The sequence below is a fragment of the Spodoptera frugiperda genome, chromosome 6 (assembly GCF_023101765.2).
Source record: "Spodoptera frugiperda isolate SF20-4 chromosome 6, AGI-APGP_CSIRO_Sfru_2.0, whole genome shotgun sequence".
NCBI classification, from domain to species: Eukaryota; Metazoa; Arthropoda; class Insecta; order Lepidoptera; family Noctuidae; genus Spodoptera; species Spodoptera frugiperda.
This window is the reverse complement of record NC_064217.1, coordinates 11,137,547-12,276,446: the sequence shown is the minus strand read 5'-3', so window position 1 is coordinate 12,276,446 and position 1,138,900 is coordinate 11,137,547. Positions and strand designations below refer to the sequence as shown.

Sequence of the window (1,138,900 nt, the reverse complement as noted above, 5' to 3'; positions counted from 1 at the left end):
AGCATCCACTGGCTCCCCGCTACTCTGACGATATCATCGGCCCACCTAGTGGAAGATCTGCCCACATAAGGTCTTTCGGTCCTCGGTTGCCACTCGATCACCTCCCTAGCCCAGTGACCATCAGTCCTTCGAGCGACGAGGCCTGCTTACTTCAGTCTACAAATTTTGTGGGCTATGTCTGTAACTAGCGCTGTAACCCTTGTCTTTTGGCGAATTTCCATATTTCGGAGTTCGTCGCGCAAAGAAACTCCGAGCATAGCTCTCACCATTGCGAGCTGGTCAATGTTTGTTACCATCCTTAACACACGACTCTCATAAAGCACTTACAGGAAGAATTGAATACTTGCTGATAACACTCCTATTCCTCTCAACACCATCAAACGGCTTAAATATATTATATACATTTTGAAATGTTCATTACATTAATTTAAAAAACGTTGACGTATATCGCAGCTTAAATGATAAACCACAGGGTTCTGAGTAGCACGGACGATGCGGGAAATTTGCCGTGGTTTAAACATCCATTAATATTATTCATTCGGACAGTCCTACGTCAGCGAATAATTATATCAGATAAGATTTATTCTCGTTTAATGTGCATGTGGATATTTGGTAAATAATTGGAGTAAAAATATTCCAGGTGAATGGGCTTTAAAGTATAGCACCGAAAGTCGAGGATCGACCATAGAAATTTCTATTCAAGATCTATTAATACTTTGAACTATATGTGGATCGTAAGACCGTTATAATTGATCATTTTTTATGGTAAACCAGTAGACGGATCACCTAATGTTAAGCGATTGCCGCCACCCTTGCGCATCCGAAACACCAGAGATGACAGAGGTACAAGTGCGTTACCGGCCTTTTGAGGGGTTACGAATTTAAGGATTGGGGTATCGGGGATTGGAAAGATTAGGAACCTAACCGAACCTAACCTCGCTCACACACCGTAACCGTTGTTTTACGTCATGCTCAAGCATGGCTTTTCTACGCTTGATTGTAAAAATATGTTATTTATTACATTTTTAGAAGTTGGAAGGTTTCGCTACGTCTTTGAATACGCAGTAAAATTCAAACACTCTTTCCCCGAACTTTCCCTTTAATAAACACATCTAAACAGCAATTCACTTAGGTTTTCCATTTACCAGGTTAAAATACGTTCCTGGAGTAATTTGATTTCAAAGAAGTCAGTTAAAAATATATTTTAATTTTTTTATTATGTTAACACGTTAACTGCCACGTAGGTCACCATTGACGTTAGTGGAGGATTTGCTTTCAACAGTTTTGTAATGGCAGTTAAAGGCTTAATTTTTATCGTATTGTATTTGGTAAAACAATAATAGTAAAATGTTTTGCTTGCACTATTGTGCTGATATTACGAAATAAGTATTGTAATAGCGCCATATTGGCTGTAAAACATAGTAAAAATTATATAAGTTTTGTATTACGTAAGTTTATATGGCACAAACATTATTATCGTCTCTATATTAGTCTTATCTTTATTTAATCATAAGTCTTGTTGTATTTCTTTTTAATTTTTTACTTAATTTTAATTATAAAATACTTACATTTTATGTAAAAAAATATGTATTATTCACCTCAATCATTCAGAAAACATGTGTAAAAAGCCAAACCTTTGCATTTTTACTTTTATATTATACAGTGTTATTTTAAAGTCATATTTATTCATTTTAGTGTTATGAATATCATTTGTATCTTTATGCATTTTTAAAAAATGAGAAACAAAATCCATTTTCTATTTACCATAAAAAATATCAAAATAATAGTGTAATTCAAAAAGGACATAATCATTATTAATACAGTATTAAATTATTATTAATTAAATAACTATTATTATTATGATTGAATAAATAAAAATGAAATGAGATTTAATTATATTATTGAATGAAAAATTGTATTTGTCTTAGTGTTTAGCTGTGAACTGACGGTCTAGAGATCTTAATTGAATGTTTTAATAAATAATAATAATTCTAAATTAGATTGTTTTATTACCTTGTAATTTCATTTACTTATTGTCTTTATTTAAAAATGTTGCCATACGTGGATAATTTTAGGCTTTGCTGTGAAACTGTGCGAAGAAGATACGCAGTTTGAGTATGCGATCTTTCCATATGAAATACCAAATCCAAATCCATCTTTCCATATGAAAACATAGGTTAGCTGAGTCCGTTTCCACCAATGAAAATGATTAATTGAAGACAAACGCATCCACAGCAACGTAGCATAGCATATCTCTGGTGAAAAAACACCCTAATTAATGAATATCGTTTTTACTTAATTTCGGTCACATCCCCCCCCCCCCTACTCTTAATCTTATGGAACAGCAACCCAACACGGTCGACGTGAGATTAGGTGGAGCGCCAACAGATTTATATGTTTTCCTAAAATACTGGGGAGAAATACTACCAATATTCTGGCTTCACTACTGTTACTCTAGATTGTATTGCGTAACGTAACGTCACGCCTTTTATTTCCCGAAGGGGGTTAGTAAAATATAACCTCACTTTTCTACAGTTATGTTATATGTCCCATGTAACAGAGTACGAATCTTGAAACATTTTTCTATCTAGAGTATAATTCCACATTATAGTAGACTAAAAATATCTATAATTTATCCGATTCGGGAATCAAACCCGAACTTGCTTGACAGGTGACCATATGGCCAGTAATGTAGGAAACGAAGGCAACCGGCTGCCGTGCAATTTTTTGCGGGTTTGATTTCCGCACGAAGCAACTCTGTATGACCAACAAAGTGTGGTTTCGGGTCCGGGTGTCATGTGTATGTTTGTAAAAGCTCCTACGATACAGGAGTATATGCCAGACTGGGCGATGTTTTATATATAAAAAATAGACTGACCACATATCAATGTATGTAAATTACTGAGTAACTGAGTAGTATTATATAATCATATTATTGGTCATAATAGTCCATTAACCAAACTTACACCTCAAGGGAATATAAACCGTAATCGCATGTTAATTGATGAAGCATTGTCAATTGTCCCTGAGCAAATATTGTCGCAAGGAACTAATATTTGTGTAGCCTAGACAATAGTGCCTGTATCTAGGCGTCTAGATCTGAAGACTGTATTTGTAAACGTCCCTTTGAGACTATCCTGAGTAAGGTGTATTATCACGATAGACGACGAACATGCATGAAAAGACTGATGACTGTTGATGAAGCGAAAGAGTATGTAAGAAGAATATTGGTGTAACACTGTTCTCACATAAATTGATCCAACGAAACCATGTAATCAGGTATTGTATTGTGAACCTGATTGAAAAAAGTAACCTATGGAGTTTCTTGCTCGTTCTTCTTCATAGGTATCTACACTTCGGAACGATCAAATAGCTTCATTAGAGGTATGACCGATAGACATACATTTTGTTTTCACTAAATTGAAATATTTGCTTTGACATTCAAAAGTGCCTTCCCAGTCTATTTGAAATAAATAATTTTGACTTTGCCTAAACTAAAATTTATTTTTAGAAACTTTTACTTCCTCAGTAGAACCAAAACAACATAAAAAATACATTATTGTTTAATTTTGTACATATTACATACAGAAAACGTATGTTTCAGGGATTTTAGCGTTATCCCTTAGGTAAGGAAATGAGATAGAATGTATGAGTTGGGTATAACTCATATTTGTTCATTTTATACTTCAGTTAGAAAGGGTTTGTTTGCTTATATGAGTAAATATTTGAAGTATATGGTGAGAGGTCTATGTATGCAATGCTGTCTACCATTATTTTGGGAATAATGTTATGCTTGCTAAAAACTACGTACTATTTTAAAACAAAAAGGTATTGTGTTGTCGTGTGATTGTGAGGCCAAAGCCAATATCCGATTTGAATATTAACGTTGGTAACTAGGCGTTAGGTAGTGTAGGCACGATACGACAATATGCTTAACCCCTCTTACACGAGATTTATTCTTGAAATAAAGATAGTATTATGTTAATTAAATAATACGAGCTCTCCTCTGCCAACCCTTTCAGTAAATGAAGAAAATATTAAGCCACTTTAAACCAGGGGAGATAATGAAAAATCTATTTTTATCTAACGACATTTCTATAGACTTCGACCTAATCAGGCATTTGGTATAAATTCTAAAAGCTATTCCGATTTACAAACGGTTCAGATATAACCAAAATTAGTTTTCTAAAAATACTATTTTAAGGTTTCAAACTGGGCGCTTACTCTTGAAACCAATTTCAATGTCAATGCAAATTCAATGCAATAAAATCTCAATATTTATTCAATGTCAAGACTATACAACCTCAATTGTCGCTATTAAAATAGCATTCAGTGTACGGATTATGAAACTAAACTCAGTACCATTTACTTTATTCAATAAACACGCAATACGTATGCAATGGGCATTAGTATTGCAACTCAAGAGTACGAAATTTTACAATATCAATGTTAATCAAAGGCGTCCAGCTGAAGCGATCTAGACGCGAAGAGGATGCGGTTCAGCGCGGCACGAACGCGATCAATTAGCTTCTATATTCGCACGAATTGGATGCGGTGCCATTGCTTCTCCGCTAATAATATTTTCTGTTTTATGAGACAGTTATTCATGTCCCTGGGACACTTCTGGGACTTCAGTGTTCCCGTGTTCCGGTGTTTTCATGGACTTATAGTTTTATCTACTGTAGATCCTGGCTTACACAGAAACTGCAGCGGTTGAGAAGGCTGTGGCAGACTTGTCCCAAAAAAAATCAAACACACGATCCATAGCCTGGCTATTACCTACACTTATCCACCCAGCATTACAAAATGAGGTTTATTTGAAAAGGGTTTGAATAGACTACATGTCGTTAATAATTAATTGGAAGGGTTCCCACCAATTAGTACACTGTATTAAATATTGAAACATTTCGCCTGATGGCTCGCTGTAGTAGAAGTAAGTATATATAAATGATAATTTTGTAAAATAAGTTGATATATTATTCCAAATAGGTACTAGCGTATAAATTTCTTCATCATCTCTTATAAAAGGACGCAACCGCATCAAGAATAGGTGAGACTGGGAACTAATATAAATAAAAGGAACAAATGTATATAAACTTTTATGGGGGTGGGGAGTGAATCGTCAGACTTTTCCCACCCTGGGTGAGGCGAGATAGTTTCAGATTCTTACTGACTAAAACTCACCCCGTTCTTACTCCTGCATTGAGCTGCAACCGCAGCTCCGGATCAGGCATCTGTGTTGGTCTGATGGCTCGTCCAAACTCGCGTACTTACGTACGGTAGGTCTTGCTACCCCTTGCTCGCTGTCACCAAAGAGCACGTACACAATATAATTATACCTATAAGTATCTACATTCAAACGTGACGACAATATTTCCTGAAACAAATCACCTCAAAATCGAATTTAACTAGTTTATATGAACTTACAAACTCGTGATGAGATACCATATCATAATTAAGGGTCCTGTGAGATTTGGAAAACGTGTTTGTTACTCCTTAGGGTGTATCGGTTGATTAAAACACTCGTACTTTATGGCTTAGGAACAAATTGTCTGTAAGCTGAAAGGGGGAAACATATGTGCACAATATATGTGAAACGACAGTTATCTTTCAGCGTTGTGAAATGTTAAAAAATTTAAAAGCTGGTTTGGTTGATGTAGCACTATTAGAGGAAGAAAAATAATTATTCTCCAAACTGGGAATTTGAAACCTTAACTTCGACTTTCCATTCTTGTTATGAACGAGATACAAAGTCATTGTTTTTAAGAAGTTAATGAGTTATATTGAAACGGTTAGTTTTTGCGTGAACACCCATTCATGTAGAAACTAACCGTTTCACTGGCATACAGATTGGCGAACAATTCAATTTGACTTTTCAAAGTGCCTAATTTAGGATTAATTAAAATGAATTCTTTGAGTTTGACATTTCAGGAACACAAAATAACAAACTGGCGTAAAATATGTGTGCCTAATGTAAGGTATGTTTAAACGCCTAGCTTCACTGACAGACAGACTGACGGACAATTCAATTTGACGTTTCAAAAGTGCCTTATTTAGGATTAATTGAAATAAATGCTTTGACTTTGACTTTAAATTGGTCACAGTTTTGGACTATCACCCTCTTTAGTTACTGTTAATCAACATTTATGTTTAATATCTCTCGACGTGGATATTCTACCGAAATTGTGATTCTGGGTAAGGCCAGTGGCCATTTCAGTAGGTACCTAGAATTTTCTCATGAAGGCCTTTGGGGACAGATATGAAATCAAGATTGATAACAAAAGTTTTGATAGCTCATCATTGGGATCTTGAGGTTACTACGAGTGACTGACTGTAATTATATTGACATCAGCTGACCCTGCAGGCTTCTTACCACCTCAAACATTTTGTTCTTATCTTTTAAACTTTCCACAAATAATTCTAGATCAATAGTAGCCAAATCGGTCTAGCTGATCTCGAGTTTTAGCGAGACTGACGAAAAGCAATTGTTTTTTTTATAATGGAAATTATATTAACGCAGTATGAAATGACAGCCATAGAAAGTCCTAGTGTCGGAAGAATATTATTGTCCGGCTGAAATTGTTTATTTGTATTTAGTTTCATAGTTTGATTCTGACAACATTTTTTTAAACGATTTCTGAAATTAGTATCAAGCTAGGTAGCTCTGGCTAGCTAGGTCGGATGGTAACTGTAACGAAGGTAGCATGCACCCGCTACAACATAGACGTCACGCATACGTTGCCAACTATGTAGGAATATATTGACATCTTTTTTGAAGAAAGAATGAGATAGTGGCGAACCTGTAATAGTTTTAAGGAAATTAAATTAGATAGTGTTTACAAAAAGTACCAGTAAGAACATTCTAGAACGCAATGTTTGGATCGTTCAGCTAAATATACCCGCGACACAAGTAACACCGTATTGTCCTTAAGGGGCTCATTACACCGCCACTGAGTGAGATTTACTTAACAAGCAAATAGTGGAACCGAATTCGTGTAAAATATTTGCTTAGCAATCTAGCAGCCTAAGGAACTACAAAAACAATTTAATTACAATGAATGTCTAGAAGTGTCGTGAGAGCGAGGACTGACTGCGCTGTTGGCGTAGTGGTAAATGAGATAAAGACTGAGTAACCTGATGCTGTTCAACGTGTCGCAGATTCGATCCCCGGGTCGGCTAAAAAAGTAATAAAGACTCTTTCTGAGTAAAATTACCATTATTATTTTTTTATATTATTTTGTTCAAATATATGTTTTAGTGGTACAATTTCTTCATAGTTTAATGATTTTTTTATCATTCATGTATTTTTGTCAAGAAATGCACTTGTCCCCACAAGTGCATTCAACGCGCGCCGCACGCGCATATCTACGTTGTTCTTGTACGTTCGTTGATAGCGCGCGCGCCGCGCGGCCACACGCCGCATAGCATGCGCGTCGTGTGACGACACTGCGAATGCAAGAATTGATATGATCGGGATGGAAAAAAAACTTTTTTTTTAATTATTAGATATTATATTGGGCATAAAACATAGACGTTACTCGTAGAGCGAGTCAATATTGCAACAAGCTTGAGAATCTTTTTTTGTAAAACTACATACATATATTTACTGAGAATTTAACACGAATAACAACTAACGGAAATGGGTGTATTACAGTGTAAAGAATGAGCTTTATCCTAAATCCTTTAAGGATTTAGCCGGAGATGAATAAATCCTAGGCTATAAATACACACTTATCCTAAGATAAACGTTTATATGTAAGTTATTGCTTCTGAGTCTTCAGTCTACCGGGATTTCATAGTATTTGGTATACAAATTGGAGATAGTATTTTATTAAGCTCTTAAGCCGGTATTACACATTATTATTTTTAACGCCTATAAAAAAAATCTTGCCCATTGTTAAAATCTTATGGTAAATAGTGTAGTATGGAAAATAAAATGGTGAACTTCAAAGGGGTCAAATTATATTTGTTGACTGCTTTAGGTGTTAAATTTGAACAAGGAATAGGGAAGCAGATGCCGGAGGGTAGAGCGTTAATTTCCGTCAAGTCATACAGATCTAAGTTTGTATTATATTTGTGTAAGACGGCTCCCTGTGGTTTTTGCTGGAGATTTTTATTTTAGACATTATAATAAATGGAGTTCGTGTATTAATTTTTGAATTTAAAAATGTATTTGTCTTCGCTAAATAAATAAATAAATAAATAAATAAATAAATAAATAAATAAATAAATAAATAAATAAATAAATAAATAAATAAATAAATAAATAAATAATCATCGCTCAAATATGTATTAGTGGCTCAATATATTCATTCATAGTTCAATGTCTACTCAGACATTTTTTGATTTGATAACAGTGGTCCCTTTATATTTTACCATTTTTGGCATAATATTAAATTTTGTGAACTTTCAATTTGTTAACATTCTAACAAACATTTTTATCAAGAAATGCTCCTTTTTATCCACAAAGGCATTTAACGCGCGCTCCACACGTATGTCCACGTTTTTGTATGTTCGTTCGTTGCGCGCGGCCACACGCCGCTTAGCGTCGTGTGACAACACTGTGAATGCAAGAATTGATGTGATCGGGATGAGAATAGGAAAAAAAAAGATTTTTTTAAATTACTAGATATTATGCCAGGAATAAAACGTAGATGTTACTCACAGAGAAATAAGTTATATTATTGAAAAAAAAAGTTAAATAATATTTTGGCCGACCCGGCAATAGAACCAAAGCTTAGAACTTGTTATATTTGTATATCAATATGATAATGCTTTACAACAATATTGGTATTATTAAAGCTATTCACAGAATTCAAGTTAAACTTGATGCTACATTAAATTGTACCGAAACGGTACGCTGATTCCAACAACTGTAAAAGGAAAATTTAGACGTTAATTATTAAACGATTTTCATAATAATGAACCGATTTTCTGTGAAGGTTTTAAATAATTAGCAATAACAATTAAGTAACATCATATATAGGGTGACTGGTAATTAGTGAACGATATTTAAACACGTGATTGTACTCATGATTACAAACAACTTTCCCAAAGAAACCATTTTTGTATACTCATTAGTTTTATTTTTATCACAATACTTAACAAAAAAACGGGCACGCACAAAGTTCAAATGTAGCGCGTGTGTTTTCGCATGATCAGTCACCCTGGAAAGTGCGTCGCATGCACAATGTTTTGTTTATTTTTTCGACTCCTGCACGCACGATCCCATCCAACTACACTGCGAGTGAGGGAAAGTGGTTTGTAATAATACTTTACCTTTAACTGCAATTCCTATAGAGAATTAACAATCGTACATTATAACGTAACAGCTATCCATACCAGTAGTATCTTTAACCAAACTTCTTCCACGTAAACAAAATCTTTCTACACCTTATTCTTGGAACTACGCAGACTTCTTCACAACTTTTGATCAATCCTTAGTACGAAATTTAATTAAAATCCTTACCATTTGCGGATGAGATCAGCTCTTGTTTATTGTAATGAAGTTTATTTAAGAATAGCTTTTGACCGCGGTTTTGCTCGCGTGAAATTTGGATGATTTGTCTCGAATTGGATTCGGTCTTGTACCCACCCTTAGTACGAGTTAGCTTTACGTTGAACGAAAACGAAACGAGAGCGCGTTCGACGCTCTGATTACCGGGTCGAATAAACCAACCAATTAGAGCCCCGAACGCGCTCTCGTTTCGATTACTTTAAACGTAAAGCAAACTCGTACTAAGGGTATCGTAAGACAATTTGTGTATCAATTTAATAAAGCACTAAAAATAAAAAATATACTTTTGAATTGGTAAGGAAATTCATAAAATAAGTCCAGTCATTTCAGAATTAATTCGATGCAAACAAACAAATGATAAATGAAATCCTTAATTTTTATAATTTGCAATCGATACGGTTTTAGTTTTTGGCTATTTATAACCAGTTTTGTTGGCAGTCGATTACTTCAAAATAACTTTGATTGACCTATTTTCTAAAATTAAATTATTTCAATTGGTTTCGTCATTTAGAGATGATTTATTTATTTGTTTTTGTCGAATTTAGCTCTGTCTTAAATCTACGTCTGTTATTTTACTGAATTTAGCACCATTACCATCATCCAATTTTTTCTGCAAAATTTGAACAATTAATACATACGTCCAGAGTATTAGGTGATACTAAACTCCCAAGTACTTATACAAACTTCGACATTTAGCTAAGAATTGTGAGAACGGCAAAATAAGGTGTAAACTTCCAAGAACTTACAAATGGATAAAACAAAACAGAAAAGGCTGAGCGCGACGCCATGAAAATGAGAGACGGCAACTTACAGTGCCATGAGGGTCCACCACCGCAGTCGCTGTAAAAATCGCTACTACGAGTTCATGGCGTCTCTATCACATGGTCTTTCGCAGGTCGCGTCGGTCTTCGCCTAGACTGAAATCGTGAGCAGACGTAACGCGACGTCTTGCGTTAACGATGTAGAAACAAACGCGAAGCGGTGCGGTGACACGCGAATTCAATGCGATGCGGTGCGATCAAGCTAATTGATCGCTCATGGCATCCCATGTGCGGTTGCTCACGTAGGCCATGGCCAATAGTGATGAATACGTGACCAACCGCACGTACGGTGCGGTGAGGCACGGCGCTGCGCGGCGCAGACACGATCAATTGACTTCATATGCTTAATTCAACTGAACGCGGTGACGAAACATTTTTGTTTACAATATCGGAGACAAACACAAAACGAAACGAGTCACACCGCATCGCATTGAACCGCTTCACGTTAACTTCTAAATCGCTCACGCAGGACGTCACGTAAGGTCTCGTTTACGGAGACGCGGCGCGCGAGAGTCTATCATACATTGCTCAATTGTTTATGTTTACGTGAGCGCTGACGTGGCCAGCTGCGGCAATATATTACGAAATGCCTCGCAACGCACCGCGTCTAAGCGCGGCAGCCCATCGTACATTGCCGCAGCGGGCTGCGTCATCACTTACGTAGAATGGAAAGTCCTAAGAGGTGCAGTTTGTTTGCCAGAATAATCTGGATAATAATTAAGCATTGTTTATTTCCTCTCTTCATTAAGAAGCGAAATAAACATGTTGATATTTAATATTCTATACTTATTGTTGTACAGCAATTATAATTTTGGTTGTTGGACCAAAACATATCCTTGAGTCCGTTGCACAAAACAACAGCATAAATAAACAAGCGATGCGAGATACTCGTAAGGTTGTCTACAAACATTATGCTTTATTAATTTCATACTTATTGTGTACACCGTGACGATATTAAAAAAAATACGTAAGTAGAGGTTACAATTTTACCCAATACTATGAAACCTGGTGAACTCCGTTTCGCCACCAGCTTCGTTTATTTTTGATGGCGCTGTGTGTGAAAAATGACTTGCCGTTTTTTCCTGCGTTTCTCCTGAATCTAGACACACGGCAGTGTGTCCGCCAAGTTCGAGCAAAAAAGCCGACACACCGGCCGTGGGTTATATTACACGAACCATTTCGGGCCAAGTTCGACCCACCTATAACTCAAAATCTATTTTATCTACACATATGAAATTTCTAGTATCTGTCGAGATCTACTTACTTATCTAAAATACAAACTTTCATTAATGTACCTATTGTAGGTCTTGACATATTAACGTCAGAAAATCGCTGTTTTTACTACACACTCACTGACTGACTGACTCACTCACTCATCAAAAACCTAGACCACTTCCAATGGTCGTATTGACTTGAAATTTGGCATGGAGGTAGGTCTTTAGGTCAAGGTAAAGGAAAAAATCTAAAAATGGCCAAGTGTGAGTCGGTTTTAAAAATAATGAAGGTGTAAATTCATACCCCTAAGGAACTAAAACAAAAAAATTATCTATAGGTATCTTCCAATGGTCGTACCGACCTAAAATTCGTTACGAAGGTTTGTATTTAGTCAAAGTAAAGTAAAATAATAAAAAAGAAAATAAACCTTACAAAAATAAATGAAATCCCACCCAAAACATAAATGTGAAAGGCTGCCAAGTTCGATAATATTGGTATGCTTCGCCTATAAAAGAAGTGAGATCTAAATAAGTACCAAGTTCCATACACAGACCTCAGTTAAAAATGATATAACTTGGCAAGTTTTAATAGAAAATTATATACTTGACTCATTGCGTTTAGTAGGTTTATAACAAAGTGTGTGAAAACTTGCCAACTTGTTATATCATTTTTAACTGAGGTCTGTGTATGGAACTTGGTACTTATTTAGATCTCACTTCTTTTATAGGCGAAGCATACCAATATTATCGAACTTGGCAGCCTTTCACATTTATGTTTTGGGTGGGATTTTCTTTACTATAAACCTCAGACCTTTCCAACGAATGCAAAACCTTGGAAATCGGTTCGTGCGTTCTGGAATTAAAGCGTCAGGAAAACCCGACTTATTTTTATATTATAAAAGATTATGACAATAATACTCGTGAGTCAATTTCCAATGCCCCATACATACCATAACATAACGAATGAAAAGGAAGTATTACATTACGTATACATAGGCTTTGGGGACCAAAACATAACTGTTCCGGAGCTGCGGACAACGTAACAGGTTACCGGGGCTCCGGCTGAAAGTACGGACGGGTTTTTAGTCAATCAGAGTCTGACACTCCTTCTCACCTCACTCAAGGCGAGAAAAGTCATAGCATAATTTTCCCCTTTAAAAAAACTGTTATGTTTTATTTAAAAATAAAATCTCCCTTTTGAATGAAAAAGGAATTGTTATATGCAATGGTCATCATGTATCGCTAGCCTAATTCTTTTAAAACGGCAGCTTCATTAGTATAAATCCTTCGTGTAATGAGCGGAATAATGACCAACGCAACGTACGTATACAGTTACTATTTTAATGGTAGCGTTGGGATGCAGGCGAAGGAATACAACACTGAAGTATTTTATGATAGGGAGAAACCTTGAAAAAATTAACGCCAGCGTTGTTTTAAGCTATGACTACCTAGCGGGTTACCGGGACTCCGGCTCGAAAAGCAGGAGTAGGAACGAGGTGGTTTTTAGTCAGTAAGAGTCTGACACTCCGCCTCGCCTTGGGCGAAGCGATAGAAGTCATTTGATGATTTTCCCCCTAAAAAAAAAGCGTTGTTTTAAGCTGGTTTTTATTGAAGCGTAATATCCCTCCGGTCGAACTGGCGCAGTCGTACCCAAGCATAGATCTCCTACACTATTGCAAACACAATTAAATTTTAGTAGAAAATACGTCATTCAAAAGTGAAAAGTGACGTCACGCGATATTTCATATCGATAAATATCTTCGGAAGTTGCTTTGTTTCCGTAAGAAAATAAAAAAAATACGTCTCATATTTTAAAATAATTTACAAGACGTACATTAACATAAAAAAATACTCATCTACCATATTGCGATTGTGTATAGTCTACATTCGTCCTTTAAGTTGCGAAGCCTACCTCTCAGTTGTCCATAAAACTATATCTTGTCTTGTCACATAACATAGATTAATGATTATTTCCTAACTTGACAATGTTACGGCGACGAGACAAAAATGTTTCTCACTGATACTAATACTGAGTATACCAGGATAATGATGATTGATGACAAAAGATATATAGCCCTTAGTGCTAGACTACATAGTGATGGGAAAGTTTTTGTAGGACCAAAATAAGTTTCCTATGAAACCTAATCTGTCTAGAAGTAATATTCTGTACATTTACTGTATACCGCGGGTGTCTTAACTAAGGAATTACGAGTATAACAACGACTTTCAAATCACCTGCCTACATTACATGCATTTCGGCATGGTTCGTGTATTAATATTAGAAGGCACCTAACGCCTCGCGGTCTGAAATCACAATTTTGACTTACTCAATAACTTTGAAGTAAGCGAGTCAGCTAGGTAACGTATGATATAGTACATATACACGGTAAAATGCAGTTGAATACATATCGATACGGACCTTTTGTTTTATTTGATATACAAAAAACTCTCCCCCGTCATCAGCCACGTGTCTACTCCCTGAAACTCACAATTTGAACTAAATAGTAACTTTGAAAATAGTGGGTTAGATGAATCTATAAACTGCATACACATACAGATTAAAAATAAGGGAATACAACATTGATACGGACCTTTTGTTTTATTTGACGATAACCTAACTACAAAAAACTTACCGCCCGTCGGCCACGTGTCTCCCTGAAACTCACAATTTGAATTAAATAGTAACTTTAAAGTAAGCGGGCTAGCGAAACTATGCGCTTCAACACATACACAGTAAAATATAGTTGAATACAGATCGATACGGACCTTTTGTTTTGTTTGACGATTACCTTGCTACAAAAAACTTACCGCCCGTGGCCGGTCGTCGGCCACGTGTCTCCTCCCTGAAACTCACAATTTGAATTAAATAGTAACTTTGAAAATAGTTGGTTAGATAAACTAGCGGTAACAAATAGGTAAAATATAGGCAAATACAGATTGATACGGACCTTTTGTTTTAGTTGTCGAATACTTTGCTACAAAAAACTTACCTACCGTCGGCCACATGTCTCCTCCCTGAAACTCACAATTTGAATTAAATAGTAAAATTAAAGTAAGCGGATTAAACCGTAAAAATAAGTGAATACACAGTAAAATGCATAGGCGTATACAGATCGATACGGACCTATTGTTTTAATTGACGAATACCTTGCTACAAAAACCTAACCGACCGTCGGCCACGTGTATCCTCCCTGAAACTCACATTTTGAATAAAATAGTAACTTTAAAGTAAGCGAGTTAGATACACAGTAAAAATAGGCGAATGCAGATCGATACCGACCTTTTGTTTTGACGATTAACTTACCGCCCGTGGTCGACGTCGGCCACGTGTCTCCTCCCTGAAACTCACAATTAGAATTAAATAGTAAAATTAAGCGAAACTATACGCTGCATACAAATACACAGTACAATATAGATGAATACAGATCGATACGGACCTTTTGTTTTATTTGTAGAGTGCCTTGTTACAAAAACCTTACCGCCGTCATCGGCCACATGTCTCCTCCCTGAAACTCACAATTTGAATTAAATAGTAAAATTAAAGTAAGTTGGCTACCGAAACTATGCGCTGCATACACATTACAATATAGATGAATACAGGTCGATACAGACCTTTTATTTTGTTTGGCCTATTCACAAAAAACATTTTTATCTTGCTACAAAAAACTCCCGCCTCGGGCCGGTCATCGGCTACATGTCTCCTCCCTGAAACTCACAGTTACAATTAATTGAGTAATTAATAATGATTTAATTGATAAAGTTGTTAGTTATCTGGTTAGAAATGTTGAAAGAAAACAACTAATCTCATTATGATAAAATTTATTGCATTTCAGATTGATCACAAAACATTATAATTATGCACATCTGCTTCTTAAACTCCGTCGTATCCTCTTCATTCGGGTATCCGCTATTGTTTCGTGTCTGTTGATAACTTGAAGCTCGCCATTATTTTCACACACACAACACACTGCGCACGGATACACACTCACTTACACTCACAAGTTCCGTATTTCAGATGTACGCGCGCGCTGCCACACTGCGCTGTCACACGAGCGGTGTGTGACAATACTGCGAGCGCAATAATTGATGCGATCGGGACGTCAGACTGATATGGATAATTAATGTTTAATTTTTTGTTTTGTCTTTCTTTCTATAAATGCAGAATATGTTATAATTGTATAGCAAAGAGCACAACACGGAAATAATAAAAAAAAAATTTTTTTCGTCCCAACTGACCGAGTCCTTAGCAAAATAGTTATTCAATATTTTCGTTATTTTTAAAACGTTCCTGTCTGATAAGTTGGTTAAACAAATCGTAAACTCATATCTAACAATTATTTCAAGGAAAATAATAGAAAATACATACCGTAAAACATGGCAACTTTACCATATTTTGGAACAAAAATCGAAATATATTTTTAACCATAAGACGCATAGAAATCAAAACTATATATTTAGAATTGTAGTCTATCTGGCTCACTTTACCGTAATCGTCATTATATACAAACGCTTACTTTAGCCGTAGTAAAGAAAAAACAACATGGGTAAAGATACCAAATTTTTGGCAACTTTACCTACGCGCCGTATTCATCGTGTATTGCATATTAAAGAGTTGTTGAGGTACAGAGGGCTTCATCTAGGACCTCTTCGTATTATAATGCAAACAATATGAGGAAATCTATAAAGATAACGGCTACACAGACGTTCGGGAAAGTTGCATTTTGGCACTAAAACAAAAGGTATTGTTAAATACATTATAACTTATCATCCAGGATATTCACTATTATGCTGGGAAATTTAGGTATTCGAAAATGGTTACATACACACAAACAAGAAAAAAACATTTATTGCCAACCCTAACTGTAGGTAAAGTTGCCACAAAGCAGGCCGTGGCAACTTTACCTAACCTGTGTCAACATTACCGAAGCGATTATTTATCAATAAATTAAAGAAAAAACAATTGCTGACATTACAACAGTAATCCCAACTATATTATACATTCAAGATCAAAATTTCACTCACCTGTGACATATAATTAAGGCTCTGTGAGCACAATTTAGGAACTACTAACTTTTAGCACATTTTCACGCACTACACTGTGACGGCCATTACTGGTATAATAACAGTCTTGCGTCTACGCAAAATATAGTAAATATTTCCTTTTAATGTCTAAAAAATACTACTATTACAAAACAGAATTCTAGTGGGTAGATTTTTAGATAAATGAGTTTATACTGAATACCTATAGTATGGTAAAGTTGCCAAGGGTCCGGTAAAGTTGCCATAGTTTACCGGTACCGTACTTAATTATAGACCCATTAATAAGAACCCTTAATAAGTCTTCATTAAGATATATGTATTTGTTGTTGACAACCCTTCCCTGGGGAAACGGAGTCATTGACCTTTATAATCTCTATGAATTCTCTATTATGAATGAAAACAATAGTTTAATTATCCTACAACGTTATATAACAATTTATGTTACATAACCTAATGTAATGCCGTTTAGGCTAAGCGTCCACAGGCCCGCATCGTACACATTTACGCATTGCATGCAACGGATTTTAGTTTGTCTTTTATAGAAACTCTTACAACTGCGTCCACTGATCGGCATCGTATGCACCGCATCGTCGGCAAAGCCTACATGCGATGCGTACCGATGACGTCATAACTCTCATAAATGATAAAAATTATGCCTTACTTTGTATTATAAAAGTAATGTTTGTCATGGAAATGAAAAATTAGAATTGCATTTTAATAAATAAAACGTTACAATAAATGTAACAAAAAGAGCAGTTAGCAGAGCGTGGTTTCGATCCACGGACCTCTGGGTTATGGGCCCAGCACGCTTCCACTGCGCCACTCTGCTTGTGTAGTTACAGCGTGAAATATCAGTGCTATATCAACGGCTGATGCAATATTGTAAAATATTGATCTATATAACTAGTGTAACGTATGATGTATCACATAATATGTATTCGAAACTAAAATGGTACAAAAAGAATAGTTAGCAGAAGGGCACTCACGCCTACAAAATGTGATTCAAATTATATAAATGGTCACATATATAATAAAAATCCAATCAGCTTTGTCTTCCTCTGCGGAGATCAAAAGATTAGGGGCAATTTATAATTTAATTTCAGTGTGGCAACCGTCGTTGATAAAATAGGCTGATATTTTACACCAATTTACCACAAGCAGAGTGGCGCAGTGGAAGCGTGCTGGGCCCATAACCCAGAGGTCCGTGGATCGAAACCACGCTCTGCTAGAAATTATTTTTGTATGATTTTAGTTTTGAATGGATATGTGATACATCATACGTTACACTAGTTATAAAAATCACCATTTTACAATATTGCATCAGCCGTTGATATAGCACTGATATTTCACACTGTAACTACACAAGCAGAGTGGCGCAGTGGAAGCGTGCTGGGCCCATAACCCAGAGGTCCGTAGATCGAAACCACGCTCTGCTAACCCCTCTTTTTGTTACATTTTTTATTCAAATACATTTGTTTTAAACAAGCTCCCCACAGCCTCCCAATACCGCTTAAACTCCTTTAAGCTAGAATCTGCAGTAGATACAACCATGAAAAGACCGCAACACTGAAGTCCCAGGGATATGAAGGACTCTCTTGATTTCCGCAACGAAATAAATCAGAAGAAATTATTAGAGGAGAAGAAAAAGAAAACGGATATGTGATACAACATACATTAAAGCACTTACATATATCAATATTTCGCAATATTGCATCAGCCGTGTATACACGTCTGATATTTTACCGTGATCCACCACAAGCAGAGTGGCGCAGTGGAAGCGTGCTGGGCCCATAACCCAGAGGTCCGTGGATCGAAACCACGCTCTGCTAACTACTCTTTTTGTATGATTTTTGCTTCAAATGACTATATGACAGAGTATAATAATCACACATAGCATGTTATATTATGCATAGATCACTATTTTACAATATTGCATTAGCCGTGTAGATACATGTCTGATATTTTACAGTGATCTGCCACAAGCAGAGTGGCGCAGTGGAAGCGTGCTGGGCCCATAACCCAGAGGTCCGTGGATCGAAACCACGCTCTGCTAACCCCTCTTTTTGTATCACTCTAGAATTAATAACAAACATTTTTTTAAATATTTCTCTCATTTATTTACAAATTACTGCGACAATGTCCAATAGTAATTTTGAAACAGTAAAAATATAATAAAATTTGTATTGTATGTCATTTCCTTCAGGAAAGGTTTTTAATAAATAAATAAATAGGACTTATATTGTGTATCTCGGTGTTCCTTGTTCATTGTGGAATAAGTATAATAAAATTTTGCTTCGGTCCGTTAATATTTCCCTTAGGAATTCGGTGGGAGTGATAAAATTTTATTGTCACTCACTTGGGATTCCAAAGATTTTGTTGAGACTTCATAACTTTTTTTTACGAAGATAAGCTAAGCTTGCTTAGAAGTAAGCTTAGGATATATATATTCGTACGCCTGACGAAAATAGTAACTTACAATTTTAAAACCCTTTTTTGAGCGGGGAGATTCATCCCATGTCTTCTCCCGCCTTAGGTGAGGCGAGAGGGAGTGTTAGACTCTCACTGACTATAAACTACCTCGTTCCTACTCTTGCTTTTCGAGCCGGAGCTCTGGTAAAACCGCTAGGTAGTCCACAGCTCCGGATCCCCTTGTAACCCTAGATGTTGGCTGTTGGGTCACAGAATATGGTAGACATTAATAAATTTTTTATGGAATAAACGAGCAGACGGGTCACCTGATGGTAAGCGATCAGCGCCTGCCATGGACACATGCAACACCAGAGGAGTCACAGGTGCATTGCCTGCCTTTTAAAGAGGAGTACGCAGTTTTCTTAAAGGTTTGAAGCTTACGCTTATTATCAGGTCCATCTGCTCGTTAATTCCATAAAAAAATACTAATAAATTGAGTTTTGGTTCAAAGGACCAAAAACGGCTTATGCTACGAAACTAAATTAGAAATTACATTTTTCCGTGTTCTAAGCAGGTACTTATATACCTGCATAACGAACTACACATCTACTACTTAATTTAGACTGCACAGTTGGCGCGGTGGCTGGGCTGATGCCGGGTACGATTCCCGAATGGAACAACACTTTGTGTGATCCACAGATTGTTGTTCCGGGTCCGGGTGTCATGTGTATATGAAATTGTATGTTTTTTAAATATAAATAAAATATTAAAAAATGTAATCCTTAAAAACAATAATAAAAATACTGAAATGTTTTGCCAAAATACTGTCATGCTATTTTCTCTTTTATTTCAAATGGCAAATTCATAAAAAGTAAATTTTGTATTCCTACCTCTTTGATGTTTTGTGTTACAGAAAAAATATTTTATCATGGAAGATTTGAACGTAAAACAAAATGGCCCACATGAAAACAATTGTTTTATGTAATCGACACTTTTCAGAGATTTCATGGCCCTAATGAAGATTAATTGTTTTCACAAAAAAGGTTTATTCAGACACGTTTGTAAAACGTATCCCTGAGGCCTTTTCATTTTTGTTTAATTTTTAAAACGTTATAATTTGTTTACCTTTACAAATAGAGCTGTGGGCCTTATAGCATATATGTATAAGCTCACCCCTGTATCTCAGTTACCGGCTAAGCAGAATCAAATAAATATTTTTTAATCGATTTAGTTTATTTAGCTTTTTTGGGTCAAATTTAGTAATTAGCATTTAACCCCTTTCCTGACGTATCGGTCTGATATTTGGTACGGTCTGGTATTCTGGTTCTTCTAAAATGTTTTCTCAATAATAACATAGTATACATTTACTGAGCCTTCACTAACATAGCAAGAGGCTCAGACCCTATTATATCAGGTAGGTGTAAAAATGAGTCCTAAGTAATAAGTAACAGAAAACTAGTGGTTTCAACTCAATACTTTAAAGCAACTAGCTACTTCTACATACCTAGTAACAAAACAGATACGATATACCATATTCATGACTACATAATATACTACATACACAAGATTATGATACATCCATTAATCTCACACTAGCTCATCAATTATTCCTCTTCAAAGCTACCCATACAATAGTTTCCGATAGCACAACAGAGTCTTTTGAAATCCTATCGAGCCCCGAATCAAAAGTCTTCATGCATAAATAAATCAAACCATTCCATATATCCATCCGTATATTGAAATTTTAATGTTATCTGTCTGTCCGATCAAATATAGTATCACGCTCTTTATTCCCGGAGGGGTTAGATAGAGGTACCGACAATGCACTCACGTTTCCCTGTTTAACTCCTTTAGGGAATTGTATGATGTGATTATTTTATTATGTTATGGCTATGTTCAAGTATTTGTTTATTTAGTTTTGCACTTGAAGCTTCGCCTGGCATACTTACTGCCGCACTAACAGACATATTTATTTTAATGATTTTTTAAACTATTTCTTAATAACAATTTTGTATCAAAAATAATTGCTAAGGACTGGGTTAAGTAGCCATTAAGTTACTCTGAGTACGGCAATTAAACCTTTAACCACTTTTTTAATGAAGAAAATCTTCCAATTACTTCACCCGCCTTGGGCGAGCCGAGAGGGAGTGTCTAGCTGACTAAAAACCAATGCGTTCGGGCTTCTGCTCTTTGAGCCAAAACCCCGCTAGGTAGTCCACAGCTCCGGATCAGACCTTTAACCACCTTGTACCACTAGTGGGAAAATCACATAACAGAGTAGTTTCTTAAACTTGAGCTCTTTAATGGATTATCATGACAAGACTTCTGTTTGTATCAATACTCAGCGTACCGTGAAAAGCCAAAAAAACCCAAACCCTAAACCCAAAATCCTCGGTAATCGCGCATAGGACACCTCGTTTAATAAGACAACCAGTATAATAAAACTATCCGAAAATAATCAGGCAAATAAAAAAAGAAAGGTCCTAAAGGTGTAAATGCCTAAACCGGCGCTAGGATCTACCCCAATCTGTAATCCTTTGTGGCAGGTTCAAACGATATAAGCCCATTTGTACCTTTAACCCGTTTAATTTAATCCAATAAAATACCTTGTTAGCTAACTTTTGTATTGGAAATTGTGATATAAACTTTGTATCGTTTTCTTTTTATGTATTTGGTAGACATTCATTACATGTATGTCTATGTTATTACATATTGTAGTTATTTACGTGAACTCGTAACTTCTAGAATAAAAAAATATTACTTATGTATTAATTTATATACTGCACGTCGCGGGCTCGCTTCCGGCACCGCGCCAAAAAGTGATAATGGCATTTTCTGCATAAATTTCTGGCTGTTGGTTCTCCTAATATAAAATAAATAAAAATTGTCATATATAGATCGCACTCAGGAAGTTTAGTAGTGTATCACCCCCACCACAGAAAAGAGAAGAAGAGATAGACATAGTATACCGCTTGTGTGTATCAGAACCAGCGGGTTAGAGGCAAGCTTCTTCTCTGTTCTGTGGTCACCCCCGTGCCTCGAATAGCACGTAAAGCCGTTGTTCCTGTGCCTGACTTCTCCTGTGTGACCTGTGTTTGAGCACACACTTGTTCACTATAATATCTTCTGCATAGTGGGCTCGTCTTGTTAGACAGATTGGCCACTGTGATCAAAATACAAACAGATTTAACTTGTCGTGTGCCGAAACGCAGATCCACGTGTGACACAATATATTTTCTATTATTGTCTTATATTTTATTAATTCGACCTATATAAAGTATTGATAGGCCAAGTATTATCTAGAAAATTATAAAGGAGACTACAAACTTTATTGAAGCAAGTCTACGTTTTGCGGTTATTCCTAATTTAAACTTATAACGAGATTTTCCAGAAATAACCCGTTATTTTTAGATTTAATCGAGTTTCAAATAGTTAATTTATTGTTTCATCAAATGAACATAATAAATGTGGGTAGTGGCATATTTCACGTGAGCTCGTCCAATTTCGATAATTGTTCTATTTTTAAAAACATTTCGATTCGAGCGGTCGATGTGTTATGACGTGTTTGGGAAGGCTATTAATTACCTGACACAGTAAATTAATCAGGAATCAATTCGGATAATAAATAAGTTTTAAGTGAGGGAGAGCCATGTTTCGGCACGAATGGGCCGGCTTGAACAGTGTGATATCACGGCCTCACAGAAAACCGACGTAAAAAACGCTGGCGATGTGTTTCGCTATGCGTGAGTGAGGTTACCCAAGGCCCAATTACCTTACCAATCTTCCCAATTCATAATTCCTCAACAACCCCTAAATTCCTAACCCCCAAAAGCCCAGCATTGCACTTTTAACGCCCCTGGTGTTTCGGGTGTCCATTGACAGCGCTGATTGCTTACTATCAGGTGAAAAATGTAAACCTCTCTTTAAAAACCTACACAGGTACATCGCTAAATTACACGAATATTCATTTATGCAACTTTTTTTAAAAATGCATGTAAAACTCAACGTTTGAGGATGATAATCCTGTAACTTTTTTGGAAATACAATAAAAATCCTTAACTCAAAAAACATTTAAATATAATAAGCGGAAAGGTAACACAAGAATAATTTTAAATTGTCCAAATGAAAGCCACTGCGATGGTAATGTTACACAATTAAATCAAAGGGCAAAATCGAGTGTCAGATTACACGGAACGGTCGAGACTAATTGTTTGTGGACTCAGTGTCTCAGTGTAATTTCATTGTTTTTGTTATTAACTGTGTTCAAATGAGCTAAATGGCAAATGTTCCTAGTGCGCCTCAAAAAGCCATTTGACCACCATAGATTGGGCCCAGTACATACTTAGTATAGACCTAATCCGGAGCTGCGCACTACCTAGCGGGCTCTCACCTCGCCCAAGGCGGGAAAATTCATTAGGTAATATTCCCCACCCAAAAAAAAGGGCAACTATGCCATACTCCGATAGAGACAATTGGAAAGTCACATCACATACTTTTTTTTTAACTTTAGATTTTTTTCTATCGTCGTATGTCGTAAGTGTGTTAACAAATATCCTAGTTTACACATACAAAACACGTAGATCCGTAAATCTGTGATATCAAAAACAAGTCCCTGTACAAAGATATGTACTATAACTATATAGGTATACAACCTTTGTCTAAAGTCAAACTACTTGTGTGTGTATGTATAGGGCTAATTAACTCGTTCCCCTTATTACACATAACATAATAACCCAAGAACGGTGAAATGTGGGTTTACATACATTTCTGTCTATCCCTTTTGTCTATACACATTATGATTATACATAGTAGGTACATGAAAGCAAGAATTTTCGCTAACATAGCTACACAGCCCATTTTAAGGGTGCTGTACCACAAGATATGTGTTATGTAGCTATGTTACGAAGATAAGCTGTGAAACTATGTGACCGTTTTCACTTAATGTACCTGTGCGAGTACGATGTGCTATGAAGCTGTGCTGCCGCAAAGTAGCCGTGTTAGGAAGATGTGCAACTCGAGCACGCGATGTATCAATAGTAGTAAACACCCTAAATCACGTAGGTACAGTCAAACACAAACAGGATAATAACAAAACGCTGATTTTTAAGTATAGATTTTCAATCAGGTATATAAGTAAGTTGCTAACTGTTTCCTTTGCCTATCCGGATTATGAGATTTATCCGACCCGAAACGGGAAGGCTGTGCCCAGACTGCTATCAAGCGGTTTGTTTATTTAATTTGACGGTTATTGGATTATTGATCGATATTTTCTATTATTTACATATTATTTTTAAAATTGTTAGTTTGTGGTTTGAGGACCGTGCGAGAATTTGCTTAGTCATTTCACTTTCAGTTAATTATAATTATACTGACAGTATGAGCATTTACGAAACCTACCCAAATATTCTTATGGTTGGCAAAGCATTTATTTCAATTAATCCTAAATAAGGCACTTTTGAAACGTCAAATTGAATTGTCCGTCAGTCTGTCTTTCAGTGAAGAAGAACGAGCAAGAAACTCCATCGTTACTCTTTTTAAAAAAAGTTTTTGTTACAATTTCTCTGACATATTATTTGATCATTTACCTATTTATTTATTTATTACATTTTGCACTGGCTTTGACTGAAAGATTAAGTACCTAGTTAGGATAAGAAAACGTTGGGGTGGTACTAAAAGATAGATAAGATACAGAGCAGAAGATAGGTAAAAGAAGAGCAGCTGAGGTGTGATAGCTCTTAAGTGAGTTTAAATGAAATCACAATAATAATGTTCAAGGGTTTAATTTAAATAGTGTCTAATATATAATCATTATATTAATATACTATGAGCTTAAGCAATACTGAACAAAACAATAAAATTTACAAGTGAAAACCTTCATTACATACAATAAGAAATTTTCAATAAATTATTGATTCCGTTTTATTAGTGACGGTAACAAATTTTGGCAAAAAATTAAAAATAATATTTACAATGAAAATAAAACTTTAATCAATAAATCATTTGGGAATAAATTAAAAATGACGATGATCATTACGTAAGTAATCATATAAAATTTTCATAATGTAAAATTTATCAAAAACTTTTCTACCACGCTTTAGTTGATACAAAATTCCAAAATGTCGTTTACAGCTAGGTATGTATCAATTCCTACACCTAGTAAACTTTAGTAACAGTTTGATAACATAGTGTATTCGTCAATTCCCATCGTATTGACACTAAAACATTCTATTGTGTCCAATTTGTCTATAGGTACATTGAGATATGTAAACAATTACCGACATTCATACTGTAAACTGTCGTCATATTTATCGGAATATTTTCGTGAGCTTTTCAATGACTTTTTCGTAAAAAGACGCGGTTACTGACTGATAAACACAACGACACTTTAACTTACAACCAAGAGAACTCGAATAAAAACTCAATACATACTAACTCTATGGTTACTCAAATCACACAACGCTTATAGTTACGTAAAGACTAAAATAAAAACGTCTATGGAATAACATGCACAGTCTTTGACTACTTCAGTCGATAACCAGCAAAAAGCTTCTCGAAAATTCTCGGCGAGGTCGCGGCCCTCAGAGGGAACTCGTGTCAACTGCAAAACCTTTCACTGGTATATTATTGAGATAAAAATTACAGAAAGTCAATTTCTCTATCGTCAATGTTGCTGAGATTACAATTGGGGCAAACTCCGTCAGGCCACGACCTCAAAAACGTCCAAAATTAGGCACCGTGTTTGTGAGAAATTTCCAAAAAAATATCCAAAAAAGAAAATGGCAGCTGTCGCTTCGTTGTCGCATAAAACTATTGGGTTCTATGACACGTCACACCGTCATACGTCGTTTGTAATCTCATATTTGTGACTCCGTACTTAAAACGGTCCAATAGGATCCCCTACTCGATAAATATCACGTTTCGATTAAACTAATCGTTTGCTTCCGACAGTCCAGCGCCCGAGGTACAGGTATGTCTAGAATGTCAATTTGACGGAAGCTAGGTAAACGTTTAAAGCCAAAATTATATCGAACCGTGAGTGGAGCGTGGCCGCACACAGTTGAACATTGATTTACCCACGAGAATGCTTTAATTTGTCCTAATAAATAAAGCACACCTATCATATCGACACCGAACTACGAAGGAACGCTGGACGCTACAAACATTCAATAACCTTTACTAGTTTAGTTTCTCGTTCAATTCTTCTGTCGTTCTCTAGAGTCCTCCCTGCAGACGCCCCGAGGGGGGGAGTCCCTGCCCTTGTGGCTGACTTTGGAAGCCTTGCGGGACCGCTTGAACTTGGCGACATCGTCTCCGAACACATCTCCCGTCCTGAGCGCGGAGATGAGGTCATCGAACTCTCCCTTCTGTCCGTTGGTGAGGGTTCCATCTCGGGAACTGTCGGAGTGTCCGTTGCAGTCCGCGTTACCGTTGGACTTGCCGAGAGATTTGCCGACTGAGCTCAGCAGACTGGAAGCCTGCTTCCGTTCCATCGTGCGTTTCTTGAGCTGAGGGAAATATTGAATTTTAACATTTTGTACTTTTTACAAGATCAAAAATCTATTGAAGAAAAAGAGATTAATTTATTAGAAAGGAATTGTAAAAAATATATAATGTTAATGTTCCAGACCTCCTGTTCATGTCTAGTGCGTCGCTCCTCGTCGTCCCGGCGACGTCGCGCGGCGTCACAGTCTGCGCGCGCGTCGCCCAGTTGCGTGAGGAACACGTCGAGCGCGCCGAACAGTTGCTCGGGCGACGCGGACGCTTCCTCGCCGAATGCGTGCGCGCACGCTTCGAGACGACTCTTCATGTCCTGGAAAGGTGTATTAGGTTTTAGTGTTTATTTATTTATAAAGTTAGGTTAGGTTTGGCCACCGGATAATATATGAACCAATTGAACCAACTCGATTGGAATGCAACCAAGGCCTCGCAGAAAACCAAAGTGAAATAAAGACAGCATTGTTTTTTCTGTGTCAGTGAGGTTATCCCAAATCGCTAATCTTCTTGGAATTCCTCTTGTTTCGGGTGTCCAAGAGCAGTTCCGATTGCTTACCATCAAGTGATCTTTTTGTTCGATTGCCGCTTTATTTAATGTAAAATCTACATACCTGGAACAGATCTTCAAGCTGCGTGAATGAGCAGACAGCGTGAGCGTGGAAGTCCCTCATGACAGGGAGGAACATGTCGTTGTGTGAGCGGTTGGGGAGCGCGGCGTGGTACTCCAGCTCCCTCGCGACCTCCCGGAGGCCCGTGCGGAGTGCTCCCACGTCCTTCTCCAGCTGTTCCACGCATACCTTGGCCGCTGCACGCACGTGAGGCAGGTCCTCTTCCAGAAGCAGGATGTCTTTGAACTAAAAGAGAAAGAGAAATATTGAGAGAAGTTAAATATGAGAGGTTACTAACGTTATCTCGAAAACTTTTGAAGATGTATTATGAGCTCCGTTGTGCCTCGAAAATAGACGAGTATCCCCGAAAATTTTACATAATCAATTTTTACAATAAGAGATTGTTATCAACAGAATTCCATATTGTAACGGTAATTATACACACCTGTGTTTCAAGCAGTTCAACGAGGTAATGCAGGAGTGTGGTGTTCCGCGACACGGAGGACTTGGTGTCCGCCAGCTTGTTCAGCGACGACAGACGGAACCCTGACGCATTGCCTCGAGCACCCCTGTAACATGGCACGTAAGTATTTATTATATTGGTATTTTGTTATGTCGTGGTTGCATGTTATGGTAGCACTGTGGGTTGTTGTTGTTGGTGTATTTCTCTATATTTTATAAGGTAATCTCTGAAAGCCGAAATTAATAACCTATCTTAATCCAAAATGCGTGGATTTCGATCGATTTTTGACTTTGCTTGACATAGGTTAATAATAATAATTTCGGTCTTTCTTCTTCTCTCGTCATGAAGACAATGTAACAAAGTGAATTCTAATTTAAAATATGATTAAAGAAAAAATAGACAAAAACATATTGTGAGAAATTCTTTTTTTTAAAAAAAACGTTGCCCCACATTAGGATTTTCTCCTGTGTCGTGGGTGCGTTTACAAACATACAATTTCACATGCACCTGACACCCAGACCCGAAACAACAATTTGTGGATCACACAAAGAGTTGCTCCGTGCGGGAATCGAACCCGCTACACGTTGCACGGCAGCCAGTTGTCCAGCCACCGCGCCAACCGTGCAGTCAATTATTACGACCCCCTTTGAAAAGGGTGAATAGAAAAAGATTGTTAGAATAGATAGTAGTAGGTACCTGTTCATGTAGTTCCCGAGCGCGAGCACGACCTCGAGCAGCGCGCGGAGCCTGCGCGAGCGCGTCATGTCGCGCGCGGCGCGCAGCACGACGGCGGCGCGCGCCGTGGCCTCGCCCGCCGCCGCGCTGAACTTCTTCTTGAACAGCAGCAGCCGCACGCGCTGCGAGTAGTGCGGGATCCTGCAAGCAACAACGTGTGGAAGTTAGCGTGACAAACGGTGAAAGAAAACATCGTGAGGAAAGCTGTAGGGCTACTCCGGTTCTCGAATGCGAAGTTTCGTTTAATCTTCGGTCATAGGTTTTATTGATTTACTAATAAAATTACTTAAGGTGAATGTTCCGAGCTCTTCATGGCTCGTTTCCCGATAGATGGCGCTGAATTGAACATTTTCAGTTTTATGTTGTTTTGAGTGTCATTGGAACAATATTAAGTAACAGAAATAGAAATGCGAAAATCAGGCATCCAACTTTATCGGAATAAGTCAAATTATCGCCTCAAAACCCATCCGATTTGCCATAAAAGCGAAATATTAAAATCCAACTCTGTTTACAGTCATTTATACACACATAGACATAGCGCCTACTTTAAAATCAACCTTTCTTCAAAATTAACCACTAGATGGCGTGCATTTAAAAGTTAATAGGCTGGTACCTGTAGAAATTATGTCTTGGGGATTAGGAACTAAAGAACACCATCTGATGCTATTATGTTCTAAAAATAAAAGGTATAAGTAGTGTTATATTTAGGTACTAAATAGCATAAAACAAAGTCGTTTTCTCTGTCCCTATATCCATATGTATGCTTTCTACACTAAGGATTTTGATGCTGTTTCTTTTAATCGATAGAGTGATTCAAGAGGAAGGTTTATATGTATAATACATGTATATTATAGTAGGGAAACTGATAATTTTGCACCCGTGCGAAAACGGGGCGGGTCACTAGTTTGGGAATAAAATGAATGTCAAACAAGCAATGTAAGACAGTTTTATTTTATTATCTTATACATTATTTAATAGAATGTATATACTAACCTGCAATTATTACAAGTATTTATGTGACATGAATGCTTGATACGTGACTGATTATTAAAAAATAATCTCATTCAAAATAATAATTCAAAACTATAATTCATAAACAAGGCAACCAGAATAATAGATTGCAATCAAAGCGGAAAAATGTTTGAGAATATCTAAGCATCCATAATCACTATACTACATAAGGAAATAAAAAAGCAACAACTTTCCTTTTTGTTTTTCAGAAACCTTAAAATAGGTCAATGTATTCATATCACATTATGAACATTATGTTCATTACGACGAGTACACCATTTCAGTTTTCTGACATCAAAAAAAACATTACTGTAAACATTGATAATGTAGATTCTAAACGCACTACTATAATAGTACAATAAAAAACATTTGTCGTGTTGTTTTCACTCATCCTTCTTCATTATTGCCTGGAAACTACCGCTACACAGCTGCTGCGAAAGAAAATTACTATAATTAGTATATTTTGTGTTTAACTTTTGATGTGGATGAAAACAATATCCCACAAGAAAAAAATATAATATAGATTGAAATCAATGGAAATCATAAAATAAAATAAAAAAAATTGTGTACCTTTCATACCTAGGTATACATTTCGCATTTTTTGAACATGTCTCAAAACTATTTCTGGCAGAATACATTCTTTAGAAAAGTGTATTAACTTTGGCATCATATTGCTGATAAAGTCATTATATTATCTCGACAAACTTCTATAACAGTCAAAGGTTCATTGACTGAAATAAAACATATGAAGTAGCATTTATCCATGTTACTGACACGCATTTGTCCTTGAACCTGAAATAGATTTAATATTATAGTAAGAAGATGCTAAAATAAATTATAAAGTGGACATGCAATAGAATTTACTTGATAGTAATATTCATGCTTTTTATTCATAACTAGAACATTATTATCCAATGATAGAGCAAAATTGAAAGGAAATCGTTTTTCTTGGTATGGTCATGTGAAGAAGAGGGATGAAACGCATATTACTAAAAGAGTTCTAAGTTTACATGTAGATGGCTCAACAACTGATGACTATACGTACTTGAAAACTAAAGTTTGTTTACAATGAAGCTGGCCACAACTTGAGTTATAATTTACAGGTTTACTATCTTGTCGTCCACATGTATCCAACTGAATGCGCTTTTCACTCGTTTTGACGATTTACGGGCGCCTGAATATTCGTGGCGTTGATACGCCAGCTTTCTCGTAGGACCCCGACATAGTAGGTACCTAGATGTAAACGGAATCCGAAATACACAAAAACTAATTATATACAAGACAATATTATGTTACTTTTATAAACTCAGTACCTATTCGCATAAAATTGAAACGAAATTATAACAAAACCAGATCAAATCGCTTGTAATTGCAGCAAAATGTAGTCTCATGTCATGAAAATTATTGCAAAGTAAATATCCATACCATAGATAAAACAGAATTTATTAAATACGTTCCGAAATTCAGAAAAATTATAGCAATAAAATTTTACTTACCCAAATTATGATATAACATCAATTGAAAAATCGCTGCAGAACAACCATAATAAAATCATAAAATCGTATTACATAATTATACTCTATTTACTATAACATTAGAAATTTAAAGATACTTGTTTTACCGTCCGTTCAACTGATTTTGAGTGTATCGGAACCAAGGCTCGGATACCGGTTAAATTTTCAAACCGTTATTATGTACTTGTACGCAAAACCTTTACATTGGGTTTCGTTCGCGAAACCGGTTTTTTTAAACCGGTATTTGGAACAGTATTTTCATAAAGGTTTTTTCGGATTAACCGGTTTAGAGCAATAAAAACCGGTTAATACGACGCACATCAAAGAAACGCCGCGCGCTGTTCAGCTTATTTCAATAATAATATTTCAACGCGTGTACCGACATGCCCCTCGTCGAATAAACCGGTTAATTTAGGTTAAAATAAAGTTCTTTAATGTTCATGTTCTTAAGAAAAGTTCGGAGGAAAACCGATATAAACCGGTATTAACCGGTATATTTTAAACCGGTTCCGAGCCTTGATCGGAACGCGCGGGATTCATGTAGCAGACGCAATATAATGTGACAAATAATACTAATGTTTGTCCGTCCAAAGTTATTTGTATTACTAATCTGAGAAAACAATATAATATCGATCGGTGATTTCTAATATGAGGATTTTAGTTTGTAATAGCCAGCTAAACTCACGGGCTGACTTGCTAATATTTATTAGTTGTTAGGTATTTTTATTTTGAAATAAAATTACTTACTTATAAACAACATATACTACAATACTTTGCAATAATCATATTAAATTGGAAAGAAATACATACAAGAAATATTACTTCGAATCAATGAATTTTCATTGATCAAAAACATACAAGAAATTCCGCGCGTAAAGCCTAGCGTAATGCTACGCAAACTCTTCGAAATGTATTTTATTTCAAGTCAACCATCTGATGGTACTAAATAAGTTTGGCAACGTGTCAAAGGTCATGTTCGACGGAACGGCAACATCGTATTTAGTCTACGAACGAATTTAAAATTTTTTATTGTTGCCAGTGACAAAAATAATAACTAACGCTAACATTTTTTTCACACACGACCACAATGTTTTATATTTTCGTTTACGATAGTTAGTTTTAAATTATTGTAATGTTTTTTAATGAAAACCATTGTTATAAAATTAGTAATGATTCTTCAAATTTACATTATCGGGTGCACGCCATCTAGCGTTTAATATTATAACCTATTGCACTAAAACTAGTAAAAGAAATGCCAAATTTTTCACGGTTTTCATGACTGTTTTTCTCCATATATAATGCGAATTATTTACCAAAAAGTTATATGCAGATTCTTGACCGTACAAAAGTGATAAAGTGATTAGTTTTGTGCAAAAAGTGTCTATGTACGGAGAGTATACCGTGAACGAAAAATGTATGAAAAGGCGATCGGAACATTCACCTTAAAATAACGTTTTATTTTGAACTAGCTACTTCCGCGCGGTTTCACCCACTCTGCTCGGCTCCTATTGGTCATAGCGTGATGTTTTATAGCCTATAGCCTTCCTCGATAAATGGACTATCCAACACAAAAAGAATTATTCAAATCGGACCAGTAGTTCCGGAGATTAGCGCGTTCAAACAAACAAACTCTTCAGCTTTATAATATTAGTATAGAAGTATAGATTTCATATCAAAATCTGTCTATTTATATTCATTTCATTCGTTCAATTTTGTTCACGAAACTTCGCAATAATACAATAAGTTTTTTCTTGAATTAGGCTACTCTAATTGCCCCCTGGACTTATAATTTAAACCTTGAGCAAGCGTGGTGATTAATGCTTAAACCTTCTTCGCATGAAAAGAGACATTTTCTCAATTGATGATGATGACGACTTTCTAATCATTGTTCACATCCACAGCATATACAAAGCTATAGATAAATCATTAACAACCGCGCAAATCCCCAATTTTACGATTTTCATGGTACACTCACTTGGATATCTCATAAAGGAACCGGTCGGCCCGGGCCATGCTCTCGAGCTCGTCCTGATGTTCCTCGAGCAGCGCGGCCTCCTCGGCGCTGGGCGTGAACTTCACCAGCTGCTCCACCATGTCGATCGGCAACTGCTCGCCGCTGTCCATGCGGAGGATCGCACTGGAATGAACATTTATTTATTTATTTATTTGAATAGAACGGTACAAACCAATAACACAATATTCAACACCTTGCAAAAATTTTAAAATATAAAATTTAGAAACTTACTATAAATATTAATTATTAAATATTTATCATCCATCTCTTTCGCAAAACTTCAACATTCCGACAAAAATAATCTTTCACTCGAGAACACGTCACACTCTGGCTTAGAATCCAGGAATCGGTGTAAGAGTTCCATAGCGCGCGGTAACGGAGACTTAGCTCGACTGACTGTTCTGAAAGATGGTATAGCGAACAACAACAAAATAGTAAGACTTCACTACACAGTATAAAACAAAGTCGCTTTCTCTGTCGCTATGTCAATTTGTATACTTAAATCTTTAAAACTACGCAACGGATTTTTATGCGATTGTTTCTAATAGATAAGAGTAATTCAAGAGTGTGGTTTATATGCATCAAATATAGCCATTGCACCCATTCCAAGCTGGGGCGGGGCTCTAGTTTAAATATAAACTTTCCCTGCATAGTGAGGAAACTTTCCCATACATGTCACTTTACGAAAAAGCAATCAGTGGATAACACAAAAATAATTGTGTCCTGAGTGATTTGAAATTGTGACACGGAACCATTCTGTCTAGAACTCTTGTAAAAATGGACATATACAGTTGACAGACTTGGACACACGCGTATTAAATAAAAAAACACTAAAGGAAATGATTGCGCAACCAACAAGATTCGGTTGCCATCAAAAACTTGGTTACGCTACCAAGTTGACACCAAGTGTCATAAACCCTCTATACAAGTTTGCACATTTAATTATTAGTTGCTCTATCTGATTGTTACATGGTATCCTGATGAAATAGGGTTAAAACTCACCGGCAAATCTCCTCGTCGGTCATCTTAAGTTTGGACAGTAGGATGGTACAGTTCTGTGCGCGGCGGCCGTCGATCACAGTCAGTATCTTGGTGCGCGGCTTCGAGCCCAGCTGTCTCAGGTCTTCTACTGAGCCTTCGTTCTGTGGAGGAAGACTTTTTGATGAAAATACGGAAAAAATAACAACACATATTATTAAAGACTGTTGTCTCTCTGCATCACTCCAAGGTTGACTGGTAGAGAATGCCAAATTGGCATTAAGTCCACCTTTGTATAATGTTCATAAAGTGTAAAATAAAATAAATAATAAATAGCATGGGCAGTCCTATAGGGTTTTATTGTGGTATATTTATTTATAAGGCCACTCAAGACATGGTCCCACATGATCTTCACAGAAGTTATAACAAATCACGTAAAAAGTAACGCACTTTAGAAGTGTTGTAACCAGCATACACTGGTCAGGTGCACAACCAAACAAACTTAAACTTGAAGCCAAACTTTATAAATCACTAGCAAACTTGGCGAGCTCTGTTTCGCCACCAATGATTTTCCCTGTTTTCCTGCCTTTCTCTTGAAATTTTTCCTGATTTTTCTTTCGTTCGGTTCGTGCGTTCTGGAGTTATATAGTCAGGAAAGAAAACCCGACTTATTTTTATATAATTTAATTATAAATTAAGACAATTATCAAAACTGACCTGAACACCATTCTTCTGGTACGCGCAGAACATTTTATCAATGGTATGCAAGTCCATAGCGTTGTAGAGCTTAGTATCGTCCAGCTCCTGCCAGATGGTGCCATGGAGCTTGGTATCAGGCAACTTGCTCCAGTTGAAGCTCTTCAGTGGATTGCCAGGAGTTGGCACGTTCTTCTTGGCGCGGGGTGGAGCTATGGCGGGCGCCATCGGTGCCATGGGCGCTGGTGGGGGAGCGGGTGCGGGCGGCGCTGGGGGTAGGGGGGGAGGACACAGCGCGGGCGGAGGGGGAGGGGGTGGTATGGAACACGTCTCGATGACTGCGCTCTTTAGGTTGCTCACCTGGAATGTGAGGTGATGGTTTTTAAATGAATGTTATAATTATAACTATAACTAATGAAGTATGGTTGTGAATGTAACAACGTGAACTGCTGAGTTTATTGGATCTAAAACAGTATTGTACGCTAATTTCAAATTTATGACAAACCGTTGTCGTCAGTTCTCAATGTTGAGCAAAAATTCGATATTATCATTAATATCAAAATAATATTACACAATCCACATACCTTAGCATCATCTGGTATGCTTCCCTCACTGACTAGTTTCTCAAACCTGGCGCGTTCTGCTCTCTCCTGGTTCAACTGTAGACATAAAACGTTACAATATAATAACTATAAGCAATTTGCATATTAGGGAAAGTTGCATAATTATTTCATATCGTAATATGTAATATTTTGAAAACATCCATTACTGAACAAAAGTTTATTTCAAGAGTTTTTACTGATTATTATTACCGGTTTGCGTAGTATTAGATGACTGTATGTTACGTATGAGAAAATTGGTGTTTATTCTACATTTAGAAAAGAGAAAATATGCATTATTGAGTCTGGCTGCTTTGTAACAACTGCTTAATCTTGCTCCAGGATATACCAGCTTCCACAAGCCTCACTCCTATGATGAGATGAGAGCCCCCCCCCCCCTGTTACCTGTTGTTCGAGCGAGTGCGCCCGCGTGGCGGCGGCGCGGGCCCGCTCGGTGCACTCCATGTGCGCGGCCGTCTCCCTCTCGAGCCTCTCCTTCAGCCGACTCACCACTCCCTCCAGTTCCTCTCTCTCCTGACTCTGCTCGTCCAGTTGCTTCTCCTGTTAGTTGGTTAGGAGTTAATACATGCATGTGTATGGTTGGTGGGGATTATTAATTGCGGATGGGGTAAGTGTGCGGTTCTGATGAGCTGGTTTTTGAGGGTTCTTTAAATTTGTCGGTCGCTTTAAAATACTAATTTCGTTTATCCAATTACATACACCATTTGTTGATTGACAAATTTTATAAGTGTACCTATGTTTATTTATTTAGGACAAGTAACAGTCCTAAATAAATAAATAAATAAAATTTTACGTTGTTGTCAGTGATATTTGTTTTGATCGAGTCATGTGAATAGTGTATTACTGATAGATATCAGTCGAACTCAAAGTAAGTGCAGTGCAATACTGCTTAGTTCAATGGCCTGTAATGCTTAGCAGAAATAAGCTAAAGCGTCACGTTGAGCAAGCAAAACTGCAATCTCAGACATGTGTCTTTTTTCATAGTCGGCAACTGTTATTAGTTCGTTCTCATTGATCAAAAGGGCCTTCTGGACATTTAGAAAAATCCCAAAACCTTGAGCTTATCAGAACCATTTAATTGAAGGCGTTACCACCCCGCACATTAAACCACTTGTCTCAATAAGTGTTGTATAATGACATGTATGAAAAAAATATTATTAACCGTCCCATATCACGATCATTGCAATTTAAACCTTATCCTGTTGGGATAAGAATCAAAATGTATCGTGATATGCAACAGCTGTTGGACTGTAATGAAAATGATTTAGCCTGTAATGAAATATTATTATTTTAATAGCGAGTTTGATTACCGCTACCTTTTAAGCTCTTTTAGGCAGATGTTGTTGAAGACTGTTTATCATACGTACCTACCTATTCGTGAAGTAACTAAATCTGATTTCAGGTAAAAGCAATGTAATCATCTAGGTAACTTAAACCTACTTAGCGATTTGACAACGATACTAGACCTTTAGAACGATTTTGCTTTACGTTTAATGAAATCAAAACAAAAGCGCGTCTGACGCTCTGATTGGCTCAAGTGAACCCAGCAATCAGAGCACTCTCCCTCTGATTAGTCTTTTGATAGTAAAATAAACAAAGCATGAAGGAAAACAACAAAATAAGATTAAATGTCTTCCTTAACAAAAGAGCGACCTCTTTTAGACGAAAAAGCGATGGCAAATACCAGCAGTTGAAACCATAAATTAGTGCAAAGGCCACCCTGATCTCTCTGCTTGAATGATTGACCGGTAATCAGCATGCCATGAACTAATCATGATTGAAGCGTAAAAAGCCTCTCTTCCTGCTAAAGCGCATGAAAGAACACCGTCTGTATGTCACTCTATCTCTTCTTCTCACTATCCCTATCTCTCTCTATGATACTGTATGTTTACAATATTATCGACCATCATTACTATTATTTTCTGAATCCCTTATAATATCACCATAAACAAACAATATTTCTTTTTTATTAACGATATCACTAGAATTCCTCAACATTCCTTTTCTCAAAGAAAATCTAACTTTATTCGTATAAACTTACCGCTGCAGTATAATAAACAAAATCTTCAACAACATCACAGTGAATAAGGTTCAAAATGGCCTACCTTCTTAGCGAGTTCGGTGGCGAGGTCAACATTCTCCTTCTCCAAGTTCTCCGCCTTCGTTCTAGCCGCCACCAACTCTTCCTCCTTGGCCAGGAGGTGCACTATCTCACCCACGTTGATCTCCAGAGGAGCTACGTCTGGGTCGTAGATCTGGAAGTTATAGTTAATTTAAATTAGGATTAATAATATAGTTGATTTGACTGCACGGTTAATTATTATTGACTGGGTAACCGATTGCTGTAAAACGTTAGAGCCCTTTATTCCCATAGGGGTAGGTAGAGGTGACAATTATTTTGCATTTTAACAAGTTATGCTGTTAGTTCCGTATAAGGTGGATATAAAGGTATCAAAGTGCTCAATAATTACCTACACTAGGAAAAGGGCAGTACTAGCGACAACTTACACTTTGTCGGGCCAGACCTTGCCAAGGTGTGACATTATTCGTGATTTGGGCGTTCATCACGACAATAAGCTTATCTTTGAAGCGCATATTGATAGCATTGTGAAAAAAGCCTATAAACTGCTCGGATTTATAATGCGTCTTTCAAAGTGCTTTAAAAACGTCAAGACACTTAAAATTTTGTACTGCACCTTTGTGAGAAGCCAACTGGAGTATGCATCTCAGATATGGAACCCGCGTTACAGCAAGTACATCGACCGCATTGAAAACATACAAAAACGATTTATCAAATTTCTCTGTTTTCATCAAAAGGTTCCATACCATTCAAACGATTATTTGGGACTCTGTAAAAAATACCATCTTTTGCCACTCGAATACCGGCGTAAAATTGCTGATTGCCTGTTTCTGTTAAAAATACTGAGTGATAACATCGACAGCCCCGAATTATTATCAAAATTTTATTTTAATGTACCAGATAAATTACTTCGTTTCAACCCGCCCTTACGTGTACCTCATACCTATACGAACTATAGGCAAAATAGTTATATTGTGCGAGCGAGTAAGCAGTTCAATATGATATGTAAGCAGCATGATTTGGATCCTTTCTCAACGAGTGTGACATCAGCCAGAAGGTGTTTGAGCCTCAAATTTTTCAAATAGCCTGCGAACTGTGCTTCAACCCTTTTTTCATAATTATATATATATTTTTTTTCTAGTTTGCTGTAGACTTAGTAAATATTTGTTGTTCTTTTTATAGCTTTGTGTGGAAAACTGTCTTTGTTAAAAGCTCAAAGATATCATATAAAAAAAAAACTGCGTGTGTTCACATAACGTCTAATTTCTACTCTATATCTATAAGTGAGGACTTGTAATTGGCTTTCTGTTGTCTATAAAATATCTCCTTTGTTAAGTTTTTATATAGCTGTAAGTCTTCCATATTGTAATAAATAAATAAATAAATAAAAGGATATTACTGAAAAATTCCGAAAATCCGAAAACAAACTATCAAAAGTGTTTGGATCCACTCGGTAATCGAACCCGAGATCCTCTTGCTCTATCATGCTCGACCAATCGACTCATGATCCGGCTTTTCGTACATTTGATTAAAAATGTAAGTAGTAGATTTCTTTATAATTAAAGTGATGGGGCGGCGCCCGCAGTACTAGAGAAGTTATAACCAGTATGCAGTACAAAGATCACAGTCCCAAACAGCACCCATACCTTAGTGTTATCGGAGGTGCTGCCCCGCTCGCTGCCGTGGTCGGAGTTGGCGCGGCTGCCGGCGGCGGGCTGCTGCAGGATCAGCTGCTGCACCACGCGGTCCAGCAGCAGCCAGTGCTGCGACTGCGGGTTGTACTCCACTGCGGACGAGATGATAATAGAAGATAGTAATGTAAGTTTTACTGTTGCACAATATGTGGCTATACCCTGGACTTTTGTAATTAAAAAGGACAAGGGATCTAAGAAAAAAATTGCTACTAACATTTTTAATTCAAATCTAGATTACGAACAGTCTTTTTAACAATGTAACTTCCAGAGAAAAGTAACAAACACAGATACGACTCAACTTAAGATACAACTCTATTAGTTTAAAGAGTGGTATGCATCTGGTATATTATTTTTCATTACATCTCCAAGTGAAGAAAATGGATTATTAAAAAACCAACTCACAAGGCAGCAACAGCAGATGCTCCAGCATGGACAGCAGGTGAGGGTAGGCAGCGGTGTGGCTGAGCTTCCTCCTCAGCAGCTCGAACATGGAGGTGGCACTCTTCGTGTCCACGTGCTCCTTGTCGAACCGCCGCGCCAGCTCGCGCTCGTCCTCGTTCCGAACCATCTCGAAGAACTCGATGTGACGGTCCAGAGTCTCGTTTTCGTATTTACGGAGTTTTTCGATTACTGGAAATTGGATAGAGCGAATTAAATTAAGTCATCATCATCATACTCATAGTCACATGGTTGGATAGTATACACTAAAATGCTATATATGGTGCAACAAAATGAAATCTGAAACTCAATCTTGTTGAATTTCAAAAAGGCTGTGAAATTTAACCATGGTGGCAACAAATGTAGATGATACGGCAGATTGAGTAATCCTGACCTAAAAACACGTATCTAGTTACGGGAATTGTTCCCAAAATATGTACCAGTAAAAGAGAAATATCAGGCAATATAGCAATGGCATACTAGTCTTAGGGTATTCTAATAGACAAAACATATTCCCGAATGAACACAGAAAGCCAACTGACCTGGTTGTATCCCCAACATGAGCAGTTCGTATCTAAGATGCAGTCTGAACTCCAAGCTCTCCTCTCCAGGTCCGTAGTTCAGGACTGCGTTGACGAAGGACATGATGGCAGTCTTCAGACCGAGGTCATCACGGTAGGCTCCAGTACTTCTGTCCAGCTCGTTCATTATGCTTTGGAACCGAGCTCGTTCGCCGGCATACTTCTGGTAATGGACCATTGCTTCTAGCACCTGGAGACAGTTTGGAAGTGGTTTGAGATTCCAAGAGTAAGAAGATTTGTAAATGTTAATTCTGTTATAGTATGTTTAATTTTAGAAGAGGTATGTATAGATTATCATGAATATTAAACCTGTAACAATAGGTATCGCACTTAACGTATTCTTCATTTTTGGAATAGGATTTAGTTCTGCTGTGACACAGAAGATACGCAAAATCCTTCTTATTTCTATCGTAAACAGTCTCTTTATACCTTGACTTAAAAAGATGGTCAGCCATTTTTGTACAACGTCGACCTTGTGGAGTGACAAATATACTCCCTGCTCCCTAAAACACTTCCTACTTCTTGTACACTTACAAGACTGACTTGCGGCTTCATCCCCAAAAGACTGAATCAGCTCCCAAAACCACTACTAAATACTATATACACTACCTTCTTATGTCCTCCTGGTACAAGACAGACAGCCCCCAATATCTCAAGTGCAGCGACTTTGGTCTTAACATTCTCAGTGTCTAAGGACTGTGCGATCAGATCGATGCTCGTGGGATGGGCCAGGACATGCGCGCGCCCGGTCTGCAAACATTTATAAAGCAGGTAAGAAGATAGCGATAGAACAAAGAGTATTACTCCTTAAGCCTTAATATTTTCTTCTTTTATGTCCGCTGATGATAATTTGTGTAATAAGTTGTATGTAGGTACATGTATAGTATTCCTTAAGTAGTATCCGTTATCTGCACCATTGTATTTGCTGGATGCTGTTGCTTGACTTGAAGATTTAGTTACACATTTTCATCGAAGCCCAATAAAAAAGCGTTTTTCTACAATTGTAACCCACGCATTACAATTTTTACTCTTTTACCGATCAATAAATCATAAACTCGTGAGACATTAACTAAAAATCATGGTTTACTCGCGTACATTAATGGAGAATAGCTCTACTAGTTTCGAGTCACAGAGGGACTCTTTATCGTGAGCAGCGTGCGCAGACGCGGTGACGTCACACAGCCTACTCACAGTATAGTAAACCGTGATTTTTAGTTAAATCAATTCTACAACCACAACTACACCGTAATATCACCATCTTTACACTATTCTACTTGAACTAGCTACATTTACTTACCGAGTTATTCATGAGCGCTTTGATAGCCGCTATGAGGTTATGCCTGGTCAAGGCATCGTCCCTAGGTGCCTTCTGCAGGGCATCTAGCAAAGAACCTAGACCTCCTTGCTTGATGAACCGGAGTACGAAACTGTGGGCTCTTGTCCGTAATGCTGTTTTGAGGCCGTCGACGAGAGCACACGCTTCTGCTGGTGGCACTCCATCTTGGGAAGCGAAGGCCTGGAAATGTAGGAATAGGGGTTTAGAATTTAGATTGCTCTTGCGTTTTGTTCTTAATTTAAATGATAGAAGCTAGAAAATTGATATTAAAGACTGTGAAATTGATCCCTTTGTCTCTAAAAGTCACAAGAATTTTTATAGTAAAAATCATTTGAGTAACGCATACAAAACAAAAAGAAAAGCAGAACTCAAGAAGTTAATTGCCGTCCATACGACAACTTCTATTCTAGATTTAATTTTGTTTCAACATCATTTATTTATTTATTTATCATAACATTAATACATCTAGACTTTAGAAGAAATAAAAACGGATACTTACATCAGCAATCTCATTGAGAGCCTTGATGTACTCCTCAAGCTGTGGCGCGGTGGCGAGCGGCGGTGGCTGTCCTGGTGGTGGTCGCCTGCTGCAGTAGATCTGCCACTTCTTGGCTGCTGGGAGCGCCATCATCGCGGCTTTGTTCACTGCTGTCAGGTCCAGCTCTTCCTGCGGGCAAAGATAGAAGAGAGTTAAGATTAAATTCTTATAATGCAATGCAGAAATTATATGAGACATGTTTGGAGTCACATTTTTAGTGTTCGAAAGGGGATTTAAAACTTAGGGACATAGTAAAAGATCAATTAAGGAGTCTTAAACTATACGCATATTAAATAATCGTAAAGATTAAGAGATTACAAAAGGGGATCAATTCAAACCCGTTTAGTTCCTTGACACAGTTGTAGATAATTTTCATCCAACAATGTAATGCTAACGATCACGGCTACATTATAACCGACTTGTTTACCTACAAACTTTCATCGAAAACTAAGCTCATCAGAATACCAATAAAAACGATAAAGTAACGAAATGCAACATAGTAAGGAGATACCAAAAGTAGTGGAAGGAATCCAAGCCATCTTCCATTTAAATTACTAATCAACCAAACCCTTGAATTCCACCACAAAAAGATACAACCATCTCCCCCAAAAAAGGAAGAACCACATTACAATTTGGGCCCAGAAAAACTTAGAATTGTAAATTTTCGGTAGGCCATTTAGCCCAACTTGACTTAGCCAAATTCTTAGTACTTTAATCGTTATTTAGTTCAGTAATGCAGTTTATGTATTACTTCCTTACATGGGTTGTAAAACATGGGCAGTTCTCGATTACAATTTCAAATGTCACCTTTTATAGATATTGGATCGGACTTGATGTGTGCCACTTGGAAATAGTTAGAAGGAAGAGTATATAAGAGCTTGACATTTAATGTAGATAGGCGATTTTATATTGATACTGAATATTATTATGATTTCGTATTCGTATTTCACTTTGCTATTGGGACGTTTTTATTTAGGGGAGTAAATCATCCAATACTTTCTACCACCTAGGGCGAAGGAGAGGGATTGTCAGACTATTAGTGATTAAAAACCACCCCGTTCCTAGTTCTGTTTTTCGGGCTGGAGCCCCGGTAATGACTAGACAGCTACGTATCTAGTTCTATTTAGAAATCTTAAGTAAATCATTCTAAATTAGACACAAAACAATCAAGACCCTTCACTATTTTTCTCTGACATGTTGAGAGAAGCTATCCCCCAACCCCAGCTTTAATAAATTGGCGTTTATATCTACCTCTTGATAAAAACATTAAAGTTTACTTGACTAACCTTGTATCTACTCTTAAGCACCCAATCATAAACCAAAAAGGATATTGGTCATTAACTGACCATGACATTTTATATGCAAAAATTAGAAAATAAAGTCAAAGTGATAGTAACAGATTTAATATCATATTACCTACTGCACTTTCTGATGTAGATATGATAATCTCCATACATTTGCATTATCAACTTTTCATATTTACCTTATTTGCATTGGCGTTGCATAAATAGAATCTGAGTTTTACTTGTCCTAGTGTATGATTTATTTTACAAGGCGACGTACATTATGGGTCTATGTAATAAGGAATGTGTTCCATTCTTATAAAATATCGAAAAGGCAGAGTTGGGAGCAATTAATGGTTCTTATAAATTACATTATAATAGAAGACGATGCTATTTTTATTCATTAGATTTCCAGATAAAATTACTTGCAAACATAAGCTTAATCCTCAATTCTCCTTTCTATAAGAAAATGGATCACGGTACAATAATTGACACGGTGACAAACGCACAAGTATGGTCTCCGCTAACGAATCGCGATCATGTATCGAGAATCGAATCAAATCGAATCGAATCGTATCAGCTGGTGCCGGACTTCCTAGAAGAAAGGCAATCGATCAAGCGTGGATCGATTTATGATCGATATAAACGTGGAAATTGAAGTGCGGATGTTGGATTGAAATGTAGGTTTAGTGAATCGTAAACAGTTATTTGGTATAAACTTCAGGTGGCTACTGCTTATGCTGGTTTTCATTCATTGGATTTAGCATTACTTCCTTTTGGTTAAGTAGGTTAAGTATTGAATTAGTTTAGACGAGAATTCAGGTGCACCTACAGTGCAAGACACCTACAGTTGTCTTGGCATTCTTCAACATGATAAAAATAACTCTTCTATGATATAACTTAATAATATCACGGCTTTTATTCCCTGAAGGCTTAATACAGGATGTGCATAATATGAGTACCGGATTTATCACCAAGTAGCTTTGGAAACCCATACAACGGGAAAATAACCTTTTACTGCACTTTTTTTGAGGGGGTAAATTATCCAATCACTTCTCCCGCTTTAGGTGAAGTGAGAAGGAGTGTCAGACTCTAACTGACTAAAAACCACCCTGTTCCTACTCCTACTTTTAGAGCTAAAGCCCCGGTAAATGCGCTAGGCAGTCCGCAGTTTACTGCACCCTAGATAACACTTTATAGTACTGCTAATATGAACGTCAAAAACACTACAAGCACATTATCATATCATACTTAAACATGTCTAATAGAAAAGTTGACTGCAATCTACCGCCATCAGCAATAACTCTAGTGCACCACCTACATACGTCCAGTCATTAGTTTAGAAAATAGTACTTTCTATCACTTTATCGTTAAGGAGACGAGATAAACAAACTAAAAGACAGATGTAGGACAATCTTATCATAATCAGATTCAAGAATATTCAATGCAAAGAAAGCAGAAATCTGATGTTGAAGTAAAATATTATGCATTTATTTTATCTTGGGGTGTGTTTACACCAGAGATGTGCTATGCTACGTCGCTGTAGATGCGTTTGGCTTCCACCAATCACATTCATTGGTACACATAACTTAGCACTGGTGGAAACCGGTTCAACTAAGCTATGTTTTTGATACATTGCATACTCGAGCTGTGCATCAGCCTAGGACAACTACTTTGCGGCGGCGCATCTTCATAACATATCTTACTGGCACCACTACATACACTCGGCGTCACAAAAATCGCACCTCTTTAAAAGTTCCCTTCATAGTCATTTTAACCCTATTAATCAATGGCAGACATATGACTGTAAGGTATCATTGGAAAGGCAATCCATTTAAGTTTAAGAATAAATCAATGGAATTGGTTTTTTGTTTACCAGGGAATAAAAAAGCAAGCAAATGCAAATGGTTAAAAGTTACATTTTATTTTATCAGCAATAAACAACTTAAAACCTAGTGTTACCCTCCTAGCCCTGATGACTGCTTCCATGCTTTCTCTCATGGACGAATTAATGTGACAACAGTCTCTTGAGGAATGTTATCCCATTCTGAATATTTTGACAACATTTTTTTAACGTTACGTGCTGATGAGATCTGTTGTGTTTAGGAATTCTAACTGTTGTTAATTTAAAGGTCGTTAAACGTACTTTCAATTGATACCAATATTAATAATGTGTAATGTATTCGTTACTGGCGGGACATGTTTTAAACTTACAATTTTCCAAGAGGTGCGATTTTTGTGACGCCGAGTGTAGCTTAGTATCAGTGGAAACGGTCACATAGTTTCACAGCTTACATATTACATCTTCGTAGCATAGCTACATAGCACATCTCTGATGTAAAAGTACCCTAACTAACATTTCTATAAATATTGCATTTAGTCTAGAATTCTAGACTGAGTATCGACATTAAAATAAAACGTGATAAAATCGTGAAAGAAACTAGGCACACTGCATTTTTATTCATTCATAATTTACATATTATTATTTATTTTTATTGCAAGTATGTGTTATAAAATGGTAATCTAGATATCGGATGACATCATTAGTATCTAAATAAAACATTTAAAAATAAAAGTCAAGTTTATAGATTTGTTTATAGTTCAGAATTACGACTAGAACAAGGTGCGTTGTGCTACGATAGATTTAGATAGAAAAATTAACACGTTTGTAATTGGATGCAGCTTGATATGAAAGATAGAAAGAGAAGATGTATTGTACCAACACAAAACAATTTAGGATATAACCAAGAAAAACAAAGCCTATGCTGTTTAGTTCACAATGCAAAATAGATTTTAATGTTGATCAAGTAAGATTTAAGATAGAATGTACCCTGACCACGACTTTATCTTTAAAGACGCAATCAAAACCAGGGCTAAAGGAATACGAAAACCAAAATCATAATCAAAATTACATAACCCATTCACTAGCAACATAACAATAGATAAGTACATGACAATCCAATCAAATCGAACTTTCCACTGAGACAATTAATCTAAGACCAGCTACCTTCTTTAATAAACACATGTCATTGGAATTAATCCATTATTTGAAGAACAATAGAGTCCACTTTCGTTGTTTCGTAATCAAGATTTGATATTATGTTAGCCTTAGGGGATCAATTTGATAATAGACAGCTGAATAAAGTCGTCATGCTTATCTTCGCATGTCCAAGTCTGGGGTCAATGACTGTCTGATGTAAGGAGGGCTGCGATTGTTATGTAAAACGTAGTAGAATTAATGTAAAGAAAAAATATTTTGTTAAAGATTTAGAAGTAGGTACCCTAACTTAATAGAAATTGTCATAGCTTATTTGTACATTTACGTGCCGTAATGTGCACCTCTGCCTAGCCCATCGCGGATAAAAGGCCCAGCGTTGCAAGTTGCATTGTTATTTACATATACAGTAAAATCTGTCATTCCATGCAAGGAAAAAAAACATATTTCATTTCAATTTCTTCATGTTTTCTCTTGTTTCCAACCATAATTGAATTACCAAAACCAATTACCAAAAGTAGGAACGGTATCCTACCAAAAGAAGCATAAAAAAACCTAATACATAATGAAACCACACGCAACGCACCACTAGTTTGTAAAAAATATAAAAAAAAAACTTACAAGCACTAATGCTCACCTTTTAAACCAAAGAAAACACTCTTTAAATACCAAGCTAAGTTTCTTAATTAAAAACAAATACTCGAGATAACTCACTGATCACCATAATCTAGATTTTAGGGCACCATTTATGATAATTATGTCGGTAGTTTTTCAAACGGCCGTTCTGCGCATGAGTTGACTTCGCATAGTCCACATAAGAACGAGAACCGTTTAAGGCAATTGCCGTAATTAGACGAGTATCATTAGTGATCTTGTGGGTCAATGACCTTTTTATGCGACGCAGTTATACCTTAAGGACGTGTGAATAATTGCAAATGAGTAGTATTTAGGGAGATATTAAATTTCTTGTATTTTACTTTGTAAGTATTATTTTCGGACTGAAAGAAAATGTAATGTTAACGTGTGAATGCACAAGGCACAATACGACCTAATTAAGGCCGCAGGGAGCCTAAATGCAGGTCGCTTCCAACCGGCCTACCTTGAAGTCATTAGGGTAGGCCTATGTTCAGCAGTGAACATCTTATGGCCTTAGCATCTTATGGCTTATGGATATGTGTGCTTTATCTATCAACCCCAAAAAATATATTTCAGTGAACGACAAGTGCACTATTTAGACAGTAATTAATCGTCAGTTAATCAATTGATATTATCTTTTACATTACATCACACTTTTTACTCCCTTAAAAAAAGGTATACCAACACATCAAAGCATGTAATATCCAATTAATTTACAATAACAAATTAATTAATTAATAGAATGTAGATAACCTTATTGTACACCCTTATCACAGTCCATACGACACACAATCAATCCTCTATTCAATTACATGTAAAAGAATTTGAACTATGTCACCTCTAATTACGCGAGGTCGTAATAAGATATTTACCATTGACCTTAACGTAATAATGACCTTATAATAAAACATAGGTATGTACTTACTACTACGCTATACAATAATACTCTTAGTACTATTATAATAAGACATAATTAACTGCTAAAGAGCACGTGGGTTTTAGTGTAAATCTCCAGAGGGCTTAGTAGGTACATTCGAGCCGGGAATCTGTACCTCCCTGGTATGAACTTGCTTTATGTTAAACGAAAACAGAATGAAAGCGCGTTTGGCTGAACGAACGCGCTTTCGATTTCGTTAAACGTAAAGCAAAAAATACTGACCCACCTAACTTTCAGCTTTTATGAAATACTACAGTTAACGTAACAAGAAGAGTCAATTCACACCATACTTTATTAAGCCCCAAAGATCGCCAGTGGCGCTTGCAATGACTCGAAGTGCAGAGCATCCCTTATAAAACCTACCAGTTTTTTACTCAGCCATTTTAATTAGTAGGACCATGACACACTCTCTTGGTCCTATTTATACACACATTATTTGTTTCCCGTCGACTGTCACTTCCAATTCTAATTTGACATGCTTGCAGCAGACAGTCCCATATGTGAACATAATCACCACATTTCCGACAGCACGCATCATCCTGGCAATTTCCACATAGCTACTTAATCGATCAGCTTTCTAACATGGATACATGTGTAATAGATAGAACCTCTGTATTTCCATAACAGAGGCTATTTAATTTGAATCGTGTAAGTATCAGACTACCATAGGTTCCGGAAGAATCTCATGTTTTTTTTTTATAGGACAAGGAGCTAACGAGCATACTAATCGCCTGATGGTAAGCGTTCAGCGTCGCTCATGGATACCCCCGAAGAGTTATAAGTGCATTCTAAGTTGCCAAAGTTCTAAACTTAATAATCAAAGTGTAGTCTTGTCCTGACATATCAAGTCCATTAGATTTTGGGTAAATATGACATCATTACCATTAGCTGGAAGACGTCCAAGGATTTCACAGAACATGTCATTATGCCATATACTCGAAGGGGTGGTAAGCTATGATATACTATAGGTACACGTGTCCACTTATAATACCTATCTACTATACCTACCAGCTAAATATACCTGTTAAGAATTTATTAATATCTTATAATAGCAGTGCGCAAGAGACGATGTACCTATAAGTAATATTCCCTTATATAATATTCTACGTTATGGAGATATTTCATTTCACTCTGAAACTTCAAAGCAAGGTTCCGTGTACGTTTTTAATAGGGTTGGAGAGCATGCCTTCGTTAATAGGACACTCATGGAATCCGAGCCTTGAGGACAGGCATTGTGAAGCCTTACAAACGTGTTGTGTAGGGACTGAGGATGGAATACCCATAGCTATACATTCCCTAGCTGTTTTTTGTAATATAGGGGTGGAAAGTTTTAACTAGGTGATAAGTAAAGCAATATTTTCTTTAGTCTTTTGCAGGTTAGGCGATAAGCAAAGCAAATTAAACTCTATGCGCCTGATAAAAAATAAGAGCAAAATGTTTAGTCTTTGACATTGCTATGAAGACTTTTTTGATATTCCCTTAGTTTCTCAATTGGAGTGGAGTTCCTTGCTCGTTCTTCTGCATTCAAAGTCAAAGTCAAAGTCAAAATTATTTATTTCAATTAGACCAGGAAGGCACTTTTGAACGTCAAAGCAAATATAATAATATTAATAACGTCAGTCTGTCGGTCAGTCCTCTAGTGAAGCTATTTGCTCGTTCCAAAGTGTAGATTCCTATGGAGAAGAACGAGCAAGAAACTCCATAGGTTACTCTTTTCCAATCAGATTCACAATACAATTCATGGTTACATTGTTTCGATTGCTTCAACTATGTGAGAACAATGTAAAACTAATATTTAGTCAAAGTGATAGAAAAAGAAAATAACCCTGAGGACAACAATCTTAATGCAGTCTGGAGCTGACCAGTCCCAGTTGACAGCGCCCGTTCACGAACATGACACGTACACCAGCACCGCCCAACTCAACCATGTTGCAGGGAATCGAGCGATCCAATGCCCGTGCCACCGCCAATGAGACCTTTGAGTGAGCATGACAACTCCAAGCTGACACAAGTGCATTCTACTAGTCTAATACAGTTTTAGCTAATTACAGGGCTCTCACATTTACAATGATTGTATCTAATTTAACAGAACACATTGAAATAACATGGTTATATTATTACATTATGGAATTCGATTTTTTTTCCGTTACCCTGTGGAGCTGGACCAGCCTGTCTCCAAGCATTTTTATCCTCTATATAATCATTCCATTTGTAGTATGCTAATCTACACATCGTTTTTTTAATACATAATTTAAATTGTCTTTCATTTAGGTGTTTTATTTCCTCTGGAATTTTGTTATAACATTTAACACCGAATCCCATGAACGACTTACTTATTTTTGACAATCTAAAGAATGGCTGGCTCAATCTATCCTTATGTCTAGTTTCATAATTGTGTCTGTCAGACACTTTGTCAAACAAGTTTAGATTTTTCCTAACATACATAATGTTTTCATAGATAAATTTCATTTCATTCGAAGCTACAATAATAATTAAGAACGCCAACGCAATTATAACGCCATAGGACTTAAAAAATTAAACTCTTCAATGAATTCAAAAGTTAAAGACCTTCTTGCTACTTATTTAGACGTAAACAGAAATTTTCCAACAGTCAAATAACTACAAAGTAAGGAACATGCAAATCTCATCTAGTTTGCAGTTAACTGAACCAGTATTAAATATGCGAGTGGGCATAGGGCGAGATAGAAAGCCGATAGTACAGTCACCGACTGTACTGACTTTTCATCATACCAAAATTTCGATAAGTTTCGACGTGAAACAATACGTTGCGTTGTGTGATTGAGATTACCGGAGGTCCAATAAAATTACTCCTCTCTCAATCTTTTCAATCCACGAATCCCCAACAACCCTTAAATTCCTCACCCCCAAAAGGCCGGCAACGCACTTATAACACCTCTGGACCCCTCTGGTGTTCCGAGTGTCAATGGGCGGCGGTGATTGCTTACCATTAGTTGATCGGTTTGCTCATTTACCGGCTTATACCATAAAACTCTAGTTTGAGTGTTATTAACAAACAAGTGGGTTGTCATAACAAACTTTATACTTCAACTGTACCACATCGTCTGCTAATGAAACTATCAGCCCTGTTAACTTTCACACATCGAGAGAAAATCCAGTTATCTAGAATTAAAGAAACAAAATGTCTTATTTACAAGGAGTTCACGTTGTATCGCGGATGTTTTCGCACAAACATGAAAGTTGGATTACGAACGCAACGATCGGTATTAAGTTTGCTTTGAATACTAAAACAAGATCAATTTATTCGTGGAATGTTTTATATCCTGCTGTTAGGTAATATTATCTTGGAATGGGTTAAATAAATACTGGGATACTGGCAATCTAGAATACTAACTATATTTACAAATGTCGTTACAGGTGTCACTATCGTTAACAATACAGTAAGATTTTTTTTAGTTTTAAGTCCGCTTATACCTACTAAAACAAATCTTACTGTATTGTTAGTATAGCATGGATTTCCGCAAAGTAACGCCTGATTCTATTCTATATGTCACTATTGTTGCTAAAATTGGAATTCGGACCTTTTTGATTTCAAATCAACAAACATCTATTATTATTGTATGGAGTTCGGCTTTAAGACTACATCTATAGCCTTATAAACGCATACAGGATTTCACTTAACACAACTAAAGTCTAACCGCCGCACTCAGAGTCATTTAATGGTTACTTAACCCAGCAATTGTTTTCAGAACAAAATCGTTACTAAGGAATAGTTTGAGTATTCATTAAATGTCTCTGAGTACGGCAGGAAGCTATCAATACTAGTTCCGTGCGGAAATTGAAGCAATCGACAGCTAATCGTATAGCAAAGCGTCAATTGGTTATCGGTTGTGTGAAAAGCTATCTTACGTCCTATCGCCTATGGCTTAATTTACAATGCTTTCTTCTTTTCTATTAGGAAGACATTATTCTTGATTGATTTTGAAATATATTGCCAAAGTTCTGTATCCAACCAAGGCAATACTGGGAGTTATCACACAAATCTTCGTAGGTAAAAATCTTCCGGCTTTGACTTTGACTTTTCTCCTGCATACCTCTCGAACTTACTTAAAAACAAGTTATTGTTATAGACTGAATTACTTAAAGAATATGTACTTACCTAACTGCTAAGTACAAATTGACAGTAATGTACAAGATATAGCTCCGAAAACCGCGAATATTTTAAACAATTATGACCACAATGTTATACCTATCATACTATGTATAACCGCAAATACCAAACGGAAGGAATTTGTACTCTTATAGTCTTATATGAAGTGATCAAGTAGGCTTTTATAGAACATTTTTATTTCAATAACTTCCTCATTTCAGCATAGTTTAATAATATAATAAGCGACATTCCGGTACAGTCAATTTTATTAAATACACTCACTACTGAGTAAAACGTTTTCATTACACCTTCCCCGAAACAAAAGTGATAAATTTATGGCAAATGCTGTTGATTGTAAAATTCTTGCATGAAGTTTAGATTAACCACTATTCAGTGTATAGAATTCCCGTGAGATAAAAAGTGTCCTATGACCCAATTCAGCTTACACCCTGTCAGTAGGTATATCGAATTTCATCAAACCCCGTTCTGTGGTTTTAGCGTGATTGACGAACAAACATCCAAACACAAATTTTCATATTACACTAATGTTTGTTTGTAATCAGAAGGCATTTTTAGGTAATACTGGGAGTAATCACGCAAAACTTCATAGGTAAAAATCTGCCGACCACCAAAGGAAAAACAATCTGCGATACAATCTAAGACATCTGGAAAGGAAACCATAACAATTTACTACATTCCATAAGTAGTGGCACAAATCTGAGCAATTCCAAGATGTTAATAATAATTAGTCATTTAGTTAAACGTCTGAAACGCGGTCAATAACGACAACAGTTTACAAGTACTAGGATGACCCCACAGTGAGATGGCATTGGGACATTCATCCGCCAATTACTATCAGATCTAAAACTATAATTATAGCCTGGTTACCCTATCAGGTAAGTACTTGAACTGCGATTATCGAGTTTGTAATTAAAATTATTAAGTTAAAGTTTTGTATGAGTTATGAGACAACGGTTGAGTTGTGTTTCGTAGTGTGAGTGAGGTTACGGGCGGCCCAATTATCCCCCTTCCCTATCTTCCCAATCCCAGATTCCCTAACAACCCTTAAGTTCCTAACCCTCAAAAGCCTGCAACGCACTTCTTGTCCTCTGGTGTTTCGGGTGTCCGTGGGCGGCGGGGATTGCTTACCATCAGTGACCAGTCTCCTCGTATACTCTCATACACTTTACACATAATGTACCTAATTTCCCAATCGATCGGAAGTAATTGCAATACAATATTCATCACGCATTCTTCACGGATGGTAGGGGTCCATTAGGGTTAATTAAGGTTGCATTAATCATGTGTGTGTTTGTAGCCTCTGTAGGTACATCAGCTGACGACACTGCGCGGTATCAGGCTAATCTTAAAGACTCAGAGGTCCACTCTCTCCAAGCCACTCCTTTGGCTTCTCAACAAGAAAATTATACTAAAATGTAAACTCGAAAGTAAAGATTTGTATAATGCATGATATTCATACATCTGTTGAATATTTTCAATAGATTTTAAGACTTATTACAAAATAGACCAAAGTCCAAAATTGCCTCTTTAACATTAGGTTCTTTAACTAGCCTTCAGTATAGCATTTCGTATTCAAAACTAAATCGATTAAATATACAAAATACATGGATGTTTTTATTCTTGGACACCGTCTCGAATGCAAAATATTATTATTTAAATTTTTCCCACAATAAGTATAAAATGCGGTTTGTTATATCCCACGTTTTAATGTAAACATCGGAGTGCACATGTTTCTAGAAATATAAACTCAGTATTCTTACACATACGTAACAAATAACAAATTATTTCGCACGTCTACGAGATTTCTAGATCTATACCCGCGTTATACTAATCACCAGTTAGATTTTCAATTGACAAGTGTTTCTGTTGTTACGCATAAAAGTTCCAATGACACAATATGACATATGACAAAAGTCAGATACCGTGCATAGACGATCGACGACACAAATCCTACATAACACATGTGAAGTTTATGGATAAAAATCCCAACGAACAACATACACACATACAAACATAACCTCGCGCCTGTCTCTCATGGGGGTAGGCAGAGACAATGGAACGCCAACAGTAAGGCAGAAAGACTGCCAGTCACGATAACATTGCCCGGTCGGAGGACCTTTCTTTTCTGATCTAAGGGAACTTTACTCTCTATTCCTTAAACTGCAGTAGGGTCATTACCAAAATTGCATACGATGAGCGTCTATCCAGCACAAAACACGACACAATAGCGCAAACCTAATCACATAACAAAACCAAAGGCCGTAAATAAGATACAAATACCTAATCAACATTATTAACCTCTGTACAGAGGTGAATGTCAAACGTTAACAAAATAACTGACAGACATTAACTTGTAACACAAGTAGCATGACTACATACAACCGAAGAATGTGAACACTTAAATGTGAACCTTGAAATGTATATGAACATAGTTAAAGATCGTATAAACTCAACTACCTAATAGATGTTTCTAGAAGAACCATATTACGACAAGATAATTGGATTGAAATTACGGTAAGATTAAGGAACCTTACTCCAGATATCTTTAAAATGATCTCAATACTAAAAGTCAAACTTTACTTAACCCTTCGTGTGCCGGAACGCGGATCCACATGAGACACAATGTGTTTTCTATTGTTGTCTTATATACGAGAGGTTAATCTGGGAATTAAAATCAGTGATTTGATTTTAACAAGTCCTAGACACTGAAATAATTAGAAAATCATTACTGTACATTTAACTTGTTGTCTATCAATTTGTAAACAGTAAAATTTGGATACTATATAGATCTACTATTGAAAGTCGTTTAGAACTTATGGTAAAGTTCAATTCCATTTTCGGAGAATGACAACAATGTTATGTAATTTGTATTCAAAGAAAGACAACGAGTGTATAAACCACTCTGGATACATTAAGATGTGCAAGACCGATATACCCTTCCATATTTGTGAAGTAACATCGAAAGTATTTCCACGAAATTCCACGGATTGTAATCAAATGTCATCTGAAGCAATGCCATATGGGCATTGATATCACTTTTCCTTAAGACTTCCAAAGAATAGTTCAAAGGAACAACAGCTCATGCCTGACTTTTACTATTCCAAGAAATTTTGAACGTAAAACGTATGCAGTAACTTTTTGTACCGCATATCAGATGATCTGATTGTCTTTGACCACAGCAGAGCGACGCAAACAGATTACCATCAATCACGACTCCATGACTAACCTTCAAAATAATCAAAAATTCAAAATACGAACAATAAATTCTGACAAAAGTGGAAAAAAAAAACAAAATGTCAAATGACCACGTTCGAACTCTGGTCTTTCGGTATTCAAATATAAATTGCAGATATTATTTACTCATCAACAACTATTAAAATCAATGGATTATGTAGATGGATGATCTGATCTTAATAGAATTGATCAAGTGATCGGGAGTTATCGTGACTGGCCGAAGGTTAAATAGAAATTAATTCACGACAGCGACAGACTAATGCACTAGAAAATAACATAACTAGTTTTGTGATCGGCATTCAAAGTCAAATGTAAATAAGTGAGACCTTTCGAGTCGCTCAGGAATCTAGTCTGATACCTAGCACACCTCCCACAACACTATTCAGTCTAGAAAACCTAGCTTCATTTGTGTTTACTATGCGAAGACTAAGAAAATAACATCCAATTGGCACATATTCTCAGTTTAATTATCCGTACCCTAACTTACAACTACTTGTGACCACAAGCGCATGGAGAAAACATCTAAATAAGTATTTTCTAACTGGCCATCTTTCATTATGTTAAATGAAAAGCTATAAAACCATAAACACTGAGAATTATAAGAAAGTCGGTCAAGATTACGACTAGGAAATCTTTTAATTTCCTGTAGTATGAATCTAAATCTAGAATATGAAATGAATCCACTATAATAATAATTTGCACATGCATGCATTAACAATCTAAAGCACAATAGTTATGGAAAACCATCTGAGAGAGACTTAAACAATGATTGATGATGAGGTGAAAACACCATTCGCATAGGTACAAGTCGTTAGAGAAATCATTAATAACTAAACTCATTGGCACGTTTGTACTTGTGCCAATCACGGCACCGGCGCCCAGTGATCACGCCGGGGGTCGGGAGAAAGTGACCACAATGGACATTTTTACGTATCGTCACTCCGAAGTGAATTATTTCCTGACTCAGCAACATAAACTAAAGATGTTTTCGTAGAAATTAATGTTTTGGCGAAGGTAAAAGCAAATATTATCGCAATCATAAGTCAACAAGCGGTAGAAACGGACAACAAACAAATTGGAGATACCTAAACACAAATAGGAAGATTAGATCATTGCCAAAATGAGCGTGAGAACCTAGTTTTAAAGACTAAATGAGCTGTTATGGGAATATCATGACATACAAATGACTTCTAAGACACAATGGGAAGGTAGATGATCATTAAATAAATGCAAGTAATATGACAGATCAGATTTCTACCGGAGAATGTGATGAACCGCTTCAATAGGTTAAGTATATGTCTTTGACGCGAGACATTGGCAATGACTCTCTCAATGTTACGTACATTTTACAAAAAAAGTGTTAAGCAAATACTTTGGAAAAGTATTCATACATAACGCACTTAACTTTTGAATCATCATTTCTTACTCTGAATCCTCTTTGATGTTCATTTAGATGTACTAGCAGTCTAATTAGTTTACCATCTAAATTCTCATTTGCCTGTTATTTAACAGCATCTACAAGTGTTATCGTGTCACTTCATACGCCACAAATCTGTCAGAGCCTGTCGTACAGTCCAGAGAAAGTAACATGAGCCACAAACGTGTGTTATGTCACTTTCATTGCATCTGTAATTATAATCGTCTCGTTACATCGATATGTTATTAGTTTAATCTCGTCATCTTCTATTGTTGGAGTTATTCAACCTACAATTATTGTTATAACTACTGCGAAGACTATTAATCTAAGTGAGCGTACGTGTAACGTTTATTCGGCTATTAAAAACACTTACTCGTTAGTTAAGTTTATCTTGTCAGTTAGGTCTTGTTTAAGTCTAAGTACGACGAATCAATAAAAAAATCTTTAAGGTAAAATAACAAAGATACTGTAATTATAGCTAATTTCTAAGACATGCAATTTGCAAGCTAGGCTAGGAGATATATCAAGACAAACCTACAGTAGGTACATCTACTTCTCCTAATGCTATAAGAAGTGAACCTATTGCACAAATACCAGACGCAATTCCATACACCGTGCTATGAATACTAATAAGTTTAATTTAATTAATAACTCACTTAGAAGTTCATAACAGACGTGATGAACGAGCAGATATTTTCCAAGAATCATACAAAGTTTAAATGGCCATCTCCAGACCCCCGTCACTCGAGGCGGAGGTCAAATGAAAAACATCGTAAATATTCAAATGACACGATAAATATTATGTGCTATAAAACCAAGAAATATGGCAAGCATTCACTAAATTAATTGTTATAAGGTATTAAAAAGAGTTACCGACGAACTAAAGACGGCATTCTGTTTGTTCATTATAATCTTTTACAATCTCGGTGTGGATTAAAAACCGGTTCGCAAGTGTAAGTGAAATTTTTGTTAATGTAACCGCTTATCGCTATTAACCGTTCAGGCAGCTAATTAAATATTTTGTTGTGCTATAACTTTTGTTTATATACTGGCATATAATTTGATATCTCAATTTTTTTGGGATTTTATTTTGTGTTTAAATGTCACCTTTTAATGTCGGAAGAAAGCTAAAGGTTAAAGTTTTTACCCACGGATTTTTACCCATACGTACACCTGAAGATTTCATTGTCATTGTCATACATGATATCGTTTATTCAACCTCTTTCAACCTATTCCTTCTGAGAATTGCGAAAATCAAAGATCTAAAGACGGAGAACACTAACTAGAAATCCAATGGGCTAATAATCCGGAGCTGCTTAACCTCACCCAAGGCCGGAGAAGCCACAGGATGATAGCCCCAAAAAAATGGTTCAATAATGCAGTCAATATTTGATGCATCAACAAAAATTTTCTTAACCAAAAACGACAAAGAATTGAGGACAAAAATGCAAAATACTCGAACCAAAATAGACACCAATCAAACCAACTTTAGCAATCATCTTAAACGGTACAAAAATGTGATCATTTGAATATTTTTTTAGGCAGAACACGACTAACGTAATTGCCTAAATACATTAAAATTTCGCAATACGCAAAAATGTGACAGAGAATATGTTCACACCTAATTTCCATAGTTCAAGGAACGCTGCGACGTTGTGACAACAAGAATGCATGGATATCCAAATATTCATGTATAAACATCACTTAGAATATTTGATGAATCTCAAATTACACTCATAATGGATCCTAGGCTGTTTCCAATAAGGTCATAAGGCAAATTAGTCAGTTAATATTGCCTGTTTGGTCTATAGCCTCTAGAGGCCGATTGTGTAAGTGAAGAGATTTAAGTGCTTTAAACTTTTGTTTGGCTAAAACACAGAATACCAACTAAACATAAAACATACATACGTACATACATAACCTCACGGCTGTCTCCCATGGGGGTAGGTAGAGACAATGGAACGCTAATTGCTACGATTCCTACATACATCTTTCGCTTCATCAATAGTCATCAGTCTTTTCATGCATACTAGTCAGTAAAGGGTATCTACTTTTAATTTAGCCATTCTTTAATATATTATTAATCTGGTAGCTATATGTACTAGATAAAAAAAACAATTGAGAATTCTGTACCTAGTTCACTGTGATAGTGTTACCTTTAAATACAGTTATTAACAGGTAATTAATGCATTGTGCGTCATATAGGTTATATAGTATTACGTAGATTGATATCAAATATAACCCTTAGTGTTATGAGAACAAAGTACGATGACGTAATTCCTACATACTGTCCTTATAAGAAAAAAGATCGTCATAGACTTTTAATTGAATATTTATAAACTTAAAAGTACCAAAGTACTTTTATTTTCTTTGCAACGACTTTATGGAATGCGGAACGATTCGAATACTAGGTCTACTTGATAACCGCTTAGGGCAATAATACGCTCCATATAAATTATCACTGGTATAATGAATTGTGTAGAAGTACATTATTTACTTTCAATTAATTATTCTGATTAAATTATGACTGATGTGTGTATAAGTGAAGAATAGTGTTTTTTTTCGTGTCTAATACATTCAAGTGAAAATTGTCATCAATCATTTAAAATGGTGGATAATACATATAATTTTAATAAATATAGATCTGAAATAAATACTTCAAGTAGTACGTAACCAACCATTATGACACCATCAGAGACAACAATTTCTAAATAGCTTAAAGAGATAAAACGTTTCATTAAATAAAATACCACATAGCTCAACGTTACTCGATGCTTAGGCTCATTTTCCGATTTAACCCTTCGGCGGCGATCGCGGATCGGTAAGCGGCGATGCGATGCGATGGTGCGATAGCCGATCGAACAAGCCCACGGGATCGAGGCCGGCAATTTGCGTGGCACAGCGCCGCCAGTAAATCAAATTAAACGCCACCTACCACTCGATACGATACTTGTTATCCGATATAAGCAGCTTTAGGGTTGACTGACTTTGATACTATAAAAAAATTAACACAAAATGTTGAAATTGTTTTTTTTTTATATTTTGATGATAGATAAACGAGAAGCGTAGCTACAATGATTGGCAATAATTATTATTGAAAGCGACATACATTTTTAGATTGCCTATTAGACAGAATTCCGCAGCAGTACCTAATATTATATTTCTGATGCAATTGACATGAAGTATAAAGTACCAAATTACGAATTTCAATTTGAAAATGTCAATAGCAATATTCTGTGTAGCTATAATTATATTATTACGAGGACCAGCTAATCTTGTAGCATCCGTACTATGATCATTATCAACTTTGGCCTTTCCAACAGCTGGCTCAAGGATGTAGCCAATTTAAACTTAGCCAGATCCACAATTCTAGACCTCAAAAGATCTTGTTCAAAGATAAAATTAACAATTCTATTAGTTTTGGCTAAAATACCAACATTATGACATCATGATTAATGTCACAAAGTTTTATTAAATTAACATTTTAAATGTTACCGTAGCCTTTGTTACATAAATATTATAATTACAAAAAAAAAATGAGATTAATGATCTAGATGACAGGATGACCTCTCAGTAACATTTATATAGGAATAATAGAAAGAAACAAAATAAAAGAACCCTATAGAAGCTACACAACAATATAACATAACAAAACGACCACAACAACCAAGTTTTCATTAACCCAAATTTTCCGAAACACAACGAAAATAAGAGACAATAAAGATCAAATTTCTGCGCACAGCTGTCAGCCCTAGTAAAACGGCGATGTATTGTGAAAGTGGACCGAGGGTGCAGGTGGCTGGAGGCGGGGCCGCGCCTCATCTGTCTAAACAACACCTCCCAATCACTGCCTGTCCATCTCCAGCTGATAATGTTAACGTGTCAGCTTAACATGTTATAGCACCATGTGAGAATGCTAGTTTAACTAAAAACGATTAAGAAATCACTCAAGGAAACTAACTAGGAATTAATAATAGAAGGAGTCTTAGTTACAATTAGCTAAAAAATATGGTGTTACATTTACAGAATCACAATTGTTTCATACATAACATATGAATATTTTCATAATTTCAACTGATCAATACAATATTATGATACTAAACAGGCTACCAATGAAATTCATCGAACGATAAAAACGTGATCTAGGTTCAAAGATAAATATTACGATAGCGCCTCCATTCACGAATTTAAAGGTTAATAATAATATTAAAGTAAATGATAGAAGATACTGCGTTGTTTACTAAACATAACAATTAACACCAAGTTAATCTTCTATAACACGATCATATAACAACATAACATCAACAGATTACACAACCATAATCAACACACATACAATGAAGAAATTAAACTGTACAATGATGGGAACATCATCAACATATATTATGAAAACTCCGTGTTATGTTATGGAGTACGTTTTGATGTTATTAAAATTCCTCTCGACAATTTAAAAGAAATACTTTTGCGTCATTGTCCGTTCTGAATACAATACAGAGAAAATGTATACGGAAGCGGGTTTGGACAGTTGATTATTTTCGTTTTTTTAAATGTAAATGTTTTCAACTGTGTATTGAAAATAAAGTTGCTTTGTCTCACAATGTATCTTTGCTTGAGGTTTTTTTGTATACTTTGTAACCATTGAGTATGGAATTAAATAAGGTGGTGGGAAAATGTTGTATATAATTTGTTGACCAGATTATTTCTGGAACATTCATGATTCTATGGAATAATTTGTTGGTCCCACACTTCGTAGATTTTTCCTCAAAAAGCTAGGCAATTTAGGAAGGCACCTACCTCCATAAAAAAATGATTACCTAATTTATTAATGAAATGAATCTCAGCACTATTCGTGCAAGACAAAATTACTATAGACTCAATTAAAAAACTAAATGACGTCACGTTACTATTACTTAGTATCTTAAACAGATGTTTATCAAGTTCAAAGCAATTATTATCACAAGATAAGAATAAACTACATTTTCTCAGTAAAAACCTCGGCGTAGGAAAACTACATAATTATTTACCTACATTGGTCATGGCAGAACAGAACAACTTCTACGAATATTCATAAAAACCCGACATTGTGTTACATGCAAAAGTTTCCTAGTAAAATGGAATTTAAGACATTCCCAACCACTGAAGTAATCTATCTAACTTGGGAACTCGTTTAAAACGAGAACTAGGTTTCCAAAGTTCCGGAGCTGCGGACTACCTAGCGGGCTACCGGGGCTCCGGCTCGAAAAGCAGGAGAAGCAACGGGGTGGTTTTTAGTCAGTAAGAGTCTGACACTCCCTTTCGTCTCGCCCAAGGCGCCCCTTAAAATAAAAGTATTCAAAGTACTTACTTTTCTTACCAAATATAACTTTTTACAAGTGATATCATCACTAAGATTATACGTTATACTAAATTAGCAACTTAAAAAGCAATAAACATTAATGGACCAAATTATGCTAAGCTGAAGAAAGTGAATCTTAATGACTTTGAACTTCACCTAAATGATCGCACTGCGATGTTTATGTAATTTGTAGTTATTTTCTATTTAGAGGTAAATCTACTAATAGTTTCACTAAAGCTAAAAGATACCATTGTAGGTACCTTTCATTAAATTTATATTCATACTAATAAAGCTGAAGACTTTGTTTCAACTCACTAATCTCCAGACCTACTGATCCGATTGGAATAATGCTTTTTGTATTGAATAGTGCATTTATCATGGAAGGCTGTAGGATGTAAAACATCACGCTATTACCAATCGAAGTCAAGTAGAAGTAGCCAGTAAGTAATAAGCTAAGACTATGGATCTTATCCACATAAGAATAATCTCCTCGCTGGTTAAATAAAGCAGTCTAAACGATTCAGGTTTATCAAAGATCGCTGTTAGCACAGCTGTTAGATTGTTGCACGGTCTTTGCAGTCCCTTGATCAGCTTGTACCCATGGAGTAGGGCTAGTGACAAATATTAGAGAAATCATTAATATTAATATTACTTACCACGAGTTCCGCAAACTTGGCGTCAAGTTCATCTTCTGGTGGCATCGGATGTGTGGGGGTGACTGCCTGTAGAGCCAGCCCGCCTTCGCCCCCAACCACACAGTATGTGATCTCTGGAGGCTCGTCATTCTGGAACAAACAAGATAAAACTATTAACATGTTGCTTCCAAAGTATAGAACAACAGAAGCAGATGAACTTGATAAATATTCTCAGTTGCACTATAATAGGAGTAACCACATTACTTTTTAAAAAGTTGTAATGAACATGAGAGAGTTGCAAAAATTAAGAAATACAAAAGTAAATATTTTAGTATTAAAAAAGTATCCTAGAAACGACAACTTGTAATTGAAACATTCCCGAATGAGGAAAAGATATAAAACAAAAAAGCAGTAAGAAAATAAAATAAAACAATAAAATGTAGCAATCAGAACGAAAAGAAAACCTTTCTTTAGTTTTAATTAAACAAAATTGATAGATGTCTAGAACTGATCGCATTACATGGTTCAATGAACTATAGACATCATTAAATGCATTGTAGTCGACGGCAATGGCATTATTTCAAAATAAACCAATTAACTTTGCAGTGCTAAAATAAAACAATTAAGTACATTTAGAACGTAGCAAAGTAGATTTAGATGGATGACAAATCTAATAATACTTAATAATAACCTTTATTAACTATGGAACTGGTCCTCTCATAAATGCTAAATAATCAAAACTGGCCACGAAAATATGAATATTTTGACTATGTAGGCCAGAAGATAGCATCGATCAAAAATTCCGACGTATAAACCTTTTACGAAAATCCTTGGAGCCAAGATTTATTAGCAATCAAAGTGTCTCTTACTTATAATAAATTATAGTTGCAAGAACGTAATAACTGAAGATAAAGGCCTATTAACGTAAACGGTGAACTATGGCTCGCACAGTTTGAAAGGAACGGGTAGAACCACTTCAAAGAAGTAGATACTATGGAAGGGAAAACACATCCATGTTTAGTTGACTTCAAACAAATTCAATACATCAACGACAACAAATATAAAACAAGACATGAATACCACACCAAATTAAAACAACACAACTTATCAATCATCAGCCGACAACCGAGAATAAAAACATAAGAACGCGACACTCAATCCAAAACACATTTCGGGCACGTGTCCACAAAAAACGAAACGTGGAAAGGAACTTTCTACATACAATAACTCATTTCCATTTCAACATCTCCCCAATTTAAGGAAGCCATAAATAAAATTACTGCAATCAATACCTAATTATCCGAAAAAATATTCTGCTCGCAATGAGAAAATTTTCTCAGTAAGACATAAATCAACGTGAGGACATAATCTGTTTGCGAATACTTCTTGAGAAACGAGAAAAAACTTAATTTAAATCGTCGAGGTTAAAAATAAAATGAGGAAGACATTGGTTCCTTCCTTTAAAGGGAGAGTCGACAAATGTGGCGAATGAGGAAGTGCGCACGAATGGACAAGAAAAACTTCGCGTACCGCAGTATAATCGCCTGAACGCAAAGCTATTACAATAATAGGAATGTAATTACTACTAAACACATGATTCGACGATTTGCGCCATTTAGGAGCGTCTTTTTCTTTCTTTATCGCTTGAACCGGTTATTACTGCAATTATTTTAACTTCTTTCTAATAATACTGTCTGATAGTTCCTATATACGTTCCTAAACTGAAATCGGACAAGATTTCTAACGATGTATATTACAAGTATCATCGTCTATTACAAGTCTATCGCGTTTCTGATTCTTATCAAACTGAATTGTTTCCTTCTTGTATGTGTCTTTGTTCCTAGAATTTTTGACCTCCCTAATTTTCTCTATTATTAGCATCATCAATTATTAGACAACACGCATGTGATCGATTAGCATATCAAACATCTTCTCAAATCGTTTAGGCGTCTGATCTATACCGGCTATTATAAATAAAGCTTTCAATTTGCTCACGTCTCCGTGACAACATACAACCAGATAACACCATGTACACACGTCCACACACGACCGTGCTAAAAGCGCTTCTGACTCAGAATGACCTTTTGCCGGCGCTTGCACATTTCTACGAAGTGTCGCCCGATGTCTCGCGAATCCATTGACATAATGAATAGGGCTGTGCGGAGAAAGTATTATAAATTAACTGTTAATTTCTGACAATTATTTAAAATGTTTCTTGTTGTCATTAATTTATTACAATTTGTAGCTTGGGCTGTTCAAAATGGAGACATCTGCAGGGTGTGTTTCGGCAACAACATTGGGCCATTTCGAAGATAAGACATAATTTCCCATTTCATTGATTTTATTGCCAAGATAGCATTGCCGAGTTGTAGGCAAAGTTATAAACGTGCACCAAGAATCCCTTCTAAAAATCAAAATCTTACTACCTACATCTTTAAGGCAACAAAACCATAAAATCTTCCCAACAAGCATAAAACTAACAATAAACCCACACAACATCACTCTCCCCTACAAAATTTTAATAAAAAATAAGTAACTGCTTAAATAAGATAAATCCTTGTCGTATTTTCTGGTTAAAGAAGCCCACAATTTGCTAAGCTTAACGAGGGGGAACGAATTGCGGTGATGTCAGTTTGCACCCTCGGCCTGTATATACAGACTTATACTAGACAGTAGACATCGTCGTCAGCGGCGCCATCTTAAAACTGTTATTGGGGACGTGACTCCGGGCTCCACGAGCCGTGTCAGACGAATTTACGACACTGTCTAAACGTTTTACAGCATGATGTGATGGAACAGGTGTTGAAGCTGAATTTTCTGGATATTTGTGTTCCTTAAAATTTACCTTCTCTTAGATTTTAAAGATAGGTAACATTTTGGCTTTCATGAACCGATAACAGACACCTAACAGTACAAGGAAGGGGTTAGTTTAGGTACAACGCGTGCTATGCCACTTTTTAACCAGTTAGAAAATGGATTAAGGATCGTTGATGAAGACTGTCATAGAAGTATTTTGGTAAAGACCAAGTGGAAAGTTAGAATGAATCTATTAATCCTATTGCTCCCCAATTGATTTTATCATTAAAGAAAGAAAGATACATGAACGTGTGCATATGACTAATGTTTGATGCATTTTTTATCAAAAGCATGAAGGTCTACACACAAAATTGCAAAGATAAGATAAAAACACAATATTTCTAAACCAGACAAAATGCTTTGCTTTGAAGGTTCTGACATCCTGTTCGACAAACATAAAAAAGCAACTGGGAAAAAGGTCGCAACAAAACCTAGATATGTATCAAGATCATTAGGAACACTAATTACTAGTTTTCAATGCAAATTCGATTCTAATTCAACACACAGAAAGTACAATTCTTTAAACTACCATTAATTATGTATTCCCTAAGTACTATTTGCTTAATTAACTTTAATAGTAGAAAGTACTGACTGCACATGAGACTAACCTCCCAGTTTAAGTTGAGCTCCCATTGCCAACAAAATGTTCTTGAGACAAGGTGAGGTTTATATTGGAGGGATATTTTATCGTGCAGTTCTGGTAGACTTAAGACAAACAAATGAAAAGGTAAATAATATTTAGATATCACACAATGAGGTCACGACCATTGTAGCAAAATATTTGTTGAACGAAGAACAATGGAAAAGAACCATTAAGAGCTAATTACTTCATATTTGATTAAGGATTTTGAGCCTTATTGCGCATCCTGTTATGACTTTGTTTTCTAAATAAGATTAAAATATTACTTATTATGAAAATGCATATTCAGTTTGATTCATATCTAATAAATAAATAATGTAGCAATGAGGTTTCATCACATGCACCTGGCAGGCTAGATGTTGACACACACTGGCAGGCTGCGTTGTGACACGGGAGAAGAATTGAACGTTTTGAATTTGACTAGGTTGTCAACGATGAGAAAATTTTACATTATTTGTCATTACATTTTATTGTCAGAAGAATTTTAGCTTTCGTGTAAGACACAACACATGCTAAATTGGCGCCCAGCTAGTAGGGCCGAACATGCTAAATTGGCGCCCAGCTAGTAGGGCCGACCATGCCCCGAACTAGGCTACGGAGGCAGACGACGGCAGACGACGAAGCTACGGAGCAGAGTCCTGTACGGGCCCCCGAACTTGTCACAGCGCCTCGTCTGACCGTGCCGGCATAATGCAGGCGGATACGACTAGGTGCCCAATAGAGACGCTGCGGTCGTTGCGCCGACGAAACGCGGTCGAAACGCCGGCGCCTCATGGCAGTCACCATCGTCACCGTCGCTGAACATCACTAAATATTCCGCGGGGTTCCCGCGAGGTTCACCGGACTTCTCAAGAAGAGTTCGTCCTGGGACTTCGCCAAGTGTACCGCGGGGTTCACCGGACTTCTCAAGAAGAGTTCGTCCTGGAACTTCGCCAAGTGTACCGCGGGGTTCACCGGACTTCTCAAGAAGAGTTCGTCCTGGAACTTCGCCAAGTGTACCGCGGGGTTCACCGGACTTCTCAAGATGAGTTCGTCCTGGAACTTCGCAAAGTGTACCACGAGGTTCACCGGTACTTCTCAAAAACCGGAGGTACTAAGAAGCCTTCATCGACGCGGTCCAGGTATACAAGGAGTGTGCTGTGCGGACGTGAGTGACGATCACGCGCTGCGGGGACTCCCGATGCTGTTAGAGGGCGATGCCACCGTGTGGTGGCGCGGCGCCCGCAGCCACCTGGAAGGACGCCGTGCTCCGACTTCGCTCCATGTTGACTCCGAGACTAAGATTCGGAAGTTGTTGGGCGGGTGCGGAGCCCCGATGGACTTCAACTGTGTCCTCGTACACTACCCGTACACAGACCCGTTTAGTGACAGCCAAGAATTCGACTTCTCATCACTGTCAGACGCCGAAGCCGGCATACAAGATATCACGTGAAATGTTCAGCTAGGAACAAAAAGACAAACGTGCAGAAGTGTTTTTGTGTAGATTTAGGTCTCTAATTGTAAACGAAACCTTTCGTACTCAGAACTGACAATAGCAGTTAGGCTTTAGGAGCGACATTACTCCAGGGGAGGGGACCGACGAGCGACCTATAGAGTACGCCAGTCGCCTCCTCACGTCGGCTGAAAGAAACGTAGGAGGGGTAGACCACGCAAGAACTAACCTGATCGCGGGGACGTTCGCTCAGGTTAGAGGGGGAGACTGTAGCAATGAGGTTTCATCACATGCACCTGGCAGGCTAGATGTTGACACACACTGGCAGGCTGCGTTGTGACACGGGAGAAGAATTGAACGTTTTGAATTTGACTAGGTTGTCAACGATGAGAAAATTTTACATTATTTGTCATTACATTTTATTGTCAGAAGAATTTTAGCTTTCGTGTAAGACACAACACATGCTAAAATAATTAAAACTGCATTACCTTGTTAACATTACAAAAATATGATAATTTGCATTTTATTAACGTGTTAATTGAGTTTTGGATTAATTTTATTATAAAGTCTTTCCGCATAATAATCAAGACGGTATTATCTAGTTCCTAATATTTATAAATTCTACATTTTACGAGGACGCGTAGATGTTGGTTATTTTCACATCGAAAACAGCTGGACGGATTTCGATTTAATTTTCTTTAATGATAGGCCATGAGTGGGATTAACATTTATTAAAGTAAAGAATACCTAATTTGTATTTATAATCAGTAATTTTTACTTCATCTTATTGATATTTATTGACAGTATGTGGGTCACGGAACGGAAAAAGGATGCATTTACTTCTACTATACTATTTTTGCAATACAAATACTGGTCTTACTCTCGACTCATTTAAAAAGTAATTATCACTATCTTATCTGAACTTTCTAGCTAATTTCCGATCTCCTTCAAAACGTTTCTCTTATTAAATATCTCCACGACCTCTAGCATTACCATGCCGTACTTATTTCCTACATTGTAAGGATCCATCCATATCAAAAAGATCTCACATTTCCCATAAACATACTAAGAGTAAGTACTTGAAACAAATGACGTCATCATCCAAATAGTGACTCACAGCGGCCATATTTCTTTTTTAACACCCGCCATCTTTAGCAGATGCGATAACCCTACAACCCCTTACAATGAACAAGAAGTAAAATCTATTTCTGTCGATGATTTCATCCACTCAACTGCAAACTTATTTGCAGGGCCAACATTATTAGCAACATTAATTTTGCAAGAGTTAAGATGTTTACCATGAAGACTTTTTGCTTTTTGTAAAGGGAACTAGTGGGTGTTTTGTGTGATATTTAAGTGATTGGATATCAAAGTTGGATGAAATTGTATTTGTTTTTTTTTTTCAGTGGAAAATCTCATCCAGTTGCTTCTCCCACCTTGGACGAGGCGAGAGGGAGTGTAAGACTCTCACTGACTAAAAACCACCCCATTCTTACTCCTGTTTTTATAAAATTATAATGGTTGCACTACCTCCACAAAACTTAAAAAACACTGATTCACAAAGATTTTAAGAATAAGTGTAGCAATCCAACGATGGAAGTCCTTGGACTTGAGGAATTGTAGACAAAATTCACATAGACCACAAAAAAATGGTATCCGCGCCTATTTCTGACAATTTTTTCGAACACTAAGAGAGAAAATTATTGAAGAAACATGTAACCAGACGTTAAGCAATATTCTTACCACTAATGACAGAAACACGTGAGCGTAGTAACAATTTACCTAAGATAACTGTAAGGACAACTGGACAACATTATCTCCTTAAGTACGTAAGCACTGAGTATTTTAAATAGCTGAGCGCACAAAGAAGTTGTTATCCTTTAAAATTATGTATAAATATTTCTACAATTATAATGCGCACATTTATATGAAAATTACACCCCATTTAAATGGGCCTAAAAGCTACAGGAATGAACATGACAGGGTTAAACCCAGCTCAACGACAAACAGGGTATAATTAGAGAATCAACATCAAGTTCATTAACATTCATAGTCTGGACAAAGGCCGTCCGTCCCAAAAGTTGACAAAACACACTCGTTCCTAAAAATCGTACCCACATTTGGTCTTCCGAAGAAACACGTTTGCAAGAATAAATATTATGTTAAGAACAAGCATTAACTTCAAAAGGGTGTAAACGTAGACCGGCCACGTTAAAAACCGTTCTCAGAAAAATCACATCTTCGAATATTGTTTATTTAAGACTAGACTTACTTGTGTATTTGCTACCGAGCGTTTTCTTCTCAAACTAAAAAACCTAGTCTTATTCATTTCGGCACACAATTCTGGACCATTATTGTAACAGCACTAAATGACAGTTTGATTGGTTAATTTAATTCGAGTCACTTGACAACGATGTCAGTGAAATACTTTCGCGGTTGCGCAAGAGTCAATCGAAGGACCACAAAACAAACGAGACGGCTCGCTGGCGCCCTGCAATGTGTCTCAATCAAAACTAAGGACCTCCATGTACACCCGTAATTGCTTCCCGTATTTATCGAAGTGCATTGTCTCGCTCTAATTCTATTAACAACTAAATGGACGTTTCATTAGGGGCCATGTTGACGACCGATACAATAAGTATTTATAAATGAAATGTTTGTTTCCAACCGAGTAAACAGTCTCAACGCAACTAATAAATACCGGAATATTTATCAACGCATTCACTTGTTACAACGGAATTGCATTAGAGCTGTATTAATTCAAAGGTTTGATAAAGTAAAGTATTTGGAAAGGCATAAATATGATATGAAATCTTAGCCTTCGTTGGAGAGACATTAGGCCATTAATATGACATTCAAAAAGTCACGACCTTCTGTTTTGAAGCGATCCAATTAAATTTGTTTCAAAAAGTCATAATCCTATCGCCTTCAGCCTTTGTTATTGTTTGTAATCAGCTTACAATTGAGAAATATGTTTAGTAATATTCAATCAGAAACGTAAGGTTTGTTAAGTAGCTTTATTGTTATATTTTGACGGAGACGGTTATCGTTCAACACGATTATGTCTGACCCGACGACCGAACTTGCGATTTCTATGGACGCACGTGGTCACACAATCAATGGAGTGTTTCATTCACATTGCAATTGTTGTTTTGCGTTCAATTGTACTCAAGTGATCCATTATTGGCTTATCTGTCTGTCTGTTGATTGGATTACCGTTTTGGGAGCACGTTGAAAGGTATCGCTATGTTAAATCTTTAAGTGTATTTAAGTAGTTTGTACCGAAATGTTTGGATCAAGGACTTTATCCAATTAAAATGTAGCACTTTTGACCCGGTCACAACGCCCCGATGTAAATAAGCACATTCAACTACTAATTGTTTGAAGTTCGAAATAGTAGACTAAAAAGCATTAATTAGTTACTTAGCATATATTTAAGGAGGGATAGTTATACACCTGTCCCAGTTTATAAATTGGATCATCTAATCAAAACATTATAAAAAATAATTGTTACTTGAACAAAAAGATCTCACATTTCCCATTCCTCGTTTCAAAACGGTTACAACAGATATCACGTAGAATAACCACATTTCAATAAATTACAGAAATAAAATGACTGTCACAAGAGAAAAAATCAATCCCCCTAAGTAATATCCACTGCAATCATCAAATCATCACAGATAGTTGCAATCTCGCATTAAAATTTCAATTCCCATCATGTGTTAGTCTCATCTCTGTTCTTGATATAAGTGTGTACGTACTGACCGACATCCCGGCTGCTTTCCAATCCAATGAAAACTGGTTTTCTATAGACCTTGCATTGCCTGGCCCTTGGCTATCAATAGCCCTTTCATTCATATAGGTAACAATCAGTCTTAGGTGAAAGTTTATGAGGTCTCCATTTTCACATTTGTCTTGTGTTAAAGAGATAGTAAAGCACAGGTATTTAGCTGGTTCTGAGCGTGGCATTACGATTGTATTTTCCTCAATTTGAACTCACACTATGGAGAATTTAAAAGCACCCAGGAATATACCAGCCAGTACAGTTGATTCAGCTACATTACATCTGCATTAATCTCATGTAATAGGAGGCGTACTAAGGTGCGAGATGAGGTGGCCACCGCGGTGGTTTCAATGAAGTAACCGTGTCACACTTTCCTAGTCTTCTAGTTCACCTCAAAAAGCTAGGTTTACCAAAAATAAAAACTGCAGTCATTCGCTAAACGCAAATCCTGGGTGTCTATGACCACGAGTACAGTCATAAAACTATTACCATGACTTGAGTTTCGCACTGACCAACTTCACTCCCGATCTTATTGTCATTGGTCGTATTTAAGAAGTAATTTGATTGATCGACCGACTAAACATATAAGAACAAAGCTAATTTTAGCATCGCTAATGAAGCGTGTCTGGCCTTCATGCGTTAGTTTGCTAATTCATTCTTATCATTCACAGAGCTACGGTCAACGATCTGTACTTACGTTCAGAGTTAGACCATTTTAGTTATATTCCCATGACTAGTAACTGTCAAATTCCTTGCAAGCTGGAAGACTTAATTTTGGGCTGCGTCTGATTGAAATGATGAACGTCGTAAATTCGGCTTAACCAGTTAATTTTCGATCACAAATATAATCCAAAATTGTACGTATGGCTTTCGAAAAAATAGTTTATTGTAAAAGTGCCATTTTAAAGGCCAATTTGCACTTTTCTAGTAGGAATTCGGCAGTCTTACTGTGAACATTCACAATTTTAAAATTATAATAGGTACTTATATTCATTTCTTTGGAATACCTTTTTATTCTTTATTACTTTCATTATAATTTTTTACGTCCTTTAACACATTAAACGCCATGAGGGGCTAAAGAGGCCGGCGCTAGCGGAGCATTTGCCTTCAACAGATTTTTTGTTGGCAGTCAAAGTCTTAAGTACCCAATATAATACCTCCAGGAACTACACATTTAAGAAGAATGTTAAAAATGTATGACAAATGATACGTCATATAATTTACCATGCGTCTGCGTTAATGCCAAGGTCGGCACAAAAGTCGTGACTGCGTCTACAAATGGTCAACCAGATCCTTAATGGCCGCTAAGAGGTATTGTGAAAAATAACAATCAAATATTAAAATTAAAGACTATTATAATACAAAACTATTGCTTTGTCAATGGATTTGTCCTTGGAAATTCCAGTCATCGTGAGCATTTTGAGAACATCTTCTCTGTAGGCAGCTTATAAAGTCTTTATTTAATTAAAAACATAGAATCAAACTCCATATTCCGGAACTCTACTAAATCAACTGATTTTAATGCTAACGTAACCTACTGACTACTGGAATTAACATACCACCAGCTTAAGTCTACCTATAAGCTAAGAATCACGCCAGTCAATCAATCAAGTTCTTAATAAAATAACTAAAAAAGAATCTCCTATTCGCTCACCAAAGAGGAATCACCATAACAAATCGCTAGAATAAATTACAATAAAAATGACGAAAAACCACAACAAAATATTTTATTTTAAACCAACAGACATCATTGTTTTGATTAATACGTCTCGGTTTTAAAGGAATGTTAATTTCTTGATTAGAAAATTATGGAACCAAAAATTTCTCTACAAATTCTGCTAGTTAACCTCTGAACCGAGAGAGGACAATAAAATTTGCACAAAATTTCAATACATTAACACTTTTGTAAATCGTATCGATACGGATGTCGAATATAATTTCACTTTTGCGAAATCTATACGACAATGAATAGAAAATGTCGTAAATAAGCTTTCTTTGCTTTCAAAAAACGTTGGATTAGACGTCGAGTCTCTTGATCTGAGACAAGAGGATCATTCAAACTAGTTTGTTAACTTTCAAAGCAAACAAAATAACAATGCGGATTACTCATACAAATGATGAATGTTAAGAGCCTGAGACTTGAACTAGTGCTTAATACCTAGAACAATTTAAAAATACCAACAAACGCAAATGCTATTTAAGATTAGACTTCACGTATTTCCCAAGACACGTAAATAAAAATCTCCAAACTGAATTAACTTTAATAGAAAAAACTTGTAACTAACACAGAAAACCTTTTTGAAAATACCAATCTTAAAACGAAAAAGTAGGTCAAATAACTTTTAACTCTACATCCCAAATAACTGTAGCATAAAACCAAAAGCCGTTTAACAACCAAACTATAAATTCTCAACCCAGTTGTAGCAATTAGCAATTAGTATATGTATCAGGTGAATGGCCAGTAACATCTATATCGAAGATATCATCGCTCGCTAAACCTGTTTGTCTGTTTGTCGACCACATGTCTGACGGGCCACACATTACACCGTTACTTCCACACATCTTTGAGCAAACTGTTGAAGTCGTAAACAGGTGAGATTCGAGATATGGAAAGAAAAAAGTAAAGCTTTAGAAGAAATTGTGACAGATTTGTTATTGTCATACTAAATGAAGATACTGAGAAAAGTGTCACGTTTAGAGACAGACTTATAAATATAAATAAATAAAGAATGCATAATTTAAACAAGAATAAATTAAGAATGCATTTTGTTATACAAATAAAAATAAAAATGCATCTAAATGAAGTAGAAAACGGATTAGCTAATGTTAATGACATTGATTCTGCAATCGAGGTTAAGATTCACAAAAACAATATTTCTATTTTTATCTAAGAAGTTTAATTCGTATTTTCACCAGTCTTAAAATTATTACAAATACAGTCAAAATCCCAAATCGTCAAAGCAATTATTGATAGTAACGATTTACCCATCCCATACATTAAACTGTCCATGGTATCGATTCACCCATCTCATACATTAAACTCGACACAGTCATGTTGGACAGTTGTATCATCATCAACACTCGACCTACTGGTATAAGGCAGTCAATCTAAACTCTCATCGCTTTCCATTAACTCATTACAGCATGTGCAATAAATCTTCTATTTTCTATCTCCCTCTCTCTTTCTCTCCCTCTCTGATGTTAATAATATCAATGGGAGTAGCCTTTATACTCTATTCTAATAGCTGGATTCTTTTCGCCGAGCCACTAACCACCAGATTTTTTATATAAAAGGTTTTTTTAATACTAAACAAAGTATGAGGGTGGTGAAACAAAACTTAAATGTTAATTATGTCTTAATAATCTTCAATCTTCAAGCATATTTAAGTCTTTTGCAATTTGTTTCTCTGATTGGGAAAGAAAGATTCCAGAGAGTGCATTGAATTCAAAGTTCAGGACTTAGATTTCGTTGGTTGGATATATTTCAATGTTATCTGTGATCAACCGCTTATACTTAGTAATTACAGTGTGGTTCGTATAGAGAAATTCAGGTTTGGAGTTGTTGAAGAGAATTTAGCTATCGATAAAACCACGCCCTTCATAATCTAGTGTTGGATCTTAAAATGAAAAAGTTCTAAGGAAACTTGGGCTAATAATTTCCGAGTATAAGTTTGAAATCATCAACCCGCATTGAGCAAGCCTGGCAATTAATGCTCAAACCTTCTATGTATAAGAAGAGACCTTTGGTCAGCAATAACCACTTATAGGTTGTTGATGTGTGAAGATATAATATACATAGACTAATAACTAAAGCTAAAGAAGTCGCTAACACTAAACCTCATGTATAATTCATGACAAAACAAAACAGCTTAGCACTAATAACATTAGGAGTGAACAACCTCAACAAAAATGAAGTCCTTGACTTCTAACTTTCACTAATGGCTGAATAGCCAACTTGTTGACTGTAACCTTCAACCTTTGGAGACGAGACATCAAGTAAACAAGTTCCACGTGGAACCAGTCTGATAGCAAGTGCTGGTGAAGTTGTAAAAAGTTGAGTGCTTTCATTTTCTACAGAAACTGTATTAGTAAAATACCTCAATCTTATTGATTAGGTACTAAGCCTCATAGATTGGTTACTAGAGAAACAAACTCACGGGTGAGAAGGTCAATGCCCAGCAGTCCAAGTAAAGACGAATATCATTAAAAAATTTGAGATTATAGAATACAAACGAGCAGACTGGTCACCTGGTGGTAAGCGATCAGCGCCGCCCATGGACATGGCAACACCAGCGGAGTCATAAGTGCATTGCCACCCTATTAAAAAGAATACGCTCTTTTCTTGAAAGTAATTCGCATAATTCTCGATAATAAGCATATAGTTTTGATTCTTAACGCCAGATGACTGGATCATTTTGATCAGAAACATGGACACGGGCGAAATTATGTTCAAATGGAAGATATTCACCCTCATATTTGGGATATACAACAACCATAGGACTTACTAAGTAAATGTAGGTTAATTGATCAACATTTGAGTAAAATATATGACACAAATTCAAAATCCCTAGACTAGCCGGTGAAAGTAAGGCGAAACGGACCCTAATCGCAATCTGATACGCTGTGGGTGTCACCTTACTAGACCAAGTCAACTGACACGTTCCGGAACAATTAGCTGGTACACCTACAGTCCATTGCTAATCCTAATCCTAATGTACTTAAGTTATATTATATCTACTGCAATATAGCCTGTCTGTAAATAAACTTAATAGAGTGCCTGCTGTCGGTCGAAATCAAACTAACATGAAATAATCAATATTCAAGCGAGACAAACAAGGTACTTACGGACATTAAACTCTGTGTATGAAATTGATAGTTTTTTTAAACGTTGTTAACGTTGAAATCCTATGGTTGGGCCCTAGGATCTTCTCCTGTGTCGCACATGATACCCAGACCCGAAACAACAAATTGTGGATCACATTGCTCCGTGCGGGAATCAAACCTGCTACATTGGGGCACTCAGTTGCCAGCTATCGCGCTAACCGTACAGTCAATTTAATCACAGAAAATAGAAAACACATCGGCAAACAAAGTTTTCATCCAACTTAAACCCTTAAAGGCACGTCCTTAAGTCGCAATTCCAGTATCAGCTTAAGCAACAATCAAGCATAGATCTACTAGATAAGCAGCAATAAGGATATTGATCAACACATCGCTTGATTACTTTGTTTCTATTTACATATCCGATGTTGAAGGGAATATGGAAATTGTAATTGATGGCATTGTAATGAAAGACTAGTCGGAAGCTAGCAATAATATTAATAGGGCTTCGACCTTTTGTAACTTGCATCGTTGCAAGTTCACCTTAGTTGCGGCGAACGAGTATTAATTATAGAACATTGAAAAGCAAAGGAAATTAGGTCAATCGAAGAAAATAACTATTGAACGACGAAACAATGAATGAAAATGATGGCTGGAAACAATTGGAAGCAATCAACGAAAACCTTGATTACCACAGGGTGAATGAAAAACAGAGTACCTAGCCTACACTATGTAGTATGACCAATGACTGCGCGCATTTCATCCTGGCTGTATTTATTCAGCGTACAAACTTTTACCAACAACGCATTGCAAACAAAGTTCTGCATGGCCAGCCATGAGAGTACCACTGTATACTCCCTCTATAGCTGCACATGTCACAGTTTTTTGCAACGTCTCTTAATTGTCCATTGTTATTTTTAGATATACAACTTAAACATACAGTTTGAATTCGTATGATGCTTAAAAAGACAATGAAACGACGTACTTTGTCGAAACAATTGAAACACGAAGACTATCGCATCGTACAAGATATCGTTTGCTATGAAAATAGTTAAACGTAATAAATTAATAACAATACGCTTAAAGGTTACCACAGGCCCGCATCGTACGTATCGCACGCATCGTACGCAACAGATTTTAGTTTGCCTTGTATAGAAACTCATACAATCGCGTCCACTGATCCATCGTACGCACCGCATCATCAGCAATGCCTACATGCGATGCATACGATGCAGGCATGTGGACGCGTGTATTTTGCCGGTTAATGGGTTAAGATGTGTTTACAATACAACTGCAACTTCGTCACAGTAAGGTACTTAAATATAAAAAAATAAACACTAACCTGTAAACAGGGGCACAAAGGCCACCTCCGTCGAAGTGCATGCGGCATCTTCTTGCGCGGCGGCTCGGGCTCGGCCGGGGGCTCGCCGCACGCCCAGCGCACGAGGCGCGTGCGCGCAGCCTCCGCCACCTCCAGCCCGCGCGACCACGACGGTAGACCCTGCAGAAGATGGAGAGGAACAGGTTAATGAAGTGGAAAATGTAAGACACTTCAATAATACTAATGTTTTAAAGTAAATGCTTATATACAGTTATACTTATATACAGTTATACTTAAAACATAATCTGTAAGTTGGAATAGATAGCTCATCTAATTGCGCTGAAGGACAGCTCTAAGTTAGATAAGATTTATTTATTTAAAACCTCTGAATAGAAAATGTGAAAAGTGTAAATAAATTAAAACACTTATCACAGAATCAAAAGAAAGCCAACATTGTAATATTTACACAGCTACTGACAATTGATAAAAATAGAATAAGATAACACAAAGAAAAACATACTTTTATGAAAACTATGAGTCACATCCACGTAAAATCATTAGATAATGGAAATTGTGTTCGAAGTAAATTACAGATATTAATAATAAAAACCAAGATGCTGTAAATCATTATCTAGAAATTAATTATTGCTGTTATTCAATAATCTTTAAACCTTAACTTACAATAACCCTAAAAAATAAACATCATCTAGAATTTTAGTTTTTCTAGATAATCGAAATTTTCTCCAACAAATGTCAGTAAGTACTTACTTGTATTTGTCAGTAAGTACTTAAGTTACACTCATAATTAGAACAAAACTTATCGGTATTTAAATGTATAAATATAATAATGTGGGTGTGGGATAGAAAAAAACATACAGAAAACTAACCACAAAACCAAGACGAACCATAATAATAAAATCACACACACATCATAACTCATCACCCTATTTCTCATAGCATGAAAAACATGCAAATCAAAACTGTGCAAGATCATGTCAGTCAAGGCCATTCGTATCGCGAAGCTGCGCGCACGCAACTTCACTCACACGTAATAACGGTATCAGTTATGCTTAACGCGGTTTTAAGAGCGAGAGTGAACGTTTAGTTATGAGTGGAGTGACGAGCAAGAACATGTCGTATATTTTATAGTTATGATATATTATATATCAGCTGTTATTTTCCAGAAACATAGGTAAACTTATAGATATAACAACATTCTCGTCAGTATTTTAATTATCCTTTTCGACAAGGACGATTTTACTCTTCTAAGGTCAAAAATGAGAATTTGAGAATGGTTCTGGAATTAGACTACTCTTTTTAACTAAACTCGAAACGCCGAATAACAAGTAAGTCATAAAGCTCAACGTATGACCATATTATTACGTATTGTTACATCAAGCTACAGTCTATTTCTCACCACTAAACGAATAACACACATAACACTGACGGAAAAGCGAAAACGTTTGTCTAAAACTTTCTTCCGACAGTTCCGACAGATGCGCTGACGCAACTGATCGGAATAGGAAATCTCGGTTACGGCGAATGAGAATTCTAATGTTAAAAAGCAGAAACTAGTTCATACTATTGCCATTATAAACGATATAAATATTCATATTTGAAATGGTAATGATAAAAACTTTCGTATCCATTTTCCTTATTCAGTGCTGTTGAAGAATCAGAAACGTTTTAATACAATGCTTAAATTTATCCTTATTATATTAATAAATGAAAATAAAAATATTATGGTCAAAAGTAAATTGAAATTTTCACAGCAACCGGTTTGGTTGAATCTTTGATACGTTATACTTCCATTACAAGAAATACAAAACAGTTCCGCAAAAAAAACATAACCAAGGAACTTTACAGTTCCACATACATTAATTAGCAATAAATCAATGATCTAACACACGAATAATCATCTGATTGATCGTGATGACTAAGTCAATTTGGATGCATCAAGTCCATTTAAAAATGCCAAAACAGCACTTAATACTATTGCATAAACCGATGACCCAGAATAAGAACTTTTTAAAATTTTCAATAACGTTTTGCATAACACTGATGTTAATTAACCGTTCACCGTTTGACAGGAGATGAAAACAAACAAAGATTATGTTATCCAAGTTATAAATGTAATTATGAATGAACCAAATGAGACAATGGAACTAAAATGTCAAGGGTAAGATGAGGAAGATGACATTAAGAGCTAAGAAAACAAAGATCATCAATAAGATTAATTTAAAGAAGTACTTGACTTATTCACTGTTGATTTAAAGAGGCATGAATGTTTTTTTTAATCAAAAATTTTAATGCCGATGATAATATTTAGATAAAAGCTATTGACAGATAAATGGAAAGGCTGCAAATGATGAAAGAAACACAGACATAGTATATTTTATAATATTATATAAAAACTGCTAATACAGTTACTAATGTTACTAAAAGCAACAGTGCACAAAAACCACAAATTTGAAGAAAATTAAATAGACTTTGTAAGGTTATTTGAAACAACTTGCGACATTTAATTTTATTGTAATGCCTTCGTATTTCAATTGATTTAATGTGATTATAGAATAATGTGTAGCAACAGTTAAAATACGATCCACTTATACCTGTTCTTAGAAAATCGATTCGATAAACTGTGTCTAAGCTAAAGGGTAATAAAGTATTAATGTGTGAATTATGTTTTCAATCCCACGCTTGGTGGATAAGTTACATATCTGCCAACACTGTTGCTGAGTTATGAGATACATTATAGCTATAATCAGAAGACATAATTTCACTTTGTCTAAAGCCAATATCAGTATTAAAAAACCAAACAGTGTCAACATTATCTTCATCATTACATTCAATTAAAATAATCACCTTAGCTTCTTGAACAAAAAATCGTACAAAAAAGAATCTTGTAAGATCCTCATTTAGATTTCAAACGGTAGTAATTGTTTTCAACTTTCTACCATGACTGATAACTTAATAAAGATAATATCCATTACAAACACAATTTTCAGGTATAAACCGTTAATAGGAATTCAATTTTATCTTTCTTCTTAGCCTATTGACCTCATGAATAAAACAAGCAAAAGTTCTATTGAAAGCAATTATTTCTGAACTTTCATACTTTAACACTAATTATTATTAATTTGTTAGAAAATTGCATTTATTTGTGATTTGTAGGAATTATAGAATCAGAGAAACGAACAAGAAGAATCTTAGTCTAGACTTTGATCATGCTAAACGAGTACACCTATCTGTGATAGTTCTGGTAGATAGAACTACAATCTATGTCATTAGATTAATACGTATAGTAGCAGTGTATAAATAATTCACAAACACATAAATTTAATATTAGCTGGTATTGAAAGACCTTTCAAAGACTAACGAAAAGTTATTTCCAACCCACTTAGCATAGGATAAAATACCACTCAAACTAACTTATCAGCCAGCCCCACGAATTCACTTAACTTTAAACACGAGACCATTTCAATATCATGACTATAATCTAATTAATTACCCTCAGACAGCCATCTTATCTAAACTTAGTAATTTATGCACACCCATCATGATTTAGTTTAGCGTTTGTTTCGACACCGATCTGAGCTATTGTTCCGTTGAACTTTTGTATGGCATTTACTGAACTGTTGCGAATTGATCATAAAGCTATGATAAACGAATGTGATGTTTCGATGTTTCGCTAGTCGGTAGTAAGTATTCGAAAAATGTGTGTGACGATGTATGGATTAACTGTTCGGATGCATGGGTGATTAATTTCGCGGTTGGATGTAGGTGTGGTTATAAATAGCTGTGTAATTGGGAAAACCGTTTGTTTCCGTTTTGCTGTTAAAATTTCTAAGATGCCTAAATTCTTGGTCACGAGTCACGAACAAAATGCAAACAAATGAAAAATTTAGTATCAGATAATTTAATAGAAACAATGATAGATCTAATGTCAAAGATCGCAACAGCAGTCAACACCTATCAAGAACAACCTTGCAATAAAACACACAGAGCGCATCTTTCACCACAGCAAAACAAAGGCGTGTCGAAAGCCTTTGCCAAATCTAAGAAAACGAGCTAAAACAAAAACGTAATTCCTTAGTTTCGACACAAAAACAATGTGAATGCTAAAAAGTGTAACAGATAGGTACTTTCGAAGCGTCAAGTGTAGTGTGTCAAGAGGGTACGCTTGGTATGGGAAGCACGTAGGAGCGATGGGTGAGTGACACACTAGGACGCGGTGAAAGTGAACGTGATGCCTAAAATTTTCATGTGAATAGACGTTGTGGAATTTATTATGATAGTGTTGATTGATAAGGACTATTGTTACAATCTATTACTAAGTACGTGGATACACTATTAAAATAAAATATTGCTTTGATAGAAGAAATAATTTTCTCAGACCATCCAAATCGGTTATTACCTATAATATTATCAACAAATTTGCGTTCAGATTGAGACTCGTGCCTTAAATTTTAATATTCGTTTACATAAACGTAACCTAACACTGTCACAGTTCACGGCAAATCATTATCATCTCCACTTTCATTTCTTTTTAAATCGTCTACAGATTGTATCGTATTGTTTCTTGTTTTAATTATTTACGTTGTATTGTTACTCATCCTAGATTTTTCTTTGAGAAAGTATTACACCAAAAAATCGCATGTTTCTTTCTCCTAGCTTTTGTCTGGGTCGATGTTTACACATTTCTGTCTAAGTTAGTTTATGTCTATATTTACTTGGAATGGTTACAATTTGAATCTTGTATCATTTTCATGAGTGTAGTCTAAAACGTTCCGGGGCTGCTGACTACCTAACGGGTTTACTGGCTCTATAAGCTGGAGTAGAAACGGGGTGCTTTTTAGTCAGTAAGAGTCTGACACTCCCTCTCGTCTCGCCTAAGGTGGGAGAAGTCATAGGATGATTTTCACCCCTCAAATACAAAAGTCCAAAATGTTTAAAATGACTGCTTTTACATGGTTTATTATTTACTTAGATGACTTTGTTTACGACTTGAAGTAGGACATGTTTACGAGTAAGATGTACTACCTGTAGCTTTCGGTTTACTTTGGATTTCTCATGACTTGCTGTATTTGAAAGCGTTTGACACATTCATTCAAAACACAAGTATCTTATTGTGAGTAGAAATCTTAATGTTGGCTTTATTTAACTGAAAATACGAATGACTTTACAACATTCACAAAGAAGACCTTAAAAAGAGAACTGTTGGTTTTTCTGAATTGGGCTTAAACCCAATTCAGAAAAATGGCAAACATCTCAATTACTTCTATTAAAACTAGCAGGTCTTAACCTGCTATTTAAAAAGCATCATAAAAATTAATGGCTCAATTACTTCTATTAAAACTGTAGTAGCCATATTGTTATCAAAGTATCTACACGCAGTTGAACTCTGAAAAATAAATAGACTAAGCTCGTCGAGTATTGACACAACATGTTTGTCCAGTGCTCTCACGACATTCCACTAAGAACTACCCAAATAGACGTGGTACTATACGGAGTGAATCATACTGACGAAGTGTAATAAAGGACTTAAAGATAGTAAATTAATACCACCAGATAAAAATAAAGAAATATTTATTTTACCATGTGTGATTAATGTACGTTATTTTAAGAGACCAGCACTTTATTTTCTATAATATTTTCTTTATGAATTTTAATAACATACCTGACCAACATTAGCATAATACTTTAATACCTCGCATATGGAAATTAAATCATAAAACTAAGTGAAAATCAAATTAAAAACTTGATTACCATAGAAACTAGTTTAGAACCAAACTGCTACATAGTTGAGTAATGAAAATTGCATCAAATCATTAGGCATGTATGGTCGAATGCGTGCGCGCATATTTCGTTACTGATCTTAGTTATACAGATTAAATTAAGGTCTTGTCAAATCCTTGACATCTTCAACATTAGAATATGTAAAGTTAATTACGCACAAAAACCAATTTGATGCGTTATTTGTAAATTGGCACAACATCTATCATTATTTACGTATTTAGGTTACCTTAACGAACGCTCTTTGCTGGGATTAATTTTAGATAAAGTTTATTTCTTAGGAATTCCGACTTATACAATAAACTTTATTTAAGACACGTCTTAATCCCGATACTCCTAGACGGCAAAGAATGACACAATCAGATCTAATTAATCAGTTCTTAGTTATAACTAATTTTCTAGCATAATAACTAATTTTCCAAAAGCCACATACGAACAAATTCAATCTTCGTGCATTTGTTTACTTCTCCCGCTTTGGGTGAGCCCAGAGGGAGTATCAGACTCTTACTGACTAAAAACTACCCCGTTCCTTCTCCTGCTTTGAGCCGGACTCCGGTAACCTGTTGCGTTATACAGCTCCAGATCTTAATCATGCTATTAGAAAAACCAATTCAAACAAGAAATTATAAAATTATTCCAGGCCCAAAAACCAACCTCAAGATTATGTTCAACATTCAAGCCTAAGACCATTTAAATGACGCGTTGGATAAACCAATCTCCGCATACTACACATTGATTGATACAAGTACCATTAATCATTACATCAATATAAAAGACCTAGGCAATACAAATTACCTCGTTTCCTTATTACCTACGTCATTATGTAAGCTAAGTGGTGCTTTCGCTTCGATTATGTGTATAGTAATCCAGTTTTTAAACATGCTAGGTAGGCGTTTTGGCTGCGTACTGCCGGATTACCGGGGCTTCGACTCGAAAAGCAGGAGTAGGAACGGGGCGGTTTTTAGTCAGTAAGAGTCTGACACTCCCTGTCGCCTCACCCAAAACGGGAGAAGTCATTGGATGATTCTGCACACTAAAAACAAGTTACGCCTTTTCAAATAGCAGGAAAGCATTTGATACCTATATCATGCACATATTGAGCCGAATAATGAAAAATACTTAAATAAAAAAAATTAAAAAGTGAACTAAAAACCCTTTCTCAATAGAAACCCATGGAAAAACTAATACATCCGTGATCCAAATAGTGGTACACGTACAACAAACAAGATATTTATTGTAGACACAACATATCATGGTGGCCTGATTGCGAACGATGCCAGAGTCTGAATAATTCATGGCACATCGCACACACGTACTGGAAAGGGAACAAATAAAAGTGCAGCAATCATCAATTTATATGTTAATTGTATTGATAATGAAGTAAAATAAACCTAGAAAGACAACAAAGTAGTAGAGAAAATGGTTGAAATAAGGTTTCAATTTACAGAACGTATAGACGATAACGTTTTGAAAGAAATAAAATAGAACAAAGTTAGTGAAAAGAAATTAAATGAAAATTTCATACCAAAACGTATTTTTAAAGTGAATTGTTTGGCAAAAACTGCAACAAAGTTCTTTCCAAAGAGTAAAATATTTTGAATCGTCTTTTACCTACAAATTTTTGCTTCATCATCTACGATCTTACCTCCATCTACATTGAAGCTTATTACCAAAAAGGTTAATGTTTTAGTATACAGACGTGGTATGTAATCTTTCGGTACAATATTATTATCCTTGTCTAAATAAGTATGTCAATAAACTACATTAACAACTAGATGTGTTTAGTATTAATACATAAACAGAGTTCAATGATTCTTGAATAACTTAATGTGCCAATTTGGCGTTGAATCTTCTGGCCAAGAATATTTACTGCCGACTATAATTCACGTTTTATATGCTAAAGAGCTAACATGGCTGAATTTTAGTAGACTAGTAATTCTAACTGAACAAAGCATCACGTAGTTATAAATGCTTTGAATAAACTTTTAAAACCCATCCTAACAATAACATAAATAAACGGTTTAATTTCAACAATCAAACAAATACCGATTAATCGATTTTTAAATAATCAATATCGATACTACGAATCGATTGTTACAGCACGCCCATATAATGGAAGTGCACTACGTTACGTATGAACAGATCGGAACCAGCAGCCGGATCTAACATCGATAAAACATGTTACATCACTAATAAATAGTGTTGACCTCAATTATTTATTATGTAATTAGTGTTGCCAGTACTACGATACGTGGTGGCCGTAATTTGTTAGCTGTCCATCTCCAAAAGTGATTGGTCTTTTTGTCCGATACTGGTTTTTATCTTGACAAGTAACTATTGTGTTTCTTACGCATGCATAACTTGACCAGTGAATGTTTAAGCTGTTAATACCATACCATAACATGAGATTAAAACCAGAAAAATTGATATCAGTATTTAGGTACATTAAAAATAAAAAAGCCAACATTGTTATAGAAAATAATGACAATAGCCAAATTGTCTTTACGACACAACAAAAAGCATATTCAATTTGTAGTAATTGTCAACAATTTTTTTACGCATTACGTCCCGTAATGTCCCAACTCTGCCCATCCCTTCAGGGATAAAAGGCGTGACGTTGCATAAAATTACTAGAATTCTGTACTTAAAACAAGCCATTAAATAAAGGAACATCATTTACGATGGTATCTAAACGCATCACATAAAAGTTCAGCGAAAGCCTTTTTACTTCTCTGCACAAAGATCATGATAATGATGTCGATTTCACTTGAAATCTTACATACGTTCAAATAGCAAGTAACCTTGTTCCCATGTTTGAAAAAAAGCATTTTGCACCATAAAATTTCAGTAATAAAGTTCAAAATCTATTACAATTATTGGGGTAGCTTCACGTGCTCATATCTTGATCTGCACATACTTCGTTGCAGTGACTCAAATGATCTAAACTATTCGCTATTGAACTATGACATCAATGCATTACTGCTTATACAATTGAGAATGTACGTTGTGATCTCATACAGGAATTTGGAACACAGATTTAGCCACTAGAAGATAGATAAAATCAGATAGGCGTATTTTATCAAAGAATTTTCAGGGAAGGAGAGATTAAAGACATGATGTAATTAGAAGACGTGGTCTAGTATATATTAAGTGATATGAAAGAATTATATACTTTAACGTTCAAACTGAGGCCTAAAATAGGGATGACGACGGGGTATGAAAATTAAAAATCCATTTAGTCCATCAGGTAATGAAAAAATATTAAATACGTATTTTTTATTTTGTCATAATTATAAGATAGCATACTTACATAAATCGTATCAAAGTTTAGGATTGGGAGCGAATAAGTCATTTCTACGTATGAAGCGTACCTAAAACTTCAAGAGATATTACTTAAAGAGATATTAAAAATACATGTCTAATATTTTAAAATAATCAGTCTACAATAGTCATGTACCCTATTACAGTACAGCAACTAAAAAATGTAATTCGAATACCAAAACCAACAAAACTAGGAAGACACAAACCCAGCACAGATAAATCATAAACGCCTAACAATACTAACCGCAACTTTATTTAAACTTTCGAAGCTAGACGCTAAAGCTATAACACAGACGATACAACGACAATAAATCTTCAAGACAAGTTGTCGATCACGAGTCAAAAGCCATACTTGGCCAATTTGCCTACAAACAAACGGAATGACTATCAATACTAATATTTACAAATGCAAAGGTGTGTTTGTTTATTTGTCCGTCTTTCACGGCAAAACAGAGCACAGTATTCGCGTGATTTTTAAATGAAAATTATTGTTGTAGAGATGAACAGTGATGTAGATACCCCTTTCAGGCTACTTTATGTATCTTAATAACCTCCTACTTTCTTAAAATGAGGGGTGAAAATTTAATGGCGTATTCCGCAATTTCCTGGTTTTAAACTAAAAATTGGTATGCAATCTATATGCGAATAAGAAAAACCTAAAAATTGTATTTTTTCTTGCATAAAAAAGCGCGAGCGAAACCGCGTTCAGAAAGCTAGTTGACTATAAACGTTTCGTACGGGCGAAAGCTTACACGAAAGTCGAGGCATTATGAGCGGCCATCTTCACTGTCTGCCACTCAAAAATGTTATTGTTTCGCTTGAAATTCTTATCGATATTTCAATTTATACTAGACAAGGGAAAGTTTGTTGTTTTGTTGATTTTCTGCCAATCACGATCGGTGAATGAATAATAGCGCAAAATAATTCGTGAAAAATGACAATAATTGCAGTTACACCATGTCTTTGTCACATAACTTTTAGAATTTTGGAAGATAGAAAGAAAATCTGTTAGTTTTGTGTAATTTTAGATAATATTGTGGTATCTTCTGTCTTCTCTTGGTTGTCTACTCTTGGTGGTTCAACTTCAATCCATTTATAATGATTTAACATTTTATTAAGGTGATGAATCGTATCTTTTTTCAACTTTCACTGTGGTATTTTTGTTAGGTGTTGTCTTGTGTATTTTTCTTATGTCACGAACCATATTTTGCGTTCTGGGGACCATCGGCTAATGGTTTAGAAATACCCGTATTAAAAAGATATCCTAGCTAAAGAATTTCGCCGGTATCGTAAACTTGATAGATAAGTACAAGACAAAAGAAAATGATTACTTTCTAATTACTTCCTGGCATTAAACTGAAATAAAGTACGAATCAAGTTAATACTATCAAGGAAGAAAATTATTTAACACATTATCCATGTAAGGAAGACCTAGCCATATCGTAAAATATACGGAAACCAATTACGTTTCATAATTACAAGAAATACTTGTTTTGACAGTAATGTAGGTAAATGTGTAATGTAATAATGGGCACAGAGGAATAAGTACTAAAAATAAAACGCGAATCTTGAATGTTACGCAATTGATTGCATTCATTAAATGTTGACAAAACATGCCTTTACGAGTTACCAATCATGCGTTAACAGTCGTTCAATAAACAAAATCACAAGACCCAGGAAATGAGAAATCTTGTTGCAGAGGGCGCTACAAGCGTTGTCTTTGGCACTAACAAGACGTTATTATATTGTTTATGGTACAACTAGGTTTGTCATTTAAATGTGACAATGACAGTACAAAATTACCTACCAAGAACATACTGAAGAATGTCACTGCAAAGTTTACTTGTGAATTTAAGGAATTAATAAAATTGTTCTTTCTAAATACATTATCTGAACACCTTTTCATTATTTTATTTTCGCAGGTAAGTAAAAATCAGAAAATGCTTCAACTTATACAAAATTTAACACAGATGGCAAAACCCTAGAAAACCACTACATTTACAACACAAGTGAATACAAGCGAAACCACGCACAAAAGCAAGTACTACTATTATCTAACAATCGAACCAGCTAGATGCAGACCTATTCACTACAACGCTACATTACCTACTTGTCCAAACTACAATTCAGTTTTACATAACAAGTAATTTGAACGCTAACTAATTGTAGATACAAACATGGCCGACCTCTCCACTTTAACTCATCAATTGACATATTGCAACAGCCTTCATACGTGTGTCAAGTGTGAACACGATTTAAATGTATAAAAGCCAATCATAATAATTTAACCATTCGAGCTATTAAAAACTTCAAGTGAGCTTTGTTAAACTGAATAGCATCTTATTGTGTTGTTAATTAGGTCCATTAATGAGTGAGTGGTGGCAATTTGTACCTACAAATTGGTTAATGAATGTGTATTTTTGTGTTGCCCGCTAGATGTGATTTAGTGAATGAGGATTTGAGATTTTTAATTTTAATTGATGACTGTCAATGGTACATACTTACTTAGCAAGAAAATGTATGTTGCCGAAAATGGATTTTAGATACCTACTTCTTGTAATGTATACTATGTATTTTGACAGAATCATTCCGATGAAAGTCACACGCACAAAAAGCGCTTTTGAATAAACCATGATACAGCAAAAACTACAAAAATTCATAAAATATCACGAACTCACGATATAACGGAGTAATCGCTACCGTCGTAAAAACGAAAGAATTGACATGTTTATGGAGAATAACTCTTGCGCATATCGATTTTGAATTCAGAATTGAGACGTCAAAATGCCGGCAGAAATGCCCACACACGCGCAGTTTACGTGAAATGGATATTTTAAAGCAATATGGTGTAGTTTGTTTGGTCATAAAAATTGAACATCACTTACGCAAACGGGTACACATCGATCTATACAAATCCAGTTTACCATGGTCTCGCTTTATATGATATTTCCGCACATTCGACGGTCAGTTTATACTGGTTTTGTATACCTTGACATGTATGTGTATATTGTAAATATTACATCCTAGGAATATTTGAGTTGAATGAACTTGTTACGTGTGTACGCTAGAGTATATTTGAGTAAACACAATTATTTACGTAATAATGTCTATGAATAAAGTACTTTTGTGAATGAAACGAAGTGAGATTGTGACACGGATGGCTCGTCAAGGTAAAACTTTGACATTTTATTACTTATACTTCTCAGTTACGAGGACCTTAAGGTCCAAGGTCTTTGAAAGGTGGAACCTGAGGGCCTGAAACCAACTTACAAGACGTTAGAGCATAACTGGACATGAAAATCTACTAGATATGAAAATGGAGCTTTGATTAAATCAAGTCATATATGAAATTCAAATATACTTATTATATGTGTGCATATTAAGACACTTGCAACTTTCTCAATTTGATTACTATTTCAAAATTGAATGCAACTCAAAATTACTGAACCACGAATTTAATTTCTTATTGCAAATATGCATTTGCTTTAAATATTTATTTCATATGCATGAATAATCTTGTAACTTAACAATCTAGGCAGGCGTCGCTCAGTGCGGTGTGGAGGCAGTATAAATCGACGCTAAGTTATAATTTGAAAATCTGTAATACTGCCAAGTGCCAAGTATTCCAAGAATATGTCGGCAGACGTTCTGGCATCCATCGGCATTGTTTACATAAAATTTATAACGCCGACAAATTGTATAGGAACATCAGAAAACAATACAATTCTACTTGGAATACTAAACCAATAGGTGTTGTTCAAAGGATATTTTTTATGTCCCTTTTACCTGGAAATTCGTATTAAAACGTCTCATTAAACGCGAATAAAAATAATGTTGTGTGAAGTCAAATTTATTACGGGTATAAATTTGAATTCAAGTGACATTTAGGGGTTTTTGGTAGCTTTTCGATTAGGCTTTCGGTAACCTCACTCACACCAACGAAACACTACGCAGGCGTTGTTTCACGTCGGTTTTCTGTGAAGCCGTGGTAGTTACTCCGGTCGAGCCGGCCAACGCGTGCCGAAGCATGGCTCTTCACACTTAAAAATGTTTAGTTGAGAAGTAGTTGTTGTCATATTCGTATGTTTTTTTTAATCTATTAAGGATATCGTATCAAAGTATCGTTACTGATATTATTATGTATTTGTCCCACAATACTTTGCTGTTTTGTTTTTTAAAGACAACAGTTTGCTAACGGCTATATTTACTAGACAATGTTTTGCAATGTTTACCTAAACAATATAATCATCGTAGAACAATTATGTATTCTTCGATGTCCAACAAAAGAACCGAGTCACAAAACATACACTGTTTAGTGTTTACTTAAACTAATATTGTATACTTCTATTCATAGCTACTGGATGTTAAAACAATGGGTAGTGCAACAAACATCAGCTGTTCATTGAATCTATTTGATTCATTTAAAGAGGAATGAAGAATTTTGTTGAATACTGCACGGTTGGCGCGAAGGCTGGGCAAGATGGAGCGGATTGGATTCCCGAACGGAACTTCTCTTAGTGTAATCCACAGATTATTATTGTTCCACGTACGAGTGTAATGTGTATAGGAAATCCTAGCAATTTTATTTTTTAAACAGAAAATACAAATCTTGATAATAATATGAATCTTCTTAAATGTAATTAGCATTACGCTTAACTTATAGATGGACATTAGCAAGAGGAACACAAATATGATTACGACGAAAATCATAGACAGGCACAAATTAAATAAACCCAATTGAATGGGTACCTAACCTTTAAACCGCGCTAACGATTGACTCGGCCAATAGTCACAAAATTTAATTTACGACGCACGCATCGTTCTATGCAAACAAAAGCCGGTGGCACACATAGAGCGCATTGCTGCAAAACGTTGCAACTGTTCTGTATTGCACACTGCACCGGCTAATCGCAGTGCAAATTAATTACGTAGGTATTGTAGCGAGCAACAGAGCGGCGTGCGGTGCGCGGTACGACGTTGCGATATGTCGCTCTGTCACAACCCCACGAAGGAAAAACTTTACGAAATTCGAACGCATTCAGTGTGACAATTGATTGTGACAGCTGTCAAAATTTTCGACGCCATGTTAAAATTATTATTATTTTACTGACAGGTGATTAAATTACATAATTTATATAATTGTTTTAATTAATATTTGAGTAACACGAACATATCGCTAGTAACGTTTTATGAAAGCTTTATTTTATCAATAGCCTACAATATTTCTATACTTCAGAACATTGTCGATTATGATCGGGAAAGTCGGCAAAAAACATCAAAGAAAATCTTTGAACATTTTAGTAGAAAAGTGATGCATTAAAGGGCTTCCTTAAGCGGTAATACTTTAAGTACTTATGCCTAACTTGGACAGTGAGTAATTTCGCTGACAGGCAAATCTTTTTACCGTTCTTCGGAATAGGCTCATTAGAAGACATCAAAGGAATGAGACAAAGAGAAATGACATTATTTAAGACATACCTATCTACCTACTTTTTAGATGATATAAGTACCATGCTACTACACAGTTGATTACAATTCCGATATCACATCCTGAGGAACACACAGAAAATTCAATAAAACATAATAATATAATTTGCAAAATGGACAACCAACCAAACTAAAAAAATCTCCGCATATCCTTTTGTGAAAACCAGAATGAGTCCTAGAAAACAAAACAGAAAGACCCCTTAACCTTGAAACACATAAATCCAAAATACACGGAAGCACAACATTCACACACTACATAAATCAACTACACATTAAACCAGACAAACGAAATCAATAACGATTCAGCCTTTACATTACTCCTTGAAGAAATTAATAACATTTTTATCACTTACTCAATACAAAGATATTTGACCTTTACGCGTCTTTTATTTCAAGATCCTTCTACGGACAAACAGAAAGGGTGTGCCAGCTAATGACATTATAAAAGCCTTTGCAAAGCGAGCTGTAAATAGTGATTGAATGCCAATTTAATAGATGCTGAATTTAAATATAATAGCCATGCTACAGGTGAATATGTGTACAATGCTAGTAAATACATGTGTAAAAGACTCAATAGAATAAATCAACCAATGAAGCAGACATCGATAAATAGTATTCGAATTCACAATATCCAATTAATGTTTAGGCTGTAATATTAAAAAATTAACAAGATTCTAAGATCCATCTCCAAAACAATGAATTAAAACATCTCACTACTAAAAACAACATCTTTACAATATCTCGGTCGTCTGAAATTTTAAACATAGAACATTCCCACAAGACAATGGGCAAGTGAGTAATATTGATCTGTCGATCACCATCTGCCAGATAAGATCGATTGACCAGATAATACTGGCTGTTGACAACACAATGGAGGTCGGACAAGGATGGAAATATTCGCAAGTTGAGACTTATTCTTTGCATTTTCGGTAGCCAATGGAGTGGAAATATCGTTTTGGGATTCAATGAAGTGATTGAAACTTTACCCTTGTATTTCCCAAAGGATTACATGACGAAGGGCTACGCTTATCCTTCAGTTACTAGTCTATAAAATGCGTGTACTCATGTTTATTTTTTTACCTAATTTGTTTAAAATGATCATGAATTATCTTTGTTGTAGATTTGACAAAGTAACTGACCCGCGAATCCTAAATCTAGATCCCTTAAAAAACAGAGGAAACGTTAATAGTGAAATAATTTTCATTTCCAACCATAAAAGTGCGGAAGCAATGAAACCATTCTGAGAAGCGCGCCTCCATATTAGCGCGGAACGCGGCGTACGCGCCGACATCGTCACTCTCGATTGTCGTGTCGCATCGAGTCCGCTTCACGCACGACTGCGCAAAGGCACCCGCACATTTACACAGCAAGTAAATAAAGAAGTATCACTGTACATAAATTAATTTGCACCTATAGAAATTGTGCCAGTATTGAGGACATTAGGTTATGACATAACCTAGTACTTGATATAACTATCGAAACAGATATTTGTGCATTAATGTTTGTGACTACAAGATATGATTCTGTAGTGGATCAAACTGGATATTCTGATAATGAACTTAGACTGTGAGAAAAATCTGAACAAAACAATTGAGATGATTCAATATTCCTAGATATTTTAATAGACAGTTGACACGAAAAGCCATCATGACAAAAAATACCAATCTAGCTTTACAAAGCAATGTCTATTGATCCTCAGAACTAATTTCTTTAATTCAATGCTTAAAACAGTTAAATGTTTTCGACATGGACACGTAAGAAGTTGAATGAACTATAATAGAAACAGAAGCAGCTACTAATATTAACAGAAGAAATAAACTAACCTAACCTAACTTTAATCTTGGTGTACCTAAGGGCTTACATACTTTTATTTTAATCCAAATAACAATAAGCTCACTATAGACAGACTTCAAAAAAACATAAGCGTGTTCTGTACACACGCATACAATTACTGTAAAATGCAACCACAGAGCGTAAACATATAAAACTGGATGAGCAACAAAAGGGAAACTAATGTTCTACTTATAAGAATCATTAATCATGTATTACATGTGCACTTTCTTTTCGTTGCAGAACTTACTGGTCTGGGAAATGAAGGAAACGTAACCGACTGAACAGAAAAAAGATGAGGCAAAGTATGATAAACAAGAAATTGGAGGGGTGTAATCAGAAGAATGAAGATTCAAAGAAGCAATATTTAAGTGTATTTATAAGACGATGTGAATTAAAAGAGCAGATGTTTGCGCCGAACGAAATTTAGGATAAAAGCAACAAGAAAGAACAACTAAATAAACCACTTCTGCAAAAATTCTTGCATGTCTGTCCCAAAATGCTACAGATGCTTTCAAACTAACAAAAACCTGTTTGAAACCGAAACAGCATATACGTACACAATTAAATTCCACCTACAAAGCAAAACAACAATAATTACAGTCACAAGAAAGTATAATTATGGTTCGGAATGCGCGACAATCGACCGCAAAGGTCGTTCGTGACAGTTGGGAAGCAAACTGCTGTTTTTACACGACACATCAATCATTGTAGGTTAAACAGTAAAAAGCTGAGGTGCTAATTATGAGCAATCACATAAGACGAGGTGTTGATTTGATCCCTGGGTCAGGTCAACATTGTTAATAATAGGATGGAATTTGTTTGCACCTGGTGTTTGAAAATACCTATGTCATAAATTGGTATGGTCCTAATAGATCGCCTCTGTTTAGCTCTTCGGAGGCGAATATCCATATTATTGTACTCATACTTTATTACGGTAATGAGACCCTGACATCTGAACCGAACCGGAAAAGTTTCTTAAAGCCTTTACTTAAATCCGTTATTGTAGTGAAGCAATCTTAAAACAATTTTGTCAATTTATTTCGTTACAGTTACAAATAAAATTTCATGTTAGATTGTATTTGTTTTCCACAAGATTTCATTGATATAGATAAAAGTGAATCATTTATCAGCCATAAAACGTCAACTGCTGAACATAGGCCTCCTCCAATGACTCCCAGATGTGGTTGGAAGCGACCTGCATCCAGCGGCTCCCTGTGACCTTAATCAGGTCATCTGTCCACCTTGTGGGTTGACGTCCTACGCTGCGCTTGTCGGTACGCGGTCTCCAATCGAGAACTTTTCTGCCCCAGCGGCCATCGGTGTGAAAAGTGAATGCATAAAATATATTATCTAATTTAATTATAAAGGCAAAAAGAGACAGAGAGTTTACAAAACTAGTAAACATAGTCGAAAACAACAATTCCAATTGGCATTCAACAAGTAGGTCAAATAGAACAATGTGTTAACTCACGATTAGATAATTCGGACCGACGAAATTCATCCGGAAACCATTCCGGAATTCCTGATCCAGATTTCTGGATAAAAAAACAGCGGTAAAGAGGTCAACGGGAATGTAATAAGACGATTAGACGCAACTGTTTCGGGTCTAACAAAAAAGGAAAGAAGAAAAGAAAAGTTTACCAAAGGAACAATATTACATTGAAACAACAAAAAAAAAATGAAATGTCTATCACAAAAATTTAAGAACAGATACTACTAAAGATATCAAAGACTTGATCTACGCGACTAAGTAGACCGACTCATCAAACTGAATTATTCAACTCAAATTACCCAAAAAAATCAAGTCACATAACAGAACTTCATAGCTACGTAACACAACAATCATACATGATATGCAAAGACCAAACAATTACAGAGAATGTCCCAAATGACTTCATAGACGCAAGTTTGACAATGTATAATTACCATACATTTCGGTATGTAGTATTAGTGTGTACTACAATCAACCGCTAAGGTCGTGTATTCGTGACTGATCGGGAAACTGAGTAGCAGCCTGTTCACGACACATCAATCATTTTGTTGAATAAAAACGTATGTGGGTGTCACGTGCCCTTATTCGCCTTACTAGCGCTGCTCGAGTAGCATTCTTCGCGGTTGTGGTTTCAACCATTTATGGAACTGAGTTAACTGACCTGTAATTTGATAACACATAATTTATAATATTATGAGCATTTTTCATAAATTAATGCGTTGAGTTGTATCGTACACCCACTTTTGAAAGTTTAAATTGAGGTTGGTATTTTTTATTTAAATCTTCACATTAAAAATGGTGAATAAGTGTTAACTACTCTTCAGAACACCGGACATGATATGCATTGTGATTGTATTATCAAAGTTAATCAAAAGGATATTCCGAAATAAGCTAGTGCTAATTTAAATACAGTTTGAGCAACCGACCTTACTTGTGGTGCATTCATAAATAATAACGCCAACATATTAGTTAAAATCACGCGCCCTTATTCACCTTATGTGGAACGAAATCGCCTACAACGAAGATAGATTGTGACAGCAAAGTACGTGCACTTATAAGATTCTAATAACACCAAAATACCAACATAGATGAAAATGTTACAATAAAGGTAAAACCTAATTCGGTGGTTATGGTAATTTTCTGAATTATTGGAAGAGACGAAACGAAAATATGGAACATAGAAATCACGAACTCTGATAGGTCGAAACAAAAAATACACTGCAATAGCGGCTAATGAAATGCATTAACTAAAAAATGTAATCGTAGTACACTTAGAGGAATTACATCAAATTGGTAGGAAGATAATTCTAAATTCAAAAAAGTCCCTATTGAACAAACTGTTGCTAATATAAACTACAAAGGCAGATTAACAATAAACAATCCAGTAGAAGAAAAATAATGGAGAGCAGGACAAAAGGTGAGAGATAAAAAACCAATTGTAAAGCAATAAGAAACAGAATAAGGCACATTGTAAATGAACAGTATGGCACAATATCTCTTATCAATGAATTAATTAAACAATACGTTAGAAATGATATAGATACTACAGAGATATATTACAAAGGTTACCTTGACACTGATAGCAGTTAACAATAAGAATTTCTTAGTTTTTTATTTCTCCTTTCACTAGTAATAGCAATCGATGTAGTAATATCTAAGGAAACTGGTGACTACGAAATTAACTTGAATGAAACTCGTTTTAATCGAATAGTTCTTCTTTCTCTTCGGCTTTTCCAACTAGATTGAGGTCGGCACTAAAGTCTTAATCAGATTCAGCAGGATGAGAGTTTTACGTGAAGTGATCGTTAATTATCTCGTTGTTGAGCCCATTGTCGGTGCCTTTGTCGTCTATAGGAATCAAGTTTTAGTGTTTTCTATCATTCATCTTATCGAATATTCTACGAGCATTAATATGGATGGCTCTGAAGTCAGTGTGAATAGTTTGCTATACTTACTACTAGTTTTAGCATTATCTTCCATATTTTTTATTGTTACCTTTATATGGCTTTCAATATTTATTATTTTGTCCCTATTTTGTAACTCAGTGTGTGTAAATACGGCGTAATCAGTACTATCTTAACAATCTAAACATTTAACGCAATCTTTTACGATCTCATTGCCAAGTTGAACAATATTTTGTCTGTGAACGCCCCTATCGATGTTATCTCCACAATATTTTATAAACAGCCTCTGGCTTTCGTAATTTAATATTTCATGGAGTATATTATATTAATACAATTAGACTGCGTTTAACCTCAAATTTAGGTTGTGGGCGTTGATTTATGGATTGAAAAGGGATCGTTTCTAGTTCTCCCACAATCGATTCAGCAAGTACCTATCACGTAGTTATCAACCATTTCTTGTTTCCTTAGAGACTATTTTAGCCTAAATCCAAATCTAGTTAAATTATACCAACTTGCAAAACCATCTCCGTTACGATGCTTATCAACGCTCCATTAGATGATATCAGTTACTTCACCAACTAGGCATAAAATTGTACCATCTGTTCGTTCACGGTCACGGCCGAGTTTAGATGTAAACAATAACAACAAATTATGCCTAACAGGCAGAACCGATGCACTTCACTATACTTCCATTTACAATTCGACTTGCACTATTAAAGTAAAAAGCGTAAATATGGGCATACGGTTGTTTCGTTTCTACCAGAAATATGTACTTTATTTTAACAACGATTTGACTGTGTTTGTAACTTTATAATTTTTGTATCCTACCTTGAAACAATTTGAAGCACACCACTTACTTTTTCATTAAATTCAGTAATAGGCGATAAGAGGGCACAGCGACACTACTACTTAAACTTCTAGGAAAAGATACGTAATATTATAGAATTTTCAATAACAGCAAACTGTGTAACCAAGTGAACGGTGAAGGCGATAGGCTCGCCCCTATAACATGCAACTAATAAATTATCAAGGGGAAAAGTAGATGATAAAATATACCTCTACTAGGTATTTCAATACAGCCTTAATAAACAAGGGCATTTAGAAACTATATAAAGCATAAAATAAAAATAGATTCTAAGCTATGTGTATCAATGAATATGACTAGTGGAAGTCAAACGCATCCACAGCAAAATGGCATAGCATATCTTTGTGGAAGCACAAGAGCAGCACTACGATCTTTTCTTGATATGCGCGGAGATTATGGAAAACCCGTGTTACGTAAAGATGGCCTAAAGTCCAGTCGGTGTCCGTTACGGAGTCAAGATGATAATAATACAAATCTAAAGACCTAGAAAATTATAGTCATGCCCGAGTGATATTAAGAACTCATTTCGCAACCATCATTATGTACGACGGATAACTTCTTCCAAACGGTATGGAAATGAGGCCGTCCATCTCGTGTCCCCATTCTACCAGCATTATAGCGTTACGTCATAATTCCATAGGTTTCCGTGGTGCGATTGTTTTTCTACTCCAGTTACTTTCTTTACATCATACCGTGCTCATATACAAACGAGATTGCTTATGGCTAGGCAGATGGTACTCTTTCTAACTTTGGCTTGTGTGGATTGATATAATACGATCACTAAATACTTTAATTGATTTCATTTACTATTTTTGGCTTTATTTTTAAGTTCGATAATATTTATACTTTTCGCTTTCATTTTTACCACCATTTAATTTATATTCGGTCGCTGATGCCGACCCGGAGCTGCGGATTGCCTAGTGGGTTACCAGGGCTCTGGCGTAAAAGCAGGAATAGGAATAGGGTGGTGTTTAGTCCATGACAATCTGAAACTCCTTCTCGCCTTGACCAAGGTGGAGAAGTTATTGGATAATTTTCCCCCTTTAAAAAACCACCATTTAATCTCCAAAGGCGTAATCCTTTAGGACCAAACTGGCGTAGACTTACATAGGTACACTTGATGCATATCATAGCCCTTAAGTATTCGATTGACCGACTACCAACCACATATTAAAGGCTCATTACAACAATGTAGATACAGTTAGCTGTAAAAGCAATAAATAATTGTGAACTATATCTGTGCATGGTGGTACCGTTGTACGCATTGTTCGTCCGTTTTTCCGGTTCGATTTCCATTTAATAGATACGAATCAAGTTTAGTGTTCGAACTATGTATCCTAATAGAGAGCTGTTACAATAAATGTTCTGTGGTTGTTAATTTTCCTTTTGTCTTACGTAATTATAATGATAGGTAGATTACATTAAAACCAAAATGAAATGCAATATTATATTGGAACTGCTGTTTCTTTAATTAAAACATTGCCCCTTACTAGGATTTTCTCCTGTGTCATGAGTGCGTTCACAAACATACAAGTTCAAATACAGATGCCACACAGACCAGAAACAACTATTTGCGGATCACACAAAGAGTTACACCGTGTGGAAATCGAACCCGCTACACGTTGGACGGCAGCCGGTTGCCCATCCACCGCACCATAAAATGACCAGGATTAGCGAAATAACTGCGAGAAAGTACACAGAGTCGCGAACAAAAGCTATGTGAGGTCTTTTAAGTATTTGTTTCATTGCCAACGAAATATTTAAATTAATTTATCATACATCATCGGATATTCGGACTGTTAGCTCTAGAAACCTCCACGAATTCCAATGTCAATTTACATTCGCTAAAATGCACATATATTTATTCACTTAAATACATTTTAGCTACAACTACAATGCGAGGATTAAAAAAAATTAAGCCATTTTAAGTTATTCCTCTCATTCGTACATTGGTGAAGATTTCATTGAATCCAATAAAGCAGTTTTTGCGTTGCATCGGAAAACATACATAAAGAGAGACAGCCAAAAAACAAATGAAAGGAATTAATTTATTTCTGCTGAAAACATACCACAATATTTGTTCTTCAATATCTTTAACAAACGTCTGATTATAATTCGGTTGATGCAGTGGCTGGGCAACCGGCTGCCGTGCAACGTGTAGCGGGTTCAATTCCAGCACGGAGCAATTCTTTGTGATGTGTGATCTACAAATTGTTGTTTCGGGTCTGAGTATCATGTGTATGTGAACTTGTATGTTTGTAAATGCACCCATGACACAGAAGAGAGTCATAGTGTTGGGCAGCGTTTAAAAAAAATGTTGGGAAATGTACTAATTACCAAAAAACCATCACCAACAACCTTCATAGTTACTGCAATACAAATCGCAAATTAGTATCGATATTAAAATCGATTACAATTCGATAGTGCGTCTACTAATCGATTCATAATGTAACAAATGTTTTGCTTATAAAAAATAAATCTAAATATTGATCGTGATTGAATATCGAAGGCTAATTAAAATGTTTTAATTAAGTATGGCTGTCAATATGCAATGCACGACTAATCAATGTATCGAAGGACCAATTTTTTTATTGCATTCAATAGGCTCACGCTCTGGCCTTTTCTTTTTAGAGCAACATATATACCATCATAACTATATAATGTGCATTATTTTTTACATCACTTCTCGCCAGCCATTCATGAGAGTACAATTCTAGACGCCATGCGTGACTATAACTGAGAAATTTTTTGAAATACCATTATTTCCAATTTTTTTAAGAATACGCCCAAAAGCTACACTAGCGCCCTCTACACAACTCGAACAGTCAAAATACCAAACATTATTTTTAAAACTACATTATCTTAACACCGCAATTACTGGAAACGTTCGTGAACTAGTTGCATATTACTTTGCTCGACTCGTGTCACTGATAACAAATTGATACTTTATAACCGAAATACGAATAAGTATTAAGTAAGTACAATGCATTATAGGCACGACTTACTGGTTCTATACCTGTTTTCGATAAGAAAATTGGCACATTGTTTTCAACAGCATATAAAATAAAATTTCACTAATACAATGATGTCTAGGTCGTAAGTAAGACTGTTTAGCACGAATTGTGGCTCATTACGAGAGTCAAGAAAATATTTATTAGACTTTTTGATACCAAATTTCTCGCAGTAAATGCATATAATCTAGATTTAGGTCACTTAGTGTAACAGCATTGTCTAATCCAACACAATAGGATACTCATGTTCGTTATTAAGTAATAAGAAAACTGGTAATACCAACTATTTTTCTTACGGGGGAAAATCATCCAATGTCTTCTCCCCTCTTCGGCGAAAGGCGAGGCAAGAGGGAGTCTCAGATTCTTACTGAATAAAACCACCGCGTTCCAACACCTGTTTTTCGAGCTGGAATCCCGGTAACCAGCTAGCCAGTAAGCGACACCAACTATAAGTGCATCTCTTACTTCCCAGTTAGTAGAATAAAGGACATGTTATCAATAACTTCAACAATTTTGCTCTCAAATGTGCAGATACCACACAAAACTACAAAATATAAATCTTCGTAAGATTACATCCAATGCAGCACGCCTGGCCGGTCACACAAGAACCGATGAAGCATTCATACATACAGACAAACACAAATACAACCTGAATATTCACATGGATAATATCTCAAAGCACTGCATATTCATACTAGCAGTCCCTTAAGATTAGAACATCGATCAATATGTATTTAATACCATTAGATGCAGAATAAATACGATAATTGATGTAATTAATGTTTGTCCGCGTTTGAATATCCGATTAAATGTCATTGGGTTCTCAAAATGTTTTTGCAATATTAATAAACAGGTTATGTGGAGAGATAAAATAACACTCTAATTTATGTTACACTAAAAGATTCATAATTTAGTTCTTTTACAAGAGTAAAAGAACTATATTATGAATCTTTTAGTATTTTTCTATATTATAAATTACTATATTATAAATTAACGTAAACTTTAGTACCAAGAGGTACTAAAGTTTACGTTAATTTTGCAATGACCACACTGACAACAGTAACCTTAGTACGAGTTTTGCTTGATGTTAAACGAAAACGAAACGAGATCGCGTTCGACGCTCCGGATTGGCCGGCTCAAATAAACCAACGAATCAGAGCGCCAAACGTCTTGTATCGTTTTCGTTCAATATAAAGTAAACTTAAACTGAGGGTATAGATTTATAACTAAAAAAAAAAAAAAAAACAAACAGGGAATTTTGTTGCATAGATAATTACAACTCTAACCAAAAGTCATAGACACGACCCCTGTCTTCTAATAAATTTAGGGCTGTCTAAACAGGAATCGATGGCCCCTTTCATAAAAAGGATCCCAGGGGCTGAATAAACAACATTAGAAAAATACAAATAATATAACAAAATGCTATTATTACTAGGTGACTTATTTATTGCAATTATAACCCTTGAGGGGTGATCATGATAAAAAAGAGACATAATTTTCTATAAATCGTATTAGCCTCTATTATGTCTGTATTTAAAAAGGTTCCTGAAACATCTATTATTCAAAAACGTACATTAATAGAGTTACGTAAAGTATCTATTGCATTAGCAGCCTTTTAGCCCTATTATCATTAGCTTTAAAATGGTTCCCAAATAAAGTGTTAGTCAAAATTATGAATTAACACAAACTGCGTAAGGTATCAATTGCATTAGCACAATGCAGGTGCAATCCCACGGTTCCCGCCGCACTGCAGACTGCAGTACAATACGTTCAGTAATTATTCACGCTTCATTATGGCGTATTTCAAGCCATTGACATTTATAGGCCAATGTCAGAAACTCTGAACATACGTTCATCAGCCTTTTTAAAACTAAAAATGAAATCAAAGAGTTTTGAGAAAGCCAAATCCTTAGGACTTCAAGAAGACGTGTGACAAAAGTGCGAGAACCGGCAAAATCTCTTCTCTTTCATACACCTGATTTTGAATCAATGACGTCACAATTTATATTATGCATCAATTTTATAATTCACCTTCTTCTTGAATAATTATTTTTGTGTTGGATAGTCCATTTATCAAGGAAGGTTATAGACTAAACAAAATAAACATCACGCTACAATCAAAAGGGACCATAAGGTACCAATGAAACCGCGTGGGAATAGCTAGTACTAAATAAATTCCTATAAAACTCTTTGACCGTCAATCAGGGTCGGTCATATTGTCACAAAGTCAATACCAATTGTCATTCAATGTCAATAGAGTCCATTTTCCTTCCTCAACACACCCATGGCATCTAAATCACTGTTGGGCCCAATATCTACGACCAACCTTGGAGCCAACCTTGGCCAACCCAAGAGAAAAGTAATTAAAAGCCAATTGCAACCAATTAGTACAGATACATTTATCTTTGGGCTTTATAGGATAAAATGATTGATTAATATGTCCAATTTATTTCTCTTTAATAACCAAATTATTGTCACTAATTATAGCAGCATGGTTGATTTATGTAATAATGGTATTTAAATTAATTTGTTAGTTTTATAAATCAAACAATAGTCGTTTATTAAGATTGGAGGTCAGACGGTAGGTACTTAGTTATTGCAACCAGTTTTATAAGATACGTAACTGCAGACTGGCATTAATCAAAGGTGCAGAAAAAGTAGTCTAATTATGCCTAACAAAATATTTAGAATAATCTATAATTAAGTTTTTTGTTGTATGGAATATAGGTACTTACTGACGCACACAGAGACATCTAATGATTACTTAAACTATTCTTTAGTAACGAGTTTGTTCCGAAAACAATTGCCAAGGACTGGACTGGACTAAACATTAAATGTCTCAGAATACGTCAGTTATATTAATATGTCTCTGTTGCTTATAATATTGAATGACTACTGTGTACGATATAAAATTTCGTACTTATAATCATATCGGATGGTAAATGCAAAGAAAACATTACAAAACACAAAATCAATTTCCACACAGAAAACCCATTTGAAAAATTCAATGACTTTTATCAGTCGAATTAATATCCGAGATAAGGCCAATCTATGCAAAATAAAATCTTTCATGTTAAATATCCAAATGCAGTGATACGAAGAGATCATGAAATATTGGTTCCCCACATAAATCATTAACCTTTCACCAGTTCGAACCGAAAAATTCATGACAAAGAAGAAAAAGATAATGGACACGGTACTCACCACATTGATCTTGCTCAGCACGTGGTTTATCTGTTCCTTGCTGCACATTGTTGCTTCTTGTTTTCGCACACTATCACATCTCACAACTCACACTGACGCGCAGGTCTATCGAGAACGTCACTGTAATAGTATTACGTTTTATTTAACTTTGAGGTCGATGGACTTTGGACTACCTACTTTGAATGAAAAAGTTAATTATTTCTATAGTATTTTTGGTCTACCTACAGAATGAATCTATCGCTTAGTAACATGAAGTAACAAGAAACTATATTTATCAACACTGAGATAACATGACATGAACCTTTTTATATTTTCACTGGACTAATAGGATGATATTATTATCCTTCTTGTAAAAAAGTCGTTTTATTTCCTTTCCTTTTATTTAAATACAGTATAGATAGTCATATCAATAGGCATGACACTTACTATAGAATTTTAATGCTCAAACCTACGACAATACCTCAGCAAAAGATTAGTTTAAATGGTCAAGTATAAATGCACAAAGGTTTCAAATTAGAGACAACAACTCCGGACATGTTGCACGAGTTAACAAGGTATAATTTGCATATGATTATCACACAAACAGCACTAGAAGACATACCAGCACTGGTCATTATAAGCTGATAACAATCAACTAAGTCAATCGATACGAATAATTAGAGACTATAATGAAATTTTACGAAACAAACGTTGCAATGTTACGTACAGAATTGATCAATCGGAATGGAGTGTGAATTACTGATCAGTTTCGGTGACATGCAAATGGCATTGCGTCTGTAGATTGCGTGTCAGTAGAGGTAAATAGTGATCAAGTTGAAAATAAAGTGTTAAAAAATAAAGCCATTACTACAAATAGTGGTAAAGACAATCATAGTTGAACAACAATTCGTTTATGTGATCGGGATAGTATTTAAAAGAATAATTAAAATTGAGTAAGATAAGACAATTAGAACACTTCACAATCAAACATTGCTTTCAATCATATACACAATATAGAATAATTTTGCTATATACTCGTTCAAATCTTGCATAAACTAACTATTACGGCCACCACGCTTCCCCGCGCCTATGACAATTAAATGCAAATTTATCAAAACCAACAGTGAAATCGCTATTTTAAAAGAACAATTTCACCAGATTCTTGCATATATTCTGAAATTGCTGACATATTAGTTATATCATCTCGTTGAATATTAATGTAACCAAACGACATTTTCGAACCAAAAAGCCTTTTTGGATATAATTAAAAAAATAGCGTCATTAATCTATTATGGTTTATGGTATTTTGAAAAGTAGGAGAGCAAGGCGAGGAGTTCCGCGCGTGGGGCACGGCGAGAGGTCAATAATCGTTCAACCGGAAAAACAAATGAGCATCGACTGTCCAAACAACGTTTCTAAATATTTTACGAGCGCCGTATAAAACTAGAGACAGACAGAAGCTCCAGCCGATCCGATACTTATTTATACAACAAAGACAAGTAGCGGTATAAATTACAATTTGTCATTGGTAAACAATACGGCTAAAGGGACGGGTCATATAAAACGGAAAAAGGTCAAAAGATTAATCGAATTGACCAGCGAGGTCTCGCCGAGAAAGGGCAAGGCAACGAAGGCTTTGGAAACGAAAGGATGTCCGTGGGCCTTGTCGCGTCAATCCATCTGTAGAACGAAACAATAGACTCTGAAGAAGGCTTCGCTAAAGATCTTTTGCAACAGTAGACCGGAACATTAAAGGAACTGCACTGCGTATCGTTTGATAACTATCTCGTGCATAAAAACTCTTTGAAATCTAGACTTTCTACAAATTCAATGCAAACGACGAGTGTTTTATGAACTTTGGAACTGACCTACAAATAAAACATAATACAGAGAAATATAATAATGTAACAATAAATGTATGTCGCAACGTAAGGATTTACAAACATACAATACAATTTCCTGACATGGAAAGTTGATAAGAAAATTTTGTAATTGGGCGTAGAAATTGGTTTACCTAAGGTTGAAAAGGTTTGACCAATGTGAGAAATTACTTTGTTTGTCGTTCTCACAACTCTGATTTGAACCTCAATAAAACTTCACTATAGGTACACAAACCTCAAGAAAATTCTATTAGCGTATAGTAAAGCATTTTTCGATCGTTGAACACAATAAAGAAGTTCAGCAAACCCCTACAGAATAAAGATACTTATTTTTGGTACGTTTTCGCAAATTGTTTTTCTAGGAATTGAAGCGTAATACGAATGCATCAGTGTCACAAACAGGTACCCACACAATGATAGCCAATCATTTATTAAACGCAAAACTCATAATCGATGTTACACAATCCCAAAATGAAACGTTTCTTTTTTTATTCCTGTCGTTACGTTGGCACACAACCGGTCTACGGAGTCAGACGTTCAGCCTTATTTCGCTTTTTGTAAACATTCCAAAGAAAATGAGAGTATTATTGTGAGGATTGATAACTGAGCACAATTTCATGGCATTTGGGCAGTGTGCTTAGAAAATAGCGTTGATGTGAAACACGCTTTCACGTTTTCCTAAATCATTTTTGCAACAATGACGATAATACCTCAATTTTCACGCCAAAATCTAGTAAGAATAGATCTATCAATAACATTGCCATTCCAAATCGCTTCTCTGAGGCCCTAACTTAAATAGAACTATTAAGATGTTATGAACATTTCTGTGGAAACAACTTTCTTTACAAAAAGCTAAATAAAATGTGAAGATTTTTTGTTGAACGAAACAGTTCAAATATGAATTTCTCACCAAACATTATACAATATTGTCAGTCAGTAGAAAAAAAAAGTTGTCAAAGGATTTTTTCTCACATTTGTATAGGCGGCAAATATTCGTTTCTCTATTTATAGGCAACACGTAGAACTTGACCATTGTGTGGGTGTGAATGCGTGCACACTACTTGCGTTAAACGATTTCGGTTGAAGTTCACTTTCACTATACTAATACATGTTTCTGTACGCCTTGTAGGTGTTTGGTAAACCGAAGGTCTTCGATTTCGGGTCAAACGATTAATTTATTAGATTCCGATATACAACTTTCTTTGCAAGGCGTAAAATTAAAGAATACTGACTAATATTAAGAATGCGAAAGTGCGTTTGTTACCTCTTTATCTACGTTGTTCGTAACTCGAGGTAGGAGGAAAGACAGGTGCACAAAGTCAGAGGTAAAACCTAGTTTATTGGAACAATAATTAATCATTACAGCGTGTCCTTAATAAACCGGCCTAATATAAACATTGCGTCACCTAGATGTAATTACCATTGCAGCAGACAATTCGACCATTACTGATTATATTTACAACCATTTACATGCTAATGTTTAATGCGAATGCACTTGTTTTAATTTCGCACTGAACAACACCTACTTACTCACGAACTAGTTCTGTTTACATAATAACCAAAAAAATATAAATTGACACTAAAACTTATCGAAAGGAACTATCAATTAATATAACGATTTTTTATCGATAAAATTTAACGATGCAACGTAAATTGAGATGTTCCGCATATTGTTTTTCAAAACAAATAAATGATTTTTTTTGCATATTATAATATTTTTGCAAGCAAAGGCTGATGAAGGTCGCTTGGAACCGCTATGGAGGCCGCTTCCGAGCTTTCCACCGAACGATCTGGATGTCTTTAGAGAAGCCAGCCAGAATATGTTCAGTAGTGTATGTTTTGGGACTAATACGATAATAATGATTTTTGCAAACAATATTGCAAATATTTGTCAAATTCATGATTATTTTTAAGTCATCGATAATTTGAATGCCAACACTGCCGCATGACGAAAAAGCAACCACAGGAATGTCCAAATTGGATACAAAACACTGGGTTTTCATAAACCATTTCGCCATTTTTGAGTGAGTTTCCAATTACTCTGATTACCACAAAACCGCCGGTCGGTTAACACAAACTTAATTTAATGGTTTACTTATTGTCGCATTTTTACGTCGTCATTTTGAGATATTTTATCATTGTTAATTCTTTATTGTTTTTTTTTTTATTGTAAACACCATTAATTGTGTCATTAAAAATATGTCACTGTCATTAAGTTACACGTTACACTCAAAAACCACTAAACAGATTCGGATTGCGTTTGAAGAAATGTTTTTTAACCGTCTTTAAATAAAGGAGGAGGATTTCAATTCAACTTTTATTACGTTACTGACTTTAAAAAAAAATATAACAGACCTAAGCTAGTAGGTTAGGTACGAATACTAAAACCGGAATGTCCAAAATCGTTGAAAAAAAAACTAAACTATTAATCAATCACCATTGTCCTATTCACTTTTAAAATAATAGTGCACCTCCAAAAAATATTTTAAACAATCGCATGTATTTAAAAAAATAAATAAACAAACCAAGTAAAAATATAACCGTCACGTCATGCATCACACTGTTGATAACGTCATACTCGTATCTCTGATAAATCTTGGAAAATCAATATCATAACATTACGTACCTAATGTAACTGTGTTTTCTTTTAAAATATCTTTTACTTTGGGTAAACTACTGTGGGTACTTCGTAATTATTCACAATTTCCACAAGTCAAGTATCATTTTGCAATGCGTTCCTTTCGAAATTTTATGCAGTATTTTAAAATGTGCTCAATTGTTTAGCGAAAAATCACACAACTTATGAAAAGTGCATAGTTCTATGTCATAAAGTAAAGCACTTCATCTTTCTTCGGGAAGTAAGGTATGATGGTAATGTTACAAATATTCCAATGTCGACACAAAGGGCCAATATTGACAGACAAATAGAGAATAGGCACAGTGGGCCATTAAGTGAGGAGTCGTGTAAAATTACCCCGCTTGCATGCGTTGCTGCACAGTGTGTCGCAAGTGCATACCACGCCGAAAGGTTAGGGCGAATGGGCCTCAATTGTACTATTACAATAACAGATGGTAAAGCTATTTTTCAAGCCACAAATATTGGTATCAAGGTCCTATTACGAAGTAATTTCTTTGTAAATTACCCATATAAACATAGTGCTTTAGTACCAGTTCTTAAGTTGGGGATTTTTTAATGGCAGTATTGATATGCGGGTTGATTCCATTAGTGAAGAAAAAACAATAATCGGTGTAATTACACAACGCACTCGTCGTTAAACTTCCTATATCATTAGCAAAACAAATAGGAATTTAAAATCTAGAAAAAAAAACTGCTTCGCTAAAGGAAAACAATGTCGAGACTAATTGGAATTAATCGATGGAACACACGACCGATATTTATCATAACAATCATGAGAATAGTCTTCCCCGAATGTCTATTTGCATATGTAAATGAGGGTACTTGCAAATGCTAACTGTAACGTATATCTAAAGTGTTAATACTCATTTAAACATTTGCACTTACAGAGGGCATTTAATGATTTGAACAAACATAATTTTCGTCACAACGTTCTCACGGATCCTCGAAATATTTAATTAAGAGATATTTCAGAAATTAAAGTTCATTGGCCTACAATGAAACAAAGCAATCGTCATGAAACAAAACTAAGTAATTTCTGGGACTAAAGTAATTATTTCTTTACTGTCATTAAAAAGAACATTCAGGTAGGTTCAAATAAAATTAAAAGCTATTGAACTAAAATTAGTTTTGTTTCTACAACTGCATCGCGTAAATAAAATCAAAAACAACTTTACCATGCAACAAGAAAAAGTTAAACCATGTCCAAAGGCCTCAAAGGAAAATAACTCGCGCACAGATAACCACAGAAAGCACTGTCCACCAAAATAAATTAAAACATTTGGCGCCTAAATCGTCAATTCAAAAAATGAGCAGAATAGATCGTTTAGACGCGAATGGCGGCATCTCGCGGTCGCGACGTGTTGCGGTCGGTGCACGCGGCAGGTGACTGCGCGGCTGCGCGCACGCACCCGCGATCGACCGGCGCGGATCGAAATCGCAGCCGCTGATCCGAAGTAGGTAGCGATGTCACGGCACGACAGAGAAAATAGTTGTAGAAAACAACTATCAGTACTTACCGTGCGTTACTCGTCTTCAATTGTGGATCCTCTATTTTTATTTGTACATGCCATCTGAATGCATAAGTTGCTGTACTCACCTGGAACAATAGGATAAAACGTAAGTCACATTTGAAACATAGATCACTGCGATACGTAACTATTTCTTTATTAAATAGGTGATTGAAGTTTGAATGATAAAGATCTTGTGAACATACTTTTCGATTATTTATCTGCGTGAAAAAAAAATTTCTAAGTGGAACCTCCCTTTTTTCCAATATGTGACATATGCGTACCAAAACATTGCTATTACTTTATGCCGACTACCTAGCGGTTGTACCGGGGCTCCGGCCCGAAAAGCAGGAGTAGGAACGGGGTTGTTTTAGTTAGTTAGAGTCTGACACTCCCTCTCGCCTCACCCAAAGCGGGAGAAGAAATTGAATTTTGCTCACTCAAAAAAAAACGGGCCCGTAGAATAAACCAGCACTTACCATACATCACACAAGTTCCTATCTACATACTTAAAAATTTCGAAACCGAAACACGGCACCCAAATATAATCATCCCATTATTTCTCCTTTCACAATCATAAGCATGATATAAAACGCTAAAGAAAACATGAGTTGTTGTTAGATTCGGCGCCGACGTCATTTTTCTATAAAGCTAGTCAAACAATGGAGATAAACAGATGGAAGACTTTCGATCAAGATAATGTTGGATAGGAAAGACTGATATTATGATAACAACATATGATGTGATACGTATCAAGGTCGTGATACATAACCAAATATGATCAGAGACATCATGATGTAAACTATAATTATAATACTGCTATAGAAAATAATAGAGTTTACTGGATGCCCAATCTTCCCAATACCCGATTCCCCAACAATTATTAAATTCCTAACCCCCAAAAGACCGGCAACGTACTTGTAACGCTTCTGGTGTTTAGAGTGTCCATGGGCGGCTGCGATTGCTTACTACCAGATCCATCTGATCATTTACCGGCTTATATCATAAAAAAAAACAACTTGGTACAAGAAGAAGACAAAACAAGGACTCTCGAAGCTTATACTAATTAACCTCATTATAATAAAGTACTCAAAGGAAAAGTTAATAATCCCCAATTATAAGACAAAATCGATAGCATTGCCCGCCCTCAACTTAATGAAGTGGTCTCATTAAAAACCACTCGAAGTGGGCTCGTGGAGTATTCGATGTTCATAAAGCCGGGTCCAGACGAGTGTAACGTGTAATGTAATCCACCGTGTAATGTAACACGAATTATACGTGTGGACGGCAGTACGAGCATTACATGTAACACTCGCGCTGAAGAATTCGTCTTACATTACACGGTGGATTACATTACACGTTACACTCGTCTGGACCCGGCTTAAGAGATTACTGGTCCGAGCAAATTGATGAATGTATCGTGCGACAAGTGCTAAAAGATCTTAATCATGTTGTGTAAGAATGCGTTTTATATGGATGTATATTAGAGTTCATTAATCTTAGGTAAATAACAGGATTTGTATAGTTAATACACAAAGCATTTAACCATACTTTCGTAAATATAATGGTTCAGTAAGACTAGAAACTTTATATTATGATATGATATAAGGTAGACATAGATTTTTATAATGACACAATAACTAGCAAAATTGGTAAAGACAGTGGTAAAAAATATTAATAAACATAACTATGATTTACTTCATTCAATACCCCAGCAAAATTTACCTAATAATATTACATTTCTTACTTTTATTGCGCATTTATGAAAATCCACTGCAATGTTTATCGTCTGGAGGTGAGGTAAGAAAATCGATATCGTCTGGCGTCACAAATTTATATAAACGTCGCCGCATTCAGACTGGCTTAGTACAGTCTGTCTGTTTTGCAGTACTAAGCAACTTGTTGCCTGCGTTGCGCAGACATAACATTTATTCTAAAGATTTAATACACGTGGCGTATTCAACAGTTTTTAGTTCTTAGCACTTGTAATCACGTGAATTTCTGTTCCTTCTTTTTAATAAGTACTTTCTCATTATTAATTATGACTTCCCTCAAATATAGGATATTAATCCAACTAATATAATATCTTTATATTAACGAGTTGAAACACAAATATCGACTTCATCAGCCAGTAATTGTCCCACTGCTAAGCAAAAACATCTTCTCACAAAGAAAAGGAATAAGCATTGATTACCACGCTTACTGACACGAATGCTAACAGATTTACTTTATTATTTAAGTCTGCAAAACGTATTATTAGCTCCTATTATTCCTAACTAACAGATCTATCTAATAACATGTATCTCGCATGGTTTCGTTCCCACAGCTCATCGGACGGACACATCAACAGTACAATTTCCGCGTCACTTTTACTTTCCTCGCCATTCACACGTGTTTTGGCGCCATGATTAGATTAACCTTTGCGATTGTATCGGAGCGTAATGATATCTACACCAAATTCATTATCGCTCAGTGAAACTTCCGTCAGAGCTATGGAGTCGAAAAAAAAATGTGCATTAGTCAAGAGGCAAGAGTGTAATGGACTCGTGTTTTGGATTCAATTAAGTAAGTCCGACCCATGCAGAATTGAGGATATATAAATGGACATTCAATTAAAATAACGTTCTAAGCAACATTTTTACTTTTTTATTGGATAGGTCAGCAATCGAGCAGACAGATCACCTGATTGAAAGCAATCTGTGCAACACGACGATTCAAGCGCGTTACCGGTCTTTGGGGGATTTGAGGATTAGGAATGGGGGGAGAATGCCAAGGATTCCTTAATTTTAAGTTTCCTTTTTATTTTTGTGCTCATTCATATACCTACTTTTGAAATTGTTTAATTTTTTTAAATCCATCAATTTTCAAATAACTACAGATATTTCAACTCACTGATGGTTTCACTCCCAAACACGGTCCCCTAAAAAGGGAATAAGTAGGCAGGTGTTATAATATAAAGCTAAAACAATGCTTGATACAAATTGACGGATGTGGGCTAGTCTCGCCTGACTGACTGATTGCTTTGACCGACCACACTGACAGCGGGTACTTACACTTGATCAATGCGTTATCTATTACGTGGACTTAGCAGTATAAGTTATAAGAAAAGTGAGTAAGTATAGTAAGGTGTGTTATGTATGAGTGAAGAAAATCAGAACTTATTAAAGTTGTTACTTTCTTTGTTAAGCTTTACTAGCTGTTGCTATAAGGAGGAAGAAGTAAAAGGTTTTTTATATAATAAGATAAATTAGGAGTAGTAGACAAATAACCCGATGATTACCCTAGAATCTCGTAAAATTAACCAGACAAAATACAAACCGCCACACTCAGAGTCGTTTAATTGTTACTTAACCCAGTCCTTAGCAATTGTTTTAGAACAAAATGGTGACTAAGGATTAGTTTAGGTAATCATTAAATGTCTCTGAGTACGGCAGCAAGAGCTTTAAACAAATAAGAAGTATTTAAAATACAATATTAGCTGATCCATTCTTTGAAGCTTGTTGCTTGGACCGACAGATGATTGCGTGAACCGACTGTGACCTTCCACGCCCCGCACTCTAAGATTTTGTTTCTCACAAATCAATGGCTTCTGAGATTTACTTCCTGTAACACCCTGTTCAATTTCATAGTCTAAGCAACCTCCAACAACAATTTTTTTTTTCATAGAAATATCTAGTAAAGAGCAAAATAATCAGTGAAAAGACTACAACATCCATTTTTGACCATTTTTGGAAGGTGTGATAGTGCGATTCCTTAAGACTTTTGAATCAATAAAATTAATAAATTCAGTTATGAAAATATCAATAACATTTTTTCCAAACAAATAATTTCAAAAAACTAATTAATTTCAAAACACAATAAAGTTAGTACCTACCTCCACATATTAGTTACTTATTTAACCTTACATTTGTCAAGTTGGTGTATTAGAACACCTAATGCGTTAAGTACCACCCAACGTGTAACATTACGTTAATTTATTATTTGTTCAATTTCATAATTATTGTTAAACGTTATGGAATTTCCAGAGTCATTTAGTTCAAGAACATTTCACGCCTTCGTTTCTGAGGTCACTTTTTAAGGTTCCGTAGCCAAATTACTTGCAAAACTAGCAAACCTGGCGAACTCCGTTTCGCCACCATGTTATTTATGTCGTCATAAAATAGGATAAAGTAAGTTCGCCTACAATTAATATATTACTTGTATTATTATATGTATTCTTTCAAACTAATACAATTTTCTTTGCAATTCCACGTAAGTACGTTGTTATGTTTTTTGTCCCTTTCTCCAACTCACCTCCACAAAGTTTTACTTCTACAAAAATGTAAGTTATAACCGCTTCCAGAATTCCGTTTTTAGTCCCAATAATGTAACGAAACATCTCGCTTTCAAATGAACAATGGACAGCTCATCAGAATAAACTTTGCTTACTATTGCCGTCTGTAGATGAACAGCCACGTTCATCATCTCCAGACATTATTACTTGGTTACACGTAAAGCTTTATTAAAGTCACAAAAAATAAGACAAAGAAGAACTTACACAAACATTTTTTTTTTTTAATAATCCTACAACATTTTAAAAGCAAATAGTAATCTCTGACAATAGGTATTAACTTACCCAGTAACGTAACAAACTTCTAAGTTCGAAACAGAAAAACCATAAAACTGAAATTCCTATTTACAGTAAATCGGCATTTGGATGTAAAAACGAAAGTTCGGACTTTCACAGAAGAAGCTAAACAATAACAATTAAAACTGAAGATCATAATTGTCTTTGGAAATTATCTTAAGTAATAACTTAATATGACTTTTACTCCCCAAGGCAAATATATACATGGTAAAACAAATAACTTTTCACCAGCTGTTTTTTATTGTTATATATTTCATAGATTGACGTTTGACCACTATTCTGTCCTTCTGTGGTATCTGTTTGCCATTATAACTCCCATGTAAATCAGAAGCGAAGCCACATACAGCATCCAATTGGTACAAGACACTAGACGTCAACCGACCAATAAGATTGTCTGTCTACATAATTGTGTAGCTCTATAACCAGACCCAGACACTTTTAATTTTTCTTTTATCTTTCTTGCACTCAGACCAGATAGAACAATGCATATTGTGGCGTCTACCGTAAGAGATCTGCTTCCGTCTGACTCAACACTGTCTTCACAATAGCTTCAAGAACTTACTAAGGTTGGCAAGTAACTTGAGGGTGATTTAAAAGATGCTGATTCTAAATACGTTTTATAAATAAATATCAGTATGGAAAAGGTGAAAAAAGGAACCATGCTCTTTCATCGTTTGAGACGGCCATTCACCATTTATTTCTTGTTAGGTGTTTTTTTATAATGCCTTCTATCTGACAAAACAGATTTTAAGTGACATCCAATCTTTGCAAAAAATTACAACCTTTAAAATCCATAGCAGATAACACAGACTCGCAGAAATACACCCAATGCGGTTGGCCCCTATCAAACAAAACGAACTAACACCAGGCGAAAAGCGGATGCATTATGCAACACCTTCATTAACTACATTGGGCAAAAGTCATGACACTACTTACTCGTAACTTCCAAGAGTCCAATTATTATGCATCGGTTCACTTTCCGATACACTACCAGCACCTGATTATGTCCGGTTACTGAGTGACGTCACTGTGCCAGTATTCTATGCACCTAAATCACATTGACGTGTTTACCCACTAAATGTTACGCCATATTCACTTCCGCGATACCTGTGCATCTGTTTCTAATTTGTTATTTATTGTTAGTGTTGATCTAATTATTTGGAAGCGATTGCAAAATACAGTCATGGAAAGCTTTTTTGAATAGGTTACAAGTTCTTAACGACTATATGTATAAAGACTAGATGAGACTGTGGTGTACGGTAATGAAATGTAAATGTCAACTGTTAGACTTAAAAAATGGGTAAGTAATTAAGATTAAGTAACTTAAGTAGTATCTCTGAAGAATAAAGGATAAATGTATATGATGCGAGTAGACAGTTTAATGATATAATGTATACTGTAGAAAACTTTCATCTTAAAAACACAACATTTTAGTTAGGTAAGAAAGATAAACTTCACACATTAAACACAAGAAAATGTTTTGAAGTTTCTATAAAAAGAACTTGTTGATAATCTAATCCAGCGCATCAGAATGAATATTTAACGGAGATATTTTCAGCCCTATTAACGACTTCAAAGGTAATTCCATCCAATCCTCAGTGTAGAACATTTGGACTTCTGCCAAGTTCCCCAATACCTCAGCCGATCGAAAGTAATGTTATCTACATCCGAGCTACCGAATCGATCACGATTATCGATTTACTTTCTCCCAAGATATCTCTCGATCTACATCGCATGCCTAATCGAATGGTTTAATCAATAGGTTGATAATGCAGTTGTAGGTATGTATATCGATTGGATAATAACAGTTTACTACACAGCTGTATTGAATAGTCGTAACAATATTTTTTCCTGAAGTTATTGGTATAATCACTAAATACACATACGATAAGATTCCGTGTGGTACATTTTCCAAAATCTTTTAATATTAAGTAGCAGAAGTAATTAAATGAACCAGTACTTTCCCAGGTAGCCAAAATAAACAAGGATCAAAATTAAATTGTAATAAATTTTACTAATATTCAAGAAGGCAGGACATTTCCAACGATCAAATAATCAGATATGAACAACAACTATCACAACAAACCCATAAATAAAAGTAGAATCAATAAAATTTTCACACACCATCATCCATAGCCCAGATACTCAATTAGGTGTGGCCGTGATTTCGACACATCGACACACTCGGCATCGGCATAACGATCATATTATTCACATAAATAATATTTCATAGCTAACACTGGATGGGACAAGCAAAACAAAAATATATTTAGAAAGGGCTACACACGATAGGCGTAGAGAAAAGATCAAAAGACAGAACTTGTGAGAAATGATAAACAATAAATAATGTAATATAAGTTGATAATTGTCCTGGTGGGCCCTAGGTTTAGACGTCCACTTCTCATGACATGCGATTTCGAAACCTAACCTACCAACGGCAAAGTATATGCACTCTCTAAGATTTTATTTAGACATCACTGACAAACAGCGAAGGAAAAGATCGTGAAGAAATCTGGGCTTATAATTTCTAATTATTAGTTTGAAATCGCCAACCGCATTGAGCAAGCGTGGTGATTAATGCCCAAACCTTAATGTGATGTGAAATTAATATTTATTTTTAAAGTAATTGAATGTCTATATTTGTTAACTTCAGCTAAAATAAAATCGCAAGAGTAAGAACTAAAACGTATTATGTTTGTACGTATACAGATAATAATCTACTGCTAAGAACTGCACGACGTTACGTACGTTTTTTTTATGTGTCTATGTGACACAAAAAAAATATGACGTCCTCCTACTAAATCAATCTACCAATGCAGAGAACCGCCTTCACTGATGAAACACTGATAAAAGTTTACAAAGTCCGCGCCAGGAAAGAATGCGCTCATCAATTAATTCACAGCACAAACCAGTCACTTCCAGTACACCGACATCGGCGTATCAAACGTTGCTGCACTAATGTGGATGCAACACTGCGTGAAACCCATGGGTGGTGCTGTTAACCTGATTTCAACTTATATGGTACACAATAGGGACGCGTTTAGCATCACACTCCTTCCAAGGATGTGGTGGAAAATTGCTGTGGAAGCACGGAAAGGGAAACTTCATAGAGATTGCTGTTACGTGAGTGTGAGTACGATTTTTAACGGTGAGAGCACTTCTAGGTAAAATAAAGTTTTGCATTGTATTCAATGAAATATCCTTCATTCGATCTATTGTCCTTAAAACTAAAAATGGCTTAATAAATAATTCTGATCATGAATTGCCGAATTCTTTATTCTGTACCAAGAATCCAAAATGCAAAGAATCGGCAAGCGTTCTTTTAAAAAAAACGTTCCTATTCTTTATAGCGTCGGTTAATGGGAATAAACCGTATTTTAATGTGGTTTTCCATTTAAAAAATAACAAGAATCGCATTCCTACAGCAGCCATATTGTAATGGCTCCCGCCGAGTAATTGGCAAATCGAAGTAAACTCACGAACGAAACGAGAACGAATCAAAGGTCCCATTGTCAAGGTATCGGCATCGAATATCAAAAGTTTTGCCATACGAAAATAGCATCTAACAACATGCACCAGTATTGGAACAAAACCTTCAAAAATATCCTCCAAATACGCATTTAAGGACGATAGTTCCCAGAAATTGAAGCAATTCATTGTATGCAATCGAAAAAATTTTTTTTTCAACAAATTCCGGTTGATATCCCATAAATTAAAGTGTATTATTGTAACAACCGCTCCCGACCACATACAGAGACATTATGATGCTAAGCGTAACAGTTTGCGGTTGCGCGCAGGCGCCAAGTTTTACTCTTTTACTACCCACTGATGAATAGGGAAATAAGTATACATAGATACACCTAGATTTGTAAATAGTCTCCTCGTGATGCACTGGCTAACAAAATAATGAAGAATTTGGTTTGTTTTATCCCAAAAAATCGAACTCTTTCCCCATATTTTTAAAAGATTAGAAAAGAGATTCGTTAGTTAAAACTAAAATTAAGCACAATTTCAAAACTGGGGATACATAATACAGCAATGGAATTTAAAAGAAATAAATATTCTTACTGCCACTTTTCAAAGCGGAAATAACAGCTAATACGAACATTTTTGCTAAATTGACCCTAGCCCACTATACCACAGGAAATGTTCGAAATCAAAGAAAGACATTAACTCTTTAACACCCCATAAGTCAATTTTGTAAGCCATACAAACTGATTGGTGTATTAATAATTTTAATATTATGGTCATAAATTATAAGTCAGAACGTTCAGGCGACGCCTACGCACCACGCCTAGAATCGCTGTTATGTTTTCATATAAGAAACTTGAACACGAACGATTATATTTATCTAAGAAATGGTTACATAATAAAACTTACTTATTTATGCTCCGAAACAATAAACTGACTTATTTTCAGACACTTTTATCAAGTTTACTGACTCAAAGCTCAAAAAATTCCAAACTCCATGCAATTAATGAGAACTAAATAAATTCCAATCATTCGAAACTAACGAGACAATCATGAAAACACGAAACTAACAATCCAAACCCAGAAACCAATTAAAAAACATACTTTTTTTAAAAGAAAACAACCCTAAAATACCGCAATATGTAAACAAAACTCCGAAAAAAACCAACAAAAATTCCTCACATCGTTACAATCCACAACTTTATTAGCGGCTCGTGTCCTCAAAGCTTCAAACTACTCCTAACACCCATCTCCGGGTTACTTCCTAGTCCTATTTTAATATGGGAATATAAATAAGTGCCCCATACGAGGACAGCTGCCGCCCATGATGGAAACAAAACACCATGACGGTGTAATGGCCGTGACGACTGATTCCTATGTATGCTACCCAAGTGATTTAACAGACACCATGAAAGCATGGAGCCGGCGATGAGAAGCACCGAATGGTATTGATGGGATTGCCCTAGAAGCATTAATGATATATGGAATGGTTGGATATTTTAGTTAGGTGTTTATTATTGGGATAATGGTAGTGTGAACTTCTGTTTATTACTCGCAGGTACCCTATAAATGTTCCTATAACCCCTTCTAAAAAGCCTTCAGTACAAATAGGGTATCATGATTTACTTTCACACGATAACAATAAACTCATTCGAAGAAGAAAGTGCTTAAAAGGTTTCATTTTGCATAAAAATAAATATTATGTGACTTCCATTGATATTTTGGCGGTCTTTAGCGTAATAAAGGTAAAAATAACCTTAATCGCTTAAATGTATTTTCGTTAAAAGCCACTGGTGGCTCTGAATGGTCTCAAAATGAGGTTACAACTGTAACAAGTTACCACCTACTCTGTAGTATCGAGTTCATCTCAGAATTCTGTTTGTTTTTTGTTAATTAATTAAAATAAAAATTACACTTAAACCACATCTTTTGTTGCACTCAAAAGAATTTGCGCTATATAGGTGGCGCCTCTGGATAGTTCAGTCTTACTTATTAGACGAATTAATTTCGCATTCAAATAGTTAATACACAAGATCAGATTGATCTATCTGTTTGCTACTTATTTAAACAAAATAATATTAATTCTTACCTCTTCTTGGTTTCAAAATTGAAAAACCCAAATCGTTAAGGATTACTTACCCAATAGTTTAATACGAAAAAAATAATATAACTAGTGAAACAAGTTCTGTCTTTACTTTACAGACAACAGTAACGTAGCATTCTGTCAATAACCGACTTATTCTTAGCTTTTATGTAAATAATGGACTCAGAATTAATGAGCTGACAGATAAGTTCGACAAATTAGGACGCTGTCATTAGTATTTTTAGCCACAAAAGTAGAGGACCACACAACGAAATAAACCATTAGATAAAATAAAAACAATTAGTTGACAAATGTAAGAAATTAAGGATAAAAGCTACCGTTTATGTTCCTACTTAATGAGTTTTAACATAATTGGGAAGCTTTGAAGAGAATTGACCGTGGTATCCGATCCTGACTACAGACCTATAAATAAAAGAAACTGGTGGAGACAGGTTGATGTTCTTTTTTCACGGAGCGGATAGCAAAATTATTAGATATTATTTCAACATGGTAATACTAAGGAGCATTTCGCAAACAAATCAGTTTTTTCTGTCTGCCAATCTCTGAAATGTCTGAACCGATTTTGACGTGACTTTTATTAACAGGTATACTAAGGACATCCATCTGAAAAGACTAATAAGTGTTTCCTAAGCAAGATACACAGTAAATAATACTAATCCACGAGATAATGAAAACCAAGCCTTTACGAACACCATTAAAACCAGATCAATCCATTAAACCTTCAATAACCTTTAATACCATTAAAACAAAACTTATAATTGAACAGCAGATAATCAAAGAAGCAGATCTTATCTCAGTATTACAATCTGTTTAAAACTATATTAAAAATATTCCACATACCGGCACGCGTCAATCTATTAAGTAAGTACGTCTTCCGGCAGTGTTGGGTAAGAGGTGAAAAAAAAATTTTAATTAGTGGGCGAAGTAAGTGAAGGGCCGGCTTGGACAATAACAATAAATGACCATAAAGCTACCGTTCCGAATGATGACATGTGTGATTGGGCAACGATTTGTTACGTCATCATAATTGGTGGTTCTTATAGCGCTACTCTTTTCGGCTTTCTTGATCGTTGAGTAATTGATAGTATGTAAGATATGAATGGTACGTGATAGCGTAGCTTTGAATTATTGAAAGATTTATGTCCAGATATGCATTATTAAAGCATCATAGTGAGACATATTAAATTATTATTATGTTATCGGCTTACTCACGAAACTGTTTGACGAAGAACTCGACTAGTTTCAAACCATGCTAGAGGCTCATATTCATGAGCAGCACTCGGCGACACACGACGCGGCGATCGTCACGCTGCTACTGGTCGCATCGTGCAATTAATTAATGTTCTAATGAAAATTATAGCCACAATACTTTACATTCAAACGTCCTTTACATCACGACGGACATAAAGATTACAAATGAAGTAATAAAGTATCGTCTCTTCACTTAGAAACCTTCAGAACATCGGTTCCCTCCTAATACCTCTTCTACTTAACGAACACGTGTCAAGAGGATTAATTTCCGCACGAATTACAACTACACATGTGAAATTAGTGTAAGTACTTAATTAAATATCTGTGTTTGGTACGTGCGATTACTATTATTATGTACAGTATGGTATATGTATGTTTTGTCGTAAAATCGAGCCGAGATAGGATTTTCCTAAAGACCTTGTTCCTTTTTGTGCTATGTAGAACCTAGGCCACTGAATTCTATCCGGAGCTGCGGAAAACCTAAGGAGTTACTGGGGCTCCGGCTTAAAGCAGGAGTAAGAACGGGGTGGTTTTAAGTCAGTAAAAGTCTGACACCTCTCGCCTGACCAAGGGCAGGAGAAGTCATTGGATGTTTTTCCCCTCAAACAAAAACCCACTGATTTCTAGTCAACTAAGATCTATAAAGACAGATACCAAAAGTAGCTTCAGTTCGAGACTCAGTGTTTATTTTAATGCTTACTTTGTCAGACATCATAATAATGATTTCAAAACACTCTTAAACAATGTCTTCAGTAACTCATAACACTGTTGCAATAAATACATTTCATACAATAGAGATCTAGAACTTTCGATGAATGAACCTGATTATAAAATGGGGCTGATGATATTTTTCTCTCGTTATTAAATCGATACGATCGATGAGATTATGGGTCGCAACTCGCACGTAACAGAAAGCCTTAAGAATTTTAATATGAATTCATTATTGATCCCATCAAATCCTAAATTTTACAAATTTTTTGTTGTCCCCGGTGTCCTAAAGTTTATTGAAGATTTTTGCAACAACTTATGATGAACATGACTAGCTTCTGCCAGCGACTCCAACCGCGGTCCCATGAGATAAAAAGTATGTGTAATGGCGTATGTGTTATTTACATAAGACCATAATCTAACCCTGTTTTAAATTTCATGTCGATCCCTTCAGCCGTAGATACAAACTTTCGCATTTATAATATTTATAGGATTTTTACCTTTTAAAACTACATATCTACTTCATTCTGTATTGCATATGGGGGATATTACAAAAATAACGGTACTTAGCTACTTGTACCTTGATTACTATGATAAACTGTTATCCAATCGATGGACTTTGCATGTGTGTACATAGTGGTGAGTTTATGCATATTCCATCAGTGTAGGAGTCACGATATGATATAGTCGTTAACTGCGCTAATATTCATTATATTCACGCCTCTAGGAAATGGCCGGCTATCGACATTGTTATACAATAACTTATTAATAATTTATTTCACTCCTACTCTATGTACCGATGTATTACTATGATACAAACTGTTATCAGAATCGAAATGGGCCTTGCATGTGTGTAGGTTCTGGTGAGTTTATGCATATTCCATCAGTGTAGGAGTCACGATATGATATAGTCGTTAACTGCGCTAATATTCATTATATTCACGCCTCTAGGAAATGGCCGGCTATCGACATTGTTATACAATAACTTATTAATAATTTATTTCACTCCTACTCTATGTGTCGAAGTTTGTATAGAAAATACAAACGAGATCAGAAAGAAATGTGTTATGATTATGAAGTTTTCTTTCCTTTAGACTTGTTTTGTTCGGATCACCATAGGCGTCGGATCACCCGGAACACCATAGGCTTTACCACGTTTACCACTACTTCAGACACTGGTGACCGACGATTACCGCAGGATTTGCCTTCAACAGTTTTCTTTCTGCAGTTAACGCTTTAACCGAGAGCGGTCAACAAACTCTTTAGAAAAATTAAATGCATCAAAAATAAGGAAACTGATAACCCGTCCAGATAAATGATAATTGATTGATACTTTTTTTAGTTCCAAGGTTGACAGAATGCTGTGCAACGTTAATTAATGATCGATAGCCGTCCAGTTTTTGTTGAAAATAATTGGAAATTAATTAGTTGATACAAATTATTCACTTATGCTAACTACTGCTGTCAATAATATGTAGGACCAGTTATGTTCTATGTAAACATGAATACGATTATGTATATAAATATCTAACATGTATAAAAATTATAACAGAAAATATTTACATAAATAGTACTGATGTCGATTTTCATTTAACTATTTTCAGAGTTCAGTTTGTATCTTTTAGGACGTATGTATCACGAATTAAAATGACAGACGTTCTTTTTTTGAGTGGGGTTAATCGTCCAATGATTTCTACGTCCTTGGGTAACGCAAGAGGGAATGTAACTCTTATAAAAACCACCCCGTTCTTACTCCTGTTCTCCGAGCCGGAGTCCGGACAAATCGTCAAGTCTTCTAAGACAAAGCGCTAAAGCTGAAGATCGAATACACTCCCTTGCTTGGAGAGGCGTATGTCCAACAGTGAACTATTATAGATATAATGTTACTATTCAAATTAAATAACATATATTATACGTTTATGCCTATTCAATACAAAACTATTTTCGAAATCGCGCCTCTTTCTCTGCATAAAATGTTTGAATATTTCGCAATGCACAGCATGCAATATCTTTCTACTATTAAAAATTCTAGAATAAGAAACTAGATTGGTTTCTAAACTTGAATATAAATTGAATAATTTTAATATTTCACTCTTTTTAAAGAAATATATCTAACCAGCTATACTTTGCATATCTGGGCGCTTACTCTTGAAACCAATCTCAATGTCAATGCAAATTCAATCCAAACACAATAATTATTAAATGTCAAAATTACACAACACCAATCACAGCTGTTAAAATAACATTCAGAGCACGGAATATAAAGTCAAACTCAATACCATTAAGTTCTTTCAATATCCACGCAATACGGATGCAACAGGCACTAGTGTTGCAACTCAAGAGCACGTAATTTTACAATGTCAATGTCGATCAGTCGGAATTGGATTCAAGAGTAAGAACCCTGGTCTGGAAGTAATGGTAGTAGTATATATATGTGAACATACCTACTATTGCTACCTAGATTAGTCTATTGACTTTCATAAGTACTTAATTCTAGACTAGATAAGTTTTTAACGTTGATAAGTCTGCGTTTGGCCACCAACCTGTGCCAGCCAGATACTCTGCGAACGAATAAAATCTTTCTAAGATGGGCAGATACAATAATAATAATCACTTAGGCATCAATACATTGCCCAGACAGTAACCATTTGTCTACAGTGTACAGTGTTACATAAGGCGGAGTTCACACGAAGCCATTAGTCGATTTATCGTCAAATGCTAGTCACATACAATTGGCACTCAACTTCAGACTAAGTGGATGTGCTCCGCATTTTTGTGCACTAATCCGATTGTGATTAACTATCGTGTGAACTTGCACTAGATACATTGCCCAGACTAGTAACCATGTTGTCTAACAGTGTTATCATAAGGCGGAGTTCACACGAAGCCATTAGTCGATTTATCGTCAAATGCTAGTGGTTGAAATTCAACCATATACGATTTAATTTACACTCTAACTACAACCTAAGTGGATGTGCTCCGCATTTTTGTGCACTAATCCGATTGTGATTAACTATCGTGTGAACTTGCACTAGATAATATGTGTTCAAGACTATCTAGAACATGTCTGTCGTTAAATAGCTAAATAGGTTTAATATACCGAGACTTCTACAAGGCCGAGTTCTACACCTAATTTTATCGAAAAAGTCGGGGGTCGAAGTGGTCGAATCCCCTCCCCCTAAAAGTTATGGCTATTTTAATATTTTTTACTTTTTTTGATATCAAAGGTTGTATGCGTCGTAGAAACAAAAAAAAACGACAAACGGTACCTAATAACCTTTAACTAATTCATTACTTTTTTCATATTTTATGTCGCGTGTACTGGTTATGCCTGGTATTGTTGTACAATATAAATACTTTATTCTTTCTTTCTATTGTACAATTGTGTGATACAATTAACTATTACATAGGTGGTAAATTGCATTATCCGTTAGCCTGTCAGTCTTAGGTGCCTAGGTGCTCGTTCCAAGTGTAACTGTATCCCACAAGTTATGTAGTTGTGGTACAATGTATTACAAAAGTGACTATGTTTCATTCTTATCCTATGTAAGTAATGTTACCTTTATGATGTTTGATGTTTACGCCGAAAAAAAAACTAAATAAAACGGAAAATAAATTAACTAGGCAATTATGGTTATAGCTTATTCAAATCGATGCTAATCACATATCCTCGCGGCTAACAGTATGGTTATAGACACCCCATGTGTATAAACATATGAATGAAATGAAAGTGAATCGATTGATTAACAATCTACAAGATAAACAAAGTGACCAGAGCGTGTCGGACCGGTCCGGCGATAAAAACCGTCTCAGGACCGGTAAGGTGCTAATTATGTCATTTGGTTTCTCTAGTCACTATGGAGAGTAGAATTATTCACGTATAGATACGAATAACGCGATTTGAAAATAAGTATAGGTATATGAGCGCCATCTATTGATTATTTGTGAGGACAACTAAAATGATTTTAATACTGATGTTCAGAGTGACACTATTTGTATTTGGGAGCCTTCGATTGGAGGGTGACAATTGAAGGTTCAACTAAAAATATGCTAAAGTTCAGAACTGTTTAAGTGTGAGTACAAAATAGGGATGATGACGGGGTATGAAAATTAAAAATCTATTTAGTCCGTCAGTTAGGTAATGAAATATTACTTCGAAAGTATTTGTTTCCGTAAGAAAATAAAAAGTACGTGTCTAATGTTTTAAAATCATCTACAAGACGGATATTAAAAAATAAAAATTAGTCATTTACCCTATTGTGGTACTTACATTATGGTGGTAGCCATAGTCACTATATCACCTACACCAGGAGGTGACATATTTTAACAGAATCTACTATTGAACCAGTAAAAGAAATTGAAACAACAAATTAATTTGCATAATGTTTATTTATTAACATTTTCGTGTCACCAGCATTCGTGTGGTAAACTGATTCCGTTTCCAGCAAGGAAATACATAGGTAACATAATTCTATGCAATGTTCCTTTTTCCTTCAAGGAAATTGTGACTATTTATACTCTAGGTAGTGATACCATACACTATTTTCTGTAAATAGTTTAATTATATTGATGAAGTCATTAAAATAATTATATAATACTTAATTAAACGGCATAGGTAAATACGGATGTATTTTAATGCTTTTTGGTCTAGGAGATACCTAGAGAGGTCTATTGCCATACATAGGGTCCTTTTAGGTCTAAACCTATACTGTATATAACAAAAAGTCTAACCTTCTGACAAAATCTAGACTTTTTGTTATAAACATCTTGTAATATGTGTCCTACGAGTAAGACATTTCTTAAAAATAATCTACCAACAAAACAGTAGGTGTCATTTGGTTTTTAACAGCGTCCGACAAAATAACCTCAAAATTTCGGTGACCTTTCCCCAAAGGAGCACTTTCTTGCACTCCGCCCCACTTTCAACTACTATTTTAACATTTCCCTTTCAATGAGACAGTTATACTTTGTTACGGATGCGTTGTACTCCGAGACTGGGTTAAGTGCATTCTCATGTACTATATACCTATATATTAAATTTAAAGCCAGTATAAGTTTAGTGCGTTTAAAGACGGGTCGGTTTATAGAACCAAGGAACCATTGTGGTCTTAAAAGCCATTAATAACTATTTCAAAAATATTTCTAAACATATTTTAAACTTAATTAATCTAGTCTTGAAGTCCGGAAGTCATCAAATACTTTGATAAAAATACTAGGCTAGCCTTAAATGTCATGTTGATCCATTAACGTTTGCAAACAAATCATTTATCACATAACAAGACGTTTGCCGATCATAAATAAATAACAAAAAGAAATGCAAACCGATTGAAATGAACCCATCTATTAATCTAACAAGGTAATTAACCCCGATCAATAAAATATGCGACAATTAAGAACATTGCGTCAACATAATCATATTTCTAACAAGATAAATGACAAACTTAATTTAAACTATGCGGAAATCGATGCAAACGTTAAAAAGTGACGCAACGGCACAGATAAAAAATATAACCTTAAAAGAAATTGGCGCCAAAACTTTCACAGAAGGGCGAAGGAATTCGTTTTGCAATTCTAATATGATACACGATTTATTCGAATTACGTCACACAGGCCTGTTTCCTCTACGCCGGCACGAGTTCCTTGTGCATTTTCACCAAGATTTTAAGTTCAAATTACGAGCACAAACCGCCAATGGCCGCCGAACGTAAACAAACATTCGTCTTCCACGACAGCAGTGACATAACTTATTTGTTTCGCTTTATTAATTACATCTATTACGATACTTTTTTAATTATTATTTATGTAAATTATTTAATTATAGTCATTTATAACAAAAAGAGGTTTTGGGACACCATTTTGTGTTACACAATTGTCCCGTGGTACTTCATTGGTTATTGCAACACGACAATAAGAGGTGTTGCCTAAAGCAAACCTTTAAAAGGTTGCATAAATATTATAGTTTAACTTGGACCTTACCTCAACCTCAGGGCTAAATCCCCGAGCTGTTTAATGTAGCTGTAATCTATTCGCGACAACCTCAAAAACTACTGAACAGATTTTGTTAATTATGGTTTTACTAAGCGTTACTGACTTATTCTTAGGAAAGGTCCTAATCGTTCGTGAAATCTTCCACGATGCTAGCGAAAACCTAGTACCTTCCTTAATAAACATAGACCTTACATTGTTACGATTACCTCAGTTATTCACATTCATAGTTGAGAGGTATTTCATTAGTTGTTTAAACAACTGTCGATGCTAATACTTATACATCATACATAACAGAGTGTGTCCCTATAAATACAAGCAAGAATTTACTCCTAGTTGGTGGCCGCTTTAATTGGTAAACCGGCTAAAGTAACCATAAGATAATAAAACACACAAATTGGTCGCAAATCGGTAAATATTAATGTTTTATTACACTTAATTGTCAGCCAAAACCGTTGAGTTTAAGTTTAATAACAAACCTAATAGTTTGCGTTGAATGCTAAACGGTGATAAATATTTTAGTTGTTTAGGCCTAGTGTATACGACACGGCATTAGACGAATGTATGCAACCTACATAAAGGGCAATAGTCTGTTCGGAAAAATCATCCAATGGCTTTGGTAGAGGCGACAGCCACCCCGTTCCTACTCCTGCTTTTCTAGCCAGAGACCCGCTAAATAATCCGCAGCTCCAGAAAATGACAAATGCTTGCATTTTGCTTAAAAACATTGAAAACTGTGCACGAAGTGGGAAATGTCCGCCTATCATCATTTAAAGGTTGCATGGATTCGTCAAATGACGCGTCGTGTACAGCTGGCCTTAGTGTTTAACCTCTTGTTTGTGTTATATTCTTGCTAGCTCTGTCTTGCAGTTTCACCTGCGTGTTTGATTGTTTAATATCGTAAAGTATTTAATAGTCTATAAATATCATGAACAAACACTACAATTATCGTTTCTTTTTCGAGTGACTAGCACATCTCAGTGCTAAAAACAAAACAATATACTTAGTAATAATCTACACCCTCTGATTCTTAGCTTTTGTGTAGAAAAGCTTCTAATTTATTTCTAGAATTTTCCCTAAATAATTTTGGCAGTGAAATTACCGCAAACCATTTAGGGGTCATTTTATTAATGAAACATTCCCATTCTAACCATTGCTGCCGATACCCACAATAACCGCCCCTACCCTTCTAAAGCACGTGTAACAATTTAATTAATTAAAGATACGTTTCCTTTGCGGTAACATCTCCCCTTTAGTATCATTCCAAATGAATTTATTCACGAAGTAGGCGGTTAAGGTGCGGCCAAAATGTATTTGGAATAATTCAGAGGAGATAGGGTATAATTGGCTTAAAGTCTGGAATAATAACTTGCATAATCGTCAAGGTAACGTCTGTTTTTGGCAGGTTTCGTATGCATTTATTCGGCAGAGTTGTAGGTGGGTAGGTGGGACTAGACTGCACTAATGACTGCATTTAGAACGCACACAATCGATACTAATTAATTGCAAATAACACGCTAAGAAATATGCGAAGGACTCGATTTGGACTGGATATTGGAACGGTTATTAATCGTAGACGCTACCTACAATCAAATATTTGGGGTGTGACTGGAATTTGGGGTTCAAGTACGTGAGGCAAAATGAGACAGTTACAATAAAAACCTTTGTATTTTTCTTCAATACAGTAAAATAATTGGCAACCATTTGTAACTACTCCAGAATGATTTAAAGCACAAAAGTTAGCTGACTTACAAACTTACGTCCGTTTTGTTAAATATCAATTTAAGCTTGGACTCATTGGAGATACTCAATAGCACAATAGATGAAATTGCATTCCAAAAAATGTTAATGATAAATGATAAATGATAAATGTTTGTACAATATTTCCAAACCAAAATTGTATGAAACAACAATCTTATCGAATAAATATCAAATAAAACAGTGCATTACCATGACAAGCTTAGAAAAAGCTGTTTAAATCGCCCGATGGTATGATTAGATAAAAGATAATTATGTTGGTATCCGTTTTTTGTCGGGTCCAAGTAGACAACCTTGTGTTTCGTGTCCTCTGGAATCTCGAACGGCGCACCCAATAGCTGACTGTCAGTTTTTAGAGATCCGTAGCGATATGGTGATGTTATTGATACACTTTTGAATATTTAACTCTTGAAACACGTTTACATTGCATTGTTTCTATCTTAGGAATAAGAAAGATAACATAACCAGAAAATAACGAATGCTTACCTATTTTCTTTTTTATTGTGACCTTAAAATTGGTTATTGTATCTGATTTTAAAACATAAGCCCGTGATGTCTGCAAAGATTATAATAAGTACCTAATCGATTTGAAACATCTGAATTTTGAATCCGAGTATTATTTTTGTTTTTAACTACAGATAAAATCCTGACTAGTTATAACTAATGCCAATAACTACTACCTACAATGTCTACATTGTAGGTCTGATTGACATTAGCATATTGTTACTTGATTAGCTGTGAAATCAAAAGATGTCTGGCAATAGCCCAAATATGGCTTTAACGACAGTTTAAACAATATTTCTCTACAAAAAGAATACCACAATAAACACTCGATTACTCAGCCTCTAATCCTATAAATAGAAAAGATTAATACATCAAATACATTCACTTTATAACGTAACCAAGTCATAGAATTACAAAGGAAAGACACTTGTTAGGTACACAAAAAACAGTACGAAAAATAGCGATGCGACCCCACGACCCCACAGCAGGGGGCCGAGTTAGTGAAAGTGAATCTTTGTTTCGCGAACATGTGCTTTAGAGTAAACAAACACCCATAAAACTAAGCGATGATAATATCGTAAGGCAACCGGTTTAAGCTAAGCCGCGTATAATATAGGCAGATAAAAGAATGGTATTTTTAATATCTCACTAGATGGGCACGTGAATGGTCCTAAATGTCGTGCTTTTTTCACAACTGACAGATGACTATCGCCTTAAAATTTGGCAAAGCCTGAATAAATCTTGTGAATTGGTTAGATTAGGGCTTTGTGTAGGTTATTAGAGATATTCATCAAAAATTACTTCGTCTGGACTGTCTTAAAGGGTCTTAAGTGGAGAAAGGTTGAAAAGAAAAAGAATCAGATCAGATCAGAATCTAGACAAGATTATAAAATACACTTCAACATTTTTCCAACCCACCTTGTTATTATGAACATTGACGTCAATCAATTGATAATCTGGTTACATAACGAAATGCACAAAAAGTTAATAATTTAATTACGGACAACTTCATTCAAAATCTATTTATGGTCGCGGTCACTTGCCCGCAATAACCACTAGGTTTTTTTACTAAGTGGAGCAATAGGGAGACTCAGACTCTTACTGACTCAAATCCGTTAAGTCTTCCGCGGCTTCAGTTTTCATATCAGGTCTAACAAAATATTTCTACAACCTACATTGTTCAACTACATTATTAGACACAATGTGATTACATTTATAGCAGGTACGTAGAAACAATAGCTGTAACAAAGCATGATGTAAAATATTCGATAAGGCGGCACGAGTTATGTATGCGCATTGCTCATGTATATTTAGCCTAACAAACAGGAAAAAGTAATAATGAGGTACTTACATATACATACCTAACACATATGCTTGCCATTAGATAAGTATATAATGTCAATGTCATTATAACAATTTACATGAAGAGTCTTTGAATAAGTATGAAAATCGATCACTTTGATGCGTCGTGATCAAATGTATGCGTCGTAATCAAGAAAAAAAAAATTCCTAGAAGTCAGTAACATAAGCCTCTCATGTTCAGCAGTGTCTGATGATATCAAGAGTAAAGCAAGTCTTTTAATGTATAAGAGGGTCTTTTAACCTTCGCTTATAATAGTAACATTCTAGAAGAGGCTAGATACATACCACCAAACAAATAGGGAAAAGGCCAGAAGAAAATATACCGAAGTAAAATATTCTAAATGTTTTAGCCCCCCAGACACAAGCAGCACTTACTGCTAACAAGACAACACAAGCATACATTAAAATTTAAAAAGTTGAAACCTTTTAACCACAACCTTTCGTCCCACATTTTAAGGAGCCACATTGTCTGCAAAATCCGGGTCTATTAGATGACGTCAAGATTCACGCGCCACCAAACGACGAGGTGCTTTGCATACAAAATGCCTAAACAGTCCCCCTTTTACTGGAGGGGCCTGTGGACACGTTCGAGAGACTTTATATTAAGTTTGTTTAATGGAAAGATATGTAGGAACAGACAGAGTTTTATCGTCCGTTGAAACGCAAAGAGCAAGTATTGAAACTGTCTTTTCATTCTGAATATCTACGTTGACGTATTAGGTGTTTTGGACCAAATGTCAGCTTCTGTAGACCGATCATTGATCTAAATAATATTTTCAATAACAAACAAGGAGAGAATACGTCGGAATATTAATTATTTTTCTACTTTTCCTGATTATGGAAGATACTCACGCTATACGAGATTGAGAAGTTCAACCAATCGATATCTACTTCTTACACTAAAATTAAATTACACGCCGGTAATTAAGCAAGCGTAAAACTTAATTTCATACTTAATCAAATCGCTGATGGCACTTATCAAAACAAAGGGCTAAATATAAAGACAGAACGAAGTAGTTAAGTAAGTACCTATTAACTTTTGCAAGAACATTAGAACAGTCTTGTAAAAGAAGAGTTTAGGTAACTACTATATTCCCTTCAAATCTGACAAAAAAGGTGAGTAACATGTCCATATTCAGGAATGTCTGTGAATTATTTATGTAGATACCCATGGACCACCTACGAAGGTGTTTACAAACAACGTCAGGTTCGCACTGTGCTGTTTACTAAAACTGTACACTTTAGATTTAATGTTTGCTAGATCGACATGCCACGTCATGCTTGAAATTACCAACTTAACTACTAGCAGATTAACTCCAAAATGATGAAAAATGGAAATAACTATTCTGTTGTCTATTACTGAAAGTTTCACTTTTTTAATAGTTCCAAAATCTCTTAAGTTTAGTTGGTTGGTCTGGCTATCTCCTTAACTAGTTTTTAATTGCAACTGCTGAGTTAGTAATTCTATATCAATAGACGAATAAGTAGATACTATTCAATCACTGTTAGCGTTCCTAAAAAATCAATCAACAGACCAATTTATCGATTTTGAAAAAAACAACACAAGACGGATAGAAAGCTCAAAAGAGGGGGAACGCAGACGGTCATTAATCTTAGCGCGTCACTCGTTATCAAGTCTCACCCTCGTGGCAACCCTACACGACCCCAGGTAGACAGACACACGCAAGAAGTAGTTACACCGTCTGTACAAGATAATATGGGGAGGCCCACGACAGGAATGGGGATGTTTCACTTTGAAAAGGCCGTGATGTGAAAATGCTTTCATAAAGTGTTCACTGTGTAAAAAGATTCTTGAGAGAATTCAGAAGATAATTGTATTACATCTGTTAAATGATAAATGATATTTATTTCTGTAAATAGATTATAAAATAACACTTCTCAATATTTCAAATAGCTAGATTGATGATGTCATACGTTCTAAAGTAATTTATTTCTCAAATAACAGGTATGCAATAATCATCAGAATCTAAATTAATAACCAAGCATTAAGTAAACGGAGATTAACTGACTGATTGAAATTAAAAGCGTTATGAGTGTGCATTTTTTCGACCATCTAATCAATCACTAGTCTGATTTCTCTGCAAGTCTTCAATTATCTACATAAGACTATTACTGCACTCTAAAAAATGAAAACGTAACTATGATTATACGAACGAAATGATAGACCTGTCAAATTAAGCGGTAACAGCCTCTTGTTAAGCATTACGAATAGCGCCATGCGGCATTACAATCACAATAATGTCAATTTCGTCATATCCGTACTTGACACCTGTGGTATCAAAGAGGGGCGGGACGTGTCAGACACAACAATGCAAGATGGAGACATTTGAGAGCTGGTGCAAGTTCACAAAGCTTCAAGTTTAAAAGTTATCTTCGTCTTTTGTTGAAGCTACGTTTTATTCGCTAGATAATTCCTTCTCAGAAACATCAATGATTAGCAGATGAGCAGATCTTTTAACTATGGAAGTGATGTAGATCTACGAGCAGGATGCATTGAAAAAAATAAACTCGAATTTGCATTTTAAAAATATAGGAAGTCAAAAGTACCCGCTGTCATCTGTCACTCAGACGATTGTCCAACCCCAGAGGCAGTGGACGTGTGGGTGTCGCAATGACCTTGGCGCGTCGAATCAATGCAGAACAATGCTCTCGATCACCCATTGTTTCAAGTCAGGCTCCAATTTGCACTTATTGGAGTATTGCGTTAAACACTCGACTAGTGACGTAAATATGAAAGCTGGTTTTTAGAAAATTGCAAACATATTTTTGTATGTAATACTGTAATACCTATTATGTGTTGTAAGTGCATTAATTTAATTGCCGCGTGTCTGGTTAGTTTGAAGTTACAATTACGCTATTAGCCAGATGCTTTTAGTCTGGTTTCAGAAGTGCAACTCTAACTATGTTTGATTAACACTTTAGTTACGTGAATAGGTTCCTACTTTATCCTATTAAACTAAATCCTTTTGTAATTTCATCGCACAATTTTATTTATTAGGTGTGAATTAGCGTCAATAAGCAATGCATAACTATTTTAGAAACTTAATATGTAGTTGTATTTTAAGACATGAGATACATTTCGTTTGCCATAACAATTTCAATGGTGTTTGAAATTAGGTGAATAGGAAAGTGCCCATCTACTAGTAAGCGTGAATGGTTCAATGGCTATCGTTTCACCAATACCGCACCAAGGTCGTACTAAATGCAATAAAGGGCCGACCATTTTGTACGACAATAACGTCAATCAAACAAAGGCCACCCATCCGAATCAGTTTACACGTATACCATAAAACCAAGAACACGTAAAGAGGTTGGTGCTTTCTAATATCCTCCGGGCAAGGAGTGTCACGTGTCAAAATAATTTCTCTGCATTGTTATTGACAACTTTTCATTACCTACATAGCTGATTGCTGAGCAATGCAGCTTTAATTATACAGAGTGTTATTGTCAGCCATTTAAATCGCCATATTGATCGCATGGAAGATAGAACGCATTGTGAATACAAAGTACTGACTCGGTGAGAATAAGTAATAACGCATTTATAAGTAATCAACGTTTATCATAAATAACTCGTTAAAGAGATAGAAAAAAACGTTAGTAGGGGTTGAAACATTTATATTGGACACGACAATTTAAATTGAAACTAATCGATGCATCGATTGTCGATTACTCAGCAACTGGAAATAGGAATCTCGTTCGGTCGTGCGTCGATTGTATGGATAGCCAATCGCCTCTATTGCTATTTCGATCCTGTGCAAAGCTTCTGTTTATATCTCAGGCGCATGAACAAAGGCTCACACAGCTGTCAGCTATGAATGATGGCTGACGGAATGGCGACACACGAGGAACATATTAGGTATACGCTTAGGTACGTGGGACTTCGTGTTGCTGGAAAGGGCTATAATCAAGATACGTAATGTAATTTCTGTGGAATTTATGACTGAATACACAGTGAAAGAATAATGTAATCTTTGGAATCTAGATATGAGTTTTAGTATTCAACTATCTTTAAACAGAGTCGTTGCAAATAAAAAGCTGTCACATTCTCAACTAAAACCTCTCCAACAAACCCAGACAAAATTCAATGAAGATAGCAACGTGTACCACATTTTTTCCATTTTCCTTTGAAGTCGTTTGACGGTGTGCAGCGTAGTGATGAATCATTCATTAGGCTACAGCTCATTTCGTCTTTAAAAACTAAAACCTGGAAACGTTTGAGGGTAAAAAGGCACCAGACATTTAACCAACTATAGATACGTACTCTGCACTACAAAATTATTCATCACTATTTTTCCATCTAGTATGTTTTATTACCTATTGACCCAAAGCGACCATGTTCCTATCACTCTTAAACATTTTTAGGGGTCACCAGATTTACATTCACAATAAACCAGACGACTATAAAACGTCTTCAGTGATTTCACCAATATTTCTTTCTAAAAGTAAAGATTTGTCGTCGAATCTTTGGAGAAAGGAGACCACCTCATGTGCCTATGGAATAACAATTAATTTTATATCCTCATACGTAAATAGTGATGTACGTACTGTGATCGATATAACCAATATCGATGTTCCAATCCCATTAGTACCACGATAAGACTCTGATAAACTTTGTGTTATCGTTCACTTGTAATGATTCAGTAAAATGAAAATGCATTTTATAAAAGTTTTCCATCATGTTGTATCGGCAAAGATAACCGGATTAGTATAAAAACATGCGAAGCTTTTAAATATTTCTATTTACCAATGCATAAAATATACTTTTCCTAGTTTGTAAGCCGATACAAAGTACCAAATGCCAAGAAAATCTATCGAAATTTTATCGATATCGAAATTGTGGCCAACGCTGCGTCTGGTCGCGGGTCGAATGCAAACAGATCACGGAGGCCATGGGGTACGTGACCACTGAATGCAGGCCACAGACACACGGATGTCCACCATTGACTGCTGATCTACTATTTGTTGTTACTATAATTATCATACCTCACGTGAACCCTGTACACCAATGAATGCTACATCACGGACGAGAGATAGTGGTAGTCGAATTCTGTGAAAGTAGGTTCATTGATCTTCTTATTTTGCTTAAAGATGATACTTAAATCAACACTTGTATTACAAGTAGGTGTTATCTTACAAATATTTCTTGAGATGATACAAGTCTTGAAATTCCATCGTGAACCTGATTCAAAAGAATGGCTATACCAAAATGTCTTTACCTCATCAACGTTCTAAATCTTTTTATAGTCACTGGATCCCAAAATAAATAAAACGACCTTACCAGACCTAACAACGTTCATCTCCATATAAATTAATAACAGATGACCTGAAACTCGTCTGCATCTAACCGAAATTAGGTCATCGGCGACTGGACGGATGATTCATCGCACACAAGAAACCTGTTACGTTGTGATATGTAGTAAGATGTTATATGGACGGCGTCAATTCCCTGGCAGAATTATTCTCATGTAAACTAAAAGGTAAATAGAAGACCTTTGCCTTATAATATTGGGACAGTTACAGGCTGATGAATTGGTAATGAATAAAATAAGTTAAATAAAAACACTTTCTATGATTTAAAGAACGAAGATATAAAAGAGACTTATGAATCCGCTCAAGGCAAAGTAACTAGTTAATTTGATTTTATCCCACAGAAGTCTAACTGCTAATTTCAATAACCGATCTTAATCCAAAATCTTTGGATCGATCTTCATTTTTGACAGAAACTCTATAGAACTAATGTCAAAAATCAATCTTAATCTAAAGATTTTGGATTGAGATCGGCAGTAAATCAGGCAAAAGTAACATAGTGGAGACAATTATCCGTCGCAGAAAAAAATACTAAACAATACCAAGAATGTCTTACTTATAAAAAATGCTGCTCAACAAGATACCAAAACGTGGGTTTACGAAACACAATGGCTAATAACTAGCTCAATCATTAGAGAACTCACTTCATTAGGTGCACTTGTTCTACCTATGTACAGTTACATAACCTTACATAATGTACATCCTATTGAAAGTGTTTACATGCCAGCTAAAACGATATTTTTGCCCACACATGACGTCACTCTAGGTGCTTTTTTTCACATTTCACTTTCTAACAATAGTTCATAACTATTGGAGTTAGAAATTGACTAAAAGTTTTACTGTAGTTATTTCAATGCTAGATTTCTAAGCTTAATAATTAACTTTGGCATGCAGTTTTGCAATTATTTTTTTAGATTCTTAATTTAACTAAAAGCTACAATCAAGTCGAACAACGAAACCACATTTTATGTATTTTATTCCGATTTCTTCTTGTCTAGTCTTAAATTCCTCCTAGTCCCATCGATTTTGGTATCTCAGATTCTTCTCATGCATCCTTTTCAGTAGTAATAGACAAACAAAACGTTTTTAACATTCCAATCATAATAAAATGTTTACTGCTGTAAACTGAATTGAGATATACAATGAGAGACATAATTACAGGTAAACTGAATTGAGATTTCAAATTGATCCATCACCCATGTATATGATTCTCCACTCCTAAACTAAGGAACAAAGGTATGGGAACTCATTGAACAGAAAACCAAAATGTTTACAAAGCAAATCGCATGCGCTTATGTTTACTGAGTTAGTTTACCAAACACACAGCGCCATCTGTTGGCTGCATGGTGTATTACGTTGGTAGTAAAAAATTTGGTTATTCTAGTATGAACATTTTCTTTTTCAATATTTTATTTATTTTTCTAATGTTACTTAAATAAGTATATCAAAAATTGTAAATCTAATCAGTACCGAATTGATCATTATGAAAATATTAAAATAATTCTTTATTGCATAAAATTCAAGTAAAAATCGGATTCACTTCCTATTCTGTATAAAAAAAAATCTATTGAATTACTAAATCGGCTTAGAATATATTATTTACCGCTACCGTACTTAATATAAATGAATGTAAGTTGTAAGTCTAGTAAGTAAGAGTGAGAGTCGAGTATCGGACGTCCGTCTGTGCGCTCATCGCTTCCTGTCTTACACCGGTAAAAAAAAACACGCATGCGTCGACGGGCACGTGAATCATGCGCAAGCACACGCGTGCCTCAGAAGCACTGCTTCGCTGCAAACTAACTGTTGGGTGATTGGGTGTCGTTTTGGTATATGAACTAAGCTACATATTTTTTGCTAAGAGATCTTAAGCTTTAGCCTAAAGTATTATTATCTTGTAAATAAAATAAATTGTTCGTTGTCTCTTTAGTTTAGTTAGGAAGCCTCCCATTTAAACAATTAATTAATCACTTTATTTTTTCTATTTCAAGCACATTACCTACTCTCTATACCTACATAGATCTGTCCTGTCCTTCTAGTCACCGATAAACGCTAAACAAAGAATTGTGTGCATTATACCGTTACAATAAGTGTGTAATTGATATGCACCACCCGTTGCACGTGAGTAGGTTCCCAGCTTCCTTCCATTTCCCTATAGATACAGCACGTATGAGTAACATAATTAGTTCAACCTCACGTATTCTTAGAAACCTTTACTTCCAACACATATTTAAATGGAGACCAAAGTATAAACAAAACTTAGCCGCGATTATCCAGTGGAATCGTGAACAGCATTCTTTGGCCATTGCGCATCTAAGCAAAATAGGACATTCAAATAGGAAAGATAAAACGATACTTGAGCCACCTTGAGCTCAGTATGACTGTACGAGTTAGACTTACTCATATTTTATACTTTAATTGCAAGAAGGTACATATTTATACTAGATAGCTGATTCTTTGCGTTTCGTGGCACGGATCTCTCTTTTCGCGTCGATTACTTATTTGGAAGTGTAAGAAAAGAATTCCGATGGTCATTCTGAGTTTCGACCTTACACAACCTTATGTTACATCATTTTGTAATGTTTTTATTAACTACAATCGAAAAATAAAACTCGTTTCGGAGGATCAGAAACATGATCACCTACAAATAATTAATGTTTTTGTGATTTTGTGCATACGTAATACATAGCATCGGTCAGCCCCGGATCTACATTTTTTTCTTGCCGGGGCAAAATTTGAAAAATGCCGCCCCACCTACTTATGTTTATTTTCACCTTTATCACCCATATAATTGCAACAATCAGATGTCCACAAATTGTTTGAAATTTGGACAAAGCCTACATACTAACCTACCTTCCGGAAATAATACATCCACACAGGCCTACATTTTCTTTTTCACGGAAAGGATTTAAGTTTAATAGGTCTCCTATAGTAAATGGGGTGTGCTGATCACGAATCTGTGCTTAGTATTTTTCTAGCAAGTCAGGACACTTTTCCTAAAAAAGGAAAAGTGTGAATAATTTTTTCATAGAATCTGCCAAAAAAATCTTAGGAAATATTTATTAAAGATATATTTAAAAGAAAATCACACTGCAAAATTGAGCTGTTCATAAAAAAATAACCTACGTTAGACAGACGTTGGTTTTTTTAATGAAATCATTCTCTTTTTGCCTGAAAACTGCACCCTGTTCAAGGCCCAGCAGTAATCAGGCATCATTCTAATATCCCAACTTCCTTGGTTACGTCTCTCCATCTCCTTTATGTTTTGGTGGAACCTCTCTCCCTGTTCCTCGCTGACAACTCCAAGATTTTCGGGAAAATAGTCAACATGGGAATTCAGAAAATGAAGTTTAACGCTCATATTGCATCCCAGTTTTTTATAAGCATCGCATACGTATTAGCAGTCACCTCGTTTATTTTAAGCTTTGACAAACTGCTACATCAATCCTAGCTTTATGTGAAGGGGAGGTGAAAGAACTGATTTTAGGTTGGTGCACATTTTTTTGTCCCAGTACAAGTCTCTGAAAGGCCATTCTTTCTTAATGTAATGTAAATTTCGTGCTCGACTGTCCCACTCGCACAAAATCATGGATACTTTGTAAATCCAGACTGCTGACCCAAAAGCATAGATATTATTTTGAGGTCTCCACAGAGTTGCCAACAATATTCGCTATACTTTATTTTATTTAGCAACAGCTCAAGATTCTCGTACGTTTCTTTGAGATGCACGGAGTGAGCAACAGGCACCGAACCATAGGTATTACCATTGTACAACAAGACACTCTTCAGACTTCTCTTAGAAGAATCAATAAATAACCTCCATGATGTGGAATCGTAATTATCAGCTCCCAGTTTCATGACTACTTCAGGAATATTATTACAGAACTCTTTTTCACGATGCCTGTACCACGAAAATGTGGTTCTTGGAGCCAATAGATTTTTGTCTTTCAGTCGTGATCCTAGGATTTGTGCAGCATCCTTTGATAGACCCAAATCTCTCACTAAGTCATTTAATTCAGCCTGGATAAACTGTTGAGGTTAACCTATATCAGGATTGAATTCATCTTCAACGGTTCTTCCGTTTGAACTTTCATCTGATGATTGCTGTTGGATGGTGGGAAGAAAAGGTGGAGGAATCGAAATTCCTGGTCCATGAGGTACAGGTCGTTTAGCAGACGGTAAATTAGGATACTGAATTGTATGTTTGTTTTTCGAATGGACACCCTTTACATCACAAGAGCAAAAGTAACAATCGACAAGTGCTAAATAGTAAACATACAAACTACTCTCATTTTTAAAACAGGAAGTTTTTGGACATAGCTTCATCTCACAGTAATCAAACGCGTGCTGCCCCGATCTGCAATTCCTGCAGGCGAGCAAGAGCCGGGCGCGTATTTTTAACCGACTTTATGTACTATTTTTTTTTTTTTTGATGACGGGGGAAACCTTCAAAAGGCGCGTCAGCTTTTTGGGGAGAAAGACTAGGGAGTGTGAGATTTTTACCTCACTAAAACCACCCCGGTGGCCACCTTCAGCACCGATAAGGGGCACCGAGACCTCTAACTAGACCTGCTCCGGAGCCCCTGTGGTGCAACGCCTGTTACGGCACATCCCTAGGGAGACATGTACCTCCCATTAGCCTCGTTGTGCAAGTTGCACGGCAGCACGTGACCACTGTGCCACCGTCTTCCCTGAGGTCGCTAGATGGGCACCTAGAGTCCCCACTTTAGGTACCCGCGACCCCAAAGGTCCGCCTGCAGTTGACGCAGGCGGGATTAGGCGTCAAGGCTGTTGCCACCTCGACGCCTCCTTCTGGGACATTACAGCCTCACAAAAGGAGGCCACCTCCCTCCAGTTTTCTGCATCTGCTAGCATAGCCTCTACTACTGCTGGCAGAGACAGGTCACGTCCGATCTTGGTAATCAGGACCCGCCGCTCCGAGACCCACGCTGGGCACTCTTCGAGCGTGTGCTGTGCGGAATCCAGGTTACCTCTGCAGTGGTGGCAATTTGCCGTGGTCTCTCGTCCAATCTTGTTCAGGTACTCACCGAAGCAGCCATGTCCGGTCAGTACCTGAGTGAGCCTGAAGGAGATGCGCTCCTCTCTTTTCAGCCAGGCTTCGAAGTGCGGCAAAATGGCTTCGACAACGCGCTTGCGTGAGATCTCTAGCTGTTGTAGCCGCTCACGCCACCGCTCGAGCGCGTGTCGCCTTTCTTGCCGCCTCAGCCTAACGAACGCCGCTCCTGGCACTCTACCACCGCCGTTTTGACGGACGGAACGGATTTGGTCTAGGAACTTCGCGTCCATATCCGCCAGGATATCCAACGGCGGAAAGCGAGCCAGGAGAGTTGCCGCCTCAAAGGACACCGTTCGGTATCCTCGTGCGATACGGATGGCCATTAGATTAGACGATAGATTTTCGTTCTGCAATGTCGGACGCCTGACAGTCGAGCTGACCAAACAGGCGCCCCGTAAAGGACCATCGATCGCACGACACCCGCGTAGAGGCGGCGAACTTCTTCTCTTATGTACTATGCCTGCGCGCCTAGCTAATAATAGAATGTTCGCGAAGTACGTCTCACTCCGCGCTCAGGGTATCGGTCAAGTTAATATGGCCATGAAATTCCTGTACTTGTAGGTACTATATTTATTCCGTGGTCAAAATTAAATAAATGATGAGCTGTCCACTGGTCCGTGTAGTGTGAATTTTGCCGCCCCCTGAATTTGCCGCCCGGGGCATGGGCCCCGGCTTGCCCCCCCCTAGATCCGGGGCTGGCATCGGTTACAAAATAGAAATATTAACTTTAATCAGCAAAATTATGGAAGAGGTATAACAAATATCGAAAAGCAAGCTTGCATCAAGAATTAAACTAAATATAACTTACCTATTCCTTTACTTTAGAAATCCACATTTTGGCACAGCACTACCCTAAATTATAGTAACACACTAGGGGCACTGTAACACTGTCTTCATAAAGGAACCGGGAAGATAAACACACAAGTCTAGAGCCACAAAATCTGTAGCACGATAGTAATTTCTAATCTGGAGCGAGCGCAAAACTACTGCAATTCATATCGATCGGACAGCTGCAGTTATTACAATAGAACTCGCCGGCTTGAATTAACAACATTACCTTTTGTCCGACTAGCACTCACACCTATTAAGGTAATAATTATGGCCAATGGAAGCAATTACTGTAATTAGATCATTGTAGTTAGTTGTACCTAATATGTTGTGCATGTGTACCTATTACAACCGACACCTATGTTTAGACTATAAAGGGTAACAATGAATTAACTATTTTTAACCTATTTCCAAGTAACTACAAGAATAACTTACATTAGCATCGATGAGTAAGAATGATTACAGAATTCTTATCACACGCGTAAACCTTTAAATATTCAACCATTTGTATATAATACACATTAATTTATTAAAAGCGATGATGCCATTGATTCTTTTAAACACTTCCTCAACGGAAATAAAAATGGTGACCATACGTGTCCCGATTTAAAACATTAATCATACTTCCTTCATTTTTAAATATTCTGCATGTAGTTGCTATCCCTCTCAAAAAACATACGTATGACAAAGATGGAGGTGTGTGTGGTAGGTAAATTGATCCGTCCGCCGATGTTGAAATGAGACACTACGCGTCTATGCGCACTCGCTTCCCTAGATTCTTATTACCTGCCATGTAGGGAGAAACAATACGTCATCCAGATTCATGTAGGGTTTCATGCTAGCACTCAAATTGAAGTGCATAGTTATGTGAAATGGGATGGAGACTTGTAAGCAGACTGGCAAAGTAGCCATCTAACGATTTAATTTTTTGCCGTTGCTAATTGAAATTAGTTAGTCAAAGTTAAAACATTTTTCTAGCCGCCAATTTCAACAACCGATCTTAATCTAAAATCTTTGGATCGATCTGAATCTAAAGATTTTAGATTGAGATCGGTTATTGAAATTGGCAGTAAATCCAGCATATCATAAATTGGCGTTTTCCAATTTATTTAATCGAACGCTTGAACTCGAAATTCAGTCGTATATTAAAGAAGACTGCTGCAAATAATATTTACGACATTTTATCGTCTTTAAACAGCCATAATTAACGAATACGTCGAATTACATCAGCCGATTAAATTCTCCTCACGATCTTACAACACGCAAAAGAAAATCGCAAATCCAGTTGGATAGTAAAAAGAACTGAATTGAATCACGAACGGACAGGTCATTGGATACAATACAATAGAGCAAATAAAAATTTAAGAAAAAGCAGTTGACTTGGAGAATAAAGTTCAAACTAAAAATATCATTATAAGTAAGCTAAAAGATCGTGTTTGCCCTTATTGATGTAAAAAAGGCGACACACAAAGTTAGACAGATAATTATTTATCTACTGAATGAATGTTCGTGACTGGTACAGAACATAGTTAAAGTAGAAAGTTAAGATTCGGTCACCTACAGTATTGATTTACTTGTAGATTGTGGCGACAAGATACGTACTTATATCAGTGCTAAAGTATAATTTAAGAACCTAAATATGTAAGTCTCGAGGATAAAAGAAAAATAAACACAAGACAAAGCCATAGAATCACGTTTAGCCGTCTGTTTCGAAATCATAGTAAAAAATAATCCAATCATAAATATTAAATTCCTCAAAATGTTTATAATTCCTAGATTGAAAATAACACGCATCCCAAATTGGTATGAATGTGCAGTTCTAAATATAACCGTGGCTTAAACATCTGAGGGGAATTCGGGGGTTCAAAGACCTCGCGAACCGGCCCGTGCCGCGATAAAATATACCATTTTTATGGGAGAACTCGAGCGAAACAAAGTTCATGGGCAGACGTCAATTCAACACAACTTCTTTGAAAAACTATTATGATTAGGTAAATGTTACGACAAACAATTTATTTCATACATGAATAGAACAGAAAAACATTTGCGTTGTAGCAATAACGTGCAAATCTAACTACTAAGAGTAAGTCCCGTTTCTGGAAGTCCTTATGTAAGTACCTATTTCTTGTGTTCGTTGGCATTCTTCCAGGCCTATAAATGTCCTGTGCGGCGAAAACCATAGATGCAGCTTCCTTATAAAGTTAAATAGCAAACGGATAGAGAAATAAAGTTTTAAATTAAGTTACTAGTCACCGGTTGTAAACATTTATCGTACATCATAAATGTAGATCATAAAGTTCATTGCCAAAGTCAATTAACAGTGACCGTGTTAATTTAATAGACCATGTCCTCATATCTACACCTCTTTATCTAATTTAATGATGGGAAAAAATTACGGGTACCCACGGGCACGAGTCCGTCGGGGATACAGATGGATATGAAAAACAAATTGACAACTCAGCCAAAAAGCAAAATTACTTAGTTAAATTCAGTTTATAACTCTTAAAAATCTGCCTAAACAGGTTTTGTAAGTGCAATATTTACCTTTAGCACAGTAAGAGCTTGTTGAACAATAGTGGTAAGACCACACAGGGAGCTTTATAATAACGAATCTGAGACTTGAATGGGCTTTAATCGGCTTTTATTTGTAGTCGGGTAAATGTTATGACAAGATCCTAAGTGGGCACAACTGTGTGTACATTTGATTTAGAATGAAACGGAAATGATATCACTGTGATGATAAATGCGGATACGTCGGAATATGCAATTTCAATCACGTAATTTCGTTTCCATACTCCTAAAGAGTTTATTGTCGCCAATGGTTCGAAACATCTGCCCGCTCTTTTTTGGGAAATGTATGCAAACCTGAATAATTTAATTTGGTACCGGTTAATGTAATGATATCGGATATTGACACACCTGGCTGCATTGCTGATATACATCGGGTAAATCGGTGGCAATCCACTTCGTTTCGTTAAGGTATTTTGACAGAAGAGTCTTCGAAAAGCAGAAAATATTAGCAGCTTATAAGAAGAGAACTAGAATGAGGTCTTATAAGAACAGTCCTAAATCGTTTGGATTTTCGTTACAACTTTAAAGCAATCAGTCCTTTTGGAGTTATTCTTAATACCTAATTCGTTACAATATACCTAGGCAATTAAGTACTGAGAATTATTGAAATCTAATCATAGAAAACGAACTGTTCTCAAAATTTCGTGTTTAGATACAATGCCATTTTAAAATTGCAGTGTTACTGTATTGATAATGACATTAATTCTAAGCTGGAGTCAATTATGCGAATGTGTCCAAGACTCCAAGTGTTTATGTAAAGCTCGGTAAGGATCCCGCTAGAAGCCATTTAGCTAGCTCGACTCCATCATACGACTTGAGTTTAGAATTACGATACGTTTGTAGCCTGCCAGTAGACTATGAAGTCACTGTGGAACAATCGTTTAGTAATAAATATGGTAATCTGATCTGAGAGCAATTCTTACGTAGCTACGGAGTACGGATGCTATTGGTTGACGATGGTATTAACTCCTCAATATAGGGTCTTATAACCTATTTTACTTCAAATTCTCTGGATAGTAGATCGATTTCGATTGTACAGAAATTAAATAAAACTAATGTCATTTGTTTTCAGTGCAACAGCGTTTTAGTTAATCCTGTACATAAGTTTAAAGATTTCTTTTCATCAACGTATTTTTCGATATTGTACAAAATGTTGAATATGCTGAATAATGTGTTATAACGAGGTTAATATTTTGATGAGGAAGCCCGTTGTAGGTACTTACGTAGGTAACTATTGCGAAACTACGAAATAAACGATGATCAGGATATTTTAATAATAACTAATGTATGATTTCCTGTACATAGACGACATTATTTATTCTGTTTCCAGCATTTCTATTGTATTATATTGTACAAAATAAATAACTATCAATATAGCCCATATGTATTTGAATCAATTTTTATTAACTACGAAACAAGACGAACGCATCCGAAATTACTTACCTACAAAAAAATATTGCTATCCCAAACAGACCATTCCAAAATTGTTTGCCAGCCACAAGACTCCGAGCAGAGGGGTGAAGAGATTAATAAACCACCGAGATAAAACAGAGAGTCTGTGAAACTTATGGGGGTAGGTCATGTATTTCTAATCATAGTATCACTATACCAGATTCTAATAACAAAGTAATATACGAGTAGCACAGTAAAGTAAACAACAACTCAATAGACCATTATCAAAGTAATTAATCACCCACTATAATATTATTGTTTTTACATACCTACCTTGCGGAAACAATTGGGGCGTACAGGAGCCGGTATTCCGAATTAGTAAACACACACTGATTTTGCACTGCACTAATATAACACACAATTTTCACTTTATAATTTTTACGGCTCGGTTTGTGTCAGCAAATGACAGCTGGCTCGTATTTTTTTGCCGCGGGGTTGTCAGATGTGTCCTTGAAGGACGCTGTGGGAGCGCGCCATGTTGATTTGAGGACGGGCGCGTGGCGACTGCGCGCAGCCGCCCCTTGCGTGGCGCATGCGCTGTGCGTCACCCTATGTCCCGCCATCCCGCCCGCACCCGGCCATTCTTCCTTGTTCCCAAATCCTGCGTTGTCCTTGCCTTGCGTGTTTTATAACTATACAACAACGTATGGATTGTTAGTTATACGAAGGCGCTTATGTTACTTATTCTGCTTTTTGTAAGCAGTAAGGTATCGCAGGATTAGTTTTCGCTGTTATTGTATAGGTACACAGTATGTTATAAATACTTAGGTACGGTACTTATTTTCCTCATTATGAAATGATTTTATTTTTGGTCTGAAGTAGTATTTTTACCTCACCACAATGTGGCAAAATAGTCATAGGACCACAGAAAGATTGTAAGTGGTTAGGTAGGTACCTATACCCACTACTTACTTACCTTTTCACAAAATGTAGTGAGTGACTACCTGCGTACAATTTTGTTTCGAAGGCAGTAGAATAAACGGCTGTAGTTGCATTGTTGTCTGTCGGCTCGCCCGGGGGCGTACAAACGTGTCACGGGAAGCGAATGATGCATTCGGGAGATCACCCACCAATCGCCCACAAACTCGCCTACGCGAAACCAACTAGTAAATAAAGAAGAAGCCTTGCAAACAGCTTCAGGAGCGAAAACATCGATTATTTAAAACCTCAGTAAGTTCTTTGTCGATTCATGTAGGAAGGAGAATCGAGAGATTCTTTTTGAAACGAAAGTCCACTTGGAGATGTAATCAGATATTGTATATTGAACTTATAAAACACAAACGGGCTTAACGCCTAAAACTTACTTAAAAAAACGACTAAAAATTCTATTAAACTATTACAAATGACAACTTCCAAAACCAAGTTCCTATTCTGCACTCTCACTCTGCAGTTTTTCTTTAATCCTTAGAGTAAACCTTCTGCATATTTTTACTTAGTGGCTAAGCACTGACAATCGGCGGAGCCTAAGTTATTAACAAAAATTATACAAAATTATGCTTTAACACCGAAGCACACGGGTCATATTAACTGCATTAATAACGTTGCATATTTACCAGCCACACGTTTACTGATTTTAATGCGGCTGTTTCTTGGATGTTACCGAGATGTAACTACATGATTGTGTGAAAATGTAAGTTGCTTCGTCAGTCGGCATCGCTGTAATCAGACTCCTTGACTATTCCAAGATGACATGCATAGCATCTCTTTAATTCTATTTCCCCATGCGGATATGCAGACTTGAAGAGTTTTAAAGAGTCGAGAGAGGGTCGATTATCGGAAACCAACCAAAACTGATTAGGATTAGTGTAATCTTAGTCAGATGTCTGACGCACTTCGGCGACCCAGCGGCACCGCTGACCGGAAAGACAGACTTTTCTCCAGGAATCCGTCTCATAAAACACGCGTTACTAATGTAAGGATATGACTAAGCGTCACAAATATTATGAATGAGGTCAGTACGAGTACCTATTACCCAAAATTCTAAAACAGTCATGCATGCAAGTATTGTAGGTAGGTACATATTCATCCACCACAATTGACGACGTACCTACCTATATTTATCAATAATTAACTTTACCTATTTCTTGTATTTTTATTAGGTAATTAACCGTTATTCAGCAGCAGCGACGACAGCGCTTGTTGAAAATGCCGCCTATACAGACAGAGATACGTCACAATTCGTCAGGGCAGGCAGCTCCATCAGCCGTGCAGTCCTACGTCCTATCCTAGCCTACCTATGCTACTTGCATACAGTCATTATTTTTACTTTACCTGGGTGTCACAAGACGTGGTTACTGCAATGCAGTCCGTCTGATGGTAAATATGGAATTATTTATTTACGCTGCATTCGAAAACCGCTTCCATTCATGAATTAATTTCCGATCAAACCTTTTCAATAATCTGAAATTAATGTTGCCAGTAAAAAAAAAATATTTTTTTATTTTGACAACTCTGAAACTTCAAACGTCAGTTGGACAATCCACCAACTCAAACAGCTGTTTCGTGATTTGTTACCCGGCGAGTTACTTTATTTCTATTTATTCTTATTTAAAATAAAAATAATATAATGCCAGAAGATTCGAAGAAAAACAAGTAAGTATAGCCTTAGCCTTAGTCCTTTAGTGTGTTTGTAAAGGAACTGGAAGGAAAGCCTAATAATCGTATTTGTTTTAGTGAGAAAATAAAAGAGCGTAGAGAACGAAAACCTAGACAAAGGAATCAGAAAAAAGAATCTGAGAATGTCGCAGAGAAGAAGACTGAAGAGCCCAAAAATGTGCCCAAAGGTAAATTAATTATATCTGTTGTTAAACATAACCCTTCTTTTGCACAATGACGAGATACTGATCCAAACATTTGCAATGCTGGCACTTCCAGATTATCTTTTTGTGAAACCAAAATAAATCATAATACCTAGGTAATTCACCAGTATTCTAGCATAATTGACTTTGATTTAACATGCAATTAAGTACTTGAAGATTATATTATCTCTTTCAACTCTTATTTTATTATTGTAGTTGGTAAACTGGTTATAGGTATTTATTTATTTTATATACACCTGCAATATACTTCAATTTCCATATACTTCAATCTTAATTTTAAAGTCAAAGTCAAAACAATTTATTACAATTACAGCAAGTCATAAAATTTTAAACATAAAACAAAATATTTGAAACTGTCTGTTCGTCAGTACTTTACTGAAGCTATATGCTCATACCAAGCTGAGGATTTCTATGGATGAGAATTTCCATAAGTTACTCTTTTTCAATCAGGTTCTCAGTACAATTCTTAACAGTTACAGTACCACAAAAGCCAGTCTATGAAGCTCCACCTCCGGAGTTCTACAAGAACTTGAAACGGGAGACGGATGAAATACTCAAGATAACTGAAGAAGAGAATTCAAAATATAAGAAGAAAGAGATACAAAGCAACTGGGCCAAGTATGAGGTGCCAATTGATAGCTATGAGGAGATTGAGGAGCAGGAAAACTTGGGCGCTGATTATGAGGTAATTTCTTATTAATTTTTGCATGGGGTAATAAGAACAACATAACATGCAGTTTATAGTGCTATGTCCACTATAATTATAGTAGTAACTATAAGTCTCATTGGAAATTTTTAGTTAGTCTAGTAGTGATTATTATTTATTATCTAGCTGATAAGAGCAGGAGTTTACTCGAATATCAATTATCATTAACGAATGTTGAATAACGGGTGATTAAAACATCAATATAACATTGTTTTTAGTCAGTAAGAGTTTGACACTCCCTCTCGCCTAACCCTAAAACCTAAACTCATTGGAGGATTTTGCCACTCAATGGTAATTATGGCATTAGTACATTATTTAATATTCGATAAGTGCCTAACTAAAATGATTGAGCAATATGTTGCACATGGCGGTAAATCAGTGATTAAATCATCATATAGCATAAGGGAACCTTATCAAGTAACATGATTATTTACTTTTTCATTTCAGAAACTCATACAAGCGCCTCTTTCAATCGGCGGGCATTTCCAATTCAAACATGAGAAGTCTTGGGACATCAACACAGGTCCATCATTATATGATAAATACTTTGATATTAACATGGAAGACCTCAATATCGCTCTCTGTTCCATACCTTTTTACGAGAGAAACTCTATAGACACGTCAAACTTTACCGAAACAGATATCCTGACTATGAATAACAGAGCGACGCGTTTCAAACAGAAATATTACAACGACAAATCATACTCAACGCCAGAAACTGAAGCCCAAGATAAAATACTCAGTAACCTTATGGACAGTCTTAAAGAGGATAATACTAAGAGGGACACGAGCAACGATATAGACCTAAAATATGATAACGCACGCAAAACTAGAGCGGAGTCAGAAAAATCGGATAGTTATGTAGAATTGCAAACTGAAAACAAGACTGAAGTAACAAATACTGTTGAAGAAAATTTGACGACAGAGGAATGTGTGAGTGATGAAACTAAAGTCAATAAAATAGAAGTAAAAGAAGACAAACTTGATGATTTTGTTTTTGGCGACACTAACAAAATTATTAAAGAACCCATAGTCGATAATGTTCCAACGCCAAGTTCTGTAGAAAAACCTGTGTGCAATATTGAAACTGTTGAAAGTACTCCTGTAGTTGAAAAAGTTGTGCCAACTGTTGCCAAGACGACACCTAATGTAGCTAAAGAAAACCCTGTGCCTATTGCTACTCCAAATGGTAAGTTCAGTTTTAATTATTATGATGTTGCAGGTATAAAAGGACTAGGTGGCGTTAGTTAGTAAATTATCGGCAACGCACTTGTAACTCCTGGTGTTGCGGGTGTCCATAGGCGGCCCTGATCGCTCACACACGTGTTCCGTTTGCTCGTTTGGTCTGATTCCCCAAAAAGATACCCCTTTTAGTTATGCGAATTTTAACCTTTAGCGTACAAAATCACTGGTGACATTGTTACAAAATTTGCAATCTCTCGATAATTTACGTCACTTCTTTTATCCCCTAAGGTGTAGGCAGAGGTGCACATTACGGCACGTAATTTTTTCTATTTTGTAGGGGGATAAAATATAAACTAGTGTAATTAAAACGAAATATATATATTAAAAGCTTTTATTTATCATTTCAGTTACAAACAAACCTGAGGAAACAAAGAAAAATCCAGTTATCGAATCTCCAGAAGATCTTGAGAAGTGGCTTGATGACTTTTTAGATGGTTGAACATTAATTATCACAGTAACTCCCTTGATTAACCTTATACAAATACTTACACTATTTTGTATTGTATTATTTATTACGTTTCTTGTTATACTAAATTATTCCGTTTTTTTGTGTAGTTATGGATTAGTAATCAATAACAAAAATAAACCTCTAAACAATATTTAAATGAATTGCAATATGCTCGTTACCCAAACTAAGATATTTTATGAAATGAAACTAATACATTATAATGGTTTAACTTTTATTTACGGTGTCCAAAAAGTGCTTGCCCAAGTGAGACATTAAATAAAATGCTTTGCCATAAGGTAGGTATTTATTGGTGCGTCCACATCTGGTGAATGCGCTAGTGAGGACTTCACAAACTGCACGCGCGCATTTTTATATAAACAATGCCGCGCGCAAGCATTCGCCGGTTGTGAACGGACCATAAGATTGCATGAGTTCTTCCAATGTTATATGCATTTTTGGGCATACATAATTTGTTTTTTGTTAACGTTTTAAAAAGATGTATGGTTATTAAAGAAATAAAATATACAGGATTTACTCTTCGAAGTGTGTATTTCTTGTGTCTTCTGTTACAGTTGAGGTAAAACATTTTGTAATAAACAAATAAAAAAAATTGCAACTTTTATTCTTTGAGACATTTTAGAATTTCATAAACACCTATAAAATTGCACACATACATACTTTTTCATTTTTTACTTAAATTTCTTATATATTTACTTATTTATCTAATGACAGTAGAATATAATCACCCATAATATAAGACTGACAAAGTACTTATGTGCTACCAATCGAGTTATATCAACTTTGTAAAACATTATTGGTGTTACACAGCTTGGAAAAAAGTAATTCAGAATTGTGACAACTCAAATTACCTAACATTAGGTAATTTGTAATATTAAACGTAACAAAAACCAAATTTACCTAATAAAACACGGAGTATAGAGATAAGTCGGTAGGTATATAGTGTACACCATTATAGAGGGCACACATATTTACATTTATTTGTTAATATAACTTCAGTTTGATAAGTACCTACATAAGACGATGCTATAGCTCTATACTCAATGAACTAAAGGTATTCTATTTTGAAGAACATTTGGTAACAATGGAATATGTACAAACAAATAGTCAAAAGGAATGAAATGGCAGTTCCTAAGAAAAAAAATCCGATCCAATATGATCACGTCTTCATTACAATCATTTCCCCAAGTAAACTTAGGTATAAGATTGAAATACTCGAATTAAATGTAGGTATGACAGATTTCTGAAGATGTTTGCGATCATATTGGATACCGGCATACAATTTTTGCTTTCACAGGTAAAAATCACAAAAATCTTCACATTTCAATCTTGATATTTTTCTCTTGAGTTGAGACGTCGGCTCGTTGGGACCACTAGGTGTGCAGGGCTCATTGAAGACACCGAACAAGATGTTCCGTTTCCATACAACTTCTTTTCACATTTGCAACGACTCCGTAAAGTATCCGTGAAACAGCAGTCGGCCATCAACTTCGATTAAAAATATTAAAACTAGTCTTCCTCTGGCACAAAAATGCAGAGAAGCTTCTTTTAAATCAGAACCTTTTACAAAACAACACAATCTTATTCTATACAACAAAACTTTACAATTTTGTCGACATAATATGTACAGTACTTAAAATCTATTTCAGCGAAACCCAGTCACCACAATTAAAAAACTCAATTTTAACAATATTTATGGTGAAACTGTATCACGATCAAAAATTAAAAACAAAAAAACGGAAACATAAGTACAACAAATTACTCGTAAGGGCATTATATTTATTTGAAACTTAAACATATATTCGCAATATAAGGTATATTCATAAGCTTTTGCTTGAAATACCTATGCTAAGTAATTTCAAAACAGACATGCAGCTCATTTACCATAGACAGTATATTTTAATAACGGTAGTTATTGTAATTATGGTGATACTGCTGTTGGCCAGCACCGCCTCTAGCGTCATAGTCATAGTTGGGATTTCTTCTACCGTACTGGTTCGGATGCATCGGCTGCGGTACAGGCGAGGTTTGCTGCAAGGTCTTCGCGCGCGCGGCCAGCTGGGATACCAACTGCGCGGGAGTCAAATGAGCTATTGAGATGGGTGCTCCATCGGAGATGCTGCCGGTTGGGTTAAAAACAGATTTGGAATTAACCAAATCTTGTTCTACAACTTGAGTATGAACTGATGAACTAAAATATTCGGGTTCGGTGGAAGTACTGGCTTCTTGGAAACTTGTAGATTCGCGAATTTCACACACATCACAAAACGGTTTCGTCGTCTGGACGGCCGCATCCTTCATGTCTTTGGGGAGTTTCTTTTTATATCTGGACACCACCTTATCCAATCCAATTGTAGTGATGATGCTCTCCACAAGCTGCTTGTTTTGCTGCGCCAGAATAGGTCCGTTGGTTTTCGTAAAGTTGAACTCGATGGTGGCTTGTCTCTTCAGCGGCGAACAAAACTTCGACTCCAAGGCCTTGAGTTTCGATCCGACAATATGGTTGTTCATCATCAAGTGGTTGGGCAGGAGCAACTTTTCTAACTTGACTAAAGCTTGATTGCACCGAGACATAACTGTAAACACAAAAGCAGCACCATTTTCATCCAATTACACTGATAACCAATGAATATTTAAATATATTTTCGTAAATTATTTTTAACACCATTTTATTGCAGACACCACTTTTAGTAACAGTCAATTCTTCAGTTTTATTGTTCCTGATAATAACTGCAAATCTAGACAAACTTAGGATAATCAATACAATTATGTGTTAGTATAATTGTTTCTTTCACTTATTTAGTTATTGTGTAGCCTCATGCAAAGGCATGAAATATTAGATTAGTGCTGTTCAATACCCACCTCCATTTAAAGTCTTTGAATCCATTACACTGCTTGCACCTGTAATAATAAATTTTACATGGGTTTCAGTATATCAAGAACTAGATATTTACAAGAAAAAATCGTTTGTCTTTTTTCACTCCTATTACTTACCTTTATTAGGAGCAAGCTTAAGATAATCTTCTTGAGAAATCTTCCCTTCTGCAACTAACTGAAACATTAAAACTTATAACAAATTGTCATTTAAACAAAAATTAAACAACCAATTTAAATAGAAAGATTATTACTTGTGCCAACGCATCATATGGTGTTTTCTGCTCTATAACTGGGAGGGCAGGAGCTGGTACCATGGCCGGTGCTGAGGCTACATTCAAAGGAGCTGGAATTGGGTTTATAGTCGGCATTGGTACTGGCTCCGGCATTCCACTAGGTGCACCAGGTGCCAAGTTATAGTTATATGGCGCAGGAAAACCACCACCATATGCTACTCCTTGCGGGTATGTATATCCTGGTACACTTCCAGGAAATTCACTTTGCTGCACAGGAGCAGTATACAGCTGTGCTGGTTCAGTACTATAAGGTTCTACAGGATATGCTGACATTCCTGGTTCATTTGGATATAGGAATGTATCTTTTTGATGTGGGGAACGTGATCTTGAATGTCCTCTTTTAGATTCATAAGGACGCCTTGTAGGAGATCTGGATGGCCGTCGACGTCGAGGGCTGCGCTCACGGGACCGACGCGGGCTGTATCGGCGATGTGGGCTGCGTCGTGGTGGGCTGCGTCGCGGAGGACTGTATCGTTTTCTGTAGACTTTGTGAGGGCTGAACCGAGGTCGATACTGGTGTACGTGAGGTGGATGTGGATGATAATGGGGACGTGGACTCCATCTAGGACTGTATCTTCGACGAGGGCTGTAGCGGCGGGGACTTGCACGGCGTGGACTTTGGCGACGCGGGCTGCGATAGTGAGGTGATTCCCGAACTTGCCGTTCTTGTACAGGCTTGTGTGGCTCATCTGGGACTTCCTCCACTACACGTTTTGGAGTTTTCTTAGCTTCTTTAGATTTTTCTTCATCAAAATAATCATCAAGTTCAGTTCCTGGAGGTCGAAGATCATCAGTAGACTCCAAGTGCTTCGCAAGGTATTCTTTTACTTTAACTTCCTTATCTTTCTTAATGGCTTCATTAGTCTTGCTAGGATCACGTCTGCTACCAGGTTTGATGAAATCATTCATACGAGAGCTGCTCGAAGACCTCTGCTGTGGAGATTCTCGTTTGCGCCACTTGTACCTATCATCAAACTTAACATATGGCTTAGACGTGTTTTCTTCTTCTTTAATAGGTTCTCCTCCAATTAGTTCTCGAAGGTCCTTCACGCTGTCGATGGCCTCCATGTTGATACGACGCGCCTCACGTCGCTTACCGGCACCATCTTCTTCATCCCAGCTGTCTATAACACTTAACCCTTCCATAAAATCATCTCTGTTAAAATCGTCAAAGAAATCGCTTGGTATATCGTCACCGTCGCCCGGATCCGACATTCTATCTTTTTCACTCCCCATGATGAACTCAAAAAACAATAGATACCTAACTTATTTTAAAAAATATGATACATTCCAACAAAAAAACATGAAACACTAATCTACCACAATAAACACGATCCTATTATTTACACTGCCGTTTACACAACAAAATCAAGACCTTCAGACAGAATTTTATGATGACAACAAATTAACAAATTCAGAAATTACAAAACTCATGATTCCATCCATGACATCCGTGACTCCATGTTTATTTTCATATTTTCCCGTCTGTCATGTTATGTCATATGTCATAATATGTATTGGGTATTGTCTATGACAGACCCAACCTTTTGTCTTTTTGGTTCGTAATTAATGTAAAGCTACTCAGTGGCAACAAAGATTAATACGAGCAGTCCGATTTTAAATAAATCAATTTCGATTCTTCATAAGTATATTAGAAAGAAACAAACATGTTGTTATTGAACAAATTAAAGTGTTTCCTATTAGGTTTTTCTTATATACCTTAACTTAAAATTTAAAAAAATAATTGTCATATGAGTGTGTGACCGTCTGTCATAGTACGGGAAAATAAACAAGCGGCGTTTTCGTTTTGGCATAAACAGTAAAGTGCTTTTGATTCTTGTGTTGTTTCATTATTTAATGTTTTTAAATGTTATAATTTGATATGAAGTAATACAAAAATGGAGTGTACTCAAAGATTAGAGTGTACTCAAGAATTAAACCATACACAAAGGGAGAGAACATGTCCAGAACAGGTAAGTTTGTTGCCTTAAAAATGGTTCTGATTATCTAGTCTCATAGAATTTATACACAAATTCCGACTTTTCCCATGGAGGACCTAATGGTCCATTCCTAAAGACATATTTCTTCTATTCTAATTGTTCTTTAATCATAAGATTTTACTGTTGTTCGTGTTCAAAAGATATTTATGAAATTGCCGCGCAATTCATTAAGTTTTGTTTACTTACAGATTGGATATCTGGGTATATGTGGAGCGAAACATCCAGTTTTAAAGGGCCCAAACAAAATAGGAAGAGACCCCCAAACATGCAATATAATTTTGAATTTGAATGTAAGTATCATGAATGAAGAAAAAGTTGTTTGAAGTAATAGGTTACTTTCATGTTATTTTAAAAAAATATCAAGTTTACTTTTATTAACATACTCTGGTGAAGCAGTGGAATATCCATAGTAAAGTTATGGCAAATATTTATGAGGTGTTTTAGTTCTATTAAAACATCAATATTTTACAACACAACACCTCTCTTTTACTTCTGAAGTCCTATCTTCTATAAAGAACTCTTTACAAACTAAATTAAATACATATTTTATTAACTCTAGAACTCAAATTCAAATAATGTCTGAAAAGTGACTAAAATAAATACCTATCTAATATCCATAAAAATAATTACTAATAACTTACCTAATTGGTAATTAAAATTTCAAATATTTTATTGCAAAACTTATCATATACTTTGACAATAAAATATTTTAGACCCTTATCCATCTTTGTTCCAAATGAGCCATGCACTTATCAACTTATATCAATGTATTATACAATCTCAACCCAATTCTTTTAGTGACCTAGTCCGGCCATAACAAATGTGCAAACTGTCGTAAATAAATTTTATCAGATATCTTGCATACACTTATGCAATTTGTGTGGCATTATCACATTTCTTTGTCAGGTGACTGTTTGCATGTTCATATTGGCCCAAATATAACAATTTGATTTGGGATGAGGTGGTTAATATGGGATAGACAGATAGATAAATCCTTTATTGTACACCATAAAAATAGACCACTATACATAATTACATGTTTTAAGAGAATGCAACATTGGGTGGCCTTATCGCTTAGAATGATCTGTTCCAGGCAACCTTAGGATGGATAATACCTGAAAGAAGTAAAATACAATTGTAATTATTTTCTTTTCCTTTTCAGTCAATTTCAAGACAACATGCTGTGATAAATGTACTAAATAGTAAAGAGTTTATGCTTATGGACTTAGATTCAGCTAACAAAACGAAATTGTTAAATGTGAGTATTTTTTTTCTGACTTGTCTCTTAACAAGGTTTCTTTTAATTTATTTTTTCGCGATGAAATGTGTGTACAGAAGAATTCACAATACCTTGTGTGTGCAAATAACTATAGTTAACAACTAAATATGTTTTACTACAAATCCACCCAATCTTTTAATGTATCACAACCAGTTTGAAGCTACACAAAGGCTTATAAGTTCGGGTAAGCTTCACTTAAGTATGCCATAAAATAGTCTATGGCAAATTATAATAATTATATTGTACTTTTCAGAAAACATTACAACCATACATACCTAACCGGATAAAAGATGGGGATACGGTTCAGTTCGGAGATATATTCGGTGTGTTCAGGCTGTTGGAAGAAGACAATGAGCTGCCGATGACTCAGGCTATAGATATTCCGGAGACTCCAGTCACCTTCAAACATGTTACGAAGCTCAATAACGCTCCAACCACCTTGATACCAGAGTCACCTGATGTCAGCGACAGGGTGAGTACTGAGTAATAGGATGCAGGATATTCACGAAATTTGCATTTTGTGGCCCTTTCCTTCTAACCTTCATAGTTTTTTTTTTACTGCCGTACTGTATGTAGCCAGTGTTAAAGTTTTTTATACCTAATGCGCTCTAACAAGGTGCGGCTGACAGATGCCAGTATGACGTTGACGTCTCTCTTTAGGGATGGACATTAGAAAAATCTTTTTTTATCGCTATCGATACTCGCAGCATACATTTAATTCTCTTGAATTTTTTTATTAAATGTGTGTGTTATTTAGTTGTGCAGTCTAACTACGTGTATATACTTGTCAAAATAAATATTTTATGACCGAGCCCTGAGGTGTTTCAGAGTTACAGTTTTACAGAACCGTGAAGAAAACAAGGATATATTAGTTTGTATATGTTGGAATAGTACCACCACGCATTATCAATGGCGCCGGAAATGTCTAGAAAAATGCCTACTACATATTTCTGCTCAGATAATGTCACTGTGGTTTGGGCAGAGAGAGCCGCGTCTACAGTGGATTTACCCACATAATTAAAGGTTTTTTAAGAATGATAATTGAACGACGCACGATTTTCGTTTTTTATTCTAAAAAAAACATCGACTACCTATCCATCGTAGCCGTACATCCCATCACTAAACACGACTATGGCTTTACGTTATACGCATAACACTTTACTTTATTTTTCATTTCATTAGATTTTAATTGAATACTAGAACATTCCGGTTGGTTTTAATTTAATTAACTACGCATCCGAATGATTTAACATAATACGAATGTGATACAGCTAAAATATTAAGGCATAATTTTTAAATCGCAGCAACTTTCAAGAGTGATACGAAACGTTACTGAATCTGTCAGCCGCACCTTGTTAGAGCGCATTAGGTATAGGTTCATAAATCTTATTTATGAACACTGATAGTTTTAACTTTTCTTGTTTTTCAAGTTCTTTGCATAGTAAAACAGAAAACATATCTTATTGCCATCTATGAGAATCAAATATGTATGAAGCCTTTAATATAATAGAAAATTATAATATTTTTTCCAGGATGACTCCTTTGTAACACCATCACAGCCAATAAGTATGAAATCGAGGCTATCAAACTCTTTTATGAAAACAAATAGGACTCTAACACTAGCAGGGACGTCTCGAACATCACCAAATAAGTCAACTTCAATAGGTTCTGTTCACAATCCTAACACTAGTCTCAATGAATCTTTCATATCTCTTAAAACTGGAAATGTATCTGATAATATTTATGGAGCAGACACACAAGTGCCTAATCTTGTTACTAATGAAAGTACAGATTCAATATTTACTGCTGGCACGCAAATTCCCCCTGGGATAGCCATGTCACCTAGTGTGCATACAATGGACACACAAGAACCTACAATGAATTATTTGCATACGATGGACACCCAAATGCCCACAACAGAGAACTTGCCACAAGTACGCAAAATTGATGACCAGCATGAAATGCAGATAAATATTTTTGCAGCCAACAAAGAGAATAACAAAGATATATTTAATGGTGAAACCCAACCGTTTGGTATTGTGGATGATCCAATAGAGAATGAGAACAAAAATAAAAGTAATGTACCAAGTACATCCAAGTGCTCAACTGAAGGAGACAAAAAGGATACACTAAATACTTCGGAAGAAGTGCTCTTTGATGACATTGACGGCGAATGCTTCGAAGAAGACTTTCATTCTCAGAACATACTGCAGGGTGATATTCCATTAATAGGAGACGAAGACACGTCGAGAGCCAAAGACAGTCCGATTCTATGTAATGGAGAAAAGAAACGACCTTCTGACGATTTGACAGATTGTGAAGATATAGACATGTTACCAACACAGAAAGTGCCAGAACTACCCAAACAAGGCAATAATAAGGAACCAAAGGTACAAGACATAAATGTACCAACATGTTCAAAAAGGGCAGTCCGTATTAAATCTGATAGTTCGACAGACTGCGAAGATGTAGAAATAGCACCAACACAAATAGTACCTGAACTACCTGCTGTTAAAGATGCTAAAAGTAAATCTGACATAACAGAAAAGCCATCGAAAAGAGTGAATAGAATCAAATCTGACAGTTCGACAGACTGTGAAGATATTGATATAGCTCCTACGCAAATAATACCTGAATTACCTGCTGTTAAAGATTCTAAAATGAAAGCTGACAAAATAACGAACGTACCATCAAAAAGAGTGAACAGAATCAAATCTGACAGTTCGACAGACTGTGAAGACATAGATTTAATGGCTACCCAAAAGATTCCCGAAATAAAACCTGCTGAAGACGATGACGCCACCGATTGTGAAGATGACGTCATAGTCGTGAATCCAAAGGAACCTCCTCCAATACCACTCATTGATGATGACACACAAATCGCTACACAAATAATTCCGGTAGATAATAATAAAAAAGAGAAAATACCCTTTGAAGACATGGCCACACAGGTTATAAGTGTTGATGAAGGAGCATCTGGTTCTAAAAACGTATCTTTTGAAGATCAACCAACACAAGTAATAGATGAGGCAGTACCTAGTAACAAAGAGTCTCTTAAAAAACCTGTAAATGTAATTGAAAGTCCTTTTAAAATACCCTTCCAGTCTCCTATAAGGATAAAAAGTAAAGATATACCTAAAGTAGATATTAAAGATAAAATTGAGAAAAATAATCCAATCGAAGTGGACCCTAATTATTATAACGATACACAAGATATTTTTGATGATTTGTGCACACAAAGAGATGTACCAGACGTCCAGCCTGTTGCAGATGATGACGTCGTCCCATGCTCCGTAGAAGACTATAAAGTAAAAGACAAATTCGCAGGTATTGAAAGAGACTTAAGTCCTTTCAAAAACAAAAGTGATGAGACTACTGAAATTGCTACATTGGAAAAAGTACCTAGCGGTGACTTATCTGATGTAGATTCTACTCCGAAAAAGGCAAAACCTTTCGTTTTTACAGACAGTGATTTACCCAGTAGCCAAGAAATAAAAAAGTGTTTGGTTTCTCACACGAGGTCATTCGGTACAGAAGAATCGTCCAGCGATTCCGAAACTGAAAACAATATAGATGAACCATTTAATCCATTTCAAAATTTAAAAAAGAAAAGTAAAGCAGCTGTTGTTGTTGATCTGACTAAACGATTGGACGTTGATAAATTACCAGAAAGAGTAATAACTCGCCAAAGGAAACCCGCCTTAAATACTGAAAGCATAAGTGCAAAAATTCTAAAACCAACTTACTTAACTGAGCAGGAAGACCACATCGATCAAGAAATTATCACTGAAAATATAAAACGTCTTAAAACATACGAACAGACGAAAAATAACAAACATTCTAAGAAAGATGAAAGTGTTAAAGAAGGAAAGAAAGAAAACGTATCTCAGAAGACAACAGATAAAGTGAGCGAACCGAAAGATAAGCTTAAAGTAAAAATTGAAAAGCCAAAGAAAAAGGAAACAAAGCAAAAAAGCAAGGAACAATCCGAAACGTCTCGAGCGAATCATGAATCTCACAATAATCAGGTTCAAGAAAAAAGTTTAGATACCGCAACTGCCACCAGACCTACCACCAGGAGTACTAGATCTAAGAAAAAAGATACTGAACGCGAAACCACTGAAACTAAATCATCTACCGACAAAACAACAGTGAAAGACAATAAGAGGAAGCGAACGAACAAAAAGCAAGAGAAAGAAAGATCAGCGTCTCCTGAAATGATCACAACAAGTACTAAAAGATCAAGGACGCCAAAATCCAGGTCGAAGTCACCTGAAGTGGAAGTTAGGAGGAGTACAAGGCAGAGAAAACCAAAGACGAAGTTCGAGGAAAGTGAAGTGAAAGCACCGAAGTCTATATTGAAGAACACTTCGCATGAGCAGAGCACGGTGTACAATATCTCGTCGTCTAGTACTGAGTCGCCGCGCAGTCTGAAGCGGTCCATGTTGGACTGCAGTGACGCGCCCAGCTCCAAGCGCACCAGGGCGCAGGCCAACTCCTCGAGTACCAGCAGCATCAGCAACGCCTCGTTGCGCGCGACACCGGCGAGAATCATGAAGACTCACCATGTACTTTTCACGGCATTCCCCAGCGCTGATGTTAAGCAAAAGTTGGAGAAGTTAGGTAAGATTGTTTTGATTTTTTGAGATATCTGTTACAGTGATTGCAAAAAGCTGTGTTTACTACTACTAGTAGAGACATCACACAGCTGTGTTTACTACTAGTAGAGTAGTACTTAAAAAATACATCTACATCCTTTTAGGCTAGTTTCCTACTAGTCAAATTTAGTACATTTTTCGAAACGACACGCACGATATTTTCTATGAATTTTGTATAAAATAGTGCTATACTGTGCTATAGATTTTTACGCCAAATAGCAGACTTATTTCTAGAAAATTCGAAAACTAAGTAGGTCATCAAATGTATGAATTAAACTGTGATTATTATTGAATATTTTATTGTATTGTTAAATTGACATAATTTATTTTTGACTGAGGAAAATACCCAATTGTTTGCACATTCTGTTTCCCTCCCAAACTAATCTTAAGAGAAGTAAGCAACTCTGTCATTCATGCCCCTTTTTAATGCCAAAAGCTACATAATATAATACAAATCCTTCTCTATCCTCCACTCCAGGAGCAGCAATAGTAACAGACGTGATGGCGTGCACCGTGGTGTTGACGATGCAAATAAAGCGCACGTTCAAACTGCTGTGTGCCGTGGGGCTGGGTCGGCCCATCGTGGGGCCCGGTTGGGTGCAAGCCTGTTCCGACACACGTATGATTGTTGGTGAGGAACCTTTACACTTGTATTGTTATCTCTAAATACGGTTCTGTTTTGTGCAGTATATTCTTTTTAATTGCAGGTTTATAATGATATATAGAATTTATAATGATTACTAAACATTGGAAGAAGATTCTTTCAATGTTGAACCAATTTTATTGTTACTAAAATGTCAACTGCACGGGTGATGCGGTGGTTGGGCGACCGGTTACCGCGCAACGTGTAGCGGGTTCGATTCCCGCACGGAGCAACTCTTTGTGTAATCCACAAATTGTTGTTTCGGTTCTAGGTGTGATGTGTATGTGCACTTGTATGTTTGTAAACGCACCCACGATACAGGAGATAATCCTAATAATGGGCAACGTTTTTTGAAATAAAACTGAAATAAATTAGTTTTGCTTAAAGTAATTAACAAAATCGCCCTACACTTTATGTAAAGAGTTTGTTTTTAATAAGGATGATGATGCATGTGTTAACATATCTTCCACTTGCAGACCCTTGGCTGTACTTGGTGAAGGACGATGCTGCTGAGAAGAGGTTCCAGTTCAGCTTGCAGAAGACTCTGAGCAGCAGTAGGAACTTCTTGAAAGGGTACAATGTATCCTCCACACCCAATGTGCAGCCCAACGCATCTGAGATGAAATGTAAGTTAAATTAACTTTACTTTGATGTAAATAACTCCTAGCATTATCTGTTTTACACTGTATCTGATAAAATACGTTTTTGACACTAGCCTTTCTTAGACACGAATCCATTGATGGAGTTCCAACCATGTATGGAGTATGGTTGTCAATGCCAACCCCTCCATCTCCCGTTTAGAATAAATTAGCTTTTTGTCTGTTAACTTCTAATCATTGCCAGTTGGCATTGGTAGATTTCATGATATAGGCTTCATAAAATCAACTGAAATTGGTTACCCCTAACTTCGAACTGAGAGGAAGGAGCTTAAGATCAACAAAATGTTATATATGGTATGTAAATAAGCGTTTTTCGTTTTTAAACCAAGTATAAATTCTATTCCAGTGATAGTGGAGTGTTCAGGCGGTACCTGGAAGGAGGGTGGACCAAACTGGGTGTGTGTCTCCTGTACCAAGGACAAGGAGCTCTGGCCAGCCCTGAGGCGACGGGGCGCCGTGGTGGTCTCCACGGAGTTCATCCTCGGGGGAGTGTTGAGGCAGAAACTCGATATCGCCAGTAATACCTTCAACTAGGTACATAATACACCTGGGCGCCTAACTAACAATGCATTTCATAGGATATTTTGATGCCTTTTTTTTAAATAAAGGGCCGTTCAAATATTACGTAAGCAGATTTATTACAATTATTTAATCCAAGCTTCCCCCTTGTCAGCAAGAGTAAGCAAAGCTCTTACTCTTACCTCTCCCCCCATGCAGTGAGTAAACAGTTTTCAATTAAAAATATTTTTTATATCTCCTATACGGTTCTAAAGCGAGTACTTAAACATTTAGGTTTCTCCGAAAATGATTGTCAATCACAAATAAAAGTTGCCAATCGTGTAAAAAGTTAATATCTACCGATGACGTAATATCTCTAGTGATTACGTAATACTTGAACGGTCCCTAAGAAGCAATAATAACTACTCTAAGTGATCTGGGGGTGTCAAAAGTCTCATACAATGTGTGATGTGCTCGATAAATTGTTGTTATGGGTGGGTGACATATAAATATAGAGAGACTCCACTCTCATCGCATACTTCCCAGTAAAAGGCATCAAGCCTTTTTTTTTAGTGGAACCTATGCAGCTATAATCCTCTCCTTTTTGTTCTTTCTAATATGATATTGGAAATGATGCAAGCTAATTAGAAATGTTTATAATAATTATACAGACAGGCTCTGAAATCTGATGTTTCTTTTTTTAATGTAAATAAAACTATTTTGACATTTCATATTTGTGTTTTTTAAGAAATAATATGCAAAAAGTACAAATCTCGTGTTTGTCTAAACCTAATCGGTAGAGATTTACCTAGTAATAACAGAACTGTGGGCCTTATGTCGTAGCAGTAAAGTCGATATTTGTTGTTTAAAATGGACATGTAAAAATTGCATGTTTTCAGTTGTTATTTGAAATTATTCGAGCCTTTGTTTTGTTTATTTTTGTGTAGCGTTCAAGGACTATGAAGCTTGTTGCTAGGCAACCATTAGAGGTAAGTTGTTTTGTTTAAAATGTACAGTTAGATTGTAGCATATAATATAGTCTTTGCCATGCGATTATTTTCTTAAATGTGCAAGAGATTGCTACACAAGGTATAATTTAGAATAGTGGCCAAACGTCGACCTATCACATACTATTATATTAGGTGTTCTAAAAGTATGTGCCACGGCTTTAATGGGAGGTAGTTATAAAAAGTTGACTTAATTTGATTAAGGTGAACGACTAATTCATTGTCATACAATTATTTCATATGTATTTAATATAATATTATTACTTTTGTTTATATGTAAAAATTAACCGGCGGAAAATTAGATCCGCCTCACCGTATTATTGGCCATACAAAGAAAACTGTGTCATGAAATAATGAGCTTAGCTCATAGAGGGCGCTAGTGTAGTTTTGTGTCGACCAAAGGTACTTTGAATACAAAAATTGTTGAACTAATCCAGACAGAATCAGTAGCATTATCTGATTAGTCTTAAAATATAACCAAAACCTTCATTTATTTTTAATTTGATTTTAACAATGTTTACCGCCGTACTTAGAGTCATTTAATGGTTACTTAACCCAGTCCTTAGCAATTGTTTTCGTAACAATATCGGTACTAAGTATTAGTTTAAGTAACCATTAAATGTGTGGCAGTTAATTCATTTAATTGTTTATTATGCTTTTATAATTCCATTGTAAAATTGTCGTGATTTAATAGTTTTAAATTCTTTTTTCATTTTAAGGGTGATACTTGAATATGAATGAGGAATGCGTGATAATTATTGTATGATATTGATAATTTTGATAGTTGTAATCATAGTTTACGCATTTGTAATGTTATTATATGATTGTTGTCTATTATTGTATAATATAGTCTTCATTTTTATATTTCTGTCTTTTTGTTATTGGAACACCTTTGATACGCGTACCCCTGATGTTGTTTGGTTAATCTTGGATTGTTAAAACTGAACCTGTCAGCTAGTGTGAAATTTTTTCACTGTGTAGTCAGGTACACATATTCAATGTAGATAATTCTCGCTTTTCGCCTAACGTTAAGAGTCCCATTGGAATAGAGGATGAGTTTATGGAAGTTCCATGTTATTGTTGAAAGTTGTAGTTAAACCGAAATGCCCAATAATGGTTCTCCCGATATATTCAAGGAAATTAACGTTCCTCTTTTTAAATGACTGGCAACTTTGGACGGACTCCCTTTTCCCATAAAACTAATAATTACATTTAAGAGATATCAGTAGGCGTAATTCTCATAAATCCTACATTATTTATGTTCAAAATAAAGACTTGTTTTAGAAAATGTACGGAAAAGTGGCGCACGCGCCGATAAAAAGTCAAAACTGAAACGTCAAAAGAAAATGACATCGAAGTCACTGGATGACAGTGACACCGATTGACAGCAGTATGATTATTAACTTTGACAGTTACCTATGTATAATCGGTTTGAATTTTGAATACAATAAAATAGAATAGAATAAAATATTCAATTAATCAAATAATAAAATAAATATATAGGTATTATAATAAATATTATTTTGAATGTAAATAGTTTAAAAACAATAATGGAATTAAATGAAAGAAGGGAGTGTGTTCAAGAATTACCAAATACTAATCGGGAACAGGTGAGTACTATTCATATTATAATGTTGTATTCCTTTTTTATTCAATTTGTGCAGAAAATTCTATATGTACTGTAAATGGAGTCATTTCGCCTAATTTATTTCAAATTCTTGAAATGTGCAGATGATCTTAAAATTATATTAATAAGAATTAAGCCATTTGACATTTCGTATGTGGGTAGGTAAATAAAAAATATATTCTCTTATTTAGCAAATATTTTAAGAGGCCTATTATTGAAGACCGTAGTAAATAAATCTAAAGTAAATATACCTTTAAAATCTTTACCTACATCTAAGATGAACATGAAACTATTTAAAAGAAATATTTTTTTAAATACCCTCTCTCTGTTTACTTACAGATTGGATACCTCGGTATATATGGGCAGAAACATCCATTGTTTATAGGTCATAACAAAATAGGAAGGGACCCACAAACATGCCATATAGTTTTAAAATCTCATGTAAGTACATCAGGATTAAATTCAAGAGATTTGTTATATTACAATAATAATATTTTTCTTCATTATCGTACATAACAATTTTAATCTGTGAAATAACAGTCTTCTCTAGTTCTATATTTAAATCATTGTTGACTACAAAAATATTTGGCTATAAAAATATTGTTCCTTAAAAGCAGGCTAACAGATAGTGGTCAGATATCTACCAAACTATTAAAAATGACCATAAACCCATCAACTTCTGCCAAATAAAAACTTGATGTAATATTAATTTATTGTGCATTCTTTCTTTTGCCTGAAAAAATAATTGTTAGTACAAATATTAATAAAAAAAATCATTTATTCTTTCTCTATGAACTTGACATACTCTAGATATACTTGATAAAATAATACATGGTTTTAAATTCAGTTTGTGGGGAAACTGAAACCTAAATTAGGCTGGGCCCTGTATCTCAAGGTCTCCAGGTCCCCCTCATAGTTAAATAACATTAAATAAACTTCATGTAATATTAATCTGGTCAAAAATGTAGCTTATTAATAATTTGATAATGTTCCTTTTCAGTGGATTGCGAAACAACATGCTTTGATAAATATAATAAACAAAAAAGAGTTAATGGTTATGGATTTAGATTCTATAGGAAGAACAAAATTGTTTGGTGTAAGTACATATTTATTTTTGACTATACATATACCTGGCTTTTACTAATTTAGTAGTCACAAATCATTGTCTGGACAGATGTCCATTAGTGAAGAAGGGCTCACAGCCTCTGTATCTTATCAATATTCCAAGCTTGGTTTAGTTTTGTCACTGAAAAACTAAGGGAAAATATTCCCCTCTTCCCCCATGGGCTCACCCAGTGAGGGGTGTCAGACTTACTGATTACTTAGTCGTGGTCCTTATGTTTATTGGCATGTGAGTTGTGTTTGTGGTGTTTAGATGCAGTTATAGGATGTATCTGGGTAGGCATATCCTCAATTTTTTTATGAAGTTACATTATGTCTGAATAAGTTGAACCTACATCTGCTACATATGGCAGAAATATCCTCACTTGCTTTCACTAGTGATTTTACTAAAACTATCAGCCTTAGAAACAAGGCAGCTCGCCGTGACAGTATGTTTTGTATATTTTAGAGGGACTTATCACCATACATACCTTACCGGATAAACAACGGAGATGTAGTGGAGTTTGGAAATTTGTTTGGGGTAGTAACCGTGTTGGAAGACGACAAAGTGGAACCAACCGTCTCTGGTATATCGGTCACTTCTAATGATGTCTCGAACCTTAATGAAGCCCCAACCGCTTTAACACATGACCTTCATTCAAAGCCATTGGATGTGACCAACAAGGTAAGTTCCTTGAGTTTCAGACTCAATCGTCTTTTAAAATATTAATAATACACTTAGTTAATATGGGAAATGGGTGTACATTGTATAGCGGTATCACGTGCCGTAATGTCCTCTGCTAACCCTTTCGGGGAAAAAGGCGTAACGTTAATATGGGATATAAGTTATAGTTCAAACAAGTAATGAGACTTTAAAATATTTTCCAGGCTTCCTCTGTAACACCAGCACAAGGAAAAAATAAAAAAACGCCTGCAAAAAGAAGAAAAACTTTACCAATTGCAGGGAGACGTAGTACATCGACAACTTCACTCACTGCTGCTGACACCCCTAGTACTAGCGCCTACGAATCATCCGTACCGAGTAAAATTGGGAATGATAGCAATGTTAATTGTGAAGACGACGTACTACGACAGATATTAGAGCATTTGCCTCAAGTACGCAAAATTGATGAGCAGCATGAAATGGAGATAAGTATTTATGCAGCCAACAAAGAGAATAACAAAGATATATTTAATGCTGAAAGCCAACCATTCGGTATTCTTAATGATCCTATAGAGAGTGAGAACAAAAATAAAAATAATGTTACCAATACCGGTTGCTCAGCTGATGAAGACAACAGGCAAAAGCTAAACACTCCAGGAGAAGAAGTGCTCGTCGATGACATTGACGGCGAAAGCAAAAAACAAGGTGATATTCCATTATTAGTACAAGCAATAAATTTAACAAAACCAAAAGAGAAAAGGCAGCTTAACATGAAAATGAAAAGAATGCGTTATTCCCGCAGAAACAAAACCTGTACCGGTGGAGCCGAAGACCTTGGTCACCCCGGAGAAGGCGTCTTCGTTCAGCATCCACCTGTGCAAGGACCAGTGCTCCCATTGCAAGACCAGGTTTCATATCTTCGACAAACCGCGTCATATAGCTCAGATCAAGAAACTCGAAACACAGAAGAAAGTTTTGGATAGTAAGTTCTTGTACATATTTCGCTTTCACTGATTTAGTATGTAATGGAAGTCTGATAGTTCAGCTTCTGGGCCTATAACATTTATTTATTGAGATCGGATCACCTGATGGTAAGCAATTGCCGCCGCCTATGGACACTCGAAACAAGTGCATTGCCGGCCTTTTGGGAGTTAGGAATTTAAGGGCTTTTCGGGGATTGGGAAGATGGGTAATTGGGCCTCCAATTAGGTACCCATGGCTTGATTCGATTAGAGGACGAACCTTATCGTTATCGTCACTGAGTAGTAAATTGACCTTTTAAGATTTTTATTATAATTGTATAAAACCCCATACTTCAGATGAGAAGACGCTGACTATAGACAGTTGCTTATGTGATGCGTGCTATCGGTGCGTGATGCAGCGCAACAACCGCCTGTCTCGCCGCAAGCGGGTGGTTAGCAAACACCCCAATATTTTAACGCGCAAGTAAGTAATTCCATAGCTCTAATGCATGCTTGCTAAGTAACAATATTTCCCCGAATAATATAAATTCCTTACCCAGCAAATCAAACCACTTTTGTAATATAATTTTGGTCATTTTGGCAGGTTTCCCAAAAAATACAACATAAAAGTACGACGGCAACTAAAAAATGACACAAAACTGGTACAAAATGACGAACTGAAAATGGAACCTGGACAAAAATCTACTGCACCAGACAAGATAGACGATGAGTCTTCTGCAAAGCCCAACGAGAACACCCTTGAAGAAATCATAGTTATAGAAAGCAGTGACGATGAAAAACAGCCACAGTTGAACCAGAACGAAACACTAGTTAACAATGCTTTATCAAGTGATCCTAACCATCAAACTAATAGTTCTGAGACTGGTATACAAGTAGAACCACAAAATGAACTAAAACAACAGAATGGCCCCATACAATTTCCCCCTGACCTAAGTGTGAAAAAGATATTGAAAGAAGTAAGGAAAGGAAAACGTAGTATTCAAGATCCAGACAAAACACTAGAGGAGTGTACTAGGAAGGTGGATCCTGAACCAAATCCCCCACAAAACGACAGCCTCAATAAAGATTTTGAGGAAGATATAGCAAAGATAAATATTGTTAAGAAAATCCCACTGAATGAAGAATGTACCATAGAATCCACATCTAACAAGAAACTAGCTGATATAATTCTATTAAAAAGCATGTTGTCGGTTAAAAACGACGAGAAAGAAGAGAATAACGAAAATATAGCAAAAGAACGTATCACTATACTAAAGAATATTTCCCTGAATAAAGAATGTACTATAGAAATCATACCCAAAAAGAAACTACACACTACTGATATGGATATATCAAAAACCAAAAATGAAATATCTGAGAACACCACCCAAGTTTCGTCAGAGAATATTGGAAACGCGAAAGAGTCTAATCCTGTGCAAAGTGATAATCAAGAGAGTAGCAATAGAGTGACGGAAGATGTTCCAGTAGTAGACAATGTATCACGTGAAGAATCTTCTATAGATACTACACCTAGAATGAAACCAGCTGACATAATTCTATCGAAAGGCAAATGGCTGATTAAAAAGGACCTGAATGAGATGTTAAAGAAGAAAAAGAGGTCTAAAGTGAGATTGTATAGGGGCATACGTTCTGTTATTAGAATAGGTGATAATAACGAGGGTACAGTGAACCTCCAATGACACCTAATGTAATATTCCAATGTAATATTCCACAGAATGACGGATCAGTTGTAGAAGCCATACCCGACAAGACACCACCTAATATAAACTTATCAGAAAACAAGGTACAAGTTGATAAGAACGAAGCTGAAACGTCAAATAATGAAAATAAGTTAAATTCTGAGGACTCTTTAAAGACTTTGGAGATGAATCCCTCGATTACCGTTCGCCAAATAATTCCAGGTGAAAGCGAGATGAACTTGCAGTGTAACATAGAGTTTGACAATGTGAAGGAAGTGACTTCTCAAGGTTGGGAGAAGTGCGATTCCACGATCCAGTTCGACGAAGAAACCAAGAAGGCTTGGTGCGAACTCCAGCGGCCGTACGGGAACCTTTCCTCGTTCTTACGTCACCTCGTCCGGTTAGAGAAGTACTTTCGACAAGGGGACTTGATAATATCACCTCGCAATGCCCCAAATGGGCCTATACAGTGATTCTATTAAAAGCAGAGAGCTATTAACTTTACCTAACTAAAGTATATTTTATCTCAAAGCTTTAATAATAAATTTTAAGTAATAATAATATGAATGTAGTGACAGATATTAATAATTATAATGAGAACATAGTGGACCTATTATACTGTGAATTATAAATTTTAAGCTAAAATAATATTATTATGAATGTAGTGACCGATACTATTATATACTGAGAAAATAGTGTATTATACTGAGAATTATATTAGGTGTATATTAGTGATGTAACGAAATTCCCATTCGAATTCACGATTTTTTCCACATTTTTGACAGGTAAAGGTAAATTCAAAGAGGAATGGTGTTAATTTCTTTCATATTATTTATTATAAAACCTTATTTTCTGATCGAACTGTCTTACAATCATAATACTGTAATTTTTGGTGATTATTTGGTAATGTGAATAATCTTAACCTGTTATTACAACTTACCACATTAAGAAACATGTGAATATTTTAATCTTACTAAAACATTTTTTATTTTCTTATACTTTTATCAGTCTTTGAACTTAAAATAAACTTTCGTTTTCAAACTAAAGTATAAACTTGATACACTTAATACCTACCTACTTTACTATTCTCGGAAGACGGAACACATTTTGGCGGTTTCCTCGGGTACAGATCCCATCGTCAAATAGTTCTCATATTGGTTTAAAGAAAAATATTTTAAGTTTTTAGGAGACTATTTTTACTTTTTTGAGAAAAACACACAACTTTCAAGGTTTTAGACATTCGTTACATCACTAGTGTATATAGTATACTTACTGAGAAAATGGTGCTTTTTATAAAAATATATATTATGTTGACTGAACATTTCTAAATTTTGTCGTTTTATTTAATACGACCATGCCACTATTTGGTGATGAAAACAACCCAATTAGAATCCTCGTTTTTATAAACTTAAAGCAGAAAGAAAACTTGCATTGAATTATCGCGCGAATAATAAGGCAGGTATCTATACCTATAGTACACAATAATCCGCATTATTTGGTCTATAATAGCTTGGAGAAAAACTTAACATCATCAACTGTATTTTTTTAATCGTCCACTGACTTCTCCCGCCTTGGATGAGGCGAGAGGGAGTGTCAGGCTTACTGACTACAAACCACCCTTTTCCTACTCCTGCTCTTCGAGACTACCAACTGTATGCAAGCAAGTTTTGGATTGCTAAGAATTAGTCCCATCGTATATTAAATACCAATATTGCATTCTAATCACGTAGTACAAGACATGACGCATCAGGTGTTATCGTCTCTTATCGGTTCTTCAATACCTATTTGATAAATTAATATTTTGTACTACGCCTTCAGTTTCGCGTGAATGCTGTGTTAAATTTTAGCAAAATAATTATCCGATTCGGTGCAACTGTTCTAAAGATATACGCGTAAAAATATGTTATGGGGGAAACCCGCGAAGCGTGTGTGACGACCAATGACTTTGCTTCCCGCCAATATCTTGCCGTCTCACTCTACTATAGGGTATAAAATGATTTATTTATCTGTATTCAGTTCCTATGCAATATTTTAATATTATAACAGAAGATATAAATATTAAGTATGTACCTACGAACAATTAATCAAACGCAGTGAAGGTCATATTTGTATGATAAAGTATTCAAATTGATGTCTACATTTGAGCAGTTTTGACGTTTCGGTCTAGCATCGCAATTATTTTGTGGTGCATAACATAGTCATATTATACATACTTAGGTTTAGGTATTTCAGTTTGTGTCAAAACAACATTCAGTATACACGTGTCCGGCTCCCAGAATAATACAAAGTGATGTTTTATCCTCATGGCTTTAATCCAGCTATCTATACGTACGTAAGTACCTACTAACTTATCGTATTTATCATTTTTCCTGTTGTTGAATCGAGTCTGTGTTTCGTTCTTTTTAGCGTACCTATCACTGCCTATGTATAACTGATTGCTCATTCTAAAATTAGAACTTTTCAAGTTTCGATATATTTATTAATGGACTTTTAAAATTCATAACAAAATCAAGAATCTCTCTTCATAGAATGAACGATCACAATACCTATTAATATTAAAAAAGCATCATTCAACTGTTGTCGGGCTTTTCCACGAAATATGGGATAATTTGTCATACCAGTCACACTCATAACGCTAAAATCTCGTAAGGTTATTAGACATTAGACCGAAATCGAAAATTACACGATTAAAAACTACATGAATAATATGTCCATCTGTCATTCTATTCATTTTCAATCAAAACATCAAAAACATGGCCCCTCATTCTGCGCGAAATAGATGCGCGCGCAGGTGTTGTTATTCCAACTTTTTAAAAGTTTCTTAATTTAAAGCTTTAACATATTAACACCATGGCTTTTACTACACCATACCTTTTACTTTACCGTAAACTTATGTTTACCAAGGTACCTAATTAATTTAGGTAGATTATAGTAGTATATTGGTAGGATTTCTTTATTTAGTTTCTATGTCCTCTGTACATAGGGTTGATACTTGAACTACTTGCTAAATACATGCGATCTATTTTATACATTCATATACTATTTAACCAGTGTATAAGTACACACGTTCTATTAAATGGGACTCTTATAAATGGCTAAAAGTGTCCCTACACGTACCTAATACACATTCATGTACTTTGTCTCGACTCTAGTCCTTCGGAAAATAAAAAGCGTAATGTGTTTATTATTCCACTTCACAAATAAAACCTAAGTGATAATAATAACATCGTATCTTTCAGCCAATGAAGTCGACGTTTTCAAGATAGCCGAGCGGAAATCATAAAATTATGAAACAATTGAACGAAACAAACTATAATTTAGTGTGTAATATTAATTTAATAGTAAAGAACACGCAGAGAGTTAAAAGAAAAAATGTTTAGAACCAAAGAAGTAATTCCCAATTTATGTAATGAATCTGAAAATAGAGATGACGAAAACGATAAAGCAATTAATTTAAATCTAACAGACAATCACAAAGCTAAAAATGTCGTCCGTCCACAAATAATTGACGTTAATCAGAACGGAGATGGCCAAAACATTAACCATAAACCAGATAAAAGTACCAACGTCGATATGGATTATGATTCGTCTGATGAAGGACAAAGTAAGGCATTAAATTTTTCTGACAGTGATTTACCAGACAGCCCTGAGATCGAAGCGTATGTTGCATCGTTTCAAAAAGAAGCAAACACAGAATGCCAATTCAGTGAAAGTGAACAAGGAAATAGTTCTGATACTGAAGAGTTTAACCCGTTTGTATTTCGTAAGAAGAAATCAAAGCCAGTATCAACAGTAACAGCTAATCTCAATACATTGCCATCAAGGGTTTCAACGCGATATAGAAAACCTTTTATTGAGAATGCTACCGCACACATTTTAAAACCGACATACTTAACAGAGCAGGAACCTGAGATTGATGCAGATATTGTCGCCGAAAACATAAAGCGTCTCAGAATATATAATGAATTTAAAGACGTTTCAAACAGGATTAACCAAAATGTATCACAAAATAAAACACATGTTAGGAACAATAAACCTAAAGAAGTTTTAACAACAATATCAGGAACTGAAATAGAAGCTAGTTCTATATTAGCAAGCACGACAATTAACAGGCTAACGAGATCCGATAGTAAAATCACTGCACATAAACCTTTTGAACTTGCTTGCACTAGGTTTCAGCAAGAAATAAATTCATCAATTGATAAAAGAAAAGAAAGCTCAAGGTCACCAGAACTTGTTAGTTTAAGAATACCTCAAGAGGGTCTGGAACAAGTATTAAACTCATCTAAACCTGCACAGATTAGCCTACAAGAACCTCCAACGCGAGTGTCAACCTCATCTGATCCTGTAACTTCAACAAAAGGACCACAAAAGACTAAAACCAGACAAAGTATACCAAATGACTCTCAGCAAGATGTTACAACATTATGTCGTATCACACGGAGTAGGTCAAAAGGGACCCCGAAACAAGTATCAAATCCAGCTGAAACTTTAGTCACAGAAAATAAACCACCGAATTTGGCGAAACAAGTATTCACTTCATCCTATTCTGCAGCCGCATTGGATACATCTAAACTTACACAGGATATCCTACAAGACCCTCAGACGCAAGTGTCAACCTCATTTGATCCTGAAACCTTAAGAGAAGGACCAGAAGAGAATAAAACCAGACAAAGTATACCAAACGACTCTCAGCAAAAGGTTACAACATTTCGTATCACACGGAGTAGATTAAAAGGGACCCCAAAACAAGTATCAAAACCAGCTGAAACCACAGTCACAGAAGTTAGTCCACTGAATTCGGCGAAACAAGTTTTCACTTCATCCGATTCTGCAGCCACATCGGATACATCTAAACCTACACAGAACAACCAACAAGAACCTTCAAAGCCAGTGTCAACCTCATCTGATTCTGAAACCTTAAGAAAAGTACCACAAGAGATCACAAATATACAAAGTATACCAAACGACTCTCAGCAAGAGGTTACAACATTTCGTATCACACGGAGTAGGTCAAAGGAGACCCCGAAACAAATATCAAAACTAACTGAAACCATAGTCACACAAATTAGTCCACTGAATTTGGCGAAACAAGTATTAATTTCATCCGATTCTGCAGCCACATTGAATGCATCTAAACCTACACAAGATAGCCAACAAGAACCTCAGACGCGAGTGTCAACCTCATCTGATCCTGAAACTTCAAGAAAAAGATCAGAAAAGACTAAAAACAGACAAAGTATACCAAACGACTCTCAACAAGAGGTTACAACATTTCGTATCACACGGAGTAGATCAAAAGAGTCCCTGAAACAAGTATCAAAACCAACTGAAACCATAGTCCCACTAGTTAGACCACCGAATTCGGCAAAACTAGTATTAACTTCATTCGATTCTGCGGCCACATCAAATACATCTAAACCTACTCAAGATAGCCTACAAGAACCTTCAACGCGGGTATCAACCTCATCTGACCCTAAAACCTCAAGAAAAGGACCACAAAAGACTTATACTAAGGAGAACAGACAAAGTATACAAAACGACTCTCAACAAGAGGATACAACATTATTTCGTATCACACGGAGTAGATTAAAAGACACCCCGAAAGTAGTATTAAAACCAGCTGAAACCATAGTTACACCACGGAATTCAGCGAAACAAGCATTAACTTCATCCGACTCTGCAGCCGCATTGAATATATTTAAACCTACACAAGAACTTTCGACGCGAGTGTCAACCTCATCTGATGCTTCGACGCGAGTGTCAACCTCATCTGATTCTTGGACGCAAGAGTCAGCCTCATCTGATTCTGAAACCTCAAGAAAAAGATCAGAAAAGACTAAAAGCAGACAAAGTATACCAAACGAGTCTCAGCAAGAGGCAACATTACTTCGTATCACACGGAGTAAATCAAAACAGACCCCGAAACAAGTATCAAAACCAGCTGAAACCTTATCCACAGAAGTTAGTCCACAGAATTCAGCAGAACAATTATTAACTTCATCCGATTCTGTAACCACATGGGGTACGTCACAAGAGCCTCCAAAACGGACTGAAATCCCAATCACTCGAAGTAAACCACGAATCATGTCACTGACACAAGTATCAAGGTCATCTGGTGATGAACTTGAAGTAAGTGGATCACGAGAGTATCCGAAACAAATATCAAAACCAACTGAAGCCATAGTCACAGAAGTTAAACCACCGAATTCAGCGAAACAAGCATTAACTACATCCGATTCTGCGGCCACATTGAATATATTTAAACCTACACAAGAACTTGCGACGCGAGTGTCAACCTCATCTAATCCTTCGACGGGAGTGTCAACCTCATCTGATCCTGTAACCTCAAGTAAAGGACCAGAAGAAATAAAAACCAGACAAAGTGTACCATACGACTTTCAGCAAAAGGTTACGACAAGTAGGTCAAAACAGTCCCTAAAACAATTGTCAGCTGAAACCACAGTCACACAAGTTAGTCCACTGAATTCGGCGAAACAAGTATTAACTTCATCCGATTCTGTAACCACATCGAATACGTCACAAGAGCCTCGAAATCAGCCACGAATTCCGCCACTGACACAAGTATCAAAGTCACCCGGTGATGAACTTGAAGTAAGTGGATCACAAGAGTATCCAAAACAAATATCAAAACCAACTGAAACCATAGTCACACAAGTTAGACCACCGAATTCGGCGGAACAAGTATTAACTTCATTCTATTCTGCGGCCACATCAAATACATCTAAACCTACTCAAGATAGCCTACAAGAACCTTCAACGCGGGTATCAACCTCATCTGACCCTAAAACCGCAACAAAAGGACCACAAAAGACTTCTACTAAGGAGAATAGACAAAGTATACCAAACGACATTCAACAAGAGGATACAACATTATTTCGTATCACACGGAGTAGATTAAAAGACACCCCGAAAGTAGTATTAAAACCAGCTGAAACCATAGTTACACCACGGAATTCAGCGAAACAAGCATTAACTTCATCCGACTCTGCAGCCGCATTGAATATATTTAAACCTACACAAGAACCTTCGACGCGAGTGTCAACCTCATCTGATGCTTCGACGCGAGTGTCAACCTCATCTGATTCTTGGACGCAAGAGTCAACCTCATCTGATTCTTAAACCTCAATAAAAAGATCAGAAAAGACTAAAAGCAGACAAAATATACCAAACGACTCTCAGCAAGAGGCAACATTACTTCGTATCACACGGAGTAAATCAAAACAGACCCCGAAACAAGTATCACAACCACCTGAAACCATATCCACACAAGTTAGTCCACAGAATTCAGCAGAACAAATATTAACTTCATCCGATTCTGTAACCACATGGGGTACGTCACAAGAGCTTCCAAAACGGACTGAAACCCTAATCCCGCGAAGTAAGCCACGAATTACGTCACTGACACAAGTGTCAAAGTCACCCGGTGATGAACTTGAAGTAAGTGGATCACAAGAGTATCCGAAACAAATATCAATACCAACTGAAGCCATAGTCACAGAAGTTAAACCACCGAATTCAGCGAAACAAGCATTAACTACATCGGACTCTGCGGCCACATTGAATATATTTAAACCTACACAAGAACTTTCGACGCGAGTGTCAACCTCATCTGATCCTTCGACGGGAGTGTCAACCTCATCTGATTCTGTAACCTCAAGTAAAGGACCAGAAGAGACAAAACCCAGACAAAGTGTAACATACGACTTTCAGCAAAAGGCTACGACAAGTAGTTCAAAACAGTCCCTAAAACAATTGTCAGCTGAAACCATAGTCACACAAGTTAGACCACCGAATTCGGCGGAGCAAATTTTCAAATCATCCGATTCTGCAGCCGCATTGAATACATTTAAACCCACACAAAATAGCCAACAAGAACCTTCGACGCGAATGTTAACCCCATCTGATCCTAAAACCTCAAGAAAAGAACCAGAAAAGACTACAAGCAGACAAACTATACCAAACGACTCTCAGCAAGAGGTTACAACATTTCGTATCACACGGAGTAGGTCAAAAGACACCCCGAAACAAGTATCAAAACCAACTGAAGCCATAGTCACAGAAGTGAAATCACCGAATTCAGCGGAACAAGTATTAATTTCATCCGATTCTGCGGCCACATCGCATACATCTCAACCTACACAAGATAGTCTACAAGAACCTTCGAAGCGAGTGTCAATCTTATCTGATCCTGAAACCTCAACAAAAGGACCAGAAAAGACTAAAAACAGACAAAGTATACCAAACGACGCTCAGCAAGAGGATACAACATTATTTAATATCACACTGAGTAGGTCAAGAGAGACCCCGAAAGTAGTAATAAAACCAGCTGAAACCATAGTTACACCACGGAATTCAGCGAAACAAGCATTAACTACATCCGACTCTGCAGCCGCATTGAATATATCTAAACCTACACAAGAACCTTCGACGCGAGTGTCAACCTCATCTGATTCTTGGACGCAAGAGTCAACCTCATCTGATTCTGAAACCTCAAGAAAAAGATCAGAAAAGACTAAAAGCAGACAAAATATACCAAACGACTCTCAGCAAGAGGCAACATTACTTCGTATCACACGGAGTAAATCAAAACAGACCCCGAAACAAGTATCACAACCACCTGAAACCATATCCACAGAAGTTAGTCCACAGAATTCAGCAGAACAAATATTAACTTCATCCGATTCTGTAACCACATGGGGTACGTCACAAGAGCCTCCAAAACGGACTGAAACCCTAATCGCTCAAAATAAACCACGAATTACGTCACTGACACAAGAATCAAAGTCACCTGGTGATGAACTTGAAGTAAGTGGATCACGAGAGTATCCGAAACAAATATCAAAACCAACTGAAGCCATAGTCACACAAGTTAAACCACTGAATTCAGCGAAACAAGTTTTAATTTCATCCGATTCTGCTGCCACATTGAATACATCTAAAACTACAGAGGATAGCCTGTCTTCTAAACGAGTATCAACCTCATCTGATCCCGAAACCTTAAGAAAAGGACCAAAAAAGACTAAAAAGAGACAAAGTATACCAAACGACTCTCAGCAAGAGGTTACATCTAAACCTACACAAGATAACTTACAAGATCCTTCGAAGCGAGTGTCAACCTCATCTGATCCTGAAACCTCAAGAAGAGGACCACAAAAGACTACAAGCACACAAAGTATACCAAACGACTCCCAGCAAGAGGCTACAACATTTCGTATCACACGGAGTAGGTCAAAAGAGACTCCGAAACAAGTATCACAACCAGCTGAAACCACAGTCACACAAGTTAGACCACCGAATTCGGCGGAACAAGTATTAACTTCATCCGATTCTGCAGCCACATGGGGTATGTCACAAGAGCCTCCAAAACGGGCTGAAACCCTAATCCCGCGAAGTAAGCCACGAATTCCGTCACTGACACAAGTATCAAAGTCATCTAGTGATGAACTTGAAGTAAGTGGACCACGAGAGTATCCGAAACAAGTATCAAAACCAACTGAAGCCATAGTTACAGAAGTTAAACCACTAAATTCAGCGGAACAAGCATTAACTACACCCGATTCTGCTGCCACATTGAATATATTTAAAGCTACACAAGAACTTTCGACGCGAGTGTCAACCTCATCTGATCCTGTAACCTCAAGTAAAGGACCAGAAGAGACAAAACCCAGACAAAGTGTACCATACGACTTTCAGCAAAAGGTTAGTAGGTCAAAACAGTCCCTAAAACAATTGTCAGCTGAAACCACAGTCACACAAGTTAGTCCACTGAATTCGGCGGAACAAGTATTAACCTCATCCGATTCTGCAGCCATATCGAATACATCACTAGAGCCTCCAAAACCGACTGAAACCCTAATCCCGCGAAGTAAACCACGACTCACGTCACTGATACAAGTATCAAAGTCACCTGGTGAGGAACTTGAAGTAAGTGGATCACGAGAGTATCCGAAACAAATATCAAAACCAACTGAAACCATAGTCACAGAAGTTAGACCACCGAACTCGGCGGAACAAGTATTAACTTCATTCGATTCTGCAGCCACATCAAATACATGTAAACCTACTCAAGATAGCCTACAAGAACCTTCAACGCGGGTATCAACCTCATCTGACCCTAAAACCTCAAGAAAAGGACCACAAAAGACTACTACTAAGGAGAATAGACAAAGTATACCAAACTTCATTCAACAAGAGGTTACAACATTATTTCGTATCACACGGAGTATAGTAAAAGAGACCCCGAAAGTAGTATTAAAACCAGCTGAAGCCATAGTTACACCACGGAATTCAGCGAAACAAGCATTAACTTTATCCGACTCTGCAGCCGCATTGAATATATCTAAACCTAAACAAGAACCTTCGACGCGAGTGTCAACCTCATCTGATGCTTCGACGCGAGTGTCAACCTCATCTGATTCTTGGACGCAAGAGTCAACCTCATCTGATTCTGAAACCTCAAGAAAAAGATCAGAAAAGACTAAAAGCAGACAAAGTATACCAAACGACTCTCAGCAAGAGGCAACATTACTTCGTATCACACGGAGTAAATCAAAACATACCCCGAAACAAGTATCACAACCACCTGAAACCTTATCCACAGAAGTAAGTCCACAGAATTCAGCAGAACAAATATTAACTTCATCCGATTCTGCAGCCACATTGAATATATTTAAACCTACACAAGAACTTTCGACGCGAGTGTTAACCTCATCTGATCCTTCGACGCGAGTGTCAACCTCATCTGATCCTGTAACCTCAAGTAAAGGACCAGAAGAGACAAAAACCAGACAAAGTGTACCATACGACTTTCAGCAAAAGGTTACGACAAGTAGGTCAAAACAGTCCCTAAAACAATTGTCAGCTGAAACCATAGTCACAGAAGTTAGTCCACCGAATTCGGCGGAACAAGTTTTCACTTCATCCGATTCTGCAGCCGCATTGAATACATCTAAACCTACACAGAATAGCCAACAAAAACCTCAGATGCGAGTGTCAACCTCATCTGATCCTGAAATCTCAAGAAAACATCCAGAAAAGACTACAAGCACACAAAGTATACCAAACGACTCTCAGCAAGAGGTTACAACATTTCGTATCACACGGAGTAGGTCAAAAGAGACCCCGAAACAAGTATCAAAACCAACTGAAACCACTCAAGTTAAACCCCAGATTTCAGCAGAACAAATATTAATTTCATCTGATTTGGCAGCCATATCAAATACAGCTAAACCTACACAAGATAGCCTACAAGAACCTTCAACGTTAGTGTCAACCTCATCTGATCCTGAAACCTCAAGAAGAGGACCACAGAGTATACCAAATGACTCTCAGCAAGACACCCCGAAAAAAGTATCAAATCGAACTGAAACAATAGTCTCAGAAGTAGAAGTTATACCACCGAATTCGGCGGAGCAAATTTTCAAATCATCCGATTCTGCAGCCGCATTGAATACATTTAAACCCACACAAAATAGCCAACAAGAACCTTCGACGCGAAAGTTAACCCCATCTGATCCTAAAACCTCAAGAAAAGAACCAGAAAAAACTACAAGCAGACAAACTATACCAAACGACTCTCAGCAAGAGGTTACAACATTTCGTATCACACGGAGTAGGTCAAAAGACACCCCGAAACAAGTATCAAAACCAACTGAAGCCATAGTCACAGAAGTGAAATCACCGAATTCAGCGGAACAAGCATTAACTTCATCCGATTCTGCGGCCACATCGCATACATCTCAACCTACACAAGATAGTCTACAAGAACCTTCGAAGCGAGTGTCAATCTTATCTGATCCTGAAACCTCAACAAAAGGACCAGAAAAGACTAAAAACAGACAAAGTATACCAAACGACCCTCAGCAAGAGGATACAACATTATTTCGTATCACACTGAGTAGGTCAAGAGAGACCCCGAAAGTAGTATTAAAACCAGCTGAAACCATAGTTACACCACGGAATTCAGCGAAACAAGCATTAACTACATCCGACTCTGCAGCCGCATTGAATATATCTAAACCTAAACAAGAACCTTCGACGCGATTGTCAACCTCATCTGATGCTTCGACGCGATTGTCAACCTCATCTGATTCTTGGACGCAAGAGTCAACCTCATCTGATTCTGAAACCTCAAGAAAAAGATCAGAAAAGACTAAAAGCAGACAAAGTATACCAAACGACTCTCAGCAAGAGGCAACATTACTTCGTATCACACGGAGTAAATCAAAACATACCCCGAAACAAGTATCACAACCACCTGAAACCATATCCACAGAAGTTAGTCCACAGAATTCAGCAGAACAAATATTAACTTCATCCGATTCTGTAACCACATGGGGTATGTCACAAGAGCCTCCAAAACGGGCTGAAACCCTAATCCCGCGAAGTAAGCCACGAATTCCGTCACTGACACAAGTATCAAAGTCACCTGGTGATGAACTTGAAGTAAGTGGATCACGAGAGTATCCGAAACAATTATCAAAACCAACTGAAACCATAGTCACAGAAGTTAAACGACTAAATTCAGCGAAACAAATATTAACTACACCCGATTCTGCTGCCACATTGAATATATTTAAAGCTACACAAGAACTTTCGACGCGAGTGTTAACCTCATCTGATTCTGTAACCTCAAGTAAAGGACCAGAAGAGACAAAACCCAGACAAAGTGTACCATACGACTTTCAGCAAAAGGTTAGTAGGTCAAAACAGTCCCTAAAACAATTGTCAGCTGAAACCACAGTCACACAAGTTAGACCACCGAATTCGGCGGAACAAGTTTTCACTTCATCCGATTCTGCAGGCACATGGGGTACGTCACAAGAGCCTCCAATAGCGAATGAAACCCTAATCACGCGAAGTAAACCACGAATCACGTCACTGACACAAGTATCAAAGTCACCTGGTGATGAACTTGAAGTAAGTGGATCACGAGAGTATCCGAAACAAATATTACAACCAGCTGAAACCATAGAAGTTAGACCAAATAATTCGGCGGAACAAGTATTAACTTCATCCGATTCTGCAGCCATATCGAATACATCTAAACCTACTCAAGATAGCCTACAAGAACCTTCAACGCGGGTATCAACCTCATCTGACCCTAAAACCTCAAGAAAAGGACCACAAAAGACTACTACTAAGGAGAATAGACAAAGTATACCAAACTTCATTCAACAAGAGGTTACAACATTATTTCGTATCACACGGAGTATAGTAAAAGAGACCCCGAAAGTAGTATTAAAACCAGCTGAAGCCATAGTTACACCACGGAATTCAGCGAAACAAGCATTAACTTTATCCGACTCTGCAGCCGCATTGAATATATTTAAACCTACACAAGAACCTTCGACGCGAGTGTCAACCTCATCTGATGCTTCGACGCGAGTGTCAACCTCATCTGATTCTTGGACGCAAGAGTCAACCTCATCTGATTCTGAAACCTCAAGAAAAAGATCAGAAAAGACTAAAAGCAGACAAAGTATACCAAACGACTCTCAGCAAGAGGCAACATTACTTCGTATCACACGGAGTAAATCAAAACAGACCCCGAAACAAGTATCACAACCACCTGAAACCTTATCCACAGAAGTAAGTCCACAGAATTCAGCAGAACAAATATTAACTTCATCCGATTCTGCAGCCACATTGAATATATTTAAACCTACACAAGAACTTTCGACGCGAGTGTTAACCTCATCTGATCCTTCGACGCGAGTGTTAACCTCATCTGATTCTGTAACCTCAAGTAAAGGACCAGAAGAGACAAAAACCAGACAAAGTGTACCATACGACTTTCAGCAAAAGGTTACGACAAGTAGGTCAAAACAGTCCCTAAAACAATTGTCAGCTGAAACCATAGTCACACAAGTTAGTCCACCGAATTCGGCGAAACAAGTTTTCACTTCATCCGATTCTGCAGCCGCATTGAATACATCTAAACCTACACAGAATAGCCAACAAAAACCTCAGATGCGAGTGTCAACCTCATCTGATCCTGAAACCTCAAGAAAACATCCAGAAAAGACTACAAGCACACAAAGTATACCAAACGACTCTCAGCAAGAGGTTACAACATTTCGTATCACACGGAGTAGGTCAAAAGAGACCCCGAAACAAGTATCAAAACCAACTGAAACCACTCAAGTTAAACCCCAGATTTCAGCAGAACAAATATTAATTTCATCTGATTTGGCAGCCATATCAAATACAGCTAAACCTACACAAGATAGCCTACAAGAACCTTCAACGTTAGTGTCAACCTCATCTGATCCTGAAACCTCAAGAAGAGGACCACAGAGTATACCAAATGACTCTCAGCAAGACACCCCGAAAAAAGTATCAAATCGAACTGAAACAATAGTCTCAGAAGTAGAAGTTATACCACCGAATTCGGCGGAGCAAATTTTCAAATCATCCGATTCTGCAGCCGCATTGAATACATTTAAACCCACACAAAATAGCCAACAAGAACCTTCGACGCGAATGTTAACCCCATCTGATCCTAAAACCTCAAGAAAAGAACCAGAAAAGACTACAAGCAGGCAAACTATACCAAACGACTCTCAACAAGAGGTTACAACATTTCGTATCACACGGAGTAGGTCAAAAGACACCCCGAAACAAGTATCAAAACCAACTGAAGCCATAGTCACAGAAGTGAAATCACCGAATTCAGCGGAACAAGTATTAACTTCATCCGATTCTGCGGCCACATCAAATACATCTCAACCTACACAAGATAGTCTACAAGAATCTTCGAAGCGAGTGTCAATCTTATCTGATCCTGAAACCTCAACAAAAGGACCAGAAAAGACTAAAAACAGACAAAGTATACCAAACGACCCTCAGCAAGAGGATACAACATTATTTCGTATCACACGGAGTAGGTCAAAAGAGACCCCGAAAGTAGTATTAAAACCAGCTGAAACCATAGTTACACCACGGAATTCAGCGAAAGCATTAACTTCATCCGACTCTGCAGCCGCATTGAATATATTTAAACCTACACAAGAACCTTCGACGCGAGTGTCAACCTCATCTGATGCTTCGACGCGAGTGTCAACCTCATCTGATTCTTGGACGCAAGAGTCAACCTCATCTGATTCTGAAACCTCAAGAAAAAGATCAGAAAAGACTAAAAGCAGACAAAGTATACCAAACGACTCTCAGCAAGAGGCAACATTACTTCGTATCACACGGAGTAAATCAAAACAGACCCCGAAACAAGTATCACAACCAGCTGAAACCTTATCCACACAAGTTAGTCCACAGAATTCAGCAGAACAAATATTAACTTCATCCGATTCTGTAACCACATGGGGTACGTCACAAGAGCTTCCAAAACGGACTGAAACCCTAATCCCGCGAAGTAAGCCACGAATTCCGTCACTGACACAAGTATCAAAGTCACCTGGTGATGAACTTGAAGTAAGTGGATCACGAGAGTATCCGAAACAAATATCAAAACCAACTGAAGCCATAGTCACAGAAGTTAAACCACCGAATTCAGCGAAACAAGCATTAACTACATCCGATTCTGCAGCCACATTGAATATATTTAAACCTACACAAGAACTTTCGACGCGAGTGTCAACCTCATCTGATGCTTCGACGCGAGTGTCAACCTCATCTGATGCTTCGACGCGAGTGTCAACCTCATCTGATCCTGTAACCTCAAGTAAAGGACCAGAAGAAATAAAAACCAGACAAAGTGTACCATACGACTTTCAGCAAAAGGTTACGACAAGTAGGTCAAAACAGTCCCTAAAACAATTGTCAGCTGAAACCACAGTCTCACAAGTTAGTCCACCGAATTGGGCGAAACAAGTATTAACTTCATCCGATTCTGTAACCACATCGAATACGTCACAAGAGCCTCCAAAACTGACTGAAGCCCGAATCTCTCGAAGTAAGCCACGAATTACGTCACTGACACAAGTATCAAAGTCACCTGGTGATGAACTTGAAGTAAGTGGACCACAAGAGTATCCGAAACAAATATCAAAACCAACTGAAACCATAGTCACACAAGTTAGACCACCGAATTCGGCGGAACAAGTATTAACTTCATTCTATTCTGCGGCCACATCAAATACATCTAAACCTACTCAAGATAGCCTACAAGAACCTTCAACGCGGGTATCAACCTCATCTGACCCTAAAACCTCAAGAAAAGGACCACAAAGGACTACTACTAAGGAGAATAGACAAAGTATACCAAACGACATTCAACAAGAGGATACAACATTATTTAGTATCACACGGAGTAGATTAAAAGAGACCCCGAAAGTAGTATTAAAACCAGCTGAAACCATAGTTACACCACGGAATTCAGCGAAACAAGCATTAACTTCATCCGACTCTGCAGCCGCATTGAATATATTTAAACCTACACAAGAACCTTCGACGCGAGTGTCAACCTCATCTGATGCTTCGACGCGAGTGTCAACCTCATCTGATTCTTGGACGCAAGAGTCAACCTCATCTGATTCTGAAACCTCAAGAAAAAGATCAGAAAAGACTAAAAGCAGACAAAATATACCAAACGACTCTCAGCAAGAGGCAACATTACTTCGTATCACACGGAGTAAATCAAAACAGACCCCGAAACAAGTATCACAACCACCTGAAACCATATCCACAGAAGTTAGTCCACAGAATTCAGCAGAACAAGTATTCACTTCATCCGATTCTGTAACCATATTGAATACATCACGAGAGCCTTCAATATCGACTGACACCCTGATCACTCGAAGTAAACCACGAATCATGTCACTGACACAAGTATCAAAGTCACCTGGTGATGAACTTGAAGTAAGTGGATCACGAGAGTATCCGAAACAAATATCAAAACCAACTGAAGCCATAGTCACAGAAGTTAAACGACTAAATTCAGCGGAACAAGCATTAACTTCATACGTTTCTGCAGCCACAATGAATACATCTAAACCTACAGAGGATAGCCTGTCTTCGAAACGAGTATCAACCTCATCTGATCCAGAAACCTCAAGAAGAGGACCACAAAAGACTAAAACCAGGCAAAGTATACCAAACGACTCTCAGCAAGAGGTTACATCTAAACCTGCACAAGATAACATACAAGATCCTTCGAAGCGAGTCTCAACCTCATCTGATCCTGAAACCTCAAGAAGAGGACCACAAAAGACTACAAACCAACAAAGTATACCAAACGACTCCCAGCAAGAGGTTACAACATTTCGTATCACACGGAGTAGGTCAAAAGAGACTCCGAAACAAGTATCACAACCAGCTGAAACCACAGTCACACAAGTTAGACCACCGAATTCGGCGGAACAAGTTTTCACTTCATCCGATTCTGCAGGCACATGGGGTACGTCACAAGAGCCTCCAAAACCGACTGAAACCCTAATCGCTCAAAATAAACCACGAATTACGTCACTGACACAAGAATCAAAGTCACCTGGTGATGAACTTGAAGTAAGTGGATCACGAGAGTATCCGAAACAAATATCAAAACCAACTGAAGCCATAGTCACAGAAGTTAGTCCACCGAATTCGGCGGAACAAGTTTTCACTTCATCCGATTCTGCTGCCACATTGAATACATCTAAACCTACAGAGGATAGCCTGTCATCTAAACGATTATCAACCTCATCTGATCCCGAAACCTTAAGAAAAGGCCCAAAAAAGACTAAAAAGAGACAAAGTATACCAAACGACTCTCAGCAAGAGGTTATATCTAAACCTACACAAGATAACCTACAAGATCCTTCGAAGCGAGTGTCAACCTCATCTGATCCTGAAACTTCAAGAAGACGACCACAAAAAACTACAAACACACAAAGTATACCAAACGACTCTCAACAAGAGGTTACAACATTATTTCGTATCACACGGAGTAGGTCAAAAGAGACCCCGAAAGTAGTTTTAAAACCAGCTGAAACCATAGTTACACCACTGAATTCAGCGAAACAAGCATTAACTTCATCCGACTCTGCAGCCGCATTGAATATATTTAAACCTAAACAAGAACCTTCGACGCGAGTGTCAACCTCATCTGATGCTTCGACGCGAGTGTCAACCTCATCTGATTCTTGGACGCAAGAGTCAACCTCATCTGATTCTGAAACCTCAAGAAAAAGATCAGAAAAGACTAAAAGCAGACAAAATATACCAAACGACTCTCAGCAAGAGGCAACATTACTTCGTATCACACGGAGTAAATCAAAACAGACCCCGAAACAAGTATCACAACCACCTGAAACCATATCCACACAAGTTAGTCCACTGAATTTAACGAAACAAGTATTCACTTCATCCGATTCTGTAACCACATTGAATACATCACGAGAGCCTTCAATATCGACTGACACCCTGATCACTCGAAGTAAACCACGAATCATGTCACTGACACAAGAATCAAAGTCACCTGGTGATGAACTTGAAGTAAGTGGACCACAAGAGTATCCGAAACAAGTATCAAAACCAACTGAAGCCATAGTCACAGAAGTTAGTCCACCGAATTCGGCGGAACAAGTTTTCACTTCATCCGATTCTGCAGCCGCATTGAATACATCTAAACCTACAGAGGATAGCCTGTCTTCGAAACGAGTATCAACCTCATCTAATTCTGAAACCTCAAGAAAAAGATCAGAAAAGACTACAAACAAACAAAGTATACCAAACGACTCTCAACAAGAGGTTACATCTAAACCTGCACAAGATAACATACAAGATCCTTCGAAGCGAGTATCAACCTCATCTGATCCAGAAACCTCAAGAAGAGGACCACAAAAGACTACAAACCAACAAAGTATACCAAACGACTCCCAGCAAGAGGTTACAACATTTCGTATCACACGGAGTAGGTCAAAAGAAACCCCGAAACAAGTATCAAAACCAGCTGAAACCACAGTCACACAAGTTAGACCACCGAATTCGGCGGAACAAGTTTTTACTTCATCCGATTCTGCAGGCACATGGGGTACGTCACAAGAGCCTCCAAAACCGACTGAAACCCTAATCACTAGAAATAAGCCACGAATTACGTCACTGACACAAGTATCAAAGTCACCTGGTGATGAACTTGAAGTAAGTGGATCACGAGAGTATCCGAAACAAATATCAAAACCAACTGAAACCATAGTCACAGAAGTTAGACCACCGAATTCGGCGGAACAAGTTTTCACTTCATCCGATTCTGCAGCCGCATTGAATACATCTAAACCTACAGAGGACAGCCTGTCATCTAAACGATTATCAACCTCATCTGACCCTAAAACCTCAAGAAAAGGCCCAAAAAAGACTAAAAAGAGACAAAGTATACCAAACGACTCTCAGCAAGAGGTTATATCTAAACCTACACAAGATAACCTACAAGATCCTTCGAAGCGAGTGTCAACCTCATCTGATCCTGAAACTTCAAGAAGACGACCACAAAAAACTACAAACAAACAAAGTATACCAAACGACTCTCAACAAGAGGTTACAACATTATTTCGTATCACACGGAGTAGGTCAAAAGAGACCCCGAAAGTAGTTTTAAAACCAGCTGAAACCATAGTTACACCACTGAATTCAGCGAAACAAGCATTAACTTCATCCGACTCTGCAGCCGCATTGAATATATTTAAACCTAAACAAGAACCTTCGACGCGAGTGTCAACCTCATCTGATGCTTCGACGCGAGTGTCAACCTCATCTGATTCTTGGACGCAAGAGTCAACCTCATCTGATTCTGAAACCTCAAGAAAAAGATCAGAAAAGACTAAAAGCAGACAAAATATACCAAACGACTCTCAGCAAGAGGCAACATTACTTCGTATCACACGGAATAAATCAAAACAGACCCCGAAACAAGTATCACAACCACCTGAAACCATATCCACACAAGTTAGAACACAGAATTCAGCAGAACAAATATTAACAAGTAGACTACAAAAGCCCGTAGTCACACAAATTGGGCCAAAAAAGACCGTAGCCACACAAATTGAGCCAGAAAAGACGGTAGCCACAAAAAGTAGGTCACAAAAGACCGAAGTCACACAAATTGGGCCAGAAAAGACCGTAGCCACACAAATTGAGCCAGAAAAGACAGTAGTCACAGAAATTGGGCCAGAAAAGACCGTAGTCACAGAAAGTAGGCCACAAAAGCCCGTAGTCACACAAATTGGGCCAGAAAAGACCGTAGCCACACAAATTGAGCCAGAAAAGACCGTAGCCACAAAAAGTAGGTCTCAAAAGACCGAAGTCACACAAATTGGTCTAGAAAAGACCGTAGCCACACAAATTGAACCAGAAAAGACGGTAGTCACAACAAGTAGGTCTCAAAAGACCGAAGTCACACAAATAGGGCCAGAAAAGACCGTAGTCACACAAATTGGGCCAGAAAAGACCGTAGTCACACAAATTGGGCCAGAAAAGACCGTAGCCACACAAATTGAGCCAGAAAAGACCGTAGTCACAAAAATTGGGCCAGAAAAGACCGTAGCCACACAAATTGAGCCAGAAAAGACGGTAGTCACAAAAAGTAGGTCTCAAAAGACCGAAGTCACACAAATTGAGCCAGAAAAGAGCATAGCCACACAAATTGGGCCAGAAAAGAGCGTAGTCACAGAAAGTAGGCCACAAAAGCCCGTAGTCACACAAATTGGGCCAGAAAAGACCGTAGTCACACAAATTGGGCCAGAAAAGACCGTAGCCACACAAATTGGGCCAGAAAAGACCGTAGCCCCAAAAAGTAGGTCACAAAAGACCAAAGTCACACAAATTGGGCCAGAAAAGACCGTAGTCACACAAATTGGGCCAGAAAAGACCGTAGCCTCAAAAAGTAGGTCACAAAAGACCGTAGGCACAAAAATGAGACCACAAAAGACCGTAGTGACGCAAATTGGGCCAGAAAAGACCGAAGTCACAGAAAGTAGGCCGCTGAAGCCCGTAGTCACACAAATTGGGCCAGAAAAGACCGTAGTCACACAAATTAGGCCAGAAAAGACCGTAGTTACACGAATTGGGCCAGAAAAGACAGTAGCTACACAAATTGGGCCAGAAAAGACCGTAGCCACAAAAAGTAGGTCACAAAAGACCGAAGTCACACAATCTGGGCTAGAAAAGACCGTAGCCACACAAATTGAGCCAGAAAAGACCGTAGTTACACGAATTGGGCCAGAAAAGACAGTAGTCACACAAATTAGGCCACAAAAGCCTAGAATCACACAAATTGGGCCAGAAAAGACCGTAGTCACACAAATTGGGCCAGAAAAGACCGTAGTCACACAAATTGGGACAGAAAAGACCGTAGCCACACAAATTAGGCCACAAAAGACCGAAGTCACAGAAAGTAAGCCACACAAGCCCGTAGTCACAGAAATTGAGCCAGAAGAGACCGTAGCCACAAAAAGTAGGTCGCAAAAGACAGAAGTCACACAAATTGGGCCAGAAAAGACCGTAGCCACACAAATTGAGCCAGAAAAGACCGTAGTCACAGAAAGTAGGCCACAAAAGCCCGTATTCACACAAATTGGGCCAGAAAAGACCGTAGCCACACAAATTGGGCCAGAAAAGACGGTAGTCACAAAAAGTAGGTCTCAAAAGACCGAAGTCACACAAATTGGGCCAGAAAAGACCGTAGCCTCAAAAAGTAGGTCACAAAAGTCCGTAGGCAAAAAAAGGAGATCACAAAAGACCGTAGTCACGCAAATTGGGCCAGAAAAGACCGTAGTCACAGAAATTGGGCCAGAAAAGACCGAAGTCACAGAAAGTAGGCCGCTGAAGCCCGTAGCCACACAAATTGAACCAGAAAAGACCGTAGTCACAGAAAGTAGGCCACAAAAGCCCGTAGTCACACAAATTGGGCCGGAAAAGACCGTAGCCTCAAAAAGTAGGTCACAAAAGACCGAAGTCACACAAATTGGGCCAGAAAAGACCGTAGTCACACAAATTGAGCCAGAAAAGACAGTAGTTACAGAAATTGGGCCAGAAAAGACCGTAGTCAAAAAAAGGAGATCACAAAAGACCGTAGTCACGCAAATTGGGCCAGAAAAGACCGTAGTCACAGAAAATAGGCCCCAAAAAGCGCTAGTTACACAAAATAAACTACAAAAAGCTGTTGTCATACGGAGTAAACCACAGAAGACTATAGCGACACGAAGAAGACTACAAAAGACTGTGATCACACAAAATAAACCACAACAGACGCGGTCAAGAAAAATCCCAAGTTCACCTAAAGCCTACCTTATTAAAAGACAAAGGAAACATCCTGAAAAAATTGAGGAAAGTACAGTGAAAACCTCGGAGTCTGTACTGAAGTACAGCTCTCAAAAGCAGAGCTTGGTGTCCGATACCTCATCCAATGCGACGTCACCGCGCAGTTTGAAAAGGTCTCTGCGAAGCAGCGATGCGCCCAGTGCCAAGCGCACGAGGGTGCTTACCACTTGCAGTACACAAGAAAAGACTTCGGCCACACAAATTGAGCCAGAAAAGACCGTAGCCACAAAAAGTAGGTCACAAAAGACCGAAGTCACAAAAAGTGAACCACAAAAGACCGTAGTCACAAAAAATAGGCCACAAAAACCGCTAGTTAGGCAAAATAAAATACAAAAAGCTGTAGTCACACGGAGTAAACCACAAAAGACTATAGCGACTCGAAGAAGACTAAATAAACCACAACAGACGCGGTCGAGAAAAATACCAAGTTCACCTAAAACCCACCTTGTAAAAAGACTAAGGAAACATCCTGAAAAAATTGAGGAAAGTACAGTGAAAGCCTCGAAGTCTGTACTGAAGTACAGCTCTCAAAAGCAGAGCTCGGTGTCCGATACCTCATCCAATACGACTTCACCGCGTAGTTTGAAAAGGTCTCTGCGAAGCTACGATGTGCCCAGTGCCAAGCGCACGAGGGTGCTTGCCACTTGCAGTACACAAGAAAAGACTTCGGCCACACAAATTGGGCCAGAAAAGACCGTAGGCACAAAAAGTGAACCACAAAAGACCGTAGTCACAAAAATAAGTCCACAAAAGACCGTAGTCACAAAAAATAGGCCACAAAAACCGCTAGTTAGGCAAAATAAAATACAAAAAGCTGTAGTCACACGGAGTAAACCACAAAAGACTATAGCGACACGAAGAAGACTACAAAAGACTGTGATTACACAAAATAAACCACAACAGACGCGGTCGAGAAAAATACCAAGTTCACCTAAAACCCACCTTGTTAAAAGACAAAGGAAACATAATGAAAAAATTGAGGAAAGTACAGTGAAAGCCTCGAAGTCTGTACTGAAGTACAGCTCTCAAAAGCAGAGCTCGGTGTCCGATACCTCATCCAATACGACTTCACCGCGTAGTTTGAAAAGGTCTCTGCGAAGCAGCGATGTGCCCAGTGCCAAGCGCACGAGGGTGCTCAAACCGTCCATTGCCAGCAACAAAATCACAACCAGAAGAAGGTGAAGAAACTGGGTAGGTAAGCAGGGCCTTAGTCAGCAGTGTACTCTTGCACTGATCAATGATCGACCATTCTGACACAATTGTAATAGCAGACTAAGGCCCCAGTTATTATTTATTTTTCACATAATCTATGGATAACGATTTGACTGTATTGTTGGTGCGGTGGCGGGTTCGATTGCCGCACGGAGCAACTCTTTGTGTGATCCACAAATTGTTGTTTCGGGTCTGGGTGTCATGTGTATCTGAAATTGTATGTTTGTCTTTTACTCAGGAAAAAATCCTAGTGTGGGTCAACGTTTTTAAAAAAGAATAAACAAAGAAAAGAACCATTTGTGATTGACTTTAACTGTTTAATTGATGATCCGATGTCGATAAAGGTTTTTAATAAGGTATTTAATATTTTTATAGATGCGGAATGAAGAAGTCTGGAAAGGATGGAACTTAGAAAAGAAATCGTCTGCCACATCTCAGATGTTTTAAGTAAATAGAAACTGTTTGATGGGTGCCATGAGTACCATGGAATCTTTTAAAGTGCGTTATCAACTGTACATAATATGTACATATGTAATGTGTGTCTGTATGTCTTTCGGTCGTCCAAGAGAGAAAGAGAGTGAAAAAAATTGTTGATTCCAAAGAATGAATGTAATAAATATGATTCATAAGTGTACTTAACGATTTTATACAAGTTTACTGTAGTGTTTATTTTTATAATATAATTGATCGTTCTAAATTGATAGAAATTATATTTGGTTCCTTTTAGGGCGTTTTAATAAAAACTTATTTTTGAAATGCTGTTTTATTTTAAAATATACCTTTCGTACAACTTAGTACAATCTATATAAAACTTACTGTCGAATTTCGACATTAAAATTAAGGTTTTCTTAATGCTGAGAACTGAGAATATACAATAAAGGTAAGCGTCCACAGGCCCGCATCGTACGCATTCCGTATGATGTCATCAGTACGCATCGCATGTAGGCATTGCTGATGATGCGGTCCGTACGATGCGGATCAGTGGACGCAGTTGTATGAGTTTCTATACAAGGCAAACTAAAATCCGTTGTGTGCGATGCGTACGATGCGGGCCTTTACCTTTAAAATGTAAATAAAACACGAAAATATCAATGAAATTATATTTAATTTAAAACAAAATACTGGCAAAAATATTTTCATAATATGACGTAATGCAACAATACTTTGAACTTTTTGTACATGAATGTACACTTGGAATGTCACTGTCACAATCGGCCGCTACATAATTTTATAAATAAAAGTAAATGCTTAGTAAATGTATAATAATATCTCAAAGCATGTATAAAGTATAGTACAGTATGATTATATCCATTCATAAAACTAAAAATTGCACTTTAAGACATATGATTTAAGCTTCGTATTCACTCAGCAACAACAAGTACAATGTTGCTAGTTGATGTGCAACATGACGCGCGGCATGTTGTTTGTTTCGATGCAACATACTATTGTCGCATGTACACGTGATGCGCAATGAAATGCTAGTGGATACAAGCTTTAGCTATCATACTTTCTTTTATCATTACATCATTTCTATCGCTCTTATTAATTCTATATAGGGTGACTGGTAATTAGTGAACGATATTTAAACACGTGATTGCACTCATGATTACAAACAACTTTCCCAAATAAACTTTTTTGTATACTCATTAGTTTTATTTTTATCACAATAACAAAACAACAAAACGCGCGCTTGCTTTCGCATGATCAGCTGTTAGCAGCGACGCGCCCGCGTTATCGGAAGACTAGTAGATATTTTGGAACTCTACGCGGGCGTGCTAATGAAATTTCGTTGTTTGAGTACAATCACGTGTTTAAATATCCTTCAATAATTACCAGTTACCTTATATAAATATATCTAATTAAAACAGGAACAAAATATATAATAAAACGATCTCACTGGAAACTAACAGACTAAAAGCATGCCAGTAGACTTGATTACACAATAATTCTATGCTATAACTATAATATAAACACTTCGGAACAAATAATAATAATTTTCTTAACAAATAATAATTTCTTAAAAACAAAGTATACAAGTTTATAAATAATGAAATGCTATGATTCTTCTTAATTTTTTCGGTAAATTTCCGCCTGTTAATGTCCGTCTGTTAGATTATTTTAAAACATTAGAAGTATAACAGCCGCACTCAAAAACATTTAATGGTTACTTAAACTATTTCTTAGTAATGATTTTGTTTCGGAAAAAAATGCTAAAGACTAGGTTAAGTAACTTAAATGACTATCAGTACGGCGGTATGTGGCATTTCAGTATTCATGAAAAAAAAAAATTAACATACTTACAATTGGTTACATCTACTTTAGAATTACACGTACATTTATTGTGATGGAAAATGTTATGGCGTTTGCAATAAAAACCTTACGATAGTATGAACAATACGTATTTGTATTGACGCATTTGTATAAGGCATTTAACTTTACTTATACATCTTATAGTAGTTATGATGTTCCCACACTACTGCTGTTAACAACCGCTAAGAATGGGGTAGATTTTAAATTCCGTCCTGTAGAATGTATTAACATTAGTTTGTACATACACACTCAGGAGTGTGGCAACACCCTTAAAACTGCATAAAAATTGGAAATTATATCGTTACTTACAATAAGTAACATTATAATTTACACCTCGCTTATCCTATGAATATACAAGTATTATATAACCAGTGCCGGCGTAGGGGCAAATCTCATATCTAACTCAGTGGACAGTAAGAGGCAGTTGGTTTGATACAAAATCGAATATGTGTACATATTAATACACAGGAGTGTGGCAACACCCTTAAAACTGCATAGAAATTGGAAATTATATCGTTACTTACAATAAGTAACATTATAATTTACACCTCGCTTTTCCTATGAATATACAAGTATCATATAACTATGTATTATAATATAAAATTGCACTACTTATATATACACATTTAATACAAGAAATGCAAATAGCACTGTTGTAATATCATTAGAACGGGACTTAAAATGGGATATTTATCATGTTTATTAGTCTAATGATATTACTAGTGACCATATCAGTTTAAAAACTTATAGCACTGTTATAACTTCACAAAAATAATGTGAAAAACGCTAGAAATGTATCAGTAATTAAGTCTGAGGGCTTAGTACGAGTTTGTTTTATATATTAAACGAGATCAAAACGTTACCGAGTTCAACGCTCTGATTGGCCAGCTCCAATAAACCAACCAATCAGAGAGTTATACGCGGTAACGTTTCGATTCTTTGTAACGTCAAACAAACTCATACCAGGCCCTCTGATTACTAAGAGTGGGTGTTTAACCGAGTTCAAAAAAAGGAGGAGGTTCTCAAATCTACTATATTTTTTTAAGTTGGAGGTAATGTTTGTGCGTTGGGACTTGTTTATTCTCTCAAGCGATACAACCGGGGTTATATTAAGTATGTTACTAAACTTAGGACCGAAAACATATTCAATCTTTAATTGAAAATGCGTTCAAACAAGCAAACAAACTGTTCAGCTTTATATATAAGTATAGATTTGGCTTTATAGTTTTGGTACTATTACTGCGGAGTACTTTTTTCATATATTTAGCTAAGTTCGCGGAAATCTATTACATATTATGATTGCGTAAATATTCTATTATGTACACATATTTCCTGCGTGATAACGTTGGGAATTTTATATAGATAAACATACTATGCCGAATTTAATCGAGTAATACATATTATGATACTAGCTGCTCGACTCCTATTAGTCTTAGTATGATATTTTTGGTTTATAACCTTCCGCGATGAATGCACAATCCAACACAAAAATAATTATTCAAATCAGACCAGTAGTTCCGGAGATTAGCGCGTTCAAACAAACTTTATATATTAAAAATATAATTAATAAAAAAATTTCAAGCAACAGACGTATGTAAGTACATAATATATATTAGTTTAGAATGATAATTTAGCAGTCTTCGGTGTGAAAGAGACCTTTAAAACACTTGACTAAGTATATCAATATCATGTACAACTTTTTACCTTATTCTTATACTAGTAAAATTCATTTTTGTATAGCGTTATACAGGGCAGTTACGACCTACGCCTCTGGGTTTCTCTTCATGAGCTCGAGGTCGGCTTCCACCATGTCTTTCACTAGCTGGTCGAAGCTCACTCGAGGCGTCCAACCTAACTTCGCTTTGGCTTTCGATGGATCACCCAAAAGCAGGTCCTGGAAGGAAAATATTTAAGTTTCAATAACTATAGTAAAATATCTTCTCCTTTAACTGACGTACTCAGAGACTTTTCTTTAAACGTTGCCCCCACACTAGGATTTTCTTCTGTGTCGTGGGTGCGTTTACAAACATACAAGTTCACATACACATGACACCCAGACCCGAAACAACAATTTGTGGATCACACAAAGAGTTGCTCCGTGCGGGAATCGAACCCACTACCCGTTGCGCGGCAGCCAGTTGCCCAGCCACCGTACCAACCGTGCAGTCGTACTCAGAGACATTTTTTAAACATTGCCCACCCTAGGATTTTCTCCTGTGTCGTGGGTGCGTTTACAAACATACAACTTCACATACACATAACATCCAGACCCGAAACAACAATTTGTGGATCACACAAAGAGTTGCTCCGTGCGGGAATCGAACCCGCCAGTTGCCAGTCACCGCGCCAACCGTGCAGTCATTACTTAAGTTACATTTGATGATTACTTAAAGTATTCCTTAGTAACGAATTTGTTCCAAAAACAATTAATTGTTTCTGAGTACGGCAGTAAAACCTATCTTGTGTATGTTTGTTACTCAATCACGTCAAAATGGCTTAAGGGATCAGGATGAAATTTGTAACAGGAGTAGGTATATAGTCTAGAATAATACATAGCCTCCTTTTAATATATATGCTGAATGTAGCATGTTGGTAATAAATAATCCTGCTATCGAAAGTGGGTGCATTGTCCTATACAATTTTAAAGTGTTTTAGTGTTTTATCAGCCACTAGAACCGGCAACTAGTTTTATTATAAAATTATCAGTTAATTGAAGTGGCCGTTTTATCACAAACTTTATTAAACTTACCGTAGTTTGCAGTAAAACAAGAAATAAAACACATTCTTAAAATACATTCTTAGTGGAATGGTAATTTGGTAAAAAAATTGTGAGGCTGAAGTTTTCTTACATTTTTGTATTTATTTTTAAGTATTATTTTTACATTCAAACTAGACTACACCAGTCACCTTTAAAAACTAAATCACCTTCACTTTCATAGGAATAAAAACAACATTCATATTGTTGATGTATGTCATAATATCCACAAAGACTCACCACTTCAGTAGGCCTGAAGTACTTGGGGTTGATCTTGACCAGCAGTTGGTCGGTGTGCGCGTCGTGGCCGGTCTCTGCCTCGCCGGCGCCGCGCCACGCGACGTCCCGGCCCACGCACTTGAAGGCGCGCTCCACGAACTCCCGCACGCTGTGCGCCTCGCCCGTCGCCACCACGAAGTCCTCCGGCTCCTTCTGCTGCAGCATCAGCCACATAGCCTAGAATTTTTTTAATATTTTTTTTATAACGTCACGCCTTTAATCCCCGAAGGCGTAGGCAGAGGTGCACATTATGGCACATAATGCCAATGTACACCCACATTTCACAATGTATGTTGTAAGTCCCATGTAATAGGTGGTGAGCCTATTGCCGTATACCGGGCACATTTCCAGACTCCGTGCTACCACAGAGAAATTGTTTAAAACCGAAAAAAAACCAGTAATACTTCGCCCGACCCGGGAATCGAACCCGAGACCCCTTGCCCGGCAGTCACACTTGCGACCACTCAGCCAACGAGGCAGTCATAGCCTAGAAATACCATAGTTTTCTTTATAACCCCACACTAATTTGATCTCCTGTGTCGTAGATGCTGATTTGTAAACACAAACACATTATCTATAAAGAGACTAACTGTCTAACCAAACTGTCGGCCCTACCTAATCCGGGTTTGGCAATCTGATTTGCTGTACTTACTACTTATCTAAATGAATTCCGAATTCTATTATAGCTTATTTTACACACCATACCAAAACAATCTAAAATCTAATCACATATCTATTCAAAAGAATCCTCGATAAAACATTTTATTTCATAAATGAGTATCTTAATCTTAAAGATTCATAACATTCTTAATATTATATAAATTGAGCAACGCTTGACACTCATGTATTAAATAGTGACATTCCTAATTGATTCTATTAAATTTTTTGAGACTCAATAATTTCGTATGCTAATATTAGCGAACTGTCTGTGAAGCTGATAAAATAATTAACCACCTGTAATTACAATTCATGCAAATAAATAAACGTCATTTCATATTAACCTGTGTTTAAATAGATATATGAAAAGACTTACTTCAATATAATCTTTGGCGTGTCCCCAATCTCTCTTGCTGTCCAGGTTACCAAGTTCCAGATACTCCATCAGCCCCAGGGTGATCTTGGCGACTCCTCGCGTGATCTTCCTGGTCACGAAGTTCTCACCTCTCCTTGGACTTTCGTGGTTGAAGAGCAGACCATTACATGCGAACATGCCGTACGCTTCTCTGTAGTTTACCACTATCCAATAACCGTATAGCTTCGCGCATGCTAGAAGAAATAAGATTTTTTATTTATAAAGTGGAAAAACCATGCGTGTTTCGGCTCCAAAACTGCTGAACCGATTTGAAAAATTGTTTCATCATTAATTGTAAAGTTTACTTTTCAGGGAGTAACCGTCTGTTCTGTATTTCAATTTCACAGAATCGGGACTGAAAACAGGTGAAGCCACAAACGGAAAATTAATTATTCATATACATTGATGGAATGTGCCTACAGGTAACGGAGGTACACCAGCAGAAAACTAGGGGATAGTTAAATTAACATTGATATTGCATTATTACATTATTAACCGACTCCACAAACTTTGTTTAGCCTTAGAAATATTGTTAAAAGGATTAGCGACATCGGTTTAGCTATTCTCGAGATTTGGGCTGAGCAACATATTAAGCGATTCATTTCAAAAATGTATAAAGGTTATTGTTATGTTATGCCTTTTCCTAGTAAATTGGAAGTAACATGAAGCTCGGTGGTTCCAATGTCACAATTACGTTAATAGTTCCATTGTCATTGGACGCGCGGTTGTTTACACCGAGCACCGGGTACAATTCTACACTCCGTACTTACACAACATCATATTTTTCGAGGGAATGGAGGGCAGAATAGAACAACAGTTATACAACGCCATCTACTTATATGATTATGACGGCCGTCTAATAGAGAATGACCCTTTTGTGAAATTATGTGATTTAAGTTTAATGGATAGTCTGATAAATAAGGATATGAAAATACATAAGAGACGAAAAGAAAAGGAAGAAGGCCGAAAAATTAGAAAATGAAAGAAAGAAAGAAAGAAAGAGTTTAAGTGAAAAAGCTTAACTAGAATCGCACCATAACACGGACATACATAATCATAATTCGATAGCATCAAATATAAAATTATTTAAAGTAAAATTGATAACATCAATTTAATCTTCTTTATTAATATCCGTAACAGTCAAATGATGTAGACTGAATATTATAATCGTTCAGATTCACCGATAGTGCAAAACGTACGCTACTATTATCTGCCCACTTAATAATATTACTATAAACCTAATTAGGTGGTGTAAGGCGGAACATTGATAAAATAATTATTGGTACTTTACTTATTAATTCATGTATTCAAGTCAGTTACAAAAATAATTAATTACCTACTTTCGATTATATCATAGAGTAGATAAGTAATTTTTATTTTAAGTCCGTTATGTGGATTATTTTTAAATATGGGACACGTATTTTTTATTGACTTACAGAAACAAATACTTTCGAAGATATATCGATTTGAAATATCGCGTGACGTCACTTCTAGGTACTTTTTATACGTAGCAATGACGTATTTGCCCTCACTGGGAAACTTTGATTCGTTTTATCTAAGTATTGTTATCTTATATGACAAAATCCGTGTCTAATATTTTTTCATTGCCTAATTGATGGACTAAATATAATAGATTTATAATTTTCATACCGCGTCATCATCCCTATTGGGTAACACTATTTCTCGACGTTTGTACGTTACAAATAAGATTAAGATGAAGAACAATACAATCATATTTTTTTTTTTTTATAGAACACGTTTTATATTTAAACGGCGTTACAATTGCTTTGCCGGCATTTTGGGTTTTAGGAATTTAAGGGTTGTTGGGAAATCGGGGATTGGGAATATTGGGAAGGGGGTAATTGGGCCTCTGGTAATATATAAACAAACAATTACAAAACACTTACCATAAGGCGATCTGGGATAGAACGGAGTCTTTTCAGTTTGGGGTACTTCGACGACCTTTCCATATAATTCTGAGGTAGACGCCTGGTATATCCTGGTTTCCTTGGCCAGGCCAGCCGCCCTCACCGCCTCCAACAACCTCAGAGTGCCGAGGGCATCCACCTGTGCCGTGTACTCACTGAGCTCGAAGGAAACTTTGACATGGGACTGCGCTCCCAGGTTATAAATCTCTCTGGGACGTATCTGTAGGAGATTAGGAAATTTTCAATGGTACATAATAATACATATAACAACAATAGATTATCACAGCTAGATTATTTTTAAATGTTTGGCTGACACGTAGTTTTTATAGATTACATGCCACAAATACTTTCGATTTTTCTGTACAGTTTCTATAGGAAGGGCAATTAAACACACCTGAGTTACAAATGCGTTGCCGAACTTTTAAGCATATGCATAGTATGATTTTAGGTCTCAGCACACATATGGGATCGGAAAGGGATCGTAACCGTAACGCCTTTTGCCTCGCTGTCAACCAGGCGTCAACCTACCGTATGCACGAAACGAAAGCGTATCAGCAGCGCCTGTACGTCAACTATGCTATTGGCTAGGCGACACCGCGCTGGTATGCCTCGCCGCCGGCTGACCTGGTTGGCACCAGATCAGTTTGAATCCAAACGTTAAGTGTAGCGCACGGTTATGTCTTGGTTTACAATACGTGAGTTGGCTATCATAGCCATAGCACTTGATGAAGAGGAAAAAGAAAATAGCAAGAAAAAAATTACAAAAGACTTACCATAAGGAAATCTGGGATAGAAAGGAGTCTTTTCAGTTTGGGGTACTTCGACGACCTTTCCATATAATTCTGAGGTAGACCTGTATATCCTGGTCGGCCAGGCCACCGCCCTCACCGCCTCCAACAACCTCAGAGTGCCGAGGGCATCCACCTGCGCCGTGTACTCACTGAGCTCGAAGGAGCCTTTGACATGGGACTGCGCTCCCAGTTATAAATCTCTCTGGGACGTATCTGTAAGAGTTAGGAAATGTTCAATGGTACATAATAATATAACAATAATAGTCATATTATCACGGCTCGAAATGGCTGATACGGTGACGTATTCCTTATAGGAAGGGCAACGATCCCATATTGTGCTGAGACCTTTTTTTTGAAAGGTCGGAGGTTCGTTTTCATTCGGAAATACTGCATGTGATAGTTCATTTTACAATTGAATTCTGTGAAGCAGGGGCAAAAGAATGTGACAGTGAAGATGTTCATCACGGTAAAATTGTCGAGAATTTCAGAAAAGAAAATCCCAATAATATTTTACCTAACTCAGGGATGCGATTTGAGATCTGTATCTTTTGTATAAGTTTTGTATTTCGATGAGATTCTTTCGGTTTACTGTAATTAGGTTCATGACGTTACAAGGTTCCACCACAATCGTCAACATGTAGTGCACTTAACGATTACTAACTAATCTTTACTGCACATTATAAACTGGCTATCTAGAACATCTTAATGACAATACCTTGTTTCTTGCTTGTGGAAATGTTTGACTGAAGATAAAATTCGTTTGCCCAAAGATTTGTGCACTAGTATTTTACAAAAATGTATTGTAGCATTGAATATGAAACAATTTGTGTCATCACAGTAACGTACCTACAGCTAATTTCATTATTTTATCGAATGTTTGTAAAACCTAACTTCATCCGGTTAGTTCTCCATAGGCTAGACAGAGCTTAATGTACGTATTCTAATCTAAAGTAATCCGTAATATTACGGAAAAATCTGAAATTGAAAAACTTCAAAATTTTATCATTATGTGAGAAATGCTAAGGGCCATGCTAAGTGGCGTCACTATGGTTATATGTTGTGTGTACTATGGTTGTATGTTTGACATATCTTTTTAATAAATCGTTTTGAATCCAATTTTTTTCATTTAAGATCAGTTTGTGAAATGATCAAAAACAGAGATCGATCCAAAGATTGGTTTAAAATCGGTTAGATAATAATTTCGGTCGTTAGGCTACCTGGCAGTAGGCAGTTCGACCTGGCGGTACAATGAATATGCATGCCTTCAGTTCGTGTATGGAGGCGTTATGCAACGGTATTTATCAACCAATCGCCATGCAATTAGGCCTATTGTGTTTTGACCTTGTTTCAAATTGTTCTGAAACATTTTCTGATGTAAAATGTATCTCTATTAGTTGAAATAGGGTTGACGCTACTCAATATTACATGCAAATTTACTTATAAAATAAGTTTTAAATTACTATCAATAAAATATAGTAAACTGCCGCGTCGGTTTTAACTATTTTACTAGAAAAATTGCATATTTTTTTCTAATTAAACGGAATCTTTCAAATCTGTTTGTATTTCCCAGTGGGAGTCTGAAAATTATTCTCAAAATCGTGCTAACTAAGTACGTATTATTATACTCCTCTGAGATCCCATTCAAATGGGAGAACCACGGCAACTTCAGCACGAATGGGACGGCTCGACCAGAGTGATACCACGGCCTTACAGAAAATCGACATAAAACAACCCTTGTATTGAGATTTACCTGTGTGAGTGTTGACGATTGAAACCTATCTAAAGGATTATTTTTGTCTTTGTTTTTTGTTCTATGTCATTCGTCAACAAATTGTCACTCAGTTTTACTAATTGAATATATGTACTTATGAAAAGTAAGATATTTCCGTGTATCGTTCCCCAATAATCAACTCCTCTCCAACTCAAACAGTGAGTAATATTACTAGAGACCGAACCCTACTAAAATAGTTCATTATAAGAATCAATTTAATGTACAACTTACTTTAGTAATAATACTGATGAGACAGGTGGTGTCAGTGAGGTCTCCGTAGTGCAGGTGCATGCGGCCGCCGGTGTGGCACGCCGGCTTGCCGTACAGGTGCTGGATCCGGCCCGTGTTGAACGACGACGACCGCCGGAGGATGCCGTGCACCTCATAACCCTTCTCTATTAAAAACTCCGCTAGGTACGAACCATCCTGCAAACAAAAATGGTATATTATTATTAGTAGGATTACGTGAACTGCTGAACATAAGTGTTTTTATTAAAGATTCTATCTAGGTGACCCGGCAAACTACGTACCACCACAAGCATTTTTTTTACCCTTCCCTGGACTTCCATAAACAATTTATTGGTCCAGACGTTCTCGAGTTTTAGCGAGACTAACGTACACCAATAGATTTTTGTATATAGAGTCCTTAATAAAACGCTCCTTAAGAAGTGTTTCATAAAACCTCACAAATTCTACTTTAACCACATAGGATAGAAAGTGTCTGAATGTTCTGGGGATAACTATTGCTGCCCTTCTCTTGGTATTTGGTCGCTGGTCGCCGTTATAGGGTATTATATATTAGTATAGTGTGAATAGTATGAATTAGAACATCTAGGTAGTTATCGAGCATTGACATCTCGCGAGGCGACACAGGCGTGAAGTTACCTTCTGTTACGATTGTTATGAAACACAACACGATATGACTGACTGTGAATACGTTGGCTCAGCCCTAACGCACAATTTGTAAACTATTCGTGTCACATGAATAAGGAACGCATGCATGTTTATAGCAAAATACACTCTGTGAGTACAAAATATCGTGCTTGTATCAAACAAGCACAAATAAATATTATTATTTTTTTAAATAGGAAGTTGATTAAACTTTACCTATACCTATTTGGTCTGTCTTGTTTTAGAAATCTAGAAGGCTAACATATGGGAAAAATACATAAAGTAAATTCGGGAAAACCCATTCCCGGAACCATAAACTTCAAACGATAATTATAATCGATTAGATATTAATTTTATGACATCATGTCATATGTACGAAATGTATGGGGAATTATCGCATATAATTTCATTTCATTTAGCTACATTTATTTATTCATTTGACCACGTCATTGGTAGAGATCGCAAGCTCGACCGCCAAGTTAAGGATCTCGATTTTGATATGCGTCATTTCTTTAAAACTATATTAACTATAGCAGTACAAGTGTGGGAGTGCCATGTTTCGGCACGAACGGGCCGGCTCGACCGGAGTGATACCATGGCTTACTGAAAACCGACGTGAAACAACGCTGGCGTTGTGTGAGTGAGGTTACCGGAGGCACAATTCCCCCCTTCCCCGGCGTTTCATAAAAAAAAGTATGGAGTATAGAATAGTATCCAGATAAAGGCAATAGACTCCCTATAATATGGGACATTTAACTGACGTAAATCATCTGCCCCTTTAGTGAATAAGAGGCGTGATGTTATCTCCACTTATCACTTCGCGGAAAAGGCGCGATGTTTTGGTGGTAACTATTTATATCGCGCTCTGCTTAAAATATGACGGATATACTTTGAAATAGGATATAGGAAAGTCAGATAACACAATCAAATATTTGTTATCTAAAAAAAGGTCCACATAAAAGGTAAACCATGCCATGGGCCATGTAGGAGTGTATTTAGTTATCTACTAATTAGAATATAATCATTCCATTAAGGCAATCCATTTCAATAAAAAATTACCCATCCAATTAAACACTGTGATTAAATGTTTTACAAAAATTTATAGGTAACTAGCGGACCCGACAGACGTTGTCCTGTCAAATATAAAAATTAATTAAAAAAACACTGTCCAGCGAACAAAATTGTGAATCTAAACGATTCTCAGATCCCCTTGAACACACACAAAAAATTTCATCAAAATCGGTCCAGTCATTTAAGAGAAGTTCAGTGACATACACACTTACAGAAGAATTATATATATAAAGATATGTTTTCTTAATATTAGTTAACGTTTTTATATAGATGTGTATGATTTCAACACATTTCTCTTTGTTTTTAGTAATCTTAGTATCACCATAATCACCATTAATTGGTTATTTCTTCCTTAACACTGTTGTTGTTCTGTTCAATTGCCTCATGAGTTTTAACTCGAAAACAGCTGAACTGATTTGGCTTGTTTTGGTCTTGAATTATTTGTAGAAGTCCAGGGGAGGTTTAAAAGATGAAGTTTTTTTACAGGCAGTATGAAGTTTGCCACATTCACTAGTGATAAACTTATAAGGATTATTAAATCATACAATATTTTTAATATAAATTGATAGTAACAATAAATTGTATAATTCTCTGAATCATTCATCAGATAACATATTTAACATGTAAGTGTTATCAGTTTTCAGAACAGGATCTGGGCACACAACAGGATCACCAACAGGTGTTGAATAGTTAACTTGGCTCATGTTCGACCTTGGTAAATGTACTGCCTTATGCACCGACTGTGGTGCATAAGGCACTAAATTGGTTAAATATTTGCTATTAATTATTTATGGTTCGGTCTTAATAAATATGCTGCACATTTATTTTTAATTAATATGTCCTCCAATGAAAGTTCTTTCAAATAATGTTTTTTTTTTTATATTACAGTAATTTCAATATAAGTATTATTTTTTAGTTATATATTTAATCATTGACTAAGTACCTCAATAATATAAAATAAATAAGTAGATTAATGTAATTTATTAATTATTTTGTTGGCAATAACTGTCAATAATTAATTACCTAGTATTAAAGTTTAAACAGCTGGTATAACGTATGCCAAAATAAATTTCGGTTTTTAAAAACAACAAAATCTCTTTGGATGTAATAAAACTGTACCATGAAAAAATTAACCATAAAATTACTATTTATAAGGAGTAACGTGGCGAGTAATGGTCTCACGCATGAAAACATAAATTTCAGATAAAGTAAACAGTCACATACCTGGCCAGTAATACCGGTAATCAACGCCACCTTCTTGTTGTTATTCGCCACACTTGAACCTTCGCCCGACATTCTCTTTGATTATATTTCAGTAATTTGCCGAATGTATATACACAGGACGGACACGTCCGTTCTCGACGAGCCGGCAAGCAACGCTGTCTGGAAAATGATAAGCTTATCACAACAAGAACTTATTACAGTAAAAATTTACGTGTCGGCGTTAGCATTTATTATGTTACTGCCTGACATACGAAATAATCGACGTATATAGTATAAAATAGTTGCAGTTGTACCTTTATATAAATAGGAATGTGTAATAAAACGTTGCAAAATTGCAAAACAAAAATAATAATCGGTAAATCAATTACAATTTTCTAATACAAATAAATGACGTTTGACTTGACATTGACAGCTGACAACTTGAAATTTATCCATGTACATTGACATTACAACGCGGCTGCCATTATAAAAATATGTTTTTTGTTGTATTTTCTATAATTTATGATTGGATTGACGGAAAATTAGAAACTATATTTTTACTCTCTAATTTGATGTCTAATAATTAAGTATTACCTTATGATAAATCAATTCTCGCGAGACAAACATATTCACACAAAGCATTTGTCAAGCATTTGTGATTTTACATATTTTTTCGAAAAATCGCCCATCTCCATTACCAGATCATGCCACCTATTCCATAAAAAAATCAATACCAGATGAATAGAGGGATAGAACCATGGATTATAGAATGCCATTCTCCTATGCATCCTCCAATCCTTCATGCAGCCTCGATCTTCCCCAACCCCAGCGATCTTCCCCGTGATATTGACACTGCTGACATAAATGACAGTTCATACAATGAATGTCATCATGAAATGATTGAATGATGCCTTTTGCATTCAGTAATTCGTTCAAAAATTACAAAAACTTATGAGAAACTTGTTTACCGAGTGCCGACTGTATCAAAGTTATTACATGTAATAGTAATATCATATTTGTAAAGTATTTATATTATCTGTCATACGCTGTATGGATATAGCATAGAGCACATACATTTTATTATAAGAGTGAACTGGTGATATATCATACAACTTTACACAAGGTTATTAGTTTTGTTACAATATATTACTTAGATTAATGATTGTCTTGATGTTGTAATTCGAAAACAAGCGCAAAGTATTACTCATAAACATTTATTGTGAATAGTACCTAACAATCATAAGTAAATAGCTACTGCGTCTTACTGATGTACATAACACTACGGTAAGATAACATTTCGTCATGCCTGATATTAAGATTACTCCCCTTGGCGCCGGCCAGGATGTCGGCCGCAGCTGCATCTTGCTGTCCATGGGAGGCAAAAACATAATGCTGGACTGTGGAATGCACATGGGTTATAATGACGAGAGGCGCTTCCCAGACTTCTCGTACATAGTACCTGAAGGTCCTATCACTAGCCAAATAGACTGTGTCATCATCTCACACTTCCACCTCGACCACTGCGGGGCTCTACCATACATGTCTGAGATGGTCGGCTACACAGGACCTATTTACATGACACATCCCACCAAGGCTATTGCTCCCATACTACTTGAGGACATGAGAAAAGTGGCTGTTGAGAGAAAAGGAGAATCTAACTTCTTCACATCACAAATGATCAAGGATTGTATAAAGAAAGTAACTGCTGTAACTTTACACCAGTCTGTGATGGTGGACAATGAACTAGAGATTAAAGCTTACTATGCTGGCCATGTGCTCGGAGCTGCCATGTTTTGGATTCGTGTTGGATCCCAGTCAGTGGTGTACACTGGTGACTACAATATGACTCCTGACAGGCATCTAGGAGCTGCCTGGATAGATAAATGTAGGCCAGACCTGCTCATTACAGAATCAACTTATGCTACTACCATCAGAGATTCCAAGCGCTGCAGAGAAAGAGATTTCCTGAAGAAAGTCCATGAGTGTGTTGAGAAAGGTGGCAAAGTTCTTATTCCTGTATTTGCTTTAGGGAGAGCACAAGAGCTCTGTATTCTGTTAGAAACATACTGGGAAAGAATGAATTTAAAATATCCAGTGTATTTTGCACTTGGATTGACAGAGAAAGCAAACAACTACTACAAGATGTTCATAACTTGGACTAATCAGAAGATCAGGAAGACCTTTGTACAAAGAAACATGTTTGATTTTAAGCATATCAAACCTTTTGACAAGTCCTACATTGACAACCCTGGAGCCATGGTTGTATTCGCAACCCCTGGAATGTTGCATGCTGGTTTGTCCTTAAATATATTCAAAAAGTGGGCACCTTATGAACAAAATATGGTGATAATGCCAGGTTTCTGTGTACAAGGCACAGTTGGTCACAAGATTCTAAATGGTGCTAAAAAGGTTGAATTTGAGAACCGCCAAGTGGTGGAAGTGAAAATGGCTGTGGAATACATGTCATTCTCAGCTCATGCAGATGCTAAAGGAATCATGCAACTGATACAGTACTGTGAGCCAAAGAATGTTTTGTTGGTACATGGTGAAGCACAGAAAATGGAGTTTTTGAAAGATAAAATTGAGAAAGAGTTTAAGATTAATTGTTACATGCCTGCGAATGGGGAAACATGTACTATTAACACACCAACTAAGATTCCAATAGATGTATCTTTGAGGTTGTTGAAGGCAGAGGCTGTACGCTACAATGCACAACCTCCAGACCCTAAGAGGCGGCGTGTAGTTAATGGAATATTGTGTGTGCGGGATAACAGATTATCCCTACTTGATATAGATGAGATGTGTGATGAGATTGGTATCAATAGACATATAATTAGATTCACTAGTACAGTCCGCTTTGAAGATGCGGGTCCATCTGTTAAAACTGCTGAGAAATTGAAAACTTTGCTGTCAGAGAAGTTGGAAGGATGGACTATTACAATATCAGAGGCCAACATATCTGTTGAATCAGTGCTGATCAAAGTTGAAGGTGATGAGGACAATACCAAAAATATATATGTTTCCTGGACCAACCAGGATGAGGATCTAGGTAGTTACATACTAGGCTTACTCCAATCAATGGTCCAATAAAATTGTAGATTTTTAATTGTGTAATTTTTTAATTGTAATAAAATAATGATTATTATTTTACTTGTATTGTTTTATTGTCCATAAAAAATATATCTTGTAACTATGTAACTATACAGTCACAGGGACACATACTCAGGTAATTTTTCCTATTATGTGTGCCTATATCTTGTTATAGTTACTTTATACTTGCCTAGTCAGTACTAGGACTACAAAGTAGGAGTATGCTGCAGTGCTAGCCCTAGAAGTCTTGAAAATAGTTTTTCTATTTCTAGTAAGTAACCAAATCTACGACAAGTGCCTAAACATGAATAGGCTTTCAATTTTATCACAAAATGTGATAATGTTTGAAATGTATTTTAGAGCAATTATCACCATCACGACTTGGTGATCGACGTATGTAGAGTGTGTTACAATTTATTACTTAGCTTATCTAATAGGAGACCTGCCCTAAATGATACGTATTATCTCTTGATGTTTCCCGGTGAGGCCCTGAGATATTTTGGGGTCTAAATTTTGTATTTTAACTCATTAAAAATATGTATATCTAAATACCTACCTACTTCTTCTTTTAACCACGTAGCTGTTAAAGTGCTAATCTTCGAACTGTCTCTAAAAAATATTTTAGGTACCTAAGTAGGTAGGTTTTTCGGTTTTAATACGGGTTTATCCGACCCGAAATAAAAATAGCTTCTGGAGATCGGACCTAAATACCCTACTTAGCTTTTCTAAAGGGACGGACCGATAGTCCGATAGATAAACAATATTTAATACTTATCTTACCTATTAAATTGATTTCCAAAATTGGCCCTATTGGTATTAAAAATAAAATAATAGCTGAAGCACTGGCAGCAGTAGGCACCTAATCCTAGCGGGTTTACCGGAGCTCCGGGTCGAAAAGCAGGAGAAGGAACGTGGTGGTTTTTAGTCAGTAAGAGTCTGACACTCCCTCTCGCCCTGCCCAAGGCGGGAGAAGTCATTGGATGATTTTCCCCCCTCAAAAAAAAAGTAGGTACCTAATGCTCTTGTTAGAGAGCCTCAGAGCTCGAGTGACCATGGAACGGAAGACGTAGCCTTCCACTGAGTAGGTAGACTGTCTTCATCGTCAAAGACGTGGCTATTATCTACATATATGGCTAGAAACCTAGAAAATCTTTGTAGATAAATCTTTGCTTAAGTATTTTATGCTTTAGGTAGGTAAAAATAATACAGAAATTCAAATAAATTACATTTAATATACCTAGATATTTATTACGAGCACCATGTAATATCCTGGTTACACTTTCCTTGATACCACAAGTGTAGGAGTTTGTTGTTTAGTGACAGATCCTTTACTCCCTCTAATATAGCTTTTGTGTCCTGCAACAAAACATTGTTTTATTTGTAAGTACATAGAGTTGGTGACCAAACACAGACTTATAAAAGATTAAAAATATTTTTATGGTATGTCAATTAAATCCTGGAGTTGTGGATTGCATAGCGGGTTACCTGGGCTCCGTCTTGAAAAGTAGGTGTAGGAACAAGGTGGTTTTTCGACAGTAAGAGTCTGACATTCCTTCTTGCCTCGGCCAAGGCGGGAGAAGCCATTGGATGATATGCCACCTCAAAAAAAAGTTCAGTTAAAAGTTCAGTGCAAAATATACCTTATTGGGGACCATAGTCGGTGGAATGAGCCTTCTGAAGTCTCCTCTATGTAAGAATTCATTGTATGCAGCCAATAAGGTCTTCTTTAGCTTGGGTGTGAGGCACGGCTTGCACAGGCGACACAGGTCCGACACTTCACAGCTGTCCTTACAGAGAGTCCTGCACTCGTCTCCATACACCGCTATATTCTTGTCAGCTGCTAACATATCTTCTGCAGCCTTTGTTTCACTGGAAATATTTTTGTTGCGTTAATGATAGGTAGTTGAAAAACAGCATTTAAAGTGTCAGCTCTTATGACTGTTGTCGCCAACCATTATCAGCTGTTAATTAAGAATTACTAAGCCTGAGGGAACACTTAAACTAACCACCTTAACGTTAGTACGAGTTTGCTTTTTGTTTAAAATAATCAAAACGAGAGGGCGTTCGGCGCTCTGATTGGCCGGCTCGAATAAACTAACCAATAAGTTACAATAACATATACCATAATAAGGGTACTGTTGCTTTAGGTGTCACTTAAAAGTTGGTGAAAATCAAAATAGCGTTAACCGCCGCACTCAGAGACATTTAACGGTTACTTAAACTATTCCTTATCAATGATTTTGTTCAGAAATCAATTGCTAAAGACTGGGTTAAGTAACCATAACTGATTCTGAGTGTGACGGTAAGTATCCTATCTTAGCTAAGGGTTGATTCCTAAAAATTTAAGTAGGTTGGTGAAAACGGGCTTTAGAGTGTGATCCACTAAAGAAGGTCAGCCTTACCCTTTGTCAGCAGCATTAACAGTGATCTTCGCCTGTGCGACACCAGTCAAGGAGAACAAATTGTACAACACTTGTTCGTACAGCAGCTGGTTCGGTGGAAAATGTTGAGAACTTAAGTTCGGACCCATGTTGGCCTCCAGTAGATACACTTTTAAATCTTCATCCACGATCAAGTCGAACCTCATCATTTCGAAGTAGTTTTCTGGCGATGAGTATGCCTTGAACTGAAACAGCACTTGTGTAATATCTGTCTATCCTATTTTCTGAATGATCTAATTTAAAATAATGTCTTTTTCACGTTGACTGCGAGAGTTCGCAAGTGCGACTCCCGGACAAGGGTTCTCGGGTTCGATTCCCAAGTCGGGCAAAATTTCTCAGGATTAGCACAGATTGTGGAATTGTGTCCAGTATAAGGCACTGTATACCGGCATTACGTGCACTATACAATGTGCATTTAATGTGCACCTCTGCCTACCCCTTCCGGGATAAAAGGCGTGACGTTGTCTTTTTCGCGTAAATTGAGAAAATCTTTGCTACTTAGTTTGCTACACGAATAAAAGTCCCGTTGTGACTTTAAGCTAGTTTAGTTTTTTTCAGTTACTTCATGTAAGCCGAAACAGTAGTTGTTTATTATGGAACCACTCAGTGTAGTTAGGGAAAGTTTAGGTGCTTGGTTATTTATAACTTATAAGGTACTGCACAGACTACACTCACCTTGTCAGCGATAATCGACTCTTTCATGATAAATATCTCAGCAATAGCTGCCTGGACATCCTGCCACATTTTGGTAGTGTCTTTACCCTGCAACATAATAAATATATTACTTCAACTGTAAAGCACTAGAGGTACTTGGAACTTACAAATCAAAGGTTTTGTCGTCGGAGATCACTTATTTAAAAATGTTGTACATTTTATACGCTGTAAAAATCTATAGTTTCTTCCTACCACCATGGGAGACAGGCGTAAGGTTATCTACTATGAATTTATTTTATACATTCTTATGTCTATAGCTGGTATAAGAACAATCATTTTTTTATGGAACACGTTAAACGAGCAGACATATCACCTGATGGTAAGCAATCTCCGCCGCCCATGTACACTTGAAATATTAGAGGCGTTACAAGTGCGTTGCCGGCCTTTTGAGGGTTAGGAATTTAAGAGTTGTTGAGGAATCGGGGATTGGGAAGAGGGGAATTGGGCATCCTTACTTTTTACACTTACCTTAGATCTGGCGTAGATGTCAAAGGTTTCCTTCATAGTGTTGCCTAGTGCGGTGTAGGGGTGCGCCAGAGACGGCACCTCCCAAGTAGGCAAGTAGTCGTCCCCTATCACATACTTATCTAAATTATTTGGATCAAACGGGTAGTACTTCGTCGGACAGTATCTGTAAATTGAAAATTGCAAGATTTACATATATAGGTCCTTATTTATTATATCTAGGTACTTGTTGAAGTAAACCTTTACCTGAATAGCACATCGCCTTTGTACCAATACACCCTGAGAGGATTCACAGACTCCAACACCACATACACGCCAATATCGAACTTATGTCCATCCACCAAGAATGGCTTTTGAACAAATTCTTGTACAAAAGTCGTCTCATTAGACAGGTCAATTTCACTCACGTTCTTTAAATACACATGTCTGTGTCTGATGTTCTTTTGGACAAATAATGCGTCTTTGTTCTTCTCAGCATACGTCAGGAACTCATTTTTGTCTTTTGGCAGTCTAAAGGCTTTTGGTATGAATTCTGATTTGGATGTTGCTAACTCGACCTTACAGGTAATATACCCTGTGCCTGGGAAATGGTTTACTTTCTGATTGTCCCTTAAATTTTTTAAATTGATGTCATTAAATGGAGTCGGATATGACCACAAGAGGTTCCAGGGCGTTTCATTTGTAGTTTTCTCGTATCCCAGTCTTTCAAGGACTAAATGCACGTGTTTCAGATTACCATCTCTGCTATTTACTGTCTTAGTGTTTGGGTACATCCAATATTTTGGACTGAGAACAATTTTTGTTACAGTTGATACTTCTGGTGTATGATTTCGTCTGACAACGTTGACAATCTCTAGCAGTATGCCTAACGAGATCCCAGCTATACAAACTAGAAAGAATATGTTTGTAAATGAATTTTCTAATCTTCGTTTGAATTTATTTTGGATTATTTGTACTTCTTTGTCTTTTTGGACGTCTGTGTGTTTCTGTTTGTCTACTACGTTATTGTTTAAAGCTTCATCTTCACCCTCGTTGAGGTTTTGTGTTTCCTGGAATAACAAGTACAGATAGTTAGACATTACCGTGAAATATATACTAATATTAATCTAAAGTTAATTTGTCTATATTATACTAGCACGGCAAACTTTGTACCGTGTCTAAAATTTATTTCTCATCTTTTAAACCTTCCCTGAACTTTAACAAATCCAGTCGTTCCCGAGTTTTGGCGAGACTAACGAACAGCAATTTATTTATATTTAGAAGACAATGTCTATATCATTTTCACAATATCTTAGTTTGAAATTAAAAGTTTATTTTGCATTCAAAAATGTACAGACTGATAAAAATATAAGAAAAGAATATGTTTTAAATAGATGATACATACAGTACCGTTAACTTTCATATTTTTCTTTTTGGTACGTTGTAATAAAAAGTTGATTATTCACTATAAAACTATAATGCTCACTAAAAATACACTATTATAATTGCAAGACAGTTTAATCGTAAGATAAGGTTTTGTAGAACATAAAAAAGAAATTATTACCTACTTATTTCTCTACTGAATTAACCATTTTATGATTGAAAATATCACAAATTTTTATGACGTATGAAAAACTGCGAATGCGAATGTTAAAACATGTGCAAATATTCCCGATTGCGAATATTCGTTACATTCACTAATATAAAGCTGAAAAGACTTTTTTTGATAGGGCTTAAAAAATAATCTCTTCATCTTAGGAATTACTGGTTAAGGAAAAATATGTTTGTTTTGGATAATTCCATTCCATCTAGGAAAGCTAGAGCTATAAAACATCACGCTTTGACTAACAGGAGCTGAGCAGCAGCGGGTGAAGCCGCTGCTGCCGAATAGGCAGCTAATTACCTACTTACTTAAATATAAATTGGTTTATAAGTACAAGTACTTGTACCTACTAGTACTTGTACCTATAGTACTATATCTGAATTAATTAAACTCTTTGAAAGCGAGCTCAAAATTACTATTCTGCTAATTCGTTTTTTTTTTGAGGGTAAAAATCATCCCATTATTTCTCTCGTCTTAGACAAGGCGAGAAAGAGTTTCAGACTCTTACTGACTAAAAGCCACCCCGTTGCTACTCCTGCTCTTCGAGTCGGAGCCCCGGTAAAATTATACCTACATACATTTATCTATGTTGCGAACTTCTAAGTACTTATTTATATTTACTTTATCGATGTTTACATACTAATTTAAGTTATATTAAGCTCTATTACTTCGTATAAAGGTTGATTATTATTTACAAGACATTCTAGCGCTACGAAAACCTAATACATGTTTACTTACATTTGTGACCATTATATTTCCTTTATTTTATCACAGTTTCACTGTTTATGGTATTTCAACACTACACACTCACACGCACCTTGCGTAGAACTAAAGTGAATCTGAATGGATCTGAGATCGTACGTGTAGAGTGGGATGGAAGATGCTGGTGACGCAAGGTGTGAGAGAGATGGGTATAACTTTCTAAAAAGACGATGTGCTTGTGTTGAGGCGGCCTTTTAAGGTCACATCAACATACTGGTAGTATGTAAGTACCGGTACTATGTGACCCATAGTTGTGATTAAAGAAACCATTAAGTATTTGTTTGTAAAGATTGTTATCAGTAGCCAGTGAGAGTTTTGCAGCTGGTTTAAGGGTCTCCTCTACAATAAAAGGGTTTGCCATAATCTCCAAGCTTGGCTTGCAGGAGATCGTACTTTAAAATTCTACTAACATTATAAATGCAAAAGATTTTATGTTTGTTTGTTTATTACTCCTTCACGTCAAAACGGCTGAAGGGATCGGTGTGAAATTTGGAACAGGGGTAGATTATAGTTTGGAATAACACACAGGATAGGACTTTCAACACACGGGAACGCCGGTAAAGCTGTTGGCAGAAGTTAGTAGGTCATAAATTGCTTACACTTTGCTTGATCTGGGATCGAATCCGAAGTAGGACACCATTGGTTAACAACCATCGGAATTCTCATAGTAGCAATAGAGTCTGGAAAATCTGGACATGCATATGTCAACTGTGACCAGTATATGATAAAAGGCTTAATTAGATAGCTTAAATATGTAGAACGTCAAGAATCTATAAACAAGGTATTTATAAACGTACAGACACATTATATCAAATGACGTAATTAAGACATTACAAAGAACTCAATACTTACTTAAGCATTGGAAATGAGGGGCTCCGGCTCGAAAAGCAGGAGAACGAACGGGGTGGTTTTTAGTCAGTAAGAGTCTGACACTTCCTCTCGCCTCGCCCAAGGCGGGAGAAGTCATTGGATGATTTTCCCCACTCAAAAAAAAGCATTGGAAATGAAATTAACCCATTTCGGTATAAAGGACTCAAAACTAACTTAACTATATTGAAAAGTGGTTTTTACAATAAATGCTTGCAGTGTTTCGTATACTGCCTAATTCCTTGGGAATAAGAACCATTATGATATGTTATGTTATGTTTATAGTTTGTAGGGTAGAAAGCAGAGGTATTCGAGTATGTGAACAGCGGGTTATGGGAATGCCATGCATAACATGACGCATGGAAACCTGACCACAGACCGCTATAACTATGTGAAACATGTAACTATACGAATTATGTTAATTAATGTTTCTATTTATTTTTTTAAATCGTTGCCCTACACTTAAATTTTCTCCTTTGTCGTGGGTGCGTTTACAAACATACAATTTCATTTACACTCATGACAGCCAGACCCGAAACAACAATTTTTGGATCACACAAAGAGTTGCTCCGTGCGGGAATCGAACACAATCACCGAACCTTATCCCCAATTACTTTTTAGTATTTTTTTTATACAGAATGTTTTTGGTAGTACATATTGAATTTGACTTATTTATGGAAAGCACAGAACATATAAAGAGAGTAGAAATGAAATAGTTCCTGATTTGTATCAGAACGCGTGTCGCCGTTTCTCCCACCCTTTAATTTCACTACAAGCAAGAGACCAATGTCTGAGCGGATTACCCCCACAAATAAATAACACACATTTAAATCTGGAATTTGCTATTGGTTGTCACACAAACGCAATGACTGCATTTGACGTACACTCTAACACGCATAAAAACTCATGTATGCTAGGGCGAGAGAAAGGTCGATTGTTGATATCGATAAAATTTAAGTAATCTTGTTTTTGTTTTACAAGTATTGTTGAATATTGTGAAATTGTATTCATGCGGAATAGAAACCAAGTAATAAAAGTAAAATAAATAAAAAATACATAACTGAATTTTAAAACCAATTTTATTACTCAATAAGTTAAAAATCTGTAAAAAAAAAAATCATAGGCACTTTTGAACGTCAAAGCAAATATAATATTAATAACGTCTGTCTGCCGGTCAGCCCTCTAGTGAAGCTAGAGGGCTGACCGGCACGACCTTGCTCGTTCCAAAGTGTAGATTCCTATGGAGAAGATCGAAGATCTGTTCGTTCGATCTTTTTCAATCACAGATTCACAATACAATTCTTGATTACATTGCTTTTCTTTGCATCGGTTGCTTGAACTATGTGAGAACAATGTAAAACTAATATTCAGTCAAAGCGATAGAAAAAAACCTTAAGAACAACAAAATTAATACAGTCTGGAGCTGACCAGTCCCAGTTGACAGCTCTCATTCACCAACATGGCACGTACACCAGCACCGTCCAACTCAACCATGTTGCAGGGAATCGAACGATCCAATGCCCGTGCCACTGCCAATGAGACCTTTGAGTGAGCATGACAACTCTAAGCTGACACAAATGCATTCTACTAGTCTAATTTAGCTAATTACAGGGCTCTCACATTTACAATAATTTGTATAAAGTACAGAACACATTGAAATAACATGGATATATTATTTCATTTTTTCGTTTTTTAAATTTACGAAAGATGATATTTTAAATATCGCCATTTTTAGACAAAAAAACTGATTTAAAGAGACTAATTTAAAATTTTCTAAAATAAAATCAGTTTACTTACTGAATTACACATTGCGATATTGTGCGGATAAACGCCTAATTTTAAGTTTCTTTTCCCTGACTTTGTTATTACGTAATTATCAACATCGAAATGTTGCGAACGAAATATGCTACATTTAGTAGGAATCCAATTAATTCTACCAGTTGTGTCAATCCACAATTTTCTTACACCTGGATCTGTTGGAAACCTAAAACATAATATTAAAATAAAACATATGTCACATTCTATAAAAAAAAAAACATAAAACTCACTGAAAATCTATATTACTAATTAGTCGTAATAAATAATACTTATTATTTTAATTATAAAGTGTGCTATTGATTATAATAGACTGTATCATAGTAACAATCGACATTGATTACAAATTTGCCCAACACTATCGATGTCATAGATTTTGTGGAAATGAACTTTTGTTTCGGTACTCGGGACTCTCGCAATGGACGTCATACATTGCGCGATTGCTCACGTAGTGCAAGATTGTACTCATCTATCGCAAGCAATGTATTACTATTAGTCTGCTTGCGATTATATCGTTTTTGTCATATAAATTTCATAATACTAATGTTATAATTACAAATATCACAAGTATTTTTATGATTTTGGACTTACCGGTGAAAAGAAATTCCTTCTCGTGCTATGCTACACACCTGGCTTCTTTTCCGACACGTTATAATAGCGCAAGACGGCATAATATAATATTTTTGCGGAGATACGTACGTTGTCAAAACATGACAGCGATTGCTAGCCGGTAAGTATGAACATTTAAGCGTTATGACAGGGTTATGTACGTTCGTTCGCACCCTCGGCGCGCGTGGCCCGCCCACAAGGCCAATCCAGTCTCTTTCTTTTATCCATGATGGAAAGAACGTAAATAAGTACTTGTTAGTCAAGATAAAAGAAGAACGAACGAAAACAAACATGGATCCTAAATTATACACAAGTACCTATGACGAAAGCAAGAAAATATATTTCTAATTATATTCCTAGGTCGACCTAGAAAACCTAGACTGTGGAAATAACATTAGTGCCTAAGTAAATGCCTTTAGGACATAACGATGAGACTGTTCTGTTTTTGATCAAACATAAATGTTTAAAGAAATCATACTTTGTATGTACTTATTAATTATCTTGTATCCAATTTTGAGTATTTATTTATTACAAAAAACATGCATAATTTTACAGCTTAAGCCAATACATTATACAGTTAAAGATAAAATAAAATAGTATAATAATTTTAATTACTTAAAACTAATTCATCAGCCATCCATCTTCTCACAAAACCTTAAACATTCATGACATACATCCTTCCATCTCGCTGCGAACAAATCACACTCTGGTGCGGACGTCAAGAGAGCATTGATCATCGTATTAGTATTGTTAATCTATTTTACCCGCAGGCCGGCAACGCACTTGTAATGCCTCTGGTGTTTCAGATATTCATGGGCGGCGGTGATTGCTTGCCATCAGATGATCCGTCTGCTCGTTTACCGGCTTATACCATAAAAAAGACAAAAAGCAAGCTTAACCTATTAGAGCAATGTAAGTACCTAACACACACGGCCGTAAATTAGCACGGTCGTGCATACATAAAAAAAAAACATTTAAAAAAAGAATGAAAAGAGTACTCACATCGTTACTTACACTTGTCATAATTCTTTTTTTAATTTCTTAAATAGATAGATACTTTTAAAACTAAAAATGGTGTCAAACTTATTGTTTATGCCTGAGCACAAGTGTCAGTTTTTGGAACTAATCGATACCTACGATATCTTTTTCGAATCGATCACTAAAAGCTCGATTAGATTACATCTATATGTTTGGATATAATCGAAACCAGTATCGAATAGTCAGACAGTTACTTATGTTCAGTAGGATTAATTAATCTATCGGTGGATTTCACTATTTCTTTGTTTTTCTTTTTTTTTTTAAAAAAAACCTTGCCCCACATTAGGATTTCCTCCTGTGTCGTGGGTTTACAAACATACAAATTCACATGCACAAGACACCCAGACCCGAAACAATAATTTGTGGATCATACAAAGAATTGCTCCGTGCGGGAATCGAACCCGTTACCCGTTGCGCGGCAGCCAGTTGCCCAGCCACCGCACCAACCGTGCAGTCAATATTTGACTACCTACTTGATATTTGAGTCATGATTTTAAGTCTTAAAAGCTCTATACAAAAGTTTACGGCAATCTCCACGCTTGGTGCTCACCACGCGGGTTGGAGATCTTAACTTAAAAGGATTACGTTTACTAGAGAACACTGCTATCTCTATTAAATAAAACACACAATCTCACAAACATTCGCATTTATAATATTAGTAAGATTAGAATCTCTCATTACTTCTTTATTTGACAAATGAACTATTCAACACATACAAAGCAAATCTCACGGTATATAGTTGATTCTTACGACGTCCACAGGAAGAGTAACGAAATAGGGACTAATTTTTATTTTAATGTTCGTCTTGTAGATTATTTTAAAGTATTAGACACGTGTTTTTTATGGAAACAAATACCGTCGGTACTTTTCAAGATTATGTTAATTTGAACTATCACGTGACGTCACTTCTAGGTACGTTTTATACGAACAAATGACGTAGCTAGCTCCCACTCTTAAACTTTGATTCGTTTTATTCGTATTGTTACCTTGTTACCTTATATGACAAAATAAAATAATGTGTCCAATATTTTTTCATTACCTAACTGTCGGACTTAATAGATTTTTTTATATTCATACCCCGTCATCATCCCTATTGTCGCATAACGAGTGAATCGAATCAAAAATAAATGAATCGATTCTAGTGAAATCGATATGACAACTCATGATGTCCGAATTAAAACCGCAAGCGGATTTCTAAGATAATTATCAATTTATCATTCCGGTACTAAGAAACGATCGTTATCATCGATAATGCGATTACAATGATTGCAATCATAGCGACCTTATGTGATTCCTGCAATTATGAATATAAGGTGATGTTTGTATGATAACCGTGATAGTACCTATATTTTATGAATTTACTCCATTTCTTATCCTATTCGTATTGTATCATCATGGACTTTCTGAAATGTATGTGTTATTCTAGATATAAGAGTGAGACAAAGAGTGAAAAAATTGGATGAGAGGTAATTTATCTCTCCTCTTAAAACTAATTAAAAGTGTATTTCAGCTCAATCTATAGGTTGCCTGTAAGAGATCGCCTTATGTGATAAGACCGCTTATTGTACGTGTATTGTACAATCTATACATATAAAAATAAGTCGGGTTTTCCTTCCTGACGCTATAACTCCACAACGCTACTTTTCACAGTTTTGCATTTGTTGGCAAGGTCTCGGGCTCCGTGAAGTTTATAGCTAAGAATGTTCAGGAAAAATTTAAGAGGCAAGCAAGAATGCATAGAAAACTCATTGGTGGCGAAACGGAGTTTGCCTACTAGTGTGCTTATAAATTTATTTATTTATGTTGTCTGAAGATTATGTGGTGACTGTACAGTAAAGTATAAATAAATAAATAAAACTGTGATAGTATATGTAGATGTTAATAAACACGCTACTGAACGGATCTGACTGAAAAGCACAGAAATAGATTACATTATAGTTTGGAATTCTGGTAACACATAGGTTACTTTACGTTCGATGGTAGCCGCGAGACGTCAGTTCGCGGCAGAAGCTAGTATGTCTCATGGAGTTTCGGGCGACGGTTTTTCTTCATACGAATCTACATTTTGGTACTAGCACCTACATTCTCTATGATGAACAGGCGACGACTATGAGACATTTCAAAAGTTTCGCTGTAGCTTATGTGTCTATAGTATAAAATGATGCGTATATATTTCTGGGTGGGTATGGTGGTTGGGTATGCGGTAACAAGTTTACGACGCGATGGAGCCGCGAGACGTCAGTTTGCGGGATGCGGGATGCATTATGTCGGGCGAGCGGTGCCGACTTGCCTGTTTACTGTCCACGTAGGCAGACTGGCGGGCGCCGACTTGAGATAAACGGGGCGCTGTAGCTTACTGCCTGTTAAGATAAAACAATTATATTTGTAAAATTCATTTATTTTTTGGAGTATGTGGCAATTGAGCAGACGAGTCACCTGATGGTAAGCGATCAGCGCCGCCTATTTGATCGTATAAACATTTGAAATGTGTGTCCTTTTTCCAATAATCCCTTTTCAAGAGTTGTCTATTGTCCTAAAGAATCATTTTTATAAATTATAATGTTTAAAATAGTACATACTAAGTACATAGAGACAGTCTCATCTGTCAATTCATGAGACGGACACAATTTTTAGTTGATTAAAACACTATCATTATAGGATAATGTAGATAGTTAACTTTTTTTCTTTCCTAAACAATATATTATAATGTGATGTGATGTGTAATATAAGCATAAAAATTGTCAATACGCTATTGCATTAGGTGTTCCTGTTATGATAGTTGTATTTTATGGTAATAAATAAAAATAAATGATCTATTATAATATTTTCAGGCAGTAAGCTACGGTGGGGGCGCGCGGAGTCGAGCCGGCGCCGCGTCGTCTGCGGCGGCCATCGATCGCACGCACTCGGATCGGCCGAATCACTCGCTGTCCCATACCGCACCGCTATCCTGATTCCGTCCAGGGCTGCCATTTCTTTATTTTTATAAAAAAATAAGTCCTTTCCTTAATGCGTTTCGTGAAAACTTATATTTATACTAATAACTTATATTACTATATAATATGACAAAAAGTCTAGTATTATACTACTACTTAGTTATCTACCCTGGCCTACACATTATTTATTCAAATTTTACACCTGTTGGTTTTTCACGTGTTTAATAAATAAATAAATAAATATATTAACTTGAAATGATATCTCCAGATTTATGTCGTTGCACCATCCATGATTGTTCATGTCGCTAAAACAATCAGTTCATTGTTTCGGTGCTTTTTAAGTTGATCTTTACTCTAGTCACTCTTGAAATTAAAGGAGTTGCAGTGGATATGTAGACCAAGGCATTGATAATTATTTAATTTGTATCATCATCAACATCATCTCGAACATATTATATTTAGATTTGTTAATGGCAGAACAACTTCTCGTTAAATAAATTCGCAAGTTAATGTAAAGTTTGTCCTTCATAAAAAAATATACAAACAACAGTATAGACGACACCTAATGACGCCCAACATGGGACCAACAACATTTTACAATATTATTTTTGCAATAATCGTATAAACGGACTTTCTACTGAATATTGTAATGCTATTTAGTGAATGGTAGTAGCCCTAAGCAGAGCTGAGGTGCGACAAGTCGGCGCCTGGCATTGTGCGGCCGCTCCGTCTGCCGGGCCCACAACTATTTCTTACAAGTATGCTGGCACGCTGATGTGCTAATACATAGCAGGTGCAAGTAAAATTAATACCTATTTAGTTATTAGCATAGTAACTAGTATTAGGTAAAATACTTATAGTAAATATTTTATGGGCAGACGTGTTCCATTGTAGGCTGCATTATCACTTACCATCAGATGATATAGCGGCCTAACGTCAACCCATGAAATGTATAAAAAAATACGAAAATACCAAACCATCATGAGAACATAATATAAACTTCGTGTGAGTAGGTAATTGAAAAATCAACATCTTGTCCTGTTAACTTTCACCAGATGTATAACAGTCAAGCTCTAACTAAATACTCCTCGAAAATCACATCTCTGACCATTGGACCAATAACCCAAAGATATAGGCCAATTAAGTCACGTTCTCATTAAAAATCCAGGCACAAAATGAGCGGAATCCCCTCACTCTGTATTCTGAGAACTAAGTCAGTTTTTCTAAGAAATCTCCAAGTTCACACACGCACGACGCACAGCGTTTGCATATGAAATAAACTTTCCATTGCGGGGAAATTTCTAGTCTGGAGTGACGTCAGGAATTCCTTTGACATATTCCTTAGTGGCCTTCCCTACGCCTACAAGGAGGCCTGTGAAGGCCACGACACGTCACGAACCTGACCAGACTAAACCATTTACATGCAAATTTTGAAGACACTAATAAATAATACATGGCATGTAATGATGTGCTACTTCAGTAAGTAGCCCACCCACGAGTGGATCGGTAAAATAATCCAAATCTTCGAATGTATCTTAAACTCTGTGTGGGCAGATGTGACACGTTTTTTTCCATTCTCCTCCATTTTCATAGATATCCATCCCCTCTGATAATTTTGTGGGAATTTTCCGCAAGCTCCCCTTTGAAGTAAGTGGACGTTTTGATAAGTGCACGGTGCGGTGCTATTTTTGAAATTATTGTATAATTTCAAAAGGAACATTTCTGAAATTATCATGGTAGTTGAGGTTAAAATTGTATTAATAGAAAATCTATGTGGGGTCCTGTTAACCACGAATGCATCTACTGATAAAAAAAACTTATTTTCAACTTTAGAATTGTCAATAACTACAAGAGATTTGGTCAGAGAACTTCTACTTACCCTTAACAGTAATAAACATGAAAGTAAATTGAATTGAATTTTGGCTTACACCAATTAATTCCAAAATAGAAATGTGGGAGGAAGCCAATATAAAAAGTTGCCATCTTTTTAAAAACTGTGTCACAGTATTTGACATAATATTAATTTGTGTAACCTAATTTGATACCCCACACGATAACCTTTTTAGATTTTACAAAAAAAAATGTGAGAATACTTAGTTTAGTACCTAGGTGTGTTTAATTTTAGTTCATATTAAAATGCCTACTCGTTTTTTTTATATAAATACATACGTTTACTTTCAAGCGTCTATACCCCACCACAAAATTATATTGTTCTCACTGAAAATTCTATACAAGACGACTCGTTACCACAATGAAGAAAATAACGAATCATTCTATACGATTAAGTTAAAATTAATAAAAAAAGAATATTTTAAAAATAGAAAGTGTCAATCAGCCAGTCCTCTAGTGAAGCTTGTTCGTTTCAAAATGTAGATTCCCATGACGAAGAACGAACAAGAAACTCCATATAGCAACCGAACTTGGTTACAAAACAAAAATATACAAAATGTACTTCAAATGAAATCTTAATCTGAAAGGATTCAATTCACTTTTGATGTTAAACTAGATGTCCTTGAGTAAAAGGTTCTCGAAATAAACACAACGTTAGTAAGTACTCCCATTTGAGCGGACATCTTTACAATCTTCAGTTGCTTGCTACGTACCTCATCATTTAAATTTTCTAAACAACCTGAGTACTAAAAGCTTGTAAAATTGACTTGGGATAAAATAGATCAATAGATGGAAGATGGATTTCAAGGCTCTTTAGTATTTTTTATATATTTAATTACTTGTTAGTCAGTAGAGGGCGTGCTAGACGAACATTTTGGCGATATATTAAAGAAGGGCAAAATTAAAAGTACCTTTAATGATGATGAAGTTGATGAAACGAAAGAGGTATGTAAGATACGTAGCAATTGGCGTTTCACTGTCTCTGTCTAACCCCATGGGCGATAGGCGTGAGGTTATGTATTTATGTACCTATGTAATTAGTCGTTATACAAGCTGTAACATTTTCCTCTTAAGTCCCACAGAATTGTTTTTAGTAAATGAATACGCTTTTGTTAGGTTACAACCTGTACGTAATATGATGATGGAATTAAAAGGTGGAATGGAATTAACAGATTAAAGGAACCTTGGACTACCTACTAGTAAGAGATGACTAATAAAATCTTGGGCTACCTAGTAGTACACGTATCGAGTTTGGACTCACTATTTATGTCTATTTCACTTGATAAGACAAGGACATACTTATATTATGATTAAAACCGTGTTTTTAATTAGTTACTGGAGTGATTAACGTCACTGGGTACTTTTGCAAGTCGTTATTTATTATGTAAAATATACACATAGGCCTTGTATTTTATTCCTACAGATAAATACTAAAACACCAGGTGCTTGGTAACTACAGTAACGGTATTGTACTACGATAATATATCACTTATTTATGAGGTACAGTGAACCAACAAAAACGAAAACATTTACTTAGATATACAAGATATACAGGTTTGCTATTTATTTTCTCAAAATCAAGTAAAGCATGCCTAATTAGCTATGTTTTTTAATAAGAATTTAATGTGCAACGTCACGCCTTTTATTCCCGAAGGGGTAGGCGGGTTGCAAATTACGGCACATAATGCTGTTTATAATGTACACCCATTTTTCACCATTTGTGTTATACGTCCCATGTAATAGGGGGTGAATTTGAGTTTATTTATTTTTTGTTTTAATATAAACATACATATAGAATGTCAAGAAATTGACAGAGGTACAGACTAGTGTTCACATTAATGACTGCTCGGTTGGTGCGGTGACTGGCCACAGGGCAACCGGCTGCCGCGTAACATGTAGCGGGTTTGATTCCTGCATGGAGCAACTCTTTGTGTGATCCACAAATTGTTGTTTCGGGTCTGGGTGTCATGTGTATGTGAACTTGTATGTATTTTAATGCACCCACGACACTGGAGAATATCCTAGTCTGGGACAGAGTTTTTTTAATTAAAGATAAGTACAACGTGTGTCCACATAAGTTTAAGTCGCGATTAGCGCGTTTTGCCGGGTCGACTTTACTAGTGGCTTTTATCAGGGAAAATACTTGAGAATATGTAGTAGCTACTTATTTTACAACTATAAGGATAAATTATCCATGTGGTCATTCCATCAGATAGAATTCTAAGAACCCTAACACTTACTAACCAATTTTCCGCAACTTAGGCGGCTTTTCCACTAGATATGTGCTATGTTGCTATGCTACGAAAATGTAGGCAATAGCTAAGCTGTGAAACTATGTGACCATTTCCACTGATACTAAGCTATGTAGCTGTGCGAGGAAGGTGTGATGTATCGATAGTAGGGAAGCCATTCATAGCACACATCCATAGCACGCATCTTTCCATATAAAACAACATAGCTTACCTTCGTCCGTTTCCATCAGTGCTAAGCTAAGTATACCAATGAATATGATTGATGGAAGCCAAACGCATCCACAGCAACGTAGCATAACACATTTCTAGTGACAAAGCACCCTTACGATACACCTAAACCTCCATTTCCTTAAGTCTGGATGTGTTAGGAACTCCAATATTTTCCTATGGAGCGCTTGAGCACCTGACTGTACGTGTCTATAGTTCTGCGTGTTCCTACATCACGTACTTGGTACATATTTCCCGATGGAATGTATTTTTAGAACCTTTTTCTTCCGTAATTACAATTCTTTCAGTATTCGGCCGAGAGATGAATGGATGTGTTTATACAATGTACTAAGTTACGCCTTTCTATTGTTGAGATAATCATTGTAATCGCTGTATCTATAGGATAGTGTAGGCGTTGTAGCTAAGTGATTATTTGCGTATCCTGAATGGAGGATATTGTGAGAAAATTTACATTCATTTTTTTTGTGAAAGGTTGTGGGAAAATAATGTACATGTAGGTAATGGATTTATGACGTAGTAAAGGTTTAGGTCAACCGATCTGTACCTTATTAGGAGAGGGCATTAGCATTCTGCTAATAGGTTATCCTTTTGAGGGTGCTTTTCCACCAGAGATGTGCTATGCTACGTTGCTGTGGATGCGTTTGGCTTTTGCCAATCATATTCATTGGTACACATAGCTTGGCTCTGGTGGAAACGGCCTCAGTAAAGCTATGTTTTTTACATGGAAAAAATCGTGCTATGGATGCGTGGCGATGATGATGGCGATGGCTTCCCTACTATCGATACATCGCATACTCGAGCTGCGTATCTTCCTCTCACAGCTATATAGCTTAGTGGAAACAGTCACATAATTTCACAGCTTAGCTATTACATCTTAGTAGCATAATTACATATCACATTTCTGGTAGAAAAGCATAAAAATTACTTTTAAGGGTTAAAAGTAATTTTCATAAATGATGAGCATCCCACACTTGTATGTCACTTCGCAACGTACCAACTTATTAAAAGTCCCTACTTTTTTATACAAACAATCTGTTCAATTTTTCCATTAAGTATACTAACTTTTTTTGCAACTTCACGCCTTTTATCACCAAGAGAGAGGCAGAAGTGCAGAAGCGCACATCTCTTCATCAATTGTGTTATAAGTCCCATGTAATCGGGGGTGAGCCTATTGTCATTTACTGGGCACAATTCCAGACTCTATACTACCACTGAGAAATTTTTGAAAAACCGATAAAAGCCCAGTAATACCACATGAGTAATTTTTCTACTCATGTGGGAATACTTAGCCCGACCCGGGAATCGAACCCGAGACCCATTGTCCGGCAGTCGCACTTGCGACCACCCGACCTTCGAGCCACTCTATTTACTAACGAATATATTCTAACTGGTCATTTTACAAACTAATGCCAACAAAGCTGACGAGTCAACTTATGACTTTAATGGTCATCGAACAGTTTTAGAAATCAATGTCACCGAGGCTCTCATGACATACGCCAGTATCTTTACAAAGTTAAGCTTCATCAATATTGTTTTTGTTTTGTTGACTCAATTGGCTCAAAGCCTAATAAATGTGGGATAAATTTGGACTTCAAAAGGTGTATGAACATAAGTCTATGACTTATTTAACTGCATGTTACAATCAGATTCCATGTTAATTTTGTAACTATTTATTACAGGAACATTCTATTGCAATAAGTTCATATGATTGTCGTTTGAGGACAATTTGTGTCCTTTATTAGGTGACACATTTCTTTTATTATCTCCCAAGGACTGTGCAGCAGCACCGTCATACATTGTGTTTGTAATAATATGTTAGTATATTATTATATGTTCTGTTCTCGTAAACATTTCGTTCTCAATGTTGATTTTCTAAACCATTCAACCGATTTATCTCACCATCTCACATCTGCGATATTGACTGTAAGGGTAGATATTAAGCACATACAGCTGTATCTTTTTCATTTTAACAGAATATACGTTCTAGTCTTTAATGGCTCACTGATGTTACAAATAGGTTCTGAGTTAAATAAATAATACACATAGTACTACGGTTCCTACTATGTATCTATATAGCTATAGGTTTGGGTTTGATGAAATAAAAAATGTGGTAATAATTATGAAAAAGTTGATTTATTATAATTATAATTATAATAATTATTATAATACAGTTTACAATAATTACAAGCGATCACCAAACGGGGTGAAAGAAAACGGCGTAGTATTAAATTATTAGGGCGTCTACACACGGCGTCGCGAGCGCGCAGCGAGGGGCGCGCGTCCTCCGTCCTCGTCCCGCCTTACATATACTAGCTACACTACACCCCGGCGACGCGCGCCGCCGGTGCGCGCACGCGACTCGGCCCTACGTAGACGGAGATTTATTTATTTATTCGATTTAGGATATAGTCTTTCGAACGCGAGGAACAAAATATTACACAAGTCGAGAATATTATTTATAATCGATTCGGATTAAATCGGATTCGAGAGCGGCGGAAGCGAGCCGCGGCGGTGGCGGCGGGCGGCGGACAGCTTTGGGCGGCGTCGAGCGGCGTCGGGCGGCAGGCTATGTACAGGTGCGCCGCTACGGGCAGTCGCACTCCTCCACCACCATCTCGGGCAGGTCGCGCTTGATGATGTTGGAGTCGGCGCCGAAGTAGATGAGCGACAGCGCAGAGAAGCGCACGGGCGCGCAGCACTCGGCGCGTTCCAGCCGCGCCGCCTCTACCACCTGCGAGTGGTAGTTGAGGAAGGGCGCGCACGCGCCGCGGCAGTAGTTGGCGTAGTAGCCCTCCGGCGCCACGATCCAGTCGTCCCAGCCCAGCGCGCGGAAGCTCACGTAGTAGGTCTGCCGGCAGCAGCGGCCGTGCTCGGCGGCGTCGCAGTCCAGCGCGCGGCGCCGGCGCACCGCCGGCGGCTTCAGGCGCAGGCGCAGCAGCGGGCGCGCCGCCTGCCCGCCGCCCAGCCGCAGGCGCACGCGGCCGCCGCAGCCGCTGCAGTCCAGCAGCAGGCGCAGCGGCTCGCGCGCGCCCGCCGCCGCCCAGCGCCGCGCCGCCGCCGTCACGTCCAGCCGCTGCCAGCCGCGCGCCGGGTCGCGCCGCGCCGCGCCCGCCAGCGCGCTGATGGCGGCCGTCTCGTTGCCGCTCACCGTGAAGGCCCACAGCGTGTAGCGCAGGCGGCGCGCGCGCGGCGACGTCTCCGCGCGCACCAGCAGCTCGGCTGACGCCACCGCCAGCCCCTCACCCTGCTCCGACTCGGCCTCGGCCCCCAGCCGGAATTCGATCAGTCTCTGACCGTTCAGGGTCTCACCTGCACATTCCCAACACGCTTTCCTATAGAAACTGTCAACTAACATCGGCGACAAAGATTTACAGGACATTATCCAAGCCCACAGGTAGGATAACAGTCCGTAATCTCCGTCACTCGTTTGTCGCAGAACCCTAATAATTCCTACGGTCCCTGCCTATATCGAAATGGCCCATCTTTAGCGCAGTGGTTGCGACGAGGGAGTGGGAGGGGGTAGGGGGGCGAAGTGCGCGCGGTGGTCGCCCTGGCTGGAGCTGCACTTGCCCGGTCGCCATGAACATCAGACTCTGATATTTGTTCGGAGGTCCATGCCGAGTCGAACTCACGCTAGCCTCGCGCACATTCGCATTGTCTTAAATCTTCAGGAGTTGGTCAAGGTACAAGATACACAAAATATACTGAAAACCGTCGCAACTACGAGCACCACTAAACTCGAATAAAATGTGTTTAAACTACTCCATCGTCCATCGGTGCAACAGTCACGATGCGCCTGGCGAGTAGTTCACCTCATGCTGGAGACTCGATCCTGCAACAAACGGGATTCCGTTACAAAGATCGTACTTGGTGAACAGACATGACATGTATGTGTGTAGAGGTTTACGCGGGCACGATGATGCGACACGCTGTGACAGTGATCCGACTGATTGGCTACGATCAAAGCGAGCTGCTGTACTCCGCAGCCTCGCCGCGGCGGCTCACGTCCCTCAGTACTAAGTAGTCGCCAGTTTTATGAATGAAACAGAATTATCGTACACAAAGCCGAAATTAAACGAAATAATTTTATGCGCGATGGCGTCGTGCCAAATCTTTAAGTGCTACATAATAGGGTCGTTGGAATAAATAAATGTACTAATGAGATAACAGGCCAACCGTCACTTAGATTGTAATCTCCGTTTTAATCTATTTTTAGTATAAACTCTTTTGAAGGTGGCTACTGTTGAAACAGGGCTGCGTGGGTGTCGCGGTGCGTCTAAGGAGTCAGTACTCCGCAGGTAATTTGTGGGAAAGGTTAAATTCCTTGGGGCATACAGGCAAGTGCTAGTTACCGTTCTTAGGAGTGTTCCCCGGAGGTCTAGATGTCATTGCTTAGCGCTGACACGTGCTGCCACAAAGGTAAACAAGTACCTCACGCTCGTTTTCTTATCTTTGGCAACATAATCAGGCTGTGTAGTGTGTACACAGAACAGTAAAACTGTTGTGTGACGTGGACCGTGATTAGTTCCATCATAAATATAACACAGCCTCGATAATTTTGTCGTAAATTTGATTAAGTACTCTATTCGTTTTGTACAAGGTCTCGTTTCAATTAGAATCGCCTTATTTATGCGTATAACCTAACTAGAAAGATACATGGGGTTATGATTTCAATAAAACCTTATAACCAAAAGAAAACCTTATTTCCAAACAGCTATATTACGTCCTACCTCACGGTCAGTTCAATACCTAATGCATCTTTAATGCACCATAGCTGCAAGGTCAAATATTCGATTCTAAGCTCCCATAAAGTAGTATAAGAAGCTATAAAGGGGGGTAATTACGGCCATTAAATTAGCCATAATATTATGGTGGTGGCCTGCATGAGACCGTCTTGCAACGCGTTGTGCAACACGTTATGCAACACGTCCCACCTTCGTATCGATTCGTATTTTCTTGATATAATGTGTGAATAATTTAATGTGTGGATTAAGGCTACTTAGGTACTGGGAAGTTACTTGTTTCTAGATTTGTTTTCATTCTATGCAAATGTTTTATATGTTATTTTGTTTTTTAATGTAACTTTCGTTGATGTTCTTGTCAGTTGAGTGAGTAAATGTAGCTATAATTAAGTTTTAGATTTCCAATTAAAAAGTACAAGTTTCAGTGTTTAAGTAAAACTTAAATGTTTACTTAAGTCTCACTTAAATCAGTGTGTTGTTACGTTTATTAATTTAAAAGCGAAGATTGGAATGTAACTTGTTTTAATTTCATGAGTAGAAACAATAACAATAAATTCCACAAATCAAGTTTTACACAACCAATTATCAAAATAAAATCATCGTAAAAACTTTATCAATCACGACCACACTAAATAAGTACCTACTATAAATCCAGAACTTGCCACGAAACAAGAAATTGCCGAATCAACTTTTACAGCTTACTGACGACTGACAAAACGGTAATAATTCAATAACAACACGACCCCATACGGTACTAAAATAAAGCCACAACGAAAATAACCGAAGTAACACGAAACACGACCAAATTACAATATTAGGTAAGGTAAGGAATAAAAAACTTCAATACAAGAAAGTGCCGCGGAAACAGAAAACTAGAAACATAAAAATATATACAGCGTGTAACAAAATACCCATATACATCAAGAAGCACTGAAGAATACAGGTTGAATAGAATCTCTACTATAGGTTTTAAATCATACAAACGTATCACACACAACACTACAGGGGTCACTCGCTAATTACGAAACATTTCTTCTGTAAATCTAATCGCCTAGTACCTGTACCTGTATCTACCTAATTTTGATGTTCGATTTCTGGGATTTTATGTTCCATGAAAACATAAGTTAAAAAAACCCTTTCCGTATCGTTTGTTATGTTATCTAGAAACCGTGCACTTGATATGTATACCCCCTTTTTGTTACACCGTGTATTTATAACAATAAAACATAACGGGTGTACGCAACACTAACGTCCAAGTTACACAATAATGGTGTTTTCAACCAAAGTTTAGGTACTAGGGTACTAAAACCATGGTGAACTGTTGACCTGACCTCGTTACGTCTAAGAAAGGTCTTACGTTAGCTGTTCTATAGAATTCCGTGGCAACTGATGAATTACTCTACTAGAGCTATTTGCCGCGCCTTTTTAGGGTTCGGTTCTTATGTATTGTGTTAAAATAGCTGTGAATACTAGATTTGTTATAAGCGTCATGACATGGAGCGCACCTATTTTCATGTATCAGTCGCTATTCCAAAGTTTATAAGCATTACCGCCTTTAGGAATTAGTCTCGACTTCGATGCGTGGATTAGGTAAAGTATTATTACGTTTTAATTGATATAGTTCTCTTGTATTTCTAGTTGTATAATTAAAGACATAATTAGTCGTGTTTAAAGGAGGAAAAGAGAGTGTCAGATTCTTACTGACTAAATACCACCCTGTTCCTACTCCTACTTTTCGAGCCGGAGCCCCGGTAAACCCGCTAGGTAGTCCGCCGCTCTGGGTATCATTAGTTATAGAACTACATTTAAAAGAAAGGAAATCCCGATAAAATGCTTAAATTAGATGTACACTCCTACACTTCTCGCAATTGAGCATATACCTGTAAGATTACAAAGCACATGGTGTTATGGTTTATGTGGGAAGATGAAACTCTACCTAAAAATAAAGTGCGGAAGAAAACCAAATTTCTAAAAAGACATGCTACTGTTAAAGGATAAAAGTTACATATATGTAATATGTATGTACTGATGGTATCTGATGCCATTGACAACATCAATGCGTAGGATGGACAATGAACAAAAAATAATACATAAAAAACATCATTGAAATCTATTAGGTTTCTATTTTCATTCTATTTACAAAAGCCAGTATAATATAACCTATGTCATTCATATCGTATTGGCCCAATCAATTGGTCATAATGGTCAAATGTTTGGACAATAGACATATACGTACCTTATTTATGGGCATTTGTCATAAATCTAGAGTTGTCTTAATTGGTCTATATTTAAGACTGAAATGTAGGAAGATATAAACTACTATAATATATTTTTTCGTATATATTTTCTTGTAATAATTTCTGTAAGACTCGCATGGTTTAGCAATATTAACGAGTAACCTATATAGGCATTTGCCAATCAAATATTTGATTGAACTGTACTATTTTTATAACCATCTAAAAATGTAGATATCTTTATAAAAATCTTGGTATAAATATAACTACATTTCTCCGAATAAATGTTGTATTTACTGGAAATATGTGTTGTTAAGGGCCGATGAAGTAAACCTTTGAGAGAGACAGGGCGTATAGTAGCGCTCTCTGAAGAACCCGAACTGAAGATTATAGGAAACTTTAATATGTTGAGTAGGTCTAGCAGCTGCCTGTCACGGACTGTTGATGTATGTATATGATTAAGGTCACTGGGGGCCGTTAGGTATTGTAGGTCTCTTCCAACCTTACAAGTCATCGAGGACGGCCTATGTTCAGTGGACGTTTTGTGACTGATTTGATAAAGATGATGATGTATGCTTACATAACTATGTAACAGAAAATTACACTTTATTTAATGTTCTTCACGCAAAGTATACACTAGCTCTAAGGCCATAAGATTAGATCCAGAGCTACGGACTGCCTAGCGGGTTTACCGGGGCTCCGGCTCGAAAAGCAGAAGTAGGAACGGGGTGGTTTTTAGTCAGTAAGAGTCTGACACTCCCCCTCGCCTCGCCCTAGGTGGTAGAAATGATTGGACGATTTTTGCCCCTTCAAAAAGGTCTTAGGATTAAAGAATTTAAACCTGAATTCGAATGTGCCATATACTCCAGCTAATTAGTATTAGACTTACATAAGATTAAGCGACATTTTGTTTATACACGGTCTATTCGCGTTGCATTGTACCTACAAACGACAAACGACTTGACCGAAATACCAAGAAATTTCCCTTCGTACTAGAATTCGTGAATTGTTAATTTATGTCCACGAATGACTTTGGCTGTGTTTACAAATGTATCTAGAATTTTCTGTGTCAAAACTTAAAATGTGTGTATGCACTTACATATCCTAATATAGAAACTCTTATAAGGGTTTTAACTTCTTAATCTTTAAAGACAAACGAGCCAACAATATTTAAAACATATATACTATAAACTAGTTTCTACCAGCGGCTTTGCCCGCATTCCCGTACGATAAAAAGTATCTCATCATCCAAATCAGCTCATACCTTGTCTGTATACTAAACATATATTATATTAGTTACTTTTTCACGAAAAAAAACGGACGGATTTGGCTGTTTGATACAGATATAGTCTAGAATGGAGTTATTTTTATCCTAGGGCCCTACAGCAGATTTATACCAAGCCTAAAACGCCTAGAATATTATATTTAACACAACTTTCTTCGCTAAACGGTTGGCTGTTCGCGTGACTAAGCCAGTCTTTGGTCAAGGAATTAGCATTGCCATTCCGAGTCGCCGTGTCGCGAGATAACAAGCGATTCCAATCTAGAACGTTTTCATGTTACAGGAAATTGATTCTTGCACGCTTTTTTATACGGTAGCTTTTTTAACATGGTTTATTAGTTCATTTAACTGACGAGCAAGTATGGAAATACTGACTTGACATGGCATCTATTCTATAATAGATCAATAGATGGAAGATGGATTTCAAGGCTTTTTATATTACTTGTTAGTTGGTAGAGAGCCCTAGACGGACATATAGCGTCCAGAGCGGCGCTCTATTAAAGAAGAGCCTAATTAAAAGTACCCTTAACCAACGAGCATGAAAAGACTGATGACTGTTGATGAAGCGACAGAGGTACGTATGTAAGATTCGTAGCAATTGGCGTTCCATTGTCTCTGCCTACCTCCATGAGAGACAGGCGTGAGGTTATATATGTATGTATTGGTTCAGTTGTATCCTATAAATAATCGTAGTATCGTAAAGGGTGAATGAAAAACCTTCTGAGAAAATCGCAGACCTACCTTTAGCAAACCAGGTGATTAATTTTAATAATATTTGACCATATTCAGTAATGAATTTAGGGCCTTATGCTCAATCATACTTCGAACTACAATAGGAACAAGGGCAAGAACTTTTCGAAAAGTTTAATAAAAAAAAAAACAAACTAGAGCGCCATTATCGTTGACCGTAGTGTTGTAGTGATTATCGATAATCACAATTATAAAAACATATCGATATCAATACAATTTCCTAATAGTGCAGTTAAAATACAATTAGGATGAAATATCGATTGTCAGACCGCTAGGGACTAATGTTCTATATGTATGTACCTACCTACTGTCATATTATGTCCTATAAGTCATTATTTCTATTCTTAGGTTCATATTGTAAGTTTATGTGTTCGGAAAAGAGTAATTAGATTGATGAAAATATTGACTACTCATTTTACTCCCACATTAAAATTTCCCTTTTTTAAGAGGGGAAAATCATCCAATGACTTCTCGCACCTTGGGTGAGGCGAGAGGGAGTATCAGACTCTAACTGACTCAAAACCACTTCGTTTCTACTCCTGCCTTTCGGGCTGGAACCCCGGACCAGGCATCATTTTACACTAGAATTTTGCTCTAATGTCTGCTTTATCTTGTCTGGGTTTATTAAGCAAAGGAGAAAATTATTATAAATGCACGTATTAAAATTGCAAACCAATCGATTAGACCATTCTGGGGAATGCTTCAATTGGTTCGTTTGTGGAATTTCCCGAGAATACGATATCTAAACAACTTAATACGGTACAAATACAAGGAGAATAACCCGTTGAATCTTTTCAAATAATTACTTAAGAAATTCATTCGAGAGTTTCGTTTCGTTCTGAGAAAATTTTCAACATTTCCACGAATAAATTTGAAAAGGCCCACAAAGTTAAAAGAAATGTTTGAACTCGAGAACGGACCTTGACCCAAAGGTCGAATTCTTTAACCTCTGAGAAGAAATACTGAAATTAACTTAAAACTTTACTTTTTGTAGTCACAGAGGTCACAAGAGAATCTTTTTTGAGAGGATAAAAATAGAACTAATTTACGAAATTATGTTCGCAGCAGTATACGTGCTGATTCTGAATGAAGTTGCGAGTTTGACGCCCGGAGGGTACATTTGTATTTATTAGATTAGTTATAAAGATAGCAAGAAATAAAAAAGTTTGAACATTTTATATTCAGCAGACTGACAGACTAGTATTCTGACGTTTTAAGTCAGTGATATAACTGAAATGTGTTGTATAACTTTAACTTTATGTTATAAAATAATCCTACTAATATTACAAATGCGAAAGTTTATGAAAAGTGAATGTTTGTTACTCAAAACCGTTGTAGGGATTATGATAAAATATGAATACATAGGCTACTTTTTATCCCACAGGAACGCGGACGAAGCCACTGGCACAAGCTAGTAGCGACATGCAAGGTATATTATTAGACCTTACGCCCATATTGGGATGAAGCAAAGGTGAAATGGTAGGTAATAATAACGGTAGGTAGTAATATTAATTATATTCTCATTAAAATTAAACCTCAAAATGCTTTTCCATTTTTGCGATGTTATTTCCTCAAAAAATATTTAACCTCAGTAATATTTAACCTTGATTACCTATTCTATATTTAGAACATATTTTTTTGTAAGTTAGGGATCATTAAGAGTTCTACTATTGAAATAAAAAAAAAACTGTTCTGAAGAAAGATCAGAATGACTTTAATTTCGAAATAAAAGTCATATTGACCATTTTAGTGTTCTTTTTAATCGATTTTCTTCAGTGAAGTCGGTAATATTTTTTTAATAAATGTTTTTTTATTAAAAAAAAATATTATTTGACAAAAAATATAATTTACATGAATTATACCTAACTCTCAGAAAAAAATGGCAGGTGATAAATAATATGTATCCACGCTAAAATGTCACATTAAATTTTAAATTCAGGGACCACAAGTTTCCTTTTCGGTTTTTCGAAAATTTCTTAATGGTATCACGGAGTCTGAAATTGTGATCAATTTATGTAAATAAATGTATTATACACTCCTTATTATAGGAAAATCTTAGCAAAAAAACTGTCAAAAATTAGGTGTTACATTTTATATATAAATTATTCATTCACGGATTTTAGACGTGATTTGATAGTATTTTAGCATAGTTATATATTTTTTATGATATTAATAGGCTCACCCAGTATTACATGGAACTTAAATCACAATTAGTGAAAAGTGGGTGTACATTATACAATGGCATTACGTGCGGTAATGTGCACCTCTGTCTACCCCTTCGAGAATAAAAGGCGTGACGTTGCATAATAAATAATAATATATTATTTTGTTATTATATTATCCTTATTAAACTAACATACATATTATGTATTGGATTTTAAAAGTGTCCTCAAAAATGTGCCTTATAGAGGTAGGTTAGTAAAAAAAGCTGTAAGTCAGCATATTTTGTGAAAGTGCTTTTACTTAGGTTTACAAGCTGTTCGTACCGCGATGGTTGGTCAAGGCCGTACAATAGCTTCAGTTGCTTATTTATTTTGCCGCATACGGAAATCGAATGTGTCACCCTTGCAACCGTATAATTAGTTTAAACTGTTCTCTTAAAGTACTAGTTTATCCATTTAGTGTTCTTTCTCCTTAATGATAATAAGTAGTTACTATACAAAAATAATATTTTCACACGTCTATATTTCTCAAAGTAATTCACACATAATTATGATGCGTATCAAAACTCACTTTAAGATAGTTACATTATATTTTTTTAATAAAATCAAGTCTACGACCTCCTCTAAAAATAAAAATAAAATTGTCGTAAGTCTTTAACACTTAAGTTCATGTTAAATCTATTTCATTAAAATCGAGCAAAAATATTTTAATTACTCAATAACTTTATGAAATATTATGTATCCCTACTAAATTTAATAAGAAAATTTATAAAGGGAAACATTATGTTAATATCACATTGATATTTCTTCGAAAAAACTAATGTAAAGTACATTAGTTATTAGTAGCAATTAAAACATCTAAAAGTTTCACCACATCTTTACTATAAGAATTTAAAATTACTGCCGAAGTTTTTCTAGAATTTTCCTCATACAAAATAATCCTAAACCACTGCCCTTATACTATAAAGTTTTAAAGAAAATTCTACATCACATCAAAAGAGTTACAACTTAATTCAATAAAGATGTAGTATTTAACTAATCAACGGAATATCCCTCAAAGCACTGAGTAAGTAATTGCAAACCGTAATAAATCCGCGCGCCATAAACATTTCAAGAAACTAATGTGAAAGACCTAGAACACTAGAGTACAGCTTTAACTATTTTTAACTCGTAAAATGGAAATCGATTCAAAAGTTCCGCACTCATTCGAATCGAGTATAATTTCCCTCCACCAACAATCGATTAGAATGAACAAAAAACAGTAAAAAGAAATAAAATTCCATACCTTTTCGATTGGAAAGTTTCCATATTTCGTGGTACGTAAAAAGTTTGCGGGAGCAGCGAGAGAGCGACCTTCCCCTGCTATCGACGCCATGGTACTAACGAGTGTCGGGAAACCCCTGTCTTATATACCAAGCAGGGTGATTCATTGGGAACGTCGGGAGCCTTTTTTATCCAGCCATGTTGAATGAATGTTTAATTTTAGAATTATTCCTTCAGAGATTCCATCTTCGAACCAAAGTACGTTACTTTGTTAAAGGTTGGCTTCTCTTGCATTGATACAAAGCTTAATATTTATGTTAAAAAAGAAAAGTATGCTAAATTTGGTTTAACATTTCCTTGAATGGAAATACGATATGATAATTAAGCGCTCGACGTTTATATAACTTGAGTAGGAGCTAAAACAGTGAGAGTGATGCATTATTCAACATCATAAGTAATAAGCAGTACATTAGACACTATTTCGCAGTTCATCAACTGAAAAAATGAATATAAATAGGTTTCAAAATGAAATAAATGATATCAGAGTCCATTCACAATCCAAACACGAAAATCCTCTCAGCGTCACGTCGAGTAATGACGCACAAAATAAGTTCATAAAATACAAATTAAGCGATGTCCTTTATCAATGGTAAGCCATTGATAAATAAAGGACATTTGAATGTCCTGTCCTATCCAACGTCCTTTTAAATGTCACCCGTTCGTAGCTCGTAGCGCGTAGCCACAGACGCGTAGGCGCGTAGCTGCTCGTAGCTAGCTACGCTGTAATGTTGACGATCGCATAAAAGAGGGCAAGACTGTTTGTTTTGCTCATTTCTCAAGAGGCGATGGTTCCGTAGATAGATTTTCTGTGTACTTAGAAGATTTTTTCATGAGCTAATTCATAGGAATAAAAGAAATGGCTGTGGCTGAAAAACGTATAATGGTAATAGGCTTGTTCATTATTACATGGATATTACATAACATAACTTGCTAAATATCTATGTCTATTTAGCTATTTATACCAGCATTAACTTCCGTTGTTCAGAACTAATATATTATTTACCTCGATAAAATAATACTTAGAGTAAGTTTCATATTTTTCCTCAGTGATTATATCTGTGGATCCCTGAAACCTTCATCTCCGCTAAGTAAACTATGATAAGTAATACATTTAAGTTATTAATATGGAAACAGTACGATATGATCTCATAGGCAATACATGGACTTTATAAATACTTACCAAGTAATCGGAATTTGCCACTGATTTAGTACTGAACAGAGACTAAACTGAAAGAAGTAAAAATTACGTCTCTTGGCAACGTACTTGTAACTCGTCTGTTGTAGTGGGTGTACATGACCATCAGGTAATATGTGTAAGACTTAATATACATGTAAGAACTGTATTTACCTACCATATTTAATGTAGTAATTAATTTAATATGTCTCACGAAAGTTAGAATAAAAAACTTATTGTTTAATAAAATTAAATGATATAATGAAATACTATTAATGTCTTGAGCTTCTCGACAGCTTGTTTTCATAGAATTGGAAATTCTTAGAAATCTTATAAGTTTTCTGACTAAACGTGAAAAAAAGTGTACCGAATTTTAAAACAATTTTGACCCTACATTAAGATTTTCTCTTGAGTCGTAGGTGCGTTAACAAACATACAAGTTCACATACACATCACACCCAGCCTCGAAACAACAACTTATGGATTATACACAGAGTTGTTCTTTGCGAGAATCGAAACCGCAACAGTTTGCGCGCAAGGTGGTTGCCCACCTACCGCACCAATCGTGCATTCAATTCAAAATTGCACTTACGTGTATATCTTTTCCTAATTTTTTGTTTGCTTCTTTAAAAAACATCTTACACTTATCAATAGGTATTAGTTTCTGTAAGATACCTTACCCATGACCCAAACAAATGTTTGTTAAGTCCAAATAACTTTGCAGTTAATAAGATCAGCGCTATCTCTATCTACATAGAACCCACGCACTTATTTACAAGGTAAATAGTTTTGAACTGTCAAAAATATATTATAGTGCTTTCTATAAATAGTACCGTATCTATATCTACGGTTCTCTTCGGAATTGCCTTATATTTGAAATCAAAGAGAAATATCGGCGTGATGCCTTCTGGGCGTTTATAAGGAAAATATAAATTGGGTAAGAAGGTAAATTAATAAAATACCTACACTACTTAATGTTTTTATTTATAACTCACCTACTTATGTAAGTAAATGGCATTTTTTTCCTGTAGTGGGAGTCCCACAGTTCCTTGGTAGATATGGTCATGGACCGTTGATAATGACCTTGAAACTTGAGGGTCAGTTTATCTACCTATATAATATAAAAATAAGTCGAGTTTTCCTTCCTGACGCTATAACGCTCTCTCGCGCGCTCCAGAAAGCTCGAACCGATTTCCACGGTTTTGCATTCGTTTGAAAGGTCTCGGGCTCCGTGAGTGTTAATAGCAAAATTCGGGAAAAAATCAAGAGAAAAGCAGGAAAACAGGGAAAATCATTGGTGGCGAACCGGAGTTCGCCAGGTTTGCTAGTTCGTAATAAAAAATCTATGTGCGTAAGAATGTTATAGTATCTCTCCTGTTATTTTCGTAGCTGTTAAAGAGAGTTGTACTTTCAAAACACCCGTTTGCTACCACTGTCTAGATTGCTTTACATATTGCAGAAAACTAAACGTTTTAAAGGACCTTGTATGAAACAAGAGCCAAGAGGGGACGACTTTATTGCAGACACATTATCAAGACTACATACTTTGTCTAAGAATTTTAAGGAAAGTATTTCTTGAATATTTGGCAAATCCAACGACCTATAAAAATAATTTTAACAACATTACATTGATTATTATGTTATCGACTTACTTACGTAACTGTATGACGAGGAACTCGACTAGTTTCAAGCCATGTTTTTTTTTTGGCGGGGGAAAATCATCCAATGACTTTTCTCGCCCTGGGCGAGGCGAGAGGGAGTGTCAGACTCTTACTGACTAAAAACCTAGAGGCTAGAGGCTCATATTTGCGAGGAGCATTCTGCGACACAACACGACACACGACGCTTGCATTTCTTGAAAACTAGTCAGGTTCCTCGTCAAACAGTTACGTGAATAAGCCGATAACATAATAATTAATTTACTATGTCTCACGAAAGTTATAATAAAACATACATAAAACTTTTTCTAAGAAGACACTAGCAACGAATTCTGGTACATTAGATTAGCCTTAATCCAACCTCATACAGTCGCTCCCCGCCTCTCATTCGGCAGTTGGTACAATCAATGGTTGGCAGCGACCCAGCGTGCCGTCCCAGGGAATGCCGCGACAGACCGGCGCCATTGTATTTATTTACCCAGTCTTAGATGAGTGCTGCAGATAAATATTGTATTACATTACATGGGAATGCTCATTGATTAATTGGAGTAATGATAGATTGTTTTTTTTTTATTGTTTGTTGTGAATTCGAGGTGTGCGGTTAGGGTGTTCTTTTTTGTTTGAGTCGGAGTTTGTAATGGTATGGTTGTTTATGTTTAGCAAGGATTATGCAATGATGAAGTATTATAAAGCGGATGGATGTGTTTTTTCATTAGTTAACTTGATTGCACTATTTTTAATCGAAGGACTTTCTCTGTCTCAATCCCGAAAGGCAGAATGTCAAAAAAATATACTAAGTAGTAAAAGGTAAATTGAATTTTGTGTTTTAATGAAAGCATTAATTGATCCCAAAGAAATTACGAAGTTCGTCGTTGGCTAGCATTTTAAATGAAAAGGGCCTTCGAAGGCTAAATTTGTCACTTAAACATTGAATTCATAGATTATAAATACTTAAACAGGCACCATCTACGGTAAATTCTAGGCTAAATTTAGTTTTAGTGTTAAAACTTGGCCATTTTCAGCGACTCATACAATTCAAACCACTTAAAGTAAATTGTACGTAAGATAAGAGTTAATATAAACATTATTAATTTACGAGCTGTACGCACTAGGCAATTTAATAGCAGAAGGTTTTACTTCTGTAGTGGCTGTATAAAGTTCGCCGTATGAGTGATGTTGATGTTTACCAAAAGGTCGGCAACGCATTTGTAACTCTTCTAGTGTCGCCAAGTGTTGCGGTTGCGGATGTCTATAAACTGGCTTTTTTATGGTATAAGCTGGTAAACGAGCAGACGGATCACCTGATGGTAAGCATTCGCCGCCGCCCATGGACACCCAAAACACAAGAGGCTTTACAAGTGCGTTAGGAATTTAAAGGTTGTTGGGGTATCGGGGATTGGGAAGGGGCCTATCATAACTATGACTGAGTCACTCTTATGAGTAGACTTATCTTTGATGTAATTTGTTACCCATGTTGCAGTCTTGCAGTTTGAAAATGACTGAGACCTCTGAGTTTGCTTCAGCATTTCTTCTCAGAGTAGTCAATAGTCATTCATAGCTTAATTGAAGAAACAGTGCAATTTACGATAATAAATAAGCATTTTATTATGTTTATTGTTTTATTGCTACCTACACATACTTATGTATGTTGAAAAGGGCTCGCGCCCAACGTATCGCCCACACCTTCCTCAGACAAGTATTTCTTTCCAAAGATTGAAACTGCTGGCATTTTTTTCTACTACAACTTAGAAAGAAGATTGACCAAAATATTGAGCATCTGTTAGTCACGATGTTTCACTTTAATTTTTTCTGTTGAACAATATATTAATTAGACATACATTTTCATTGATAACGATGAGAAAAACCTTCAAGAAACATAAAGAAAAAAATATATTCTAAAGGTGCTTAAATTTGGGCAAAAAAGCATGCATCAATTGAGCACCTTACCACATAGTAGCATGAGTGTCCTTAGTCCTCTAGTTAGACCACCTCCGGAACTGCCAAGAAAAGAAAATTTAAATAAAACGAAATGCAGAATTGTTGTCTTCTAGTTTCCTACCCATTCAGGTAACAAAGCGTAATATTACGTGACCTAAAAACGTGTTATTACAAATTGCCATCCCACATACTCAATGATGAGGCAATAATAACAAATTAAAATGCGACTGTCTTCTTTGTGGGCCGCAAATAGACACGACACATTGTGTTCCGTGGGCGTCTCGCCATTCGCACAATCAATTGCCCACTATTACAATAATACGTACAATTCTATATTGTTATACAAGGTGTAACAAAAACGGGGTATACATATCAAGTGCACAGTTTCTAGATAACATAACAAACGATACGGGAAGGGTTTTTAAACTCATGTTTTCATGGAACGAAGTTATGATTTTTTCCAATACCTAAAATTCCAGAAACCGAACATCAAAATTAGGTAGACACAGGTACTGGGCGATCAGATTTACAGAAGAAATGTTTCGAAATTAGCGAGTGACCCCTGTAGTGTTGTGACACGTTTGTATGATTTAAAATCAAGAACCATGCGACACCAAGTATTTAGTACCAAATTTTTTTAAACGTATTTTAAGCTGAAACTTTGTGTAGAGATTCTATTCAACCTGTATTCTTCAGTGCTTCTTGATGTATATGGATATTTTGTTACACGCTGTATATTACTCCATATATTGTCTTTCTTTTTCCCTTCAATGGGCGATGTCGTAAAAATACTTTTGTTCAGTCTTTTGTCTGATTTGTGTGTCAATTTTTTTGGTAGCTTTTATTTGTATCGTTTCAATTATTATTAGAATTTTTCAATCAATTCTATTTTTGATTATGTGAGACCCATTTCATTACATTCATTGGTGAAAATGATTGTATGAGCAAAGGAGCACATAAATAATGTAGCAATTGGCTTGAGGAATAAAAAGTGTAAGCGATCAGCGCTGCCCATGGAGACCAGGGAAGTTACAGGTTTTGTGGAATTTAAAATTTTAACTAGTAGACGGGTCAATAATGATTAAAGCGATCAGCGCCGTCTATGGACAATCACAATTCACCAAATTAGAGTTACAGGTTTTTCGTTGCCGGCCTTTAAAATTTTATATTTTCCAATATACCACCTTTAATACTTTAAAATAATATGATTTTGAATAAATTTTAGGTGGCCAGTGGCTCGTGCCATGGTAACTTCGGGGATAACGATCTTCCATGTAACTAATTTAAATTGTTCTAATAGTTTACAATGACTACAAATAACAAAAATGAAAAAAGTTAATTTCCTTTTTTTAAACAGCAGATTACTTATTTACTAAACGCTGCCGTTTAAACTAGGAGTGCGTCCATATACTTTTCATGAGCCAATAAAATGTCAACAGCAAGTTCTGAATCTTTTAAATGGTTAATTAATTACAACTATCATCAAGTTCTTCTAAATATATCGCAAGTTTCATTGGAAAAATATCAAAATTATCATTAACATAAGTTGTGAACTAATTTAAATACTAATTAGTTTTGTTTTTCTTGGCATACTAAGGCACGCCTACTGTGTAGTGTGGTTTGTGTGTTGGTGGTCTTAAATGTTATAAGCTCCATTACTATACAGCATAAACTAATTTAATTTGTTACATTATGTGTAACCAAAACATTATTTAAACTGCCTAGAGCCTCGTTCGTTGAGTGGGCACAACCACGATCGCTAAGCAAGGAGTTTCGGACTCGATTCCCAATTTTATCAATATTGTCTTGTAAAGACTTAACTTAACTTCGAACTTTACTGACTTAACTTTTTTTTACCGACTTTGACGCCTGTGAGGACGGCAGAATAGAATGCCTTTTTCGGTGTCCCTGCTCTTCAGCTAGGTGCCAACTAAGAGACTACGCTGTACGATGGTATTTCATAAAGACTGGGCAGCATCGTTGTTTTATCTCTAAACTATATGATTATGACAAATCCTCTGGAGGAGCTCTTGATGTTGCAGGACAAGTCTTTTTATTTTTAGACATAACTTAAATATCACTTGCAATAACAAAAATATGAAAATCTATAGCTCATTTGATTAATGGTTTTCGTTGGTATCGTGTAATTATTTGATTTAAAACAAAGCTAGCCGTATACAATTACTGTTGTCGACAAGTGCCTGTAGCTGTTGAACACATATCATTAGCTTGTTGACTGACTGAATGATGAGGACTATTGATCATCCATTACACTTTCCAAGGACATTTTTGAAGCTTTTTAATTACTAGTTTCCGCCAGTGGCTTCGCCCGCATTCCTGTGTGATAAAAATTTGCCTATTACCCAAGTCAGCTCATATCCTGTCTGTATACCAAATTTTAACAAAATTCGTTCAGTATTTTCAATGCGATTGACGGACAAACATCCAAACAAATAAACTTTCACATTTATAAATATTCGTGTTATGGTGTAATTTTCATTTTGATTTTATTTTTAGTAAAATAGCTTTGACTTCTCGCTGCCTCGTTTTAATTGGTAATGTTTCCATGTTTGACGAAACATTGTTTGGTTTTGGTTTTTAAAAGATTCTCAGTATAAGTAGTACAGAGTCTGATTCTTGTTAAGTAGATGAAACACTCTTCTAGTGCCTTTGTTATTATGTGTATGTTATTCGCACGTCGCTAACTAAACATTTCCATTGTAACAATGTAAAATTAGTTACATATTTTACACGAATTCTGAAGGCCGATCCCGGCAGCACTGCAATGCCAGGCCGACCTGTGACGGAAGTGAAGCAAGCTTCACTTCTCGCCAAATTTACAAAAAATCTTCATAACTTATCCCTCTGTGAGGAACTTTCAGTTATTACCTTGAAAACAGACAGAACAGATACTACAGATGCTACACTTTGATCTTAGCCACAGGCCGAGAAGCGATACAGATACACAACCGCTGGGTACTCATTCGCTCGCGGAGAATCTTAACACCGCGATTCAGGAAACCACTCACACAGTACAGCGCTATCTGTCGGTATAAAATAGAACTGTTAAGAGGCAAGGGAGGGTTGTTGAATGAGTGGATTCTGTGGCCCTCTAAAGTCGTTGTAGCAATTCGTTTGAAGAAAATCCGCAAGAGGTTTCTTGTAGCGTATAAGTTAAAATATTACTAAACTTTTCTTTTTTTATGGTTTAAGCCGGTAAACGAGCAGACGGATCACCTGATGGTAAGCAATTGCCACCGCCTTTAGACACCCGAAACACTAGAGCCGTTACAACGCGTTACCGGCCTTTCCGGAGGTTGGGAATTTAAGGGTTGTTGGGGAAACAGGGATTTAATTGGACCTCCGGTGACGAAACACAACGCAAGCGTTATTTCACGTCGGTTTTCTGTGAGCTCATAGTATCACTCCGGTTGACTCCGACCCATTCGTGACGAGGCATGGCCCTTCCACGCTTAAAACTCATATTTTGGTTTTTTATAGAAGCAGCAACATAGGTTTATAAGGTTTCCACTGGAACTTGAGAACAACAAAGCCTTTTGACTGCGTAATAAATACCCGCCCTTAATGGATTTTGTAGGGCGGGTATTAAACACAACAATTTTATTTAGCCAATATGGATTGTAAGGATACTTATCTTGGATCCGGGATTAATCTACTAAGGGACCCGGTACCTTCTTTAGGTGTAGATGGTAACCACCGGGGAGGTTTAGTTAAGTAAAAATACCTTTTGAAGGTTTCCCCCATTAATAAAAAAGGAAGGATACTTATCTTGTACAAAAATGGATTTACTAAAATAAAAAGCGTTTTCTAATTTATTTTTATTTCTTTATTGTAATCGTTATATTGAATACAACTTCAACAACAGTGTCTACATAACTAACACAGATAGTAAATACGTCAGCGACAATGTTTAATTATTATTTTTATATCGTTTTATGGCTGAAATTACTTACTTATTTAATAATCGATTTTAACCCAAAATCTCTATATTGAGATAGATTTTTGACGTTGGATCGATTGAGTCAAAACTAGAACAATTTACAGATCAATTTTTGACATTAGTTCTATAGAGTTTCTGTCAAAAATGAAGATCTATCAAAAGATTTTGGATTAAGATCAGTTGTTGAAATTATCAGTTAGAGATTTTGAATTAAGATCATTTATTAATTTTAATCGTTATTATTTATTATTACATCATAATAATAACATTTATTAGTAACTACGGTTTACAGAAATGTATGTATATTTACTACAAATATGTAGCATAAATATAAAAAACTTTTTTTTTAGTAAAAGTAAATACAAAGTTGAAAAGATTTAGTGTAAATTTAAGTAGAACGTTTATAAGTAGACAGATATAATACATACATATTCTTAATTTTATATAAACTTACACATATTTACTTCATAAACAAAGAACTTTCGAGACAAGTACAAATGCAATATTATATATGTATAGAAAATATAGTATTAGGGTATAAGTATAGATAGATACATACTAAGTAGTTAGGTACATACAATTACGGAGTTTTCACAATAAAATATTTATTTAAAATCCTACAAAAATTTGGAACTATATACCGGGGTTCCATTTTAATATTTTATAGCTCGGGTCAATCTGGCCACGTCTAACATACGTAAAATTCTATGTTCAGGAAATAACATGACATTTAATAGCAGTATTGTCATTATTTTAAACAATTTGCTCAGCAAAATTTAGTTTTATAAATTTAATTTCAACTGACAGCTGTCACATTTGACAGCTGTCATATTTGCCAGCTGTCACGTTTGACAGCTGTCAAACATTGTGATTTGTTTGATCATTCGTCATTTGTTACTTAAAATTAGAAGGATTTGCTTTCAATCTATTCATTATCAATTCTATAGACAATAAATCTCATGTGATAAGGATGAACCACTATCACATGGGATATATAACACAAATGGTAAAAAGTGTGTGTACATTATATAACGGCATTACGTCCCGTAATGTGTACCTCTGCCTACCCCTTCGGGGGTAAAAAGGCGTGATGTTGTGTATAGATAAATATTTATGTCATACATAAAAAACAATATCTATAGTCATGTTATTTTCTAAACATTATATAAACACCAACTATAAATAAAATGTATAGAGAATATAGATAGAGCTACATTCTACAATAACAAACCTTGTGTCCCTATATATTAGGTTCAGTTTACAATATTTTTGAGTAAATCATTTTATATCTACGTATACATTTACTTTTCTTACTGTTACCTATATGTGATATTCGATATTTTAACAAATATTTATTAAAAGTGACAACCAAACAGACTAAATTCCTTTGAACACGACTTCGTATAATACGCGAATAATATGCGCACAGATCTAAATCAAAACGAGCATTTAATATTCTTACAATGGCTTTATTGGGCTTTTATTTTACCCATGTGACACAAAGCCTATGGTATGAGATGTTTATTGTCATTGTGACAGTCTAAAGCCACAAGAATATGTGCGCCTCAAAGAGCCATCAGACCACCTCAGATGGGGCCCAGTAGGGCTGTTGCCTGTTCCGGAGCTACGGACTACCTAGCAGGTTTACCAGAACTCCAGCTCGAAAAGCAGGAGTAAGAACAAGGTAGTTTTTATTCAGTAAGAGTCTGATACACCCTCTCGTCTCTCAAAAATCATAGGATGATTTTCCCCCTTTGAAAAAAAAGCCATAAGAATCATTTCTAATCGTTATGACATTTTGACTACAAATAGTGAGTGACGACACGACATTAACACAACAACATTGCAAAACAACCTTTCCTCAAGTCACGACAATTAATCAAACAAATTATTGTAATACTGGTAAACTCATACTCTCTCTTCCTTCAGGGTAGTTTCCTCACCATGATAGCGAGGGCCTCATGAGGAGGAGGGACATTAAAGACGGGAGTGCCGGAGGAGTCGAGGTACTCGTCGTAGCGGACCGTGCGGATCACTTCCATGCCCAAGGAGCTGCAGATACGCTGCGAGAACGCGCCTGTTGCGTCCGCTTTGAACAGCTGTAAAAAAGGGAAAATGGAAATTAGTATGTAGCGTATCGTATATTATTATATTTTAAAAACTAACGTTCAAACATGACGTCTTTTATCCCCGAAGGGGTACGCAGAGGTACATATTAGGACGTAATGCCGCTATACAATGTACACCCAGTTTTCACCATTTGTGTTGTAAGTCCCATGTAATAGGCGGCTTTCAAAATCTTTCTGTAGAAATGTAATAATATACTAAATAGAAATTTTGTCACCTTTTGGATGAATAATACCTAAATTACCTTATACCTAAATTATTTTACCGAAGTGTACCTTAAAAATTGTTCATTAAAATTTGTAGATAAATAACAAACATTACTAGCGTGACTATCGTAAGTATGTACTGCATACACATTACTGTGACAGATATAGGTCAGTGGAGCAAGAGAGGGGTTCCGACAGCGCGGGGCCAGATATACCATGGCGTTAAAGGAGGGGAACTCACATCAAAACAATAAGAAAATAAATTACGATCGGGGGAAATTCCACTACTGGTACACATATACAATACAGTGATACCCAAAAACTATGGCGAGGTTAACTTTGAGGATAAAGTAATGATAGAAAATTAAGAATGTTTTAAGTATTGGTTAAGTAAAACAAATTAAAACACTTTTAATTAATTGTGTAGACAGCTTTATGAAAATGAAAAGACTGACGTTTGTTGATGAATCGAAAGAGGTATGTACGATTCGTAGCAATTGGCGTCCCATTGTCTCTACTTGCCCCCAAGAAAGACAGGCGTGAGGTTATGTATGTATGTATGTAAAAGTAGAAGTTACAAAAGTTATACTTCTGCAAAACTGTACAACAGTTGTAAGCAGATATAGCTTCTATTTACAATCTGCTCTTGCATCCTAATTTTTCTCGACAAGATTTTGCTTATTATCAATCGATCATTTGGATTCAGTCTTAGAGGGATTCTATTCATCACTATCATACCTTAAATCCATTTTGTTTAGCAATATCTATGCTGCGAGACATCAGCTCCTTGGCCAGGCCGCGTCCCCTTGCTTGCTGATCCACGGAGATGATCCTGCATTCCAGAATTTTGTCCACCTGGAATTTATACGAAATGGTCGATCAGACTTGATTTAAGGGAGACCTTATCTGGATGAATATAATAATTATGTAGATTGAAGGAGAGGTTTATTTGTTAGAATTTTAATAAAGCAAGTTTTTTCAACTGACTTAATTATTACCTATACTATTGGCTTATTCACGTAACTGTTTGACGAGGAACTCCACTAGTTACAAGCCATGTCTAGCATGGCTTGAACTTAGTGGAGTTCCTCGCTGTCTGGCTGTCGCTGGCTTATATGGGTTATAGGTTGACTAAAATCTGCCTATTTTCAATAGTAACCAACTTCTTTCGAACACTTTTGAGTTTATAAAATGTGAAGTTACTTGAAACTTGAACTTACTTGAAACGTGTTGAACAGATCCAGCTCCTGGCTGACAGAGTACAAGATGGTGAATATCTTGTTGTACTTCTCGTCGGAGGACTGCTGGATCTTCTCGATAGACTGCTCGATGTCTCCGGGTCATAAGATGCCGTTCAGACCCACTCCCAACACCTGCAAACAGTTTTAGGTACGTATTTATATGGACAGTTTGACAAAATTAGTATTTGCCGCACTCAGACTCATTTAATTATTACTTAAACCAGTCCTTAGTAATTGTTTTCAATACAAAATCGTTACTAAGGAATAGCTTAAGTAATCATTAAATGACTCTAAGTGCGGCAGTATCAGTGTTTTTTTTATACAGCATTAGTTGCAATTTTAGACCGCAAAAAAATGGCTTGACATTGTAACTAAACTTTTCTTACATACCTAAATAATAACAATAACACCGAGTTCAAATGATCATGGTATGGTGTCATACCAGATGTAGACATGGCATACTGATTATAGACTAATTCTATAACAAAGGAACTCTTTTTAACAAAGCAACTGATTAGTCACCGTATCTCCTTCAACAGCAGCGACGGACAATCCATCAGCGATGGTGACGGCGCAGAGCCTCTCCAGCGCCGCGTGAGGCTCCCCCCTCTGGCACAGGGAGACCGCCTTGTTCAGGGGCTCGTCAGCGAAGAAGTTGTTCCGCAGGTGCAGTATCACAGCCTCGCTCATGTCAGGGGTTATCGTTACGAAGCGCGCCATCTGTACAGAGCAATTGCAGGATTTGGAAAAAAGAGTTTGTCATATATTGGTTGATACATCATTGTTTTCAATTAGAGCAGACAGAGGCCCATAGTTGGGACATATTACTATATTAAAATTGTAGACCACTCTATACACCATGAATGCATTAAAGTGAATTAATTTGATATTGAGTTAGACATCTTTTTCCAGTGAAAGGAGATGGCTAAATGACTGACCCAGGCATAATAACAAGAATACCGTACGAATTTCACGCTAACCCGTATCATTTAAATATTCACTTATGAATTATTTTGTGTTTAGCTAATTCTTATAACTTGGTGAACAAAAATTAACAAAAATAAGTTTCATAAATGATTTTTTTCTGTTGTGGTTTGACATGTCAACACGGAAGTAGGTACTGCAAGCTATTATTAGGACATTAGTTTCCCCGAAAATCAAATCGAAATAATTAAACGAACATCAATTTTTAATAACGGTAATATAATGACTTTTTTCTGAAACCAAATAATTGTAAATGTTTTGATCGACACAAAATATATATTTTGTACTAGCTTTTGCCCGCGACTTCGTTCGCGTGGAATAGTGACTTCCGGCAAATTTTTGGTTTTAACCACATAGTTCCCGATCTCGCGGGATCTCTTCAAAAATGGTGTGGAAGATATTCCAGGGAACTCTTCAAAAATCAACATAATGAGCTCTGCGTTTGAATTTAATAGATGTATACTCACTTAGGGCATTGAAAAAATAGTTTAAAAACGGACTTAAACTAACTTAAAACTAAAGAAAGCTACGAATTACGAATTTATAAAAATTAAAAAAGAAACTATATTACAACCTATTATATCCTCTATTATTTCTATTATCTATCATATCCTCTATGCTATAATAACCAAGCTTAAACTAAATAATTTAAAAGAAACGACTTAAATCTAATCTAATTAATTTATAAATTAGACTTACAATTTTATTAAAAAAACTAACTACAGTAACTACTAATAATCGATATCAAACTAAACCTACGTTAAATAGTTTAACCAAAAAACCAGGAAAACCCAACAAATAAACTTATTAATTGACAAATACAACGAAACCAATTTAGAATATACGAAACAGCAGGACCACTACAGACAAATAATCATACGACTGATAATACACTTTTTCTACGATAGTACCGAAGCGCTCGGCCGATACCCAACCAAATGAATGTAACGAAACCATAGCGCGATCTATTTCGATCCCAACGCCATCTATCGAGGATAAAGACAACTTGGATTATTTATTTATACTCCGTTCGGGCATTTTCTTTGTACTAAAAGTTTAATTATATTGATATTATTTTTTTCATACCTTTTTACTATTTATTTACTTTTTTCGATGAATTAAAACAATAACATGAACCGAAGTCGTGTAACGATCGACATAGAATTATCTATACTCCGTTAGAGCATTTTCTTTGTACTAAAGTTTTATTATATTGATATTATTTTTTTCATACCTTTTTACTATTTATTTACTTTTTTTCGATAAATTAAAACAATAACATGAACCGAAGTCGTGTAACGATCGACATAGAATTATTTATAAATAATTTATTTCTTATTTTTATTTTTTGATTTTTGAAATAAAAATATATCTATGTCCTTTCTAAGGTTCTAAACTATATCTGTACCAAATTTCAACCAAATCCGTCAAATAGTTGCGGAGATTAATGGTATAAGCATAGAATGTTCGACGTGATTCTTTAATTTGACATAACTTTTTTATTTATGAACCGATTGACATGAAACAAACACTAAATGTAAATTTAAGCATCCCACAATATATTCGTGAAAACCGCATCCAACTCGGATCAGCCGTTTCTGAGATTAGCGCGCACAGACGAACAGACAAACAGACAAACAGACAAACAGACAAACAGACAAAAAAAAGTTAATTACATTTTTGGGTTCGACATCGACATAACAATAACCCCTGCTATTTTTTTTATTTTTATTTTCAATGTACAGACAGCACTTTTCTACGATTTTATTATATGTATAGATAAGATTGCACAATCTTACTATATAATTTTGTGTCTGTCCTTGGTTACTTTGTGTTCATTATCTAGTATAAGCAGAATTGTTTACCTATCTACCTCATATATAAATAACTTTCGGCTCAGGTACATCAAAACGCCTTGATAAAAGTTCACAGCAATGTTGTGGTTTGAAGTTTTTGTAACGTTGTTTGACGTAGGAACGCTACTTTATTTTCAGGATTGCGCAGATATGCCAAGTTTCTGGACCTTCTTAATTACAAAATATCAATTTTTAATTATGCAGCTTTATTTATTGCTAGGCACCATATTTATACAATATTTATTTGTACGGGTTACGACGTCCATACTTTGGTTTAGCCATGTCCTTTCTCTGTCAAATTTTTGGCTTGACCCGGCAATAAATTCCGAATTCAGAGTTCCTAATTACGTAATACAAAATCTAGAAGATGAAAAATACTCTGCGGTGTTATTAAGGTTTCTATTCAAATAATTAAACCAAAGAATGTGAATGTGACTTATAGGTATTTAAAACAAAAATTATACCTTTACGGAGCTTTATGGGTACAAATATAGAAAGAAAATAAGTGGAATAACTAATCGAATGTTGAAGTTATTGTATAATAGTATAAATAGTTAATAGTGAAGGAATATTTGATGAAAGACCTAGATTCCAAGCCACCGTAATTACTGATTGGCATTTTCTGAGAACTTTTGCCTTTACCGGTAATTTCGGTAAATAATGTATGAAGGTGCAAAAGGGGTACGAATTCCATACAAGTCTTTAATGACTTTAGGAAACTTACAAATTTAATTGTTTAATACTTATTGACGAATATTTAGTTTATTGGCAATAAGTTTTGTGTCAAACTATTCTGCGAATACAAAGTGTAATGCGTTTATTGAGTTAGGAATTCGATAAATGTATTTTAGGAATGAAAGTAACAAGCTGTACTTTTCATCATCAAAACAGCCTATTAGTAGCCACTGCTAACCAAAGCCTCTTCTTGCATGGAGAAGGCAAGAATCAGCCATTTTTACGTTATTGAGTAAGAAACAAACAAATACAAACTTTCGCATTCATAATATAACTAAGATTAGTAGTTACCACAAGGTAAAAACATACACGTATGTACATATACACAATAGACATATACATTGTAGGTATAAACACAAGCTGACAAGCGCTTAATCAAACTGTAAACATTGACGGCGTAGCTTTTACGAGTGGCCGCGAAGTTGGTAGCAGTATATTTTCCAATACATTTGGCGGGAGATGGGTGTGTCGATACGATGGCGGTGCGATTCGGACCGACCTCTCCCGAGGGCTATCGAACGACTTCTTTGTAATTGTAGTACGGTAACATAACAAGACGCTATATAGTTGTTCTAGGTAGGGTATATAGAGGGATGTGAAAGCAGGTATGTTTCGATAATGTTGAGATCACTAAAGCCTATTCATTCTCCTTTCCTTTCTCATTTATAAAACGCAAGATTTATTTCCTTAATTATTTGTTTGTAAACGCACCCACGGGTGCGTTTACAAACAAATAAGTTCACATACACGTGACACCATGGATAAAATAAAAGCGTGACACTCAGACCCGAAAAAACTATTTGTGGATCACCCAAAGAGTTACACAGTGCAGGAATCGACAACGCTACACGTTACACGACAGCCTGTTGCCCAGCCACCGCGCCAACAGTGCAGTCTAACTAGTCTTTGTGGTAGGTGCATTAAAACTTGTACAAAAAGATTTTTCTAGATTTGTTATAACCATAAAACAATGAAATGGTTCGGTAAAAGAATGTACCATTAAATGTATACTATATACTGTTAACTCCGACTCGGTGCCCGCAAAGCGAAGGGAATATAATGAATAATGTAATACTTCGAAGCGTTCTCTAGAGGTACACTCTTATACGCCGACATTTTTTGTTACAATACGTTTTACTTTAACAAATCTTGATTTCATTTACCAAAATTATGGTTAAATCATTGTTTTACTAAGTACACTCTATATAAAAAACTTAAAAACCATTCTAATTTTACTCGATAGTGGCCAACCTCCGACGTTATTACCAATAAAAAAGTCACAGAGCACAATCTTGTTCTCTTGTTGTACGGTACTTGCTTCATTGACACCAGAATGTAATTTTTTTACGTTTGGCCGCTATCTCGCCTGATGGTAAGTGATGATGCGACCTACGATGGAGCACGTATGCCTATAAGCAACCTATTCACTCGGGCTTTGAAGACATCCAGGTTATACCCATCAGAAAACACATGAACCTCATCATTATAAGATAATAAACAAAGCCACGATTTCAATCGTTTGATGTCATCGAATAACGTAGAATTACATGTATATGAACGCGTCATTAACTCTGTGACCTCCCCAGTCGTGCCGGTCACTGAAACATCGTATCTCGGTACGAATTGATGACTGCCACAAACTTCGCGGTTCATTAACTTACGCGGTCGTACAGGACTCATGTTATCAGCGAATTGTATTTGAAATAGTTGTGTTTTTGTGTGCAGAACAATAGTTAAATAGAGGTAGTCATAGATACCTGTTTATATTAAGTTTAAAAGTAAATTCCAATATCGTTTCGTTTTCCAATTTAGTTTTTTCTGTCTATGGCGTGCTGTGATAGATAGGCGTGATGATAAGTTGTATTGTAGTTTTATGTATCTAGTGTAAACCATTAAACCAACAAAAAAGTGTTATACATCGTCTCACCGACTCTTTTTTTTTTGAGGAGAGAAAATCATCCAATGATTTCTCTCACCTTAGGCGAGGCGAGAGCGAGTGTCAGACTCTTACTGACTAAAAACCACCTCGTTCCTACTCCTGTTTTTCGAACCAGAGCCCCAGTAATCTGCTAGGCAGTCCGCAACTCCGGGATCATCTCACCCTAGTGTTAAGTTTCCGAAATCCTCATATCGAAATTAACATTTGACTCATAATCATCCTTTAAAAGCACTTATGTTAAATCCAATCGAAAAGAAATACATTCAATAAAACATTATCGTCAATAGCTTTTAACCAACCTAAACATCGCTTACAGTTACGTACACAGCCTCACACAATACACACCCACATACATACAATATTGTCACAGAATTCTATTCAATAGCCTTTAACAAAGCGTGAAGACACAGTACATCAAGCTATTGTAGTAAACAAACGTCTAGTCTATGGCAGGGAGGCTCCTACTATGATAATTAATCATTTCACATGCCCTGTCGCCTGCAAGGACGCTACGCCGCTACGAAGCTACGGGCTACGCGCTACGGGCTACGAGCTACGACATGGCATATATTTGTAGTTTGTACAGTGATGTTCTAATTTAACTTTGGTCTTGGTTAGTTATGGTGTGTGGATGTCTAATTGAATGTTCCAATAGAGGGATGGTTCAGGGTAAAGATAAATAAAGACGTTTGACGGTGTTGAGATGATTTTTTGATATAGTTCATGTACTTTTATGAGAAATGTTGTATCTTTGAATGATTTTGCGAGCACTAAAAAAAGTTATATTCTGTGTAGTCTGCATAACTCTGAACCCGACCTCTTTAACGAACAAGAAAGTCTCACGAATTTAATTAAAAACAGTTTGAAACTCCATTAAAGTTAAAATAAAAAACTTTGCGGTCCAGAAACCCGTCGGCTCTATAGTTTCGCAATTCGCAGTCCTTATTGAATAGGCTTTGTCGCTGGGAGGGAGGGAGGTCTGAGAGGAATTCCGCCCGTTCCCTCAGGCCCTCACGAGGCTATATTGCGAACCATTAGTCGAGAAATTTTTGACAAGAACAGAATTAAAGAGGGCTTTTGAGCTTGTTTGATGAATGTTTGGCCGCTTTGGGATGGTCTAATTACTAAAATAAGTTATATTGATAACTTTTAAACTTCTACAAAATCCCTGAAATATTATGTAATTGTTGTATATTTTAAATATAATAAAGCCGAAGTAATTTTATATGTGGATTGAACCATAAGTCTAATCAGTGTCGTTTCAAAAACTATAAGTGTAAACAGTGAAATATTAAAGGTCATTTACGTAGGATGTGTTCTATGGAGGACAAAGTAAAGTACGTGGATGATGGTAACGTGAACGATAGTGACGAAGATTCGTTGCGTAAAAAAAAGCCAATGACGGAACGCTGATAATATAATATATGTAATAGTAACCTAGGCACCTATTTCTGTACTTTAGAATAAATGTGTCTAACTACAAAAATACGTTTATCATGTACTTAAACAAAACAACTACGATTTTTAGGACAATTGTCTCCACCCACTCAAATCGTAGACATATATCAGTCAATATGTATGTTCATCATAATTATAGTATAGAAAAATATATGTTGTGTATCAAATGCCTCGATAGCCTTCGAAACATATAGTAATAAAGGTATAACCATAACATTATGTAATCACATTAGTACTAATAGTTCAATTTCTTGAAAGCCAATCATTCTTAATGCCATCCTTCATATTAAGCTCGAAATGAAAATGGACTTTATGTGTAAAGTCATAAAGTTGGAAACTCATTGGAGGGGAACGAGATCGGGACCTGATTACTGAAGTGGATCCTATCGATTCTAGGCAGCGGCGATGTCGAAGACAAATTGATTTGGATAATACTATAAACGCCTTTCTAGGTCATTTTACCTTCTAGATTGAGAAGATTTTAGTTCAAAGCTTCGATATAATTATGAAAGAGAAACAAGCTTCAATAGCAACAAGTGCAAGTCCACTGCTTGACCTTAGGTCTCCTCTACTAAAGGAGGTTTGCTATCATCTCCATGCTTGGCACATTACACACATAAAGTCAAAGCATTTATTTCAATAATCCTAAATTAGGCACTTTTGAAACGTCGAATTGAATTGTCCGTCAGTCCTGTCTGTCAGTGAAGCTAGGGGTTCGTTCCAAAGCACATCACATCGACAGCCTTTAAGTGGCCAGTGCTGACCAAAGGCCTCTTCTCACACGGAAAACGTATGGGCATTAATCACCCCGCTTATTCAAAGCGGGTTGGCGATTTCAAACTTATAATTAGAAATTATAAGCACAGGTGTCCTCACGATGTGTTCCATCACCGTATGTTAGTGGTGTCTAAATAATCGTAGAAAGTAAACATAACTCAGAAAAAGTAACATTGATACTTTTCCGTTGGTAGGTATCGAGCACGCACCCTCATGCATGAGAACTAGGCGTTTTAAATCTCCGGGCCACCACGACAACAGTTTCAACAAGTGTTGTAATCATCTTAGTTTAAAAGTTTCAGATTTATCAATAAAAACTGGGTCTAGGTCTCTAATATCATGTCATTTGACATTACTGAAAAACTATTCTTTAATCGTCTCTTAGTCAGTTCCTGACACACCCGCAGAAAGAATAGAAATGGAGGCATTTGCCTCCATTTATCATACTATCATATGTATCATACTCTGCTATAGCCACGCGGCTTACCTTTGTTATTTTCACTTGAGTTTCACACTCGCCTACGAAGTAAATTATTTCATCTATGTTCGCAAAATACTGAGACAAGGTCTTTGAGGCTTGAAACATAGGGTGATGCCACCTCGTTAATTAAACATTGTCTAAAGGACCAGTAATTAATGGGACGACCGCATGATTATACTGCTTCATTTATTTATTACTAGTTTCTGCCAGCGGTTTCGTTCCCGTGGGATAAAAAGTATTCTATCACCAAAGTCAGCTCATACCCTGTATGTATACCAAATTTCATCAAAATCCGTTCAGTAGTTTTAGCGTGATTGGCGGACAAACATTCGAACAAACTTTCACATTTATAATATTGTAATAGTGTAATATCTTCTGTATTTAACGATAATAACAAAAGCGTTCATGTCTGTGTTAGTATACAATAATAAACAGATGACTAACGTTACTATGAGGCGCCTTTTACCATCAAATTTTTTATAAATATTAACCCAACGAAATTAAAGTCGTTTACCAATAACCACAAGTTCCACCTCTCAGAGTCTTTACGGTACTGTACCAGTACTTAAAACTTTCTGAAATTACAAAGACGTTTTCCAATTGAACATTCCAACTACTGATGGACCATCTAATTGAAACTTAGATATTTTAGTCTTAGCTTTTATTATTATTCAGTCTAAGTATTTTAGTTCTTATTAGAATAATAAACACATCAATAAATATTTATAAATGAAACGCAAAAAATGGAATCTAGAGAATTATTATTTATTTCCTCTATAAAATTAATTGTCAAACGCTTCAAAGCTCGGACATTATTATTGTCCAGCGAATATGGTGCACAACAAAGGATAGGGGAACGTATAATAAATAGCTAAATGGGTCGCCATTCCGGTCCGCCTTCATACAAAGCACGCGAGCGTCCTTTGAGTACATTTAAGACTTGTAGAAGTAGAAGTAGATAGACAGATATAGAGTAAATTTATATGATAAATCTTCACAAATTTTATTAACACATTAAACGCTAGCAGAGGATTTGCCGTCAACAGATTTTTGTTGGCAGTCAAAGTCTTAATAAAAGACAAATGATTTTATATTACAATTGTTTGTCTTTTATTACTTCAAGAGGTACAGGAATGCAAGAAGGTTTCTGTCGATAATAATAGTTTTCATTTTTAAATATCGTGACTAAAAACAAGGATAGGCTAAACTAGGAAGACTGGTTTGATACAAATAATGATGAATTTAAATCAGTTAATTATTATGTCATCGGCTCACTCACGTAACTGTTTGACGAGGAATTCGACTAGTTTCACACGATGTCGTATGTCGCGGAATGCTGCTCATGAATATGAGCTTCTAGCATGGATTGAAACTAGTTGAGTTCTTCGTCAAACAATTTCCCCAGTGCTCAACTATGTGTTCTAATGAATATGACTGATGGAAGAGAAACACATTCACAGCAGTATAACATAGCACATCTCTTGTGGAAAAGCACTCTTATACTATGAAATAAAAAATCTGATGCATAAGAAAGATGTGGTGCTCATCCATACTAAACTGTATTGTCCTGTATCCATAATTAATCAGCTAGAACATTAAGCGGCAACCTTTTGCTGCTTCCAAAGCATTTCATTAAAATATAAAAAGGGTCTTTAGAATAGTAATCACTAAATGAAAAGAATATAATGATAAGTTTTCATCAAAATGTTATTATTTTAGACATTCTTTAATATTGCTGTTATTCACGAATTGTACCTCACGACTTAGGAAGAATTTCAATAACCAACATAATACTTTACAAAGAATTTACAATCTACACTTTGAATCGAGCTTTACTAGAGGACTGACCGTCAGACAGACATTGTTAATATTGTTATATTTGCTTTCACGATTTTTTCTACTTAGCCACTTTCGAACCACGGACCACATGCCTAATTTTGTAGGAAATTAGTTGTACTATAACCTCCAGGGAAGAATACGTCGAATTCAAAGTCACCCTGTATAGACTACATCACACAACCTGTGCAAAGTGTTTGTTACATTGCATACGTTCATCTCTACCCACCCCTTGGGCAATAAAAAAACAGCTACGTTATGATTTTGTCAAATCTTAGGACTTTATAATCGATAATCAAATACAAAAGCCACTTAGCTGCACACCGTATGCTGAAAATACATTTACAAGCGGAATGAAAACTATAAATTCATTATATTGTTAGTGTAGCAAGTTAGTAACCAAACGCTGACCTATATAAAGTATAAAAAAGTAATCAATAAGCAAATAAATACTCCTTACTAGACTACCTTTACAAAGCTACCTCATAAAATAGTTCCCTTTATAAAAATGAAGGCAGGTAGGAATATTCCCGGAGACGGCTTTACACGGAGCTCTTATACCTCGCAGGATAATATCGAGCGATTTTACGACCTGACGACTTCCAACCGAGATAGTATCTACAGAGCGAGCGTGGCAACTGATTTATTTACAGTTTTTATAGTTATATAGTATAGTCACTTATAGTCGGACAGTTTGTATACTTAGTCACTTTTAGTTGGTAACTACGAGTACTATATTTTAGAATAGATCTAAGAATTTAAGATAAAGATTATTAATCACTGTTGTTAGCAGTGTCTAAGTAGTCCTTGTCGTGGATGTATCCTTCACGGTAGATACGTGACTTTAAAACTTGTAGTTCACAAGTTTCGATAAACAACAAGAAAGAAAGAAAAGAGACTTTATTTGAAAGAAATTGCAATCTCATTTCAATTTATAATATGATTTATAAGTTACACACGATACCTTACGATAAAACTGTGCAATTTTAACTGTACAGTTAAATCGAAGGTCCATATACCTACACATCTTACAATAATGTGATCTATGTATCTATGTGGATACAACACCTATATACCTAGAAAGATACTCCTACTCACATCAAGTCAAATAGGTATATACTGTACACAACCATAAGTACAAGGCTGTATCTATATACCAGTTTTAGGCTCTGCCCGGGAGCCCTAATTGAAAAGGTATTGCCGGCGCGCAAAACCGTTGAGTAAGGCCCGTTATTGACGGATAAAAAACGGGCAATATACCGAAGTTCCCAATATCAATCATTCCTCGACGTAGCTCGTTTTAATACTTTATATTGGAGCTGTAAAATGTATGTATGTATAATACTTTCACAGTTATATGTATTTATTGAAAAGTATGCACATATTCATATATTCCATAATAGGGATGTTGACGGGGTATTAAAATTAAAAATGTATTTAGTCCATCAGTTAGGTAATGAAAAAATATTAGCCACGTATTTTTTTATTTTGTCATATAAGATAACAATACTTAGAAAAAACGTCCGTTACCTAGAAGTAACGTCCCGCGAGATTTCAAATCAGATTATCTTTGAAAGTATTAGTTTCCGTTAAAAACATACTTGTCTAATGTTTTAAAATAATCCACAAGATGGACATTAAAATAAAAATTAGTTATCTACCATATTCCATATGTGTATGTATGTACCTACTTATCTACCAACAAAAATACAAAATACTCGAACCTAACCTAGGTACTTATGTATTCTTATTTTCTTTCTTTTATTTTCCCTTTATAGTTGGTAGTTAGTAATTACACAGTTTGATTGCAACGCCGTATGCATAATATATGCATCAATGCTGCTTACTATTTAATAATTAAGAACTTAAATTGAATGAGTGTGGAGGCCATGTTTAAGAAGGCTTTAATTATGTTTTTCATAACGTTCATTTACGTTTATTGCTTATTATATTATTACATGCTGTTTACAAAATATATGCTGATCTAAAACTTTTTCTAGAGATGTTATAATAAAACAATGTATAGATAATCCGCGCGCGTTGCTTATGATGAAGAGTCCCTCTATAAATCGAAACTAGTAGAGCTTTTCTCAATGTATTTACGTGAACAAATCGTTATTTTTAGTTAATTTAGTATATTCCACGATAGTTGTTATGAAAATAATGTGAAAATATTTATATTTTTCATACCTATGTAGGTATATGAGTAAACATTAAGATGCTTAAGCTATTAATTAAGAATTATTTGCAAACGTTTAAATATACATTCCTCATCGCGTTTTTGTTCAAATTAATTATCTAAAATAAAAATAAAGTCTTTCAGATAAAAGTAAATTTCCAACACATACAAGAAAAAAGCTCTTTAAAATAATAATAAAATCGAAATATCCCCAAAAATAATATAATAAACAGCAAATCAAAATCAAACTATCCTCAAAAAATTTAGTTCTCACTTTTACCTAAACATTACAAGTTCATAGTAAACAATCTTCAAGATAAACTCAAACCGTCCAATATTCGAATACAGACGAAAGTCAAAGCCTCTACATCTCCGGCCCGGACCATAAAAGCAAACGAAAAAAAAAACAAAACGTCAAATAAACACAAAGACAAAAGCCATTATATTTCAAATTCAAATAGAGAACATTTTCCGAGTGTCAAAGGCACGTACTACATACAGTGTAGTAGCAAGGAGGTTGTTAAAAAAAAAAGAAGGGAAAATGCTTGTTGTGGAGTCGTACTCACCGTGCGAAGGCTTCAAGCTCCCGCTGCGCACTGATAAGGGTCGCGCGCCCTACCCCAGCGAGCGTTGCATAGATTATGCGTGGACCAACGGGGCCGGATTGTAGATATCGACAATTGATTTTAGAAGCATTACCGACGTATTGTATAGCTCTTAATGTTTATTGAAATGGTAATGTGGTTAAGGATGTCTCGTCTAAGATTTATATCGATTGTAACTTATACATTTGTGAGTGAATAAATCTGAACTGAAATAAAAAATGTTATACAATTACTAAGAGAAACTATTTTGTCTAGTAAACTACATGAGTAAATGTAGCGTAGTCCCAAAAGTACGAGAAAACAGAGTAAATGTACCGTGACAAAAGTTTGGCGGGTCTTTCAATATCAAAGTCTTTGGGGAAACGGTTTCTTCAGACGGCTTTCCGTCTGATTTGTTACGGAGATGTGGAAATTGGTGGGTCAAGGTCGTTTCTATGACACGGGGGCTCTTCGTTCGTTCCAGCTTAGCGATGGACGTAAATTGTTTCTTATTGCGCAGGGAATAAAATATCTTCAGGGCCGTTTGAAGAAATAACAAGTGTATCTATAGCTAACTAGGTACTTTTGTATATAGAATTTATGTATTCTGTTATCTCACACAGTGACACTTAGAATATAGTTGTAAAATGTTGTCTAATAAGAATTCGTTTAAAAATTTTAAAACCCGGATTTTGTGTACCAAAACGCAATTATATTATGTTTATAAAGTCAATATTGAAATCGAAATTCTTAACGAAATACATAAATGAATATTGCTGAAACAAAAATTACATTTTACGTAGCAACGTAAAACACGTAGCTGTTAATACTACGGCTACGGTCTCGTAGCAAACTCGTAGCGCGTAGTAACACTACGTACTACGTAACCGGTAAAAAAACAAGCGTACGGTACCTACATTTTGTCGACACACTTATCAAGCGGGTGAACATGAACATTGTTCACATATATTTTCTTTTTAATTAAGGAATTCAAACCTAGTTCTGAAAATAGCCAATAGAACAGGAACATAATAAAAGTATACGATTGTAATGCCATTATGTACCTAGTTATGCACGTTATGTACGTAGTAGTATACCTTCACACGTAGAAGACGCATACATAACGTCACGCCTCTTATACCCTCAAGAGGTAAGCAGAGAAGCAAATATACTATGTAACAAACACTTTTCACTTTCTGAATTTTATATAGGTAATTTTGATTCCAGACTAAGCATCATCATTTATAATTTTTTGCGTATAATTTAGTTTATCTAAATGTAGGTTATAAAGAATTTCAAAAACTAATCTAATAAATTGACAACCAATAGATAAAATAGAAGCAAAATGAGACATTATTACAAACAAACCACGATTACACAAGGCCATTATTACACCTATAGATCAAACGACTCCTTTCCACCAAATTATTACATTATTAGAGACTTTATTATAATCATATAAAGGCGAAAATCCCATGAAAAAATGTACTGTACCACTGTACCTTCTTCCATAGTGTGTCGCGGTCCTAAGCCCCCCCACCCCCTTATTGGGTCACGTAGGATGACGTAGCCCGTAGCCCCGGGAGGAGCGTCTCAAGCATCCTTCTACTTGAGTACTCTACTTAGTCGCCACTAACAATGATACTTAACCACCATGCTCATTTTATATTCAATCGGGATTCTTTGCAACCTTTAGCACCTATTTGTGGGACTTTATTAATGTACTATTTATTAAAGTGTAGGTTTTTTCTTATGTTTTTATACAATCGTTTAAATTAAGAATTTTTACTGTTAAAGTAGGTATAAAAAATCATTACGCCTTTTTTATGGTAGGCAGAGGTGCACATTATGACACGTAATGCCGTAATGTACACACGCTTTTCACAATTTATGTTGTAAGCCCCATGTAATAGGCGGTGAGCCTATTGCCATATACCGCATTTCCAGACACCGTGCTTTCAAAAAACCGAAAAATGCCCAGCAATACTTCGCCAAACCCGGGAATCGAGCCCCGAGACCCCTTGAGGGAGGCAATTTGGTTGGTATATTGGCATTATATTCGGCATATTTCCAGATTCGGCGATGTAAGGAGAATTATCAAAAAGTATTACATGTAGTACTTCGCTCGAACTAATAGTCAGATTATCCTCAGTAACATAAAAAAGGATAGGATAAAATAAAATATCTCACTTCTTTAATAACTTTTATTCTTTCATTAAAATATCGACGTGTTTAAGGCATTTTCCTACGATACGCAGATTAAGTATATATTAATACAAATAATAATATTTGTGACTAATTACAATTACTATTAATATTTAAGTATTTGAATAAAATGAATTAATTTTGGTGTGGCGCCATTTTTAAAACAAGACAATCGCTAGTTCGAAACTTCTTTCAGTGATAATAATACATTCCTAACACAGCTTTATACCAATTTATGCTACTGTTATGTTGTTATGTTGTCTTATGTGTTTTATAATATTGACCGAACTTTTATTATTATTATTAACTAGCTGACCCGGCTAGCTTCGTACCGCCCAAACATTATTTACCCACCTTTTAAACCTTCCCTGGACTTCTAAAAATAATTCTAGTATAAAATTTGCTAAATCGGTCCAGCCGTTCTCGAGTTTTAGCGAGACTAACGAACAGCAGTTAAAATAATTTGTAACTTATAATGCGCCAAATAGTGTGTGAGGAACATAACACTATTTAAAGGTTTTATTGACATTTACAGTAAGAAATATCGATGACAAACGTACCACATCAATACAAGTATTTGATCACATTCTTAAACATAAACTAAATTACAATAACAATAATTTGAACTACTGAAACAGAATGCAGATACACTACTATAACTATAGCTATAACAAAGTAAATACTAAATAAATATTTGTACAAGATAAACTGGAAGATAGATAATAAAACATAATAATTTTTACTTGAGTAATATTAATAACACAATTTGTTCAGTTGGTTGCACAACACACGTTGTGCGTGCGGCTATGGGCTCCGGACACAGCTCGAAACTAATCGAGTCACATGAAAAAGTAATGAATGTAAGTCGTAAAACATAATTAAATTAACCATTACTTACATTTAATGAGTAGCACCCGGACAGGGCTTTTGTATTTAAATAAAATGTAGAAAAAGGGTAAAATTAGATCTAATAAAATAAGATATTACCATCTAAAACGATACCAATAGTCCCATACAATACATAAAATTTGTCCATTATTTGTTCAATAAAGGTTTGAATTTTAAATGACAGGTCCCAAATCAGTGCATTTTTGGTAAAACAAACCTTTTTAAATAAGGGACACCATTTTTATTTCTTTATTTTATTCCTACCTTTGGTCTAGCACTGAGATACTTAGAAATATTGCTTATATTAACATTATTTTGTGTTTTTAAGTTCGTATTATATAATTCGAAAGAGTTTCTGGTTTCTCCAAATAAATTAATTACCGTACGTGTTTTAGAGCCGATTTTTCAACAACAGATAATTATTATTTGTAACATAAAATTGACGTCAAAAATTCAATATCATTTCTTCGATAAAGTAATCGGGCGTTGGAATAATCAGCTCCTAACAAAAAAATATAAACTATGTATTTATTTATTACATCATACCAATATTTAAGAAGCTTTACATAATACAGAAATAAACTATCTTTAATCGAATCATCAGGAGATACGTTTTTCTAAAAAAACTATTTTAATTACTTGTCTTAATCTTAGCCCCATAAAAGCGGTGAAGGCACTATTCGGCAGATCCTATCATAAAAATCTAGTGATACAATTACATAGTGTCTAGAGAGCATTCATTACAATATTACTATTTAATTTTCTAATTAATTTAATACAATTAACTTATTGGGGACGATCCTACTTGTATTATACAAAAACTTACATTATTATCACTATATTAAATACATTACATTTGTACATATTTACTTGAGAACTTCTATAAGGGTCTCTTTGTCTCATGGTACGGGTTACCGGGGTTCCAGCTCCAAGCAGGAGTAGGAACGTGGTCCTTTTTAGACAAGAGTCTGACACTCTCTTGCCTCGCCCAAGGCGGGAAAAGTCTGGATGATTTTTCCCCCTCGATAAAAAATAATAGGTACTATGAAAACAAATAAATATAATAGATAATGATGAAACCCAAAACACAAACTCTTACACATTTGGACCAAAGTGTCTGAAACTGCGCCTGCTCACTGTGGGAAATATCGCAAATCTCCCGATAAAAGAGAGGCTTATACTCAGCCAAACATAAGTTAACAATTAAAATGATCAATGAATAACACTGTTTATATAGTACAGACAATTTTCTACAAGATTTCATTGATATATTCACAATATAAATAAAATAAAAATCATTTAATTTTTAAAAATAATATGATGTTAGCCTCTTGTTAGTTTACAGCCTTTAATTTGAGATTACAAATTGGTCGTTAGATTAGATTAAACAAAAATATATTTAACGTAACGTAGCATCTCGCCTTTTTATCCCCGAAGGGGTAGGCAGAGATGCACATTACAGCATGTAATGCCACTATACAATGTACACCCACTTTTCATCATTTATGTTATAAGTCCCATGTAATAGGGGGTAAGCCTATAAAATATATTTAACGAAATAAATTAACATACACTATGGTACAAAAGGTTCAATATTAAAACATTTTCCGCAGTTGTTATGCACCTATCACGTCCTGCGTGTGTCACTACCCAAAGATCAACTGGCAGCAACTTAGTAAAGACTTTTTGAGTTTTTTATCTGTGGATACGTATATAATTTCAAAGTACCATTCTGAAAGTTTGTAGAACATACAGAGTAAAAACTAAATTATACAACAGTACTACGGTTAAAACGAGAATTTCTATTTTGTTACTGGCAGGAAATGTAACAGCCATACATAATTATTATGTACAAAACAAGACTAAATTATAGCAAAGTAGCTTAAGAAATGAACCTTGTAGCGTTGCAATAAGGTTCTAAATTACAAACCTCTGCAGTCTAGTTCTAGCTTTCTTTGGGCATCTTTATTGTAAATCCATTGACGACACCGTTCGTATCACAACTGTTTATAGTAATAACAATCCTGTTGGAGTCCATCACGTCATTGTCGTCTTTATTCTCAGGTGGTTTAAGGGTCAAAATCGGAAGATCAGGTGGCGGTTTTAATTGTGGGAGCTCTTTTTCACTCTTGAACGTCATAAGTTCGTTGAAATCGTTTTGTGGTTTCATTTCTAGTAGGGGGAGCTCTTTGGGGGTCTTGTTGTCGGCTGGGGTCACTGTGGGGTCCTTGGGGTCACCTTTAGAGTCATTCTGATCCCCTTCACTCTTACCGTTTGCGAAGTGCACTGGGTAGTGGTGTTTCAGTTCAGAAACCAGACGAAACCGTGCGCTGCATATTGTGCATCTGAAATTTTGAATGTTTTGTGGTTAGGAAAAAATTGTGAGATAGATTTTAAGATCGGATCGAAGCACAATTTAGTTATGTCTTCCTGTATATTTAGATGAAGATAATTATTTCGATATAGTAAAAACCATGTGATAATTTGAACGCTCAATCAGGCAAACATTTGAACATGCAATCTATTCATGATATGAAGAACACTCGATATGTAGAACGATTAAATACACGTTAATGAATGATTCATTATTGGTATTAAATATTTTTAAAAGACTTTCATCTTTCTGTTTCTGTTATAAAGTCGAATATTCAATGGTATAAAAACTAGTAAACTACTCACTGGTAAATATTTATTGGTCTTCAATATTTTTACAAGATTTTCAACTTTCTGTGTCTGTTATAAAGTTGAAAATTCAATGGTATAACAACCGGTATAGTACTCACTGGTAAATATTTATTGATTTTCTGTTGTGGCGCTTTTTTATAAGATTTTCAACGTTCTGTAAATTGTTATAAAGTCGAAAATTCAATGGTATAAAAACTAGTATACTACTCACTGGTAAATATTTATTGATCTTCAATATTTTTAAAAGAATTTTAACTTTCTATTATAGATATAAAGTCGAAAATTCAATGGTATAACAAGTATTATAGTACTCACTGGTAAATATTTATCGATCTTCCATATTTTTATAAGACTTTCAACTTTCTGTTTCTGTTATAAAGTCGAAAATTCAACGGTATAACAACTAGTATACTACTCTGGTAAATATTTATTGATCTTCAATATTTTTAAAAGATTTTCACCTTTCTGTCATTGATATAAAGTCGAAAATTCAATGGTATAAAAACTACTCACTGGTAAATATTCTGTCCAACATGTTGCCTGGTATGTTTGACCAGGTCGTTGCTCTGGGAGAAGGCGCGCTCGCAGTAGCTGCACTTGTATGGCTTCTCGCCCGTGTGGATCCTGTTGTGACGCTTCAAATGGTCTTTGCATGTAAACCTGGAGAGAAGAAATAGTGGATATTAGATAAATATTATGATGCATGGTTTACGAAAGACGTGGGGATCACAAATAGTTACTAAGACCAGAGGGTCTAGTGCCAGTTTGTTTTTTAACGCGATCGAAACGTAGCGTCACCTCGTTTATAAGCTCTCTGATTGGTAAATTAACTTTGAGCAGAATGAGTAGCCAACCAGAGGCCTCGAGAGGAGTCCCCCTACAGTCCGTTACTTACTACGTGAAAATTTAACCGATATAAATTCCCAACATTATTGCTGAAGAATTTTAATTTGAGAAATAGCCCGTCAGGCATGAGCACTTAGGTTGGTCGGAGGATCATTCTCCTCTTTTCCATCTTAGGCAACATAATAACACAAACGACGTAGTGAAAAAGGTCCAATTCAGAAGTACTTAGATATCCTTATTCATCAAACACGCATGAAGAGAATTATGATTCATTTCATTGACGCTGAGGTTAGGTAACAATGAAATCATGTTCTACAATTTGATATCGTACATTATTACAAGTGTCGCCATTTGTGAATGGATAGATAATTATTGAAGTGGATAACTAACTATTGTATAAAGGGAATAGTTATTAAATAATTTGTTACAAGAAAAAATATTATACGGCCGCGCCGATTTTTTTGCTTGAACCCTTTTGCTTGGCCCCCGCCAAGTGCCCCTTGTCCAGCAGTCACACTTGCGACCACTCGACTAACGAGGCAATCAAAAGCAAACTTTACACCCTTAAAATAAAGTTAACTATCCAAAACCCGATATTACCTCATATTACAAGTATCGCAGGCGAACGGCCGTACAGGCAGATGTATGAGGGAGTGTTTCTTCAGCGAGTTCTGCTTGGTGAAGGCGGCGCCGCACTCCGCGCACTTGAACGGGTGCGCGTCCGTGTGCGTCGTCAGGTGGGACGTCATCTGCCCTGCAACGGTAGGACGGAGGACCACTCATTGAGATTGGATACTGTAACCTTAGTATGAGTTTGCTTTCCGGCAGCACGCGCTTACGAGAGCGCGTTCGGCGCGCTGATTGCCCGATGATCGAATAAACCGAACGCGGTTTCGGCTCGTTTTGTTTTCGTTCTATGCAAAGCAAACTCGTAAATAAACAACCAATAACAAATAAAAATCTTATAACTACAATTAGCATCGTTTTTGTCTCATCATACCGCTAATGTATTCTGGTTCCTCAGTCGTTGTAATCTCAAAAACTCTAAGAAATTCTTTCAAACTCAAAAATTATTTAATTTAAATAGACCAGGAAGGCACTTTTGAACGTCAAAAACGTCTACGAACGCAATGCTATAAAACACATTTTTTATAATTTACTCACGTTATTATTTAACGATATTACGCGACTAGTTTCAAGCCACAACGGGGGCCTATAATCATGAGTAGCATGAACGAGTTAGAGCTGCAATGGACTTGAACACATCTCTACAAGTTCTCTTGCGACTAACTTCGTGAAACATGAATAAACATAGTAAGTAGTTTAAACAGCATAGACAAGTTTTGTTACCTTTAGTACAGAATGTCTTGGGACACTGGTTGCAGGCAAAAGGTTTAATGCCGGTGTGTCTCATCATATGTTGCCGGAGATTGGAGTTATTAGCAAAGCCTTTCCCACACTCCGAACATAAGTACGGAGTCTCCTTTGTATGGGTGCGGACATGGTCCTTTAGACTGCACATTTGGGAGAAACCTGGAAGGAAACATATCAATTGATTTTAGACTTTATTTCAAAATGTCTTTAAAAAGTCTATTAAAGAATAATATGTAGTTTGGAAAAAAAACTTTGTACATTGTACAACTATATGATTATTATTTCTTGCTAAAATAAGAATTAGATCTTAAAGATCGAAAGAATCTTCAAGAATCAAGAATCTTAAAGAAATAATATCTTTATTTCTGAATTTCTGTCAAGAAATATAATATAAATCTTATCAAGATAGTTATTTATTATAGTAACTAGAATAAGCTCACCTTTCTTGCAGTAGGAACAGACATAGGGCTTCTTATCTTTATGGCTATATGCATGAGCCACCAGTTGATCTCGCCTTGCAAATGATTTGGAACACTCGTCACATTTGTACTTCTTCTCATGCATAGACAAATGTCTTTTTAATATACACTTCTTTAGAAACCTCTTACCACAAGTATCACATACAAATTCTGCCTGGTTTTGTTTGTTTTTATGTTTTTTCATATGACTTGCTAGTGATCTCGCTTTCGTAAAGGTTATATTGCATTCCACACAACGAAGCATGTTCACGGACACCTCATTCTCAACTTTTATATTTAATCCTTCGGTATGCATCACCATGTGCTCCAGTAACTCAGTTTCCTTCTCAAAATGTTTATTACAAATCAAACACGTCGTTTTCTCATGCTTCGCTTTGTGTTTGTCTAACAGCTCCTGATTCCCAAACAACTTCTTACAAATACTACACTCTAGGGACAAATTCTCATGAGCTCCTAAATGCCTTAAATATTTATTGTGTTTAGTAAATTGTTTACTGCATTTGTTACAGGTATATATCACATTTTCAAGTTCTGTTTTGGGGAAATCATTATCAAAATTAAAATCTTCAAATGTATCAAAATAGTCCGGGACATTGTCTTCTGTCTTTAGACTGACATCTAGTGGTTCTGTTTTTATATTTGTTTGTAGGATCTTTTTTAACTCTTCCTGTGACTTTATCACCTGTATTCGGAAGGTGTACGCGACTTGTAACACCTTGATACATGCATCACAAAGGTTTTGTGGTAGCCCATCCTCCTTGGTTACCTATCAACAAAATTACGATTGTTACACTATAATTTATTTGATATTTAAATCAATGATATTACATTTAAAGTTACGTACCTCCGCTGGCGTACATTGCACCAATAATTCAGCTAATTGAAGGCTGTCCTCCTCAATTTGAACTGTTTCATATAAGTTCACTAAACTTACATTGTCCTTCATACAGCCGCGACATAAATCAGTTATGTCGAACATTGTGGCTAATATTTAATTATTACTACGAATTATCATTAACATTCTACTTTAATTAAGTAAATCACAAAAAAAACAACAAACAGTCAGCTTTCTGCTGATGATGACAGTTTCTTTGATTTGACACTATCAGGTTGACGCTGGTTGACACTGACAATAATGACATTGGACAAACTTTTTACGCTATGTAAAACGTAACGTGATTAGAACTAAAAAATAGAACACATTTCAACTATAAATTAGAAATAGAAGTACCTTCAGAACTAGTTCAGCTCAGTCTAGTTTCTAAATAGCTGGACTTTTGATTTAAATTAAGGAAATAGGTAATTTTACCAAGTTAGCAATTAATTATTGCTAAATGTTGCATGAAAAGGAACGAATCCTTATTTTCGTGGAATAAGTTTTCACAGGGTCATTTTCCTTCCTTTTCTAATTAAAGATAAATAGTGCAATATTCATAAAAAAAAACTGCAGAACGTCTGCATTATTTCATCGCTTTGCTGAAATATAAATTTCTTGTTCCAAATAAGAACTGCTCTCAATAACAATAAGTAGGTAAGTTACAAAAAAATTTAGAAGAAAAATCTGAAATATTCGCTTGCAAATGGACTCTATAAAGAAACTAGTTATCAAACAAAGTTTCGTGCGTGACTGCCCGCAATACTTTTGTGTAAAATGAACAAGAACGTAAAGTTATTTTTGGTATCATATCTATCGTAATTTCTGTAAGTTGTGTTCTACATACGCTATTTTTTATACGTAAGAAATGGACGACATAGTATTTATTGGTGATTGGATAAAGGAAAGGGAACTTGGAAAAGGAAGTTTTGGTACTGTCGTATTATGGAAACACAAAAAAACAGACGAGAAACTAGCTATAAAGACATGCCAGTGGGGCGATGAACTTTCTGAGAAACACAGAGCGCGATGGACGAAGGAAGTGGAAATGTTACAGGGCTGCCGCAATCCAAATATTGTGGGTACCAAAGATTTGCCTCCAGAATTCGTCAAAGGACTCGAGCGCGCCAATCCATCGGGCCTACCAATTCTTTGTATGGAGTACTGCAGCGGTGGTGACCTTCGGCAGGTGCTCAACAAACCAGAATCATGTGCAGGCCTCAAAGAACAACAAATTAGACAAATACTCAGTGATCTCAGATGCGCTATGCATTTCCTACATCAGAACAAAATTACACACAGAGATCTCAAGCCTGAAAATATTGTGATGCACATATTAGATTCAGTACAGAGTAATGTAGCTGTGCAAGGCCAAAGAAAGGTAATTTATAAACTAATAGACCTTGGGTATGCTAAAGAAATAGATTCTAACTCTGTTTGTGCCAGTCTAGTAGGCACTTTACAGTACCTAGCCCCAGAAATCATGTACAGCAAGACATACAGTAATTCTGTTGATTTTTGGTCATTTGGTTTGGTTGCTTTTGAACTAATCTGTGGTAAAAGACCATTCTTGCCCTTCATGGCCCCTGTGCAGTGGATGCCCCATGTTAAGAAGAAGGCCCATGAAAATGTATGTGTGTATGAAACTTTCCATGGGGACATTGAATATTCAAATGAAGTATTCCCAGAGAATTATATTTCCAAACCATTCAAGGCCTTAATAGAGCAATGGCTGAGAATTGCTCTTGAATGGGATCCAAAACTAAGAGGCAGAGACTCCCCATCACGAGTAACCTTCAACATACCAAGTGAACAGAAAGAGGAAGCCAGTAAAATTGTTATATTTGATGTCCTTGAAAAGATTTTAGAAAAGAAAATAGTTAATATTTTCTCTGTAGCAACTTTATCTAAGCTTGCCTACGAAGTTGATGATGCAACAACTGTCCAAATGCTAAAATCTAAGATATGCAATGATACCAAAATTCCTACAAGTGAACAAATTTTGATAACTCAGATGAACTACATGGAGCCTGGGGATGATGAATGTATTGTTAAGTACTGGAATGAAAATATTATGTTGTTCCTTTACAACAAGACTTATATTATGAAAGACAATGTAGAAGCAATTGTCCCAAAAGCAGTACAGAGGTGTTTGGAACATCCAAAAGCATTTTATAATTATAAAAACAGCCAAAACTTATACAAGAATGCCTTATATCTTGTTATGTCACAAATGGAGTTGTATGATTCTCTTATCAATGGATTGTTTGTTAGAGCTGAGTCACTGAAATGTGAAGGAAAACAGTTGTTATTGAAACACAATTCAGTTGATAAAAATATTGGTAATCTTCTTGCCAGACAAGAAATACTCAAGAAGATGACTGATTCTGGAAAAGCACACATAACTGAGTTAAAGGAATCAAATGGATCTCACTTACTTGGCGGTTTTGATAAGATTTTCAAAAATGCAGATGACATTACAGGAAGAATACAAAAATTACAAACTGCTTGGAGCCAACTCACTGTGAGACTGCAGTCAGCGACTAGACGCAGCAACGAAGTCATCACAGCTGACATCAACAACTTTGTCACCAAGCACAACTACCAGGCTGTGTACGCTAATGCTTATAAAGCATTTTTGAATTATAAGAAAGGTGAATCAGCTAACCGAGGTAGAGAAGTACAGTGCCATGACATAGTAGAGATATGTTACTACTGCCTCAAACTCAGAAACAAGATATTACAAGAAGTTCGTCAACAGGCCTTTGTGTTGAAACTTATGGATGTGAGTACAGAATTTTCAAAGATTGATGACATTGTCCTCAATGCAGCAGATTCTACCAATAAATTGATGACTGATGTGACAAACTTGTTAGATGAGCTGACCAAGTGTACATGGGCAACTATTAGCTGTGTAGTAAAAGATGCTGATGGGTTCTCGAATGTACCATACAGTGTGGTGTCCTTTGAGAAGAAGGACTTCAAGATTGGAGAACCTGTATCTAACCATTGCATCAAAATGACCAACAAATTAGAAGATGACGAAGTACTGAAATCTCTTATTGAGGACAGTATGAAGATAAGACAAAGCCAAATGAATTTATCATTGAAATTGAACTCGCAAAAGGAGTTGCTGAAGAAGTTAGATTTTAGCTTTTTGAAAGATGACTAGACTAAATTATTGAGATTTATCATCAGTATGCCTTTATTCTAAGTAACTTGGGGTGGATGCAATCGCTTCTTCCATTCTCTCCTATCAATTCGAACCGCCTTCTGTCGTATTGTTCCTCCTACAATCTTTACAGCTTTTCCTTGGGTGTGCTCTTTGCCAATGTAAACAAAATTGTTGAAGATTGTGATTTTGTAATATAAACAGTGCCTTATTGTCTGTGTAATAATTAATAATATAGTTATACTTTGTTTGGTGCTAAAAATAGTAATTTTAATGCATTTATTTTTGTATGTATTCTTACTTTAAATAAGTACCTACTTATTGTTGTCTTTAAATACTTTTAGAGTTGCTAAAAACGTAAGTTATTTGTAAGAGAAACTACTTACTTCTTATGAATTTATACACTAACAATTTATCTTCTAGTCAAAAGCATAATAAATAATATATTGAACAAATAACAAATAAATGTATAATTGTTTGAATGAGTTGTTTTATTACGCAGTTGTTTGTCCAGCTCGTACTTTATCTGTAGAAACTTAATAGCTACTTATAATTTTTGCTTGTGAAATAGACCTAAATTAATTTGTGCCTAGCCCGATCGAGTGTTTTGTCAAGGTAATATTATCTATATTACCGTGGATTTTTGTTGTAGAGTAATTCTGCGTCAGTATTTTAATAATACTTACTTAACATACATTGTTGTATGCATTATTACAAAGTTGAGTGTAAGAGCGCAATTGGTGAAATATGAGTAGGTATAACAACGGCACAGCCTCCGGGGAATAACATTTAATGATAATCATAATTAATTTCAATTAAATATTTATTCACAAATGAAAACAAGCGCTACAATTAACAATAACAAGCAAACTATTTTTTTAAATAAGAAAACCAGTATTTATACATATATAACACAAGTACTTAATTTACAGTAAACAACAACCGGTAAATTCTTCTAACCAATGTTTGAAGCTTGTTATGACTTTTTGTAATTTTCTCACGTCTGCAGGTGTTTGTAAGTACTCCTCGGGGGCGAACCGAGGCTCGGGACTTCCGCATACATGCAGCCAAATAGCGAACACCGCGTCATCGATATTAGTAACTCTTCTACGGCACAATCTCGCCGAAGTAAGGCAAATAGCTACCAAAGCATTCATGCTTCCAACACAAACGATCTTTGTATTCTCTTTCCGAGCTGCAAGGAAATAATTTTGCAATAAGTTCTTCGTCATGTCGTCTATAACGACTTCAATACCTGCCACCACATCTATATACGCCGCTACATCTTTTAGGGCTTTTATTTCTTCCTTGCAGACACCGACTGGTTCCACAGCTCGTTGTAACACAAACTCGTTAATCTCATCGTAGTACTCCCCGCAATCGCCGCGGCATACATTCCCAAATACACTAGCGACATTGAACAGTATCATCTTCTTAAAGTCCATCCCTTGCGCCCACACTGCTGCATTCAACTTGGCTAATGCTGTGCCAGTATTCATTTCACCTGTTTCTATCGCTGCTAATACAGCTGAAACCTGCTTATGACTGTAAATGTGAAGTGGTAACGGCATGACACAAACTCCTCCAGAACTTGCTATCAAAGCAGTCTGTGCCACTGAGTTGGACGCTCCTAAAATCACAGATCTATCGGCAAGTTTCGCTGCATCTGCCATTATTTCTCCAACGTATCTTGTGTCGAAACCTCCAACCAGGACGTGTAAGATACTCGCGCCCGAGACAGCATTTGCCTTAACACTAGTGAGACTTAACAGGAGGTTAATCTTGAGATGCATAAAACAATGTAAAGGACAAACATTGACTCCTATACTTGAAGCTAGGCAGTAAATGAACTTCCAAGGCGTTTCTTTGCATGCTTTGAATAAGTCCGCTACGTCTTTAGGGATTGAGCTAGTTATTGGAGCTGCTAGAGGCATTATTTTTTCCAAAGACCAGACTTTTGTTATTTTCTTCGATACAACAACATGTATAATGTATCGTGTGCCAAGGTACAACTTAGAAATTAAATCGTCAGTAATTTTCAATGTTTTTGCTTGTAACTGGTCACGTATTTTGAATGTTGCAGTCACTTGTTCTCCGCACTGCCTCAACCCACTGTTTTCAAATAGAATACTCTTGCATAGATTGCATCTGGGTGGATGTTTTGGTATATAGTGTAGAATAACTTCGTTGCCGTCACATTCTTCGGGACAAGACCAAACTGAGTGGAGAACATAGTTTTCTGGTTTCGAAACGGACAACAGCAGTCCATCAATGTTTACCAAACCTTTATAACAATGTGAATTAGAAGTAGAATCAGTTGGAACACTTTTCAGTCTTAATATCACAGCTACCTGGGCATATTCTATATTATTTCTTGCCTCAATGTCGCTGGCTTGAACACATGCAAATAAAATATCGTTACACATTCCTTGAAATTTATTCGGTTCCGCCATTAAAAATTCCCCGAGTTCAGGTGATACATCCAACAAGTCCATGACGTCAATCTCTAATAAAAAACGTAATGGCGGAAACTTACACAATGTTTTCTCGGTTAATTGCTCTAAGAAATCCTCGCAGTTATCTCTCATGTCAGCGAGGTAGCGCCTGATGTCTAAGTATAGCAGCAATTCACATTGCAGTTCATTTGCTAACGACATGGGTGAAGTCATTGTTAAAGTTATTTAATTTAAGTCAATACAAACGTAGACGCTGATTTAAACTTTTCTTTGTGTAAGTAATTCGTAGTTCGATTTTTATTAATAACTTTTTTTTTATAATGATGTGTTTGAATATGGAATTTGACCATTCAGCCTTATCAGTACCAGGTGGACTACAAACAAGAAGGTTAAATTACATATCTACCTAAGTTATAAACTGGTAATTAATTTTATTCGTTGATGTTATGTTTTTAAAATTAAGTTTAAAAATTAACTTCACAGTAATATCAAGTAATTTCGTTCCTACAATTTCATAGAAAAACTTTAACAAGTTTAAGTCAAGTGTAGGCGTGATGATTACACTACTGACCTACCACCTACCTGCTTCCTAAAAGTGCAAAGGGCGAAATTGCAACCTATGCAAGTAAGTAGTTGCGTTATATAATGACATTTTGCGTCACCAATGATCAGCCTACACGCGACTTGATCATAACCCACGTAGGAACAGTCGAGTACTTCGTTCGGCAAGGTCGGTAAACAATTAGTCCACGCAGAGCCTTCAGAACGGAAATGCCGAATCGAATATGCAAATGGTATCAATCCGATTACTACCTATTACCCAATGAGTTATGTAGCTGGATGTTGTTCATTCATTGTGACTGAGGTACAGGGGCGCGCTCAAGTCTTACCTCGCTTCGCTACGCACGGTGCATTTTTAATTAGGTAGGTACTCACTGGCACGTGGCGTGTGTCGTAAAACATTGTATGTTTATCAATTACCTTTAAAAACCCTATACAGCTTATTCATAAGATGCTATACCCAATTTTTAACATTATTAATTATTAATATAAAAATATAGGTACCAACGTGTTTTTGTCAATATAATGATTTACATTTTCTAGTTTGTTAGGGTCTATTTTCCCACTATCCAGCCTGACAGAAGTATTGTTCATTGGCAAGTACATATTTTCAATTTTACGGGCTACCTAAATTATTCTTCTTCTCAAAGCTTCATACACAATCGTTTATTTATTATTTCACAACCTTAAATTGAGAAAGAAATCTCGTATCGTAAATTATGTCGCTTGACACCTTGTACATAACATGATTTAAGTTTGTCGTAATTGTGTAGGTTTTTATTTAAATACAATGCAATGTTAAAAGCTGTGTGCGCGACTGTACATGAACGGAGCGGGGCAAGTGGGCGGAGTGAGCGTATTTTTCTTGAGGCGACGTTGCGCGGGCGGCGTGGTCGCGTGGGGCGGCCGCCGGCGTCACTCCATGCCGGATCACGACAAGTACCAGCTGCGGCCGCGCGCCGCGCGCAGCCGCGAGCCGCGTGCGCGCCGCACTCCGCAGCCGCTCAGCAAGTACAGGAGGAAAACTGCCAACGCTCGGGAGCGGAGCCGCATGCGCGAGATCAACCGCGCCTTCGAGACCCTGCGGCGCGCGGTCCCGGCGTCGGCCATCACCGGGACGCCGGTGCCCTGCGAGAAGCTGACGAAGATCACGACGCTGCGGCTGGCCATGCGCTACATCTCGGCGCTGTCGGCGGCGCTGCGGGAGTCCAGCCCCGAGGCGGACGGGCCGCGGCCCGAGCGCTGGCCGTCGCCGCTGTGCTCCGACCTCTCCGAGTTCTCCACGGAGCTGGAGCAGGAGACGCCCTCCGAGTTCGCCGAGGACTCGTTGTCTCCGTTCGACTCGTTCTTCGCGGAGTTCGACTGCGACTACATCGACCGGACATTCGCGTGATAGTGTTGTGTGGTGTCACTGCTGGACTGTTTCCAATTAGGTACCTACTATTTAATTCTCTTTGCCATACTATTAATTATTAACTATATTTTATATGAGATATATTTTGAGAATTATTTATTACTATTAATAAATTTTAATTGTTATCGTTATTACCTCATGTGTTTGTTTTTAACTCCATAAAGCTGGTTCGCTGTGATAACACCTTGTTTGTCACTTTAGTTAGGCAGGTTCCTATTTGTTTACACGCTTAAAATAGCTATTAAAATTATTGAATTTATAGGGCAAAATAAATATCTTTGTGTTATGCTAATACGTATAGTATATTTTCCTAAACTGACTTAGGTACATAATACTTATAGGAAATCTTAATTTAATTGAATAAGCATTTAAATAATATGCCAATTAACTGGTTAATTTAAGTCCAAAACAAACAGTTTCATTTTAATCGGGTGGCCATTTACATCGTAAAAAATTTAACATGTCCACCCACATGCATCGAGCACCAAAGAGGCAGAGAGTGAATTTAAAAACAATTGTTTTTTTTTTCATTGCCGTTTCGTTCATTCCCGAGTCCAAGTTGCCAAGCGAAGCGGAATGATTATTTGATTACGTACCTAAATAATAGGCTACGGAAGCGTGGGCTTGGCCGATTTATTGTCGTTAAAAGAAACGTCTTAACGTGAGTCTAAAGTCTGTGTCACACGAACATTTACTACGATTTAATATACATAAATACCTACAGCATTTTTTTGTGTTTGAGATCCTATCATAAAAGTATATATTTAAATATAACGTAATTACCTTCTTCTTACAGCATAAATTACCTCTTTATTACTTGCTATAAAGGAAATTAAGTTATATAAACTTGAAATTCTCTAAAGTCGAGAAAGATTTTTGCGCCTTAAACCTGTCACAATCGTACCTTATGCACTTTATAGCGTAAAACCCCAGAGTTACTGACTACCTAGCGGGTTTACCAGGTATCCGGCTCGAAAGGCAGGAGTAGGAACTGGGTAGTTTTTAGTCAGTAAGAGTCTGACATTCGCTCTCGCCTCGCCAAAGGCGGGAGAAGGAATTGGATGATCCTATAATAATATCATAAACCATATAACACCCATTATAATATCGCACAGCTGAGCATCACCATCAAAATCATCAGCCAGAAGACAAACAACTGCTGAACACAGTCCTCTCTCTTTATACTACTAGTCTTCGAGCTAAGCATACAAGTTTTAAATTTTAATGCAGATAAATAAATAAATATGTTTTTGTTTATTTTGCTGTGCGAAAAATGTTGCCGTCGAACGCAAATCCAGTTCAAATCACGTTCTTAAAAAGGCCAAGTTCGAAAATCGAAACAAGATATGATAAGCGGCCAAGTTCAATTACTTTCATATCAATTTTACTCTAGAATATTTGTTTACATTGGATTGTACTTATTTAATTGATTTTAATGTTGGATCAGATATAATTTATAAAATCTAAATGCCCAAATCAAGTACCTATGCATATCTTTCAAAAAGAAATTATTTCAAAACTCTTTGCACGTCGCACTTGCGATTGTCACATTTTACTACATATCGAAACTTTTCAAAATTTGCAATAGTATTAGGTAGGGTCTAGACTTGTGTAAACGATATTACATAAATGGTTTGGTTACACTAATGGGAAATATGTATCTTCAAAACTTAATACTCAGGTAATTATGTTAGTTGAATAGTAGGTGCCTATTCTTCTGCTTACCCGTTCTTTCGTTAAACTAGAATTGATGTCACGTTATTTATCTAAGTTGGTAATAATTAGGTATTGCATAGGTCCCTACAATATATTTATATGACGAATAATAATATATATACTTTCAATTTGACAAACTCAAATACACACTACGAAAGCTCGCAAAGCCCACAGCCATTGTAAAAAAAAAAACATAATAATATGTCTTAAACGAATATCAACATGATTATAAGACATTATGCGTTTTCTTTTTCTTGATTGATAGTTACCTAAGTATCATAACTTTAAAAGTATTTGAGTAGATATTAAGTGATCGGTCGATACATTAAAACACTCACTAGAGCCGTGCCTTACAAGTGATGTAGCCGCCCGGTGCCCACGCGCCGATCTCTCTCATTGTTTCGGGGCTAGATGTCAGTATCGAGATGAATATTGCTTCCTACTTAACTAGCCGTCGTTAATTTTGCGTGTAACCTCTCCCATATAAATTGTTTACGATTCGAAAGTACATTGAGTGGATTGACTCTCAATATTTACCATCACAGAATACTACGTAAGTACTTTTAGTGTTAGTCAGGTAACTACTAGTGTTTTTTTTGTCGTAAGGGCAGAAAACATCCTATGACTTCTCTCGCCTTGGGCGCGAGAGAGAGTTTCAGACTCTTGCTGACTAATAACCACCCCGTTCCTACTCCTGCTTTTCGAGCCGAAGCCCTGGTAAACCCGCTAGGTAGTCCGCAGCTCCAGAGATACTACTGCTAAGCAGGTAAGTACCTCCTCATGACAATCAATGATAAAAGATGAGACAAAATAATTTAAAATTCAAGTATATACCTACCTAATTATGCTCTTACACGCACCAATGACATGTTACTTACTTGTCCCTTAGACCTCCTACGTATTAAATCAAAGATTGGTTCTGCAACTCTTTAACGACCGCTCAAACGAACCATTAAAAGTACGATAAACTTTTTCTTAAAGTAAGGGAATCTTAAAAACAACTAAAAGCATTAATTACGTAACTCGTACTTAGTAATGTATACGTACCTACGTTGTTGCGTTAGGTAAAAATGCAGCACTTATGCAACACTGTGTCATGCAATAAAGAACAGAGTGGTATCCCAACGCATGCCCATTTGGGTTTAAGCGGATTGCTTTCCCGCCAAATACGGCAGCCATGACAGTTCCCTGAATTATTCGATTATCTGTGACGTGACAGCGGGCTGCGAATCATGATCACATATTATTATGATTTTGTATTCACGTTGACAGTTATACATGATACACGACGTACAAGGAGTACTGATTTAAGAATCGGCATTGCCAAATTGAGAACGTACGCCTTTTCAGGACAACGTTCTGTTCAAAAGTTTGACTTAAATCTAGTTTGAATTGACACTAATTTTGTTTATTGTTGCAGTTTTTATTATGGCAGTGATCTCTTTTGATGGTCGTTAGTTTCTAACGCCCGAATACTGAAATGCGACTCAACTTTAAGTTGCACTTAAAAATCGTACTATCTCTGTCATTTACAAAGAATTTGTAGGGACAGAACTATTCTTGAGCGCGTCTTAAAATTGAGTGACGTTTGAGTATTTGACCATAAGAGAGTTACAGAGCGCGCCTTCTTCATAAATTCACAATTGCACATTATTAGAACCTACTTTCCACCAGTTATCATAGCAGTCCCATATAATAGTCGCGACTGTCACACACTCGGCTATTATGCAAATATTACGTAGGTAAAGTAATATGAATGTGTATCACAGCTCATTTAAACCTGAGATTAATATTAAGAGTACATTTATTATAACTGTTCTAAAACCTGTATTTTTACCTCGAGTAAAAGGAAAAAGGGTAACAAAATGAAGGCACATAAACAAAGCTTATCTCTCACTAAAAATATAATGACTCGACTGTCAACAAACACAAAAGGCAAAAAATATACAGTTGTAGGTACCTACTGGGGTATAACCAACCACTTCAATGATAACAGTTCAGAATTAACAGAGCCTTAATATCAAAGTGATAAGGGTGAATGTCGTATGAAATATCAGATACCTTACAATCTATATTACTTCATCAAGTACCTACGTAATAAAGTTTACACGGCTCTATTTGAAAGCTCACCTCACACGTAAACACATTTATTACAATTCTCACACATAAATGTAGACTAATAATTAACAATTAGTTACTTTAAAGTAGGTCAAAGTTGAGTGCAATCATTATTCTAATAAGCCAATGCGACTTAGTAAACACCTTGGTTGCAAATCAAGAATTACAGGAATTCACGGACAAAATAAAAATAATTCTATTTAAGTTTATTCTCGTTATTAAAATTCTGACTCATATTTTAAGGAAAATTCTATTCATGGTGATTTATTTAGTACATACATGGGTCATATATTCTAGTAGGCAATTGACTTATGACATATAGAGGCAGTACATGAATAATATCACTATGACCATAATAAAAATATTTTTGCACTTCAAGCTATTAAAAACTGTGTTTATAGGTCTTGTCTTCTCAATCATAGACGTTGACCATAAATGTGGGCCATTGATGATTTAATTGATGACCATAGTGATATTACAGCAGTGAATACTTCTCAAGCCTAGATCTAGTACAAATATAGGTGTAAAGGTGGCTGGTAATAAGGCTACGCATGAATAGGTAGTAGGTTTCAAAATGAGAGCTGAATAAAAAACTAATAAACACACAGACACAGTACAAATCATCAAAGGCATAGACAGATAAGTAGGTAGAGAAGTAGGTAAGCTTATACCAAGAAATTATATTGCAAAAGCGCAAGATGGTGATGATAAAAATAACAACGTATTCAGAGAAAGTTTTTTATTCAAGTTGAGACATCAGCTCGATTAATAAAAAGCCTAAAACCGTGTAGGTCGTCGCAAGCACACGTGCTGCCTGCAAGGTCACGTGACATCACATATGCAGCTAAACGACATTTTTGTCAAGCTCCGTTGGCGGTAAGCGTGGGATGACTGACTTTTAACAAAATATGGCACGCAAAAATACTCATGAGACGATACAATACACCCGTTTTGGTATATTTCGGGCATATAAATAATTCTGAATCTTTTCCTGGTGGTCCTTTGAATAAAACGTTACGTTGATCTCTTAAGGTGAATGCCTTTTTGAGTAGGTGTATTAATCTCAAATGCAAAATGATACAGCAAAGGGCTAGCTTTCAGACCGCATTTTTGCTTGCGATCCGACTAATATTTATTCAGTTGATGATTGTGATTATCTTCTTGTTCGTCTTTTGATATAATGTCTAGAATAAAGTTAATTTCATTTATTATAAATGTTATGAAAATAGCACTTGTTTAGAGTTCTGATTAGTGACCATTGTTTGTATTCCAGTAGTCAGTCCTTGTCAAAACACGTGACTTGTAATCGCTACCGGAAAAAATATGCTTGAAATCGAAGCTGCTCATTATCCTCAAACAAAACAAAAGCTCTACCGATACTTATTCAGTCTATTAAAAGTAGGACAAGAGGCGATAATGTGCGGCTGATTAAGAGAAAAAAAAACGATGGCAGAATGTAATTATCGTATGTACAACGGGCACCATATCTCACGGTTTGATTCGCCAATAAATAGTGTGGTAAAGGACAGGCGAAGCGCTGACGCTGACGGCGCCTGTCCAATCTAGGTGAGGGTTAGAACATTTTTCTCACACTGCAGCGAGAAGTGACCGCTAGTGCGCCCCGCTACGAGACACACCGCCCGCTGACAGGTAAGGCCTAAGGCTTTAACCATAACGTTGGCTAGGTAACGGAGTTTATTTATTTATTTTTTGTGAGGAAGAAAAGGAGTCTGTGTGGTGAAATTGAGGAGAGTGGTGTAAAGAGGTGTTTTTGAGTGGTGTAAAGGGCTGTGTACGTACACGACCATCAACATCTTTCTCATTGGATGAAGAAGATAAAGATATGCTAAATTCTGTCAAACCTAGTTTTACATCTTCGAAAATATTTTTCCCATCTCACCCTGAAGTAAACATTCTTAGAACAAATTGTTATCCAGCAATTATGATAGAAGCTTACAATGACAAAAATCAGTGCAGCCTCAAAACACCACAACCACTTACCAATATAGACACCCCTTAACAAATAAGCAAATATTTTAAAGGCGTAAGTGCAAACAGCGAGACATTATAGCTAAGTAATCGCTGCACAAGATTCCAGTTGACAAAAACTATGGCTAGGTACCTCCCAGCGCACCGGGTGCCGAATACTTTATGAGCTACCTCGAGGATATTTATCGTCCCCTTAATGGCAGAAAACATTGCTTATGGTCATTTTATGCGAGAAATTCTCACGTAAGAACCAATTAGTTTGGTTAAAAGTATGGCTTCTTATATCAACTTATTAATATGAATGAGATTAATTGGCGTTATAGCTACACTTGGCTAGACTGAAGGAAGTGAATAAATCATTCGGTTTTTATTTGAATCATTCTGTCACGTTAGCTGCTATTATCTTGTCGCTCCAAACAGTATCCCACGTAAGCTTAAATTGGTAAAAGACGGTTTACGTCCCACTGGAGATAAATAGGTTAGTTTATTTAACTTTGGTATTCGTAGGAAGACCATTCCAGATGTTTACAACGACTTCTTAAGAACTGTTTGGTTTTGGTATTTACGATGGGATTTAGCACTAAAATCTTCTGCGTCTACACGGATAGTGTTAAAATTCATTAACATTAATAAGTTTTTAGACAATATATCTAGACTTAACGATATTAGTATTGCGTTTTTGTCATATCTTGAAGATACCAAACAAAAGATTCTTGCCAATTCTAAATTATTCGGTGAAAGTTCATATTATTCATGGGTACTAAAAACAATAGGTGAAAATAATGATGAATCTATCCTCTCCATCTTCAAGTTAGACTGTGCAAACAAGATCGTTAATCGCTTGTCAATCAAAGCCGTCTGATGATGAAACGGATTGCAAGTCTGAGGTCTGAATACAGCTAGTTAGGTTACGAAATTTTAGTTTAATTATCCTTTACTATATCGTAACCTATTCACGAAAAGGGTAATGAATCTTAATATCTCTATCATAGGTCTTTCCAAAAACAGAAATTAATGAAAGTAAGAAGATTTCTTTGAAATAAATAAATAAATATATCTTACTAATGAAAGTCATTGCAATGCTAAACCACAGGCTAAACTCTACTTACGGTCGAAGAGATTGTATACCTATGTATAAGCCCTACATTTAGTTTTCGCCTGTCATATTATTAGTCCCATATCTACTAAAAACTTGACCAAAACATAAAACAAATCTTTTCAAATACTTAATTATAGCTTGGGTTCCTCAGGGTCGCGTCATAGGTCCGATTAAGATTTCTCAGAAACAAAATATTCACTTGTCCCAGTTGAAAAGGTTACTCATATTTTTCAATTTATAAATATAAACTTCTAAGAAACGAGTCTGTTTTAATGTCTAATAAACAATGGTACTAATACTTACAGAAGTTTTTTTTCTCTATTGACAATGTTTTGACTTGAGTAACCGAATAAGGATGGAAAAATGATCACGGTAGCAATTATCGAGTCAATAAAGTGTTGATATTAGTTGACAGCTTTGACATCGATTAAAACATTTATCGAGTCACTTGTTTCGTACTTTTATGGTCGCTGAATAAGATTTTAGTACCTTGGCTTATATTTTTTTTTTGTTCATAGTTTGATTGGGATTTTTTTGTTTAATTGTTTATGGCATCGTCTTTAGTTCGTGCCTTATTGGTTTTAGCTAGGAACCCTATATATATATATTATTATGTTATTATATTTAGAGTAGTGACTAAAAGATGTGCAAAATATCCCAACTAGAATTCGTGGGTTAAGAACTAGAGTAGCGTAAGGGCAAAAACTCAAAAATTTTTTTTTTCACCATTCGCTTTTTCAATCCCCATATTTGTATGTGCCGAAAAACTGGAACGATGTAGTGTGTAGATTGCTTAGTACAATAACAACGCATAAGAAAAAACCTTGTTTATTGCCAAAAGGAAGTGTTTCTACTAACAATAATCTTGACATTGACATTTGTCAATAAAATTATGAGCACAACGATCGTAACTCGACTTACGAGCGGATAGGACACCGAATTATGATTTTGTAGCCTAAATTTGTTTCGTGCCAAATAAACGTAAGGAGCCGTTACTGCTTATGGGTCCTTGTTTTGTACGCGTCTGTAATTTTTCTCCGTGCCAAAAAAACGTAAGGGTGGGTTACGCTACTATGGCACTAAATAATTAAAGTAATGCAGTCCGTTATTATGACGTATGTCAACCAGTTTTAGAAAAAAAATATATATTTTTTTAAATTTAAACTTTTTTTTACCATAAATTTACAGTATTCTGTAGCCAATAAATAAAGCTTTATTTTAAGTAAAAACCAGATATACAGATACTATAGATTTTGCCATAAAAGACCTACAAGTTGACGGTAGGTAAATTTGAGTTGTTTTTCGGCTCTCCTGAGAAGTTGTCATTTTGCCCTTACGCTACTCTAGTTCTTAACCCACGAATTGCTGCAACAAATATCGTAATACCTTAAGGGGGAAAATCATTCAAAGACTTCTCCCACTTTGCGTGAGGCGAGAGAGAGTGTCAGACTGTTAATACTGACTAAAAAGCACCCTGTTCTTTGAGCTGGAGCCCTGGTAAACCCGCTATGTAGCCTGCAACTCTGGGTAATTTTATTTATGTTTATTTAAAAAGCAAAGAAGCTCAAATCTGATTAATAACAATAGTACCTATGCATGTATAAGAGAATTTAACTTAACACTTCTAAACCAGTACACAATTATTGAATCCGAAAACCCAAAAAATTCTAACCTAAGGATTTATACTAAGCTGTCATTCTTACGATCACTGATCAACGTTCTTGCATAGCTATTTATAAAAAAATATTCAATCACAACATTGTCAACCCGTGTAGGTAACTAGCAAGTGTAAATAGGACCAGTTCGCTAGTATGCTAATTGCACAAATTAAACGAATCAAGTAATTTTACAAATAACTGCCATTTTAAAAAGAAATAGGTACCTAATTGGTGATAATCGTAATCGTCATAGGATGACGCCACAAATGATTTTAAATTGCTCTGATTAACAACAAATATATTATTGAGTACATAATGAATATAGATAATACCTTTCTTATGATATAAGCCGGTAAACGTGCAGACGGATCACCCGGTGGTAAGCAACCGCCGCCGCCTATGAACACCCAAAACACTAGGGGCGTATTAAGTGTGTTGCCGGCCTTTGGAGGGTTTTGAATTTAGGGATCGTTGGGGAATCGAATACCGCTGTAACCTCACTTACACAGCGCAAGCGTTGTTCTCCGGTCCAACTCCGATCGAGCCGGAAGAATGACGATGTACCTATAAAACACTTCAGACATAGTAACCACTGTTCACAATATTTTGTGAATACTATTGAAATAAATACAAGTATTTTAATGTTTGTGAGTAATATAGAGTTTTGAAACTATTACAGAATGTACTAGGACGTACAATGATTCATCACGTTTTAATCGTTTACTGTGAAAATGTGTGACTCAAAAATCTGTGCAATTAAATAATATTGTGATGAAATGTATAATTTTGACTGTGTTTCTTCAATCATCACCATGTATTTGTAGCGAATTTAGATACCCTAGACTCCTAGACTGACATCCCTAAACCTTCGTATGTAGAAGAGGTTGATGAACATAGAGCGATTATTAGAATGTTCAAATATTCAGGTTAAATAATCTGATTGAGTTACTAAGATTGCAAAAAGTTAACCATTTCTTTTACAATCATTAACCCTCAGGTAGCAAGCTCCATAACCAATGCTTACTAAGACACTTTTTCCTAGAAGCTACACACGGGAAAAAATAATTATTATCTATATATTTATGTGTTTTGATTTTGTTTTTTAATTTCATTATCCTCTCAGTTGTTTAGTTCTTCGTTTAATAGGTTTTATTATTTCTAAAACTCACTGCAATCTCTGTAATAGGTAAGACTATGTCTACAGTCGCTGAAATTTCACTGGTTTGAAAAGCAAAGTACCAATCAAAACTTTCCCTTCTCTCTTCGTAAACATGTCATGGCGTTTCATCATAAGTCCAACCCAAAGATAGATACATCCATAGAAAACCATAAGATTCCCACGAAACGAAACCCCAAGGTTTCCCAAACGAGTATCACATACGTGTGCCAAGTCACACCATTAAGTTCTAGTAAAATTCTATATATATGGTCATGCGCTCATTTTTGTTGACGTTTATAAAGAAATACAATATGAACTATTGAACGTGATCTTTTGCACACGACGTGTTCTGAAACATATACTCATTTACCATCCAAAACTGGTTTCCCAGCCTCTATGTTGATGTAGTTAAGGTTTATAATCGCTTGGCGGCTGTTTTGTGGGTTGTAAAGTATAAGTTGGTGGTCGTATAGGGTCGGTCCACCTGACATGGTCGTATTTGGAATGGTGAGCGTGTATTAAGAGGCCTAGGACCGCAGTCCATGGTACAATGCTAACGAACTCAATTTTTTACACAACTCTATGATTGAGCTGGTAATCTGGCACAGGATTTGAATTTGGGACATCGTTTGGGAAGCTTTGAATTCTATTAAAGTTGATACGGCTCGGGACTTACTTACCTATGTAGGTAAGTTACTGTGTTCATGTTCGCAAAGTTTTCAAAAGGGTAACATACATACATACGTAACTTCACGCTTGTCTCCCATGTGTGTAGGCAGAGACAATATAACGTCAATTGCTACGATTCTGCCACTCCTTTTTCACTAACAGAGGTTTTCTTCGAGGGTAAAACAAGTTCAGAAATGTTGTTTCTAATTGTGAATGTTTTACAATGACGACATTTTCAGCTAGGTATGTACTCTTCCTGTTGCACATATTCTTATAAAACTATTGTGAGACATACTAAATTAAAAACCACGGTTTACCTCACGTAAATGAATGGAGAAAAGCTCTACTATGTAGTTTTGAGTTACAGATGGACTCTCCATCATGAGCAGAGTGCGCAGACGCGGCGAGGTCGCGCAGCCTAAACTAGTAGAGCTTTTCTCCATTAATTAACGTGAGTATTAATGGAGAAAAGCTCTCCATTAATTAACAGTGATTTTTAGTTCATTTTGAATGTCTCACGAAAGTTATTAAAAGGAATATAGGCTTTGTTTCAGTCATCGTACCTAATAAAAAAACACAATAAAAATATTATAATTAAATGTCGCACGTATTATTTTACTATTCTATCCTACATTTAATCTATTACAACAGACTAAAATATAGATCTATCCACTTCAATAAATTGCATTATGACATGATTATAATAATACGGTACAGTGACCATGTTTATCATTTTAATGAATCCTATTTAACCTCTTTTTGGTTTACAATAATGTCAAATTAAGTGCTGTTTGTAAATCTTGACCTATAGAGGTCACTAGTTACTTGTATGAAATAATGTTGCCTTTTTTAATCTGTGACTCATTTTTAAAGTTCGAAGAAGCTGACTGATACTGATTTTGGTTCTGCATGTTTTACTGTTAAGCGAAAATATACTTCAAATTGTTATTGTTTAAAGTCGAAATTAGCTTATGAACTGAGTTTGTCAGCAAAATTATGACTATTTTCAGTTGCATATAATTCCTTCACAGTACATTTGTTATTTACATGATTTTTCCTTAATACTTACTCAAGTTCAAATGATTCAGAAATGTGTTACTCGTAGACGTAAACTTGGACTTCATAGACCATACGAAGAAGTTTGTTTGTCAAAATGTAATGTAGTTACAATGGAAGTTTTATATTAATTAATGTTTAATAATTTCTAAACAAATATTATCCTCCTACTTTTTACTTATAAATAATATGCACAATGTTGTTAAATAATAGTTCTTATTATTAAGAAAATCTTTGGAGCAATAGTATCTAACATTTATTTAACAATAACTTGGTGATATGAAGATTCCTCGTAAATTATACATATTTACAATACTGATAAGGTAAATTGGGCACACGTCTAGACCATTAATTTCCATAATATCGAATATCTACCGAATTTCCAAACTTCAAGATTAATAAAGGTATTTAAATTGGAACAATAAGTTTCCACTTTGCCGTACATGGAAATCCCTCTATTCGTACATAAAAATCAAGGTGACAATTAAAACATAACTTCGTTAAATCAACCTATTAAAAAAGCTAATCGAATTTCCATCACTTCAACAAACTTAAATACAAAAGCCACATTTAAATAGGATTAAACGCTCAACAATATAATTCTATTTAAATTATTTCTATGACTCAACGCAATATAGTCACGATGGCCGGTGGCTTCACTCCTTATATGGGCATTCCACCATATTCATGTTTATATTTCGTAGATCCCATCGATGTTGGATGCTGATTGATTCATTAGTTTGTCTAATGAATCAATCTCATTTGATAGTTGATAAAGCTCATATGGCATGGTATCCTCCAGGCTTAAGACGCATGCTTCTCATACTTACATGAGAGTGGGGAGTCCGAACCCTACCCTGGCCCAACGGCAAGTAAAAATGTGACTTTTTCCGAGTTATATGTACATTCTAAGATTATTTAGACACCACTGAAAAGCAGCGATAGAAAACATCGTGAGTAAACCTGTTCTTATAATTTTAAGTATTATAAGTTTGAAATCGCCAACCAGCTTTTGAAATTAATAAATAACATAATAAAAAATACTGTCTTAATTACATACCTAACTTTTTTAGACTTCCTAGTCTAATCTTCGATCTAGATTTCGTCTTAGGTCCATTAATTACATTTTGCTCCAAAACGAACGGAAATGCCCATAAAATAGTTGTATTATAATTTTGGCCATAAATCCATTATGACATCACCGCAGTTATAATATCGCATTCGGACGGATTTCTTATGCAAAAAGGTAATAAAACATTATGTAACTTCCTCCATTTTTAGATAAATCCTTTTTTTCATTGTAAAGGTCAAGATATAAGATAAAGTAGATTGGTTAAGGAAATAGTAAAATTCAGTAATTACTTAGAAGCAATAAAATCTGCTCTGCTAGGGTATTCTGTAGAGCTGCGGACTACCTAGCGGGTTTACCGGGGCTCCGGCCCGAAAAGCAGGAGTAGGAACGGGGTGGTTTTTAGTCAGTAAAAGTCTGACACTCCCTCTCGCCTCGCCCAAGGCGGGAGAAGCCGTCTGTAACTATCAATTTTAATCAAGCTCGATCGTAGTCTCGCCTGTGTCGGCCGTTCGGAGTTCACTTCGATCTTTCGAATAGAAATTTGGAACGGGGGTATTTTGATCTGAAATAATACACAGGCTTTTTATCTCACGGGAAAGCGGGCGAAGCCGTTAGCAGAAGCTAGTCTAAAATACTTCGTGAAACCACTGTTTATAAGACCGTGCTTCTACTAATATCTTAGCTACATAGCACATAGCCCACTTCATTGACTCCTACGATCCAAAGTGAATAAACATTTCAATTAGGCCATTACATCGATCATTACTCACTCACTGCCCAACACTTGCATCCCAACTTCATACTCACAGCGCATGCGCATAAGAATGATGCAGATTTCCCATATAAAGGATGGAACCAACCTATTATCTACAATCTTAACACAAACCCCAGCAACTGTACTCCAAGCAACTTACAACCTTATCACGTCACAATAAAGTTCAAGCTGAATGATACTGATGGCATCTATAAAGTTGCCAATACCGGTGGACCCAACCTTAGGTAAGATACTGTTTACATTAAAATTAACGACCGATGTAAGCTGTCGACACATTTTAACACTTATGTAATAGGTCATAAAACCGTTTATTGTGTATCTCGAACAGGTGTGTATAGTACAATTTCATTCAAATGAAAAGGATCCAATTACATATAAATGTTTCGTGAGGGCGATACCTTCGGTAATTGATTGCAAATATCTTATTTTAAGCTAATGCACAGATAACGGACTGCACACATTTGCATATGGACCCATACGAACTTGTAGAAGTCACTACAAAATACATATATTTAATCTTAAGATCCTAAAATTCATGTGAGTTTCTTGCTCGTTCTTATCCATAGGAATCTACACTTTGGACCGAGAAAACAGCTTCACTAGAGGACTGACCGACATAGACATTTGCTTTGACTTTCAATAGTGCATTCCCGGTCTATTTGAAATAAATAATTTTGATTTTGACTTTGATGAATACCAGTAGTTTAAATATAAGTCCTTGAGAAAGAAATTAAATTATCTACTGATGAGATTGTTTCATACAACGCCAGTATAACACTACGGATGCAGATTAATGAGCTAATATACATTCATGTTTTTAAGTAACAAGGTATTTCATCGAAGCATATCGCGTTATAGTTTTAGACGAAGAAATAAAGCAACTAGAACTAGTGTATGAAACGTTCCACGTCGCTTCATTCATGAGTTTGTTCACCGAACAAAAAGCGCTGTAACAGAATCTCTCTTCATTGAAGATAAGCCCAGTGTTGCACTAATTGGTCATTACTTGAAGGACAACAACTAATAACTACAACTACACAAACCATTAACAACATCTATCACCCAAGAAATAAAGTCCAAAATCCAATACGGATGCACAAAACGGCGCGCATTCGACACAAGTTTTCTCTGCAGAATTAGATACAATTCAAAAAATGTCCACAAAAACAGCAACTGGACACCGAGAGCATAATTATTGGTGATTTATTATGTTTTCTCAAGTTCCACTTAATGATATATTTGATTCATATAGTTTTTTCAACAGATTCTTAAACTGCATTCGCGCTAACGTTTTAGTTTTTCATTTCCTGAGTTGACATTAGTCGTGGTACCACTAATTGATGGAGGCAGTAATGAGTTGGAGCCGCGCAGCCCGCGGCTACATTTGTCTAATATGATTCGTACTGTAGGTGTTTTGGAATTCTATTTAATATGGAGGCTTAAGTTACTGAGATATTTGTCACACGGGCACAGCTACTGCGAGGTGTCCTTGTTGAGCCGAAGCTCCAATTTATTTGTAAAGGAAGCACGTACATTATGTAGGTAGATTAATACGTAGTGTGGATAACTTAAAGCCACGAGATACATAATTAAAAACTAAAGGATTCCACTGCGTTTGTAAACACCTTTAACCCAATTAAGTGTGAGAGAGTCACGCTTCGGCTCGACCGGAGTGACACCACGGCCTCAAAGAAAACCGACGTGAAACAACGCTTGCGTTGTATAAGTGAGGTAACCAGAGGCCCAATTACCCTTTCCCAATCCCCGATTCCACAACAACCCTTAAATTCCTAACCCCCAAAAGGCCGGCAACGCAATTGTAATGCCTCTGGTGTTTCGGGTGTCCATGAACATTTGCGTTTGATTACCATCAGGTTGATCCGTCTGCTCGTTTACCGACTTATACCATAAAATAATAACACCTGGTTATTACAACCTTCTGCATTACTACCGCATATCACATCACTCACTTTATAATTGGACTGAAGAGTAATATTCTCAAGGAAAGCCCCTAACTTCTTAGCTACAAGAGTTATTTATCTACGCTCCATGGTGTCACGGTCTATTAACTCCATATCCCGTAATTCATAATACTTCCGTCCCGGTTCCCATATAGAGTGGTTCCAGTCGAGCAGTTGATCCCAATTAAATAATTATAGCTTTATTGATGAAAGTCCTGGGCGAATGACGATTGATTGTTCCCAATTACTTCGTGTATAGCTGCTAATCTGAAGAAGATAGTTTACAATTAGATATTGAGACTTTAGTTGTTGTGAGATTAAATAAAACAAATTTGAATTGACAACGACGAGTTGAATAAGATTTTAAATTACTACCTAACCTTAATAGTTCTGCGGACTGCCTAGCAGGGTTAGCTGTTAGTCAATGAGAGTCTGGCACTCCCTCCTGCCTTACTCGAGACGGTAGAAGTTATTGGATTATTTTCCGCCCTAAAAAAACACTTAAGAATTGAGAGCTTTAATTAAAAAGAAAATTAAGGATCTTCTGATACCCAACTCTTGGTCCGTCTGTACAAAATTATATAGGTACCTGTGCAAAAATATCTACTCGATTGACATGATGTTCTCCGGAAACTTTATAAATTAACAACATAACTTAATTTTACAACTTACAAACACACATTACAGGGCTTTTATTGCCACATAACTAAGCATATCCACCCACATTATAAACCGAAAATCGTCCTTTTGGCAGAATGCAATAAACAGGGCAATGGTAGGTACACATATATTAAGACGTGGGTAGATTGGTAAGTTGAGGCACAGTATAAGTTGGGGAATCTCCGATGCACCTCCGGCAAGATGATATTATCATCTTGATAAGCACATAAATCAACCATTACTTTAATTAAATATAAAACACACGCGAGGTATGAATAGTTCATAAAACAACTTATTCATAAACTTAAGATAACACATCATAGATAATAAAATTATGCTAATAATAAAAAAACATTAAAAAAGCGATCTTGTTTCGTCCGCCTTGTTACTGAGCGAATTCTTCACGGTCTGTGCTCAAATTAAATTAGTTCATTATTTCTCGTAGATCTAAAACATTGAATTACTCTAATTACCTAAATATCTTTACTGATGTGAAAAAAAAAACAATATTATGAATCTCCCAGATTTGTCACAAAGAAGACCATAAAACCTAACTGGTGGTGAATACTTTTGTCACCACCGACCACCATCCACTCTTCTAGAGACTGTTATAAAAGCCATATAAAACCCACACATTTAACAAGACCGAGCATTCAGATAAACCTGAACCTTTTAACCTCTAATTCTTTTTTTAGGGGAATATCATCCTATTACTTCTCTCGCCTTGGGCGAAGCGAGAAGGAGTGTCAAACTCTTACTAACTAAAAACCATTCCTACTTTTCGAGCTGGAGCCCCAGTAACGCTCTAGGCTGTCCAAAGTTCAGAACCTCTGACTCTAGCGTGAAGTTTAGTGCAGACTTTTTTTTGTATAATGTGGGAGGCTCAAAGTTAAGCACTGTCAATATTTACCACCACCTACTATTACTTAGCTATATTATTTAGAAACTATTTTTAAATTAATAATCGATCTTCAACCACATTTTTCTCAAGTTTCCACAGAAATGTGACAGGCTGACAGGCGCCAGTGTGTCGTTGGGAGCCAATTAGCTGACTGTCGAGTGTGCGATCAATTTGATCTAATTCACGTCGATATTGTGACCGACAGCTCACAATCTACGGATCATCAGAATCTGTAAATTATAGGTAGGTAGCTATTGCAGTTGCAGTAATTAACGGATCATTGATTGTGATGTCTGTTGACAGTACAGAGATCAAGTTTCTGGATATTTTTTAGTGAATTACGTATCTCAGTATCAGTACCACGTGTGTGTAAGTATAAATTGATTAAGCCCGCATTAGATGTCATCGTGTCTGATTAGGTAAGTTTTCGCTAGTTTGTCTAGCAGATAATTTGGCATAACTTGCCTAAGTATCAAGATACTTATGTGTCTGTTAAGTTAAGCTATCATAAAGTTAGCTGCAGTGTAACGAACCCTTCAGATTTTGAGATACCTACATCACATCAACAGCCTACTAGTGGCTACTGCTGACCAAAGCTTCTTTTCGCATGGAAAATATACTGAGTTCATAAGTAAATTATAAGCCCAAGGTAAGGTTTCCTCACGATATTTTCCTTCACCGTTTGTCAGTTATGTATAAATAATCTAAGAACCGGGCGTCTTAAGCCTCCGGGTCACCACAGCTCTAGACTACCACGAAATAAGATACCTACACCTACATATCTACTGAAAACCATTTATAATAGTAGGTACACTTATCTGAATTTAGATCAACAAGCAGTGACTTTTTTTTAAATACACGGATCCCCCGCGTTATTTTTAAACGCTCGTTTTAGATCGACCTACCCCTTACTGAGAGCGGTGCACCGTGCAAGCTGATGAATGCAATTGTCAACAATAAAAATATGGAATCAGGAATAATATAAAGTTTAAGTGTGGGAGAGCCATATTTCGGCACGAATGGAGTGATACCACGGCCTCACCAAAAACCGTCGTGAAACAACGCTTGCGTTGTGCTTCTGGATTCGGGAAATCTGTGACCCATTGCTCGATAGTCGCACTTACAACCACTTGGCGGACGAGACATTTAATTATCTGACTACATAGCTACCATTACTCCTTCGTGAACCAGAACGGATCCATACGAGACACAATGTGTTTTTAGTTATCTTATATACGAGAATTGAATAAACCAAGATATTAAAAAGTTTAAAGTAGCCAGTTAGTTTTCTATAGACACACTCACTACTCTATCTATCAGATTATATGCTAATCATAATAAGCATTATGTTTTTATAACAAAGATAATACGAAAAAATTAAATCATAAAAGTTCACGCTTCGTCTGCTAACTGCAAAGCTGAACCAATTATGAAAATCTAAGTGTAGATAGGTAAATTAAAATCATTAAACGGCAAAAGAGAACTTCCTCGGTATCTATGTGTATCTAACACATAAGATAAATGATCTAAGATTAGTGGTGAATGGGATAATAGGCAATCAATGGTCATGGTGTAAGTCATGGTAAACCGATACCCTCCACATCTAAGGAGTCGCAAATACAATGCGGAATTTTTAAAAATGAGTACTTTGAATACGCTCCTGATTTTACGAATTTAATAAATACTTATTTATTACTTTCAATCATATTATGGGATAGAGACACTGGTCGTAATAGCTTTGAAAAATAATTTGAACGCCATTTTCTGGATTTAAAAATAATATTTTATTTTATTTTCTGTAAACAAATGGCATTCTATTTTTATGCCAGCGACATACAATAAAGCAAACTGTGCAGGTTTTATTCAAGGAATTTCTAGATCGATACAACCTCTTTACATATTTGTCTAAAAAATACTGGCCATTATTCGCTGAAAAAATGTTGGCCGCCATATTCTAGTTTTAAGAATAATTTATTTTATTTTTCAGTAAATATGACATCTCCAATATTTTATGCCTGTTAGTTATGCTGTCATTATTATGTACGATAACAACCTCTTTAAAGTGCTAACGAGATTGCTTTAATAAAGTTTAGTATTGGCCACAATATCATTAAAATGAAGTCCAGCAGCCGCAGCTAAAATTAAGAAAAAGTAATATTAATGATGTTGGCTTATTTGCTACTTTTATAATTTAATTCTGTATGGAAAACCTCCGTATTTTTTTATTTTACAAATTTTACTGATAAGTATTCCTCTTCTACATGAAACTAGACCTAGCTTTCTCCAACAATTAAACCTTTGACACCTCTACAACAACCTACAAAGTATAGGACAATCTACCAACGCCATAGTGTGAAATGTCACTAATAGCGCCTTACCTATGAATTATCCACTTAATAAATACAGCCAGCAATGTCCAACTTGATTAATATTCAGCTTTAAATGACTGGCTTGTCAACACTTGCCACCATATAGAGTATCGAAATTACTCCGCTTTGGTATCACACCTAGAAATCTCTACTATTTGCATTAAACTCGCTGTAAACTCGCAAACAAATAATTTAGATCTTTGTCGTGAACTTTAGCAGTCCATTGCCCATTGGTGTAGTTGTAATCAGTAAGATCTCATGACATAATTGTGTGGTGATATCTATTTATTTAATCTGTGCAAATGGATTAAATGGCAACCTTGGACCAAAAGTTTATCGGTAAACAAGTAATGACATTGCATCGTTGTTCTGTTAGGCTATTCTGTAACTGTCAATTCGAATTTCAATTAAAATTCGCATTTTCGCCCGTCTTAGGTCCAGATTATTCTCATAACCAATGACTTCGGCCACAGCTTCGGCGGGCTACAATCGAGCTCACCACGAATGTTTCGAATTAACAATAACGGAATAGCTTAGCTGCTTCTGCAAAATATTTTTTTTTTATTTGATTCGAAATATTTGGGTTCGGAAATAAATATGAGAGTCAGTGGATCAATATTTTATAGACAAATAGGCACTTACTTAATAAGATCGTGTGACACCACCGATGATTTCTTTTTTTGTTGAACAATATTTTTATAAAGGTGGGCTTCCATATTTATTTAAGTATTTGAAGTGTGGACACACCTACTTACGTAGGTAGGTAATCCAGCACTTCTAACAGCAGGTAAGTAGTATCTAATTGATCGTGTATGTAGGTAGTATTTTTTTTTCTGAAGTAGGTTCCGAGTTTCGCAACAATAAGCTTATTGCAAAGGTATATATGAGGCAGATTACCTCGTTGGGCGCCATAGAATAGGTAATATAGATTGGTAGAGAGTACCTAGGTAGGTACGTAAACAAAAAAAGTAGGTACACCTACTTAATTGTTTTAATCGATCCTATAACTATATACCTAGTTGTACCTATAGTAGGTAAACTCTGCATTATGCTTATACATTCAAAACATAAAATAATAATAATAAAGGAAAACCATTAAAAATACTTACCTAAGTCCTATTCATCAGTTATTCATAAAATACTACGAACGAACCAATGACGACACCTACACAATACATTTAAAATTTTATTAAAAAGAAATCGAAAACACCTCATCGAATTACTAACTCCTACAACATTAGCATTCAATTAATAACTAAATCACAATTCAATATAAAATGTAAATGAAAATATTATATTTATTGCTAATATTTAATAATAAACAGTAGGTAAGTCGTAATCGCTTGAAATACGACGGCAAGTCATTCATTTCTCTTCAACTGGTAGGCACTCGGTACTCCTGACCTCAGAGGTATGAATCATACGACCTGATACTGCCGAGCCTCCTACGCACACGTAAACTATCAACATTACACATTTTCATTGCAGTATTTTGCTGTATATATTTATTTGGGAAATTCTTGGAGCAATTTTCTTTTTAAAAGAAGAAAATATATCAGTAATCCTTTAAGTAGGGGAAGTCAGCTCAAAGCGGCCACCTTAACTTTGAGTTTAAAAAATAGCCATTGAACGAAAGATTTTTAAAGAGAATTTTATACTAGCTAATTTATCGATATTTGTAATAGCCAATTGAAATTTGCGTAAGTTGCGAAAACTTGTCATAAAACCGCTTTGCCCGAGTGGTCGCCCAAAGCGGCCACGGAGGTAAGGGCAACGTGGCCACCCCAAAAGTGTTCAAGCAATGAATTGTTTTTTGTTGGAAAATACCGTGACTGACAAAATAAAAATGCAAAATAAAAAATCAACACATATAATTCACATAAAAAATATCAACAACATTAATTACCTATTTTAATCACAGTCAGTCATAAAAGTAATTTATAAAAATCGATATACTTGGGATTTGTTGAAGCCTCGAGCTCTGGCTATGGATGTGGGTTCTGGTTGTCGCAAGGTCAAATTAGGATGACGCATTATGAAGCCTTTATAAAAATCGTGTCCAGCCGTTTCATTTTTAAAAGGATGTGGAATATGGTTTGATTCAGCATATTGAAACACAAGCTGCAAAAAATCTTCCTTTGTGAGGCCAAAAAAGAGGTTGTCCATATGAAACAAGTACTCTAAGAGGTCTTCTTCCTGTTGTGGTGTAAACACTGTGGTAAATCTGCCAAGTTTTTTTATGGCAGATCCAGTTTTTAGGTGCCTTCTCAGCGTTGTGCGAGGGATACCGTATTTTATTGACACAGATTTAACTGACTTTTCTGTGACCTCTTTAATGGCTCGGGCCATCGCAGCTTCGTCCCAAGAAGCCTGCGCTGTTTTTCTCTTGTAGTTATTGACCATCTAAACAAAATAAATAAGAATTATATCTATGCAGCGATAATATGAAAGTAAGGGCAAAGCGGTCAGTTGACTGCTTTGCCCGAGCCGCTTTGCCATTTTAACCATTTTACTTAAAAAAAATATTTTCACTCACATTATTTACTGTATTTCGAAGCAAATACCACACAAAAAAGGCAAAATAGATAAGTAACGTTAAACGTGCAATAAAAGCATTTTAATATAAATAGTTTTGACCAAAACAGGTTGAACTTACCTCGTATTATTTTAACAAAACGCACAAAAATATATTTGTCGTTACTAAAACCACGCATTTGTTCTCACCGCTTGAAAATGAGTGACTGGCGCGTGGAGGGAGGTTTGGTTATACGTACAGAAAGGCAACGTTGCGCTATCATATCAAATAACCGAAAAATTAAGAGTGGCCGCTTTGCCTCCTATGGCCGCTTTGAGCTGACTTCCCCTACTTATCCTGTTTAAAAAAAAGGTTATTGATCATCGCGGGAAGCCGTATTATTTTGTTCAATAACATCTAGTTAGGCAAATATCTCTCTGAACCTGGCCATCATTACATAAGTTAAGTCTTTGACTGCCAATAGTAAACTGTCGAAGACAAATCCTCCGCTAACGTCCGTCACCGGTGACCACCACGGCGTTCAATGTGTTAAAGTTATTATAAAGTAGATCCAATTCAGTGCTCAATAGGGGGAGGGGGTGTAAACAACTGTAAAAACCGTAAACGATGAAAATGATCAGAATCCTTTGCTATACATTTTTCACTCCCTATATCTATGTATCAACCTATTATAAGAGTAATCACACCAAAAACATAAATCTGGCTGTACCAACGCAAACATTACGAACCTAACGCCCGAATACTGAAATGCTACTCAATTTTAAGTTGCACTTAAATATCGTGCTATCTCTCTCATTTACAAAGAATTTGTAGAGACAGAACTATTCTTGAGCGCGTCTTTAAATTGAGTGACGTTTGAGTATTTGACCATGAGCAAACGATAAAATAAAAATGATGTCTCTAAATTGTCCCAAGTCCCTACTCCACACGTTGGCAGTGTACCTCCACCGGCGCCAGACAGTTACACCATACAGAGATTTCATCTCCACGTTATTTTGGCGACAATACGTGACTCCGCCATATTCGGCCGCTTTTATACTTTTTCAGCGCGACTTGTGCCTTATAAAAATATTTATCTCTCTTTATGGTAGCTGTAAAGTGTCTATTGTTGTGAAAAGCATTATAAAAATAAACGGTATGAAGGAAAAATCTGGTGCGTATCAAAATGTCTACGGTAATTATACTTGAGGTACTTGTAAATTAACAAACTAAACTAAACATTTTGTACTAGTGAATATAACCTGTCTGTAGTAGGCGCCTATCTATTTATCTAGTAGTTTAGCTATGTCTCTGCCTGTGGTTGTAAAAAAATCTAAAACCTAAACGCAGCGCCACCTACATAATGGTCCCGAATTAAACGTAAATTGTAGAGAATCCTACAATTTATTTGAAATACTGAATCATAACATTTTATTGTTTGCATTGCACTCATAAGCGAGAGTGGCTATTAAATTAATATTTTAGTAGGCGCTTGGTAACAGTACCTAATAATATTACGAAGTCAAAGATTTTTATTGTGATCACACAGGTACACCCTATCTATACATTATGTATAGTGTAGTATAAAATTAATTTCTATCTATTTAACGCTATGCAAACGGGCTATAAAGTGTAAGTCCCTGATATTTAGTAAAGAAAGAGCCATTGCGATATTTCTGCTGCCGTAGCAATGCGCGAAACCTTAATTTTTCCATAACATTTTTAACTTTATCCAGTTTCAACTGCAAAATCGGAAAAGTAGGTAGGCCAAAAGGTCAAGTAGCAACACAACAGATAAAAATAAATTGCAAAACTTGAACTTTGTTAAAATTAATTACGATACACCGTGACACAGACAATTTACGCCTAAAGCTCTTAACATCATACATGCTTCCATTTTAGGAGCGAGGAGACCGGTTGTGCCTTATACGGCGTGTTTTTTGGCTTTCGAAAACATTTTCGAGATATCGAACTCCTTGGATCGCGTACTCTTTAATGAAGTAGGTAGGTACTTGCATACCAACACTGCATTTGGCTATCAAGTCAAATGTTTAAAGTGTTAAAACAATATTGATGTCACAAGCCCTGGAACTTCTTCAGGAGGTACGTGTTAAGATTAAAGTCTTATCGTGGTTACCATCGGAGATTTGTTTGCAGATATTTTTTCCGTCTTCAGCAATGCTCGTACGTCGTACGGGAATGCAAACAACGTTTTTGAATTAACGCTATCTTTGTGAATTTTGGTAAATTAAATTAGTATTTGCTGAAAGGCCCTGAGTATAAAACATATTTTTGTTAATTTAGGGTAGGCCTAGCTTTTTAGGGAGAATGACTAGGAAATGTGGGATTTTTACCTCACTAAAACCACCCCGGTGGCCACCTTCAGCACCGATAAGGGGCACTGAGTCCTCTAACTAGACCTGTTAGGCACATCCCTAGGGAGACGTGCGTCTCCCGTAAGCCTCGCTGTGCAAAGTACGTGTCCACTGTGCTAGCGCAGTCCCCGCACCACACAGATTGTATCCCTCCAGTTAGCCGGCTCATCTATGCCGCAGCATGGCTCTTCAATGATAAGGTGAGGCGAGGACAATGATTTTTGTTAATTATATTATACCTACATAATTACTTATTTTGTTTCTTAATGTTAAGATCTTAAAAGAAACACTTTTTTATAGAATAGGGTGGAGGGATATAAGAATAAAGGTGTTACAAAATAATCTTTCTATTTTTAGTATTTTTTAAATTTTATCAATTAGTCTATACCAGATAAATGTGATTAATTGAAAAAAAAAACTGCTATGCAAGGAATACATTTTCTATTCGATGATTATATTGATAATAAAAATTTCGACTAAGAATACCAATAATCAACAATACGCACAAAAGCCGTGGTGTACCGTGTAACAGCGTGTAACCCAACGTCATTTATTTACTTGCTGACACAGCTGACAGTACTACACTCAGCTGTCAAATTGTCAAACCAGCTGTCAAAGAGTCAAGTCATAACTTTGTCATTCAACGTCACCTGTGGTGTATTTCATTATCAATATTTAAATAGGTCATAAATAATTAAATACTTAAATGCCTGTAATAAAACGATGAGGTGACGTGGTTCTCCCAAAATTCTAATCACTTATGCATTCCAATCACTAAGTTATACATACAATATAGATAATATTTGGAGTTGGAACGATGGCTGGTGTTCCGGTGAAATGCGGTACGATTGTATCGTTCTGCTTCGTGCTGTACGCTGTTTATTACCGTAAAAATGATCTTGGAGATGTGCGGCTGTCTCCTGTGAAGGATCATTTGCTATATTTGGAGAGTGAGAACAAAGTCGGCGAGGGAAAACTGCAACCGAAAGTAGCGCTTGGCTATGGCGCGTGTCACGATCTGTTTGTTAACGCTACTTTGTTATTGGACCACAAGGAGCTGAAAGGAAACCCCGAACATTTCAATGAGATCTCAAACAAGGAAGAGTTCCTCAAAAGTTTCGCCTATTTCTTCAAACATGGCGCAGCCGCCGAGTAAGTTATCTGAAATTTTAATTACCATTACATGTATGTTTAAAAATTAATGTAATAGTTTACACTGATAACAAAGTACATTTTGAGATAATTTAGTCATTAATGCAATTAGCATTAGGTTAAATTTGTTGTAAAAGAACTTCTACTCTTAGGTTGGCCTTTATGATAAGAAAATACATTTTCCTGTCAACATAATGTAATAAAATTATTATTAATGTTTTCAGACGGTTTGTGTCCAATAGCAAGTTGTATGATGAATTAATAGAACAAGCTTTGAAACTGCCTGACTCAAGATGGTCTATTGGGGGCAACGCTCCATTGATGGCCAAAAGGTTCTACATCGAGGGGTGGAAGGTGCTATTTGCAGCAAAAATGAGCAATAAGTTGAAGCAATACATTCCGAAAGATATCCAGATAGTTGGTGGGGAGGAGAATGAGGAAGTTAGGGATGATGTCCACATGATTCTAGAGTACAAGACCGATGAGACATTCGGTACTCTGAAGGCGCCCAGAGCAAACAGATACATTGTACATAATGATGAGAACAATCCACTGCTGAGCTCCCTGGAGAAGTTCGATGAACATTTGCCAGGGTTTGGCCCAAACTTACTAGTCATTAGTGGACTGCAGATGATGGATAACTATCCATTTAAAAGTGGAGATGGGAAAGGTAAGCTGTCTTTAGTGATGCGCGATTAGTTCTACATTCATTTGGCTTAGGTTGTAGTAATTGCTTAGTAAAGGAATTAATATAATATTTGATTGTTCACAGACTTGAGAGCTGAAAGACTGGATCTAGTCAAGAAACAAATTTTATCACAACCACTGTCTACACTGACCCACTTTGAGATGGCTAGTTATGTGGACTTGGAGCTTCTGAAACATCTCACTACCAAAATACTACCATTTGTAGACTCAGTGGGTATGAATGAGCAAGAATTAACAAATCTATACAGTGTCTTAGAATATGGAGAAGTCAGTGTTGTTGCTGACTCCAACCCAAGAGTAGCAACAGCATTAGATCAAATGCGCAAAACATTTTTGTTGATAAGACGGCAGAATGAACTGTATCAGAGTAAAAGAAAGCTAACCCGCATCCATGTACATACTTTAGCTTACCAAGCTATAATGACAGTTAAAAACTCAAATTGGAAGCGAACAGAGGCTGCAGCTGCTAAAGCATCGCTGACTGCACACAGATATGTCTGCAACAGTCAAGATATTGCCTTGGATAAATGTAAACTGTTACTGGATGACAGTTTCTCCACAACCACAGACAATGACAACACAAGTAGGGTGTTCTTTGAACCTACTAAACCAGTCTCATGTTGGGACGAGGAAATAAACGGGGAGAATGTTGACATTTGTGTGGCTCCTGTACTTATTTGCACTGAGGCACAGCTCACCGCTGGTGCTGGTGACAATATCTCCGCTGCGGGCTTGGTACTTCAAGTAGAAAAATAAACATGCCACTACAATTGCCTTATAGTTGTTGATCAACATCACTTATTCATTCCATTTGTAAATGTGTTATGTATTTGGTGCCATTATTTCAGGATGATCTTATTTAATAATATACTATTTTTATTGCTTAATCAATATGACTAGAATTTAATGATTTATTTATTATAATTTATTAAATTTTACCATTTTATTCAATGGACAGAAGTACATGTAAGACTGGTGGATAAATTATTTATTTTACATAAAATGTATGTAATTTATTTTGTTTGTGCTTTTATAAAATAATCAGAAGTTGTCATGAGCATAAGAACAAGAATATTTTTGTTTCACACATAATTTTTATCATTCCGAACTAAACATAAGTTATATTTTTCTACTTTTTTTAATTTAAATAAAATGTTTAAATGTGATTTCTTGCAATACTTAATAAATTCCTTTTAGATAAGATTGAGAATACAATTACTGTAGAACATATTTGACATTCCTAAATTATATTTGGCTAAGTAGAGGATCTGGTGTTAGTTGTTGTTTGAATAAAAGCCTTTTTTGATAAATGGTAGTTTATTTTATTTAATCAAAACTTATGTACACATTATATACATATTGTAATAGGTTACGAATAATTTATTGTAGATAATAAGGTAAAACATGGAAAATAAATTACAAACAAACTAACCTACCATCATGGTACCTTATGGTGGCAAATATATGGCAGGAGAGAATGGAATTAGTAGAAAAAAATGTGTTACTGAAGGAATTAATGTGATGAAGGTAAGAAATAAAGGTACCTAGATGACTAACAAGTGAATAGTTGGGTATGTATAAATGTATACTACTACTAATGACAGCAATATCAATCAGATCTAAGACTAATTTTAAAGTGAAGTAGTTATACAATAGTAATACATGGATATCAAGTAATATAACATTACAAAATGCTTAATTGTAGGACACACACATATTTCGATTTTTTCTGTTAACCGATTAATGTTAGCTTTATAAACCTGGATACTAAACACTAAGATAACATTTATATTTCTACTTTTATAATGATTTTGGCTTAAAATTTAAAATAACATAGGCATTATTGGTTACACAAGAAAACTTTTGTGTTGGCACACTTTGGAAGGCACCTCTAACAAATAAATAAAATAACAAAGATTTGGTCAGTGTTTGCACACATGTTAGGGAAACTTATACAAATAGTAACACTAGTTTCTAGACACAGTACAAAGACAAAATGTTAATTTTATAGAGCTACCTAACAATAGAAATAATTATAATAATGGAGTGGGTACAATATAATACCTAGTCATACAAAGATTTGGATAACACATGATTATTTCTTGAGATATAGGATTACTTTATGGATATGTAAGGACAGCTTATGTCTACTTTGAAAAGTTTGCATAATCTGGTGAAATTTCTTCATGTCTTGAGATGGTATGGTTGCATATCATACAAATCTTATTCAGTCTTGATAATTTTGAATTTAGAGAGAGCATGGTTTACTCATCATTATCCTCGAACTTAGTTTTCTTATTTGGGGGTCCCTTGGCTGTGCCTTTGTATGGGTCATAGAGCCCGCTCTTGATGAACCGCTTGGCTGCTTCTATGTCGACTGATGGCCTTTTCTCACGGTCTTTGACTTCCTGCCATTTTAACATGGCAGCTTTTATTCGCTGCAGTTCATCTTTAATTGGATGACTCGTTGGGTCCACGCCTTGTATCCTCAAATGGATCCAGTGCAAAGAATTTAAAGTGAATGCTAGGAACAAATCGAGTTCAATTTGTGCTGGCAATATTAATTTGTCGTATTGCTGCTTAAGCGGTAACAATTGATCCAATACCTGTTGTACTTCCATTAAATTCTCCTTGAGAGCTTCGCAATTGTTAACGAAGTTTTGATTCGATGATAATTCGCCGTATTTCAAATCCCAATCCATGTTTGTCGATTGCAGTTGTATATTGCAATTAAATCAGATGTAGCGTTATAGCTGGTACACAATCGTACGGCCAGAAATACACCACGTTTTTAGTCTAATCTAATTTATAACCTGACCCTGAATTCTCAAAATATAAATTGAAAAATGACCGACACAAATTGACAGTAATGAAAGATGTCTGTCAATGTCACAATTAAATGAACCAGATAAAATAATTCACAATATATAGCATGGTTTACCACGACTTACAACTAACAAGGTGATTATGCTTTAAAACGATAAAAGAATACAAATAGTGATGGAACGCTACGTTAACAATGAGACAACCTCACACACTATAAATATAAAAAAATCCCACACGGCTCACAATTTAGTCCATGGTTATCGACCATAAAATAGCTTGTCTATACAGGGTGGCCACTCTATATAATCATAAAAATAAATGCATAGGGCACCAAAGTCGCTCACATTGCAATCCCTACAGCGCGACTATAGTTCACTATAGTAATATTGATACTAGCAGTATATAATGTATAGTCTATGATACTAGCGCATTATTTTATACTAAAAGTAATCGTGAATCATCTATAACATTTTTAGTAGTGAAAAATTTACCGGCCACTTTCAAGTTATTATTGTCTAGCTCGTACTAATAAACATCATTTATATATTTAGTGTAGGTCATTTTCAATGTTATAAGCTTCTTAAACATTAGTTTCATGAATATAGACCATAGGTACCTATTATTTCTGCTGGGAAAAACAGTCCATCTGCCTATTTATACATGCTATTATTATTCCCTGACAAAGAAGTCTGCGCCGTAGACAGAGAATAGGATGCTCAGTATACGCAATGCGCAGACCCCCTCTGTTTCATATTTTGCAAGAAGGGGGAGAACAAATGCTTTTTGCCCTCTCTTTATGGTTTAAGTACTAAACCTGTTTGCAAAGCTGCAAAAGAAATGAACTTGTTTTTGTTATTACATACCATTCCTTATTACATGTCATTCCTTGCAACACCTTTTCTTATTTTTTACTTTTTAATATTTATTAATCATGCACAGATCATTGTACAATCCCAAACTAAAGAGCTAATTATTAAATAAAATCAAAAATGCTTGATGACCCTAAAGCTACTTGCTCCTCAAGACTGGGAACCACGACATTGGCCTTTTTCAACGTCCAACGTCATTCAATGACTCGTAATCATGCAACATTAATGAGAACAAAGAGATGGGGCATTGTCCTATCTCCGAAGTGTAGATGTTTACTAATCTTATAAAAATAAAAAACAAATTATTTAATTAGGTACATTTATTTATTCGTGAAACACAATAATAATTTCCTGTTAGTAGTAATCATGTACTTCAACATTTTAATCTAGATCATAACTTGTTCAATATATTGAAATGTTTAATTATCGTCCTATTACTATAGAGCATCATCGTGAGATGAATTAGCTGAAGAGACAATATCAATCATCCAAGTACTCAAATGGTTCTGGGGGCTCTGGCTCCTTTTCTTCTTCCGTCTTTGGGCCAAACGCGGCCACAGGCTCGACCAGAACCTGTTCTCCATCACCAGAGTGGTTTAACATGACAATACCTCCAATAGTAACATCTTTCAATGGGGTAAACCCAGTACCCTCTACTGGAGTCAGGTTCTTTAGTTGCTGCCTCATTACCCTCGCAGGGTTGTTCAAGATTTCAAAGGTTGGCTCTGGCTCTTTCTTTTCCTTTGTCTCCTTTTCTTCACCTTCCTTCTCTTCTTTCTTGACTTCCTTGGAGGAGCCAGCAGCAGCAGCATCCTTGTCCGATTTTCCATGGACAGTTATGTTAGGATTTGGTGATTTTGATGGCTTCTTCTCTTCTTCATCAACATCCATTTTAGACGTCGAGGAAGAAGTCATGCTGCTTGCAGAGCCTTCAGTTCCGTGAGCTCGCCTGCGAGCTTTTGCTGCGGCAATACTCAAGACAGCAGTGGTAACTCTTTCTCTTTCCTCTCGTTTCTTTTCTTCCAAAGGAGCCGGGTAAGCATATAGAGAAGGTTTTGAGTTTGACTTAAAGTCCATCTGGGGCATCTTCAAATCCGAGTTGAGAGCAATCAGACAAGTGGGGGTGAAAGCTAAGGATAGGCAGTGAGCCAGAGGGAACCAGTACCAATACTGGGTGAAGACTAACATGCCAACCACAGCAAGCATGTTCATGTGACCAGTCCTGTTTTGCAGAGATACCGTTACATTGCGGCCACCAGCATCGATTATGCCTTGAGCCAAGATAGCTCCGAATTTAGCCATCACATCTTCATGTTTGTTGGAGATAACTTGTGCGTAAAGTTGACGGAAGTATGTGACTTTTGGACATAGGGCTTCAGTTTGTTGAATAAGAATCATAGCAGAAGCGATTAAGGCGCCTTGCCTCACAAAGTTGACGGGGTCAAACTTTACCATAGGCTCCAATAGGCCAATAGCCTCACGGTTGCCAGTTCCGGCGCAAGCTATACCCAAAGCCATGGCCGCGCCATAACGGACGTGAGGATTGTATGATTCAGCTAACAGAGATACAACTGATGGGCATTGCTCAGGTGTTCTAAACAGGAGGAAGCCGAGAGCCGTGACGGCAGCGCGACGTACGTCATCATTTACGTCAGAAACGGCTACGTGAAGGAGCGTACGGATGGAGTCATTGTTTCCAGTGCCGCAGTAAGCAGTAGCGATAGTGTAACAACCAGCGCGACGCAGTAGAGGATCTTTGTCTCTCAGCAACTGTTGTACAAGGGCATCAGCCTCCTCAAGACGCCCGTACATCGTGAAAGCTATACCGACAGCCAATCCTCTCAATATTTTCTCATGCTGAGTTTCTTGAGCATAGGCAACCATATCTTCAATGGCTGCAGCATGCCTGGAACCCAACATGACCATTCCCATGGCTATACCAGCTGCTTCACCTGTGACTGCATCATCTTGATACAAATTGAACTTGAGTTGTTCATAGACATCTTGTCTGTGTGTACCCATAGCAGCCAGACCAAGGCCAAGACAACCACCATGTCGCACCATCTCATTCTGAGCATCTTTTAATTGAGTTAAAAGATAGTCAATGATATTAGCACCATGGTTGGCATGAATTAAACCCAAAGCATACAGGCCACCACCTTCGGAGTAACCTGATGATGGTCCGGCTTCCTTTGGCAAATATGATTGCATGAGAGCTAGAGACTCATTTTCATGACCTCTATGAATTACTCCAAGGGAGGCTGTTACTGTCAGTTTAGCCCAATTTGTGGCTCTTGCAAGCCATTCTAAGTTATCCCTCAAGAACTGGTCACTGGTAGTTCCTGAGTGCATGAAGGCATTGGCTATAACAGTAGCAGTGTGACAAATAGACACCCTAATTGCATCTTTTGTGTTTTTCAAGATAAGCAAGTCGGCATGATTAGACCTAATTAAGAATTGTAGTTGTAACCCTATAGATACTTCACCTCCTAGAATTGAAATTAATTTTTCTACCCGTTTCTGGTGTTCTTTTTCTTCATCATTCAGACTTTCTATATCCCTCTCTGGTTTCTTAGCTTCTTCAGCTGGTTGGTCAACCTCCATGCTTGCTTCAGGGAATGGGCCTCCTTGTGGTTGAGGCTTGCCACCAAGAGCACTGGGGATGGGTGCTGTAGTTCTTAGAGCCTGTAGTACTCTACCAAGGAACTGTTGTGTGGCTGAGTCGTATAAGTCAAAGGCAATTTGGTATGCCATGAGGACAGACTCTTGAGGTCCATGACTTAGTTTGTCAAGGATTTCTGCAACAGAGAGGGGATCTTCCAGGAAGATGAGGCACTGGCACATGTTGACATAGTCTGGGATGTTGAGACCTCTGTAGAGACCTACCAAGGACCTGAGGACAGTGCTACGGAAGCCTCTGTTTTGCAGAAGGCTCATAGCAACTGTGAAAGCATACTGAAGCATACCTGGAAATAAAAATTGAAATAGTTAGTACAAAGAACAATTTATATATTAGTACAAACTATACACTTGCAATTTGAGCATGACATTACAATGAGTTGCACAAATATTTTTTCTGAATAAAACTTAAATTGATCATCTTAATTTTGGTTAAAATTTTGTAACTATACAATTGAAAAGGGTTTGTAAAACATGATTTACTCTCACAGAGTATTAATATCACAGTGGTAGCCACTATTGACCCCCAATGACTCATGAATTTTTACCGAACAGATTAGTAAACAATACAAGCAACAACATAGAAAAAATAAATAGGCATTGTGAACTGAATTTTACAGAAAACAAAGGCATTATGAACATTGTTTACAAAAGTAACTCACCAGCAACATCATCAGATTTCATGATGGATTCCTCAAAAATGTCCATGCGACGGGTTTCCAGCGCCAACCCCAGTGCCTGCCTATACTGTCCATCATCAAGGCATCGTTGGAACATTCGGTTCACGATGGCTTCTAACCTGGGATCTATCGCTCCTGCATCGCTGTCCACGAACAGAGCCTTCCTTTTGTAGGTATAGAAATCGATCGCCTTAGCAATAGTTGTGTCGACATATTCATTTCTTGCATTCACATCGAACAAATCACCAGCGCCCAGCGCATACGTCAATGAATCTTCAAACGCTCCCAAGTGGTAATACACCTTACTTGCCACCAAAGCTGCTAGCTGATGCTGGGAGAACACTTTATCTTCATGCAAGATTTCAATCTTTTCAATAGATTCAGATATTTCAGGCCAAAATTCATCGACGATATTGTCCAACCTTTTCAATGCAAACTCTTTAACTTCAGACATCGGCTCATCCAGCAGGGATATAATCCCCGCCGCTGATGTTATATTCATCTTGTTGTTTGTTAACTTATAATTCACCAGCACAAAACTTTAGCAACGATTTCTTGATTATTAATCGGCAATTTTTGATACGAGCTACGAGCACAAATAATACGATGATTTGACAAATTTCTTTTATCCATAGACTATAGACATTAATAGACAATGAGTTGTTTAGATTTCTTTCATTGTTTGGTTTGGTCATAGAGAGGATTTCATTATTTTCAGGATATTTAAATAAAATAAATTAAAATATTAAGGTTGATAAAATATCGTTTAAAACAGCTAGTAATTAAAAAACAGATAGAATTACGTTTTTTTATTTTTTTACATTAAAAATCTTATTTTTATCAAATAAAGTAAGGTGCGTTTTGAAACTTAGTATATAGCAGTGAAGGAAAAATAACAAAAATTTCATTAAATATTTTTTGTAATACAATAATTTTATGGCTTTTCAGTTTCTCTTTTTTTAAGTTAAACTTTTTCTCAATATTTTGTACATGTTTTTCTCCAAAATTCCTGAATTTCTCAAGTTTAATTCTGACAACCTTTAAAAATAATTTTCGTTCAGAATTCAGAATCAACCAGATTGTGAGTTGTCAATTTTCTGTCATACACATTCCTACGTCGTGCGAACGAAACATCTGTAAAGTGACTTTCTGTGTGAATAATTCAAATAATTCTTCAAAATGTTAGATTTATTCAGCATCTTTAGTAAAGGAGGAATAGTGCTGTGGTGTTTCCAGAGCACAAGCGAAATTTTTTCGCCATCTGTGAACGCTTTAATTCGTAGTGTGATATTACAAGTAAGTAGTTTCGCAAGTTGGGAAACCCGTAGTGAATTGTGGCTTAATCTAATTAGTATTCACTGTCTGGATGATTTACATATGCTAAGCTTTAAGTTATGAATTAACGTGGTCCTCTATTTTACGCATTTACTTGGTCTGTTTCCAATAATGTCCTTGGCTTATTTATATTGCGTTCTTTCAATGTTATCATAGTCTTTATAGCCTTATCTAGAACATACCTTGTGAATGTACCATATGTTATAAATATAGACTTGTTTACTGTACAATAGGCTTCAATAAAGCTTGTCATATGTTGTATAATATATACTATCCTTACTCACAGGCCAGGATCTTAAACCTATAGAAGTTTGAAATTATAGTAATTGGATTATTAAATTTAAATGTGTGATGGAATGTTATATATGTAGTCACAACATGAGGGAATTCTAGTATAGAGTCAAGGTTATTTAAAGAGACAATATTTTCTTTTTCAGGAGCGTTCAGGCAACAATACATTCAGCCATAATGCCTTATCACTGCAATACAAACTCGACAATGAGTTTGAGCTGGTGTTTGTGGTGGCGTACCAGCGCATCCTGCAGTTATCATATGTGGATAAGTTCCTCAATGATGTCCACCTGGAGTTTAGGGACAAGTATAAGAATGAGCTGCAAGGAGGCCACCATATAATGGACTTTGACTTTAAAACTTCTTTTGAGAAGGTGTTACGGGATTGTGAGAAATGGGGTAAGGGAATTTAAACATTTATAGTAATACAATAAAAGTACTAACTTTACGTTCAAGGATAGCTTATTTAAACTGTCAAAAATTGACAATCTTTTATAAAGCAGAAAACTAAAGCATTATTTTTGTTGGTTCAGAATTTATCGTTTCATGTTACTAATGCACTATTTAGGTCATTGTTATGCATTGAACTTCATTTAATATGAATTAAATCTTCCACCAATTATATTACAAGGACACACACTCAAAGTTCTAGATTTATTCATTTGGTCTTCAGCATGATTCTTAACATTTTCAGCTTAGAACAAGGCCTTGTATAATTATTATGAATAGATTTATCTTATTCTTACAGAATATCTGTTCATATTAACAAGAATTAATTTTAATTTACAGCTAAATCGCAAGCTAAGATTCCAAAACAAATGAGAACATTTGAAGACTCGCAGAAGTCCAAAAAGACTGTTGCTTCAATGATTGAACGCAGGGGAGAAGATAAGGGGAAGAAATCTGGTAAGTTTTATTCATTTCCCTTTTATTTTACACACTAGAGTACTACTATATTACGGCTATCTGCACCAGTCTTTAAATAATTGACTAGCTGACTCCTTGGTGCCACGCAACATGTAACGGGCTTGATTCCCACACATAATAACTTGTTCTGTGATACACATGTTTTTTCGAGTCTGTGTGTCATATGTAAGAGAACTTGTATGTTTGTAATCGCACCCATGACACAGGAGAGAACCCTAATGTCGGCAATGTTTAAAAAACTTATTGATTTGCTTAATGCAACTAGATTGTGAAAAAAAAAACAACTTGTAAGATATTATTTTGCAATCAGAATGACTAGTTGTTTGTCACTTGTTATCATTGTGTATCTAAGTAATCTTATTAGAGTAAATTGGCTTATCTCCTAGCTGGCCTGCTTGTGGCTTTCTAAGTGGCACAAAATATGGATTTATTTTTTATTCAAGGCAAATATGTGCTAGAAATATGAAATTATGATTTATGGAATGAATACTTTGAAATAGATTTTAGATAGTTTTCTTTATACTGACATGTTATCTACTTTTTATAATATGATAACTGATCACCTTATATATAAACTAGTAAAAATACATTTTCTTAACAAACTACCACACACAATACTCTCAATATATTTAAAAATTACGACAATAATGATGTTTGGTTTCAGTAAAAATAGTAGAATCTAAGAACCTAACCAATGGCAAGGTGGAGGAGTCTCCGGACCAGGAAGATGATGTGATTGCCATGAACAGAGCCAAGATGGCGCAGAAACTGGCCTCCAAGGGCAAGAAGGAGCTGCCCAAGTAAGTAACTTTATTACATAAACTGTAGAGTTGAAGGGTTTATGAAATTAGTAAAACATAATGAATTATTACTCATTCAATATTTTTAGTAAACAAAATTGTTAGCTATTTAAGTGATTATTTGTTACTTATCTATTCTGAAATGAAGATAAAACAAAAACTTGTAACAAAAGTAACAAGTGAAAAAACAAAGATACAGATGTGGAGTGAATAATGTTCTAACATGTATTCTATTCACCCACCCTTGAATATTTTACTGTACATATTTAACGTTTGACGTAACTGGCGAAAGTAGGTACCATTAACTGTACATTTGTCTAATTCTATTACTACTCAATACACAGTGTAGGAAAGGCACAATGATGTTTATCAAACCCATAATACTGGTTATTATTGTACACTGTAGAGACATATAACTTGAACAGTTACTTATATTTGATTATGTGTCTTGTGACAAACAGGATAATGTTCATTTTTCCTGTTTGTATGAAACTTGTTTTATTTATTAAACCTACTTCTTATGTGACGTCAGTGTAGTGTCTTATTCGTCCTTTGGCATTAAAGATGTTTGAATTAAATTGTACCTATACAATATTTTGTTTGGGTATCTGAGTATCGCTTTTGTAATTTTCAAATTAAATAAACACAGAATTATTTTTATTGAACTTAGTAGTTCCTAGTCCAATAGCAACTCGATGATGGGAATGATCACGCAAACGCCGCATTAAAAAAAAATCAGTAATTTTTTTTAATATCTCAAAACGCTCAATTGACGTTATTACAACCTGATAGTTAACTGGTGTAAATATACTATCTTGATTTAACACACAAAAATGACTGCCCTCGTGGTCTAAACACATCAACTAGGGCTAATATTTACGAAGAACGAGGTATTTACTATATTAAACTAAGTTTATTTAAGTGTGGGAGAGCCATGCTTCGGCACGAATGGGTCGGCTCGACCAGAGTGATACCACGGCCTCACAGAAAACCGATGTAAAACAACGCTTGCGTTGTGTGAGTGGGGTTACTGGAGGCCCAATTACCCCTCCCAATCTTCCCAATCCACGATTCCCCGATAACCCCCGAAAAGGCAACGCACTTGTAACGCCTCTGGTGTTTACCATCAGGTGATACGTGAGCTTGTTTACTAAAATATGGCGTGTTTAATAATAAAAAAAAACTTTGAATAAGATCTAATAATAAATGTTTGATGTGTTATCACCAGGAAATCTCCAAAGAGTCCTAAGGTGGAGCGCGTGAAGCAGCCCCGCGTGTGGGAGCTGGGCGGCGGCACACGGGACCTGCCCTCGCTCGACTTCAGCACCGATAAACCAGAGGACGCCGACAACCAGATCACGCCTGATACTCAGGTACATTCATTGATAAATAGAACAGTCTAACATACATACATACCCCTCACGGGGATTAATCCCGTGACGATAGGGATAGGTATGTATGTAGCACATTATAACACGTAAGATGCCATTTAATTGATAAACAGTCTAAGGAATTATTTAATACTGTTCTTACCTTACGGAGAGAAATAAGAGTAATTAGAATTATGATGACTGGCAATCTATTTTGTATTGCTGTCTTCTAATCTATGATAACATTTCTACAAAAAATAATACATTAATATTTTTTATTTGAATCCACTTCAGTAAGGACTAAGAATAAGTTTCTATTAATTGTTTCATTCTCTCTTTGAATCATTGTACAAAAATTCGGCATTTCTTTTCAGAGTAGTCTGTTAGGAAATGGCGACCTCACCTAGTTTTTATTTTGCGTAATTTAAACGTGTAACAGTGCTCTTTTGTAGCCTATTTGCAAAAATAAATTAATTCATCCAATTTCAATCAAGATGGTACCAATATCAGCAAAATATTTATTACATTATTTATATGTGGCAATACAGCTAGTGGGTCAGATGGCGGGCGCTATCCGCGACCTGGAGGTGGAGTCGGACGAGAGCAGCAGTGAGGAGGAAGAGGAGAGACCCGCGCAGGCCGCGCAGAAGAAATCAGGCGGCATGTTCAGCATTTTCAAGGGTGAGATTTTGTTAAAATAGTTGATATATAGGTAGGTCACCTAAAATTGTTGGAAATATTCATAGAAAAAGTCGGAAAAAGGAAGAGATTTATTTAATTCAATGATCTTTAAGCCTCGCCTGCTCACTACTTAAAATTACGGCTAAAAATCTTTATTCCTTGATTTTGTACGGGATGGCCCTCTACGATTTTTAAGCGTACTTATTTAAGTCTATACCACAGTTATTATGAATTAATTTCATAATTATAATCTAGTTAGATTATAATAATCCTTTTGTATGACGTTTAAACGCGCGGGAAATTGTCGAGCTGTCATTGTCATATTTCCATCTTCCATTATACGGCCAGGTACTTTTTACTCTATGGTAATGTACGGACGCACGAAAGTTTCACCCAACGATTTTCCTGAACGTTATGTGTGTGAGTGACTATAAATAAAAATGTCCAAACAGCTAGACCAAAAATAACTCAAAACTCAAACTCTAGTGTTTCTGTTTATTACGCTCACGCGTACGCAGCGCAATAGACAAAGCGTTGCTCTACGTTTGTTATTTTTTTCTACAATAATAATACGAAGATGCTCTGGCTTCCAGGGCTGGTGGGGTCTAAGGCTCTGACGAAGGAGTCGATGCGTCCAGTGCTGGACAAACTTCAGGACCATCTGATTGGAAAGAACGTCGCGGCTGACATAGCTACCAAGCTTTGTGACTCTGTTGCTACTAAACTTGAAGGAAGGGTGAGTCTAGAGTACCTATTAATGTGTTTGTGTGTTTCATCAAATGAACTGTCCATGTCACTTTCTGTATTCAATATTTACTTATGAGATACAGCATATAAGTGTCCAATGTCATGTTTAGTCTATCTACAAAATGCCTTTGGGACATTTTGTAGTCTAGTCTAGTTTTTAGGTCGTATGTTTTTAGATCTACGCGGCCTACTAATCAAATCGTTCTTTTATTTCGTACAGAAATAAATTTTATTGCTATAGTATAGACCAATCAATGGAGGTCAGTTTTATTTTGTGTTAATGTAATTTCGTTTTGTCGATCTTCGATTTTTCTCTGCCTACCTTTATATTTCGGATATCTAAACAACATTTTAAATGCCAATGGGAAAATAATGCGTATAGCTTTTAGTAGTAGTTTTAGTTTTAACTAGACTTCACTCGCATAATTACGGACGTTGTGACTTTATTTTCTAAAATAAAAGTAGCCTAAGTTACTCTTTAGTACATCAACTGCCAATAAAAGTCCCGTCAAAATCGGTCAAGCCATTTCAGAGATTAGCCAGAACAAACAGACAGACAGACAAAAATGGTTTTATTTTGGTATATGTATCGTATTCATATTTTATGCTGTACTTAAAAGCTGTTATATCAATATTACAAACACTACACTTTTATTTATCACAGTATAATATGTACTGTTATTGTCTTACAATTTCATTGCAAGGAGAAAATTGTCTGTCAGTAAAGGATCACCTCAGGTTTTTGAACATTGATCTAATTTCTAGTAAGTGCATTGGTGATTTGCCAAAACTCTCCAGTCATGTCGAATCGCTGTTTCGTTTCACTCGCGAATACCATTGCTAGTTGATCTGACGTTGTGTGATGTATACTTCCTGAAAACACATTTATTGCCGATTTTAATGACATTCCGCATACATACAATAACAACGGTTTGGTCCGCGTGGTCAAAACCATCTTAAACCTCGTCAGAAATCACACTATTTATTCAAACATTCGATGTGTGGCACGGAGTCTGGAATTGTGCCCAATATAGGTTCAACCCCATGTAATAACTTTTTTTTTTTTTTTTTTTCAGGGGGGAAAATCATCCAATGACTTCTCTCGCCAGGGCAAAGCGAGAGGGAGTGTCAGACTCTTACTGACTAAAAACCACCCCGTTCCTTCTCCTGCTTGTCAAGCCGGAGCCCCGGTAAACCCGCTAGGTAGTCCGCAGCTCCGGATTAAGCATCAGCCCTATTGGGCCCCATCTGTGGTGGTCTGATGGCTCTTTGAGGCGCGCGCGGAACGCGACGCGCCGCACGCACGGGTCTGGTTCTGGTCGGGCGGCGAGCTACCCTTGCTCACCGTCCGCAGACCCGCACTTACGGTGGCCGGAGATCGTCTCGCGATCCCCGACGCCCGGAGTGTCTCTCGCGACGGCTGGGGCGTGAGAAGATTCGTTCTCTCATGTTCCTCACCTCCTCCTTAGCTAGCATTATGCCTCGCAGAAGGAGGAGACGGCATCCCAGTCCCCCTCGCTCCGCACCATGGTCTGAACCAATGCCGGACGCGAGAGGTCGCCGTCGCCGACCACATCCCTGAGGACACGGCGGTGCTCAGCCCATGCAGGGCACACCGCCACCGTATGCTCCACCGTATCCTCCGGGCGGTCCGCACAGTGATGACACCCGGGCGTTTCCTCCCGCCCAATCAGAAACAGGAACCTACCGAAACTTCCATGTCCGGTAAGCACCTGCGTCAGGCGGTAGGTGAGGACGCCGTGGCGCCTCTCTAGCCACTCCTCAAAGAGGGGACTTACCGCTGCAATGACAGCGAGCCCAGCCCTCGGTTGCGACAGTCGTTGCTGCCATTCCACCATGAGATCACGCCGGAACTCGTCCCGCCACGCACTAATCTGGCGCGGCAGCGGAGTTTCGCCCCGGCGACGCGCGTCGGCGTGCAAACTAAAGACGCGCGCAAGCACCTTTGCCTCCAGATCCCATGGTGGCAATCCGGCAAGGAGGTTCGCCGCTTCCCCGGAGATCGTACGATATCCACGGATTATTCGGATGGCCATGACCCTCTGGGACGTAAGTAGCGCCCGAGCTGGCCGCCGCATCAGACTCGGGGCCCATACAGGGGCGCCGTAGAGGGCCATGGACCGCACGATCCCATGTAATAACTTGGGATACTTATTACACAAATGGTGAAAAAGATGGTGCAGATTGTATAGCGGCATTACGTGCCGTAACGTACACTTTTGTCTACCCCTTCGGGGATAAAAAGGGGATAAAACTTAGATACATAGAGACTGACAACAGGCTTTGTTGTATACTATGTAGTGATGAAGTAGTTACAATATTCATTCAGTAAGCCCCGGCCGCACTAAGACCGGAACTGCGGTAATTTTAAAACTGTGACTCACAGAGTGGAATCTTGTTATTTGTTCGTATGTTTTTCTCCTGTGTCGTGGTCGTGGGTGTGTTTACAAACATACCAGTTCACATACACATGATTCCCAGATCCGAAACAACAATTTGTGAATCACACAAAGAGTTGCTCCGTGCGGGAATAGAACCCGCTACACGTTGCACGGCAGCCGTTTGCCCAGCCACCGCGCTAACCGTGCAGTCAATTGGTGAATATATGAAAGCTAGTATTAAATATATTATTTACCTTGTACCAGGTGCTGGGTACATTCGACAGCGTGGCCAAGACAGTGAAGGCGACGCTGACGGAGTCGCTGGTGCAGATCCTGTCTCCGAAGCGCCGCGTGGACATCCTGCGCGACTGCATGCACGCCAAGCAGCAAGGGAGACCATACGTTGCTGCTTTTTGTGGGGTATGTATTCAATTATTATTTTTTTGAGGGTGGAAAATCATCTAATGACTTTTTCATTGTTGGGCGAGGCAACAGGGTGTCAGACTCTTACTGACTAAAAACCACCCGTTCCAACTCCTACTTTTCAAACCGGTGTCCGTAGCTCCGTATATGATAAATAGTTTAATGTTATGATTTCTTTATCGGTTTATATGATAATGTGTTCTTTAGTTAATATGTTAATTGTGAACTTCAAGATTCGATAAATATTTAGTCTTATCGGAACTTCGTGGCTGTTGTATTCACAACTGCTAGATCAAAACAGTTCATGATAAAGGCCTCTATAGAATTGTACATTACATTAAATCTATTTATATGCAGTATATTTCGGAATGCTTTCAACATCATCACAGTTGATGTCTAAAGTCGTAAATAATACATAAAACACTACTAGATCAAGTACAAAATATTATATATTGTACAAGTAGTATAATATATACAATATATGTATCTCACAAGGTCGTTGGCCGAATAATTCGATAAGACTGCGACGTTGCCGGACAAGGGGTCTCGGGGTCGATTTCAGGGTCGGGCAAATTATTACTGGGCTCTTTTCGGTTTTTCGAAAATTTCTCAGTGGTAGCACGGAGTCTGAAATTGTGTTCAGTATATGACAAAAGGATCACCCTCTATTACATGGGCCGTATAACACAAATAGTAAAAAGTGAGTGTACATTGTATAGCGGCATTACGTGCCGTAATGTGCACCTCTTCGGGGATAAAAAGGCGTGACGTTGTGTGTTATTGTAATTGTATTAAAAACTTCGAACTATTTAATAAGTCCTTTAATTATGTTCACAGGTAAACGGCGTGGGCAAGTCGACAAACTTGGCGAAGATATGTTTCTGGTTGATAGAGAACGACATGTCGGTGCTGATCGCGGCGTGCGACACGTTCCGCGCCGGCGCCGTCGAACAACTGCGCACGCACACAAGACATCTCAACGCGCTGCATCCCGAGACCAAGCACAATGGGCGGAAGATGGTGCATCTCTATGAGAAGGGATATGGTATGGACTAGTTTTATATTATGTTTTAATGTTGCAGTATTTTCCTGTTAGGCGGATATTTGTATGGGTTATTTATGAAAGTTAAAATGTATGGTGGTTAATGAAGCCTTGCTTTGTTATGGAAAATTCAGAATTACTTGATATAAAGTTACTTTCATTGATGAAAAAATAATATGGTTTTTCGCTTTTATGTAACTTTTATTTGCGCTTAGTTTTATCAACTTAACTTTAGCGAAGGTAGTGTCATCACATTACTATCAAGTCATAAAATCAAACAGATTAAAAAGTTGTTGACTGTACTTACTGGTCATATTTTATTTTACGAGGAAACTACAATTACCTAATATTATCCCATCCATCCCCAGGCAAGGACGCGGCCGGCATAGCAATGGAAGCCATCCGTTACGCGACAGACTCGAAGATCGACGTGGTCCTCATAGACACGGCCGGCAGAATGCAAGACAACGAGCCTCTCATGCGGGCTCTGGCCAAGCTCATCAAAGTGAACGAGCCAGACATGGTACTCTTTGTAGGAGAAGCTCTCGTAGGCAACGAAGCCGTCGACCAACTTGTCAAGTTCAACCAGGCCTTGGCTGACCATAGTTCCTCGTCGAACCCTCACGTGATCGACGGTATTGTGCTGACCAAGTTCGATACTATTGATGATAAGGTCGGCGCTGCGATATCTATGACGTACATCACTGGCCAACCGATCGTGTTTGTCGGTACTGGGCAGACGTATACTGATCTTAAAGCTCTGAATGCTAACGCCGTGGTACACGCGCTTATGAAGTGAATGTGTGGGAGTAGCGGGAGTGTAGCTGCGTGTGTTGTCTGTCTTTAAAGACTATCACTGTCATAGTTTGAGTGTTTCTTTCTGTTGATTACATACAATATTGATCAAAATAAATGAAATAGAAGACTTTTTACGGAATGATTAAGTAATATGTAATAATTATGTAATATCTGCAAACAATGATGTTTATAATACACTAAAATGGATTAAAAGATATGTTGATTTTAAATCGTATTTGTGTCGTTATGATTACTGATATATTTAAAGTGCTACAAGTACTTGGAATAGTCTCGAACCGACATACATTATAAGATGAGTGGAGTCAGCACACGTAGCTACGTAGACAGATATATTTGCAATGTAACGTAACGATTGGTGATCATTTACAACCTGCGTTCAACCATTGTTGTGGTGTGTTCACAAATAAATGTTTATTTTCTTATTGTTTTGTTTTTATTCGGGTTTTGTTACAGGGTTGAGGTGGACATTGCTGGTTCATGGTTTATTGTGATCATAGAACATTTAAATGTAACATAATTGCGTGTTTCCTACTATATGCTAGTATATTTCAGTTTAATCGTTTTTCTAAAGACATTCAATCATTTATGAGATTACTAGACATGACTTACATATAATTTTTTTTATACTTATGATACCTAGCGAAAAGGACAGTTAATATCTACATTCCTTTTATATTATTTTCTTTGAATATCTATAGGTTTATTTTCAATAGTCAACAATAATTCGTGACCAGCAGTGTCCATCTATATTAATTTTTATTTTGATATTATTTCTTTATAAGCGATGTCTTTAGTAATTATGTGAAAATATTTAATTATTATAATAATTATGTTGAATAAACTAGAATTAAACTGTTTTCTATTGATAATCTATTTGTTATTTGAAAGAAACTAAATTTTATATGCAATGAAAGTTGATAAGTAAATTCTAAAATAAAGTAATATAATAATGAGTAAACTGGGATTAAAATTAAAATGTTTGGTTCTTTATTGAATTGAGAAAATGTAGGAAAGAAAATTTACAATTGTATTTCACCATTTTGTAAGCTTTTTTACGCTTTAAACAAATAGTTTGACTACAATTCACTCTTATCTTACTATAAACCTATTTGGTGGAATTTGGCGCCAATAGTTATCATTAAAGATCTTCGAAACACAATAAAATGATACTGTGCCTACCTTTTCTATTACAATAGCGACCAACAGCGTTATTAAGTTACCTAAGTTTTAAAAACTTGTATACTTAAAATGCAAAATGTATTGTTAATTGCACATTTTTATTGGCTAGCCATAAGGCCTATTTTTGTGTGAGTACTAAGCAGATTTCAGTGTCTACCTTCTACATTTTTAACTGTTTAAGCAAATATAAATAGATTTCAAAAATAATCTCTAACAGATATACAATAATTCATCTCTCTAAATATCTGGTTTTGCCATAATATTTCTATTTCATAATACTTATTTTACTTTACTATTACATATAACTATAACAGTATTTACGTATGACAAATGCACGCCATAATATACTTTAAACTTTTTATAAACATAGTTTTTTATTATCTCCGACCTTGACCCTATTTATGGGAGCCTAGAACGGACCTAGAGAGACTAGACTCAGTCATAGATCGAATTATGTTCTATGTCTAAAAATAGACGCTTTGTCTCGAAGATAAAATCTCAAGTAAATACCAACGTGTACCTATTTTGAGGGGGCGAAAATCATCCAATGATTGGGTGAGGCGAGAGGGAGTGTCAGACTCTTACTGACTAAAAACTTGCTTTTCGAGCTAGAATCTCGGTAACCCGCTAGGCAGTCCGCAGCTCCGGGACCTATATTAAGTCTCATGTGTTATACTAACAAGTATTTTGCCATTTATGTTACGTTAGTTCTAATTTAATTGTAATAACAGTATTTTGGATAAAGAAGGCTTGTTTAGAAACGACTACTATCCGAACTGCTTCTGGAGGTCTTCAAAATCGACGTCTCATCTATGCTATGTTAAAAATCTAACTTCGACAAACAATAGTTAAGTATCTACTATGTATCCCCACGTATTATAATATGGAACAAGCCCGCCACAACCTCCCACATCGTTGCAACTCCTGTAAGCCAAGATTTACAAAAAATACAACCATGAAAACACCGGAAAAAAATTAAAAAAAAATCTTTATTTCAGACCCAATAGTAGTAACAGAAAATGCTTATATATTATTTTAGTGTTATTAGTACTCAATTACATAATCCCAATAACTGTCTTGGATATCGTACCGAAATAAATCAGAAGAAATAATTAGAGGAGAAGAAAATAATTATCACATATTATAATAATATGTTAGGAATTTAGGAATGCAAAACTAATTCACCTAGTTTAGCTCCCACCGCATAGTGACCACAAGTCCGTCATAAAATATTACCGCATAGAATTATATCAATTTGTTACCTCTCATAATTTTGTGTGACCTTTCAATTAAGTCGCATCCTAATTAAGACAAAACTAATTACACTGAGTTAGTATTTTTGGTACAATTCTGTTGTATGTCCGTCTGTTCGAACGTGCTGCACGATGGGGAAGGGTTTCGACTATGTCAAAGATTTGGTGGTGAACTTTAAGCTGGATTGGTGTTGCTGGGTCATTCCCGTCAGGATAGGACTGTTCATTACTGGATACTTTAATATTATTTTAGCGGTAAGTCATTTTTTATTTTTCTTATTCGTTATTGTATTTGTCGTGTGGTCACTAGTTACCGCCGCTCCTCTTCCCGTGGGTATCGTAAGTAAGAGCCGACTGCGGGATTATACATTTATCGTAGACAGGGTAGCTTTTAACTCTACACCTACCAAGTGTAGAAATTATGGCAAACCCCACTATGTATAGGAAACCCATAGTCAAGGGGACCGACAGCTGTGAAATGTGACACAGGTTCGATTCTCTGGTCGGAAAAAATGGAAATTAGATGATATTGGTTGGGTTGTGGATTGTCTGGATATAAAACTCAGTGATTGATAGTCGCGATTGCAGCCATGATAGCATTTTTCTCTAGATCGATTCATAGGCTGGACAAAGTGTGAGTTTTAAAATCCCTAATTTCTAAAGCTATAAGCGCCGAAGAGTTAAGAGTTCAAAGGTAAACCTACCCTGAGTATGAGTTTACGGCACTCTGATAAGCTGGGACAAATAACCAAACCAATCAGAGCGCCGATCGTGGTCTCTTTTCGATCTCGTTAAACGTAAGACAAACTCGTACTAAGCCCTCTGATTACTATGTTTCCAGGTAATATCTCTAGTGGGCATAGCGGACGACAGTTTCGTGCCGATCCTGGTACAAGTGCAGGCTACAATACTCGACGACAATGCCACCAAACCAGCCCCCATGATAGCCTACTCCGTGGAGTTCGCGTTCAATGTTATTCTACTATGTGCTTTGTATCGGGTAAGTGAAGTACCTGTTAATTATTATAACATCATTTTTCGTATAGTTTGAGAAAAACTGCTCTACAGGATTCTACTTAGACATCGTTTTCACTCTAGAACACGTTTAACCCAATGAACATCTCGGCATTCTCAGGTACGTATTCCTAAACGGGTTTCTCCAACAAAATTAAACGTGACAGCCCAATGTCACTCCAGCTTGCTAATCTTTTAGAACCAAACAAAAGACCGCCTCGTTCAGGTTTTAGGGGTTCTTATAATTATGTTTGATGGGTCAACGTTTGGCCGCTAACTCGCTAATGCGGCCTATGATGGAGCACGCCCATGAGTAACCCATTTTGTCGGGCCTTGAAGACACCTAAGTTACAGGAAACACAGACTCCGGTAAAGGTTATTTAGGCTTTAGGCTAGGCTCACAAGATAATAAGTAATGTTTGTTGTGTGTTCAGAAAGACATGTCGTTGATGCGCGTGTACATGAAGTACTGCATCGCCGCCATCATCACCTCCATCATGTTCTACTCCATGGTGGTGGCCGCCATCGGCGTCGTCGTCACCATCGCTATGGTGCTCAGCATATGTAAGTTACTAACGTTATGTAGACTATTATAATGTATTTGTTTAAATATAAATAGATATCCATTGATCGTCAGTTATTGGTTCTACAATGTGATAGGGTTCGGACTTCTAACCCGTTAAGGCTGAGTACTACATCTAATTTTATGGACAAAAGTCGGGGGTCGAAGGGGTCGAATCCCCTCCCCTTAAAATTATGGCTATTTTAATATTTTTCTTACTTTATGTGATATCAAAGGCTGTATGCGTCGTAGAAACCTAAAAAAAACGAAAAACGGTAGCTGATAACCTTGGCTAACTAATTCATTACTTTTTTCATATGTTTGATAATGTTTTGGTGAGAAAAAAAATAATTTCTGAATAATCTTTACCGAAAAAATCACTATTTTTCAATATTTTCAATTGGGGTTTCAAACTATCATATTACTTTTTTGTCGATAAAATTAGATGTAGTACTCAGCCTTAACGGGTTAGAAGTCTCACACCTATCACATTGTATATTATTGAGGGAGCAAATCTAATACTGCCCCTTGGTGATAAAGATTATAGAATTCACATTTTACATACTTTCTTCTATTACGATTTATTAAATGAAACTTTCTCCTAAGTCTGTAAAATAGTATTTTACAGACTTAGGAGAAAGTTTCATTTCTTAGCTGAAAACTGCAATAAAATCGGTTCAGCAAAACGCGAGATAATTGCGCACAAACAAACATACATACAGGTCAAACTGAGAACCTCTTTTTTTAAATCGGTTAAAAATACACGACAACTAAACACATTGATACCTTCTAACACCAGACTTAACATTCCAGTGTTCCAGATATACGTCCTAGTACTGGTAAGGAGTATCCTGGTGGAAATGAGGCTTGAGTTGAAGGCTGCAGCAGAACCGACGCTGGTGATGAGCACGCTACTCCAAGAGGAACAAGAGAGGGCGGAGAAGGACAAGGTAGAAGGCGACGTGGAAGCACCACCACCGACGGAAACCGAAGCTGAAGTGGAAAGGAGACCAGATACCGCACTCGAAACCGTTGACGAACACCCCAGGGAAGGGACGACTCACCAAAGAGAATAAATTATATTATTCTTTATTTATTTAATAAATTATTGGTTTTTGTAGTTTTTTGTTTTTTATTTTTCGCAACATTTTTTTTAAATCGCGAATTTCACCACACTTCACACATGATGAATCTCCCCAACACACCCTTTTTTCAACCCCCAAAATGCCGGCAACGCACTTGTAACACCTCTGGTGTTTCTGGTGTCCATGGGCGGCGGGCACTGCTTATATTACCATCAGGTGATCCGTCCGTTCGTTTACCGGCTTGTACCATAAAAAGTCAAGAGATTATTTTACAAATAACATTGTCCCAGTACAATATGTGTCAAGATATTTCCAAAATATTTAATAATACATAACATGTCTTACGTTTCTGTAAACAATGGAGGTTAACATTTAAGGTAAGGTAGAAGCATATTTGAGAAAAAGACACAATTCATACCCATTAATTTAATCATTAAACACACATTGAAAGTACTACATAGGTACCTATGGCTATCACACATAGAATTCGTAATAGATATTTGTAATCTACAGTCAGACATGTTTTATATCCATAAACACTACTACGTATACATATCACACATATTAAGCTTTCATATATAGGTGGCGCTAGTTGACTTAGAGGTTGCCATTATCAAATATTATTGTGTCAGAAAACATTTAGACAGTTTATTGAAAGATTTTATTATATTTGAATATAGTTAATTATGATATCTATGACTGTAGTTATGTAGTTATTACCCTTAAATAAACCAACGCCACATGCGAAAAACTACATAAAATTGTATATAGGTATCATGTACCTTATATAACTACAAATACTATTCAAAATAATTTCGACGGGAAACATACATTGTCAATTTTATCTCTTGTCCAAATTGGGTTTATAAACCCCCTTTTTTATACAATCCGCTTTCAAAACGAGTAAAGGAGATTAATAAATACGATATCAAAATACATATTTATTGATACCTACACTATGACAGTACTTATAGTATCTAAAGGGTATATCCCTATGAATGTAACAATGGACTCGCGGCAATCCAACACAGAAAGAATTTTAATTTTACTGAACATGTTGTTATATGTTCGAAGCCTTGGAACTCAGACAAGTTCTGGACCAAAGGATCCTTTGGTTAAGAAAAATATTATTTTTTTCAAATCACCGCGATCTACATAGACTTTCTTACGTATACTAAACACTACCAACATTGAGATTGCGTCCAAACTATGTACTACTGAATATAATAAGAAAACTGCCTCATATCGACTAGATAGACGAAGATATATTATTCAAATACCACTCTTTAAAAGACGATCACAAACTAATGCTCGTACTGCAGAAATACGCGACATAACCAACTGACTAGGTTAAGTTTTTGAGCACAGGTGGCACTATAAGTTTGGCGTGATGAACTATATTGATCGGTCAGCTAAATCGTACAACATCTAAGATATTTTGTGTTTATTCTGCATCTACGTACTACAGGTCGGTGGGGGAATTCGGGAACCACTACAATAGACATACATGAACATTGAACATTATTTAATAATATTTTTTAATAAGATGCTGATTATTTCTCAAGATATCTTTAATAAATGTGTAATGTCATTTAACCATTCGAGACTGAATCTATACCAGACAAACGAGAGGACAATTGGTCACGGAATTCGTTATATTTTTAAGTAATTGCAATTACATTCTTAGCCGAGAAGAAAACTTATATAAAAACGTAAATAAAATATTTTTTTGTGAAAAGCAACAAAATTATACTTATAACTAACTCTTTGTCAACCCTGCACGAAGTTTTACTAAAACGATAGACGATAGTGTAAAATATAACACGTGTAAAAGGTTTCTTTCAGAATTTTTAAGTTCCGATTGTCAGAACTATTCTAAACATGTGGGATCTACAATAATTCCGGGTTTACAAATTGGCTTTCCAACAGTCAATATTAATACGGAATGTACGGAGATTAGCATAAACCCCACATTATAAAAATATCAAAAAGTTTTTAATCAATAAGTAAATCCAACGATACTCAATGTTTTACGGAAAAGGAACAACGAAATACCCGTAATGCAAACGACTCGAAGAGTTAACTTTAATAGGTAATTAATGAACAAACCATTTAATTTTGAATATTATTTAAATTTTATTTTAAATTTTAATCCTACCTTGATACTCCCGTATCAAATTGTAGGTAAGTTTAAAGGATTAAATCCAAATAAAATGAATTTATTGACATCGAATGTCAATACGTTAATAAACAAGCCTTCCCTCAAAATTTTGACTTTTCAAAACGTACTAAGTACACTCCTAGACCATCCTAATATCACACTTCACTAGTCTTAAGTTTCTTTTCCTTATTAAGTACCTACATACCAATACAATCTACATATCCTAAATATATTTAGGCAATCCTATGTAGCCTAGTCAGTCAATTACATGGCTAGAGAGGCGCCACGGCGTCCTCACCTACCGCCTGACGCAGGTGCTTACCGGACATGGAAGCTTCGGTAGGTATAAATGACTTATTGTTTGCCACATTATTAAATATACATTGAGCAGTTAGACTGAAAAGATTGAGTACCGTTGAATTCTAATACAAAATAATCATGTTTTCGTGTAGCCAGATGGGCTTAGCTATCGTTAAGCTATCTTGTGCTATAGATACGTATGGTTAATAATTGGAGCTATGGAAAAAGTTGGTCAATGTATGTGATATTGTCCTAGACTTACATGGCTTAATTTATAAGATTAGGGGATAGATGTCTAAAAATATAGTTTCATTTAAACTACACTCTTTTGAAAATATGATAGAAGAAAATATTTTTTTATACATTACTAGTTATTTGTCAATAGATTTAGGATATTAAAGCAATTTGGTCAAATAGTTGTGAGGTAGGATAGTTGTCAATATTTTTTTATGGAATATAAGTTAAAAAAGAGATAAATTTGCAGACTTTTTGTCCATAGCTCCATAGTCATAGAATGTAAATAGAATTTTAAGTAGTGGCGTAACTGTATGATTCGAGACCCGTGGCAAATTCATCGGATGAGCCCACTCTCCTTATATAGAAAGAAGAATTGAGTTCAGACACCTTTGCCGAGTTGACAACCTATGCCGCCACTGGTTCCAAGTATTTTTTCCCGATATTTTTGTATGATATTTGTGTTGTCCACCTAAGTCGGTGTAAACACAGCCCATCTGACAACACTATACTTACAAAGTAAATCAGATTCATTACATAATAATAATAGGGTAGAAGTTTCAATGGCATTCAATGCTTTACTTTTTCTTATTGATGTTCATCTTGCTCAAGCTGCCAGCTAGATTGCGACCTGCGAAGGAAATTGTGAATTTTAAAGATTTTTTAAAAAGAAGAGAGTATTTCTAATTACTTGAGACAACTACAGATAGATGAAAAGCATGCCATGCTGTCTCATGCTACAATAATTAGAATTAAAAGTTTGCAAAAGAAATCATGGATCGATGGATGATGTAAAATCGTTAAGGCTTTGATTGTCTGCAGGAAACCGTTGAAGGCAATCAGGTCACAGGCTCCAGAAGTGATACCTACAAACGTAATTTCTACTTTTGTGACTTAATCACTCACATTTTGTGTTAATATTTAATATCGATTCACCTCTTTATTAATAAAAAGAGGTATAAAGCCACAACGGTTTCCATTCCACAAACATGAATAGAATAGATTGACAGCATGAATAGAATGTACTGAAGGCATGAATAGAATGGACTGAAGACATGAATAGAATGGACTGAAGGCATGAATAGAATGTACTGAAGGCATGAATAGAATGGACTGAAGGCATGAATAGAATGTACTGAAGACATGAATAGAATATACTGAAGACATGAATAGAATGGACTGAAGGCATGAATAGAATGTACTGAAGGCATGAATAGAATGGACTGAAGGCATGAATAGAATGGACTGAAGACATGATCATCAAATACGCGTGTCACGAATTTGACATGACAGCATAAACCCCATGATAGTCCATTACCAGATGACTGGTTGGAGCGTCGAAAAGTATTCTTACCACGTCCAAGGCCTGGTAGGAGCGGACTGTGTTTCTCCATTAATTCGCTCGTCGCCTGGAGGTTCTGGGAATCTATTGCAATATATTATGTATTGTGTGTGTAGCTGAATGTGAGTCATATAGTTTACTACTAATGTAAGTGGAAAATACTTTTACTGTGATGTAAGCAAAAAAATAACAATAATAACTTGAGTAAAAATTATTATTATAATTTTTTAAACACACATAGGATGCGTATTATTTCTATACTCACAGTCGGCTTGCGGCATGCGCATGGGCTCGTGTGTGCGGCGCCCTCGCCTCCCAGCTGTACAGATAAAAACAACATTATTACCTTGTAGGCCTAATAAAAGGGCCAGGGTATTTGGTACCCTGATGCCCCATTCGGAGCCGGGAAAGACTTAACGGGTTGCCGAGGCTCCGGCTCAGAGAGCAGGAGCAGGAATGGGGTAGTTTTTGGTCAGTAAGAGACTGACACTCCCTCTTGACTCACCTAAGGCGGGAGAAGACATTGGATGATTTACCCCCTCAAAAAAAAGAAAAGGTATTAGGTACCCAAGAGCTAAAGGTAAAGAGCACTGGACTGCACTAATAACCATTCTTAACCGGAATATGACTGTTGGATCAAAGATCTTCATCATAGTGGTAGTGGGGATTACTATAGATATTAATTGTACTTACACTCAGATTCCCGGCCACCACGACCGCTGCCGGAGTGTTGACCGCGGGCTCTCGACGACTGACTCCTAGGGAGCCCAGGCCATTCATTCGACGACTGACTTCCCGAAGGTAGAGGCCAGGCACTCGACGGCCCACTGCCAGGGAGTTGTGGCCAGGTTTCCGACGACGGAATGCCAGTGGGTTGAGGCCAGGCACTCGCCGCCTGACTTCCAGAAGGTTCACCCCAAGCTCCAGAAGGTTCACCCCAAGCTCCCGACGGCTCACTGACGAGAGAGGCTTCAAAGCTCCCTTCCCACATAGAATCGTTGGCCGTGGTGTTGGAGGACGATGGTGCCGCCTGTGGCAAATGATAGTTAGTCGTTGTGTTGAGTACCAATACCACGGCCTCACAGAATACCGGCTTGAAACATATCTGCGTATACAGCTATTGCTGACTACCTACTTGCTTATACAGTTGTGTGAGTGACGTCACCGGACCAGGGGCCTTAGTCTGCTATTACAATTGTGTCAGAATGGTCGATCACTGAGCAGTGCGAGAGGGACGGAGCTATGTCGGTTGTATAGCTCCGTCCCTCTCGCACTGTACAATGTACTGACAATTGTAATAGCAGACTAAGGCCCCAGGTCCCACAATGGCCAGTAACGCACGTGTAGGACCTCTGGTGTAGCGGGTGATTATGGGCGGCGCCGATTGCTTGCCGTCAGGTATAAATGGGCCCACGTGGGGTACACTTACCTCATATCCAGCGACTGTAGCTCTAGGAGTAGGGTTCCTTAGAAGCTTGTATTTCTGTAGATGGAAAAAACAATTAAGTATTTATACTTTATATACTAATATATAAAGCTGATCACTTTAATAAAAGTTAAGTTTCAAGACTTTATTAGAGCTTTTCAGAAACATGTACGTGACTAAACCGTTATATTCAATTAATTTTGTAAGTCCACGATATAGTTATTATGCTGGAGAGTTTTTTTGTTTGAACGCATAAATCTCCGGAACTACTGATTGGAATTAAATAATTATTTTTGTGTTGGATAGTCTGTAAAATAGCGAACTTAAAATTCTTTGAATTTTTAAAGTTTTTTAGGGTTTGTCAAATCAATTATAATAATAAAGAAGTTCACTTGGTTTAGGCGCGTGAACTTCATATAATTACCGAAATTATTAAAACTAATTTCAAGAAAAAGCGAATTTCACGTCACATAATCACACTCATCACTCGACTACTATTGAAATACATATTTTAATGTTAAAATAAACAGCGCTTTGTAAATTCTTGACAACAGGAATGATGACGGGGTATGGACATTAAAAAAATATTTAGTCCGTCAGTTAGGTAGGTACTGACAAAATAAAAGACACGTATTTTTTATTTATACCTATACTACTAAATACGAAGGACACGACTTTATCCTAGAAAGTTTTAAATCCTTAGACAATCCAATATGAGTAGTAGATATCTATTTGGTACATACTTCATAATACCTCATCATCATCAGCCGAGAGACGTCCACTGCTGAACAAAGGCCTCCCCTTAATACTTCAAAATACCTACTCATAAATAATTAGTTTATGTTTTGTTGAAATTCTTCGTACACTTAAAACAGTCAATGAGATGTCCAAAAGGTAAGCTGTCGATGAATTTTAGGATTTAGATACTAAAGGTAAAGTGAAGACAATGAATATATCGAATAAATAAAAATAAATAAATTTAAAAAATTAAAAAACCCGACTGCATAAAAAACACTTTAAATAAAAACTGAAAAGTAAAAAATAAGCTTAGTCTAAAAGTGTAGATAGCAATGCTATTACCACAAAATTAAATAATTTCATAATCAATACACAAAAAATAATAATCTTATGCGAAACATAATTGAGTGTAACAGTCGGGACCCATATTGAATGATTTTAGTCTAGTTTATTTAATGGGTCCCGACTTTTTAGTTAGTTATAATACGGCTATGTGTTTCTCAAGATTTCACCCGCGACACGAGAGAACTACTTCCAATACCAAGATAATAAAAAAATAACACACGTCGATCCAGTTATTTTAGATTGATTGCGTAACACAAAGAGAGTAAAGGAATTAGAAAAAGAAGAAGGATTAAGGGCAGTAAAAATTACTATTTACAAATTTCGTAAACGGTCTAATTCTTTAAAAGAATTTTCGTCGTGTGGGGTTATTTAATATTTTTTTTTTGATCTTTTATTGTGAGGGGTTTTTGTCCGTAATAGTATTAATCCTTATCCTTTTAAATAGTCTATTAATTTACTACATTAAATGAAGATAAAATTTGCTCTTTACACTGTTTCAAAATTTCTACTAGTTTTATGTAAACGACTATCGTACTTTTATTATCAGTTTTCACTTTTAAGTTCAGACACCGCTAGTCAATCGCGTCGCGTAGTACCTATACGAGTATTTAGTTTGGATAATAAAGAACATAATTGCACATAGTATTTTTTTTCTATATGTCAGTGATATACCATTTTGGAATCCTCATGATGAGCTCTTTAATTTGATACCCATATTGTAGCAAATAAAATATTTTTTTTTTTTTTACTCTTATCTAGGGCGCCTCACGGCCGCCATGTTGGTTTTTGTTTTACGTCACATATCTAAGAACACTTGGGTAATTAAGACGAATCCAACGATACCCTGATTGTCGAAATCCATCAAGCCGTTTCGAAGAAATGAGGTAATAAAGAATATTAGGCTCATACATACAAGATACGCGCGAAAAACATAACCCTTCCTTGGCAGTCGGGTAACAAGCCAATTTAAAATATGTTTCATTTTCCTAATAACTTACTTCGATGTTCATGTCCTTGGGCACGTGGGTCCCGGAGCGGGGAGTGATGCCTGCGGGGGCGCAGCACTCGTCCATGATGCTGTACGCCCAGCGGAACACGCGCGAGTCCGTGCACTCCGTGGCCTTGTCTCTGGCTGCGTGGTGCTGATAACAACATTGTTATATTTTAGAAAGAAAGAAAGAAAGATTCTATTTCTTTCTTTTCTTATTCTAATTCTTTCTTTTCTTTCTTTCTGTTATATTTTACACACGTTACTGTTCGACGCGGCAAGTGGACCACTTTCAAGCGACGCTAGAACCCACAATTCAATTCAATTTGACGGTTTAAAAGTGCCTAATTTATAATTAATTGAAATAAATGCTTTGACTTTGATACAATTAAGAGCAGCATTGTGAGTACATAGTAAGACAATTGTTTTACTTTTCTCATGAGAATTGTAATCGGTACAAAATATTCCATAATGACATTATGTACATTAAATTATATAATCGGTATTAGGTTTAGTTAGAGATATATTGGAATAATGCTTACAATAATTCAAATGTGCATATTTGATGAGGTTGGCAGACTTTGCCTGCGGTTTTCAACAGTAATATTAATATTTTTTATTATTTATTATTATGTAGCGGCATCATATCGGAATTTAACTCTTATTCACCAGTACCTTAATATATGTATTGTGGGTATTAAACTTAGGTTCACAAACTCAGCAATGTGTATTGATTGTTTCCTAGTGAGATAAATGTTTCGATAAACAATAATATCTTACTCTGCAAGCCAGTCCTTCGCTGTATCTGAAACAGTCTTTCTTCAGTATCTCGAGCGCGAGAGACTCATGAGGTAACCCGTCGTACTTGTCGGACTTCAGACTGTTTACCAGATGGAACAACAACTTCTCCAGGCGATACACACGGAAGATCATTTCATCCTCATCTGTACAAATATCATTGCCAATGAAAAACGACTTTAAACAGAATGTCTTAAGGGTTAATCCGAACAATGGAACATGAATAATATGCCATCGTGTTATTCGAAAACGAAATATTGTATCTTAAAGAACATTCATTGCAGAAATGAAGTGCACTACTTACGAGCTGTGTAGCACATCTGTTCCAGGAAGCTCTTAGTAGGCAGTACTTTCTCCGACATAGTGAACAGAGGCGGTAGAGATCCGGCCTTCAGGTCCTTCTGTCTAAGGAAGTCGATGATATTGGCGAGGATGTCCATCGTGTTACTCGGTGATTCTGCATCCGGCATGTCCAGCCCTAACTCTATACACGCCACTCTTACATCCGACGCGTACCCCATCGGTATTTTTCCTGTAGGTACATTTACGCAATTTATAAATTAGATACTAAATTACTAATGCCAATTGTTTAAAAACTCCTCAAACCAAACCTAATTTACACTGTCATTTCTGAAATAGTAAACATATTTCGATATATTTTTGTAAATAGCGGTCCTAAAAAAATCTTAATTGTTTAGCAACAATAGCAAACATAAGGGAAACCTTTTTTTTTTCTGGTAGGAGATAGAGAATTTCTATGTCAAAATTAATGTTTCACTTACCAGGGTTGATCAATACTGGGTAATAATCTCGAATACCATTTCGCAGATTGAACCTCAAAACGGTACACTCGCCAATCAAATATTTGTCATCCCACTTACAATAAGAATTTACGTCGATGATGTAGAAGTATTCATCTAAAATTTCTGTGAATTGAAGAATATTACGTTAAGAATCATCATAACTAGCAATGGTATAATGTGCTGCTTCAAGTGCAAACTAACATTTTCTCTAATATATCGCCTTAACAAATGAAAAATGTATCAGAGGAATTGTAAACACATATTTTTTTAAAAGAGTAACAAATGGAGTTTCTTGCTTTGAACGGAGAAGAACAACTTCTCCATTCAAAGCTACACTTAGAAACAACCACCTAGCTTCACTGACAGACAGACTGACAGACTATTGTTTATTTCCTTATTTGTTGATGTTTCAAAGTACCCAAGTATATGGTATAATTAGAATAACTGATTTGACTTGGACTTTAACACAGTTACAATACAAACTGGCAAAAAGTTAAATATACTAATAATACACTGAACATTCATCCTAACCTTGGTTGAAGGACTTCGTTTTAATTATATTTGTAATATCTTGAACCTCATTGATTTGCGCCATCTCGTGTTCTTTCATCCTATTTTCAATCACAGTCAACGGGACGCCATTAGATGCAAACTTTATAACAGGTGCATTGTTTTTTTCCTTCTCATTCTTCGCCGTTTGTTCGTACTTAGCACGAACTGAAGGAGGTAGACTCTGAAAAAAAAAAAATATTATACAATGTTACTAAAACTAAAAATAAAAGGCTGATACAAGATTGACAAATATTCAACACTAGAATTATAATGTAACTAGCGGACCCGACAGACGTTGTCCTGTCTACACGTTAATTTGAAAATTTTAAACTTTTTTAATAAGCTAAAACATTCTGGACCTTTTTGATGAAAATTATTATTCAAATGTTATGACAATATCTAACGTCATTAATATTTGACACTGCGATGGTAGCGCCGTCCGTCGGATCCGATGTAAAACATTCCAAAATCAACAACTACTAATAAATTAAAAATTAATTAAAAAAACATTGTCCAGCGGACAAAATTGTGAATCTAAACCATTCTCAGATCCCCTTGAACACACACAAAAAATTTCATCAAAATCAGTCCAGTCGTTTAAGAGAAGTTCAGTGACATACACACTTACAGAAGAATTATATATATAAAGATAAAATTTCAATTATTTACTACAAAAAGGACATAAATAAAAACATTTATTTAGCTTTTATTTCGCAATACAGCATATAAAAGGTGTGATGCACACTTAAACCTTGCAAGGAAGCAGTTCTGTGTGATTATAATATTGTATGGAAACTTAAATGGGCAGGATAAGTTTCTTGTCTCAACTCTTCTTTGAAAATATTGTAAACTTTTTAGACCTTCATAATTATATTGCATAATAAGTTGCATTAAAATTGTTTCCATGACTTTGGACTTGAAAGTTTGTAGGAAAACCAGTCACATGAACAGTCTAATGGTATGGTGTCTAGAGTGGAAAACACAATCAAAGTCAAAGTATTTATTTCAATAAATCCCAAATAAGACCCTTTTGAAATGTCAAAATCCGATGGAAACAGATGGTGACCAAATGTTGTGAAAAAATGTTAAAAGTAAGATAATTTCCCGTTTGTGTGCATTACAAAAGAAAGGACACTATGTAGGTATATAGGATATCTTTGAGAGAAAAGTGGGTAGGTAGCCAAAGTATAAATGTAGTGCCTGTGTAGAAGACAGTGTGATGATGTGTGTGACATCATTCATTAGCAAGCCCATTGTCAAACTAAAGTGACCCCCTTACATGGAATGTGGGTACTTGTACAATTTCTTACTAAACTATGTAGTCCGAATAACAAAGGTCTATGTACTACTATCTGTTACAAAGACTAAGTTACCAATACTTGAAATAAATTCATAGTTAAAAAAAATATGATTTTTGACTTTGATTTGACTTTGACTTTATCTAGGATTCTATCAGCCACCTTCAGCTCAATGGAACCATAATGTTGTACCATGCAATCTACATGTAATTGCCAAGTACCATGATGTTACAACAATAAGAACTGTGTGTAATTCCTGTTCTTAGATTGTATTACATAGTTTGTTACAGGTTGACAATCAAAATACTTATATTAAACAGTATACACCATACTTCAAATCAAATCACTTTATTGCATCCATAGTGTACAGTTCATACATACAGACATAGAAAAACATACCATAAAATCATTTTGTTGTAATGTGAAAGAAAGCTTTGTTTTCATATTGCAACGGAATGATTTAGTAACAAACACTCGCATTTAAGATTGTTTAAATAAATATGAACAATTCGCACAAATAGATCATGTAGGTTGCAAATTATGTAGTATTGCTATTGATTATTACATACTATGTAAAAATAGAAGGCACTCTACAGCATGCCTACCAATATAGAACAAAGGGTGTAAGGATGTGATATAAACCTTTTTGCAGTGACTGCTAAGAAAGTATTGATAAATGTTAGGTATAAGTGTATTTGTAAACTAAAAAAACGATCATATTTCAGATTTCAGGAAGACATGTTTTGTATAAAAGGAATTACTAATTATTAGGTATGTCTAATAAGAATCTACTTAGAAATAGGTACATTACGGTAGCTCGGTACATTGTAATTTTGAAATAAAAATAATACGAATATCTTCTTACCCTCCATGCTTTATCGGCATCTTTATCCAATTCCTGTTTTTCCGTATACGTAATGCCTTTTAGCCTTTGTTCTTCTTTGAAATCTTGTAAGAAGAACCAGTAGGCGGTCTTTTTCTTAGGCATATTAGTCGAATTGAATTAAAAAAATAATATAGCAGGTGATTAATTACAAAGTACAATGGGTAGGTTTCGTTCGCAGATGCAGACACTTAGTGCAGTCTATGCAGTCAAGGCACAACGCAAAATAATTTCTATTTCGCAAAACGTCTTTTTTTGTAGCCGGTTCAATTCGTGCGATTCCCGTATGACATTAGTTACATATACATGATTACATTGACATTAAAAAAACTGAATTCTTGGTTTGCTCTTACAACTACTAGGCTCTTTGTCTATGGGTTGTAATCGGGTGAAACTTAAATTCAGATGGCATCAGCATAGATGGACCGAAACGTCTGTCTGGCTTGTATTCTATTTATCTATAACGGATAAATACTCCGTATTTATTCAGTATTTATCCTTATTGAGTATTAATTAATTATTATGTATTAATAGTCACTTTAGTATTACTTATTCAGTCAGAGTGGCGGGGAGCCAGTGGATGCAGGTGGCGGCTTGTCGTTCTACGTGGAGGACTAAGGGGGAGGCCTTTGTTCAGCAGTGGACGTCTCTCGACTCTCGGCTGATGATGATGAGTATTAATTCAAAAATCGTCCATCTATAGTGGCAGCCGTTCTTCTCAATATTGTTTTATTTACAACATAAAAACCGTTCTAGCCCCGATTTATAATATACAATTGGTTTGTTAATTTATTATTTACGAATATAATGTAGTTACGGGACAATCGATGCTGGCGCCGTTTTGACAGTGGCCAACCGCATTGATTGACGTCTCTTCCACTGACGTGACAGATTCTCATTCTCTTTTTTTCAGTCTGTGTCGTGTCATTCATTGGGATGGTGCTTGGGTGTTACGGAAAGTGGTGTGAATTTAAAAATAATTTTATCGTATTAAATCAAATTATACGTTTTTTTTTTTTTAATAAAAGTTATTAAGTTTTAAAAGAAGTCTTGTGTGGATATTACCTGTCGTTGATAAAAAGCCAGTTGCTGCTACTAAACAGGTATGTTTATAAATTCATAATTTGGAAATGAAAATGCTTCTTACTACTCTTCTTGTTTTAATCTGTTAGAGACGTTCGCTGTTTGTTTTTAATGTTTATTTAGTGTAGATCTAACAGAAGATTTGTTCTTGACTGTAAGTGCGATGGATAGATTTGATTTAAATCATCAATATCCGCCGTGCTGGGAAGTTGGTGCGCCGTTAGTTGTCACTTGATTTGATAGAGTAATAAATATTGAGGTGGCGTGTCGTTGACGAAAATGTTAACGCTATATAAATATTGGGCTAAAAGCAGCAAGTGGATATGTTTGAAAAGTTAGGTTTTTATTTGGTACCTATTAAAACATTGAAATTATTAATTGGGCTGGAGGGAAGTACTTTTATACAGAATTTAATTCTAAATATTTTCCTCTTCGTTTTTTGTTGCATTTTATTAATACAATGTGTATAATCATCAAACTTAATTGATAGATATTATCTTTATGAGATTATATGAAATTCTTATACATAATCATGAAGCTGAGTGGTGTAAACTGTGTAGATGATGCTGCATCTAAGTAGGTGCAGTACAACATACAAAATAATATAGTAAAAAAAAATGTAATGTTGCTAGGTACTGTCTGTAATGAACCTAAAAAAAATATGCTTTGTGGTCAGGTTGGGTCAGATCGATATGAAAAGGCTTTGTTACTCAATAAAACATGTTATATTAAAGCACATTAACTTATAATCACTTAAGAAAACTCACCATTACACTTAAAAACCAATATGGTTTCCAACCGGTGGCCCAAGGACTGCTTGTGGCTGGCAGAAAAAGAAAATTGTCTATGAAATAAAAAAAAGTATATAGGTACAAGACAACACTTCTGTTCAAACAATATCACGGTCAAAGCTCAAATTAAACTTATATCAAAGGAGAGTACTGAGAGGAGCAACTCATTGCTAGAGGCTCATATTCATGTAGTATTCAGTATAGCAACAACAACTGAAAAACATAATAATTTTGTGTCACACGAAAGTTTAATATAACTATTAATATGCTCTAAGGCAGGATCTAAAAAATGACATATCTTTATTCTAAAATAACTAAACTAGCTGGCCCAGCAAATCTTGTACTGCTTCAAACATTTTGTTCTCACCTTTTAAACCTTCTCTGGACATCAACAAATAATGCAAGATCAAAATTAGCCATATTGGTTCAAGAGTTCTCAAGTTTTAGCGAGACTAATGATTGCAATTGATTTTTTATATAGAGATAGGTAGAATAATTATATGAAGGCAATAGGCAAAGGCATGAATTCAGTTGTTAGTTGCACAAAAGTATTTTTTACTTTAGACAGTAAAGTAAACTATACCCTTCCTGCAGTTGGGTAAAAAGTAGGACTAGTATATTTGTTTTTTATAGTTATTGGCCTTTTTATTTATTTGCATCATGTATGGTGCTGAATAAATGTTGTTTTTTGCTTTCCAATATCCTACTAATATTATAATTGTGAAAGTTTGTGAGGATGTATGGACATGTTTGTTACTCTTTCATGAAAAACTACTGAACGGATATGCATGAAATTTGATAGAGATTTATATAGACAATGGGATTTATATAGACTCCATATATGGGGTATATTGGATATGTGGGTGAAGCCACTGGTAGAAACTAGTCTATTATAATAATACACTTGTGCTATGAATATTCCCAAATGTGGAAGGGTGAAGGGTTACAAAGAATCTTTAATGTTTATTTAAGTTTAGCCATCATTCCATTGTGTAAATGCCAAGATGTCAAACTTGTTTCTTTTTCTCATTCTGTGTGCTGTGTGTTTACTAACATTTACTTCCTCTTAATTATCAACACCTGAGCATCTCTACACTTTGGAAATCAGTAATCCTTACATTATTTTTGTATAGTTAATCAGTATTATTCATTATTAGCTTCTGCCCGCGGTTTTAATAAGATAAAAAGCCTATGTGTTATTCCAGATGACAATCTACCCCTGTTCCAAATTTCATCCCGATTCTTTCAGCCGTTTTGACGTAATTGTGTATTTAACATATATAATTGCTTACCAGCAGGTGATCCGCCGCCTAGTTTGCCAGCCTACCTCATAAAAAAATGAACCCTTGAGTAATTTACGTTCATAAAGTAAAGCATCTCACATGGTGTTGCTAAGTATAATTAAAAATTTACTATTGTTACTAATAATACATTTATATCATAACATTTATTAACTAGTTATTACGTTTTATTTTCCCATTGAATTTCCCATTTATTTGATTGTTATTGTTCAATGGTATAGTTTTGTCATTATTTTTATATTGTTTGATATTTTGGTAATTTTTATAATGTCAAATTTAATTAATTGTATTATAGTAAACATAAAAAAATTATATATAGTTGGTACTTAAACTTATTTTATCATTCAAGGATTGTTGTCTGATGAGCGCGGATTTCCACATACGGCAATAACTATTATTAGGTACTTATCAGTACATAAATCAAACAATATAGTGCTTTATGACTGTGACATTGGGTTATGAATAAAATTAACAATATTGACAATTTGTTAGGTAATGGAACATGTATAAGGTCACAGTATAAAAATAAAACTTTTGTCTGCAGCTTTTTTTTACTAAACATAGATGACAACTTTACGAATGTCGGTCGTAGGCGGATAAAAGTCACGGTTTTCTTACCAAGAGAGTGAAGATAATAATATAACTTATTGTGTGTTGTGCATAAAATAATTGATGCGTTTTTTGTAATGATTACATTGACATATAAAACTAGTCAAGTTTTTTATATGTCAAAGTAATCATCATTATTTTATTATCTATACATATAATAAAATCGTAGAAAAGTGCTGTCTGTACATTGAAAATAAAAATAAAAAAAATAGCAGGGGTTATTGTTATGTCGATGTCGAACCCAAAAATGTAATTAACTTTTTTTTTGTCTGTTTGTCTGTTTGTCTGTTTGTCTGTTTGTCTGTTTGTCTGTTTGTCTGTTCGTCTGTGCGCGCTAATCTCAGAAACGGCTGATCCGAGTTGGATGCGGTTTTCACGAATATATTGTGGGATGCTTAAATTTACATTTAGTGTTTGTTTCATGTCAATCGGTTCATAAATAAAAAAGTTATGTCAAATTAAAGAATCACGTCGAACATTCTATGCTTATACCATTAATCTCCGCAACTATTTGACGGATTTGGTTGAAATTTGGTACAGATATAGTTTAGAACCTTAGAAAGGACATAGATATATTTTTATTTCAAAAATCAAAAAATAAAAATAAGAAATTTATTTATAAATAATTCTATGCATCGTTACACGACTTCGGTTCATGTTATTGTTTTAATTTATCGAAAAAAGTAAATAAATAGTAAAAAGGTATGAAAAAAATAATATCAATATAATAAAACATTTAGTACAAAGAAAATGCTCTAACGGAGTATAGATAATTCTATGTCGATCGTTACACGACTTCGGTTCATGTTATTGTTTTAATTCATCGAAAAAAAGTAAATAAATAGTAAAAAGGTATGAAAAAAATAATATCAATATAATTAAACTTTTAGTACAAAGAAAATGCCCGAACGGAGTATAAATAAATAATCCAAGTTGTCTTTATCCTCGATAGATGGCGTTGGGATCGAAATAGATCGCGCTATGGTTTCGTTACATTCATTTGGTTGGGTATCGGCCGAGCGCTTCAGTACTATCGTAGAAAAAGTGTATTATCAATCGTATGATTATTTGTCTGTAGTGGTCCTGCTGTTTCGTATATTCTAAATTGGTTTCGTTGTATTTGTCAATTAATAAGTTTATTTGTTGGGTTTTCCTGGTTTTTTGGTTAAACTATTTAACGTAGGTTTAGTTTGATATCGATTATTAGTAGTTACTGTAGTTAGTTTTTTTAATAAAATTGTAAGTCTAAATTATAAATTAGATTAGATGTAAGTCGTTTCTTTTAAATTATTTAGTTTAAGCTTGGTTATTATAGCATAGAGGATAGGTTGTAATATAGTTTCTTTTTTAATTGTTATAAATTCGTAATTCGTAGCTTTCTTTAGTTTTAAGTTAGTTTAAGTCCGTTTTTAAACTATTTTTTCAATGCCCTAAGTGAGTATACATCTATTAAATTCAAACGCAGAGCTCATTATGTTGATTTTTGAAGAGTTCCCTGGAATATCTTCCACATCTCATTTTTGAAGAGATCCCGCGAGATCGGGAACTATGTGGTTAAAACCAAAAATTTGCCGGAAGTCACTATTCCACGCGAACGAAGTCGCGGGCAAAAGCTAGTTCACAATAAAATAAGTTATATTATTATCTTCACTCTCTTAGTCAAAGTCAAAGTTAAAATCATTTATTTCAAATAGACCAGGAAGGCACTTTTGAACGTCAAAGCAAATATAATAATATTAATAACGTCTGTCTGTCGGTCAGTCCTCTAGTCGGTCAGTCTCTTGGTAAGAAAACCGCGACTTTAATCCGACTACAACCGAAAGAGGGTTATACCATTAAATATCAGTTTAATATAATTTCCATAGGTATACCTAATTATCTTCTCATTGCCGTCGGTCTCACAGACTCACAGCCCAATGTTAGCAAAAACTGTGTGTTTGTATCTCGTGTTCCTTGAATGTCTGCTCACTGTAATGACACATAATTACAATCAGACAGTTCCACCGGCTGTCTTATGATTATGGCCGCCGGTTGCGATTATTTACATATTTCGTTGAGTTTTTTTATAAAAACCGGCCAAGTGCGAGTCGGACTCGCCCATGAAGGGTTCCGTAACAGCAAGTAGATGACATAATATAAAAGTTGTAAAATAACTTGGTTTTACATAGTGTTTGTATGAACGACAAAGTTATATTTGCGGGTTTTGAAAATGTTTTATTTCTTAAAAACTAATAATGATATCTCGTTCAAACCAATTTTCGTTGTTAGTTTCCATTGAAATCTACAGCATATATTTTTTTTCAGTTTTCTCACTCTCTTATTTTAAAAGTTAGAGGGGGGGGGACACATTTTTCCACTTTGGAAGCGTCTAACTTTCAAACGATTGATTTTGACGAAAAGTGGTTTTAGGAACCTTAATGTCTTTTTTAAAGACCTATCCATAGACACCCATTACGGATATGTTAGCTGAAAAAAATTTTTTTTTAATCAGTTCCATGTATGGAGTGCCCCCTTTAATTTCTAAATTTATTAATTTTTATTCAAAATTCTAATAGCCGTTACCGAAATACACCATCTTACAAAGTTTCAACTATGTAGGCCCAACAGTTTCGGAAATAAATGGCTGTGACATACGGACGGACGGACGGACAGACGGACAGACGGACAGACGGACAGACATGACGAATCTATAAGGGTTCCGTTTTTTGCCATTTGGCTACGGAACCCTAAAAACCACTAATCAAACGGTCTACCTGTTTTTTAATGATGATCTAAAGTAAATGTAGAAGATTGTAAAAGAATAACTGGTTAATGAAGTATTGAATAGAGCTTTAAAAAGAAGAAGTGAAATGAATTGACCTGATTAAGTTTGTTTTGGGCGCGATTACCAATATTTGTTTAAAATTAACAAAAAGTAAAGTTCTTTGTAGATAACTAAAATCTAGATTTTACTTAGACAACACTAGGTAGTTATAATATCCAGTAATATTGAGGCACACTAGTTTGGATGTGGTTATATTATTCCTATCATCAATCGGTTACAAACCCAGACTCCTAGTTACAGTGAATTTTCTAATTAAACTTGTCCAAATGATTAAAGAGATTCGTTTAGCATCGTAAACTGCAATAGAACAGCGGTAGGTCCATTATTGTCTCAATATGACGCCTACCGCACTGCTCCTACTCTTTGTTTACCCATTATTGTAGGCGTCAAATCAGTTGACTGGCCTCAATGCCACTACGATATGAGATTAACTCGTAATTCATTTTCATAATGTTGGAATACTGAGTGCCTTATGAATCATAGATGTTGTAGTTATATTAATTTATGATCTGGTATTTTGCGTGCTGTTGTCGTAGTAGATTTTTTATTATACGTTGCCCCATATTAGCATTTCCTCCTGGTCGTGGGTGCCACAGGAGGAACCCAGGAACCCAGACCCATAACAATTTGTGAATCACAAAGAAAAGTACTACTTGTATCTACCCGAACTTTCACGTACTAGGTACTCTTAAACCTTTCTCAGGATCATTCTATCGGGTATGCACACGAAAATCCTATATACGTTCAACAGCATGTTTCTATTGAAGGATTAGTCTATACTCCAGACTCTAGACTCTAGACTCGCAAGGCGAGAGGGGGGTGGTTTTTGAACACACTCCCTCTCGCCTTGCCCAAGGCGGAAGAAGTCATAGGATGATTTTCCCCTCTTAAAAAAAAAAGATTCCAGACTCCATACATTCTTTCTCACTGTCCTTTGTAAACAAAACAAACGAACTTACTGTTCTATTAACTATTTTATTATCATGTTTACATACGAGGGCATTTCTACTTTGTCGTCAACATAAAAGATCAGTTCTCAGTACTTATGTATTACCTGCGCTTCTCAGAATGTAATGTGTAGTTTCATTACTCAGCTCAGGGCTTCGGAAAATTTTGTTTGCACCTAAGTTTTATGCAAGCTTGTGTCATTCCACGCTACATGTACGTAATTAATTCTTGATAAGTTATTTAATTTTATTAGTGATCAAGTAGTAAACAAGACCAATATTAAGATCGGCACGATTAAGATTAGCATTAACCCGTCGTATGCTAAAGCACTGATCAGTGCGAGACACAATGTGTATTCTATTGTTGTCTCATATACCCGCAGATGAAAAGTTAAGTAATGAATGTCTAAATAAATTCCGAATATCTGCTCGGAAAGGTCTAGGTCTAAAATAGGCTCAGTAGACATTAATCGAGTGTCAGCCGCAGCCATAATGAAGTGTCGCGCGTCGGATCCGATCTGCACCTGCACGCCGACTAAACTACATGTAGTTTATGCCCTGTGTAATAATTAGGCCACGTTCCCATTCGCCTAGACCGGCTGTTTAGACGGGAAATGGCGCGCGTATTTCATTATAAACCTGCTGTTTTACCGGAACGCTTTAACGGTCGCCGGAAGCCGCTTGCACACTAATAAAATTAGTCATTTACTTGTTTTGGACGCTGTGTGTCTACAGTTAGTTGTCCATTTCAATTTAAAGAAAATAAGACCTACTGAAACTACACTGAAAATCTTTATTTAGAACACCTAGGTAGAGTGATTTGTGATGAGATTGGTAAACCCCAGATTAGTGTTGCTGCATCTCTGCTTTTCGGTTTATTGCTAATTTCAGACGATCGCCAGTAAAAGTAAGTCACGGTAAAATGAAATAGAGTTTCAGCACTAATTGTTCTAATTAAACTGTAATTCAAGGTGACATGTATTACAAGATAATGTCACAACTCTATGGTCTGTAATTGCGATGCGCAGGATTTGAAACTCGTTTCGCTTTTATCACTTTATACGGGTGATTTAAGATTAGTGGAATTCGGTGACGGATATTCTATACACGTATGAATTAGTGAAATAAACGTATTCTCCCTTTGTAGCAATAAAGAAGACAAACTTAACATTTTTCTCGGAAAGTCCATTTGTTAGTCGTAAGGGTTTGTAAAACAATTTATTAGATGTGTGGTCTTGGTTATCAATTAGTTTATGTTGCCGTTCCTCGTGCGTGTGCGAAGTGACTCAGAGAATATAGTGCCGTCTGGCTGGTAGCTACTGCTAATACTTACCTATGTCTATATGTGTGGGGTTCTAGTGAAAGGAGTCCTAATAACGCTCCCCTAGCTCCGACTGCCAGACGAAAAATGGCGCCAGACGAGCGCTTATTGGTTTGTTTTTAATGAACGTTAAGTTGCGTATGTATTATTTAGGTACTAATTTAGGTTTCATCCTACGATGCTTCTAACCGTACCCAACATACACATTGGGAGCGTTTAACATCAATATGACAAACATGTTCTAATCGATCTTAAATTAAAGTTACCTCGGAATTGGTCTTGTGGATCTGGTAAAATAAAAGAGCTATAAAATATTAACCTATATTATACTTGTACCTAATCGTCTCCATAATAGCGGATTTACGTTTATTTTTTGATTGTATGCCAGATAAGAACACCAAATCATTTTTAACTTTCAACGTGTTGTCGGTTCCTGTGTCACCAAGCATGACATGTTCCACTCTCATGACTGATGGATGACCGTAATCACGGTTTTACTAGCACACCATCATTGTACACCCCTAAAAGTCTTTATGGTGTGGTGATAAAGTTGGAATTTGATAAATTCGGTTGTAAATGAGATATTTGTGTAGTCAGTAATGCGCATGATTATGTTGATGTAGTTGGTACAGCTCGGGTTTATCATAGGAGTAATTATTTCCTCCTCATAATGGAGAATTCTCTGAAGTGGATGCAAATAGACAATGTTTACATAGGCCTCTCTGTTGTGTAGTTTTCGCGCGGTAAAAGAGAATCAATATTTTATTATTTACTTTCTCAGATTAGAAATGTTTCAATGGTTTCTACTGTTTTCCTAATTGAAATTGTAATGCGTACTTCGACAACATTGTGTTTCCAATAACTACCTGAAATACAAAAAAAAAAAACTTGACTATATCAGAATGGCTGGTGTTCTCATACAACCAACTGTATTTGATATATGTATTTGCTGTTTGCAATACTTGCATTTGAACGGATTTTTGCATCTAATATGAGTAGGTTACTAGTTACTTTTACAAAATATCAAATAGGTAAAAGTGTTGTGTTGATCCAAAACTTTTGACGTAATATTTACAGAAAAGTACCTTGTTTTGATCCCACGATATGCACTCGTATATTCAGACGGGGAGATAGTGAAGTGTACTCCGTAGTTTGCACTTTTTATGCCAGTTGCAGTTGAAAGGGAGACACCGCAGACCGGTGTATTCAATGCATGTCATTCCGCCGGAGTTTTATGAAAATGAGATGCTTGAAAGCAACGTTTTAGCTGCGTGGTACTTGCGGATGTTCGCGCCGTGTGCTTTTGTTCTGTCCATTTATACCTTAGTTCCTTACTCATTTTGACCTTAGAATTGTGATTAATGTTTTATATTTAACTCTTGTAACTCTAGTTGTGCTATTTGTCACACTTCGTATTATTCTTAAACAGTTTTTATACTTGGTACTAATATTTGTCGTAACTAGTTACAGTTTTGTATTTTAATGTTTATCAAACATCAGTCGCGGTTGGTAATTACGTGTGTTATGTATTATTTAAAGGAAAAATAATATTATTAGTTTACATTGCCGTACTGTTATCGTAAATAATAATTAGATATAATATGTACAAACTATTATAGTTATCATTATCTAGTAATGATTGAATAAAACAGGACAAGTGCTGTGTTGTTCCATTGTTGGAAAATGGGTTATCGTGTTGTTACGAAACTTTTATGATCAGATAAACAAGCTTTGGTGGCCGGACGATAAGAGTACTTAAATAAGAGTGGTGTTAAGGGGTATATTTGTTGATTGGTGTTAGAATACAATCATATAATTGACTACTGTGAACCTAGGATAGCTTTTTGAGTAATACCAGTATAGTTTCTTCCACTACTTAGGTGATTATAATTCAGCTTGTCCAAGGCAGTGTCAAGGTTCAGTGACCTTTGGACTTCTACCAGTAATGCGCATCAGAAATGTGTGTAAAACATTCGAAACTGACGGGGTACTCTCCCCAACTGATGAGAGTCGTGTAAGAATGTTCTTAGTTTTGTATTGCTTAACTTATTGGGTCAAAAACAACCCTTCCAAGTTCCAAACGTGTTTGAAAATATATTCTGGAATTAGTATATCTCTATCTAACAACCCAAGAGGATTGACAAACACAATGCGTTAAATATTCTTCATACACAGATTTACTTTAATTCTAATTATTTTACTGATTAAATGTAAAGATTTCTAATATGTGCTGAGCTAAACAATTTTATTGTTTAATTTGGCACGGATCTGCACAATAGTGAATGCCATTCAGTCACTCGGACGTGCGGATAGTCTGAAATGCAATGAGGGAGAAATCTTTCTGCAAATTGCATTTTTTGTGACAAAGGATTACGAACTATAGGTTCATGAGGCTTTTCCACCAGAGATGTGCTATGCTACGTTGCTGGATGCGTTTGGCTTCCGCCAATCATGTTCATTGGTACATGTAGCTTAGCAGGAAATGGACTCAGCTAGGCTGTTTTTTTAGTATCGATACATCGCATATTCGAGCTGCGCACCTTCCTCGCACAGTTACTCAGCTTAGTATCGACACATAATGTGCCTTTGCAAACCTTTTACAGTAAATATAACACAAACATGTGGTGATAGGTGATGATTTAATTTATCTTATTTTTGATTTCTGGTAGTCTTGTTTAGTTTTTTTTATCAAATCTAATGTGTGTTACAAGTGGAGCTGAAGTGTTGGTTCAAGGTTACGAACATAAAGGTATTTGGAAGAAGTCAATAATGGCAAATAGCAATGTAAATACATTCTCTAGTGTTGAATTCTTAGCAGGAAAATTTAACTATTAGGTACCTACATCGACTATTTTTGCAATAGAATACATTGCAGACTTGGAATAATCAAGATAGCGTTCAGAATGTCGAGTATGTAGCAATTCTTAAGTGCGTACGTAAAACCGTGGGTAGTGTGTGCGTATTGTTCGATATTTAGAATTACTGTCCGAATGGATACAGAATGAATGTAAAAAGTGTCCACAAACGACACAATGACCGTTGTTAAACTCTCTTTCCAGTCACCAACTCTAAACGCACAATAGTATGGTGATGATAGTATTCGGTAATCCATTAACGGTACTATGGTTTGGTATGAAAGTCCTTTTTTGAATGTTTTAATGGTTTCCTTCCGGGGTCCGATAAAATCAGATATACATTTATGCCAAAAATTGGCGGTTTTGATAACTATTCATAGTTGATTAGGTAGTTATTTTTAGCCACATGGATGGAAAGTGTTTTCAAGAGAACGACGATTTTTAAAATTTTGCTGTAAGGTATGACAATGAGATGCTTCATTTCATACACAGGATGACAGTTTTGTTGAATTTTATATATTGCAATTTCAGTAGGCACTAGCCTTTTTATTTTTAGCATATGGCACTGCCTTTGGAGTACTAAAAGTGTGTTTTCTTTGCCGCAGATAAATGACGATGCGGCAACAGTGAGGGGTCGCTGCAAGGATGCCGCCGCGACAATGAAACACTACTCGAGTGGGCCCGCGACAGTCAATGACTACTTTATGATGTACCTGGCCAAATGGAAGCGCGCCGCCGTCGTCTTGCTTTTCGTTTGGATTGTCGTCACCTACCTGGTTATATCTCCACTCAGGTACGTCCACAAACCTATAGTAATATGATGGCAAAGTACAAGTTTAGCGATCGAAGTCTTACTTGGGAAGAGACGAAATTCCCGATAAAAGCTTTACTAGGAACTCCATAGATCACGCGAAGTATGTACCCGTGAATATTGCGGGCAATTATCCTAATTCTGTGTCATCATTATCCTTCTGTCCTTATCCTAAGTTACTACACGTCCTAAGCGTTAGTTTTTATCTCCTTCACTTCTTTTCCTACACTCTCCGATCAACCGTCTTCCTATCATCCTGTCTCCTATCTCTCTGCCTGTTCCTAAGTACCCTAATTGAAATACTCACAATATGTCTTCTTCAAACGATTATACTACAATTTTAATTATTTCTTTATTAAGTCTTTCTTCGATTTAACTTTCTGTTTTCTGTATTACAGCTTAGATGATCGGTAAGCTTACTTCCTTAGTCTAGTGTGCCGTTATATTTATTTGTATTGTTTCGTTTTACTTTTCGTTTGCCTTTTTCCGTATTAATAGCTGTTACTTCACTTTCCTGTTAGATAATTAACTGCATTACTGCATTAGTACAAATATCCTTCAAGGAGAAAAATAATGTCATGTTTTGAATTTAGTTTTTATAATCATAGTTTATAGTGTCTTTGAAGTGCGTAGGCCTGTTTTACAAATACAATCTTTGTAAATAGAACAATGCACCAAATCAAACACTAAAATGCTTTAACACTTTTTCAAAGCGTCATTCCACAGTCATACAGGTCTCCTTAGGAGGACATTTTAAGCTACAAGGCACAGTATCGGACACTATGCCAATATTAAATACGGCTACTGCACACATTGTTTTAGCACATTCGCTTAAAACAAGCGAATTCACAAAAGCGATTCTTTCAGATGCAATGGAAACCAAGATGAGGTATCAGAATTCCAGGAGAGGTTAAAAAAGGTGTCGTCACAACTGGAGACGTTGAGGCAGCAACATAGTAATCTCATATCGCAAATAAAGAAGTCTTCTAGGTAAGATATTTAATGTATTGTGCTTGTAATTTGTAAATATTAACTAATTACCCTTGGTCACTGAATCACGTCGTGAAATTGGATTTTGGAATGGTATAGTCACCTGTTGAAGATAAGTAAAGGACGGGACTGACGAAGCCAAAACGTATATACCGATAGAAATGAAATTGATTGAAAAAAGTATGACCATGGAATTTCTTCATCGATTGGATTGTCTTCACCATAGGAATAGGAATTGAAACAATCCAATAGTTTTACTAAAGAATGAACCCCGTGGCCGTGATAGTTATTTAATTGATGTTTTTCCAATAGTTTTGCTATTGCTAATTTTTATATTATTTTCTAGCCTCAATGGTAACCTGAAGGACATAGACACAGGGTCCCTGTTCCTAGACGGGGTTCAGGGACCCACGGAAGACTATGAGAATCTCAGAAGGAGAATATACTCCAATACCAAGGAGCTATGGTACTATGTACACCATGAGCTCACTAAGGTGATACAAGAAGATAACAAAGCGGAGAAGATACAGACTATATTGGACCAAATTGGTGAAAGGAAAAGGTTGGTTTTTGTTTAATTATTTCTGTATTGGTTAATTCTATTCGTTTCGAGTGTGGTAAGATATGTAACGACGGTTTAGTATCAGCTCGCCCCCTGGATCTCGCCCCTGATTGCCTAAGTGCATCAACTCGCCCCTTAAATTATTAGATACTCCAACTCGCCCCCGATTGTTGGTTAGTTAAAAGTACTGTCAGCACTCTAAGTTTATAAAATATTTAAATGAATATTTTTTCTTAAAAATTCTATAATGCCTTGGGATTTAATAGTGATTTATCACAAGTGGTTAAATTACTTACCAGTTTTGTTAACTGTACATTTTTCTGAATATACCTTTTTTAGTTAAATTTCAAAGAGAATGCCGCAAGGGGCGAGTCGATGCATCAAAATAATTATTTAATTGTTAAATTTTTCACTCGCCCCGTAAGGGTTTTCGTAAGGGGCGAACCACAACTCCAAATTAATAAAAACGGGGCGAGTGGAACATTTTAATCGGAAGGGGCAAGATCCAGGGGGCGAGCTGATACTAAACCGTTTTTAATGAGTTTTGGGATAGATGAGACCCTAGAGAGGCAGCTTGTCACGAAATACGAAGGAGGTTAGAGATGCTTATAAAACCTCTACTGGTGTAAACAAAGCTACAAATAATACTTACTATTAAATCTAAAGCTATCTTCACCGACACAGGATATTACGTAATCACGTTATCCTTGCACAATTTAGACTATTTTTGTCTTTTCCACATAACATGTTTTGTAACAAAAACGTTAATTAAAGATAACTTGTTATTTTAAATTTAGGACGGGTTAGCCTTCGCGACATGTTAATGTTATTACAATGCATATCATAATAATAGAAGTCCACGCGTCCATGCCTTGAATAAACAAGAGTTTTCGGATTTCCGGATTGGATAAAAGAATTATTGAGTTTTTTATATTAGACAATTGTTAATAGTGACGGGGTCTGGGTTTTGTGGCCAGTGTAAGGCTTGCCCTCTATTCATCATCATCATCAACAGTCGGATGACGTCCACTGCTGGACAAAGGCCTCTCCCTTAGTCCTCCACAAACAACCGAACGACAGCTAGTCATCTGCCAGTGGATACTGGTTCCCCGCGACTCTGGCGATGTCATCTGTCCCCCTATTTCATAAAGCTTATTTCATTCATGGTATAACTTGGTTCCTTCACCTCAGCCCGTCTTTTGCGGAATAAAAGGTGTGCTGTTACATGATGTAATCTTAAACAGGTTTTAAAAAATCCACGTTATATTATTATAGAAATGGAGTAAGGTTAGCTTATGTAACGACATACAATAAATACGCATATAATATATTTGATACGGTTATAATATAAAAACTGTAGGTATGTTACAACCGGCTCCAGTTCAACAGATTGTGAATTTTAATCGTTCTCAGTTTTATTACATTGCTTGTGTTCAAGAATGTGGCGATGATTTGAACCTAGATTCCGTGTGGGTTTATTTTTTTATTGGAATTTTTAACTCTACTATTTACTTCTTACGATTTTTAGCTCCCATGAAATTGAAACATCTGGTCTGACAAGCAAGCTAGTAAAAAATGAGTCGGTATAACAGTGACGATGGATTTAATATGTATAAGTAAATAATCTGTCAGTTTATTAACATTTGCGGTCGTTTAGAGGTCGAAATGTGATCGAAACGTGTTTCTTTTTAAGGTTATACGCCAATTACGTGCAATGTAGGTACGAACATGCTTTTGCCCTTAAATCTCTCTCTTATGCGTACGCGCAGACTTCTTAGCAAAGTAGTATTCTGCTCATAAAATTAATTTAAGATTTTTTGTCATCAATTTCGTTATGACTTAGTGATTTTGTTAAAACAGTTTAATAATTATCAATCAGTTAATCTTTTACAATTAATAATACATATACTATAAACGACGAAATACGATATTTTTTCTATATTAAGCAATTATTAATATGTTTTAACCCGCCATTGGTGACCTATATGAGACCGGGTAATTTAAAAACTAAGAAGAAGTTTTTACACTGTTTATCGAATTACGTTGCGATTTTGAGTAGCTGCCTTAATGCACACTCTCTACCATTAGTCCACCCCGCAACAGCAATGCGAGCGTTTTATTTTTATGTCCTTTCTATGCCATTTTATCTCAGTAAGACAAATACACGTCACCAATGGCGGGTTAAATAATGAATAAAATATAATTTTTCCTTGCTTTTGTGTTGCGATTATAAATTTACAACTTTACCTACTTCTTTCATAATTAGTCATAAAGTTTAAGGTAAAATATTAAAAATATACTAATTAAAATATACCGATAACATATTTTTTATTAGTTTAGTTCCTAATTTATTTGTATAGTCGGAAATTATTACGAAACTGATGTAGGTAGTCACGTGTGGAAAAACCATGCTTCGGCACAAATGGGCCGTTTCGACCGGAGTGATATCACGGCTTCACAGAAAACCGACGTGAAACAACGCTTGCGTTGTGTTTCATTTTGTGAGGTTACCGGAGGCCCAATTACCCCCCTTCTCAATCTTTCCAATCCCCGATTCCCCAACAACCCTTAAATTCCTAACAACCAAAAGGCCGGCAACGCACTTGTAACGCCTCTGGTGTTTCGGGTGTCCATGGGCGGCGGTCTGCTTGTTTACCGGCTTATAACATAAAATAAGTTACGCGTTGTTGATTTACGCTCTTATCATGATTATCCACTGTTAAAATGGAAGTAAAGATGTAACATAATAAGCTAGAAGCGAGGTGTACCACAAATAGTCCATCTCTCCTCCACGAAGTCTGGCATAGTGATGAGAGTCATTTAAAATCAATTACTATATTGATCACACGGCCGCGCCGTACTGAGTTCCTGTTGGTACCAATAAATTTTGGGAGGTAATTTGTAGTCCATGGCTTACCTGGTGATGTTATTTCGGAATATACTAAATACCAGCATTCAATAAACAAATATTCTCAATATTCTGTCGATATTTGCAAGTTATGATGGAAAAAGAACATGGGTATTTGATTTTGAACCAGAGTATGTTTTAAAACGATCACTAGCTACTTTTTTATAGGGGTATCCTTCGAAAGGCGTCTAGCTTATAGGAAAAGATTAGAAAGTGTGGGATTAGTGGCACCATCAGCACCTTAAGACCATTACAAGCCTAGTCAGTAGCCTCATTTAAACTTTAAAACTAGGTATCTAATTGTGAATCCTCTCCTTCCTCATAAAGAGAGAGGTTTTTAGCTTCACACCTTCTAGCTTTGTATAATAATGAATAAGTATGTATAAACATCTCTATAACTGTACTAAATATAAATTGAAAATCTTACACAGGAATGCCCTCAGATATTTTATTTCCACTTAATAGTTGTGGCGGGCATAAAGCTGGCTGGCAACTTTTAATGGCCCGGTTGTAAAGTTCCACTGCTGTAGATACATATGTATTATGGATATGAGTAGGTATACTAAACCCGCTTCTAATTCCATATACTTGTAATTATGACCATATTTTAATTGCCCGTTAATAGTTTGGATATTAAACTTTCCAGTTTATCTGATATGTGCTAGAACTTGTTTTTTGAGATTTAATAAATAAGATAATATGCATTTATAACCAAGACTTAATCAGACCTTATTATAGTATTTAGATTTTACTCCCTATTTGGGACAATAATCAACATATAGGTACTTGTATCACCTAAAACTTTCGATTTGTGATACGTATCTTCTTTCGGAAAACTGCAATATTCTTGCTGATATGGACACCAGTGTTTAGGCTTTTAAGTGACGTACCGAACTGAATTCATTGATAGGCGTACATACCACGTGGAGACTGTGTAGTCATCCTGTTAAATCAACAACTGTCATGTATTGTCATCTGTCGACATGGTACTGCGAACAATATGTAGGGCAGATTACACATTTACACCTAATCTAAACCTCATACTAACTGGAAAATGGGCAAGTTATTGACAGTTTCCTTAACTACGGCACCTATGAAATGGTACATTGAACGTAGTGACGGCTTAAATGTCATTTTGATCCAAACGTAGATGGGAATAATCGTTTAATTTGTATAAACAAATCGGTGAGTCACATGTTGTCAAGGTTGTTCCTAACGAGCGGCCGGTTTGTGCATGTTGTACAGTGGATCGGATGAAATGTCCATTGTTGTCAGCTCTTCCTTTGGATAACCTTATCTATTAGGTGCGTAGACTGAATGGAACTTTATTGCTGATATGAAGTGACATTGATCTTGCTACATTTCTTATAGCTATCTTTAATTATAACTGTTATATAGTTATGCTGGAACTTTTTAAAGGTGTGTTTGATTGTAAATTCGAGTGCCAAGTACAAGCCCTGGAGGTCAATCTTAGGTCGAATTATTTAACCTTTTCGCCGCCAACAACTTCTATAGAAGTTCAGGATTTTCGTGCCGTCCACGCCACTACTTCTATAGAAGTTCATTGTATCTACCTACTATAAAAATACATTTACGATACATAAAACATTTGTTTCTTTGTAATTTTGTAATATGGACACGACGAACTATTTTTTCTCATGCAAAACAGACTATTTTCTGTTTTAAAAAGGTAAAACATAAAAGGTTTCAAATAATTTTATATCCCGCACGCCAACGACTTCATATCAAGTAGGCCAGTGATGTGACGCGAAAGTTGCATTCATTAGAATCTTTATTTACTATAATATTTGTTTTCTTTTCCATCCAATCGTTTTTTGAATTCTATGAATAAAAAGAAATTCCGGTCAGTAAATAACGTATTACAATGCGTTTCAAAATTAATGTACATCTACCTATCAAATCATTTCATTAAAATGATCATTTATTTATTTCTTATACGTGTTTATTACATTTTTAAATATTAAACTAAAAAGAAAAAAAAACATTTAAAAATATAAAAATTCATTAAAATTAATTATTATGTACTGAGGGTTTTCATTTCATTTCCAAAACTACACATATGTTGCCACTTTTAATCACTACAAACAATGTTCCTGATCGTGACCTGACGTTAGATTTTAAATGTAAACTAAAACCAAAAGCAAACCAAACTCTATAGAAAGAAAGAAAAGCATAGACAACTCTATTCCTTACGAAATTTATCGTGCTATGAACGCCAATGACTTGATATGAAGTAAACAGACTACGTTATGAAATGAATAGTGAAGTGGCTAATGTTACGAATTATTATTATTATCTCTAGCAACTCTATGCATGTATCTTCATCTCCGATAACGGACACCCATTTTTCTTAGTATAAATGTTAATAAAATAAAACAAATTACCATTATAATTTAACAGTTTGTATTTTTAATTGTAAATTTGAGTACCAATTTAAATTTACACATATTTTTTTTCATTATCGACATGATGTTACCGCCATCCCTACTTTCGTACTATACATTTATTATACATTTATACGTTGGCGTACGGCGACACATCGTGTTTAGTATAGCTGGGCGGCGAAAAGGTTAAGACTAGCTACTTTCGCGCGGTTTCACCCGCTCTGCTTGGTTCCTGTTGCACGTAGCGTAATATTTTATAGCCTATAGCCTTCCTCGATAATTTTACTATCGAACACAAAATTAATTATTCAAATCGAACCAGTAGTTTCGGAGATAAGCGCGTTCAAACAAACAAACTCTTCAGCTTTATAATATTATTCAGCTTTATAATATTAGTATAGTATAGATTCAAAACAAATGACAACAAATGAGTTTCTATAAGTTTGTTTCTTTGTAATGTAACCTTTTTGGCGATTCCTGTTTCCGTTATTTACAATGTGCTGCACGCTGCATTCGATTTGATCTATCTCAAATCTAGATTGTGATACGTTCGCTCAGGACGACAGCTGTAGTGCCGCGTCTAGTAGTTCGTCCTTGATGACACATAGTACACGCTCGAGTACAATAAATACAGATAACGTATCATCAAAGGAACTTCCTCAAGTGTGGCTGGGATTCTAGTTCTTTAAAGGGTAAATTGCCTCAGTTGTTCGAGTCGTCAAGCGCGACTGCAGAAAATGGAGTTTCTTTTTCCGAGGCAGGCAAAATCTGTTGTTGGGTTTTTTCTGTTTTCGGATATCCTCGGAGTCTAAAATAGTGGCCAGTGTATGATAATGGGGTTGCCCTCTTGTGAAATGGGACTTGCATGCACACAACGTCAGCGCTATCAACGTCAGCACTATTAATTTATTTTTTAAACTTTGCTCCACGCTTGGATTTTCCCCTGTGTCGTGGGTGCGTCTTCAAACATACAAGTTAAAGTTTTAAGACACAAAGAGTTGCTCCGTGCGGGAATGGAACTAGCGACACGCTGCGCGGCAGCCGGTTGCCTATCTACCGCGTCCACCGTGCAATCAAATTGTAAAGCTCTCTGTGTTCTTAGTGTCAAGAATGTATCCTTTCTCTTCCAGGTCGCTGCTCTCGGACCAGCAATCGCTACCGGAGCTGGATGGGTACAATGAGTGGAGGCAGGCGGAGGCAGCCAACGTCAGTGACCTCGTGCAACGACGACTGCACTATCTGCAGAACCCGCCCGACTGCAAGGATGCTAGGAAACTCATATGTAACTTGAATAAGGTATGTTTTAGTTACAGTATATATTTATTAACAAGTTACACTGTACTTACTGAAATCCTATTTTCAAAGATAGGTTTAACATTTTAACCGCCACGTCGGATAGTGGTGTCCGATGCTTAGCGGAGGATTGGCCTTCAACAATTTTCTTTCGGCAGTTAATGCTTTATTAATAACCACATTTCAGTAGTATTTTTTGTATACGTTATTTCTAACTTTCCACTTGCATTTTTTCCACTCCATTTATTGTAGGTTCTATTGTTTGTATGTATTTGGGTCACTGACTGCTAAATAGCTGTATCGATAACACGAAAATATTTCACGATGTTTGACTGTCTATTAGATAATACTACTACTTGGCTCGCTACTCGTTTGAAATATCCGTCCATCTATGAATTTGCTAGTTCTAAAATAAATATTTTCCCCAGATTGGGCTTCTGTTAAAATATTATGAATACGAAAATAACTGTCTGTATTGATTTTTCGCGGCTAAGCTTTCGATATGTGAGTGACAGACTCGTCTCTGAGGCCATCAGATAATCTTTTTATCCCCGACATCAAAGTGAATTAAGTCCTAAAGTTGGATCGTATCGCGCGATAACAATTTACCGCTTTGGTTAATACTGTGGGTGACAATTAACGTTATTCTCAGATTAATGAGATTAGCGTATGCACTGTAGGATGGAATTTGTGGCGCAGTTAGAAAGTTGTCGAGTGATGTTATCAAATGACGGATGAATGTAGAACATGTTGCATTGTGTTGAACAATACACAATTGCTATAGAATAGGTAGAGGTAAAAATTATAATTATTCAGAAAAACCACGGTGCTTTACTTAGGTATTTTCACATTGCATAATTTTGACTTTATAAGCCTGTCGTTTTTCAATCCGAGGGCTTAATACGAGTTTGTTTTTCCGAAGGCGTAATACATTGAAACATTGATTGATTGATTGGTTCGTGCCGGCCAATCAGAGCGCCGAACGCGCGCTCGTTTCGTTTTCGTTTAACGTAAAGTAAAACTCGTACTAAGGGTTTCGAGATAGGATAAAAATCATGTAAAACATGTCCAATCTACACAGCATAGGTCCATTATATTATGTTAGTCGGTTCCCTTTTGTTAGTTTTGTGCCGCATATGTTTATATGTTAAACAGTTTGCCATCTGTTACCATCAATCACTATAAGTCCTGCAGTCTCGTCTATATTTAGCCGCGGGAACTTGGGCTTAGGCGGTGATTTCGCGACTGTTTTACTGAATCGTAAATGTACGTTTTTATTGCCCCTTCGGTAGTTATTATGGAAACCTTAATAGTTTTATGTTTTGTATTTTGCATGTGAACTTTTTGGTCAATGCTCCTTGTACGTTGTTGAGATAAGCATGTCAATGTCAAAGTCAAAGTAAAATGTCAATGTCAAAGTCAAAGTCATGTCAATGTCAAAGTCATGTCAATGTCAAAGTCATGTCAATGTCAAAGTCATGTCAATGTCAAAGTCATGTCAAAGTCATGTCAAAGACATGTCAATGTCAAAGTCATGTCAAAGTCATGTCAAAGTCATGTCAAAGTCATGTCAAAGTCATGTCAATGTCAAAGTCAAAATAAAATGTCAATGTCAAAGTCATGTCAATGTCAAAGTCAAAACAAAATGTCAATGTCAAAGTCATGTCAATGTCAAAGTCAAAGTAAAATGTCAATGTCAAAGTCATGTCAATGTCAAAGTAAAATGTCAAAGTCAAAGCAAAATGTCAATGTCAAAGCAAAATGTCAATGTCAAAGTAAAATGTCAATGTCAAAGCAAAATGTCAATGTCAAAGTCATGTCAATGTCAAAGTAAAATGTCAATATCAAAGTCATGTCAAATGTCAAAGTCATGTCAATGTCAAAGTCATGTCAATGTCAAAGTCATGTCAATGTCAAAGTCATGTCAATGTCAAAGTAAAATGTCAATGTCAAAGTCATGTCAATGTCAAAGTCATGTCAATGTCAAAGTCATGTCAATGTCAAAGTCATGTCAATGTCAAAGTCATGTCAATGTCAAAGTCATGTCAATGTCAAAGTCATGTCAATGTCAAAGTCATGTCAATGTCAAAGTCATGTCAATGTCAAAGCAAAATGTCAATGTCAAAGTAAAATGTCAATATCTAAATATCTCCGTGAATTGATAAAACTCGTGATTTATTCTTAACACAAAATCCGGTTGTTAGATTTTGTGTGATGGATTAATAAATAAACATTTAAAAATCATTTAACAATGTAAAATCATTTAAAAATCAATTAGACACGGCGACGTCGCGCGTCTGCTCACGCTGTTCATGATGAAGAGTCTTTCTGTGACTTGAAACTAGGAGATCTTTTGTCCATTAATTTACGTGATTTTGAATTAATTTAATATGTCGCACGATATTTATTATAAAACGTCACATACTAATTAAAGTTATTGTATTGGAATTCTGTTTGAACAACACCAGTGCAATAACTATAAAATAAAATAAAATATAGAAATATTATCACCAGGTTTATTAATTATACAGCTGCATGCGTTATCGCCGTCAATATCGGTCAAGTTAACACGACACGTGCCATTTCATCTAATCCACACAAAACATGAGTGTACACATCACATACACGAATCATCACACATAAACGTCAGAGTGAGAGATAGGCGGGACATATATCTCTTTGATGTGCGGAATGCCCGTTCATTCATCTCTGTGTGACAGGCCTTTGCCCTGTTATGAGTCAATCGTTTCGCGAATATAAAAAGAACTTGTCAGTTGTTGTCTATTCTAATACCACTGTCCACCTGGTGGCATCAATCGTCGGAGCCCTACAAACCCTGCGTTATAATTAGTTCGCGGACAAACGCACCGGTCCCATCCGTCAGCGCGTAGTGGGCCCGTGACACGCGCGTACGCATCCGTCATTAGGTCATTGGCACCGTGACGTTTTGTTTGCTTTACGTACAAGCTTTAAGTAGGTGCTGACTTCTGGAAGTTGATTAGTATATCTTGTTATGTTATTATTATATGATGTTTATTTAACGGACTCTCAATCAACACCCAATTTGTTATACTCTACATTGGTCTTTATTTCATAAACAGTAAGAACGATTTTTCGTTGAACAAGCTTTATACATAGAGTTATTTTTCAATACAGAAAAGTTTTAGCAATTTATTCTCATTTGGATCTCAAAAATATTTTATTAAGTTTCAAAAGGAACTTAAAGGCGGATCAAGCTATTTCAATAACTGTAGAAATATAGAAACAAGGTGTATTTTTAGAATTGGAACTTGAAACGGGATATTTACCATGTTTTTCAATTCTAGTGTTGGTGACCATGTCAGTTTAAAAACTTATAAGGTGTATTTTTGTTCATGAGAATGCAATTGCTTTAAAGCGACAAGTCGTAACAAGTAACCACTACGAAAATCAACTGATAAAAATGCAAAGAAAGTTGATAAAAGTAACTACAAGCGCTTTAAACTGGCATTAGTTTGCACTAGCAACGGATAACAGAATTGCATAGTTATTCGTTATTTAGAAACCGGTTTTATATGTTTAATAGCGTGATGTAATATAGCTTATAGCTTTCCTCGATAAATGAACTATGCAGCACAAAAATAAATATTCAATTCGATCCAGTAGTTCTGGAGATTATCGTGTTTAAACAAACTCTTCAGATTTTTAAAATAAGGTAGAAGACTAATTTTAATTTTAATGTCCCTTTTGTAGATTATTTTAAAATATTAGACACGCATTTTTTATTACGGAAACAAATACTTTCGAAGATAATAATTATTGATTTAAAATATCGCGTGACGTCTTTTCTAGGTAACTCGTCAGATACGTCGAAACTTTGACGTATATCGATTGCTCGCGTGATTTCCACCTGGTTCGTTTTATCTAGCATGATGTTTTGTTATATGAAAAAATAAAAAAATACGTGTTCAATGACAGAATTATTTAATTACCTAACTGACGGACTAAATAGATGTTTTAATTTTCATACCCTGTCATTATCCCTATTATAATATTAGTATAGGTAAAAGCACAGTACTAGGTACCTAAACAATTTATTATAGAAATAGAATTGGCGTGGCCTCTGTGGCATTACCTGGTACTATTTGTTTATCGCAAAAGGAAAATATGTACACTATTGTACATACAGTAATACAATGGTACAATTTATTACCTGCAGTCGTTGCAAGGCTTTTATGAATGACTAATTGAGCAGGTGCTAATAAATCTAATAATGTACCTAATTTACATACAAATTATTTTTAAACGCACCCGACAACACAGGAGAAATTCCTTATGTAAGGGAAAGGAAAAAAATACAATCGGGTGGTATTCCTTTAATTAATAAAGGAGATTGTCCAAATCTGGCTATTTTTGAACAGGCTGCTCAACAAAAATGTAATTTACCAATAATTTTATTTATATTTTAGTAAATGTCTGACGCTAATAACTTTGTATCAATTTGTACTTTAAAAAAATCGATTTTTATTGGTATTTGTTATGATAAGACCAAGTATTTGTAGTAGTTGGCTTTGAATTTGACTTTAGTGCTGCCAATCTGCTGTCAATCTGTTGTGTTTTTCGTCAAAATGACAGATATTATTCGCTTTGTTCTTTTGCATTGTGAGTGTTGAAACTCCAATTTATTGCGTGGGAAAATACGAAGTAGACACATTAGTAGGAAAACATATTTTGTATATATATTATATGAAAATAACACTAAAGGCAGGACAGCCATAAAACATTATTGCTGCAACTGCATGGTGGGTCATAGAACAGTAGGTTGATGTGCACATATAATAACTATTATTTGGTTTTTAAGCTGGGCAAGGTACCAGAAAATTATTAATCCACCTGCTGAGTTCCTTGACCATATTTTAATTACATATGAATCGGATTAATAATGCAATTTAATAGAAAAAAAAAATGTTTTATTTCATGCATAATCAGTTTCAATAAAATGTAAAAAAATATCTAAATATAAATCTTGATACAAAACTAAGTTTGTATCTTCATTCTTACTGATATGAACTAATAAATCAAACATATATTATTAGCTGAAGTGCTTGTTCAAAAATAGCCAAAGTCCCATACAAGTTGGTCAATCCCCTTTAAATATACGACTTATTCACATGACTTATTGGAGAAATGTCTCATTTTAAAATTATTTATGTATATTCCTTACAATATTGTTAACATACCTCGATATTATTATGACACATGATGGCAATAAAGGTGTTTCAAGTCATATTGGGACTCATATTCATGACCAAATTGCTGGTACATTGGCTAGAAAAGGTGCAGTTTTTAGGAATTTAGTTCGTCAAAATTTTATGAATTTCGAAGCCATAGAACAGAAGTGTTTGTTTATAAAGTGTTTTTTTGTTCATTCAGTATTATTCGGGACTTGTTGCTTTTTATATGCTAAAGAAATTTTTGTATTTTAGAATATCACATAGCTTCAAATTGACAGGGTGCTGCAATAGATTTTGTACTTTATTGCAAAATTTATAAAGTTTAAATTCTATTAAAGAAATGTAATGGTTAGGATAGATTATTATGAGCTGCGGTCTACCTAGCGGGTTTACCGGGGCTCTGGTTCTAAAAGCAGGAGTAGGAACGGGGTGGTTTTTAGTCAGTAAGTCTGACACTACCTCTCGCCTAGCCTAAGGCGTGAGTAGGCTTTGGATGATATCCCCCCCCAAAAAGGATAGATTATTTGGATTCGAAACTTATTATTAGTTCTGTAAAGCTAGATGCTCGTTCCTAAGTGGAGCTTCAAATGGAGAAGAATGAGAAAGAAACTTCATTCGTTACTCTTTTAAAAAAGTTTCTAGTTTTAGTATCCACAAAAGCTAAATTACAATCTGTCAAGACAAGTAATGTTACAATGAAAAGTTGTAAGCTAAAGTATTGCGTGTAAGTTATACATTAAATATTAATATGAACGTTCGATATACTTTCTATTGTATGGCCGCGTTTTCGAAATGAGTAATCCTCTTGGCAGTCTTTACTTTTATTACAAGTTTGTTGCAAGTCGAACATTGTGAAATCAGGAATTCGATAGCTTTTAATTTTTTTATAACTTTTGTGAGACATACTAAATTAATATTTATTGTTATCAAATTACTCACGTAACTGTTTGACGAGGAACTCGACTAGATTCAAGCCATGCTGGAGGCTCATATTCATGAGCAGCATTCTGTTACATGAGCAACATTCATGAGCAGCAACTATTGCTCGTCAAACAGTTACGTGAGTAAGCCGATAACATAATAATTAATTCGAAAGCTTTTGTTAGGTATACAAAACATCGATTCGTCAGGATACAGGAGTATATATGTACGTATAACTTATACAAACGTTTATTAAGTCATCCTTTTCGTTTGTTATGCGTATGAGCAAATTTTGCTAGTCACTACTACTTCGATAGAATTTGAGAAAGAAAACAATGTTAATAAACAGTGTCTGAAACAGTACTCCTACAGCTACATTAGAATAATAAATAACATCAACATCTATGCGGTGAGGCAATAAAGTACAATTGGCAAAGATTACGGTACTACATTTTATAAACAAAATCCTGTGGCAAACTCGCTATCCACCGCGCGTTTTCCCAGTCGCTCGCGCCGAGTCCATGCGAATATCGCCTAGTGATGGTCGACCGCCAAGTTTGTCGATTGTACATAGGCATAGAGCAACGTGGACCTCGTACGGAGACCCGCGTTGCTCTATGTACATAGGTATTAAAAGACACTTAGTGAAATAATTCTTGGAATGAGTAAGCTAGAATTCATTGGAGCCTCACGTCTAATCATACTGCCGGTGACATGTTTGTTTACACACTCTATGTATGTACTTAGGCGTATAATTTCATCATAGAGCGCGTGTCGATACACAAGCGTGTAATGAGAAACACACGCTTTGAAAATTACGTTTGATAGGTGAGTAAGTAGCCGGAGTATGGTCTTGCGACTGATCACTAAGTCGAGCCTCTTCGGCTCCGGTGCGTGTTGTTCGTGGGAATGTGGGAGAGCCATGCTTCGGCACGAATGGGCCGACTAGACCGGAGTGAGGCCCAATTACCTCCCCAATCTTTCCGATTCCCCGCATTTGTAGCGCTTCTGGTGTTTCGGGTGTCCATGGGCGGCGGCGATTGCTTAACATCATCATCATCAGGTGATGGGTCTGCTGCGTTTGCCGGCTTATGGCTTAAAAATGATACTGTGGTAGTTGCCGAAACTGGTCTACTAATTTAGATCAGAGAGGAGGATATTGTATCGTAGATGAATGTTTTTAAATCATCCTAATCTCTTCTCGGATGAGTTACGAGGAATAGAAAAAGTAGGAAATACTTAAGGCTTTGTTTTAAACATTCATTTAGTGCTGGTATTTGGAAAGTTTCGAAAGCTGTATTGACATCATGAACGTTCGTGACAGTCAAAAGGTCATCGTGGGAAGCTTGCGTGATATGCAAACACGGACATACATATATGCATAGGTGATTAGGAAACTTGTAAGTCCTAGGTATTAGGTAACCACCCACAATTATATTTTTTATAATCAAACTTCTTCAGAAGTATAAAATAATTCAATAGTTTTCTAACAGATAATACTCAATCGTTGCTTGATAGCTATAATTGTTTAATAGTAGGAGACCAGGGGACCAGAGAACCTGATCCGATTCCCCGATCACAGACAGATGGTTTTGACACGAAAAATAAAATATTTTTCCCATTTTACAATGAAATAACAAAATACCTGCATAAACTAGTACATGAGTTACATTAACATGAAATTATTGTTATGTGGGAAACCACACCCACGTGTTGTTTGTTTTGTCGGACAACAACCTTTAGGAAAGTCCACTGGTTTGATGACAGACAGGTTTATTTCCGAATGCTATTAGATCTTCGGATATTGACACACACCTGTTAGCACGTACTCGCCATAGCTGGGGAGATGGTTACGCCACGCTGCCCTAGTTCACAATACGACGCTAAACAGTAGCGTTAAGATGTTTAGATAGAGGTGAAAGATCTCTGGAAGGTCGTGGTGATCTAATCGGGTGGATGAACCGATTGGGAATATCCTAGTATATGATAGATGTTTGTGTGGATTTTCTACGATTTTCCAAAATACAATGTTTTATAAAGTGGAAACTATCGTTTTCTTTTTCATAATATCTTCGGGTTTAGTCGTTCGTGTCGGACTTCAGTGTTCCACTGTTTTCATGTTGTATCTACTGTAGAACCTGGCTTACAGGAGTTGCAGCGGTTTGGGAGATTGTGGCGGGCTTCATTTATCTGTCAGTTTATTATATTCGGCTCTTATATTTTAAAAGTCGCACTAAAAAGCTCTTTCATACCTTTACGCAGCCAGTCAATATATAATGTAGTTTAACATTACATAGTAAAATTTCTTTGTCCACAGGGTTGCGGCTTCGGTTGCCAGCTACATCACATAGTATACTGCCTCATATTCGCGTATGCAACGGAGCGCACCCTGATCCTCAACTCCAAAGGCTGGAGGTACAACAACAAGGGCTGGGAGTACGTCTTCATGCCCATATCAGACACCTGCACCAGTGCATACGATGACAAAGTCGTTATGTGGCCAGGTAAGCATCACATCTTGTTTTACACTAATAAATGCACACGTTTTTGGAACAATTATCAATTGACTTCCCCCGCTTTGGGAGTGGAGTGTAGTATTATTCTTACTGACTAAATACCACCCTGTTCTTACCAACGGTAATTTATTACGGTTCAGTATCAGCCCTAGTGAGCCCTGTCTGTGGACCTACACTTAGCGTGCATTTAGTCAGCTGGTGTTTGTACATAATGTTTATATTACATAATTTCAATGTTTGCGTTACTATTTGCAAGCTAGTCATTTATAAATATTGTAGTGTAGTGTATTAGGTTAAGTGGCCTATATATTCCTCCAAGGATTTTAGGATTAAGTCCTCCAAGGATTAAGTCGACTTGCAGGAATCTTTAGGATCAGCTAGGATAGCTTTTTAATTTTTAAGCATTCTGTAGTTATAGGAAAAATTAATATATTCTAACATAGTCTGTTTTAAACTCACGTTTTAGTTTTTTTATTACATTTCAGACCTGGATAATAAATACTCGGTTGAAGGTACTAAGTTTTTTTTTTATTTTTACTTTAGTTCATTCATATTCACATATTTTCAATATGATAATACCATCTGGAGAAACTTGGCAATCAAATTGAGAAAGTACTTACTTTTTTGAGTCTGCTAAAAATGTCAAAATAAGTTATGTCTCACAGAATCCATATAATTATTGCTGCCATAATTAAACTCAAAGTAGTTAAAAGTTTTATCAAGTTTTAACATTTCAATAATTAATCTATTGCATCTTTATTTCAGCTCAGAAACGTAATAATTTTTATTTATTTACTTTAAGTTAGTGTAATTAGAATAAATGATAAACCTTCCGAATAGACTCTGATCACAATATATAAGTATTTTTTTATGAATAAGAACGTTCCAAAATGTATATTTCAGCTAATATTTTTCATTTGACCTTGTATATTGAATGGAGCTAAGATATTAAAGCTTAGGTCCAATACACCAATCATAATCATTGGTACACATAGCTTAACACTGGTGGAAACGGATTCAACTAAAATATGTTTTTTATATGGAAGGATGTGTGCTATGGATGTGTGCTACGGATATGTGGTATGGATGTGTGCTATGGATGGTCGCGAGTGATGTAGCAATGTGCAGATACATCGTATACTCAAGCTGAACATTTTGCTCTATCTCTGGTGGAAAAACCAACCTAATGCTAGTTTTACAGTATTCTAATGACGGAAGATTTATAAACTGAAAATATTTTATTTTTATTTTCGAGCTAAAACAAGATTGTCAAAGAAAAGCTTCAAAAACTATTTGCTTGACATCGGGGACAGCTACGGCGATTTTCTAGAAAGAACGTTTCTGAACGATCCACAAACGCAGCGTACCACGTGTAATTGTATACATTGTTTTTGTTTAGTATTCGATTGTGTAGTCTCGTTCGCGTTATGCTTGTCTTTTGACGTTACTCGAGTAGGATCTGTCGAAAATCTGCCTTATTGGCAACGACCGTCGAAGTAATAAGTTTTTATTGATCTAAATATTCGCATTGATAGAAAACATTATGTGTAGACAGTACGATATATGTACGCCTCCAAGCAATAACTTGGTAATGTATAGCACATTATGGGATTCATGCAGAATTTATTTATAAGTACAGTTCCTTAACCAGTGGTGGCGCCCTCTAGTCATCGCGAAAATGTTAGCTGTCATGAACAGTACTTTTATGAAATGTTCAGTAACGTTTGAGTTTTTTATTTTAAACTCCAGCTGAGCGCGGCGTAGTGTGTCTCAAGAAAAATTTAACGATATTCGAAGAATGTCCCGAAGATATGCAGTGGATCCCTGCACCAGTAAACTTGACATGTAAACTTTGTACTAAGTGTTATTCTGGGATGTGTGTAAAGGGTACTGATGTGAAAACGAGGCCTCGTTGTTATGTGAGGTGATACATGTATTGGTAAACCACACTGAGATGTTATTTTCTGATGAAGGCAGGAATTATTTTATGCTTATCTCACCTAAACCACAGTGACCACCATTAGCACCCAAAAAAGAAGAATGGTCGTCTAAATAGATCAGGGAATTTCCATTTTGCAAGAACTGTTACGGCATATACACTAACAACAACATTTCGTGAAAATAAATAATTTGATAGTTTCCTCATTCAAAAATAAATTATTTCTTTTCAATACAATAAAATATTCAAAAATAATCACCCTTTCTTTCACAGGTTTAATGATCTACTTATTTTTCTAATTAATAAGTCGGCTATTTGACGCAAAAATCTGTTGACGTCATAAAGCACTATTTCATACAAAATTCATAGAGAATATAGTTTTTGACGTTTCAAAAAAAAAAAGTATTGAATTTGACTAGTAGCAAATTAGTCTATTGTCTTTTACAACAATACAAAGAATAATAAGTTTAGCTTATACACGTCACAAGCATAATGCGGACGGGGCTTCATTTAAACATCAAGCTTATAAAGTAGTTGTGACTTACATGTCAATTCAAAATAATTTGTTATTCTGTTTGTCAGTAGTTCTTGTAGATGAGTCAATCTTTCCTCACGTAATGTCATCATCCTGTGGCCTTGAACAATGTATTGTACATATGTCTGTTAAACAATTAAACAGCTGTGCCGTTAATGTTACGATTACATTGTATCGTCGAATTTCAGTTTCTGGAAACTCTAGTCTAGCCTTTAAAATTCTAATCTAACAACAAAATGTACATACTAATTAAATAATTAAAAAAAATAATAAATTATTATTTCATTATAATTTTCATAAGATATACTAAATTAATTATTATGTTATCGGCTTACTCACGTAACTGTTTGACGAGGAACTCGTTTCAAGTCATGCTAAATTGTCGCTCATGTATATGAGCCACTAGTATGGCTTGAAACTAGTCGAATTCCTCGTCAAATACTTATGTGAGTAATCAAAACAAATTATTGACATATTAAAAAAATCTATTTTAAAGTATTATACAAATTGTGCGTCCACAGTGCGCTCTAAATATAAAAAAAAAAATATGAAAAAGAATAAAATGTCATGGCAAATTGGCTATAACTAGGCAACCTCGTATCTCCCATTCTTTAGATAGTTAAAGTATTAGATAAACAGCTAACCGTTATGAAACTAAGTCATATATGTGATGTAGTTATTCTATGTAAAAACTATTGTTTGTATATTATGTAAAGTGAAGTAACATTGTGATATCTTCGTAAATATATGGCTATTAGGTACACAAATATTTCAGTATTCGTACGCACGTATAGATAATATTATGTGTATTATATATAGGAATGTACAGTGGCCAGCAGGTTTACCTACTACCTAAACCTGTTCATTGGATTTTCGCCTTAATACACAAAGCAATATAGTTGAAAATTGAAAATCTAGCAGAGAGATAGACAGGAGTAGGTAACTGCTGTTCACTGTAAACAGAACCCTGTATTAATGGTATTATTGTTTCTATTTCAGTAACGTATGACGCCAAGGTGTTAGCCCTGACGTTCATAGACTCGATATCTCAGAAGCCCAAGTTCTTACCGCTCGCCATTCCTAAGGATTTGGCACATCGGTGAGTTGATGTTGCAGTTTATTTGTTTTATAAGGTTTTATTTAGCGTGCCCTGTTTGTTTGTATATTTGGGTCTTTAGTAATTGGAATTTTACTCACTTTCTGATGACAGATCGATCTGATATTTGGTACACACCCTTAATCTTGATGATCATAAAATATAATCTATTTTTTTCCACAACTATCTCAGGTATGGATATTAAACAAAAGTGCTTTATTGGTAGAATAAAGCTCATTAAAGCCGTTCACTTAAAAAAAATATTGTGTAAGATTTCAGTTTATTGGATTTACTAAAATAAAACTAAACTAGTTTAATTTTTGAACTGAATATTGAGCTTATCGGTATGTATCATGTAGGTATGTCTAATGTCATAATATTTTTACTAATTAACGCGTTGATAAGGAACATGACAAGAGAACTTTTAATTAAAATTGACGTTAAACGAAACATGGGACATCAGATTATATTATCATATATTTTTACATATTTGGTGATTTTTAAATGTTATAATATCGACGGTTGAATAGCTAATTTCTGTAAGCGAATTTTTTTGCGATATTGAGCTATATGCGGTATTCGGAATAAGCGTTTTTTTCCATCAAATTATGTATGATGAAAATATCGCTTAGATCAATTAGGTAGCCTTTCAACCGTCGATATGACTGTATACAAATGGTGGTATAAATGTAAATCTCTACAAATAAAATTTGATGTCTCTTTTTCAGGATAACGAGATTTAACGGTGATCCATCGTCATGGTGGATAGGCCAGATGCTGAAGTACATTCTGAAGCCGCGGCAGGCGATGCAGAAAGCTATCAATGACACTATAGCTAAGATGAACTTCAAGAAACCTATCGTTGGGTAAGATAACTACTTTAGTTTTGTTTCATGGTATGGAGTGACCATCAAGCAGATGAATTTCCTGATGGTAAGCAATCGATGCAGTTCATGGACACCCGCACTATTCGTTCTTCGGAGTCATGGATGAGTTTACAAACACATAATTTCATATACGCATCAACACGCAGAGCCGGAACAATCATTTACGAGAATCGAATCCGCGACACTGCAGCAACTCGTTGTCCAGCCATTGCACTAACTGTTTAATCATACAATTACAAAAGCGCGGACCCAAGTCCTTAAGAAGATCTAAAAAAATACATACATTAAAAAAATACTAATAACTGTTATCGATATTTCGATGTAAGTAGGAAAATAATTGCTAAAAATTCGTACACACAAAACTGTGCTCAATTAAACACATTTTATGGTTGCGATAAGTCGAATTTTCCGCGAAATTAATTGCATTTACTGCCGCTACGGCTAGTTTGTACGAGTATTGTTTCAGTTTTATTTACTCAGTAACGAGGTAATGTGGCTTATGTAATGTTGGTTTATTGATGTGTGTTTCTTATACAATTTGTAATAATAATTCATCAATTTTGATTGAAAAGTGATAAAATTGTAAGAGATACATTTCATAAGACACTCGTACTAGATGAGCCGAGACACACAGATAGGGAGAGAGAGAGGGAGCGCTCAGGGGCCTTAGTCTGCTATTACAATTGTATCAGAATGGTCGATCACTGATCAGTGCAAGAGGGATGGAGCTATACAACCTACATAGCTCCGTCCCTCTTGCACTGATCAGTGATCGACCATTCTGACACAATTGTAATAGCAGACTAAGGCCCCAGGGATAAAACCCTTGGGTGATTACTAGCTTCTGTCAGCCGCATGCCACATATAAGTGTGATATAAGTAGGTTGAGTTATAGTGTAGAAGTTATTTCACATATCACTCCTGATCCAAATTTCATCCTAATCCCTTCAACTATTTTGACGTAATTCAGTAACAAACATACACATAAACTTTCACATTTGTAATATTAGTAAGATACAAATATATCAGGTTCACGTCATGTATTCCAGGGTCCACATAAGGAGAACGGACAAGGTGGGCACGGAGGCGGCGTTCCACCACATCCACGAGTACATGGTGCACGTGAAGGACTACTACGACCAGCTCGAGCTCACCCGCCCCGTCGCCGTGCGCCGCGTCTACCTGGCCACTGACGACGCCAACGTAAGTACACTATTGTAGTTCCACCACATCCAGTACATGGTGCACGTGAAGGACTACTATGACCAGCTCGAGCTCACCCGCCCCGTCGCCGTGCGCCGCGTCTACCTGGCCACTGACGACGCCAACGTAAGTACACTATTGTAGTTCCACCACATCCAGTACATGGTGCACGTGAAGGACTACTACGACCAGCTCGAGCTCACCCGCCCCGTCGCCGTGCGCCGCGTCTACCTGGCCACTGACGACGCCAACGTAAGTACACTATTGTAGTTCCACCACATCCACGAGTACATGGTGCACGTGAAGGACTACTACGACCAGCTCGAGCTCACCCGCCCCGTCGCCGTGCGCCGCGTCTACCTGGCCACTGACGACGCCAACGTAAGTACACTATTGTAGTTCCACCACATCCAGTACATGGTGCACGTGAAGGACTACTACGACCAGCTCGAGCTCACCCGCCCCGTCGCCGTGCGCCGCGTCTACCTGGCCACTGACGACGCCAACGTAAGTACACTATTGTAGTTCCACCACATCCAGTACATGGTGCACGTGAAGGACTACTACGACCAGCTCGAGCTCACCCGCCCCGTCGCCGTGCGCCGCGTCTACCTGGCCACTGACGACGCCAACGTAAGTACACTATTGTAGTTCCACCACATCCAGTACATGGTGCACGTGAAGGACTACTACGACCAGCTCGAGCTCACCCGCCCCGTCGCCGTGCGCCGCGTCTACCTGGCCACTGACGACGCCAACGTAAGTACACTATTGTAGTTCCACCACATCCACGAGTACATGGTGCACGTGAAGGACTACTACGACCAGCTCGAGCTCACCCGCCCCGTCGCCGTGCGCCGCGTCTACCTGGCCACTGACGACGCCAACGTAAGTACACTATTGTAGTTCCACCACATCCAGTACATGGTGCACGTGAAGGACTACTACGACCAGCTCGAGCTCACCCGCCCCGTCGCCGTGCGCCGCGTCTACCTGGCCACTGACGACGCCAACGTAAGTACACTATTGTAATGTGGCTAATATCGATCTCTACCTCTACAATGAGTTTGAAGCAATTGTATTTGTCGATAGTCACTAGCGACGATGTAAATTATTTGTATGGCAAATTTTAGTACCACAGGTAGAGGCGTTGTTAAATTTGCCATACAAAATATTTTCGTCTATCGACTATCGACAAATACTATTGCTAGAGGTACTCTACAGACCACAGAAGCTATACAACTAATGTCAAAAATTGGATTATATTCGATTTGCGTTATAATAGATTGGATTACGAACGATTAAAGATCTCAATCTTTATCGAGATTGTTATTTATAGGCATATGATGTGCAGTGCACAGTAGGCCTTATCGAAGACAGTAGACTAATTTTAGTTATATCGATAATTTTATGGTTATAGTGTTTTATGTATCTGTGTTCTTCCCCGCAGGTGTTGGAGGACGCCCGCAGCAAGTACCCGTCGTACGAGTTCCTGGGCGACGCGTCCATCGCCAAGACGGCGGCCACGCACCGCCGCTACACGCCGCTGTCGCTGACCGGCCTGCTCGTCGACCTGCATCTGCTCGCCATGTGCGACTACCTCGTCTGCACCTTCAGTAGCCAGGTACTGCACTACACTCACACACTACTCTACTAGTATTCTGTCGCTGACGGGCCTGCTCGTCGACCTGCATCTGCTCGCCATGTGCGACTACCTCGTCTGCACCTTCAGTAGCCAGGTACTGCACTACACTCACACACTACTCTACTAGTATTCTGTCGCTGACGGGCCTGCTCGTCGACCTGCATCTGCTCGCCATGTGCGACTACCTCGTCTGCACCTTCAGTAGCCAGGTACTACACTCACACACTACTCTACTAGTATTCTGTCGCTGACGGGCCTGCTCGTCGACCTGCATCTGCTCGCCATGTGCGACTACCTCGTCTGCACCTTCAGTAGCCAGGTACTGCACTACACTCACACACTACTCTACTAGTATTGTGTCGCTGACGGGCCTGCTCGTCGACCTGCATCTACTCGCCATGTGCGACTACCTCGTCTGCACCTTCAGTAGCCAGGTACTAACTACACTCACACACTACTCTACTAGTATTGTGTCGCTGACGGGCCTGCTCGTCGACCTGCATCTACTCGCCATGTGCGACTACCTCGTCTGCACCTTCAGTAGCCAGGTACTAACTACACTCACACACTACTCTACTAGTATTGTGTCGCTGACGGGCCTGCTCGTCGACCTGCATCTACTCGCCATGTGCGACTACCTCGTCTGCACCTTCAGTAGCCAGGTACTGCACTACACTCACACACTACTCTACTAGTATTGTGTCGCTGACGGGCCTGCTCGTCGACCTGCATCTACTCGCCATGTGCGACTACCTCGTCTGCACCTTCAGTAGCCAGGTACTGCACTACACTCACACACTACTCTACTAGTATTGTGTCGCTGACGGGCCTGCTCGTCGACCTGCATCTACTCGCCATGTGCGACTACCTCGTCTGCACCTTCAGTAGCCAGGTACTAACTACACTCACACACTACTCTACTAGTATTGTGTCGCTGACGGGCCTGCTCGTCGACCTGCATCTACTCGCCATGTGCGACTACCTCGTCTGCACCTTCAGTAGCCAGGTACTAACTACACTCACACACTACTCTACTAGTATTGTGTCGCTGACGGGCCTGCTCGTCGACCTGCATCTACTCGCCATGTGCGACTACCTCGTCTGCACCTTCAGTAGCCAGGTACTAACTACACTCACACACTACTCTACTAGTATTGTGTCGCTGACGGGCCTGCTCGTCGACCTGCCTCTACTCGCCATGTGCGACTACCTCGTCTGCACCTTCAGTAGCCAGGTACTGCACTACACTCACACACTACTCTACTAGTATTGTGTCGCTGACGGGCCTGCTCGTCGACCTGCATCTGCTCGCCATGTGCGACTACCTCGTCTGCACCTTCAGTAGCCAGGTACTACACTCACACACTACTCTACTAGTATTCTGTCGCTGACGGGCCTGCTCGTCGACCTGCATCTGCTCGCCATGTGCGACTACCTCGTCTGCACCTTCAGTAGCCAGGTACTGCACTACACTCACACACTACTCTACTAGTATTCTGTCGCTGACGGGCCTGCTCGTCGACCTGCATCTGCTCGCCATGTGCGACTACCTCGTCTGCACCTTCAGTAGCCAGGTACTACACTCACACACTACTCTACTAGTATTCTGTCGCTGACGGGCCTGCTCGTCGACCTGCATCTGCTCGCCATGTGCGACTACCTCGTCTGCACCTTCAGTAGCCAGGTACTGCACTACACTCACACACTACTCTACTAGTATTGTGTCGCTGACGGGCCTGCTCGTCGACCTGCATCTACTCGCCATGTGCGACTACCTCGTCTGCACCTTCAGTAGCCAGGTACTAACTACACTCACACACTACTCTACTAGTATTGTGTCGCTGACGGGCCTGCTCGTCGACCTGCCTCTACTCGCCATGTGCGACTACCTCGTCTGCACCTTCAGTAGCCAGGTACTGCACTACACTCACACACTACTCTACTAGTATTGTGTCGCTGACGGGCCTGCTCGTCGACCTGCATCTACTCGCCATGTGCGACTACCTCGTCTGCACCTTCAGTAGCCAGGTACTAACTACACTCACACACTACTCTACTAGTATTGTGTCGCTGACGGGCCTGCTCGTCGACCTGCATCTGCTCGCCATGTGCGACTACCTCGTCTGCACCTTCAGTAGCCAGGTACTGCACTACACTCACACACTACTCTACTAGTATTGTGTCGCTGACGGGCCTGCTCGTCGACCTGCATCTGCTCGCCATGTGCGACTACCTCGTCTGCACCTTCAGTAGCCAGGTACTACACTCACACACTACTCTACTAGTATTCTGTCGCTGACGGGCCTGCTCGTCGACCTGCATCTGCTCGCCATGTGCGACTACCTCGTCTGCACCTTCAGTAGCCAGGTACTACACTCACACACTACTCTACTAGTATTCTATATTAAAGCAATTTACAACAACAACAACAAATGGTTACATGACAAGATACAAATTTACATATTTGGGTAGGAACTACCGGGGTCCTTAGTCCGCCACCCTATACTCAGACGGATGGTGAGCTACCAGTCGTTGTTAAAATCGACTAAGGTCGTAGTCCTACTGGCTGTTTATTGATAATAATGCACGCTATACACCCTACGATTTAACTGTATAGTCGAACTGCCCTAGGTGTGTAGAACAAACAGTTGAACTGTTTAACTGAATCGAATCAAGGATATACATCCTGTAAAACTATACTGTTAAAACTATAATATCAATCCTTTAGTAAAACAATCTTGTTAATCTTAAGAGACCTCAATGGCATTCCCTACTTACAAACAATGATGTATGTGTCCCCAGGTCGGCAGAGTGGCGTACGAGATGATGCAGACGAACCGCGTGGACGCGTCCGACAGCTTCTTCTCGCTGGACGACATCTACTACTTCGGCGGACAGAACGCGCACGACCGGGTCGCCGTCATGCCCAACGACGGCGCCTACCAGGATATATCCTTCCAGGTAACTATATTACACAATATCAACAGCTTAGTCCCATCATCATCAGCCGAGAGACGTCAACAGCTGAACAAAGGCCTCCTCTTTAGGCTTAGTCCCATAGGGCGATTTCTCGACTCCTGACTATCGTTTTCTTTTGCTTCTTCTCTAATAATATTTTCTGACTTATTTCGTTGCGGGATCCAAGACAGTAATTCATGCGACAATGTATTTATTAGTGATACAACATGGACCTAACATGGTTTAAATGTTAAATTATGAAATGAAATAGAACATGATTTACCGTGTCATGGCAAAGTACTACCGAATTTGGATTCATTGTTGGCTTTAAAATTAGTTGGAAAAGGACTGTAGTAGAAATATACCTCAATTCAATTCAATGCACCGAATTTAGAAATCAATTTCTCAATTAAACAGTTATCCGAACTGTAAATATTATTGTAATAATTAATTTTATTTACGTTTTCAGGTTGGCGATTTAATAGGCATCGCGGGCAACCACTGGAACGGTTACGGTCGAGGCACCAACAAACGAACAAACATGGTGAGACTAATTACTCTACCTTTATTATTGTTATTATATTATTTCAAATAATCAACTCGTTTCCAAGCATTTTAAGCAAAATTATAATTATTATAATAACAATTATTTTAGTTGATTCAGGTGAATGGATGATAAAATATTCTTCCTTCCCATTGTTGAATTTTATTATGTAAGCAATGTAGGTAAAATACGTGGATTGTTGTTCTTGTCCGTACTACTATATCCCAACCTACAGTAATGTTTCAGTACCGCTACCGTGAGTTTAAAGCAATAGTATTTGTCATTTCATTTCAAATTTTTTGATGTTAAATTTTACGTCTCTATCGAACCTGTGGAATTAAAATACAAATAATTTACATCGTCGCTAGCGACCATTGACTAATACTATGGCTTCAAACTCATGGTAGAGGTACTGGTGAACATTTATTTAAACATTAATCCTCATGCTATGCTTTTCAAAGATATACAGAAAAACGACCAGCATCATAATTTTCATTAGTACGATATGCAGTTGAGAAAGAATCTCCATACATAGTTAAGTTAATAATTTCACTATAGCAACTGACATCTTCCTTTCTAATTCCAGAACGGACTGATACCCTGGTACAAGACTGCGGACCACCTGGTCCTCTACCCATTCCCGGAGTACAAACAGGTGCCTCTCTACACAGACACGCGACAGAAAGACTTATAAGGAAGGCCCTAGTGCGGAGCTGCGGACTACTCGGAGCTGCGGACTACCTAGCGGGTTTACCGGGGCTCCGGCTCGAAAAGCAGGAGAAGGAACGGGGTGGTTTTTAGTCAGTAAGAGTCTGACACTCCCTCTCGCCTCGCCCAAGGCGGGAGAAGTCATTGGATGATTTTCCCCCCTCAAAAAAAAAGGAAGGCCCTAGTGATCCCCTACAGACGCTAGGAAGCTCGTAGTGGTCCCCTACAGTAACAAGGAAGGTCCCATTGCCCCCCACAGACTCTGGTAACGTGACCTAAGTGACTATTAACAGTTTCGTTGTTTAATTACATCGTGTGTTGTGCAAGCATGTGGGAGTTGCAATCGATAAGAGATTGTATACAGGCTGGATGTAAAAACTAGGCCAAAAATAATATTTTTTACAAAATTAACTCTAATTACAGTGTGATTAAAGTTTAATTCTCATTGACGCATCACGGGCGGTGGTTTTATTAAAAATGGATTAAGAGATCTCGCACAATTAATGAATCATTCTATCTCAGTCTCGCCTGTATACACGTCTCTTGCGCGTAGAAATAATATTTATGTCGTTAAAGTTTTCGTGAAAACGTCTTTTACGGGCTTGTTAATTGTTAATGGACTGTCTTTAATTAATTAATTACTGTATGTACTGTGAGCGTGAACCCTCTGCATTTCTTTACTTATGGTTTACAGCGATGCGTAACTGATTGACCAAGTGACTCGACTCTGAGCCCCTAGCGTGGCTTGAAATGAGTTGAGTGACGTTGTCAAACAGTTACGTACGTAAGTAAGCTGTAAATCATAATTAATTTAATAAGTCTGCATTTCTGTTGAATTTTTGAAATATGATTGTTGAATTATAGATTAAGGTTAATATAAATCTATAGAATGGGTTTACTGTACACTTAGTATGAGTTCGCTTTACCTTTAAAGTTATCGGCGCTTTGATTGGTCGGCTCGAATAAACCAACCAATGAGAGCGCCGAACGCGTTCTCGTTTCGATTACTTGTAAAGTTAAAGGAAACTCGTACTAAGGGTACTGATTGAAAACTTTGATCTTTTATGAAATGAATTAGGAGATGTTGAAAGTGTATCATTATGATTTGTATTGTCCGCATTTAACATGTTATTCAAGTTAGTACAAATGTACTATTAAACGATTAAAGAATGTAATGTACAATTGAAAGAGATGATGTTTTTAAGGAAAATTTAACCTATTAAGTTTCCACTGTAAAGTCAAGCAGCTAATTTAATATCTAATTGTAAACAATTACGTTTTCCTAATTTTAAACCGTATTATCAACTTCATAGATCTAAAAATTCAAACAAATTTTCTGCAACGGTTTTACGACTTGACAACTAAGAAAATAAAACTGTCTGAATCAACAATACTGTACCCTCAGTACGACATTAAATATAAAGCAAACTCATACTATGGGTACCGTTATCTTAAACAAGAGCGCGATTGGCTGGGTCGAACCAATCAGAGCGCCGAATGCGCTCTCGTTTCGATTTAGTAAAACGTAAAATAAACTCGTACTAAACCTTATAATTCTGTTCTGACTAACTAACAAACAAGGCATTCCTTATTTGCAGTTTTGGCTAACACTTATACAATATTAAGAATTAAAAAGTAAACAGTTTTCATTGTCAATATAAAACTTAAAAACTGATTAACACATTGAACGCTGTTGTGGTGATCGGTGACCGACGTTAGCGGAGGATTTGCCTTCAACAGTTTTCTGTTGGCAGCCAAAGACTTAATTTTGAGTCGTAATGCGCTAACGGCCAGACCACTGCGCAAAACATTTGCGCATAATCACAACTCATTTTAAACGACGATGCATTTATCCGTTGTATAAACTATACACTGTTTAATGAGTAAATGGACTTATGAAACTCACAATTATTAATTTAGCATTATTTTTATACAAAACCAGTTTTTCTTGAACTACTATTATTATGTTAAATCATAGACTTAATATTTAAACAAAGTTTTTAAAATTATGTATCCGTGTATGTATTTATACATTCCAGTTTAATTTGTTTCATGTATAATTTAAAATATTATTTATTCCTAATTACTGTATATTGAATTTAGACGAAAGTGGTTTGTAGCTCGTAAAAGAGTGTGTCAGTAAATCGCCATGTTTTTCTGTCTGATTGAAGTGTATGTGATACCCATAGTATAATTGGGAAATGTAACGAAATGTCACAAAATTTTATTATTAGTCAATTCGAATTTTCAAGTGAAACTCAATTATTTTTAGTGAATTACAGTGTAGAGTAGAAATTATCAAAATTATTATTTTAGTAAAGCAGATCTGATAATGATAAGAAGAAAATGTCCGACTTTCTAGTTTGGTTTGTATATTTAATTCAAAAGTGTAATTCCACTATTCGCCATTTGAAAAGAGTATGTTTGAGAGAGAGGGAGATCTGTAATTAGAAAGCATGTGAGGATTCCGTAAACTCACATTTGGATTCGTAATAGTCCCAACAACAAAATATAGATGTCAAAAATAAAATCTAATTAAAAGTGAATTTATTAGGATACACTAGTGCTCAATTTGTTTCGGCACGAATGTTTGCTTTTGATTATGAGGCCCGACTGTGATTGAAACTAGACGAGCACCCTCGAATAGTTGTTGCTTGAGTAAGTTTACTGTGTTTAATATATCTCTCAATAGTTATTACACAACAATAAACCATTAGATTAATACAAAAAATAACAGTACCAACAGGTCCGGTGGTCTCAAAAATGATAATTGTAGTCAATAATAAAAATAGTTGGGACTATTACATCACATAGTTTGATTAAGAATATAGTACTGATATAAACGTTACAAATACGGCCTATACATATGTGTTATACTGTCCATCTGTGCATGTCCTCTATATATTTGAATGTAATGTGTATCTTTGAACCAGCCATGATAATGTTGGTCCAATGTCAGGTTTGTTACAAACTGTTGGATCAAATATTGGTCGTAATGACTTTGTTTATTCACGTTGCTATTTATTTATCTTTCCACGTTTTGCCGCCTTATTGTACAGGTTATAAGAATCCAGTAAATACTGAAATGATAAAGTGATATAATCTCTTATGACCCATCTGCTGTGTTGTTCTCTATTTGGGTATTTTCTTCAGCCAAATACATAATTATTGTATCGACTTTTATAGTATACACGGTGTAAATGGAACGCTCCCAAACGCCACAAATAGGTGATGGCAAAAACGAGCTTTATGTTCAAACAAAACTATTAATTTAATATTTATTTTATGTAATAATAGTTGGAATCAATTGGTTAAGGCTGATGTTGCATGAATAGAAAATGGAACGTTTTTCGGGAGCGTTCTGTTTACACTTTTTATATTCACACAATATCACATTTTCATTAATCGATTTAAAGGTTATTATGTCATAATATGAAATTGCGAAAGAGTATTCAATGTGATTAGTTGGAAAATACCCTGTTTTGATTTTTTGAGGTAGATTATTACATATTATTATGTTTGAAAGATACGGATCTGATTAAATATAAAAAATGGGCCATGAATACGCCATAACTTAAAAATCGATAAAAAATAATGTATGCAATCATTTTACTTGCAAATGATTCTTTTTGGTAGTTGTTTGTTATGAAAAACATTTGATTATGAATTTTCTACTGTTATTTTATAAATGTACCTAGACCTACATTATAATTATTTATAATCTGTAAACAAGTATTTATTGTCTATCCGCCGCACTCAGAGACATTTAATGATTACTTAAACTATTCCTTAGTAACGATTTTGTATCGAAAACCATTGCTAAGGATTGGGTTAAGTAACCATTAAATGACTCTGAGTACGTATTTATGTGTGTCACATAAGTATTCAAGATGTATAATCCAAGTGCTAATACGTACATGCCTTATCTGTTAATTATATGTCATTAAAGGAATTTAATATGTTAAAACAAAATGTTTAAAAAAATATATGAAAAAGTAATACTCTCGAATAGTGCAATGTTTTATGTATTTCTTCTTCTTTTTGTTATTTTTTCTATAAGTATCGTCGACATTGTATTGTAATTCTCGTGAGACGTGTTAAATTAATCATGTTTAACGGCGTTATGTGTTGCGTCAATGCTGATCTTGAGTATGAGCCCCCATCATGGCTTGAAATTAGTCGAGCTACCTCGTAAATTGCCGTAAAACATAATTAATTTAGTATCGTCGACAGGTTGTACCACAGATAACATAATCTTCCAAGTTTAAAGATTGTAGTCAAGCATTTGTATTTCCGTGTAATTCCATGATTTTTGTTTCCATAGTAAGTAATGATAGTTTCTACTAGAGCGGTGATATATCTGTATTTTTTAACTTTGTATCTGTCTGAGCTTCAGTAAGATTTATGATAAAGTAACATGGACCTAAAATGTGTGTATATAGCTTAAAATTATAGTGTATATAGAAAGGAAAATAATATAAATTAATGGCAATATGTGGAGGTCATTTCTTTTTGTTTCATTTTGCATACCTTTAGAATCTACCTACCTACTAGGTATATCCTATCAACTAACTGAGTGAAAGTCCGCGTAACAAAAACAGTACGAACACTAACAAGAGTCGATACAAATAGAATATTATTCAAGATCACGATGAAGTTGAAGATGATATAACACTACCGTTAGCACTGTAACCGAGAATTTAAGAAATTTAAAATCCCATTCCACTTTGTCCTCACCAGCGAAATAAGCCCTATTCTTCCCAACTAGGATAGCTCCATGTGGCAACAAAGTAATCTTACACTAATATATAAAGCTGAAGAGTTTGTTTGTTTGTTTTATTGGGCTAATCTCCGGAACTACTAGTCCGAATTGAATAAGTATTTTTGTGTTAAATAGACTATTAATCGAGGATGGCTCTAGGCTATAAAACATCACGCTACGATCAATAAGAGCTGAGCAGAGCGGGTTAACCCGTGCAGGAGTACCGTAACACGAGGTGAATAAATACAGAAGAGGGGTGAATAAATGTTCTAAAAATGTTCTAACATCTATTCAACCTATTCTTGTGTCTATTCATCTTTTGAATTCTATTCACCCCGTTTAAACACGCGACTCCTACTACCTACCACACATTATACAGTATGCATCGTGAAGATACAACGATGTTTTTCCTCGTATCGTTTCTGAGAACGTGCGTGATTGCCACTTACCCTCTTTATGAGCCCCGTTACTTTATACTGCGAGGTTTATCAATTTCCTTGTGACTTCGCGGAACACAGTGGCGTATTCGTATTAATGTGCGGGGCCCATTGTGAATTCTATTAAGGGATCCTGCGACCTCATACAGATGTTCTTGGAAATACGAAAAATTAATAATAGACTATCTAAAGGAAAGTGATTCGAAACTTTTTAGCTCTATAGCTTGTACCTAAGATTCACTGATTACATGTGAGGTTCCTACTCTAATATATGTTTGGTTGCGCAGGGTTCCCTTTTGCACGAGGCTCGTAGTAAATGCTAGAACTCTGTTTTTAATTCTGTACTGGCTAAGCTAAAGGGTTGTAACTGTTAGCATTTCTTGGACTGGCGCCTGCACTGAATCTCGTAAGTCGTAACTCAATAAATTATGTAGAAATTTTATTGATCACACACAGGCCATGAGAGTAGCGGGTTTGTTTTATACAGTTTGTATGTGTTGCTGATAAATTCAGTATAGTTTTGAAATTATTCGTTCGACGATACGTAGTATGTTGCTAAAGTTGAGGTTTAGATAATATCTAATTTGGGCTAATACAGACTGATAACGTATAGGTACGAGTCCGAAGTTCTTCATAAAACCAAGCTTTGAAAGTAAGCTTGAATTACGACTTATTTCGAAATGATCTACCTAATTGCTAAGTAACAATCTCATTGATAAAATCGAAGTGAGAACTCCAAAACACCAAATATGAGAGAGAAACCCACACCAGTTACCAACGACTACTTAGAACCAGCCCTACAGAAACAGAAATCAAAACAAACACGAATCTAAAGTCAAGTCACATAAATAAACAGCTCCCACTTGAGTCAGCGCAGCGGTAGCGTTGGAACCACTTTCTTAAGCCTCACTTTTAATGGCCTCGTAAAAAGCGACCGCGGCGAAAGTAGCTGTCGCGAAGTTCAATAGCACGGTGTAACAGTACCGCGGACTCACTGCACCGCTCACCTGCAGTCTCGGCTCGTACATGGAGCGAAGATGTGGACTCTCCTAGTCGTTGTTACATGTTGTGTCACCACTGTGTTGCCGGCCAAACATCTGCCCAAATGGAAGAAGCAGGTATTTACTTGGATTATTGTTTGTATGTGATGTGATTATTTTTGCCGTTTGATTCTAGGATTGTTTTTATATTGATATTTTAGGATTGTCTGATAAGAAAAACATGAGGAGATGAGTGTAATCTAGAGCAATTTTTAGCCAGAGATTTAGCGGAGATATATTCCTAAAAATTTAGAACGACGTTGGACTTATGTCTTCGATTTATTAGATGTTTTGAAAGTGTAATATACTGTGGTACATTATTGTTTTCTCAAATATCTGAAAGTAATTTAATTAAAATTCTGATTGATCAGAGAGAAATAACACTTGATTAGTTAATTTAATAGATAACATAATGATATTTTTTTGAAATATAGATGGTTGTTTATTATTGAAGTAGTTCACAGAAGTAACACATGATTAAAATAAATAGTAAACAAGAGATGAGTAAATGTTTTCACCGGCGTTTTCCCGCGGCCTACTTTCGCATTGCTTTCTCGCGACTCATATTAGAAAGTTCCTGCGGTGAGTCAGCGAGATGCGTGCATCCTGGTGTTAGGATTGAAGGAGAGCCCATCGCTTTCTACCTACGGTACATCTACACGATCTACTAAATGAATCACGTTATCTAGACCATACCTACTGCATTCATCACTTAATTCCAAACTCTAATATTGTCTTGTCTGTTTACTATTCCTCTACTACTCTCTGATGATTTGTGACCGATGTATTAACACGTCTTCAATGGAATCATCTTGTAAATCATCACCCACCAATGTGTTTGTAAACTAAACTAAACTAACTTAAAGGTTTTCATCATACTCATTATTCATTTGTAAAGTGTTTATTTTCGTTGGAATACAAAATACTTCAATCACTCTGCATGCGAAAACTTTGCACCACTACTCTTTGTAACTCATTTTGTCAATAACAAACTTATGCACGTTTTGATCTATACTCTATACACTATCTTCTAACTAACATCTGTTTTGTCTACCTTCTGTAAGACGGTACGTATTCGGCAGGCGTGTGAGCTGCCGGCGGTGCAGAGCGAGCACAGCCACTACATCTGTGATGACAAAGGGGAGCCCAAGTGCCTGCCCGGGTGGCAAGGAGACCTCTGTGATGTGCCTATTTGCAAGAAAGGATGTGATCCTTTGCAAGGTTCGTATGGTTTTTATTAGAAATGATAAGATGTTTTATAAGTGAGACATGCTAAATTAATTATTATATTTTTCGGCTTACTCTCACGTAAGCAGTAGCAGCGCGATTCTCCGCGTCGTGTCTCGCGGAATGCTGCTCGTGAATATGAACCTCTAGCATGGTTTGAAACTAGTCGAGTTCCTTGTCAAATAATTACGTGAATAAGATGAAAAACATAATAATGATTTATAATGTCTCACAAGCACGTGTTGGGGCTTAACGCGGTAATGTCAGTAGAAGTACAAAAACAATAGCCGTTAAAAGTGTAAGTTCAAAAAGGTAGCCTTATTTTTAAATACCTTACCCATTTACATGTATTTTCATTCTATCTTCTAGATACAAACTAGACCTATTGAATAGACCAACAACAAAACTCACCATCCATTTGTACAAACACGCAAGTACCGCAACTCTCACACTTTCAATTGACATGATATTAACGAGACATCATTGAAACTGGCACGGTGACTAAACGTACCTTCCCTGAGAGTAACGGCTCGTCCCGTTTTATTCAGCTCATTAGCGATCCACGATTGTACCGCAAAACTTTTTGTGCACCGGCCCGCCATCTTGGCAACAGTTATTTGATAACCGCAGCGCCAGCGCTCCGAATGAATTTATTATCATCATTGAGCTTTAACACCATCGCGGATGAATTCAACGTTCCCGTTTCCGTTAATCTCGTTTTGAGTTCTAATGATATTTGTTTATATTAATAACAATTTGCAGAGCTGTTCTATCTAAGGTTTATTAATGTAACTTTAATTATAAATGTAGTATGTTATTCCTCCGTTCAACAAATTCGTTCGTAGTGAATTGGTATTTAAGCCTTTAACTGCCATCAGAAAACTGTTGAAGGCAAATCCTCCACTAACGTAGGTCACCGGTGACCTGCGTGGCAGTTAATGTGTTAATGAAATACTGTTTTCCACGACCAGGATACTGCAAGCGGCCGGGCGAGTGTCGCTGCAAGCTAGGCTTCTACGGCGACCGCTGCAACAAGTGCATCCCGCTGCCCGGCTGTCAGCACGGCTACTGCAACGAGTCCTTCGAGTGCATCTGCAAGGAGGGATGGGACGGATTGTTCTGCTCTGAACGTGAGTGAAGCGTAGTTTACATTACTTAGGAGGTAGGATACTATCGGTACAATAAGGTTTAAGTGAGAATGGCAATAATGGGAGTAACTACTAGACAAAGTCTAGTAGGACCATCACTAAAGCTGCTAAAGTTAAATGGATCTAATTTTTCTAAAAACTCATTAGCAGGTAATGGATTTATGAAGAAACATTCAATTTCTTTCACTTTTACTGTAGTTACCTATTAATTTTCCACATGAATGCTTAAACAACTAATTTATCAAGACTCAACACAACAGTCGCCAAAACATCAACGGATCTTTCTAGCTACTTTCCCTTATTATTTACATTATAAATATATGTTCGTGCAGCGATTTGTCGGTCGGACTGTCACGCGACCCGCGGGTTCTGCGAGGCGCCCGGGGAGTGCCGGTGCAAGCTGGGCTGGTCGGGCCCGACCTGCCGCTCCTGCCAGCAGCTGCCGGGCTGCCAACACGGCTACTGCGACAAGCCACTAGAGTGCAAGTGTTTGCCTGGATACACCGGGCTGCTGTGTCAGACTCGTGAGTATTGTCATCTTTCTAGAGTTTATGATAGCTATCACTTGAATAAGTACTTAAGGGGTCTTGAGTCAACTGTCGGTTACAGAAAAAATAGACATTTAAGTTAAATTTCGTTTCGAAATAACTATGTAGGAATGGAGTTCTTAATTAGTACTTACCATCACCGTCTTAGGGTAAGTCGTAATAAAGAAGCTTCGGAATACAAAAATTCTGTTACGTAAGCTCCATACGTATACGGATGGTATACATATTACTTACTATTTCTAATCACGACGAGATCTACACTTTCCAACACAAAACGTTACAAAAGCCTCATTATTTCTTTAATTAAATAAACTTATTATTTGCAGCTATCTGCGCCTCCGGGTGTCACGCCGAGCGCGGCTACTGCCGGCGCCCCGGCGAGTGCCGCTGCAAGGTGGGCTGGACCGGCCCGTTCTGCGGCGAGTGCCACCGCTACCCGGGCTGCGTGCACGGCACCTGCAACAAGCCCTGGGAGTGCCTGTGCGAGCCCGGCTGGGGAGGCATGCTTTGTGATGAAGGTAAGGCCTTACTCCTTTATTATATTAACCCAATTAATTTCTACAAGATAGTTTAACTGCCACACTCAGAGTCATTTAATGCTTACTTAAACTATTCTTCAGTAGCGATTTTGTATGGAAAACAATCGCTAAGGATTGGGTTAAGTAATTAAATGACTCTGAGTGCGCGAGTAAGACTTGATACAATCAGACTATAATAATGTACTTAAGAATTACTGTATCGAATCTTAAAAAGCGCATAAAGTCCGCATAAAATCTTGAATATATAATCGGAAAGGCAATCGAAATCGAGGAGTAGACGATAGACTCTTCAGACTTATCTGCGATATTGATTCCATAAAATACCAGAATTTTCTACTCACATTCCTAACCAAACATCAAATATCTTAATTCCCAGAACTGAACTACTGCGAGAAGAACCCAGACACATGCCAGAATGGTGGGAAATGCATATCTCTGGAGTCTGGCGATGGATTCTTCAAGTGTTACTGCCAGCCAGGCATCACGGGCAAGCGCTGTGAGATCGTGCCCGAAATCGAAACACCGGCCAATGCTACAGTGACTGAAGAAACCAGCTCGGAGAACCTGACCGTGGTGGGAGTTGAGACTTCTTCAGAAGTGGGGAGCACAGAGCCCAACAGTGGGGATAATGAGACTGAGTGATTAGTAGGGGATTAGCAGTCATATTGTAGGTTAGGTAGTACATTATTTATTTGGAGACAATTTAGTGGGTTCTCACACTCGCTAATTGTATTTGACGTTGACTGAGATTGTTCTTCCAATACAGTATTTATTATTCCTTAACATGTTTGAAAAAAAAATGGTGTCCGTATTGAAGTAAAACTACAGTAACGTAATAATGAATTATGTTTTAAACAAGTTGCTTGGTTTAAATGATGCTTGGACTATGTTCGTGTTTGGAAAACTATAGATAAATCATAGGCCTAGCGTGATTCACAAATCAGAGAGTATCTTCTCAGTAGTTCTCTTCATTACTGAAGGTCGTGTTTAGGCTGGTGCATGCGTCACTAGACGTATGACCATCCTCCAAGCGTCTCTGTCAGATAGTGTATTAGGCATAATATTATGTATTAGGTTAGTAGGTACCTACATCAACAGCTGGTGACAGGTGAAAAGTGTGAGTGAGTAATGAAAAATGTATTTTCCTGTCACCACGGGACACTATTATTATTAGCGTATATTCTGACTATAGTAATACTCAGCACGGTTGACGTGTTTTAGAATTTTCCAGACACGAACGTACAATTTACTGTTCTATTTATTTCTAGAAATAATTAATCTAGACTGACAACTGCTACGATTCAAATGGTATTTATGTCCTAGTCGACCGAGAGAATAGGACACTTCAAGTATGTGGTTGAATACCAGTAATGTAGGCATTATCATTAGAACTTGAGACGGGATATTTACCATGTTTATTTATGTCTATGAGTTTCCGATATTTCGGCACTGTTGCACGCGCCATGATCACGGATGAACTTCTAATGATAGTGTTAGTGACCATGTCTGTTTACAGACTTATAATGTAGGCATTATGACAAAAAGTCCATAAGTCGAGTTTTCTATTCTCTCGGTTGACTGTCGGTTAAATGTCATTTGGGTCATAGAACTAGATACTTATTATAGAGGCATGGAAATGTGTATTCATGTAATTGGAAATGTGTGTATTTATTAATTGTGTATTTGATGTATGACTGTTTAATAGATTTAAGTTATTTATTTTGAAAATAAAACCATTAAACATTTACTACGTATGACTTTATTGTGAATTCGATACCCTTTTACTGGCAATCGTAGTGTGCACCACGAGAAATGCACCAAATTTTTAAAGACAACGATTTTGCAACTCTTCTAGTGATGCGGGTGACCACTGACCATAGACGGCGCTTGCTACAACTCGTTGCTTGCTCTTGAAACCAATTTCAATGTCAATCCCATTCGTAGCTGTTAAAATAACACTTAGATTACGGAATATAAAGTAAAAAATCAAATAACTCAATACTGTTTACATCATTCAATATCCACGCAATACGGATGCAATGGGCGCTAGTATTGCAACTCAAGAGTACGAAATTTCACAATATCAATATCGATCGATCGATCGGAATCGGGTTCAAGACTAAGCATCCTAATGATTGTATGTCCATATCCCATGAAAAATTAAGCTGTATTTTTTGTTTTATGGTATAAGCCGGTAAACGAGCAGATGCATCACCTGATGGTAAGCAATCGTCGCCGCCCATGGACACTTGAAACACCAGAAGCGTTACAAGTGCGTTGCCGGGTTTTTGAGGGTTAGGAATTAAAGGGTTGTTGGGGAATCGGGGATTGGGAATTGGGCCTCCGGTAATGGTTGTTTCACGTCGGTTTTTTTGTGAGGCCGTGGTACAATTCTAGTCAAGCCGGCCCGTTCATGCCGCCGAAGTATGGCTCTCCCACACTTAAATGTACTCCCACACTTATGGTATATATTACATTACACTTTTTGTAATGTAATGGACACTACCCGTGTTACACACATCCTATAACATTCCAAAACGTAATAAATAACATTAATTCCTAATGAATTATTCAAATAATTAGTACCTACACTTTGACTGAACTGAGGTTTTACTGATTTCATTAACTCATGTAGGTTTAGATAACCTGATTACAAATTTAAATTGATCTCAATCACCAAATTGGAGAGTCCACGCCCTTCTTGAGAAGTGGATAGCATCCGTTTGGGGCATTCCTTTAACGACTAGACTACTTCATATTTATGAAGGAATATGTCTAGTTTTAGATACCTAAGAATTTAAGTCAATACCTATACCAGATGTTTTATTAATTTAATTAGATAGATAATTTTTTTAGGGGGAAAATCATCTAATAGCTTCTCACGCCTTGGGTGAAGCGTGAGGGAGGGTCAGACTCGACTCTTACTGACTAAAACCACTCCGTTCCTACACCTGCTTTTCGGACCAGAGCCCAGTTAACCCGCTAGCTCGGGATAATTAAATTTATCTAATTATCCACTACCTACTTGCAACTGAGATGGAAACAAGCTTGCAGCACACCTGTCTAGAGTTACGTTTTTTTATAGATGACGATTTCTTCAAAATGCTCCTAGCTTTTTGGGAATAAAAGACTAGGGACTGTGGGATTTTTACCTCACTAAAACCACCCCGGTGGCCACCTTCAATCTGGAAGGGGCATCGTATCCACTTAGTAGACCTGCTCCGAAGCCGTCAATTTGTAACACCAGAGATAGCATAGGGAAGCCCATTGCTACACCTATTATTATACTGGGAACAATTCTATCCTGCGCATTATTAGTGACTAATTTTCGAAATCCCGAAAAAAATCCAATTAATCTTCCGACAAGAAAATACAGAGTAGGTATCTACTTAGGTACGTGTATCAATGATAACGATAGATCCAGAGCAATTATTGTTCCGTGGGTATGTGGAGCAATATTGTAGTTATTTCTTAAGTTATTTTAGTACATAGTTAGACGACAATTAGCGGTGCAACGGATCGAAACAAGACTACATCTATTTTCAGTACAGTACTCACATATTAATTTGTTAACTAGCTGACTTGACTACCTTGGTACTGACTCAAATATTTTTCTTACCTTCTAAACCTTCCTTAAACCTCCACAAATAATTCAAGACCAAAATTTGCCAAATTGGTCCAGTAGTTTTCGTATGAACAGCAATTCATTTTTATACTTACTACATATCATACAGATTTTATACATATAGATTTTGACAATTTCCAAGTTCGCTATGTGGTCGCGTCTTTCTTGATTTTAATAAAATCAAATTAGCTGGTTAGCTCATGGTAGGTTTTTCATTGCTAGGAAAATAGAAATACGCAACAACGCAGCAACAGTAGTTGGTCTATAGGTATATTTATCTCCCAAAAACAATAAAATGGTAGTTTGTTCATATGTCAGGGTGTTCCTGATTTTCTAATTTTAAATATCAAAGTTATTTTGATTAAAGCAGGGATTTTTAATCAATATCTTTACCACTGAGAATATTAGTTCCGTCACAGAACTAACTTAATATAATTTCGTTTCAAAACTTAAAACCATTTTGCAAAATGCGTCTAGCGGTCGGCTGTGAGTAGGAATTCGCGTGCGATTTAATTTTTGTGTAAAAACGCGCGCAATGCTACGGATGCCTAGGTAGGACCACCGGCCGGCACGCCTTTAGGTCACGTAAGACATGATCTAGTACATATTTGTCGTACGAGAAACTAGACTTAGAACATAGGTGCTTTTTTCAACGCACTTATGGCTCATCTGAGTTACCATGGGCGACGCCGATTGCTTACCATCAGGTTATCCCTCTGCTCGTTTGCCCGTATCCCATAAACAACCGGAGCTGCGGACTGCCTAACGGGTTACCAGGGCTTCGGCTCGAAAAGCAGGAGTAGGAACGGGGTGGTTTTTAGTTAGTAAGAGTCTGACACTCCCTCTCACCTCGTCCAAGGCGGGAGAAGACATTGGATAAAAAACCCATAAATAAACAAACAGTAAAGATTACATTAAATCATAATTCAAGTTCCGCTACATTGACCCCTGTAATAGAACAGCAATACATGTTAGACGCATTAGGTGTTCCATTAATCAATTCGCTTCCGATTGCCACAAAAATTACATAAGTATTTGCGTACAATATACATTTTTATCAATGCTATATGTAGAGAGGATAGAAAATCTAGTAATATTTCTATACTAACTACTTTTTTATGGAACAAGCCGGTAAATGACCAGACGGATCACCCGATGGTAAGCAATCGCCGCCGCCCATGGACACTTGCAGGCGGTTTTACCCGTTGCTCGGGTCCTATTGATTGCACCGTGATGTTTTCTAGCTCATGTCACTCTCCATCTCTTCAACTATCTCCACTTAAAAAAATCATAATTCATTGCTTCTTTATGTCATGAAAGACGGACAAATAAGCAATTTGTTCCTTCCTCGATACATGGACTATCTAACACAAAAATAATTATTCAAATCGGTTCAGTGATTTAGGCGTAAAGAAGAGACAGAGACGTGAATGATCAGCCCCTTTTGGTCATAACGTGATGTTTCACAGCCTATAACCTTCCTCGATAAATGTACTATCCAACATAATAAGAATTATTCAAATCGGAGCAGTAGTTTCGGAGATTAGCGTGTTAAAAAAAAAACAAACGACCTTTTCAGCTTTTATATTAAAGTAACATATAGATTTCAACTTATACAGAATATACCTTCTTATTTATCCTTTGTGATGAGGATGTTATAAGTTAATAGAGTGATGTTATTCTATGTTCTTTAACTAAATCTTATAGGTAGGTACCATATGCACTAGTAAACCTGATAAATGTATCAAGTAGTTGCAATAGAGCAGTTTTGGTCTTACAGGAGTTGCGCACGCGTCTATATAAGTTGCGATGCCGGCTGTGTACGCGCAGACCGTTGGCGCACTCTATCTAATAGTCGCTGAAAGTAATGTGATACAGTGATCTCGGATTTATTTTTTATAATATCAAGTAAATATATCAAATTGGACATGTCACCGATATTTGTTTTGATGGTAAGTTCCTTGGTACGTTACTTAGTTTACCTTTATTATTAGTACATCGGCGTGGTACAAGATGACTCAAAATAGTCATAAGACAAATAAAGTTTTTTTTATTTATTTATCGTATGGTACGCCACAGATAACCAAAAATCAATAAATTAATAATGGACACTAAAATTAATAAATCACAGATCGCAACGTTCTTAATTGATATCATAGTAAGTATTTGGTTAAAATACATATCTATATATTAATACGTGATGCAAAAACTTTGGACCGCTTTTTACGAAAATTGCGCGGACGTAGGAGCATAAAATTTGGTACACTTATTGTTTATGTGTAGGAGAAGTGCATAGCGCTAATATTTTTCAAAAATAATGTTTATAAAGTACATTAAATCAATAAATAAAACATTACACACACATGCATAGTATCTGATCGTATTTGACAAAACGTCAAATCGATAGACATTGCGATGATATTCTCACGTCTCATATGAATAGAGTTTTATAAAAGAGTTTGTTTAAGTTTGAGTTAAATAAAAATTATCCTTGAACGTATTTTAAGTGGTATTGTAAATTAAATCGTATATGGTCGAATTTCGATCACTAGGCGACCACTAGTATTGATAAATGGTCAATAATGGTGAGCGTAGATATGATACAGGGTGTAAACGGAACGCTCCTAAACACTGCAAAACAGGTGACAAGAGCTTTATAAAAAAAAGGAATTCAATATTTATTTAATGTAATAATATTTGTAATCAATTGCTTAAGGCTGATGTTGTATGAATAACATGAAAACAAAAAGGATTAAAATTATAAAAACAAAAAAGAGAGGTAGCGTTATTCGGGAGCGTTCCGTTAACCTCCTGTATCATTCAAAAAAGCCACCACACACGCTCCAAACTTGAAAAAAGAAATCATCCAAGTCCGTAAAAAGAATTATTTTATGCACCACATAAACTACATTATACCTTTTGAGACGATACATCAATATACCTATAAGTAGATTTACCTCTACGCTCAATATATAAGTAGATTTACCTCGATGTACCTCTTTTAAAAAGCATCTCAATAATACCTAAAACATTAACTTATACCTAGTTTTTGTTTCATAAAACTACGTTTAAAAACAGTCGTCAATTCTGCTTATTTTCTTTTTAATCTAAAACCTACTTAAGAGTAATTTTCTGGAAATCGGTCTAGCCAATCGCGAGTCATGAAACATACACACGCACACATTAAACTAAGAAACGCTTTACTTTTTTTGGAGTATGTTAAAAATGTCGTTCTAACACCACAAAAAAAAAGAAGAAATTAATTCAACACGACAAGATCCAGTAAGGATCATAGTTACTTAATTATGCATGTATGGCCCGGTGTGGTTTACTTCTATGCGTATGCGCATGTTACTTAACATCCTTTAGTCAGATCGTCTTACATGGGACATGTTCATTCGGGTTGGCGTTTCCGTCAGCTTCTGAGGTGGTCCTTCGAAAGGTGGTCACTGAACCACTAATGGTGCCTAGCGCCATATTCTGAGGACATTGCATCAGATTTTGTCAGGCTGATGTAAATTGAGTTGAGATTTTCAAATAATTTCGTGTCTGTTTGTAAATGTTAAACTTCAATTTTTGGTTTTGATTCGCATGGTTCATTGTTTTTGATTTAACTATTTTATTGTGATGTCTTTTTGTGCTTTTTTTCTTCTTTAAATTTTATCATTCTTTATTTCGTATGTGTTAATGTAATTGGTATTAAACCGAGTTAACATAATAATAATAAATAAATAAATTAATTAATGGTAAGATGCGTTGTTCTGTTACTTTATTACTTTCTTAAATTTGAAATAATTTAGATTTTGGTCTTAAATAAAATATTTTTAAGCTGAAATTTTGTAGTCTAGTTGCATTCAAATAGTTTTTAATTTTGTATTTTCTGATGTTACGAACGATTCTGGTAGCTTGCCCTCAGGATGATAAATCTCGTTTGCCGTTTCTCATAAAAAATCTCAACTTATCTATTAGTGTGTTCAGTTCACCATTATATCACGATGCAGGAAAAGATAAAGATCGATATAGACATCACAGGTTACATGCCAATGATTAATTAGAAGCAACGATTGATGAATACATAGTGTACGCACTATCGGTTACGTCCAAATGAACTGCACGGTACATCAGGCGGGCTCATACGCTTTTTGTACGCTACTGAACGTAACTGCGGTTACTGAAGTGAAGTAAGAATTGTTTAATTCCTATCCATTATTGTTTGTACGTAATATGAAGGTGTAATGTAGGTAAATGTTCTTGCATATTAACTAATTACAACGCAACGTCACGCCTTTTATCCCCGAGGGGACGTAATGCCACTGTACAATGTACGCCCACTTTTCATCATTTGTGTTATAAGTCCCATGTAATAGGGGTGAGTCTATTGCCATATACTGGACACAATTCCAGACTCCGTGCTACCACTGAGAAATTTTCGAAAAACCGAAAAAAGCCCAGTAATACTTTGCCCGACCCGGGAATCGAACCCGAGACCCCTTGTTCGGCAGTAGCACTTGTGACCACTCGACCAACAGGGCAGTCAACGTATATTAGTATTAACTAATTAAATAGGTATTATGTGTTAGTTAGGTACTTTGTTGTTCTCTCACGTTGCGACGCAGTATTTTTATGGTATGAGTTTTGTGTTAGGAGGCTGGACAGTTGTATTATTAGTAGACTGCATTCTTTTGCCTCGTTGGTCGACTGGTCGTAAGTGCAACTGCCACGGTAAGGGGTCTCGGGTTCGATTCCCGAGTCGGGTAAAGTATTGCTGGGCTTTTTGGCTTTTCGTTTTTTTTTGTGGTAGCACGGAGTTTGGAACTGTGCCCAGTATGTGGCAATAGGCTCACCTTCTATTACGTGGGAATTATACGGTAACACAAATGGTATGTTGTAATTGTACAGTGGCATTAAGTGCCGTAATGTGCACTTCTGTCTATCCCGTCGGGATAAAAGGCGTGACGATACATCAGTTATTTTTTAACTACACGCTTGAAATTCTTCTGATTGCTTCTGCTGCCCCAGTTGAGGTGAGAGGGAGTTTCAGACTCTTACTGACTAAAATCCACCCCGTTCCTACTCCTTCTCTTCGAGCTGAAGCACCGGTAACCCGCAGCTCCGTATCGGGGATCAGCCCTACTGGGCCCCATCGTTACTGCTAGATTAACATATTAATTTAAGACTTCAATCAAAACTAAATGGGAGTAGAGTGTTGCGAAATGTTCGGCCCACTTCATTTCGTGGTAAATGTAGCATATTATTTAGTCCTTAGATCCGGTGTTGGGCAAGTCTGATGCAAATCTATTTGGTACACTTAAGGACTTAAGTATTTTAAGTTGTCACTTATAAGTCGTTTACTTAAATTGCCAAATTTAATTCTGCTCCTAAGGAATATAGCGAGAAGATATTTATGAATCAAATAAAGAATAAGTATTCTTATAAAAACATCAGAACAATGTGATTTCAAAACGTGTATTGATTATTATTACAACATTTATTTATTTAATACATTATGGTAAAAGGCTCCCCTCTATTACATGGGACTATAACACAAATAGTTACGTTTCAGTGGCATTACGTGCCGTAGTGTGCCACCTCTGCTTACCCCTTCGGGGATAAAAAGGCGAGACGTTATGCCAATTTATGTACTAGCTTCTGCCAGCGGCTTCACTGGCGATTCCGTCAGATAGGAACTAATCTTTATGTTATTCCATAATCTACCCCTGTTCCAAATTTCATCTTGATCCCTTCAGTCGTTTTGACGTGATGGCGTAACAAACAAACATACAAACTTTCCCATTCATAATACTTATTAAGTAGGATTTATCATTATACTTACATCTATCATTAGGTACAGGTTCATAAGAGTTGCTATTAGATTAAAATAAAAATTACAATTATGTGCCTACTCTGTGAATCAGCTGAGCCAATGCAACAGTGATTATAAATCTAGACCAAGCCTGGAAGTAGCTCATATATTATGCCATGTTTGACCTTACACTCACCTTGACCTCAGCGCTAGGTTGGCACCTGGCGAATTGTAGTGCAGATAGATATGTGTAGGCACCTACTACATTAGGTTAGTCTTTATGTAAGTTAAATTAGATTATAGTTTTTATAATATTATTTTGAGCGTCGTGAGACGTGAAACAACGCTTGCGTTGTGTTTCGTTGTGTGAGTGAGGTTACCGGAGGCCCAATTACCCCTATCCCCAATCTTCCCAATCCCCGATTTCCCAACAACCTTGAAACACCAGAGGTGTTACAAGTGCCTATAGGCGGCGGCGATTGCTTACCATCGGGTGATCCATCTGCTGCTGCTGAAAAAAAAAATAGTTGCGATAGTATGTCGCCATTGATTTACCTATAATAAAACCCTAAGTGTGATCTCCAATCAGCCTGCCAAGATATGAGATTATGGCAATCCTTCTTTTGTAGAGGAGACTTATGACTATGAGTCTCCTCACTGATGGACTCAATAGATTGCTACGGGCTAGTTTTAGAAGTTCTGAATACACGAAATTAAACTTTAGCACATTGTATTAGAAGCTAACATTTTTAAATCTAATCGTAATAAATGTCTCTTAAACAAACCGCTTTCGGTTTAGTTACTCGTACGTACGCAGTTATAACATTAGCCTAAATGTTATATGTATCTATGATCAGAATTAAGTTGTCAAAGCATAGGCTGTTGCAGGCGCCAGTGAAACTAGTTTAGACTGCGACGTTCCCTGCAGAATTAAGTTTGGAAATAAAAATGTTCGGTATTGTAATATCGTTTTCTGGTAACGTCACTATTCTTAATGCATCATCAGGAAATTACATTGGTATTCTTATTCTAAGAAATATTTTTTTTTATATTGATATCACACTAATATTATAAATGTTTGTTTGGATGTTTGTCCGCCAATTACGCTGAAGCTACTGAACAGATGAAATTTGGTATATCCGAAAAGGAAAATCCCCCGACCAGGCGTGGTGATGAGCATACAATATAAGCCTTCGACCAGGAGCCTTAGGCAGTGTAAGAGCGACGGAGCTATGTAGGTTGTATAGCTCCATTCCTCTTGCACTGTTCAATGATCGACCATTCTGACACAATTGTAATAACAGACTAAGGCCCCAGGCGTGGTGATAATGCCTGGCGGGCTACTATATCACCAAAAATTATAAACAAACAGACTAGCTTTAGTTTAAGTACTAATACAAAGTACTATAGGGTCAGAGCAATCACCTGCTAGGTTCCGTGAGCTGCGGCCCGCTCGCCTCGCTCCCGTTCATATTGCGCATGTGCAGAACTGGCACAAAACTGACACATGTCCTATACTTGTTATATTATTTACTTGTATGATACATGAAGTTACTTTAGATACTTAGTATTACTTGTTGATATAGGGATTTTGAAATCTCATTTCTTTTGAGTTTATCACAAATTCTAATAGAGCGAGATCCCAGAGCTGTCAGACATATATTTTTACAAGCATTTAACCTTCGGCTTACAGTAGTCTTGTATATACTTTTTAATGCCTTAAAAGCTTGCCGACGCAGGTACCAGGTTAACTAAAAATTAGACTCACTTAACTTACATTTTTATGTCTGATTTTTATATATGTTTTGTAGAATATTACTCTGAAATCATATTAAAAAAATCAGACATTTTCCATGGACCAAAACTTTTATCAGACGCTTTAAAGCTCTAAAAAATAGTGCGCCTTACAAAATTGTAATAGCAATATATGTGAGGTTGGAGAGAAATATCTTTTCGGCAAAGCCAGCCGTAATCACGTGCGTGCAAATTATCTGGTAAAACTATGATGATTTGTACTACTGTTTTGCATTACAGGGGCACCATATATTGCTATTACAATTTTGTAAGGCGCACTATTTTTTAGAGCTTTAAGCCGTCTGATAAAAGTTTTGGTCCATGGAAAGTGTCTGATTTTTTTAATATGATTTCAAAGTAATTATATTCTACAAAACATATATAAAAATCAGACATAAAAATTTACGTTAAGTGAGTTAATTTTTAGTTACCCTCACCTGGTACCTCTTCACTAAGCTACAAACATTCAGGCATTAAAAAGTACATAAAAGACTACTGTAAGCCGAAGGTTAAATGCTTGTAAAAATAAGATATGTCTGACAGCTCTGGGATCTCGGACCATAATCTTAATTAGATAATAATATTTTGTCCCTATCTTTAATATAAGCTATTATAGGTGTTGTCTATTCTCCCCTAATGGTCCTATGTCGTTTATTCCAGGTGCTGCTCTCAGCAAGCAGTTTGTCAACATCAAAAGAAGTATCTGAAAAGTCCAAAGTATCCAAACTTCTTGCCACTGAAGGAATCAAGAATGAGGCCATTTCTGACAAGGGCGTGAAGAGACACATCCCATCGTATGGAGGCGGCCACTCCATCGGATTCTCGTCACCAGGAATTAGTCTGGGACACTCGATCGGATACTCCGGAGGCGGTATTGGAATATCTTCTGGAGGTTTTGGCGGTGGGATCGGTGGAATTAGTCTAGGGGGTGGTCTAGGAGGTGGCCTGGGAGGTGGTCTGGGAGGTGGTCTGGGAGGAGGATTCGCTGCAGGACCGGCTGTCGCAACTGTCGCGGCTCCCGCAGTGTCTACCATCGCAGCAGCACCGGTAGCGGTCGCCGCAGCTGCGCCCGTGGCCGTAGCTCCAGCAGTACAAACATCAGTGAACATAGAGCCCAACCCTGTGATCCTTCGCCAGGAGGTACCGCGCTACATCACCAGGACCATCACCCGCGACGTGCAGGTGCCCGTGCAGGTCCCCGTGCCGGTCCCTGTGGACCGTCAAGTGCCTGTCCCCGTGAGAGTTCCCGTACCCGTGACTGTGGACAGACCTGTACCTTATCCAGTCGTGCAGAAAGTCCCCGTGGAGGTTACAAGGCAGGTGCCTGTGTACTACGAGAGGAAAGTGCCATACCCTGTGAAGGTTCCCGTGAATGTGCCTGTTCCATACCCTGTGACTGTCGAAAAGCAAGTGCCAGTAGACAGGCCGGTGTACGTGGACCGTCAGGTGCCAGTGCCACACCCTGTGTACGTAGACCGACCCGTGCCAGTTCAGGTACCCGTGCAGGTAGACAGACCGGTGCCTGTCCCCCAGCCTGTGGTAGTAGACAGACCGGTACCAGTGCCACAACCCGTCGTAGTTGAGAGGAGAGTCCCCGTACCAGCAGTGGCTGCTGTCCAAGCTGTATCTGCAGTTCCAGTAGCATCGTCTCTATCTTCTGTGGCTCTGGGTGCTGGTTCTGTCGGTCTTGGTGGGATTTCGGGTGGTATCAGCATTGCCGGTGGTATTCCAATTTCTGGAGGTTATGGTGGCGGATATGGCGGCGGATATGGCGGTGGCTACGGTATCTCGTCAGGCTATGGAAGCTATGGAGGAGGTTTCTCCAAGACAATTTCGTACAACAGCATTGGTCACCACTAATATGTTATAATCAGGTGTATTCAGTGCATTATATCTTTGTAATTAAAGTTATTTTACCAGTCTCTTGTGTTGTTCTTTAAGCCAATACCTAATTATGTAAAAAAATTAAAGAAATTAGTACTGGGGCTTCTTTGGGGAATCTTTTTGATTACATACATGTAAAGTTGTGAATACAGGTGGCTGCTTGTCGTTCTACGTGGAGGCCTTAAGGGGAGGTTTATGTTCTACAGTGGAAGTCTTCCGACTGATGATGATTATGATGATTATGATATAGAGAATTATGACAAAGATATATATGACAGAGATACAGATATTGTTTTACATACATTTAATAGAAAACATCACAAAATCTTTATTTGGATAGAGATCATTTATCACAAATTACGAGTACGTAGGAATTATGTAAAAATATGAACACACGAAGACGCAAGTTACCGTAAAACGAAAAGTGCTGAAACGTAGACAAGTCAAAATGTTGTGCGTTCATATTATAATGTTTGTTAGTAAAATTAATATTTAGGTACATTAATTACCACACGATGAGATCAGTACCTCTACCATGAGTTTAAAGCAATAGTATTTGTCGATAGTCGCTAGCAACGACGTTTAATTTACAACGTCTCGCCCCGTTTCTATATGTCAAATTTTACAACGCCTCTACCGGTCACCTGTGTAACTAAAATTTGCCATGCAAAAAATTACGTCGTCGCTAGCGACTATCGTTAAATACTAATGCTTTATACTCATGGTAGAGATCAGGCGTATAAAAGTACTATTTCATTTGTCATAATATTCTATGGCACACACATTGACATAAAAATATTGGTTCCTAGACTTAATTCTTAACTAAAAGCCGTACTCAGAGATATTTAATGATTACTTAAAGTATTCTTTAGTATCGATTTTGTATGGAAAACAATTGCTAAGGAATGGGTTGAGTAACCTGTAAACGACTCAGAGTACGGCAGTAAGGGTACGATTACAAAACACTTTCTTGTCTATGTTCTATTCACATTTGAGTACATTCTTGTTTCTGTTGACTTAGTAGTTGACTAGTTGTTCCCTCTTGTAATCTGCAAAATAAAAAAGACATATATAAAACAAAGATATATACAGAAATAATTTACTGACCGATAACTATAACATTAGAGGGGTAAAGTCCTACGTTCAATAATGTCTACCAAATACAACTAGATATACTTTCTAGATTCTTGAATTTAGAATTTAACAGCACCACCCAACCTAGCCCACCGAAACCGAGACAAGACTATGTACCTGATGCTTTAGTCACGAAGAATAACATAATTATATTCTGTACCCTTAGTATGAATTTGCTTTACGTTGAACGAAAACGAAACAAGAGCGAGTTTGGCGCTCTGATTGGTTGGTTTATTCAAGCCGGCTAAATATAGCGCCGAACGCTCCTGTTTCGTTTACTTTAAACGTAAAGCAAACTTATACTAAGGATACTGAAGCCTCTTGAGTGAATAACTTAGTATATGTAATTATAAATATGAACATTAATCACACACATAAGTGGCATGGTAATCATAGAAAACATGTAGTACCTTCAAAATATGATGCATCGTTTTCCCGGGTTCATTTTGGACCCCGGTCGGCAATGGAAGGCTCTGGCAAACTCCTCGTTGTTCTGCAGAACACCCTGAGCTCTGAACAGGTGAGGAGTGTGCGCATCCTCCAGGTCTGACTTCAAGGCATCCTTCGTGGAAACTCCACACCATAGCTAGAATTTAGAAAGTGATATAAGTTTTAAAACTGACATGGTCACTAACACTAGAATTGGAACTTACAACGGGATATTTACCATGTTTTTCAATTTTAATGAGTTTCCAAATTTTCGGCACTGTTGCAAGCGCCATGATAACAGATAAACTGAAATTGCATGGTAAATATCCCGTTGTAACTTCCAATTTATATAGAAAGTGAGTCTTAAAGTCTTAGTATAAGGCATCTTCTTGCATGGGGTGATGATGAACAACGATAAAAACTGCGTCTGAAGAGATTTTTTTTATGAATTGAATAAATCTGTATCACCTAAATAAATCGGGCTTGTAAAAATATTAGATCTAGATACAGTGTCTTCAAGCTTTTCCATTCAAATATTTTTCATACCAAAAAATAATATGAGCCTCTAGCATGGCTTGAAACTAGTCGAGTTCCTCGTCAAAACGTCACGTGAGTAAGCCGATAACATAATAATTAATTTAGTATGTCTCACGAAAGTTACAATAAAATTATACCAAAAAAGATTTGCCCAAGGATTTGAAGATCAAGGGAAAATCAAAAGACTTACATTCCCGTAAGACAAGAAGAACAGTTGTTCAGGAGTCATACGTTCGAAGCCTGGCAGCTTCGGCTCTGGACCTCGTTTCCTGAGATGATGCTTTAGAGCTGCTAATGCTTCCCTCAATCCTCCGTTGTCAGCAATATTTTCGGCCAACGTGTTTTTACCGTCTACCTGTGAGGGAAGATATTTATAAATCGTCAAATGCTGCATAGTTAATAATTCCTACAACAGTAATGTTTTGCATTAACATCGACAGCTGGTGATAGTGGTGATAATATACTGCTACATTATTGAATCTCCTCTGCAATATCTATTACATCTATAAAATGTTTGGCATAATGTCTAATGCTTAATACACGCGACTTCACGCCTTTATTCCCGAAGGGGAGACAACTAGGCATAGGTGCACCTGCACATTACGGCACTTATGGACACTTTTTACTATTTGTGTTATAAGTCCCATGTAATAGAGAGTGAGCCTATTGCCATATACTGGGCACAATCCAGACTGAGGAAATATGAAAAAATAAAAAATTAAAAAAGCCCAGCAATGCTTGCGACCAATCGAATATCGAGGCAGTGATACACGTGACGTTATAATATACTTTTCGTGGAAACATTAAGGATCTTAAAATATGGAAACAAAACAAAAACAATATTTTAAGGTCCAAGAATTAACCCTTGAAGAACTCTCTCGTGTTACTATATGATACCAATATTATTGTTCATAGTTGTTATATTTAAAATATATAATAAGAATATATAAATATAATATACTCACATGTTTGTCTAGCTCTGGTAGATAGTACTCGGAGTACTGGTCGATGAAGCAGCGCGTCATGTTGACGAACGAGTCGATGGTGCTGTTGGACCACCACGGCAACATGTTGCCGTTCTTGTCGAAATGACGGCCTGCAATATTACCACAACTATTGTTTGATATGACAATAGAAAACACACTGTGTCTCGCGTAGATCTACGTTCCGATATACCACGGGTTAATGATTAAATATGTCAAATAATTTAAAGATTCATAATTAGGTGTGTAAAAGTTTTTCATGCGTTTGAAGTAGCTAGTAACAATGTCTAAGATTTCTTGTTGCTTACAAATTAACATTTCTTATTTGTGGCACATCCAAGTGTTTTATAATTTTAGAGTGTGTAAACTAAAATAAAAATATACAAATGCAAATATTACCAACGCTATCGAAGCCATGCGTTATTTCATGCCCAAGAACCGTTCCCAGGGAGCCGTAGTTTAGTGAGCTGAACAAAGAAAACATAAATAAATGAAACACCACCTACTAGATAAAGGTTTAAAGTTTAAAGTGCTATAACCGGAGAGGTAATACTTGAAGCTTAGAGAGAACCTATAAAACTGACTCAAGATATTAAAACAATACTTAGCTTTAAAGTACTTACTCAAGTCCTAAGTCAAAGAAAGGATGCTGCAACATCACCATAGGGACAGCTGTAAGTAACGTTGGAATATTAGGAAATAGGTTCTTTAAAATATGCATATGAACGACATTAACAATGAAAAGTGGCAAAAAGACCGAAACATCCGAAACTCTTAGTACTTTATATGCTTAAACATACAAGAAAGTGTGTAAAAAAAGAATCGCCAACCCGCATTGAACAAGCGTGGTAATAAACGCTCATACCTTCTTTGTGCAAAAGAAGCTTTTTAGGTAGCAGTGGCCACTTATAGGCTGTTGATGATAATGTGTCAAAAATGCGTTCATCAGCTTATAAATTCTATTGCAAATCAAATCAAAAATGTATTGACTCACTTATAGTATTCTCTCGAAACGTATGATACGCATTAACTTCCGTAGGATCAGTGGCCCAAGTGATATTGTTTGGTTCCCTAAACATATTGAGAACTTTCCTCGTTTTGACTTGATTTATATTGATTATGTTCTCTAGATGTTTCTCAGCGTCAATGTCTATTCCTTCATAATATTCTTCTAGCCTTCCTTCTTCCAGAAGCCAGTCTGGGAATCCAACGAGAGACTTCATTTCAATGATCTTCTGATACGTTGCTATCTTTGTATTGTCGTCCATCCATCTTGCTTGGCCGACGAGGTGAGCTAATGAATCTTTTAGTTCATCAATCATTGTTATTATCTGTACAAAAAGGAGTGTAATGTAAATACCCGACATAAAAACAGACTGTACCTACCACCATCTAGAATTAAAATGCTCAACCAAAGTCCCTACTACATGGCAGTCAAGATATTTAATAAATTACCTAAAGATCTACAAAATGAAACCAAAGAAACAATATTTACCAGAAAATTAAAAAAAATCCTGATACAAAAATGCTTCTACTCAATAAAAGAATTCTTCGAAGAAAAACAGAACAACAAAATTAAATGCCAACATAATAACATAATACACCCATACATAACCGCTTACACTTATAATTATAAATAAATACTACCCACCTATTTTTCACTAACCCACATAACATATTATAAGATTTACATACTACTATATAATATATATATATATATACTCACTACATATCAGATATACATACTACAATATATACACATAAGAAATTAACACTACTTTTAAGTTTGTATTAAGTCCTAGGTTAAGTAAATGTAATCTAGGATAAGTTAGCCCTCAAATTTGCAACGCCTGAAAAAGGCAGTTAAGTTGTACTTAACATTTAAACTAAGACCTGTAATACCTACCTTAACGTGCAAATAAATATTTTGAGTTTGAGTTTGAGTTTGTATGGTAGTTTAAAATCATAAAATAAGTCAAGGTATCCATAAAATTGTACCGGCTGTGCTGCCTCGTTGGTCGAGTGGCCGCAAGTGCGACTGCCGGACAAGGGGTCTTGGGTTTGATTCCCGGGTCGAGCAAAGTATTACTGGGCTTTTCGGTTTTTCGCTCAGTAGTAGCACGGAGTCTGGAATTGTGTCCAGTATATGGCAATAGGCTCACCCCCTATTACATGGGACTTCTAACATAAATGGTGAAAAGTGTGTGTACATTGTATAGCGGCATTACGTGTCGTAATGAGCACCTCTTTTACGTTTACCCCTTGTGGGATAAAAGGGGTGACGTTGCTTTTGTACCGTTTGTCAGATTTACTGATTTTTATTTATAATATGTATCATAATCGTGTACCTTCGGTTTTGTGACATTGAAGAAGTGTGGATCTGCAATACCGTAGGACACAGCCATGCCTAGCATGTCGTTGACAGCATTGGCACATTGTACGCTGCGAGGAGTTACCGACTTGTGACCGTGCGTCTGGTCGTACGCTCTTTGGAACAACGTGCGCAGCTCCGTGGTGGTGTGAACCGACATTACTTCTACCACCTGGTGAAGAAGTAAAAGCAAAAATATACTTCATGGTGAAAGAAAATGGAAAGCATCTTACGCAGATAGGATTTTTTTGCTTTTTTTATACACGCACACCCATTTAGCCACGGCTTGATTTACACATGAAAAATGAAACTATCTGATACAAAACGAATGATTAGAATAAGACCGATACTTAGAGAAATTATTTAAAAAGAAGCTCTTCATCATATTCAGGATCACAGAAAACCTTTATAAACTAGTTTAAAGGTTCAAATTCAAGCTCTTCTCACCTTTATCCAGATATAAAGTTCTAACACGACAGGTGGAGTCCTGGCCACGTACGCAGCCATCAGCGACATGTACTTCAAATCCTCATCAGACACGAGAATCTTGTCCTTTTCGAAGTCCAGCACAGTATTGCTGACGTTGAATATTCCTTCCAAGTACTTCTTCCATATAGGTGTGGCAGTGCCATTATTGTTTTCAACGACTGCGTCTGTGTGTGCCTGTATTTCATCCACTGTATATTCTGGTATGTTTAGATCATCGTCGTCATCCATTTCTGTAGAGTTACTTGATTCTAACTGGAAAAAAAATAGTTTTTTATGTATTTCGAAAGTATTTCATACACATGGTACATGCATTTAAATCAATGTATTTTTTTATATTTTTTGTCTGTCTGTCTGTTTGTTATGGCTAATCAGTGAAATGGCTCGACTGATTTTGATGGGACATTTATTGGCAGGTAGCTGATCTCAGCTGCAGCCTAAGTTACTCCTTAGTATCTACTAAGGATTACTCCTTAAGGATTACTTTTATTAGCCAAAAAGTTCGGAATCCACTTGAGCGAAGTTGCGGGCATCAACTTCTTGAAAAATATTATTACAATTAAAAAAAATAAGTATCATAGATTAAAATATTATATCAAAGCTTTTAAGTATTAAAGTTTAATTTTGTTAATGTTCCATTAGTAGGTAAATTAGACATTTATGAAACCTGTACTAGTATTAGTATATATTTCCTTATCATCAATGGTCCTACAGCACGTTTCACATGTCACACGCTATTGATCGTTAGAAAATGCTGTTTATTGTACCGTAATTATAGAGTAGTAGTAGGTCAACCAATACCTATTCAATTTACTACCATTAGGCCTTATAGATAAGCTTTATAATCGCCAATCCATTATCTATAAATTAGAAATGTGTTATATCTAGGTATTATGCATCGTTATGCCTTTTATTGCCAAAGGGGTATGCGGAGTTACACCTGCAAATTACGTCACGTAATGTCACTGTACATCCAATTTTCACCATTTGTGTTACAAGTCCCATATAATGGAAGGTGAGCCTATTGTCATATACTGGACACTATTCCAAAGTGCGTGCTACTCCGGAGCTGCGGACTACCTAGCGGATTTAACGGGGCTCCAGCTCGACCAAGCAGGAGTAGAAACGCCTCGCCCAGGGTGGGAGAAGTCGTTGGATGATTTTCACCCCTCAAAAAAAGACTCCGTGCTACTACTAAGATTTTTTGAAAAACCGAAAAAAGCCCAGGGCTAGTTACATAACCCAATCCTTAGCCATTGTTGTCGATATAAAGGAATAGTTTAAGTAATCATTATATTAGATGTCTCTGAGTGCGGCAGATAGTCACGTGCAGACTGAGATTAAATAAATAAATGCGAAAGTTTGGGAGCATGGATATTTGTTACTCTTTCACGTAAAAACTACTGAAGGGATCGGGATGAAATTTAGAATGGGGATAGATTATGGTCTGGAATAACACATAGGCTACTTATTATCCCACGGGAACGCGGGCGAAACTACTGGCAAAAGCTAGTAAATAAATTCAACACCTAGACCTAATGAATACGTCTCCATTCAAATAACATTGTTCTAATTCAGTCCACTTACCTCATAAATATCACTGTATGTCTCGAAATATACATTGGCAGCCTCAATTATATTCTCGTCTAGTTCTACTTCTGTCAATTTAGAGTTTTTAGTTCCACCTCCTTCCACAACGAACAGTTTCATCAGCTCTGCGTAGAATAACTTATGTATTTGAGCTATTTTCTCGTCTAAGTCTTCTGATTTATCACTGCGGCGTTCAATCTTGTGTATAAGGTCTCGTGTAGAAGGTTTTTCTATGAAGTTAATAAGATCTTTTAGTGTTCTTCTGCCGTGACGTTTTCTTTCTCTGTAAGTGCTGCAATAAGCATAATAAAAGGTCATGAGTAAATTAATGATTACTAATTGTGGAGTAAGTCAAATTCAAGTTAAGATTTAAGTCCTAACTTGCAGATACGTGTCACTGAGGGTTTTGAGGTACCATGGGTTGCAATTTTAACGTCATCAAGAGCTTATTAGTGGCCACTGTTGACCTAAGCATCTTCTCGCACGTTTGCTCAGTGCGGGTTGGCGATTTCAAATTTATAATTAGAAATTATAAGCCCAGGTTTCCTCCCGATGTTTTCCTTCACCGTTTAACAGTGGTGTTTAAATAATATTAGAAGACATAACTCGGAAAAAGTCACATTGGTATTTTCCGTTGGTAGGTTTCGAACCCGCACTTAAACCTGCGGGCCACACGACATTGTTTTGTTGTAAACCTAACTTGAATTCGATTTCAATGTTAATCTTGTGATTTGTCTTGATATAGCTCTTAAACCAAGACACAAAGTAGAACAAATAATTGAAATAACCTTGGAAAAGGATTAGTGGCTTCTGGCGATCCCATCATGAGTTTGAAGACTGTGGAGTTCTTGAGGTCGGTGAAGATGTCGAACCCGATGAGCACGTCCATGCCGATCTCAGTCTTGACTTTAATGACGGTGTCCAGCCAATCGAAGGTGTAGGCAGAGTAGTCGACGTCGTCTGTCGCGTTGATATATGTTGGGTAAGGAGGTAAGCCAAGCGTTTCCAGTATCGCTATCACTGGTTTCAATCCACGTTCGTCCAATGTCTCTGCAAAGTAAATTGTCATGGTTACTTAATTTATTCAAAAATATTTAATTAGATGTAAAGACATGAATTTTATATGTATTGTAATTTTATTGTTAGTGTAAAGTCAGGCGTTGTAGGAACGAGAAAGAGTAGTCTAATGATTTTAAGTAAACTGGAATTAAATATTGTGAAGTTGAACAATTCAAATCGTAAAGGAAACAAATTGGTGATTTGAAAAAAAAGGTGTTTTATTACACTTGAGATTTAAGTGACATCCTCGTTGAAATAGGTCCGTTGGAAACCTCACAAGCGCAACTGCCAAGAAAAAGGTTTTGTCTGATCCGGGAACCCTTTGCTATATAGGCAGTAGTGCTAACGAATCGATCAATATAGCAGTTTGACTAGTTAATTAATTGAACATACTGTTTTAGTTACCTGCATTGCGTGTAATTATTCAAGTACCAAACTCTTACATGGAATTGTTTGTGTCACAATGAAATATTGATTGATTGACAAGAAGTATTACCATTTAAAATTGATGACTCCCAAGCTATAGACTTGAAACAATGTCGTGTTTGTCATAGAACAGGTCAATATTTGTTAGTACTTTGTAGTAATCACTTAAAACTAGGCCGAAGGACACTTGAACTTACTTTTTGTCTTTCTTTGTTTCGTCAAGTATGTCAAGAATTTGTAGGGGAATCAGGTTCTTATGAGTATATACATAACAGTAAATATTACTGTATAGGTAACTATTATACCAAAGGACTGATTAAATATGCAATTTAAAGATTTCAAAGCAATAGTTACTATATATACGTTAGGTGATGTTGTCTTTATAGTTGACATAAGATTCATTTTTCAGGCAATACTATTAGGTATTCTAAGTATTGGCCCGTCGGCCCATGAAAGAGAAGGAAGAGCGAGCGCACCTTTTGTTTGTGCATCCACGTATTTACTGCAATGCCTCTTGTGTAGTTAGTTTTATTATCTTTGGATTTTCGATGTCCTAATTGAAATCAGCTTGGAGAGCAATCTTAATACAAGATTTATTAATATAACTGGGTACAATGGTAACCTGTTTTTGTGTGCAAACACTCAAATGTCAACAGTTCTGTCGCTAAAAGTTCTTTATAAAAGACAGAGATAGAACGATATTTAAGTACAACTTAAAATTGAGTAGTGTTTCAGTATTCGAGCGTAAGTGCTATTTTCCCATCTTACCCGTGTCCATACATCCATTGTACATATCCTTGGCCTGCTGTACTGCTTTGGGCTGGTGGCTCGTGTTCCTGTTGAGGAAGTCCCTCACCAGGAAGTATACCTTGATCTGCTTGTCTTGGAACCAGTCGTACGACTGGTACGCATCAGGTCTGGGGTGGTCGGAGGCCCAATTGCCGCAAGCGTACTAGTGGATAAGAGATTTTATTAGCAAGTTTATTCACAGAACTGTTCATCGCGTTTACTATCTACATAAATAATTTATCATTGTATCTAGACTCAAGGCTGATGTAGGGCAATTTATACTAAACCTCATCACTCCCTATTACATGGGACTTATAACACAAATGATGAAAAGTGGGTTTATATTGTATAGCGGAATTACGTGCCGTAATGTGCACCTCTGCCTACCCCTTCGGGGATAAAAGGCATGATGTTGCGTTGCGTTACACATATTTTAGTTCTTACGCAGTTTGCTTACTATACCAGCCAAAGTTAACTTTAAACTACATACATAGACTAGTTATTACCTGATAAAAATCTTGACATGGATCAGCACTGGTGTCCATGGACAGGGCGAGGTTTACAGCTGAACGCAGACATTCAGTGCTCTCGCATAACTTCACTGGTTTCCTGTGTACTGCTAGTGCATCTAGGGACATCAGTTATTTATCAGTTAAGTTCTTTTTGAGGGGGAATATCATCCTATAATATCTCTCGCTTTCTGTGAAACGAGAGGGAGACATGTGGGAAAGTGTCAGTCTCTTATTGATATAAAACCACCCTGTGCCTCTCGAGTGATTCGCGGTAAGGGCGTTAAAGCTGATGCAGGTATATTCTGTTTTCTCTTTTGTTAGGGTTTTTAATTCATCCATACATCCTCCAGTTATGTAGGGAAAGTGAATATCTCCCTTTTGAGTTAAATGAAGCGATTTGATTTTACAAGTGGAGTGGTAGGCAAATGTAATGTTCCAAACATTGTTTCGATTTCCGTAGGTCTCAAAGTATTATAGTAACGCAAAAAGCTGCCCATTAGACATACATTTGTTATTTAAATTCTTTAATTCACGTTATGCAATAGAATTTTGTGTACAAATTCTAGTTCTTACTGAGTCATTTCTGTGCATTATCGGCGGCATGCTTAGTTTTTGTGCACACAATTTGCATACAAAGGTACTTTGAATGATTTATAAAATGCACCATTCCGTTCTTGTGTAAGACTAACATTGGACGAGTTTGCTTGTTTCTACTTTATAATATTAAGACATAAAAATATTATGTAGGTACCTAGGTAAGAAATACTTTAAAATATTTGCAAATGATTTTCTCAGATTAAAAGAATGGGTCTAATCACTGGAACAACATTAATTGATTAACCTTGAATAAATAGATATGTAGTGTTGTGTGTATTATGTAGTGTATTAAAATAATATATCAAAGTCCTCTGACAGTCCACTGCTAGACTATCCGGAGCTGCGGACTACCCCGGAGCTGCGGTCTACCTAACGGGTTTACCGGGGCTCCGGCTCGAAAACCAGGAGTAGGAACAGAGTGGTTTTTAGTCAGTAAGAGTCTGACACTCCCTCTCGCCTCGCCCAATGCGGGAGAAGTCATAGAATGATTGCCCCCACCCCTTAAATAAAAAAAGAAAATACTAGACTATGAGCTTCCATTACACATTCGATTTGAGGCAGGCAGGTTGGAGTATTTAACTATGTATATATTTTTTATTTTGGCAATGGTTCGACGTTTAGCGACCATCTCCCCTGAATACGCAAGTTATCCTTGAGTGCTATCTTAGGAACCCAATCTCCTTAATATTCTGTGTCTAGGTAGATTATAGGTACAGTTCACGGTCTAGACTATATCTAGGGAATTAATTGTCGTGTCTAGTTTCATCTATCAAATGGATGCATCCGTTTTACGTATTGAGAGCATTTATTCGTGGACTAGCTTTTGCACATGACTTCGTTCGGGAATAAAAATCCTGAATAAAAGCCCAAAATGATTAATCTCTATATATAAAAATCAATTGCTGTTCATTACATAGTTTCGCTAATACTCTGACCGTAGACCGATCTGCCAAATTTTTGTCTCGAATTATTTGTAGAAGTCCAGGGCAGGTTTAAAGAAAATGATGTTTTAGGCTGTACGAAGTTTGCCGGGTCAGCTAGTTATCTATATTTTATTAAAGGTCCCGGTAGCATTAACGCAAAACCACAGCGGTTTTTAATCGCGTACCGTGCAACCTTGCACCTGTTTTTAATACCATAAAATATAATGCTGTTAAAAACCGCCACGGTTCCGCCGTAGTGTGGCCGGGGCCTAACAGTGAACAAGTAAATATTTTGTATACTCACATAAAATAGATATCACAATGAAAGCTATAAGTATTAGAATAAATATGACAATAATGACTATGACTGGCATTCTCTTTCTGTATTTTCTTCTGAACCTGAAAAGATATTCATTATGTTAGTAACTTATCTTTATATAGCGTGAATATGTTTCATATCGCTGTAGGCTGGATTTAACGTCAAAGTCATAGTCATACTATTTATATCAAATAGACCACAAACTTTCCTTGAGAAGTCAAAATATAGAATAGTGCGTCAGTCTGTCCGTCGGTAAAGCCAGGTCGTGTCGTTGTCGAAATGAATTGATGTTTGTTAGTCTCGCTAAAACCCGAGAAGGGCTGGATTGATTTGAATTATTTGTTGAAGTCTAGGGAACGTTTAAAAGATGAGATGGGTCAGCTAGCTATCAATGTTTTATTTCGGTCAGTATTTTACTCAACACATCAAAACTATGGAATGAGATGTCATCTGATTTCTTAATCGAAAACCTTCAAAAACTAACGATATGAGGATATAAAATAATGATGACGAGGAAAATATCGTTCTTACCTGGATGTTCTGGAGCCGACGGCGATCAGGTAGCCAGACTCCCTTAAGTCATTGCCGTTCTTCAGCGGAGGAGTGTTGGGCTTAGCACTGCCTGCCCCTGCGGAAGAAATGTATTATGTATCGATGTTAGATGTTCTGTAAATATTTACTGTATTAATTAGGTAGTAGGTACATTATTTTGTTGTTCTATTTTGTAATTTGTTAGTTGGTATGTTTGTAGGTTCATTTTTAAAGCAATGATTTGTGTAACTGCTTCATATTTACTGAATAAAATCACCACACTTCGATTAACTATAATATAATAACTAATTGATTGACGCCATCATATGCATCATTATGTTGCCATGTTATGTTTTCGATGGATCGTGGTTTGGAGTTATTTGTGAGATTTTGTTCGCTAGCTTGGTTTGCTATATACTAGCTTGAAAGCTCTCAAGCTTAGGATCGGTTTTTGAAGTGGATTAACAGCACCCATGATAGGGCAAGTTACGAATATAATGCTGCCAATCTGTAGCGCTGTCGCTATCTTTGAAATTATCCTGTTTAAGCCACCTGCCAAGCGTTGGGGTTACAGGCAATCCCTTTTCAAAGTCAAAGTCAAAGCATTTATTTCAATTAATCCTAAATAAGGCACTTTTGAAACGTCAAATTGAATTGTCCGTCAGTCTGTCTCTCAGTGAAGCTAGGCGCTCGTTCCAAAGTGTAGTGTCTCTTACGAGGGAAGTCTTTGATCAGCAATGCACATTGTACATGTTCCGATTGATGATGATGATGATTTAGTCTGTACCCACACAAGTCCGGTGAAGACCACACCACCATTTATTTTGGTTCTTGAGTAAGGTATATCGTCACTAGTAACATTTGCACAAAAATGAAAGTGTAATAAATAAAGTGTTCCATTTAACAATGCGTGTGTTGTTAACACAGTATCATATGTTACTGACTAGGATACAGCGGTCCATGATCTTAATTGAGCTGCAGTTCATCTGTATGATACGTCATGGTATATTTTTAAACAGACTTGCATACACATCACATTGAATCCTTCAATGGTCAATTTATGGAGCACAGAAGGGTCAATCTCCAAAACGAGAGTATTCTTGTGATCGCTCTGATGCTTTTCAGATATATATAAGTCAAAGTCAAAGTCAAAATTATTTATTTCAAATAGACCAGGAAGGCACTTTGAACGTCAAAGCAAATATAATAATATTAATAACGTCTGTCTGTCGGTCAGTCCTCAGTGAAGTTATTTGTTCGTTAAAAAGTGTAGATTCCCATGGAGAAGAACGAGCAAGAAACTCCATAGGTTACTCTTTTTCAATCAGATTCACAATACAATTCATGGTTACATTGTTTCGATTGCTTCAACTATGTGAGAACAATGTAAAACTAATATTCAGTCAAAGCGACAGAAAAAGAAAATAACGTTGATGACTATTTAATGGTAATTATGTATCTCATTGAAAACAATGATATTCAAATAGTTTATTTTTATTACGTGACGTGGGATATTCTATTGGGATATTACGTAGGTAGGGTCATATTACACCTACGTAATACACGTATGTATCACAAATTAATAATAAATTATTATTTGATTTAAAAATAAAATACAAGCCATGTCACACATATATCAATGGTAGGCATATGTTTGTTTGTTTGTCCTTGAATAGTTACGATGTTCAGTTGGAAAATATTATTCAAATTATGCCAACATGGTCAAGTACTTAAGTAAGTACCTAGCTGCCCTGATACCATCTTGCTAGCCCGGTATGCATGTGATTTACGATACGTAAAGTAAAAAGGTTTGTGAGCCAAGAATGCGCCAGAATTGTATGAGGCATTAACATATTTTACTTGGGTAGCATTTTAAATATTTCAAGTATGACCTTGCTGGCTAATTGTGCAAGTAAAGTCGTAAGTGATTATTTCATCGTGTGGTGGCGGTTGAGTAGAATACAATTCACCACGTCTGCTCTTCCCGTGGGTCCCTAAGTGTCATTTAAATATTATATGGTCATATTTAATTTGATCGAGCGGCAGCGTTTTTGAGCTTCGGAGCTGCGGACTTAGTGGGTTACCGGGAATCCGGCTAGAAAAGCAGGCCCAGTAGGAATGGGACGGGGTGGTTTTTAGTCAGTAAGAGTCTGACAGGTGGGTCTGACACTTCCACTTGCCTCGCCCAAGGTGGGAGAAGTTATTGGATAATTTGCCCCTCCTAATAAAAAGGGCTTTTTGATAACCCTGTTAAACTGCGATTTTCGAGGCTTTGACAATCTGGTGAACCTAGCTATAAAAGCTGCGCAGTAAAAGTAGCGAAAAAGGACTTCTTTTATACACAAGGATGGCGAGATCAGTGGGGCACAAGCCTTGATGATAACATCATAAGATATTATTATTTGCTTTCCAGATTTAATTTAAGCATAATTTAAAAATGTATGTATGTGTGTGAAGTAAAATATTGCAATTAAATTTTAAATCTTTAACCGATTGAGCTGAAATTTTGTAATGCTAGGCTGTATAAAAGTTTGTTTTTAAAAACATTTGAATCTAAATATAATTATTATAGTTGCATAAAGGCTTGTTTTTAAAAACAGTCTTAATATAAATATAGTTACGTAAATAAACTTACTTGTGACTGTGGGGCCCATAACGTCACCATCTTCCCCCGACCACGCGTGCATGTTTACTATTTCACAAATTCAAAACCAAACAACATGAAAAGTTTCATTGTCAAACTTTTAAACCTTGACACTGCTTGTTTAATAATACTTCACTTTGACTTAAAATAATCACATTATATATTAAAATCTAGAATTAATGTAGGAACTTAGATATCTACTTCAAAACATTTAACAAAAAATTCACGAAGATTTAATTTATTATTTGCTATAATTCCTAGTACATTGCTCCTCTAAAACCACTACTACACAATCATGTGAGTTGAAACGCGTCAATGGATAGCGGCTTATGAGATTCGATCGTCATTTGATATAAGTTAGGCTACATCGCGCTGTGGTCGCGTTTAGCTTACTGAAAGTTTGCTGTGCTACTGAAACATGGCTATAGTTCCAATAGGTGAGAATGATTTGTGTTATTTTGGGATTTTCATGAATGCTATATATATTTGATTGAGGAAAAGTAAAGGAAGAGTTATTCATACTAGTTTCGCCGGGTTTTTACGGACTGCCAAAAATAGGCTTTTGGAAAATCCTCATCAATACTCGCTTGCGCATCGCCTACTCCTTCGGAGTATAAACTTACAGGATTAATGTGTTTCACAGACCATAACTTGGAAGATGTAGCATGGGTAGACCTCTTGTTAGGTAGACCGATTTAACTGCTGTCTAAAAGTAGAATATTACCGTTTCCTCGGTGCGGTGGTATGTAGGTTGATACAGGACTCGATGCCCCTTGCAGGTGTAGATGGTGGCCACCGGGGTGGTTTTAGTGAGGTAAAAATCCCACATTCCCTAGTCTTTTATCCCCCAAAAATCTATTAAAAAAAGGTTGATACGGTTTATTCCTTAACCTCCATTTAAACTTTATCCTTATAAAGCAACATTTAACCTCCATTTATTTTGTAAAAATGAATATTAGGACAGGACAATCTTTGTCTAATAACTTTCTTGGTTATAAGAATTTACCAGTAAAATAGGATTATAGGATTTTTAAATGACCGTCTCTGTCCTAATATTAACAGAGAGCATAGTCACCCTACTTACCTGGTTCTCAGGACAGTGGTGATGTGCCGTACGACACGCGATCGCTAGTGATGTGCCACTCGTTCCGATATCGATTCAACGATGTCGTAAACTATGTCGTATTCACGACACGAGATACCGAGTTACCGATTGCGGCTGTGCAATGTTTATATACAATGTTCGATTTTATTGTTTTTGTATATTTTGTTTTTATGCTCGCTTTATATCAAGGTCAAATGTACCTAGCTGAATACTACTTATGGTAGTCAAGGAAACGGTCTTAGGGTAGGCTTTTGTAGTTTTATATCGGGTTTTGGAGTCGATAAAAATCGTCCAAAAAATCGACTTCAAAACTCGATATAAAACTTGGCTAATTTTGGTCTTGAATTATTTGTGGAAATCCAGGGAAGATTTAAAAGGTGAGAAAAAAGATATTGAGGCGGTACGAAGTTTGTCGGGTCGGTTATGTATTAATAGTGGCAAAACGTATGCCACCTAATATTCTTAGCACATCACTATCCCAGGTCAGTATTATAAATGTATTTAGAGATTAGGCTGCTTAGCTTAACTTTCTGTTAAAGTATATGAAAAAGTCTAGACAAATAAATGGACAGAAAACGATATACATACACAATGCTGTCGGTTTTTAAGGAAATATATTATTACAGCTTTATAGGTTTCTTAAGTAAGATTTACATAGACTGAGGTGGCACCTTAACTAATCCCTTACTTGTCACCCTTCAGGTTGGCAACAACTAAAATGTTTTTAAAAGTCACATAGCTTAGGGGGGTGGGGGACTTACTGCCGCACTCAGAGTCATTTAATGGCTACTTAACCCAGTCCTTAGGAATTGTTTTCGCAAAAAATCGTTATTAAGGAATAGTTTAAGTACCGTAATCATAAACCGGTCTCTGAGTACGGCAATAAAACTAATTTCTTGGGTTGCATAAATTAACTTATAGATTTTAATTTTGAAAACTCGTACAAATGGCTGGTATTAGCGAAAGGGATGTGTTGGCCATGTTCCGGCAAGCGTAGTGTGGTACGTCCACCCACACGGTAGACAGATGTAATAAAGGTCGCTTGCTACCAGACGATCTGAAAGCTTTTGGGGGAGGAGGAGTTCAGCGGTGGACATCTTGTAGCTGTTATAATTATAATGCTGTTTTTATTATCTATACTAAATATTTATCGGAAAGCCGAAATCCGTTTTCGAAATCACTACTTGATTCGATTAACAAAGCTGGTTGAACTAAATGTATAACGTTTTAATACTATTCTTACGTCTCATTAATTCTACGAAATTATCAAAATTCAGGTAACAGCAAGTCACAGAAAGTCGATTATGTACATACATACAAACGTACATATGAATAGGTATTTATTTAGGTCCCACACTAATGATTGCCATCGACCTAGGTTAGGAGGTGAGCACGCTACCCAGCAGTTTGACTAATGCCCAATTATGGCCCATCAGAGCTTGCCTGTCAATTACTATCGATGGCAAAGTGACAGTGTATAAATAAAGAAGGGTTATTTTGTCACGTTTTAATGTAATGGGGATTTTGGGTTTAATATTTTCTGACACTTATCATTGGTATTTTTAAATATTATAACATGCCTCTTTACCAGGTTGCAATGGGATACCAGTACACCTGTCCAGCTTAAAGAAGGAGTAACCTATATCACATTCACTTTCATGAAAATAGTTTACAGCAAGACACTGATTTAAATCTAAAGTCATCATTTTACTGTGACTGCCTCGTTGGTCAAGTGGTCGCAATTGCGACTGCCGAGCAAGGGGTCTCGGGTTCGATTCTAGGGTCGCGCAAAATATTACTAGCCTTTATTTGGTTTTCTGCTTCGAGGATAAAAGGTGTGACGTTGCATAAGCTTACGAACATTACAAAATAAAACAAAACTAAATTCAGTACTGATGAGAAACGTTTTAATTTGCACCACATCAACAATACGGACAGGATCTTAACGCTTATAGAAAAATATTTACACTCTTTAAGGGGTCTTTTAGACCTTACCACCCGTGTCCATAGCCGCCTCCGTAAGATCCGCCGTAGGATCCGCCGTAAGATCCAACAGACACGTATTTCTGGACCACGGGCTGGGCAATGGTTTGGACCACGGGTTGGGCCACCACGTGCTGGGCCACTGTCTGCACCACTGGGGCCGCGTGGACTACGGGCTGCGAGATCACTGGGGCTGCATGCACCACTGGCTGGGCGACGTGCACTGGGTGCACGATCTGTTTGGATAGAAAGTAGATTAGTTGCTAGATGTTTCTATGAATATAGAACTTAAACTAAAGCTATAAACAATCGGCGGATTTCAATTCAAAATCTTTCTTTGACGTTCAAAAGTGCCTTCCTGGTATATTTGAAATAAATAATTTTGACTTTGACTTCTAGATTAAGATTGATTTTTGACATTAGTTCTATAGAGTTTCTGTCCAAAATGAAGATCGATCCAAAGATTTTGGATTAAAATCGGTTATTAAAATTGTCAGTAAGTCGAGCAGTTTGTGTTTTGTTTCATGAGTCATAAAGTCGATTTCTGCAATGCAAATTATTCAAATTTCCCTTCATCGCGTTGTCAGTCAGTATCAGTGGTACTGAGTTTGCGGTTTACACGGAAGCTTGTAATTAAGTTGATTAGGAACAACCGATCCGACCACAATAACCATTAAACCGTAGCATTGTGTACAAAGTACTACGAGAATATTTACATTTTCAGTTTCGTAGCGCGTGCTACGAAATGTTGCGTTGCTACGAAACGTGTAGCGGTTTGGAATCAGTACGACTTTTGTCGGCTTGATAAACGACTGCTGATATTTGCATTGTAATTTAATTTAATAACTTTATGGAAACTTTCATTAGTTATGTACTGTTTATAGATGACGATATTGAGATCAGATACCTAATACTATTGGTTTCCAAAAAATCTAGGGAACATTCTTAAAATTAAAAGAATGAGTTAGTATTTCCTTAAAAGAAATCATTCAACTTATCGTAATTGCGACTCACTTGTTGGAACGACGCGTAGCTGGTAGCAGCTGGCTTGGCGATGGCTACTGGGGCTGCATGGACTACTGGTTGCGCGACTGCTACTGGTTGCGCGACCGCTACCGTGGGTTGTTGCACGTAGCTATATGACGGAATCTGAGCAGAAATCACATTTATTACACAAGTCTATTTAATCGTTCATATTTTACATCGATTTTTTTTTTACTAATTATTTAAATAGTTTTGAAGTATCACACAGTATTACCTGTATGAGAACATGTATATACTTGAAATAAATAAAGCTTTATATTATGTGTGAGTGCTACATACTGCAGGTGCGTGCCAGTCGTCAATGATACCGCCTGGCTTCGGTTTAGCAGCCGCCACCGACAGGATCGCGAATACGATCTGAAAACAAGTAAATACATAAGAAAATTAAGGTATAATGAGCTCTATTCCACCAATCAAGCCCTTTCATGTGATATCCATAATTCCAGGTAGGTACTTGTGAAAAAATATTATAAAATTGTATGGTCATTAAGGCTAAGCGTGAGTACCAAATATCTGATCGATCTGTGGTCAGACAGGGGGTAAAATTCCAATAACTATATTTAAACCAAACTAACGAAGATATGAAGATAGAATAAAAAATGGTTTTATAATAAAAGCAGTACTTAGACTGTCGCTACGTCGATGGTGCATTGGTTCGACTCCCAAACGGAATAAATAGTGCAATTTACAAATTCTTACTATGGGTCTAGGTGTAATGTGAAAATGGGAAATTTATGTTTGTAAACGCACCCATTTTTTAAGATTTTTTTTGTACAAATTGTTGTCAAAACGAGCTTACAAGTTGTCCCCAATCTTCTGTTATTAATAAAAATAATCTTTTAAGGTTTTATTTTGTTCTCAGATATGTAAAAGCAAAAACTGTCTTAACAGTTTGGTGGGTTTATGTATGTGTATTTTTTTTTGTAAAACAAATAAAGGATTTTATTATTAAAAAAGAAAACAACAAAACAGTATTTGGGTCAATTTGTTTCCAAAGTAACACAATCGATATTTTACTCTATTATCTGGAGCTAAAGATCTATTTTCATGAATTACTAATACTTTCTTGGAAGCACTTTTTATATTACTTTCTTTATACTTATTGTCTATGTATTTGTGACACATTTTAGTTTATACGGGCTCATTAATAATTCCTTAATGAACCGAGAACCATCAAGTTTATTTTTATTCCCTAGAAATACCTACTTATGTAGTTTAGTTATTGACTCTGCCGCTATAAAATGTACACCCACTTTTCACCATTTATGTTATAAGTCCCATGTAATAGTTTGAGCCTATTAATTAAAATACTTATATATTTAACGTGTATATACTTACAAGAGCCCGCATGGTAGTCTGTAGCTACTGAGCTAAGAATGTGGAGTGTGCAATTATGTGCCCAAGCGCACCTTTTATACTGCCACGGAATTTTCAGATCATACCGAACCGGGCAGACATCTTTAGTGCTTAGCTATGTGGCTACGTGCCTAGCCTAGACTTAGCTGATATTTGTAATTAACATAAATTGAACTAATTTTATTAATAAGCTTTAAATGAAGTGCAGCGTTCTTGGAGTTGTTTATTTAAAATGTATGACGTGTATTTTATAAATTAATAAATAATGTCGTGGCGTGAACTAAGTTTTGATTATGACTAAGAATTAATGTACGATTTTGTACCGTTGCGTCGCCCGTCGTACCCCGCCCATGACAGTTGACACATCATCTCAGCAATCGTATCAACACAACGGGCTCAACTGTGCCCGCATCACGACCTAACTGAACTATTGACTCAAGCATATTATATCATTATCATATCTATGATATAAAAATAAGTCGGGTTTTCCTTCCTGATGCTATAGCTCCAGAACTCACGAACCTATTTCCACGGTTTTGCTTTCGTTGGATAGGTCTCGAGCTCCGTGAGGTTTATAGCAACGAAAATTCAAGAGAAAAGCAGGAAAACAGGGAATATCATTGGTGGCGAAACGGAGTTCGCCGGGTTTGCTAGTTACTTATAATTACAGCTGTTATCCGATAGATGGCAGTGTATTTTACTCAGGAACAATAGCCATTCCCCACATATATCTGTGTTTATTATTTAGTCGACACTTAGTTGGGCTTCATGAGATTAGGTAGGTAACTATTATTCATATCTTTAACTTGAAGTACCAAATCAATAAATCATTATAGTCAATTGAAGTTGTTCACGATTAAAGAGAACTTTGTTATATAATTTGATTCGCATGCTAATATCATACTTACTATTGATAATGATAAAGTACAAAATTGACAAACAAAGTTCGTAACACAAATTCTTTTACTATTCATTAGTTTATTCATTTGAACAACTTTTTTTAAGTAATATATGTATTAGCGTAGCATCCATGAAATATTTATTAAGTCATAACATATTTGTACTGCTATAAAGTTTATCAATAATAAATCAATCCATTTAAGAGAAACAAGTTCGATTATAACTTATTAATAATTTATTGCAATTACGTATTATGGTATAGTTTAACCTAATTTGGAAACTATACTGGGTAGAAAAACGTTAATAATAATACGATTTTTTGAGAATCGTGTCGTCCAACGTCACGCTTTTTATCCCCGAAAGAGTAGGCAGAGGTGCACATTACGGCACGTAACGCCGCTACACAATGTACACCCACTTTTTACCATTTGTGTTATAAGTTCCATGTAATAGGGGGTGAGGCTAATGCCAAATACTGGGCACAATTCCAGACTCTGTGCTACTACTATAAAAAATTCGAAAAGCCGAAAAAAGCCGAGCAATATTTTGTCCGACACGGGAATCGAACTCGAGACAGCTTGTCCGGTAATCGCACTTGCGACCACTCGACTAACGAGTCAGTTCTGAGAATCATGACTTACGTAAGTCAATTTGTGGATTCTATAACAAATTGTCGGCAACTGGTCTAATATAGAACCTTCACAGTACAGGTCAATGACCTAGACGTACATTATAGTACATCGATCAATATTGACAATGAGGCCGACCTATTATCTTTACTTACTAAGTAATAACTTGTTTGTTCTACTTCACCTCTTTCTTTAATGACGATTGAAAAGTGACTTAGGTAGGTACTATTATTAAATCGACTGTTTTTAAGATATATCTTAAAATATACGACCGACTGCTGCAGAACGTGTCACGGGTGTAATTTCCACAAAGAATAATTCTTTGTATTATCCACAAAATGTTGTTCCGGGGTTAGGTGAGATGTGAATGCCAAATTATATATAACCAGCCACTCCTGCGTAGTTTTACCCACACTGATCAGCTTCTATTGACCGTAGAGTACTACTTTATAGCCTTCCTCGTTAAAAGCACTATCCAACACAAAAAGAATTATTCAAATCGGTCCTGTGGTTTCGGAGATTAGCACATTCAAACAAACAAATAATATTATATCCTCCATAATCACAAGATAACATTATTTGAAACAAACGACCATCTCTGAATTCATTGCCAAGGCAAATTCACTAATGACTGACTTAATGACTAACAACTAGACGCATCACATGAATGAAATCTACTGAATGAAGACGACTGACTCATCCTTGTTTGTAACTGACTGAGTGACCAAACTAGTTAATTGCATTCATTAATGGTAACTTCTATATAAAGGTTTAGTTTCGAGGTATTTCCTTCGGCCGATTTAAGGTTAGAGTATTCGTCTTATGCGGATGTGCCAAATACTAGGGTTTGGGATATCAGATATGTTGAGTTTAGTTTTTAGTATATTTTTTGGTTTTTTAACTTGATAACGAGTATAACAGAAAGGTTTGTGATTCAAATGAAATAGTCATCATCATTTAGAACTACTTTTTAAATATGCTACTCAGATTTAATAAATTAATGTTGGTAAGGTATCGTAAAATCGGAGCTGCGGACTACCGGAGCTCCGGCTCGAAAAGCGGAGTAGGAACGGAGTGGTTTCTAATCAGTAAGGGACACGCTCTTTGGTCTGTAAGAGTCTGACACTCCCTCTCGCTTCGCCCAAGGCGGAAGAAGTCATTGAATGATTTTCCCCATTAAAAAAGGGAAGGTAAAAATCTTCCTTTAATCTAGTTCTAAATCGTTTTAATGCCATTTTTAAGCCAGAGAGCCTATCCATTTGGGAAAGTAAAGCAAAATGTCGAAATTATAAATAGATCTAATGCTATCGCAATGGATGCTGTCATCTGTATCCCTTGATAGATAGTTATCTTGTAAGTGGAGCATGTTTCCGTCATTATCAAGTCCATGCGACAGCTGCAGTGCGATTCTGGGGCCTAGGGCTTTAGTACGAGTTTGCTTTACGTTTAACAAGATCGAAACGAGAGCGCCTTCGGTGCTCTGATTGGTTGGTTCATTGGAGCCGGCCAATCAGAGCGCTGAACGCGCTCTGGTTTCGATTTCGTCGTATGTGTATTGACTTCCATAATTCGTTTTTTTTTATTTATGCGAGGGGCGATATCGAATTGGTATGTTTCAGAATCGCCCTACATCTAGACTATACTGTCAATTCGATCTTACTTAGTATAGTTGAGACTTGAGACTTGCCGGTCTATCGATCTTATGTGGATGTGCGTGAACTGCGAAATAGTCTCAGACTAAGAACAGAGGATACATGGAGTCTGTATCTAAATTATATAAATAACAGTAGTAGGTAAATGTTATGGAGATGTAGTGGCAAGAATTTGAAGCTGATACTGTCATTAAAGGACTAAGGAATGTATTTGAATTGCATTGAATTTATAATGTTTTTAATCGATTGCAGTCGTTGTTCTTCTTGTTTTTGTAATTCTTCATATTTATTACGATAACGGTGACAAATATGAGTATTATTTGAACTCAAAATCTAACCGTGTATCACATACATTGTTATTAAAGTTTTTGATTCAAGACGTAAAATATTTATTTAATGTATTACTAGTTTAATAATATTTTTGATAACAGCTCTACAGATTTCGTTGCCGTCAAAGTAGATCCAACGCTATGTATCAAAAATAATTGGTCCATGTTTTGAAGTAGCATGCGCAACACTGGGCGGAAGGTATCTCAGGCCTAAGATCACAGCCTCATTCAAACTATGTATACTTGGTGATTTTGAATTCGACTCATCCCTCTCGGGAAGTGATAATATAACTAATTTCCTATAAAATAAAAATAGCCCTGAGGTCCCTGGTCTGAAAGTGGCTAGTTTCTGAGATATTCAACATTTTTGGTTTTGGTCAAAAAGTACCAAAATAGCCATAAATACATCAATAAATAAAACAATATTATCACCTCCCGAGAGGAATACGTCCAAATACAAGTCATCCTTGTATAGTATCTCTGTTTCTAAGAAAATATATACTATATGTGAGCTATGCTTGAAAAACTTCGCTTTGATTCGAAGAAGTATTAAAGAATGTTAAGCCTTCATATTTTATTTATGCTTTTTACTCGAGTTTTTACCGTGTAACAGATATCTTCGTGGTCGCAACGTAACGTGTGTTTTGTAAAACTGTATTTTTTATATAATTCTACATTTTTGTAGAAGCCAAGTAATCCTTATTAATATTTTATTACTTGTAAGTTTATTTGTCACCATTTGACGACTAAGCCGGATGAGGTCGAGGCTCAACAATCAGACATATCCCAACTGTACAGCTTTTAAGTATGGGAGAGCTCACTCGTGATGGGCCGGCTCAATCGGAGTGATACTATACGGCATCACAGAAAACCGACGTGAAACAACGCTATTGGGTTGCCCAATTACCTCTTCCCAATCTTCCCAAACCCCGATTTCCCTACAACCTATAAAAATAAAACCTATCTAAGTAAAGAAGAGTTATTATTATTAATTAAATATAGTATTAACTGGTATACCTATCCATATTGAAGAGAGTGAAGCCGTGGGAAAAAGCTAGTCGTTTCATAATTGTTATCCATTTAGTCGGTTATAGAAATGATAAATATTGCCGGAGTTATGTGTGTCAATCGATATGCTCGTAATAATGTCGTTGATGATGTGAAAATACTTCGATTATTTTATCTGTAACACGATCTAGTGGTTCGTTTGTTAAAATAATTTTGATCAACATCAACTGGTCTTTGGTCTTCATCAATTGTTTAAAAAGTACTAATTTGTTAATTTTGTTCAGTACTGGATGTCTTCCGGCTAAACATGATGATGGCAATAATCATTTTTTTTGTGTTGGGTAGTGCATTTATGGAAAAAAGCTATAGGGCTAAGCCCGCCACAACCTCCCATACTATGGCAACTTCTTTAAGCCAGGATCTTCAGTAGATACAACCATGAAAACACCGGAACATTGAAATCCGGCGCGTCCCAGGGACATGACTGACTGTCTTGGATCCCGCAACGAAATTAATCAGCAGATATTATTAGAGAAGAAGAAAAAGGCTATAGACTATAAAACATCACACTATGGACAATAAGAGCTGAGCAGAGCTGGTAAAACCACGTGGAAGTAGCTAGTATTAAATATATTTTTAATCCAAGATCGGTAGTTACTTTTCTTTAATTTTAAAAACAAGTCACAGAAAATATTTTCTCGCACCAAACAACATATCAAGAAGTGAGTTCAGACAAGTATATAGGTATAATGTTATTTATTTCTCTCATTATGTAGTTATGTCTGATTGCTACATTAGCAGTTTACACACGATTAATTTTACACGAATTGCGACACATTCCAGAATTGCGAGTAAATCTTGGCTCCGTTTTTACCGGCAGATAGATATTGTCGGTCACCGGTATTCCCAATATGGCTGTTGGTCACATATCCGACCGTCTCGCTAACACACGTTTAATTTGGTGCTTATTGCATGAATATTTGAATTTTAAATGCTTTGCACTTGTCTTGGTTGTTTTTTATTTAAGGCATCTACTTTGGTAGTGTTTTTTCAGTATATTGAGGGAGAGAAATATCTGATGTTTTTTTGACACTGTAGCTTATTTTAAGTTAAATATGAAGCTCCGTATATGTTTGGTACTTACTAAAGGACATTTTCGTCGTCTTTATCAGCCAGAAGATTTCTGCTGCTGAATAATAACTGCTCCACTGTAAATTGTAGGTAAACTATAACGTATAGCTCTTTGAAATCAACAATTTTAAATTCAGTGTTTTCGTTTTTAAAAGGCCGGCAACGTACCTGTGATTCCTCTAGTGTTGTGTCCATGGGCGGCGCCGATCGTTTATCATCAGGTGACCCGTCTGCTCGTTTAACCCTTGTTCCATAAAAAAAACAACAAATACCACAAATTTATTAGTTAACTAAACCCTAATAAAATCTGTATAAAATTAAACATGTATGGAATACCGTCACACCCCGCCCAATAAGTTTCTCATGGAACGCATAATGTATTGCCCTCATTAATGCGCGTTCGTTTATGGGCAAACTGTGAGGTGGGGTGTACATATTAGGTAAATTTTGAATAAATGAGACCGAAGTGTTTCGATTCCTTAAGTTAGAAATGTATTTGGTGCAATGAGTGGCGTGTGCTAAGCGTAAGATTGACTAGCACTTCGCCCGCGATCTTACTCGCCTTATTTAATATACTTTCGGAGTTTTTGCAGATTTAATAAAAGTGTATTTATATGGCCTCGATCTTTTCTTCTGTTCAAAGATACAACTTTTCGTTTCCTCATTTCAACGGGAACTGAGTTCTGTTGAATAATTCCTTTAGATAAAATTGCGCTTATATACTGTAAGGTCTTATTCTTTCTTTAAGGCTTTAATAAGTTTTTCAAATATTTTGGTAGTGTTTTCTGATTTGTAAATATTTCAATAGTATGGAAGTGATGCTTACTTATGATAATGGGCTCACCTCCACTGCATGCGACGTATACTAAACTATATCAAAATTGGCGTGAAATTGTATTATAATTATATGCACCTCGCCCTTCGGGGCTTTAATGGCGTGATATTATGTAAAGTTATAAAAAAAATCTACACCAAGTTATGATTGGAGTGCAGTGTAACAAGTATATGGGTCAGGACTGGTCGATAGTCGATAAATGATGCATGGCATCGATCTGGCATCGGCGGCCGATGGTCGATTGTCACGCGACGTGACGCCTCCTCGCCAGTTGTCGTGTTGGCCAGAAACGTGACGGTTTAAATGTGTGTCACTAGAACTATTGCAGGGTCTCGGGTACCACATTGTCATTGTGAAGAGAATCACCAGGGATATTACTATAGTATTTATTACAGCGTTTCAGTATATGTACCGTAGGGTCTTTAGATGATATTCATGTAGGTACTTTTTGTAGGGGAGAAAATCCAATCTTTAGTCTGTCACTCCCTCTCGCCTCACCCAAGACGGGAGAAGTTATAGGATGATTTTCTCTCGTAAGAAAAAAGGGTTTATCAAAGAGATACCAAGTTTTGATCCCTATAAAATATGTAGCTTAGTCAACTCGTATAACACGAAAAGAGTAACGGAGGTAAGAAATGATTTTTTTTGCCGCCACCTCACCGTCGCCAGTTTCTTAACTAGATACCTAGTATAATATAGCTTAGAATAGTACTAAAATTGCAATATATAGAATAGTACTAAAAGTACCGTACTAAGATTGCCATAATATTGCGACTTGCGGCAAGGGGGTTCGATTCCCGGGTCGGGCGAAAATTTCTCAGTGGTAGCACGGAGTCTGGATATGTACCCAGTATATGGCAATAGGCTCATCATCTATTACATGGGACTTACAACAAAAAAATGTGAAATGTGCACATGCCTATACCTTCGGGGATTAAAGGCGTGACGTTATAAAAAAAATAGTACTAAAATAAACAGAGGTATGTGTACCAATCGTGTGTAGTCGTGATTCCTGCTCGACGTGGAATTAACTCCGATTCTCAATTAACTGACAATATTACCTTTTTCGGAGTTCGAACGTTTAAAACTAACCTAGATGTTGAGATTTAACATCAAAATGCTGGGAACTTCAATCATTTTGCGTTTTTTACAGTTTTTGTTAAGATGTTTTTTAGGAGAGCTAAGTGGTATACGAGTAGTTCGTTTGTCTGTCTGTATGTATGTTGGTGATTGTACTTGTTATATATTATTGAGGTGTCTTGTATTTCTGCTACCGAGAGTCAGACAGCAGCGTTAAATTTTTGTAGTAAATTATGGAATATATGGTAATATTCTCTCAATGGGAAGACTTTTTTTAGAAGTGGACATCTTCCAACTGCTGATATCTAGTTAGTCGTATGATCGCAATATGACGGTACCATTTAAAAGTTTAAGAACTCAAAGTTTTAGGAAAATATGTTGAAAATACAAAGTCTCTGAGTCATTATTAATACTCGTAGTATTCATTTTTGATGATTTTTTTTTAAATTTGGTTCGCCTAAAAAATTTGATTGTTTTTCTAAGTACATTTTTTTAGCTTTATTTAAACACTAGCTTCTGCCAGCGGCTTCGCTTGCGTTCTCGTGGGATAAAAAGTATCCTATCCTCCAAGTTAGCTCACACTCTGTAAATATACCAAATTTCATCAAAATCCGTTCAATAGTTTCATCGTGATTGATGGACAAACATCCAAACTTCTTTTCACATTTATAATATTAGTGTGATCATTTAGACATAATAGTGATATAATTTCGTCAATTATTGACTGTTTGTGGACTAGACACTAGACGTAGTTCTTAAGTACAGTCAATTAAATATGTATTAGTGCGGGCCTCATGTGTATTTGTTGTTTTAAAAGTAATGTTATAAGAATCACTACATTTGTGGGTCGTCTAGAGGCCATTTGTAAAGAGGGTGTGTATAATATCCTACTTATATTATAAATGCGAAAGTTTGTATGTTTGTTTGTTACTCTTTCACGTCAAAACTGTTGAATGGATGAAATTAAATTTGGAGCAGGGGTAGATTATGGTTTGGAATAACAAAGGTCACTTTTTGTCTCACGAGAATGCGAACGAAGCCGCTGGCCGCAGCTAGTTTATTATAAAATCTATTTTTGTTACTTCTGTTAGGTACTACTACTAATAGAAAATTATTATATATCATGTGCTTGTTGTTTGAATCATTGGATATTAGTATTTTAATATTGACACTAGTAGTATTGCAATAAGAGTTATAATTGAAAAATTTATATGGGTACATCTATATTAAGATAACTCCAACACTTTGTTATTTAATACTAGCTTCCGCCCGCGACTCCGTCCGCGTGGATGTCGGTCTTCACGTGAATGTTGTATTTCTCCATTTAGAGTAACTCTGATAATGACATCTTATAAATATCTATTGGACCCAAATACGGCTAGGCTCATAATAATTAAGGAGATCCCTCTATTGAGCTACTGCTGTTGAGTTCGCGTTCTGTAATATAAAACTGAAAATCAAGATTCTTTTTTTTTCTACGCATTTTTCCATGATAAAAAGTATCCTATTTTATGCCCAGGATAGTAAGGTATACCAAGTTTCATCGAAATCGAACCGTTAGTTTTCACATGATGCCTTCATACAGACAGACAGACAGACAATAAAAATTAATCACATATTTGGGTTTGGTATCGACCCAGTAACCCTGCTGTTTATTTTTTCAATATGTTCGATGTACAGAATTGACCCTTCTACAGATTTATTATAGTATAGCTTTTGCCCGCGACTTCGTTCGCGTGGAATAGTGACTTCCGGCAAATTTTTGGTTTTAACCACATAGTTCCCGATCTCGCGGGATCTCTTCAAAAATGAGATGTGGAAGATATTCCAGGGAACTCTTCAAAAATCAACATAATGAGCTCTGCGTTTGAATTTAATAGATGTATACTCACTTAGGGCATTGAAAAAATAGTTTAAAAACGGACTAACTTAAAACTAAAGAAAGCTACGAATTACGAATTTATAACAATTAAAAAAGAAACTATATTACAACCTATCCTCTATGCTATAATAACCAAGCTTAAACTAAATAATTTAAAAGAAACGACTTAAATCTAATCTAATCTAATTAAAAAAATTAGACTTACAATTTTATTAAAAAAACTAACTACAGTAACTACTAATAATCGATATCAAACTAAACCTACGTTAAATAGTTTAACCAAAAAACCAGGAAAACCCAACAAATAAACTTATTAATTGACAAATACAACGAAACCAATTTAGAATATACGAAACAGCAGGACCACTACAGACAAATAATCATACGACTGATAATACACTTTTTCTACGATAGTACCGAAGCGCTCGGCCGATACCCAACCAAATGAATGTAACGAAACCATAGCGCGATCTATTTCGATCCCAACGCCATCTATCGAGGATAAAGACAACTTGGATTATTTATTTATACTCCGTTCGGGCATTTTCTTTGTACTAAAAGTTTAATTATATTGATATTATTTTTTTCATACCTTTTTACTATTTATTTACTTTTTTCGATGAATTAAAACAATAACATGAACCGAAGTCGTGTAACGATCGACATAGAATTATCTATACTCCGTTAGAGCATTTTCTTTGTACTAAATGTTTTATTATATTGATATTATTTTTTTCATACCTTTTTACTATTTATTTACTTTTTTTCGATAAATTAAAACAATAACATGAACCGAAGTCGTGTAACGATCGACATAGAATTATTTATAAATAATTTATTTCTTATTTTTATTTTTTGATTTTTGAAATAAAAATATATCTATGTCCTTTCTAAGGTTCTAAACTATATCTGTACCAAATTTCAACCAAATCCGTCAAATAGTTGCGGAGATTAATTGTATAAGCATAGAATGTTCGACGTGATTCTTTAATTTGACATAACTTTTTTATTTATGAACCGATTGACATGAAACAAACACTAAATGTAAATTTAAGCATCCCACAATATATTCGTGAAAACCGCATCCAACTCGGATCAGCCGTTTCTAGATTAGCGCGCACAGACGAACAGACAAACAGACAAACAGACAAACAGACAAACAGACAAACAGACAAACAGACAAACAGACAAACAGACAAACAGACAAAAAAAAGTTAATTACATTTTTGGGTTCGACATCGACATAACAATAACCCCTGCTATTTTTTTTATTTTTATTTTCAATGTACAGACAGCACTTTTCTACGATTTTATTATATGTATAGATTAATTAATTTAACTCAAATGATGAACAATCTAATCTAATGCGATCTTCTTCTATCATTACTAAACTAGCGACCTCTATACTTCGTTAACTGTCATGGCAGTTACTGTGCCCTAGTTACGTAGTAGTATGAACTTAAAGCTAGTTACTAAACGAAGTTATGTAATGATCACTATCAGGCGACTAGCGCGGGAATCTAAATAGTACCAAGTATCGAGTATAGATGGAACTATTTTTACCGACTTCAAAAAAGGAGGAGGTACTCAGTTCGGATGTTTGTTTTTTTATTATTATTTGTTCACCGAGACCGTTCAGCTACGATTTGGGTTGTCTTATTTTGACTTTGAATATACAGATTTTATTAAATTGCAATTGACATTAAGTTTGGTTTCAAGAGTAAGCGCCCTAAGCAATATACGTACCTAATCACTACATAGTATAAAACAAAGTCGCTTTTTTCTGTCCCTATTTCCCTTTGTATACTTAAATCTTGAAAATTACGCAACGGATTTTTATGCGGTTTTTTAATAAATAGAGTGATTCAAGAGGAAGGTTTATATGTGTAATACATGCATAATATATGTATCACCATTGCACCCATGCGAAGCTGGGGCGGGTCGCTAGTATAATATAATAACCTTACGTTTTAGTACATCTATACTAATCTATACTTTAATTATTAATCTATACTAATATTATAAAGCTGAAGAGTTTGTTTGATTGTTTGTTTGTTTGTTTGTTTGAACGCGCAAATCTCCGGAACTACTGGTCCGATTTGAATAATTCTTTTTGTGTTGGATAGTCCATTTATCGAGGAAGGTTATAGGCTATAAAACATCACGCTATAACTATAAGGAGCGAAGAAATAAAGGAAAATGTGGACAAAACGGGGGAAATTATTAATTCTTGAGGGCTTCCGTTGCGTGCGCTGCGAAAATGGTTCAAGATACGAAAATTATATGTATGAAATAATTATTCCTCTTAAAATGATCTAAAAAAAGTCCGCGACAGTATATGTCTATCTTTTAGGATTAACTTACTAGAATCGTTTTTATGGTAATCAAACTGGGTCGAAATTAATGCATTATTTGTTAAGAGTTGTATTAACGAAAAAATATTAATCTTTATCGAAATAAATGTGTTGTTCATTAAGAGTATTTAATTGTGAACAAAATTGTCTTTGACATCACTAAACTTCAATAAACATCTTAGAAGATATTACAATTTTAAAATAACTCCGATATAAAATTCACCCGCGCCGCATGATGTGCGAAACACGACGCTGCCAGGAGGAGAGGCATTGTTTGCGAACGACGCGGAGCCTGGTGTAACTATACTCAAAAAAATTATAGTCTTACTAACGAAGTAAATCATTTTTTAATCATTGACCACAGAACGCGACGCATGGTACGCACGGGTCTGGTTTTGATCGGGCGACGAGCTTGCTGACCCGCGCTTACGGTGGCCGGGGATCGTCACGCGATCCTCGATGCCCGGAGTGTCTTCTGCGGCGGCTGGGGCGTGATGAGGATCGTTCCCTCACGCGCTCCGCCTCCTCCTTAGCTAGGATGACTGCTTCGCAGAAGGGGAGACGGCTTCCCTTTCCCCCTCGCTCCTTGGCCTGAACTAGAGCCGGACGTGAGAGGTCGCCATTCACATCCCTAAGGACATGGCGATGCTCAGCACATGCAATGCACACCGCCACTGTATGCTCCACCATATCTTCCGGACGGTCCTCGCAATGACGACACCCAGACGAAACGCCCGGGTGTTTCCTCCCGCCGAATTCGAAACAGGTACCAACCGAAAAACTTCCGTGTTCGGTAAGTACCTGCGTCAGGCGGTAGGTGAGGACGTCTTAGCGCCTCTCAAGCCACTCTTCAAAGAGGGGACTTACCACTGCTATAACGCGTATGTAGCGAGCCCATCTAAAAAGTACCCTAGGAATTTTATTTCTGAAACACAAACCGGGGTGGCGGTTACCCAACCTATAGGCGCAGGTTTCCGGAAAACAGTGGAAACACATATAGTATAGAAATGAGTGTGGATTGTTCCTTATAATCATAATCCAGTGCTATCACGAATTTTCAATGCACAAATTAACCGTGGGTAACAGATATAATTTATGAAGCTGAGAAAGTTGTTTGCAAAAATAAATATAATGCCTAAAATAACTATTCCACGCGGACGAAGTCGCGGGCACAGCTAGTTAATATTATAAAGCTGAAGAGTTTGTTTGTTTGAACGTGCTAATCTCCGAAACTACTGGTCCGAATTGAATAATTCTTTTTGTGTTGGATAGTACATTTATCGAGGAAGGCTATAAAACAGCTATGACCAATAAAAGCTGAGCAGAGCGGGTGAAACCGCGCGGAAGTAGCTAGCATAACATATAAGTCTATACCTAACTTATATATGCCTAGTACACACCTATTACAAAATAGATCACAGTATTACCTAATTTCTAAGTATACTTGTCAAAATTAATAGCTATACTTAAGTTAAACAGTGCTGGTTCCTGGCAGCCGACCTCTTTCCCCCATTGCGCAACGGTTAGTAGCGGCCAGTACCGGGGTTCCGCATTCGATGCCGGTCACGTCATATTGTGTAAGGTTGTCCTTTGTCACACTGTTGTGGTTTAATTTCTTATTGAGGTTAGTTTATGTTGGTTTTGTTTTTAAATAGGTACTTACCTACCTATTTTTCTTGTGGTTATAGGACCTTTTGTTCAGATGATCTGACAAAAAATACTAATTTAGATTTAGGTGAAACTTATTTTTTTTATTCCGGGAGTAATAGTTGTCCTCCCGTCGGGAACGAGTGGGATATCTATGTGAGACTCTTCAAAAGAAGCCTCCATACCCACTAAAATCCATCGGCCTTAAGTTAAAACTAGCCTAATTGATTTAAAAATTGATATTTTTTTGTAATATCGGAATCAATTAAAATACAAAATAAGCTTTGTTTTGTTTTAATTCAGAAAACGCAAGAAACAAAATCAAACAACTTCATCCTATTTTATAAGTACCTACATCATAATATCTCGTATCTCTATATATAGCACGGTACTAAAGGTCACTGCGATGCACTCTTGCGCATCATTACACACAGACGCCACGCCGTCTGCTAGATACAGCCATAAATCATGAATACCATAAAGTTGGAAGCATAGAAGATCTATAGAGTAGAGTTTGATACATAATAATTATTATTTTATTTGCATAGCTTATTAATTTAGAAACGTTTTTCTTTCTTTTATATTGTGTATTGAAAACAAATGACTAATGAAACAATCAGAACTGTCGACAAAGTGGCAAAATAAAATCGCCAATCAAATATTTTTTTCTTTTTTTTAACACGTTGCTCTACACTAGGATTTCCTCCTGTGTCGTGGGTCGGTGGGTGGTTACAAACATACAAGTTCACATACACATGACAACCCGGACCCGAAACAACATTTTGTGGATCACACAAAGAGTTGCTGCACGCGGGTATCGAACCCGCTACACGTTGTACGGCAGCAGAATGCAGAATGCATGCATTCGTCAACAACCACGCAACGTAGTTAGTCTAACTAAGGATTGACATAACACATGCAATCAGCTTCTTCGCGTACTATTACAAACACTACCATGCTTTCGCTAGCCTATGGTGTATTACATAAGGCAGCCATAGCCCGCTCTATTTCCATCGATGACGTCACGTCCTGCTAGCTAAGTAGCCATAGCTCAAGTATCCGAGCCACGTCCTGAGAAAGTGGTCGTAGAGTTGAGCTGTAACAGGTCAAACACGGTACCTGTTCTTTCTGCTACTGTTCCGTAAAAAAACATGGTTATTAATACCTGTTACCTGTTACTAAATAACTTACTATTTTTTATTATTATGTTAATATACTTACATTCTATGACTTATTTATATTAATATACATTAGAATGGAAATGTGATTTAGTTACAATTCCAACCCCTCTTTGATATACCTACTTATTTGTTAATTCCAATAACAGGTATACATAACAGGCCGTCATTAATTAGATTGCATGTGATTGTGATTTGAGTTGTTATTTACCCTCGAGAACAACTGTTATCTAGTATCTGTGTGATAGTTGTGACGATAAGTACACACCTAAGGCTGATTGGTCACTTTATTTTAACTTAATCGAACCTACAACATGCTACCTACAATATGTACATGTGTAACTTACCACCTTGGTACCTACATCTTACAAAAATCCCTCTGTTTGTAATTGTATTACTATTGAATAAAATAATGAGTTAAGTTGGATCTGGGATATTAAGTTCTATTTATGCGAAGCGGTTGTGTTCAGTTGTGACATTTTTTTTTGTAGAGGTAAGTCAGGCGTATTTATAATAGTTACATATGTATTATTTTCAATTTTGTCGCTGTGTGTAAAGCGTAAGATTTTATGAAATTAATTGTATGATATGAATATGTTTCACTAAGTATGTATGCATTTTCATGTAAACTAAGAGAATAAATTGGTCTTGAAACAAAGATATTCGAGAAAGGTATAAAGAAATACAACAAAAATATTTGATATACATTTTATTACAAAAAGGTCGTACGCTAAATAGTTTTTAGTCGACTGCGGTCGAAATAAACTTTTATTCTTCATCATTAAAGCTAGAAAATAGAAAAAATAGATTTCTATATACAACAGTGCTTTACCAGGTACTTACGAAGCCTCGACCAATCACGTGCTAGAGATCATGTGAAAACATGAACCTGTATACCAGACAATAAAATATTACATACAACTTACATATATAACTTCTAAACTTCATATTTACATACATAAATATTTACATAAAAACTGTCATGGCGTCTCGTTATTAAAATATACATAGTCTTTATGGCAATTAAGTATATAATTTAAATATAATACCCACACGTACTCAGAGTAGGTTATACTTTTGTTATCTGTCGCCAAAAAGTTGTTAAAAGTAAAACAATTTAAATAGTTGTTCGTTTTTCAATATGGCGGTATCACGGATAACCTACTCTGAATACGTTAACAATAAAATGGCGTCAGGCTTCGTTGTGATTGCACTTTATCCCTAACTCCTTACAAAACCTGAACTTATATCCATTTGTGTACCTCGTTTCCTAGTCTGTCAATTTCCATCACTTTCTTTTAATCAAATATTTCCCAAGTTCCACACAACAGATATAAGCTCTTTGCATCAAACACTCACACATAAAACTACACTTATCTACATCACATAATAACGTTCTGACTCAAACAATAATCCCATATGAAAATGCCTTAACATAAACATATCGCTTTAACAACCACTCGTTCGATGACAAATTAAAAAAAAAAAACTAAAATCCATACTACTTAAAAAAGCACCTTATCACAGGGCTATACGGCTCACAATCGTTTTAGAATATGGCGTAAACTCCCTTCATATTTTCTATAAAGTTTCCTACACACAGAGAAAAATTGTTTATAATTTTAATTTGTCAACAAGCAAGTGACGTCATTGGACAGTTTACCATCCAAGTTTTGAGTGGAAGGCGTGGCCGTGGCCATAGCCGTGGCCGTGGAAATCGTGGATGAGGGGGGCGCTGGCGTAGGACTTGACTACTGGGACGGCGACTGGGGCTGGTACTGGGACGGCTACTGGTTTCGGTACGGCTACTGGGTAGGGCTGGGGGACTGGAACTCCGACCTGCAATTGGAATAGTGCGTTATTGATTTGTTCCTGAGATTAGGTAGACTTACGGCGCATTCCAATCCATTACAACACATTTTGTATGGAGCTTATGTCAAAATTCTACCGCTGGTAGGCAAATCTACCGATAGGTAGGTTATTGGAATGCGCCGTTAGAAAACTTTGTTAGCTTTTTCGCATCATTGGTCAGTCAGTAAGTTGTGTAATTGTTTATTTTCTAGTTAGCCTTTGGAAAATCCTTTACTGTTCATTATACATATGTATACATGAATGTATAAAATTTCCATGTTACAATATTAGTTACCGTACTCCAAACGGCTTTACCGATTTTTACCAAATTTTATATGCGTATTCAGTAGTTCTGAGAATCGGCTACAATATATTTTCCATACTCCTAGTTGATAAGGGTTGTCCCTTAATTTTTTTTCCTTTATTGACGAAATAATGTATAAGGCAAAACAACGTTTGCCGGGTCAGCTAGTAATTTATAAACAAACATATTAAAAAAATCTAGTAGTTGTATAACATTGCTAGTTAAAAAATAAACTTTAAAGTTAAACGAAGTACTTATAAGTTAGGTAACTGGCGTGTGTCTAGACCGGTATAGCATTAACTATTAAGTTCAATTGAGCGACGCGGCGCGGGCGACGGAGCGACGTTGCCATGACGGAAGCTCTGCTAATGTGCATCATTACCTGCTTCATGCTCTAACGATCCTATATTGATTACTTGTAGGTTGATATTGTTTGTTTTAGAGAAATAAACCTTTTTACCTGATAGATATACACTCACGTGATTTTATTATAGCTTTATGTATTGTTTTGTGTTTTATTTTAACGAGGTTAATATAGTTCGAGGGGTGAGTAGATACAGAAGTGGGGTGAATAAATGTTGGGAAAATGTTATAACATACAGCCCGTTCCTGCATCTAATTACCCGTTGAATTCAATTCTATATACAATATTTATATTGTTTTTCCAAATTTTGCTTTCAACTAACTTTTATGCATTTTGTTCTTAATATTATTAAGTAATTTTACTTTTAAGCAATTATCTACGGAGAGCTCCATACTTCCATACCCAAATTGGTGCCTGCGTGCAATTTGCATTGATATAAAAAGGTAACTTCTATCTATACTCTAGAGATCTTCTAGCAAGATTTAATTTTTAAATGAAATGTGAACATTTCATTTAGAAATTTGACGTTTCCTAATGTTAAAATTTTCATAATTTTTCAATGAAGTTCCTATTTACAGCTAATTACATCATCCTATTGACACAAACACATATTATGGCACACTCTAAGGTAAGGCGATGTTATACAATCCTAGATAATGTGCAGTGTAATGGGAATCGCTTCATTAACCTACTAGCACACAGCACGTAACCTCTTCTCCATAGAAATTACATTACTGGCAGACGACACCAGAATTCCAAATGGTCATCATCTCTAGTTTACATGGAAATGGTCTGATTTAGGTTCAGAGTTTACATCATGTATTTTTCTCTGACAAGTATTTTTTTAAAACGTTGCCCCATACTAGGATTTTCTCCTGTGTCGTAGGTGCGTTTACAAATATACAAGTTCACATACACGATATCCAGACTCGAAACAACAATTTGTGGATCACGCAAAGAGTTGCTCTGTGTGGAAATTGAACCCGTTACACTTTACGCGGCTGCTGGTTGCCCAGATCGCCAGATCCGTCGCCGATCGTGCAGTCCAGTGCAGGTTGCAGTTGGTAATATTTTGCTAGTTATTTTATCGAGAGGTGAACTTATGAAAATTCGTTTACATTAAACCAAACACGTAATTTGGAGCTATGATCATTTTTCCACTTTGACAAATATTCCTAGATTCGATTTTTGTATATGTATTACACGTGATATAATCAATGAATTAGATGCTGATTCTTTTACGGTCATATAAGTTCTCATTACTTATTGTATTTTTGGGTTTCTCCGTCACTCTCTCTCTCTCACTCTATCTTTTTCTTAAATCGTTTCTTTCACTACCAGAAGATCGTGACTTTTGCCTGAATTTGTACATTATGCAACCGTTTGTGCTCTCTTTACCCCAATTAAAAGTATGACTGATCTCTCATGTCCCCGATACTTACTTGCTTAATGACGGGGTAAGGTACAGCATGAGGCACGGGCACGGGCACGGGACGGTCGACGGGGACGGCGACGTGCTTCTCAACGGTGACTGGGTACGGCTTCGGGACTGGCACAGCGTAGGGACGGTCTACGGGCACCGGGACTGCCACCTGGAATAGACGATGATGACTTGTCTTTAGTGTGTGATTACTTTTGGTTGGGGTGTTTGACACAGTAACACTTTTTGCATATGATTTGCAATGATACACACTTGATTTATTTGTACATATAATCATTTTGAATTAGAAAGAAATCAGTGTCAATACCTTTGATAATAGTGTAACAAAAATATATTTCTATTCTGTGTATTCTGTGTCAATGAGGAGTTTCTGACAATAATTCTCACTGTGTAAAATTATTTACCTTAACGGCAACAGGGTAAGGTCTATCCACGGGAACAGGGTAGGGCGCAGGCACAGGTACGCCAACATGCTTCGTGACAGTCGTGTGGACATCAGCTCCAACTATGGCTGCCCCAACGGGTCCTCCTAGGTATGGTCCTGCAGCATAGCCAGCGGCGATGGGCCCGCCTAAATGTCCCGCGGCGATGGGTCCTGCTAGATGTCCCGCGTATCCATGACCCAAAGCCACTCCATGACCAATCAGGGGAGCTCCAAAATGACCGACCAGGCCACTTCGCTTCTGGACAACTTTGCTCGGTTCGGGATCCGCCAGAACTGAGGCTGCCAGGAAGAAAACTGCGATCTGGAAATGATGAGAGGATTATTGAAGGAACTGCTTTAAAAAGAAAATGTTTTGTGTAACTTGGCCTACAGATTTTCTGTACATAATGATATTCTATCGAATCAGAATTATGGGAAACGATCTAGACAAGTTATAAAAGTTTACGATCCAATTTTGATTAAAGCTGAATAGGACCAAACTATAATCAACCTTAGTACGACTATTTAAAAGACTTACAACCAGTAGTAAATGGAAACAGAATAAAGGCTGATGATGTTGGTATTGGAACAGGACTAGTTACGAAATGCTATTCTCTTATCACTTCCTTCCACCAAGGATGCAAATCAAGAAGAAAGTGACATGTAACTTCCACAGCCAAAATCGAAGGCTGAACTGCATTTTCGCATACATTGAACCGAACAATGCAAGCTATTACTTTTACTTGTTGCGTGATATGACTTCATCAGGTACATTGATATGCGCAGGAGTGTGTTCAGAAACGAAATTCGAACCACGATTTGAATTTAAATGAAAGGATTCCATGATATGGATAATAGGACATGGTTTACGCGTGTTAGCGTTACGTATTAACTGTCGATGACGAAACTGTTTGATGGGTTCATTATTATGTATTGGAACAATGTAAACAAACAGACGGATAGATACGTTATGTTAGGATATCTAGGACAGTTTTCATTTTATTAGATTCTGGTTTTATAAATATGACGAATTTTTTTGCGTCGATAACAGACTTCCTAGATAAGTCGTAATCTGGATTTTTGAAGAAGGGGTTTGGTTTTGATTTCTGGATTAGGTAAGGTATTATCGGAGTACATATTTGTAGGTTTTACATAGCCTTACGGGAATTACGCGTGAAGTTGTTATGTTATATATAAGTTACTATGTTATCTATTTTTGCAGATTTCAGAAGAATTATTGAGTGCAAATAGAAAATTCATAGAAAAAAGGGTTTACATTATGATTATTTTCGAGTAAAAGATTTAACCGCCATACTAAGAGTCATTTAATGATTACTTAACCCTATCCTTACCAATCTTATTCGGAAAAAAATGTTATTAAGGAATAGGTTAAGTACCCATTTAATGTCTCTGAGTGCGGTAGTTAATGGGGTTATCTTTAACCTCTACGTATAAAGCAGTTTGCAAGAACCCAATAGACTTATAACGTAAATTAATTAAGGAAATAAAGAAAACAAGAGAAATAAAGTTATGAAGCGAAAATTAAGTAAGGTAGTTGGATCAACGACTGCTGTCAAGTGGATCAATAAAGTGGACCTAAGCAACACGGACATACATAGATAGGTAAGTATGGGTAAGTGGAATAAGTAAGGGAAAGTGTTGTATGGAGAAAAACGCTTGGTTAGGTTAGGCCTCTATCAAGTTTTTAATGAAGTTTGTAGTTTTTATACGATGCTGATATATGATTAGTTGATTGTAAGTAATCACTGTCTTATTTACAGCATTGGGAGAATAAATGAGGCAAATACAAAGAGGAGATGTTATAACTGGATTTTCCTTAAAATAATGCTTTATGGGGAGACGCGAGACAAACAAACCACGCTCCTCTATATTTTCTATCTAGCGGCCCTATACTACAAAAGAGTTACCAATTGTCCACACTTTAATGTGCCACTTTTTGACCGCTTATAACCTATCTACACCTTATTACTTGTAATGTCATTGGGATGGTTCGTCTTTTTTGTGTCCCAATGCATAAGCACATTATAGCATTTCCTCTTTGTACTTGCTTCATAGGCTTTCATTTAGATTCTGTTCTAAGAGAGGAATTTTAATAATTAAGATAGAACAGTTTTAAAGAGATTTCTTATTTTAAATCAGCAACTTTAGTCAGTAAGAGTTTAACACTCCTTCTCACTTCGCCCAGAGCGGGAGAAGTCATTGTATGATTTTTCCAAAAAAGCTTGCGGATGGAAACATACTGATGTTGATTATAAACTGACGTTTCATTTATCATTCCGACAATATTCGTGTTATTATGACTTGAAATTTCTATAATAAAAATAAAAAGGAATACGTTAAGAATTAACGTAAAGCTCTGTTGCACTAGTTGGTGTTAAAACTGCTTTATATTGTTTGAAAAAAAAAAACAATCCTTTAGTGATTTTTATAATAAAATGTCTGACAATTGATATTCACGTTTAAAGTAAAGAAATTTATTCCCGGCAGATACAAAGACTATAAGCAGTTCGATTGCAACAATTAAGAATGTGCATTGTGTGTTTTATCTGTGGGAAAAGCGCGCGAAATGAGTTAAGTGTTAGGTATTTTCTATCTGTGTAGTATATTTTTTTAATTTTGGTGTGTAGAACAATGAAATATTACATGACATTATACTAGTTATTTACTTTAGAACTACTTTTAATAAAAACCTACTTCTGATTTTTGATTTTGATTTTTTTTTATCACAAAAATAAATTGTTTTCTCGAATTCTTCTTAAAAAAATATATATTTATTTACTATCATAATATTACAAAAAAAAAAACAATCTCCGCTAAAACACAACACCGCAAAAACAATACCAAATATTAACTAGTAACAATTTAATTGTACTAATTTCATTTATCAACACTTACATAGGCCTTCATTTTGAAAAGGATCACTGCACTAAAACTGAACACTGTAAGGATCAAACTACACTGTGCATATGTGCTCTAGAGTTAGCAAACCTTTTATATAAGGCTTGGAGTACACGGCCCCACTATCGAAGCCCAAACGGTCTCAACTTCAAACTCAGTTTTGCGACACTTAGCAAAGTTACTGGTATGCCAATAATTTGGACATTATTCAAATAGACTGGGATTTGTAATGAGATTTTAGTTTAGTATGTATAATGAATTTGTTATTAGGATTTCGTGTGAAACAATGGGTTGGTAGTTTTTGAATAGACGTTTTATTACGATTGTTTATTATTTTAAATTTTTGATATAAGCTTCAGTCAAAACGTGTGCAATATAGAAATATGATGTTAATTGTGTTTAAAGTTGCAACTGTATATGGAATATACAACATAACTAGTTAAATAGAAGTTCAAGCTTTTGTTCTTTTTACATTCCCATACAGATATGTAATATTTTTTTTTGTTATTTTTTTAACCCAAAAAGTGTCTTGGCATTTTTGACGTTCAATATATAATGAAATAAATAATTCTGACTTTGACTTAACGAAGAACTGTTTTCTTCACGAAAATTTTTGCGTTATGCGATTGAAATATTTTTTATTAAAATAAAATGACAACCAATTTAGTAAGTAGGTAATTCGATGGAACTGTCTTAACATAACACTACGTTTTATTGAAAATCTGTGTTGATATTAACATCAAGTTGGACATTTAATAAATTCCCTTATTCACTAAAATATTCCAATTCTAACTAATACCGCGACACATTTTAACGGCTTCCCTGTCCAATTTAGCTAGACCTTTGTCCGAAGCTCGTCCACACAATCTGTACTTCAATCTAGTCCTTTTTCCTATACCCTATTTAGTACCAGAGGTCATCATAACCTGGTCGTCCGCTTAGACTAGCCAGAATCTGTCCATTACGCTACAATAAAGTAGATCATGACAAAAGCAATTAAAGGCAAGAGATAGCTTTACATAGTAAACTAGCTTTTCAACGAGACTTTACTTAAAAAATATAATATATTAGTTTTTATATTTTTCCTTTTAATTTGGGCTTTTTGCGTGTCTGTTTCTCGGCTTGTTACTTTACATATCTAGGCTTTTTTATGGAATAGAGACAAACGAGGGTCACCTGATGGTAAGCAATCAGCGCCGCCAGTGGACACCCGCAACACCAGAGGAGACACAAGTGCGTTGCCAGCCTTTTGTAAAGGAATACGCTCTTTTCTTGAAAGTAAGGTTTTCTCGTGTTCCAACTGTATGTACGTATATTATCTGTGCGATTATGGGGTTTTAGGTTATATCGCTATAGTTAATAAACTGCCGCTTTCAATAACCGATCAAAATCCAAGATTAAGATTTTTGACATTAGTTCTATAGAGTTTCTGTCAAAAATGTATATCGATCCAAAGATTTTAAATTAAGATCAGTTATTGAAATCGGTAGAAGAACCTTTAGCGACTGTTTTCTTATTTGTTATAGTTAAATAGATAACGAATTTGTCTGTTAATTCGGTTGAAGAAAGCAATTAATGTGGGTCATTAAAACTTTAATTATGTCCCTCAAAATCTCCTCAACTAAATTCACAGAAAAGTGTCATACATCCATCCAATAAGTCAATAAACAAACACACTGTAAGTAGTATTAGTATGGATAGAGTAGTTATTCTAATTAATTTGATTTGACTAGGACATTTTGTCATATCCCGTGTCTGGATCATTTGATACTGTCGCATGTATCAACGTTTTATTTAAGTTAGAACTTACCGTTCAATTACATCCACAAGAGACGTAGCGTAATTTATATGTCAGATACCTAGAGTAAAGAAACTTTGTGGTAGCCATTTTTAGTCTATTTATACCTAACTAGCTACTTACGCGCGGTTTCACCCGTTCTGCTTGGCTCCTATTGGTCATAGCGTGATGTTTTATAGCCTTTAACCTTTGTCGATAAATGCACTATTCCACACAAAAAGAATTATTCAAATTGGACCAGTAGTTCTGGAGATTAGCGCGTTCAAACAAACAAACTCTTCAGCTTTATAATATTATAGTATAGATGAGGTTTACCATATTTTTATTCATACTAGTGTCACATCATTGCACGTTGAATATTTGGCAGCTGTTGTAATTGGACAAAACCCTCTTTCTACATTAGCGTGAGTTTCTGATTTATCTGTTAAACACTGCAAATATCAGTACCCTCTATTCGGTGACCTCACTGCGATCTCCAAGCCTGCCCAGCGTAGGGTTTTTGGCAAACCCAATCTTAAGAGCGAGGTCTTTATTTGAGGGGAAAGGCATCTCTCTTACTGACTGAAAACCACCCCGTTCCTGCTCCTGTTTCGAGGCAGAGCACTGGGGCTCTGCTACCCGCTGGGTCGTCCGCAGCTCCCACAGATCTTCGTTAAGAAGTCCCACAGATCTTCGTTAAGAAGTTGATGTATTTTGAATGATGAGATGTTGACAGTATCTAAATGTTGGTATTCAAATCTCAACTATATTTTATTAGCCACTAGGATCAAATTCAATCAATGTCAAAGGTAATATTAATGACTAAAAATCAATTAAATTGCAGTCCCGATTGTTTTAGTTCACACGCTATTTCCTTTAAAAGGCCAAATTAGTCATAACTGTTTAACTAGGCAGAAAGTAATTGTTGTTGGAGTATGTAGGTGGCGACATCTGGTGGGAACTAACAGTAACTGGACGCGTTCAAAATGACTAGTAATGTAAGGTCATGTAATCAATATTGGGTAGGTCAGTATTGAAGTTAAAAATAACACCTACTTGTAAGTGTGTAAAGGGTGGATCAGGTTTTCTTAATTATCTTGTATTCTATTGTATCCTGATAATATTATTGTCTGAATAACGGATTAATCATTTAATTTTCTACATTTTCTTAGAACACTGCTTTCAGAAAGCAATAATGATCAATTTAGATCACATTCTATCATCACCATTTTACTTAATTTCGTCTTGTGATGATTTCCTTCATTGATTAACGTTTTCAGTGAATACATGACCTGTAAAGATAGTTTTAACTTAATGTGCTTAAACTAATTAACTTAAATTATTATTATAAACGTGAAAGTTTGTTTGGATGTTTGTTGCTTCATTAAGACATGAATAGAGACGTTTGTTGCTTCATGTGTGGAGACGGCGGCGCCCGCCAATATTGGCAGTGCCAACGGCGAGGACCAATCTTCTCGCTAAAGCACCACTGACTCGCGCAATCCGTACCATCAATAAGCTCCACAATCAGATTGACATATTTACAGCTCCTTCGAGTGAATTCACAAAAGTATTATTGTTTATTTTAAGTTACGATGGTGAATAGTTCCTTATGTACTTATTTTATATTTATTTTTTGTTATTTTAGGTTAGTTGTTTTGTTACTGTTATTGTATAATTATGTTATTATGTAAGGTTATTTAGTAGTTTTGTAATACATAGGTTAGGTAAGGGTTTCTTCATTATGATTGCTTTTTGTTTCTTTTTTTCTCCTTATTTTTTGTATAATTTATTTTTAGTTTCTTAAGTTTATTATGTACACTAGGTTAAGCCTCACTGTCGCATTGGGAAAATCCTGTAATGAGAGTGTAGGAAGATTTTTATAATAAATAAATAAATAAATAAATAAATAAATTACCACTAAAACTACTGAACGGATTTTGATGGAATTTGGGAGAACGCGGGAGAAGCCGCTGGCCGTCACTGCACAGATGACATTGTTCAGGAGTGCTGTTGGATCAAATAATTTTCTTTAAGATTTGTAATTTGATTCAATGTTTCATTTTACAGCAGGCAAAAAGGAATCAACGAGTTCGTCTCGTGCTAAATTGAATTATGTATCTATTTTGTACATCATATCACTTACATTTATCAACCATCATTTATTGCTTGAAACGCGGGCGAAGACGTGGGTTGAACACTAAGCGATCTATAAAGGGCTTTACTACATACAAAGGTATTACTTAGTACTTACAGGTCTCAATATGACTCACCCACTGTCTCTGATCGAGCACCTCGATTCGATTACTCGGTCAACTTACTTTGTTTTACTTTCGTTTTCTTTTGAATGCGAATTGTGAATAGTCGTGATATTGATACGATTTACTGATACTACTGTTGTTAAAATAATTGTGAGAAATGTAGACACGTCTTTTTATATCTTAATGGGTACCTGTTCCGGAGCTGCGCACTGCCTAGCGGGTTACCGGGACTCCGGCTCGAACAGCAGGAGTAGGAACGGGGTGGTTTTTAGTCAGTAAGAGATCTCATTGGATGATTTACTTCCCTCAAAAAAGGGCAAAGGTGCACATATACAGTATAACACCCAACTATCATTAGGCTTACTGAACACATTTCTTCAATAAAAAAATATATTTAATTAATTCATCTAAAGCGATAGCCGGTTCTAACCAGAGGTGTGCACGTTGCTCTGGATGCGTTTGGCTAAACTATGTTTGCCAATGAATATGATTGGTGGAAACCACTGGTGGAAATGAACTCAGCTAAGCTATGTTTTTTCACGCATCCATAGCACGCATATTTTCATATGAAAACACCAACATCAACCTGTGACTTCTTCTGTACCCTTAGTAAGAGTTTAATTTACGTTTAAAGTAATCGAAACGAGAGCGCGTTCGGCGCTGATTGGTGACCAATGTGTTTCTTTATCTAATTAAGCATTTACTATTAAATTGTGTCCGTGCCTGGTTAGTTTACATAAATGCCCTTCGCCTCTGGCGTTTAATGAAATGTCATGCGATGACATTGTTAGGTTAGCATTGCTGTACCTTACCTAATGACCTTTTGGTATAGGCTTTGGGTTTTGAACCACAATATTGTAGAACAGGGATGGTAAACCTTGGAAAGAAATGTTTATTGAGGCAATGAATGGGCCATACAATGTTTGTGGCTATCATGTATCAACAATCTATTAGTGGTCTGATCAAAGGCCTCTTCTCACTCGGCCTCTTTGAGCATTCATCACCACGCTTGCTCAATGCAGTTTGGCGATTTCATTGGTAAGATTCGAATCCGCGCCCTCATGCATGAGAAGCTTGCACGCATGACATTTTTTTAGACAATGTTTTTGGCTATATAAACTATCTGATATAACTGGTGTCACCGTAGCCTGAGTCAGTACTCAGGTTCATCTACTCTTGCAACATCAGATACATCACCAGTGCATTGCCGGTTCTAAAGCGATAGGTGACGTGCTCAAAATAATGTGTTGCATACGTCATAAATGAGACAATCGCCAGTGGTTTGCAATTACTGCTAGCACTATAAAAGAACCAATCACTAAGAAGTTAATTACGTTCACCGAGGTTGTAGGTACTATAGATGGTACCTTTTTTAACATCGGACCCTTCTATAAAAAAATACAAATAACAGACATGCCTCTAAACCTAATCGGTCGTCTAGCTTCCTAAAATCTGATATGAGTCTACTTTATTTTCCATTGGCAATTTCTTGACCAATAGAATGTAATAACTTAAGATTATTTTATTGGGCAAATAAAATACCTAACTACCTTAGCCAAAGTAAACTAATATTCAATTATGGTGTAGCTACAATTAATAAAGGACAACCTGAAGGTATTAATCTTGAACGTAGTTCGACAGTTTCTACGTATGGACACCAGCAGCTCAACTTACACCAATCTGACGAATTCCCTTAATCCATTTTTAACTTTATTCCTTTGTAATAGAGTCTCTAATCTACTTAACTTTGACACATAAGTATACGTTGATGTGCGTTTGTACTGTAGCAATCGACAACGTTAATTACAATTTTGTAACACGAGTAAATAGATAGTAATATATTCAGGATGTATATCAAAAAGGCATTAGTTCTGTTGCACAATGGTGCATAAATTATTTATTAGGACTTGGGAACTTGTAACGGTTCATAGATTAGGTAAAATGTTAAGATGTGACTTGTAAATAAGATTCATGGTAAACAATTTTATTATTCACCATTGTTAGCAGCAATGATTATTATGTTAGTAGGAGCTATGGTGTTGGTCTAATTCGCCGCCGTTAGCAGCAGCATTTTCATACTGATGATGAATAGTGGTGGTAGTATCTGTGAGTCTTTTTCCTCAGATCCCAACCACATTTTGAGGTTTCCTTTTCATCAAAAAGGTGGTTAATGTGAAAATTATATTGATTGAATTGCAATAAAAGTTGAGTCCATGGTCCAAGAAGTTTTATAACAGAATAAATTATATAATGTGTACAAAAACCCATTACTTAAAGTGTTAAGGATTGATATTTTTATATTTAAAATGGTAGTATCTTCATCTCACTGCAAAATCCAGCACAGCTATTAATTGTCTACTCTATGCCGCTGTAGTAAGCGCGGGAAGGCATGATGCAACTCCGGACGGGACTCGAACAGGCTCCAATTTATCTGCCCATTATTCAAGACATATTAAAATCTACACGACCAGAATTATAGTCTAAAATATTTGTAGTTTTTAATTACCTAGATATAATTGTATTTGTAATGCCACTTGTATTGTAATCATTGTAATCTTCTTTTTCCATTCGTCCTTAGCTAACGTCAGTAAACTACTCATTGATTTTTTTATGGAATAGGGGGGCAAACGAGCAGAGAGCCATGGACACCCGCAACACCAGAGGAGGCACAAGCGCGTTCCCGGCCTTTTGAAGAGGAATACGCTCTTTTCTTGAAGGTTTGAAGGTCGTATCGTTTCGGATATACCGACGACGACAGCTCATTCCACAGTTTTTTTTTCTTTTATACCCTGACGCACAGTCAACAAACTGATCACTTGAAAGTAAGTGATTAACACTCCCTATATAGTTACGTAAAATTAACAATTTTGATAGTGTTGTCGTGTTGCTCACAACCTGTTCTATTTCTATCTGAGTATTAATGTCACAATAATTCAATCGGTGACCATATTGTTCTAGTTTCCCAATTGTAACTGCACTAAAGTGCGGAGACAGTGTTGTGCAATCTGCACTTTACTGCAGTGGTCCTTACTTAGGGACATGCGATGCAATTACGTGGGCGCTTTTCTTGTTTTAATTGTTAAATCATTTATAGATGAAGTGTGATATAGATTAGATCAATTTCTAGATCCAGCTTTTGATAATTATGAAAGGTAAAGAAGCCTTTTTATATGATAGGGAACCCAACAAAATGCTATAACGAATCACCTGATGGTAAGTGCCTAGAGACGCCTTTTTTTTAAACGTTGCCCTAATTTTGGATTTTCTCCTGTGTCGTGGGTGTGTTTATAAACATACAAGTTCACGGGCACATGACGCCCAGACCCGAAACAACAATTTGTGGATCACACAAAGAGTTATTCCGTGCGGGAATTGAAACCGCTACACGTTGCTTTTCAGCAGATTACCCGGCCGACGCATCAACCATACAGTCATGTTATGCATGACAACACTAGAGAATTGACAATTGTCAAAAACCTAACATTTTTATTTTACGCTCTTTAGTTTTTAATAAGGGAATAAGTCGAGGATAGTTTTCAAAATACTGAAACCAAGTGTCGACATTGGCAAACTAGCATTAATACGGTCTAACACGAGCTATATAGATCGTTGTATTGGTACGCTGCGCGCGCGCAGATCTCGTATAGATAGCATCGCTTAGCTACGCGACTGTCACGTTAATGTACCGGTACCTTACATTGCATTGTTATACAATAGGGCTTAGGAAACTGTATTAAGTAAAGAGATAAAACCTATACCTAGATAACTAAAACTTATATCTACCTAACCCATACCTAGATAAAATCTGTACATATACGAGACTGAACTTAGTTATACAGGCGATATACTTGACTCTTGGGTGAGGTAAGAGAAAGAATCAGAATCGGACTTAAAATCCACCTTGTGAATCATCAGCAGCCCTGGTCAGACGTCAGACCCACTTGGACCCAAAGTATTTGTGATGGCCTGATGGATTTTTGAACTGCGGCGTACATACTCTGGGGTCTGGTTATGTTGGCTTCTAAGATCTCACATCATCATCACATCAACAGCCTGTAAGTGGCCACTGCTGACCAAAGTCCTCTTCACACAGTTTTGAGCGTTAAACACCGCGGTTGCTCAGTGCCAGTTGGCGATTTTAAAAACTTATAATTAGACATTATAAGTCCAGGAGTCCTCATGACGTTTGTCTATGTTTTGTCTTCTAAGATACTCTGTACCATCAACTATTGTCTTCTAAGATCCCAGTCACCAGCCACTATCAACCAATCAATGACGACCTTCAGTCTACTAATACTTATTACTTAAAACCTAAATAAACCTTTATTTAATTAATGAATTGCTTAACATAGCACAATTAGCATTTGTTCAAGGAGTATGAAACAATGTGTCACTGGTAGCATGCCAGGTGTCCCGGATTACATCGCTTTTGTAATACGCTGAGGACCACGGTAATGAGGACTGGCTTATGTAATTGTGTCTGTAGTCTGAGTTCAGTGGGCCGCGATAGTACCACCAGTATATAAATATAATTTCATAGGCTTGTAGTATCTTGTAAGTTATTGATTAAAATAGGTTTTTTGGTATGTATTGTTAACGGAGTTAATTCGGTATCTTCTCTCTTCTAATTTTATTTTGCTCAACAATAGCATTTGTCATTAACGTCATATTTTCCAGTTCACAAATATTTTTTTATGCTATAAGCCTGTAAATGAACTGACGGATCACCTGATGGTAAGCAATCGCCGCCGCCCATGGACACTCGAAACACCAGAAGCGTTATAAGTGCGTTGCCGGCCTTTTGGGGTTAGGAATTTAAGGGTTGTTGGGGAATAGGGGATTGGGAAGATTGGGCCTCCAGTAACCTCACTCACACAACGAAACAACACTTAAGCGTTGTTTCACGTCAGTTTTCTGTGAGGCCGTGGTATCACTCCAGTCGAGCCGGCCCATTCGTACCAAAGCATGGCTCTCCCACACTTAAAAACATACAGATTTACAAGCAAACGCCATTAATGCATGCCATATTCAAAATAACGATTAATCACGTCACTATCGAGTGTCGGATCTCCTACACGGTGCAGCATTCCAGTAATTTCTACATCCTATGGTTTAGCATAGACACTAGTTACTCTATAAACAACACTACGTACATTTGAAAGGGACTCTGTTCCCACAACTCCTTACAAATAGATCTGTACTTCATTTCCAAACGACAAACGACTTATGTAGCTGATCCAAGACAATGCGTTTGGAACTTTAGTTGTGAAGTATTATGGTTGTGTTTAGATTGGGTAGGTGATATCAAATGACACGCGAAGAATGCATCGATGCTCTACTTTCCAGTGTCTCAAGGATATCGTTGCTTTTAGTTTTGTGTTTGTTTATGTTTCCTTGAGCTGCTGTGGGTCTAGTGGGACCTGTTTGACTATCGAAGGCCTCATTTAGTAATTTGGATGAAAAATGGACATGTAAAAGTGTTACTTTGTAACTCATTTGCAGAAATAAATATCATTTATAAGTATGAACAGTGAAGTATTTTGATATTGCAAGAAAACTTCTGTAGGTACTGGCGCCATAATGTTTTCTTTTCAGGATGGTTAAAGCAACGTGTGACGTGTAGCATTTCCATTATCGCACGGAGCAACTCTTTGTGTGATCCATAAATTGTTGTTTCGGGTCTTGCTGTCATGTATCCCTATGTGAACTTGTATGTTTGTAAACGCACCCAAGACACAGGAGAAAAACCTAGTGTGGGGCAACGTTTAAAAAAAGGAAAAATATATTACAATAATAATCACATACTTAATGAAAGTAGGTCCTACACTATAAGGAAACAATCTAATTTAAACAGTATCTCCACAACTATTTTACTTAGCAAACAGAATGCATAACTAATTACCAGTAACACCCAAAACCCAATTACTAGCTTGCACATAAAATAAACAAGTACATAATATAAAATAACAAGTAATTAGTATTTCTATTTACGTGAACACATAAATGTGAACGACTTAATTTCATCTGTATTAGAGTTGCGTAATATTTCGTTAATCTGTTGATTGCGTTCCACATAATTAGCGAAGGTTTTAGTTACAGTACTAAAATTATTTTAATAGGTACTACTCGTATTATTTACTTTTATATGGTATAAGCCGGTAAACGAGCAGACGGATTACCCGATAGTAAGCAATCGCCGCCGCCCATAGACACCACCACACCAGAGGCGTTACTAGTGCGTTGCCGGGGCTTGGTGACATGGTTTATTCGTGCCGAGGCATGGCTCTCCCACACTTAAAGTAGTATGACATACATTTACTTATTTACATATAACTAAACCTATGTATAATTTATTTGTTGTTTGTATGTAGTTGTTTATATTATAACTTTCACGAGACATACTACATTAATTATTATGTTTTTCGGCTTATCCACGTATGAATTACGGCTTACTCAAGAGGAAATTGACTAGTTTCAAGCCATGCTAGAGAACGATCGTCGAGAGTGTGTCACGGAATCCTGCTCATGAATATAAGCCTCTAGTATGGCTTGTTACCCGACTGCGCCAGAAGGAGGGTTATGTTTTTCGAGAGTATGTATGTATGTATGTATGTATGTATGTAAGTATGTATAATTGTTTGGCACGCTCTGCAGCCTAAACGGCTTGATGGATTTTGACTTGAGAGGTGTCGTTAGATTCGTATTTACTGTGAGAGTGACACTGGATATATCAAAATGTTTAAAAAAACAAAATGGCGGATTTTTGGCGCCAAATTCGAATATTGCTCACTCTCTAGCCTGAACGACTCGATGGATTTCAGCTTGATAGGGGTCGTTTGATTCGTATTTACTGTGAGAGTGACACTAGATATATCAAAATATAATAAATAATAAAACTAAAAGAAAATAAAATAAAAAAAGGTAATTTAAAAAACTAAAAAACCCGACTGCGTTTCTTTATAACATGAAAATGAAAAAATCCTAAAACAAGAATACAAGAAAAATTTAAGCAGTCGGGACCCTTCTAGAAAGCCATAATTCATAATATTTAGAATGGGTCCCGACTGCTTAAATTTTTCTTGTATTCTTGTTTTAGGATTTTTTCATTTTCATGTTATAAAGAAACGCAGTCGTTTTTTAGTTTTTTAAATTACCTTTTTTATAACTAGTCGAGTTCGTCGTCAAACAGTTACGTGAGTAAGCCGAAAAATATAATAATTAAGGTGTTTCCTATTTCATGTTACTTTTATTTCTTTATTCTACATTTATAAAATAGCAGGACCTAAGCATCCGATAATGTTACCTATTCAAGTACAGCAATAAAGACAACTAACAAAAACAAGCCATCACTAATCACCATCGACGGAATGAAGGTGATACCAATAACAATGATTACAAACCCATCCATTTTCCGACCTTGATACACATCACTTAACATAGCCCAAATTCCTCTAAGATTGAGCTCCACATACCTTTGTAAACTAACCCGAGCTAGCACTAGATCGGTATCAATTTTATTGCATTTTCACTCGTCAATGACATAATCACGACGCTTCGTATAAGGTGGCTGCCAGTCAGGCAGGCTCTATAAAAAATGCAATAATTTCTAGCTGCATGATGTCAGCCCTGGTTACGACATGGTGCCATGATTTGTGAGTCCACAGACCACTGTCGGGTTTGTTTACAGGGTTCCTAATGGGCTGAACTAGGTTTGTTTATTTTGTGAGCTTTCAGTTACTATTTTGGAAAAGATTTCAGTTCTGACTTGTTCTAATAAAGATTGTAAAATAAAGGGGTTGAGTGTTTTTCCTTATACTGGTCACAGTTAATTTTGATAGTAATAGATTACATGGTTAACGCGGTGTGTGCGCAACTTGCTGCCGTGGAACGTGTAGTGAGCTCGATTCCCGCATGGAGCAACGCTGTGTGAACCCAAATTGTTATTCCGGGTGAAATTGTATGTTTGTAAACGAACTCACGATACAGGAGAAAATCCTAGTGTGGGGAAAGGTGTAAAAACGTTTCTTCATCTTTCTCAGTATACAATAATAATAATTAATACCGCAATTCCAGACAACGGATTATTATTTTAACGGCTTTTAATTAATGGAACATGGAACTCATAACATAACTGATGACAAATGGATGTTGCATTGTACATACCATCGGATATTCAAAACGTGATTAAACCTGTATGGGCATAACAGATACTACGTATTAACAAATTCTACAAAAACATTTCGTCGTACCTACTTTAGACTCCTAATGCAATATAATAGGTAAGTTTAAGACAATTGTTATAGGAACAAAGTCGCCGTACTTGTAAATAAGCACATATGTATGTATGTATGTATGTATGTATGTATGTATGTATGTGTGTGAGTTTTTCATCCATCCATTGTCGATTGTACGCTATTGTGGTGTAGTTGTTGAAATGATTCTATTTAACAATGCTATAAACATTCGCTAACTAATGTGTATGTACGGCGAGTTTTTGCCCAAATTTTGCGCAATTGAAGTTTCGCATGATTTCTGTTCGGTTGGTCAAGTCTGTCTCGATATTGTTCTCGAGTAAGGGAGGGGGGAGAACGTTTAACAAATACCTAGATTATTGAGGAGAAAGATTTGGGACTCAGCACCTATAAGGGGCACCGAGGCCTCTAATTAGCCTTGCTCCACAGCTCCCATGATGCAACGCCTGTTATGATAAATCCTCAGGCTTTGCTGTATAATTTGCACGGCAACACGTGATCACTGTGCTTCCGTCGTCCTATCATTCGTCTCTTCTCGATCTCTATTCTCGATCGACACCTAGAGTCCCCATTCTATGCACGGTCCTTTCGAATAAGACCTACATTTTACATGAAGATATAGTAAGTATCCATTAATTTAATTTTACAATCTTTTAAAAATGGGGCACCGTAATATTATTTTTATTAATTAAGTACTAGAGGCCCACTAAGCTTCGTTGCCTTTTCTATACAATTCACTTAACTAATTAAGTTTAAGTGTTCAGTATGTCATTAAAATACATTATAAACACCAATTGTTTCTATAACTTATTTATATATAACTTATTCAGATCTAAATCTAAGTATTCACACATAAGTAGGACATACCTATAATTCGTAAAGCGGTAATCAAACCTATGACCCTGAATAGCGGATGTATGATTATTATATGTTGCACCATTACCGACGTTATATAAATTCGTTACCATAATATTTCAGTCAGTGTTATGTCATGAGTCATAATCTAAGGTACTTCTAAATCTTCTTCTTCTCTAAACAATATATAAATCAATTGCTGTTCGTTAGTCTCGTAAAACTTTAGAACGGCTTAACCGATTTAGCTAATTTTGGTCTTTAATTATTAGTAGAAGCCCAGGTCTAAAGGTGAGAATATGTTTGAGGCGGTATGAAGATTGCCGTGTTAGCTAGTTATTTTATAAAATCAACCATTTCAGCATTTCGCCTAATTCCTTTTTAATGACCCTCAAAAAATGAGGCGCTTTTTGTGGCCTGATACTGGGTTTTAAATTGATCTTCAGGTCGAATAAGAGTGGAGGAGGCACACGTGGTTCAGCGAAATAAAGCCTATCACGAGCTGTTGTTGATGAGAATAATGGTGAAATTGTGATACATTTTAATAAGGCATTAATTTATTTTTAATATTGAGATTTTGCTTTGAATACATATCTCTTCTTTATTTTTAAATTGATGGTAATTTGTTCTCAATTTCATAACTATTGTTTAAGAAATATTGTTACTCATCGACACATGATTCAAAATTCGCAATATACTGACTGCATCAGCCGCGACGTGTCTGTCAGTATGTGACGTTTGACGTACGCGTCGCGTGTCACTCGGTATGCGGCGCATGCGCAAGGATTAACGGTGCAAGTGTCAACACCGCCCGTGTGATCGCGTTAGGTAAAGGCTTCATTGACGGTTTGGTTTAGTCTTATTGTAATTATTATAACTACTACTACTATTTTTGAGGAGAAAAAATCGTCCAATGACTTTTCCCGATATCAAACGACTTAAAAACTACCACACCTACTTCGAGCCGGAGCCCCGGTTACTTGTTAAGTTATCCGCAGCTCTGGGTCATTACGGATTATTTAAGATTTATTTTTTAAGGTAATTTTGTAAATATAAATTTGCATCGCTATGATGCGTAGGTCAGATATATCACAGGTTAAAAAGTTCAGGTGTATCAGAAAGATCCACTGACCCTTGCCTTAATCCCTTAGCTGCCTCTTTCGACACCCTCAGGTAGAGTCGGATTTCTATTCTTAAGTAAACTACCTTATTTTACCCACGTAGGTCCATCCACCAAACCTTTTGTCATTTTTCAGATTCTGGCTTGCTTAATGAGAATTACCAAAATTATTCAAGTTCACGAGATTTTAAACACTAATAAAAACAATAGAAGGTGTAAAAATGTATGAATGACAGATAAAAACAGTCACACGTATTGTGGTTTAAAATATTTGGGTCAAATTGACCTTGGAGGAGTTATTGGAGGTTACTTAAAATATTGTTAATTAAAATGAAATATTTTGACTTTACTATTAATATTAATATGAACCTCGTTTTTTTGGGAATCAATTGTGTTTAGAGCGATGGCAAGTACATTACCTACTTATTAGTCCAGTTGCCTAAATGTGAAACTTAAACATGGTCGTGGGTTCGATGACCTGATCACAAAAAATCTTTATTTTGCAACCCTTTTTAAAAACCAAGTAAAATATGAGAACCTAGATTCCGAGTTACTTATTTGTGGTCTATGTAATAAATATAATTCTCCTTTTTGCTCTATAGCTAACTATTATTTTGTGTGGGTACTCTGCCAACGGCTTCATCCACGTTCCCGTGGGATAAAAAAGTGGCCTGTGTGTGATTTCAGACCATTATCTACCCTGTTCCAAATTTCATCTTAATCCTTCCAGCTGTTTTGACGTGAAGGAGTAAAAAACATCCAAACTTTCGCATTTATAATATTAGTAGGATTCGTAGTTGATTAGAAAAAAAATACTGTCAAATAAAACGCAATTTCCTTTGTGCCCTAAGCCTAGTTATGTTTGATATGCAATGGTAATGAGAGACGCGGCGGCTCATCGAGTGACGATGCAAATACTCGGCCAATTACTCAATAATAATGACCTTATTCTAATTTAAAATATAGTTAGGTACATACATATTTACTTATTTACAAACTAAATTATGTGTCAAAAATAATTAATAAGTAAACAAATCGTTGGATCGATTTAGGGTGCTTTTCACACACATTCATTGTACGCATATTTCCATATAAAAACATAACTTAACGGAGTCTATTAGCACCAGTGCTATGCTATGTGTACCAATAAATATTATTGGTGGAAGCCAAACGCATCCACAGCAACGTAGCATAGCACATTTTTGGTGGAAAAGCAACCTAAGATGGGTTATAAAATTGGCAGTAAACGGTAACCCTCATTCAAAGATGCCTTGTTGACACCCGTAACCATGGTTACATAACAACGGTACGTGCGATCCATTGCCGGCAAAACACACGATGTTGAGATCACCAACAATGTTAGTAGTGCAATGGTTACGTCACTGATGTCATGCACGGAATTTTGTGTATCAATGTCCCACTTAAATGGGGTTTTACGGTTGATTTTTGTATTCTTTAGGGTGAATCGTTGCAGTCGATCGAAGGATTGATTGATTCTTGTAAGATTTGTTATTGCGGAAAAGTGAGTACTTAAATTGTAATAAAAAGCACGATTTTTTATGTAAATAGAGTACCTTTTTTAAAGAGGTGCAATCATCCAATGACTTCTCCCGCCTTGACAGAGGTGAAAGGGAGTGTCAGACTCTTACTGACTAAACACCACCCCGTTTCCTCTCCTGCTCTTTGAGCCAGAGCCCCAGTAACCAGCTAGGTAGTCCGTTTTTACTTTGTGAGCAAGTCTAACTACGGAAATCATTTATATGTAACTAAGTATCCATTTGGTAGAAAACTACACATTTTCTTACTTAACCTAGCTTGGCTCAGCTTACTTAATTAGAAATCAAAGAGATCGAAGTTCTATCCGAATGAGGAAGTAGGACAAAAGATTTATTAAACATTGCATTACATGAGCAAGCACACTAATTACTTATGTAACTACATACATTACTGTATCTATTTCGGAGAAAAGCTACAGACTTCTTAGACATGAAATCTTACTAAATTATTAATGCGAATGTTTATTTACATGTTTGTCACGTCACAACTACTTATCTATAAATATAGGTATATGAAGTAATTACGATTTGGAACACAGGTAGATTATGATCTGGAATAGCCACGCAGGAACGCAGGCGAAGGCTATCGTAAATCATAATATAGTTTTATTAACTTTTAGTCACCGATCATAATACGCTACAGTGTAGGATAATATATCCTTACTAACTTTTTTTAAAGCGACCTGATACGCTAAGTTATATATATGTACTTCCTACAAGACAACTATATTTTATACCTTGTAGTGATAGGCACTGTATCTACTAAACGGCACTAAACTAAGCGTCGACTATATCACAATCCCAACAACTCCTGAAGAAATACCTCAGACTATAGACACCATTGCGATCCGCATCTGCGGAATACCTAGCGGGTTTACCGGGCATCCGAGCTCGAAGGGCAGAAGTAGGAACCGGGTGATTTTTAGTCAGTAAGAGTCTGACACTCTCGCCTCGCTCTAACGAGACAAGTAATTGGATGATTTTACCCCCTTAACAAAAATGGCACCCAAAGTATAGATAGAAACACAAGACATGTAAGAAAGAAATAAACTGGCCCACCAGTGTGATTGGAATAGCGAACAATGGTCAAACAGACGACCTTAGCGTCTGATACAATATGGAAAATAGTTGATTGAGATGCGCGCGCAGTGCTGGGCTTACTCCGGCTGGCAGAACTGGGCCAACACCGGCGCGACACGGAAGATAAAAGCGCGCCGGCGCCGGTCCCAACACATGATTATTTTAGTCGCATTTATTCTATGCTAGTAGAATACTGTTAGGATTCTTAGATGTAGTGAACAAATGTTGTTATTTGAGAAAATAAATTGACACATTTGCGATTGACATCGTCGACTCATTCTGCCTCGATGGCCAACTTCCGAAAATAACTTATTAAGGATGACTTTGGTAATAAGGTCATGTCTCTTAATCCCCAGATAACTAGGTAGACATATTTACAGTGTAGTAAGTATTTAGGTCAACTCTTTTCCGTGCGAGAAGAGGCCTTTGGTCAGTAGTACCACTTATATGCTGTTGATATTGCTAGGGACTAACTTTTCATCAACACTTGTTATGTTTCGTGGACAAGACTGGGCTGTGTAATTATTGATTGCTAATTGTGCAAACTCCGCGCTGTTTACCTACCAAGAATATCCTCTTCTAACTTTGTACAAACCGAGACCTTCTCTGAAATCATGATGTGTACCACTAACGAGGGTAGTTTCCCAACATGAAAATTAATCGTTAAACAATGTAAATGCAATAATTACTATGTATTTGTTACAACAAGAGCACGCGGAAGATGGCGAGGTGCCAATTAATTTTGGTCACAGACCGTCGAAGCCAATTGTTACATTTTCGCAAGAATGTCAATTGAATTAGATGCGTACGCGTTGGGGACGCGTTCTTCTTGCATACGACGCCATTGTGGCAGGAGCTCACGTGAGTGCGGCCATAAAATAGTTATAAAGATGTTGAATTAAATAAAATGTTTGCATTGAGTGTAAATAGGTATTTAGTATTGCGTTTTCAAATGTTATGAATCGTAGTTTAAATTAAACTATGATATAAGTTACATTTTACCCATTTAGTATCTGTCACTACGAGTGTCTATCTGTCAACCAGAGTGCCGGCACACGCATTTTTGAGCAACAAATACGTGACTACACTACACTACGTAAGTTATGATAAATCCTTCATAAATGTGAAGTTTACATGCGAATAAACATGGATAGAAAATTCCAACAAACAATTGTTGGCCAGAAAGCCGGCCAGCCACGATCACGTCGCCTGGTCAGAGGATCCTCCTTTTATTAGAGAACTTTACTCACTGGTCCCTAAAAAAATATTTTTATCTAACGCATAATTATATTTAATCCTACTTTCATACATATGTGTATCATAAAACCTCGTTAATGAATACAGTATAGTTTTCGATCCCGTATCAAACGCAAGCAACAAAATGATGACGGTTGATGTATACTTGGATAAAATAAAACGATTACTAATGACTACTCTTAATATCGTGATGCAACAGGTAATCTTGATATCGATTTTAAACTCTAAGATATTACCAGACACCAAATCCTACAATACAACAAGAGTTGCAATAGTGACACTACACTAAAAACAATCAATGATTATAAACAAGTCACTATACACATTTGCAATACCAAAATCTAGAGTTAAAACTCGAACTCTTATACTCACAAGAAACCCACAAACAGATAATAAATACAAATAATTATAAAATAGTGGCCAGCTTTCACAGGAGCGTAAGCAGTAATCGGTCGGTAAATGAAAAAACAGAAGAGGGAAATGTTCGCCGTATGTATAGTGACAGAACCGCATTCTACGACTTTATACGGCGAACACACATTCAGTCGCCGGCTACGTAACTCTTCCTAAGGGAGCGAGTATAGCGATAAGAGAAGCGGACTCAGCGGGCAAAATTAGTAACCAAGTTTGGTTCAATAGAAAAATTATTGGCAAAAATCGATGTTAATTTTATAACAGTTATGTTAAATTGAGAGATCGTAAATGTCTTATTGATAGTAAATTGTCAAGGCTAGTAGACAATCCTGATAGGCTTATAAGATACGTTTTATGTCGAGTTAAATTACCGTACAGTAATAATTAAGATTAACTGATGAGGGGTTAATAAGTCTAACCACCACGGCGTTCAATGTGATAAATACTGAGTTCTATTTTCAGACAAAGCTTCAAATATAACTTAAATCAAGTTGTATAGTTACAATTTGAGTTATTTATTTTAGTACTAATACATACCGTACTAGGCAATTATAGTTGGGCCCAGAACGTTACCTTGGGATACTCCTGCGATGCGATTGTAAAATATTTCCTACTTTTTAACAGAAACCTATCATTCTTTTTTTTATTAGCAATAATATGTAGCGATGCTGTCTATGTAAAGTAATTCATGTCTAGTTTTCAAAATCGCTTTTCCAAACATAATATAGCCTCTCCCTTTAGCTTCGTCTGATAATAAGGAATCCTATGTTTTTATGAGCTATTCGGTTTGAATGGACGCTCAGTGACCAAATATCCTGTGCGGTCTATGTACTGTGACACTCGTACATGGGTTACAAACATAAGATTTATGTACATGCTTATGTTAATAGGTTACTTTAGTAATCTGCAACTGATACTCTTAGATATTTTCTTTACATTTACTCTATAAGCAGTATGTGAGTGTTTCGCTAGTCCGATGGTTAAATATAAAGTCTCAAATAGGTATTTGCACATGAAAATAAAATTTAAGGTGTATAGTTTTATTGTTTACGCACTTTGAGATTTGATTAAAAATAAAACCGCGGTATAGGAGGAGTACTTTTTAAAAACAAAACGTACATGAGTGAAAAAGAAATACGAGCTTAAAATGATCAGAATCATGTGTCGAATCAGTGTAGTCAGTAGTCACTCAATCAAACCGAATCAGACGTAATCCCTAAATATTGAATATGTATCTATTTTATCGATCGTCGTCTATATGAAATAAATAAAACATTCATAACTTTACAAAGTCATACCATAACTATTAAACTATCACTGCACTAGACATAAAATAAATTCGCAATACAATTTACAATCAAGATATATAATCATGAACTATTAATGATACGTGTGGAGTAAACAATTCCCATATTACATAATACACGTCTAGGCTGTTACGTGTGTACCTAACTAGGCATTTCTATAGGCTAGCTAGACTACTATGCCTAGGAGTACTAGGGCCACTTGATAACTCGATCTAGAGTGATGGGTGACGCCCGTATGTGTCACTTATGTGGAACTTTAAAGAGCTGTTTAGTCGAAGTCATTATTTAGTTTCTGATTTTATCTTTAGGTACTTATTTTTAGACAAATCTCTTTTTCTGTAGAAGTATGTTATCAGTTTTATGTGTTGCAGCTAAAATTAATTAAATGAAGATATACTGATGTGATCGTTTTTACTTATTTGATATGTTAAAACAAAATATTTTGACATGAAAAGTGGTACAAAACTAGAGTTTGACCCAGAACACTCCCTTGAAGAACACCTGCGATAATTACATTAAAATTATATGATAGATAAATAAAAATAAGAATTATTATGCCATTATGTCATCAGTGTAGATGAAAATCTACATAACAATAATAAATCTTAATTGACATCTAAATAGTTAATCATAACTAGTCTTGACATCACTCGAAAGCTTTACACAAATCAAGAAAAACGTATCAATACAGAATCAATTACTTATTTGCATAATACTGGCCTTTTTTCCTTAGTATCATACACTGATTAACAGATAATTTACTTAAGTAATGTGTCTTCAACTGATCTGATTACATTCCATCATCTCGCTCATCCAAAAATTCCTAGAACTGACTACTCCATATAAACTCTGAACAAGTTTCCTATACAGGGTGTATTAATCGTGTTTCCGCGGAACACATGGTGTGTTATAAATACAAGATTACTTTCCTTCAGTGTATCACTTTCATTCCACACTTGATATAGATTAGTTGGAGAAAATGTATCCAGTTTATTATGTAAGTTTTGTTTTTATTAATTACATTTTGCATTTTGAAAGTTTTTAGTTAATTATGTTGTCGTGAACTACTCTAACGTTCAATTATTTAAATGCCACTCAATTTTAAGACGTTCTCAAGAATAATTCTTCATACATACATACATATCGTCACACCTTTAACCCCCGAAGGGGTAGACAGAGGTGCACATTATGGCACGTAATGCCACTGTGTACACCATATCAAGAATAATTCTGTTTCTACAAAATCTTTATAAAAGACAGAGATAGCACGATATTTAAGTAAAACTTAAAATTGAGTAGCGATTCATTATTCGGACGTAAATCGTGCATTTATGATAACATCTGCTTCAGTCACTACCTTGTTTTGTTTAGACAACGTTAGCGCATTTTCTCGGCTTGAAAACACTTATATAAACCATCCCAAAACAGTATGATGACTAAGTGTTACACTCACGTGCAAAGCATCCTTATCCTTATCACAGTCATGTTTAACAATTGTATTTTTGGATACATCTGACATATCACACGTGTTCTGATATGTTTTGTTCTCAGAAATCAAACTGTCATCATATTTATTATGATGCAAAAGGGTATGATAGAGATGATAGGATAGTTAACAATATATTTCGAGTGAACATTTCTTTTGTATATTTTTGATTGATGGGTTATAAATATGAGCTAATCATTTTTGTTCGCCTTCATAGTCTTTGACTATACTTTTTAAGGGACTTAAAAAAGGAGGTTCTTAGTTTGACCTGAATGTATACAGTGTGTGCGCCATTATCTCGTTTGGCTGAACTGATTTTGATGCGGTTTCAGAAAATTGTTAATTTAGTTTATTAACCGACTTCAAAGGTAGATAACGGCGTTTTTTAACCGACATATTTGTTTGAACTGTATATATGTATGTTTGGGCGCGATTATTTCACGTTTAGCTTAACCGATGTTGATGTGGTTTTCAGCATTGTAGTTTTTAGGTAGGTGATTATATGAATAAAATGACTTGGTAAAAAAATTATGGGATAAGTTTCATTTATTCTTTATTTTTGTTCATTTTTTATAAGTTTCATTTATTCTATGTTATTACAGTTTTTTTTATTCTAACCCTTGACACGACGATCTTTATACAAGCAAGCTAATGGATACTTATGTATGAATGACGGACCACCTCTGCTTATCTCTTAGCTAACGATGTTTACAATAATGAGTTCGTGTGTACTCTTAGATAAGTCATTGAAATAGATTTCTTGTTGCCGGAAATTTTCATTTAGTAATCTATTTTGTTATGAGAACCTAGATAAAGTTCAATGTAATAACTGATTTATATGGTTTATCTATTTTCTGAGCTATGTTTACATATTTGTCTATCTTAGTCTAGTTTAATTTAGGAAGGATGTGATAGGTAGCGACACTATACGTACTTCTAAGTATTATTAGGTAGTGCTTAATAATATATATACCTACAGCTTCTGTTAGCGACTCCACATTCTCGTGTGATAACAAGTAGCTTATTTGTTTTACAGATCATAACCTACCCCTGTTCCAAATTTCATCTCAAAGGCTTTTGCCGTTTTAACGTGAAGGAGTAACAAACATACAGACAAACTTTCGCATTTAATAGTAGGATTAGTAAACTTTTGTTTACGGTATTTCTAAAACAATACGATTTACTCATTTTTAAAAGACTGGCAACGAATTTTTATCTCTATGGTGTCCATGGGCGGCGTAGAGCACTCATCGCTTACCATTAGGTGATTCTATAAATAATATATGTACTTTAGTAGTATTTTTGTTACTTGATTGACTATTATATTCCTGAAAATGAATATTTAAATGGTTTTATTCTATTGGAATATGATATACAATATACATGGTCTTAAACAATATTGAGGACATTTTTATAATAATTATCGTGTCCTGTGAAGACCCTCTGTGACTCGAAACTAGTGGAGCGTTTCTCCATGAATTTACGTGAATAAACCGTGACCTTTAGTTAATTTAGATATTGAGGACAAATTGTTATTGTATAATTACAGTCCAGATGACGTTAGTTAAAAATTGTAGGTCAGTAGTTTTTGGGTTAAAGTTTATCAACAGTTTGTTAGATAACCTCAATAATATTGAACTCATAATTGTTATAAATTGTCTATATTATCATCACTTCTACTATTTTAATTCACTTAAAATTATTTATCTACTGGCGTGCATAGCAATATGTAGCTCTATACAAATATACGAGTATATGCAGGATTTATAATATCATATTCGATAAAAAATCGCAGTACATAGCGATTGCTTTCCTTTGATAAATACGTTAATAGTTAGGTACACATAATTGTTATTATTGTAACGTTACATCTCTCGCGTCGCTTAATTCTTTATATTATACTAGCTTCTGCCAGCCTCTTCGCCCACGTTTCTGTGGGATAAAATGTATCCTATTACCTAAGTCAGCTCATACTCCGTTTGTATACCAAATTTCATCAAAATCCGTTCAGTAGTTTCAGCGTCATTGACAGTCAAACATCCAAACATACAAACTGTGATTGGAACAAGGGACACATGACAATAATCGTGTCATTTGGTATTCTATGTTCTCTACCTACCCCAATGGGAGACAAGTGTGACGATATGTATTGATTCACACAATTTAGCTCATTCATTCTAGAACAAAGCTAAGTGCATAGGTATCTATCTAATCAGCATAATGTGCGTAATTACACCAAAGTAACATTCGATTACCTGATAACATATCGCTGGCGATTTTAGCAGAATTGATAATACCTATTGTCTTATATACATATAAGTAGGTATATTCTAAAGTGGTTTTCTAAGATTTCCATAAATGATATCACGGTATACTCTCGCTGAAACTGAAACTAGTGAGATTTGAAAGTCATTTCTACATGATTTTTATGTGTGAGTGTCTTTAATGGCTTTGGTAAGATGGTATATAAGAATAGGGGATAGATACTGACAGAGGAACATTAAAATATTCCTAAAACACTTATTTTTTTCAGATACTGCTGTTTCTCTGCGTGCATCACGCTCACAGCGCTGACCAAGCGAAGCGGTCGGTAGGCTCGATACCAATCCGCCACACTTACTCAGAGTATCACAACAAAGTCGCCGTCCCAGTTCCCCAACCTATCCCTATTGGCGTACCACGAGCCGTGCCCTACCCTGTCCATGTGGGGGTGCCAGTGGACCAGCCCCGCCCTGTCCCAGTACCAGTACCACAGCCTGTAGCCCACGTTATATCCCGTCCTGTGGCCGTGCCCATAGACCGTCCTTTCCCATACCCGTATGCACAACCAGTGCCGGTAACCGTCACTCAAGGAGTAGGGATCCCTGTTCCTCAACCGTACGCTGTTGGAGTACCCGCTCCTGTGCCGGTGGGTGTTCCCCAACCTGTTGCCGTACCTGTATCCGTGGGCGGTGGGTTAGGAGGAATTGGGGGCCTTGGGGGTGTTGGAATCGGAGCTATTGGGGGAATCGGAGCTATTGGGGGAATCGGAGCTATTGGGGGAATTGGTACTGTTGGGGGAATCGGTGCTGTTGGAGGAATAAGCAGTATAGGAATCGGCGGTGTCAGCAGTATTGGTTCTGTTGCCGGCCATTCGTCAGTAATTTCTCCGTCTGTGATTGGTCACGGTCACGGGTACGGTGGTTCTATCGCAGCGTCTCACGCGCATGGTCATCATTACTGATTTTTGAACTGCAAGTCATCTTCGTATTTTATTTATTGTAGTTTACCAAATATGTAAATAAGTATACTTTACCTATACTTTACATATCGTGCAATAATTATATTTTAAGTTTACGTTTTGTTTATGTACTTTAGTCCTTGTCTGTATTGTATGATTTCATGTATTTTGGGATGGCACTAAGATTTTACGAATAATATTTTTGCCACTTACAATTTTGCCTTTGTATAGTGCCTATTATAATTTTATTTATTGGAGTTTCAAACAATGCTAATGGCCATTTCTCATGGAATAGATAGTTTGTATTGTAAACATTTGTCTTTTATATCTCTGTTTGTCTTATTCCTATCTTGTATGTCTATTATCTAATGAGAGTGTATCCTCCAAACCTACGTGACAATTTCGTCATATCTTTTATCAGTTTTCTCACATTCAAATTTTCAACATGAAAGGGACCTTAGCACGAGTTTGCTTTACGTTTTCAGCCATGATAGGTGATAGACCAAGTCGCAGACCAATACAGAAACATGGGTTATTGTCCCTAGAAAGATTGCTTTGTGCCAGGAAAAAAAAAGATTTCTCACGCACTAGGATTATTAAGAGTACCTAGGTAATCCGATGACTTCTTGTTTTACAAATATGTTTTTTTTATTTTCTTTGTTCCAATATAGTCTCAAATGTTTGCCATAAATACGTAAATAGCAGTCAGATAGGAACTTAAAGCTTTGGTGCTAAATTAAATTTCCATGTTTTTATTTTATTACTATTTAGGTAGGTACATTTATATACACTTATGTGTGATAGATAAATACATATTGCTTATATATTAGTAATGTACATCAACTTTAATAATGTATTTTATTACTTTTATATTATATAGTCAACTTTTTATATTGTAATTAGTGTAAGGTGATTATTGACTGGTATACTTAGTAGTCATTATTATAATTAAAATATTGTTACAAAATAAAGCTTTAATAATTATTGTCATGTAAGATTGTTCTTGATGAATAAATTATATTATTCCATCAGTGTATTCGTGGTTTTATTTTCTCGAAATTGAAATATCGTCACACAACCTCGTTCTTATAAAATTTCATCTCAAATCATTACAATAAAAAGTAATTAAGTACAATAAAGATTAACGAACAATAACAAATTACTGACTATAACTAATTAATTAATTTTCATAGAAATCCTAAATAAATAAATAAATAATTTCACATTTACTCACGTGCAGGGCTAAGGAATGGTTAATGGGATTATCTAGCATTATCATTAGTCGGTCCTGTAGCGATACTGGCTGATAAAGAGTCTCTTATCGGCTACTGATACCATAATATCAGTTCTCTGTGTTTAGGCGGACGAACCGGTCAACTTATGATCATTATTCCCATCTTTGTATTAAATATTGTTGTGGAAGTGAAGTGTTTCTGAGTGATTAAAAAATGAGGTTAAATAGTAAGTATTATTTATGTTTAGTTTCGTGTTTTTAAGTCTCAGTTGGAGTTTGGTTCGTGTGTTTGTTTATGCTAAGCTACTAAACGGATGCAAGGATTTTGATTGTGTTTTGTTTAAATTTAGTGTTTGGTATTGTTTTGTTTTGTAATAACTTGAGGTGAGTTAGTCAGTCTTTTTTGGATTTATATGCTCATAGGGTTTTAGAGAAAATTTATGAGGTACTGTGGGTTTACCTAGTAATAAATTTTGTTTATATACGTCGTCATCGATTTTATTAAGTTACTTTAATTTATTGTTTGGTATACGTAGAATAAAACATGTAACTATACTATTGAATTACGCGAGAGAAGCGCCTAGTAGAAAAGTAAGATTCATTTGCTGTTTTACAACAATGCGATCTCTCCTCTTCAAAAGTTTTTGTTTTCTTAACAAAGTTTTTATGGGTCAAATACCACACAAATAATATTTTTCAATTAGACCAGGACGGCACCTTTAAATCTCAAAACAGAAGAGTTAAGTTTTTATCTCTCATAGAACAGTAGAACAAATGTGCAGCTTTTAAATGTCAAAACAAAAAAAAGTTAAGTGAAACTATTTGCTCATTCCGAGGTGTAGATTTATATTTAGAAGAACGAGCCTCTTCGCATTTTTTATCTCTCATAGTACAGTAGAACAAATGTCCAGCTTTGTTAAACTATTCGTGCCTAACATATACATATACATAGCATACATACATGATGTATTCCATACTATTTATGTTCATATGAGTTGCTAGTGATGACGGCATTTAACCATGTGTACAAACAAACTACCAAACAGGATACTGTGTGAATTTAAGGAATATAAGTACAGGAGTATGGTTTCTACATACTATGTGTTATTGTGTATGTAGTCTTTATTATTATATCGATTCAGAGCTACGAACAACGTAGCAGGTTATCGGGACTCTGGCTTAAAGTAGTAGAAGAGAAGGGGTGGTAGGAAGAAATACCTAGGCGTTACAAATGCGTTGCCGGCCTTTTAGGGGTTAGGAATTTAAGGGTTGTTGGTGTATCTATTGGAAAGATTGAGAAGGGGAGTAATTGGGGCGCCAGTAACCTCAGTCATACATCGAAACCCAATGCAAGCGATGTTTCACGCCGGTTTTCTGTGGGGCCGTGGTTCACTCCGGTCGAGCCGGCCCAATGTGCCGAAGTATGGCTCTATTGATTTATTTATTACTGCAAAAAATATTACATTTTTGAAATTACAAGGACCAAAAAGGTCGTAAACATCGATACCTATCATTATGATAATGTAGTTAGAGATTTCCCGTATCAGTTATCAGCGGATAAGGTCGACTGATAAGCATTACTTGTACATTATGTACCGACCAGTAATCGATACAACAACAGGGCGAATTGCAAAAATTATGTACTTGCCGTATGTTGAGGTTACTTTGTCCATGGACCTAATAATAAACTCAAAAGCCCGGAGGTAGATCAAACCCAGAGAGCGCCCTAGACAAGCACCTCATATGGTACTTATGGTGGCCATACATGTTAGGTTTTGTACAAAGGTTTTGTGTCTATATGCAAAGCTGTACAGGCATAACTAACTTAATTGTTCTGATAACTATACAGTTTTCACACACGCCAAGGTATAAATCCTAACGTGTATGTCCACCATTACTCTATAGGCAGGCGTATCTCATGGCGTTGTGACCCTCTTCTATAACCTGGCACCCTAGGCACTAGCCTAGTTTGCCTTAGCCAATCAAAATCTGAGAATACGCTTTCATACTTACACTTTTAATAGATTAACAATATTCTATACCAACCCAGCACATACATATCTTGTTACTACACCACACCGTACTGACTTTAGAAGCCAGAAATTTATCTTCAGACATGAATAATATATTTTTAATAATTATAAATGAAATATACAAAAGTCATCATAATTACCAACAACCTATTAGTGCCTTCTTCTGAGTAATGGCCTCTTCTCACACGAAGAAGGTTTGAGCATTAATCACCACGCTTAATCGATGCGGGTTGGCGACACACAAAACTGCCGTTAACAGAATTTTTCATATGTTTCAGCCGTATCACTTTCCTTCGAAAGCATGCCGAGACAGAAGGGTTTCGGATGCTTATCACTACGATTTGGATGCATATTCTCAGCTCTAGTCACTATTGTAAGTACTTATTGCTTTATTAAAGTGATGATATTTAGTATTTTTAGGGCAGTGGTGTGTTGTACGGTTCGTCGGACGAAGTCGGATCGTCTAGTATACTGGGTTGTGATTCTGATGTTTTGTCACAAAATGGTTTTGTGACTACTGTATACTTCACTGAAATATATTTTTTTCAGAAAGTGTCTGATGTTAAATGGTCAAATATCTAAAGAAATTCAAATAAAACTATAATACTTATTAAGGTTTACTGGTAAAGAATGTCATAGTCTTTCTATCAATAAACATTGACATGAAATGAAATGATAATTATTTCTACAATTATGGGTTACAAAGTAACACTTTTACATAATAATTATAAGATCATACTTAGATCTCCAAATTATTAGATCGATGTTGATTAATTAGTAAATTGTTTTGTATACATCAAAGTTAATAATTTAACTATATTTTTCCAGCTATACACAATTCTGGCACTAGCACAATGCCTGGCGTCGCTCGACAAGGAGATCCCGACGTCGGTAGACTCCAGTCATCTAGGCAATATCTTCGTGTACTGCTTCGAGGTGGCGGTCATCGTCTGCCATATTGTCACTCTGATCCTGACTACCATCATGCTGGTCGGAGTCTTGAAGGTATGAGTTTTGATTTCGTTTAGGTTCGTTTGAATCACCTGATGGTAAGTAATCGGCGCCGTACTTCGAAACACCAGAAGAAGGTGTAAATGCGTAGCCGGCCTTGTAGGGATTGGGGGGATTTGTAGGGATTCATTCTCTATTTATTCTGGTCTGCAAAATCTGATCATTGTTTTGGCTTTTGACATTATAGAATACATTTTTTATTATTAATTTCAAATTTGATTAATGATATGAGACATTATTAACTACATAAATTAATATATTATGTATTAATTATGTTATTTTCTTAATTTTCCAGGAAAAGTCTTACCTCATGAAACCCTGGTTGGTGTGGACATCTTGCCTGGTGCTGGGCAACCTGTTCCTGATCGTCTTCTGCACAGTCCTCATGATGGTCTTCAACAGACTGGACGTGGAGCCCGGGCTATTGGTGTCATACCTGGTGGCATTCCTCGCACTCCGTGAGTATCACAAAACTTGTATATTATTTAGTAATTATCATATAAATAATATGAGCAGTACTCGTATTATTTTTTCAGTTAATCAAATAATAGGTTCATATTATAGACATTGTTGCCTCAATAGAATTTTCTCCGGTATCGTTAGCGTTTACAAACATACAAAATCACTCACATTTCACACTTAGACCTGGAACAAAAATTTATACAGCAACTGGTTACCCAACCAGGAGTGGATAAAACCTAGTGAGTGCCCTAACTAAGGAAGCGAAAACAAATAAAGGACACCTATGAAATGCTTATGAGAAGCATTTCATAGGTGTCCTTTATTTGTTTTGGCGCCGCCGCCATTCTATTGGTAGTTTGGCACGCGTTTGGTGGCGCCCCTCTGTAACCTGGCGCCCTAGCTATTTTCCTAGTTTGCCTTATGGATAATACGGCTCTGTGGCGCAGTCAGTGGGTTAACTGTGCAGTCAAATGATCATCAACGTCAAAAATACGTATCTAATAGCTTACTACTAAATTATGTGTCACATAATAAATTACCGGTGACAAATGTCAAACAATGACCGCTTTTAATGTAACGTTGACCACAATTACCTCAAAATTAATTATTATCTGTTGCTGCCAATATCACGTGATGATGTGATTTTTTGATTACGTACCTACTTATTTACGAGGTACATTTTGTCATAATTATTATTGATTACCAAATTATTTTCTTTTACAGTTTTCCGAGTCTACATGTTGACTCTGGTTGGAAGTTTCTACTTGCAACTAGAAGAGGAGAAAATTGAGCGCCTGCGGACGTTACTCAACACGGACACTTGGCACAGCGCTGCGTAACGTTGCTATTTAAAATCTTCAGGCGCTTCGAGGAATAGTCGAATTATCATTAATTATTGGATTTAAAGAGATAGTGAAAGCAATGTTTACTAATATTGCGTGAGAGTATGTGGTTACAGGGTGACAATGAAATGGGGGCTACTGTATTCTTGCTCACAAGGTAGCGTTCGTGTGAACCTTTGGTATTTCGTCCAATAGGGAATTAACTATCTGATGTTCAATATTTGACAGCTGCTGTGATTGGACAAAAAATCCTCTTGCGACATTTACGCCATCTAGTGGCCAAAAACGGTAGTAGACCCCACTAAATAAATAAATTCAGTCATATACTGATTTCTTGTGATCAATTAAGTAGTAATTATGATGTAATTAATTATGATTTATTCATTTGACAGTATTTTTAAGAATTTTAAACTTTGTATGATAGGTACCCAAATGTGATTTTTTGTTATTTTAATGTTTTTTTTTTATATTGCAGTAATTGCAATGAGCAATTTTTTATTCGTATCACTATTTGTGGTCATTGTAAATATATTTAACGCCAAAAGGTAAATAAATATTATGTTAAGTATTGTAGAAATAAAAGATTTATTAATTTTATACTTTTTATTATTTGGTAAAACACCTTCAATACTAATTTTATACAAAAATATATTTTTTTCTTTATGTGTAAAATACAATAATCATCATCATCATCATCAGCCGAGAGACGTCCACTGCTGAACAAAGGCCTCCCCCTTGGTCCTCCACGTAGAACGACAAGCCGCCACCTGCATCCACTGGCTCCCCGCCACTCTGACGATGTCGTCGGTCCACCTAGTGGGAGGTCTGCCCACGCTGCGTCTTCCGGTCCGCGGTCGCCACTCAGTCACCTTCCTGGCCCAGCGGCCATCAGTCCTCCGAGCGACGTGGCCTGCCCATTGCCACTTCAGCCTGCATATTTTGAGAGCTATGTCTGTAACTCTTGTTCTTTGGCGAATTTCCATATTTCGGATTTTGTCGCGCAAAGATACTCCGAGCATAGCTCTCTCCATCGCGCGCTGGGCGACTCTGAGCCTTTCTAAAAGGCCAGCAGTTAGGGACCATGTCTCGGTACCGTACGTCATCACTGGCAACACACACTGGTTGTACATCCTGGTCTTCAGACACTGCGGGATTTTTGACGAGAAGACTTCATGCAACTTCCCAAATGCTGCCCATCCGAGTTGGATTCTTCGAGCGACCTCTTTCTCGAAGTTGGACCTACCTAGCTGGATGATCTGACCCAGGTATGTGTAGTGGTCTACAACTTCGAGTATATCGTTCCCAACGACAACCGGTATAGGTGCAACATGGACATTTGACATGATTTTCGTCTTGTCCATGTTCATTTTAAGGCCCACCTGTTGGGAAACGGTATTGAGGTCGCTGAGCATGGTGTTCAGCTCTTCCAGCGACTCTGCCATTATGACTATGTCATCGGCGAAACGGAGATGAGTGATGTATTCGCCATTAATGTTGATGCCGCGTCCGCTCCAGTCCAAGAGCTTAAAAACGTCCTCCAGTGCGTTCGTGAACAGTTTCGGAGATATAACGTCTCCCTGTCTCACGCCCTTCCGCAACTGGATTGGCCTCGTAGTCTCTTCCTGGAGTCGGATGCGCATGGTGGCGTTGTTATACAAACACTTCAAAACCTCGATGTATCTATAGTCGATGTGGCACCGCTGGAGAGACTGCAGCACCGCCCAGGTTTCGATTGAATCGAAGGCTTTCTCATAGTCCACAAACGCCAAGCATAGTGGCAAGTTATACTCCTCGGTCTTCTGTATAATCTGCCGCAGCGTATGAATGTGGTCTATGGTACTGAAACCTTTTCGGAATCCGGCTTGTTCGGGAGGCTGGAAGTCATCAAGCCTGCGTTCGAGACGGTTCGTGATGACCCTCGAAAACAGCTTATACACATGGCTCAGAAGTGAGATAGGTCTGTAGTTCTTTAGCAGACAGTTGTCGCCTTTTTTAAAGAACAGAACCACCACACTCCGTTGCCATGCTACCGGCGTGGTTCCCTCGAGTATGACGGAATTGAATAGCTTCTGGAGGACTAAAAGTATCGGTTTTCCACCCGCTCGCAGAAGTTCCGACGTGATTCCGTCATCGCCCGGCGCCTTGTTGTTTTTAAGCTGTTTGAGAGCCATCCTAATCTCGTACAGGCTGATGTCTGGGATATCCTCAGTGTAGTGCCGCGTCAGTTTAGCTCTTGGGTCCCGAGCTGTACCGACGATGGGTTGCCGTGTTGAGGTGTATAACTGTCCGTAAAACCTCTCGAGCTCTCCGAGGATCTCGGACTTCGACGAGATGACGCTGCCATCCTCGGTCTTCAGCCTCGTCATTTGGCTTTGCCCAACAGACGAATTCTTTGCGAAGACTTTTGAGCCCTTGTTTCGCTCAATTAAGTCTCTGACTCTTGCGGCGTTATAGGCCCGCAGGTCACGTCGCATGTATTTCGAGATTCGTCTATTGAGCTTGCCGTATTCAGACATATCGTCTGAAGACTGCAGCCTCATCTCGCTACGATCCTTAAGAAGTTTTAAGGTTCCGTCGGAGAGCTTTTGGGGCCTGTTTCGGCGGGGGTCTTGAAGAAGTCTGACCCCACTGCTCGGACAGTTTCCACCAACCCATTATTTATCTCGTCCACGTTTCCACAATCAGCTAGACACTGGAAGCGATTTTGCAGTTGGAGTTGGAACTGCTCGGGGTTTTGGATCTGGGCACGTCCAGGGCGGAGCGTGGACTTCACCAGGCGTGACCGCTCTAGTTTTACATTGATGTTCAGTGTGCCCCTGACAATACGGTGATCGCTACCGGTTTTCACCTTCGCTATCACAGAGACATCACTGAATATACGTCTTTCGGTCGCCATGATGAAGTCGATCTCATTTTTGGTAGAACCATCAGGGCTTATCCATGTCCACTTCTTGGCCGGTCGCTTCTGGAAGAAGGAGTTCATCAAATAGAGTCTCTCCCTCTCCATAAAGTCGACCAGCCGCTGGCCCCGATGGTTTCGCTGCCCATATCCAAATGGCCCTATTCTCAACTCATCGCTATTCCGTGTGCCCACCTTTGCATTGAAATCCCCCATCACAACGGTGAAGTGTGTTTCGGAGGAGTGTATGGCTTTTGAAATTTCCTCATACAGAGCCTCTACTTCGTCGTCACAATGTGTCGAGGTCGGCGCATATACCTGTATGACCTTCAGCGAATACCGGTTAGATATTCTGAGTATAAGGTACGCTACCCTGTTCGACACACTGTCGACCTCACACACGTTGTTGACGAGAGACTTGCGGACGAGAAATCCGACACCACCCTGGGATTTACGGTCTCCTTCCCGGAAGAAGAGCAAGTTGCCGGAATCTAGGATTATCGTATCCTGACCCTCTCTTCGGATTTCAGATAGTCCCAAGATGTCCCACCGCATTTTGCTCAATTCTTCCTCCAGCTCGACAATCTTCTCATCAGTCCGCAGTGTGCGGATGTTGTGCGTTGCCAGGGCCAAAGTTCGTCGGGGGTGGTAGCGCTTTCTCTGCCGGGGATTCTTAGCACCCCCTGCTCCGCCGTTACCTGATCCGCTACCTAGATCAGGAATAGCGGAGCTGCCGGGGACTGGGGGCCGTGTAATTTTGTTGTCGCTCATAGTGAAAGGGGGGGGGGGTTGCCATAATCCCCACGCTTGGCAGGCGGCTAAATACAATAATACTTTACAGAAAAATAACAGAACAATAAATTCTACAAATATTAGTTTTAATAGGTACACATTGAAAAAGTCTTGCTATGAAAACATTTTTTTAGGTAAAAATATACACATAAAAATACGCCACACCTTTTGGTAAAAATACCTTTGGGTAAAAATACAATACCATAAAATACAAACAATAATTTCTATAGTAAGTAAATACTTACCTAATATAAGTTATTACTATGTTACATTATTAGATTATGGTATAATTAATGCCATAATAGACAGTACCTACATAATACATCACATCAACAGCCTATAAGTCGCCACAGCTGACCAAAGTCCTCTTCTCGCACGGATGCTGGTTGGCGATTTCAAACTTATAATTAGACATTATAAAGCCCAGGTTTCCTCACGATATGTTCACTTCACCGTTTGTCAGTGCTAGCTATCAGCGTGCTTACAGGTCGCTGCCGGCTCGCTGTCGGCGCGCTGACTGCGAGCTTGCACCTCGCTGACCTCGCTCGCCGTGAGCACGCTGGTAGAAACACTTCAAAAGTGTTTACTTGACAAACTGTATTCTACGTACACAGTGCACGAGTGGAGCAGATTATTCCATCTTAATTTTTCTATGACACAAAATGTGCTCGCAACAGAGTGTTTCTAACTACGTATTGTGTCGTAGAAGGTACCAAGTGAATAATATTTTTAGTTATAAATTGTTGAAATCTCATTGGGAGATTCCATTTTATTTTTATATTATTTTAACGTTTACCAGTCATTAGGGTACATGAACTGGGATGCGTTTGTAAGACGAATAAAAAATCATGTGCCATTACTTATAGGTACTGATTACTTTGTATTACTGTTGGTTTTCCGATGTAAATAAAATATACATTTTAACTGACTTAAGAAATATTTTACAAACGTGTCAAGCATGACAATATTAGTTATCTAAATAGTACCTACACTAGTTATATTATAAATAGATTAGAATATAAACAAAAGAAACACAAATCTGTTAAACATTTCTGTACATAGGTAGACAGTTAATGGACAGGAAAATGGTTATTAACGTTTTTTGGCTTTTACCACATAAACAAATCCGTGGGTAATAGCTAGGTATAAAGGTAACTTTTGTAATTAATAATATTATTAGGTACGTATGTTACAAATATAATAAATAGACATGCTCGTACCTAATTTAATATTTCCTAAACTTCTTTTACGTTTAAGTGCCTACAAGAATATTTACATTATTTTCGCAAACACTAATTATTTTATTTATTTGTAAAAAAATATATTTACAATCACAAAATTAAAGGTAAACACGAAGTAGGCAACTTGTGTGTTTGAACTGCTGGATACAGGTAGCCCTAGCCCAAGTTTATGTCTCACTGAGGACCCTAGGCACGCATCTCATAGGCGCCCTTAATGTATGGGCGCCGCCGCCTCTCTATAGGCACGCGTGTCGCTCGACGCTCCTCTGTAACCTGACGCTTTAGGCATTTGCTTAGTTTTTGCCTTAAGGATAATACGGCTCTGCTCTCGATAGTAGAGAAGCCATCCATAGCACGCATCTTTCCATATAAAAACATAGCTTAGTTGAGTCCGTTTCCACCAGGGCTAAGCTATGTGTTCTAATGAATATGATTGATGGAACGTAGCATAGCACCTCTCAGGTGGAATAGCACCCTTACTGTATGCTAACATTCCTGTATAGCCGCATTTATCATTATGTAATCCTGTCTATTTAAAAATTTTCTCGTATAAAAATAAACATACCTATTTACATTTAATTTCCTAATTAACTTTAAAGCTAATAATAACAGATATGTAATAGGCTGGCCTGTTTCACAATATCTGGATAGATATAGTAATCTACATATCTGATGATATATATGTATAATGTAATTTGTATAAATTATCTGTCACAATAGTTTATCGGGCACTTATATGAAGGTGGTGAAACAGGCCAATATTCCTGTGGACCGGCCCTAATATTTATCTAAAATGGTCTAACAACTAGGCATGGTCTCCTTCCCGTGAGTATTTCACTGAGCCGTCCCTCTCCATCTTAACTATTGAACTCCTGATGAGGATCACCAGGTACACTTGGAGCACTGGAATAGAAAAAAAAAAACTAGTTAAATCTAAGCCAAATGAGAAGATGGGGGTATTTTAAAATCCCTAACCCCCAAAAGGCCGGGAACGCACTTGTAACTTCTCTGGTGTTGCGGGTGTTTATAGGCGGTGCTGATTGCTTACCATCATATGCCACACGCCTGCTTATTGGTCAGATTATTCCATAAAAAATATAGTCTATGAATCTAAGTGATGTCCCATTTCACTGGGATTTGAATAGTTCAAAGAGTGGCTTGTCGTTCCACGTGGAGGACTAAGGGGTAGGCTTTTGTTCCACAGTGGCTTCCGGCTGATGATGATGAAAGAACTTCTATGAGTTGGTTTTTGTCTCTCGTGTTCTATGGTAAAAGCCAGTAAACTAGTAACTGATGGTAAGTAATCGCAAACAACGAAACACAAGCATTGTTGCCTCACAACACGTGAGGCCGTGGTATCACTCCGGTTGAGCCAGCCCATTCGTGTTAAAGCATGGCTCTCCCATACTTAAATGGATGAAATGAATAGAATAGAACAGAATAGAATAGATAATGCTAAACTTACTTAGTTGGAACAGCTCCAGGAAGAGTTCGCTGGCAGTCTCCTTGGTCAAGAAGGCTATACTGTACACGAAGCCGAATATTGAATACACGATCTCAAAGTACAGGTACACCTTCATCAGTAGCACGTGTTTCTGGAACATTGCATTTGGACAGTTAGATATTGGTCATTATATGGTTTAAGGAAATGGCAAGCAAAACTTTTGACTAAACGACTGGCTGTGGGTTGCGATTGAAATTCGTCACACTGAATACATTAAAAAAATTAAAACAGCTATTCTGAGAAGTCTTGTATGTATTTGATTGATTGATTATGAGGAAGGAAAAGTATTCTCGCAAGCCCGGCAAACCCGCTAGGTAGTCCGCAGCTCCGGAGCAATTGTCCCTAATATATAAGCGAGACTTGCTTACGACATGGGACTTTTAATAAAACTGGCAAAGTATATTAATGATACATTTTACATATAAAGGCTAGTTTTAGTCGACGGCAACGCCGCAAGGTTGTGTACACAATACACGGCAGTGGCATCATGTACACGAGCCATAAGTGTGTTGTGTGTGTGTGTGTGTGTTGTGCATGTGAAATTGTATGTTTGTAAACGCACCCACGACACAGGAGAATATCCTAATGTGGGGCAACGTTTTAAAAAAAAAAGAAAAAAAAATAAGTCTACGGGAAATTCTTAGAATGTCTTGCAAACTTACCCTGTGCAAAGCGATGATGAAGGTGACGGCCATGATGAGCTCTATCAGCAACGCCACGACATCTGTGATGAGCCTCGCGTACTCCGAGGCGAGCGACATCTGCTCCACCTCCGTAGCATTGCGGATGTACGATATGTACAGTGATAGGAAACATGTCACTATCACCGTCAACGTCTGGAATTTAAAGTATATTTTGTAAATACATAGTTTAATCGTTTAGAAAGTACCTAATCTCGAGTTTTAGCATATCTATTATGAACACCATTATATTGACCAAGGTTCAGGGTACATAATTTATAATTGAATATATAAGAAGAACGAGAAATAGTTTTTTCTGATTACATGCAATTAATACTACTCATGTTGAAGTCCCCAATTAAGTATAAGAAAAGTATGGGAGAGATTAAAATAGTATCTAGTAATAAGAGAGAAGTACCTATGTGGAAGTACTTCTGTGATATAATGTGACCTGTAATCTCTACAAACCTGGGGGCCTACTCTAATTCAACGAACGAACGAAATACTTTGCAGATTGCATACTACAATTCTATTTATTGCGAACTTTCGTGAACAAAAATGAACGAATGAAATGAAGATAAATAAATAAATAGGTTTTGATATGAAATTAAAAATAAAACGTTATTTTAAATAATTCTATTAGTAAATCAATAAAACCTACGGCCGAAGATTAAACGAAACTTCGCATTCGAGAACCGGAGTAGACCTCCCGGTCCTTACGATTTTGTCTAGTTTAAAAAGTATAACATTTTCGTACAAAATCATAAAGTGAGCGCTTCTTTCGAAAGTTCGAAGCCAGATTATAGTAGTGCCCTCGTTCGCTGTCGCTAATGGGTCTAACTGACCTCACAACAAGGGCGACGGCATCATTAATTTTACGATGCGAACTAAACTATTATGCACATATTTTAAACGCATATTAAATATTTACCAAATTGATATACGCGAAGGCTATCAGACCCTTTCGTAAAGGGAAACAGAAACAACATCTCGTCAGCAGGGGAATCTCCACAGCATCTTTGAGCTTGTTTCTGGAACAAAATAATACATATTAAAATTATTATTGTGTATAACGATTTTGTATGTATGACGTCAATATCCTGTACGGTACTCTTTTCTTTTCATCATCTCATCTTTTTATCTTTTCCTCTATCCTAAACTTTCCACGAATTTGGTGACAACAACCGTCAGGTAGGTAGGTATGTGAGTAAGCTGTAATTTGTTTTATGGTATAAGCCGGTAAACGAGTAAACGGATCACCTGATGGTAAGCAATCATCGCCGCCCATGGACACCCGAAACACCAGAGGCGTTACAATTACGCTGTCGGCCTTTTGGGGGTTAGGAGTTTAAGATTTGTTGGGGAATCGGGGATTGGAAAGAGAGGAGCCTCCGGTAACCTCACTCACACCACAAAATACAACGCAAGCGTTGTTTCACGTCAGCTTTCTGTGAGGCCGTGGTATCACTCGAGTCGAGCCGGCCCATTCGTGGCGAACCATGACTCTACCAAAAGATTAAAGATACCTAGGATTAAAACTACTTACCACACCCCAATAATACTGCAGTAATACGTACTGCTATTAAATATAATTATGAATAAACAATTATCAATAACACAGATGCAACGTAAGTACAAGTTGGACTAGACTGGGTGCACCAGATAATGCAAGGATGCAAGAACAAAGGTTAGTCGCGTGGGAGGTCTGATAACCACTATCAAACCCTCATTATCACAGGACGTTTACGTTACTCATTCTCTGTTAATGTACCCATCTACATGTATGTAATATACAGTTTATATCTGTTTACGTTTAAGATAAAAGATTCATTGTAAATGCTTAGTAAATTACCCTTTAAAACAATGTTTGGTTCTGATAACAGGAAAAATAAAGTAGGTAGTACCTGTATGTACTTTTCAAATGTTTTTCCTCTTGCAGTTATTTTTCTTGTTGCACATGCGTCAGCAGTCTTATAAGCATGCGCAGATTAACATAATGATACATAGGTACAGGGAAATAAATATTTCTTTACCGCAACCACTCAGGTAAGACACAGAGAAGGAAAGATTAAAATGTAATTATATATTTTTTTAAACAATGTTGTCCTACATTTAGGATTTTCTCCTGTTGTGGGCGCGTTTACAAACATACAAGTTTTTTACAGACATACACATTACACCCAGACCCGAAACCACAATTTGTGAATCACACAAAGAGACCATGCGGGAATCAAATCGCGCAACGTGCAGCGACATTGCGCAGCAGTCGTCAATCATTGAGAAGAAAGAACATTTCTTAATATAAGTGGATTTTTTAATAAATTACAGTACTAGTAGTAGTAGTAGTAGTAGTAGTAGTAGTAGTAGGGTAGACTGGTTCCTACTGTCTTTGTTTGGCTACTCCATCCATCCCACATTGCCACACTAAAATCATGTTTATCTTAAACAAAATCGTAAATACGTCCGCTTACAACTGATGTATAACTTGCACCTCAGTGTTGCAAGATACAACGTTAGTTTACTAAAGGTACGTACAAGTTACGTAACAACTACATCGTGTGTTTGAACTACACGTGGTTACGTTTTATGTTCATGTACTACTACAGAGTTTAGTGGGAGGCTTTAGGCTTTTTCTAGGGCAAACGAGCAGACTGAAGGTTCATCTAAAACCTAATGGTGAAGGATCAACGCTGACCATATAACAGAAGTGTTAATAACGAGTGGGTTGCCGGTCTTCTGGGAAAGGAATTAGGCTTCCACGCTCAGGTAACCTCAGTTGTGAGTAAGGGCGATACACAATGCATGTATCGTTTCATGGTGGTTTTCTGTGAGGTGGTATAACTACGGTGTAGCCAGCCCTACCTTGCCGAAGCATGCCTCTCTCACGAAAAGGTTGATTTTCACATTAAATACGAAGTAAAAGGGTAAGGTCTAAGTCTAACTGTTTCGTTTCATTATTGTTTACTCGGAGCGTCCATATTGGTCGTATTTAGATTAAAACAAAATTAATTAATAAAAAGGACTCGTAACTTACAGGCGAAAATTATCACCTTTATCTTCCGCGAATATAACATTTTAATAGATATCTAAAAAATTGGTATATTCAATATGTATGTGCACAAAAAATTCAAGTTCATTTTTGTACATATTGTTTAGGACCCATCACCGTGACGAGACGACATGCGTAAACATATGTATCATCGCTTCATACATGGCTGCAGGAAACGTGATGAGGTACTGATGATGACCGTTCATTAATGGCCGAAGGTCGGGCGATTAAATGTAATTCAGCGAACGATAATTCCCGACAGTTTACCAGCAGGCAGTGACGGTCGCATTGTTGTCAAATTGTCATATTTACCTAAGAATGCACGTGGATAATTCGAGTTGAATGCATGTTTGTTCTGCATGTTCTAGTATAAGGCAAAATTATGAGCTAGTGGTTTCATCTTCTATGATCGGCTCCTATTGATCATAGCGTGATGTTTTATAGCCTAAAACTTTCCTCGATAAATTAAGCATGGTGATATTCCAAGGCTGACCTGAAAATCATCCAATGACTTCTCATGCCTTGGGCGAGGCAAGAGGGAGTGTCAGACTCTTACTTCACTAAAAACCACCCCGTTCCTACTCCTGCCTTTCAAGCCAAACAAAGACTAGAGATTTTGTATGGAGATCAGTTATTATTTTCGACCATCAGAGAACAATAGATTGTTTCACTAATTTAATCTGTTTGTTGTTCATTGATTCAGATTGAGTTGCAATGATGTGAAAGTGTGCTAAAACAACTCTCTTCTTGTGCGCTAACAATGGATTACATTGGTAAACAATGAAACTGATGCCCATAAAACATCAAACACTACAGTTTCCGACCTTTTTCAATTAAACAGATATCGTCTGTCTTTTCCTGATTCTTTATTGTCACACATTAATTATTAACTTAATAGGAAACGTAGGAAAAAATAATAAAAAAAGGTAAAATTAAAATTTAGTTCATTAGTCTCGCTAAAACTGGAAAACGGCAGAACCGATTTTGATAATTTTGGCCTTAAAAAAATGTTAGGCGTTGTACGAAGTTTGTTGGGTCAGCTAGTCAGGTACTTAATTCATTAAATAGAAGTATGAATATGAGTCCAACCCGCATTGAGCAAGCGTAGGTAATTATTAATACTCAAACCTTCTCTGTGCGAAAAGAGACCTCTGGCCAATTATAGGCTGTCGATACATGAATATGAATATAAGTAAATACTTTTTTCCCACAAATAACAAAAATTTGTGTGACTAGACCAGCCAATAATAAAACTGTTGATCTCTAAAATAATACCCACGCAAAGAACCCGCAAAATTTGTAAATCTGACCTTACAAATTTATTATACATACGTTTCATTCTTTATATATCCATTGTGATTGTTACACAGTAACTATTTAACTAGCCATTCTTATTTCCACGGCGGTTTAAAGTACTTTTTCATTACATCTTGTGTAACTAATGATGATGAGTTGTTTGCCATAGTTTACGCATGTCACAAAAGAGGGCAGTTCTCACAATTATGCAACCAGTGCATGTCTGACAACTCATGTACAGTTCTCAGAGACTTGTAAAATAGTATAGTGTAAACTGGTATTTACTATTCTCTATACAATTTTAGCTATTGTTGTAGTTTGTAGTACATTGTGTCTTGATGTCACGTTGCGCTGTCTTTCATAGAAGTTGTGGTAAGGTGACATTACTTCTAATTATGTGTGTATTATGAATATGTTGTAATTTATAGATTGTGAAAAAAAATGCCTTGCTAAACTACTTAAAAAAAACTTGCCTTATACTAGGATTTTCTCCTGTGTCGTGGGCCCACACACGACACAGTTTACAAGCATACAATTTCATGCACTTGCACATGACACCCAGACCCGAAACAATAATTTTATTTGCGGATCACACAAATAGTTGCTACACAGTTGTCAGTTTTGTCTAGCCACCGCGCCAACCGAGGAGAAGCAGAAGGAATTTACTATTTTTATTATCTTAGTATTTGATTGAGTAAACTATTAAAATTAATGGCAAATCGTAAAAGCCAGTTTATCAGTGTTTATTTTATTTTCCCTCAAGGTCTTTTATTTTTTTAATATTAGTAGATCAAAATGTCTATAAAAGAGCCAATGAACTTCGTCAACAATATTTTAACGGTAACTAGGCGATTAAAATATTCACAAGCGTCTATGGTCTGCTTTCTAATGACCCTTATTTCACCTGAGCCATTAAGTGGGACGCCAGATGCCCATTGTTGGGCTTGGAGAAAATTGAAGTAAGTTAGGTAAGGAAAGTAAGTGAAGAGAGGTCATGGACGCTTTAATGGAAGAAAATGTGGTCTACTTAACCTAAATCTGTTTGTTTTTAAATATTTCGACTACAAGCATTTGATTGACTTACTATGGAAATAACTACACAGATAAAACAAGCACTTTAATGTCGTAATTTCAGCATTGTTCGTTTATGAAACCAGATGTGCTCTGAACATAATTCTGTTTTAAAATGTTGATGTAAGTTTCTATGTTGGGAGAAGGTATTAGGGTATATTACCCGACATGGAAAACCGGAGGTTCGCACTTTAACACGTGTTTAAAGTTTAAACACGTGTGTTGAAGTCGTTTCTTTTTTTAAACAAAGTTTTATCTAAGATTACTTGGACCTCAATAGATATAACGGTTCAGATTCTATTAAATCGGTTCTGTTTGAGGAGTTTTGAGAAATTAAAGTTTTAAAAGAATGTCACATCAGAAATGGAAAGTAATTGACAAGACAATTCGTTTCTCTCATCAAATAACTTCGATTTCTTCACAAAACCTTGTAAGGAAAAGTGCGAAGACCCGGCATAATTTGATTTGCAACACGCTCGTGCATGCAAATAGATGATTTCGCATTCAAATGTTAATTCATTGTTCAAACACTAGCCCATCAAGCTATCTTTCTTTAGAACATTTTCAACCTTGTCACTTTGATTTTTTTAAATGTCAAACCGTTATGATTACTATTTTATTTGCTTTGAGTGTAGGAGGTTATTGATACGTTTAGTAGTATGGAGTGTATTATATTTTAATTGATTGTAACTGTTTGATTCATTAATTATTATTAATCACATTTAATATTATCTTTTAATTGGTATTTTTTATGAATTATTTATTATTATTGTAATAAATCGTAATGTATCAACTATCAAATAAGTATGACAGAGCTTAGTTGGTTGGTGGGTACTTAGGCCAAGGCTAATGTGAGATCTTTATACATTTATAGGAACAATTATAGGTAGGTACCACATCATAATTATACGGGGTGTTAACGAAACGCTCCCAAACGCCGTAGACAGGTGATGCAATCAACTGCTTAAAACTGATGTTACTTGAATAACACGAGAACAAAAACGATTAAAATTATAAAAACAAACAAAAAAATAAAAATGTCGCAAACATTCCGTTTACATCCTGTATGTAGTACTTTTCTGTGCATCTATCTCTTTCCTATTACTGTGAACTAAGAAAGTATTAGTATTCCATTCATAGTTGCTTATAGGCTCTATACACCTTACGACTTAACTGTGCAATGTAAACTATACAGTCGGGCTGTATAGTTATATTGTGAAGTGTATAGGCCAGTAGTGTGACTGTACACGCTGTTATAGTTTGTTTACAAACATTTCACATCGATGTTAGCCAAGTATACCTTGTATTACATAATGCGTTGTTTTTCATGAGTAATTGCAACGAACAGGTGGATATTATTTTATACTAAGTTGAAATTTTTGTTTTCACGCTTTTTAGCCCCGAAGGGGTAGACAGAGGTACACATTACGGCACATAATGCACGTACAATGTACAACCACTTCTTCACGATTCATGTTAAAAGACCCATGGAATAGGAGGTGAGCATATTGTCATATACCGGACACATTTTCAGTCTCCGTGCTACAACCGAGAAATTTTCGATATATCGCGCACATTTCTACTACTGGGATATTTACGAAAAACCGATAATAACTTAGCAATACTTTGTTCGATGCGGAATTCGACAGAGACCTCTTGCCCGGCAGTCGCACTTCGCGTTGCGATTTGCGAGGCACTCGGCCAACGAGGCAGCCTAACTATAACCTAGCAGAACTAAGTTTTGATTAGAACATAATTTCTTTCTTAAAATATGAATCCATTTAGGATTTAAAGTTATACATATTTTACCAAAACATACCATCGTTATGTACTTAAATCTTTATCTTTACGAGCACATAGCAGAGTCTATCTTAATTGTTTTATTATGTTTAGCTAATTTGAGCTTACCTTGAATTATAATAAGTAACAGTTTTGCACGCAAATATGTTACACCGTTATTTCTATTGTTTAGTGAGGATTCGTGATGAATACAAAATTGTCCCCCTACATATTAAAATTAGGAATTCCAAACTTATTACTATCGTCATAGAGGTGATATTAAATTGCAAATTCCACACAGTTGACTGTGTCTTAGAATATTTTCATTCAAAGGTGAGTGTCACATTGCTTAACAGAATAAATGTTTTTATTAGAAATATTTACTTTTAATGTATGAATCAACGTTATGACTAGTAAAAGTAAAACAGGCGTCCCTATGTTTTGTTGATCAGGGATCATTGTATTCAACATTTTGTTATAAGAGGAGATCTTTCTTATTTCGCGGACCATATTTTTCTCTTAGCGCACCATAGGTCAACAAAGAAAGTAACTAAAAAGTAGCCTATGTAATGTCGGACTATAAATCTATCTTATGCCATAAATTATTCAGATCAGTGCAGAAGTAATACACAAACACTTTTATTTAATTTTTTGTTTATTTTAGTTTTTGTTCCTTTTTTTAGTTATTTTTAATTTATATTGTAAATTAATAATAGATTATAATCAATACACTGTTCTTAACACAAACACTCACATAATTTTAATATTAATAGGATCACTCACATTTTCATCTTGGAGTATAACATCTTTTATTCTGTTCCAACCGTCTTTGCAATATATCTTTCCGTACTTTCACAAAATCTCTTTATTTATATCTTCATTCATTCACTTTACTAGATACTACTCATCTCGTAACTAGCACATACACAGATAAATTATATTAACACATTTCGTTTGGCTAATATGTCCATTATATCCATCAATTCACTATTTTTCTTAATAATAATTAATTCCGAAACAACCGTTATGTTACGTTAATCTCATTAATTAGAAGCATCACATAATTTAAACGCAATACATAAATGTCAGATGTACAAAAGAAAAAGAAATCAAACGCCACGTTCTTTTTTTGAAGTCTTGATTTTTAAATAGCGTGTAAATTCTAACCAGCCAGTCTATGGGTAATTTATGGGAATCACGGCGATCAAAGGAGTTTTGTAGCATTACGTGGAAAGATTAAAGCAGGAGTAGGAACGGGGTGGTTTTTAGTCAGTAAGAGTCTGACACTCCCTCTCGCCTCGCCCAAGACGAGAGAAGTCAGTGGATGATTTTCCCCCTTAAAAAAAAAAAAAACAGAATCCAGCCTGCATCGTACGAATCGCCCGCAACGGATTTTAGTTTGTCTTATATAGAAACTCATACAACTGCGTCCACTGATCCGCATCGTACGCACCGCATCATCAGCAATGCCTAATTGCCTACATGTGATGCGCGCTGATGACGTCATACGGAATGCGTACGATGCGTGCGATTCGTACGATGCGGGCCTGCTGTGGACGCTTACCTTTATAAGAGTATTTAGTAAAGTTTTAATCGCGACTCTGCTTTCGTGTATTACCTTTGTGTCTCCGTTCTCCTGGTTAAATGTTTGGGAAATTGCAAAATAAAGAGGTAACACACAATCAAAATAAACCTTTATACTTTAGTTGCGATAACATACGTAGATAACCATGTTAAATAAATGGAAATATTCACAACATTGAACGCTTTGATGACGGTGTCCAAGGCCATTATAATTCGCTAATCTCGTTGCCAAAATACAGAGAACTTTTTGCTAAATTTTTAGTGTTCATTCATCGTGTCGTTTTTTTATTGTGGACGTATGTAATTTCGGTAAAAACACTCATATTAACATCTGTATTTCCCCGGAATGGACAACTGTTTAACATAATTTTCATCTGTTATGTCATTTAATGATTGAATCCATGTAATAGTGGTGTTACATGGATTCAATCGTGTAATAGCTTCACAGCTATTACAATTTTATATCCGCCGATTTTCAAGTTCATACTATACCACGTACACGGAACTTGCACGAAATTACTTATACGCGGTTTTGAATGTGTTGATATTACCTATCTAAAATTGTATAAAGACGACAAATGCAACACATTTGTCACTACGTCTAGTCTCCTGCGATTCTCCTAATGTCTTACTGCCGTACTCATTGTCACATAATGGTTACTTAACCCAGTCCTTAGCAATTGTTTTCAATACAAAATTGTTACTAAAGAATAGTTTAAGTAATTATTAAATGTCTCTGAGTGCGGCAGTTAGTCTTTTACGAGGCTGTCTGCTGTACACATGAAGTAAATACAAAGAGGAGACGTCATAATCGGATCTCCTTTTAACATAATATGCGTGACACTTTACGGGGAGTGCAAGATGTTACAAACCACGCCCCTCTCTATTTTCCAACCTGCAGTCCCATACTAGACACACGTTGCCAATTGTCCACATTTGAATGTGCCACAACACCACCCACATGTTTGACTAATACTATTTTTAGTGTAGCTATTAATAATCTAGCCCGAATACTGACCTTCATGCTTTCGCCGCAAAAACATTTACAATCGGTCATTGACCTAATATTTTTTGGCACCTTACCAAGTTGTACACTCGCAGTACGGTACGCATTTTCCTATCAGTATCAATACTCAATACTAACATACATATAAAGCTGTAGAATTTGGTTAATTGTTAGTTTGTTTGAACGCGTTAATCTCTGAAACTACTAGTCCGAATTGAATAATTATTTTTGTGTTGGATAGTCCATTTATCGAAGAAGGTTATAGGCTATAAAACATCACGCTATAATCAATAGGAGCCGAAAAAAAGTAGGTGAAACCGAGCCGGAGTCGCTAGTCATTACACATAGTATAGCACTTGTAAATATACAAGTATACACTATCGAATAATGTACGGTACGTTAGCAAATTCATTGTCAAATTCAAACAATATAAAATCCTTTATAGCTGAGAACTTTTCAAGGAAGGAACTAAGGTTACTATACTCTTTTGTTTTAATGATAAGAGTATTATTACGTAATGTCGCTTTTTGTAATGTGTGTGAAATGTCCTTTGCAAGCAACTATGACCTTTAGATGACTGTCGGATGATTTGAAAATGCACAAAGGAGATTGTCCAAGTCTGGCTATTTTTGAACAGGCTGCTCAACAAAAATGTAATTTACCAATAATTTTATTTATATTTTAGTAAATGTCTGATGCTAATAACTTTGTAGGAATTAGCACTATAAAAAATTCGATAATTATTGGTATTTGTTATGATAAGACCAAGTCTTTGTAGTAGTTGGCTTTGAATTTGACTTTAGTGCTGCCAATCTGCTGTCAATCTGTTGTGTTTTTCGTCAAAATGACAGATATTATTCGCTTTGTTCTTTTGCATTTTGAGTGTTGCAACTGCAGTTTATTGCGTGGGAAAATACAAAGTAGACACATTAGTAGGAAAATATATTTTGTATATATATTATATGAAAATAACACTAAAGGCAGGACAGCCATAAAACAATATTGCTGCAACTGCATGGTGGGTCGTAGAACAGTAAGTTGCTGTGCACATATAATGACTATTATTTGATTTCTGAGCTGGGCAAGGTACCAGAAAATTATTAATCCACCTGCCGAGTTCCTTGACCATATATTAATTACATATCAATCGGAATAATAATACATTTTAATAGAAAAAAAAATTATTTCATGCATAACCAGTTTCAATAAAATGTAAAAAAGTATCTAAATATAAATCTTGATACAAAACTAAGTTTGTATCTTCATTCTTACTGATATGAACTAATAAATCAAACATATATTATTAGCTGAAGTGATTGTTCAAAAATAGCCAAAGTCCCATACAAGTTGGTCAATCCCCTTTCTGTTTTTTGGTGATTGACAGTTGATAAATATCTACCTAAAGTAAATGTTTGTGAGTTTGTATGTTTGTTACTCAATCACGTCAAAATAGCTGTAGGGATCGGGATGATTAAAACAGGGGTAGATTATAATCTGAAATAAAACATAGGGCACTTTTTATCCCACGGAATCGCGTGCGAAACTTATGGCAGAGGCGGAACCCATGTCAGATCATTCCACGACTGTATACCAAGTTTCAGCGGGATTGGCGGACAATAATCCAAACAAACAAACTTTCACATTTTTAATATTAGCGTGATGGTCCTATACCTACAGTACCGTATTAAGAAATACTAATGCACCCAATGTTTGCAACACACCACTTAGGTAGGTACTTAATGAATTTGGTTCGAATTCCTTCTTGCTACACTAACACGCTCATATAGGCTCAGGTACTTACGTTGATGTTTGGAATAGTCGTATAACATATTATCGCTGTTACTACATAATACTAAATGTTACGCTTTCCATTCTTCCAGAATTTCTAAACAGAGGTGCACGTGCATTGGCAGTATGCAACGCGATTTATAAATAACCGCTTTACTTTACATGGAAGTTTTTTTTTTATGGAACATGCCGGTAAATCTGCATACGTATCACCTGATGGTGAGCAATCGCCGCCGCTCACGGACACTTAAAACACTAGAGGCGTTACAAGTGCGTTGTCGGCCTTTTGGGGGATAGGAATTTAAGGGTAATCAAAGATTGTGAAGATTGGGATGGGGGTAATTGGGCCTTCGGTAACCTAACTCACACAATGAAACACGACGCAAGTGTTGTTTCACGTCAGTTTTGGTGAAGCCCTGGTATCACTCCGGTCGAGCCGGCCCATTCGTGCCGAAGCATGGCTCTCCCACATTTAAGAAGTCTATCGAAATGTAACTAATTATGAAGAGGAAATTGGAATCCATTTTTATTTGGTATAGTTTATTAATTCAGGATTATGTCCCGCATTAAAACTATCAGCTGATTGATAATCGCGGGGGCAACGATTTTACGACTAGACCAGCCGGGCGTATTCGTATTTTCGGGTTACTATTGGTTCGACATCAACTTCGTTCACAAAGTTTTTTTTACCCTAAATAATATTCCTTATCTCTTGTAATTCTCAGAGTATCATTTCTTAATCTATTCCATTCTTCGTTGAGACAATCATCTAAGTCATCGTAGCGTAAACTTTTCTTATATACACAAGAAACCGCAGTTGTGCTTCTACATCAAAAAAATCTCCTAAATTACACTCTATTCCGAAATTTTCCATACGATTCATAAAATATTAGGCATTTCAAATTGAAATAATTTTCAGACTGCATTGTACACAAATGTACCGTGCTAATTCCCTATTCATTTATACTCTGAACAATAAGTAGAAATGTACAAGAATGTGCCCGATGTAGTCATTATATTAATTTGTGGCAACTTGCCAAGCAAATTGTCTAGTAGATGCTGCTCAAGAATATGAGCCTCTAACATGGGTCGAAACTAGTCGAGTTCCTCATCAAACACGTGAGTAAGCCGATAACATAATAATTAATTTATAAATATATCACGAAAGTTATGATAAAATAATAGTAGTTATACCTATGTTGCTACGGACGAATTTTTAATGAAATAACTGTTGAATCAAGTTTCCAAACACACAAACTGTTATAGTAACTGTATTGTCTCTTTATCTACTTTTTCGTAGAAACAAGACGCAGTGTTATGAAAGCGATCGTAAAACCATAACAGTCTTATTTTTTTTTTCAAATACTAAAGTCATCTGACATTGACAAATGTAGACACAATTGAGATTTGTTTGTAAAACTTTATTCGCTAATATTATGAGGAGTTAGTTATAACATCTCACTTTACCGAGTCATTTTTACCCGACTGCCCCAGAAGGAGGTTATGTTTTTGGAGAGTAGGTATGTATGTTTGTATAATTGTTTGGCACGCTCTGCAGCCTAAACAGCTTGATGGATTTTGGCTTGAGAAGTGTCGTTAGATTCATTCATCGTAAAATTGAAGCAGTCGGGACCCATTCTATAAAGGCAGCCGTATGTGCCCTCACTAAGTCGTCACATTTAGAATGGGTCCCGACTGCTTCAATTTTACGATGACTTTCTTGTTTTAGGGTTTTTTCATTTTCATAAATATTATAAAGAAATACAGTCGGGTTTTTTAGTTATTTAAATTATCTTTTTTATTAATGTCACTTGTTGACGTGATTCGTTCCAGCCATTAATTTAAACATCAGTAGTATAATGTTAGTAGTAGACTAATATTATAGTTATATTGTGGTTATATTAGTAGTAGACTGCACGGTGCGGTGGCTGGGCAACTGGCTGCCGCGCAACGGGTAGCGGGTTCGATTCCCGCACGGAGCAACTCTTTATGTGATGCACAACTTGTTGTTTTTAGTCTGGGTGTGATGTATAAGTTTTTGTACTTGGTTATCTCAATCAAGAAGCGATTGAGATAACCAAATACAAAAACTTCAACCGGGAGGATGGGTTTCAACTGTCGAGGGCTTGGAATCCAGTGGTCCAACTATGCAAAACCCGCAAAAGTGCCAAGAAGGAGGAAAGTTCGCGAGCTGACACAGTGAGTTTTGTGTGTCGAGAGTTGAACCGAGTTGCAAGTGACAATGGTAGTGGTGTTACCGGTGTCAGCAAAAAACGAACGAGAAAGCGGGTAGACCGATTTGTCTGCTCGTAAACACCCACCCGCATTTACTCCTGTTAATCCGTGATCATGGCGCTTGCAACAGTGCCGAAATATCGGAAACTCACCAAAATTAATAAACATGGTAAATATCCTGTCATAAGTCCTAATAATAGTGTTAGTGACCATGTCAGTTTAAAAACTTATACTTCTGACTGTCAAGAGTAGTGGGAAATACTAATTTCAATCCCGAAGTTTTTCTACAATTTTTTGTTGGATTTTTCGTTGGCGAAACCAAACTACAAAGAAATACAGTTTCCCTGGCAATCAATTATGTCGATCGATAACATTTTCCTCCTGTATAATCAGAGCGCTCTCTTTTCCTCTTTTTTTTTTAAAAAAAAACGTTGCCCCACATTAGGATTTTCTCCTGTGTCGTGGGTGCGTTTACAAACATACAAGTTCACATACAATGACACCCAGACCCGAAAACCCGAAACAACAATGTGTGGATCACACAAAGAGTTGCTCCATGCGGGAATCGAATCCGCTACCCGTTCCGCGGCAGCCAGTTGCCCACCCACCGCACCAACCGTGCAGTCAATTTTCCTGTTCGTTAAACGTAAAACAAACTGGTACTAGGCTCTCTGGTAGACTGCATGACGTTAGGCTTCCATTACATACTTACTCCTTGTCATTTAACTTATCATAACTATGATCAAAGTATCCATTACACCACATACTTTACTAACTAGTCGTATGACATTGAAATTATTTATAAATAGATCCACTGTTCAGGAGGAATACTTTATGAGCAATATACTTGTTATTTTCTTTAGATTTTATTTGTTAGAGATCAAATAAGTAAACCTATCATTTTGGAAAACAGTAGAGAGAGGTGATATAATAATATGTATTAACAAAAAAGAGTATGAAACTGATCACGCGTATTACTAAATTTATAAATGCGAAAGTTGGTGAGTTTGTGTGTATGTTTGTTACTCGATTACGTCAAAACAGCTGAAGGGATCGCGATGATATTTGAAAGAGGGGTTGATTATGGTCTGCATAACTAGACCACTAGTCTACTAGCGGATTTACTGGGGCTTGAAAAGCAGGAGTAGAAGAAGAATTGGGTGGTTTTTAGTCAGTAAGAGTCCGACACTTTCGATTGCCTTGCCCTAGGCGGGAGAAGACATTGTATAATTTAGCCCCTCAAAAAAAGGTTATTTTTAACCCATGGGAATGTGGGTGAAGGTGCCCCCAGAAGGTAGTACAATATATTGTCATCACGATGTATTTTTGTCAATCTTTTTACTACACAATGTTCGAAATTCAAATAGCTGTCACTAGCGATAAGAACTTTCACCAATGTGTGACCGAGATAGTCGATGCCCCCGACCTCAAAGAAGTGCGCCATTGTAAACAAAACAACGATGTTTATAATCTTCTTTTTTTTAGTGTAAAACAAATAATATAAAATGTATGTATATGTTTATATCAAAATTATAAAAGTGGGTCAGTTTTGTTTATTATTTAATTTTGTAAGTAACCCAGGTAAGATTATTTAGAAAATTAAAACGCATGTAAAGATGGATAAATGTAATGACACAATTTGTTATTTTTAGGATCACCTAGAATCACGTATGATCTTCAAGACTTCTTCAAAATTATTTAATTGACAAAAAACTCAATTTTTTCTTCATAATGTAGACGATGGATGAGGTTAGTTATTTATGTTACAATCCATGTTTGTTGTTCCATGTTCATAAATCGGTTGCTAACATGTGGATGTATTTTAACCGTGAATCACTGCGCAATAAATGCAGCAGATTTTTTAAGTAGATGGATATTTGGAGTGATTCAAGAGGAAGTACGTAATGGGAAATACGTGGAAGGTATTATGAGCCAAAAATTAATTTAAGCGTGTGACTTCTCTTGTGCTGTTGCTCACCATTAGGTGATACATATACTTATCTTTTTTATGGAACACGGCGGTAAACAAGCATACGTATGACCTGATGGTAAGCAATCGCCGCCACCCATGGACACTTGAAACACCAGAGGCATTACGAGTGCGTTGCATTTTGGGAGTGAGGAATTTAAGGGTTGTTGGGGAATCGGGGATTGGAAAAGATCGGGCCTCCGGTAACCTCACTCACACAACGCAAGCGTTGTTTCACGTCAGTTTTTGGTGAGGCCGTGGTATCACTCCGGTCGAGCCGGCCCATTCGTGCCGAAGCATGGCTCTCCCACACTTAAACCTATGTAACTATGCTGTTTTTCGCTATTACATAAAGAAATATTAATCACCAGTGATTACATAATGATTAGTGATTAATTAAGTACCTGCACACATAACTAGGTAATGAAATCCAAGGTTAGCAACGAGTCTAAGATTCAGTGTTTGATAAGGTTTTTCCACAATTTGACTACTCGTATTTGTTCAGTTGTTAGTGGTTTAAAGTTAAGATAAAAACTCGATCATAAAAACGTTAAGTGTCATTTTTATTTTTATGGGCGCTCTTTAATAACATGAAATTTTGTCTTGTCTATTCCGTACTGGGATAGGCAGCCAGTGCATTGTCGTGTAGCCAAATGCCATTACTCGCCAGTTTAAAGATTAATTGGAAAGAAAAAAATATATATTTATATAAAATAAAAGCAATCTAACGTAAAATAATATTTTATAATTGGAATTAATAGTTTCATAAAGAATTCAACCATGTTCCTATACCACTAAGTTTAATTTTTGCCATGAGTTTATAGTGTAATCTATCTCCGTGCCAAATTTCAACAAATTCGGTTAAGCAGTTTAGGTGATAAAGTTCTTAAAATAAATTAACTGTTAGTTTTAGATAAATGTAGGCACGTCTTTATTTGTAAACAAAATAGTACCTTTACCTTCCTAAAGGGACTTTCACTGTTGCGATATAAACTAGTAAATGTCAGTTTTGCCCAATCCCGGCATCGAATGCGCGACCCGTAGGTCAGATTGCAGCAGAATGTAAGCTTCCTACATTAAAGTTGATGACAAAATATCTTAATATATTTACCTTGATTTTGTGTTATTGAAACCGACCCTGGGGTAAAAATATGTATATATATTATTATGGAAAAGTAGATAAGAATAAAGTACTTTTCTTTTTTTTTAAGGTGGAAAATCATTCAATGACTTCTCCCGCCTTGGGCGAGGCGAGAGTGAGTGTCAGACTCTTACTGACTAAAAACCACCACGTTCCTACTCCTGCTTTAAGCCGGAGCCCCGGTAAACCCGTAAGGTAGTCCGTAGCTCCGAATAATGTACCTATCTAATTAATATTTTAAAACATTAATAAAGTATTGCACAAAAATGTAAATATTTAAAATTCTTCATTTGTTTGAAAAGGTGTAGTCTACATTATGATGTCAATGACCTGGATACCTTGCTTTGTATGTAGTGAAATATGTACCTAGGCATTATCAGGCTTTTTTAAACTAAATCGCCATTGACAAAGAATTAAAAATTACCTTTCATCACCATGTTTACGTTCTTTATTGTGTCAAAAGGTACACAGAATTGAAATACGCACTTCTCTACATATGGCTCAATAGGGTAGAGAGCTAATTCTAATTCTAAGATTATTTTGAAATAATCTACAAAACGTAAGGGCAATTTGTACTAGCGCAGAGTCAATGCGTTGTTTACGCGCAGACGCGCGAATTGCGAAGAATGCGCGCGCCTTTTTAAAATTTCAGAAGTAATGTGTGCTTTATGCTGTTGTTGAATTTGTTATGTTCAGTTTTGGAAAGACGCTTCGATGCGCTTAGACTCTGCGCTAGTATAAATTGACCCCAGGCGTTATCTTATATGACAAAATAAAAAAAAATGTTTTTCATTACCTACCTAACTAACGGACTAAATAGATCTTTAATAAACGAATAAATGAAAAAAACCTACATCTTTAGATAAAAGTTGATTCTCATATAACATACAAATAAATACGTTTCGTAAAAAGTTTATAAAGTTGTTTTTATGGTAAACAAAAATAGATGAGGAAAAACCTGTTTTTGTAGAACCTTTTTTATACACTACACAATTAAATATTTTATTAAACTGAGTTTAATTTTAAGGTAGCGTAGCATAGAAGACTTTTGTGTATTTGTGTGTTATCTTACTCGAAAAAATACACCACCTTGTTCAGTTATTCGTGCTTCGAGCCGGCAGAGCAACAGTAACCCAATAAGTCTTTGGGGCTCCGGTTTAACTTATACTAAATCATCTTTAACCGCCACATCGGACAATGGTCACCGACGCTTAGCGGAGGATTTGCCTTCAACAGTTTTCTTTCGGCAGTTAATGCTTTAATTGACTAGTTTTTCACCCGGATCTTCGTAAGCCGGATAAGCATGTTATTCTATCTAGTTATGACAAAAACTCAATCCCGAGCGTAATTTTAAAGGTCTATTTACATATGGAAAGGCAGGCAGCATAGGAAAGTCAAGTTTTTTATACAACCTATGGGATTAATGATTTTGATCACTATTACTGGATCATAAAGTTGATGATCCTTTGAAGATTATGTTTTTCTTTTTGTGGTAGGATCAGTGATGGCGTCAATATTAAAAAAAACATCGTTCGTCAATTTCTGAGAAGCAAATTGATCCATCAACTACTTTTTTATGTGTTTTTATCGTTATTTTTACCTATAGTTATTTTTATATAACTGGCTATTTATTTTTTGAAGAGGTATTGATTCAATCACCATATTTCTCTAAAGAGGCTCATAGTTCGCTAAAGGTAGGTACTTAAATTGTATTTGTATGTGGTTAGTAATAACCACATAATTAGCAAATATCGAACTAACCAACATTGATTTGACATTTTTATTGTACTATTAAATTAAATTTTATTAAAACCACTTGAAAAATACATATTTAACCACCGTACTCAGAGTCATTAAATGGTTACTTAACCGCGACCGACAATCGCCGCGTCGTGTTTCGCGGAATGCTGCTCATGAATATGAGCCTCTAGCATGGCTTGAAACTAGTCGAGTTCCTCGTCAAATTGTTAGGTACTTGAGTAAGCCGATAACACAATAATTAATTTAGTATGTCTCACGAAAGCTAGAATAAAATTTAATTCGAAAACCTTTTGAAGTTGTAAGGTATAGCTTGACGTGCGGTGTCTTCCTATTGAGAAAACCTCGACTTTTATAATGATACTTGGATCTAGGTAATCTAGACGAGTTGCGGTGCTGTGATGATTGTATCTAATCATCGTAATGACGTCGGTGCATGCAACAGATTGTGCCTCGTGTTATGTAAACTGTGCAACATTAGTAGCTAACACTTGAAAGAATCATTATATTTGTATAGAATAGAATCAGGCGTTACTTTGCGGAAATCTATGCTACACTAACAATACAAGATTTTTTTTATGTATTTTTAGCATGCGGTGTGCATCACCCTCCCGCCCGCAATTAAATGCTTACGCAGCAGAGGTGCAACAAACACACGACACACAACAATCCACTCTACATATATTTCGCTCCTCCACGGAGCATCTACAGGAGGTATCGATTTTGCGGCTCCCGCAGCTTCAAGCTCGAATTCGAAAAAACTATTTAACACGTTCTCTGCAACACTGTTTTTGTCATTTCGCGCGATATTGACGTGTAAAAGTGTTATTTTATAACCTATTTACAGAAATAAATATCGTTTATCATTTATCATAGACGAGGTGTTATAGGCCCTGTTCCGCACTTAACGTGTTAAACAAAAAAGTCACTTAAATCTCACTTAAGAAGTTAAGTTGTTGTTATGTTAAGGAAGATTTTAAACGGATGTGACATCACGAACAAAATTCAAAGCATTGAAAGATATTTTCATATAAATAAAACATGGAGTGAGTGCTCTCATTATTATTATTTACTCGAGATCACAGCCACAGTAGGCATTATCTATTATAATCAAACGGTTTTATTTAGCTTCACCTGTTTGTTTATTTGTTTGGGTCAAACTTAGGTATCGTAGACCATAGTTGCCGGTACCTCATTGCGTAATTATACGAGAAATTATCACGTTATCAGTATAATGCGACTGCACGGTTGGCGCGGTGGCTGAGCAACTGGCTACCGTCCAACGTGTAGCGGGTTCGATTGCCGCACAGAGCAAATCTTTGTGTGATCCACAAATTGTTGTTTCGTGTCTGGGTGTCGTGTGCATGTGAACTTGTATGTTTGTAAACGCATTCACGACACGAGGAAATCCTAGTGTGGGGCAACGTTTAAAAAAAGGTTTAATTTTTTTAAACTTTTTTTTTTTTTACGTGTCACCCTGGTCCAGGTGCGGATTGCACGGAGGCATTACAGGCACTCGCGGTGTCTTACAGGCTACAATCGGGATCTATCGGGATCAAGCTTCAGTCGCGCCTCGACTGCTTGCTTGGACACACCTAAATATTGTTCACATAAATTTTGAATTTATTTTTTTTACGTTTCATAAAATCACAACTGCGTGTAAAAGATTTTTCTTGAATAAAAATTATACGAAAATCATTTCGAAAATTAAATACGATTATACCTACCTACAAAAAATATTATATTCAGAAGGTAAACTCCGATCGTTACGTAATTTTTTTTAATCCAAACCAATATTGTACTTACGGAATCAGCAATACCCACACAGAATCCAAATAGTTGCCACAAACATAGTTTAAAACGAGAATAATTCCGGTAAAATAATTATACAATAATTTTATACAGTGTTGCTAGTAAATAAATAAAAAGTCAACAAATAATAATTAAGAAAATACATAAATAAAACTCACAGCAAATCATCACTTACTTTAAACTAACAGTATCGATTGACGTAGTCATAGTGAGCGCACAGATTTAACGACGGGCGGCGCACGCGCGTACGTTTCTACTGCACAGCGAGAAATACGGTCCGTGGATAGTTAGTATTTTTACCCGACTGCGCCAGAAGTAGGGTTATGTTTTTCGAGAGTATGTATGTATGTATAATTGATTGGCACGCTCTACAGCCTAAACGGCTTGATGGATTTTGGCTTGAGAGGTATCCTTAGATTCGTATTTACTGTGAGAGTGACACTGGATATATCAAAATAATAAAAAAAACAACATGGCGGATTTTTGGCGCCAAATTCGAATATTGTTCACTTTATAGCCTGAACGACCAGATAGATGGTGTGAGAGTGACACTGGTTATAAATTATTATATAAACTCATTCAATTCATAAAACTAAATGAATATAAAATAAAAAAGGTAATTTAAAAAACAAAAAATCCGACAGCGTTTCTTTATAATATGAAAATGAAAAAAAAAACCTAAAACAAGAAAGTCATCAGAAAAGCAGTCGGGACCCATTCTACATATGAAGACTTTGTGAGGGTACATACCTACTGCTGGCTTTCTAGAAAGGCCCAAAGCGGAAGAGCTTTGGGCGAAGCGAGAGGGAGTGTCAGATGTTTGCTACCTAAACCACCCTGCCATTGGATGATTTTCTTCCCTCAAAAAAGAAGGGTGTATTATTTGTGTCATTAGTAGCTTAGTGAAAGAAATGTATATATAAATGTGGTAATTGTAAATATTTGTGATTTTTTTTTATGGAATAGTGGCAAACGAGCAGGCTATTTACCTGATGGTAAGTGATCTGCCCATGGCAACACCAAAAGAGTTTGAATTTCAAAATTTTCTATTACCATTGTAAAAAGTGTGTGTCGCTACGTACGAAGCGAGTACCTTTTTTGTAGTGTTTATGGTTGTATTTTATTGGTATAATTATGAATGATAATTATATTGTTATCAATGGTGAGATAAAAAATACACTAATTTATGGTTGATTACGTATTATATTAAATTCTACAAATTATTGGTTTAAATGGTTAAAACTAGAAGATGATTTGATTTGATTTGATTGGTATGAGTTGACCGCCGAATGCGAACTAACTAACTACACGTAAAATTGACGCATTTATAAAAATGCATACAAGTAAAAATGCTGAGCTGTTCGGTTGCGTTGCTCCGAACAACCATAGAATATAATTAAATCATCTTTTTGATAAAGCGCGGTAAGTACTACCAATACTTAAGGTGGCTCTAGTGGTTTTTTTTCCACACTTTCGGGGTGGGTACCACTGTCTGGCATCGTGGTGCTGTCAAAATATTAATCCAATGGGATTTCATCATCAGATCCTAACTAAGTGTAAACCTAATCGTACCAATTTACACTGATGGTGCGGTGGTTGGGCAACTGGCTGCCAAGCAACGAGTAGCGGATTCGATTCCCGCACGGAGCAGCTCTTTGTGTGATCCACAAATTGTTGTTTCGGGTCTGGGTGTCATGTGCATGTGAACAATGTGGGGCAACGTTAAAAAAAAATAATAATTGAAAGTATACCCATACTAAATAACGATTCCGCGCCATAAGCATCACGGAAATTGGTCTACAAACTTCGGCATAATCGGTGTAAATAAATATGTAGAAAAAAAAACATACCACCTGAATTGAAAACCTCACCCGTTTTAGGAAGTCGGTTAAAAATATGATGACCGCATTCGGTGTATGGTAACTTAGAAAAGCATAATACAGATTCTAATTGTGACTGTTGCCAAGAGTCAAAATGATCTACTTTGCATAGGTACTCCAAATTACAACTTACAAAATAGATTAATATTATTACAGATACAAATCAAGTGGTTGCTTCCACACCTTAGAGGAGTTTCTAACTATGAACGTATAGAGTGCAATTCCTAAATCAGTAAATCAGTAGGTAAGTATCAGACTATAAGTAAGGTGTGTTTTTGATGTACTCGTAAAGTCGTAAATAAGTGAAGTCTGATTCTTATTCTTAGGATAATGACAATGGAATCACATTAGAATTTATTTTTGCCCCCTATATTACATAAAACAACGTGAGTCTATACAAGACATCGATGCCACCGGCTGGAGGCGCTTTTTATAATACTCAATTATCTTATTTACTTTATCTCTCAAGTTTTACTCATCAGCTCCCGCTACGCTATCGAACATACAACAAGAACAACGTGCATTACGATGCAAAAATTCACCAAGATTGGTCCCATCTTAACATTTTATTTTTAACATCTCCCTATCTTATATAAAAAACAACATTAACAATGTAAAAATTCAGTAAACTTGGACATTTTATTATTAACATTTACAATTTATTTACAGAGTCAAAATTCCTCGTGTCTTTATCCCGCCCAGTTGTTGGTGTCAAACGGTGACCTGATGCTGGTCATAAGCTATGTACTGGATCTCCCTCTTGTCCTCCCTCACGTAGACCACGTTGTGCACCAGAAACAGCAGGTAGATGTTCAACCCTGAGAAAAAGTACCATAGGTTACATCATCAGGTATTTCTTCGCGCAGGTGCCGAAAGAGGCGGCGAATGGACTACATTTATAACAGAGACTAGGCAGCAGTCTTACTTCTCTAATAAACTGGAACCTTTCCCAATCTACTAGCTAAGTGTGAGTATGTATGTATCGTCACGCCTTTTGTCTCTGAATGGATGGGCAGAGGTGTACATTACGGCAGAAATGCCACTATACAATGTACATTGTACACCCACTTTTCACAATTTGTGTTATACGAGTATATAAGACCCATGAAATAGGGGGTGGCCCTATTACTATAGGTATACTGGGCACAATTCCAGACTCTGTGTTACCACTGTGAAGATTCAAAAACCCGAAAAAGGCCCAATGATAAGTGTTGGTATTACAGCAAAAGCAAACCCTTTTAAACCTTCAATCAATGAATTGAATTATCATCGCCATAGGAGTATCTAGTGTTGATTCCATACTAGCAAAACAGAGAAAACAGATGTTTTGGAAATTTCGAAATTGAAAGAGACATGTCAGCGGAGGCTTATTATTAATTACAAGTCAATTAATAAAGATTATTTTAACTATAGGTAATATAGACTACAATGAACACGTACCTACATAGAACAGATAGACAGCATTCTTCCTGTGTGCTGTATAGTCGTAAAATGGTAGGTCTGCCAGTAATGTCATCAACTGCGAAATCGTCGCGAAGTAGAAGTATATCTTCAGTAGCAATTTGTTTTTCTGAAATAAAAAACAAATTAATCACACTAATATTATAAATGTGAACGTTTGTTTGTTTGGATGTTTGTCGGTCAATCGCGCTGAAACTACTGAACGGATTTTGATGAAATTTGGTATACAGACAGTGTATGAGCCGTCTTGGGTGATAGAATATTTTTTATCCCACGGGAACTCGAACGAAGCCGCTGGCAGAAGCTAGTATTTATTAAAAATAAATGGATACTGCTTTCATAGCGCCTGACATACAAGTCATAGCTACGTTCTTTCAAAACTATGATTTGTTATTAACACCCAATACCATATTTTTAAATAAATTTTGCAATCCAATATTAGCCTATAAAGATTTATTTTAAATTAGCCTTTCACCATTTAAATTAATTGAATTAATGTTATTTCAGGAGTTCCTCAGGGCACTAGGCAACTCGTCAAAAGCGTTCGACTCACTCTATGTGCTCCGATTAGCAAGACCACTGTTAGAACAATGTCTGCTAATGCTGCAGCTACTATCACAGGAAGGTGCACTGCTGGGTCACTGTAGCGCATCTCTCCTCGAGGCTTGTCACTCGTCAGCTCATCTACCATCTCATACATCAGCATTGGAAAAGCCACTAGGGCTAGAGTCTGAAAAAATAATCCAATGCGAATATTTAAAAAAATACACATTAACTTGGATGTGTGTGTGAGATCAATAGTATTTTTTTTACTAGTTAGAAGAAACCTTTACTCAACAGCAGATTTCCGTCTGTCTGTCTTTTTGTTCTGGCTAATCTCTGAAATGGTTCTACTGATTTTGAGGGGACTTTTATTGGCAATTAGTTGATGTACTAAGGAGTAACTTAGGCTAGTTTCATTAAAAAAAAAAAAAAAGAAAAACCAGAAGTCATTGCTCTACGCGGACGAAGTTGCGGGCAACAGCTAGTATTCCTGATGAAGCAATCTACCAAGAAATTGTTGCTTTCTAAAGAGCTGTATGAAAACGAATGCTAAATAACAATTAGCATTGAAACAGTAACTAAGTGACTACACACTCTCAAATCTGATAATTACAGTGACCTGTTTAAACATTCTGTCAAAATTAGTTTCCCAATGGTTACCTAATAGCAAGTAGCTTAAGAAAACCAGCCTTTAATAGTAATTACGATCTGATATGATTTAAATGAAACTACAAGTAGTACTCTTCCACAGAAGTATAATACTTTTTTGGCCTGGGCCTATTTCGCTCACTTTTCGTATAGGTATCGTCAACCAAAATGATAACAAATATGTGGTTTAAATTAAGTCATAAGAGGTTTCTCCATATGGTACAATTAGGTCAAAAGGAAATCTTATCTTATTGAAAAGCTAATAAGTTCTACTATCTACTATCAATACTACAATCTATTATATATTTTTTATCGACTTACGAGATCAGCATATCCAAAAACAGCTATAGGGGAAAGTGGGGTAATTGGGAACACTTAACTTTAAAGGCAAAAAACACAGTATTTTCTTTTAAAAAAGGAATCAACTTTTATTAAAACTTAAACATTATTTATCTGTCTGCTTATAACAGAAAAAATATTTTTTAATAATCAACTTTTTATTAGAAATATTAGCAAAAATAAAAAACATTGCCGTTCCTATTTACCCGACACCCTATGGGGTAATTGAGATCAGCCCGTGGAGCAAATGAAAACAGTATTTAGAAGTGGTAATTAGAAATGGGCTAGTTAAAAATGGCACAGAGAACAGTTATAAATAACTAAAAAAATATTTTTGCGACACATATCACACACGTAACCTTCGCTGGTCTCTCTGGAAGTGCATTGCACATGTGCCCAAAGCTTTATCGTGGTCATGTGAATTTGATATTTGAACTGGTGGTGTCTGGTTCAGTCTGGCAGCATCAACGTCTCGCCTCATCTAAAAAAATTGTATTGTAATAAAAATATAAAAACAAATTGTAAATTTGTTCGTTCCCAATTACCCGCCACCCACCGTTCCTAATTACCCGCAGTCGACAATTTGAATAAAAATGGTCGCGACCTTCGATAGCGTTTTAAGTGAATCCTATAACACGTAAAATTTTAAAACTGATTATCCATGAAATAAACTTACGAAATATGGTGTCATTGTACTCACAAATATGACATTTGCATCTAATGTATGAAAACACAAAATTTATAACAAAAATGCAATAAAAACATTTTGACTCACCGTGTCAAGATGGGTGCATCCTCCAGCTCCCACTGTTGCTTGCGCACTTAGGGGCGGGGAAAGAATACCTCGAATAGCCGCGAGACGGGATACGGGGAGGGGAAGTGGGACTTATCAACGTGTTCCCAATTACCCGCCGTTCTCAATTACCCTACCTTCCCCTACCTACATAGGTAGGTATACAGAAGCAGCATTTCCTCACTACTGGTATCTTAGGACACTTGAAATCGCACAATTTCTTCATTTTTAGTACACATTTACACACATTTCATATCAAACCTTGCGTCTGACTGGACTTGAGCGAGTTTAACCAAAATTGCATCCTCTTAACACTCCTTTATAAGATATTTCCGCTACTTAAAGATATATTCATTGTCACTTGCCATAGTATTAACTAGCTGTCCATTGCTGTTTTATAAAGAACGTGTTTCTGTATATCAATGTGTAAGTCTTCAATGTATGCTTTAAAATGAATCTTTTTGCAATTGTCGTTGTTTTTATGTTGCTTGGTACAGAGTTTTGTATCGTTTTCTTGGTTTTCATTAATTTATAAATTAATCTTTGCGTTGCATTGCATGCGTCAAGTTTGTGATTATATTTTTTCTGAACTTTTTTCAATAAACTTCAATTCAAACTTGTAAATAAATATTACTTTTACTCGAGTTAAATAATAAGTAATATTACATAATGTTATGATAAGACATTTAACATGTTTAAGATGCATCCAGTGGCGCCATCTAGTTTGCTGCTCAGGAACAAACACTAGAAATGTTACTTTTTTAACTATTAAGAATCCAAAATAGATTGTGAGTCCCAGTTGTGGCTCAACTATTGTCGAGTACCATCGAACAATTTCGTGAGGAGACGTATACTCTTATTAACTGATATCATAATTTTTTTTGGAAAATGTAAGTATTAGCTGATTGTTTAATGAGTGTGATTAACCTCTAAGTTTTAATAGTGAATGAGTGCACTAAACCAAAATTTCCTGTGCTAATAGATATCCTGTGGAGGAAGAGTCGATCAAGCTTGCAGTGCCGTGTCACGGCTCGCTTCTACAACGAGACGGCTAAACAAGATAATAATGCCCTAGGGCTGGTAGCCATAACTTTTTTCTTTTAAAATATTGTGGTCCCAAACTAGGAATGTCTTCTGTGCTGTGGGTGCAAACAAACATACAAATCTACATAACACCCAGATCCAGAACAACAATTTGTTGATCACATAAAGACTCTCACTCATCAACTCGTCAGTCATCACTCTTAATGCTTAAATCTCTTTTCTAGGGCATATAGATACATAAATCTGCTTAGTCCTAACTTCTTTCCACCAGCCTGGAGTCAGCGCTTACTGTTAACCAGTATCAGCTAAATAAATTAAAATTATTTATACTTACTTTAAACTGTTTAATATTGTCCATGGACTTATTAACAAAACAAAATATTTATGACTGAATAGGACACTAAAGAACACATTAAAAAATAAAGGATAAAAATCCATGCGTCCCATAAATATTTCAAAATCATATGCAAAAATAATAAAACAGAATCACTAAATCGCAACAATAGACAAATATTGCCAACCCTGCAATCAGTCCAGCTAACTCAGTCGCCATTCTGCGCTCTTCGTGGTCCATAACGTTGCATTTAGGAGTAGCACCATTTATCGTATAAAAGGGACCATGTTTATTTATATGTGTTTGTGAATACACCGTGACAATGTTGATAGAAATACCGGAGCTAAGGCGATGCTGCTGTTGCCTGCCTTTACGACGAGGCATCCTTATATTTGGATACATTAGCCTGGTTAGTACTTCTATACCCCACTTGTATCTCTCCTGTCTCTTCTTTAACACGTTTATGGACAGTAACGATCACAGGCTCGATAGCTAATAGTGATACAACAGTATGCCTGTCGAACGTATCAGTTTTTACTTGCATAAAATCAGCACGCCACACGACGACTGATTTTTCATACTATCGTAAAGATCGTGTTGTACTGTCACTACAGGTATAGTTACAACTTTTGTACTGTCACTACATTATTTTACACACTTTTCATTATGTGACACTACGCCTGTGGACAATGTATGAAAAAAAGTTGTGTCTCAGTAGTTGCAACCTGTGAGATAGTATTGTCCATGAATGTATTAAGTAAATTTTGTCCAGGATTTACATTCCCATAATAAATCTTTATTTGCTTAGAATGTAGGTACATAGGAATAGGATGGTAAATTACATTTTGAATGATCCATATTATACAATCGACCTTGTTGGCTTGCAAATTATTATTGAATTGGTTTAACGGTTTTAGTATTAGTTTATTATTATAAATGTGATCATGATTCCTAGAATGAGAAGACTAACAAAGAATGATACATATGTTATTTTATTTAACCTTTATGCATCCTGTTGAGTCACTTAATCTTATGCTCTGTGTTATAATATTAGATTGCCACCAAATCTCATTCTTCTCAGGAAATCTTTCGCATTTCATGACAATTTATTATTATTATTCATCTCTTACTTTCAGTTCCTGACGATATTGTTCGGGACCCTGCAGATAATACTATGTGTGTTCTACCACAACATGAAGAGCTCGTTCGCGACCACCGCGGCCCTGTACCGGGGCGTGATCATGGAAGTGCAGCTTTGCATTGTCTTCCTACTGTATACCCTGGACATAGTGTTCCATATCGTCCTCATTGTTGGTGCTCATATGGTTTGTTTTATTTTGATTTTTAGCATTACGTATTAAAACATTTTTTTCATTGCCAACTTTTAGATTAGGTAACCTAATTTATTTATTTTTATACAGTACTGGTCTTTTTTCGGTCTTTCGAAAATTTCTCAGTCACGGAGCCCAGAATTGTGCCTAGTATATGGCAATAGGCCCACTATTACATGGGACTTATAATACAAATGGTGAAAAGTGGGTGTACATTGTATAACGGCATAATGTGCCGTAATGTGCACCTCTGCCTACCCCTTCGAGGGTTAAAAGGTGTGACGTTTTGTTTAGGTTAATATTGAACCATTTTATGGAACCATTGAAGGGTTTTAAGGACGAGCAATATCTAACATTTTGCTTAATTTACGCCATCTAGCGAGTACGCGAAACCTCATGATTCTCACAAATGGCATGTAATAGAGGACACGAAACACATTGCCATAATCGAACACAATGAGAATTACCAAAGCGCTCACCAGATGGCACTAGCGTACCGGGAGTTGTTCAACCACTGCAGTTACGTCAAAAATTTAATAACCAATGGTTTGACCTTAGTTAACACTATAGATAAAATCTTTGGTAGTTTTCATAGTTTTTCAAAGATGGGTAAAGAAAACGTGTGCGACAGATTCGAAGATGGGAAGACGAGATAAAGGCGACAGCAGGAAAGCTATGGACAAGGAGAGCTCTGAACCGAGTAGAGTGGAAGGAAATGGAGGAGGCCTTTGCCAGAGTTGGGCAAACAGATGAAGATACAATGTCATCGACTCAGTTGAGGCGAAAAACTAAATTTAATTGACAAAAAAAACTGTTTTTGTTTTTCTTTATCTGAATAAAGGCTATTATTATTATAGTTTCTAGATGGGTGCTGAGTAGTAGTCTAGTTTCTTTTCCTTTTTAGATGGGTTGAATTAGGTATTATTACTGAATAGCATAATAATAAGATTCATATCTGCCAATGGCCTCATAGCCAAAAGCCTCGACCAACGTACATCTGTGTAGATTAACGTTAAATGGTTTGGTCAAGGGCCTGATGCAGAAAGCAGTACTTCTGGACACGGCGTATTGCCCAGAAATTCCTCTCTCTTGAGTCCTGACCATTGTAGCTTGGACCATACTCCTGCTACCGGTCGGCACCTACTTTTATAGTTTTAAATATTATTTGATGTAGTATTTAAAATGTAATTTTAAATTTATTTATTTTATTTGAATAGAACGGTACAAACCAATGACACTATTCAACACCTTACAAAAATTAAAAAATATAAAATTCAGAAAATTAATATAAATATTAATTATTAAATATTCATTCATCCATCTCTTTCGCAAAACTTCAAACATTCCGCCAAAAATAATCTTCTTTCACTCGATAACACGTCACACTATGGATTTGAATCCAGGAATTGGAACTAAATATATGGATAGTATACAGATCAAGGCGACTAAAATATTAAACAACTGGTATGTAAACTTTCCAGAAGAGACGCAGTCTACTCCGAGTGTACTACTACTATGAGCTGACGACGATGGTGGCCACGTTCGTCGTGGTGCTGATCACATACATCGACCTCGACAGGTACCCGCGCTGGAACTTCATCCTCACAGAATTCTCTCTGGCTTTTACTGGATTCGGTGAGTTCTTAACTTAGCATAGAAAAATATTATTATGAAATACTTATTGACGACATGGTCTGACATAATAAGAGATATTAGGTAATAATTGAATGTATGCAAAATATATCCCATTACAAACATCTTAACGAAATAATGTTAAAACATGATTGCTAAGATTTGGCCATTGGCCAACTTCGTTTCGTCACCAATGATTTTCCCTGTTTTCCTGCTTTTCTCTTGAACAACACAACAATTTTCTTTGCTATAAACCTCACGGAGCCCGAGACGTTTCTAACGAATGGAAGCGTTCGTTAGAAACGGGTGTGTTCTAGAGTTTTAGCGCCAGGAAGGAACCCTCGACTTATTTTTATATTATAGATAATGCGTGAAATATCATTAAAGTATTTGCCAAATGGCTTATATTTTGGGAACAGGAAAACCAGCCGCTCCAATCGGAGCGCCAGCTGAGGAAACATCAGAAAACCGTCACTTTGATGACGCGAAGCGACAAAAACGAAAATACCAAAACAAAAAGGAAAATCTAAAACGCTTAAAATTACTATTAGGTACTAGTTCTGATAGCTTACCCACCCGCTGCATCATGCTGCAGCAACGGCGAGAATATATTAAAAGAAAACAATAGAAAATACATTGTATCTTACGCCGATCTGCGTTCCAGCACACGACCGATTAAAGCTGCCTGTCCACTAAAGAGGAGCAGTGATTTTGTGCAATGCTATTGGTGAATCTGTTTCTCCGCTGAGATATCTCTCTCCGCTTCGGTGGACAATCAGCCTAACGAGATGCTATTGCTGTCACTCAACTAACAAAATACCGAAGTAACGAGTCAACTAACCTGAAAGCCATTGGATGATCTTCGCCCCTCAAAAAAAATCCTGAACTAACCTAAGAAACCGTTGAACAGTGTTACAGGTGTACCTGGTACTCCTCGTGCGAAGCGAGCTGAACAAGGACCGGTACCAGGAAGGGACCTCCAGCTACATCAACCACGTCGCTGAGGTCTTCATAGACCCTCCACTCAGACGGCAATGGAGAACTGATCTCTAGATATAATAAACTTATAGATAGTTTCTAATCTATTTTTCATTAACTTTAAATATTTGTAACTACCATACTCAGAGACATTTAATGATTACTTAAACGATTCCTTAGTAATGATTTTGTATCGAAAACAATTGCTAAGGACTGGGTTATGTAATCATTAAACTACTCTGAGTATGACGATAAAACTTTCTCTGGGGCCGTATTATGAACTTTTAAACATCCATGCAAGTTCCAGGCAATTCACTTCACGCCCGTAAACTGCCTGGCTAAATTTCATATTATGACATACATTTATTAGGCCGCCTTCTGAATTGTTCACTTGGTCTATGGCTGGTTTGTAATGTTTGCCGGCGACGTTCGGAAGTATACATTTTTATTTTCGGTAAGTTACGGTTTTCTTTTAGTATTGAAACATAAGATAATATATTTCCAAAACAGAATATATCATAAAACAATACGTACAAAACATAGTGAAATATAAATCAAATAATATTGACCTTGGATAATAATTTAAATTGGACTTGTACGTTATGTGATATAGATATAGTTTTCGAACGCAGCTTGTACACTGCAGTTGATTCAACTCAACGAGAGGCGGGAATTACAAGTGGTTGGTGGCATTGTATGTGCTTTGTTCAAAGTACGAAATAATGGCGTAAGTACTCTTTAAAATGAATTCGTGCAATTTCATAGGTAAAATTGACGAATACAATCCTTTTAAACGGCTTTTAATTCTTACCTACTTATTTAGTTCAACTTCGGAAAGTGGACCTTCAAATCGTCGTCAACGGGTAACAAATACCCAACTGGAAGTGTAGTGGGAGTTCCTCAACACAAATAAGGAGGTGCGTTGGGGTACAACAAGAGCGCTCATGCTCGAAAGCATACCTACAAGGAGAATGTGGGAAAATATTTCCGAGCATTTGAATGCGTAAGGCGAAGGCGCTGTGAAGAGTTGGAAGGAATTGTGTACTGTGAGGAATGATCATCATTATCATTTAATTCTACTTGTACATTGAAAATGAAACAAAAAAAAATTACGTTTGTATCGATACAAATGCGCGGCACCGGCGCGTTTAAAAAACGTGGTGTGCATAGGCCATTAGAAGCAGTAGGCACTAACCTTTTAAAAACTAAAAAAGGGACAGGAGGATATATAAATAAAACACCAATATTAGTATAAAATATGTATTATTCATCTTCAATAATTAGGAGAATGTCATCTTAGAATTGTGTAGGGGTCGGGGTACGTATATTTTTTTGGTATCTTTCCCAACTGAGATACCATATTATACAGGCTGAGATGCACGCCACTGTCGAATAACTGATAAAATCGCCTCATCTTCCAAGACTCTTCTGCCAATAGAGTTACTGCGACCAGTCGCAATCGTACAATTTACACAGCGATCCATGTCGTCAATATCCGATTGATAGGCATTAATAGGAAGGTAATTTAGAGATGCAAGTTCCGCCAAAAGTCCTTTATAAAGCCGAGGTCGTGGGGTTAAACAATAAAACATGGAAAATACGTGCGCACTCAGAACGAAACACAACGAACGAGTGTCATCTGTCAATCGGTGACTGACTGATGTCAGACAGAAGTGTTTTAAGAAGTTTAAATCACAGAGTACGTTATACATAAATGATTATTTAGTTTTATAACTTAATTTAAGTTTTGTCGCTTCCTAGATAGAAACAAGGTACCATATTTTGTGATTTCCCTTAGAAAAATATGACGGTTTTTTTAATATACATTTCAACTAGTTAACTGCTGGGCCCAAAAGTCCCCTTCTCCTTTATTTGCAATTTTATTCGGTTGCAACAAGTACTTGCAACAAGTACTTCAATTTTTGTTTTCTTATTTCTATGAGTAGCCGGTGCACCTCTTCCTTGGTAATGCCACGTCACCCACGTGAACATTCATGCCTGAGGTGGTATATTCTCCATTGTAGTTTCGGATTTCGTCAGACAATAAAAGCCTCTTCTGTTGATGTCGATGGGAAGTTTTGGCTGACATCTTCTGGATATTTTTGCAATTGATGTTTTTGATGTTTTTTGCACAGGCATGAGGTTTGCACATCGCAAAGATTCGCACTAAATCTTCTGTACGATATATATCGTATATACGATAATATCGATACCTTTTAACCAATTCACGGTCATCGATCGAGAATGGGTCACATTGTTAGCGTATTTTACGCTGTATGGCCATTTGGCGCCTCGGCTCCTCGTCACTACTTGCCAAAAAATCAAATATTACCAATTTCTCACACATTATGTTAAAAACACTAAATAAAAACCCTAAAACAAACTTTTCAAAACTAAGCAATTCAGTTTAAGCTGCAAGTAAGGCGCTTTTATTGAATTGTTTTGAAAGTCGTAATTTGACAACTAACATGAGAATTGAAACGTCAAAATAGGGTTCATAATACGCGTAAACGCCAGCCAGCCAGCCAAAAGTCGTGCAGAAATCGGTTTGTATTGTCACGTGACCACTGACTGGCTGGCAGTAGTGTTCATAATACGAATTAGCCGGGCAATTCATTTCACGGCGTAAACTGACTGGAAATAAGAGTTCATAATACGGCCCCTGGTGTTATTTAAATTACACTTGTTTGAAACACTTGATATAATTGAAAAAATACTGCACGGTTGGCGCGATGGCTAGGCAACTGGCTGCCGCGTAACGTGTAGCAGGTTCGATTCCCTTACGGAGCTACTCTTTGTGTGATCCACAAATTGTTGTTTCGGGTCTGGGTGTCATGTGTATGTGAACTTGTATGTTTGTAAACGCACCCACGGAACAGGAGAAAATCCTTTTGTGAGGTAACGTTTCAAAAAATGTATTGGCGCCAAGAAGTCTTACCTATGTCTGGTGTATACTAGGCACTAAATTCTTGTACGTATTGGGATTTATCACGAAACTTTTGTTTGGCAAGATTGACGTTGAATACACGTGGTACTTGTTCATTGTGTATCATTAGTATACTCATAAATGTCATACTGGCAGTCACATGTGGCGCAACTTTATTGTTGTCAGCAGTGGCGCAACTTGTAGTGCGACATGTTGCTTAAGTGCTTAGTTGCGACTGCTGCTGAATGTTGTCGAGGGGATATGTGATACGCGACAAACAAGTGTAATGACAAGTCACTCGTCACAATTATATATTGCGAAGTAGAATTCAGTACTATTTTTACCGACTTCACAAAAAGGAGGAGGTACTATGTTCGGCTGTTTGTATGTTTTTTTTTTTTTTTTTGTATGTTTGTTCATCGAATACTCCGTCAATTGTCGACGGATTTTCAAAATTATTTTTTTGTTCGAAAGTAGATAGTTCTGAGGTGGTCCCATTGTCACCAAGTTAGGATCTGATGATGGGATCTTAGAGAAATCGAGGGAACTCCTCAAATATTATAGGGAACTATATAGTGATTTTGGTATATTCATCTAGAATTGAAGCATTTACAGTCAAAAAGTAACCTTTGAAGAGGTGGAACTGATGAAGAAGACCAGAAATGGCCAATGGAACTTCATATTCACATAGAAATCACAATAAAGTTATACTCCGTCAATTGTCGACGGATTTTCAAAATTCTTTTTTTGTTCGAAAGTAGATAGTTCTGAGGTGGTCCCATTGTCACCAAGTTAGGATCTGATGATGGGATCTTAGAGAAATCGAGGGAACTCCTCAAATAGTATAAGGAACTATATAGTGATTTTGGTATATTTATCTAGAATTGAAGCATTTGGTCAAAAAGTAACCTTTGAAGAGGTGGAACTGATGAAGAAGACCAGAAATGGCCAATGGAACTTCATACTCACATAGAAATCACAATAAAGTTAATTAAGTGACTGTGACAATACAAATAAATAAAGTAGTTATTGAGATAGAGAATTTTAACCGACTTTTTTAACCACTAAAAAGTGTGAAATAAAATACTTTTTACAAAAAAATAAACCGACTTCACTAAAAAAGTTAAAAATAACTTTAATTTCGGAAGTCGGTGTAACAAACAAATAATACCGAGAAACACCGACTTCCGAAATTAAAGTTATTTTTAACTTTTTTAGTGAAGTCGGTTTTTGAAAGGCAAGAACATACTGACGCTGAAGACATATTTTTAGGACGAGGTAAAATGTACTTGGAATTTCCCCGTATAAAACGGGGAGATTCCGAGTACTGGCATACTTGACAGAAATCCAAAAAATGTATTTGACACATTTATTGTTGACATACAACAGTTGTAGAATATAAAGTACTAGCGGACCCGACAGACGTCCTGTCTACACGTCTTTAATTTGAAAATTTGTCGGATCCAATGTAAAACATTCCAAAATCAACAACTACTAATAAATTCAAAATTATTAAAAAAAAACATTGTCCAGCGGACAAAATTGTGAATCTAAACCATTCTCAGATCCCCTTGAACACACACAAAAAATTTCATCAAAATCGGTCCAGTCGTTTAAGAGAAGTTCAGTGACATACACACTTACAGAAGAATTATATATATAAAGATTTATTTATATTGTATATGTACAAAGCTAAAAATAGTTACCTACAAAAATATAAATTATTCTTATGGTAGTAATTACATAAGTATTATATTAATTAATTCAAGGAAAGTCACGTCACAATAATAGTTTACATCACACAGTCGTTGTTTTTGGGTCCTCATTGTAACTGTACTTCAGTATTAGTTTCTTGATCAAGCGCAGCAGCAGAATTTCAAGACCTGTGAAGGAAATAAAGAATATTAAGTTATGGTTAAAATCCTACAAATTTTTATGGGCGGAAAGCGCCTAATGTGTTAACGATTACCTGATGGTAAGCAATGGACGCCACCTATGGATAACCGTAACACCAGAGGAGTTGTATGTATTTTACCGGCCTTTTGAAGGTGAGGGTTGAAGAAGATTAGGGATGTAAACGATGGTGAAAGGAAGCACGGTTTTCCCACACTATATAATATTATAAAGAGCTATGGCGTTAGTTTTTTTTATGTTAAATGGGCCGACGTTTGGCGGCTATCTCGCCTGATGGTAAGTGACGATGCGGCCTACGATGGGAAAGGCAGAGGTGCACATTACGGCAATTAATGCCATTGTACAAAGTACCCCCACTTTTCACCTATTGTGTTATATTTATAAGTCATATGTAATGGCAATATGTTCATATTGCCATATACTGAGAAATTTTCGAAACTCCGAAAAAAACTGAGTAATACTTTGCCCGATCCGGGAATCGAACCCGAGACCCAATGTCCGGCAGTCACCCTAGCAACCACTCGACCAAGGAGGCCGAGCCGAGTCCTTAGGCCCATAGTACCTATATACTACATAATTATAAAACTTTACTATCTATAGTAATAATTATATGGCTACAGATACTTACAAATATCAATAACAGCTAAAGATCCGAATACTAATGCATCAGGTATTCCGAAAAGGTAGACGAAATCAACGAAATGATAGGTTATGTAATTTTCTAGCAGGAAATGTGAATGTTTGTATTCCACGAAGAAGCTGATGGCCACTGCTCCGATGTACAGCATCAGGGTCAGGATACAGTAGCGATAGTAGACGTCGTATAGCTTCGCACTTTTCTGAAAATATAAGGAGATGATGAAATTAGTCCATTATATGTGCCATATAAACTTTTTTTATGGGCATAGGGGGTATACGAGCAGAAGAGACAGAGGGCTTAGTACAAGATTGTTTTTCGTTTAACAATATCGAAACGAAAGCGCGTTCGGCGCTTTGATTGGTTGATTCATTCGAGCCGGCCAATCAGAGTGCCGAACGTGCTCTCGTTTCGTTTTCGCTCTACGTAAAACAAACTCGTACTAAGGAAACTGTTGTCTTAGGAGTATTTCAAGGAATGAGCAGACGAGACAATCATCTGCAAGCTGTCACCTGTCACCGCCTACAAGTCGGAATTTTTTAAAAGTAGTCACACACTATTTAGTTTTCCTGTTTACTATCTCAGAGTAAACCATATGCTCAGAGATTTTCTCAATACATGGGAAACACAACCGTTAAATGAATGACTAACATTAAAAACGAAGAGTAAAAAACCTCATTTTCACTATTTTTAAAAAGAAACATGTTGATATTCGTCAGACTCTTCAGGAAGTTATTTATTCAAACAGATTTTTTTTCGAGGCGAGAGGGAATGACAGACTTCCTGACTAAAATCCACTCCGTTCCTAATCCTGCTTTTCGAGCCGGAAACCCGGTAAACCCGTTAGGTAGTCCGCAGCTCCGTATAATTCAAACTCATGATAGTGATGCCACCAGTTACATGAGCCTATAAGTACTCAACATTTTCGTTTAAGAAATGAACTAATCATTTCTCTTTTCATGCGTGTGACAATTTTAGCCTATGCTGCTAATAAACAGTCCACATGTAGCAATTATGTATGTACATATATTATATGTATAATAGACAGGAAGCTTACACTAATTGTGTAATTAATTAATATTGTTTTTGTCGCGTACATAATTCATTCTGTGGACAGTTTGTTTTAATGTATTATTTCTATAAAACTCTAGAGCTCAGGCAAATTTTAGTTCCACATGTGACCGGTAGAGGCGTTGTAAAATTTGACATACAAAAATGTACATCGTCGCTAGCGACTATCAACAAATACTATTGCTTCAAACGCATGGTAGAGATTTTTTTATGTTACGTGGGCCGACGTTTGGCCGCTATCTCCCCTGATGGTAAGTGATGATGCGGCCTACGATGGAGCACGTCTGCCCATAAGCACCCTATTCACTCGGGCTTTGAAGATACCCAGGTTATGCCCATCAGGAAACACAGACTCCGGCAAGGAGTTCCATTCCCTAGCAGTTCGCACAAGGAAGCTTGAAGCGAAGCGCTTCGTGCGAGTGAGTGGGATATCCACCATGAAACGGTGACGCCTCGCCGATTGTCTTGTGGTTCGATGATGGAAAGGACTAGGAGGAATCAAGTTGTGCAATGTGTGCAAAAAAGAGGTACAGAAGTCATACTGTCTGAGATAATAATTGATTTATTTACTACCACTGACAAAGTTTCCGAAAACCGAAAAAAGTCCAATAACCCGGACCCGGGAATCGAACCCACGACCGCTTGTCCGGTAGTCGCACTTGCAACCTCTCGGCCAACGAGGCAGTGAATAATTAAGTACCATGTTAAATATTTACCTTAAATCCAGCTACGATGAAAGTGACAAGCATCCCTATTTCGACCATTTGTACTACTATGGCAGGAACTTCGAATAGCAGACGATCTCTCTCATTCTCCGCATCTTTGTCGTAGTAGTGGATTATTGTTACCACAGTCACTAGTATTAGAAGACCAGTCCATAACAGGGAAACGATCTGAAAAATTAATAGTTAAAACAATATTAGGACATATCGAGAAGAAACTTCAATGAAAAATCTTTGAGTATAGATGAAGACGCGTGATATTACAGTGCTTTTTTGTCGACCTCGAGTTCGGAAAAGAACAGAACTTAGAACCAAAGGTGCACTTAACACAGCACGAATTAGCTGGTAAACGAGCAGACAGATCACCTAATGGTAAGCAATCGCAGCCGCCCAGGGATACTTGAAACACCAGAGGCGTTACAATTACGTTGCTGGCCTTTTGGGGGTTAGGAATTTAAGGGTTGTTGGAAAATCGGGGATTGGGAAGATTCGGAAGGGAGGTAATTGGGTATTATATTTATAATATTATTATTATATTATATTATTATAAAGCTGAAGAGTTTGTTTGTTTGTTTGTTTGAACGCGTAATCTCCGGAACTACTGGTCCGATTTGAATAATTCTTTTTGTGTTGGATAGTCCATTTATCGAGGAAGGCTATAGGCTATAAAACATCACGCTATGACCAATAGGAGCCGAGCAGAGCGGGTGAAACCGCGCGGAAGTAGCTATATTCTATAATATAATTTAGTTTAGTTAACTTACCAGTCTGATGAATGCCCATGCCAATAAGCAGCGTCTCGTGCTGAACAATGTGCTGTCCTCACCAGCTTTGTTGGAAATGGACATCGGAGGCCTCAGCTTTGGGGAATACATGGCGGAGATTCAAATCAACACTATGCTGATCACGATTAAACTGAAAAGATTTATAATAATTTAAATTAATTATTAATAATAGGAAAATAATTTCATTATGAAAATAATTAATACGGGTTCCAATAAAAAAAGTTGAAGAATTACACGATAAAACTTTTTCTATATTTTTATAATAACTATCGTGAGACATACTAAATTAAATAAAAATCACGGTTTACCCCCGTAAAATTAATGATTGATTTTTAGTTAATTCAATAACTTTTTCTTTCATGTATCAAAAGTAACACTGACTTCATTATATTGCAAACAAAATATATTGAAATTAATATATTTTGTCGTCTTTTTTACTTCCTAAAATTGTACTTAATTATATGAAAGTGAAGACTTCAACACAATAATTAATTTATATTCACAAATCACAAATTAACACAAGACATAAATTCAAAATTCCTTCCGAACCGCTACAGCAGTTTTGGAGATACGCTCTAAAATGCACAACAATTGAAAATGGAAGCTTTTTTACCTCAACAGTTTTGATCGTTAGTACTATATTATTCACTTGATTAGGTACGTCCGTATCTCATATAGTATTTAGCACTACTGTATGAATTAATCGGCCTGAGGTCTATATATTTATATAATTTCTGTTATTTACGTACATATAACGTACTGATAGATGTTGTTATCTCTTAACTTCTTTACATGTTTATTTGTATCTATTTTTGTAGTGTTTTCCAATGAAGATAGGTTGAAAAAATCCATGTTTATGTACAAACATATTTAGTCTAATTAAAAATATAGCTTCTTCTACCTTCTTCCAAGACCTTGCTATGAGTAATGAGTACCCTTACATTACAAAGTTCAATAAGATCGTTAAGAAAGTTGTTTTCGTTGCACCAGATTTCAAGTGTATGCAAACTCGTGCTAGGTAAACGCTCTTATGAATAATTTACCATGGAAGCCGCGATACTATGAAATAAAATGTAAGTATCCTATCACCCAAGTCAGCTCATACCACGTCTGTTTATAGCTAGGTGCTGACATACCTGGCATAACGCGTGCCCTATCTGCCCCTCGGCCAATAGACGGCATGAAGTTATTATGTGGAGAGTAAAGTCGGGCTATAATCACTAGCGGTAGAAACATTATCAATTTGTTTATAATTCTCGCCAGTAGCTGGAACTGGGAGCGTTATTACCTAATTAAAAAGGTCATGTTTGTTTATCACTATTCCGCAATTCATATTCTGCGGTTAAACCCACGTGTTTTCTATGGGCTACGATAATATATTTTTTACTGATCAGCAAACATATTATCAGTACCACATTACTACATTCTTCGAAAAGTTTGATAATATTGGTTAAAACCACTTTTGCTGCATTTTTAATGAAACTCTAGTGAAACATATTATCAAGTACAATTAAATCACGCAGCCTATTTATTAGTAGCGTTGTTAGTCGTGTAATTACTATAAGCCCCGTGTTGGTTTGAAACTAGTCGAGTTACTTGTTTAATAGTTACATAACTAAGCCATAATTTGAAAAATATTTTTTTTTTCTTTGCTTTAATTATGGTCTTCTGGGTTATTTCACTGCGGGGTTTCAAGACTATTCATGTCCCTGAGACGCGTCGGATTACATGAGTTGCAACGATTTTAAAAGAAAGATAGTGTAGGGTAAAGCAAAAAGGAAAAGGTAAAAAGCAAACAGGTACTGTAGGGCTTGTCACAAATAAAAAAATTGCCGTAAAACGTGTTCAAATATGGATGTACGAGATGCCCACTACAAACTACCCACACAACGGCAAAATATTACCTCAGCTGAGACCGTATCTAGCCATTAAATTGGTATTTCCTTCGTCCATTCCTAAACGTAGAGCTATTCTTAGATATGTTGTCGTAACAATCAATGGAACAGCTCGTCATCAGAACATGGAATAACAGTCTTTATTTAGGTAGATCATCATCGAATAAATGAGGACTTAATCAATATTTCCGATATAATGGTAAAAGCGGGAAAATCGCCGCATTGTGTGTCGCGGAAGGCTCCTCATGAATATGAGCCTCTAGCATGGCTTGAAACTAGTCGAGTTCCTCGTGAAACAGTTACGTGAGTAAGCCGATAACATAATAATTAATATTTTCACTATGCATTTGATTTCAGTATTGACTCGCGTATATGACTAGCAAGCAGAAGGTATGTATCTCGAGTTAAAACTGTTGGAAACCAAGTCTTGGTGCCTTCTTTTTTAATCATTGCGTCTACTTCTACATTATTTTGGGATTAAGTTCTATATGTATAAATTATAATAGTGTTCTGGTGGCCCAGTGGTTTAAGAAGCCCGCTTCTTATGCATCAGAATGCTGGTTCGAAACCTTTCAACGGCAAGATGTGTGGGTGAACTGAGGGACTGACTTTATCCGAGTTATACATGTACTCTCTAAGATTATTTAGACACCACTGCCAAATGGTGAAGGAAAATATCGTGAGGAATTCCGGGATTATAAATTCTAATTTTAAATTTAAAATCGCCAACCCGCATTAAGCAAGCGTGGCGATTAATGCTCAAAACCTTCTCCGTGTGAGAAGAGGCCAATGGTCAGCAGTTGCCACTTATAGGTTGATGATGTGTGAAATCATAGTATGGATAACGTCTTGAACACAGTCAAGAATTTGGTGATAGCAGTCAGTAGGAAGGTGATAATTGATAACTAAGGTATAAATTAAGAAATTGGCTCGTACATGGATAAAATGTCTGCCTTATTACATTAGTTCCAGTACAGTAATCCTGCCATGACACAGCAGACGCCTGCGCAAGTGATTGTGGCTTCTTAAGAACACGGATATGACCGGCCATTACTGCGGTAATGGACAAATGGTCTCGTGATCTAATATATTTAGCGTGTCTGTCTGTATACTCGACATGTAGTTGGAATAGGAACAGATTTACTATATGTAGTTTTGGAGGTGTTTTTGTATAGTAAATAGACGTACAATTGAAGTAAAAGATCATTTGTTTCGTAGTTAAATACTGTTATTGTTGATTGTTTTATCTACTGCCATCTTAATGCAACTTAGAAAAACATTACTGGGTATTCTTACAAATGAATTTATGTTAAAAGATTTCAACAATATATCAAACTTTTACACCTACTGTTGTCTCTGTGCATCACCCTAAGAATAACTGTTAGAGAATGCCAAATTGGCATTAAGTCCACCCTTGCTTAAATGTACAAAAACTGTAAAATAAAAATAAAATAAAAAATCTGTTTTCCAGTTCTAAATGATCAATTAAACTTTGATTCTTTCTACTAATTAAAACTATAAGGTACTTTAAACAAAGTTTTTATTTCAATAATAAATTTAGGGCTAATTTATAACCATTTCTTAAAATTATTTATGTATCATCGACTATCAGTTTCTTAATTTAATTTCAATCAAAATTCGAACACATCCTTAATAAAACTCCATGTACACAAATTCTTCTAACACGTTTACCATTCTACTAAGATCTCCAGAACACTGAGATTTTTATTGTTTTGTCTGTCCAGTATCCGTAGGACCTGATTGTAGTCATCTTTATATGGCCGTATTAAAATGCGCGGGATTCAACTCCTGTGTCTACCACTCACCCACCGTCTGACGTCCATCATACAAGTATTTTGTGCTAGTATTCTTTACAAAAACCTTTTATCTTAGGATCTTTGTGCTTCTATAAAACGGGGGATATTTTCTGTGTTCGCTGAAGTTGTCTTAAGAGTTGTTTGACAAAATGCGTTTGGAAGTGCCTGTGTTGAAACGATTCTGTTTTTGTTTACCTTTGCGATACGGTTTGATTGTGTGGGGATATCTTAGATTGGTGAGTCTGTTGTGTTTGTTTCGTTTAAGTGTTCTTTTTTTTGTTTTGTTTTAAATAACATTGCTCTATGATTTATTCCTGTGACGCCCCCAGCGTTTGCAAATATAATTTGACATGCAAAATGCATCCAAAAACAACAATTTGTGGATAACACAAAGAGTCGCTCCGTACGGGAATAGAATCCGCAACACGTTGCGCGGCAGCCGATTGCTCAGGCACAGTACCAACTGTGTGGTCTGTAGTGTGAAAAGCATCTATGTGACGGTGGATCCGTTTGGGTAGTAAAATTATTGTGAATATGGAGTAAAATTCATCATCATCAATCATTTAAATACTTAAACGCCACTCAATAATATTTATAGACACTCTCAAAAATATATCTGTCACTACAAATACAAAATGACAAAGACAACATGATATTTAAGTAGAACTTAAAATTGAGTAGCGTTTTGCCATTATTATTTAAACTTAATCATGTCAAAGTGAGAGTACCTACTCTTATATTAGATACACATGTAGATGTTAAGTTTATAGTCGATACTTACTAAATTGCGAATATCCCAATCGGAAAACTCAATCATATTGCTTACATCTAAGGTCTAATTTACTATTATTTTGTTTTTACAGGTTCTATCCGCACTAGCATTAGTAGCTGGTGAGCAATGTTTCTCTTCGATGCTGTCACAAGCGCAGACAGAGGATGATATAAAATACACCATCTATACAGTACTGCTAGGAGTGCTCTTAGTGTTCATATTGGCTGACATCTTAATGAATATTGTCTTTGTTATTGGAGGCCATAGGGTAAGTTTAATCATAATCATAGTCTTTTCATATCGTGAGACATACTAAATTAACTAAAAATCGCTCGTGATGAATAATCATAATCATCATAAAATCTGCTGAACAGAGTCGTTGCCCAAATTGACAATGGAGTAATTAATATATTTTTTTTAGTTCCATATTATGCATTGCCATATTACTATCACAAGAATATTATCGTTATTAAGATTGAAACCTTGTTGGTAACATTTTCAACCTCAAAAATGGGATCGTCATGTCCAGTTGACTTCTGGTCACTACTGGACATAGGCTAATAGCACTAGGTGGAGCTCAACTATCAACTCTGTCAGAGATTTACTGACTAAAAACCTATTTTACTCCTGCTCTTCGAGCCGGAGCTCCGGTAGGTAAACCCGCTAGGCAGTCAGCAGAATGTGGCGAAATTAGGGAGAGGCCTTTGTTCAGGAGTATATATGTTCCAACTGATGATGATGGTGATGATAATAATATAATAAGTGTTACAATTAAGTATTTCAATTCCAGAAAATCCTGAAGCTCCTAAAGGCTTACTACGTGTACAGTTTTATTCTTTGGATCACCACAGCGCTGGTGGGTCTAGGGCTGGTGGTCTACATGATATACTGGTTTACTGAATTGGAGGATACAGAGGAATATATCTGGGTACTACCAGTCGCCATAAGTGTTTATATTGCACAGATTTGTAAGTTTACGTGCATTAATCTAGACACACGGCAGTGTGTCCGCCAAGTTCGAGCAAAAAAACCGACACACCGGCCGTGGGTTATATTACACGAACCATTTCGGGCCAAGTTCGACCCACCTATAACTCAAAATCTATTTTATCTACGCATATGAAATTTCTTGTATCTGTCGAGATCTACTTACTTATCTAAAATACAAAATTTCATTAATGTACCTATTGTAGGTCTAGAGATATTGACATCAGAAAATCGCTATTTTTACTATACACTCACTGACTGACTGACTCACTCACTCATCAAAAACCTAGACCACTTCCAATGGTCGTATTGACTTGAAATTTGGCATGGAGGTAGGTCTTTAGGTCAAAGTAAAGGAAAAAATCTGAAAATGGCCAAGTGTGAGTCGGTTTTAAAAATAATGAAGGTGTAAATTCATACCCCTAAGGAAGTAAAACAAAAAAATTATCTATATCTTCCAATGGTCGTACCGACCTAAAATTCGTTACGAAGGTTTGTATTTAGTCAAAGTAAAGTAAAATAAGAAAAAAAGAAAATAAACCTTACAAAAATAAATGAAATCCCACCCAAAACATAAATGTGAAAGGCTGCCAAGTTCGATAATATTGGAATGCTTCGCCTATAAAAGAAGTGAGATCTAAATAAGTACCAAGTTCCATACACAGACCTCAGTTAAAAATGATATAACTTGGCAAGTTTTAATAGAAAATTATATACTTGACTCATTGCGTTTAGTAGGTTTATAACAAAGTGTGTGAAAACTTGCCAACTTGTTATATCATTTTTAATGAGGTCTGTGTATGGAACTTGGTACTTATTTAGATCTCACTTCTTTTATAGGCGAAGCATTCCAATATTATCGAACTTGGCAGCCTTTCACATTTATGTTTTGGGTGGGATTTCATTTATTTTTGTAAGGTTTATTTTCTTTTTTCTTATTTTACTTTACTATTATACGTGCATTAATACTTCTATTCCCGATGTCTGTTTGTTACTCTTCCACGCAGGATAGGACTAGGATTAAAATGATGTCGGTCGCAAAGGTAGATTACAGTTTAGCATAAGCATAATACACCAGTAACTTGAAATTAAGCTTTAGTGTACAGACTATAAAGCTAATTCTTTATTACTTTTAATGTTTCAGTGATACAAGCCTACATACTCGTGTTAGTGAGGAGCGTAATGATAAAAATTAAGAAAGGATTTGAAATCCGATTCATAAATAATGCGGCTGAATGCGAATGCACGATGTTTGCCGATGAGGACATACCAGATATTGATGAAACGAGTGAAGATGAGAAGTGAATTAAAGAAGACACCAGCACATCAAACTACCACATATTGGCAAAGAATTTTGGACTTTATTTGCAAAATTATAAGGTTGATTATAATATCTAAATGTGAATTATTATAATATCGAATACAAAGACACCAGCGCATCAAGCTACCCTATACTGGCAAAGAATTTTGGACTTTATTTGCAAAATTATAAGGTTGATTGTAATATCTAATTGTGCTTAGCTTGTCCCTTAATGTACCAAAGAATGGTTTTGTATATCAATTTGTTATGTAACTGCTGTACTGTGTTTATAAAGTAATTTAATGTGTTGGAAAATAAATATATTTTTTTATTTCTAAATAGTTGTCATTTCTTCTTTTTGTTTGGCTCACATCACACCAACAGCCTATAAGTGGCCGCTGCTGACCAAAGGCCTCTTACTCACACGGATAAGGAGCATTAATCACCACGCTTGCTCAATGTGGGTTGGCGATTTCAAACTTGTAATTAGAAATTATAAGCCCAGGTTTTCTCACGATGTTTTCCTTCACCGTTTGTCAGTGGTGTTTAAATACCTAATCGTAAGAAGTACCTACCTAAATGCAACTCGGAAAAAGTCACAATCATAGGTTTCGAACGCGCACTCTCGTGCATGACAAGCTCTGGGCCACCATGACATTGTTTGGTTTATTTTTCTTAAAATCTAGTAAAGTTAATAGGTATAAATATTTATTTTGTTTCTTAAAAACGTTTGACCCCATGATTTTCTCCTGTAAAGGTAAAAAGTGTGGGTTTATCAATTAATATCTATCTTAGATATTAAACAAATATTACCTAAAAATCACTGCATCAGTAGACTGTGCGACTGCGCACGCTGCTCATGATGAAGAGTCCCTCTGATACTCGAAATTAGTAGAGCTTTCCTTCATTAATTAAAGTGAGAAAATCAATCGTGATTTTTAGTTAATTTAGTATGTTTCACGTTAACTATTATGAAAATATATCAAACCAATATAAAATAGAGCTCATTAAAACCGTTTCACATAAAAAAGTATTCTTTACGTCTGGGTCTACTCGTTTATCCTGGAAAAGAACAACATGAGTCTAGATTTCATAATTCGTTTCTTCCTGAAATTCTTCAAAGTAAACGATTATTTTCAACGATGACTAACAACGAGTAACAGGATGGCGCTTGCTTGAGATTAGGGGCCATTCAGCTCAATGTTCATGTACCATTTACACATATAAAATTGTCATACACGGACATACCTACAGAGGCGTTTATATTATATCTCACACAGATATAGTTCTCATAGGCAACAGTGATGTTATAATATATATTTCAATAGATTTTACTGATAATTCGACAGATGCAGTGATCGTAGTGTCATATTATTTTGTTTAGTTATGCAATCATTGAAAAGTGGGCGTACTGCCAATCTGTGTTCATAATATTTTTGTTGTTACTAATTAAAAGCGGGTTTTAAAGAAGTGTTTTAAGTGATAATGATAAGAATGTTTGTGTTCAACTGTTGTTCTATTACTGTTTCTGCTAAATGAGTATTGTTTGTTATTGTTTTCGTATGTTTTAACTTAAGATTATTGTGTTTACATTTATATAAAACGGAATACGTTATAGGAAATCGGTCTGTATCTTGATGTGAATGCTTTATTAATGTATATTCCTATTTTGCTTAGTGTTTATACATAATTTTACAAAGAAAGGTACTAAGAATTAAAAATTAAAATGTGTTGTGAACTGCCAGTTTTGAAAAGATGTTTTCTATGCATACCTCTGCGGTATGGGCTGATTGGTTGGTCCTATATCAGAATGGTAAGTTTCTTATTCAATTGAGTTTTATATACTATAACGTACCTATCTAGATTAGTGTCAGTACAAACTAGTTACAAACAACGCAACGCCCCTTAAGACTAAAGTAGGTAATGTAGTTCATGTGAGATTCAATTATCAGATTGCCAGATATGTATTAGGTTTTTAAGGGCTGATATAGATTTTTGGGAGTAGTAATAGTCACTGGTGCTTTACAGTTCCAAATATTTTTTTTTTTTGAGCGCGTTAATAATCCAATGACTTCTCCCGCCTTGGGCGAGGCGAGAGGGAGTGTCAGACTCTTACTGACTAAAAACCATCCAGTTCCTACTCCTGCTTTTCAAGCCGGAGCCGCGGTAAACCCGCTAGCCAATCCGCACCTTCGGAGGGAGAACGCAGCTTCGGAATATTTCCTAAATTACGGACACGTTTTTTTCTAAAACCAATAAATGTTATATAAAAGTACAGATTACATAGCTACACAACACATACTGTAGTTGACCAATGCACTGAACACAATTATTTAATTAGGACCATTTGACCAAAAGACCAGTTCTGGAATAAACTGTCAAAGGCAAAGTCTAATAAAACGCTATAAATGGTTTGCAATCAACTGACGTTTTATAATAAACAATATACAAGGAGTTTACTTATCACATAAGGAGTTTAACAATTGATAGGTCTACATACATAATTAGTTTAGAACTAATACACCAGATGACGCTATTGGTAGTACATATTATTTTGTTACATATATTTAACAAAGTCAAAGCATTTATTTCGATTAATCCATAATTTTATTAGGTACTTTTGAAACGTCAAATTGAATTGTCCATCAGTCTGTCTACCAGTGAAGCTAGGCTTGAAGACTCTCGATATTGATATCAGCAAAATAACCTATACTTGTCTTCTATTTCAGGTGATAGATATAGTCCTGATAGTGGCTCTGACAACAGCTTTCATAGAAGTGCTGGAGATGGTGCAGACCAAGTCCTACCATGTGGGCAACTTGGTCATAATCGGTCTAGTCGTACTGCTGGGCGTGGCAGACGTTATCCTCAGTATCGTGTTCATTATTGGAGGACAAAAGGTAAGATGTTCACCAGTTAACTATTCCATAGCCAGTCAATTATCAGATTACAAGATATGTATTAGGTTTTTAAGCACTGATATAGATTTTTGGGAATACCAAAAACCACTGGAACTTTACAGTCCCATTTTTTTTTTGAGGGGGATAATTATCCAATGACTTCTCCCGCCTTGGGTGATGCGGGAAGGAGTGGCAGACTCTTACTGACTCGAAACCACCTTGTTCCTTCTCCTGCTTTGAGCCGGAGACCCGGTAACCTTTTACGTTGTCCACAGCTCCGGATCGGGATTCCATAGCCACTCACACCCATAACCCTATCACTTCTTTTAACCATATCTTACAATAGTCCTGCATCAGCCGGGGATTGTCCTTTGGTACCTATACTTCCATTTAACTTAGAATAAAATTGTTCAACGGGCCTCTGCGACATGGCTTCGGCTCCTCGTACGTCTTCCAAAGGTCCGATACTCTGTGGTCTCGTATGCTTCTGTAGTAGATAATCATGAGCTGATGATGATATTTTATAAAACTTATATACTTTGACCTGAATCCTCTAAATAGGACAGTGGGCGTCCATAGAAGTACCCTATAGCGACCGGCCTTAAAAGAACTCTTCGACAGTTGAAAGGCTAATTTGATCCAGGCGACATTTTTTTGTGATAGTGAATTAAATACATATTCGGAATCAGTGATTTTTCTCTAATGAATGATATATATTAACTCAATATCGCAACAAATGATGTCTCATGTCGCTTGGATCAAATAGCCTTTCAACCGTCGTCTTGACTTAAGTAAACCTTGATTTCTCTATTTCCAGAAAAACGTGAAGCTGTTGAAAATATGCTACGTGTACAATATAGTGCTGTGGGTGCTGCTCATCATCATGGGAGTCTCCATATCCATATACACCATATACCTGATGTACCAGCACAACTTGTCGTTCCTTCAACATATCTTCTTCATTCTTACTGACATCTTCACATACCTTTCGCAGATATGTAAGTAGTAAATAATCTATTTTCTTTAATATATAAAGCTGAAGAGTTTATCTCCAGAACTACTAGGTTGGAACTACTTATTTCATAATTCTTTTTGTATTGGATTCCATTATTAAGTAAGATTATGGGCTATAAAACATCGCGTAAGGGGCCGAGCAGTGCATGAAACTGCGCGGGAGTAGCTAGTGTTTCTAAAATGTATAATTATTTATATAATCTGACTGCACGCTTGGTGCGGTAGCTGTGCAACCTGCTGCAACGTGTAGGTTCGATTCCCGCACGAAGCAATCTTGTTTGATTCAAATTGTTGTTTCGGGTCTCGGTGTGACGTGTATTCGATCTTGTATGTTTGTAAACACACGTTTTTTTAAAGGAGATGAAATGAACGTAGCTAATTACGTAACATATCGTTCAATGCCCGTAGGCGTGATCAGATGCCAAGAGAATTTGATTGTAGATACTATGTATGTTAACAGCCATTTTTTAAACAATTTAAACATGGGCCAAATGTTTTTACGAGATTTCGAGAATTTTTATAAACAAGGAAAACCTCATGTTATTAGGATTTTCGCTTTGCGTCTTTGAGTTGTTTTCCTGTCTTTTTTCATTGACACTCGTAACGTGATTCGGACTTACCATTTTTTGACAGTTCTGTACGAGATTTCGAGTATTTTTATGAACAAGAAAAACCTCATGTAATTTGGTTTTTCGCTTTGCGTCTACAGTTGTTTGTGCTGTCTTTTTCATGGACACGCGTAACGTTCAACGTCAACTTCATGAAAATTTTAATAATGTGTATTTTCCTCTTTTCAGTGGTACAAGGATACTTCCTACTACTGGTGAGAAGTGAAATAGTGAAGTTGGAGAATAACAGTGAATTCCAGTTTGTGAATAATGCAGCCGAGTCTGAATGTAGAATGAAATGGGCGCAAGATGGCGTTACTAGCGACCAAGAAGAACACACTCAAGAAATACGCAATTTCTAGAAGATTTATCGTCTAGAAGGATATATTATTCAACTTCTGTGATTTTTACTTATGTATTACATATCAACCGTTAAAATAAATGTATTATTACAATATTTTATATTTATGTGGCTATTAAATACCTTTACATACATGTCGGTATACATATAGAGCAGCTCAGTGTCTGTCAGTTTAATACAGTTAGCTTCAAAACGTTTTTAACAAATTTTGTGCCGAAATATACCATGTTAACATAGCTGGGGCCTTAGTCTGCTATTACAATTCTAATAGCAGACTAAGGCCCCTGGTGTTGAAACTGATTCTTATGAATTAACAACATTGCCGTAAGAAAAATTTTATTATGTGTAACTTTAGTAATTATATTATTACCTATTTCGCTTATTTTTCGTAAGTTGTTAGCCAAGATGAAAACAAATATGTGATTTAAATTAAGTCATATGTGTTTACTCCATACGGTATATAATACCTAAATAGCAACACAGTTAAAAACTGTACATCAATGATAGTTATTCAGGAGTAGGTCTGTAAACAGTTGAACTACACATTGTATATGCTTAAAAGTCATATTTTTGTAAATACAATTCATTAAATTGATTTAAGACAGTTGTTTGTTTATCTCCAAAACGCTATTTAACAAAAAAGTACCTTTTTTTGAGGAGGGATTCATTCAATGACTTCTCCCGCGTTTGGCGAGGTGAGAGGGAGTATCAGACTCTTACTGACTAAAAACCACCCCGCTTCTTCCCCCGGTTTTTTAGTCCGCAGCTTCGGATCAGCGCCACTGGCCCCATCTGTGATGGTTGATGGTTCTTGAACGCGCGAGTGACGCGACTCTCCGTTGGCTCGGGCGGCAAACTCCTTGCTTGCCGCAAACCTGCACTAACGGTAGCTGGAGATCTGACACGCTTACATACATCGATGGCTCCTATGTATATGGGCCAAAATGCAAAATTGCAACTTTACAGGAGACGCTTTCAAAGTTTAAATTTGCTATAACTTCGGATTAATAAAACCGATCTTTACGATTATTTGCTTGTTTGCTAAGACAACTATCCTCCTCATTTATACTATAGTATTATATATATACATATATAGGTTTTTTTTTAACGTCACATTGGCCTTTGTACGTTAATTTTTGTTTAAATTATTTTTCTTTGAAAACACCCTAAAAGGGCCAATGTGTCATATTGGCCATTATACGCGTATTACACTAATTAGCATAAAGTCTATATTTTTAACATTTTTTACCCATAAAATCAAGTAACAATTGAAGTAGTTGATAATTAAATAACAAGAATATAAGCTATTTAGATATTTAGTTATTTATGTCACATTGACACTTATACGTTTTACAATCTGGTAGCCTACGAACCGAGTTCTCAGTTAGATTATTTAATTAATAAAAAAACACGCAATAGTTTTATACATTTATTGAAATTAATATTGAATTTGCCTTAAAACTTCACTCATGGACCCGTTTTCAGTCTTTTTGGTATTTTCATAATAAAAAACCAACAAAAAATCAGTAAGAAAGAAATTGTTACTGGAGATCTTAGTTTGATTAACAAAATAATGTACTTCACATTATTATTTTCTTAATAAGGTTACAAAAAATAACAAACTTATAAACCTATTATAATCTGTATACAAAGTATAAAAATCACCGTATTATAGTCAAGTAACAAAATTACTAAAATCAACATTAGGTACTAGAAATTCTTAATAAGTCTTCACTAATTTTCTTCATTATCGCTTTCATTAATTGCCACAATGTCATTCGTTGTTACAAAATTTTCATAATAACTGTGGTATAAAAAGTCAAAAACGTCAAAATTATTTATTTCAATTAGACCAGGAAGGCACTTTTGAACGTCAAAGCAAATATAATAATATTAATGACGTCTGTCTGTCGGTCAGTCCTCTAGTTGCTCTATTTGCTCGTTCCAAAGTGTAGATTCCTATGGAGAAGAACGAGCAAGAAACTCCATAGGTTACTCTTTTTCAATCAGGTTCATAATACAATTCTTGGTTACATTGTTTCGATTGCTTCAACTATGTGAGAACAATGTAAAACTAATATTTAGTCAAAGTGATAGAAAAAGAAAATAAACTAGAGGACAACAAACTTAATGCAGTCTGGAGCTGACCAGTCTCAGTTGACAGCGCCCGTTAACGAACATGACACGTACACCAGCACAGCCCAACTCAACCATGTTGCAGGGAATCGAGCGATCCAATGCCCGTGGCACCGCCAATGAGACCTTTGAATGAGCATGACAATTCCAAGCTGACACAAATACAAGTGGGATAATATTTTTTCGACATAAATCAAGCAAGTCTTTCTTCTTGGAAGGTTGTATTGGTAACAGCTGATTGTAACATAGTTGCAGAGGAATATCTGTAGGTCTATCGGCAATTTGCCTTCTTGTTCGTACTGGCTGATCTAAGATTTTAATATGATTTTCAATAGCATCTTCGTGCATATGTGTATGACCTTCGTGAGACAACCTGGGTAACCGATCTTTTTTTATTTATTCTTACTCCAAAATTGATGGAATATAGCACTCCTTGCGTCCCCATCAAGTTTTTCGAAACACTTTAGTTTACATGTACTCTGACATGGTCCACCTATTTGTTTCTCATCTCTTAATTTTCCATTTCCACTGTTATACGCTTTTCCAGTATTTTTAAGTCTTTTTCTCTTCGAATCTATCCATTCATTACATTTTTTTTTTCTTTTAATCTTCCATTATCTCTTCTTTTAGTAAATTTTCCTTTTTTGAGCGTTGGGCAATCATGCAAGCATTACTTGATGAGTAATACTGTGAAACGGGGGACGATGCAGTTGCATCTGATAACAATGATAACACTGAAGGAATAGGTTCTTCTTCACCGAAAGAACTAAGATTTGACGATGGCATTGGGGTCGCATCATCAACATCGCGCGTATCGTAATTCGACAACAGATCTTTTTTTTACTGAATTCTTCACTATGATGTTCGATTTAAAATTCAAAAACTTTTTCGCTTGACAGATTATTATGTGTTATTATGATTGATGAACTAACAGCTATGTGCCATGTGTGACAGATTATTATGTGGGTGAAGCTATGGGCTCATAATTGTTATGATTTCTTTCTGTTACTAAAACACAGTTTAAATATAAATCAGAATTGTTTTGTCACTGTGGGTAGGTGCTACACTTTTCATTGCGTTGAGGTAGTTGACTATTACAAATTAACATATTATCAGAGTCGAGCAAAGTAGAATTTTCTAATGTATCATTTTGTTTTTCTTGTTGAAGTGAATCATTTTCAAATATATCATTGAGCAGACTTAAACTGCAGTTTGTGAATATCTCACTTGGCACCAAATGGCAAAGGAGCTGCAGACAAAATAAATCAATGTAAGATAATACCGTAATATTGTAAACAAAGTAAGTTAAATAAAGTTAATAATAACGTAACTAATAATAATAGTAGTTCCAATAATATTTCAACCCTTGCTATACACATTAACAGGCCAAAAATAAAAAAATACTGTAGGGCGTAAGTGTATGTTTTTTAGAATAAAACACGTAAAACGGCCAATATGCCACATTGGCCGTTCATCCTAAGAACTCGTGATATTTCAGATAATTTATTTATAAAACAAATAATTAATCAAACAACAAAATTTCAATTTTTGTATTCATCACATTGCGGCCGTTGGTAGTGTCAAATTGGCCGATTGGTCCAAACTACGACACAAACGCGCGGGAACTCCCCACGTATAAGTCTCGAACTACTCTTAGGACCTTGTACGTTAAAATTCATGTTACATATGCCGTTATACTGTAATAAAAAATCATGTTTCTATGCAGAAATCTCTTTTTTTTAATAGCTCACATAATTAATTACATCTTTAAGATGCGTTTACCATTGTTCCTGACGTCACATCGGGCCACCACCATACAACGCATCAGACGTCCCCTCCACCTATCACTCGCTCATCAACACCTTGCGCGCACGCACATAATGTCGGTCGTCTAATTATTGTACCTTCACCTAATACAGTCCTTAAGATTATCGAATCCAAGCAGTTTTATTCCTAGTCAAGACCACCAGCAGCACACCTGGAGCTTGATACTCAACATATGGTCCTTCGAGCTAAAGAAGATCGCCGATTTTTTGTGCTACGCACGCACCTCCTGTGGACTTTGGACTGTCCGTACAACGTGGTTGCCTTCGCCGTAGAGGATACTCGAAGGATAGTCTACCCAGAAGGACAGTGTACTGAGTGAGTCCGTTCCATTATTCCTTTCTACTTTCCTTTCTATTTGCCTATTTTATCCAGGAATTTTAAGATAGTGCTATACGGATCAGGCTTACATTGATCTCTTCATACATAGCTTACCTACACAGTGGAAAGTTCCATAACTATTTAATCTTCATTCTTCATATTTAATATCTACGAGTACGTAGTTTTTATAACATTCCTTTGCTCGCTAACCACACGTGTTTGCTAAACGCGTAAACAAGCTCATTAGTGATTTTATATTTTTTATTCGATATTGATCGCATTGCACCGGTGACTCATCGGCTCATCAACGTTATCAGTTTATTTTACCGTAAGCCTTGCCAGCTGTTTACGCAAAATACTTATTATAATTGAACCAACATTATATTTTGTTCTTTGTCTTTGCTTGCAAGCTTTGATTTTACTTCGCCGCTTTTGCTTTGCGCTTACGACCTATCTACCTAGTCATTATGTCTGATGCAAAAGCACGTGAGCTTATAAAGAGGCGTGGTAGCTACAAAGCAAAGCTAACGCATTTTAGCAACTTTTTAAGGCTATTACCTAGCACGGGAAATGATTTAGATCATTTTCAAAAAGCGGAATTAAAAAACCGTCTTAACACAATGGAATCTTTATTCAAGGAATTCGACGTGTTACAGACAGAGTTGGAGCTGTTGTCGGAGGATGTGGATGAAGCGTATCAAGAAAGGGAGCAGTTCGAGTCGCAGTACTACGCGCTGGTGGCTCGCGCGGGGGCGATCTTCGCCTCTGCGCGCGCCTCCTCGCCCGCGCTCGCGCCTGCCACCTCCATCGATGACTCCCTGCGCCACGGCTCTGGCTGCAAGCACGACTTCGTTCGGCTGCCGAAGATAGACTTGCCTCACTTCAACGGGGACTATCAGCACTGGCTTGAATTTCGAGATACGTATCTTTCTCTCATTCATAATAATGATAGCATACAAAACATAAATAAGTTTCATTATTTGCGTGCTGCTTTAACCAACAGCGCTTCTTTAGTAATAAAAAATATTGATTTCACAGCGGATAACTATAGTACAGCTTGGCAATTATTATCCGAAAGGTACGACAATGAAAGATTACTTATTAACAATCATGTGCAGGCCTTATTTAAGTTTGAACCAATTCAACACGAATCCTATCAATCATTACGGAACATGATCGACGTCATTAATAAAAATCTTCGGGCTTTATCCACCTTAAGACAACCTTCAGAACAAGGCGGTCTAGGGGAGACCCTTGTAATTTACATGATGTCAGAAAAACTTGACAAGGTTACACGAAGGGAGTGGGAAGAATTTAAAAATAAATTAGATAACATTTCAAGCTTAAAAGATTACATAAAATTTTTAACAAACAGAGCTGATTTACTCGAGTCATTAAATTATCATAAAAATACATCAACAACAACATTCACAAAAAACACTAACGAACACAACAAAAATAAAAACTTCCTCACAACAACAAAAACAAGAAACAATCACAATATAAACAATATTACATGTCCTATGTGTTCACAAAATCACTTTTTATTCAGTTGTCAGCCTTTTAGAAAACTTGACATAGAAGCACGCATCAAAAAGGCATCAGAAAGCAATGTCTGTATGAACTGCCTTCGACCAGGTCATACAGAGAAACGTTGCAGTCTCTCGCATTGCAAATACTGCAAAATCAAACATAACACCCTTTTGCATAGGGACACATCAGAACAACATACAGGGGAAAACATTGTTTTGTCCACTAACGTCGTATTACCTTCAGAACCTAATCAGGTTCATATTTTGCTTTCCACAGCCTTGGCAAAGGTAGCAGATGTCAACGGAGAGCTTCATACTGTCAGATTGCTGCTGGACAACGGCAGTACCTCCAACTTCATCACCCAAGAGCTCTGCGAGAAGCTCGGCTTGGTAAAACACAGCACTAGGTCCACAGTCTCAGGTATTAACGGTCAACTTTCCAGTACCTCAGAAAGCTGCAGTCTTAATTTGCGGTCTTATGATGGTGGCTATCAGGCGAAAGTAAACTGTTTTGTTTTACCAAATATCACACAGTCGCTGCCTGGCTCTTATGTAGATAAAAGGCATATTACCATCCCGCCAGGCATTCGATTAGCAGATCCATCTTTCAATGTGCCTACCACCATCGACATACTAGTAGGCGCTGAGATATTCTGGGACGTCTTAGGTTCCAAGACTATTAATTTAGGCAATAATCAACCTAGATTACAGTCATCAAAACTAGGTTGGCTTATTTCGGGCCGCGTCAGTCGGTCTCGTCTTCATACACAACCTTCTATTTGTCACTTTTTATCACACGAGGAGTCTGATCAGCTGACTCGCTTCTGGGAACTTGATACGGTGTCGTCTGCTAACTGTTTCTCCTCAGAGGAACAGGCTTGTGAAAAACTTTTTCAAGAGACCACACGTCGAGATGCGCATGGTCAATTCGTTGTCACCATTCCATTGAAGGACTCGCTCGAGTGCTTAGGTGACTCTTACGCGATGGCCAAGCGTCGTTTTCTCTCCCTAGAGCGTAGGTTTGAGCGAGACTCCATATTTAAAAACAGATACATGCAATTCATGCAAGAATATATTGATCTTCATCACATGTCAGAATATTCAAAATCAAATAATTCAGAAATTAATTATTTCATGCCTCATCATGGTGTCGTACGCGAGTCGAGTTCTACTACAAAGCTTCGCGTAGTTTACGATGCTTCCGCCTCCAGCACCTCGGGCAAGTCCTTTAATGATATTCAGATGGTAGGTCCAACCGTACAGGAGGATCTGCTTTCCATTCTCTTAAGATACAGGCAACACAAATTTGTTGTAACAGGCGACATTGAAAAAATGTATAGAGCTATTTTAGTTGAACCATCTCAGCGCCCGTTACAACAAATTGTTTTCAGATTTAACTCTTCAGACCCTTTGAAGACCTATGCACTGAATACAGTGACATACGGCACAGCTTCAGCTCCGTACTTGGCCACAAAATGCCTAGTTTCACTTGCAGATCAATGTACAGATCCAGAGGTTAGTCAGTCCATCAGACGTGATTTTTACGTTGACGACTATTTAAGTGGTGGCGACTCGATTGAGTCAGTCATAAATTTATGTCACGGGGTAGTAAGTACTCTCCAGTCCGCCAAATTTCAGCTTAGAAAGTGGCAATCGAATAGTCCAACAATATTAGAGGCTGTCACTAACATAAAACAAGAAAATCAAAATAAAACATTAAATTTAAATGATACACCCAGCAAAACTCTCGGGCTACATTGGGATTGCAAATCAGATACATTATTCTTTTCTATTAATTTAAAACCCATTTCCAAAATTACTAAACGTAACATTTTGTCATTGATAAGTCAGGTGTTTGATCCAATTGGCCTCGTCGGGCCATGCATAGTTCAGGCTAAACTTATGCTGCAGCAGCTGTGGATACTCAAATGTAACTGGGACGACGAAGTACCAATAGAAATAAAATCTCAATTCCTTGAATTCACCCAGTCACTCACAGCTCTCAACTCAATTCATATACCTCGTTGGGTATCTTGTAGCAATGCTCGTTTGGTGGAGCTACATACCTTTACAGACGCTTCAGAACGCGCCTATGGTGCGTGTATTTATGTCAGAACGGTAACACATGATGGAAAAGTTTGCGTTCGCCTTTTAGCTTCCAAGAATAAGGTCGCCCCTATAAAGCCCACAACCATACCAAGGTTGGAGTTGTGTGGTGCTTTACTTGGCACAAGACTTTTTCTGAAGGTACGTAAATCACTTACTCTAGAGTTTAACCACTGTTTCTTTTGGTGTGACTCGACGATCGTGCTTGGATGGCTGTCTACATTGCCAAGTCAGCTCGATCAATTCGTACGCAATAGAGTGAGTGAAATCCAAGAAGCTACGACCGGACAGACGTGGAGCTATGTGCCTTCCAAGAGCAACCCTGCTGATCTCGCATCTCGAGGGGTGAAGGCTGATTCCATCAGCGCTTCCACTCTTTGGTGGTCGGGTCCCAATTTATTAAATCACAAAGAAATCAAATTTCCTAAATCACCCAATACACAAATTCACATTTCACCACAAACATCTTTACATACAAGTACTGGCACACATAAACAAAATTACGACATATTTTCAAATTTAATTCATAAAAAATCATCATTTACATCACTCATAAGAATAGTTGCATACATACAGAGATTTATTTACAATTGTCAAAACAAAAATAATAAAAAATCATCTTATTTAACATTATCAGAATTACAATCATCACATAACTTTATATTACAGATTTCTCAACAGGAAATGTTTCCTGAGGAATATTCATGTCTTAAAAATAATCAGGCCTTACATAAAAAAAATCGTTTGATAAGTCTTTCTCCGTTCATTGATTCAGACAACTTAATACGCGTAGGTGGACGTCTAAACAACTCTAACTATAGTTACAATGTTAAACATCCCTTCCTTTTATGTAGCAAACATCATTTAACAAAAATAATCTTCGAACGAGAGCATAAAACACTGTTCCACGCAGGGCCACAATTACTTTTAGCTCACATTAGACTTACCTACTGGCCGCTCGCAGGCAGAAACTTAGCTAAGCATGTAGTACGTAACTGCGTTCGCTGCACTCGCTTCAAAGCTCAGCCTATTCAGGTCATCATGGGCAACCTACCAAGCGATAGGACTAGTCTAGAGTACCCTTTTTTGAACACAGGGCTTGACTATGCTGGGCCAGTGCTGATAGCCGACCGTAGGGGCAGGGGATGCAAGCTGATTAAGTCTTATATTTGTGTTTTTGTGTGCTTTGCAGTCAGAGCCGTGCATCTGGAGCTAGTCTCCGACCTCACCAAAGAAGCCTTTCTTGCGGCCTTCAGCCGATTCATTAGTCGTCGGGGCAAGCCTCAACGTGTGTACTCCGACAACGGCACTACGTTTGTGGGAGCTTTCAATGAGCTTTCACGCTTCTTAAAGGCTTCAACTAGCGATATAGAGTCGGATCTTGCGGGCAAGGACATCGAATTTAAATTTATACCTGCCTACAGCCCACACTTTGGTGGGATATGGGAAAGTGCAGTAAAGTCCACCAAACATTTATTGCGTAGGGTTATGAGCTTAACTCATTTAACTTATGAAGAGCTCTCAACATGTCTGATCCAGATAGAGGCTATTTTAAATTCCAGACCTTTAACGCCTTTATCCACTGATCCTTCAGATCTTTGTTATCTTTCTCCTTCACATTTTCTTATCGGACGACCACTCACGTCAGTTCCTCGTCCTCAAATCACGGACGTCAACATCCAGCGGCTACAACGCTTCGATCGAATCGAGAAATTACGGCAACATTTTTGGCAGCGTTTCTCTAATGAGTACGTGTCTCTCCTTCAGCAGAAGACCAAATGGCAGACAGCTGGGCAAGAGCTTAAGACAGGCACCATGGTCTTGGTGAGAAACGCCAATCTTCCTCCTCTTCTATGGCTGCTGGGCAGAGTGGTCGCAGTGAAGACTGGCTCTGACGGGCATTGTCGAGTCGCCGATATCCTGACGAAGAAGGGCATCATTACACGGGCATACAACAACATATGCCCGCTTCCAGTCTCCTCAGCATCATCTTGAAGATCTGTCAGCTCTTCAACGCGGGGAATATGTTCCTGACGTCACATCGGGCCACCACCATACAACGCATCAGACGTCCCCTCCACCTATCACTCGCTCATCAACACCTTGCGCGCACGCACATAATGTCGGTCGTCTAATTATTGTACCTTCACCTAATACAGTCCTTAAGATTATCGAATCCAAGCAGTTTTATTCTTAGTCAAGACCACCAGCAGCACACCTGGAGCTTGATACTCAACAACCATTAAAATCTCAAAATGGCTAAATTGTTAGTTTGGCCCATATACGTAGGACCCATCGACTTAGATAAACTTCTGCACCAATTCTTTTTGTAATAATTATGTGGTAGTCATTGGAGATTTAAAATCCAATACAATACAATCCAATACATAAATCAAATATCATTAAAATTATTCCAGCAATTCCCGAATCATAAATAAATATTATAATAAACACGTACTAATTCTGCACTCTTTATACTTTAATCTATGTGTTGTTGTTATGAATTTTACTAAAAATAACACGCTACTTCCTAATTAAACATAATTTACAATTATCTCATTTACTGGGAATTTAATTAGCTAAAAACCGACTCTAATGTAGTTGTTTTAATGATTATTGATACGATTTGTGTATTTACAAATCATTATCAGCAATTTTAATACAAAACCGTTTATATATCTGACTTTACTGGTCAGTATCTAGTCTGCTGTGAACCTTACAGGTTGATACCGCGTGTATTTAAAAATAAATCATAATAACATAGTAATAAAAGTGATAGTGCAAGTTTAATTTATTTATAAAAGAAATTTCTTCAGATTTGTTGCAGCAGTTTTCGAGATTTGTGCTCAGACACAGACTTTAGAAATTAGTTTCTGTTTATTTAATAGATTTTAATTTATACAAAATGCGTACAGAACTTCCTACGTGTAGAAGATGTTGTTTCTGTCTGCCTCTACGCTATGGCTTGTTATCATGGGGATATTTCCGATTCGTAAGTACTTTTTCATATTTTTGTGGAAATCTTTATACACTATCATTAGAACTTTACCACTGTTGCAAGCGCCATAACCACGGATGACCAGAATTCATTCATCGTGAAAATTGTACAATTAAATTAATCGGAAAATTGTGAATTGTACTTCCTCAAGTAACTACTTTACGGGGTAACTCGACTAGTTTCAAGCTACTCTGGGGGCTCATAATCTTGAGTAATATTACAGGATAAACGACATGAAGAGTGTCGCACAGTAAACACGGCAACGTGTGTCATTTAAGAAATATGTATAAATTATTTCTAAGATTTTTCTTTTCTTTTCAGGTGATATCAGGAATGTTTCTAGTGGGCCTCACAATTGGATTTGTAGGGTTAGTGACAGCAGAAGATAGTTACAGAGAACTGGGATCAATAATAGTTGTAGGGATTCTACTACTGAGCACGCTGACTGACTTTGTACTTAACTTTTTATTTATATTAGGAGGACATAAGGTGAGTAAAACATACTATTATTATATTTTACATAACATAACATAACGTCATTCCTTTTTAAAGAACGTATAAAGATGTTAATGTATAGCCAGACAAGACAGACGTATCACCTGATGGTAAGCAATCGCTGCCATGGACACTCGAAACACCAGAGACGTTACAAGTGCGTTGCCTTCGAGGGGTTAGGAATTTAAGGGTTCTTGAGGAATCAGGGATTTGGATTGATAATTGGGCCTCCGGTAACCTCACTCACACAACAAAACAAGCAAGCGTTGTTTCACGTCGGATACCACGGCCTCATAGAAATAAGGCCGTGGTATCACTCTAGTCGAGCCGGCCCATTCGTGTCAGAGCATGGCTCTCCCACACTTAAAGTCTGCAGTTAAGGTTACAGTAGTTATTGTTATACTACATTGTATGCTTTTAACAAAGCCATATTTTTATAATATTTGGACTAGGCTTGATTGGTAACCGCGAAATAAACGTAAAATAAAAATCCAATACATAAACAAAGTGGGTAAATTCAATGATAATGTAGATTCAAGTAAACCGAGTTATCGAGAGGTCAGAGTAGTATCTTCTTGTGTCAACATCTAATGTTCTTGTTGGTGATAATACAGCGTTCTCATCATTCATGTCATTAGAAAAGGAATTATCTAAGTAGACACTACTAAAATAAATTAATTATCCCCTATAACAACCCTTAATTTCCTAACCCCCATAAGGTCGGTAACGCACTTGTAACACCAATGGTGATTCGGGTGTCATTGGGCGGCGCCGATTGCTTACCATGAGACGATCCGTCTGCTCATTTACCCGGTAATTTCCTTAAATAAGAATTATCTTCTGATTGTAAATAACATATTTTCTCATGAGTCATACTTTGGCACAGATGAGCTGGCTCGACTGGAGTGATACCACGGCCTCGAGAAAGAACTGACATAAAATGACGCTTGTGTTTTGTTTCACTGTGTGAGAGAGATTACATTAAAATTAATTTTGGTGTCGTTTGGAAAGCACTCACAAACAGGGCGCGTGTTAGTGCGCGTAGGATTGACGTATTTATAATGAGAAATTTTGTGGTACACCCTGATGAAAATAGGCCATTTTTCCAAATAAACTTCTTATCCGATGCTAGCAAATTATTATCAAAGTATGTTTTCTTAAATTTCCAGAAAGACGTAAGACTGTTGAAGTCGTACTACGTGTACAGCATAGTGCTGTGTGTGCTGACGATACTGCTGGGCACCACCTCCAGCGTGCACACCGTGATGATATTCAAGATGACCTCATTTGACCTCTCATTCTTCTTTTGGGTCATATTGGCTGATATGGCCAGTTTTATCGCTCAAGTTTGTAAGTATAGTTATTTCTGCTGCACCTATAATATTTTTTATGGTATAAGCCGGTAAAGGAACAGACGGATCACCTGATGGTAAGTTATCGCCGCCGCCCATGGACACTTGTAACACCAGAGGCGTTAAAAATGCGTTGCCGGCCTTTTGGGGGTTAGGAATTTAAGGGTTGTTGGGGAATCGGGGATTAGGAAGATTGGGAAGAATTAATATGGTGGCATGAAGCGACATGTAAGGTGACGAGTTTGGACTTCGATGATATTTTTTTCACGATAAATTAATTTAACATCAGGATTGTTGTGTTACTCAGAAGTAGAAATAAGAAAGACACAATCTAATTATAACGATATAACTATACACATTAATATCTAAAGGTAACGATGCACATAGAGAATGTAGCACCACCCTTAATTGTATTTTTATAATAACAATCGTGAGACATACTTACTAAACTAACATAAAACCACGTTTTAGTCACTAAATTAATGGAAAAAAAGCTCTACTAGTTTTGAGTTATAAAGGAACTCTTCATCATGAGCAGCGTGCGTAAACGCGGCGACGTCGCGCAGCCTACCGATGAAATCTACTTATGATGAAGAGATTGTGATTCGAAACTAGTAGAACTTTAGTCCATTAATATACGTGAGAAAACCGTGATAACTAACACCATAGAGACATAATAAAAAGAAAACTGAAAATGATCTTAATTTCAATATTTTCTTTGTTTCCAGTGATACAGATATACTTCCTGCTGCTAGTCCGAAGCGAGATTATTAAGCTCAGAAGTAATTGCGAATTCAGATTCGTAAACCTCGCGTCTGAAGGCGAATGCACACTGAAATGCACTGAAATCGGTCTCAATAATGAAGAAGGAAGAATCCAATAGAAATACAGTTACGACTCAAGTAACGCGAACCACCACTTTGTGATATTAATATAGTTGGGTGTTTATACCAAAATAATTCTTGTGTTGTCCGAAATAAAGTTAAGTTTTAAGTAAAAGGTATTTGTTTTGTTTAATTTGTTTTCGTGACAAATGTAAAAAAGGTAATCAGGCTCGATAGAGTTCAGGCTTTGGTCTTGGTCCTTGGACCTGGAAGACGATTTTTAAAGTCTTGATTTCAAAATACATATTTACATTAAGTGTGGGAGAACCATGCTTCGGCACAAAAGGGAGTGTTACCACAGCCTCTCAGAAAACCGACGTAAAACAACGCTTGCGTTGTGTTTTGTTGTGTGAGTGAGTTTACTGGAGGCCCAATTCAGCAGTCACAAAATTGGTCATATTACCAGTACAGTTAGTTAACGAATATTTATCAAACGCACAAAATTATTAAATATATATTGTTCACTTATAGCACAATGTAATTTAAATTTATAATTCCCTGACTCTATAAAATGTACGATGGATTTAATAGATTAATAACATCAACAAATTATTTGACTGAAACGACTTTATTAAATTACTTATAAGTAATTATAACCAAATGAAAGTCGTGAAATATAATAAAATCGTGATAAATCTACTGCGACTTATTTTTTTAACTTTTAGTTTCATTGGCGTACACATTAATTGTAATTATGATGATTGATAATAACTATAAGTACAGAATAGGTACCTACTTAATGTTGAGCTATACAGTGTAGCTTCGATTTTCACATGCTTGTTATTCCTAAATCTACCTTGTGAATGTGCCTTTCTCACCTCATATACTTATAAAGGGTATTCTGAGAATAAATCGCCATCGCCGACCACATCTCTGAAGGCACGGTGGTGGTCAGCCCACGCAGGGCACACCGCCAACATCATCTCACAATATATTTACAAATATACTGCACAAAGCAATCTACTACTAGATATAGATACGATAAAAAACACACAAGTAGGTAACATATGCTATTTAATCACAAAATAAATAATAATCAGACAGTCGTGAGCATTCTTTACACACACACGCACACATAAACACACAAGCACACAACTATACAATGCAGTACTGAAATGGAGACGACAACACCCACCCCGACAGTCGACCTGATGAAGGTCACCGAAAGCCTCTGGAGGCAAGAGACTTCCACCAGTCCTATCTGGAAGGAAAGAACTTCATTGGGAGAGGCCTATGTTCAGGAGATGTCTTGCAGCCGATGTGATGATGACGATGAACTATAAGTACATGTTTCAGTCTTCACTGGGCTTCTTCAGCTGCTTCCACAACAGCTGGTACTCCTTGAGGCTCACACTCCATGGAGCAAAGAGCCTCAGCAGTATTGTTCACGAACCTGAACTTGCAGCTATTCTTCAGCTTGATAATCTCGCTCCTTAATAAAAATATGAAGTAGATCTGGACCACTGAAATGAAAGAAAGAGGATATTTAGTGGTAGTAGACTCACCCCCCATCATATTGGACTGAGAACATAATCAGTGAAAGGTGAATGTTACTCTGTCTCTGTCTCTGTCTCTGTCTCTGTCTCTGTCTCTGTCTCTGTCTCTGTCTCTGTCTCTGTCTCTGTCTCTGTCTTGAATTATTTGTGGTCCACAGTAAGTCCATGGTAAGTCCACGGAAAGATTAAAAGGACTGAAAACAAACCAGTCGAAGCGTACGAATTTTCCGAGCATCTAGGATTGTATTAAAATATCTCAACTAATGCTGTTCAATAACGATTCGCTAAAACTAGCAAATGGCTGAACTCCTGTTTCGTCCAGGGAAGGTATTTTTTTCTGAATTTTCTTCGCTATAAACCTCATGAGCCTGAGAGCTTTCCAACGAATCGTATGAACCGTGGAAATCGGTTTGTGCACCTCTGGAGATAGCGTCAGGAAGAAAAACCTGACTTATTTTTATATTACAGAAGATATAACAATTATAACCAAAAAACCTTACCTATTACAAAGAAGTAACTAGAGTAGACCTTGATGCCGTACTCCAAAGCATCAGTACGGGATCTGAACCAAGGGTAGTTTGACAGTAGGCAGATGTGTATGATCACCAACAGCAGCGTCAGTGCCAACATCGCTATACTCAAGAAGTAGAATAATCTCATATACTTCACGATTTTCTGGAATACACAAAATTTCAGTGTTAGTTAATGCAAGTAAAAATAAAACATGTCTATGTAAATATTATTTTATATAACTCAAAGGTGACTGACTGACTGACATAGTAATTTATCCACTAACAGCCCAAACCACTAAACGGATCGGGCTCAAGTTTGGCATGCGGGTAGATGTTATAACGTAGGCATCCGCTAAGGAAGGATTTTAAATATTTTACCCAGAGGGATAAAATAGGGGAGTTTGTATATCAAATACAAATTACGCTTAATATAAACAATCATAAGTTCTATTATAAATCAACTTATTTTACTTAAGAGTTGAAATTAATGTTACGAGTGGCCGTCCACTACTGGTTCTGGATTAAGTGACTAAAACTAAGTGGGTTGGCCATAATCTGTGTTTGGCCGAAAGGGTTAGAAGGTCATTCAAATAATAAATAAATCAGTATGTCACTAATCAACATGTCATTAAAACTCAACATGTCATAACCAAAAATCAGCGTGTCTATTAAAAACTCAGCATGTCTTAAAAAATCAGCATGTCATTATATCGGTATGTCAAAATTTAAAAAACGGGGGCTCTAAAAATGTATAGTCAGTTCTTAGGAATGTGTATGATCCCGCAGAGGTGGCGACATCTGTACTTTCATTGTGCTGTACTCTTTTCAATAGACCCATTTCTGTTATTCGAGTGTACTAGTATCTAATGTCTTATTTTATATTGGAAAAATCGGTGAACCAATTGCAATGCAGTCAGCAAGTCATGCCAATATAAAGTTTAATTATTACTCATTTTAAGATAAAGTTTTAAATTATTTCAGATTTTTAATTAAAGATAAATTTTCAATTAACACCTTCCACAGCTGTCGCAGTGGCTGAGTTACTGGCTTCCGTGCAACGTGTCGCGTGTTTGTTTCCCGAGCGGAACGATTTTTGGTGTGATCTACAAATTGTTGCCCCGGGACTGAATGTGATTGGTATGTGACATAATTTTATCTTTGTAAACGCACCCACGTCACAGCAGAAATTCCTAGTAATTATTTATTTATTTAAAAAACCGGCTAAGTGCGAGTCGGACTCGCCCATGAAGGGTTCCGTAGCAGCAAGTAGATGACATAATATAAAATTTGTAAAATAACTTGGTTTTACATAGTGTTTGTATGAACGACAAAGTTATATTTGCGGTTTTTGAAAATGTTTTATTTATTAAAAACTAATAATGATATCTCGTTCAAACCAATTTTCGTTGTTAGTTTCTATTGAAGTCTACAGCATATATTTTTTTTTAGTTTTCTCACTCTCTTATTTTAAAAGTTAAAGGGGGGGACACTCATTTTTCCACTTAGGAAGCGTCTAACTTTGAAACGGTTGATTTTGACGAAAACTGGTTTTAGGAACCGTAATGTCTCTTTTAAAGACCTATCTAAAAAAAAATCAGTTCTATGTATGGAATGCCCCCTTTAATTTTTAAATTTATTCATTTTTATTCAAAATTCGAATAGCGGTTATTGAAATACACCATCCTACAAAGTTTCAACTATGTAGGCCCAACAGTTTCGGAAATAAATGGCTGTGACATACGGACGGACAGACAGACAGACAGACATGACGAATCTATAAGGGTTCCGTTTTTTGCCATTTGGCTACGGAACCCTAAAAACCTAATGCACATAAATACCTGGGTGAACATATTGGAATTTTCTGCCTGTCTAACCCTTCGATTGTGCAGAAAAAATGCTTCTTTTCTTTAAAGACCACTACAGAATCAACTTGCACGGTTCTCTCACATTATTCTTTATTTCATTTGTTTAGACTTTAAAAGAGACTATAACCTCTGAGTTTGTTTTGGCATTTCTTTTCAGATTAGTTGGATAGGAAATGCCGGACTCATCTAGTTATTTTAAAGATTAACGCGTAAAAGTGTTATCTTATAGCTAACTTGCAAAAATAAATATCATTTATAATATATACTACATATATAATATACTACATACGGAAAATAGTCAGTGTGATGCATCAGCCAACCTCTTCCGAAAAAGAAGAAACGATCCTTCTGCTTAAAGATACGTGTTTGTTTGAAATAGGATAAACTAGAAATTACCTTATGAGCCCCAATGATGAATACTATAGTCATTGCGAAATCAATCAAAAATACAGCAATGACAACGACCATACCAGCGAATTCCTGTCCATACGCACTGAATGCAATTAGGATTAACAATATGTAGGACATTATTGTGAGAAAGTATAAATCAGCTAGCTGTAACAAAAAGAAAAATATATTAGTAACCTATACATACATCTACTAGTTTCTTAACACATTGAACGCCGTGGTGGTCACCGGTGACCGACGTTAGCGGAGGATTTCCCTTCAACAGTTTTCTATTGGCAGTCAAAGACTTAATAATCTTTCAATAATGATACCTTTTTTTTTAAATTATAAATACCTCAAGGAAAGAATGATTGAAAAAAAATAGTATGTCGAAATTATTAAACTTTGGATTTACTAACTTCTTCTGCCTTTGAACCTAGGATTTATTATTACTTAGACTTGATTATTTTATTTAAGTATTTTACTTATTTATACGAAAAATAGTCTACTTATGTGTTATTATAGACCATAATCTATCTCTGTTCCAAATATCATCCTGATATTCCGAGTCGTATCTTTTTTAATGGTGTATGGCAAACGGGCAGGCGGTACACCGGATGGTAAGCATTGGCGCCGCCCATATGCCCGCAGCAACAGAGGAGTTACAAGTGCGTCACCGGCCTTTTAGGGATGGGATTGGTGGAGGAGGTTTCCGGTAACCTCACTCACACTGGGAAATACAACTCAAGCGTTGTTTTAATATAAGGTCGTGAGAAGCCCATTAATGCCGAAGCACGGATCTCCTATGTGTAAAACCACCAAAAGTTCTTGGTTAGATCTGGTTAAACTAGATGTTTTGTTAAACATCTGTCATAGATACTTGTATGACAACTTTGACCTTGTATATATACTTATATCTATTATGTAACAATATCTCTTATGTATTATGCCAACATAAAATATAGAAATGACTCACCAATTTAATATATCCCCACACTAACAACCCTCGTCGCAAGGGTATACAGAAACAGCATCTTTTACACACAGGCAGTTCAATTTTCATGATAATTTATTTTCTACACTATTTAAAAAAAAAAAATGTTCTAAGGCACCACAATCCCCCACTATTTTGATGATATCCAAAGCGCTTAATAAAATAAATGCTATATAGTAAAATATATATTTATTTTTGCAATTAGGTTTGCGAATTAATTACAAGTTATTAGTCAACCGCCCCAGAGCCGGTATCATCAACAAATGTGTATGTATGTGCCACTCTGCGAAACGATAAAACACATTATGATAAGCAACAAAAATACATTTATGAATAAACTGTACTGATGATATTGTATGTCGCAGTTAATGAGTTTAATTACACTTTTAATTACCACTCTAGCATTTTATGGTGCCTTTCAATCAAGTGTATGAGTGACATGTACAAGGTTTACAATTTTGCGATCCCTAGATGGCGTTGTTGTGGCAATAAGTCTTCCTGGCCTATGACAAGACTACAACTATGCTTCGTTACAACATATTATAGTATCAGGTATTTTGAATAGAATATCAGATATAGCTGCCTCGTTGGCCGGGTGCTCGCAAATGCGACTGCCGGGCAAGGGATCTCGGGTTCAAATCCCGGGTCGGGTAAACTATTACTGGTAATTTTTCGGTTTTTCGGAAATTTCACCGTGGTAGCACGAAGTCTAGAATTATGCCCAGTATATGACAATAGGCTCGCCCCCTATTACATGGGAGTTATAACACAAACGGTAAAAAGTGGGTGTACCTACATTGCATTACGTGCCATAATGTGCAATTCTGCTTACCCCTTAAGAGATAAAAGACCTGTCGTATCGTAAATTTTCCGTAGTAGAATTTTATGTTTCCTTTGATTTTCCAATTTTTACAGACAACCAAATTGTGTTACTCCCTGCAACGCTGTATCAACATCCTGAGTGTCCTGACCCTGTATAGATAATCTCGCTTTGACTTAAATATGCTTATATCATAATTCTATAGAATTTTATGTTTGTGGGATTTCCAACATGACAACATCACTAAAGTTTTATTTTTCCTAAAATGGTAATTTCTAGAAAAAAAATCGTAAAAATCTACAACTTTGATCTGAAATACTCTTTGACTTCAGACTTATCTAAAACTTATTATTTTTTATATTGATTGACCTTTAACCTTTTGCCATTTTATTCTTTATGGTGAACCAGTACCAAATAAAGCCAACGCGGGGCCGCAGTAAATGTTACATTGCCTATTAAATGTTTTTTTAAGTGTGTTGGGAAAATCATCCTATAACTTTTCCCGCCTTGGGCGAGGCGAGAGGGAATGTCAGACTGTTACTGACTAAAAACCACCCCGTTCCTACTCCTGCTTTTCGAGCCGGAGCCCCGGTAACACGTTAAGCAATCCGCAGCTGCCTATCAAAAAGGTTGTAAATAAACCAGAACGTTTACATATTATAACGTATTTCAAAAAAAATCATCACTTACTTTATATCTGTTGATATATGAAAAATGGAAATGAAAGTATCGTTTATTGTTGCACAGACAAATAGCAACAAAAGGGGTCCCCTTTTAAGCAAAGTATGCCTGTATTAGGAGATTCTGCAAATATAGTATTATAATATTTTTAGTTGTAGTTATTTAAAAATGGGTATGGTAATGTGTTACTGATAAAACTGAATGAGTCATATCTTATTTTCGAATTTATGTTCGCAAATGAATCACTAATTTAATATGAACGAATGCTGTGATAATTATTGTTAGCTAATAAAGAGACACCCTAATAAGAATAAGACACCCTTTATAGAATTTTCTACGTATTTCACGCTTGATAGTATAATTCACAATTATTTAGATCAATAATTCCCAAGATTTATATATTCACGACGTCATTTACTTATGCAGATAATACAGCAACATTATTATGTATGTCAGTGGTTCACAACCGGTGGTTGATGGATCACCAGCAGACCGCAGAAGGTAAAATATGGAACGCGAAGTGAAAAAAAGAACTCACAGAGGTTAAAACAACGAAAGAAAACAACTGAGAGGATTCTCTCTCTCTCTCTCTCTCTCTCTCACTCTCTCTCTCTCTCTCTCTCTCTTCCAAAATTTCATTTTTTATGACAACCAAAAAGAATATATGACTTTGTGAGATATCATGAAAAAAATATATGATGCTATGATAGTAATATGATAGTAGTGGTTCCTAACTTGGGCACCCCTGATGTACTTGTATGTAGATGTCAAGTAGATATGTTTTACTTAGCATGCGCGCGTAAAATTTCAAAATACCAACTAGTCTTCCGATAATGCGGGCGCGTGCGCCTCGCTGTTAACAGCTGATCATGTGAAAGTAAGCGCGCGCGAAATTTTGTTGTTTTGTTACACTGTACAATCAAGTTACACTGTACAATACTTCATATATTACCAGTCACACTATATCATCATCAACAGCCTGTTCTGACAAATTCTGTTGGCTCTCCAAACACGATCTAAAACACCTCTGACTCACGGGTCACTAGGCGCGACGCACCCGGAAAGGTAAGTTGACGCACGGACCGAACGGAAAACTTTTTTTGACAGTGAAACAAAACGCGTCTTTGACGTAAGTTGTCATTTAATTTTGTCAATGACAGTGGCTGTGAACGTCAAACTATGTTTGTTAGTTTGTTTTGATATTATTTTCCATACCACGCTTGTGAGTTTGTAAGAAATAAACAAAAACATTCTCACAACTTTAAAGAAGTTACTTATTGTACATAGACATATTTTTTCACACACAACACTGTTCTGTGGTAAAATTGTATTAAACTTTTCATACAATTATATGGAAGATACGACCGATGCGCCCAAGATCGCAATATGGAAACCGGTGCTATGACCTCGTGAATAATGCAGCGACCATTTTATATATTTGTATGTATACAACGTGATCAAGTATGACGTATGCTGACTAGTAACAGGTTTACCAAAAATAACAAGTGTGTGCCAAATATTAAGCAAAATGCATGTTCTTCGCGCTGTTAATAATAGTTCTAGTTTATTATAAAGTCATCGTTTACTCTAAATAGCTGTGTATTATAGATACAAAAGTGATATTTGACTAAGAAAAAGTTGGGAACCCCTGGTTTATGTAGACGGTAAGTACGTACGTATCCGTTGGGAGCGTAAATACCGATCTTTTTATCTTCGGTTCAATAGTGGCATTGCTATCGCAAGTTATATTATATACTAACTTTGTTTTCCAGTGTCTCAAGTTGCCTGGAATCAAATCGAGTGCTTTAAACATAAAATTGTTTGTTCTAAGTTTTGAAATGTGCTTTTGATCATTTAATGTGGATTTTGATCTTGGATTTTATTATTATCAAAGTAAGTTTTGTACAATGTTTTTTGTTTGTTTGTAAATAGCACCATGTTAGTAATTTTAGTTTGAGTTTACTTACCTCGGCGGTATTTCCGAACCGAAACAACCTACAAAAAAGAGTGCAATGCACCAGTGACTCCTCTGGTGTTGCGGGTGACCATGGGTGGCGCTGATCGCTTACAATCAGGGGACAAATCTGCTAGTTTGTCTTTTGAGTGGGGAAAATCATCCAATGACTTCTCTCGCCTTAGGCGAGAGGGAGTGTTAGACTCTTACTGACTAAAACCACCCCGTTCCTACTCCTGCTTTTCGAACCGGAGCTCCGGTAAACCCGCTAGGTAGTCCGCAACTCCGGATCAGGCATCACCCCAACTGGGCCCCATCTGTGGTGGTCTGATGGCTCTTTGAGGTCTGATGGTCTGATGGCTCTCCGCACGCACGGGTCTGGTTCTGGTCGGGCGGTGAGCTACCCTTTGCGTGCCAACCGCAGGCCCGCACTTACGGTGGCTGGAGATCGTCGCGCGATCCCCGACGCCCGGAGTGTCTCTCGCGACGGCTGGGGCGTGAAGAGGTTCGTTCTCTCACGCGCCCCGCCTCCTCCTTAGCTAGCATGAGTGCTTCGTAGAAGGAGGAGACGGCATCCCAGTCCTCCTCACTACGCACCATGGTCTGAACCAATGCCGGACGCGAGAGGTCACCGTCGCCGACCACATCCCTGAGGACACAGCGGTGCTCAGCCCACGCAGGGCATCCCGCCATCCTATGCTCCACCATGTCCTACCTACCGAAACTATCATCATTGCATATACAATAGGAAAATACTATCTAGGTATAATTTCATTAAATGATTACTAAGAAAACAGGACTTTAGGTACAAATTAAATGTCTTGCTATTTTCCACGAATCCGGCTGACTCACGTAACTGTTTGACGAGGAATTCGACTAGTTTTAAGTTACGCTAAGGGCTCGTAATCCGGAGCTGCGGACTACCTAGCGGGCTTACCAGGGCTCCAGCTCGAAAACACACACACACACACACACACATACACACACACACACACACACACACACATATAAACACACACACACACACACACACACACACACACACACACACACACACACACACACACACACACACACACACACACACACACGCACACACGCACACACACACACACACACAAATACATGTGAATGGCGGATTTAATCCATTAAGGCATTATCTGACAGTCAACCATAGGGTAAAGAAGAAATATGTACCGATTGGTGCGAAGCCAGAACAAAAGAATCTCGGATTTGATAAAAAATTTGTGTACTACATACCATACATCTATACATAGTATAAAACAAAGTCGCCCATTTTGTCTGTAGTCCCTTCGTATGCATAAAACTTTAAAACTACGCAACGGATTTTGATGCGGTTTTCACTAATAGAAAGAGTATTTTCTCCGACAGGTTTTTATATATAATTGAAATACATTGAAACTATATTAGCTGAGTTATAGCGATTTATGTCCAAGAAGTCAGAAAAAAATCTAATTGAAGATTGCATTTGTGCGTGCGCCGCTTATACCGTTGGATACAAGTAAGAACAATGTATAGCAAAAACATTGGTCTTTATTAGTTCTACAAAAAAGTCCGCGATGACATATATCCAGCTTTTTTATTTAAGTCACAAAAACTACTTTTCTGTATTAAAAAAACATTTAATTCGTTGGGTGATGTTTAACTGGTGATATAACCAATAATACATATATCCTTATCATAATAAGTAAGTTCATCATCACGAGCATTTAATTTAGATTATTTTTGCAGTTTACAGTGTGTTATTTAGACATATAGTTTAGGAGATATCACGATATTAGTATTGCGGCACGGTACGGGCCGGCCGCGGCGGCGGGGGCAGCGTCCCTATAAATAATATTAAAAAGTAGGTACTACGACTTTGATCTATACATATAAGACAAAAAAAAAATCTGTACATTACTTAAATATTTTTTCCAAAAACTGATAGGGGGGGCGATCAAAGAAGAGTCACAGAAACCAAAAAACATTTTAATATTTTAAACGCGGTTAAGGGAAAGAGAAGTTATTGTGAATTGAAAATTAGTATCCAATATGTGTTGGTGCGTTGACTGTATTTGTCGAAGTAGCGGGATACACGCAAACGAAGTTGCGCGGGTCAGCTAGTACAATATATAAATAATAACATTCAATAGATATATTATATACAAACATACATATTATATGCATATAGGTATATGTATAATATTATAATATAAATTAGTGTTGTAACGAATGTCATATTTTAGACATTCGCGAATGTGATTGCGAATGAACGAAAATGCGACAAATTTATGTTATTATCAAAATGTCATTTTTGAGAAAAATCCAAAATTTTGACTTTTGGTCCTTTGATCCATATGCTCACATAAAGTGACTATACCAAATAGATAGTTTAATCGGAAGATAATGTTTTATAATAAATGTAAAAGACATATTTCTCTATTGAATTTTTCTGTTTGTAATGAAACACTTTTATTATTTTCATGATGATCGTATTCGCAATATTCGCATTAAAAATTGCGAATGCGAATGTGAATGTCCAAAAATGTGAGAATATACGCAAATGCGAATTTTAGGTACATCACTAATATATAAATATATCTATACTACATAAATACTACAGTTCATTATGCACAACTTTGTCAAACTAGTTTCCTCAAGCATTTTGAGTCTGCTAATTCCTAATTATGCGTCCGCGGTCTTTAAATTTAAAGGCTCTGCGATTTCTTGGCATTCTGACCTCCATAATCACAACAGATTTCTCAAGAAATACCGTTTCGCAATAAAATTTGTAATTTTTTCTTGTAACTTTGTTTGTTGTTTTTGTTTTTAAATATCGCTTTATATTTCCAGTTCGATATTTTAGTAAAATAAGGTGAATATTCAAGATGAACAAGGAAGAGCCTAGGTTTAATAGATGTTGTTTCTGCTTCCCGCTGCGATACGGCTTGTTGGTGTGGGGCAATGTGAAAATTGTAAGTAGTTTTGTCATTTTTTTATATGGGGCAAGCCCGTACCTACTACTGCACTTTCTACTAAAAAAATTAAACATATTTAATCCCGAATCTACAGTAAAATGCCATGAAACCACGATAGCACAGCAGCCACTGCACCGTGCTCGTAGGTACCTACTCTATCAGACTCATGAATTGAACACGATTTCCCACATGTATTGATGACCTCATCAGTACATCACTGATGACGTCATCAATACATCATTTAAAACGTAATTGATGAGTAAACTCCTTTGTCCTGTAACCTTAGAACGAGTTTGCTTTACGTTTTTAGTCAATGAAACGACACGCGTTCGGCGCTCTGATTAGCCGGCTCGAATAAACCAATCAGAGGATTCAATCAATTAACCGAACGCGCTGTCGTTTCGGTTACTTTAAACATAAAACAAACTTGTACTAAGGGAACAGTAATTTTCGAACCATTTGGCGTGCACTCTCGATTTACTTTTTTATTTTATTTTTTCAGTCTGTGGCAGCGTTTTTCATAACAACGACGTCGTATGCGTTGCTTAGCCTTTGTTTGATGTTCTCTACGTACGGGACTGAGGACATGAGGCCGCGTTTCATCAGAGATGTCGCTCTAACTAGTGTGGGCCTCTGTTTGTTTATACTGGACTTTTGCGTGAATATTGTCTTTATAGTTAGAGGATATAAGGTGAGATAGTCTTTATTTCTTAATTAAAGTATAATGCACACCAAAGTTTGTATGAAAGAAAGTTTTTTCTAAGTACAAGTAAGACTCGCTCACGAAAGATTCCGTAGCGTGACCGATGAACAATGACTATTATTGCGTCACCTATTAAAGCGTAGTGCAACTTTATATTATAATTTCTTAGTACAAACTCTAAGGGCTTAATACAAGCTTGTTTTACGAGAGGAAAACGAGAGCGCGTTCGGCACTCGAACTCGTACTAAGGCCCCTGATTGGTTGGTTTATTCGCACCAGCCAATCTGAGCGCCGAACGCGCGCTCATTTTGTTTTCGTTCAACGTAAAGCAAAATCGTACTAAGGATACTGTTTATGTTACAGAAAAGTAAAGAGCTGATACGATTCTTCTACTACTACAGTATAGCTGTGTGGGTCCTCAGTATATTGTTGACTGCTTTGGCCATCAGCTTCTCAATCGAAGGCTGGTTGGCCAGGTACCTGATGATGAGGATCCATATGGTCCATATACTCAACTACTTTAGTTACTTTGCGATTATCGGTGAGTAATATGTACTCTTCTATGTCTAAGTTATGGTTTTCATGGTCACCAGAGTGATATTTTTACATATAATAACTATCGTGAGACATACTAAATCAACTTAAAATCATGGTTTACTCACGTACATTAATGGAGAAAAGCTTTACTAGTTTCGAGTCACAGAGGGACTCTTGATCATGAGCAGCGTGCACAGACGCAGCGACGTTGCGCAGCCTACTGGGTCAGTACCTCCATTAATTTACGTGAGAAAACCGTGATTTTTAGTTAATTTCGTTAACACCAGAGTGATCCTGTTTATTCACTAGAGAATTTCCCAATTTCAAAACCATTAAACAGTAAGTTATAGGTATTGACAACTACAATATTTGATTGGATAAACCTAGAACCTCGCGCTATATCATCTGGTGATCATACTAACCATAAAACAGTTAGTGCGGATTAAAAAAAACAATAGACGTTTTTAATTCTACAATCATAATTATCTACTGGTCTCTAATTGGTTGTTTTGTTTTTTTTTTCAGTTGTTCAAACTTACTTCTTACTTCTACTAAATAGTGAGATTACCAAATTGAATAATAATACTTACGATCCCGCGGCCAAGGTTGCAATGGACACAATTGCATCAAAACGTCAAACCGAGACGGCAAACGACTCGGATTCAGTAGAGTCAGAAATCCTTTAAGGGAAAAAGCATCTCTATCATAATTATCTACTAACTAGCTGACTGGGCAGACTTCGTGCCGCCTCCAACATATTTTTCCCACCTTTAAAACCTTCCCTGGACTTCTACAAATAATTCAAGACCACAAATAAGCCAAATCGGTCCAGCCGTTTTCAAGTTTTGGCGAGACTAACGAACATCAATTAATTTTTATATAATAAGATGTTGGCAATGTACAAATAATTAAATATTTAATATTAGTTACTTAATAAGACTGACTTTTCTTTGCAAGAGGACCCAGAAGAGTGTATTTCACCTTTATTACAATAGTTCTAAATATTAGGTACTCGTTACTCATATAATATTATCTTTATGTTTTATTTTTGTGTGTATGTATTATTTTGTGTACAATGGGTATTAATTACCCATTGTGGTGAAAAATAATACAATCCATTTGATGAATATGTTTAAACGAAACGTAAACCATAATTATTAGGTATGTTGTTAACACGTTTACTGCCATGCTGGTCAATGGTGACCTGTAGTCTTAATCGTAAGTAACTATAAAAAAAAAAAGTTTTTACTAAAGGACAATGAGTTATGTTGGGCCCACCTCTTAAAAGGAATAAGATACCCCTCTATGGAGAAGTATTCTTCTGCAGAATAAAACTTTGTGTTACGACTAAGGTCAAAAGTTAGTGGTTTTAGAGTTTATAGTGACTAGAATATTTCCAAACAGTAAGAGTTTTTATAAAATACTAATAATATATCTAAGTAGCCATGTTGTTTATGAATGTTGATTTTAATGTACTTTCCATCATTGAAATATTATTTTACTACGTCATGTAGGTAATTGATCCACAACAAACAAATATACATGACTTTAACGTCTGTTGCCTCTCTAAACACGATCCAAAATACCACTGAAGCACGGGTCACTGTGCGCTGTGCGGCCCGATGGGCAAGGTTGAGTTAACGGTCACCAGTACTTGACTCGACGCACGGTCCGAACGGAAAAACTATTTTCTTTTTTCTTGACAGTGAAACAAAACGCGTCTTTGACGTAAGTTGACGCTTGTCAATGACAGTGACAGTGAACGTCAAACTATGTTTGTTTTGTTTTTATTTTTCTTACCATGTTTGTCAGTTTGTGAGAAATAAACAAAAACATTACATGTATTGACATTTAAACACCGTTCTGTGCCAAAATTATATTGGACATTTCATATAATCGTATCGAAGATACGACCGATGCGCCCAAGATCGCAATATAAAAACCGGTGCCATGACCTCTTTAATAATGCAGCGTACGTTTTATATAGTTGTATGTATACAAAGTCAAGAAGTATGACGCATACAGATGAGCATCAGGTTTACAAAAAAACAAGCTTGAGCTAAATATTAAGGAAAATGCGTACTAAGCTGAACATGGCATAAAGTGCTGTGTGTAACTTCGCGCTGTTGGCCTGATTCTAATTATAGCTTTCATGTCATTATAAAGTCATCGTTTGCTCTAAATAGCTGCGTATTATAAAATACAGATGGTGGTCTAACCTATTTTTTTGAGTACTAAGTACTTTTTGGCCTGACAAGTGTGTGCCTTCTACATTAAACTGGTGTTAAGTCTCTCTACAAAGTGTAAAAGAGGTTGTATTTGTAAACTGACATTAGATAAAATGGCTGAGCTGCCAGTGTTTAAAAAATGTTGTTTTTGTATACCTTTACGGTACGGGCTGCTAACATGGGGGTATCTGAAATTGGTGAGTATTTTACTATTGTTATTTTAAGGCTTTATTAGTCTCAAATTTATTGCTGATAGTTCATTTTGTATGCAAGTAGTATTTGATTTATTTACTCAATGTTTCCAGTACCAAGTACACTTTACTAAATAGAGATTTAATGCCCTATGGATCAAACTTAGCATAGTAATTTATTGAATTTCTATAATCTACAGTAATTCATAACAATGAAGCTAAATTCACACTAGTTTATTTAGCCCCAGCAATAATGGAGCATAAATACAAATAAAAAAATGGCATAAACAAACAGCAAAACAAAAAAAAAACACTGGAACGTCTCGACAACTTTCCTGAAGAGTAAAGGTGCTAGCGCCGTGGAGCCTGCACAGCGAGTAATGCGAAAATGCGCAAGCGGGAAATATGTTGTCTGTTGATGATTGTGATAAAAATAAAACTAATTATCAAAAAGAGTTAATTTGGGAAATATGTTTGTAATCTCATGATTACAATCATCTCTTTAAATACCGTACACTAAATCCCAGCGACTAAATGGTTTTCCTTTTTACAGGGTATATCAACGGCCATTTTGATTATATTTCTAATTATCCTGTCACAAATACCATTGAGCCACTCAAAGGATTTGAACATAGTTATTATGATAATTGTAGTTATATTGACTGAAGTGGTTGTCCATTGTGGATTCATCGTCGGGGTACATAAGGTAATTATAATATTACTAGCGGACCCGACAGACGTCCTGTCTACACGTCTTTAATTTGAATTTTCGTTCGGATCCAATGTAAAACATTACAAAATCAACAACTACTAATAAATTTAAAATAATTAAAAAACATTGTCCAGCGGACAAAATTGTAAATCTAAACCATTCTGAGATCCCCTTGAACACACTCAAAAAAATTCATCAAATCGGTCCAGTCGTTTAAGAGAAGTTCTGTGACATGCACACTTACAGAAGAATTTTATATATAAAGAAGATAGGTACTTTCTCTTAATCCTTTTACAATTGAGCGGGCGGTTGGTTGGTTGAGTCTGACACCTAGCAAGAATTATATGTACCCACAACTACTACTTTTTACCCGATTGGTTGCAAGTGTGACTGCCGAGAAAGGGATCTCGGGTTCGATTCCCGGGTCGGGCGAAGTATTGCTGAACTTTTTTCGGTTTTTCGAAAATTTCTCAGTAGAAGCACGGTATCTGGAAATGTTCCCAGTATATGGCAATAAGCTCACCACATATGACATGGGACTTAATCATAAATTGTGAAAGGTGGGTGTACATTGTACAGTGGCGTTACTTGCCATAATGTGCCTCTGTCTACCCCTTCGGGGGATAAAGGGCGTGACGATATATAAAAAATAATGTTTTGTTTTCAGAAAGCTGTGAAGATTATGAGGCTGTACTTCTACTACGCCCTATTCATGTGGTCGGTGACAATGATGGCGGCGGTCGTCGTGACAGGCTTGCTTTCCGTTAGTTTGTACTTTACCGATTCTAGTCTTGAAATAATCATCTTTACCACGACTATCGTAGCGTTCGCCCTGTCTATTGGTAAGTTATTAATAATATTAATTACAATTTTAGTACGTATACAACTCTTAGCTAACAATTACTTAGCATGAGGGAGTATTTAAACTAACCCCTTTCCTTTACCTCTTAATATCACTTATAGGTTGGCGAAAAAAAAAATATTGTTATGCTGCAAGCTATCTTTTTTATAAATCGGGCAGAAATTTTGTAAACGGACAGAATCACCTGATGGCAAGCAATCGCCGTCGCACATGGACACCCGAAACACCAGAAGTGTTTCAAGTTCGTTGCCGTCTTTTTGCGGATTAGGAATTTAAGGATTGTTGAGGGATCCACTCACACAATGAAACACAACAGAAGCGTAGTTTAACGTTAGTTTTCTGCGAGGACGTGGTATCACTTCGAGCGAGGTTACAATATTATGAGGTTTACGAGAGGCCGCCCCTGATTCGCATTAAGATTAATTTTAGGTAGATATTAACACATAGTAAATTAAGTAATTCTAAGTTCTTATTTCAGCTGTCCAGACCTTCCTGCTGCTGGCTTTACGGAGCGAAATCATTAAGCTTCGAAGTAACTGTCCGTACAGATTCGTCAAGGATGACAACGAGCCTGAAGGTACTATCACTCCCGTCAGCCAAAATATAGATCTCACATCAACAAATAGCACGGAACCTATACAAGAGAAAATGGCATTTTAGAGGAAAAATCATGTTTTTGTATAAAAGGTGTTGATACAAATTAAAACGTGTCCAGATTCTCTTGGTCGTCGTTTGAAGTTACAGACTTTCAAAGTTACATGAATGCTATTATACTGCTTTGTACATTACTGTTCGACTAATTACAAGCCACGATCGGGACTCGTAAACAAGAGCAGCAAGCGCACATCCAACCATGCGATAGCATAGGAAAATGAGGATTATGTACATAATGGTCTTTTCAAGTTACATGATTCCTTCTTACGTTATATAAATGTACATTATTTTGCAAATATTATATAACAACTATTCTATTGTAGCTCAGTGCTTAATATATTTTTATACCTAAATGTACGTCACAGAATACGTGCAAAATATAAATAAAAAATGTCTTTACGAGGTTAATAATTGTAAGATTTATAATTTTATATTATATTTTTTTAAGAATTAATATATATTTCTGTATATTGACGTATTTATCAGATTTAATATTAAGGTGCGTACAGATTTCACTATCGCTTGCATGTGAAAAATACTTAGTTTTTAATGTATATTGCGTTGTATAAAACTGTTTGAAATTAATAATACATAAGTAATAATCAAATTAAATTGCATTTTCAAAATGGCGGGCTTTGTGTGAGAATCTGACGTTTAAAGTGATCTTTACTATATATAGGGTGACATGATGAAATGCGCGCGGGAAATTTTGTTGTTTTGTTATTGTGATAAAAATAAAACTAATGGGTATACAAAAAGAGTTAATTTGGGCAAGTTGTTTGTAAACATGAGTATAATCACGTGTTTAAATATCGTTCACTAATTACTTGTCACCTTATATAGGTACATAATACCTATTGTTTTATATTTTATATGGAGTTGTGATCTTCAGTAACCTATTTTTTAAGAATTTTGACTGTTTTAATTTATTTTTCAAGTGCCATAATGTTTGTATGCCAGCTCATATAATTTTGTTGTTGGATTATAAACTTTAGCTCTTTGTATTAGAGTTGAAAATCGTAATTGTAAGTAATAAAATGTGAAACTTTACCTCTATACTTAATGCTTATAGTGCCTTTGGAATTATGCTGTGTCCAATTTATTGTAATATTTTAGCAATGTTAATATTTTTGAGTATTTTGTCAATAAATGAGTGTATTAAAGAAATGTTCCACCAGTTACCTAGGTAGATATATAAGCGACTGCGAAGTATAAGACGAGTAGGAAAGTAGTCTACTTTCCTACTCGTCTTATCGTCTTATCGTCGTATCGAAACGCCAACAACGACATATTCAATGAATTTTGTACGAAATATACACTTAGGATCTTAAACTCCAGACTTATTTTTAGATTTGCTAGAAAAATTAGTAGATCATCAAATCTATGAACGAAATAACATGAAAAACATTTTGCTCTACTTTCTTTTCATAAAATATACTAGTATACCTACCCTACCTACTAAACTGTGACCTATGTACCTTTTAGCATTTGCTCGAATATACTCAGCACTGCTCCTGTTCTAGTTGGCAAAAATTATAATAAAAATTGTGTATATTTTTTAAACATATATTTTTGTATTCAATAAAGTGCCTGGAAGTGTTTTTTGTATTTAATAAAATGTATTTACTGAATGTTAATGTTATTTTAATACCTATTTACAAATTACCTGCCTATTGTAAGCACTAAGGCGCTTTGCACATGGAGCAACTATTGGAGCAACTGGCAACTGGCAACTAGCTGTTTACATATATTTCAATTGAACCGCGCACACATAGCAACTCGAGTTTTGAGTTCCGGTAATCGTCAACAGTTTTCAGTTGCTGTAATCGATGACTAAGATAGTTCCTAATTGCCGCAACTAGCAACTGTTAAATATTATACCGGTTTTTAAAGTTGCCGTCGACGGCGACGACGTAATAAAATGAGAGCAAGTGCTGCTTCTTCGATATCCATTGTCATACTGAACGCTGATCGCTGCGTAGATTTAGCAACTCGGTTATGAAAGTTGCTCACAGATTGCCATAAAATTGCGGCAAACGTAAACGTTATAGCAACTATCAACTTTTTACAAGAAACTTTTAAAATGTTGATAGTTTCCTCAACTTAAGTTGCTCCATGTGCAAAGCGCCTAATAGGCCGTCTCAACCGGAATGAAACAATGGTTTTAGAAAACCGACACGCACGTGAAACAACGCTTGCGTCATGTGCGTATGATTAGGTACCGCAGGCCTAATCCCTTTGCCACTAAAGACTCAGAAATATCCTTCAAGGACATAAAAATTACCACGACACTTGTCGTGCACTTTTTACAAAACAGATCTACATTTTCTAATCTTTCATAAAAGGTACACAACTTCAATATACCTTTTTTAAGGGGGAAAATCATCCAATGATTTCTCACGCCTTGGGCGAGGCGAGAGGGAGTGTCAGACGCTTACTGACTAAAAAACCGGCCAAGTGCGAGTCGGACTCGCCCATGAAGGGTTCCGTAGCAGCAAGTAGATGACATAATATCAAAGTTATAAAATAACTTGGTTTTGCATAGTGTTTGTATGAACGACAAAGTTATATTTGCGGTATTATTAGAACTTATGACGGGATATTTACCATGTTTATTCACTTTGGTGAGTTTCCAATATTTCGGCACTGTTACAAGCGCCATGATCACGGATTAACTGGAGTAAATGCGGGTGGGTGTTTACGAGCAGACAAATCGGTCTACCCGCTTTCTCGTTCGTTTCTTGCTGACACCGCTAACACCACTGCCATTGTCACTTGCAACTCGGTTCAACTCTCGACACACAAAACTCACTGTGTCCGCTCGCGAACTTTCCTCCTTCTTGGCACTTTTGCGGGTTTTGCATAGTTGGACCACTGGATTCCAAACCCTCGACAGTTGAAACCCATCCTCCTGGTTGAAGTTTTTGTACTTGGTTATCTCAATCGCTTCTCTTACCAGTCTAGGTATATAGTGGCGTTCTGTCGAGATAACTTGTGGGTTATGTAACTCAATCCAGTGGTTTGATCCAGCCTCCAAGATGTGTTGAGCTATAGCGGATTTTTGTGCGTCGTTGTTTTTCACCGCTCTAATATGCTCAGAAATTCTACAAGCCACAGTACGCTTAGTCTGACCGATATATGATTTGCCACAGCTACAGTCCACTTTATAGACACCAGGTTTTTCTAGATGGAAGTGGTAAATATCCCGTCATCTATATCTATATACTTATAATAAATCAGTAGAGAGGTCAATTCTGTACATGAAATATATTTCCAAAATAACTATCAGCGGGTGATTAGTGATCGATACTGACGCCAAAAATGCAATCAGAAAAATTTTTGTCTGTCTGTCTGTATGTTCTTTATAGAAATAAAAACCACTCGACAGATTTCAATGAAACTTGGTACAATTGTTCTTCATACTCCTGGGCAGTGTATCTCTTATGGTTAACTCACAATAACACGTATAACTCCCGATAGCTTAGCAGTTCGGAGCTTTCTGATTATACAGGGTGTCCAGTGGCAGATTTCAAACTTTGAACAAACATAGTTTTTAAACGCAATACGTTAGAGGACTGCAAAAGACGTGTTTAGAAACGCAAATACTGCGGATTTTTTTGTAACGATGGAAAAGTAGAGTGGAGGGCACCGCGTTTTTGCCGTCGAGGCGTACATTTCGAGTCGTTTTCGGTGACTGAAGCTCGCCATCTAATTAAATAATCATTATGGTACACATTCTTTAGTGATGAAGCCCATTTTCACATCGGAGGATATGTTAATAAGCAGAATTTCCGTTACTGGGAAGCCTAAAGTAACAGTCTGGTGTGCCATGTCTGCATCTCCAATGATAGCGCCTTATTTTTTTGAAAATGAACGTGGCCAGACTGTAACTGTAAATTCAGAGAGATATGCCCAGATGTTAAATGACTTTTTCAGACTAGAACTTCAGAATAGTCCTTCTGTCAACCGAAACACATGGTTCCTGCAGGACGGGGCCACAGTTCATACTGCTAACGTGTCCACGAATGCAGTGCGGCAGTTATTCTCTGAAAAAATCATATCCCGAAACGGTACCATACCGTGGTCATCTAGGTCACCCAATTTAAGCCCATATGATTTTTTCTTATGGGGATACTTAAGATCCATGGTTTACAAGACAAATCCGAGCACTGTGACACAACTTAAAGAAAATATTCGAGCCGAAGTAAGCAGAATTCCCTAGTCGCTCTGTTAACGCGTTTTTGAAAACATGCGTGCTAGACTCGAAGGGTGTTTAAGATTCGAAGGCCGCTATTTAGAGAGTGTAGTTTTAAAAAAAATAAATCCGCATTCGTTATTATTAAATTAAAATAAACGTACGTTGAATTAGAGCTGTAGTTTTTAATTTACAATTTTTCAAAGTTTGAAATCTGCCACTGGACACCCGTTATTTGTCTACTCTTACGTTTATAACACTTCCATTCATTCATTCATTCATTCATATTTATAATAAATCTGTAGAAGGGTCAATTCTGTACATTGAAAATATACAAAAAAAAAAAATAGTAGGGGGTGTTACTGGATCGATACCAAACCCAAATATGTAATTTTTTTTTGTCTGTCTGTCTATATGTTCAGGCATCACGCAGTTAGTTTTCAGTTTTATTCTGCAGAACGCGAGCTCAACAGCAGTAGCTCAAAAGAGGGATCTCCTTAATTATTATGGGCCTCGCCGTATTTGGGTCCAATAGATATTTATAAGATGTCATTGTCAGAGTTACCCAAAATGGAGAAACAAAACTTCCACGCGAAGACCGACATCCGCGCGGACGGAGTCGCGGGCGGAAGCTAATAAGTTCTAATAATAGTGTTAGTGGCCATGTCAGTTTAAAAACTTATATATATTTGCGGTTTTCGAAAATGTTTTATTTCTTAAAAACTAATAATGATATCTCGTTCAAACCAATTTTCGTTGGTAGTTTCCATTGAAGTCTACAGCATATATTTTTTTTTTAGATTCCTCACTCTCTTATTTTAAAAGTTAGAGGAGGGGGACACACGCATTTTTCCACTTTGGAAGCGTCTAACTTTCAAACGATTGATTTTGACGAAAAATGGTTTTAGACACCTTAATGTCTTTTTTAAAGACCTATCCATAGAAACCCATCACGGATATGTTAGGTGAAAAAAAAAAATCAGTTCCATGTATAGAGTGCCCCCCTTTAATTTTTAAATTTAATAATTTTTATTAAAAATTCGAATAGCGGTTATCCAAATACATCAACCTACAAAATTTCAACACTTTCAACTATGCAGGCCCAACAGTTTCGGAAATAAATGGCTGTGACATACGGACGGACGAACAGACAGACAGACATGACGAATCTATAAGGGTTCCGTTTTTTGCCATTTGGCTACGAAACCCTAAAAACCACCCCGTTCCTATTTCTGCTTTGAGCCGGAGCCCCGGTAAACCCGCTAGGTAGTCCGTAGCTCCGAATCAGGCAGAGCCAACTTCAACACACCTGGGCCATACTGGCCAAAGATATTAGACAAACAATGGAATAAGGTAATAACATAATGAAGTTCAACTTACAAGTTTACTAATAAAGGTACCCACAATTTGTAATGGTAAACACGAATAGGGGGCGGACAAACGCGTTTAATTTTATCGTGGCTGGGAAAACCACGATAAAATTAAACGCAAGAAACCAGTATATAAGGAAAACATGCATTGGATTCATGAGAGTACACATATCTCCTCATATCGTGAAACAGTGTGATTTTGGGTTTTGTTCAATTTGAGACCTAATTTATTTACCTATATTAAAATGGATAACAAGGATTTTCTAATATACTCAAAATGTTGTTTTTGTATTCCGCTGCGGTTTGGTTTGCTTACATGGGCATACGTGAAGTTGGTAAGTGTAAATGTTATATTATTTTTAAATGTATTTTATTTTCGTGGTCTAAAAATAAATGTCTCACAGGGATTTTACCCGTCAAAGTCAAAGTCAAAGCATTTATCTATATATTAATACGTGATGCAAAAACTTTGGACCGGTTTTTACGAAAATTGCGCGGACGTAGGAGCATAAAATTTGGTACACTTATAGTTTATGTGTAGGAGAAGTGCAAGACGCTAATATTTTTCAAAAATAATGCTTATAAAGTACATTGAATCAATAAATAAAACATTACACACACATGCATAGTATCTGATCGTACTTGACAAAACGTCAAAATCGATAGACATTGCGATGATATTGACGTCTCATATGAATAGAGTTTTATAAAAGAGTTTGTTTGAGTTTGAGTTAAATAAAAATTATCCTTGAACGTATGTTAAGTGGTATTGTAAATTAAATCGTATATGGTTGAATTTCAACCACTAGGCGACCACTAGTTTCAATTAATCCTTAATTAGGCACTTTTGAAACGTCAAATTGAATTGTCCGTCAGTCTGTCTGTCAGTGAAGCTAGGCGCTCGTTCCAAAGTGTTGCTTCGAATGGAGAAGAACGAGCAAGAAACTCCATCGTTACTCTTTTCAAAAAATGTTTTTTACAATATCTCTGATACATTATTTGATCATTTACCTATTGTATATATATGTAGGAACAATGTAACGACAATACGACGTCAAAACTATGGGACAATAAAACCAATTTGTAAAGAATATAAATTAAAAAAGCGGGTTGTTTCAAACATAGTGCCCACATATGTACACTTACAATTTTGAAATAATGCTTCTATACAAATAAAAAATAATCTTTAATTTAATTTTTCAAATAAAAAAATAATAAATAACTGCTTGATGCCACAGGATCCCTAGACTACATTGGAATAAATTAGTACTTTAATTTAACGTGTAACTAGTGATCGTATTAGAGCATTGTCTAGTGAGAGCGAGTGTCCAGTGGAGCCGGACCAACATGCTGCCACACATTTTTATCTTCAATATAATCTGACAGTTTATAATATGCCTGTTTACACAGTTCACGCTTCATACAAGATTTAAATTTTTTTCTCGTTCAGATTCAGTATGGTAGTTGGTAGTTTATTGTAACATTTAACACAAAATCCCATGAAGGATTTCTGCACTTTGGACAATCGGAATTGCGGTATAGCTAACTTATTTTTACCTCTCGTATTAAAATTGTGTCTGTCGCTTCTTTTTTCAAACAATTGTTGATTTTTTCTCACGTACATAATATTTTCGTAAATGAATTGAGAAGGCACTGTAAGAATGTTTATAGTTTTAAATAGTTCTCTCAAAGATTCGCGACGGGGCAAGTTATATATTGCTCGAATAGCTCGCTTTTGCAAAATAAAAATTGATTCTACATCCGCAGCTCGCCCCCACAGCAAAATGCCGTAAGACATTATGCTGTGAAAATAACTAAAATAAACAAGCCTTGCCGTACCTACGTCCGTTAGCTGCCTAATCTGTCTAACTGCATAAGCAGCTGAGCTTAGTCTCCCCGAAAGTGCTTTTATATGGGGCCCCCATTGTAATCTGTCATCTAATGTGATACCCAAAAATACAGTCTCCTTAACAAATTCTAACTTTTGTCCGTTCAAAGCAACATAACATTCGTTATTTTGTACGTTTGGCAAGCAAAATTTAATACATTTGGTTTTTTTCTCATTAAGCGCCAAGTTATTAATAGTAAACCACTCATAGACTCGAAGAATGGAGCTGTTCACGTCGTCAAAATTATTCGTACGTCGACCTATTTTAAAAATCAGTGATGTATCATCTGCAAACAGAACCATTTTTGGTTCATTTTCGAATATGAGTGACAAATCGTTTATGTACACTAAAAAGAGGAAAGAACCCAATATTGAACCTTGAGGAACGCCCATTTTTATATCAGACCCTTGTGAATTAACACCGTTAATATGAACTTTTAGCTGCCTATCTCCTAGATATGATTTCAATAGACGGAGCGCAGTGTTTCTAATCCCGTAATGATTTAATTTCAGCAAAAGTGTCTCGTGGTCAACGCAATCAAATGCTTTTGAGAGGTCACAAAAAACACCTATGGCATCCTGTGCTTCCTCCCAGGCACCAAATATTTCTTTCATTAAAGTAACACCGGCGTCAGTTGTACAACGACCTTTAGTGAAACCATACTGCTGATGGTGGAAGATGGAGTTTTTATTAAAATGATGAAGCATCTGAGACAGTATCAACTTTTCAAACACTTTGCTAAGGACCGGCAAAATAGATACAGGCCTATAATTATTAGGTTCTGTGGTTTCGCCGCTTTTAAAGTACAGTACAGACCCGTAACGCAACGTCACGCCTTTTATCCCCAAAGGGGTAGGCAGAGGTGCACATTACAATATACACCCACTTTTCACCATTTGTATTATAAGTCCCATGTAATAGGGGGTGAGCCTATTGCCATATACCTACTGGGCACAATTCCAGACTCCGAGCTACCACTGAGAAATTTTTCGAACAACAGAAAAAATACTCTGCGGGACCCGGGAATCGAACCCGAGACCCTTTGTCTCGACTAACGAGGCAATAATTACAATTAATCTAATTAAAACTACTTTTGTTCATTTCCAGGCTTTGATTGTCGTTGTGACATATCTGATGGTGAATATAATCAAGCAAGTGACCAGCAACAGTGAGGTTTGGCACATAAGTGCACTACTGGTCCTCTTATTCGTGGAACTGTGTTTGACTGTAATGTTCATCATCGCAGGGCACAAGGTAAGAGTTCTGTTCGTCTACCTACTAATGATTGCATCTTCATACCTGATGTCTATCAGGTATATATTGCACTGCAATCAGATTTGTGCTTATTTATTGAGTATGTTACAAGACAAGGTACATACCTAATATTATAATGCATTTGTTTCAGAAGCGTGTAAGGTTCATGCGTATTTACTATATATATAGTATAGTTATGTTGGTGGTCAACGTCGTGTACGTAATAGTCATTTTCATCCTGATGGCTCCTATGTTCTATTCTCAGACTCGAACAGCTCTGCTATTGGTACTTAAGGTCTTCTGTAACCTTCGTAAGTATATCTTAGGATGGTTCCAGATTACACAAACTTAATAATAATATAGTTTGAATATATATTACCAGAATGTAAGGGGACTGAATACAATTTCGACTGAAGTACGTCAGCAAATTAGCAATAACAATTATGATATATGTATATGTACAGAGACATGGCTTAATGGAGGATGCTTTGACTGTGAGTTTTTGAGAGTGGCTATAACACTGTGCGTGTACAGACGTGACCGAGAGACTGCAGTTTCTACTAAATCAAGGGGAGGTGGTGTCTTGATTGCGGTGTCGGATAGACTTGCATCAACACGTGTTGATGAGAACGAAAGCGATTGTGAGGATGTTTGGGTTAAGGTCACTGCAGGGTCGGAAAAAAGACCATCATCACTCAACATCTGCGCCATCTACTTACCGCCACTGGTAAGAAACGATGACGTAAAACATTTACGGATAAAGTTAACACTATATTACGGAATAGTTCCGACCGAGAGTATACGTTGATTGTGGAGGATTTCAACATGGGTGGCATAGCTTGGCAGTGATACTTTACGACGATGAGATCTACATGTACAAAATTGGTACTCTTTGCCTCTGATTTAATAGAAACCGTGGACAGAGGGTCACGAGTGGATGCAGTCTACACAGACTTTTCGAAGGCGTTCGACAAGGTAAATCACAAATTACTATTGGACAAACTATATCTGTTCGGTATAACCGATAATATTTTAGATTGGTGCCGATCCTACCTTACAAAACGTCCAATGGAAGTGGTTGTAGAAAATGAAAAATCGAAACCTATTTTGGCGCATTCTGGTGTCCCCCAAGGTTCTGTACTAGGACCACTGTTCTTTAATATAGATAAATATATAAACGACTTGTCGGAGAGTATCAAACATTCAGAGCTGTACCTGTTCGCTGACAATTTAAAACTGACCAAGGAGATAACACGTATAGAGGACTCAATACTTCTACAGTAAGACGTTGACAACCTACAACATTGGTGTGCTAGTAACAAAATGTTGTTAAATGCCTCAAAATGTCACCACATAAAGTCATAAATGACAAAGTTGATAGTCCAACACTGGTTGGTCAATTTGTATATTATTATCATGTACCTACGAGAATACCGAGATACCCATGCAGATTGTTTAAACCCAAATTTGAGATTTTGAAGATTGGGTCGTAATTCACCGGTTGTACGTTTGGCCCGTCTGTACAATGACCTGACAAATACATTGCCAGAACTCGACATTCACTTCCAGCGCCTCCCTAAGTTCCTTAGAATTATCAGAGAGAGTGACGTACTTAGCTTGAGATTGGCAATTCATTATGTTTTTCTTAATTTTTGCTAAGATTAAATTTAGTTTTTTTTTTATTCACACTTTATTTTGATTATTTAGTTTTTTATAAATGTTGTAAAAAAAAATTTTAATTATATTATGCATGTTGTGGTTACCCATAATTGTAAAAATATAGATAACCCTAAGGTAGTTTGTGTATAACTGTTATTTTCATTGTGCAACATGCTGCATTTATGTTGGTGACAATAAATAAATAAATAAATAATGTTAGAAATCATTAAATTAGTTACTGAATGTAATATTATTTAGAGATAATTTTTAAATATCCTTACGATATAACTATTACTGTATGCCTCATTCAAAAACACTGGCATGATATTAATTTAATACACTTACTTATTTACTGTTTCAGTATTACAACTCTACTTCATACTTCTATTGAAAAGCGAAATCACAAAACTGGAACACTCGAACGAGTCGCAAAACTTGGACAAGCATTTGACGGAGGCTGGGGATTGTAGTGAGAGAAAATTAACTACTCCATGTATGATACGCACGACATTAAGATCTGAATCTGATACGACATTGAAACGAGGTGAAACAACGCTTGCTTGTATGGAGTGATTGAGATTACCGGAGGCCCAAGTAACCCCTTTCCCAATCTTCCCAATCCCCGATTCCTCAACAACCTTTAAATTCCTTGCCCCCAAAAGGCATTTGTAACGCCTCTTGTGTTTCAAGTGACCATGGGTGGCGGCGATTGCTTACCATCAGGTGATCCGTCTGCTCGTTTGCCTGTATATCTCATAAAAAAGCCCTTAATTATCTAGTCAAGCATAATAATAGTTATCGTTACTTCTGCCTTCGGCTTGTATACATATATGTATATACTCGTATTCATATTTCAATTTAGACTGATACTTTTCGTATTTCAATTTAGACTGATACTTTTATCTTTAGATATCTGTACTGTAGAGTGTAGATAATATTAGGATATAGTATAGCTTAGTATCTTTAGGTAGGTAAAATTATTTTGTTTGATCTTCGAAGGTGCCTTATATTGTAGTGAATGAAATAAATGATTTACATTCAAGTTTGATTTTGAATTTGATCCCAATAAATCGAATCTGTCTCGTATAGCACTCTATATACATATCTACCGCACTTCCTCAATCCTCAATCTCCAAGAGACCGACAACACAGTTGTTAATCTTCTGGTGTTGCGGGAGTCAGTGGCCTAGCGTGGCTTGGCACTGCCCTGTGTAAAAATTTGTTTGGGGCTTTTTTTTCTTCTTTTTTTTGAGGGGATTAATCATCCAATGACTTTTCCCGCCCTGTCTCTCAAATCTCAAAGAGAGGACTTATCGATACTATAACAGTGAACCCATGTTCGAGGACCTAAATTAATGAGGATTAATTATTTTCTTAAAGTTACTGCCAACTTTTGAACGCACGCTTTACGTGAAAAAAGAAGGCATTTCAAATCATTTTTGCTTACGCACTTTGGCCGTAGCCCTGGGGCCCCGTATAATTAATAAGGCAGATACGGCGCTAGCTACGTCTCTGGCGTCATCCATGGGAAGCGCCGTATGCTGACTATCAGGTGAACCGTCTGTTCATTTGCCAGCCTATCTCATACAAAAACTTATTACATCGTTAATAAAACCGTAATAGATATTATAGATCCAATATCCACCTGTTCCCCTCTATTCACCCCTCGTTCATTCCTATTCACACCGTTCTACCACTTATTAATCTTACTTTGAAAACCAAGACAGTTTATAAAACAAATAAAGGCGAACAATACTGATGCATTTTTTCCTTAAATTATCTGTCGGTCCATGTCTTTATCTAAATGTAAGTAGTAAAGGTTAAGTCAATGCATAATTACAAAATAATATTGTTTATTTGTTACTTCTGGGTGTTCCCAATGCGCTCAGTCTAAAGACTGCACTTGACGGGAACCAATGTGCGCATAGTCCAAAAATCAAATCAAATCCATTGTGTACAGTGTGGTCTACAATTTCAATACAGTAATATGTTCCAATAGTATAGTTTCCATAGTATTCTTTTTTTTCTCTGCACGTTGTGACTTTATTTTCGTAAAGAGGTTTTATTAAGTTCTCACTTAAAATGCGAACGGAGCTGCCGACTTTTAAAAGATGCTGTTTTTGTGTACCTCTACGGTACGGTTTGCTGACATGGGCGTATTTGAAATTGGTGAGTGTTATTATTAAAATTATGCAACGACGAACGTTTAATTATTAAAATTATATATTGAGACAATAGGCCAGTGCAGATACCTCTAATAAAGGTAAAAAGTAAAAGAAATTTATAGTAGAATGAAACCTATTGGAAATGGAAGAGAATATGCTAAAAATGAAAAAAAATAAAAATTCCACTCCATCCGAGTTCGGGAAGTGGGGGGGAGGGAGGTTTTAAGAGGAAAAATCGGTTTATCGCAATTTTCGGCGAAACTACAAGTTCTATAAAAAAAGTTCAACGGCAATGTTGTGGGTAATAAAAAGATCTACAACTTTTGTATTTACACTTTTTTTGTATTACCTCAAATTTTTGTGAAAAATTCAAAAAACTACGATTTCGGTTTTTTATTGTTATCTTCGACAAAAATATTTATTTTTTTACGAAATTTTGTGAAAACGTGCCTTTATATGTACCAAATACATTGTATTTTTTGGAATTGAAAAATTATTTTTTTTACCAATTATTGATTAAATACCGAAAAATTATCCTAATTTTCAATCGAAAATTCACGCGTCAAAATATCAGATTTTTTATAAAGTTCGGGGGCCTTTTGTTCGTTAAAATCTCTACTTTTCGATGGTGTAAAAAAAAAATAAACGTTACTATGGAAAATGTTCTTTTTCGGTATTTAATCAATAATTGGTAAAAAAAATAATTTTTCAATTCCAAAAAAATACAATGTATTTGGTACATATAAAGGCATGTTTTCACAAAATTTCGTAAAAAAATAAATATTTTTGTCGAAGATAACAATAAAAAACCGAAATCGTAGTTTTTTTAATTTTTCACAAAATTTTGTGGTAATACAAAAAAAGTGTAAATACAAAAGTTGTAGATCTTTTTATTCCTTACAACTTTGCCGTTGAACTTTTTTTATAGAACTTGTAGTTTCGCCGAAAATTGCGATAAACCGATTTTTCCTCTTAAAACCTCCTCCCCCCCACTTCCCGAACTCGGATGGAGTGGAATTTTTATTTTTTTCCGTTTTTAGCATATTCTCTTCCATTTCCAATAGGTTTCATTCTACTATAAATTTCTTTTGTTTCAAAACCTATCTGCACTGGCCTACAATAGAACGCCAATAATTCAAATTCTAAGTCTAAAACCTGTCGTAATGGCTCGGAGGTTCAAGATGCTTCTCATGCATGAGAGTGCTGTCCGATATCTATCAACGGCAAGTACCAATATATGACTTTTTCCGAGTCATATGCACTTTTTAAGATTATTTAGACACCACTGACAAACGGTGAAGAAAAACATCGTGAGGAAACCTGTACTTCAAATTTCTAATTATAAGTTTGAAATCTACAACCCGCTTTGAACAAGCGTGGTGGTTAATGCTCAAACTTTCTCCATATGAGAAAGGCTTTGATCAGCATTTGGCACTTATAGGCTGAAGATGAAGTCTAACACTATTATTATTCCTTTTTCAGGTTGCAGTGGTCCTTTTAGCGACCTTTCTTGCGATGTACCTGTACCGAATAATTAGAAGGTACAATAGGATCCCTTATCCAGGAGATCTACACGGCATGGCGATCATAGGCGTGTTGTTGGTGATCTTACTCATTGAATTCTGTTTCACTGTTACTTTCGTCATCGGAGGACACATGGTAAGCACACTGTTACCGATATATTATTAGGTTTTTAAACTGATATGGTCACTAACATTATCATTAGAACTTAAGACGGGATATTTACCATGTTTATTTATGTCTATGAGTATCCGATATTTCGGCACTGTTGCGAACGCCATAATCACTGATTGTTGGTGACAAAACATATGTCACACCACCGTGAGACGACAGAGGCTTGCGGGGAGCGGGGGATGAGGCGCAGCGCCTCATCCCCCGCTCCCCGCAAGCCTCACACTTCACACTGATAAAAGCTAGCTGCTAGAGGCTTATACTCATGAGCAGCATTCCGCGACACACGACGCGGCGATTGTCGCGCTGATTGTCGAGCAGCTCGACTGGCTTGAAACTAGTCGAGTTCCTCGTCAAACAATTACGTGATTAAGCCGATAACATAATAATTAATTTAGTATGTCTCACGAAAGTTACAATAAAATTATTTTATTCACGTTTATTTTTATTTTATTTTCTTTGTTTCAGAAAAACTTAAAACCCATGCGTGTGTTCTACGTATATAATATGGTGATGGTTGTGATCACCCTCGGTCTGATGATGATCCTGGTCGGCCTGATGCTAAGGGACATGGATCCATCTCATGTCGTGTCCTACTACTCTTGGAACTTCCTCCTTACTATGGCTAACTTCTTTTTTACTTTGTGTACGTATTTTATTTATCTACATAATTATTAATTAAGCTTTCTACAACAGTTTCAAGTACCTGTGTCTGTATTTATTAGTATACAATAGTGGCAATTACGAATTTATTTATTTTTTATGGTATAAGCCAGTAAACGAGCAGACGGGTCACCTGATGGTAAGCAATCGCCGCCGCTAATGGACACCCGAAACACTAGAGGCGGTACAAGCGCTTTGCCTTTTGAGGATTAGAAATTTAAGAGTAATCGGGCATTGGGATAATTGAGAAGGGGGGTAATTGGGCCACCAGTAACCTCACACACACAACGCAAGCTTTGTTTCATGTCGGTTTTCTGTGAGGCCGTGGTATCACACTCCAGTCGAGCCAGCCCATGCGGAATCATGACTCTCCCACATATAATTGGTATCTTGTACAATAAGATAATTTTGGAATATCTGAAATGGTATCAGACAAACATAAAGGTTACCTAACAAAAATATTATTTTTTTCAGTGGTACAAATCTACTTCATTCTTCTAATAAGGAGTGAGATCTTTAAGCTAGAAGGCAAGTACGGGTTCAGCTTCGTGAACAACGCGGCTGAGGAAGAGTGCATCATGAGAGGAGACACTCAAATAGAAGAAGACTGGAAGACCATAGAAGATCTAGAAGAAAATAAGACTGCACCGAGCGCGATGCAAGATGGAAATGAAAAATCTTGTGAACAGGGCCTGCGGTATCCCTCGTAGTCCGGCCCTGTTGTCTGACGCTATTACAAACCCATCTATATAATACTAAATACCATCAAAACATCCTCTGTAAAAAGCAACGGCGCATCCTCTGTAAAAAGAATTTTGCCTATGGAGCTTATGTCAAAATTCTACGTCTAAGCATCTCAATTTTCCTACCTACAGTAAAAAGTTGTGAGATCCATATAATACCAAGTCGGTTATTTTATTTAGTATTTAAGGGACCTTCTGTCTTAAATTCAGGCATCTTATTTATAAACGGTCGAAATTGGCCTGAACGGCTTTGAGAAAGGGATGGTACGGCCGTGCAGCTTTTTTTGCTCGACTTGGCGGGGGCACTGCAGTACCCCCAGATACAGTATTTATCTATGTGCTTGTAGACAGGTGATGTCGTACACTGACATACTAGTCCAGTCATTTGTTAGTTTTACCTGGAAAGTTTTCCGGGAGTTTTGAAAATGGTGATTTTATAGATTTGAGTACGCTCTTCTTCGAATTTCAATTTCTTTGCCACCTCCTACCCCCGCCGCTCGCGCCGCCACATTGACAAAATGGCCCCTTAAAACGGTTTTTGGGAATATCTCCTTTCCAACGCATTTTACGAAAAAAATATTTTGTACAAAATTAAACTAGAAAATTTTTCCTACCATTTAGTATGTATTAATATTTTTTTCATAAAATCAATAGTTTTTGGCGTATGAGCGCCGCAAATCTATAAAATAACTAATTTTGAAAACTACCGGAAAACTTTCCAGGTATCCTCCGTACTTTACCAAATGACTGGACTATACAATGGAAAGAGAAGATAAAGGGAGAATAGGAAAAGCATTTATTTATGGCCAATTTTTTTTCTTGATATGTGTGCATGATACTGTGTTAATTCGTCTGTACCTAATTTGCATTTAAATTTGCATGGCGTGAGCCTGATTATGGCGATTTATTATTTTATTAAGAACATCTTGTTAGCTCACCCATAGTCTGCAAATAAAGAAATTGAATTTGAAAATATTTTTTGTGTATATAAAGTCGCTGAGTTTTTATAATAAAGTCTGATACGTTTCAGTATCCTCTGAATATGTTAAGTTAGTTGTTTTCTTTAATTTCTATTATTATGGTGGTGGCAGGGAGGCTCAAGGCTTCTGATGTGTGATACGAGTTTAAAATCTACCAATGGCAAGTACCAATGTGACTTTTTCTGACTTAGATTAATTAGACACCATTGGCAAACTGTAAAGGAAAACACCTTGAAGAAACCTGGGCTTATCCTTACTGATATTATAAATGTGAAAATAACTCTGTCTGTCTGTATGTTACGCTTTCACGCCTAAACCAGTGAACCGATTTTGATGAAATTTGGTATAGAGATAGAATAGACCCTGAGGAACAACATACCTTTTATTGCAAAAAATAGGAGAGAATGGGTAAAAGGGGGATGAATATTCATATTTGAAATTCGTCATTTTTAATGCTGTAACAGTGAAACTTTGATTTAGATACGTTAAATAAACGTGCGAACATAAGCTACTTTTTGTTGCAAAAGTAGGGGAGAATAGGTAAAACGGGGGAGATTGAATGTTCATATGGAAACCGTAATTGTTACAGCTGTGTGAAACTTTGTATTTAGACACTTTATGATAAACGAAAGAACATAGGCCTAGAATCAAAAAATACATTGTTAATTGAAGGCGTAGAATGGTTGATAGAGGAGATGATGTTTGCTTAAAAATTCGATTTTTGTTAATACTGTTGCCTGCGCCTTCACTCGCGTTGGATACTACCATACTAATTTTATTAATGCGGAAGTAACCCTGTAACGGCAGCATTTTGACCACCAACCACAAACACAACCACGCGGACGAAGTCGCGGGCAAAAACTAGTAATTTCTAATTTCAACTTTGAAATAGCAAACCCGCATTGAGCAAACGTGGTGATTAATACTCAAACTCCGTGCGAGAAGAGGCCTTTAGTCAGCAGTGGCCACTTATAGGTTGATGTGGTGTGATGATAATTATTAGGAAGCCTATACATCAGGCTATTTATGAGAAATATGGAGATGATTTGAAAATGATTTAATTACGTATCTAGATCTAATCTGGGCATGATCTGAATCGTCTTTGTCTTCTAAAACCTTAGTGCAAGTTTGCTTTACGTTTAAAGTAATCAAAACAATAGCGCGTTCGACGCTCTGATTGGCCGGTTCGAATAAACTTAAAACGAGTACCTTCGTTTTAAGAGTACTGCTACCTAGGAAGAATAAAGTCAAATGGTCTCATACCATCGACGAGTGTATGGACGTCAACGGTCCTGATTAGAGCCCCAGATAGCAATTAATCAGAAAACCCGCCTTCATACTATTACTGAGAAAAAAAATTAATTATTAAAAAAACCCAAATAACAACTTGACAAACTAATTTATAAATAGGTCCATCAACACAAACAACGTTTGCTCTTATCAATACTTTTTTTTCCTGCATTGAAACTTATTGTTGCCTTATTTATCTCCCGCCATGCCTTTATCTCTGAGTAAGTAGTAAAGGTTAAGTCAATGTTTAATTACAAAGTTCTCTGGCTACTGGGAATATTGTATAAACAACACTGGCCAGTATAAAGCTATCAGTTGGCTGGAACTAATGTGCGCAGCCTTAAAAATCGTTTTTTAAGAACATTTTCAAATTGTGACTTTGTTTTTTTTAGAAGTTATATAAGTTTTTTTTTCAAAATGCGTACGGATTTGCCAGTGTGTAAAAGATGCTGTTTCTGTGTACCGTTGCGGTATGGCTTGCTCACATGGGCATACATTAAATTGGTGAGTGTTATCAATTTGGTGGATACGCGCTAGGAAAAGTATATGTAGGATATTTCCTAGCATGCTAGGATAGTAAGTATGCTAGGATATTTCCATTTATAGCACGTATTCAATAGAATAGGGATGGTACTCGTATTAACATCATCAACCAACTGATATCCGCCCACTAATATTCCAATATTAGTAGTTTTGTTCGAAGAAATTACAGTACAAAGTTCAAGTTACAATGAATGCTTGTGGCGGATTATCTTTCTCCTTCTTCCAAACTTGCTATATTGAAGACGTACTATAATATAGTCTATGACCAAGAGAGATCTTGGTGTATTCTGAGGTGGAGATCATGCCTAAGTAAATGTAGTGTAGGTGTAGGGCACCCTACAGCTTGGCAAATCGGCTGGCTATGGTAAAGATCTGAAGATTGAGCTTAATGAGGTGCTATTAGAGAGATAGAAGTCCAGCAGTGCTGGAAAACAAGCTGATGATGATGATTTTCCTAATAAGGAAGTTGTCCCACCAACGGCGAGTGAACGACTAACTATCGGCTATTTTCTCGCTCAAGAAACGTACAATAGATATACTTTCCGTGTAAACAAAAGAGATGCATATACAAATAGTTGATCGCTGACTGTTCACACTGCCGGCGAGTGCTCGCTTCACTTGTTTGTTTTTGTTTTCACTCGTTTTCACTCGTTTCTAGTTCTAGCTCTACTCGTTACTCGTTCATCGTTGCCGGTGGGACAACTGCCTCAGGCACATTTGTACGTCAATTGAAATATTTGAAAATGAAGTTTAAGTGTCAGTCTATCGGTCAGAGGCCTTAGTACGAGTTTGTTTTACGTTTAACGAGACAAGAGCGCGTTCGGCGTTCTGATTGGTTGATTCATTTCAGCTAACCAATCAGAGCGCCAAACGCGCTCTTGTTTCGTTTTCTGTTAACGTAAACTCGTAGGCACTAAGGGTACTTTTCTCTAGCAAAACAAGTTACTCGTTCCAAAGTGTAGATTCCTAAGGAGAGCTCGAATCTCTATGTTATGTATTAATAAAAGAGTTAATTAATTATTTCTGACTGCCTCGTTGGTCGAGTGGTCGCAAGTGCGACTGCCGGACAAGGGGTCTCGGGTTCGATTCCCGGGTCGGGCAAAGTATTACTGGTTTTTTTTCGGATTTTCGAAAATTTCTCAGTGGTAGCACGGAGTCTGGAAATGTGCCCGGTATATGGCAATAGGCTCCACCACCTATATGTATTATATATATATACCATGTATATATGGGACTTGTAATGAAACGTACGCAAGTTGGTTAAACACTGACTTTTATTCAAACACCCTCACATACAGTTATCACGGATTATCAACATACCGTCTAATATACTACATCTCTTCCCTTTCGGAAAGCAATGCCCAAAGATTACTTACAACTACTTATAGCTATACTTATTACTAACTTACACAATGATACAATTATACAGTTCTTATCTAATCTTATAAACTAGTTATTCTATTGAACTAATTATTAACTATAGTTACACATTTCTTACATCTATAACTTATATCTATTCATTGTCGTCAAACAGATGAGTCAGCATTCGTGCAGTTCTTTCTTTAGACCGTTCAATAGGTATCTCGTAAGGTGACGACGTACCAGACTGGTCCTGAGTGCTAACTGGACTCTCATAGTCACCGCTAACATCGAGCAAAGCGGACTCGCTGCTGGCTGGGCTTGCCTGCGCCCGCGCCGTGCTCACGGCGTTTTGCGACCCTATTGATTCTAACTTTCGTCTACGCCTACGAAACCCTGTCATTGCTATCATACTTGGCGACTTGCTACCAGTGTCAGATGGTAGTCTCGTAGTCTTTCTAATTATTTCTGCTGACCCGGTCGTACGCGCTATCAACTGACTTCGAGTTCGCCGATACCGTCCACCACGTTCGTCTTCTACAATGTACGAGCGTGGTTGCGGTGCTGGTGCCACTACAGTCACCGGTTTCCTCTCGCCATTACAAACTAAAGTTGCCCTGTCCCCTTGATATAGTCGCTTAAGGGTGTTTGCCGTTTTATTGTAATTTGTTTTGATTACCTCTCTCTTTGACATTATATTTTTATAATTTTTCTCGTTATCTACTCTTTCCGTTAACAATTTAGCACTGACCGGTAATCTAGTTTTTAACCTTCTACCCATTAAAATTTGAGCAGGTGAGTCTAAGTCATGCCGCGGCGTAGTTCTAAAATTTAACAATGCTAAATTGAAATCTTGTCCCGAGTCTACACACTTCTTTAACATATTTTTAACCGTTTGCACTGTCCTCTCGCTTTTTCCGTTTGATTGTGGGTAATGTGGCGATGACGTTGTGTGATGTACCTCCCACTCACGCATAAACTTTTTAAATTCTTGTGAGCTATAGGCCGGACCGTTATCACTGACTACTTCTGCTGGTATACCATGCCTTGCGAACTGCTCTTTCATGAAAGAAATTACTTGTCTCGAGCTTATACTCGTTAACTGCCCTACCTCAACATAGTTAGAAAAGTAATCAACTAAAACAATGTAATTCTTTTTTTTATACTCGAACGTGTCCGATGCTAGTTTGTGCCATGGCAACGCAGGCACACTATGTTGCAGAAGCGGTTGACGTCGCGGGCGGGGCGCGTGCAGTGCGCAAGCCGCACACGCGCGCACGATGCGTTCCACGTCGTCGCACATTCCCGGCGCGTGCGCGCCTTTTACATCTTTCTATGCCTAAATGTCCTTCGTGGACTCGTGACAACATATCTTCCCGTAAAGTACGAGGAATAAACACTAAATCGCCTTTAAAAATGATCCCGTTTATGTAATGCATTTCTTCGCGATACGGCCAGAAAACGTTCACTCGCACATTTACATCGCGCCTATGTTTAGGCCAGCCCTTGGTTATGTATTTAATCAACCATCGACAGTCACTATCTAAATTCGTTTCTTTTTGAATGGCCTCCAATCGTGGTTGACTAAAAGGTACATTTTCTAACATGAAACAAGTTTGTATCTCCACTTCTGTGGATACTTGATCATTCATTTTTTCCTTCAAAGGTGCCCTCGATAATGTGTCTGCGATATACATATATTTGCCCGGAGTATATACTACTTTAAAGTCGTATCCTTGCAATCTCAACATCATTCTTTGTAGCCTAGCTGGCACCGAAACCAGGGATTTGTTAAATAACGCTTCCAGTGGCTTATGGTCGGTGTTTATGGTGACGTCAGATCTGCCATAAATATACTGCCTGAATCGTTCAACACCAAACACAATAGCCAGCATTTCTTTTTCTATCTGAGCATACCTCGTCTGAGTGTCGGTGAGCGTAAGCGAGGCAAACTCCACCGGACGATCATTCTGCAGCAGCACAGCGCCCAGCGCGACGCTTGACGCGTCCACTGACACCACCAGCGGCGCGCTGTCGCTGTACAGTGCTAGCACCGGTGTACTACCTAGCTTTGCCTTTAGCCTATCCACTGCTTCTGAATGTTGAGATTCCCAGGACCACTCTGATTCCTTCTTTAACAACGATCTTAACACATTTACACTCTCAGAGTAATCTATACATATAATAAAATCGTAGAAAAGTGCTGTCTGTACATTGAAAATAAAAATAAAAAAAATAGCAGGGGTTATTGTTATGTCGATGTCGAACCCAAAAATGTAATTAACTTTTTTTTGTCTGTTTGTCTGTTTGTCTGTTTGTCTGTTTGTCTGTTTGTCTGTTTGTCTGTTTGTCTGTTCGTCTGTGCGCGCTAATCTCAGAAACGGCTGATCCGAGTTGGATGCGGTTTTCACAAATATATTGTGGGATGCTTAAATTTACATTTAGTGTTTGTTTCATGTCAATCGGTTCATAAATAAAAAAGTTATGTCAAATTAAAGAATCACGTCGAACATTCTATGCTTATACCATTAATCTCCGCAACTATTTGACGGATTTGGTTGAAATTTGGTACAGATATAGTTTAGAACCTTAGAAAGGACATAGATATATTTTTATTTCAAAAATCAAAAAATAAAAATAAGAAATAAATTATTTATAAATAATTCTATGTCGATCGTTACACGACTTCGGTTCATGTTATTGTTTTAATTTATCGAAAAAAAGTAAATAAATAGTAAAAAGGTATGAAAAAAATAATATCAATATAATAAAACATTTAGTACAAAGAAAATGCTCTAACGGAGTATAGATAATTCTATGTCGATCGTTACACGACTTCGGTTCATGTTATTGTTTTAATTTATCGAAAAAAAGTAAATAAATAGTAAAAAGGTATGAAAAAAATAATATCAATATAATAAAACATTTAGTACAAAGAAAATGCTCTAACGGAGTATAGATAATTCTATGTCGATCGTTACACGACTTCGGTTCATGTTATTGTTTTAATTCATCGAAAAAAAGTAAATAAATAGTAAAAAGGTATGAAAAAAATAATATCAATATAATTAAACTTTTAGTACAAAGAAAATGCCCGAATGGAGTATAAATAAATAATCCAAGTTGTCTTTATCCTCGATAGATGGCGTTGGGATCGAAATAGATCGCGCTATGGTTTCGTTACATTCATTTGGTTGGGTATCGGCCGAGCGCTTCGGTACTATCGTAGAAAAAGTGTATTATCAGTCGTATGATTATTTGTCTGTAGTGGTCCTGCTGTTTCGTATATTCTAAATTGGTTTCGTTGTATTTGTCAATTAATAAGTTTATTTGTTGGGTTTTCCTGGTTTTTTGGTTAAACTATTTAACGTAGGTTTAGTTTGATATCGATTATTAGTAGTTACTGTAGTTAGTTTTTTTAATAAAATTGTAAGTCTAATTTTTTTTTAATTAGATTAGATTTAAGTCGTTTCTTTTAAATTATTTAGTTTAAGCTTGGTTATTATAGCATAGAGGATAGGTTGTAATATAGTTTCTTTTTTAATTGTTATAAATTCGTAATTCGTAGCTTTCTTTAGTTTTAAGTTAGTTTAAGTCCGTTTTTAGGGTTCCGTAGCCAAATGGCAAAAAACGGAACCCTTATAGATTCGTCATGTCTGTCTGTCCGTCCGTCCGTATGTCACAGCCGTTTATTTCCGAAACTGTTAGGTCTACATAGTTGAAACTTTGTAGGATGGTGTATTTCGATAACCGCTATTCGAATTTTAAATAAAAATGAATAAATTTAAAAATTAAAGGGGGGCACACCATACATGGAACTGATTCAAAAAAATTTTTTTTTCGTCTAACATATCCGTGATGGGTGTCTATGGATAGGTCTTTAAAAAAGACATTAAGGTTTCTAAAACCATTTTTCGTCAAAATCAACCGTTTGAAAGTTAGACGCTTCCAAAGTGGAAAAACGAGTGTCCCCCCCTCTCTAACTTTTAAAATAAGAGAGTGAGAAAACTTAAAAAAATATATGCTGTAGATTTCAATAGAAACTAACAACGAAAATTAGTTTGAACCAGATATCATTATTAGTTTTTAAGAAATAAAACATTTTCAAAAACCGCAAATATAACTTTGTCGTTCATACAAACACTATGTAAAACCAAGTTATTTTATAACTTTTATAATATGTCATCTACTTGCTGTTACGGAACCCTTCATGGGAACGACTCGCACTTGGCCGGTTTTTTAAACTATTTTTTCAATGCCCTAAGTGAGTATACATCTATTAAATTCAAACGCAGAGCTCATTATGTTGATTTTTGAAGAGTTCCCTGGAATATCTTCCACATCTCATGTTTGAAGAGATCCCGCGAGATCGGGAACTATGTGGTTAAAACCAAAAATTTGCCGGACGTCACTATTCCACGCGAACGAAGTCGCGGGCTATAATAAATCTGTAGAAGGGTCAATTCTGTTCATTGAAAATATAGAAAAAATAAATAGCAGGGTGTTACTGGGTCGATACCAAACCCAAATATGTGATTATTATTTTTTTGTCTGTCTGTCTATATATGTTCAGGCATCACGTGAAAACTAACGGTTTGATTTCGATGAAACTTGGTATAATTAACTTATTATCCTGGACATAAAATAGGTTACTTTTTATCCTGGAAAAATACGTAGAAAAAAATCTTTATTTTTCAGTTTTATTCTGCTCAACAGCAGTAGCTCAATAGAGGGATCTCCTTAATTATTATGGGCCTTGCCGTATTTGGGTCCAATAGATATTTATAAGATGTCATTTTCACAGTTACTCAAAATGGAGAAATAAAACTTCCACGCGAAGACCGACATCCGCGCGGACGGAGTCGCGGGCAGAAGCTAGTTAGGTATAAATTTAGCTAAATAATTTACCATGCCTAAAAACCTCTCGAGAGCCTTCCTATCAGTAGGATAGGGCATATCCATTATGGCTTTTACTTTCGAGTCGTCTGCCCGCATACCATTGGCGTCAAACTTGTGACCTAAGTAAGTAATTTCCGATACACCAAACTTACATTTTTCGCGATTAAATTTTATACCGACATCTTTAGCACGTCGCAGAAGACACTCCAAACTCTGGTCGTGCTCGTCTTTAGTACAGCCCCATACAATTATGTCATCAATAAAAGATTCAACTCCTTCTAAATTTTCTAAATGCTGCCTAAGCTTTGCATGAAATACCTCTGGCGCACAGTTTATACCATACGGTAAACGCAGAAATTGGTATCGACCGAATGGTGTACCAAACGTACAGAGATCCGCGCTCGCGTCGTCTATTTGAACCATCCAGAAACCACAGCGCGCGTCTAGCACGCTAAACACAGTAGCACCACGCAGGCGCGCGGCCAGCTCCGGCACCGTCGGGAGCGAGTACTGCGCGCGTCGCACCGCACGGTTTAATGGTCGCGGATCTAAACATACACGAATGCTGCCATCTTTCTTCGCAACTAAAACTATTGCATTTACCCATGAGGTTGGATGAGTAACCTTTCTAACTACACCCAAACCTTCCATTCTACATAATTCCTCCTTTAATTTATCCTTAAGGCCCAATGGAATTTTCCTAGTTGGACATATAACTGGCTGTACGTTTTTATCTATAACGATACTATATTTGCCAGGTAATTTTCCCAACCCTTGAAACAATTCATTATAGTTATCAATATTGATTGTATTTATTTGACTTATTAATCCTAACGCAATACATCCCTCTAAACCGAGCACACTCTGACAAAACAAATCTACAACAACAAATGATAACAAATAACTCGTTTTTCTAAACATAAAAGACACCTTAGCAATACCTATAATTGGTAATTGATTGCCGGTAAACGAATATACACGTTTTGTGAACGGTTTAAGGTCTGTAATAGATAACCCTAAGTTTATATAGTTCACTTTAGAGATAACATTAATCATTGATCCAGTATCTATTTTTAATAAAATGTTTTTACCTTGACATTTTATAACTTCTGTCCATTCCAATGGCGACTTACATTGTATTTTCTTATCATCTAAGATGTTTACATAAAACCTTTGTTTCTTACTGTCTTCATCACTATCACTACTTAAGGTTTCTACACTAAGATTTAACACCTTGCGAATCGATTTTTTATGTTTACACACTCGCGAAAAATGACCTTTTTTCTCACAAACATAACACTTTGCGTCACGCGCCGGACATCGCTCGCCACCGAGACACCGCACGCTGCCGCATTTCTCACAGGCGGTAGCCGGCGTACCCGCCGCTCGTGCTCCGCCAGCTCCGTACCATCCTCTGGCGCGCCGCCCGCCTCGTGCGCTGCGGCCGCCTTGCACAGCATCCACTTGCACCCCCTCAGATGCACCGTCGATGCACTTGCTTTCCTCCTTGGACATCTCTGCCGCCTGGCAGATTTGTATCGCTTTTGATAACGACAACTCATCCGTGCGAAGAAGTCGATCTCTCACCGTATTGTTCACAATACCACACACAATCCTATCACGCAACAGGCTCTCGTGCAATTCACTGAACTCGCACTGCTGACTCAATACCCTCAATGCGGTTACATATTGATCTATGTTTTCACCCTCTTCTTGATTGCGTGAAAAGAATTTAAACCGTCGCACTGTGATATTGGGTTTCGTGCCGAAATATTTATCGAACTTCTTCAATACGCAATGAATGTCATCTTCACTTTCACCTCCTTCGAACGTAAAAGTTGTAAAAGCCTCATAACCAGCTGATCCGATGAGGTTAACCAACAAACTAGCCTGAACTTCCTTAGGCTCTTTGCTCACTCCAGATGCTTTAAGAAATACCTCGAACTGTTTCCGCCATTTATGCCACGCGTCGGACCGCGCGGCCGGACCACCTTCGAGCGATAATTCCGCTGGAGGACGTGCGTGTTCCATTTTTATTATTCCTGTACACCACGATACTTCGAATAATAGTTTATTATTAGTAAGGATCTTTTTAACCGATTTAATACTGTTAAAAAGCACCACCGCTGCCACCATGTAATGAAACGTACGCAAGTTGGTTAAACACTGACTTTTATTCAAACACCCTCACATACAGTTATCACGGATTATCAACATACCGTCTAATATACTACAGGACTTACAACATAAATTATGAAAAGTGGGTGTACATTGTACAGTGGCATTGCATGCCATAATGTGCACCTCTGCCTACCCCTTCGGGGATTAAAGGCGTGACGATATGTATGTATGTATGTAATTAATTTATTTCCAGATTTGTATGAGCTTATTGTCACTTGGCATCATGGTGTCACTGTACCATATGGTGGGCATGTATATGGAGTACCACATGCCGTCACAGATGCACAATATCATCTTCATGAGCGTGATATTGACGCTCTTCGTGATTGAAATCAGTTTGACTATTACGTTCATCGTCGGAGGGCATATGGTAAGACTTCACTTATTATACTTACGCCCGAATACTCAAACGCTACTCAATTTTAAGTTGTACTTAAATATCGTGCTATCTCTGTCATTTTATAAAGAATTGATAGTGACAGAACTACATTTGAGAGCGTCTTAAAATTGAGTAGCGTTTGAGTATTCAGGCATTATTCTACTAATACTACCTAATAAATGGTTCTTTTCTTTATAAATTGCAACTTGTCTCTCTGAATTCTTCTTTGCCAATTTCGATTGGTAGTTTTTTTTCAAAACCTTCAGTTACCAATTGCCTTTTTCACGACTTATAAGTAGTCGTATTATGTTCCTATGTTGATAATTAGGTACTTACTTACTGATAGTTAAGCTTTGATACTTAAGCTTTCAATTAAAATTGGTAAAAGTTGTTACACTTGGGAACAAAGAAAAGGAGTCACTAGCGGTTTTTCTTTTTCATTTCTTGATAAATATTTTCTGATACAAGTACTTTATTAATTGGTAACGCATGTCGTATGAAAGGCAATTTAATTACCTTTAAAATGAGAGTATTATGTTGTAAAACGAGCATTTATTTTTAAAGTTATAGAGGGTTCTTTAAAATGTAACAAAAAAGCTACTGGCTCCGTTTCTTTAACTTACCCAAGTGTATATGGTTTCATTTACCAATGTACTGCATAGATGGCACTGTAATAATTAGGTATTTACTGGGTTTAGCACATTTTCTAACAAATACGATATTTGTGTTTCAGAAAAATGCAAAACTGATGCGTGTGTTCTATATCTACAATATTGTGGTACTGGTATTGGCTAGTATCCTGATGCTGGCCGTAGTGACGGTGCTGTTCATCCCAGTGCATTTAGTTATCTACCGCAGTTGGCAAACCATCACTATGTGCGCTCAATTCTTTTTCAGTCTCGGTAAGTAGCAATGTCATCTGTATCTTTTCTCTTGAAAGCTCTTTTTTTGAGGGGGGAAAATCATCCAATGACTTCTCCCGCCTTAGGTGAGGCGGGAGGGAGTGTCAGACTCTTACTGACTAAAAACCACCCCGTTCCTTCTCCTGCTTTGAGCCGGAGCCCCGGTAACCTTTTACGTTGTCCGCAGCTCCGGTTTTTATTGAAAGCTAACAGTGTTATCTCTATCTAATCTATATATTAATACGTGATGCAAAAACTTTGGACCGATTTTTACGAAAATTGCGCGGACGTAGGAGCATAAAATTTGGTACACTTATAGTTTATGAAATATGAAATATGAATATATAAAAAAAAAGCCCTGCGGCGATAGGGTGCTGGCGGTGGGACTGAGGTATCGATGTACTTAGGTCTTAGTTAGTATCCTGCACGTAGGCGGCTAGGGGAGAGTGGTCGCTCCTAGAGTCGATTTGGGTCGGGACTCTGGGTTCGGCAGCACCACTAGCGACAAAGCAGCCCTATTTAGGATCGCTCTGCTTTCCTCTGCACAGAGGAGGGGTCTAGAAAAGGTGACCCAAAAATAGTCCGACCCATCTATCACCTGGTTGCCAAACCGCGGGCGACTGGACATCGACAAATGCGGTCGAAAGACACAAATAAAAGATAGTAAAAAACAATACCAACGACTTTGCATCGCTACTTGGAACGTACGAACATTATTGGACAACGATCGTAACCTATGTCCAGAGAGAAAAACTGCTCTCATAGCACGAGAACTAACTCGTTATGGTGTGGATATAGCTGCATTAAGTGAAACGCACCTGAGTGATAGTGGAGAGCTCCGTGAAGATCTCGGGGGCTACACTTACTACTGGAGCGGACGTCCTTCGGGTGAAAGAGCGGGTAATGGTGTAGGCCTTGCCATTCGTAATAGTTTGGTTAGAAATTTTGCTGAACTGCCTAAAGGAATAAACGATCGACTCATGACCCTGCGCCTTCCAATTTCTAATAATAAATATGCCCATCTGATTAGTGCATATGCTCCCACTCTACCTTCACCAGACGAGGACAAAGAAGCGTTTTACCAAGCCCTAAAACGCACTCTGGTGAGTGTGCCTAGGAGTGATAAAATTATTCTGTTGGGGGATTTCAATGCCCGTGTTGGCACCGAACATGATATCTGGAAAGGAGTACTCGGCAAACATGGCATAGGAAAATGTAATGACAACGGACTGAGACTCTTATCGCTATGTGCTGAATTACATCTTAGCATCACTAATACATACTTCCGACTTGCCGACAAATATAAGACCTCGTGGATGCACCCAAGATCAAAGCATTGGCATCTTTTAGATTATGTCATTGTGCGCCAAAAGGATCTGCGTGATGTTCTTGTTACGAGAGCGATGCGCGGGGCTATTGGTTGGACTGATCACCGTCTTATCAGATCAAAGATGCACCTGCAACTTAAAGCGCCACGACGAGCTCCTAGTAAAATTCCACCTAGATTGGCTTTTTCGTCCCTGGTAACATCAGCGGAGCTGGGTAAGAGACTGGATACCAAATTTGCCTCGTGTGATCTGCAATCGAAATCATCAAGTATTGATGATGATTGGGGATGTGTTGCTGAACATCTGCATGCCTGTGCTTTGGAAATAGTAGGAAAACCTCATAAAAGAAACCAAGATTGGTTCGATGCACATGACCAAGAGATTAAGGTACTGGTGGACAGACACAGGCATGAGCTTAACTCATCGACCGCGCGTAGCGGCAAGGACACACAGCAAAAACTAAGGTTGAAAGTTCGTGAACTGAAGGATAAGTGGTGGAGGGAGAAAGCTGCGGAACTTCAACATTGCGCGAATACTCACCAGACTGGTAGGTTTTTCGAGGGTATTCAGGCCGTCTTTGGCCCACGAGTTAGGAAAATAGCACCCATATACACAAAAGACAGACAGCACCTAGTTACGAGTAAAACTGACGTAATAACGAGATGGGCGGAACATTTTAATGACGTCCTAAACCCTACTGCACTCAGCGCTGATATGTCGTACATAGATAGCCTTGATAATCTTCCAGTTAGGCAGGATTTGGACGACCCACCTGATTTTGATGAGTTTGTACGAGCAATAAAACGCCTTAAGAACTGTAAAACACCTGGTATGGACCAATTACCCGCAGAAGTTTATAAATACAGTGGGAAGCATATTGTAAACAGCCTCTATGAACTCGTTAAGAGGGTATGGGAAATCGAAACAGTCCCACAGGGCTGGAAAGATGCAGTGATCTGCAAATTGTACAAAGGTAAGGGGGATGTGTCAGATTGTGGATCCTATCGAGGCATTTCACTCCTGTCCAGTGCCGGTAAAATCCTTGCCCACATAATCAACATGCGCCTTAGTAAACTTGCTGAGGAATACCTGCCTGAGACCCAATGTGGCTTCCGCCCGAGCAGAGATTGATGCCATATTCGTCGTGAGGCAACTCCAGGAGAAGAGCTTGGAACACCAACGGCCTCTCTACATGTGCTTTGTTGATTTAGAGAAAGCATTTGATAGAGTTCCGCGGGAGGCCCTATGGCTAATTCTCCAAAAATATGGTTATCCTGACAAGTTTGTCAACCTCATACGCCAATTTCATGTTGGCATGAAAGCGCAAGTCCGGCATGAAAACGAGCTTTCTGGGGAGATTGACATCTCAAGCGGCGTAAAACAAGGCTGTGTCATGGCACCCACACTCTTCGCCATTTATTTTTCAGTAGTTGTAAGAGATGCCCTGCAATACTGTAGTAACCAATTACAAGTCAACGTTCGGACAGATAAGGGCGTGTTTGATGTCTCAAGATTCAAAGCCAAATCAAAGTCACAGACATTATCAATTCTGGAGATATTGTATGCTGACGATGTATGCCTTATGTCCGACAGCATGGCAAATCTCCAGAGTTATATCGACGCATTACATCAGTCTTGTCAACGATTTGGTTTGGTTATCAGCGCTTCCAAGACCCAAATCCTAAAACGGCCTCAACGAGGTTGTGTGGCTGATGGATCCGTTCTTCGTCTGGGTGGGAAGCCACTTGAAGAAGTTACGCATTTTAAATATCTTGGAAGCAACATTAGACACGACAATACCTTGGCTGCAGAGATACCCTCTCGTATTGCAAATGCTGCTGCAAATTTTGGGCGGCTCAATGCCCGTGTCTGGAGATCTCATGACTTAAGGCTAGAGACAAAGATTAGTGTTTATAAGGCGCTAATCTTACCTGTACTTTTATACGGCGCAGAAACTTGGTGTCTCTATAAATCAGACATAAAGAAACTTGACACGTTTCACTTAAGATGTCTTAGATCCATTCTTAACATCAAATGGATGGATCGAATTCCTAATACCGAGGTTCTGTGTCGTGCCGCAATACATGGCATGGAAGCTTTGCTCATGCGGCGCCAGCTCGGGTGGTGTGGGCACATCCTTCGCATGAAAGAAAACCGTTTGCCCAAAAAGGTCTTTTACTCTGAGATGATGGAGGGCAAACGTAAGCATGGCGGTCAACATCTCCGCTATAAGGATGTGCTCAAGAGGCATCTCAACGCATGCGGCATTAATACGAAAGAATGGGAGAGGCTTGCTTTTCACAGACAGTCTTGGCGCATTGCTGTCAATGAAAATATTAAAGCGTACGAAAACCAGCGCTTAGATACGTTAGATGTAAAGCGTCAATTACGTAAAGACCGACATATGAAAAGAGTTTTATAAAAGAGTTTCTTTGAGTTTGAGTTAAATAAAAATTATCCTTAAAGGTATGTTAAGTGGTATTGTAAATTAAATCGTATATGGTTGAATTTCAACCACTAGGCGACCACTAGTAACATTAAAAACAGCAAAGCCAAACAAGCATTTGTCCGTTTCTAATTGCTGATCAAAACAGGTCAAATGTGACCTCCGAATCTTCGCTCTTTTGATTTATCTGGTATTGTGGGTACTCACAGGGCATTTTTTTAGGATAGGACGGCAAACCACTAGATGGATCACCTGATGGTAAGCAATCGACACTGCCTAAAGACATCCGCAACACAGAGGAATTACAAGCACGTTGCCGGTCTTTGGCACGAATCTTCAGAGGGCTTAGTACGAGTTTGTTTTACATTTAACGTGTTCGAAACAAAAGCGCGTTTGGGGCTCTGATTTATTGATAGACTGGTACTAATGGTATTGGTAACATTCACAATAAAACACAACGTCAGCAACGTCAGTGTTTTACCCCGTTTTTCTATGAGTACGTAGTATAAGTCCGGCCAACTCAGCCCATTCAATCGTAATAAAACATTATGACTCTCACCCATGTTAAAATTCTTCTCTATTACTTTTCCAGTTATAGACGTCTACTTCATACTTCTAATGAGGAGTGAGATCTTAAAACTAGAAGGCAAGTACGGGTTCAGCTTCGTGAACAACGCGGCTGAGGGAGAGTGCACCATGCAAGGAGACACTCAAATAGAAGGAGACTGGAAGACCATAGAAGATGAACCGAAGAAAATTAAATCTGTATCTTAGAAATCAGGCTAAAGCGACATACAAAGGCTAATACAAAGGAAAATTTTAGCTTAATTATTTTGCCATAAAGTCATAAATCCAATGAATAAATTCGATAGTATAGGGCCCATTTCACCACCTTAATTAAAGTATTCCATCCAGATACAATAGTGAAGCAGGCTCCAAGTGTTACTAATGAAAATGTTTAGCACAAGCAGGGTAAGCAGGCAGTATACCCACGGTGTATATTTGTAATTAACTTAATGGTCATATGGTTGTAAATATTATGTAGATCATGTCATACATTGTTTCAAATGCCTCGTAGTTAACACTTTAAACGCTATTGATAACAAACATAATTATGTAGTAACGTAGGTTAAGTTTCTTGAGATTAAACTTAAGTTATCTGTGTCTATTACTCTTTTTTAAGGGGGGAAATAATCCAATTACTTCTTCCGCCTTGGGTGAAGCGAGAGGAAGTGTCAGACTCTTACAGACTAAAAACCACCCCGTTCCTACTCCTGCTTTTCGAGCTGGAGCCCTGGTTAGGTAGTCCGCAGCTCCGGAGCAAGCATTAGCCATACTTGGCCTCATCTGTGGTGGTCTGATGGCGGTTTAATGCGCGTGTCTGGTTCTGGTCGAGCAGCGACCTCTACCCTTGCCCGCCGTCCGCAGACCCATACTTACGGTGGCCGGAGATCGTTCCGCGATCCCAGACGCCGAGGGATTTGAGAATTGGGGATTTGGAGATTGAAGATGTACTAATTAGTGCATAATAATTATGTGGCAATATTATTTGCAATCGCGATTGGTTTTACCAGCCCAGACTATTATCGCGAAGGTCAGTTCAATAATAAATACGTATCTATGAGTAAGTACACAGTTATTGTAAACATAGATTGCCTCTCAAGTAAAGACTGAGAACTACAAGACTGCTTGCAAAGTTGAGGTGATTGTTGTGATCGATCCATGGTGTCGAAATACATCAACGTCACGCCTTTTAGCCTCAAAGGGGTACGCAGAGGTGTACATGACGGCACGTAATGCCGCTATACAATGTACACCCAGTTTTCACCATTTGTGTTATAAGTCCCATGTAATAGGGGGTGAGCCTATTGCCAAATACTAGGCACAATTCCAGACTCCGTGATACTACTGAGAAATTTTCGAAAAAGCGAAAAAACTTAGTAATGCTAGTTACTGGATTTAAACATTCTACGAGTATCATACAGAAACCCGGAGTTTTACCAGGGATAGATACATTATCAAAACAATATTATTTATCTATCTACAACTACAGAATGAGAAAACCCAATTAGTGTCTTTATCTAATTCCTTATGTCCACTGATGTAACTAGGAAAATATAACTAATGATTATTACATATTTATATAACAGCTATCTGATAGTTTATGTCAAACTAATCATAAATACATAGACTGTATTTACACGTGGGAGAGTCATGCTTTGGATACTAATGGGCTGGTTCGACTGCTGAAGATTGCTGACTTAATGTAAGTAGATATATGAGTAAGGTTACTGGAGGCCCAAATCGAAAAAAAATCGTCAACATAGGGTCGCCGGTGGTGGTATGTTGGTACGTAAGTACGTAGCATTGGACATTGTTGGGCAATGGCGTCAATATGCCATACATATTGCAGTTGCACAACATCGTTGGCTTTGTTACATAGTGACTCGCTACGTCGCTGTCGCGTTGTCGCTACAACATATCACTACTACGCGTTTGCTACGCGTTGCTACGTTGCGCTACGCGTTGCTACGTTGCGCTACGCGTTGCTACGTTGCGCTACGCGTTGCTACGACATGTCGGTACTACACTGCGCTACGCCTAAGTTACGAAATCTTCGTACTACGCCGTAGCTATGAAATAAGATCTATATAATTATGTAGCGTAGTTTGTTTTTCCTGCATCCAGCGATTTCCTACACCCTACCTTTATTGGATCGTCTTAGGTCTAGATATTTAGTAAGTACTTACCTGGAGAGGTGCCAAGGTATTATTTGAAGTGTCGTTTCTCCACCCATTGTTACACCGTACACGTTAGAACAAATTATTATTAACTTTTTCTGTTATTAAATATTTTGACAAATTGCAGTTACATATGCAACCGATAAGATAAATAAATCGCAAATGGGTGTTCTGTTCTGAAATGGACACCTCCAGATATCTCTTCTGGGAATGAGAATATTATGATATTTTTCATAATGCATATTTAATTACAGTTTTGCAATTGTATAAATCACTAGTGGCGTGTCCTGGTTTTGTGTACACCTTTTCAAAGAAATTTTGCCGTCATAAAAAACATCAAACCACTTAAAGTATTGTTCGGTGTTTACACCGAATACCTTACTCAGCAATATCTTTTAGCAATTCTAGATTTTGTGCAAAAGTCTTCCCTCAACTATAAGGGTGCTTTTCCGCCAGAGATGTGCTATATAGTTAAGCTGTGTAACTATGTGACCGTTTCCATTGATACTAAACTATGTAGCTGTGCGAGGAAGTACGCAGCTCAAGTATGCGACGTATCGATGGTAGGGAAGCCATCCACAGTACGCATCTTTCCGTATAAAAAACATATCTTAGCTGAATCTGTTTCCACCAGAACTGAGCTACTTGTACCAATGAATATGATTGGTGGAAGCCCAACGCATCCACAGCAACGTAGCATAGCACATCTCTGGTGGAAAAGCACCCTAATCAGTTGTGTATTGTCTGTCTGTTCCATTACTGGTGACGGAAGAGTTTTATATGCGTTTTAATACATAGGACACACTATTTATCAGTATTTAATTTAATACCTAATGGCTATTTAAAGATAATGCAAACAAAACAATAATAATTTATTCCTGATAAAGTTTGTTTTGCTCTCCATTAAAGGTCAGATGTCGTTAGTAAAATTATATCTAAAAGTTGAATAATGCAATATTTTAAAGCAGATGTTTTTTAAACGTTGTTCCACACTCTGTATCTTTGGGTGCGTTTTACAAACACATGACACCCCGACATGAAACAATTATTTGTAGAAAGTATAAATGATAATTTTGCAACCGCTAACCCAGTTTAATTTTATGAACACACCTACTGCCTCGTTGATCGAGTGGTCACAATTGCGACTGCCAACAAGGGGTTTTGGGTTCAATTCCCGGGTCAGGTAAAGGGTTTATTTGGTATTTCGAAAATATCTCAGTGATTGCAGAATCTGGATTTACACCCAATATACATAATATGGCAATAGGCTTACCTTACCTTCTACATGGGACTTATAACACAAATGGGGAAAAGTAGGTGTACATTGTGCAGTAGCATTAAGTGCCATAATGTGCACCTCTGTCTACCCCTTGGGGGATTAAGGGCATGACGACAATACTAGGTAGGTAACTACAATAAAAGGCAGATTTCAATAAAAATATCGTCATTTTATTATCACATTTTTCATTATCTTACGTCTATATACAAAATATTTACAATATTAAATTAGGTATTATGTAATCATTTTACTTACAAACTTAAAGAGAGTGGACAAACAGTAGTAGATAAAGAACATGACGTCACACCATACAGGGTAGGTAGAGAGACATAATTATTACATACTAGCTTCTGCACACGACTTCACCCGCGTTCCCGTGGGATAAAAGTATCCTATCACCCAAGTCAGCTTATACCCTATCTGTATACCAAATTTTAACAAAATCCGTTCGGTAGTTTCAGCGTGATTGACAGACAAACATTCTAACATCCAAACAAACTTTCACATTTATAATATTAGTGTGAAGTGTGTCAATCATTTTACCAAAATAACATTTGTGGGTGACTCATATATGAGGTTAAGGGGCAGTAGGTACGACCCGATGTGATATCAATTTAAAAAATATTTGAAAACTTTATAAATCGTTAACTGTATGGAATATATAGGAATGTTAAAAATGATTTGAAAACTTTATAAATCGTTAACTAAGGAATGTATATGCAAGAAGATCGAGGAACAATTTTAAATAACCAATCACTTTCTAAAAATCTGAGGACTTAGTACAAGTTGGTTTTACGTTTAACGAGATCGAAACGAGAGTGCGTTCGGCGCTTTAATTGGTTGGTTCATTCGAGCCGGCCAATCATAGCGCCGAACGCGCTTTCGTTTCAATTTCGTTAAACGTAAAGCAAACTCATACTAAGAGTACTGTTGTGATTTCAATTGGAGATTACATTACGACTTTGGTCTTCGAGATTCAACCGACTCACTTCCAAAAAATAGCCTCAAAATCAAAATAAAAATCATTAATTTGATTTTGACTGAAAAAATAGCCTCTTAATGACTTTACATGAGTATTTAGCGAACTTAAGAACTACTGGCTGATTTCTTACTATCTACTTAATGTCTATACGTCTACAGGTACTACAGTAGGGTCATAGACTCCATTGGACTCCACCTTCCCTTCGTACACAATCTGCTGGAGCTGGTTCTCATAGCCATGAGGACCTGACTGCTCCATCTTCTTTAGCAGACTCCTTATTAAGATGATGAGGTAGATCTGGATGGCTGTAACAAGAGGTGTCCAGTTTAGTTAATTTCATTAGGTGGTATTACCGTTAGGCAAAGGCTGTAAGCCTTGGGATTTTGGTCTTAATTCCAAGGTTGGGTAAATTGTAAGGTCACCATTAAAGTATAATGCCCATTGTCCACATAACCGTACGTCATAGAAACGCTTTCGTCAATTGACGATTACAAAACTAATGCTTGTATCTTGCGTAAAAACAATCAAAACAGAGCATTTGGTTGGTCGACCGTTGGTCGATCAACGATCGGTCTTTGTAGGCTTTGTTGTCAAACGACGCGTCGCGGACACCAAGGCCTTGTTTAGTTCCGAATCTGAACGTGGGTGCTGAGTTTGGGAACTTGATTTAGATGGGTTATAGGCCATGCAGCTTTGGGAACTACTGGATTAGCTAGCTTAACACATTGAACGCCGTGGTGGTCACCGGTGACCGACGTTAGCGGAGGATTTGCCTTCAACAGTTTTCTTTTGGTAGTCAAAGACTTAAAGTGAAGATACTTACATAGCGAAGCGAACATAAGAGGTAGGACCTCGAAGATCATGTAGACTCCTGATCTGGTGCTGACTGCTACAGCGAAGTCTATGATCTGCACGAGGCAGGACGCCACAGTCGTGGTCACGGCGAAGTAGTAGTATATCTTAATGTACGTTAATAGTTTCTGTAACAAAGAAATATTATAAGTGTAAGAGAGATTTTTGTGTTAGTAGATAAGTATACATATATAATACAGTAGACTCTCGTTAATTCAAAATTGGAGGCATCTCTTAAAATATTTTCTCTTAAAATATTGCCTACCTAATGTTCCGACATTTTAATTTGCCACAAAATGTTGGTACTGACTACTGATGACTGAATTATCAAGTGCATTAAAAAATACTGATTTAGTTCGAAATAATATAGAGATTTTCTAGATATCCCGTCATTACTTCAAATTATAAAAAGTTTGAATTAATGAGAGTTGATTGTATGTATTAGACATTGCCAGGCATTAGTGTCAGATAACTTAAGTAAGCATATCCTAAAACTTATAAATCACCTATGTCAGTTTTTAATACCTATGCCAAATACAATAACGCAATTAAGCAGCTGTCAATAACGCAGCCATGACAGAATAACGCAACTTTATTTACACATAAACAAATAATGATCGAAGGACTTAATCAATCACAAAGACCGCATACCACACAAAGCAAAATACCTATATTTCATATTAATATCCACATTATCGTTCCGCCAAAGGAAAACTTGTGTTTACGACCTCTTTATTGCAAAGTGGCTGTCAGTAATTGCCTATTGCTAGTAACATGTCCGTTCTATAGATAAAACGGATTGACATGACATGACGTATGTTGTAGGTAACTGCTCTTTAGTATCAGTGCTCATGACGTCATCAGACCTACGTCTGGTCTAGTATTAAAGTTCAAGTTCCTAGTAGCTATAAATGTGACTACAAGATTATGGATTTCATGATAACCTAATGACTCTTTTTCCTTTTAGCTTCTTCTTTTTTACTTTTATCTAGCTTTTTATAATTATGAAGCTAATGCACCTTACGAATTAAATGTGCAGTTTAACTGTACAGTCGAACTGTATAATTAAATCGTAAGGTGTAGGCTATATGGACCGAGGCGATTTAAATGGTCAAGTCGGCATGAATGGGCCGGCTCGATCGAAGTCCTCACAGAAAACCAACGTGAAACAACTGCGTTGTTTTTCGTTGCGTGAGTGAGGTTAACGGAGGCCCAATTAATCGTAAGGTGTGTAGTGTATCCGAAGCTGCGGGCTACCTAACGGGTTTACCGGGGCTCCGGCTAGAAAAGCAGGAGTAGGAACGGGGTGGTTTTTAGTCAGTAAGAGTCTGACACTCTCCCTCGCCTAAAAAAAAGGTGTGTAGCGTGCACAATATTTTTAATCAATCAGTAGGATTATAACTCAATATAACATTTCTGAATCATCAGTCATGACATAGGTACAAGAGTCATCTAATGAACGCAGGTAAGGAAAACTGTTGGTTACCGGCATTCGTAGAAACCGACAGAATAACTAGATAATTGGACTCATTCCCTACTTTGAAGAGCTAGATCATAGTCATTGTTGTTTTTCCTCGCTCCTCATTAAAACGACTAAGCCATATCCTACTAATATTATAAATGTGAAAGTTTGTGATGTGTGGCTGTATGTTTTGTTTACACATAAAATACCGAATGGATCTGAATAAAATTCAGAACACCTTCTCTATATATGTCTGTTTACGCATAATATACTGAATGGATCTGAATAAAATTCAGCACAGACATAGATTATTGTCGGAAATAATAAATAGACTACTTTCTATCCTGATGCCGTCTGCGAAGCCGCGGGCAGGAGCTAATAAAGATATCTTTCCTGATGCCGTCTGCGAAGCCGCGGGCAGGAGCTACTAAAGATATCTTTCCTGATGCCGTCTGCGAAGCCGCGGGCAGGAGCTACTAAAGATATCACACACACACAACGTCACGCCTTTTATCCCCGAAGGGGTAGGCAGAGGTACGGCACGTAATGCCGCTATACAATGTACACCCACTTTTCACCATTTGTGTTAAAGTCCCATGTAATAGGGGGTGAGCCTATTGCCATATACTGGACACAATTCCAGACTCCGTGCTACTACTGAGAAAATTTTCGAAAATCCGAAAAAAGCCCAGTAATACTTTGCCCGACCCGGGAATCGAACCCGAGACCCCTTGTTCGGCAGTCGCACTTGCGACCACTCGACCAACGAGGCAGCACTTTCACATGCTTATCATGTTTCCTGACTTTTAAAACTTCAAAGAGGTCGCCTGCACAGTTGACGCGGTCTCTCTACAGCAACTCTTTGTAGGATCTACAAATTGTTGTTTTGGGTCTAAGTGTAATGTGTACCTATGTGAAGTTGTATGTTTCTAAACGCACCCACGACACAGGAGAAAATACTTATGTGGGGCAACGTTTTATTAAAAAAAAAGGTATTATAACTTTCGTGAGACATACAGTGCCAGCGCGACACTGCGACTGTCCGCGTCGTAGGTAAGTCGATGATTGCTGCACATAAATATGAGCCTCTAGCATGGCTTGAAACTAGTCAAGTTCCTTGTCAAACAGTTACGTGAGTTAGTCGATAACCACAATAATTTACTAACAAATACGTTCTTAACATTGTCTTCTACCTACATACATAAGATACATACTACCTACTAGCCTACCACTAGAGATAAAAGAACTGATAACCTTTGGACTTATCACTTCCTATATAAATAATTAGCTAACGATACACTTAATCCTAATCAGTTTATGGGCCACCTACAACTTAAGTATTGACTTATCGTGCTATATTACAAATTACAAGTTAAACATAACATTAAGCCGGACTTTCCTCTTTGTATTGATACAATACTGTACTGATACAGTTTGTGTTAGGGCTTTCCATGAGTTATATAAATCTTATTATCGTCCTCGAGTTCATTGTTAATCATCATTGGTTATCATACAAATCAATAATAGGAATGATGACGGAGTGTGAAAATTAAAAATCTATTCAGTCCGTCAGTTAGGTAATGAAAAAATATTAGACATGTATTTTTTTAATTTTGTCTTAAAAGATACCTACTTAGATAATACGAATCAAAGTTTAGGAGTGAGTGCAAATACGTAATTTTTACGTATAGTGACGAATAAGAGACGTCACGCGACATTTCAAATCAACTTATCTTCGAAAGTATTTGTTTTTGTAAGAAAATAAAAAATACGTGTCTAATATTTTAAAATAATCTACAAGACGGACATTAAAATACAAATTAGTCATCTACCCTATTGTGAGTTCCTTTCATGGCTTGAAACTAGACGAGCAGCCTCTTATAAAAATGCATATTAGTACGGTATTGCTTTCCTGAAGCGCACCCCACGATGATGTGAGGTTTGAGAATAAACAAACCTAAACTAAATAAAATCTTAACTTGAGCTAGTATTCTTTCGAAAAATATATATTCATATTCATATATTTGTAGGTATTTATTTTATATACGTAAGTCTCTTACCTTATGTGTACCATATAATAAGATAGCAGTGAAGATTATTTCTACGCAGTAGATGAAGACACAGACTCCTTCAGGCACGGACGCGCCCACGCTCGTCCCATGGTATATCGCGAACAAACCGAAATCTGTGTGCACCGAGTAACTGTACACTCCCACCATAAACGCACTGAATATCTGGAAAAGAGAAACAAAATTATATTTAGATCAAATAGTAGTAAAGTTTATTATACCGTCTTCAGAAAAGGAGGAGGTATTGTGTTCGGATGTTTGTTTTTTTTGGCACCGGTTCCTAACTTAACATATGAGTACTAATTATAGTTATTTTTTGCTTTTTAGTTAGGCACGACCGGAGTGGTACCACGGCCTCACAGAAAACCGACGTGTTTCGTGTTTCGTTGTGTGAGTGAGGTTACCCCCTTCCCAATATTCCCAATCCCCAATTTCCAAAAAATCCTTAAATTCCTAACCCTCAGAAAGCCGGCAACGCACTTGTGTCGGCTCTAGTGTTTCAAGTGGCCATGGGCGGCGGCAATTGCTTACCATCAGGTGATACGTCTGCTCATTTATGTGTTTCATATAAAGAAAAAAAGACGTTATTTTTGTGATGTTATAGGAGCTTTTTATTTTACACTTCTTATACACAAAACTTGTAATCCTAAGTAGCATTATCTAACATTCAAATTTAGGGTAATGCAGGTTAACATTTTAGACGTTTAAGCCGAAGTGTATTATTTATAATTAAGAGGATTGAGTGTAAAAAATATTGTATGAAATAACAAAAAATTACGGTCGAGGTTGGAAGCGACGTACTGCAAATTAATTTCGCTTCGTTATTTGACATAATGAGGAAACGAGCGTCAATGTGCAGTAGGTACCTACTTTATAGTGAGTATGTTGAACCATTTGTTTGTTAAACTTTAGTTTAGTTTAGCATTTGGTGTTAAAACCATATACAGCTATTTAAATACTTACTTATGTAGGTATTTTTACGAAATAATGGCCAAATATAAACCCATTTAATTTTCATAATAATATATAATTTCATATATTTCATATACAGATACTAGCGGACCCGACAGACGTTGTCCTGTTACACGTCTTTAATTTGAAAATTTTAAACTTTTTTTAATAAGCTAAAACATTCTGGACCTTTTTGGTGAAAATTGTTATTCAAATGTTATGACAATATCTAACGTCATTAATATTTGACACTGCGATGGTAGCGCCGTCTGTCGGATTCAATGTAAAACATTCCAAAATCAACAACTACTGATAAATTAAAAAATAATCAAAAAATCATTGTCCAGCGGACAAAATTGTGAATCTAAACCATTCTCAGATCCCCTTGAACCCACACAAAAAATTTCATCAAAATCGGTCCAGTCGTTTAAGAGAAGTTCAGTGACATACACACTTACAGAAGAATTATATATATATAAAGATATAAACTTAGGTTACTTTCATTTAGGTACTCTATAATCGTAATTAAATGAATTGTTTGGAAAAAAAATAAGAAGCGGACAGAAATATTAAAAATTAAAAGTCTTTCAATGCAGGTGTCATGGGCACCGCCCTGGCACAGACCCTAAGCTTTCTTATAATGAAAAGCGTTGGCAATATTATTTTACATCCTTAAACTAACGTGAAACTAATCGTAAGTATACGGTATATTACAATAATCACAAATTAATGTATTTTTTTAGGGGGGAAAATCATCCAATGACTTCTCTCGCCCTAGGTGAGGCGAGAGGGAGTGTCGGACTCTTACTGACTAAAAACCACCCCTTTTCTACTCCTGCTTTTCGAACCGGCGCCCCGGTAAACCCGCTAGGTAGTCCGCAGCTCCGAATCATTGTCTAAAATGCCGAATCAATGTCTATAACGTCTATCTTGTCCTAATCAATAAATATTACATCAATCAATCTATAAGTGGCCACTGCTGATCAAAGGCTTCTCGCACGAAGAAGGTTTGAGCATAAATCATCACGCTTGTTATATGCGTGTTTTTCAACATAGGTAAGAGTTATTTGTAGATCTGCACATAAGACTTGTTTATATTAATATTAATGGTGTACTTCTTAAATGAGTCAATTGAAATATTATATGTCTAGGTACCTACTTAGTTACCAATGCACGTAACAGAATATAATGTAGGTACCTAGTATCTACCTATTTATATTATACCTATGTAAGCGCCTAGCTTCACTGACGGACGTACTGACGGACAAGTCTATTTGACGTTTCAAAAGTGCCTAATTTAGGATTAATTGAAATAAATGCTTTGACTTTGACTTTAAGTATATTAATTTAGATTTAGATTTAGATTTCAGCCATGGTCGTCACACTGCAGGGCAAAGGCCTCCCTACCTTCCTTCCACTCCTCTCTGTTTAAAGTATATTAATTTTAATTTTAACTATATTAATAAACAACCTAAAGTTATATCCATTATATATTATTATTTAGTTTTAAATAACTTTTCCTTTTACTTCTTTAATTACGATTTTTCGTGTCTGAATAAACTATTCAACCTGTAACCGGTATGTTTATAAACAAATCTTCTTGTAACGGATCAGATATCAAACCTAGGACTCTATGTTCCGTAGAATACTAACGAGACGCTGGCAATTTAGTTAAATGACATGTTTATCATTGTTTGGTCTGCGGGCCGTGACCTTACAGTGAGCAGCGACTTCTTTAAGTATAGCACAACGCCATCTATTGACCAGATACGGAACTAAAACGACACATCTTTCTAAAGAGTTTCTTTCCACAAAAAGAAAGTTAATCTGTTGTTTTGTTTAAGTTTAATTGTTATTTTAACCGTTTTTAATACAATTGGTTATATTATTATCACTAAATGACACGAAATATAAATATTTTTACGCAAAAGTGACGCAACACTGTAATTTTTTACGATTCCTTCAACAACAGACGCGGTTGGCGTAAATTGTACGCGATTAGTGACATCCGCGAATATTACACCGAGTTTTCTTACAAAGGATCGACAGAGACTATCTACAAAAGGAACAATCGTCAATAATGTTGCTAAACAAGAGACTAACCTAGCACACACACAAGAAACTATTCCAAACTCCACAACACCAAAGAATTGTGATATTAAAACACATTTCTCCAGCTTTTCCATATCAAAACAAAATATAAATTATAACAAATTGATTACTTACTAAATTAATGTATCCGAACGTTAGAATTCCGCGCCTTAAAGGCATACAGAAGCAACACCGCCCCAAAGTTGGCCAATCACAATACATTTTTGAAAATGGAACTCTATATTTTTTTTAAACTAAACTTTTTTTCGTGGCGATGGGCACACGCGCGCTGTCCCGACTGCCAGTTAGGACTGATGATTCAAACCTATTTGTCGGCGTACTTATCTAATGGAGAAGTCTGCCTACAGCCGGACATCTGACCCGCTGGTGAACTATACAGCGAAGTGCGCTGCAATTTATTTATTAATTTATTTTTGTTTAATTTGTGGTATTTTTTTTATAGCTAGTCTGTTTTAGGATTTCGTATTTTTTTTCATTGCTAGTCTGAGCTTGGTTGTTCAATTCTTTAAGTTGTCAAAATAGTTTATTTATTTATTTAATCTTTAATGTACACAATACAATAAAATAGTGGTAGGACATAAGGCTAACTTAATACAAAATTGTTTAGTGGTTACTTAAAATGGTGGAAGGATATTTGAAACGATTAAGAACCTATTATCTTTTTCTAAATTTTGATTTTCTCTACAAAAAAAGAACTTAATTTACACTTTTTTAACATTTGATGGGTCGACGTTTAGCCGCTGTCTCGCCTAGTGGTAAGCGATGATGCAGCCTAAGATGGAGCACGTCTGTCTAAGAGCAACCTTTTCACTCGGGCCTTGAAGATACCCACAAACTTAAGGCTAAAAGGACTAAGCACTGCAGCTATTGCATTGAAACTTGACTAGTATATTTCGTAGAAAAGATTTCGGTAGAGGCTCATTTTAAACCAAATAATGCCACATGCCGTATTCAGAATCAGTTCGATAGCTAAACTGCATAATTATGGAAACTCCATACACAATCCCGAAAAATAAATTCAACTCTATTCCCATGGGATAAAGCTGTAAATAACTTGAAATAACATACTATTTACTAACCCGTTGTTGATAATATTGATAACGGCTTGACCTCTTGGAAATCATTATCACACGCCAGTGTCATTATAACGAGATAGAAAAGAAATGGTTCGTGTACATTGCTCGTTTTGTTCAAACACTCATTAAGCCTTGTCATACTAACGAGTCAATGTATGTTGTGCTTGCTTTTTACATCGTTAAAGAGTTAATGAAATTCTGAGAAACTCCATATTTATCCGGACTTCCATATTTATTGTTGTGAATTAATATTTTTATGTAGAAACTAGTTATTTAGTTCGATGACAGCACAATAATATTTATGTCGGGTTTTCATTAGGTATTTTTGTTGTTTCCATGTTTTTGTTCAGTACTTATGTAAGCTAATGGTTTCTCGAAATTAATTTATCTTTATTTATTGGTACAAAAGGGGGCGGTGCGAAATAATACCATTGTATAATAAAAAAATCTTTGGTTATGGCTACGAATCCTACCTTTTTTTTTTTGAGGGGAACGAATCCGACCTTAGATTGTTTTTTGGGATAAGCCCATCACAAACACCCAAAACCGCTGCAACTCCTGTAAGCCAGAATCTACAGTAGATACAACCATGAAAACATCGGAACACTGAAGTCCGGCGCGGAAACAGAAAGACTTGAGCCTGAAGGCATAAAAGAGAGTGATACCAATGGTTACCAGTACCTCTACCATGAGTTTGAAGCAATAGTATTTGTCGATAGTCGCTAGCGACGACGTAAATTTTTTATATGGCTAATTTTACAACGCCTCTACCGATCACCTATGGAACTAAAATTTGCCATACAAAAATTATTCCTTCGCTATCGACTATCGACAAATACTATTGGTTCAAACACATGGTAGAGCCACAGGGCTCCAGTTCAAAATTGGAGTAGAAACGGGGTAGTATTTAGTCAGTAAGAATTTGACACTCACTCACACCTCACCCAATGGATGAAAGGAGGCAGGAAGTAATTGGATGATTCTCTCCTCTCTCAGAAAAAAAGACAAGTGCTGACGCTGATTCATCGAGGCCGGACCACCTCAACATTACGACACGGGACAATCAACTACTAGACTATCTCTTCAAGGAACAAAATTAGTCACATTCTTTATTATCAGTACAAGATTGGCTTGCTAGAAAAATTCTATTCAACTACTCGTTATCTTCCAAACTGGGACACTACTATAGAATTTTGGGACATAGAAATTGATAACAAATAGATAGTACCTATAAGTAAATAGTACAGTAAGTACAGGGGGCCTACTCCGGTTCTCGAATCCGAAGTTTCGTTTAATTTTCGCCCGCAGGTTTTATTGATTTACTAATATAAATTACTTGAAGTAACGTTTTATTTTTAATTTCGTATCAAAAGTTATTTATTTATCTTCATTTCATTCGTTAATTTTTGTTCACGAAATTACGCAATAAATAGAATTGTAGTATACAATCTGCGAAGTTTCGTCCGAAACTTAGTTTTTCGTTGAATTAGAGTAGGCCCCCAGGATACGAAGCAAACAGTCATCACAGACATTATCTTTGGGTTTTATTAACAAAATTCCCGACGGGATACTCCATAAAAATATCTTCTTTCAGGATTCGTAGTTTAAAGTCCATTCTGATAACAGAACTGGCTAAAGTACAGCAGCAGATCAAACTACACTTTTCTGACATTCTTTTATTCGATTTTGGACCTTATCATTTTAGGAAATAAAGTCGAAAATTAAATGAAAAAAAAAACGTATCTGTACTAGCCATTGTACAATCTGTTCTGTACATAATAATTAATGTATCTCGACAAAATGTTATTTTTAGCTCATTACAATAACATGACGCACTTTATTCCCCGATATCTGAAGGGATATGCAGAGGTGGAGAGGATGAGGTACTTTTTTTTATTTATTATTACTACAAAATACAGCTATCATAACAGGAACACCTAATGCAATAGTGTATTGATAGTTTTTATACACAGACAAAGATTTGGGAATCATTTCTCACCGTCATTATCTTTATCTTCTTTTAGTCAGCTCTTACACCTAAAATAGTAGTGTCTACTCTTCTAACGGGTATCTTAGGCCTTGGATGAGGCGAGAGTTATTGTCAGACTCTTACTGTCTAAATACTACCCGTTCCTACTCCTACAATTCGAGCCGGAATAACTCCGGTAACTAAACCTTCAAGAAAACAGCGTATTTTTTTTTAAAAGGCCGCAACGCACCTGAGCTCCTCTGGTGTTGCAGGTATCCATAGGCGGCGCTGATCGCTTACCATCAGGTGACCCGTCTCCTCTTATTCCATAAAAACACCAGCTAGATAGTCCGCAGCTTCGGAAACTGACACTTGTAGGTAGGTACTCTGCACTCTACTGAAAAGGTAAGGTGGTATCTGTTAACAAAGGTATTCTATTCTGCCATCGCGTCGCCATATGGGTAATTAACTGGAAGTAAAGTATTGATACTGATACTGATGACTGTTGATGAAGCGAAAGAGGTGTGTAAGATTCGTAGCAATTGGCATTCCATTGTCTCTGCCTACCCCCACGGGAGACAGGCGTGAGGTTATGTATGTATGTAAAGAGTATTTTGGCTGCAAATAATAAATATCACAGACGCATCATACCTTCCCAAAAAAAAGATACGTAAAGTGTCAAAACCATGCCAAAGCTGACTTTGACAATTTGATAGTGATAGTTTTGAAACCTTTGTTTAGTTTGTATGATAAAATTGTGAATGTATTTCATTTGATTGACTTATATTTGTAAATGTGCATCGATTTCAATGTTAATCTACCGACGCTGGTGTCCTTTCTACTTCTATATTCTTTGAAAACTGGCTGCATTGTTATTCTAATATGGACTTTGGTAAATATTGTTGTTAGAGTCTCTAAAAGTCTAAAACTACAACATAACTTGGTATAGGTATAACTAGGTGTTCTTTAAGAAGTACCATGTTCCATCTAAAGTAGTGGTTGCCAACCGGTGATCCACAGAAGGCAAAATATGGTCCGCTAAATAAAAAAGATACACCTAATAAAAATACCACGGTTAACCGTGCTATTTAATCAAGCTCAAGTAAAATAAATGTCACAATTGAGAGGATCGATTGGTCCAATAATCAAAAATTCATTATTTTTATGAGAATGAACCTCACGACTCAATCTGATCACATGAAAAAATTAGCAGTCTTTAATCAAGAAAATGTTGGGAACCCTTGGCCTAACGGCAGTATATAGTGAACTCAATTTTCTATTTCTTATTATTCTACTTTAAAGTTCAGATTTCTATAGAAACTTCTGATTTTGTATTTAGATAATATTGACGTGCAGGTTCTATCTTCGTGTTCCAAATTTCCAGATACGATCCCTTTCCTTGCTGATGTTCTTCGTGCTTGCGATGATGGATACCTTCCTGCCAGTCTCCCTGTCTGTAACAGCCATGCTCCTGACGAAGACCCCGCCAGATGATGAGCACTACTTCCCCGTGTTCACTGGCTACCTCATAATGATTGTTACTGAGAGCTTCCTCTTCATATTCACCATAGTTTTGGGATCAGGAATATATTCTGTAAGTATCTTTCTATCTAGGTATCTTTGTATGATAACTGTAGGAAGAAAATTAAAATAGCTTACTTACAAATCCATTGAATTATTCACGTGAGCTATTGAAAAAAACCTACTACAGTTGCGTCGTCACCACCGTGCCGCACACACTCATGAGTCCCGGTGCAACTCGAAACTAGTAGAGTATTACTCAAATATTACATACAATTTCAGTCTCCATGTCATTTAGTTATTGAGAATTTCGCAAAATGAAAATCCCGCAAGCATTTTGCAAGATCTGAAAATCACACGCCAAAGATCATGCAGTATACCGAGAACGGTCGCTTGCGACGTCCATATATTACATACAATATTCTAATTTTGAAATGTTCTATCTTCTTAATGTTTGTTCCAGCGCAACCCGTTCCGTGTCGGCCAATTCTTAATATGCAGGTTTTTCTGCTGGATCAGTGAGACGACCTTCCTGTCCATGCTCTGTATCGTGCACCTGCACCTCATCGGCTGGTACCTGGTGTTTCTCATGGTTATCAGTAAGTCTGCTAACTTCTACAGATTTCTAGGTATAATCGATTTTCAACTTTACAATTTTTGTTTTAACGTCGAAAATCTATTAAAGGGATTTGGTTGATTGGATTGGGAAGTGAGGCTACATGAACTTGGAGACTTCTCTTTGATACTTGACAAATAATTTGTCCACGTATTCTTCAAATTGTGACTTTTTTATGGAACACGGTAAACGAGCAGACGTATCACCTGATGGTAAACAATCGTCGCCGCCCATGGACACTTGAAACACCAGAGGCGTTACAAATGCGTTGCCGGCCTTTTGGGGATTAGGAATTTAAGGGTTGTTGCGGAATCGAAGATTGGGAAGGGGTGCTTCCGGTAACCTCACTCACACAACGCAAGCGTTATTTTACGTCGGTTGTCGGAGAGGTCACGGTATCACTCCGGTCGAGCCGGCCCATTCGTGACAAAGCATGGCTCTCCCACACTATCTATTTAAAATCATCATCATAAAGATCATATTCTAACGGAAAATTCTTTCCAGTCTTAGAGTTTTACAACTTCATCGTAGTCTACAGTTACTACATGGACTTGATGGAAGAGTATCAGGAAAGGGAGATTGAGGAGAGAGCAAAAGAAAAAGCAAAGTTTATAGCAGCAGCTACAGCTGGATGTGATCCCAATCAGATCCGTGCTCTCCCAGAGCCAAAGCCATCAAACTGCAATGAAATGTTATGTACTACTTTATAGGATCAAGAGACAACGAGAAAGAAAGTCTACTCAATTTTAAGTTGTACTTAAATATCGTGCTATCTCTGTTATATTATAAAGAATTGATAGGGACAGAACTAGTTTTGGGAGCGACTTAAAATTGAGTAACGTTTGAGTATTCGGACATTAATGTTATAATTCTGTGAAGTGTTAATATTGTATTTGTGTTAGTAAAGAAATTTCGTAGTTTATTTGGTTTTGTTTGTAACCTGTCATGCTGTGTCCAAAACTTCATTAAGTACCTATATTAAACATTGCGGTTTTTCTACGTAGGTAGGTACCTAACTATTCAAAGAGTTTGTTCGTATCGTGTCATGCTGTGTTCTAAATTTTAGTACCTATACATATATTCAAATTGCCTTATTAAACATTGCGGTAGGAGGTAGGTACCTAACTGTTTAAAGAGTTTGCTTGAATCATTAACAAAATTGAAATGCACATCAAACATAGCGACATGTTTTCGTTATGTCTTCTTCTCTACCAGCTACCACTTTTACACCCTCATATACACCCTTTTCTTTAATTTGTTTTTATTTCGTCACGCCTTTTATCCAGTTGTAGGTATTTGCACACTATGGCACGTAATGCGGCTCTACAATGTACACCTACTTTCCACAATTAATGTTGTAAGACCCATGTAAGGTGGTGAGCCTATTGCTATATACCAGTCGCATTTTCTTATTTTCGTGGCACCAATGTATCATGGGGTCAAATATGAATATACCCACCAAATACGAACATACAGACACAAATAAACTACGTAGCTATGATATAATTATACCGGTAAAGTAGGTACCTACGTTCAAATATTACATCGCCTTGAAACTCCGTACCTTTATACAAGACATTTTTAACTAGAGCAAACTCGCATTGGAATCTAAGATATCGAATTGATTTTCATAATAACCTAAAAACACACCTAAATAATTAACGTTGATTGTAACGAAATAGTTTATTTACTTACGGTTCATTGGTCACTTGTTATCGACAACGCCCTTTGCTATCTGATAGCTAGCTGATAAAACTGTGGCTAAAGAATAATCCGACACAACGCGCACGTTACTTAGTGTACAAAGCATTGTTTTCAGTGGCTTGTCTATTATTATTTTTGCTTAAGTTAATATTGTGTTAGCTTACCTACCTACTTACCTACTTTTATAGTTGTGTTGGGTAAATAAATAAACAAACATGGTGTTCGAACTACCAAGATACAATAAATGTTGTTGTTGCATACCGTTGAAAATCGGTGTGTTGCTCATCGGATATTTTTCTATTGTAAGTACTAAATATCTGTTAAGTACATGTTTTTAAATAAATCAATTACTCTTATAAGTTTTGTTGGCGCCTGCTTAATTTTTAATAGCAATAATTAACATGAATGCAACTTTTAAATTTCTGTAATCGCGTAGGAGTTTTAATATAATTCTTATTTACAAAATATTTTATTTCTTTTACAGTTTATGTCGTGTATGACACTAGCTACCATTTCATGGACAATCTTTACAGTTTCAAAATTCGTAGACAATCATCAGAATCAACCAAATCCTGAGCATCCACCAAGTGAAATCAAGAAAGTGGCTTTGGGCCTGTACCTAACGTTTGCCTACTACTTATTGGTGTTCCTGGTCAATCTTGCCATTAATATCGTGTTAATTATTGGAGCACATAGGGTAAGTAATACCTACATAACACATAAAATCTCAAAGACTAGACTAAGACCTAAGGTCCAACCAACCTTGAAGAAGTCGATTATCGATCGAAATGTAAAGCAAATCCTTCTTCATTTAGTTCACTTACTTTTCAACATAATTATAAGTACCTACCGTAATTTATTCCCTAATATTTAATATGTTACCTACAAGTAGGTACTGATCTCTTGTCGCGTCTTATAAATAACCAAAAACATAATTAGGTATGTAGGTAGGGCCTACATTATAGTTGCATAGTAGGTAACTTACAATAAAATATAGTTTCATGCTATTGAAGAAGTCTTTTTTAAGTGAGAAAAATAATCCAATGACTTTTTCCGCCTTGGGCGAGGGACAGAGAGTGTCAGACTGACTAAGAACTACCCCGTTCCTACTCCTGCTTTTCGAACCGTAGCTCCGGTAACTCGCTAAGCAATCCTCAGCTCCATTGAAGAGCAACTATGAATGGGATTTCGTCATCTTCAAAATATCATATCTGATGACGAATTGTCTTTTAATTAATCTCTGTTTGACGAAACATTTCGTCAGTGAATTTCTTTATCATCATTACTCATAGGAATATGACCTAGCCAAAATTGTGACCGGAAAATCTGTATTTGTTGACGAAATGTTTCTTCAGTGAAATTTTCAGTGAACTTAATCATCATAACTCATAGGAACATTACCTAGCCAAAATTGTGACCGGAACTGGAAAATCTTGAATCATAATATTTATGTGAATTATGTATTACTCACAAAATCAGAACGATACGAGATCTCTTCTATCCTTATCAGCACTTTACACTAAAAATATTTACAGTATTTTTACTCTATAGTACGTAGAATGAATCAATGATAAGATTGAATTCTTTTTCTTATCTCAACGCTTAATCTTGTTTTGACTGTATTGTTGTTAGGCTGAGTTATTTAAGTATTACTGCCGTACTCAGAGACTTTTAATGATGGTATAAGCCGGTAAATGAAGGTTATGGTTACTTTAAGGGTTGTTGGAAAAACGGGGATTGGTAAGATTGGGAAGGGGGTAATTGGGCCACCAGTAACCTCACTCACACAACGCAAACGTTGTTACACGTCGGTTTTCTGTGAGGCCGTGGTATCACTCCGGCCGAGCCGGCTCATTCGTGGCGAAGCCTGGCTCCCACACTTAAGTCTAATATTTTGTCTTATGTTTTGCAGGAAAAGCCGAATTACTTGAGGTTCTACTTCAGAGCAACATTATTAATGTTCTGCCTGAGTATCGCATTGGTTATTGTGACATTCGTGTTTATGGGATTTATAGCCACACTGCCCATACTCAAGTGGTCCTGTAAGTATCTTAGAAATCTCCTTCATTCTACAATTCGATAGCTAGAAGCTTTTTTAAGGGAGGAATATCATCAATGCCTTCTCCCGCCTTAGGCGAGGCGGAAGGAAGTGTCAGACTCTTACTGACTATAAACCACTCCGTTCCTACTCCTGCTTTTCGTGCTGGAGCTGCGATAAACCTGCTAGGTAGACCACAGCTCCGATAGCTAGAAGCTACAAGCATAGATTTATATTAGACCTACTACTTAAAAGTTCTAGAGGGTTGCTGCTAGCTTCATTGACACATTTTGTACGGAAAACCTAGATCAATTGAAGCTGACACTTAGGTCTTTCTTTTACTTTAACCAGTCATTCATTCATTTGACTGCACGGTTGGTGCGGTGGCTGGGCAACTGGCTGCCGCGCAACGGGTAGCGGGTTCGATTCCCGCACGGAGCAATTCTTTGTGTGATCCACAAATTGTTGTTTCGGGTCTGGGTGTCATGTGCATGTAAACTTGTATGTTTGTAAACGCACCCACGACACAGGAGAAAATCCTAATGTGGGGCAACGTTAAAAAAAAATTCATTACTCGGTTGCTTACAGTACTAAAAGGTAAAAACTAAGCCGTACTTAGTGTAACAATACTTATCTGGTTGAGGGTAGATTTACATTGTAATAGAGTGAACATTCAGTGGGTCTTGTTATAGTCGGGTTTTGCTTATGTCAGTGTGTCATTTTTCGAATCGTTCGCTGTAACTGTCAAGTGTAAATTCACATTCACTCGGAGGTAGCTGACAAGAGTCAGTCTTGAACGAGGTACCGACGTGATAAGCTAAGGTTAGTAATGGTGTTAATATAAATTGAATTGTGTCTGATATTGTTAATAAATATTGTTATTGCGTTGATTTACCCATTCTTTTAATTCTATGATTCCCTCCTGAGGTCTAATTACATCTCAGAAGTGGGATTCGCGAGACATTTTGTTTTGTGGTGAACCACCCCACGAGCTCGACCGCTGATAAGTAGAATTTTTATTGTATAAAAACTGAAAATCAACGCAATTACAAGAAGAAAAATAAGAATGTGAGTGTTTTGATATTATAATACGATAACGTGAATGCCGATTCGGCCGATTGAAGTAGATACATTAACTTAAAAAAAAAACCGTTGAACATATTTTTGAATAAAATTATTTTAAAAGATAAACATTTTATTGAAATATCAGTTTGGAATAGTTATTGAGTATGAGTATCGTCAAAAAATGATAAAATCCTTACAAAATCACCAAAGGTTTTTGTGATGCAAACAGATTAAAACTAGTGAATAATTTTATAATTATGATGTTGAAATACCTACGTTAAAATTGGAATTCAGTGACTTCGTTTCGCATGATTTTTACATGATACATTAACAAAATGCTCTAAGTTTCAGAAAAATGAGTGACAAGGACCGCAACTCTGACTATCGACGCACCAGCAACCATTCTTGCAACTATGAAAGACGAGATCCAGGGGTAAACGAGAGGTGCAGTCGTAGCCGCAGTCGCAGTGGCCATGCAGATAGCCAACAACGAGGACCAGGAACTCGAGGGCGCAGTCCAGCTCGTGATCGACGGCACGGCAGCGGGACACATCGTCAGCTGAGAAGCCGAAGCGTAAGCAGCACGCGAACGCTGCTCGAGCAGGAACGTCAGCTATCCAAGGAGAGGGAAAAATTGAGAACCCTTGAAAATCAGGTACGTAAAGAACGGGAAAGATTAACGGAACGGAACAGATCACGTAGGCGTTTAGAGACGCCTGAGCCTGGCCCGAGCCATCGTGGGCTGACAAACGCCGGCGATAAAAACTCGCATCATTGCCGTTCCTTAATCACTCCCGCGAAACGCATGACCAGTGATGAACCACATGAAACACATGACAGCAAGAAGCCTAAATATATGACTACGGACCTTTTTGAAGATTTTTTCGTAAAACTTTTTAATTGTAAGGCAGGGGATCGTGAATCGTTTTCGAGTTCAACCATGAGTAACGTTATTCCAGAGTTCGACCCTATGTCGAAAGAGCAAACTATGAATATCTGGCTCGATAAAGTAGATGAATGCTCCGAAATTTATAACTGGAACGATAAGCAAACGGTTCACTATGCCCTGCCTAAACTCACCGGACTGGCTAAGACATGGTTCCAGGGTTTACCCTCTATCAAGCATACTTGGCTTGAGTGGAAGTCGATGCTTAAGGAATCATTTCCTGCTACTGAAAATTATGCAGAACTTTTGACAGAAATGCTTAATAGACGGGTACGCTCTGGGGAATCTTATGAACTGTATTATTTCGCGAAAATTAATCTGCTGAATAGATGTAAAATATTTGGAAAGCAAGCAGTGGATTGTTTACTTTATGGGGTCGAAGACAGGGGAGTTCGTGTGGGTGCTCAAGCAGCAAAATTTGATAAACCGGAAGATGTACTTGAATTCTTTAAAACTATTAAATTTCACAATAGGAATCAGTCGGATTTTAACAGAGACTTTAATAGGGATAAGCGCCTTACCTCTACATCAGTAAGCAATAACGCGGTAAAGAATACGGATAACAATACGGCTCCAAATAAAAATAGTGTTGTAAGAATAATTAAGTGTTTTAACTGTCAGAGTGTTGGGCATCCTAGTTTTAAATGTCCTAAACCAATAGTAAAGTGCGATAATTGTAAGTTTATGGGACACGAGAGCTCCCACTGTCCTAGATTAAAAGATCAAAAAAATACTTCAAAGGATAAAGAGGTCCTCGAGGTTTCTTACACTAAAAATAGTAACGACAAGTACAAGCTAATGACAAATATCAATGGAATCGCTGTGGTGTGCCAGTTGGACTTAGGTAGCGAGGCCACACTAATTCGTAATAGTAATGCTTCACGACTAGGATTGAATTGGGAGAGGGTTGATAGCCCATATTTAAGAGGGTTAGGGAATGTACCATATTTACCTCTAGGGCGTACTTTAGTGAACATAGAGGTGCAGGGTATCTCGGAAAAGGATGTCGAGGTATTTATTGTAGATGACCACTTAATTAATTATGATGTTTTGCTAGGGCATAGTTTCACTGAAAGACCTACACTTAAAATAATTAAAACTCCAACAGATCTAATATTTGAGCGGGTAGGACAAGATACCCATCCTAAATTACATTTGTGTACAACTTGTGATGTTACAGTGGACATCGGTGAGATGGTGTCTGTACCTGTTAGGTCAAATGTTGCTTATACCGGAAATATTTATGTAGGCGGGTCGGTAAGAGGTTGCGCGGGTCATGAGCACTATCTCTTACCGGGAGAATATAAAATGCATAACTCTGAATGTCATTTATTAGTTCAAAATGTCGGTTCGAACCCAGTACACTTCAAAGAGAACACGCTCATTACACGCGCTCAGCTTGTAGATTCGAGTCATTTAGACTTACATGTTTTGAGTGTCGCGACTGATTTGAATAGTTACGTCTCTGTCACTCCGAATTGCGGAAATCAGTTGACGGTAGATCAAAACCGTCAATGCGTTAAATTGCTTGACAGATATAAGGACTGTTTCTCTAGCGGTTTGCACGACTTAGGCTTCACTAATGCTACGGAAATGGAAATTCACCTTAAGGATTCTGCCCCTGTCGTTTATAGGCCGTACCGGTTGCCTCATTCTGAGCGTAAACTAGTTCAGGATATGGTCACTGACATGATAGAACATGGTATCGTGCGAGAGTCCAACTCTCCATATGCCAGTCCAATAGTCTTGGTCAAAAAGAAATCGGGAGAAAAACGTCTTTGCGTTGACTATCGTGCCCTAAACAGTCGCACCAAGAGAGATCATTACCCCTTACCGAGAATTGATGACCTATTAGATCAGCTCTCAGGTCATTCTGTGTTCACGTCTCTTGATTTGGCCTCAGGCTATCACCAGATTGCTATAGCTGAGAAATCCAAAGAGAAAACTGCATTTGTCACACCCGACGGACAGTATGAGTATAATCGTATGCCCTTCGGGTTGGCAAATGCACCTGCAGTTTTCCAGAGAGCGATCCACAAGATTCTCAGTAAAACCAAAGTCGGATACATAGTTATATATATGGATGACATTCTGATACCGTCGAGGGATTTTGAGGAAGGACTGATACGTCTTGAAGAAGTTCTAGCCCTCCTACGTGAGGCAGGGTTAACTCTTAAGATGGAAAAATGTCAATTCTTCCAAGAACGCATCAATTTCCTTGGATTTGAAATTGATAAAGACGGTATCAGACCCGGAATTCAAAAGATTGAAGCAGTATCAAAGTTTCCTGCTCCTCGAAATCAACACGAGGTCAGAAGGTTTCTGGGACTCGCAAGTTTTTTAGAAGGTTTGTGAAAGGATTTGCATTAATTGCCAGGCCTTTGACAAACCTATTGAAAAAGGATACACCTTGGATCTGGGGAAAGGTGCAAATGGAATCTTTCGATACCATTAAAAAGCACCTAACCGAGAGACCTGTTCTGGCCTTGTACAGCCCCGATGCCGAAACCCAGTTGCATACCGACGCGAGCAAATTCGGGGTTGCAGGCATCTTATTACAAAGAAAAGATTCCGATCCCTGGCGACCAATAGCATACTTTAGCCGCCAAACGACAGCCGATGAGATGAAGTTACACTCATTCGAGCTCGAGACACTTGCAGTCGTTTGTGCTTTGAATAAATTCCGTACGTATCTCATTGGCATGAAGTTCACTATAATAACCGACTGCAACGCGTTACGCTCCACCTTCACTAAGAGAGATCTCATACCCCGTATATCCAGATGGTGGATCCAATTTTTAGAATTTGATTGCGATATTGAGTATCGTCCTGGTGAAAGAATGTCGCATGTTGATGCACTCAGTAGGGGTCCAGTGTCAGTGCCATCGGAAGATACTCACATTCTAGACATTATGTCGATTAGTACAGAGGACTGGATTTCCACGGTTCAGTCCTCTGACGAAGAAGTCAGACGTATTAAAGATGTTCTAGAAGACCCGGAAACCTCTAAGATAGCAGGTATCCATAAGGAATACAAAATTAAAAACGGGCGAGTCTTTAAAATTTTAGGCGAGGATGTGTCTAGATGGGTGGTCCCAAAAGGCGTGCGTTGGCATCTCCTGAAGTCCAACCACGATGATGTGGGACACTTCGGGTTTGAGAAAACCTTGGACCGAATTAAATCACTCTTCTGGTTCCCGAAGATGCGGAAATTCGTAAAAAAATACGTAGCAGCATGTCTTGAGTGTGCTCTCCATAAACTACCTTCGGGAAGCAAAGAGGGGTTGCTTCACCCGATTCCCAAAATAGAGATACCGTTCCACACTTTACATGCGGACCACCTGGGTCCGTTTCCTCGAAGCAAGCGAGGATACACGTACATACTCGTGATAGTAGACGCGTTTACTAAGTACATCAGCATTTCACCGGTTCGAAGTACAAAAACCAAAGAGAGTATAAAAGTATTCAAGACTCTCTTTAGCTACTTTGGATCCCCCTCGCGGCTCATAACCGACAGAGGTACGAGTTTCACTAGCAAAAAGTTTAAGACGTTTGTACATTCTATTGGTGCAAAACACATCCTCAATTCTGTTGCCACACCGAGAGCAAATGGACAAGTCGAACGGTATAACCGAACGATTCTTGCATCTCTTGGGTCCATGGCTCACGGTAAAAACAAAAATTCTTGGGACGAACTTCTGCCAGACATTCAGCTAGGACTTAACACTACTGTTCATGATGTAACGAGGAAAACACCTACTGAGTTATTATTGGGTAGGACGGTGTCGAACCCGAGCCAAGGCATATTAAATGACGTAATCGATGACATAGAAGAGGGTAGTAATAAAACTTTACAAGAAATTAGATCCGAAGCTAGTGAACGAATTAAAAGAAATCAGGAGACAAATAAGATTCGGTATGACAAACACAGGAAAAACGCCACAAATTATAAGGAGGGTGATCTAGTTAGAATAGTGAGGGCTGTAGTATCGGCGCCGGGCCAATCAAAAAAGTTAGAAGCGAAATGTCAGGGCCCATACAGAATAAAGAAAGTCCTACCAAATGATCGATTCCTAGTTGTAGACACACCTTTAACTAGAAAAGGAGCGAAGTACGAATCAATTGTTGCCATTGACAAGATCTATCCGTGGTTGAGTTTTAATGCCCCTGCTTGCTCGTCCAGCGACGAAAATGACGATGAGAGTGAAATCTATTAAAATGAATTATTGTATTAATGAGATTGTATTCAATGAGATTGTATTTAATGTGATTGTATTTGATGTGATTGTAATTAATGGGATTGTATCTAATGTGGTTGTACTTGATTGTGATCATTGAATTATTTGATTTGTGACTTAATATTGAGATTAATTAGCTAGATGGCATCTGGTACTATAAACTTGCCATTCCTTTAGAGATGTTAAGTGAGGATGTTTTGAGTCGAGCAGGATTGGCGTTGGGATTCGCCGCTCAAGAGTGGCTCAAAATATCGCTGCCGACGGAGTAATGGTGAAGGAAGTAGCCTTACTTCGTTGGGCAATAGATACAATTATGGATTAAGTGGAAATCGTTAGAAGGTCTGGTATATGAACTTACCTGCCCCTTAGAAATAGGTGAGGGTACTTTGAGTCGGGCAGGATTGGCGTTGGGATTCGCCGCCCAGGATTGACTCAAGTATCGCTGCCGAAGACGGAGTGATGGTGAAGGAAGTAACCTAACTTCGCTCGGCAATAGATACAATAGAATGATTGAGAATGTTTGGACCGGGCAGGATTGGCGTATGAACTCGTCGCCCATGAGTGGTTCAGACATTGCGGTTTGAGCGGTATGACAGTGAAGGAAGTAGCTGTCACATCGCTCAAGCCATAAAATAAGCGAATGTTTGGACCGGGCAGGATTGGCGTATGAACTCGCCGCCCATGAGTGGTTCAGACATTGCGGTTTGAGCGGTATGACAGTGAAGGAAGTAGCTGTCACATCGCTCAAGCCATAAAATAAGCGAATGTTTGGACCGGGCAGGATTGGCGTATGAACTCGCCGCCCATGAGTGGTTCAGACATTGCGGGTTGAGCGGTATGACAGTGAAGGAAGTAGCTGTCACATCGCTCAAGCCATAAAATAAGCGAATGTTTGGACCGGGCAGGATTGGCGTATGAACTCGCCGCCCATGAGTGGGTCAGACATTGCGGGTTGAGCGGTATGACAGTGAAGGAAGTAGCTGTCACATCGCTCAAGCCATAAAATAAGCGAACATATTTAAAATATTGTAAGTATATATATGGAATTGTATTGAAGATTATTGTCAATAAATAGAATGTAAAAACTCAATTTCATGCAATAATAAGAAACGAAGGGACTCGTTCTTGAAGGATGGCCGACTGTAACAATACTTATCTGGTTGAGGGTAGATTTACATTGTAATAGAGTGAACATTCAGTGGGTCTTGTTATAGTCGGGTTTTGCTTATGTCAGTGTGTCATTTTTCGAATCGTTCGCTGTAACTGTCAAGTGTAAATTCACATTCACTCGGAGGTAGCTGACAAGAGTCAGTCTTGAACGAGGTACCGGCGTGATAAGCTAAGGTTAGTAATGGTGTTAATATAAATTGAATTGTGTCTGATATTGTTAATAAATATTGTTATTGCGTTGATTTACCCATTCTTTTAATTCTATGATTCCCTCCTGAGGTCTAATTACATTAGTGACGTTGTTCCTGCTATTTCAGTTGTTAAAAAACCGAATAAACTTAGTAATGCTTTTCCCGACATGATTAACTGAAATGAGACTCTTTGCTCGGCAGTGGCACCACTGAATCAAGTCAATTAATACCACATCATCAGCCTATAAGTGGCCACTCTACTGCTGACCAAAGCCCCTTCTCACATAGAGAAGGTTTGAGCATTAATCACCACGCTTGCTCAATGCGGGTTGGCGATTTCAAACTTTTATTAGAAAATTTAAGCCCAGGTTTCCTCACGATGTTTTCCTTCACCGTTTGTATTATTACTAATACCTATTATTTATTTTTTATTGCAGTAACTCTCCTCGTGGTTATGATCATAGTAAGAAGTTATTACCTGGTCCTGGAGGACAGAGAGAAGCCGCCAGTTTATGAACTGCAGCCTTACGTTCCTGTACAACAAGCGCCGCTGATGGCTTAATGATTGACTTCTCATTTTTGTATTTTAAAATAGTTTAGTAATATTAAATAAAATAATAATGTCTACTGATAGTTTATTATTCAATGTTCCCCTTGCTTTGCGTAGTTAGAAACGACTATAGTGAGGTATTTCAAACATTCCAAAGGTCTTTGTTTTGATAATATATGATTTATAATAAAAGGGTCTTTGTTGTACTAGGCCGTTACTGAGTATCGTCCTATATAGGTACACCCACGGAATAGTGATTTTCTATTCCGTGGGTACACCGTACACTCCGAACATTACTGTACTCTTTGGTTAAAATCGTTATTAAATCCTTTTCCATAATTTAAATATGATTTAAGGAAAAAATGATTTTTATTTTTTTTATCTAATATTAATTTCAAACCAGTACTTAATTGATGATCTAAGTATAAAATAAGATAATAAAGTATTTTAGTTTTCGTCATTTTTTTTTTCAAGATAAATTTTATTTATAAATAAAATCTGTTTAAAATATAATATCGAAAACAGTACATTTTATAAATAGCACGAAATATTATTTTTCTGTGAATAAACTCTGGCAACACTGAACATAGAATGTCAACCTCAAATAATACTACCAAAAAGTGTTCAAAGTTGTAAAGTTCATCGGATATCTCTTTCTTACACACGTAATTTTACTATTTCATTCTAATCTTCTTTCTCTTTCTCACGCACCTTTTCAATTTACGTACATAATAATGTAAAACGTTGTGATGTGAACGTAGTCTCTCAATGAATTTTCTTCTTTTATTCATTATTTATTGATGAAAGAGCAATGCTTTCGTTTTAAGTATTATTTAACAACTACGTATAAAGTAAATATATTAAAAAATGGCTAGTTTATCAAGTAATCAAAGCAATACCCTTGCACAAAACCAGGTTTGTATGAGTATGAACGCGCGAACCTTTATTATCAAAATATCTTGTGTATTTTAGTTAAAACAAGTGGTTCGTTAGTGAAATTTACTAATGAGGTTTTATAGTGTGGTGATTAATGTGTAAAATGTGGTGGTTTTTAGCTAATACAATGGATAAACGATGCTGGAATGGCGGAAGGGGGCAGGAGATCGGATTTACTGAGGAAAATAGTGGAACTGATGCTGCATCAGTGTTCTTCGGCGATTCCTTTGTATATAGACAACATCCTGAGCTATGTGAACGACAAATCAACGGACGTGAAGAAGCAGGTCATCTCATTTATTGAGGAGCTGAGGTTGGTGTTCATTTTGTTGAAATTTTATCACTGTCTTACTTATTGCTTTGTTATTCAGGTGTGGTATTTTAATCGGCGACATTTCATCTCCTAATTTTGACTGATAGAATGTTTTCTTGTGGCTGTTCATGATAATACCTTTGAATTTACAAATCATTTGTATATGAGTGTGGTATTTTAATCAGGAACATACAGTCTTCTAATTTTGACTGATATTCTATAATATACATATACCTTTGATAAGTCATACATCAATTGTATATGATCAACAGGTTATTAATTGGCTACCCAATCATGAGATGTCTTCTCATTATCAACTAATCAACTAATTAGAAGTTTAGCAACATAATGTATCTATGAAGTCATAAATTAACTACTTTTTCAGCTAATTTAAATAATCTGCTGTCTTTAGATAATCTCTATCTACTAGATGAATTTAAAAATGGAATTCAGTTAATTCCAATTAACCCTTGTTCTCGTAGTATCTAGTAAAACTTCTTCCTGTTAGAATGTTTATCTAAACAAAATATAATTTTTTATTGTCTGTTCTCGACTAGTCGAGTCAAAATCATTAATTTGGACCAGGTAAGCCCTTATAAACATCAAAGTAAAAAAAAATAAGTGTCAATCTGTCTGTCAGTCCTCTGCTGAAGCTATTTGCTATCTTGCACATTATTGTCAGTTTGGACTACATTCGTAACTTGTTACAAAAGAAATATTTTACAAATTCACTAAGACAATAGAAAATAGGTATGCAGCCGAACATGGAGCTATACATAACTAGTTCGTCATAGTCTTGCTTTGTATAATCTTTCGGCATATTTAGCAGTCACTTTATATTGGTTGTTCATAACTTGGTGTCTAGTGTATAATCCAACCCACCAGGGGGCCTACTCCATGTCTCGAATGCGAAGTTTCGTTTAATCTTCGGTCATAGGTTTATTGATTTACTAATAAAATTACTTATTTATCTTCATTTCATTCGTTCGTATTTGTTCACGAAAGTTCGCAATAAATAGAATTGTAGTATGCAATCTGCGATGTTTCGGACGAAATTTCGTTTTTCGTTGAATTAGAGTAGGCCCCCAGGGTGTGGTATTATACTATTGTGTGTCCTAAACCGACAGACAAGAAGTTAATTTATAAAACAATTCTCTTCCAGTAAACTCCATCCGCAATACATACCGAAGATCATCGCAGAACTGCGTTTACTAGTCAGTGACTTGGTGATCGCTGTGCAGAAGCGAGCAATCCAGGCGTCTAGTATTGTGTACCGTAATACTCTCATGTGGATCTGTCAGGGCAGAGCGGAAATGTCTGAGATGCAGTTTGTATGGGAAAACATCACACAACTGAAGGTAACTATGGCTTTAGAGTTTGTTTGATATTTCACTGTCTCATTTAGATTCTAGGTTGTCTAACAAAGGGATAGCTTGTTGCATTTTCCATCTGAAATGTGTCGAAGTAAGTGTTAGTTAAACTGTTCTTACTTCATATAACTTGGCTTTATGGAACCTACATCATTTGTCATTTGAAAAATACCAGTCATATTTCACTTGTTGATTAAAGAAATAACCCAAAAATACTACTATTTAGATTAAGCCTTTAACTGCCATCAGAAAACTGTTGAAGGTAAATTCTCCACTAACGTAGGTCACCACGTTATATAATATATCTCCACGATATTAAATTAAGATTAATATTAACGTAGTAAATAATAATAATTATTATTAACACGTTAATTGCCACATAGGTGACCTACGTGGTAGTTAGTGTTCGTGGTTTCATGAACGAGTAAAATGCTATTATTGACGACGTTTATCGGGGTAACCTCGCCTTAACAGGTATTGGTATTTCTCCGTCGATATATTTTAATGTAACTGGTATAAAACCATGTTAACATAATAATAATAAATTGTCCTAATTGCTAATTAACACATTATTTAATGATCAACTCCTTGTCCCCAGTTGCTAGTCCTGAACATGATAGACAGTGACAACGAAGGTATACGGACCCACTCCATAAAGTTCCTGGAAGAAGTGGTCCTCCTGCAGACTCCTAGTGATGGAGCTGGAGACGAGTTCAGCCTGGACACTCTGCCTGCTAATATGACCTTTATCAATCGACGGTCTTTGGAAGAAGAATCTGAGTAAGTATTGTTATTTTTTTGGGACAAATGTGTAGTATAATAATAGTAAATATTATTATAATAAGATTTTTGACCCAACCTGATGATAAACACGGAGAAGTTTTAGTTACTATCAATTTAAAACACAAAATAATCAATACAGGGTGTATTGTTAAGTTCAAACTCGAAAACTCATTCTTGCAGTCACACTATGAGTAGACTTGAGTCCAAATTTATTTGACAAGTCTGTATCAGCATGATAAAATAGATTAGATTTTTTACTTCTGTATACTCAAATCCACTTATTTCTTCCTTGCAGGCACATATTCAAACTACTGGTAAAATTCCACAACTCGCAGCACATATCTAGTGTGAACTTGATGGCTTGTATGACCACACTCTGCCTGCTCGCTAAGTTCAGACCAAAGTTCATGCCGCGAGTCATACAAGCGCTGGGTGACCTCCACACGACGCTGCCACCGACGCTATCACAGTCACAAGTGAACTCAGTGAGGAAACACCTCAAAATGCTCCTCATCAACCTCATAAAACATCCATCGTCCAACGATATGATGCCGCAACTGACACAACTGTTGTTGGACATCGGAATGACGACACAGGAGATAAACAAGGTGCTACCGAAAGAGAAAAGGAATAAGCGCGTCGGAGAATTGAAGAATGGCGATGCTCCGGCTAAGAGGATGAGGATAGACTCCCCTCAGAGCAACAGCCAGGGCAGTGACAGCAACAGCAGGAGCGACTTCAACATGTTCGACGATGATACTCCTCCCGCTCCTAAACCTCCAGTGGTTCCTACCGAGGACTCCTTGTACGAAGGTATAAACAACGTGGACAATGTAGTCAACCTCGTGACGCACACTCTAGTGAACCACCTTCCTAGCGAGATGCCCAGCAACTTCGTGAATGTCTACAAAGCTATCCCCAACTCTGGCACTAGAGCACAGAAGAAGAATCTCGCGAAGATGTTGCTCGCGCTGATCAATAACAAAGAGGAACCTGAACCTATCGCACCTCCTTCAACCTCATCCCTCTCAGATCTCACATCAAAAATACCGCTGCTTAGAGACGATGAAGAGAAGGTCACGCTCAAAAATGCTGTGGCAAAGTTACAGGAGTCGACAAAGGACAGGCAAATAGAGAGTGCGGTGTCTAAGCTTATGGAGGAAACGAGACAGGAACAGCTGAAGGAGGAGGAGAGAAAACAGAAGGAGAAAGAGAAACCAGTAGCCCCGCCTACGCCGACAGTTCCTAAGCTAAAACAGAAAGTGAAGTTGTTGAAACTGCAGGAGATCACGAGGCCTATACCGAAGGAGATCAAAGAGAGGCTGATTACTCAGGCTGTGAGCAGGATATTGAACGCGGAGACGGAGAGCGCCATCGGTGGAGTGGCACACATGCGGGCGAAGTTCATCACAATATTTGCATCAAGTTACACACCAGAGTTGCGGGATTTAGTGTTGAATCACATTCTGGAGGACCCGGCGAACAGGATCGATTTGGCTCTGTCATGGTTATATGAAGAGTATGCGTTTATGCAGGGTTTCAATCGTCACCCGGTGACTTTGCAGCCCAAAGTGCACGAGAAACACGATCAGAACTACAATCAGTTGCTTTGTGCGTTGATTACTCAGATCTCGGAGCGTGGAGACCCTGTCATGGAAGGTTCCAAGGACATGTTGCTGAGGAAGATATACTCTGAGTGTCCGGTGGTGACTGATGAGGCGGTGGACTATTTGAAGCACCTGGTTACTGAAGAAAAGGTCGCGTTGTTAGCTCTGGAGTTATTGGAGGAACTTTGTTTAATGCGACCTCCGAGGGCCCACAAGTATATCACTTCGTTGGTGTGTCATGTTTGTAAGTATATTTTCTATTTATTTGTTATATAGATAGAAACTAGTAATAATGTTTTATTCAGCTATTTAGACTTTAAGACAAAATTATGTGTATAGGACATATTAAATGAGTATTATATCACATCAATAGCGTATAAGTGGCCACTGCTGACCAAAGGCCTCCTCTCGCACGGAGAAAGTTTAAGCATTAATCACCATGCTTGCTCAAACTTATAACTAATTAGAAATTATAAGCCCACGATGTTTTTCTTCACCGTTTGTCAGTGGTGTCCAAATAATCTTAGAAAGTACATATAACTCGGAAAAAGTCACATTGGTACTTTGCCGTTGGTAGGTTTCCAACACACCCTCTCTATATACGAACACAAAGAGAGATATTTAAAAAGATATAATATTCTATGTTCTCCAAGAATCGTAGATAATAATTTTGTTTTCAATTTAAAACAATCACCTATTTCATTCTATACTTCTTTTTTAGACAATATTGTTCCTACTAACTACATGAACCAATTCTTTCCAGTAAATGAAAACGAGGAAATAAGAGACGTGGCCCTAAAGGCGGTGCTGAAGATATACAAACGTACATCGGACGCGGTCCGCAAGGTGATCGAAAAGCACAGCCTGCTGTACCTGGGCTTCATCTCCATGCCACACCCACCTCACGAGCTGTGCGACTCTCGCACTGGCCGGGCCATGTGGACCGACGAACTGTACCATATGTGTCTCAATCTTATTATGGCGTTGCTGCCAACTAATGAAGGTAAGGGATGGTTTGGTTTTCTGTTTTGTTAAGTTATTTTTACAGCATGAAGTGAGTGTTTTGTAACTTATTTATATGGAGTCTGCTAATGGTTTAGGCATACAAAACAATACTCTCTAATTTGTCCTTCAGAACTTCTACCATAAGTTTAAAGCAATAGTATTTGTCAATAGTCGATAGCGACGACGTAAATTGTACAAAGCCTCTACCTGTCACCTATGGAACTAAAGAGTAACGATAAAGCTATTATAGTAAACTCATAGCAGAGGCACTGTGCTTTAAAATTTAGAGCTTTTTCTTGTTACACGTAGCTCTTCCTACGTAGTAACAAGTAAACGTTCTGCACCGCTCTAATTAAATTACATATGAAATAATTGATATAGAAGTTACCGAAAAAATGATGCTTAAATTTAATAAGTTTTTGGCTTTACTCAGCAACATTTTATAATTCTTTATTCCCATTACAGAACTAATAATAGAAGTGGCGCGAGTGTACGGCACGGCGGGGGCGGAGGCGAAGCGCTGCGTGCTGCGCGCGGTGGAGGGCCCGGTCCGCGCCGCCGCGCCCCGCCAGGCCACGCAGCTCAGCCCCGCCTACGTCGCCTTACTCGACGAGTGTCCGCGGGGAGCCGAGACCTTACTTACTAGACTAGTTCATATATTCACTGAGAAAGGTAAGCTTTGCAAGATTGTATAATATTATGAGAGATAGAGAGTGATTGCTTCTGAACTTATTGAAAATAATTATTATGTGTTTTCGGCTTACTCACAAAAGTCGACTAGTTTCAAGCCATGCTAGAGTGAGTAAGCCGAACTCTTATGAATTAATTTAGTATGTCTTACCTGTCCATGGGTCATTCTGACCACTCATTATCGGATGATCCATCTATGCGTGTGCCCCATACAACAAATACACACACACTTTGTTATATTTACATCCTTAGATTCAGCTGTATCCCTTTCCCAACCCAAAAATATTTAAAACATCCCATCTCCTACGTACTTCTAGCTGCTAATCCTGCTGCTTATACTTCTTAAAGGCATAGAAGACCACTTTAACTAAGAATATGCGATCTAAATTGGTTTGTTTTATCCCCAGCGCCCCCGTCCCAGGAGCTGGTATCCAAAGTGCGGGAACTGTATGCGACGCGGGTGTCAGACGTCCGCTTCCTTATACCTGTACTCACTGGACTGTCTAAAAAGGAGGTAAGTCATGTTTCAAAATGTATATCTACATCGACATCTGTATTAATAAATAATGTTCGGAGTGTCTGTTTGTAACATTGAAATAACCGATGTTTACTACATACTTATGAATATATATTATAGGATACACACACCAAAATATAATTTTTTTTACAATCTCTGTTTGTCTGTTTGTTTGTTCTGTATAATCTCTGAAATGGCTAGACCAATTTTGATGGGACTTTTATTGGTAGGTAGCTGACATACTAAGTAACTTTACTTTAACTTTAGGCTACTTTTATTTTAGAAAATATATTTTATTTTAGAGAAAATTCAAAATCCCAAATTCAGACGGAAGTTGTTATTCTACTAGAACATTGCTAAATTAGTATATTTTCCCCACAGATCCTGGCAGCTCTACCGAAGCTTATAAAATTAAACCCTATGGTTGTGAAAGAAGTTTTCAACAAATTACTTGGGCTGCAGAATCCTCACGATGAGAATTCACCGGGTAAGCTAACTATTACAATATAGTAGTAGGTAATATGTAGTTACTATTACAATTACTTATAGTAATTTTGACAGGCCCTAGACAAGTGGCAAGTCTATATTGAATCTGGTGATATTTCTACTCATCTGATTAGCCATCTGCTATTTGGTTTATAGCACTGAAACACCTATGTAGATCTCAAGAAAATCTAGAAATTATCCCTCTACAACTAAACTGAATTGATTGAAGTCTAATTAAGTAGTAAATGCTTATAATAAGTATTTCCTTTTTTTCAGTATATAGTGTTATGATTTGTAAGTAAATTGCTTATATTTTAAAAGCTTATTTATCCATCGATTGAGGTCATTCAATTATATTCTCACGGGTTTTGGAATTAACAGTAATTTTGTTTTAAAAAAGAAACAGTTAAAGAAAACCTATTTATTTATTGTATAGCTAGGACTTGTTTCACAATATCTGGATAGCCGCTATGTATCAGATAACTTTGAATTAAGAACGTAATTTGTATGAACTATCTGTTACATAAGTTTATCGGGCACATACATGGAGGTGGTGAAACAGGCGCTTAGTGTATTTATTTATTATTATTTAGCACACAAAAACACGTGCGTTTGTGGGTTGTTGGGTGTCTCTCACGAAATTTTCTTTCACTGTTTGTGTGATTTATTTCATATCTGCTGTCACTTGAATAGTCTTTGATATGAGTTATTTGTTTCCAGTTACTCCAGCGGAGCTGTTGGTGACGCTGCACCTGATAGACCCGAGCAAGGCGGACCTCAAGTACATCATCAAGGCCACCGCGCTGTGCTTCGCTGAGAAACAGACTTACACGCAGGACGTAAGTGTTTACATACAGTTGCAACGTTATACTAATGCAGGCTAAAAGAAAATAATTTAAAAGTAGACAAATTGTACCGAATAATGGTCATGTTACCTTATCAAACTTAAAGATTTTAACAAATTATTTCGAAAATAATAAAATTCGATTTAAAGCATAGTTTTTATAATCTTATAATAACCATGAAAACTGTATGAATATTATGTCCGCAAGTTGTGTTAGTATGTCATGCGATCCGACTGACCCTCGGCGCCATCGCAAACCCAGGATGCATGGTGGGAAGTATGCGACTGGGCACTGTCCTGTAGACTACCAGGCAGACAGTGAAACTAGGACTACTGGTAGCATTGTACTGCCTAACTCGATGAAACCCAAAGGTAAGCGAAGAATAAGAATTGGAACTTGGAATGTAAAAGGACTAGTAACACAACCAGGCAAACTCGATATAATAGAAAGGGAGATGCAAAGTCGTAATATTGACATCCTAGGTCTCAGTGAAGTTCATTGGAGGGGAAGTGGTCATTTTGTCACTGAGAATGGTAATACTGTTTATTACTCGGGCTCGAATGAGAAAAGTGAAAATGGAGTAGCTTTTATAGTACCCAAGCGCTGGCAGGAAGCAGTAAAGGGATACCAGGGACCCTCTGACAGAATGATGCTTTTGAAATTGGACACCAGACCAGTGACCCTAAATATTATACAGGTGTACTCTCCAACTTGTGCAGCCTCTGAAGACGAAATCGAGCACTTTTACGCAGACTTGACAGAACTATTGCGAGCCATACCATCTCAGGAGATAGCTGTTGTAAAAGGAGACCTAAATGCTAAAGTTGGCGAAACGAGAAATGACCCCTTGAATGGCACCATCGTTGGTAACTATGGTCTAGGTAAACGTAATGACCGTGGCGAGATGCTAATGCACTTTTGTATTGAGAGCCAAATGTCCATTATGAATACCTGGTTTCAGCACCACCCTAGAAGGCTTTACACATGGACAGCGCCGGGTGGAAAATACAAAAATCAGATAGATTACGTATTAATAAAATCTAGATGGAGGTCAAGCATCACCAACTCCAAAACTCTGCCTGGCGCCGACTGCGGTAGCGACCATGAACTTCTCATTGCTGATCTCAAGCTTCGCCTAAAAAGCATTAAAAAACGCGTCAATAAACCTACGTCCTTGAATGGGCCCGCGTTACAACAATTTGAAAAGGAGATAAGACCAAAACTCCGGTCCCTAGAGCTTGACCCATTTGATTCAAGTGACATTGACTGGGTGAGATCTAAAGACGTTATTCTCACAACTGCTAAAGAAGTTAGCGCACAGTTTAAGAGTGTCCGTCATAAAAAGAATTGGATCAGTGATAATACTTGGGACTTGATTGAGAAGAGGAAAACAGCAAAAAGCGAAGGTACTATAACGGCTTACAACAAGCTACATAAAGAGGTGCAAACTGCTTTAAGATGGGACAAGGACAAACAAATTTCTGATATCTGTGAGGCAATAGAACAACACGCTGTGAAATTACAAACCAAAGATCTCTTCGCTAAGGTAAAACTGTTAACGAAGCCACCAAAACCAAAATCGTGGGTAGTTGACGACAAGCAGGGTAACCCTCTCTCCGACCTCAGTCAGGTTTTAAACAGATGGCGAGAGTACTGCTACGAACTTTACAGCGAAAACACGCATGAAGAGGTCGACAGGTCGTGGGATGATTACGAAGCTGAACCCAACATACTACGCAGTGAGGTGGAGGACGCCATCAAGAAGCTCAAACACAAGGCAGTGGGTACGGATGGCATATCAGCTGCCATGATCAAACATCTAGGCCCTGAAGGTGCCGAAACCCTGTACCAGATTTGTAACAAGATTTGGTACACTGGTACTTGGCCTCAGGACTGGGCACAATCAGCTGTCATCCCCCTACACAAAAAGGGCTCCACAAAGAAATGCGAACATTACCGCACTATTTCCCTCATGCCCCACGCTAGTAAGATCATGCTCCAGATTTTGAACAAGAGATTGGCCACCTATATAGATAGACAGATTCCTCCGGAACAGGCAGGATTTGTGCAAGGAAAAGGAACACGAGAGCAGATACTGAACGTACGCCTACTCATTGAAAAATGTCGCGAATTCAATAAACCTCTTGTGTTATGCTTTATAGACTATGCCAAAGCATTTGACTGCGTGAAATGGAATTCCATGTTCAGGATGATGTCGGAAATGGGCGTGCCATCACATCTTATATTCCTTGTCCAGAGGCTGTACCTTGACGGGTCGAGCTTTGTGAAATTGGATGAATCACAATCTGAAACATTCCATACAGAACGAGGGGTCCGTCAGGGATGCATACTTTCTCCGAAGCTATTTAACCTCTACGGCGAGTATATTATGAGGAAGGCGCTTGATGGCTGGGATGGCGGCGTTACGATGGGCGGTACGAAGATCACGAACCTAAGATATGCCGATGATACAACAATCCTTGCAGCCAGCGAGTCCGAGATGGCTGAGGTCTTGGAACGAATAGAAAGAGTGAGCCTTGAATTTGGCCTGCACATAAACCGCTCTAAGACCAAAGTGATGACGGTGGACAGAGCTCAAGTTTTAAGTCCATCAAATGCGCTCAAGGATTACGAGAAAGTGGAGGAATTTATATACTTGGGGTCGCTGATCTCTAACAGTGGTAACTGCGAGAAAGAAATCGGACGTCGTATCGGGATGGCTAAAAGTGCCATGACTAGCCTCGATAAAATCTGGAAAGACCGTAATATTCGCCGAGTAACTAAGATGCGTTTGGTTCGTACGTTGGTCTTCTCTATCTTCCTGTACGGGGTGGAGACTTGGTGTATCAGGAAAAAGGACTGCAAAAAGATCCATGCCTTTGAAATGTGGTGCTGGAGAAGGATGCTACGCATTCCTTGGACAGCTATGAGAACCAATGTCTCCATCCTCGAAGAGCTGAAGGTTGCCAGGCGCCTGCTGACCACGTGCCAGGAAAGGATCCGGAGTTTCTTTGGGCACATAATGCGATCTCCATTGCACAGCCTGGAGAAACTCATCATTCTCGGACAAATGGAGGGGAAGCGCGCTAGAGGAAGAGCGCCAGCTAGATGGGTGGACCAACTCAAGGAGGTGACTGGAGGCCGGATACAGGGAGCGGTACATATGGCGCAGAACCGGACCGAGTGGAGAAGATTGACATACAGTCACGATCCTCAGCATTGAGGGAACGACCAGAAAGAAGATAATAACCATATTTCATGAGTCATGCCACTGCAGCATTGAATACCGATAAATACTAGAGACTAGAGTATAACGCTTCCATTACATACTAACAAGATTAATAAATCAACTAAACGTTTAGTTGATACTCTACTTTCTACTAACTTTTCTCTGAGTGAGTAAACTGATTTCTATAGTTAATTTTATGTCTCACGATAGGTATAAAACTATAATAAATCAATTTAAAATGGTGAACCAGGTCTCTGCATACGACTTTGACTCTTCATACTACTTCCAAATGATCCTATACACTAAAAATATCTAAAACATTGTCATATCTTGCAGGTGTTATCAGCAGTGCTACAAAGGTTGTCGGAAGAGCCTGAGATCCCCGTGCTGATGATGAGGACAGTGCTGCAAGCTCTCACGCTGTACCCAGCACTTGGGCCGCTTGTACTTAATATACTGCAGCTGCTTATTGAGAAGGAGGTAAGTTTTGTTTATTGAGTTGCATACTTCTGTACCTAGCGGGTTTACTGGGGCTCCAGCTCTAAAAGCAGGAGTAAGAACAGGGTGGTTTTTGTAGTCAGCAAGGGTCTGACACTTTCTCGCCTAACCCGGGGCGGTATTGGATAGTTTTGTTATAAAAATATGTTGGACGGAGTTGTAGATCATGAAGTTTGCTACAAAAATAGTTTATCACGTTTTATTCATACGATTTAAAGTGAGCCGATGAGAAATGTGTGCTCGCTCCCTACCCAATTTTTTTATTAAGTCCGACTCAACTAACTATAATTGTAAACCTATATTGCAATATAACAATTTTGTAAAGTATGCTATATTTCATTGAATCCCAACATCGTAGAATAAAAATTACGTTGAGAAATTTTAAACTTAAATTATTTTTTAGCAAAAGTGGGATTGATGGTACTTAATCTATGCCAATTTTAGCTCTATACAAATTATGTCAAAGTCAAATGTCTATCTTGACCGGGTTATGTGGTTACTTGATGGATTGTGTGTAGTAACAATGGCATTGTGTGCAGGTGTGGCTGAACAAGGTGGCGTGGGAGGGGTGGGTGAAGTGCTGCGAGCGACTGGTCCCGGCGTGCGGCGCGCTGCTGGCGGGGCTGGGCCCGCGCCCGCTGGCGCAGGCCGCCGCGGCGCCGCGCCTGCTGGCCGCGCTCAGGGACCATCTGCACCAAATGCCGCCGCACCACAGGAACGCGCTGCCGCATCACGTGCTCGCGCTCGCACAGGTAGTGTGACGTACCCTCATAAATACTCTATAGTAATGTTTCTTCATTTTCACTATAAACGAGGATAGTAGTATTAGCTTCTAGTTTGGTAGAGTAGTTACAGAAGTAGGATTGAGAGAAGACTACACGATCAGCTCAAAGCTTCTATTCGACAAAAAACCGACTTCAAAAGCGATAAACTAAAAACCAAAGAAATATTATTATTCATTGTGTACTCAGTCTGGCCTCTGTCCTGAAACTATTTATGAAAACATAGGGAATCGCATGAGTAAATAATATTTTATTATGGCCTTGTGACACCAACTTGAGAACCTCCCTCTTTATGGGAAGTCAGTTAAAAATCGTGGACAACGACTTCATAACCTGTCATAATTTTTCCCGTACTTACTGTAGGTTTTCTAAATATAAATAAAACTATCTACTTTAACATCAATCCTTTTTTATTTCTTACAGCAAGAGCCAGCGCCGGCATACCCAGCGCCGCCCACCCCGGGTCCGGGCATGGCCCCAATGTCAGTTCCACCACCGTCCATGACCCCAGTCCCATCATCCACCCCCATCCCCACCCTCACTCCAGTCCCCCCACCCAACCCCGTGGAACCACTACCCCCAGGAATGGAATGACGAACGTGCTACTCTTCTTTGGACGAAGAAGCAAACTATTATTAGTTAAAACCTCTGTGTTGACTGTACCATACAAATAATATTAAATATTAAATAATGTTGAAATAATTGAAACTGTGTTTATGTTTTTGGGGTGACCTGTTTGGGATGGACATCAGGTGCTTCTGTTTATTCATTCTAGACTAGCTACATCCACATTGCTCGGCTCCTTTTGATAGTAGCGTGATGTTTTCTTGGCTATAAACTACATAGTAGGCTTACTACCTTCCTCTAATTACCGCTTTCAATCAAAAATCTTTAGATTAAGATCACTTTTTTACAGTAGTTCCATAGTTTGTTAAAAATGAAAATTGGTGTATAAATTGTGGCTTAAAATCGAATATTGAGATTGGCAGTAAATGAACAAAAACTGTGTACTTATTACAATTTATTAAATAATACTCTTTACAAGAATCCTTATTACTATAAACTTATAACCTTATCAATTTATGGTTAAAATATCTCCCTAGAATCAAATAGGTACGTAGCCCTATAAACTGCGCCAACTATTTCCAGATGTCTTTATTCAATTATCAACTTTAATCCGGTTGTAATAAGATTACAAATCTGTTAATTTTGAGCTCGCTGGCCGGTTGTAGAGTCGTCCATTGTTACATTACGTTAGTTTGAAGCTTTCTATTTTATGTGATATCGCTTTGAGTATGTTTTCTATGCAGTACGGTGACTCTGAAACAAAAATACACAGTTATTCTACTACTTATGTTACTATTTTTTATACCCACCACAACCTATTAGTTTCATCAAAATCAGAACAATGGTTTTGGAATACAGTGAGGATAAACAGGTACACATATTGTACCTACAATGTTATTTATCATGATCATTTTCAACAGTCTGATAGTCAGTCAACTGCTAGACTGAGAACTTCTCAACATACATATGAATAAGGCACTCGCTATAATCTGTACACTTGTCTATCGAGTTGGAGATCACGATTAAAAGGTTCACTACTGTTAATAGGAGTGTGCTTTACATTTAAAGTAATCGAAACGAGACTGCGTTCGACGCCCTAATTAGCTGGCACGATTCAACCAACCAATCACAATGACATTTTTTATTCGAGTCGGCCAATCATTTCGTTTCGATTTATCAATGTGCTGCTAAAAAAGGTCCTTTGTTGGTTTTATGACACCCGCGACAAGAATATCTAAGAAATGTGTTCTATACACTATAAATAAATGACCCAAATTAAAAAATAGATGCTATAGGCACTCACCGATAAACAGCCAGTCTGTGTTGTTGTATCCGAACTCTGAGCGCGCTTCGACAATGGCGTCGTGCAGCACGTGTGTCACTACCACCGCTAGTGTGAGAGCTGGTTCACCAGTCGCTGTAATACATTCATTAATCATATTGTTCAAATATCAATAAGTTAATTGATGGTGCATGTCTTGTAGATCCGAACCTATCAAAGATCTCTGACTACACTTCTTTTTTAAGGCTTAAACGTTCATAAGCCGATAAACGAACAGACGCATCACCTGATGGTAAGCAATTGCCGCCGCCCATGGATATCCGAAACATCAGAGGCGTTACAAGTGCGTTGCCGGCCTTTTGGGGGTTAGGAATTTGAGGGTTGTTGAAGAATCGGGGATTGTTGTATACTTTAGTTATTTTCATAGTATCATGTCATATGGTATCCTCCTGTGGGGAAATACTGCTGAGATTCAGTCTGTCTTTGTGCTGCAGAAAAGAGCCATTCGATCAATTTATAATCTTAGTCCGAGGCACTCTCTTAGGGAACTATTTAAAGAAATTAATATATTGGCTGTTCCTTCTAAATACATTTATGAAAATGTAGTGTATGCTCACAAAAACATTAATTTCTACAAAAAGTATTGTGATATACATAATATAAACACTAGAAGTAAAAACAAATATATTGTTCCCACTACTAGACTTAAGAAAATAAGTGGTTCATTCAGATGTCAATGCATACGCTTTTACAATAAAATTCCCAGCGATATTCAAAGTTTGAGCCTGAATAAATTTAAAAATGTTATTAAAGAAAAACTGTATAGTAAAGCTTTTTATAAAATTAAAGACTACTTAGATGATAGTCAGGCTTGGGAGTGAGCCGCTATAATGTCCGCACAGGTCATGTTGACATGTTTGTAACACAAGTTACATTTTTATACAATTTGACATGATATACATTAATATCATTCGATATTTTTTTTTTTTTTTAACATATTATTTTTAAAATTGTTAGTTTGAGGACCGTGCGAGAGTTTGCCTAGTCATTTCACTTTTAGTTAATTATATTCTGACAGTGTGAGTATTTGTGTGGCCTACCCAAATGTTCTTTTGGTTGGTATTGTTCGTCGGATCATTCAGCAACAGCCGTCAGCTGAGCTAATTGTTAACTGACACATGCGTGCTGCCATCTGAACAGGTCCGCTCAAACTGCTGTGGTTCTTTCCTCAAAAGACCACTACAGAATAAACTTGCACGGTTCTCCGACATCTCTAATTGATTTTGTCTGGACTTTAAAAGAGACTATGACCTCTGAGTTTGTTTCGGCATTTCTTCTCAGAGTAGTCGGATAGGAAATGCCGGCCTCATCTAGCTATTTGAAATATTGACGTGTAAAAGTGTTATTTTATAATCTATTTACAGAAATAAATATCATTTATCATTTATCATTATTTTATCATTGGGAAGATTGGGAAGGAGGGTAATTGGGCCTCCGGTAACCTCAAGCATATGCTTACCTTTGGATCTCAGTACCCCAGCAGGGTTACTGGAGTTTCTTCTGAACATAATTCTGAAGTCTACTGGAATATCCTTGGCTCCAGGTGGTTTGTAGGTCCAGGTCCTGTTCGTCAGAAGACGGCCAGAAGATTTTTCGAAGACCAGCTTTTCTGAAGTCCACAGACCTAAGCCCATAACGAAGGCTCCTTCAATCTGTGAATCGTAGGTATTAAGTGTTATTGAACAATTTTCGATATTTACTGTAAATAGGTAAATAAGTACTTAGATTTCGCGCATTTTCTGTGACTGGGGAAAGCCTGCAAAAGGCACCCAGCTTTTTAGGAAGAAAGACAGACAACGACTAGAGAGTGTGGAATTCCTACCTCCCTAAAACCGTCCTCAAGGCTACCGCCAGTCTGGAGCTTCGTACTACCTAGCCGAGTTACCGAGCTCCGGCTCGAAAAGCAGGAGTAGAAACGGAGTGGTTTTCCTGAGTCAGTAAGAGTCTGCCACTCGCTCTCGCCTCGCCCAATGAAGTGATTGGATGATTATCCCCATCAAAAGCCTTGTTAATAGACCAACTTTGGAACCCCTATAGTACACCGCTATGTAAGGCACATCCCGAGGCAAACCTGCGTGTCCCTTGAGCGTCGCTGTGCACGGCGGTACGAGACCACTGTCCTACCAACATCCCTGAGGCTAGTACAATTTTTCAACTCACTTGTCCCACATCGATCTCCGGACTCATGCTGACTCCCGTATCCTCGAGGAGTTCCAGCCGCCTCACTATGTGGTTCCCCGTCAGCACATCAAGCTCCACCTCGGCTGCGCACACGCCGTACACATTGTACCCGACGAGACCGTCGTTTGGTGACGTCATGTATGTCGCTTGAAGGTTTATTCCTTGGGATTTGAGAAAAAAAGAATGAAAATTAAAGAGTGTAGAAATAAATATAAGTACCTACTAGGTACGTAACCGATATTTTCGAATTTTACAATACAAAAAGAGATGACTTTTACAACCTACCACCTACATAGCCTCATTAAAAAAATAAGTGTTTAATTACAATAAATAAGGAAATACATACCTAGTACTTATTGCTCAATACTGTAGGTACCTACAGTTTTATTAGGTACTCGGTCGTAATAATCTGGACTTACCTACCTGTTAATTTTAGCAAAGAACATTACCATAAATATGTAAATAAACACGTTGTTTCCTTTTAATAAAATACCTATTACATATTATAGTAGTAAAACAAATATTTCCCTGTTTACCAACCTTTTTGGTAGGCCTGATTGACAACTTGCTCCCATGTCGGTTCATTCAGTTCTTTTCTAGCTGGTTCTAGCCTCTTATTGAGATCTTCACAGGCTTTTAGAGTAGCGTAAGCAACCGAATCGCTGGTGAGGCTGCCATTAGAGGCCATGGAGTTTGGAGACACGAAGCTGTTACTCCCTCTAACACTCACTTTCTCTAGAGGAACTTTTAACGCATAGGCACACACTTGGGCAATCTTTGTGTTGATACCTTGCCCCATTTCGATACCCCCATGAGAAATAGCAATCGTACCATCAGCATGGTACACCGATATCGTCACAGGGAAGTTCCAGGAGTATCCTATAGGATAAGACATGATGGACAGTTTCAATCCACGTTTCCTCCAAGCGTTTTCTTGGTTGAATTTTGTAATTTCAACTTTTCTGTCGTCGAAATTAGTCTCCATTTTGAACGATGAGATCATTTCTCTGACGGTGTCGTGTTTCGGTGATAGGTTGTTCAGTCTTACTTCGACATGGTCCTTCTTTGTGGCGTGTGAGATTCGTTCCATTATGTGTTCTGCGAAGGCGATGCCTTCCGTCGTTGCTGGAAGTGGAGAAAGTAAAATTAAAGCTTTATTAAGTACCTAGCTCAAAAAATTCCAGTGTGTACCTAAGTGCTATTGTTAGCAATGTAGTTAAATAAACGATTGTAGTAGGTACCAAACTGGTGCAAGTACTACCTAAATCTAAACCTCTATTTAAGAAGAAGCTTTGCTGAGCTGTGGCCACTAATAGGATGTTGGTGTGACTACCTTAATATGCATTGATTGTAAAATATGATACTAACCTACTTGACAAAGTTTGAACTTTTACAAACATTACGTCTTTAAAAACAAAGTTCTACTCCGGTGACCGGAGTGGCAGTGTTTAATCTACACTAGATTTCTAGATTAGATAGTGACCGGTCGGCAGTCAAAGGCGTAAAAGAAACACTCTAAACAAAATAAATTAACAAGAAATCGACTTACAAGGCGCTCTACACCAGGTGGTGCTCGCTTTATCAGTGAGAACACTGTACCCTGTGACCTTCCAGGTGTCCGTGGAGTACAGGTTGGTGATGGACGAGGCTATATCAGCTCCCGCGGAGTCGTTGTACGAGCACCCACTGTCGGAGTAGTAGGTGACGTTCAGGTATTGCACCACACCGTCATTGTTGACTCCACACTATAACAGTTAAAAAGTTGGCTTAGGAAGGTTGACTCGTAGTTCAACAGGTTTGTTTAGGTTGCTAAGATTTTATTGCTGGGACAGGTAAAATATTATTGAGTGCAACTCCACGCCTTTTATCCCTGAAGGGGTAGGCAGAGGTACACGTAACGGCACGTAATGCCATTATGCAAACTAAATCTCTCTCTCATAAAATAAGGGGTGAGCCTATTGCGATAATTATACTGGGCACAATTCCAGACTCCGTGTTATTACTGAGAAATTTTGGAAAACCGAAAAAACACCCAGTAATACTTTGAGGAAAAATATTATTGCGTGTTTTAATTTTCAAAATATTGTGTTATGACACGGCGATCGGAATTATAGCAAGAACAGGCTTGTGTTCGGTCATTAACCTTTTTGTGTCATCAACTGAATTATTGTTATTATGATAAAGAAGATTACCTGTGGTGCACAAACAGTAAGCAGGTTCCTAATTACCTAATTAAACTTGTTTAAAAATGTTGTTGACTGACTATAATAATTATGACAAATTACTGTGAACATAATCAACAATTAAGTAGCTGTAAAATACAGGTTTGAAAACGTTCGTCTTTATGAAGGTAGATAATAATATGGTGTATTACTCCGTATACAAGGTATTACTCAAAGATTACTAATGCCTTAAAATTTCCCCACTTACCTCATACTGGAATTCGCAAGCACTGCGCATGCCGATAGCTTGCATGTTTTGTGTGAGAGGCATCACAAGTGTAGCGCTCCTGTTCAGCTTGTGAGCGACTAGTGCGCACGCGCAAGCTATCAGTGCCGATCGTGACGCCTTGCCACCGTACGCCCCGCCCACTCTTGGCACTTCCACTAGAACGCTGAAATGTAATGGAAGAAGTTTAAAGTAGATTTCAAGCTATTTCCATCTTTGAAATACATTTAGATTTTTTTTTTGTATAGTTGAAATTGTAAGGAAGAACTTACGTTTTGATGGGTGTATTTGTATCAATATTAAATGTTCTTCAAATATATTTGGAAAATAAAAAATAAGCTATTATTTATGATTTGATTATTTCAAAGATAAAATCAATTATGAAATGGTCCATAAGAAGTATCTACCACATTATTCTCAGGACAAGATAGAACAATACTTTGCTTCAAAAAATCAAAGCCGTTATATTATCTCCTGGTCAGCAGAAACAAAAAGACACAAAAGAACGTACCGGTTCTCATCAATATTGAGTGCTTTGGACACAGCTACATGCACGAGGTCCATCCACTGGGTGGATGACCTGACCACCAGCCCGTTCTCCGTGACCTGCGTGGAACAGCTCTGGGTCTCCATGGTGTAGTGGTACTGCGAGGGAACGTTGAAGGTACCAGTTATTGTGTGCTGGATGTCAGTGCCTTTGGAAGTCGGTTCTATTGCTGCGTCTTTACGGAGCTGGAAAATAAGAAGTAGTATTTGTAACCAACTGTAAAGAAGATTTATCAATCTGATTGGGCTTTAGCTGACTTTTCCGGTGTTTTTGATAAACATCCAATCAGATCGCTAGTATAGTGAGAGGGCATTTATCTTTTTTTTACCCGACTGCGCCAGAAGGAGGGTTATGTTTTTTTTCGAGTGTATGTATGTATGTATGTATGTATGTATGTATGTATGTATGTATGTATAATTGTTTGGCACGCTCTGCAGCCTAAACGGCTTGATGGATTTTGACTTGAGAGGTGTCGTTAGATTCGTATTTATTGTGAGAGTGACACTAACACAACACAAAAACTAAAAGAAATAAAATAAAAAAAGGTAATTTAAAAAACTAAAAAACCCGACTGCGTTAAACAAGAAAGTCATCGTAAAATTTAAGATGTCGGGACCCATTTTAAATATAAAGATTTGTGAGGGCACATACGGCTGGCTTTCTAGAATAGGTCCCGACTGCTTCAATTTTACGATGACTTTCATGTTTTTGTTTTTTTTCAGTTTCATATTATAAAGAAACGCAATCGCGCTTTTTAGTTTTTTAAATTACCTTTTTTTTTGCTATATTGTGTATTGGATATTTTTAGGGTTCCGTGGCTAAATGATTTTAACATTCATCATGATTGGACGCAAAAGACCTTAACGGCTAAGACTAGCGCCATCTGGTGAGCAGAAAAATGGTAGCCTCCATTTCTAATAGATACGATAAGAAAATACAGGAAAAAGTTGAATCTATTGTAGATACTACTTTACTGGTCTACTCACTCTTTTCTCCTTATCAGGTGATTCCAAAGCGTCCTTAATAGTCAGGACAGGTTTGCCAGCCAGCTTCTTATACTTCACTTTGACCAGCTCTGCAGCAGCTAATGCTGTTCTTCTAGAAACGGCTGCTACAACGCCTATTGGCTGACCGTAGTAGTAAACATTCTTGGACGCAAAGATCTCTTCGTCGAGTGCCATCCAAGGAACCTCATTGGGAGTAAAGGAGTTCCTTCCTGGTATGTCCTTGGAGCTGAAGACGGCAACGACTCCTGGAATTTTCTGAGCATATTGGACGTGGTTAATTGGGGTACACCTACAAAACGCTTTTAAAGCTTCCATTTGATTATCCACAAATTATTCGTTATGTTATCGGCTTACTTACCTAACTGTTTGACCAGGAACTTGACTAGTTCCAAGCCATGCTAGAGGCTCGTATTCATGAGCAGCTTTCATTTCTATCATTCATTGCCGCGTCGTGTGTCGCGACACGACGCGGCAATGGTCACGCTACTGTGTCTAGCATGGCTTGAAACTCGTCAAGTTCCTAGTTACGTGAGTAAGCCGATAGCATAATAGTGTGGCGACACATTGACAAGTGACAAGTGACAGATGACAGAAGTCGCACATAGACTATCGACGAGCAAATCAACGGATGACGTCACAAATATCCTGCATTGCATGCGAATTAACATGGATAGAAAATCCCAACGTACAACAGTTGGGCAGAAAGCCCGCCAGGCTGATCACCTCGCCTGGTCGGAGGATCCTCCTTTTCTTAGGGAACTTTACTCTCTGTTCCCTAAAGTGGTGACTCCGACGTGATTGAAACCAACCTTCACGGAGCAGATCAGCACCGTCATCCTTATCGCCATCTCCCTCACCCATCACTTCTCCGCTGAGCGGTAATCAAGTCGCAGCCAACCAGCATCCTCGGCCTCATCAGGGACCACCACACGCTACATCGAAGATATGCAGCCTGGTTCTTCCCTACGGCCCCATCAGCGTCTAGGCACAGCACTCTCTGCACACGGTCTGAGGACGTCTTCCTCCCGTCAACGCAGACGCCAGCCACTACGCACCTACCCTCGCAGCATCAATTCCCCGACTCACCGTGGGACACTGCGAGCCTCACTACTCCGACTCACTGGAGTATCACCCTGCACCGCTCACCCGACTCACTGGGCATTCAGCGGCACAGTTCCGACTCACTGGAACTAGGGACATTCTACACTGGCTCTGGCACCGCTCATCTCAAGCATCGACAGCCGTCTCAACAGGATCGACCTCCGGTCTTGGGGGGGATTGATGTGGCGACACATTGACAAGTGACAAGTGACAGATGACAGAAGTCGCACATAGACTATCGACGAGCAAATCAACGGATGACGTCACAAATATCCTGCATTGCATGCGAATTAACATGGATAGAAAATCCCAACGTACAACAGTTGGGCAGAAAGCCCGCCAGGCTGATCACCTCGCCTGGTCGGAGGATCCTCCTTTTCTTAGGGAACTTTACTCTCTGTTCCCTAAAATAGAAAGAACGAAAGAAAATCATGAATATGAGTCTCTTGCATGGCTTGAAACTAGTAGAGTTCCTCGTCAAACAGTTACGTGAATATGCGATGACATAATAATGAAATTAATTTTATTGAAGTGCTCACCAGCGCCTCGGTAGCATCGAAATGCTCCAGCTCGGCTCGGCAGACGGTGGACAGCACGAAGGCTACGTGCACTGCTCGCAGGCCATTGTTTATGTCACACACGTATCTAGCTTCACCGGAACACTGGAAAAAGGAGTGAATAAGCTGTACGTAGGTATACCATTACAAAAACATACAGAAAAACATGATTTCCATAATCCTAACGATCTCCGTTGGGGTCATAATCAACGTTTGGAGACTTGAAAGAAGAACGTTTGCATTAATCATTATCATCATTATCATTAATCAGAAATAATTTAAAAAAATGTATTTACTTGAAACCAAATAAAAACAAAATACACCAAAGTTATAATACCTGTGCAAGTGCTTCAAGTTTAGGAACCGGTTTATTGAGCGGCCATAATGTCTTGTCTGTCTCGTAGCTCTGTGTGCCTCGCGACACGGGCCGCTCCAACATACCGCCTCCAGACTTATACCGGGGGTTCACGTCCAAGAAATGTGATAGTACTGCCTGAAATTGTTGAAATAAGATTGCTTATTTGATTGATCCCTAAATAGAAAAGCCTTTTAAAAAACGCTCACAAATCTAAGCTCCGTTGGTTAGTAAGTGTGGGAGGGCCATGCTTCGGCACGAACGGGCCGGCTCGACTGGAGTGATACCACGACCTCACCGAAAACCGACGTGAAACAACGCGTTGTGTTGCGCTGTGTGAGTTAGGTTAACGGAGGCTCAATTACCCCCATTACCAATCTTCCCAATCCTCGATTTGGGGAATCGGGGGACAACCCTTAAATTCCTAACCCCCAAAAGGCCGGCAACGCTCTTGTAACGCCTCTGGTGTTTCGGGTGTCTATGGGCGGTGGCGCTTGCTTATCATCAGGTGATCCGTCTGCTCGTTTACCGGCTTATACCATAAGCTAGCTTCTTACAATGACTTGGGGCCGTACTACTACCTTTTTCAAATCCAGTTTTAGGGGTAGCCCTGTGCTCCAACCTCACGTTATGTTAATTTGTAAGTAATTTATAAAAGTAGTCTAGAAATCTTTGCAATTTACCTTGTAGAACAATCCCAAAGCCAAGCTCTTCCTGCAGCTTACAGAAGGTTCCGTTGGCATCTCCACTGGAACTATCTCTTCTTCCAACTTCTTGAGAGCTCTCAACAACACCTCATTGGTAAACAAGTTCTGTCCAACGAGCAGGCTTTCTGTCTGTGTCGCTTTAATAAACGTAGGACTGATGTTTCCATAAATAATGTTTGCAGACTTGATATTTTTGGCTGTATCCAGTTTGAAAAGAAAACCGGCGTTGACTATGGCGTGTGCGTTTTGGGCGCGCGGCATTATCTGTGGAATTGAGATTAGATATGTCAGACATAAAAATTAGGTCCTAAATTCTGTATTCGTATAGGTCTACTTATTTTATTAATGCCCGAATACTCAAACGCCACTCAATTTGAAGACGCTCTCAAATGTAGTTCTGTCACTATCAATTCTTTATAAAATGACAGAGATAGCACGATATAGTAGCGTTTGAGTATTCGGGCGTAAGACTATAAAATAGACATCACTTATATGTATTACTTAAATGAAACTACAAGTAATATGCGTCTATTGAAGCATAATACAACTAAATATTTCAACGAAAACCGAAAATTAAAAAAAAAAATTTGAAACAAAATAAATTATTAAATTAACCAATAGTATTAAATTCTGTGTGAACAGCTTCATGTTCCTTGATCACAGAAGAGCTTTAATGTTGTAGGTTGTCTAGGAATGTTAGGGACATACGGCGCGGCTGTTGCATTGCCATATTTGTAAAGAGAGTTCAAATTAGCTCATAATTACTCACTTTTTGACGTAACTACTGGGCTTATTTCGCTCATATTTCGTATATCATCAGCCAAGATGATAACAAAATATGTGGTTTAAATTAAGTCATAAGAGGTTTCCCCATAAAGTATTTATTAATCGAAGAGCAATTATTACGTATATTACCTACGTTATTCGTCACACTAACCACAAGTATAATTCAATATTTCATATTATTTTTACTTATCACTTTATATAGATTGGGGAGCTAAGTGGATCTCTAATGCGTCACTTTGTAAGGCGTACGTGACTGTCTTGCAATATGCACTCATCTACGTATGCATAATACGTAGGTACTTACAAATGACTGACCACGAAACTGATTAATTAAAAAAATATATAGAAATTAATTAAGTGCATAGTGCATTATTCATAGTGAAAAATTAAACTCGAAATCGAGTTCAGACAGATGGTAATTAATGTGACAGCGCGACGATTGCGGTGCTCATGATGACGATGTTACCCTCACTTACCCTTATCTTTAACAATCAGCTGATATTATGCTCTGTTCCTTGCGGCTCCCGAGCTAGTGAAAAGTAAAACGTTACCCGAAAACTATTATTCCAATTTTTTAAACTGTCTCAATGATAACTGTTTGAAATCCGTAAACACATTTTGACCTAACGCAAGAATTAAAGCAGCCTCTCAACTAGTCATTACGCTAGCACTGCATATTGCATAATCAAGTCGCGTGGCGGCGTCTGGTTTGCCTGGCAAACCCTCAGAATACATCAGTTTGACTGCACGGTTGGCGCGGTGGCTGGGCAACCGGCTGCCGCGCTACGTGTAGCGGGTTCGATTCCCACACGGAGCAACTCTTTGTGTGATCCACAAATTGTTGTTTCGGGTCTGGGTGTCATGTGTATGTGAACTTGTATGTTTGTAAACGCACCCACGACACAGGAGAAAATCCCAGTGCTGGGCAACGTTTTTTTTAAAAAAAAAAGAAAAAAAGGTTTCATTACGGCTTGCCCAGCGGCACGTTATGGCGGCATAGAGTCTGTAGAAACCTTAGGAGAAGTTACCTTATAAGTCCTGATGAGATTACTCTTCGATAGAGGAGGTAGCTTCACATCACATATCAGTTTGTCTTTCAAGTTTGCTGTTAGAAACTCTTTAGTTTTCAATTCCACTTTACTAAGGTCATTATTAACTGGAAAAGATAAAAAAATAAGCGTTATATTTTTGAGACGTTTTCTCTTTTAAGGTACGCGTCCACCGGCCCTTATCGCACGCAACGGATTTTAGTTTATCTTGTATAGAAACTTATACAACTGCGTCCATTGATCCGCATCGTACGGACCGTGTCATCGGCAATGTGATGCGTACTGATGACGTCATACGAAATGCGTGCGATGCGGGCCTGTGGACGCTTACCTTTACAATGTTGTGAAGAATTTATATTGACTATTAATGACGAACTAGTGGTCGCCTAGTGGTCGAAATTCGACCATATACGATTTAATTTACAATACCACTTAACATACGTTCAAGGATAATTTTTATTTAACTCAAACTCAAACAAACTCTTTTATAAAACTCTAGTCATATAAGACGTGAGAATATCATGAATGATGAGTTAACGTAAGAAACATTACTTAATTTAATTTACACTTAATTGCACACGTGTTTGGATGTACACCTAATCACTTACTACATAATTATTTTGTCAAAAGCGTCCTGTAAAAGCGTGTTTTCTCCAAAACTTATATTGTTGTGCCTGACAGGGTCTACATTGTTGTCTCAGTTATATTTAAGTAAGTTTTACACGTGGAAAGCAATAAAGCATTGAGAATTGAGTAAGTGCCTGGTTAAATCAAGACCACCAGAAGATAGATATTTTGGTACTAACCTACTGTAATAGTAGCTCCTACTGTTGCTAAAATCAAAAATACATCGGAGGGAAAGTCGCGGAATTGGTTCTTCAAAGATAGATTCCCTCCTATAGTTCCCACCTGAAATTATAAAGATAGTAAGTTCAGCGTAAATAACACCAACATCAACAACATCAACAGCCTATAAATGGCCATTGCTGACTAAAGGCTTCTTGCACGAAGAAGGTTTGATCATTAATCGCCACGCTTGCTTGCAATGCGGGTTGGTGAGAAATTTATAATTAGAAATCATAAACCCAGGTTTCCTCACGATGTTTCCTTCATCGTTTATCAGTGGTATTAAAATAATTTTACAGGCTTTTGTCTGCAGTCACAGGCTATTGTGTAGATGTAATATAATATTAACTCTAGGAAATGATAGAAAGAAAACAATTTAATAATTAAGATCCAACTCACATTTCTCACAGGTACATGTGCAACTAAATCCAGGTGTTTATACAGAGTTTCCAGGTAGCTGAAGTCCTGGTTCTGCTTGCTCCACTTCTGGAAGGTCTTCATGACGTCAGTGAGGGACATGCCAGCGCCCAGGATCAGGTTCTCATCAGACTGCACCAGTTTTAGAGTTTCTATCGACGATATGTCTATTAAGATCTTGGGCTCCAATGATATTGGGTATACGCCTGCAAAATAGTATTATGTTGGGTAAAAAATAGTAGATACATTATTGTCTTGTTGGTTGAGAGGTTGCTACTGACCAAAGAGTCTTTTTTTAAAGGGGGAAAATCATTTAATGACTTCTCATGCCTTGGATGAGGTGAGAGGGAGCGTCAAACTCTTATTGACTAAAAACTACCCAGTTCCTACAAACACCCCGCTAGGAAGTCCACAGCTCCGGATCGACCAAGGAATCTAAGGTCTGCTTCCTGGGCTGGGTTAAGTTTGTATTGTAAGGGGTTTTTGTACTAATCGTATCAACGTACCTTTTCCAGTGTTGCCGGCGACCAATCTGTAACTATTTGTACCTTCACGCGACAGTACCTGTTGAGATAATTAAACATTTTTTAATCTTCTGTGTCATGTTGTATATCATCATTCAGTATAGTAAAGCCTCATATAAATGTTAATTCTTATAGAACCTAAAGAAGAGTGGCAGTTATTTTTTTATTGGGCCAAGCCCGCCACTACCTTTCAAACCTCCCAAACCACAACTCCTGTAAGTCAGGATCTACAGTAGATAGAACCATGAAAACAGCGGAACACTGAAGTCTTAAGAGTGGCAGTCAGTGAAACGTACCTTAAACACATCTTGGATGCTATACGCCTTGTACCAGCGCCCCACATCTGTCCTCAACTCCTTCAAAGATTCTTCTGGGTTCTCTATGAGACACCATTCATCCTCTGATGTGCTGCATTTGCGAGCGCATTTTTTTGCACATTTATTTATGTGGAGATCTTCTAGGTCCTGGACAGAAGATTAGATGAACCTTTAGATAATGAGGTTTTGTTTTTTTTTTCTCCGTGGGGTATGTAAAGGTTTCGCTGGTGCTTCTAAGTGCTTTTTAAGTAGTTTTATAAAAAGAGAAGGTTCTCAATTCTGCTGTAATTTCTTCTGGTATAAATTATGTTTGTACGTTCACAAGTATGTTTGTCAGGTCCCTCCAAAAATATTTTGGAATTAAATGAAATTGTAATCATACTAAAGCTCATTCGCAATACTAAAAAATATCTACATAGCATATTTAAATGGTAGTTACGCAAATCAGTTTCCTAATCCCTTGTTTCCTGAACACCTAAAGCTTACGCTTAATTACCTGGAGTTTATCCTGTAATTCAGGGTCAGTATCAGAGGCGAAGCTCTTGAAGGCGTCCAGGATCGGTCGGTAGCCGGTGCAGCGGCACATGTTGCCACCGAACGAGTTCTCCACCTGCTGAGTCGTCAGGTTCTTGGTAGACTTGTCCAGGCTGGAGAGAAGTGATGATCGTGTATTAGTATTTGAAAATACCATAACAATTTTTTTTATAATGTTAGATAAGCTGGTATGTGAGCAGACGGATTACTTGATGGTAAGCAATCGGCGCCGCCCATGGACACCCGAAACACCAGAGACGTTACCTGTCTTTTGGAGGTTAGGAATTTGACGATTGTGGGGGATTTGGGGATTAGGAGGACTGGAGAAGGGGGTAATTGGACCTCCACCAACTTCATAGTAATTAATAATCAGACCTCAGATCGATAAAATTCGATAAAATTAATATTGAATAGCATATTAATTTGAGGGGCAATAAGTTTAAAAAGTAATAGGGTCTATAACCAACCTGTACATATTCATGATCCACCCTGGAGTGCAGTAACCGCACTGGGTTCCGTTGAACGTCGCCAAGCGGTCTTGGATGGCATGGTAGCCATCTTTGCGGTTCCCTATACCCTCGACCGTGGTTATATCCCAATCGTGGCAGGACAGTATGTGGACTAAACACTGCAAATAATATGAAGAAAAAATAATAATTTGAGAATATAAATTAGGTATCTAATTAGGTTGCCTGATGCCTGATACAGAGCTGCGGACTACCTAGCGGGTTTACCGGGGCTCCGGCTCGAAAAGCAGGAGTAGGAACGGAGTGGTGTTTAGTCAGTAAGAGTCTGACACTCCCTCTCGCCTCGCCCAAGGCGAGAGAAGTTATTGGATGATTTTTCCCCTTTAATAAAAAGTTTAATTAGAACTTACTGGAATATTTTTATGAATGAGAACGAGGTACGATATGATAAGTAAACGAGTAGACTAATCTTTGAATACGATCTAGAGTTTTAAGTTTTTATTTGAATCAAAAGTTGTGCAATGTTTTTGATTCACTAAAATGATCAATGTATCACACAACATCAACCAACGTATGTATTGTCTGAAAAAAAAGAGAGGTAGACGTAGAGGTGACCGTAACAACACAACAACTTTTTGCTGCTTTGAAATGATTGGCAGCAATGGAGCTTTGTATGACAATATCTCCTCAAACAAATAAATTAGCCAGTCGTCATGTGGTGATATGAACAGAGTAGATAACGTTGGTAGTCACCATCCCTACTCATCCTGCGGATGTGTCGTAAGAACCGTTTAACACATTAACTGTCGCATAGGTTACCGGTCTCCGGACAGTCAACAGTTTTCTGATAGCAGGCTTAAGGAACTAAATATTTAGCCATCAGGTCACCAGAAATGGGGTCTAATAGGGCTAATGCCTGATACGAAGCCACGGAAAACCTGAAAGGTTGCCGGGGCTGCAGCTCGAGTAGGAACGAAGTGGTATTTAGTCAGTAAGAGTCTGACACTCCCTCACCCAAGGCGGGAGAAGTAATTGGACGATTTTCCTCGCTCAAATAAAGGTACCTACTAAATATTTAACAGAGACTGCCGTAGCGCTCTCTGATAAACGTTTTAAACTGTGATCTCCAATCCGCGTGGAAAACGTATTACGGGCCATATTATCCAATTTGGTTGGTTTGAGATCCCACTTTTGTAAAGGATACCTATAATGGACTTTTAAATAGCTTTTTTATGTCTATTTACCTATATATTATTTGTACACGGACTCTTGGATGGACCAAGAGCCCTTGTTATGCATACATTTATTTTACTCTTAAAGATTGTTAATGTAAGTAAAGTAGTACTTTTATATACACGGATAACACCACATATACAATTATACAAACCACTTCCTGTACTACATATATATGTATGTATTATTTAATAATAAAATTGCGTATCCTTGTCGCTTAATTAAGTATATATTGCGTACTAATAACACTTATGTTATTAATATAGTGTTTGTCTGCGTCATTCGGTCCCAGTTACCCACAAAACAGCTTATTTATAATTTAAATATATTTCATTCATGTAAATACACTTTTAGGTACTGGGTTTTTGATCTGATTTATTTTAATTTAAGCTAATGGTCGTTCAAAGGTCGCAATTGAGTCATTTTACGTATTATTACCTAACTGGTACATAGCATTATAATTATTAATTTATTGCGGCGTTGGTAGAATGGCTACAAGTTGGACTGCCTCATTTTTTAAGGGGGAAAGTCATCCGATGACTTTTTCCGTCTTGGGTGAGTTGAGAGGGAGTGTCAGACTCTTACTGACTTAAAACCACCCCGTTCCTACACCTGCTCTTTGAGCCGGAGCCCCGGTAAACCTACTAGGTAGTCCGCAGCTCTTGGACTGCCTAGCAATTGCTCTCAGGCCTTAGGCTTGATTCCCTGGACAGGAATAACGGGAGTTAGGTTTTTCCTTAAATTGACCGTAAATTTTATTATGGATACTGGAATTTTACTTAGTGTTTCGCAATAGTTTCACTCTTTATGTAATCAATAAATATTTAAGTTAATGAAAAAAAAACTAAAATGTATGACACGCATAACAGGTAACTCCGGCTGTTTTTCTAAGGAAAAATTTTGTTTTTCTTTTTGGCTATTGCAAGTTTTTATTTTTAGTTGTTTATGCTCATAGGCACTATGTCATATCCGTGTGGAGATTTACGATTTTAGTAAATTATGTACTTATCTTGTGTTGTAGTAGATAATTTATGTGAAGATTATATTTTGAGCATTGTTTTCAAAATTGAAGGTTATTCGTCTACCTTGACACGTCATGCTCACAAATTGTTGGGTTAAAACGTTATACTTATGTAGGTACAGTAAGTTATAGTAAACAAAAACGTAATGGCTTATGGACGTCTTTACGGATTCAACGCACTTGACCTGCCGCTCTATTTCTGTAGATATACACTATGCATAGCATATCATAGCTCACAGTACGGTCGACAATGAGAAATCGTTCATGATGCTGTTCTGCCCATGCCTCATGGCTGGCCCGACCGGAGTGATACGGTTTCACAGAAGGCTTCGAGAAACAATTCTTGCGTTGTGTGAGTTAGGTTACCGGAGGCCCAATTACCTCCTTCCCAATCCCCGATTGCTCAACAACCCTTAAATTCCTAACCCTGGTGTTTTGTGTGTCCTTGTCTGCTTGTCAGCTTATACCATCGAAAAAAATGCAATACAAGCTTTACTGCTATCTGTCCTTGCTCTTCGAGAATAACAACATAAGTAAAATTTTTAAACTGACATGGTCACTAACACTAGTATTAGAACTCGAAACGGGATATTTACCTTATATACATTTTATAAGCAAAGTTTTATGAAGTATATAAAAACGCATTGCAATTACGCAATGCCTTCCTAATTAATTATTAATTATAATCTACTTCATATACAGCGCCTACGTCATTCAGACTGCACACTAGGTAATTAGGTACACACTCCTTTTAATTTATTATTTTATTTACTGCAAAATCGACAGAAAAACAATGCTTTATAAATTAACTTGCTTATAAACCTGATTCTCGAGTTTTCCTTAAAGATGTTTTAAACAAAAACTTGGTTGACATATATGAATTACCTAGGCATCTACTTAAGTGCCTATGTTAAAAAAGTCAGGTACAAAAACGTAATAAGTTAATGACAGTAATATTACAGGACAAATACGTTCCTAATGCGGGTTTACCGGGGCTCCGGCTTGAAAAGCAAGAGTAGGAACGGGGTGGTTTTTAGTCAGTAAGAGTCTGACACTCCCTCTCGCCTCGCCTAAGGCGGGAGAAGTCATTTGGATGATTTTCCCGCCTTAAAAAAAATACGTTCCTAAAGACACAATTTTAAGGTTTATTTTAGGTTGACCTTTTGATTAATATGAGTTATAAATTATTAAATAACATGCATAGGTTTCAGGTCTCTCTTGTCATTACGCTAAAGAAGTACCTATGCAAGGTATAGGTTTCTGCTTTCTCTGCTTATCCTCACGAGACAAATACGTGAGCTATGTATGCCTACCTATGTTTGGAAAACATTCTAATCTCATCCATTGTTGGAATTCAATAGAACCAGAAACAATGATTAGAGTACTTATTGCCTAGCTTACTATGAAGCACTGAATCTAGATTCCAGCCACTAGGTAATTTTAATATAATTACCGGGATATAATTATATATAATTACCGGATTTTTTTAAAACTTGTGAGGGATTTTACACAAAATTTTAATTGCAAAAAGTGATGATTTTGCCTACGTTCGTTCAAAGTGCCTTCCTAGTGTATTTGAAATAAATAATTAACTTTGCTAGGCTATTCTGTAACTTTCAATTCGAAAAATGGATTCGATCACGATCCGTCATTGGTTGTGAGAATAATCTCAGCCAAAGACGGGCGAGAATGTGATCGAGGACTTCGAAAATTTGAATTTGCAATTATAGAATAGCCTAGCTATTGTTGATGTCTTAAAACTCTAAAACTAAAATCACAAGACCCTTTATTCGTGTCAGTTTCCAAACAAATCTCCAACAAACAAAATAATGTTTGAATCATTGAATAACAATTTGTCGTTCATAAAAACATTTACAAATACATTGGATAACCATTGAATTACCTACGTTAAGAAGTAAACATGCTCAAAGAATAAATCAGACATGTTTACCCATACGCAATGTGCCCGTGAACTTGTGAGGTTGAATCACCTCAGCGGCTGATCAGGTCCCAGGCATGACAAAACTAAAATAACTTAACCGCAGCGCGGATTTTCATACAAACTATAAAGTCAAAATAATACAAACTACTGATCCGATTTTAATGGAATTTGATACTTATACTCAATACATTACAGTCTAAATAACTAGTTAGTCAAAAATATTTCCGAAAAAGAGTTTACAGAGGCAGAAACATTTTGATTTTTTTTATGGTGAACTACTTATCGGATTGCAATCGCGGTAACTAATCGTCGTCGCACATACGTCCGAAATACTAAAGGCGTTACAAGTGTGTTGCCGGCCTTTGCGGGTTAGGAATTTAAGGGTTGTTGGGTAATCGGGAATTAGGAAGATTGGGCAAATACAAATTTAAAATCACGGGAATAATTGCTCGTTGAAAGGTTATTTCGAAAAACTACCATCATCATTATAACATCTATTCACCCCATTCCTGTACCTATTCACCCCTTGATTTCTATTCACCTCGTTTTACGGTATTTGAACTTTGATAATTATTATATTACCTACGTATTTTTGAGTACCAAGTTTCCATATTATGTTTATGAAATCCTGTTTGAAAGGTTTGTATGAAAACTCGGTCCGTATAAACTGTCTTGACAAGTTTTTATCCAAGTTACTGAGTGAACTGGCCACTTTACTTGAAGCCGGTTATCTATAAACTAAGTTCTTTAACCGAAGTAAAGTAGTACTACTGTATGAGTATTATAATAGGGTATATGCATGTATTTTTTAAATGTTTTTAAATGGTAATTTACATCATTATATAAATGTTAAAAAAACCAGCACCAAAAAAAAAGGAATTCGGGTAAAAAAAGCAGTTTTAAAATAATAGATTCGTAACAGCATTTTAAACGACCGTCATTTTGGCGCGCTCGCGTGACGTCAAAGTCTATAATAACAGTTGAAACTGCAAAGTGTTTTGGGTCATAATTTGTATATATTTCGTGTTTTACGTGAATTCACTTCAATTACATAATGCAACAGGATAGTAAACCGACTTTTAAATATTGTATCGTGCCCAAGTGTAAAAATACAAATAGAAATGCACCAAATAAAGTATTTTTTCTTGTCCCGAGAGGTGAGGACGTAAGGAGAACAAGACGTACTCAGCCTATGTACTTATGAGAACTTGAGGGAGTGCAAGGCACGCCACTTATACTCAAGCAAAGTGTCAAGTTAATGATACAAAGCAGCCTCAGCTTCAGATAATATGTTTTTCACACAATACAATAAATAACCTTAAAATGTTCTCCCATTCGCATTTTAAGGTTATGTTATTTCCAGGCTATTTCTATTTACTTAAAGGTAAAAATTATCCAAAGAAGGCGTCGAAAACCAAATAAATATAATATTTATTGTGTAATTACCTTGCTGCTTTCACTCCTTTTATTTCAGTAGACGTAAAATCCGAATTTGATGTGAAATACGCGGTCATCATAAACACATCAATTTTTGGAAGATTGTCCGATTGTGCCTTGACGTAACCAATATCAGTCATTTCCTGTGACTTTCCTGCCACTCTTTTACGAAACAATATCACTTCAATATCAACTCAAAATCACAAAAAAACTGAATTTCGTTGCAAGCATTCAACAATAGCACTTGTTGATATTTGTTATTATAGACTTTGACGTCACAAACTACTCTGACCAATAGCAATGCGTTTCAACTAATTTGAATTTCCCGCTTATTTTGTGCATTTTGCAATAATTATTTTCTTATTCAAAACAAAATTATATTGAAAATTATTGATAGATTTATAAATATAAAGGAAAAGAGATTATATGAAAAAAAAATTATCGTTATTTGAATCATGCGCATAGACCCTATTGTAAGTATATGAAGGTTATAATTAGTATAATCAAAACAGTAGGTATAATTATGTATGTACGTTACGTAGTTTGTCATAATTATTATTTTAATAGTTTGTTTCTGTATACCTAGTCGGCATATAAATAAAGGCTATTGTTTTACTATGTTTCCAAAAAGATTTAAGGCGTGCCAACTACTGTTTTATGAGACACATGCGCATAAAAAATGGCCACCACAGCTGTGTGTGTGTGTACTTTATGTTCAGTGTGAGTGAACATAAAGTATTTCAGTAAAAAATATTCCATAGCGTCACGAATTTTTAGCCCCGAGGGGTTTTTTAAGGGGAAAAATCATCCAAGGACTTATCCCACCATGGGTGAGGCAAAAGGGAGTGTCAGACTCTTACTGACTAAAAATCACCTTGTTCCTACTTTTGCTCTTTCAGCCGGAGTTCCGCTAAACCAACTAGGTGGTCCAAAACTCGTAAAGGGTAAGCAGAACTGTACGTAATGAATCTCAATGCCAAATATCCAATATATTATACCTTTCACCAGTGATGTTATGAGTCCTATGTAATAGGGGTGCGCCTATATAATTGCTATTTATCAGACGCAATGCCTGGCTCCGTGCTACTGAGAAATTTTAAAGTATTTAAGTAAAATTGTTCTTTATTATAAATCATTACACATAATGTACATAAAGAAGTACATAGTTTTTGCTGTAGTGAAGTCGTTTAGATTTTTTCCACGTTTACGATGTTTTTATGAGCTTGTGCATTTATTGTGGTGCGTATTGTTTTCGAATATTTTTTATAACTAAACGTGCGTTGTTTGTCAGCTGATAATAATCTACATCCTGAGAAACCCATCTCTTAACTAAAAATTACTTCGTACGTAGCACCTAAACTAACCCCTTATTTGTACTGTAACTCAAGCAACTGCGTCCACTGATCCGCATCGTACGGACTGCATTATCGGCAATGCCTACATGCGATGCGTACGATACGTGCGATGCGTACGATGCGGGCATGTGGATGCGTATCTTTATTGGGTGTCACTTACTCATAGATTAGAAATGGCGTTAAACGTCACCTATCTCAGACAAGGGGTTTTATAAAATTTAGTAAATACTTACAGAATTGACAGAGAACACATGTTTCTCCTTAGTAGCAGGGTGGACCTGCGAGACGGACACCACGCATGCGCCGCAGCCTCCCTCGTGGCACATCGCCTTGGTGCCATACAGCTGCAGGTAATTCCTCAGGTAATCGTTCAGAGTCGTTTCTGGACTCACTTCAGTACCCGCTGAAAGAGAAATAAAAGATTATGTACTGCCATACTAGTTACTTAACCCAGTTCTTAGCAATTGTTTTCGATACAAAATCGTTCATCCGATTCTCCTCCCCAAATCGCTAGCTTCGTACTCGTGAACCCTGGAGTGTTGCTGGTCTTTTACCATCAGGCGCCCCATATGCTTGTTTGTCCCTCTTTCTTTTCGGAATCTCAAAGATACTCTTATCAAAATAATTTATCAATGGATACAAATACATTTTACCGCTCTTAGATTTCGAAGAATTAGGTAGAGTGGGGGCAACTAAAGCAATAGTAACAATAGTAAAAAAGATTCAGACTCTGTACTGTTAACTACTGCGAATAAAAATAAAACTAAAATAATAAATAAGTCTGTATACGTCATTCACATTAAAATGGGCATTTAAAGTAGTTTTAGCGCCGGACTCAGAGTCATTTAATGGGTTAAGTAACCCAGTTCTTAGCAATTGTATTCGGCACAAAATCGTTGCTAAGGAACATTTTAAGTACCGTAATTAAATATCTCTGAGTACGGCAGTAAGTTTTTTTCTTAGGCAAAGTGGCAGCAACAAATGAAAGTTGCTCTCATTAAGCAACTCGGTAGGTTAACTGGCCCTAAATATATCTACAGCATGATCAAATTATTATACGAAATAAAAGAATTTTACATACAAATATCGTATTATAGCGATCTTTTAATAAATATACGTAACAAAAACTATAGTACGTATCAATATAGTATATATTACATACAATATATTCTGCTAGGTACGATTCTATTGTCGTTTATTTAGATGCAAAGGTCGATCTACTCGTTTCCAGCCGGCCGATCTGGGATGTGATTAAGGTAGACTGATGTTGAGCAGTGTCAGTGACCTAGAGGCCTACGTCTCGTCGCTGTTATAACAATATTAGTGTAGGTATTTATTGATTGGGTTTGGGTAGGTATTTGTATTTACATACTAATACAATTTGTCGTTCACACGCGGTAAACGAGCTGACGGATCACCCGATGGTAAGCAATCGCTGCCCATGGACACCCAAAACACTAGAGGCGTTTTGGGGGTTAGGAATTTAAGGGTTGTTGGAGAATCGGGGATTGGGAAGGGGTTAATTGGGCCTCCGGTAACCTCACTTACACAACGAAACACAACGCAAGCGTTGTGTCACGTCAGTTTTCAGTGAGGCCGTGGTATCACTCCGGTCGAGCCGACCCATTCGTGCCGAAGCATAGCCCTCCCACACTTAAATACTATTATAAGCGTGTAAAGGGTTTTACAACACGCTGTATACACAATCTGGCCCATAATAGTACAATGAGATATTTCATAACACAGAGTGTTCCAAATAAATATGACCTGTTGGTAATTGGTATGTACTGGTTGAATGACACCATTCTTTCAATATTGGGACATTATTATTTTGACCCTTATGACTATTACGTTACGGTCAACTGTACCATTGGTATGAGTTTGCTTTACGTTGAACGAAAATGAAACGACAGCGAGTTCGGCGCTCTGATTGGCCGGCACGAATGAATCAACCAATGAGAGAGCCGAACGCGCTCTCATTTCGATTACTTTAAAGGTAATGCAAACTTATACTAAGGGTACTGGTTAGCTTACGACTGGATTAGGGCCGGATAAAGTCAATATTATGGTTTTAGATACATATTTAATACTGTATATCTTCATTGCATGTCGTGGTGACCCGGAAGATTAAGACGCTCACTTCTCAAGCATGAGAATGCGGGTTCGAAATCTACCAACGGCAAGTACTAATGTGACTTTTTCCGAGTTATAATTAGTTTTTAAGATTATTTAGACAACACTGACAAATGGTGAAGGAAAACATCGTGAGGATCCTGGACTTATAATTTCTAATTATAAGTTTGAAATCGCCAACCGGCTTTGAGCAAGCGTGGTGATTAATGCTCAAACCTTCTCCGAGTGAGAAGAGGCCCTTGGTCAGCAGTGGCCACTTATATAGGCTTATCTTATCTTCATTATATTGTATATAAACAAACAAACAGGCCGATAACACTCATTTAAATTTATCAGTATATTGTTATTTTTATACATAAAACTAATTATCACGACGATGAATAATTTGTGTACATTTTTTGTGTTCTATTGTTTTTTTTTTTATATATAATCATAATGTCATTACAGCCTGCACGATGTATATACACCAGTTATGTTTATGTACTTAGGTATATAGGTAGAGGTATATACATATACAATTACGTTCTTGATAGGTAATGGTTTTAGCAACTTCAATGAAATGTGCAAAAAACTTTTATTGGTGTGCAAAAACGAATAAAATTTGAACTAATATCAAATTATATTAGCGGATTACCTAGCGGGTTTACCGGTGCTGCAGCTAGAAAAGCAGGAGTATAAACGGGGTAGTTTTAAGTCAGTAAGAGTCTGACACTCTCTCTCGCGTCGTCCAAGGCTTCAAAAAAAAGGTGGAACAAATCCGATTTTATGGTACACAGATGTCAGTTTGTGATGAGCTAGCACATCAACCTCATTACAGGGGATCATCACAATCCTGCTATTTTTAGAGTGGTTACAAGCAGAACTACCGAGCAAGGGATCTCGGTTACAATCACTTGGTTTACATTATAATTTATTTTATCACAGGATTAAAAGGTGCGTTATTATGTTTACAGTAGAGCAGCAGAGCATTTAGAGCTTGAGTCATTGCCTTGCTTCATTAATGACTGATAAAAACATTGAACTCTCTCTACACATGTGTGTAAACGAACTAAATCAAAATTAATTTGTCATAGAAATAAAAAAAAAATACTAGCAAACCCGGCGAACTCCATTTCGCCAATCAACCAAAATGACTGCATTGCACCAATTGCTGCTTTTCTCATATTTTTTTCCTAGATTTTCTCTGCTATAAACCTCACGGAGCCTGAGACCTTTCGAAAAAATGCAAAACCGTGGAAATCGGTTTGCGCGTTCTGGAGTTATAGCGTCAGGAAGGAAAACCCGACTTATTTTTATATTATAGAAGATATCTTCCATGTTATTTTAAAGTCAAAGTCAAATCATTTATTCCAATTAAACCATCAATAGGCACTTTTGAAATGTCAACAAATAAAGAAATAAATAATAGTCAGTCAGTCTATCCGTTAGTGAAGCTAGATGCTGGTATTAAAAACATATGTCTGTTATTTATCACACAGAGAATAGGTAAGAAAATATTTTTTTTTTCAGATCCAGTTTAATGACCTCTGAAACTGTTTGTCGTAGACTTTACTAAACTAAACCTGTTTGACCGTTTTTTTGACTAAAAATATTTAATTTTGTCTCATGATAAAGTTTCATCATGATTATGAAATAAAATGAGATTAACAAAACCTATTTTAACGGACAACGCAGTTGCATATTTTGAGTTTGGCCTTTAGTTCAAAATTGGACGGTATTTTGTTTTGACAAAGTATAATTTTCATTGATCATAGATGCTGGATAATAGAAGAGAAAATTGGTCGGAGAAAATAGTATCAGACTGTTTTTTTTCTTTACAATTTCACTTCTTCATCAACAGCCAGTGTCAGTCCACTTGTCTACTATGAGCCTCGTTTACATGTAGCTACCAGTATATTTACCCTCATCACTACCCTTGGCAGGCTGGTCGAAAACCGCAGTTTAAAATGTACAGGTTTATCAGAGAATACCACTTCAATTATACAGAAAAAAAAATAACTTACTTAAAGAATATCGATCTCCATTAACTGTGAAATTTATTCGATCCATAATGACACTATATTTTCAATAACAAACACTATAAAATTAAACTGATAAAATCATAGATTAATAAAAAAATTGGTCACGTGGGCACAAGACTTGAGTGAGACGTGCGCGCGAGCATACTGAGCGCGCATGCGCGTTGGAGTACCGGCTCGAAGTCAACAAACAACACGCGAGATGGTATCATAGAGAGAATAAAGATAATGAATTGAATGTGATATAGGTACCTACTTAACTTATATGTATATGTATTTGTATATAGGTACTCTATTGTAGAGGTAGTCATTTGTTTACGTTTATGTATCTACAGTCGATTCTTGTTAATTTAATTCGAAACTGGAGGGACTCTTCAAATATTTCGAATTACCAAATGTAAAAAAAATATCTTAATACATTGAACGCCGTGGTGGTTACCGGTGGCCGAGGATTTGCCTTCAACAGTTTTCTATTCGCAGTCAAAGATTTAATAATAAAATCTTAATATAATAAATACGGTATCTGTGTTAAAATATCAGATAAAGATAAAGATAAAGATAAAGATAATGTTTATTTGCATTAACATGAGTGATATTACATATAAGGAATACATGCAATGGTGGTAGAGTAGGTATATGAGCTACATGTTATGCCGTCTAGGCGTACAAATATTTATAGTTTTAAACCTTAAGCATACAAAGAATTATATAAAATTATTAAACTTAAACAAAAACAATGTAAGATATTCCAATAATAGGTAATCACAAGCAACAAAAGTTAGAAATTAATAAAAATTATTATATTCTTAAATTATATTACAAAATTATTAAAAAAATATCAATTATTAAAAATCTAATTTATCATTTAAAAAATCTTCTAAGCTATAATAACATTTCTTATACAACAATTTTTTTAGTTTAGTTTTAAACAAATTTAAATTTAGCTCTTGTATGGATTTAGGTATTTTATTATAAACTTTAGGACCTAAACATATTATGCTTTTGTGCAACAATGCAGTTCTAGAGGGATGAATGCAAATGTTATTTTTGCGTCGATTTCTGACATGATATTCAGACAGACGCGGAAACAAATGTAGGTTATTTCTGACAAACAATGCAACTTCAAGGATATATAAAGATGGAAGTGTTAAAATTTTGTGTTTGGTAAATAGCGGCTTACAACTATCCATACTTTTTATTCCGAACATAGATCTAATGCAACGTTTTTGTTGTTTGAAGATTATATCTTTATGAGTTGAATTTCCCCAGAAGATTATTCCAAACCTAAGTACTGATTCGACAAGACCGTAATATGCTGTGAGCAGAGTTTCCGTGCTGACTGTAGGGGCTAACTTATATAGGGCATATGCTGACTTACTAACTCTTTTACTTATTCCGTCAATATGATTTTTCCAATTGAGTTGCCTATCAATAGTTAAACCCAAGAATCGAGTTGTATCTACTTCTTGAATAGTATACTCGTTATACATTAGGTTAACCGGCAATGAATTTGTTATGTTTTCCCGCTGTTTAAAGTGCATTATACTAGTTTTTTTAAGATTAATTTTTAAATTATTATTATTAAGCCAATCAATTATATTTGATAATGAATTATTAATTTCGAGGTTGTAATTATTTGGATCTTTACATTTTACAGTTATTGTGCTATCGTCAGCAAAAAGGACCATAGGTTCTGTAGTTGCCGACGGTAGGTCATTTATGTATAATAAGAACAGGAGGGGACCTAATACACTACCTTGAGGAACGCCATAACATACACTACGCTTATGAGATGTAAATATCTGTTCGCTTTTAGTTTTTGGATTAAACTTTGTTACTTCCGTTATTTGTTGACGATCTGTTAAATACGACCTTATTAACTCCAATACATTACCACGTATACCGTATGCCGAGAGTTTGTTGACTAAAATATTATGATCTACGCAGTCAAACGCTTGGGACATATCGCAATATATAGAACAGACAGGCAAGGATCTGTCTACATGTGTGTATACATTGTATAAGAAGTCGTATACTGCCATGTTTATATTATTTTTTTTGCCTAAAACCCTTTTGATTATCACATAAAATCTTATGTTTTTCTAAATATCTATTGATTTCAATATAAAAGTATTTTTCAAATATTTTAGAGAATATAGGTATTAAAGCTATTGGTCGGTAGTTCTCCATTAAAAATTTATCCTCTTTTTTATGCAATGGTTTTATTATGGTAAGTTTTAGGCCATTTGGGAATGTACCGTTCGCTATACAAAGGTTTATTATATGACTTAAGTGGCATGCAATACCCTTATCCACTGATTTAATTATTTTAGTGGGTATTCCATCATAACCGACACTATTTGTGTTTCTTAAATTATTAATAATTCTTAATATCTGATTAGGTAGACAAGGCGACATGAACATGGAATCTGTATTGTGATTAATCAATCTCGTAGATTGCTTTCCCGCACCAACGGTAGGTTTTACTTTTTCAATAAAATATTTATTAAACGCGTTCGCTATATCTGAAGGATTTTGGATATAAGTGTTATTAAACTTTATTTTATCAATCGATTCCTTTGGTGTAGATGTTTTGTTATTATTAATTATTTGCCATGTTGATTTACTTTTATTAGTTGATATATTTATTTTATAATTATTCTGAGCCCGTTTTGTTAAGTTTATAATTTTTTTCATTTTTTTCGAGTAGTTCTTATAATTATATTTATTTTCAAGTGTGGGTTTACGTCTATAACTCCATAACATCTCTTTTTTCTTTTTAGAACACATTTTGATTCCACGCGATAACCATTTCGGTTTATTGTTTACTCTCACTAATACTTTTTTTATCGGAAAGCATAAATCGAAGAATAGTTTAAATGTATCTATGAAATTACTATATGCTAGTGTTGGGTCTTCAGTTTCATATACATCACTGAAAGACAAGCTTTGTATACATGTTTTAAATTTCTGTATATTATCAATATTATAATCTCGCATAATCTTATACCAATGTTTTAGTCTTAGCATTTTTTTGACCGGGATTTTAATTAATTGTGCTGTATGGTCCGACATGCCAAGTTCTAGTATATTTGTTTCGCATTGTCTCTGAAAATTATGGGCAAAGTTATCTATACATGTGTTACTTATTTTTCTTGTAGGTTGTTTTAGCGCTAGTTTAAAATTGTAATTCAATAGTAAACATTCAAAATCTAGAGTTACATTATTGCACTTCAAGACATCAATATTGAAGTCACCGGCCAAAATAGTATTATTGGATTTAATTTTAGAAGCATGTACAAGAATTTCCTCTAATCTTTGAAAGAATAGATTCAAATTATTATGTTTGGGTACTCTATACACACAAATAACAACAATCCTAGATTCTATCAGTTCAATTGCACAACACTCTATAACATTATTAATAGATAATTTACTTAATTGAGGGAGTTCTCTAAACTTATGAATATTATTTACAATTATGCAAGCTCCACCTCTTTTGGTCTGTGTACGACTGTAAGTTGAGGCAAGAGTGTAGTTGTGTATGTTAAACACTTGTTCATGACCGGCTAACATGAAATGTTCGGTGATACATATTACATCGATGTCTACTTTTTTCTCCTTGAGCTCATCTAAATGAATAGTTAATATATCTGATTTATTTATAAGACCTGCAATGTTTTGATGTAGAATATTTAGAAACTTATTATCGAAAAAACAAAGAGTTTATCTTAATAATAAAATATCTGGTAGCCAAACGCAGACTTATCAACGTTAAAAAAATATCAAATGGTTCGAAATTTAAAATTTGTGTTCGCCGCTGCTTTCTGTCCTTTTTTTCTCCTACTTAGAATTGATACAAGATTTTGATGCCGATAAGTTCAAATTAACTAATCAATTTGTTAAATGTAGAAGTTGTTTTTTTCGTTTGAATTACCAAGTGTGAAAAAATGTATTGATTTATTTCAAAATATAACTAAAGAGATTTTCTAGGGGACTCGTGATAACTACGAATGAGTAAGTAGTCAACTCGGACCACATACCTACGGCCCATTTGGGACGAGTTGCAGAAAATTAAATAATATAATATTTTTAGTGGTCAACTCGTCCCACGTCACTATTACAATGTGATAAGGTACAGTCAGTAGCAAAAGGGTTAGCGTGGAAATAATAAAGTTCTATTACTTTGTTGAAAACAGAAGATTTTCTAGGAACTTAATTCTATCTATGTTATCATTTACTTCATAAGTGACCGCCATGACCATTGTTTAAGCCACACATGTTTACTATGCTTAGTAATTATGGTTAAAACATGAATTTGTGCGATTGCTAAAAAAAAATTAGGTAATAAATTATTTAACCGACACTAAACAAAGGAGGTTCTTACTTCGTCAGGATTTTTTAATACGAAATAATATATGAACAAAACGAAAGTAAAGAAAAAAATATTTTTAATATTGTGTTGCTAACTGTACCAAACATTGATAAAGTTTAAAGATCCATACAAAAAAAATAGTGGGACGAGTTGACCACTAAAAACTTAATTTATTTTTAATTTCCCCAACTCGTCCCAAATGGGCCGTAGGTATGTGGTCCGAGTTGACTACTTACTCCTTCGAATTATAGAGAGCTACGAATTATCTAAAGTTTGAATTAGGTAACCAGGATCGACTATACCTATACCTATTTGTTATGATATCATAGGATGCCCTTTCCTTGTATTTTGAGTTCATATTTTTTTCTGTAAGAGCTTTTAAAATATTAATAATCTCGTTAATAGTTCGTGGTATTTAATTGGACGATTTCATTATAATTTAGATGCTAAAAACATGGATATATGACAGCCACCAGTGGATGAACTGAATAGAATAGAAAAACAAAATGTCAAATGGATCAAATTCATTCTCGCCCATCATTGGTCGAGAATTATATCCACAACCAATGATATGGGCAGACCGCGATCGAGTCACTTCGATTTTTTTAATTGAAATTTATAGAATACAAGACACAGCACTTTACGAGATAAAGTAATTAAATACTCTGTCTTCTTGTACGGATGAAAGGTTTATGGAAACTATGGACTAATAAAGTCTGAAGTCCACCCATAACATGATGTTATCTGCAGTTTTATACTGGCTATGTTTACGATTCTAGAACATAAAGATTGTATTCGATGAATAAAAAAAAAAACACTAGTATTTTCTATAAAAAACCAACCAGTTATTTCTGCCGACTACCGATATTGTAAAATGAGAGCAAAACTATGAAATACAAAACGGTACGTTGCCGTTGCGCGTTGGGTTATAAGAAAAAAAAACTTTTCTTTGTATTGACAAGCGCGACGAAGCGAGAGCAAGAGTAGAGAAACTATTGTGAGATCATATAGGAATGTGCACTTAAGAACTGACTATTAAATATCCAACATTTTGATGGACATTTAGGTCTTTAGGTCCGTATGTATGTATGTATGTATGATGTCTACATAGTAAATGAAGAAAGGTACCACGCATTTTAACCGACTTCAAAAAAGGAGATTTTGAGTTCGACCTGGTATACCTATATATGTATGTTTGTGAGCGATTATCTCGCGTTTAGCTAAACCGATTTTAATGTAGTTTTTAGCATAGTATTTTTCAGAATTAGGTGAAGGATTTAGGGATATTATCTGACTTAATAAAACTATTGTGGTAAAGAAAATTGAAGGTGGTTCTCTTCAAAAAAAAGTTTTAGTATTTAATTAGGTACCGTATTTAATATTCTTTTCTTTTATTTTCCAACGTACAGACGGATCACCAGAGGAGTTACAAATGCGATGCCTGCTCAGCCAGATGTCCCCCTCCAATAGGAAGAAAGTCCCCCGATACACTCACTCACATGTAAGTGTTGTTTTACGCAGGTCTTCTGTGACTGAACCTTTATTTTGTAATGTATATAATGTATATGTATATACCTTTAGTGACGATGATGTTGTATTCCCCTATACGTTTTGCCCTTACATGTATAACTGCATGCAAATCCTAGCATGTACGGGGGAAAACTGTAGTAGTAGTTCTCAGTATAGGTATAGGTAGTAATATAAGTTGATTATGTCTGTATAGTTGTGCATGTAGCAAAACCGTACGGAGCTGCGGACTACCTAGCGGGTTTACCGGGGCTCCGATTCGACAAGCAGGAGTAGGAACTGGGTGGCTTTAGTCAGTAAGAGTCTGACACTCCTTCTCGCCTCGCCCTGGCGAGAGTAGTCATTGGATGATTGTCCCCGCTTAAAAAAGGGGTAATACAGTCGTGTAAAATCTAACGTAAATGGCCACCATTAGTCGTAGTATAGTCAAGTTCTCCCTGTATCAAATGGCAAACGAAACAAAACATTGTGCATTCTAAGAAAAGAGGTTCGATGCTGTCCAGTCGCGACACATAACTTATAGTATGTATGTATATTTATTGCATATCGACTGCACGGTTAACGCATAGGTTAGGTTGTTGGCTGCCATGCCAACGTGTCACGGGTCCGATTCCCACACGGAACAACCCTTTGTGTAATATAGTTGTTCCGGGTTTGCGTGTCACGTGTATGTGAAATTGTATGTTTTTAAATGCACCGACGACACAGGAGAAAATCATATATTAGTGTCTAAAAAATACCATGCTGAAAACGGAATCATAATCAGTTGAGCCAAACGCGAGAGAATCGCGCACAAACGTACACACATAGGTACATACTTACAGGTCAAACTGAGAACCTCTTTTTTTGAAGTCGGTTAAAGATGCCTGGTGGACCTACATCGTGATACTTTGTATTATTTATTGTGTATAAAGGTTAAAAGTACTTCTTAACAAGGGCTCACAACATTTCTAAGTGTGTCCTAAGAAGAGCCCCCTCAACTTATTATAAACAATCCAAGTCTGCTTGCCCGATAAGTTTGTTTAGCTTGTAAAAACGCCACTTGAGGGTACAGGGTTGGAATTGGTGCTCGAAAACGACCAAAAATATTAGAAAAAAGACGCATGTGCTGTTTTGGAGAGTGTGATAGGAATATCAGTAAGATCGGATTTCTTTGACCTAAGTTCTATAACTAAATAGGAATCCAGAACAAAGCGCAGGAATATTAATATTTCTTTGGTCTTAAAGTTTGGAAAAAAAGTTACCCCCCAGGGTAAAAGAAACCGTGACCGGTTTTTTAAACGGTTTTATTTAGCTTGACCTGCTTATTTGTTTGGGTCAATTTAGTAATTGGCATTTAACCCCTTTCCTGATGTCCGATCTGATATTTGGTACATACTCTTAATTTTGATGACCATGCAGTATCACCACTAAAATGAACATAAAAAAATATTTTTTATATAACTTGTTTAAATGGTACAATGTAGATGCATGCAATGTACATTCTGCTTCATTCTTAATTTTCAAAAGTGCGGTTATTGAGACATAACCATAACACACGAAATGAACTGACTTTGACAAAAAAAACCCTGAAACGCTAGCCTAAATGCGTCCCTGCACAATTTTTGTCACACTATGCACAATGGATTGAATTTCACGAAGTCTTGTGTTTATATTATAATTTATATTTATTTGTTTTAAGTAGCTATGATATATTTGCTGTGGAGGGGAGTGGAAGGGATTAAGTTCGAGTTTATCCTGTTGGGCAGTGCTTGAAAAGCAGGCATTGGAGAATAAACTAGTGTTGTGTGTGAACTGTGAAACAATGTGCACGTCGGAAAAATGTTGTTTTGGGGTGCCGTTAAACATAGGATGTATAATAGTCGGAATTATCAGTGGTGTAAGTGTCTATTTTCTTGTTTTGTATGAATATTTATTCGAACCGGTCAATCTAAGCGCTCTGTTGTTTCGTTTACGTTAAACGTAAAGCAAACTCATACCATGGGCACAGTACCGTAATCAGATTAATTTAATGATAACTTAAGTATTCCAGTCCTTAGCAATTATCTTCAGAACGAAATCGACACTAAGTTATAGTTTCAAGTAATCTTAAAAATTTCTCAGAGTACGACATTACGCGGTAATTGTTTTTATGGAACACGCCAACGTATACGGGTCAAACACAAAAGGAGAAAAAAATGTTCATACAACTTAAAAACCGTTATTTAAATATCATATCAACATTAAATCGCTTTAATAATTATTTCGTCTGGAAATCTTTTTCTGGATCATAAAAAAATCAGCTTAACCGAAATTTATTTCATTTTTCTCGCTTTTGAATCTGAAAAGATCCCCTTCTGTAGACTGTTCGGATGGCAGGTAGTTGAGTTCAAGTGATAATTAAAAATATATACAGATACTTTTGATACTTTTAATTCGTTTTATTACATCAGTCATATTATCAAATATTCATAACATAACGAATAAAAAAATATATAAAACTTAATTTTGAATTAAACGTCATAAAAATGATGTTCACAAATTTTGGGTCTACTTCTGTAGACAAATAAAATGAGCCTAAATTTGCTAAAGATGAAGGCATCGTTTTTATTTTGTCTCTTGTGTTGGTAGCATTGCATTCTCTGTCATTTGCTCGGTTGTAATTTTACGTAAAGTGCGTGTGATAAGAGAAACTCTTTATATTATTCAAATACACAATTTTTCAGTCGAGATCAGTGTGTCTTTCCTGTGACTAGGATACCTGACTAAGTAACCTTTGCAAATATATAAAAACATAGATAGTAAGTGCATATGTGGGCGCGGTTTGCAAATATTACATTACTTAAATTCTAACCTCTAATGGAAGGCTGCCATCTTTGATTTATAAAAATGTGTCTCTCCTGTAGACATCTTTACTGTAGACGTAGTGTCTACAGGAGGGAGGTATGTCAACAGAAGTGAATAATCAAGAACTTTGACTACCTATATTCGAAAAAAAAACAATTGTGTTAATCACTTTTAGCTGATTTATAGATAAGAGGTTCATCTTAATTCATATTATACGTGTATAATGTCTGGGGTCTGTCTGTGGGTTAATTGCTCAAAATCTGATGATGAATTTTTAAGATCATTTAATAAGGTTTTGAAAATATATATTTTTTGTGTTTGATATTATTTAAGATTTTAACACCGAAGTTAACCTTCCTATACTCGCGTGATTTTTTGTTACAGCTATACTCGCTCGCGGTCTCACAGACCGATAGTTTGAACTGCTGTCATTTATTTTTTTTCTATGAAAACCTATAAAGATTATATTTTGTTTTCAAAATAGAGGATATAATGAAACAATCATATCATGTTATAACTTGTTAATTATATATTTAACTTGACTATCAGTCTCATACAAAACAGCCTTCAAAATTGACATATTTTTCTTATGTACTAAGTAAACAGAACTAAAACATATTTCTTCAAAAAAAAAACTCAAATAAACTTTATTATTTTAAAAAACAATAGCTATAAGATATGTAAATCACAGATTCACTTGGTTATCAGCTTCACAGTAACAATCTTATACTACTTTTATACTGACGATAAAAGTTACGCCTATACTCGCGTCGGTCTGACGGACCGATTGGCGCCAAACACACCAACATGTGCGTTTCGCACAAACGCACTGCGTGCACTAAAATGAAGTTGGCAACGAATCCGGCAGCTACTAAAAAAATGGAGTCGCTGGGGTTACCAAAAACAAACAAAAAAATTGAAAAAACGTTTCGTCGGTCTCACAGACCAATGCGCGAGTATAGGAAGGTTAAATAATTTATTATATAAATGCTAATGTATTATTATTATCGTAACGTATCTAAGCAAAGAGTTTAACGTAGATTCCATTATTTGGCACTATAGCGAACGTGGTCACGGCAAAGGTGCACCTGATGGAGTGGGTGGTTGCATAAAAAGAACTTGTGATAACCACGTCGCAAGAGGCCATGATGTGGCAAGTTTGGACGAGATAATGTTATGCTTAGAAAACAATTGTAAAGGGATTGAAGTTTATCGAATCAATGAATCCCTAGTTCCTGAAATTCAACAAATTATTGACAGCAGCACTACACGACCTTTTAAAGGAACGTTTGGTATTCATCAGCTAACATGGAGTGTCAAAAACCCAGGAATTATCCACGCGAGACGATTAAGTTGTTTGGTGTGTCCCCCTCACCAAGTATGTCCACATTATGAAATGGGTCGAATACAAATAAACCATATTAGGGATTCAATAATGCCTAGCACATCTAAAACGATAGGCACTCCTGATTCATCCTCGTAAAATTTGCCACCTGATTGCCTCGAAAGATCGGGATCATCAGGCTCCTTATCTGAGCGTGATTTTGAAATAGCTCCAGCCACACCTGACGCTTCGACTGAGCCACATTCACCAGGACTTTCCGATAGACTGACACCAGATCTTTCTATCGAAATATTTAACCAGATGAATAAACCCCAGAAGAAAAGAATCTATTCAGACGACTCTGAAGCTTCTAATACACATTAGGATACGTCGATTTTTTTCGTACGTTTTTTTTTCTATTCTTGACCTTATTAATTTGATTATAATAAAGTCACATTTTGTTCCCTTCTGTGAAAAACACAATCTCTTCTGTAGACATAAAAAAACAAAAAACGTGTTTTTTTCCTAAAATATCCAAGACTGATCTCTAGTGATATTATTGTAAGAATACTAATATGGAACTTTAAATAAATACAACATTTTGTAAAAAATAGTGAAGTTTTATTATAAATATTTTGTAATGTTCACTTTTTGTGTTTGACCCATACGAGCAGACGTATCACCTGATAGAAAGCAATCACCGCCGTCCATTGAAACACCAGAGGCGTTACAAGTGCGTTGCCGGCTTTTTGGGGGTTAGGAATTTAAGGGTTGTTGGGGAATTGGGGATTGGGAAGGCGGGAATTGGGCCTCCGGTAAACTCACTCACACAACGCAAGCGTTGTTTCACGTTGGTTTTGGGTGAGGCCGTGGTATCACTCCGGTCGACCCGGCCCATTCGTGCCGAAGCAGATCCCCGAAGGGGTAGGCAGAGGTGTACACTGTACTATATACATTACGGCACGTAATGCCGTTATACAATGTACACCCACTTTTCAACATTTGTGTTTTAAGTCCCATGTAATAGGTGGTGAGCCTATTGCCATATACTTGGCACAATTCCAGACAAAACACAAAAACACATTTTAAAATACATTGATTTATACATATATTTACGAAGTACTAATAATCTGCATAATACATAATAGTATGTAATTTTTAGTATTTTTACCTCATGGGAAATATTCATTCCCATACATTACATTATACACACAATAGGAAACACTCTTTGCTTAAAAATATATTATGTATAATACGATCTCTTTTTCACATACATATTGTACTATATAATTGTACTATGACGTAATATAACTTATCATATACCTACTTACCCTTTTCTAGTATAAAGTGACCGTTCAATGTAAGAAAATATCATACAAAGCGAGACCATAATAAATTGGTTTTTTGTGTACTTAATTAACTTATTTACTGAAACAGAGAAGTCGGGAAATACCCATAGGAACGTCCATTGTGCAGTATTGCCAGTTAACGAGTTTGCTGAGTTGCCAGAACAGAAAATATCTTTACCACGTTTAAAAAAGTGTGTGCATTTAGAATTTTTGCTTGCTTAATATAATGCAAGTTTCGATAAGCTGTAGATGTAGATCAAATACGATAAATTAGCTAGACACATGTTCTAACAATAACCGTGATGATTGTGGTGAAATCTGTATATTAATACGTGATGCAAAAACTTTGGACCCCTTTTTACGAAAATTTGGTACACTTATAGTTTATGTATAGGAGAAGTGCAGAACGCTAATATTTTTCAAAAATAATGCTTATTAAGTACATTAAATCAATAAATAAAACATTACACACACTACCATGCATAGTATCTGATTGTATTTGACAAAACGTCAAAATCGACAGACATTGCGATGATATTTTCACGTCTCATATGAATAGAGTTTTCCTGTTCATGATGCGTCGGAATATATTGATTTGAATTTTACAAAACTAATAGTAATTCGTTAAATAAAAATTATCCTTGAACGTATGTTAAGTGGTATTGTAAATTAAATCGTATATGGTCGAATTTCGACCACTAGGCGACCACTAATTCTTTTAATTTTACTAAAGAAAAGGTCTATATGTAATATATATAAACAGTAACTTTTTTATTGGGGCTAGCCCGCCATAACCTCCCATACCGCTGAAACTCCTGTAAGCCAGGATCTACAGTAGATACAACCATGAAAACACCGGAACACTTAAGTCCGGCGCGATACTGGGACATGAATGACTGTCTTGGCTCCCGCAACGTAACAGAAGGTATTATTAGAGGAGAAGAAAAAGAATTAAAATTAACCAGTAACTACCAAAATGGGGTGCTTAAAAAGAATTTAAGTCCTGTATAGTCCCACGCTAAAACCAGCCCAATTTTTTTTAAACCAATTAATGTTTCAACAACCATTTTTTATTTTCAGATTCTCTCTATAATCCTGTTTTCGATGTCTACGCTGTTCTTCATTCTGGAGATAGGGGTGCATAAGAAGGAGGTCACGGAAGAGAGCGTGCACTTCGCCAAGTACCTGGGCCTCTACCTGAACTCCTCGTCAGTCCACATCATCCTGTCCATCACCGTCATCATTTCTTTATTATGGATGATGTTCTCCATCCTGCTGATTTTGGGCATCCTCAGGGTATGTCGTTTTAGTTTTTAAATAAGCATGGTCATGCAATCTGTATGAAAAAAAAAGTCAGCGTAATCGGTTGAAAATATCTGCTTCAAATTGAGTTGCAAGATTCCACTTCCCACACATACATATACTAGGGATAATGACGGGGTATAAACATTACAAATCTATTCAGTCCACCAGTTAGGCAATGAAAGAATATTAGACACGTATTTGTTATTTTATCATTTCAGATAAATGATACTTAGATATTACGAATCAAACTTTAGTAGTGGGAGCAAATACGTCATTTCTACGTATAAAACGTAACTAGAAGTGAATTCACGCGACATTTCAAATCGATATATTATCTTCGAAAAAAAATTTTTTTTTCCGTAAGAAAATGAAAAATACTTACGGGTCTAATATTTTAAAATATCTATAAGACGGACATTAAAATAAAAAAATAGTCATCAATTCATCATAATCTCTATTAAGTATAGAGATCATATTGGGGTAATTTTTACGGAGGTAAACATGCAGGTAGCTGAAGCCACTGGCAGAAGCTGGTAATAGATGAGTAAGAGAATTGTTTATTTTTCCAGAACAATGCCAACTTCGTGCTGAGCCACTTCCTATTCGGTACCATGATGAACATCATCAGTATGCTGAGCGCTCTCCTCGTACTGCTGCAGAGCTTAGAGAGCTGGAAACTCTCCTTCATCCTATTCGCATGGTCCTGTGAGTAGAACCCAAACATTATTTTGATAGAAGATGGGTCCCAAATATCACAAATAATATGTATTAGGTATTAACAATTACCACAATGTCCCGTCTTTTATCCCTGAAGGAATAGACAGTGGTGCACATTAAGGCACGTAATGCCACTGTACAATGTACACTCACTTTTCACCATTTATGTTATAAGTCCTATGTAATAGGTGGTGAGCCTAATGACATATATGGAGTTTCTTGCTCGTTCTTCTCCATTCGAAGCAACACTTTGGAACGAGCGCCTAGCTTCACTTACAGACGGACTGACGGACAATTCAATTTGACGTTTCAAAAGTGCCTTATTTAGGATTAATTGAAATAAATGCTTTGACTTTGACATAATCCTACTCCGTGCTACTATTGAGAAATTTTCGAATTATCAAAAACAGCCCAGTAAGGTGCGTAGGGGTAAGATCGGCAAAGGGGTAAGAACGTACAAATCAAATATCTCACTCCGTGTTGACCGGAGCGAGTGGTGGTCTCCGCGGGACGGAGCGGAATTTAATGACGTTCCACGCAATGTGATCAGCATTAAAAAATATAGCCAAATAAGTGAGATATTTGATTTGTACGTTCTTACCCCTGCGCCGATCTTACCCCAACGCACCTTAATACTTTGCTCAACCTTCGAATTGAACCCGAGACCCTTTGTCCGGCAGTCGCAGTTGCGCCCACTCGACTAACGAGGCAGTGTATTATAAACTAGCTTAATATAAATAAATCTCTGTGCCAGTACTCCACATTTACCTAGTGACAGAGTGCCAAGATGCTTCGTCATCATAATATCAGGGAGGATATTGAAAAATGAGTTGATTGACATGACATTTGATTGTAATATGACGCTTAAAGGTAAGCGTCCACAGGCCCGCATCGCACGCATCGAATGCATCGCACGTAACGGATTTTTTAGTTTGCCTTGTTTAAGAACGCATACAACAGCGTGCACTGCTCCCCATCCTCACTGTACGGACTGCTTATCGATAATACCTACATACATACATACGGAACGCTGATCAATGGATGCGCCTCGACATTTTCAATATTGTTTTCCTTGTTCTTAATCTATTGGTAATAAACAAGCAATAACTAACTACTAATCATAGCTTGCCTTTATTCTCAGTTTCTCACACACACTTTCCGCATGTACGATCACTACAAAAAACCGAATGAAAGGGGCATCGGCAATCCAACTGCTGATATTCACGTCGGCAATCCGATCGCTGACGATACGGTGGACACAGTCTGAAAAATGTATCCAGCCGACGCGATGCGTGCGATGTGTATGTGGACGCTTACCTTAAGTGACCTTCAAGACAATACTACTACATATCTATACCTACATAATTATATCAACTATATACAAAATATCAAGCATGTTTTGTAACCAGATATGTGTAATATTATAATAGTAACTGGGTACATTCGACATAATATAATTTCCCATCCTATCCCGAGTTATGTTATGAATCTCATGTTTATATGACTATTGCTATATATTATTATACTGCTACTACTATTATACTGGTTCCAAGCTAAATGGTGTTTTAGGAAAAAAACGATAAGAAACGTAATAATAGTTTGGCCGACACGGTTGTCAATTCTGAGACCTTTCGCTCGGCAGTCACACTTGCAACCATTCCACCGAGATTCACGACAATAATATGAAAATTCATTAAAATTTTTTTTATTAAAATCTATATTTTTTTTCTTGCAGTTCTCCACATACATTTCCTGGTGGTGATTTACACAGCTTACGACCTTATGAACAAGGGCAAAGACTTCAGTTTCAATCAACGGGCAGACGACGAAGATCTCCTGGCCGATTACTTTGATGACAATCTAGATAGTTTATAAAAATAAAATAATTTTAGTTTTCCTATAAAACTAAATGAATATCCAAAAATTACAAATGACTAGCGCATTAATTATAACATAAAAATGATATTTTGATACTTACGTGATTTTGCCACTCTGCGGTTTTTATAATTATGTTCATCCATGTTTAGGCAGGAAAATATTTACACAAACATTTAATTAATTGTACCTATAAAGTTTGCAATATATGTATATGTATATGTCACCGGAAAATAACAAGATCCGTAAGTTTATCAACCTAATAGGAAGATTATAAACTTTCGTAGGATTCTAAACGGGAGATAAATTATGATTTTATTGTAACTTTCGTGAGACATACTAAATTAATTATTATGTTATCGGCTTACTCACGTAACGTTTTGACGAGGAACTCGACTAGTTTCAAGCCATGCTAGAGGCCAGTAGCAGTGCGACAATCGCCGCGTCGTGTGTCGCGTAATGCTGCTCATGAATATGAGCCTCTAGCATGGCTTGAAACTAGTCGAGTTCCTCGTCAAAACGTTACGTGGAGTAAGGGAGATAAATTGTAATATTTTATGTTCGATCCGTCGATCTTGTTATTTTTCGTTATATAAACAGAGAGAACTCCTAAGAGATCCGCGTACGACCTGAAATCCGCATGATAGGTAAGTTATGTATGTTTGTGTATGTAAAATTGACCTCATAAGAAATTCAGTGAAAATTTCATAAGGGCTTACATACAGTACAAATATAAATTCAATGTTTGTTTATTAAGGTTTTAACATAATGAATGTAGAGGCTATTTTTATGTATTTGTGTTTAATAATTAAGTATCGAACTGTTGTTAAGTTGTTATTGAATAAAAACAAAATGATCTGAAATATTATACAGTATGGAGATCACTCATATATGATTTAAATGAAACAACAAGTAGTACTCGTCCACACGAGCATAACAGAACCAAATATTTCAATGTAAACCGAAAGTTAAAACAAAATATATAATGAAATTAATCAAGTATTGAATTCTGTGGGTTCACCTTTATTTTCCTTGACCATAGAAGAGCTAATGTTGTAGGTTGTCTAGGAATGACGGACACGCGGCGCTGCTGTTATAATGCCGTATTTGTAAAGAGTGTTCAAATTAACTCAAAGAGTTTTCGTGCTTTTTGGCTTAACTACTGGGCATATTTCCCATATTTTAGTTAGCCAAGAAGGTAACAAATATGTGGTTTAATAAATTAAGTCATAAGAGGTTTCTCCGTAGGTACGGTATTAAATAATTAAGTTTTATTATTTTCTAATTATTATTGATTTTGTATTTACTCATTGAAATATAGATGCCTACCTAAAATTTAAAATAAGCAACTAACTACTTACTTGAGTATATTAAAATGTGTTTTATAATGTTTTTATTACTATTAATAAATGTCCAATGTTTATAATTGTAATTCTATAAAGAGTTATACCTACTAAGTTCCCAATCCTAAAGTACTGAGGGCTCAGTATGAGTTTGTTTTACGATTAACGAGTTCGGAACGATACCGCGTTCGGCGCTCTGATTGGTTGGTTTATACGCACCGGCCAATCAGAGCACCGGATGAACTCTCGTTTCGTTTTCGTACAACATTAAGCAAACTCGTACTAAGGGTATTGATTAGTTGGTTCATTGGAACCGGCCAATAAGAGCGTTGAACGCGGTCTCATTTCGATTGCGTTAAACGTAAAAGTAACTCATACTAAGCCCTCCAAATTGTCTCTCTGGAATGCTGGTAAGAAAACAAATGACGACATAATGTGTTTTATTGCTCTAAAGAAAAGATAAGGGGTAAAAAAACAAATGTTAATTTTTCAACAGTATTTATATTTTTTATATAGACATAATATATGTGATAACAACAACTAACGAATTGAATAAATGATGAATGTTTCATATATAAATTCTTATCATATGTTTTATTTACAAATGTTAATTTAAAATAGCATTAGGTAACGGAAAAAGGGGTGAATAGATACAGGAAAGGGGTAAATAGAAGTTAAAACATTTTCCCAACATTTATGCACCCCTCCCCCTCAAAAAAAAAACATTTATTCACCCCTCTTCTGTATCTATTCACCCCTCGAATACTATTCACCCCGTTTTACCGTAGGTAAAATTAAAATACTTAAAGCTTACTAATTTGACATTAATTTTGGCACAGATTTTTGGCAATCGTTTATGGCATGATGTACCTATTAAACGTATTTTTCACATAGGAAAGTCATACTTCATGTTGGAACGAGTTAATTTAACTGGAGTAGGTATAGATAAACAGTTTCATAGAAAACAGGCTATGACACAACGCTAGCGTAGTTTTGCAGTGTGAGAGTGACTCCCGAATACTGAAATGCTACTCAATTTTAAGTTGTACTTAAATATCGTGCTGTCTCTTTTTTTTCGTTTAGTTTATATCGAAAAGAAAAAAGAATTGATAGGGACAGAACTAGTTTTGAGAGCTTCTTAAAATTGAGTAGCGTTTGAGTATTAGGACATGAGGTTGTTAGAGCTTAAATCCCCTTAAAACCCGTTTGCCCAAAAGGACTTGTAACTCACTTTGTGTTATGGCTATTCATGAATGAAGCAAAACTCGTTTTATCATCGAAATGGCAGTAAAAAGGTTAAATAGTCAGCCTTAAGAACATTCCTACTGTCACTACAACATTGAATAAAAAACAATTGATTGATGCTTCATATTTTCTTTATACTTCTTCTCTGGTGTTCAGTTGCTTGTAGAAACTGTGGCATAACAGGATTGTGTACACGTTGTGAGCTGAAATGAAATGAATGCAATCTTAATATCTTAATTGTAGAGAAAAATAAGACAGTAAGTGTGGGAGAGCCATCCTTTGGCGTCGGCTCCTTCGGAGTGATACCACGGCAAACTGGCGTAGGTAAATAACGCTTGCGTTGTTTAAGTCAGGTTACCGGAGGCCCAATTACTCCCCTTTCCAATCTTCCTGATTCTTGATTCCGAAACAATCCTTAAAGGGGATTGACCAATTTGTATGGGACTTTGGCTATTTTTGAACAAGCACTTCAGCTAATAATATATGTTTGATTTAATAGTTCATATCAGTAAGAATGCTTAGTTTTGTATCAAGATTTATATTTAGATATTTTTTTACATTTTATTGAAACTGGTTATGCATGAAATAAAACATTTTTTTTCTATTAAAATGCATTACTAATCCAATTCATATGTAATTAAAATATGGTCAAGGAACTTGGTAGGTGGATTCACCCTTACCCAGCTTAAAAACCAAATAATAGTTATTATATGTGCATATCAACCTACTTTTCTATGACCCACCATTAGCAATCCTGCCTTTAGTGTTATTTTCCAAAATCCTCCTAATCCCCGATTTTCCAACAACCCTCAAATTCTTAATCTCCAAAAATCCGGTAATGCACTTGTAACGCCTCTGGTGCACGGGCGGCGCTGATTGTTTACCATCAGGTGATTCGCCTGCTCGTTTACCGGCTTATATCATAAAATAAGACAACTAATACAGCACTGCTGTATACCTATTAATAATATAATCTGTAGAAGTTTTTAAGCAAAGAAAAGTAAATAATTTAATTTTTCTAGTTCTCTAAAGTTCCCTAAAATCATTTGTTAGTATATTCATATCAAAAACAAGAGAATCGTAAATTAATTTTCCTAATAAGTATCTACAACGTCATTCAAACTTATAATCTGCGCCTGCTAGATTTTTATAGCAATGCAATGCAATGTAAGGTTTTTAGACGCAAAATCTTGTAGGCGTCTATTACTGCGCATAGGAGTTTTATCACAAAACTAATTAATAAACTGTCCGAGTTGCCTTAAGGCAATAAATCCGCCATTCACTATTATGTGAAAAAGAATGAATAAATAAAGTCACATCAACAGCCTATAAGTGGCCATTGCTGACCAAAAGCTACTTCTCACATGGAGAAGGTTTGAACATTATTCACCACGCTTGCTCAATGCGGGTTGGCGATTTCAAATTTATAATTAGAAACTATAAGCCCAGGTTTCCTCTCGATGTTTACCTTTATCAGTGGTGTCTAAACAATCTTAGAAAGTACATATACTTTGGAAAATGTCACATTGGTATTTGCCGTTGGTAATAAAGTATTGTAAATAAATAAAGTATCACTACATAGTATAAAACAAAGTCGCTTTCTCTGTCCCTTTGTATGCTTAAACCTTTAAAACTACGCAACGGATTTTGATGCGGTTTTTTAAATAGATAGGGTGATTCAAAAGGAAGGTTTGCACCTATGCGAAGCTGAGGCGGGTCGTTAGTATCGTTATAATAGACTAGCTACTTCCACGCGGTTTCACCCGCTCTGCTCGGCTTCTATTGGTCACAGCGTGATGTTTTATAGCCTATAGCCTTTCTCGATAAATGCCCTATCCAACACAAAAAGAATTATTCAATTCGGACCAGTAGTTCCGGAGATTAGCGCGTTCAAACAAACAAACAATCAAACAAACAAACTCTTCAGCTTTATAATATTAGTATATAGTATAGACAGATAAGTTACCAATATAAATGACTTCGGTGCAGATGGTGCCGACACTGATGTTGGGGGCGTTGAGGAAGAAGATGAACATGGACAGCAGGAAGAACACGATCCACATGATCATGTACGCCTTGATGATCACTGGCCGCTCCTGGACACGTAAGACACCGTAATGTTAGTGGCTTTATAGTTAATCCTGTCGTATACAACGTGTAACAAAATACCCATATACATCAAGAAGCCCTGATGAATACAGGTTGAATAGAATCTCTACACAAAGTTTCAGCTTAAAATACGTTTAAAAAAATTTGTACCAAATACTTGGAATCGCATCGTTCTTGATTTTAAATCATACAAACGTGTCACAACGCTACAGGGATCACTCGCTGATATTACTTATGAAACATTTCTTCTGTCAATTTAATCGCGTAGTACCTGTCTACCTAATTTTGATTCGCGCGGCGGCGCGATTGGAAAAATTCATAACTTGGTACCATGAAAACATGAGTTTAAAAAACCCTTCCCGTATCGTTTGTTATGTTATCTAGAAACCGCGCAATTGATATGTATACCTCTTTTTGTTACACGTTGTATAAATTGTAGATAAATATACTAATTTTGAATTTTAAAGAATAGAATAGAATAGAAAATAAAGTATAGAAAATAGAATAGAAAGGGTCTGGCTGACTCAATGTAGGTACATACGTAACATTGTAACAATAAAATTTCGTCTGATTGTACCAGTTGTTAAGGAGCTATATGCTAATCAGTATATATCTTACTTGTGTCTTGTTTACAAGCCATAGGTATACTGTTTACCCGAAACAGTATACGTTTTCAATACGAACGGAGTTGTAGGTGTTTTGAGTACAGTAACAATGTGGTGGTTCCAGAACCGTACTGATCAGAGATAAAGGGTATTTTTTTAATTAATTAAAAAAAATCAGCGCCGCTCCACTACTAGAGTAGATTGCACGATGTTGGCGTGCCTGCACACGCTGCTCATGCTCAACTTTTCTCCATTAATTTACTTGAGTAAACTGTGATAGTTTTAGTTAATTTAGTAGGTGTTTTTAAAGGTTTCTCCCACTATACACTAAAAGGTTTTAGTCGAAAAATAAATAACAATCTCACCGTAGAAACTCCATAAACGAAGACGATATCGAATATGAACTTGACGAGGAACATGAACACCAGGATGATGGTCATGGCATACAGCCCCGTGATGCCAGCCTGCATCTCCACGTCACCGGCGTACATCACCTCTACGTCTATAGCCCCCACTTCTGCTGCTAACACGATCATCAGGGCAAGAAGCGTGAACGATAGAAACTGTGAAAGTGTGGAAGATAGTCACTAAATATTTGTACATTTCTCTCAGTGACAAGTTATCATTTGGTATAGAATCATTCAAATTAATGTTTGAAAGATGTATTGCATTTATGGGAAACCAATCTTTCAGGATACTAACTGATGTTCCCACTTTATGACTTTCATTTCGTTTTCCTAAGCTATTATATTATTCTAGTCTAGTCTAGTCTCTAACTTGTCCTTAATACAATTAGTTTTGACCTTGCAAACAGAAAACCAGACAACCAAACACTAGGCTAAACATTAAAGGTATCTCCCATTTGCTTAACCAATTCCAAAGGCGCCTGATATAAAATGAATAGCAAACTTAACTAATTCCAAAGGCGCCTGATATAAAATGAATAGCAAACTTAACCAATTCCAAAGGCGCCTGATATAAAATGAATAGCAAACTTAACCAATTCCAAAGGCGCCTGATATAAAATGAATAGCAAACTTAACCAATTCCACCTGATATAAAATGAATAGCAAACTTAACCAATTCAAACTTAACCAATTCCAAAGGCGCCTGATATAAAATGAATAGCAAACTTAACCAATTCCAAAGGCGCCTGATATAAAATGAATAGCAAACTTAACCAATTCCAAAGGTGCCTGATATAAAATGAATAGCAAACTTAACCAATTCCAAAGGCGCCTGATATAAAATGAATAGCAAACTTAACCAATTCCAAAGGCGCCTGATATAAAATGAATAGCAAACTTAACCAATTCCAAAGGCGCCTGATATAAAATGAATAGCAAACTTAACCAATTCCAAAGGCGCCTGATATAAAATGAATAGCAAACTTAACTAATTCCAAAGGCGCCTGATATAAAATGAATAGCAAACTCACCGCATTGATGCTGCCCATGATGATGCAGCCAGTCTTTAGGTCGAAGATGAAGCAACATGTCTGCAGCTGAGGTAGACCCATTGTAACCTGAAACCAATCATTTCCAAACCCTTATATAATAAGTAATACTTGCACGGTTCTCCGACATCTTTAATTGATTTTCTGGACTTTAAAAGAGTAGTCTCTTGAGTTTGTTTCGGCATTTCTTCTCAGAGTAGTAGACATGCTGGCCTCATCTAGTTATTTAACTCTAACTTTTAAAATAAGAGAGTGAGAAAACTAAAAAAAAATATATGCTGTAGATTTCAATAGAAACTAACAACGAAAATTGGTTTGAACCAGATATCATTATTAGTTTTTAAGAAATTAAACATTTTCAAAAACCGCAAATATAACTTTGTCGTTCATACAAACACTATGTAAAACCAAGTTATTTTATAACTTTGAAATTATGTCATCTACTTGCTGCTACGGAACCCTTCATGGGCGAGTCCGATTCGCACTTGGCCGGTTTTTATTTTAAGTACTTATTTAAAATAGTCTATAGTGAAATGAACTGATATCATAATCAGGGTCACCTTCAGGTGACCTTCAGGTGACCCTGATTATCAGGGCTTTCAAATGATGCAATTTTCATTTATTTACTTTAATCGAATCTATGTTAGAATAATTGCGCTAAAACATAACAAAATTCAATAGCTAGCGCAAATAAAATAAAAACATACATGTCTATTTAAGTATTTTATTTAGGGAGGAAAATCATCCAATAACTTGTCCCATCCGAGTGTCGAAAGCGAGAGGTAGTGTCAGACGTTTACTGACTAAAACCACCGCGTTCCTATCTATCTATGTCTAGTCTATTTAAGATATCAAGAGCGTGTATGTATATAGCCATATAAAATTAGCAGCCGGAAATCTCACAAGATGTTAGATTTGATTTATGCAGTGTATCTTAAGTTTCCATCTAGTTTTTTGTGTTTATGATATGCCAAGGCTGTCTAAGACGTAGGCACGCATATACAGTCGACTCTCGTTAATACAACACTGGGGGCCTACTCTAATTCAACGAAAAACGAAGTTTCGTCTGAGAATTCGCAGATTGCATACTACAATTCTATTTATTGCGAACTTTCGTGAACAAAAATAAACGAATGAAATGAAGATAAATAAATAGATTTTGATATGAAATTAAAAATAAAACGTTATTTCATTTCAAGTAATTCTATTAGTAAATCAATAAAATCTACGGCCGAAGACTAAACGAAACTTCGGATTCGAGAACCGGAGTACCCCTGGAGTTAAAATAGTTCGAATTACTGAATGTTCGAAATTTTGAATGGTCTAAACAACTTGCAATATTGTCACACGCCTTTCACGAAGGGGAAGGCAGAGGTGCACATTACGGCACATAATGCCGCTATACAATGTACACCCACTTTTCACCATTTGTGTAATAAGTATCATGTATTAAGGGGAAAGCCTTTGACTCAAAATGTCGGTACTTACCTCTGCAAGTTTTGAGATCTTTCTGTCCTTTTCTCTCCGTAACTTTCCAGTGTCGAGAGTTTAATGCCGATGAATTCGAGTTAACGAGTCATTTAGGTACTTAGAATTAATATTTTCGTTCGAATTACCAAGTGTATACAAATGTATTGTCGAATTGTCGAAGGTTTGAATAAACGTGTGTCGACTGTACGGGACAATTTCCAAAACGGGCGTATTGAAAATATTGATATTTATTTTTCTTTATTTTTAATGAGATACATAATTATCATTAAATATCTATATCTGAAAAGCGCCAGAGCGATCACACGAATACACCCGTTTTGGAGATTGACCGACACACATATAAAAGAAACATGAAGCAAACACAGTATTACGTCAGCTGATGGCTGTTACTCTTAATTAAAAACACTATATGGATCTACGTCTATAGCTTGCTAGATAATATTATGGATGTGTGAGGATGACCTAAGCGATAATTACTTGTGGGTTGGGCTTATTAGAATGCAACGAATTTTTTCTCGTTTTTAAGTCAATTAATTACATTAATGGCCAGGTATATAAGTAACACGCTTCATAACTTACCGACGACAAAATACCAACGTGACATTTTCCAAGTTATATGTACTTTCTAAGATTATTTAAACACCACTGACAAACAGTGAAGGAAAACATCGCGAGGATACCTTCGATTTTCAATAGCAAGCCGAATATATGAAGTAATTTCTTTTTATCTATAAATGTATTTATAACTTACCAACTGAGGTCACATTTACTTTACATAAATAAAATAAAAAAAATACACCAAAGAATAAATAATTAAAGTTAAGAACACCACAAACAAAATGCACATAAAATGCCTAAACCGTCGTACGTACCTTTTTGCGTTTGTCTATAATACAAGTATGTTCGGGAGTCACTGTGTCAGTTACTGCTACCCTTACTGAATGGGGGCTCTATGGCAACTTGCCAAAGATTATTATGTGGTTACAGACAAACTCTTAGGTTGAATCAAGAGATGAAACCTCAGGGAGGATATTATGAAAATATTGTTTTTGAAAAAAAACGCTTTATTTTTCAAAATAAGAGGAAGGAAGAAGGAAGGTTTAAATAAAATAAATATGTGGTTAATGTAAACAATTTAATTAAAACTAATTATATCAACTGTCAAAATTCGAATGATAACAAATCATAGGGATAGTCATACGATATCACGATTACCCTGAAAAATACTATTCTGTTATATAAATTATTCATTAATATCAAAGAAAATCTATTATAAAAATAAGTCAGATTTTCCTTCCTGATGCTATAACTCCAGAACGCACTTTAAAAGGCCGGCAACGCACCTGCCACTCCTCTGGTGTTGCGGGTGTCCATAGGCGGCGCTGATCGCTTACCATCAAGTGACTTGTCAGCTCGTTTGTCACCCATTCCATAAAAAAAAATGGAGAAGGTTAGTCCGCGGTATACCTACTTATATTTATACCTACTTAAAATTTGTCGCATCTCTTTTTGATAGGTGTTGAACTGGGTCCCCTCCGGCGCCGTTATGTCTGAAAATTGAATCAATATTATGTCTGGTTGGTTGAGATTTTTTAGGAGCCGAAACGGCGAGACTTATCATTAGTCAGGTCAGACTAGTCTTTGTTATTTATTGGGTTAAAGGCCTGTATAAAATCCATATTATACATATTATTAAACTTATTTGAGACTAAGCTTTTAACTATTTACTATCTTTTTCTTTTTTATGGAATAAGCCGGTAAACGAGTAGACGGATCACCTGATGGTAAGCAATCGCCGTCGCCCATGGACACCCGATACACCAGAGGCGTTACAAGTGCATTGCCTTTTGGGGGCTAGGAATTTAAGGTTTTTGGAGAATCGGGAATTGGAAAGTGCCCAAATGCCCATTTGGGCGTCCAGTAACCTCACTCACACAGCGAAACACAACACAAGCGTTGTTTCACGTCTGTTCTCTGTGGGGCCGTGGTATCGCTCGAGTCGAGCGGGTTAGATTCCTACACGGAGCAATACATTGTGTCATGCACAAATTGTTGTTTCGGGTCTGGGGGTCATGTGTATGTTTAATTGTATATTTTTAGGTAGACGCAATCACGACACAGGAGAGAAACCTAATGTGGGGCAACCTTTGCTAAAAGAAACAAAAGAAGAAACTAACTTGAAATGAGGTATCTGTATATGCAACGACACAACGTCACACCTTTTATCCCCGAAGGGGTAGTCAGAGGTGCTCATTATGGTACATATCGTATATTAGTACTCAGGTAGGAATGATGATAGAGCACTGCACTTAATTAACAAGATAATTGAGTGAGTAATCCACTTATAAACACATTATATACATTACACTGGAATATGGAGGTCTGAATTATTATTAGTGTGTGACCTCGGCCCTTCTGTATTGTACCTGACCTATGGTCATTTGTTGGAATGTATTGCAGACCTTATGGCATCCGGAGCTGCGGTCTACCTAGCGGGCTTACCGGGACTCCGGCTCGAAAAGCAGGAGTAGGAACGGGGTGGTTTTTAGTCAGTAAGAGTTTGACACTCCCTCTCGCCTCGCCCTGGCGAGAAAAGTTATTGGATTATATTCCCCCCCTAAAACAAAGACCTTATGGGATTAATTTACGCATCATGTTACATATATTTTTTCGGAGTGGTAATTGAACCTGAGACACGTTGGGTAGTAGTTAGTTGTCTATCCACTGCGATGACCATGCAGACCTATTTGCAAAAAACCTGTTCCTTTACCTGTAGATAATCAAAATTGAAATATTTTATTAAATTACACCAGCAAAGTATTTTAATGAAACCAATTTCCATATAGTAACATAGGTAACAACACCATACCATACCACTGTTGGTAATGGTACATCTATTTGCTCGCTAATATAATTTCATGGTATTCTATCGATCATCGGTTACCATGGCAACCCAAACAAGTGCCCGTGGGTGGTGAGTGGCGATGGTTTGATCGACGTGTTTACGCAAACCACAAGGTTCGCGTTAAGTGACTTTAATCAAACGTCGTTATGCCCTGGTCCGAGGGCTCATATTGGATATAAATAGATGTGAAACAAAACTGTAGTAATTGGTTGATACAACGTATTTCTTTGAGTTGAAATGTGAACATACGATTATGATTGATACGTGCTCATAAGTTTGCGAAAATAATTTTGTTTTTCATTTTGTGTTGGTGGGTTTTTCGTAAAACGTGGGAAATTGAATATCAAACAATGGATTTGATAAAAATAGTACCTACCTAAATGCCTTTGAATTTCTGTTATAATTCATCACAATCAGTTTAGTGGTCGATGCGTTAAATCGAAAAACAAGGAAATAAAAATATCTATAGAAATGGTGTTTGGATCGATCTATGTATACATTTTTTCCTATTATACATACAAAGACATATATTTTTATACCACGACGGTGGCAAGAAAGCACACGGTCCACTTGATGGTAAGTGGTTACCGTGGCCTATGAACGCTTGCAACACTTGGGGCATTACATGCGCTTTGCCGACCCTTAAGAAACCTATTTAGTTCCTTCTTGAAGTACCCCGTATTGTAGCCAAATGTAGCCAAATTAAAAATATCAGACTGAATAATAAGAAAAAAAATATGCAGATTGTTAACAATTTGACAATAATGTTTAATACAATTTCACTATGAAAGCTCCGTAGAAACGAGCTACGGCGTAGCAGTTTTGCTACGAAACTTTTACTTTTTACGTTTCTTCATCAAATTTTAATTTTTTTTTCATGTCGATAAATAAAGACTTAGCATAGTGAATGAGTCGTTGAATACAGGAGAAACCTTTTTTTTTGTAAAGTCGCCAAGCCCTTTGGGGAAGAAGACATGGAGTATGATCCTAACTCACTAAAACCACTCCGATGACTGCCCCCAGCACCTGTAAGAGGCATCATCATTTTAAAGACTGCTCCGAAACCCTCACGGTACTTAGTACCTAATATGTGATTTTCAAACAATCTCGTTTTCTATATATTTTCCTAGGTTAATCGTCCCAGTAGGCTTCAAGAGGAAGGAAAATAGTTAACAAACAAAATTTAATTGACTTTAACAATGTGGTTAGACTAGTTATAAGTTATGTACACGCACGGAATACATATTTTACAATAATAGATTAATAGAATACACACCCGTACATATAAACTTAAAGATGATTCCATTAATTAGCTCTGTATTTCCTGTTATTCTCTACGTCTTTTAACAAAGTATTTCCCACGTTCATAGGAGTAATAATATATTTTTGAATACCATCAAGTCAAGTCTCGCATCTCAGTTTTATTACCGTAAAAAGTAGTGAGATCTATGTATTACCAAGTCAGTTATTTTATTTAGTCCCTATTTAAGGGACCTTCTATCTTAAGTTATTATGTAAATGGTTATCATATCAATGTTACATTTATTTTACGTTTTAAATAAAATAGATCGACTCGGCCATCGCAAGTAATCATGCCAGAGACCATCGTAATTCGTAATCATTAATTAGACTACACAATATAATACGAGAAATATCAACAAAAGTAGGTATGCTTGTGTTTTCATGCGATGGCCAAGTCAATTTATTTTATTTCAGGCTTCTTGTTTTATCCATAACGAAGTTATAGGTGGTGGTGATTGACCTGAATGGCTTCGAGAAAAGGATGGTACGGCCATGCCGCTTTTTTGCTTGACTTGGCGGGGGCACTGCTGTACCCCTAGATAGCCATACTCGTTACATAAATTAATAGGTAATAATATATTTTGAGGCAATTAAATTTGTTATTGTGTCAAAACAATTTATCAGGAATTAACTATTTGGTTTATCCCTGAATTTTATTGGCTTTAGATATTTGTAGGTAGTTGTAATTATTATTTATAATATAGCTAGGCGTTACTTTGCGGAAATCGATGCTACACTAACAATACAATATTTTTAGTTTTCATTCCGCTTGTATTTGATATTGATATATTTTCAGCAATTAAATGCTCACGCAGCAGATCAACACAAAAACATACCAACACGCAACAAAACACTCGACATATATTTGCCTATTTATTCCGTAAGATAACTTTTGAAAAACGTTGCCCCACATTAGCATTTTTACAAATATACAAGTTCACATACACATGACATACAGACCCGAAACAACAATTTGTGGATCACACAAAGAGTTGCTCCGTGCGGGAATCGAACCAGCTAACGTAGCGATCCAGTTACCCAGCCACCGCGCCAACCGTGCAGTCAGTATATTATGTCCTGCTCCTCCAAGGAGCATCTTCAGGATGTCGACTCAGCAGCACACGCGAAATGAAAACTCAAAATTCATGTTACGAATTTAAGGGTTTTTGGGAAATCGTGGATTGCTTGCAATTGCATGCACTTGTTTTACTTCGGTTTTCTGTGATAATACAGCACAATTTTAAGCATATCGTCACAAAAATCTGATCGTTTAAATAAATTTTTCTTTAAATCAATCCAAAAATGTCAAATCACCAGATACATTTAAACTTTTTGTAATAACAAAACAGGAACAAAACTATGTAACATAGTAACATAATGGTAGCACATAATATGTGATGTATATACACACTTACATATGTACAACGGCCGGCACATCAAGCTACCCTAATCTGTAATTTTTTTTCATTAAACTTTCGACTTTATATCTAAGCGATAAAGTTGAAAATCAAATGAAGTTTGTCATAAAGGAGTAGTTTAGGACTCTGGCAATACAACATTATATAGGCTTCTGCAATTTTATATCGAAGTGACCTTGTGTAGTTTTTATACATATACATTGTTGTGTCCGTAGCGTTTCTAACATGATTTAAATCTATATATTGTGTCTACATGTATCTATTGTTGTTTGACTGTCTGTCTGTGGCGCTAAAACTCCAAAATTGCTCGACTGATTTGGATGACAACAACTTTATTCTCTAAATTTTTAACGGGTAGTGTAAAGTTTGTAAAATAAATACATTGTAGAAGTATGGAAATTCATATTATTGAACATTATACAATTACATTAGATAAATACATAAAACATCACACCTTCGTACTTTGGAGTAGGTGGAAACTAGAGGGTTTTTATAGCTACAATTTAATCCGTTATTGTTTAGTCAACGTCAAAATCAAAATAAATCATTTATTCCAATTAAACCTTAATTAAGTACTTTTGAAATGTCAAAAAATAAAGAATTTATTTCTTTTATAGAATTTATCTATTAATACCCTGTCAGTCTCTCAAAATAAAAAAAGAAGAATATTTCTCTGACAAACTAATTCACGCGGGCAAAGAAGCAGATAAATGCTAGTAGTATATAAATAACAAATAATAATGTGTTCACTATGCATGGCTTGCTTCTCTAATGAAACCGGTTCGGAACATTTGTATTGACGTTACAAATTACATGCCGTGATAATGACAGTCACGAATGTTTGCAGCGAATTAGTACATAAATGCGCATATAATATAAATGCTAACTTTGTATGAGTCCGAGGCCCAATTTCCGAATTCTCAACAATCCTCGAATTCCTAACCCCTAAAAGGCAAGTGTGGGAGAGTCATGCTTCAACACGAATGGTCCGGCTCGAACGGAGTGGTACCACGGCCTCACATAAAACCGACGTGAAACAACGCTTGCGTTGTGTTTCGTTGTGTGAGTAAGGTTACCGGAGGCCCAATTACCCACCTTCCCAATCCCCGATTCCTCAACAACCTTTAAATTCCTAACCCCAAAAGCCCGACAAAGTACTCTTCTAAGTTGTCTTGTCGGCTCTGATGTTTCGAGTGTTCATGAGCGGTTCCGATTGCTTACCATCATATAATCCATCTGCTCATTTACCGGATTATCCCATAAAAAAGTCGGGTTAGATCCTGTCTACTGTAGACAGTACATATAAAAGAAAACACCGATGTAATGAATGAAATCCGACCCATCAAAGGGATATAATTAACTATCCAGAGCTACGGATGGTCATACGGGCTCCGGCTCGAAGCAGGGGCAGGAACTTGGTGGTTTTTAGAGTCAGTAAAAGCTAATGCTCTCGCTTCACCCAAGGCGGGAGAAGGCATTGGATGATTTTACTACAAAAAAGAGATACAATGTCTTATGTTTAATAAGATAATATTTTCTAATAATCTTCTGCTTAGTAGAAATAAGTAAGTATGATCGAACCTGTAATTTATTTATTTAGTAGAAAAAATATGCATAATTTTACAGCTTAAGCCAACACATTAAACAGTTAAAGTGATATACCTAAAACTCGTAAGCCAATACATTATACAGCTAAAGTGATATAAAATTCTTAACATTATAATTTCACACATATTTGACAAACAAAAGTAATGGTCAAAGAAAAAGACACGTAAATAATATTATCGTTTACGAAGTGACGCGTTCAACCAATCATATTCCAAGAATAAGGGACGTCCCTGTAAAAGTTAGGTTGAAGCACTTGAAGAAGCTTCAAGTGCTACAATGTGCAATCACTGAATCATTGAAAGATATGAATGATTAACAGAAATAGGTTAAGTATCTTATCATTTCTGAAAAATAACTGATTACGTCAAATGGATATAGAAAGTACAGCAAATAAACAAACGATATGAGTTATTGATTTATGACATCATCAGTACTTAGGATAATTGTGACTCTATACTATAGGGCCTACTTTCTATATGTATATGTAACCAGAATGACCCAAAAGAGGTAGGCAGAGGTGCATATAACGGCACGTAATGCCGCTGTACACCCACTTTTCACCATATATTTTGTGTTATAAGTCCCATGTAATAGGGGGTGAGACTATTGCCATATACTGGGTACAATTCTAGACTCCGTGCTACTACTGAGAAATTTTCGAAATACCAAAAAAAGCCCAGCAACATTTTGTCAGATCCGGGAATTGAACTCGAAACTCTTTGTCCGGTAGTCGCATTTGTGACCACTCGACGCACGAGGCAGTCTTTTTCTAGCAAACAAATAAACAAACAACAATATTATTATGAGTTATCGGTTCATGACATCAGCAGTAGTTAGAATGATTACGAAATTATACTATAGGGCCGAGTTTCTACATGCAACCTGAATGGACTGGCTCGACCGAGGAAGTAACACAAATCGATATGACGTGTTTATTAATAAAGCACAAATGCATTTAAAATATGACGCAAAAATAGCATTATTTTGGCAACTGATAAATCTACCAAAACTACCATGTTTAATAAAGAATAACTCTGAACGGACTAAGATTTGGAACTTGGCGCCATAGTATTTTTTATTCAGCTCAAAATTACCTATCCAATGATGTAACACACATAGCTATTGGAAGTGGGACCAGATCCCATAGAAATTCTGGCATCTTCCTTTATTACTCCTTCTCATCAAAACTGCTGAAGGGATTGTGATGAAATTTGGAACAGGAGTAGATTATAGCCTAGAATAAAACATAGGAACGTGGACGGAGCTGCTACCACAAGCTAACATAATACTATATTTATGTGTTAAAATGTAAATTCTATGAGAAACTGATTCAGGACTTCCCCGGCCAAGCTGGTGTATTCAATTTGCGTATTATAACAGCTACATTCTACCACCTGCATTGAATAAGTAACTGTATAATTCCCTGGTTACAAATTATAGCAACAGATGCGTCACACAGAACTATCCTGCTTCATAAACACGACTATACGTTAACATATCCAGTTTATTATGGTCTCGTATTGTTCGTTCTTTCCGCACAATCGTCGGTCAGCTTATATTGGTTATGCATAGCTTCACGTTTACCCGTGCATTTTATAATACACTGTTCTATGTCTATGACGCAGGTGTTTTTGCCAAGTAACTTTGTAAATATTGTTTTTCCTCAAAGGGATACTACAAATGCAAGGAGTACTTAATATTTCTTTGATATAAGTACGTGTCTATTTCTTTAGTTTTGTAAGTAATTCTCTTCATTTTAACATTCCTGATAAGTTTACGTTTTTACTTTTTTAAGGGGGTAAAATCATCCAATGACTTCTCTCGCCCTGGGCGAGGCGAGAGGGAGTGTCAGACTCTTACTGACTAAAAACCACCCCGTTCCTACTCCTGCTTTACGAGCCGGAGACCCGGTAAAATCGCTAGGTAGTCCGTAGCTCCGGTTAGTCTATTGCTTAGGCTGCCTAGTCTGTCTCCCTGTATGTAATAACAATGTGAATACATTATAATCCTAATTCAAAACCCCATTATGTAAGCACGTGCAACTACACGTGTTATGCTGTATACAAAAAAAAACTATAAAAATTAAATCACGAATCACAATGACCTCGCATCAAGCTACCCACACAAATATTTTCAATCTTAACATAAAGTAATATGATTGAAAATCTATTGACAGTTATTGGTGTAGCTTCATGAGCCGTTTGCCGATGTAATATGAAAACAAATCACGTTTGAAAGCGTTGCTTAGATGTATTAATTGTGCATTTTAATGTACTTTTTTTTTTAAATAACGTTAGTGTTGAATGCTTTGAATTCAGTTGTGGCTTCCAAAATAGTTGGACACAATAAAATGACATCATACAACATGTCGGCTGGTCTGACCTTGAGGCCGTCTGATGCGGAACGAGACGCCATGCGCCATAATTATGTGCGCACACTATAGCTTTTGTTAAAATGTAGCTAGACTGTCTGATTTGCACCTAGATAAGAATGACTGAATGTTTCTACTAATATAATAGCATGCTTGAATGACGATCGAAAGAATAGTCCTGATAATTAATTATTATGTTATCGGCTTACTCACGTTGTAATTGTTTGACGAGGAACTCGACTAGTTTCAAGCCGTGCTGGAGGCTTATATCTATGAGCAGTATTCCGCGCTGCTACTCGTCAAACAATCACGCGTGTAAGCAATAAAATAATGATTACATAACGAAAGTTATAATAAAATTTAAGTCCTTAAAATGTCCCAAATTGAAACAATTATAATTTATTATTGTTGTGTCAAGCAATACTTATATGTGGCAAGGAAAGTAAAGCAGAAGGGAACACAATAGGACTAGGTAAAACCGTGTGCGGAGAATTACTACGCTCTGATTCGTTGGTTTATTCGAGCAATCAGAGCGCCCGACCCGCTCTCGTTTCGATTAGTTTAATTAAACATAAAGCAAACTCGTACTTATAATACTTACAAAAAATATATATATAAATACAAAACTTTTTCTTTGGATTTCACCCACGAACCTACTAAGAGAAAAAATGATATTTCAATCAATTACTCACGGTAAGAACTAGTAGACGCTTTTTATGTTTGTATGTTTGTGTGTCTTATGCGGTCAGCTGGTATTGTACACTTTTTTACAATCCTGTTTTATATACAAGTGACGTAACGTTTCCAAGTAACTTTGCAAGTTAAAACAGTTTGATACGACTATCTTTTTGTTTTTACTTGTAAATGGAGCAATATGATAGCTTGTTGATGTTATTCTTGCCTCTCGTAATCTTAATGCACTTTTATAAAGCAAGTATTCAGTATGTTAACTAACAGAGAGCGTTCCTGTTAACCCGCAATAGTATAGCATCCATACATGCTAAAAAATATTACCATTCAAAAACAATTTATTTTTTAAATATTAAAATATTCACCAAAAATTTTAAATCGATACGTAAAAGAAACACTGTGCACGCGTAGTTGAAGGAAGGCAACGTTGCAATTTATTACTTACTAGCTTTATACCGCGACTTCGTTCGCGTGGAATAGTGACTTCTGGCAAATTTTTGGTTTTAACCACATAGTTCCCGATCTCGCGGGATCTCTTCAAAAATGAGATGTGGAAGATATTCCAGGGAACTCTTCAAAAATCAACATAATGAGCTCTGCGTTTGAATTTAATAGATGTATACTTACTTAGGGCATTGAAAAAATAGTTTAAAAACGGACTTAAACTAAAGAAATATTATAATCTTTCCGAACTTAAGATGAAAACTAACTTAAAACTAAAGAAAGCTACGAATTACGAATTTATAACAATTAAAAATTAAATTGACTGCCTCGTTGGCCGAGTGGTTGCAAGTGCGACTGCCGGGCATGGGGTCTCGGGTTCGATTCCCGGGTCGGGCGAAGTATTACTGGGCTTTTTTCGGTTTTTCGAAAATTTCTCAATAGTAGCACGGAGTCTGGAATTGTGTCCAGGATATGGCAATAGGCTCACCCCTATTACATGGGACTTATAACACAAATGGTGAAAAGTGGGTGTACATTGTATAGCGGCATTACATGTCGTAATGTGCACCTCTGCCTACCCCTTCGGGGATAAAAGGCGTGACGTTGTGTGTGTGTGTAAAAATAAATTATATTACAACCTATCCTCTATGCTATAATAACCAAGCTTAAACTAAATAATTTAAAAGAAACGACTTAAATCTAATCTAATTAATTTATAAATTAGACTTACAATTTTATTAAAAAAACTAACTACAGTAACTACTAATAATCGATATCAAACTAAACCTACGTTAAATAGTAAAACCAGGAAAACCCATCAAATAAAATTATTAATTGACAAATACAACGAAACCAATTTAGAATATACGAAACAGCAGGACCACTACAGACAAATAATCATACGACTGATATACACTTTTTCTACGATAGTACCGAAGCGCTCGGCCGATACCCAACCAAATGAATGTAACGAAACCATAGCGCGATCTATTTCGATCCCAACGCCATCTATCGAGGATAAAGACAACTTGGATTATTTATTTATACAGTAGAAGCTCTTTACTCGCGGGGTATGCGTTCCGTAAATATGCCGCGAATACAGAAACCGTGAGCTGTATGTCCGGAATAAATTTATTTCTTATTTTTTGATTTTTGAAATAAAAACTATCCTATGTCCTTTCTAAGGTTCTAAACTATATCTGTACCAAATTTCAACCAAATCCGTCAAATAGTTGCGGAGATTAATGGTATAAGCATAGAATAGTGTTCGACGTGATTCTTTAATTTGACATAACTTTTTTATTTATGAACCGATTGACATGAAACAAACACTAAATGTAAATTCAAGCATACCACAATATATTCGTGAAAACCGCATCCAACTCGGATCAGCCGTTTCTGAGATTAGCGCGCACAGACAAACAGACAAACAGACAAAAAAAAAGTTAATTACATTTTTGGGTTCGACATCGACATAACAATAACCCCTGCTAATTTTTTTATTTTTATTTTCAATGTACAGACAGCACTTTTCTACGATTTTATTATATGTATAGATGTACAGACAGCACTTTTCTACGATTTTATTATATGTATAGATGTACAGACAGCACTTTTCTACGATTTTATTATATGTATAGATAGATTTTTATTTTTTGATTTTTGAAATAAAAACTATCCTATGTCCTTTCTAAGGTTCTAAACTATATCTGTACCAAATTTCAACCAAATCCGTCAAATAGTTGCGGAGATTAATGGTATAAGCATAGAATAGTGTTCGACGTGATTCTTTAATTTGACATAACTTTTTTATTTATGAACCGATTGACATGAAACAAACACTAAATGTAAATTCAAGCATACCACAATATATTCGTGAAAACCGCATCCAACTCGGATCAGCCGTTTCTGAGATTAGCGCGCACAGACAAACAGACAAACAGACAAAAAAAAAGTTAATTACATTTTTGGGTTCGACATCGACATAACAATAACCCCTGCTAATTTTTTTATTTTTATTTTCAATGTACAGACAGCACTTTTCTACGATTTTATTATATGTATAGATTTTGCCCGCGACTTCGTTCGCGTGGAATAGTGACTTCCGGCAAATTTTTGGTTTTAACCACATAGTTCCCGATCTCGCGGGATCTCTTCAAAAATGAGATGTAGAAGATATTCCAGGGAACTCTTCAAAAATCAACATAATGAGCTCTGCGTTTGAATTTAATAGATGTATACTCACTTAGGGCATTGAAAAAATTGTTTAAAAACGGACTTAAACTAAAGAAATATTATAATCTTTCCGAACTTAAGATGAAAACTAACTTAAAACTAAAGAAAGCTACGAATTACGAATTTATAACATTTAAAAAAGAAATTATATTACAACCTATCCTCTATGCTATAATAACCAAGCTTAAACTAAATAATTTAAAAGAAACGACTTAAATCTAATCTATCTAATTAATTAATAAATTAGACTTACAATTTTATTAAAAAACTAACTACAGCAACTACTAATAATCGATATCAAACTAAACCTACGTTAAATAATTTAACCAGAAAACCCAACAAATAAACTTATTAATTGACAAATACAACGAAACCAATTTATTTAGAATATACGAAACAGCAGGACCACTACAGACATATAATCACACGACTGATAATACACTTTTAGGGTTCCGTAGCCAAATGGCAAAAAATGGAACCCTTATAGATTCGTCATGTCTGTCTGTCTGTCCGTCTGTCCGTCTGTCCGTCCGTCCGTATGTCACAGCCATTTATTTCCGTAACTGTTGGGCCTACATAGTTGAAACTCTGTAGGTTGATGTATTTGGATAACCGCTACTTGAATTTTAAATAAAAATTATTAAATTTAAAAATTAAAGGGGGGCACTCCATACATGGAACTGATTAAAAAAATATTTTTTTCAGCTAACATATCCGTGATGGGTGTCTATGGATAGGTCTTTAAAAAAGACATAAGGGTTCCTAAAACCATTTTTCGTCAAAATCAATCGTTTGAAAGTTAGACGCCTCCAAAGTGGAAAAATTAGTGTCCCCCCCCCTCTAACTTTTAAAATAAGGGAGTGAAAAATCTAAAAAAAATATATGCTGTAGACTTCAGTAGAAACTACCAACGAAAATTGGTTTGAACGAGATATCATAATTAGTTTTTAAGAAATAAAATATTTTCAAAAACCGCAAATATAACTTTGTCGTTCATACAAACACTATGCAAAACCAAGTTATTTTATAACTTTGATATTATGTCATCTACTTGCTGCTACGGAACCCTTCATGGGCGAGTCCGACTCGCACTTGGCCGGTTTTTTTCTACGATAGTACCGAAGCGCTCGGCCGATACCCAACCAAATGAATGTAACGAAACCATAGCGCGATCTATTTCTATTTTTATTTTTTGATTTTCGAAATAAAACTACCCTATGTCCTTTCTAAGGTTCTAAACTATATCTATACCAAATTTCAACCAAATCCGTCAAATAGTGGCGGAGATTAATGGTATAAGCATAGAATAGTGTTCGACGTGATTCTTTAATTTGACATAACTTTTTTATTTATGAACCGATTGACATGAAACAAACACTAAATGTAAATTGAAGCATACCACAATATATTCGTGAAAACCGCATCCAACTCGGATCAGCCGTTTCTGAGATTAGCGCGCATAGACACACAGACAAACAGACAAACAGACAAACAGATAAACAGACAAACAGACAAACAGACAAAAAAAAAGTTAATTACATTTTTGGGTTCGACATCGACATAACAATAACCCCTGCTATTTTTTTTATTTTTATTTTCAATGTACAGACAGCACTTGTCTACGATTTTATTATATGTATAGATATTTCTATGCTGATATTTTTATTTTAATCTATTAATGATATAGATTAACGAGTTTAAAGGAACGCCCTCTGTTAGTTAACATACTGTATAACGTAAACAGAAAATAAATAGATAACGATACATCCAGTGTCATTTTCTACCTACAAAATGATAAATGTTACACCAATAAACCCAGACGAGAGGTATTCGTTCGCGATTGTGCATCGAAGGACAAACTCTATAAAGGTCAATTTCTACATAAATGTACATATTTATCATCATACGGGCGGACAGAAGTGCACAATATTAGTGCTAACTACTTAACACCCACTTTTCAACAATTTAGTTGTGACATCAACGTCAAATTCGGTGATATAATGCTATTAAATTCAATATTATTTTTTCGGCTACCTAGCGGGTTTACCGGGGCTCCGGCTCGAAAAGCAGGAGTAGGAACGGGGTGGTTTTTAGTCAGTAAGGGTCCGACACTCCCTCTCGCCTCGCCCAAGGCGAGAGAAGACATCGGATGATTTTCCCCGTTTAAAAAAAGGAATCAAAGTAAAGACAAAGACCTTGTAAGTTTGCCTGTAACAAGTCGACCAACGAACTTTTCCATACTAGGAACATAGAAAGAATATTTTTTTTAATGATGGAATGTGTATCACATTATATTTTATGTGCAGTGACTAACCGACCCAGTTTAACAAATAAAACGTACCGTGTGGGCAGTCCCTACTCTTGACGATATGCAATCATAGTGTTTATTTACTTCAATTTATTGCCCCCACGGGGATAACCCGGGAACAAACAAGTACGTAAACTGTCCCTAAGGAAGATTCTGATCCCACGAATGCTTATATGACGTCATATCTAGATATATACATAATAAATATTATTTATCTAGTCGGCTATTTTGGCAATTGCTCGACTTATCGCATTGTTGACTCCAATTGAGATAGAATGGCGTTTTGTTAATTAAATAACTGGTGAGGCATGTACTTCAACACTATATAATATACGAGTAGATACGTTTAGTATATTTTAGACAAAAATGTTCTCATATGATGCTGTTTTGAAGAATCTAAAATTGCTTTTTTACGACTATACGTACACAAAGATAATTGATTTTATTGTATAAAAAGTTATTTTTATTATTATTGCGTTTTAGTTTATAAATGATCTACTAGCTTCGGCCAACGACTTCGCCCGCAGCCCGGTGTAAATATTTATTTACAATACGGGAAATTACTGTACCTTTGAATTGGTCATTATTGAAGAATTTTGACTCACACAAGAATTGAATTAATACGAATTGAAGAAACCTCAATAGCCTGTCATAGCACAGTGTCGTCATTGATTGATTGGATTTTAATTGAAATCCGGTGACGATGACCATATTGTGACTGTGTAAACAAAAAAGTCGCCAGTCAAGTGGTATGACGATATATCCACTTTGTGACTGGTTGTAGTTGGATGCAAATAGCTGAAAAACCGAGGTCATGATAATATACAAGGTGTAAGCGGAACGCTCCCGAAAAACACCACAATAAATTATTTGTTTATGTTTTTATAATTTTAATCGTTTTTGTGTTCGTATTATTCTAGATTACAACTATTATTACTTTTTTTTTATTATTGTAATATATATATATTTTTTACAATCCCCTTTTTACCGTCACCTGTTTGCAGCGTTTGGGAGCTTTCTGCTTACACCCTGCATGGCGTACCTACTATTGAGGATGTCCATGTCCCGAAGTAGACGTCTTATGGCATGTGATTTATGATAACTTTTGACCGATGAGGATAAAAAGCCTATTTATAAAGTGTTTACGACAACTTGATTTTATTGAAACATGTATTTACTTTTAATATAAGATACCCATAATTCTCATATAAACTATACAGAATAACTCCCAAAAATACCAATTTAATGACGTCATCTTCGTCCATACAGGTCCTACCTATTACATACTTAACATAACATTTTGTGAAAATACATCCACGTGTAATACATCGATCTAATGATCCACGCGAGACACAATACTCGCGTGGGTATTTCAAAAAATCTGCTTATGCCACCTATTCGACCACCAATCTGTCTGTCTGTTCATTCATGCATAAAACCCATTACGTAGCAGAAGCTGCAGAAGTATAGCTGACTCACTAAACGTTGTAATATTACGTTCAATATAAGACAGTTATTAACATCATTAGTTACGGGTAATCACCTAATCAGCCAAATAAATGCAAGTAAAATAATCAATGTGTAATTTAAACAGCGCTCATGAAAACCAAATACACACGTGCTTCACAAAAACGTGAGCACATAAATACAGACAGGTTTTTTATTATACCTACATCTAGCGAATTTGTGTAGTGTACGTGGCTACCTACTTGTATCTAAATACTTTAAAGCTATTCAACTATAATCTTTTGTACATAAATAGGAAAATATCAATTATGTAGTGACGTATCTATTAAAATTTTGTCTAATGGGTAGGTATTGAATTTTGGGCCCTATTTGTGATACAAACAAAGTCGTTATTAGAGTTTTGGTTTCATTTTCTAAACGATTACAATGCTGTTTGGTTATTATTATTACTAGGTGGACAGAAGACTTGATGAAGGTCATAATGAGCTGCAATGCAAGTTGCTTACGTCTGGCTGATCTAGATATTATTGCAGATGTTCAGCAGTGAACATCTTGTGGCTGCTATAATATTGATGATTGTAGGTTACTGCCTCAAAGGGCTTCCATTATTTATATACGGGTGAACTTTTGCTGGACAAAAAGTAGAAGTATGGGAGCGTCTTGCTTCGGCACGAATGGGCCGGGTTGATCGGAGTGATATGATACAATGGCCTCACAGAAAACCGACGTGAAACAACGCTTGCGTTATGTGAGTGAGGTTACCGGAGGCCCAATTACCCCCTTTCCAATCTCCAATCCCCGATTCCCCAACAACCCTTAAATTCCTAACCCCCAAAAGGCCGGCAACGCACTTGTAACACCTCTGGTGTTTCGGGTATCCTTGGGCGGCGGCGTATGCTCACCATCAGGTGAGCCGTCTGTTCGTTTACAGGCTTACACCATAAAAATGTGATAAAGAGAATATTCCTGTCCTCACTTTGTAGCAAAAAGCTTAGCTAAAAGGCTAGCAGAAAGACTTGTACTTTTGTTTTAATTGTGAAGATTATTATGAGAATCACAATACGTAATTTTCTCTTTGGTGTAGTGTGATCTTAAGAGGCTTAATCTAGATAAACAAACAAGTCCCAATAAATATAAAAGGTAAACTTTAGATTTTTGAAACAATTAAACTAATTAAGTAGTAATTAACTTATGAATGGTCGTTTCTTTAAAGTATTTAATATTTTTTATAATATTTATACCTATAATGTTGAAGGTTGTTAAAGGTGCGGTGCTAATTTGTAAATATTCCGGTTTTCGGTACGATCCGGTTCCGATTTTAGTACCCAATCGGCAGACATGTTTTTACCTATGTAGGAGTTAATGTACTATTCCATTAATGCTGTTCTAGTGGCATTTTACTTTGTCATTATGTAGGTATGTTGTCTAATCATAATGCGACTGAATTTTAGAGAGAACATAATATTGTGGATTTGCAATAAAGAATAATGAATTATGAATTATGAATTTTTTTTTAAAGATATTATCTCATATTAGTTCGTGACACTTTTTTAATACCGATATACGGTATTAAAAAAATGTACCTAGAAGTGTTGTCACGCGATATTTCAAATCGATATATCTTCGAAAGTATTTGTTTCCATAAGAAATATTGTTTTAAAATAGTCTACATGACCGACATTAAAATAAAAATTATTTATCTACCATATATTTATATTCCTTCATTTCTATATTATAGAAATGAAGGAATATAAAAAAAATGCGATATGATACAATTGTGACGTTGTAATACAATATTTTAATCAAGTTCATCAAAAGCTTTAAATTCTGCTACACACATAAGTATACTCTGTGCAAGGCATACAAAGCTAAGAGCTGAGTTATTTTCGTCTAGAACACAAGTATGGCAACGTCGCTTCTTCACTGTCCAAGGTTATCGGGCTTCGAAACCCGTTCTGGAACATTTTTGGGCATGAACAGAACACTAAGCTGACCTTCAAATTTTTACAACAGCAGTATTATTGTTTTTGAGTCTGAAGTGAATTATTTTTAATGGATTGTGTTGTTTTTTTTTTTAATATGGCGGCATTGGCCCCGATGGTAAGATTGTGATCTAGGTACGTATATATCATAATACCTACTAGTTAGTTAGCGAATTGTCAGGAGTTTTTAATAATATTTGGTATCTTTTTATATTGGTTATTAGTAGGACCTGAAACATCATAACATGTTTTTTTAGCGTTGATAAGTGTCCGTTTGGCCACCAACCCGCTTTCTGTCAGAACGGCGAAGCGAAGATGTGGCCGAAGATGGAGTATATAGACGTGGAAAGTACCTACATAAAAAAGTAAAAAAAAATATACTTAGATTGAATTTAAATGTGTTTTTTTTGGAATACGGGGTAAAGAAGCAGACGGTTTACCAGATAGTAAACGGTCAGCGCCGCCCATGGACACTCGCAAATCTATAATAAGTATAGGTATTTAATAATTAATACACAGTAAAATCCTGTAATACTTTTTACCGTCCAATAAAAAATAAACAAACATTTTTAAATTTAACTGATAGTTGATAAACCAAACAATTGAACAATACATGGAATCAATACCTACTCGAAACAAAATACGGTTTCCGTTTTACCTAATTTTTACTAATATTATTTGACATTGGAAAATCCCAAGACGTCACGTAAATTAGTATTATTAAGCAAAACTGTTGATTATTTTCCGTTAATTTTATTTTTTACTTTTTCTATAAATACATATAGTTTTCAAAAACGTTTGTGTGTTTGAGTGTTACCACGGCCCCACAGAAAACCGTCGTAAAACAACGCTTGTTGTGTGAGTGAGGTTACCGGAGGCCCATAATTCGCCCCCTTCCCAATCTTGGCAATCCCCGATTCCCTAACAACCCTTAAATTCCTAACGCTCAAAAGGCCGGCAACGCTTGTGTTTCCAGTGTCCATGGGCGGCGGCGATTGCTTACCATCAGGTGATCCGTCTGCTCGTTAACCATATACCATATACCATACCATACCATATACCATAAAAAACTAACCAATACAGACAAAGTCACTGGTTTAAACTAGTTACATTGTATGTTTATTTATTCAATAACTAAGCATATATTAGTAAACATTTGACTAATTTGCATTTTTAAAAATGTGCTTATGAATGTGTTATGTTCAAGGGGTCAACACACTTTCAACTGCAGATCTTGCGGTTTTAAGTTCGATAGCCGTGTCAAAGCATTTAGGAAAAACCTTAATAATTGTAGTAGTTATGTATTTTTAAACTACATAGTTCTTAAAAAAAGGATGTCACTAAACTAGTCTATGTGTAGCTTAGTCAAATTTTATCTAAAACCATTCAGTAGTTTATGCGAAAATATGAGAAACAAATACACATATTTATACACATCCAGTGTGGAGGTTTAAAGCGTCCGCATGAATGAGGGTGCGGGTTCTTGTGTGATGTGACTTTTTCCGAGTTATATATACTTCCTAAGATTATTTAGACATAACTGTCAAACGGTGAAGGAACATATAGAATTATAATTTCTAATAATAAGTTTAAAATGGCCAACCCGCATTGAGCAACCGTAGTGATTAATGCTCAAACCTTTTTCGTAAGAGAAGAGGCTTTGGTCAGCAATGGCCAATTCAGTCTGATGATGTTTGTATGTATTTCTCTTTAATTAAATGTATGTTATATGTGTATTTAGCGATGTATGTTTAAGTTGTACATAAAATACATTTGTTCTCGCAAACTTTTTTTTCATTTAGGTTTAATATTAGTACCTAGAATTGATTTATGAATCTGGATTATGATTGCACACGATATTGAATTATTAGATATCTATTTGATATATTGTTATCATACTGAACATAATTATAACGCTTCCATCATACTTGAGTATTTATTAGCTTTATTAAATAGATATACCAGTTTTCATTTTCCTTATATACTCAGTTATATATTTGTATATATTTTCCACATACTTACATAGTTATTTACTGTGTTCCATCTTATATCTATTTTCTAATATACAAAGCTGAAGAGTTTATTTGTTTGTTCGTTTGAACGCGTTAATATCTGAGACTTTGTTTTAAGAGGGAAAATCATCCAATGACTTCTCTCGCCTTAAGAGAGGCGAGAGGAAGTGTCAGACTCTTACTCTGACTAAAACCACCCCGTTCCTAATCCTGCTTTTTATTCCGAAGCCCCGGTAAACCCGCTAGGTATTCCGCAGCTCCGGATGAAACAACGCTTGCGTTGTGTTTCGTTGTGTGAGTGAGGTTACCGGAGTCCCAATTACTTCGCTTCTCAACCTTCCTAACCCCCGATTCCCCAACAACCCGAAAATTCTTAACCCCCAAAAGGCCGGCAATGCACTTGTAGCGTCTCTGGTGTGTTCCGGGTGTCCATGGACGGTGGCGATTGCTTACCATTAGGTGATTTTGGTCAGTTTACCGGTAGATCACCTAATTTGCCAGTTTAGACCATAAAAAAGTAGATATGAAATTGTTCGTAATTTTTGAAAAGCTTGTATCTTTTGATCTAAATTTTGAGGCTGTGTGGGCGGTTTGTGATCGAACTGTGACATTGAGGGCAAGTTATACCTACATTTTTTTAATACAAATATTGGCACTAGATAACGGAGATATCGTTATCAACTTGTTGACTTTATGTTCAACAACCTTTTTTTGGATATGAAATGTGTTATCGGCAATGAATATAAGCTGTGTGCAAAATGCATTTATCGCTACCTGGGGGCCTACTCTAATTTAACGAAAAACGAAGTTTCATCCGAAACTTCGCAGATTTCGTACTACAATTCCATTTATTGCGAACCTTTGTGAACAAAAATGAACGAATGAAATGAAGATAAATAAATAAATATAAATAAAAACGTTATTTAAAGTAATTTCAAAACTTCGAATTCGAGAACCGGAGTAGGTCCCCTGGTCTCTGTAGGGGATAAAACAATAGAGCTCTTTAATGAATACAAACCTTTTTTACACTGTGACTTCCAACCTGCCTGCCAACCGTGAAGATTATGATCAACTCTCTTATGTGAAGGAGGCCTTTAGTGGAGCAATGGACTGCCACACATGTTTACTGTTATCGTAATTTCGGTTCCCGGGTGGAATAAGATGTTATAAAGATTTAAATTTATTATTGTTATCGGCTTACTCACGTAACTGTTTGACGAGGTACTCGACTAGTTTCAAGCCATGCTAGGCGCCCATATTCATGAGCAGCATTCCGCGACTGCTGCCGACGCTGCTACTGGCTACTCGAGTTTCGCATCGTAATTAATTTAGTATGTCTCACGAAACTTATAATAAGATTTTATTTTTTTGGTAATTATCACAAACCATTTTTTGCTAATTAGTAACTAACATTATTTAATGTTTTCCCAGTAATTTAATAATTTTTTTGGTTAGCTATCATAATTATCTGATAATACAATATAGGTAAAATTCCCAATTTTATTAACGTGACCTTCGTCTACCATTTTGCTTTGCAGTGCACAGATGAACTGCTACATAAATGCTACATAACTGTGGAATGAGTTGTCGTCGGCGGTATTTCCGAACCGATACGACCTTCAAACCTTCAAGAAAAGAGCATACTCCTTTTAAAAAAAAAGGCCGGCAACGCACCTGTGACTCCTCTGGTGTTGCGGGTGTCCATGGGCGGCGCTGATCGCATACCATCAGGTGACTCGTTTGCTCGTTTGCCTCCTATTCCATAAAAAAAACATTATATCATTAATTTTGTCTCTTATTACTTATTATAATCTCATCTTTGTGAAGTAAGTACAAAGAGGAGATGTCATACCTGGATGCCCCTTTAAAATAATGCGTGTCCTCTACGGGGAATGCGGGACGTTATAGACTACGCCCCTCTATATTTTCCTCTAGCCCTGTACAATAATATTCTACAAAGTAACGACTTTGTAGGATATTATGGTACTTATAAGCGCTCTAAAATATGGACAATGAGGAACGCCTCATTATCCATATTTTAGAGCGCTTATATACTTCTTCTAGAGACTTCCCAATATTCCGGGAATCAGAAAATAGTTTTTTATTTGTCTCTATACTAAGGGAAGTGATTCAATATACAGTTACTTGTTAACTAAAAATAAGTCGTTAGAGGTTATCAGTTATCATCACCTATAGTTCTCAGAATTATTTATAGCTTACACAAAAATTTGTTCTGAGAATTCCAATTGAATGGTTTTATGACTACTAATATACCTAGCAATAACATCCAATATTAAAGATTAAGGAACTGTAAAGAAATTTAACGTAGGTAACATGTAATTTCCAAGGAAGTAAAGTTTTGGAAATGGGAAACAGGAAATCTGTCCGACTGGTGAATTGTTATCTGGACTCCATGACGCTAATTATTGTTGGCGGTTTACCACTGGAAAACAAAAATACCTATTAAAATAATAACAAGCTAAATAACAATGTTTTAAATTATCTAAGAAAAGTCGGTTTACTTACATAAATAAACACATATGAGAAAACCTCTACTAGTTTCGAGTCACGGAGGGAGGCTCCTCATGAGTAGATATAGAGTACCGGAACGTAACATATAGTTACCACTTCTCTGCGATTTATAGAATATTACGCTGGTACTATAATAATATTGTGGTCTGGTTTGTACTGGCACGACGTTACATAAAATATAGTAACTGCAGCACAACTGTAATAAATAATATCACTGACTTTTACGTTTATATTAAGACTTTGACTGCCATTAGAAAACTGTTGAAAGTAAATCCTCTGCTGACGTCGGTCACCGGTGACCACAACGGCGTTCAATGTGTTAATGGGCTCGCTCTTATCGTAGCGGTAAGTCCCGTCTTTGAAGACACGCTTAAGAGACGTCACAGCGTCCTCACTTACCGCTTGACGCATGTGCTTACAGGACATAGAAGTTTCGGGAGATACCAGGGGGCCTACTCCGGTTCTCGAATCCGAAGTTTAGTTTAATATTCGGCTGTAGATTTTATTGATTTACTAATAGAATTACTTGAAATAACGTTTGATTTTTAATTTCATATCAAAATCTATTTATTTATCTTCATTTAATTCGTTCATTTTTGTTCACGAAAGTTTGCAATAAATAGAATTGTAGTATGCAATCTGCGAAGATTTTTCGTTTGTTTGTTCGTTCGTTGAATTAGAGTAGGCCCCCCTGTTCCTAATTGTGCGGGTGAAAATGCCCGGGTGTAGTCCCTATGAGGACTACTCGATGGACACAGTGGAGCATACGGTGACAGTGTGCCCTGCATAGACTGAGCACTGATGTGTCCTCAGGGTTGTGATTAGTGCCATACGAAGTGAGTAGAAATGGGACCATCGCCTCCTTCTACGAAGCATCTAATTATCTTTGATCCCCCAAATACTGCAGGGTCTGCGGACGGCGAGACAGGGTAGCTCGCCGTCCAACCAGAACCAGACCCGTGCGTGCGGCGCGTCGCGTTCTACGCGTACGTCAAAGACCCATCACCACAGATGAGGCCCAGTAGTGCTGATGCCTGATCCGAAGCTGCGGACTACCTAGCGGGTTTACCGGAGCTCCGGCTCAAAAAGCAGGAGTAGGAACGGGGTGGTTTTTAGTCAGTAAGAGTCCGACACTCTCTCTCGCCTCGAGATGAAAAAGAGATGACAAATAAACTATTATTGTAAGATGTATACCTAAGTTCGACATTAATATGAGAATAAGAGCTAGGTTCGATTTGTGTTGTCCTTTATTACATTAATTGCAAATTGCATTACCCAATTATTGCGAGCTTGTTAATTAAAAATAATAATAATACTCCTAGCAAGTTTTATTTTGTTTAATTATACTAGAGTACGGATATCTGTGGATATCGATAACATAATTAGAAACACAACGTAACAAACCTGCTCGAATAGTAAATATATAGACTAATGACGCGATTGTCAACCTTAATCGTAACGAAATAAAATGTATAATTGGTAACACCGTCATCTATGACTGGGTAGTGTAATTTTTTTGTCAATTAAGTAAACTTTCTTTGACATAAGACTGTATAACTATCTTAAATATAGTCTGCACTAAAGCAAAATAAATCCTACGTAATTCGTTTAAGGTTTATTTTCAGATGATAGATAAGACTGCAGCTGGTTTTAACTAAAATTTAAACGACAAATCAAAATATTTATTTATTTGTAGTGTAATGTATGATTTTGTTTAGTCCAGTCTCAGCCCCTCGGCTCCAAAAAAAGATTTACTCATTGGGACACCAATGAGTAAATCCCCAAACACAGTTCAAACTGTACCCCCGGGGGCAGAGAGTGGATTTTCATAAAACAGACAGACAAACCTGGTCCACTTTTGGCCCCTAGTTTGAAAAAATAATTTTGATAGTCTACAAAACTTAGGGTTTCTTTTTGTATTCTTTAGCGGGTAGTTGTATTTAATTTCAAAGATAAAACTTTGTGAATAAAAACAAACGAAGGTAATTTCAGATTAATAAAATTTATAGATGACTAGCGGACCCGACAGACGTTGTCCTGTCTACACGTCTTTAATTTAAAAATTTTAAACTTTTTTTAATAAGCTAAAACATTCTGGACCTTTTTGATGAAAATTGTTATTCAAATGTTATGACAATATCTAACGTCATTAATATTTGACACTGCGATGGTAGCGCCGTCTGTCGGATCCAATGTAAAACATTCCAAAATCAACAACTACTAATAAATTAAAAACTAATTAAAAAACATTGTCCAGCGGACAAAATTGTGAATCTAAACCATTCTCAGATCCCCTTGAACACACACAAAAAAGTTCATCAAAATCGGTCCACTCGTTTAAGAGAAGTTCAGTGACATACACACTTACAGAAGAATTATATATATAAAGATTGTACATGATTTGGTAATTGCAAGTACAATATTTGCCGGCAGAACTTGTACATGCATCATATAAGAACTAAAACGCAAATAATTTATGAAGTTATACCACAATACAAATTATACGGAGGGTATTTTTGAATAAATAGTATCAAATCTGTGAAGTTAAATGGAGTTTAACTTTAGCCAATTTTGACACATTTTTGTTGAAAAGTAAGTCTAATTTATACACAAGTTAGACTAACGAAAACTGATTTAATAAAAAGGGCCGTAATTTGTGCTTAAGTATTCGTCGAATCATGTTAAATACAATTCAATTGAAGGTTTTAGTATTAGTAATATCATTATTACATCTATGTAAGATTATTGATTGAAAAAAAATATCAGATAAATTGTAAATATACCTATGTATTACTTAAAAGAATCGTTCGTCTCCATTCGAAGCTACACTTTGAAACGATCACCTAGCTTCACTGACAGACAGACTGACAGACTTTTATTTATTTTCCAACTTCACAATCTTCCCAATCCCCGATTCCCGAACAACAACCCTTAAATTCCTAACTCCCAAAAGGCCGGCAACGTACTTGTAACGCCTCTGGTGTTTCAAGTGTCCATGGGCGGCGGCGATTACTTATCATCAGGTGATACGTCTGCTCGATTACCGGCGTGTTTCATAAAAAAATATATATTTCTTTATTTACCTATTTATGGTTTAATTGGAATAAGTGATTTGACTTTGACTCAATTTTCTCGTATATTTATCGCAAAATTGTTCTTTTTGCAAACCTTTACTCAACTTAATTGTTTGCCGGGAACGGGCACAACAGAGGCGACAAGACGTCCGCGCCAGTGTGTTGTGCGACCGCCTGCGAGACAGTCGCTCCCTAGTGGTTATTTCAAATAAATAATTACAATATATTTTTATTTTCATAATAAAAATATTCAGTGTTTGTTTCACGAGCAATCACCAAAAAACGTGAGTATCAGTGAATTTTTTTTTAGATTTTTTTTTAATATCTACGTCGTTACGTTTTTTTTTTTATTATTATTTTGCGATAGTTATTTTTTGGCAGATATACATCAGTGTAGTAATCATGTAATGTGTATTATAGCTTAAGCTTAAAAAATCGAACCACGCCGAAATATTTTCCATCGAAATGGCGGTTACCCGCCATTTTGAGATCTTGTTTTATTTTTTTAATTTCTTTGCCGGCGTTTCTTTACTACAGTTTTAACTATTTAAGTACACAAATTTAACAAGCAAATATTTTATTACTTTATATAGAAATGAATAAATAATATTTTTGAAGAAATCCTGACACTACAATATCTGTTTTTTGCGCCTGCGTATTATGTTTCTACCCTCAATAATGATGAAAATGAGTTGGTTTTATTAAAATTTATTTAAGGGATTTTTATCCTTAATTGGATATACCAACCAAAGCTAAATATATTTTTTAAGTAAAACAATATATTCCTCTTAGATTTTTTAAAATCTAACATCAAAATTAGGACAAACTTAGCAAGTGAAGTAAAAAAAAAACTTGATTTATACCTTTGTAATTACCGTAGCCCATCTTTTAGTTAGTACCCTAGGCTATTAGGCTATCTGGAGCTGCAGACGGCCTATCCGGTTTCTTGGGTCTCTGGCTCTAAGCAGGAGTATAAACGGGACGGTTTTTAATCAGTGAGATTCTGACACTTTCGCCGCAGCCAAGGCGGGAGAAATTTTAGGATTTTCTCCTGTATCGTGGGTGCGTTTACAAACATACAAGTTCACATACACATGTCACCCAGACCCGAAACAACAATTTGTGGATCACACAAAGAGTTGCTTCGTGCGGGAATCGAACTTTGCGCGGCACCGCACCAACCGTGCAGTCTTGAATCAGCTATTAGGCTCGGCAACCATTTTTCATTTTTCTTTTCAATCATTACGCATCAGATCCGATTTAGAAGTGCTATAAAACACGAAAGTGTTTATTTTCGTTTTAATATTTTTCACGCACCGTTACGCGTGTATCTTTTAGCACAGTGTGCTGTTTCGCGCACTCACATAAACAAAAATAAACTTTGTTATATTTGTTTATATTTTACGAAAACATTTTTATAAAACACGTCCTACACTAGTTCTGTACGAAAAATTTAATTTTGAATAGGTTTAAGTATAATACATAATTATTATAACAATCATCTTAACAAAAATGTTACGATTTAATTTAATATGCTATTAGTCAACTTCTGTTCTGGTTCCGGGCCCTTATAAACGAGTTTGTGGTGCGCACATAAAATAAAACTATTTTATCTATATATAATAATCAATAGCTGTTCGTAAGTCTCGCTACAACTCGTGAACGGCTGGACAAATTTGGCAAATTTTGGTCTTGAATTATTTGTGGAAGCCCAGGGAAGGTTTAAAAGCTGATAAAAAGATATTTTTGAGGCAGTACGAAGTTTGCCGGGTCAGCTAACTTGGCGTACTAAATTACGTACTTGGTGACTTGCAGACCGGTAAACGATGTCGTCTGCTCTTAGTAATTATTAAAAGTTGACGGTGTAGTTATGTAAAATCTAATGTTCCTGAACAATGTAATACTCATTCATTTTTGAAATACCCAACTGGGCAGATTTTTTTTAAATATATACATATTTGATCGATCGAAGTTTGGCCACTATCTCGCCTTTAGTGGCTTGATGGCAAGCGATGATGCGGCCTACTATGGAGCACATCAAACCCATAAGCAACCTTCCTGTTCCTGTGAATAGATTTTCCTGTTCAAACAATTAAATAATTATGGAAGCTCATTCTAATTATATTAGTATTTACAATAAGGTAGAATTAATGTCATCCGTGTTTCACTTGTAAAACGATTTAAAAAGTACTATTGGATATAAAAACAAAACATTTTATATTTATAAACTTTATGCTTGTTTTATGTCATTGTGGTGATACTGATAACCTTACCGGGTAGATAAAATGTAAGTGAGTTTACTAAATATAAAGGAATTATGTCTTGAATACTGAAAATATAGTCCAGTGTGCGGCGCCGCGCCGGCGTTGTCATTGTTTCCTAGCACGTGTATAACATTTGGTCAAGGTTGTATAAAAAACGGGAGCTGTAGGCGTCTAACAATGAGGTACCGAAACTGATGTAATTTGTATCTTTGAGCATAGCTTTGTTGATAAATTGTTCTGAATTAATAAAGAAAAGTCACGTTTTTTCGTAATAAGTTAATTATTTTTATTGTTTTTTTTTTATCTTCTGATAGAAAATTTCCTACGACAGATAACTTTTTTGGAGAACATTATTGTTTAAAATCGTACCACAGAAGATATAAATAAACAAATAAATAAAAATGTATTAATTAATTCATAAAAACATAGACGTCGGCGTGAATGTTATCATCACTTTCGTTTTCAGTTTTGTCAAGTACGTGGTCTAAAATAATAGACACAAATCAGACATTAACAGTTACGTTAAAACTATTTATAAACTCAAAACTAACATAGAAATATTACTGCAATTAGACAAAAGAAATCGATTCGTTTCGAATTACGTCACCTATGCATTTATAAAGACTTCAAAATGACAGCTCTTTTGTTTGGTCCCGCGATATGTTTAGATTTTTTTCTAGATACAGATATTAAATACCACTGTGTATGGTTAGGTTACAAAAAAAAAACAGACATGTGTATTGAAAAAAAAGACGTTTTATAATTTTTGACGTATTATAACCTTGGCTTAATTCAGACCACTTTTTTGTCGGGGCTTAGACAAGATGCAAGTACATAGTTAGATAATAATTCATGATAGGTACTTAATATTTTTTATAACTGACTAGCTGGCCCGGCAAGCTTCGTACCGCCTCAAATATTTATTCTCACCTTTTAAACTTTTCTTGGACTTCGGCAAATAATTCAAGACCAACAATTAGCGAAATCAGTCCAGCAGTTCTCGAGTTTTAGTAAACTTTATTTTTATATATATTATATAGATTATTACTATAATAGTTAATTTTTACATACGTTGATACAAAAATTTTGTTAAACATCTGTTTGCAGAAGTTTATTTTACAAAAATGTACACGGAAATAAAATTTTAGTTTGTCTTCTATAGAAACTCATACAACTGCGTTGACTGATCCGCATCGTACGGACCGCCTTATCGGCAATGTATACATGCGATGCGTACGTGTGGACGCTTACCTTTGAGTTTTCCTTGTTAAGTGAAACAACTGACGTGAAGTAACAACTGAAGTGACTTAGAAAAGTAATAATAATTTTCTATGAAGTTTGTAGACACAATATGTACACAAATATACACAAAGCTCCATTAGACAAAGATTGTGTACAATGTATCAATATTTGTCGTGTATATTAGGTACTAGCTTTTGCCCACGACTTCGTTCGCGTGGAATAGTGACTTCCGGCAAATTTTTGGTTTTAACCACATAGTTCCCAATCTCGCGGAATCTCTTCAAAAATGAGACGTAGAAGATATTCCAGGGAACTCTTCAAAAATCAACATAATGAGCTCTGCGTTTGAATTTAATAGATGTATACTCACTTAGGACATTGAAAAAATTGTTTAAAAACGGACTTAAACTAAAGAAATATTATAATCTTTCCGAACTTAAGATGAAAACTAACTTAAAACTAAAGAAAGCTACGAATTACGAATTTATAACATTTAAAAAAGAAATTATATTACAACCTATCCTCTATGCTATAATAACCAAGCTTAAACTAAATAATTTAAAAGAAACGACTTAAATCTAATCTATCTAATTAATTAATAAATTAGACTTACAATTTTATTAAAAAACTAACTACAGTAACTACTAATAATCGATATCAAACTAAACCTTTTTTTTTTTTTTTGTAACGCGATGGAAATCCTCATGGACTTCCCACGCCGTGGGGACGACGGAGGGGTGTGCCGGACTCTTACCGGCTAAAACCACCGCGGTGTTCCTCCACTGCCTGTGGCCGTGATCCGGGCTGCCCTCACGGATTCACCGCACCCGGCAGGCTTCGACCTACCGCTCGTTCGCGGCAGGTCCCGCCACGTTAGCGGCCCTGGGAGGCTGCTTCCCTTCCTCGAGTAGCGCGCGTGGAACACTACGCTAACGCCTACTCTCGCCTATACAGCGGACGTCTGACTCCCCTAGTCAGTCGCCCGCAGGCCTCTCCTATGGAGGTCGTAGATCGGCTGCCGCCTCACGGCGCTGACGATTGGCGCGTCTACGGCGGGAGGGAAAAGATCTTGATTCCCTCTCCTTTCAGCCGCTTCCTTTGCCAACATGACTTGTTCACAGAAGGAAGCGACTCCGTCCCATGCACTCTCACTGTCGACCATAGCTTGTATAACAGTCGACATTGAGAGGTCTGTCCCGCCGAGGACTGCAATGAGTTCACGGCGCGGCTCTGCCCATGCAGAACATTCTTCGAGCGTATGCCGCGCCGTATCCTCCAAACCACCATCGCAGTGATGACACACCGATGTCTGCTCCCTGCCTATGCGACACAAGTACTTTCCAAAGCAGCCATGTCCGGAAAGTACCTGTGTTAACCGGAAGGTTAGGACACCATGCCCTCTGCCGATCCACGCCTCCATGACGGGACTTACTGCCGCTATAATGGCGTGCCCTGCACTAGGTTGCGCAAGTCGTGTTTTCCACTCCGTTATTGTGTCACAACGGAGTTCAGTCCTTCGTGCCTCAAGAACTCGAGGTGGATATCGCTCGCCCCGGGCAGCCAGCTCCCCGCGCCACCTATATAGTGATGCGAGAGCCTTTGCTTCCAAGTCCCAGGGTGGAGATCCAGCTAAGAGGCTTGCAGCCTCGAAGGAGATCGTGCGGTAACCCCTTATGACTCTGATGGCCATCGCGCGCTGCGAACTTCGCAGTAAAGCGATATTGGGCGCCGTCAGTCCATCCGCCCAAACTGGTGATCCGTAGAGGGCCATTGACCGCACGATCCCCATGTATAGCCACCGGCAAGATGTATTAGGATTACCCAAATTGGGAAGCAACCGCGAAAGCGCCGCTGCTGCTCCCCTCAATTTGAGAACCAGTTGTCGGAGGTGGGGTCCGAAATTCCAACGACTGTCAAGGACCAGACCAAGATATTTCATTGTCGAATTGACTGCGATACGAACCCCTCCAACCACAATGTGTGAACCTGCCGGTGGACCCCGCCGAGCCCTATGGAAGCAAATGGCCTCAGATTTATTAAGGGCCACCTCCAGCCCCAGACGCCGGATCCTTGACACGACTTGCGCAACACCTGCCGTCGCCAGTAGCGCAGCGTCACGGTAACTCTTCCCGCGTGCCAATACCAGTGTATCGTCCGCATAGCACGTAACTACAACGCCGTGCAGAAGAGCACCACGAAGTACCCAGTCATACCCGATGTTCCACAGGAGCGGTCCCAGGACCGATCCCTGTGGAACACCGGTCGATACCTCTCGCCGACCCCATGTGTGAGCACCCGGGTAGATTATTGCCCTCTCCGATAGGTAGGCCTCGACTGTGCGGCGCAGGATATCAAACTAAACCTACGTTAAATAATTTAACCAGAAAACCAGAAAAACCCAACAAATAAACTTATTAATTGACAAATACAACGAAACCAATTTATTTAGAATATACGAAACAGCAGGACCACTACAGACAAATAATTAATACGACTGATAATACACTTTTTCTACGATAGTACCGAAGCGCTCGGCCGATACCCAACCAAATGAATGTAACGAAACCATAGCGCGATCTATTTCTATTTTTATTTTTTGATTTTTGAAATAAAACTATCCTATGTCCTTTCTAAGGTTCTAAACTATATCTGTACCAAATTTCAACCAAATCCGTCAAATAGTGGCGGAGATTAATGGTATAAGCATAGAATAGTGTTCGACGTGATTCTTTAATTTGACATAACTTTTTTATTTATGAACCGATTAACATGAAACGAACACTAAATGTAAATTGAAGCATACCACAATATATTTGTGAAAACCGCATCCAATTCGGATCAGCCGTTTCTGAGATTAGCGCGCATAGACACACAGACAAACAGACAAACAGACAAACAGACAAACAGATAAACAGACAAACAGACAAAAAAAAGTTAATTACATTTTTGGGTTCGACATCGACATAACAATAACCCCTGCCATTTTTTTTATTTTTATTTTCAATGTACAGACAGCACTTTTCTACGATTTTATTATATGTATAGATGGCTGAGATGCCAGGCTAGCCTGATTATATACTTTGTATGATTTCCTTCTCGCCTGGCAATAAGATAAATTATGTTTATTATATTGCCATTAAGCACTTATTATAATTATGATTAAGAAATAGATAGTTGGTCAAATTTTGATTAGGTTTTTACCTGACAAAGAACTAATATCCTTATTATTCGGGGTCTTTTGATTAGTTTCAAGCCATGACGGGGGTTTATACCTTACGGGTTACATAAAGTTTGATTTTGCATTAAAGAACTCACTCATTCACTCAAAATATTTGTCCATATTTCTCTCTTTTATATTTTATTTTTAAATTGAATAAATTCGTATAAGTAGGAGTACTCAGACGTTATACTTTGTTTATCTCTAAGGACCGGTTTGAAGGATACATCGCAGGGCAGTGTGTTGCTTTGTGACATTGGTCTGACCGGGTCACATTGGTAAAACGTTCATTTTATCGGGATCACGGGGATTCACAGGCAAAAATATATATATTTTGTTGTTTATGGTATATGGTAAACGAGCAGATGGATCATCTGATGGTAAGCAGTCGCTGCCGCCTATGGACACTTGAAACATCGAAGGCGTTGCAAATGCGTTGCCGGCCTTTTGGGGGTTAGGAATTTAAGAGTTGTTGGGGAATAGGGGATTGGAAAGATTGGAAAGGGGTACCACACTTTCCTCCGGTAACCTCATTTGGCCTCATTAGGTCTCTGGTAACCTCACTAACACAATGCAAGAGTTGTTTCACGTTGGGTTTCTGTGAGGCCGTGGTATCACTCTAACACACAAACGTTCACTCCGGTGGAGCCGGCCCATTCGTGCCGAAGCATGGCTCTCCCACAGTATACTTTTCCCCAGTATTATAAGTTTCACGATTCAACGAGGTAGTCTAATTCCATATAGGTAATATGAACATGTATATTATGTACATATAATATGGATAATAGAAAATCCTAATTCGAATAATACCATAAGGAAGTAATAAATAAAGACACTTTATGAAGACTTATGTATACATAATTATTAACCTACCCAAATCAATATAAACAACAACATCAGTCCAAATCACTTTGCGAACATAAAAAGCTTTGTAATGGCATCTGACGTCATAGTTTACGTACAAAATGGCGCCGACCGTGGCGCGCCCTCTATTCTGTGAAGTTTTATGATCAGTCGGTTTTAAAAAACATGCTTAACCTATTTACATGTTAACATCAGAGCATTAAATCACGACTTTTGATTCCCGAAGGAATAAATGATGTTCTCTTCTTGTCATGTTGGTGTTTGACTGAGTATGCCCAACAAACGATGATATCACATCTATTGCCATATACTGGGCACAATTCCAGACTGAGACTTTATTAAAAAATCATAAAAAAGCCCAGTAATACTTTGCCCGACTAATCGAACCCGAGACCCCTTGTCCGGCAGTCGCACTTATGACCACTCGGCCAACGAGGCAGTGAAGTAGGTCGAATAATAAAGAACAAAGCAAAAAACAGAATTATCCAATTTGATGCAGTCGTTTAGAAGATACGCGCACATACACATACACACACTTGTATGTATACTTAATAAATTCCGTAGATTTGTCCTTCATCAACGACAAATTTATCTGCAGTAGTGTAAAAAAATTGCTGTACATACATCAACATTACGTCATATTGCGCAGGAGTTGATTGTTATTGAGATTAATAGGTCACGTTGGTATGTAGTGAAAGGTTACGATGACATCGACGCCAGTTTTATTTCCCAGATTAAGAGCAGACGTAATTTACGCGATAACAATGTTGTAGGTCATCTGGGATTTTCTGATGATTCTTCTTCTTATCTTCACGCCTTTTATCCCTGAAGGGGTAGGCAGAGGTTCACATCATGGCTCGTAATGCCATTGTACACCCATTCTTAACCGTTTGTGTTATAAGTCCCATGTAATAGGGGGTGAGCCTATTGCCATATACTGGGCACAATTTTAGACTCTCGTCGTACAGTAATTTTCGGGAAACCGAAAAAAGCCCAGTAATATTTTGCCAGAGCCGGGAATCGAACCCGAGACCCTTTGCTACAGAGGAAAATGGCATGGCAATCGCACTTGCGACGACTCGGCTACTACAGAGGAAAATGGACTATCTACATCATTATCTTAATTTATCTTCCCATTACCGACCACTGCTAGTCCACTAATAGTCCAGACTAAGGACCTATACGAAATAATGATTTGCCACAATCTTCACGCTTGTCAGGCTGAACAAACTTTTTTTTAAAAAAGGGAACCGCTTTCAATTTTCTTTACTGCCTCCATATTTTTAAGTCTACTTTGGCGGATATTGTATACCCACGACAAGATTAAGGGAAGGGTTTCGTATATTCTATTCTACCATCGCTACGACATTTACGTTTTGTTATTTGAGTTTAAATTGAGTATAAGATTTAAGTTTGTACCTATACTAGCAACTACTTTCTTTATTTTATCGTGTGAACATTCTCCGAAGCTATACTTGTATCATATTACTACAAATATAATTTAATACTATGTTTACATATGTCTTGAAATAAAATTGTCAAAGATAATAATGAGAGGCATTGAAAAATCACTCTTCGTGCTCAAGGAATAAAGCTTAGGCTTATACTGCTAACGTTGAACCTAAGCAATTTATTACATGGAATATCCATTTGTTTTGATTGTACTTGCGAATTGTTTTTATTTAGATAACTTAACCAATGTGACTGGCCATCTACCGTCTGTTAATTCTGTAAAGTGATACCTACCAGGTTTTAATTTAGCAAATAATATGTAGTTGATACTTTAGGCCTTTTTTTAAAGATGGAAAATCATCCAATGACTTCTCTGGTGAGGCGAGAGGGAGTGTCAGACTCTTACTGGCTGTAGCTCGTGCTCGCCGTCCGTAAGCACGTCTTAGGCCTGCAGATATAACGCGTCTCATAATCAGACAATAATTTTCAAATATTTAAAGTTGAAATCAACCGATATTTCCATACCTCTGTAAATCGGAGATAATTGTTTTATTTGTGGGGTTTACCACTTCCCCCCTGCTTGTTTATTCCCCTACGCCTTGTCAAGTAAGACAATAACAATGTCATTCAACTGGATTAAGTCCACAAAAAGTACCTAAATGGAGGTCATACTTCGACAAAAAGTTCTACCGTTCTTCTTGAAACTGTAATCTCAGATTTTGCACTGTTGTTTTAATTTTCGCGAATAAAGCATAGTCCATTGTAACCCAAGTCATGGCTCCCCATCAGACGACCAACCAAACATCGATAGCTACATTAAAAACTATAAAAAAATCAAGGCCAGGAGAATGGAAAGAAAATGAACCGCTGTGTCAGTACTGTGACTTGTATCACAAAGTACCAGGATCGCACGAATGACTAGGAAGCTGATTGATTAAGCATTGTGTTCTAGATTGAAGATATAAAAGTTGAAGGTTATTCTGCTCACAAGTCACGGTCGAGTTATCTCATTTACTTACTACATTATCTAATATTTTCTTAAACAACGTCTTTATGTGGTCAGTGGTGTTATCAGTGCTAAGTGTTACAAAGAAACCTACCTACATGGTAAAATACTCGTGTTATGTTATGACTGTACATATACATCAAAACTATATCATATTTTTAACATGGCTCCATAGGATGCGTTTTCTCTTGTGTTTTTACAAATATAAACTCGCATACAATACATACTACATTTAACACAGGTTCTGCTGCATAACAGACAGTGCAATAACAGACACCAGTCTCATAACTATAGCACTATAAAAATGTGTAATAGTAAAGAAAGGAGGATGCATGGTCCATCTTCCAATAGCTATGTGTGTTACATCATTGGATAGGTAATTTTGAGCTGAATAGAAGTTACTAAGGTGTCAAGTTCCAAATCTTACTCCGTTCAGAGTTATCCTTTATTAAACATGGTAGTTTTGGTAGTTTTATCAGTAGTCAAGTGATGATATTTTTACGTCATAATTACATTTATGATTAATGTAAATTATATTATTTAAACATAACAACATGCTGGGTGAGCGACCAATGATGAAATTGATTGGAAAACGTAGCCTACTTTATGCAGTTGCATCTGCGATACAATATCATAAAGATTGGAAAAAACGGGTCAATGAATGAGTATGAAATATGAGTATCAACAGCAGGACACCTACTTTTTTTATCTCAGTAACGCAGGATTTGTGCATATATTATCATTTATCTGTATTAATGAGAAATACAGTGAAATGAAGTATTAATTAATGGTGTCCAAACAACGATTGTATTAATAAAACTGCACGGTTGGTGCGGTGGCTGGGCCACCGTCTGCCACGCAAGGTGTAGCGGGTTCGATTCCCGCACGGAGCAATTCTTTGTGTGATCCACAAATTGTCGTTTCGGGTCTGGGTGTCATGTGTATGTGAACATGTATGGTTGTAAACGCACCCATGACATAGAAAAATATCCTAGAGGGTGCAACGTATTTTAAAAAAGGCATTGCTAAAATATAGCTGTCGTGATTGCTTTGATTTATCCAAAAATACAATACAAGAAAGAATACAACTAAATTGTACATTGAGATTGAGTAGAGAGATAAAGATAAAGATAAAGATAAATTTATTTGTATAAACATGTGTAGGTAACATTATACATATAAATGTAAATGCAGATAGTACAGTTAAAATTGTAAGTCTCAACATGTTCAACAGTCTCAACATGTCTCGAAGAAAAAAAGGAAGAAAACAAATACGTTTATTTTACACGTTAAACAAACAAGTGACTTGTGTTGAGTAGGTGATAGAAAAGTGTATTCTGTGACATAGTAGCTTCAACTGTATGACACATTCATTCATTCATTAGAAATTAAATAACACATAATTGACGTAAGATAACACCCATTACGTTATGTTATGACCCATTTTACCTACATTTAGAATCTAGAAAAGGTACAAAATGGTATGCAATTTCATGTTAAGCAACAATTAGCAGAATGAGATTAATACTAGCTAGCTGTGAGCCGGGAGTGCCGTGAATGGCTCTAATTAATGATGTCATTCTAAAGGTTATTTACCTACGTCGGTATAGCGAATTGAAGAAATAAATGTCACGTTGTATGTAAATGAATGAATTTGTTTCAATATACTGTTTAAGTGTCTATGTATTCGTAATAGTGAGTGGTCGAAAATTGGTCTGAAACAAAATAAATATAGGAATAAAAACTATTGTTTCTTTGATCCAAGATAGAGCTGTGCTAAAATTTCATCAAACTATGTTCAGTAGTTTAGATAAAAATACATGGAAATATTTATCAAGTCAAGTCTGCGTTTGAGGACTTCAAATGGCATGATATCACACAGTTTGTTTTAATCAAAGGTTTCATGTCATGTCCCATGAGACATAGTGCAACCTGATCTTGAATTAAATCCAATTTTTTGTCTTTTTTTTAACTTTATCCTAGATTAAGATTATCAATGTCGTGGATGCGTTTACAAACATATAAGTTCACATGCACATGATACCCAGACCCCGAAACAACAATTTATATATCCGCTACACGTTGCACGGCAGCCACCGCGTCAACCGTGTAGTCATCATTAACTCTGATGAAAATTTTTTATTTAACGTTTTTTTGAAGTAGTTAATAATAATTGGCGCGAAGTGAATAACAATTGCGAATTCGCCATTACTATTACTAAAACTTAAAAATAATAAGTAAACAGTATACGTTTGCAATCTAATCGTTATACTTATATTTACATAAGGATTTTCCTGAAACCGATAAGTTACATTACATTAATTAAGTGTGGGAGAGCCATGCTTCGGCACGAATGGGCCGGCTCGACCGGAGTGATACCACGGCCTCACAGAAAACCGACGTTGTGTTTCGTTGTGTGAGTGAGGTTACCGGAGGCCCAATTCCCCCTTTCCAATCTTCTCAATCCTCAATTCCTCTTAAATTCCTAACCCCCAAAGAGCCGGCTCGCTAGTAACGCCTCTGGTGTTTCAAGTGTCCATGAGCGGCGGCGATTGCTTACCATCAGGTAAAACGTCTGTCATTAAACATCACCGATACAAATTCATATTGAAAAATGGAACCGTCAAGCGTTTGTAATATATTACATAGTCACATTATGGCGTCTAAATAATATCCTAGACGTAATTCTAGGCAGATTTGCATAGATCTAGGTCATCTGTGTCAGCCACGTGTCAGCGTATCGTTTCGTCTAGATTCTAGATTTAGTACAAAGTCACCGTGACACTGTTTGCGCTATGCTCGTGTTCAGGCGCTCTATTTTTACATCCAATGCTGAATCTGTGACTTGTGTCTGTGAAAAAGTGTATTTAATGTTAATGTGGTTTTTATACGAATTATTCATTGTAAAGTAGTATTGGATTCCGGGTTGTTAACGTATGAGGCTGCAAAACAATTTGTTTCGCACTCCCTCCTTTTTTTTCTAATCCCTTTTTATACTTTGTTTCTAATGGTGAACCCAAGGAAACCGCCTAAAGTTCCAATTTTATACTTCAGTTTGAAAACGAAAGTTTATTTCAAGTTCAAATACTGATAAAAGTATAAAATAACAAAATGTTTTAATAAGATTTTCTGTAATCATCAGGTGATCCGTCTGCTCGTTTACCAACTTATGCCACAAAAAAAAAATTCAAATCATAGTTATACATAAATCTGTTCAGTAGTTTTTGAGAAAACATTCATACAAAACGTATACGCTAACACGACAGTTATTTTTATGACCGTAGGGAATAATATTAAATGGTACCAACACATTATATCAGCGCTGGAAATGCCAACTTAATTGATTTTTAACTGACGAACTAATTTAGGAACAACGGTGGCATGAGTCACTCAATGAAATTGTTTCAACTAGCCGCGTTACACAATTAGTAAGTACTTCCACTAATTGGTGTTCCGTGTCTGGGTGTCATGTGTATGTGAAATTGTATGTTTTTAAGAGCACCCACTATACAGGAGTATGGGTGAGGCGGGAGGTAGTGTCAGACTCTTACTGACTAAAACCACTCCGATCCTTCTCCTGCTTTGAGCCGGAGCCCCGGTAACCATTTACGTTGTCCGCTGCTCCTCAATCATTTATTAAAAGCAACTGGACCATTGGAAATACATAGGTACCTAATGGTAAAACCAAAAGGTTTTTACGCTCAAATAGACAATATCGATAGTTATCTAGCTAGGGGTATATTGTGAAACATTTGCATTAATCTGCTTAATGAAGTTAGCACTTTACGATTGCCACACACCCCTATATGACATCACACCACAGTATAAAGGAAAATTTACAACTCCACAATGGAAAACACCAACTTTCCCACCTACATTTCACGGCAAATTGGTACTTATGTAAATAGATAAAAAGCTGATATCCGCATGACGTCATGAGGATAAAAAGTGTCTTTGTATTAGCTGGATCGGCGTTTGAAAATGCAATTTAAATTCAAGGTAATAGAGTGTTTATTTTATTGTGATTGTGTTCTAATTGAATTTAGGGCAATGGTCGGAAAATGATAGTTAACTCGTTACTGTTGTTTGACATAATACAAAATTTTTTTTTACCTGGATAGTACAACAACTGCTTCTCACAGACAAAATTAGATAGTAATCAAAGCTCGTTTAAGACTGATATACATAACTAGCTACTTCCGCGCGGTTTCTGCCGCTCTGCTCGGCTCCCACTGGTCATAGCGTGATGTTTTTTAGCCTATAGCCTTCCTCGATAAATGCACTATCCAACACAAAAAGAATTATTCAATTCGGACCAGTAGTTCCAAAGATTAGCGCGTTCAAACAAACTCTTCAGCTTTATAATATTAGTATAGATAGATATACAGGTAGATACATATTATTATTCAGACTTACATTTTTATCCTTATCATGTTTAGATTTCACCTTATATTAATCTATATCTATCTTCTATTCTATACATTTAATAAATTGTGAAATTACTAAATTCAGTGCATTTAATTAAATAAATAATAGACGGTGTTGCTAGGCAGACGCCGAACTCAAAAAATGTGATGAATATTTTCCATTGTCATGTATAAAACAAGGAATGTTTGCACTGATAAGCTTGAAAAAAATGCACAAATACTCCAGATTATAACAGTCGGACATGATAAGCTGGTAACGTATCAAGCCATATGTAAATTTATGTATTTTGAGAGCCAAAGTGAGCTTACATATTCCTGCGTAGAACCAGATGCCCGCTCGCATATGAATGGTGCAATTATATAAACATATTATATACAACGTGTAACAAAATGACCATAATATACATCAAGAAGCGCTGATGAATACAGGTTGAATAGAATCTCTACACAAAGTTTCAGCTTAAAATACGTTTAAAAAAATTGTACCAAATACTTGGTATCGCATGGTTCTTGATTTTAAATCATACAAACGTGTCACAACACTACGGGGGTGTACTCGCTAATTTTACGGAACAATTCTTCTGTAAATCTGATCGCCTAGTACCTGTCTACCTAATTTTGGCGGCGCGTGCGTAGGTATTGGAAAAATTCATAACTTGGTACCATGAAAACATGAGTTTAAAAAACCCTTCCCGTATCGTTTGTTATGTTATCTAGAAACCGTGCAATTGATATGTATACCCCCTTTTTGTTACAGGTTGTATACATTATAATATACGTATAGCTGTAAATTAACGTAGGTAACTCGTGTTTTAAACTTACCTGCTGTGGAACGCAGACTTTTATTATTATCTGTGGTTAAATACACCATAAACAAAATCACACTTATTTACGTCAAAATTGACATATTCGGATTCCCACCGCCATTTTTATTTACCTACTAATAAAATCGGTGTATAATTATGTTTTGGTAACTGGTAATTCATTTTTATGAGCCATTAAATTGTTGTTTATTACAACCGATTGATCTTTCACATTAATGTAATTGATGTAATCGTAAAAATGTTTTGAGATACGTATATGGGTGCGTTGATCTCAATACTTATTACAAACAATAGGCTAGGCTATTCCTACTAATCAAATTCTATTTTTTTTATAACGTGAAAATCGATATTCTTATAAAATAGTGCGTTAGTCACGTCAGTATATTTTTACGTCGAATAGCAGACTTATTTCTAGAAAATTAATTAGAATAATATCGAAAATTAATCAGATCATTAAATCTATGTATAAAAGTGTGATTATTTTTAAATATTTTATTGTATTCAAAAGTCAAAATAATTTACTTTTAACTGAGGAAACTATGAAATTGCAAGGGAAGACGTTATAGTTTATAGATTCGATTGTAAATGCTATTGTTTGCACATTTCTTACTTGCATTACTCAAAAATACTGAACGAAATTCGATTGAATTTAAATACGTCTTTTGTTTTTTTTTTCATACCTGTTTAAACATTGTTCTTCGCGCGAATGTATAGTTTAAGTGTAGAAACTGTTTTATATTAAGTGTTGTAATTAGTTGTTATATAATATCTTTGTTTCCCAAATAAAAATTAAATAAATAAATAAAATACGTCTTATTGAAATGTCGTAGAAGTCCCTACTGGTATTACCTGCTATTAGGTACATCTAACAATATAGGCAGGTATAAAGAACAATAAGTATTATTTTTATAGGCACCCTAGGTCCTCCGTAGCAGGCTAGATAATGCAACATAATAACTATTTTCTCTATACTTAGTGTGGTGTGCATATAAGTTCAAGAATATAATGCACCATTACATTTTATAGACATTTGTCTGATCAATTCTATGTATGTATATACATAATTATATTATTTATTTAATTTATGCCATCAATATCATCATCAGCCTATAAGTGGCCACTGCTGACCAAAGCCTCTTCTCACATGTAGAAGGTTTGAGCATTAATTACCGTGTTGCTCAATGCGGGTTGGTGATTTCAAACTTATCATTAGAAATTATAAGCCCAGGTTTCCTCACGATGTTTTCCTTCAGCGTTTGTCAGTGGTGTCTAAATAATCTTAGAAAGTACCTACATATGTATAACTCGGAAAAAGTCACATTGCTACTTGTCGTTGGTAGGTTCGGAACCCGCACTCTCATGCATGAGGAGAAGCAGGCGTTTAAAATCTCCGGGCCACCACGACATCATTCATGCCATATTTGGTACAAAAATTTCTAAGTGTCGCTGCACGTGTTAGTTACTCGTAATTAAACTATCATTCTTATTGAATTAGTAATAGACTAATAGAATTTTTATATTGAATGCGCACGGACACATATTATACATACTTGAATGATGTGTATATCTTCAATTGATGTAAAACACTATTAGTCTGTATCTCAGTCAATTACTTACTTTCAATGTTTGTTATTATGCCTTAATAAAATAAATGATGAAAGTGGTAGATACGAGTACGTAGCATTTTTGTATTCATACTGTCGTTGTAAGGGCCCTCAAACATGAGCTCACTGTTATGGCATCGGTAAGCCCGTTCTCAGAGGCCTGAGAGACGGGTCGGGAAAAGCCATTGGATGATTTTCCTCCCTAAAAAAAAAGAAATCATGGGCCCCGCCAAGACACGCTATACCGCTATAAATAAGGCTTATTATGTTTCGATCAATCAACAGTAGATTTTAACTGTTGAAAGTAATATGTAATTGAAAGTGTAATAATTTCGTTTATCTTAAACAACATAAAACTTAATCCCAATACTAAAAGCTTGTACATTTTCTTGCAATCTTTATACAAAGAATTCTCTCAACATTAGTGATAAACAGATGTTTCCACTCCGATCGTCGGCTTGTGTTAAGGAATGCTGGAATGTTCAGTATTTATAGCGAAGCACCTGTATCAATAAATAAAGTGTAGTAAACTGTAGTAAAGATGTTTATAATACGCTTTAGCGTAAAAGGAAACAATCATTAAATATTGTTTACACAATAATTTAGCAGCAAAACCAATTTAATATATTATGATAATGATTATGATGACGTTTATATTGGCAAGGATTAAAAGCTTTTTGAAACAAAGCAATTATTTAAAAATATTTATTGAGATTAATCGTCTAATGCTTGACGTGGTCTACTCCAGTAAGTAGTGCTGATTCTCCAACTCTTTGCACCCTATCCTAGCGGGTTCCCAGGCCTCCGGCTCGAAAAGCAGGAGTAGGAACGGGCTGGTTTTTAATCAGTAAAAGTCGGACACTCCCTCTCGCCTCGCTCAAGGCGGGAGAAGTAATTTTATTAGATGATTGTCCCCAACAAAAAATCTATTTTTGGGTTCAAAACCCAATAACTTGCAATGAAAACACCTCTCTAAAGGAATAGTCCTTGGTATATGAGTGCAATAAATAAAATAAACTTTATTACACATATACAATGTTGTGGCTGCACTCAAATCTTTTTCATGAGCCGCATTGGCCACGCATCATATACCTATCTATCCAGTACAGAGTCTTATCATAAAATATTCTAAATAAAAACACATGACTCAAACATAGAAACTAATATTTTTACGCACACGTTTTTGGAATTGTTCCAAGTTTTTTGTTTAAAATCGGCGTCGGATACGAGAGGAAACCTCGTTACAGATTTCATTTCCAACTCGATTGGAAAATCAATTTCGTATTTAACTTTAGAAATGATCAAGGTTCCGTCATCAGATAAGTATCTGGTGAAAATAAACCAGCCAATATTTTCTGTAGAATGTGGTGACGACGTTATAGAGAACCTTTAAATCTTCAAGAAAAGATCGTATTCTTTCTTAAAATGCTGGTAACGCACCTGTGAGTCCTCTTGTGATGCTAGTGTCCATGGGTGGCGCTGATCGCTTACCATCAGGTGACCAGTCTGCTCGTTTAGGCCCAATGCCACAAAAAAAAAATAACCCCTGAGTACTTGGGACTAGAGACGACCTTATGGGTTACCATATTATCCGATACAGGAACTCTCCGGTTCCAAACAAAAGATAATAAATTTTTGAATTTCCTCCCTCAAAAAATAAAATCCCCCAAGTACTTACCCTTCCCACAATTGTCATGACCTATCCACACTCTCTGATAAACCTGAACCTTTCAACCTGTCAGATATTTAATGCTTATTCAGTCACACTCTGATAATGCATAGTTGTGAAACTAATTAGTCCCCAAAAAGATGAATTAGAGCACAATCTTCATGCCAAATTATTATTTGGTCCTATGCAAGACCGGACTTGTCGATTAGATGCAAACTTACTTACTGCTATTAATGTAATGAAATGTCAGGGTCAGTCAGCCCACGAGAAATTCTTACTTTGGAGTCATACGGACTTAAACGAAACTAGTACAGCTTCTGCCAGTAGCTTCGTCCGAGCTATCGTGATATAAAGTAATCTATGTGGTATTCTAAAATCTAGATTACAGCATATCTCGGTGCCTATAATATCCTTTTTTTTTAGGAGGTAAATCTTTCAATGACTTCTCCCACCTTGGGTGAGGCGGGAGGGAGTGACAGACTCTTACTGACTAAAAACCACCCCGTTCCTACTCCTGCTTTGAACCGGAGCCCTGGTAACCTTTTACGTTGTCTGCAGCTCCGGATCGAGCATCAGCCCTACTGGGCCCCATCTGTGCCTATAATAGCCTACACGTACGATAATTAGTTTTTCCATAGCATTAGCCCTAATTAACACTATACGGTCCTAAGTTAACTACATGGGCTGCGAATTATGTTCCAGCGTAGTTAGGGCGCGCCCTCAATACGACATGGACGGCGATGACGTCATGCCAAACAAGTATAAAAAGGATCCATTATAATGTACATATTTTGCGACTAGTGTTTGCCTAGTTTGACACGAGTACTCGAGTTACTAGGTCGGCTAAAAATGGTCGTAAAACTGCGTTGTAGCAGAATGTTGTCTCACTATTTTGTTGGTAGCTAACTGATGTACTTAGGTACTGAACGACTTTGTTTTTCTTTGATGAAATCTTATACGTTATAAGCTTTTAAACTGACATGGTCACTTACACTATCGTTAGAACTTGAGAGGGATATTTTTGAGAGGGATATTTACCATGTTTATTTATGTCTATGAGTTTTCGATATTTCGGCACTGTTACGAACACACTGAGTTTTGTGTGTAGAAAAGTAAATCGAGTTGCTGCTCATGAACATGAGCCTCTTGCATGGCTTGAAACTAGTCGAGTTCCTCGTCAAACAAATACGTGAGTAAGCCGATAACATAATAATTAATTTAGACGTAATAGTTTTTGCTAGACGGAACTTCATCGACAAAAAAAAAGTCTACTCGTGATTTTGGCGCATAGCAACACATGGACTAAAAGGCTTATGACAACATATCTCTAAGCCTCCTTTCACATATATTAATTAATTACTATCACAATTTAAATGCGTTGGTATCGTCGTCCCTACCCAACTATTAAGCCAAGGTTAAAAAGGATAAATTGTTTCGCGGGAAAAAAGTTCTACAACCTCTTTTAAATTGGTCCATGGCCTAATAGACTTAATTGAAATGTACATTCCTAGGTTGTAATTAAAGGAATCAATTGTGAGAGTTAAAATAGCACAATTTTAAGGCGCCATTTTGCCAGTAGGTAATATATGTACATGGATTATTTATTGTTCAATGTCAGATGAGATCATCGTATCTCGGCTGGGAACGGAGGAGCAACTTTTAACATTGGCGAGTAGATAATTCGCAATTCTGTTTTTATTACAATCTATTTTTGAAGTCATTTTCATTGTGGGAGTGTTGATAATGGTACACGTGAAAGATTGTCGGAAGTCACGTTTTTGTGTTGCGCTAAGGTCAAAGCTTATTGCTTGTTTTGACCTACTGGAGTGTAGGTAGGTATCTCAGTCAATACACTTTAAAGAGTCTTATGTGCTAGGTACAAAGTTAAATACTACACTTAAAATCTCACATGTAGTAGGTACAATGCTTAATACTTAATTTGATACAGTTATCAAACGACTACAAGAAACGTAATCATCTCCTAACCTGACACAGACAGTAAAATAAATATAGATAAATGGTTCTGTGTTTATATTGTTGTAGTAAGTTCTGTTCTTATATACTATAGATGTTAAACTATCATATGCCGTGTAGCAAAGCTCACTGTCACCTGTATAACAGCATAACTCTATAGTAAATTTTAAATACATAAGAATGTGTACCTGCTCTCAAAAGTTGAACAAGTGTAATGCCATACAACTTCTAATTAATATCCTGCGCAATATAACTGTCAAATCTATTTCTTACATCACTACATAGTATAAAATAAAGTCGCTTTCTCTGTCCCTTTGTATGCTTTGTCCATCCGTTGCTTAGTACTCTAAAACTACGCAACGGAATTTGATGCGGTTTGCGGTTTTAGTAGATTTTTAATAGATAGAGTGAATCAAGAGGAAGGTTTATATGTATAATACATGCATAACATATCACCACTGCACCCATGCGAAGTTGGGGCGGGTCGTTAGTTATATGAATAAAACTAGTTACTTTCGCGCGGTTTCATCCGCTCTGCTCGACTCCTATTGGTCATAGCGTGATGTTTTATAGCCTATAACCTTCCTCGATATATGCGCTATCCAACACAAAAAGAATTATTCAAATCGGACCAGTAGTTCCTGAGATTAGCGCGTTCAAACAAATAAACAAACTCTTCAGCTTTATAATATTAGTATAGATTTGATCCACAAGAATTCTTACGCCCACTTCCACTCTAAGCTAAAAGATGGCGCTGATCACATTCCTCTGCTATAAAGTCTATAAATAAGCCCAGCCCCGTCATCTGCGTACCATGGGCTTCCTATGGGACTGCTATTAGAGGGGCCTTGGGGTATCCACACATCTGCTTAATTGGGTACTATCCTCGGTCAAAAATAAATTATTACAACTTTTCAATACAATAAAATATTAAAAAATAATCACACTCTCATTCATGAACTATTTTAACTTTCGATTTTGTCTAGCTAAATTTCTAGAAAAAAGTATTTGACGTCAAAAACTTATGACGTCATAATGCACTATTTCATACAAAGTTCATAGAAAATATCGTTTTTGACGTTTCGAAAAAAGTATTGAATTTGACTAGTAGGAAAGTAGCCTATTGTGTAATAACTGATCTTTGATAAGTACTTCATTCTTAGAAATGCTTCTATGGCTAGGTATAGGAGACATATACTTAGGCGATAAAAACGTGCGGTTATTCGGCAATAACTTTCGATATCCAGAATTTGCTGTAATAAATAGACACTGTCAAGTTATTTAAATAGAACAAATAATGCATAATTATGTACACCTAGCATTAGGTAAAAGTGTAAGCCCAAGTCTGCTGTCTTTTGGGTTTATGTTTTTAAAGGGCTAATACTATTCCTATAAACTATTTTGTTACACCTTATAAAATTTAAAAAAGCAGAAGATAATAATATTACATACGAAATTGGGTTTCTTCTTGTATGATCTCAAAGATGTTTTTTCTTTGTTACAGATAAACAATGACTTTCGTATTCGACAAGTGCTGCTTCTGCATAGAGCTGAGGACAGGATGCCTGATCATCGGGTACCTAAACCTGGTAAGCATCTTCATTATTGATATTCCCCATCACTTCTTGTTAAACTTTATTATTTTCAATTGTAATTATTACTACCACTTTGTATTAAGTCTTCCGTGGTGCTTGGCGACTGGGCTTCTTCTACATAGTTGTGTAGTCTCTTTTGTGCCTTTAGGCGTAAGTCATTATATCTCCTGCATTAAATTCACGGAGAGTAGTGCAAACTATCGTTTTCTTTTTCTCCTCCTCTAATAATAATATAATTTTATTGTAACTTTCGTGAGACATACTAAATTAATAATTATGTTATCGGCTTACTCACGTACTGTTTTGACGAGGAACTCGACTAGTTTCAAGCCACTGACTACTCAGTCAGTCGACAATCGCCGCGTCGTGTGTCGCGGAATGCTGCTCATGAATATGAGCCTCTAGCATGGCTTGAAACTAGTCGAGTTCCTCGTCAAAACAGTACGTGAGTAAGCCGATAACATAATAATTAATAATAATATATTCTGATTTATTTCGTTACGGGATTCAAGGCAGTCATTCATTTCGCTGGGACGCGCCGGACTTCAGTGGTCCGGTGTTTTCATGGTTGTATATACTGTAGATTCTGGCTTACAGGACTTGCAGTGGTATGCCATTAAAAAATATGTAATTATTACCAGAACTAACGAAACTTGAGTACCTTCCTACAAAGCAGGGACTGACAGACTAGCCCTCTCAAAAGTGTCATCATTGTCACATGTATTCATTATAAATTATGTTTTGCAGATCGGTAACATAATAGCGATATTGATGTCGATCATCGGCCTGGCAGCGGCTGGAGTGGTGACAGCCGAGGGAGACAAGGAGGATGGCACACAGGCTGTGGGTGCCGTCGCGCTGGCCGTCATCGGCATCCTGCTGATCTTCTTTATCCTGTTCCTCACATTCTCCATTGTCCTCCTTGTTGGTCTGCACAAGGTATTTCTCAATATTATTATTACCGTAAAACGGGGTAAATATAAAACAAAGCGGGGGTGAATAGGAACAACATTTTGTTGCGTTTTCATGTAATTTAGAACTGTTTACACCATTTAAGTATTTTTTATTAATTCATTATTAAAACCAAAAATGCTTTATTAAAACCAAAAATATGAAAACAAACTAATAATCCTAATAAAAAAATTGTTTCTATTCACCCCCTGAGTTTCTATTCACCCCATTTTACCGTACTTAATTCTTCTCTCAGCTGTAAATCAGAATCAGCAGTTTAATCTTTAAACTTGGTGTTATCAATATTTGGTTTTAATCTCCGAACCAGATTTATGTAACAATATGTTCTGGTAAGGTCTGTTAGACGGTATAAGTCAATAGTTTCACACTCAACTGAAACTCAATATTGTTCAAAGGCAGTAAGGGGATTTATGAAATAGACCCTTAATCTGTTTTTATTTCGACAGCAGCTGGAAAAATAGGGCTAATGATTAATGTATTTCATTCTGCTGTCGAATAACCTGGTACTACTCTTAAACTTCTTGGAGGTTTATTATATTCTGAGAATAAATTATATGAATGTTCCACTTCCAGCACAAGCGCGGTCACATAAAGGCGTACCTGATCTACACCGTGATCTTCCTGGTGCTGTACGTCATCATGTTCTTCGCTGGTTTCGCTGCCTCACACATCAACGGTGGCGTTGTCGCCAGGGATCTGATCTCAATTCGTAAGTTTAATTGTTATTAAGCTACCAATCTATGGATTAGTCACTTTTAGACAGCTTTGTCCTAATTTAGACTTTATGGCAAAATGTTTAGGTTTAAAATTTAAGTTTCGGAAATGGACATGTCTTAATTAATTGTAATCTTCAAACACAACACTACCTGCCGTTAGCGCCGTGGCAGATACTTTTAAAGCTCCTTATATTTTTTTAACCATTGGTCATTCTTGTTCTAAACCTAAACTAACCTAGCTAAAATAAAATTATAAATTATTTCTATATTTTTTTCTTTCCAGTTCTGAGCATTTACTTCTTATTGGTAATCAGAAGCTACTACTTGAAGATGGACGACCCCTCCAACAAACCTGCAGTTTACAACACAGCTTAAGTTAAATATTATATTAAATATTTTAACAATCAAAATTAACATAAAGCCACATGTTAAAAACTTGAATAAATATTTCTGAATAACTATTTTGCATTTAGAAAAATAAATGACCATTTTATGTCATAAAATAGTCGTTTGGATAAATTTTTATTGAATAAATATTTACAAAATTGATTACACAAGAATGTGCCTTAGAGCATTTGCATAAATGTTATTGTGGCCTGATATATAAATGTTTGATAATTATGTAATATTTCTTAATGTTGTCAGTCTTCGGTTAGCTTTCAACCAATTATTTAAAGTGCTTGAATATAATTATTTGATAATTTTTTTGGCTGTATGATTCTCTAAATACTGCGCATGACATGTGTTGGTGTAAAAACATTGTTATAATATTAAGTCGTTTAAATTTCTTATAATTAGTTGTAAGATTTTGAGTTATTTTTTAGTTTTTAGTTACGGTTACGTTTTTGGATGAAATAGCCGATTTTTGAATAAACATTTACGAACGTTAACGTTGAACGTTATTGTTTAATATTACATAGTTACGAAAATGCAATTTTTTTATGTAACTTTTTCATAACATTGTTCAATAACATAATTTCAACCGCCTTTTGTTATATTTTTCTTTGTTAATTAGCTAGAAAAGACACCACTAACTAAGTTTTACAAAAATAAACCCAATGTGAGAAGAAATAAAATATAAAACAGGTTGTACTGGTTTTGTATTCATTTAAATAAAAATACAGAAGAAATATTTTTCTACTTTTATATAAAATAATTAGCAGATTAACAAAATTGAATAATTTAATTAAATTTAATAACCACCGATATGCCTAGTTGTTGAGTTTGAAAAGTTTTTGTCACAAATACATATTTTACTTTTAAACGATAGCCGTTTTCTTATAAAACAATGCAAAATAATAAACTGAATAGGTACTTTGGTTTCTAGAATACCTAATTCATTTTCATTAAGTTACTTGTGTTAGAATTTTTTATTTTATTTTGTGTATTATCATTAGTTTTCTCACCTCGTTTTGGCAAAAATGCTATAGGATGGTAAGAATACTTATGAAAACATTTTACTGTATACTAAAGTGCCATGAAACAAATATAATTAAAACATTTATTACAGAGGAAACCTCATGTTGCATTTACCTCACTAGGTAATAGAATAAGTGTTTTATATAAAAAAATATATATATGTATAATTTACGAAACGTTACGTACTGTTTCAGGAATCTCTTTTCTGATGTACTTTAATGTGCTATTTGTTGGTAAATATACACATAAATATGTATAAGTCATTCGCATTTTGTCTGCTTGGATGTTTAATTAGACTTGTTAAGTGATTTATATATCGGATATTAAACACTTTCAATAATCTTGTTGTTTTTTTAGTTTCTTTTATTTACTGTACGATGAACGTAAAAGTACCAACACGATTTAGATTATCTAATTTTGGGACTAAAGTACCTAATAGGTTACAATGCTAGGCTCTGCACTATTACGGAGAATTCCCATAATACTTTGCCCGACCCGCGACCTCTTGCTCGTTCCCTTATTTTCGAAAGATTATGGAATATGAGATATAATAATATCATTATCAAACATCGTTTAGTCCACTCTCGAACCCACGGCCCCCGATAATTTATGTTTCCACTCGACCCCTAACTAAATATGATGTCATCTCGTCCCCCGAGGTCCATAAGTGTTTATTATCAGCGAAATTTTAGTTTCCACTCGGCCCTCAAAGTACTGCTAGATAAATATTTATCCCTCTACCCTCTAGTTCCATACTATTTATTAAAAACAGTCTTTATTCCACGCGGATGAAGTAGCGTGTACAAACGTTTTTTAATGCTAAAGCTAGTTATTGAACAAAAAATACCCATAGTGGCTTTAAAACGTTTGTAATCGACTGTACAAAAAAGGGTTCCCTCTATCTGGCAGAATTTTAATGCTCCGAAATTTGTTTGGCATAACACACTTGGTAGAATCTTCTTTAAACGAATAGGTATACATATGGCATAAAAATCATTTAATATAATCATTATTTTGCCGAATGTTTATATGTCCGAATTTACAAAGGCATACTTTTAAGATGGTAGAATTTTATTTGGCATAATTACTTTTGGCAAAGCTTAATTTTGCATAATTTTGTTTCGCAAAACGTTTATTTAGAGCGACGATTGTTTGGCATAATTTCACTTAGCATATTAACAAGATGGTAGAATATCATTTGGAATAATTTTACTAGGCATAATTATTGTCCTTTTTATAAAGTGTAATCATATTCTTAACCTTAAAATATTGTCTTAAAAAGTCAATATGTTGTACTACAAAAGTTAGTGAAGTGACAGAACCGAATCGCTGCAAAACCGACTGCACGTAGTCTTGTTTGCCCTACCCCTAGAGTGCAATTTAAAATCGCGTAGGCGCGGAGGGGCGAGGCGGCCCGAGGGCTGAGGAGCAGGCGGCTACGACGGAGCGGTGGTGAGCGAAAGCCGTCTGCGACGATTAGCGCGCGTAGGACCACCGGAGCCTCATAGCGCCGAAGCTGTGACAGAAACCATGCTTGCTTGTATGCTGCTTCCTTGCTGCATGCTTGCTTGCACGCTGCATGCTTGCTTGCTGCATGCTTGCTTGCATGCTTGCGTGATAGTGAGTCATTCAATAATTATGGATATGAAAAGTATGCCAAAAGACGAATCTAACTGTGAACTTTCTGAGATATGATCATATGATGCTTCTACTTTTTAATTATTATGGCTATGAAATTTATGCTAAAAGACGATTCTGACAGTGAACATTCTGCAATATGATGACGAGAATGGACTATTTTTAGGGGACGAGTCGACACCAATGAGCAAATCTTTTTTTAAGGGCCGTGTTTCCGAGAGTGGACTTAACGTCAAACATAAACCTTATTTATTAAAACAGAATGAAACAAACTTATGTAAGTTGCCTAGGTATAAAATATTAAAACATCTGTCAATCATTCTTTGGTACCCATAGCTTAGCGCTGGCACATAGTTAGCTATTTACTTTTACACAGCAAACCTCTGGTAGAAAAGCTCGCTTAATTTGTTATAACCTCAGGATAGAGAAATACTATTTATAACCATGTTGTAACGTTATGACAACACTTTGACATACAGATAGTATTAAAAAAAAACTACTGTCAGTCACTGATTTATTGTTGTCATTGGAATATGATTTATTGAAGACATTTTAATAATATTTTAATAAACATAATATTTTTATAATCATGGAGGGAAAACAACCAGTAGCGGACAGGTTGGTCGCAACATGTTATCAAAATTATATAATTATGTGATTTAGCAGAGGTAGAATGTATTTCTGAAACCGATACATCCCGCGGAACCTTAGGTAATAATGATTAGTCCTTTTTCCAGACTGAAACAGGCTCTTGTATTGACCAAATGTTGCTTTTGCATGGACCTTAGAACGGGATCCTTGATAATTGTGTATTATGCCTTGGTAAGTCCTGTATAAAATTAATCACGTTATTCATTTTTTTTTTTGGTGACGGGGGAAACCTTCAAAAGGCGCCTAGCTTTTTGGGGATAAAAGACTAGGGAGTGTGGGATTTTTACCTCACTAAAACCACCCCGGTGGCCACCCTCTACACCTGTAAGGAGCACCGAGACCTCTTAGAAGACCTGCTCCGGTACCCCCACGGTGCAACGCTTGTTACGGCACATCCCTAGGGAGTCGTGTCTCCCATGAGCCTCGCTGTGCAAGCTGCGTGGCAGCACGTGGCCACTGTGCCACCGTCTTCCGTGAGGTCACTGTATGGGCGCCTAGAGTCCCCACTCTATGCGCCCGTGGTTCCAAAGGACCGTCTGCAGTTGATGCAGGCGGGATTGCTGTTGCGTAGACCTTAGAACGGGATCCTTGATAATTGTGTATTTTACCTTGGTAAGTCCTGTATAAAGTTAATCACGATTTTGATGCGGCTCTTTATAATACATGCATATTATATGACCATCGCACCCATGCGAAGCTGGGGCGGGTCGCTAGTATATCTACAAACATTTTATCTGCTATATGCAAACAGGAAGTCGTTGAAGTGCGTACAGTCCTACATCAAAAGCCTCAGAACCTTTGTACTAAGACATCCTGCGACATAAAAGGCCAGCCAGGAGTCCGTCCCAGTCAGAAATTGAGAACGGGTAATTTTGGGATCTCGGGTTCCCTGGTCAAATCGGTCCGGAATGATGAAAACTATTATCTCTTGAAGGACGACAACATGTAACCCTGTACATTTTTTTCTAATTTGAATGTCTAATTTATTTACATTTTAGTTTTCTAGTATAATCAACGTTCTAATATTTCTATTGAGCGGGTTAAAGTCCGATTTCGACGGAATGGTTGCAAAACAAGAGGGACAATTGGATACATTCAATAAAACAGAAATCATAGTCGTGATACTAATCTCCGTCATGAATATAGCGATCTGTGTTATCTGCTTGCTTGGAATATATCGGGTAAGATTCTAATGCAGACATTTTACGCTGATTAAGGTAATTTGGAGCAACTATTGCAACAACTGGCAACTACTATGGCTGTTCAATCGTACTGCGCACACGTAGCTATTCGAGTTTCAAGTGACTAAGTTAATTCCTATTTGCCACAACGAACAATTCTTTGAATATTTATACTAATAATTGGTTATTTTATAAATTATGTGTTATTAATTATTATGTTATCGGCTTACTCACGTAATGTTTTGACGAGGAACTCGACTAGTTTCAAGCCATGCTAGAGGCTCATATTCATGAGCAGCATTACGCGACACACGACGCGGCGATTGTCGCACTGCTACTGGCGATTCGAGCTACGTGCCCCTCGCGCCCTCTGCCTGGAATCGCGCGTACTATCCGGCGGGCGCGACGATGATGTTGGCTCGTTAGACTCGTTCGCCGGCGGCTGCGTAGGTGTTGGGTTCGATACTCGGGTCGACGCAAAAACGGTGTTACATACCGCGCTCACTGTGTCACACTCCAGACCCGCAACATTGTAGGCTGATGCAGATTACAGACTTGGCTTCCAGCCAGGAGGTAATGCCCAGCCACCGTCTCTGTTGAAGTTGGGAAGACGACTTATTTCGATGGCCTCACGTACTTTCCGTGGTACGAAGTATTTCTCCCTCGCCAGTACGGAGACCTTGTCGAAACGGAGGAAGTGAGTCGTGCCCGCGCTACAAGCATGCTCGGCTACTGCCGATGTATGGGTGTCCCTGTTCTTCACACTGCGTATGTGTTCCTTGAGTCTGGTTGTGATGTTGCGGCGAGTTTCCCCGATGTAACTCGAGCCACAGTCGCACGGTATCATGTATACCCCGGGAACTGCCAGTGGATCCTTATCCTTAGGCGAGCGTAATAAGTTCCGTATTTGAATTAATATGAGCCTCTAGCATGGCTTGAAACTAGTCGAGTTCCTCGTCAAAACATTACGTGAGTAAGCCGATAACATAATAATTAATTTAGTATGTCTCACGAAAGTTACAATAAAATCATTATGTGTTATAGAACATACCGCACTACGTGTATATATATCTGGTTTATAATTTGATCTACATCGTCGTGATCATCTTGCTGTTACTAGCAAGTGTCATCACGGGACATGATGACCTAGAACTTTTGTTCTGGCATATAATAAGTATACGTGAGTTTCCTTTTACTTTTACAACGCCTTGTCGTATGTTTTTATATAATGATGTCGATAAAGTAGATACAGTTATTTCTTAAAACTTCCAACTTTGTTATTTTTGGGATCTTCCAATTCTGAAGGATGCTAATGCTGCTATACTAAGCTGCCTTTTTTCCACCCTCCCTCCTAAACGACGTTCGTGGGTTGGGGGTCTGTTCTGTCACTCCATATAACACAACCCTACCGAGTGCGCCTCTGAGTCGGAGCGTGTAAGATACCTCACTTCTCCGTGGTCCTTAGTGTGGGGCCTGCAAAGTCAGTCACTAGTTCGCCATCTGTGTGCTGCGGAAAAATGTCGTTCCTGTACCCTCATGGCCAATTAGTGTGACACAGGAAACCGGGTTGGGATTTTAGTCAATAAAAGCCTGACCTTCCCTTTAGTTTTTCCAGAAAAGTGGGCTTCATGAGTAGGGTCTACCTTTATAGCAGATTTTTTTATGTCATAATTTTATTTTGCATAACAACGCATAGCAGAAACTGTCTTCATTTCCTAGAAAATCATTTGGCATACCATTATTTATAATATACACATTAAAATAATTTTGTGAGTCAGAATCATCTCTAGGCATATATTGATATCCATAATAATTAAAAAGTAGAACCATCATATTGTAGAAAGTTCACTGTCAAAATCGTGTTTTGACATACTTTTCATAGTATTTTTAGTATCAAATAGTAATTGCAAACAAGCATACAGCATACAAGCAAACATGCAACATGCGGCAGGCATGGTTTCTGTCACGGGTCCAGCGACTCCTCCGCGCTGCAGGATTCCGGCGGTCTCATGCGCGCTAATCGTCGCAGACGGCTCTCGTTCACCACCGCAGCTTCGGCTTGTTAGCCGGCTTCTCCGCGCCTACGCGATTTTAAATTACACTCTAGGGGAGGGGAGACATGACTACGTGCAGTCGATTTTGCAGCGATTCGGTTCTGTCACTTCACTAACTTTTGTAATTTAAGGTTAAGAATATAATGATTATATTTTATAGAAATGATAATAATTACGCCTTATAAAATTGTTCTAAATAATCGTCACTTGATATACGAAAACACGTCAATCTATGTATTGAATGAAGAGGTCAATGACTTTGATCTGTTGTGTCATGTTTGGTGATTGACCTACAATTAGTGTGTGTCCCAATTTGAGTGCATCTGCACTCAGGCCTCTCCTGTGGCATCAATCGGAAAGTTTTAAAAGCATTTACTTAAATATTTATGACAGGATACGTGAATGACCCGTGAATATACGTGAAAAACACTAAATATGTGAAACAAAAGCATGCAAAATGAGGCGTTGCCAAAAGTAATTACGCCAAATAAAATTCTGCGGTCTTAAACGTAGGTATGCTATGGTAAATCCGGTCATATGAACATTTGGCCAAACAATAATATAATTATACTAGCGGACCCGACAGACGTTGTCCTGTCTACACGTCTTTAATTTGAAAATTTTAAACTTTTTTTAATAAGCTAAAACATTCTGGACCTTTTTGATGAAAATTGTTATTCAAATGTTATGACAATATCTAACGTCATTAATATTTGACACTGCGATGGTAGCGCCGTCTGTCGGATCCAATGTAAAACATTCCAAAATCAACAACTACTAATAAATTAAAAACTAATTAAAAAAACATTGTCCAGCGGACAAAATTGTGAATCTAAACCATTCTCAGATCCCCTTGAACACACACAAAAAAGTTCATCAAAATCGGTCCACTCGTTTAAGAGAAGTTCAGTGACATACACACTTACAGAAGAATTATATATATAAAGATTAAATGATTTGTATGCCTATGCCTTTACATATTCGTTTAAAGAAGATTATAAGGGCTGGCATGTTTTTAGGATAAAAGCTCCTTAAATAAAAGATAAAAAAAGAAGATTATGCCAAGTGTGTTATGCCAAATAAATTTCGGAGCCTTAAAATTGTGCCAGATAGAGGATGCCATTATGGATATGAAATTTATGCCAAAAGATGATTCTGACAGTGAACTTTCTGCAATATGATGGTTCTACTCTTTAATTACATAAATAATGGTACGCCCAATGATTTTCTGTGAAATGAAGATTCTGCCATGCGTTGTTATGCAAAATAAAATTAAACATGAAAAAAACTGCTATAAAAGGTTGACCGGTTGACCATAATGTTTTTTTGTTTTTTTTATTTTCAGTACTGTATGTTTATTTCTATTTGGTAGTGAGAAGTTACTACTTAACAATGGCAGGCTCACCCCCTGCTCGACAATAGGAAGTTGATGACGACTTCACTACAGGACTTCAATATCTATATGTACTTACCAATAATAAAGGTGAAAATCTTCAGCTAAGCTTTGTTTTTTATATGGATTTTTTTAATATATGGCTTCCCTACTATCGACATATCGCATACTCGAGCTGCACATCTTTCTCGCACAGCTAATTTGCGGCGGCGCATCTTCATAGCACATCTTACAGCTTATGCACAGCTATATAGCTTGGAATCGGTGGAAACATTCACAGCTTAGCTATTACATCTTCGTAGCATAGCTACACAGCAAACCTCTTGTGGAAAAGCACGCTTAATCTGTTATAACCTCAGGATAGAAATAACGGTAAAATGGGGTGAATAGAAACTCAAGGGGTGAATAGAAAAAAATAACGGGTGTCCCAATAAGAACGCAAGATTTAAAGGAGATGGCTAAATGACTGACCCAGGCATAATAACAAGAATACGAATTTCACGCTAACCCGTATCATTTAAATATTCACTTATGAATTATTTTGTGTTTAACTAATTCTTATAACTTGGTGAACAAAAATTAACAAAAATAAGTTTCATAATTGATTTTTTTCTGTTGTGGTTTGACATGACAACACGGAAGTAAGTACTGCAAGCTATTATTAGGACATTAGTTTCCCCGAAAATCAATTCGAAATAATTAAACGAACATCAATTTTTAATAACGGTAATATAATGACTTTTTTCTGAAACCAAATAATTGTAAATGTTTTGATCGACACAAAATATATATTTTGTATAAGATTGCACAATCTTACTATATATTTTGTGTCTGTCCTTGGTTACTTTGTGTTCATTATCTAGTATAAGCAGAACTGTTTACCTATCTACCTCATATATAAATAACTTTCGGCTTAGGTACCTCAAAACGCCTTGGAAAAGTTCAGAGCAATGTTATATTTTGAAGTTTTTGTAACGTTGTTTGACGTAGGAGCGCTACTTTATTTTCAGGATTTCGCAGATATGCCAAGTTTCTGGACCTTCTTAACTACAAAATATCAATCTTTAATTATGCGGCTTTATTTATTGCTAGGTACCATATTTATTCAATATTTATTTGTACGGGTTACGACGTCCATACTTTGGTTTAGCCATGTCCTTTGGCGGCATTCGAAGTATCATTGTTTGACATTTGAACACGTGTTATTTTTTGTTAGTATAAGGTACGAGGTTAGTAAAAATGGAGCGCTACACGATTAAAAATGAGCAGGTCAAGCGCAAACAGTCAATCACGGTGTTCGGTATCGTAAAATGATAACCAGTCTTTTCGTACCTCGAATTGAAGAAATGGATTTGGAGTGTATGTGGTTTCAACAAGATGGCACCATATGTCATACAACCAGAGAAACAATTGAATTGCTGCATCAGTTATGTCCCGGTCGTGTTATTTCACGTTTTGGAGACCAGAAATGGCCGGCTAGATCATGTGATTTATCACAATTAGGCTTTTTTCTTTGGGGTTTCTTAAAGTCGATGGTTTATGCGAATAAGCCGACGACGACTCAAACCGTAAAAAGGAAATTGGACGCTGTATTAATGAAATACCGCAGCATTTATGCAAAACAGTCATTGAAAATTTCATTGAAAGATCGCGTATGTTTCAGCAAACCAGCGGCAGCCATCTGCCCGATGTATTGTTCCATAGATAACCTCATCCTCTCTACTTTACGATATTATAAAGCTTTCACGATTTTTTTAAAAATATCTGCGTTTTATTTAATATTTAAATCTTGCGTTCTTGTTGGGACACCCTTTATATATTAGGTTTATTAGTTTGTTTTCATGTTTTTGGTTTTAATAGAGCATTTTTGGTTTTAATAATGAATTAATAAAAAATATTAGAATGGTGTAAACAGTTCTAAATTACGTGAAAACAAAACAAAATGTTGTTCCTATTCACCCCTGTACCTCTACCATGAGTTTGCCTAGTAAAGTTTCCGCAGACACTATAGTTGAAAAAATGTATGCAAACTGGAACAGCGCCTCTATCGGATAGTTTAAGTACCAAAATTGGTAGTATGAGTTGCTCTAACTATCACTGTCATCAATGTCATAGTTTACTATACTATACAATGACTGTAGCCATGATCGTTCATTCTTTTCAAACAATATTGGTACCATGAGTTACAAGTTTAGCCGTTGCTATAGCGACAAACTATTACTACCGTAGTTGCGGCACTCACCGACTTTGACGTATGTGAAAGCATCTATTTATATTTTTCAATAACTAATATTTTTGATTTAACTATGTTTGCTACAACATATTTTGCATACCATATGTTAGAAACTGCTGCATTAGAAGATGGCCGACAAGAACAAAGGAAATTTCAAAGTACCTAACTGAAAAAATGCGTGAAATCCTTGGAAATCAATTCGACAATTATATTATTATGTAGTATGATTGTATATTTGTTTTAGACTGCTTCGTTGGCCGAGTGGTTGCAAGTGCCACTGCCGGGCAAGGGGTCTAAATAGGGGTCTAGGTGTAATTAGTGGTATAAATTAATAATAATAAAGTAGATACATTGAAAAAATATGTTTATTTATTTATTTAACAGAAGTTGCTGAAACAAGTCTTGCCATCGAGCTTGTTGCTGAATTTACATCACCACATGTCACGTTGTCAGGCTGTGTAGGTATTCCACTGGAATGCTGAAAATTAATAAAGTCACAATCATTACTAATTTCATAGGATGACTTGCTAGTATTTACAAAAAGTTGTTACATAATTATTTTAGCCGATATTCTTTAAAAACAACAAAAGGGCTAGACATGCAGGGCGTACGCCTAGTAATTCCTACTTGTGCCATATAATTATGTTACGTTTTGTATAATTTTATTTGAACTCACAAGCTTCTCTGAGGATGGTTGCCCTCGCGGATTCACCGCACTTACTGCTATATTTACGACAGGTCCCACCATGTAGCAGTCCTTGAAGGCTGCTTCAGACTGCGCTGACGCCTACTCTCGCCCATGTAGCGGACTTAGGTTTTGCTTAGGTCTCCATTTCTGTATAAACAAAATCATATTTTGTACACAACACTATACAAGAAATACTTATTAATCAACCTAACCACTACAGTCTTCTATATTCCTCATCTAAGCGAAGCAAAGGGTCATATCACAACGTTCCTTTGGTAAAAAAAGGCTCAAGCATTCCCTGGCGCAAAAAAAACAAACTTCTTTGATAATTAAACTAAGTAAATAAATGTATGAAATATTATTATCTAATGGAAAACTTACCTTTCCAAAAAATCTGCCATCGTCTCAAATTGAGTTGCACTAAACTTCTCTTAGGCATTTTTTTAAATAATTTAACAAATAATATGTTTTCGCACTCCCGGGTTGTCACGGAAACACACATGTTAAAAAATGTCCGGCTGACAAACAATGTCAAAGCAATACTAATAAATTATAAATGCTCACAATAATACGATATTATGTGTAACCGATGTATTATATTTTTTTGTTGGTTAATATCACCATTTAGATTTGAAACATAAACAGTTTTTTCTCTCTTTCTAAGTGATGTGAATAAAAAGAGTTAGAACTACGATGCTTGAAGTTAGATACATAATGAACGATACTACGAACGATATAGATTCAACTATAGCGAGGGTAGTTAACATCAAAACATCTCATGGTACGAACATTGAAGCCATCTATTGTAGTTGCGTTGTCACATTTACTACTGTAGTAGAGTAAGATGTCAAAACTACGTCAACTCATGGTAGAGGTACTGATGTTTCTAATTACCCCGTTTTACGGTACTGGCTATAACCATGTTGTAACGTTATAACAACACTGACATACAGATAGTATTTTAAAAAAACTCCTGTCAGTCACTGATTTATTGTTGTCTATAATATGATTTTTCTGAGTTTTGACGAGAATGTAAACAAATATATTTATTGAAAACATTTTAATAATATTTTAATACACATTATATTTTTATAATCATGGAGCATTGTTGCTTCTGCGTGGATCTTAGAACGGGATCCTTGATAATTGTGTATTTTACCTTGGTAAGTCCTGTATAAAAGTTAATCACGATTTTGATGCGGCTTTTTATAATACATGCATAATAATTATATGACCATCGCACCCATGCGAAGCTGGGGCGGGTCGCTAGTGTATCTACAAACACTTTATCTGTCTATTTGTGTTGAGATTTTGCCAGCGACTTCGTACGCACAAATAGGCGATTCCCGTGTTTACTGTTCCCGTGGAAATTTAATCCTTTCTTGGTGTTGTTTTACACTCCCCAAATAACATAGATGTTAAGTTTCAGTTTTCAAAGTCAGTTAGTCACTCACTTAACTGAAGAGTCGAGGAAGGACGTCGAGGTCTTGATAAGCAACCAGGAAGTCGTTGAAGTGCGTACAGTCCTACATCAAAAGCCTCAGAACCTTTGTACTAAGACATCCTGCGACATAAAAGGCCAGCCAGGAGTCCGTCCCAGTCAGAAATTGAGAACGGGTAATTTAGGGATCCCGGATTCCCTGGTCAAATCGGTCAGGAATGATGAAAACTATCATCTCTTGAAGGATTTAGGTCGACAACCTGTAACCCTGTACAATTTTTTCTAGTATGAATAGACATTCACATTTTATATTCAATTTATTTACATTTTAGATTACTAGTGTACTCAACATTCTAGGATTTCTATGTGACGTGATAATGCCCGATGATGATGGAATGGCAAAGGAGGATAAATTGGATATATTCAATTTAACAGTAACCATAGTCGTGATAATAATCTGCATCATGAATATAGCGACGTGCGTTATCTGCTTGCTTGGAATATATCAGGTAAGTGTAGTGTGTGTGACACCTCGCCCCTCTAAGTAGAGTAAGTTAGTTGTATAAGGGGAGTCAATGAAAGGTATTCGTAAGATAAACACGTCACACCTTATTACGCTCCCGAAGCCACGTCATTGCATGGCGGCCCTGTCTGGTATGATATCACTGGTAGCACTGAGCACAAGTAAAAGTATAGATTTTATAAAATAAAAATACCCTAAAATTAGTGGGCTAAAGGTGCGTAATAGTGAAAAAGTGGAGATGATAGCTGGCTGCCCGGTAATGTCGCAGCCAGATGTAGCTGCGACAGCCAGATGTGACTGCGCAGCTGCCGGGAGCAATAGGTGTCCGAGAGGATAGAGCCGGGAGATGTAGCCGGCCAGGTAGCGTCGAGACGACGATGAAGTACCTAGGACTCGTCCTCGACAGTCGATGAAACTTCGTGGAGCATTTCCGACGTTTGGCTCCTAAGTTGGAACGGACGGAGGCCGTTCTGATCGTGCGGTCCATGGCCCTCTACGGAGCCCCTGTGTGAGCGACGAACCTGATGCGGCGGCCAGCTCGGACGCTGCTCACGTCCCAGAGGGTCATGGACATTCGGGTGATTCGCGGATATCGGATTCGCATGATCTCCGGAGAAGCGGCTAACCTCCTTGCCGGACAACCGCCATGGGATTTGGAGGCAAAGGTGCTCGCGCGCGTCTTCAGTTTGCGCGCCGACGTCGCCGGGGCGAAACTCCACTGCCGCGCCAGATAAGTGCGTCCCCGCGGCCATGAAAGCACATGGGCTCAGACTTGTGGAGCGCCACCTCGAGTCCCAATTGCCGGATCCTTGCAACGACCCTCTCAACCGCTCTCGCCATTAAATTGGCCGCCGCCTGGTGCGACTTCCCGTGCGCTAGCACCAGCGTGTCGTCGGCGTAACAGACTACGCTGACGCCTTTCGGGAGGTCGGTGCGCAGCACCCAGTCGTAACCGATGTTCCACAGGAGCGGCCCCAAAACCGAACCCTGTGGAACACCGCGCGACATCTCTCGCTGGTTCCACTCGCCCTGGTGACCGGGGTACGTCACGTACCTGTCCGACAGGTAAGCCTCGATCACGCGACGAAGGCACCCGGTGGTACCGGAGTGCCCCCAATATGCAGCTCCAGGGTAGGGAGTTAAAGGCGTTGGCGATGTCCAAAGGCACCGCCACAACGACCTTACCCCTGGACCCTGCAGTCCCCGTCGTGAGGTCTCTTACGCGCATGATGGCGTCCACCGTGGAGCGCCCTCTGCGGAAGCCGAACTGGCCATCCGCGAGGTCCGACCCAAGTTCAAACAAGTACGCGACCAGGCGGTTCGAAATTATCCTTTCGAAGACTTTTCCCACCTCGTCGAGCAGCACAACGGGCTGGTATGCGGACGGAGAGTCCGCAGGGCGCCCCGGCTTCTTCACGAGGACCAGTTTCCCCGTTTTCCACTGAAGTGGGAACTGGCCCCTCTCCAAGCATGCGCTGTAAAGACCTACTAATCGAGGCCCGAGAGCCTCCGAGACCAGGACCCACGCCGTGCCATGCAGGCCATCGGGTCCTGGAGCATTTGGAATGACTTGGTACATAAGTTTAGTTTTGGCGTGGTACACAAGTTTTGGCGTGTGACTGAAGGCTGATCACCTACATAAGGACAACGTATAATTTTGTCAACCAAGCAATTCATTTAGATTGTGTTATGTTGGGTTGTGATAGTTAAATGATAAGTAATTAATAAATATAATAGGTACACATGGTAAGGTACAGTTTAGTGGTCATGTCCTTAGTTCGATCATGGTGTAGACGAGCTCTCTCTGTGAGAATCTATTGGAGGTCAATAGAAACTTTAAATAATGACACTAAATTCTAAAATAAATTAATAAAGTGAGCACAAATATAATGAAATGAAGAATGGTGAGTAATATAATGAAAAGCAGGTACCGGAGAGTGTGTATAATGAAATGAAATGATATTTTTTTTTTATGAAATGATATTTATAAATGTAATGTGCTCACATGTCCATAATATTATGTATCCTTACGACAATGGTTACGAAATAAGTTAAATAAAATAAAATGTATTAATGTGTACCTAGTTATAAAGGTAATGAGGGTTAATGTTAACGGAAAATGATTATATAAAAAAAAACAAGTAAAAGAGATAAATAGATAATAGAATTCATCATTTTGTAACAATTGCCAACAGTGCGGTTAATATATTTAGTTTTTTCCCGTTAAGCATAAAATGTCCAAAAAGAAAAATGTATTAAAATTATTGATTAAGTCCAGAATATGAAACCGAACCTTAAATGGCAGGGTCGCCATATAAGCACGGGACTTGGACGAATTAAACAAGATGTTAATTGTTACACGTTCCGTTTATTAATGCCCTCTCCTATTCTAAGATACAGTTTATATTCTTAAGTCCTAATGCTTAATTACTACGTCACATAAGATTCCAATACAGACATTTTACGCTGATTAAGGCGATTTGCACATGGGGCAACTATTGCAACAACTGGCAACTACTATGGCTGTTCAATCGTACTGCGCACACGTAGCTATTCGAGTTTCAAGTGACTAAGTTAGTTCCTATTTGTCACAACGAACAACTCTCTGAATATTTATACTAATAATTGGTTATTTTATAAATTGTGTGTGTTATAGGACATACCGGAATACGTGTATATATATCTGATCTATTCTTTGGTCTACCTCGTCGTGATCATCTTGCTGTTACTAGCAAGTGTCATCACGGGACGTGCTAGCATAGGATTTTACTTCTGGGATATAATAAGTATACGTGAGTTTCCTTTTACTTTTACAACGCCTTGTCGTATGTTTTTATATAATGATGTCGTTAAAGTAGATACAGTTATTTCTTAAAACTTCCAACTTTGTTATTTTTGGGATCTTCCAATTCTGAAGGATGCTAATGCTGCACTCCATATAACACAACCCTACCGAGTGCGCCTCTGAGTCGGAGCGTGTAAGATACCTCACTTCTCCGTGCTCCTTGGTGTGGGGTCTGGAAATGGGTTGGGATTTTTGTCCATAAAAGCCTGACCGTCTCGTTCGTTTATCCCAGACAAGTGGGCTTCTTGAGGATTTTCTACGATGGTGGTTAAAACTAGAGTACAACATTATTCCATTTTGCTTTTGACCTCATCTTGGATGTCCCAACGGGAATCAGTTTTGTTTCCAATTACCATATTTTTCGTGAAGATAGAAAATCATCAAATCACTAATAATAATCCAATGTCTAATGATGATAACCATAATGTTTTTGTTTTTTGTTTTCAGTACTATTTTTTTATTTCTATTTGGTAGTGAGAAGTTATTATTTAACAATAGGAGGCTGACCCCCTGCTCGACAATAGGAAGTTGATGACGACTTCACTACAGGACTTCAATATCTATATGTACTTACCAATAATAAAGGTGAAAATCTTCAGCTAAGCTTTGTTTTTTATATGGAATTTTTTAATATGTGACATATCGCATACTCGAGCTGCACATCTTACTCGCACAGCTAATTTGCGGCGGCGCATCTTCATAGCACATCTTACAGCTTATGCACAGCTATTTAGCTTAGAATCGGTGAAAACATACATAGTTTCACAGCTTAGCTATTACATCTTTGTAGCATAGCTACGCAGCAAACCTCTGGTGGAAAAGCACGCTTAATCTGTTATAACCTCAGGATAGAGAAATACTGGTTATAACCATGTTGTAACGTTATGACAACACTTTGACATACAGATAGTATTTAAAAAAAACTATTTATTGTCAGTCACTGATTTATTGTTGTCATTGAAATATGATTTTTTTGAGTTTTGAGGAGAATGTAAACAAATATATTTATTGAAAACATTTGATTAATATTTTAATAAACATAATATTTTTATAATCATGCAGGGAAAACAACCAGTAGCGGACAGGTTGGTCGCAACATGTTATCAAAATTATATAATTATGTGATTTAGCAGAGGTAGAATGTTTTTCTGAAACCGATACATCCCGCGGAACCTTAGGTAATAATGATTAGTCCTTTTTCCAGCTCGGACCAGTTTCTTGTAGTAACCAATTGTTGCTTTTGCTTCGATCTTAGAACAGGATCCTTGATAATTGTGTATTTTACCTTGGTAAGTCCTGTATAAAGTTAATCACGATTTTGATGCGGCTTTTTATAATACATGCATAATAATTATATGACCATCGCACCCATGCGAAGCTGGGGCGGGTCGCTAGTGTATCTACAAACACTTTATCTGTCTATTTGTGTTGAGATTTTGCCAGCGACTTCGTACGCACAAATAGGCGATTCCCGTGTTTACTGTTCCCGTGGAAATTTAATCCTTTCTTGGTGTTGTTTTACACTCCCCAAATAACATAGATGTTAAGTTTCAGTTTTCAAAGTCAGTTAGTCACTCACTTAACTGAAGAGTCGAGGAAGGACGTCGAGGTCTTGATAAGCAACCAGGAAGTCGTTGAAGTGCGTACAGTCCTACATCAAAAGCCTCAGAACCTTTGTACTAAGACATCCTGCGACATAAAAGGCCAGCCAGGAGTCCGTCCCAGTCAGAAATTGAGAACGGGTAATTTTGGGATCCCGGATTCCCTGGTCAAATCGGTCAGGAATGATGAAAACTATCATCTCTTGAAGGATTTAGGTCGACAACCTGTAACCCTGTACAATTTTTTCTAGTATGAATAGACATTCACATTTTATATTCAATTTATTTACATTTTAGATTACTAGTGTACTCAACATTCTAGGATTTCTATGTGACGTGATAATGCCCGATGATGATGGAATGGCAAAGGAGGATAAATTGGATATATTCAATTTAACAGTAACCATAGTCGTGATAATAATCTGCATCATGAATATAGCGACGTGCGTTATCTGCTTGCTTGGAATATATCAGGTAAGTGTAGTGTGTGTGACATAATGTTATGTATGTACCTTACGACAATGGTTACGAAATAAGTTAAATAAAATAAAATGTATTAATGTGTACCTAGTTATAAAGGTAATGAGGGTTAATGTTAACGGAAAATAGTTATATGAAAAAAAAAACAAGTAAAAGAGACAAATAGATAATAGAATTCATCATTTTGTAACAATTGTCAACAATGCGGTTAATAAATTTAGATTTTTTTCCGTTAAGCATAAAATGTCCAAAAAGAAAAATGTATTAAAATTATTGATTAAGTCCAGAATTTGAAACCGAACCTTAAATGGCAGGGTCGCCATATAAGGACGGGACTTGGACGAATTAAGAACGCGTTCTCATAATTGATAGGTATCGAATCGCATCACTACATTGACACGACTCTCGACAATACACACATACGCACGGATAGCTGCGGAAATTATGACAAAATGAACTTGATACTTTGAAAGTTTGAATATTTTCTTACTTTCTTTTTTAATATTTTTATTTTGTTTAGTGCGTGCGTAGACTCAAATGTTTTGTGTTATCTGATGTTCAATTCAATTCTACTGGATGTAACTTACGGACGACAAGAGCCAAGTGTGCCAAATTTGGGCTCGGATTATTCGATTGGTGTCATTTTCATAGTTTTCGGAAAGTAAGCTTTCGAAATCAAAAATCAAATAGTGCCAACGCAAAACTAACTTTTTACATGCTTTTATTTAGTTTCATATGTAAAGAATGTATGTATGTGTGTTTGTTTGTTTGTATGTTTCTATGTAACCAACCTCTTCCAACTCGATTTTTACCCATTTTAAACGGACCTATTTCGTTCAAACTTTGTAGACTTATCAAGGACCGGTGGCAAATTAATACCTCGTAGAAATTAATCGAGGATCTAGAATCCCTGACGTGGACACTTAACAGCCCAGATGAACCTGAAGAGATATGAATATACTATCTTAAGAAAAGTTGTTCAGCGTGATGAGCACTTTTTAGCGACATGCGAAAATCAAGGATCTAGAATCCCTGACATGGACTCCTAACAGCCCAGCCAAACCTAAAGAGATTTGAATATAGGTACTTTCTTAAGAAAAGATGTTCAGCGTGATGAGCACTTCTTGGCGACATGCAAAAATCGAGGATCTAGAATCCCTGACATGGACTCCTAACAACCCAGCTGAACCTGAAGAGATATGAATATACTTTCTTAAGAAAAGTTGTTCAGCGTGATGAGCACTTGTTGGCGACATACGAAAATCGAGGATGTAGAATCCCTGACATGGACTCCTAACAGCCCAGCCGAACCTGAAGAGATTTGAATATACTTTCTTAAGAAAAGATATTCAGCGTGATGAGCACTTTTTCGCCATATCTTTTATACTATTTATTCTCATAACAATACTAAATTTTCCGCCCACCTGTTAGTATTAATATTAAAATTATTGTTAGTATTAATATTACGGACCCAAAAACTATAAAAAACTGTCAAAAAAACTTTTTTGGCGCTATCTAGGAATTTAATTTTCACTCCGTATTCGATATTAGCGACCTCAAAAATCACAACAATGACACTCATGTCGAAAAATTAATATATTTATGTCGGCGCCATCTTGAACTTGATTTTCACTTTATATTCGCTATAGCTTTTGCCCGCGACTTCGTTCGCGTAGAATAGTGACTTCCGGCAAATTTTTGGTTTTAACCACATAGTTCCCGATCTCGCGGGATCTCTTCAAAAATGAGATGTGGAAGATATTCCAGAGAACTCTTCAAAAATCAACATAATGAGCTCTGTGTTTGAATTTAATAGATGTATACTCACTTAGGGCATTGAAAAAATAGTTTAAAAACGGACTTAAACTAAAGAAATATTATAATATTTCCGAACTTAAGATGAAAACTAACTTAAAACTAAAGAAAGCTACGAATTACGAATTTATAACAATTAAAAAAGAAATTATATTACAACCTATCCTCTATGCTATAATAACCAAGCTTAAACTAAATAATTTAAAAGAAACGACTTAAATCTAATCTAATTAATTTATAAATTAGACTTACAATTTTATTAAAAAAACTAACTACAGTAACTACTAATAATCGATATCAAACTAAACCTACGTTAAATAGTTTAACCAGAAAACCAGGAAAACCAGAATATACGAAACAGCAGGACCACTACAGACAAATAATCATACGACTGATAATACAATTTTTCTACGATAGTACCGAAGCGCTCGGCCGATACCCAACCAAATGAATGTAACGAAACCATAGCGCGATCATTTCGATCTATCGAGGATAAAGACAACTTGGATTATTTATCTATACTCCGTTCGGGCATTTTCTTTGTACTAAAAGTTTAATTATATTGATATTATTTTTTTCATACCTTTTTACTATTTATTTACTTTTTTTCGATGAATTAAAACAATAACATGAACCGAAGTGCGTGTAACGATCGACATAGAATTATCTTATACTCCGTTAGAGCATTTTCTTTGTACTAAATGTTTTATTATATTGATATTATTTTTTGTTCCATACCTTTTTACTATTTATTTACTTTTTTTCGATGAATTAAAACAATAACATGAACCGAAGTCGTGTAACGATCGACATAGAATTATCTATACTCCGTTAGAGCGTTTTCTTTGTACTAAAAGTTGTATTATATTATATTTTTCATATGCTTTTTACTATTTTGTAAAAACAAATTTCCAATGAATTAAAACAATAACATGAACTGAACAATTGTAATGACACCATTGCGCGATCAACGCCATCTATCTACGGAGTATAGGAACAGCTTTTTGAAATAAAAACTATCCTATGTTCTTTCTAAGGTTCTAAATTATAATGTACCAAATTTCAACCAAATCCGTCAAATAGTTGCGGAGATTAATGGATATAAGCATAGAATAGTGTTCGACGTGATTCTTTAATTTGACATAACTTTTTTATTTATGAACCGATTGACATGTAACAAACACTAAATGAAAATTGAAGCATTTTATATTCGTGAAAACCGCATCCAACTCGGATCAGCCGTTTCTGAGATTAGCGCGCATAGACAAACAGACCAACAGACAAACAGACAAAAAAAAAGTTAATTACATGGGGTTCGATCGACATAACAATAACCCCTGCTATTTTTTTATTTTTATTTTCAATGACAGACGCACTTTTCTACGATTTTATTATATGTATTAATATTACGGACCCAAAAACCATAAAAAAACTGTCAAAAAAACTTTTTTGGCGCTATCTAGGAATTTAATTTTCACTCCGTATTCGATATTAGCGACCTCAAAAATCACAACAATGACACTCATGTCGAAAAATTAATATATTTATGTCGGCGCCATCTTGAACTTGATTTTCACTTTATATTCGCTATAAGCGACCCCAATAACCATGAAAATGACACTCATGATGGAAAGTTGGCAAATCTTGTCGGCGCCATCTTGGATTTTGATTTTGACTCCATATTCGATACAAGCGACCCCAAATACCATGTAAATGACACCCATGATGGAAAGTTAGCAAATCTTGTCGGCGCTATCTTGGATTTTGATTTTGACTCCATATTCGCTATAAACAACCCCAAAAACCATGAAAATGACACCCATGATGGAAAGTTGGCAAATCTTGTCGGCGCCATCTTGGATTTTGACTCCATATTCGCTATAAACAACCCCAAAAACCATGAAAATGACACCCATGATGGAAAGTTGGCAAATCTTGTCGGCGCCATCTTGGATTTTAATTTAACCTCATGTTCAAAATAATATAACGAAACATTCTATATTCAGTAAAATAAAAAATATCTTACCTTGTAACTTGACAAGGTAAGACAGCTCGTACAGAATGTTTAAAATATCAAGATTGGTTTGTGAAGTATAATATCAAATATTTTGTACTCGTACAGCGATCTTTTTCAAGGCCATTTTTTGTAACAGGCGACGCAGCGTCCACACACGACAGCGCTGCGCTCGACGCAGACTGAAATTTCATTTGACATTTTCTATCCAATAAATCTAAATAGTAAACAAATAAAATAACCCTTATTGCTTTTTTTATGGAATAGGAGGCAAACGAGCAAACGAGTCACCTGATGGTAAGCGATCAGCGCCGCCCATGGACACCCGCAACACCAGAGGAGTCACAGGTGCGTTGCCGGCCTTTTTTTTAAAAAGGAGTATGCTCTTTTCTTGAAGGTTTGAAGGTCGTATCGGTTCGGAAATACCGCCGACGACAGCTCATTCTACAGTTTTGCTGTGCGAGGCAGAAAGTTGCGCGAGAAGCGCACAGTTGTGGCCTGCCAACCATCTATATGGTGGGGATGGAAATGCTGTCGGGTGGGTCGATGGCGAAAAGAAGCGGCAGGTATAAGACCAAACAATTCCTCAGAGCACTCCCCGTGGTATAAGCGATAGAAAATGCACAACGAAGCTACATCTCTACGCATTGCCAAAGTGTCAAGTCGGTTTGAAACTTCCTGACACTCAACAATCCGAACCGCACGCCGCTGAACGCGGTCCAGAGGATGAAGCTGGTACTGGGGTGCCCCCGCCCAAAGATGAGAGCAGTATTCCATATGGGGCCGAACTTGCGCCTTATATAGAAGCAGGCGATGGGCTGCAGTGAAATACTGCCCCGATCTGTTGAGCACACCAAGCTTTTTCGAGGCTAATTTAAATTTGCTACGCTTTAAAGTTGATGTCTGACAGCAAAATAGGAGAAAAAATTAAACGGGAACTTTTATTTATTTCCGAGACAATTTGTAATATTTTCGTAATTTTTTCCAATAGTATTTTTGATTATGTCTGCTTCCCCGGGATATTTTTTGAGATTCAGAATGATGCGTGTAGTAGCAGTAAAATGTTCCTAAACTCAACCCTTTTTTGTCAATTTTGTGTGAAGAGGTAAAGAAAAATCGTGTTTGCAATAATAAAATATAACTTTTTTCACATTACAAATCAATATTTTTGGAGATAAAGAAGTGATCTATCTATTGTAAATGTTAGTTATGTTCAGTTAAGTTTCTTTTGGTCGTAATATGTACCGAAAAATAGCTTATTTACGTCAGAATTGAGAACGCGTCCTTAAACAAGATGTTAATTGTTACACGTTCCGTTTATTAATGCCCTCTCCTATTCTAAGATACAGTTTATATTCTTAAGTCCTAATGCTTAATTACTACGTCACATAAGATTCTAATACAGACATTTTACGCTGATTAAGGCGATTTGCACATGGGGCAACTATTGCAACAACTGGCAACTACTATGGCTGTTCAATCGTACTGCGCACACGTAGCTTTCGAGTTTCAAGTGACTAAGTTATGTAATTCCTATTTGTCACAACGAACAACTCTCTGAATATTTATACTAATAATTGGTTATTTTATAAATTGTGTGTGTTATAGGACATACCGGAATACGTGTATATATATCTGATCTATTCTTTGGTCTACCTCGTCGTGATCATCTTGCTGTTACTAGCAAGTGTCATCACGGGACGTGCTAGCATAGGATTTTACTTCTGGGATATAATAAGTATACGTGAGTTTCCTTTTACTTTTACAACGCCTTGTCGTATGTTTTTATATATAGATGTCGATAAAGTAGATAAAGTTACTTCTTAAAACTTCCAACTTTGTTATTTTTGGGATCTTCCAATTCTGAAGGATGCTAATGCTGCTATACTAAGCTGCCTTTTTTCCACCCTCCCTCCTAAACGACGTTCGTGGGTTGGGGGTCTGTTCTGTCACTCCATATAACACAACCCTACCGAGTGCGCCTCTGAGTCGGAGCGTGTAAGATACCTCACTTCTCCGTGCTCCTTGGTGTGGGGTCTGGAAATGGGTTGGGATTTTTGTCCATAAAAGCCTGACCGTCCCGTTCGTTTATCCCAGACAAGTGGGCTTCTTGAGGATTTTCTACGATGGTGGTTAAAACTAGAGTACAACATTATTCCATTTTGCTTTTGACCTCATCTTGGATGTCCCAACGGGAATCAGTTTTGTTTCCAATTACCATCTTTTTCGTGAAGATAGAAAATCATCAAATCACTAATAATAATCCAATGTCTAATGATGATAACCATAATGCTTTTTTTTGTTTTCAGTACTGTTTTTTTATTACTATTTGGTAGTGAGAAGTTATTACTTAACAATGTCAGACACCCCCAACGCCTCCCCCTCCCCCGCCCAGTCCGCCCAGCCCGCCCAGCCCGCCCAGGGGCAGGGGGCCCCTGCACAACGATACTAAGTTAATGACGACTACACTACAGGACTTCAATATCTATACGAATATATAAAACTAAAGATTTTGTTTGTTTTTTTTTTGTTTTAACACGCTAATCGCTGATAATAAAAATCCATACTCGGACCTCGGCCTAATTAGGGGTCGAGTGGAAACATAAATTATCGGGGCCAAGGCTGTGGCCAAGGGTCCGAGAGTGGACTAAACGAATAGAACGCTTAAGGAACTACCCATTACGTCACGACAGACTGTTTAGTCCACGCTCGAACCCTCGGCCCCCGATCATTTAATATGTTATTACCAAGCTTCGTGAATATAGGCTTTGCATGAACAGCTGATACCAGCGTGATGCGCGCATCCGCATTTTCAGAAGACTAGTGGGTATTTTGGAACTTTACGCGCGCGTGCTATGCTGAAATTTTGTTGTTTTATTATTGTGATAGAAAAAAATATTAATACCCCTAGTGACTTTAAACTTTTGTAGACTAGGAGATGAGAGTGGACGAGGTTTTTATGTCTTTTCTATGAAAATCCACTCTCGGCCCCCGGGGGCCGAGTGTGGACTACGTTTGAGGGACGAGTTGACAACAATGAGCAAATCTTTTTTTAGCGGCCGAAGGTCTAAAAGTGGACTAAACACAACAGACAGGCTAGACGTAAATAGTTTCAACTTTCACTAGACCTTAAAGGTGCTTTTACCAGAGATGTGCTATGCTGCGTTTGGTTTCCACCAAGGTGGAAACAGACTCAGCTTAGCTATGTTTTTTATAGGGAAAGATGTGTGCTATGGATGGCTTCCCTACTATCGAGAGATATCGCATACTCGCTTAGTATTAGTCGAAACTGTCACATAGTTTCACAGCTTAGCTATTATATGTTCATAGTATAGCTACATAGCACATCTCTGGTGAAAATGTACCCTTAGTTAAATTGTTGGCAATAAGTGCATAATATATGATTTACTATTCAAAACTATAAGGCGCTTTCAAAATGGTGAACAGCTGTTGTGAATTACCTATTACGGAGCGAGTCTAGGTGCTAGGTACTGAAGTGATACGGTTTAAAAAATATTACGCATTCAAAACAGTCCCTAGGAACTTGAATTAATATTGTTTACTTGCCTACCTTAAGATTTATTCACTTTATATTAATTTAGAATTATGAATGATGTTATGTAATGTTTAGTTTAATCACATACCATCACATATCCTTATAGATTTGTTTTGTTCAATGACATTAAGGAAAACACAAAATAAAACAAAACAGGAGTATAATAATTTATTTTTTTATGGAACACGATACGTGTACGAGCAGACGTATCACCTGATGGTTAGCAGTCGCTGCCGCCCATGGACACTTGAAACACCAGAGCCGTTACAAGTGCGTTGCCGGCCTTTTGGGGGTTAGGAATTTAAGGGTTGTTGGGGAATCGGGGATCTCCTCTCTACCTCCGGTAACCTCACTCCTACAACGAAACACAACCCAAGCGTTGTTTCACGTCGGTTTTCGGTGAGGTCGAGCCGGTCCATTCGTGCCGAAGCATGTCTCTCCCAACCTTAAGAATAACTTATTTGAAAAAAATAAATAAAAAGTGTTGATTAAAAGTCTTGTCGCGAAAGTCTTGATTAATGATGAACAGAAAGCGAGGATATGAGATGCCTGTGCAGCCTTTTCGTGGTTATTCTGCAGTTGATGCACTACGTATTGATCACAGCACGAAGCACATAACTAATCCAAAATACCAAGCGAGTCTAAGTCCAGTATTAATAGCAAACCACTCGATTAAGTGGTAGAAGGTATCAGTCCGTAGAAATGAGCGGTGGTAAGAAATATTAAACAACAATCGTAAAAATACAAACACGTTTTGTTTGCGCCCCAGACGGACATAAGAGACTAGATTAGCAATAAATTAAAGAAGGACCAAATTAAAGGCATCCTTAACTAACATGCATGAAAAAACTGATGATTGTTGATGATGAAGCGAAAGACTCGTAGCAATTGGCGGTTCATTATCTCTATGCGAACGCACTAATCTCCAGAACTACTGGTCTGATTTAAATAATACTTTTTGTGTTGGATAGTGCATTTATCGATCGAGAAGCTACGACCTATGGGAGCCGAGCAGAGCGGGTGAAACCGCGTGGAAACGGCTGGTTATAAAATAAAATTATTATTAACAGAAGCATAACCTACTTGCTTAAAAATGTTTCTGTCATTTACAACACAGGTCAGAATATTGTGACAACATAAGAAAGAGTATTTAAAAAAAACTACTGTCACCCTGTCACTCGCTGATTTATTGTTATCATTGAGACATCATTTTTCAGAGTTTTGAGAAGAATGTAAATAAATATATTTATTGTAAACATTCGGAATATTCTAATAAATATATTTCTATAATCATGGCGGAACAACAGCCAGTAATGGAGAGGTTTGTCGTAACATTATGACGTGTAGTTAAGCAAACGTACTGTTTCCGAAACCGATGCGGATTGCGGAGTCCATCGGATGCAAGTGTAGCGTTATCTATAATATAAAAATAAGTCGGGTTTTCCTTCCTGACGCTATAACTCCAGAACGCACGAACCGATTTCCACGGTTTTGCATTCAAGAGAAAAGCAGGAAAACATGGAAAATCATTTGTGGCGAAACGGAGTTCGCCGGATTTGCTAGTGTAATAATAAATAATCACGTTTTCAGACTCAAACTGGCTCTTAAATTAAACAAATGTTGCTATTGCGTGAGCCTTAAAACGGGATCCATTCTCATCGCGTATTTTCACTTGGTAAGTCCTGTATAAAGTAAGAGATAAACCCACCGTATATTTAATTTAATCATTTTTGACGTCGATGCCTTGATGAACAAACAAAAAGTCGTTCAAGTACGTAGGTATACCAAGACATTTCCAAGCCTTTTGTTCAAATATTTTTTTATTATGACGGATCATCTGGTGGTAAGCAATCGCCGCCGCCCATGGAAACCCGAAACACCAGGGGCGAGGAAGTTAGGAATTTAAGGATTGTTGGGGAATCGGGAAGGGGGGTAATTGGGCCTCCGATAACCTCACTTACACAACGAAACAACGCAAGCGTTATTTCACTTTAGTTTTCTGTGAGGCCGTGGTATTACTCCGGTCGAGCCGGCCCACTCGCGCCGAAGCATGGCTCTCCCAAAGTTATTAAATCCTGCCACATATTATTACAACTATTTTGAAGTAAAAACTACATAACCTTAAATACCTAGATGAATGTCTATTTTATTCACATTTTAGTTTTCTAATTTGGTCAGCATTCAACTATTTTTACTGTCATGGTTACTGGCTGATTGGACCGCAATAATATCGAAGGACAAGGAGGGAGAATTTGATACATACACAAAGGCAGTTATCATAGTCGTGATTGTAACTAGCATCATGTATATACCGATTTGTGTAATCTGCTTGATTGGATTAAATCGGGTAAGATTGTAATATAAACATTTAACTGCTTAGGGTGCCAACTGGCAGCCAGCTGGTAACTACATAATTATATTTCATCTTACTGGGCAACTCGAGCTCCGAGTGCTCAAAGTGCCCCTTGGTACATTATGAGCCGCACGATGTTCTCTTGTCACTGTAAGTGTAGTCCTGTGGACGGTGAGTAAGGGTAGCTTGCCGCTGCGACCAAGGGTAGCTCGCCGTCCGACCAAACGAATTCCATGTGTATGGCGCGACGCGTTCCCTGCACGCCTTAAAGAGCCTTCAGTCCACCACTGATTGACCCCGGCAGGGCTGATCCCCGATATGCCACTGCGCACAACCTGATGGATTATCGGTACTCCGGCTCAGAGCAGAAGTAGGAACGGAGTGGTTTTAGTCAGTTGGAGTCGACTCACCCAAGGCGGGTGAACTCATTGGATGTTTTGCCCCCTACAAAAACAAAGGTATAATGAATGAGTCTCAACAAGTAACAAGGTATATAACATTACAGAAATATAACAAATGAAGTCGGATAATACATAAATTCTGTGTGTTGTAGAACATATCGCACTACGTGAATTTATACCTGCTCTATACTTTGATCTACATTGTGGTGATCATCTTGCTGTTCATAGGAAATATCCTCACGGGACATGCTGACTTGGGTTTTTTGTCCTGGGATATATTAAATATACGTAAGTTTTCTTTTCTTGTTACAACACCATGTCGATAAGTAGATAATATTATTTCTTAAAACACTTTTGGGATCTTCCATTTCGGAAGCTCCATGTTCATCCCTACTGAACGAGATGCGGATGTTGTCCCCATGTAAACAACCCGACCGAGTGGCTTCGAAGACGGAGCATGGAAGACACCTCACTACTCCTCTTGTACTTTCGACCTCATCTTTAACGTCCTAACGGGAATAATTTATGTTACTAATTATCCTCCATTTTTGTACAGATAGAAAATCATAAAATCTATATCTCTATATCACATAATAAAACTGTAGAAGTGTAAATTCTGTACATTGAAAACATTTAAAAAATAGACAGATACTGAAACCAAAAATGTGTTTAAAAAACGGTATGCAGCGCAGAAGATGACGTTACAAATATTATAAATGCAAAGATTAATATTGAATAGAATTCAAGCAATATAGCTGAATATGAAAAAAAATTGGAACAGGATCAGATATTTTTTTTATGGAATAGGGTACAAACGAGCAGACGGGTCACCTGATGGTAAGCGATCAGCGCCACTCATGGACACCCGCAACACCAGAGGAGTCACAAGTGCGTAGCCGGCCTTTTAAAAAGGAGTACGCTCTTTTCTTGATGGTTTTAAGGTCGTATCGGTTCGGAAATGCCGTTATAGTCTGAAATAACACAGGATACGTTTTATTCCACAGAAACCGCTGGCAGAAACTATTACTTATTATTATAATCCAATGTCTAAAGATGATGATAATGATTATTTTGTTTTTTTGTTTTCAGTTCTGTGTATTTATTTCTATTTGGTAGTGAGAAGTTATTATTTGTCAGTCACTGCTGCTCCTAGTACATAGGAAGTGAGCACGGCGCCATAGGACCTCAATACTTGATTTATAAGTACATAGGACGGTTTGGCAGGAAACATACAATTTGCAATAAATGTTTCATAAGAATGGTATATTATTGTAGCTAATAGTTATTTTGTTTATTAAAAATATAACTACTTAAGTTAGTATTTAATTTCCGAAATATGTCATACTCAGTTGGGTTTATAGTTTGCTTTTCGATCTATGAAATTGTCTAAAGGTCTGATCTAAGTCGTGATGCATTTCTTGCTGAATTAGCAATAGATTTTGGCTCCCATCAGCGTCCTTTATTTAAACCATGTCGCCTTTTATCCATGGAGCCGTACCCTTAGTATGAGTTTGCTTTACGTTGAACGAAAACGTTATGAGAGCGCGTTCGGCACTGATTGGCGCGCTCGAATAAACCAACCAATCAAACCGTTGAACGCGGTCTGGTTTCGATTACTTTACTGTAAAGCAAACTCGTACTAAGGGTACCTGTTGTAGACTAATTTACACCAGCTTTTAACCAGTTATGTTATCGAGTCTCATATGATAATGGGTGAACCTATTGCCATAATATACCGGGCACAATTCCGGACTGCGTACTTAACAAACATCACGTACATAACGTTATTTTCCTTCTTATTGCAACTTAATTCTGGTTAACAGAATAATTACAAAACGATAATGGTACATTACTAATTTAATTTCATTGCATTAATTCCTCCTTGCCAAGATATATAGCAAGGTCTGTGGTCAGTGACTAACGACCGTTTATAGACTGGTAGATAATGGAAATGACTAAGGTTTCTTATCTGAATTTTGTATGTAACATAAACATGTATTTGATGCATGATACTTATTTTAAAGTTTACCCACCAGCAGTCAATATTATGATATTTATTTTTGTTGGTTGTTAAATGTCACTGAATGAAACTTGATGAAACTTGTTTATGGAATAAGCCGTCGAACGAACAGGCGGTTCATCTGATGGTAAGCAATCGGCGCCGCTCGTGGACACCCGAAACACCAGAGGAGTTCAAAGTACGTTGCCGGTCTCGTTGGGGTAAGGGATGCGGGGTATTGAGCCTCAGATGCTTACAACAAAACTGGTATCGAGTTATCGATACCTGCCTGATGATGCCTCCTTCGAATGATGTGTATAACTCAATATCGCAAAAAAATGTCGCTTACTCTCTTTTGGCCGGAAGGCATCGATATTATTAACCGAGTTTTATCAGGTGTGATAGGGATCACCACAGATGGGGCTCAGTAGGGCTGATGCCTAATCCGGAGCTGCGGACTACCTAGTGGATTTACAGGGGCTCGAGCTCGAAGGGCAGGATAAGGATAAGAACAGTGTGGTTTTTAGTCAGTAAGAGTCTGACACTCCCTCTCGCCTCTCCCAAGGCCGGAGAAGTCATTGGATGATTTTCCCCCCTTGAAAATAACCTACCAGTAATTATTATTTCTCTTGCGCCCTTGTGGATTTAAGAATATTTCTCTTAAGTTCCGATCCCATATTCGTATTAGAATTACACGTAGTATTTTAATTAGTTTAAAGTAATCTTACAAATTATGACTTAATTTTTCTAGTAAAGTAAGATACATTAAAATAAATAACGGTAATAAAACGGGGTGAAAAGAATTCAAAGGGTGAAGAATAGGGTGAACAGAAAACAGAACATTTTCCCAACATTTATTCACTCCTCTTCTGTATATTACGGTACAAGCAACATAATATACTACTGCTAATATTAACAAGGTAGCAAAATCAATACGTATCATGCAATAAGTAAAACATTATGATGAATACTCAGTGGGGTGTGAAATAAGCAACGAACACGATGTCGTTTCCGACTGGTATAGCCATGCACGCAACGCAAATGCAACCGAGCATATCCGAGTAGATTTCTACAAATAAAAAAACCATGATATGCGCTATGTATGTAGATTATTTCAACGAAATTTACTTCGATACTTAAGTAGGCGATTTAGGTGAATCAGCTCAAGCTTTAATCACCGGATAGTTCGATCTAGGGTATATTACTGCAGTTAAATGTTTTAGAGATCCTCGCGCAAACTGTGAAGCCATGTTTCGGTACGAATGGGCCGGAGTGCTACCACGGCCTCACAGAATACCGACGTGAAATAACGCTTGCGTTGTGTTTCATTGTGTGAGTGAGGTTACCAGACGCTCAATTGCACCCCTTCCCAATCTTCCCACTGCCAATTTACCAATAATCTTTAAATTCCTAACCCTCAAAAGGCCGAAAAGGCACTTGTAACATCTCTGGTATTTCGAGTGTCTATGGGCGCCGGCAATTGCTTACCATCATGTGATCCGTTTGCTCGTTTACCGGCTTATACCATAAAAAACCAAACAACGTTAAGTAAAAAAAAAGTTATATCCTTCTAAATCAAAAGTTTGATGGATGTAGATAATATATTGCTCTTGTCTATCGTATACTGAAATATACAAAGATTTTACAATAAGAATCCATTGTCTGTCTTTCAAATAATATGTATTTATTAAAATCTTTGTAAACATAAAGTAAATGTTTACTACCGATTGCAGAAAAACCGGTTTTATTCATAGCCTGTTTATATGCAACAATGCGCAAAAGGTGCCTGGTAAGCAAAGTGCAGGCCAGCTCCAATAGTTACTTGGGCATGATTGTTAGCAGGCGTGTCAGCAGGCAGAAAATCATCCAATGATTACTGCTGCTTTGGGCGAGGCGAGAGGGAGTGTCATAGGTACTCTTACTGACTAAAATCCACCCCGTTCCCACTCTTGCTATTCGAGCTGGAGCCCCGGTAACCCAGCCAGGTAGTCCGCAGCTCCGGATTGTGAGCAGGCTAGACTGCATGTAAATGGCATTACACGCCATTTCCCATTGATTAGGCGAGAATACAGGACGCAAAATTAACATACATGTAAGTTTTACTGATATTTTTATGAATCTTGGTCACTTTAATTAAATCAATTTATTATTATTATATTATTTTTAATAATGCGGTGATCACTAAAAATAAAAGTCTATTGCAGCCTTAGCTACGTTGATATTTAAGTATTTCCGTAACGCTATAGATGCTAATATCATTTGGTATAAGGTTTTTTTTAGCAATTAACGTATTTTGATCAATAATGATTTTGATGGACGTATCAATAGAATTTGAGACGGGATGTTTACCATGTTTATTTATCGCACCTTCAGAATAGTAGTGACGTATCTCAAAAAAACATTTTTTTGGGAAAACAAAAACGAAGTATTGAAACTGCAAACTTTCAACTTTGAACTGATTTAATTAATTCATTTTGTATGAAAACGTATCAATTCTTTGATTTCTGTATCAAGTTAAGTTTATCTTTTGTGAAACATGATCAATAAAAAAATGGTATGTTGCATATTTTTAATTAAAATTAAGGTTTTTTAAAAAGGTTCCCAATTTAAGTCAGTATTATACCGAAACTATTTTTTTCTTAAAGACCGTTTTCGTCTTAAGTCTCTTTTATTCTGAAATCATTGTAACATCGTAACAGTTTTAAGTATTAAAGGGACCCAATTACCAATAAGTCCTAGAAGTCAAAACCAAAATCGGTAATAAAAAGACCTAATATGAAAAAGAGTCTCTATTAAACTGAAGATTGAGAAGTTTACTTACCCGTTGTTCAGTACACTTTCGATGCAACTCTAAACGCGTCACTACCGATCCTAACGGCGCGGGTAGAGGGAGGGAGTGCGAAAGAGACCGAAGTATCGTAAGCTTTATTCTACCATTAAAACGCCGCTTCTTTACTATTCACCTAAAAGTGCAGCCCTTTTAGTGACCCTCTATGACCGTAACTCGATTTCTTCAATTTTTGAGTTAAGTCCATATCATTCTGAAGGTGCGATGTCTAGATTTTCCGATATTTAATCAATGTTACACTGTCAACTTATATGTAGACAAAAATAAACATGGTATATAACCCGTCTCAAATTCTAATTGATGAACTTGGCTAACACATAACTAACCAAATTGTATTTAATTAGATTTTGGTCGATATAAATTCATTTAAAGCAGGATAACATAATTCTTTTTGTTAGTGTTTTAATGCAATCATGTTATAAATCGCGTTAAAGTGTACGAATTAGCAGAGTGTGTTAAATAAACATAATTCTCACATTAATTTTAATTAGCCAGTCTTACAGTACCTACACGCAATATTCATATTAGATTATAATTATTTCGTTGAAAACTAGTGATGCGAATGATCACAAGCGCGATTTACATAGATCAGTGTAATATCGCAGAATATTAAATTAATTATAATCATAACATTGTAATTTGAATACAATCCAGTTATGGATCGGATCACATTTTATGTGAATCAAGAAAAATGCTCCGGTGAGTACAATTTTTGTTATATTTTAGACAGAAACGAAATAAATTAAATTGGTTCACTTGTCTGCAGTAGTGTAGCGTGTTTTGGCGGGGTGCCGTAACCCCGGTAGCCCGGTAGCTAGTCCGCAGCTCCAGATCGGGTACCAGCCCTGCTGGGCCTCATCTGTGGTGGTCTGGTTCTTTGAGGCGTGCGCGGAATGCGACGCGCCGTACGCACGGATCTGGTTCTGGTTCCATTCCCCCTCGCTCCGCACTATGGCCTGAATCAGAGCCGGATGCGATAAGTCGCCGATCACATCCCTGAGGACATGGTGGAACCCATGCAGGTCACATCGCCACCGTATGTCCCACCATGTCCTTCGGTTGGTTTCCTCCCGCCGAATCTGAAACCGGTACCTACCGAATTTTCCGTGTCCGGTAAGCACCTGTGTCAGGTAGTGTGTGAGGATCCCGTTTTTAATTAATTTCTGTTGCGTGCAGTGGGCCCCGAGGTGGACTCGGACACGTCTCTGAACGACTACCTCCGCAACCATCTGAACCTGCGCGGCACCAAGTACATGTGCAAGGAGGGCGGCTGCGGCGCATGCGTCGTCGCTGTCACCGTCAACGACCCACATCGGAGGACCTTCTCTGTCAACTCGGTGAGCATCTAACACACTAACCTCTGAACATTAACATTCACAACCAGTACGCACGTTATGTAATTTATCGTACAAAATCTTACCGCCCGTTACATTGGCAAGTTATTAAAAAATCATTCATTTGTCCATGTCAGTGCCTGGTCTCAATAACATCATGCCAAGACTGGGAGATCACTACTATAGAGGGGATCGGCAATCGAGCGCGGGGGTACCACCCCGTGCAGAGGACCCTGGCTGAGTACAACGGCACTCAGTGTGGATACTGCAGTCCAGGGTTTGTGATGAGCATGTACAGGTGAGAGCTTCTCAACACATTTGGTAACTTCCAATAATTATACTTTCCATAATAACTATACTAAAATAATGATTTCTCCTTCTTCAGTCTCCTAGAAGCCAATCATTATGATTTAACTCAGTATGAGATTGAAAACTCCTTCGGAAGCAACACCTGTAGATGTACAGGCAGCAGACCTATCCTAGACGCCTTCAAGAGCTTCGCCAAGGACGCTCCCAAACCTCCTCCGAAAATTGAAGACATTGAAGATCTAAAAATCTGCCCAGGAAAAGGCGATTGTAAGGGATGTGGGAAAGATAAGAATTGGTGTATGGTCAGTCAGAGCGATGTCGACCCTCCTCGGATTAAGAAAATCAATCTGAAGGACGGTCACGTGTGGTACAGAGTGAATGAGGTCGCCGATATATTCACCGTGTTGGATGCTGAGGGCTACGAGTCTTACATGCTGGTGAACGGAAATACTGGACGAGGTGAGGGAATTGACACAGCAAATGAAAATATAATTAAACATTCAAACTAAATTTAAGTGAATACTAATTTCTCTCTGTAGGTGCTGTTCCAGTTCTGGTCCATCCGAGAGTTTTGATAGACATCCAGCCGATAAAGGAACTGAAAGGATATTACTTAGACCAGAACCTGGTCGTGGGCGCTGGTATAACTCTGACAGACCTGATGGAACTGTTCAAGGACGTCTCCAAGACTCACGAGGAGTTTCAGTATCTGTACAAGCTCTATGAACATTTAGATTTGGTCGCCCACATTCCTGTGAGAAATGTAAGTGTAGTATCGTGTGCAGTGGAAGAAATAATTATTATTTTATAAAGTTGGTTGATCACCTTTTGGTTTTCAGATTGGTACTGTAGCTGGGAATCTCATGACAAAATATCGTCTGCACGCTTTTTCTTCAGATATATTTTTATTGTTGGAAACTATAGGAGCTGTGTTAGTTATAGGTGAGTATTCAAATATCAAAATCAAATAACAACTTGTATTTTTCTCATACTGACGCTTGACCGTAATATTTAAGTGGGCAAAGGAGAATCAATAGAAGTGACTCCGGAGCAACTGCTTTCCCTGGACATGACGGGACGAGTGATAACTCATGTTAAGATACCACCGCGTTCTCATCGATACCAGTTTGTGTCTTTTAAGGTAGGTCTGAGATATTGGTAGTATAATTTATGATACAAGACTTGATTCCATTAAGAATTCATAAATTAACATATTCCAGATTATGCCTCGTGCCCAAAATGCGCATGCTCAAGTGAACGCAGCTTTCCTATATGAATTCGATGAGCACCAGAAAGACGTAGTCCTCTCAGCCAGGATTGTGATCGGTGGACTGTCAGGCAAGTTCGTCCATGCTACTGAAACCGAGAAGTTCCTTCACATGAAGAAGATATTCACTAATGAAGTGCTGCAGCAAGCACTGAAGATACTGGAAGGTGAACTGATAGTGGAGGAGATTGCAGGCGAGATGAAACCTGCGTACAGGAAGAAATGTGCCCTCGGTCTGTTCTATAAAGTAAGTCTCTTAGTAACTAAGTACACAACGGTTTGATTAATTCAAGTTCTCAATTAACAATGTTTTACTTTTTAGGGTCTACTAGTACTTATTCCGAAACAGCGTCTTAAACCTTGGTATCGTTCAGGAGCGAGAGACTTTAGAAAGACTAGACCACTGTCTAAAGGCTCTGAAGTCTATGATACAAATCCTATAATATGGCCAGTCAACGAACCAATGCCAAAAGTTGAAGCATTAGTACAATGTGCAGGAGAAGCGCAGTACTGCAATGACTTACCAACACAACCTAAGGAAGTATTTTGTGCTTTTGTGACGTCAGATGTTGGCACAGGAGAGATTGAGAGCATCGACGCTACTCCAGCTCTGGTCAGTATGATTGGTATTTTTAATTAAAATAGAAAAAATAATATTACACTTTTCATACTTCTAATATTTTGGTTTGTTACAGAAAATACCCGGTGTATTGGCTTTCTTCTCAGCTAAAGACATTCCTGGCAAGAATTCATTCTTGTCACAAAGAGTACCTGCTCAGTTGTTCCCTGAAGAAGTTTTCGTTGAAAAAACCATTAAATATTACGACCAACCGATAGGACTGATCGTTGCAGAAACTGAAAAACTGGCTAATAGAGCTGCTTTATTGGTGAAAGTAAATTATAAAGTTGATAAAAAGAAACCAATCTTGACGATAAAGGACGCTAGAGAGAGAGAACCGAGTCGTGTATCTTTGTTCTTAATTTATCCTGCTAGAGACCGCGGGTTGAACGTGCAGCGAGTACTCAAAGGTACTGATGAAATCTATGCACAGTGTGCTTACTACATGGAGTCACAAACTAGCGTCTCCAGACCCAGCGAAGATGGTATTGACGTGTACGCTAGTACGCAGTTTTTGGATTCTTATCATATCGCTCTTTCTGAAGTACTTAATATTCCACAAAACAGGTAAAACATTCACATAAATGAACTGACGTATGAGCAGTTACTTTGGTTTGTGGATACTTACCGTTTTAATTCGTTCATTATAGAATAAACATAACAGTACCCCGATGTGGTGGCGCGTATGGTATGAAAATAACTCGCGCGAACCATAGTGGTGCTGCTTGCGCTCTGGTCACCCATCTCATGGACCGACCGTGCCGCTTCGTGATGAGCATGCAATCTGACTTTAGAGTAACTGGCAAACGATTACCTTGCACTAGAGACTTTGAAGTAAGTTGCATTTTGAATTATATAGGTACATACGTGATTTTCCATTCATGAATGTATATGAGGACAGGATATTCATATATGTATATATTTCATGGTCAGTGTTTATGCAAATATTCCTGTATAGGCATCACAAATAAATATATGTTACGGTAAGAGTGAATAATTGAAAATTATTAATAATTATCTATGATTATTAATAATTACCGAAACTCGAGGTAAAAGTGATAAATTAATCACATTTGTCGGTTATTATTAATAATTTTACCCTAGTAGTGATAAATGTAATAAGTGGCCAAGATGTTATTTTTATTTCAATTTAAACGGCAATATATTGTACTTGCACAAGAAATATTTGTTGAATTCTATGATAATACTTTTAAAATTTTAATTTGTTACATTTATAGGTGCTACAGAAGATTTACAGGCAAACCAAATATGATTGTTGATGATTTAGGATTCGTGTTGATTTTGTTAATGAAACAATAATTGTTTAATTTTATTTTTGTTATAATTTTATGTACCACGAAAGACTTTCTTGCATAAGTTTGATGGTAGATTAAATTTTTAAAAGAATTTTATCTTTAATTTTGTGATAAATGTGCCCTTTTTGGCGAGACAAGAGGGTGTGTCAGAATTTTACTGACTAAAAACCATCCCGTTCCTACTCCTGCTTTTCGAGCCGGAGCCCCGGTAAATCCGCTAGGTAGTCCGCATTCCGCAACTTTTCGATTTAAGCTACTTATTATTTTCTAATTTTAGCACTATTTGTGTACTCATGTTGAAATCTTTAAATTACAAAAGTTAGGGTATAGTTTTCATAGTTCAGAATGAGTGAATTTGTTGTCCTTTCGTTTTAAAGCAAGTACAAGTAACCTTGTTGGTGTGATTTCTAATTAATATAATCGTAAGACTGTGTTTAATATTATAAATAAATACCGGCTGATCAAAAAACATTGGGTTTATATTTATTTTATTACTTTCACCAATATGTGTCGTGAATTATTAATAATTACTACTAAAAGTAATAAATTTCGATAGATTATTCACATTTACCAAAACATGTGATTATTATTAATAATTTTGTAAAATTATTAATAATTTTCAATTAATCAGATTTACCGTAACATATACATCATCATTATCCTGTTTTTGGTTGTAATATTATGGTTTGAAATTATGCCATTCTGGCATAACACTCATTGATAATGATCAAATCTGTTATTTATCCCCCAAATGTGTGTGAAAATTGGTTTCACCTTCGGCAGGTTGGCGTCAGTTCCTCTGGAGAAATTCAATACTTGGAATACCATTTGTACAGTGACAATGGGTACGTTGTTAGTGATCCTATCAGCCCACTGCAGCTCGCTCCGATCAGAAACTGCTACGACAACAGACGATGGCAGTACAAGATATTCAACGTCATAACAGACACAGCTTCCAACACATATCTTAGATCACCAGGTACTACTAGTTCGTTCTTACTAAATTGACTTAGCATCAGGTTCCCTGGGATAATCATGTTCAAGAATATTTTGTTTAATAAAACCCAAATATTTCAGGTTCTTTAGAAGCAATATCAATGACAGAACAAATAATGGAAAGGATATCATACGAAATAGAACGGGACCCCGTACAAGTAAGATTAAACAATATCGAACCAGCGTATGTCGAAGTGCAAGAGATGGTACAGACACTACTCAGAGATGGTGAATACAACAAACGTAAAGAGGAAGTTGACAATTATAACAAAGTGAACAGGTGGAAGAAACGTGGACTGAGAGTGGCCTTCATGAATTGGCCAGTTCCTATACTTTTGGACTACCATGTTTTGCTCTCCGTCTATCATGGAGATGCAACTGTGGTAATACACCACGGAGGAATAGAAATGGGACAAGGTATTAACACTAAAGTTATCCAAGCTGTGGCTTATACCCTAAAAATTCCGATTGAGAAAGTCAAATGTAAACCACCTACCACATCAACTACTCCCAACGTCTTCACCACTGGAAGTAGCAGAACAACTCAGACTGTCTGTTTTGGTGCAATAAAATGCTGTCAGATACTTCTGGATCGGTTGTCAGCTGTACGAGACACGTTGAATGAGCCTACTTGGGAAGTCTTAATTGAAGTTGCCTTCAATAGAGGAATAAACCTTCAGACCAGCTATCGAGTCACTGCCAATGATCAGTTACCATACAGGTCAGGTGGAGTAGCTCTTACCGAAGTAGAACTAGACATACTGACCGGAGAGCACGAGATACTGAGAGTTGACATTATTGAAGATGTCGGTACCAGCATTAACCCAGAACTGGATATAGGACAGGTAACATTTTTACAGTTTGAAATTATTTCAGTTTGAAAACCTTTGCTTGATAATATAAGATTATTTGCTTTTCTAGATTGAAGGAGCCTTCATGATGGGAGTCGGCTACTGGACCCACGAGGAGCTGATCTATGACGAGAAGACTGGAGAGCTGCTCACAGACCGCAGCTGGTACTACAAGGTTCCTCTCACCAAGGACATACCCATAGACTTCCGAATACAGCTCAGGAGAAACTCTTACAACCCTATTGGGACTTTGGGTGCGAGGGGTAAGGTTCATAATGCTTTTACAATACAAATATGTATTGTGACTTATGAGACACTTAGTGTATTGAACTGTGATGACACATTTCAGCTGTAGCGGAGCCCCCCACGTGCCTGTCAATTAGCGTTGCTTTTGCTCTGAGAGAGGCCATTGTGTCGTCGAGGGAAAACACAGGATATCCCAGAAACAAATGGTTTAGAGTTGGTAAGGAGGAAAGTAAATAAGTGTCAGGGAATTTTAAGTAAAGAATTTATAATAATTGTAAAGTTCTCTCTCTACTATAATCCCAAGAGTGGGCTTGAACGGAATTTTTATTTTATTATTTTAATAATTAACAATTTAAACGCCATGGGGGCACCGGTGACCGAAGTTAGCGGATTAATTGCCTTCAACAGTTTTCTATTGGCAGTCAAAGACTTAATCATAAACGATTTAAAACATATGTTTAGGTATACTTACATAAATTGAGCTCATCGTCACCATACCCGTCGACGTCATCAAATGAGTTGGGAGTACTCAATTTTTATAACTACAAATGTATTAAAATATAAATATATTTTACAAAGATTTGTAGCAGATTTAGTTTTGTTGTTACCATTTCTTATTTTCCAAAAGACAGAAATGTTTATTAATTTTTTTTTTACTTCCAGATTTGCATTATCATTTTCTTTTACTTCCAGACGGTCCATTCACACTTGCTGCCAATGTGCTATCTGCAGACGCCAAGCTCGAAGAGTTCTTGTTTTATTAATCGTAACATCATTATCAGTTTTATAATAACTAAAAATTACGGTTTACTCACGTAAATTAATAGAGAAAAGCTCTACTAGTTTTGAGCCACAAATGACTTCACCAGTAGGCTACGCGAAGTCGCCGCGTCTGCGCACGCTGCTCTTGATGAAGAATCCCTCTGTGACTCGAAACTAGTACTACAGCTTTTGTTCATTAATTTACGTGAGTAAACCGTAATTTTTAGTTAATCATTATCATCATCGGTGGAAGAGTAGGATTATTGACAAATGTATTCTCATCTGTTAAATATAATAAATACAGCACATATAATACAACAACATGATTGCTATTTAATGTATGTAGGTAAATAAGTAGCTATCTTTTGTATGAATCTTTTAGAGTACTTACAAGTTTACTTATCGGTTCGAAGCCGACGACGGAATGAACATGAAGACAACGGGTATCTTAAGGCCGGGTGCATAAGAGATTTTTTTTTTTTGAGGGGGAAAGTCATCCAATGACTTCTCTCGCCTTGGGCAAAGCGAGAGGGAGTGTCAGACTCTTACTGACTAAAAACCACCCCGTTCCTACTCCTGCTTTTTGAGCCGGAGCCCCGGTAAACCCTACATATTTGCGTTTGTGCCAACGTAAACTTTCGATAAGTGTATGCGCAAGACAGACGCTGCGACTGTCGCGGAGAACTCCTCTGGAGCCAACTGAACGCTGAACTAACGAGTGAGAAAACGGTGGAGAAAGTGGCAAAGACCAAACACTTGCTGTTAGGGGAAAAACACCTAGAAAGGTGGTATATTTATGTGTCTTATATATATATTTTATTTTTTTGCTTAAGTAAACTACAAATAGAAAAAGACCTAGAAAGGTGGTAAGATGGGATTTATCGAGGGGGTCACTCTTACTACATGACTACATGGCATGCACATGACCAGAACCTATATTTTTATTTTTTTATACAGATGAAATTGTAAACTTGGGAAATATAATTGTGCATAATTTTTTTTGGTCTATTTTATTACTTTAACTCTCCGATTGTGTCGAATATTGTACCTATGTCGACAGTTAAGTATTTATAAATGATAACTGATGTATTGGCAACTGATTAAAACTAAAACTACTAAAATCCAACCAGTATTTTTTTATTTATTGATGTTTTTGTAATCAATTCTGGATTTTTTTACCAAAACCAAAAATGTTGAATATCTCAGAAACTAGCCACTTTCCGCCCAAGGACCTCAGAGCTAATTTTGTAGGAAATTAGTTGTATTATCACCTCCCGAGAGGAATACGTCGAATTCAAAGTCACCCTGTATAATTTTACTAAATTATGCATTGTAGAAAATGCACTTACCACTCTGTATACATAATATTGTCTATCAACGCTCGGGGAAATACGACCGTTGCCGAAGAGTTACGAAGATTTCTATGTGTATTATCAGTTTTGGTGTAACGGTGAAAAACGGGGTGAATAGAAATCGAGGGGTGAATAGATACAGGAATAGGGTGAATAGATGTTGGATAGAAACGGGGTGAATAAATGTTGGCAAAATGTCGCAACATGTATTCAACCTTTTCCTGTATCTTTTCACCCCTCAATTTCTATTCACCCCGTTTTACGGTACTGTAATTTTTTTTCCACACACAGGGATTTCCAAAATAGTCTGCAATCAATCAAATTCGTCTTCGGAATTTCGCTGAGAGTGATAACTACCACATTCTTAGATTCTGCGTCATAAAGAAACAACCTTTTTTTAATCAGCTCAGCGTCACTACTGTTTACGTAAAAATGAACTAAAATATACGTCATTCGCTTAAGCAATTATTAATTATTATGTATCCGGATTTTACTCAGACAATAATAAAATAACGGAGATACCTACATAGGAGATACCTATGTATAAGTTATTTCTAGCGTAGACAGGTGGATCTTTAGGTGACGTCACTGCTAACTTCTTTTATTTTAACTGGTTTACAATGTGACTCTGTATCCTTTACATAAATAGGTTGCGAGTAGGGATAGTAATCTCGATCTCGCGAGACCTAGTTATAGTGAGACCTCGTCCATTTTCAGTGAGATTAATCTCTGTGGAATAAGTTTACGAAATCTTCCGAGATTAACGAGATTGCTTTACTAAAGAATTTTTGTTTGTACTTAAAAGATAAGACTACGTAAGTAGTACGTGAAAATAAAAGTACCTAGTAAACTATTTAATAAGTATTCATTAAAAAACTAGCTTCTGCCTTCAACTTCGCCTTCGTAACAAAATAAATCGTGAAAATAAATCGTTGATCTTATTATACATAATTATATTTATTCAAATATTATGATTATTTGCAAAAAAAGAACAATCTCGCTTGTGCCACATTCTCGCATAACCCTCCTTCTGGCGCAGTCGGGTAAAAAAACTAGCTTCTGCCTTCAACTTCGCCTTCAACTTCGCATTCCCTAGCTGCAAGTGTGAATGCATTACCTATCTATTGCTATAAATCATGCAAATATCCATAGAACTAAAAACGGCAGAACCCTAAATATTCCTCAAAACATAAATGTATTATAAATCAATACATATACCTATTATTATTATACTGGAATTAAATTTAATTTAGTATAAATATAAAATAAATGTTGCTTGGGTACAAAACAAATACCAGTTAAAAGTCATATTAAATGTCAGCGGATTTAATGTTTACCTATATATACAAATATTAAAAATTATGCATATTATTATATGTATATTACCATTGCAAGTAAATAATATCAAGGTCAAATTTATTTATAAATTGTGATAAGTATTGTATAATAACACTTTGTTATATGTACTTATGATATACATACATACAGCTTATGTAACTACTGTGTACATTTGGGAGCAAAGAAACGGAGCGACTAGTGTTTTTTTTTTTTTATTTCGAAGAATTCCCGATAACTTAAATAAAAAAATCTTAGTTTTACAACAAAATACTCTCATTTTAAAGGTAATATAAAAGGTTTGTTGTCTATCATACGACATACAATTGCCAATTGACAAAATAATTATAATAAGACATGAAAAAGGAAAAACGTTTTTGTTTGCTCCGTTTGTTTGCATCCAAGTTGTATATTATTATATACTAGTTTCTATCAGCTGCTTCGCCCGCGTTCCCGGGATTAAAAAAAAAAACAAAGCGGCCTCTTTGGGAAGTCGGTTTAAAAGGAGCTTTTGTGTTATTCCCCTGTTTTATTCCGGTCTTTTCAGCCGTTTTGACGTGATTGAGTAACAAACATACACATAAATTTACAATCTTTTACATTTATAATAGAGGTTCAAGCTAATTTCGATTATCGGCTCTACAAATACAGTGTAAGGTCCACTGCGGGTAACGTAACATTCGACAAACGTTTTATACGGATTAGATTAGCATTTGATACAGTAATCGTGTCTCGAGACGCACAAAGCATAAAGTTAATAAAATAAGAACTCTTCAAGCTTCACACCCGCGGACAGCACATTAGCAGCTAATGTGAAGGGACCGTCTGGAATTAAAACAAATAAAGTCAAAATCATTTATTTCAAATAGACCAGGAAGGCACTTTTGAACGTCAAAGCAAATATCATAATATTAATAACGTCTGTCTGTCGGTCAGTCCTCTAGTGAAGCTGAATAAATATAATAATACCTTGTTGGTCGACATGTGCGACAAGGGGTCTCGGGTTCGATTCCCGGGTCGGGCAAAGTATTACTGGGCTCTTTTCGGTATTTCGAAAATTTCTCCGAAGTAGCACAGAGTCTGGAATTGTGCCCAGTACATGGCAATAGGTTCACCCCTATTACATGAAACTTTTAAAAGTTTCATGCCGTAATGTGATGTGCACCTCTGCTTCCTACCCCTTCGGGGATAAAAAGTGCGACGTTGCAAAAAAATAAAATAATACCTACACCTACACAGCAATCAATATATTGAGGATAGGACAAGTTGCAACTCTATACGAACATTGACCCTAAAAAAGCTACTCTTTTTAATGATCTACTCACCAACTCTAAACCATTTGTTTCTGGGATATCCTGTGTTTTCCCTCGACGACACAATGGCCTCTCTCAGCGCAAAAGCGACGCAAATAGACAGGCACGTGGGGGGCTCCGCTACAGCTGAAATGTGTCACACATCAATACAATAAAGTCACTGTAATAAGTTACGATGTTATATCTGTATCGTTAAAGCATTATGAACCTTACCCCGAGCGCCTAGAGTCCCGATGGGGTTGTAAGAGTTTCTCCTGAGCTGTATTCGGAAGTCTATGGGTATGTCCTTGGTGAGAGGTACCTTGTAGTACCAACTGCGGTCTGTGAGCAGCTCTCCAGTCTTCTCGTCATAGATCAGCTCCTCGTGGGTCCAGTAGCCGACTCCCATCATGAACGCTCCTTCAATCTAGAAAAGCAAATAATCTTATATTATCAAGCAAAGGTTTTCCAATTGAAATAATTTCAAAGTCTAAAAATGTTACCTGTCCTATATCCAGTTCTGGGTTAATGCTGGTACCGACATCTTCAATAATGTCCACTCTCAGTATCTCGTGCTCTCCGGTCAGTATGTCTAGTTCTACTTCAGCGAGTGCCACTCCTCCTGCCCTATATGGTACTTGATCATTGGCAGTGACTCGATAGCTGGTCTGGAGATTTATTCCTCTAATGTAAGCAGCTTCAACCAAGATTTCCCAAGTCGGATCATTCAACGTGTCTCGTACAGCTGATAAACGATCCAGAATAATCTGGCAGCATTTTATAGCGGCAAAACAGACAGCTTGAGTGGTTCTACTACCCCCAGTAGCGAAATTATTAGGATTTGTAGAGGCTGTTGCAGGCTTACATTTGATTTTTTCAATTGGAATTTTGAGGGTGTAAGCAACAGCTTGAATGACTTTAGTGTTGATCCCTTGTCCCATTTCTATGCCTCCATGGTGTATGACTACTGTTGCATCACCGTGGTAGACGGAGAGTAGCACATGATAATCAATTAATGTAGGAGCAGGCCAATTCATGAAGGCCACTCTCAGTCCACGTTTCTTCCACCTGTTCACTTTGTTATAATTCTCAACTTCTTCTTTACGTTTGTTGTATTCGCCATCTCTGAGTAGTGTCTGTACCATCTCCTGCACTTCGACATAGGTCGGCTCGATGTTGTTTAGTCTCACTTGTGCGGGGTCACGTTCTAATGCATACGATATTCTTTCCATTATTTGTTCTGTCATTGCTATTGCTTCCAGAGTTCCTGGAACATACAAACATATGATATTGTTGACAGTAGTGTTTAGTAAAACACGTTAATTAATTCTCAGAAATAAACTATATGACCGTAAAAAAGGAAATTATTTTCGTTGATAGTAGGTTAAACAATTTACCGGGTGATCTTGTGAACGTATTGGAGGCTGTGTCTGTAGTGACGTTGAATATCTTGAACTGCCAACGTCTGTTGTCATAACAGTTTCTGACTCCAGTGAACTGGGCAGTACTAACAGGATCGCTGACAACATACCCATTGTCGCCAAACAGTTGATATTCCAGATATTGAATCTCGCCAGAACTGCTTACACCAACCTATAGCAAGATAATATTACACGAATTCATACTGACACATAATATAAACCTGAATAATGTATGAAAAAATACAACTTACTTCAAAGTCTCGAGTGCAAGGAAGTCGTTTACCAACAACTCTTAAATTAGACTGCATGCTCATCACGAAGCGGCAAGGTCGGTCCATGAGATGGGTGACCAGAGCACAAGCAGCACCATTGTGGTTCGCACGAGATATCTTTACCCCATACGCACCACCACATCGAGGGACAGTTATGTTTATCCTGCAATAATACCAATAGAAAACGGATGACAAATTGTAGAATGTATTTTCCCAAAGAGAAAACTTTTTGTTACACCGATAGTTTTACCTGTTTTGTGGTATATTAAGTACTTCTGAGAGACCGACTTGATAAGAATCCAGCCATTGCGTACTAGCGTACACGTCAATACCATCTTCGCTGGGCCTGGTGACTGTGGTTTGAGTTTCCATTGTGTACATATACTGCGCATAAATCTCGTCAGTTCCTTTAAGAATTCTTTGCACGTTTACGCCACGAGCTCTAGCTGGAAGTACTGCAAATAAAGTTACTCGACTCGGTTCTCTCTCTCTAGCATCCTTTATCGTCAATATAGGTTTCTTTTTATCAAGTTTATAGTTAACTTTCACCAATAAAGCTGCCCTATAGGCTAATCTTTCAGTTTCTGCAACGATTAGTCCTATCGGTTGGTCGTAATATTTAATGGTTTTTTCAGCGAAAACCTCTTCTGGTAATAATTGACCAGGTACTCTTTGTGACAAGAATGAATTTTTGCCAGGAATGTCTTTAGCTGAGAAGAAAGCTAATACTCCGGGTATTTTCTGTAACAAACCAAAATGTTAAAAGTGACATTTTATTTTTTCTTTATTATAATTACCAATCCTAATACTCACCAGAGCTGGAGTAGCGTCGATGCTCTCAATCTCTCCTGTGCCAATATCTGACGTCACAAAAGCACAAAATACTTCCTTAGGTTGTGTTGGTAAGTCATTGCAGTACTGCGCTTCTCCTGCACATTGTACTAATGCATCAAGCTTTGGCATCGGTTCGTTGACTGGCCATATTATAGGATTTGTATCATAGACTTCAGATCCTTTAGACAGTGGTCTAGTCTTTCTAAAGTCTCTCGCTCCTGAACGATACCAAGGTTTAAGGCGCTGTTTCGGAATAAGTACTAGTAGACCCTAAAACGTAAAACATTGTTAATTAAGAACTTGAATTAATCAAACCGTTGTGTACTTAGTTAATAAGAGACTTACTTTATAGAACAGACCGAGGGCACATTTCTTCCTGTATGCAGGTTTCATCTCGCCTGCAATCTCCTCCACTATCAGTTCACCTTCCAGTATCTTCAGTGCTTGCTGCAGCACTTCATTAGTGAATATCTTCTTCATGTGAAGGAACTTCTCGGTTTCAGTAGCATGGACGAACTTGCCTGACAGTCCACCGATCACAATCCTGGCTGAGAGGACTACATCCTTCTGGTGCTCATCGAATTCATATAGGAAAGCTGCGTTCACTTGAGCATGCGCGTTTTGAGCACGAGGCATAATCTGGAAAAGAAAAAAGATCATAATAAAATTGTCTTAGAGTATTCAAGCCTTGTGTCATCACATCAATTGTACTTAACATGCCGCTTACCTTAAAAGACACAAACTGGTACTGATGGGACCTCGGAGGAATCTTTACATGAGTTATCACTCGTCCTGTCATATCTACTGATAAAAACTGTTCTGGAGACACTTCCATTAGTGGTCCTTTCCCCACTAAAATACACCAATGATAAACATTAAGTAAAAAAAGAAAAATACTAAACGGCATCTTTAAATTTTTCTACGCTCAAACACTCACCTAGAACTAAAGTAGCCCCAATAGTTTCCAGTAATAAAAATATATCCGAAGAAAATGCATTTAGACGATATTTAGTCATAAGATTTCCCGCCACAGTACCAATCTAAAAAACAAAAGGTGATTTATGATAGTGATCAACTTTTAAAATAATTATTTCTTCCACTGCACTCGTGTGCAGTACTACAGTACGTGAAGAGAACTACAGTACGTGAGAAATGTAAGTGTAGTAGTACTACACTTACATTTCTCACAGGAATGTGAGCGACCAAATCTAAATGTTCATAGAGCTTGTACAGATACTGAAACTCCTCGTGAGTCTTGGAGACGTCCTTGAACAGTTCCATCAGGTCTGTCAGAGTTATACCAGCGCCCACGACCAGGTTCTGGTCTAAGTAATATCCTTTCAGTTCCTTTATTGGCTGGATGTCTATCAAAACTCTCGGGTGGACCAGAACTGGAACAGCACCTGCAGAGAGAAATTAGAAGCCTCTTAAATTAAGTTTCAATGTTTAATAATATTTTCATTTGCTGAGTCCATTCTCTCACCTCGTCCAGTATTTCCGTTCACCAGCATGTAAGACTCGTAGCCCTCAGCATCCAACACGGTGAATATATCGGCGACCTCATTCACTCTGTACCACACGTGACCGTCCTTCAGATTGATTTTCTTAATCCGCGGAGGGTCGACATCGCTCTGACTGACCATACACCAATTCTTATCTTTCCCACATCCCTTACAATCGCCTTTTCCTGGGCAGATTTTTAGATCTTCAATGTCTTCAATTTTCGGAGGAGGTTTGGGAGCGTCCTTGGCGAAGCTCTTGAAGGCGTCTAGGATAGGTCTGCTGCCTGTACATCTACAGGTGTTGCTTCCGAAGGAGTTTTCAATTTCATACTGAGTTAAGTCGTAACCATTTGCTTCTAGGAGACTAGAGGAAGACATTTTATTATTGTAATAACACTTGATATTATTACATTTTATAATCTTCATTCAGACACTCACCTGTACATGCTCATCACAAACCCTGGACTGCAGTATCCACACTGAGTGCCGTTGTACTCAGCCAGGGTCCTCTGCACGGGGTGGTACCCTCGCGCTCGATTGCCGATCCCCTCTATAGTAGTGATCTCCCAGTCTTGGCATGAGGTCACTGAGACTAGACACTAACAATAACATTATTGACTTACAAAACGTATTGACGATTGCCAAGGTTATGCACTAATGACCGAGGAAACTGGTATTCCTTTCGATAACTTGAGTAGACATCTTGAATTGTAATTTATTAATATTGGAAACTTTAAAAATAGGACACTAAGATTATTAAACTTGTTATATCATTAACGGCAGACTTGCTATCCGCTGCAATTATGATGTAAAATTACTGTGTAATTGCAGGTAATGTTGTATTTAATACTGTGCGTTCGTGTGATTGTGATGTTGGTGATTACACTAACAATTAATATCAACATGTTTCCTTTAATTTCGTACGTCTTTCAAAGGAACCAGTTTCTTTGTTGTTAATTGTTCGCAATAGGCGTCGAATGGGAAACAATTGTTTATTATAAACTAGCTCACCCGACAAACTTCGTACTGCCTCATAATTTTTTTCACACTTTAAACCTTTCCGTAGACTTCCAAAAATATTATTAAGACCAAAATTAGACAAATCGATCCAGCCAGTACCTATTTGACTTTTAGTGAGACTAATCAACAGAAATTCATTTTTATATATAAGAAGATTGGACTGTGACGTTATTTGAGTGGTTGCAAGAATGAGTGACGATGACGAGCAAGTGATTCGATTCTATACTTTATTGATAACTAATAAACTAATAAAAAATATCATTTGTACACCCACATCCAAGGGTTTAGCACATTATTTCATCATCTCCCATACAAGCCCTTTAAAGACTAAAAGGCATGACGTCATATGTCGACCGTACACAAAATCAATTGTTTATTTTTAAAGACTTTGTGATTTTAAAAATGTATGAAAACCCCAAGACGAGGAAAAATAAATAAATACTAAAAATATGAGCAAAAAAATTTGAAAAAGTTCACGGAAAACAGGTTCGATAATAATAATAATATTTGTTGTGATAGAATTTGCTAAAGGTCAGATCAAAGAACATTATTTGCATAGGTATTATAGTATTTATAGGTATACCTGCTTATCGTGACTTCCAAACAACGTTAGGTGTCTACTTAGGTATAATATGGAATATTTTTAAACTCATAAGGAAAACTTTGTAGTAAGGATATCGATAAGAGACCTTTAAGTTAACAATCAATATGATTATTACTTTTTTAGAATAAGGTATGAAAAAACATGACTGTATTAGCCAATGTATCAGATTCCTACTATATTTAATTTTTTTCTACTTAAAGAAACTGAATCATGGCTGATAGTGAATTTAGAGAACAGTTTTTTTACTGGAGTTAGTCATTCAATGACTTCTCCCAGCTTAGGGGATGCGCGAAGGAGTGACGGGCTCTTATTGATTTGACTAAAAACCACCCTGGTCCTAGTCTTGCTTCAAACCAGAGCCCTCAGCCCCAGTAACGGTGCGCTTACGGCACTTTTCAGCGCAAACATCACGCACATAATACATATGATAGACCTTTAGGGAACAGCGAGTAAAGTTCCCTAAGAAAAGGAGGATCTTCCAACCAGGCGAGGTGTTCGTGCCTGGCGGGCTTTCTGCCCAACTGTTGTTCGTTGGGATTTTCTATCCGTGTTTATTCGCATGTAAACTTCACATGTGCGATGCAGGATACTAATGACGTCATCCGTTGATTTTGCTCGTCGATAGTCTATGGCTTCTGTCACTTGACTTCTGTCTTCTGTCACTTGTCTTGTGTCGCCACAGACCTATGTATGTACCTCAATTTAATAGTTATAAGTATCTGAGTTGTCCTTTGTGTTGTATGTGTGTACATGTACAGTAAATAAATAAATAAATAAAATACATACAATGTATTAGAAAAAGAAGTGACTGACATAATAGATTGGATGACTAATGTTTATTTTAATGTCCGTCTTGTAGATTATTATTTTAAAATATTAGACACGTATTTTTTATTTACTTACGGAAACAAATACTTTTGAAGATACTAAGTATCTTATATCGTATGATGTCACTTCTAGCTACATTTTGTACATAGAAATTTCCTATTTGCTTCCACTCCTAAACTTTGATTCGTTTAATCTAAGTATTGTTATCTAATAGAGACAAAATAAAAACATACACGACTAATATTTTTTCATCACCTATCTGACGGACTAAATAGATTTCTAATTTTCGTACCCCATCATCAATTCATCATCTCTATTATGTAGTGTGATTCGGTTACTCACCGAGTTGACAGAGAAGGTCCTCCGATGTGGGTCGTTGACGGTGACCGCGACGACGCATGCGCCGCAGCCGCCCTCCTTGCACATGTACTTGGTGCCGCGCAGGTTCAGATGGTGGCGGATGTAGTCATTCAGAGACGTGTCCGAGTCCACCTCGGGACCCACTGCACGCAACAGAACATTTGAAATTTACATTACGTTAAACTAAAGTGATTTTAATAATAATTATAGATACTAATATAATGGTTTATTCCAAGTAGATTATTATGATTACACATTATTTACAATTTAAAAATACCTAAAATGGAATAAACACTAACTTAAAACTAATAATAGATACTTATATCCTTACGAATAATTACCGGAAATATATTATTAAGGATGGGACTGTTGACATTGTGTCGGGCATGTCATAGTCCTGGTGAATCCATAAGGCATATAATTTCTGGTTGTGGTCGTTTGGCTAATGGTGAATATTTGCATAGACATAATCAGGTGGCCAAGATTATCCACCAGCAACTTGCTTTGCACTATCGACTTGTTGAGTTTTCATACTACAAGTATGTACCCGATCCAGTTCTTGAAAACGGCCATATCACGTTTTACTGAGATCGATCTATCATCACTGACAGGACAAGGTGTATTGTAGCCAATACACCTGATATAGTGGCGATAGACCGACAATCGATGTCACCATCCCTCATGACGAGAACCTCGTGAAAGCTGAGAAAGATAAACAAATAAAATATCTTGACTTGGCTCACAAGATTGTCGACATGTGGAATGTGGATTCGGTTATCGTTGTGCCAAGTCGTGTCGGCCAACGGATTAATACCCAACAGCCTCGACAACCACCTTAGGAGGCTGGGGTTGGGCGGATGGATCAAAGGCCTGATGCAGAAGGCAGTACTCCTCGAAACGGCACGTATTGTGAGAAGGTTTCTGTCTCTGGAGCCCTAACCACCGGTAGCTTGGACCATGCTCCCGCTACTGGTCGGCTCCTATTTTTATATTTTTAAATATTATTTTATTTCGTATTTTGTAGTATTTAAAAATGTAATTTTATGTAAATATATGTAAATGTATACTTTAAACATTCTTTCTTTATCGATCTGCATCCTTATACAGATTGAAAACCAGTTTTATATAGTTGTATATAAATATACAATTATACAACGAGCTACGACATAGTCAATTGTGGCAAGTCACAAGCTATATAAAGTAACAATAATTATGTATGAAGACAATTCTAATTATTTTTCATAAATCTAATTTCTATCAATAACTTAGTTACACATCGTTCTCTTGAGTCAACAAATAAAAGCCAGCCATTTCACCGAATCGGATGATAGATGATAAGGTACTTATGATGATGAGGATCTCATCATCATCATCATCAGCCTATAAGTAGCCACTGCTGACCAAAGGCCTCTTCTCACACGGAGAACATTAACATTAATGACCACACCTGCTCAATGCGGGTTATCAATTTTAAACTTATAATCAGAAAGCCCAGGTTTCCGCACAATGTTTCCCTTCACCGTTAGTCTGTGGTGTTTAATTCATCTTAGAAAGTACATATAACTCGGAAAAAGTCACATTGGTAAAGGCCGTTGGTAGGTTTTGAACCCGCACCTTCATGCATGCAAAGGGAGCGTCTTACCTCCGGGCCAAGTGGACTATTCACATATTATCACATTTTTATTAAAAGGTACGTTTTTTTTTTTCAAATCCTCGAAATCCATTAGACTAATCTGAAGTGCTGATATTAATTTAAGATAAAATAATAAATATCTACCTACCAGAACACTTATCCTTATTCACATAAAATGTAATCCTGTCCATCGTGAAACAGAGTAGAATCAAATCTGACGATGAACACGACTACCAATAGGCAAACGATTTCATATAATTTGTTAATCTGTGTTAATTTTATAATACGCATTCGCTAGACAACGGTGCGATGATATAAAACGCGGAGCTGCGGACTACCTAGCGGGTTTACCGGGGCTCCGGTTCGAAAAGCAGGAGTAGGAAAAGGGGTAGTTTTTAGTCAGTAAGAGTCTGACACTCCCGCCTCGGCCAAGGCGGGAGAAGTCATTGGATGATGATCCCTCTCAAAAAAAAAAAAAAAAGTTCGCTTGTGATATAGAGCTAGTCTGTAACAGTTAAAGGCGCGGCTTGGTAGGCTTTCACGCTTGCCAAGACTCGGCAAGGGTGCACAGGTACATGTGTGCAACCCGGGCAGTGAGACGACAGGTGAAGAGTATGGCATTTAGCCCGCCAGGTGCCATATTTTGCCTGGTCGGAGATTCTTCTTTTCTTAGGGAACTTTACTCTTTGTTCCCTAAAATACTGACTACTATATGAACGGTATGAACTTAATTTTTTTATTTTGCTCCCCACACTACACCTACACTACTAATATTGCACCTAGACGAAGTGAATCTACATTAATAATTACAACTTAATTACACAACGAATATAAGTACTTATAACCCTACCTTTCCTATGTAATGCCTACCTACGTAGTAATTATACATAAATATTCAATTGTAAACGGTACGTGCAGTAAATACCCACTAGAGTGGAGCTCTACAGTAGGGAAACATAGATGTTTTCCTCCTGAGTTATAAGTAAGTATGTACATTTTGAAACACAAGTACATGTAGAGGAAAATCACCCATTGTGGAATACAATTTTCATGGGATATTAAAAATCAAATATATAAAATTCTCGTGTCACGATTTTCGTTGCCATACTCCTCCAAAACGGCTTGACCGATTTTGATGAAATTTTTGTGCTCATCCGGTATCTATGAGAATCGGCCAACATCTATTTTTCATCCCCCTAAATGTTAGGGGTAGTACAACCCATTTTTTTTTAATTTTCCTCGGACGAAGTCGCGGGCAGAAGCTAGTAACTGTATACATATTAAAACAGACTTATCAGTCATACATTTATATGTATTAATTAACTGTCTTCTATCAAATATTCTAACTAACGAAAAGACACACATTAGTAACCAAATATGGAATCGGTACCCAAATATGAAATATAACATAAACTAATACACCAATAAAAATCATAGACACAAACATCTGTGATATCAAATAAATTTCCGTTCACTTGCGCCCTGCGGACTCTCCGTCCGCGTACCGGCCCATTGTGCTGCTCGACGAGGTGGGAAAAGTCTTCGAAAGGATAATTTCGAACCGCCTCGTCGCCACTTGTCCGGATTTGGGCCGGACGTCGCGGATGGCCAGTTCGGCTTCCGCAGAGGGCGCTCCACGATGGACGCCATCATGCGCGTAAGGGACCTCACGACGGGGACTGCAGCGTCCAGGGGTAAGGTCGCCGCGTGTGTCTCTAGACATCGCCAATGCTTTTAACTCCCTACCCTGGAGCTGCAAATTAAGGGCACTCCGGTACATCCGGGTGCTTACCTACCTTCGTCGTTTAATCGAGGCGTACCCAACGGTCAGGTATGTTACGTTCCCCGGTCACCAAGGCGAGTGTAACCGGCGAGAGATGTCGCGCGGTGTTTCACAGGGTTCGGTTTTGGGACCGCTCCTGTGGAACATCGGCTACGACTGGGTGCTGCGCACCGACCTCCCGAACGGCGTCATCGTAATCTGTTACGCCGACGACACGCTGGTGTTAGCGCACGGGAGGTCGCTCCAGGCGACGGCCAATTTGGCGAGGGCGGGTGTGGCGGTTGTTGCAAAGATCCGGCAATTGGGATTCAAGGTGGCGCTTACAAGTCGCGACCGACGCTTCGGGCGGCAGATGATAGATGGGGCCCAATAGAGTCGATGCCTGACACGGAGCTGGGGACTATCTAGCGAGTTTACCTTGGCTCCGGCCAGAAAAGCAGGAGTAGGAACAGGGTGGTTTTTAGTCAGTAAGAGTCTGACACTCCCACTCATCAATCCATTGGATGAATACCCTCCCCCTCCCCCCGTGAATCCAACTTATGTAAGTATTCAATATTACATTATATCAAATTTAACTTTTAAAGTGATATCACGTGCCAGTGGTTGCATCGGTTAAATGATTAATAATAATAAAAGTTACAAAACATGGGTTTTACCAATATTTTATCATACAATTCTGTTCGGTTAATATGTAACAGAGTACTTGATAGTAGGTACCTATAGTTTTGATAAAAATTGTAAACACTATTTGATTGTCACATATAATGTCGGTACTAAACTACGTCATTAGTCGTTATATATAATCGGAGCTACCAATTATGAAGTCTTCAGTTCAGTCCAGTAATAGCAATCTGTAATCGCTTATTATTATTAATACCTTATCATCATCGTCTTAGCCTAAAAGTACCTCTTATCTCTTTATTTTGCAACGACGCTATTTATCCCCGAAGGGGAAGCCTGATATGCATATTACGGCGGGTCTACCTTTATTAGCAGAATTTTTTTGGTCACAATTTTATTTTGCATAACAACGCATGGCAGAAACTTCATTTCGCAGAAAATCATTTGAAATGTATGCCATCATTTGCAATACATTAATAACGCATAATTTTGTAAGGCAGAATCATCTTTAGGCATAAATTGATACCCATAATAATTGAAAGGTAGAACCATCATATTGCAGTATGTTCACTGTCAGAATCATCTTTTGGCATAAAATTCATAGCCATAATAATTGAAAGACTCATCTATCACGCAAGCATGCAAGCAAGCATGCATGCAGCAAGCAAGCAAGCCAGCAAGCAAGCATACCAACAAGCGTGCAGCATGAAAGCAAGCATGCAGCATACAAGCAAGCATGATTTGGCATGCAACGATTCGGTTCTGTCACTTCGCCAACTTTTGTAGTACAACATATTGACTTTTTAAGACAATATTTTAATTTGAGGTTAAGAATATGGTTACACTTTATAAAAACGACAATAATTATGCCTAGTAAAATTATTCCAAATGATATTCTACCATTTTCTTAATATGCCAAGTGAAATTATGCCAAATAAAATTCTACCATCTTAAAAGTATGCCTTTGTAAATTCGGACATATAAACATTCAGCAAAACAATAATTATATTAAATGATTTTTATGCCATGTGTATATTCGTTTAAAGAAGATTCTGCCACGTGTGTTATGCCAAACAAATTTCGGAGCATTAAAATTCTGCCAGATAGTTCCTCTATCTGGCAGAATTTATGCCGACATGTAATTCGGTCTTACAAAAAACCGACGTGAAACAACGCTTGCGTTGCGTTTGTGTTCAAAGAATAAAAGGGCCACGTTCCTTTACCCGTGTACGTCAAGTGAGTACGATATATTATAAGTATATATGTATTTATTACAAGTATATAATGTCACAACTTAATCGAGCAGCTTTGAGGAAAAATGAGTATAGAATAGCAGTAATATCGCGACCACCGACCGAGTTGCACCGCTTGATAAAATGTCGAACGCAACACATACAGACGCACAAGTCAATGAGGCTACCCTTTCATTTGAAAGCACTCCAGAGCTCTGTATTAGAATCGTTGGAATTGCCATCTCATCACTATGCCTGATACTACAATTAGTGCTCTACAAAATCCGGCCGAAAATACGGAAACTGGACCAGAAGATCCTCACACAGTTGACAGTGGCAAGATTGATAAACTCGATAATGGAGATGTTGATGACCGACCAGTACTTCAACGACTACACCAAGGATCTGGTCTTTGCGCTGTATTTCCATACGGATGCAGCGCTCATCTCATGGATGTTTGTGTTCACGAAGAATTTATATGAAAAAGTGGTGTTAGTGTTTGTGTTAAAAAAAATCAGCTTTTTGATACTATCTCTACTCGTATGGATCATAGTTATACCAATAGGAGTGTTATGTCCAGTGAGCCTGGTGGTAGATTTTTTCCTAGATTACTATAAAGTTTACTCGTGGTTAAAGTTCATTGTGTTGACAATGAATCTATTATTTTTTGGCAAAATATTTTACGTCATCGCAACCAGGAATCAAAAGACTAACAGGAACATGAAGGATATTGTAAAGACTTGTATCATTTCTTTTGTATTGGTGTGCATGACCAGTTTGCAAGTATTTATTAATGACATACTGTCGTACTTGGAAATGACTACATTATCAAATATATTTTGTTTAATAAATAACTACCAAGTGATACCCGCGACCGTAATATTTCTAATTCTATCCAAAAATTGTATCTGAACTAAAGTACAAATTTCTACGAAACAAACACTTAATACCTCCGACAGAAAAAAAAAGATGGACTGATGGATTCTTATTAAGTTTAATAAAGTTATAGATTAAAAAGTTCAGTCGAATATCAACCTTAAATGCATTTAATTGTAAGATGAAATTATTTTGTAAGTGTTAGAACTATACAAACTCTAATATTAGAGTGCCATTTTAGTTTTATTGTACCATAATTATATCAGACTAATTACTTAAAAAGTATATTTAGTTCTCCTTACCGATTTCGGTAACGACGACCTTACATAAGCTTATTTCCTGTCGTGGATAATTATAATTATTAATTTACTTAATAAGTATAATAGTAACAAACGCGATGCTACAAAAAGATTAAAATATACTACGTTACGTATTACGTACAATTTGTTTATTAGGACTCCTAGACATTCAATTATGAAAAAACCTCAAATCATTGCATCCGTTTGAGCTGTAGTTTCGCAAAATTTTAAGAAAGTCTTAGAAATAATCTGCAGTGTTATTGATTTGCTTGGTAATATTACCTATACAAAACTGTTTGAAATGAAATATAATAAAATGTTAATATTTTAATCGTGTTTTATTCATAGAACTTGGACCCCTTTTTAAGGGAGAGGGGGAATCATCCAATGACTTCTTCCGCCTTGGGTGATGCGAGAGGGAGTTTTAGACTCGTACTGAATAAAAAAGCACCCCGTTCGCACTCCTGCTTTAAGCCGGAGTCCCGGTGAACCCGCCAGGTATTCCCCAGCTCCGTCAGGCGGTAGGTGAGCAAACCGTAGCGCGTCATAAGCCATTCCTAAAAGGGGGCCTTACAGCTGCGATTACAGCGAGCCCAAGAACTTTGACCCTAACACTGATATTTTATATGCATTTATGTAAATGTAACAGATAATAACACAATCACGATATGTCACTATACAATGTTTACATATGTATTATATCTACTCTTATGCTACAAAACATACACTTATTGCGTATTTGAACATTGCTTTGACCGTACCGTATTTGCAAGCAATTAAAGACGGAATATAATTATTAAAAATGTATAGATAGATCGATTCGGCAACTGGGCCCGCGGTCTCAGTTACTTGCGGGTCTAGTCACCGGATTCCTCATTATGAGTTAGGACTAATATTATTATTTGTTACCGAATTTTCTAAGGAAATCCTTAGGAATCCCGAGACTCGGGGCTTTACAGCAACATAATAAATAATTATGTACCTATAGTAAATGAGGAAGTCGTAGACGGCTCGGAAAAACCCAGGTTGTCTGTTTGATTTTCCTTTATACTCCTACCCATTTATGCGCCATTTCGGATCATCGGGTCTTAACTAAATCTGTTGCGCAGCGCTGCATCCCGCGCCACACGTGCGGGTGCGGGTGCGGATGTACCTGTGGCCTGTGGGTATCATTTTCATAAATATATTGAGAGGCAACTGTCATTATTTTAATTTATTTAAACAATTCTCTGAGCGAGTGCCTCTGATTTAGACCATAAATTAATAGCAGAACAAAGACAGACTGAATGTCAGCAGCATTCCCCCACTGGAGAATACCGTACGACATGATGCTGTGGAAATAACTAAAATGTACTAGTCGCGCTGTATCCACATCGGTTATGCTGCAGAACTGGGTTTTAATCGACAACCTATCTATGATATGTGGACACCATTGGAGCCTAGAGTTTAATGTTACACCCAAAAAGATAGTGGTATATATAGGTTTACGGAGCTGCCGACTACCTAGCGGGTTTCCCGCAGAACCGGCTTGAAAAGCAGGAGTAGAAACGGAGTGGTTTTGTGGTCAGTAAGGGTCTGTCACTCCCTTTCGCCTCTCCTAAGGCGAAAGAAGACATGGATGATTTACCCCGCTTAAAAATAAAATCTATACGTTGCAATTTGATCGCCCCTGATTAGCACGCTGGTTTTTATCTGTCTAACATTTTGTGTTGGAAATTTAATACATTTCGTTTTAGTTTTATTTAATAAAGGTTTTTGACACTAAACCAGTTTACTATTTTTGAGAGAGAAATATTTATATTATCAACAACTGAATGTCGCCGTTTAAGTTTAAATAATAGCGGAGTATCGTCAGCAAACAGCACTATCTCATGGTTATCTCTTACAAGGTAGCGTATGTCATTAATGTAAATAAGAAACAAAAACGGGCCGAGAATTGATCCCTGCGGAACACCCATTCTGACCACTGAACCGACAGAAATCTTTCTATTCACCTTCACTCTCTGAACCCTGATAATCAAGTATGAGGTAAGAAGGTCCAAGAGGCACTGTGTATGCCATAATGGGATAGCTTCCTGATTAAAGTATCACGAAGAACACAATCGAATGCCTTAGATGAGACATAAAATGTTCCCAAAGCGTCGCCTGAGACCTGCCACGCGTCACATATATGATTAAAAATAAAAGTTCAACACCGGCAATCAGTTCTTGAACGACCCCGACGAAAAAATTTTTGCATTTGATTTAAAATAAGATTTTCAAAAAATTTTACTGAATGTGCGTAGCACTGAAATAGGTTTAAAGTTTGTGGGGTCAGAAGTACTACCTACCTGATTTAAATAACGGAGTTATTTTACTGTTTTTCATGAAATCAAGAAACACACCACAATAAATACCTCATTCCCATCACCTTGCGTACCCCTAGCCACACACATCCACCCAAATGCAGATAGAATTCATTATTCCACGCGAACAAGTCACCGGCAAAAGCTAGTGCACATTATTAAAGATCAATCGTACATTCAATTAAACCAAAAGAATTTATGATTCAATATTGATAGTCTAGCTTTCAATATCTCATTAAACAAGTATATAAATTATGCAAAAACTATAAAAGCTATTAAGATAACCGATTTTTTAAAATAATAATTACGATAGATCTGAAAATCGACAACTGTCACAGAACAGTATATTATTTTTTAGCTAAGAAAGAAGAGAGAATGAACCTCCTGACGCCTCAGCATCGCGGGAGACACTCCGGGGGTCAGGGATCGCGAGACGATCTGCGTAGGTCACCGCACGACCAGAACCAGACCCAAAGCGCACTCAAAGAGCCAGACCACCACGATAGGGTCCAGTAGGGCTGATGCCCGAGCCGGTGCTGCCTAACACGGGTTAGCGGGGTCCGGCTTAAAGCAGGAGTAGGAACGGGGTGGTTTTTACCCAGTAAGAGTCTGACACTCCCTCTCGCCAAGTACATTATTCTTTGGATAATTCGTCTATAATATTCTAAAGATGCTTATAAACGACAACCTTTATGAAATTATAAAAAGTTTGTATTTTTTGTTGTCTGTCTACGAGTATTTATTATTAATTATCCATTACTCATACTCGTGTATAACTTAGTTTCCATGATCTATCCTTACATAGTTAAAGTTAAAGATAAAAAACGTAGTCGTTGTTTTGCGGAAGCCAAACGCATATAATTAATTTTATATTGTAAGGCGATTAAGAATATCGGTGAGTAACAGTTAGATACTATTTATTTACACAGATTACTATTTCAACGTTATTCTTTGTTCTTCACCTTTTATGCTTATTATATACCTTTTAAATGGGAATTCATAAATTAACGTAACTTTAGTTAAATATCCATGGTTATTTATAACGATAGTTGTGTCAACGTGTTGCCTATATACCCCATTGTGGCATGGGTAAAGTAAAAAATATTTTAGGTTCCTACTTCTTGATAAGGTAGCTTTTTTCTTTGTTAGTAAACGACGGTAAAAATCGGTTCAGTAGTATCGAAATTACCAACACACCTACAAACAAAAATATTCTGTATAACATTAGTGAAGTGAATCTAGATAATAAATTAAAAACTTGTAATACAACTTTAGCGAGAGCTTCGACGAAAAATTATTAAATAATGTTAGTCGTCTCGCGATCCATACCACAGTTGCACCGCTTGATAAAATGTCCGACGGAGCAGATTATGTGTATGATTATAGTGACGAGTTAGTCAATGGCACTAACTTTACATCAGGGGATGTCGATATTGAGTTCCCTGAGATAGGAAGTATTACAGAGCTCTATATTAGATACGTTGGAATTGCCATCTCATCACTATGCCTGATACTACAATTAGTGCTCTACATAATCCGGCCGAAAATACGGAAACTGGACCAGAAGATCCTCACACAGTTGACAGTGGCAAGATTGATAAACTCGATAATGGAGCTGTTGATGACCTACCAGTACTTTGACGACTACACCAAGGATCTGGTCTTTGCGCTGTATTTCCATACGGATGCAGCGCTCATCTCATGGATGTTTGTGTTCACGAATAATTTATACGAAAAAGTGGTGCTAGTGTTTGTGATAAAAAAAATCAGCTTTCTGATACTATCTCTACTCGTATGGATCATCGCTGTACCTATAGGAGTGTTATGTCCAGTGAGCCTCGTAAATGATTTTTTCTTTGACTACTATAAAGTTTACTCGTGGTTAAAGTTCGTTGTGTTGACAATGAATCTATTATTTTTTGGCAGAATATTTTACGTCATCGCAACCAGGAATCAAAAGACTAACAGGAACATGAAGGATATTGTAAAGACTTGTATCATTTCTTTTGTATTGGTGTGCATGACCAGTTTGCAAGTATTTATTAATGACATACTGTCGTACTTGGAAATGGCTACATTAGCAAATATATTTAGTTTAATAAATAACTTCCATGTAGTACCTGCTACCGTAATATTTTTAATTTTGGCCAAAAATTGTATCTGCACTAAAGTGGTAATTTCTAGGGAACAAACACATAATACTTCCGATAAAAAATAGATCCAAGCGCATTCCTTTTTAATAAAAAAATAAGATGGACTCATGGATTCTTATTAAGTTTAATCAAGTTATATATTAAACAGTTCAGTCTAATATCAACCTTAAATGCATTTAATTGTAAGATGAAATTATTTTGTAAGAGTGTTAGAACTATACAGACTCATACTACTGAGACTACTTACAGAGTGCCATTTTAGTTTTATTGTACCATGTATCAGACTAATTACTTAATAAGTAAGATAGAGAATTCATTATTAAAATATATCATGGAGATGGGTTTTATTTTTATTATGATAAAACAATTTGTTTACCAAGGTAGGTAGGAATTTAACTCAAAAATAGTATAATAAAATATTTAATATAATTTGTTTAAGAAAGACGTAGAAATAAGCTGCAGTGTAATTGACAAGTACAAAACTGTTTCAAATTAAATAAATGTTAATATTTTAATCGCGTTTTATTCCAAGAACTTTGACCCTAACACTGATGTTTTATATACATTTATGTGAATGTAACAGATAATAACACAATCACGATATGTCACTATACAATGTTTACATATGTATTATATCTACTCTTATATGCTACAAAACACATACACATTCCGCAAATACTTTTCACAAATACTGCGGAGTTTGTTAAAAGGCAGCAACCAGTGGACGTCACGTAACGTCTCGCCTTTTATCCTCGAAGGGGTAGGCAGAGATGCACATAACGGCACGTGATGTCGTTATACAATGTACATCCACTTTTCACCATTTGTGTTTTAAGTCCCATGTAATAAGGGGGCGAACCATTGGAATCGGTATCTATGTACATATAATAAATCTGTAGAAGGGTCAATTCTGTACATTGAAAATATTGAAAAAATAAATAGCAGGGGGTGTTACTGGATCTATACTAAACCCAAATATGTGATTAAAATTTTTTGTCTGAATGTCTATCTGTCTGTCTGTATGTTCAGGCATCATGTGAAAACTAACGATTCGATTTCGATGAAACTTGGTATAATTATACCTTATTATCCTGGGCATACAATAGGATACATTTTATCCTGGAAAAATACGTAGAAAAAAAAATCTTAATTTTTCAGTTTTATCCTTAGTCGCCGCGGGGTTCTGCCATGCCGCCGGCCGACCTCACTAACAATGTTGTGTATGCTGAAGCCCTCAATTAACTTTCTGTCGCACTGCCACGATCCCTGTTTAGGGTTCCATAGCCAAATGGCAAAAAACGGAACCCTTATAGATTCGTCATGTCGGTCTGTCTGTCTGTCTGTCCGTCCGTATGTCACAGCCATTTATGCTGCAGCCATTGTAGGGCCTACATAGTTGAAACTTTGTAGGTTGATGTATTCCGGTAACCGCTATTCGAATTTTAAATAAAAATTAATATATTTAAAAATCAAAGAGGCTTCATACATGGAACTGATTAAAAAAATCATTTTTTTCACCTAACCTATCCATGATGGGCTGTAAAAAAGACAATAAGGTTTCTAAAACCGTTTTCGTCAAAATCAATCGTTTGAAAAATTAGACGCTTCCAAAGTGGAAAAACCTCTAACTTTAAAAATAAGAGATAGTTATTATAATTTTGTCAAATGTCACATTATTTTATTGCTTTTGTTAGTTTATTACAATTATAATATGAGTAGGAATTCTATCCTAATCTACCTGACATAAACACTTAAATAAGTAATAAATAAATATGTATAACTTTCTGCAACTTAAAACTAAAATAAAGAAAAAAGATAGATAAAGGTGTTGTTAAATAGTCGAATGATGGTTACCCGCAGGACCTTACGCTTTACGTTGGTCCGATGGTCGAAATTAGCTTGCACGGCGCGCGGTACACGTGTGGCGCGGAATTCAACGCTGCGCCACAGATTTACCTGCAATTCGGCACGATAGCTTGCGACCCGCTTGGGTGTGGTGGAATGACATCATTTGCATCGAAAAATAGATGAGGATAAATTAAATATTTAATATTAGTGATTAAAGGAAATATTTTTCCGCCGCCACCCGCGACCCGCGACTCAGTTGTACCGGTTCAAAATGTCGAATACACCAGATTATGCTAACGCGCTAGTCAATAGCACTAACTTTACACCAGAGGATGTCTACGTTGAGCTCGATAACCCCGAGTTTGAAAGGGATGAGTCGAGAAATGACGAAGGAAACGATGACAAAGAATGCTAGCACGTTGTGGGGGTAATAAATATGGATGACATTATGAGTGCCATTAAGAGTTTGAAAGTAGGTAAAGCAGCGGGATACGATAGGATAACTACTGAAATGCTAATAGGAGGCGGAGGTATAATTGCAAGCCTGCTGTACCTACTTTTTATAAATGTTGGCCAAAGTCGTAATTGTTCCACCATATAAAAAAAAGGGTCGTAGGAGTGCAAAAAATATCGCAGTATACGCCCGAGCGCAGTAGAAAAGTTATATGCCAAGATATTGATTGAAAGAGTGATAGATGTGACTGAGAAGAAAATCTGGGATGTGCAAGCGGGATTTAGAAAGGGAGTAGGGTGTACGGATCAAGTCATTTCGTGAAGGTGCATTTCGGAGAAAGCCTTATATCGAAACACCAAAAGGTATTCTATGCCCTATATTGACCTCGTAAAGGCTTACTATAGCGTGGTGCGGGATGAATTGTGGTCGGCTGTGGCCGTGTATGGGGTGGACAGCCACTTGATTCGGCCACTTAAATCCGTAGCAGCCGGCAGCACGCAGCCGTATGTGCCCTCACCAAGTCTTCATATTTAGAATGGGTCCCGACTGCTTTACTGATGACTTTCTTGTTTAAGGGTTTTTTAATTTTTATAAAGAAACGCAGTCGGGTTTTGTAGTTTTATAAATTACCTTTTTTATTAGTAAACAAAAATCAAATTCGGTTCAGTTGTGCTCCTATGGTACCAACAAACAAACAAAAATCTTCTGTATATTATTAGTGAAAAGAATCTTGATAATTTAAATTGTTAAAAAACTTGTAATACAACTTTAGCGAGGAGTTTCGATGGAAAATTATTAAATAATGTTAGTCGCCTCACGATCCATAACACAGTTGCACCGCTTGATAAAATATTGGACGGACCAGATTCTATCACTGACGCAGTCAATGACATTAACTTTACATCAGGGGATGTAAATGTTGAGTTCCCTGAGATGAAACGTATTACAGAGTTCTATGTTAGAATCGTTGGAATTGCCATCTCATCACTATGCCTGATACTACAATTAGTGCTCTACAAAATCCGGCCGAAAATACGGAAACTGGACCAGAAGATCCTCACACAGTTGACAGTGGCAAGATTGATAAACTCGATAATGGAGATGTTGATAACCTACAACTACTTCAACGACTACACCGTGTATCCGGTCTTTGCGCTGTATTCACAAACGGATGCAGTGGTCAACTCATGGATGTTTGTGTTCACTAAGAATTTATACGAAAAAGTGGTGTTAGTGTTTGTGATAAAAAAAATCAGGTTTCTGATTCTATCTCTGCTCGTGTGGTTCCTCGCTGTACCTGTAGGTGTGATATATACAGTGAGCCTTGCGGAGGATTTTTACATTAATTTTTTTGCAGTTTACTCATTGTTTAAGTTCATTTTGTTAGTAATCAATCTAATATATTTTGGCAGAATATTTTACGTCATTAGAAAAAATACTAAATTAAAAATTAAGGCTATTATAAAAGCTTGTATTATTTTCATTCTGTTGTTATGTTGCAGCCTTATTACCAGCATTTTTGTTTTCTTCAAAATGATTTCAACATATTTCCGACATAATTATGAAGATCATCTAACACTAGTTAGAATAATAAATTGTATAAATATCTACCAAGTAGTGCCTGCCACCATTATATTTCTCATTTTGACCAAAAAATGTGTTTAAACTAAAGTTTTATAGTAGGGGTTTTACGTCGGATTAACGTTTGGGAAATACTTAGCATCCTGATTAATATACTCCACATAATACATATATCTGATCTTTGGACGGGTCGAAGAAAACCATTAAAAAACATCTAATCAAACTGCCTGTGCTTTGAGTGCACAGTTGGCGCGGTGGCAGGGGAACCGGCTGCCGCGCAACCCGTAGCGGGTTCGATTCCTGCACGGAGCAACTCTTTGTGTGATCCACATTATTCTTGCTTCGGGTCTGGGTGTCATGTGTATCTAGGGTTGCCTATATTTTTTTGTTAAAATATAGTCTATTTTTTAAATTAACTTAAAAATATAGTACTCTTCAAAAAAATATAGTACTTACAGAGAGTTTAGTAGCTTTGCATTTTTTCATCTTTTAAACGTTTTATACCTATTTTTGCAATGTATACCTATACCTTCATACTCTAGAGTTTGTACAATGGGGGAGGTGTAATGCGTGTGACACGTCGCCTTTACAAATAGCGTAAGTTAGTTGTATTCACAGGTTGTATTAGACACTTCATTAAAGGTATTCTTAGCAACAACACCTGTCTATTCTTTGTTCCCTCGCATTGCACTTTAAAAGATCACGCTGTAGCCAATAGGAGCCGAGAGACGGGTGAAACTGCGTGGGAGCAGCTAGTATTCGATAAAAGTGACAAACGCTTTATTATACTCAATAATATTTAAGGACATTAAAATTGACTGCACGGTTGGCGCGGTGGTTGGGCAACTGGCTGCCGTGCAACGTGTCGCGGGTTCGACTCCCGCACGGAACAACTCTTTGTATGATCCACAGATTGTTGTTCCGGGTCTGGGCGTGATGTGTATGTGAACTTGTATGTTTGTAAACGCACCCACGACACAGGAGAAAATCCTAATGTGGGGCAACGTTTTTCTTAAAAAAAATAAATAAATAAAAAAAAACAGCTAATAGACAGAAGAAAGGAATAATTTAAACTTTGTATAAAATAGAATCACTTATTAAAATATACAAATTATTTATCAATAAAAAATACACAACTCTTTTGAATTTTATCACTCTCAATTTTAACACAAAGAAATAAATTTTATTCTGGTTTAAAAACCAAAGAAATTATCGTTTTACAGAGTTCTAATGCTAATTATATACACATAACGTCCATATATATATAGATATATATATATATATATATATAACGTCACGCCTTTAGTCCCCGAAGGGGTAGGCAGAGGTGCACATTATGACACATAATGCCAATGTACACCCACATTTCACAATATAGGTTGTAAGTCCCATGTAATAGGTGGTGAGCCTATTGCCACATACCGGGCACATTTCCAAACTCCGTGCTACCACTGACAAATTTTCGAAAAACTGAAAAAAGCCCAGTAATACGCCCGACCCGGGAATCGAACCCGAGACCAAGGCTCGGATAACGGTTAAATTTTCAAACCGTTATTATGTACTTGTACGCAAAACCTTTACATTGGGTTTCGTTCGCGAAACCGGTTTTTTTAAACCGGTATTTGGAACAGTATTTTCATAAAGGTTTTTTCGGATTAACCGGTTTAGAGCAATAAAAACCGGTTAATACGACGCACATCAAAGAAACGCCGCGCGCTGTTCAGCTTATTTCAATAATAATATTTCAACGCGTGTACCGACATGCCCCTCGTCGAATAAACCGGTTAATTTAGGTTAAAATAAAGTTCTTTAATGTTCACGTTCTTAAGAAAAGTTCGGAGGAAAACCGATATAAACCGGTATTAACCGGTATTTTTTAAACCGGTTCCGAGCCTTGCCCGAGACCCCTTGCCCGGCAGTCGCACTTGCAACCACACGGCCAACGAGGCAGTCTAGTATAAAGCTAATTTTAAAGTTGACATAATATGAACAATATTCGTTGTGTGACTGGTCAACTATCACAGATAGATTACAGATTCGTGTCGTTAATGGCTATGAATCCTACCGTACTGTGCTGACTCAGGAATTCCCCAGAGTTCTCATCTTGCTTCAGTCCTGTTATACTCTTCATTAATAATATTACTGACTAAATCCATCACTGTAAACAAATTCTATAAATAAACAAACAATACTATAATACTACAAATAAACAAACTATTTGCGGACGATCTCTCGTCTCAAAATCTATCATATCCGCATCATTGTTACAAAATCAGCGCAGCTTCTAGGTTTTCTTAAGAGGTTTAGGCTCACCAGGGGGTACAGGCTGGTAAGAACAAAAATTGTTTTATATAACGCCTTAGTTTGCCAGTGTAGTATGGATCCCGCACTACGCAGTACATTCGCAAAGAATAGAAAGCTTCCAGAGAGCCTTCACAAAACATTTAGCATGTATCTTCGGTGATATATCTCCCCGGGCCCGTAGGAACAACGTATTCAGTTATGATATGAATTTTGGACCTTTACAAATTTGTCAATAATAAATTGGACTGTGACAAACTAATTGAACAAATAGGACTAATGTTGCCCCATAAGTTGCCCAGATATCCCATTCCACACTAAAGTATCAAATACCAATTTAGGTATGAGTCTTCTCATGGCGGAATGGCAGCAACGACTGTCGCAACCGAGGGCTGGGCTCGCTGTCATCGCAGCGGTAAGTCCCCTCTTTGAGGAGTGGTTAGAGAGGCGCCACGGCGTCCTCACCTACCGCCTGACGCAGGTGCTTACCGGACATGGGAGTTTCGGTAGGTTCCTGTTCCTTATTGGGCGGGAGGAAACGCCCGGGTGTCATCACTGTGAGGACCGCCCGGAGGACACGGTAGAACATACGTTGGCGGTGTGCCCTGCGTGGGCTGAGCACCGCCAAGTCCTCAGGGATGTGGTCGGCGACGGCGACCTCACGCGCCCGGCATTGGTCCAGGCCATGGTGCGGAGCGAGAGGGACTGGGATGCCGTCTCCTCCTTCTGCGAAGCAGTCATGCTAGCTAAGGAGGAGGCGGGGCGCGTGAGAGAACAAACTTCCTCACGCCCCAGCCGTCGCGAGAGACACTCCGGGCGTCGGGGATCGCGGGACGATCTCCGGCCACCGTAAGTGCGGGCCTGCGGACGGCGAGCAAGGGTAGCTCACCGCCCGAACAGAACCAGACCCGTGCGTGCGGCGCGTCGCGTTCCGCGCGCGCCTCAAAGAGCCATCAGACCACCACAGATGGGGCCCAGCAGGGCTGATGCCTGATCCGGAGCTGCGGACTACCTAGCGGATTTACCGGGGCTCCGGCTCGAAAAGCAGGAAAAGGAACGGGGTGGTTTTTAGTCAGTAAGAGTCTGACACTCCCTCTCGCCTCGCCCAAGGCGAGAAAAGTCATTGGATGATTTTCCACCCTCAAAAAAAAAAAGGTATGAGTCTTTAAAGCCCGAATACTTGAATACCAGAGCTCGCAGCTCAAATCGATCATATTAATCCATTCACTATAACTTTAATCCGAGGTGAAAGCCCCCAGGCGCTCCACTATTTAATGTATCCCTTAAACGAAGATTGTCAACGAGTCTTACAGTTTATATCTAAAAATACATATATATTTCTTTTAGTCTTAAGTTATCATTTATCAAAATTGTTGGTTAACCTGTAATTGGCGACTGTACAAGCCCAAAACTAATTTATATGTATTTTCTGTACTTTAATATATTTAATAAATTAATATTATACACATTTAAGACTGTAATATTATTTCTTTCAAGTTACTTAACAGCTTTGTGAAAATTGTGCGAGAAGCGGCTAGTACAATGCAAAAAAAAAGTCGACGAAAATAATTCAACAATGTAAACAAATCAAATACAATATGAGCACAAATTACAAGAAAAATAAAGGTAAATAGAAAGAACAGTCTTACAGTATCGATGCCAAGCACCTTTTATAGGACGAGGTTGACATCTAAACTAGCCAAACTAAAACTAGCTTATACGGCCCCTGTCCGTGCACCGTCCTCGGCTGCACCGGAATCGTTTTCTGGAGAGCTGAAGACACTTCGTTCCCTGTCTTCGCCCGTATGATGTAAAGATTGACCCGCAGGAGCGCTACCCGAGGGTCCCCTGTCATTGCCAAAGTTGTCATCATCGCAATCTGTGTAAGACACCGAATATTAATAAACTTCGACAACATAAAACGTTGCCTATTCTGTCATTCCTCACACAAACAAGGCCCTCACACAGAAAGTAAGCATTCACACTAGAAATAAAGTCACAGATATAAAAATAAATATAAAAAGAAATTCAGAGTTCGTTAAAAAACGCAGCATCCAATGGAATCGATATACAGGGTTAATTTTAAAACACCAACAACCTCTTAGGGCCATATTACTAACATCTTAAACAACATTTTGTTTTATGACTTTACAAAAAGAAAATCAAAGTTTCAAGATTTCGTTGTTCTATCCAGCACATTTCCACTCTGTATTTTACTGCAGGTGCCACCAGTACTAACGCAACGCAAGCGCATCAAAGCGAACGACCGACTGAGGGAACTCGTAAATAGGGCAAGTTTTCCCCACCACTATTGTATTATTGCTTCGCATAGACAACATTTAGAGCGTTCAATTTAAATATTTTTATTTTTGTATGAAAAAATCTGATGAAATAAAATTTGGTGATTTTTTAAAAGTCATAGAACAAAAGTTGTTATTTATGATGTTAGTAGTAACATAGCCCTAAGATGTTGTTGGTGTTTTAAAATTAACCCTGTATGGTATGTTAATTATGTACATTAAAAAAAATACAAATAGTAGAGAGTGTTACTGAAAGACACTAAAGCCAAAAATGTGATTAAAAAAGGTTTTTCTGTCTGTCTGTATGTTCACGCATCACGCAAAAACTATCGGTCCGATTACGATGAAACTTGGTGAATTGTACTTTATAATATCCCGTACACAACACTGGGTGATTTTTATGCCAAAAAAGTATATACACTAAAAACAAACTTAATTGAGCGGCTCGATCCCTAAACCCAATTACTGTACCAAACGTAAATATAAGTTTGACGAATGTTAGGTTACCCGCAGGACCTTATGCTTTACGTTGGTCCGATGGTCGAAATTAGCTTGCACGGCTCGCGGTACACGTGTGGCGCGGGATTCAACGCTGCGCCACAGATTTACCTGCAATTCGGCAAGTTAGCTTGCGACCCGCTTGGGTGTGGTGGAATGACATTATTTGCATCAAAAATAAATGAGCATAAATTATTCTTAACGCAACTCGAGTCGTTAAAGGAAAAAAATTTCCTTGTTTCTGCAGTAATTTCAGGACCTGCGACACAGTTGCACCTATTAATAAAATGTCGGATGGATCAAATAATATTAACGCGCTAGTCGACAGCAGTAACTTTACAACAAAGGATGTCTACATTGAGCACGTTGACCTGGAAAGCACTATAGAGCTCTATGTTAGAATCGTTGGAATTGCCTTCTCATCACTATGCCTGATACTACAATTGGTGCTCTATACAATCCGGCCGAAAATACGGAAAGTGGACCAGAAGATCCTCACACAGTTGACAGTGGCAAGATTGATAAACTCGATAATGGAGATGTTGATGACCGACCAGTACTTCAACGACTACACCAAGGATCTGGTCTTTGCGCTGTATTTCCATACGGATGCAGCGCTCATCTCATGGATGTTTGTGTTCACGAAGAATTTATATGAAAAAGTGGTGTTAGTGTTTGTGTTAAAAAAAATCAGCTTTTTGATACTATCTCTACTCGTATGGATCATAGTTATACCAATAGGAGTGTTATGTCCAGTGAGCCTGGTGGTAGATTTTTTCCTAGATTACTATAAAGTTTACTCGTGGTTAAAGTTCATTGTGTTGACAATGAATCTATTATTTTTTGGCAAAATATTTTACGTCATCGCAACCAGGAATCAAAAGACTAACAGGAACATGAAGGATATTGTAAAGACTTGTATCATTTCTTTTGTATTGGTGTGCATGACCAGTTTGCAAGTATTTATTAATGACATACTGTCGTACTTGGAAATGACTACATTATCAAATATATTTTGTTTAATAAATAACTACCAAGTGATACCCGCGACCGTAATATTTCTAATTCTATCCAAAAATTGTATCTGAACTAAAGTACAAATTTCCACGAAACAAACAGTTAATACCTCCGACAGAAAAAAAAAGATGGACTGATAGATTCTTATTAAGTTATAGATTAAAAAGTTCAGTCGAATATCAACCTTAAATGCATTTAATTGTAAGATGAAATTATTTTGTAAGTGTTAGAACTATACAAACTCTAATATTAGAGTGCTATTTTAGTTTTATTGTACCATAATTATATTAGACTAATTACTTAAAAAGTATATTTAGTTCTCCTTACCGATTTCGGTAACGACGACCGTACATAAGCTTATTTCCTGTCGTGGACAATTATAATGATTAATTTACTTAATAAGTATGATAGTAACAAACGCGGTGCTACAAAAAGATTAAAATATACTACGTTACGTATTACGTACAATTTGTTTATTAGGACTCCTAGACATTCAATTATGAAAAAACCTCAAATCATTGCACCCGTTTGAGCTATAGTTTCGCAAAATTTTAAAAAAGTCTTAGAAATAATCTGCAGTGTAATTGATTTGCTTGGTAATATTATACAAAACTGTTTGAAATGAAATATAATAAAATGTTAATATTTTAATCGTGTTTTATTCATAGAACTTGGACCCCTTTTTAAGGGAGAGGGGGAATCATCCAATGACTGCTTCCGACTTGGGTGATGCGAGAAGGAGTTTTAGACTCGTACTGAATAAAAAAGCACCCCGTTCGCACTCCTGCTTTAAGCCGGAGTCCCGGTGAACCCGCCAGGTATTCCGCAGCTCCGTCAGGCGGTAGGTGAGCATTAACCGTAGCGCGTCTTAAGCCATTCCTAAAAGGGGGCCGCGATTACAGCGAGCCCAAGAACTTTGACCCTAACACTGATATTTTATATGCATTTATGTAAATGTAACAGATAATAACACAATCACGATATGTCACTATACAATGTTTACATATGTATTATATCTACTCTTATATGCTACAAAACATACGCTTATTGCCTATTTGAACATTGCTTTGAACAGTTTTTCGTTTGACCGTACCGTATTTGCAAGCAATTAAAGACGGAATATAAAAATGTATAGATAAATCGATTCGGCAACTGGGCCCGCGGTCTCAGTTACTTGCGGGTCTAGTCACCGGATTCCTCATTATGAGTTAGGACTAATATTATTATTTGTTACCGAATTTTCTAAGGAAATCCTTAGGAATCCCGAGACTCGGGGCTTTACAGCAACATAATAAATAATTATGTACCTATAGTAAATGAGGAAGTCGGAAAAACCCAGGTTGTCTGTTTGATTTTCCTTTATACTCCTACCCATTTATGCGCCATTTCGGATCATCGGGTCTTAACTAAATCTGTTGCGCAGCGCTGCATCCCGCGCCACACGTGCGGGTGCGGGTGCGGATGTACCTGTGGCCTGTGGGTATCATTTTCATAAATATATTGAGAGGCAACTGTCATTATTTTAATTTATTTAAACAATTCTCTGAGCGAGTGCCTCTGATTTAGACCATAAATTAATAGCAGAACAAAGACAGACTGAATGTCAGCAGCATTCCCCCACTGGAGAATACCGTACGACATGATGCTGTGGAAATAACTAAAATGTACTAGTCGCGCTGTATCCACATCGGTTATGCTGCAGAACTGGGTTTTTCGACAACCTATCTATGATATGTGGACACCATTGGAGCCTAGAGTTTAATGTTACACCCAAAAAGATAGTGGTATATATAGGTTTACGGAGCTGCCGACTACCTAGCGGGTTTCCCGGGGCTCCGGCTTGAAAAGCAGGAGTAGAAACGGAGTGGTTTTTGGTCAGTAAGGGTCTGTCACTCCCTTTCGCCTCTCCTAAGGCGAAAGAAGACATTGGATGATTTACCCCGCTTAAAAATAAAATCTATACGTTGCAATTCATCGCCCCTGATTAGCACGCTGGTTTTTATCTGTCTAACATTTTGTGTTGGAAATTTAATACATTTCGTTTTAGTTTTATTTAATAAAGGTTTTTGACACTAAACCAGTTTACTATTTTTGAGAGAGAAATATTTATATTATCAACAACTGAATGTCGCCGTTTAAGTTTAAATAATAGCGGAGTATCGTCAGCAAACAGCACTATCTCATGGTTATCTCTTACAAGGTAGCGTATGTCATTAATGTAAATAAGAAACAAAAACGGGCCGAGAATTGATCCCTGCGGAACACCCATTCTGACCACTGAACCGACAGAAATCTTTCTATTCACCTTCACTCTCTGAACCCTGATAATAATCAAGTATGAGGTAAGAAGGTCCAGAGAGGCACCGTGTATGCCATAATGGGATAGCTTCCTGATTAAAGTATCATGAAGAACACAATCGAACGCCTTAGATAAAACATAAAATGTTCCCAGAGCGTCGCCTGAGTCCTGCCACGCGTCAAATATATGTTTAAAAAGTTCAACACCGGCAATCAGTTCTTGAACGACCCCGACGAAAAAATGTTTGCATTTGATTTAAAATAAGATTTTCAAAAATTTTACTGAATGTGCGTAGCACTGAAATAGGTTTAAAGTTTGTGGGGTCAGAAGTACTACCTACCTGATTTAAATAACGGAGTTATTTTACTGTTTTTCATGAAATCAAGAAACACACCACAATAAATACCTCATTCCCATCACCTTGCGTACCCTATGCAGATAGAATTCATTATTCCACGCGAACAAAGTCACCGGCAAAAGCTAGTGCACATTATTAAAGATCAATCGTACATTCAATTAAACCAAAAGAATTTATGATTCAATATTGATAGTCTAGCTTTCAATATCTCATTAAACAAGTATATAAATTATGCAAAAACTATAAAAGCTATTAAGATAACCGATTTTTTAAAATAATAATTACGATAGATCTGAAAATCGACAACTGTCACAGAACAGTATATTATTTTTTAGCTAAGAAAGAAGAGAGAATGAACCTCCTGACGCCTCAGCATCGCGGGAGACACTCCGGGGGTCAGGGATCGCGAGACGATCTGCGTAGGTCACCGCACGACCAGAACCAGACCCAAAGCGCACGGCGCACCCGTTCCGCGCGCGTCTCAAAGAGCCAACCCACCACGATAGGGTCCAGTAGGGCTGATGCCCGAGCCGGTGCTGCCTAACACGGGTTAGCGGGGTCCGGCTTAAAGCATGAGTAGGCACGGGGTGGTTTTTAGCCAGTAAGAGTCTGACAATCCCTCTCGCCAAGTACATTATTCTTTGGATAATTCGTCTATAATATTCTAAAGATGCTTATAAACAACAACCTTTATGAAATTATAAAAAGTTTGTATTTTTTGTTGTCTGTCTACGAGTATTTATTATTATCCATTACTCATACTCGTGTATAACTTAGTTTCCATGATCTATCCTTACATAGTTAAAGATAAAAAACGTAGTCGTTGTTTTGCGGAAGCCAAACGCATATAATTAATTTTATATTGTAAGGCGATTAAGAATATCGGTGAGTAACAGTTAGATACTATTTACTTACACAGATTACTATTCCAACGTTATTCTTTGTTCTTCACCTTTTATGCTTATTATATACTTTTTAAATGGGAATTCATAAATTAACCTAACTTTAGTTAAATATCCATGGTTATTTATAACGATAGTTGTGTCAACGTGTTGCCTATATACCAGATAAAGTTGCTTCGTGTACCATCATACCCCTACCCCCATTGTGGCATGGGTAAAGTAAAAAATATTTTAGGTTCCTACTTCTTGATAAGGTAGCTTTTTTCTTTGTTAGTAAACGACGGTAAAAATCGGTTCAGTAGTATCGAAATTACCAACACACCTACAAACAAAAATATTCTGTATAACATTAGTGAAGTGAATCTAGATAATAAATTAAAAACTTGTAATACAACTTTAGCGAGAGCTTCGACGAAAAATTATTAAATAATGTTAGTCGTCTCGCGATCCATACCACAGTTGCACCGCTTGATAAAATGTCCGACGGAGCAGATTATGTGTATGATTATAGTGACGAGTTAGTCAATGGCACTAACTTTACATCAGGGAATGTCGATATTGAGTTCCCTGAGATAGGAAGTATTACAGAGCTCTATATTAGATACGTTGGAATTGCCATCTCATCACTATGCCTGATACTACAATTGGTGCTCTACATAATCCGGCCGAAAATACGGAAACTGGACCAGAAGATCCTCACACAGTTGACAGTGGCAAGATTGATAAACTCGATAATGGAGCTGTTGGTGACCTACAAGTACTTCAACGACTACACCGTGTATCTGGTCTTGGCGCTGTATTTCCATACGGATGCAGCGCTCATCTCATGGATGTTTGTGTTCACGAATAATTTATACGAAAAAGTGGTGCTAGTGTTTGTGATAAAAAAAATCAGCTTTCTGATACTATCTCTACTCGTATGGATCATCGCTGTACCTATAGGAGTGTTATGTCCAGTGAGCCTCGTAAATGATTTTTTCTTTGACTACTATAAAGTTTACTCGTGGTTAAAGTTCGTTGTGTTGACAATGAATCTATTATTTTTTGGCAGAATATTTTACGTCATCGCAACCAGGAATCAAAAGACTAACAGGAACATGAAGGATATTGTAAAGACTTGTATCATTTCTTTTGTATTGGTGTGCATGACCAGTTTGCAAGTATTTATTAATGACATACTGTCGTACTTGGAAATGGCTAAATTATCAAATATATTTTGTTTAATAAATAACTTCCATGTAGTACCTGCTACCGTAATATTTTTAATTTTGGCCAAAAATTGTATCTGCACTAAAGTGGTAATTTCTAGGGAACAAACACATAATACTTCCGATAAAAAATAGATCCAAGCGCATTCCTTTTCAATTAAAAAATAAGATGGACTCATGGATTCTTATTAAGTTTAATAAAGTTATAGATAGTAGTTCAGTCGAATATCAACCTTAAATGCATTTAATTGTAAGATGAAATTATTTTGTAAGAGTGTTAGAACTATACAGACTCATACTACTGAGACTACTAACAGAGTGCCATTTTAGTTTTATTGTACCATGTATCAGACTAATTACTTAATAAGTAAGATAGAGAATTCATTATTAAAATATATCATGGAGATGGGTTTTATTTTTATTATGATAAAACAATTTGTTTACCAAGGTAGGTAGGAATTAAACTCAAAAATAGTATAATAAAATATTTAATATAATTTGTTTAAGAAAGACGTAGAAATAAGCTGCAGTGTAATTGACAAGTACAAAACTGTTTCAAATTAAATAAATGTTTATATTTTAATCGCGTTTTATTCTAAGAACTTTGACCCTAACACTGATGTTTTATATACATTTATGTGAATGTAACAGATAATAACACAATCACGATATGTCACTATACAATGTTTACATATGTATTATATCTACTCTTATATGCTACAAAACACATACACATTCCGCAAATACTTTTCACAAATACTGCGGAGTTTGTTAAAAGGCAGCAACCAGTGGACGTCACGTAACGTCTCGCCTTTTATCCTCGAAGGGGTAGGCAGAGATGCACATAACGGCACGTGATGTCGTTATACAATGTACATCCACTTTTCACCATTTGTGTTTTAAGTCCCATGTAATAGGGGGCGAACCATTGGAATCGGTATCTATGTACATAATATAATAAATCTGTAGAAGGGTCAATTCTGTACATTGAAAATATTGAAAAAATAAATAGCAGGGGGTGTTACTGGATCTATACTAAACCCAAATATGTGATTAAAATTTTTTGTCTGAATGTCTATCTGTCTGTCTGTATGTTCAGGCATCATGTGAAAACTAACGATTCTATTTCGATGAAACTTGGTATAATTATACCTTATTATCCTGGGCATACAATAGGATACATTTTATCCTGGAAAAATACGTAGAAAAAACAATCTTAATTTTTCAGTTTTATCCTTAGTCGCCGCGGGGTTCCACCATGCCGCCGGCCGAGCTCACTAACAATGTTGTGTATGCTGAAGCCCTCAATTACCTTTCTGTCGCACTGCCACGATCCCTGTTTAGGGTTCCGTAGCCAAATGACAAAAAACGGAACCCTTATAGATTCGTCATGTCGGTCTGTCTGTCTGTCCGTCCGTATGTCACAGCCATTTATGCTGCAGCCATTGTAGGGCCTACATAGTTGAAACTTTGTAGGTTGATGTATTCCGGTAACCGCTATTCGAATTTTAAATAAAAATTAATAAATTTAAAAATCAAAGGGACTTCATACATGGAACTGATTAAAAAAATCATTTTTTTCACCTAACCTATCCATGATGGGCTGTAAAAAAGACAATAAGGTTTCTAAAACCATTTTCGTCAAAATCAATCGTTTACAAAAATTAGACGCTTCCAAAGTGGAAAAACCCCCCTCCCCTAACTTTAAAAATAAGAGATATTATAACTTTGTCAAATGTCACATTATTTTATTGCTTTTGTTAGTTTATTACAATTATAATATGAGTAGTAATTCTATCCTAATCTACCTGACATAAACACTTAAATAAGGAAAAAAAAATGTATAACTTACTGCAACTTAAAACTAAAATAAAGAAAAAAGATAGATAAAGGTGTTGTTAAATTGGGCTCGCTGTCATCGCAGCGGTAAGTCCCCTCTTTGAGGAGTGGCTAGAGAGGCGCCACGGCGTCCTCACCTACCGCCTAACGCAGGTGCTTACCGGACATGGGAGTTTCGGTAGGTTCCTGTTCCTAATTGGGCGGGAGGAAACGCCCGGGTGTCATCATTGTGAGGACCGCCCGGAGGACACGGTAGAACATACGGTGGCGGTGTGCCCTGCGTGGGCTGAGCACCGCCAAGTCCTCAGGGATGTGGTCGGCGACGGCGACCTCTCGCGCCCGGCACTGGTTCAGGCCATGGTGCGGAGCGAGAGGGACTGGGATGCCGTCTCCTCCTTCTGCGAAGCAGTCATGCTAGCTAAGGAGGAGGCGGGGCGCGTGAGAGAACAAACCTCCTCACGCCCCAGCCGTCGCGAGAGACACTCCGGGCGTCGGGGATCGCGAGACGATCTCCGGCCACCGTAAGTGCGAGCCTGCGGACGGCGAGCAAGGGTAGCTCACCGCCCGAACAGAACCAGACCCGTGCGTACGGCGCGTAGCGTTCCGCGCGCGCCTCAAAGAGCCATCAGACCACCACAGATGGGGCCCAGCAGGGCTGATGCCTGATCCGGAGCTGCGGACTACCTAGCGGGTTTACCGGGGCTCCGGCTCGAAAAGCAGGAGAAGGAACGGGGTGGTTTTTAGTCAGTAAGAGTCTGACACTCCCTCTCGCCTCGCCCAAAGCGGGAAAAGTCACTGGATGATTTTCCCCCCGCCAAAAAAAAAAAAAAAAAAAAAAAAGGTGTTGTTAAATAGTCGAATGATGATTACCCGCAGGACCTTACGCTTTACGTTGGTCCGATGGTCGAAATTAGCTTGCACGGCGCGCGGTACACGTGTGGCGCGGAATTCAACGCTGCGCCACAGATTTACCTGCAATTCGGCAAGTTAGCTTGCGACCCGCTTGGGTGTGGTGGAATGACATCATTTGCATCGAAAAATAGATGAGGATAAATTAAATATTTAATATTAGTGATTAAAGGAAATATTTTTCCGCCGCCACCCGCGACCCGCGACTCAGTTGTACCGGTTCAAAATGTCGAATACACCAGATTATGCTAACGCGCTAGTCAATAGCACTAACTTTACACCAGAGGATGTCTACGTTGAGCTCGGTAACCCCGAGTTTGAAAGGGATGATTCGAGAGATGACGAAGGAAACGATGACAAAGAATGCTAGCACGTTGTGGGGGTAGTAAACATGGATGACATTATGAGTGCCATTAAGAGTTTGAAAGTAGGTAAAGCAGCGGGATATGATAGGCGGAGGTGTAATTGCAAGCCTGCTGTATCTACTTTTTATAAATGTTGGCGACTCGGTTATATCCCAGGAAACTGGGCCAAAGTCGTAATTGTTCCACCATATAAAGGAAAAGGGTCGTAGGAGTGCAAAAAATATCGCAGTATACGCCCGAGCGCAGTAGAAAAGTTATATGCCAAGATATTGATTGAAAGAGTGATAGATGTGACTGAGAAGAAAATCTGGGATGTGCAAGCGGGATTTAGAAAGGGAATAGGGTGTACAGATCAAGTTATTTCGTGAAGGTGCATTTCGGAGAAAGCCCTATATCGAAACACCAAAAGGTATTCTGTGCCCTATATTGACCTCGTAAAGGCTAGCGATAGCGTGGTGTGGGATGAATTGTGGTCGGCTGTGACCGTGTATGGGGTGGACAGCCACTTGATTCGGGCACTTAAATCCTTATATACGGACTCGAATACCTAAACAAGAAAGTCAGCCGTCTGTGCCCTCACCAAGTCTTCATATTAAGAATGGGTCCCGACTGCTTTACTGAGGGCTTTCTTATTTAAGGGTTTTTTCATTTTCTTATTATAAAGAAACGCAGTCGGGTTTTGTAGTTTTATAAATTACCTTTTTTATTAGTAAACAAAAAGCAAAATCAGTTCAGTTGTGCTCCTATGGTACCAACAAACAAACAAAAATCTTCTGTATATTATTAGTGAAAAGAATCTTGATAACTTAAAATGTTAAAATACTTGTAATACAACTTTAGCGAGGACTTTAGAAGGAAAATTATTAAATAATGTTAGTCGTCTCGCGATCCATAACACATATGCACCGCTTGATATAATGTTGATTCCATCTTTGAGAATCTTACGTCGTCTCTATAAAAATAAGAATGTCTACATTGAGCACGTTGACCTGGAAAGCACTATAGAGCTCTATGTTAGAATCGTTGGAATTGCCTTCTCATCACTATGCCTGATACTACAATTGGTGCTCTATAAAATCCGGCCGAAAATACGGAAACTGGACCAGAAGATCCTCACACAGTTGACAGTGGCAAGATTGATACACTCGATGATGGAGCTGTTGATAACCTACAAGTACTTCGACGACTACACCAGGCATCTTGTCTTTGCGCTACATTTACAAACGGATGCAGTGCTTATCTCATGGATGTTTGTCTTCACTAAGAATTTATACGAAAAAGTGGTGTTAGTGTTTGTGATAAAAAATATCAGGTTTCTGAAACTATCTCTGCTCGTGTGGTTCCTCGCTGTACCTGTAGGTGTGATATATACAGTGAGCCTTGTGAAAGGTTTTTTCGTACATTATTATATAGTTTACTCATCGTTTAAGTTCATTGTGTTAGTAATCAATCTATTATATTTTGGCAGAATATTTTACGTCATTAGAAACAATACTAAATTAAAAATTAAGGCTATTATAAAAGCCTCTATTATTTTCTTTCTGTTGCTTTGCGTAACCAGCATCTTTGTTTTCATTCAAATTATTTTAGAAATGTTGTTCGGATTTGAAGTTTATCGTACACTTAATAGAATAATAAATTGTATAAATATCTACCAAGTGGTGCCTGCCACCATTATATTTCTCATTTTGACCAAAAAATGTGTTTAAACTAAAGTTTTATAGAAGGGGTTTTACGTCAGATTAACGTTTGGGAAATACTTAGCATCCTGATTAATATAACCATTAAAAGACATCTAATTTAAACTGTCTGTGCTTTGAGTGCACGGTTGGCGCGGTAGCAGGGCAACCGGCTGCCGCGCAACCCGTAGCGGGTTCGAGTCCTGCACGGAGCAACTCTGTGTGTGTTCCACAAATTGCTGTTTCGGGTCTGGGTGTCATGTGTATGTGAACTTGTATGTTTAATATCTTATTGTAATCAATTTATAAAATATGTGCAACGATATTATTGTTCAAATTGTTTAATGTCAATGTAATATTTATCTGAAAATAGTCTCTATGTGATATATTATACACATATTCTTATTTATCCTGTGTTTGTTGTTTTATCTAAAAAAACGATGTGTCATTGTATAGTAGGTATATACCTATTTATCTACTCTAATGCATATTTGTACTTTGAAATATAATACTATTTATTGGAATCAGGTTAATAAACAAGATTTCTGTGACACAACTAGGTTATAGGAAAAATTTCACAACGTCACGACAGTCATATATAGATTAGGCTGCGGTTCCATTGACGCGGAGCGGGGCGGAGAGAACTTAACGGTGCACAAATTGACCAATCACTATGCTCAAAATCTCTGCTCCGCTTCAATGGAAAAGATTTTGAGCATAGTGATTGGTCAATTCGTGCACCGCTAAGCTCCTCTCCGCCCCGCTCCGCGTCAGTAGAACCGCAGCCTTAGAATGCGCACACACAGTGCCGCCATCTAGCGTTACAATGGGAAAAAATTAGGCAAAGAACAAAACATATTCAGCCTAGTATTAATTATTATAAAATTTTATCCAATACTATTTATGCGGAATTGTTATACTGGGTCGTTTAAAAAATATTTTAGCAGGAAATCAATAATTTGGCAACTAATTTATATCTATGTAGCGGTTTTCATGTAGATATTACTGGAACCTAAGTTCAGGCATACATACAAACAAACAAAAAAAGGTAATTTAAAAAACTAATATCCCGACTGCGTTTCTTTAAAATACGAAAATGAAAAAAACCCTAAAACAAGAAAGTCATCGTAAAATTGAAGCAATCGGGACCCGTTTTTGAAAGCCAGCCGTATATGCCGTCACTAAGTCTTCATAATATTTAGAATGGGTCCCGACTGCTTAAATTTTACGATGACTTTCTTATTTTAAGGTTTTTTTCATTTTCATATTTTAAATAAAGAAACGCAATCGGGTTTTTTAGTTTTTTTTTTTAAATTACCTTTTTTTATTTTCTTTTCTTTTAGTTTTATATTTAGGCTGCAGAGCGTGTCAAACAATTATACATACGCGCGCAGTCGGGTAAAAAAAACGAATAAAAAATAAATAAATTGTTTTAACATTATTTTCAGTATCAGTAATATTTTAGAATACATTTCATTAATATTTTTTTAGAGATATGTACGTATTTATCCTCTTGATTAACTAAAAATCACGGTTTACTCACGTAGATGCAGTGACGTTAGTAGGCTACGCGACGTCACCGCATCTGCGCACGCTGCTCATGATGAAGAGCATTCTGTGACTCGAAACTAGTAGAGCTTTTAAGTAAACCGTGATTTTTAGGGTTCCGTAGCCAAATGGCAAAAAGCAGAACCCTTACAGATTCATCATGTATGTCCGTCCGTCCATCCGTTCGTCCGTTTATTTCCGAAACTGATGAGCCTACATAGTTAAAACAACTTTATATGTTGATGTATTCTGGTAACCGCTATTCGAATTAAAAAAGATAGACGCCTTTAAGTTTTAAAATAAGAGAGTGGGAAAACTAAAAAATATACATTCTGTAGATTTCAATGGAAATTTTTAAAATTGGTTTCGAAAATTGGTTTGAACAATATATCATTATTAGTTTTTAACAATACATTTCAAAAAACGCAAATATAACTTTGTCGTTCAAACAAACACTATGTGAAACCAAGTTATTTTATAACTTTTAATATTATGTCTTCTTTTTATTTTCATAGCCCGTCATCATCCCTATGTTATCCCATATATACCAGAAATGTTATCATTTGGAATCTACAATTTTATTGGAAAATACGTAGATAAAAAAATATTACGTTATTCTTATTTGTTTATTACATTTCACGTGAGTACAATAGATACGTTCACAGAATACTTAGTACTAAATTATTTATCAGTACATAATGTATATTACTGACTTAATTGCTTACGTACTATGAGATCATAGTCAATAATGAATTATATAGAGCGTCAGGGAGGAAAGGTATAAAACAACAGTACTCCACCAACGTAACAATGGCAATTGTTTAAAGTAAAAAGCACTAAATACTATTTTTACAAATATCGTTATTAATATAATATTTTCAGGTAATACAAATGTATCCCGATCTATGAATATGTAACTATATTGCACTGAGCAATGCATTAAACTTAATAATGATTTCTTATTCTAATCTTATGAGTTTTATCTGTCTACAGACTGCATCTAAAGTTGTAAACAAATGTCGGTATACCTGGAACCATTCATTGTTACTTAAACTTTAAACATGCAGAAATACAAACAACATAATGGGGTTGAATTTATTCATCATCATCATCATCATCAGCCGAGAGACGTCCACTGCTGAACAAAGGCCTGAATTTGAATTGTTGAATTTATTAATCCACAAAATATAATACAGTCTAGAGGTCGATAGGTACCCACACAAATAGATAGTTATACATAATCAATTAGTATTTTGAGCAAGAATAAGAAATATTACTGTGGCAGGTACCACTTGGAAAGAATTTATTAAACAGAAAGCTTCTGACACAGCAGTTACTTCCAAGTACGATAGTATATCGTTAATAAATACTTGCAAACTTGTCAGAATTACCAACAGAAAGGAAATTATACAAGTCTTTACAATGTTCTTCATATTCCTGTTACCAGTGTTGGACTTATTTATGATGACCCAGAAGATTCTAGCGAAAAACAAAAGGTTCATTGTCAAAACAATGAACTTCACCCAAGCGTAAGTTTTATACAATTCTATGTAGAAACCGTTCTGGAGACTCACTGGACATAGTATGCCAACCGGTATAGTAAGGGTCCATATAAGCACAGATAGCAACAGAAAGTTGCATTTATATGTCACAAACACCACCACCACTTTGTCGTATAGATTCTTAGTGAACACAAACATCCAGGAGACTAGCACTGCGTCTGTTTGTAGGTACAACGCGAACGTCGGGTCCTTCGTGTAGTCATCGAAGTACTGGTACGTCATCAGCAGCTCCATGATCGAGTTCAATAGTCTTGCCACCGTCAACTGAATGAGGATCTTCTGGTCCAGTTTCCGTAGCTTCGGCCGGATAATGACGAGCACTATTTGCAGTATTAAGCACGATGTCGAGATGGCGATCCCAATGAGCCAAACTATTTCCACTGCAAGGCTTGGTTCGTATTCCAGGTAGCTTATGAGAGTTTCATTTGTGTAGTTTCCTGAGTAAATTGTACTGTTTGCAGTTCCATTAAAAGTTTCATAATCATAATTTTGTGTGTAGTTCGACGTTCCGTTAACCGGTTCATTAACATACTGGTAATCGGTATCGTTTGACATTTTATCCGCCTGTGCGACTATGTCGCCGGTCGCCAGGATACTGCAATTTTTAGTATTATTTTCCTCGACGCTTTACTAGCTTAACCAGTTATAGAATACTTGATTCTTTGCCTGTGTACACAATTATGTAAGTATGCGAGTACTTCGATGACGATGAATGAATGATTTACCTCTTCGTATGACGTAAATAGAAACATAGTTTACGTCTCAGTCGTTAGACAGACAAAATTAAATGTTGAACGCTAGTGGTTTATTTTTCATAAATTAATATTTTTTGTATTGCCGTTTTATAAAATGACAGAGAGGAAAGATCATTTTCAAACTTATCAGCTCTAAGGATTTAGATGAAAATGAAACTGTTACTATGAATCATTTTGTTTGTTTAAAGGCTGACCGTTGTGTTCAAGAAAAAAAATATAATTATACAATAAATTACAAGCACATATTATATGTTTTTTTAATTATTTATAAACATGTTTATGGTGTAAGCCGGTAAACGAGCAAACGGAATCACCTGATGGTAAGCAATCGCCGCCGCCCATGGACACCCAAAACACCCGAGGCGTTACAAGTGCGTTGCCGGCCTTTTAGGGTAACCCCCAAAACTCCTGACGGAGTTTAAGGATTGTTGTTATTGGGGCTCCGGTAACCTCATTCACCCAACGATATTATATAATAATTGCTTTTTTACATACTTGAATTAAAAAACGTTAAAAAAATTAACTGCCTTCAACATCTAAAGTGTGAATTTCCATTTTTTGTGCTTACGGCGCGCCGACTGCTAGCTGCAAGCACGCTATTCAACTTAATAAGTAGTAAGTATAGTTAAAAATGTAATGGTAAATTATTATTAAATAATTATTTATATAAAGAATAAGATTGTCAGATTGGTGACTATACTTTACAAGAACATGAGCCGACAAGTTTTAGTATTCTTATGCCGTTCGCTTCGGGAAAATAAACGTATATAATTCATTAGTATGCGAGACATAGAACATTCCCTGAACATTGATGTGGAATGGGAACAAAATATCTTTGAAGTGGGACACATTACAACTTGTGATAAAACCTCCATGGTATTTCTTATATCGATCGAAAAGAAAGTTTGTATAGTTTAAGAATATATTTTCGAGAATCATGGAATTTTGTCCATTTGAAGTAAAATCTGTATTTCTTAGCCATAGTCTTCATCATCGTCGTCATCATCCTAGTAATATACCGGTTGCGCCCTTTCGGGGCTTTTTTTTGTGGGGGGAATGTCCCAGTCCATTGACTTTTCTCGCCTTGAGGGAGTGTCAGACTCTTACTGACTAAAAACCACCCCGTTCCTACTCCTGCTTTTCGAGCCGGAGCCCCAGTAACCCGATAGGCAGTCCGTGGGTCGGCATAAGCCCTACTGGGCCCCATCTGGGGTGGTCTGATGGCTCTTTGAGGCGTTGCACGCAAGGGTCTGGTTCTAGTCGGGCGGCAAGCTACCCTTGCTCGCCGTCAGCTGACCCAGCCCTTTCAGGGCTAATAGTTTCCTTCCCTTCCTTTTTGTTTCCACTTTGCGCAGCCTTTCCCAAGCCGTAGTCTTATAGGATATTCATAATTTTACCCCTTAGAAACAAATAAATATGATCTTCCATTTCGGTTCACGTTCATGACAAAAATGTAGCGATTTCGTCATTGGGACGCAAATGTCGCAAAATTTACTTGGCTATGTTCCAACAGACCTCAAACATAAATTAGTAATCTAACGGTTACATGTATAAGGCTCCGAGGCTTAGTAAATTACATTTGCACTTATCTTAAAATAACTTTCTTCAATTTAGATACTTTTTAGAATGCAATATAATTGAAGGTATTTATTTCGTTTTAAGAAATCATGCAGATCTAAAAGAAAAATCTCGTCATTAACATATTATGTTAGTCTCCAGGTGACTAGAACGAGTGGTGGATGGGCCCAGCTAGCCCATTGATGAATCGGAAGCAATCAACTGTACAATTAGTTAATAAAATGAAGCGCTGCAGCATTGTCTAGCCGCGGCAAGGCCAGGGCCGTCCATTACGGAACGGATGTAGGAAGCGCCACATCGCTAGTTGCTCACTAGACGTCGCGCGGTGTGTTTATCGCTACACATAATTAAAAAGAATACGACGTTCTATTTTCAATTTTCGCGGCATTACAAAAAAAAATTCTCTGTGTGCAAAACAATCATGGCGTCGCTTTAAAAAATGTTTCGAATTTTAATTCAACATGTAACTAAGACGGTATCATGAACGTTTGGAACATATAAATGTTATTTTTAAGGAAATATATTCAAGGCCGACAATTTAGAAGATGATTAAGTGTTGTATAGCGTGTTTTAAATAACGATTAAATTAATAGCGCAGTCAATGGGCAGTTGGAAGTGTCTTTGAATAAAAATAGACTACACAAATGCATCAATTCGTTATAATTAAAGTGTATGTAAATAGACCAGTGAACGAACGAGTGTGACCGAATGAAACGGTGTACACTTGGGTAAACTTTGCATACGAATTGTGTATTTTCATCACTTTTTTTTTTGAGAATCAAAGGTGCATATTTTTACCGTGTTGTGTTATAAAGTTGATGTAATAAATTAAAACTATATTAAGTGATGTGTGCAGTAACTAATGTTGGGTTTTCGTAAAATATTTATAGTGTTCCCGATGTGTGTGTGGTGACACGATTCCTGGGTTATTTTTGTACTGCTTGTTTTCGGATCTCATATTAAATGAAACGGTAAGTGTATTGCTCAAAATGTATTATGTTCCCGACTCTTAGCGTATTACGCTAACGTTATAAAGGCGAAAGATTTGATTGTTTGTTTGTTTACATTGAATAAGCTACCTGCGGAACTAATGGACCGATTAGAAAAATACTTTTACTATCAGAAAGCCTGCTTTTCAGGGGTACTTCTTGCCTGATATTTCCACAGAACCAAAACCTACTCGAGAAAAAACTAAATTCCTTGCAGGCAACGCAGTGGGTGTAAAGCTAGTATTTAATAAAGCGCGAATTTGATTGATAAACCCTATTATCTATATTGTATTAACAATAGATAAAGTAACTTCATTAATTTTGATAAATATGCCACATGTGTGGTATTTAATATCATACATGGATACCATCAGCGATTCATCGGCGGTAGTTGTTTGGTGTAATCACAGAAACCGGTTAGTATTATTGTAATTTACATACATAATGTAATAATACTATGTTTGTACGTTAAGTAGTTATAGTTTCCGGACCTACGGACTACCTAGCGGGTTAACCGGGGCTCCGGTTCGAAAAGCAGGAGTAGGAACGGGGTGGTTTTTAGTCAGTAAGAGTCTGACACTCCCTCTCGCCTCGCCCAAGGCGAGAGAAGTCATTGGATGATTTTCCCCCTCAAAAAAAAGGTAGTTATAGTTACCTATGTACGGTAATTATTTATTTAACTATTAGGTACCGAACCAGAGCTGCGGACTACCTAGTGGGTGTACCGGGGCTCCGGCTCGAAGGACAAAAGTAGGAAAGGGGTGGTTTGTAGTCAGTAAGAGGCTGATAAACCCTCTTGCCTCGCCCAAGGTGGGAGAAGTACTTGAATGACTTTTCCTCCTAAAAAAAAGTTAGACCGTCATGTCATTCAGTATTCAAGTAAGGTCACAGTCGAAACTATAATTAATTATAATGTTAAGCTTGTCATTTGACTACAAGAGATTACAGTCGGGATAATGATGCGTAAACTTGATAAATTCATGTTTTTCCAAAGGTTTTCAAATGATGGTGTCATTTTACTATTGTTATATTAAATTACTCACATGGCGTGTTGATATATTTTTAGAATGAGTAAGGTTTCATGGCATAGTGTATCAAACGAGCAGACGGAACACCTGATGGTAAGCAATCGATGCCGCCTTTGTAGATTGGTAACATGGGGATTCAGGAATTGGGGTTTGGGGATTGGTAGGGGGGAATTGGGCCTCTGGTGACCTCACTAATAAGCCATGTGATGAAATACAAAGCAAACTCTGTTTCACGATGGTTTTGTGTGAGGTCGTGGTATCTTTTAGGCGTTCGCGCGGAAGCATGGCTCTACCACATTTTAAATGCAATAGATAATAATATTTCCAGTATACATAATTATAATAACTCCAGTTTAAACTTCATAAATCACGTAATAATTATGAAGGTATGAGTCATTTAAAAGATAATTTTATATATTACAAACAACATCGTTAACAGGAAAACTGGGTCCCCTAAGCAGAAAGTCTGACGGCAGGTCTGCCTGTTTACCGCTGAATATGAACCTGTTCTTAAAATTAAATAAAACTTAGCACAAAGGGACATTGGACTTTATATCACGAAGTGCATCAAAAAAGAAATTCAAGGTCGCATTATCATCATCCACAGCTTTAAGTAAACCACAATTAAGGTTCTTTGATTACAATTTTAATTGTGACCAAAATTGCTAGTGAAAGCTTCATTATTTTACTATCTTAGTGCAAGTAAAGAACATGCAACGCTGTCATGCAGTGTAACTGTTTTGTACCCTTAGTACGAATTTGCTTTACGTTTAAAGTAATCGAAATGATTGGTTGATATATTTGAGCCGGCCAATCAGAGCGCCGAACACGTTCTCGTTTCGATTAGGTATTTTAAACTTAAGCAAATTCACACTAAGGGTTAGATGACTTCTTAATCAGAACCCTTTTTTTAATTTATTTTTTAAGTTCTGGGTAAGAAGTCATCTAGATAACGAATAATTTCGGCAAAAATCTTAACAACTACCTATTGCACTAGCCATATTTTTGAATTATCTACTTCTATATACTTAAATAAAGCCAGAAAATGACAGACACGCTTCCGTTCCTACCACGAAATGACCTCAAATAGTGCCATTAACAGAAAAGATCTCTTCAATAAAAACGTTCCCATCGTAAACGCTCACGCAATAAAATACTTTGTCTCTCTAAATATAGAGGCGAATTTTCTATAGCAAATTAGGTAAAATATTTGACACTGAATTGTCCGTAAGTAATATGAATTTCGTTAGTCATAGTAGTTGTTGGTTCGTGTTAATCTGCCCGCGCCCGACGCGAACGTAAATAGATTTGACTGCTCCTGAACAAAATGTACCAATAAATCAGTCTCTAGCCTTGTTATTTGCCTCAGTAGTCACTATTTTCTTACATGTTTACAATTCCAATCTTTTAAGTCAAATAGCTGAAAATGTGATGGTAAATTAGACTACAAGGGGTTGATGAGATACGACTAAAGTATGACTGTATTTAGATTTCAAATAATCCGTAAAACAGTTACAGCTCTTGGCTTTATGTCCAAAATATTTTACGTATTATGTGCACGTACCTAGTCAACCACGATATTTAGTTAGTAGGTATGCGCCCATGCAGGTAAAAAAAGAAGCCGGATTCAGTATAAATATCGCTACGTGGTTTTCCTTATGGTATAAGCCGGTAAACGAGCAGACGGATCACCTGATGGTAAGCTATCGCCGCCGCCCATGGACACAAGAAACACCGGAGGCGTTACAAGTGCCTTGCTGGCCTTCTGGGGTTTAGGAATTCAGGGGTTGTTAGGGAATCGGGATTGGGGAAGGAGGTAATTGAGCCTCTGTTAACCACACTCATTGTTTCACGTCGGTTTTTTATGAGACCGTGGTATCACTCCGGTCGAGAAGCATGCTTGGGCACAAATATAGCTACATGGCTCATGAGAGCCATGGCTTTCCCACACTTATCACTTTCTCTCTCTCTTTCATCTTGTGGTTGGTTCGATAGAAAAATCAGTTAAAAAGCAGACAATTCACCTTACTGTCTCTGTACTGAATCAATATTTGTTTTCTAATCTTCTAATATTTAAAAAGTTTACTAACTGTTCTACCAACATTTCGAAGTAAATACATTCGAACACAATAAATGGATGAATTATGTAAGAAGTACTACTCTGTAAACTATATATTATGTATGTTGTATTAAGAGTCACGACAACACAACACAACACGACTACATTTTGCATGAATCAATTACCTAACTTTATTAGTCATGAATGTAGTCAGTTTAAGGGGAAAACAGTTCATCGTTTAGTGGGTTGGTACCTAAACGGGTAAATCATGTAAGTAAATAAATCGATATAGGGAAATTACGATAAATCGGTTTGGTAAATAGGTACTTATACCAACAAAAACATCCTGTAAAAAAGACCAAGTCTCGCAGCTCAGTTTTTCTACTGCAAAAAGTTGTGAGATCCGTGTAATACCAAGTATTAGGTTATGTAAATTGTTATCACATCAATATTACATTTATTTTACGTTTTAAATAAAATATAGATATCGACTTGGTCATCGCACGTAATCATGCAATAGACCAAACAATATAATTCGAGATTCGAGGTATACTTGTGTCTTCATGCTATGGCTTGGATTACAAAGTTTGATGTTAATTTATCTTGAAAACTGGACCAGATTTACAAAATATTAGTTTTTTCCCTTAATGTAGGTACTAAATACAAATTGTAATCTAAACTTAAAGCTTCTATGTCTGCTAGAAGTGCCTTAAACTGTTAAAAATCAGTCAGTCAGTCAGTCAGTGATAAAATTTCGAAACTTTACAAGTTACTAGCGGACCCGACAGACGTTGTCCTGTCTACACGTCTGATTAATTAAAAATACATTTACCCAGCGGACAAAATTGTGAATCTAAACCATTCTCAGATCCCCTTGAACACACACAAAACATTTCATCAAAATCGGTCCAGTCGTTTAAGAGAAGTTCAGTGACATACACACTTACAGAAGAATTATATATATAAAGATAATAATAAAACTACTGGTTTAACTTTAATTAAAATTGAAATATACTATGTTTGTATAATACCTGGTAAGTATCTGAAAAGTCAGGCTTTTTTTATCCACAACGAAGTTGTAGACGGTCGAAATTGGCCTAAATGGCTACGAGAAAAAGCGGCACGGCCGTACCATCGTACGGCCGCCGTGCCTCCAGATATTAATATTATTCCTGAATTAAATTATCATATTATTTAACATTTCCAATCATATTTCCTGTCTATTTAGGGATATATCGGTATTAAAAACCAATACACGATAAATTATTTATTCCAAGTATGGTGTTTAATCATAATTTCCTGTAGTTTACACCCGCGGTTTGTGGCGCTGAAAATAACTATGTACTTCTCCGTACTCCCTGCTATATACACAACAATGAATTTAAAATTATTGGTTTGAAGGTTTAGTACAAAAAGTGTAAAAAAATAACAAACAACTTTATCACCGAAACCCTGTGACTAAAAAAATATAATACCTTTATGTCCAAATATGTATAACCCGCTTCTGCCAACGCTTGCGTTGTGTTTCGTTGTGTGAATGAGGATACCGGAGGCCCAATTCCCTCCTTCCCAATCCCCGATTCCCCAACAACACTTCAATTCCTAACACCCCAAAAGGCCGACAACGCACTTATAATGCCTCTTGTGTTTCAAGTGTCCATGAGCGGTGGTGATTGCTTACCATCAGGTGATACGTGTTCCATAAAAAAAAACTGTTTCGCCCGTGTTCCCTGTTAAAAAGTAGCCTGTATTATCTACCCCAGGTATTCCAAATTTAATCTCAATCCCTTCAGCCATTTTGACATGAATGAGTAACAAGCAAACCAACAAACATACAAACTTTCGCATTTATAATATTAGTAGGATTTATATTTTGACTCAGCGATAATTTAGCCGGAAAATTCATTCGCACTGAAAAGTCACTATCAGAAATAGTATGAAGTAATTTGAGTAACTAAGTATCAAGTACCGTTATCAATTCATTAAAATATTTAATAATAGTTGCTAATTTATTTACCTATATATGGTATGTTTGCGTCAACGTACGGAGAAAAGCTACTACCTAAAGTAAACCAATGTGAACTCATCTATTACAAGGAAAAGTTTGCAATATGAAACAATAATATACTTTGTATGCTACACACCTTGCGATTTAACTGTGCAGTCGGACTGTACAGTTTTATCCGAATCCGAATGAGGAAATGATAAAACAGTACAATTTTTTATGGTATAAGCGGGCAAACGAGCCGAGAATCACCTGATGGTAAGCAATCGCCATCGCCCATAGCCACTCGAAACACCAGAACCGTTACAAGTGCGTTGCCGGACTTTTGGGGGTTAAGATGTTATGAGTTGTTAGGGAATCGGGGATCGGGAAGATAGGGAATGGTAATTGGGCCTCCGGTAACCGGTAATTAAAATGGCACAGTTAAATCGTAAGGTGTGTAGCGCATAATAGGACTGTATATTTACGTCTTGGCAAACATCTTATTATTTAAAAAACGACAAGACTGACATTTTGTAGGATCTGAAAGTCAAAGTCAAAGCATTTATTTAAGTTAATTCTTGATTATTTAGGCACCTTTGTAACGTCAAATTGAATTATCCGTCAGTGAAGTTTGTCTGTCAGTAAATTATTGCAAATTACACCTTTTCAACACCACCGTGAAGCGATGATTGTCAAGGTATTAAGGTAATAATGTTCGTGCTCTCGTAATACTGTTTTTAGTAATATCAATAGCAATATGTAAGAGTCGGAATTGCTATCGTTGAAACTCCTACTCCAAAAGAGAAACAAATTTTCTATGTATTAGTATTAGAAATTACAGAGAAACCTGTTAGGTACCGTACACGTATTGATATTTCTCCATAACTTGTCTCATATATGACATGTCACATAGCTGAAAAAATAACCCCTATACAGGAAAAAATTAGTCTATAGCCCTGTATATTACACCATGCAGAGAATTTGGACGCGATGAGGTCATTCTTATACTTATGTTATCATGAAATATATGTGATCATACATGTTTTGATATAACATCCTAATGTCGTTGGTAGAAATGAGGTTAAATAACAATCAATTAATTCAAAAACATATATTGTTTAATGTAGGTACTATGTAACAGGAAAATATTGAACACTAGCTTCTGCCAACGACTTCGCCCGCGTTCTCGTGGGATAAAAAGTATCCTACCACTGTAGTCAGCTCAAACCCTGTCTTTATACTAAATTTCAACGAAATCCGTTCAGTAGTTTCAGCGTGGTTGGCGGACAAACATGCAAACAAAACATTGACACTTTTAATAATAGTGTGATACAAATTACTAGGTTTCGCCCGCGGCTTTGTATATGTTATATTGTCGTATCATAGATAAAAACAACCCTCCTGAATTTCTCTATTTTAAAAAAACTGTATTAATTAACCGTGTGAGCGGACTTGGGTGATAGGATAGGACTTTTTATCCCACGAAGCCGCTGGCGGAAGCTAGTTCCAAATACTTATGTGTGTAATGTATGTGTTTTCAGCTCCGATATGCCTCTACCGTTGCTAAGGAAATGTTGCGGCTGCATTTCCCTGCACACCGGCTGCTTCGTACTATGTATTATGTCCACAGTAAGTATAATATATAATACATTAACTAAAAATTTTCGTATTAAAGTATTTCGTTAAACTTATAATTTGTTTTGTGTGCTTTTTACTCGTAACACCTAGTGTTATGGTTTTCTATAAAGCTACTATAGGATTAAGGACACCATAGTCGAGTTTAGATCGGCCAAAAGAGTCGAAACTAGGTTTGGTTCTGTTAGTGGTAATTTGTGACAATAGTCTTTCTCGTCGTAATATGTCCATCGACGCCGATTCTTTGAGTCTGACTGTTGAGCATATGGCTACGAGAGCCCACTACGTAAAAACTAGAAAAACTAAAAACTTCCGATTCTTTTATTTCATTTCAGAAATTACAAAAGTCCAAATAATCAGTGATATTTTTTCGCGTAAAGCTTGCGTTCTAAAATTGGCAGCAACGTACGCCCTCAAACAATTTTTTATACGGGGCTACGCCAAGTCACACTATGCCACTGGCAAGTCTGAAACTATCATCTCTTTTTAATTCACTAAACAAGACTTAATCTACTACCTACGTCCTATAATCAACAAAGCTGTTATCCATCACCCATGGAAGTGGAACAAACGGTCAAACTAAGCAATCCAATAAAACTTTGCCTACGTGATTAATATGCCGACAGTCCCGTCGCTACGGGACGCTCCCAAATATAATCATATTATTTTGTTGACGCCCTCCGCGCTACACGTCTGACGTCACCACCTACGTCACTCGTAATGTTTGCTACTTTCTGGACAATACTCATAGTTACAGAATGATATAGGAGTTTGTTTGTCTGTATTTGTACCTATTATACTAGTTTTTTCCGGTAACTTTACCCAGGTCTTTATTACTGAATGTGTCAGCTTATTTTGAGGAAGTTTTATAAAGTTAATAGGTAGGTAGGTAGGTACTCAAGAATATGACTGTAATAAGTAAAAACTATTCATATTTAATTTTATTACATCTGTCTTCTTCATCTTCAGGTTAGGTTACATGAGCATTAGCTATAGGACTTTGCTATCAAACAAAAACTAATTATAACTGTCGTCAAAATACAACCCGAGATTTTCAATTTGAAAAAAACTATTTTAAAATCTAAAATCCCAAACCTGTTGATGCATACTTTTAAACATCATTCCAGTATTTCATATATTCTTAATAAATTCTTCGACTTATGACACGTGATTGTTTGACTAGGAACTCGACTAGTTAATAATATAAACATTAGCATTCTTGTCTAACATCTTCCAGCAGATCACATTTAATTTCTAGCAAGAGATTCAAAATTCTAAAATACTCTTGTCGCTGTCTAAGAATGAAACCTTGGACCTTGCTCTAATTAGCAAACACATTTTATATTTGACCACTATCCTTGTCACTCATGTTTATGACTACGTACTATTTACGTACAACTCGATAGCAAGTCAAGCTATCCCATTCTGTCCAATTTCTGTAATATATATTCATCCTTATTTTCCTGGATTAAGGTTGAGAATGAATCAGCAATGTGAAGTAGTATTATACACAAGCATCAACATCAGAGTGGTCTGGTTTTTTAATGTTGTTAAACAGATACACTACTAAATATTATTTATGTTCATGATAATAATATATAAACGAGTGTTAAGTTTCTAATATTATAGTTTTCTGCTGCATTAATGCTGTGAATCACTTCTGTTCTATGATATTCAATAAATCAACGCTTAAAGTTTATGAGATCAATTCTACTTAAGACATATTTATGTATTTTGCATCCTTGAATCATTAATAAAAAATATATTTATTTATTTATTTATGTTCGATTGAAAGTTAATTATGCTGAAATAATATTTATTTCTGTAAATAGCTCTTTTATATATCTATATTTAAAGAAAAAATAGATAAGGCCGCCATCTTATATCTGTTTGATTTCTTATCAGTACTTTCTGGAGTCCAGACCAATAAAAATAAAGTAGGAGATCCGTGCGAATTAATTCCGTAAAGGTATTTTAAAGAAAATATACAGTTTATAATTATATTTAGTATAAATGTTATAGGTAAATAAATTGCAACTTAAACCACATCACAATTATACAAATATACATATCATAAACAAAGTATTTACATAAATACATAGGGACAATCATTTGCTCTGTTTGTTAAACACACAATGCATGATTCATCGATTTATCAACATGCGATATCATTAATAATGCTCAGCACGTATTAAGTTTCCTGCATATGGAACAAAAGAGTAATACATAATGTTATGTAGTTGTTACATAATTCATTTAAAAGATCTACTGCTAATGTTCTGAGCTTGATAAGAAACTCGGACAAAGCATTAATACAGAGTCCCATGTAATATCCAAGTCCCAATAATAGGTGGTGGACCTATTGTTGGGACCATATACCGGCCACGTTTCCAGACTCCATGCTACTACTGAGATTTTTTTTAAAAACCGAAAAAAGCCCAGTAATACTTCGCCCGACCCGAAAATCGAACCCGAGACCCCTTGCCCGGCAGTCGTACTTGCAACCACTCGGCCAACGAGGCAGTCAGAGAGTCAGACCTTTTTTTTTATTAACTAAAAATATCGAAAATCACCTTTTGATATTTATGTAAGTCATGATTTCAACTGATACTGACGAAAGCCAAAATTTAAATGTGGTCTCTATTGAAACTAGCGAAGGTTTTGCTTCATTTTAGTTATAAATCCCATGAGGACAAAACGTCTACTATTATTTAGTCACACTTGCAACACAATTACCAATTTAGTCGATGTTAAATTGAGAATTATGTTATGATCTCAACAAAATGGAATTTCTGACTGTGGGATTCAATTGAGGACTCATCTACTCCTATAACTCACTTACCTACTTATTTCAGTTTACTTACAAATAGGTTAAACGGTACAATGACCCTCGATCATTCACACTGCTATGTACTACGAAGTTAGGTACTAGTTCATCAGTTCATAGTACACGGAGATGCGGACTACCTAGCGGTTTTACCGGGGCTCCGGCTCGACTAACAGGAGTAGGAACGGGGTGATTTTTAGTCAGTACGAGTCTGACACTCCCTCTCGCCTCGCTCAAGGCGAGAGAAGTCAATGGACTGGGACATTCCCCCACAAAAAAAAACCTAAAAGGGCGCAACCGGTACCTATATTGCTAGGATGATGAGGACGATGATAAGGACTATGGCTAAGTAATACAGATTTTACTTCAAATAGGCAAAAATCCTTGATTCTCGAAAATATAGTATACTACTACCCCCTAAAAAATATTGTTTTCATCTGTGAAAAGACATAAACTATGTATTTAATATGTTTATCTCGTTTTGTATGTATAAATGATCTTTAATTTTGTAACTGACAAAAATAGATTGACCTTTTGATTATTACTACCTATAAGATAATGTTTCCACAACAGAACCGAGGAAAATTTGAATGTTATTTTTTAGTTTTAGTGTAGTCTCTTTGGTTTGTAAAGTCAGTCTTATGGTTTTTGACCTATCATGTCGGATAATGAAATGTAAAGGCTACTACTTTACGTTTACTTTTCACGAACAATTCTTCAGTTTCTGACTTAAAAGCTGCACTTTTATATGAGAATTAATTAATTTAAGATTAACCTTCGATTTCTAAAGAAGAGTAATATTCTTCATACATTTCATGATATTATGCTCACCACCTTTGACCACGTATCCTCAGATGGCCTGCGCGGCTAACATCATCGCGGGAGCATGGAACCTGCCGCGCCACAGAGAGAGGGAGCCAGAGGACAACCTCATCTCCATGAGTATGGTCATGTTCTCCTCCCTGTCTGCCATCAGCAACCTCATCGCGTTGTTCGGTATTATATTGGTAAGTAACTTTTTATATCTGCCTCGTCTGTCGAGTGGTCGTAAATGCGACTGCCGTATAAAGGGGTCTCGGGTTCGATTCCCGGGTCTAATAAAGTATTACTGGGCCTTTTTCGGTTTTCCGAAAATTTCTTAGTAGTAGCATGGAGTCTGAAATTGTGCCTAGTATATGACAATAGACTTATAAATATGAATATATTTTACAAAAACAGAAAATGTTGAATATCTCAGAAACTAGCCACTTTCGGACCAGCAGAGACCTCAGGGCTAATTTTGTAGGAAATTTGTTGTATTATCTCCTCCCGAAAGGAATACGTCGAATTCAAAGTCACCCTGTAGATAAATAGTGTTTAATTATACACGCAAAGGCGATGGGTTTCGGCCTACTTACATAACTATTTGTAGAGGAACTCGAATAGTTTCGAGTCCCACCAGGGGCATTCATGAAGGGTATTTAATGATATACGACACACCGACTGTCACAGATCTGGGTACTAATAAATTAATAAAAATAATTAATTTAGAAGGTAAGCAAACTCAGCGGACTCTGTTTCGCCACCAATGATAATTCCTGATTTTTTGCTTTTGTCTTGAATTTTCTTTGCTATAAAGCTCACGGAGCCCGATCAGATCTTTCCAACGAATACAAAACTGTGAAAATAGGTTCGTGCATTCTGGATTTATAGCGTCAGGAAGAAAAACCCGACTTATTTTATAGTATTATATAGCTTTTGCGAGATATCATAATACATAGATATATTATATCTCATCTATTATATAAAAATAAGTCGGGTTTTCCTTCCTGACGCTATAACTCCAGAACGCACGAACCGATTTCCACGGTTTTGCATTCGTTGGAAAGGTCTCGGGCTCCGTCAGGTTTATAGCAAAGAAAATTCAGGAAAAAATTAAGATAAAATCAGGAAAACTGGAAACTCTGGCGAAACGGAGTTCGCCGGGTTCGCTAGTATGCATATATAGATGTAAAGCCGCTGGTAGATTTGTAAGCCATATTTAATTCTGTTTCCAGAAACATCCTTCGAAGCTGCAATGGTCAATAGTATTCAACTCAGTGTTCATATTCTGCATATTCCTGGTGGCCATCGTGACCTGTCTCTTCAGGCTGGATGACTTCCTCAGGGTACCAGGACACATAGTCTTGGTTGTGCTGCTGTTGATTGCTGGAGCCAGTAAGTATTGTGTAAACGCACAGATGGATCACCTGATGGTAAGCAGTCAGCGTCGCCCATGGATATTGGACATTCGTAACACCAGAGGCAAGAAGTTACAAATGCCTCTTAGATATTTTTTGATGGAGAAATAGGCCTCCGATCTTGTTAAGACAAGTGCATATAATAATTTATGTTTAGCCCTGCAATGGTCAGAGACGTAAATCTATAATCAGTTCCATTGTCACATTTTGTTAATAAATGTCTAAGATTGGGCAGGTTATTATAATTCAATGCCCCTTGCTGTTTTTGAGAATTTTATAGTAGAGCTACCTACCAAATTTTAAAACTTTGCCGCAAAGTAGGATTTTCTATTGTGTTGCGGGTGTGTTTACAAACATTCATGACACCCAGACCCGGAACAATAATCTGTGGATCACACAAAGAGTTGCTCCGTGCGGGAATCGAACTCGCTACACGTTGCACGGAAGATCTGGAAACAACAAGCCATTAAAGAAACTAACTGTTACGCTTGTCAAAAAAAAAACGCTTGCTTCTCTATATTTTCCTTTCATAGTGGACTTATTTTAAGTGATTATCTTACTTTGCAGTGTACTCCATATACTACCTGGCGATGATCAACAGCCTCTACCGGATAATGAAGATGGAGTATGGAGAGAGTGCCATCCCCATATGAAATGGAATGGCTGGACCAGCCCCTTTATTTATTGACTACTTTACTAACATCAACGACATTTTCTTTTTCTTCTCCTCTAATAACATCTTCTGATTTGTTTCGTTGCGGGATCCAAGACAGTCATTCATTTCCCTGAGACGCGCCGAACTTCAGTGTTCCGGTGTTTTCATGGTTGTATCTACTGTAGATCCTGGCTTACAGGAGTTGCAGCGGTATGGGAGGTTGTGGCGGGCTTGTCCCATAAAAAAAACATCAACGACAGACATCAGTACGTCAATTTACTCTAATTTGTCATTCTTAGTAATATCTTCTTTTATACAGTAGATGATAGATTGAAGTAGATTGATATGCTTGTTTCTGTCTACTGGCTGTACTCAGAAGTTCTGGACCTCACTAACTATAAATACATATTTACCTGCTACCTTAATGTGTTGTGAAATTACTCAAAAACTACTCTTTTTAAGAGTTTTCAATACATATTTGTCAATAGTTAGAAGGTGTTCTAAAAGTATTTGTCGCGGCTTTAATGAAAGGTAGTGTTGTGTTTGAAGATTACAATAGTGAATATAAATTATTGAATATATGTAATTTTTAAACATAGAAAAAAATCTACGTTGCATTTGTTATGAAAGAGTTATCTCTTTCACTTTCCATTACTATCAATTGTTTTCATTGACGAAGCGACGAATAGTGCGTATTTGTGAACCACTTTATGCAGAGTAGAGTCAATGTTCTTTAACTACTTTATGTTCTCAAATTGAATTAACTGGTCCGTGGTACGAAATTTCTTCACTATTATAATCTTCAAACACAACACTACCTCCCATTAAAGCCGTGGCAGATCATTTTAGAACACCTTATATTATGCAATAAGGAGCATCTTAAACCAACTGTAATTTTATTTTTCAATTACCATCCAAACTGGACTCATAAAGTAAATGCTTTGCAATCAAAATTAATGTTAAGTATGTGATTATTTTTAAGTGATGGTTTTGAGCGCGGTGCAGATCGCTAGAAGTAGTCATGGACATTTTAAAATTGACTCATTGAGAGCCATATTTATAAGTCGTGCGTTATTTGCTATAATTGAAAGTAATTTTCAAAGTACCTAGTCCAATTATTACAGCACGGAGCTTTAACAATTTTTTGTTGGGTGTAATGTTCCTGAAATGAATATATGTATAAGTATTTAGGTATATAACATATACTTATAAGAATATTATATTATACAGTATGGAGATGATACATATGACTTAAATGAAACTACAAGTAGTACTCGTCCACAGAGGCATAATACAACTAAATGTTTCAACGAAAACGCGGCTGTTATAATGGCGTATTTGTAAAGAGTGTTCAAATTAGCTCAAAGAGAATAATGCACTTTTTGGCTGGGGCTATTTCGTCACTTTTCTTATATCGTCAACCAAGATGATAACATATGTGGTATTTAAATTAAGCCAAAAGAGGTTTCCCCATACAATATATAAATTGATATTTTGTTCGTTTTATGTTATACAAGTCTCAAACTCCATTATCAATTTGCTACATTTTACTTCCTAGGAATCTAGTCTTGGTGAAAATTGGTAAACCTGTGACCTAGAACGAGGCTAGTGTAGTCTAAAGTCTATTTATGTTTGCATGTCAAAAGATCGTAAAGCTAATTCTCAAGCTATCTTCGATTCGTATCAGCCGGAACTTATTCCTAACTTACCGTTTGTTACGATAAAGTATTGTATGGTTGTATTGCATTATTATTTTCTTCATTTTTTAGGGAACCGTAAGTAAAGTACCCTAAGAAAAGGAGGATCCGCCGACCAGGCGAGGTGATCATGCCTGGCGGGCTTTCTCTTGTTGATTTATACGTCGATCGTCTATGTGCGAATTCTGTCTCATACAATGTCATGTTTTGCCACAAAACTATAGTTTGGAGTGGACAGGAAAACAGTTAAATAACAGAAGTTAAATATAATATAATATATTTAATTTATAAAGAGTTAATGAGTAGAGCCATGTTTACCTAAAATATAAAAACATAAAAATGACAATAACATAAAATACGTCGGAATTTGCTGGTTTTTTTTTCTTATTTAAGCAAATTTTTTGGTATTCTCGTGTCCAGCACACGTGATTTCGTGACCAAACAAAATCGAAAAATAAAACTGTTTTTCACTCCAAACTATCGATTATATTATTATGTATATCGCAGAGACGATCACACCGGTTTTACATAAAATAAAGAAGTAGGTAAAGGAGTATTTTATTAATTCCACAACGAAAAACCAAAGAACAAAAGTAATGGTGTTTATGACACATTATCCTTAAATAAATACCTACTATTGGAATGTTTATGTGTATTTATAGTTGCACAAGATGGTTATTGGGATTCCCTTCTTTTTACATCTTATCCTCACTAATGGAGCTACGGACTAGCGGGATACCGGGATAGGGGTAGGTAAGAACGAGTAGAAACGGGTTGGTTTTTTTAGTCAGTAAGAGTCTGACACTCCCTCACGCCTCGCCCAAGGCGCCACTCACGGACACTCGCAGCACTAAAAGAGTTCCAACTAGTTCCTAGAGATATGTAATGATTACTTAAACTATTTCTTGGTAACGAATTTGTATCGAAAACAATTGCTAAGGATTAGGTTAAGTAACCATTGAATGACTCTGAGTACGACGGTAAGGATGGGGATTAGGAATTGACCCATTTTGACAAAGAACTTCTATACCTTGCGATTTCTATTTCCTCGATCGAGTAGCATATGCCATTTGCTCTGGCTCTGCCTTATTATTCTGTTCCTCTTCTTTGTAAAGCAAATGAAAAGTATGGAGGTTGGTAGTACGTATAAAACGTTTTATATTTGTTTTTTAAGCATAAATTCTATGACGTACTTATAAGAGTTATGGTCTTATACTTACATATATAGGAATAATATAAGCTATGTGCCTTCGATGTTGTATTATAAAGGATAAAGGATTTTATAGAGAATATGTGGTAATTGTTTGTGTTAATATTATTTATCAAAAAGTGTGAAACATGTGTGTTTGTTGCTATCTTTATTTTAAGTTAAAACGGAATTGTGATTGCAGTGAATTTTGTGGGAAAGACTATATACAGAGTGACATAAATACATTTTTTTATACTTCAGCACCCTTAGTATGAGTTTGCTTTATACGCCGGCTCTCTGATTGGCCGGCTCGAATAAACTAACCAATTGTTATTTATACCTGTTTAACGTTGACCTACTATAGTCCAGTCATTTGGTAGTTTTACCTGGAAAGTTTTCCGGGAGTTTTGAAAATTGGTGAATTTATAGATTTGGGTATGCTCTTTTCGAATTTCAACTTTGCCACCTCGTACAACCGCCGCTCGCGCCGCCATATTGAAAAAATGGCGCCTAAAAATGGTTTTTTATTAATATCTCCGTTCCGACGCATTTTACGAAAAAATATTTATTTACAAAATTAAACTAGAAAAAATTTCCTACAATTTATGTATTGATAACTTTTTCATAAAATCAATAGTTTTTGGCGTACGAGCGCCGCAAAGTATTATTCATCTGCACCACCACGTGTACAAACAATGTGTATTGTGCAGCAACGATTGTCGCAACCGAGGGCTGGGTTCGCTGTCATTGCAGCGGTAAGTCCCCTGTTTGAGTAGTGGCTAGAGAGGCGTCATGTCGTCCGCACCTACCGCCTGACGCAGGTGCTTACCGGACACGGGAGATTCGGTAGGTTCCTGTTTCTGATTGATTGGGCACTGCGAATACCGCCCGGAGGACACAGTGGAACATATAACATAACACATATAACATCAGAAACAGGAACCTACCGAAACTCCCCTGTTTGTACAACACACATTGTTTGTAAACGGTTTTTTATTAATATCTCCGTTCCGACGCATTTTACGAAAAAATATTTATTTACAAAATTAAACTAGAAAAAATTTCCTACAATTTATGTATTGATAACTTTTTCATAAAATCAATAGTTTTTGGCGTACGAGCGCCGCAAAGTATTATTCATCTGCACCACCACGTGTACAAACAATGTGTTTTTTTTAAATGTATCAATTCTTAAAAACTAATTATGATATCTCGTTCAAACCAATTTTCTTTGAAAGTTTCCATTAAAATCTACAGCAAATATTTTTTTTAGTTTTCTTACTCACTTATTTTAAAAGTTAGAGGGCAGGACACATTCGATAGACCTCATTTTTCCACTTTGGAAGTGTCTATCTTTCAAACAATTGATTTTGACGATAAATGGTTTTAGGAACCATGACGTATTTTTAATGGCCTATCCATAGACAACCATCACGGATAGGATAGACGAAAAAAAATTTTTTGAAGAGGTGCAGTGACCGCGCGCTCTCCGCCCTCTATCTCGGAAACGGTGCACCGTATAAAAAAAAAGTTTAGACAAAAGTTGTAGAGAATTTTGTATTCTACAATATTGGTATTAAATGCAAATACCAAAAACCCATAGGAAATAAGATATTTCCAAAAAAGCGCAAAAAAACGTTTTTTGGGACCTTTGGACCTTAAAATTTAATAGTTGCTTACACCCTACCATATGTAGGTTTTGAGACAAGTTTTAGGGGGTCAATATACAAGTATATACAAAATTACAGCTGGGTATCTCAAATTCCGAGGTGAAATCCTAATTTGACTGGACTAATAATACTTTGCGGCGCTCGTACGCCAAAAACTATAGATTTTATGAAAAAGTTATCAATACATAAATTGTAGGAAATTTTTTCTAGTTTAATATTGTAGATAAATATTTTTTCGTAAAATGCGTCGGAACGGAGATATTAATAAAAAACCGTTTTTAGGCGCCATTTTTTCAATATGGCGGCGCGAGCGGCGGGTGTACGAGGTGGCAAAGTTGAAATTCGAAAAGAGCATACCCAAATCTATAAATTCACCAATTTTCAAAACTCCCGGAAAACTTTCCAGGTAACCCCCTTTTTATCTACCAAATGACTGGACTACTAAGCTGTTTAGTAACAAAATAATATGATATGTATACTAGCGCCACCTACAGATTGTATAAAAATTTTTGTATATCTGTACATTAAAAAGTTAGTCGTTATTTGAAAGCATTACAAACTGCGTTTTAATGCGGCCTCGTTTCGATTACTTTAAACGTAAATGAAACTTATACTAAGGTTACAGTTAATTTATTGTTAGGTCTAAAGAATGGTGAAACCGTCGGTAACAGCTAGTTTTGTACATTGTATATAAGTGCTTATATAAAGAGTTATGTTAAATACCTTTATTATTATTATTATATAGTATAAGTCGACTATGAAACGCTTAATTTTATAATGAATGTATAAATATTAACACATTCAGTGCCACCGACTCGCCCGGAGAGTCCATATAAAATTTATTCCAGTGCCGTAAACTCGCCCAGCGAGTTCAATGTTTTTACTCTTTCTTTCGCAAATGCATGGTGTATTTTCTGCTTAAAATAATACTGAAGACTAAATATACCCTAACCTAAAGAATTTCATAGAGGGTGCGACTCTACGGTTCTGGAATTAAATTTACGTGGACTCTCTGGGCGTGTTGGTGGCACTGAATGTGTTAAATAGGAACAAAGGCAGCCTTATTGTGAGAACAGAAAAGTATAAACTACGTACAAAATAAATGAGAAACTGTTGCTACATTTATGTTGTTTTATTTACCTTGTTTTATATATACGTAGAACAATAATTTACTACCTACACGATGCGAAACACGTTCATTTGTTCTTTTTACGTAAATAAGGTAGGTAATTTGTGTAATACATATAGTGCATACATATAGTCTTTGGGTATTTTACATACTACAAAATCTGTATTACTTAGGTACCTACTTATAAAGAGTGGAAGACATATTTTGTAATCTGTGTAATCTAGTGCATTTGTCTGTATGTGCGGTATTGTACATACTATACAATCTGTATAACTTAGGTACTTATAAACAGTGGAAGATATTTGTAATAATCTATCGTCAGGAAAATATTGAGGAATTATATTAGCTGTTTATGTTACGTCTTGTTTAGTATATTAGTCCAAAGTTTCTTGTTTATAAGGTTTATAGTGGGTTATCCTGTTTAGAATGCTTTTGGAGCCGTCCGTGGTTTCATTAGTCGTTTCATCAACTGGTTTGGGTGTTTGGCCATTCGTACTGAGTCAGGAAAATAAATAAATACAAACTCAACAACATAGCTATAACTTTTCATTTATTTTTAAATACTCAATGCATTTAACAAAGCGTTGTACAACGATCACAAACATCAAAATTTTCTATAAAATTAAATTCAATCCACATTGTAAATAATTGTTACAACATTTAAAGCGTTTATAATTGATCAATAGTTGTGCAAACATTAAATATGTGGGCCTCTTCATATCAGACAGAGAAAGAATCTTTAGAACAGGAATCAGAAATTTCTAGAACATTCTTGAACATTCTAGCAACACAATTTCACAATATATACTTGAAATATTTATCGTATAAAATAGCACAGGTACAAATAAACAGTAAATCTTCAACAAAAAGGTTGTATATTTAAAGTTACGACGGAGTTCAATGCCTCTTTTATTGATTGTATGAAAGGGACAATATACTTATACATATACAAATTTATACCGTATATAAATTATAGAAAGATTATTTATGTTTTTACCCAGTAAATGGTGACATGGTAAATAACAATTAATAACGTCCAATATGAGTAAACCCACACTATACAATAATAATATACATTTATTATAAAACGTTTTCTAACAAATAATTAGAGTACACTGTAAAGGGGAAGTACAAGTTACAATATGTAGGTAAATATTATAAAGATTTAGTATAAAATATAAGAAAACCCTTTTACATTATTATACTCCTCAATTCTGCAATACTGACAACTTATTATAGTAATGACCGATGCTCAGGGGATTCTCATATTTTTAGATTTTAGGTGAAGCAAATAGATTTTAAATTATAATATAATATATATATATAGTAGGAAATAGTTTAAAATAAGTTGTATCTATGTGTATAACTTTACTTCTTTTATAACACAATTTCACGATTAAACAAGATTATAAAATAATGGCCAAAAGAAAATTTTATACCAAATAGAAAATACTGAAAAATAATAGGTATGTAATAATATTTCTGTAACTATAATATGTAAAAGTTATTACATATACAATGTGATAGGGGTGAGACTTCTAACCCGTTAAGGCTGAGTAGTACATCTAATTGTATCGACAAAAGTCGGGGGGCGAAGGGGTCGAATCCCCTCCCCCTAAAAGTTATGTTAAAGGTTGCATGCGTCGTAGAAACAAAAAAAAACGACAAACAGTAGCTAATAACCTTGGCTAACTAATTCATTACTTTTTTCATATGTTTGATAATGTTTGGTGAGAAAAGAAATCATTTGTGAATTATTTTTACCGAAAAAATCACTATTTATCACTACTTTCAATTAGGGGTTCAACCCCCATATATTTTTTTTGTCGATAAAATTAGATGTAGTACTCAGCCTTAACGGGTTAGAATTCCAACCCCTATCATTGTATATTATATATTGTATTATTGGATATATATATAAGAAAAATATACATCTATTTGCTTCCCAACAGTGGACAGGTACAGACAGGAATACAATATTCTATTAGCTAATTAAAGCGAAGGACGTATTATTGTCGTTATTTAGTTTATTTGGTACCTACACACATTTAATACACATCAATTTATCTAATTTATACAGATCTAAGCAATATTTGGGTATTCCATGAAATCAGATTATTATAGTCACATTTTAAACTCAGTACTTTAACTGGTCAGTCAAATTATATAATTTTAATTTAAAACTTTGATATTCATTGTTCCTGGATTGTATTGTATTTAAAATACAATCAATGATATGGTATTATATATATATATATATATGTAAGTATTCATTCTATATTATGGTCTTTTTGGTATGTACAGGGTGTAATATTTTCGTACACTATTGTCGTGTTGACTCAGACTGTGGCAAGTGTAAGTAAGCGTTTATTATACAATAATACGTGTACCTTTGATGTTGTACCATATCAAAATAACTTTGGAAAAGGACAGACTCATAAATACCAATTACTTATCTGTTACATACCTGAGTCATACGAAAGCTGCATTAATTCCACCCTGCACATATATCTGCATTATGTATTGTACATTACAGTACTGCAGAGTATGTCAACAACAACCAATGAACATGTTCCCATCATTTGTTACTGCGTTCATGGACACTAGAACAATCACAGCTAATAATTATACCATATACTGGATCGCCCACTAACCTATTATTACACAAAAGGGGACCCACACAGATAGATTAAGAATCGTTGTTTAATACATATAATATACACTAATATATAAATTGTATATTGAAATGAAAACAATAGATAATGATATATATTTTTAAAGTATTTGTTTAGTCTCGAGAGAGGTTCAAAGGGTCACCTGTCATCGATCTACACGTGTATAAAATTAAGGATGTTTCGGTTAAATTAAGTTGATGAAGTAACGTCTACAGAAGACTTATTTTTTTCTTTTTATTTTTTATGGAACAGACGAGCAGCCTTAATCTCCTGATGGTAAGCAATAGCCGTCGCCCCTGGACACTTAAAACACCAGAGGCGTTACAAGTGTGTTGCCGGCCTTTTAGGTTTAGGAATTTAAGGGTTGTTGGGAAATCGGGGATTGGGAAGGGGAAGGAATTGGTCACCCACACAACGAAACACAACGCAAGCGTTGTTTCACGTCGGTTTTCTGTGAGGCCGTGGCCCATTCGTGCCGAAGCATGGCTCTCCCACACTTTCAGAGCTGTTACTTACATACACGGACACACATCCTCATGTGAGTCCCTGTATGTGAAGTCACCTCTCACATGAGGTCCCTAGCCAACGAGGATTTAGTAAATAGATTTGATTTAGATCAGGTTATTTGGAAGATAGTTATTGTCAGTCATATTCTGTTAATTAATTTTCACCAATCATCCCACTAAACGATAATATATAGCTTATTATTAATAGTTACTATAACACATATATGAGATAAAACTATATAATTTTAAAGTCAGATCAGTGTCTTTGTAAAATCAATTACGCGGTGACCCCGTGATATTGCCCCAATATATAATTATTTTTCAAATCTCTCGAGACTTTAATCCGTAGTTTAACGCCCTTTTCTCAAAACAAATACAATCTTAATATGCAACGATACAGATAGATATGTATTCACGTGCAATATAAAATTGATAAGCTCCTTTTTCATCGAAACCCTATTCCCGTAGTATATCATGTCCAAATTACGTAAATAATACCAAATATATTTTGAGTAGATATAAATATAAATAGAATATGACGTATAATGCCTATATGAATCTCAGTTGTTATTTAAAATGTCAATAAAAAAGTATTTAAGTTGAATATATGGTTCCAAAAATTATACTTAAATGTAAATGAATAATAAGAATTTCACATGTTTAAATGATAAATATATAAAAAAGGTGTTATAAAATATGTTATACAATATATTAAGTAGTTTTAATGTGTTATACAAAATTGAGATCTAATCAAGCCCAATAATGTCTATATTTGAAGGAAGGCTATATACGAACATCGTAAGTCGGTTGTTGGCGAGACTGGACATGTTGGACTTTATTCTGCTGTTCAATTAACTCGTATAATCACGTAAGCTCAATTTTTAACACAAAACCGAAGTCTTTATAATAAAATACAATCTTCATAAAATAGATACGGTATATCAAGAGAATGTAAACACACCTACGTACAAATACCTTTTCGCTCATTTTACATATTAAAAAAATTCATTAAAATACTTTTCAAATCGTTATTTTAACATTTTAAAGTTCTCGCCAACAACCGAATGAAGCCTTAACACATAATACAATCCCAAACTTCACAACAAATGAAGATCACTTAAATCTACAAAATGGAAGACAAATCTTCATATCAAAATGATATAAAACAACATTTTACTATACATTTATACAATTCCAGTATACACAATAAAAACGATTCAGCGGAAGTTCATCACAACCAGAATAAACTATAAATATATAATTATACAACACGAAATATATAATGTACTTTATCATTTATAAACTCTTAATACAAAATTAAATCCATACAACTGTTTTCTTTTACTTACAAAATTAAATAAATAGTTAAAAACATCTGATTCGATTGGGACGAATTATTTAGGAATATTTTCTTTTAAGTATTTGGAACTATGTATATAAAATTAATCAATTCGTTTTTGGACCAGGAGGTCTGTGTACTTTTAACAGTGTTTTTATAAATAAACTATATGACCCGGCAAACTTCGTACGCCCTAACATTTCCTGGACTTCCACAAACAACTTAAGACCAAAATTTGCCAAGTCGATCCAACCGTTCTCGAGTTTTAACAAGACTAATGAACAGCAACTGATTTTTATATAAAAAAGATAAATATAATAATAATAATTAATTAATTAGAAGTTTTATAACGCACGTTTAACAAACTATACAAATAACATCAATTAGCAACATTTAACTTAACAATATACAGCGTAACAATTTTTCATTACACGAATATAACACAAAGTCATTGCGATCCAGCCTGTTTGATGGCAGTTCCTAAATTTATTGCAGTATTGACTTACAAAGTAAATGTTTATACATAAAATATAAGGAATTGTTGAAGATGATAATGATTTTATACAGAATCTCTGTATACTTTGGTCCGTTAACTTTGTTTCTTTTCGTTCATATAAATATTCAGATGTTATTTTACTATCCTCACATTCGTTCTTTATTTCTTCAATCCTCGAAGTAATTGTTTAATTTTAACTTTTGAATTATAATTTTCATTAACAAAAGTACGGAGAGAGAAAGATAATCCTTGATATGTATAATTCTATCTAGTGGTATGTATAATATATATATTATCAACAATCTATTCGATACAAGTTTACACATTGATTTCCTATGCGTTAAGATCGCCATCTATCGGTACAATTTGCTAAACTCGGTTACATATATTATACTTTTTAAAGATCTATTCGAACCTTACAAAATCACTGAAGTAAGGTTACATGAATTTCACGATAAATAAATAAAAATTATGTATTTTCCAAATTGTGCTTTTGGAATTTTTACTCCCGGATTTTTTAACTTTGGTAGTACATAGATGTTGGTTTTTGAAACTTGTTAATAATAAAAGGAACTATTTACAGGACACCGTCTTCGTTTATTGATATCAAATAGCTCCTGGTCACCACGATGAAGTAGAAGTTTTCAGCTGAAAAATTAGAGAAATGTGTATACAGCAACGATAGTTTTGTTAACATTTAATATTTTCAAAGTTAAAGCATTTATTTCAATTAACCCTTAATTAGGCACTATTGGAACGTCAAAAATTCACTTCACAAGGTCCTGAATTTCAGACTTGAGTTACTTACTATATCAAGAGGGAACTATCTAATTACGTTCTAAAAATGTGTAAATGATAATGTTCTTCAACTTACCTATAAAGATTATCTGCGAGATGACGTGGCCAGCGTCCATGTGGAACAGGGTCTTCAGGAAGCCAATGATGTACAGGACCAGGAATATTATCCAGAAGATGCAGTACTTCTTCAGGAGGCTGCATTTTTCCTGGAAAAATTAGAAGATAAACGTTGTTTAAATCTTATAATCATCATCATCAATGAGGCCCTGAAGGTCCACTGCTGACTATGGACTTCTACTTCAGAGGGTTTTGCTATATATAACCTCCACACTTGCCACGTAGGAGAAGTCTAGGTTTATCACTGAATCCCTTTATCGTAAGCGTCCACAGGTCCGCATCGTACGCAACGCACGCATCGCACGATTCGGACGGATCGCATCAAACGGATTGACTGCGTCTGGCGTCCGTACGATACAAGACAAAATAATATCTATTGCGTGCAATGCGTACGATGCGGGCCTGTGGACGCTTACCTTTAGTCTGCGACTTATATACGTCGACACATTGATAGTGACTTTCTTACAACTCATGTTGCAGTCACATTATGAATCAGTCCACAAAATAATTTCAGGTAAGGACCCTTTTTTTGAGGAGGCAAAATCATCCAATGACTTCTCCCGCCTTGGATGAGGCGGGAGTGTCAGACTCTTACTGACTAAAAACCACCCCGTTCCTACTCCTGCTGTGAGCCGGAGCCCCGGTAACCTGTTACGTTGTCCGCAGCTCCGGATAGGTAACCCTTACTTTTCATTCATCAAGACGTTCTACGCAAGCCAGTAATTGAAACGTCTAAACCCTTAAAAAACCATCTTACTTTATAAACTGCGTATACGAAGACCAGGTCCAGAAGGAACTTGACGACGAGCAGGACAATGAGGAGGACCACGATGGTGTACACCACGGAGGACATGGCGTACTCCACATCGTCCCTCTTCATCTGCGCCTCCGATATGTCCTTGATGTTCACCGCGAACGTGATCAGCAGCAGCGTCAGCACGAAGGTTATGATCTGGAAGACAGGAGGGGTTCAGTCAATCCTTGCTTAACTGATGTTGACCCAAAAATCGTTGTAAATTCGGAGGTGTTGCCTACGGCATTAAGCCCACCTCATGTACACATTCATGTGCATAAAGAATTAAATAAATAAATAAAAAAAAATAAAAAAATAGTGTTTAAGTGTGGGAGCGCCATGCTTCGGCACGAATGGGCCGCCTCGACAGGAGTGATACCACGGCCTCACAGAAAATCGACGTGAAACAACGCTAGCGTTGTGTTGCGTTGTATGAGTGTGGTTACCAGAGGCCCAATTATTAGTTTTAAGCCTATTGCCATAATTATATTGGACATAATCTTGAGTCCCTCATCTAAAGAGTAAATTCCATGCTTACGAGTCCTAAGCATTTTCGAAAACCAGTAATCGACCCTTAAACGCCTGCTCGATCAAGTAATTTCTAGATATGAGATAGTATGAATACGTAATTCGTTCTAAGCTTATCAAAACATTTGGAACACAAAGCGTCGTGTCGAATGTTCACGTACACAGCAAATACCGTAATCAGTTTGATAATCAATTTATATTATGATTGATTTAAGTACTAGATATTTATTGTATTACCTTTGATAGGAGGCATTAAACAGATTAATAAAATTAGGAAAATAGACATACAAACCTCAGATAATGTACCTACTTACATACTACCTAAATATTTAAGCTTCCTTTTAAAACTTTAGGGAACAATGAGTAAAGCTCCCTAAGAAAAGGGGGATCCTCCGTCTATGTTCGACTTCTGTCATCTGTCACTTTTGAAGTAGTTAACAGTTGGGTTGTATTGTTTTGATTGGCCGGCTTGAATAAACCAACCAATCAGAGCGCCGAAAACAATGACTTGATTGTGCCCATATCTTTGTCCCTCACAGTTAATGAGATACTCTTTTAGAAAGAAGCCTACCTCCAGTTCTCATGCCTCTTTAATATCATCAACGACCTGTTACAATCTACTCCTGGACTATTGGCATATCTACTCTGTGTAAGTCGATAGTCAGTTTGTAAATCGCAGTTTAAAAGGTGACGCAAAAGTGCTGTAGCCTGGTTCTTGTAATATGTATTACAAATTGTTACAGTTATTTTAATGTAAGTAAGTGCTTACTAATATTATAGTCTATTTATTTAAGTTATCTGTTACTTTTTCTATACTCTTCTTTCTTTCTTTAAGTGAGAACCTGCAATTGGCTTCTTGTTGCTATGTTTGCTTGTATAAATTTTTAGTTTTCCTAAAAATAAATAAATAAATATTAGCTCTTACGGCTTACTTACAGTATTGGCTAAGCCCATCACCATGCATCCTGTCTTCAGATCGAACACGAAGCAAAACTTGTCTAGAACTGGGAGCTCCATCCTGGCCTGAAATGTGAATAAATTTGCTGCAATACATACCCTTACACAAGGCTTTAGACACATATCATACAATGGTGAAGTAGAAAATAAAATATGTGTCATTATAATAATTTTCTCCTTTCTACCCTTTAATTTCAATTTCAGCCATGATCATCGATCGTCGTTTGTTTGTTTGTTTTTTATTCACGTCCAACGGAGTGTTAGTATCTACAGTATATTTGTATGGAGATTGTTAGAGGGGTGGAGAGTAATATATGTATGTAGTCGGAAGAGTTAGTATACTCATAAGGGTGCTTTTTTGACAGAGATGTGCTATGCTACGTTGCTGTGGACGCGTTTGGCTTCCACCTTTCATATACATTGGTACACATAGCTTAGCACTGGTGGAAACGGACTCAACTAAATTTTTATGTAATATGGAAATATGCGTGCTATGGATGTGTGTTATAGATATGTGCTATAGATGGCTTCCCTACTATCAATACATCCCATACTCGAGCTGCGCATCTTCCTTGCACAGCTACTGTGTGGCGGCGCATTTTCATAACACATCTTACTCGTACAGCTACAAAGCTTAGTATCAGTGGAAACGGTCACATAGTTCCAAAGCTTAGCTATTGCATCTTAGTATCATAGCTACATAGCACATCTCTGGTGGAAAATACCCTTAGTGATTCATTACTATCGTAATAACGTTCTAAGCATTTTTCAAAGCATTGTATTAGGTTACTAACCAAACAATGAATACGATGAAATCATGGCCGCCGGTTGGTACTACAATACTATTTTCGTATAATGTTTTTAAATAGATCAGAGCCATTGTTCAGAATGAATTTATGAATGGAACATTTCATTACTACTAATGTTTGTGTTCAGCAATAGTTTTACAAAGCTAGAACAATTTAAAACATAGCGTGATTCAGTTTTGTAATGTTTGAAATTATTTGTACCTACTATATACAAGTTATACTTAAGGATGGGTAAGAAACCCCTATACTAGATTAAAAATATACGATACTTATGGAGAAAACACATATGACTTAATTTAAACCACATTTTTGTTATCATCTTTGGCTGACAATATACTATAAATGAGCGAAATAGGTCCAGTAGTTAAGCCAAAAAGTGTATTTTTCTTTTTGAGCAAATTTTAACACTCTTTACAAATATGGCATTATAAAAGCCGCGACACATGTCCGTACCATTCCTAGACAACCTAGAACATTATTATGCCTCATCTGTAATCATAATCATATGGTACATGTAGCTGTTCACGCAGAAATATTTAGTTGTATTATGCTTCTATAGACGAGTACTACTTAAAGTTTCATTTAAGTCATATGAGTGATCTCCAAACTGAAGTAGACACGTAATTTGTTTGATTTATCTCCCACTCTTTAATGGGTTTTTAAATGAGGGCGGCAAAACAAGCGCTTGTGTTCTGTGTATGACATATACCTACATACGATACATAGCAGTGTATCATGGCATAGTATATAAGTGAAATAAAATCAAAAATATGTAGGTACTTATATTGTAAATAGATATGTATTAATCATTATGTTATCGGCTTACTCACGCAAATCACCGCGTCGTGTGTCGCGGAATGCTGCTCATGAATATGAGCCTCTAGCATGGCTTGAAACTAGTCGAGTTCCTCGTCAAACAATTATGTGAGTAAACCAATAACATAATAAATAATTAATTAGTATGTCTCACGAAAGTTATAATAAAATATAATATTATATGTAGTATAGATACCTTATTTGTTTTCTTTTTCCCAGTCAGTTAAGCTGGAAAGTAATAAAAATGTTCGTTGTATACACATAAGTAAGTAAATATGTATAAATGTAAATGAGAACGTGTTTAATTTACAAACGATTAAACAATTAGTTTACAAGCCATTAAGAATGTACGAAGGAAATGTGAAAGCAGTCTTAATATCTGTTGGATAAGGTGCATAGTGCTTTGTGGAGTTTGTCGATGAAGAATATTGTGACCATTTGTCATTTTGTAGCTTAGTTACCCTTTACGCAGCTTTGTAGGTTACGGGCCCCCTGACCAAAAGACTAGGGGGTCTAGTAGTAAAAGTCATTAAATATACATAGCTTACGTTTCTACACTACACCCAGTATGTCTTTAATGCTGGGGCCACACTAATGGAATGTGCCATTTGATTATGGCAATAATTGATGTTTATGCGAACATTTAAAGTTCATAATCGTTCAATTGTTTTCAAAATCAATGGCATATTCCATTAGTGTGGCCCCAGCATAAGTAGACATTTTGAGATTTCAGACATTATTTCAAAATTATTCTTTTGTCAAAATTGGATCGTCTTTTGTTCATGATTTTTAGGAGTTGTTTCACAATTTCTGGATAGCCGCTATGTATCAGATAATTTTGAATTAAGAACGTAATTTGTATGCACTATCTGTCACATAAGTTTATCGGGCACTTATATGAAGGTGGTGAAACAGGCACTTAAAGAATTTTAATCTGATTGTACCTAATAGGGTGTTTCATCTCAGTTAGGTTTTAATTGACCTATATAAATACCACGCCTAGGTATTGGATTTTCTACAGGTCACCAGGTTATGACTAGGTAAAGGCTATCGTTTAACACTATTTCCCATAGATTTAAGGTGGAATTTTGCAAAATATATCATTCAATGAACTACGTTATTATTGATCCTAACAAAAATCCACTTCTAAATTATTTGCGACTCATTATACTGTCAAAATCAAATCTAAAATTATACAGAAATGGCGCTACAAAAAGCTATTATATTGCTATATATTTTATAATGTCCCATTCTAGCTAATTTATTGAAATAATGTGCACACGGATTATTTTTAAACTAACATTTTCAACCATACAAAGTAGCTGCCTTTATATCTTAAATCTATTTTATTTTTACCCCATAAAAGTACAACACCTAAAACCCTCAACACCAAATTAGCAACCCTATAACAAAATTCAAAATTACAAAAAATAAGATAATCCCAAAATGTCACTCAATGAATTTAAAAAACCTAACAAGAGAATAGTAATGAATAGTAATAGTAATAAAATTGCAATAGTACATACCATTATCTGTTTAATAAGAGCTATCACATCGACACCACCCACAGAGAGTATGCACAGAGTAACATTTTAATACATTCACTTTAGTTTAGAGCGACAACTTCACTTTGCGAGGGGAACGCTGATTGAAGTCAGTACCGTGCTTAAGGGGAATACACGTAAAATATATTCACTAAGGCACAACGAACGGACAGACATTTTTATTTCCAAGTATTTAGGTGTATTCCACAATTCCAGTATTATACACAACACTTTTGAAAACGTCAGTACTTATCTGTTAATTAATGACGCTAGATGCCAATCGTGTTTTTTATTTTTTATTGATTGACTTTCAAAAGCAAATTTTTAGTGTCATTTTTGACTTTGACTTTGAAACACACCATTAACGCTTTAGCCAATCTTACTTCTGTACTTAAATCCGTCGCTACTAAGAAAACACCAATCCGTTTTTCGTATTAGCATCTTGACGTAATGAAAAACAAATCTGGTGTATACCAGTCAGTGGTGCTTCACCAATAAATCTAACTATTTTCAGCTGAATTTCAGTACATTATTACGAGGTATTTACAAGGAGATCCCCTCTGATCTTTCACTGCTATAATTTACATGTTTTTTATTACAAAGAAGCTTAGATAACGTAGCTATGGTATTTTAATCTAGACTTTGATAAATATTCGAGTATTTGAAACCAATTGAACACCCTATCTTAATGTAATTGAATTGTACCTAAAGTATTTGGATACACATTACACATTAATCTTGTCTATAGAAACACAAAAAAATTAATATTTGTGTTTATCCGTGATAAAAAGAAATTCTTAACGTGTAAGTAAACTCTCATTTTAAATGAACACAAAAGACATTTTGGAAAAGCTAACTTAACGTGTAAGTAAACTCTCATTTCAATTAAAAACAAAAGACATTTTTGGAAATCTAAACAAAATACATCTCAGTCCTTTATTTAGTCAGATGCTTATGGAAAAGAAACTCCATGAATACCTAAGAATTTTTAATCAATCACACTCACATTACAATTTCAAAAATGGCGACAAAAGCCAAGAAACATAGTTAGTTATATTACCAATGTGAAATTATAGGCTTGGCCTTAAGAGGGAGGCTGTGCGGAGGCTGCGCAGTGAGGTCCGAGCCGCGATCGATATCACTCGGGCGGGCGCCATGCTCCGATATCCTGCCTCTATATACCTACACGCCATTTATATGTCCCACAACGACCTATACAAAACCAGTATACCATCATCTCGCTTTGTATGATCTTGTCACATATTCAACGGTCAGTTTATACTGGATTTGTGCAGCTTGATGTGTTATTCTGTGACCAGTCAGTACACGCGTTTAGCACATAATGTCACCCCATCAAGTGTAATGAGAGTCTTGTGGTTATACCGACTCTTCATTATATTATGATACGATTTTTTCCGCTGATAGTCTCCTTTGTTGGGCTATAGTGAGTATGTACCTAGTATGTTCTTCATTCATCATCATCATCATCATCAGCCGGAAGGTCAGCCTCCCCCTTAGTCCTCCACGTAGAACGACAAGCCGCCACCTGCATCCACTGGGTCCCCACGACTTTTACGATGTCGTCGGTCCACCTAGTGGGAGGTCTACCCACGTTACATCTTCCGGTCCGCGGTCGCTACTCGATTACTTTCCTCGCCCAGCGGGCATCAGTCATTAGTGTAGTCCAAGCGACGGGGCCTGCCCATCGCCACTTCATTGTTCTGGATTGAAAGAATAATATTGGTGCAATTAACGGGCTCGAAAAGCAGGATTAGGAAAAGGGTGGTTTTTAATCTGTAAGTGTCTGATACTCCTCACCTCGCCCAAGGTGGGAGTAGACAGTAATGATCATCCCCTTTAAAAAAAAACTGCTCATACTCTGCAGTTACTAGGTACAGTATTATGTCTGTACGACCCGTCAAAGTAAAAACGATTGTTTTAAGTGATAGTGGGCTTGCTTTTATTATAGTCGATGAAAACAATTGAGATAAATATACTGACTGCGCGGTTAGCGCAGTGGATGGGCGACAGGCTGCTACACACCGCGTCCCAGATTCTTTGTGTGATCAACAAATTACTCAATCAAGTCAGAGGGTGACTTCTGTACTATGTATAAAACTATTATGCTTGTTAAATCAAGCGAAATATTCTAATGTTTTTTAAGGACGTAAAATCATCCAATGACTTCTTTTAGGCGAGACTAAAAACCACCTCGATCCTACTCCTACTTTTCGAGCCAGAGCCCCGGTAACCTGCTAGGCAGTCCGCATTTAAAATATAGTAGTGTGAAGAAACATTAAAAAAAACACTGAAATAAAAACCACTAAGTTTAAGTAAATTTTAAATTTTATCTCTGACTAAAACATCAAAGCATCACCTAATGCGATATTTTTGACACCACTATCACCCAATTTAGGTATAACCTCGACCCAAAGTAAATATCTAATTAACTAAATTAGCCAACACCGTTTTCCTCCTCAGTTTAATAAACAAAACACTATATTTTAAGATGACCCTCAACCCGGAGATACTTTGCTGAAAACTAATATAAGGTAAAGTTTCAGCAAATAAAGAATACATGGTTCAGTAGTCTTAAAATTCTTAATATTAATTATTAATTTTAAAAATTACTGGATAAAATTTGGTAGTTAATACAGTTTATATACTTAAGTGATACTCGACTAGTTTCAAACCACGACGGGCCCTTAATTATGAGCGGCATGCGCGACGTAATTACTTAGTCATAAGCACATAGTAGTATATTTAATGTATTGTTATAAATAAAGTAATTTAAAAAACTAAAAAACCCGACTGCGTTTCTTTATAATATTAAAATGAAAAAACCCTAAAACAAGAAAGTAATCGTAAGATTTAAGCAGTCGGGACCCATTCTAAATATGAAGACTTTGTGATACGGCTTGCTTTCTAGAATGGGTCCCGACTGCTTAATTTTACGATTACTTTCTTGTTTTAGGGTTTTTTCATTTTAATATTATAAAGAAACGCAGTCGGGTTTTTTAGTTTTTTAAATTACTTTATTTATTTATTTATTTTTAGTTTTATTATTTTTTCATTTTGATAGTGTCAATCTGACAAAATACGAATCAAACGACCCCTATAAAGCGGAAATCCATCGATGTTCAGGCTAGAGAGTGAGCAATATTCGAATTTGGCGCCAAAAATCCGCCATTTTGTTTTTTTATTATTTTTATATATCCAGTGTCACTTTCACAGTAAATACAATCTAACGACACCTCTCAAGTCAAAATCCGTCAAGCCGTTTAGGCTAGAGAGTGAGAAATATTCGAATTTGGCGCCAAAAATTATTTTGTTTTTTTTTATTTTGATGTATCCAGTGTCACTCTCACAGTAAATACGAATCTAACGACACCTCTCAAGTCAAAATATCAAGCCCTTTAGGCTGCAGAGCGTGCCAATGTTATACATAGATACATACATACATACATACATCATTATACATACACTCGAAAAACATAACCCTCCTTCTGGCGCAGTCGGGTAAAAATATGTGTCCTCACATTGGATGTGATGCTATTTATTTAGACAACCCCTAATACCGAATGAAATAAAGCATAACTGCTGTCTAAATATAAACAAACAGATTACAATCAAATGTATGAAGAACTATCTACGGACCTCCTCAACTAATGAATAACAAATAAATATTTCTCTCCAATTATATTTAATATTACGTGACGTAACGCACAGATGCACCTCTGCTTACCCCTTCGGGGATAAAAAGCGTGACGTTGTATTTCTCTCCAAATAAATAAAACACAGATTAAAAAAAGTCTGAAACAAACATACAAAATAACATTGCACAATAGTAAATAATAAATGATTATTATCACATTATCACATCTCATAATCCATGTAATTTGCGAATAATAATCTTGTAAGCCTTCTGTATAGTTTCTCTGATTGCGTCGCCTTACCTAATAACTGTAGACAGCGTGCGCGGTGACGTATAGATCTTTAGTGTCAAACATGCGTGCGCGCAGTGTACTCGCGTTTTGTGCTTTCATCGTCAGCGTACGATCCACGTTACGAACGGGTAAGTTTATTTATTATTTAATAAATATTTTTAATAATTAATATTGTGTTTTAAATGCTTATTTATGTAGTGTAGTTTGTTGTTAGTTTTTTGGTTATGTACTATTTTGGGGGAATTGTTTGCCAAGGTTAAATTATTTACCGTTTGTTCTCGGGTTGAATGATTGTTGTTTAACGCATAGATAAAGTTTTCTTTAGTATTGCATTGACTCATTTATTTCATAATTGACTATAGGTACTAGTTACCTATCTCAGTACGTACAATTAGGTAACAAGCTGTGAATAATTCGGTAATAAGATTCCTATAAGTAGTTATTTTAAGGATCGAATGATAAATAACTACTTCATTATTGTTTATTAAGGACTTATAATAATATAAAACAGGATCTTCAAAATTAATGAATTAACTTTTTATAAAAACGCAGGGATAACATGTCTTAAAATAAAACAAGGTTTAATGTAGTCGGTTAAAGTGAACCTATTGTTTTTTATACGGCAAAAAATATTTGTGGGGCTTTGCGTCCATCTGTTGCGCAGGCGTGAATGGAACAACTAGTTTTTTTATGCAGATAATAATATCCAATCATATGGTTATTATTTAAAGTAAAAAACACTCATTCGACAATCTAGAGTGAATCGAATAAGTTTAAAGTGTGTGTATGTGTGGTGTGTCTACTGATCTCAAGTCGTTTCAGATATAAGGTTCGGATTCCAGGTTGTGTAAAGTATAATTCCCGTGTTTGATTTCGTAAGTACGTAGATTCGTTTTCGAATTACTTAATAAGACAGGGTCTGAAATAGTGTGTAATATGCCAGTAGGAAACTCGCTAAGTAATGAACATAGAATATCACTATATCACACTAGGTAATCAATATGAAAGTTTGTTTGTTTATGTTTATCCGTCAATCACGTGAAACTACTGATCACGATTTTGATGAAATTTGGTATACAGGCACGGTATGAGTGACTTAGGTGATAGGACTTTATCACACGCTAAATGCTAAAAATGGTCCAAAATTCTGGTGTAAATAGTGCCCACTACTTTGCTTACCCTATCTATCCAACACGTGTGATGTTTCGTAAGCTAAAAGATACAATATACCCAATAGAAATAGACTTAATACAAGCGTTACTTCATCTGAACGAAAAATAAACGATTGTTTGTACATACCTTTAAATGAAAATAAACTTTAGAGTCCTTGGTTTAAGAAACTGTTTCAGTTTACAGTTTCAGTACGAATGTTTTCCTTACCCAAATTAGATTCATTTACCTGTAGAAGATGTGTGAAGTGTATGTGAAGACCTATCAATGTAAATATTTAAGTACGTGGCCAAACACCGACCCATTTTATATAAAAAAGGTCATGTGTACCAACCTACTGACCCATACCTCACGCCTGTCTCCCAATGGGGGTACGCCAATACCCCACTATGAAACGCCATTTGCTACGATTCTTATATTACGTACCTCTTTCGCTACATCAACTGTCATTTCATACATGCTTAAGGCTACCTACTTTTAATTTGGCCCTTCTTCAATATATCGGCCATCTGATCGATATTATCTATCTAGGGCGCCCTCTATCGACGGTTCCATTCATTACCTCTCTGTATACTTCTTCCTCTAAATCTAAATCTGCTTTCATCCATTCTGTCTACATGTCTAAACCATTTGAGTAGGTACCTACTTACCGACTCATTTACAAATATTTACATAGCCATGGCATGGCAATGTTGCCTTGGTAACTAAACCAGGGCCCTACAAAGAATAGGGCGTATAAGGTGAAAGCACGTAAGAACAAAAACCAGGGCCATAGAAATAAACAGTATCATCTTCGATAACCTCGATGTCCTAAGCCAAGTAGCCTTGCAAAATCTTCAAATGACTCCTAGGTTTTTTGGACAAAAAATATTAAAGAGTGTGGGATTTTCACCTCATTAAAACCTCCCCAGTGGCCACCTTTAACACCGGTAGGGAGTATCGGGCCCTCTAATTAGACCAACCCTGGAGCTCTCACGAGACTCTACACGGGTATAATCATACAGTGTATATCTCTGCGCAGATTCAGTGGAAACACCTACCTATTTACACGGCAGGACAAGCATCACATCTACGTAATTTAAAATGAATGTGCAATAAACGCGCGCGTCTTTAGTTTGCATACTCTCGTCTGGGAATTTCGTTTGAAAATAACCCATTTTTAATTATAAGATACTCAGGTGTTTTTATTACCTAGTTATTACTATTATAACGCCATAATTTCATCAAAAGATAGGTGACGTATACGTATTGTTTGGTAAGTAAGTACCTACGGCCTCACAGAAAACCGACGTGAAACAACGCTTGCGTTGTGTTTCGTTGTGTGAGTGAGGTTACCGGAGGCCCAATTCCCCCTTCCCAATCTTTCCCATCCCCGATTCCCGAACAACAACCCTTAAATTCCTAACTCCCAAAAAGCCGGCAACGCACTTGTAACGCCTCTGTGCTTCAAGTGTCCATGGGCGGAGACGATTGCTTACCATCAGGTAATACGTCTGCTCGATTATCGGCTTGTTTCATAAAAAAAAATTCTACCTGTGTGAAATAAAAAGACTTGAAGATAATGACATTTTTAGAGAGTGCCATTTTTCTCCCCTCCTAAAAGAAACTCCACTACACCAGTTAAGTTCTTCTTTCCATGCAAAAAAGGCACGCAGTAGGTATGCCAAAACCTCCCGGAGCTGCGGACTACCTAACGGGTTACCGGGGTTCCGGCTCGAAACAGGAGTAGGAACGGAGTGGTTTTTTAAGTCAGTAAGAGTCTCACTTTTGCTACACCCAAGGCAGGACAAGACATTGGATAATTTTACCCTCTTAAAAAATGGATTGGAAATCGCAATTTCTAGGGTTAAAGTTACAAATATATTCTGTTATCAAAATTTTCCTAAATACAAATAAATAAATAGGTATTGTTCACCAAATAGATTAGATCACGCAACAGCGTAGCGGATTATGCAGTCAGTTCAGGTTCTCATCTTATGCACTTAGCAGATACCTAACTGTGCACTATGGCCAGTGGACGGTCAAATAAATAATTATTTCAATCACGTACTTACATTGCCATTGGCATAGATAATGATTACTATCTCTGTTATTGTTAATATGAAATTGTGTATTTAAAATATCAACTTGTGTTATAATTAAAATTTTTTCTATACCTAGCTAATGAGTAACCTAAAGATTACGCAGTTTTAAAAGCTATCGTATATGTACCTATGAACTGTAATTTATAAATAGGTAACAAACTTACAACGATAAGAGATTTTGTTATTATGTTATGTTAGTCATTTCAATTCTTTCGATTAAGTAATAAAATCTTTTCATTGTGTTCAATTTAAAAATGCAAAATTCCTTTCTCCATATTTTAGCAATAGAGTGTTTGCAGATACACAATGAAATAAAAAAAAACACCTGTAGATTGACTGGGACCTGTGACAAAACCATAACTAGGATTTGGAGGAATTATAATTTTAGAAGTCTCAACCCTTTAGGTAGACTTTATTTGGACAACCCAAGACCTAAATGTCTCTAAAGATTTCCACTAAGGCTGGGGCCTACACTTTTTGTACATAGATACTAATGTAAAGAAAGAAAGAAAGAAAAACAGTTTACTTGCACCATTAAAAAAAAAACACTAAACATAAATGTACTTGTATTGATTTCGTTTGTTACCAATAAGCTGAGTTCTAGCTGAGCTGATCTTTTAACATCGTTTGTCCACAGATCGTCAGTTCTGGTTGGACCTTGCACACAATGAGTTAGAAGAAGCCCTCAAAGTGAAATGGAACCTCAACCCTGCGAAGAACGTGATCCTGTTCATCGGAGACGGCATGGGGCCCAATACTGTGACAGCAGCCAGGATATACAAGGGCGGGGAGAGCCACAGGCTCGTGTTTGAGAAGTTCCCTCACATGGGATTTTTGAAGGTAAATTCAGATACCACGATAAGCATAAACGAAGAAATTAATATCGGAGAAAATTTGTATCACATACTTCATATAAGCTAATTCTATACATTACTTAGGTCTAGTCTGATCTACAAAAATATACAGCCTATCCAAAATATAACCCCTTGCGTACGGCGCATCGCATTCCGTGCGCGCCTCAAAGACCTATCAGACCACCACAGATGGGGCCCAGTAGGGCTGATGCCGACCCGAAGCTGCGGACTACCTAGCGGGTTACCGGGGCTCCGGCTCGAAAAGCAGGAGTAGGAAAATGGTTTTTAGTCAGTAGCAGTCTGACACTCCCTCTCGCCACCCAAGACAGTCCAGAGATAAATCTAAAATATAACAAAGATTCGCTGATTTAAACACCCATACCAACTTCAATCACCAAGCCAAACTAATAAACATCAACGTCACAATCCTTCAAACACCTATCTTTGCTTTTCCAGACATACTCAGCAAACAAGATGGTGCCTGACTCAGCTTGCACAGCGACCGCCATGTTCAGCGGAGTGAAGGTCAACCAGGATACAGTAGGAGTGGACGCTACTGTTCAGCACAGGGACTGCGAAGCAAGTCTCCAGACCGAAACCAGACTGCAGTCTCTCGCAGCTTTAGCCTTAGACGCTAATAAGAGTGCAGGTGACTATTTTAATGAAGTTGAATAAATTGGGGAGGGAATCCACAAGTTCAATAATTTGGTACAAGGTCTGTCAACTATGGAGGTAGCATTCCACGTTCCAATTAAACGAGGCATCATAAACTTTATAGACACGATTACCTCATAACTGTATAACTATAATTGGTAATGCTACTTTTACATGCATTTACTTTAAAGACAGATAACATTGGTGTAGAAATTAATGCTTGATTGGTTTAGCACTAAGTTCTAGGATTGGATAACTTGTAAATGGTTTGGTTACTGCATTACGAAGACTCTTATATTATTGTATATTAATACGCCAAGATATTATGGTTTAATAATTATATTAGGAACTTCCATTATAAGAAAACAAAATCAAAGGAATCCTAGCCCTGTCGAAGATACTGGGCATGTTCTATTTAATGAAATAGTTATCCATCCACAAGTACGACACATCGTCGTCAATTACATGACGTCTTCTCCCAGGTTTCGTGACGACAATGCGCGTGACGCACGCCACCCCCAGCCCCCTGTACGCGCACAGCGCAAGCCGCAGCTGGGAGTGCGAGGCCAGCCTGCCAAACCACTCCCCCTGCAAAGACATTGCCAGGCAGCTAGTCGAGGACTGGCCTGGACGAGACCTGCAAGTGAGTGTATTTGCTTATTCCTAATGCAAATAAGAATCATTAGGAAGCCTGTATGCAGCACTGCATCAGTGTCGTGTATGGTGATGAAACACAATATAATACAATGTGATGAGGTGATGACATACAAACAAACGCATTTTTGCAGTAGTCCAGGAAAATTAATAAACTCAAAAACAAAAATTGCTGTACAGCACAGTAAGTAAATAAAATTGAGTTACGGCACAACATGACACGCCAGTCTCTGCGTGAAATATTTACTTAATATGTTTTGTATATTTCAGGAAGGACAGTCTGGATGTATTAAATATACATACAGATCAGTACCCTCAAACTTCTCGGGGTATAAACGTGGCAGTCGGGTCATGACGGCATTTGATGTCTTTTTTATCTCTCTTTACTTATATATTCCTATGAAAATTATCCAGGTCATTATGGGAGGAGGCAGGCAGCAGTTGGTATCGAATGCGACAGGCACCGACGAGGACCCTATAAGCACGAGCCCCTGGACCTGCTACCGGCAAGATGGGCGGAACCTCATCGAGCAGTACAAGACTGACAAGGAGACACGAGGTCTTAAACACAGCGTGGTCATGAACAATCAGGAGCTAAGAGAGTTGAACGTGAATGAGACCGACTACTTACTTGGTAAGTTGACACATTTTCCCTCTATGTGATAAGTGTTTCACAAACATTCAAGAATTTCTTTTCTTCTCCTCTAATAATATCTTCTGATTTGTTTCGTTGCGGGATCCAAGACAGTCATTCATTTCCCTGGGACGCGCCGGACTTCAGTGTTCCGGTGTTTTCATGTTTGTATCTACTGTAGATCCTGGCTTACAGGAGTTGCAGCGGTATGGGAGGTTGAGGCGGGCTTGTCCCATTAAAAAAAAAACATTCAAGAAAAGAGTATAATTATTCCTTTTTAAAAGGCCAGCAACGCAACTGTGACTCATCTGGTGTTGCGTGTGACCATAGGCGGCGCTGATCGCTTTCCATTTAGGTGACCCTCTCTGCTCTTTCCCCTCCTATTCTACTTATATTCTATCTTTAATTTTTCATCATTTACCTATAAACTGCTCCGGTAAAACGGGCATTTTAATTATTTAGTGTTATAAACAATTCAGAAGATTATTTTTCTATTGGTTAAAGAAAATGTCCTCTTATTTCCAGGAATATTCTCGAACGAGCATTTGAGTTACGAGCACGAAAGAAACAAGGGACCAGAGGGAATGCCCTCACTGGCTGAGATGGTGAGAGCTGCCATCAAAGTCCTGCAGAAGAATGAGAACGGATACTTCCTTATGGTCAGTATATTAAGGGAAAATATAAGTTTACAAATCAAGAATTTTGAACTACCTAACGTGTCTTGAGTAACTGATTCTTAAAGATACTAGAAAACTGACGTACAACAACGGCTTATGGCTAAGTGAGGCTACCGTAAACGGATCAAGAATTGTAGGTACCATTTGCAACACGGTTATTATAGATACTGACAACTTCATTTCACCATAAAGAAACAAATGGACTCGTGCTAAAATTATTATTCTTGACAATTGCAGGTAGAAGGTGGCAACATAGACATGGCCCATCACCGGGGCTGGGCCAAGGTAGCTGTGAGCGAGACACTAGCCATGGAGAAAGCTGTGCAGGTGGCAGCCGACATGACTGATGAGGAAGACACCCTACTCATTGTCACCAGCGACCACACCCACACACTGAACATAAACGGCTACCCAAATCGAGGGAGCAGCATCTTTGGTTAGTATCTCTGTCGATGAAATAATCTACAAAGTCCTACTTACTTGAAATGAACGATAAGAATAAGAAAAATAATGTTTTATTTGCTCAAACATCAAAACGATCGAAAGAAAACAAAACAATCTGCTTAGATTGCCTTTTTGGCCTAATTTTCTCAAGTGTGATTTCTAACTACGTTCTACAAGGTTCTGGTTTTTTCCTTATGGAATAGGAGACAAACGAGCAAACGAGTCACTTGATGGTAAGCGATCAGCGCCGCCCATGGACACCCGCAACAACACAGTAGTCAAAGGTGCGTTGCCGGCCTTTTTAAAAAGGAGCATGCTCTTTTCTTGAAGGTTTGAAGGTCGCATCGGGTCGGAAAGGGTCTACCTTTATTATTAGATTTTTTTGGTCATAATTTTATTTTGCAAACAACGCATGGCGGGAACTTCATTTCGCAGAAATTCATTTGGTATACCATCATTTGTAATACATTAAAAACGCATAATTTTGAAAGACAGAATCGTTTTTAGGCATAATTGATACCCATAATAATTGAAAGTTAGAACCATCATATTGCAGAATGTTGACTGTCAGAATCGTCTTTTGCCATACATTTCATAGCCATAATAATTAAAAAAGGTAATTTAAAAAACCCGACTGCGTTTCTTTATAATATGAACATGAAAAACCTAAAACAAGAAAGTCATCGTAAAATTTAAGCAATCGGGACCCATTCGGGACATTTTTGTTTTAAGGTTTTTTCATTTTCTTATTATAAATAATGAAACGCATTCGGGTTTTTTAGTTTTTTAAATAACCTTTTTTTATTTTATTTTCTTTAAGTTTTATTATTTTTATATTTTGATATAAAAATATTATTTTAATGTCACTCTCACAGTAAATACGAATCAAACGACCCATCAAATATCAAGCTGAAATCCATCGAGTCGTTCAGGCCAGAGAGTGAGCAATATTCGAATTTGGCGCTTTGTTTTTTTGTTATTTTAATATATCCAGTGTCACTCTCACAGTAAATACGAATCTAACGACACCTCTCAAGCCAAAATCCATCAAGCCGTTTAGGCTGCAGAGCGTGCAAACAATTATACATGCTCATATTAAATCAACATACATACTCTTGAAAAACATAACCCTCCTTCTGGCGCAGTCGAGTAAAACATAGAACCACCATATATCAGAAAGTTCACAGTTAGAATCGTCTTTTGGCATACTTTTCATACCCACAATAATTGGAAGACTCATCTATCACGCAAGCATGCAAGCAAGCAGGGTTTCATGCAGGCATCCGGCGCTGCATGCCGCAAGCAGGCAGCAAGCAAGCAGCATTCAGCAAGCATGCAGCAAGCAGGCAGCAAGCAAGCAGCATGCAAGCAAGCAGGGTTTCTGTCACGGCTCCGGCGCTGCAGGGCTCCGGCGGTCCCACGCGATTTTAAATTGCACGCTAGGGCGATTCGGTTCTGTCACTTCACTAACTTTTGTAGTACAACATATTGACTTTTTAAGACAATATTTTAAGGTTAAGAATATGATTACACTTTATAAAAAAGGACAATAATTATGCTTAATAAAATTATTCCAAATGATAATCTACCATCTTCTTAATAAGCCAAGTGAAATTATGCCAAATAATCGTCGCTCTAAATAAACGTTATGCGAAATGAAATTATGCAAATACATTTGCATAATTTCATTTCGCATAACGTTTGCTTTGCCAAAAGTAATTATGCCAAATAAAATTCTACCATCTTAAAAGTATGCCTTTGTAAATTCGAACATGTAAATGTAAACATTCGGCAAAACAATAATTATTATATCAAACTAGCAATCCCAGCGAACTCCATTTCGCCACCAAGGATTTACCTGTAATCCTGCTTTTCTCTTGAATTTTCCTTATTTTTCTTGCTATTCACCTCACGGAGCCCGAGACCTTTCCAACGAATGCAAAACCGTGGAAATCGGTTCGTGCGTTCTGGAGTTATAGCGTCAAAGGAAAACTCGACTTATTTCGTATTATAGATGAGTTTTATGCCATATGTATATTCGTTTAAAGAAGATTCTGCCAAGTGTGCTATGCCAAACAAATTTCGGAGCATTAAAATTCTGCCAGATAGAGGGAACCCGTTCGGAAATACCACCGACGACAGCTCATTCCACAGTTTTGCTGTGCGAGGCAGAAAGTTGCGCGAGAAGCGCACAGTTGTGGCCTGCCAACCATCTATATGATGGGGATGGAAATGCTGTCGTGTAGGTCGATGGCGAAAAGAAGCGGCAGGTATAAGACCAAACAATTCATCATCCTACGGTACTGGACTACCAGGACCAAAGATGCTGCAGCGTCCAGCTGTGCCTACGACGCTACTGTATGTGGACCGACTACATCACTCCACGAAAGTTGAGGACATCGCGGAGTATGTGAAGGTGAAGACCAACTGGACCTTGAGGGTCGTAAGGTTGGAACCGGTCAAAATACCAACTTCAAGTCTAAAATCTAAATACAATTAAAATCTAAAGTATGAGTGCATGTAGCAGCAATGCGGGATACAATAAGTCTAGTTAACTTACCTTCGAGTCCCATGTTGTCTGCGGTAGTTGTTGGTGGATTGCCGTCCTGTATTATATTTTTCTTATATTTTCTTATATCTTCCACGCTCGCTCTTCCGCGCACTGTTATCTAGACATGTACATAGTCTAGATAATTTATTTTTTCCATGGGGTAATGCCGACATAGCGACTACTTTTACAGGTAGGAGTCAAATGAGTGTCGTGCTGCGGGGTGACCCTACGATCACACACCTACCCACAATATTATGTTTTTCTTTTATTATGTTCTTTTTAATTGTTATCATTTATTTTTATTTTATTAAATCGTTATTGGTATTCAATTATTTATTTATAAATGTATTTTTAAAACATATGTATGTAGCTCAGACGATAACAATCTAATTATTAAGCGGTGGAACTTTATTTTATGCAGATCCTTTTTATGTTTATTTATTCTGTTATTTTTTTTAATTTTACTATATTACTTTTGTGTTTTGTTTTTGTGCGTTGTCTCCGTCCGTGGGTCAAAAGGTGCCAACTGAAAATCCTGGGTACTTTCGGTGCCCAGCTCATACTGAGGTGGCAACCCTTTTGGCTTGGGCACGTTGCCACCTTGTCTTTTTTTTTTACCTGTTGTGTGTGTGTATGTTTTTTTTTTTTATATATATATATAATTTATATAATTTAAATAGTGCATTTTTTGTGTTTTTAAATGTATTAATTAATTTTACCATTTTTCTTTTTTTCTATTTGTGTTTTGTTTTGGTGCATCGTGCCCGGTGCCGAATAATGACGTTTTCTTTCTTTCTTCTTTTCTTTCTAAGTCGTTTGTGGTGCGAGTTCCAAATCAACATCTCGAGAAGTTCCTCAAGGCAGAATATTGGCCGAAGGGTGTCATATACCGACGTTTTCGAGGCAGGCTACGTGACACCGAGCAGCGTAATACGACGCCACGCATCGTCACATCGTGTGACCTTAATAATTAATATCATGATTATGTATTTATAGTATTTTATAATATGTTTTAGTATAGTATTACAGTATTTTAAAATGGGCTTTCGTTTCCTGATGTAAATCAATAAATAAAAAAAGAAATAGGCAAAGTAAAGAACTCAAAGTGTTGCTGTGAATTAACCTCATATAGCACGAAAGATGCACAATGTATATTTACACGCTCTCGGCCTTAAATTCCAGGCATAGCCCAACCCTCGAGCTACGATGGAGTAAACTACACAACGTTATCCTACGCCACGGGAGGTCCAGGGTCGTTCCAGTTCTATGTGCATAAGGACCCGACGCTCCCGACTGGCAGCATGGTGACGAGACGAGACCCCAGCACGGAGGACACGGAGCAGTACAACTACACACAGATCGCTGGCATTCAGCTCGTGGAGAATTACCACGGAGGTGGCGATGTGGCTATCTATGCTAGAGGTAAGTGGTGTTATGTTTCGAGAACTTTATTGCCTACTAGCTACTTCCGCGCGGTTTCACCCGCTCTGCGCTCTTCCTATTAATCGTAGCGTGATGTTTTATAGCCTATAACCTTCCTCGATAAATGGAAACACAAAAAGAATTATAAATTAGTTCCTGAGATTAGCGCGTTCAAACAAACAAACAATCAAACAAACTCTTCAGCTTTATAATATTAGTATAGATAGAAAAATAAATAAAAAACAAAGATTTAAAACCTTGTCATGAATAAATTAACCTTTAACGAAAAAAGAAATAGCAACGCATAATGTATTTTATGTATTTCTAACCCTCGTTACTTTGGTGCATAATAATAAATCCAACCCACACAAACACACAACATTAAAAATGTACTCCCACTGATTTATTGTCTGCTTTATGAATAAAGTGGGAATTTGTATCTGCATCCTCAAGTATCCGTCGGCTACCTACTTACTTTAATGCCACACGTTACTTAAGCACCATACGACATATAACTTTTTAAATACGGACTGCACGGTTAGTGTGGTGGCTAGCAACTGGCTGCCGCGCAACGTGTAGCGGGTTCGATTCCCGCACGGAGCAACTCTTTGTGTGATCCACAAATTGTTTCGGGTCTGGGTGTCATATGCATGTGAAATTGTATGTTTGTAAACGCACCCACGACACAGGAGAAATTCCTAGTGTGAGGCAACGAATTTTTTAAAATAATGAAATAATAAAAAAAAAAAACCGTTTTTTCCAGGCCCCTATTCCCATTTATTCCACAACGTCCACGAGCAGCACTACGTGTTCCACGCGATATCTCACGCAGCCAAGTTCGGAAACGAGTCCAGAAGCTCAGCTGTTCAAGTCAGTGCCTTCCATCTGGCCATCATCGCAGCCATCAGTTTCTTCATGCTGTGACGACGCAAAGCGAAATAGATTCTAAGTCTTAGTAGATAATGTCTACTTTAGAAATTGTTTGTTTCTTTTTTAGGATAACCCTCTTTCATGTAATGATTTCATTGGCAAAGAATTCGCTTTTTGGTAGTTTAAATGCAGCTAATTACTTTCTTGCTCTACAAAGAACGTAAAGGGGGGTTGTCAATGTAAGGTCATTTTATACTTTTTTATTTATTCTATTTAATGTCAATAATACGTTGTTCCTTTTGCATTCTACTTGTGCATTTTTAAACCATTTTTTAACGTAAAATATCTTCTGTGATAGTCAAACACTTACTAACAACTGCAGCCAAAGATTCATGTGAATACAAAGACAATAATCACTATTAACTACTTTATTGCATCATGTCATAATAAATAAGAGAATTGTAACAGTTGTATAAAAGACTTGTACATTAATGTATCACAAAATAAACGCGTCGTTACAGTACTTCAGTAAAACTGAATGTGAAGTTAAAACAAGTAAAAAAAATGTTGTTTATACCTGACTTTTATTTTCCACCCAATGACAACTTAAGTACCTATTACAATTTTGGTCCAATAAATAGACACTGTGTATATACGTAGCTACATAATTTCACATCACTTACTCAAAACATTGAAAGTATATTAATTAAGCACCTACAATTATGCGAACAGACTTTAAAAATCTGTTTTTATATGAACCTTAAATACACCGATTTACGACCACTGAAGTCAACCTAAAGATAGAGACACAGACATACAGTTTTGAACCTTAACTAGTTGAAGACAGGGTTTACTATAAAACGATTGATTTTTGTAACAATGGACATTGAAATAACAGAAAGGGATTTTTCAGTGGCCATGACAATTGAGACACAGTCCCGACTGGTACAACTTAGGCTTAAACTAGACCTTGACTGGTTTAAACCAGATTTTTTGGACCTCTACTGCGTGTTTGTTTTGTATTTAGTTTAGCCCGACGAGTATTTTTTGTACGCAAACCCAAGAAGAATAGCTATTCCCAGCGCCAACACCACATACTTCAGCCGCGAATTGCTGGAAAAAGAACATATTTATAAAGTCACTTTGCTTTACTTTAAACTTAGTAGGATGAAAAAACTAAGATGAATCAAATGTGGAATTTTTCACAAGCTTGCATTCAACGGAAAATGGTTTCTATCACAAAGACAGCAGTGCAGTATTTTGCACAATCATTTTATAATATACAGTATGGGAAAATCTCTTATGACTTAATTTAAACCACATATTTGTTATCATCTTGGCTGACAACATACGAAAAATTTGCGAAATAAGCCCAGTAGTCAAGCCAAAAAGTGCATTATTCTGTATGAACTAATTGGAACGCTCTTTACAAATACGGCATTATAACAGCCGGGCCGCATGTCTGTAACAGTCCTAGACTACCTACAACATTACAACTCTTCGGTGGCTAAGAAACATGAAGCTGATCCCACAGAAATTAATACTTGATAAATACCATTATTTATATTCTTTAATTTTTTGTTTTTGTTGAAGCATTTAGTTGAATTATGCTTCTGTAAACGAGTACTACTTGTAGTTTCATTTAAATCATATGAGTGATCTCCATACTGTATAATATTATATTGTAATGAAAAACTTTTGTCCTGTCATGAACGCAATTAAAATGAAAATCGATTGATATCTCTGTAAATACACATCTAAAATGTCAAATCAATGAAAAAATATTTGTCATTTACACATAAGTAGGTACATAAACTACCAACTTAATAAGTAATTAGAGTAAACAATGCTACAAACTATTATGTACTAGAGTAGATAGAAATCTACAATTTAATTATCAACATTCTTCGACCAAAAATTACTTTTTTAGAAATCTTTAAACCAGATTGGCAACACTTGGTACCAAATATCGTAAATTATTTTAAATACTATTTCTATAAGAAATAATTACGAGTACTCTCATTACATCTATACTTAAAACTATAATTTATAATTTTAATACCCATCATCTTGGGAGCCTCGAGGAGGCGGGGGCGGAGGCCTACAAGGCTTTCCACGCCTTAAAACAACAACAAAATCAACATTATACATCTTCAAGCTCGTATTCTTACAGGATCTGTAGAACTCCACACAATATTCAAACAGAATATTATATCATTAAAATAAATGGCAGGTAATTAAATCTTGGTAGAGATTCATATAAAATTCTTACCATGTTTAGTTACCTTTTAACAACGCGATCAAAACCGTGGCAAAACCAAGATGGCCGCTGACAGCTGGCAGCCATTTTATTTATAGAGATTTTAGTTTTTTTTTACCATTTTGAGATTTTTTTTAAAGACTTTGATTATTTTTAAAATGCACTTATCGCTTAGAGTTCTGTTCCTAAGTAAGGATTACGAGCGTGAAGTTACAATACACATACTCTTACGACTACATAAGTACTTGTCTAAGACCAAACTAAACTATTAGTACACTATGCTTAAAAAAGTAAATATAAAGGAAAAATAAAACCTTGGCGCACAAGGCGGACCTCGCCGTCGTCTTCATGAAAAAAAGAAGCATAAATAATGTATACCAAAATCCTAATTATAAAAACAAAAATCAACAGCCGACCAATACTCAAAACTTTACAATTTCGCAGCTTATCTTAATTTTTTCACAGATAAATGAAACTTTATTGCCAATACAAAAAATATATAAAAATAAATAAAGTTGAACCTTTCTCTCGGCACCACTATATGCTGTATTCTCTTCTCTGGCATTGGTCTAAGAGGTTCTTTATAACATTTCAGTGACGACTTTCGGCTGTTACAAAATTAATAAGTTAATAAACGTTTCTCGTCAAAATTTTCTAATAAAGCAATTTTTATAAGCATTTCTAACTAGCAATAACTTCCAATCTTCTACAGAAAATAATTAAATCACAACAGAACTAATCAATAGTGCAGAACTCCAAGCGATTTTATGTAAACACTTTGTATTACATTCATATCTGCGATCGCCATTTGGCGCTAGTGTGCAAAATGATCTTATCGGTCCCAAGACTGAAGCAGACTAGATTGGTCTAGGGACATTAAACAATACCAGTACTTCTTGCGACTCCGAAACATTTCAAACTTGATTTCCAAATACGCGATCAAAAAAGCTGCAAGCTTCCTAATAATTCCAAAACTTTACCTATAGAATAGTGTATAAAACAAGCAACCCTAACCTGAGTGAGGTGGGAGTGCCGCCATCGAAGGATCGCCACGATTTTGAATCGCTTGTGCCAGGCTTATCACTAGTTGGATTATAATTTAAAAATGTACATACTCTAAAAAATTTAGTCTAGTCAACAAGTGCTTTTTCATTTAACTTCCTTCAGCAGCATTGGAAATCTATGACTGAGGTATCATTGTATATTTATAATAATATTTAAAATTATTATCCAGAATATATGTATAAGTACCTCAATCATAACTATTCAACACTGCTAAAAAAAAAAGAGTCGCACAAAGAAGCACTAGTTGACAAGACTAAATCTGCCATTTCGAAAAAAAATATAACCAAATTGACAACATCTTCAACTGCCTAAATTAAGTAAAGAAACCTTATATTCAACCAGAATAATGCCCGAATACTCAAACGCTACTCAATTTTAAGACGCTCTCAAATGTATTTCTGTCACTATCAATTCTTTATAAAATGACAGAGATAGCACGATATTTAAGTACAACTTAAAATTGAGTAGCGTTTGAGTATTCGGGCGTAAGTCTTCTAAACTAAGCCGGTCTTGACTGTTTCTTTTAAAAATAGTCTGATACATTTATTTTTTGCAGAATGGCAGATCATCTCCTGTCTTAATATACATACTACATGCTAAACCTTTTCTTTTTCAACCCAGTGACTGAATTTAGACCAAACTCAACCAAGACTTCAGAAACTTCAGAAATACTTTTTAATAAAATCTATAATTTTTTCGAGTAATCAAATTACAATACACACAACTAAGTATAGTACAGCCCCGTGTTCACTATGACATAAAAATCTAAAAATAATATTGCCATCAGTTGAAAAGTGAAGTTGATATCTTGGTCCGACTGACGCAATTTCATCATTCGCCTTGAAATTCTGTTACATAATTGTAATTCGATATTGGTAAATATCTCACAGTAAATCGGGGCCGTACCTACAGTTTTTTGATAAGACTTGCCAGTACAAATGGTCCACCTTTCTTCAAATACAGTGATTATCAACCTTGGGCATGACGCTGCAGTTTAGTGCGAATAAATGTTACACAAATATCTACAGTTTTTATTTCTTTCTCAACTAAAGCATTTTCAAAAAGACTCGATTTTGCAAACCAAACAATTGTAACATAAAAATTCTCCTATTGATATTCACTGTACCTAAATATTGTAGTTCGGACACAATTTTAGTTTATTAGTGATGTATGTGCACCCCAGATTTAGTAAACTATCCGACGCACTCAGAGTCATATAATGATTACTTAACCCAGACCTTAGCGATTGTTTTTGAAAAAAAAAACGTAACTAAGGAAAGGTTTAAGTAATCATTAAATGACTTAAACTTTTTCAAGTATTACAAGTGAACGTAATTAAAAATATACCTGCTAGCGTTACACTCGGTGCAATCTCGGTGATATTGTGAACTGTAGAGATTGTAAAAACTTTCATTTAGTAATAGAGTAACTACTGGATTCCATATACAACCATTAACAGCCGTACTCAGAGACATTTAATGATTACTTAAACTATTCCTTAGTAACGATTTTGTTCCCAAAACAATCGCTAAGGACTAGGTTAAGTAACCGTCAAATGACTCTAAGTAAGGTGGTAAATATGTCACCATCATAAATTAGTTTGGATAAGTAACAATGACATACTAAGTATCGTAGGTTTTCGGTATAGCGAGCAGCTCTTTATAAGTGCTCTCTGAAGGTCATGTGTCGCGTTGTGACCTTCGCTTAAGACCATTGTTTAGAAGCATGTCCTAGCATTAAAGCAAAGGGTCGCTTGGTCACAAATATCTCCTCTATCTTTCAAACAGAATACAAAGAAATAATGACCATAATCCGCTAAGAGAAATGTAAATGTTCAATGCAAAACATCAACAATATGAACTTTGTACCACTAAGATAATTAGTTCGCATAGAAACTTACACCAGAAATGAAATAAATTGCAATCTAATCACTTTTATACCTACTATGGAAATATACACATGTTTGTTTACACAAAAATACTTGATTATTATCTAACTAGATCAGCTAATGTCTATATATAGAATTGAATCTGTACTTTTGATATAACGATAATGATAACATGGCTTCTAGACTAGGTAAACAAATGTTATGTCCACAATATAGCACCTAACAACATTAATTTACATATGAAAATAGACCTTAAGATATAAAGTACAAGATCTTAAATTAAATACTGCATATTTACAATGATGCTATTTGAATAACATAAGAACAAGTTCACATTAAAATAATACATATCCAATGATGTTTCATATTTGAATATAAACCTTAATGTTGAAGTGATAAGATCTAAACTTATAATAAGTTAGTGTGACGATACAAAGCATTTTACCTTGATCTCCAGATTTTGGCTCTCATTTTACAACTGCAAACAATTTACAATATTTTATAGCCATTTAATCTGTGGAGTTTCTTTTGCTTATTTTTAAGAAAACAGTTTTTACTTTTTACAATTTTTTTGTGTGCTTGGTTTTTCTTTTTGCGTATCTATGGAGGACCAAAGGTTTTTCCAGTTGATTCTAAGCATAGAGGTTTTATGTAATTTTAGTTTATAATTTAGATGTACTTACCAGCCTTCGCCTGGTGCTAGGGTTCCAATTTTGTATTTTTTTAACATTGCTCTGAAAACAAAATAAATATTATCTTTTAGCTATTTTAATTCAGTCAAATATTAATCAAGTCAATAAAAGTCAAGTCACAAAATTAAATTCTAAGTCAAATAAATGTTTGCACTTTCGCTTTATTTTTGTTACAGAAAACTCTTATAACATTTTAAAAACTTAGGTGGGAAATTGCAAAACAAGACTTAGTATATAGGTACTAAAACTTACTTTGCATCTTCACTGTGGCCTACATCTTCGAATGCTATTGTGGCGTCCTGTCCTGCTGCGTCCAGGATCGGATCCTCTCCACCAGGATGCTGTAAAACAAATATTTTAACAAATGTATCATATTATAATCCCTACATACATAAAGAAGCTTCCACAAAATATAATTCTAATAGTATTTATACTCAAACATACTCAGTCTTTAGTTAATACTTATGACACAAACATGACAAGACAAATTCTATAGATTCAACCTTGAATCATTATTTGACTCCAATATTGCATGTAATAGCATCTAATTACATCTCCCGCTTTGAGCAAGGCCAGAATGAGTGTGAGACTCTTACTGACTAAAAACCACCCCATTGCTACTCCTGCTTTTCGAGCCGGAGCCCCGGTAAACTCGCTAGGTACTCCACAGCTCCAGATCAAATAATAATAAAATATATAGATAATAATTAACTTAAATGTATCTACTTTTTTACATCATATCCTATGATGTCACATTTCATTAAATTAGTTTAGAGTCAATCTAATAACCACATATTTATCACTTCAGTGCTAACTCCTACTAGTATCCTGAAATTTTCAATTTTAGTTTCTATGGTGATAGGGATAGATAACATAATCAATTACTGCTGTTGTCATTTGATTTTGTTGAGATAGGCAGGCGTGGTGTGATGCAATCACATGCAAAACTTGCATTTTTATGAATTGCACTTAGAAATTTCATCTAAAATATGACATAACTTAAATTAAACTTTTGTCATTGATAAAGAAAAAAGGCCATGGAGTGCATGGGCCATGCAAAGGCCATGAGACATTAATGTGAAAGGTATACATAAAACTTGCATTATGTACTATTAAAAACTTGCATTATGCCCTAGTTATATGCCCAATTAATTTATAAATGAAGAACTTTATAAAAACCCAATAAGAAACAACAGGACATGTCTTATTGACACCTAATCTACAATTTACCTAAATTAGTAGACAAGGGAAGCATATTAATGTTTAAGTTAGTGTGTACATTAATTTATTCATGAATTAAACTTCACGCGAACTTCGCAATAAGGTCGCTTTTACTTCTACGAAACTGTATAGAAGTAACAGGTGGTGTTTGCTTAAAATGCATACATTAATGAGATCATTGCGAAAGTAGATTTCCATTGACAAATTAAACCGTGTAGATAAAGAATAAGAAACTAATTTGTACAATACAAAATGATTTTGTTCGCTCACCTCGTCAACAAATGAAGTCACATCGTATACTTCATTACGGATCACCATCCAAACACTTTTTCTAGTATTGTGCCGTTTAACTTCCTCTGCTGTGAGAATTTTACTCATTTTGAAATTCTGTGATTTATTTAATTTTTGATTTGTATTTTGCGATTTATGACCAAATTGGACCGAATAAATGTCAAACTGTCAAGGTTGTTAACCTCGCAGTTGCAAGGAAAAAATTATGTCACTGTCAAAGACAGATGATTAGTTTTGTTCACCCGTCGACCAATCGAATTTCAAGGATTTTGCGTTTCATTTCACTAAAAGAAACATTATAAAATATTATTTTTAAATATCCTTATCAAAGTATTACAAAAACTTACTACTGCTTAATAAACTAACCGACAGTAAATTTAGTTTGTATTAATTTATTGATATACTGAATAATAATAAAAAGATAAAGTAAATGTTTACATTTTTGCGTTGCTTGAAATAACTTGCTAACGTGAAACGTCTTATGTCATTTTTTGTAAACAATCAACAGCATAACCTCAAACCTTCACTGAATTCACGTTTTTTTTCTTTATAGCAGTGTAATATGACAACAAGGGATCAAAAACTTGCTAATGGCTGAAGATAAGGATTTTAACGATATCTTGGATGACATTGTTCTCGGTGAGGAGAGAGAACATAAGGAAAGTTATGAACAAGGCTTCAAAGCTGGGAGCGAAGCAGGAAATCCTGAAGGCTACCACTTGGGATACCATAGAGGAGCTGAACTTGGACGGGAACTAGGTAAGATACATTTTAGCCTGTATGGCAGTAACTTCTCATTAAAACTCTTTGGTTAACACAGCTGCTCAAACTTAATATAATTTTCAGGTTACTACCTAGGTATTATCACACACTATATAAATCTTAATGAAGAATCGGAGAAGAAATATTCCGAAAAACTTCTAACACAACTGACCAAAGTAAAAGACCTCATTGATGCATTCCCGAGGACTAATTCGGAAGACCATGATATACTGGGTATGGCTGAGAGCATAAGGGGACAGTATAAAAAGGCCTGTGCTCTATTAAAGATATCTTCAACAAATCCCTATGATGCAGGAGTCTCATTTTGAGGATTCTAGTAAGTATAATGTTTTTTTTTTTATTTCCTTGCCCCACAACATTTTCTCCTGTGTCGGGTGCATTTACAAACATACAAATTCATAGACACATGACACCCAGACCATAATTTGTGGATCACATAAAATGTTGCTCTATGTGGGAATCAATCCTATATACCTCACCAACTGAGCAATCTATTAAATCCTAATTACTTCATGTGATATTTGACCTCCAAAAATTTTACATACTTAATTATTTATTGCACTAATTATTAAAATGAATATTTTTTCAGAATCATCCATGAATACAAGAATTTTGAAAATCCGCAACCATATAGACTGTATAACAAAATATTTGACTCCGCTCCTGCCTATAGCCAACTGTCACATGGTGGAGTTTCTTACTCAGAACCACTGGGACAAACTTCTACCTGTACCATTGAGAGACACCCTGAATGGTCTACAGCTAAACGAGGCATTGGAACAGTTCTGGACTGCAGCTGCAAGTAAAGAAATAAAAGGTTTGATGAATTTAAAAATAATTAATTAGTTAATTAATTACATGTATAAAATGTTTGTCTAGGGCATTGCTGACAATGTAGTCAGTAGCGCATTTAATTATTATGTTATCAGCTTACTCACGTAATGACTGACTGTACTACAGTAGCAGCGCGACAATCGCCGCGTCGTGTGTCGCGGAATGCTACTCATGAATATGAGCCTCTAGCGTGGCTTGAAACTAGTCGAGTTCGTCAAAACATAATGTGAGTAAGCCGATAACATAATAATTAATTTAGTATGTCTCACGTAAGTTACAATAAAATTATAGTAGCGCATTTATTATGTTATGTTTATACTGCTGTTTATACAGGTAATTGATAAGCATAAAATAGGCATATTACTAAGTAAAGCCAAAGCATGCACCTAGCCAATTGTCTCTAGGAAAGAAAAGATTATGCAGAAACTATAGAAACATAGTTAACTAGTTACTACATTTATTTTATTTTTGATATTTCCAGATAACTCGATTCTATCTAACTGGATCCACACAGCTCGTTCCCACTGTGTGTCAGTCAACAATGACTACTGCTTGTCCGCTGAACAGCTGCGGGAACGCATCAGGGCATGGGGCGGAGAGATACAACCGGAGATCAGGGTCAAGGAGTTTATGACCAGCAAGAAGAGCTATGAGGTATGGGGTATAAGTTTTAAAATGTCTTCTACTTTATAAATGTTTTTATATGATTTTTGAGCACAAGCGTTTGGCTTTTCTAGTCTTCTAACGCCATTTTATATGCACTTAATATGTGTGTAATTATTTACGTGAATAAGAGTATACAGGTTGATTTTTACCACTATCCTCTAATCATCTTTTGATATTTTATTTTTTATTTTTAAAATAAAAATTATCAGTTATGAAAATGTATAATATACATTTTCATAATTTTCTTGGCTTCATTTCACTCCAATTATCGAAATCAAACCTAACTAACCTTTACCCAGGTACAAACCATGTCCCCGCTAGTAGCGTCTCTCCACGCGGCATCAGGTGCACACTGCTGCGTAGAGGCGGGCGGTGGGCGCGGCCAGTTGCCCGTGGCGCTGTGCCTGGCGTACTCGGTGCCCAGTCTGACGCTCGACTGCGATGCTCAGGCTGTCGCCGCTGCGCCACACAGGATTAGGATTATACAGGTTTGTTATATATTTGCATTGCACGTTTTGTCAGTAACGTACTAGTAATGTATTTAATGTTCGGATTAAAATACTTACTTAAGACATATACATTACATAATAACCCTCCTTCTGGCGCAGTCAGGTAAAAACAGGCTCTTACTCTATGAAGCGGCAAGTTATGGGACTCCCACTTTTCCTCTGTGGTGTTATAACTCATAGGTCTCATGTAATAGGGTGTGAGTCTATCGCTCTAAACATCACGTTTTGTTCTTAACTAGAAAAATACAAAATCCTAATAATACTTCACATAACCCATCTTTGAATTGCACGCAAGATTCCTTACATGATGCTCAAACTCACTACCTCTAATCAAATAAGACAATTTAATTAATTAAACCGTCCTTTTCTTCGCAGAAACAATGGCATGCAATAGCGAAACGTATAAAGAACGGGATAGAAGAGCGCATAGACGAGGGTATAAATAAGAACCTGCACAGATTCGCCGCCGCCTACATCACGGAGCACACCGACATTGCAAGCATCGTTAGAGACAAGTTCCCTGAGTTTGTAGACCGAGATGTCAAACTGCTTCTCACAGGTTTGGCTAATCTCTATACATAATTATATAAAAATCAATAGCTGTTCGTTAGTCTTGTTAAAACTCGAGAACCGCTAGAGCATTTGGCAAATTCTGGTCTTAAATTATTTGTGGAAAGTCCAGGGAAGGTTTAAAACGTGAGAAAAAAATTGTTTGAGGCGGAACGAAGTTTGCCGGATCAGCTAGTAAATAATAATTTTAGTAGTCATCTAAAATTAATTCATCGTGAGGTCTACGCGTCTCCCGAGTGTGATAAAAACCACTATAGGTACATTTGATAGAATGCAGTCCTGATAAACCTATAAAAAAATCCATACTAGTATTTTGTCCTGCGTTGTGGGTGCAAACATACAAATTCACATATACATAACACCCACATCTGGAACAGCAATTTGTGGATCATAAAAAAGGTATGCCATGCGAAATCAGAACTCGCGACACGTTATAGGTTAGTTTAGTTACCTAGCCATTGCGCCCAAACTGTGCATGTAGATCTTGAATTGAAACCCCAAACTCCAATTCCAGGTCTCCACACATGTGGTAACCTAGGCCCGGATTCCCTGCGCATCTTTGTGCAGCAGTCCAGCACTGCTGCAGTCTTCAACGTGCCATGTTGCTACCACCTGCTCACTGAGGCAGTCGACGGCCAGCTGTTCGATGTCTTCCAGAGAGACTATGGAGGGGAGGACACTAGGCAAGGGTTCCCCATGTCGGAGTATATGAGAGGTCAGTACAGTCTATTGTCCAAACAATTTTTTCTCCAATCAATTTTGAACTTTATGGCTTTGGTAACTAATTCGAAAGTAGGAAAACTGTTTTTAAACTGACATGGTCACTAACACTATCATTAGAACTTAAGACGGGAAACTCATAAACATAAATAAACATGGTAAATAAATAGTAAAACAGTAGTTCGACAATCAAAACCGTGAAACGTTCTATAGATACGTACTCGCACCGATTGCACTAATCTTATATGTAAACAAAGTATTTTTTTTTTTATATTTTCAGTTATCTAAACTTTCCTATTTCTTTTTATTCGCCATAAAACACTTTCCAGTCAGGTCGTTGTCAACTTATTGTGGACACTGTAGTGAATAAAGCATTTACGAACCGTATTGTGACACGCTTAAAGTTAAAAATAAAATGCAGCTTTGTTTCGCATGTACACAGTTTGCTCCTTATCCCATAAAAAATGTATATATCTATGTCGTTTTAATACATTGTTACAGGGTATAACCTGGGCAGGAACGCGCGGATGTTAGCCGCTCAGTCGATAGACAGGGTTGTCAACGAGCGACAGTTGCCGTCCACCAGCTTACTATACAGAGCCTTATTACAGGTAATACCGCTGAGAAATTGACACTTTAGTTGTAACTAAACCTTTAAAAGGTAAATGCGGTTTAAACTAGTGTCGTCTTGCAACAGTAACCCTTAGTACGAGTTTGCTTTACGTTTAAAGTAGGTAATCGAAACGAGAGCGCGTTCGGGGCTCTAATTGGCCGGTTCGAATAAACCAACCAATCAGAGCGCCGAACGCGCTCTCGTTTCGATTAAAGCAAACTCGTACTAAAAGGGTACAAATAGTTTATTTTACTGGCCCCTACTAGATTGATATTTGCTTTTTGCAAGAGCAAGGAGGTTGTAAAGATTAAGAAATCTATACAACCTCCGGAAAATATCAACATATTTCTATAAAGCTACTGACGGCTGTAGGATACAAGATACAACTACCCAGATTATCGAAAATATTAGTAGGATAGACGAGATCGTGCTTGATATTAGTTATGTGCTTTTTTAGAAATATAGAGAAACTTCGAAATGTTACCGGCAGCTTTGTCAAATGTTGATGAAACTATATCTATGTCATAAAATCCTAAGTTTATGTATTAATTATTTTGTTACAGGATATAATCCAAAAGAAACTACCAAACCACAAGATATCAGAAGGTAAACTTAAAAGAATAACACCAAAATGTCAAACATTCCAACAGTACTTCAAAATGGCGGACGAGATTTTAAAATTGGAACTCTATGACAGTTTGCCTGATAGCTTTTTCACAGATATACAAAACAAAATGGATTGCCAGTGGAAAAAACTCGTGTTGTTTTATTTAGTTAGGTTATGTTTAGCTCAAGTAGTTGAGAGTTTAATTTTATTAGATAGATTGTTGTTTTTATTTGAAAATGGGTTTGATAATGTTTATTTGGTGAAGTTGTTTGATCCTGTCTTGTCCCCAAGATGTCATAGTATTGTTGCTGTAAGATAGAATCGTGTCTATTGATTATGTTGTTAACACGGGAATAGTAATAATGATAAGATTTTAAGTAAGTATATTTATAATGTAATAAATTAATATTAAATAAGTTTTATATACAATTTGTTTTTTTTTACCTCGACATTAAGCTACTTAATGCCACCTTTGATAACATTTCGATTCGACATTTTACAGACGTAGACAAAATTGTTGTATTTTTTGCTTATGTAACATTTTCATAGTTACGGAGTAGGCTGTAATAAAATTGTTCCTAGTAAAAATATGAATAGGAGAAAATAAGAAGTGTTTAATATACTACATATATTATGTGCACGTCTGCCTTACCCCTTCTTCCATTATACCTTTCTCATTTCCTTGTAACTAACATTAAGCTCCGTTGATAACTAACTAAAAATATTTGGTAAAAATTCCGCGAATGACTCCACAGTAATTTGTTTAGTTTGAATTTGCGCTCGTTAGCGTACAATTGACCCCAATTTTTACTTCTTTTCCCAGTAACTAACATTTATTTATTTAACTTTAATGTCATTATGGAACCTTGACTCATGAGTCGTAACTATTATTTTTATAACATCATTTCTTTCGCCGTTCGTTCCCAGAAAATGTAGGCACAAGTGCACATTAAATAACAATCACTATACCTATGAAAAAAGCAAGAGGTGGCAAAGGTATTGTAAGTACCTACTCTGCCCGGAGCTGTGGACAACCTTAGCGGGTTACCGGAGCTCCAGGCAGTAGCGTAGCGCGGCTTGGTATGCCCTCTATAAAAAATATTTTTGGAGGCCCCCATTTTTCTTCCTTCTTTGGGTTGCTTTACCAGAAAATAAAGGAAAAGATTATTTGGACTTTTGTATTTTCTTTTTTTATGAAACACGCCGGTAATCGAGCAGACGTATTACCTGATGGTAAGCAATCGCCGCCGCCCATGGACACTTGAAACACCAGAGGCGTTACAAGTGCGTTGCCAGCTTTTTGGGAGTTAGGAATTTAAGGGTTCGGGAATCGGGGAGGGGGGAATTGGGCCTCCGGTAACCTCACTCACACAACGAAACACAACGAAAGCGTTGTTTCACGTCGGTTTTCTGTGAGGCCGTGGTATCACTCCGGAATGAAATAAAAAAAATTCTAAAGTTTTTATTTTCTTCTAACGCTCGTTGGGGGCCCGTATAGCCCGGAGGGCCCGTATAACTGATAAGGCAGCTACGATCCTAGCTACGCTCCTGGCTCCGACTCAAAGCAGGATTAGGAACAGGATGGTTTTTAGTAAGACTCTGACACTTGCCTCACCCAGGGTGGGAGAAACAAGTGAATGATATAAAAAAATAATAGGTACCTACTCTGCAGACGTCACGCACCACATTATTAATTAATCCCCGTGCTTGCTCGCGTCGTACTAGCAATTTTAGACTTAAGTTAAATAGTTCAATTGTGATACCCAACTCGAAGTATCTTTATAGTCCCTAAGTATGCAAGAGTTTAGTGCTTACAAACAATCGAATATAGTCATTTACATAGCCAGCAAGCCAGCAGCTTCATAAATAAGATTTAATGTATCGTAAATTCACATATTCGTGGGGAACTCGGCTTTTATGGGCTACTGTTTTAACAGAGGCTTTGCTCACTTATACATATTATTATTTGTATACATAGATAAATTCTATCAGTATGAGGTTTTTCAAAAATGACGTATGTAACTGTTGTTCATAAAATGCCCCAGCTTTCAAGGGCAGATAAGAATCTTTCCACGTAAAATATGCTGGTAAATATTCAGCTAAAACTAATGACTCAGTGTTAACTTTAAACTTGTGTTGAAAGCAAAATTTAAAAGAAATACTTAACTACATAGAATTCAAATATTTCTTAGCAGTTTCTACTAGGTATTTGCAACACATTTAAAAACATATCAAACTTTGACACCGAACTATTATGTAGAGGAAAATTCTAGAGTTTAGGTACTTCTAGTGTTTCTACTTGTAGATACAAGTTTTTGTAAGTACCTATCTAATCCTAGCAGTACCTACTTTAAACATCTACTACTCCGACCACATAAACCAATTAATTATTATAAAAATTCATAAGCAATGCCGGGCTCACTAACTAAAGCATTTTTCACATTATAACATAAAACCGCGAGTACAATATTGTAATAAAAGTTTATAGCTACTACGTGGCTCCGTAATCATGCATTTATCAATAAAGAACACGCTGTAAAATATTTGTATTCCTTTCGACTTGTGCACACAAACAGGAGTAGGAACGGGGTGATTTTTAGCTTAGGCGGAAGAAGTCATTGGATACCTTCCACGTTGAAAAAAACACTAGGTATTTCTCCTGCATCATTGTTACGTTTACAATAAAGGTAAAGGCTTTACGATTGCTAGATTCTCAGTAGATATTAGGTAGTTCTCGGTACCTACGGAGTTTATGTAAAACATGATGAGGTGTAGAGCAACTCGCTATGCGATGTAGAACCAAATCAATACATCCATATGTTCATGTAGAAAACGAACGACGCCAGTCAGGCAGTCTGGTAGTACCTAACAAGTATCCAACCAATCATATCGCATGATTGTTGATTTTCAATTCTAATTTATCACTATCATTCTTACTGCAGATAATGACAGCGTAGGTTAATGATCCTCTCACTACTCCAACCTCCTTACTTGGAAATCATAAGGTGGATATTAATAGAACTTGGTATAATATTACACGCGAACTTTAGCGCGCAGGATGCCTTTGTATTGAATAACAGTTACGTACGAGAAAAGGGGAAAAACAATCTACCTACACATAAACTTTAAGTGTCAAGTAGAGTTCATTATAAATTACAAGCCGTAGTCTACGGAACTGTGATACGGGAGAGTAGAACACTTGTCTCAAGCGCCATATCTCTTATGGATACGAGCAGACTAATGGACTACATTAATATTCCACAGAGACCATGGAAAATTACTAATTGCGGAAAAACTATATTTTTACCTTTCCTTGATGGATCTATTCCATTTCTTGCCATCCTTTAGACATTCTGTTTAGATGAATTTATATAAAGAAGATACTATTTGTTAGATGGTATATTCTTGGGTTTAAAACCACAATCTAAATAATAGATAAACCTCCTCATTGCTGCATAATGTTGGGTCAATGAAAACGACCTTCCTTTAAGTCAGCGGCTCCAAAACAAAGGCGGGATTCATAGAATTACAATTTCAAATAGGATTCATAACTAAACCATTGGATAAAGGATTATTTGGCATCTTAAATGTTCTACGCATTTATCCTCGTGATTAACACATCGGTAACTTGACATTCTAAACTATAATATGCGTGTTTAGTTTTTAATAATGCTAAGATATTCTGTTTATTTTTGTTTTCAGGCTTGATTACCTCGCTGCGGGGTAAAAGCCTCCCTACTCTTCTTTCATTTCTAGATAACTAAAGGAAAATGACGAGGAAGAACAAAGGGGCAGGCATTTGTCAACAGTGGACGTCTCTCGGCTGATGATGATGATGAAAGGAAAATACCATAAGTACCAAACAATAAAGTACCTATTGAAAGGATATTAGATCAATGATTAGCTTAAACACGTTAACAGCCACGTAGGTCACTGGTGACCGACAGTTTTCTGTCGGCAGCCAAAAGCTTAAGAAATAACAAATAGAATTAACCAAGACAATGTTAATACAGATTAGTATATTCTATAATAAGGCTTAGAAGTGCTAACAGGACCATACACTTCGACCTATTTTTAGGCATTAAGCGGAACTCTCGACGAATCCTACGCGCATTGAGTATCAAATAATGACGTCACAACTCCGTTTCATAGAATCGGAACTGACTCGATCACTGGCAGTTTGGTAAATTATAAAATGGTTGACTAGAACCATAGAGAATAGAGCTGTGCTATACGTATAGTCTGTGGTTCCGAGAACCGCGCCTAAATGATGCAGAATTTCAGAATCGTATCGTTTCCGCATTAGCTGGGTACGTTTTTGAGGAAACCGGATTCGAAAATTATTGATTTGAGTTTTTGATGTGAAATTGAAGTTTTTGGTATTTTTGACAAAAAATCTTTTCTTGTATTCGGTACACTATACTTACTCTACTATAACTGATCTATATAAAAATATTATCAAAATGTCACTGATGTAATTGAAATTAAGGCTACACGAACAAAAATCCAGAATCAGTGTCATACACGACTAACATTTACCTGCGACTTCGTTCGCGTACAATAATGACTTGTGGCAGAATTTGGGCTTTTCAATTATTTGAATTTTCTTTGCTATAAACCTTACGGAGCCCGAGAATGCAAAACCATGGAAATCGGTTCGTTCATTCTGGAGTTATAGCGTCAGGAAGGAAAACCCGACTTATTTTTATATAATAGATAAACCTAAAACAAAAGTCTAGCAATACTTTGTCCTACCCGGGAAATGAACTCAAGAACCTTTGCTCGTCAATCAAACTTGCGACCTCTCGAAGTAACAAGGCAGTTTGGAGAAAAAGAAAAACAACGCTATTATTTCATTGTACACACAGTACTTCAGCATTCACTTAAGTAATATGAAGTTACGCAGAAACTTGGAACGGGCCACATCACCTGCTATTGACTGATGGGCCGTCAAACAATCATGTTATACTTAAGGTGCTTTTCCACCAGGAGATGTGCTATGTTACGAGGATGTAGTCAGTAAGAGTTAGTCAATAAGAGTCTGTCACTCGCCTCACCCAAGACGGGAGAAATCATTGGATGATTTTACCCCCTCAAAAAAAGGCTGTGAACGTTTTCCCCTGATACTAAGCTACGTAACAGTGCGAATTAGATGTGCTATGAAGATGTGCCGCCGCAAAGTGAATGCATGAGGAAGAGAACGAAACCATTACACATCCATAGCACGCATGCATAGCACGGATCGTTCCATATAAAAAACATTTATTATATCTTAGTTGAACCCTTTTCCACCAGTGCTAAGCAATGCGTACCAAAGCATAGCACATCTCTGGTGAAAACGCACCCTTACCCTCACTTAGGACAAAATAGAACTAGGTGGAGGTGTTGTGTTCCAAATTCAGTCTGGTATAACACATTTGGAACTTATATAACTGCTCTATAATTACTTGAATGATCGACGTACTATTCGTGAATGAATCACTACGTCGCCATAGGTTATTGTTCAATCAATACAGTAGAGTCCGTTTATAATGACATCGAAAGGAATTGACAAACACGTCATAATAAGCGGATCATACAAAGCGTTATGTTATATAATTTGTATTAAGTATTTTAATACAGAAACATAGTATATTTGCATATGTGTAAGACCATATTAAATCAAAATCAAAATTGCACGTAATCAGCAGATTATTATAATAACACATACAAGTGTATTTTGTCAATATGTCAATTACCTATCAAAGCATCGGGCATGAATTTAGACCCTAAAGCACCAGTCAATAAGATTCAAATTAAAATAATAAGATTGTTAAACTAGCAACGTCATCGTAGCCGCGTAGGCCTCCGACTACGCCGCTACGAACGGCGTAGCACGCGTGAAAGTTTCGTAGGCGCTAGGAAAAATAAAACATGTTCATAAATTTTGATCTTCAATAGGTTCAGTGGAGTAAATGAAAGGTATTCTGATAACGTAATAATATATTTATTTGTATAAAACGGACAGTAACACGTGGAAGGATATAGGTATTAGATAACTTTGATTTATTATTGTTTTAGAAAAAAAAAGTCTTTTACTACTATATCTCGTACCTAACTTTGCTTGAATATCCAATATATGACATTTAAAATATTGATTTAATATATTTTAATACTTTTGAGCGACAAATTCTTGTCGAAAAATCGTGAAACTGGTTTAAAAAAAACGTATTTTGATTGTAACCGCTTATTATGCAAATGTTTGTAAGCAAAACCTGCAACCCACGTAAAGTCATTTAAGCGGGCTTTCATACAGGCTCAATGAAACTTTTTAACCCGTAGGCGGCGGCACCAGGTCTAAATGTCCACCCTCGGTGATATTAATAATTAATTATTTGCTCAAAATTCTTCTGTCAGCTATCATCAGCTAATTTTAATGTCAAAATGTCATCTTAGGTTCAATATTTCTAAGGTTGCCTTATAGATTGTCTGATTCTGATTAAAGGATTATCAATTATACATAGATCGCATACATATTAATATACATGCGTGATTTTCGTTCTTCCAAAACAGTCTAGTTTATAGCTTGGCGGTATCATAGACACCATAGGAATAAATAAAGTTACGTTTTTCAATTGTACGGAAGGCAGGCCAAGGAAAAGATGGCCAATGGAAAAGGCGGAAATAAACTGGATACAACAAGCAATTAAAAGAGACGAATGTAATTTACTGGAGGAGGCCTATACCCATTATGTGGTTCTTATAAACTTATTATTAAGATTAGTTATAGTTTATATTATTACTTAATCATAGGATATGCAAATAAATCTAGGTTCAAATAAATCTAGGCTCCAATAAATATTCCAGTAGTATCGTAATAGATTTTTCGACAATACCAACATCACTGGACCTAAAAGTATTTGTTCTGTACCTCTACCAATATTTAATGAAAAACACCAACTAAATGAGACATTATAACTATAAAAGACGCGATTTTTACCCGTGTCCGTTCATTTTAGGAATAACAGTACGTACAATACATGTGTTTTGGATAATCGCGAGATCACTAATGGGAACGGAAGCTATGTAATCCGTTAATTACTTGGAGCTATTTGTCCAAATTCCGCAGTGTGTGGGCCGATGTAACATATATTGTGATAAACAATACACAATACAACCTTCAGTTTGCCATGTAACCCCATACTTGGCCGCGTTACTATGAAACGCGGATTACACAATTTATCTATGGCACAACATTGTTAAAAAGACCCTCAAGTTGGCTATCTACTGGTAAAATAAACATATGAAGATTTATTTATTTAGTAGAAAATAAATGCATAATTTTACAGCTAAGCCAATACTTATACAGTTAAAGTGATTTTGACAAAAAAGTACAATAATTTTAATATAAAGTTAGTCCGTTTCGTTAGTTTTTGCGTTGCGCTTCACTATACACGGTGGAGGTTCAGTGAGGTTACTGGAGATTCAATCCTCCCTCCCATACTCGAATGCCCCAATCCTGAAATACTTGAATCCCTCACCCCCTAAGGCCAGCAACGAACTTATAAGTCCTCTGTTGTTTCGGTTGTTTATGAACAAGTACCAATTATTTGAGCAACAGGTAACCCGTCCAATTCGTTTGCCTCCAAAATGCATAAACAACCACGTTTCTTCTATGAAATCTTTATACCAAAATCGTTTTCGTTCAAATTTTTTAGTTGGGCTTCGTTTTTAAGGCGCAACATAAATGATTTATACACAGTCAAGTTAGTGTCGGTCTCAGGTCGGGCAACTAATAATTTATGAATATTATCTAATGAAACGTTCCTACGATTCTGTCCGGATAATCTCGGTGTCTCGTCAAAATACACGCGCTACGGACTTTTTTATTTACAGTGGGATCAGTGCTTGAAATGTTTTTAAGAATAAGTTTATGTCTTGTTCCCACTCGTGGGCACAGGTTGAACTAAATGACTGGAAAGCATGGAAACTGGAATAGCGTAGATGACTAATTTTTATTCTAATGTCCGTCTTGTAGATTATTTAAAAATATTAGACACGTATTTTTTATTTTCTTATGGAAACAAATACTTTCGAGGATATATCAATTTGAAATATCGCGTGACGTTATTTCTTGGTGGTTCATTTTATACGTAGAAATGACGTATTTGCTCCAACTCGTTTTATCTAAGTATTGTTATGTTATAAGACAAAATAAAAAATACGTGTCTAATATTTTTTCATTATCTAACTGACGAACTAATTAGATTTTAAATTATCATACCCCGTCATCATCCCTATTGAGGTATCGTTTTTTCTCTGCCTCTCTAGAACAAGTATAAAAATTTAACCTTAGTGACAAAATTATTGCCTATAATCGTTATTTTTTTGAGATTTACAACCACATACTTTTACATTGAACTTATTATAAACTCAAATATATGTAGGTGTCGCTGTCCCACAATTTATAATGAATTACAAAACAAATACATGACTGCGGCATTTTTAACTCAGAAACATTAAATTATTTTAAGTTTGTAATAATATTTCATCACCCACGTGTACTATTTAGAGCACCACATATCATTCTGATTTCAATAATACAATAGGTGAAGCTGACTACCAATATACCTTGGCCTCCTACTATATGGAAAGGTTATACAAAGCTAAGTCAGGAAATACTGGTGGTATTAAAGAGAAGATGTCTGTTGGTGCTTCTAGATTTAATTATAGTTATATATTAATTTTAATACTTTATGGCTGCCACGCCCTAATGAGCTCTCGTGGGTGAAAAACCAGAAGGGATAATGATCCCTTCTCAATTGTTAATGAACAATTGTTTACTCGATCCATTGATCGAGTTAACGAGTTCCAAGGAGATTCACAATTAGCTGTGAATCTAGATCTATAGGTCTTAAAATCTCAGGTTAAATAATATTATGATTGTAATATTACTTTATTTAAAAAGACCAATCTTCCCAATGCCCGATTCCTCAACAAAATCACATTATAGAGGACGAGTCACAACATTATAAGTGAGTGTATCTCGTACACATTACATGTGTAACTTAAAACTACAGAACTTTGTCAATGTAGAGAAAATGCCACAAAGTCTAGCCTTAGGTTTTCTAACCATTCCCAGCCTACCTGTGTCCTGTAGCACTTACTTTATTTCCCCCAAGACTACAACAAGTTGAGAAATACAATTAGCAATCCTAAGTTTGAACTAGACTCGTGTCCTATGTGGGACGGAGAAAATATCAGGTTTAAATTATCTGGCTTAAATAAAATTAAAGCATTTGTTGATGGGATTGTGTATTTATAGAGGTTATTTTAATGTGCAAACATGCAGTATGGTGCAGGAAAAAGGGTTTATTAATAATTGTTTTGCTTATTTTTTGGTGCATTACTGGCATCATTTTTACTACAATATTGTGTCAGGTCTTTTAAGGAAGGGAAACGTTGACTGCCTTTATCGTCGAAGAGGTAGGCTATACTATAAAATATATCGCACAATCCCAACATATCGACTATATTTTATAGTATAATTATTACACGATAGTCATACATCAAAATTAAAGTAAAATCAAATATATTCGAATTTTTAAGTACCTATATGAAATTTCTAATACATAACTAGCTAGTCTATAAGTAAAAGTTTATTTAATAACGTGTCCACACACGTTACGGATGCGATCCGCTGCCGGAGTTCGTCTACATACAACAGCTAACTGAACCGTTTGGGGTTTGCAACTATCCAACTTACTGTCTAACTCTATTGAGACTGAGCACGTTGTTCCTACCTGTTTCAAGTCCCAGCAACAAGTTTCAGCATTAGTTTGTGTGGTTCATTTACATGTAGGATAGATTTGAGACAGATTGTTTTGATAATGTGCTGTGTTTCTTAGAGAAAGAAGATTTTTACTGACTTAAAAAGGTGGTTCGTGGATTGACCTGTATGCATGTTTGTGCGCGATTATCTCGCGTTTGAACCGATTTTGATGCGATTTTCAGCATAGTATTTTTCAGACTTAGGAGAAGTGTTTAGATATGTCACCCGACTTAAAATAATGGAGGTTTGCACTTCAACATTAATGTTTAAACACGCATCTTGAAGTCGGTTTTTTTAAACGTATAGTTTTATTAGGTATGCACTATGTACATAATATATGTGAAGCTAACAGCATTAGACGGAGGCTTCGTAACTTAACCAAAAACAAATAAAAATCAGTTTGAGTTCTATTTCTTTAACAATAAGATTTACAGTTGTTACACGACGATTTACACCATCTACTATACGCATACTTTTTGTAAATACGAGCAACTATTACAAAGATATTTTCTAACGCAAATTACACCACAAGCACCGAACAAATCTAAATTAAAATCAAAGTATTGAATCATCAGAAAAATGTAGCCAATAACAATTTTTCTTTGATCATAGAGGGGATATTGCATTTCGATTAAACTCGATATCGATGCGAGTAATATATTAGAGATGTGACAAATGACTATTATAACTCATAAATAAAGGTCGTTGCGTTTTGTTTTCTACGCGGCAACACTGGGCGTGTTTTAGCGCGTAAATTGTTACGTCAACTTTTGTAATTTTTTTAATGAATTGAATTCTTACGAAAGGGTTGTTACTGTTTCAGTGAATGGGTTAAATAGGCTCTATGACTCCTGCCTGCTTGAACTAATTACTATGGAATTTAATGGATTACGTGGGCATAAATAGGTTTATATGTAAGCTGGTCATAGTTCCGAGTTTTATGAGAATTACGATAACCATACTTACCTATTTTCTTCAATTACATTTTCCATAAAAAGTGCGTTATATTATCAAAACTCCAAGCTTTTAAAACCATTTATTTTATTGTGAAAAACCTTTGTGATCAGTTTATAAACACACCTTCAGCACTTTAAATCAGTTTATGATTGTTATTTCCACTCAGCTACTACAAGGAAATTGACTCAATATTATATACATACATACGATTCGGTCGCAAATGCGACTGCCGGGCAAGGGGTCTTAGGTTTCGATGTCGATTCCCGGGTCGGGCAAAGTATTACTGGAATTTTTCGGTGTTTCGAAAATTTCTCAGAAGTTGCACGGCGCGGCGTCTGGATATGTGGCCCGGTATATAGCAATAAACTTATCCTCTATTACATGGGACCTGCAACATAAATGGTTATAAATGGATGTACTTACCTACATTGTACAGCAGTATTACATGACATAATGTGCACCTTAGCAAAGGGTTAGCCTTTGAGGATTAAAGACGTGATATTTATATATTATTATATTGAGTTTCTGTCAATATTAAAGTCAATTTATAATTTGGATTGTTAAGAAAGATTCAATTAATAGTTACATGGCAAAAGATTATTTTATACATCTCCTGTAACTATAATTAATAGTAAATAAGGATAATTTTATGGACTTTTACCGTTAGCAAAACTGCAGTATAATCACTCATTGTTTCTGTAACGGTTTCCCTATGTTATAATTGGTTATGACATGACTGACATACTTACAATTACATAGTAAACCATTACCTATATAGGTATGATTGTATGTATATTAATAATATACCATAGATATGTATGTAATAACCAATTATATCCCGATTGGTCATTCCCACGTTACATTATGATGTGGATTCGTATTTGACGTTTATTTTCCGCGTGTTTTAAGAAATCTAATTTCAGATTAAAGTTGACGTCACTATTTTGTATCCCACCTTTTCATAATCATAATATAAGACATCAAATTTTAGATAAATAATTAAAAAATAACTCCATAATCAATGAAAATCAAACAATAATATTATATAACCATCGATATTCAAATTCTAGCCTTGCTTGACAGCCGGAGCTGCGGACAACGTTACAGGTTACCAGGGCTCTGCCTCAAAGCAGGAAAAGGCATGGGGTGGTTTTCTAGTCAGTAAAAGTCTGACACTCCCTATAACCTCACCCAAGGCGGAAGAAATCATTGGATGATTTTCCCCCGTCACAAAAAAAGGCTTGCTTAACCATTCGACCACTATTAAAAAAATAAAACGACACAGAGAATAAATCCAATACCTTCCGCTTGGCAGTTGTCAGTTGTGTTCATATTTAGAATGAGACAAAACATAGTCTATATACCACAATTAATCACAAGTTCAAAGTCCACGTTTATGACCGTGATCCCAAACTTATGACGACAAAATGTATCCAAGAATTACTAATAATATAATATAAGCCATGTTTATCCTATACACTACACAGGAGCTACTACTATCGAGTTAAGGGACAAAGCTTCATTATTTCAAAGAAAGATATATCTAAAAACGACAGGGATAAAGCTCCAATCTACCCTTAGCTACTAAAATATTATACTTATTGGATTTTCAGATTTAAAACGGAACAATAAAATTTAAAATCGATCGACAATATAACTATCATAAATTAGATCGTCTGTAGCTAAAACAAGGACAAGATCTTTTAAAATTCTTCATATTTAATTTCTTCAGTCTCACAGCCTTGGAGCAATTACAATAATAATTAAAGATACACATTACGTCAAAGATTTCATCCTAATTATTGTAGCTGCCTTGATAATAATTAACTGAAAATTTTAATTCAGTTCACATTAAACTAACAAACTTAAAATGCTCATTAAAAATTAATTATTCTTCAATAACTTTCTATCAACCACATAGAACGAATAATTACCTATTGTGTCCGATAAATTAAATACCGTTAAGCACCCTTTCCCTTTTTGTTTATCCCACCGCGAAATTAAGATCTAAAGCTCCAATTCAAATGAGCTCATGTTCACAAAAAAGAGGCTCATCGGTGACACCTACGTCACAGTTTACGTGCGATATCGTAGCATAGTTACGTGCTACATCACCGAGGGCGGTACAGCCTTAAAGTTATAAGGCGGGCCCGCAAACACCACTCGGCATTCGGCATTCGGAAAGCAACGATGAAACCGTACGCAGCCTGCACGACCGCTGTGCTTGCCTTGCTGCTGGCCGGTTAGTTCAACAAGTTATTATTCTAACTTTATTTTTATTTTCCATCTAAATTATTTATCAGTTAAATTATTATTTGTTATTTACAAATAATAACGTTTCTTTTATACATTATTTTAATTTTAAATGAAACCTTATTTTATTGCATAAAAACTTTTTTTACTTCATTAAATATAAACAAGAACAACAAGGGTGAGAACTGGCTGGATATTTTTTAAGAAAAATGTTTTCTAATTTCAAAAATTGCGCCAACAAGGAAAAGTTTTCATTTATTTTTCTTTTCATTTTGCTAGCAGCGGTTTATGTTGTTAAATTGTTAATTATTTATTATGTTTGATGTCGTATGTGCTTAAATAATTATTTAAAGCTTTTGTTTACATAAAGTGTGTTAATATTAAGGTTGGAGCAGTTTGGTAAGTACATTTCAATTATATCATTCAGGATTTTCCACGGAAATTAAACTTTTGGTAAAGAAACTTTAAAGTATTTTAATGTGACTATAATCAGTTATATTATTCTGATATTAACGTATATATTACAATTACTATAATATAATTTGCGTGAACGTTTAAAAATTACGTTAATTTATGTCATTAATGTACCGCTGTAAATATGCACGTGAATTTCCATGCGTCTTACAGATAGACACATCATATTTTCACTAAAACTAATGATATTTTTAAAGTAACTGGCATTTCAAATTATAATTATTAGCTCTTAATTATTATTTGTAAAACTTAGACAACAAGGCTCTGTGATAAACCCGAGCTTTTTCATTTCCACTATCTAGCTCGACTGCTAAGCGTCATAATCTTTCGTTGTGGCTTTGTCGAAATCTCTTTACGTAGAGGAGGTCTTTAGTCCAGCAGTGGACAGTCAAATGCAGGATGCAAGTACACTTGTGTTTGATTAGTTTCCAATATCATGATACTATTTCCATAATTATAGAAAATACTCAATAGAATATTTAATTCAAATATTTGAATAATACATAAATAATGTGACTATATCCTTAAATAAATTCGGAATAGTGCAGGAAGATATTTATTATGTTCAAAAGTAGCCACTATACCCAGCACTATAAAGTTAGGGTGCATCATAAAATATTTTACGACTAAACCATTCAATATTGATAAAAGTTTTAGGATGTTCAAATGCACTTACTTAAGCACTAAAGTGTCTGTCAAGTTTATTTAAATATATATTGTTTAATAAATAAATTGAAACTTAGGTAAGCACGTTCATAAATAAATACGAGAATAGAGAAATTGAAACTTAAGCGCGTTCAAGTTAAGTGAAATTAATCTTTAATTGTTACACGTGGTCTTAGTACTACAAAATGTCTTAATGTATGTTTATTTTTGGTGATCTATTCAATAATAATTTTAACTAAAAAAGATCAATATCTAAAAAATCTAATCTGATGTAAGATTATAATCTTTATATACATAATTCTTCTGTAAGTGTATGTCACTGAACTACTCTTAAACGACTGGACCGATTTTGAAAATTTTTTGTGTGTATTCAAGGGGATCTGAGAATGGTTTAGATTCACAATTTTATCCGCTGGACAATGTTTTTTCATTAATTTTGTATTAGTAGTTGTTGATTTTGGAATGTTTTACATATCCGACAAATTTTCAAATTAAAGACAGGTCAGGACAACGTCTGTCGGGTCCGCTAGTCACTACGTATAACGTACCGTTTTCAATTTGGTATTTTATTTTTTGCCGTGATAGTCCCATTGCAAGGCAAAAGCCTTCAATTTCATTTCTTTCAATTTGGTAATGATATATTATTTGATTATCTCATTTTATCGCGTAAAATACAAAGTTGAGCTAATTACAAACATACATACATAGCCTCACGCCTGTCTCCCATGGGGGTAGGCAGAGGCAATGGAACGCCAATTGCTATTAATCTTACATACTTAATTCGCTTCATCGACAGTCATAAGTCTAATAACAATAATAATCCCAGTTGCTTTCGTGTTCTGACGTTAAGCAGAACTTAGATACAACAGAATATTTGCCATGTTTATAGTTTATGATGAGTTTCTAATACTTCGGCACTATTGCAAGCGTAATCACGGATGAATAAACACAGAGTACTTACTTAAACATAAAATCAAGTCTTTAAATTCCCGGAGGGATAGGCAGGCGTGCATATTAAAAAACCGGGTAAAACCTCTGTAAAACTTTCCCGACTCGAAGAATCGAACCCGAGTCCTCTCGACTAACTAGACAATTGGAGTAAATAATTTATAAAAAGTTCTAATCTTGTTATTACTGATTAAAAACCAGTTATTAAAATCGAATAGTTTTGTCCTTAAAACGAACTAGGCAAACTATGTTAAATACTACATACATCAACAGTACCTCTACCATGAGTTTGAAGCAATAGTATTTAACGATAGTCGCTAGCGACTACGTAAATTTTTGCTTCAAACTGGCAGGTAGAGGTACAGCAATTAAGTGGTAGCCCAAAGCCTCTTCTCACACGGAAAAGGTTTTGCATTAATCACAAAACTTGCTCAATGCGGATTGGCAATTTCAAACTTCTAATTAGAAATTATATGCCCCGGTTGGTTACCTTAAGATATTTTCCTTCACCGTTTGTAGTGTCTAAATAATCTCAGAAAGTACATACAACTCGGCAAAAGTTACATTGGTACTTACCGTTGGTAGGTTTCGAACCCGCGACCACGTAGATGAGAAGCAGGTGACTTAAACCTCCGGGCCACCACGACTAATACATGAATAAAACACTACATTGTGAGACAAATATCTAAAACAAAGGGAAAATCATGTAAATCCAGATTAAAGAATTAACATGATAATATTTTAATATCACTAGCTTTGTGACAAAGCTTCAGGCTGACAATAAACAGAGTCCAGAACAGATGAGACCCTGAAACAAAACAACATGGACCCAAAATGTTAATAATTTTAATTACATTTCAGTAAAACACACACCTAATCACACACTGTCACACGACCTAGAAACTAACTTTTAAAATCAGATTAATAATTGTTTAAAAATATATGAAACTAGCATCCCACTTGTTGTGGTTTTATCCGTTTTACGGGGATTAAATTACCAAAGGGTTTACTCATTATTACTAGCTACTCGAGGTTTCACCTGCTGTTTGGCTCCCATTGATCATAGGATGATGTTTTATAGTCTATAGTCTTTCTCAATAGGGACTACCCAAGATAAAATAATTAATTATTCAAATCGAACTAGTACTTTCGGAGAATAGCGCGTTTAAAGAAAAACCTCTTCAGATTTATACACAGACCTTTAACTTATAGTAACTTAATCCATCACTGACATGACAAACCTCAAATACAAGACATAATTATGTATTATGTTGTCAATCAATTTAGACAGCATGTAATTGACTTGTCAGTAGTCGGTACAATTGTGAAATTCCGTCTAGTATTTGCTATCAACTATTCGAACTTTGTTATTATATAGGAAACTATTAAGATGTCATTTATTTTAATATCTGAAATATTTCGATATTTACAATCGATGAATTATTATTATCGATGATCTAATAATAATGTATACGAAATGTTACTGATCGATATCACAAAAAACAGTCGTATCAGTTATAATAAACTTGTAATTTTAAAAATATAATTTTAACTGCACGATTCAAACAGTGCTTTGATCAACCATGCTAATTGCTAGGCAACTTGTTGTCTGGTCTGGATTTGATTCAGTACCTAGTGTTTGAATTTATGTAAACGTGATAGTATTTTTCAACGTAGGTACAAGTACCTACCTTCAGCTATAGTATGATTAGGTTAGACTACCAGGTCTAATTTAAGAGGTCATTTTGAATTAAATCTAACTATAGATATTATTAGGTACATTATGGATACAAAGTCCAAAACATTACGTAGTATGTCATTACAAGTTCCGTATTAAATTCGATCGGTGTTTATTCAAAACTATAAATATCTTTCAGTCTGCAACTATATTACATATCAATTAAAACGTTCAATCAACTAAGTACGAGGTTATATATCACACAATGCCCAAATATCCCTGACAGGGGTAAAACCAACCGCTAAACTTACGAACCACCTGTTGTGACTTCGTGAGCCTACTTAAATCGACGAGAACTTGTTAATACGGCCACAGTTATAATATACTCGTACATTTATACACTTCAGTTTGTCAGTATTTGTTAATTGACTCTATATATACTCCACGTCAGTTAGGGCTTACATCAAGCCCTAACTAAGGTGGGTGGTGCCTAACTTCCATTTTACAATTATAAAACATAATTTCTAACATGCTGAAATGAAAAGTACTTTAGTAATCTCATTTCACTCAAGCTTTTGTATAATATTTGAACATTACGTTGTTGTTATAAAGTATTTACCATATAATGTGTTTAAATACAAGTGCTAGTGTGTATAATGTATGTACCAACATAAATATTGTACTCATATATCCTGCGTAAGCTGTAGTACCAATGTTTGCAAGCCATTGTAAGAATTACTTAGTAAAATAGGTCGTTTTACGATCCAACAAAAGCAGCAACTAATTAAAAAAATAAACCTTAACACGTAGTAGGTGGAACATATACTCATGTTTTATTTAACACAAACGCTGTTTTAATGTAATGAAGGTTTTTTAACGATTTAAACCCTTTTTGAATACGATACCCAAGCTTTTGGGGAATTAATTCGTGCGATCAGGATAAACCTGATCGGGAATCGGGGAAATGGCAAAATAATATTAGGTGACGCCTACATAGAAAAGTATTGATATCGCGCAAAATATAAATATAATATTCCACAGCTTTACCGAACACAAGTAATTATTAAATGATTTTTATGTTACAAATAATACTAAAACAAAAAGCCACAATGCTTTCTCAACATTTGCATTTGTATTTTTAACAGCAGATTGAGTGTAAAACTCGGTATAAAAAACACGTATTTTGCTATATTTCCTGTATATCAGTGCCTACCAGCAATAATCCCAAATTTTATTATGTATCTTAGGGATACGAGATCCTCACAATGAAACCAAAGTATCCTTTAACAGTAAATACTTAAACACCTTCCATATTTATTCTAATAGAAATTACACAACCCTTGGTTGGTTTGATGTTAAAAAGAATGGTATCGTATCTTTCCCTTCAAGCTGTTTTATTTCACATTACTTCCTCATGGACAAAGCTCTTTTATTTTAATCCTTTGAAAACATTGTATGTCTGTGGTGTTGGTGTAATCATCACGAGCAGACTTTTGAGCTCAAAGTTTCATTTACCGGGTCGGACCAAGTAATTCATTAGATTCTTCTATCATTTATGTAATAATAGCTTCTGCCGGCGGCTTCGCCCGCGTTCCTGTAGGATAAAAAGTGTCCTATCACCCAAGTCAGCTCATACCCTGTCTGTATACCAAATTTCATCAAAATTCGTTCAATAGTTTCAGCGTGATTGACGGACAACCATCCAAACAAACAAACTTTCACATTTATTCATACGAATTATAGAGGATATACAATCCTGAGTAAACAGTCGTTATAAAATTCACCACCCTTTCCTCAAATACGAATACGATGTTATGTCGCGAATACAATAACACATTTCAATCAAACTAGTTATCTGACCCACGAACATGTATTGTGCGGCGCGGTCGCCGGTCGCTTCGGCGGATTTAATTAAGTAGCTTTGCAAAAACTAGATTAAATTACGTGGGCACACAATATGGCCCTCGTGTAGTGAAATCCCAGAAAGTATTATTGAAAGCTCCTATTCGTCTTGCAACCCTATACGCTTGTACTTGGCCTGCCTACTCAGATTTTTATTAAGACTGCCTTTTTATAAAAAAGTGAGTGGAATATTTGTATTTGTAATAAGAATACGCCTTGTAAATGATCATGTTTTTAACGTTGGATCTGGAGTATTTTGCAATGACAATCACGGTCATAATGATCGTGTTACTTATTAGCTATGTAATAAGACCTGTATTTTCTTAGTAAAATTGATATTATATACTTGGGACTTCTCTTCAGAAAACTATTTAGAAATTGTTTTGAACTGAATACAAATATCATGAGTACAACTGTTTAATTAAATGATAAGTGCCTAATTAAAATTTTCCAACCAAGAAAGGTGAAAAATTCTCAATGATGAAAGAAAAGTCTTCGTTTTTTCATGAGTATTTTCGTTTTTCATTTGAGTATTGACACAGAAACCTAAGATCCACTTTTGAACGAATTGCGTGGAAAGTTTACCTCACACGTCACTAATCCTCTTTCCGAGTTAACATACAAACATCTTCAGAAAACGTATTTCAAACGTCACAACGATAGTAGTAGCTTATACCTAGTAGCCGACTTACAAGAATTTAAATCTATTTAACAAGAAAATAGAATTAACCTGGAAAATATTTATACCATAAATTCAAAGTAAGATGCTATAAATTCATGGTTTAAAGGTTTAATCAAGGCAAGGTATAACAGAGAAGACAGAATCCCTAATTTAATGAAACTTGACAACTCAGAAACAATTACCATTGAACAAAGACTTAATTTTTTCGAATAAATACTCTTTCACAATTATCCTTTAAACTTCTTTTTTCCAATAAAAGACTAACTTCAATTCAAACTTGGGGTTTGCTAGAATTTATTATTAACGTCTTTTCTTTATTTGGTAAGTACTATAATTAAATTCAACAAAGTAAAAAGTTTCAGCGGTATGATAAAAAAATCATTAGAAAGAATATTATCAACAGATGTTTTTAATTTTACTAGTACAAAGATATTTTAAGAGGCTTAGTAATATCGAATGGTTCTTTGGACACTTACCACTAGGTATTGTAGTATTCTAGCTACAATAATACCTACAGAAAATTAACTAACACGTTTGTTATATACTCAACCTTAATAGCATCTTACTTCAAACATTACACAGACAGAAACTAATTCTTGTATCTACGTAATACCTAAGTGCTCGCTATGAAACCTGTCCTCTACACAAACGGTAAAAGAAACCAGATTATCCTTACCTTAAATTAACGCTAACGCATTGTATTTTAAAATACTTCTTTAATTAACGTTCCCCAAGATATTCATTTCCACAAGTTTCATTTCCTCCTTTTTCAATTTTAAACTGGTTGAGGTTTTGACAGGTATATCTCCGGGAGGAAGTAATTCACTTTATTTTGTTTGATTTCGTGAAATAATATCCTCTTTCGGGCTTCTTTTTTATATCGTTATGAGATTGGCTTCGATGTTTATTAACATCGCAAACAGCAGCAAAGGCTTAGCGTGTCTTACGTACCTATAATTGTATGTTAGTACACATACAAAATATACAATGTAGTATTATGTATTTGGAAATTCTGCACGCGCGACTTCGTTCTCTGCCCGGAACAATAATTATTCAAGATCCACAAATTGTTATTTACAGCATCGTTTTTTTTAAAGCATATAAAAAATCTTGATGCACTGTTTATTTTATACAAATAACGAAAAATAACTGTGTAAACATTTACAAATTGATTCAGGCTTTATTTTTCCCGAAAATTTTATGCACGTTTGTGTGCAGTCATAATATTTGTGTTGTGTACCAATATTTAGTAACAGTTCAGATATTTTTCATATTTGAACACGTTTGTCCGATCATATTTACAGCGCATATTTGAGGCAATCGGTTCATTGATCGGGGGTGTAAAATCGTGAAGGTGTTTTCTCTCGTTTGACACCAAAAAATGTTCATATTTTGGTCGTTCAGTTGTCTATTCATGACCTCTATAACAACCAATCCCGGTCTCCCCTGCTCGTAATACATATAATTTATTTTTCCTTTAACCATAAAACACTCAGTTTACTTTCTTCTTAGACCTAACTTAAGTCATCTAAGTGCCCGTAAAGCATGTATATTTATTGTCCTTCATCCTTATAATTCCAGTAGTGTCGACGAACATTTTTTCATAAAATTATGTTCCGACGTGACCTTACAACTCTTCCCTTGCCCCTGTTTCTTACAAAGAATGTTTTCCGAAAAGTTAAGTCATTAATCATAACAGATAATAAATACAAGAGAAGTAAACCGTAAGCAAGGTCTTCAAATCAATTAATAACTAAAAATTTGACTGACCCTAAGTATCTTTTATGAGAGGTTTTAAAGTGGTTAATGAGATAAACCATGATATAAACTATAGTATTGTAAGTGTATGTATCCTTATAGGTCCATATTATGGTTAAATTATGTGGTTACAGTACTCATTCATCTGTTACTCCGAAACTTGTCAAAGTTATGGGTGTCTGACCACTCACATCGCCATAGATATTTGTAAGACAGCTGAGTTCTTATCGTGCTCAAACATGTAGGAATCACGTCATATACGTAACTAAAGAGAAACTCTTACCTATCCTTCAAACAGAATAGAACTAACTAAGAACATGGCTTCACAAACTTGAGAATATCTTAGAACATGTATTTTCAATGGACGTTAACAAAATACCTCGGAAAATTAACTTTAAAGTAAATTAGCTGTTGCTTTGTAAGAAAGAGCTATTTCTTTGACCATCCAAATTAACGGACAGTTAGACAAATGTAGAAAGCTTACGTTAGAGGAGTCTCAGTTATCACGACGGCACAAAAAGACGTGGAGCTGTCAGTTTCAAGTATTTTCGTCTGTGAATTACCTTATTATGACTGAATAGAATGAGCAATTAAACATACAGTGGTGAATGGAACTCTAATATCTTGCACAGTTTCTTAAAAGTTATGCTTTTTATAATCCAAAAAGGTACATAAAATAGCTCTCCCTTATTACTAAATATCTGAGACATTGTACTATAAATTCTGCTATCAGTTTACACACAATAAAACAACGACAATAGATACGTTACACCACAAAAAGAAAGCAACACATCTTAGTACATAGTTGTATTTCAAAAGGTTACGTAACTACGCAGTGATTTACGTAGGCAGTATATATTTAATTATTAACATCCAATTTTGCCGCGCAATCTACAACCGCACAGATCTTGTACAAGTACTGCTGGGAATATGTCTTGCAGTGCGCGTAAGGTAGCCCCATAATGACCAATCTAACATACAGCTTCGTATATATGTATAAACGTTAATTAACTATAATTTTGACTATAGGAACATGTATTTTTCTATAGAATAAAGGTAATATTTATTTGTGACACAATCAAAACACTCATTATGATATAAACTATACAACAAACTATAGACTTTGAGTAGACAAGTATTTTTCTCAAACACTCGTGCTCCTACACAAATAAATACTATAAATATTTGATATAAAGTAATATTAAAATCTTCTCAAGCTAATGGATTAATGAAACTAGAATCATAGTTCCATGTTAAATGAAGTGACAAACTAAATCCCACAAAAACATTTCATGTTAAATGTTGCCAAGACGAGACCATATAGCTCGCACTGTCAAAAAGTAATCAGATCCCGTGTAGAGCCAAGTTTCTAACCCTACATGCCCAGACCTAAATCGATAAGCCCTAATTTCACACTCAAGTTACGGGAAATTCTACAGCCATAGCTCGTACTGCGTAGTTCGTAGCGCGTAGCAGAGTTTTTACGCTATAATCTCGTAGGCGTGCAAACCTTGGACGTAACTGGCGAGTCGGCCGCACGGACTTTTTGCTATTCGTCATATGGGCTTGAGCTTAAAAATCTATTCAATCTTCTAAACTCTTTCCGTGCGGCCAACTCGCCAGTTACGTCCAAGGTTTGCACGCCTACGAGATTATAGCGTAAAAACTCTGCTACGCGCTACGAACTACGCAGTACGAGCTATGGCTGTAGAATTTCCCCGTAACTTGAGTGTGAAATTAGGGCTTATCGATTTAGGTCTGGGCATGTAGGGTTAGAAACTTGGCTCTACACGGGATCTGATTACTTTTTGACAGTGCGAGCTATATGGTCTCGTCTTGGCAACATTTAACATGAAATGTTTTTGTGGGATTTCATTTCTTTTTGTAGGTTGCTTATGATAGAAAGATAAAATGAGCGACAAATACAAGTATTTTTTTGTCGTCAAATTATTCTCACTAAGTCGTACCTACATAAACAACTATAAACATATTATACCTACTAACCTATACTACTTAATTGCAAATACCTACTTATTCAATCTTTGAATTTCTTAATTAAATTTGTGAGAAAATTGCAAACGTAATGCTAATACTTTTTATCAATGAAAATTAAAACACTAGTACCTAACTAAACCTTCACCTACTAAACTACTAAATTTATAAGAAAATTGCAAACGTAATCCTAATACTTTTTATCAATGAAAATTAAAACACTAGTATCTAAACCTTTACCTACTAAACTACTAACAATTAAATATTAGGCAAATGGTTTTTTTCTCCGCGATAGCAAACTTTTAAATCACCGAAATATTCCGAAAATTTTTCATTCAACGAGACAACCGTCAACGACGTCTGCCCTCGCGCGTCTGCCCGCGTTCGGGTGCCGCGCTCACTGACGGGCCGATTATTTTTAGCTACTGCGCGGGGACGAGGGGGCAGGCGGCAGGCGTTGGCGCATACAATACTTACGATGCTTATGTTCAAAAGTATAGGTTGATTAATAAACACTTACCGAAGTGAAGTGTAGTAATATTATTCATATCTACTAAGTACTTATGGGTAGGATAATGTTTTGATTTGATGAAAAGTTTGTGTTCTATGTATTTGTGTATAATTTTCAGATCTCAAGCAGGAAATAGGGAATTAAGTTTCCCTATTTCAGATTTTTACCCCTCCGCGGCCGCATTCAGACCTCTAGCGTCAAAAGTTGCGGAAGTCTCGAACAAACTTTCACCCCCTAGTTTAAGGGGTTGGGGGGTAAAAGTTCCAAGTTTTAGGATTTTTTTGTTGTTTAGTTACTAATACTAGCTTACATACCAAATTTCAGTTTTCTAGGACTTCAGGAAGTACCTTAAGAATTTTGTTGATCATCAGTGAGTGAGTGAGTGACGAAATCGGGGTATTTTAGATATCAATAAAATCTAAAGTATAAGAGCTATGCAATTGAAACTTTAGAGGTTTATTAAGTCTCCCACTGACATTATATCCTGAAAATTTTGTTTATCTGGTATAACCCAAACTCAAGTTATGAAGGTTCAAAAATACGACGAAGCGCTTCGAGAAAAGGTAGGTAGTGCCCTTGCGCTTGCGCTTCGCTTGGCTCGTCTTGGCGGGGGCACTACCGTGCCCCCAGATCCTTCAATTATAGATTCAGAAAGGAATGCCGGCTTCATGATGTCTTAAAGACAGAGATTACTTCCAGAACATTTGTCACATTTTATCATAGCTTTTGTATTTTAACCTCTTCATAGATTATTAATATTCTCAGTAGCAGTCATTATAATAAACTGCACAATATAATATTGTTTGGAAATACACTACAAGTAGAATTCAAATTAAAGTACCTAAGCGCTTTTAAACAGTGCGATGACAAGAATACTATCATCACAGCACATTGTTATTTTATGCTATGTCGTAAACAACATTTTTTCTATAGAAATATACTAGTTTCTTTTTAATCCTTGATAGTATAGGTATGGTTAATACACCCCATACGTAAATAGGTTAAGTCTGTCGTTATTTGAGGTTTCTATTTCCGGATCTAATATTTGTATAACCGGGACAAACTATTTGCTGTACATATACAAGGAATATTGGTGTTTGTAAACGCACTTGTCGTCCAAATGCTACCCAAAAATGTGAACCAAGTACCAAAAATACAACTACAAAAAAAAATTACTAAACATGACGGAAAACTATGATAACTTTTGAAATCCTTACTAAGACTTAGACCAGTGTCGAAACCACTAATAAAGGTAAAAAGTAATAAAAAATGATAGTAGAATGAAACCCATTGCAAATGAAAAAGAATATACTAAAAATGGAAGAAAACATAAATTCCACTCCATCCGAGTTCAGGAAGTGGGGAGGGGAGAGGCTTTAAGAGAAAAAATCGGTTTATCGCAATTTTCGGTGAAACTTCAAGTCCTATGGAACTGTTATATGAACACGAAAGTAGGTATGTTTGTTTCTCATTCTCTAATGTTACATAGCAACGAGGCCTGTTAAAAGTACGTATGTACCGTATATGTATTTTTGTGTAGTAATATTTAGACGAATAATATACTATTTAGGGACTATTTTTCCCGTTACACCACGTAGGCGAAGCCGTGGGTTGGAAAGCTAGTATATACACACTTAGGTTGGTAAGTAAAACGGTCTGTCTGATGTTATGATACTTAATGAGACTCTTGCTGTGTGGCTCATCGCGTAACATAAAGTAATGAGGACCATAACTACTTATATTCGTTTATTAAAGTACAACAACTGCGGGAGACCGTATATTACACCTAGTAACAATACTTATTAAGCAAATAACTTCATGTCTAGTTTTCCCTAAGGAGATGTAGTCTTAATCACATTTTATTTGTAAGTATATTATTACTACCTATTGCCCTTTATTACCGTGCGTGTATCCTTATGTGTTCTTCCAATGCTGTGAAAATGTTTAAAACATTTCTTAGTGTGCTTCTTACTCCACAATACCATATGAAAATATTTCCTAAATACGAAATACTTTAATCGAAACCCAGTCACTAATATAACTTTAAACTTTGAATAATAATACTTCACATATTTCAGCTTGTGAAGCCCTCCAAGCTCGTCTAGACGGTAAAATACCAATAGGTACATTTGTATCAGATTAAATTTATTTAAAAATATCAAAGTACCAAGTAGGTACAGTACCAGTAGGGGGCATTCTCGACTGGCTACCTACTAGTCATCATAATTGTAGCAATTCCATCTAATAAAATGTATTCAACTATAATTTACTAGATTGCGTTTCTTCAAGAGTCCTCTACTAATAACAATTTATCAAATCAACTGCCTTTGACTATTCATAATGTACCTATACAAAACTTGCACGTACTTTATCATTAACATGTCTATGTATTCAGGAATAAACATGAATGAAGCATATGACGTCAGAATCTCATAAGATGTAAGATCAAAGAACAAATTCGATTCCATTGAAAATTTAAACAAAAGTTTTATTTAAATGAATTGTTATGTATGATTTGTAACACATAATTGAAAAAGTTTTTAGAATATAATTGTCGTGTCTTACATCTTTGTTAGTTAAACTATAATATTAAATTTTGCGAAGGTTGTTGTGTTTAAACACATTTATATCCCTTAAATACACATAGCAGTCAGATTTAAGACCAAGGTACACAGTTCACGAGTGTAATTAGTACCATATTTTTATGTAAAAATGTTCCATGTCGCTACGAGATAACAATTTACTACATACTAACATTTCAACTTGGGATTTTAAATGTCAAGAGATAATCCTAATTTTGTAATGGGACATTGTTCAAGGATTTTATTATTTTAATAAAATAGTCTACAATTAAGACTTTAAAACCTTTTAGTGTTCACTATCTCTACAATAATGAAAGAGTATTTTATAGCCACGCTCCCTATATTTTCGCAATCGCGAGATAAAAACAATAAAATACGTGTCAAAGGTATTTGAATACTTAAATCGTCCTTTAAAAAAACTCACTCGGGTTTTTCTACACGTTGCTGACTTTCCAACGGCTACACAATTTGCCTACAATTATTTTAATCGGCCACTCGTGGCCTGGAGCAAGTACCATTACACAAATTACATTAATACCCCATATTGTTTTAAGAGATTTTTTACCCAGGCAACCCTTTTTCAGCTTGTTTTTTGGAGACATTGCCGGTTTTTTCACTCAACAAATATTATTTAAAAAAATTGTGTCAACTCATATTTGTAAAAGGTAAAAATAAACCGTTGGCCTGTAAACATTGCAAACTTAAGTAAGATTTATAGGGTAATTTTCATTTAAACATCAACACAAAATATTATAACTTAAAAATTATCCACTAAAACTATACAGAATTAAATAATGAAAGTTCTACATCACAAACCGTGTTGCATGATGGATCTTTCTAGTCTGTGTGAGTAAACCCGTAGTTTATTAGGAATACTGGCTGATAATGTAATTAAACATATACAAAATCGTAAATAGACACATTTCATTTGGGATTAAGATGAAACAACACTAAGTTTTAGGTATTTACCGTCGTATATAATTCGTAAAAGAATTACTTTAACGTAGCGACAACACAATATTATGATATTTACTCAAAACAATATTTGGTAGATCCCTGAGCTATATCACCATTGTTAAAATAGTCCGTTATATGTAAACTAAATACACAGCTTGCGTATTTTTGCACATGTCTTTCTGTACAAAGAGCTGTCATACTTTGAACATGGCATCAAACACAGCTAGTTTTAATTAAGAACATGTTCATTATGATGCATATCTTATTAAAGAAGCTTTTAAGAATGAAAGCCAGGTTTACCAGGCATAAAGCAAGCACTTACGAGATCGATAACCAATCTGTTTACGACGTTAGAATAAACCTATTAACTACAAAGGTGCTCTTAGCCGATGCAGCAAATTGAACATGTTATGGTGTATGCATTGATTATATTACAGGTCGTATATTAGTTAGGATGTTACCTGTGCACATTTTTCTTATCGTACCTATATTTTGTGCAGTTAATAAATCCTAATTTTAACTTTGGAAATAACTCCGTAGTATCATAAACATGTTTACACGTAAACTCAATTTATTATTTTAAAAATCTTCAAAGGCAAATGATTTTGATTTGAAACTCTAAAAATAAAATGTGTGGTCGTCTTGTTCATTCTCAATGGTCATCCAAAAATACTTTCTGTGCTACTTAAACTTGTTAATGGCAATCTGATACAAGTGTTTGATTTCACTTTCAAACCGAAAGGTTTAAGCAGTGGGCGGAAGTTACACATTTTTTAACGTACCTTTTTCTTATTTAGTGATCAATTTTCTACTAATAGAAATTACCACAAGATTATACATATACACCAATTTCATTAAACGTAACTATACTGTTTACGTAGGTACGTTTAGAGTGCACCTCGTTGATTAGAATAGGGACAGTAAAGTGTCCCTTTACTTTTAATTAAAATTGAGGTCGAACGGAAAACATTCAGTGTGCTTTGAGACGGCCAACAAACAACCGTCTGCAACGAGCAAATGGTTATATTTTATACATTTTTAAATTAACTTCAACTTAATTCGTTTGCACTGGTTAGTGTAGTTTGGCTATCAAAATTCTGTTGGTTCTTTTTAGCGAATCATTCGCAATCGAACTTTGGATTAAAATTGAGATTTTAGTTATGTTTGTTGTTACATTTTTAGTCTCACCGCCGTACTCAGAGTAATTTAATAATTACTTAGCCCAGTTCTTAGTAGTTGTTTTCGATACAAAATCGTTACTAAAAATAGTTTAAGTAATCATTAAATGTCTCTGAGTGCGGCAGTTAGTATAATGCGCTACCCAAGTCTATTTTACAAAAGATTTTATGCTAGACAAAAATAAATACCCAAACAAACTGACTGACGTCAAAATAGTAGATTATATACAATCCTACGCTTTTCTCTATACAGATCCAAGATATTAATATCAGAGCAACAACCACATCAAATGGCAGTGTACAAGTTGTACGCATTGCTCACAATGTCACACCTCCAAGCCTTTTCAAAATGGCAGCCAAAGTTCTGAGCTGCCTACTCTACTTTGTACCGATAACAATTAAATACTGTTAGGAAACTATTCAGCATTTCTAATATTATACAGGAATGCTTCTAATGGACTTTTGAAGGAGTATCTTTAGAAAATTACCTATATAGAATAGCTATGTTTAATCTTCTAGTTTAAAATGCAGCTTTTAAGATGTAGGTATATAACGAAATTAATGTAACAAAGATAATTGTGGTTTTATGCATCAGGAATCAAAAATCAAAGATTACTTTTAATTACTTAATGAATATTTTCAGTTTTAAATTTAATTTCAGTACTCCACTGTCAATGATAAACTTCATTATCGGATAAAACAACACATTCAATTTGAGTACCAAATCGACCAAAATTTACAAAAATATGTAGCTATATTTAATTCCAATTACCTAACTTTCCTGTTTAAAACAACATGTGAAATAATTTACCTGATATTATAATCAATCTTATTAGCTATCGGTGTATATTCCGAAAGATTCATATCGCTACCGGATGCCACTGAATCATTCACCCGAAGGATCTTATAATTTGTCAACATTATATTGAGATGTATCCATTGTCGCGAGTTAACGTTTGACACGGGTCGCAAAAAATTACCTTCGTTCATTTATAATGAGGGGATCGAATTCACAGACATATTTGCTAGTCATTTTTTGCTTTAAGAATCTTATTTATACGCTCTCTGTTTACTCAAGATTTATTGCAGACGTTTTATGTTAAAGGGTCAACATCCGATAGAAGGAACTTGTACAAAACTTTTTTATCTTGGTTTTCACACAGATAATCATGTCCAAGTTATTACTAATCGTAGAAAAACTTCTAAACAAAGAAGTCACATTAAGAGTTTAAAAGAACCGAAAGCAAAAATTTCTCTGCGTGAAAAATGACGCAGACTATTCAGATAACATTTCAACGTTTGACTTTTAACTTACTAAATATTCAGACGTTCTTTAAATTGCATACGGATTAGGGAAGAGAAAACATCACCACATGTGTCAACTTCCCTTGTGTAGATTACATCCGCAGATGTGTGTATGTGTGAGCAACAACACTATCTATCATTTGTTTTTCTACCAACGACACGCGACGTGGCTTCCTCTGAGAACAGTCGCGCTGTAAAAATATTGCATACATTGCACGTATGAGATCAAGTTCGATACATTATGATCTATTCGGTTGAACAGCTATGGGCACATGGGATTGTGAATGTGTTCAGTAACTCATTTATTAAAATAGATGCAATGCAACGTCACGTCTTTTATCCTCAAAGGGGCAGGCAGAGGTGCACATTACGACAACGTAATGCCGCTTTACAATATACACAATGATAATAGAATAGGTAATAAAACAGTTTTATTTTGTTGGGTATGCAAATTACACATCATTAATTTATTTAAAGAGAAGATTTGTATGTGAATGTAGAATATGAATTTGTAGGATGCCAACAGTAATCAAAACCTAAAAGCCTTCCTCATACCTTTCATTTCAAGACAAAACTTTATCATATCTACATATTATGCTTTCAAGCACAATGTTTGTTTGTAACAGTCCACAATTTTCACGAGCCAATATAAATAAACCCACGGTGTGTAGGCAGAAGGTCGATAAAGTAACCCTGTGGACCCTGTAGTGGCAGGATGTCATCTCATCAATGACCTACTATTAATATCATAATAACCCTTGCCAAGATTTACGACATCGGCACAATGTAAGACGCTGACGCATTTTCATTACCCTACCGATTCTCTACAGAAATTCTGTTATGTTTATTACTATAGACTTTTGTTCACATTATAGTAAAAAAAACTATTAAAAACAAATAAATAAATATCTATCATGAAAAAAGAAAATCTTGAATATTTTTTCAATATCTACATAGAAATACAATCGACTAATTTTGGATCTACTCAATTCGTTCAACATAGTATTTACAACAGGTGTCTTCAAACTGTACACTAGTAAACAATGAAAGAAAGTACAATAAAATGACTATGGGACACCATCAATCTTCCATCAGTCGCACCACACGTGGCACGGGAAATAAAAAAGATCAGCGCGTGGAGTACGCGGAAGCGAGACGTTTTCGTTTTTGCGACAAATGGAAACAAACCTAATCCACTCGACACTTTGTTCTTTATTGAATGTATCCAGATCCTTACAATGAATACAAAACCCCAATCCTACTAAATTTATGAACGTTAAAATGAGGTTAAATTACTTTAGACAGTCGCTACGAAAGTCGCCTACGACGCGTAGCAGATTGGCTACGAAATATTTTCGTTCAATCAGCTTAAAGGCCGAAAGTCTTAAGTCATTACCGTATTATAACTTAAATTCATAAACTTTTCGTGGAACTTAGAGATAATAATCTTATTAAAATGATTAAGGAAAGGATTTGACAAACACTGAAAACTTTTTTTGTAGAAGATAATGGCTTACTCGTGCTAGTCCATCTCATTCCCACATACATCACACATACTAACAAATTCATTACACTGAGTAATTGACAATTCCCTGTTAATTGTGTAAGATTACGGTCATGTTTACTACAGTAGCCTATCATTTGTGTTGCAAACAAGATTTACTAATGATAGTCTAACGTACATACTGCTTTGAAATAACTGGACACTACTTCAACACCTTTCTAAATAATTACAGTATAATAACAAAGTACACGTTTATATGGCTAAATCCCTCTTTAATAATAAAGAATAGTATATCAGTGTGTTTTGTAGTTATTTCCCTGTGGACAGAAAGCTTTTAGGCGCAAATTAGAAGGAATCTTGATACTACTGGCCATTTTTAGTTCCCCCTGGGGAAAGAAGGTGTCAATGAGTACGAGAAAGTTATTTTGCAAGAACGTGTTACGTGTGGCTAAGTAAATTAGCTGGACTGACTTTTAAAACTACGTACCACGCAATGTGATGAGTCTATATTACTATTCTGGTTAATGTTTCAGCTGAGGGCTACTCATTGGCTGTACGAAATTTTAAAATAGCACATCAATACTTGTTTATAAAATGCACACAATTTAATGCTCAACCGTTTTCTATAACCTGTTTCCTGTAGTTATTTTCAATGTATCAACTATCAATCATTAAAACTTCGTTGAACTTTTAAAGTAGTTATGTTTACCCTCCTACCGATACATTTTTCCCTGTAAGGGCTGATCATTAGAAAGAAAACATGATATGCTGCAGTAATTATAACTTAAAATAAAGCTCAGATTCATTAAACTCTGCGTGAAAGGAAAGTTTATCTTGTACCGACCTTTTTATTTACTTAACTTTCAACCTCTTGCAACTTTGACAGGAAAAATCAGGCAAAATATTAACCTCTGCCAATTAAAACTACTGTTAATTTAAATAAAGTTTTTTTACTATTTACTTATCTTCAGTTACTTTAAGATAACTGTGCTATTTCATTTTTGTCTTTTGTTCAGTTAGAGCTATGTTCTTGAATTTTTTTTTTATAAATCATAACAACTTTTGTGCGTTTCTATCTATAAATGAAATATAATTTTACAATTCAATGTTTCTTCCCAAATATTTTTTACACGCAATTATTAGGTATAGAATTTTCAAAAAGTTAAGATATATGATTTATACAAATAAACAATCTGTTTGAATGAATATGAAATAATTTTCCGTCAGCCATACGAGTACGATGTCAGGAACAAAGTTTACGATTTACTTACTTGATTGAATGTCGGGAAGGCTTCACTTCGTTATTGTGTGTTGTTGACGAATCATATCTTCCGTGATACCTATTATCCATTCTTGTATACTCGTATCATGAAATAATATTATGCGCATTTCATTTGTACGGTTGAAAACAACGTAACCTTTTGAGTTACGTTATCAATGTGTCATGAATACCTCATTGAAGCAGCTAAAGACCTTTTTGAAATCCTTAAACCAGTTTTTATGAGTTAAACATTACCTCTATTATCTTTCTACAGGTACTGCCCAGGCGCAGTTAAGGGACGGCCGAGCGCAAAGCCTGGACCTGCTCCGCATGCTAACCGACAAACCATGGATCGGACTAGGACCTCACAACCGCTGGGACAGGGCACCTCGTATTGACATGGATTTAGGATACACGGGCTTAGGACCACACCTACCTCCGGTACAGGTGGCTGAGGATAGGAATTATCTTGATGATGAGATCAGGTACGTTCGCTGAGTTGGAAAAAATATGAAGTACGTGTAATTTTCGCCTTTTTGTTGAGGTAAACAATAGGTTAAGCATGATAATCCATGCGCTCAAACAAATGTGTGCATATGGATAAGTCAAACAAAAGGCAAACGACTTTACCGTAGATAATCCCGTGTGTAAACTGAAGCATTTGTCTTTCTTTCACGCAGCAGCGTTTGTTTAATAGTGTTGTTGTTCCCAGGGGCGCGTCAGAAAAGCGATCCGCCGTGGCGACAGCACTGAACTCGGGTCGCCGGAGACGGCAGCCGACTCCGGCGCTTGGTAAGGCAGTCACGCCGTATGTCGGCGTCGGTAAGCAGCCGGTCGCACCGCTATAATACCGTCGATGTTGTAACTAATCTGCCATTCTTCAAGCTTGCCATTATTCAATAACAGCAGTTTACTGACGCCAGCACATCACATACTAATCGTGGAAAAGTCAGTCATCATAAGATCTAAATTCAGTAATTTGCGATTTCCTTTACCAATAACTTCCGAGTACCACTGCTGTCAGAATCATTTCTAATACAAACTGTCAAACTAAATAATAACTTTAAATGTGCTTTAATTAAAATAACGCTTTCTTATTTCTTAATTGAAATGGCAATCGCAGTTTTCTTGCAATGAATGACAGCCGAGACCGGTGTATGTCAACATAAGCAGCTTACCTAGATGTCGTTCTGTTTCTATAAACATTTCTAAGTTTTCATATTGTAGGGACAGATGCAATAAATAGCTGCCTAATACCTAAAGCAGTAAACTTTTCACATGGTTTTTCTTTGTAGAAACAAACATTGAAAACTTTGCTCTTTTATATTTGTCACTACAATCTGAAAACTTATGTGATAATTTTGTGTTAATTCTATGATTCTATGTGTAAGTTAGATACAGACAATAGTACCCAACAATATAAATACTCAGTGTCCAAATGTTAATATTTACTTTTATGTGCCTCCCACACAGTCAAAGAAACCACACTCTACTTAGATAAGTAGTAATTTCTTTACGACAACTTGAAATAACTTGATTTCATGACACCGCACCGTTATAAAGACAAATAGTTACACTAACACCTACTCACCTACTTATTTCTCTAATTACCCACAGCACTGGAGTAAAACAGTAAAAATACATTAATATGTTACGAGTTACTTCACACTAAACACAGAAAGCATGCCACCTACTAAAAGTTCCTGCGGAAAAGTATGCGGCAATGTGCACACAGATAGCAACTGTTGTCATGCATTAACTCTGCAGGCGTCTCTAGAACATAATTTACACATTAAATACTAAATAACTAGAAAAGTTTATATAATATACAGCTTTTTCAGTATGATTAAGATATAATAAACATATTGTTATGTTTACCTTTCCTACTAACGCCATGGAACAACAATATATTTGTATTATGTTCATGGCATGTAACGTTATCTATTTTAGATGTTGATACAAACAAAAGGAAATACAATCCATAAGGAACTTTGAATGGACCCCTCTATCAAACCTCAGGAAATATTATATCATGATAATTATTTAATTCTCACACCATGGATGTGGTCACAATATATTTCACTATTTAACATAATAGCTAAGTTTGAGTGGGGATTGCGGTAACTTACTTTTTGCCGTAGGTGCATAAGCCTTGATCCTTCTCAAGGGTCACTCCGAAAATTTAGAAAAGGACACTGGATTCATTTGTGTACTTCTAACGTGCGTACGTTCTAATTTTCAAATGATTGCCAAAATACTTTTCCTGACCCTGAAAGCTTATTATCTCGTTTGCTACCTCAGCCGATGACATGGCCGTGCCTTATCATTTTGATCTACTGAAGATTTTAAAGAATACCTGAACCCGATTACCCGAACTCAAAAGGTTCACCTTCTAATCAGCTAACATAATCAAGTCAAATATCTGACTGCCTCGTTGGCCGAGCGGTTGCAAGCAAGACTACAGAGCAAGGTTTAAGGCCTGGTCTGGGTCAGACAAAGTATTTCAGAATTCTCAGCAATAGCTGAAATCGTGCCATTTGTTCTTGAATCCCTCCCCTACATCCCAAATAACGAAGGACCCTATATATTGTAACATTACTAGTGTCACATTTCAAATTGCCTTTGTTGTTTATGAAAGTCATTATCAAGTCAAATCAATACACATTGTACATCATTCTCCATAGGCGTGCTAAACGACATGGGCTCCTTCTTCGACTCGCTGCGTGACAACCTGGAGACGCTGGTGTCTCTCTCGCCACAGGAACGCTCCACACTCTTCCAGGACCCACCGTCTGTTGTACCCGCACCGGCTTCCAGTAAGTAGTTCAAACTCTTATAAAGTTAACATGGTTGAGTACCAGTCCTGAGTACCTACACTTTCAGGTAATACCTTATGTATGTATACCTATTCAAAGACGTACGAGGTAGATAAGCATCAAATAACAAATGAAATATTCTATTTTAGGATATTCGTACCGTGCTACTACTTAGGTACTTGTAAGATGATTTCAAAGGTAGGACTGTTGGACAAAAAATAAATAAATTGCTCCCATTGACTTCGCCAAATATCTTTCTCTAGATTAACTAAAGCACGCTACCAAAATAACAAGCAGTAGGTAGGTACGTATGTAAACGAAGCTATTACATTATTATGCATAACTCGGTCTTCTGATACGATACATCTCTCAGGTGTATGAATGACATATTAATCGAATGTATTCAATGGGAATACACAAAATCCTACGCTTACACCTATTTTATATCAACCTTACCGTACCTACCTACCTCAATATTAAGTTATAAAACGGTATTTACATGATACCTATATTTATACACGTGACTAAGATTTAAATCGATTCAAATAAACAATTACATAAAAATACACGTAAGTACTGTGTCCCGTAAAGAATACAATCATTTTGGGGAACTTTATCTTGACTTGCACCAAACAATACTGGAGAAAGTACTCCAATTGAAAACTTAAAGTTATCACAACATAGTTCAATAGTAGTAAAATTACTTTGGTAACACAAAATATGTCGGTACCTAATCTAACTTTTACAACGCACCGTACAAGTATAAACAATCTAATCACAATTGTAAACAACATTCGAAAACATTTCCATTCACACTATTAATAAATAAAAAAAAGTTTGGTTGCAACTCGTGCGCGATAAACTGACACAATGATGCCGTGAACAACTCTTGTGGGACGCTGCCGTGCAGACCGACTGTCGAGCTGCCCAGCTAATTAAACTTCGGCTGAACATACTAACTGTAACATTTCCAAATAGGTTCCTATATGAAATTACAGTATCTTTAAGATAATCAAAATTAATATAGGTACCTAGAAACTAAATTCTCCGGAGCTGCGGACTACCTAGCGGGTTTACCGGGGCTCCGGCTCGTAAAGCAGGAGTAGGAACGGGGTGATTTTTTGTCAGTAAGAGTCTTACACTCCCTTTCTCCTCGCCCAAGGCGGAAGAAGTCACTGAATGATATCCCCCTCAAAAAAAAAAACTTCTAAATTCACCTCCTTTTTCTACTATGTCATTTTGATCTAGTAGGTAACCTCTCATAAGTAACACCTACAACCGGACTACCGGGTAATTTGAAAAAGTAAACACCTAAATTACCACCCTAATGTTACCTCACTGTCAGAATACAATATTGATTAGCTGTTTGATGAAATAGTCAATAGTCAATAGAAGATAAAATATTATTTTCCTCAAAAAAAAGGTTGAATAAGCTTTGTATTTATAATAATCATTTATTTCAGACCATGTCCATAATTTTGTTAGAAACATTGAACTTGCTAATGTTAGTAGATAGGTATTACTGGTATGTGACAACAATAAAAACACAGGACAGTACAAAAAAATCTTAGCTTAGCTAAAAAAAAACATTGAGTATTAACTGACTCTATACGGCTACAGTTATGGAGAACTCACTTTTTTATGAAGTAAAGTAACTAGCGTAGGAATAGGCAAGCGCAAACCAATTAAACTTTTCTATCAGATGGTGCTATTTTCAACTCGGAAATTAGATAATCATGTCGGCTACAAGGAATGAGATTTTACAACTATTCTCGTCGAGATAAACCTATATTTAGGTCCTATAAGTGGAACATTATTGGCATGTTACAATGGAGAATGTTAACGTTTTTGACATGTGTGTAACTATGAATCCCTCGATGTAACGAATTGATCTATATACTTAGTTTTGTCGTACAATCAAAACTGATTATATGCATCTAAGGTTTTGATGACATAAATTTCTCATACAAAATTAACGTTGTACCGTGACGTCATAGTACAACGTCTCATATATTTATTTTTGTAATACTTATAACTAAGTAGTAGGTTATCACTTAATAATGTTTTAAAGCTATTTAAATATAGGAATGTGTAGGTATTTTTTTAATTTACGTAATATTAACATTTTCCATTGTAATTTCTAAAGATTCTGGGTAAACACCATATCGTTATACGTATGGGTAAACTTTATTTTTACCCACGTAACTACATAAAATTTTCCCACAACTACAGTGGCTGAATCTTATGATTGACTAAACGTTTTCAATACACGCCATCTAATTTTATATCCTTATAATGTCAATGGACTTGCCTTTACAACTTATATATAGGAATAGTAATAATAGACGGGAGTTTCACTTCTATGTAACCTTTCGGAAATACCATATTGTGTGGGAGAGCCATGCTTCCGGAGGCCCAATTACCCTCCTTCCCAATCCCTGATTCCCCAACAACCCTTAAATTCCTACCCCCAAAAGGCTGGCAACGCACTTGTAAGGCCTCTGGTGTTTCGGGTGTCCATGGGCGGCAGCGATTACTTACCATCAGGTGATCCGATCGATTACCGGGTTATGCCATAAAAAAATACCCTTTACTACACTTTTGTTATATTCTTGTCTATAGTGATATCTCTGAGGTCACAGCAGTCACTAACTAAAATGACCTTTAATTCAACCTACTTTAACAACAAACAGCAATCTGCCTCATTACCTTATGACACGCATTTTACACTTCAACAAGTCCGCCTTATGTGACATGACGTTAAATATAAACGGGCATAACGTTTTCTGTAACTATAACATTCAGGTTAATTAAGTACTAGCGCTTACTACGTACTATACCTTAATTCAAACAATTAGGTACTATCTATATCTAGGTTCCACGCTGGCAAACTAGAAACGGTAATCATTAATTTAAAACACCCACTACTTAGGTATGATAAATAAAAAACTATCACCTTTTCTTAAAATTAAACATACAAAAAGAACAAAATATTTTTTAAAGAAATTTATAAAACAACATACAGATATTTTTTTTTATAATTTCTTTTATTGTTATTTTATAAATATATTTTTCAGGAATCTAAACAGCACCAGTTATGTTATTTTATTTTTTTTATTCTAAACTAAAAGAAATACAAATACTTCTTCGTTAATCTCTAGATCATTTATCCATTAATTCTTAACTAAAAAAAATATCCACACAAAACCTAATTGTCATTTGATAGCTTTTAAAATATCAACATCAATCATTTTGCAATCGACGCATTTTTTCTATGTAACATTAAAATATTGTTAAACCATTACATAATAGTTTATTTGTCCTTCTAACTGGAGACTATTTTATGGAAATCTGTAAAGCGGAAATAATTTGGTTTTAATTTTTTGTAAGCAACGCCTTAAAAAGGGGATTTCCAAAGATAAAGATTGTGTTTTAAATCCCGATGCTTATTTTCTAGACGAGATCAATGACATAGATAAAATCGAGGCGTGTGGTAACGTTTTAGGTGTATAAAAGAAGAAAAGTTGGTATAACCAATCTTACCAATAACCTACACCCAATCTTTTTAATATCGATATTTACTTCCAAATCAGATCAACACAGCTCCTTGCATAGGTACCTAATAAAGTTCACCACAGATCAACGATCATAAAAGTTGCGTAGGTAACTACCTCTCAAACACATCATAATTCTCGTAGCGATAGCAACGACCTCATGCGTCACCATTGAGAACCACTCGGCCACGCTTCCAGTATCTCAATTAGAATCGCTTAAGGATGGTACTTACCGTATCCTCCACGCCACGTCAATACTGCCGAGGGAATCAGGAAAATGGACGTACACAACAATCTCTACAAATCCAGTATATCATGGTACCGCTTTGTATGATCTTTCCAAACAGTCAAAGATCAGAATATACTGGTATGTTCAGCTTCACGTGTAACCATGTGTACAGTCCTCCGGAACTGTCAATAACGATGTCTATCAAATTGCAACAGGAAGTGGCCTCTTGTTTATGAACGAATCTTGACGATGATGTCCCTTCTAGTAAACTCCCACGTTACATCTGTGCTCGACGTTTTTCTGTGATAATGTCGTAAAATTCTCTTTATACCACATTACCCTTGTCGCGTTTAGGATATAGATATACGGTGTGAAGTTGACCGGTTCACCACTCATCCCTGTATCTCGTAAACGGGCCAAATTACAAGAGACATCTGTTACTATCGGGCCATTAAAACTATGTTATAATTACGGCTATAGTAGGTGGTATTGGAATTGGAAGTAGTTAACTCATTATTTCCCTTTAACTTTTCTTTCGTTAGGCAAAGATTATTGGTAGAAATGTTGTATAGGTAAAAATATATGTAGAAATGAAAAATTATGTTCCTAAAATCAAAAGAAAATCTATTACCGATTTGCTTGTAAAACGCGGTGAAGACTTCTTAGTGTAAATACACTACAATAAATGCTTGTAGGTACATTGCTGCCATGAAAAATATGGAAATAATATTAACTACTTGAGCTCGATTTTTAAGTACGACTAGCAAACCCGTCGAACTCCGTTTCGCCACCAATGATCTTCCCGTGCTTTTCTTTTGAATTTTTCCTGAATTTTTTTGCTATGAACCTCACGGAGCCCTTTCCAACGAATGCAAAACCGTGGAAATCGGTTCCTGTGTTCTGGAGTTATAGCGTCAGGAATGTAAACCCGACTTTTTATAAGTTGTGTTTTAATGTTTTTTAGAACCTTCCGAGCTAAATGTCAAAAACGTGTGTGGTGTTCTGATGGTTCTGTACTGCGAATTTATAAAAATTTCAAAAGATATCCCTATAAATGTCACCACTACAATTTCCTGAAAAATGTGACCCTCTCAAATATCAAAGGCTGGATAAATTTAAATAAAAGCCCAATTTGGGGTCAGATTATTTCCGTTAGCCCAAGTTAATGAGAAACTCTCGTCTATTATATTAAAACCGAAACGAAATTAGATCAACGATCACTTTTCTAGAAAAATTAAGTCGTAGTAGGTATTTCGTATTTATATTACAATACCTGGAAATAATTACACTGCCTCGTTGGTCGAGTGGTCGCAAATGCGACTGCCGAACAAGGGGTCTTGGGTTCGATTCCCGGGTCGGGCAAAGTATTACTGGGCTTTTTTCGAATTTTCGAAAATTTCTCAGTAGTAGCACGGAGTCCGGAAATGTGTCCAGTATATGGCAATAGGCTCACCCCCTATTACATGGGACTTATAACACAAAAATGGTGAAAAGTGGGTGTACATTGTATAGTGGCATTACGTGTCGTAATGTGCACCTCTGCCTACCCCTTCGGGGATAAAAGGCGTGACGTTGTGTGTGTGTGTGTGTGTGGAAACAATTACAATAATGAAATCATAATATAAGTAATTGTATTTAAATGAAAAAAAGATTGAATTAACTTTTCAAATAAGTCTAATAAAACATTATGCCAGTTTCACAGAGCTAAAATACAATATTAAATTTTATTCGAGACACGTATGAACCATGAAAAATATTATTCTTTCTCATATTTAACTACAACTGTAGCAAGTTCCATTCCAGTACTATAACGTAGCACGTACAGCTCAAAGCATAGGTTACCTATTGACTGGTCATAAAGCGAGTATTCCGAGTAATCCTCGTGTTACCAGCAGTAATAACCCTTGCAAGAGGTGACAGGTATCCTATTTGTACTCTGAATAACATAAAGTTCACTATAAATATGCATATTTATAACTTTAACATAAAATTTTTCACTTTGAGAACTCTAGAACATTGTGATTCCGTCGCAACTTTGATCATAAAATAAAGATTTTGTGATAATTTAAAATATAATAGACACTTAAATCGAAAAACAGTGGAAAAATAAAGCTAGACATACACATCTAACGAGTATCATGTTTACAAAAGAGATATTCTTTATAGTAGGTATAATGGTTCTGTAATAGTACATTCTATAGTACTATAGCAGTTAAAAGATAATAATATGACAAACGGCACAGTCAATATGATCAAATTATACCAATTTTGACTGTAATTTATGCAGATTTTAATCAATTTTATTCTTTCTCCAGACACCGGCGGCGGCGGCAGTGGCATTAGGAAGCTGTACGCACTGCGCCCCCTCAGACCTACAGGCAACATCAGGTGGGCTTTTGTATTTTCATTCCTATATCTTATCTTCTGTCTCTTAAAATCCATCTTCTTTGAACACACTCAATTATAGCCATTAGTTTTCTTGCAAGCAATTTCAGTATTTTCCCCTAGTTCTTTGTACATATTTATTTCCATTTACATACCATTTGTACATAGTAGTCGATCATTCCCCCACCCTTCATAGGTACCTACACTTATAACTGCATTACTGTAATTAAGTCTAAAATATCGTTGTACGTAGATCTTACAACCGCAGATCTCTCGTGGAGGCGGACGGTGGCTACCCGGGTGCCAACCACCACGACCCGGGCCTGCTGTGGACCGGACTCGGCCGGTAGACGACACACACCCGACCCATACACACCCACACACTCATACACCGACACGTACACATACAGTGACCAGCGTAACAAAATGAGCCATGTAGTACAGGCACGGAAACCGCCGCATGTTTCGCATATGAAACCAAATTATTTAGACGTAAGTGGTGTATCGCTACCGGAGATTATTCTAGCGCTCCAAGAGTATTGCTATCTGTGAAACTTATACTAAGTACGGTATCTAGTCGACCTCTGATCTAGTCAATCGAAACTTCGGACTAACTTGACAATCCTAAGATTAATAACTTTATAATTTGACTTTTCATTCAGTTCTTTTAATCGACTCCATAGATTTTCTACGGCAGTAATTTTTATTTTCAAAATTATCTTGGGATTTTCAAGCTAAACAATTTCCCATAGAATATTTCTCCAAAATCCCTGTTCCAAGTAGATGTAAGCATTTTGCCCGTAAATGTATTATTAAAGTACTTAAAGATTATCATTACCAAATTAAAATACATTTAGAAATAAAATATTACATTTGATTGTATTCTATATTTCCATTGTAACATAATATTTTAAAGATATTGTGGACTTTCTATTGAAATGGAAAAGTTATGTTTCCTTCTTGAAGTCTTAACGAGGAGTGTAAGCCGATTTGCACCTTCAAACGATCAAAGACGATGTGTGTAGGTCACAAACGTAAACCATTTAGCTTATAAACGACAAATTGTATTGAAACATGGACTTTTCAGTTTATACTTTTAAAAACCAGTGTAAAATGAGATTTATTTCATTCAACCTTAGTTATGATTTAACTTTGAATTATTTATTTTATTTATTATTTAACTCGGGCAACTAGTGGCCTCTAGATTTACATTATATTTTATAAACTTAAAATTATATTTATTTATTTTTTAAATCGTGCGATGACAGCGACTTAACACTCTTACTCACAAGATTCAGAACTGTTTCGTTTCTGTTTTAAGCTAATATTAAATGTATTTAATTCCTGTAGGTAAATAACAAAGATACATATACCTTTTATGTTATTTAAACGTTGAAATTTTGTCTCTATATAGAAACAATAAGTACCTAAATGTATGTTTATTCGGAATTAAAAATTTACTCTAGACAATTAAGTACCGTATGTAAACTCACACCGAATATTATTCGTATTATCATTTATTTTACTTAAAATTTAATATTAATTTCTTACATTAATATATCTATCAATTTACACTTTATTAAATATCAAATAGATTCATTTTAAGGATGTATATTTATTTATTTTATTCGTTGTAAGTTTACATACAAAGAATAAATGTTTCAATAAAATATTTAATGTAAATACCATTTTATCTTCATCGCATTTACATTTTATTAAATGTACGTTTAGCAATTTAAACGGATTAATTATATTATTATAGTAATATTTAGACTTAAGTATTTAATTGTCGCGATATGTTTATGAAATTAATGATTATATTACATTGCTGATGTGTTTTATTTACTTAATACCTAGTTTCCTCACCTCTACATATAATTATCTAAGTACATAATAGTGGACAAAGACGGACCTCAATCATTCATGTGATTTTGATTAATATTTGGTAATTCTTGGTTCAAGATTCGCGCTATTTCGAAGGAATTTGTAATAACTAAGGAACTTGCAATATACATATTGGACTGGTAATAAACCTCTAGCAATCTTGAGTATTTGTTACTGAACACCGAATCGATATTTGGAAATGTGATACGAGCATTGTTATTAGTCGTGTGTAAACGACACCACTGTAACATGGTAATCTTTGCTCACAAAGGTCACAGTGTGTTTGTCTGTCTTTCACGCCGACATAGCTTGATTTTACAGTATGATTTTTGTACTAGGAAATAGGAGCTGAAGAGTGATATAAGCTATTTTATTTTTCCTTCGAAAACTCGGGTGAAACCGCTAGAAACAGTTATTTTTGCAATACAGTAAAACGGGGTGAATAGGGATCGAGAGGTGAATAGGGACGGAAGAAGGGTGAATAGATACTATGAAAAATTTCCCTGTACCTATTCACCTCTCTTCTGTCCCTATTCACCTCTACTAAGTTACCTTTTTAATAAGGAACCAATTAACGTATTCAGATCTGACCCATGATAACCTACGCTATGCATTTCCTTCCTCATCCATGTTTTATGATACTCATACAAATATGTTGTACCAAAGACATGGTACAGTACATTTACCCGTGGCCAATTGCTGGTAATTCCATAGCCGTTTGGACGAAGAAACACTTCCTTATTGTCAGACAATCATCATAATAGGCCCGAACAACGACTGATCGACTTTTCGGACGGCATTATTTAATCTAGCTAGATTGTGGTAACGAGCTGCGCCCACTACTTGTGTTTTTAGTACTTGCTATTTCAGATCCAATGAAGATTTGGAGAATAGGAATATAGTTATGGTGAATGTCAAGCCTTTTTAATACTCAAACTGTTAGGCAAAATATGTAAAGGTGGACACAGTCAAAATTAAATATCCACACTTGAAAGTTGTTGTTTTTATACAACAACCATATTTTCAAACTCCCTTTTCTTAAGGGAAAAAGTCATCCAATGGGCGGTCTTGGGTGAGGCGAGAAAAACTATCATACTCTTACTGACTAAAAATCACCTCGTTCCTACTCCTGCTTTTCGAGCCGAAGCCCCGGTAAACCCGCTAGATATTTCGCAGCTCTGGATCAGTTCCAGACTCCCTGCTATTATATCTATTGAGAAATTTAGAAAACAACCACACCCATAATGTGATACAGTATCATGTCTTATCTATACTAATATTATAAAGAGGTAAAGTTTGTAAGTTTGTATGTAGGGGGTAATCTCTGGAACTAATGATCCAATCCTAAAAATTTTTCACTGGTAGAAAGCTACATTATTCCTGAGTGCTATAGGCTATAAATTATTTTTATAACATGTATATTAACCGAGTAGTTACAACTTTTGTCTAGCAAATCGGACAGATATAGCTCATAAAACAGAATAATATGCATGCGCTGCCTAAACAGTTGCTTAAATTTTAAAACAATGTATGGCAATCTGGTTTGTATTAATGATTTCTACAAAAAAGTCTGGGTCACCATATTTCTATCTTTTATATTTTATCTTCTATATGTCTTTTATTTATTTTTATTAATTATTATCAAAATAAATTATTTCAGTATCACAACGACATCATACAGATAAGATTTGCCATTTACAGTATGTCAATAGGTTTAGTTTTATTGGTTCAGTTTAGGAGATATTATTTCCTAAAAAAAGTAAAATTACTAAAAAGCTAAATGTCACTTGCACAATTAACTAAGAGCTCTCGAGCACAGTCTCGAGAATTAGAGAACATATTTCGCAAGCACGCGTCAGAGAATCAAGCTCCGAGCGCTCACAGCGGCTCGCTAGCCAAAATGTGCGTTGCGTGCGATCCGTGCGATGCGTGCGATGCGTGCGATCCGTGCGATCCGTACGATGCGTGCGATCCGTGCGATGCGTACGATCCGACCGATCCGTGGGATCCGGCCGATGCGTGCGATGTGTGCGATCCGTGCGATGCATGCGATCCGTGGGATCCGTGGGATCCGTGCGATGCGTGCGATCCGTGCGAAAAATACTAAAAAGATCCGTGCGATCCGTGCGATCCGTGCGATCCGTGCGATCCGTGCGATGCGTCCGATGCGTGTGATCCGTGCGATGCGTGCGATCCGTGCGATGCGTGCGATCCGTGCGATGCGTGCGATCCGTGCGATGCGTGCGATGCGTCCGATGCGTGCGATCCGTGCGATCCGTGCGATCCGTGCGATCCGTGCGATGCGTCCGATGCGTGCGATCCGTGCGATCCGTGCGATCCGTGCGATGCGTCCGATGCGTGCGATCCGTGCGATGCGTGCGATCCGTGCGATGCGTGCGATGCGTACGACCGATGCGGTGCGAACGACGGATGCGGTGCGTGCGATGCGTACGATGCATACACAAACAAAAGAATAAAGCCTACGCTTTAATGGTAATAATAAAACACAAGAAAAAATAATAACGTCTTCAGTGTCCCAAGCAAATGTAGCTACTAGGTATCCACCTCAAAGAGACGAGATTTCAAGCAGCAGATGGTAAGTACAATTTCACTACAATGATAGACTGGATCAAAAATAAAAGCAGTGACTTGTCCACCAGAAACACTACTTACAAGAAAAATTTAATAGGTTACATGAATACCTACTTGCTTTAATAATTTATGAGTATTTCGCATAAAACTTTATTTAGTTGAACCCCAATATTGCATACAGTTCAAACAAAGAAAGTTAATAAATAATAAAAAAATAGGAAGTAAAATATATCTGTATAAGGTATTCTAAATAAATTATCTGCCACGGCTTTAATGGTAATCTTCAAACACAACACTATCTCCTAATTTTAGAACACCTTATATGTATAGGCATTTGTTAGTCATTTTAAGTCTGAAACTTCTGCATTGCATCCAGTAACACATTAACACACGTTAATTTATAAAGGGCATTTCAACCCCTTACAAGTTAGTCAAACCCTTCCCTTAGATCCTGTAAACTAATAAATAAACCTGTAAAAGTAAACATTACAGTCCCTTCAGAGAGGGTGGGTAGGCTGAAACATAGTTATTACTGCTATCTGTATCCATTATGTATGTCAGTGATACTGATATACGTATCGTATCAGGGTTGTTATCAAACATATATAATCGGTAAGAACATTACCTACGTTTATAAAAATTAAGTTTGTAGTTATCTACTTTAAGGGTAGGTAGTTATTGTAACCATTAATGATTGAAGTTATTGCAATGTTGTTATCAGCGTTGTAAACGGGCAGACGGAACACCTGATGGTAAGCATTACAGCGCCGCCCATGGACACTCGAAAGACACCAGAGGCGTTATAAGTGCGTTGCTGGCACTCCTTTAGTTAGGAATGTCGGGGTTGTATGGAGGATCTGGAATTGGATAGATTGGTGAGGGGGTTAATTGGGCCTCCGGTAACCTCACTCACACAACAAAACACATCGCAAGCGTTGTTTCACGTCGGTTTTCTGTGAGCCCGTGGTAGCACTCCGGTCGAGGCGGGACATTCGTGCCAGAACTCTTCCACACTTAAATTTTGATACGCAATTGAACGTAAGCATTACAAATCTGGTTTAACACGATGATACGTAAAAATAATATGATGAAAACGAAATGTAATTGCACCTAATGTATGAGATCCAACGATATTTTCGCGTCATTTGTAGGGTGGACAGAGCAGTAATCCGGAGTAGTGGTACATAGTTTATTAACTGGCACTGAGCACATATAATATTAATGCCCATAATAACATCAGAGTAGGATAAAAGGTGTCTGGTTTCGCGAGGTGACCACACTATGGCAGGACCTCAGATTTACTTTAATTTATTCTTGATTGTGAAGGGATTAATGCTTAGTTGTTGTTCACACTCCATTATTCATGTATACGTGAAGTTTCAGTACTTTACAATAGTTATTCTTTGTATGGTTCTAAAATAATATCTATCTGCCGTACTCAGAGACGTTCAATGATTACTTAAACTATTCCTTAGTAACGATTTTGTTCAGAAAACAATTGCTAAGGACTGGGTTAAGTAAGAAATGACTCTGATTGCGGTGGTAGGTAAGTCCGATATATTTATGAGAATCGAAAACAATCTCTCGCTTAGTAATCATGTTTGGTCATAAATATCATAAGCTACAAAATACAAATTACCTAACCATTATTAAAATCTCACCAAGCAAACCCTATAAAAGATCGTCAAAATTTAGTTATTATATTATTCGATATTATTTTAATCCTAAGCTAACGAATGGGATTAGCAGCTGACTATCCTATGTACCTATCGTAGGTGCAAAGCTATTGGGGAGTAAGCAGACGGTATAGGTAAGCCTGTAAGAGGCACAGATATTGCCGAGCTAAGATAGTAAATCCAAGACATTATAGGATTAAAATATCTCTCTAGGCTAGAGACGGGAGATCCAATGGTTTATAGGTGACAAGTTGAGACTAGCAGCCCTTTGTATTCTATAGCTTATAGAAATGTAGACTTTATATAATTTTATAACAATATACAAAGCAACGCAGGCCCAGCTTTTCTCCGAAGATGCCTAAACTAAAGGATTAAGGCCACGTATCTCTTTAAATAATAATAATAAAACATAACAGTTACATGAAGTCTTTTCACGCATTAACCGAACAAATAATTATTATTTTATGAACCAAACATAAAAGGCTATTATATTAAACATACCCATATTATATTAAACCCGTGTAAGGCATATATTATATTAAATTTTTGTAATTTTTGAAATGAAGTAAAAAATTGGAAAGTTTTTATTTTTTGCTTACACTCGTTAGGGGCAGATACGGCGCTAGCTACGCCCCTGCAACCACTGCTATGATTAAGCTATGATTAAGTAAAATCCTTTATTCAATCCATATACAACAAACAAAAAGAGTTGTAGAAAGTTGTTAAGTATATAATATTTGCCTCATAAAGTAAACACATACTTATTTTAAAGCGATAAATAGCGTATGTACAAAAGCGGAGACGTCACTTTTGTTCAAATTAATTTTACTTGACAACTAACTAAATGAGAAAAGTTCAAAGTTAAACCACGGTTCCGGCAATTTACTTAAATTAATAATAATAAAAAAGAAATAACACATAATTTGAATTAATCTTTAATTTCCCACAAAGACTGCGGTCTTTGCTTAACATCATCTAATTAATAAATAATTAGCTTACAAAAACTCATTTCGTTTTATTTAAAAACATTGACAAAGTTAATGACAAAAATATAACGAAACAAATTAGCTTTTCTTTGTTTTGTTTAGATCATTCTTTATATTTTAATACTAGGAAACCAGAAAATCTTTGGACAAGTTAACTATTTAATAGACACAAAGCAAAAACCCGGAAAATATTGTCAAAGTACTTAGTTCATAGTTTCTATTTATTCTATGTAATAAACGTATTATTTAAAAAGAAATTAGTTTTTTACGAGGAAATGTTTTTAAGATTTCAATTTCTTTTAAGGTATGATTAAGCTGTAAATACTTTAGTCATAGTTTTTATTATTATTTAGTTAATATGGTTTAATATAATATAGTGCCAAAAAATTTTCAACTAGAGATACGATGCTGATGAACTTACCCGAACCACGCAATTAATTTCTATTACTAATCTATTTTTTCTTATCAAAAATGATAAAACAAACATAGACGTCAGCTACTGGATGATACGATTCATATCACAACCTTTTGATCCCTAATATTTAAATACACACATAGACTATTACAGACAGCCAAGTCCCAGCTCAAAGACAGGCGTCATGATAACGCCTCGAATTTCTTCTCTCATTTCAAAACTAGGTACCTATGTCAGCATCACCAAGGACCTTATTTTTTTTCAGTTTCCGTACCCAAATAGTAGTATTTGAGTATTTTGACAGGACCTTTTATTAATATTATTTTTGTACGAGGAATGTTTAGCTTTGATTTCTGTATACCTACGACTTTATACTTATATGATCAAACTGTGTTAGGTACATAGATCTCACCACAATCCCTGTTGTAATTTCTTCTTTCCAATTGATTATTATAAACCCTTGATAATTTTCCTAAAAGGTTTATAAGGTATGATTAATAATAATTAATTGTTACTTATTGCACACAATTTCAATTAACATAATAATATTCAGAGTAGGTACAGCAAAGAATCGACTCCTTTATATTATCTACTAGCTGACTCGGCAAACTTCGTACCGCCTATGTGTGTACAAACATTTTTTTCTCACCTTTTATACCTTCCCTGGGTTCCCACCAATAATTCATGACCAACATTTCCCAAATTGGTGCAGTTGTTCTCGAGTTTTAGCGAGACTAACGAACAGCAATTGATTTTTGTAAATAAAGATTACGAAATCAAGTTAACAACATGACCCATATGTATGTATCTATTATTATTCACCACCTTATTACGGTCTCATTGCCAATCAACAGAAAAACGAATAAATAAAGACCCTACTCAAAAATACTGCAAAAGAGAATCAGGACCGTCCAAAACATGGTTCCCCTGCAAGACGGAATAAACCAAAATATTGCGCACGTACTCATAAAGTAGGGTGGCTGTTGTCTTAGGAGCTTCATCCAGAGATTGCTCCACCTTCTCACGGCACATTACGGAGGAATTGCGTTAAGATTGCAAGCCCCTAATAACCCGGACCCTATTTTTGGCCTCACTTGACTTAGCTGAGCTAAAAATAGAATCTTTGTGCACCGGTGTAGACATTTGTTTCCTATACCTTAGTCGATGTGTGTCTACGTCGCGTCGTTCTAGGAAAGGTCAAAATTAAAAATAAACTGTGACTGCCTTTGTGAATTATTAATTACCTAAGCGGGTAGTATGTTGTTAATTTGCTCCATTAAATCCTTTGAGTTAAACACATGACTGTACACAAATCAATTGGGTAGTTTCCTAGGTCAAATATAAATGATTTGGCTTTTAATTACAATAGAATACACCAATGTAGTAGTACTTTCATTCATTAATTTGATACATACTTAATTTTTTAATTTTTTTTGCAATTTTTTGAGAAATAAGTATGCTAATTGACCCAAAAAATTATGACGTCATAATTTGCAATCTCCTACAAAATTTATCTCGATATTAGTAGGATTAGAGTGGCAAACTTGCTCCGATAAAGTTTAATAAAATGTTTATATTTTATGCCAATTAAGTGTTTGAATAAAAATAATTGTCTGAATTATGAATTGAAGTTTAATCTCAATATAAATCAAGATTTTGATCGCTAAATATACTGTCATCTACCTATCCTCGAAGTACATTGAGCAGGACCGCTGCCTACCTCGTGTGAGTGACACAGCGTGAAGGCACGCCACCGAACCATCACGCGACGGTTTCTCAAGAACACCAATTGTCGCTTTGTCGCCGGATGACAACTAAACTCTTGTTTCCTTCGCGCAACGCGACGCAAGCTATATGCAGGTAGCGGATTTCAGATAAACGTCCACAGGCCAGCATAGCATCGTACGCATTCCGTATGACGTCATCAGTACGCATCGCATGTTGGCATTGCTGATAATGCGGTGCGCACGATGCGGATCAGTGGACGCAGTCGCAGTTGTATGAGTTTCTATAGGTACAAGACAAACTAAAATCCGTTGCGTGCGGTGCGTGCGATGTGTACGATGCGGTTCTGTGGACGCGTACCTTTAAGTTACGTACTAAAAATCTCGGTACCGAAAACCCCAACAACACAACTGGTGAAAAGTGAAACTACCCTTAATTACTTATTTACATACATAGCCACTAATTCACCATTTACCGTTAACTATTTCCACAACACCGCCACACCTCACAACTTAGCCCAGCCCCCTAACTCGACCACATGTCAGCCCACGTGCGCCGGCTCATGTTGGAACGAAAACTAAACAAACAAACGTTGAACTGACTTTTACTCGGCTACGGCCAGCTCCAGATATCATCTGTTAACATTATCATCTCACTTCCCTTTAATTGGCCTCATTGAGCATGATACCCTTCTTAGAAATGAATTAAAAACACCAGCCTACGACGGATATTCTTCATTAAAACTATATTATTATACTTTAAAGTCTTGAAATCCAGCACGATTTGCAGTGTCTTTGATATCGCAACGTCATGCCTTTTTATCCCAGGCAGAGGTGCCTGCACTGCACAATTCCAGATTCCGTGCTACTACTGAGAAAGTTTTGAAAAACCAAAAAAAGCCCAGCAAAACTTTGCTCAACCCACAGTCCCACTTGCGACCACTCGACCAACGAGGCAGTCTATAATGAATTGTCTTATTTTTTTTTAATGTAAGACGTTGCCCCAATGTGTCCATTGATAAAGATACACATAGTAGATATTATAATTATTAAGTTTACCGCCTGTTTCACAATGCCTGATTAATTTACTGTTAGCCTGACTCATATCTTGACACATTTCCTATGGAAATGCAACAAATGACCGTAAGATTTCGTTATCACATTAAAGGAATTCTTTGACACACGTGACTTATCGAAGGCGATAAAATTTTCACACATTTGTTTTGTGTCTCGTGCATTAACGATTATAAATAGTCAACTTGATTGTAGCTGCTTGCACAATTCTAGAATTGGGTGCAGAACGCTTGCCGCTTCGTTTGACGCGCAATGCTGCTTGTGATTATGAGCCCCGGCGTGACTTGAAACCAGTCGAGTGACAATTGCGTGAGTCAGTCATAAAATATAATTAATTGTTTTCAGTAGATATGTATAGTAAGTACCTTACTGAGTTTTTTTTAATGAATACTGTAAATGGCTCACTAATCAAGAAGTAAGTGCTACTCCTGTCCCCTGAGTATAAGTTTACTTTACGTTGAACGAAAACGAAACGCGAGTGAGTTCGGCGCTCTGATTGGCTGGTTTAATCGAGCTGGCCAATCAGAGCACCGAACACGCTCTCGTTTCAGGCTTCCGATTGTAAAATATAACTTTGATCGTTCAATCAGTATCGACATCGTAAAAATTTCTCCAAACAAGGTCTTCAAGTTAGTAGAAATCGTAGTTAGTTCGTGATACAGTAAGTATGCTTAGTTAAGTATTTCTTATTTATTAGACTATTTAAGTTTCAAACCTGAGTCCTCCTACCTAGCATCTAGCCACAATTGCCAAAGAATTGAACCTGGCTTGTCCTTGGTTCGATACTTACTAGGTTACAAGACAATAATAATAATTATCTTTTATTAGAACACCATGACATATTGTTCACATAATATCTATTAATTAACATTTATTATTCATTTAATAACAATTACATGAGATATATAAGTACAAGGATTCTAAATATGCCTTTGTTTACTATAATGCACAAATACTTGCGCATACGCATGCACGCACACAGACATACACAACACACAGTTTTTCCTGAAACATGCGCGCGAGTGAATCGCCGCTCTTCCGGCCATGCGCAAAGAATATACAATTAGGGGGAAAATAGTGGCGTTGTCGCTTCAGATTGAAGTAACACAAAATGTAGAACAAATAAACGGAGACAGATTTTAATAGAGTAGAAAATATGATTGTGTTCAGGTTGTGTTATAAAAACGTGAACATTTATAATAGAACATTTGTTAAAATGCATAATCGCTGTATAGCTTCTTGAGAACAATCAATTAATTAAACTAATCGATTGATAAAAATCTCTCATTTCGATTTAATGATTTTTACCTTTTTATAAACCATCGGCATGTCTATGTTTATTGGGACTTGGCTCAAGCTTGGCACAACCTCCCGAAACTGTTGATTCAATTCCTGTAAGCTAGGGTCTACAATAGATACAACCTGATGAAAATACCGTAGCACTGAAGTTGGCGTCCCAGGGACATGAGTCTTGGCCGGTCATGGATTCCGAAATGAATTAAATAAATAGATATTATTATAAGAGAAGATAATCATGGCAGTTGAATTTGAAATAAAAAAAAAAGTACTAGGTAGGTATACTTTCTAATAACAGGATGTAGTTTCTTTTTAAAAACAAGCCCTAACCACCGATAACAAAAATTAACGTGACTTGTTGAGTTACTACTTAGGCCATTTGTTTCAAGCAATCCTAAGGTAGGTTATCGACTAAACCTTAAATTTTCGAATTGAGTTAGCTTTAATCCATTTACCTACTTTTATATGCATTGCATACTCAACACTACATTGCGAAGATAAAAGAAGATAACTTCAATTTTAATACATTGTAATATGTAACCTACCTAGCTATAGATTACTCTAAAATAAATATGTACCACAACACTTATTATGTGCTACATTTCGGAATGTAATGAAAACCCGTAATTAGCTAGAAGTAGTTCAATGAATCGAGAAATGTTTTCTATATCCCAATGTAATCAAGCAATTGTTCCATTATCAGAACTAATTAAAACAATGTTATCAGCATCAGAGTATCACAGTACGCGAACCAGCCAGCTGTCCCTTCTTTGTTCCTTGCTCTTTGACCGTCGCCGGCGCATTTTATAAAGCAACAAAGGTCGGGCACAACAGCTCATCCGTTCAGTCCGGTCAGTCTGTGGCGGTCGTGCGAGTCGAACACACGTTAGCGCGCGATTTTATCACAAATTAATTAATTAAAAATGTTGTTCTTCGTAGTATTAACAGTGCTTGCTGCCAGTGCTAACGCCAAGTTCTACAGGGACTGTGGTAATTATTTATTTTCTTTATATTTCTAAGTAAAACATGTTCGATCCTTGCGTTATCTGATACAGGCGTTTTACGCTTTATTAGTAAATTGCGTGTATTGTATGTGGTTGATTTAAGATGTTAGTGTAGCGAAATATGTTGTAATATTGTCGGAATATAGCTTATTGCATTTATTTTGTAAAATATGTATTTTAAGGTAATCAATATCTTACTACAATTACACGAAAATAATCCAAAGACTACCATGCGATCACAAATCCAAACTCGCTTAGATTCATTCCATAAATAGGTTGCAACTATTACTTAAGGCATAACACGTTGGAATCCTGATAAAAAGCAGCACCTTGTCTTGTCTACCTTCTTGACTTAACGTTTTATTCTACTACCCACACAAATTTGCATTAGTACTTAGACATTTCTAGCCGGGCGATGTTGAGACAAGAAAAAGGATTATTCCACATGATAAATACCTAGACAAATAAGTAGGTAAATTGAGTAAATAATACTACAGTAATCAAATAAATCTATGACAAAAGCATGAGACAGTCAATCACCATTTTGGAGGCTTTTTCTTTGATAGCATTTTCACTAATCCGGTCTCGTCCTTTGCTGATCACTGCTAAATCAATCTTGATTTTCTTGCCTGCATACCAAATAGTTTAGACTGACTATAAGGTAGTAGGTACATAGGACACCTAAATCACATAATTATAATACAGGTAAATACATAACCAATATATCTCAGACAATAATTACAACATTTAACAAACCGTTTTATCATAAAACGAACCTGCAGTAGACATGGCTACACCCAGAGCTATACACAACCAGTATAAAATGACTTTTGTATTTGCAGAAAAGTCATACAAAGCGAGTCCATGATAAACTGGTTTTGTATAGCTATATATGTATGTACGGACATGTCATTATTATGTAAACATAATAACCACAATAGGGTTTAATGTGTAGTCATCATAAATAACAACATAAACATACACAGCGGCCGTATCTGTGTGTAATAACATAACATTAGTATAAACATTTATAATTACATTCATCATTTATTTTATGTGATTCATACAAGGCTCTGTTTAGCTATAATCTCGCAAATCAACCGTGATTATGTTTACTGCTTCGATCAATAATAAAATAAGATACAATGTCACCTGTTCAACGTTCCAACTATTAAAATTTTGTAGGTTTTGTAAAGCTCAAACCAAACCGTATAAAATAACTAGCTGAACCGGCAAACTTTGTACCGCCTCAAATATTTTTTCTCACCTTTTAGACCTGCCCTGGACTTCCACAACTAATTCAAGACCAAAATATGTCAAATTGGTGCAGCCGTTTTGGAGTTTTACCGAGATTAAGAAACAGCAATGGATTTTTATACTATAATAAGAAATAAGATAAGATATTTATTCAGAAATAAAACCTAGGTAGGAGTTTGCAAGTAGCGGTAATATAATTGACTTAAAATTAATTAAAAAACATCTCCATAGAGTGGGTACATATAAAAAAAGCGAAATAAAATATCATGGTTTACAAAAACAAACAAAATGTCCAGATAACTTTTAGATAGCACCACCCACGAAGTAATAATTAAATACGCAATGTTTATGTACAATTTGTCACATGATCTGACCTACATAACGTATTTAATTTAACATTAGTAAATAATCATGTTTCAAACACGTTAATACGTATATTAAATATTATTAACGGTTCCTTATCAGAGGGTACAAGTTCATTGTTCTTAAATCAGTTAAGTTCTCAAAGTTATCACCTCTGAACCACCAGTATTACTTTCATTTTTAAATCATTCACAACATGTAGGTAATCATTCATTGTCATTCAGGTCAGGTCCATACACTACTAAGTCTGCCAAGTCGGGGCTCCGGCTCGAAGTAGGAGTAGAAACGGGGTGGTTTTTAGTCAGTAAGAGTCTGACACTCCCTCTCACCTTACTCATGGCGGGAGAAGGCATTGGATGATTTCCACCCTTAAAAAAAACACTGCTAAGTCTCCACCTTTTTTACTATATTTTTCGGTTTGGGCACCCATCCATCCGTTCAACTTCGATTCTAACGACATGCATCGTCTACTCAACGCAGCTTAGATATACTTTTTAAGGACCTGGGTCTCTTTATCCAATTTCTGACTACGATACAGTACGAAAACCAAGGAGACTGTCTAATCTATCTATCTCATCATCAGCCTCCAATAATTTAGAGTCATGCTGTTTGCTGACCGTCCAGTTGTTCCAAGCGGGAATCGAGCCCATAACTACACAGCGTCAACTGCGCCGTCATATTTTTCCACATATTTCATGATTTCCACGCCTGTGTCATGGCTGACGATACCAATTTCCGTAGAAATAAATGTTTTGATTGAACATTCTTTATATAATAGACGTACAGGTACAATACCTAATAATTTGCATCGCTTGCACCGCTACCGCTCAGGACAACAACAACATACATGTGTCGGTCTTTACAGCATGGTTTGTGAATGAAAGATGAGCGTGTTAAATGATATCCGGAGCTGCGGAGAATGTAACGGGTTACCGGGGCTTTTAGCCAGTAAGAGTCTGATTCTCCCACTCACCTGACCCGTGGCAGGCGAAGTCATCAGATGATTTTCCCCCTCAAAAAAAGACAATTGAATGATGTATCACCTGCAGATTCACCTGCACAGTCAAGGGAGAAAAACTAACATACAATTAACTCTCCGACCTTCTAAAGAACTATCTCCAGTCCAAACCCAAAAAAACCTGATCAAAGACAGTATTGCATTTATCCCATACCAGATTCAATGACACACTACACACTAGGTGCACATTAATGCCTACAAAAGGCGATACAAGGCGTGACGTTGATAGATTCAATGATACATCTAACTAGTGTTCCTGGCGCAGTCTAGACAATGTTTGTCCTACCGTACATGTATAATTACATAAACATTGTACATATATACTCGGTGTTTACGCTCCAACGCCCATTCACATTTACCAACCACCTACGTATTGTTACGTAGTGTTCAGTTCTTTGCAACATTTCCTTAGACTTCCACTCCCGACTTTACCTAAAATTTTAATATAGAATACATTAGGTATCTCGTCTATTCATCTTCCATATCATTCTCCCATGTCAGTTCAGTTTATAAAGTTTGGCTGTAAAGCTGTAGTTCTCATTAACGTGCCGTAACCTTAGTATGAGTTTGCTTTACTTTACGTTTAACGAAATCGAAACGAGAACGCTCTCATTGGTTCGTTCATTCGAGCCGGCCAATCAGAGCGTCGAACGCGCTCTCGTTTCGATCTCGTTAAACGTAAAGCAAAGTCGTACTAAGGGTATCTAACATCATAGTGAATTGATCACAAACTACTATATTTCATATGTGTCTGCCGTGAATATTGGATATGATATTGATTTCCATATTAAAGTGTTCAATGGCCTTTCATTCATATATCTTCATAGGTACTGAGTAATTGTGACATTAAAAGTTCAAAACAGGAAGGAGTTCTCACGTTACAACTACATAAATCTAGATCTTGATAAAATTTCGTGTTTATAAACAAACAGCTCTCATTCTAAATGCTTAAACCTAAGTATGCAGTAATGTAGTAGAACAATGCTTCGTGTATCATGAAAGTGAGTAAAATTTCATATAAATCATTTACGTTTACGCACACAGATGCATTTCCACGTGAGAAAAGTTAAATGGTCGTAATCTGTGCATGAAATGAATGCATACCTACATAGTACATAATATAATGTGGTCTAAGGACGATGTAGGTATGATGTAGGTATATTGATTTTTATTTGCATAGGTTCACTATTCCATAGAATTCGGTGTTCTGTGCTGAAGGTGACCGTGGTTTTAGTGAGGTAATAATCCCACATTCCCTAGTCTTTCTCCCAAAAAGCTAGGCGACTTTCGAAAAACTTCCCACCGTCATAAAAAATTTCGTAGTACTCCTATAAAACTTCAGTGATTCCTGTAGAAATTAAGGAAATTAATAAATAAAATCAGTACCTGTGATCAACATATCAACATGATTGTTACGAGTACCTACATTAAATGCACGACATGAGAGCTTTCACTCTGAAGTATCATTAGTTCTAAATGCAACTAGGCCAATTGCAAATCACCGATCCATAATTTAAAATAACCATGCAACAAAATATAACAGTTTTACCCCATTTACCATTCATATACACCGCTCATTTATTACCTAAAGCAACCTCGCAATTACAATGAAAACAAAATCATGATATAGAATAATAATAACCACATTATGACAAACAAGCCATTAGTCTTTTTGCGGACAAATAATACAATAATATTGTAATGGCTTATCGTAATGTTTGTTTAATAGTAGCCGCGAATTTAAACGGCTATCCGACTGTTGGTCGGACTATAATGACGCGAGTGGCTATGATAACATCACAGTGACACACTTGCTGACTAATCTGTAGCGTAGTCATAGCTAAATAAGTTTACTTATGCTGACTACCGGTATGATATGTCTGCCAGTTCGTAATATCAAGAATGAATGAACTAATTCTCACTTCCGAAAATATATCAGTCAACTTGAATCATCAAAATGGTTATCAATTAGACTTTACAAATGTTTTCTTTTTTTGTTCTTTTTTTAATACCGTGACCCACATTAGGATTTTCTCATACAAGATCACATACACATGACACCCAAACCCGAAACAACCATTTGTGGATATAGACACACAAATAGCTGTTCCTTGCCGGAATCGAACCTGCTACCCGTTGCGGCAGCCGGTTTCCCAGCCACCGCACCGTGCAGTTAAATAGTTTATAGATATTATAACTTTCGTGAGATATACTACAATAAATTATTGTACTTAATCACGTAACTATTTGACGAGGGACTCGACTAGTCTCAAGGAGTAAGCTGAAAATCATAATAGTTAATAATAAACGTTTCTCACTTCGACTTAGGCACCTTGAGCTTTTGCAAACGTCTTAAAATAACTACAGCAGATTTTTCAACAATCGTCTCACCTGTTAAATAAATCACGAAAACACGAAAGATTTATGTCTTGACCGAAGCAGTGGGCATGTCGCTGCCTCTCTTAATTTCCTTAGGAGATGCGACGCTACCTCTGCGCCGGTTTTCCTCACAAAACCTTATTAACTCTCATTTACTCCAATTACCTCTGTGACGTCAAACACCCGCTATTTCTGGAAAATTTTAAGTACCTCAATGGATGCTACTTATTCTATTATTGTTGCCCTAACTTAGACTTAAACCTACCTAAGTATTACGCTACCTAATATCAGGTTATTTGGAGTCTACGACTAAGCTTTACATTTACCACTAGTTAAATTCTTTATTAATTATATGTAGGTACCTATACTTTATGATATGGACCCCAGAAGTGTTAAAGTTAATAGTGCAAAATTGGCTAACACATCTACAGCTTCGGGACATAAGTTAACACAATACACATATCTAGAAAATATCTACATAGGTAGGTTTTAAACAGTAGGTAGTTACCTTCACATACACATGACAACCAGATGCGAAACAACAATTTGTAGATCAGACAAAGTGCTGCTCCGTGTGGGAATCGAGCCCACTACACATTGCACGGCAGCTAGTTGCCTAGCCATCGCGCCAACCGTCACATATCTGCTTATTTACTATTAACACGATAGGCATATACCTAAACCCATATAACTAGGTATGTAAATAAAAAAATAACATTACATAGTTGCGATGTCCTAGACATAAATTTTATCATGCCCCACAATTTGTATCTATAGAATTTTTAGTTATGAATTCCACTCGGTTTACAAAATAATTAGGTACGTTTTGTTCCGTAGCGTAGATGTGCTAATTGAAAAGCACAATTAGTGAGTAATATGCGATAGAAAATGATTTAATTAAATCACATTACGTAGGAGTACCGTGTTCGTGATGACGAATTACTTATATTGTTTTGTTATTGAAATTATTAAGGGTCCTCAAGATAGTATTATTCTTGTTATTTAAATTATTAAGGGTAGTTAAGGATGTATTCTGTCTATTTAAAAAAGGATTCTTGGACTTCATAATGCAGAGATGGCGGGCGACATAAAAGATTCTTAGTTGTTAAAACGGGGGACCCACCTTCTACATTTTATACTGCCTCCGTTTCTTTTTTAAGACAGGTAATTTCCCAAAATCCTTCTCCTAAATCTGAAAAATACTAAGCTGAAAACCATATCGAAATTGGTTCAGCCGAACGCGAGATAATTGCGCGCAAACAGACATACAGGTCAAACTGGGAACCTCCTTTCTTTGAAGTCAGCAAATTAAAACATAATTGCCTTCTTAATCTAAAACCAGTGCTTGTTTCGTTCAGGTTCTGCAGAGGCGACGGTACAGAATGTGGAGGTGTCCGGCTGCGCGGAGGACGCCAAGGAGTGCATACTCAAGAGGAACACTAACGCCACCTTCAGTATCGAGTTCACACCTAGTGAGTATTTGGTCAACTGCTGAACAAGTTCAAGTGTGGGAGAGCCATGCTTCGGCACGAATGGGCCGGCTCGACCGGAGTAATACCACGGCCTCACAGAAAACCGACGAGAAACAACGCTTGCGTTGTGTTTCGTTGTGTGAGTGAGGTTACCGGAGGCCCAATCCCGATTAACAACCCTTAAATTCCTAACTCCCAAAAAGCCGGTAACGCACTTGTAAAGCCTCTGGTGTTTCAAGTGTCCATGGGCGGCGGCGATTGCTTACCATCAGGTAATACGTCTGATCGATAACCGGCAAGTCCCTTAAAAAAAGGACAAAGTCTCCTGAATTAGATTCTCGAGTTGAGTAGTGTACGTGTGTGCTTTGGTAAATCGTAATTAGTTTTATTTTTAAATGGAAGCTATTAAACAAGTGGGTCCTAAGAGACGTCATGTAGTGTGGGCTTGCAGCTGGCTCGTGGGACTCACTAATGGTCAGCCCGTAAACCTTATGGCACTCTAATTTTACTTAATCACTATAAACTTGCCCAAAAATATAGTGGCCAAGTACTTTACGTGTTGTTAGTGTGAAATACAAACAGTAGCAAGCCCCTCCCCCATTAGTTATGACGTCATGTCCAAATTCCTCTAAGGGGGTAGGTACTTAGGTACCTAAGTAGAGGGAGTTGATACACCCACTCCTTACCGGTTTTGATACAAGTCCCATGCGACAAGCAGTAACTATTTTACCAGGTGGGCACTATATTCTAGACTCCTTGAAAGCACTGAGGTACTAAATCAAATGGAAAACCCTTGTTTAACTCAAGTTGGCATAAACATACATAGTGCAAAGTCACCAGGAAAATAAATCCACTCGAATGATCGGTAGATTTTATTTTTGCATTCGACTGTGGAGCAGATAGTTCTAGGTCAGTAGGAATATCCGGAGCTGCGGACTATCCGGAGCTCGGGCTCGACAGGCAGGAGTAGGAACGGGGTGATTTTTAGTCAGTAAGTCTGACACCCCCTCTCGCCTCGCCCTGACGAGAGAAGTCATTGGATGATTTTCCCCCCTCAAAAAAAAGGTCAGTAGGGATGATGCTCGGACCGAAGCTGCTTAACTGAACGGGTTACCGGAGCTGCGGTTCAAAGCAGTATCAGGAACGAGGTGGTTATTAGTCTGTATAGTCTGATACAGCAAGCGCCATGATTACAAGTTCATCCGTGATCATGGCGCTTGCAACAGTGCCGAAATATCGGAAACTCATAGAAATAAAACAAAAATAGGTAAATATCCCGTTTCGAGTTCTGATACTACTGACACTCCCTCTCGCCCTATCCACGACGGGAGAAGTCATTTCATGATTTTCCCCTCTTAAAAGAAAAGGTAGGTAGGTCAGGCACGACTAGGTTAGGGTTCTCAAAATACTGTTCCATTGGTAACTGTAGGTTTAATTCTTGTTGCCCCAACGGTCCTAGCAAATAGTCCGAATAACCTAGCACACTTTTGTGACTTCATAAAAACCTGTTAACTACCTCAACAAATAAATAGTGTAGGTAATGCTTCGTATCCCATGTAATTATACAACTTTAACTTTTAATATTTCCAGTAAGTAACGTGAAAGAGGTACAGACAATAGTCCACGGAGTGATCATGAACCTCCCGGTTCCGTTCCCTCTGCCTCAACCTGACGCCTGCAAGGACAACAACCTCACCTGCCCTCTACAGGTAAGATCTATAAACGTTGCGTAGGAAATGTACGTTACCTACTTAGTACCTATTTCTAGTAAATTAACTAGTGCCTACAATATTTCTGGTAACTATATTTCGTAGCCTACGAAAATTTAATTTACAATTTTTATCTATCAATTTAATTTATTTTAAGAAACGTGTACTTATAGATTTTAGTAGTGAAACGATTTATTTTTAACAGAGGAATCATCGCTTTTGTCGTTATGCCACCCTTTAGTAGACTTTATATGTAATTACAAAGCCGTTATTTATAAGTGTTTGTCATTTTTTTTTTCGCAGGCTGGTAAGCCAGTGAAGTACCACACCACGATGCCTATCCTCAAGTCATACCCCAAAGTCAGGGTCGACGTGAAATGGGAGCTTAAGGACGAAAACAGTGAAGATCTTGTGTGCATCCTGATTCCCGCCAGGTTACAATAAGGAACAAATTAAATAAATAGCTGCATCCCGATTCCAGAAAAACCTAATGCACCTATAATCTGTATTTTTGTGTCAAATCAAATGCAATTAGGTACCTATCTATATCAGCTGAGCTGATTGAATTTGTGGTTTGAACAAATACAGATAAAAAAAGAAAACGTAAGATAACTGTGAAAAAAAAAACAAAAATATGGCGGGAATTTATTATTTCTGTCACTTTTGTAACTAAGTGTCGTCGATGGAATCGAGTGTGTGCGTGTCTCTTCTAAATACTTAATTTCAATTTATTTATACATTCCACGTTTTATTAATTTTCGAATAAGTTAATCTTATTATTCGAATTTATTCAATTCAGGCTTGTTTCGTGTCATGAGTAAAATATTATTATATACCTTCCTACCGTATTTACTTATGTATAACTCCAATAAATATTTAAGTAAGTATTATATAAAAGTGAGGCTAGTTGCTAAAGGCTGCGTTGAATGACAAATATTTTTAATTAAGTGTATAAGTTACATTAAAATTTTGCTCTCTTCAAAAATATACTAACAAAAATATGTGACATGTATTTAACTATGAGTTTATTGTTGCTTCGTCACAAGCAAAATTCATATGCTTGTATAAAACCTAGTAAGAAGCTCGAGATCTGTCTACTACCCAATGTAAGAAATTATCTTAATTTATAATGAAAATGTTTTACATTTAAACATAGGTTTAGGATTGTGGTTTTGTACATTATAATAATTATTGATTAGCGTGTGTGTTTTATTACAAATTCCTTACTGAAGACTTATTTTTACTCTAGATATCAGAAATGCAATGATGTTCAAAAATACCTACATAATGTGCGATAGGATTAACTAATATAGCCTAGTTCAAACTAATTTGTCGTAAGCCCAATAGAATAAATCAGTTTAGGCTAGGCCAAACTAGTTGATCCTGATATACACACTAGGATACTTCTCATTCCCAATGCAAAAAGTTCTTACTTGGTGTTCTGCGTATTAAGGAAAGACCGGAATATTAATAAATAATTTATTTATGTTTATGATCACCTTATACAAGGCCAATGTATATGTATAAAAAAGGAAAATGACAATTGTAAACTAGCTACTCACAAGTCGTTAAATGTAAACTACATATAATTTTAATATAAAAGAACACTTTCCATGAAATAAAAAATCTTCAAAAACACCAGAAACTATTTCTTATGGCCTTTATTATTACTTACAATTACAAAAATACATTTTTTAATGTGTAGGTAGTCACATATTTTACAGTAAGTACAAAATATTGATAAAATCAGTCGAATATTTGACTAGGCTGATAAAATAAAGAATATTATATTTCCTGAATATTCGTAACATATTTCTCTTGTATATAGTAATATAGCTTTAGATCCTGGTTCCACTAGCTATTAGTAGGTACTGTGAAGGTAGCCAGACAACTGTAGTCCTGAGGCCTTAGTACGAGTTTACTTTACGTTGAACGAAAACGAAACGAGACCGCATTCGGTGCTCTGATTGGCCGGTGTGATTGAACCAATCTCAAGGGTTTAGTACGAGTTTCCTTTCCGTTTAACAATGGTTGTATATTTCAACCAATTTAGCATCTCACAATATCTTACGGATATTTATTGTACAAAAATACTAAGGCATTGAAAGCCAGCATTGTACGTGTGTTGAATCCAAAATCACAGCCCTTCTGACCGTCAGTCATCGACCCACACGTATTGAAACCACGTGTCCCATTAATTGCGTCATTAAGACACTAAAATGACACATTTATTTAAATATAATTGATCGTTAAAATGATATATTGATTGACGTGCTTTTATTCAATTACATTTTTTGGCAAGTGACGAAAATTATTTCAATTGAGATCTGCGATGAGATATGGAACGCGTAAAAGGAAGGTTTATACTTTTGAAGCCTTGTAAAGGGATAGGCCGTGTGTCCTTGGTGTACAACGTCATTTTGCCAGTCATATTGTGAAAAACTACGAATATACCCTTATCATAAAATCATTTTTGTTGATTTAATCTTCACCCGATTTTGTATTTTAATCAAGAACTCGATGAAGGAAGAAGCAAAATATATTCGTCTATTCAGCAAATGCCACTTGCAACCAGTCTTACGATTTAGGTTTTCGTGCAGATTTATGCAATTTTACGACGTTATAAAACTGCCAATTTCCTCTTAGCACTAACTAGGCAGGATAGTATCAGATCTATGACTCCCCGAGTTTCTTGGCCCAGTAGCCTTCGTACGTGAATATATCACAGATAACATCATTCAATTCCTTTTCAAGTGATGCATTGCAGTTCCTTCACTTTTTCTTGATAGTACTTTTACATCGGCCACACAAAGCCTGCTCAGTCTTTACTTTCCTAAAATGTAAGTTGTATTCCTGTCTGAATATCTTTCTGTACATAGATTCTTTAACAGGCACAATGTTCTCTTTGTTGCAGTCACTGAAATACATGTTGTACATATGTTTGATACTCAAACTTGGATCAAGGTACTGTTTCTTCTTGGAAAATTGTACCACAGGTTTAGACTCCACGGTAGAAAATGATTGTATGTGCTTCCTCACTCTGTCTTTAATCTCTGATGGCAGTGAATGACAGCTGGCCTTTGAGTGCCCCCTGCCATCTGGTTTTGGTATGTTTAAATCTGTTTTTCCCATATGCACATTATACACTGGCTTCTGAGATATAGCTAGGGTACCTAAATAGAAGTTCTTACACACAGTATGCCTCTCGGATTTGACATTAAAGAAATATTTAAATGTATACTTTCTCTTATTGTTGGTGATTACTTTGTTATTTTTAATGCATGTCCTTTCAGTTGTGTGTAACAGAAAATACTTCTTTTCATTAGCATTGAGGGTGTAGAATGCTTTGAAAATATGTTCTCTGTCAGTATCTGAGATCTTCTCATTACATTTAAACTTGCAGTTTTTAACACAATCTTTTGTATTTCGTATGTGTCTCTCAGGGACAAACTTGCCTCGCCTATTGATGTATGCCTCTCCCCGCTGGTGTTTTGTCTTCCTTATGTTGCATGCCCAGGATGTTGGATCAGGTATTTGACTTCGAGACCTTTTCTTAGGTGGTTCAGGTACCATTTGAGTTTCTGTGTCACATCTGGAAAATAAAAGCATTTCCAATAAGAAATGTGCTACAGTTAAACAGGATAAAACAAAATTGATGCAAATAAAAATCTATTTCTGAATTCTATCTATGAATCATAGTTGTTACGAACAAAACAAAATAAACAGAACTTACTCAACATCTTTATCTGCTATCTGCATATCAGGCTCAAGCTTAGCAAGTAGACACTCCTTAGGATACTCATATTGGCGGTAATAAGAGTGTACTCCAGCCAACATATGCTGCGGGACTATCATGTGTGATGCAATCTGGAGAGACTGGGACATATCTGAAGTCTGTAGCACTTGGGACTGGCCTTGCAGGACTTGGGACTGTCCCGGTAGAGGTGGTAGACTCTGCAGTCCTTGTTGACAAGACATTACTATCTGATTCTGTGACATTTGTATCTGACTTTGTATTTCTGTGACATGCTGTGATGTTACTGGTATGTGAATTGATTCTGATGTGATGGTTTGCTGATATGTGACCTTCCCCTGTGATGTGGGCAGTGTTGGGTGAGATATGTGGATGATCTGCGGATTCTGCATCTTGCTGTTGGTTACAGAAGGCTGGTAGACTTGTACTAGGTGTGGTATTGTCGGCGGTTGTAGCTGCTCCATTTTGTTAACTGAAATGTGTAATTAAGTACAAATTAATTAAATTAATAACAAGTCCATGAGTTTTATTCATACATTTGATTTAGGTACATAATGGTAAGTTTTATTTAACAACCAGAAAGATACATACTTTACAACACATAAAATAGCTTGACTAAATAACTAGAAAAACATAAAGATAGATTTGAATTTTAAATTGATAGTTTTATAAATAAACATTAAATATTTTCTTGTTTTTAAATTAAAAACCAAACTATACTTACTCTATGCGAAACAAGCACACACAACAAAACTGAAACAAATATTTCATAAAATTAGAAAAGTTTAACAGATTTCTCAACTATTATTATAGTTTTAAAGTTTTCAGTGAGTGTGGCATAGTTCCATCTTATTGGAAGTAAACACAACATGGATGGATAAATTCATTGACCTGCGATGCAACTATCGTACACCAAGCGTCGATGCGTTCCGTACCCATATCGTTTTTCTCATTCTTTCTTGCATAGAAAAACAAAGACAGAACATCAAACATGCTTCGACATTTGACAATTTCATGTAACTGGAACGCGCAAATCTGTCACTACGACTTAGTGTTGTGCTTTTAATTAAAAACCGATAAAAATTATTTGTTACGGTTTTTACGAAATATTTTTGATTGATATTTAATGTTTCAAAATTAGATAATTTATTTGGTTTTAGACATATTATGAGCATAAAATGAAATTAACTGTTTTTTTGATATAATGTAGATTTCCTATGGTCTCTTAAAGTCTCTTTATTCTTAACTAGGTACACGTTGCACAAACTCGCGAATCATGCAAATGAGGTCACATCAGTCAAATAAATTATACACACTTTAAATATTTAGCTATGCTATGGCTTAGGAGTGGGGATCGTTCTTTTAAAACAAACATTTATTATCACACGACATTCATCTAAATCTCAAAAAATTTTCAACACACCTAACAAAATTGTTTCGAAATTTTCAACACACCTAACAAAATTGATGTTTGTGAGTTAGTTGATATTTTTACATTATTTGTCGATTGCAAGATATTAATGACTGAAAATATTTTTTATGAAATAAAACAGACACTTTACTATATAGAATTTATTACACTAGCTTTATACATATAATTTACAAAGAAAACAGTTAAAAAATCTAACAAATGTTCTAACAAGTATAAAATATTACGAAAATACACACACTACGGTGATCTATCAATATTTCGGCATTTGTATTATTTCATATAGTATAAACAAATAATTACCTAAAATTAGCTAGGTAGGTATAGTTGCTAGATATCAGTTGACTTCGTTGTTCACTTAGATCAATAGTAAAAAGTCAAACTTACTTATTTGTGCCAAATCCCCATTGTTTTAAATAATTAATAACCCACCCAAAACATAAATGTGAAAGGCTAAGTTCTAATATTGGAATGCTTCGCCTAAAATGGTATAAATAAGTATTCCATTCACAAATTAAAAATGATATAACAAGTTGGCAAGTTTTCAACACATAAACCTACTAAACAATGATCAAGTATATAATTTTCTATTTCGTGCCAAGTTATATATTTTTAACTGAGGTCTTGTATGGAACTTGCAAGATATTTTTATGAAATAAAATTTTACTTTACTTTATTAAATACATTCGTATACGAATTTTAGGTTACGACCATTGGAAGATATATATAATTTTTTTGTTTTAGTTCCTTAGGGGTAAATTTACACCTTCATTATTTTTAAAATCTAACACTTGGCCATTTTCAGATTTTTTCCTTTACCTTGACCTAAAACCTATCCATGAAATATTACAAGTCAATACGACCATTGGAAGTGGTCTAGGTGATGAGTGAGTCAGTCAGTGAGTGTATAGTAAAAATAGCGATTTTCTGACGTCAATATCTCAAGACCTACAATAGGTACATTAATGAAATTTTGTATTTTAGATAAGTAAGTAGATCTCGACAGATACTAGAAATTTCATATGCGTAGATAAAATAGATTTTGAGTTATAGGTGGGTCGAAAAATGGTTCGTGTAATATAACCCACGGCCGGTGTGTCGGTTTTTTGCTCGAACTTGGCGGACACACTGCCGTGTGTCTAGATAAATGCATAAAAATGCTTTGTTGACAATATAGCTATTTCGATATAAGAGTGTGTTTATACAATTAATATCAATATTTCTTTATACATACTTTGGTTTTAATCCTACTTATCCTTATAACTTACACTTTATTTTGTTATCTTGCATTTGTAAAATATTGCACTACATTTTGCTTATAAGATATACATATATAAAAATACATAAAGTACTAGTAACAATTCGAGTTCAACTATTCTCAAAAAAATATACAGTATTTAGGTACTAATATCCTTAAATTCTGTATGAAAGTTGTGCAACTCAGGTGCGTCAATTCGGCTACATTCAACTACTTTCAAGTTTATGATGCACACTGTAGTGAAGACTTAGGTACACACATCATATTATCTTAACTGAGTGTAATTGTATTAGTTTAAAAGCGCTAAGTTTTTAAACATTATCATCCAAAACGTAAGTCATTATTATAATAGCACCTATTCTATTACCTTCACCATTATCAGATGAAGCTAAGGCTTGTTGTGATACAATTTTTGTGTGTATAAGATTGTGCGTAGACGAAGTTTACTTTTACTTGCATCTAATATAACATCGATTTTTACTTTCTCTATGAAAAATATACTTGTCTTATAAAAATAAATTCCAAGACCATAAAAATATACAAAAGTATGAAACAGAAAACAACACTAGATAAAATATGTTTTAAAATAAGATAACATATCAAAATAAAATATAAGACTACAGGTCGCATGTAAACATGTTATAGTTTTGGTATTACATATATAAAATATATAGCTTCGTTAGCTGTCTGAGCACAGGCGATCTTATCAGCCAAGTTATACAATACATGATTATTTGTTCTACGTAACGTTGAGTTACTATTTGTACTTATGTCATAAATAATTAATTCTACATAAACTTGGTCTGTAAGAAATGGTATACTTTTTCGTATACAACCAGCATTATAGCTCCTCCGGGCCCCAGTCTCATAACCTTTGGAACCAGACCTTTGTATAAGGCGCGGAATCTGAAAACAAGAAAAAACATATTTTGAAAAATACTAATATAAAGCTAGTACTTAAGCAGTTACCTACCTAGAAAATGATATGGTTAAGTATATTTACATTCTCAACCAATTATCCAATTCAAAATAAATGGGATGAAAGTCTGTACCTTAGATACAATATGCCTTTAAACTCTTGGATTTTTATTTAAATGGACTAAATATCACGGTTGTAGTAAGCCATCACATGACAACAGACTATCAATCTCAGTATCTCGTTTCAAAGATACTTAGGCGCTTATATTGGAGTGGCAGTTGCACAAAACAAATCTAAAGATTTGTCAAATAAATCTTTATCCCTAGAGCATATCAGTTGTCGGTGACTGCCGAATAGGATACCTACATTTGTCGCCACACCTAGGTACCTTTCCAGTGGTCTCTCAAGACATGAGGACTTAAAAAATTGATTCAACATTGCGAAACTCTGTGTACTAGTCTAGTTACGCACAAATCCTACCTAATTATGTCACGACTACTACTCATTCATAATTTCTATTTATTAGCCGATCAAGTGCTAAAATAAGTGGCACATATTATGTGATAGTGCGGCATCTATCCGTAATTGTCCAGATTTATCCAAAGCTCTGATAATGGACGAGAATTTGAATTCCAATAAGAAACTACAAATACCCTATCATGATGACTTCATTTGGCTAAATTAAATTAAAAAATATACCTCTTGTAGTTTGTTAATTTGCATAAAGGTCTTTTTTTACAGTATTTGCTTTCAGTTTATGTAACTGATTATTCTGACTGACTGATAATTTATAGCATAATAATAATTTTATTGTTTCTATACGAAATATACTTCAAGTTAAACTAACAGAAACTTAATTATACATCATTTATTTAAAAACAGGGAAGTCATTGTATGCATAATTCCACCATCATTAACATTCAAATAATGTAGGTAAAGAATTGCACCTTTACTGCATTATTCGGTACCAAGATTTTGGACTATAGCCAGTTGGACATAAATGAAGATTACTCGGTAAACACGAATACATGCAGCTGGTGTTAAATGTGGCTGGTTAGTTCACTGCACTACCTACATACAGCTAATGAACTCCAAATGTCGTGTGACAAAGTAAACAAGGAACGTTAATGTTTAACTAACTACTCTACCTACCTCCGTATCTGATAAATTACTATTTATATTAAGTTATGCAATACGTGATTAAATAGAGAGAAGTTATACAAGAAGCTCTTGTATTGTATAGATAGACAAACAGTACAAACTAGAGATAAGTAAGTAGGTAGAGTAACGATAACTAATTTGTTTTACTGGGACTTGAACGCTAAATGAGACTAACTTCTTTAATTTCAGAGGTAGATTTAAATACATTCCGAATGGCAAGCCACCCAGAGAAACTTCCCTGGGAATGCATTAATTAAGGTTTCGCAATTAAAATAACTTTTTTTGTTTTACTTCAGTTCTGATTTTAGTAAGTATTTGATTGCCTAATAAATTGTCACTCAAAAAACTGAATGAATTAAATATAGTAGCAATATAAACTTGTAGCTGAGGTGAAAAAATGTTTGCATACAATTTACCTGTAATATTACATGTTTGCAAGTATGTCACTATACTTAAATCCGCAAATAACAAGCGCTGTAACTACGGGAATGCGTAACTATAACATTGTTACCACAAACTAGGTCACTGCAGACGCTATGCGTTTGCGCATTCATTCAGGATCAATGTACATAAAGGTTGAAATATCAGTACTGGAAATACCAATAGGAAAGGTGCGAAAGACTTATTATAGGCACCACATAACTACGAGGAAAATAATAGGAAATAAACACTTTGTACCTAATTTATGTTCAGAAATGAGACCTTCAAGCGACCTCACAGGTTTGTTTACCTTTTGTAATAATTTTGCCAGCCAATAAAGTTCAATGTTCTGCAAGCGCCGATTTTCGATTTCCGACAACATTTTAAAGATATTTCTTTTGTTAACTCATGAGAGTATTGGCGTATTGCCCAGTTCATGCAAAGACAGTTTGCACCAGTAGGTACTTGGGTACAAATTCGTATTTATAGATATTCGCAGAATGTTGGGGAAATTACTGAAATCCTCACACCACAGTTTGCTCGAATTAGATTGAATTTGATCCAAGAAGTAAGTATCTAGTGTCTGATCTCTAGCAATTATTCTGTGAAGTAGCAGAAGTAGCCTGGGATACCTTGAATCTGACTGGTATACTGAATTACTGAATAGAATATCTAGTGGTGGAACTTAAACCTTAATTCAAGAAGAATAAATTATTACTTACCCTTCTTCCCGATACACCGTTATCATTGCTCCTGTAGTTGTTCTATACTTTATTTCTCCTTTTACAGGCTGCGGACCTTGGATTCGGCTTTTGGCCACGTCAAACGGTATGTTGACACATGATCCTAGACATCCTGCTACGAAACCGATGCACAACTTTCTTAAGAAGTCTAGTATTGGTACCTGCAATAAATAAATATAACTATGAGATAAAAAATATCTGTTCTTTATTTATTAGCATTATCTAATAATTTAATAAAAAAAATAATGAAAAATCTGTCTTGTTTTATTTTTAACCTATTGTGGGATAGGACATATGCTACAATCATCAAGATTTAAAAAAATATAATTTTATGAACTAAATACTAACCTTATTCTCAGGTACAATATCTTTTACACTGTGATAGAATCCGAAATACACCATGTTGAAAACACCGTTTCTGGCGATGGTTGCTGTCAGACCTTTGCTTAACCCTCTGGAGCCAAACCCATGTTCTCTTACAATTTGTCTAGTCACAAACCATGTGCTTGGGACCTCTTTCCCTCTAGCCTTATTAGCCATTAACGTTACTTTTACTACTTCAAATGGGTTTACAAATATAGCTTCTGTTATACCTGCTCCAAGTCCAGCTAATGAAAATACCTGAAATATAAATATGGTTCAATTTTTACATCTAATTAAGTAACGGGTGAAGACTGAAGAGGCTTGAATTATAGACAAAATAAGAATGTTGATTGTAAATTTAGTATTATATTTGTAAGGATTTTTTTTATAAAATGAAATATTTTATTTTCATATAAAGTACATATTTCATTAAATTGTAAATATGTACATAATATATTAACTATTTTATAATTCCTTTTTTTTGGTACTATAGTATATTATAAAGACTCATAAAAAATCCTCAGATTATATATTATAATATCATTGTAAAAAATCTTGTTTTAAAAGTCTTGTCATATTATAATTCCATCTGATTTATCAGTTGAGGAATATTTTGCTGTCATAAAGTAATAGATAATTTTTAAACTGTTTGAGTATTTGATAGCTCTTATCAGACAGTTGACTCTGTTTCTATTTGTTGTGTTCATTTCTTGATAATATGAATACTTATCTAGTGTTTTGAAATCATCTTATTCTTATTAAATAAAAAAAATCTTAAATTGATTATAGTAATAAAAACTATGCAATTCCTGTTGAGGCTAATTATTGTCAGTCAGAAAAATATAAAAACAGTTTTTTTTTTTTAAATTAGGTATTTTAAAATACAAACTTTAAGTTTTCAATATTAATTCATATACATATTTTCATAGCAGTTTTTACTTCTTAAGAAAAATTAAAGGAAAATAGCAAAAAATTAAATGAAAGTTTCATTTAAACATTTCTTGAATAAGAAAGAAAGTGTTAGCAACAAAAATAAAATCAAAATATCCTCACTAAAGGTGTTGCTGTACTGGTACCAAGAATTGTCATACCAAGTTTTTTGTATTGTTCAAAGCAAACAAACTTCACGGCTCGTTTGGGTGTTTCAGCCAAGATAGGAGGCAAAATACCCTTGTAGAATGATGATAATCCTTCATGCTTGTACATTTTCTGTACGCAGTCAAATATTCCAGTGTAATAATGAGGGTCTGTTCTTGGTAGGTTCTTGTTGGTGGCTTGCAACTGCAGCCTAGTCTTTATTAGGTCCAGGGGCTGCATGATTAGGACTTCAACAAATCCTGCACTACCACCGGCTCCTATCTGCATTGCAGCTTGCTTCAATAATGTGTTTATGTCACTCATTTTTACACTTTAGAAGAGTTCACTAAGTTAAATTGTATAAATTTCTTTAATTTTGTAGTTTCTTTCCAATAAAATGCACTTGTTTTCTGTTATGGTTCAAACCAGCTCCAAAATATCTTGTCACAAAGTAATAAATAAATTAATAACCAACTTAACAAAAAATAAAGTATATTAAAAACCTAAAAATGCACAATTCTCTTCAAAATATCACAGCAAATGAACAAAATAAGTCGAATGAAACAACATTAGCGAAAGGGAATAACTACAAAACAGTAAGAATTCAACGTTACTTCGTTATGTTAAAGTTGATTATTAAATGAAACCAAATATTGTGAGAACACTTGTAGGTCATGGCAATAACAAAGCTATGCAGTTCACATAAGGTCGTTTTTAAAACATTTTTAACCTGTTTGTGCTCGATATGATGTTGACATTGACATGTGTCACCTAGCTGTAGCTGTGTCGGAGGGAAATTATGAAGACGTCAAAAAGTATAAAAGTTTGAAAACTTATCAAGGAAGCCATTGGGGTGGCTGTTCAGAGGGGAAATATTATGTTCAGCAGTGAACGTCTTCTGGCTAAAAATCTTATTATATTTCAGCAATTATTTCACTTCAAATTCCATATTTACTACCAAGTGTTGGATATTAGTTTGTCAACAATGTGTTTAATTATGTTTCAATACGTATTGGTTTAAAATCACAATTCCAATTCGATTCCTGTGTATGAATAATTTTTTATTTACTACTTAGTCCCTAAACGACAAGTGACAGTTAATTGAATATTACTACTATAAAAAAATGATGACATTAGACGGTTATTGCAGATTTACGGAAAATGTACATCACTAACTGCGAATAAAGAGAATGGCAGCCCAGACGTTAGCTGTCAATGAGTCTCCAGTTGAAAGTGTTGTTTCGCAGATTTCATCCAATGTATCTTAGCTCAAATATATTAATTTGTTTGTCCATATTTTGATTAGACTAGTCGTATTGCTATTTACAAATGTTTATAAGAGTAAGGACTCGCTGCTGATGTAGGAGGACGCGTGTATTCAGCAAACAATCAATGTCTATAAAGTCCATTTTCGCGTGGAATCTTTCTTTCAAAATGGCAGTGGTATTAACAATTTGCAGATGTGAAAAATGATTTCGTGTGTTATAAACAGTGTCGGTGTGGGTGGATAGTGAATTAAACACGGAAATGTGGACATAAAGTGTAAGATGGGTTCGCAGACACTAGAGATATTACGCCAAGGTGTTTGGGCATCGTTAACTGGGGGATGGTTTTATGATCCTCATCAGAATTTGTTTTGCAACACTGTGCATTTATATGTGTGGTTGTTCCTGCTATGTTTGCCGTTTTCTATCTACCTGGTGAGTTGGATCACAGTGCTACATTCAACGTTTTTAGTTAGTTGGTTTGTAAGTGATTGAAATGTAAAGCAGGTCACTGGTGATTGGTTGAGATGATTGTTATTCAGTAGTGTGACTTGAGTCATTATGGTCATTGCCCTTATGAAGCCTTAGCAATAAAACTGTTAAGATTGATCTGTCAACAGTTAGCACCTTCAAGGCGAATTATTTCTTTCAAGAAGTAGGCCATGATACTTGATCTAGTTTACATTGTTTATCCATTATTATTACGTTTTAATTAACACAACAAATTAAATGTAATTGAGCACTTTATAGGTTAGTTTTTGTTCAAATATCAAGATAGTAGTGTTGTGTATATTTTAGTATTGCTACCTCCTTTATTGACCATTTTTATTTAATTTTATCTGAACTGTAAAATAGTGCCTTTAGGCAGGTTTTTAACATAATAATTATAACTTTTAAACATACACAAAACACTACAATACTAAATAGGTCCATAAACTTATTCATACAATATGAATTACTAACTTTTTTATAAGTTATCAAAATTATCCCTATAAGAAAATGTTATGAGTTTTACTATTAGTTAGCCATAGAGAATCTACTGTCTCATAAGACATTTTTATGACCCAAATATAATTACTATTGGACTATAACCCAAGAAATCAACTACAAACACTAATTAGGTACTTTATTTTCCAAACAGCTAACAGTTTACTTTATTTACTTTTTACTTAATGGCCAGGGTGTTAAATGATTTTAAATTATCCCTAACTCTTTGTTAGTTACTTATACAAAGGACCTGATAAGCATACAATACAAGTATACCTTCTAAATTTTTTAATAAGGTATTAAATACTAGCTTTTGGCAGCAGCATTATATGCATTCCTGTGGGATAAAAAGTATCCTAGCACCTAAATCAGATATTATACACTGTTTGTATACAAAATTTCATCAAAATCCATTCATTAGTTTCAGTGTGATTGATGGACAAACATCCAGAGATACAAACTTTCACATTTATAATATAAGTGTGATACCTATCAATTTATTATTTATGCAATAGAACCTGATTGGCATACAAGTATACATTTAAATAGTTGAATATAAAATAATACAGTTATTTCAAGAGCCTTCAACAAAAAAGTTCTGATAATAAATCTATTCAAAGAAGTATAATATCTGTATAGACACAGAAATAGTTCTCACACTATTATTAAGAGGCTTATTTTTAGCCAGACTCGATTATAGAATTAGTCATAGCTAATAATAAATCAAGGTAGACCTACAACATTTCATTCAGTACTGAATTTAAGATTTTACAACACTAAACAGAACCTGTTAATCTTTAAAAAGATTGGCAGAAGATTATAGTAAACTAATAAGTTGAATTATTGAGGTTGAGTTTACTGACATTACTCATTAACCCTCATTACTAAGATAAAACAGTTGATTATATTTTATCCCAATCTGTAAACATTCACTGTGCCAAATTTCATCCAGATAAATCCAGTAGTTTTTACATGAAAGTATAACAAACATACATACAACGACACCTCACAAACTTTCCAAGGTTTTATTTTTTATAAACACTGCCCCACACTAATATTTTCTCCTGTATTATGGGTACATAGACAAACATACAAATTCACATACACACAATAGCCAGACCCGAAACATCAATTTGTGGATCACACAAAGAGCTCTCTGCTTGCTCCGTGCGGGAATTAAACCCGCTACATATTGAGCAGGCGTATCTTGCTCAGCTGCTGTGCCAACAGTGCAGACAATTGCGTCAATAGATATTATAATATTAGTAGGATCTAAAGCTGAGGTATGCCATGACAACTGTGTAACTTGAGTAATGTAAGAATGAAATTATTCACTATACAATGGTCACAATACTTACAATACTATGTTACTATTTATTGTGATGAATGCTGGGATTTTACATTGTTTTAAACAGTCATTAACTTATTTTAGTACCACACAATAAGCAAGTGAGTGAGTAATATATGCAATCAAAGAGTTTCTTTGTAATATGTATAATATTTGAACATTTTCCTTCTTCTCTAGTAAATATAAATGTGCATTATTTCTGTAACTGCCAAAATCTAATTGAATTGAAACTTTTACCAAACATATTAGAACTAGAAATGATGATGAGGTATGAAAATTAAAAGTATTTAGTCCATCAGTTAGGTAATGAAAAATATTAGCTAGACACATATTTTTTTTTATTTTGGTAAATAAGATATACTTAGATAAAACTAATCAAAATTTAGAAGTGGGAGCAAAATACGTCATTTCTACGTAAAAAATGTAATGAGAAGTGATGTCACACTATATGTATTTCAAATCGATGTATCTTCGAAAGTATTTGTTTCCATAAGAAAATAAAAATACTATGTATGTGTACTTTAAATACACACATTTAAAATAATCTACAAGACGGGCATTACAATAAAATTAGTCATCTTCCCTATTCCAGGCTCAATATTTTACCAAAAATATTCATGTGATTATGGAAAGTTTTTGACACAAACATCCAACAATACTTTGCCCGTCTGTTTCACATCAATTCATACTTACATGTAGGCAGTTAGCCACTTGAAAGTATTCTAAAAGTTATCAATTCTGCCTCATTGAGTGATGACAGCCTCAATGCAGCAATCACACAGTTATAAATTGACGGATACTGGCCTGTATTGTAATTGTAATATGCAGCTTTATATTGTTACAAGATCTTGTATGTATTTTCGTTTGAATTACTTCTGAAAGAACTACTTACCTAGTTATTAGTATTTGCTGAATATGAAACTAAGTTTTGAGTTCTATGATGTCTAGTCTAGGGTAATTCATAATTCTTTTTATCTGTTTATCACACAAAAATAATAAGATTAATAACAAACAGATGCAATTTATGCCCTAACAATTCTTGGTAAGCCGTGATATTCGATTTTTTAGGAGTGACCTCAGTAATGGCCACTCGCAGAAGTAGCAGAAGAAAAATACTGCAGTGATTTGATCCAGTTAAAGCCTGTATATTGCTACATTATTTCCATTACGAAGGAAGTCTATGAATATTAAAAAAAAAAATGTCTTTAATGTAAATAGAGCATGCAGATTTGCTGTGAAAAATCTATTTTCAAAGTTAATAGGTATTATTATGTGGCAAAAATTTACATTGACCTATTTACAAGATACATAGGTATCTGCATATAGGTATGTGTGGTGTTTAGATTAGAAGGTGTGGCATTCAGAGTTATTATTCTCCATTAACTTAATGAACATAGACCAAGTTAATTGATGTGTTGTTTACAGAAACTATGTCTTATGTTTATGGTATTAGAAGTTAATTTCGGATGCAGTGCATTCCTGATATATTTTTGTATGCGACAATGTTTGAGAAATAATGCAAAAAATGCGATAGACAAGATAACGAGATTAAGTTATCTATCATAACAGCATAACTTTGCCTGGTATTCCCCAAAAAAGTACGGCGTAATTATATATAATAGCCAATTTATGTGACAATCCACAGAGAGCACAATTTTTTCATAAAGCACCCAAAATCTTTAAAAGATTCAGCGAACTCCACTTTATGATGAAAAGATCCCGTAGTAACTATGAAATAACGCGATGAAACAACCAGCTGTTTTTAGCTAAGTCTTAAAAATCACGAGATATTTTAAACTTTGTCATAATTAGCATAGATTAGACTACTAAACTAACATGCAATGTATTGCATAAAATGACTGCCTCGTTGGTCGAGTGGTCGCAAGTGCGACTGCCGGTCATGGGGTCTTAGGTTCAATTCCCGGGTCGGGCAAAGTACTACTGGGCTTTTTTCGGTATTTCGAAAATTTCTCAGTAATAGCACGGAGTCTGGAATTACGCTTAGTATATGGCAATAAGCTCACCCCCTATTACATAGGATTTATAACATAAATGGTTAAAAGTGGGTGTATATTGTATAGCGGCATTACGCGCCGTATTGTGCACCTCAGTCTACCCCTTCCGGGATAATAAGGCGTGACATTGTTGTTGTTGTATTGCATAAAATTATCAGAATAAGATCAACTATGACGACGTTAATGTAATACGATCATCTAAATATTCTGAATCAACTACTAACACGATACCAATTAAGTTTCATCGATATCCGCTTGCCTTCAAACTAATTAGGCTTGCGAACAGATCATTAGCAAATCGATGAATATTTATTTCGTTCTAACAATTGTAATGGACAACACGATACACTTCTTGTTTCTTTCGAGTAAGAAGGGAGATTTGACGCTAAAACTATTAGTTTTCGGGAAAAAGGTAAACTCAAAATCAAAGCATTTATTTGGATTAATCCCTAATTAGGCACTTTGGAAACGTCAAACGTCTTTTGTCCGTTGGTCTGTCCGTAGTGACGCTAGGTGCTCGTATAAATGCATACACAGGTACTTACATCAATAGCCCATGAGAGTCCACCGCTGGACGATGGACCACCTCTACAAAATAGGGGTTTTCTGTAACTGACATGCTTTGCAGTCGGGAAGCAGGAAAGACCGTCAAAAATATTTAAAAACTGATAAATAATTTGCACTATCTTTTTCATCATTTCTTAACTCGCGTCAATCAATAGTCTAACGCCGGCTCCACACGTTGGCCCCAATATTGGCCCCAACGCTATTCATCCAACGTGTGGATCTAGAAAATGGCATTGGTCCCAACGTTAGGGCGAGCGTTGGTAGTTGGCCGGCTCGTGTCGGTTTCATCAAAGGAATCTGCGCCAACGCTCGCGATCTGTCCACACGTTGGCGCTTTGCTCAGTTCTGTTACAACACGCAGCGAGTGCATACGTCGAGCGAGAATGGCTTTCTCATCCACAAAATCGTCACCGGCTTGGACATAACAAATATAAATGCACTCATCATTACTATAAACGCGCTCAGAGCAGTTTCGATTTCTGTATCGGACATCTTCACATTGGCGTTGACGGGATGGAACTAGTTTATTAGCCAACGTGTGTACGCCTCAGGCCGGCTCCACATGTTGGTCCCAACGCTCGTACCAACGTTGGACTGCAAACTCGGTGACGTACACACGTTGGCTAATAAACTAGTTCTATCCCGTCAACGCCAATGTGAAGATGTCCGATACAGAAATCGAAACTGCTCTGAGCGCGTTTATAGTAATGATGAGTGCACATTTATATTTGTTACTGAGAAAAATAAAAAGACAATCTCTCTGTGTTAATAGTAATTGTATTCGATTTATCATAAATCGGAGCAAGAAAGCTATCCATGAGCTCATAAGCGAACCAATTTGGTTTAAAAATATCATCTGTTGATGATCCAGATCGAGTAGAGTCACTAATTTTCTTTCTGTAAAGGCGATATGTGCTCATTAACGATTCTCGCTTTTTTTAAAAATCTTCGATTGAGAAATTCATTCCCATATTTTGTTGAATGGTGCGCCATGCATCAGCTAATAAATTTTTATTTTTGTGGTCCTTTCGAGTTGCGTCCCATATTATTGGATGTGCTTGATAAATTCTATTACTTTTTCATTTGTCCAAGCCGGTGACGATTTTGTGGATGAGAAAGCCATTCTCGCTCGACGTATGCACTCGCTGCGTGTTGTAACAGAACTGAGCAAAGCGCCAACGTGTGGACAGATCGCGAGCGTTGGCGCAGATTCCTTTGATGAAACCGACACGAGCCGGCCAACTACCAACGCTCGCCCTAACGTTGGGACCAATGCCATTTTCTAGATCCACACGTTGGATGAATAGCGTTGGGGCCAATATTGGGGCCAACGTGTGGAGCCGGCGTCACCGAGTTTGCAGTCCAACGTTGGTACGAGCGTTGGGACCAATATGTGGAGCCGGCCTTAAGCTGCTAAACACATAAACAGTTTGCACCGTGTATCCGTGTAATAGCTGACACCTACGCATTCACACGCAGAAGTTAGCACCTCTTAGATCCACGGGAAATATTTATTGTTCAACTATTTATAAAACTACATGGTCTAGCATTCTCACTAATATTTCTTTATAGGTTTATATTATGTATATTGTACATTCATGATATCTACTAAAACTAGCTTACCTACTTTGAGGAAGAAATTGTTCTCCGATTCATCCATTTGAATAGTTATAACTTTCTATCAATAACTATCTATTTTTATATCCGCATCTATTTGTATGAGATGCGGCACAATAAGAGTCTGTACCTCTTCCATGAGTTTGAAGCAATAGTGTCTGTCGATAGTCGCTAGCGACTACGTATTTTTTTTTCACTAACTATGGCAAATTTTACACCAGTCATCTGTGGAAAATCGTAGCTAGCGACTATCGATAAATACTAACTATTGCTTCAAACTCATGGAAGAGGTATTGATACTTTCATTCGTTTCACGCAGGCAAAATTCCATTAGGATTTTTTCAAAATAAGTTATTAATCAGTGTTGTCGGTCCGCAGTACTTCCCGCCAGCGAGTCTCGGTTGGATCATATACTGCGCGCTGGTGGCGGTGCTGTTCGCCGGCCTGAAGCTGCTGAACCACGGCCTGCACCACATGTACGACACCACCGAGTGCATCATCGTGCAGCCGCCCAGCGATCCCAACGCCACTGAGAACACTGCGTAAGTAGCCATCACACTCTTAATTTCAAATTAAGCCATGATCGTCCTACTGCAGGGCAAGGCCTCCCTACCATCCTTCCACTGTTCTCTGTTTAAAGCTTTTTGCGGCCAATCCTTGTCATAGATGTCGAGTTCGTCCCGCCATCTCCTTTTGGGCCGCATCGCACTCTATTTTAGTATAATTGAAGATAATCTGCCGTGTTGGTAAAATGATCGTAAGAGTAACAGAACAGCTAAGCAAACGTGCTTTTGGGTCAGAATCACTAGTTGATTAACGTACAATTAAAGATTTTCCATGTTAAAAATACCCATTTTTTTGTTTTTCCACAGTCCTGACGAAGGCATGGAGATGCAAATGTTGAAATTGGGCGGAGCGCCGGCGACGGGGAGTGACAACGAGTCAGTCACTTCCCTTGAGTACCACAAACCTAATAACAGCACGATAGGTATGAAGCATTCATACATTTATTACAAAACTATACGGAAATACCTTTAGAATCTGTTCATAATTGATCTATTTCTCTTTCTTCGCAGATTTAAAAGTAGATGTCCACCGAAAGAACAGTTCGGAGTCCAGCATGGAAGACAGCGCCATGTCTGCCAAGCAGACGGAGGCTGTGGCCGCCACCAAGTCGGACCTGTGCGTGGCGCAGGCCGCCGACATGCCCGGCCCTTCCAAAACCCGTCCAGCTACCAGGAGCCGATCTAAGTCCGGCCACAGGAGGGAACGAACCTCCAAGAGGAGGACACACGGTACTCGCATCGACGAACTGATAGGTGAAGCTTCTAGAAGTAACAGAGTCGAGAACAACTTGCCCGTTCATATGCTAGTCGACGAAGGCCCCTTCGCCAAAGTCAGTAGGCGTTACCACGAGTGCCCGCACCGGCGTGGCTCAAGCAACAAAGACTTTTTCAAAGAGTGGCTGTATCTCGACGGTAGTGAGGCTGCCGGGGAACCATATCAGTCTAAGTTTGCCCGACAACTCAGCTCCGACTCAAGAGATAATTCAGAGCCTAGCGTTGGTCCGCCGTCTCCTAAGAAGAGGACGGCGCACCGCCGGAGATACGCCAACTACCCAGATGAAAGTTGCACCAAGTCCGCCATGGCGCTGGCAACGCAGCAGTCGTCCAACATGCGCAGGAACTCCAACTCCACGATGTCCACAATTCAGCTCCCACTTTTAAATTCGACCGCACAACTTGTATCGCATATGAGGAGGCACTCCAACAATGCTGATACTGGATTCTTCGCCAGTGTAGAACTTGGCGAATACATGATGGTGAAAGCCGAAGCCCCAGCAGGCGAAACAGAAAAGAGTAAAGGAAAGAGTTCAGGTTTCAGAAGAATTAAAAGCGCCGCATTAGAAATCGGGTGTCCACCTCCGAGCGTTTCGAACTTATCCCCCCATCCAAACAGTGCAGAAACCATCGGGGGTCAGATGCTAAAGAACCCTAAAAGCGCAGTTATTCCACCTCCTAGTAAAAGCTTAACTCGCGGTCCACATTTAAATCTGTACCCAAAGAACGAATCGGGAGAAGGATGTAGCTATCCATATCTAACGTACGGTTCCGAAATTGTGTACCCGATCGCAGAAATATCTGACGAAATGCAAACATCTCAGAAAGAAACCGACCTAGACTCGAGCGGAGAGAGCTACAGTGATTACGATGACGAGAAGCAGTTCCGGGGCTTCGACTGGGACGCCGAGCAGTCGCCAGCGATGCGCTCCAGTGACTCTGATTATGAAAACAACGGATCCAGGTCGCCGTTGCTTGACAGGCCCTCAGACGTGCGAGTGGTGCGGAGTAAAACTCACGGGGACAGCAAGAAGCACTGCTGCGAGCGACACACAAACAAACACAGCTTAGACTGTCCCAATGACAAAAGTAAACCAGTAAGACTGAAAAAGCTTCCCAAACACGAGCCACAGTACGAAGCTAAACGTTCCGACAGAGCAGCACCTCCGTGCTGCGAATGTAAAACCACCATCAACACTAACGTTGACTACTTTGAGAAGGCCAGCGCTAGTTCCAAAGACTTATTAATAGAAAAATCCAGTTTGGAGTCCAATGAGGCGCAAGAACAACCCGAGAAACAGCCAGAAGACAAAAAAGTCGCCGAAAAGAAACCGTGGGACCACAATATCTGTAATTCTAGCAGTAGTAGCGATACTTACGTAGAGGGAGTTGCGAAAATATTTAAACCAGAAAAGATCACTGCTCCCGAAACTGAGGAGTCGCAACTAACATGTGACAGCAGCCGCAGTGCTGACGAACGGAGTGTGTACAGCCTGGACTGGCTCTTCGAGGAGTCCGACCTGGCCGCCGGCTGCAGCAAGGACGCAGGCGCCTGCGCGCTCTCTGAAGATGTACTGAATCAAAAGCTAGCCAACGCCCTGGGCGAATCATCTTCCAACGTTCCAAAAAACTTGGGAGCTATACCAAAGCAGATAAAAAACTTAGCGCGTTCACGAGCTTCCTCGCAGAAGGAGAACAAGAAGAGAGATTCTAAAAAAGAAAAAGATGAGAATCAGAATGAAGAGGTTTCCTTCGACGCGGTGGAGGCTCAGGCTGCTTTGGTACAAGGGTTGGAGTGCTTGTTCGCGGCGACCAACGCCAACACCGTGGTGATGCCGCCCACCAACCGGGACGAGCGCCAGCGCAGCCACAGGCAGAGCATTCGGGGCGAGAGAGAGAATTCGCACAAAACTAGAAAACGTTCCATTGAAGAAGTAGCACAAACTTCCACCAACACGCTTCTTCCCACTTCCATGCCTCTACTGGCGGCCTTCCTCAACTCCAGGGTGGACTTCGGGCCTTGCTGTGCCCCGGCTCACGCCGCCGCCACCGCCGAGCCAGCTCCGCCGCAGAACGCGCAGGCGGCGGAGGAAGCTCCGCGGTTTAGGCCGCTGATGGACAGAAACCATAGAAACCGAATTAGAAAAATTAAACGTTCTACTCGACAGCGAAATAATCCTTCTCATCAGAACAATGCAAATAAAAGAAACAAGCAGCCAGCTGCGGACAGCTCCAGCAACTCCAACAATGTCCACTTCGCGACGTCATTCGACGACACCACGGACGGGGCGATACACTGCTTCATGGACGAGTACGGCAACTGGATGTCGTACACCTTTGACAAGAACAGTTCCGGTCGTGCACAAGCGCAACCAATTCCTTTACCGGAGAAGGAAGATGGGATGCGAATTAACAGGGTCAAACCTATCGATAACCCCGACAACTCACAAGAAACTGCCGGCGAAGGCAGCTGTGGCTCTCTAGAATCCGAAGCTGGCAACAGTGAGAGTATACCTAAAACTAAACGCGGAGACAGCATCGACCAAAGTTCGTCCAACCAGGGCAGCAACAACCCGCTCCTGTCGAGCAACAACAACGTGTCGGCCGTGGTGCCCATCAACACCAATAACGCCAACAAGCGGTTCTACGTGTTCGACGGAGGGACCGGAGCACACGCGGACCAGCCGCGGTCCCCCGTGGCCTACGTCACCGACAGCTTGCTGGAACAAATAGAGGCTGAGAGACAATCGCGCATGGGTCTACCGAGCATGCATATAAACTTCCTCATGAACCAGCAGAGGGCACAACAGATGGCTCAGCAACAAGCTGAGAACACGTACGCCAATATACCGAGCCTGATGCCCTCGATAGGCGAGGAGAGCGTAGAAATAAACCTTAGGAGTAAATTCTCAAAATTAATTGACGAAATGGAGAAGGCGAATCAGCCGAAACCAAAGAGTTATTACAAGTTTAAACTTTCAAAATGTTTCGAATTGAAGGTGACCATGGACAGGCTGCAACTGATGGCGTTGTTTGATAGGAACTTGACGTTCAAGGAAACCTTCGTCACAATATTCCTGGCCGTAATGGTGGCCGTGCTGGGTTCCATGGTGTTGAACCTCGGCTTCTACAGGGACATATACGCGTTTTGGTTTTGTTTCATCATGGCGGGCAGTCAGTACTCGCTACTCAAAAGTGTCCAGCCGGACTCCGCGTCACCAGTACATGGCTTCAACAAGATGGTGGTGTTCTCTCGTCCGGTCTACTTTTGCATATGCACGGCACTCTTGTGCGGGGTGCACAGTTACTTAGAGCAAACAGCGCCCTTTACAGACGAGGACCACACGAGACGAAAACGAAGTGTAGACGTAACAAAACCTATCACGATATACGGATTCGAGATGAATGAACGAGATTTTTTACTCATCATTCAAGAGATACTATCAAAGTTCCTGTTATTTTTTCCTTTGGCGTTCAGCTTGGGGTTGTTCCCCCAAGTGAATACCTTCCTCATGTACTTCTTGGAGCAGATAGACATGCACGTCTTCGGTGGCAACGCGACGAGCAGCCTGAGCGCGGCCGTGTACTGCGTGGTGCGGTCCGTGGCCGCCATCGGGGTGCTGTACGGGTTCGCGTACAGCGGGCTCGTCGAGGGGAAGAAGTCGCAGCACCAGAAGCACAACATACTGTTCTCAATATTCTGCGGCCTCTTGGTGCCCATCGCGTACCACTTGAGCCGCAGTGCGAGCGACTACACGCTCATCTGGAACTTGATAAAGAAACACTTGTTGCCGCCGGAGTTGTACGTGATACACACTCCGGAATGTTCGCCGGAGACTGACAAGTCGGACCCTAACACGCTGACTGAAGACAAAAAGAACAATTCAGAGAGTAACATATCGAAACAGAATTCTATAGGAAGTTCAGCTTCTAAGATCAACTTTAGTTCGGAGACGAATATTGCCAAGCAGAAGAGGTCTCAAACGTCGAGCGTTAGTTCGTTGAAGATGGACCCTCGCGGAGGGGACACGATGAACTCGACGAACTCGCTGAAGGGGGACGTGCCTACAGAAGACGACAAGACCCAGGATGCGAGTACTACGAATGTGAAGGCGGACTCGGAGAAGCCGGACGAGGACATGGAGGACCCGCTGCCGAAGAAGCTGCAGGCGACGGTGAACGCGCGGCTCAAGAACGACGTCATCGTGTGCACGTTCCTCGGCCTGTTCGTGTTCGGGCTGCACTGCACCACCGTCTTCACCACGCTCCGACCACAACTTAATACCGTGAGTTACTTGTTCATTTTACTAACTTTTTTCTTTGAATTCGACGGCGTTGAATATTTATTTTAGCCACAACTCTGTACCAAATTTCTCTAAACTCAGTTTTATATTGAGAAAGCATTACATCCAGATATTTAATAAGTCTAAATGAAATACCTAAATTAAATAAAAACGCTTGCTCAACGTAACATAATTAATCTTATAAAAAAGGAATGTAACTAATAACGTGTATAACCTGCAGGTGCTATGGATAATAGCGGGGTGCCTGGGCTGGGCGCTGCACTACGTGGTCCCGCAGCTGCGCAAGCAACAGCCGTGGCTGTGCCTGGCCGGGCCCGTGCTCAAGCAACACGAGCACGCACAGTTCGAGGTCACCGAGCCCGCACGACTCATGTGCTTCGAGAAGGTATGAAAAGGAGGTATCAGACTACCTTTAGTGTGAGCTAACTCACTTACACGGTGAAACCTGACGCTTACGTTGTTCTACATCAAAAGGCAGTTGTCCCACCGGCAACGATGAACGAGTAACGAGTAGAACTAGAACTAGAAACGAGTGAAAACGAGTGAAAACAAAAACAAACAAGTGAAGCGAGCACTCGTCGGCAGTGTGAACAGTCAGCGATTAACTATTTGTATATGCATCTCTTTTGTTTACACGGAAAGTATATCTATTGTGCGTTTCTTGAGCGAGAAAATAGCCGATAGTTAGTCGTTCACTCGCCGTTGGTGGGACAACTGCCAAAATGATTGAAGTTTTTGTGACAGTAATTAGCGTTTTCAACAACCTCTCCAAAATAATAAGAAACCCCTAACTATGTAGAGTTAGATGACTCCTGAAGTCTTTTTTTGTTTTCACCAACCTATAAATGACACCTACCGGTACACGGAAGGGGTTAGCTTACGTATTACGTCACGCTAAGTGGCTTTTAGTGAAGTGATAGTTTATGGGTGAAAACTTAAAATACCCATTAGTTGTATTTATTTATTTCACACCTTACATCTACCATAATAGGACGCATGCCTAATGCGGCAGACAGGTCCTTATTACACTACTATTCTACACTAACATAAATAACACATGTTTGTAATTAGTATGTGTGGTGTTATGCCGCAGATGTTCGTGTACCTGAGCTTCCTGGAGCGCAACGTGTTGTACCCGGCCGTGGTGGTGGCGGCGACGTCGCAGGACGCGCCCGCCATCGCCACCAAGTACGGGGACGCCGTCGGGGCGCTCATCATATGCGTCTGCGCACTCAAGTGTTAGTACCGCTACTTTTCAAACTAAATCTATTTATATATGTTAGTAATACTGTGACGTTAACTGCTTAGTTGATGCTTTTAGTTGTGGAATCGATTACCGAGTCAAGAAAAATATTAATAATTTTATTTTTCAGCTTACTCAATACTCACGTAATATTTGACGAGAAACTCGACTAGTTTCAAGCCATGCTAGAGGCTCATAGTAAAGGATACTAAAGACTCAAAACATAATAATTTATTTAGTATGTATGAAAAATGTTATTTGGTGTCAATTTCGAAATTCGCAGTTGTAGCACGATACTTGAAATTGTGCCTTACTTATAGCAACATACTCTAATTATACTCATCACATAACCAACGCAAAAAATAACCAACTCTACTCACTAAAAAATAAAGTTCAAAATCACATTTTTATCCTACAGGCCTAAGAAACGCGTATTCAGAGCCAGAGTCCCAGTACCTGATCCTGGTGTTCGCAGTGCTCCTCTTCCAGCGAGACCTGAGCAGCCGCAAGATATCCGAGACCTTCCTCGTGGACTACTTCATCACTGCCATCATCTTCAGTAAGGTCTACGAGTTCCTGCTTAAAGTAAGTGTTGAAGAATAATATATTATGTCAATTTTTTTATAAAGTGTTTAGATTTGTGTGTCGGGCCAGTGCTGAAAATCAGCGCCGCGACTCGTGCAATCAGTTGGCATTTAAGCTGAGTACTGGCCTTTTTACACCGCGACTTTTATGTATTTTCTTTTTATCATATTTATTTATTTTTATGTTTATTGTTTTTTTTTCCAAATGGTGCAAATAAACTGTTTTTCTTTCCACTTTCATTTGATCTGATTCATATTATACTGCCGATCATTTTTCGTTGCTCGTCCTCTGTCTGATCTTGGTCTAGTACAGTACACTAAAAGTCATAATGTGCATAGAAATATTCGATCGTGTAAGCAGGATATTGACTCCTATTTCATTTAAACAAAGTGCAAAATGCTATTGCTTTTTTTAATTAGAGAAGATCTGCATGCGCATTATTAATTTGGGAGTACCACTCTCGTGGTACTGCACGACATCGCTAGCCATGGTGTTTTTATAACTAGGATAGTGTTATTTTAATAAAATTGTCTGTCTATTACAGGTGCAATTCGTGGTGACATACATCGCGCCGTGGCAGATCACGTGGGGGAGCGCGTTCCATGCGTTCGCGCAACCATTCTCCGTGCCCCACTCCGCCATGTTGTTCCTCCAGGCCGCCGTGTCCGCTCTGCTCTCCTCGCCCCTCACCCCCGCACTCGGTACTGTAGTTTACTAAATATATATGTTACATTCTCCGTGCCCCACTCCGCCATGTTGTTCCTCCAGGCCGCCGTGTCCGCTCTGCTCTCCTCGCCCCTCACCCCCGCACTCGGTACTGTAGTTTACTAAATATATATGTTACATTCTCCGTGCCCCACTCCGCCATGTTGTTCCTCCAGGCCGCCGTGTCCGCTCTGCTCTCCTCGCCCCTCACCCCCGCACTCGGTACTGTAGTTTACTAAATATATATGTTACATTCTCCGTGCCCCACTCCGCCATGTTGTTCCTCCAGGCCGCCGTGTCCGCTCTGCTCTCCTCGCCCCTCACCCCCGCACTCGGTACTGTAGTTTACTAAATATATATGTTACATTCTCCGTGCCCCACTCCGCCATGTTGTTCCTCCAGGCCGCCGTGTCCGCTCTGCTCTCCTCGCCCCTCACCCCCGCACTCGGTACTGTAGTTTACTAAATATATATGTTACATTCTCCGTGCCCCACTCCGCCATGTTGTTCCTCCAGGCCGCCGTGTCCGCTCTGCTCTCCTCGCCCCTCACCCCCGCACTCGGTACTGTAGTTTACTAAATATATATGTTACATTCTCCGTGCCCCACTCCGCCATGTTGTTCCTCCAGGCCGCCGTGTCCGCTCTGCTCTCCTCGCCCCTCACCCCCGCACTCGGTACTGTAGTTTACTAAATATATATGTTACATTCTCCGTGCCCCACTCCGCCATGTTGTTCCTCCAGGCCGCCGTGTCCGCTCTGCTCTCCTCGCCCCTCACCCCCGCACTCGGTACTGTAGTTTACTAAATATATATGTTACATTCTCCGTGCCCCACTCCGCCATGTTGTTCCTCCAGGCCGCCGTGTCCGCTCTGCTCTCCTCGCCCCTCACCCCCGCACTCGGTACTGTAGTTTACTAAATATATATGTTACATTCTCCGTGCCCCACTCCGCCATGTTGTTCCTCCAGGCCGCCGTGTCCGCTCTGCTCTCCTCGCCCCTCACCCCCGCACTCGGTACTGTAGTTTACTAAATATATATGTTACATTCTCCGTGCCCCACTCCGCCATGTTGTTCCTCCAGGCCGCCGTGTCCGCTCTGCTCTCCTCGCCCCTCACCCCCGCACTCGGTACTGTAGTTTACTAAATATATATGTTACATTCTCCGTGCCCCACTCCGCCATGTTGTTCCTCCAGGCCGCCGTGTCCGCTCTGCTCTCCTCGCCCCTCACCCCCGCACTCGGTACTGTTTACTAAATATATATGTTACATTCTCCGTGCCCCACTCCGCCATGTTGTTCCTCCAGGCCGCCGTGTCCGCTCTGCTCTCCTCGCCCCTCACCCCCGCACTCGGTACTGTTTACTAAATATATATGTTACATTCTCCGTGCCCCACTCCGCCATGTTGTTCCTCCAGGCCGCCGTGTCCGCTCTGCTCTCCTCGCCCCTCACCCCCGCACTCGGTACTGTTTACTAAATATATATGTTACATTCTCCGTGCCCCACTCCGCCATGTTGTTCCTCCAGGCCGCCGTGTCCGCTCTGCTCTCCTCGCCCCTCACCCCCGCACTCGGTACTGTTTACTAAATATATATGTTACATTCTCCGTGCCCCACTCCGCCATGTTGTTCCTCCAGGCCGCCGTGTCCGCTCTGCTCTCCTCGCCCCTCACCCCCGCACTCGGTACTGTTTACTAAATATATATGTTACATTCTCCGTGCCCCACTCCGCCATGTTGTTCCTCCAGGCCGCCGTGTCCGCTCTGCTCTCCTCGCCCCTCACCCCCGCACTCGGTACTGTAGTTTACTAAATATATATGTTACATTCTCCGTGCCCCACTCCGCCATGTTGTTCCTCCAGGCCGCCGTGTCCGCTCTGCTCTCCTCGCCCCTCACCCCCGCACTCGGTACTGTAGTTTACTAAATATATATGTTACATTCTCCGTGCCCCACTCCGCCATGTTGTTCCTCCAGGCCGCCGTGTCCGCTCTGCTCTCCTCGCCCCTCACCCCCGCACTCGGTACAGATATATCATTATATCTGTACCGAGTGCGGTACTAACCATTCAGATCCCTGATGAAAACCATACAAAAGTGTATTCAGCTGTATTAAGGTCAAATGTCCGGTGTGATAGCACGGTCTCACATAAAACTGACGTGAAAAAGGCTGACATTGCGATTTGTCGCGTTAGTAAGGTCCTACTTTCCTCGCTCCACAAAGCTAATAACGCACTTATGTCGAATGTCAATAGAGTAGCTGATTGTAAGCAATCATAAACTTAGGTGATCCCTTTCCTCGTTTACTTCCTTATCCCATAAACATCGTGGTAATGTATAGCTTAATAAGTGGTTTACTAACTTTAAGTTGTTGTTTGTATACAGGTAGTGCAATATTCATGACATCGTACGTGCGGCCCGTGAAGTTCTGGGAGCGCGACTACAACACGAAGCGAGTGGACCAGAGCAATACTCGGCTCTCTTCTCAACTCGAGCGGAACTTGGGAGCTGGTGAGTGTAGACTCTATGCAGTAGGGAATAAGGTGTAGTTTTGTATGACAAGTGTCAAGATTTTGGTGGCTGATAAGCAGCAATTGTACATTAGAACCTCTATTTTCCAAAGATTACTTTAGTATTAAAAGTCCTTATCCTAGGTGAGAATTCAAATCCAGTGTTTCAAAAAAAAATTAGACACGCAAAACTGACCAGATTAAAACTGAATTTAAATACGACATTTAATATGTAGAGTAGTCTTTAAAGAACTTTAGTAAACCTTTAGAAATATTTACCAATTTAGTTGTACTTGTGTTGCAGACGATAACAACCTCAATTCAATATTCTACGAGCACCTGACGCGGTCGCTGCAGCACTACCTGTGCGGGGACCTCATGCTCGGCCGGTGGGGACAGGTCCAGCAGGGAGACTGCTTCGGTAAGGACATACTGCTTATTGTACAAATATACTGACTAAACATACAAATAAGGGCAATATGTATTATAGCAAATTAATGTAAAAAACTAATGAGGTTATCTCTAACTCGATCCGAAATTCAAGAACATAACTTATCCACGGATTCGGAGATGTCGCCTGTAGTTAAGAGCCCCGGTGTATCTCGAAATGAGTCGAGCAACTGAGTGCCTACGAGAAAAAACCGTCTAAATATTATAACTGCCAAACTGACTTTCTCGTTGATAGATTAAACTAATGTAGTTTAATCTACCTTTAGCGACACAATGAAGAATTATTAATTTAATGTCCAATGCTTTTTGTTCCAGTATTAGCATCAGACTACCTAAACTGCCTAGTCCACATTGTGGAGATGGGCAACGGGCTGGTGTCCTTCCAGCTGAGAGGGCTAGAGTTCAGAGGGACCTACTGCCAACAGAGAGAGGTTGAGGCCATCTCCGAAGGCCCCGAGGAGAGCAGCGGTGAGTTCTCATTCATATCATATTTTTAGATATCTACTTTTTAGTGAAACTTCTTCAATATTTTATTACTTTTATGTTTATTCTACGACCTGTCGAAGACTGACAGTCTTCGACAACTGTGCTTCAAAGTACAAAATACCAGTGTACTGTGTTTGTAAAAGTTAAGGGAGACGCATTTCCCTTACACTTTCCATAATAGCACCTAACCACTATGCCACTGCCACTGTCTTTTCTGAAGTGATTGGGTGGGCGGCTAGTTAAACTCTAAGCGACGATGGCCTTAAAGTTAGACCTTATTGTTGATTTTGATGATGATAGAGTTAGTTAATTCGTTTTAAGTGAATCTGGTGGCAAAATGGGTTGGTTACGCTGTCGCTGGGCGCGATGTGGGCGCGATATATATCAGTAGTGATGTACAGAGGGGGTATGCGGCGGGGCGTGGTGGTGCGGGGGGCGCGCGCTGTCGCTGGGCGCGATGTGGGCGCGATATATATCAGTAGTGATGTACAGAGGGGGTATGCGGCGGGGCGTGGTGGTGCGGGGGGCGCGCGCTGTCGCTGGGCGCGATGTGGGCGCGATATATATCAGTAGTGATGTACAGAGGGGGTATGCGGCGGGGCGTGGTGGTGCGGGGGGCGCGCGCTGTCGCTGGGCGCGATGTGGGCGCGATATATATCAGTAGTGATGTACAGAGGGGGTATGCGGCGGGGCGTGGTGGTGCGGGGGGCGCGCGCTGTCGCTGGGCGCGATGTGGGCGCGATATATATCAGTAGTGATGTACAGAGGGGGTATGCGGCGGGGCGTGGTGGTGCGGGGGGCGCGCGCTGTCGCTGGGCGCGATGTGGGCGCGATATATATCAGTAGTGATGTACAGAGGGGGTATGCGGCGGGGCGTGGTGGTGCGGGGGGCGCGCGCTGTCGCTGGGCGCGATGTGGGCGCTGCGTTGGTTGGCGTGGCAGCTGGTGGCGGCGCGGTACGTGCTGGAGGGCTACTCCGTCTCCGACAACTCCGCCGTCTCCATGCTGCAAGTCTTCGAGTTCCGGAAGGTGCTGCTCACTTATTACGTCAAGGTATGTTGTCATTACTCCATTAAAACAGCGCAATAACTTAAATAAATCACACTCATAAAGTATACAGACGATCTGATCTGATAAAAGTCCCAGGAAATATGTATGCTTTTTCCTTCCAATCAACCAATCTGTACATCATTGGGAGTGCCCACCACTGTCTGGGTTCAGCTGTAGCCATCTTGTGGTTCAATCACAAAATCTGAATTTTGTTTACAGAGCATAATCTACTACACGATCCAGTCAGCTAAGTTAGAGGAGTGGTTGTCCTCTCCCATGATAGCGGAGGCGTTGAAGCCAATGAACGAGAGGAACTTTGTGGACCTGGACCCCATATTCAACGTCAACCTGGACGAAGACTACGACTTCAGAGCTTCTGGTATTACCAGGTATGTTATTAATAACTGTGATATATGTGGCAAAATAAACTCTATCTTTATTACTATACCGTATAAATATCGGAACCATAATGTCCCAGAGATTTGGACAATTGTCTTGATTAATAATAGTGATCATAAGTGTATCTTTGTAATAATTCACTGTCGTGGAAAAACAATTTGTAAAAGGAGATTGTCCAAATCTGGCTATTTTTGAACAGGCTGCTCAACAAAAATGTAATTTACCAATAATTTTATTTATATTTTAGTAAATGTCTGACGCTAATAACTTTGTATCAATTTGTACTTAAAAAAAAACGATTTTTATTGGTATTTGTTATGATAAGACCAAGTATTTGTAGTAGTTTGCTTTGAATTTGACTTTAGTGCTGCCAATCTGCTGTCAATCTGTTGTGTTTTTCGTCAAAATGACAGATATTATTCGCTTTGTTCTTTTGCATTGTGAGTGTTGAAACTCCAATTTATTGCGTGGGAAAATACAAAGTAGACACATTAGTAGGAAAACATATTTTGTATATATATTATATGAAAATAACACTAAAGGCAGGACAGCCATAAAACATTATTGCTGCAACTGCATGGTGGGTCATAGAACAGTAGGTTGATGTGCACGTATAATAACTATTATTTGGTTTTTAAGCTGGGCAAGGTACCAGAAAATTATTAATCCACCTGCCGAGTTCCTTGACCATATTTTAATTACATATGAATCGGACTAATAATGCAATTTAATAGAAAAAAAAATGTTTTATTTCATGCATAATCAGTTTCAATAAAATGTAAAAAAATATCTAAATATAAATCTTGATACAAAACTAAGTTTGTATCTTCATTCTTACTGATACGAACTAATTAATCAAACATATATTATTAGCTGAAGTGCTTGTTCAAAAATAGCCAAAGTCCCATACAAGTTGGTCAATCCCCTTTTTTAGGAGAATTTACGTTCCTACTTGTTTCGTAGTCGTCTGACGAGATCACCAATGTCAATCAAATGGTGTATAAGCAAATGTGTTTCCATTGTGGTGCAGGAGTCGTTTCTGTGCCGTGTACGGCGAGTGGATCGCGTACTGCGGGGCGCGGCGCGGCGCGGGCTGGCGGCGGCGCGGGGGCGCGGCGGGCGGCGGGGGCGCGGGGCCGGGCGCCGCGCTCACCACGCTGTGCTTCGCGCTCAGCCTGCTCGGCCGCCGGGCGCTCGCCGCCGCGCAGCATCTCTCCGCCTCCAGGTAATACACGCTTTCATCATCATCATCATCATCATCAGCCGAGAGACGTCCACTGCTGAACAAAGGCCTCCCCTTAGTCCTCCGACAAGTCGCCACCTGCATCCACTGGCTCCCCGCCACTCTGACGATGTCGTCGGTCCACCTAGTGGGAGGTCTGCCACGCTTTCTATTTGTTCAATTCCAATCGTTTCTCGTACTTTCATGTACCTACATTAGTAAAAGTCTAGAATCTGAAAACGGTTTATAGACTACTGTCTTCTCTGTTATTCTCTAAAAACTTAACCACTGTCTTTCAGTTGATCTAAATTGTTAAACTATTGTCGTATTTGCAGCGTGGAGTTCTTCCTGTACGGGCTGCACTCGCTGTTCAAGGGCGACTTCCGCATCACGTGCGCGCGCGACGAGTGGGTGTTCACCGACATGTCGCTGCTGCACTCCGTGCTGGCGCCCGCCATACGGATGGCGCTCAAACTGCACCAGGTAACCTGTTACACCTGCTTCTAGTACTGTACTGCGGAGATATTTTATAACCATCTTCAAAAAAAAGGAGCTTCTCAGTTTTACCTGTATGTTAATGTATGTACGTTTGTCCGCGATTATCTCGCGATTGGTGGAACCGACTTTGATGCGGTTTTCAGCAAAGTGTTTGTTACACCTTGGTTCAGATTTTAGTTTATTAACCTAATTATAAAGATTTTCTTAAACGTCGTTTACGAATCCCCGCTTATGATAGTGTCTGTCCCCTTAGGACCACTTCATGTTCCCCGAGGAGTATTGCAGCAGCTCGGCGCTGTACTGCGCCATCGCGTCCCACTCGCAGCGCCTCGTCATCTGCCACGAGGCCGCGCCCGCCTGGCGGTACAACGTGCTGCGGGGCGCGCCGCATCTACTGGCACTCAGGTACTGTACACTCGCAGCGCCGCATCTACTGGCACTCAGGTACTGTACACTCGCAGCGCCGCATCTACTGGCACTCAGGTACTGTACACTCGCAGCGCCGCATCTACTGGCACTCAGGTACTGTACACTCGCAGCGCCTCGTCATCTGCCACGAGGCCGCGCCCGCCTGGCGGTACAACGTGCTGCGGGGCGCGCCGCATCTACTGGCACTCAGGTACTGTACACTCGCAGCGCCGCATCTACTGGCACTCAGGTACTGTACACTCGCAGCGCCGCATCTACTGGCACTCAGGTACTGTACACTCGCAGCGCCGCATCTACTGGCACTCAGGTACTGTACACTCGCAGCGCCGCATCTACTGGCACTCAGGTACTGTACACTCGCAGCGCCGCATCTACTGGCACTCAGGTACTGTACACTCGCAGCGCCGCATCTACTGGCACTCAGGTACTGTACACTCGCAGCGCCTCGTCATCTGCCACGAGGCCGCGCCCGCCTGGCGGTACAACGTGCTGCGGGGCGCGCCGCATCTACTGGCACTCAGGTACTGTACACTCGCAGCGCCGCATCTACTGGCACTCAGGTACTGTACACTCGCAGCGCCGCATCTACTGGCACTCAGGTACTGTACACTCGCAGCGCCGCATCTACTGGCACTCAGGTACTGTACACTCGCAGCGCCTCGTCATCTGCCACGAGGCCGCGCCCGCCTGGCGGTACAACGTGCTGCGGGGCGCGCCGCATCTACTGGCACTCAGGTACTGTACACTCGCAGCGCCGCATCTACTGGCACTCAGGTACTGTACACTCGCAGCGCCGCATCTACTGGCACTCAGGTACTGTACACTCGCAGCGCCTCGTCATCTGCCACGAGGCCGCGCCCGCCTGGCGGTACAACGTGCTGCGGGGCGCGCCGCATCTACTGGCACTCAGGTACTGTACACTCGCAGCGCCGCATCTACTGGCACTCAGGTACTGTACACTCGCAGCGCCGCATCTACTGGCACTCAGGTACTGTACACTCGCAGCGCCGCATCTACTGGCACTCAGGTACTGTACACTCGCAGCGCCTCGTCATCTGCCACGAGGCCGCGCCCGCCTGGCGGTACAACGTGCTGCGGGGCGCGCCGCATCTACTGGCACTCAGGTACTGTACACTCGCAGCGCCGCATCTACTGGCACTCAGGTACTGTACACTCGCAGCGCCTCGTCATCTGCCACGAGGCCGCGCCCGCCTGGCGGTACAACGTGCTGCGGGGCGCGCCGCATCTACTGGCACTCAGGTACTGTACACTCGCAGCGCCGCATCTACTGGCACTCAGGTACTGTACACTCGCAGCGCCGCATCTACTGGCACTCAGGTACTGTACACTCGCAGCGCCGCATCTACTGGCACTCAGGTACTGTACACTCGCAGCGCCGCATCTACTGGCACTCAGGTACTGTACACTCGCAGCGCCTCGTCATCTGCCACGAGGCCGCGCCCGCCTGGCGGTACAACGTGCTGCGGGGCGCGCCGCATCTACTGGCACTCAGGTACTGTACACTCGCAGCGCCGCATCTACTGGCACTCAGGTACTGTACACTCGCAGCGCCGCATCTACTGGCACTCAGGTACTGTACACTCGCAGCGCCGCATCTACTGGCACTCAGGTACTGTACACTCGCAGCGCCTCGTCATCTGCCACGAGGCCGCGCCCGCCTGGCGGTACAACGTGCTGCGGGGCGCGCCGCATCTACTGGCACTCAGGTACTGTACACTCGCAGCGCCGCATCTACTGGCACTCAGGTACTGTACACTCGCAGCGCCGCATCTACTGGCACTCAGGTACTGTACACTCGCAGCGCCGCATCTACTGGCACTCAGGTACTGTACACTCGCAGCGCCGCATCTACTGGCACTCAGGTACTGTACACTCGCAGCGCCGCATCTACTGGCACTCAGGTACTGTACACTCGCAGCGCCGCATCTACTGGCACTCAGGTACTGTACACTCGCAGCGCCGCATCTACTGGCACTCAGGTACTGTACACTCGCAGCGCCGCATCTACTGGCACTCAGGTACTGTACACTCGCAGCGCCTCGTCATCTGCCACGAGGCCGCGCCCGCCTGGCGGTACAACGTGCTGCGGGGCGCGCCGCATCTACTGGCACTCAGGTACTGTACACTCGCAGCGCCGCATCTACTGGCACTCAGGTACTGTACACTCGCAGCGCCGCATCTACTGGCACTCAGGTACTGTACACTCGCAGCGCCGCATCTACTGGCACTCAGGTACTGTACACTCGCAGCGCCGCATCTACTGGCACTCAGGTACTGTACACTCGCAGCGCCGCATCTACTGGCACTCAGGTACTGTACACTCGCAGCGCCGCATCTACTGGCACTCAGGTACTGTACACTCGCAGCGCCTCGTCATCTGCCACGAGGCCGCGCCCGCCTGGCGGTACAACGTGCTGCGGGGCGCGCCGCATCTACTGGCACTCAGGTACTGTACACTCGCAGCGCCGCATCTACTGGCACTCAGGTACTGTACACTCGCAGCGCCGCATCTACTGGCACTCAGGTACTGTACACTCGCAGCGCCGCATCTACTGGCACTCAGGTACTGTACACTCGCAGCGCCGCATCTACTGGCACTCAGGTACTGTACACTCGCAGCGCCGCATCTACTGGCACTCAGGTACTGTACACTCGCAGCGCCTCGTCATCTGCCACGAGGCCGCGCCCGCCTGGCGGTACAACGTGCTGCGGGGCGCGCCGCATCTACTGGCACTCAGGTACTGTACACTCGCAGCGCCGCATCTACTGGCACTCAGGTACTGTACACTCGCAGCGCCGCATCTACTGGCACTCAGGTACTGTACACTCGCAGCGCCGCATCTACTGGCACTCAGGTACTGTACACTCGCAGCGCCTCGTCATCTGCCACGAGGCCGCGCCCGCCTGGCGGTACAACGTGCTGCGGGGCGCGCCGCATCTACTGGCACTCAGGTACTGTACACTCGCAGCGCCGCATCTACTGGCACTCAGGTACTGTACACTCGCAGCGCCGCATCTACTGGCACTCAGGTACTGTACACTCGCAGCGCCTCGTCATCTGCCACGAGGCCGCGCCCGCCTGGCGGTACAACGTGCTGCGGGGCGCGCCGCATCTACTGGCACTCAGGTACTGTACACTCGCAGCGCCGCATCTACTGGCACTCAGGTACTGTACACTCGCAGCGCCGCATCTACTGGCACTCAGGTACTGTACACTCGCAGCGCCGCATCTACTGGCACTCAGGTACTGTACACTCGCAGCGCCTCGTCATCTGCCACGAGGCCGCGCCCGCCTGGCGGTACAACGTGCTGCGGGGCGCGCCGCATCTACTGGCACTCAGGTACTGTACACTCGCAGCGCCGCATCTACTGGCACTCAGGTACTGTACACTCGCAGCGCCTCGTCATCTGCCACGAGGCCGCGCCCGCCTGGCGGTACAACGTGCTGCGGGGCGCGCCGCATCTACTGGCACTCAGGTACTGTACACTCGCAGCGCCGCATCTACTGGCACTCAGGTACTGTACACTCGCAGCGCCGCATCTACTGGCACTCAGGTACTGTACACTCGCAGCGCCGCATCTACTGGCACTCAGGTACTGTACACTCGCAGCGCCTCGTCATCTGCCACGAGGCCGCGCCCGCCTGGCGGTACAACGTGCTGCGGGGCGCGCCGCATCTACTGGCACTCAGGTACTGTACACTCGCAGCGCCGCATCTACTGGCACTCAGGTACTGTACACTCGCAGCGCCGCATCTACTGGCACTCAGGTACTGTACACTCGCAGCGCCGCATCTACTGGCACTCAGGTACTGTACACTCGCAGCGCCTCGTCATCTGCCACGAGGCCGCGCCCGCCTGGCGGTACAACGTGCTGCGGGGCGCGCCGCATCTACTGGCACTCAGGTACTGTACACTCGCAGCGCCGCATCTACTGGCACTCAGGTACTGTACACTCGCAGCGCCGCATCTACTGGCACTCAGGTACTGTACACTCGCAGCGCCGCATCTACTGGCACTCAGGTACTGTACACTCGCAGCGCCGCATCTACTGGCACTCAGGTACTGTACACTCGCAGCGCCGCATCTACTGGCACTCAGGTACTGTACACTCGCAGCGCCTCGTCATCTGCCACGAGGCCGCGCCCGCCTGGCGGTACAACGTGCTGCGGGGCGCGCCGCATCTACTGGCACTCAGGTACTGTACACTCGCAGCGCCGCATCTACTGGCACTCAGGTACTGTACACTCGCAGCGCCTCGTCATCTGCCACGAGGCCGCGCCCGCCTGGCGGTACAACGTGCTGCGGGGCGCGCCGCATCTACTGGCACTCAGGTACTGTACACTCGCAGCGCCGCATCTACTGGCACTCAGGTACTGTACACTCGCAGCGCCGCATCTACTGGCACTCAGGTACTGTACACTCGCAGCGCCTCGTCATCTGCCACGAGGCCGCGCCCGCCTGGCGGTACAACGTGCTGCGGGGCGCGCCGCATCTACTGGCACTCAGGTACTGTACACTCGCAGCGCCGCATCTACTGGCACTCAGGTACTGTACACTCGCAGCGCCGCATCTACTGGCACTCAGGTACTGTACACTCGCAGCGCCGCATCTACTGGCACTCAGGTACTGTACACTCGCAGCGCCGCATCTACTGGCACTCAGGTACTGTACACTCGCAGCGCCTCGTCATCTGCCACGAGGCCGCGCCCGCCTGGCGGTACAACGTGCTGCGGGGCGCGCCGCATCTACTGGCACTCAGGTACTGTACACTCGCAGCGCCGCATCTACTGGCACTCAGGTACTGTACACTCGCAGCGCCGCATCTACTGGCACTCAGGTACTGTACACTCGCAGCGCCGCATCTACTGGCACTCAGGTACTGTACACTCGCAGCGCCTCGTCATCTGCCACGAGGCCGCGCCCGCCTGGCGGTACAACGTGCTGCGGGGCGCGCCGCATCTACTGGCACTCAGGTACTGTACACTCGCAGCGCCGCATCTACTGGCACTCAGGTACTGTACACTCGCAGCGCCGCATCTACTGGCACTCAGGTACTGTACACTCGCAGCGCCGCATCTACTGGCACTCAGGTACTGTACACTCGCAGCGCCGCATCTACTGGCACTCAGGTACTGTACACTCGCAGCGCCGCATCTACTGGCACTCAGGTACTGTACACTCGCAGCGCCGCATCTACTGGCACTCAGGTACTGTACACTCGCAGCGCCGCATCTACTGGCACTCAGGTACTGTACACTCGCAGCGCCGCATCTACTGGCACTCAGGTACTGTACACTCGCAGCGCCGCATCTACTGGCACTCAGGTACTGTACACTCGCAGCGCCGCATCTACTGGCACTCAGGTACTGTACACTCGCAGCGCCTCGTCATCTGCCACGAGGCCGCGCCCGCCTGGCGGTACAACGTGCTGCGGGGCGCGCCGCATCTACTGGCACTCAGGTACTGTACACTCGCAGCGCCGCATCTACTGGCACTCAGGTACTGTACACTCGCAGCGCCGCATCTACTGGCACTCAGGTACTGTACACTCGCAGCGCCGCATCTACTGGCACTCAGGTACTGTACACTCGCAGCGCCTCGTCATCTGCCACGAGGCCGCGCCCGCCTGGCGGTACAACGTGCTGCGGGGCGCGCCGCATCTACTGGCACTCAGGTACTGTACACTCGCAGCGCCGCATCTACTGGCACTCAGGTACTGTACACTCGCAGCGCCGCATCTACTGGCACTCAGGTACTGTACACTCGCAGCGCCGCATCTACTGGCACTCAGGTACTGTACACTCGCAGCGCCTCGTCATCTGCCACGAGGCCGCGCCCGCCTGGCGGTACAACGTGCTGCGGGGCGCGCCGCATCTACTGGCACTCAGGTACTGTACACTCGCAGCGCCGCATCTACTGGCACTCAGGTACTGTACACTCGCAGCGCCGCATCTACTGGCACTCAGGTACTGTACACTCGCAGCGCCGCATCTACTGGCACTCAGGTACTGTACACTCGCAGCGCCTCGTCATCTGCCACGAGGCCGCGCCCGCCTGGCGGTACGTGCTGCGGGGCGCGCCGCATCTACTGGCACTCAGGTACTGTACACTCGCAGCGCCGCATCTACTGGCACTCAGGTACTGTACACTCGCAGCGCCGCATCTACTGGCACTCAGGTACTGTACACTCGCAGCGCCGCATCTACTGGCACTCAGGTACTGTACACTCGCAGCGCCGCATCTACTGGCACTCAGGTACTGTACACTCGCAGCGCCGCATCTACTGGCACTCAGGTACTGTACACTCGCAGCGCCGCATCTACTGGCACTCAGGTACTGTACACTCGCAGCGCCTCGTCATCTGCCACGAGGCCGCGCCCGCCTGGCGGTACAACGTGCTGCGGGGCGCGCCGCATCTACTGGCACTCAGGTACTGTACACTCGCAGCGCCGCATCTACTGGCACTCAGGTACTGTACACTCGCAGCGCCGCATCTACTGGCACTCAGGTACTGTACACTCGCAGCGCCGCATCTACTGGCACTCAGGTACTGTACACTCGCAGCGCCTCGTCATCTGCCACGAGGCCGCGCCCGCCTGGCGGTACAACGTGCTGCGGGGCGCGCCGCATCTACTGGCACTCAGGTACTGTACACTCGCAGCGCCGCATCTACTGGCACTCAGGTACTGTACACTCGCAGCGCCGCATCTACTGGCACTCAGGTACTGTACACTCGCAGCGCCTCGTCATCTGCCACGAGGCCGCGCCCGCCTGGCGGTACAACGTGCTGCGGGGCGCGCCGCATCTACTGGCACTCAGGTACTGTACACTCGCAGCGCCGCATCTACTGGCACTCAGGTACTGTACACTCGCAGCGCCGCATCTACTGGCACTCAGGTACTGTACACTCGCAGCGCCGCATCTACTGGCACTCAGGTACTGTACACTCGCAGCGCCGCATCTACTGGCACTCAGGTACTGTACACTCGCAGCGCCTCGTCATCTGCCACGAGGCCGCGCCCGCCTGGCGGTACAACGTGCTGCGGGGCGCGCCGCATCTACTGGCACTCAGGTACTGTACACTCGCAGCGCCGCATCTACTGGCACTCAGGTACTGTACACTCGCAGCGCCGCATCTACTGGCACTCAGGTACTGTACACTCGCAGCGCCGCATCTACTGGCACTCAGGTACTGTACACTCGCAGCGCCTCGTCATCTGCCACGAGGCCGCGCCCGCCTGGCGGTACAACGTGCTGCGGGGCGCGCCGCATCTACTGGCACTCAGGTACTGTACACTCGCAGCGCCGCATCTACTGGCACTCAGGTACTGTACACTCGCAGCGCCGCATCTACTGGCACTCAGGTACTGTACACTCGCAGCGCCGCATCTACTGGCACTCAGGTACTGTACACTCGCAGCGCCTCGTCATCTGCCACGAGGCCGCGCCCGCCTGGCGGTACAACGTGCTGCGGGGCGCGCCGCATCTACTGGCACTCAGGTACTGTACACTCGCAGCGCCGCATCTACTGGCACTCAGGTACTGTACACTCGCAGCGCCGCATCTACTGGCACTCAGGTACTGTACACTCGCAGCGCCTCGTCATCTGCCACGAGGCCGCGCCCGCCTGGCGGTACAACGTGCTGCGGGGCGCGCCGCATCTACTGGCACTCAGGTACTGTACACTCGCAGCGCCGCATCTACTGGCACTCAGGTACTGTACACTCGCAGCGCCGCATCTACTGGCACTCAGGTACTGTACACTCGCAGCGCCGCATCTACTGGCACTCAGGTACTGTACACTCGCAGCGCCGCATCTACTGCATCTACTGGCACTCAGGTACTGTACACTCGCAGCGCCGCATCTACTGGCACTCAGGTACTGTACACTCGCAGCGCCGCATCTACTGGCACTCAGGTACTGTACACTCGCAGCGCCGCATCTACTGGCACTCAGGTACTGTACACTCGCAGCGCCGCATCTACTGGCACTCAGGTACTGTACACTCGCAGCGCCTCGTCATCTGCCACGAGGCCGCGCCCGCCTGGCGGTACAACGTGCTGCGGGGCGCGCCGCATCTACTGGCACTCAGGTATACCTGGAAATACTTGAACCTGGAATCTATTGAACCGGCTTTCAATACTAGTTTATGTTTTTCAAAATAAATAAATGACACTTTTTGCCCTGTCTATTACACCACGCTAAAATATTTAAACATACAAATGGTTGTCGACCAATTTATTATTTTTCTCATACGTAGGATGTTCAACACGGTGATATACCTACCTGTCGATTCCTGTTCGACTGAGCGTCGTCACAGATGCAAAAAGTTATTAGAAAAAAAAAGATAATGATAAAGAAATATAAATTATTTTCTCTTAGACTTAGGGCAAACGAAATAAAAATCATTATTAGTGTCTGAAGTTTTGCGTATTGAACAATAAACCTCTTATATCGAGCACTACTAACTCCTAACTAACATTGCAGACACGTGATGGACGAGGGCAACGACGACTACAAGATAATAATGCTGAACAAGCGGCACCTGGGCTTCCGCGTCATCAAGCTGAACCGCGAGTGCGTGCGCGGGCTCTGGGCCGGCCAGCAACAGGAGCTGGTGTACCTCCGGAACAGGAACCCTGAACGAGGGTCCATACAGAACGCTAAACAGGTATGTACGTTCACTGTCTACTCGTAACTACTGCGGTATTCAAATCTTTACGAATCAAGCTTTTAAATTTTTGTTATGAATTCTTATTACTATTAAGATCACCGTGGACTGACGTGAAATATGAAATTGAGGTTTTAATAAGGATGTGAGATGAATGGTTCAAATACCTAGCTTACTTGTGTGTACATACCTAGCTTGCTTGTGTGTACATACGATTACTTCAATCGCCGCCGCACTGTTCTACGATCCGCTGCGCTACTTTATGCTTTGCCGCACTAATACACGCCCGGCTGTCTGATGTTGACGGCTCATTGACTCACATTTTTCTGTTTCTTTTCGATTTAATTTATTTTGCAAACACAGTAATAATAATCATGTAACAGACAGACGTCCACATCTTTATCGAACAAGAGAGAGAGCACAAAAAAATCACGGTATGGGCGTATTCTGAGTAGCTGCGTCACCGCGTGTTACTGGCTTTTGCGCTTGAGTGTTCTCAAAGCCTATATTTCGTACGACTTTTCACTTTTGTCATACTAATTACTATTAATATTTTTTCTGTACTAGGCGCTCCGCAACATAATAAACTCGTCGTGCGACCAGCCCATCGGCTACCCCATCTACGTGTCCCCGCTGACGACGTCGTACGCCGACACGTCCCCGCAGCTGTGCGAGCTACTCGGCGGCCCGCTCACCGTCTCCGCCATACGGCAGCGACTCGCCGCCGCATGGAGACGGTAACTATGGACTTGATATTGTTTATGTCACTACAAAATAATTAAATGCTTTAGCATGACTGGTATATGACTCGTCCTGATACTATGACCTTGCCGAATATCGGCGTAAAAGAACGCTTGCGTTGTGTTTCTTAATTTTATGGTTTGTCTACAAACATTTCACATCGATATTGGCTTAAGCATAAGTTTTTTTTTATGGTATAAGCCGGTAAACGAGGAGTCTGATCACCTGATGTTAAGCAATCGCCGCCGCCCATGGACACCCGAACTCCAGTGGGGTTGTTGGGGAATCGGGGATTGAGAAAATTGGGAAGGGGGGTAATTGGGCCTCCGGTAACCTCACTCGCACAACCCAAGCATTGTTTTGTGCCGAAGCATGGCTCTCCCACACTTATAATTAGACATTTTATGTTGTTTCCTGTAACATGCGTGTATGTGTTAGGATCCGGCGTCGTTGCGGCGAGGGTTGTTCGTCGGGCGGTGCGGGCGGCGCAGGCGGCGCGTGCGACGCGGCCGCGGCCGAGGCGGGCGCCGCGCGGGGGACCACGCCCCGGCACAACGCGCTGCATCTCTCCAGGACCTCGCTCGGTACTACACTCACTTACTTATACACATAGTCTTAGGGCCTTTCCATGTCATACGTGTTGTTGCCCCCACGCCCCGCCACAACGCGCTGCATCTCTCCAGGACCTCGCTCGGTACTGGCTCACTCACTTTCAAACATATTTTTAAGACCTTTTCATGTCATGCCTGTTGTTAATATCTGCGTGCGAATTTGGTCCGCTTCCTGTACCCTTAGTACGAGTTTGCTTTACGTTTAACGAGATTGAAACGAGAATGCGTTCGATGCTCTGATTGGTTAGTTAATTTGCGCCGGCCTATCAGAGCGCCGAACGAGCACTCATTTCGTTTACGTTCAACGTAAAGCAAACTCATACTAAGAGTACTGATTAATTTATTTTGCATTTGTTACTGATTTTAATACTGGCTTTAAAATTAAATTTTGGAATATACGACGTTAGCTCCTATATTAACTTACCTATCTATATTGTATACGTAGACCTTTTTTCAGTAAATCCTTATGAGCATACCGTTAATTTAGTATTCCGCACGATAGTTTATGTAAAATCTGACTTAATACCTACAACAAGAGTGCTAAGTTCCCATATATACTTCCAGCGGGCACGCGCGGTAGCCTGGCGAGCGCGGGCAAGCCGACGTCGTCGACGCTGGCGTCGCTGGCCGGACTACTGCGGGACCACGCGCACGACCGCCCGCAGGACCGACCGCACGACGACGCAGGTATGTTGCTCTTTTAATGCCAATACTATTCATACCTACCAGGTATTTCTACAATGTGATAAAGACTTCTAACCCGTTAAAGCTGAGTACTACATCTAATTTTATCGACAAAAAAATTAAGATGGGGGTTGAATCCCCAAAAATTATGGCTACTTTAATAACTTTTTTGCATATTTTTTTTAGTTTATGTGATATCAAAGGTAGTATGCGTCGTAGAAACAAAAAAAAATACACACGGTAGCTAATAACCTTGGCTTAATTCATTACTTTTTTCATATGTTTGATTATGTTTTGGTGAGAAAAAAAATCATTTCTGAATTATTATTACCGAAAAAATCGCTATTTTTCAATATTTTCAATGGGGGTTTCAACCCCCCATATTATTGTTTTTGTCGGGTCAGAGCCCATTCGTCCCCTAAAATTCGTCCCCCAGCATAAAAGTTGTATTCGGCCCCTATATTGCCCATTGGTCTCCTGGTAGGGGACCAATTAATATTTTAATAAAAAATATTATTTTTAAGGTACCCATTCGTCCCCTCTAATAAATATACAAATAAGTTAGTTCGGCATATTCAGGTGCCTATTGGTAGAAACAAAAAAAAATACACACGGTTGCTAATAACCTTGGCTAATTAATTCATTACTTTTTTCATATGTTTGATTAGGTTTTGGTGAGAAAAAAAAACGGAATTATTTTTACCGAAAAAATCGCTATTTTTCGATATTTTCAATTGGGGTTTTAACTCCCCATATTATTGTTTTTGTCGATAAAATTAGATGTAGTACTCAGCCTTAACGGGTTAGAAGTCCCACCCCTATCACATTGTATATGTTTAGTCATTCATTTTGTTTCAAATTATATCGTTGTTTCGTTTTTGTTTAAGGTAAAGCAAACTCGTACTAAGACCTCTGACTACAGTTTTATCTAGATATACTTAAATTTTTTATGCCCTGTTTATTTCATATTTTATATTATTTATGTTAATTATTATATATTTTACTGACATATAATTATATTGAACTATATTTATTTGTTTATGCTGAAACAAAAGGACTAGATATATTGAAGATATATAACTGTGAGTGGTATTTGTATTACTATGTAGCGAATTTGTAATATTGGTCGATAATGAAAGGATTGAAACTTTAAGGAAAATTAAACAAAAAATATGGTAATTTAAAAATGTATATTTTACTTTAAAAGTTGAACCTTAGAGTTTCTATTTTTGGTCTTATTTAATATGAGTAGTTTATTGTGTATTTATTTTAGTAATATTAGATATTTGAGTTATAATATCAGCAATGATAATAAGTAAAAATGTGCAATTAGTATAGGGTCAGTAATGAATTGTATATATTCCAGCAGCGAGTGGCGTGGCGGGCGTGGCCGGCGCCGGGGTCGCGGCCGGGGGCGCGGGGGCGGAGCCCGGGGGGCGCGGCCTAAGGGACACCGCGCGGCGGGAGCGGGGGCGCGCCAGGACGCCCGGCAAGGACTCCGCCAGGCAGGTACGGTATCGGGACGAAGATATACTGCTTTATATGTTGGAATATTGATAATGAACTGGACAGATGTTCTAATAAAGATTACAGGGAACCCTTGTATTTATGTGAATCTGGAAGTCATTGGGTGTGACTGATGTTCAGCGAATAAAATCCAGAACCGGGTTATTGATTATCAGACATTGTGTCACAGAAATGTCTATTTATGATAATCACAAATGATTTTAGCATAATCAGTTCAGATTGATATTTCAACATATATTTTATTCTTATTTAATAATAGACATAAAAGACGACTTACTCTCAGTGAATATGGTTTCTTATATATGTATAATCTAATCGGTACAGAGCGGGGCCCGCATGCGTCGCGCGGCGCCGGCGTCGTTCCGCCTGCTGGGCGCCACGGACGGGGCGCGGCTCGAGCCCGCCTGCTCCTCGCAGCCCAACGACGACACGCAGGTACACGGGGACTGATAGCTAATTACTGAACTTCGATCGTTTTCACTATCGAATGTATAAAACTACCACTAATTATTACAACCTCTCGAAATTCATTAGAAATATGAAATAAAATAAAATTTACTTCAATTTTAAACAGTAATCTTTTGTAATAAAATCAAAAAGTAATTGAATGCATTTTACAGCTACTCGATTGCATTGTATGTTATTTGTTAACTATAACTATTTATATGTTGCAATTTTTCTGCTATTTAATTGTTATTATATTTATACTAATATTTATACACAATATCATTTTCTGTGTCCAGAGTGCGGCGGGCAGTAACTGGGAGTGTGCGTGGCGAGACCAACCGAGGCGGGCCGCCAGCGCTAAGGTAAGCTACACATCCAGAGTAATTAACTAAATATCTATACAAGAACCAAAAACTAATTGAATACCAGTATGAGTATTTTTATAATATACAGAAAATGTTCTCAGTCAGTCTCGGTACAATATTCCATATGAGAAAGTACATAAACAAATGTAACGAAACAACACGTGAAAATTATTTGAAAAGAATTACGTATAGAACTAAAACTCTTATGAACTAGAACTAAAATGTTTGTCTCAAATTTTACTGCTATTTTTATATATTAATGGTCATAAATAGTTGGATCCTCTTTTTAATTGGTATACCACCTAAGTTTAAGTTATTCACAAATGTAACCCGTGTATTTCATTGTTGGTGAGCCAAATCAATAAAATAAAATAAAATAAATCTCACAAAAACCTTTGTTGCAACCACCAGGTATCCAGCAGTAGAGGCGGTCCGAGCGCGGAGTCATCCCTGGAGGACCTGACGCTGACCCCCACGGGCCTGGACCTGTCGCTGCCCGACTGCAAGATCATCGCCAACAGGAACGCCAGGCAAGACAGAGACTTTAAAAGGTATTCATGCACGCCATCATTCACGCCCATCGCTTTACTACCGTACGTAACGGCAACGAGGATGTTTTATATGGTTTAATCATTTATTTTTGTCTTTGAATATACAGTCGACAATCGATTATTCGAAGCTCTCGGTCATTCAAAGTTATCACGAGGTCTCTAGAAAATCTCTTTATATTTCGAACTAAATCAATACATTTTTGTGCACTCGATAATTCGAACAAAAAAGTATGTAACCAAATGGCTCGTTAATTCGAAATCTTTGGTGTCAACCCTCGATAAATCGAAGTAGCAGAGAGAAAGAGTCAGAAAGATCTCAGAGTTTGCAGAGATATGCACCTAAATTTTGAGGCAAATCCAAATATTTGGCCATAATTCTAACATTCGGTAATTTGAAATGATTTAGGAGTCCCTCGAAGTTCGGTATAACGAGAGTCGACTGTACCTAAAAGACATTATATAGGTACAGACGTTATGCAAATTGAACTCTCTTGGTTATTTGTTTTGGAAATCTATTAAAAGGAATGGACAGATCCGTCTAATTCAACAGTTTTTCCTGTAATTATGTCAAGTGAGAAACTTTGTTTTAAAATACATTGCATGGGTTCCTATATGTTTTAAACGAAATATTAGTAACACCTCTATGGACAGTTTCTTACTAAAGACGTCGCTATAACCACACCATTTCCATTTACCATCATAACACGATTTAATATAATAATCCCTTCGCTTTGAATGTGTGTGTGCGAACAAATAATTTCTCACTTACATACATACTCATAATAACATATCATCTAATTATTTCCTATAATTTACATAAAATACTTATAAATAACCACATTCACAGGTACTACGTCAATGAAATGACGCCGAAAGACTTATCGAAGCTTAGTAAAGAGATTCGCCACGAACGAGAAAGCTATAGAGAGCTAACAGGCCGCTACATAGAGAAACCTGAAGCTATTCCATTAAAGGAGACCCACTACTCAGACTTATCAAACAAAGAATCGATACTGAAGAAAGAAGCTAAAAAGGAGCCTAAAGCCAAAGAGATAAAGACTAAAATCAAGCGGTCGGACTCTGGGCGCAGCTCGCTGAAGGCCAACGTGAGCGTGGGCAGCAAGGTGCTGATCGTGGAGCCGCTGGGCGTGTACGACTGCATCAACCTCGGACGACGCATTGATGTGCTCTGGCCCAGCGACGCGCATCGGGACCGCGGGGGGCGCAACTACTGGGGGGCTTGGGTGCCGCTCGCGGGGATGGACGGACTCGTACGTACACCTACTACTATCTTTAAAGCTTTCCAACCGTAGCGTTCTACATACAATATAGAAATCTATGACGAACGAACAGAATTCGTCAATTTGTTTGGATCAAATTTTGTAATTGGAATTTCACCCACTTCCTGTTGTCAGATCGCTCTGGTTTTTGGTACATACTTTTAATCTTGATAACCATACTATATTATAATTAGAAGCTTAATTGGTAGAATAGAACTCATTAAAATTGTTTAACGTTTAACATAAAAAAATATGTGTTACTTTGTTGTAAATACTTTTATTATGCAACAAACTCAAAGTTAAGATTATTTATTTCAATTAGACCGGGATGGAATGTCAACGTAAACGTAAACTTTTGAACGTCAAAGCAAGCATTATTACAATATTAAAAAAAATCGTTCAGTCCGTCAGTGAATCTATTTTATTCTGACTCAATGAATTAATATAAACTAGTGGTCGCCTAGTGGTCGAAATTCGACCATATACGATTTAATTTACAATACCACTTAACATAAGTTCAAGGAAATTTTTTATTTAACTCAAACTCAAACAAACTCTTTTATTTAAACTCTATTCATATGAGACGTGAGAATATCATCGCAATGTCTATCGATTTTGACGTTTTGTCAAGTACGATCAGATACTATGCATGTGTGTGTAATGTTTTATTTATTGATTTAATGTACTTTATAAGCATTACTTTTGAAAAATATTAGCGTGCTGCACTTCTCCAACATATAAACTATAAGTGTACCAAATTTTATGCTCCTACGTCCGCGCAATTTTCGTAAAAAGCGGTCCAAAGTTTTTGCATCACGTATTAATATATAGATGCTATGTTCCCAGGTGGTACACAAATGGACTCCGAACCACAGAGACCCCAAGTTACGTTCCCACGTCGACAAGAGCATACTCCTCATACAAATCGATGACAAGTTCGTGCCCATAGCGGAAAACTGCGTCCAAGACCTCGGCGACGAAGTCTGAACCTTACCCCCAAGGACACAAGGTCGAAATCACATCAAACAACACGTATGAACTCTTCACTCTATTTTATAACAAGTCTGAACCTTATCTGTATAACAATAAGGTCGATAATACCTTCTTTATAGGAATCTTTGACGATAGAAACTTTGTTTAGATAAATTGCATGAGTCCTGACAGTCGGGACGCTTGCACGATCTCGGTGTTGAATTATGAACCTTATATGTACAGTAGTAAGGTGTGTTATGCTTATTTTTAATTAACGCAACTGATGCAGTTCCTTTTAAAGCCTTGTAGCATAAATAATGGCCTAAGGAATTAATTTAAATCATAATACATGACGAATCCTTTTGTATCTATTAAAAAAATGTTACTAAAGGATGGTTCGAATCTTATGTTTTGCTTTATATAGAATCTACAATGGTGATCTTATGCAACACTTATGAATTATATATCTATACATATAAATAAATAAATATGCACACATTGACAAGCTAACCATGTTAAATATGATTATAATTTACTCTGTAAGTCATTAATTCTGCTACAAGGTTAAACTAATATTACGGTGTTATCGTTTTAAAGGTGATAGACAGGAATATAGGACCAGCATACGTAGTTATAGTATCCAGTATAAGATGCTTCTCTAATTAGGAGCCATCCATAAATTACGTCACACAATTTTCATGATTTTTGATCCCCCTCCCCCGTCCTTGTCACAATTGGTCACATTTGTGAGACCTCCCTCTCCCAGAGTGACGTCACATTTAGCGAGACCTCCCTCTCCTAGTGTGACGTCACATTTTATAATTTTACACCTAGAACTTTTTGAGTTTTCCGATAATAGTTCCAAGTTTGTGTTTTAACAGTTAGATTATAATAATTAAAATGTGACGTCACGAAATTTAAGACCCCTCCCACCCCCTTGTCACATAAAGTCACACTTCGTCGACCTCCTCCCCCCTTTTAACGTGTGACGTAATTAATGGATGGCCCCTAACATGTGAGGTCAACTTAAACTGGTTATTATAGTCCCTATGTTGGTCCACTCTTTATTATGAGAGTCACAAAACATAGATATATAAAGATCTTATGACAACTATGAATAAGTTTAAATGGAATACAAAACAATGGATTTTCAACCTTTACCTCTTAATGTTAAAGTTCAGTGTCCTATGAACATTTTGTTTTGTAACAGTTGGTGTTATTCTCAGTCTTATATCGTAGGGAATAAGGTTGGTAATACAAGAACAGTTCATAGGGTTTGAAGTATGAAGCTAGCTAAATTGTCTACCATTATAATATAATACAATTATAGACCAATATTTAGGTGCAAATATCCACTAAATGAAACTAACATAATATGAATACATCCATCTCTTTCTATGACAAGGAGCTAGAAAGAGATAGAACATGTTCAATTGTGTTTTTTATTTAGTGAGTATTTCGTGTGAAATGATTGGCTTTTGAATGTGGAGTGGGCAAATGTGGGTAAAAGAGATATATGTAATCAGTTAAAACTATAACTTGTGGCTTATTTTTAGCATTTAAACAATCTCAATACTTCGAAAATTCGTTTAGCGGTTACCAGAATAAATAGAACCTAAAAGTTTCAACTATGTAGGCCCCACAGTTTCGGAAATAAATGGCTGTGACATACGGACGGACAGACAGACATGACGAATCTATAAGTGTTCCGTTTTTTGTCATTTGGCTATCAAAAACGGCTTCCTCCACATTTCAAAAGCCAATATATTTGGTTTAAACTTACAGAATTCCTTTTCCTTCCACAGTTTCGGTATCTGCCATTAGTTATTCGACTAGGTGTAATATACGACCGTATTATTATTATTAAGTTGCGTTCTAGAGTACCATGTGTAAATATATCGACAGTTGTGGCGCAAGTTGGACTTTTACGGTTTAGGTAAAATGGTTTCTGAAATAAATAACATCGATTTTGAGCAAATCTGTGACGAAATTCTTATAGTTACATGATTTTGTCGAGTCTAACAAGGATTTTCGGGGTTTTTTGAGGGGCAACATCATCCGTTGTTGAAGTATGATACTACGTCTATAACAGCAATGGATATCAAATACTGTTAAGTATTTCCATGATAAGTATACAATGATGATAAAAACGAGCCTTCTAACCACATTTCAAATGCTGAATACTACATCTAATGGTTTAACGTTACAAAATTCCTGGGTCCTTGACAGGGGTCGGTATCCCCTGCCATTAGTTATTCGACTAGGTGTAATATACGATATTATTATTATTAAGTTGCGTTCTAGAGTACCAAAGTGTTATATGCGACAGTAGTGGCGCAAAAAAGGACAAACGGTTTAGGTAAAATGGTTTCTGAAATAAATAACATCGATTTTGATAAAGTTGGTGAGAAAAATAAATAATTACATGATTATGGTCGAGTTACCGTAAACATCAGGATTTTCGGGGTATTTTCAATTAGGGGTTCAACTTCATCCATTGATGTAGTATGATACTACGTCTATAACAGCCATGGATATCAAGTACTGTTATGTATAGCAATGAAAGTATATAGAAAAATATATTAGGTAAAAAATATTAGCTGATTGTTTCTTGCCATTTTATAATGCTCGTTGTCACAATTCAATTTGTCGACATAATTATTTGCGGCAATTTATTCATTTATTCTATTTACTTAATTAATATTTAAATAAAGTTGCTACGTTTAAGTGGCTTAGTAATTTGAAAAATAAAAGTTATATAATTACGGGAAAATGTTGAAGAAAACAGTTATAGTAAATGTGTGAATGAAAAGAATCATTGGAATTTTGGGCGTAAATTAAATTTATTAAAGTTGTTATTGACAAAGTTGAAATGTATATAAAAAACAAAGAAATACAGTTCCCCTCAGTATGAGGTTTTCTTTACGTATAACGAAATCAAAACAAGAGCGCGTTCGGCGCTCTGATTGGGCGACTCGAATAAACCAACCAATCAGAACGCCGAACGCGCTCTCGTTTCAATCTCGTTAAACGTAAAACAAACTCTAACTAAGCCCTCTAAAACGGTTGGATGAATTTCTACAGTATATGCAAAATAATATTAAAATCAGAAGCTTTTATATAACGTAAAAGTATACAACGACTTGCGACCACAACACAGGCTTCGTTGTGTGTGTAGCGTTACAATGTAAATATTTGTAAATAATGTAAAAAAACATAATGAAAAAATGTATATTCGTCTCTTTAATATATTATTAAAAACATCTTATTACAGTACATAAGTAGAAACCTTTTTTTTATTTTTGTTATCAATTATTATTATTATTTTTGTCTAAATTTGTTTTGTATAAAATGCTGTTCACTCCAAATATCTTTAGTCTGACACCAAATGAATGTGTAATGTGTATTTAAATTATTTATAAATTATATTTAGGTGGCTGTGTGTTGCGCTGTCAAGTTGAATATTCTTGGAGTATCAGAAAATGTCCTTAAACTTAACGGTAAATATGGAATGTGGTAATAATATGTCCGTTACGATCAAATATTAGAAAACAGTTATTTACATTCTATAGGAATCGCTGGTGTAACTGTCACATATGTAGGTAACATATAATTTAACGATCGAAATAACGGTAAAACGGGATGAATAGACACAGAAGTAAATAGATGTTAGAACATTTTCCCAACATTCATTGACGTCTCTTCTGTATCTATTCGCCTCGTAATATTTTGCTTTTTTTTAAACCGTTGCCCCAAAATAGGATTTTCTCCTGTGTCTTGTCCGGTGCGTTTACAAACATACAAGTTCACTTACAGTCTATTCTTAGCCAACAAATGACTACCAAACCCGATCTCCCCTATATAAATATAACTTAGGTAACTTCTCTAAGAATATTTAACTGAATACAATACACACACAGTACATGTATTTGTTCACTGTTGTTATTATGTATACTATAGTGCATTTGATATATTATCACTCTAAGTATATGTATTGTTTACAAACGTAATGGACAAATTATAATGATGACGTTGAGTTTTGCGAATTTAAAGGGGTGTGAAATTATCAATGTTATAAATTATATTAGTATTGTTTGTTTCAGTGGAAAACTATTAGGAAATAACACTATGGTGTTATAATATAACAATACTATACAACAATAACAGGTAAAAATATTATAATTGTTAAAATAGTATGTGCTACAGGTTTATTCATTTCATAGTGTTATATCTTAATATTGAATTTAGCAATCAAAAGATCTGTATTTGTTCTAAAAATAAATATAAATAAATAATAATAATTGATAGATTTCACGAAATCCCCGAAGCGTTGAGATAATTTAAAAATTATAATTCAATTGTTCACTTTGTATTATCGTCGCTGTGTTGTTTATCGTCTGCTAATAATGCTGGAAAAATACATTAATAAGATTTTTTTACAGTTTCAGTAGTACGTGCCTTTTTCTTTTATAAATTCAGATAAATATAATATTCCTATGTCCTCAATATCAATGTTTTCCTTCTGTTAAATATTAATAACGGATAACGTTGCAAGTTATTAGCAGATGATATTATAATGTCAAGTGACTCTACTGCACTCTGCACTTATGACACCCTGTGTCTCTTGTGGTATTCGTTCGCGTTTACATTTCACTTGCTTTTAATATCTCCTATAAACAGATTAAAAATAATAACTTAATTGTCCTGAATTTATCACTTTTACTTTATTTTTTAATGTTATTCCATATGATTTTAGTGACACTAAGTTGCTTTAATTTATGTTGAAGTGAAATTAACAATACTCATGAGATACCAACGTAAAATGACAAACTAAGTAATTATTTTCGTGTAATATTTCATTTTGTTTCGTCGACGCGAACGTACCACAACTAATATATGAGTATATATTATATTCTCAAGTTGCCTTAATATATTTTAGACTGATTTTTTATAATCGTGATGTGTGTCAAGCAGAATTATAGATAGTTAAGGTGATAACTGCGCTCGTTTCGTCATTTTAATGTTAAGGTCGCAGTACTTATGAACTTGTGTTTGGGCGGTTTACTCGTATACGTTTGATGCCGACAATGGTACATGTCGTCTTTATGGAAATTAGAAATATTATAACATAAAAATTATAAGAAAATCTTTATCGGATTATCTTACATATACTATGTTTCATAACCCACGACAGAACATTTTTTATCTCAAAATGTTGCATGTACTATATTCCTAATTTGACATAAAGACGATAATGATTACCAGATTAAAAAATCCGAATTTATATTTATTACTTTGCAAAAATGATAGCTCTGCGTAATTGCTTGGTGTATTCAGTGTTAGTCTAAATTGAATCTTAATGCAATGTAAAAGGGTAGATGTTTGTACAGTAGTATGGCACGATCCGTCCACAAGTGATTTTCTCTGCATATGCGAGTTAGTTTTGTCTTTTTCAATTTGTTTTTTTTATTGATATCGACAATATTATTTAAAAATGATTTAATGATTAAAATAGTCTCTGTTTAATAGGAGATAGAGCCCTGTCAGAATTATAGTGCATTGAGAATATCAAGAAACTTAATACTTATTATGCAGAACGCATAGACAGTCTTCCATTAACTAAATATGCCTTAGTAATAATAATAATTCATACATTTTCCTTGTGCTAGATCAAATCGCTAGAATTACATAATATCAAACTAGCTTTACCAGCGGTTTTGCCCGTGTAAATAAATCTATGTTGTTCTCCATACTTCTGGCTATATGTGTAAAGATAAAAGGTGAAGAAGTACCCAACTTGTGGCCGTTTTCACCAACCACCCCTAAACAACCTCTTAACTAAGAGTTACTTAGTAGAGAGAGTACTTAAACTGTACTGTTAGGTGTCACTTATAAGTTGTAAAGTATAAAAAAGGTGATAACGGCTATTAGGTACTTTTGCATTTATAATATTAGTTGGGTTTTTAGTTTGTTTCTATAATTGTCGATGTCAATAGAGTTCATTTTCCAATGCATATGCAGACAAGTCGTGGTTGCTTTGTGATGACGTAGAGGTAAACCGCCGCGCCGTTGTTTTGTGTCACATTATCAATATCAGAAATTAATACTGAATTAAAATGGTACATGGATATTTTATGTGTTTTATTCATTATTTTTAGTTAATACGTTTTAACTGCCGTACCCAGACATTTTATGATTAAGTACTTATACTATTCCTTAGTAACGGTTTTGTTCCAAAAACAATTGCTAAGGACTGGGTTAAATAACCATTAAATGACTCTGAGTACCGCGGCAAGAGCTTTCGCAAGTTACTGTTTGACGAAGTAACAGGACGAAGTGATTTGATTTAGCAAATGTGTCGAGAGTTCCTCAGGGTTCCGAACTGGGTCCTATGCATATATCATTATTAAATTAAATTACGAAAAACCTAATTTTGTTTTTTAACGAGTAGGTTAAAAGTACCTAATTTTTTATATTAATATTACTAATATATTAATATTACCGTAACCTCGGGTTTCTCTGATCCTAGAGGGTAACTTTGACACACACTTTTAGACCAATGAAAAACTAATATACACTTGGTTCTGGATTCCTATTGGTTATAAGACTAGTCAAATCATAGGTTCATACAACCTACACACCTTCGATAAGACATCAAATGCTTAACATAGGCCTCCCCTAATGACCTCCAGATTGGATCGATCAAAAGCGACCCACATCCAGCAATATCACTGGAGTAAGTTAATTTTAAAATTAATAAGTGTATGGTACATGGTGTTGCGGGTGTTCAGTGGTGACGCTGATCGCTTACCATCAGGTCAAGCAGACGGGTCATCTGCTCGTTTGCCAAAAACACCATAAAAAAATCTGGTTAAAGACAGGCTGACGTAGGTACACTAGAACTAAAGCATTACAACTAGTAACAAAATAGAAATAAAACAACCCAGTCAATAGTATACAAGAAAATATATTTCCTTCTATAAACACAACTCGGTATTATTGTGCCACAATGTATAAATTAATTTCAATTCCATTCCACTATTACATAAGGTACAAGGATCATAAATAAACAGTACATTAATAATTAATTTAATAAATTTGGACGATTTTGGGGTTTTCAAGTCACATACATAATAATTAATTATTAGCTAATAATACTTTATGGTTCATGAACGTTTTCTAAAAGCTAGAAGACCTGTGTCTCTGGATCGGCGCCATTTTGAGAATTGACGCCTTTCTTAAGTTAGGCCGTAATTTAAGAGTGTGTTTACTAAGAAATTTTAAAACTACATACTTTTCTAAAAGGCGGACAACCGTTTGTGTTAAGATATAATAGTTGTATAATGTTCTTTTCGGCGCCAAAACTGCAACGCCTCCGCCCTCCTCATTGGTCGATGTAGAATCAAACAAATGGTTGCCGCCATTTCTGTATTTAAATTCTAAAATTTTGGTCTAACTACACGCGATTTCTAATCGCAGTACTTCTACTAGCTATAAAGGTAAAGGTTACGACCATCGAAAAAATTGGCCCGAAATAAAGGCTAACATTCAAAAATTCAAATTCTAAGTCAAAACCTGCAACGACTGACAAAGTGATACGGGGTTTATAGTTAAGTACCTACCCATCTTGTACCTATAGTGACAAAATAAAAACTTGGAAAAATAAAATGGTGAGTCAGGTTTAGCAGGTCGGAGATACAGACTACCTAGTTTACTCCAGCTCGAAAAGCAGGAGTAAGAACGGGGTGGTTTTTAGTCAGTAAGAGTCTGACACTCCCTTTGGTCTTGCCCAAGGCGGGAGAAGTTATTAGATGATTATCCTCCATTAAAAAAAATGTATTGAGCAGGTAGGAAAGTAAATGTACTTTGGTTCAGCAACTAAGTCCTTTCAAATTGAAAAAATAACAAACATTTCAGTTTTTGTTCTTTCTAGTTGCAAGAGTCGTTACAGGTTCATATTCATAATACAATTGTTAAAATCTAAGCAAATTCTGGTCATCTAATCTATGAATGGACCCAAACATGGTCTGTAGGACATCTTGTATATCTAAGCTCGACTTTATAAGCTACCTAAGGTTTGCATAATGCGTATACATTCACATGACACGAAGCTCTGTGAGCTAAACAGTTCACTAATTTACCATTTTAATGCTTAGTTTCCCTATAGTTAGATTTCAATCATGAAAATTATTACATTGGTAGGGGTGTGTTATGGTTGGTTTAGGTTTAGTTTTCTGCATAAAGTGCTAAAATTAACTAAAAGTGACAATACACTAAGTAGTAAGAAAGAACTAAGGTTTGTTGCTCATTAGGCATTAAATTTTTGATATCTAGAGTGATTAGACAAACAGGACCAAAAGCTACATTCACGCCATCTGGCGAGCACCAAAACAATAGTTCTCATCAGGTGTTAATATATTTAGTGATTTAGCTGATTGAAATGAAGTTGTATGGAGCTTAAATCTTTTAAGTGTGGATTGTAAACATTCATTATCTCTATATATATAAAAATCAATTGCTGCTCGTTAGTCTCGCTAAAACTCGAGAACGGCTGGACCGATTTAATCTTGAATCCTGGACTTCCACAAATAAGTCCAGGAAAGGTTTAAAAGGTAAGAAAAAAATGTTTAAGGCGGTACGAAGTTTGCTGGACCAGCTAGTTTTAATTATTATTTATTAAAGCACTCTAGCTATATCCTATCCTGCATTAAAATGGTAAACACATGGTCATTGATAGCTCACATTTACTCTAACGCAGGGTAATCAAATATCTAAGCATGGACATATTTGTTTTAGGAGGGATTTAAGAAGCACCTAACTTGTAATCTTACTGCTACAACTACAACACTCAGATGTTCAATCACTATTTTTATTATTACAATATAATATTGTTTGTAAAAGTTTTACTACTTAATAGGTTATATTTTAGAGGGGAGGAGGGTGAAAATTAGGACAGAGTCTGCAATGGTGTATAAAGGTAAACGTCCACAGGCCCGCATCGTACACAACGGATTTTAGTTAGTCTTGTATAGAAACTCATATAACTGAGCATCGCCATCCGCATCGTACGGACCGCATCATCGGCAATGCCTACATGCGATGCGTACTGATGACGCCATACGGAATGCGAGCGATGCGGGTCTGTGGACGCTTAACTTAATGGTGCCATTATATATGCAGGTATAGTTTTTTTAGACTTTGGACGTTCTTTTTTTAGGGGCCACGCGCCAATACCAGCGCCAGGTCCTGTCTTCCACATGCTGAACTGGTCCCATTTCACCGCAGACTTGGAAAATACGTATAAAATCCATACAAAACATAATGATTATTATCAAATCTTTGCATAAACTGTACCTATTTGTCATTTGTGTGTGAAATAAATGTTCTTTCTTTCTTTCTTAATTTATAAATCGTTTTCCAAACCACATGTTTGATAAAGTAAAAAGAAATACTAATTTTCACCCTTCCTTCTAACTAATTTTTAATTTCAATTTATTATTATGGATTCAAGTTACTATAATCATAACTTATTCTATAAGAATCCTACAGCCAAGAGATAGTCTTTTTGTAGATAAATATAGCTACTAATACTATGACTATGATAGTTTCATGAAGTTGCAGCCAAAAATGTAGAAAAGTGCATCAATATAGTCCTCTACGTGATACAAGTATGTGAAGTACAAAAGTGTAAGGTTTATTAATTAATCTACACTTAACATAGAAGTTAGACAAAATATAGATATAGAAAAATATTCAGTGATTTTAGTTACTAGTGTAAATATTTAGTACAAAATGCGCGTCAAAACATAAGTTGTTGTGTACCTCAGACCTCCCTAGATGAGTGCGGGGAAAGAAACCATAGAACGGGATTCTTAGACATTCTTCATTTTCTGACGCACGTTTTGTTAATTTCAATAGATGTGTATATAAAAAAGTACATACTAAAGTGAAAAGTGAAGTTTAAAAATATTTTTCTGCCATTTCAAATAGCTTTACAATATATATATCTAGAATAAAAATCTTCGAGAAAAGGATAGTGCGTGCCGCTTTATTGCTCGACTTGGCGGGGGCACTACCATGCCCTCAGATACTTTGTAAAATACATATAATTGTAGCATAAATGTATATTGAAATATAGGTTATTTTATATTTATTACAGTGTGTGTAAAATTGTACCTAAAAGTAAAAATGTCTGAATATTGAGTGTGTAAGAATATTTATAAATGTCAGTGCTGAGATATTAGATACAGGTTATATTAGAAATAAGAGATAAGGCAGGCTTAGACAGCGAAGCCAAGATATGTTCAGTTGCACAGAGCATTAAACATCTAAAACACAGCCGTGCACAAACTACACACCAAAAAGAAAAGGACAGACAGTGTGCTAGAAAGAGAAAGAGTGCATAAATAAAAAAAACAATTCATAGAAAAAATATATTTTTTACACTTAAAAATCAGACAGACTAGGCCTATAATTGTAGACAAACGAATATGCAAACCGATTAAACATATAACTCTTATTTTAATACAATTTTCAAAGATTTTTCATACGAGTAAAGGTTGCGCCACAATATTTTATATTTACTGATACATTTTCCATCACAACAAAGATTAGTCAGTCTTGAAAATAGTGTGGTCCAACCTTAGTAAACATTGAATAAACATAACAATAGAATTAACTAACATAGGAACAATAACATGTTACATTGTAAAGATAAGAAATATTTCATATATCTATAACCTAAGGCAAGGTGTAAACCACCTCAAATATTCTTCTAAATATTGAAAAAATGGGTACAGTGGAGTTTTATACACGTGAAATATCAGCATAATATAATGTATAATAATATAAGAGGTCTTCCATTCATAAGCTTGAAGTGCGGTAAAGAAATATCGACTTTAGCATGCTGATTATAGATCTGAATTTATAAAACTTGTAATAATTAATTGGTTCCAAAGTGTACCAATAGAAAAATATTAGTGTAGGCACAAAATAAATCGTGGAATACCTCTAAAAGCTGTCACAATTAACATAATTAATATACAGGAGTATAATAATAGATAACAAATATTTTATAATAATATGCTGCTGTCGAATCCTTTCATTCTGTAAAAGACAAATTCAATTCTCGATTTCACGATAACTTTTCAAAATATCATCAGTATCACTAAAGCTTTAGCTATATTTTTATAATAATTACCGTGAGACATACTAAATTCACTAAAAATCACGGTTTACGTACGTATAAATATACAGAAAAGTTCTACAAGTTTCGAGTCACAAAGGGACTCTTTATGATGAGAAGCAGCCTACTGTGGTAGGCTACGCGACGTCGCCGCGTCTACGTGATTAAACCGTGATTTTAAGTTAAAGCTTTAGCTCATAGCTATATAAAACCATATAATCATTGTCTCACTATGTATGCATCTTTCTACACATTTAACGGTCAATTTATAATGGCCATGCATAGCTTCTTGTTTAGCTGTGACTACTTATAAACAGAAAAATAAACACAATCAGCTACATTAAAAAAAATAGTGTGATGTGCAAAATTAGGTTCTATGTGTATAAAAATAAAGCTGCAACAGCAATTGAGCTTACGAGTGTACTCGTAAATAGAAGACAATATGTTATGAAAACTCCATTCATTTCATGAGTAAGGAAATAGCTGAAAAGTATCTCAAAATAGAAACAAAAATAGAATTGTGTTCATGTTTGATTTAATGAATTTGTTTTTAAAATATCAACATTTTCCCAATAAAAATTATACTTAAGTCTCTCGACAGCTATAAAATCATCCAATGATTTCTCCCGCTTTGGGCGAGGCGAGAGGGAGTGTCAGACTCTTAGTGACTAAAACAGCTGTATAGAGCTAAAGCAACATTTTGTAAAAATACTCATTTCAAATCGAGCTAAACTGAGTTTTCGTAACATATTGTTGATTATTTCTATTTAATATCATAGATAACAAACAAAACTAAAATCATTCAGATTCAGACTACTAGAACAACTGATACAGTCAGCATCATAAGCATTTAAATGATCATTTTCGATATAAGTATCACAGCTTCGAGAATTTATTGTCTTATAATAATTATTGTATTATAAATATCTACTATGTACTTTAGAATACATAATATAATACCTCATCTAGTATATAATATATATAATTTTGACGTGTAAACGTGCTCTTTTGTAGCCTATTTACAAAAATAAATTCATTGTTTCATGTAAATCTTAATTTTTTTATACAATTGTCACAAATTTTGGCAAGTTTTTCACTTCAAACTTTTGATGCTGACTGTACAGTTAAAACAGAACAAAATCATAAAGAAATAATAATAAAATATTGTCTAATTGATCTTTGCTACAAAACGTAAAATAATTGCTTTATATTATTTACAAATTGAGACGTCAGCGTGTGTTTATAAAAATATGCTTCCCTTCCCAAAATTATTACAATTAATTTATTGTCAACACTCCAAAACAATTTACTTGTACAATAAAGCTTTAATTAGAAAACAACTAAATTAAACTTGCACTTAATATTATGATGTAAGAGTCAAAGATAAAATAGTCAGTCTGGTCTCACTGACAAAAAAAATATAGATTTCAGTCAGTTTTTAACATCCCATACCCGATACTCTAACCATTAATTCATTTAACATTATCTTTAAAATGTATAAAGCAAGTTGCAGTATATGGCACTGCAAAGATAGTCTATTTAGACTTTTAAAAAACCTTCTATAATATCCATACCCGCCCCTTACACACCAAGGAGTCTATAAAGCTAACAATCCTTCTTTGAGCATCACAGGCTGACATCTCTGTACCGTAACATCGGGTTTCTTTGACCCTAGAGGGTAACTTTGACCCAAACTTTTAGACCAATGAAAAACTAATATACGTTTTATTCTGGATTCCTATTGGTTGTAGAATTTGGACCAAAGTTACCTCCTAGGGTCAAAAAGAAACCCGATGTTACCGGTAGATATAATCTGTGGTGTCTACGCGCTCTCCTTTTTCTTACCGGCCATTCTGTCTATGAGTCCAGTGATCATGTCCGCGTCCACTAGTCCGATGAATTTGTCCACTATGATGCCGTTCTTTATTGCTATTACTGCGGGAACTGCTTTCACCTGCAATTTTAAGAGTTACTTAAGGTTATAATGATAGAGATAAGCGCCGGTCAACTTACTCAACCATATCAAAATGTTTTAATAGATTTTCAACTCTATTGTTAAGCTAAAAAGTTTTAAAGTCTATTAACAGAAGTAGATTGGTGTGTTGTTTGACATCTATAGTTTGAAATAACACAGATTATTCCCTATATTACATCCGTGTGGACTGTGTATGTGAAATTATATAATTTTAAATGCACCAACACCCAATAAAATATTCAAAAAAACAAAAACTCAACATCCTTACGTGCCGTAATGTGCACCTCTGCCTGCCCCTTCGGGGATAAAGGTCGTGACGATATAATAAATAAAATCAACATCCTTACCTCGAACGTGTGCACCAGGTCAGCGTTATCCTCTACATCAACGACAGCCAGGTCGAGGTTGTTCAGCGGCTCGATCAGCTCCTTCAGCTTCGGCGTCAGGATCTTGCAGGGCTCGCACCAGTCCGCGTGGAAGTTCACTATCACGGGCTTGTCGCTGTTCATTACCTGCAAGTAGAAGATATTTACATTATAAACGTTTTTAAAAAAGTTCGTAAGTTTGTGACTAACTATAAAATTACTAAAAGAATTTTATGCGATTTTCGTTTATGGATAAAGCGATCCTTGAGGAAAATGTATATGTATATTATGTATAGTTGGTAAAAGTAAGACTCGAGTACTTAGTTAGTAATATCAATCGCAATTGTAACGTCAATAGTACCTCTACCATGAGTTTGAAAGTATTTGTCGGAAATCAACGTATTTTTTGTATGGTAAACTCCTCTACCGGTCACCTATGAGTTTTGCGGTTTAAAACAAATCGCAGTAGCAGCACAGAGCTTGGAATTGTGTTACAAGGGACTTTAACAGAAATGGTGAAAAGTAGGTGTACATTGTACAGCAGCATTACGTGCTGTAATGCGCACCTCTGCTTACCCCTACGGGGATAAAAGGGCGTGAAGATACTAAACGTAACTTTAATTTTGGATTCTGCTGATAAGGACACGGGTATTAACCAACAAAAGATTCATAAATTGTTTCTCAACAATTAGCAGAATCATTTAACATTGATTGTTGTCAATTGACACAAATTGATAAGGAAAATAAAAATCAAATTGACTTACAACCTGAGCTACCATCTAAGATATTCTCCTTATCACTTATCAGTCACGTAGTGATACTATTTGCTTTATAATCAAGACTTATCTTACTATAAAGATAAAAACGTAACGTGTTTGTAGTAATTTCAAGACCATTCAATATAAATGGTTAATATACTGTTTTACCTGTTGTTAAGTGACTCATGGTCGGGTTAAATTAACTTGTATTACTTTTGTGTTATGCAACCACTGTCTTGTTGGTTGAATGTATAGGTACTGTGGTATCTGCGGACTGCTTAGCGAGTTATCGGGGTTCCGGCTCAAAAAGCAGGAGTAGGAACTCCTGTTTTTTAGTGCCACGGGGTGGTTTTAGTCAGTAAGAGTCTGTCACTCCCTCTCGCTTCGTCCATGGAGGGAGAAGCCATAGGATGATTTCCCCCCTCAAAAAAGGGACCGTGGAATTCGAGGATTAGAGTTCGATTTAATTAAAACTTAGGTAGTTTTCGTTGTCATACGTATAATATCGAATATCTCTTGAATGACTAGGTAGAAGTGTCCATATTAAATACTACTTTTGCTTCATATTATATGAGATGTAATGTTACTACCGTACTAAAACCTACTAAATAATTACGTACTAACTTTTGCTATTTGTATTGTCTTATGACATCTCTAAGAACACAATTCTGAGTCAATATTAAGCTTTAATGAAATCACACTGATGACCTCACAGCCCCAAGAGATGAGATCATTAATGTGACGTCATCAAGTATATTTAAACATTTTGATATAATTATACTATTTACACATGGGTTTTATTTGTTAGGTATGGCGACTGTAGTGTGATGTTTTGGACAGGAAAATTGTTAAAATAAATGTGACATCAGTTGCAAAAAATCCGCAGGCCTTTTTAAGAATTAATTAAATATATTTTCAATAGGAAATAAGTATAGGTGACGCATACGCCTTTTAGTAATATGAAATTAGTTTTATCATAGTACTGGCTTTCAGTCCACGGTTACCCATGCGCTTTTAGTCACAAATAGTACACATACCGTACCAATTTTTAACTTTCTATCTTGAAAATTGCGCAATGTTCTGTACGACCCTATACCCCCATTTGAAGGAAAGTGGGGAGTTAGAAAGAGACAAAACGTAACTCTACGTAACTCTTCAGCACCCCAACTAAATTTACACAAAAACCATGTCATAAACTCGCTCCATTGCGATGTGAACTACAATTAACGTTCCAACTATAGGCCCTTTTGGGCAGCGCAAAAGTACTCACAATCCACTTACAAAATAATAGGAAACATTGTTACAGGTCACAGGGTTATCGCAGTTGCAGCAGGAACTAAAGTCAGCAATCAGCAGTGAACTTGAGACTATAGAGCAATTTACTAATAAGCCAGTCTTGTCTTAATTAGTATTCTTATGGCACTCATATCTTTGTTTATTCATCACAAAACTATCCCATTAACAGATAATGATCATTAAAAATTAAGATTTTGAAGAAACAAATATACACAAACAATTTCAAAATAATTAGGTATCTGTTTTCTGCATCGTTGTCGTCATATTTGAAACTGCTGAGCAAATATATTAACTACATTTATGAATTTTAATTTTCAATTTTATAATACTCAATATTGTATCGTGGGCACTAAAATTAAGCACATTTTTCATACCATTAATATAACTTGCCAAAAGGGGAAATGTTTTGTACACAAATATGTTACCTTTAAGCCTACTACTTACCCAGATTTCTATATCGCAAGCAAAAAAAAATGTAATTACAAAGTTTTTCATTTCTATACATACCTTATTGACGAATTCGTCGTTATTTTTAACTAGTATAGTCTCATTGTGTACAAGGGACGTAGATATAGGGTAGGCTCGGCGGAGGTTGGCCAGGCGCTTTATAGGCGACCGCAGGCTCTGACATATTGCATTAGACATATTGGCTGAAACAATGAAACACATGTTAGTATAACTTATAAACATAGAATCAGAACATATCATTATTTAATACTGTGATTTCTGGGTTTAATGAGTGTGGGACTGACTACGCACAAAAATAAAATAAAATAATGAAGTCCTTATATGTAGTTAAAAAAGTCAGACAAGTATTGTCAATGAACATAAAATTAATCTTAGGGAAATTTCCAGTAGTATGTAACATCTAGGTATCTACTTTATACTATACATGCAATACAATACATATAAAGATTAGTATTTTATTAGTATGCAGAAGTATAAACTATTACACACTAACGGTCTCACTAATAAACATTTATACACGCTGTATACACGCGTTATAGCATATTCATTACTGATAATCAATGTATAGGGATTGTCATCTTATACACCCCTTATAACAGTTGTATAAGTATTTTTATACCATAAAAGGAGGTGAATAGATGCAGAAGAGGGGGAATAAATGTCGGGAAAATGTTCTAACATCTATTCACCCCTTTCTTGTGTCTGTCTTATGTCCTTTTTATTTTATTCACCTTGTTTTACTGTCAGTTTATTACAACCTTATCATACTACCTAGCTACCTTTACTAAGTTATTTTTGTAACATACTTTACATAGGAACAAGTATTATGATGATAAGTTAAAATAAACATATTACTGTATGCATAATCCTAACAAAGTGCAAATAATCGCTACCAATGCCAATGTTTTATTCAACCCCAGCTTTATCTGCTTTTTTAAATAAACAGAAACATTCCAGTATATTTACTAAACACTTAAACACATCTGATAACTAACAACAAGACTTATTTTAAGATGAGTCACTTGTTTTACTTTTTTGAATTTATAAATAAGTATCTGTGACCTCTTCCTGACATTAGACATAAATTAAGAACTAAAGTTTTGAGGCACTAATGAAGGAATTAAATACCTGTTTGATTTATAAGTGAATAGTTTTATTAATTTCTAAACATTTTTCCAATACTGAAAGCTTATCCAAAGAAATCCTATTGTCACGACACAGAAGAAAATCCTGAAATAGGGCAACATTTTATTTAGAAAAAAAATAAATATAAAATGCCATGGAAGACATTACTTTGAAAATGTTAAATGTATGTGTTCATTTGTTAGTGTTAGGGATTGAAAGAACTTACAGTCATAAAATAAATAAATATACTAAATAATAAACATTGTCTTCAAAAATAATACATAGCATTAATTGAATTTTCTCCAGAGCAAATTTTTGTTTCAATATAAATAAAAAAATCTGGCAATATTAACAAGAGATGTGAGGCATTCCTCATCAATGTCAATGCTAAGTTCCGTCTGACGTGTATGTTTGTTCATACAGACACATGTTCTGACATAACACACATTTTGCAGATGTCTTATAAGCTTAGATAATAGTATCTGATATCAGCTACGTGCCGAGATATAGTAAGCAATCTGATAATGATGTTGGTACTATGAGCATCAATGAATTATTTAACTTTGTGTTATAGTGATTAGAAAATGATGATTAATGGTTAATAGATGATTAGTGCATGCATCTAATGTGGGTAACTTAGTAAGTTAGTATATACCAACTATCACCATCCTCTTTGTTAAATTCCTAAGTAAATACTTACTCTACAAATCTAAAATAAAAACCAACTGCATTATACAAATCAAAAAGATAGATACTCAACTCCTAACTTAAGAAAAACTGCAAATAAAATCAACATTGCAAACCAAACTGAACTTAGAACTTACCAAAAGGAAGCATTAGAAACTCCTGACTTTACGCGTCTGTGTGGGTGTGAGACAAACATGAACGAATGCGAACAGACCCCCGACGGCCGCGCAAACATACAGAAACACGAGTATCAAAAACCGCGGTACGTACAGCTTGTCGTAAAAATTGGCACTGCTAGCACTGTACGACTCGCCTTTTGGCAATAATACCAAAACCAACGTTACGAATGAAGTTACCACTATAGCTATTTTACCGATAATGTGCCCCGTACGAACCGATACCCAACACAACATCAACGTTAGACACCACAGCATCGTCAGAAAATACAACCCCACACCGAAACTATTCATTTCTGTTACAATAAACAAAGCGGATAGTCGATAATCAGTAAAAATAGTTTAATGATCATGCAGTAAGTTAGTGAAATTGTTCGTGTTATAGAAGACGGCACAAATGAAAATATTGGTTATGATAGCGCCCCAAAAAGCAGATAGGATTAGATTTTTCTGTTAAATTGTATTGATAAAAACCTGGATTTATTTTTTATTTTTCACAAGATCACAATCACAACCACTCGCTGCCAAAGTTTGACAACTTATCAATCCAATTCCAAATGACGTCTTTCTATCCGCTCCGCGATCGTTTAGAAATGACAGGAATGGCGCTAACAACTGTCAAAGTGGCGCTAGCATCGGTGGCCCCTAACATTGTATATTTTCTATGATTAAACTATATAACTATTATTTTTTTCTATTTAATATTAAACAAATAAAATTACACGCTATGTTATACTAAAATAAGTATTTTTAATAACGTTGCCCCATACTAAGATTTTCGCCTTTGTCGTGGGTGGTTTACAAACATTGAAGTTGTCATACACTTGATACCCAGACCCGAAACAACAATTTGTGGATCACGGACGCCACACGTTGCACAGCAGCCAGCTACCCAGTCACTGCACCAATCGTGCAGTTAATACAGCTAAGATGGTAGTGAATATCTACAGTAACATAAAAACGATTCGTCACTGACGAATCGTTTCTACAATTGAGAAAAATAGCTGCCGCACGTTTGGTCCACTTATGCTGGCGCCATCTACATTTAGCTTTTACCGGCCAACTTCAAATGCAGAAATTCACTCCCGCATGTATTTTGTGGTGCCATTGCCACGAATCGACATGAGATAACGAAAGCCATGACATACAAATGTCTCTAACATGATTAGCACAACAAAAAGTTTCAGATGAAATAATAATTAAAAATTATTAGTAAATGAAATTCGGAGAACTAAAGTTTGTATAATGCATAAATTCAAATTTTGTATGATAATACAACTTTTTGTATGACATCTGACACTGCGACATTGATGATTGACAGTTTTAAAAGTGTGCCTACGTTTAGTTGCTGTGTGTAGATATCACGGCGATATAATTATTTTCTTGTTAGGAATCAAATACATACAAAAAATACTTAGAAAAAAATCTATACTGAGCTATTTTTTATAAACTGACTTAATTCTGATACTAAAAATATTTTAGAATATTATTGTTTTGAAGTCAATATAACAATACTTTACAATATTACAACATCACATCATGGGCTTCAAATCATTTTGACATTCATGTTGGTAGCATTGGCAACAGTGAATTTTCTAGTGCTGTGTGTTGCTGTCAATAATTAGAAAGGTGAGTGATTTTTTATAGATTAATCTTGATATTTTAATTATATTTGTGTATTTTCATCTAGATTTATTATTCAGGTATAAGTTCTAGTAAAAATTGTATAGAAAAGTATGAACATAACAAAGATATAACCGTAAAAATGTAACGCCATTTTCCGCTTCGGAGATCTATTCTAATGTATTTTTTTGTAATAAGTTGCCGTGACTAAGGTATTGGATTTTATTAGTTTGGTTAGTGTTAAAAAAAGTTTTCTCTTTGGTATCTTATAAGACTGTAATGGTTCCGGGCTTTGCAATATTTTGATAACTTATTCATTTCTGATGACTAATCTTTGCTAACAAGGTCCAATTTTGCGAGGGCATCTAAACGCCAGACTGCGTTTACTTTGTGAAGTTACTGACCTACTATTGATCAGTATTAATTAGCCAGCCCTTTTGCAAAGGGTAATTACTTGATTGCCCTTTGCAAACTGTGCCATATAAAACCTCATTTGTTGTGATCTCTTTGAAACTCTTTTAGTGATACTGTATAAATCATGACACATGCTTATCACACGAATGTTTTGTCTCCCTTTTTGAAGTATTTGCATTATGTTTATTTGATTTTAAAAACACATCTACCCCATATCTGCAGCACATGTTTTTTTTTTGCCTTGGTCCAATAAAATAGAAACTAGATTAGCTACCTACTTCAAACTAATATTGGGCTTTCTATTACAGCTATTATACAACTTAGAATGAAATAATTTAGTGAATATATTAATTAAATAGAGTTTCTAAAAATCACATTAGGCATTAAAAAAAAATTGTAGAAGCTTTTATTTTAATTGAATAAATTATTTTTTATCATGTTATGTTTAAATATCTCAGGAAACAAAAGATTGATTAATGATGTGAATATATGAAGAGGGTATTAAAACCCAACAACTTATGTAGGACTTTTAACATAAGGGTTGCCAATGAAAGTACAACATTATTGTGTTATCTGATATTCGTTAGCCACTTCACCATCCTTATTGGACATGGTTTTCTCTTGTACAACTGATAACAAGTATTTAAATCAAATCACTGACAATTAAAACTATGTAGTACTTTTTCTAAATAGGTGAACCAAGTCAGGTTGCTACTTGACACAGCTATGATGTCATGTGAGGTGTGCCATGCTAGCCGTGTGTCACAATGTTACATCTATAAAGTTCTTTTATCTATGTTAATTATTTTATCTGACCAACTTGATCCACATTACATTTGTATGCAGCTGTAAAACTAAATCTTTTATTTGTGTTATCTTAATCCAGAGACAGATTAAAAAGTGCACCCTATACACTCCTAACTTTTTTGTTGCTGCTGTCACTCTTTGCTCTCCTCGTGTCGCCCCTTGGCAACCCGGCGTCCTAAGCACTTGGTTAGTTTGCCTTAGGGATAATACTGTCTTTATTTGTGCTTGTGAAATTGTAACCAAACCAGGCTTGGATGCTTACACATTTCTGTTACTTACACCGTATTGTAATTACTTTAGAAATATTGAATTACTACTCTATAGTTAGCAGGACAGGTCAGGTAGCCTTAATGATTACCAATTTTCAAAGACAGCTTTGTAAAAAGTAAGATAAAGGATAAAAATGTGGTCAGTCTAATAGTGAGTTTCGCATATAATTTGATAATGGACAAGGCCCTACTCTTTGGCAACAACTGATTGAATTCCCTATTGGCGTTAGAATATGACTACCAAGTTTCAAAATTACCCACAATAAAAACTAAAAACCAAACCTTTTGGATTTGGATTTTTAAGTCGGTTTTTTAAACTTAGTACTATAAAACCTGAAATATATTGTTTTTTTGTGAATATTATATATTAATATTACAGCTACAATATATTTGTGAATATTAATATGTTACAGCTACGTCTGTGACGGCCTTTATATTGTTTTGACATACATATCAAGAAACCTGTCTACTAAATTATACATTTATACATACACTTGACCTTGACAGCACTTTCTGTCTAAAGCTATTTATTTAGTCATTTTTGTACAAAGACATTGAATGTTTTGTTTTCAAAATACCAGTTTGTCGGCTGCAACATTGTTTCATCTTTATAATATGAGATAAACAATTAATATCTCATTTTTAGTTCTAATTATCAGAATTCAGACAAAGAATTCTTGTTTACTTTTTTTCTTTGAAATTTAGACAAAGCATTCTTGTTTACTATCTTTTTCTTTATTTTCGTTGTATGTATGAGTGTGGCAAAGGTCAGTTTTTTGATAACATTCAAAATAAATACAATACAAAAAAACATTGCCCAAACTGAAATTTTCTCCTGGGTTGTGGGTGCATAATTTACAAACAGGTTAAGGTTTCAATAACCTATCTGTCAGTAGTGTTAGAAGATCAGTGTCAGTTTGTTATAAGCTCTATCTATACAGTCTCTGTCTGTGTGTTAAATTTATCCATACCAAAATCCATTCAAGCAATTACCAGCAACATCAATTTGATTGTTACATCTAAGTACTGGTCCCATAACCTACATTTGGTCTATCTATACATATAAATAAAATTGTCTGTTTCTAATATTGAAAATAATTTTTTAATCAACTTATTAAAAAAAATCTGTCTATTTGTCTGTCTGTGTGTTTGTTCTGGCTAATCTCTGAAATGGCTAGACCGATTTTGACGGGACTTTTATTGGCAAGTAGCATATGTACTAAGGAGTAACTTAGGCTACTTATACTAGTCACAAAGTCTGTAATACTCGCAAGCGTCGCCACGGAAATCGGCTAGCAATTTCATATGGAAGATAACTTTATGGTCCTATCATGATTGTCGGCGGACCACAACACTGCAATGTGTATTAAATGAGGATACATTGCACTGACCCAGTTTCCTTTTATTAAGAATTTATAGCAGTTCTTGATACTTGCTAGCTTTTGTGAGTATTTTGTATTACTTCTTTGTTTGTTGGTATCTGATATGGTCATAACTGATGCTTTTTTTTGAGGTTAAATCATCTAATGACTTTTCTCGCCTTAAGCGAGGCGAGAGGGAGCGTCAGACTCTTACTGACTAAACTACCCCGTTCCTGCTCCTGCTTTTCGGGACGGAATCCCGGTAAACCGCTAGGCAGTCCGCAGCTCCGGATCATAACAGATGTTGTAGTGCTATTTAATTTAAATGCACTAGAATTGGAAGTTACATCGGGATATTTACCATGTATTTAAATTTTAATGAGTTTCCGATATTACGGCACTGTTGCAAGCGCCATGATCACGGATAAAAAAATCCCACAAAAACATTTCATGTTAAATGTTGCCAAGACGAGACCATATAGCTCGCACTGTCAAAAAGTAATCAGATCCCGTGTAGAGCCAAGTTTCTAACCCTATACTTTTGAACTGGCGAGTCGGCCGCACGGAAAGAGTTTAGAAGATTGGCCGCACGGACTTTTTGCTATTCGTCATATGGGCTTGAGCTTAAAAATCTATTCAATCTTCTAAACTCTTTCCGTGCGGCCAACTCGCCAGTTCAAAAGTATAGGGTTAGAAACTTGGCTCTACACGGGATCTGATTACTTTTTGACAGTGCGAGCTATATGGTCTCGTCTTGGCAACATTTAACATGAAATGTTTTTGTGGGATTTCATTTCTTTTTGTAGGTTGCTTATGATAGAAAGATAAAATGAGCGACAAATTCACCTACTAAACTACAAAATTTATAAGAAAATTGGAAACGTAATCCTAATACTTTTTATCAATGAAAATTAAAACACTAGTATCTAAACCTTTACCTACTAAACTACTAACAATTAAATATTAGGCAAATGGTTTTTTTCTCCGCGATAGCAAACTTTTAAATCACCGAAATATTCCGAAAACTTTTCATTCAACGAGACAACCGTCAACGACGTCTGTCCTCGCGCGTCTGCCCGCGTTCGGGTGCCGCGCTCGCTGACGGGCCGATTATTTTTAGCTACTGCGCGGGGACGAGGGGGCAGGCGGCGGGCGTTGGCGCATACTATACTTACGATGCTTATGTTCAAAAGTATAGGTTGATTAATAAACACTTACCGAAGTGAAGTGTAGTAATATTATTCATATCTAAGTACTTATGGGTAGGATAATGTTTTGATTTGATGAAAAGTTTGTGTTCTATGTACTTGTGTATAATTTTCAGATCTCAAGCAGGAAATAGGGAATTAAGTTTCCCTATTTCAGATTTTTACCCCTCCGCGGCCGCATTCAGACCTCTAGCGTCAAAAGTTGCGGAAGTCTCGAACAAACTTTCACCCCCTAGTTTAAGGGGTTGGGGGGTAAAAGTTCCAAGTTTTAGGATTTTTTTGTTGTTTGGGTACTAATACTAGCTTACATACCAAATTTCAGATTTCTAGGACTTCAGGAAGTACCTTAAGAATTTTGTTGATCATCAGTGAGTGAGTGAGTGAGTGAGTGAGTGAGTGACGAAATCGGGGTATTTTAGATATCAATAAAATCTAAAGTATAAGAGCTATGCAATTGAAACTTTAGAGGTTTATTAAGTCTACCACTGACATTATATCCTGAAAATTTTGTTTATCTGGTATAACCCAAACTCAAGTTATGAAGGTTCAAAAATACGACGAAGCGTTTCGAGAAAAGGTAGGTAGTGCCCTTGCGCTTCGCTTGGCTCGTCTTGGCTACCGTGCCCCCAGATTTAAATGCAGTTCTTGTCAATGATGTGTGAATACATAATTATTTACTTCAGTTTCTCTCATGGTTATGATAAATAATTAAATCAATTTAAATGAGTGACTCGAAGGCAATACAGTAGTGCATATTAAATATTAATTCACACATTTATCGATCCAAGTGTTTACGTGGCGTGATAAAGGTTGTCTGGATTTATGAGTAATTCTTTTGTATCAGATTAGTATGTAATTGTTTGCTGCATAGTTTTATTAAAAGCAAAAATTTACCTTTGAGTTCATTATTTAATTCAGCATCTGAAAAAGCACAAAAATTGCTAAAAATGTAACGCAAAGCGAAAAAAGGCATGGAAACTGACATCGGTTCAGTTTGCTAATATAAAAACTACCTGTTTGGACTAGCGCCAATGTTTTTGTTACGCGGTCATCACTGACTCATAGCCTAGTATTACCTAACTGCAGTACTAGTTCTGATGTGAACAAATTACTTATTTAAAAATACTAGTACATAACACTTTACATACGCCTTGACTTTGTTTCAAAAATTGTCCACGGTAAATAAGGTTAATGCTTAAACAAAAATACATTATGCCTGGGTGAACTGTGGTTCACCCAACTCTTTGGTGTATAGAGATGTAGCCTAGACCAGCTCCAAATTATCATGAAATGTACCGTGAAAAATATAGACTAGACTAAAACACCCGTGTCTCAATTGATTATGAATCGATTCTGAATTCGATTCGGGATCTGCAGACTTGAGTTAGACAGTCGAGGACCGAAAGTGATTTGAAATAGACAAGCACTTCCGATATAGCTAGTCAAACTTCTAGCTACTTTTTGGGTTTACCGGGGCTCCGGCTCGACAAGCAGGAGTAGGAACGAGGTGGTTTTTAGTCAGTAAGAGTCTTACACTCCCTCTCTCCTTGCCCAGGGCGGGAGAAGTCATTGGATGATTTTCCCCATCAAAAAAAGCTACATTTTTAATTTACAAACAAAAAGAATCAAGAGATTTCTTTGTTATTTTACATGACACATTACTTAAAATAGTAGTAAATCATTAAACTATAATTCAGTATTTTTGCTTAAAGGACACTTGTAGTCAGTTTGTGTCTGATATCCATTGATCCGTAGTACGGAACAATGCGCATGAAGGTACGCGGCGCCTGCGCAGGGCTGTGTTGCCCTCGCCAGAGTTCACGGTCGCACGCGCAATGCCCGACGACAATGACAGACCTGTCTTATGTCAGTGCGACAAGTGGAACGCTTCTTTAAGAATCAAATTAGGGAATTAGTAAATTATATACAACCTTTTTCATTAGTTTATAGGATTCGATTGTGAGTATTATTAATTTATGCAAAATTTTGTTTTATAACTTTCAGTTTAGTCATACTGTGTTAAAGTTACATGCTACGAATTAGGTAATAATAAAATTCCAGTTATAGCTTCCCAAATATAGAAATACCAAAACTGTTTAGTCGCACTTAGGTCATTAGGTAAGTTAAAATGTATAACTACTAATTAATCATGAGGAAAAACGAACAATTTGTCGATAAACTCCATAATGTAGCGTCGCAGACAATGAATAACTAATAGCTACAAAAACGACATTAAAATGCCATCTGTAAGTTACGGTGCTAATATATTGCAACGATGCAACCCATTGCTATTTGCGAGTGCACAGAGCAGTTTATTTTTTCTCTTTGCTCGTCCGTGTCTCGTCGAAGGACCGGTCGGTTTCAGCCTATTGGATCGATTTAAATTCGCAATTGTACGGCTGGGGGCTATCGTCCTTGGATGTATCGGTAACAAAAGATGTCTGCTATGCTAAGGTAATTGACTCCACTCCATTAAATACAGTTATCTTTCTGCTATATTTCCTGCAATTATTAAGATCTAAACAGTTCGTTGGTCATTGATCAGCACTTCTTATTTCGCGATGATTAATACCAACTCTAACTTGGTGGAACAGTATTCGGCAGCGAATTTTCTACTCTTGAATCTTTTATCGCCGCATGAATGGCAAGCATTGTTCGGTAAGAATTCGTTGCGTTCACTGCAAAATTGCGTTGCCTTGCACCAAATCACGGATCGTTGAACTTTTTCACTTGAATTTTGTTGAGGCTTGGTCTAAATGTCGTAAAATTGTACCTCATATATCGAAGGCTTATTTTTTCTTGTACCATTTTCGAGCAGACACGGTGAACATTAAATGCGTACTTTATGCTATCTCCATGAAACATGTTTCTGCCGCATGCGACATTCTCCAGCTATTTGTGTTAATTCGGGCCCAGTCCGTCGTTAGTGGTATGTTGTTCCATTCTTTCAGTTCCAGGTTTTTGTCCGTCTCGTGACCTTGACCTTTTGCAAGTAAAGAATCTGCCAGCCCCTGAAATGTATAAAGAAATGCATGGAATATTTTGACATTTATATGCATGGCTGGCTACCTTTTGTGCTGGAATTCTTGTGACATTTTATTTTTGGTCTCCAATTCTCTTAAAGGTTTTATTTAAGTGCTTAAAACAGACAGTTTTATATTCTGACTAGTTTAAAGACCTTAAATAAACTGCAGAAGCTTTCTCAGCTGCTCCAACTAGAAGATATCGATCTCCATTCCTGTGACCTATCACAATTGACTCAGAAATAAAAACACCATTAAAAGGGAAAGTAATAAAGCACAGATGGAATAGAAAGGCTGAAGTGTTGCCCCAATTTCTCCATAAGCTTCTAATTCAATTACTTGGTTCATTTGGGCCACCTGCCGTCTTGAATCACAGTCTATTGATTATAGGCTTCATGCAAGTGATGATTCACTTACAACCTCTTTTTTATCTCCTCTTAGTGTTACAAAGGATGCCTAGTCATTGCTGAGACGTTCTAGACAGCTAATTTAAAAGTAAGATGTAATCATTCACGCTATGAAAGTTTAAGATTCAGACTTCGTAGCATTTTAATGGTAATTTCGTGTATTTATTCGTCTAGATCTTGCAGAGATGATACTTGTTTACTTCGAATATTACTTTGGTTTAATAAGAAATTGGTTTTTGTGTTAAGGTTTCTCTAACATCAAATACAATTAGGTTTTTCTTGGAATAAAAGAATTGTGAGTCTAATAGAGCTATCAGAGCTGTCAGTATAATGGCCTGGGTATCTATATTATTACTTATTATAATATTATCTACAATTTTCTGTGATCTTTAGATCAGACACGGCGGTTACTTAGCTATTAGTGCGGCATCTATCGGAATTTCTATATTGTTCTCGCTTCGATTAGTTTATTATGTTGTGGAGAGACTTTCTTTACGGCTTTCGGTCGTAAATTTTAAGACTATCAATAAAACTAAGGAATGGTCCTATTGAGACTGAGTCATCTGTACTTGGTCCGATTTCTTGAATGTGAATGTATTTGTTTTGCAAGAGGATTCTGAATCACTCTGGTGGGGCGAAAGTTATGACTGTATTCTTGTCATATAATATCTATTTCCTTGCTTATTTTTGACATTGATATCCTTACGACGCCTTTACTGTCTTGAATGTACTGGGTGTTTTATAAGTTTTGATATTTTACGATTGGTACTGATACTCTAGTCAGGTTATGGTGCAAGAATTCTTAGTTTAGTGTTTCTGTTGGGTGCCTTTTATAACCTGAACTCAAAGAAATAATAGTATCGTACACAATAATAATCTAGGACTGAATCTGCACAAATTGAGGTCTTTAACCCATTTCCAGATGATAGGTGCCATTGCTTTTTTTTGTCGTTCATAAATTCTGCAATAGTGATGAATAGTCTGGTAGCATGTTCCCTAAGGGTAGATTAATAGTTGCTACAAGTTTCTAAACAATAAACACGAACAATTGGCCAGCTGTTTATAAATACCAGTCGAACGTATTCAGCAGACAATGTCCATGACCGTTTCAGCTCACGCAGAGCTCCGGCTGCCATGACTCATGCATAGGGTTGCTAGATTTCGACACGAGTATTTGATACGCATCTGTTGTAGAAGATTACATGGTTTATATGCTTGTTTTGATAAAAGTAGTGAATATTACGACTGTTAATTTGCGTGCAAAGTTTATTCATGATTAATGTTTTTGACATAATTTTGTAAATTACGCAAATAGTTTTAGTGTTGTATCGATTTCAAGGATTCTGTTTTGTTTTTCTGCCATTATGAGGACTTTCTCTGTTCAATAACCCATACAGTGAACACTTTAGTTGCTTTATTTGTCATCAAATCTGTTGATGACGACCCTAAACGCAAACTGCACGATTAATTGCGCAGACGCTACACATGATGCGACGTTTGAAAGCTGAAGTATTGAAGTAACATTTTTAAAGACAATTAATTTCCGTTTTCACGATGTAAAACTTGATATTATAAATCAATTCAGTTTCTGTTAATTAAAGAATTCTGAATAACGTAGCATTCTTTCAATAGGTAGGTAAAAATTGTGTTCTATGAATTTTATCCAGTAAAGATTATTACCAAACAGTTTGATAATAAGTATTTACTGTTTGATAATAGTCTTTCCTGTCAAAACTAGTTTTTCTTACAAAATAGTTGCACAATACTTATTATGAAACTATCGTTTTATGCAATTAAGGAATGCAATTTGTTCTAGAACTTACGCTAATCACATGAAACCATGAAGAAATTAGTTTAATGTTTAATACTTATTTTAATGGTGAGATGACCATTAAAGCTGTGTAAAGATAGGTGCTAATTTATGCACGTAGAGAGAAATAGGCCAAAAAGAAGTTAGGAATTGTTCACAGCGTCATTTACATGTTTACGCGATTTAAAATGTAATAAACGCAGAGCCAGCACGAAGGAAAGCATCGTAAACGCTCACTTTATGACCGCTGCATGGAAACAAACCTATTTACAGTAGTGGAGCTGAGTCTAGTCATCTAGTGTGAAAATACTTGAAATCTTCAATTCGTTCATTAAAGAAAACATTATCCGGCTCTGAGATCGCCCTTTTCAAAACTATCCTTCCAAAACCCCCAGTAGATACTAGCTTATATAACTATTACCAGCAAACAGAAATCATTTTATCATGCTGCACTCTACAACTAATTTTAAATATTGATTAACTTACGATGATGAACTTCGTTTCGTATTAACAGTCAATTTAATAATAGCATACGACTCACTAATTTCAGCAAAGCAGATGAAGACGTTCATTGAATTTCCATTACCTCAAATGAAGCTCGTCGATTGGCAGTCCTTGCAATGTAAAGCCTTGATTGCTTCGCCTTCGATCTGATCTCGTTTCCCCCAGCTCTAGTTTCCTACAAGTCGTTAAGAGCTCTAACAGCCGGCAATCAGCGAGTTCCAGTGCAGTCTCAATTTGCCGATATTATCGGTTTTTGCCCAGCATTTATCTTGCACTTAATTTTATATCAGGAGATCTTTAAGCTTAGATATGTCGACCAAGATTGTTAATGTAAGTGGGACTTAATGAGGCTTTTCCGACCATTTATCAGTTACAACAAGTGGACAGATATCGGTAACCGCCTTACTTTTGTCTCAAGCATTAATCACTTAATATGTGGGTGTCGTAGTAAGCCTGTAACGACGGCCGGGAGAGATAGCCGTTTCTATATTTAGCCCGGGACCACACGAGCAAACTAGTTTAACAACCTATATTATGTCCGCGCAAGAGCAGTGCAAAATGTTGCAGGAGCACACAGTATGAGCATTCCAATAAGCATGCCACAAAAATGTCGAAGAAAATATCTGGACTAATGTAACGTCATTAGATATGGCGGCTTCGATCACTGGAAAATTGTAACCATTTTCCAGTTGAACCATGGATTCGCAGAAATGGTAATAATTGAATAAGGTTAGTGCGACTATTCTTTGAAAACACTTTCGGTTCTCAATTTATAATAGAAATTGCAACACGCTGCCACGTTATTTTAAAAGCTACTTTTGTAAAATTAACACAATAAAACCCTTGAAACAAAACCCTATCAAAATATTCATCCATTGTAAAATTACTTTCTATTTACGGCAGCTTCATATCGAATCAATCGACGTTAAAATTGGTTATTGTATTCAAAACATGCTAAACATAATTGGCAATATCAGAAGGGAAAGCTAATAGTCTACGAGCAAAAAGTCGACCTGCCTTTGTTGTCTCCCGTCCAATACAAGATAATTGATATCTATCTACTCCTGTACATTATTGGATTAACATTCGTTAAGTATATTGTACCGAGAGAAAGCTATTTCTTTGTAAAGATTATCACAATCTGTGTCTACAGGGAGTTCTGAGAATGGGAGTTCTGGTTACTTGTCTATTTCGAAATCTTATTTGTTTCAATTTTCGTCTTACTTGAATTTATTTATATCAAAAAGCTGCTTTTTTTGTTTATTCAATTACTTAGGATCAGACAAATGCTTTTTGTCTCAGTTTTTTACTCAATACAATTACAGTATGTTTTATTTTTCTGTGACATCCGAAAATGATGAAGAAACAACTTCTTCTATGTAGTAAAGTACAACTGACTAAAAAAATATCTAATCATGTAATTAGGACAATTTTTTTTAATACATTTTAAACAGTATATTTATAACTTCTTTGACATAATATACCCCATTGAAATTCAAACAGAGAGCTCGCATTGTCTTTATTAAGTCAATGATGTGACTCATTTGACCAAAAAGTAAGTTGATTGTATTCCAAAAAGTGCTACTTTGTGACTTTCGGACTGACAGTTAGTTTGATACAATTTATTTAGGTAACGGTATCAAGGTATGATGTCAGCGTTGCAGTATTGTTACAAAACAAAAACTGTTATAATGTAATTTTCATATTACTGGCCAACATCTACTGACTATATACTGACTGACTGACTGACAATATACCTAGGTCACAAGCGCGACTCATGCACGCGAATTGCAACTTTTTGTATGTCCCTTTTTTGTCTGTGGTCATCCTTAGTGGGTTTTACTTGGGTCTGAATTGTGGCCCGGTGTTATGCTAAGAGGCTCGTCAAATATAATGGACTCTCATTACAATGATGAATATTGGTCCCTTTAGTGCTCTGTAAATGGGCACTTCAAGATGTGTAAAAATAACTATCTCCAACTGTAGCTATATCTTTTATGGAGTTATTTTAGTTATTTATTTCTATCGTACATAAATATAAACTATTTAAATATCCACGTGGATCATTAATCATCGTCCTTAAAATATTGTCGATCACTTATAGACTCAATTATATTTATACCTACCTAATAGGCTACTAGCAGACTGATTATACAACCATTATTTAATGTAGTTACGCATTTATTACTCATTGTTTTAAAAATAGTAGCTCTTCTACAATGTATTGACGATAGCTACAAAGAAAATTGTGGAAATATTTGTAGGTTAAGGATGGATAATATCTAAAAGATAAGATAAACTATGATGATAGACAGTTGTTTAGTTAGAAAATAGTGAATCAAGTAAAGTAATCGGAAAAAGTAAGATTTGATAATAATTTTATCCCTTTCACGAATGTCTAACATTTTAACATTCAGCACCATAAGCTACCAAGCAACCTTTATTTATTACATCCATTTTTCGGCTAGTGAGTCAATATCGGAAGAAAGCTAATGTTGGGATGACACGATAATCAATTTCTGTCTAGAGGAAATAAAGTGAAACATATTACACCGATCCATAAAACAATAATTAATCGATTGCGAAGAGAAAGGATATCAAATAGCTGTTGGTAGTGGCAGTGGCAATAACCAGCTCAGTTCTGATAGGGGTAAAACTTGATCAGAATTCAGAGTACCCAATTTAATTAGTTACGTATCAACAGATGCCTTTAGGCTATAATATAAAGCATCTGTTATCTTCACTCCCTTACCCATTACATAAGTAGATAGGTTCTATTACGTCACCGTGAACGTTTCACCCACTAACGTGGGAATTTTAATCAACTGTTTGATTTTAATTAAAACTGTATCGTTCCTTTGTTTGCAGTTGTGTAATCGCCAATCATTGGTCTTGATTGGCTGAAAGTAGAAGGCTTTCGATGAGCTAAGCGTGTTACAAAGTTTGCTAAAGTTCTTAGAAGCATTGTTGTAGTTATTAGCACCGGCGCCGGTGTTTACTGCTAAATTAAAGTAGAACGTTTCTCTTAGCAAGAAAGTATCGATCTTGTTGTTTATTAAAACATCTAGACAGAGTTGTGTAATATCAAAATAGAACGATTGTAAACTTTATACTGGTGAGAATTTTAAACACAAAAACCACAGTAATACCCTCTTAGCTCGAATAAATAGAGTTCCATATTTTTCCGAGCGTAAGCTGCTTTTAGGATCGAGAGTAATGAAATATTTTCCAGGGCTTAAAGCAAAACCTTTTTATGATCTAAAACGAAAACGGTGTACTCATTTTAAATAAATTGTTCTCGACGCGACGCAGCTACGAATTTTCTCGTTAAGTATTTGCAAACACCGGATACAAGGGCTATAGGCCTAATTTCCTTTCGTTTATATATTCAGAACAATATTTTCTTTGCTTATAAAGCACGCTAGGAATTCATTAAATTCTCCCTTTGTTGCCGTGTACATTCGCGATATTGTAAATTCTTACCGAAAGTTTGGCTTGCTAAAATTAATATAACATGACTGAATGTTCTAGATTCTTCACAGGAAGGGGTTTAGTTTTGCCTGTTTTTGTATATGTGTCGTTTCTTGTATATTAGTAAATTTCTCTCGTATTTCATCGACCCATATTGCCATACTCACATAGCAATCGTATTTACTACTGCTAAATGAGGTACTAAATTAATATTACTTAGAGCCAAAACCGTATATTGAAGTAATTATGATTATTATACTTTCGACGTTATATTTTATGCTTTTTGCCCGTTCTACATAATCAGCGTACTGTAGAATGTAGATGTGAACGGTTGTTACTGGTTGTGCAAAGTGAATTCTTTGATTACGACTATAAATGTTTTTATAGCATTCTTTTGTAGGGATTCCGCAGGGTTCGATATTGGGTCCAAACACATTTAAAAGCAAGTCAATTAGCTAATGCCGACGTATTCGAAAATGCTAGTTTATACTTTACGTCGCCCATTAGTATAGTAACCATATACGGTATCATTAGGTAAAAGAAACAACAAAACGTACAGTGGAGTTTACGTAGAAATTGGTGGAGGTATAATATCCAACAACCGCGGTATATGCACGCAAGTGCTGCCAACCGCAGAGGGTGACCATCCTATCTCTGTCATCTAGCTACACGATAATGATAAAGCTATTTTCCATTGAAAAGATATTTATTTCTCAGAATGGGCAAAAATAAAATAAAATAATTTAATTTAAACTATTAGGCGTGTCGAAAACAATCTCAAAAGGATTAGTTTGGTCCCATATTGTATAATTTATTAGGAACGTTATATGTCGAAACTACTGAAACTGCCATCAACCCCATTATCACAGATTAAATTCATTTAGAACTTAATCTTTCTAAGCGTTATTAATTCTAATAATCTCACTTTGATTGAGTTTCTAACCCCTTTCGAGTTGATTTAAAGTGAGAAGTAATTCACGGGAGTGAGGCATGAGTTGGCTGCTACCGAGTTTGACCTCGTTATACTTAGTTAATACCTTATGCAACGTGGATTAGGTTTAAAGTCGATTAGGTTTAGCTCTTCTTGGTCAACCAGGTCTTAAGTAATCACTTTCCAGAATTAATGGAATAAGTCAAATTAATTTGTTCTTTCATTTTCTCTTGGAATAGAATAAATAAATTAAAGTTTATGTCATTCATTATTGGTTGGATTTGTATTTCTGCCAATTAATACATTGCATAGTTAATTTTTGACCGTAGATAAGTACCATGAGTTTGGTTTAACCTATTGTATGTCGGAACGCAGATATACGCAAGGCTCTCAAGTCTTATATCCCGACAGACAAGAGTTTAATGTAGAGAAATACTTGTCTCAAGTCTAAACAAATATCTCAATTCTAAAGCTTTTCTTTAATTACAAAACCCAGTCCTTGCAGACTCATTTACCATTAGATAAGCCGAAGACGCAATTCATTGTTGTTATCTCGGCTATGCGTGCTTGCTCTTTGTTTACTTGCCAGACAATTTGGCGTCTGCGTATTGATTCGCCTGACCTTGCAAGCATTATGTAACTTTTCATTTGAAGGTCTTCGCATCTCGCTCCCGTTCCATCTATCTTATTGAGGGAGCCTTGTGGAGATACAGTAACTAATGGCCCTGTGGTCCGATACGACAGCAGTGATATACTATCCTCATTAATATTCCGGTAATTGTGGGTATGTACAAACTTGATTCTGTTCATTTAACCTACCCCAACTAAGTTTGGTATTCCGTCTAAATTAACAATTCAGATCAGCTTAATTAATTGGTTTTAAGTTACCTATAATATAATGTTTATCTTCAAAACTTGACATATTTATTGCAATAAGATACATATCTTTCTTTGTAATTGTAACATTACTGAAGTAAAAGTTAGACTATCAAAAGTGACATCACTGTTATTAGGAGCTTCCCCTAATTTTTTATCAGTACGTTGATCATGATTCATGGTAACCCTGCGTATTGCGCGTGTGTGCGTCACTGCATACGCGTAACTTGCACAAACTGCGCTTGTAGTGAGGAGGGCGGGAGTAGGGGTGGCCACCCCAGCTAACACGATTGGAAAACTTTAGGGCGGTGCAATAGCTCGAAAAACGAGAATTATTTTTATTTCATTTTTTATCGACAACCAATTTTGATTTGGTAAAAAAATGACAGAGTTTGGGTTTAAAAGAAATTAAATAGAATTTTTGAAACTAAACTTTGAACGGAATTATGTTTTTAACTCAATTTAGACAATGATATTTAGTTCTGAAATTTAATGGCGTAAATTCAGCCATGAAACGAAACAATAATGAAAACACACCTACTTATTGCGATTAATTAACCGTAGTCTCTGCGTAATAAATTACGTACGCCGCTGCCTAGTGGTCTTTAGCGCGTGTGATAAGAGTTCATTATTTTAACAGTCCATTCATGGTAATCCAATTGTCATTATTTTTCTACACATCTATCGACTCGATAATGCTAATCGAGGCGCCTAGCTGCGTGCGCCACACTATACTCGGCCTCGAGTCGATTTAGTTTAGTACGCAAGGAGCGACCGACGCGAACGGACGTCGCGACGCTCGACACCGTGCCGGCATTATTATAAAACACTTTTCAAAAATATTCACGCGTCCTACGGAACCGTCCTCAGTTTTCTATCGTAATTATCAGTGTCAGTGATATTAATGTTTATTCACTACCTTGGAAGGATTATTACGCATGCATCAGGAATTCGAACTACTTTCATCGAATGTTTTTATCCCTTTTTTCCAATTGCAAAGCGGTTATTTACGCTTGCCGGTCGTTTAGATACTGAATTTGTACAAAAACTGAAATCGCATGTTTAATAACTGTATATTGTATGTTTTATGCATTACGTGCTTGTGTTTTCACCGCTGCGTTGCATTCAAAATTACATCGAAATATTTCAGTTAAAATATTACAAGTACGAGGACTTTCTTACGTATTATTTTTGGTGGTGTCTGCTAAGGCACTGTAGAAATTACAAATGATTATGATACAATAGATATGACTCAATTATTAAAATGTCCGCCACTCAGATTTAATCGGAATAGAAAATCAGTTTTCTACCACAATGTAATTAAAATTCCTATCAACTGTGCGATTGTCTGCATCTCTAATAAGTAATTGGTTCATAACACTTTCTATCATTCCTTTTACTGTCAAATACTTTATTGGATAAACATCAACAGGTTTATCATAACATGGTTTATAGTTGAAATATTTTGATAAGGATCTTGACAAATATTTCAGGTCAAATAGAATACTTTTTATCGCTGAATTTGTTATTGTATGTCTTGATTAATCGAGTTCAAAGCAATAAATGGCAACAAATACAATCGTTCCCATTTAGAAAATAACAGTATGTCGTAAAGCAGGTACTTTAACCAAATGACGGTTAAAAGGTTAATATACAAGTCATACGCACTAATGCTCTATAAAATTTTCTCTCCAGTTTAATGTCACCAGCAAACCAGACTCATTAGAAAGTTTCGTTGAAGTCCCAAGGATGTTATGTCTGTGGCTATTTGCTGTCCGTTATCATTCGGGCGGATTGGTTAATTTGTGGAGATAATACTGAGACGAGATGATTCGCGACCAGTCGTTGACCCATTTCTAGGCGACTCTTTTAGACATGATTGCAAACATGTGTCGTCAAACGTCCTCTTTTATACAGTTACGATGGGGCTATTTATTTATTCCTGTAGGTTAAGTTTATCTCTCACAAAGAAACACTCCTCGCTTTGTTACTCTTTGTATATCTTCAGTATTTAATCTTATTAAGTGTGCCTTTACCAGACTCTGATCCTACAAACGATTCTTAGTGAACGTCTAAAAGCTTTTGATTCTTAGGTTAAAAACTCTTTGATGTTAAGTCCCGCGGCTGCCGTGGGGAGTACAAAGGCATTTCATTCCTAAGAGCTCCCTTTATTCTAGACTTGAGATATCCATTTTTGTAGCAGACAGCTTCAAGTATGATATCGTATTGTAATATTTTAAACTTATCACCATACAATAACTTGATTGCTGATTCCCGATGCGATATCGATCCTCATTTGAATTCATGCCGTCATAGCGATCCTTTTTCAGGCAGCTTTTCAAAGGCGCTTTATACATATTCCTTGAGATTTCCCCCTGGGAGCTCACTGAGCCACGATAAAACTTGAAGACTACATTTCTTGGACCAGTAAAGTACCGTTCCTAGATTCCTTTTTGGAACGAATTCGTAGATGCAACGAGTATTGAACGTTGCAATTTGAAATTGAAATACTTTGACTGTGTACGTCTACAGTGAGCGCCTTAATATCTGTTGAATACTCTAGTAGACGAGCGGTACTAGAAACAGAATATTAAATGTTCATTAAATTCGTTTCGTTAACTTTGTGTAAAGATTGCCGCATGCATAACAAAGCAATACTTCACTCAATGTTTGCTCTTGGTATTTTTCTACTGAAGTCAAACTATAAAGTCTTAAATCGCTTCGTTGAGGCAATTAGTTAGCTGCAATATGAGTAGGTACATTAAGAACTCATTTAGCTCAGGAACCTGACTCATCTTCTACAAGAAAATTAAGACCATATAAATAAATCAGCGCCATCTTAAAACATGGCGTAGTTTCTGTTATAATTGATTTACTAAAAGAAGTTGTTACTGTACGGTTAAGGAGAAGTACTGGTGTTACCGGAATCGTCGGCAAGACGGCCGGTAGCTATGCAATGCTCGTTAGATGATCAAATAACGCATCGCCACACTTAGCCAAGCGTTCTGAACGTTCAATTTAAGACATACCTTGCACTTCACGAATGAAGAGAACTATTTTCTTCTGGTATATTTTCACCAAATTTCGCCATTTTAAAGCAAGAATTTAACAACCACCTAATTAGTTTTGACAAGCTTCTTATTTATGAAGAATTACGTTCAGTCGTTTTAGAACATGTCCTTATTATAACACGATCAATATTAAAACCAGGACAAGCTGTGTTTTCATTGTGGCCATCCGAAAGTCGTTTGGCTCACCAGACTGTGTCCTTTGTGCCAAAAGAACCTCATAATGCTGAGCTACAGAGTAATTTTACACAACTTTCTTATGTTCATCATTTTGCCATCCCTTTCATAATATGTAGGACAAGAATTTTGTCAGCTAAATTAGCTCTTGCTTTGTATGATGGTAAAAGTTTCATAAATCCCTAAGTAATATCCATAAAAAAGAAGTTTATGAATTCTGAATTATTCAAAATTTGTCAACGTTTAGAGTGCCTAAACATCTTTTTTGTCCACTTAATGTAAAGTGATTAAAGACTAAGCTGAGGAAGCTTTCAACCAAATTACTACCAAAAAGCTTTTGTTCAAAAGTTAAATGGATGTCCATTTTATACCCTTCAAAACTTACTTACAAAGTAATGTATTTGATGTATGTTTATTGAATATTGAAATATATGTAGTTGCGCATTGCGTCGTATTCGAAAAACGTAGGCACTTACAAAAAAATGGTTACTGTAGTTTTTCTCGTTCAAAATTCGAATAACCTCTGAGTTATTAAAATATCTCCGACAACGCTTCTCTTCTTTCATACAAACATAATCGCAATTACTCATTCCTCTCAGCAAGACAGATTATTAACTAATCTAAAACCCAATCGCATTTGACGATGCTGTCCTTGGCAACAATACAAATATTTAGGTTTATTATCAACATAGACGACACTGATAGCAATATAAAAACAAACAAAGAAAACAGTAAGATTTCTGAAGGGATCAACGACACACACATCGACCTGCCCGGTTGCGTAGGAGTCGGTCTATTTTCATACTTCAGTTTGTATATCAATCTCGCTCTAGCGTTAGGGAAATGTATAGCTCCATCTCATTCGTCAATTGTGCAATAATTGGCAACATATTTATTTTTCCCGTGCGCGTGTGCCAAAAACACACGTGGATGACCTGAGCCCAGATAGATAATGTAATATTTGTAAGTGGGTCCCGTGCTTCGTCATGCGGACTGTGTGATTTTAATAAGTTTTCGTTGAAGACACGACTAAGATGAGTAGTAGCTTCGTCAAGTGTTACATTAGCTCTGTTTTCTATAAATAAACCTTATTCAATTTTTTTCCTAATTATCTTCCTCAGGCGCATTGATTAGTATTTCGGCGTTATCGGTTAATTCTCAATATTATCTCGCGTATCTAATTTATTATCCGTATATGAAAGTATCGATGATAATATTTTGGATAATAGTAACAACATTGACCCTTGATTTTATGAACTTATCGACTTTGAACTATTCGACTATTACAAATGTATTGTCAAGCATCATTCAGATCATGTGCTATTACAATCGCTACTTCGTCCAATAACAGATAGGATAATTATAAACTTATACAACGAAGACTATTTCTAATAGCGTTAAACTTGTATTACAACGTTTTACATTCATATTTATTCGATCCAACATCGATTTGTATTGCGTGATTTGCGTTTTAGTCCTTCCAAGGTTGTTGGTAAACATTTCGTGACCGAACACATTGTTAAATATATCGCTTTAACCATTCCAGTGGACAGTATTATACGAGACTATATTTTCTATACGTTTATCAAGTGAAAAGTATTAGCAGTGTGATAATGGTTGCTTCGTGTTAGTGCTGTGGAATGTATTGCATTTGTTAGTTCTACTACAACTGTTGTATAATGTCGAAGACTTTGAACGCCTACAGAATGTGAGTATGCTTGTCCGTTTACGTATAAATCGTGTAACTTAATTATTTTAACAGAAATTATGAACGGTGTTTGTTTTTATTGTTTGTACTAGAACATAATTATCAAACTTGTGGGACCGGTTAAGGTTTCGAACTGCTCAACCTTTAAGAATGTATCATTTTGTTTTAGTTTTACATCTTCAAAGAAATGCATTTTGAATTTCATTTGTAAAGAAACTCAAATACCTTCCGCGCTCCTTTGAAAAATACTAACTGCTAAGTCGTATTACTTTGTTCTTATGTATTGCAACCATTTCATTAGTTCTGTATCAAATTCATTGAACTATGGATAATGAAAGATTTCGTACCATTTTCATCTAACTATGCTTACATTTATGACGCAAATAAACGACACACTTCTCTGCAGGTCCCTCGTATAAACAGTTTATCGATGGAGGAACTAGGTCATAATGTGATGCCAGATGAAATTGCCTCTGCTTGAACAAATCTAATATTGGGCTCTTACCTAACGCCATATTTTTCCCAAATAAACCTAATTCAATATCAAAGGACGTATGATTGAGTTGATTTTATGTTCGCTCTTTACAGAGTAATACATCATCATTAGTTCCATTAAATGTCTTCATCAATAAATCTGAAACATTATCAACAGTCATGCTGAGACATTTTGAACAGCATCTAGTTAATTATTCACAATGAAAGCTACATGAATCTCTAGACTTGCGATTAGTTGATTAATAGGGCCTTGTTATGACTTGCGGTAATGCTTGTCGTTAATTTTGGCAGTGAACTATTCATTACTTGGATTAAGATTTTATAGGTAGTAGACTGACCTACCTAAAGAGCTCTTCGTTCAAATTTTCTCAAGTGATCAAGATTGAGTTGAATCTACAAACGTTTAATAAGTCTTATCTGATTGAATTCCAAATCACCCTTTGGCTCCTCTTAAAATAATTTAAATGAATTCAATCAATTGAAATGGAACTAGGTCTTTATAAAGTAATTGAAGATAATAAAATTGGATACTTAAAAGACTTGAAAAGTTTAAATACAAACCATCGAGCTAATCTAAAAATTATTACAGTGTAGGACAAAGTTAGCTTCCAAGATCCACAGTCTTGTTCCTTGTTAGTTAACAAGTTAGGTTTAAGTTGGTCTTAACGTTCTTGGACGACTTTTAAGCCCCACATGGTACGTAAGACTTAAAACTAACAAGCTAAAGTTAGGTCCCGCACATGTGTTTGAACAAACTCCGAATTTTCTGGAACTTTATTATATTCTTTGTGTTTGAATTCTGCCAATATTTCTTCGTTACCTGTTATGAAAATATTGGCATTTTTCTCATTTCATTCGTCCTTCAACAAAGGCCCTACAGCCTTGACCTTTCCCTGAGAGGACGAGCTCATCCGGGCCCAATGTCACCATCGAACCCTTGAATTGAACTTTGGGACCATTTCAACCGTATTAACGTTCCCGCCTACGCGTATTTCGCTTTCAAGTTTTGCTTCATTAATAATTGTTCTGATGGAAGTAATAATTTATGCTTTTCAACTAATTACGAGCCGGACTTGATTTATTTCACCCTCTGTTATTTGAATTGTGAGTTTCCATTAACGTTATTATAGAAGGTCTTTTAAAGTATTGTTTTTGACAATCATAATTCTTTGATTTTGATTAAATAGATTTTCTACTAGCGCTTGTAGCAGGCTAGCTAAATTATGGAGTACCCATCAAATGCTCGATGTTCCGCGCGATGATAACTACCACTGAATTACAGGTTATCATCGTCATATTGTCTACTATTATAACATGTTAATACTAAACCGAAGTAATAGATCTTGGTTTATGTTAGCAACTATATTCTGAAATTCATATATTTTAAAAATGCAAGTAATCTCTTAAGTTACCTCCATGTTTCATATAAAATTGCATTCCTGTTTCATGCTGAGCGCATATTTCACAATTCATGTTAAAATGTTGCATTTTATCTCCATTACTTATTCAGGCGCGGTCCGGTACAGCCCGGTTGACATAAAACTGAACATTATATCCGTGTGTGCAGAAATTTTTAATGCTTTACCCTCCATGGCGCCTGGACGATGTCTAGACACATCGATTGGGCTAGGCTTGCCCTTTGTGTGGTCGCTGTAATTGCATTAACCGCACGTAGAGCCCTTTGTTTTCTCAACCATTAATGGTTCCTTTATTTTCCTTTTGGTTCTTTCAGGATGCCAGCTATTGTTTAACTATCCTGTTATTCATGTCATTTATCTGTCAGTGCTGTTCAAAGAACTGCTTAGGTGGCTTACAGCGTCCTTCTTTTAACTTCAAAGCGTTAACGTACTTGCATAGTAAATGAATGATTGATTTCATATTCTTTTGACTTTAACTTGAAGTGAATAATTCAGCAAGGAAATTGGTTTATGCAGTAGCGTAATCATGTATGCGACGAGTGAAGTAACAAGCGCCACTTCGTAGAAATAATTGACTTTTCAATTCATTGTGTCGCTGACTCATGCAAGACTCTAGACAAGGTTTATGATTTAAATCGATTTCAATGTGATAATAAAAAGTTAGTTGATTAATTTTCTCTCGCTGCCATAACTTTTACCGACGAAAACAAATATCTGGAAAGTGGCGTATAATTTATGCGATGAAAAGGCATATTATTTGAACATTTAACGTCTGGCACCTGTCCAAAACCTCCTCTTAAGTCTCGCCGGTCCCACCCCTTATGAACAGCGGTTTTACGACATTCTGTACAAGTCTAGTAGAATTTACTGCGTCTTGTGACTTGAAATTTCAAGCATTTGCAGGATTTTTATTATTCACGTATAACTCTACCGTAAATGATAAAATTTGTTGCGGGAGTTCCGCTTTAGCGGAGTCAATAAAGTTTTAATTGCTGGTTCTGAAATGAACAACTTTTAAGTGTAAATAAGTAAGTATTTCTGTCGTATTTTGTTGCTGTTGTTGGTAGACAGTTATTAACATTTATTAAAATATGCCTTTCCTTTTTGGAAACTCGTGTTATGAGTAGCACGCTGGAAAAATTGGACATCGGTACCCACTTACGATGAAACTTAGTATATTTTTCTCTTGTAGTCTTGTAGGATCTTGAATAGCATTAAATTATTTAGCTGTTAGTCACCAAATTTACTATGCATCTGGGAAATGAGTATACCATTCAGGTAGCTGGTTGGTTCTTAGTAATATCTACAAAATATTGTGCCTATAGTAGCCACTTTCATATTATGCAGTTGGTTGTACCACTGTATTCATTCAACAGTACACGATACTCAGCCCAGTCAATGTAACGTAATGTGCATCCATTTCCACCACGCGAGCAATCTATAATGAAATTAATTTAGTCGTTTGCATTCCACTCACCGTCAAATGTTTGCTGAACTTAAATCAACACTGGCGTATTTAAGGACGCGTTCTCATAATTGACAGGTATCGAATCGCATCACTACATTGACACGACTCTCGACAATACACACATACGCACGGATAGCTGCGGAAATTATGACAAAATGAACTTGATACTTTGAAAGTTTGAATATTTTCTTACTTTCTTTTTTAATATTTTTATTTTGTTTAGTGCGTGCGTAGACTCAAATGTTTTGTGTTATCTGTTGTTCAATTCCGTTCAGTGCCGAATTTGGGCTCGGATTATTCGATTGGTGTCATTTTCATAGTTTTCGGAAAGTAAGCGTTCGAAATCAAAAATCAAATGGTGCCAACGCAAAACTAACTTTTTACATGCTTTTATTTAGTTTCATATGTAAAGGATGTATGTATGTGTGTTTGTTTGTATGTTTCCATATAACCGACCTCTTCCAACTCGATTTTTACCCATTTTAAACGGACCGATTTCGTTCAAACTTTGTAGACTTATCAAGGACCGGTGGCAAATTAATACCTCGTAGAAATTAATCAAGGGTCAGGAATCCCTGACGTGGACACTTAACAGCCCAGATGAACCTGAAGAGATATGAATATACTATCTTAAGAAAAGTTGTTCAGCGTGATGAGCACATTTTAGCGCCATACGAAAATCGAGGATGTAGAATCCCTGACATGGACTCCAGCCCAGCCGAACCTGAAGAGATTTGAATATACTTTCAACAAAAGATATTTAGCGTGATGAGCATTTTATATGAATATACTATCTTAAGAAAAGTTGTTCAGCGTGATGAGCACATTTTAGCGCCATACGAAAATCGAGGATGTAGAATCCCTGACATGGACTCCAGCCCAGCCGAACCTGAAGAGATTTGAATATACTTTCAAGAAAAGATATTTAGCGTGATGAGCACTTTTTCGCCATATCTTTTATACTAATTATTCTCATAACAATACTAAATTTTCCGCCTACTGTTAGTATTAATATTAAAATTATTTTGTTCGGTTCATCACAAAAACATGTTTTTAAGTTTTTTTGATCTACAATGTGATAGGGGTGGGACTTCTAACCCGTTAAGGCTGAGTACTACATATAATTTTATCGACAAAAAAAAATATGGGGGTTGAACCCCTAATCGAAAATATTAAAAAATAGTGATTTTTTCGGTAAAAATAATTCACAAATGATTTTTTTTCTCACCAAAACATTATCAAACATATGAAAAAAGTAATGAATTAGTTAGCCAAGGTTATTAGCTACCGTTTGTCGTTTTTTTTTGTTTCTACGACGCATACAACCTTTGATATCAAAAAAAGTAAAAAAAATATTAAAATTGCCATAATTTTAAGGGGAGGGATTCGACCCCTTCGACCCCCGACTTTTGTCGATAAAATTAGATGTAGAACTCAGCCTTAACGGGTTAGAAGTCTCACCCCTATCACATTGTATATTTTATTATGGTTTTATATCAATTGTTTTCGGGGTCGCCAAGTTAAAAAAAAAACAATTATGGTAACGAACGTGACAAGACCTGGGTGGAACAAACAAAGAAAATACATAAAATAAATTAAACATCAATTCTTTATTTTCACGATATTTGTTTGAATATGCGAGGAATGAGCCCGTAAATTCATATTTCTTGCCTGTCTTGGGTCAATTAATTCCGGAAGAAGACAATTTTTATAAAATCGAATGATTCACTCCGTATTCGATATTAGCGACCCCAAAAACCACAACAATGACACTCATGTCGAAAAATGACAATGCCAGAATCTCTATAGAGCTTTGTCCCACCAAAAAAATATAGTGTACAGACATGCCAAATGTAGCATTCTATTGCTGCTCTATTAGTGATAACTAAAAACATGATTAAAAGCCTTTAGATCTTGCGGTTTCTATATGAATCTAAGTACAAAATATTACATTTAGGTTAGGTTAATTGCAGTTATAATGGTAGAAATAATTAAATTACAATGCTATCATAGGGTGTTTAGCTATGAAAGGAAGGAATGTCATCACTCATCACCAATATCACCTTTAGTAATCCTACTTTAATTCATAATCATAACGAAACAACAATGTAAACAGAACAGACAGAGCGAATGTCAAATAATGACTTTTTGGACATAATGACACACGCACGCCAATGAGGTTTCGTTACATCTAATCACTAACGATCAAACACGAAATCATAATTATAATATGCATTCATTATATGTAATATATATTATAAAAAAAATTAACTAGCAGTATGTATTAAAACCAAATTCATATTAAAATTCGTACACATTACATTAATAAATCTTTTTTTTTATTGAATTACTCGTTTTGTTCCTTGTGCAAGCGTACTAAGAAACGCAGAGGGTCGCGATAAATACAGGAAATAGGCCTTGGGTTTTTAAAATTCTTTTTATTTCCTAATTTTTATCCGCAAGTTTATCAGAATAATAATTAAGTAACCAAGGGTCTTATTTTCATTGCATAATTTTGATTAATTTACATTTTTTGTACATTGATGAAATTAAGTGGGGCAGGATCTGGCATGGTCATTTATATATTTATGTCGGCGCCATCTTGAACTTAGATTTTCACTTTATATTCGTTATAAGCGACCCCAAAAACCATGAAAATGACACCCATGATGGAAAGTTGGCAAATCTTGTCGGCGCCATCTTGGATTTTGATTTTGACTCCATATTCGCTATAAGCGACCCCAAAAACCACGAAAATGACACCCATGATGGAAAGTTGGCAAATCTAGTCGGCGCCATCTTGGATTTTGATTTTGACTCCATATTCGCTATAAGCGACCCCAAAAACCATGAAAATGACACCCATGTTGGAAAGTTGGCAAATCTTGTCGGCGCCATCTTGGATTTTGATTTTGACTCCATATTCGCTATAAGCGACCCCAAAAACCATGAAAATGACACCCATGATGGAAAGTTGGCAAATCTTGTCGGCGCCATCTTGGATTTTGATTTTGACTCCATATTCGCTATAAGCGACCCCAAAAACCATGAAAATGACACCCATGATGGAAAGTTGGCAAATCTTGTCGGCGCCATCTTGGATTTTGATTTTGACTCCATATTCGCTATAAGCGACCCCAAAAACCATGAAAATGACACCCATGATGGAAAGTTGGCAAATCTTGTCGGCGCCATCTTGGATTTTGATTTTGACTCCATATTCGCTATAAGCGACCCCAAAAACCATGAAAATGACACCCATGATGGAAAGTTGGCAAATCTTGTCGGCGCCATCTTGGATTTTGATTTTGACTCCATATTCGCTATAAGCGACCCCAAAAACCATGAAAATGACACCCATGGTGGAAAGTTGGCAAATCTTGTCGGCGCCATCTTGGATTTTGATTTTGACTCCATATTCGCTATAAGCGACCCCAAAAACCATGAAAATGACACCCATGATGGAAAGTTGGCAAATCTTGTCGGCGCCATCTTGGATTTTGATTTTGACTCCATATTCGCTATAAGCGACCCCAAAAACCATGAAAATGACACCCATGGTGGAAAGTTGTCGGCGCCATCTTGGATTTTGATTTTGACTCCATATTCGCTATAAGCGACCCCAAAAACCATGAAAATGACACCCATGATGGAAAGTTGGCAAATCTTGTCGGCGCCATCTTGGATTTTGATTTAACCTCATGTTCAAAATAATATAACGAAACATTCTATATTCAGTAAAGTGTTGCTCGTACAGAATGTGTAAAAAAACATACAAACAGCCGAACATAGTACCTCCTCCTTTTTGTGAAGTCGGTAAAAATATCAAGATTGGTTTGTGAAGTATAATATCAAATATTTTGTACTCGTACAGCGATCTTTTTCAAGGCCATTTTTTGTAACAGGCGACGCAGCGTCCACCCACGACAGCGCTTGAGCGCAGACTGAAATTTCATTTGACATTTTCTATCCAATAAATCTAAATAGTAAACAAATAAAATAACCCTTATTGCTACGCTTTAAAGATGACGTCTGACAGCAAAATAGGAGAAAAAATTAAACGGGAACTTTTATTTATTTCCGAGACAATTTGAAATATTTTCGTAATTTTTTTCCACAGTATAATTTTTGATTATGTCTGCTTCCCCGGGATATTTTTTTGAGATTCAGAATTATGCGTGTAGTAGCAGTAAAATGTTCCTAAACTCAACCCTTTTTTGTCAATTTTGTGTGAAGAGGTAAAGAAAAATCGTGTTTGCAATAATAAAATATAACTTTTTTTCACATTACAAATCAATATTTTGGAGATAAAGAAGTGATCTATCTATTGTAATTGTTAGTTATGTTCAGTTAAGTTTCTTTTGGTCGTAATATGTACTGAAAAATAGCCTATTTTCGTCAGATTTGAGAACGCGTCCTTAAATACTCCCATTATAGGTCAATTAATTAATTGATTTCATTTCCTTAATTAAATAAATGATTCATGGTCCAATTTGTATTGGTCTCTAATCTATTAATAGCGTTATCTAATATTTATGATAGAGGAGTAGATTGTACTTGTTCACTCATGTTGTTCAAGTGCTTTGGTTTCATTTGCTACTTATGTTAAGGTTTGTCTATAACGTTAACCACTGTTAAAGCGCATTAAAAACCGTGAAAATGCCCTAATATTTAGCAAATTCCGTTTTCCAATTGTGGCTCCCCTGCCCACCTTCCCCGGAAATATCTGACAAAACATAATCAACAACACCAGAAGTATCTAAATCACCCCGGAGACCCACTTAACCTAGCTCATGTCTTTCAGAATTTCCTAATTTTCCGTACAAACATTGCGTGGCTCGCAGGCGGAGGGTTGTCGCCCTTGGTTGTCATGGCGACGGGCATTTTATGCGCCCCACGTTGCCTTCGCCCGGCCCTCTGGAGGGGTAATATGAATTTGGCAAGGTTACCCCCTTCCCTCCCCGCCCAAAGGTCTGGAATCCAATGAGAGTTGGACTTATTTATTGTGGCTTACACGTGGTATGTTATTTTGTTGATTCAATCGTCTCGTGTTTGTATGTCTGGTTAAATTCAGGTGTTATTACACAAAGGGTTGATATGTACACACCCTCTTAATGAATACCACGACTAACGACTTCATTTACATTCGTATTTCACTCGACCGTCAGCAATGTGGTAATTTACAATCATCGGTTTGTAAACTTCCAAAAGTTCATGACTCCTTGGTATTTATACCACCATTGTGTTCCAAATCAATATTTTTACTGAACACAATGTTAGCGGCCATGTTTGGCAAACAAGTCTGCGGGCTGTTTGTAATTGTAATGTTAATTATTATTGTGTTTTACCTTTGTATCTCCACCCTTTCCGCCTGAGGGATCAATTTGTGAAAGTTGAAAGTACTTCATAATTACAAATGCACCCTCCTCTTGATATCTCAGTGCTCCTAAGCCCCGACACGTTTCTCTTACATTACCAAGTTCTTTACAATAACCTTGGCGTGCTAAGTAGTGCTTCCCATGGTTATTGTTTTGCTTACCATAAAAAATGTACTTGGTAGGTTCATGAATCATCTAGTCGTTTCTGAAATAGGTATAAAATTACCTCGCTAAATGAACATTTCCTTGTATGTAGTTATATTTGACCATGTTTATCGAATGTCATACGGCCTTCCTCAATGCACACATGCCTGCGGTTATTGGATTTATCAACATCTAGTTCACGTGCTGATTTATTATTATTTATTTCTCCATTACTCTTATGCCCCACAAACGTTTATTTATCTATCTTGATTAACTAACCACGTAATCCTAGGTGTTGTTCTCTACAAATAAAGACCGAGAAACATTTAGAAAACCTTTTATCGCTTGAAACGAGAATATAAATAAATCAGATTCCCCCAAAATAAATTCAAATGTCACAACATCTAAGATTAGACCTATAAAATAAAAGTGTTGGTGAAGAAAGTAAAATTATCCCGGGGAATAAGATCTGAGCTGAATGCTGAATACTTGTTAGAATATAACGAAGCTGGTGTCACGCTAGCAATCTAATACGCAGTAATAATTTAGCATTTCTAGACACGTTCTAACACAGCCACGTTATACGAACTGCCAGACTGAATCAATAAACGGAGGGTAGAAAGATAAAGTTTGACGGTGATGCCACCGAAATGCGAAGTTATGAAATGATAAGTTCATACTTAGGAATTTTCAGACGGCCAAGTATTTCTTATTGGATGTCAAAGATATGAAGTGGAATTTGAATTAGAAACTAAATCTAGTTCAAGATAATAAATTATAAGATTTGAACGATTTAGTACTTTTTGGACATAACTTTCTTTGGTATGATAGGTACCTATGGTCTATATGGTCACCTTGACATTCAATGGTCACTACATATTGTAGTATTCATATAAGTTGTTTCCATGTTCAATTTACAACCATGTGTTCAACAAATGACGTGTGTTTACGCAACCGGTCAACATGGCACATCTATCAAGGTTAGACAACTTAGATACTGTTGTATAACAACATGGTGATAAAATATGTTAAAACGTAAACATACTTAGTGTTATGAATGGGAAGTCATTTGTGGACATGTGAAAATAAGTTTAGGCTTTTTGGTCTTTAGCTTTGATCACTTCTGTCATGTTTTGCTGGATCTTTAAACATCTTCCAACTATTTTCGGTGACATACTCAATTTTGTTGAAATAATTGGAGTACACATACTTTACACAATGAAATCTCTTTCGTTATTACGGTGGTTGGGTAAAAAATCCACAATTTCTTTACTTGACATCGTATAATCCCATTTTATTTCTCTGCAATATTTTTCCAGCAACAGCAGCCGTATCGTTCCCCAGTTTTCCTTTAAATCGGATGTATCTAATCGCTCGTTGGAGATCGGAAAGCTCGTATCCGCGTGTTTCCGAAGCCCTACCTGCGTTTCCGCGTTGCACACTATGTACCCGTTTGCGTTTGGTTTATAGTTTTTCCGCATTGCGCCATTGTTACTATTCTCTTCAACGTTGACATGTCCTTTCCAACTCTGACCAGTTTCTATTTCCATATTCATTTCCAGTAGCTGTATTTTTTCCGAATATTTTGGTCCTCTATTCTCTCCCTTTTGCATAAAAGTTTTTATAGCTCTGTATTCGTATCGCATTGACAACGTTGATATGATTTTTATATGGATACTCGTACGTGGAATGAAATTGATACGGCGTGGGTAGCAGTTGTGGACAAACAACCAGCGCGACCCCTGTGGGCTCAGTCAACAAGCGTAACATGATAAACTATTGATACAGTCTCTATGTTTTAGTGTATCAGTAACGATATGAAATGCGTTGACCTTTTATTGATGTTAATTAAATAAAATATCTAACTTTCCCAGATTTAAGTGGTGTATGAGAAAATCAAGAAAATCAAGGTGGGCGGTTAAATGTGCCTGTGAGTGTATAATTATATTGTATGTCCTATCATTGATATATTCTCTATAATCTACTACAATGTTAATACTTGCTTTGTTTCAAGTCTTACTCTTTTGTTTCCCGTAAATTGCGCACATGCCCTAATATTTTTCGACCCCTTGTTTAGGACGGGTGTAAAAGACAACATCCTTTGTTTATTTTTTCGCTCAAGTGATCACAGTTTCGTGCCCGACAGTTCACGACCCGGCTTCGAACGAAAGGTGATTGGGGTTAAGCCTAGTGGAGACTAGTGAAAATTAATAGGAGGATTTTGTTTAGTCTTGATGAGACGAGCAGTAAGTAATTTATTATTAGTTCGTGTTGGAGCATTCTTTAGACCGTTGCTCTGTCTTTAAATCCTCTGCATAGTTTGCTTTGGAATTTTTATTAAAGTACAAATCTACTACCGGTGCAAATGTAACAGCGAAATTCTGAAATCCAATTTCTGTAGTGTCGTATTTTTCCAGTGTACACAATATTAGGAGGCTGTAAGCAAGGTGTTGTTGACTCAGACTGCTTGGATTTATTAATGCATTTCAGTGCTTTCGTTGCAGTCGCATTGTTTTCCGCGCCGCTGCTTTTGTCTCGGAATTTTGTTAACTTTTTGCTGCTAGTAAATCATTGCTAGCATACTAGTCGTTTTCAAGAATTGAAATATCTGCGTTCTACGAAATATTAATATTTTCTAAGTTAGAAACTAATTTCATTTGAGTCTAATTTCAATTTTGCGTCAGACGGTTTCAGCTAAAATAATATTATGTGAACAGTAAAATAAACGTTGTAGAAATAGAATTGCTACTGAAATGAAATGAAAAGTAAATAAAGAGACCAATTTGTTATTTTGACGGTTTTGTTAATATAACTCAAAATGTTTTATTTTTGTTAGCAAAAGTCTGGATTAAAAAGTACATTAATTACCCACCTTTTTATTTTTTGTTGATAATTTACAAGCTCTCCTTGTTTATGACCTACTTGTCATAAGACGTGACGGCCTTAAGCCAATTTGTTGGCAGCTTTAAAGCAGACGTCGTTCCCAAAGTACGGTTAATGGAAAACTGACTGGAATTGAAATGATGAGGGTATGATGTAAGCTCTGTTCTTGGCTAAAACTCTCTGAGGTTCCTTACGTCAGGATTTTGATTTGATATTTGTATTTTGAAAGATCGTGAACGTGTTTAATTTTAAAGATGGTAATAGATGTCGCTATTAGCTAAATGTTTATTAGGGAGATAGAGAGAAAAGTAGTACTTACTTTTTTCTTTTTTTTTATGAGGGCGGAAAATCATCCAATCACTTCTCCCGCCTTGGGCGAGGCGAGAGGGAGTGTCAGACTCTTACTGACTAAAAACCACCCCGTTCCTTCTCCTGCTTTTCGAGCCGGAGCCCCGGTAAACCCGCTAGGTAGTCCGCAGCTCCGGATCAGGCATCAGCCCTACTGGGCCCCATCTGTGGTGGTCTGATGGCTCATTGAGGCGCGCGCGGAACGCGACGCGCCGCACGCGACGCGCCGCACGCACGGTCTGGTTCTGTTCGGGCGATGAGCTACCCTTGCTCGCCGTCCGCAGGCCCGCACCTACGGTGGCCGGAGATCGTCCCGCGATCCCCGACGCCCAGAGTGTCTCTCGCGACGGCTTGGGCGTGAGGAGGTTTGTTCTCTCACGCGCCCCGCCTCCTCCTTAGCTAGCATGACTGCTTCACAGAAGGAGGAGACGGCATCCCAGTCCCTCTCGCTCCGCACCATGGCTTGAACCAGTGCCGGGCGCGAGAGGTCGCCGTCGCCGACCACATCCCTGAGGACTTGGCGGTGCTCAGCCCACGCAGGGCACACCGCCACTGTATGTTCTACAGTGTCCTCCGGGCGGTCCTCGCAGTGATGACACCCGGGCGTTTCCTCCCGCCCAATAAGGAACAGGAACCTACCGAAACTCCCATGTCCGGTAAGCACCTGCGTCAGGCGGTAGGTGAGGACGCCGTGGCGCCTCTCTAGCCACTCCTCAAAGAGGGGACTTACCGCTGCAATGACAGCGAGCCCAAAGTAGTACTTACTTACAATATGAAAAGAGGCTTTATGGAAATGTAACAAAAACGACATTTTCATTAAAGAATTCTACATTTTGCAGTTGCAATTTTTCAGTATGACCCATTTCTCGCGTTAACAAATTGGAGCGTATGTGAGATAAACGCACAAGTTACACTTTGCAGGTCCATTTCACACTGAAATAAACACGTGTAAAGGCTATGAACCATGTTAACATACGAATAAATGGATTGTTAATATTCTGAGCGAATATTTACTTCACGTAATGTTTACTTTGATAATGAAATGTGATTTTTATCGAGTACACTATTGCGTTCGATTTGTATTACAACATTAATCTTTATTTGAGATCTTTTCCAATTGAAGTGGTTGGATTAAAAGGTTGTTTGAAAGGTTAGTTCATCGTCTATGTTATGACTATAGACATCCATCACACTTAAACAGTCTAGAGATATAAGCTCTCGACATAATTGTCCTTCAAGTATAGTATAAACGTGCAAAATTCAAATGAAATTGTCCTACAAAAATATAACTGTCCTGCAAATATAAATAGTTCTACAACTCCGGTCAGGAACCCCAAATCCGTCACAGGATGAGTCAGAAACCCACTTATGATACTTGAACCCTATCCATACGTGTCCGTACACCATAGTCTTCACAGAACGTGAAGTTATGCATGCGAATATTATTAGCACAGACCGTTCTATAAATATTTTCGTACCAAATATAGACTCTCTAGTATGTGTGGCTATGCTGTGCTAGTATTTTGATTATTCTAAACAGGTAATCGTGGTTAACTTGACTGGAAGGTATTGGGACAAGGTTAATCTGCTTCCTTAGAAGGTTGCTTCCTAAGTTGGTGGTTTTTTATAGTTGTTTAGACTTGTAGTGAAATCTGATATTGTTTACAGTTTAGTGTTGTATCAAGTATTAGGTTATTGATTGGTCTTAAAATATTAAGAGTGTTATTGGTCTTTGCAAGAACAGAAAAATATGATTAGGTATTTATCCGGGTCTGGTGTTCTGAAAATAATTTCTATTAATAACCCATTAAATGTAAGCAAGACCTGTTTTTCAACATTCATGAAATCCAGCATAATGTTGACGTTGACAAGACAGATAAAATAAAGGAGAATAAAAAAAAAAATGTAACCATTCTCATACACCTTTAAAGAACATAATTTCATATACATTTTTTAGTTCTTTTAGTTGTCTCAGTCAATCGACTGGTACATTGACCGCTGTAAAGGACACCAGGGATAACTCCCAGTGTCCCGACGGTCAATCCGTCCCCTATTTTCCAATACACTACGTTTCCGCGCAGGGTACGCAGTATATGCTTTTAGTTAATCGCCTTACACATACACATCCAGTTGACTGAACTTTGCTGAACTACGTACTTGGACAAACGATGTCTATGTAGCAAAAAGACATGGTAATGTACTCTAAAAGATGTGTATAATAAAGCTTCTATAAACTCGCAGCACTCTCAACCACACCATTTTTGTTGACACTTCAACCATTCAGGATATGCCATTAAAACCGAAATTTACCAAAATTTAATTTGTTCAAGAATTCACACGTGAAAACATAACAAGGAAAAACACTTCTGCGTTCATAATATGGAAAATAATAAAAAAAATTGTAGTAACTGTACTGAATTAACTAAAAAATCGTGGGTTACTCGGAAATCAGTAGAGCTTTTCTCCATATATTTACGTGAGTAAACCATGATTTTTTAGTTAAAATAATAAGATACCAAATGTAATTGAAGAAATAATTTTCTTTATTAAATTAAGGCGCTAATCTTGTTTTAGGCTTATTCGTAAAATTAACGCGGCCACAGAAATCTGAGCCAACGTTTGTATACGAGATTAAAATTTCCACTGGCACTCCTTTGCTCGTTGTGAAACCAAAAGTACGTACTTAATGGCTACTAATAAGGTTTCAGTGTAACCTGGATCCAAGTTTTCATGACCGTTGTTTCCCCGGCTGTATTGTTTTGAAGAACAACTTTCTTCTTTGGGGTTTCGTTTCAACAAAGTTTCAGAAGAGAGAACAATGTTCAAGATTTTTTTGTTACGAAGCGTTCTGTTAGTCTCGAGACAGAGACAGAGTCTTAGTCTAGTCTTAGTCGTAAATCGAAAATCGATTCTGGCATCAAAGGATTGCTCTTGTTGTAAAACTAATTTCTATCCATCTATTGACAGGACTGAGGGTATACTGGCTAAATTGAGCGCAGTTCCAACTAAGCCATAGTGTCTCTGTATATTAACTGTAGACGTAGCGTACATTGCATATTGAACCTCTTTCTCAAGTCGCTGAAAATGGCGCCTTGTGTGAAATAAGGCAACTTTACGACCTCTACGTGCCCGCGTTAAAATCCTCAAGCATTGTATACTGAACAGAAACATAGGGTGCTCCGCTCCCTGACAGAAATTCTACGTAAATGGTGATAAAAGTCTGGCTCCAACTTGTGTTCTATTAAAAATATATTTCGTGACGTAATCGTCTCGTCTCCGCTGCTCGGAAATGGGACCTTCAAATGTCGCTCAGTATTTTCAATCTAAGGAAAAAGTAACATTAGCGAATACTGACGCTTCTCCCTAGATGTGTGCTAGGAATGACATGAATAATGTAGAAGTATTTTATTTTTATTCAGTCCACGATTGGTGAATTGAAGTAAATTCATCTCCTTCACGTAACGTAGTGAGAAAAACGTATTTTCGATTACCCTTGTAATGCTCGTTGGATTACACCGTCAATGAGCTGCGAAATTGTATCAGTAGTAGGCACCAATACCGTTTTACTCGCGGGCTCATAAATAAAATTAATACGTTTTCCCCTTGGGAGCTGCGAAACGATAACTTTTTATGTAATCCGATCGAAAATGTTCTTATTATGCATTTTACAATGTGGGAGTATCGATCGATGTCGATGGACGAGTCACTGTTTGGCGGTTGTTCGAGCGAATCTCATTCATTCCCTGAAACCTGGTTCCTGTTGTGTTGGTCTGCTTCTCACGTATTGTTCCGTGTGACCTACCCCTCTGTCGTCACATCCAGGTCTGCGTGCCCATTGCGTTTGGCAGCCGTGTCGAAAGTGGGCGCGGTAATGTGACTCTTCCGTTGCGATACCGCCGGTTATGATGCCCTCGTGGTTTGTCGAAAGTATTTAACGTTTGAGTGAAGGGCTAAATTGCTAAAGTATTTTAATAAGTCGTTTTGGAAAGTTTAATGCTTCTATTATACTCTAAACATAGAGAGATAACTCTAATTTCACATAGTTTAATTATGACTACACATATATTACCAACTTAGAAATGAGTCACTATAAATAGCGACGAATTTCAAACTTTCCAGCGTTATAAGCTCATATCGCATAAATTAGGTTTTCAAACTTAGTTTGAGCTGGGTTGCAAACAATACATGTGTGGCGCTATCTAGGACATACTGAGGCAACAATAAACTTACTTGCGTCGATCGATGTTTTCAAACTTTACCTTTATTAACCCAAAAAGGCTGTCTAAATAGATTTGTAACAGCTTTCAACACCAATTTCCTTGCTCATAAAAGCGAACGAATGAATGATAAATTCTAGGTTATAAATTAGAAATATACAGTCCGTAAGTAGAATATAATTGTCATACGTATTCTAGACTCAGATCTATGACCCCTAGACACGTGACCCTATCATTTGTCTTTCTATATTTTGAGACATTTAAAATAGCTTTAATAACACAGTAACCAGTCTACAGAGTTGTTAGTTATGTAAGTTATAAAAGTATTTTTAGTACAAAATCAATAGAATGTCATAAAAGGTCGCCGCAAGCCACACGGTGTCGACTTTGTTCTCCAGTATAAATATGCACAGCGGGGTCTTTAATTAGATAAGTGTAGCGAAAGAAGAGGTAGCCGTAGAGGTCATATTATAAAACTTGGCAAGTAAATTGTTACCTAGTCTTTTACTGAAATTAATTTACTGTTATTCTGTTCTTGGGACCACTGAAACTCTTTTAATTTAAGCTCATGTTTTGTTAAATACGACAGACGCTAAAATCGTAGTATTAAGTATTTGTGAAAACACACCTAAAATCTTGTCGTCGAATCCTGCCAAGGCCAACATATACCTTATTATGATTTACTAACAAAATTTATCGAACCTGTTCCATGCCAATGATTGGCTTCAACGGAGATTACTCAAGCAAAACATTGAGGATTATCTCATAGACGCGTTTCGATCTCATCAAAATATATCATAAGACAGGTTTAAGTAGCAGACAGTAATCTGTTTACTTCAACAATATAAAACGTCTGTTCCATTTAGATAACAAAAAACGAAATGTATATTTTTATAAAACGCGAACACCAACCCACGCTCCTGCCTTATTAAAAAGGGTTGATATAAAAAGGATTTGGAGATCCCCTTTTGAAATATTGGTTTTATGTCCCTCCCTGCTACCTACCTACGTCATGTACCTATTGTCTTGTCAGAAAATACGCAATAGGAAATTGAACATTGATTTTTAGGTCACATATGAACTGGGTTGGTATTAAAAAGTCATAGAGTGAAGAGAAACGGTTTGCATGTAAATTAACATGGCGTCGTTCGCACCGGGCTGTGATTGGATTGGTTCCGTTGTGCATGAAGTCCTCGTAATACAGGAACTGCAATATGCAATCATACCAGGGCAGACTAAATGAACGTGTTCGAAAGCTAGTGTTAATTTGGTTCTAGATTTCTGACATACTCTAGATTTGTACTATGTGAATCACAACAACCACGTTCAGACTAATTAAAGTAAGACTCTAATGAATAGGATTATAATTGTTTAATTTTGTTTAGAGATACTCTTTTTTGTAAACAAAGCAAGGCAAACATAACCCTATCGCATCTCCTTGTCAGCAAACTACACGATGTCGCTCAAGATTGAATAAGGTCATTATGGCCACATTCTGATTGAATCAGCCATCTCATTGAGACATTAGTCTTCGTTACCATAATCATTACATGCAATGTCATTGTTTAACAGAATTAACCCATAGAAGTTGATATCAAGTATCGAGTAACTGAGCATAATGAATGGCATGGTTCTATTGAATTGAGAACAAACGGCCATAAACAAACGCAAATGATACCAGTTTATGTGTTTCGTTATAGCGTAGCGCCAACCTGATCGTGATCAATCTGTTTAATTCAATATTTCCATCGTTTGTAGGTAACTAGTGGGTAGGGAGAGTGAGGGTGATTCGAAAAATCTAAACTTTTATTCGTTACCCTCCATTATTACATTATTACTTGATAGCTAGGGAAACGGTTTAAGTTTGTAAAGACATTTTCGTTTTGACCGTCGCCGTCATCAGCGTCAGACGATAGTAACATCACGCGACACGCGACTATACAGAAAATATGTGGAAAGATGCTACGTTTAAAGGTTACCGAATATATTTTCTAATTGTTTTTTTTTTGTTTGTTCACAGAAAGAAGATCGAATCCCTAGGCAGGATGACGGCGATGACGCAGGAGGAAATGGTGGCCGGTGCGCGCACCGTGGCCGCGGGGCTCGAGGCGCTGCGAGCTGAGCATGCACAGCTGCTGGCCGGGCTGGCTGCCAACACAGAGCATGAGCACGAGAAGGCGGCTCTCGTGAGGAAGAGCATTGATGCCATCGAACTCGGATTGGGTGAAGCGCAGGTTAGTTTCTAACTTTATTTACCGACATTAAAAAAGGAGGAGGTTATGTTTTATTTACTGTGAATGAATTTATGATGAGATGACGTATGATAAGGAAAATCGAAGAATACGGTGAAAATCAATGTTCTATCAGGTACGATACTAAACAAAAATAAATAGCATTGCCTAGTCGACACTTTTAATACTTTTGATAAATCGATTGTGATACTCGTATCAATATTTTCGTCACAATCGTAACGTAATCTGAAGGCCAAAAACATCAACAGCTTCCTAAACACATTACTACGCTGTATCTATCTATATCACTACTTCTCCAAGTGGCAATCTCTTTCACGTTTAACCAATCTTTACTGTTTATCTCGGCCAAATCTTCGCTAGGGTGAAGTACTTATCTACCTATATTTGGCAGGGCTTTTAGATAAACTTAATGTAATCTTATGTTCGAAGTGCTCGTGCTTTTAAAGGGAATGACGTAAATCCAATAAAATGTTTTGTTGTGCCGTGCTTCGGTACGAATGGGTCAGCTACACCGGAGTGATACCACGGTCGACAGAAAACTGACGTGAAACAACGCTTACGTTGTATTTCGTTGTGTAAGTGAGGTTACCGGAGGCCCCAAAAGGCTGGAAACCTGGTGTTTCGGGTGTCCATGGGCAGCGGCGATTGCTTACCATCAAGTGATACGTTTGCTCGGTTACCAGCTTATATATAAAAAAAAAATCATAAAATAATTCACCTTTGCTTAAAACAGCATGTTTCTTACTTATTGATTAACCGACTTCAGTAATGTTATTTATCTTTAACCTCTACTGGCGATTTCGTGTTAACTCTCAATATTTGCAATTCATTTGCTTAACCCGTAACCAAATACAAGCTGCGTTTTTATTGCGTTTCCCGTTGTTTGTATTGCGGCAATACCTGTTCAATTCCTTTGTACTCAGTTTGCGAGTAAAGTATTTTAAATACCATCCACTCTATATCTGCTTAACAAATAAGTAATGCTAGCATAATTAACAAAAATACTTTAATGGAATTTCAACTTAATTTCCAAAATGCTAAAGGTGAAAATCAGCAAAATTATTACATAACTTCGGTACCCTTAATACGCCGGATCGAATCAGCGCCGAACCCACGCTCGTTTCGTTACTTTAAACGTAAAGGAAACTTATACTAAGGACCCGATAGCCTTATATACAGTCTGTAAATGAATACATCAGGTGAGATAGTGGTCAAAACCTGCTTCAAACGCGTGCTATGCTACGTGTAAACAAACGTGATCGTACAGGCTTTAGATTCCAAACACATGTCATGTCTTAGCACGGCGTGAGGTCCTTGCGGTCTGTGGTATGTTACATCTGTCCAACGGATGCTGTTACACGTACGTACTATTCAATACGTGATATACAGCTTAGTAGCCTTAGAACGAGTTTCCTATACGTCCAACGAAAACGAAATAAAAGCGTGTTCGGCTCTCTGATTTGTTGGTGTATTCGAGCTGGCCAATCAGAACGCCGAACGTTTGCTTTACGTTTACAGTAAACCAAACTTGTACTAAGGATACAGAGGGCCGAACGAGCTCTCATTTTGATTACTTTAAACGTAAAGCAAACTCATACTAAGGGTACAGAAGAGGTAACATTTGTATTCTGAACTTCGATCTTTAATGTCAACGTACGGTAATTAATTTACTCAAGAAACTCCCTAATTAGTTCTCCGTGAAAATTGCTAACGTTTATCTAGATAAGCGACACGCTGCCATGTAGGTAAGGTTGCACGCGAAGCTCGACGTGAAGAACTATTGATCAAACGCTAGCGGCTTAGTAACAAACTAACTATGAGAAAATATTCTTTAATATTTTCATCAAAAGATGTGTTTTCCAGACAACTTTGCAAGTTTTCTTTTGAAGAATTTTAAACAACATACTTTTAAAACATTTTTTCTTTTGATAAAATGTTTTGCTTTTATCTCAAAAGTTATGGAAAACAGGTCAAGAGTTTAGTCATTGAACGGCTGGGCTTTGAAAAATCCATATAAATGAAAAGGTTCTGAGAGATTTAAAACAAACAGCCTCTGGGTAGCCTAGATTCGCTGAATGCCTTTAAGGACTCGCCGTTAGAGCATCATTTAGGTCACACCCAGCCCGCCTCGAGGGCTCTGCTATATAAACTAGAGCTGCTAACGTGTAAAAGGAAAGTTTAGAAACAAAATGTCGAAGAGCGCTTTCACAGTTTTGCTTTTAACGTTTTCAATTCCGATTTTTGTAAAAGATCGCTTCGGTTCTTTTTCAGAAATGGGAACTGAAGGAAAATATTGGAATAGTTTGTGTTTTGTACGTTGGAAACTGTGTTTGTGTGGCTTGAATCATTTTTATTTATACGTGTCTGAAAAATGTTTTGTTCTAAGTATAGAGGTTTACGTGTAAAATAAATTGATCCCCAAATGACTATAATTAATCTTCTTTTACATTTTACTTATTGACAGAAGTAACCACTTTATGATAAGTCCTTTTTGTAAATAAATAATTGTAACCTTGAAAGAAAACCTTGAATTCAGAAAAAAATTAGGTACAATATTAAAAAGCAGATAAATAACATTGATGTATAAATAAAAGTAAAAACATTTTAAGTTTAAATTAAAGTTCAACATTCCTTAATTCAGTTGTAAAAGTTCATTGCCTCTTAATTGAATTCCAAATCCAGTCAGCTTTGTTTTAAAAGCAGTTTAATTACAAATATTTCGTGTTACCTTTGATTGTAATCCGTAAAAAGTTTGATTAAATAATTGTTGAACTAAATGTAAAAGCTTTGGAATAAAATTGCAGACCTTTTAAATTAAGTGGATAGTTAAAACGTTTTTATTACAAAGACTAGTATGTACTGTAATGTAAGTAAGTAAGTCGTCTAGTAATGTAGGTACTTATGTTCCTAAATTACAATAGCACTATTTAAATAAGTCTTTTCATCTCCCAGACAACATCTTCACTATTGAACATCAAATAAATAAAGATGAATAGAAAATACATAATGTATTTCACAATAGACAGCTTTATCGCTATCAGTGATCTCTTTCAAACAAACCAATTGCGTTCTATAGATACGGGTTTCTTTTGTACGGGCTAGGTAGATACAATTGTATAGAAAAATTGGAGTTACACGCCTCATCCGCTACAGTACATCATTTCATTAAACGCATTCCATAAATAACTTGCATTAACCTTTAAACCGACGCCATATTGCCTCAGTTCCCGCCATTTTTCCCTGACGTCTGACATTTTTCATAAAACGCCACAGAGTAAAAATTAAGTTGCGTGAGTGAATCACGGCGCGGTACTCCATTCAGCCACAAAGGCACGCGACACCCTCTTGTGAGGTTGACGACGTTGAGATTTCTGCGTTGGAGTATGTTGAGAGGGTTGAACAAGTCTGGAGATGACAGCGGTTTCATATTATTGCTTGTTATGTAAAATTCTAGAACATTCGATTCGATGTTGATTGATTAGTCTTATTGTGTAGAAATTCACGCATAGATAAAGTAAAAAAGCACTCAGGACGAGTATTTTGGGTATGCCTGAATAATATTTTAATTGAGCGGGTTTATCTACTGCCTTTTGTATTGATATACATTTAATATATGTATTTGTGTTCTTGTTGTCAAGACGATATCCGATTAGCTATGATAGTCGCCCCAAGATAAAAAGTTGCCTAATAACTTTGACCTACTTTGTAACTGCCATGATCAATTCCAAGGATTTTATGCCTGACATATTTGAGTAGTAATGAAAGAAAAAGTTTGTCCCCCTCAATAAAATCCCCCTAAATAAGTAAATAATGTGTTGTCTAACTTGGTTATTGTGTGTGGAACACAATCTTCGTTGACGGGCGAAATAATCCGTATTCAGTTTCAATGTGATTTTCAGTAATGTTTATGTTCATTGCGAACAGATAGCTATTTCTTTAAGATTATGTGTATCATAGGTTTCACTATTCGGCTAGTATTAGCAATTATTCTATTTACAAATGTTTATCCTATTGGTATTTGTACCACAAGTCGACACACGTACTTGACAAAACGGCCTGATAGACGTGGGAACATGTATGTTTGTTTTTCCACACAAAGGGATGCAGACATGACGCGACGACGTTCAGCCTTGGGGTGGCGACACTCGTCAGTCTGTTTTGTGTTCATCTGTACCTATGTATACTTGTATAATTAATTATGTTGTTGCATCATTTGATTGTTAGATAATTATATAAACTTAATGGCCTATGTCTTTGGTTAGTCCACATCGTCATTCGCCCAAATCGTCACGCGTTTTTTACATAACTGAAACCTGAAACCCAAAAAAGTACTTGTAGCAATAACATTTCACAATTAGTAACTAAATACGTATTAACATTACAAATAATTAATAGGCTTACCTGCACGCATTAAATTTGAAACCGCCATAATTTAAAATGTCGACAACAGCGACGAGACAGTAGGACTAACGACTCTCATTAATCAGCGAGAGTTTATTTACGTCTGGATTACCTCCCCTCCGTGCTCACCTCTCATCTCCCCCTACTAATGAAAAACTCACTCTTTACAAAAAATGTGTATAAATAAAGCTTGTCTGAGGGAATGAAAGCGATTTACGGGCGCGAAACTTTGTACAGATTTACCCCCTACTAAGGGTTGAAAGTGTTTGTGATTTGATGTTGGCTGTGCGTGTGCAATATGTGTGGTTTTATTTGTGAAATGTACAGCACAATAAGGTTGTTTTATCACCATCAAGTTATAGAAAAGACTGTATAAAAGGCAAAATTTTCTCACCATCAACGAGAAATAAATTGGAAATAGAAACCCTCATCATGAGGTGGTATTAGAAATTAATGAATGGAAAGGTCTTGGTATAGTCAGTATAGTATTTATTTAAAGAAATCTTACCTAAAACGTAACGCGCAATTTACACTTTCAGAATGTAAAGTATTACTTACCTGTTTTTGTTGATTTGCATTGCCTCGTCCATTTCAGCATTTTATCTCGCAATCCAATTTTCTCACCAAATCAATTCCCTTCCAGGTGATGATGGCGCTAGCCTCCCACTTACAATCGGTGGAGGCTGAGAAGCAGAAGCTCCGCACGCAGGTGCGGCGGCTGTGCCAGGAGAACGCGTGGCTGCGAGACGAGCTGGCGGCCGCGCAGCAGCACCTGCAGGCCTCCGAGCAGCGCGTGGCGCAGCTCGAGGAGGAGAACAAACACCTCGACTTCATGGCTTCTATGCGGTGAGCATACCTCTCATAAAAATTCTTAGGGTGTTACCACACCTATCGACCGATAGTCCATCGATGCCATCGATCGAGATCGGTCGATATTGATCGATTAGTGTGGTAGGTTTAATTGATCGACGGATACCGGTCGCCTTACCAATCGATCGACTGCCGGTCGATGGCAGCGGTCGGTAGATTTATTATATTCCGGCTGGAATCTATCGACCGACATCGACCAATTCATTTCACCATCGGTCCATGGTATCTATCGGCTATCCTTCATTGGTGTGATAGAAATTATCGATCGACGTCGACCAATCCATTCTACCATCGACCATCGCTCGATTGGTGTGGTAACATCCATATATCTCTCCGTTCCCACTCCCACCACTTATTAAACTGTGTAATACTTGATGTTAAGCGTTTTCTATTATGATAAATAAAGTTCATTACAAAACAGTAGAAATCCTGTCGAAATCGTGTAGTTAGTAAGATAAACAATACAATCTTTAGAAGTAATGGCCAACTTACAATACATATCTAAATTCCTCATTATTCTAGAGAATAGATTCTCTGCAGGTAGACCTAGCAGTTATTTGTTTAAGAGTTATTTGTGTTTTATTATTACTATAGGCACACGGAAGAGGTAAATTATTTTTCTTTGATTGTTCTAAACAGAACATTCTTAGCAGCCAGTTCATTGACCTTTTGACAATAAGCATTACGGATTTACGATTAAATTCTTTTCATGCTGTGTAAGAATCGTAAAAACAATTTAGGGTTGGCCGGTCGCCAAACTGAAAATCCGTTTTCCCATTTAGGCTGGTGTGTGAAAAATATGAAACCACGTCATTTCGCGGTCTCATAAAATTGGTTTCATTTATAAAAGGGGTGTTGTCGAAACCGTTAATGTCCGGTCACTGAAATAATACTATTGTTTTTATATTTAACATTTTACAGGAACTGAAAAACGATTTAACTAAAATACAGTAAAATGGGATTTCCACCTTAGAGGCAACATCACATTATTTGTGTATTTTTAACAGCAGTTCGTTTCCGGTTCGATTCTTAGGTCACGATAATAAATTGATATTTTGTATTTTTGAAATTGTATAATACTAGCACGATATCTCTGTATTGTGATCTGTGTATAAGCACACCCTATTGAATATTTACTTTTCAACACAACTGGTGAAAGTCGATATTGGTTTCTTTGTGTATCTAATGTAAATCTCTGCCTACTCCATCAAGGATTAAATAGTAACGTGATGGGGTTTTTCACATAAAGGTTGTTATTAATTTCCAGCAAGTACGACAGCGATATAACGGAGGAGTCGGACACGAACCGCAGCGGGCAGAGTGAGAAGAAGCGCGACGATCCCATGGTGGACCTGTTCCCCGATGATGACCACGACGACAACAGGAATAACAAATGTAAGTATACAATGCAATAATATACTAACTTAATACAAAACTAGGAAATAAACAAGGCGTTTCACAAACACAATTGTATAATTTATTCTATAGACTTTAATTACAAAACATAAAAGAATTTAATATTTTGGACAGATTTGTATTTCATGCCATTATCATTAACGTCACGCCTTTTATCCTCGGACGGGTAGGCAGAAGTGCATTTGTACATTACGGCACGTAATGCCACTGTACAATGTACGCCCACTTTTCACCTTTTGTTTTATAAGTCCTACCTTATTATCACTTTAAATAATACACAAATCTACACTAAGAATAAACTGTTAATTAAACTATATCATACATACTGTATAAAACACAAATACACTAAACAAAATATTGTATCGCAGCAATGTCCCCGACGCCTCCGCTGCACTTCGCGCAACAAGTGAACGCGGGCTACGAGATCCCGGCGCGGCTGCGCACGCTGCACAACCTGGTGATCCAGTACGCGTCGCAGGGCCGGTACGAGGTCGCCGTGCCGCTCTGCAAGCAGGCCCTCGAGGACCTGGAGAAGACCTCCGGACATGACCACCCTGATGTCGCCACCATGCTCAATATACTCGCTCTTGTATACAGGTAACGTTTTGGCTGTAATTAATGCTGGGAATTTAGATTCTAAGATGTACCATCATAATACCATACAATCATCATTTTCCAATTCCGTTAAAAAATAGACAGAATAATAATAATATTTTTTTTTTTTTTAACTGACATGACACTAACACTATCATTAGAACTTGAGACGGAATATTTACCAAGTTTATTTATGTTGGAAACTCATCGGCATAAATAAACTAGTTCAAGTTCTATTGATAGAACAATAATTTTATTTCACTAATGATAGTAAATTGTTTCTATTCATGTAATTGCTACTTTCAGCAAATGGTTTAAACAAACAATTTCATATAAGAAAAGAATAGTCTGTGTCCATACTTGACCGTATTTTGCTAATAAAAAGCTATGTATGAGTATTGGAAAAAGTTTACAAGTAAAAAATGAACTTAATAAGAAGGCCGGAAAGTATAGCGACGGGTTGACTGTACCTTAACGATAACCTTATCAGTTTATTCAACTTGCGATAGTCGATGAAGTAATCAGGGATCACAAAACTCATTGGAGAAATGGTGATTGGCTAATATTAAATATCAAGTTATCAATCGCTTGCTGTACAAGCAGCTTGCTGTATCAAGGAACTCAGAGTTGAAAATAGGAAATGAGGAATATGTGTGCATTTCTATCTTATTTCTATTTTTATTTGTTTAGTCTTTCTGTTATTGAAAGTAGACAATAAGATAAGATATCAGATAAGAGGGTTTGATGTTAAAGGCAATATTCATTAAAAAATATTTTCAATGCATTAGACATAAGTGACGAATCTGTGCACAATAGTAAGAAATGATAGTAATCGTAGAGATCTCGTAAAGATAACAGAAGTAACTAATTAATCACTTATTTAAGTCTTGAATAAAATCTTTTGTTTTTGATGTAGTTTTTATAAAGGCGAATGTTAATTTCATACCTACCTTCGTCTCCAGAGACCAGAACAAGTACAAGGAGGCTGCCAACCTGCTGAACGATGCGCTGTCCATCCGCGAGAAGACGCTCGGAGAGAACCACCCCGCCGTCGCAGCCACGCTCAACAACCTCGCCGTGCTCTACGGCAAGCGAGGTTAGTAACTGTTACATAATTTTTAAATAGTTTAATAAAGGGCGAAGGAAAAATGTAGCGGTTCCGGGCGGGGCGGGCGCGCAAATAATGTGTCGTGAATACGTCGCGGCTCATCGTTCGTTGTGCATCCGTAACGTATTCGTGGCGTGCCCGTTCTGGGCGGGGCGAGTAAGCAGAAAATGCGTCGTGAATACGTCGCGGCTGATCGTTCATTGTGCATCCGTAAAGTGTTCGTGGCGCGCCCGTTTTGCTTTAAAAGCGCCCGCAAACCACTACGGTTCCTTGACCAAAATGACTTGTTGGTAGTGAGCTTTTTAAGGCCATGCATGGGTTATAGACTCTTAAAAATAGTATTTTTTGAATCGTTTATTATCTTACAGATAGATATTTATTTATTAAGTGTCACCAACATAAATACAGCAATATTGCACAATAAAAATAACAGTTACATACAAACTACCTTAGGCTAACTTATATATATTGGCAAGCGTCGTAGATGTTTGTATTTCATTGTTTGTTGTTTGCAGGCAAGTACCGCGAGGCAGAGCCGCTGTGCAAGCGAGCGCTATGTATCCGCGAGGCCGTGCTGGGCAGGGACCACCCCGACGTGGCCAAGCAACTCAACAACCTCGCACTGCTCTGTCAGAACCAGGTACCATATCATACAACCTAATAACCACTACTAAGGAAGGTTTTTACTTAAAAATAATATGGGGATTATGAAAGTTATTAATCTTTCTTTATTTATAGTTTTGTTCTTCTAACGAGCTTGACTGCGAACTTGTACTCTGCACTAATGGTCAAATAATAATCAAATAAATACACGCCCCTGTACCCAAATTTCTTCAAGGCTCCTTTGTCATTGTCGCCGTTTGCTTAACCGTATGCGTATGGGTACGTAGACCTTTGCGAAACACGATGAGTTTCCTATTATAGTGTAGGTTACCGTTAATCTCTCCATATCTCTAAAACTTTTCTTCTACCACCTAAAAAGAATTGTAAACACACAATTAATTAGGACAAAATGACAGTACATTCGCATTCCTTGCAGGTGTCCTTTATCTAACCATGCACTCGTTATCCGCAGAATAAATACGAGGAGGTGGAGCAGTACTACCAGCGCGCGCTGGAGATCTACGAGAGCAAACTCGGACCCGACGACCCCAACGTAGCCAAGACCAAGAACAATCTCGCCTCTTGCTATCTCAAACAGGTAAACAAACTCGACTAAATAACAATAGCATCTCAAACAAAAATCAACTATACTACTCTAGGAATAGGGTCAAATATTTCTGACTTTCTGTCAATAATCAAGATCGATCCAAATATTTTAGATTAAAATCGGTTAGTGCCGAGTCTTTACGCGACCCCTTCGGGCACGAAAATTAAAAATATTACTATGATTTTGTGTCTGATATATTTTATTCTGTACTAGACTACATTTCGTAATGTTCAAAATATATTTTGTCACACTTACCATGTGGTATTCGTCGTGTTGTATTGGGATTACTTTAATCCTGGCCTCCAACAAGATCACAAACTCCACACATGACCGCTGTTGTAGTCTGGTTCTGAAAATCAAAATTTCATTGTGTTAAAAAACATTGATTGCTTACATTCAGAGTATAGTAGTTGGTATACAACTAACTGATTTTATTTTTATATTTCAGGGCAAGTACAAGGAAGCAGAAACGTTATACAAACAGGTGCTGACCCGGGCACACGAGCGGGAATTCGGAACTATCGACGGTGAGTTTTAATAAATAAAACCTATTACATCTTACACCACATAACTTAAGCCGTGATTAAGATACTTATTTAATGTAGCAAACACGTCTCTTTGTCTATTGAAGTTTGAAAACAATAAGAGACGGCGTTGCTTAGGCATGTATCAAGTAGACTACTTCGAACATAAGCTATTATTCCACTGTTTAATAGGAACTTCTAAACGTTTAAACAAAATGGTACTAATATTTCTTTTATTTCTTCTTTCTTTCTTGTAGTTTATCTAAGGTGTTAAAATATTAAACATCACAGTGGAATAATGGTATCAATGTTTGAATGGTTCCTTTAATATTTTTTTAGTTCTAGCATGAAGGTTATTTTGAAAGTTAATTTTTATTTATTAGATAAATATATTATGTTTAATTTGGATACATAACTTTATCTTGCTATTGACCTGCCTGTAAATTGACTTTATATTTTGTTTTACCATTTCAGAGTATATAGCATCATTAAAAAAACCTAATAAAAAATAACAAACAGCTGCACATAGTATATGACAATTTTAAGATAAAACTAACAAAGTTGGCAGAAGATAATATACTACTCCAACATTCCTATAGCATAATATTGAAACTGTTGAAATGGTTCCCATTCTAATATATTTTATTTGCCGAAAGAATGACAAAAAAACAACAGCCCGTGGCTTATCATGCATATAAACCTTCCTTTAGAATCACTATTAAAATCACATCAAAATGCGTTGCGTAGTTTTAAAGATCTAAGCATACAGACAGACAGCAGAAAGCGACTTTGTTTTATTTATTTATTTATACTATGTAGTGATTGGACACTCATCCTACAAATAAGTACAGATATTAAATATATGGCAAAAAATAAGGTTGTTGTATTTTTGTCATTCTTTTGGTGCAATTGGTGAAAGGCTATCTAAATAATAATGAAACCAAAGCACAAAGTGTTGCTGAGTAACAATGTATTATGTAATAAGGTTTATTTTTCTATGGCAATTTCTTTTCCAAGGGAATTTAATTAATTTCTCGACTAAGCTCGAATGTGTAAATAGTAAACAAAAAAATACAAAAACATTGCATGTTTACTTGTTAGTACTTGTTTATATGTATTTTTTTTATTTTGCTATTATTTTGTTGTTTTGTAATTAATTTATTTGTAGATGTTAATTGGATTGAATTGTTTTTCAATTTAATGTAGAAAACATTCGATTTATTTCATAGTTAGTGGAGGCATGCAATTAGTTAGTGAAATTATTTTTATTCGACGCAAAAATTATTTGAAATACAGTTTATATGAAATATTTTTATAGCAATTTAGTCTCGATTTATATTCCAATTGTTTGCGTCTAGTAAAAATAGATTAATATTTAGATATTTTTCTATGATTTTTTCTTTGTTGTATAGATCTCTTTATATGCATTTGTCTTAGACAATATTAGGTTATCTTGTAGACGCTTTATAATTCTACGTCTTGCCATTAAAGATATAAAGAAAAAAAAAAATGGTTACTATTAGTTTGTAAAGCTAAAAGCTTCTTGCGTGATAGGCATAATATAATATTACATACATAAATTAATTAATGTTTCATGGCTAAATCATGTAACTGTTTGAAAAGGTAGTTCGACCAGATTACAACTCATGACTATGAGCCCCCTCATGGCTTGAAATGAGTCGAGTTACCTCGTCACGTGATTAAGCCTTAAAACAATTAATTTTATATGTATTTTAGTATGTTTACTGTTACATACATAGTTTCTTTTCTTGTCTGTGAATGTGCAACGTCACAGTATCAAGAATTGTTTTTTTTTTCATCCAATTTGACAATCTCTGTTGCCTTTGCTGAGTACCAAGGGAATTTCGACGATTGGATAGTTTCCATACTTAGTTTTTGACTTGCCTTACAATGCTTTATTAGTTATATTTTTTATTTAGTTACTTTTTATTTTGTCTTATTTAGTCTTCCTTGACATGAATATGATGTCAATATTATTTTTTCTCTTTTTACTTCTTTCTCTGTGATTTAGAATTGTAATGTCTAATGAGAACGTCTTAAATCTATTTTATTTGCAATAGAAATGCAACCTTAATTCCGTGCAATATAATCTAAAATTAGAGTAACACCAAATAAGCAATTTTTGATGCTATTGCAAAAGCTACTAAAACTAATTTAGAATACATTTATGTCTCAAGAACTAAATGATTTATTTATGCACAACATTTCATTATATTTCATTTCTTGCCGCCGCACTCAAAGACATTTAATGGTGACTTAACCCAGTCCTTAGCAAATGTTTTACTAAGGAATAGTTTAACTAATCATTAAATGTCTCTGAGTACGGTACTTAGCTAAATATATTCATTTAAGTTTTGAAGTAAAGTAAGCAATAAACATTGTGAATATTTTAGTATATGATATTATATACTAAAGTTACTCTTTTTCGTATAATACGCATGGAAAATATACAAAAAATATCACATTTTTAGTATATGAATTTAAAAAACCAAAATAAGAAATAGATTTCTATAAAAATCTAGATGCCAAATAATTGCCCGTATTACCAAATGTATCGAGGCTCTGATTTATTATGTAGTGTGCAATAATTTTATATAAACAATATATTTATTTATATTAAATGAAAATCGTAAAATGTTTTGTTTATTTTGTCATATTATTATTTTTTGAGTGTACGGACAATAAGAAGCTATCTGTCATAGTGCCTTACTCAGAGATATTAAATGATTACTTAAACTATTCTTTAATAACAATGTTTTGAAAACGTAACCGGTCGGTAAGTCAGAAACATTTAATGATTATTTAACCCAGTCCTTTGCCATTGTTCTCGGAACAAAATCGTTACTAAAGAATAGTTTAAGTTAAACATTAAAAGCTTTTGAGTACGGCAGTGATTGCGGCAGTATGTATAATGTTATAATAATAATGTCATAGTAAGTAACAACGTTAAAAACAAACTTCTTGTTGCTTTAACAAAATACGTACTTATTGTCTCTACACTCGTCCCATCCCTGTAATACCTCAGCAGCCACTAAATATGCCTGCAAGTTGATGTGTTGCCAAGATATTTATACGAAAATATACCTTAGGTGAGTGACACAAGTTCGGATACTGTGTGGCACAGGTAGGAAAGGCAAAGAACATATTTTTTTAATGTAATTTTTTTTATTTTATAATTTCTCTATGTTGGTTTTATTTGTAAACGTCTTTTGCCAGTGTGTCACACCTTCCCGACTTGTGTCACATTTTTATAGAATAAGTTTGGTTTTGGCTTGTATTTTATTAATATGGCTTTTTAATTTGTTATTTTACTTTTCTTCTCTTTCTTAATTGGCCTTAGAGGTTTTGGGAATTAAAATATGTATTGAGTTTTAGGGCTTTAGCGATCTAATTATGTAATGACTTATAATCTGCATTGTTTATGCATAATTTTGTTGTTTTGCTTAGTATTTATTTCTATATAAATATGTTTGCAGGCGACAACAAGCCCATCTGGCAGGTGGCCGAGGAACGCGAGGAGAACAAACACTTGCAGAAGGAAAACGCTCCGTATGGAGAGTATGGAGGCTGGCACAAGGCTGCTAAGGTCAGTTTATTTGTTTAATACTATCCTTAAGGATAAAGAATGTATATAAGAGAGAGATTGTAATGAGAAGGGTAGAAATCTTCCTTAGTGAGCTGTTGGTTAGTGTCATGACATAAATCTTGTATGCGTCAAATAATGTGGACAGTTTATTGCTAATCTATTAGATTTTCCTGTAGTGCATTTTGATGAAACTAAAAACTTTTCTGTATCAAAATAATATTTTAAATGTTTACTTAACTCTACTCAATGTCCCATATTATTATTATTTTTTTGTCGATAAAATTAGATGTAGTACTCAGCCTTAACGGGTTAGGAGTCTCACCCCTATCACATTGTATACATTAGAAAAGGATTCGACTAATTGATGTGGCATGTCTCCAGGTGGACTCCCCAACAGTGACAACGACGCTGAAGAACCTGGGCGCCCTCTACCGGCGCCAGGGCAAGTACGAGGCCGCTGAGACGCTCGAGGACTGCGCGCTCCGCAGCCGGAAGGAGGTAAATACTGCACTCGCTGTAGATAAACAATAAACATCAATATATTACGATAATAAATATAGGGGAAATGTCGCCTACTCATTTTTCTTATATGGGTTAATTTTACATTTACTTCGACTTAGATGAGAATTTTACGAAATACAATAAATAATATTTTGGATACTACTAAGTACTAAGTAAGGTTTTTTAGTTTAATCTTTTCATTCTTAAGCAGTGTGGTTCCTAAGTAGGCAACATATTTGATAGAGGGTATAGGGAGGGATAATTATTTACACATTTAACACTGTGTGAGTTTGTATGCACGAGTGTCAGTTTTTCAGGGTTTGTTATTAATGTTAACTTTCTTACACTACCAGTGAATAATGTAGCACTTTATTATTACACTAGCTTTCCGCCCGCGGCTTCGCCCACGTGTAATTCGGTTATATATAGCGTTTTTTAATGATCTCGACAGGGCTTTTTCTTCCACAGGCTGAAATCTTGTTACAACTGGAATTAAATATAGCCTGTGTTACTCAGGGATGATGTAGCTTTCTAATGGTGAATGTTTGAAATCGATTCAGTAGTTTCGGAGTTTATCGATTACATGTGTAAACAAACAAACATAATAAAAATAAAAAGATAATAAAAAGTAAATCTCATTAACGTTAAGAATTTAGGTGAAAATGGATGCGGACAAATTTCGTCTCTTCACTTGTTTCCTTTTAGCTGTTTGTATGGGTAGTGTTAACACAAAATAGGGATTTAAAGGCGTGATGTTATTAATGTTATGCATGTATGTACATAATTATGTATGTTAAAGAGACGACTGAAAGTTGTCATACAAAGTCTTTTTTTTTAAGGATGGGAAATCATCAAATGACCTCTCCCGCTCTGGGTGGAACGGAAGGGAGTGTCAGACTTTTACTGACTAAAACCCACCTCGTTCCTTCAGTTGCCCTTTGCGTTCCGGGGCTACGGTATCTCGTTAGAACTTTCCCGCAGCCCCGGCTCAGTTTATCCCGTTTCCCCCCTTGGGGGTTGACATTTCAAAAATCCCTTCTTAGTGCTCACTTATGTTACTAAAGGAACCTCTGTTCAAAATCTCAGACTCCTATACCGAGCGGTTTCGGCTGTGCGTTAATAAATCAGTCACCCAATCGCACCCCTAAATCACGATTGGAGGGTAGTTTGAAAAAACTTATAATGTCAAACATATTTACTTGCCTATGTACGTGTTCATGCCAAGTTTCAAGTTTATAAACCCAAGGAATAAGATTTTTCATAGAAACGTTTTTACCCCTTTTCCCCCCTTGGGGGTTGAATTTCCAAAAATCCTTTCTTAGTGCTCCCCTACATATCCCAAGGAACCTACATTCCAAATTTCAGCTGTCTACGACCAGTAGTTTCGACTGTGCGTTGTCTGTCAGTCAGTCACTCAGTAACGGAAGAGTTTTATATATATAGATTATAATATTTAGCTAATCTATTTCTAGGAAAGCTAAAGTATATTTTATATAATAACTATTTATTTATACGATTTTTCTTATCTTCACTATTTGATATGCTTACAACACGCACACAAGTAATGGACATACACATTGCCTAGTTTATGCCGTCATTTACTGGACAATGTGTGAAATATTTAACTATCTAGTCCGTTACATATAAGTATATATTTATAAAGTATAGTATTATAACATATAGCACAATTTAACGTACAAATAATTCATTTTGCACGCTGCCTAGCACGTACAGCAAGTAAGTCACGAACAAAAGCTAATTAACAACTGACCGCTTACAAAATTGAAGATTTTTCAGGTGGCTGATAATTGGCGAAATGATTTTTGTTTTCAAAATTATTCATTTATCAATGAGTTGTATAGGAATTCGTTACGTAAACCTAAATTTGATATTTCAAGTTTTAAATTATAGAATTGATCCTATATAATGTTTTTATCGAATTTTAAAAATGTTCAATGTCCATTTTGGATATGAGAGAAACGTAGTATATAACAACTTTAAAAGTAAAAACTTGAGCTAATGGAGATTGGCACGTGTAGGCTTTGGACATCGTGAAGCAGTCGCGGGCTCGGGGCGGGCGGCACGGCAGCCGCGACGCCATGGAACCGCACCAAGACCATCACGACGAGGTCAGCCCCAGCGGCCCACTACCTGCCTCGTAGGCACCGGCCTTGCTTTACTTGCTTAGGGGGCGTTCAAGTATTACGTAACGCAATTTGGGGGGAGGGGGGGTCTCGTCAAACGTTACGATGCGTTACAAGGGCGGGAGGGGGTCTTCCTTACAACACGTTACGTAACATTGTTTTTCTTAAATACAAAATTAGGGTTTAAGGTCTTAAATACAAAGTTTATAAAAAATAAACAAAATACGCAGGTGTTGCGGATTGAAAATCTCTTGTTTTATTTAGTATTATTACCGCAAAGCCAATTAAAAGTATACCAAGGATAAAAACTATAACATAACTTTTTGCAACTTTAGGGTAAAAATGTTCACTTGAGTGTTACGTAACGTTTAGAGAGGGGGGGGGGTACAGAAAAAACGTTACGCTGCGTTACAAGGGGGGAGGGGAGGTCAAAAATCTTCAAAAATTGCGTTACGTAATACTTGAACGCTCCCTTACTCACTGGGCGGGGTAGGGGCACGGACTGGAATACTGCACTTAGATAACGCGATGATTTGTCCTTGTGGTTGTCTTGTCGATATTTCGCTAACTCGCTCGTGTTTGATACGTTGGCGCAGACTGTTCGTGCTGTTTTGTCACGTGGTGATGATGTTGCTTTTGCGTTTCAGTTGCGTTACGTGTTATAGAAATTCGAAGTTAAGTTATGAGAAGCGAATATAAATGTGATCAATTTTGTCAACGGGTAACTAAAGAACAGAATTTTAACAGAAATGGATGCAATAGCTTCTCAAAACAGAACTTCAGATTTCTATAATACATTGTATAGTTCCAGTTTCTGGTAGCTTTATTTCGAATAGACTTTCCATTACTTGTCAAAAGTCCTTAATGACTCATAAAAAGCTACCAAAAACTTAAAATTATACATAGTCTAAACATTGTTCGTTCTGAGGGTCAATTATAGCATGAAAAGTACAATTCACTTACGTTATGAGACCAAGCCACCTGTTCACTGATTGGTTGGGTACAAATGGTACAATGCACTGGGCTGGCAATGTTGTATCGTCTCGCACATCACGGCATTATTTGCAGCTTATTACGGCGCATGTCCAGCGGAGATTTTGCACTTAATCAACCTGCGGGAGACATAGGTTAGTCGTTACATGGGCTGGTATAAACTGATAGGCCGTAGATACATATTGTTGTTCACCGACAAAGACATAAAGTTATATGACAGATAGTTCATACAAATTACGTTCTTAATTCAGCTTTATTTGGGACATAGCGGCTATCCAGACATTCTGGAACAGGCCCTTAATGTATTTTCTGTTATCTAACTAGATTCTCAAAAGTTTTTACCACAGAATAGTTTGTTTTAAAGCGGAATGGAGTTTCAAAACTTCACAAAGGGTTTGAATATAACTGCAGATTAGAGTGGGATGTATGTAAAGTACAGTTTTATAATTAGCCAATTATTAGGACTGCAAGAAAACAATCAATATTTCAGTTTATAACTGAATTATGCCAGAGGGGCTTACTCTTGAATCCAATTCCTATCAATCGACATTGATATTGTGATATTTCGTACTAGAGCTGCGACACTAGCTCCCATTGCATCCGTATTGCGTGGATACTGAATGAACTAAATTGGTATTGACTTTGGCTTCATATTCCGTTTTCTGAATGCAAATAGCTAAACAGCTTCGAATGGGGTTATATTTATATAGTTGTGACATTGAATAATGACTAAGATTTTATTGGATTGAAATTGCATTGACATTGAAATAGGTTTCAAGAGTAAGCCCATAGATTCGTTCTGTCGTAATCACGATATTTTTTAAATAATTACGGGTAACTTTGCTAGTCTTATTAAATAAATTTCGATAGGATATTAGAGTGATATTACAATTATGTTCCCGGCCACCTTTCATTCGCTCATTCAACTCATTACATGTTGTGACTCATTGGGCAGCGTTGCAAATACATGGAAGCTTTACCTACTCATTATTTACATTATTTCATACATTTTATGTTATGTGTTGTTTATGTATTGTTTATATTTTTGTTTGGTTTATATTATAAGTACTTTACACTTTATTTTCGGGTGGGATTGTTTCTTGTTCTATTATTTTTCTGTTATTGCACTTCATTCTTTACTATGAAAGTGTGGGAATATGATTTTTATATATTGATTTGAGTCATCACTTATTTAACAACTAAAAAAGTACCAATTAAAGCTTAAGATTTTTTACGAGATACGTTCGAAACAACTCTTCTGGTGCTCTTTGAATTATCACAACACGGTGCTTTAAAGGATATCATTATATTAACTCAAGTATCCAAACAGAAATAATGAATTTAAGACTAGACAGATGTCTAGCAGAGTTAAGATGGACTCAATGAAAGTTAAATTCATTACAATAGTACTATCACCCACTTTCATAGCACACACAAGTTGGGGTAAACACACATTCCTTTAGCTTCTTACATACACACGAAACACGTTAATTTTTTATTTGCACATTTTATTATTTTGTTTTGTTTGTTTTTCCGTTATAGGGCGCGAACCAAGCGAGCGAACCACGCATGAACCTTAAGTCAAAGCTGTTCAATGCGCTAGGCATCAACACTGGGAGCAATCCGCCGCACCAGTAGCCACTATCCACCAGCCACGTAGAACTACACTAGATATAAGTTGTCACTCGCTTCACGCACGTGGTCCTTGCTAACTGTTGCGAGGGTGGGCAGTGGAGTTCTAGATGTTAACTGGACTATTTCATTGAGATTATGATAGTAGTATCATTGACTTTTTGAGATTAGAAAGTATAACATACAAGTTGTCCATTAAACGGATGCTATCCAAAAATGTCCAGTTAACTTGGTGCACCAGAACACCACTGCCTACACCCCGCACATGAATGTCCGCTCACTATAAAGGATCAAGTGCGTCCCACACTTAATTTGCCGACATTTTGAATTTCTTGTCCAACAAAAAATGCAATCTTCACAATGGCCTAAGCCAAGTTTTATTCAAATAAAAGCATTTTATATAACAACAAGTTCAAAATGTTCGTGTAGTAGCTTAGTATTATTTATTAGCATGCGATATAATTTTAGTAAAAATAAAAGATTTTCAAAAAAATTAATAAAAAAAATATAAATTACAAATGATCGTGTGATAGGAGCATGCCAGTGAGCCGTCCCGCTGTAGTATACAATATTATATTCATACATAAAGTATCCAGACGGCGCGTGTTTGCTGTTTTATATGGTGACGCTAAGTCATTTGTTGCTGTAGTACCTTTTATGTAACCAACTCACAAGTATTACATCGGTAACTATAACAATGGTGCATTTTTCACATACCGTGCTATCATGTGAATTCTAGTGAAAAAGTATTAAGCTCACGTTGGTTACATAAAATGTACTACAATTATATTATGAGAATTTATAAGCTGAATTTTGCATTTAATAAATCATTGAAATATTTATATAAATATCATTATTATTATCTACATATTTTTATTTTATTAATAATTAATTTGCGCATGTTTAAACAACGATTTTATTCGCTTACAATATCAATTTTAATTTACTGATTGTATGTTTATCGATGTGTCTTCTTTGTCAAGAAGAATGCATGAATGTCAATTTTATTATTGTGAGCGTCTGGCTTCACTCAACCTAGGGAAAGCGTAGTTTTCAAACACAATCTTAGGGTAAATCTAGTTTTAATTCATTTAATAATAATAATATGTATACCCATGCTATATGGGAATGTACGCAACGTATTTTTACGCGGGATATTTGCGGAGTCAATGTCATGAACATTGATCACAAACGGTTGAGTCGAGCCGTGTCATCTGTCTACAGTCATGTGTTGTCACCGTCATCAGTAATTTTATGCTTAACTTTCATTCCAGTGTTAGCGTATATCGATCTAAGCTTTATGTGAGAGTAGGTAATATAATTATTATTATAGTATTTTTATATACACTGAATTTCTTTTAAACTATGGGGGTGCTTGAAATGTGGATTATTTTTATGTACATTAGATTACAATATCGGCATAACGTTAACAGTTTTTTCAAAGAATCTCCCTCTAATAACCGCCACGTCACAGCATTGAGAATTATTTTTTTATTGTCTCGATACGTCGAATGATAATTATAAAAATTGTTAATAAATATAATTTATGTAACATTATTTTTGGTTTTATTTATTTTTATTTCGGATGAAGGTGAGTCTACAGTGTTATGCAATTTATAGCCCACGAACGCAAACATGACGCATGACAAACGAACGAACAGAATACACAGACACTTTGTTTATAACGGCTTTTGCTGTTAGAGTAGATGCATGGTGGCATCTCATTCACTGTTATTTAATGTTTTGTAACCCCATTACATCACTTCTGTCCTACATACTAGTTACCCACACTTCTGTCATGTAGTTTCATTTCCCGCCATATCTGTTTTGATGTTCCTGACAAAGGTATATGATTCATACAGCCTAATTACTAAACTCCTTTCTTTTTCAAAATAATAAATAAGATCCTATCAAAGACAAAACGTACCATCAACAATATCTTCATATTATTTTGAACAAAATGGAGTGTAAATTGCATAACACGGGGGCAGGAATGCGCGGTGTCTCGCAGCGCCAGTTTCTCGAAACTGCGCGAGTCGTTGAGGCGGTCCTCCGCGCGACTGTTCAGTCGGCTCGCGGGCCGACACTCCGCCCACCTGCCAACCGACGTAGACTTCACTGACCCTGAAAGGTAACAACGCCACAATGCAGCCACCATGATGACAACTTATAAAAACTACAAAATATTCAAAATTATCCCTCTCAAAATTTATAAAGAATGATCTACATGCCAGTATTGTGATAAAACTGGACTCTTAAATGTTTTTGTAAAATAAGATCTTCGCAAGCTGAGCTAAACATGCTTGCTACTGCCTCTGCTTACAATTTGGCTTAATATTTTCCTATGGTGTGTGGTATTTCTATTCGAAAACTTGCAGAATTATGGATAAGGAGATATTTAATTACTATCAGGTAATTGTGATTTGTTATTTTGCACAGTACAGTGTGTTGCACTGATGTCATCATTTGCAAACACTACAAAAAGCAATAAGTATCTTTCAAATTAACCAAATACATATCTAATAATGCACTCGAATTTTTACTTGAAATCAATCTACATGTTGCCTGCAGATGTCGCTAATTTCTTCATTTTTAATTATTTCATAATATCCAAAGTTTAATTTTCTTAATATTCATTTCATTTTGGTACCCGTTTTCTGTTCTCCAAATATGATTTATGAGAAATAAATAAAATAACAACTAACGCATTAATGGAATACATTTGAACAGCCCTATTGTGTGTTTAAAAGCAAAATTAACTGTCATCTTGCTTGTTTTCCTGTGTATATGTATTGATGCTATGTTTTCCTCGCAGCATGAAGCGCGCAAGCTCCCTGTCCGCGCTCAGTAACTCGAGCCCGGCGAGCCCTCGCCACTCTCAGCCGCGGTAGCTGACAGCAGTCGGCAGAACTCAGACCATTATCCGATACACCACCATTACATTCATCAGACTACTGGCGTTACAGTCATGACCTTTGCCTGGTCTCAAATGACTGCATAAAAAAAGGTGCGAGTTCCATGCTCTATGGTTTAAAAAAAGTACGTAGATGTTGATGTTGTTCTATTATGAAAAAAAAAACAAGTTTATGTCGACTTACTAGGTACAATGAGAAAGGAGCGTATCAGAATTTGATTACAAGGAATTTTAAACACTTAGGATAATTAATTTATTAATATTCACGCATACTATGTACTACATAATGTACTTGCTATTTTAAGTTTACTGATCGCCACTACATAGATGCTTACAGTCACGTCCAAACGTATAGGTGCCGGATAGTTTAAATAGAATATTTCTTGTAATTCTGGTAAAATATCTACTATTCAGTAAAACAAAAATACAGTTAGAAAACAGAATTTAACTCTTTAAATATAAAAACAAGTTTCTAGGCTTATGCTCACCTGCATGTTGCATGACTTATTATTTACTTCTAATTAAATTATATCATGATGAAGTAAAAAAAATAATACAATGGTTGCATGTAATAATAAGTAAACAATTTCAGCATTGCAATCGTTAGAGTGGCTTCATTTCTATAGGACTTAGTCGATCCAGGACTTAGTAAGATACCTAGGCATAGTGATTTTTGATAAAAAGCAAGTGATAATGGCGGGAAAGTCTATGACCACTGTAGTTATAGAAAAGGAATTAAAAAAATAAAGAGAATGGGTATTACATAGATAATTAAGATCTTATTTTTAAGCAAGGTGTCTATTTAGCTTTATTTTTACCTAATCAAAGCTTTTACTGACTTTGCATTTCAAATGAAATAGCTTAATTTTGTTTGTAAGTACCTGCTACATTTTGTAAAAGTTGCTCTTGGATAGATAATAAAAAAAAAAACAACAATATTATGAACGTGTGTATAAAAAAAAATCAAGAAAAAAGTAAGTGAATAAACTTTTGGCTAGCAACAGACGGATCACAGAAGGTCGGAATAAATAAACAATATAATTAATCTATTTACAAATGCTAGATATTTTGGTGCATTTATAATAAAAATATGGTGCATTTAGCCAAGGTTTTTATCAATATAAATCTATCTGACCGTCAACTTTAGTTTTTATTTTTCTAATTAGATTTAAGTATGCTTCGACTCTGTAACGTCATCGTGTAATGTGATAAACTTGAAAATGCAAGTACTACGGCTTATGTAATTAATTGACTATTTTTATTGATATCAGACTGTGTTAGCATGACAATCGTTTTCAAATAAAAATCATGTTGACAAGTATCATTTTGTTTCATTGCAACATCCTTATTTCATTAAGGAAACTATCCGCCGCACTCAGAATCATTTAATGGTTACTTAAACCAGTTCTTAGCAATTGTTTTTGTTACAATATCATTATTAAGGAATAGTTTAGGCAGTTAGAGTCTCAGAAGTATCAGGTCTTTAATTTTATGGACTTTTTATCGTCAACCTTATCATCTGAGGCTAGATCACTGTATCATTTAATTATTTCATATTTAAGTTTAAGGGCAAGCTAAACCTGTTAACAGTTTAGCTACTTCATTGTAGTATGTACTAATTTTGAATCCTATAAAGGGGCTGACGGTTTTCTTTTAGGAAAAACATTACTTATAAAATGAAGTTTAAAAAAAAGAAAACATAAGACTACTCATTAGTACTCATTTCAGCTCTTGATATTTTAGCTTAATATTGATCTAGTCACTATTCAACAAGTAATTAGTTTTGTCGAGTCATGACAAGGTTACCACTTACATAAGTCTGACAAACGAGATCTTACCATTTTCTAATTTGAGTTAAACTTACAATATTATTAATATTATTAATATTGTAAGTTTAACTAACCACCGCTTAAAGACATTTAATGATTATTTAAACTATTCCTTAGTAACGATTTTGTTCCGAAAACAATTGCTAAGGACTGGGTTACGTAACCATTAAATGACTGTATGGCGGATAGATCTATCTAAATGGTTTCCTATCTCTCCAAACCTTGCAATAAGGGACAAACCAAATAGGATGGTACTTAGCTACTTATGTACCTAGTAAATAATGACCTAGATATTTGGTCACAGCAATAATCCAGCAGTACGTAGGTACAATGAAACATGTCCGAAATAAGACAACACGCATATAATGAAGTGCCGACTATAAATAAAGAGTGTTATGTGTTTAATCGCGTCTGCTAAGCTCATCAGCAACGCAGCTGACATATTCGGTGGTAGGGGTGTGCTGCTGGAGTTTAACACTTCAACATTTATGTCTTATACACATGTCTTTTTTTTTTTTTGAGGGTGGAAAATCATCCAATGACTTATCCCACTTTGGGCGAGGCGAGAGGGAGTGTCAGACTCTTACTGACTAAAAACCACCCCGTTCCTACTCCTGCCCGTCGAGCCGGAGCCCCGGTAAACCCGCTAGGTAGTCCGCAGCTCCGGGCCCGCTAGATAGTCCGCAGCTCCGGGTATACACATGTCTAATAACTGGCTAGGACTTTTGTGGTAGAGCCATGCTTCGGCATGAATGGAAAATGTGACATCATACGGAAATTATCAGTTAATTAAAATTTATATTCCACAATCCACTACGTGACTACAGTACAAAAAGTACTATTAGTGTACACAAGCCTCAATAGTTTTTCACGTCACAACGTGAAAAACTACACGTTAGATGTGTGCATCTACAGTCTATAACTGGCCACTCCACTGCTGACCAAAGGCCACTTCTCGCCCGGAGAAGGTTTGAGTATTGATCACCACGCTTGCTCAATGCGGGTTAGCGATTTTAATCTTAAGAGAATATGTAAACGATGTTTTTCTTTACAGTTTGTCAGTGGTATATACCTAAATAGTCTTAGAAAGTAGATTTATTTTATTTATTTACAAATTTACATATACAACATTACAGCTTACGCCAATACGTTATACAGCCAAAAGACACGATATACGATAGATACGTATAATTCAATAAAACTCACACATGACGCAGGTCGGTATGTTGCTAACCCGCACTTTCATGCTAGAGTAAGTGGGCAGTCTTAATCCTTCGGACCACCAATAGGTAAGTTACATAATTATTTTAATAAGTGAATAAATAAAGCAAGAAGTTAGTGACTAGGTCTAGCGACACCCCTTATGCTCACAAACAGGACACGAAAAGAAATAGTTGTAGATCATTATTATTGGGTTTTATTGTACACATTTATGTCTCATTTGGTCACCTCCGACTCTGACCAAGTGTATGGTCTGTATGAAACATGAACTCATACATGCATGCATTTGAGAAGCAACAACAACAAGAAGAAGCCTAAAACATTTGAATGGAAAAAGGTCTAAAAAAAACTTCATATATTGGATACCGTGCCATTGCACTGACTCTCCTCTCTACTACAAAATAAAAAAAAAAATTAATGTGTACCTAATACCTCTAAAACTTAGAAAGGTACCTACCTACCACCGCCATGAAAGAGTACGCATTACGCATTTAATTGTTTTCAAGAAATTTATCGACAAATATCAAAGTATCATCGCCTACCAATAATTCGTCGATCCCTATTAGCATAACGAAGTTAAAACAACAGGGGCAGTGACTAACTCGGGAATTGAACTCTGGTCCCTCAACACTGCAGTAAAAAGTAACGTAAGAGTGGTAATAAGTTGCTCATCGTGGACGTATGCGCAGCTGCCAAAATATGACGCGTGGGGTGCGTGCGCGCATAAAGTAAGATATAAGAGTCAATAACTTTTTGTTTGTTTTGTGAGCTGCTGGCTGATGTTTAGAGGTAAATGTATAAAGTATGTACATTTAAATAAGTTATTAGGCAAATTAACGAAAAACGACACTAGGTAAATATTGTGAAGAGTTCTACTAGTTTCGAGTTTACTGACTGTCCACAGTTGGCCCAGCGATGTCGCTCACCACGTCTGCGCACGGTGCTCATGACGAAGAGTTCTTCTGTGACTCGAGACTTAATTGCAGAGCTTTTCTCAGTATATCTTCGTGAATAAACAGTAATTTTTATTTAATTTACTATGCTTCACAATACTTATTATAGTATCTATCCTGCTTATAAAATATCGGAAGCATCTGATAATGTGACCACAACGACTAGTTAAATACATTAGCTATATAATTATATAGGTATGCAATTGCTAAGACACGCAAGTGTCTACCTATAGACTAGACTTACTAGGTCACCAGTCAGGATATCAGCGATACAAAGAATCGGATATTATGAAGCAGGAAGTGCAAGCCATCCATGTAACCAGCTCATCTACCGACTACCGCTACCGCTACATACGGCACCATCCTACAGATGCAACTAGCCGGCCTATTGCTATCATATCTCATCCGGTTTATCGGTACACTAGAACAATAATAATACAATCTAACAACAATAAACTGTCTAAGAAAAAATCGCTTGCAAGAAATCTGTACACATTTCATACTATCCTATCTCACTGAAGGAAAGTGTTGAATCAATTAAAGCTGCTAAAATTAAGTGTAGTATGCAAGATAGTAGAGAACTCCTCAACTTAAAAACGTTTGAGATATTATCTTTATCATAATTGGTAAATAGGCTCTATCCCTTCGGGAATACAAAACGTAACGATATCACGACAACGGTAAATCAACGCAAACGACTATCAACTAAAAACATTTTAACATGCATCGAGTGAACTTGCTAGTTAAAAAAACAAACGTAGTGATGCAAACTAGATACAAATCAACTGCGAACTTATAGAACTATTAAAATTAATCTTAATGAGAAGAAATAGTAATAAAACTTTCATCACAAAACAGTTGTTAATTACCAGCCACCGTGAGAAACGGAGGGCAGAGGGCGGGTTCGATTCCCCGGGGGCTACTACTGCCCCATGTAAACAAGCTGACGTCGGGCTCTCACCTAAATCACTTGATTATCTTAATGATTTGTAAATAGGAAGTATTCGATTAGTATCCGTTACAAGTTATTGAGGAGCTTCTATGCTTAAATATACCGAGTCAGTAGCTGTAGTCGTTAGGAAGATAAACGTAGGTTTAACGTAGGTACTATGAACCGATTGACCATTAATTTTGTTATTAGTCTTAGGTACCGCCCCTAAGACGACCCACTGACCCTTAAGTACGTCTGCTGGAGTGTCACTATACTGCATAATTATTATTACTGTTTGGGGCCCTTTTTTATTTTTTAGTGGGAAGAAAATCATCCAATGACTTTATCCGCCCCTTGGATGAGACAAGAGAGAGTATCAGACTCTTACTGACTAACAGGTACCTACCGAAACTTCCGTGTCTGGTAAGCACCTGTGTCAAGAGGTAGGCAAGGTCTCTCGAGCCACTCAAAGAGAGGATTTACTGCTGCTACAGCAGCCCATGTTTGGGGCCCCCCGTGGCCCGGGGGCCCCGTATAATTGATACGGCAGATACGGCGCTAGCTACGCCCCTGATTACTGCAATCTTCTATAGTATAAAAATAAGTCGGGTTTTCCTTCCTGAAGCTATAACTCCAGAACTCACAAACCGTTTTGCATTTGTTGAAAAGGTCTCGGGCTTCGTGAGGTTTATAGAAAAGAAAATTCAAAAAAAAATCAAGAGAAAAGCAGGGGATAGCAGGGTAAGTCATTGGTGGCGAAACAGAGTTAGCTGGGTCTGCTAGTAGGTACTAAAACTTAGCAAATCTTGGTCTAAAAAACTACCATTCAAAAGAATAAAGTAGATATTCCTTGATCGTAATCATGTACCATTTAAATCATTAATTAGAAAAATAAAAAAGCAATAACAAAAATATAATAACAGCGTTGAAATGACAAAGTAAGAACATTAGCTCACTGTTGAAATGTACAAACCCCGCCCAAACTCCAAGCTCCGCCCAACGTAGCATGCGTGCGCGCATCCACACTAAACGTTCAGGAATTATCCGCTGAAACTCGGGTGTAAGCAGACGTGTGATTTGAGGAACAAACACGAAGTTTTACAAGTGAAAATAATTGTTTTATCAGTGATTTATGTAGAAAAGTTTAAATTATATTTATTCAAAGTTTTGGGATAGCTTTTCCATTAATACGTAAATAGTATTTACCTTAATATAAACGAAATTCAGTGTTACACAATATAGAAAACCATTTTCAAAAATCCCTGTCATCACTCACGATAAAAAACTGACAAATAACCACCAAATAAGAAACAAAATTCTCTCAACAATCACAAATGGATTACCTAAAAACCAACTTCGCTACACAGCCTGAAGAAGCCATAAAGTATCCAGACAGCGTCCAACCCTTGCATTACCAGCCCATCTTCGATCAGGAAGTCAATAGCTCATCAGGCGAGCTCATCCACCCTGGATATCTGCCCTTCTTTTATGACTATAGAGCGGTTGATAGAGGCCTGTGTGAGGCTAGGGAAGCCTGTGATTGGGAGTGGGGGGAGTGGGAGAGCCATATTGTGGTGAAGGAGGAAAGTGAGGAGCAAGGGAGGGCTTTTGTAGAAGGTGAGTTAACTTTTTTCTTATGACGTTATGCTTTGTTATGGAGATGGTGGAGTATCATCTGTTTTGACTGAGAGTGAGGTTTATCTGATGTCGTAGGTACTCTTTCTATTATAAAGCATTACCATATTATAGTCATAATTGTATGCTTGTTTTTCCTGCAGGAAGGCATAACTAATGAATGTCGAGCACATAAAAGGAAGTTTCCTTTTAGATATTTGCACGATAATAAATCGAGATTAAATGCCATTACGAGCATTCTTACTATTTCGGCTAACCCTGTACCTCCCCAACCTTCCTACGATTAGTAGGTACCACTGGGGAAATGATAAGACAGTTCAGTTTTTTAACGTCAGATCGGTACACAGATAATAGACATGCAGTACCACGTAGGCTACTTACCTATCCTACAGACGTACCTACATTATAAACTAGGATGTTTATATCTAGATTCAATTACTGATTGGAAAAATATACCTGACAAATTGTAAACATATATGTATTTTTAAAAGAGTAACGAATGGAGTTTCTTGGTCGTTCCTGTCCATTCAAAGCTACACTCTTTGGTACGAGCTTCACTGACGGACAGACTGACAGACTAGTATTTATTTCTTTCTTTGTTGTAGTTTCAAAAGTACCTAAGTATTTATGGTTTAATTGAAATAACTTTGACTTAGATTATCTATACACACAAATCAGTACCAATAAGTTCGCGATCGTAAATCAAACCTATACAACTACGGCATCAATAAACAGTGCCACCTTCCTGTCACACCTCAGTTTACGAGTGGAAATGTGCGCACACGCAGGATTCGCGACACAAACATAGATCGGTAATAAAGTATAGGTAATGGTAAACAATGCACAGTCGGCGCCGGCGCCGTAACATCTGCTACTCGTTACACAACGGATGCTATTGGCTGTTAATCAGATTAATTAGATATCGTTTTGTAAGATTTCAGACCTAAGCGTATCTAGAGAGTTGTAAACCTAGGTTTCTTTAGGTAATTGAATGTTTATAGATTTGGTGTTGAATTCAACTTTCGGATAGGGTAAAGTATTATTGGGATTTTAATTTCGAAATTCTGGAAATTGCAAAGAACAATTTATTTAGCCCAATTAAAATTCTACGCGGGTTACCCTTCACTGCCTATCCAATATACTACAAAATTCACGAGAAAATATTTTCTAACAGGCACCCAATCTCCTGCAGGCAGTCGCAAAGAGCGGACAGCGTTCACGAAGGCTCAGATTCGAAGCTTGGAAGCGGAGTTCACGCGAGCGAACTATCTGACACGACTGCGTCGGTATGAGATAGCTGTGGCGTTGCATTTAACTGAGAGACAGGTAAACTTAACAGTTCGTATATTATTTTAACTCTTAAGCTTTCCTTAAAATGCTGATATTTTCCACATGCCATTGTAGCCATACTACATAGGATCGTTTCATGGTTATCAAGCTGCTTAATCGAGTCAAGCTTATTATTTAACCTTTTGAACGCCAATGGCATGTATAGATGTCATGCGCAAGCGTGCCCTGTGCGCCACCGACATCTATAGATGCCAAGAAACAGATCACAGAGAAAAACAAAATAAACACATTAAATCATTACTTTCACGTGTTTTATTGATGTATCTTAAGAACTGAATACCCAGTTATTACATAATTGTACACAGTGAACAAAATTGCAATATAGTTATTCTAATATTTGATTGATAAAAACAACTTAAATATCAGCTAAAAAAGCATGTTCTCTCGCGCCAATGGCATGTACCTATACATGCCTACTAGTGATGTAGTGTAATTCAAGTAATATTAAAACTTCAGCTAAATGACTCGCTTATTTTTTGTAATAACTATTAAAAAGTATATATATAACCTTAGTCTCTGAGAAAAAAGGTAAATATACTATATTTTAAACTGAAAAATTCTTGGGTATAATAGCATATTTACTATATTTTCAATATTATCGACATTCCCTTTTCGCCAATCATGCGCATCCCTAGCATACTACCGATATGCAATCCCTTCTGCGCCATTGACATGTATAGATGTCGGACTCGTGACGTCATAAGCGCGTGCCGTGTTTTTAAATGCGGGGAAGTTGCAAAAAATATTTTATCGAGTACCTACATTATAATTGCAAAAATGGCGAGTGAAGAGGTTTATGAAGGCACTGAAGATGATGAGTTTTCTGATTCGGAATCGAAAACCGAAACTGTTGGGTCTACATAGTTGAAACTCTGTAGGTTGATGTATTTCGATAACCGCTATTAGAATTTTGAATAAAAATTCATAAATTTAAAAATTAAAGGGGGCACTCCATACATGGAACTGATTAAAAAAAATTTTTTTTTTCAGCTAACATATCCGTTATGGGTGTCTATGGATAGGTCTTTAATAAAGACATTAAGGTTCCTAAAACCATTTTTCGTCGAAATCAACCGTTTGAAAGTTAGACGCTCCCAAATTGGAAAAATGAGTGTCGGGGGGACACTCATTTTTCCACTTTGGAACAATGAAGAAAAAAGTATTGATATATTTTTTATAGATAATTTAATGATCTACAATTTTAGTCTGAGGTATTTTTCTGATAAAACTTACTGTTTTGCTGAAAATCGCGAAAAACTCATTTTTTTGACATTTGACCTTGAATAATTTTTTTTCCACACACGGGAATGATGGGGAACTTTCAGCTATTGTTTATAATCGTGTTTTGAACAATTGTACCGAAATTCAGCTTGTTGCGAATTTATGTAATTTCACCCTAATATTTTGGTCTAATTTGACCGGACTAATAATAATTATACACAATTGTTGATTTTTTATATATTTTTAAGTTTCACGTGACGGTTTCAATTACAAGGCTGTTAATGAGCATAATAAATAAATACGATAGTTGATTTTTTATATTTTTAAGTTTCATGTGACATTTTACAAATACAAGGCAACTATTTTAAGAATATGAAAGTGTATAAATAATATCACTAAAATCTGTACCTATTTAGCAGTTTTCAAATTTGATTACCTAATACATAAATTAACTCGATAAGTTACATTATTCAGCTACATCCCTAATCATAAACGAGAGATTAAAAAAAATGGATAGTTGCCCGCGCCATTGGCATGTATACATGCCAATGGCGCGTAACTGATAGATAATAGTGCTGTAACTTGCTGCAATTTTATATGTATTTTTGTGTCTCAAAAGGTTGATATTTTATTGATAGTTGCTATTAATGTGGTCTTAAGTTTATTACAGTGGGAGATTAGGTTAAATAAATATTCTTTTTATGTTATAAGCAGTTTATTCAAAAAAATTTCAGACGAAAATTATTACTCACTTTGGTTTATCGATAACATTTTGGAATCCCTAATATTTTCAAGGTTATTTCGTTGAATTTGTGGCTTGGCGTGGAGGGCACAGCGAAGCGTTTATGCTCTGGCGGTCAAAAGGTTAAGTTTCTTATTATAACATAAGAAACAGAAAGTCACACCTTTTAATCGTTGAAAGGGTAGTCAGAAGGCTCAGAGGTTTATATAGATGCTTATACATATACTCACTTTTCAGCAGTTTCTCTGATACTTTACTTGAAACGGGAATTGCACCAAATAACCAATGTTTAAAATAAATAGTAGGAATGGCGTGGTTGTAGAGATCAGCGGTTGAGACAGTTTCAATTGTCTGCAGTGTAAATTGTGTATTGTTTCAAGGGTTTGTGATTTTAGTGTCTGATTTATTTTGTTACAGGTTAAAGTATGGTTTCAGAACAGAAGAATGAAGTGGAAGCGGACTAAGGGCGCGAGCAAACATCAGAAGAAAAAGGACGCCAATAGTAATAATTAGTTTGAATTTTTAAGTATTGTAGTTATTTTTTTATGTCATAGAAAATTTATTTTAAGTCATTTTAACTGTTTTAAATTAGTTTAGTTGACATATATTTTATTTTGTTTTGTGTAAGTAACGTGTATAATAATTGCAAATAATAATAGGTACCATCATTCTTATTTAAATTAGTAAATATGCCATTAATAATAAACTTATAATAAATGTGAAGAAAACACAACAAGTCAGGAGATAAGATATGTTTATTAGACAATTCATACCTCCGGCACGATGCGAGGCGCGTGCCGAACAAATAATAACTAAAATAATAATAATATTGTGAACTAACGCACTATCTTTGGAAGAAACAAAATATCCGGGCTATGGGCGGCTACAATTTGTTCAAAAACTTAAAGAAAATGATCGACGAAATTATAATGATAACAACAGCGGGGGGAACTTCCAAATTACTAAAATACTAGCAGTATTTATATAACATTGATGCAGTCAGGGCGGCGCCAACGACACTGGAAGCAAGTTACATACAGCTCCCGAGTCCAACACATTCATTGGTCTTTTATTCATTTTGGCAGTACATAGAGACAGGTATCCAGCCAGTAGAAGATATCACAAAGTATCGATACAAGCAATGTTGAAGCTCTACCTAGCAAATAACTTGAAATCATTACAACTACATAATTGAAAATTACAGTTCCTTAACCTAAAGATATCGTCAAATAACTAAAACAGTCGACACGAGGACAGCCGACGGACGAGACTAACTGGAAGACTACGAAGGTTTAATATTACAGAAAGATAAAGAGATTCAATTAGTTCATTAGCAACGTTAGGAAGCAAGGCGTATACAATCACAGTCCACGTGCCTTCAGAAACTGTATGTAACTCATAGTGAGCATGGATCGTTAGGAACGTCGCCTTAACTCGCGTTAAATTTTCGTGAAACTACCTTTAACATTGGACCTAGCTATATCGTTGGACCAAAAATAAAATAGCTAAATTTCAACAATATAGATATATAATTATCATGTTTTAACATTGCCCCTGCGTTTGCCGATGTAGTAGTACGGGGTTCTTAGTGCCTCTGGCGTATACATACTATCTGTAGTTTACTATACAATTTAACGTGAAAATTAACTATCGACTCTCACTATCTTACGATGTAACCCAGCTTGTTACATGGTCCTTTAGAAACTTTGTGTTCACATATCAACAAGTAAACAACCACGGTTTCAGACTAGCTTAACTACCTACCATTAAAACAATTGTCTTTCATGTTACATGATTTTGACGAATACATTGACTGGTCGTATCTTGAACTGTTGTAATCTTTGTAAGACGATGATTGTCGCTTCGCATTTCAAATAAACGGCCGCAGGGAACTCGCAATATTTTACATTTTAGCTTTAAGATTGTGTTGCGAAGTCCCATAAACCTTCAATCTGTTTCAAAAATATTATCTGTTACCTAGCTTTGATAAAAAAATATACTTTTACACAACATCGAGACTACAGCAACAAACGCAGGGCACTCATCGAGAGCTTTAAGTTTATTTATTACATATATAAAACTCGTCAGAACTTTCCGTTTATTGGCTCCCGTGATATACTATGTACAATGTGATTACATACTCTTTTATATTCATCTGTCAGGCACAAATTTAATCACCAACTTTGTATTTAATGTTCATTAATTTTACAATGTTATTGTTATATGGGGACATTTATAATTAGCTTATAACAACTTCTTAAATATTTTCTATATATCATAAGTATGTATAATGGATTCACAAAAATATTGTGTGCATTCTAAATGGAGACGATGAAATATCAATCATAAACTTGGCGAAATCATTGATGAATAAATAAATAATCATGTCAGATTGTACTTTATACTAAGTCTAAATGTCCCTCTGAATCTATTACTGTTACGAATTTAAATCAACATACGAAATCAACATGTAAAACGTGTATTATTCCAAAATTATTTATCTCTACTTAATTGGATTTAGCTCTAAATGAGTTCCTAATGCATCCTTATATATAATTAACAGTTGGAAAAATATGTTCCGAGTGATATTCTTACAAAGTTACGCTATACATTACTTTACATAATTGTCTAGGTTCATGCGAATGATACGAGGTGATGCGGCGTCCGCCATCCTTCCTACGCCTACATCGGCGAGCTAGTGGCGAGCTAGCGAGCTAGGACACGACTACAGTTGCCTAGGACACAGACGAGGGCTCGGCACACTGTAACACCACCCTTATTGCTACGTCATACGGTTGACGCCTTACCGAGAATGTGCTATATCTTGCACATAACTTACACATGTGTCTGTACCAAATTGGATTCTATCAGCCCTTACTTTCAAGGACTTGCACATTCCAATGTAAACTACACTCTATTGCTAACATTTTGAAGATTAAAATAGCACAGTGTGACACAAAGGCATGTTTTCTTTATTATGTTAATAATATGGTAAAGTTCCTGTCCTCCAACATGGCATGGAAGGCTAAATAAATAAATTATAAATGCATATTCTCACCTGACTAGAGAATTTTGAATATTTCTCAGCAAGGAACTATAGTTTTAGTATAATAGTCAGGTTTGATTATAAATAGTAACTAATATGTAAGCAGGCCTCTTTTGAACTTATAATAAATTAGTATTAACCAAGTTAATCTTGTTTTCTTTGTCAAAAACCATATTATATTATGTCCCTACATGGCGTCATTACTTATATAGAGTACTCTCTCATTGAGACGGACATGTAATGCTCCCTTTAGATCATAGCTACACAAGTATTGAGTCTAAAAGGCAGTCCATTATACCTTAACGAATATACTCCATAATCTGTGTCAGCTACAAGTACATCACACAAGTGAGTCTGTGAGCACGGTAGCATGCACGACATGTGTCAGCTTGACACCTACAGGATCAGCACAAACCATCGCATCATTTGCACAAAATGAAAAGAAAAAATTAAAAACCTTCAGAGTAATATATTTAACACATTCCTTGTCACCATTTTCACAGCACAATGTCCGTCACTACACTAATATATACACAGTATAATTATTAAGGCTTTTCAGGTGCTTTCACTTAATGCAAACGTTCGGTCGCGGCGTCAGTCGGGCCCGAGAGACACGAGCACGTACAGGCGGCGCCGACGTTAGGGGCGCGGCGCCTCCGTGGCCGGCACCAGCCCCGCCAGCCCCGCGAGCCCCGCCGGGCCCGTCAGCCCCGCCGGGCCCTGCGGGATCACCGTCAGCGACCGCGGGATCTTCGGCAGCGCGGGCCCCGCCTCGCTCACTATGGACACTGCGGGGCCCAGCGCCGGCAGCTTCAGCCCCGCGCCCACCAGTAGCGAGGCCGACGACACGACCGCCGGGGCCGCCGTGCCAGACGTCACCGTCGCCGTCTTCTGCGGGATGGGCGCGATGGTGATGTTCTTGAGGCCGACGTTCTTGAGTATGGTGGCGGCGTTGGTGCCGATCTGTGCGATGTCGGCGTCCTTCTTGTCGTGCGCCTTGTCGTCGGGCGCCACGTTCTGCACGACGGTGCCCCCGTTGCCCAGCATGGCGCACTGTGCGTTGGAGGGCTGGATGTCGGTGACGACGGAGTTCTCCTCCGTGGACTGTCGCTTGGTCTTCTCCCCGTCCTGTATCTGCTGCAGTTTCTCCCTGCGCATGATGCACATCTTGTTGTAGTCCTGTAGCGTGATGTGGTACCGCTTGCCCGAGGACATCACTTGCACGAGGCTGGGCAGGGTGCGTCCGTCCACTGCCACCTGCGTCGGCTCGCGAGCTATCTTCGCCAGATTCTCCTGGAAAACGCATTCATATTATTAAAATTAAATCACTACAAAATAAACATTAATGATTACTTATTTGACCAAAATATTTGAATGTTTTATATTATTTTATATGAAAATTGTATTGTAATTTATGCGGATTTTTATGGTTTCGTTCATACAATAATAGATAAATTTTAGTGCATGATAATGATAAAATGTTTATGTAAGTTATTAAAAAGTAGAACTCACCGGCGTGATAGGCATGAGTGTAGGTCTCCATGGTTTGCTGGTAGTCTTAGGTTTCTTAGGCGTTTCTTCTTTTTTAGTACTGTCCTTCTTCTCCTTGGCGGGGGTGACGACGGCCGGCTCGTACTTGGGGACCGCGGGGGCCGGGGCGGGGCCCAGGGCCGGCGCGGGCAGCGCCGTGACAGTGGCCGGCAGCGGGGCCGGCGGGGGCAGCGGGGCCGCCGCCACCTCGGTGGGGTCGGACGCCGACACTCCCTTCACGAGCTGCTGTATGTTGTGGAGCACGTTCTGTATGGCCTTGCGGCCCTGTGCGTTCGGGGTGTTGATAGCAATCAGCTCGGGAGGCAGGGGCTTCGACTTGGACTTGTCTCCCTTCGATTTCTGCTTGGGCAGCACCCCGGGAGGCGGCATAAACTTCTTATTGGTCTCTTTCTCCCCTTCGCTCTGGCTAGTTTTCAATAAACTCTTGCCATTGAGTGATGGCTTCTTCCTAAACTCTATCAGGCTTATCGCGGGCTCACTGCGCCTGGGAGCGTCGGTGACCACGTTGTCGTACGCGCGCAGTCTGCTCTGTACGGAGTCACTGTACGTGGCCGCGTGAGGAGACGCGTTATGCGATAGTATCAGGTCACCACTTCTAAAATATTTCTCTAACAGAATAAGGTGACGTAGGAACGACGACTGGTTGCCGTACGGCCGTTGGAGCTCATTCCAAAGCTTCTTGGTCTCCACGTCATACTGGATCATAGTGTTGCACTTCTCCCATCCTTCAGGAGTCACTCCCTTCACGTTGTTAAACTCTATGTTACACTGTAAGTTCATCTCCTCCTCGCCCGGGAACAGTTCACGGACCGATATCGACGGGTTAGTCTCCAGCCTCTTCACAGGGTTGGAGTACCTGACCTCAGATCCTTTCTTGTGGTCTTTGTTCTTGGACAACTCACTCAGGTTCTTCTTGACCTGGGTGAAGCTCTCTGACATCTGCCACTTGTTCTTCAGAGTGTTTATGTCAGCAGGTCTCTTGTTAGGGATAGTCTCTATGGTACACTCTTCATTCAAAGAGATGTTCTTGAGTATGGGAATGCCATCCTTCACTCTTTCCTCCTCATTGTCACTCTTGGCCTTGTCCTTCTGTGTGAGGACTTGTCCCAGTTTGTGTATCCTCTTGGCATTCTTCTCTAGTATTCTCTGTTGGCTGCCTGGTTTCTGGATACCGGACAGGTTGTGTACTTTCAGAATATTCCTCTGTTTCCCTGTGAGGTTTGGTTTGGGGAGGAACTGTGCGGGATTATTCTGTTTTTGTAATAAGTATTGTAGTTCTGTTTGTTTGTCTATGGGTAGGATGGGAGCCTCCATGTCTTGCATGTCTGCCTCGGAGCCATCGCTTTGATGGTTGGGGTCATTGGGCTTGGCGTTGGGTACGAGGATCTTGTTTGAGGAGATCAGGCTCTCTATGTCCTCCTCAATAGGTTGTTCCTTGCCATCGCTGTCCTCTTTCACCTTGTCCTTCTCGGGAGTACTCTCATTAGTCCTCTCTGAGGACTCACTGTCCACTTTGTCAGGTTCCGTGGACTTCCTCTGTTTGGACTTGGGTCTGGGTTTCTTTTTGAGTTTGCTGTCGTCTTGTGTCTCTTCTGTGTCGTTTTCTGATGTCGGTGGTACTTCTATGTTGTAGATTTGTAGTAATCTGAAAAGAGAGAGAAGATTATGTTTAGTAATATGATTAAAAGACCCCTTAAAAGAAAATATCACTAAAACTGGTATTTAAACTATCCATATTAGTTCATCTAAGATCCTGAATAGGGATTTAAGACTAATTTAGGTATAAATATGATAAGTGACATCCAAGACATAGACTCACTTGCGTCGATAGGCAGCCGCATACGCGTCGTTATGTCCGGGGCGCTGCAGCAGGGTGCAGTAGTAGCGGCACGTCTTGCAGAGCACGGGCCGCTCGTTGAACTCCACCGGCACGCTGGCGGCCTTCAGGAACGGATTCAATTCCGTGTAGCCCTGTGGAACAAACACCAATTTGCAATATAGAAATCTAATCTGTAATGGTCTACTGCTTATGTTAATAACTTGCTTAGTTCATGATTAAGGGCTTCGTGTTAGGCTCGAAATTAGTCGGCGACCCGTATAAACAAGTGATAATTAAGAGCATAGTGGGCATGATGATAAAAAAAATATATGTCCATAAATATAATATCAGTTAGAGTAGAGCTGATTACGGGTGAATTCATAAAACGTTTTATTGTATATGTATATGCTAATGTTCTTGTTACCAACCAAATCAGTTTGTTATGTCACAAATTGTCTTACCGCCGTAATTGAAAGTCGTTTAATGTTTACAATACTTAGCAATTGTTTTCCGAACAAAATTGTTACGAAGAGATAAGTTTAAGTAATCATCAAATGTCTATGAGTACGGCAGTGAAGTTTATATACTTACATGGTGTATGAAGTGCACGTTGTGGTGTTTAGTGATCCGGCGGCGACACAGCACGCAGGCCATGAGCGGGCCCAGCGCGCGGTAGTGCTCCCCGCACAGCGGGATCGTGTGCAGACCCGGGTAGTCGCACTTCAACTTCAACTGCAGGCAAATATAGCTCTTAATGTATTGTTCTAGGGTTTGTTTTTATATAATTACAGTAGAGATGAAAGTGGGGGTTTAGCTAAATAAGAGGTGAGGTAACTTGCTAGTCTCAATTTTTATAAGACCATCATCAACATTTCATTTCCCAAAATACTTGGAAACAGACAGAGAAATGTTTTCTCCAAAATTTTCTTCATACAGGTAATTTTCCTTCCATATAAACTATTATACGACTTTTACTATATGTTCTTCATGTTAGGTTGTCTAGTATTAGAATAAAAACTGACCAGTTTGTTGACACTGCTCCTCATCTTGATGAGCCACTTGCGTCGTATGGAGTGGTCGGCGACCAGGGTGCAGCCCTCCGTGTGACAGACGGAGACTCTGCCCGAGTTCACCACGGGGGCCCCGCCCTCCTCCTCACTGTCCTCCTCCACTGGCGGACTCGGGGGCTTCTCTGTTTGGGTGCTGGGGGAAATAAGATGGATGATGTAGAAAATTAATGTATGCACAGTTTTAGTCTAGCTTTGATTGATTAACTTCTAAAAGTATAGCTATTTGTTGGTAATACTTAGGGAGAGTCTAAAATATTTTCTATATCACCAAGTTAGGCAGCCTAACGTTATCACTAAGGAATAAATACTAGGACAACAATAAGCATGTAATTTAATATTTCCAGCCCTGAAGAGAATTAACTTCTAAATAACATCAATGTAATTAGCATGTCCTAAGCTACTCCATGATGCTTAAAGTTCAAACATGGTACAGTTGTAAGCATTTACTATATTCTACAGTGAATATAAAGTATAGTTACTTGTGCAGCGATGTGATGGGCGGGTCGATGGTCTGTTTGCCGAGCGGCCGCTTGCGGTAGGACGGGCAGTTGGCGCGCCGGTCCACGTGGCGGTAGCACGCGTCGCACAGACAACTGTCTATCGTCAACTTCTCCTCGTCTGGAAGAAACGTGGAAGAAGAAAATAGAACAATTTGTTTTTATAAAATATAGAGATTGTTCCTCAGGTTACAAGTTCTAAAGTACTGGGTAGTATTCAACGTGAACGTAGTATTTATGTGAACTTCGTAAAGATTAGAGTTTTCTTTTAACAAATAAACCTTAAGAAACTTGTAGCACATAAACAATCTGCTGAGTTTATAACAAATAGTCATATTACAAAACATTGAGTTTTTTTACTGATAATAGAGGGTGAAAGCATTGAGGTTCACATTACTTATTCATTTAGAACAAAACATTAATTTCTCTAAATAGTAAAATGAGAAACTCACTGTCCAAAACTTTCTTCTGTCGTTCAGAGCTCTTGATCTGTGCGATGTGGCAGGGTGTGTCGAAGAGGCCGAACTTGCCGCCGCAGTAGAAGCACTGGTCCATGCACAGCCGGCCAGGGTGGATGCTGAACGAGGACGCCTTCTCCGGGATCACCAGGTTCAAGGTCTCCTTCGGCTCCACCGGCTCCGGGGCAGCCTCTGTGTCTGAAGGGAACAACTTGCTGATGAAGGAAGCAACCAGCCAAGTGATGATGGGGAGATAAGATTATGGATGTGAACAGCTATGCCCTTTAATATAGTGTGTAGTCATTTTAAAAAGAAAACATTTAATATTGATGTTTCGTATTACCCAATGGAGCAGACAGAGTCGTAAACCTATCTAGCTTTTAACAGTTAATGTAAGTTGCAAATAAATTAACAAAATATATCTTTTGAAAATGACGCCACAAACTAAAAAACTACTAGACAGACAAACAGGCACAGATGAATGCACAATATGTAAAGCTACCCCATTGCTACATGGACATATACAAACATATAGACACATACATTAACTACACAGAGAGACGGACACACATTTTTGTGTTTATGGTTGTTGTATAGTGTAAGGTGTTTTTTTTTTCAGATAGTGTTGTTTTTTGTATAGAATTTTTGTTTTAAATATAATATGGACTGTTTACAAAGTATTTTAATCCACAAAATTAATAGTGAGGCCACCCAATTTATACACTGGGTTTATACATATTTATGTATTTAATTTCTCAATTTAATTTGGAACAAATAAACGAACTTCTTATTAACTAACCAACCTACATATCAAATTTAACTATAAGCTGTTTTACAACATAATCGGAATATACACGGCCTTAATTCATCATCATATCAGCCACGAGGCGTCCATTGCTGACCATAGGTCTCCCTCAAAGACTTCCAGATTGGCGACGTTAATAAATAATTAAAAACTAGTTATTTTAAGATATTGAAGTATGACATGCGATTAAGTTTGCCAACAGGCAGTTAGTACGTTCTTTAATAAGCGAGGTTAGATTTGTACGACGGCCTAAATGCACACGATAAAGTAAAAAATTAAAAGAATATTATACTTTTTTATTATTACTTAGGTTTTAATTATATTATTATAGTTTGCATTGAATAGGTTCGGAAACTAATTGATTTGAAACATTTATTTTTTATTTTTTTTGGAAAATCATCCAATGACTTCTCTGGCCTTGGGCGAGGCGAGAGTGAGTGTCAGACTCTTATTGACTAAAAACCACCCCGTTCCTACTCCTGCTTTTAGAGCCGGAGCCTCGGTAACCCGCTAGGTCCGGAAATCTTTAGGGATACTTATTGATCTTATTATTCGTATTTAATGCGGAAAACTAATTATATTTTTTACTAAAATAATTAGCAGTTAACCTCCCTAAATACAATAGCGTGACTTTATGGCAATAACCTTCCTCAAGAAAATAATTATAAAACACAAAACAAGTTTTCAAACTAAATTACTATTTTAATTAAATAACACAAAATACTTTTCCTTGACATTAAAATTCAGAATATTTAATAAGATATAGGTAATTATGACCAATGTACAGGGTGTCCGGTGGCAGAATTAGGATTTTAAAATTAAATAATAAAAAAACGGCAGAATATTTTTTTTTATTTCAATGACTATAACAAAGAAGGGAATTGCGGATTTTATTTGTTAATTTTTTTTTTGTCTAAATGTTGACCATCACGTCGGACACACTCTTGGAATCTGGCTTCAGTATTCCGCGCCACTCGCTGGAGAAGGGACGTCGGGATACCATTAACCTCGCGAACGATATTTTCTTTTAATGCTGAGATGGTCGGTGGGGCGGTTTCATAAACTTTACTTTTGAGGTACCCCCACAGAAAAAAGTCCATGGGGGTAAGATCCGGCGACCTGGGTGGCCAGGGGATGTCAGCAAAACGACTTATCAATTTGTTAGGGAACAAATCACGAAGAAGCGCCATGGTCTCTCTAGCAGTGTGAGGCGTGGCGCCATCTTGATGGAACCATGTCTGTGAACTGTAGGCAGGATGTTCTCTTAATTTTGGCAGAAAAAAATCGGTAAGCATTCGCCGATAAGAAACGGCGGTCACAGTAATGACTTGTCCTTGACGATTTTCCAAAAAATAGGGTCCGATTATTCCTCTGCTTGACAATGCACACCAAACCGTCACTTTGGGACTGTGAAGTGGCTGTTGATGTTTCAATCGTGGGTTCTGTCCTATAGGTGACCAATAACGACAGTTCTGTTTATTTACACTTCCATTTAAATGAAAATGGGCTTCATTACTTCAAAAGATTGTGTTTACCGTACGAAATCGCTGCAACATTGTTTCGCAGACACTTTTGCGCAAATTGTAATCATTAGGCTTAAGCTCTAGCACAATTTGAATTTTAAAGGGGTGAAGTTTAAGGTCCTTTTTCAATATTTCGTGCACAATCGTTTTTGGGAGCCCTAGAGCAGCCACTCTCTTACGCACGGACTGTCGCGGGTTATCACGAAAACTGTTTGCGACAAGTGCTGTTGTCATCAGTCCTCGACCTTCGACTAGGTGCCGGCCGCGGATAATTTGCTGCTGAACTGGTTGCTCTGAACCTCCGCACCCACAATCGAATCAAATCTTCGCTTGACGCATCACGTAACCGTCGGATATTGTACCGCGAACAAAATCTTCGACGAGCAATAGCACAGAAATCGTTTGCTTTAAAATAAGCTTCGATTGCGAACGCACGTTGTTCACCCGTCCACTGCGACATCGTGGCTAAGGAACCCGCACGAATGACGAATCGAACGAGACTACCCCGTCCGCCCCTCCGCTAACGGTTCGAAAATAGTTTGAAATTTAAATCCTAATTCTGCCACCGGACACCCTGTACATACATAAAAATTCGCCTTTTATTCCAGGAATGGATAGGCAGAGATACTTTTTTTGCCAATTATGTTATGAGTGCCACAGTTTTAGCCCTTGTTTCTATACTTCTTTAATATATAAGTTACCTATTAAACAAACGTTACCAATTAATAAAATAATCATATCAGAAAATATTAATCAAGAAATGAAGAAAAACCGCTAGTGGCTCTACATATTTCTTTGCTACTAAGTGTAGGTATATAAATATGTTCTCGCCGTAATCTCTGGAACTACTGGTCCTATTAGAATAATTATTTTTATGTTGAATAGTTCATTTATCGAGGAAGGCTATAGGCTATTAAAAATCACGCTACGATCAATAGGAGCAACATTTAAGATATCTATATCGATTTTTTTAAGGAGAAAAATCATCTATACCTAATGCGCTCTAACAAGGTGCGGCTGACAGATGCCAGTATGACGTTGACGTCTCTCTTTAGGGATGGACATTAGAAAAATCTTTTTTTATCGCTATCGATACTCGCAGCATACATTTAATTCTCTTGAATTTTTTTATTAAATGTGTGTGTTATTTAGTTGTGCAGTCTAACTACGTGTATATACTTGTCAAAATAAATATTTTATGACCGAGCCCTGAGGTGTTTCAGAGTTACAGTTTTACAGAACCGTGAAGAAAACAAGGATATATTAGTTTGTATATGTTGGAATAGTACCACCACGCATTTTCAATGGCGCCGGAAATGTCTAGAAAAATGCCTACTACATATTTCTGCTCAGATAATGTCACTGTGGTTTGGGCAGAGAGAGCCGCGTCTACAGTGGATTTACCCACATAATTAAAGGTTTTTTAAGAATGATAATTGAACGACGCACGATTTTCGTTTTTTATTCTAAAAAGAACATCGACTACCTATCCATCGTAGCCGTACATCCCATCACTAAACACGACTATGGCTTTACGTTATACGCATAACACTTTATTTTTCATTTCATTAGATTTTAATTGAATACTAGAACATTCCGGTTGGTTTTAATTTAATTAACTACGCATCCGAATGATTTAACATAATACGAATGTGATACAGCTAAAATATTAAGGCATAATTTTTAAATCGCAGCAACTTTCAAGAGTGATACGAAACGTTGCTGAATCTGTCAGCCGCACCTTGTTAGAGCGCATTAGGTATAGTGACTTCTCCCGCCTTGGACGAGGCGAGAGGGAGTGTCAGACTCTTACTGACTAAAAACCACCCCGTTCCTACTCCTGCTTTTCGAGCCGGAGCCCCGCTAAACCCGCTAGGCAGTCCGCAGCTCATATCTATAATGATACTGGTTCAGTACTGGAGTATCGCCTAGTTTTCCAGTACCCACACCTAATAATGCGGCCCCAGGGGCAGGATGTGCATCGTGTAATTGAGTTCTCCACTTGGAAATCCGCGAGGACATTATAAGGAAATTTGTACTGTACTGTGTACGAAATTTTAAACCGGTCCTATTACATATGCGAACGTGTGTATGTTTGCGTTAGTTACCACCGATGACTGAGTGACGCTTAAGGTTATTAAACTAATCTACACTAATTGTATATAAAGCTAAAAAAGTTTGTTTGTCTCTGTAACTGCTGGTCTGATTTTATGCACGAAATTATTTTTGTTTTAAGTATTTTTGTTTTGCATAGTGGCTTTATTGAGGAATGTTATAAAATATCACGCTACAATCAAAAGGAGAGTCCTCCTCCTTAGAGCGGGTAAAACCACGCGGAAATAGCTAGTCTTCTTCTATTCTTTAGTAAACAATTTTCTTTATGAAATTTTTTTTCAGCTGTACAACTCACCAATGATGTAATTTACAAAAATAATCGCATGCGCATGCGCAACATAAAAACCTTTTTGTGAAATTTTGTTTTTATAATATTTTGAAAGTTATTAAATTCGATTTAGACATTTAAAAAATAATTAATATTGATTTTAGTTAATCTGTGTGAGTAATATTAGAGTCATGCAAGAGTATTTAATGATCTTAGTTTGATTATTGGAGGTAGTTTCATTAAGTTTTGTGTCAGTTACCAAAATTCATAGTGACTTGTTGAATATGTTTTATGAATTTTGGTTAGGATAAGATTGTTAGTGCACATATAATACTTTATTTATCTTTTTAATACATTTCCTCGTATTGCTGAGACAAGATCAGTTGATTTGACACATTTGTGAGTTTAATTTAGGTAAAAGATATAGTTTTTTTTAATTAAATGCTTTAACTTTGACTTTATGAGTAAAGAACAGCCAAAATGGACCGAATTACTATATGAAAATTACAGCAAGTCAAACTAATAAATTAAGAATTTAAGGCTTAAGTTTGAGATAGTAATTATTGGACAAAAAAGTATATATTTAGTATGATATGTGCACATAACGGTAGTGTGTAGTGGGGTGAATGTATCCACACACCATGGTTGTTAAGACGATTACTGTAATGAGACTTTCTGTGCCCACCGTCAGAGGTCGCGCCCGGAGCACCCTGTGAACAAAACAATCATTATTACTAACTAATATTATAAATGCGAAAGTCTATTTGTATGTTTTTTAGTCTTTTACGTCTAAACGAGGTGAAATTTGCAACAGGGGTAGATTATGGTCTGAAAACAAAAACACAGGCGACTTTTTATACCTGTGGACAATGCCGCTGACAAATAAATCTATTAATTATAATATGGTCAGAAGTTATTTAAATCTGATTGAGGATTATTGGTAAAAAGTTAGGAATCTAGCAAGAAAAACTATCTAATTATTCATACAAAACTTTTAAATCACAACAAAAGGATCAGGGTGCATTACTCGAATAAAGAAAAACTATTATTTAACTCAAAACCCATTCCAAGAATTGAATCCAGGATATTTTGACATATTTAAATTTGATTCTATAGTCTGTTGTCTACTTTTTTTTCATATAAACTTATTTTACCAAAAATCTGTACTGTAAATTCAAATAATTATTTAAAATCTACTCTACTGTAAATTGAAACCTTAATAACTTAGAACTCCATGCTTAGAAATACATACACAAAACTGAAAAATAAAGCTGACTGCAATAGCAATTGTTTTCAGAATAAATGGTTATTAAGAAACAGTTTAAGTAATCAATAAATGTCTTTGAGTGCGGCAATTAGAGCTTAAAGCTTTCTTTAAAGTTCTGACAGAACTAATTTGATAAATACATAACATTTAAAGCTTGATCTTTGCCTATATTTCAGGCCAGCAATCAAGCTTTGTTTCAGACAAACATATATGAAATACAACAAATTACAACTATATAATTATAGTACTTTCTACTTATGAAATAATTTTCAGAAACAGTTAAGTAATTCCTGAGATAAATGTAGACATATGACATACAGATTGCAATTGTGAATCTGCTGCAGTGAAGATATTACATACAAGTTCAGGAAGACAGTTTAAACTATTATCTTTGTTGTTATTGATTAAGGTTTTATCAGGTTCATGATATTTGACAGTAACAGATGAGTAACAGCTGACTCAGAGTACTTATTTATTTATTTTCCTGAAACATTTTCTTCTGTTATATTTTCAGTGACTATTTATGCTTACTATTTGGTATAGCTACTAAAAAGCTTAATAGAGCTTTGTAGAGCTTTGTAATTGTATTTTCATGTACCTACAGAATATTTATGAAGTGTTATTATTGAAGGACAACTTAAAATGAAAATTGAATGTAAAATAAATCCTACCCAGTATTATCGTATAAACATAAAGTACAAGTAATATGTGCAAGTGCTCACCTCGCGCCGCTCAATGGTGTAGTAGGCGTCATCCTCCGCGGCCGCCTCGCCCACCTCCGGCGTCGGCTTCCCGGACCGGTACTTGCTCTTCTGGAAGGTCATCTTCAGGGAACTCCTGTGCTTCTTCTTGTCTCCCGCCCCTCTGTTCAATTTTATCACAGTTTTCAAAGTACCAGTGTAGTCTCCCTGTGCCTTCGCAGCCTTACTCTTGTTAGACATCATTCCACCATAGTTAGACCCATATATCCTCTCCTTTTCTCTTAACTTTTCAATCTTCGCCTCCTTGGCAGCCTTGTGAGTAAGTAAGCCAAGAGTTCTGAGCACATTTTCCTTGCGCTTTTGACTCTCAGGTGTTTCATTCAAGGCATTGCTTGGTCCTGGTTGGCACTCAGTTGAGTTGCGCGTTGATTTACTCGGTTTCGGACTCTTAGCTGGCTTCACTTCCTGCTCCACCGGCTTGGCTTCAGTAACTGTCTCAGTCTTATTGTCCTCAGGTGCCTCTTTAGTCTCAACCGGCTTTTCTGCAGGAGTTTCTTCAACTGCCATAGCTTCTGGTTCAGACGGAGTAGGCACTGTGGGGACTGTCTCTGCCGGAGTGTCAGTCTTAGTAACAATAGCAGTCTCGACCTTCAGTTCCTCTTCCTTGGGTGCTTCAGGAACAATAGTTGCTTCCTCCACCTTAGGTACCTCTGATGCAGAAATATCCTCAATAGTCTTCATGGTTTCTATTGGTGGGGGCAATGCTTCAGTCTCTACAGGTGCTGCTTCAGGGGACTTGATGGCGACGGGCGCCGGCGTGATGGACACGGCGGGCGACACGCTGTGGTGCGACGGAGACTTGATTTTCTCGATCGTCGCCATCTTCTCTTCCGTGTCCACCGTAGATTCTGATGATTTACGCGACATCGACTCCCGCGATTTCCTCTTGCTAATAATTTGAACGTCATTGTTAATTTTAGATTCTGAAATGCGAGGAGTTATAGATATCTGGCTGGAATCTAACATGACGCCCGCCAGGCTCTGGCTCGGGTTGTTAGGATGTAGCGTCGCGAACTGATGTAGGTCTATCATAGTTCCAGTCTGCGGCGCCGACTTCTCTACGGATTTTTTTATCTCTGTTAACGTGACATCTTTGCCGAGTGACTTCTCAAATATGCTAATGGCATCAGCTTCCCGTGAATGATTAGAACTTGTCGACTCCTTCCTCGAGCTGAAACTGTTCCTTTTAATGAGAGTGACTGAGTTAGGTAAATCAACATCAGTGGACTTTCTTACTTGATCTCTCTTGACTATTGAAATAGCAGAGTTGTTCTCAAAACAACTTAACACATTCTCCTTTTCTATTGGTTTTTCAGGAGAGCGAACAGATTGTATGTCTTTCAGTGGTTTTATGTCACCAGACTTTGGTATAAGTACCACATCATTTGTCACCATCATTGGTTTACCACCATCAGTGGCTTTCGACTCCATTTGTCTTCTCTTATCGAACTCTTCGAATTCTTTTAGTCTATCCATGAGCTTGTCGATGCTGGCGACTGTGTTACACTTATAAGGTATTTCGTGTTTGGCGCCATCTATAGGTTTCTCAACAGAATCTTCCTCATAGTGTAGTCTTATGTTTTCACCATCATCATTCTTGGACGGCGTGTTCTCGTTACTGATAGGAGATATAATGTCTTTGTCTTTTACAGGTGTCTCAGGGGTGGGCACATTGTCTCCATTGTTCAGGGGTTTGGCTAGGCCATAGAACTTGGAAGCAGGCTTGGTCTGCAATTGGTCAGGAGTAGAGGTTGCGTTGCTGTCCGCCACCATCTCCATGTCACCATCGATGTTTTGATCTAAGTTGTTGATGAGATCGTTGATCTCCTTGGTGAGCGTGTCAATGGTCTCGACCTTGTCCTCGGCAGGGTCGGCGGTGATGGTGCTGGGGATGCAGTTCTTGGCTGCGGAGGTGACGGCGGTGGCGGCGGTGGCAGCGCTGACGGCCGTGGCAGGCGGGGGCGCGGACCGCGACGCCTGCATTACTTTGCGCCCTCTGCGCGCCTTCCTTATGTTCTTCACCATCTCCTTAGAGTTGAATGTCTTAGACATACTAGTTAATATACTACTACGAGCATCGAAAAGCGTATTATCAGTCTTCATTAACATTTTTTCTTCTATTTCATTTGAATTTAAATCATCTATGTTTATCCTATTACTATTATTGTTGTCAGAGTCTAATGAAGTACTTCTGTTTAAGCTCAGTTTCTTATCTTTTGCGTTTATGCTAGGCTCCAGGGGGTCCTGTTTGGTTTCAGCTAATTTAGAGTCAACAATAAGAGAAGGCACTTTTTCAATAGTCGAGATCTGTACATTATTTTCAATATCTACATCTAGGTCAGTCTTAGATTTATCTAGTTTTTTGTTGAGCTCCTTGCTGTCTGTGTCATTGAGTGTCTCACTCATGCTCAGGTCCGACTCAGTGTTGTCCGAGCACTTGGATATCTCACTGCCATCCCGAGAGCAGGAGCGTCCCCTCTTTAACTTCTTGCAGTCCTCAGTGTCTGCTGTATCTGAAGCCTTAGAGTCTGAATGCAGTCTACGCCTTTTCTTCTGTTCCTTGATAACAACTTCACTCAGTAAGTTGTTCTTGACTTTCCTTGGTTTCCCACTGCGAAGGTTCTTACCTTCAAACAGTGGACTATTGCTTCTTTCAGAGCGCATAGAGTAAGGGCTGGTGCGTGGCCCCAGCACCAGGCTACTTGGAGTGTCAATAAGCATTGTCTTCATCATGGCCATGTCGGAGCTGAGCCTCTGTCTCCTGCCAGCTGTCTTGGGGCTCGAGGACCTTGAGTTGGGAGTTGTATCTTCAACCGGCTCCTTCTTGATTTCAGAGGCAGGTATCAAAGGGACGGTTTCTTTGTCTTGTGTTTCCTCTGGATTAATTTTTATAGCAGCCTTTCTCCCTCTTTTAGCAGTTTGCTTTATAACAGATTTTACTTTTTCCTTGATAATTATAGCTTTTTTGCTTCTTAGAGTTTTTCTGATGCCTAGCGGTCTCTTCTTGACGACAGCTTTAGGTTTGACTATGGGTTTCTTAGTTTCTTTGGATGTCTTAGGCTCCTCAGGAGAGGATTTCTTGTCATCATCATTTATATCTGAAGCTTTCTTGCGGGCACGAGTCTTGGGTTCTATAACGGTGTCCTCATCAATACTCTTGTCAGTTTCTTCTTTAGCTTGTTTGGTTTTCATGTTGGAATGTGTGGTGGGAGATGTCCCCGTTTTTCCGACATCAGGTAAAAGCTGGCTGTCAGCTTTGCTCTTGTTAGTCGATCTGAGATTGATCGACAAGGTGGCCGGACTGCTGGCTGTCTGTTTCTGCTTGCTGGCCTCTGAATGCTGGCTCTCACTGTCTGTATCTTGTAGATTGCTGTCAGTTAAGATCTCCTCAGGGCAAGTATCACAACCACTGTCCTCCTTATTCAAATTACAACTAGTTTTCACTGTCAATGATTCCTTAATGTTTGTGTTGGGTTGACTTTGAGCCATAATACATCTTGACGCTGTGCCATCTGGACCTGGAAAGCGAAAACATTCGTTAAGTACCCTTACCGCCCTATAATTAGCAACGTGGTATCAAAATTCACTTGTTGAACAATGTTCTAAGTTACTCCTCAACTTAAGATAAATAACACGGGGTTATTCAAGAAATTACTGCTTTTATGACTAAATACACGTACTGTGTACTTAATTATGGTCTAATTTGGCACAATTCACATATAAATCGAGTCTACACACCGTGGTAAACAAAAGCCAACGCGCGCTAATCAACAAGTTCGCGCAATAATACCACATTTATTTCACTGATTACTGGCAGATTTACTATTTATTTGGGAACACTAAACTATAGTCAACTTATATCTGAATCAAAATAACTTTTCAAATGTATCATAACATATAAAATCGCGCCGGAAAATTCATGAAAAACTCGATGTTTTGGTGGCGAGGCCGCGGGTGACACCTAACGCCACCTACAGCTGAGCGAGTGCGTATGCGTCGAGCGAACGAAAGCACCAAATCATTTCCCCAGCCGTGGCGCACCTCTGCAATGTCCACACAAAATACTCACAATTTATTCAATGAAACCTCCAAAAACCACAATAAACAGTTAATTAGATACACAATGCACCATAATATGCGAAAAAGTTCAATATAAACTCGCGATTAAACTTAGAAAATGATTTTTGAAAAGCCCAAATGACTGCAGGCGTCCGCCATAATGTTTCCTTCGAAACGAATAATATAGTTCTTATTGCTCTTGTAGCAATTCTCTATTCGCTATTCAAAATGGCGACCGTGTGGCGATCACAGTGCGCGTTTGCGCGACTTTTTGCTGGAAAAACTGGACAAATCTTGAACAACGCAACTGATTTGGGTACAAAACTTGGTCCGGGATCACAATCGGTAATTATTTAATTATATTTTCACTCGCGTCGAGTCGTAATGTCGCTTTGACCGCGACATGTGACAGAACTATGGACGTACACCCCTCCCAGCAAGTTTCTCGCGGCTTCATATTTTTTGTGACATTAATTTATTTTCAGAATGACTTTGATTAATGTTGCGTAAGGATCAGTTATGTTATTTTCTCAACTATTTTAATGTTGTTAGGTTATTGTTATAAAATATTTTTATTATATTTTATTTTTATTAAAATATTGTTTTTTATTATACGTGTATTGTGTTTAATAGGATTTTATTTGCAGAGATGGAGATGATAATAATATTATAATATGTGAAATTAACGTCTTTTCTTTTGTTTTAGGTAATTTCAAGAAAATACTCTACTTATGGCACCTCACCTTACGTACATAAAATACAGGAGCAATATGACTATGAAATTGTAAAGAATCCACCGGAGTGGGCCTATGTACAGAGGTTGTTACCATTCGACACTATTCCTCAAGTAACACCAAAGGAGAGCTATCCGTCTGGTTGGATCCCACCAAAAGAAGAGGCTAAGAATCTTCCTTATTTCATTGCAAGAACAAAAAATCATGAACTGCCAATTTATTTGAACATTACGTACAGAGGTATTCGGCAAATAACAAAAATAAAACGCATTGAAGGTGACATTTGGCTCTTAAACGATGAAATTAAACAATACTTAAAAGAAAAGAACAAGAGATACGTAGAAACTCGTGTTCACGAAGTAGGCAGATTTATAGAAACTAAAGGTGATTATGTTAATGATTTAGTTCAATGGGCTCATTCCAAAGGTTTTTAAATGTGTAATGTTTTCAAGTAGTTGAAATAAATGATTTAGTAAATATTATGTTTGTCTTATTTACCCTTTTATATGAAGTTGACTGAGATAAATCTTTATAAATGACACACTTCACACAACATAACCTATGTATGACACGTATAGTCTCACACTTACAAACACGTTTATTTTTGAAACTGCAGTAATAAGTCAACGTTAAAAATTTGTTACTCTGTATATTTTCCATATATTTTACGGCCCCAAAACGCCGGCAATGCATTTAGAACATTTAGAACTTCTTAGGTATTGCGGGTGTCCATGGGCGACGCTGAATGCTTTTCATCGGGTAATTCCTAATAATAATAACGAGAAATCACACTTATGATTGTGTGAAATTAATTACGAACTGTGGTAGGTAATCGTACTTAATTTAAATTTGAAATATCCGCTAATGATTTCATGTTATAACTACTTTAATTTTTTTAAATCAAAACACAAGTACATCTCAAATTACTTACTTAAAATGAGTAATTACACAATTTGTATAAAATCAAAACAGCAACATTTTTCTCAAAAATTACTTTTTTAAAACATTTGAAAATTGTCTAACAAAATAAATAAGATTGTAATAAACATACAGGCGAAACTCGTTCAAACCTTGCTGGGAGGGTTGTACACGGCATGAAGTTTGGTGATCTCGGCCGCCGCTAGGGGCGCTGCGCACGGCGGAAGGTTTTATCTACGTAGCTATATAACATCCGCCCGACACCGATGGGCCTCTCCACGGCACATATTTTCGAGTCCAACTCACTCTTCTTTGTTAAAAACTACTTTTCTACACGATATATGCATTCATAATAAGTTTACTTCGCTTTTTGCGATATAAAAACTCTACATAAACGCTATAAGTTTTAGGTTACTTTTATTGCAATTAACTTTGTTATTGGACATTAATTCGTGAATATATTCATATAATTGACTCTGTTACGTTAGGAACTTTATTTAAGTCGATATTTCATAACATAGGAGCTAATCGGGGATCGATATTGAACATTTACGGTTTTATTATGTAAGATGATAGGTACAATGTATGTTACATAGTTATAATGATTTTCAAGGCCAGGCGCTTTCAGAGTGACACGTGTATGATCTAGGTATAGCGATTGCACAACATTCTTATATTATGTGCTCGGGGGTGGAATTTAATGACCATCACTTTACTGAATAACGTTTAATGTTGCTTTTTATCAAGAATCTGTACGAATCTCATGAATTTTGACTGCAAATAAACTTTGTTCGCTAGTTTTGTTAATGAATATGTTTAGTTTTAACTATTTAACCATTTATGTAGGTTTAAAATGTATTATAAAACGTTTTTTCTCACCTTTCGAAGTGATTTTATTGCATTTTGGGCCAAAGGCTCTTAAGTTTGTTTGGGGGCAATTTATTTTTGTCTTAATTAGTGTTTCAGATCCTATTTAGGTGTCCTAAACTTCGTAAGGACTTATGTATAGTAAATACACTACTTATAAACAGATCAAATGAATAAATGAGTTGTTTAAAATAATATTTATTAAATACCTACTCCAACGTAAAACGTGGTTGTGGTTATGAATAGATTAGCAGTCCAATATCTATTTACAGAACTGTAACTAATTAAAAAAGTGACATTTAACGAGTTAGATTCACAAAGGGATTTGTACAGTCATTAATTGGGAATGCGAGTAGCTCTAAGTAAACTAATTACTTATCGATATTGGACCGGTTAATTAATAACTGGTGATTAACGAACACAATGGGGCATCGCGCAGGATAGCTAGAGACGTACCTAGCTAGCTAGGCGACTATACCTACTTTTAGCTAGTTATGGTAATATGTACGATACAACGTCACGCCTTTTTATTCCCGTATGTGTAGGCAGAGGTGCACATTACGGCAAGTAATGCCGCTATAGAATGTACACCCACTTTTCACCATTTGTGTTATAAGTCCCATGTAATAGAGGGTGAGCCTATTGTCATTAGTTATGGTTGTATCTACTTAATTATTATAGACTAGTTTACATTTCGCCGGAGCTGCGGACTACCTAGCGGGTTTACCGGGGCTCCGGTTCGAAAAGCAGGAGTAGGAACGGGGTGGTTTTTAGTCAGTAAGAGTTTGACACTCCCTTTCTCCTCGCCCAAGGTGGGAGAAGACATTGGATGATTATCTACCCTTAAAAAAAGGTTTACATTTCGAGACGTTTTATTGAATGTAAACTAGCCTCTGCAGGGATCGGTTTATTCCATATATTGTATATATTACGTATACCTACTTAATCTATGGCTTAATCATGATTGGTTCAGTATTTTTTGCGTGGAAGTGTAACCTATGGCTACGTGCTGTATAACATACATACAGAATTATGTGTATGGATTTACTGTGTCTCAAAGCGTCCTAAATACCTAATTTTTATTTTAATATCCGTCTTGTAGAATATTTAAAAATATTAGACACGTATTTTTTATTTTCTTATGAAAACAAATACATACTTAGATATTATATCGATTTGAATTATCGACTGACGTCACTTCTAAGCACATTGTATACGTAGAAACGACGTATTTGCTCCTAAACTTTGATTCCTGTTATCTAAATATGACAAAATAAAAAATACGTCTCTAATATTTTTTCATTACCTAACTGACGGACTAAATAAATTTTTGAATTGTACCGTTGTTGTAAACGTTTCGCCCTGAATCGATCGTTTTAGTACGTATTCAATTTGAATTTGTAGTTCCTACCTAAGTAACTACATATTTTCATTCTAGTTCGAATATCGTAATGATATCATAAGTAAAAATTAAAAATAGTTTTAAGACTAGGTATCTTGGTAAATATTTATAGGTTCCTACTTAGGTTCAAAGTTACGTTAATTCCAATGTTTATAAGGATCGGGACATACGAAAGTGTTGATAACATATTATATAATGCCTATGTATATTTTGCGAGATCATTTCATTGGCCATCGGGTTCAAACACTTTACAAACTATGTGCTGTAATGTAAGGTAGTAAGGAGTACAGGAGATAAAATTGTAGATAGATCCTTAAAAATCCTGTATGCTACTAGCTAACGAAAACGTTCGGAGCTGCGGACTGCCTAGCGGGGTAGCGGGGTTACCACGGCTCCGGCTCGAGAAGCAGGAGTGGTTTTAGTTAGTAAGAGACTGACACTCTCCCTCGCCTCACCAAGGCGGTAGAAGTTATTGGATAATTATCTTAGGTACCTTAAAAAAAGCATAGGTACAATGCCTACAGGATATAGACTTATTTTTAAATAGAAAAGCATTTACATCGTAGTAATGATATCTCGACAATGAGCATGGTTCCTTCCGGTATTTAGCACGCCATTTTGTTCGATTCAATGACTGCCGCATAGGTATTTCGATATGTCACTCTAGGTAGCTGACGAATTAGTTAGTGTAGGCTTGGTTTCTATTTCAGAACAGGTACCTTATCTTATTGAATTCTAAGTTAGTTAATAGCTGATCAAAAGTATGAGATGGGTTTTAAAGAATCAACCCTTAGAAAGGACACACACCAGTGATATAGGTAAAGGGAGAAAGTACCACCTAGAACGTACGACGACTAAGGTAACAACCTAGTAAAGCAGTAACAACCAACCTACGTGAGTAGGATATAATTACCTAGTACAAATAGGAGGATTATCCAGGAGGTTAATCAGTAATTTACACGCAACATTATTTTTCAAATGTTTAAATGTTTATCTATACTAATACCTACTATACTAATATTATAAAGCTGGAGAGTTTGTTTGTTTGTTTGTTTGTTGGTTTGATTGAACGCGGTAATCTCCAGAACTGCTGGTCCGAACTGAATAATACTTTTTGTGTTGGGTAGTGCATTTATCGAGGAATGCTATAGGCTATAGAACATCACGCTACGATCAGTAGGAGCCAAGCAGAGCGGGTGAAACCGCGTCTAAGTAGCTAGTTTTTTATATAATACATTTATTTAGGTAACTACTCGAAACTTTCTAGAGGTGTAGATACTCTCTTGAGAAAGAAAGTATCAAAAAAATTTAATTACTCCTGAAACGTTTCAAAATTCCATTTATTTACACTATTAATTATCAATTTTAGCACTAAATCTGATTCAAAGGGATGAAAAGGCCAGAGACCAAGAAAGTAAACATAAAATGTCATAGAAAAAAGTAAAAACATGACTCGAACTACCAAAAGTACCAACTATTGTTACAAATGAAAGGGATCCCTTCAGGTACCGAAGCGCGAAGCGAACAAGCCGCCATATTGGATAAAAGTAAAAAAAAACAATAAACAAAGGAATTATTTTTAAAATAGGGTGCGTCACGACTCACGAGTTCTGCAGGCATCTTGTCTTTAGTTCCGGGTGGGTATTAATAATTTATTTCATGGATGGATGCTAGTCATTCCAGGATTCCTGAAAGCTAAGCTACCTTAATTAAGTATTTTAATTAACCCTGACTTAGGCCTAAAATGCGTACGTAGCACGAGAATTACGACGTACTTCAAAGAAAGATATTCATCCAAAATTAAAATAGTACTACTTTGCCATTTCTGGTCCAAAAATTGTAGTATTAACGTCCAAGACAAAATTTAATCAATTCCTAATTACCTACTGATTTATGTTTGTATCTTTTGAATATAAAATTGCAAATGCATTATACTAGTATCTACATGCATAAGCATGCTTATTTTTTTCTCCTTTTTATGTTTGTGTTTATTTTTAGTCAACAAACTTTTGTTATGTATAGTTCAATTTCATAAAAGGAAATAAGTTATTGTTGAGCACACACAACACCAAGTTCTATTCCAGAGATCGTGTTATTAATGAGGGTTTTGACCCTTTATTGTCTTCTACCTACTATATCGGAATCCAATATAATATCTGACAAGAATTAACCCTAAATTACCCTAGATCCTATGATTTTTCACCTTAGGTATTCTTCCTTTTATGTCAGAATTAACACATTGATCTTTATTTGACATAAATCGACTGTCTGTCGTAGCCTATCAATGCTTTTAATAGTCAACTTTTTCTGGCTATAATGAATTTACTGTCTTTATTTTTAATACATAGAAAGTACTTTTTATGTTAAACCGTTTAAATGAACTCTATTCCGCCAATCAATCCCTTTCGTTTGATATCCTTAATTAATGGAGATAGTTGTGGAAAAAATTGATTATAATATCGTTTGTATGGTCATCAAGATTAAAAAGAGTGTGTATCAAAAATCAGATCGAAATGTTGTCAGGAAGAGGGACAAATACCAATCTATACTAATCTATCTATTACTAATATTATAAAGCTGAAGAGTTTGTTTGTTTGTTTGTTTGTTTGTTTGAACGCGCTAATCTCCGGAACTACTGGTCCGATTTGAATAATTCTTTTTGTGTTGGATAGTACATTTATCGAGGAAGGTTATAGGCTATAAAACATCACGCTATGACCAATAGGAGCCAAGCAGAGCGGGTGAAACCGCGCGGAAGTAGCTAGTTACTAATAAAATAGAACAAACAAACAAACAAACGGGTCAAGTTAAATACTATAAATATAGCTAAATAAAAAACTGTTTGATAATAAAAACAAGTTGTCACTTTTCATCTTTATGGAGAGTACATTCGCTCTAGTAAGGACAAAAATTCAGCAGTTGAATTAGCCTTACACAATGCCTACTTAGCCTGTTAGAAGCTGCGGATAGCCTAGCGGGTTACCGGGGCCCCGGTAAAGTAGTAAAGTAGGAGTAGGTTGGGTGGTTTTTAGTCAGAAAGAGTCTTGCACTCCCTCTCGCTTCGCCCAAGGCGGAAGAAGATATTGAATGATTTTTTCTACTCAAAAAAAAGAAAAGGTCTGGTGAAATGGGTAAAGAGCTCGATTTTCAGTGCTTAGATTATGTAAAATCCAATTGCAACTGTATAGAAATAACAATTACATTCTGTCTTATGGTTTGAATTCTGTCTTAAAAAGCCTCCCCTACGTATAGAGGTCCTCATGTCCCCAAAATACTTTTTACCGACCAGTATTTTCGACTGTATTTTGTATTCTATTAGTTTCTCAATCACCTAGATACTGTTTGAGTGATAAGTTTCTAAAACTAGATACCTACCATGATTAAATTTTCTTTAAGTTATAAATTAACCATTAAGTATACAACGTCCCTTATGTATTTAAATTAATTTAAACATACTTAATTAAACATTTACTTGAATGTAAACACAGTCCTACTTATATTTTCATAGATTTCAGGCTGCAAATGGTATTTATTTACGTAATTTTCAGTTCTTCGTGTGATAACGTAGAAGGGCAGACTACTATTATCTAAGTATTTACACCCTTAACTAACTAGACTTAAGATAGTTGAATAAGATAAACATGATTATTCTAAGTTGTGTTCTACAGTCATTCCTGCTAATCTTGGAGATTTTACCAAAACTTCTCTTTCGTAGTGGAGCTGCTGTACTTAGAGGCCCATAGACGAGCATTGGACTCTAACGGGCTGTTGATGATGTACATAACGGGAGATAGAGAATTAATGAAGGAGAAATTGATTTAAGGAGGTTTATTCTACACTCCTATATGTTGCAACCTTTTTTGAAGAGCTGGCACGTAAGTGTCGCGGTTGGTGAAGCAGGTGACGGGTGACGTCTGTCAGGATGGAGAAGAGAACGGTGTTATACCAAAGAGTAAGTATAGGGGAATTGTTATACTTATTATACTCTTTGGAAGGTCGCCACATCGAGTATCGGCAAAACCGCTAAGCTCTCGAAAATTGTTAAATAATATTGCAATCCGGTCTCTCTGACATACACATGACATATAACTATTCATATAATATAAAATGAGCGCCGATTTTTACTGAAATTAAACTGTCAAATGTCAATTTTAATCCACAGATAATAATTATTTCTTACTTGAAAAATCAACCCTAAAAAAGATAAAATACAAGCCAAAAGATTACCCGACATAAATATAAAAAAAAGAAACTCATACCATATCGTGCTACAGAGCTACAGACTACAGAATATAGATCCGTGCTACGTTAATGAGCGCGAGGCGCGCGCGCACGAGTGGGCGGGTTGGAGTGACGTCATCGCTCGAAGGTCACGTGACCACGTCTGCTTGCACTCCGAACGCCTTTGTAGCTTATAATTGTATGTTAAATGACTAAATTAACTCGGTTTCTCTGAAAATTATTGTGACTACGGAGTTTTTGATTGTTTATGTGGTTTTAGTTCTTTCTTTGGGCATAAAGGCAGTGGTTTATAATGTGACAATGCTGCTAGTAGTTCTAATATTCCAGAAATACACCATTGATTGTTACCAAGGAAATTATACTTCTGAAATTCGGACCTTGCCAATAAATAACGTTGTATTGTAAATAGCTGATTCTGGTTTAGACTAATTGTAATTAAATATGTACTAATCGATTACTAATTAATTATTGATAATAAATGGTAATTGGGCCTCCGGTAATCTCAATCATACGACGATACACAACGCAAGCGTCAATTTTCTGTGAGGTCGTGGTATCACTCCGGTCCAGCCGGGCTATTCGTGTCGAAGCATTGGCTTTCCTACACTTAATATACATACATAATACATAGTATAAACAGATTGCACTTGCAGCAAAAAATCTTTATATGGAATGTTGTATTAGAACCAGTGGTTATAGTCTTCGCGTCTACTAAATTTTAATAAGACCTTAAATCCTTCTTTCTTTAAGACCTTAAATCATTCCTTCAATTAAGTTGGCTACTATAAGAAAACTTGCTACTTGGGAAGCTCCTAAGTACAAATAGATGTTATACCAGTGTACCTCTACCGAAAGTTAAGGGACCTTCAACAAATAGATGGTGACGAGAAAGCTGTGATATTGAACGTTCAGTATGGTAATAGCCACCTTTAACATTTAACCCTATTTCTACGTACTCAATATGGTAATAGGATCCCTTGATGTCTGTTGGGAAAAGTGGGCGCGACTAGTACTTACTACCTTTACATGTAAATCTGCCTATAGGTTACATTCGGTGAAAGGTCAGGCGATATCAGTTTTATTCTGCGACGAAGATATCAGTACCCTTAGTACGAGTTTGGTTTACGTTGAACGATTGGCGGGCGTGATAGAACCAATCAATTAGAGCCCCGAACGCGCTCTCATTTCGATCTCGTTAAACGTAAAACTAACTTGTATTCAAGCCCCTGATTGGCCGGCTATCAGAGCGCTGGACACGCTCTCGTACTAAGGTTACAGAGGAATATATTAAATGCAACGATGGTGTGTATGTGTACCTCTTATTTTCCACAAGTTACGTTGTAAGTCTCATACTACTTTGATGGTGGTTGGGCAATCGGCTGCTGCGCAACGTGTAGCGGGCGCGATTCCCGCAAGGATCAACTGTTTGTGTTTCTAGTCTGGATGTGATGTTCATGTGCACTTGTATGTTTGTAAACTCACGACATAGGAGACAATTCTAGTGGGGGACAACGTTTAAAAAACCTGTTAATTAAAAGGGATGTGAGCCTGTATACTGCAGGTACAATGTCTACTTTTTTTATTCTCTGGATTCGGTTCTTCGGCATGATTCGCTAAATAACTGTTGGATCGGTCTGTTTCCTTGTGCATTGTGTGTGTGGCGCCTAGCTTTTAGGGGAAAACGACTAGGGAGTGTGGAATTTTTACCTCACTAAAATATATCCACCGAGGGTTGGTTACCATCGGTCGCAGTTGACACCACTCCACATGACTCTAAGGTTGGCTGGTAGAGAATGTCATATGGAATTAAGCCCGTCATTATGTACCATGTCGCTAGTGATAGAGCAAAGTGGCGAACAATTGGGGAGGCCTATGTCCAGCAGTGGAATGCTATAGACTGATGATGATGATGATGATGATGATGTACCATTATTTTGTGTACTTAAAAAGTCGTATCATCACGCCTTTTATACAAGTAAAGGGGTAGGCAGAAGGGCACATTATAGCACGTAATGTCATTGTAGAGTGTACACCCACTTTTCACCGTTTGTGTTATACTTAGAAGTCCCATGTATGCTTTTTTTTTTTTTTTTTTCAGGGGGAAAATCATCCAATGACTTTTCCCGCCTTGGGCGAGGCGAGAAGGAGTGTCAGACTCTTACTGACTAAAAACCACCCCGTTCCTTCTCCTGCTTTTCGAGCCGGAGCCCCGGTAAACCCGCTAGGTAGTCCGCAGCTCCGGATCAGGCATCAGCCCTGCTGGGCCCCATCTGTGGTGGTCTGATGGCTCTTTGAGGCGCGCGCGGAACGCTACGCGCCGTACGCACGGGTCTGGTTCTGTTCGGGCGGTGAGCTACCCTTGCTCGCCGTCCGCAGGCCCGCACTTACGGTGGCCGGAGATCGTCTCGCGATCCCCGACGCCCGGAGTGTCTCTCGCGACGGCTGGGGCGTGAGGAGGTTTGTTCTCTCACGCGCCCCGCCTCCTCCTTAGCTAGCATGACTGCTTCGCAGAAGGAGGAGACGGCATCCCAGTCCCTCTCGCTCCGCACCATGGCCTGAACCAGTGCCGGGCGCGAGAGGTCGTCGTCGCCGACCACATCCCTGAGGACTTGGCGGTGCTCAGCCCACGCAGGGCACACCGCCACCGTATGTTCTACCGTGTCCTCCGGGCGGTCCTCACAGTGATGACACCCGGGCGTTTCCTCCCGCCCAATAAGGAACAGGAACCTACCGAAACTCCCATGTCCGGTAAGCACCTGCGTCAGGCGGTAGGTGAGGACGCCGTGGCGCCTCTCTAGCCACTCCTCAAAGAGGGGACTTACCGCTGCGATGACAGCGAGCCCAGCCCTCGGTTGCGACAGTCGTTGCTGCCATTCCGCCATGAGATCGCGCCGGAGCTCGTCCCGCCACGCACTGATCTGGCGCGGCAGTGGAGTATGCTAACCCCCTATGGGTGAGCCTATTGCCATACACTGGGCACAATTTCAGACGCCGTGCTACTACTAAATAATTTTCGAAAGACTGAAAAAAGCCCAGTAGTACTTTGCCCAACCCGGGAATCAAACCCGAGACCCCTTGCCCGGCAGTCGCATTTGCAACCACTTGGTCAACGAGGCAGTCAATGTAAATCAATATTAAATTAAATAAATACAGAATAAAGACGTAACGTCATACATAGTGTAGCTTGTATTATTTATAGCATTATAAAGTTTCTGAATACTCCGATTCCGGGTCAGAGTGACCTTAAATTAAATTAAATGATGCCAGGTTTTCCCGCCGACCATATAATGGGCTCGTAAATAGCCGTGACGTCACGCGATCAAATTGAATGCTATCGTTTAGCATTACCAACGCGTATTGGTATTTACTTTGAAATCTTATATTTTATGACGTATATAAAGCATTATCTATATACGTGTTCAGTTTTTCCAAAATTAACTAATGATAAGATGCGTAATGTTTAATGACTTATATTTTAAATGGAATCAAAAATGTAACTGGTGTACATTTGTGGTGCAGGGGCTTAGCTAGCGCCGTATCTGCCGTATCAATTAGGTATACGGGGTAACAGGGGCCCTCAATGTGGTTAACAAAAAATAAAAACTGCCAATACTTTTTATTCATTTGAGAAATTACAAAAGAAAAATTAATAATCTTTACTTTTGAACGCATGCTTTACGCGAAAGAAAATGTCGCGTAAAGCATGCGTTCAAAAGTTGGAAGCAACTTTAGGAAAATGTTTAAGTTAGTCCTTGAAATAAATAAAATGGCCGCCCATATTACACTTGACATTCACATGTTTCAATCCGCTATTTATTGAGTACCAGCTTTTACCAGCGGCTTCGCCCACGTTCCCCTAGGATCAAAAAGCCCATGTTTTTACAGACTATAATCTACCCCTGTTCCAAATTTCAGCCGTTTTGGTGCAAAAGAGTAACAGACATACAAACATACAAACTTTATATTAGTAGAATAATAGGACTTTGAACGTGTAACAGTTTTTAGTTCCCCTAATAAAGAAAATAGCTGGCTTCATAACCTTACACTTGACATTCACACTGACTGCACCGACGCGGCGTTGACGTACTGACGTACTGACATCAGGCGACACGTACAGACGTACACATCCGCATTTGGCGACACTCCGCACATCAATTGCAAGATGGAATGCCACCGCGATAACGAATGCACCTCTACACAGTAAGAGAGAATAGAAATGATATTATATCTGTAAATAGGCTACAAAATAACATAGGTAGTTACAATTTTAAAATGATCCATATGAGACTACCTCGGTTGAGATGTCGAAAATGTGACTGCCACGCAAGGGCAAAGGGTCTCAGGTTCGATTCCTGCGTCGGGCAAAGTATTGCTGGGTTTTCGACATTTGGCAAGTTTCATTTGGCACTAAGCAACACGTTTGTAGTAGTAGCAACTCTACAAACGATGCAACTAGTAACAACCCTTTGTGTGATCGACAAATTGTTGATTCGAGTCTGGGTGTTATGTGTATGTGGAATTGCATGCTTGAACAGAAAATCCTAGATTAATAAAAATATATTTTAATAACTAGATATTTTATTAACTAGGCAATATTAAAATATTGATATTTAAAAAAAACGTAGGATTAGATTAAATTTATTTTAGAAAAAAGATAATTTTAATGAAAAAATGGAAAATTTGACGTAACTTTATTTATTTATTTAATTACACTAATGCCAATGCCATAGGCCAAATAAAACTTGTTGAGATTATCAGAGAGTGAAATTATCAATACCATTTAATAATAAGCTCTACGAACATTTTATTCCATCTTCTTGCGAAAATAAGATCGGAATCCTCGTAGGTCAGGTAGGGGTGAACAGCAAAGTATCTTGTTTATCACGGAAAGGGTAATTAATTGGGCTAAGTGTCCACATTTATCACTATTACAGAACGTTACTAGGATCATTTATTTATTAGTATATTATGCTGATTGCAGTTTTTGATTGCACTATTACTGATATTCATAAATTGAAAACCTAAGATCTATAACATTTAATAATTTAATATACGTTGTTTTGCGCATTTCGAATAGGAATAGGATTCATAGGCTAATTAATGTAATTAATAAACTTATAAGAACTGATTTTATTTAATATTTATAAACTATTTATATTCAAGTATTTACCACGATATTTACCGTTACAATGCCTTACTCCAAACGTTACTCTGGTTACTGAAAATTTCATAACAACTTCAACAACAATGCTACTTACTTAAATACTACACCTAGACAAAAAAAACTTATATTGTAATTATTGAAGATCACTACAGGTTTCTCTTGGTTTTATAAAGATAATCTTTTTTAAACGGTGACATGAAAATCACATAAATATCACTACCTTATTATTTTGAAAAGAAATACCAAAACAAAATCAGAAGTCACCACAATCATAAGCTATTTAAAATAAAGTAATAGAAAAGAAATCACAACATGTATATTAAATAAAACGATAACCAATCACATATTCAATCTGTATTCTGTACTACATAGCTAGTACTAGTACATAGGAAAACACTAGGTGTTCAGCGCACAGGCTGAGTGTGTGAACGCCGTTTCCAATTCAGGCTAATCGATCAATTCCGTATACCATCCGCTGGGCCGCGTCATGCAACACCTAACTATACACATTATGTGCGCAGGAGTTTCACTATGTACTACTTTGATTTGCAATATGTTACAATGTTTAAGATATGTTTTTGTAACCAATATTATACATTATTTATGTTTAAATAGTAAACTAAGTTAATTGGACAAGGTAGGCTTGCTGCAAAATTGGCTTCATCATCATATACTATCAGGCTAGATGGTGTCTAAACGTCATCCTAATAAAAACATTGGAATTTGTCATCATTATCAGCTAAATGACGTCCACAGCTGATTAAAAGCAAAACTACAACCGTAGTACAGTTTTTCGCATTCCAATGGACGATCTACCCAATTTCTATGAGAGTTTTCCAGGGGATTTATGATACTTATACTCTCTTTACTATGAAGAATAATTGAGGAAAGGTTTATTTGTGTACATTTATCGAATAAGCTCAATAGTTTTGAGCAGAACTGTGTAGACCTTTTTATAATACATAAAAAAATATGTACTTTAGAATGTATTTTGTATGAAGGTAAAGAAAAAATATAAAGAAATATTTATTTATGTTTTTTTTTAAATACCATTTAATACAATATAATTATATTATCATTTTTACTAAATAACATTTTTATGTAGTACAAGTTTTTTATGTTATATGTATATAAAAATCTTATTTTAATGTAACAGCTTGTTTTCAGTAAGAAACGTAGGCTATTTTTTATACCGGTAAGAACCTTACCAATTTATCCAACTTTAAATCGGCAGGCAGAGAGCTTGTTTAAAAAAATATTTAATAACTTAAGCATGGAATAATGAAAATCTATCAACGTTGTTGTTTTAATATTGAGCACAAACTTAGTTACATTTCCAATGTAACAGGATAAATAGGAAAATATGACGATTATTCATAACAGGAAAAAATAACTTAGGTACATACATAGTATTATGTACCTACGTCTAAACGGAAGTATTGAATATGTTAAGGCTAGAACAAAGAGTACCTAATAACTATAGGGTAGCTAGTTTTTTTAATGTTCGTCTGATAGATTAGTCACGTATGTACTTTTTGTTTTCTAAAAATAAATAATAGTTTCGACGATATATTGATTTGAAATATCCCGTGACGTCATGATTTATAAGGATATACATTTTATCTACACATCTTCGAAAGTATTTGTTTCCGTAAGAAAATAAAAAATACGTGTCTAATGTTTTAAAGTAATCTACAAATGAATGAAAATTAGTCATCTACTCTATTGTAATGAAAAAAAAAACATTGCTTCGAGTGTTTCTGAGTTAAAAATTCTAAAAATCAAATCTGAGTTTACAAAACAATGCTCCTTTGCAGCTCCATGAAGTTGAAAATGGTCACCCATCTTAATCTTTAATAGTCTTAAATTAGTTAGAGATGCACATATATAAGATGCAATAATTTATTGTACTGGTATACATATATTATTGTGTATATGACCCAAATATATCTTATCATTTCCCATTTTAAATGTCTATCATGTTCCATGCACCCGCCTGTTATGTTCTCTGCACCACCCAAGGGTCAGACAGGTAGAAAATGCCAACGGCATTATGTCCACCCATATACTTGTGCATAAAGCTTTTTTAATTAATAAATAAATAGGGGTTGGTTAACATCTATCGATCATATTAATCGGTGTGTACTCGGTAACACATCATCGGTTGAATATTTGTGCGTCCTAGTATTACGGAACCGCGACCGATGATAAGCGACGCACTTTCCGTCATAACATGTGAATCAACTCTACAACAATTTTACTCCAGTGGTAGTCCTGCGTAGTAACTAGGTAATAGGGGTTAGTCTATAGCCATACAATGGAGACTAGACTATTTTATATTACGTTTTAATGTTGAGTTATCATTAGAACTTGAAACAAGATATTTATCATATTCATTAATTTCTATGAGTTTCCGATATTTCGGCACTGTTGTAAGCGCCATGACCACGGATGAATGAAATAATAAATATGATAAATAACTCGTTTCAATTTCTAACGACATTGTTAGTGACCGTGTCAGTTTAAAAAAATGTATTTTCTATGATCGAGAAATCCTTTAATGAATAGATCCTATGTGGTTGTTAGTTATATGACAGTAATTTTTAAGACCCTAAGGACCCTGTAATAAGGAATGATTCACTAATACGCAGTGAAATATGAATCACTAGCTATTCTGCCAGCGACATTGTGCGCTTACATGGGTGAATTTAGAGAAATGCTCTCTTAGTGCTCCCCTACACTACTAAGAAACAACAAACCGAAGGGGTAGGCAGAGGTGCACATTATGGCACGTAATGCCGCTATACAATGTAACATTACTTTGCACCATTTGTGTTATACATACGTAAGTCCCATGTACATAATAGGTGAGCCTACTGTCATATACCCGACGCAATTCTCAATTCTCTCAAGACTCCGTGCTACTACTACATTTTCTAAAAACCGAAATAAGGCCAGTAACACTTTGCCCGACCCGAGAATTGAACATGAGACCCCTTGTCCGGCAAAGTTTTTTTTTATCTTACACGTATTCGTTTGATAATAAAGATAAATTTGTAATGGCATTTCTTGTCAGTTGTGATATAGAGAGTAAGGTCAAATACCATTGTCTAGAGTGACAAAAAAGTAGTTTTCTTTTGTTCATAAAGTCTTCAAATTAATACACAGTACTAATACAACAGAATAAAATGAAAATAATTATATAGAATAAGAATACTAAATAAAACTAAATAATTCTGTACAATGCATCAAATCTATACTAATATTATAAAGTTGAAAAGTTTGTTTGATTGTTTGTTTGTTTGAACGCCCTAATCTCCAGAATTACTGGTCCGAATTGAATAAATATTTTTGTGTTGGATAGTCCATTAATCGACGAAGGCTATAGGCTATAAAACATCACTCTCTGACCAATAGGAGCCAAGCAGAGCGGGTGAAACCGCGCGGAAGTAGCTAGCATGTATATTTGCAAACAGAAATCAAGTTACGCCAAAATGTATTTGGTGTTTGCTATGTTTAGTTACGTTTTAGAGTAACGCCGTGTGTGCTGTAAGTCTCATGTAATAGGGGTGAGCGTATTACCATACACCTCGCACAATTCCAGATTTTGTACTACCACTGAGAAATTTTCGAAAAACCCAACAATACTTTGCCCGACACAGGAATCGAACTCGAGACCCATTGCCCGGCAATCGCACTTACGACCACTCGTATAGATAGGTTGTTTCAGTTCAGGAATTTTGCGGGGCCCTTAGGAAGGCGAAAGAATGGCCGAGGCCGGCGTAGCGTAGCTTTCGTAGCGGCCGTCTTAATCTAGTATCAAACTCATCTGATCAGTAAAATGGGGTCTCATCTAAAGGTACGAAGGAAATAGGTAAATATTCAGTTAGCCCCGTTTAGAGGAAAATTACAGAAGAAGCTATTGAGGTATTATTTATTTATTTATAACCAACATTCTTTATAATACATGTACTATCGGTACTGTACTTAGGTATAGGTATTTCATAACCAATCTCTGGTGGTTTGAAAATTGATAATTTTAAGAATTTTTAAGGATCGATGATTTGTTTTAAAATTATGTTGTCCCAGATTTTTAATTGTGATTGCATTTTAGTTAACAACCTAAGAAAAGTATTAAACTTACTTATCGCTAATTAACTTAATTAACCGATCTCAATCCAAAATCTATGAAATAAGCATTTTTTTTTAATAATAAATTCCTTTATTTGTTTTATAAAAAAATATACATATGTACATAAACCCACCTAATCGTTAAGACAGTTTGACGGCGGGTAGTTGATATTAGTTGTATAGAGCTTCTGTCATAAAACCAAGATAATAGATAATGACTAGACTTGCCATAAATCGTAGCATGCTACGACCCGGAGCTGCGGGCTATACCCAGAGCTACGGACTACACCTGGAGCTGCAGATTACCTAGCGGGTTACCGGGGCTCCGGCACCAAAAGCAGGAGTAGTAACGGGATTAATCAGTAAGAGTTTCCCACTCACCTCGCCCAAAGCGGGAGAAGTCATTGGATGATTTCCCCCCCTCAAAAAAAGCATGCTACGACGTAAGAAGGTTGATTGTTTATTAATACAAATACACATAATACCTTACTACGTTACTACTGCAAATAAGAAAAATAAAAGTTAAGTTTTAACTTTTGTATTTTATATTGCGTCTTATTTGTTTACATAATATGTCATACACATAAGTCTAGAAAAGTGTGGCTTGGTGCATTTATTAATGTCTCCGGTTCTTAAACTTTAGTTAAGTATTTATTAGCACAATTGCTACTACTATATAAACAATCTAGCGATAGTTATATACTTTCATGTTCAAAACTTTAACTGAAGTTACATAATTCCACAATGAACAACATGAAAATGGCCTGTCATATTTTTCGATATCAAATAAAAAAAATATATACATCGTGTATTCTGTAACGAAGTGTAAATTTTTAATTAAAAAGTCAATCAGCGGCAGGGGTTGCCATGTGCATGAAATAAATGTTTGCACAAATATTGCGAAAAACAAAATATAAAATGGATTTTTTCGCAACATCCCACAGCAAGAGCTAACTGTGGCAATATTTTCCAATTAACTGAAAATGTTTTTAATTGTTTTGTTCGTTCCGATTCTTGTTTTAGTCTAATGGTTAAAATGAATGGTTTTTGTTCGTTTTGTAACAATGAGTTTTTAGCTTTGCAATGAAATTAAACTTTTGTAATCAGTCCTAAACTGACAGATGATTCTAATTTTGAGGTTTTAAAAGTGCCTAATTGTGGATGAATTGAAATAGACTTTTTAAAGCAAACAACGAATTAAAAATTGTAAGCTATAAGAATTCTAAACTTCGTAATAGAAATTTAAGACGGTGCATTGACTATATTTTTAAATAGTATTTGAGGCGTGATCTACTTGCAATGTCGAAGCTAAAAAATTAGTTTTTAGAATTTTTATCTGTTTGTCTGTATGTACACGTATCCGGGTTAAACTGAAAGAGTACTGCATGGATTTTTTCAAATGTATCGGTCAACATATATTATAGGCTTTCCCCTACGGGGGATAAGCTGTGACTGCGGGCAAATTATCCACAGTCACGATTCTACGAGGACGTTGTCGCGGGCACAGCTAGATAGCACAAAGCTGGATAATTTGGTTATTTGAAAACGTCTGTCTACAGAACAGACATAGGCATGCAATCGCATTTTGATAAGCTTTAATAGAATTTAGTTGAGCCTATTCATAACTCAACGCTATCATATACTTACGAACTAAGCAAACGAATTGAATAAATATATTTTTAAATTATTCATTCAAATTAACCAGAACATCATTTTCCTTAACTATTCAGTTCAATGGACTCCCGAGGTTATAAAATACACCAATAATCCTAGAAATTAACAATACATAACTTTGTAAGTATCAAATAAAATATTTATCTTACAACACATAATGCAATCAATATAATATAAGCCTTTTAAAAAGCAAATACTGTTCTATATAAAATAAAATATCCATTGGCCACGTAAAACATTCGCAAGTTGACTTTCGTCCGCCATATTGGCAAGGAGTCAGTGACCTCTTTACTGCTAAAACCGTAACACATCACGAACAGACACACGACTATAAAATAAATAACGTTCCAACTAAAAATAAAGAAAAATTAAATGGATTTTTTACTTTTACAGAGTATATAGTCATTGCTGTTGGAAGAAGAAATCTTTTGCCGTAAAATATGGGGTAGAATACATCTATTTTGTCACTATTCCTGGGGGCCTACTCTAATTCAACGAAAAACGAAGTTTCGTCCGAAACTTCGCAGATTGTATACTACAATTCTATTTATTGCGAACTTTTGTGAACAAAAATGAACGAATGAAATGAAGATAAATAAATAGGTTTTGATATGAAATAAAAAATAAAACGTTATTTCAAGTATTTCTACTAGTAAATCAATAAAACCCACGGTCGAAGATTAAACGAAACTTCGGATTCGAGAACCGGAGTCGGCCTTTAGCTCTTCACGTGGGTGTTGTAAGAACCACAGAAGGGACTACACAACTGTCAAAATCAAAGAATTTAAAGAATCCTGAATTAAGCACTTTTGAAACGTCAAATAGAATGGTCTGTCAGCCTGTCTGTCAGTGAAGTGCGCTCGTTCCAAAGTGTAGCTTCGAATGGAGAAGAACGAGCAAGAAACTCCATCATTACTGATAAAACTAAACCTTTCAAATTGCAATCTCTAACCTATGATAAATATTGTCCTCAAGGTTATTTTCTTTTTCTATCACTTTGACTGAATATTAGTTTTACATTGTTCTCACATATGTAGTTAAAGCAATCGAAACAATGTAACCAAGAATTATATTGTGAATCTGATTGAAAAAGAGTAACCTATGGAGTTTCTTGCTCGTTCTTCTCCATAGGAATCTACACTTTGCAACGAGCAAATAGCTTCACTAGAGGACTGACCGACAGACAGACGTTATAAATATTATTATATTTGCTTTGACGTTCAAAAGTGCCTTCCTGGTCTATTTGAAATAAATAATTTTGACTTTTAAAAATAAATCCTCTTACTTACAGAGAGAAGGCTCAATGTCCAGTAATACTGTCACAGGTTATTGATTTAATATAAATATATTTTTAATGATTCGGTACGATAAAGGTTTTAACTAGTATTTAACACAGTCACTGGCTGGTTTCCCACGAAAAAATCCTTGAAAGACTTAAAATCGTAAAAAATATTTTTTGTTTTTTTTTTGTAACTTAAATGGCGATTGACATTTTTCTTTGACAAAAATTGCCAGGATGTTTTATAATTTTATACTCATTATGTAATTATTTTTATACTCATAATTTGTTATGTTTCTATACGTGTTTTATTGTAAAAAATATTAATTTTAATCGATATTATAAAAATAAAGTAATTGTTATGAAAAAGGTTTCATGTCAACTTTCAAAGTCGCTGGCTGGTTTCGCATGAAAATTCTTTGATAGCCTTGAAATAATAAAAAGAAAACATTTCCTTTTCTTTTTAGTTTATGGCTTTCAACGTTTTTTTTTGAGCTAAGCAGCTTGTATTTTTTTATATTTTATGATGATCTCAAATTTTTATTAGAAATATTGTACTTAATATAATTTCAGAAATTATGATTAGTATAAAATAAAATGACTGCCTCGTTGGTCGAGTGGTCGCAAGTGCGACTCCCGAACAAGGGGTCTCGGGTTCGATTCCCGGGTCGGGCAAAGTATTACTGGGCTTTTTTTCGGATTTTCGAAAAAAATTTCTCGGTAGTAGCACGGAGTCTGGAATTGTGTCCAGGATATGGCAATAGGCTCACCCCCTATTACATGGGACTTATAACACAAATGGTGAAAAGTGGGTGTACATTGTAATGTGCACCTCTGCCTACCCCTTCGGGGATAAAAGGCGTGACGTTGTGTGTGTGTGTGTGTGTGTATAAAATAAAATATAGTGAGTACCTAACTACTGAAAATATGTTATATTATTTGAAGTAAAATTACTGTTAACATGAATTTTAAGGATGCCATAAAATTATAAATTAAAAAAAGAATGCATAATTCAGAACTACAATGACAACCTATGCAATGAATTTACTTTAATTTTTGTTTAATTTATGGAATTTTATATTTAAATAGATTATTATTATAGTACGAATGATTATTATTTTTGTATGTGAATAAGACAATAATTAATTTAGAAAATAAATCTTCAATTTATTCATATAATTTTCTGTGCGAATTTGGAAAGAGATGAAAATTCATCTCAATGATTAGTTTTATATCCGACCTAAGTAAGTTTCAAGTTAAGATCATTTCCTTAGTGCAAACATTGCACTTAAAAAAACATTTATTACTTTTTTTTATAAAAAAAAACTCGTAGAAACTAAGTCATAGAAAGACTACATTTTCTTAGAACATTTACTTAGATATACATTTAATTAGAACAAACTATATCTCTCTATCCTCCTATAATAACGTCTAGATGCAAACTCACTTAAAGTTCTCAAAGCTCTATGTGCTCAAAGTATCTAAGTGACGTCACTTCAAGGTACGTTTTATACGGAGAATTTATGTATTTATTTGCCCAACTCCTAAACTTTGATTCGTTTTATCTATGCATTGTTTTTTTATACGACAAGAAAAATTACGTGTATAATATTTTTTGATTTCCTAACGAATGGACTAAATAGAGTTTTAACTTTTATACCCCGTAATTTTTCCTTTAATTTTTTTCAATTTCCCGCATTTTCAGTAACATTAAGATACGAATAGATTTCGTACAAGTTCACCCATAATATGTAGGCCCAACATACAATAGAGTATTTACGTGTTTTGATTTACTTGGCCAATCATATACTTGATATTATTTTAAACTAGCTGCTACGCGCGGCTTCGCTCGCGTGGGTTAGGGTCTAAATAAAAGAAGTCTAACGTACTCTTTAGGACTTCAGATACATTTAATGGTTACTTATGCCAGTCCTTTGAAATGGTTTTTGGAACAAAAACTTAAACTTAAACTAATTATTAAATACATAGTATGCTTAGATAAGCATAGATGTATTAAATACTGTTACGTTACAATGTTTAATTCTTTGAATTTCTTCCACCTCATTTCCAAAGTTACTCATAATCGGCGATGATACCATTTGTGTCCTTTTTCCTATTATCATAACTTTTCATACTAGCTTCTGCTAGAGGCTCCGCCCGCGTTTCCGCGGCATAAAAGTATTCTGTCCCCCAAGTCAGCTCATACCGTCTGTATACCAAATTTCATCAAAATCAGTTCAGTAGTTTCAGCGTGATTGACGGACAAAAGTTCCAAACATTTCACATGTATAGTAATAGTGTGGTTTTTTGGATTTTCCTTTCCCCTTCCTTTCAACATAATATAATCATTAATCATCGTTCACTTAGTCATGTTGTTTTCATCAAGACTCACTGTGTGCTCATTACACATCTATCTTCAATTAGGGTAGGCAGAAGATAAACGGAACGCTACTACATATGATACTTTTTTTATTGGAAACCATCCAATGGCTTTTTCCGAGGCGAGGCGAGAGGGAGTGTAAGACTCTTACTGACTAAAAACCACCTCATTTTTTTTTATTATCTATTGGTTCATGCTTGACCGCTATCACACCTGATGGGAGGCGACAATGCGTTCGACGATGGAGCGTGCTTACCTAGAAGTAACCTATTCACTCTTGATTTAAAGATTCCAGGGTTGTAGCCTTCAGGAAACACAGACTCCGGTAGGGAATTCCATTCCTTAGCTGTACGTATAATGAATGTATTCCCGAAACGTTTTGTGCGTGTAGATGGGATATCCACCATGTATCGATGACGCATTGCCGTACGTCTGGTTGTCCGATGATGGAACGGGCTAGGCGGAATTAAATTGTGCAATTCCGA

The 1,138,900-nt window shown here is 36.8% G+C and overlaps 66 protein-coding genes, 3 long non-coding RNA genes, 5 other non-coding genes and 1 pseudogene across 173 annotated transcripts; 42 read left to right on the top strand and 33 right to left on the bottom strand.

Annotated features, from left to right (window-relative positions):
- Nucleotides 1–17,349: 17,349 nt before the first annotated feature.
- Trnam-cau (transfer RNA methionine (anticodon CAU)) lies at nucleotides 17,350–17,421 on the bottom strand. Its single transcript has one exon. It is a non-coding gene; the product is annotated as a tRNA-Met (tRNA).
- A 327-nt stretch (nucleotides 17,422–17,748) lies between these two features.
- Trnam-cau (transfer RNA methionine (anticodon CAU)) lies at nucleotides 17,749–17,820 on the top strand. Its single transcript has one exon. It is a non-coding gene; the product is annotated as a tRNA-Met (tRNA).
- Nucleotides 17,821–18,349: 529 nt separating this feature from the next.
- On the top strand, nucleotides 18,350–18,421 carry Trnam-cau (transfer RNA methionine (anticodon CAU)). Its single transcript has one exon. It is a non-coding gene; the product is annotated as a tRNA-Met (tRNA).
- A 152-nt stretch (nucleotides 18,422–18,573) lies between these two features.
- On the top strand, nucleotides 18,574–18,645 carry Trnam-cau (transfer RNA methionine (anticodon CAU)). The gene has a single exon. It is a non-coding gene; the product is annotated as a tRNA-Met (tRNA).
- A 6,120-nt stretch (nucleotides 18,646–24,765) lies between these two features.
- LOC118267631 (disheveled-associated activator of morphogenesis 1) lies at nucleotides 24,766–147,741 on the bottom strand. 5 transcript variants are annotated; one of them, XM_050694336.1, is made up of 21 exons: nucleotides 109,863–110,119; nucleotides 104,191–104,310; nucleotides 77,299–77,457; nucleotides 62,445–62,573; nucleotides 41,763–41,930; nucleotides 41,225–41,443; nucleotides 40,537–40,677; nucleotides 39,889–40,117; nucleotides 39,311–39,538; nucleotides 38,861–39,000; nucleotides 37,240–37,389; nucleotides 35,519–35,674; nucleotides 35,099–35,173; nucleotides 34,536–34,874; nucleotides 33,843–33,982; nucleotides 32,802–32,963; nucleotides 28,263–28,442; nucleotides 27,549–27,672; nucleotides 27,107–27,349; nucleotides 26,629–26,811; nucleotides 24,766–26,506 (listed from the first exon to the last, which is right to left on the bottom strand). In XM_050694336.1, the coding sequence occupies exons 2-21, from the start codon at nucleotides 104,236–104,238 to the stop codon at nucleotides 26,195–26,197; spliced, it is 3,525 nt and encodes a 1,174-aa protein (XP_050550293.1). In that variant the 5' UTR covers nucleotides 104,239–104,310; nucleotides 109,863–110,119; the 3' UTR covers nucleotides 24,766–26,194. The 5 variants fall into 5 exon arrangements, with proteins under 5 accessions (XP_050550293.1, XP_050550297.1, XP_050550296.1 ...); XM_050694340.1 differs by lacking the exons at nucleotides 104,191–104,310; nucleotides 109,863–110,119 and adding an exon at nucleotides 147,488–147,741; XM_050694339.1 differs by lacking the exons at nucleotides 104,191–104,310; nucleotides 109,863–110,119 and adding an exon at nucleotides 147,492–147,741.
- LOC118268078 (uncharacterized) lies at nucleotides 29,233–30,802 on the bottom strand. Of its 3 annotated transcripts, none has more exons than XR_007705365.1 (3): nucleotides 30,358–30,802; nucleotides 29,883–30,104; nucleotides 29,233–29,743 (listed from the first exon to the last, which is right to left on the bottom strand). It is a non-coding gene; the product is annotated as an uncharacterized LOC118268078 (long non-coding RNA). The 3 variants fall into 3 exon arrangements; XR_007705367.1 differs by having other exon boundaries at nucleotides 29,233–29,740; XR_007705366.1 differs by having other exon boundaries at nucleotides 29,892–30,104.
- Nucleotides 147,742–149,658: 1,917 nt separating the features above from the next.
- On the top strand, nucleotides 149,659–152,979 carry LOC118267641 (uncharacterized). Its single transcript, XM_050694085.1, has 5 exons — nucleotides 149,659–149,810; nucleotides 149,892–150,001; nucleotides 150,511–150,722; nucleotides 151,191–151,932; nucleotides 152,336–152,979. The coding sequence occupies exons 1-5, from the start codon at nucleotides 149,785–149,787 to the stop codon at nucleotides 152,425–152,427; spliced, it is 1,182 nt and encodes a 393-aa protein (XP_050550042.1). The 5' UTR covers nucleotides 149,659–149,784; the 3' UTR covers nucleotides 152,428–152,979.
- LOC118267634 (serine/arginine repetitive matrix protein 1) lies at nucleotides 152,967–157,114 on the bottom strand. The gene is made up of 4 exons (XM_035581736.2): nucleotides 155,583–157,114; nucleotides 155,449–155,506; nucleotides 155,317–155,355; nucleotides 152,967–155,030 (listed from the first exon to the last, which is right to left on the bottom strand). The coding sequence occupies exons 1-4, from the start codon at nucleotides 156,858–156,860 to the stop codon at nucleotides 154,354–154,356; spliced, it is 2,052 nt and encodes a 683-aa protein (XP_035437629.2). The 5' UTR covers nucleotides 156,861–157,114; the 3' UTR covers nucleotides 152,967–154,353.
- A 283-nt stretch (nucleotides 157,115–157,397) lies between these two features.
- On the top strand, nucleotides 157,398–165,532 carry LOC118267629 (titin homolog). Its single transcript, XM_050694126.1, has 8 exons — nucleotides 157,398–157,597; nucleotides 157,813–157,914; nucleotides 158,787–158,882; nucleotides 159,157–159,375; nucleotides 160,436–163,526; nucleotides 164,040–164,192; nucleotides 164,681–164,830; nucleotides 165,210–165,532. The coding sequence occupies exons 1-8, from the start codon at nucleotides 157,523–157,525 to the stop codon at nucleotides 165,395–165,397; spliced, it is 4,074 nt and encodes a 1,357-aa protein (XP_050550083.1). The 5' UTR covers nucleotides 157,398–157,522; the 3' UTR covers nucleotides 165,398–165,532.
- Nucleotides 165,533–167,761: 2,229 nt separating this feature from the next.
- Nucleotides 167,762–173,619, top strand: LOC118267632 (uncharacterized). The gene is made up of 8 exons (XM_050694511.1): nucleotides 167,762–167,978; nucleotides 168,335–168,436; nucleotides 168,996–169,091; nucleotides 169,566–169,781; nucleotides 169,985–170,465; nucleotides 170,563–170,742; nucleotides 171,080–171,206; nucleotides 171,327–173,619. The coding sequence occupies exons 1-8, from the start codon at nucleotides 167,919–167,921 to the stop codon at nucleotides 172,420–172,422; spliced, it is 2,358 nt and encodes a 785-aa protein (XP_050550468.1). The 5' UTR covers nucleotides 167,762–167,918; the 3' UTR covers nucleotides 172,423–173,619.
- A 643-nt stretch (nucleotides 173,620–174,262) lies between these two features.
- LOC118267959 (mucin-16) lies at nucleotides 174,263–196,662 on the top strand. The gene is made up of 12 exons (XM_050694510.1): nucleotides 174,263–174,754; nucleotides 175,662–176,838; nucleotides 177,124–178,847; nucleotides 180,177–180,452; nucleotides 184,062–184,346; nucleotides 188,718–189,654; nucleotides 190,300–190,331; nucleotides 191,298–193,412; nucleotides 193,623–194,072; nucleotides 194,493–195,284; nucleotides 195,783–195,885; nucleotides 196,282–196,662. The coding sequence occupies exons 2-11, from the start codon at nucleotides 175,795–175,797 to the stop codon at nucleotides 195,874–195,876; spliced, it is 7,749 nt and encodes a 2,582-aa protein (XP_050550467.1). The 5' UTR covers nucleotides 174,263–174,754; nucleotides 175,662–175,794; the 3' UTR covers nucleotides 195,877–195,885; nucleotides 196,282–196,662.
- A 1,338-nt stretch (nucleotides 196,663–198,000) lies between these two features.
- Nucleotides 198,001–210,454, bottom strand: LOC118267642 (GDP-mannose 4,6 dehydratase). The gene is made up of 8 exons (XM_050694044.1): nucleotides 210,292–210,454; nucleotides 209,999–210,157; nucleotides 207,044–207,238; nucleotides 204,230–204,470; nucleotides 202,284–202,516; nucleotides 201,212–201,427; nucleotides 198,765–200,110; nucleotides 198,001–198,549 (listed from the first exon to the last, which is right to left on the bottom strand). The coding sequence occupies exons 2-7, from the start codon at nucleotides 210,068–210,070 to the stop codon at nucleotides 199,979–199,981; spliced, it is 1,089 nt and encodes a 362-aa protein (XP_050550001.1). The 5' UTR covers nucleotides 210,071–210,157; nucleotides 210,292–210,454; the 3' UTR covers nucleotides 198,001–198,549; nucleotides 198,765–199,978.
- Nucleotides 210,455–210,897: 443 nt separating this feature from the next.
- Nucleotides 210,898–213,127, top strand: LOC118267637 (integrator complex subunit 11). The gene has a single exon (XM_035581740.2). It carries the CDS (start codon nucleotides 211,280–211,282, stop codon nucleotides 213,065–213,067), a length of 1,788 nt encoding a protein of 595 aa, XP_035437633.1. The 5' UTR covers nucleotides 210,898–211,279; the 3' UTR covers nucleotides 213,068–213,127.
- A 1,152-nt stretch (nucleotides 213,128–214,279) lies between these two features.
- LOC118267639 (probable tubulin polyglutamylase ttll-15) lies at nucleotides 214,280–223,435 on the bottom strand. 4 transcript variants are annotated; one of them, XM_050694153.1, is made up of 7 exons: nucleotides 223,325–223,435; nucleotides 216,934–217,736; nucleotides 216,691–216,853; nucleotides 216,184–216,270; nucleotides 215,470–215,693; nucleotides 214,708–214,936; nucleotides 214,280–214,423 (listed from the first exon to the last, which is right to left on the bottom strand). In XM_050694153.1, exons 1-7 carry the CDS (start codon nucleotides 223,343–223,345, stop codon nucleotides 214,316–214,318), a joined length of 1,635 nt encoding a protein of 544 aa, XP_050550110.1. In that variant the 5' UTR covers nucleotides 223,346–223,435; the 3' UTR covers nucleotides 214,280–214,315. The 4 variants fall into 4 exon arrangements, with proteins under 4 accessions (XP_050550110.1, XP_050550112.1, XP_035437639.2 ...); XM_050694155.1 differs by having other exon boundaries at nucleotides 223,337–223,435; XM_035581746.2 differs by lacking the exon at nucleotides 223,325–223,435 and adding an exon at nucleotides 219,008–219,155.
- Nucleotides 223,436–232,777: 9,342 nt separating this feature from the next.
- On the bottom strand, nucleotides 232,778–243,279 carry LOC118267644 (inhibin beta chain). Of its 2 annotated transcripts, none has more exons than XM_035581752.2 (2): nucleotides 243,122–243,279; nucleotides 232,778–234,498 (listed from the first exon to the last, which is right to left on the bottom strand). In XM_035581752.2, the coding sequence occupies exon 2, from the start codon at nucleotides 234,043–234,045 to the stop codon at nucleotides 233,251–233,253; it is 795 nt and encodes a 264-aa protein (XP_035437645.2). In that variant the 5' UTR covers nucleotides 234,046–234,498; nucleotides 243,122–243,279; the 3' UTR covers nucleotides 232,778–233,250. The 2 variants fall into 2 exon arrangements, with proteins under 2 accessions (XP_035437645.2, XP_035437646.2); XM_035581753.2 differs by lacking the exon at nucleotides 243,122–243,279 and adding an exon at nucleotides 235,019–235,243.
- A 7,405-nt stretch (nucleotides 243,280–250,684) lies between these two features.
- LOC118268012 (U2 spliceosomal RNA) lies at nucleotides 250,685–250,886 on the bottom strand. The gene has a single exon (XR_007705393.1). It is a non-coding gene; the product is annotated as a U2 spliceosomal RNA (small nuclear RNA).
- Nucleotides 250,887–253,626: 2,740 nt separating this feature from the next.
- On the bottom strand, nucleotides 253,627–268,431 carry LOC118267625 (uncharacterized; annotated as a pseudogene).
- A 4,760-nt stretch (nucleotides 268,432–273,191) lies between these two features.
- On the bottom strand, nucleotides 273,192–277,878 carry LOC118267624 (zinc finger protein 883). Its single transcript, XM_035581699.2, has 6 exons — nucleotides 277,615–277,878; nucleotides 276,732–277,536; nucleotides 276,268–276,450; nucleotides 275,518–275,671; nucleotides 274,585–274,731; nucleotides 273,192–273,731 (listed from the first exon to the last, which is right to left on the bottom strand). Exons 1-6 carry the CDS (start codon nucleotides 277,747–277,749, stop codon nucleotides 273,332–273,334), a joined length of 1,824 nt encoding a protein of 607 aa, XP_035437592.2. The 5' UTR covers nucleotides 277,750–277,878; the 3' UTR covers nucleotides 273,192–273,331.
- A 414-nt stretch (nucleotides 277,879–278,292) lies between these two features.
- On the top strand, nucleotides 278,293–281,298 carry LOC118267623 (inhibitor of nuclear factor kappa-B kinase subunit beta). The gene has a single exon (XM_035581698.2). It carries the CDS (start codon nucleotides 278,513–278,515, stop codon nucleotides 280,814–280,816), a length of 2,304 nt encoding a protein of 767 aa, XP_035437591.2. The 5' UTR covers nucleotides 278,293–278,512; the 3' UTR covers nucleotides 280,817–281,298.
- Nucleotides 281,299–281,566: 268 nt separating this feature from the next.
- Nucleotides 281,567–283,514, bottom strand: LOC118267735 (uncharacterized). The gene has a single exon (XM_035581889.2). It carries the CDS (start codon nucleotides 283,483–283,485, stop codon nucleotides 281,743–281,745), a length of 1,743 nt encoding a protein of 580 aa, XP_035437782.2. The 5' UTR covers nucleotides 283,486–283,514; the 3' UTR covers nucleotides 281,567–281,742.
- A 1,127-nt stretch (nucleotides 283,515–284,641) lies between these two features.
- On the top strand, nucleotides 284,642–285,381 carry LOC118267568 (neurogenic differentiation factor 2). Its single transcript, XM_035581634.2, has one exon. The coding sequence runs from the start codon at nucleotides 284,657–284,659 to the stop codon at nucleotides 285,224–285,226; it is 570 nt and encodes a 189-aa protein (XP_035437527.2). The 5' UTR covers nucleotides 284,642–284,656; the 3' UTR covers nucleotides 285,227–285,381.
- Nucleotides 285,382–309,951: 24,570 nt separating this feature from the next.
- On the top strand, nucleotides 309,952–312,509 carry LOC118267510 (ADP-dependent glucokinase). Its single transcript, XM_035581549.2, has 3 exons — nucleotides 309,952–310,491; nucleotides 310,716–311,161; nucleotides 311,264–312,509. The coding sequence occupies exons 1-3, from the start codon at nucleotides 310,157–310,159 to the stop codon at nucleotides 311,953–311,955; spliced, it is 1,473 nt and encodes a 490-aa protein (XP_035437442.1). The 5' UTR covers nucleotides 309,952–310,156; the 3' UTR covers nucleotides 311,956–312,509.
- Nucleotides 312,498–314,080, bottom strand: LOC118267511 (nuclear nucleic acid-binding protein C1D). The gene has a single exon (XM_035581551.2). The coding sequence runs from the start codon at nucleotides 313,899–313,901 to the stop codon at nucleotides 313,464–313,466; it is 438 nt and encodes a 145-aa protein (XP_035437444.1). The 5' UTR covers nucleotides 313,902–314,080; the 3' UTR covers nucleotides 312,498–313,463.
- Nucleotides 314,081–315,196: 1,116 nt separating this feature from the next.
- LOC118267453 (26S proteasome non-ATPase regulatory subunit 1) lies at nucleotides 315,197–318,893 on the bottom strand. Its single transcript, XM_035581459.2, has 2 exons — nucleotides 318,236–318,893; nucleotides 315,197–317,860 (listed from the first exon to the last, which is right to left on the bottom strand). The coding sequence occupies exons 1-2, from the start codon at nucleotides 318,753–318,755 to the stop codon at nucleotides 315,375–315,377; spliced, it is 3,006 nt and encodes a 1,001-aa protein (XP_035437352.1). The 5' UTR covers nucleotides 318,756–318,893; the 3' UTR covers nucleotides 315,197–315,374.
- Nucleotides 318,894–319,347: 454 nt separating this feature from the next.
- LOC118267585 (signal recognition particle receptor subunit alpha homolog) lies at nucleotides 319,348–329,512 on the top strand. Its single transcript, XM_035581655.2, has 10 exons — nucleotides 319,348–319,549; nucleotides 320,026–320,278; nucleotides 320,669–320,785; nucleotides 321,471–321,606; nucleotides 322,835–322,979; nucleotides 323,525–323,657; nucleotides 324,251–324,393; nucleotides 327,071–327,226; nucleotides 328,067–328,274; nucleotides 328,640–329,512. Exons 1-10 carry the CDS (start codon nucleotides 319,433–319,435, stop codon nucleotides 329,068–329,070), a joined length of 1,839 nt encoding a protein of 612 aa, XP_035437548.2. The 5' UTR covers nucleotides 319,348–319,432; the 3' UTR covers nucleotides 329,071–329,512.
- Nucleotides 329,513–331,608: 2,096 nt separating this feature from the next.
- LOC118267618 (uncharacterized) lies at nucleotides 331,609–334,219 on the top strand. Its single transcript, XM_035581692.2, has 4 exons — nucleotides 331,609–331,777; nucleotides 332,364–332,522; nucleotides 332,971–333,100; nucleotides 333,912–334,219. The coding sequence occupies exons 1-4, from the start codon at nucleotides 331,655–331,657 to the stop codon at nucleotides 334,172–334,174; spliced, it is 675 nt and encodes a 224-aa protein (XP_035437585.2). The 5' UTR covers nucleotides 331,609–331,654; the 3' UTR covers nucleotides 334,175–334,219.
- A 3,104-nt stretch (nucleotides 334,220–337,323) lies between these two features.
- Nucleotides 337,324–346,416, bottom strand: LOC118267391 (protein maelstrom homolog). Of its 2 annotated transcripts, XM_035581328.2 has the most exons (11): nucleotides 346,034–346,416; nucleotides 343,850–344,051; nucleotides 343,298–343,441; nucleotides 342,820–343,047; nucleotides 342,498–342,661; nucleotides 341,728–341,871; nucleotides 339,650–339,703; nucleotides 338,914–339,250; nucleotides 338,486–338,539; nucleotides 338,233–338,304; nucleotides 337,324–337,509 (listed from the first exon to the last, which is right to left on the bottom strand). In XM_035581328.2, the coding sequence occupies exons 1-11, from the start codon at nucleotides 346,154–346,156 to the stop codon at nucleotides 337,457–337,459; spliced, it is 1,575 nt and encodes a 524-aa protein (XP_035437221.2). In that variant the 5' UTR covers nucleotides 346,157–346,416; the 3' UTR covers nucleotides 337,324–337,456. The 2 variants fall into 2 exon arrangements, with proteins under 2 accessions (XP_035437221.2, XP_035437222.2); XM_035581329.2 differs by lacking the exon at nucleotides 338,233–338,304 and having other exon boundaries at nucleotides 346,034–346,415.
- Nucleotides 346,417–346,964: 548 nt separating this feature from the next.
- LOC118267390 (alpha-(1,6)-fucosyltransferase) lies at nucleotides 346,965–391,421 on the top strand. 5 transcript variants are annotated; one of them, XM_050694580.1, is made up of 16 exons: nucleotides 346,965–347,154; nucleotides 358,388–358,575; nucleotides 358,992–359,003; nucleotides 359,461–359,583; nucleotides 359,930–360,145; nucleotides 366,589–366,754; nucleotides 375,203–375,389; nucleotides 375,887–375,913; nucleotides 378,875–378,974; nucleotides 379,700–379,837; nucleotides 380,908–381,061; nucleotides 382,512–382,685; nucleotides 385,509–385,667; nucleotides 386,134–386,208; nucleotides 386,795–386,907; nucleotides 387,095–391,421. In XM_050694580.1, exons 2-15 carry the CDS (start codon nucleotides 358,442–358,444, stop codon nucleotides 386,900–386,902), a joined length of 1,773 nt encoding a protein of 590 aa, XP_050550537.1. In that variant the 5' UTR covers nucleotides 346,965–347,154; nucleotides 358,388–358,441; the 3' UTR covers nucleotides 386,903–386,907; nucleotides 387,095–391,421. The 5 variants fall into 5 exon arrangements, with proteins under 5 accessions (XP_050550537.1, XP_035437216.2, XP_050550538.1 ...); XM_035581323.2 differs by having other exon boundaries at nucleotides 386,795–391,421; XM_050694581.1 differs by lacking the exon at nucleotides 358,992–359,003 and having other exon boundaries at nucleotides 386,795–391,421.
- Nucleotides 391,422–392,962: 1,541 nt separating this feature from the next.
- On the top strand, nucleotides 392,963–398,358 carry LOC118267572 (neurogenic locus protein delta). Of its 2 annotated transcripts, none has more exons than XM_035581641.2 (6): nucleotides 392,963–393,233; nucleotides 394,238–394,376; nucleotides 395,354–395,512; nucleotides 395,863–396,054; nucleotides 396,405–396,596; nucleotides 396,994–398,358. In XM_035581641.2, exons 1-6 carry the CDS (start codon nucleotides 393,153–393,155, stop codon nucleotides 397,257–397,259), a joined length of 1,029 nt encoding a protein of 342 aa, XP_035437534.1. In that variant the 5' UTR covers nucleotides 392,963–393,152; the 3' UTR covers nucleotides 397,260–398,358. The 2 variants fall into 2 exon arrangements, with proteins under 2 accessions (XP_035437534.1, XP_035437532.1); XM_035581639.2 differs by having other exon boundaries at nucleotides 393,033–393,233; nucleotides 394,220–394,376.
- A 3,710-nt stretch (nucleotides 398,359–402,068) lies between these two features.
- LOC118267648 (mantle protein) lies at nucleotides 402,069–409,760 on the top strand. Its single transcript, XM_035581756.2, has 2 exons — nucleotides 402,069–402,194; nucleotides 408,500–409,760. Exons 1-2 carry the CDS (start codon nucleotides 402,171–402,173, stop codon nucleotides 409,697–409,699), a joined length of 1,224 nt encoding a protein of 407 aa, XP_035437649.2. The 5' UTR covers nucleotides 402,069–402,170; the 3' UTR covers nucleotides 409,700–409,760.
- Nucleotides 409,761–410,066: 306 nt separating this feature from the next.
- Nucleotides 410,067–425,390, bottom strand: LOC118267958 (neprilysin-4). Of its 2 annotated transcripts, none has more exons than XM_035582216.2 (16): nucleotides 425,045–425,390; nucleotides 422,410–422,506; nucleotides 421,864–421,958; nucleotides 420,034–420,155; nucleotides 419,507–419,690; nucleotides 418,042–418,303; nucleotides 417,251–417,545; nucleotides 415,625–415,918; nucleotides 415,155–415,349; nucleotides 413,801–414,137; nucleotides 413,430–413,478; nucleotides 413,206–413,273; nucleotides 412,789–412,919; nucleotides 412,014–412,178; nucleotides 411,268–411,443; nucleotides 410,067–410,772 (listed from the first exon to the last, which is right to left on the bottom strand). In XM_035582216.2, the coding sequence occupies exons 1-15, from the start codon at nucleotides 425,094–425,096 to the stop codon at nucleotides 411,270–411,272; spliced, it is 2,520 nt and encodes an 839-aa protein (XP_035438109.2). In that variant the 5' UTR covers nucleotides 425,097–425,390; the 3' UTR covers nucleotides 410,067–410,772; nucleotides 411,268–411,269. The 2 variants fall into 2 exon arrangements, with proteins under 2 accessions (XP_035438109.2, XP_050550536.1); XM_050694579.1 differs by lacking the exon at nucleotides 425,045–425,390 and adding an exon at nucleotides 423,201–423,332.
- A 2,679-nt stretch (nucleotides 425,391–428,069) lies between these two features.
- Nucleotides 428,070–430,562, bottom strand: LOC118267802 (larval cuticle protein F1-like). The gene is made up of 4 exons (XM_035581995.2): nucleotides 430,524–430,562; nucleotides 429,465–429,542; nucleotides 429,156–429,290; nucleotides 428,070–428,377 (listed from the first exon to the last, which is right to left on the bottom strand). The coding sequence occupies exons 1-4, from the start codon at nucleotides 430,533–430,535 to the stop codon at nucleotides 428,150–428,152; spliced, it is 453 nt and encodes a 150-aa protein (XP_035437888.1). The 5' UTR covers nucleotides 430,536–430,562; the 3' UTR covers nucleotides 428,070–428,149.
- A 15,298-nt stretch (nucleotides 430,563–445,860) lies between these two features.
- Nucleotides 445,861–452,582, bottom strand: LOC118267666 (tetra-peptide repeat homeobox protein 1). The gene is made up of 4 exons (XM_035581775.2): nucleotides 452,467–452,582; nucleotides 449,531–449,872; nucleotides 449,128–449,277; nucleotides 445,861–447,005 (listed from the first exon to the last, which is right to left on the bottom strand). The coding sequence occupies exons 1-4, from the start codon at nucleotides 452,476–452,478 to the stop codon at nucleotides 446,826–446,828; spliced, it is 684 nt and encodes a 227-aa protein (XP_035437668.2). The 5' UTR covers nucleotides 452,479–452,582; the 3' UTR covers nucleotides 445,861–446,825.
- Nucleotides 452,583–473,219: 20,637 nt separating this feature from the next.
- LOC118267956 (tetra-peptide repeat homeobox protein 1-like) lies at nucleotides 473,220–477,475 on the top strand. The gene is made up of 2 exons (XM_035582213.2): nucleotides 473,220–473,342; nucleotides 476,365–477,475. The coding sequence occupies exons 1-2, from the start codon at nucleotides 473,325–473,327 to the stop codon at nucleotides 477,052–477,054; spliced, it is 708 nt and encodes a 235-aa protein (XP_035438106.2). The 5' UTR covers nucleotides 473,220–473,324; the 3' UTR covers nucleotides 477,055–477,475.
- An 892-nt stretch (nucleotides 477,476–478,367) lies between these two features.
- Nucleotides 478,368–483,230, top strand: LOC118267575 (uncharacterized). The gene is made up of 5 exons (XM_035581644.2): nucleotides 478,368–478,512; nucleotides 480,597–480,691; nucleotides 481,147–481,323; nucleotides 481,625–481,787; nucleotides 482,515–483,230. The coding sequence occupies exons 1-5, from the start codon at nucleotides 478,500–478,502 to the stop codon at nucleotides 482,628–482,630; spliced, it is 564 nt and encodes a 187-aa protein (XP_035437537.2). The 5' UTR covers nucleotides 478,368–478,499; the 3' UTR covers nucleotides 482,631–483,230.
- Nucleotides 483,231–486,969: 3,739 nt separating this feature from the next.
- LOC118267576 (uncharacterized) lies at nucleotides 486,970–510,555 on the bottom strand. The gene is made up of 5 exons (XM_035581645.2): nucleotides 510,413–510,555; nucleotides 490,681–490,780; nucleotides 489,732–489,905; nucleotides 489,031–489,160; nucleotides 486,970–488,468 (listed from the first exon to the last, which is right to left on the bottom strand). The coding sequence occupies exons 1-5, from the start codon at nucleotides 510,442–510,444 to the stop codon at nucleotides 488,371–488,373; spliced, it is 534 nt and encodes a 177-aa protein (XP_035437538.2). The 5' UTR covers nucleotides 510,445–510,555; the 3' UTR covers nucleotides 486,970–488,370.
- A 2,182-nt stretch (nucleotides 510,556–512,737) lies between these two features.
- LOC118267622 (uncharacterized) lies at nucleotides 512,738–516,388 on the bottom strand. Its single transcript, XM_050694591.1, has 5 exons — nucleotides 516,048–516,388; nucleotides 515,091–515,118; nucleotides 514,132–514,308; nucleotides 513,558–513,687; nucleotides 512,738–512,935 (listed from the first exon to the last, which is right to left on the bottom strand). Exons 1-5 carry the CDS (start codon nucleotides 516,125–516,127, stop codon nucleotides 512,829–512,831), a joined length of 522 nt encoding a protein of 173 aa, XP_050550548.1. The 5' UTR covers nucleotides 516,128–516,388; the 3' UTR covers nucleotides 512,738–512,828.
- A 1,091-nt stretch (nucleotides 516,389–517,479) lies between these two features.
- On the top strand, nucleotides 517,480–522,403 carry LOC118267605 (uncharacterized). Its single transcript, XM_035581680.2, has 4 exons — nucleotides 517,480–517,688; nucleotides 518,416–518,604; nucleotides 520,092–520,245; nucleotides 521,153–522,403. Exons 1-4 carry the CDS (start codon nucleotides 517,602–517,604, stop codon nucleotides 521,293–521,295), a joined length of 573 nt encoding a protein of 190 aa, XP_035437573.1. The 5' UTR covers nucleotides 517,480–517,601; the 3' UTR covers nucleotides 521,296–522,403.
- Nucleotides 522,404–525,501: 3,098 nt separating this feature from the next.
- On the bottom strand, nucleotides 525,502–530,042 carry LOC118267545 (uncharacterized). Of its 2 annotated transcripts, none has more exons than XM_035581604.2 (5): nucleotides 529,889–530,042; nucleotides 529,255–529,405; nucleotides 528,485–528,661; nucleotides 526,689–526,899; nucleotides 525,502–526,029 (listed from the first exon to the last, which is right to left on the bottom strand). In XM_035581604.2, exons 2-5 carry the CDS (start codon nucleotides 529,363–529,365, stop codon nucleotides 525,944–525,946), a joined length of 585 nt encoding a protein of 194 aa, XP_035437497.2. In that variant the 5' UTR covers nucleotides 529,366–529,405; nucleotides 529,889–530,042; the 3' UTR covers nucleotides 525,502–525,943. The 2 variants fall into 2 exon arrangements, with proteins under 2 accessions (XP_035437497.2, XP_050550543.1); XM_050694586.1 differs by lacking the exon at nucleotides 529,889–530,042 and adding an exon at nucleotides 529,584–529,870.
- Nucleotides 530,043–532,889: 2,847 nt separating this feature from the next.
- Nucleotides 532,890–541,478, top strand: LOC118267543 (uncharacterized). The gene is made up of 8 exons (XM_050694508.1): nucleotides 532,890–533,223; nucleotides 533,851–534,027; nucleotides 534,550–534,727; nucleotides 535,891–536,047; nucleotides 537,665–537,671; nucleotides 538,776–538,946; nucleotides 539,764–539,944; nucleotides 540,758–541,478. Exons 1-8 carry the CDS (start codon nucleotides 533,137–533,139, stop codon nucleotides 540,928–540,930), a joined length of 1,131 nt encoding a protein of 376 aa, XP_050550465.1. The 5' UTR covers nucleotides 532,890–533,136; the 3' UTR covers nucleotides 540,931–541,478.
- A 10,058-nt stretch (nucleotides 541,479–551,536) lies between these two features.
- LOC118267544 (uncharacterized) lies at nucleotides 551,537–554,696 on the top strand. Its single transcript, XM_035581603.2, has 4 exons — nucleotides 551,537–551,840; nucleotides 552,168–552,335; nucleotides 553,511–553,691; nucleotides 554,422–554,696. Exons 1-4 carry the CDS (start codon nucleotides 551,754–551,756, stop codon nucleotides 554,574–554,576), a joined length of 591 nt encoding a protein of 196 aa, XP_035437496.1. The 5' UTR covers nucleotides 551,537–551,753; the 3' UTR covers nucleotides 554,577–554,696.
- Nucleotides 554,697–555,574: 878 nt separating this feature from the next.
- Nucleotides 555,575–560,183, bottom strand: LOC118267752 (uncharacterized). Its single transcript, XM_035581928.2, has 4 exons — nucleotides 559,814–560,183; nucleotides 558,847–559,005; nucleotides 556,574–556,748; nucleotides 555,575–556,040 (listed from the first exon to the last, which is right to left on the bottom strand). The coding sequence occupies exons 1-4, from the start codon at nucleotides 559,898–559,900 to the stop codon at nucleotides 555,877–555,879; spliced, it is 585 nt and encodes a 194-aa protein (XP_035437821.2). The 5' UTR covers nucleotides 559,901–560,183; the 3' UTR covers nucleotides 555,575–555,876.
- Nucleotides 560,184–562,522: 2,339 nt separating this feature from the next.
- LOC118267955 (uncharacterized) lies at nucleotides 562,523–573,785 on the top strand. 3 transcript variants are annotated; one of them, XR_007705390.1, is made up of 9 exons: nucleotides 562,524–562,996; nucleotides 563,105–563,225; nucleotides 566,143–566,264; nucleotides 566,770–566,958; nucleotides 567,334–567,511; nucleotides 568,033–569,932; nucleotides 570,480–570,632; nucleotides 571,306–571,480; nucleotides 571,979–573,785. XR_007705390.1 is itself a non-coding variant. In XM_035582212.2 (4 exons), the coding sequence occupies exons 1-4, from the start codon at nucleotides 569,849–569,851 to the stop codon at nucleotides 572,158–572,160; spliced, it is 594 nt and encodes a 197-aa protein (XP_035438105.2). In that variant the 5' UTR covers nucleotides 568,917–569,848; the 3' UTR covers nucleotides 572,161–573,785. The 3 variants fall into 3 exon arrangements, 1 of the variants encoding a protein (XP_035438105.2); XR_007705391.1 differs by lacking the exon at nucleotides 563,105–563,225 and having other exon boundaries at nucleotides 562,523–562,996; XM_035582212.2 differs by lacking the exons at nucleotides 562,524–562,996; nucleotides 563,105–563,225; nucleotides 566,143–566,264; nucleotides 566,770–566,958; nucleotides 567,334–567,511 and having other exon boundaries at nucleotides 568,917–569,932.
- Nucleotides 573,786–577,857: 4,072 nt separating this feature from the next.
- On the top strand, nucleotides 577,858–583,563 carry LOC118267750 (uncharacterized). Of its 2 annotated transcripts, XM_050694584.1 has the most exons (4): nucleotides 577,858–578,054; nucleotides 580,716–580,862; nucleotides 581,014–581,173; nucleotides 582,883–583,563. In XM_050694584.1, exons 1-4 carry the CDS (start codon nucleotides 577,965–577,967, stop codon nucleotides 583,092–583,094), a joined length of 609 nt encoding a protein of 202 aa, XP_050550541.1. In that variant the 5' UTR covers nucleotides 577,858–577,964; the 3' UTR covers nucleotides 583,095–583,563. The 2 variants fall into 2 exon arrangements, with proteins under 2 accessions (XP_050550541.1, XP_050550542.1); XM_050694585.1 differs by lacking the exon at nucleotides 581,014–581,173.
- Nucleotides 583,564–584,133: 570 nt separating this feature from the next.
- LOC118267748 (uncharacterized) lies at nucleotides 584,134–587,823 on the top strand. Its single transcript, XM_050694582.1, has 4 exons — nucleotides 584,134–584,690; nucleotides 586,169–586,345; nucleotides 586,847–587,024; nucleotides 587,516–587,823. Exons 1-4 carry the CDS (start codon nucleotides 584,604–584,606, stop codon nucleotides 587,749–587,751), a joined length of 678 nt encoding a protein of 225 aa, XP_050550539.1. The 5' UTR covers nucleotides 584,134–584,603; the 3' UTR covers nucleotides 587,752–587,823.
- A 2,535-nt stretch (nucleotides 587,824–590,358) lies between these two features.
- LOC118267751 (uncharacterized) lies at nucleotides 590,359–605,254 on the top strand. Its single transcript, XM_035581927.2, has 4 exons — nucleotides 590,359–590,558; nucleotides 599,230–599,406; nucleotides 600,149–600,317; nucleotides 604,684–605,254. The coding sequence occupies exons 1-4, from the start codon at nucleotides 590,472–590,474 to the stop codon at nucleotides 604,863–604,865; spliced, it is 615 nt and encodes a 204-aa protein (XP_035437820.2). The 5' UTR covers nucleotides 590,359–590,471; the 3' UTR covers nucleotides 604,866–605,254.
- Nucleotides 605,255–609,152: 3,898 nt separating this feature from the next.
- Nucleotides 609,153–616,846, bottom strand: LOC118267753 (uncharacterized). The gene is made up of 4 exons (XM_035581929.2): nucleotides 616,654–616,846; nucleotides 613,468–613,641; nucleotides 609,917–610,073; nucleotides 609,153–609,398 (listed from the first exon to the last, which is right to left on the bottom strand). The coding sequence occupies exons 1-4, from the start codon at nucleotides 616,738–616,740 to the stop codon at nucleotides 609,238–609,240; spliced, it is 579 nt and encodes a 192-aa protein (XP_035437822.1). The 5' UTR covers nucleotides 616,741–616,846; the 3' UTR covers nucleotides 609,153–609,237.
- Nucleotides 616,847–620,295: 3,449 nt separating this feature from the next.
- On the top strand, nucleotides 620,296–622,643 carry LOC118267551 (uncharacterized). The gene is made up of 4 exons (XM_035581612.2): nucleotides 620,296–620,476; nucleotides 620,969–621,178; nucleotides 621,569–621,704; nucleotides 622,226–622,643. The coding sequence occupies exons 1-4, from the start codon at nucleotides 620,378–620,380 to the stop codon at nucleotides 622,429–622,431; spliced, it is 651 nt and encodes a 216-aa protein (XP_035437505.1). The 5' UTR covers nucleotides 620,296–620,377; the 3' UTR covers nucleotides 622,432–622,643.
- Nucleotides 622,644–623,481: 838 nt separating this feature from the next.
- On the top strand, nucleotides 623,482–633,700 carry LOC118267552 (uncharacterized). Its single transcript, XM_035581613.2, has 4 exons — nucleotides 623,482–623,727; nucleotides 623,910–624,122; nucleotides 625,338–625,467; nucleotides 633,511–633,700. The coding sequence occupies exons 1-4, from the start codon at nucleotides 623,641–623,643 to the stop codon at nucleotides 633,633–633,635; spliced, it is 555 nt and encodes a 184-aa protein (XP_035437506.2). The 5' UTR covers nucleotides 623,482–623,640; the 3' UTR covers nucleotides 633,636–633,700.
- Nucleotides 633,701–634,340: 640 nt separating this feature from the next.
- LOC118267550 (symplekin) lies at nucleotides 634,341–647,392 on the top strand. Its single transcript, XM_050694577.1, has 13 exons — nucleotides 634,341–634,538; nucleotides 634,679–634,872; nucleotides 636,035–636,230; nucleotides 636,841–637,022; nucleotides 637,321–638,876; nucleotides 639,396–639,635; nucleotides 640,103–640,309; nucleotides 640,735–640,841; nucleotides 641,226–641,331; nucleotides 642,051–642,169; nucleotides 645,741–645,884; nucleotides 646,442–646,654; nucleotides 647,108–647,392. The coding sequence occupies exons 1-13, from the start codon at nucleotides 634,491–634,493 to the stop codon at nucleotides 647,276–647,278; spliced, it is 3,483 nt and encodes a 1,160-aa protein (XP_050550534.1). The 5' UTR covers nucleotides 634,341–634,490; the 3' UTR covers nucleotides 647,279–647,392.
- Nucleotides 647,393–647,692: 300 nt separating this feature from the next.
- Nucleotides 647,693–673,761, bottom strand: LOC118267717 (uncharacterized). Its single transcript, XM_035581865.2, has 21 exons — nucleotides 673,561–673,761; nucleotides 669,658–669,827; nucleotides 662,437–662,597; nucleotides 661,932–662,082; nucleotides 661,415–661,582; nucleotides 661,101–661,158; nucleotides 660,577–660,800; nucleotides 660,138–660,240; nucleotides 659,311–659,438; nucleotides 657,473–657,760; nucleotides 656,772–656,927; nucleotides 656,417–656,539; nucleotides 654,756–655,031; nucleotides 653,734–653,954; nucleotides 653,205–653,388; nucleotides 652,324–652,519; nucleotides 651,315–651,899; nucleotides 650,754–650,935; nucleotides 650,053–650,245; nucleotides 648,555–648,668; nucleotides 647,693–648,004 (listed from the first exon to the last, which is right to left on the bottom strand). The coding sequence occupies exons 1-21, from the start codon at nucleotides 673,604–673,606 to the stop codon at nucleotides 647,934–647,936; spliced, it is 3,798 nt and encodes a 1,265-aa protein (XP_035437758.2). The 5' UTR covers nucleotides 673,607–673,761; the 3' UTR covers nucleotides 647,693–647,933.
- Nucleotides 673,762–681,190: 7,429 nt separating this feature from the next.
- Nucleotides 681,191–688,881, top strand: LOC118267837 (uncharacterized). The gene is made up of 4 exons (XM_035582078.2): nucleotides 681,191–681,356; nucleotides 686,057–686,272; nucleotides 686,851–686,986; nucleotides 688,734–688,881. Exons 1-4 carry the CDS (start codon nucleotides 681,282–681,284, stop codon nucleotides 688,871–688,873), a joined length of 567 nt encoding a protein of 188 aa, XP_035437971.2. The 5' UTR covers nucleotides 681,191–681,281; the 3' UTR covers nucleotides 688,874–688,881.
- A 1,816-nt stretch (nucleotides 688,882–690,697) lies between these two features.
- LOC118267574 (uncharacterized) lies at nucleotides 690,698–698,808 on the bottom strand. 3 transcript variants are annotated; one of them, XM_050694590.1, is made up of 5 exons: nucleotides 698,610–698,808; nucleotides 695,614–695,700; nucleotides 694,541–694,738; nucleotides 693,428–693,557; nucleotides 690,698–691,664 (listed from the first exon to the last, which is right to left on the bottom strand). In XM_050694590.1, exons 2-5 carry the CDS (start codon nucleotides 695,692–695,694, stop codon nucleotides 691,594–691,596), a joined length of 480 nt encoding a protein of 159 aa, XP_050550547.1. In that variant the 5' UTR covers nucleotides 695,695–695,700; nucleotides 698,610–698,808; the 3' UTR covers nucleotides 690,698–691,593. The 3 variants fall into 3 exon arrangements, with proteins under 3 accessions (XP_050550547.1, XP_035437536.1, XP_050550546.1); XM_035581643.2 differs by lacking the exon at nucleotides 698,610–698,808 and adding an exon at nucleotides 697,995–698,069; XM_050694589.1 differs by lacking the exon at nucleotides 698,610–698,808 and adding an exon at nucleotides 697,120–697,468.
- Nucleotides 698,809–723,573: 24,765 nt separating this feature from the next.
- LOC118267440 (uncharacterized) lies at nucleotides 723,574–749,056 on the top strand. Its single transcript, XM_035581437.2, has 5 exons — nucleotides 723,574–723,754; nucleotides 745,518–745,602; nucleotides 746,356–746,547; nucleotides 747,154–747,289; nucleotides 747,580–749,056. The coding sequence occupies exons 2-5, from the start codon at nucleotides 745,525–745,527 to the stop codon at nucleotides 747,669–747,671; spliced, it is 498 nt and encodes a 165-aa protein (XP_035437330.1). The 5' UTR covers nucleotides 723,574–723,754; nucleotides 745,518–745,524; the 3' UTR covers nucleotides 747,672–749,056.
- LOC126910806 (uncharacterized) lies at nucleotides 727,947–729,332 on the bottom strand. Its single transcript, XM_050694507.1, has one exon. It carries the CDS (start codon nucleotides 728,913–728,915, stop codon nucleotides 727,947–727,949), a length of 969 nt encoding a protein of 322 aa, XP_050550464.1. The 5' UTR covers nucleotides 728,916–729,332.
- Nucleotides 749,057–750,868: 1,812 nt separating the features above from the next.
- LOC118267443 (uncharacterized) lies at nucleotides 750,869–783,058 on the top strand. Of its 50 annotated transcripts, none has more exons than XM_050694541.1 (17): nucleotides 750,869–750,971; nucleotides 751,091–751,175; nucleotides 752,003–752,185; nucleotides 753,230–753,365; nucleotides 755,585–755,722; nucleotides 760,327–760,503; nucleotides 763,174–763,309; nucleotides 763,810–763,947; nucleotides 764,567–764,651; nucleotides 764,917–765,001; nucleotides 765,286–765,437; nucleotides 770,881–771,016; nucleotides 781,606–781,766; nucleotides 781,901–782,061; nucleotides 782,149–782,531; nucleotides 782,612–782,835; nucleotides 782,912–783,058. In XM_050694541.1, the coding sequence occupies exons 11-17, from the start codon at nucleotides 765,306–765,308 to the stop codon at nucleotides 783,041–783,043; spliced, it is 1,329 nt and encodes a 442-aa protein (XP_050550498.1). In that variant the 5' UTR covers nucleotides 750,869–750,971; nucleotides 751,091–751,175; nucleotides 752,003–752,185; nucleotides 753,230–753,365; nucleotides 755,585–755,722; nucleotides 760,327–760,503; nucleotides 763,174–763,309; nucleotides 763,810–763,947; nucleotides 764,567–764,651; nucleotides 764,917–765,001; nucleotides 765,286–765,305; the 3' UTR covers nucleotides 783,044–783,058. The 50 variants fall into 50 exon arrangements, 47 of the variants coding, with proteins under 47 accessions (XP_050550498.1, XP_050550495.1, XP_050550493.1 ...); XM_050694538.1 differs by having other exon boundaries at nucleotides 765,261–765,437; XM_050694536.1 differs by having other exon boundaries at nucleotides 764,917–765,179; nucleotides 765,261–765,437.
- On the bottom strand, nucleotides 758,217–759,431 carry LOC118262861 (uncharacterized). 2 transcript variants are annotated; one of them, XR_007705388.1, is made up of 3 exons: nucleotides 758,935–759,431; nucleotides 758,542–758,700; nucleotides 758,217–758,343 (listed from the first exon to the last, which is right to left on the bottom strand). It is a non-coding gene; the product is annotated as an uncharacterized LOC118262861 (long non-coding RNA). The 2 variants fall into 2 exon arrangements; XR_007705387.1 differs by lacking the exon at nucleotides 758,935–759,431 and having other exon boundaries at nucleotides 758,542–758,927.
- Nucleotides 783,059–783,263: 205 nt separating the features above from the next.
- LOC126910617 (xanthine dehydrogenase/oxidase-like) lies at nucleotides 783,264–788,892 on the top strand. Its single transcript, XM_050694524.1, has 9 exons — nucleotides 783,264–783,586; nucleotides 783,662–783,952; nucleotides 784,035–784,525; nucleotides 784,609–784,792; nucleotides 786,058–786,253; nucleotides 786,352–787,115; nucleotides 787,192–787,384; nucleotides 787,471–787,584; nucleotides 788,061–788,892. Exons 1-9 carry the CDS (start codon nucleotides 783,296–783,298, stop codon nucleotides 788,129–788,131), a joined length of 2,595 nt encoding a protein of 864 aa, XP_050550481.1. The 5' UTR covers nucleotides 783,264–783,295; the 3' UTR covers nucleotides 788,132–788,892.
- A 1,894-nt stretch (nucleotides 788,893–790,786) lies between these two features.
- On the bottom strand, nucleotides 790,787–800,773 carry LOC118267776 (probable aldehyde oxidase gad-3). The gene is made up of 16 exons (XM_035581961.2): nucleotides 800,731–800,773; nucleotides 798,932–799,092; nucleotides 796,576–796,736; nucleotides 796,119–796,501; nucleotides 795,815–796,038; nucleotides 795,573–795,675; nucleotides 795,363–795,487; nucleotides 794,981–795,274; nucleotides 794,615–794,905; nucleotides 794,052–794,542; nucleotides 793,781–793,964; nucleotides 793,506–793,701; nucleotides 792,612–793,375; nucleotides 792,343–792,535; nucleotides 792,142–792,255; nucleotides 790,787–791,641 (listed from the first exon to the last, which is right to left on the bottom strand). Exons 1-16 carry the CDS (start codon nucleotides 800,771–800,773, stop codon nucleotides 791,571–791,573), a joined length of 3,798 nt encoding a protein of 1,265 aa, XP_035437854.2. The 3' UTR covers nucleotides 790,787–791,570.
- A 14,735-nt stretch (nucleotides 800,774–815,508) lies between these two features.
- On the top strand, nucleotides 815,509–817,548 carry LOC118267663 (uncharacterized). The gene is made up of 2 exons (XR_004782966.2): nucleotides 815,509–816,416; nucleotides 817,231–817,548. It is a non-coding gene; the product is annotated as an uncharacterized LOC118267663 (long non-coding RNA).
- A 17,631-nt stretch (nucleotides 817,549–835,179) lies between these two features.
- LOC118267726 (uncharacterized) lies at nucleotides 835,180–853,344 on the top strand. Of its 2 annotated transcripts, XM_050694576.1 has the most exons (6): nucleotides 835,180–835,676; nucleotides 835,783–835,863; nucleotides 842,497–842,584; nucleotides 846,272–846,424; nucleotides 847,454–847,613; nucleotides 848,204–850,143. In XM_050694576.1, the coding sequence occupies exons 2-6, from the start codon at nucleotides 835,856–835,858 to the stop codon at nucleotides 848,287–848,289; spliced, it is 495 nt and encodes a 164-aa protein (XP_050550533.1). In that variant the 5' UTR covers nucleotides 835,180–835,676; nucleotides 835,783–835,855; the 3' UTR covers nucleotides 848,290–850,143. The 2 variants fall into 2 exon arrangements, with proteins under 2 accessions (XP_050550533.1, XP_035437770.1); XM_035581877.2 differs by having other exon boundaries at nucleotides 835,181–835,863; nucleotides 848,204–853,344.
- A 1,165-nt stretch (nucleotides 853,345–854,509) lies between these two features.
- On the bottom strand, nucleotides 854,510–865,488 carry LOC118267813 (uncharacterized). Of its 2 annotated transcripts, XM_035582034.2 has the most exons (6): nucleotides 865,337–865,488; nucleotides 864,007–864,038; nucleotides 862,165–862,251; nucleotides 860,665–860,859; nucleotides 859,867–859,996; nucleotides 854,510–859,640 (listed from the first exon to the last, which is right to left on the bottom strand). In XM_035582034.2, the coding sequence occupies exons 3-6, from the start codon at nucleotides 862,243–862,245 to the stop codon at nucleotides 859,570–859,572; spliced, it is 477 nt and encodes a 158-aa protein (XP_035437927.1). In that variant the 5' UTR covers nucleotides 862,246–862,251; nucleotides 864,007–864,038; nucleotides 865,337–865,488; the 3' UTR covers nucleotides 854,510–859,569. The 2 variants fall into 2 exon arrangements, with proteins under 2 accessions (XP_035437927.1, XP_035437926.1); XM_035582033.2 differs by lacking the exon at nucleotides 864,007–864,038 and having other exon boundaries at nucleotides 865,337–865,475.
- A 3,775-nt stretch (nucleotides 865,489–869,263) lies between these two features.
- Nucleotides 869,264–881,889, top strand: LOC118267498 (alkaline phosphatase). 2 transcript variants are annotated; one of them, XM_035581527.2, is made up of 10 exons: nucleotides 869,264–869,429; nucleotides 873,193–873,395; nucleotides 873,866–874,058; nucleotides 874,546–874,706; nucleotides 875,132–875,351; nucleotides 875,877–876,010; nucleotides 876,266–876,464; nucleotides 876,676–876,756; nucleotides 880,206–880,445; nucleotides 881,209–881,889. In XM_035581527.2, exons 1-10 carry the CDS (start codon nucleotides 869,363–869,365, stop codon nucleotides 881,367–881,369), a joined length of 1,659 nt encoding a protein of 552 aa, XP_035437420.2. In that variant the 5' UTR covers nucleotides 869,264–869,362; the 3' UTR covers nucleotides 881,370–881,889. The 2 variants fall into 2 exon arrangements, with proteins under 2 accessions (XP_035437420.2, XP_035437421.2); XM_035581528.2 differs by lacking the exon at nucleotides 876,676–876,756.
- Nucleotides 881,729–888,959, bottom strand: LOC118267500 (cytochrome b5). Of its 4 annotated transcripts, XM_035581529.2 has the most exons (9): nucleotides 888,712–888,959; nucleotides 887,473–887,561; nucleotides 887,212–887,262; nucleotides 886,974–887,006; nucleotides 885,988–886,029; nucleotides 884,590–884,658; nucleotides 884,097–884,183; nucleotides 883,890–883,919; nucleotides 881,729–882,428 (listed from the first exon to the last, which is right to left on the bottom strand). In XM_035581529.2, exons 1-9 carry the CDS (start codon nucleotides 888,817–888,819, stop codon nucleotides 882,344–882,346), a joined length of 594 nt encoding a protein of 197 aa, XP_035437422.2. In that variant the 5' UTR covers nucleotides 888,820–888,959; the 3' UTR covers nucleotides 881,729–882,343. The 4 variants fall into 4 exon arrangements, with proteins under 4 accessions (XP_035437422.2, XP_035437423.2, XP_035437424.2 ...); XM_035581530.2 differs by lacking the exon at nucleotides 886,974–887,006 and having other exon boundaries at nucleotides 888,712–888,958; XM_035581531.2 differs by lacking the exons at nucleotides 883,890–883,919; nucleotides 884,097–884,183; nucleotides 884,590–884,658 and adding an exon at nucleotides 883,378–883,434 and having other exon boundaries at nucleotides 888,712–888,956.
- Nucleotides 888,960–889,664: 705 nt separating this feature from the next.
- On the top strand, nucleotides 889,665–894,458 carry LOC118267781 (probable methyltransferase-like protein 25). The gene is made up of 8 exons (XM_035581966.2): nucleotides 889,665–889,831; nucleotides 890,105–890,332; nucleotides 890,831–891,003; nucleotides 891,315–891,503; nucleotides 891,900–892,083; nucleotides 892,609–892,809; nucleotides 893,316–893,425; nucleotides 893,991–894,458. Exons 1-8 carry the CDS (start codon nucleotides 889,801–889,803, stop codon nucleotides 894,351–894,353), a joined length of 1,479 nt encoding a protein of 492 aa, XP_035437859.2. The 5' UTR covers nucleotides 889,665–889,800; the 3' UTR covers nucleotides 894,354–894,458.
- Nucleotides 894,459–906,916: 12,458 nt separating this feature from the next.
- On the top strand, nucleotides 906,917–936,349 carry LOC118267558 (uncharacterized). 3 transcript variants are annotated; one of them, XM_050694574.1, is made up of 6 exons: nucleotides 906,917–907,044; nucleotides 926,728–926,938; nucleotides 927,166–927,275; nucleotides 929,138–929,269; nucleotides 935,368–935,440; nucleotides 935,719–936,349. In XM_050694574.1, exons 1-6 carry the CDS (start codon nucleotides 906,993–906,995, stop codon nucleotides 935,987–935,989), a joined length of 849 nt encoding a protein of 282 aa, XP_050550531.1. In that variant the 5' UTR covers nucleotides 906,917–906,992; the 3' UTR covers nucleotides 935,990–936,349. The 3 variants fall into 3 exon arrangements, with proteins under 3 accessions (XP_050550531.1, XP_035437513.1, XP_050550532.1); XM_035581620.2 differs by having other exon boundaries at nucleotides 935,691–935,928; XM_050694575.1 differs by lacking the exon at nucleotides 906,917–907,044 and adding an exon at nucleotides 907,319–907,454.
- Nucleotides 936,350–947,895: 11,546 nt separating this feature from the next.
- LOC118267732 (ecdysteroid-regulated 16 kDa protein) lies at nucleotides 947,896–957,485 on the top strand. The gene is made up of 4 exons (XM_035581887.2): nucleotides 947,896–948,074; nucleotides 954,464–954,577; nucleotides 956,168–956,286; nucleotides 956,590–957,485. Exons 1-4 carry the CDS (start codon nucleotides 948,008–948,010, stop codon nucleotides 956,728–956,730), a joined length of 441 nt encoding a protein of 146 aa, XP_035437780.1. The 5' UTR covers nucleotides 947,896–948,007; the 3' UTR covers nucleotides 956,731–957,485.
- Nucleotides 957,253–960,953, bottom strand: LOC118267790 (uncharacterized). Its single transcript, XM_035581981.2, has 3 exons — nucleotides 960,765–960,953; nucleotides 960,020–960,512; nucleotides 957,253–959,878 (listed from the first exon to the last, which is right to left on the bottom strand). The coding sequence occupies exons 2-3, from the start codon at nucleotides 960,502–960,504 to the stop codon at nucleotides 959,059–959,061; spliced, it is 1,305 nt and encodes a 434-aa protein (XP_035437874.2). The 5' UTR covers nucleotides 960,505–960,512; nucleotides 960,765–960,953; the 3' UTR covers nucleotides 957,253–959,058.
- Nucleotides 960,954–962,534: 1,581 nt separating this feature from the next.
- Nucleotides 962,535–968,069, bottom strand: LOC118267763 (mitochondrial 2-oxodicarboxylate carrier). The gene is made up of 4 exons (XM_035581938.2): nucleotides 967,387–968,069; nucleotides 966,319–966,591; nucleotides 965,950–966,131; nucleotides 962,535–963,633 (listed from the first exon to the last, which is right to left on the bottom strand). The coding sequence occupies exons 1-4, from the start codon at nucleotides 967,732–967,734 to the stop codon at nucleotides 963,516–963,518; spliced, it is 921 nt and encodes a 306-aa protein (XP_035437831.2). The 5' UTR covers nucleotides 967,735–968,069; the 3' UTR covers nucleotides 962,535–963,515.
- Nucleotides 968,070–968,602: 533 nt separating this feature from the next.
- LOC118267380 (pecanex-like protein 1) lies at nucleotides 968,603–1,007,766 on the top strand. Of its 5 annotated transcripts, none has more exons than XM_050694230.1 (27): nucleotides 968,603–969,110; nucleotides 975,588–975,751; nucleotides 976,082–976,197; nucleotides 976,286–980,835; nucleotides 981,074–981,238; nucleotides 981,947–982,091; nucleotides 982,515–982,681; nucleotides 983,226–983,382; nucleotides 985,763–985,888; nucleotides 986,192–986,308; nucleotides 986,653–986,805; nucleotides 987,680–987,876; nucleotides 988,093–988,262; nucleotides 989,303–989,497; nucleotides 989,830–989,977; nucleotides 990,246–990,397; nucleotides 998,933–999,116; nucleotides 999,684–999,853; nucleotides 1,000,296–1,000,441; nucleotides 1,001,033–1,001,155; nucleotides 1,002,208–1,002,234; nucleotides 1,002,519–1,002,661; nucleotides 1,003,004–1,003,114; nucleotides 1,003,423–1,003,488; nucleotides 1,003,903–1,004,021; nucleotides 1,004,890–1,005,313; nucleotides 1,006,169–1,007,766. In XM_050694230.1, the coding sequence occupies exons 1-27, from the start codon at nucleotides 968,958–968,960 to the stop codon at nucleotides 1,006,307–1,006,309; spliced, it is 8,529 nt and encodes a 2,842-aa protein (XP_050550187.1). In that variant the 5' UTR covers nucleotides 968,603–968,957; the 3' UTR covers nucleotides 1,006,310–1,007,766. The 5 variants fall into 5 exon arrangements, with proteins under 5 accessions (XP_050550187.1, XP_050550186.1, XP_050550189.1 ...); XM_050694229.1 differs by having other exon boundaries at nucleotides 1,003,903–1,004,042; XM_050694232.1 differs by lacking the exon at nucleotides 1,002,208–1,002,234 and having other exon boundaries at nucleotides 1,002,522–1,002,661; nucleotides 1,003,903–1,004,042.
- Nucleotides 1,007,767–1,016,713: 8,947 nt separating this feature from the next.
- LOC118267727 (thioredoxin, mitochondrial) lies at nucleotides 1,016,714–1,024,930 on the bottom strand. Of its 3 annotated transcripts, XM_050694251.1 has the most exons (5): nucleotides 1,024,291–1,024,554; nucleotides 1,022,381–1,022,523; nucleotides 1,019,802–1,019,966; nucleotides 1,019,325–1,019,433; nucleotides 1,016,714–1,017,400 (listed from the first exon to the last, which is right to left on the bottom strand). In XM_050694251.1, the coding sequence occupies exons 1-5, from the start codon at nucleotides 1,024,301–1,024,303 to the stop codon at nucleotides 1,017,396–1,017,398; spliced, it is 435 nt and encodes a 144-aa protein (XP_050550208.1). In that variant the 5' UTR covers nucleotides 1,024,304–1,024,554; the 3' UTR covers nucleotides 1,016,714–1,017,395. The 3 variants fall into 3 exon arrangements, with proteins under 3 accessions (XP_050550208.1, XP_050550207.1, XP_050550206.1); XM_050694250.1 differs by lacking the exon at nucleotides 1,024,291–1,024,554 and adding an exon at nucleotides 1,024,804–1,024,930 and having other exon boundaries at nucleotides 1,016,714–1,019,433; XM_050694249.1 differs by having other exon boundaries at nucleotides 1,016,714–1,019,433; nucleotides 1,024,291–1,024,603.
- Nucleotides 1,024,931–1,025,799: 869 nt separating this feature from the next.
- LOC118267466 (kinesin light chain) lies at nucleotides 1,025,800–1,087,824 on the top strand. Of its 10 annotated transcripts, none has more exons than XM_050694237.1 (16): nucleotides 1,041,764–1,041,924; nucleotides 1,045,825–1,045,986; nucleotides 1,064,358–1,064,571; nucleotides 1,069,634–1,069,836; nucleotides 1,071,128–1,071,255; nucleotides 1,071,645–1,071,873; nucleotides 1,072,833–1,072,966; nucleotides 1,073,494–1,073,618; nucleotides 1,074,054–1,074,179; nucleotides 1,074,637–1,074,715; nucleotides 1,078,210–1,078,319; nucleotides 1,078,701–1,078,817; nucleotides 1,080,546–1,080,557; nucleotides 1,080,860–1,080,949; nucleotides 1,085,581–1,085,720; nucleotides 1,086,405–1,087,824. In XM_050694237.1, exons 2-16 carry the CDS (start codon nucleotides 1,045,958–1,045,960, stop codon nucleotides 1,086,478–1,086,480), a joined length of 1,812 nt encoding a protein of 603 aa, XP_050550194.1. In that variant the 5' UTR covers nucleotides 1,041,764–1,041,924; nucleotides 1,045,825–1,045,957; the 3' UTR covers nucleotides 1,086,481–1,087,824. The 10 variants fall into 10 exon arrangements, with proteins under 10 accessions (XP_050550197.1, XP_050550194.1, XP_050550196.1 ...); XM_050694238.1 differs by having other exon boundaries at nucleotides 1,041,767–1,041,912; XM_050694240.1 differs by lacking the exons at nucleotides 1,041,764–1,041,924; nucleotides 1,045,825–1,045,986 and adding an exon at nucleotides 1,025,800–1,025,958.
- Nucleotides 1,087,825–1,092,737: 4,913 nt separating this feature from the next.
- LOC118267893 (homeobox protein MOX-1) lies at nucleotides 1,092,738–1,096,971 on the top strand. Its single transcript, XM_035582144.2, has 3 exons — nucleotides 1,092,738–1,093,054; nucleotides 1,094,247–1,094,398; nucleotides 1,096,803–1,096,971. The coding sequence occupies exons 1-3, from the start codon at nucleotides 1,092,772–1,092,774 to the stop codon at nucleotides 1,096,896–1,096,898; spliced, it is 531 nt and encodes a 176-aa protein (XP_035438037.2). The 5' UTR covers nucleotides 1,092,738–1,092,771; the 3' UTR covers nucleotides 1,096,899–1,096,971.
- A 151-nt stretch (nucleotides 1,096,972–1,097,122) lies between these two features.
- On the bottom strand, nucleotides 1,097,123–1,115,784 carry LOC118267891 (uncharacterized). 4 transcript variants are annotated; one of them, XM_035582141.2, is made up of 10 exons: nucleotides 1,115,635–1,115,784; nucleotides 1,111,527–1,115,083; nucleotides 1,110,178–1,110,247; nucleotides 1,104,821–1,105,024; nucleotides 1,104,351–1,104,489; nucleotides 1,103,824–1,104,004; nucleotides 1,103,393–1,103,533; nucleotides 1,102,802–1,102,953; nucleotides 1,100,944–1,102,627; nucleotides 1,097,123–1,100,724 (listed from the first exon to the last, which is right to left on the bottom strand). In XM_035582141.2, exons 2-10 carry the CDS (start codon nucleotides 1,115,052–1,115,054, stop codon nucleotides 1,100,071–1,100,073), a joined length of 6,753 nt encoding a protein of 2,250 aa, XP_035438034.2. In that variant the 5' UTR covers nucleotides 1,115,055–1,115,083; nucleotides 1,115,635–1,115,784; the 3' UTR covers nucleotides 1,097,123–1,100,070. The 4 variants fall into 4 exon arrangements, with proteins under 4 accessions (XP_035438034.2, XP_035438035.2, XP_050550191.1 ...); XM_035582142.2 differs by having other exon boundaries at nucleotides 1,110,223–1,110,247; XM_050694234.1 differs by lacking the exon at nucleotides 1,115,635–1,115,784 and adding an exon at nucleotides 1,115,304–1,115,558.
- On the top strand, nucleotides 1,115,639–1,116,838 carry LOC118267892 (probable 39S ribosomal protein L49, mitochondrial). Its single transcript, XM_035582143.2, has 2 exons — nucleotides 1,115,639–1,115,969; nucleotides 1,116,331–1,116,838. Exons 1-2 carry the CDS (start codon nucleotides 1,115,763–1,115,765, stop codon nucleotides 1,116,790–1,116,792), a joined length of 669 nt encoding a protein of 222 aa, XP_035438036.1. The 5' UTR covers nucleotides 1,115,639–1,115,762; the 3' UTR covers nucleotides 1,116,793–1,116,838.
- Nucleotides 1,116,839–1,138,900: the final 22,062 nt, after the last annotated feature.

Bases quoted from the DNA above. Each gene is read 5' to 3' on its own strand.
- LOC118267575 (XM_035581644.2), top strand. The intron at 481,324-481,624 runs GTATGAGTTTTG...TTAATTTTCCAG, and splicing joins TGCTGGTCGGAGTCTTGAAG to GAAAAGTCTTACCTCATGAA. The intron at 481,788-482,514 runs GTGAGTATCACA...TTTCTTTTACAG, and splicing joins GGTGGCATTCCTCGCACTCC to TTTTCCGAGTCTACATGTTG.
- LOC118267390 (XM_050694580.1), top strand. From the start codon at position 358,442: ATGAAACACTACTCGAGTGGGCCCGCGACAGTCAATGACTACTTTATG. The intron at 379,838-380,907 runs GTAAGATAACTA...CATGTATTCCAG, and splicing joins TTCAAGAAACCTATCGTTGG to GGTCCACATAAGGAGAACGG. The intron at 386,209-386,794 runs GTGAGACTAATT...TTCTAATTCCAG, and splicing joins CCAACAAACGAACAAACATG to AACGGACTGATACCCTGGTA.
- LOC118267545 (XM_035581604.2), bottom strand. From the start codon at position 529,365: ATGTATTCCCCAAAGCTGAGGCCTCCGATGTCCATTTCCAACAAAGCT. The intron at 528,662-529,254 runs GTAAGTTAACTA...TTAATTTTTCAG, and splicing joins CATGGGCATTCATCAGACTG to ATCGTTTCCCTGTTATGGAC. The intron at 526,900-528,484 runs GTAAATATTTAA...TTATATTTTCAG, and splicing joins TCATCGTAGCTGGATTTAAG to AAAAGTGCGAAGCTATACGA.
- LOC118267790 (XM_035581981.2), bottom strand. From the start codon at position 960,504: ATGGAGCAGCTACAACCGCCGACAATACCACACCTAGTACAAGTCTAC. The intron at 959,879-960,019 runs GTAAGTTCTGTT...TTTATTTTCCAG, and splicing joins ATAGCAGATAAAGATGTTGA to ATGTGACACAGAAACTCAAA.
- LOC118267622 (XM_050694591.1), bottom strand. From the start codon at position 516,127: ATGAAGAAATTGTGCGATTTCAAGTGTCCTAAGATACCAGTAGTGAGG. The intron at 515,119-516,047 runs TAGGGGAAGGTA...CCCACTTTCCCC, and splicing joins TGTATACCTACCTATGTAGG to TATAGCTGTTTTTGGATATG. The intron at 512,936-513,557 runs GTACGTGTTCAT...ACTTTTTCTCAG, and splicing joins TGTCTATCTGTTCTATGTAG to GGTTGAACATCTACCTGCTG.
- LOC118267440 (XM_035581437.2), top strand. From the start codon at position 745,525: ATGACTTTCGTATTCGACAAGTGCTGCTTCTGCATAGAGCTGAGGACA. The intron at 745,603-746,355 runs GTAAGCATCTTC...TATGTTTTGCAG, and splicing joins TCATCGGGTACCTAAACCTG to ATCGGTAACATAATAGCGAT. The intron at 747,290-747,579 runs GTAAGTTTAATT...TTTTCTTTCCAG, and splicing joins CAGGGATCTGATCTCAATTC to TTCTGAGCATTTACTTCTTA.
- LOC118267632 (XM_050694511.1), top strand. From the start codon at position 167,919: ATGGAATTAAATGAAAGAAGGGAGTGTGTTCAAGAATTACCAAATACT. The intron at 167,979-168,334 runs GTGAGTACTATT...GTTTACTTACAG, and splicing joins CAAATACTAATCGGGAACAG to ATTGGATACCTCGGTATATA. The intron at 168,437-168,995 runs GTAAGTACATCA...GTTCCTTTTCAG, and splicing joins ATATAGTTTTAAAATCTCAT to TGGATTGCGAAACAACATGC.
- LOC118267717 (XM_035581865.2), bottom strand. From the start codon at position 673,606: ATGGATCGAATAAATTTCACAGTTAATGGAGATCGATATTCTTTAA. The intron at 669,828-673,560 runs GTAAGTTATTTT...TTTCTCTTTCAG, and splicing joins TGGAGATCGATATTCTTTAA to CGGGTACTGAAGTGAGTCCA. The intron at 661,583-661,931 runs GTAATTAAGCGT...TCTTCTGTCCAG, and splicing joins AATTACAGGATAAACTCCAG to GACCTAGAAGATCTCCACAT.
- LOC118267624 (XM_035581699.2), bottom strand. From the start codon at position 277,749: ATGTTCGACATAACTGATTTATGTCGCGGCTGTATGAAGGACAATGTA. The intron at 276,451-276,731 runs GTGAGCTTATTC...GTTTCCTTCCAG, and splicing joins CTGTTCCTACTGCAAGAAAG to GTTTCTCCCAAATGTGCAGT. The intron at 275,672-276,267 runs GTAACAAAACTT...CTACCGTTGCAG, and splicing joins CAAGACATTCTGTACTAAAG to GGCAGATGACGTCCCACCTG.
- LOC118267466 (XM_050694237.1), top strand. From the start codon at position 1,045,958: ATGTCGAAGACTTTGAACGCCTACAGAAT. The intron at 1,072,967-1,073,493 runs GTTAGTAACTGT...TGTTGTTTGCAG, and splicing joins CGTGCTCTACGGCAAGCGAG to GCAAGTACCGCGAGGCAGAG. The intron at 1,080,950-1,085,580 runs GTCAGCCCCAGC...ACACGGGGGCAG, and splicing joins ACCAAGACCATCACGACGAG to GAATGCGCGGTGTCTCGCAG.
- LOC118267727 (XM_050694249.1), bottom strand. The intron at 1,019,967-1,022,380 runs GTATGTATAGAA...TTCTACTTGCAG, and splicing joins ACGACGAATTCGTCAATAAG to GTAATGAACAGCGACAAGCC. The intron at 1,019,434-1,019,801 runs GTAAGGATGTTG...TTAAAATTGCAG, and splicing joins ACCTGGTGCACACGTTCGAG to GTGAAAGCAGTTCCCGCAGT.
- LOC118267585 (XM_035581655.2), top strand. From the start codon at position 319,433: ATGTTAGATTTATTCAGCATCTTTAGTAAAGGAGGAATAGTGCTGTGG. The intron at 324,394-327,070 runs GTGAGTCTAGAG...ACCTTGTACCAG, and splicing joins CTACTAAACTTGAAGGAAGG to GTGCTGGGTACATTCGACAG. The intron at 328,275-328,639 runs GTATGGACTAGT...ATCCATCCCCAG, and splicing joins TCTCTATGAGAAGGGATATG to GCAAGGACGCGGCCGGCATA.
- LOC118267618 (XM_035581692.2), top strand. From the start codon at position 331,655: ATGGGGAAGGGTTTCGACTATGTCAAAGATTTGGTGGTGAACTTTAAG. The intron at 332,523-332,970 runs GTAAGTGAAGTA...TTGTGTGTTCAG, and splicing joins TACTATGTGCTTTGTATCGG to AAAGACATGTCGTTGATGCG. The intron at 333,101-333,911 runs GTAAGTTACTAA...TTAACATTCCAG, and splicing joins CGCTATGGTGCTCAGCATAT to TGTTCCAGATATACGTCCTA.
- LOC118267763 (XM_035581938.2), bottom strand. From the start codon at position 967,734: ATGAGTGACATAAACACATTATTGAAGCAAGCTGCAATGCAGATAGGA. The intron at 966,592-967,386 runs GTGAGGATATTT...TTTATATTTCAG, and splicing joins CCAGTACAGCAACACCTTTA to GTATTTTCATTAGCTGGACT. The intron at 963,634-965,949 runs GTAAGTAATAAT...TCTTGTTTTCAG, and splicing joins ACGGTGTATCGGGAAGAAGG to ATTCCGCGCCTTATACAAAG.
- LOC118267443 (XM_050694526.1), top strand. From the start codon at position 750,943: ATGGAGGGAAAACAACCAGTAGCGGACAG. The intron at 765,438-770,880 runs GTAAGTGTAGTG...TGTGTGTTATAG, and splicing joins GCTTGCTTGGAATATATCAG to GACATACCGGAATACGTGTA. The intron at 781,767-781,900 runs GTGAGCATCTAA...TGTCCATGTCAG, and splicing joins GGACCTTCTCTGTCAACTCG to TGCCTGGTCTCAATAACATC.
- LOC118267813 (XM_035582033.2), bottom strand. The intron at 860,860-862,164 runs GTAAGTAAGCCG...CCTGTCTTCCAG, and splicing joins TGATGGGCTTAGCCAATACT to ATCATAACCTTCGTGCTGAC. The intron at 859,997-860,664 runs GTAAGATGGTTT...TAATTTTTCCAG, and splicing joins TCGTATACGCAGTTTATAAA to GAAAAATGCAGCCTCCTGAA.
- LOC118267623 (XM_035581698.2), top strand. From the start codon at position 278,513: ATGGACGACATAGTATTTATTGGTGATTGGATAAAGGAAAGGGAACTT.
- LOC118267550 (XM_050694577.1), top strand. From the start codon at position 634,491: ATGGCTAGTTTATCAAGTAATCAAAGCAATACCCTTGCACAAAACCAG. The intron at 634,873-636,034 runs GTTGGTGTTCAT...ATTCTCTTCCAG, and splicing joins TCATTTATTGAGGAGCTGAG to TAAACTCCATCCGCAATACA. The intron at 646,655-647,107 runs GTAGTGTGACGT...TATTTCTTACAG, and splicing joins ACGTGCTCGCGCTCGCACAG to CAAGAGCCAGCGCCGGCATA.
- LOC118267391 (XM_035581328.2), bottom strand. From the start codon at position 346,156: ATGCCTAAGAAAAAGACCGCCTACTGGTTCTTCTTACAAGATTTCAAA. The intron at 343,442-343,849 runs GTTAGGATGAAT...TTCAATTCACAG, and splicing joins AACGAAGTCCTTCAACCAAG to AAATTTTAGATGAATACTTC. The intron at 341,872-342,497 runs GTAAGATATTAT...TGTTGTTATCAG, and splicing joins GCGAAGGACTGGCTTGCAGA to CACCACGCAGCCAGAGACAA.
- LOC118267558 (XM_050694574.1), top strand. From the start codon at position 906,993: ATGAAACCGTACGCAGCCTGCACGACCGCTGTGCTTGCCTTGCTGCTG. The intron at 927,276-929,137 runs GTAAGCAGCCGG...CATTCTCCATAG, and splicing joins CACGCCGTATGTCGGCGTCG to GCGTGCTAAACGACATGGGC. The intron at 929,270-935,367 runs GTAAGTAGTTCA...TTCTTTCTCCAG, and splicing joins TGTACCCGCACCGGCTTCCA to ACACCGGCGGCGGCGGCAGT.
- LOC118267802 (XM_035581995.2), bottom strand. The intron at 429,291-429,464 runs GTATGTAGCACT...ATTTCTGCTCAG, and splicing joins ACGACTGGCACGCACCTGCA to ATTCCGTCATATAGCTACGT. The intron at 428,378-429,155 runs GTGAGTCGCAAT...CTATCCAAACAG, and splicing joins GCTACGCGTCGTTCCAACAA to ATCGTGCACCCAGTGCACGT.
- LOC118267776 (XM_035581961.2), bottom strand. From the start codon at position 800,773: ATGGACAGGATTACATTTTATGTGAATAAGGATAAGTGTTCTG. The intron at 794,906-794,980 runs GTAAGTCTCTTA...TTTACGTTTTAG, and splicing joins CCCTCGGTCTGTTCTATAAA to GGTCTACTAGTACTTATTCC. The intron at 792,256-792,342 runs GTAAGGTTCATA...GACACATTTCAG, and splicing joins CGGGACTCTAGGCGCTCGGG to CTGTAGCGGAGCCCCCCACG.
- LOC118267644 (XM_035581752.2), bottom strand. From the start codon at position 234,045: ATGTCCTGTAAATCTTTGTCGCCGATGTTAGTTGACAGTTTCTATAGG.
- LOC118267641 (XM_050694085.1), top strand. From the start codon at position 149,785: ATGCCAGAAGATTCGAAGAAAAACAA. The intron at 149,811-149,891 runs GTAAGTATAGCC...TATTTGTTTTAG, and splicing joins GAAGATTCGAAGAAAAACAA to TGAGAAAATAAAAGAGCGTA. The intron at 150,723-151,190 runs GTAATTTCTTAT...TTTTCATTTCAG, and splicing joins ACTTGGGCGCTGATTATGAG to AAACTCATACAAGCGCCTCT.
- LOC118267753 (XM_035581929.2), bottom strand. From the start codon at position 616,740: ATGTATTGTGATTGGCCAACTTTGGGGCGGTGTTGCTTCTGTATGCCT. The intron at 610,074-613,467 runs GTAAGAGACTTA...TCTTTGTTACAG, and splicing joins TATTATATGGTACACATAAG to AAACTATTAACGTACATTAA. The intron at 609,399-609,916 runs GTAAGTATCTTC...CTCTTGTTACAG, and splicing joins TCTTATGTTCGCTTCGCTAT to CCATCCAGATCTACCTCATC.
- LOC118267629 (XM_050694126.1), top strand. From the start codon at position 157,523: ATGGAGTGTACTCAAAGATTAGAGTGTACTCAAGAATTAAACCATACA. The intron at 159,376-160,435 runs GTGAGTACTGAG...TATTTTTTCCAG, and splicing joins CACCTGATGTCAGCGACAGG to GATGACTCCTTTGTAACACC. The intron at 163,527-164,039 runs GTAAGATTGTTT...CCTCCACTCCAG, and splicing joins GCAAAAGTTGGAGAAGTTAG to GAGCAGCAATAGTAACAGAC.
- LOC118267572 (XM_035581639.2), top strand. From the start codon at position 393,153: ATGTGGACTCTCCTAGTCGTTGTTACATGTTGTGTCACCACTGTGTTG. The intron at 393,234-394,219 runs GTATTTACTTGG...ACCTTCTGTAAG, and splicing joins TGCCCAAATGGAAGAAGCAG to ACGGTACGTATTCGGCAGGC. The intron at 396,055-396,404 runs GTGAGTATTGTC...TATTATTTGCAG, and splicing joins CGGGCTGCTGTGTCAGACTC to CTATCTGCGCCTCCGGGTGT.
- LOC118267510 (XM_035581549.2), top strand. From the start codon at position 310,157: ATGGCTGGTGTTCCGGTGAAATGCGGTACGATTGTATCGTTCTGCTTC. The intron at 310,492-310,715 runs GTAAGTTATCTG...TAATGTTTTCAG, and splicing joins AAACATGGCGCAGCCGCCGA to ACGGTTTGTGTCCAATAGCA. The intron at 311,162-311,263 runs GTAAGCTGTCTT...GATTGTTCACAG, and splicing joins TAAAAGTGGAGATGGGAAAG to ACTTGAGAGCTGAAAGACTG.
- LOC118267893 (XM_035582144.2), top strand. From the start codon at position 1,092,772: ATGGATTACCTAAAAACCAACTTCGCTACACAGCCTGAAGAAGCCATA. The intron at 1,093,055-1,094,246 runs GTGAGTTAACTT...ATTTTCTAACAG, and splicing joins AGGGAGGGCTTTTGTAGAAG to GCACCCAATCTCCTGCAGGC. The intron at 1,094,399-1,096,802 runs GTAAACTTAACA...ATTTTGTTACAG, and splicing joins TGCATTTAACTGAGAGACAG to GTTAAAGTATGGTTTCAGAA.
- LOC118267552 (XM_035581613.2), top strand. From the start codon at position 623,641: ATGGTGTTCGAACTACCAAGATACAATAAATGTTGTTGTTGCATACCG. The intron at 624,123-625,337 runs GTAAGTAATACC...TATGTTTTGCAG, and splicing joins TAATTATTGGAGCACATAGG to GAAAAGCCGAATTACTTGAG. The intron at 625,468-633,510 runs GTAAGTATCTTA...TTTTTATTGCAG, and splicing joins GCCCATACTCAAGTGGTCCT to TAACTCTCCTCGTGGTTATG.
- LOC118267498 (XM_035581527.2), top strand. From the start codon at position 869,363: ATGCGTGCGCGCAGTGTACTCGCGTTTTGTGCTTTCATCGTCAGCGTA. The intron at 869,430-873,192 runs GTAAGTTTATTT...GTTTGTCCACAG, and splicing joins ACGATCCACGTTACGAACGG to ATCGTCAGTTCTGGTTGGAC. The intron at 874,059-874,545 runs GTGACTATTTTA...GTCTTCTCCCAG, and splicing joins AGACGCTAATAAGAGTGCAG to GTTTCGTGACGACAATGCGC.
- LOC118267543 (XM_050694508.1), top strand. From the start codon at position 533,137: ATGCGTTTGGAAGTGCCTGTGTTGAAACGATTCTGTTTTTGTTTACCT. The intron at 533,224-533,850 runs GTGAGTCTGTTG...TTGTTTTTACAG, and splicing joins TGTGGGGATATCTTAGATTG to GTTCTATCCGCACTAGCATT. The intron at 534,028-534,549 runs GTAAGTTTAATC...TTTCAATTCCAG, and splicing joins TTGTTATTGGAGGCCATAGG to AAAATCCTGAAGCTCCTAAA.
- LOC118267500 (XM_035581529.2), bottom strand. From the start codon at position 888,819: ATGAGTAAAATTCTCACAGCAGAGGAAGTTAAACGGCACAATACTAGA. The intron at 886,030-886,973 runs GTAAAATGCTTT...CAATCTCTACAG, and splicing joins GCCAAAATCTGGAGATCAAG to TTCACAATATCACCGAGATT. The intron at 882,429-883,889 runs GTTTTATTTTTC...TTCTTTTTCCAG, and splicing joins GGTCCGCCTTGTGCGCCAAG to CAATTCGCGGCTGAAGTATG.
- LOC118267551 (XM_035581612.2), top strand. From the start codon at position 620,378: ATGTGCATCGATTTCAATGTTAATCTACCGACGCTGGTGTCCTTTCTA. The intron at 621,179-621,568 runs GTAAGTATCTTT...TGTTTGTTCCAG, and splicing joins TGGGATCAGGAATATATTCT to CGCAACCCGTTCCGTGTCGG. The intron at 621,705-622,225 runs GTAAGTCTGCTA...AATTCTTTCCAG, and splicing joins GGTGTTTCTCATGGTTATCA to TCTTAGAGTTTTACAACTTC.
- LOC118267752 (XM_035581928.2), bottom strand. From the start codon at position 559,900: ATGAAAATTGAACTGCCTGTGTGTAAAAGATGCTGTTTCTGTATACCC. The intron at 559,006-559,813 runs GTGAGTCATTTC...TTTTTGTTACAG, and splicing joins TGTGGGGATATATTAAATTG to CTAGCTGATTTATACTTTCT. The intron at 556,041-556,573 runs GTAAGGTTTTTT...CTTTCATTTCAG, and splicing joins TAGTTACTTCTTTGTAATAG to TGGTCCAGATCTACTTCATA.
- LOC118267892 (XM_035582143.2), top strand. From the start codon at position 1,115,763: ATGACTGCAGGCGTCCGCCATAATGTTTCCTTCGAAACGAATAATATA. The intron at 1,115,970-1,116,330 runs GTAATTATTTAA...CTTTTGTTTTAG, and splicing joins TTGGTCCGGGATCACAATCG to GTAATTTCAAGAAAATACTC.
- LOC118267544 (XM_035581603.2), top strand. From the start codon at position 551,754: ATGCGTACAGAACTTCCTACGTGTAGAAGATGTTGTTTCTGTCTGCCT. The intron at 552,336-553,510 runs GTGAGTAAAACA...TTAAATTTCCAG, and splicing joins TTATATTAGGAGGACATAAG to AAAGACGTAAGACTGTTGAA. The intron at 553,692-554,421 runs GTAAGTATAGTT...CTTTGTTTCCAG, and splicing joins CAGTTTTATCGCTCAAGTTT to TGATACAGATATACTTCCTG.
- LOC118267634 (XM_035581736.2), bottom strand. From the start codon at position 156,860: ATGGGGAGTGAAAAAGATAGAATGTCGGATCCGGGCGACGGTGACGAT. The intron at 155,507-155,582 runs GTAATAATCTTT...TTAATGTTTCAG, and splicing joins CATATGATGCGTTGGCACAA to TTAGTTGCAGAAGGGAAGAT. The intron at 155,031-155,316 runs GTGGGTATTGAA...TTGTGTTTACAG, and splicing joins TTCAAAGACTTTAAATGGAG to TTATGTCTCGGTGCAATCAA.
- LOC118267958 (XM_035582216.2), bottom strand. From the start codon at position 425,096: ATGCACGCGTGGTCGGGGGAAGATGGTGACGTTATGGGCCCCACAGTC. The intron at 421,959-422,409 runs GTAAGAACGATA...ATATCTTTTCAG, and splicing joins GTCGGCTCCAGAACATCCAG to GTTCAGAAGAAAATACAGAA. The intron at 419,691-420,033 runs GTAATAACTAGT...CTTATCCACTAG, and splicing joins CATGTCAAGATTTTTATCAG to TACGCTTGCGGCAATTGGGC.
- LOC118267726 (XM_035581877.2), top strand. The intron at 842,585-846,271 runs GTAAGTATAATA...ACGTATCCTCAG, and splicing joins TACTATGTATTATGTCCACA to ATGGCCTGCGCGGCTAACAT. The intron at 847,614-848,203 runs GTAAGTATTGTG...CTTACTTTGCAG, and splicing joins GCTGTTGATTGCTGGAGCCA to TGTACTCCATATACTACCTG.
- LOC126910617 (XM_050694524.1), top strand. From the start codon at position 783,296: ATGCCTCGTGCCCAAAATGCGCATGCTCAAGTGAACGCAGCTTTCCTA. The intron at 787,116-787,191 runs GTAACATTTTTA...TTGCTTTTCTAG, and splicing joins CAGAACTGGATATAGGACAG to ATTGAAGGAGCCTTCATGAT. The intron at 787,585-788,060 runs GTAAGGAGGAAA...TTTTACTTCCAG, and splicing joins AAACAAATGGTTTAGAGTTG to ACGGTCCATTCACACTTGCT.
- LOC118267639 (XM_050694153.1), bottom strand. From the start codon at position 223,345: ATGACAAGTGTAAGTAACGAT. The intron at 215,694-216,183 runs GTGAGTGTAGTC...GTGCTGTTTCAG, and splicing joins AGTCGATTATCGCTGACAAG to TTCAAGGCATACTCATCGCC. The intron at 214,424-214,707 runs GTATATTTTGCA...GTTTTGTTGCAG, and splicing joins CGACTATGGTCCCCAATAAG to GACACAAAAGCTATATTAGA.
- LOC118267751 (XM_035581927.2), top strand. From the start codon at position 590,472: ATGCGTACGGATTTGCCAGTGTGTAAAAGATGCTGTTTCTGTGTACCG. The intron at 590,559-599,229 runs GTGAGTGTTATC...ATTTATTTCCAG, and splicing joins CATGGGCATACATTAAATTG to ATTTGTATGAGCTTATTGTC. The intron at 599,407-600,148 runs GTAAGACTTCAC...TTTGTGTTTCAG, and splicing joins TCATCGTCGGAGGGCATATG to AAAAATGCAAAACTGATGCG.
- LOC118267380 (XM_050694229.1), top strand. From the start codon at position 968,958: ATGGGTTCGCAGACACTAGAGATATTACGCCAAGGTGTTTGGGCATCG. The intron at 975,752-976,081 runs GTAAGTAGCCAT...GTTTTTCCACAG, and splicing joins AACGCCACTGAGAACACTGC to TCCTGACGAAGGCATGGAGA. The intron at 999,854-1,000,295 runs GTAACTATGGAC...TGTATGTGTTAG, and splicing joins CTCGCCGCCGCATGGAGACG to GATCCGGCGTCGTTGCGGCG.
- LOC118267453 (XM_035581459.2), bottom strand. From the start codon at position 318,755: ATGAATATAACATCAGCGGCGGGGATTATATCCCTGCTGGATGAGCCG. The intron at 317,861-318,235 runs GTGAGTTACTTT...TTTTATTTCCAG, and splicing joins GAAATCTGATGATGTTGCTG to GTATGCTTCAGTATGCTTTC.
- LOC118267781 (XM_035581966.2), top strand. From the start codon at position 889,801: ATGATGCAGGAGTCTCATTTTGAGGATTCTA. The intron at 890,333-890,830 runs GTTTGATGAATT...TGATATTTCCAG, and splicing joins TGCAAGTAAAGAAATAAAAG to ATAACTCGATTCTATCTAAC. The intron at 891,504-891,899 runs GTTTGTTATATA...TTTTCTTCGCAG, and splicing joins ACAGGATTAGGATTATACAG to AAACAATGGCATGCAATAGC.
- LOC118267642 (XM_050694044.1), bottom strand. From the start codon at position 210,070: ATGTCGGGCGAAGGTTCAAGTGTGGCGAATAACAACAAGAAGGTGGCG. The intron at 204,471-207,043 runs GTAAGTTGTACA...AATCTCCTACAG, and splicing joins TCATCAGTATTATTACTAAA to ATACGTCCCAGAGAGATTTA. The intron at 201,428-202,283 runs GTAAGTCTTTTC...AAAAAATTCTAG, and splicing joins ACGCCAAAGATTATATTGAA to GCTATGTGGCTGATGCTGCA.
- LOC118267750 (XM_050694584.1), top strand. From the start codon at position 577,965: ATGGATAACAAGGATTTTCTAATATACTCAAAATGTTGTTTTTGTATT. The intron at 580,863-581,013 runs GTAAGAGTTCTG...CATTTGTTTCAG, and splicing joins TCATCATCGCAGGGCACAAG to AAGCGTGTAAGGTTCATGCG. The intron at 581,174-582,882 runs GTAAGTATATCT...TTACTGTTTCAG, and splicing joins TAAGGTCTTCTGTAACCTTC to TATTACAACTCTACTTCATA.
- LOC118267648 (XM_035581756.2), top strand. From the start codon at position 402,171: ATGTCACCGATATTTGTTTTGATG. The intron at 402,195-408,499 runs GTAAGTTCCTTG...CGTTTATTCCAG, and splicing joins CACCGATATTTGTTTTGATG to GTGCTGCTCTCAGCAAGCAG.
- LOC118267837 (XM_035582078.2), top strand. From the start codon at position 681,282: ATGTGCACGTCGGAAAAATGTTGTTTTGGGGTGCCGTTAAACATAGGA. The intron at 681,357-686,056 runs GTAAGTGTCTAT...TTTTATTTTCAG, and splicing joins TAGTCGGAATTATCAGTGGT to ATTCTCTCTATAATCCTGTT. The intron at 686,987-688,733 runs GTGAGTAGAACC...TTTTTCTTGCAG, and splicing joins CATCCTATTCGCATGGTCCT to TTCTCCACATACATTTCCTG.
- LOC118267748 (XM_050694582.1), top strand. From the start codon at position 584,604: ATGCGAACGGAGCTGCCGACTTTTAAAAGATGCTGTTTTTGTGTACCT. The intron at 584,691-586,168 runs GTGAGTGTTATT...TTCCTTTTTCAG, and splicing joins CATGGGCGTATTTGAAATTG to GTTGCAGTGGTCCTTTTAGC. The intron at 586,346-586,846 runs GTAAGCACACTG...TCTTTGTTTCAG, and splicing joins TCGTCATCGGAGGACACATG to AAAAACTTAAAACCCATGCG.
- LOC118267891 (XM_035582141.2), bottom strand. From the start codon at position 1,115,054: ATGGCTCAAAGTCAACCCAACACAAACATTAAGGAATCATTGACAGTG. The intron at 1,105,025-1,110,177 runs GTGTGTGGATAC...TGTTCCCTTCAG, and splicing joins TAATCGTCTTAACAACCATG to ACACAGAGGCTGCCCCGGAG. The intron at 1,104,490-1,104,820 runs GTGAGTTTCTCA...CGTTTCTTCCAG, and splicing joins ACAGAAGAAAGTTTTGGACA to ACGAGGAGAAGTTGACGATA.
- LOC118267576 (XM_035581645.2), bottom strand. From the start codon at position 510,444: ATGACTACGTCAATCGATACTGTTAGTTTAAA. The intron at 490,781-510,412 runs GTAAGTGATGAT...ATTTTGTTCCAG, and splicing joins ATCGATACTGTTAGTTTAAA to AAACAAGCTCAAAGATGCTG. The intron at 488,469-489,030 runs GTAAGTTTAGCA...TTTCTATTCCAG, and splicing joins CCTGGAGCTGTTCCAACTAA to TGCTCCAAGTGTACCTGGTG.
- LOC118267631 (XM_050694336.1), bottom strand. From the start codon at position 104,238: ATGTGCAGCAAGGAACAGATAAACCACGTGCTGAGCAAGATCAATGTG. The intron at 62,574-77,298 runs GTTAGTGTTTAT...TGTTTGTTCCAG, and splicing joins CTTTGTGCCCCTGTTTACAG to AATGACGAGCCTCCAGAGAT. The intron at 27,673-28,262 runs GTACCTACTACT...GCCATGTTACAG, and splicing joins CTCGGGAACTACATGAACAG to GGGTGCTCGAGGCAATGCGT.
- LOC118267511 (XM_035581551.2), bottom strand. From the start codon at position 313,901: ATGGATTGGGATTTGAAATACGGCGAATTATCATCGAATCAAAACTTC.
- LOC118267732 (XM_035581887.2), top strand. From the start codon at position 948,008: ATGTTGTTCTTCGTAGTATTAACAGTGCTTGCTGCCAGTGCTAACGCC. The intron at 948,075-954,463 runs GTAATTATTTAT...TGTTTCGTTCAG, and splicing joins CAAGTTCTACAGGGACTGTG to GTTCTGCAGAGGCGACGGTA. The intron at 954,578-956,167 runs GTGAGTATTTGG...TAATATTTCCAG, and splicing joins CAGTATCGAGTTCACACCTA to TAAGTAACGTGAAAGAGGTA.
- LOC126910806 (XM_050694507.1), bottom strand. From the start codon at position 728,915: ATGAAATATCTTGGTCTGGTCCTTGACAGTCGTTGGAATTTCGGACCC.
- LOC118267605 (XM_035581680.2), top strand. From the start codon at position 517,602: ATGTTGATAGAAATACCGGAGCTAAGGCGATGCTGCTGTTGCCTGCCT. The intron at 518,605-520,091 runs GTTTGTTTTATT...TAAACTTTCCAG, and splicing joins TCATTGTTGGTGCTCATATG to AAGAGACGCAGTCTACTCCG. The intron at 520,246-521,152 runs GTGAGTTCTTAA...ACCGTTGAACAG, and splicing joins TCTGGCTTTTACTGGATTCG to TGTTACAGGTGTACCTGGTA.
- LOC118267666 (XM_035581775.2), bottom strand. The intron at 449,278-449,530 runs GTAAATAATTTT...CGTCTATTCCAG, and splicing joins CTTACCCTGTTGCCGTTAAG to GTGGCAGTCCCGGTGCCCGT. The intron at 447,006-449,127 runs GTAAGTATCGGG...TTCCAATTGCAG, and splicing joins CTTACCCCGTCATTAAGCAA to GTCGGAGTTCCAGTCCCCCA.
- LOC118267955 (XM_035582212.2), top strand. From the start codon at position 569,849: ATGGCTGAGCTGCCAGTGTTTAAAAAATGTTGTTTTTGTATACCTTTA. The intron at 569,933-570,479 runs GTGAGTATTTTA...TCCTTTTTACAG, and splicing joins CATGGGGGTATCTGAAATTG to GGTATATCAACGGCCATTTT. The intron at 571,481-571,978 runs GTAAGTTATTAA...TTCTTATTTCAG, and splicing joins AGCGTTCGCCCTGTCTATTG to CTGTCCAGACCTTCCTGCTG.
- LOC118267735 (XM_035581889.2), bottom strand. From the start codon at position 283,485: ATGACTTCACCCATGTCGTTAGCAAATGAACTGCAATGTGAATTGCTG.
- LOC118267574 (XM_050694590.1), bottom strand. From the start codon at position 695,694: ATGGGTCTACCTCAGCTGCAGACATGTTGCTTCATCTTCGACCTAAAG. The intron at 693,558-694,540 runs GTGAGATTGTTA...TTACGTGTCCAG, and splicing joins TCGTTTATGGAGTTTCTACG to GAGCGGCCAGTGATCATCAA. The intron at 691,665-693,427 runs GTAACTTATCTG...ATTTCATTTCAG, and splicing joins CACCGAAGTCATTTATATTG to CTCACAACGTGTACACAATC.
- LOC118267959 (XM_050694510.1), top strand. From the start codon at position 175,795: ATGTTTAGAACCAAAGAAGTAATTCCCAATTTATGTAATGAATCTGAA. The intron at 180,453-184,061 runs GTCAAAAGACAC...CACACGGAGTAG, and splicing joins TTTCGTATCACACGGAGTAG to GTCAAAAGACACCCCGAAAC. The intron at 193,413-193,622 runs GCCAGAAAAGAC...CACACAAATTAG, and splicing joins ACCGTAGTCACACAAATTAG to GCCACAAAAGCCTAGAATCA.
- LOC118267637 (XM_035581740.2), top strand. From the start codon at position 211,280: ATGCCTGATATTAAGATTACTCCCCTTGGCGCCGGCCAGGATGTCGGC.
- LOC118267568 (XM_035581634.2), top strand. From the start codon at position 284,657: ATGAACGGAGCGGGGCAAGTGGGCGGAGTGAGCGTATTTTTCTTGAGG.